Below are 921450 nucleotides of genomic sequence, written 5' to 3' on the forward strand. Positions count from 1 at the left end.
AAATATATGAATAAATACGTTTAAAATCATCGTGGTAGGAACAAGAAAGTAAGCAGTTAGTTTGAACAAATGTGACAAATGCACAAGTGATGGATTAGTTTACTGGCATTTAGGTTTTGTGTCTATTTGTGTTGTAGAAAAGCATTATTATAGAAGTTGCAATAGAAAAAATAAAATTATTACCAAAAGTCAGAACCTCTAGGCTTTATGCCTTGTTTTCATTCGCCCAGTGTTTACCATGTGCTTTTGATAATGTAAACAAAACAAAACGAAAACTTAGGACTGAAGCTGTCATGTTATGCATGAAGCAAACTGCTGCCAATCATAAAATTCTCAAGTGTGTGAAATGGAAGGGTTGGGAAAGTCCCAACTGATTTACAGAAATAAAGAAAAATTTGTATTCTAAGAGTTATAATTCTGAAATTCAGAGATTTTCTTAAAGGGAGATATTTATGTTAATTGCTAATTAGTCCTTTGAAGGCAGCCAGAACAGTAGGTGTCATTCCCTCTGGTGGCAGGATATGCAGCTATTTATTATTTTACCCTTTTCAAAAGTTATCAAATGTCTCCTGTGAATAATTTCCCCCTGGATTGTATGTGCTTGAGCTGTAAAAGACTTGTAATTACTTCTCTAATTTTCAGAGTCAAACTGATGAAATCCCTGTATTGACAATCAAAGATACTTCTAAATATGGTACCTTTGTTAATGAGGCAAAAATGCAAAATCACCTTCCCCAAACTTTGAAGACAGGGGATAGAGTCACCTTTGGAGTGTTTGAAAGTAAATTCAGGTATGGATTTGTTTATTTAATTTTTGTTGTTAATGATTTACTTTTACATGAAAGGCAGATGAACAGAGAGAAGGAGAGACTAGGAGATCCTGCCTTCACTCCCAAGTTGCCACAACAGCCAGAGGTGGGCCAATCTGAAGCCAGGAACCAGGAGCCTCTTCTGAGTCTCCCCCATAGCTGAGGAGTCCCACAACTTTGGGCTGTCCTTGACTGCCTTCTCAGGCCACAGGCAGGGAGCTGGATCCACGTTTGGGAAGCTGGGGTATGAACTGTTGCCCATATAGAATCCTGGTGGAAGCTTAGTGTACCAAACCAATGGCACTGGCCCCACACTTTTTAAATTAGATTAAAGTGGACAATTTTATCTCACAACAATTGAATTTTAAAGCAAAGATAAGGATTATAAGGTGACAGTATAATTGACTTCCCATTTAGCACAGTAGTGAACTCTGTGTGGTTGGTATATTTTGTGGATCACAGGTGGGGGGTGACAGGTGAGTAAAAGTTTGTGTTAGTCCCTGTGAGTTGTGATAGGAGCCTCGTTTGTTTGATGCTTCATAAGTTAAAATGTAATGTTGATGTTGGCCATGTCTTTTTCTTCTTTGGGAACACAAGATTTAGGAGGTAAGAATTTCCTAAGTTACAAATTTATAATGTGTCAAAATTAAACGAATAATATGTTGTAAGCTTAAAGTTGTAAAGTATTGTAAAGTTGTAAAGTCTTTGTAACTGTGATAACGTAACTTTATTGTCATTCACAGGGTAGAGTATGAGCCTTTGGTTGCCTGTTCTTCTTGTTTAGATGTGTCTGGGAAAACTGCTCTAAATCAAGCTGTGTTGCAACTTGGAGGACTCACTGTGAACAGCTGGACAAAAGAATGTACTCACCTTGTCATGATGTCAGTGAAAGTCACCATTAAAGTAAGTTGAACTGTGTTCCCATATTAAAACAAGTTCTGGGACCTTGAGTGAACTCACCACAGCACAGAGTTAGCACCATGTGTCTCTTCTGTCAGATTGTCTTCCTCCAGTCTCTGACATTGTCTCATGGTCTCATGCTCCCTCAGTTAAGTTATAATCACACAAAGAAATCTTTGCTGTATCTTTAAAGCCCTGAGATGTATAGATATGTACCTTCCAAAGATGCTGACTAGTCATTAAAGCAGTGATGTATTTTGGTATATTTTCAGGTTTTGCATTTTCATCAGATTTGATATATCCAAAGGTAATTGAAGAATGGCATTTAAGATGTGATTCGTTAAACAGGCTGACTGTGCAAAAGATATGTGGGATTGTTTTAGGCTGAAAAGCAACAAATACTTTGATTCCTGTGTTTGAAGATGCAAAAACCTTTTGTTATAATTAATTAAATATTAGTGTTATATTCTAATTTATACATAAATGGCTCTTATGTGTGTACATATATGTGTATGCAATAGCTGTCAAAGAGAAAGGCTCACTGCCCAGATTGAACCTGAAGTTAAATTTGTATCATGGTGAAGTTACCCTGAACAAAGATAGTTCCCTCTTGGAAAATTTAGGACATTGATTTTTTTGCTGCTGCAGCAAGACTAACTTAAAAAATACTCATGTTGATAAACTCACAGGTAATAGATTCATAAAACATTTGTAAAACCAAAATTCATATGCATGAGGACCTGATATTTAAATGTTAGCTCAGCATAATCCCCCTTAAGATATTAAGTTACTCAAATGGAGTAGGTAATGATACATGGGTTTAGAAGGCCTGAAATAAGGTCAAAGATGCTTTGATTGTCTTGGAGATTTTGCCAAGTCCTCAGAGCTGGACACTTCTAGTACCTGACATGCTAATGACCACCATTAGAGACACCACCATGGAGTGTGCAGCGTTTCTTCTTTGGTGTTTCTGATCACTTTTTGTAAAAAAAACATCAAAATAAACCCTGATCATTAGTTTTTGCTCAGCGTTCTCAATGCATAGTTAGGCTTATAGGGTTTTGTTTTGTTTTGTTTTGCTTTTTGCTTTTGTTTTGTTTAGATTATTGAATGTTAGGACCAGAGGGAAACCTGAGGAGTATTTAGTTCAGCTTTTATATTTTGAAGAGAAATTGCGACTCGGAGCAGTTACGTGCTTAGCCCAGAATCGCGCGTGTTGCAGTTTTATTCAGTTGGATATTTCAACCCAGCCATGGCTCTTCCATACCCCTACCAAGCTCACACATGGTTCAGTAAGGGCTGAGACCTAACCTAGTCTGTCACACAACCCTCCCCGGTCCTCCAGAGCACCAGATGGTGTTGGAATTTGGCCTGGCTTGGTGCTTCCCATCCCAGTCCACAATTGTGCCAAGTGAGATTACGATCGTATCCTGATCAGAATGTAGCCTCAGTTCCAGCCCATGCGCTCCTTGGTGGGAAACTCAACCCAGCTAGGGTGTCCTGTTATTTCCCCAACCGGGCCTCTGCCCTGCCATAGAGCAGGTGTAGGCCGGTGGTTGTTCTGTCTCTGTTTGGCAGAGCCCCTCACTTGTCGTGGCCCCTTGGATGCTGTGGCTTAGTGCCTCTGCCTCACACAGATCAGTATGTGCAAGGACCTACCTGGCATGAGCTGTGCTCCAACCTGATTTCTGTTGTTACTTGTGAGTTAAGGTTTGTTCAGCCTTGCCCCTTCTGTCCCCTTCCAGTGGCAGCCCGGCCCACCCCACATCCTGTTTAAAGATGCACATTTGGGTGCTGCTGCCTTGACCTACCCTGACTGTTGTGGATTCCTTTACCCATGAGTGATGGCAGATGTCGTGGTCACACCTAGCTTAGACCATTGCAACCCCAGCTTGGGAACTAACCCGGGGGATTTGTATTCCAAAGGGTTGGACCCACACAACCCCACAGAGCCTACCCCCAGCCCAAGTTCTCTTGTGTGCTGGAGAGTGTCTTGATTTGCCAAATGTGACCACTCCACAACTCCAACACTCAGTCGGGCAATGGTACCCAACACTGCCAAAGAGGCCCCCATCCATAGCTTCGGTGTGGGCTAGTATATGGTGATCAGTGATGTTCAATACTAATATCCCATCTCTGTATTCATAATTGAGCTGTTGCATCTGTCTTACTAAAATTATCTTCTGGACACTTCCCCCAAACCCTAGGTCTTGGTCCCCTTGCCTGCTTGTATCTTTCATGACACTGTCACTGAGAATACCCGAAAATTCACTTTGCACCTACACTCAACCTAGTCTTAGTCATGAGTGACCCAGGCAGCAATTACATATCTTGAAAACCCCAGAGTTTGCCCTTCCGGGCGGCCAGCAGGCAAAGCCTGGCACCACTTGGTGCACTGGCCGCCCTGGGGGAGGCCGAGGACTCGTTCACTGCCTTGTGGCAGTGTCTTTGGCGTGAGTCCCCCGCATTGGGTCCGACCCGGCAGGGGCACCCCCCACAGTCGCCACACTGCAGGGAGCGTCAGTTGCCCCCAAGCCCAAGGACCGAACTCCTCCCAAACTCCCCCAGCCGCATGGTCTTAGCAGCTGGGCGGAGCTAGGAATTTCCACCCAGTTCCCAAGTTCCCTCATGGCGGACTTACCCTGAGGGAAGAGCTCTCTTGGGTCCTGGGGGAGGCCGAGGACTCGTTCACTGCCTTGTGGCAGTGTCTTTGGCGTGAGTCCCCCGCATTGGGTCCGACCCGGCAGGGGCACCCCCCACAGTCGCCACACTGCAGGGAGCGTCAGTTGCCCCCAAGCCCAAGGACCGAACTCCAGTCTTGTGTTGATTGAACTTAAATACTCTATGTTGCATTTGGATGATCTCATTCACATAGGAAGTTGGGATCTGTCAGATTCCAGTCTTTAGAGATACCCTCAATCTGGTCGCTCCTAACACCTGCATTATTGAAAACATATGTATAAACTGTATAGTTGGATTATTTCCTAGAATATGCCAGCTCTTTCTTATTTTAATTGCCCACAGTAGTATTTTCTAGTCCTTTATGAGTTTGTGGATGTGTGTTACTTGAGGCTGATAGCTTGATTCACGTTAGTTCACAGTTTCGTTCTCTCTTTATGTGTGCATCAGCTTCCACTGAGCCTAACCAGTTGCTCCTTGATTTACTGTGTTGAAGAGGCTTTATTCTATACTCTTACTCCTTCTGAAAGCAGTAAGGCTCCACAGAAATTTCCATTTATCTCTTAATGTGTATTGGCTCTGCAGGATGGGTTAGATTTCTTCAGCCTGAACGTGTACTTGTAATGTTTTTCAAGTTGGAATGCATTTTTAAAGTCTTTGTGTTATTCTGCCTATCCCAAAGGACTACTGTGTCATTGGCTTCTGATAATTGAGTAGTTCTGGTTTGTGGTATAAAACTGAGCAAATATGAAATTCTATTTTACAGATTGTGACTTCGTTTATCAAATTAAGAAAAGGAAAGAAAACAATTATTAGAAAGGCATGTTTGTAGTTTATAACATGAATGTTTTCTTTAGAAGAAGCTATCATAATGACTATATATATATATATCCACATATATTTTCTTTCTTTTAGACGATTTGTGCACTCATTTGTGGATGCCCCATTGTAAAGCCAGAGTATTTTACTGAATTTCTCCAAGCAGTTCAGTCCAAGAAACAGCCTCCACAAATAGAAAGGTATATTATGTGTTTCTAATTAACAACATATGACAGAAAAGATGAGCGCATTGACTTTCGGTTAACTCTCTGGAATTCTAGATGTGATAGTTGCTGTGTTCCACGTTTCTCTTGTGTGTGTGTATGTGTTCCATGTTAATGAGATTTTTTCAGTTAGTATGTAAAGAAAGAGTACCCCAAATTCTTAATTGGTTATTTCTTAGCTCTGTGAAACAGATGTTAACTGCTAATATATAACAAAAAACTGTTGAAGCATGGTAAATAGGTCAGCATTGCTCATGTGCCAGTGTCGGGGTCATGGGTGAGGTACCCTTGGTAGTGGGGCTGCAGCAACCCTCTTGGAGAACCACATATTTGCACGTAAATGTTGACGCCACTGGGCACTGCTTTTGTTACCTCATTTCAAAATGAGATCACTGACACAGTTTGGTAGCTCTAGATTAGTAATTCCATCTATAAAATCTGAGCACATGGCTTGCTCTCATCCTACTTGCTTGTTAAAAGAAATGTTGATTGTTGGTAATTGCAACAAAATGTGGATGATATGTGCCAGATTTGTGAGCCACTAGACTTGGAGATCTGGCCTAGACTTGGAGAGGGGTAGTACCTAATACCACCCCAAGTCCCAGGTGAGGGGAGTGCCTCCTGAGGAAGGGGCCATCTGATTGACAAGTAGATAGACCACATTGCATAAGGTAGGGGGCTTTGGCTTCCAGTTGGTGATGCTAAGCTTGCTACTTATGTGTCCTGTTTCACTCTCCCACTAAGAGATTTCCAACCCCTTTTCTTAAGGGCTGCTGGAGGATATACATTTGTCTCATCTTCTGTCGCTGCTTCTTACTGATTAGGTGTGAAGATCTTCATGTCCTGGGTTCAGAAAGCTCTCTGCATCTCACCTAATGGCTACATCTCAGGAGCCATAGAAAACTTAGCTGATTCTGCTGGCTGTGTCCATAGATTACTGTCACTAACTCTGAGAAGTTTCTGGCCTTTTTTGTCTTTGAGGTGGCATCTGAGGACCTCAGCTGGTTTGTAAGAGCAGGCTGACTCATTCGAGTGCACCTGGACATGCTCCCCTCCTCTGCACTGGAGTCAGCGCAGGCAGCACAGCATGCACTGTGTGTTTCAGCGCTAAAACACACAGCCCACTCTGTGCTCCCTGAGATTGGGGATCCTGCCTTGTCTGGGACCAATCAGTCCCGAAAGCCTGGGGTTCTTGGTGACACCAAAGGCTGTTGGTTGGATCACCCCACATTTCCTGCCATGGGTGTGACTGCCTGGGACCTGCTAGACCCCTAACCTGCTGCCCAAAAGCCATCAGTGCAGCCAGATTGTACGATTACAAGCTTACATTGATTCTATAGAATGACTGATTATTTAAAATGGCCTTAAGTTTAGGAGTGTTAAGCAAGTTAAGAATTTCCAAAGTATTTTTATCAGCATGTTGTAGTGTTACTAATATTTTTATTTTATAAGGATTTATTTATTCTTATTGGAAAGACAGATCAGGTTTATGACGAGAAAGAGAGACAGAGACAAAGATCTTCCATCCGCTGGTTCACTTCCCAAATGGCTGCAACAGCCAAAACTGAGCTGATCTGAAACCAGGAGCCAGGAGCTTCTTCTGGGTCTCCCAGATGGGCACAGGATCCCAAGGTTTTGGGCCTTCCTCTGCTGATTTCCCAGGCCATAAGCATGGAGCTGGATGGGAAGTGGAACGGCTGGAACACAAATCAGCACCCATGTGGGATGCCAGTGCTTACAAGACAAAGATTTAATCTCTGAGCCATTGTGCTGGGCCCACTCATTTTATTGTTAGAGGAGTAACAAAGTGGTTCATGTTCATAAGCATGTCTTATTGCATACATATGTATGAGCTATGTTTTTATAGGACTGACAGATATAGATTTGTTAATATCAGCATCACCATAAACACATGGTTATGTGTTATGCTACATCACGATGGGTATGAAGTACTGGGTAGTAGTGGTAGTTTGTGATTTTTGTCCTTCTACTTCCAAAAATTTATTTATTTTATTGGAAAGGCAGATTTATAGAGAGTAGGACAGAGAGAAAGATTTTTCATTCCACTGGTTCAATGTCCAAGTGGCCACAATGGCCAGAGTTGAGTCGATCTGAAGCCAGGAGCCAGAAGCTTCTTCCAAGTCTCAATGTGGGTGCAGATCCCAAGATGTTGGGCAATCCTCCAAGGCTTGTGCAGGCCACAGGCAGGGAGCTGGATGGGATGTGGAGCAGCCAGGACACAAACTGGCAGTCAAATGGGATCCCAGGGCATGCACCGCAAGGATTTAGCCATATGGGATCCCAGTGCTTTCAAGGCAAGGATTTAACCACTGAGCCATTGTGCCGGGCCTCCACATCCTCTTTTGATGTCACCTTCAGCCTCATACACATCCTTTGAGGTCCTGAGTGTGGACATGGTCACCAGGGGAAATGCAGAAGTAGGCAGGTGACAGAACCTTGGAGAGCCACTGTCAGCAGGCTTCTGTGGACGTTGTCTGAGATGCTGAGTCTCCTTTGTAGTTTGCTCTTTGCTTTTCTGCTGGCCCCATCCACGTGGCCTTTCATTTTCTGCCCTGGTGGCCCAATGTGGTGCTGACCTCCTCCAGAGTGGCCAGAAGAGGATCAGGGTAAAGCATACACACAGAGGCGGCACAACAGCCTAGAATCACTGCCCATGTTACCTTGTGGATATTTGAAGATCTGGCCAAAGACTATCCAGTGCTGGTGACCTTGAAGGGAAAAGAGAGAGAAAGGAGGGAGGGAGAAAAGTAAAGAAGGAAGGCAGGCAGGCAGTAGTAGGTTTTTTTTTTTTTAATATTTATTTTTATCTGGGGCCAGGTGTGGTTGTCTAACAGCTAAAGTACTCACCTTGAACACGCCGGGATCCCATATAGGTGCTGATTCTAATTCTGGCAGCCCTGCTTCTCATCCAGCTCCTTGCTTATGGCCTGGGAAAGTAGTGGCGGATGGCCCAAAGTCTTGGGATCCTGCACCCACTTGCGAGACCTGGAGGAAGTTCCTGGCTCCAAGCTTTGGATCGGCTTAGCTTCAGCTGGTGCAGTCTCTGGGGTGTGAATTATCAGATGGAAGATCTTCCTCTCTGTTTCTCCTCCTCTCTGTATATCTGACTTTGCAATAAAGATGAAATAAATCTTTACATCATGCATGTGGCATAGGTGGGGGGCAGACCAGGCTGAACCCATTCACATCAACCGCTGGCGAATCTGAGCACCAGCATAGAGTGTGGGTCAGGCCAGTTTCAGTCACAACACATACTAGTGCACATTGAGGAATGCCAACGTGAGGTGAGCCATACCAGATATGGTTGCAGTGCCCAAACAGCACACGTGAGAACCTGGGGGGTCGAGGGGGAGGAGAGGAGGTAAAGCTGACAGGGGAATGTGGGCTCCTCTGCTGGACAACCACTCCTACTGGAGAGCATGAGTTGGGATGGGGGCAGACCAGACTAGGCAGGGCTACAACACCTGTGGGCCTCATGTGAGCTAGACTTGGGGAAGGGCCAGGTTTGGCTGACTGTTCCGACTGGTGCAAGCAAAAATTAGAGTGGGTGAGGGTTAGTTGGGCTTTGCCACATTATCAGATGGCAGAGGCTGGCACAGGAGGCCAATTCTGTTAAGTTAAGTGCCAGAACCACCTGGAGAGTGCACAATCCGGAAGTTGGCTTGGCCTAGTAGGAAGATAGTGGGCACCTCCCTTGTGGGTAACCACTCCCACTGGAGAGCATGAAAACCAGGGCAGGGACAGGGGTGGCTAGACAGAAAGGCATCTGCAAGTGTGTGTGTGGGGGCTGGATAGTAGGTTGTAAATATTGATGATGGTCAACTGAAGGTTTTCAAGAAATTCAAAAAGGTTGGTATTTCTTTAACTATATCACAAGAGGGCAGTGTTTGAAATACTATTAGGATGAAGTGGTAATGAGAGCAGTTTATGTGCAAAACTGATACAATTTCTCCTACCTAAAAGCTGAGCATAAACAGTAATGAAGGCTGTAGGCATTCTATTATTACATGCCTTTATAAAACCAAATAGAAACCCAGTCATGTATCCCTTAACAACACTGAGATAGATTCTGAGAAGACAGTTTCATCATTGTGCGATACCATGGTGTAGATCATACCACCTGACTACGTATCTAACTGATATTAAAATTGTGTAGAAGCACTGTCATAAAAGTCAGTCTATCTATTGTTTCTTGATCCAGACCTAACACTAACAGGTGGTCTTTGCCCTCTGCATTTGATCAAAGAAGAGTAATTATTTCAGTGTCTGCCGTAACTGACATAGTGTAGCTCTTTGTCTGTGATGTGAGCGTGTACTGTTGTCATTTCTCAGGTTGATTTGTACCTGCTATGATGCTATCTAGAGGGGTCTGAACTCCGTCCGACAGGAGCAATCTCTTCTGCTTAGACGAGATCCCTCTCATATGACGCCTTTTTAGTGGTGCACTTGCTCTTTCCCAACTCACAGCTGTGGCTTGTGAATAGAAACTCAGAAGGGACGAGATTTTATTATTGATTAAGTTACCAGGGAAAAATGTGTTTGATATTGGCATATTAGTAGCTATAAAACAGTGTAAGTAGTCCAAGTACCTAGAAAGCAGTTTGAATATATAAAAATCATTAAAAATACTTATAGCTTAAAATTTACTTTTAAACTATATAAGGCATTCATACCAAAATTTATATAGGACAAGTAGTTTACTGGATTGCCTGTAAATAAAAGGAATTTGAGTGTTATCCAAATCAATAATATGGTGGTTGTTGTGCTTTGAAAAATGCGTTTGCATACAGAATTTTATTTTTTAATGCAAACTATTCATGTGTAAATAGTTAAAATGTTATTTAGAGTATAAATCTATTCCATTTGCAATAGCTATTTCCTAAAAAAAAATTGTTCACTTTGAGTGTTTGAATTGCTAATAATCAGATAAATCCCTTTTTAAATTTTAAAACCTGCAATTTTAATATCTCAGCATCTTCTCTGTACATATATCCTAGTGACATGTCTGAAATGAGGTATAGTACTTGCTCAAAAAGATAAAACTCCAAACCAAATGTGCTTATTACCTCATTCCTTTCTCATTGTCATTTATAGCATGTAGTATGGTATGCGTGATTTTTATAGTCTTTGGCTTTTAGATGTGATCACCATAGTTTGTTAGTTAAATGTTGAAAACCATATAACTTTTACTGCTTTCAGGTCACATTTCCCAGAGCAGGAAAACTGCCACACATTATTGGAGGATCACATCTAATACTTCAAAATGTTTGAAAGAATATAGAATTAGAAGAGTGGCTAAGGAGGAGATGGAGGCTACTTACAAGTGAAGCCCACAAACTGCTTTAAACTACAGATGCAAGTTTTAAGATTGAGCTCCTAAAGGCAACCACTGAAAACCAGAAACAAGGATAACTGGCCTGAGATGATCAAGAAACGTGAGATCTGAAGCCTTGAGATTAATTAATCTGTACTTTCTGGATCACTTCTTTTAGAAAATTCTACTTTATTGGTATTAGTTTACAAAATGGTACATAAGCAAGTGGGTTAGTTAACATTCTGATCTAAACAGAGGAAAAAGTTTTCAGCCACAAAAAAGCATGGGCGTATAGGTTATTACAAATCTATCAGTGATAAATTTGATAGATGGCCTGCTGTTTCTAAAGCAGGAACTGTGTGTGATTAAACATACCTGATCATTTATCATAGGGAATTTTCTTGAGTAGTGCCCGTATTGGAAACCATTAAAATATGGTGTTCCGGGCCCGGCGCGGTGGCACAAGTGGTTAAGTCCTCGCCTTGCACGCCCGGGATCCCATATGGGCGCCGGTTCTAATCCCGGCAGCCCCGCTTCCCTTCCAGCTCCCTGCCTGTGGCCCGGAAGAGCAGTCGAGGACGGCCCAAAGCTTTGGGACCCTGCACCCGCGTGGGAGACCCGGAAGAGGCTCCTGGCTTCAGATCGGCATAGTATCGGCCGTTGCGTTCACTTGGGGAGTGAATCATCGGACGGAAGAATCTTCCTCTCTGTCTCTCCTCTCTGTATATCCGCCTTTCCAATAAAAAATAATAAAAATAAATCTTTAAAAAAAAAATATGGTGTGCCTACCAACAAGTGCACGATAGCTGCAGATCAGTGGGTGTTTCTGTGCTCACAAGCACCATCCAAGTTAAGAACAAAACATTCCTAACCCCTGGAGTCCAGTTTTTATTTAATCTGTTCTCTTCTGAACGTCCAATTTGGCATCAGTTAGACTTTCTCACCTTTTTCTCCCATGCATCAGACCACTTTTCTACATGTTTTCTCTCTTTATGTCACTGAACTTTATTTTTGGCGATATCTTTGGATCATCTCCCCATTTACAGCTTCTTTCTTCAGTTCTGGTTGGTATGTCCTCAGTCCATTGAGTTCTAATTCAGCCTAGTGTATTGTTGGATCACTGGGAGTCTGTTGCATTCTTCTGTAAATTTTCTTGTTTCCTGCTGATTCTTTTAAGTTCCTCTTTCCTTTGCCTGTGAGATCAGTACCTGGTATTTCTTGATCCTTGATCTGTTTTGCCCTTTTTTCCAGAGTATCTATTTTGTATGCTCTGATTGTGATCACTTTCCTTGGAATGTTATCTGTGTGTTTTCTTTGGATTGTAGGTTCAGTTTATTTCTTTCAGAAAAAATAAAGTTTGCATCTATATGCCAGTCTTGCTCACCAATACGTGACCACTTTACAGTCTCTTGTGATACTTGTTTTTGGAGCACTCAGTATGTATTTGGAGTCAGAAGCCTAAAGTCAAATTTTTATTTCCTTCTTTTATCAGGTGCCAGAGTCGAGACACGCACAATGCTGTGGTCTGTCCTGTGTTTTGTAGTTTAAGTTTCTTTCTCCCTTTAGTGCTGAGTTCATCCTCCCCTTGGGTTTTCTTCGGTGTCCCTGCCAACATCACAGAAAGTGTGTCGTTTGTTGTCTCTCTGCTGTAAACACAGAGGGTATTGTTTGTGCCTCTGTCCAGCTCCCCTGCTCTATCTTTTCATAGTCCAATTTTTCCACTTTCTGGATGACTTGCGTGTTTAAAGTATCCCTACTTAAGTTTGAAAGTAAGCAGCCAAATAGAGTATATCTCAGGGTTGATCTTTCTCCACTATTTTTTCCTGGGATTGGGGCCAGGCCCCCCAGCACAGGGCATCTCCCCATGGCCTTTTGGCCCCTGCAACCGATGTGTACAAGGGGACCCATACAGTCCCTGGAAGATACCAATTATGCAAAACCTGTGTAGAGAATTCAGAACTTTTTTGCACCAAAGCAAGCTTGTTTTATTCAATTTTCCACAAATTATTTTTTGGAAATGCTTTATTTCAGTACTTTTCTGCTACATCACATTTACAAGTTGTGTTGTTTATGTGGGTATGCATTATGCATGGCTGTATTCCACACATGCTAGGTTACACTTTTGAAGTGCTCTTGTTTTAGTCTGTTTTTCCGTTGCTATACTGAAATATTTGAGGCTGTGTACACTATAACGAAAACGGGTGAGGTTTTTTGTTTGCTTCTTTAGATTTTAGTTTTTAGAAGGTAGAGTTAGAGAAAGGAAGAGGGTCACAATGGCCAGGGCTGAGTCAGGCTGAAGCTGAGAGCCAGGAGCTTCAGCCAGGTGTCTCCTGTGGGTGCAGGGGCCCAAGTCCTTGGGCCACCTTGGGCTGTTCTCCTGGGCACTTTAGGGAGCTGAGATGGATATGGGGAAGCCAGCAGTGGAGCTGGCACCCATATGGGCTTCAAGAATAGGCAGCATCAACTTAACCTGCTTTGGGACAGTGTCAAACTCAGAAAAGAAATACATTCAATTCACAATTCTGGAGGCTCAAGGGCCTGCTGCAGACATCAACCTGACTCTGGGGAGGGTCTCCTGGCAGGTGGCATCACAGCCCCAGCATTTACCTACAGAGAAGGAAGCTGGGAGAGAGATGGGGAGGGAACAGCAGCAACCTCCCAAGAGCAACCAGCCTTGAGAGATGCCTCCATTATCACCACACTGAAGACCAAGTGTCCTGCCTGTGGCTCCCACAAGCACCAGGCCACAGGCAGGCATCACACACCTGTGTTTAACAGCCATTGCTCAGAGGTGGACACGTGTGTCCTTTGGAGTCCCAGGAGGTTGGGGTGGCCACCGAGAATGGGCAAGCTCTGACCTGCACTCTGCCCCTGGAGCCCACCCAGTCTCCTTTTGTGTCACATTCAGAGGAGGTGAGGCAGGACTTTCATGGCCTCTTCCAGCTCTCTCCAAGCTGAGGACCCTGCCTGGGAGATGAGCCCTGAACAGGGATTCTGCCTGTGACCTGTGGCAATGGCACCCAGAAGTGGCCAGTGCTTTGCCACACTTCAGAAGACAACTTTGGCATCTGCAGGGAGGAGCGGCCCCAAGAGAGCAAGAACCTGCAGGCTTGGCCCTGCCCCCGTAACACTCCTGTCCCACCCAGCCACCCCCGACCCTAGAAGCAGGCAGCAGCTGAAGGCAAGGGTGCTGCGCATTGGTTCAGGATTCAGAGGGTGCTCCTGGCTCAGGGTTTCTCAGGGTGTGGGGGTCACGGTGCCTGTGCTATGGTCCTTGGGGTACTGGCAGCTGAGCGCAGAACAAGCACTCCTGATATATGCACCCAAATGCCCGGCCTGACGCAGCCACCACAGACCCCAGCCTCAACTACTAGGCGACCACGAGCTGAGACCTGCTCACTTCAGTCTGGGAAAGCCCATTGCCTGCCCCTTTCCAACAGCTTTATTCCTTCAAGCACTGGGCTCCTCAGAGAATGTTCGATTTCAGCCGGGGTGTCCCTGAGGACTGGTCCCGCTGTGTGGAGGAGACATCCCAGAAGCCTGGGGTTACCTGTCCTGGAGACTGCATCCAGGCACCCTCTGGGAACCTGGACATGGATGTGGAGAGGCCATGCCTTGCTCCTCATCCATCTGCTTCTCTTGGGCTTGGGTCCTGAGAGCTATTGCCAGGTGCCTCAGGCCCTTGGGTTTGGGCATTGGAGCACATGGAGAATGGGGTCCAGTGAGGGCTTGGGGGTTAGGGCGGAGAAGTGAAGGGCCTGGTATCCGTTTCTGCCGAGAATCCCTTGCTCAGCCCCACTGTTAGACTTTGGATGAGTGAGTCTCAGGCACCTGACCCAGGATTCCTGCTTGCAAGCCACTGTGCTGCATCTCTAGGCACTGCACCAGGCTCTCAGCTGTGTTGTCAGTGCAGGAGAGGGCAGGGCAGAGAAAGGCATCCACTAGAACTCCTCCCCTATAGAATCATCCTGGCAGGCTGTTGTGGCATCCTGTAGCTGGTGAAGCACCACCTGGGAGGCTGACATTCCATAGGGACTCCAGTTCCAGGCCCAGTTAATTCATTTCCAGTCTAGCTCCCTGCTAATGTGCCTGGGAAGGCAGAGGAAGATGGCTCAAGGCCTCGGACCCCTGAACCCATGACAGAAACCTGGAAGAAGCTTCTGGCTCCTGGCTCTGGGCTGGCCTGTTCCCACACTTGCAGCCATTTGGAGAGTGAGCCAGTGGATGGAAGCTCTGTCTCTCCTTCGTGCTCTCACTGTAACTCTGTCTTTCGAATGAATAAACACATTCTTGTCAAAAGTACAATGGTGTTGAACTTCCTCTGTCCCTCACTTATGCTACACATACAAGGACGTGCATCAAGTTCAAAAGTTTTGGAAAAGGTTTGGAAAACATTTTAATCTGCTTTTTCTAAAAGTTTAAGAAGGAGAAGCCTCTACATCTACATGGAACCATTTGAACGTGGGGTACAAAGCAGGGGCTGGAGGGGAAGAAGAGAGTCTCTTAGAAGCCCTACTTTAAAGGAGGGGCACCCCTCCCCCTCTATCCACCCATGATCCCAGAGAGTACAGATTTGGTGCCCAAGTGCCAGGTTGCTGGCTGTACTGGACCCTGATTCTTGGACATCTTTCCCCACCGCCCTTCCTGCCGCCCTGGAGACAAGGGCACTGTCACTTCACCCGACCACAGAGCCCAGGACAGCATCCCAGGCACAGACACAAACAACCTGCACCTCTTGTGCCACTGTCACTGAAGACTGCACACTGTGGTTGGCAGCACATGTCCTACTGGGCAGTTCCTTGCCTCCTGGGGCTGCATCTCCCTGGGACAGGATTTTGTTCTGAGGCCCCACAGCCTGCCCTGCACTGGGGCAGTCCCAGTGCAGGAGAAGGACAGGAGGCCACCTTCCATGAAGCTGGAGAGAAGGGGAGATGGCTGGGTGAGGACATGAGGCTGTCACAGACAGTGGGGAAGCAAACTGGTGAATCGAGGGCATAGGGGTGGCCCATAGCAAAAAAAAGGGGGGAGGGGAGCAGGTGAGTGAGGTAAGTGTCCAAAGTCATTCAAGATGTGGTGGAGACCAAGCACTGTGCGAGGAATCAGCTGGGCGTGAGCACTTGTAGGACCATCTTATTCAGGCATCAGAACACGCAGGCAGTGGTGTGGAATGGGGTCGCTGCAGCAGATGTCCGGAGCGAAGCCAAGTGCCAGCTCGTGGCAGCTGTGTCCTGAAGAGGCCTCCTCACTTCACGTATCTCCTCCGGCTGTCAGCGTAGTCATCTGAAAGGGAGAGACTGTACTGAGTGCACAAGAAGATATCAGAGAGGTTGTGAGCACAAAGTGGGGCCGTACCAGGGCCATGGCCAAGGCATCCAACCCCCACCAGGGTAGTCCCTGTTGAGGAGATCACGCCCGCCATGTGCACGCATGTGCAAGACTAATGCTGTCCATGAAGCTGGTGGACAGGAGACAGCTGGGAGAGGACATAGTGGCTGTCACAGACAGTAGGACAGCAGACCTGACTCAGAGGGCACAGTGGCTAAACAGAAGGGGTGCAGGTATCTAGGATAAGGGGACACAATTGGGACCTAGAGGGGTTCAAGTCATGACGTGGCATCATGGGCACACTAAACACAGTGGGAGAAATCAGCCAGTGCTGAGAATTTATGTGGTATCTTGTTCAGGCATCAGAACACGTCAGCATGCGCCGGCATGAAATGGGGTCACTGCAGCTGTCCAGAGCGAAGCCAGGTGCTGCTGGCCAGGGCCAGCTCACAGCAGCCATGTCCTGAAGAGGCCTCCTCGATTCACGTATCTTGTCTGGCTGTCAACGTAGTTGTCTGAAAGGGAGAGAGACAACACTGAGTGCACAAGAAGGTATCAGAGCGGTTGTGAACACAAAGCCGGGGCTGCACCAGGGCCACAGGCAAGGCCCCCAGTGCCCACTAGGGCAGTCCCTGTGGAGGAGAACATGCCCACCAAGTGCCCACATGTGCAGGACTGATGCCTGTGTGAGCAGCTCCCCAATGAGGAGCCCAGGATCTCACCCTCAGGGAAGCAACACTGAGACAAGAACCCCCAGACCTGCAGTGTCTGCGGCCAACTCTTCATGCCTGTCTGGACAGAAGGACATCTCTACTCAGAGGGAGCACTAATGCCCACCCACTCACCCACAGGAGCTCTCAAACCCAGGCAAAGTCCCTGGAGACAGGAAATGACTGACAGCATGAGGTCAGCAAGAGGGAATGTGGGCCCCGAGAACAGACAAGGAAAACAAAACCCACTCACTGATGACAAGCCAACTGAAGTCAATCCGGAGAGAAAGGACAGTGTCTTTAGCAAAGGGATTTGGGAAAATAGGACCTAACTGTACAGAAGTATGCAAGAAGATCCCTACTAGACACCTCATTCGAATCAAAAAGCAACTCTAAACTGCTCAAGGATCTTAAATTCCCTCAAATGACTAAATGGAAATATTTCAAGACATGAACATAGACAAACACTTACGGGGTAAGACTCTGAAGCACAGGCAAGTGAAGCAAACGGGGATTCCATCAGGCTAAGAAGTTTCTACACGGCAAAGGAAATTATCAGCAGTCAAGAGCTGCATCAGAGTGGAGCCACTGGGACTCAAACCGGTGCCTCCATGGGGTGTAATGTGCTGAAGCACACTGCCGGCTCCCTTAAAGAAAATGGCCTACACTAATCCACAGAACATATCTACTAAGCACAGAGGGACTGAAGGGCAAAAGACAAAAAGGAAGCAAAAAAATAAAAACACAGAGACAACTGAATAGAAATTAATTTGCAAAAGAGAAAAGTGAAATCCAACAATGGCACTAATATACTGTTTGTGAAGGCATGAACAAGTCCAAGAGAAAGGCAGTGATTACACTTCTTTTGTAACACAATCATATGCTGTAAAGCAGCTAGAATCCAACATTTGACACAGCAGGTCAAGTCGCCACTTGCAGTGCTGTCACCCTGTAAGTGCACTGGTTCCTGTCCTGACTGCTCCACTTCTGTGCCAGCGCCACACTAACAGCCTGGGAAAAGCCAAGTGCTTGGGCCCTTTGCACCCACGGGGGACATCCACATGGAACTTCTGCCTCCTGGCTTTATCCTGGCTCTGTCCTCACCATTGTGGTCATGTGAAAAGGAAATCAGCAGATGAAAGATTCAGGCTCACCCTCCACTCTCTAACTGACCTTCAAAGAAAGAAAGAAATGAATCCATATTTCTCCTTTAAAAGCAAATGTGCTAACATTTTAAGAAATGGGAATAAGCAGAGTCATCACACAGAGTATCCATAGCAAACAAAATGGCCCCAAATGTGTCCTGAGATGTTAAGAGATTGGAAGTCATAAAATGTGGGTTTGAGAACTCAGCAGAATAAATTGACAATCAAAACCTCCAGAAAATCAGGGAAATCCCTAGTGTATGGCAATTAAATGGTGTCTTTGTAAGCAGAGCAGAGAAAAATCATGAGAGAGGCCAGAAGATAGGCTGGAGTGAGGATAATGCAGCCTAGGCCAGCTACAGGGATGAGCTCACAGCACTGCCCACTGAGCTCCCTGCTGGTGCACCTGGGAAAGCCTGGGAAGACAGTCCAGGACCCTGAGGGTCCCCCTGACACCCACATGGGAGACCAAGGAGAGCTCCTGGTCCCTGGCTGGAGCCTGGTCCAGCCCAGGACACTGTGGCCACTGTGGCCACTGTGCAGAGTGAGCTAGCAGGTGAAAGATCTGAGTTTCTGTCTTGTTAACTCTGCCTTTCAAATGAATCAATCCTTCTTCACAAGTGACATTATCTGGAAAACCATTGGAGCATCAGCTGACCTTTGATCTCAGGACACTGTGCCTTTTCTGTGACCCCAACGAGCCTGTTCCTCCAGCACTTTCTGCCTCCCTTGCAGAGCGACACCACACCTGAGCAAAGCTCAGGCTCCTCTGTGCCTGCATCTGCCACACCTAGAGCCCAAACAAGAGGCAGACCCCCAGCCCATGGCTGTGAGTCCTTCTGGAACTCTCAGGTGATCATTACACTGTGGAGTGATCCATTTCTCAAGCTGCATGTCCCTGTGCACATGTGTGCTGGGTCAAAGGAAGCCAAAGCTGCCATGCATGGGTCAGAGAAGCAGGAAGAGGCATCCTGTGGGCTCAGGCTTGGAGAGGCTACCCAGGAAACCTGTCCCTCTGCTACCACTTGGGGCCCAGCCCTGCTGCCTCAAGCAACCAAGTGGTACCATGAAGCCCCTTGTGGGAGCTGACTATCTTTGGGGCCAGGCTGCTGGCTGGGAGTAGGGGGTATTCTGGGCTCCCCCTCAAATGCAGACTCAGGATGACCTTACACAACCCTCATCCCAGACACTAGCTGGGGTCTCATGGCACAGTAAGGAGCCCTGGGCCCCAGGAAAGGACACCCAGGTCCTTATGGCCTGGCCCAACAAGGCAGGCTTCCAGGCGGAGCCCCAGAGTGGCCACCCCCAATGGACAGAGGCAAGAAGAGCAGGCCAGAGCCCTCTTCCTTCTGACCCCTGCACAAGGAGGAGGGCAGGTGCCTGACAGGGAATGGGAAAGGGCCAGGGGGCAGGGGCATGCCGGACAGGGACCATGCTTACCACTCAGGACTGTGTTGATTCAGTAACTCACAACATGCCGTTCATCGTCTACTTCCTTGGCAGTGACTCTGCATCCAAGGTCGGGTGCCTCGGGCAGGATGAGTAGCTTTCGTCTCTTGCAGGGCAGCGGCAGCGGCAGAGGGACCTTCCGCTTCTGGGGTCTGGATGGATCCCGCTCCAGTGCAGGAGGTTTCAGGAATTCAGTCTTCCCCACAGCAGTGCTTGCAGCCTTCTCCTGTGGGATGTGGCTGTGGAGCATCCTGGCTGCCTGGGCGCTGACCAACTGGCCTTCCTCACAGGACTTGGCATGTGGTGCACCACCAGCTTGACCTGAAGCTTTCTGAGGGCTGATGGTGCGTTTCATACAGGAGGGGACCCTGTCCACCCAACCTGCATCAGGGGTCTTGGCCTGTGGAGTCTGGAGAGGTTTGCTCTCAGACTTCCCTTGTGGGATGTCCCTGTGGGCCACTCTGGTGGCAGGGGTGACCCCCTGAGGGCGTTCCCTGGGGGTCTTGCCCTGTGATTCATTGACTGGAGCTTGGGCCCTGATTGCTCTGATCACCCAGGGCACCTTGGTGGAGCTGTGGGAGCTGGTGCTGGGGTTGCACTTGGTGAAAGTCACCCTGAGGGGGAACTCGGGTTCCCTGCTCTGTCTTTCAGGATTTGTGGTTCTTCTCAGAGGCCCAGGCCTGGGCACAAAGGAAGCCAGGACCCCTTTGACACGAAGGCGCCTAAAGGCAGAACGGGCACTGCCACTGTCCTGGGTGTGGTAATCCTGTGTATCTTGTCCATCTTGTGATTCATTGTCTGGAGCTTGGGCCCTGATTGCTCTGATCACCCAGGGCACCTTGGTGGAGCTGTGGGAGCTGGTGTTGGGGTTGCACTTGGTGAAAGTCACCCTGAGGGGGAACTCAGGTTCCCTGCCCTGTCTTTCAGGATTTGTTGTTCTTCTCAAAGGCCCAGGCCTGGGCACAAAGGAAGCCAGGACCCCATTGGCACGAAGGCGCCTAAAGGCAGAACGGGCATTGCCACTGTCCTGGGTGTGGTAATCCTGTGTATCTTGTCCATCTTGTGATTCATTGTCTGGAGCTTGGGCCCTGATTGCTCTGATCACCCAGGGCACCTTGGTGGAGCTGTGGGAGCTGGTGCTGGGGTTGCACTTGGTGAAAGTCACCCTGAGGGGGAACTTGGGTTCCCTGCTCTGTCTCTCAGGATTTGTTGTTCTTCTCAGAGGCCCAGGCCTGGGCACAAAGGAAGCCAGGACCCCATTGACACGAAGGCGCCTAAAGGCAGAACGGGCACTGCCACTGTCCTGGGTGTGGTAATCCTGTGTATCCTGTCCATCTTGGACTGTGGGGTTGCCCCCAGGCTTTGGTGCTGCCTCATTGCTGTCTGTATGGAAGTTCTCCTCAGAGGTGCCGCCTATTGCTGCCCTCTGGTGACCCGAAGCTAGGCGGCGGGCCAGTGGAACCCATAAGGAATGCAGCACCTTCCCCAGAGTCTGTTGCAGACCTTGCTGCAGCATCTGTGGCAGTTGTGCGAGGAGTGCCAGGTGACCATTGTCACCAGCCATCTTGGGCAGCTTGAGGCCCAAGGACCGAGGGGCACAGACGTGAAGCAATCTGGAAGCAGGGTATGCAAACAGTTGATGTTCCTTGCGGGACTTGGCCTGTGGCACCTGGGTGGGTGACCATGAACCCTGCTGTGTGATGTACCTACATTCCAATGAGGAAAGGAACCTGTCCTCCCAGCCTAGCTCAGGGCTCTTTGCTTTTCTTAGGCCATATCCGGGGATCTTGGTGTATGCTGTTTGGAGACGTTGGCCCGCAGCCTTTCCTTGTGGGATGTACCACTGGGGCATCCTGGGGGTTGGGATACCCCATTGAGGGTATTCCTTAGTTGTCTTGGCCTGTGATGCCCTGACCAGAGCTTGGGTCTTGATTGCTGAGAGCCTCCAAGGCCCCTTGGTGGAGCTGTAGGAGCTGGTGCTGGCGTTGGACTTGGTGCAGGTCACCCTGAAGGGGAACTCGGGTTCCCTCTCCTGTCCCTCAGGTTTTGGGGTTCTTCTCAGAGGCTCAGACCCGGGCACAAAGGAAGCCAGGACCTCTTTGGCATGCAGGCGCCTAAAGCCTGACAAGGTGCTGCCACTGGGGATATCACTGTGTGGTGCCCTGGAGGCTTGGGCACCAACCAGCCAGCCTGTCTCATGGGTTTTGGCATCTGGCTCCTGGGTGGGTTTGGCAGCAGCTTTCTCCTGTGTGGTGTCCCTATGTTCTGTGGAGTCAGGTACTCTCTCTTGTGTGGCTTCCATGGAAATCTTTGCTCCCTGAGAGACTTCCTTGGGGATGTTTGCAAGTGACTCCCAGGCATATTTGCCTGCAGCCTTCCTCCTGCGGATGTCCCTGTGCGGCCCCTCAGAGGTGGTGGAGCCAACTAGCAGGCCTTCCCCGGGGGTCTCAGCCTGTGACGCCCGGGTGGGTGTGCCAGCAGCCTTCTGCACACTGTTGCTGTGTACTGCAGAGCTGGAGATTCTGTCATGCCAGCCTTCCACAGGGGTCGTTGTTTCATGAGGGCTTTTGTTAGAGGTCTGTTCAAGTGGTGTTGAGACAGAAACACCAGCAGTTTTATTCTCCTCCTGGGGCACCAAAGAGGCTGCAGCACCAGTGAGCAGGAATTGCTCAGGAGGGTTATCAAGTGGTGCAGAGATCAATTGGCCCACAGACTTTTCATGTGGGATGTTGCCGTGTGTAATGGAGGGAGGGGAGCTGGACTGTGTGCCAGCACAGGGGAACAAGACATGTGTCCTGGCAGGTTCGAAAGCATCGTTTGTCGTGACCTGGATATTGCACTGTGGTGTATTGGAGGCTGGAGTTGCAGACTGTGGGGCTTCCTCAGGGATGTGGACAAACGGTGCCCAGGACCAGTCATCCACAATTGTGTCCTGCGGCACGCGGCTTTTTTCCGCAGAGACTGTGGAACTGGCCTTGGAGAGTTTCTGGAATTCCTGTCCGTGAGGTGCATGGGCGAGATCACCCACCACTGCCTTGTCAAGCTGAATGCTGCTGTTTAGCACACTGGTGGCTGGGGTCCCAGCCTGTGGGCCTACGTCAGGTGTCATGGCCTGTGGCACTACGCCAGGAGCTCCCTCAGCCTTCTCCTGTGGGATGTTGCTCTTATCTGAAGAGGCGTTGCCGCTTTCATCCTGGCCTTGTGCGGTGGTCACTGCTTCTTTGGGACCTCCCTCTGAGATGTCAGCAAACGGTGCCAAGGACCCATCATCCACAATTGTGTCCTGCGGCACGTGGCTTTTTTCATCAGAGACCGTGACACTGGCCTCTGAGACTTTGCCGGTTTTCTTGTTCTGGGGTCCACAGGTGAGTTTACCAGTTGCCTGCTTCTTAGACTGAGTGTTCTTGTTCTTGTGCAGGGCAGTGGAGGCTGTGGTGCCAGGCTGCAGTTTCTCCTGGGGATGCTCGGCCTGTGGTGCCAGGCCAGAGGCACTTGTAGTCTCAGCATGGGCAATAGAGCTGTGCCCGGGGCATGTGGGGAGCCTTGCTGGCAGGCCTTCCAGGGTGTTGCTTTCTGCCTGCGAGCCTTCCTCAGGAGTCTTCATGAGAGGTGCCGAGGCAGAGATGCCCACACTGCTCCTGTTCCTGTTGGTGTCTCTGTGCCACTTCCTGTACGCAGGGGCACTGGTCCTCGGGTGTTTCTCGGGTGATTTGGCAATAGACAGCTTGGCGAGTTTGTCCACCATCTGCTGGTACACAGTGTTGCTGAGCTTGCTGGATTTGGGGACTCCAACCTGTGTGGCTGAGTTGTGCACGTGTTGTGCCGAGGAAGGTGAGCCCATGACCTTCCTCTTGGGCATGGCCCAATATGGGCCTTGAGAAGTGGGAGATTTGTCTTGGCCTCCCTCAGACAGTTCTGCATGTTGTGTCATACATGCATATTCAGCCGCAGCCTTTCTCTTTTGCCTGCCTTCGCTGTGGAATACCTTGGAGTCTGTGACACCAGCTTGCAGGTGTTTGCCGGGTGTCTTGGCCTGTGGCTCCAGAGCTCGAGTTGCCACAGACTTTCCCTGCAGGATTTTGCTCTCTTGTGGAGAGGTGTAAGCCCTTTCTTCCTGGCCTTGCAGGGAGGTCTTTCTTTCCTGCAGGCCTTGGTCTAGGGTGTCGAGAAACGGTGCCAAGGACCTGTCATCCGCAACTGTCTTCTGTGGTGCGTGGTTGTTTTCCACGGAGACCGTGGAACTGGCCTTGGAGAGTTTCTGGAATTCCTGTCCGTGAGGTGCATGGGTGAAATCGCCCACCACTGCCTTGTCAAGCTGAATGCTGCTGTTTAGCACACTGGTGGCTGGGGTCCCAGCCTGTGGGCCTACGTCAGGTGTCATGGCCTGTGGCACTACGCCAGGAGCTCCCTCAGCCTTCTCCTGTGGGATGTTGCTCTTATCTGAAGAGGCGTTGCCGCTTTCAGCCTGGCCTTGTGCGGTGGTCACTGCTTCTTCGGGACCTCCCTCTGAGATGTCAGCAAACGGTGCCAAGGAGCCGTCGTCCACAAATGTGTCCTGTGGCACGTAGCTTTTTTCATCAGAGACCGTGACACTGGCCTCTGAGACTTTGCCGGTTTTCTTGTTCTGGGGTCCACAGGTGAGTTTACCAGTTGCCTGCTTCTTAGACTGAGTGTTCTTGTTCTTGTGCAGGGCAGTGGAGGCTGTGGTGCCAGGCTGCAGTTTCTCCTGGGGATGCTCGGCCTGTGGTGCCAGGCCAGAGGCACTTGTAGTCTCAGCATGGGCAATAGAGCTGTGCCCGGGGCATGTGGGGAGCCTTGCTGGCAGGCCTTCCAGGGTGTTGCTTTCTGCCTGCGAGCCTTCCTCAGGAGTCTTCTTGAGAGGTGCCGAGGCAGAGATGCCAACACTGCTCCTGTTCCTGTTGGTGTCTCTGTGCCACTCCCTGGACACAGGGGCACTGGTCCTCGTGTGTTTCTCGGGTGATTTGGCAATAGACAGCTTGGCGAGTTTGTCCACCATCTGCTGGTACACAGTGTTGCTGAGCTTGCTGGATTTGGGGACTCCAACCTGTGTGGCTGAGTTGTGCACGTGTTGTGCCGAGGAAGGTGAGCCCATGACCTTCCTCTTGGGCATGGCCCAATATGGGCCTTGAGAAGTGGGAGATTTGTCTTGGCCTCCCTCAGACAGTTCTGCATGTTGTGCCATACATGCATATTCAGCCACAGCCTTTCTCTTCAGCCTGCCTTCCCTGTGTAATGATCTAGAGTCTGAAACTCCAGCCTGCAGGTTTTTGCTTGGTGTTTTGGCCTGTGGAATCATAAAAGGAGTTGCCACAGACTTCCCCTGTGAGATTGTTTTGTATCTTAAAGAGTTGTATTCCCTGGTTTCTACGAGACCATCCTGTGGCGCTATGTCAGCTGTCATTGCTTGTGTTTTCCTGGCAGGAATTCCCACACTTTTCTGGGAGTTTTTCTTGAGCATCTTGGAGTGGAATGCTTTTTCTTCATATTCTTTCAGGGGGGTTGTTATTCCCTGCATCTCTTTATTAGTGGTCCTGATATGTGGTGCTGTGGCAGGAACGCCAATAACATTCCTCTTCTGATGGATCCAGCTGCGGGTTGCTTCCTTGGTGTGTGTGCTTGCTGGCAGGCCTTTGTCAGGGTTCTTGTCATGTTGTCCACTGGTGGGTTTAGCTGCAGAGCTCTCCAGCAGTATTTTAATAAGTGCTGCTGTAAAGACTCTGGTGCGAGAAACCTGAACTCTTTTGCAGGTCTTGTCATGTAGTCTACCACCATGTTCGCCCTCAGCCTTCTGTTGGTTGTTGCAGGGCTCAGTAGAGGAGGGGACCCTGTTCTCCTGCCCATCTCCAGAGGTGTTGGCATGTGGTGTTTGGAGAGGTTTGCCCTCAGCCTTGGCCTCTGGGATATCCCTGTGGGGCACCCTGGAGGCTACAGTGACCCCCTGAGTGCGTTCCTTAGTGGTCTTGGCCTGTGATGCCCTGACCGGAGCTTGGGTCCTGATTGCTGAGAGCCTCCAGGGCCCCTTGGTGGAGCTGTAGGAGCTGGTGCTGGCGTTGGACTTGGTGCAGGTCACCCTGAAGGGGAACTCGGGTTCCCTCCTCTGTCTCTCAGGTTTTGGGGTTCTTCTCAGAGGCTCAGACCCGGGCACAAAGGAAGCCAGGTCCACTTTGTCATGCAGGCGCCTAAAGCCTGACAAGGTGCTGCCACTGGGGATATCACTGTGTGGTGCCCTGGAGGCTTGGGCACCAACCAGCCAGCCTGTCTCATGGGTTTTGGCATCTGGCTCCTGGGTGGGTTTGGCAGCAGCTTTCTCCTGCGTGGTGTCCCTATGTTCTGTGGAGTCAGGTACTCTCTCTTGTGTGGCTTCCATGGAAACCTTTGCTCCCTGAGAGACTTCCTTGGGGATGTTTGCAAGTGACTCCCAGGCATATTTGCCTGCAGCCTTCCTCCTGCGGATGTCCCTGTGCGGCCCCTCAGAGGTGGTGGAGCCAACTAGCAGGCCTTCCCCGGGGGTCTCAGCCTGTGACGCCCGGGTGGGTGTGCCAGTAGCCTTCTGCACACTGTTGCTGTGTACTGCAGAGCTGGAGATTCTGTCATGCCAGCCTTCCACAGGGGTCGTTGTTTCATGAGGGCTTTCGTTAGAGGTCTGTGCAAGTGGTGTTGAGACAGAAACACCAGCAGTTTTATTCTCCTCCTGGGGCACCAAAGAGGCTGCAGCACCAGTGAGCAGGAATTGCTCAGGAGGGTTATCAAGTGGTGCAGAGATCAATTGGCCCACAGACTTTTCATGTGGGATGTTGCCGTGTGTAATGGAGGGAGGGGAGCTGGACTGTGTGCCAGCATTGGGGAACAAGACATGTGTCCTGGCAGGTTCGAAAGCACCGTTTGTCGTAACCTGGATATTGCACTGTGGTGTATTGGAGGCTGGAGTTGCAGACTGTGGGGCTTCCTCAGGGATGTCGACAAACGGTGCCAAGGAACAGTCATCCACAATTGTGTCCTGCGGCACGTAGCTTTTTTCCGCAGAGACTGTGGAACTAGCCTCTGAGACTTTGCCGGTTTTCTTGTTCTGGGGTCCACAGGTGAGTTTACCAGTTGCCTGCTTCTTAGACTGAGTGTTCTTGTTCTTGTGCAGGGCAGTGGAGGCTGTGGTGCCAGGCTGCAGTTTCTCCTGGGGATGCTCGGCCTGTGGTGCCAGGCCAGAGGCACCTGTAGTCTCAGCATGGGCAATAGAGCTGTGCCCGGGGCATGTGGGGAGCCTTGCTGGCAGGCCTTCCAGGGTGTTGCTTTCTGCCTGCGAGCCTTCCTCAGGAGTCTTCATGAGAGGTGCTGAGGCAGAGATGCCAACACTGTTCCTGTTGGTGTCTCTGTGCCACTCCCTGGACGCAGGGCCACTGGTCCTCGGGTGTTTCTCAGGTGATTTGGCAATAGACAGCTTGGCGAGTTTGTCCACCATCTGCTGGTACACAGTGTTGCTGAGCTTGCTGGATTTGGGGACTCCAACCTGTGTGACTGAGTTGTGCACGTGTTGTGCCGAGGAAGGTGAGCCCATGACCTTCCTCTTGGGCATGGCCCAATACGGGCCTTGAGAAGTGGGAGATTTGTCTTGGCCTCCCTCAGACAGTTCTGCGTGTTGTGCCATACATGCATATTCAGCCACAGCCTTTCCCTCCTGTCTGCTATCCTTGTGGAATACCTTAGATTCTGGGACACCAGCTTGCAGGTGTTTGCCGGGTGACTTGGCCTGTGGCTCCAGAGCCGGGGTTGCCACAGACTTCCCCTGTGAGATTGTTTTGTATCCTGAAGAGATGTATTCCTTCTTGGTTGGGAGACCATTCTCTGGCCTTGTCTCAGTGGTTAGTGGATATGTTTTCTGGGCTGGAGTTCCCACACTTTTCTGGGAGTTTTCTCTGAGCATCTTGGAGTGGAATGCTTTTTCTTCATATTCTTTCAGGAGGGTTATTACTCCCTGTACATTTTCATTTCTGGTCTTCACTTGTGGGGCTGTGGCAGGGGCTCCTATAGCATTCCTCTTCTCATCAATCAACCTGTGGGTTGCTTCCTCGGTGCGTGTGCTTGCTGGCAGGCCTTTGTCAGGGTTCTTGTCATGTTGTCCACTGGTGGGTTTAGCTGCAGAGCTCTCCAGCAGTCTGCTGCTGTTGGTTGCTCTGAAGCCGCTGGTGCCAGCCACCTGACCTTTTTTGCAGGTCTTGTCACGTAGTCTACCACCATGTTCGCCCTCAGCCTTCTGTTGGTTGTTGCAGGGCTCAGTAGAGGAGGGGACCCTGTCCTCCTGCCCATCTCCAGAGGTGTTGGCATGTGGTGTTTGGAGAGGTTTGCCCTCAGCCTTGGCCTCTGGGATATCCCTGTGGGGCACCCTGGAGGCTACAGTGACCCCCTGAGTGCGTTCCTTAGTGGTCTTGGCCTGTGATGCCTTGACCGGAGCTTGGGTCCTGATTGCTGAGAGCCTCCAGGGCCCCTTGGTGGAGCTGTAGGAGCTGGTGCTGGGGTTGGACTTGGTGCAGGTCACCCTGAAGGGGAACTCGGGTGCCATCCTCTGTCTCTCAGGTTTTGGGGTTCTTCTCAGAGGCCCAGACCTGGGCACAAAGGAAGCCATGCCATCTTTTACATGCAGGTACCTATAGGCCGAGGAGGTTCTGCCACTGGGGATGTTCCTGTGAAGCGCTCTGTAGACTGAGGCCCTGAGCAGCCGACCTTTCTTGCATGTCTTGGTCCGTGGCTCATTGGTATTTTGTCTGGCAGGCTTCTGTGAGATGTTCCTATGATCCATGTAAGAGTGGACTCTGTTGATTTGGCCTTCCTTGGGGGTCTTGTTCTGTTGCTTCCATGCAGGTTTGGCCCAACCAACAGCCTTCTTTTGTAGGATGTTCCTGTGGGCAAACCTGGTGGCAGGGATGCCCACCTGAGGGCGTTTCTTGAGGATCTTGCCCTGTGATGCCCTGACTGGAGCTCGGGACCCGATTGCCCTGAGCAGCCAGGTCTCCACGTTGGAGCTGTAGGAGCTGGTGAGGGTGTTGTGCTGGGTGTATGTCACCCTGAAGGGGCATTCGGGTTCCCTCCTCCATCTCTCAGGATTTGTAGTCTTCCTCAGAGGCCCTGGCTTGGGAACAAAGGAATCCAGGCCCCTATTGACGCTCAGGTGACTGACAGCAGAAGGGGCCCTGCCACTGGCCTGGGAGCTACTGTCCTGTGTGTCCTGCTCATTTGAGCCTATGGGGCTGCCCCTGGGCTTGAATGCCCTCTCATTGCTGCTTGTAGGGCCCCTCTCCTCTGGGGCGCGGCCTGATACTGCCCTCTGCTGAACCCAAGCCAGGGGCCGGGCCAGTGGGGCCCATAGATAATGCAGCAACTTCCACAGGGCCTGCTGCAGACCCTGCTGCAGCGCTTGGGGCACTGCTGCAAGGAGTGCCAGGCATCCCCTGGCAGCAGCCATCCTGAGCAACGCAAGGCCTGCCTCTCCAGGTCCAGCGGGTGCGGCCTGGGGCGGCAGCAGCTGCTTCCTCTGAGGACCACCTCAGAGGAGAAGGTTGGAAATGAGCCCATTGAGGGCTGAGCCCTCAGAAAGCAAGAGGCTCCCGGCCTTGTGGGGTGGGAGCCCCTGCCGCTGGCGGCGGGGGAAGCCTCTGAGAGCTTCCCCCGCCCGCCTGTGGACTCAGTTCAGAGAGCAGATAGGTCTGGGGAGCAGGTACTGGGTGTGGGAGTAGGTACTGGTGTGGGAGTAGGGTACTGGGTGTGGGGAGTAGGGTACTGGGTGTGGGGTTGATTAGTCCGAGGGGCTGGGCCCCTACCGGGGTCAAGCTGCACTGAATGCCGGGGTTCCTTCCTTGGTCCTGAAGGTGCACGGCGGCGCTCAGTGTGGAGGGTGCGTTCGACGCTCTTGGGAGCTCCGAGACGTTTCCGTTGGAGTGTTGAGGGCGGCGCGAGCACGGAGCGAGGCGGGTGGGCCGCGGGGCAGAGCTGGCGCGCCTGGGGCGCGTGGGGAACCCGCTGCCGCCCGTGGTCGTGACAGCGAAGGGCCCTGGCTGCTGTGGGGCGCTGGCGGCTTGACGTGGTGGACAGGGGCGGCCGCGCCTTCCCCTGAGGCCAGGGTTCCCCACTGAGATCCAGAGCACAGAACTGCTTCTCTCTGTGCCTTGGCCCTTGACTGCACCCTGCATTTCGCCAAGTGACATGGGGACCTTGCTCCAGCCCTCCTGGCCTGCAGCCAGCTGGGCTTCACCCTGTCTCCTGCCCTGGCACCTGCCCATGCAGCCCCACTCCTGGGGATTCAAAGGCCTTTGGAGGACCAAGGCAGACCTCATGCTTTCTACCCGCTTCCGGCTTCATTCTCTGCTTCCTGTCCACTGGGTCCATTGTGTGCTTTCCCGCGGGGAGGCCTCCCAGAGCTGTGGAAACCAGGGAGGGCATCCTCAGGCCAGGTTTCTTGCGTGCAGGCATGGGATGCAGGCAAGAGAGCAGTGAGCCTAGCTTCCTCATTCAGCTCAGTGCTTTCCACACTGCCTTGGGCACTGGGCAATGTGCTTCCCGGGTAGCTGCTAGGAGTCCCACGACCGGCCAGAGAAGCAGCAGTGGTGTGGCCAGCCCATGTCTGCTCTTCTGCTCCTGGAATTCTGGCTGCAAGCAGAGGAGCTGGGAATTCTGCCTGGGACAGGGTGGACCAAGCAGGCCTTCAGGCTGAGGGAAGGGAAGGCAGCTCCTTGGGCCGCAGCAAGAGGACCACCAAGTAAAGTCCTTCTCTGTGGCTCTTTCCCACTTGGGACTGAGAAGCATTTCACTTGTAGAACAACAAAGAAGTGCCAGAAGCTTGCTGTGGGATAGCTGATTGAACACTCCTATTCACACACACTTACACACTCAATTGTGATGTTACTGTTGTAATGTTTTTTTAAAAGATTTTTATTATTTTTTATTGGAAAGTGAGATGCACAGAGAGGAGAGACAGAGAGGAAGATCTTCCATCCGATGATTCACTCCCCAAGTGAGCGCAACGGCCGATGCTATGCCGATCCGAAGCCAGGAGCCTCTTCCGGGTCTCCCACACGGGTGCAGGGTCCCAAAGCTTTGGGCCGTCCTCGACTGCTTTCCCGGGCCACAGGCAGGGAGCTGGAAGGGAAGCGGGGCTGCCGGGATAGAACCGGCGCCCATATGTGATCCCGGGGTGCAAGGCGAGGACCTTAACCACTGCGCCACCGAGCCGGGCCCCACCAGCCCAATTTTATAAAAATATTTCACGAGGTCTAAAAAAAAAAAAGAGAGAGAAAAAAAACATGTACAATTACCACATGCGCTGGCAGAACAATAAAATGCATTGAGTAGAAGCAGCATTTTTTTTTTAAGATTTATTTATGTTTTGGAAAGTCAGATATACAGAGAGGAGGAGAGACAGAGGGGAAGATCTGCCATCCGATGATTCACTCCCCAAGTGAGCCCAACAGCCGATGCTATGCTGATCCGAAGCCAGGAGCCAGGAACTTCTTCCGGGTCTCCCACACGGGTTGCAGGGTCCCAAAGCCTTGGGCTGTCCTCAACTGCTTTCCCAGGCCACAGGCTGGGAGCTGGATGGGAAGTGGAGTTGCCAGGATTAGAACTGGCGCCCATATGGGATCCCGGCGCATTCAAGGTGAAGACTTTAGCAGCTAGGCCACGCCGCCAGGCCCATAATCATGATTTTCATGCCTCTTAGTATGTTCTCTTTTCTATTTCGCTGGCTGATACAAGTTAAAAAAAAAAAAAAGTAGTGACTGAATAGCAGGATCCTCATTGTTGTCTTGGCTTTCATGGAATGCCAGCAGAGGCTCTAGCTTTCAGCTGGGATTCAGGTGTCTTATGTTCAGAAATATTTAATCATCCTCATCAAAAACAGAAGGTAAATAAAATATAAGATTTTGGTGGGGGAGGGGGAGAAAACCATGGGTGGTAGACATCTAACTTGATTTCATTCTACTTAAATAGGCAGTTTTCTGAGTACCACTTATTGAACAGTCTGTTCTTATTTTTTAAAAGATCTATTTTTGAAGTCAAAGAGAGGAAGAGAAAAGAGAGGATTCCTTCATTCATTGGTTTGCTCCCTGGATGGCTGCAATGGCCAGCTCTGGGCCAACCCAGGGCCAACCCAGAGCCAGGAGCTTCATCCAGGTCCCCCATCTACATGGCAGGGACCCAAACACTTGGGCCATCTTCCACCCCTTTTTCCAGGCCATTAGCAGAAAGCTGGATTGGAAATAGAGCAGCCAGGACACTAACCAGTGCCGACTTGAGATGCCAGTGTTGCAGGTGGCAACTTTATCTGCTTTACCACACATTGTCCCATTGTCCTCATTTTTTAAAAAAGATTTATTTATACAGGCTGGCACTGTGTCTGAACAGGCTAATCCTCCACTTTGTGGTGGCAGCATCACATATGGGCCCCAGTTGATGTTCCGGCTGCTCCACTTCCAATCTGGCTCTCTGCTTGTGAGGGAAAAGCAGTGGAGGATGGCCCAAGTTTTTGGGACCCTGCACCTGCGAGAGAGACCAGAAGCTACTGGTTCCTGGCTTCAGATCAGCTCAGCTCTGGTCTTTGCAGCCACGTGGGTAGTGAACCAGCAGATGGAAGACCTTCTTCCTCTTGCCTCTTTTTCTCTGTAAATCTGCCTTTTCAATAAAAATAAATAAATCTTAAGAAAGGAAGGGAGGAGTCATGGCGTGCTGGCCTAGCATCTAAAGTCCTCGCCTTGAATGCGTAAGGATCCCATATGGCACTGGTTCTAATCCTGGCAACCCTGCTTCCCATCCAGCTTCGTGCTTGTGGCCAGGGAAAGCAGGCGAGGACAACCCAAAGCCTTGGGATCCTGCACCCTCATGGGAGACCTGGAAGAAGCTCCTCACCCCTGCCTTCGTTTCGGCATAGTTTCATGAATTGTGGTGACTTAGGGACTGAATCATGTAATGGAAGGTCTTCTTCTCTGTCTCTCCTCCTCTCTGTATCTCTTACCTTGCAATAAAAATAAATAAATCTTTCTAAAAGAATAGAAAGGAAGAAAGAAGAAAAGACAAAAGGAAGACCCTAACATCCTTGTGTCTGGGCTCAGTACAAAGGGTTCCCCTTTCATGAAAGAGTTACAGAGAGAGAGAGAAAATCCCCTTCTCATCACTGGTTCACTCACCATGTGGTCATCATGGCCAGAGCTGAGCTACTCTGAAGCTGGAGCCAGGAGCACCCTCCAGTTCTCTCATGTGGGTGCAGGGCCCTTGGGCCATCCTCACTGTTTTCTCAGGCCATTAGCAGGAAGTTCAATCAGAAGTGGAGCATCTGGGGGCTCAGTGTGATGGCTCAACTGGCTAAATCCTCACCTTGCAAGTGCCAGGATCCCATATGGGTGTCAGTTCATGTGTTGGCTGCTGTGCCTCCTATAAGCAGAGAGCTGGATTGGAAGTGGAGCAAGCAGGACATGAACTGGTGCCTGTATGGGATGACAGTACTCTAGGTGGAGGCTTAGTCTACCACACAGTGGCACTGGCCCCATCCATTTTGTTTTAAGAAGTGTTCTTATTTTTTAAGATTTGTTATTTATTTATTTTTTATTATTGCTAAGTCAGATTCACAGAGAGAAGAGACAGAGAGAAAAATCTTTCATCCACTGGTTTATTCAACAAGTGCCGCAATATCCAGAGCTGAGACAATGCAAAGCCAGAAGGCAGGAGCTTCTTCCAGGTCTCCCACGTGGGTGCAGGGTCTCAAGGCTTTGGGCTGTCCTCTCCTGCCTTCCCAGGCCACAGGCAGAGAGGAATGGAGGAGCTGCCACTTATTCCTGGTTCCCAGGACTGGCCTGTGCTAGGGGATGCAGGCCCAGAGACTCTTTCTAAGGCAGCTGTGTTGGATCAGCCTTCCTTTCACTTACAACTCACTGCTTCCAAGGGGGAGCAGGAGGGCTGTGTCTTTAATGAGAAACTGCAAAGGGAAGGAGGGAGGGACAGAGGCCTCGGCCAGAATCACTCAGCCAAGGGGCTCAGCCCAGAGCAACAGATGGCTCATGCTCACTGGAGGCACTCAACTGTCTCTCTACTTTCTTCTGGTCCTTCATCTTGAGTCCAATGTCCACCCTTTTCTCAAAGAAGTTGACCAGCACAGACTCCGGCAGGATGGAGGCCAGGATCTGCTTGAAGGAGATGCACCAGTCTGCGTCCATGGTGTTCCCAATGCGGGCAGTGGCTGTGGGGTTCTCACACTGCAGGGAGCCCATGCTGACCACTGAGTAGGAGGACATGGATATGTTGTATTTGGTTTCATCATCAGACGGGAGCTGGGAGGGTGAGCCCTGCCCCTCTCCACTGCCCCCTCTACCACCGTCTGTCTCTCCCGTGGCACTTTTCCAAGGTGGGTGTCTCCACCAGCTTTGGTCCAGGGGTCCCCCGTGGCTGTCAGCTGGCATTCCTGTACTGGGGCCTGACGGGAATCCCTTGCAGGTGACTGAGGGTCCCCCGTGCCTGGCACTCCTGTACTGGGTTCTGAGGGGGTTCCCTTGCTGGTGACTGGGGATGCCCCATGGCTGGCGGCTGGAGCCCCTGTACTGGGCCTGAGGGGGTTCCCTTGCTGGCAGTGGGGACTCATCCTCAGTGGAACTGCCCTGGTCCTTGCTGGGGGTGCCACCCGTGGGCTTCTTGACACTGGGACTGGAGAACTTCTTCCCCACCTCATTGATGTGGAGGAGGAGGCTGGCCACTGTGGCAATGGCATGGTACAAGTCCTGCTCCAGGGGGTCCTCACTGAACATGTTGTATAGCGCTTTGCACAGTTCAATGAATTGCTCCTATCAAGGGGGAAGGCAGAACAAGGAGATGGTAAGATGGCCCTGGTGTTCATTCCACACATGCTGCTGGCCACTGGAACTGGTGCCAGGATGTGGTCCTGTTTATTGGCGCCAGACCAGTGCTCTAGTCTTACTTCACACACGGGAATGTGGAGGCTCAGAGTCGGGAGGGACCTAAGCAGTCACTCTGCCCTGCCGGGCTCTCCCCCTGCAGTGGACAGCAGCTCTGAGCTGGGCTCTCTGCTCCGACATGTGGTTCTGCTGTTGGAGATGCATGGCTGTGTGAACCCGGCCTTGACCATGGCTTCCTCCCTGGGGTCTGGCCTCACCCTTGGCCTTCTAGCTCCTGGGTGAAAGCGACTTCAACTCTGACCTTCAGGAAAGCTCCCAGAGGGTGCTGCTGAGGGGGTGAGGGTGGTCTTGGGTCTCTAAACCACATCCTGGCCTGAGAGAGGGGGGAGACCACCCATTCCTCAGGCTGGAGAAGGCTTAGGCTCACAGGCTCACAGGGCCCCTCTGGGCATAGCCAGGGCCAGCCCAGCCCAAGCACTAAGGGCAGGCTGTAGTTCAGGGACTGCCTCTGGCTACTTTCTGCAGCTGAACCCAGGGGTTGCCCCTTCCTGCCTGGGAGACCCTTGGGAAGACAAAGAAGCTGCTGTCCCCAGAGAGCAGGAAGTGGAGAGCAGACAAGCCTGTGTGCACAGGGTGCCTGGGCAGGGAGTGTGAGGAAGCAGCTGTGGGGTAACCTTCCCCAGGGCTGCTCAGACCTACCACTGTCCCTCCACCTGAACAAGCGGTCCCTGTGCAAATGGCCCCTGAGCAACAAGCTCCTGACTTTCCAGAATCATCACTGGGACTCCTGGGCGCTCAAGTGAGCTAGTGAGTGATGAGTGCCACCCTGTGTGGACCCTGGGGCATGGTGCTGACATGGCATGCTGGGCCCCGGTGTGCCTCAGGGTTCTGCAGAGGTGTCTGCTGCAGCCTCCAGCCTGGCCCACCTGGTTCATTTTGGGTAGATCCTTGATGGTCTCCTTCTTTTTTTTTTTTTTTTTTTAAAGATTTATTTTTATTATTTTTTCATTGGAAAGGCAGATATACAGAGAGGAGAGACAGAGAGGAAGATCTTCCGTTCGATGATTCACTCCCCAAGTGAGCGCAACGGGCCGATACTATGCCGATCTGAAGCCAGGAGCCTCTTCCGGGTCTCCCACGCGGGTGCAGGTTCCCAAAGCTTTGGGCCGTCCTCTGCTGCTTTCCCAGGCCACAGGCAGGGAGCTGGAAGGGAAGCGGGGCTGCCGGGATTAGAACCGGCGCCCATATGGGATCCCGGGCGGCAAGGTGAGGACCTTTAACCACTTGCGCCACCGCGCCGGGCCCCTTGATGGTCTCCTTCTGAGCCCCTCTCTCCTTGGCCCACATGCGAAGGTAGAGTCGGTAGTCTGGGGGGCTGGTCCCCTTCTCCTCTGTGAGTCAGGAGGAAAAGACATTAATCTCGGCCTGTCATGACAGAAAGAGGGCTTGAGCCTGGGGTCAGGGGGTGGGATGGGCCCTGTTACAAAGCACCTGCATCTGGGGAGGTGCTGACAGGGAGAATGCCTGGAAGAAGGGATGGCTCAATGGGATGAGGATGGTCCTGAGGCTGTGTTCTCGGCTGTGAGAGGTTGGCCTGAGGAGGTGAGAACTCCACAGGGGACACCAGGCACCACAGGGGACAGCAGGGCCTCCAGCCCAGGTCACTGACCTTCAGGGCATGCCTGTCAACTGGGGGCCAGGCAGTGGGGGAGCTTTGCAGAAGTGACTGGGGATGGACACAGCCCACATGAAACCCCAGACCTCAGCCCTGAGACCCTGACTGGCCGTCAGGGGAGAATGGCCTGTACCTGCTCGCTTTTCTTGGGTATCCTCGCTTCTGCTTCCTTCCCGACCTTCCTGTGGTAGTGCCTCTGCCAACCAGGAAATAACAACATGGAGCACATTCTTCTCCAGCTGGGACTGCAGCCCACCTCTGCCGAGGTCCAGCCTGTGCTTGTGCGGGAGCAGCCCCGGGTTCTGGTTCCCTGCACGGAGCCTCCTGCTTTGGCCTGACCCTGGGCTCTGCCCTCCGGCACCACCGTCAAGGAGGGCCTGGGCATTTCCCCACTTGATCACTGAAAGCAGCAGTAGCTGTATCACACTCCGGTTTTGCTTTTTTCTTTTTCCAGAGGACTACAAGTCTCCCCCATATGCAAACAGCAATGCGGTGTGATGGACAAGCCTGAGAACTGATGAATCCTGTGGTTTCGTTAGGAAAAGGTCACCTGCGTGGGATCACACCTATGACAGCTACACCAGGAGGGAAGGAACTTGACAGACATGAACCCTGTGCTCAGCACATCCGCTGGAGGAGGACCACACTGTGCGGTTCACGTGTGAACATGAACCTGGGGAGGAACAAGCTGCCCTGGTCTCCCAGGCCTGCTGCCAGAAGACAGGCGAGGACAGAAGTAGCCCAGCCCTCAACTGCCTCAGTGAGCGTGGGTGACAGTGCAGGGCCTGGGGTGCTGTGGGGTCTGAGGTCAGGGTTCTGCACCCAGAAGCACACAGCACAAGCTTAAAGCTTCCCAGGTTGCCCAGGGTCCGTGTGTAACAGGAAGCACACCTGCTGCTTTGGCCTGTTACTGGAAGCCAAGGCCCTCCGGGTCTGTGAGCTAAGCCTTCACGGTCAGCAGGACCTGTGGGTCCTTCAACACACACAATAATTGTTTCCCCTTTGGGCCTGCCACATGACGTCACAGCACAGCGTGGTCGCCAGCTGTGTCATCAAGTCCTTTCTGATTCTTAGGTGAGTTTGTAAACACCCAGTGTCTTTCAGGTTAAAGTGCAATCAGTGCCTCATACAATCCAGGGGTGTGGGGGCACGTGCTCACCTGGGGGAAGGTGCAGCTTGTAGAGCACCTTGAGCTTTTCAGTCATGTCCCCGTGGTACATCCCACCTGTGGGAGAAGGCAGGAGGAGGGCATGATGAGAGGGGCTCCCCAGGACGGTACAGGCTCCAGGGGGCTGGGACAGGACCTCCTCACAGCTGCAGAGGGCCCAGGAGCCAGTCCCAGGCTTCCTCAGAGTATCGCCAGGCCAGCTCAGCCTTCCCTGCGGCCAGCTGCCCCAGCCCCACAAGGGAGGGAAGGATAGACTGGCCAGGGATGCCATGGGAAAAGGCCAAGGCAGCGTCAGGCCCCTGGAGGCACTCACTTTTGTTTTAGAACATAGTTTTAGGATGTGTGTATCTTTAAAATAGAAAGGCAGATTTACCAGAAAGAAGAAAAGGGGGAAGATTTTCCATCCATTGGTTCCCTGGCTGGAGGTAAGCTGATCTGAAGGCAGGAGCCAGGAGCCTCTTCCATGTCTCCCATGTGGCTGCAGGGTCCCAAGGCCTTGGGCCATCCTTCACTGCTTTTCCCAAGCCAGAAGCAGGGAGCTGGAAGGGAAATGGAACAGTCAGGATATAAACCAGCACCCACATAGGATCCCAGTGCACACAATTTAGCCACTAGACTATAAATCTTAATTTTTTTTTCTTTTCTGCCTAACAGTCAACGCCAACCTAACTTGAGCCATAGTATCTTAACTTGAGTCAGTCTGATCATTTGGAAGAAAGGTTCCCTTTTCCTGGGGCTACTGAGGGGATAGCGTGTCCCTGGAGCTGCAGACAGCCATGGACTCTGCAGGAAGCGCAGTTCAGAGAACGTCAGAGGGTGAGAGTGTACAACACTGCATCTGAGTCCCTGGATCCAGCCAGGCCTGACACTGTCTCCCTCAACTCTGCAGTTCCTTGAGCCCATGAACTTCTGCTGTAAGCTGCCTTGTGCTTTCTAAGGGAGTGTTCTGCCTAAACTCCAACAAGGCTTAACTTCTACCACTTAGACTTCACAGCAAGTGCATGCACGGATGCTTCCAAACCCCTTCTCTTCCGGCAGGAACCTCTGTGCTGAGGATGCTCTTGGAAGACAAGGTCACAGTTACAGGTCCCGTCCCTGTTCTCGGCTCTTACCTTAAACACCATGTAAAGGTCTTCCAGCTCTTCAGTGGAGAAGCCAGTGTCCCCAGGTATGGCTCGGACCTAGAAGAAAGAGACAGGCTGGGCTGAGGGACTCTCAAGTGCCTGTTGCAGCAGGAGACAGGTTGTCACAGGGACCAGGGCAAAGGCACGAGCTGCCCCTCAGTGTGGCAAGTCGGCCATCCCACTGAGGGCAGGGCCTTGCCCTGCTGGCCTCTCACCACCCAGCCTGCCACTCAGTGCAAGCTCCCTGAGGTCTGTGCCCTAGTGGGCTGAGAGTGGGGGACATGGGACATTGTTTAGTTCCTCCTGTCTGGACCTCTGCTGTGACCCAGGTGCCAGCTCTTGGGAAGGGGTCCTGAAACCACCAGCCAGCTGCTCTCAGTCAGCTGGAGCCATCCGTTTCTGTCACTTGTGACCTCAGAGTGTCTGAAAGGTTTGTGGGGGGCACTGGGGAAGTGGGAATGAGGTTGGCAGTCAAGAGACCATGAGTAGATCCTGTGGCAGGGGCACCTGCACCCATCCAGGGATGCAGAGGATGAAGGCTGGAGGCAGAGGCACGGCACGCAGGTGCTCAGAGGGCAGCTGTGGGATGCTCGGGGTGAGGGGAGGGGACATGTGGGAGACAGAGGGTGCTATGCTTTGGGGGAACGGGGCTTCAGACAGGCTTCCCACTGGCCCATCTGGGAGCAGAATAAAACGACCATGTCCTCTCCCCGCCATGCCCATGCCTGGTCCCACACATCCTAATGCTGACACTGGTGGTGAGGCAGCAGGGGAGTGTGCGTCCTGCCCCACAGACAGGCCTGAGTGGGAGCCCCCCACGCCCACATACCATGCTCCTCTTGGCTGTGTCCTCCAACGACTGGATCACTTTCAGCCTCTGTTTAAACTGCATCTGTTCAGTGTCGCTGGCCTGAAGGCTGCTGAATTTCTGCAGGCAGGTGGGGATGATTAGGTGAGACAATGCACAGCCACAGGGTGCAGGGCTGTCACCCCCCACACCTCCCCACTGAGTGCTGACCTCATAGGAGGCTTTGAGGAGGTCAAAGATGTCTGTCTGTGTGGGAGGCTCGTCTCCACTGGCCAGCAAGGCATGGAGGTGTGGCACTGGTGGGGAAGTACTCTGCTCATTGACCACATTGTCCAGACATCTGTGTGGGGAAGGGGTCAGACATCGAGACCACTCATAGTTATGGCAGACCCTCCAGGAGGATAGAGCGTGCCCCAGCAGGTACCCTGGCAAGTCAAGGATCTCCCCTCAGGCCTCAGGCCCTCCCTCGCATTAGGCTCTGCACATGGAAGGTGCCGGGCTATCTTTTGGGGCTCCATGGACAAGGCGCTTGTTCAGGCCAGAAGAGTCCTGAAACCAACCAGAGGAGACAGCTGTGTTCTGTTGCCTGCTGGGGCTCGTTTCCCAGATGAGACTTTTCCACAGTGCTGCTTGCCAGTCCACAGGCTTGGCAGTGAAGTCGGCAAAGCACAGTGAGTAAATGCCATTTCATCCCAGTCCTCTGTTTCCATGACCAGGCTCCAGGTGGCCCAGCTCCTGAGGGTCAGCTCAGGGTGTCTGCACAGAGGTGGGAGTAGACAGGCCCTAGAGACCACTGGGGAATGGACTGAGGCCGACTCCCCTCACCTGCTCCCTCCCTGGCAAACAGCACCTCAGACCTGGACTTTGCAAGTGGCTGTGCCAAGCTCTCTGTGCTGCTGGGGACCGGCTTCTGCTTAGCAACCAAAGATGTCCTGACAGTTAGGCTTACCACTTCACAGGACCTCAGAGTGGGTCGCTGCAACTCTGCACCCCAGACAATGGGAAAGAGGGCAAGACAAAACAGACTTGACAAGAACATCACACACAGGAACTGCAAGGCTCTGCTGTCACTGGGAGATTCAGAGCCACGAGCTGACTTAGGTCTCAAAGCTACTCCTGACAACACCAGAATCTGAACTTGGCCTCCTGGCTTCCAGCTGGAGGCCTGCATGAGGTGATGTTGGCCGTGGCAGATCTATGCTAAGGTGACCCCTGTCAGCAGGCCTCTGGCAGGGCTCTTTACATGCTGATGACAACATAAAGCACGATCTGAGTTTTGCAGCACTAAATGTGCAGTGGGGCCTGTTGGGTTCCTGGGAGCAGGAACACACCCTAAGTGACTGAATGCCTTCAGCAAGGGAGCATGAGCCTGAAGAGGGCAAGGGTGGCAGGGTGTGCAGAGAGGCCAGGCCAACCTCAGTGGACACCAGGGTGTCACGATGCCCTTTTGGCTGAGAGTTAATTTCATGAGATGAGCAGGGAGCGAAGGGAGCAGGCAGAGGAAGGAGTTGGCACCACACAGGCAAGAACAGGAAGCTTAGCTTGGGGGATAAAAAGCTCATACTTCAACAGTTCTGTGTGTGCTTGGTGATCACTGGGACCAAAGTGGAAGCAATATTCCCTATCACCAACCTTCTGGGGTGGCCAGGTGCCCCTGGGAGTGCCCAAGTCTGGGATGTCACATTTGTGCAACAGCTGGGCCAGGCTCGGGCTCCATTTCCTGGTGGGAGGAAAGTGCTGTCAATAGTCCAGTCCTGCCAGCACAGTGCCCCGCAGCCTCCCTGGCAACCTGGCTGGCCACAGGAGGTAGGGAGCCTCCATGCAGCCACTCAACTGCAGCCCAATGGCTGCCTGTGCTTGCCAGGCAGCTCTGCCCCACGGCTGGTCCACCTACCTCCCATGGCGCCTCAGGCGGTGTCTGCAGAGAGCTGAGCTCCTGTGCAGTCTGCAGTATCTGCTTCGCCAGTGTAAACCTCCTGCCCCGGTCAACACCCCTAAGCCCCTACCCCTTGAGGTCACCGTGTGAGCTGCTCACAGAGTTCAGCAAGCATCCCTGTGTCAGCAAGCAGCGCCTGTCTCATCAGTCCCCACCTGAGCCTCCTGGAGGGCACTGGGTACAGCCTGGCACCTTTTTCTGGGCAGCTCCTGACTGAAGGGAGGGTCTGACTCCTCCATGTCGGATGAGGACTGTCCATGGAAACACACTCCTCCTCCCAGCTCCAGTTCCGGGGAGTCCTTGTGCAGACACTTCAGCCAGCGGCTCTCAGAGGGCTGTGTTGGGAAGAACAGGAAAGCAAGCCCTTTGACTGCAGCTCTCACACCCAGGGCTCAGGGATGGTGCCTGCTGGCGAGGCCTTGGAGAGGCAGCAGAACCCCCGAACGTCCATGCTCCCTGACCCAGTGACCCCACACAGACAACAAAGGCACAGAGATACTCGTGGCGCTGTAGACGCCATTGTTTAGAAAGTGTGGAGACAGCCTCAGGCACTCAAAAAAGGGATCAGTGCCAGCAGCCCGCTTTCCACCGTATTCCCAGTTTTAAAAACTGAAAATACCCGGAAACTGCAATAATACAGAAGCCTTTTCTTACTGAAAACTTAAGCAAACATGTCTTTTCTTGACACAAAAATGATGTAACATGAAGCGTTCGAGTGGCTGACCCGGAAGCTCAGGTGCTGAGAGCTGCACTGGAGGTGGGCCTAGGAGTGTCTACTGATTTCCCACAAAGCCGACCAAGTGGCATGTGAAAGTCAGACAGGCCCGACAGGTAGCTGGAAAGAGCAGAGGAGGAGTCTCCCTAGAAGTATGCAGGATGCCTGAGTTAGCAAGACCAAAGTGCCACCTCATCCTTCGGAGTTCCTGCTTTTATCACGACAAAAGAAAGAAGTTACCAATCCTATCCTATCCTTCCTCTGGGCTTTTCACCAGAGACAAGCTAGACAGGGTTGTGATCCTGGCCCAATGAAGGACTCTGTGCCTTCCTCTCATTGATTATTAGCTGTCATAATGAACATCTGAATTAGCTGAAAAGACACCACCCCCACCGTTCTCTCGGGTTTTCCTCTCTGAGAGCCCCACTCAATCCTGCGGCAGGTTTGTCTTGAATAAATCTCGCTTTGCTTCTTGATTTGTCTGTGGGGAAATCCTTCTTTCCTGTGAGGTAAGACCTGAGGTAGCCTCCGTCCTTCGTGCCCTTTCCCCAGAACAGTGATGAAATGGGAGAGGAATGTAGGGAGCTGGCATGGCAGTCAGGAGCTGGAAGCCACACCTCCCCACGCTATGTAATCCCTATCTGTAGGTCAGAGGACCCCTTCCCAGGGGATACTTCCTCACACCTGTTGGGGGGCGGGGGTCACATAACCACTCCCTTTTGGAACCCTGTAAGAGCCCTAACAAGGAGGGGCTCTCCCACTCAAGGATGCTCTCACTCTCGCTCTTCCTGCAGATGCAGAGGAGAAAGCACCCTTCTTCCACCCTCCCCGTTTTTGGGTCACTCTGCTCCTCAACACGTCCACATGGGTGTGATTTCCTCACCATTTAAAGAAACTTCATCACTTCAGAAGATGCACTGGATGGTTTAAGAACCTGGAATAGGTATTTGAGACCACCTAGCCCAGGACGGCAAGAGGGTGGCCAGAGTGGTCCTGTGAGCAGAAGGTGGGAGTTCTCCTGTAGGGACCTGCTATTCTGGGTGGACTGATGACCACAAGAACTAAAGTGCTCTCTCACACACCGCCTGCCCACAGCACTGTGTGACTTACGCTCTCCAGAGGAGTGACCAGGGACCTGACCCTCGGACTCCTGTCCCTGAAAGGTACCTGGAGGGCGGGGGCACAAGGGGCAGGAGCCGGAGGACAGGTTCTGTTCCGGAGGAGCCATTACACAGCACAAAGGAAGAAGCCCTCTTCGTGTAGCAACGATGTGTGGATATGTGGACAGGTTATAGGTTCTTGTATCCCTGTACTTGTGAACACTTGTCATCAGTATTGTTGACTGTATGGCTAATGAATACTGGTAAACTAAAGTTACAAGAAGCCCTGGTTCGGAGGAAGCTCCTGCATTGCAGCCCAGCAGGACATGGCACAATAAAAAACCCACGTCCCTAGAAACTCGGTTGTCACTGACCTGAGAAAGGGGGGAAGAGAACAGCCTGCTTTCATCAACAGGCCAGTGCAGTCTGAAAGAGGAAATTCCCCCTGCTTCAACCTTTTACCCTGATGCCAACCCATCAGTGGGCCATTACTCTGTCTCCCGGGGTGCACCTTATAAGACAAGCAATTCTGAAGTGACTTATCTGCTCCTTCTGTCTACGAAACCAACCCCTTCTGCTCTGCTGGTTGCAGAATTCATTGAAGTGCTGCTCAATTCTAGAACTGCAATGAGTGCTTCAAATGAAATTTGTGTGATTCTGTCTTTTTGGTAACACATAAACAGAATCCGTTCCATTAGGTTTAGCACAGACGCAGCTGGCTTACCTGAGGATCCACATTCTCTGCCTGATGGTGATCTTCAAGTTCTTCTTCTCTGACACTTCCAGAACCTTGCAGAGACCTTAGGGGAAGAACATCCAAACCCCCTTAGTAAAATGAGCCCAAAGACGAAGGACAAATAAGATGAAAATGGCAGGATGCAAGGACTGAGCAAACCCCAGGCTGGTCTTGGGGCATCTCAGGGACTCAGCTCTGAGGTCTCATGTGCTTCTGGCGTCCTGCAGCAGCCGAGGATCTGGGAGAGGGGCCACTTATTTCCTCTGATTAGGGATGGTCAGGCCCTCCACCAACAGCAGGACTGGGCAGAGAGCCATGCACTCTGCTTAGGCTGGAACTGGCATCTTGGCTTTGACCATGACAAGCTCTGTGCTGCATCATGGTTTGACATCCTTGTTCCATTTTTCTCATCCCACTAATGTGGGTAATATTGTGCCCAGGACTGCAAAGATCAATGAAACAATGAATGTCCTTTGCTCAGGACCCCTGGAACACAGAATTCCATTCATCAACACAGGGATGTCCTCATGGAAAAAGGCCACACAAGTCACTGAGCTTGACACATCACGGTGACTCTAGCTGTCCTGCTGGGGAGGGGCTCTGCATCTCACCAAGATGAACTGACGCCATGTGGGTTGTCAAATCACATAATCCCATGCAACACTCCAGTGAGCTCACACTCCACCATATGTGGGCATCTACCACAGTTACTTTGCCTTCAGTCACTGATTCTCACAGGGCTATTATGAGGATGTATGCAGGTGAGAGCAGCTACCCTGCCCCCCAGCTGAGAACTAACAGTCCAGTGGGCAGTATCCTACCAGTGAGCGCCCCGAACCCTGCATACCTGACTTAAGAACCCATTCCAGCGGCTGTCACTGTGGTGCAGTAAGCTAACTCCCACCTGTGGCCCAGCATCCCAGAAGGGTGCCACTTCATGCCTCAGCTGCTTCCACTTCTGATCAGCTCCCTGCTTATGATCTGGGAAAGCAGTGGAGGATGGCTGGAGTCCTTGGGCACCCATGTGGGTGACCTGGAAGATACTCTTGCCTTCTGGTGTCAGATTGGCTCAGCTCTGCTTGTTGCAGCCATGTGGGGGTGAACCTGTGGAAGAAGATTCAGTCTCTCCTCTCTATAAATCTTTCAAGTATAAATAAATGTTTCAATAAACTTCATTCCAAAACCTAAAGAATGTCTCTGCGCTGTGAACATAGTCTGCCTTTTTGTCTGCAGCGTTGCCACCAAGAGGCGGGTGTCACAGTCCCTCCATAGATGAGCCAGCCCTCTCCAATGCTTCATTTTGTCTTCTGGCTCCCACAACCTCACTGTGGTGTGCTGAAAGAGTTTTTTTCTTCTTTTTTAAAGATTATTTATTTTTATTTGAAAGGCAGAGAGACAGAGAAAGATTTTCCAACTGCTCGTTCCCTTCCTACATGGTTGCAATGGCTAGAGCTAAGTCACCCCAAAGCCAAGAGCCAGGACCTTCCTCTGGACATCTTAAGGCTTTGGGCCATCCTCTACTGCTTTCCCAGGGCATAAGCAGGGATTTAATGGGAAGTGGAGCAGTCAGGACACGAACTGGTATCGATGTGGGATCCCAATGTGTGTGGGGCGAGGATTCAGCCACTGAACCATCATGCTGTGCCCAAGGATTTATACTTATTTTCATTTGAAGATCAGAGTCACAGAGAGAAACAGACCTTCGATGTGCTGATTCATTCCCCAAACGGCTCTAATGGCTGGGACTGAGCTGCTCCAAAGCCGGGAGCTAGGAGCCTCTTCTGGGTTTCCCATGTAGTGCAGGGAACCAGGTAGCCACTTTCACACATCATAGGCAGGAAGCCGGGTGGAAAGTGAAGCAGCTGGGACATGAACTGGTGCTCATATGGGATGCCACCGCTGCAGAGGCTTAGCCTACTTTGCCATGGTGCTGGCCTTTTTTAGTCAATCTTTACTTCACACTGTATAAATCCTCCAACTTTGATTTTTATTAACACTAATTAGATGATTCCTTGTCTTTTGTATTTCTATATAAGTTTCAGGTTTAGTTGGTTCTTTTCTTATTTACTTACTTGAAAGTCCGAGAGAGAGAGAGTAGGGAGAGAGAGATTTGTTTCCTCTGCTGGTTCATGGCACACATGGCCATAATAGTCAGGACTCAGCCAGGATTAAGTCAGGGGCAAGGAGCTTCATATGGTTCTCCCACGAGGGTGGCATGGGGCCACGCATTTGGGACACCCTCCGTTGCTTCCCCGAGCCATGAGCAAACAACCAGTACAAATCTTACAGAGTAGAGGTGCTATAGCACATTAGCCTGGTTTTTGATGCAGAATGCTTGGGTGTGTTCTGGATCTACAGAAGAACCAGTGTGACTGGCCTGTTGTCCTAACATATTCTGGTTTGATTATAAGTCTCACAGCTGGTAGAAACTTTCCATCCTGTGTCCCTCCTCGTTGCCTGGCTTCCTAGGAGCTGGAACAGGTAATGGTTACCTGATACCACATCCAAGTCCCAGTGAGGGGAAGTACCTGTGGGGAAGGGGTCATCTCATTGACAGACAGGTAGATAGGAAGACATAGTGTAGAGGAGGTGTGCAGGTGTATGTAGTTTCAACTTGTGAGCTTAAGCAGTTATCTGCCTATTCCATTTCATCCTCCCTCAGATAGTTCTGACCTTAATCTTAAGGATTGCTGAAGGATGAGGCGCACACGCTGGAATGGGGCTGTGTTCTGGTCAGGATACAGTTGTAGCCTCCCTTGGCACAAGTGTGGACTGGGACTTGACGTACAGGGCTGGGTCAGACTGCAACACCTTCTGGTGTCTTGGAGGATCAGGGTAAATGTGGGACGGACTAGGCTGGGTTTCAACCCCAACTGAGCCATGTAAGTGCTATGTGTGTGTATGGACGAGCCATGGTTCAGCAAGAACCAGAATGGGTTGAAGGCCAGTTAAGAAAAGCCACTGCTCTTGCTAGGACAGGAGGTGAACTGCATAGTGCTGGCCCATAGACCCACTGGTAAGCGCGAAACCTGGCATCAGGAGGGGATCTGAGGGAGGAGCCTGAGCAACTCCTCTGACAGGACACGGATCCCACAAATAAGCCCAAGAAGCATGGAAGGAAACAGCCCAGAAGAGGTCATGGAAAGTGCCCCACTGGCATATACTTGGCATGGGTTGGGGGCAGAATAGGCTGAATCAGCTCCAGTCATCCCCTGGCAAACCAGAATGCCGGAGCAGAGTGTGGGTCGAGCCAGGTTCAGTCGTGACAAAAGCAGTACTCAACTTAGAATGCCAAGGTGAGGCTGCCTGTGCTGGATGTGACCACAGCACCCAACCAGCATACATGAGAAAAGGAAGAGAGGGGCAGACCCGGCAGGGGAGTAAGGGGTGGTTCCCTTGCTGGATAGCTATTCCCACTGGAGAGCATGAGCTGGGATGTGGATAGACCAGACTAGGCAGGGCTGCAGCACCTGTGCGCCTCATGGGGACCAGATCAGGGAAGAGCCAGGATGGGCAGACTATTCCTACTGGTGCTAACAAAACTAGAGGGGGCGAGAACTGTCAGGGCTTAACCAGAGCAGAAGCTGGCACTAGGGGCTAATACTGTCAAGTCCAACCACAGGGCCACCTGGAGAGAGCATAATCCGGAAGTGAGAGTGACCTGGGAAGGAAATAGTGGGCTCTTCCCTTTTGGGTTACCACTCCCATGGGAGGGCACAAAATAACTAGGACAGGGGCTGGGGTGGCTAGACAGAGAGGCACTCAACGACATCTGTGAGGGCTAGACAGTTTAGCTGGTTGGATGGAACTAAGCTCCAATACCCTTCGACATTTATGAGAGCCAAATGGGATACGGAGCAGACTAAATTAGCCTGCTACACATGCTGCTGCAAATCAGGGCAGGGGTGGGGGTGATTGGGGGTCGCTCTGACTAGGCTGCAGCTCCCATTGGTATGTGTGATGACCGAGTGAGTATGTGATGAGCAGAACCAGGATGGACTACAACAACCATTGGTTCCAGTGGAAGTTGGGGCTGAAGACGGAACCAGCCCAGCAATTGCAACCACCAGCTGATTGGGGAGGTGGACTGTGCCAGGTCCTCTACTTGCTAGTGCATATAGGAATCTGGTCTGGGAACACCTCAGGGTTTCTTTGGGGATCTGCTCAACTGAAATGGCAGACTCAGAACCTTTACCAAGAATAAGACGGAAGATACAACAGGTCAATCAACCACCACAGCTACATGCTGGCAGCGAAACACTGGATGAAGGGAGATTCTATGATGGGCTATGTCAATCAGTAGATTATTCAACAGCCTCATCGTGTCTGGAGTGGCAAGACTGGCAGCAATGCATAACTGGTGCACTGTTGGGACCATTTGAGCAAGGATCTTGGAATATGCCCTACATCTGGGACCTGGGGTGGGTGGGAGACTGGGTGGGGCTTCTCCTCAATATTCCCTTTAGCCCTTGTAACTTTTTACCCTAATCAACAATGTAAAGAGTGCCAAAATAAAATTTAAAAAGAAAAAAAAAGATTCATCACATCTTCTGCAATTACTTCCTGCTGGTTATGGACATGAGCCTTGCCTGGTCTGGGTTTGGAAATCTCTGTGTCATCTAATGGGTCTATCTCAGGAGTCAGAGAATTTCCAGTCAGTGCCAATGGCTGTGTCCTCATTACTCTGCAAAGTTGCTGGATTCTTTTTGCCTTTAAGAGAGGCATTTAAGGTCCTGGTTCACTGGAGTAGCCTGGCTTATCTTTTGTATGTTCCTGAGTAAGTTCCTCCCTCTTGCAGAAGAGCCTGCCAAGGCAGTGTCCCACATGCAGCTGTGTACACTGAGGTCAGGGCACATCCTAAAGATCTGGCCCTGAGATCAGAGATCCTCTGGCACCAGAAGTCAACTGAGCAGGAAGCCCGGGGCTGCCTACCGATGCCAAAGCCATCAGTGGGACCACGAAAAAGCAGATCATGGCAGGGATTCCTGGAAGATACAGCTGACTCACCCCTGGGACTCAGAGGGGACACAGGGCAGCAACACTCCTGAAACACACCCATGTAGCAAAGGGCTCTAGGCACACTCCTAGCCAGGCCAGCTACCATGGCAGGGGATGTGCTGGCACTAATGTCCCAATCTGCAGGGCTAATGGTTGGCAGGAACAAGGTCATCTATTACAATGTCCTAAGTAAAATGAAGGAAGGAAGGAAGGAAGGAAGGAAGGAAGGAAGGAAGGAAGGAAGGAAGGAAGAAAGGAAGGAAGTAAGTAAGTTCGTTGGCAGTTTCTTAAAAGAAAAGTTGGGGGAGTGGCTGGGCCCACTATGATGACTAAATCTTCACCTTGCAACAGCTGGGATCCCATGTAGGAGTCATTTCACGACCAGCTGCTCCACTTCCCTTCCAGCTCCTTGCTTGTGACCTGGCTTCAGATAAATTCAGGTCTGGCCATTACAGCCACTTGGGGAGTGAGCCAGCAGATGGAAGATCTTTTCTCCTGTCTCTCCATCTCTCTGTAAATCTGCCTTTTAAGAAAAAGAAATAAATCTTTAATAAAAGAAAGAAAAATCACAGTGAGAAAGAGACAGAGACAGAATTTCCATGCACTGGTTCACTCCTCACAGTTGCATCCTCTGCTGCTTTCCCAGGCCATCAGCAGGGAGCCGGGGCAGAAACGGAGCAGCTGGGACATGAACTGGTGTCCATGTCTGATGCCAGTGCCACAGGGGGAAGATTAGCTCACCATGCCACTGTGCCAGCCTATGTTTTTTTTTAAAGATTTAGTTTTATTATTTTTTTTTTTTATTGGAAAGGCGGATATACAGAGACACAGAAGAAGATCTTCCATCCGATTATTCACTCCCCAAGTGAGCGCAATGGCTGACGCTATGCCGATCCGAAGCCAGGAGACTCTTCTGGGTCTCCCACACAGGTGCAGGGTCCCAAAGCTTTGGGCCGTCCTCGACTGCTCTTCCGGGCCACAGGCAGGGAGCTGGAAGGGAAGTGGGGCCGCCGGGATAGAACCAGCACCCATATGGGATCCTGGGCGTGCAAGGTGAGGACCTTAACCACTTGCGCCATCGCGCCGGGCCCCTAATGTTTTTTTTTTTTTTTTAAAGATTTATTTTTATTATTTTTTCATTGGAAAGGCGGATATACAGAGAGGAGAGACAGAGAGGAAGATCTTCCATCCGATGATTCACTCCCCAAGTGAGCGCAACGGGCCGATACTATGCCAGTCCGAAGCCAGGAGCCTCTTCCGGGTCTCCCACGCGGGTGCAGGGTCCCAAAGCTTTGGGCCGTCCTCGACTGCTTTCCCGGGCCACAGGCAGGGAGCTGGAAGGGAAGCAGGGCTGCCGGGATTAGAACCGGCGCCCATATGGGATCCCGGGCGTGCAAGGCGAGGACCTTTAACCACTTGCGCCACCGCGCCGGGCCCGCCCCTAATGTTTTGTTTTTAAGAGCCAGAAGCTTCATCAGGTCTACCACAATGGTGGCCTGAGCCCAAACACTTGGGCCATCTTGCACAGCTTTTCCTAGGTCATTAATAGGAAGCTAGATTGCAAGTGGAGCATTGGGACACAAACCAGCATCCATACGGCATGTTGGGGGCAATGACTTTACCCACCAAGCCACAACACTGGGCCTCTACTTTAGCTTTCAAGAACTGGGAGCCAATGTTGTGGCACAGCAAGTTAAGTCCCTGCCTATAGTGGTGGCATCCTTTATCAGAGCGCTGCTTCAAGTCCCCACTGCTCTGCCTGTGACCCAGCTCCCCGTTGGTATGCCTGGGAAGGCAGCAGAGAATGGCCCAAGTAGCTGGGTAACTGGCACTCATGTGGGAGGCCCAGATGGAGCTTCAGGCTCCTAGCTTTGTTCTGGCCCAGCCCTGCCCATTGTGGCCAGTGGACCAGTGTAAGATTTCACTATTTCACTGTCTCCCTTTGTCACTCTGTCAAAGAAATAAATTTTCAACTAACTGATTTTCTAAAGCCCCCATTGTCAGATTTACTAAACATGCAATATTACACATACTGAAATCCTTAAGCTTTCACTTTCCTCAGCTGCCTGCTGCTCAGTCTATTCTGACATATTTCCTTCATTGTTTAGTAATTTCAAAAACTGTATGCATTTAAATAGCACAGTTTACAGAGAGAGATAAGGAAAGACAGAGAGCTCTTCCATTTGCTGCTTCGCTCTCCAAATGGATGCAATGGTCAGAGAAGGGCTGGTCCAAACCCAAAGAGCCAGAAGCTTCTTTAGAGTCTCCCACATGGGTACAGGAGCCCAAGAATTCAGGTCACCTTCGAAAGCTTTCACACGCACATTAGCAGGGACGTGCATCTGAAGTGGAGCAACATGGACTTGAACTGGCATCCATAAGAGATGCCTGCTAACAGATGGTGCCTTACGTGCCAAGCCACAGCACCATCCCCCTGTTTCATGAGTTTTAATTTTGATTCTGTGTTTCCTGGGATTCTGCCTGTGGGAGTTCTTGGAAGCCAAGATGGAAGGTGTGCTGCTCCAGAGAGGAGCAACTGAAATGCACACTTTCAGCTTGAGGCTTTTGCACCGTGTGTGTGGAAGGCTAGAAAAGCAGGAGGATTTTCAAAATCGTTGTCAGCTATTCCCTCTTCGTCAGCAGCTGCATAGTGGGTATGTGCTTTGTTCGTGACAGGACGGCCCTATGGGACTCACTTTACTTGGAGGGCTCCCACTGTCCTTCCCCACTGACCAGGCCCTACACTATATTTTTCCTCCTGCAGCTCTCTGGCCGGCTGAACAAGGGCTCCAGGGAACCAGGTGTCAATCGCAGTAGCTCAGAGGTTGCCTTCGGGATTTTGGCTTTTACTTCATTTTTCCCTTGAGGGTTATTGATTCTCCTGCCAGCTCCTTAGAGCACTGAAAAAACACCTGCAGCCAGTATTTTTATTTTCACTTAGATGCCGGAGTCCAGCTCCAGCTGATTCCGGAACTCAAGAAGGGTGCATGGATAAGGCGTAAAGAAAATAGACGGAGCCTAGGATTCCATGATCATCATGGACAATGCATGAAAGCTGTCTGCTTTATTTACACAGTCAAACTCTGGCTCAGACTTTTTATGTCATGGTCAAGTGGGTGTTTCTAAGGATAATTCTGCAGCTTGTTCCACCTTAAAGCAGGATGTTATCCATCCTGGCGCCATGGTTAGGAAGTTCTCAATAGATGGTGCATATCAATCAGTAACACATTCCTACTACAATCCTCATTCTACAGCTTAGTCTTGAATCAGTTAAGGGAGGAAATGCATCACAGAACGAAGGGACTAAGGATCATAGAAACAGGGAAAGAATAGATTCCCACTACACCTGGGGAAAGAACACCCTTGATCAATGGGGGCAGCCGAGAGAGCAATAATGAAAGGCCTTGTGGCTAAAACGGTATCAGCAACATCAACTTCCAAGCTCACATTGATAGTAAACATTAATTCCGCAGAGGCAGACAATGCCTAAATAAACTATAGAAATCTCAGCGGGGCTGTCCGGTGTCCATGCAAAGGGAGGTGGAGCTGCAATTCGGGTGGATGTAGTGACATCCTCCGGGCCCTACCATACAGCGGGAAATTCCTTGCTCCCCTGCCTACAATGGAACAGTTCTCCTCACACCTTCCTGTCTTCCACACCCATCACACAGACTCCAGCAGTGAGAGAATTGTTTAACACGTTCAATTCATTGTATAAGAGTATGATGAGGATCCAATGCTGTGGCATAACTAGTGAAACTTCTGCCTGTGGTACCAGGATCACCTACGGACCTTGGTTCAAGTCTCAGCTGCTCCAATTCCTACCCAGTTCCTTACTCATGACCTGGCAAGGTAGCACAGGATGGGGCAAGACCTTGGGAACCTGCACCCCCATGAGAGACCCAGAAGAAGCTTCTGGCTCCTGGCTTCAGATAGCCCAGCTCTAACTGTTGCAGCCATTTGGGCAGTGAATCTGCAGATGGCAGATCTCTCTTTCTCTCTGTAGCTCTGCTTTTCAAATACAAATGAATAAATATTAAAAGCATAATATGAAAGATGTGTAGGGAAAATGTCAATAAAAGATAATGCATGTCCGAGTTCGACTTTGGCAGCTTGGGTGACAGCAGCCCTCCACAGCATGGTGGCTTGCTTGCACACAGTACCCAAGCCAGGTCGGACCCAATGCCTGGGACCCAGCGGATGAACACCATCACCATGCAGTGAGCGAGTCCTGGCTGTTGGGAGGCCAGTGAGCCCTTGCATGCCAGGCTCTAACTGCTGGCTGCCTGATGACAAGCTCTAGTGTTTTCTTGGGTATGTAACTGCTGACTAAAGACAGCAATGGATAAAGCCAATGTGTGTGTAGGGGAGGGACGAATCCTGTGTGACTCCCAACAACGGGGTCACCAATCTTGCTGGCAAGTGTGGGGAACTGAGACCTAGCCGTTCAAAGGGGAGAGTTGGTATGATCTGTTTGGGTCAGACTGATTCATCAGCCCACTTGGAGTCCTGAGATGGGTTGTTAACATTGAGCATTGTTGACTGCCACATGCCAGTCTACATGGCTGAGGGCCTGTCTGGCAGGGTTGGATCCCAGGACATGACTAAGTGTTGGAATAGGGGTGAGTCACATTAGGAATTGTCATGACACCAATCAGCACGTGAGAGAACCAGGTCCTGGAGTAGATTCTGTGGGGCATAAATGGGCCCAACCCTGTGGAAATACAAGTCCCATTGGTTAGCTGAAGAGTTGCGGTGGATATGAACTGAGCTAGGAAATACTATGGAACCCACCAACACTCATAAGTGCTGGGGATGGTGACAGCATGGGCAGGTCCAGGCTGCAGCCCCCACACATGCATCCTACCACAGGGTATGATGTGTGAGGTAGGCCGGGCTGCAATATCCTCCAGCTCATACAAAGGTTAAGACAAGTGGCAGGCTATGCCGGGCAACGACCTAACATCTGCTGGAGCATGTGAGCTCTTTGTCACAGAGTACTTAATAGGCGAACTTGGGAACCTTGAGAACCTATTGGGGGTCACAGCTCCTGCTGGTGAGCACATGCTTCATGCCTGGGTATTGGGCATGAAACACGTGAGCCTGAGCAGGGTAACTCCAACTGTTGGCTAATGTGTGGGTTGGCTTTGAAGAGGAATGACCGGGCAAGGTCAAGCCAACCTTTCCTCAACAGCAAGGGCAGAAACCAGGCTGGAACACAGGTCATGTTCAGCTAGGTTGTCACACATACCAGATTGCATGAAACTGATAAGGAAGCAGACAGAGCAGGGCCAAGTTCTAGCACCCACCAGCGAGTGGCGAGACTTGGTTTAGGCTGGGTCAGGACAGGCTTCAGCATCGAAAAGCAAAGGTCATGACAGCTGAGGGATCAGGCCAAGTTGGGTCAGAGCAACCATAGCTGGGAATATACGTGGGGAGCAAGGGGACACCCTGGTTAGGTTGTGGTTCCCACTGGTAAGCACAGGGCTGGAATAGGAGCCATGTTCTGGTCTAGATAAGGCTGCAGCATACTCTGGCACACATGTGGGTTGGGGCTGGGTGTGCCACACTGGGCTAGACCCCAGCACACAATGGTGCCAGTCAGTGGATTCTGGAGAGATTTCATTGTGTTCGGAATGGCGAGACTGACAGCAATTCAGATGCACATGGCTGGTCCCTAGTCCTCACACTAGTCGGTGTGTGCTGCAGCCTAGCCCAGCCTGCCCTACACTCATTCTGGCTCTTGCAAGTGCCAGAGTTGCTGGAGCCTAGCCAAAAGTAGCCAAACCAGCCAAACCCGGCCCACACTATACCAATGGTTGTTGCAGCCTTTCTCAGCCTGCTCTACCACTACCACTAGCCCTAGCTCTTGCATTCACCCATGGAAGGTGCAGCCTAGCAAGGGAGTCCTCAAAGATCCCCTACCAGGCCCATTCTAAGTTCCTGGACTTGTAATATCCTGTAAGTGCTTCAAACCAACCTGGTACGGTCCAACTGCACTCTCAGCTCTTGCTGCCAGGTGTTGCAACTTAGCCCAACTGGATGCAGTCCACACCATGTCTTGGCTCTTGGGCGTACCTGTGGGTGCTGAGGCCTGCCTCAGCTCAGCCTGCCCACAACTCTGGGCCACTCAAATGTTGATGAGTATTGCAGCCAGCCCCAGTGATCATGCTTCCTAGGAGAAGCTGCAGCCTAGTGCAGGAGTCCCCTTACGTGTCTTCCCCCTCAACCCCAGATCACATGCATGCTAGTGGATTCCATGATCCTGTTTGGCATGGTGTGCCCTCAGTTCTGGTATTTTCATGTGCCAGCAGGTACTGTAACCTGGCCCATCCTGACATCCTCCCAGCCCTGGCTCCAGTGAGTGTCAGTTGAGTTCCATAGTCCAGCCTTCCTTCGTCCATCATCAAACCCAGCTCTCCATGTCAACCAGTGGTTGCTACAATCTCATAGACACGAGCTCAAGGCCCTGCAGATTCTGCTCCCAGAGCCAGTCCTCTAGCACTCTGGTGAGTGCTATGGCTCACCTCCAGCCCTAACACTCATGGGTAAATACTTCAGCCTAGCAGAGACAGGCATGACTTGCAGCTTCAGCTTTTCCATCTGCCAGCAGACGACAGGTGATACAGTTTAGCACAGCTCATGTCTCCCACGTGGGCAGGTGCCTTGCTCCTGATTCAATCATGTCCTCCAAACTTCCCCCCTCCAAACCACCTAGTCTTGGCTCCCTCGTCTATCTGTGAGTGCAGTGACCTATCTGTGGAAGATCCCACATGTCATTCCTTCCCTGTCATACATGCCTTCAGGTCCTCCCAATCCAGCGTGCTCTTAGGTGCTTCCTTCAGCAGCACATATACCAATATTTCCAGACACAATTCCCTGGGCAATCTGCAGTTCTCCCCCAACCCCCATTCTGAGGGCCGGGATTGTGTGTCCCAGCCTGGTGTTCCCCACATCCACACATATCTTTAAAAAGTATAAATAGGTAACTGCTGGCATGCTGGTATAGTTAATACAGATTTGACATTATCCAGCACCAGAGTGCCCACCCGCCACTGGCTCTTTTGCTCCCGGCAGTATAACACTTGCTGAGGTTCAATAATGTAGGCTGGCAAGTTGTCTACAGCTGAGGGGACGGATATTTTTAAAAGGTTTGTATACATCATATATGAAATAGCATGTCATTAACTTATGGAACACTGTGACTACTAAGAAAATTAGGTTAAAGCCATCAGAGGAGATAAAATTGAATACTAAAATGTGACCCCACGGAAGTCAGAAAAGGAGAACTCATTGAGTCAGAGAGAAAACAAGGAGTCTACTAAGACTGATACTCGGCTGCATCAGTAACTGTGCAGATGTGGATCAAACACCACCATATTAGACAAAAAAAAGCATTTCATGATGGCCAAATAGAGGAGTTCAGCACTTACCTCCACCAAGAAGATCCAAATCAGCTACATGTCAAGGTTGAGTGCCCAAGGGCCAGCACCTGAAAGCATTAATGGGACAGTGGGTGGAGGGCAGGACACCAAGACACACCAGCACAGAAGAGGGCAACAAAATCCAGGTAGGAGCCCCAGAGCCAGTGGGATTCCCTCCTACAGGGGAAAGGCTGAGCAAGGGAGCACCCACACAGCCCACCATTTGAACCCCCAAAGTGGGCAACACCTGCCCGACAGCAATCCAGTCAGCACAGACCAGAAGCTTGGTAAGGAGGGCTCCCTTGGAAACACAGCAGCTTTGTCCCAGAGAAGTGAGGAACATGTCCTCCCCTGACCCTCAGAGTGTGCAGGCTGAGGCAGGGAGGTGTCACTGTTAGAAGCCATGCTATGCTAAGACAGAAGCCTTGGTGTATCTTTCTCTCATAAACCCTGCAAACAGTCCTGCATGAAGAAGACTGAGGCTCACGGGTCCAACAGAGCAGGGGTCACCCTAACATCACAGCTCACACAGCTGCTGCAAATCTCAGTGCAAGGAACCTAGAAGTAGGGGTGCCTGCCCTTTTCTACTCTGGGATCATCCCCTGTGCCCTTTGCCACTTCCACTGACCACTCAAAGCATCACTCATTGCTGCTGAAACATGTACATACTGATACTCAGGGGTCCTTTGTGTTGTACAATTTTACCTCTGAGACCCAAAGCTGTTTTTTGAGTAGGGACACCAAGGGAGAGTTTTTAGAGTAGGGTCTGAGCACACATTAGAGTGTGTCCATGTTCTGGACAATGCACATTTGGGAGGGAAGATGTGCAGTCACGCTTGATACTGCACCTAGCTTACTCCCAACCACAGAACAGCAAAGGGCCAGCATGGACTGGAGGTGTGGTGCAGCCATTTAAGCCACCATCTGTGATGTTTGAACCCCATATGAGCAGGAGTTCATGTCCTGGCTGCTCCACTTGCCATCCGGCTCCCTGCTCATGTGCCTGGGAAAGCAGCAGAGCACAGCACAACACCTTAGGATCTTGCAGCCATGGGGGAGTCCCGCCTGGCGTTCCAAGCTCTTAGCTTTGTCCCAGCTCAGCCATTTGGGGAGTGTTCCTTCAAAGAAGTAATCATAAAAAAGGTGGGGGGGAGGGTAGGTTTTGGCCCAAGTTTCCATGTTTTCACTAAACCAGTATTTGGACTTGCTAGGGATCCTCCCATGGTTTCTGTGCCTCACTCAGGCCCACCTTTGGTCCTAAGAGATTTAGCCTTTCCAACAGAAGTTGGTAAGTTCTTTGTTTATTTGTTTGTTTTAATTGGAAAGGCATATCTAGAGAGAAGAGATACAGAGAACCATCTTTCATCTGCTGGTTCACTCCCCAAATGGCCACAATGGCTGAAGCTGACCTGATCCAAAGCCAGTAGCTTCTTCTGTGTCTCCCATGCAGATGCACGGTCCCAAGGCTTTGAGTCATCCTTTACTTTTTTCCCAGGCCACAAGCAGGGAGCCAGATGGGAAGCAGAGCAGCCAGCATACAAACCAGCACCCATAGACAATCCTAGTGGATGCAAGGTGAGGATTTAACCTCTAGGGTTTTGCATCAGGCCCAGAAGCTGGCAAGTTTCCCTGCCCCTGCAAGGATTCCTCTTGCCTGCAGCTCCAGGCTGGGGATTCAGTACCCACAGACTGTCTCTGTCCCCCTGCTCCCATCTCACCACATGGCCCATGCAGAGTGCCTGGGAATACTTCCTGTTCTGTTGCAGCACCACATCTTTCTCTCAGATCCATTTACTCAGAAAGCATCTGGGGAACCTGCCTCTCCCAATCAGCATTAGTGACTTCGGGCGTCTGTGAGCTCACCCTAGTCCTGGAGTCAGTGCTGATCTCAGTTGTGTTTGCTGGAAGCCTCTATGCCAGGGCCACCTGCTATACCAGCAGGAACTGTCCACAATACCTGAGAAGCTCCTCACTCCAAAACTTCCCTCAGGAAATCACTGGAGACCTGTATGTATCACAGGGTTCCCAGCAACTACACTGGCCCACAGCATCACCCCAGATGAGCATAATAACACTTGAGGAAATCAAGACGTGAGGAGAAACAGATGAAATGCCTGCTGAAGAATTCAAAGGGGAGGCTGATGCTGTGATACAACGCGTTAATCCACTGTGTGTGACACTGGCATTGGGGGGTAGGGGTCTGGAGGAAGATCCTGACTGTGCAGGCTCAGCCCTGACTGCCATGGCCATCTGGGGAATCAATCAGTGAGTGGAAGATCTCAGTATTCGTTCTCTCTGTCTCACTCTCTTTCAAATAAATTAATGACTCCTCAGAAAAAAGTCAAAGGAATCATTATATGGCTATTCCAACAGACAGAAGAGAATACCAGTACACAGTTAAACAAAATTAGGAATCAGTATATGGTTTGAATAAGAAATTCAGCAAAGAGAATGAGACTGAAAAGGAATGAATAGAAATAATAGGAATGGAAGAACTCAATAAGTCAAATTAAAAAATACAAATGTTGGGGCTGGTATTCTAGCACCAAGGATCAGGCTGTCACTTGCAATGTAGGCATCCCATACGGGCACCAGGTCAAGTCTTGGCTACCTAGCCTATGTACTTTGCAAACCAATGGAAGATGACCTGGGAGATCCAAAGGAAACTCCTTGCTCTTGGCTCTGGTCTAGCTGAGCCCTGCCATTGTGGACATATGGGAAATGAATCAACATATAGGAGACATCTTTCTCTCTCAGCCTGCCCCTCTCTGTGTAATTTTTCAAATAAAATAAACAAATTTTTAAGAAAAATAAGTGAGGGAACCGCACAGTGTATAAATGTCTTCAGATCAAGCAGAAGAAAGAACAGCTGATCTTGAAGGTATCTTTTGAAATATTGGTTAGAAAAAAAGAAAGAAAGAATGCAACAGTGCTCGATATCTCTTGACTATAATACACAAATCAATATTTAAATTTTGGATTTCTGACCCCCAACACAAAACAAACAAACAAAAAAAGAGTGGCTCAGAAAACCTAGTCGGGTGCTGGTGTGGTGGCCAAGTAGGTTAAGCTACATGTGACACATCCAATACAGGAGCTGATTCAACTCCTATCTACTCCACTTTTAGTTCTGTTCCACTTATGTGGAAAATCTAGATGGAGTTCCAGGTTCTGGCTTTTACTGTGGCAATTTGGGGAGCAAACAAGTTTGTGGAACCTCTCTCTGTCTCTTCCTTTCAAACCAACAAATAAAATCTTTAAATTGAAAGAACCTATTCAATGAAACAACAGAGGAAAGCTTCAACTTGGAATATATGGAAACCCACATATATGAAGGTGACAGAATCTCAAATGAACAGAAAAAACCCTTATTTAATACATTATAATCAAACTTTCAAATGCACAGCACATGGAATTATAAATTGTGTGATTTTTAAATGAACTCATTAGACTGGCAGCAGATTTCTCAACAGAAAACTTAAAGACCAGGAAAGAATGCAGAAATAAAATCCATATTTTGAAATTAAAAAAATTAAAACCTGCACTCAAGACTTGACCTGCCAGGAGAGAAGAAGAATGGAGAGAAAATCTGTTTTGAAATTAAAAAAATTAAAACCTATCAACCAAAAATACGTTTCCAGTGAAGTTTTGTTTCATGAATGAAGTGAAATACTTTATAAAACAAACACAATATAAAGATTTTTTTATCACTATCCAATCAGAATTACAAAGGATAATTAAGGAAATATTGTATACAAAAGCAAACAGACGGGCCCAGCAGTGTGGCCTAGTGGCTAAAGACCTCACCTTGTACACGCTGGGATCCCATATGGGCGCCAGTTCTAATCCTGGCAGCTCCACTTTCCAACCAGCTCCCTGCTTGTGGCCTGGGAAAGCAACTGAGGACAGCACAAGACTTGGGACTCTGCACCCACGTGGGATACCCGGAAGAAGTTCCTGGATCCTGGCTTTGGATCAGCATAGCACTGGCCGTTGTGCTCACTTGGGGAGTGAATTATCAGACAGAAGATCTTCCTCTCTGTCTCTCCTCCTCTCTGTATATCTGACTTTCCAATAAATGAATCTTTAAAAAAAAAATAAAGCAAACAGGCTACTTTCATTGTGAAAATGTGACTTCTACAGGAAAACAACAACAAACATTTGAAAAAACAAGAAATTAAGAAAAAAAACCAGGACCAACTCATTACCAAGTAATTGTACACTGGATGCAAATGGACTCAATTCTGAGAAACACAGATTAGATGAATGAATTTTAAAAAATAATAAAAGGACCCAGTAATATGCAAAGGCTGCCTACAAGAAACAAACTTCATCAGTTAAAATAGAGTGCAAGTGAAAGAATGCGAAAAGTTAATAAGCCCAGCATGGTAGCCTAGTAGCTAAAGTCCTTACTTTGCATGCACCTGGATCCCACATGGGTGCTGGTTCATATCCTGGGTGTTCCACTTCCTATTAAGCGGCTTGTAGTTGAGGATGGCCAACTGTCGCCACTTGGGGATGGAAGATCTTTGTCTCTCCTTCTCTTTGTAAATCTGACTTTCCAATAAAAAGCAAAAATCTTTTTTGTTTTGATTTCTTCATTTGTATTGCAAAGTCATATATAGAGAGAGGAGAAGAAGCAGAGAGGAAGATCTTCTGTCCGATGATTCACTGCCCAAGTGATCACAATGGCTGTAGCTGTGCCAACTCGAAGCCAGGAGCCAGAAATTTCCTCCAGGTCTCCGATGGGGGTGTAGGTTCCAGAGGCGTTGAGCCATCCTCAACTGCTTTCCCAGGCTACAAGAAGGGAGCTGGTTGGGAAGTGCAGCAGCCAGGATTAGAACTGGTGCCCATGTGCGATCCAGACGTGTTAAAGGTGAGGAATTTAGCTGTTTTGAAACCATGACTGGCCCAAAAGTAAATACATCCTAAAAAAAAAAAAAAGATACTCCATGTTAATGGAAATTGAAAGTGAGCAGGGATTCACCAGGCTTATAGTAGATAAAATAAACTTTAAGACAAAAATTGTTAAAAGAGACCATGATCCTACATAATGGTAAAGAGATCAGTTTAACAGACAATATGACCATTGAAAATACATACACAGCTAATGCAAGAGCACCATTGTAGAAACACAAGTTTAGTAGATCCTAAAGGAGACATAGCAGTAATAATAATGGGCTAATTCAAACACCACTTTCATCTATGAACAATTCAACAAGACAAAAAAGTAAAAAAAGAAATAGCAAACTCAATACACACATGGACCAAGTGGACCCAATACACTAGTACACATTCCCACCTCACACTTGTAGAATGCACATCCTTTTCATCAGCACATAGAACAACAGGACTGATCATACAGTAGAAAATAAAACAATTCTAAAGAAATTAAAAAAGACTGGCTCCTGTCTTAGGTCTGGCCAGACTCAGGTTTTGCAGCCATTGGGAGAGTTAACAAGTAGATGGGATGGAAGATCTCTTCATCTTGGCCACTCTCTCTGTCACTCTTCATTTCAAATACATACAATTAATCTTTTTTTAAAAAGTCACTTGAATGAGACACAAAAGCGAAAACAATGGTTGCTACAGAAATAGAATCAGTCAGAACTTTATGAACATATACCCACAAATCAGGAAATTTGGAAGAAACTGATAAATCTACAGGAACATGTAATTTGCCTAAATTGAGTCACAAACACAGAGAACACTTGAACAAATAACTGGTAATGCAATAGCTCAGGACCAAATGCCTTCACTGATGACTTCTCCCAAACCTCCAAGAAACAGCTAATACCAGTTCTTGTCAAACTGTTTTGAATTACTCCAGTAGTATTTTGATAGGCCAACAGGCTCTTTCTTGGCTGAGAAAGAACTTGATGAGAACAATCCCAGTCACAGTAGCTACAGAAATACACACAGGGGCGGGAGCAGTGAAGCAGGCTGATCCTCTGCTGCAGCACTGGCATCCCATATGGGCACTGGCTCATGTCCTGGCTGCTTCACTTCCCAACCCAGTGACGGGGAAAGCAGTGGAGAATGGCCCAAGTCCTTGGGAACCTGCACCCATGTGGGAGACAAGGAAGACGTTCCTAGCTTCCAGCTTCACAATGGCTCAGCTCTGGCCACTGCAGCCATTTGGGAAGTGAACCAGACTATGGGAACTCAATGTAACTCAGCCATTCCATGAGTTGAAAGACTCTTGTAAGGAGATTTGAAAAAGATATTCATGTTTTCTTATCATATCCCTTTGAGATAAAACAAACAAACAAAACACACACAAACTATTGCATTATTTTCACTTTAAAAGCAAGAAAAACTAGGACTCAAGAAGCTCAGCAAAGGTACACTCAGCTTGGGTAAGAAAGCTGAAGGCATATGTACAAGGTCTCCTCATTTGGGCATGTATCTATGTGCACTCAGACACTAATGATGTGGTATAACATTCTGTCTACATCAAGTGGGTCAAGTTGCTACATTGTTACTAATTTTCCCATCTGTTCTACTTACTGAAAAAGACACCTATATCTCTTCAATGGGGATTGTAGATGTGCCCATTTCTGCTTTTAGATCTGCCCTTTCATACAGTTTACGTCTTTGAATATAAGTTCAATCTGCAAAGGATGGAAACATGCTCAGATCTTTTTTCCTGCAATCTCTAAAATAAACCTGGAGAAACCCAATCTGGTCTCAGCAATCCTGGCCCAGTCCCTTCCCATTTCACCACCCCTGGGGTGTGGTGGGATTGCCAACACTGGCCTAGAGGCCCTCACTGGACACTCCTTCCTGGGATGGGCCAAGTGCACAGGTGCATCTGGCAAAGCCAATGGCTCCTCACCACACTCCTCCCACTACCTTTCCACCACAATTCTTCACCTGAGGGCAGCTTACCTGTATGCCTGACAGCCCGAAGTCCTGTCGAGTGAAGAAAATGGCATGATCGTGGTACTTGTCGTGGTCTGTGTCTGGCTTCTGCTGCAGGCAAGCCCAGTGGCAGACGTTCTCCAGGCTCTGGGAAGGGTTCCTGATCTCGATGAGGCTCAAGGACTGCAGGGAAAAGGGGGGTTCTGAGGAGAGGCTTGGCATGGCCTCTCCAACTGGGGTTGGAGAGACATGGCCCTCAGTGCCCTGGCTAGGCCAGCTCAGGATGGGACTCCTGCTGCTCTCCATACTTCTGAATAAGGAGGGGTTTCCTAGCACCTTCACAGGAAGTCCCTGCTGGGTTCTCAGGGAAGACACTGAGCCCAAACTCCTAAGCTGTCTCACACAGTCCCTTCACCTTCCTCCAGGTGCAGGAGGGCCATTGTATCAGAGCCCTGTACTGAGTGGGGCCTGGGCAGGATGTAGGTGCAGGACCCAGGATGTAGGTGCAGGGGAGACTGGAAGGCCCAGTCAGACCTGCAAGCCCAGAGGAAGGGGGCGAAGGCCTTGCCTTTCTCCCATTTGAAGGCATTTACAAGGCACAAAACAAACATGGTAAAAGGAGCTATAAGTGACAGAACCATGGGCCATGTAAGGGACAGGGCCATAAGCCACTGATCCCACAGGGACACAAGGACAAGAACGCCCCTGAGACAGTCCCACCCCAGCTGGCTGATGTCAGCCACAGGACTCCTCCCCAATCCCTAGGCCTGTGCACCTGCTATGCACAGTGGAACTCTGGCCCACACTCTCATTCAGCCCCCACTCACTTGAATGACAGGCAGCTGAAGCTCATAGAAGTCGCTTGTTCCAAGGCACACAGACAGGGAGAAACTAAACTCAAAACCTGGATGCCAGAAACCCAACTCTCACTCTGTCCACTGTCTGAAACACTCTCTCTAAATAAAGCACGTGGGCCTGGCCTGGTAGCCTACCAACTAAAGTCCTTGCTTTGCACGCACTGGGATCCCACATGGGCACCAATTCGTGTCCCGGCAGCCCCACTTCCCCTCCAGCTCCCTGCTTGTGGCCTGGGAAAGCAGTCAAGGACAGCCCAGAGCCTTCAGATCCTGCACCCACGTGGGAGGCCAGTAAGCAGCTCTGGGCACCTGGATTTGTATCAGCTAAGCCTTGGTCATAGCGGCCCCTTTGATGGTGAATCAGTGGATAGATCTCCTCGCTGTATGTCTCACTTTCCAAAAAAAGAAAGAAATCTTTAAATAAATGTATAAATAAAGTGTGTGCCAAGCTGTCTCAGCAAGGGGTGGGGCTGCTTCTCTATCACAAGTATTTTGGTTTCTGCTCTCACCGCCTGCAACCATCAGCAAAGCGGCTGCTCAGAGACAGCGAGGCATCCCTCCCAAAGTCCTCATGTGAGTGTTCCTCCTTAAACATCTGTCCCTGCAGTAGAACTGTGCATTCCCGAGGAGATAGGCAGGCAGGTGTTCTCCTGACTCTCTTGCGTGACTATCAGTGTTCATGGAATAGCACCAGAAGACCAGCTTAGGAGGCAGCAGTTAGCCTATCCTGGGGGAGTGCCAGGATTTCACTCCAGCTTCCTGCCAGTGCCACCCCAGTGGGAGCAGGTGGGTGGCTGCTGCCTCCCGTGGGGGAGCCCTGGATTGCATTCCAGCTCCTGGCTTCCACCTCAGCCCAGCCCTGGCCATGGCTGGCATTGAAAGATGAATCAGCTTGTCTCTCTCCCTCTCAAACAAGCAGTAATAGTATTGCTAAAGATAAGTTTATTTCAGTGCCAAAAAACTTTTGAGGTCCATACATATGAAAAATTTTCACAAAACTGCAGGAATCTCATTTTTGCTACAAAATAAACTAGTGTTTAGAGAGGCAGAGACAGAAAGAGACAGACACAGGAACATAGAGTGTTCTTCCTGCGGGTTCACTCCCCAAATGGCAGGAGTGAGACCCCAGCTGGGTCTCCCACATGGATGGCATGGTCCCAAGCAGGGGAGCTGTGCCCTGCTAACTCCCTGGGTCCTCAATGGGAGGAAGCTGTAGCTGGGAGCCAGACGAGGAAAGCAAATCTAGGTGCCCCGATACAGGTCACAGGTGTCTTAATCACTAGGCCAGATGCCTGCTCCGGAAAATCTTTTAACTCCATTGGATTACGCATTTTTTTTTAAAGCCTGCTTTTATATCAGCACAAAACACAGCCCACCCTCCACACCTGCAGTTCATCATCCTCAGATTAAGCCAGGTGCAAACTGAAAATAGTTCCATCTGTACATGATGGGGGCGGGACAGGGGAGCGAGGCAGGTAAGTCCAATCTTGAAATAGGCCCCAGAGCAAGGGAGGGCCAAGCCTGCCCTGTTTCTAATATCCCTCTGGCCTCTTATGAGAACTGGCAGCATCCCATGACAATCTACCAAATCCCTTCTGTGGGCCACCCCTGAGAACCGAAGGGCCATCACCACATCCTGAGACTCCCAACATCCAACTCTTGGGCGACAACCACATCCAAACAGCAGCAGCATCCAGGACAGACTGGCAGTGCCTAGGTCAGAGGGAAATTCATTCCCGGAATCCTCACCCAAGTACCTGCATGCAGCCAAGCCTGAAGCCTGCCCAGCATGCCGCTGCTGCGGGACACAGGTCAGCATCCAGACTCACACACATGGCCATGAGCAGGACCCAGGGCTCCTTGCCAGATCAGGCAAGTGGGGCTGTCCCATGCGGCCATCTGCTTCCCAACTCAATAGACCAGGGAAACAGTGAGAGGTCACACATTCAAGACAAAACCACTGTCTGTGTAATCTAATCACAGCAGGTCCAAGCCCAAGGGTGGGACTTGGCCAGGCCACGAGCACCCAAAAGTAGGGTTACCAAGACTGCCTTAGAGACTGCCTGCTTCTGACAGGTCTCATTCTAGAAGTTCCTGGGACTAGCACAGGGGTACACTGTGTTAATGCATGATTTGCAAATGTTGGCATCCTATAGAGCAGCTCAAGACCCAACTGCTCCACTTCTGATCCAGCTCCATGCTAATGTGTGGGGAAAGCAGGGGAAGATGGCCTGAGTACTTGGGCCCCTGGCAATCACCCACATTGGAAACCCAGATGAAATCCCAGGCTTGCATTTGGTTTGGCCTAGCCTCAGTCATTGCAACCATTTGGGGAGGGAGCCAGCAAATTGAGGATTTCTCCCAGTCTGTTTTATAACTCTACCTTTCAAATAACTACACTAAATATTTAGAGAAATCTCTTTGTGGTAAAAAAAAATTTCTCTTGTAACAAGAGTTGGTTGTGAGCTGTTTTGTTATTCCTTGCAGGTATTCCTTGCAGTTATTCCTTGCAGAGCCATGTACTTCCTCCTTTGTGGGGACCAGGGTTCCCCAGCCAAGGGACCAGCTGTGAAGTCCCACTCCAAGAGAGGACAGCTCTGGCTACACACTCCAACATCAGGACCAACAGGCAGGGGACACGGACAAAGGCAGAGTCAGGCACAAGGGGGTGATGCCAGCAGGCTAGGGCCAAGCAGAAGCTTCACCCACTGTGGATGGGCTTCCTGTGGACCTGAGAAGAAGCTGCCAGCTGAATGTGAGAGGAAGGAAGCCCTATACCTGCTCAGCTGTGCTGGCAGAGCCCTGAGGAGTCCTCCTCGTGGGATAAGGAAGGGCAGCACCAGGCAGCAGTGAGGGCTGTAGCAAGCCATGGACGCTGTCAGTGTCTACCATCATTCTGTACAGTGGTAAGTCTGTTCTGCATAGCTCAGATGAGGCTCCCTGCCTCCTACATGTCTCCTAGCACCTCCTCCCTGGAGACCAAGGTCACCTCACAGGAAACTGGAGAACAAGGCCAGCAACACCCCATCAGCAACCACAGAGGGCAGATCAAGCCAGTCGTTAACTCTGGATCTATACTAACCATCCTACTCAACAGCAAATGTTGGCTCTGACCAAAATTTATTCTGTGGACAGAACAAAATCCACAGCTGGCCCTGACCCTGCCTGTATCCTCCATCCTCCTCGAAGCTGTGTTTCAGCTGTTTGCTCCAGCATCACAGTGCAACAGGGTACAGGTTCCAGAAACCCCTGCAGATACAACAATCGACAATGTTCAAGTCCCTCATTAGAAATGTTGCTTTTGCTGCCAGTGTCATGGCAAAGTGGGTAAAATTACCTCCAGTGCTGTGGGATCCATATGGAAGGCGGTAAATGTCCTAGCTGCCCACCTATGTTTTAGCTTCCTGGTAATGGCACCAGGAGAACCAATAGAGGATGACCCAAGTGCTTAGGCCCCAGCACCCATGGGGGGGAAACCCAGAGAAAGCTCTTGACTTCAGGCTAGCACAGAGCTGGCTCTTGGGGACACCTGAGGGACCAATGAAGAAAGAGCTCTCTCTCTCTCTCTCTTTGGAACTCTGGTTTTCAAGAGTTGCTTAGTGAACCCGAGCTGTGAGTGGTTCCAATGGAGCAGTGACGGCGTGGCAGCATTACTGAGGAGAAGGTGCAGGATGAGGGTGGGTGATCGGTAAGGATGGTGCTGGAGCCACAGCACCTAGGGGCCACTGTCATGGGGTCGTCTTTGCTATAGAGATCCCTAGATTGGTAAGAGGCTGGCAGCTTTGCTTTGGGCAGCTCTCCCAACGCGGGTCAGGTCTGGGAGCAGGTCAGGCTGGGCCAGTTCATAGCACCCACTAGGAGATGTAAGAACCAGGATGGGGTACAGGACAGGCTGAGTTGGGTCACAACACAAGCCAGTTCCCTTTAGTGCCAGAACTAGGGGCAGGCCAGGTCAAGCCAGGATACATGGCAGGCCACTCCAAGCTTAGCCACAGCACCCACCACCACATGTAAGACCTTGGGTGGTGGGGGAAAATCCCAGGAGGGGTACTGTAGGGGCTCCCCTGCCTTGCCAGTGTACCCACTGCTGAGCAGGAGACCTAGGACATGGGGCTGACCAGACTTGGCAGGGCTACAACACTTGTTGGCCTGCATTGAGCTGGGTTAGCAGGAGTCAGACTGGGTCAACTGGCTATATCCACTGGGGCATGCATGAGCCAGAGTAAGTGCAGGCTGCTCAGGCTTTGCTGCAGCATCAGTTGGCATGCTGGGAATGGGAACAAATCCTGTGAGACTACACTACAGAACCACCTCGAAAGTATAAGATCTGGGGTTGGAAGCAGGCCTAATTGGGACACTTGGATACCCCTCTATTGGGGTACAGCTCCCACCAGTGAACATAAGAACCAGGACTGAGGCAGGCCTTGCTGGACAGGTGGTTGTACCTATCAGCATAAGTATGGGTGGGACATGGTACCGGTCAAGTGAACTAGGCTGCAGCTCGCACTCATGTGTACAAAAGTCAAATGGGATGCGGGATAGACTAGACAGTCTGCTGCACATGCTGGCAAGCACAGGAACTAGGTTTGGGGGTGGACCTGGTGCAGTTATTGGGGGTTGCTCTGACTAGGCTACAGTTCCCACTGATTTACATGAGGGCCAAGCGTGTGGTGCACAGGGATGGGCTGGGCCACAGTATCCATTGGTTTGTGTAAGAGATGGGCTGCGGACAGAACTGACTCAGAAACTGCAACCACCAGGGGCGGGGGGGAGGGGGAAGCAGTGCTGAGGTGGGTGAACAACTGAGCCAGACTCCACACTGGCTGACACACAAGACTCAGGTCTGGGCTTACCACAGATAAGGTTTCTTTGGGGACTTCCTCCCCATACTCCCAGACTGGACCACTGGACTCAAAACACCAAGCACAGGCAAAATCACAGCATCTGTGGTCTGACCGTGGAATGCATGTGTTAGAACTGGGGCCCCACACTTGCTAATGGCAGTGCAGTGGATGACATGCCTAGAAGCACATGATAGACATGACAGCTAACTGAAATCCTTCAGAGGACATCTCGTACCATGGCAGAGGATGGAAGACAGAATAATTTGGACAACTAACCTGACCAAGCTTTGACAGCAAGTATCTGGGCCAATTGAGTCTCTAAGGTGAACTATTTCAGCCAGCAGACCTTGGAAGGATTTCCTCAACCTTGGAGCAATGAAGTCAACAACATCTCAGAAGTGTCGAAAATCACTTGAGCAGTACCCTTGGAACATGCTCCACATCAGGGACCCTGGGATGACATCAAGTGGCCGTCCTGCATCCCCAGGGTGCTGATGCAGTTGGGCTGCTAGAAGTGGCCCTCCTCCCTTCTTTACCATTTTACCCAGGTACAGGAAGAAAATGAAACAAGAGAGAAAGAAAGAGAGAGAGAGAGAGGGAGGGAGGGAGGGAAGGAAGGCAAAGAAAGAGAGAGAGAGAAAGAGAGAGAGAGAAAGAAAAGAAAAGAAAGAAAGAAAGAAAGAAAGAAAGAAAGAAAGAAAGAAAGAAAGAAAGAAAGAAAAAGAAAGGAATGAATAAAGAAAGAAGAGAAAGGAAGGAAGAAAGCAAGGAAGGAAAGGAGGTGGGAGGGAAATTTGTAAACAATTGTCTCATGCACTTTCCCCTGTTCCTTTGACACACCACAATCAGTGTTCCATTGGAAGACAAGAAGAGCAGAACCGTTGATTGCTAGGTCACCTTCATATGCTTGCAACAGCTAGGAATGGGCCAATGACACATCCAGGAGGCAGAAAAACAACAGATTTCTCTTGAAGGTGGCAAGAAGCCAAGTATCATCACTCTCTCCCAGGGTCTGCACTGGCAACAAATCTGACTCAAGAGATGAAGCCAGCAAGCAAACAGTCACTCTGATGTTGGAAGGAGGTCACTATGTTAGCCACTATGTTAAGTGTTAGCTCCCTAAATCACATTTTTTTTTAATAGTGATGTTTACAGGGTTGATTGGGGGTGGGAAGGATTGAGGGTTAGGGGAAAGTGGGTGAGATCATTGTTTGCAAGTTTCCTTTTCTTCCTCCTGTCTCTGGGGGCAAGGGAGGAGATGAGAAGAGAAGCTGCACTCAGCCTTCCAATTGCCTCAGTACCTGGGGTGGGGAATGGCCACCCAATATCATACCAGGGTCCCAATGGGAAGCATGCTCTGCAGGTTCTGCTCAAGTAACTTTAATAGTTCTGAAATGCTGTTAGTTTTGTTGCTTCAAGGATGGGAAAATCTGTCCATCCAAGGACCATTGGCTGACACACTCCACCTTAGAGTTTCCATTCTCCCAGATATATGCTGTCAACACTTGGCTGGGCTAGTTGTACAGTTTGTTTTGCCCTCCTTCCTCTGCTATGGTAGCAGATGTCCACTGCACTTCCCAGTGGACTGTCATATCCTCCATGTGCATCTGGGTATGCCATCCACTGCTCTGGCTTAGCTACAGAGGAGGCCCAGTACTGATACCTGCACTCCAGTCAGTCCACTGGCCCTGTGCTTCAGCCATGGTTGGAATCCTGGTCCCGTCTGCCACACATCCCATTCAGCTGTCATATATGTCAATAGGTGTTTTAGCCTAGCTCAACCCAACCAGCCTTGTTATCCAGATCACACTCATCCCAGTAGATTGCACTGCTTGGCCAACCAGTCTCACCCGCAGCCCTGCTTCTCATACTTACCTGTGGGAGCCCACAGTTTCCCTACTGGGCGATCTTGTGCCCTCCTGGTGGTTCTGCAGTCTAGCTTGACAGGAGCTGTGCCTGGTCCCAGCATTTGCCAGTCCTGACGCTGTGGCAAAGCTTGGGCAGCCTGCACTTGCCCTAGCTCATGCATGCACAGTGGTTATAGCCACTTGGCCTTGCTGGCTTTCCCAGCTCACATGCAGCCTTATGGGTATTGTAGCTCTGCCAAGCCTGGTCTGCCCTCAGTCCCAGTTCTCACTGTCACCAACAGGAACCCATGCGGACCTCGTAAAAAGCTCCCTCGGGACTCACATGTACTGGTGAGGGCTATAGCCTGGTCTGGAAAGCTGTGCCTCACCTTGGCATTTGTTGGATGGTATTGTAGCCTGGCCTGGCAGGGTGTGTACCCAATTACAGCTCATGCTGGTACTGTAGCCTAGCCTAGCCTAGCTAGCCCCGAGTTGCAGCCCTAAAGGTGAACTGGCTGGTGTTGTGGCCCAACTCAGCCTGTCCTGCACCCTGTCCTGGTTCTCAGATCTGCCAGTGGCTGCCAAGAACGGGTCCAGCCTGGCCTGCCCCCATATCTGAGCCACAGGTATACTGGTGGGCACTGTAATCAGGCCTGGGCTGGGCTGCTCCCTGCCCTGGTTCTTGTGCTTACCTGCAGGGACTGTGTCCTGATGGAGGTGTTCCCCAAGCTCCTCTATCAGGTCTCCTCCGAGTTCTTTCAGAAAAGCAGAAATTACACCATCACACGTGTGTTCTCAAGTAGTCGGAGGTGTCCTGGCTTGAAGAAAAGATGAGAGTTGCAGTTAGATGATGATACATTAGGAGACCTTAAACCAACCTGAAACAGGAAAAAGTTGACATAGTGGCAGACTACCCATACTTCATGTATGATTAGATGAGAGCATGATATGCAACAGAGAAGTAAGGATAAGTTGACTTGAATTTGAAAAAGAAAATCTCAAGGAGTTACTTTGGGATGAAACCATCATCCTCACTGCTAACACTCTCCTTAGGGATCCACACAAATGAATCATTGCAACTAAGGAAATCCAAATGCATGGAGTTATCTTAATGCATCAATCAACAACATCCTCAGTTAAGATGAATTTAAACAAACAAACAAAAAATCTTCCCAAAGCAGCTGGAAGACGGCCCCAGTGCTTGGGCCCTACCACCCTCAAGGCAGACCCTGATGAAGTTCCTGACTTGGGCCTGGTCCAGCCCTGGTCTTTGAGCCATTCGGGAACCACAGGGCAGCTGGGACTGAACCCCCTGCACAAACCAGGGATGCTGGTGTCCCAGGGGAGCTGCTCCAAAAGCCAGGCCACTTCACCCTGTCCCTTTCTTGTGTGTCTGCACTCTCTAGGCGAAGTTGCTAGTTGCCGGCCTGCTGTTTGTGGTCCTTAATGGCTGATAAAAGGGTAAGCTTTCCCAGGCCTCAAGCAGGGAGCTGGATGGGAAGTGGAGCAGCCGGGATCTGAACCAGTCCTCATGTGGGATGCTGGCACTTGAAGGCAGAGTTTTAGCTTGTTGAACTGCCAAGCCAGTCTCACTATTTTATCTCCTTACTAACAAATCAAAAAGCAAAACAAAGCAGAACAAACAAAAGAAACAGACAAATGCGTGTTAGTGCCGGCCTTAACCTACTGCTCAGTCCAAAGGGAGCTTCCACCTAGAGTGGACACAAACCCCACCCACAGCAAGGACACAGTCCGAGCCTAAGCAGCCTGCCATAGGATTCTGCTTTAATGCGGTCGAACTTACAAAGATTTCTCAAAAACTATCAACGGAGTATATAACAAGTGACTGGAAGGAACAATTGTTTAAAGTTAATGCCGTCAATGATCTTATACAAATCTTACTAGAATGACACTATGTAAGTCTACAAAACCAAAAACCAAAACTGGAATGCATGCAAGCGTCTGTTTTCTGCATTTCAGAATTTTAAGGCTGTTTTCCCTGTGAAAATTCAAAAAGCACCTTGCAAGTCCAGATCTTACACAATCTGCATTAGATCAGCACATGATATTCATTCATTGAAATGTATGTATGCATGTCGGTCTTTAAATTCATACATTCTTTGTAAAAATTAAGGATTAACTGATAATATTTATTACTTTCACTGACTTGAAAATGAGAAAGGTAACTCCTGCTTGCTGATTAATTCCCCAGAGTGGGCATAACCAAAGCCAGGAGCCTGGAAGTCCCTCTGAATTTCCCACAGGGGTTACAGGCTTCCAAGCACCTGAACCATCATCCATTGCCTTCTAAGGATGCCTTAGCAAGAAGCTGGATCAAAAGGAGTGTGCCCAGGGCCCAGTGCAGTAGCCTAGTGGCTAAAGTCCTTACTTTGCACCAGGATCCCATGTGTGTACCCGTTTGCATCCTGGCTGCTCCACTTCCCTTCCAGCTTCCTGCTTGGAGGACAGACCAAAGCCTTGGGACCCTGCAGCCACATGGGAGACCTGGAAGATGCTCCTGGCTCCTGCCTTTGAATCAGCACAGCTCCAGCTATTGTGGCCACTTGGGGAGTGACCCAGCAGATAGGTGATCTTTCTGTCTCTCCTTCTCTCTGTAATTCTGCCTTTCCAATCAGAATAAACACTTTTTTAAAAATGTAGAGCACCGAGGACTCCAATTGCACTCTTGAGATGGGATGCAGATATCTCAAATGCTAACTAACCTTGCTGCACCAAAATAAGCCTTTGCTTGGTAGTGACTTAAGGACAACGTCTTTAAAAAGCATAAGATTTGTCAATGTATATAGGAAACATTATTTCAACTAAAATGTTATTAGATTCCTTTAGGTGTAAATCAATTCGACACAAAATGAAAACACATTTGTGGCATCAAGTTAGTGTGAAAATAGAAAAACAACTTAGACAAGTTAAATGAGGCAGTTTGTTAAGAAGGAAAAAGCCCCAGCTCAAAAACCTCAGCACACTGTTGAAGGAAAACAAAGAGAAGGGAGGAACAAAAACAGCTTCACTGGCTACAAAAGTTGTCTGTCTTCCTGGAAACTTTTAGCTGTCTGCCATGCAGAGAGTCTGGGCTGATGTCATTGGCTGAGGCCCATCTGCTTGTTACAAAGTTTCCAAGCACAGGGATGTTGCAGTCCACCCTCCCCCAGGCCACATTTCCTTTTCCCAATAACAGAAAGATAGAGAAAGAGTAGGAGTGGAGCCCCACCCCCCCCTACCTGGCCAGTTTGGAGAACCAAGACATTTTAGGAGACCTAATTAATGACGACCTTCCTGCCCCCAATTCAAGCCTCTCTGTTTCCATGCAATTCTAAGTAAGGAGTCAGGGTCTTCTCTCAAAAAACCTACACCTCGAGGTTCTGCAAGAATATGGGCCAATCCAGTGCTGTGGCTGAGGTGCTGAGCCATGCAACAGCTGGCAGAGCAAAGGACACCTATGGCCTGTCCTCCTTGAAAACTGGGTTTATGAGAGGTTTTATAAGAAGCTCCCCTATCAGACGGAAGATCTTCCTCTCTGTCCTTCCTCCTCTCTGTACATCTGCCTTTCCAATAAAAATAAATAAATAATTTAAAAATATATTGGGACGGAAGATCTTCTTCTCTGTCTCTCTCTGTATATCCGCCTTTTCAATAAAATTAAAATAATTTTTTTAAGATTTATTTTTATTATTTTTTTATTTATTATTTTCCGTCCGATGATTCAGTCCCCAAGTGAGCACAACGGCCGATACTATGCCGATCCGAAGCCAGGAGTCTCTTCCGGGACTCCCATGCAGGTCCAGGGTCCCAAAGCTTTGGGCCGACCTCAACTGCTCTCCCAGGCCACGGGCAGGGAGCTGGAAGGGATGCGGGGCTGCTGGGATAGAACCGGCACCCATACGGGATCCCGGGCGTGCAAGGCGAGGACCTTCAACCACTGGGCCACCTAGCTGGGCCCAATAAAATAAATCTTAAAAAAAAAAAAAATAGGGCCCGGCGCGGTGGCACAAGTGGTTAAAGGTCCTCGCCTTGCACGCCCGGGATCCCATATGGGCGCCGGTTCTAATCCCGGCAGCCCTGCTTCCCTATCCAGCTCCCTGCCTGTGGCCTGGGAAAGCAGTCAAGGTCGGCCCAAAGCTTTGGGACCCTGCACCCACATGGGAGACCCGGAAGAGACTCCTGGCATGGGATCGGCATAGCATCATCGGCCCGCTGCGTCCGGATGGAAGATCTTCCTCTCTGTCTCTCCTCTCTGTATATCTGCCTTTCCAATAGAAAAATAATAAAAATTAATCTTTTAAAAAAATAAATAAAAGAAACGAGTCTGAACCCGGAAGCTGTCCATCTTACTGACTGTGGTCCAGTCCCTGACCTCACGGGGGCTGGAGTCCTCAGTCCAGGCGGGAGCCGCACCTTTGCCTCCTTCCCAGAGCCCAGGGAAGCCTGGCTGCTGTCCTGAGCCTGCCATTGGTGGGCTCTCTCTACCTGCACCCTTGTCGTCCTTCCTGTTGGGAAGCCTGCTCTTATGGTCCATTCATGTTCCATCCCACCTTATTCCTGCTGTAAATGTGTTTATGGTCCCAGGGAACCATCCACTGCCCTTGCAGTCCGGGACATGTCCCTGGGACAGCAGATGGCATCAGTGCTGTCACCTGTGGCTGGACCCTTCCTTCTCCCACTCGCATCGCTCCTACATGTGACTTGAATAGCCGGCCACTCCCCTTAGTCCTTTGCTGCTTATTGTAATCCTCTATGAGAGGCAAAGTTGCTTGCCTGGGATTATTATTTATTTTGGTTTTAGACAATTTTAGAGGAATACCTGGTTATAATAAACAGTAATGGGACATCTGTGTTCCCTTTAGCACCCAGTTTTCACTGGGTGGGTCTCTCCTGCACAGCTAACACAGTATCACAAGTGGGATGCTGAGCGTGATGCAGGCGAGGTAGAGATGTCCACCAGCAGTGAATTTCTTCTTTTGTGCTCCAGTCACACCCACTACCATTTTTTAAGAAGTTTATTTTATTTTTATTGGAATGTCAGATATACAGAGAGGAGAGAGACAGAGAAAAGATCTACCATCTGCTGGTTCACTCCCCAAGTAGACTCAATGGCTGCAGTGGAGCTAATCCAAAGCCAGGAGCCAGGAGCTTCTTCTGGGTCTCCCATGTGGGTGCAGGGTTCCAAGGCTTTGGCCATTCTTGACTGCTTTCTCAGGCCACAAGCAGAGAGCCGGGTGGGAAGAGAGGTCGCTGGGATGCAAACCAGCACTCCTTCAGGATCCCAGCTCGTGCAAGGCAAGGACTTGAGCCATTAGGCTACTGCTTCGGGCCCACCACTACCATTTTCAATATGTATATATATATACACATAAATACACACACACACATATATATATACTTATATACAGCTAGATACATAGATTTTACTTAGAAAAATTACAGAGAGAGATGGGGAGAGCTGAGAAAGAGATCTTCCATTTGCTGGTACATTATCCAACTGGCCACTTAAGTCACTCCAAAACCAGGAGCCAGGAGCTTCTTCTGGGTCTCCCATGTGGATACAGGGTCCCAAGGCTATGGGCTGCTGCTTTCCCAAGGCACAAGCAGGGGGCTGGATCAGAAGTAGAGTGGCCAAGACCACTCAGGGCCCATGGGGATGCTGGTGCCATTGTGCCAACTCAGCTGATCATATTTGAAAATGATGATTTCCAGGCCCAGCATGGTAGCCTAGTCGCTAAAAGATCTCGCCTTGCAAAAGCCGGGATCCCATATAGGTGTCGGTTCGCATCTCCACAGCCCTGCTTTCCATCCAGCTCATGCTTGTGGCCTGAGAAAACAGATGAGGATGGCCCAAAGCCTTGGGACCCTGCACCTGCATGGGAGACCTGGATAAGTTCCTGGCTCCTGGCTTTGGATCAGCTCGGCTCCTGCTGTTGTACCCACTTGGGGAGTGAATCATCAGATGGAAGATCATCCTCTCTGTCTCTCCTCCTCTCTATATAACTGACTTTCCAACAAAAAGATAATCTTTTCAAAAGAGAGAGAAATGATTTCCAAGCGTGTGTCCTCTTTGCTCAGAAGTCTCCTGTTCATTTTTGTTGTTCAGGAGCACATGATCAGTACAGTAGTTCTTTGTTCAATATGTGATTAGAAGTATTTTCTCCCAGTCTTCATCCAGGTAACTGGTTCTCTCACAGAGCAAACGTGTTTCGTTTTCATGAGATCTACTTGTTTGCTTCATAGATTGTACACTCCTGAGGCAACCTAAGAGGATGCTTTGCAGACCAAAGTCTCAAGCTTTTCTCCTGGCTTCTCCCAAACCGTATCTGTGTATTTGTCTCTGAGTATATGATTTCTTTGCACCGTTTCATTTTATTTTTCTTTTTAAAGCTTTATTTATTTTGTTGGAAAGGCAGATTTATAGAGAGAAGGAGAGAGAAAGATGTTCTGTCTGCTGGTTCACTCTCCCAGTGGCTCAACAGCCAGAGCTGAGCCAATCTGAGGCCAGGAGCCAGGATCTTCCTCCGGGTCTCCCATACAGGTGCAGGGTTCCAAGGCCTTGAGCCATCCTCCACTGCTTACTCAGGCCACAAACAGTGAGCTGGCTTGAACATGGAGCAGCCAGGATAGGAACCAGCACCCATATGGCATGTCAGCACTTGCAGGCAGAGGATCATCCAGTTGAGCCGTTGCACTGGCCACTACATTAGTTTTAATGTGAGAAAGGAGAATTATACTGGGTTCTTTGTTTCCTTTTTATTTTCCCCAATGGGTGCTCAGTTTGTACAGCACCAACATTGCACAAAATAATCATATGGCCATATTTGTGTGGAGGAACGAATGAGTTCTGTGTTTCAGTCCACTGTTGCATGTTTCCCTGTCTCTGCCCATGTCACATTGCCTTGACAGCTGCAGCTATGTGATTAGAAATATGGTCGGCTCCCTCCTCCCCTTTCTCCATCTTTATTTCAAGGGACTTAGCTGTTCTACTTCCTCTTCTTTGCAGGACACATTTCAGAGTAACAGTAGGTCTAGACAAAATCCTGGACACGGGCCTGGAGGAAGTGCTGGTTTGTCCTGCGGAGCAGCCAGGAGAGCAGCGACCCAGGGTTTCTGGAATACTACAAGAATGCCCGCTCCAAGAAGCCACTGCGCATCATCAGCCTGTGCCACTGTGAGCAGGAGGATGCGGGCGTGAGCTTCGACAGGAAGGATCTGCCAAAGAGATTTGTGTCCGACATCAAGATCAAGGAGCGCACCTTTTACCTGGTGGCCAAGGTGAAGGAGGACATGTGTCTGTGGGTGTGGAACATCTGCCATGTCTGTGGCTTCAGGCGTGCTGTGGAGAACACAGGTAGGGGGCCCCTTTCCAGAAGGTCTGAGCCGGGACCCTAGGAGTCCCTGTGTGAGATCAGGCTCTCACAAGCCTTCCTCCTGGGCAGAGGAGGAATCAGCTGGGGGTGGGAGCCAGGCAGGTGTGGGAGGAACACCTGGTGCTCCATAAGCTTGGGAGGCCAAGAAGCTGGAGGTGGTGAAGGGACAGATGTGCTTCCAATGTGTTCTCCAAGCATCTTGGCACCAACAGCTCGCACCCTGTACCTGTCACCTGCCTCCCACCCCCAGGAAGCTCCCACCTGCCACTTCCTCCTCTGGTCCCCCTCTGTGTGGCCCATCTTGCCCAGGTAAACTTGACCATGTCTTTGTGGTTACATGTTTGGCCATGGATGTAGAACCCAGTGTGCCTTAATGTTCCCTTGGGAGAGGAGGACAGGGGAGGACTTACTGATGGACACATGGGTTTTGATAACTTGCAGACAGGAGAGCTGGGCTGTGTTGGGGCTCATCCCCAATTCTCTGGGTTGGCTGAGCAGAAGCATTCTCTCAGGGCAGTGATTGGGAGCCTGCCTGGTCTCACACCAGAATGTAGGAGGAGCATTTAAACCACAGTGGTTCCAAAGATTCACCCTGGGTCAGCAAATGAGTCTCAATGTGTCTCCAGGCCACGGTCTGCTTAGAGCTCTGCTGTGGGCAGCAGGGGTGCATGCACAGGTAAAGTTTTCTGTAAAGATTTTAGACCCTGAACACTCACAATTTCCCATTCCTGTTAAAAAAAAAAAAAAAAACAATTTTTTTTTTTTTTGCAATCCTCGGCCCTGTGTTGTAGACTAGCAGCTAAACATGAGGAGAAACAGATGAAATGCAGAAGAATTCAAAGGGGAGGCTGATGCTGTGATACAACGGGTTAAGCCACTGTGTGTGACACTGGCATTGTGGGGGGCCTGGAGGAAGCTCATGACTGTGCAGGCTCAGCCCTGACTGCCATGGCCATCTGGGGAATCAATCAGTGAGTGGAAGATCTCAGTATTCTTTCTCTCTGTCTCACTCTCTTTCAAATAAATTAATGACTCCTCAGAAAAAAGTCAAAGGAATCATTATAAGGTTATTCCAACAGACAGAAGAGAATACCAGTACACAGTTAAACAAAATTAGGAATCAGTATATGGTTTGAATAAGAAATTCAGCAAAGAGAATGAGACTGAAAAGGAATGAATAGAAATATTAGGAATGGAAGAACTCAATAAGTCAAAGTTAAAAATAGAACTGTTGGGGCTGGTATTCTAGCACCTAGGATCAGACTGCCATGCAGGCATCTCCTACGGGCACCAGGTCAAGTCTTGGCTACCTAGCCTATGTACTTGGCAAACCAACGGAAGATGACCTGGGAGATCCAAAGGAAACTCCTTGCTCTTGGCTCTGGCCTAGCCGAGCTCTGCCATTGTGGCCATTTGGAGAATGAATCAACCTATAGGAGACATCTCTCTCTTTCGACCTCACTCTCTCTGTGTAACTTTTTCAAGTACAATAAATAAATTTTAAAGAAAAATAAATGAGAGGGGGCGACACAGTGTGAAAAAGTCTTCAGATCAAGCAGAAGAAAGAACAGCTGAACTTGAAGGTATCTTTTGAAATATTGGTAAAAAGGAATGCAACAGTGCGTGATATCTCTTAACTACTCTACACAAGTCAATATTTAAATTTTGGAAGTCTCCCCCAAACAAAAAAAAAGAGTGGCTCAGAAAACCTAGTCGGGTGCTGGTGTGCTACATGTGACACATCCAATACAGGAGCTGATTCAACTCCTAACTACTCCACTTTTAGTTCCGTTCCACTTATGTGGAAAATCTAGATGGAGTTCTGGGTTCTGGCTTTTATTGTGGCAATTTGGGGAGCAAACCAGTTTGTGGAAGCTCTCTCTGTCTCTTCCTTTCAAACCAACAAATAAAATCTTTAAAAATGAAAGAACCCATTCAATGACACAACAGAGGAAAGCTTCAATTTGGAATATATGGAAACCCACATATATGAAGCTGAGAGAATCTCGAAGGAACATGAACAGAAAAAAAACCCTTATTATGATATAGTGAAACTTTCAAACGCACAGCACATGGAATTATAAACTGTGTGATTTTTAAATGAACTCATTAAACTGACAGCAGAGTTCTCAACAGAAAACTTAAAAGACCAGAAAAGAATGGAGAGAAAATCTGTTTTGAAATTAAAAAAATTAAAACCTATCAACCAAAAATACGTTTCCAGTGAAGTTTTGTTTCATGAATGAAGTGAAATACTTTATAAAACAAACACAATATAAAGATTTTTTTATCACTATCCAATCAGAATTACAAAGGATAATTAAGGAAATATTGTATACAAAAGCAAACAGACGGGCCCAGCAGTGTGGCCTAGTGGCTAAAGACCTCACCTTGTACACGCTGGGATCCCATATGGGCGCCAGTTCTAATCCTGGCAGCTCCACTTTCCAACCAGCTCCCTGCTTGTGGCCTGGGAAAGCAATTGAGGACAGCACAAGACTTGGGACTCTGCACCCACGTGGGATACCCGGAAGAAGTTCCTGGATCCTGGCTTTGGATCAGCATAGCACTGGCCGTTGTGCTCACTTGGGGAGTGAATTATCAGACAGAAGATCTTCCTCTCTGTCTCTCCTCCTCTCTGTATATCTGACTTTCCAATAAATGAATCTTTAAAAAAAAAATAAAGCAAACAGGCTACTTTCATTGTGAAAATGTGACTTCTACAGGAAAACAACAAACATTTGAAAAAACAAGAAATTAAGAAAAAAAAACCAGGACCAACTCATTACCAAGTAATTGTACACTGGATGCAAATGGACTCAATTCTGAGAAACACAGATTAGATGAATGAATTTTAAAAAATAATAAAAGGACCCAGTAATATGCAAAGGCTGCCTACAAGAAACAAACTTCATCAGTTAAAATAGAGTGCAAGTGAAAGAATGCGAAAAGTTAATAAGCCCAGCATGGTAGCCTAGTAGCTAAAGTCCTTACTTTGCATGCACCTGGATCCCACATGGGTGCTGGTTCATATCCTGGGTGTTCCACTTCCTATTAAGCGGCTTGTAGTTGAGGATGGCCAACTGTCGCCACTTGGGGAGTGAACCAACAGATGGAAGATCTTTGTCTCTCCTTCTCTTTGTAAATCTGACTTTCCAATAAAAAGCAAAAATCTTTTTTGTTTTGATTTCTTCATTTGTATTGCAAAGTCATATATAGAGAGAGGAGAAGAAGCAGAGAGGAAGATCTTCTGTCCGATGATTCACTGCCCAAGTGATCACAATGGCTGTAGCTGTGCCAACTCGAAGCCAGGAGCCAGAAATTTCCTCCAGGTCTCCGATGGGGGTGTAGGTTCCAGAGGCGTTGAGCCATCCTCAACTGCTTTCCCAGGCCACAAGAAGGGAGCTGGTTGGGAAGTGCAGCAGCCAGGATTAGAACTGGTGCCCATGTGCGATCCATACGTGTTAAAGGTGAGGAATTTAGCTGTTTTGAAACCATGACTTGCCCAAAAGTAAATACATCCTAAAAAAAAAAAAAAAGATACTCCATGTTAATGGAAATTGAAAGTGAGCAGGGATTCACCAGGCTTATAGTAGATAAAATAAACTTTAAGACAAAAATTGTTAAAAGAGACCATGATCCTACATAATGGTAAAGAGATCAGTTTAACAGACAATATGACCATTGAAAATACATACACAGCTAATGCAAGAGCACCATTGTATAAACACAAGTTTAGTAGATCCTAAAGGAGACTTAAGCAGTAATAATAATGGGCTAATTCAAACTCCACTTTCATCTATGAACAATTCAACAAGACAAAAAAGTCAACGAACAAATAACAAACACAATACACACATAGACCATTTGGACCCAACATCCTTGTACACTATCCCACCTCACACTTGTAGAATGCACATCCTTTTCATCAGCACATAGAACAACAGGACTGATCATACAGTAGAAAAATAAACAAATCTCAAGACATTAAAAAAGACTGGCTCCTGTCTTAGGTCTGGCCAGGCTCAGCTTTTACAGCCACTGGGAGAGTTAACAAGTAGATGGGATGGAAGATCTCTTCATCTTGGCCACTCTCTCTGTCACTCTTCATTTCAAATACATACAATTAATCTTTTTTTAAAAAGTCACTTGAATGAGACACAAAAGAGAAAACAATGGTTGCTACAGAAATAGAATCAGTCAGAACTATTAAGAACATATACCCACAAATCAGGAAATTTGAAAGAAACTGATAAATCTACAGGAACATGTAATTTACCAAAGTTGAGTCACAAAGACATAGAACACTAGAACAAATAACTGGTAATGCAATAGCTCAGGACCAAATGCCTTCACTAATGACTTCTCCCAAACCTCCAAGAAACAGCTAATACCAGTTCTTGTCAAACTGTTTTGAATTACTCCAGTAGTATTTTGATAGGCCAACAGGCTCTTTCTTGGCTGAGAAAGAACTTGATGAGAACAATCCCAGTCACAGTAGCTACAGAAATACACACAGGGGCGGGAGCAGTGAAGCAGGCTGATCCTCTGCTGCAGCACTGGCATCCCATATGGGCACTGGCTCATGTCCTGGCTGCTTCACTTCCCAACCCAGTGACTGAGAAAGCAGTGGAGAATGGCCCAAGTCCTTGGGAACCTGCACCCATGTGGGAGACGAGGAAGGAGTTCCTAGCTCCCAGCTTCACAATGGCCCAGCTCTGGCCACTGCAGCCATTTGGAATGGAAACTCTATGTAACTCTGCCTTTCCAAGTAAAATAATTTCTTTCAAAAATACATACAAAAAATACATACATATACACCCTGGCACAAATGTAAGGATTAAAAGAGATTAGCAATGAAAATTTAAAAAACACTAAAGAAAAACCTGAAGATATCCAACAACAAAATGAAAACAATGCCAAAGAAAGAAAGAAAGAAAGAAGGAGAGAGAAACGAAGAAAGAATGGAAGGAAAGAAAAACCTAAGTAGCATCCCTCTGTCCCAGCGTCTGCACTGGCAGCAATTCTGACTCAAGAGATGAAGCCAGCAAGCAAGCACTCTGATGTTGGAAGGAGGTCACTATGTTAGCCACTATGTTAAGTGCTAGCTCCCTAAATCACATTTTTTTTTATATGGTGATGTTTACAGAGTTGATTGGGGGTGGGAAGGATTGAGGGTTAGGGGAAAGTGGGTGAGATCATTGTTTCCAAGTTTCCTTTTCTTCCTCCTGTATCTGGGAGCAAGGGAGGAGATGAGAAGAGAAGCTGCACTCAGCCTTCCAACTGCCTCAGTACCTGGGGTGGGGAATGGCCACCCAATATCATACCAGGCTCCCAATGGGAAGCATGCTCTGAAGGTTGTGCTCAAGTGGTTTCAATAGTTTTGAAATGCTGTCAGTTTTGTTGCTTCAAGGATGAGACAATCCATCCAAGGACCATTGGCTGACACAGTCCACGTTAGAGTTTCCATTTGCCCAGATATATGCTGTCAACACTTGGCTGGGCTAGTTGTACAGTTTGCTTTACCCTCCTTCCTCTGCTGTGGTAGCAGATGTCCACTGCACTTCCCAGTGGACTGGCATATCCTCCATATGCACCTGGGTATGCCATCCACTGCTCTGCCTTAGCTATTGTGGAGGCCCACTTCTGATACTTGCACTCCACAGTCAGTCCACTGGTCCTAGGATTCAACACACGGTTGGAATTCGGAGTGCAGTGGTTCAGTTGGGTGAATCCCACAGAGACTTCATCTCTGCTGAACCCAGACCTGACTCTGTGTGTGCTTGCCAGTACAGGGTCTGGCTTAGTCTGACAACACATCAGGCTGTGCTGGGTCAGTTCTGTGTCAAGCCCATCCCTTACACTAAAGAATGGATGCTTCATCCAGCCCAACCCAGCCCACTACACATTTGATCCTCAAACATACCAGCAGGAACTGTAGCCTAGTCAGAGTGACCCCCCAAAATCACCATCAATGTACTTCTCAGTATGTGCAGCAGACTGGTCCTGTCTGACACACATCCCATTTAGCTCTTGTATACATCAATGGGCCTTTTAGCCTAGTTCAACCCAACAAACACTGTTATCAGCCCACACTCATCCCAGTAGATGCCACTGCTTGGCCAGACAGTCCCACCTGCAGCCCTGCTTCTCATGCTTACCTGTGGGAGTCACAGCTCATTAGAGAGGAGCCCACAGTTTCCCTACTGGGAGATCCTGCACTCTCCTGGTGGTTCTGCAGTCTAGCTTGACAGGAGTTGCCCCTAGTCCCAGCATTTGCCAGCCCTGACACTGTGGCAAAGCCCGGGCAGCCTGCACTTCTTCTGGCTCATGCATGCACAGTGTTTATAGTCACCCGGCCTTGCTGCCTTTCCCAGCTCACATGCAGCCCTATGGGTATTGGTCTGGCCTGGTCTGCCCTCAGTCCCAGTTCTCACTCCCACCAGTAGGAACCCCTGCTGCCACCCTATCACGCTAACCCACCTCTCCCTGGTCTCACATGCACTGGCGGGTGCTGCAGCCTGGTCTGGCATGATCTGCCTAATCTTGGCATTCGTCAGCTGATGCTGCAGCCTGGCCTGGCATGTTGTGTGCCTAATTCCAGCTCATGCTGGTGGGTACTGCAGCCTCGCCTAGCCTAGCCAGCCCTCAGTCACAACCCTAAATGTGAACTGGCTGCTGTTACAGCCTGACTAGGCCTGTCCTGCACCCTGCCCTGGTTCTCAGCTCTGCCAGTGGGTGCCAAGAACGGGTCCAGCCTGGCCTGCCCCCATATCTGAACCACAGGTATACTGGTGGGTATTGTAATTGGGCCTGGGCTGGGCTGCTCCCTGCCTTGGTTCTTGTGCTTACCTGCAGGGACTGTGTCCTGACGGAGATGTTCTCCAAGCTCCTCTATCAAGTCTCCTCCGAGTTCTTTCAGAAAAGCAGAAATTACACCATCACACGTGTGTTCTCAAGTAGTCGGAGGTGTCCTGGCTTGAAGAAAAGATGAGAGTTGCAGTTAGATGATGATACATTAGGAGACCTTAAACCAACCTGAAACAGGAAAAAGTTGACATAGTGGCAGACTACCCATACTTCATGTATGATTAGATGAGAGCGTAATATGAAATAGAGAAGTTAGGGTAAGTTGACTTGAATTTGAAAAAGAAAATCTCAAGGAGTTACGTTGGCATGAAACCATCATCCTCACTGCTAACACTCTCCTTAGGGATCCACACAAATGAATCATTGCAACTAAGGAAATCCAAATGCATGGGGTATCTTAATGCATCAATCAACAACGTCCTCATGTTGTTGATTAAACAAAAAAATCTTTCCAAAGCAGCTGGAAGACGGCCCCAGTGCTTGGGCCCTACCACCCTCAAGGCAGACCCTGATGAAGTTCCTGACTTGGGCCTGGTCCAGCCCTGGTCTTTGAGCCTTTCGGGAACCACAGGGCAGCAGCTCTCTCTGCAATTTTATTTTAAAATTATGTTACTTTTTTATTATTTTACAATATATTTCAAAAAATGAACTTATAGATGTCTTATCTGCTCTATAAGACCTGGAATAAAAGAACACTTAGAATTAGGACACAGAGACATTAAGCTGTATTACTCGCTTGTACTGAACCATTACTACCAAAGTGTAAGTATTTTTTTAAATAAGCAGATGTGTGGCTATGCAAAATAAAATACAAACTTGTTAGAACAGTAAACTTGAGTTTAATGGCTACAGAAAGGAGGTGGTTTTGTTTTCTTTCCTCAACACATCTGGTTCTGGCAGCAAGTTGCATTATACATTTAAAGCAGTGTGTGCCCTGAAAGCTCATAGCTTCTGTTTGTGCGTATAACTTGGGTCAGAGACCAGACACATGGAAAAGCACTGTTCTCAACACCCTCAACATCTCTCCTTCCCGGAGGTCACAATGCTAACAAACTCAAGACTTTCCTTGCTGATGGTACTTAGTAATTGTTTTACTCCAGTTAACACTGGATGTTTTAATATTCTCTAAAAGAGAAGTGATGAAAGCATGTAGAAACCCTCCAGGGTCCAATTTTCACTTCCCATTCCCCAAGTAGTAAAATAGCAGCTCTACATGTTATAAAAAAAAACAGAGATCATTTCAATTTCTTATTCCTTTATAACCATAGTAACTTTACAATGCTTTTAGATTTAGTTGAATTTCCAAAATGAAAATGTCAGTTGTCAAATATTTTAGGAATTTATTAAAGTATTACATACAATTGATTTCCTTTTAGCTACCCCTTCCCCTCAAAAAAGTATATATGGTGCATGTGTGTGCATTTACTTATCTTACCTTAACTGAAGTTCTCTTTCTCTGGTTGGACATGAGAAACCAGTTTAAGCAACCAATGCTTGCTTTTATTTCTATTATAAGCAATAATTCAGATCTTTTTTCACTAAATATGACTGCAGCATTTTCATAATAAAATGCACAAAAGGCAATACCAAAAAATGCCTTCTGAACAGGCTTCTGACAGGCAAGTCACATAAGTTAGACTCTACCAAAGTGGCACTACAACAATATAGGCATCCAGTTTCTTTTCCTTTTTTCAAATTTGTCAGTTATTTACCACAATTATTTTTGTCTAGTAGGAGACAATTTCCTGCTGGACTTAACTCTTAAGAGTTGACATAAACCAAAACTGGACAGCAGTCAACTGGAATCACATTCCAATGGTCTCCAAAAATACTTGGCCAAAACACATCTTTTCTTTTCCTTGATTGATTTTGCATTAATTTTATTAAACGTATAGCAAATAACATTGCAAAGTTTTTCTCAGAGCTTTTTCTTAGTGGACTCTCTCTGCAATTCTTGCCAACAAGTACCTGGTGAACTTGTAGACAGCGCTGTTCCTGGCTCCCCAGCAGGTGGCGGCCCCGCGCCCTGGCCGCACGCCCGCTGCATCCCGCCGGCAGCACAGAGGCTCGCGCGGCCCGGGAGCGCTCGCCCCGCAGCTCGGGCGGCTGGCAGGCGGGCTGGCGCCGGTCGCGTCGGCCGGCAGCAGGGCCCATGTGGAAGCTCCTCCCGGCCGCGGGCCCAGCCCGAGGTAAGGACAGGGAAGGGACAGAGGGCCCGGGTTCGGAGGATCGCCAACGCGGGGAAGGAAGTCGGGGAGGGTCGCTTCCGGTCCGTTCCCCTTACCTTCCGGCGCACGGCGGAACGGGAAGGAAACCGTGGGTCGGGCACGCGCGTGGTGGTCCCGGCTGCGCCGTGGCGGGGAAGGCCGGCTGTCCTCGGCCCCGGGGTTGGGCGGGTGGACGCCCGGCCCTGTCCCGCGCTGTGCAGTGGCCGTGGGACCCCGGCGCTGTGCAGTGGGCATGGGCGGTGGGGCGGCTGGCCCTTCCCTGAGCCCTGGCTGAGGTGGCTGAGGAGAAACCGGTGCACGGAGCAGCTGTCTGTTGTTTCAGACGCGTTTCCGTGCTGTCAGCAAGAGGGGACAGCCAAGACTTTTTTTGAAAAGACCAGAATCTTGCATCTCCGAGTTCACTGGCCTAGATGTGTCCAACACTGGGGCTGGTCAGGCCCAAGCCAGGAACCCCAGGATGCAAGGGCCTCAGTTGCTGTCTGTCAGAGTGCGCCTTGGCGGTGCTGGGCTGGACCCCCTGCACAAACCTGGGATGCTGGTGTCCCAGGGGAGCTGCAGCAAAAGCCAGGCCACTTCACTTCGCCCCTTTCTTGTGTGTCTGCACTTCCTTAGTGGAAGTTGCTAGTTGCCTGCCTGCTGTTTGTGGTCCTTATTGGCTGATAAAAGAAAGGGTAAGCCAGGAAAGCCGTGATTACCTGTGTGCTCAGGGTGTTCAATTGTGATTGGGAAAAAAAGGGTCTCTAGAGAGGCAGTCTTGACTGGCTATGTAAGAGGATTAAAATAAAAAAAAGAAGATTTCTTAATTTCACTTGAGTGAAAGCAGGAAAGACAGAGAAGTCTTCCATTCTCGGGATGGCCTCCATGGCCAGAGCTGGACCAGTGCAAAGCTGGGAGCCAGAAGCTTCGTCTTGTCTCCCATGTGTATATAGGGGTGCAGGAAACTTGGGTCATGCTCCACTGCTTTCCCAGCCAGAAGCAGGGAGCTGGTTGGGAAGTGGAGCAGCTTGGAGTTGAACCAGTGCCCACATGCGATGCCAGCACTGCAAACAGAATTAATATGATCTGGCCTCTGAAGGACTTTTGTAAACACCAATACAGGCATCCCTATGAACTTGCACCAGTGCAAGGCCAGACCATAAAGATTTCAATTTGTCTCGTGGTTCTCAGGGTTCCTATGGATGTGTGGAAAGAAGACAGACCTGAGACAAGTTGAGTTGGACACAGCATACCTGAGGAAAGGCTTCATGAATCAAGGTGTGGCCCGAGCCAGTGGAGGTTGAGAGAGCAGTACCCAACAGTCCATCAGACGGTAGGAGGTGACTTCCAGAAATGGCGGGATTGGTTAGTTGCAGCTCACTGTTGGCCTGGTTTGAGTGTGCAGTGAGAAGGCATTTGCCCTGCAGGACCTGGTCTGTGTAGGTGACAGGCTGAGACTTAGCCATCTGTTACGGGGATAGCACTGCTAAGTGCAGACATTTGGCACTGTGTAGCAGGGCTAGCCTGGGAGTCCTGTTCAGCCTGTCTCCAGCTGTTGGCTAAAGTGCACCCTTGGCCACAGCTCAGAGTTGAGTTACTGCCACCTGTGGGCAGACCTAGCTTGAGTCCTGGGCTCAGATACCCTGGATGTTTGGGCAATGAGTCAGAATGTGTATTCCAGTCCCCAAATAAGTGAGTAAAAAAAAAATAGAATAGGGGCTGGTGTGATGCCTCAACTAGCTAATCCTCTACTGTTAGCACTGGGATCCCATATGGGCACGAGTCCTTATTCCAGCAGCTCCACTTCCCATCCAGCTCCCTGCTTGTGGCCTGGGAAATCAGTCAAGTATGGCCTAAAGCCTTGGGACCCTGCACTCACGTGGGAGACATGGAGGAAATCCTGGCTGCTGCCTTTGGATCGGCACAGCTCCAGTGTTGTGACCATTTAGGGAGTGAACTGGTGAATGGAAGTTCCAGTCAAGTTCATATTGAAACTTTACTTAGGATTTCAGTAGATTTATAATTTGGGAAAATATTCATTCCTTTCACTGTTGTTCCTCCTTAAGATACATGGAATGCCCTTGCATTAATTTAGGTGATCTTTTGTTATTCCTCAGTAAGGGCTTAATAGAAAATGTGAGTTTAATATAGGTAAAACTGATTCACATTTAAATAACAAACTAAATGTTTTCTTGGAATATCATGAATTTTATCCTACATAATGTACACATTTATGTATGTGTGTTTGTGTCTCATTATTTGATTCCTCTTAGAACCGTACAGAGTTTTGACTGGCACTGAGTACGTCGTTGGAAGGAGAAACTGTGCTGTACGAATTGAAGATGATCAGTCAATCAGTTGAAATCATGCAGTGTAATTTTTTAAAAAATTTATAATGTGTCAAAATTAAACGAATAATATGTTGTAAGCTTAAAGTTGTAAAGTATTGTAAAGTTGTAAAGTCTTTGTAACTGTGATAACATAACTTTATTGTCATTCACAGGGTAGAGTATGAACCTTTGGTTGCCTGTTCTTCTTGTTTAGATGTGTCTGGGAAAACTGCTCTAAATCAAGCTGTGTTGCAACTTGGAGGACTCACTGTGAACAGCTGGACAAAAGAATGTACTCACCTTGTCATGATGTCAGTGAAAGTCACCATGGAAGTAAGTTGAACTGTGTTCCCATATGAAAACAAGTTCTGGGACCTTGAGTGAACTCACCACAGCACAGAGTTAGCACCATGTGTCTCTTCTGTCAGATTGTCTTCCTCCAGTCTCTGACATTGTCTCATGGTCTCATGCTCCCTCAGTTAAGCTGTAATCACACAAAGATTTCTTTGCTGTATCTTTAAAGCCCTGAGATGTATAGATATGTACCTTCCAAAGATGCTGACTAGTCATTAAAGCAGTGATGTATTTTGGTATATTTTCAGATTTTGCATCTTCATCCAATTTGATATATCCAAAGGTAATTGAAGAATGGCATCGAGAGGCGATTCATTAAACAGGCTGGTGGTGCCAAAGATATGTGGGATTGTTTTAGGCTGAAAAGCAACAAATACTTTGGTTCCTGTGTTTGAAGATGCAAAAGCCTTTTGTTATAATTAATTAAATATTAGTGTTATATTCTAATTTATACATAAATGGCTCTTATGTGTGTACATATATGTGTATGAAGTAGCTGTCAAAGAGAAAGGCTTGTTGCCCAGATTGAACCTGAAGTTAAACATGTACCATGGGAAAGGTACCCCTGAACAAAGATAGTTCCATCTTGGAAAATTTAGGACATTGATTTTATAGCTTCTGCAACATGACTTATTTAAAAAATATTCATGTTGATAAACTCACAGGTAATAGATTCATAAAACATTTGTATGCATTCATATGTCTGGGGACCTGATGTTTCAATGTTAGCTCAGCATAATCCCCCTAAAGATATTAAGTTACTTAAATGGAATAGGTAATGATACATGGGTTTAGAAGGCCTGAAATAAGGTCAAAGATGCTTTGATTGTCTTAGGAGATTTTGCCAAGTCCTCAGAGCTGGACACTTCTAGTACCTGACATGCTAATGACCACCATTAGAGACACCACCATGGAGTGTGCAGCGTTTCTTCTTTGGTGTTTCTGATCACATACTGAAAAAAAAAAAATCAAAATAAACCCTGGTCATTATATTATTTGTTGGTCCTCTTTCCCAAAGTATATTTAGGCTTATAGGTTTTCCCTTAGTTTTGTTTTGTTTTGTTTAGATTATTGAATGTTAGAACCAGAGGGAAACCTGAGGAGTGTTTAGTTCAGCTTTTATATTTTGAAGAGCAAATTGAAGCTTGGAGCAATTACGTGCTTTGCCTGGAATCGCATGTGTTGGAGTTTTATTCAGTCCTGTGTTGATTGAACTTAAATACTCTATGTTGCATTTGGATGATCTCATTCACATAGGAAGTTGGGATCTGTCAGATTCCAGTCTTTAGAGATACCCTCAATCTGGTCGCTCCTAACGCCTGCATTATTGAAAACATATGTATAAACTGTGTAGTTGGATTATTTCCTAGAATATGCCAGCTCTTTCTTCTTTTAATTGCCCACAGTAGTATTTTCTAGTCCTTTCTGAGTTTGTGGATGTGTGTTACTTGAGGCTGATAGCTTGATTCACGTTAGTTCACAGTTTTGTTCTCTCTTTATGTGTGCATCAGCTTCCACTGAGCCTAACCAGTTGCTCCTTGACTTACTGTGTTGAAGAGGCTTTATTCTATACTCTTACTCCTTCTGAAAGCAGTAAGGCTCCAAAGAAATTTCCATTTATTTCTTAATGTGTATTGCCTCTGCAGGATGGGTTAGATTTCTTCTAACTTTTTTTTAAGTTGGAATGCATTTTTAAAGTCTTTCTGTTATTCTGCCTATCCAAAAGGACTACCGTGTCATGGCTTCTGATAATTGAATAGTTCTGCTTTGTGATATAAAACTGACCAAATATGAACTTCTGTTTTACAGATTGTGACTTCATTTGTGAACTTGGGAAAAGGAAAGGAAGCAATTATTAGAAAGGCATCTTTGTAGTTTATAGCAGAGTTTTTCTTTAGAAGAAGGTATCATAATGACTATATATATATTCACCTGTGCTTTCTTCCTTTTACATGATTTGTGCACTCATTTGTGGATGCCCCATTGTAAAGCCAGAGTATTTTACTGAATTTCTCCAAGCAGTTCAGTCCGAGAAACAACCTCCACACATAGAAAGGTACGTTATGTGTTTCTAATTAACATATGACAGAAAAGATGAGTGCATTGACTTTCGGTTAACTCTCTTTAATGCTAGATGTGATAGTTGCTGTGTTCCATGTTGTTTTTGTGTGTATGTGTTCCATGTTAATGAAAATCTTTCTGTTAGTACGTAATGAAAGATTCTTTTTTTTCTCACTTAGTCTTTTTTTTCTTTTGCTTTTTTTTTTTATTATTTTTGACAATCTTGACATAATTAAGGTAAAATGTTCAAGCACTGCAGGAAGTTGGGTAAGACAATCAGTTCCATATTGTTTCCTTAATATATCTGATGTAAAAGGAGATTTTAAGGGAGAAGCCCCACCCAGTCTCCCACCCACCAAAGGTCCCAGATGTGCGGCATGATACGAGGGTCTTGCTCAAGTCGTTCTGATAGTTCAACAGTTCTGAATTGCTGCCACTCTCACCACTCCAAGCACGATGCAGTCGTTGGGGATTCCACTGATCGACATAGTCCATCATATAGTCTCTGTTTGCCCAGTATTCTCATTGCCAACATACACCTGAGGTGGTCGATTAACCCGCTCTGTCCTCTGTCATTCGATGGTTAGCGTCTGAGTCCAAAAGCTCGATTGGGGAGATCCCCAAAGAAACTTTGTCTGAGGTATTCCCAGACCAAATTCTTGTATGTACTAGTAAGCACAGGGCCCAGCACAGTCCATCGCCCCAATCAGCTGGTGGTTGCAGTGGCTGGGTTGGTTTTGTTTCCATCCCTGTCTTCCACTGGAACCAAGGGGTATTTGCAGTCCAGCCCGGTTCTGCCCAGCACATACTTGACCCTCACATAAACCAGTGGGAGCTGCAGCCTAGCCAGAGCGACCCACAATAACCCCAACCAGGCCCACCCCCTACCCTGGTTTGCCAGTATGTGTGGCAGACTAGTCTAGTCTGTCCCAGATCCCCTTCTGCTCTCGTACATGTCAATGCGTATTGAAACCTTGTTCCATCTAACCAGCTCAACTATCCAGCTTTCATGGATGTTGTTGGGTGTGTCATGTCTGTCTAGCCATCCCAGCCCCTGTCCTAGTTTTTTGTGCCCTCCTGTTGGGGGTGGTAACCCAAGAAAGAGGAGCCCACTATTTCCCTCCCAGGCCACTCCCATTCTCAGATTATGCACTCTCCAGGTGGTTCTGCAGTTTAACTTGACAGAACTAGCCCCTAGTGCCAGTTTCTGTCAGCTGATGTTGTGGCTAAGCCCCAACAACCCTCACCCACTCTAACTGTAGATTGCACCAGTAGAAATAATCAGCCTAGCCTGGTTTTTCCCTGATCTGGTCCACAGGAGGTGCACAGGTGCTGTAGCCCTGCCTAGTCTGGTCTATAGTTCTGTGAAACAGATGTTAACCACTAATATATAACAAAAAACGGTTGAAGGATGGTAAATAGGTCAGCATTGCTCACGTGCCAGTGTCGGGGTCATGGGTGAGGTACCTTTGAAAGTGGGGGTGCAGCAACCTTCTTTGAGAACCACATATTTGCACGTAAATGTTGACAAACTGGGCACTGCTTTTGTTACCTCACTTAAAATGAGATCAGCACTGACACAGCTTAGTAGCTCTAGATTAGTAATTCCATCTATAAAACCTGAGCACATGGCTTGCTCTCATCCTACTTGCTTGTTAAAAGAAATGTTGATTTTTGATAATTGCAACCAAATGTGGATGATTCGTAAGAATTTTGTTTTACTTTGTTGGCATTGTGCCCGATTTGTGAGCCACTAACTAGACTTGGAGATCTCTTTATGGATATTATTAGTGATGATTTAAAGCAGTAAGAATTAGGGTTACAAAGGAAAGTATATGTTATTATTTATTCCAGATTGTATACTCAAAATGCTGAGCGTTACAACATGGTAAATGTCTTTAGCCAGTTATGTAGAAGAGCTTGTTTACTCAAAATATACAAGTCTGTGAGTTATAGGGTATGTGATAAAATTGTGTGTGTGTGTATGTACATATATATACACATATATAAGTATGTATATACACATACATGTATATATATATGTATATATGTGTGTGTATATATATACAGTTTACTTAGAAGATGAGGACACCACAGACACACACTTAGGGCTAGAGTGGACAGAGAGAGGAAAGGCAGGAAAGAGATTTTCTGCTTTAATCTTGTTATCTTGGGTGAGGAAGAGAGAGTGCCACTTGCCATTGGCTGACTTCTTGTGAGTCTGGAAAGAGGGGTGGTACCTGATACCACCCCAAGTCCCAGGTGAGGGGACTGCCTCCTGGGGAAGGGGCCATCTGATTGACAAGTAGATAGACCACATTGCATAAGGTAGGGGAGCTTTGGCTTCCAGTTGATGATGCTAAGCTTGCTACTTATGTGTCCTGTTTCACTCTCCCACTAAGAGATTTCCAACCCCTTTTCTTAAGGGCTGCTGGAGGATATACATTTGTCTCATCTTCTGTAGCTGCTTCTTACTGATTAGGTGTGAAGGTCTTCATGTCCTGGGTTCAGAAAGCTCTCTGCATCTCACCTAATGGCTACATCTCAGGAGCCATAGGAAACTTAGCTGATTCTGTTGGTTGTGTCCATAGATTACTGTCAGTAACTCTGAGAAGTTTCTGGCCTTTTTTGCCTTTGAGGTGGCATCTGAGGACCTGAGCTGGTTTGTAGGAGCAGGCTGACTCATTCGAGTGCACCTGGACATGCTCCCCTCCTCTGCACTGGATTCAGGGCAGGCAGCACAGCATGCACTGTGTGTTTCAGCACTAGGACACACAGCCCACTCTGTGCTCCCTGAGATTGTGGATTCTGCCTTGTCTGGGACCAACCAGTCCCGAAAGCCTGGGGTTCTTGGTGACACCAAAGGCTGTTGGTGTGGATCACCCCACATTTCCTGCCATCGGTGTGATTGCCTGGAACCTGCTAGACCCCTAACCTGCTGCCCAAAAGCCATCAGTGTGGCCAGATTGTACGATTACAAGCTTATTTTGTTTCTATAGAATGACTGATTATTTAAAATGGCATTAAGTTTAAGGGTGTTAAGCAAGTTAAGAATTTCCAAAGTATTTTTATCAGCATATTGTAGTGTTACTAATTTTATTTTATTTTTTAAGGATTTATTTTTATTGAAAAGACTGATCAGATTTATGGAGAAAGGGAGAGACAGAGACAAAGATCTTCCATCTACTGGTTCACTTCTGAAATGGCTACAACAGCCAAAGCTGAGCTGATCTGAAACCAGGAGCCAGGAGCTTCTTCTGGGTCTCCCACATGGGTGCTGGATGCAAAGGCTTTGGGCCATCCTCTGCTGATTTCCCAGGCCACAAGCAGGGAGCTGGATGGGAAGTGGAACAGCTGGAACACAAATCAGCACCCATGTGGGATACCAGTGCTTACAAGACAAGGATTTAACCTCTGAGCCATTGTGCCGGTCCCACTCATTTTATTTTTAGAGCAGCAAGATAGTGGTTCATGTTCATAAGCATGTCTTATTGTATACATATGTATGTGCTGTGTTTTTATAGGACTGACAGGTATAGGTTTGTTAATATCAGCATCACCATAATCGTGGTTATGTGTTATGCTACATCACGATGGGAATGAAGTTACTAGGTAGTAGCTTTGCTTTTTGTTTTTTGTTTTTTGTTTTCTTCACTTGCAAAAATTTATTTATTTTATTGGAAAGGCAGATTTAGAGAGAACAGAGAGACAGATCTTCATTCCACTGGTCCAATTCCCACGTGACCACAGTGGTTAGAGTTGAGTCGTTCTGAAGCCAGGAGCCAGAAGCTTCTTTCAAGTCTCCAATGTGGGTGCAGGTCCTAAGATGTTGGGCAATCCTCCAAGGCTTTTCCAGGCCACATGCAGGGAGCTGGATGGGATGTGGAACAGCCAGGATCCAAACTGTCACCCATATGAGATCCCTGTGCATTCAAAACAAGGATTTAACCACTGAGCCATTGCGCCAGGCCGCCAGATCCTCTTCTGACGTCACCTTCAGCCTAACATGTATCCTTTGAGGTTCTGAGTGTGGACATGGTCACCAGGGGGATTGCAGAAGTAGGCAAAGGATAGAGACTTGGAGAACAAGTGTCAACAGGCCTCTGTGGACATTGTCTGAGATGCTGAGTCTCCTTTGTAGCTTGCACTTTGCTTTCCTCCTAACCCCATCTGCATGGCCTTTCATCTTCTGCCCTGGCAGCCCAATGTGGTGCTTACTCCCTCCACAGTGGCCACAAGAGGAGCCAGGGAAATGCATGCACGCTGAAGTAGTGCAACAACCTAAAAACACTGGCCATGTTACCTTGTGGGTATCTGAAGATCTGGCTAAAGAGTATCCAATGCTGGTAGGCTTGGAGGGAAAGAGAGAGAGAGAAAGAAAAAGGAGGGAGGGAGGGAAAGGAGGAAGGAAGGAAGGAAGAAGGGCAGGCAGTTTTTTTGAAGATTTATTTTTAAAATTTATTTTATATTTTATTTATTTTATTTTTATTACATAGTCAGATGTACAGAGAGGAGGAGAGACAGAGAGGAAGATCTTCCGTCCGATGATTCACTCCTCAAGTGAGCGCAATTGCCGGTGCTGTGCTGATCCGGAGCCAGGAGCCAGGAACTTCCTCCAAGTCTCCCACATGGGTACAGGCTCCCAGGCCACAGGCAAGGAGCTGGATGGAAAGTGGAGCTGCCGGAATTAGAACCGGCACCCATATGGGATCCCAGCACGTTCAAAGTGAGGACTTTAGCCACTAGGCCAAACCCTGAAGATTGATTTGAAAGACAGATTTACAAAGAGGAGAGACACAGAGAGAAAGTTCTTCCATCCCCTGGGTGGAATGTTTGGAGGTGAGCTGCTGCAAAGCCAGGGGCCAGGAGCTTCATCTAGGTCTCTCATGCAGATACAGGGTGCTAAAGCTTTGGACTATCCTCTGCTGCCTTCCCTGGCCACGGGCAGGGAAGTGGAGCAATCAGATCATGAGCCAGTGCCTGTATGGGATGCTGGCACTTGTAGACCAATGATTAGCCTGTTAACCATCTCAATGATCCCAATACTTAGTATCTTTGCTTTTGTTTTGTTTGTGTGTGTGTGTGTGTGTGTGTATGTGAAAGAGTTACACACACAAACACACACGCACACACACACACAGAGAAATTTTCTAGCCACTGGATCACTCCTCATGTTTCTGTGCCAGCCAAAGCTGGGCCAGTCCGAAGCTAGGAGCCATAAAGTTCTTTCAGGTCATCCATATGGGTTCAGGGTCCCAAGGCCTCGGGCCATTCTCTATTGCTTTCCCAGGTCATAACTAGGGTGCTGGATCACAAGGTGGAGCAACCAGGACTTGAACCAGTGCCTGTATAAGGTGCTAGCACTGCAGGTAGAGGACTGGCTAGCTATGCCACTGAGCCTGCCCATTGTGTTTTTTTTTTTTTTTTATTACATAAACACCTTTATTTCTGAAACAGGTGATCACTACTCTTGTGTGTAATGAACATAAAATTTTTAACAAAGTCATGTTCAGTGCTGCGATGTATGCTTTTTTCACTGTTTCCTACAGAGTACTCCAGAGTTACTACTTCATATACCTGACATGATCTGTAATAGTTCATTTTCCTGAATTGTCATGAAAGTACCAGTGTAGATAAAATGAGTTTTAGAAGGCTTCATTAAAAATTTGTTTAATTTTGATACAATGTGTTCCAGAAGAAGTTCATAAAATGTTGTCTCTGTGTGAAGACACTACTCTAGGAAAGAGGAAGCTGCCTTTATTTGAATTTTTAGCATCTCTGTTACTGTGGATTGCTCTTTCTGTTACTTAGTAAGATGCTGCGGGGAGACCAATCCTTTGTGAGTACCCTGTATTCTTACACAGCTTGTGGGGTGTGCCAAAAATGCAGCACTCTGGCTCAGGACATGCCCAGCTTGGTTTTGGCTCCAACTGGTCCACATTAAGCACAGAGTTGAGCCACGGTGTCTAAGGCAGGGGTCGTGACAGGTGGATGGGGCTGCGGTCGGGTCTGGATACAGTCGTCATCTCCCTTGGCACAAGTGTGGACTGGAAAAAGACATACCGGGCCGGGCCAGACCGCAACACCTTCTGGCGCTTTGGAGTACAAGGATAGACGTGGGACAGACTAGGCTAGGTCCCAACCCCAACTGAGCCATATACGAGCTATATGGGGGTGTGGACAACTGTGGCTGGGCTGAAACACCCTACAGCAAGAACCAGAATGGGATGATGGCCAGTTAGGAAAGGCCACTGTTCCTGCTAGGACAGGAGGCGAACTGGCACATGGACCCACTGGTATGCACGAAACCTGGCACATGGAGGGTTTCTGATGGAGGAGCCCGGGCAACTCCTCTGGCAGGACACAGACCCCGCAGGTCAGCGCAAGAAACATGGAAGGTAACAGCCAAGAGGTCATGGAAAGTGTCCCACTGGCATGCATTTGGCATGGGTTGGGGCGGACAAGGCTGAGTCTGCTCGTGTCATCCACTGGTAAATCCGAACGCCAGAACAGAGTGTGGGTCGAACCAGGTCCGGTCGTGACAAGAGCAGCACACAATTTGGAATGTCAAGGTGAGGTAGCCTGAGCCGGATGCAGCCGCAGCACCCAACCAGCACACGTGAGAACCAGGAAGGGAGGAAGCAGAGCTGACAGGGGAATAAGGAGTGGTTCCCTAGCTGAACAGCAACTTACACTGAGGAGCGTGAGCTGGGTAGGGGGTAGACCAGACCAGGCAGGGACACAGCACCTGCGCACCTCATGTGGACCAGATTGGGTGAAAGCCAGGCTGGGCTGACTATTCCCATTGGTGCAAGCTACAATCAGAGTAGGTGAGGGTTGTTGGGACTTGGTCATAGCATCAGCTGGTGGAAGCTGATACAAAGGGTTAGACATGTCGAGTTGAATCACAGGGCCAACTGGAGAGGGTACAACTGGAATGGGAGCAACCTGGGAGGGAAATAGTGGGCTCCTCCCTCTTGGGTCATCACCTTCCACGGGAGGGCATGTGAACTAGGTCAGGGGCTGGGGTGGCTAGACAGACACCCAACAACATCTGTTAGGGCCCGTTGGATGAGATGGTTGGATGGAAGTAGGTTGCAACACCCGTTGGCAAGTATATGAACAGAAGAGTATTTGGGACAGACTGGACTAGTATGCCATACATATTGGCAAGACAGGGTAGGGGGTGGGCCTGATTGGGGTTACTGTGAGCCGCCCTGACTGGGCTGCAGCTCCTACTGGTACGTGCGAGGGCCAAGTATGTCCAGGGCGGAACCAGGCCAGACTACAAGAGGACACGGGTGGAGACAGAACCAACCCAGCAACTGCAACCACCAGCTGATCAGGGCAATGGACTGTGCCGGGCCCTATGCTTACTAGAACACGCAGGAATCTGGACTGGGAATACCTCAAAATTTCTTTGAGGATCTCCCCAGTCGAGACACCGGACTCAGAGTCCTAACCAAGGAAAGACAGAACAAGTCAAGCAACAACCTCAGCTATCTGTTGGCAGCAAAAAACTGGGCAAATGGAGACTCTAGAAGGGACTATCAATCAGTGGACTCTTCAATGACCACAAGGTGCTTGGAGTGGTGAGACTGGCAGCGACCCATGAATGGTGAACTATTGGAACCACTCGATCGAGTATCTCGGAGCATGCCCCACATCCGGGACTTAGGGTGGGTGGGAAACTGGGTGGGGTTTCTTCCTCTATATCCCCCTTTAGGCCTTGAACCTTTTTTTTTTACCCCAATTAAATATGGTAAGATTGTCAAAATTAAAAAAATAAATAAAATAAAATAAAAAGATTATAATGGTTATCTCTAAAAAAAAAAAAAATGCAGCATTCTGAAGGCCTTTTACACAAGCCTGTTCTCAAACAACAGGCTTTTTGGCTGCTTGTTATGAAACGGGCAGGCCCAAGGTCAGTGTTCTCTCCCTGGTAGCACAGTCCACACAAGATACAGTCTATCCTGCCACGGTCCTCGATCAGGGACGTGACCTACAAACAGTGATGCTTATGCTGCCTGCTTTGTCTCTGAGCCAGCAGTCTGTCTATTGCCTGCAAGTGTGAAACTGGAACAAGTTTGACCTCACTAGCTTGCCGTCAGATTTTAGGCCTAATAAACACACCAATCTGAAACAGTCAGTACATGAACATTTAGGAAGTCTGTACTAGTAGAGAACAGCATATATAATCAGTTAAAATCCAAGGCAAAGCATTGTGCCGCACACCTGCAAGTTGTAGCTGCCCCGTGGGCTAAGCTTTGAGAGATCATGTAAAGAAGCAGTGTAGTAAGTGGTTCGAGAAAGCAGGAACATGTTCCCAGCACACTGATGAAACAGGGAGCTGTGCAGGTCCTGGGGGAGTAGTTGTTGCTGGGGATATTGATTTCACTGTATTCAGTGTGTTTGGAGAAATGCTGTATTTGAAAAAACTTACAAGATAGGAGTAAAATGAATTATTGTGGGTTAAATGAAATTTATTGAAGATGAGATAAACAATTATATACAAGTATATAAAGTAAATGCTAAAAAGTATTTCTTGATTGTCTTTCATAAATATGTGGATAATGTGTGCCAGTTACTAAGACAGCATGATTATTTTATTTATGGCTCTTAGCATTTTCTGCAATCAGGCCAAGTGTAACGCTCTGGCTCTGCTCTCTCTTTCCTTCTCTCTTTTTTTTTTTAAGTTTTAAAATTCTGCCCTTATCATACTTAGTGGAAGAGCCAAATATTCTAGACTCAGAAATAGTTAGTACTCTCGTAGTGTTGCTAGGAAAAGCTGAAGGTAAACTCTGCATATTTTTACAAACCTAGATCAGTGTAAAGAGAATGTTAAATTCTTTGAACTAAACTACAGTTAACTCTTTTCTTAGGTGCAATAAACTGCTAAAAGTGAACTGTGTAACTTAAGAGTTACTTAGAAACATGAGCGTTAACATGGTAGCTTGAATTTTATATTGTCAGTGAAATCTGTGGTGATCTTCTGGATAACCCAGTCCCCCAAGATTTTGGCTTGCAGAAATCATTGCAGGATACACTTAGAGCATTTGTTGTGATGGATTGGAGTAAATGCTACTATTCTTCAAGTTATCATAAATTTTCCACTTTTCTGTCAAGACTCAGCTTTACTTTAGGAGATGTGTCATATTCTGTGTGGCCAAGGAGAAATGGAGGCGGAGCGAGATGGCAGCTGGAAGGAGGAAGCAGGGAAATCAGTTCTACCTCCTTTGATCACCATTAAGATTGCAATATTGTCCTGTTTGATGTTGCTCTCTGAAGAGAGTTAACCCTTAAATATTTATTGACTGTCCATGTTGTGAATTGCCTCTTCCTGTCTTGTTCCCTGTAGTCATCCTTATGTTGGGCTAAATGTTTTACCGGGAGCTAAAGAGACAAGCTGCATCAACTGTAACAAAATCTCTTAGGGAATTCAAAGAATGGCCTAATGAAATTTTGAGAATTATCTGTTCAGTTTTACTTCCTCCTTGCTTTCTTCTCATTTCCCCAGACGTTTAAAAAATATTATAGCATGTTATTAAAGAGCAGAAAAATAGGTTCTTTACTCTTTAGAGAAAGTTTTAAACTATTGTGAACTTTTCTAAAATGCTCTGAAACAATATTACGGTAGTGTTCACAGAACTAAATGTGAGCCTTAGTAACACAGAGTGGCTCCCCAGTAAACACGAGCTACTGATAGAATTTGATCTTTTCTCTCCACCCTTTTGCAATTCACATTAACTGTTTGAGTCATGTGTGTTTCCCATGTGTCTGATTATGATTGTCTACCTTGGTTATTCTGAGGAACTGAAAGCCAGTCCTGCTGTGCTGTGCAGTACCTCTCACTATAGTTCCTGAAAAGGCACATGGATGGTTTTTGGATATTTTGTACCAACTTAAAAAAAAAATCTTACTTTAAAAAGAACTTGTTGTGATTTTATGGAAATTATGCTTTTCTGGTATCAGAAATTTATAAATTTAATAGCATGCAGAGTAGTCTGTAACTACAATATGCTTTACAAACTTTTACAGTTTTTACCCACCTATTGATGAACCAGCCATTGGAAATAGTAATATTGATCTGTTAAGGCGGCAGGAAAGAAAAGAGATCTTCAAAGGAAAAACATTTGTATTTTTAAATGCCAAACAGGTAATGTTAGAAATTATACTTTCCTAAAGAAGACCATAAATCAACACGTGCTATTGTTCTCACACTGATAAGGTATTTGATTTGAGAATTTTTGTACAGAATTGTGAAGTGCAGGCACCAACGTCTGCCAGGTGATCATGTATATAATTATATTTCTTAATACCTGGTAACTGAGCTGGTTTATATAAATATGTAAACGCAGAGGACAGGAAACTTTGTCCTGGCTTATTCAGTCAGTAAGCATCCATAGAGTGTCTTCTCTGTGCCAAACAAGGGTCCTAACTTTGTTACTGCAGAAAGTCATGCGGGTAAGCCGACAGAGTAAGTCTGATGATGACGATGATGTTACTGTGGACAAGGTAATGGTTCCAGGGCTGCATGGAGAACTTCTGAGTAAGGATTCTGCCCAAAATGAAACCTCAAATGATCTATTCTAGGAGTAGAACCAATTCTTTTTAATTTCCAATTCTGTTTTATTTTCCAAATTCAATTTTTACATAGTAAAAGTTATCTTGGGGCACTTTGGCTGACAAAACATGTTTCTTTCCATTTTTAGTATAAGAAACTAAGTTCAGCAGTTGTCTTTGGAGGTGGAGAAGCTAAGTTGATAACAGAAGAAAATGAAGAAGAGGATAGCTTCTTTTCAGCTCCTGGAACGTGTGTTATTGATATTGCAATAACCAGTACACAAATGGTAATTCCTGACTCTCAGAAAAAATGGATTCACTCAATTATGGAGATGCTTCAGAGGTACAGCACTATTATTTTAAATTAAAATGCAAATGGGAAGTTTTATGTGACATTTTGATTATGCTTCATTTAGTAATGTAAAACTACTAGCTTAGAAAACTACTAACTCAGAAATTTTGGGGAAAATGACCTTAAAAGACATTCATTGGGGGAAAAATATTTTTAAATTCACATATAGTGCTTTCCTAATACCCAGTTTCCGTGACTTTTTTTTTTTTATGGGAAAGTCAGATATACAGAGGGGAGGAGAGACAGAGAGGAAGATCTTCCGTCCCATGATTCACTCCCCAAGTGAGCACAAAGACCGATGCAATGCCGATGTGAAGCCAGGATCTAGGAGCTTCTTCCAGGTATTCCACATGGGTGCAGAATTCCAAAGATTTTGAGTCATCCTCGACTGCCTTCCCAGGGCAAAAGCAGGGAGCTGGAAGGGAAGTGGAGCTGCCGGGATTAGAACCAGCGCCCATATATGATCCCTGCGCATTCAAGGCGAGGACCTTAGCAGCCAGGCCATGCCGCCGGGACCTCCATGAACTTTTGAAGACGCAGCCTACTTACAAAAATTATTGTGATAGTTATGCCATGTGGTTTACTTGAAGATTGATTGTGACTTGGTGTGCTAGGAACATTTTTATTAGAATATTTTCTGCCCTCCCCCTTTTTTTTACTTAATAGAATTTGTGGGCTTAGGTTTTCTGAATCAATGCAGTCATATTAAGCTTTTTTGCTGAATATGATACAGTTGAGAAGGTTAAAATTCAAAGATAATTTCTTTCTGAAGTTGCTTACACCTGAAATGTGCTTGCCCTTTCATGATAATTCCATATTAAAATTCATATAAAAATTTTCTTCCTCTATAATGTGATTTTGAGAAAGCAAAAAAATAAAATAAAGGTCAGATACTTAGGATTTGTAGTGGGGTAGTGTCAGTATATACGTTCAGTCTAGGATTTCAGCCATTCTGCCATCAGCTTTTTATTGGTTAACAATTTTAGCAATATTATTATTTTTATTTTAAGATTTGTTTATATGAAAGGTTGAGTCATAGAAGGGAAAAGGGGGAGACAGAAAGAGATCTTCCCACGTGGCTGCAGTGACTGCAGCTGGACTGATCCAAAAGCAGGAGCCTGGAGCTTCTTCCCCGTGGGTACAAACGCTCAAGCACTGGGGCCATCCTCCCCTGCATTCATAGGCACATCAGCAGGGAGCTGGATTGGAAGTGAAGCAGCTCAGACCTAGCCACCGTGCCACTGGATCCACAGTCTCAGTGTTATTGAAGCTTAAAAGGATTTGTGAAATTGTGGAGGGTGTTCCTGGAGCACTCGGTGGAGTCCTCTAGGATGACGGAGGATATAGATTCCCCAGCACAGGGCAAAATCGCTAATCACCTACCACAAAAATGTGGTGGACCAGAGAAAGCTCATCCCAGCTGAGGATCCAATTGTAGCTACAAGTATGCTTCTTTAATTGGTCAATATTGGAACAGACAGCCTGAGGCTGTTCCACCCACTGCTCCCTTCCAAGCATGTGGTGGCAGTCAGCATAAGGAATAAGGGACTGCACTGCAGGTGCACCCCTCAGGTCACTTTCTGTGTGGCCACAGTTGTCAGCCACTCCGTGGGGACCTGCCTGTCTCCTGCCTCCTTGCAGGGTGAGTTCAGTTACCCTAGCTCTGCTCACTCTCTCTAGTGAATTATTCACCCCCTCCATCACACCAACTTCTCACAATGGAAATACCAGGTTTGCTAGTCTGTTGAATAAATTTATACTCACCTAAGAAGATACATAGTTGGGACCTTGAGTGCAGATATGCCCGAGAAATTCATCACCAGCTCTCTTAGAGATTCAGTTGTCCTGTTCCCAGAGTCCTTCTGACGATGGCCATTGCTTTTCTTTTTCCTCATGTGGGTTTGCTAAATAGAAAATAAATTTCAGGGGCCGTTACCGTGATGTACTAGGCTGTGGTGTCAGCATCCCATATGAGTGCCAATTTGCGTCCCTGCTGCTCCAGTTGGAGGGTGGAACCTGGAGGGCAGGGGGGAGATGTAAGATATTTGTGAACTGTGCAGGTATTAGGCTACTGCTTTTTAGAGAGAGTCCCTGACAGTGCTCTGTCTGTCTCAGGAACCCCTGCTTGCTGTCTGTTCTGGTTTTCCTTTCCTTCCTGACTGCCTGTAATTTAGACCTGTTAGCACTTTCCCCTGTTATTGTTTCCAGTTTAGCAGCTTCAGGAGCAGCTGCAACAGTGGTGCTGTGTGACTGACTAGGTAGCTAATAGCAAATGTCATGAATCAGAGGTCACTGTTAGCAAGTGAAGGATGTCTGAAGGAATCCTGAGGCTGATTTTAGAACTCTTCATCTGGAAAAAGAAATGGCTTGTGAGTGAATGAGGTAACGTCTGAAAACAAAGATTGATTTTTTTGATGCCTTAAGGAAATTAAAAATAAAAAAGTGCTGAGAATCCATGAATGCCTAAGTATGGTAGATGACCTGTGGAACATGTAGAATATGTAATCATCTGTGTGAGCCGTTCTAATGAGAAGCAGACAGTGCTGAGGTTTTGTATTGAGAACATATGCACGAAGGTGAGCTGTTTATTTATTAGGATAGGATACTAAATTTAAAATCTCGTAAAATTTTTAGTCTATTAGAAGCAGATGTGTTTAAATGTTTCCAAAGTTATAAAACATTTGAAGTACTAATTTTGGGAATTTCGGGTAGGTATGATTTGGTTCCAAATACAAAGTACAGATACCAAAAGCAAACTTGCGTCTCCTCAGACATTCTAAGTTTTTGCTGTAAATTCCTAAATAACAGTAATTTTATTTCTCCTTTTCCATCCCTTTTGACTCCATTTAAGAACGATGATGAGCTTCAGAAGATGGTGATGAACTTCAAGAAGAGTGAATTTAGGGCCCGGCGCAGTGGCGCAAGTGGTTAAAGGTCCTCGCACGCCCGGGATCCCATATGGGCACCGGTTCTAATCCTGGCAGCCCCGCTTCCCTTCCAGCTCCCTGCCTGTGGCCTGGGAAAGCAGTCGAGGACGGCCCAAAGCTTTGGGAACCTGCACCCGCGTGGGGAGACCCAGAAGAGGCTCCTGGCTTCGGATCGGCATAGTATCGGCCCGTTGTGCTCACTTGGGGAGTGAATCATCGGATGGAAGATCTTCCTCTCTGTCCCTCCTCTCTGTATATCCGCCTTTCCAATGAAAAAATAATAAAAATAAATCTTTAAAAAAAAAAGAAGAGTGAATTTAGATCATTGGTGGTTAGCTCCACTTACAGAAATCTGTCGGATGTAAATATTGATGATGGTCAACTGACAGTTTTCAAGAAATTCAAAAAGGTTGGTATTTCTTTAACTATATCACAAGAGGGCAATGTTTGAAATGTTTTTTGAAATACTGTTATGGTGAAGTGGTAATGACAGCAGTTTATGTGCAAAACTGATACAATTTCTCCTACCTAAAAGCTGAGCATAATCAGTAATGAAGGCTGTAGGCATTCTATTATTACATGCCTTTATAAAACCAAATAGAAACCCAGTCATGTATCCCTTAACAACACTGAGATACGTTCTGAGAAGACAGTTTCATCATTGTGCAATACCATGTTGTAGATCATATCACCTGACTACGTATCTAGCTGATATTAAAATTGTGTGGGAGCACTGTCATAAAAGTCAGTCTACCTTTTGTTTCTTGATCCAGACCTAACACTAACAGGTGGTCTTTGCCCTCTGCATTTGATCAGAGGACAGTAATTATTTCAGTGTCTGCCGTAACTGACATAGTGTAGCTCTTTGTCTGTGATGTGAGCGTGTACTGTTGTCATTTCTCAGGTTGATTTGTACCTGCTATGATGCTCTAGAAGGGTCTGAATTCCGTCCGACAGGAGCAATCTCTTCTGCTTAGACGAGATCCCTCTCATATGACGCCTTTTTAGTGGTGCACTTGCTCTTTCCCAACTCACAGCTGTGGCTTGTGAATAGAAACTCAGAAGAGACGAGATTTTATTATTGATTAAGTTACCAGGGAAAAATGTGTTTGTTATTGGCATATTAGTAGCTATAAAACAGTGTAAGTAGTCCAAGTACCTAGAAAGCAGTTTGAATATATAAAAATCATTAAAAATACTTATAGCTTAAAATTTACTTTTAAACTATATAAGGCGTTCATACCAAAATTTATATAGGACAAGTAGTTTTCTGGATTGCCTGTAAATAAAAGGAATTTGAGTGTTATCCAAATCAATAATATGGTGGTTGTTGTGCTTTGAAAAATGCGTTTGCATACAGAATTTTATTTTTTAATGCAAACTGTTCATGTGTAAATAGTTAAAATGTTATTTAGAGTATAAATCGATTCCATCTGCAATAGCTATTTCCTAAAAAAAATATTGTTTACTTTGAGTGTTTGAATTGCTAATAATCAGATAAATCTCTTTTTTAATTTTAAAACCTGCAATTTTAATATCTCAGCATCTTCTCTGTACATATATCCTAGTGACATGTCTGAAATGAGGTATAGTACTTGCTCAAAAAGATAAAACTCCAAACCAAATGTGCTTATTACCTCATTCCTTTCTCATTGTCATTTATGGCATGTAGTATGGTATGCGTGATTTTTATAGTCTTTGGCTTTTAGATGTGATCACCATAGTTTGTTAGTTAAATGCTGAAAACCATATAACTTTTACTGCTTTCAGGTCACATTTCCCAGAGCAGGAAAACTGCCACACATCATTGGAGGATCACATCTAATACTTCATAATGTTTGAAAGAATATGGAATTAGAAGAGTGGCTAAGGAGGAGATGGAGGCTACTTCCAAGTGAAGCCCACAAACTGCTTTAAACTACAGATGCAAGTTTTAAGATTGAGCTCCTAAAGGCAACCACTGAAAACCAGAAACAAGGATAACTGGCCTGAGATGATCAAGAAACGTGAGATCTGAAGCCTTGAGATTAATTAATCTGTACTTTCTGTATCACTTCTTTTAGAAAATTCTACTTTATTGGTATTAGTTTACAAAATGGTACATAAGCAAATGGGTTAGTTAACATTCTGATCTAAACAGAGGAAAAAGTTTTCAGCCACAAAAAAGCATGGGTGTATAGGTTATTACAAATCTATCAGTGATAAATTTGATAGATAGCCTGCTGTTTCTAAAGCAGGAACTGTGATTAAATATACCTGATCATTTATCATAGGGAATTTTCTTGAGTAGTGCCCGTTTTGGAAACCATTAAAATATGGTGTGCCTACCAACAAGTGCACGATAGCTGCAGATCAGTGGGTGTTTCTGTGCTCACAACCACCATCCAAGTTAAGAACAAAACATGCCTAACACCTGGAGTCCAGTTTTTATTTCCTGTTTTCTTCTGAACGTCCAATTTGGTGTCAAAATTTCTCACCTTTTTCTCCCATGCATCAGACCACTTTTCTACATGTTTTCTTTCTTTATGTCACTGAACTTTATTTTTGGTGATGTCTTCGGATCATCTCCCCATTTACAGCTTCTTTCTTCAGTTCTGGTTGGTATGTCCTCAGTCCATTGAGTTCTAATTCAGCCTAGTGTATTGTTTGTATCACTGAGAGTCTATTCCATTCTTCTGTAAATTTTCTTGTTTCCTGCTGATTCTTTTAAGTTCCTCTTTCCTTTGCCTGTGAGATCAGTACCTGGTATTTCTTGATCCTTGATCTGTTTTGCCCTTTTTTTCCAGAGTATCTATTTTGTATGCTCTGATTGTGATCATTTTCCTTGGAATGTTATCTGTGTGTTTTCTTTGGATTGTAAGTTCAGTTTATTTCCTCCAGAAAAAATAAAGTTTGCGTCTGTATGCCAGTCTTGCTCACCAATACGTGACCACTTTACAGTCTCTTGTGATACTTGTTTTTGGAGCACTCAGTATGTATTTGGAGTCAGAAGCCTAAAGTAAAATTTTTATTTCCTTCTTTTATCAGGTGCCAGAGTCGAGACAGCACAATGCTGTGGTCTGTCCTGTGTTTTGTAGTTTAAGTTTCTTTCTCCCTTTAGTGCTGAGTTCATCCTCCCCTTGGGTTTTCTTCTGTGTCCCTGCCAACATCACAGAAAGTGAGTCGTTTGTTGTCTCTCTGCTGTAAACACAGAGGGAATTGTTTGTGCCTCTGTCCAGCTCCCCTGCTCTATCTTTTGATAGTCCAATGTTTCCACTTTCTGGATGACTTGCGTGTTTAAAGTATCCCTACTTAAGTTTGAAAGTAAGCAGCAAATAGCGTATATCTCAGGGTTGATGTTTCTCCACTATTTTTTCCTGGGATTGGGGCCAGCCCCCCCAGCACAGGGCATCTCCCCGTGGCCTTTGGCCCCTGCAACCGATGTGTACAAGGGGACCCACACAGTCCCTGGAAGATACCAATTATGCAAAACCTGTGTAGAGAATTCAGAACTTTTTTGCACCAAAGCAAGCTTATTTTAATTCAATTTTCCACAAAATTTTTTTTTGGAAATGCTTTATTTCAGTACTTTTCTGCTACTTCATATTTACAAGTTGTGTTGTTTATGTGGGTATGCATTATGCATGGCTGTATTCCACACATGCTAGGTTACACTTTTGAAGTGCTCTTGTTTTAGTCTGTTTTTCCGTTGCTATACTGAAATATTTGAGGCTGTGTACATTATAAAGAAAACGGGTGGGGTTTTTTGTTTGTTTCTTTTTTTTTTTTTTTGTTAAGGATTTATTTTTATTATTTCTTTATTGGAAAGGCGGATATACAGAGAGGAGAGACAGAGAGGAAGATCTTCCATCCGATGATTCACTCCCCAAGTGAGCGCAACGGCCGATACTATGCCAATCCGAAGCCAGGAGCCTCTTCCAGGTCTCCCACGTGGGTGCAGGGCCCCAAAGCTTTGGGCCGTCCTCGACTGCTTTCCCAGGCCACAGGCAGGGAGCTGGAAGGGAAGCGGGGCTGCCAGGATTAGAACCGGTGCCCATATGGGATCCCGGGCGTGCTAGGTGAGGACCTTTAACCACTTGCGCCACCGCGCTGGGCCCTGTTTGTTTCTTTAGATTTTAGTTTTTTTTTTTTTTTTTTTCTCATAGAACCTAAGATTTTATTTGATTCTCTTCCCCAAGACCAGGAATCCCAAAATACAGGGGGAGGAAAGTAACATTGCATTACAAGGGACACTAAGTTCACGACGTCTGTGTGAGGTGAGATGTTACGGAAGAAAATACCATGAAAATAATAATCCTATGAGAATTGTTTTTCAGCACAGTAAATTTGAGCCTTGGTCTTCATGAAGATTCTGTAGCTTATATAGAAAACTATAAATATATAAGACGTCAGAGGGAAGTAGGAATACTTATTAACATTCTAGAGGCCTAAGGAACTTCTGAGAGCAGCGGAAGAAGGAGGTCAGCTGAATCTTAAGAATACAGAAACCAGAAAACTACGAAACTTCCTGGGTAAAAAAGTTGCTCCAAAATGGAACCACACGTTGTGAAAGCACACAACTTAGGTATATTTTTAAAAGAAAAGCAAAAATACTGAGTAATGGTAGTCCCTTCCAAAAACAAAGTCTTAAATTAAGGGGAGAGATTCGAATAGTGTAAACGAGTCTGGCTCAGAGAGAAAACTGGGCGTACCCACTGCCCCGGAGCCCGAGGGCGTACCCACTGCTGCCCCGGAGCCCGACAGCCTGAAGGTCCCAGTCGGGCTGTGGGGACGTCAGTCCCAGAGCTGCTCTGAGAAGCTCACTTGTGCTCCTTCGTGGGTGCGTAGTACAGCTCCATGGGCTTGTTCACTTTCCAGTACTTCTCACTGACCAACTCCAAAGAGAAGGACCCGTTTAAAACGGTGAACTGGCCACTGGCTGTGGCGATGTAAATGGTGTACTGCTTCTCGCTGGCTGTGTCCAGGTTCATCTGATTGGACTCTCCCTTGCTCCGCAGTTCCTCTAAAGCTAACCTTACGGCCAGGTACTTGGACAGGTGATCCACGGTGGCATTGCCTGAAGTTTTTATGTATCTTGTCTGTGCACTGTCGTCTTTTTCCATCAGCGTGGGGTGAGGCCTGAATACCAGTTCAATTTCACTGGCCCCGTCCATCACGGGGTCGATAGCCACCGAGGCGTTGTTATTGTCAAGCTCAAGCCCTGAATCATCCGACGTTTTGGTCCGTTTGTTGCTAGGGCCAGCCTCCTGATTGCTGTGGGTCGAGGCGTTGCTACAGTGTGAACTGTCTCCGTTATCTTCTGCCCCACTACCGTTTTCGATCTGCTGCTTCTTGCCTCGCTGTAGTCTGTTCATGGCCTGGATCTTGAGTCCCTCCTCGATGCTGTGGCTCAGTGCCTGCTGGTTGTTGTGCTTGTTGATCCTGGCCAGCACGCTCTCCTGGTGAGCTTCGTACTCGTCCCGACTCGGGTAGATCTTGCTGATGAGCGCATCGAAGTTGGGGTCCGGTAGATTTTAGTTTTTATAAGATTGAGTTAGAGAAAGGAAGAGGGTCACAATGGCCAGGGCTGAGTCAGGCTGAAGCTGGGAGCCAGGAGCTTCAGCCAGGTGTCTCCTGTGGGTGCAGGGGCCCAAGTCCTTGGGCCACCTTGGGCTGTTCTCCTGGGCACTTTAGGGAGCTGGAATGGATGTGCGGAAGCCAGCAGTGGAGCTGGCACCCATATGGGATGCAAGTATAGGCAGCATCAACTTAACCTGCTTTGGGACAGTGTCAAACTCAGAAAAGAAATACATTCAGTTCACAATTCTGGAGGCTCAAGGGCCTGCTGCAGACATCAACCTGACTCTGGGGAGGGTCTCCTGGCAGGTGGCATCACAGCCCCAGCATTTACCTACAGAGAAGGATGCTGAGAGAGAGATGGGGAGGGAACAGCAGCAACCTTCCAAGAGCAACCAGCCTTGAAAGATGCCTCCATTATCACCACACTGAAGACCAAGTGTCCTGCCTGTGGCTCCCACAAGCACCAGGCCACAGGCAGGCATCACACACCTGTGTTTAACAGCCATCGCTCAGAGGTGGACACGTGTGTCCTTTGGAGTCCCAGGAGGTTGGGGTGGCCACCAAGATGGGCAAGCTCTAACCTGCACTCTGCCCCTGGAGCCCACCCAGTCTCCTTTTGTGTCACATTCAGAGGAGGTGAGGCAGGACTTTCATGGCCTCTTCCAGCTCTCTCCAAGCTGAGGACCCTGCCTGGGAGATGAGCCCTGAACAGGGCTTCTGCCTGTGACCTGTGGCAATGGCACCCAGAAGTGGCCAGTGCTTTGCCACCCTTCAGAAGAAACTTTGGCATCTGCAGGGAGGAGCGGCCCCAAGAGAGCAAGAACCTGCAGGCTTGGCCCTGCCCCCGTAACACTCTCCTGTTCTGTCCCACCCAGCCACCCCCAACCCCAGAAGCAGGCAGCAGCTGAAGGCAAGGGCGCTGCGCATTGGTTCAGGATTCAGAGGGTGCTCCTGGCTCAGGGTTTCTCAGGGTGTGGGGGTCACGGTGCCTGTGCTATGGTCCTTGGGGAACTGGCGGCTGAGCGCAGAACAAGCACTCTTGATGTATGCACCCAAATGCCCGGCCTGACGCAGCCACCACAGACCGCAGCCTCAACTACGAGGTGACCACGAGCTGAGACCTGCACACTTCAGTCCGGGAAAGCCCATTGCCTGCCCCTTTCCAACAGCTTTATTCCTTCAAGCACTGGGCTCCTCAGAGAATGTTCGATTTCAGCCGGGGTGTCCCTGAGGACTGGTCCCGCTGTGTGGAGGAGACATCCCAGAAGCCTGGGGTTACCTGTCCTGGGGACTGCATCCAGGCACCCTCTGGGAACCTGGACATGGATGTGGAGAGGCCATGCCTCGCTCCTCATCCATCTGCTTCTCTCGGGCTTGGGTCCTGAGAACTACTGCCAGGTGCCTCAGGCCCTTGGGTTTGGGCATTGGAGCACATGGAGAATGGGGTCCAGTGAGGGCTTGGGGGTTAGGGCAGAGAAGTGAAGGGCCTGGTATCCGCTTCTGCCGAGAATCCCTTGCCCAGCCCCACTGTTAGACTTTGGATGAGTGAGTCTCAGGCACCTGACCCAGGATTCCTGCTTGCAAGCCACTGTGCTGCATCTCTAGGCACTGCACCAGGCTCTCAGCTGTGTTGTCAGTGCAGGAGAGGGCAGGGCAGAGAAAGGCATCCACTAGAACTCCTCCCCTATAGAATCATCCTGGCAGGCTGTTGTGGTGTGCTGTAGCTGGTGAAGCACCACCTGGGAGGCTGACATTCCATAGGGGCTCCAGTTCCAGGCCCAGTTAATTCATTTCCAGTCTAGCTCCCTGCTAATGTGCCTGGGAAGGCAGAGGAAGATGGCTCAAGGCCTCAGACCCCTGAAAACATGACAGAAACCTGGAAGAAGCTTCTGGCTCCTGGCTCTGGGCTGGCCTGTTCCCACACTTGCAGCCATTTGGAGAGTGAGCCAGTGGATGGAAGCTCTGTCTCTCCTTCGTGCTCTCACTGTAACTCTGTCTTTCAAATGAATAAACACATTCTTTTCAAAAGTACAATGGTGTTGAACTTCCTCTGTCCCTCACTTATGCTATACATACAAGAACGTGCATCAATTTCAAAAGTTTTGGAAAAGGTTTGGAAAACATTTTAATCTGCTTTTTTCTAGAAGTTTAAGAAGGAGAAGCCTCTACATCTACATGGAACCATTTGAATATGGGGTACAAAGCAGGGGCTGGAGGGGAAGAAGAGAGTCTCTTAGAAGCCCTACTTTAAAGGAGGGGCACCCCTCCCCCTCTATCCACCCATGATCCCAGAGAGTACAGATTTGGTGCCCAAGTGCCAGGTTGCTGGCTGCACTGGACCCTGATTCTTGGACATCTTTCCCCACCGCCCTTCCTGCCGCCCTGGAGGCAAGGGCACTGTCACCTCACCAGACCACAGAGCCCAGGACAGCATCCCAGGCACAGACACAAACAACCTGCACCTCTTGTGCCACTGTCACTGAAGACTCTGCACACTGTGGTTGGCAGCACCCATCCGACTGGGCAGTTCCTCGCCTCCTGGGGCTGCATCTCCCTGGGACAGGATTTTGTTCTGAGGCCCCGCAGCCTGCCCTGCACTGGGGCAGTCCCAGTGCAGGAGAAGGACAGGAGGCCACCTTCCATGAAGCTGGAGAGAAGGGGAGATGGCTGGGTGAGGACATGAGGCTGTCACAGACAGTGGGGAAGCAAACTGGTGAATCGAGGGCATAGGGGTGGTGGCCCATAGCAAAAGAAAAAGTGGGGGAGGGGAGCAGGTGAGTGAGGTAAGTGTCCAAAGTCATTCAAGATGTGGTGGAGACCAAGCACTGTGCGAGGAATCAGCTGGGCGTGAGCACTTGTAGGACCATCTTATTCAGGCATCAGAACACGCAGGCAGTGGTGTGGAATGGGGTCGCTGCAGCAGATGTCCGGAGCGAAGCCAAGTGCCAGCTCATGGCAGCTGTGTCCTGAAGAGGCCTCCTCACTTCACGTATCTCCTCCGGCTGTCAGCGTAGTCATCTGAAAGGGAGAGACTGTACTGAGTGCACAAGAAGATATCAGAGAGGTTGTGAGCACAAAGTGGGGGCCGTACCAGGGCCACGGCCAAGGCCTCCAACCCCCACCAGGGTAGTCCCTGTTGAGGAGATCACGCCCGCCATGTGCACGCATGTGCAAGACTAATGCTGTCCATGAAGCTGGTGGACAGGAGACAGCTGGGAGAGGACATAGTGGCTGTCACAGACAGTAGGACAGCAGACCTGACTCAGAGGGCACAGTGGCTAAACAGAAGGGGTGCAGGTATCTAGGATAAGGGGACACAATTGGGACCTAGAGGGGTTCAAGTCATGACATGGCATCATGGGCACACTAAACACAGTGGGAGAAATCAGCCAGTGCTGAGAATTTATGTGGTATCTTGTTCAGGCATCAGAACACGTCAGCATGCGCCGGCATGAGATGGGGTCACTGCAGATGTCCAGAGCGAAGCCAGGTGCTGCTGGCCAGGGCCAGCTCACAGCAGCCATGTCCTGAAGAGGCCTCCTCGATTCGCGTATCTCATCTGGCTGTCAACGTAGTTGTCTGAAAGGGAGAGAGACAACACTGAGTGCACAAGAAGGTATCAGAGCGGTTGTGAACACAAAGCCGGGGCTGCACCAGGGCCACAGGCAAGGCCTCCAGTGCCCACCAGGGCAGTCCCTGTGGAGGAGAACATGCCCACCAAGTGCCCGCATGCGCAGGACTGATGTCTGCGTGAGCAGCTCCCCAATGAGGAGCCCAGGATCTCACCCTCAGGGAAGCAGCACTGAGACAAGAACCCCCAGACCTGCAGTGTCTGCAGCCAACTCTGCATGCCTGTCTGGACAGAAGGACATCTCTACTCGGAGGAAGCACTAATGCCCACCCACTCACCCACAGGAGCTCTCAAACCCAGGCAAAGTCCCTGGAGACAGGAAATGACTGACAGCATGAGGTCAGCAAGAGGGAATGTGGGCCCCGAGAACAGACAAGGAAAACAAAACCCACTCACTGATGACAAGCCAACTGAAGTCAATCCGGAGAGAAAGGACAGTGTCTTTAGCAAAGGGATTTGGGAAAATAGGACCTAACTGTACAGAAGTATGCAAGAAGATCCCTACTAGACACCTCATTCGAATCAAAAAGCAACTCTAAACTGCTCAAGGATCTTAAATTCCCTCAAATGACTAAATGGAAATATTTCAAGACATGGACATAGACAAACACTTCCAGGGTAAGACTCTGAAGCACAGGCAATTCAAGCAAACGGGGATTCCATCAGGCTAAGAAGTTTCTACACGGCAAAGGAAATTATCAGCAGTCAAGAGCTGCATCAGAGTGGAGCCACTGGGACTCAAACCGGTGCCTCCGTGGGGTGTAATGTGCTGAAGCACACTGCCGGCTCCCTTAAAGAAAATGGCCTACACTCATCCACAGAACATATCTACTAAGCACAGAGGGACTGAAGGGCAAAAGACAAAAAGGAAGCAAAAAAATAAAAACACAGAGACAAATCAATAGAAATTAATTTGCAAAAGAGAAAAGTGAAATCCAACAATGGCACTAATATACTGTTTGTGAAGACATGAACAAGTCCAAGAGAAAGGCAGTGATTACACTTCTTTTGTAACACAATCATATGCCGTAAAGCAGCTAGAATCCAACATTTGACACAGCAGGTCAAGTCGCCACTTGCAGTGCTGTCACCCTGTAAGTGCACTGGTTCCTGTCCTGACTGCTCCACTTCTGTGCCAGCGCCACACTAACAGCCTGGGAAAAGCCAAGTGCTTGGGCCCTTTGCACCCACGGGGGAGATCCACATGGAACTTCTGCCTCCTGGCTTTATCCTGGCTCTGTCCTCACCATTGTGGTCATGTGAAAAGGAAATCAGCAGATGGAAGATTCAGGCTCACCCTCCACTCTCTAACTGACCTTCAAAGAAAGAAAGAAATGAATCCATCTTTTCTCTTTCAAAAGCAAATGTGCTAACATTTTAAGAAATGGGAATAAGCAGAGTCATCACACAGAGTAGCCATAGCAAACAAAATGGCCCCAAATGTGTCCTGAGATGTTAAGAGATTGGAAGTCATAAAATGTGGATTTGAGAACTCAGCAGAATAAATTGACAATCAAAACCTCCAGAAAATCAGGGAAATCCCTAGTGTATGACAATTAAATGGTGTCTTTGTAAGCAGAGCAGAGAAAAATCATGAGAGAGGCCAGAAGATAGGCTGGAGTGAGGATAATGCAGCCTAGGCCAGCTACAGGGATGAGCTCACAGCACTGCCCACTGAGCTCCCTGCTGGTGCACCTGGGAAAGCCTGGGAAGACAGTCCAGGACCCTGAGGGTCCCCCTGACACCCACATGGGAGACCAAGGAGAGCTCCTGATCCCTGGCTGGAGCCTGGTCCAGCCCAGGCCACTGTGGCCACTGTGCAGAGTGAGCTAGCAGGTGAAAGATCTGAGTTTCTGTCTTGTTAACTCTGCCTTTCAAATGAATCAATCCTTCTTCACAAGTGACATTATCTGGAAAACCATTGGAGCATCAGCTGACCTTTGATCTCAGGACACTGTGCCTTTTCTGTGACCCCAACGAGCCTGTTCCTCCAGCACTTTCTGCCTCCCTTGCAGAGCGACACCACACCTGAGCAAAGCTCAGGCTCCTCTGTGCCTGCATCTGCCACACCTAGAGCCCAAACAAGAGGCAGACCCCCAGCCCATGGCTGTGAGTCCTTCTGGAACTCTCAGGTGATCATTGCACTGTGGAGTGATCCATTTCTCAGGCTGCATGTCCCTGTGCACATGTGTGCTGGGTCAAAGGAAGCCAAAGCTGCCATGCATGGGTCAGAGAAGCAGGAAGAGGCATCCTGTGGGCTCAGGCTTGGAGGGGCTACCCAGGAAACCTGTCCCTCTGCTACCACTTGGGGCCCAGCCCTGCTGCCTCAAGCAACCAAGTGGTACCATGAAGCCCCTTGTGGGAGCTGACTATCTTTGGGGCCAGGCTGCTGGCTGGGAGTAGGGGGTATCCTGGGCTCCCCCTCAAATGCAGACTCAGGATGACCTTGCACAACCCTCATCCCAGACACTAGCTGGGGTCTCATGGCACAGTAAGGAGCCCTGGGCCCCAGGAAAGGACACCCAGGTCCTTATGGCCTGGCCCAACAAGGCAGGCTTCCTGGAGGAGCCCCAGAGTGGCCACCCCCAATGGACAGAGGCAAGAAGAGCAGGCCAGAGCCCTCTTCCTTCCGACCCCTGCACAAGGAGGAGGGCAGGTACCTGACAGGGAATGGGAAAGGGCCAGGGGGCAGGGGCATGCCGGACAGGGACCATGCTTACCACTCAGGACTGTGTTGATTCAGTAACTCACAATATGCCGTTCATCGTCTACTTCCTTGGCAGTGACTCTGCATCCAAGGTCGGGTGCCTCGGGCAGGATGAGTAGCTTTCGTCTCTTGCAGGGCAGCGGCAGCGGCAGAGGGACCTTCCGCTTCTGGGGTCTGGATGGATCCCGCTCCAGTGCAGGAGGTTTCAGGAATTCAGTCTTCCCCACAGCAGTGCTTGCAGCCTTCTCCTGTGGGATGTGGCTGTGGAGCACCCTGGCTGCCTGGGCGCTGACCAACTGGCCTTCCTCACGGGACTTGGCATGTGGTGTACCACCAGCTTGACCTGAAGCTTTCTGAGGGCTGATGGTGCGTTTCATACAGGAGGGGACCCTGTCCACCCAACCTGCATCAGGGGTCTTGGCCTGTGGTGTCTGGAGAGGTTTGCTCTCAGACTTCCCTTGTGGGATGTCCCTGTGGGCCACTCTGGTGGCAGGGGTGACCCCCTGAGGGTGTTCCCTGGGGGTCTTGCCCTGTGATTCATTGACTGGAGCTTGGGCCCTGATTGCTCTGATCACCCAGGGCACCTTGGTGGAGCTGTGGGAGCTGGTGCTGGGGTTGCACTTGGTGAAAGTCACCCTGAGGGGGAACTTGGGTTCCCTGCTCTGTCTTTCAGGATTTGGGGTTCTTCTCAGAGGCCCAGGCTTGGGCACAAAGGAAGCCAGGACCCCATTGACACGAAGGCGCCTAAAGGCAGAACGGGCACTGCCACTGTCCTGGGTGTGGTAATCCTGTGTATCTTGTCCATCTTGTGATTCATTGTCTGGAGCTTGGGCCCTGATTGCTCTGATCATCCAGGGCACCTTGGTGGAGCTGTGGGAGCTGGTGCTGGGGTTGCACTTGGTGAAAGTCACCCTGAGGGGGAACTCGGGTTCCCTGCTCTGTCTTTCAGGATTTGGGGTTCTTCTCAGAGGCCCAGGCCTGGGCACAAAGGAAGCCAGGACCCCATTGACACGAAGGCGCCTAAAGGCAGAACGGGCACTGCCACTGTCCTGGGTGTGGTAATCCTGTGTATCTTGTCCATCTTGTGATTCATTGTCTGGAGCTTGGGCCCTGATTGCTCTGATCACCCAGGGCACCTTGGTGGAGCTGTGGGAGCTGGTGCTGGGGTTGCACTTGATGAAAGTCACCCTGAGGGGGAACTCGGGTTCCCTGCTCTGTCTTTCAGGATCTGGGGTTCTTCTCAGAGGCCCAGGCTTGGGCACAAAGGAAGCCAGGACCCCATTGACACGAAGGCGCCTAAAGGCAGAACGGGCACTGCCACTGTCCTGGGTGTGGTAATCCTGTGTATCCTGTCCATCTTGGACTGTGGGGTTGCCCCCAGGCTTTGGTGCTGCCTCATTGCTGTCTGTATGGAAGTTCTCCTCAGAGGTGCAGCCTACTGCTGCCCTCTGGTGACCCCAAGATAGGCGGCGGGCCAGTGGAACCCATAAGGAATGCAGCACCTTCCCCAGAGTCTGTTGCAGACCTTGCTGCAGCATCTGTGGCAGTTGTGCGAGGAGTGCCAGGTGACCATTGTCACCAGCCATCTTGGGCAGCTTGAGGCCCAAGGACCGGGGGGTACAGCCGTGAAGCAATCTGGAAGCAGGGTATCCAAGCAGTTGATGTTCCTTGCGGGACTTGGCCTGTGGCACCTGGGTGGGTGACCATAAACCCTGCTGTGTGATGTACCTACATTCCAATGAGGAAAGGAACCTGTCCTCCCAGCCTAGCTCAGGGCTCTTTGCTTTTCTTAGGCCATATCCGGGGATCATGGTGTATGCTGTTTGGAGACATTTACCCGCAGCCTTTCCTTTTGGGATGTCCCAGTGAGGCATACTGGAGGCTGGGATGCGCCATTGAGGGTATTCCTTAGTGGTCATGGCCTGTGATGCCCTGACTGGAGCTTGGGTCCTGATTGCTGAGAGCCTCCAGGGCCCCTTGGTGGAGCTGTAGGAGCTGGTGCTGGGGTTGGACTTGGTGCAGGTCATCCTGAAGGGGAACTCGGGTTCCCTCTTCTGTCTCTCAGGTTTTGGGGTTCTTCTCAGAGGCTCAGACCCGGGCACAAAGGAAGCCAGGACCTCTTTGGCATGGAGGCGCCTAAAGCCTGATGAGGTGCTGCCACTGGGGATATCGCTGTGTGGTGCCCTGGAGGCTTGGGCACCAACCAGCCAGCCTGTCTCATGGGTTTTGGCATCTGGCTCCTGGGTGGGTTTGGCAGCAGCTTTCTCCTGCGTGGTGTCCCTATGTTCTGTGGAGTCAGGTACTCTCTCTTGTGTGGCTTCCATGGAAATCTTTGCTCCCCGAGAGACTTCCTTGGGGATGTTTGCAAGTGACTCCCAGGCATATTTGTCTGCAGCCTTCCTCCTCCTGCGAATGTTGCTGTGTGGCCCCTCAGAGGTGGTGGAGCCAACTAGCAGGCCTTCCCCAGGGGTCTCAGACTGTGACGCCCGGGTGGGTGTGCCATCAGCCTTCTGCACGCTGTTGCTGTGTACTGCAGAGCTGGAGATTCTGTCATGCCAGCCTTCCACAGGGGTCGTTGTTTCCTGAGACCTTTCTTCACAGGTCTGTTCAAGTGGTGTTGAGACAGAAACACCAGCAGTTTTATTCTCCTCCTGGGGCACCAAAGAGGCTGCAGCACCAGTGAGCAGGAATTGCTCAGGAGTGTTATCAAGTGGTGCAGAGATCAATTGTTGGCCCACAGACTTTTCATGTGGGATGTTGCCATGTGTAATTGAGGGAGGGGAGCTGGACTGTGTGCCAGCATTGGGGAACGAGACATGTCTCCTGGCAGGTTCGAAAGCATCGTTTGTCGTGACCTGGATATTGCACTGTGGTGTATTGGAGGCTGGAGTTGCAGACTGTGGGGCTTCCTCAGGAATGTCGACAAACGGTGCCCAGGACCAGTCATCCACAATTGTGTCCTGCGGCACGTGGCTTTTTTCACCAGCGACTGTGGCACTGGCCTCTGAGAGTTTCTGGAATTCCTGTCCGTGAGGTGCATGGGCGAGATCACCCACCACTGCCTTCTCAAGGTCAATGTTGCTGTGCAGCACAGTGGTGGCTGGGGTCCCAGCCCGTGGGCCTACGTCAGGTGTCATGGCCTGTGGCACTACGCCAGGAGCTCCCTCAGCCTTCTCCTGTGGGATGTTGCTCTTATCTGAAGAGGCGTTGCCGCTTTCATCCTGGCCTTGTGCGGTGGTCACTGCTTCTTCGGGACCTCCCTCTGAGATGTCAGCAAACGGTGCCAAGGACCCATCATCCACAATTGTGTCCTGCGGCACGTGGCTTTTTTCAGCAGAGACCACGACACTGGCCTCTGGGACTTTGCCGGTTTTCTTGTTCTGGGGTCCACAGGTGAGTTTACCAGTTGCCTGCTTCTTAGACTGAGTGTTCTTGTTCTTGTGCAGGGCAGTGGAGGCTGTGGTGCCAGGCTGCAGTTTCTCCTGGGGATGCTCGGCCTGTGGTGCCAGGCCAGAGGTACCTGTAGTCTCAGCATGGGCAATAGAGCTGTGCCCAGGGCATGTGAGGAGCCTTGCTGGCAGGCCTTCCAGGGTGTTGCTTTCTGCCTGCGAGCCTGCCTCAAGAGTCTTCATGAGAGGTGCCGAGGCAGAGATGACCACACTGCTCCTGTTTCTGTTGGTGTCTCTGTGCCACTTCCTGGATGCAGGGGCACTGGTCCTCGGGTGTTTCTTGGGTGATTTGGCAATAGACAGCTTGGCGAGTTTGTCCACCATCTGCTGGTACACAGTGTTGCTGAGCTTGCTGGATTTGGGGACTCCAACCTGTGTGGCTGAGTTGTGCACGTGTTGTGCCGAGGAAGGTGAGCCCATGACCATCCTCTTGGGCATGGCCCAATACGGGCCTTGAGAAGTGGGAGATTTGTCTTGGCCTCCCTCAGACAGTTCTGCATGTTGTGCCATACATGCATATTCAGCCGCAGCCTTTCTCTTTTGCCTGCCTTCTCTGTGGAATACCTTGGAGTCTGGGACACCAGCTTGCAGGTGTTTGCCAGGTGTCTTGGCCTGTGGCTCCAGAGCTCGAGTTGCCACAGACTTTCCCTGCAGGATTTTGCTCTCTTGTGGAGACGTGTAAGACCTTTCTTCCCGGCCTTGCAGGGAGTTCTTTCTTTCCTGCAGGCCTTGGTCGATGTTGTCTGAAAATGGTGCCAAGGACCAGTCATCTGCAACTGTCTTTTGTGGTGCGTGGTTGTTTTCCACGGAGACCGTGGAACTGGCCTTGGAGAGTTTCTGGAATTCCTGTCCGTGAGGTGCATGGGCGAGGTCACCCACCACTGCCTTCTCAAGGTCAATGTTGCTGTGCAGCACAGTGGTGGCTAGGGTCCCAGCCCGTGGGCCTACGTCAGGTGTCATGGCCTGTGGCACTACGCCAGGAGCTCGCTCAGCCTTCTCCTGTGGGATGTTGCTCTTATCCGAAGAGGCATTGCCGCTTTCATCCTGGCCTTGTGCGATGGTCACTGCTTCTTCAGGACCTCCCTCTGAGATGTCAGCAAACGGTGCCAAGGACTCGTCATCCACAATTGTGTCCTGTGGCACGTGGCTTTTTTCAGCAGAGACCACGACACTGGCCTCTGGGACTTTGCCGGTTTTCTTGTTCTGGGGTCCACAGGTGAGTTTACCAGTTGCCTGCTTCTTAGACTGAGTGTTCTTGTTCTTGTGCAGGGCAGTGGAGGCTGTGGTGCCAGGCTGCAGTTTCTCCTGGGGATGCTCGGCCTGTGGTGCCAGGCCAGAGGCACCTGTAGTCTCAGCATGGGCAATAGAGCTGTGCCCGGGGCATGTGTGGAGCCTTGCTGGCAGGCCTTCCCGGGTGTTGCTTTCTGCCTGCGAGCCTTCCTCAGGAGTCTTCATGAGAGGTGCCGAGGCAGAGATGACCACACTGCTCCTGTTTCTGTTGGTGTCTCTGTGCCACTTCCGGGACGCAGGGGCACTGGTCCTCGGGTGTTTCTTGGGTGATTTGGCAATAGACAGCTTGGCGAGTTTGTCCACCATCTGCTGGTACACAGTGTTGCTGAGCTTGCTGGATTTGGGGGCTCCGACCTGTGTTTCTGAGTTGTGCACGTGTTGTGCCGAGGAAGGTGAGCCCATGACCTTCCTCTTGGGCATGGCCCAATACGGGCCTTGAGAAGTGGGAGATTTGTCTTGGCCTCCCTCAGACAGTTCTGCATGTTGTGCCATACATGCATATTCAGCCACAGCCTTTCTTTTCTGCCTGCCTTCTCTGTGGAATACCTTGGAGTCTGGGACATCAGCCTGCAAGTTTTTGCTGGGTGTTTTGGCCTGTGGAATCATAAAAGGAGTTGCCACAGACTTCCCCTGTGAGATTGTTTTGTATCTTGAAGAGTTGTCTTCCCTGGTTTCTACGAGGCCATCCTGTGGTGCTATGTCAGCTGTCATTGCTTGTGTTTTCCTGGCAGGAGTTCCCACACTTTTCTGGGATTTTTTTCTGAGCATCTTGGAGTGGAATGCTTTTTCTTCCTTATCTTTCAGGGGGGTTATTTTTCCCTGCATGTCTTTACTGTTGGTCATGATATGTGGTGGTGTGGCAGGAACGCCAATAACATTCCTCTTCTGATGGATCCAGCTGCGGGTTGCTTCCTTGGTGTGTGTGCTTGCTGGCAGGCCTTTGTCAGGGTTCTTGTCATGTTGTCCACTGGTGGGTTTAGCTGCAGAGCTCTCCAGCAGTATTTTAATTAGTGCTGCTGTGAAGACTCTGGTGCGAGAAACCTGAACTCTTTTGCAGGTCTTGTCATGTAGTCTACCACCATGTTCGCCCTCAGCCTTCTGTTGGTTGTTGCAGGGCTCAGTAGAGGAGGGGACCCTGTCCTCCTGCCCATCTCCAGAGGTGTTGGCATGTGGTGTTTGGAGTGGTTTGTCCTCAGGTTTGGCCTTTGGGATATCCCTGTGGGGCACACTGGAGGCTGCAGTGACCACCTGAGTGTGTTCCTTAGTGGTCTTGGCCTGTGATGCCCTGACAGGAGCTTGGGTCCTGATTGCTGAGAGCCTCCAGGGCCCCTTGGTGGAGCTGTAGGAGCTGGTGCTGGGGTTGGACTTGGTGCAGGTCATCCTGAAGGGGAACTCGGGTTCCCTCTTCTGTCTCTCAGGTTTTGGGGTTCTTCTCAGAGGCCCAGACCCGGGCACAAAGGAAGCCAGGACCTCTTTGGCATGGAGGCGCCCAAAGCCTGACAAGGTGCTGCCACTGGGGATATCGCTGTGTGGTGCCCTGGAGGCTTGGGTACCAACCAGCCAGCCTGTCTCATGGGTTTTGGCATCTGGCTCCTGGGTGGGTTTGGCAGCAGCTTTCTCCTGCGTGGTGTCCCTATGTTCTGTGGAGTCAGGTACTCTCTCTTGTGTGGCTTCCATGGAAACCTTTGCTCCCCGAGAGACTTCCTTGGGGATGTTTGCAAGTGACTCCCAGGCATATTTGTCTGCAGCCTTCCTCCTCCTGCGGATGTTGCTGTGTGGCCCCTCAGAGGTGGTGGAGCCAACTAGCAGGCCTTCCCCAGGGGTCTCAGACTGTGACGCCCGGGTGGGTGTGCCATCAGCCTTCTGCACGCTGTTGCTGTGTACTGCAGAGCTGGAGATTCTGTCATGCCAGCCTTCCACAGGGGTCGTTGTTTCCTGAGACCTTTCTTCACAGGTCTGTTCAAGTGGTGTTGAGACAGAAACACCAGCAGTTTTATTCTCCTCCTGGGGCACCAAAGAGGCTGCAGCACCAGTGAGCAGGAATTGCTCAGGAGTGTTATCAAGTGGTGCAGAGATCAATTGTTGGCCCACAGACTTTTCATGTGGGATGTTGCCGTGTGTAATTGAGGGAGGGGATCTGGACTGTGTGCCAGCATTGGGGAACGAGACATGTCTCCTGGCAGGTTCGAAAGCATCGTTTGTCGTGACCTGGATATTGCACTGTGGTGTATTGGATGCTGGAGTTGCAGACTGTGGGGCTTCCTCAGCGATGTCGGCAAACGGTGCCAAGGACTCGTCATCCAAAATTGTGTCCTGCGGCACATGGCTGTTTTCACCAGAGACCACGACACTGGCCTCTGGGACTTTGCCGGTTTTCTTGTTCTGGGGTCCACAGGTGAGTTTACCAGTTGCCTGCTTCTTAGACTGAGTGTTCTTGTTCTTGTGCAGGGCAGTGGAGGCTGTGGTGCCAGGCTGCAGTTTCTCCTGGGGATGCTCGGCCTGTGGTGCCAGGCCAGAGGCACCTGTAGTCTCAGCATGGGCAATAGAGCTGTGCCCGGGGCATGTGAGGAGCCTTGCTGGCAGGCCTTCCAGGGTGTTGCTTTCTGCCTGCGAGCCTGCCTCAAGAGTCTTCATGAGAGGTGCCGAGGCAGAGATGACCACACTGCTCCTGTTCCTGTTGGTGTCTCTGTGCCACTCCCTGGATGTAGGGGCACTGGTCTTCGGGTGTTTCTCGGGTGATTTGGCAATAGACAGCTTGGCGAGTTTGTCCACCATCTGCTGGTACACAGTGTTGCTGAGCTTGCTGGATTTGGGGGCTCCGACCTGTGTGTCTGAGTTGTGCACGTGTTGTGCTGAGGAAGGTGAGCCCATGACCTTCCTCTTGGGCATGGCCCAATACGGGCCTTGAGAAGTGGGAGATTTGTCTTGGTCTCCCTCAGACAGTTCTGCATGTTGTGCCATACATGCATATTCAGCCGCAGTCTTTCTCTTTTGCCTGCCTTCGCTGTGGAATACCTTGGATTCTGGGACACCAGCTTGCAGGTGTTTGCCTGGTGACTTGGCCTGTGGCTCCAGAGCCGGGGTTGCCACAGACTTCCCCTGTGAGATTGTTTTGTATCTTGAAGAGATGTATTCCTTCTTGGCTGGGAGACCATCCTGTGGCCTTGTCTCAGTGGTTAGTGGATATGTTTTCTGGGCTGGAGTTCCCACACTTTTCTGGGATTTTTTTCTGAGCATCTTGGAGTGGAATGCTTTTTCTTCATATTCTTTCAGGAGGGTTATTACTCCCTGCACATCTTCATTTCTGGTCTTCACTTGTGGTGCTGTGGCAGGGGCTGCTATAGCATTCCTCTTCTCATCAATCAACCCATGGGTTGCTTCCTCGGTGTGTGTGCTTGCTGGCAGGCCTTTGTCAGAGTTCTTGTCATGTTGTCCACTGGTAGGTTTAGCTGCAGAGCTCTCTAGCAGGATGCTGCTGTTGGTTGCTTTGAAGCCGCTGGTGCCAGCCACCTGAACTCTTTTGCAGGTCTTGTCATGTAGTCTACCACCATGTTCGCCCTCAGCCTTCTGTTGGTTGTTGCAGGGCTCAGTAGAGGAGGGGACCCTGTCCTCCTGCCCATCTCCAGAAGTGTTGGCATGTGGTGTTTGGAGAGGTTTGCCCTCAGCCTTGGCCTCTGGGATATCCTTGTGGGGCAACCTGGAGGCTACAGTGACGCCCTGAGTGCGTTCCTTAGTGGTCTTGGCCTGTAATGACCTGACAGGAGCTCGGACCCTGATTGCTGAGAGCCTCCAGGGCCGCTTGGTGGAGCTGTAGGAGCTGGTGCTGGGGTTGGACTTGGTGCAGGTCGCCCCGAAGAGGAACTCGGGTTCCCTCTTCTGTCTCTCAGGTTTTGGGGTTCTTCTCAGAGGCCCAGACCTGGGCACAAAGGAAGCCATCCCATCTTTTACATGCAGGTACCTAAAGGCCGAGGAGGTTCTGCCCCTGGGGATGTTCCTGTGAAGCGCTCTGTAGACTGAGGCCCTGAGCAGCCGACCTTCCTTGCATGTCTTGGTCCGTGGCTCATTGGTATTTTGTCTGGCAGGCTTCTGTGAGATGTTCCTATGATCCATGTAAGAGTGGACTCTGTTGATTTGGCCTTCCTTGGGGGTCTTGTTCTGTTGCTTCCATGCAGGTTTGGCCCAACCAACAGCCTTCTTTTGTAGGATGTTCCTGTGGGCAAACCTGGTGGCAGGGATGCCCACCTGAGGGCGTTTCTTGAGGATCTTGCCCTGTGATGCCCTGACTGGAGCTCGGGACCCGATTGCCCTGAGCAGCCAGGTCTCCACTTTGGAGCTGTAGGAGCTGGTGAGGGTGTTGTGCTGGGTGTATGTCACCCTGAAGGGGCATTCGGGTTCCCTCCTCCATCTCTCAGGATTTGTAGTCTTCCTCAGAGGCCCTGGCTTGGGAACAAAGGAATCCAGGCCCCTATTGACGCTCAGGCGACTGACAGCAGAAGGGGCCCTGCCACTGGCCTGGGAGCTACTGTCCTGTGTGTCCTGCTCATTTGAGCCTATGGGGCTGCCCCTGGGCTTGAATGCCCTCTCATTGCTGCTTGTAGGGCCCCTCTCCTCTGGGGCGCGGCCTGATACTGCCCTCTGCTGAACCCAAGCCAGGGGCCGGGCCAGCGGGGCCCATAGATAATGCAGCAACTTCCACAGGGCCTGCTGCAGACCCTGCTGCAGCGCTTGGGGCACTGCTGCAAGGAGTGCCAGGCATCCCCTGGCAGCAGCCATCCTGAGCAACGCAAGGCCTGCCTCTCCAGGTCCAGCGGGTGCGGCCTGGGGCGGCAGCAGCTGCTTCCTCTGAGGACCACCTCAGAGGAGAAGGTTGGAAATGAGCCCATTGAGGGCTGAGCCCTCAGAAAGCAAGAGGCTCCCCGCCTTGCGGGGTGGGGTGGGAGCCCCAGCCGCTGGCGGCGGGGGAAGCCTCTGAGAGCTTCCCCCGCCCGCCTGTGGACTCAGTTCAGAGAGCAGATGGGTCTGGGGAGCAGGACTCTGGGTGTGGGGAGTAGGGTACTGGGTGTGGGGAGTAGGGTACTGGGTGTGGGGTTGATTGGTCCGAGGGGCTGGGCCCCTACCGGGGTCAAGCTGCACTGAATGCCGGGGTTCCTTCCTTGGTCCTGAAGGTGCACGGCGGCGCTCAGTGTGGGGGGTGCGTTCGACGCTCTTGGGAGCTCCGAGACGTTTCCGTTGGAGTGTTGAGTTCGGCGCGAGCACGGAGCGAGCGGGTGGGCCGCGGGGCAGAGCTGGCGCGCCTGGGGCGCGTGGGGAACCCGCTGCCGCCCGTGGTCGTGACAGCGAAGGGCCCTGGCTGCTGTGGGGCGCTGGCGGCTTGACGTGGTGGACAGGGGCGGCCGCGCCTTCACCCCTGAGGCCAGGGTTCCCCACTGAGATCCAGAGCACAGAACTGCTTCTCTCTGTGCCTTGGCCCTTGACTGCACCCTGCATTTCGCCAAGTGACATGGGGACCTTGCTCCAGCCCTCCTGGCCTGCAGCGAGCTGGGCTTCACCCTGTCTCCTGCCCTGGCACCTGCCCATGCAGCCCCACTCCTGGGGATTCAAAGGCCTTTGGAGGACCAAGGCAGACCTCATGCTTTCTACCCGCTTCCGGCTTCCGGCTTCATTCTCTGCTTCCTGTCCACTGGGTCCATTGTGTGCTTTCCCGCGGGGAGGCCTCCCAGAGCTGTGGAAACCAGGGAGGGCATCCTCAGGCCAGGTTTCTTGCGTGCAGGCATGGGATGCAGGCAAGAGAGCAGTGAGCCTAGCTTCCACATTCAGCTCAGTGCTTTCCACACTGCCTTGGGCACTGGGCAATGTGCTTCCTGGGTAGCTGCTAGGAGTCCCAGGACCGGCCAGAGAAGCAGCAGTGGTGTGGGCAGCCCATGTCTGCTCTTCTGCTCCTGGAATTCTGGCTGCAAGCAGAGGAGCTGGGTATTCTGCCTGGAACAGGGTGGACCAAGCAGGCCTTCAGGCTGAGGGAAGGGAAGGCAGCTCCTTGGGCCGCAGCAAGAGGACCACCAAGTAAAGTCCTTCTCTGTGGCTCTTTCCCACTTGGGACTGAGAAGCATTTCACTTGTAGAACAACAAAGAAGTGCCAGAAGCTTGCTGTGGGATAGCTGATTGAACACTCCTATTCACACACACTTACACACTCAATTGTGATGTTACTGTTGTAATGTTTTTCAAGATTTATTTCTTTAATTGCGAAGTCAGATGTACAGAGAGGAGACAGAAGATCTTCCACCTGATTTATCACTCCCCAAGTGACTGCAATGGCAAGAGCTGAGCCGATCCCTCGCCAGGAGCCAGGAGCTTCTTCCGGGTCTCCCACAAGGGTGCAGGGTCACAAGGCTTTGGCTGGTCCTCCACTGCTTTCTCAGGCCACAAGCTGAGAGCTGAATGGGAAGTGGACCACTGGGATTAGATCCTGTGCCCATATGGGATCCCGGTGCATGTGAGGCAAGGACTACAGCCACTAGGCTATAGCGCCAGGCTTTAAATAATACATCTTCAGTATTCTTGTCAACTACAGAGTTAACAATGGATTTTACTTTTGATTAAAACAATTGTAAGATTGGCTTCTATGTTTATTGACATCTTCATAATGTGTGGTGCTCTGAATTCTATGTTGAAGATCTTCTTTTGATGTTCTGATGGTTTAGGTGTAATGCCTGCATATTTTCCATTTCAGATGTTCTTTACTTCTCTAATATTTGCAATGGCTTCTTTGCCTTCCAATTCTAGAGGACCCTCTGTTCATCCATGATGATTTTAACCCTGAAATGTTGTGGTATATTTTCAATAGCTTCATCAAAGTTCTGTGTGTATTGGGCCCAGCACGGTAGCCTAGTGGCTAAAGTCCTCACCTTGCCCACGTTGGGATCCCATATGAGTGCTGATTCTAATTCCAGCAGGCCCACTTCCCATCCAGCTCCCTGTTTTTGGCCTGGGAAGGCATGTGAGGACGGCCCAAAGCCTTGGATCCTGCACCTACATGGGAGACCTGGAAGAATCTCCTGGCTTCAGATCAGCGCAGCACCAGCCATTACAGCCACTGGGGGAGTGAAACAGCAGGAGATCTTCCTGTCTGTCTCTGCTCTCCTCTGTATATCTGACTTTCCAAAAAATAATAAAACAAGTCTTTAAAAAAATAAAAACAAGGTCCTGTGTATGAACTTACACATCAACCCCGCACAGTTTGCGGTGACTGCATCTCAGATGGCATTTTCATTGGAGCTGCATTCTTTCATGTTGATATCATTGCATTTGAATGTGCTAGCTCATTTCAGTGTCCCTCTTACTTGAAAGTTTAACTTAGCCACAAGAATTTTATTTTTTGTTTGTTAGTCACTTCTACTCTTCTCTATTATTAGTTAAGTTTTAAATGATTTTGAATGGCTGATTTACATGTAGTATTATGTATGCTTTTGGGATACAGTGCAGTTTTTCAACACAACTCCAGAGTGTAAAACAGCGAGCCCAGGTAACTTGCCTTCCCATTTCCCATCCTTCCTTTGTGTTGGGGGACTGCCAGTTCTTCTCTCTCAGTTCTTTCACCCGCAAGCATATATTATATTCTGTATGCAGTTCCTTCACCCCAACACTGCTCTGGAACACTAGAACTTACTGTTTTTGTCTGTGTGTCAATGCCCATTGTACAGCCTCTCTCTCCGTCCTCTCCCCGTGTGTGTGTGTGTGTGCATACGTGTGCGCTATATTAAGTTTTCTTTATCCACTCCTACCGCAGTGGACACCTGGCTTGATTCCATAGCTTGGTTACTGTGGACAATGCTGCAGTGAACATGGGAGCTAAAAGGTTTCTTACAAATGTCCATTTCCTTTCCCTCAGATGTGCATGGAGAACAACTCCACAAGGGCTGTGCTCATCTGCATAGCTATGATTATTACTCATTTACATTTTCAAGGGCAAATATTACCTGGTAGGGATTTGGATGAGGTGAGGAAGACAAAAGCAGTGCCTTCCAAAGGGAGTAGGAATGTTCAAAATAGCCAAAGAACTCTTTTCCACACTAATTATGTCACAGTAAATGTTCAATCATGACTCTGATTCCAGATAGGTGCTTTCCATCAGAGGATTCCAAAGCAAAATTGTGCTGTTGTTTCAAGTATGTGGATGGGATATTATAATGCAAACTGTGAGTGCCGTTCATGGTGGAGTGATCATAGGAGGTGGTTCTGCCATGGCCCAGTTACTTATCAATACATAACGTACATATGGCATGGTAAACAAATGAATATTAACATTTAACAATTTTGTCATTTTATGGATAGTAATGGCAACAAATATTCCAATTTTGATCCCAAATACAACACACACCTAGGATGTTCCTAGAAGAGTATTTGTGTAAGACTTTCTGCGAGAAAGAATATTTGAAGACCAGGTTTTATGTTTCTAAATGGTTACAGAAATCCGTTTTCAAAATGGTATCATGGAAGTGAAAGAGGACCTGTTAGGATATTGTGCAAAAATCCATATAAATTGTCTCTGGGGAAAATTATTAAATAAATGTATTTTGTTGATTGATAGTAAATATATCCTAAAAATAGCAAAATGTTTTATTAAATATGATGTTAAAGGTGATAATGAATGTCCTATACAACTGATTCTACTATTTTAATACATCATTTGTAAAATTTAAATAAAATGTACACAACTTATGGTTTATTATGAGAAAATATAATTTTAAAAGACATTGATCAGGGTCCAGCATGATAGCCTAGTTGCTACAGTTCTCAGCTTGCACATGCCAGGATCCCATATGTGTGCCAGTTTGTGTTCCAGCTGCTCCATTTCTCATTGAGCTTTCTTGCCTATGGCCTGGGAAAGCAGTAGAGGACAGCCCTAAGCCATTTAAAAAAATTATTTGCACCTATAAAACTGTGTCACATAAGTGTAATTAATAAAAAAATATTTGCTTTTATCTGAGAGGGAGAGTTACAGAGAGAGAGAGAGAAAAATCTTCCATCTGCTCATTCACCACCCAAAGAACTTCAAGGACCAGAGCTTGGTCAGAAGGATCAGAAGCCAGGTGCTTCTTCAGATCTCCTACGTGGGTGCAGGGTCCCCAGAACGTGAGCAATCCTCTGCTGCTTTTCCAGGCTACAACAAGAAGCTGGTTGGAAGTGGAGCAGTTGGCACTGGAACTGGCACCCACACGAGATGCCTGTGTTACAGACAGAGGATATGCCTGCCAAGGATCTAAAGTCAGGAGCCAGGAGCTTCTCCTAGGTCTCCCATGTGGATACAGGGTTCCAAGTCTTTGGGTCATCCTCCACTGCTTTCCCAGGTCACATGCAGGGAGCTGGATGGGAAGTGGAGCTGCCGAGATTAGAACCGACACCCATATGGGTGCCTGGCACATGCAAGGCAAGGACTTTAGCCGCTAGGCTACTGCACCGGACTGTGTTTTAATGTTCAGCTTGTCTTGACGTGAGTCAATGACATGCCTGAAGTAGCTGCAGTCCAGTTCAGCATTCACTGAAGGCACATCACAGCCCCTGAGATGGAGTCTTCTGTCTCTGTGCCAACTAGTCACACTGAGCGGGACTACACTATGGTTTAGCATCTAAGTAGTCCTGCTCAACAGAGGCTCCTATAAGGTTTCCAAGACATTCTAAGAGGTTAAGAGTAGATGGTAAGCATTGAGGGGCAGCTCCTGTGTTTGTTTCCTTGTAAAATTCTAAAATATCCCAATATGATCAGAGTTTCTACAAGACCAGAAAAAAATCTTTCTAACAAAAGGTGCTGTCAGTTATCAAGCTAACCAGATGACACTTATCAGCCCGTCCCAACTTCCAAGGCAAAGCAGACACAATGAATTCATCATCATTGATCTCAGGTAGTTGGGCTCTCTTAGGCTGGGGCCGAATTTGATATGTCTGACTACTGGGGAATCCTTTAAATGCTTGACCTAGGGCCTCTTTCCTGTTCTTTCCTACACAGCTGGGTCACCTGAGGTTTCTACACGAGTCTACTTGGAAAGAACAATCATAATGGCATGGATGCCATCACAATTTTTGATTCGATATTTTGCGACTGCCTTCTCCAGTGTGACAACAGTGGTAGTTTTGAGACATGCCAACCACAGTGTCTCCAGCATCTTCACATAAGCTTGTGACAACAGGTAGGAGCAGGTATGTGCTGAAATGAGGAAAGAAATAAAAATAAACAAATAAATGAGAAACACTATGTAGGTTAGAGCACGTACTTTTGGGCTTTCCTATCTGATTCTACCATGGCTCTGAAATTTTCATTGCTTTTGAGGTGTTCTATAATGCAACACACTATAAATAACTGATAGGATTATAAGATGTTAAGTCTGAAAGTACAGCTGGGCACTTGGCTCAGCAGTGAAGATGCCGCGTCATGCACCTGCATCTCCTAGCAAAGAACCCAGTTTCAGTCTCAGCTACTCTGCTCTGATCCAGCTCTATTAACACACACCATATGAGGCAGTAGCTCATGGCTTTGAATCCGTGCAATCAGCATGACAAAGAAACCTGGTTTGAATTCTGGGCTCTAACTTAGAGGTTGGCCCAGCCCTCACTGATATGGTGACCACATTAGAAAATGAATGATGGGGTCCGGCACGGTAGCCTAGCTGCTAAAGTTCTTGCCTTGCGTGCACCAGGATCCCTTATGGTTGCTGGTTCTAATCCCAGCAGCCCTGCTTCTTATCTAGCTCCCTGCTTGTGGTCTGGGAAAGCAGCCAAGAACAGCTCAAAGCCTTGGGACCCTGCCCCTGTGTGAGAGACCCAGAGGAGGCTCCTGGTTCCTGGCTTTGGATCGGCGCAGCTCTGGCCTTTCTGACCATTTGGGGAGTGAATCAGTGGACAGAAAATCTTCCTTTCTGTCTCTCCTCCTCTCTGTATATCTGACTTTCCAATAAAAATAAATAAATATTTAAAATGATGAATGGTCTTCCTTTGTATCATTGTCTTTCTTTCTCCCTGCCATATAAAATGAAAATAAATAATTTAAAACATTTCAAAATTATTCTGTCACATATACCGAATATATCTACACATCTCTATCCATTTATTATCTAACATCTATCATCTGTTATCTAACATCTATCCTTCTATTATCTAGCTAGTTAGCTTCAAGACGTTCGTTAACAAATCCATTGAAAGAGAAACTTAGTGTAAAAGCATTTTGAAATCTGGGCATACCAGGAAGATGCGCATGGAAGGATTCAAGCCTGGAGCCTCCTGTTGCCAGGAGAGGCTCTGTCCTGTCCTCTGGTGCCCTCCAGTGGAGTCCTACATCAGGCACAGTTCCACCTCCTTTCAGCATGAGGGGCACCAGGTGATCCTGGGTGGGGGAAGGGGTCCTGCAACTTTCTTATCCCTTCCAGCCACTAAAGATGCACTGCATAAGGAGCAGCGCCCGAGCCTTAGAAGGACCCTGAGCTCTCCTGAGCCACAACCTCCCAGGGACCCAAGGCATCCCACAGTTCATGGAGTTTGGGCCTGGTTCTTTCAAGCACAGAGGGAAGTGGGAGGAAAAAAGCCCCAGGCAACCACCTCCTGATACTATGCTGATTGATGTTCCTGCCATCATTACCACTACCCCACAGCAAGCTGCAACATCAAAGGAAGGAGAAGTCAGCCAAGGGGGCATACCAGTCTGGACCCAGAAAGAAACATGGCCAAGAGGGCAGTCACCGTCCCAGGATGAAGGCAGCTCCTGTGAGGGATGGTGTTGCCCTGCAGTCGGGGGCAGGACCAGGGTAACCCTGCCTTAGCCCTCTGCACTCCTGTCCTTGGCACAGTAGCTGAGACACACACTGGTCTCCAGGTCTGACTCTGGGTGTGGTAACTGAGACCATCCAGGCCTGCTGAGGTCTTGGCCACACCTTCAGGTGGGTGGCACCAGCATTGCTCACCCATTTTCTAATTAATTAACAGACCACCAATGGGGAACATCTTACCTGTAGGTTCCCCACCCAACAAGGAGGGGTCAAGGAAGGCTTAAAATCCTAAGATCCTTTCTCAAACCTTTGGTGTCTCTCTCTCCCTTCCCTTTCGAGAGGCACCCCACCTCCCGCTTCCTTTCTGGGGGTGCTTTCCCCTTCCCTCCCTTCCCTGCTCCCTTCGCAAATAAACTTTTCTCTTTGCAACAGATTCCTGGCTTTTTATTTCTATACTAAGCTGAAGAAAGAACCCACCAGACATTTCTGGTAACACAAACCACTGCGGAGCAGACTCCTCTGATTGGTGTGCCCCTGGACCAGGGATGGCAAAGCGCTGCCATGCCCCCAGCCCTGTTCCTTCAAGGCCACACGCAGAGCAGAGCAAGCTCATGGCACTGGCTTCTCTGGGGTTTCTCACCTCTACTCAAGTAGGTTTTCTCCAATTTTTAATGGGAAAGAATCTTCAGAGAGGCCACTCTGTCACCCAACCTGGTCCCATCAGTGGATATCCATTAGGTACCTGTCTTCCAACTCTCCAGGGACGGCCCATAGGGAGCCTTGGCACAGGGAGTGTGAGCCCCTCATCCTGCCCAATCCTACCTTCTCAGGCCCATGGCTGCTCTAGAAGCTGGGCTGGTGCAGACAACTGCATGTCAGCCCTGTCATCTGAGCTTACAGAGGCTGTCAGGGTAAGGCTGAGTGCTGAAGGAACAGGTAAGAAAATTAGGCTAGCCCTTCTGGTCGAACCCACTTCGCTGCCCTGCCCTGAGCTGGAAAGCCTAAAGGAAGCCAGGCAGCTGGGAGCCTCCATGAGAGGCCCCGGGGCTCCTGAGAGCACAGGAAGTCCCTGGGGCAAAGCTGGCAGGGATGGTTGGGATGACAGTCATGAAGCTGTTTGCAGCCTGACACCCAAGAGATGGGACAGGACCAAACCTCTTTCCAGGCTGTCTATGAGTGGGGCCTCATGGTGGTGGAGACACCTGTTCAGAGGTACCCAGAGCCCTTTCTTTTGACACATCCTTGACCAGGAGTCTGTTTCTGACCCTTCACCTTCTGAAGGTCACAGGGAACTTAGCTCAGGCATCTCTGGTCCCTCATGTCCCACACTCCTGCTCATGCTCCTGACATTGCAACTCCAATAAAGGACAAGAATTTAGGGTGCAGACAGTAGGGCTTGCCTCCTCACTCCCCCAAGGCCTACCTTACCTGACATTTCTGCCACCACTCACACCTGCCCCTCAAGGTGCCCAGGATACCATATTTCTCTGATCTGGCAGAACTGAGGCAACTCTCCTGTTGGGGATGTTAGATGAGAGCATCACAGGGACCAGCCTGGGGCTGGCCTGGATCCAGTGTGGGTGACTCAACCCCAGATGATTGTAGGGAGAGGCTGCTTCATCACTGCGGACAGCTTCTGGCTGTGATCAGAACAGAACAAATGGCATGTCACAAACTCCTGGAATGCCTGCTTCTGTTGTCCACCTGCTATGTGTGGAGCTGTCAGACATCGCACGGATGCACCTGAAGTAAGTTCATCTTCCCTGAGGCTTGGCCAGCATTGCATGAGAGGTGTCCCTCATCTTCCTGCAACCCAGAGGTAAGCAGGTTGTTCCTCTGGCATGCCAAAGCAGGTGCATGCCCAGAATGCAAACAATAATGGTGTTACTCTTCCAGCGCCTCCATGTATTTGTTCTCCATTGCCAAAGCTCCCCAAAGCTCATCAAGAGTTGTTATTATTATTATTATTTTACAGAGTTTACTCACTCAGAGGTCAGGGCACTTAGTTGTTCTGGTGGCTGAACTAGCTCTGGAACCAACCCAAGTCATCCCAATTGAAAAAACCCAGGTATGAGCAAAAAGGGTTCATTATGAATGACAATATAATCAGGCCTCTATACAAGTAGACTCCATATGCATGGGTTCAACCAAAAGCAGATGCCAAATAGTTTTTGAAAACATATCTGTACCACACACTGCTTTTCTTCTTACAGTTATCCCTTACGGGATTATGGGATTATCCCCTATGCAGTTGATATGGCTATGAACGACTTGCACAGCAGTGACACTGTATTATAATGAATAGTCTAGGGATGATCTAAGGTATATAAAAAACTCGTGTCAGTCCGATGAAATCTCTGTACCACTTTATATGAGAGACTGAAGCATCTTAGGACCAAGCCTCCAAGGACACCAAGGGACAGCCATATGCTCCAATCACCTTTGCCACTCAGGAAATTTTAGAGCTTTTAGAAGCGTTGTGAAAAACCCAGATATAATAAATGATGCTTCTATTGTTGCAGAGAGTTCAACACAAAACATGGCAGCAACCTCATTTCTTGTCTCACAGGAAAGAATTTTCATGCAGACAACTCTAGTTTGCAAAGCACAATTTATTATTTAAGAAGAGAGGGAAGGAAGGACTCCTGCTGTAGTGACAGGAGGGGGCTCCAAGGGAGGAAAGACCTGAGGAAATCTAAGAAAGAGACAGCTCTCCTGCCATACTGACAGGCGGGGCTCCAAGAAAGGAAAAGACCCAAAGGGATGGTGGAAATGGTGCTTCTTATACACCACCTCAGGGGAGTCTCTCAAAAGCCAAAAGAGAGGAGAGAATTCATTCACAATGGGCAGCAATGTAGCACCTTGTCCAGCACTAAAGAGTGAGACTGGAGGTTTCCTTCTGTTTGCTGCATTTTTCTCCTTAGTGCATTTTCTAAGATGTAGTACCTATAGGTCTACAAGTCAATTTTTATGTTCAATCAGTGTCCTGGGTTAGGAAGATGCCAAATGTCCCAGATTAATAATTTATCGGCAGCACTGATCTTGTCTAAACATGCAAGATGGTGCCCAGCGGATCACTGCTGGAGAGCTGGGGTTGTTGGCTTTCTGATCTGGAGACCACACAGATCCTGCAGGACGCAAAGCAGGTGCTGTCCTCCTCGTGAGGTCAGTCGGATGTGACTAGCTGGAAACATGCCCGCTCTGGCATTTGATCCCTGTACTGTTAGCTCCGACCTGCCACCAGTTGCCCTGTGGAGTCTGCAGCTCCCTTTCTGTTCATTGCTGGGCCAAAGTATTCCACAAGATCGGCCAGTCCCAGCCTGCCTTCACCCCTGAGCTCCCCGTGCAAACCCAAACTTCTCACCTGGCTGTCTCAAGGGCTGATGTGTGGCCGCCTCTGCATCCCTGGTTAATCACTGGAGACTGGATCACAGCTCACTAGTAGCTGGTAGGTTTTCTGTTCCCTGTAAAACTGTTTCACTGTCATCACCTCTTCCCTGTATCCAGTGGTTCTCCAGGTACCTCCCTGTTGACTTCAGGACCCCTATCTTTTTCTGTAATCTGCTCTCTGTTCTTTACCCTAATAATTCTCCATCATCTCAAACATGTCTGCAACCTTTCGGGTGGCTTCCTTCTTCCACTCTGATTATGATGAAAGAGGGGGAATACATATGTTGATTCTGTCCTTTGGTTTTCCTTCCAGAGGAGAAAAACTTGCTCTTGGAAGGGTAAGAAGTGGGGAGAAGCACAACTTCATATTTCAAAAGGCAACTTTACCAGGGATCAGAGACTCTCATTGCATACTGTCCCATTTGACTCCTCACTCTACAACCCATGTCCCCAAAATATGCCCATGGTTTTAGGACCTCTGTGCCAGGAAGTGGGGATGAAGATCAAATACACCTCTTTTGTCACACAATATCATGCTGCACTCACTTCCCTTGGAATTCTCTTTAGTTGGTTCTTCCTCATGTTCTCGATCTTTAAACCAGAAAGTGCTTGGAGGCCACGTCTTCAGGCCACTTGTTTTTGTCCATCTCTTGTTCTTTCCTTCTGAGATCACGATTTCAGTAATATTTATGAGAAAGATTACCATCCTTGACCTTGCTCATGAATGCCACTCACATATACACCTGCCCCTGCACCCTTCCTTGCTGGATTCCTGATTCTAGCTCATCAGGCAACCATATTTAACACAGTCATCCTTCATTTCTGATGTCTTCCTCCTCTGAGGCCCCCCTAGACCTGCCCTCCCACGGGCGACTTCCTTTCTACAGTTCTCCCTTTACAGACATCCCAGGCAGATGGCGGGAAGCCGAGAGCCGGAAGTCGCCTCGCCGCAGGGCCCTCTGGGTGTGACTTGAGGCATGCCGGGAGTTGTAGTTCGCGCGGGGCTCCGGGACGGCTCGAGAGGCCTTTCTGGGGTTCGTAGCCGAGGGTGTCCCTGGCGCGGCTGGCCCGGACAGTCTGAGGTGGAGATTCTCCCGGTGACTCTTCCCCGTCGTGGTGGGACCGGGCCTCTCGCGGTAGGTGGGGGTCGCGCGCGCGGGAGCCCGCGGGGGCCGGGGGCACCCGCGGAGAAAGACCCCTGTCAGGTGAGCTGGGGGCCCCAGGGGTGTGAGCCTGCCTGTTCTGTAAACTGTTTCGGGACGTAGCCGCGGTAAAACAACTAGCTAACCCATCGCTTGCAGGCTTACGCATTTCGTATTCGGACGACAGGTTCAGTGCACACGATTTCCCGTTTTGCAAGAATCCAAGGCCCAGGGCGGCCCAGTAATTAACTGGGACTTAGACTGGGACCTGCTCTACTACTTAATGGTTTTTGTGAGTTTAGGCAACTCATGACTCCTTGGTCTTCCCCATATCTGTAAAAATGAGGTAGTGGGGGATGGGGGAAATAGGGTGACAACACAGTCCCTTGGGGTCCGAGGAGGGTTGGCCCCAGGACCCTGAGCCCCTGAATGCATGGACCCTTAATGCGAAAGGTGTAGTGTATGCATATAGCCTTGCTGTTTATTTTAAATCATCTCCAGGTGATTTCAATTCCTGGTATGACATAAATGCTCTGTAAATGAGTCGCAGATTGCATTGTTTTCCCTGTTTAATACAGTTGGTGAGTTGAGTCCACCCAGGCCTGCTGTATTTACTTCCTTCAGGTTGTTGCATTGATTAAAGATATACATGGAAAGCGCTCAGGATTCTTGGTACCAGGTAGGTGTGTGCCATTGGCCAGCATTCATCTCTTGCACAGTAGTTACATAGAATGGCACATCTTTTGGCCGGCTGGCTGTGGTGTGCTGGTTGCAAATTTCCTAGCATGGGTAGCATGTTGTGCTCCAGGGCCAAGGTTACTGCCCCCGAGGAGCCCACTGCAGGCTGAGGTAGAGCAGACATATGTGGCCAAGTCTTTCTGACTGCTGCAAGTGGGGCTGTGGAGATTGTAAGAGACAGAATCTGTGTTTAGGAGAGGTTAATGCTAACATGATATTTATCCTGGGAAGGGACATCTTCATTACATCACCTTGGGTGAGATATGGGATGGCCAGAGGTAGATCAAGAGAGACTAGGGGAAATCTTACTGGTTGTATGGTATTCAGAGTTCCTTGGGGAACTGTGGTCCTCAAAGGACCTCTCTGGCCAGCCCAAGTAGGTCACGCAGTAGGAAGAGGGGCAAGTGTAGGAGAGTGCTGCTTCCCCAAGGAGTTCATCTTTGCTGTGACCATGCAGATGTGTCCTTTAAACCTCTCAAAGTTCTTGATTTGTCTAAGTGAGTCCCAGTGGGCTTAGAGTAGCACACAGGCCTAAGGGGGTGTTAAAGTATCAGCTTAGATAAGTTAGAAGTATGGTTAATACAGGGGTGGGAGTAGGGGGTGGGGCCTGGCCAGGTAATTTGGTCAATGTGGTTTGCATCCTTACAGGGTGGTATGGTTGGGACCTGATGAACATGGTGGGCACCTGCGGTTTCTTTCTCCAAGCCATCCCTTTGTCCCTTCCAGACCCACTTGGTCAGCACTCCACGCCTCTGCCACAGGAAAACTAAGAAGGAAGGAATGGCCGTGAACCTGCTGCCCGCTCAGGTGACAATCAATGAACTGTGTGTTGTCTCGGGTTAAGGAGGTGGGCATGTCTCCGTTCTTTCAATGGAGTACCGCCTGAAAGCCTTGTAGGCTCTCCCCGGATTCTGGGCTAAGGAATGTGCCTTTTTTGTCCCCAGTCACTCCAAAATCAATTCTTGACCTAGAGTTGAGTCAGTTCCTGCCACCATAGGTGCTTGGTGAGACTGGGGTTTGAGACAGTTTTTGTCTTCACAGAGCATAGTATCTCACTTGGGACAAAGACATGCAGGGGTCTCCAGGCCGATGTTAATAACGTTTAATGAGCATTGGTTGCATTATGGATGCCATGAGGTACTCTAGGGAGCCAGAGCAGCAGAAGGGCTTCTGTCTAACGGAAGGTCACACGATCCAGTGTGCAGGAAGACTCAGGGAAACATCCCAGCAATGGGTCAGTTTGATGCTGGTGGTGAGAAGCTGGGGGGCTCCCCTGAAGGAGCTCAGCTTGATTGGCTTTTGCACTTGGCACTGGGAGGACACAGCACTGGGGGCTTCCTCCACCTGCTGCAGCTCTCCTATTAAACCGTCCTAATGTCCCACTTACTTGGCTAATTAATGCTTTGGTCTCCTCCTCTGTTGTTTTGTTTGTTTTCCTGTTATATCACACTCTTTCCTGCAGCCCTGTGTCTTGCTCTGTGTGCTCCTGAGGACCTTGCCCATTACTTGGATGCTCATTTTCTGCAGGTTCCCCACCACCACCCCAATCTCTGATCTTTTGGCAATCCAGCCTGTCTTTTCCAGCCCTGAAGAAGTGTTCCCATGTGCCAGTCCTGTCTTCCTCTTTCCAATTGCTTTCCTGTACACTGTCTGGCAGTGATGGATTTGGTGTGCAGAGCTGATGATCAGATACATGAACTACTGACTGATGGTCAATAGCCAAAGTTTATTAACAGCATCAGACTTTTTAAAGACTGAGGGTCCCATAGACTTCTGGGAGGAGGGTTTGACACATTTACATATCAACAGTAAATGGGAGTTGACTTGCAACTACAGGAATTCCCCCACCTTTGCCAAAAGACCAAGAGAATCCATTCCTGTTATCTGAGCCTGACAATTAGCGAGTTCCTGGTCTGTGCATTTCCTTATCAAACCAGATTGCAGCTAGCCTTGGCTCCACATTGGCAAGGATTCTCAATGTCCTGTCTTTAATCAGATCAGTTCTTTTCCTGCATATCTGATCAGTTGTCCTCTTGCACAATCCCCCTTGGATTTTCCATTCTGCCACCCTCCAGAACTCTGTTTTTGGTTGACTGCTTTCCTAGAAGCCCCTTGTGGCATCCTGCGGGCTACAGATGGGGATTCTGGAGCATGAGTTCCTGGGCTTGAATCCCAGCTGGTGAAATGACTTTAGGCGTGTTTTCAGTCTCTGTGCTTCCTCAGTTTAAGGAAGGTTAGTAATATAGATCCTGCAGGGAACTGTTAAGCATTAATAAGAGTGCTAAGTACAAACCTAATTGGTATGTGCCAAATGCTATGTTACCATATATAAAAATATTCTTCTTAGATCTATATAATACTCCTGGAATCTTACCAAAGGGCTGTTAATCCCTGCATTTTACAAATGAGGACTTTGTAAAGAGTTTGTTTATTTATGTATGCATTTCTTTGAAAGGCAGAGTTACACACAGAGAGAGAAAGAGAGAGAGAGAGATCTTTCATCTCCAAACAGCTGCAATGGCCAAGGTTGGGCCAAACCAAAGCCAGCAGCTTCATTCTGGTCTTCCATGTGGTGTAAGGACCCAATCACTTGAGCTACCTTCTGCTTTCTCAGGCACATTAGTAGAGAGCTGGGTTGAAAGTGGAGCAGCCATGACTTAAACTGGTGCTCATATTGGATGCTGATGCTGCAGTGAGATGTTTAACACACTTCACCATAGTGCTGGCCCCCAGATGAGAAAATTTGAGACACAGAGAAGAAACTGACATGAGCAGGATCATACAGCTGGCTGTTGGCCAGGTAGGACAGACTATGCTGCTAGCTGCTAGCGTCAGGCTAGGAGAGAGTGTGTGTTACATGTTGAGTGCATGGTAAGTGCTGGCTCAAGCAGTATGACAAGTGGCAGTGGCAGCATTATTTCAGAATCTGTCAAGCTTGTTGTGTTTCTCCTTAATCAGTCTTTCTTCCTTTTTAAAAAAGACTTATTTATTTTTATTGCAAAGGCAGAGATATATACAGAGAGGAAGAGAGACAGTGAGGAAGATCATTTATCCAATGATTCATTCCCTAAATGGCTGCAATGGCCAGAGCTGAGCCAGTCCGAAGCCAGGAGCCAGGAGCCTCCTCCAGGTCTCCCACGTGGGTGCAGGGTCCCAAGCTTTGGGTCGTCTTTGACTGCTTTCCACCAGCAGAGAGCTGGATGGGAAGCAGGGCCACTGGGGTTAGAACCAGCTTCCATATGGGATCCTGGCGCATTCAAGGCAAGGACTTTAGCAGCTAGGCCACCACGCTGGGCTCTCACCTATGTTTATTTTCTTTACATTGATTTTATTTAATTGAAAGGCAGAGTTATAGAAAGAGGGAGAGCTAGAAAAAAAAATTGTATCTATTGGTTCATTTCCCAAATGGCTGCAGCAGCCAGGGATGGTTGATAAAGTCAGGAGCCTAGAACTCTATCTTGGTCCACCATATGGGTGGCAAGGACCATCTTCTGATTTTTTGACTGTTTCTGGTAGTATTTGAGCCATCTTCCGATTTGTGCAGGTGGCAGCTTCACCCGCTGTGTCACTATGCCAGCCCCCAGATTTGTCTTTGGTACTTTGATTTTAAAGAGAGATGTTTCAGGAAGTCAAGGTAGACCTCCAAAATACAGTGCAAAGCCAAACTCAGCTTTGACCTGGGCTACCCTCTGCCTGAAGTTCTAACTCTTCACTTTTCTGCAGCTTCCTCATGCCACCTAGCTGGAGAATGCCTTCATTTTAGCTAAGACAGATGGAGAAAAGTTCATTTGCAGCTGAGAACTAGTGGGCTTGTGTCGTTTTCTGTCAACAGCTAATTCAGTATCTGAGCCATGTGATGAAGTGCCTGAGACCCAGGGTGACCAACAAGTTCAGTCAGTTCAGTGCTAATATCTACTGTCCAGTTCTGTCCTCCAAGGGATTAAGGATCGAGTTTCTCTGTGTTATCTGCTACAAAATTAGACAGCATTAAGCTTGAATTTTGGGAAAAAAAATAGGATCTTTACAAATTTTCTAAGTATCTGTTGCTGTATAATATGTAGTTCATCATTTGGTGAAAGGATAAGTGGAACTTGGTGTTGTTAACAGCTGTGATTTGTTACATCTTTTTTCTGCAGCAGCTAAATACCCTTTTTGGTACTGTCACTTTTTTAAAAAGTGTTTTCTAGGGTAGTGCATGTAGTGGATGAAGCCACTGCGTAGGATGTCCATACCTCCTGTTATTGTGCCTGGTTTGAGTCTCAGCTGCCCCATGCTTCCACTGCTACTTCCTGTGAATTTGACTGGGTGGCAGTGGGTGATGGCTCAAGAAAGTGGGTCCCTGCGACCCATTTGAAAGGTCTGGATTGAGTTCCAGGCCTCATGGAACTGAAGCTGTCACGGTCATTTGGGGAGTGAATAAGTGGATGGAAATTCTCTGTTTCTGTGTGTGTGTGTGTGTGTGTGTGTGTAATTTTGAAAATAGTTTTAGAGAAAAATGGCAAAGATAAAGGCAAGATTACCATATGCACTTCCTGGCTTTCATACGTAATTATTAACTCAGATCTCTACTTTATTCAGATTTCTGCGGTCCTTTTTCTGCCTCAGGACCCCATGCAGAATGCCACGTTCCACCTGGATGTCACAGTTCTTCCTAATCTCCTCTTTGTCTGGCTTGCCTTGTTTCTGACGAGCAGTTTAGAGAGGTGCTGGCCCACCGTTGTGATTTGTCTGCTGTTTTTTCTTATTATTCAGCTGGAGTTATGGGGCTGGGAAAGGAGGAACAGGGGAGATACAGTGTCATTTCCAGGAGGTCCTATAAAAGAAAGGTACTCGCAGTCAGGCTGCTCCACCTGGTGTGCTGGCCTCCCCCTGCCCAGGTGATGTTTGTCTCTCCCTCTTCTTCCACCTGCAGGAAGTCACTGTGTTTAACCCACACTCAGGGAATGAGAATCTATAAGTCAAAGTCTGCTTGGGATTATTTCAATACCGAATATAAGTATCAGTTACGCTTCCTGGGGAAATCAGTTCTAACAGCGTCTGTAAAGTTTGCAATACAAATTTACAGCTAATCTGAGTTCATCATGAAAGAGCACCCTGCTGCTCCCTGGCAGAACACAAATCCCAACACAGTATTCCCACTTCTTCCTGCTATCCATTTCATTCATCCATAATCTGTAATTACCCAAACCTTTTATTAGTATTAATGAGCAACAAGTAGCTCCTCCTTTCTTTATATTCAGATTTTTGACCTGCTGTAATTTTTTTCTTCCTGAAAAAGTTTTACTACTTCTTGCAAAGCAGCTCTGCTGACACTAAATTCTGTTTTTGTTTTTTTGAGAAAGTCTTTATTTTTCATACATTTTTGAAGAATAATTTCACTGGGTAAAGAATTTGACTAATGACATTTTTTGTTGTTGTTGCTGTTTCAGCACCTGAAATACTTTGCTTTTCTATATTCTTGTTTACATAGTTTCTTATGAGAAAATCCTATCCTTGTTTCTCTGTAAGTTTTCTCTGTCTTCTTTCATGATTTCTCCTTGACTTTGGTTTCCTATACTTGGAGTGTGACACCCAGTGAGCCAGGAGAAAAGTGTATTCTCTTCTTCTTTCTCCTTGAAAATCTCAGCCTCACTTCCACAATGCTGAAGTGTTAGAGTACTCCTAGCCCCCTGCCCAGGTTCTCAGGGTGAAAACAACTCACTGCACGGTGGAAGAACTGTCACAGTATGCCAAGAGCATGTGAGATGGGAGATAGCACTGGTGCAGGCATTGTAGGAACGGCCAGTCTTCCTCATCTTAACAATGTACTGTTCTTTGGCCCAACAACTCAGTGTTTCCCAGTTTAGCTCACAAATACAGGTGTGTGTGTGTGTGTGTGTGTGTGTGTGTGTATTATATAATTTACTGTTGCAAACAATATACAGTGACCAATCTCACTGTATATTGTTTGCAACAGTAAAAAACAAAAACTGTCTTAATACTCATGCACAAAAGAAGTGGTTTTAAAGTTATGGTATCTGTACAGTAGATTATATTACAAGTTATTAAAAAGAAAGATTTGTAGGGATCAGCACTGTGAAATAGTGGGTAAGGCCACTGCCTACAGAGCCGGCATCCCATATCAGCACCAGTTCAAGTTCCAGCTGCTCCACTTCTGATCTAATTCCCTGTAATGTACTTGGGAAGGCAACAGATAATCACTTAAATGCTTGGGCCCCTGCTACTTATGTAGAGAACTTGGAGGAAGCTCCTGGTGTCAGACCATTATAGCTATTTGGGGATTAAACCAATAAATGCAATAGCTCCTCCTACCCACTCTGCCTTTTGACTAAATAAAACAAACAAACAAAAAATGAGATTTGTGATGAAGGTTACCTGCCATGAACCAATACTCTGCAGCAGGAATGAACCACAAATGCAAGCCATGTATCCAACTGAGAATCTTTAAAAAGTATATTAAATAGAAGCAAGTAAGTTAGCTTTAATAAAATGTTTTGCCTACCCCAGTATTTAAAATATTATGACTTCCGTACATGATCAGTATGAACCAGTTCCGAGATGAATTTTTGTGGTAACTATGGCCATAGAATCTGTTGATTTACCAACAGAAAAGCGCTATCTTCACCTCTGGAAAAGCTCCCCCATTGTATTTGGGCATGCTTGGAATGTGCTTTTTTACTCTTGACCACAAGATAAGGACAGTATAAATAATTAAGATCTCAAGGTTACCCAATGGGCTTCTTTACTCATAGTTAGCAAATGCCTAAATACTGCTACATGAAAGACCCAGTTGATAGCCCCCCCTTGAGCCCTCTGGATCTAGGTGCCTCATGGAGATCCAGAGACGGTGCAGGGTCTGGATGCGCGGAGGAGGGTGATTGCGCATGGACTTACTCTTGGCTTTCTCCTTGTGGCTCCATACACTGTCGTGAGTAAGCCCAGAGAAACCCAGTGAATCCTGTCTGCACTGGAAACCAGACTCCTCTACAGCAACTATGGCACAAAGGGAAGTGGTGACCTGTGTACTAGCAATGCTAGATTAGCTCTGAGTGCCCAAGAGTGTGTGTTTTCTTAAGATCAACCACTGAAAAGTACAGAGATCTGACTGGAGAGTCAAGGGTATAAGCTAAAACGGAATCAAACAGGTCACAGGAATTGTGGCATAATAGGTTAAGCCACCACTTTTTTAAAGATTTATTTTTTTATTATTTTTATTGGAAAGGCGGATATACAGAGAGGAGAGACAGAGAGGAAGATCTTCCGTCTGATGATTCACTCCTCAAGTGAGCGCAACGGTCGATGCTATGCCGATCCGAAGCCAGGAGCCTCTTCCAGGTCTCCTGTGCGGGTGCAGGGTCCCAAAGCCCTGGGCTGTCCTCAACTGCTTTCCTGGGCCACAGGCAGGGAGCTGGATGGGAAGTGGGGCTGCCGGGATTAGAACCGGCGCCCATATGGGATCCTGGGCATGCAAGGCGAGGATCTTAACCACTGCTCCATCGCGCCGGGCCCAAGCCACCACTTTTTAGTATCCCATGTCAGACTGCAGATTCAAGTCACAGCTGAGTTGCTTCCAGTCCAACTTCCTGCTAATGGATGTGGGAAGCAGTAGATGATGGCCCACAAACTTTGGTTTCTGCTACCCTTGTGGGAGACCTGGATGGAGTTGACGGTTCCTGTCTTCTGGTTAGTCCAACCCAGGCTGTTGTCAGTATTTGGAAAGCAAACCAGGTTTGAAGATCTCTTTGTCTTCCTCTCTATATCATTCTACCTTTCAAATAATAAAATAATTTAAAAAGAAGTAGAGAAAGGACACAATGGGACAACTTAAAAATTCAGTGGAAAGCCTCAATTGTAGAGTGAGCAAGGCATAAGAAAGAATCTCAGAATTGGAAGACATTTCTTGCCATAATGAGAAAACAATCAGCAAACTGCATGTGGGACTGAGTCAAGCTGAGAAAAGTATTCAAGGGACTCTATTAAAGGCTGAATATAAGAGTTATGGAAGTTCCAGAAGGCACAGAAAGACAAACTGGGTTTAAAAATGTATTCAATGAAATAATAAAGGAAAACTTCCCTAATTTGGAGAAAGAATTGGGAAACAAAATACAGCAGGGACACATAACTCCTGAATAGGGTTGACCAAAAGCGATCTTCATCACAACACATGATAATCAATCTCTCTTCAGTTAAACACAGGGATAAGATTGTGAAAAAAAAAATCCGTTAACGTACAGCAGAACCCCAGTCAGACTCACTGCTGACCTCTCAGAGGTCTCTACAGGCCAGCAGAGAACTGATTGACATATTTCAGATTCTCAAAGGAAAAAAATTGTCAGCTCAGAATAACCTACCCAGCAAAGCTTTCCTTTGTCTTTGAAAATGAAATAAAATTCTACAACAGTAAAGAAAAGTTCAAAGAATTCTTCTAGACCTGCCCTTCAAATGATACTTAAAGATGTTCTAGTAACAGAGAAAAGAAATAGCACCTACCAACACCTAAGGCCAATATGAAGAATGTCCCAATAAAACAGCCAAGGAAGACTAAATCAAACAATGAACAATCCATTGCTAAAATGATGGGACCAAATTACTACCTGTTGATGTTAACCGTGAACGTAAATGGCTTAAGCTAATCAATCAAATGTCATAGATTAGCAGACTGGATCAAAAACCAAAACCCATGTGTCTGTTGCCTGTAGGAGACAAATCTTACCGACAAAGGTATGTGAGGCCTGAAAGTGAAAGGATGGAAAAAGATATCCCAGGCTAGCGGGTAGAAAGAACGAGCCGAGTAGCCCTTCAGTCAGATGGTATAGAATTTTATGTGAAAAATATTAAAAGCGATGAAGAAGGACACCACATAGTGAGCAAAGGATCCATTCAACAAGAAGAGATCACCTTACTCGTTTTTTAGGGTGTCTTATTTTTCAGTCTAATTCTGTTTGGTTTTTCTTTCTTGTTCTTCTTTGCTAGTCTAGTTAAAAGTTTGTTTTGCTCATCTTTACTCTTTTTTTTTTCTTTTTCTTTTTTCTTTCTTTTTTTAATTGTTATTAACATTGTATTATGTGATACAGTTTTATAGGCACTGGGGATTCCCCCCGCTCATCTTTACTCTTAATGGTTTATTTATTTTTATTGAAAAGTCAGATTTACAGAGAAGGAGAGACAGAGGGAAAAATCTTCCATCTGCTGATTCACTCCACAAGTGGCTGCAGCCGCTGGAGCTGAGTCATTCCGAAGCCAAGAACCAGAGCTTCCTACAGGTCTCCCACTCAGGAGGCCTTGAGCCATTCTCTGTTGCTTTCCCAGGCCACAGCAGGTTGCTAGATGAGACGTGGGGCAGCCAGGATACCAGTTGGCACCCATATGGAATCCCAGAGCATGTAAGGCAAGCACTTTAGTCACTAGGCTACCACACCAGGCCCTTTTGCTCATCTCCTTAAAAAAAAAATGGCTGTTTCTTGTTACAACTTTTTATTTTTTCCATTCCAATTATTTTTTTCTGTGCTTTTATCATTTCTTGCTTCCTGTTCATTTTTTTTTAATAAGTGCTTGAGATGCATTATTAGACCACTTATTTGAGATATTTCTATTTTTTGTAAGCACCTGATGTTATAAATGTCCCTCTCAATACTATTTTAGTTATATCTCATAGGTTTGGGGTATTTCTGTTTTTATTTTCATTTCTTCAAAAAAAGTTTCCTTACTAGTTTCCTCAGTGACACATAGATCATACACATTGCATCATTTTCTTCAAGGTTTTTTATTTTCTTTTTCATTTCTTCAGTGATACATTGGTTATTCAGTAGCATGTTATTTAACTTCAAGTTGTAAATTTTCAATTTTTCTTCCTGTTGATTTTTTAAAGATTTATTTTACTTTTATTGGGAAGTGAGATACACAGAGAGGAGGAGAGACAAAGAGGACCATCTTCCATCCATTGATTCACTCCCCAAGTGGCTGCAGTGGCCGGAGCTGAGCCAGTCTGAAGCAAGGGGCTCAGAGTCTCTTACAGATCTCCCATGGGGTGCAGGGTTCCAAGGCTTTGGGCCATCCTTGACTGCTTTCCCAGGCCACAAGCAGGGAGTTGGATGGGAAGTGGGCTGTTGGGATTAGAACCAATGCCCATATGAGATCCCAGTGCATGCAAAGCGAGGACTTTAGCCACTAGGCTACTGCGCCAGGCCCTATTGATTTTGTTTTATGGCTTTTCATTTAAGGGGATGCACAGCAACTGTGTAATAAAGACTATTATATTCAGATGTGAAGATACAATGTAGTATGTATCTCTGCTTCCAAATCAAAGATAGACTGCCAATGATACTGTTGAATATATCTCTACGGTAGGATGCTGGACTCTCTACCATTGTCCTAGCTACAATGTCAGGATGCACTTAAATAGCAGAATGATGGGCCTATGATTGTTTATGAAGGACTGCAATATTGTAATGTAGGGGCAGCCAGCGGGGAGATGGGATTTGGGATGAGAAATCCCAGAGCCTATGAAACTGTATCATAAAAAATAAAATAAAAAAAAAAAAGATATGCAGAGTACCAAAGAAAAGAGAAAAGGAATGAAGGAAGGGAGAAAGGAGGAAGGAAGGAAGGAAAAGAGACGGAGAGAGAAAGGAAACAAAAGAAAAGAGAGAGAAAGAGATTCCAGGCTGCAGCTTTAATTCCTTGTTGGCAGAAACTACCCTTTTTACCCTGCCCCCACAGCCTGTGGTGTGCATCTTTGCTACCATTGGGTACTCAATAAATATTTGTTTAGTTAATTAGTTAAGAGTAATTTCAAAAATTGCCTATCTAGTCAGTCTGAAATACAATTAGAATCCTGCTGTGTTTTCAGAATTGTTTATTCCACCTGCAGTGTCATTCTCTTACCAAATTCTGCCTTCAAGGAAATGGTCCTGGCTGAGCAGGGTTGGATCTGCCGTTGCAGGGGTCTGTGGCCTTCGGGGACGTGGCCGTGTTCTTCAGCCAGGATGAGTGGTTGCACCTGGACTCTGCCCAGCGACGTTTGTACCGGGAGGTGATGCTGGAGAACTACAGCAACCTGCTGTCCGTTGGTAATGGGTTCTGCCCTCATTATGTGAAGAATCTGCAATGCAGGTGCCTTAGAAGGGTCAAGAAAGGTCAACTGTAAAGCTAGAAGTGTGCATTTTTGTTGGTGTTTCCTTCATGCTATTCTTTCCTTTTTCCTCTGCCTTGCCTTACACACCACTCCAAATCAAAATTTTCTTCCTGGAGTAGATCCCAGTTAAGATTCTGTACTTGATCTTAGCCCAAAGGCCGAGAAGCAATCCCAGTGAAGATTCTGAAGAATATCAGAGAAGCAATAGCTGTGGGAACCAAAAAACAAAACAAAAAAAGAATCTGGAGGACATGACAGATTCCCACCTTAGAGGCACTGATGGCCAGAGCCCTGCTATTTCTCAGCACACCCTGTTTTTGCTCCACCTGCCAAATGTTCCATGCCTGCAGAGCACACTCTCCTTGCTCCCCAACCCAGGCTTGCCTTCTTTGTGTGCTTCAGAGTGAGTGGTATTGAGTTTTAGAATTGCGCTTCATGCCATTCCCTCAAGCTATATTTCTTTCCTTGTAATCAGGGATTCTGTTTTCAACGCCAAAGGTCATCTACCACTTGCAACGAGGAGAAGATCCAAGTGTGGAGGAAAAGGAGGTCCCTCCAGACGCCTGTCTGGGTAAGTATCTGGGAAAAGAGACCCTGGGTGGCCCTCACAGATGCTCAGGTCATGAGGAGGCAGTGCTCTGGAAACTGTCCACAATCCCCCAAGGAGATGTTTAGGACTAGTTAAAAGTATATTTCAGTTGTGTGGTTTATTCAAACATACTGTTATCTGATTGAACCAATCTAGTTTTGATCTATTTACAGCCATGAATTGATGTAAGAAAGCCAGGTTTCAGCCTTAGAATAAGCTCAAACTAAATCTTGTTGCCCACAACAAAGATGAGTTTGAGGTTTGGGCGTAATTTGAAACTGAAGGCATATTGATATTAGCTTTCCTGCTGATCTTCAGTATTTCCCAGCATTCCTAGAAAGTGCTACCTTCTTCTTGTACATTATTAAAAGTAATGACTGTGTCTCATTATCCAAGAGAAAAAAGGACAATGTAATGGAAGGGTCATATGAAAAAAGTCATCAACTCCAGTGAGAGCTAGATTGTGACACATGGCTGGTTGGCAGCATTTTCTTCTTTATAATTAGCACCCTAAACTCTGATCAGATGTTATCAACAGCTATTTTTTACAGTTATATTATTTTAAAAACATCTCTCATCTTAGCAGAGTCTTTCTCCTTTCAATCTGATACGAAGTCATAAAATTTAAGAAAACAAATCCAGATATCTTAAAATTATTGTGTGTATGACTTCGGAGAGGGCATGGGAAAAGATATGGCGGAAGTGACAGGTGAATGGAAAGGAGGAAGTAGAGACAAGTTTGCTGCTTAGTTACCTCGTGTATGGAGTGGAGAATGATGAGAAACTGCAATAGTTACCGTTAGCTTTTCACCTGACATCATTCCCCTCTTTCTGATGTGACTGACATCATTTCTCCCCGAGTTGAGTGTCTTCATTTTCACTGTTAACCTGTGGTGTGTTCTCCACACTGCTGCTTCCTGTCTCCCTGTCGTTCCATGGCCATCCTGGTGCGCTGCACACCAGCTCTGTGTTTGTGATCTGATGACAACTGTCTCTTGTGCATAGAGAGTTGCCAATTCCATTGTCCTGCCGAGGCATCGCATTCCTTTTCCAGCAGAGGCAACAGTAATTCTTCTGATTCATTCCAGATTTCAAGACTTGTCCTAAAACAGAAGCATTGCATCCCAAAAAGAGTACTTTTGTAAAAGAACCCTCTCAGGGAGTGTTAAAGAAAAAGCCCATTGATTATGACCACTGGGACGCCAACTTTGGAGAAGCTGTTAAAATTGAGAGTGAGAGAGAACAGGGGCAACAGAAGAAGTCACTGGGACAAATGGAGGCCTCACCAGAGAAAAGCCCTCAAGGGGATGAAGGTCATGCAAGTCTTTCATTGGGGGAAGACTTACTTGTCAACACAGTTCTGGATTCACAACAGCATCCTGCTACAGAAAGGGCACCGCAAATGCATTACACCTTAGGGAAAGATTTTAAACAGAATGTCGATCTCATGAGATGCTTCCCGGTTTACCCAGGATCAAAACCTTATATGTGTAATGAGTGTGGAAAGAGTTTCACCCAGAATCTTCATCTGATTGAGCACCAGCGCATCCATACCGGTGAGAAGCCCTACAAGTGCACTGAGTGTGAGAAAGCTTTCAGCCACAGGTCCTCCCTGCTTGCCCATCAGAGGGTTCATACTGGGGAGAAGCCCTATAAGTGCGGCGAGTGCCAAAAAGCCTTTGGTAGCAGCTCAACCCTTATCAAACACCTGAGAGTACACACTGGGGAGAAACCCTATCGGTGTAGAGAGTGTGGCAAAGCCTTCAGCCAGTGTTCAACCCTCACTGTGCACCAGAGAATCCATACCGGAGAGAAACTCTATAAATGTGGTGAGTGTGAGAAGGCCTTCAATTGTAGAGCAAAACTACATCGACACCAGAGAATCCATACAGGTGAGAAACCCTACAAGTGCAGTGAGTGTGGGAAAGGTTACAGTCAGTTTACTTCCCTAGCCGAGCACCAGAGACTGCATAGCGGGGAGCAGCTGTGTAAATGCTTGGAATGTGGGAGAACCTTCACACGGATCTCAACCCTCATCGAACATCAGCGGATCCATACCGGACAGAAACCCTACCAGTGTAATGAATGTGGAAAAGCCTTCAACCAGTACTCCTCCTTTAATGAACACCGGAAAATTCATACTGGGGAAAAACTTTATACGTGTCAAGAATGTGGGAAAGCCTTTGGCTGCAAATCCAACCTTTATAGGCACCAGAGAATCCACACTGGGGAGAAGCCCTATCAGTGCAATCAATGTGGGAAGGCCTTCAGCCAGTATTCTTTCCTTACTGAACATGAGAGAATCCACACTGGAGAGAAGCTCTACAAGTGTATGGAGTGTGGGAAGGCCTACAGTTACAGGTCGAACCTTTGCAGACACAAGAAAGTGCACACTAAGGAGAAGCTCTATAAGTGGAAGGAGTACGGGGAGCCCTTCCTCTACGCTAGCTCCTCCCTTACTCAGAGATTTCTCAAAGAAGAAAGTTCCTCAGAGGCCTAGCTCATCTCTGAGCCTTGGAGATTTCCTCACCGGAGGATGGCTAGGAGAATCCTGAGCAGGGCGCATAGCCTTAGTAGGTCAAGTCCTTTGTATTTGTCCTGCAGGAAATATCCCAGTTCCCACTATGTAATGGTAAAATTGATCAATGAAAACGAAAAGCACTTGCCAGGTTTTCTGAAAACCATTACATTTTAAAGCTTCTAGAAACAATTTTAGATGCATAGGGAAAGTAAAAGGCCTCACTTGAAAACCATGAAAACTGATTCAAAATAGTCCCTTTCTTTTCCTTTTTACTGCATGATAACCCCTTTCTGAGAGTAAGCTTCAGTAAGTGAATTTTTTTTTTTTTCTAAAGTCAGTCATGGAGCTGATAATGTGAGTGAGAAACCCTGTTTTCTAAAATGACAAGCTAACAAAAGCCACTCTCCTTTTCATAGAAGCTAAGAACGAGAAAGAATTCCTTAACTCCTACAAATATTGATGAGCTGCCCCATCCACAAGTTCCATGTGTGTATATAGTCGTGCATCACTTACCAGGGGCTCGTGGCCTGAGAAATGAAGCGTTAAGCAATTTCATCACTGTGTGAATGTCACAGAGCTCCTCAGTCACTCAAGGGGGACTCTGGCTACAGTCAGGGACACTGGCCATGAACTGAATGAGGTGGCAGCCGGCATAAATGGCATATGCACTGCTAAACAACCGCTGTCTGTCTATAGGTAGGAGTACACTCCAAAGTAACTGTGGATCGTAAAGCTGTAAACTAGTAAGAGTTATTTGTTGTCATTAGCAATTTTGTTCTGTACTACAAATATGTGTGCTCTGCTCTCAAGCGGTTGGCAGCAGCACCATTCACTCCAGCATTGTCACAGACGTGTAATGAGGCGTGCTGAGGCATTGTGACGGCCGTGACATCATCAGGTACTTGGAACATTTTAGCTCCAGTATAATTTTCTGGAATTACTGCCCCGTATACATAACCCATCAAAAATTGAAGCAATCTTCTACATAAAACGGGCATATCTGTACATGTATACAGAGCTTTGGAAAATATCTTTTTCAAAAATAATGGCTTTACAAATGCAGTTTTTAAAGCTTAGAATTTAGTTTTTATAAGCACTTAAGAATACCAGATGTTACAGTCTTTTAAGACATTAAAAAAAAAAAAAAGGGAGATTTCCACAGGGAAGTCCTCTTGGTTATTTCCCTACATTATTTGTCAATCTGATGTGGCTTTAATGTATCAAAATAGTGGCTTACTATAAGACTGTAGGCGGTGTTGTACACAAGCAATGGAAGGATTCACATGCCAGTATGTGCTGCAGAAGACAGACATTTTTTTTTAAAAAGATCTGTTTATTTTTATTGGAAAGTCAGATACACAGAGAGGAGAAGAGCCAGATAAGAAGATCGTCTGTCCATTGAGTCACTCCCCAAGTGGCTGCAACAGCTAGTTCTGAGCCAATCCGAAGCCAGGGGCCAGGAGCTTCTTCTACGCCTCCCACATGGGTGCAGGGTCTTAAAGCTTCGGGCCATCATCGACTGCTTTCCCAGGCCACAAACCGGGAGGCTGAATGGGAAGCACGGCCACCGGGCTCAGAACTGGCACTCACATGGGATCCTGGCGCATGTAAGGCAAGGACTTTAGCCTTTAAGCTACGGCGCCTGGCCCCAGAAGATAAACTTTTGACAGATTCTCAGAGTGTATGCCTGGTACGTACATGATTATAGATAGGAGAGATTTTAGTTCAGTTATAGCTTTTGTTTCACTATTGAAGAATTCAAGTTTAGCAGAATCAAGACCAGACTCTAGGTCCTCAGATCTAGGATTCTGCTGGTCACATGCTCATTTTCAACCTGAGGCACCAACAATACTAAGTTTTACAATCCAGCTAGACAAAAGTGCAGCAATTTAATAAGCTATCTTTATATAGGAGTATTTCCCCTCCCCTTAATATCAATACTTGACATTTAGTCATATTGCTTTTTTTTATTAGTCCCCATTGGCACTTGCTTTTATAATAATATGCTTAAATCTTGGAACTCACCTGATGTCCCAAGAATGCAATCACCATTGAAGTTTTTACATGCAGTGCTATCCTCTTATTACGTATATTTTGCCTCTTTTTTTGTGTGTAATATTATGTATGCATGTTTTGTTATTAACTATATATTCACCACTTAAACATTTCATTTCTCCTGACTGTTTTCTCCAACTTTGGTTTTCACAATTGGTACAATTTAAACATTGTCCTAACACAAGTACTTTGTCCCTTCTGTCTGAGAAAGGTTTTAAGATTAGGACAAGTTCAGTACTCAGATAGTATATTCCTTAGTTGAGTTATTTTAGTCATCAGAAAATATCATTTTAGGTAGTTAAGTATATTTTATAAGAAAAATGAGGTTCTAAATAGAACCTCACACTGTACCTAGTAGCAGTGAGCAGGTTTGGTAGCAATATTTTGGTTTCTAAATGCCTTACTAACAGGAGCCAGGATTCCTTGGAGAAATGGCTGATTCCGTGTTTGGAATGGGAGAAGTCTAAAGTGTGCCTGAAATATCTTTATGAAGGAGAAATCATTCAGGATTGCTTTTGAGGACTAGGAGGGTAATATCTGAAGCACCTAAGCCATCTTACAGCCTCTCGCATTGGCCACGTTTAGGCAATTGATATCCAGAAGGATCACTGTAACACTCTACAAGGAGGCATAGAATGGTTAAAGAAAAAAGAAAACATTTCCTAAAGTTATTAAGAACACCATCTTCCAAATGTACCATTTTATACCCCTTAATTAAGACTGGCAAAAATCAATGAAGGATAAAATCCATAGGTTAAAAAAAAAGTTTCAAGGAACATTATTTTCATGGCATCAAAATATCACAGATGCCATTTACTCAAAATATTTGGGGGTGGGGTGGGGTGGGAAGGTGAGACCTGGTTGTCAACCTAAGTTTTTCTCATGGGCCCAGTTGGTATTTTTTTTTTTTAAGATTTATTTATTTTTAATGGAAAGTCGGGCATACAGAGAGGAAGATCTTTTGTCAGCTGATTCACTCTCCAAGTGGCTGCAATGACTGGAGCTGCACCGATCCAAACTAGGAACCCAGAGTTTCTTCTGGGTCTCCCATGTGGGTGCAGGATCCCAAGGCTTTGGGCCGTCTTTGACTGCTTTCCCAGGCCACAGGCAGGGAGCTGGATGGGAAGACAGCTGCTGGGATTAGAACTGGCACACTTATGGGATTCTGGTGCATGTAAGGCAAGGAGCCACTAGGCTACCCCACCTGGCCCATGGGCCCAGTTGGTATTAATTGATTCCTGACAAGATACAGAATGAAGAACCAAAATGTGTAACTAAACTTCAGCTAAATGTCTTATCTAGACTCTTCTTCCTCTTTACAAGAAATGTGAAGAATAGAGGAGCAAGTTTAATTATACAGTGAGAAGATAGATGGATCCAGAGTTTGGGACATTGTGCATGACAACTGCTCTGGACTTTCAAAAAGCCAGTATAAGAAAAAGCAGACTCTTGTGGAGTAAGACATGCAAGGAGTAGCCAAAATGGAAAGTGTCATCCTTCATTGGCTTCTGATTTAATCAAGCAAAGTGGCTGTCAAAGACATTTGGGGGATATATGTAGTAATGTGAAGATGGAATGCATATTAGATAGTGTGATATGTTTAATTTTCTTAGATGTGATATGATATTGGTGTGTAAGATAATGTCCTTAGGAGAGGCATGTAGGATTTTGAAGTTAAAAAATTCTTGATGTTTTTAGTGTATTTCAAATAAATATGTAAACTCAGCCAACTGCTGTTGGATCTTTTTGGTGGGTATTGAGATACTCCTTGATCATCCTTAATGCTTGTCTGCATGTTTAAATTTATAATAAAAATGGAGGCCAAAAAAAAGTTATTGGATAAAGTGATGAACATGAAGCTTCCATTCAGAATGTTCACATATTCTTGGAAAATTTCTGAGTAGGAGTACATCTTCCAGGAATGCAATCATTAGAAATAAAATAACTTGACGTTGATACCAGTTCCACTTCTAAATGGGATAAACACACTCCATTTTCTCTCACTATGTATGTTTGTGGATCTGTCTTGCAACCCTGAGAAGTGATAGTAGCAGGCAGATTTGGAAAGGAAACCAGAATCTTATTAAGTAATACCATTTTGGCATTCCGGGGGTAAGAATGATGATTGCGTGAGCATCTAAAACTAGTAAGGAACTGTGGGCCACGCAGATTTGGGAAGATCCCTACTGCTTCTTTCTCGTAGTGTCTTTCTCCCTTTTGCACTGGAGTTGGACGTATTCATGAGTTGTAAAGCCTTGCATTTCAATGAAAACTGGAAGAGGAAATGGCTTCTGGGAACTGGAAGATGTTAGGGCAATGACAGAAGGGGAAGTCCAAGAAAGTGATCTCATGGAGTAGCAGTGGAGTCTAGGTTTCCCGCTGATCTATGCACTTGGAGATCTGACACTGACAGGACGGTCCATTGCTTAGGTCTAATACTGGCCATATGGGATAGAGCCAAACAGTGGAGTACATACACAGAAGGCTGAACTGATCGTGGAGCCGCAGCCCATGGAAGCTGAAATGGAACTGGTGACCACAACTGAAAAACTGAAGATAAGTGGCCTATTAAGAAAACATTTCCTGTAAAAACTAAATATCCAGAGCTTCACTGGAAATGTCTTAACATACAATGCAGAATTATGAAAAAAACAAATCAGGAAAGTTTCAACAGTTGGTAAGCAAAGAGATGGTGGATACTAACTTTAAAATAATAGAGACTGGAATTATGAAACAAGATTTTTATTAAAAATTTATTTTTATTGGAAAGTCAGATACACAGAGAGAAAAGCCAGATAGGAAGATCGTCTGTCTGATGATTCACTCCCCAGGTGGCTGCAATGGCCGGAGCTGAGCTAATCTGAAGCCAGGATCCAGGAGCTTCTTGAGGCTCTCTTGGATGCAGAGTCCCAAGGCTTTGGGCTATCCTTGACTGCTTTCCCAGGCTACAAGCAGGGAGCTGGATGGGAAGTGCGGCTGCCAGGATTAGAACTGGTGTGCATATGTGATCCTGGTGTGTGCAAGGCAAGGACTTCAGCTGATACACTACCAGGCCAGGTCCATGAAACAAGATTTTAAGATTAGATGTTTTAACAGTATTTAAGAAAGTGTGACCATTCCAGTCATGAGTGGAAATGTCAAAATTTTCAACAGTAGATAATATTTTAAAAATAGTTAAATGGAAAATTAAAAAAAAAAATATATATATATATATATTTTTTTTTTTTTGGAAAGGCAGATTTACAAAGAGAAAGAGAGGAGTGTTCAGCCATGGGATTGGGACAAAAGGAGCCCCCTGCAGTGTGGCGGCTGTGGGAGGTGCCCCAGCCAGTCCGGAACCAATGCTGGGGCAAAGTCACTGCTGCCAGGCAGTGTAGGTGAGGGATGACTTCTGGGTGATTCCCAGCAATGGTGTCACAGAACTTTTTGACAAGCATGGGGACTGAGACCTGATGGTTTGGAGAAGAGAGTCCATAAGATCTATTTGGGCCAGACTGATTCACCAGCCCACATGGGAATCATGAGTTGGGCTGTTAGCATAGAGTATCACTGACTGCCACATACCAGTTCACACAAAAACTATGGATGGGGGCCTGTCTAGCAGGGCTAGGTTCCAGTACCTGACTGAGTGGTGGAACTGGGGATGGGTCACACTTGGCAGAGTCAAGACACCAACCAGCACATGAGAGAACCAGGTCTGGGGAAGGATGGGCCAAACCCTGTGGAAATACAAGTCCTGCTGGTTAGCTCATGAGCTGGGGTGGTGATGGGCTGAGCTAGGTGTGACCATGGAACCTGCCATCACTCACGGGTAAAGGAACTGACAACAGTCTTGGCAGGTCAAGGCAGTAGCACCCGAATGTGCATCCTAAAGTACGGGGTGTGCCGGGCAGGGCCGAGCAAACCTTAATTCACAAGGAAGAACAGAAATCATGATGGAGCACAGATCATGCTGAGCTAGGCTCTTATGCTGACTGGTCTGCATGAACCAGGGATACTGGGCCACAGCATCAGAGGCAAAGGCTAAGACAGGTGAGGGCTTAAGCCAACTTGGTCAGAGCAACCATGGCATGTGCATAATCTAGGGCTGGGAATAGGCTTGGTTGGGAGCTGTGAGCATACACACTTGCTGGGTTGGGGTTCCCATGGGAGAGTATGGAGGCTGCGTTCTGGTCTGGATATGGCTGCAATCTCCCTAGGCACAAGTGTGAACTGGGGACCAGATGCCAGCACCATCTGGTGCTCTGGAGAATCTGGGTAGATGTAGGACGGACTAGGCTAGGTCTCTGCGCCCACTGAGCCATGTATGAGCTGTGTCTGGGTATGGACAAGCTTTGGCTGGGCTGAAACATCCAACAGTAACAACTGGAATGGATTCAAGGCCAGCAAAAAATGGCTACTCTTCCTACCAGGATGGGAGGTAGACTAAGTAGGGCTGGCTCATTGACCCACCAGTATGCGCAAGATCTGGCACAGGGAGAGGTTCTGATGGAAGAGCTTGGGAAACTCTTCTGTTGGGACATAGTCCCTGCAGGTGAGTGCAAGAACTATGATAGGGAGCAATCCAGACCAGACCAGACCAGAGAAAGATACTCACTGGCATACATTTGGCATAGGTCTGGGGCAGACCAGGCTGAACTAGTTCACATCAACCGCTGGTGAATCTGAGCACCAGAACGGAGTGTGGGTCGGGTCAGGTTCATTCACGACACAGACTGGTGCACATTATGGAATGCCAAGGTGAGATGAGCCATACCGGATGTGGCCACGGAGCCCAACCAGCACACGTGATAACCAGCAGGGGGGGAGCAAAACCTGCAGGGAGAATGTGGACTCTCCTGCTGGACTATCACTCCCGTGGGAGAATGTGAGTTGGGATGGGGGTAGACCAGATCAGGCAGGGCTACAACACCTGTGGGCCTCCTGTGAGCTAGATCAGGGAAAAACCAGGTTGGGCTGACTGTTCCGACTGGTGCAAGCAAAAATTAGAGTGGGTGAGGGTTGGTTGGGTTCTGCCGCAGCATCAGGTGGCAGAGGCTGGCACTGGGGGCTAAATCTGTCAAGTTAAACTCCAGAACCACCTGCAGAGTGCATAATTTGGGAGTGGGAGTGACCTAGTAGGGAAATACCGGGCACCTCCCTCTTGGGTTACCACTCCCACAGGAGAGTATGAAAACAACAGAGAAACTCCTAAAGCTAGTGAATTTAGCAAGGTCACAAATTCTATGGTCATGACACGAAAATATTCCTTTCTGGTTTCTGGGGAGGTCTTAATGTAAGGTAGTTTGTTCCTCCTCTGTCATCTTTCAAGTTTATTCTTTCCCTTTTCATTGATTTTCTCTAATTCAAATATGATATGCTTAGACATAGGGTTTGTGGGCTTTTTGTTGTTGTGTGTTTTTTTTCTATTTTTCTTTTATGTTATTCTCTGCAATATTCATTAGTGATTTGATGTCTGCCATTTGATTTCTCAAGAATTTTAGGCCATCATTACCTTTATTTATTTTATTTATTCATATGAGAGAGCTACAGAGAGAAATGAAAAAAACACAGATATAGGTCTTCTCTCTACTTTTTCATTTCCCAGATGGCCACAACAGCCAGGGATGGGCCAGTGGAGAAGCCAGAGACTATAAGCTTCTCATGGGTCTCCCATGTGGTTGGAAGGGGCCTAAGCACTTGGGCCATTTGCCTCTGCTTTTTGCAGGCCACTAAGTGGGAGCTGGATTGAAAGTGAGGCAGCCAAAACTTGAATTGGTGCCTCTATGATGTGCTGGTATCACTGGCAGCAGCTTTATTTTCCTGTGCCACAGTGCCAGCCATTGAGCCATTTTTACTACAAATACTTCTCCTTTATTTTGATGTTTTAATTATGTGTATATCATTTCTTTGCAAGTCTTGGGTTTTCTCTGTGTGTCTATACATAAACATTTTGTTTTTCACTGGTTAAGTCTGCATGCACAGGATTGATAAGTGACATGAAAAGTGAACAATTAACTATAGGAAGCTGCCATATTATCCAAGTGTTTCAGCCTATTTTGCCTCATCATTGCTCCTCATTCTCCCGGTATTTGGTATTTTCAAGGTTTGATTGTTTTGCTTATCTTAAAGCAAGATGCATTTATGTGAAAGGCAGAGTTAGAGAGGGAGAGACAGACCTTCTGTCTGTTGGTTCATTTTCCAAATGGTGCCAACAGCAAGGGCTGTAGCTTACACACAGCCAGTGTTTTTTCACTCTAATTGCACTAATGTTAACTCATTGTAGTTTTAAAAGGAATGTCTCTAATAGACTAAAGATTTTGGTCATCTTTCCCCAACATATTTGCCAATCAATATGTCTTCTTCGGTGAAATATCATGCCCATTTTTTTTAAGTTTGGTTAGTGTTGGCACTCAAGAATTACATGATCTATAAACAAGTCCCTTGTCAACCAAGAGCTTTGCAAATATCACAGTCACATGGCTTTACAATTAATTTTTCAAAGTGGTTAGTAAAGCAAAGGAAATACTGCTGCATTCCAATACAATATTCATGTAAGTTCCAGAAAGCATATCATAGTCACTGACAACAAGCATCCTTTCTAATCTAAACTCAGTTGTGTCATATGGCAAGAAAGGGCTGATAGCAGAATTTCATTAATCTTTTTAAAATCTTATAGTCTTGGGCAGTGCGTTGGCTCAGCTGGCCGATCCTCCACCTCTTGGGGCCAGTGTCTCATACAGGCGCCAGTTCATGTCCTGGCTGCTCATTTCATATCCGCTTTCTGCACCTGCGTGTAAGACCTGGGGAGGATTCTGGATCCTGGCTAAATATTGTCTTAGCTCCGGTCATTGTGGCTGCTTGGGGAGTGAAGCAGCAGATGGAAGAGCTTTGTCTCTTCTCTCTGTAGATCTGCCTTTCCAATGAAAATGTGTAAGTCTTTAAAAAAAATTCCTACAGACCATAACTAGGAAATCTTTTTTCTAACCTTATATATTAAAACTCTTTCTTCATGGTTATGCTGGAGTTTTCTACATTTCACAATTAAATCTGTGATATACCTTCAGTTAGTTTCTGTAAAAGATGTGCTATAACAAGGTTTTCAATAGTTTGTGGAAACTGTATTATAAAGTTATGCATGGATCTTGATTTTTGGGGGTACCAAAATGAACTTGTACTAAGTTGCTATAATGTATCTGAAGAGGATCTAGGCGGAGGCCCCAAGAATGTTAAGACACCAATTTGAAAAGTGCTGTTCACAGAACAATATGAATTCTGCTAAAACTGAAACAAGCACAAACATCAAATTTATTGGAACTTGCATGGAAGAATAGTGAAATCCTTGATCCTTTATAAGAGTACATAGCAAAAAAAAAAAAAAAGTACAGCACAATGCCTTAAGAATATTAGCAGTTTTTAGACACAGATTTGTTTTAGAAGGAACATGATGGGCCTGGCATTCTGAAGTATTGGGAAAAGCCACCGTCTGTGATGCTGGCATCCCATAAAGGTGCTGCTTTCTGTCCCTGGTTCCAACCCAGTTCCCTGCAAATGTGCCTGGGAAAGCAACAGAAGATGACCGAGTGTCTGGGCCCCTGTGTCCATGTGGGAAACCTGGATGAAGGTCCTCACTCCTGGCTTCAGCCTGACCCAGGTCTGGCCATTACAGTCATCCAGAGAGTTAAACAGTGGATGAAATTCTCTTTCTGAGTGTTTACCCCTCTTTCTGTAACTATTTCAGATTAATAAATAAATCTACAAAAAAATAAAATGGGAAATAGTGTGTTGAAGGTGAAGCCAGAAGCAGCAAACCATTCACATCAGTTTGAGAGGGAATAAACTAGCCTTGCTTGTGCCCTAGTTGAAGAGGACTGATGACAAACAGCAGGACAATTGCCAATGCCATAGGACCACTCCATCATTCACCTAGTGCATAACTACAGTGAGTCCCAAAACTGCACATGCAGGTCAGCAGCAGACAAAAGCAGAGTTCTCGATGGAGATTTTAGACAAGTGGGATTGATATTCCGAAGTGTTTCCTTAAAGATTTGTGACAAGAAGAGTTGTAGTAGGGTGCAGCTGGCTAATGGCACCCCAAGGCAGTACTAGGTTTCGAGCATGGCTAAACACAGCTATCTGCTCTGTACTTGATTGGCCTAAGATGCAAGTTGAGTGATTTGTAACACGCATCATCTTGATCGGAAATGACTGCTGCATGGCCGGCCACGCAGTGCAGTGGTTCCTGGAGTATAGAAGAAGTTGCTGTAGCCAAGTTTGACTAATAAAGACTCTTCTTAACAAACATCCTAAATTTATGTCTGGTGTTATTGTGCTTGCTCTCTGCAACAGAGCATCTTGAACTTGGTGGAGCTTATGTTGAAGAATTAAGTTTGTATTTTTATTTGTATATTTTAATGGTTTTTATGAGTGTTATGAGTTCCCTCATATTTCAGAACTTGCCAAATTACGTATCTAAACATATGCAGTTTGTTGCATGTCTATTATACCTCAAAACTTTTTTAAGTTGGTCGTATTCAAATATCTTGTGTTTTTATTTTATTCAAATTCTTTATTTGTCCACAATGAAATGAAAATTGACAGCTGGAGACCACAGTGCTAAGCCTTTGGGTTGATTGAAAAGGTTCAGCTTGAGAGTAAAAACAGATTTAGGCAAATCAAGAGTCCTTGTTGAAACTTCTTGAATAGTCATTAAAAGTAAAATGGAAAAGCATCAAATCTAGAGGAAGGCAAGAAAGCAGAGAACACATGGGAGGCCTACAGACCAGTGTTGGCACCTGCCATGGTGTGAAATGTCCAGTTACAATGTAATCCACTGAAATGTTAGACTACGTTAAAATGATGTGTATAAGGTATAAGTAGAATACATAGAACACAGAGAACTTGGAAACAGAGTAATAGAAATGATTATCACACGAAGACAGCTCACTCTTAGGGGAAAGCTTCAAGGAAAGCTTCTATTTTTAGGAATAAAATTGGTCAATTCGTAAAGATAAAGGAATAATGTCACCAAAGAACCATGAGAAATCTCTGCACTTCCCTATTGATGGCCTCCAACTAGTAAACAATGTTTTTTGTTGTTGTTATTTTATTTATTTATTTTTTTAACAAGAATGGGAAAACTTGTGATTGTTTAGGAGAAACAGTACAATCCACAATTAGTGGGAGCGATTTTAAAAATTGCTATTTTAATATTGATTACTTAGATGAGGGGGGTTGGGGTGAAGAGGGTCAGGGCGGAAGGAAGGTGCATGAGACAGTTCAGTTTTTTCTCCTGTGATTGAGGGGATGGCAGGGGAAGTGTGCCGCTTCCGATTATAGCGCTCAGGAACAATCGTAGTCATTTGCTGTCACCTTGGAGACCCCAATGTGGGAAGGAACATTCTGAAGGTGTCCCTTGAGTGGTCATGAGTATTCTGAGAAGTTGTCGGCTTCAATGCACATGAGAAATTGCTTTCGAGGTTTGTTGACTGTCTCTGTTACCTCAATGTGCCTGTAGAGCCTGTTGCAGTGTGGTTCAATCTGTCCTGTTTTCCATCTTTGGGTGAGATACTCCAAGTCTTCTGTTGACTTAGATGAACTGCCTGTTTGTCTTTTGTGTGCATCTGAATATACTCTCTATTCTTGTGCCTGAGTCAGCAACAATTGAGGTGGCCCACTCCTACAACATGTGCTCCAGGATTAAGCCTCATGTCTATGTGATTTTCTCTGAGGTTGGGGGTTGAGCACAGTGGCCCAGCTGGGGAGCTCCCCTCCCCAAGAAACCTTGTCTGGGAGATTCTCACACCTGGCTCTCCTGTGCATTGGTTGTGTAGCTCAAATTCAGTCTGTCCCTAGTAACAATCAATGCACGTACTGGTGGGTGAGACTGCCTGGTCAGCCCTGCCTCCAACCCCAGTTCTTATGGAAACTGGTAGATTCTGAGGCCTAGCCCAGCCCAGCCTGCCCTCAAGCCTGGCTTTCGTATTACCAGCAGGTACTGCAGCCATATCATGGTGACCCCATAAACCTTACCATGCCTGCCCCCAAGCTTGGTTCTCACATGTGCTGGTTGGTACCATACCTGTCCCCAGGCTCAGTTCTCATATGTGCTGGTTGGTGCTGTGCCCCAGCCCAGCCCAGCCCAACCTGCTTCCAGTCCCAGCTTTTACTAGTGGGTACTGTGGCCTAGCCCAGCCCTGCCCACTCCCAAGCTTGGTTCTCATGCATACTGGCGCATGCTACATCCTAGTCAGAGCAACTAGTGGGAGACATTAAAACAACTTTCTGTCAAACTATTAGAACTAGGAGATAAAAAAAATTAAGAAAAAAATATTTAAAAACAAATCTGACTCACAGGCATGCACAGAATATCCAACAACTGCCAGTTCCATGTTGTTTAAAAGCAACATGTGCTACACTTAAAAATCTTATCAGAAGGAAGTTCCTCTGCCAACCCCGACCCTGCACCTCCCCCAACCCCGGTAAAACCTCGGGACCATGGGGAATGGGAGTTTTCTCAAAATACAGTGTACTGAAGACAAGTTGGGTGATCAAATTTAGCAAGGAGAAATATAGGACTCTCAATTAAATTTCAATTCCAGGCAAAAAAGAAAGGATTTGACAAAAGTATTTTCCATTCCTCTGAACTTCAACTATAACTCAGCACTTAAACGTTAGGCTTTCGTTCTGTATTTTTTTGTTTTCGTGGAAATCCAGTACTAGGACGGAAGGGCTGTGATCAAGGAGGAAATGGTGCCTGAAGGCACCACCGCCTCCCTGCACTCCAGTACAGCTGGGGGCTCTTGCGGATTCCAGCCACCAGGGCACCGTACCAGGCCATTCTCAGTTCTTAAGGTAAGGATGCAGGCAGAGAGTTCAGCACTTCAGAAACTGATTGGTGAACTCGTGGATTCCCCGACACTCCTGAGCCTGCCTGCTCATTACAAACCTTCTCCTGCAGCCTGATGAAGACTCCTGGACTCCACACCTTTGGTAACAAGACTGGCCTAAGGCTGGAAATCAACAGAGGCCCCAGCATTCAAATGTGACTGTTGTCTTGAACTTGTCATTGTCTTCAACATTATAAGACTTGATTGTGCTGCTCAGAATTTTGATGGAGTGTTCCCACGCACACTGTTTTGCCACAGAGGTGCTGCCTTGGCCTTCCTTTAGGGCCACACTATCCATCTGGTGGATGTAGTGCCACTTCTCCAAAACCTCACCACATTTCATAGTGAGGTGCCAGTGGAAGTCCTTGCCCACAGGCCGCAGATTGGTGACATTCTCCAGTGTGGCTTTAAGCTGCTACACAATTTTCCCCATGGCGCCTCTCTGGGTACCTCTGGCCCTTCCTGGATGCTGGCTCAAGCAACCACAGCTCAGCACTCACAGTGCTGCCCCACATCTTGGCCTGGTAAAGGCAGCACATCCTCAGGCTCCCACCTGCCAGAGCTCAGGAGGAAGGGCATGGGTAGTCAAGGCACAGACCACACAGATGTGATTTGCAAAACAGACATTTTCAACTTTAATAACTTATCCAAGTAAGGAGTCAAATTTTATTGCATAGAACAAAAAAGTATCGGTGGCTATTATCAGAAAAGATAGTTTTGTGATTGGAACTCAGCACCTGCATTGAACATCGTGGTCACTGTCCCCCAGGAGCACACAGCCATGAGGCTTTAGCTGACACAGACATCATCAGTGAGCACCATTGCTGTACCCCAAACAAACAAACAAACAAAAAACCCCTTGAAATACAAATGAAAGGCTTATACAGAAAATACCATGGAAAATTGGAGCACCAGGTCCCAGAAGTCTGCGTGAAGAAGTGACCGAGTTGTCAGAATTGCTGGTGCCTTTGACAGCCCAGGTCTCAGCCCTATGCTAGGACTCCCCAACCCCTTAAGGTGTCCTCCTGCATCCCCACTACTCCCGGAGCCCTCTGCCTCAGCAGCCACCTCTGGACGTGCAGACTTGGCCCGCAACACCTTATCCAGCAGTCTCCACACCTGGGAGTAGGGCTGGGGGAACTGTCGTTCTCAGAGGATCACCAAGTTCTAGGGAACCCTGTGATAACCGGCCCAAGGCACTTGTGGCACAGCCATGCAGGCATGCAGTTGCCAAAGGGCATCTCTGCCTCTTGAACCAAGGACAGGTCACCTGAGAGCCTCTATCAAGCCCTGCTTCCCCAGATCTGGAGAGGAGTGTCCCCCAAGCATCCTTCACACCCCAGGGACCTACATAAGGCAAGTCCAGTCATTCAGTCTGAGTAGCACCAGTTGCCCTGGGCTCAACAAATGAAGATGAGCTGTGGGCACCATTCCCTGGTTCTAGAAAAGGCAGAGTAGCAGACACACTCTAGAGCACATCTTCATCAAGAAGGGCTGCCAGGAGGAAGTGTCAAAAGGAGTTCCTTGTGTTGGCTGGGAGACCCCAGGGGACAGGCATGTATGGGCAGGGATGACTGAGGGGATGAGACAGGTTGGCAGGAGGTGGGACTCCTGCAGGGGACAGCTACCATCCAGTTTGGAAGTCAGCATCACCACTCAGGCTGGCTCCTGCCTCCTCACTGTGGTCCTCAGGCTATGCACCCAAACATACCCACACAGGCAGATTGAGAAAAATGGCCTCTGTACCTCAAAGCTCAACATCCTCCTGAATCCCAGTGTTCTTGTTTATGTAATGGAAACCTGATCAAGACAGACTTCTAGAAGATCTATGATCAGAACATAACCTCTAAAACTTTCCCTGACACAAAGGGGCATCAGAATTGCTTGTCTGTTGGCCCAGTTTAGGAACTCATGTATCCTGGGACTTATGGTTTGGGAGAATCCAACTGCATGCTTGCAAAGTATGAGTGCAGCCAAAGGCAAAAGTTAGTCTCCCTTCTGCTGTCCACTCCCTGCTGCCTTCCCACTGTGGCTTCCTTGTTCACAAAGCACCATTCTGCTGACAACAGAGATGTTCAAGATTGAAAGAGCAAGAGGCAAAGCAGGCCTTCTCCACCTCTGCCCCTGACACAGAAATACGGCAGGTCAGGGTGAGATTGAGAAGCATGCTGGGGCCCATAGAGCACAGCAGCTGGAGTCTGTTAGCTTGGTGCCTGGCGGCTGCTTGCAATCTGCCCCCAACCCGCCCAGCCCTTGCTGGGAAAGGAGAACCTCAGCAGAGCCCGTGACCCCCTCATCCTTCTGATAATCCTTGGGAGGAAGGGATTGAGGCCAAGCTGCTTGGAGAACATTGGAGTCAAATACCAGAGCCTGGGTGGTGGTCACCAAGGCCATGGCCAGTGGAGAAGAGGCCTGGAAGTTCTCCCTGTCCTCGTGCCTCTATCGCTTTTCTGAAAAAGAAATAGGCCACAAATGCAGTACAGCATGAGCACCAGGTGGGCCAACTTGTTCTTCCTTAATCCTTCATTTATGAACAAAAAAGCATCAAGCCAAGACAGGAGACCAGAATTTGCTGCCTGGTGGAGTGGGACACTTAGAGAATACAAGGTCCTCTTAAAGTATTCTGAACAGACCTTTCAAGATGGAACATGTTCACAGGTAAATCTATGCTTCTGGAAAAGTGCATAATGTGGCAAGAGCAGGGTTAGTGGAGAAGAGAGACACACACACACTTCATGTGGCAGCAATGGCTACTGCCAGCCATCAACCACCAGCCATTAGCCATTCCCAGTTGGCCACTACTCTCATCCTGACCACCTGCCATTAGCCCTTACACATCGTGATCTCTGCTCCACGGTACTCATCTTAGTGACTGGTTGCTTTTCAATCCTAAGTGTTACCATGAGGCAGAGCATCAGGGCTTGGAAAGAAAATGTGCCACGATGCCACAGGAAAAGAGATTCTCAGAAGCTTAGGGCCAATTTCTTTGAGTTCCATGTCTGCCCTCCCCCCTCACTTGCTGATGGAACTAGAGAACCACTTTGCCCTCCTCCCCACACACAGGCACCACTTCTGTGGGATCCAGGCTGTCCCTGCGCTGAGAAACACTTGCTAACCTGGTTAGCATGTGCTCACGCCCGTGCTTGCTGTCATGCCCCCGCCTCTGTTTCCTCAGAGCCTTTTGGAATCAGGAAGTTTGACTTGATTTCCACAACACAGCACTGGCTATCCTGTGGGCCATCTCGATAAGCAAGAACAAAAATGATAGGCTGCTATCTTTCCGCTTTATTAGAACTTTGTGAGCACCTCTTTCCTCCGTATCTCATCAATGAGCTCTTGGATCCTTCGGTTCCTGGTCTTCTCGTAAGGGCTTGGGCGTCGTGGGATCCGGTTGGGAGGCTGGGCTTCCTCCTCCATGCCATGGGGTTTGTAGGGAGCATCCACAGCGTTGACTTCCGGCTGGTCCTCCGTGGCATTGATGCTGGAGGTGTTGCCAGGGACCTCCAGCGGGATGACTGGAGACAGTGGTGCCTCAGTGACCGGAGTGGGTGCTGGGAACGTGGGCATGAACACTTCTATGTCATTGTGCTTTCCAGGCGGGGGTTCCAGCCTGTCGTCCGCTGTAGTGAGGTTGCGGTATAGGTTACAGGACTTGCAGCACAGCTTGTTGTAGCTTGGGGTGGAGCAGTAGCGAGACAAGACTTCCATCCTACAGAACATTGACTTGTCGCCCTGGCAGTGGCCTTCTGAAAGACACAAGTGGCACAAATAACCAAAGGACAAGAGAAGGGGTGGGGGAGGACTCTGTTTCCCCCTCTGGAGGGTGCGGCTTGCAGGAGGAGGCGTGGTGTGACAGAGGCGAGAGGCAGCAGACAGGCAGGTGAGCTGAGACGGAAAGTGTGGATTGCGGGTGGGGGCAGCCAGGAAGTCCCCCTGGAGCTCCCCACTCCAGAGTGCACTGTACCAGCTGTGAGCAGCCGTGTGCTCCCCTCTTCCAGGCAGGTCCCAACTAATGCAGATCTCCCCATGCTCTTCAAGGTCGGAGACAGACATGAGTGACTCCAGTATCATCTTAGGGAAGGGAGCTTGGCCAGAGCTCCACCATCGACACCCCACACGGAATCTCAGGGAACGTTCGATGGTAGGCAGACAGAATTTGACTCAAACCACAAACCACAAAGGGGTAACTAGACAAAGTCAAACCTGAAGTAGTCAGTTCCTAAAACCCAACAGTCAATCCCAAGGCCTGGCCTGTGGCCTCCTGTGTCCTATCACTCCTACTTCCCATTGTTATTCTGCCTCTTCAAATGACTTTGGCCACTGAGCACAGGCTAAAGAGAAATCAGAAGCCCATGTAGGCTTTCTCACGCTTGCCTTGACTTACCCCACGGCCTCATGTCCAGCCAGTGTTCTATCTAGCACTTGGGCCCTGCCATGCTGAGCTCCTGGTCATTCCCAAGCAAACTTGGCACCTTTGCAGAGACTAAGCTCTGGGCCCAGGACATCTCTGCCTTCCTTTCCACCCTGGGAATGACTATCCACAGCGTGTGATCCAGCCTGCAGGAGAATCAGAACTCTGCCACAGAAGCCACCACCATCTCTCCTCCTGTGGGGCTCTGCTGGCCCTGGCCTGCAGGCCAGCTGCAGTTGGGTCAGTCTGAGCCATCCAGCTCCTGATGTGCTCACTGTATTCTTCCCAGATTGCCTCACTTCTTCTCTGGCCCTGACTGCCCCAACTAGACCACACATGGCAACACGATTCATATAAAGCTTGGGTACTGGAGAGCGCATCTTGGAACTGTTCGTGTTCCTGATCCTGTCTGCTTGGGTCCTCTGCTCAGCCACAAAGGTAACTTTAACCCTGCCCCAGGCTCTGCCATGATCTCCTTCCCCTCACCTGCCTCAACTGAGCCCATCTCTGAAAGGAGAGAGAGGAGAGGGAAGAATGGAAGAAGACAAAACAAGACAGGCTCTGGATGGGGCCCCCACCTGACCGTCTCTCTGCCATGCTCCAGTCTGCCACCCTACCTACCTCTGAATGTGTGCCTTGCCCTGGAATTTCTGGCAGCAAACAAAGCCTCCTCTCGCCGAAGGCTGGTGGGCCTGGCACCCTCCTACTCCTCCTGCGTGGACGCTGCCCAGCCTGGGATTCTTCCCTCGAGGTCTGAGACTGGCTTAAACCACCCAGCAGCTCCTGCAGCTTCACACCCTGGCAGACACCTGTCTATTGGCCATGGCCCAAGCTCCACCATCACTCCCACAGGTCCCAGCAATGCCTGAGCCTCAACATGTCCAGCCTGCAATGCCTCAGGGAGAACCCCAGGGCTCCAGCCTTGGTGACCCCTTACACCTTCTGCTCCCTCACCCCCAACCCTTTCATCTCCAAGGCTGGAACTGTCTCAGAGGTGTCCTTGACCAAGTCTACACTCCTTTCTCCCTCTCCTTCTACTCTTGACTCCTGGCCTCCGTAACCCCATCCTTTTTCCCTGCTCACCCTGGGCCATTCACAAGGTTATTTGCTACCTGAAGGTGCCACCATCTCTCCCTGAAATTCATCTCCCAGCCTCACTCAGGCCCCGGGGCTGCCAGCTTGTGCTGTGTTCCCTATGGCCACAGGACCTTGGTGTCTGCAAGGGTGTCTCCCCACACTTCCTCCCTCCAAACACCACGAGGCTCAGCTCAAACACATCTTCTCTGGGCAGGCTGAGCCTGACCATAGCCCAGGATGTGAGCTACCCATAGTAGGTAGTCTCACAGGGTTGCGTGTCTTCCCAGTACCAAGTCCTTGCCGGCAGGTGCCTGACATTCTCATTCTCCTGCCAAAGCCCCTTCAAGGGCAGATCCCTGGGCTGTGTTTGGTCACCTTTGGCCTGGGGGCCAAAGCCACTGAATCAGAAGATGTGAACAGGAGACCATGGAGTAGCTGAGGGTGTCAGAGCCCAGGAGGTTGAGAATTCCAAAACAGCAAAGACCCTGCAGACGAGGAGCTCACCTAGATAGAACCATACAGCACCAAGAGTGGACCTGGCTTTGCCTCTGAGCTTCTTTCCAGTGGGCTGCAGCAGCCACTGCTAGAGTAAGACAGAAACAGAGCAGCGGCTGCTCAGGAAAAGCCCTGTGATTCCCCAGCACAGAGGCTGAGAAAGGTGCCTAGGTGTAGAGGGACTGGGAGCTGGCATCCTGCCCAGCAGGAGCTCCAGGAACCAGGTGGGCAGAATGAGGGACGGTCCTTGGGCTTTGGGGCTAGGAGGCTGTTACCCCTGGATACAAGCCTTTCACAGTACCCAGACGGAGTCAGACCAGGCTCAAGTTGGGGTGGAGGAGACATGATCCCCGACCCTGCTCCTTCCTGCCTGCCATCCCTTCCCCTCCACCCTGCAGCTGAACCACAGGCAGCAGACATCTGGTCCCAGCACTCAAGGGCACACCAGGGGCCTCCTTCTCCAAGGCTTGGAAAGGGAAAGCGCTGGATTAGATGGAGCACACAGTCACACCCCTTCTCCGGCTCCTGTCTGTTTCTGTATATGAAGATCAAGGCTGAGACCCCTGAACAGCACAGCTCACATTTACCTGGGACAGGGCTCAGGCTTGTGGCCCCTGCCTCCACCTGCTTTCATAAAGAAGGTTCTACTGGAAAACAGTCTATTCTTTTATCACCGTGGGCTGCCTTCTTGCTACAGTGGCAGAGTTGGGCACAGGCCCGGCCAGAGTCTGAAATGTTTCCCACCTGACCCTTCACCGAGAAGGCTGGCTGAGCCCTGGTCAAAGTCATGCCTGGATCAGAACTGAACAAGGCAGGTGCTGAGTAAGTCCCCACTCGGCCCTAGCCCAGAGGAGGGGCTGCCCTTCCCCCTTGTGCCTCCTCTTACCCTCTTTCCTGCACCTGATTCCCTCAGGACACTCAGCCCCATCACTCTGTGGGGGGTCAGCAGTGAAACAAGTGCAGAAATGAGCAAAAGTATGAGGAAAGCCACTAGTCAAAAGCTTGATGATGCTCCCATTAGCTTAGAAACTTGTACAGGATTCAGTTGGCTCACTGTTATCTATGGGTTCTGCACCCAGACCTCAAAATATCTGGACTGAACATGTATAATATTTTTTTTTCTTGTGATATGCCCTGTATATTCAGTATGGTAAACATCCCAGGCCTTCCCATCATGTTAGAGGCTGTGCATTACCTAGAGATGATTTGAAGTAGGTGAGGGGATAGTGAAGGTTCCGGGCAAACCCCTCCCTTCTCTGCCATAAGAGTCTTGGGCATCTGTCTGTTGGAGTCTCAGATAGGAGCCCTCCCTGGGGACCCTAAAGGGCAACTTGTTGCTCCTGCCATCTTGGCAGTCTCAATGTCATCCATACGCGGCATTTTCCCTGGGTGGGCTCCCTTCAGCCTCGCTTCCTTCTTTAACTTCACGTTTATTTTAGGAGAGAGCTTAATAGGACTGCCCTTCATAGAAAATGGGCGCAATAGAAAAACAACCCTGAACCTGAGCACAAGGATTTTAAGTCTCAAGTTCAAGTTTTGGTTCCTTGAACCCTGGGGAGGCACTTGGGCCTGGTGTGCGGGAGCTGCTGCTGACTGGTGCCAACAGAGCCTCTTACACCCCCTCAGAAGCCGTCATGCTGAAAAGAATCAAGCAGGGACCGCTCTATGCAAACCCCAAATCACCCCCTCCCACCAAGTAGCCCACCCTTTAAAGATGCTGGAAGGCAGACAACCTCTTTTGTTCCTTAATAAATGGATGGTGGGCTCATGGACCCATCCTGCCATTCGGAAGAAAGTTCCATTAGTTTAAAAAGTGAATGGTTCCCTTTCTCTAGGTGCACTCTTTAGCTGTCCCCTGTGTGGCCAGGTGCTAGCCTGAGCCCCAGACAGGGGTGTCCCTTCACAGCGAAATGATTCTTGACTCACTCTGGGAGGGAAGTCAGAATGGGAAGCCACCTGTGGCACACCAGCCCCCTGTGACTCTCAAGCTATGATGCCTCCTGGTCACAAGCGTAGCTCTGCAAAGCCAAAGCAGCCATGGTTGCTGCAGCGCCTACAGCTTGGGCCTGGGCCCAGAGGCCGTTTCCACAAGGCTGGGTAGCTCCATGCCTCTCTTTCACATGACTGTCCATGCTGTCCTTATGGACAGGTGCAGGGACCACTAAGAGCAGAGCTCGGAACACAGTGGGCGGCACTAAGCATGCATAACACATGCACACGCAGCCATACATGCCTGTGATCGTGGTGACCAGACAGGGCCACTACTGCCCTGCCCAGCTCCCTGTGTGCGCTAGAAGCACCTCTTGCTCCCTGAACAGGTCACCTAAGACTGAGCATTGTGCTGGGAGCCAGGGCAAAGACCCGGACCCTGTCCTCTGCCTCCAGAGCCAGGGAGAGAGCCCTCAGGCACTCTGTGCCCGGTAAGAACGGCGAGGGACTGGCCTCCTGCATGGGGAGCCCAAAGCAACCTCAGAAAGCCCCTGTGGAGCCCTATAGGTGCTGCTGTGTTAGTTTCACAAGTACCCATGAGGGCCACACGCCCAGACTGCCTTCGTCAGGCAGGGACAGCACCTGAGTCAGAACTCAGAGGATCAGCGTCACATACGGTCAGCCATGACGGCGAAGGAAGGAGCCATCAGCCTGCCAAAGGCCGAGCACCCAGCGTCACTGAATGTTTTATTGAGTTTATTTGTGAGATGCATGACAGGAAGTCTTGTTTGTTTGTTTGTTTTCCATCATCAGGAGGAACAAAGGGTCATTTTCACAGTCACTTTGGCACACACACTAACGTCATCTCATTTCAAAAAGTAAAACAGAAAGCAACAACAATGGAACCCATGGGATAGATACGTCATTAAGTACATACAAAAACACTAATAAAATATCCCTGATAAACCAAAGTGCATATAGACAGAGAGCACAAGGCCCCAGGCGGGCTGCAGCGCCTGCTCAGCCACGCGGGTCACTCACGTCACCTCGTCAGAGTTGGGAGTTAACAGTCGTGAGGATTAGGACACAGCTACACACCGATTATGTACATAACAGTAATTAGTGCCGGGGTGGGAGGGTGAGGGAGGGGCGGCGGTGGCGGGCGGGGTCCAGCAGGGACGCAGTGCTAACACGAAGGTGGCAGGAGGGCCGGGGGTGCTACATTGGTCACGGCTAAGGGCCCAGGTGTGTCACCCTCTGGGTGTAAGGCCTCGCAGTCGGAGCCCCCACGGAGGCTCCACGCAACAGTCATTGCCGACTGGCTAAGTGGGCATCGACATGGGAACCCCCGCCCCTTCCTGCAGAGATGGATTGAGACCCGTGCACCTGTGTCGACGCAGCGGGGGCAAGGCCATCCAGACTCGGCTCTTACCTTGCAGGGTGAATCGGACCGGCTTCCCCTGCACATCCCCTGCCTGCCTCATACCCTCTGACGCTGAAGTTAGCAGCCTGTTCTGTTCGCTTTCGACTTTAAGGCATTTTCTACATAGTTTGTTTTCTAAGCACAAAAGCAATAAAAATTGAGGTAATTCTGTAGTTGTTCATACTGGAAGATGAGGCACAGCCATATCAGACAACCTCTCTCTCTCTCTCATTCTCTCAACCTCATGGTCAGGGTCATGCGCACACGATGAAGAAAGGCCATCAGGGCAAATGGACAGAGTGGAAGTGGTTGTGTGTCCCCCGAGGTCCCACTGCGGGGACAGGTCGCCTCCGCCTCCTCTGCGTGACCAGGACCCCTGAGAAGGCGGGGTGCAGGGCTGTGTGAGTTAGACGCGAGGGCCGGACGGAAGCAGGCCACAGTTTCACAAGTCAGAAGGACACATTCAGCAAGGGACAGCAGCAGCAGCAACAGCAGTGGCAGCCGGGAAGCCCCTGACGCCGCCGGAAGCTCAGGGCTGAGTCATCACCCGGCATGACGAGAGAAAAAAAGAAAAACACGCGGCCTAGAGCCCCTCTGGCCTCGCCCCCAGGGTGGGCGGGCCGCGTGTGAAAGGGGCCAAGGCAGGCTTCCCCCTCGGACTTCCGAGCAGCAGCTTCAGCCTAGAGCGAGGTGGCCCCATGAGCTGGTCACACGGCGGAGAAGTGGTCACATTTGCACTTGGGCCTTTGGCCCCTCCAGCACCACGACGGATCTTTGCCCCTTTACAAGCCATCGCCAGTCAGCTCCCGGCCTCCCCAACCCCACCCCCACCCAAACAAGAGGCCAGGGCCCCAGGCCATGCCACTGCCAGGCCTGGGCCCGGCTCGCAGCAGCGGCAGGAGACACAGGCTCCGCGGAAAAAGACGCCGAGCACACACAGGCCCGGGAGTCAAGATTTCACCCAAGAGAGCTCAGGGAGAATCAAGGGAGCTTCCCAGAGAGAGAAAGGAGGGGAGCCCAAGGCAAGCTCCACAGGGCGCAGGGCATGCACTGGAGGGCAGAGGCAGAGTTATAAACGGGCCGGTTACTTGACGAGATCTTCTGAACGGGCTTGTCGCCATCTGGGCGGGACAGCCACTGCACCACGTAGCTTTTCTTGGAGGGGTCCGAGGTGTTTCCTGCAGAGAAGAGAGGCTGCTGGGACACGGGGCTGGGACTCACGACCACTACCCCGGGCGGAAGAGCAACACAGCTCCCTTGGGACACACAGGCCCCAGTTGTCTTGCCCACGCCCAACTCAAGTCACGGATCTGAGGCCCTGGCTAGTTCTCCCAGATCTCTTCCCCCATGTGTGCTCCACAGCAGTCTCCATTCCAAGGCTCCAGTCCCAAGCTGGGATAACAGAGCAGCTTGTTGGGAAGGAGAAACCCCACTTGCCTTCCAGTCGTGCAGGTGCACCTGACAGTTCCTGCAGTGTACCTGATGCCTTCAGGAAGAGAGGGGAGCTGTGGCCAGCAGTATCTGGTTGCAAGCTGCTGTGGAGGCCAACAGAGATGACGGATGTGTGGCACTTGGCCAGGCATCCAAGTACAGCAGGCATCTGGCTGCTCTCCTTGGAGGGCACAGGCTCGCCCAGCAGCTGCGTCCTGTACCACGGTCACCATGGTGGCCATGTAGGCAGTGCTGGCCTGGTCCAGAAGACAGGCATGATCAGTACCAGCTCCCTCCACTTCCTATTGGAGAAGGATCCATCCTGGCTCCGGGCCTAGCCCTTTCAAGTTCATGGTTGCTGAGGCCAGCCAGTTTCAGAGAAGAGCTGAGACTGCCTGAATTATTGCCTGAATTATCTCGCTCTCAGCTGCTGCCTGCTTCTGGGGGTTGGAGGGGGTGGTGAGGGGCAGGGAAGTAGAGTCTTACGGAAGCAGGGGCTGAGTCGGCAGATTCTTGCTGTCTCGGGCCGTTCCTCCCGGCAGATGCCAAAGTTGTCATCTGAGGTGCGGCAGAGCACTGGCCGCTCCTGGGTGCCGTTGCCACAGGTCACCGAGCACTGCAGGGGGAGAATCACTGATCAGGGTTGTTCTCTCAGGCAGGGTCCTCAGCTTGGAGAGAGCTAAAAGACTGTGACAGCCCTGCCTCACCTCCTCTGAATGTGACACAAAAGGAGACTGGGTGGGCTCCAGGGGCAGAGTGCAGGTCAGAGCTTGCCCACTCTCGGTGGCCACCCCAGCAAGAGAGAAAGGCGCCCACCCCTCCTGGGACTCCAAAGACAGAACACACGTGTCCACCTCTGAGCGATGGCTGTTAAACACAGGTGTGTGATGCCTGCCTGTGGCCTGGTGCTTGTGGGAGCCACAGGCAGGACACTTGGTCTTCAGTGTGGTGATAACGGAGGCATCTCTCAAGGCTGGTTGCTCTTGGGAGGTTGCTGCTGTTCCCTCCCCATCTCTCTCCCAGCTTCCTTCTCTGTTGGTAAACGCTGGGGCTGTGATGCCACCTGCCAGGAGACCCTCCCCAGAGTCAGGTTGATGTCTGCACCAGGCCCTTGCGCCTCCAGAATTGTGAACGGAATGTATTTCTTTTCTGAGTTTGACACTGTCCCAAAGCAGGTTAAGTTGATGCTGCCTATTCTTGAAGCCCATATGGGTGCCAGCTCCACTGCTGGCTTCCGCACATCCGTCTCAGCTCCCTAAAGTGCCCAGGAGAACAGCCCAAGGTGGCCCAAGGACTTGGGCCCCTGCACCCACAGGAGACACCTGGCTGAAGCTCCTGGCTCCCAGCTTCAGCCTGACTCAGCCCTGGCCATTGTGACCATTTGGGGAATGAACAAACAAAACCCCCACCTGTAAGGACACATCCTCAAATATTTCATTATAGTAACGGAAAAACAGACTAAAATGAGAATACTTCGAAAGTATCTTTTAAATGTTTGGAATAAAGCCATCCATAAAGCATATTCATATAAACAACACAACTTGTAAATGTGCAGTGGGGGAAAAAAAGCTATTGAAATAAGGCATTTCCTTAAAAAAAAACCCCAAAAAACAAAAAATTAACTTTGTGGAAAATTGAGCCAAAAGTAAGCTTGCTTTGGTGCCAAAAAAAAAAAAAATTTCTGAAATTCCTGCGCAGGTTTTGCATAATTGGTATCTTCCAGGGACTTTGTGAGGCCCCTTGTACACATCTGCTGGAGGGGCCAGATGCCAGGGGGAGTTGCCCTGTGTGTGTGGGGGGTGGGCTGCGGGAGATCACCAACCCACGCCAGGAGCCTTGGGCTGGAAAGGGAACCCCACCTTTCAAGTCTGGCCCTTCAGCACTCCCACACCCTCAGCCTCCCTAGGATGGAGACGGGCCATAAGTATGGGATGAGTGGACTCAGCAGGCCTGGGGGGCTCCCATCTGGCATAGTCCCAGAAAGGGGCTGTTTTCAGGACTTGCCCGAGGTGGTTCCCCGGCATGAAGGCTTTCTGCTTTTGCAGTTGTCCTGTGGTTTCAGCCAGCAAGACCATCCATGGTAAAGTTGTGATTCTCCTAGTGCAAACCTGGACTCCCAGGCTCTGCAGAGCAGCACTCCACAAGTGTTGCCACGCGTGACCGCTTCAAGAATGCCACATTTCAGAAAGCTCATGGAAAGTGGAATTTAAAAGACAAGTTATTTGGCCCCCTAAGATGTTGAAACCCAAGAGCATGTATTCTCATTATAGGCAGCTATCATGTAAGATGAATAAAATCCCCCTTTTGCACAGCATTCCACATTCCAGGAACTATTTGTGGTGGCCCTGTGTAACTCCCTCCCTGTGGGAGGGAACACCTGCAAGCTGGGTCCACTTCCCACTCGCCTCACTCCACCTGCTTTTCCTTTTGCTGATCCATGGTCTTTCCGTATCAAACACCTGACTGGGAGGAGGATGCCAGAGAGTCCCAGTGGAGATCAAGGAGCCTGAGACTGGTCTTGGGGCCCCTGCACATCAGCTGTCAGCTTGGCCTATGCCTCCTGGAGCATCTCTGTAGTCCACCGCCACCTGCCCACCTTCATTATTCCCTTGCAGCACAAGGCCGTGCCCCTTTGCCTTCCATGCTCTGAGCTCTTTGCAGGCCTATCTGGTCTTCTAAGATGAGCTTAGGGTCTTTTTCGTTCACAGTGGCCCTGCCCATCCGATTGTTCCCCTTCAACCTCCCACAATTCCAGACCCCGATAGAGCTAACCTAGGAGCAGGTCTCCCTCAGGGCAGTGAACTTGCATGTTTCACCATGTACACCTGTGAAGCACCGACATGCATGCTGTCCCGTGGGCATGGCCAGGTGGGACTCCTTGCCAGAGCCTGAGGCTGAGGCCTTACCTGAGACCAGGGGCCAGCACGCCAGCGGCCGGGACACAGCTCCCGGTTGCAGGCCCGGCGACTCTCGGGCCGGTTGTCGTTGCAGTGCTTTGTGTGCACGGAGCGTGTGGTGTTGTTGTGCAGCGGCTGGACACAGCGCACGGGGCGCACCTGCATGCCTGTCCGCCCACAGCTCTGGCTACATGGCTCCCATTCGCCTGTGACCCACCTGCCAGGGCAGAGCAACTCAAGTCAGCGCCCCTCTGCCTATGACCCACCTGCCAGGCAGAGCAGCCCAGCTCAGAGTCCCTCTGGCCCCAGGGGCTGAGGTGCCATGCCCTCTAGCCTTGATGAACACAGAATGGAGAGAGGTGGCCCACTCCCCCGCCCAGAAAAGCAGCCTGGCCAAGCCTTAGGGTCTGCAGAGCAGAGCTAGAGCCAGCCTGGGTTCTCAGGGACTCAGTTTCCCTATCTGGGTGCCACCATGCATTGTCATTTCTATGATGCACATTACTGATCCAGCTCAGCAGGTCTGATGCTGGGACACACACTCCCGCTGATCTGCAGCCTCCAAGACCCCAAAGAGCCTGTGGAATGCCTTGGAAGTGTCAGGTGATCAAAACTTGGAGCTCTAAATCCCACCCCACCTCTGCTGTGTATGTGTGTGTGTAAATGAGGGGAGAAATGGTGGTAAACCCAGTGACCTCTGGCCCCTCTCTTCATGAAGACTGGACAGTGCTGGGGACACCTTCCGGGCTGCTGTGGGCACTCACACGGGCTGGGAGCACTCTTGCTGGTTGCAGGCCCTGCGGATGGGCTTGGGCTTCACAACGGCGTGGCAGAAACCCCGGTGCACCATCTTGTGGTCCAGCCTCCGGCGGCAGCCATATTTGGTGAACTGCGACCCTGAAGACAGACAACTTTATGGGGTTTTGGTGGAGGGCAATCCAAGGCCTGAGGCAGCAGGCACCAAGGAGTGAGCTCCACTGGCAGAATCTGCCCCAGGGAGAATGTGCAGGTGCTAGGGCGGCTGTGGGACAGGATGATACTCCCGCAAGACTGAGAGACGCAAGGTGCCTGGACACTCCCCTGGGGCCCCTTGCTAATTTTTTGCCAGTTAAGGCCAGTCAGGCCCCTCTCCCATGTTTTTGCCAGGGCCCCTGACCTGGCAGGAAAAAGTCTGTGCCTCTCCCTCCCATCGCAGCTCCCAGAACTACTCCCGGGGTGGGTATATCAGTTGTTGTGGGCATTTTGTGGGCAGAGGCATGGGGCATCCCCAAGTTTCCAGTCCACCAGACCCTGCAGCAGGAAGGGTGGGACCCCAGGGCCTGTGGTCTAGGTAGGTCAGAGATGGCCCAGGGGCAGGGCTGGCACTGGTTGTGGAAGTGCCCTCTGACACCAGGAAAGGAAGTTGGCTCTTTATGCTGAGACCACAGGGGGCCGTGAGAGTCATGCTCAGCTCTGTCCCTGTAGTGGGTCACTTCAGGGTGCAGGGTGGGCATACAGGGCCAGCTGGGAGGATGGTGCTAGGACCAAGGGTAGCTGGAAATACAGGGGCGGCAGGCAGATTGGGAAGGCAGCCCCAATGTGATGGGTTGGGGTAGGTGCAGGGGCCAGATGGGGGACTCTGTAGTGGGGATGCCCTTACGCCTGCCTGTGTAGGGAAGTAGGACCCCCATCCCTTGTGAGCGCCTCCTTGTCCTCCAGCTGTGGCACCGAGGCAGGTGTGCCCTGTACCTAGCCCCCAGCAGTGGCTGGCCAGCCGAGCTCAGGGCTCCCTGTGTGACTGGACCTCTTCCCAGCCAAGTAGGAATGCTGGGGTCGTGGCCAGGTGGCACACCTGCATACCCAGCCCTGCCCCAGGAAGTTCTGAGGGGCTTTTCTAAATGAATGGTGGAGGTGAAAGGCGGGACCTCCTGGGCCCCACCTGAGTGTGTCCTGCAGATGCTGGTGGGGGACACCCATCCAAGCCATGCCCCCCTCATCCTCCCGCCAGGTCAGACATGTACCCTTCAGGTTGTGTCTGCCCTGATGTCCATCCAACTGCTCCTCCAAGCTCAGGCTAAGGCCTCATCCCCCCAAGGAGAAGTTCATGTCAGGTCTGATTCTCCGTGCCCCTGGGGCCTATCTCCTTACCCTGGGCACATGGTGGGCAGGTAGAGGGTGCTGGCCACTCTGGGAGTACCCAGCAAGGTCTCCCTGGTTCCCCCTGTGGGTCACCTTCATGGCTCACCTCCGCCACAGGGCTTGGAGCATGGGGACCACTTCTTCAGGGCCCACTCGTAGCCCACGGAGTTGTCTTCCAGCACATTGTTGTCATCCACGTTGAGCGAGTCCTCATGGATCATGTACTTGTATGTCAGCGAGATCCGGGCGTCTCCCTCGGGGATCACCTGTGTCACCCATGCCCCGCAGGACCTTCTGTGAGTGCGTCTGGCTGGCTGACTGCCCGTGCTCCATGGAGTACAGGGCAGGAATATGGGCCCAAGACTAGGGTCCTCTGAGTCTCTGATCCAGATGCTTTTGTCAGACATCCAGTAAATGTCACCTTGCTTCACATGTCCCATTGACAAGCACCCTGCAGTACCATCACTAGTGCCACCTCTAGGCTCATTGGTGAGCCTGTACAGGCTTCAGCAATGGCTCAACATGGGAATGCATAAGCATGTGAAACCCTAGGATCCCAAACAGACTGCCAGGAGGACACTGACTACAGTATGGGAACCCTTGACAGTACATTGAGCAGCAGGTGTTTCCAACCCACCCGGCAGTGCCTGTCAGTAGCCTAAAGATTTTCACCTGTGGGCTAGAGGTGATTTTTTTTTTAAATTTGCAAATCTGCATATCATACACACAGAGAGCACTGATGGAGGGAGGCATTTACAGGGGCCTAGGGTGGGGGTCACAAGTGAGTGGAAGGGATGCACTCCTGACCCACCCTGACACCTGCTCCCCAGGTGCAGGGCCATGCCTGGAGCACTGGAATCTCATACATCCATTTCCCGTAATGTGTGAGTTCTGTGGCAAAACATATGTGCTTCACAATTAATTGCAGTCCAATTTTTAACGATGGTTTGAAAAATCCAGCCCCCTCTGCTCTCCCCACAGTCAGGAGCAGCCTGTAGCCAGAGGTCCAGGAGATCTGGGCTGGGTTTGGCTTGGAGACAAAGTCCATGTGATGTGGGTCAGGTTTCCAGTGGGGGCCCAACAGGTGAAGGCATTTGGGGACACGCCCAATGGAAGCCAGCAGTTAATGTTACTGGATGGCAAGCTGAGCCCTCAGATGGGAGACCCTGAGGTCACTCAGGCAGGACCCCAGGCCCTGTGGCATCCATGCCTGGGACTGACTCACCAGCACAGTGATGGTACCACGTAGGGGGCCCATGGTCTGCAGTGTCTCTCGGCCGTCCTCATCCCTGTACTCCCACTCCACACCCATGGCGATGAAGGTTTTGGAATTGGGATCCACATGGTTTTCTTCATTTAAGATGAACTTGCCCGTCTCCAGGTTCTTGACAGCTGAGAATGACAGACAGACCCCCTGAACCTCCAGCACATACCTTCAGCTTGCAGCATGGCTGGGGGGTGGGGCAGGTGGGATGGGGGGAACAGAGCACCTGTCCTCACAGCTGGGTCTGCTGGGGCCTGTTCCTGGCTGAGCCCAGCCCTTCCAAGGAGACTGGAAGATCCCCTGTGTGAGTCCTCCCATCTGCATACATGTGCTTCTGTCCAGTTCAGCACTCTCCTCATGTCCTCCCCTGGCCTGGGTGGCTCAGGCTGCACTGGTCAGCCACATCCCCACAACCTCTTTGGAGCACTAAGTTGGCGTCTAAGGATCATGGAGCCATCTCCACCAGGCACAGGGCACCTGCTGGACAAGAGAGCAGTGGCCTGCCAGGGTCTAGGGTCTCTTGCCATGGGGGTGAACAGTCAGCCAGCTGGAAAGAAAGAGGCCCCAGTCAGAGGCTGTGGTTACAGCCATGCAGGAGGTCCGCCTGAAGGACAAGGCCATGGAAGCTACTGGGCACACACACACTGCCCGACTGGCAGTCAGGAAGGCCCTGTGACCCGCGGTGTGAAAGATGGTCATGTGGGGTGCTGGTGTCCGGCTTTTTGCGAGAAAATCACTGGTGGTCTAGGCCTCCTGCTCTCTAGGTCACACCAGTGGGCTGAGGCCCTGTCCTGGGCTCACATTAGTGGTCCTGGCCCCAGTCCTTCCTTTTCTCCCCATCAGTAGGGTGGCCTCGACCCTAGACACGGGGGAGGAGCCTGGGTGTGGGCAGGCAGCCTTCTTGCTGGAAAACTGATTCTGGCCTTTGCCTTCTAAGGTAAGTGGTACAAGTTTTGCTTTTTGGGTAATGATAGAAAGTTCTTTAAATCACAACAAAATGAGGGTTAACAGTGAGCAGAGTGCTTGTTTTACTTTGGGATGTGTATGTGTGGGGGGGGGAGGGATTGATTCAAGGTCACAGTTTGGAAGACCCTGGCCCAGGGCAGTAGGGATAAGAGAGGGACTAACACTTGGTTGGGGGTTGAGGGAGGAGGCCCCACTGAGGTGGAGTACACCAGCTCACAGGCAGGATTGGCATGGGGGAGGTTGTTAAAGCCGTTGTTGAAACAGCCATGCTGTCCATAGTGCCAGGAAGCCCGCTGTCAGCCAGAATCTTCGGAATTTAAAAGGAAACGGGTGACAACCAGAGTAGAGCATGGAAGCTCTCCCCAGGCTGGCCTCGGCGCCCTGGGACTGCTGTGTGTGCCATGAGGAGCTCTCCATGCCTTCGCGCCTTGGCACTCAGGTCCCAGATCCTGGCCTTGTTGAAGGTAGAGGCCCAGGAATTCTGGGCCAGCAGGTGAGCAGGGCTGCCTGGGTCTGCGATGCACCACTCAGCTGGTCCCCACACTTTGCTTCCTCCACAGGCTGAGCTGTCTAGAACCCGAGACTCACCCAGGTGGTGGCTGGTGGCGTCTGCCTCCTGGATGAGCAGGTGCCTGGCTCCCGCAGGGATCTCAAACATCTTGATGTAGCCTTGGTGCAAGTGCAGGAGGACAAGGCCCAGTGAGAAGTCGGCAAGCCCCACCCACCCACTGTGGGCTCTGACCACCCACCAGGAGAGGGGCCAAAGGGAGAGTGGCTCCAGCCCCTCTGCTTGTCTTCAGACCCAGACACCCCACTGGCCTCTTCCACTGGAAACACAGTGGGGAGTCCAGGCTGCATTCCTCCAGGCAGGGATTCAGAGCTGCCATGTTTAGGAGGGAGGCTCTGGGTACTCCACGTGACCTGTGTAATTCTCAGCCACTTGCTCTGCACGTGTCATCAGACATCCAACCTCTGGTAGGGCTGTACTAAGGCCAGCCCCCAGCCCCTGTCTTTAGGACCTGGACCAGCACCGGGTACAGGATGAGGTCCACGTGGTCACTCTATCGCTTTATTCTCAAAGAGGTCAACTAAAGTGGCTTCTCCCCATTTCAGAGGTGGGCTGACGGAGGCCCAGAGGGATGCAGTTGGTAGCTGCTGGCCTGTGCAAAGAGCTGAGGCCTGGTGGAGGCACAGCCCCAGGCATGAGTGTGGTTTGAGCACATCTGGAAGGGCCCTGTGTGCTGCTGCTGGTGGTGGTGGTAGTTAGGAAGTAGTGGGACCTACAGGGACCTGGTGGGAGTCAGTCAGGTCAGGGCCTGGGGGCCCTCTACCACTCAGTACCACCCTCTCCACCTCATGTGGTCTAGGCCCTGTAGGAACCCAGGTCACATCCAAATAAACCTCTTCACTCACATGGTGCCCAAGTCTGGACAGTGGTGACAACAATGCAAGAGACAAAGACAGAAACCCACCCCAGAGCCTGTCTCCCCTGGTGAGGGACCCGTAGCACCTAGCCCCACCCAAGGCGCCAGAGAAGTCAGACCTTCCATGCTTCCAGGTCACCTAGCAGCCCAGGGAAGTGCTGCTGAAAGCCAGCTGGGGAGGAGCCTGCTGCAAGGCAGAACTCCAGTAGAGCTTCCTAAGGTCTGTTCTCTGCCCTGTCACCTGGGGCCCTCTCCCTCTGCTCCCCACTCCCCCACCTCTGCCAGGACAGGACTGACCCAGGGGCGGGACTCACCGTGCCTCTTGGGGGAGCGTGTGAACGTGCCCTTAACCACCTTGCACCGCGTGTTGTCTCCTTCGCACACAGCACACTTGTCCTCCTGCTTGCTGGAGCCGATCACCCCATCACAGCCCACCTTCTGCAGGGGAAGCAGGCTGTGAGTAACCTGCACACCCTCTCCTCGCCCTGGCACCTGCCTGTGACCTGGCACCAGTTACCCCTTTGCCCACTATCAGGGGGGAAAATCAGGCTCTGGTTTCAGGAGGAAGACAAAGCCTGCTAGCCGTCTTCCGGGAGTGTGACCTGAATGATGCCCCCTTGCAGGCCCAGAGGTCCAAGGGTTAGGACACAGCAGGCCTTCAGGGGACACCCTTGCTCTGGCACTGTACAGCAGAGGCCTGGCTTCAGAGGCTCCTACCCTAAGGTCCACTCCCTGGCCAGTCCACTCAACACCGCCACACCTGCACTAGAATTATTCTGTCCAGAGGAAAGGCGATGCTCTGCTCCAGGCCACCTGGGGGAGGCAACAGCATACTGAAGTGATTTGATTTTCCATGGTCCTAGCAGTGTCCACTGCGAGGCTCAACAAGGAAAATCCCTCTTTGGGGCTAGTCTGTGCCCACTGACCACCCTCAGAGTGCTTGATGGCATCACAGATTCCCCCCTTCCTCTTGGCTGCCAGGAAGCTCGGTGCTAATTCTCCCTTAGCAATCTTCCTGCACCAATTAGGAGAAACTCTTCCTCCTGGCACTGTGTGTTCTGGTGCTGGTCTTACCAGGACCACGGCGGGCAGGGGGCTCTAGACCCTGACAAAGCTAAGAGCAGCTCCTCTGTAGGGGCTCAAGTTCGCAATCTTTGGTTTTCAGCTTTTTCATTCACTTTTGGAAGTGAGCAGGGTAAAAGCATTCCGTACAAGGAGCACGCTTGTGTTCACATGGATGGTTCTAGAGAAAAACCCATCTACCAAAAGGAGGCAGCATGGTGGGCCCAGCCTGGGAGCACAGGCATCACCCCTGTCTGTGCACCCCCACAGTGTGCTCCCTAAACACTGTTTGTAACAGCAATGGACCTGATGTTGCTCTCTAAGCACAGGGTAGCTGGCTGGCTAGGACCTGGCCCCAGACATTACCCTGCAGATCTTGGGAACTCGTGTTTGGGTAGAATTCTTGGCAGCTGTCAAGATGGTGCATCCTGGTGTGCACACAGAGTCTGGCTTATGAATTATGCCTGGAATTGTGAGCTCTTTCTAACAAGGGTCCTACCAGGCAACTGGACAGGCTGCAAGAAGATGGGGAAGAGGAGGGAAGGGAAGTACAGCATGCTATGAGAAGCCACAGTGGTTCTGGGGTTTCCTGCTGAGAGGCACAGAGTGGGTCACAAGGGACAGAGAACAGCCAAGCTCTGGGTCCAGCAGAGCCGGCAAGCTGCAGCAGCAGCGGCCTGGCATCCCTTTTCCCGGAAGTTTGGAGGGATATTGTCTGGCAACAGGTAAGGCAATTACTGGCGTTGCTCTTGCCAGACAATGCAGCCCTCTCAGGGTTCCCAGGGACAACATCTCATCCTTGGAAAAGCCCCTGATGATGCAGGTGCCATTCAACACTCAGCATCATGCAGCTGGCCTCACTCAGGTAGGCAGGAACACCAGGCAGATGAGGCTGTGAAGGGTAAATGATGCTGTTAGCCTACCAGCTCTTCCCTTTAATTCTGAAAGGGCTGATGGTGCAGAGAATAACTCGGGTGGAAGATGTTGCAGTGCTAGCGGGTGACTATCCCCTGGGGGTAGGGTTGGGGGCAGTCGGGAGCTAACGAGGTCTGGCTTTTCTGTCTGTGATACAGTCCTGTCCATCAGCCCCTCCCTACTGTACAGAGGTTTTACAACCTGCATGCGGTGATGCGTTCTGAATTCACCGAAGCATGGACCCTGTCGGCCTCGCTCATGCCTGCTTCACCAAGCCACTGCCGTGTGTGCGCCACACCTGGGGCAGGTCGGCACACCTCTTCTCTCTCCATCTTTCTGTGACCTGCCGGGGATCATGGTAACCTTCTCACACGACCTTCCTGATGCATTCTGCTTCCTGTATTATGACTTTCATGGTACATCTTTGTGGGGGACAGCACAGAAATATAATCTGCAGATGCCACAGGCCCTGTTTAAAGCCATTGGGTTTAGATGATCCCCCAACAGCTACCTGGTGTTCACCCGTGTTAGGTTCCCAAGAGGGTATTAGGACATTTGACCTCCTCTGCTTCTGTTGTCCGGATCAGAGGTGAGGTTGCAGTCATGCCCATGAGATGGTGAATTAGCACACCCAGGTTCAGAACCATGGACAGCTGCTTCTACTGCTAACGGCGCCCCCTACTGGGGGCCTGCACTGAGTGTGTGTGTGTGTGTGTGTGTGTGTGTGTGTGTGTGTGTGTGTGTGTGTGTGTCCCTTGGCCTGCACTTTGCTGTTTAGACGTCTTAACATTCTTCTCATGAACACACTTCCCCCATGCAAAGCAACCCCTCTAAGTATATAGCCCAACACTGTCTTTATCTGACTCACCTGACCCACGTACATCCAGCCAGTTTCCCCAGCTCTCAGCCAGGCATGGCATCAGGCTTGGCATCCCACAATACAGCCTCCTACCTTTTCTAAAGTATTATTTAAAGGATCCCAAAAGGGTGCCTGCTTAGTTTTGCAGTTTTTTTGAGGGCTGGGGGTAGAGACCGTGGCCCAGGTTCTCCAGACACTGAACCTGGCCCAGGCTCTTCCTTACCCCTGTATCCGGCCAACCCCACTGCCTCCCACTGTGCTCCTGTACACAGCCCTGCCCTGGTGCAGGTTGAGCCTGGCTGGACACCCGGGTGCTCAGGCAAATGCACACTCCCAGTCATGGCCTTGAGCTCAACTCCCTGTGGCCAGCCCACCCTGACCGCAGGGTACTCACCCTGCAGTCCCCGCGCACGCAAAGGCTGAAGGCGTCCTTGTAGGAGCAGCGTGTGCCGTCGTGCACCATGCGCTTCATGGACACCACCTCCCCGGTCTCCTTGGACTCGCAGTAGAGGTGACAACGTTCCTTGGCTGGAGGGAGGTGGCATGGCATTAGCCGGGAGCTGGGAAGGAGGGTTCCTGTGCCTGCTGGCTTACAGCACCCACACTAAGGGGACCCTGTCAGGAACCCTGGCAGCAAAATCTGCATCTCTGTTCACAGCTAAGCTGCAGCCCCAGTGCTCCCTGTGAGCTTGGTGCCTTCCTGAGCTGCCAGCCTGGCTGCCTGGCCCGTCAGGTCCACATGCTCCATCAAGCTGTGACCTTGCTCTCCGTGGTCTGAGTGGCTGCTCTCACTCCCTGTCTGCCTCTCAGATCCACCCTGAGCAGGGCCCACCAGTGCTGACGGATGTCCTACCCCACTACACCTCACTACTTCTGCCTCACGTCTGACTTCTCTGTTACTGGAAGACAAGAACCTCTGTTCCAGTGGTGCCTGCTAGCAGCAGAAGGCACACAGGGTGTGCAAATGCAGTGCCTCTGTCCCCAATGGGTCTCTGCACTGGTGCAGCCCTGCAACCAGTGATGGCTGCATAAGACATGTCACGGCTGCAGCTCCCAGGCTTTTCTGTCCTGTGAAGCCACAGACGCCTTAGGGTGTGTTTTCCTAAGCAACACCTGTGTCCCATCCCAGGGATCCCTGCTGAACCAGCTCTTCATTCCCGGCCGGCCCAGTCCTGCACCTCCAGTCCTGCCCACCAGGTGGCGACGGCGGACTTCAGTCCTGCTTGGCCTCTCTGGCCTTGCTCTGGCTTGCCTGGGATTGCTACCTTGTTTGGAACCTAAGTCCCACCCACCCACCCCCAGCAGCAGGCCCCGTGGGTCCTGAAGTATAGGAGGGTGCAGGCCCCAGTTGGACCTGCACCAGCCCAGATGCTGAGCCCCTGCTGTCCCTGGTCTCACCATCCCGGTGCTCGTGGGGTAGCCAGTGGTGCTGGCCATCACCATGCTCAAAGTACAGGTCCCACTGTCGGCACTGTTCCTCGCGGAAGTCGGCCAGGGTGTCTGGGCAGTCCTGAGGGTTGCAGAGCTGGAAGTCGTAGGCAAGGCCTGAGCAGGTGCGACCACCATTGGCTGGGCTGGAGGGGAAAAAAATACAAGTCCTGTCGCTGGGAGCCACCGGGTAGCCAGCACTTGGGGTGCCATTTGTGGAACAGGGAGGTCCCAGATGGTGGTCCCAGCCTATGCCTGCAGCCTGGCCCAGCCTTGGCTATTGTGGGCATCTGGGAGTGAACCAGCAGATGGGAGATCTCTCCCTATTCATCTCTTATAAATAATAACTAAATTTTAAAATGTCCTTAAGAGTTTGTGAGAATGCAAGGGCCTCCTTCCTGCCTCAGCTCCTATCCAGGGTAGTAGCTTGGGGCCTCCAGACAGGAAGGAGTGAGCATGGGCAGAGAGGGTTCCGTGGACAAGCTTGGGAGCTGGCCCCACGCAAGGTATTCTGAGGGAAAGCTGACCACTGCTGAGCTCTGGCCCTCAGATCCTGTAAGGCTAAGATGAACTTGACTTCTGCTGTGGTCTGGATATGATTTGGTCCCCAGACTCAGATAGGAATTCAAATCTGAGGTTGTAGATTCAGAAGGTGGAAACCTCACCTTTTTAGCAGGGCTCTGTGGGAAGGCTTCCCATCCTTGAGGCCAAGCCTCTGGTTCTCACAGAGACCAGCCTCTGCTTCCTCCCACCTCCACTGCCACCTGCTGCCTGCGCCAGAGGCCAAACCAATGGGGTAGTGCCATCTTGGACTTGAACCCTGCAAGCCATATGCTATGTGGACTTTTTCTCTTCCTAAAGTGAGTTGGCTCCAGAATTCTGGCATTGTGATGAAGAGCTCGCTGGTTGAACCTCTGATCCAGGAACCCTGAAGGCTGATGCCTCAGGCTCCCCATGGCCAGCACAGAGCCTGATCACAGATGGTCAAACGGCCCAAGTGGGTGGACAGGGCGATCTGCTGCAGGGGGTGTAGCTTGGCTGAACATGCATGCCCTCTAGAGCTGAGTCTAGAGCTGCACTGATGGCGCTCAGCTTGGAAGTCACAACTCTGTTTTATGCTATTTCCTGTGAAATTCCAGAATTTTAGTATTTTCAGATAAACCGAAGTCTTGAAAACACTAGACAAGTGAAATAAAATGAAAGAGAGAGGGGGAAAAAAGGAGGGAAAAAGAAAGCAGGAACAGAATAAGAGAAAGCAACCCTCCTGTGTTCACACAGCCATAACCACAGAGCCTCCAGCATGAGGCCCATGAGCAGGTGGAAGTGCTGGTGTAATAGAGATTTAGCCATGATGCTGGCTTCACCCACAGTCCACTCTCTAAGGGCACACACTGCACTGGCTGGGCCAAGGGAAGGGATTAGGTAGGGGATGCTCTCAGGCGATCATGGCAGGGTAGGAATGAAGAGCTGGCTGTGGGTGGGGGAAGGACATGGATTGGGAGAGGGGTCTGCCTGCGGGGGTGAGGCTGGTTAAGGGTAGCCCCACAAGCTCTCTCCCTGTCAGGCAACTCTGGGGTAGCAGGTCCCAACCCTGTCTCCCAGGCACTGAGAGAGCCTCCTCTCCATCCCAGTGTCCTCCACAGCTGTGCACCTGCTCCCCTCCATGCCCAAGGACACGGTGGGTTGATGGCTGACAGGTCAGGAACGCAGGTTTCCAGGCTGTGTGGGTGGCAGGACCTGACCTGCCCTTCTGCTCTGGCCTGCAGGGTAAATCTGGCCTGCGAGGATTTGTGGGGGACTGCAGCTATCGCTGAGGAGACACTGGGGCCAACTTACGGTGGGTTGTCACACTGGCGGGTCCTGAACTTCACACCTGTGCCGCAGGTGCGTGAGCAAGAGCCGAATGGGGTCCAGGCGCCCCAGTTGCCATCCCGTTTGAGAATGTCAGGTGTCAGCCAGATGCAGTGTCCCTTAAAGCAATGCTGCAGAACAGACAAAAAGCCATGCCCTTGACCTGAATCACACAAACAAGGCTACTCGCACAGCCCACCCCACTGTGAGGCCTGGGCCACCTGCCCTGTGCCAAAGCACCAGGGGCACATGAGGAAAGGTATTCCCACACTCAAGGTCAGGTCTGGCTACTGGCTGGGCACTCATGTCCCTCCGTCTCCCAAGGCCAAGGGGAAGGGCTCAGGCAGGAGGTGCCTCGTGCTGGCCTCCCTCCAGCTCTGGCTCTGCCCTCCTGATCACAGCATGCCCCTCACAGTGTCTGTAAGAACAAGGTTACCCACATGCCCATTTGGGGAGTGACAACAGCGCATCCAGCTCATGATTCCAGAGACGTTGCTTAACCCATTTACAAAGTCCCACCAAAGGAGGGTCTCTGCTTTTTATTGGTTAAACTTGTCTGGTAAAGTATTATGCCTTTTTGCTGTAATGTTAATCTCAAAAACAAAACAAACCAAACAAGGGAGAGAGAGGAAGAAAGGGAATGTTACATTGTTAGAATTAGATCTACAAACTATATTGAATCTGCTAAAAAGAAAAAAACGACTTAAAACTAAAGGAAAGCATTAAAAATAAAGGGCACTTACAACTCTAACTTACAACTTAGTAGTAAAATACAACCCTAACTTACAACTCACTGATAACAGAGTAAATAAACAAAGCAGGGGCAGGTGTGAGGGTTCAATTGACTAATTCTCCTCTTGCAAGCTCCAGCCCTCCATGGGCACAAGTTCGTGTCCCAGCTGCTCCACTTCCTATGAAGCTCCCTACCTCTGGTCTCAGGATGGCCCAAAGCCTTGGGACCCTGCACCCACTTGGGAGATCTGGAGGAAGCCCCTCACTCCTGGCTTTGAATTGACTCCACTCTGGCCATTGCAGCCATTTGGGGAATGAATCAATGGACGAAGGATCTTCCTCTCTTTCTCTCTGTGGATCTGCCTTTCCAATAAAAATAAGTAAACCTTAAAAAAAAAAAGTTAAGCAAAGCAGGGCTGGCATCATGGTGTAGTAGGCAATGCTGTCTCCTCTAACACTTGCTTCCTTTATGGGCACCAGTTCAAGATCTGGCTGCTCCACTAATGATCCAGCTTCCTTGTAATATGCTTGAAAAACATCAGATGATGTCCCAAGTGTATGAATGCCTCCCACCCACGTGGGAGACCCTTTAAATAAAGCTCCTGGCTCCCAGCTCCAGTGATTTGGGAAATGAACTAGTGGATGGAAGATCTGTGTGTGTGTGTGTAGTTTAACTTTGACTTTCAAATAAACAACAAAAAAAAATTTTTTCAACATCAGAGTAGGAAAATCTATAGAGAAAGGAAATCTGCAGAGGAAGCAGATAAGTGGCCATCTGGGCATGATGGCTGGAGTGACCGCTGATGGGTCCCTGGCTTCTCTTTGGTGTGATAAACGTATTTGCTCTGAGAGTCGGTAGAGCTCCGTGAATATCCCGAGAATCACTGAGTGTTCTTTGTCTGTGGCTGCCTTCGCATGAGGTCACTTCTGGTGAGATGGAAGTGGCCTTCACACAGCAGCTTGCCAGCCCTGTGTAACATGTTGAAGGCAGCTCTTTTTCCCTTCCTTAGAACCAATCATTTAAGTAAGCCATTGGTGCTGTCACCTAAAGGGTGGACACAGGCCACCTTTCCCTGACAGGGTTCATAGGGTGTGTCCTGTCTTCTTGGTCAGAGCTCAGCTTTCAAAGGCTCTTACGATGAGCGACACTTCACAAGCTGAAGCTGTCAACATTCTTACTTTAGGAGTTTCACGTTGTCTCAGATGCTGTCAACATTTCACGTCAACTTAGAAGGAAGGTGAAATGCCTGGCCAACTCGCTCATCTGCCCCTTTACCCATTGGCTGTTCCAAATCTTGCCTGTCACCTTCATGAAGTACAACGATTGCTCTTGGTTTGATCCAAAATGAGATTTGTTGTTAAAAGTCAAATTTTGAAGACAGACTTATTTTTCCTTTTTCAAAACAGATGTGTTTTATTTATTTGAAAGGCACAATGACAGAGTTATGGGGAGGGGAGAAAGAGACATAGAGATGAGAAACCCATCCACTGCTTGACTTCCCAACACCTGGAGCTGACCCAGGCCAAAGTCAGGAGCCAGGAGCCCCATCCAGGTCTCCCACATATATGGATGGCAGAGGTTGGCCAGCCCAGCTCCAGAGCTCTGATGGAACTGGCTGAGCCCTCAAAGAGAGCCATGCCCCTGTCCAATGCATCATCATGCCTACCTGGAAAGCTCTTGCCATCAGAGCTGCTTGTGAGAGGATGTGTCCCATCTCCCTCCTGACCCACCAGCAGATCCTTCTTTACCTGCCCATCTGTGCACAGGTTTCTGCCATGACCCCTCACCCCTCACCCCTACAGCCTGCTGAACTGCTCTCAGGCCTGTCCTGAACCCAAACAGAGCCCACTGCACAGGCTGTTCCTCTCTGGATTTTCCCCTGGCCTCCACTATTGCCCAGCTGGAATAACAAGCCCAGTGGGCCTGGTGGGGGTTCTTCAGAGTTGCCCGGCTAGGTCACAGTACCTGCTGGTATACACAAGAGCCAGGGCTGAGGACAGCACAGGTCAGGTTAGGGCTATAGCATCTATGCATGTACACAAAAGTCAGAGCTTGGAGTGGGGGTTCTTAAGGGTCGCCTCAGCTAGGCTGCAACACCCAATGGCACATGAGACAGCCAGGGCTCGGGGCTGAGCCTGCTGGGGCGGGGGGAGTCCCTTGGAATTATACCAGCTATGCTATAGCACCTACCTGTAAACATGAGAGCCGGGACTGGGGGCAGGCATGGTGGTGGTTCTTAAGAATCTCCTTGGGCCTGGTGTGGTGGCCTAGCAGCTAAAGTCCTCGCCTTGAATGTGCCAGGATCCCATATGGACACCGGTTCTAATGCCAGCAGCCCTACTTCCTATCCAGCTCCCTGCTTGTGGCCTGGGAAAGCACTTGAGGACAGCCCAAAGCCTTGGGATCCTGAACCCATGTGGGAGACCTAGAAGAAGCTCCTGGCTTCAGATCAGGTCAGCTCTGGCGATTATGGCCACTTGGGGAGTGAATCTTCAGATGAAAGATCTTCCTCTCTTTCTCTCCTCCTCTTTGTATATCTGACTTGGCAATAAAAATAAATAAATCTTAAAAACAAACAAACAAACAAATGAAAACAGAGAGAGAGAGAATCTCCTTACTAGACCACCACACTCACCAGGTCATTGTGAAGAGTTGGGCTGAGACCAGGCCTGGCCACCTGCTAGCATGTGTATGGGTTAACACAGGGGGCATGCTGGGCCCCCTGCACCAGCCAGAGCTCATGGGCTCTAGCTTAGAACCTCTTAAGTGGGGACTCTTAAGGGGTTTCCCAACTAGACCATTGTGCTTGATCAATCCCTGACCTCAGGGAAAATCATGTGATCTGACCGTGCAGCCCATGTTATAGGACTGAGCCACCTCAGTGTTGACTCTCATGCAAGGATAGAGAACATACCTAGATGTATTCAAGAGACAAGACAGTTTGCTCCTCTGAGCAAAAAGACTAGGACACCCCACCAAAGGGTGGGAAGAAGGGCAAGCTGAACAACACACCATGCCAGGTGTTACAGCAAGCATACTGAGACGCTCAGGGACAGCCAACAGTCCTTAGAATTTCTCACCTCTGGTGTATCAAATCTGACATCTTTTCAGAACAATCAAGACCACTCGAGTAACACTCTTGGAACATTTTTTCCTTCACTGGGACTCTTAAGCTGACTGAGATGGTCTGACAGCAAGGAGCTATCATATCCCACACCCCCATGGAAACATTTGTCACACTCACCTTCCTACTCCCACCCTACCCAACTCCACAATCCTCTCCATCTTAATCAGAGGCCCACATGGATCTGCAACCGCCTCAACTTCATAATAAATACTACAGTAAAGTAACAATTAAAAAAAAATAAGAAAACCAAAGAGGTCCAGCAGGCTGGCTCCAGGCCACCAGGAATCCTGGTCACGTCTGTGCTGGACCATTGTCATCCCCTCTCTTCTCACTAAAGCTATTCTCATTCGGCCAGGAAGGACAGAGAAAGCACACACAGAAATGCTGGCTGCTGTCCCCTCTAGTGGGGGCACTTAGTGGGGCTGAAAGGCCAGGGGGCTGGCACAGGGGAGGGAGTGCTGTGTTCCTGTGCAGGAAGGGAAGTCTGGTTCCTGCCGTGATGGTAACAGGAGCAGAGGCTCTCACCAACAGAATGGGTGGGTCCTCCCAGCAATAGATCTGGGGCACAGTCCCCAGGCCCTAAGGATCCCAAGAATAAGGGGAGATCACACTGTGACCACCCCCAGTTCCAGCAGGCACAGAGAGCCTAGTATAGCCACACGGGACACCCATGAGGCTCAGCAGACCCTCAGCCACCTGCAAAGAGGCATTGCGTGTCTGCTGCAGGAAGAAGGCAAACAAAGCAGACGGGAAGTCGCCCCCTCCCCACCCAGCATGCTTCGGGTGCTGGGTGACTGAGCATTTGTGGAGTGTTGCCTTAAACCAGCAGCTTCATGTCTGGCTCTCTCACGTGGTTAGGTGTTAAAATGCTTCAAATAGTCAGGGTTTAAATGCCTACAGATTCACTATTCACCAGATAGGCTTCCACCGGGGGTGCTGCAAAGTCAGGTGGCCCCAGCGCACATGGAGCCCACATGAGGAATAGGGACTAACAGAACGAGGAGCCGCCTGGGGCTGGCTCCCTAGGCTACTCCCCTCCTGCTGCAGGGCACCAGGCAGTCCACAGGAGTCTCCCTCTCTGGCTGAGCACCCAGCCCTTGCCTTTCATTCACTCTGAACCCCTCTTGCTGCATCCCACCAGAGTCCGTGGCTCTGAACCTCAAGGGCATGGATGACACCCCACTCCCACCCCCCACCCCAGCCCTGCCATCCTCCCAGCCCCTTGCTGCAGCAGAGCAGACAGGAGCAAGCTGCCCCAGTTAAGGGCGGGGGAGGGAGACAGCTCATTTGTGGATGTTTTTCACTTCTCTCCAGGTTGCCTGTGTGCATGCAGACTTTTGCTCCAGTGGAGAATTAAAAACAAAACAAAATGTTGAGTAGGCACAAGTGGAATGGAACACCAGAGATCAAGACAGGCGGGCATACTCATGACCCCTTGGCTGGGAGAAGGCAGCCCAGTGGTGTCCAAGGTCTGAGCTGTGTGCTGCTGGCTGCTGCTGAGAGTCCCAGGGACCCTGAGGCCCTGCTGGGTGGGGTGCAGCCCAGGTCCTTGCTCTTCTCTCAGCCCGGCCCGACCTTCCCTGTGCCTTCTCTCCTTGCCTTTTCTTGTTAGGCAAGCAGGTGCAGGCAGGAAAGCCTCTTGCTCTGGTTTGAATGTGTTCCACTGTTGGAATCTGACTGTCCCCCATGCCCCAGCATGCCCACACTGACAGGTGGGAGCCTGACAAGATGTTTGGGCCATGAGGCTCTGCCTCCAGCAGGGGCTTCCTGGTCCTTTCAGGGGTGTCACTTTGTTACCAAAGGACAAGTTTGACCACTTTATCCCCACCTCCAGAGCCGGAAGCCTGCTTGTTAAAAATGAGCCTGTTTAAGCCCAGCACGGTAGCTCCTGTGGCTTAAGGTCTCACCTTGCACATGCTGGGATCCCATATGGGTGCCAGTTCTAATCCTGGCAGCCCTGCTTCCTATCCAGCTCCCTGCTTGTGGCCTGGGAAAACAGTTGAGGACAGCCCAAAGCCTTGGGATCTTGCACCTGTGTTGGAGACCTAAAAGAAGCTCCTGGTTTCTGGTTTCAGACTGACTCAGTTCTGGCCATTGTGGCCACTTGGGGAGTGAACCAGTGGATGGAAGATCTCCCCCCTCTGTCTCTGTTCCTCCATGTATGCACAACTTTCTGTAGAAGGACATTATGACCCTGGAAGGTCAGCGAGCACAGGATTACAATTGATTGGATAATATTTGTATGATAACAACCGAATGGATACCTTTTGTATAACTGATTGGATATCATTTATATGAGTTGAGTGGACAGATGTGAATGAGAACCCTTGGTGGAATATACAAAACAAAAGGAGTTCCAAACAAAAGTATAGAAACGGTTGATGGGTTTGTTGATAAGCTCAATACTCCCTCCCTTATCCCATATGACCCTCAGTGTATAAAGTCTGATGCCACTAATAAACTTTTGACCATCAGTCAGAGTCCATGCGTGTTATCATTGGCTCCATGCACCAAGTCCATCGCTGCGGGACAGCGACAACTTTCCAATAAAAGATAAACAAATCTTTAGATTAAAAATAAATAAATAAATAAATTAAAAAAAATATATATATACACACATATACATACTAGATGTGGTAAGCCAGATGTAAGAGTTTACCCATTGCATGACCCCACAGATATAAAATTTCACATAAACGATTCTGTCTCTACGGAGACAGAAAGCAGACTGGCAGGGAGAGGCAGGCAAGAGGTGGTTGATCCACAGATTTTCCTTTGGGAATGATGAGAAAGCTCCAATATCAGATAGTGGTGATGATCTCACAATACTGTGAACGTACTAAGTGCATATGAACAGTGCCCTTTAAAGGGCTTAAAATGGTGGGTTTTGTGTTATATGAATTTTATCATAATTTAAAACGAAAGAAAAAAAGTCTCAAGCCCTTCTCCAAACCAAAGTCTTCAGGGCTGGGCATGGGACACTGTCTCTGAAAGTTCTACCAGAGGCTACAATTAGGAAGCTGGCCCAGTCCCAGACGAAAGATCTGCATCAAGAGCCACAGGTCTTGGGGAACTGAGCGGGGACCATTCAGGCCTGATGTTGCAGTTCATACACTGGCATGTACTCCACAGTGCCCCCTGCTAGACAGCAGGCTTGAGCCCTCCTAATCCAAGGTCTTGACTTACATTCATCTGCATATGCAATAACTCTATGTGGAATGACTGGCCCAGGTGCAAGTGATGTGCAAGTGATTGGCCCAGGAACAAGTGTGTGTTTTCACTTGAACCAATGAGAAAATTAGTCTGGAGTTTTGGCTGGACTAACAAGGAAGACATCAAAAGCTGGCCAATGGGCCTGAGGTGGTCGCGCAATGATTTCAAGGGACAGATCTGTGTGACAAGGAACAAATGCTCAAATGTGGGGGACAGAGAGGCTGTAGCGGGCCGGGAGACCCAATAGCCACAGTTCCTGGCAGTATGCAAGGGTGACAGAGGCAGCCAGCCCCACATGGCTTCATGGGGTGGAGGACTCCCTGGGGGTTTGGTGCACAATGAGGGGATCTGAGAACCAGGCTTGCTCTCGCTGGAGTCACACAGAGAAAGCTCCTGGCCCCCAGCAGGCACTGGGCAATCAGCGGCTCACGGGCCTGTCCTCTGCCTGACTTACCTTGCCGGGAGCGCACATCGTCCCATCTAAGGGGGGGCCCTTCTTGGTCTTGCAGAAGTAGGGGTTATCGGGGTGGCTGCACCACAGCTGCTTGCAGGGGTCTAAAGTCCGGAACTGGAAGAGAGCACAAGCCACCGGCTAGGCCACATCCCTCTGCAGGCGACCTGGGACCCCACGGGGCCCATAGCTTCAGACATCCCCACAGCACTGGCCTGTGACAGGCCTGGGTGGGTGGCAGGCTCCAAAAGCTCTGCCTCTCTGCCCTGCCTGGGCATCTCCTTATGGAACAGGAAGGCTTGGGTGGGCATCCCTCTCTGGATTAGGCAGCTTGGAAGAGCTGGGGTATCTGCTGCCTCTCCCTGCTCCCCTCCTCCCACCTCACCCCTGGCAGGACTGTACTTCCCGAAGCCCTCCCTCTGCTCCTACAGGCCTCCCTGACCTAGCTCTGTCCTCTGTCCCCTGCACTCCACAGTCACATCCTCCATGGCCTCTCTGCTCCCTGGCCTGGCAGCCTTTCTTCTAGCAGGTGCCTTTCCACAGCTTCCTAGCATCTAGAGCATCAGGACTCCTGCATCGCTGAGTCACAGGAGGAGTTAACTCTCCTGCTTTGTTCCTAGGCCGGCCAGCCGCAGCAAGCCTCTGCTCTCCTACCCAGGACACGGGAGGACTTGACAATAACTTTCTTCACACAGTAGAGATCAATGTTAAGTCAGACCCTCATACTCCGAGTGCACTGGGGTGACAAAGGCCAGAGTTGATTGCCATCTCTGCATTTAGTCTGGGGGCACAACAGTTCCTGCTCTGGGCCATGCCTTCTCTGGGCCTCTGCACCTCAGATTCCTCCCCTTTCTCTCCTTATTCCTTCCTCCAGAAAGTCTTCCTGGTCCTGCAGGCTGACATTAGGCCCTTCAGCAGGCTTCTCGCAGCCCTTGCTGTGTCCTGTCCCCTGTGTCCTGCACTTGGCTAGCTCCATGCCTGGACCTGCCAGCTGAGTGGCCGCCACTCCCCTAACACCTACCTGCTCCCCTAGAGGCCTGCCAGGCTGCTGCATGGGCCCTCCTTCCCGGGCTGGAGAGATGCTGCAGGGAATTGTGGGCCCCCACACTCACCGCCGTGCACATCATGTAGCCCAGGCCAAAGTCGAAACGGCACTGCTCATTCATGGAGTAGTGCAGCCCCGGCAGCTGGGGCAGCGCCGGCCAGTCATGGGCGAAGGGGTCATCCCGCAGACAGTCGTAGGAGCTATGGGAGATATGTTGGTATGGCTAGCAGCCAGCAGTGGGCCTACCCCTCCACCCCCCACAGCCCAGCCTCAGTTGTGCTGCCTCACTTTCCAAGCTGGATCACTTTTCCTTGGAGTTAGCTACCAGGACCCAGGCCTGTGCACAGATCAGGACGGCTGCCTGGCCCTAGGACCAAGACCCAAAGGCAGGGCTGAACTCAGGTGCACTGCAAGCTTGCTGCCCCTCCCAGAGTACAACTTAGGCTGAGAGGACCCCAGGGTGGTACTCACTGCAGGTAGCGGCTGAGCTCCTGCTGGCTACAGCGAGACCAGTGGAAGCGGTGGAAGGCGGCCTGCACCAGAGGCGCCATGATGCTGCCCAGCCGCACCTCGTCCCCGCAGCGGTTGCCTTGCCCATCGTGCTCCATGCCCAACCTGCATAGGGAGCAAGCAGATCCAACTGAACTCCCACCTGGCCGCACCCACCTACCGCCTTTCACCTCTCCTGACCTTGGCTGGCCTGGTCTGCCTTAAGCCAGGTAGAACTGACTTCCCAGCTGCCAGGATTCTAAACACCAGGGCCTTTCCAGACAGACAGCATCCAGCAGAGTGTGCCCTCCGCAATCCTGTCCCAAAGGAGGGGCACGGTAAAGGCAGAGGTACCTGCGGCCCCCACTCTGAGGCTCAGAGGATCATGTGGGTGACATGGGGTACAGGGCCCACCCTTCCCCCTTGCCATGAGGGGGGTGATGGTGCAAGGCTGCTCCCACCAGAGTCCACCAAGCACCCTTTGGGCCCTCAGTTGTTTCCTTTCTTTGATTTGAACAAGTGGATCTGGGGCCCACCCTGAAAGGATCTGGGGGATCAGAACATTGTTTCCCACAGCCCTTGTCCCTCAGAGTCAGAGGAGTAGAAGCCATATAGGGAAGGGGAGATGTGGGAGGGGGTGGCCCCAGAGGAGGTGGCCTGGGCCAGCCCCAAGCCTTCCCGGCCACTTACACGTGGCCAGTCTCATGGGCCACCACAAAGGCCGAAGAGAAGCCATCCTCGTGGTTCAGGGTGCAGCTGCGAACAGGGTGGCACATCCCAGTGACAGGAGCGTAGCCTGCAAGGAGACAAAAGGCAGCTCCAGCTCCCAGACCTGGAGCTCCACCTAAGGCAGCCCCAGGCCCCTCCCTGCAAAGACCACTGCCCACAGCTTCATGTGTGCTTGCTCCATGGATCTCTCCATTTGGGGTGGATACAGGCCCAGGCCCTTGTAGGCAGCCAGCCACGTGCTCAAACCACATTAAGGTAAGACAGACATGAGCCCCTCAACCTCACTTCTGCTTTCAGAGAAGCCTCCCTGTTCATGGGCATAACCGGCCTGGGTGGCAGGCACAGAGTCCTGACTATCCTTTGGTTCCCACTGCTGCCCATTCTAGCAAGGTACACCAAGCCACCTGACAACCTGCAAAACCAGACCTGATGTGACGGCCTGGCTTGCTATGTGGGGATGAGATTATTTGGGGCTTGCTTGTGGGGATGAGATTATTTGGGGGGGTCTCCTATTTTTCTGGGGAAGGATTCAGGAAGGTGTCAGGGAGTCCCACTCCCTGGGGTGGGGCTTAGGGAGATCACGATGTGCACAGGGAGCTAAGGAAACCTTGAAGCCCCAGCTAATGCTGTTCCTGGGGCTCAGCAAGAAGGGGCAGAACAGGGGGAGGAGGTCATGGTGTTTTAAGGTATGGCCTGTGACATTAACATGCCAAATGGGCACCAATGCATGCCCTGGTTGTCCACTTTCAATTCGGCTTCCTGCTAATGACTTGGTAAAACAACAAGGGTGGGCCATGTGTTTGGGCACCTGAGCCACATGAGCGACCAGGAAGAAGCCTCTGGTCTTTTGCCCAGCCTGGGTCCAGCCAAGAATTTGGGAAGTTAACCAGCACATGAAAGATTTCTCTCTCTCTGTAACTCTGCTTTTTTTTTTTTTTAAGATTATTTATTTTTATTGGAAAGGCAGATTTACAGAGAGGAGAGACAGAGACAGAGATCAAAGACAAAACACAAAGACAGAGGCAAAGATGTTCCATCTGCTGGTTCAATTCCCAAGTGGCCACAATGGCCAGAGCTGAGCAGATCTCAAGTCAGAAGCCTGGCACCTCATCTACCAATCAGTGTGGGAGAAGAGGCAAAGGTGGTGCCACAGAGAGAGCTTATGGGATGGGGCAATTGTGTCAGCCTGGTCCGGGCCACTTGAGTCGACTCCCTAGTTATGCAGTCAGGGGCTAGGCAGTCAGCAGACAGTGCGCGGAGGAGAGCAGGGCCAGGGGAAGAGCAGTGATGCAGATAATTAGTGAAGGTGGTGGGGGCACGGGTATGTCCATTTCACTCACACACCATACACAGGTGTGTCCATCACACACACACACACACCATCCTCCCCTCCCCTCCATCCCCGTACCTTTACAGAGGCCCTTGGGGGACAGACTGGAGATGAACCATTACATCATGGTGATCAAATGGCTACCTGGACACTTCTCTGAATAGTCTCACAAATTTTTATACAATTTTAAAACTTTTTTTTTTTTAAATAAGATACCCACACATTTAAAAAAAATACACAAATTATCAGGATGCAACAGTGAAACCTCACCAAACGACCATGCTGGACAAGAATCAGCACCTCCTTCTCCAGTTCTAACAACTGCTGCCTTTCCTTTCCACTCTTCTTACCTCACACACTGTCCCCAGGCACCATGTGCACAGGCTTGGACCAGGGGGTGATGCTAAGGTGACCTGGGGGAGCCCTTAGAGGGTGGGGCCTCGTGGGAGGGCTGAAGGCCCTCTGTAGTGCTTGTCGCAGAGTGGGTTCCAGGCACTGGCTTGGCTGCCTGGCTCCCCCTGCAGTCTTCCCTGGGCCATCCACTACCCTTGTGAGAGGCAAAACCATGGGACTGCCTGATCTTGGACTTGAGTTCCCTACAACCACAAGCCAAGTAAAGCTCTTACTGCACCTGTCAAGTTGCTGCTGGGGAATGTCAACATCTGGTCAGCTCCCCTCCTTGACTGCAGGTGTCAGGAAGCATTCCAGGTGCATGCAAAAGGCTACCGGACTTCTACTTAATGAGCCTTATTATATCTATTTCCTAGACACACTGTATATATATATTTATTCATTTGTCCTTTTCTTGCCCTGATCGTGCAGCCCATTTGACAGCATGCAGAAATTTCCTTTGATGGAGTGTTTCCTCCTTTGTAGTAAACTAGAGCTGCTCACTTACACAAGGGCCCACGCCCCCTGGCTCCTTTGGAAACTCACTTGGAGCTGTCGGCACCTGTGCCGCCTGATATGAAACTCCCCAGATCCCAGAATGCAGCTCTTCTACTTTACCACCTCAGAGTACCAAGTGATTGACAGATTAGTCTTGCTCACTTAAAAAAAAAAATCATCAATACAAATGGCTTCTTGACCTCATCGTTAAATAAAGCCATGGGATCTGTAAACAGGAGTCAGCCTCTCCACGCCTGTGTGGATGCACTACAATTTACCTCTTCTCCTGTTGATGGAACTGCGTTTTTCCATCATATGGAAGAGTATTACAATAAACAGTCCCGTGGTCTCTGGCACACACGTCTCCCACTTCTGGCAGGTGCATGTCTAGTAGCTGGAGGGGGCGGCAGCAGCTTTAGCTGACACTGCTAAATTATTTTCCAGAGGAGTTGCCTGATTTATTCTAACCCATGGAGAAGGAGAATTTCATTACCACATCCTCACCAAGATGTGTCATTTCCATCTCTCTTTTTAAATACTTTAATATTAGTTTGCTTTCACCTACTTAAGAAGCAGAATAAGGGGCGGTCCTACTGCTCGCCCAGGATGGGGCTAGAGCTGGGGACAAGACCAGGAAGGGGCGGGACTTGGGCCTGGGAGGCTGGTCCTCCAGCCGCTGCATGGCGGCTGGGGGGGCCCCCCCCGGGATGTGCCGTTTCATGCCTGGTAACCACACAGCAGCTCCCACGCCCACATGGGGAGCTGCCCCGGGCGGCCAGTGCGCCATTTGGCGCTAGGCTCTGCCTGCTGGCCGCCCAGCCAGGGAGCTCTGGGATTTTGGTTCTTTGATTGCTGCTCAGATAGCTCCACGCCGAACCTGCAGTGCTTTGGGGACATGAAACAATCCTAAAGATTTCCAATGACAGTAAATCTTCCTCAGATGAACCTGTAACTAATATGATCTCAACCCATGTGTTTTGAATAATTGTAATATCCAATATACTTTCAAAACCTTGTGATACTCAGAAATGGGGCGGGAGTGCAGAGAAATCTTCCATCTCCTTTGAAAGTGTGGGGAAGCCTGGTAGTGTAACCTATCAGGAACGTGACAGGTAACTTATAGACAATAGATTCAGAATAGCATTAGACAATGGTAAAAACTACAAAGACATACAGGGGGAATCATGAGCGACCCTAACAATCTATTAACATGAGGTCACATGCACAGAATAGGGGGTGCCCCAGAGTGGAGCAGTGAGACAGGAGGAGGCTTGTATCCCAACCCTAGAGACTCCCGGATTCCCACCAAGGACCATCAGTGCAGGCACCAAGGACTACATCACAACTGCCAAAGAGACCAAGGGGAACTGGAATGCCTTCAGAGGCCGAGAACTCAGAGGACATCCCTCCCCCCTTTTGGACCTACTACACAGGATGGAAGAAGCCCAAATCCTTCCTCATAGGATCCCAGGTCATCAGAACAACAGCCAGGAACCCTGAATGGTCCTCGGAATCAGAAGGACAGTAAACTCCCTTCGGGACAAGGGAGAGGAGCTTTCTCTGGTCCTTACATAGTTCCAACTCTGGGTCCCCACCCTCTGCAATGACCATCAGGGTTGCTCCAGAGCCACCCCCCAAACACACACACACACACACACAAACACACACACACACACACACATTCACATACACACACAAATTGGGATAGATAAGCAGAGAACAATAAGGAAAGATTGGTCAGCATAGACTCACACACACCTTACTAGGTAGAACACAAAGAACAAGTACTCCTCACCAAGGTATGAAAGATTTCTCTGCACACCCCTCCTAAAACTGTTTTGCACCTCAATTGTGAAAATGTCATTGAAATAGTCACAGAATGTTATTAAGAACTTACATGTAATTTTAGCATATTGTTTACTCAACACTATGTCAATTAATTCCATAACGTTACATATTGTTGCTGATGGGGCTTTTAATTGATTGGGATTTTTCTCTTTTGGCCCTACCTTCAGACCAGAGAAGGTCTCCCCAAGAAGCCGTTGAACTTCTCTGGACAATAAGATGCTGGACTCTATGCCTGGTATATGCTTACAATGAAGGAATCTCAACTGAACTTGAACTGTGGTTACACAACAAGGTGGAGGAATCTACCATAGGGGGAGGGTTAGGGGACCGGTAGGGGAATCCCAGTACCTATAGAACTATGTCTCATAATACAATGTAACCAATAAAGAAAAAAAAAGCATAATAAGAGAGAGAGGGGGAGAGAGAGAGAGAGAAACCACAGAGTTTTCCGTTCATTGGCTCACTCCCCAAATGCCTGCAAAGAGCCAAGACTGAGCCAGACCAGGCAGCAGCAGAAACTCCCCCAGGGTCTTCTACGTGGGGGACTTGGCTTCACCTGCTACTTTCCCAGGCACATCAGCAGCAAGCTGGCTTGGAAACAGACCCGTGGAAACTCAAGCCAGTGCCCTAACACGGATGAGTGTGTGTTGGTATTGTAAGGAATGGCTTCATCTCCTGCACCACAACACTGGCCCCAGTTTTTCAACTTTAATCCATGGTTTCCAAAAAACCAAATTTGGTTTTCCACCTAATCCTTCAGCTTTTATCATTTCAATGTCCTTCTTTTAGAGGGATTAACTTGCTGCTGTTTGTCAAATTTCTTGATAAAGATGTGTCAAGAGTGATTTTTAGTATTCTTTTTTTTTTTTTAGAGATTTATTTTATTTTTATTGGAAGGTCAGATATACAGAGAGAAGGAGAGACAGAAAAATCTTCTGTCCATGATTCACTCCAGCCACAATGCTGGAGCCGTGCCAATCTGAAGCCAGGAGCCTCTTCCAGGAGGAAGAGCCAGCCTCTTCCCAAGCGGGTGCAGCATCCCAAACTTTGGGCCAGCCTTGACTGCTTCCCCAGGCCACAAGCAGGGAGCTGGATGGGAAGTGGGGCCGTCAGGATTGGAATCGGCTGTCACACAGGATCCCGGCACATAATAAGACGAGCACTTTAACCACTAGGCTACCATGCCAGGCCCGTGATTTTTACTTTTCTTCATGAATGCACTCGAGGCTCTGAAGCTCCACCCGGCCACTGGGCTGGCTGTCTCCACAACTTCTGCTCCGACACTGTCATCATCATTCAGATATTAATGTATTCTGATCCCCAGTGTGACCCATGGATTACTCATTAACTGTGTCACTTAGTTTCCAAACATTCAGTATTTCTTGTCTTCCTTTTCTAGTTTCGCTTGGGAATAGTGTCTCTGTGAGGTTTTTGATTTTTCACACTTTGCTAGGTTTTCCCTGTGGCCCGGCATCATCTGTTTGGACATGTATCTATGTGTACTTAGCACTATGCATTCTCTAATGTTGTGGTGTAGCATTCTGTCTACACCAAATGGGTCAAGTTGCTTAGTTCAAATGTCTACATTGTTACCGATTTTCCCATCTGTTCTACTTACTGAGAAAAAGACACCTATATCTCTTCAGTGGGGATTGTAGATGTGCCCATTTCTTCTTTTAGATCTGCCCTTTCATACAGTTTAAGTCTTTGAGTGAAAGTTCAATTTGCAAGGGTTGGAAACGTATTCAAATCTGTTTTCCTGAAATCTCCAAATACACATGAAGAAACCCAATCTGGTCTTGGATGCTTGGCCCAGTCCCTTCCCATTTCACCACCCCTGGGGTGTGGCGGGATTGCCAACACTGGCCTAGAGGCCCTCACTGGACACTCCTTCCTGGGATGGGCCAAGTGCACAGGTGCATCTGGCAAAGCCAATGGCTCCTCCACCACGCTCCTCCCACTGCACTTGCCCCCCGATTCCCCACCTGAGGGCAGCTCACCTTGCATGCCCGATGGCCCGAAGTCCTGCCGAGTGAGGAAAATGGCATGATCGTGGTACTCGTCGTGGTCTGTGTCTGGCTTCTGCTGCAGGTAGGCCCAGCGGCAGACATTCTCCAGGCTCTGGGAAGGGTTCCCGATCTCGATGAGGCTCATGGACTGCAGGGAAAGGGGAAGGAGAGAGGAGGGAATGGTGTGGCCACTGGGGTTGGAGAGACAAGGCTCTCTGTCCTGGCTCTAGCAGCTCAGGACAGGCCTCCCGCTGGGCTGCACTCTCCTGAATAAGGAGGGGTTTCCCAGCACCTTCACAGGAAGTCCCTGCTGGGTTCTCAGGGAAGACACTGAGCCCAAACTCCTAAGCTGATTCACACAGTCCCTTCACCTTTCTCCAGGTACAGGAGGGCCGCTGTATCAGACCCCTGTACTGAGTGGGCCCTAGGTAGGATGTAGGTGCAGGGGAACCAGAAGGCCCAGTCAGACCTGCAAGCCCGGAGGAAGGGGGTGAAGGCCTTGCCTCACCTCCATTTAAAGGCATTTACAAGGCACAAAACAAACATGATAAAAAGGAGCTACACATGACAGAACCACGGGCCGGCCGTGTAAGGGTCAAGGCCATAAACTAGTGATTCCCACAGGGACCACAAATAGGAAGCCCCTGAGACAGTCCCACACAGGTGGCTGAGGCTGGCCATGGACTCCTCCTCCATTCCCAGGCCTGTGCACCTGCCCTGCACAGTGGAGCACTGGCCCACACTCTCATTCAGCTCGCACTTACGTGAGAGACAGGCAGCCGAGGCTCAGACAAGTAGCTTGTTTCGGGGCGTACAGACAGGGAGAAACTGAACTAAGAACCAGGATGCCAGAAACCCAACTCTTCCTCTGTCCACTGTCTGAAACACTCTCTAGAGCACATGCCAGGCTGTCTCAGAAGGGAGGAGGTGCTTCTCCATCCCAGGTATTTTGATTTCTGCTCTTATCGCCTGTCCCCAATCAGCTTGTTCACTCCCCAAATGGCAGCAGCAGGGACGCCAGCTGGGTCTCCGACACGAGCAGGGGAGCTGTGCTGTGCTAATTCCCCGGGTCCTCAATGGGAGGAAGCTGTAGCTGGGAGCCAGACGCAGGAAACCAACCTAGGTGCCCTGATATGGGATGTAGGTATCTTAATCACTAGGCCAGACATCTGCCCCAGCATCTTTTAACTCCATTTGCTCATCTATTTTTTTTTCAAGTTTTACTTATTTTTATTGCAAAGTCAGATATACAGAGAGGAGGAGAGACAGAGGAGAAGATCTTCCATCCGATGATTCACTCCCCAAGTGACCATAAGAGCTAGAGCTATGCTGACCCAAAGCCAGGAGCCTGGAGTTCCTTCTGGGTCTCTCACGTGAGTGCAGGGTCCCAAGGCTTTGGCCCATCCTTGACTGCTTTCCCAGGCCACAAGCAGGGAGCTGAATGGGAAGTAGGGCTACCAGGATTAGAAATGGCACCCATATGGGATTCTGGTGCGTTTAAGGTGAGAACTTTAGCCGCTAGGCCACCACACTGGTCCCTCACCCATTTTTTTTTAAAAAAGTCTGCTCTTATATCAGCACAAAGCAAAATCTGCCCTCCACATCTGCAGATTCAGCCAGGTGCAAACTGAAAATAGTTTCATCTGTACACGATGGGGGCGGGACAGGAGAGTGAGGCAGGTAAGTCACATCTTGAAATAGACTCCAGAGCAAGGGAGGGCCAGGCCTGCCCTGTTTCTAACACCCCTCTGGCCTCTTGTGAGAACTGGCAGCAACCATGACAATCGACTGAATCTCTCCCGTGGACCATCGCCAAGAACCTTGCCACAAGGGCCATCACCACCTCCTCAGACTCCCAACACCCAAAGTCTCGGGCAACAACCACATCTGAGCCATAGCAGCAGTCAGGTCAGACACTGGCAGTGCCCAGGTCAGAGGGAAATTCATTCCCTTAATCCTCACCCAAGTACCTGCATCCAGCCAAGCCTGAAGCCTGCCCAGCATGCCGCTGCTGCGGGACACAGGTCAGCATTCAGACTTACACATATGGCCATGAGCAGGACCCAGGGCTCCTCGCCAGGTCAGGCAAGTGGGACTGTCCCATGCGGCCATCTGCTTCCCAACACAATAGACCAGGGAGACAGTGAGAGGTCTCACATTCAAGACAAAAGCCACAATTTTGTAACCTAATCTCAATTGGTTCAAACCCAGGGATGGGGAGCCTTCCAGGCCACAAGCTCCCAAAAGTAGGGCTACCAAGACTGCCTTAAAGACTGCCTGAGACTTGAATGAGACGGGTCTCATTCAAGAAGTTCCTGTGACTGGCATGGGGGTACAATGTGTTAATGCATGACTTGTAAATGTTGGCATCCTATAGTGGAGCTCAAGACCCAACAGCTCCACTTCTGATCCAGCTCCCTGCTAATGTGTGGGGAAAGCAGTGGAAGATGGTCTAAGTACTTGGGCCCCTGGCAATCACCCACATTGGAAACCCAGATGAAATTCCAGGCCTGCGTTTGGTTTGGCCCAGCCTCAGTCACTGCAACCATTTGGGCAGGGAGCCAGCGAACTGAGGATTTCTCTCTCTCTCTCTTTGTAACTCTACCTTTCAAATAAATATACTAAATATTTTTAGAAATCTCTCTTGTGACAAGAGGTGGTTGTGAGTTCTGTTGTTATTCCTTGCAGATATGAGAGCAGAGCCATGTACTTCCTCCTTTGTGGAGACCAGGGATCACCAGCCAAGGGACCAGCTTTGATGTCCCACTCCAAGAAAGGACAACTCTGGCTACACACTCCAACATCAGGCCCAACAGGCAGGGGATGCAGCCAAAGGCAGAGCCAGGCACAAGGGGAGGTGATGCCAGCAGGCTAGGGCCAAGCAGAAGCTTCATCCACTGTGGATGAGCTTCCTGTGGACCTGGGAAGAAGTTGCAGGCTGGATGTGAGGAGATGGAAGCCCTATACCTGCCCAGGTGTGCTGGCAGGGCCCTGAGGAGTCCTCCCCGTGGGATAAGGAAGGGCAGCAGCAGGCAGCAGTGAGGGCTGTAGCAAGCCATGGACGCTGTCAGTGTCTACCATCATTCTGTACAGTGGTAAGTCTGTTCTGCATAGCTCAGATGAGGCTCCCTGCCTCCTACATGTCTCCTAGCACCTCCTCCCTGGAGACCAAGGTTACCTCACAGGAAACTGCAAAACAGGGCCAGCAACAACCCATCAGCAACCACAAAGGGCAGGTCCAGCCAGCCGTTAACTCTGGGTCTATACTAACAATCCTACTCAACAGCAAATGTTGGCTCTGACCAAAATTTACTCTGTGGACAGAACAAAATCCACAGCTGGCCCTGACCCCTGGCTGTATCCTCCATCCTCCTCGAAGCTGTGTTTTAGCTGTTTGCTACAGCCTTACAGTGCCACGGGGTACAGGTTCCAGAAACCCCTGCAGATACAACAATCTACAATGTTCAAGTCCCTCATTAGAAATGTTGCTTTTGCTGCCAGTGTCATGGCATAGTGGGTAAAATTACCTCCCATGGTGTGTGATCCCATATGGAAGGCGGTAAATGTCCCAGCTGCTCCACTTATGACCTAGCTTCCTGCTAATGGCACCAAGAGAACCAACAGAGGATGACCCAAGTGCTTAGGCACCAGCACCCATGGGGGAGACCTAGAGAAAGCTCTTTGCTTCAACCTGACCCAGAGCTGTCTCTTGGGGCCATTTAAAGGACCAACCAGTGAAGAAAAAGCGCTCTCTCTTTCTCTCTCTGTAACTCTGGCTTTCAAGCGGAGTTGAGTGGGGCCAGAATTGAGAGTTGTTCTGATAGAGCAGTGATGGGTGGCAGCATTACTGTGGAGAAGGTGCAGGACGAGGGTGGGTGATCGGTAAGGGTGGCGTTGGAGCCATAGCACCTAGGGGCCACTGTGATGGGGTCGTCTTTGCTATACAGATCTTAGCTTGGCAAGAGGCTGGCAGCTTTGCTTTGGGCAGCTCTGCCGCTTCTTAGGGCACAACCCTCAGAGGTCATCAGTCCAGGTTCACTGTCCCAAGGCCTAGGGCGGCCTGGTTCCTAAGACCTGACACTGGATGATCTTTTTCTGCCTCTTGCGTTGGGCCTGCCCTGCATCCCGTTGCTCCTCCCAATTCTGGGGAGCTGCTGATGCTGGCTGTGTGCTTGCTCGGGATGCCAAGGTCCTCCCAGGGACAGCAGACCAGGGCGAGTCACCTCGGGACAGCTGGGGCATATAATGGAGGTCTGTCTGGTTGTGGACAGGAAAAGCACCAGAGAAGAAAAAAACCTTAATTCCATTTTCTATTTCTTTAGAATTTCACTTAGAGAGGTAAGAGTGTATGCAAAATGAGCACCCCATCTGCTGGTTCATTCACCAAATGTTGGCTACTGCTGGGGCTGGGCTGGCCCGGAGCCTGGAGCACAGTCCAGGTCTCCATGTGGGTGGCAGGGCCTAGCCACATGAGGTGGCACCTGCTGCCTTCTGGCATGTGCATCAGCAGGAAACTGGAGCCAGAACTTGCACCCTGGCACTCTGATGTAAGCTGTGGGAGTCTTCATTGGCAATCTTCTCACCAGTCAAAGGTTGGTCCCTCACCAGTGTTCTGCAGTACCCTCATAATACGTTTTCCTCTCCCTATGTGTCTGTGATGACTTCCCCTTTTCATGTAGAGCTTGTCGGCTTCTCTCTGCCACCTCTGAGCTATCTCTTTGTCGCTCTCATGCTCTTGCTCTTTAGGGCCACTGTTAAGTAAGACAGTGATAACTGGAGGGTAAGCACAGGGTACAACAACATCTGAGCTGGTGCAGGCGGCTCCTGAGTGGCTAAGGGTGGCTAGCACTCAGCCAGGACACGCTGTCAGAAGGCTGCTTTGTGACCTGGGAGAGGCAACACACAGCTACTGTGAGATGCCACCACCCGGCAGAGCGGCGCAGAGTTTGTTTGCAATTTCCCATCCCCTGTTTCCAGCCTTCAGTTGACCACGCATGATTGCATCCTTGGAAAGCAAATCCAGCACGTGAGAGAAGTGTCGCCTTGCTCTCATCACGCCTGCCTTCTGAAGTGGCAGCCTGTGAGAGGTGCCTGCTGGGCTGGCGCATTGGGCCAGCAGCCATCCCTGCCCCAAGGGCATCTGACTCCAGGCTGCCCACTTGACTTCAGCAGTGTGTGCCTGTGGAGTCCACCTGCTCTCAGCTTCGCTGACTTGGGGCAGAGGGGGTGGTCAGGGGTGAGCCCCAAGCCACTCCAGGTGTCACAGTCCAGTAGCCCTTTCCCGGAGGGAGCCTTGGGCACCCGCCATCCAGTAAACAGTGGGAGGTAGGCGGCTCCACACTCTGGGATCCATTTCCTGAGTGCCTGAGGATCTCTAAGTCCTGGGGTTGGGGTGGGACAGACATGAACACAGTAGAAGCTCCCAGAACCCAGCCCTAGCATGGCGACTCCAGAGGGCCCAGCAGCCTGCAGTGCAGGAGCATCCCTGTGGACTGACCCTCCCCCCGTCGCCTTCTCTGCCACACCCACTGTGTCTGGGGTCACAAGAACAGCCAGCTTCCCAGCAGGCTTTGTGGGGCCCTCCAAGGGGGGCCCAGGGACACAGGTTTGTTCCCTCTTCCTGCTCTGCACCAATGTGGACTTCGCTGGTACCCCAGTGACTCTGCCACCCAAAACTCTTGTCTGGAAGTCACATCTCTCATTTCCTGGCTCTACTGCCAGGCTTGCTTGGAGCCCAGGTTCCTGCCAGGTGTAGGAGGGCCTCCCTCAGGGGGTCCTTGTTAACCGTACCAGGGGCCTAGCTGGTGGTCACTGCTCACTGCCTGCTCAGCCCAAGACTGGCTACAAGGCTGTTTGGGGCTCCCAATCCACTCCCCTTAGAGTCACTGACCCCTTGCTTTTGGGTCGGGAGAGACTCCACAGAACTCTCTGCAGAGCTGGCAGGAATCAGGGCTAGAGTGACTCCAGTGGGCCCAGGTGGCAAAGTGGTTCCTGTCTAGCTTTAAGGCCCCAGTGGTCCTGGCTTGACTTGCACCCTCACTCCCATATTCTGGGTGAGGTCCCCTGGCCACACGGTGCACCAAGGTCGACAGGGCTTTCCTCCTTGCTGGCTTCTCTCAATTGGCTGAACTATTACCTCCTGAAGAGTAAAGGGGCAATTTGGGCCTGGGTCTGTCTCTCAGGCCTGCTCCACCCTTGCATTCATTTTAGCCCCTCTTCATCCATCCACCCCACAAACAGTGAGCAATCCCTCAGGGCATAGAGGCTGCAGTAGCGAATGAAGCCACCACTGTCTGTGCCTGCTCACAGAAGAAATGAATGAATGAAGAAATAAATAGATGCACATTCTGCAGCCAGGCAGGGAAAAAGATGTACAAGGTTTAGGGCCCAGCAGGTAGCAGGGGGATGGAGGAGTGGGTCTCTAGGGAAAGGAACTAACTCCAGGAGTGGCAGTTGCTAACTCCATGTGCCATCCATGGGCTCTGGTGTTGCGAGTGCATGCCTTCTTTCAACTCTACAGTCACCAGAGGCTCCAGGGGCTGCAAGCATCCAACTTTTGAGAAGAAGATTCGTGACTACTGAGGCCACTGCAATAACTCACCCAGAGCCGCACAGCTGGGCAGATGAATCCCCTGGAACTACACAGCATCAGGGAGGACGGAGCTCCACAAAGCCACCAGGTGGTGCTGTCTGCACAAAAATGACACCACTGGCAGCATGACTTGGCCAGACACATCCCAATCCTGGGGCTGGATTTGCAGCTGCCACGGGACACCTGTGCTCCAGGACCTCATTCTTCACGAGCCAGTTCCAATGGGCAGCCTGAGGCAAGGAATCCCCAGAATGGCAGCCAGCCCTGGTTGGCTGGTTGTCCGTGAGTCCCCCACGCCACACTCCTGCTGAACCAGGGTCATGGCAGGTGACAGATGAGGCTCACCTGGGCAGTAACAGGGCCCTGTCATTGGAGGTCTGGTCCAAGGTGTTCATCTGCTCTGTATTCCTGCAAAAGTGAGCTCTATATCCTGCACAACTCATCTGAAAACTGGGCACAGCCCAGTGCTGAGCCTAGAGCATGTGGCTGTCCCCTGCATGCCATGTGATGGTGATGAAGACACAGATGACCCTGATCCCACCGACAGCTCTCGGGATGTCCCTGGCTCAGAATGTGGCTCCCATGTCAGGCCAGCCTTCACTCAGGCAGGAACAGAACGGCACCTGATTACCACAGAGAGCCTCCTCTCGGGCTCAGCACTGCTGACATGGGGGCAGGCCATTCTCTGGGCTGGGGAGCAACCTCCTTGGTCTCCAGGTGCTGGAAGCCAGCCAGCAGCACCCCCTGAGAGGTCAAATGTGCCCGAGGAGGGCTTGGGGTGGGAGGCACATCGGGGCAGGGCAGGAGGAGGTGAGGGGTGGGGAGGCAGGTGCAACAAAGCAGCTCCTCCATCGTGCCATCTTGGGCAGGCGGCTGCCCTCTGGGAGGAGGGATGACATTTATGACCCCAGAAGCTTCTCCTTCCAAGACCCCTGCAGGAGACCCCCGAAACCCAGCAGAGCATCAGACCTAGTAGAAGTCAGGGCACTTCCAAAGGTTCTTTCACAGGAGTGGAATGTAAGGTCAATTTGTTGCAGAACACTTTGAAATCCATGCACAGAGGAATCTTCAAGGAGGTCATGGGAAGTGTGTATCACATGGAAACTATGTGTGGATTTCAACATTTTCTGCCCCCAACCAGACTCCTCTCTCTTCTTGTTGAGATTTATTTATTTAAAAGGCAGAAAAACATGAAGAGGGAGAAGAGACAGAGAGTTGTTTTCTACTGGTTCACTCCCCAAATGGCCAGGGCTGGACCAGGTAGAAGCCAAAAGCCAGGAGCCTCTTCTAGATTTTCTATCTGATGCAGGGACCCAAGGACTTGGGCCACTGGCTGCTGCTTTTCCAGGCACAGTAGCAAGGAGTTGGAAGTGAGTCAGCTGGGACAGGAACCCATGCCAAGATGGGATGCTAGCGTCACTTGTGGTTTAACCTGCTGCACCACAAGGTCAAGTTCTACACATCCCCTTTCAATTCATTTTCCCACTAAGTCTCTGAGAAATCCCCATATTATTTTATTTCCTGTAAGTTAGGATTCTGGCTATTCTGTTTCTAATCCAGTTCCTGGCGAAGGCCCCTGGGTGACAGCAGAGGCTCTGACCCAGGTGCGTGGGCCTCTGCCACACTCGTGAGAGACCAGGATGGGAGCTCCTGGCAGCTGGCTTCCACCTGGCCAAGTCCTGGCAATTGAGAGTGAACAAACAGATGGGAGATCTCTTTCTCTCCCTGCCTGCACCACCCAGCCCTATTGCTTTGCCTTTCAAATGAATAATCTTTGTTTTAAAAAAATTAAAAAACAAACAAACAAAAACCAGCATTACCTAACACAGAGCAGGACAACTATAAGAACAGGCTGTAACAGTAGGGAGGGGGATGTGGCCAGTGTCTCCTTTTATGCCCCACCCTGACAGCTGACAGCAGCCTAGGAGGGGGAAGCTGGACTGTTTTGAGAAGCACTGTAAAGGCTGCGCACAGGCCAAGGCCCAGACAGCTGGCAGATGGCCACCAGCTGTGGCAGATGGCCACCTGCACGCCTTCCTTCCTGCTGCCCCTAGTTCCCCTGTGCGTTGGGGATACCAAGGTTCCGCAGTGCCACATCACTCAAGGATGCTGCATGAGCAACCATGAGGCCAGGTTGAGTTCCTGGCCCCAGCCTCCTAGCCCAATGCACAGCGTCCTATCACCTGCCTTGGCAGGTATTCGTGGCCATGCAGACAGCTCCCACCTCCTCCTGACTGGCCTTCAGGAGCGTGGCAAGCATCAGGGAAGATTCCTACCTGGTGAAGGCACCTTACTTCCACGTTCCACCAAGATACCTGGGAGACCCTTCTGGAGGTGAGCCAGGCTGCCACTCCAGGATCCTGCCAGTGAATCCTGCGGGAAGCCAGGAGCCGGGCTGGGCACAGGTGCCAGAGCCCAATTTCCAACACCAAGGTCTTAAGGGCTGCCCACCCCCCAATACATATGGTAAGGCCAGAGGAAGCCCACCCACCTGCATGCCCTGGGAGGACACAGAAGGCAATGGCTATGGGGAACAGACCTCACAGCTGACATCTTGATGGCAGTGTTTTTCATGATAGCCGTGCCAGAGCAGCATTGGGCCCCAGCACTCCCTGGGCCCAGGAGGTCTGCATTGGGAGCCAAACCAAGGATGACCTGGCCGGCTCTCAGGCCACATTGGTAGTTGGGAACCCAGAGCCTCCTGGTGCCCTTCTCAGGGATGTGGCCAGACCCCCTGACCCCCTGACTCCCTGACCCTCCTCTCCATACTATGTCCCCTACCCTGGAGTGAGCAGGGGCCTGGGACCCAGGATCCTCAGTCCTTCCCCTGGACAGTAAGACACCTCCTCTCCCCTCTCCGACTGGCCCCAAGTCTCCCACGTCCACATGCACTGCTTTCCCTGTCCTGGGAAAATATTTAAAATGAGAGCTCTGGTTGTCTTCTCAAACAATCAATTGAAACAGCAGTTGCTAGGCAACCCCGCCAGCCATGGACGCTTGCCTCCCAGGCTCACTGTACGGTGCAGAAAATAAGATCATCTCTTGGCCTGTGCTATTTGGTAATGGAGAAAAATGTTGTTTTAGGAAAAACTTGAGATAACTCAGAGGCTTCTCATGCGCTGGAAGACAAACACCATGTCACTCACATAAGTGCTGCCAATTTTATCCCACACTGGAGCCTGAGGGGGCAGGGCCAGGGAGCTGGCTCTATTCTGGTCCCTGTCTCAGTGATCCAAGGGGCCCTGGGAGCACCTGACCTGGAGCCACACAGCCCAGGCCCTCCTGGCTGCAGCCACCTGAGTTCTCAGACTGCAATTTCTGCAGACACGGGGGCCTTGGACCCCCGAAATCCTCCTTCCTCGAACCAGGCTCTGTGCTGGGAAGCTTGGGCTTCGCCCCCAGTCCAGCAGCACCAGCAGGACCCACCGCCCCTGAGCATGGATGCTGTGCCCCTTGGCCCTTAGGCCCTCCTAGGAAGCCACCTGCCTGCCTGCCATTCTCTGTAAAGTTCTGTTCTGCTGGAATCATCTTCACTGCTCTGACAAGGAGTACTCCAGCCTCTCCAAGCTCATGCCTGTGACTTGGGAGACCTGAATCTCTTCGGGGATGCTTTGGGGGACTCCCAGGAGAGAGACGTGGCCTGAAGCCTGCATGACACACAGCTAGCACAGTAACCTGAGCCCCCAGCTCTGGGCAGAGGGCAGTCACAAGCTGTGGTACACAAGGATACAAGTGCAGATATGAGAACCTTCAGACTGGGCCAGTTCCACCCAGTGTAGGTATTTTGGGAGGCATTCGGCAGGTGAACGTTCACTTTGCCTCTTTCACCCTCAAATTTGAAAAAGATTTTTTTGTCATAGTTGCCCTTTTTTTTCTTCTTAAAGATTTATTTATTTGAAAAACAAGAGTTAGAGGGGGTAATGGAGAGAGAGAATGAGAATCTTTCATCCGCTGGCTGACTCCCCAAATGGTTGCAACAGTCAGATCTTCTGGGTTTCCTATGGGGAGCCTAAGAACTTGGGCCATCGTTCGCTTTCCCAGGTCATCAGCAGGGAGCAGGATGGGAAGTGGAGCAGCCGGGGGGCAGGGGGAAGGGGAGGTTGAATCGGCACCCACGGGGGGCGGGGAGGATACCAGCACCACAGGTGGAGGCTTAACTAGCTTTATTATGGCACCAGTGGCCTTAAGAACTCCTTTTAAATATAGGTTAGAGGTGAAGTATTAATGTCTGATAGCTTAGAAATTGGGGTGTGAAAATGAGAAACAAGAGATAAAGACGCCCAGTGGTGCACTCAGCATTGAGGGGGTGTCCAGTGGGGTAGGGCAGGGAAGGTTCCCAAGCTCTACCCTCCTGTGGGTACCCAGGAGCCCCGCTGGCTCCTGTTGCTGCGTGCTGGACCCCTGCCCTCAGCTGAGGCCCCTCCTTTGGCCCATGTCTCCATAGCAGCCTGCAGGCCTGGCGGCCCGTGCTGTGCACTGCAAGCTCTGCTGCTTCCCTCCTGGCCTTCCACGGTACCCACCTTAAGGAACTTGAGAATCACTCACTGAAAGACAGGGCAGCAGGCTGGCCCTGGGACAGCCCCACGGCCAACACCTAGCTAATGAATGGGGGATCCCAGCACTCATCACACACAGGGATTCAATGATCCCTCCTCCCTGCTCCCGTGGGGCCTGGCTGGATCTGATCAGAGTTCATCTAGGAGGCAGGGGGAGCAGAAAAAAGATGGGCAGGTTATGGAGGGTGACATGCTGAGAAAGAGCAAAGATCTACAAGGTTCCAGAACATTCTGGGGTAGCCACAGGAAGCCAGCAGTCCTGGCTGCATGCTCAGGGACAAGCAGAAGGATGGGCAACATGCTGTGGCTGTGAAGGTAGGGTGAGGGTACTGCATTTGGGTGCTCGGTGGTTTGGGCTTTGTAGCCCCTGACACCCTAAAACTGTCCTATCTCCACTCCTCTCAGGAACAATGGGCAGGGTCAGGAGCCGAAAGCCAACAGGCATCTTCAACCTGTGACATCCCTGTGTTGTCCTGGACAGGCCTCTGACCTTACTGAAGTTGCCCCACTGCCCACCATGGACATGAGAGTCTGAGGTGTTGGTGGTGGGAGCCAGACACGCCTGTATGTGTCCCCATACTGTCCTCGGAAGAGTAGGCTGCACCCAAGAAGGGGCCCCAGGCCCTTCCCGCCCTTCCCCACCACCAGAGCCCCCTCCTCCAGCACTAGGTGGGTCCTTTCACTTTAAATGATTATTTTTTAAAAAAAATAAACTAAGCTTTCATGAACACATTGCTCCCCTTACATAAGAACAGGTTTGATCTTCCTAAGAAAATCCAGTAAAGCACAAGAAGAAACTGGAGATTCACTACCCTGCCCATGACAAAGGCAGTGAACATTTCCTGTATTTTTTCCAGTTTGTCCTGTGTAAATATTTGTGCATGAAATTGAGATCACATTGTAAACTTATATCTCATTTTTCAAACAAACAACAAGCCGGGCTTTCTATGGTGACCATTCCCTGGGGGCCATGCATCATGCTTGGAAGAGGCGGTGGGTTGGAGCCTAACACTGCACCACAAGGGTATGGATCACCAGCTCTTTGACCAGAGCCTGACTGGTGCACACGGTGGCCTGTTTCTGGTGTTTGCATGTGGAAGAACGTGCACCCAGCTGTCTTGTTGCTGAGATGCCGGTGGCAAAGGCAGAGGCTTAGCTTACTACACCACAGTGCTGGCCCCTCAAGTTTTATACCTTAGGTCTGCAAATACATCTTTCTTTTCCTTCACACTTCCTTGTCTTGGATTTGTGCCTAGGAATCCCCTGATGTTCAATATCTTGGGTCTATATTTGTGTGGTTGGATGTTTCACTGGATTATATGTGATACTTTATTATTTATTAGATCTGTATTTATCACATTTATTTATATTATGTATACCCCCTCCATTTACATTTACCCCATACTAGGTTATCTGTGGGGGCTGTTTTCAGTTATCTATTTAATTCAAGTGAAATGTATGCTAATTCCTATGCAAATATAATCTTATTCCAATTATCTTCACTTTATGACATTTGAACTAAATTTCTTCATTTGCTTGGTTTTCAAAAATTTCCCAGCCATTCTTGATGGTTCATATTTCTAAATAAACCTTGGAGTCACTTTATCAAATTTCCAATTTTTAATCTGGGAAAAAATCAACATCTCTATTACACCCAGTCTCCTTATGAGGAATAGCTATATCATTTCACTTATTTCCACTTTTTCTCCCATCAGGAGCAAAGTGCAATTTTCTTCCTATAAGGCCCCATGTTTGTCTTATTAGGATCACTCCAGGTACTTCACAATTCTGCTGATCACCGTCCGGGACACGTGTTTCTCCCTAAAACCAGGGCTTGCCAGGTCTTACATGCAAGTATTTCATTGGGCCATTGCCTGCACCAGGACACAGCTATCGCTTAGGAGCCATTCAGGGTACGGTGGTCCGGCAGGCTCCATGTCCCAGCGACGGGCCTCTGTCTAGTGTTAGGGACATGCTGTGCTGGCCACCCAACAGAGGTGCGCAATGGTGCAGTTCTCTGGACACACCCCTGTGACCGCGTGGCTTGGGGGCACCTGGCTGGCTCACTGTATTCCTCTGTTGGCTGGACAAGCTGTGTACTCATTCTTGGGGGTCTTCTGGACCCAGAACGATGACAGTGCTGTCTGCCCTTTGCCACTATTAATTTCCTCTTGAGTTCCCACAGCCACACCAACACGGCTGCCCTCGACAGCCCCTACGCTGGCATTTCCCAAAGTTAGCTCTGCAGCATGTCTGCCACCTGAGGAGAGGACTCCATCCAGATGGACGAACCCTGATGCTGCTCACCATGCACAGGGAGCACGCCCCCAGAAGCACCTGACCTGCAGTGTTGGACCACAGGACTCTGGTTGTCCCGTGTCAGTTTCATACCAGCCCAGCTCTGGCTATTGTCCTTGTTCTGGGAGTGAGCCAGCAGATGCAAGATTTCTCTCTCTCTTCTTTACCTCTCTATCTCTCCTTCTCTTTGTAATTGCCTTTCAAATACAAATAATTTGATATAAAAAATATTCACCAAGGGTTGTAACTAGGCCCACCAAAGGCCTAAGTGTTCCTAAGATGCCAGAGGAGCCTGGCTGGGGCTGCAAGAGCTGAGAAGAAGGGCAGGGTCACTGGGACAGACCAGCCTGCTGGGACAGAGTACTCCACAGGCCACTGTCCTGGCTGGGTCACGCCCATGGGGACAGAAGGCCCCACACCTCGCTGTCCTGGTCACACTAGCAGGGACAGAGGGCTCTGCAGCTCGCTGTCCTGGTCACAGCTGCACAGGAGGCTGGGCCTGGCAGTCCTCACAGCTGCTTCTTGCAGGACCAATGTGCCTGGATACTAGTCTTCTGCCAGGAGAAGGGTCTTGTGGCAATCACCGCTGTGGCTGACCCTAGGGGACTGGGCTCCTACCTGAGAAATGGGCTGTTATGTCACACACCTGCCCTCTACCCTGGGGATGAAGGGGATCCAGGCTAAGTGCAGTCCCTGCTGGCCACTGCCCAGGCCTGCCCTTCTCAGCATCCCAAGCCATTGTCCCCCTGGGTCCAGACCCAAATCCACATACAGCTGGGAAAAAGGTCTCTAAGTCAAATGGCAGGAGGTAAGAGCTGGGGCAAGGCATGGAATATATACCCAACTCTTGGAAATATATTCAAATGAAGTGAAATCTGTATATGAAAAAAGGATATGCAACCTATATTTACAGCAGCATAATCCACAATAGTGAAAACATGGAAACAACCCAAATGCCCATTGAAACAGGAATGGCTAAAGAAATTGTGGGTATAGTTACTCCATGGAATACTACTCAGTCATTAAAAAGAAATTCTACCATTTGCAACAAAATGTTCCAATTGAAGACCATTAGGCTCATTGAAATAAGCCAATCCCAAAAGAACAAATACCATATGTTCTCTCTGATATAACACAGGATTCATGCAAAATGCAAAACAAATACATATTTAGGTGAACAAGTGTGTGTGTGTGTGTGTGTGTGTGTGTGTGTGTGTGTGTGTGTATTCTCACGGCTGAATTGAATAATGGAGACTAGAATGCTGAGAAGTGAAGACAGCCTGCAGTAGGCATCTCTACTCCTGAGTAAAATGAGAACTCCCAGGTAAACAGCTAAATGTATATTGACAAATATACTTCAATACTACCTTTGCCTATACCCAAGCCCTGACACACATAAATAGCAAATTGTTAAGCTTATAACTATTACTAAAGGACTATACTACTGTAAATACAATGGGGAAAAAGTGAGAAGGTAAAATAGGGAGGAAGAAAGGGGAGCGAAAGAGGGGACTCCCTATACTTACAAAACGCAACCATGGCAAATAATAAAAATAATTTTAAAAACAAAAAGAGGAGGCAGGTGGAGCAAGAGCAACTGGGTAGGACAAGAGAAGTGGAGTGGGGTGGGGTAGGACAGCGGGTGCCAACCCGTAAGGCAGGGGGAGAGGAGGGCAGAGACTGAAGGCAGTGGCACAAGGCTCAGTGAGGGATTGGGTAACCATGCGGCCTGATGCTTTGACACTGGGGATTTCACTGACCCTGGGGGACAGCCTCTCTCAGGGCCAGCCAATGCCTAGACACAGCAAACAGTTTCAGCAAACTGGCCCATGCCAATCCAGATCCCCAGCCAGTCCTCTGTGGGACTCACATGCTGGGCCACTGTCCATAAGCAGCACTCAGGGGCACAGACCTTCCTCCAACGTCCACTGAAATCCTGCAGGTGGGCCGCTGAGGCCTGAGGCCCCAAGGACTTTCCACAGCAGGTTCCTGTCCACCAGGCCGCCTCACCCAGGCCACCAGCTGTGCTGTGGCCCCTCAGGACACAGCACAGCCCTTCCTCCAGGGCCCACCAACATCCTGCAGGTGGCTACTGAAGCCTGGGGTACCCAGGACTTTCCACAGTAGGCGGTTCCTATCTGCTAGCCCGCCATGCTCTGGCCTCCTGGCGAGCACCAGCTGCCCCATGGCCCCTCATGACACTGCACATCCTTCCTCCAACATTCATGTCCCCTAAGGGCGGTTGTGTCCGGACATGGCCTCAGCATCCCGAGAGGCAGAGGCTGTGGCATTCATGCTCCGGGTATTCACTCACCTTCCCATAGCTCAGCAGGATGATCCGCACCAGCACCACGTTGATGTGGGCCCCCAAAGACTCATCGTGGTAGATTTCATTGACCTAAAAGACAAGCAGCGTGTGGTCAGCAGTGCCCCCCGAGCATTGCCCTTCTGGGACCACCCCTTATATCTCCTTCCATACACCCCTCTCCTGCTTGCTGCCCTGGATGTCCCCAGAGTCACTCTCAGGCCCAGCCCCTGGAATTCTTCACCTGGAGCAAAAGCCTAGACAAGGAATCAATCCCTGTATTGGCTGTCTGAATTGCATCTTTCCTTCAAAACCTGGCAAGCCCAGGTGGTGCGGCCCCGCCCCCAGCAGACAACACTGCATGGCTACTGCTGTTGGCAGCTGTGGTGTCCCCACTTGGGTGGGGACAGAGCTTCTGCCAGGTCTTAGTGTCTCCTGAGTTACTGAGGACCACACATCCCAGGCAACAACATCACCCCTGGGTGTCTACGGTTGAGAGGGCTCCCAGAATCCAAATCCACCAACACTCACATTACATATAAAATGTAGGTGTTCTTTGCATGAAACCCACATACTTCATCTATTTTCTTTTTAAGATTTATTTATTTTTATATGTGAGGCAGAATTAGAGAGGAGGAAAGACAGAGCTCTCTCAACTGATGGTTGACTCCCTAAATGGCTGTAATGGCTGGAGCTGGGCTGGTCCAAGCTGGCAGTCAGTAGCCCCTTATGGGTCTCCCAGGCAGGTGCAGGGGCCAAGGACTTGAACCATCCTCTGCTGCTTTCCCAGGTGCATTAACAGGAAGCTGGGTCAGAAGTGGAACAGCTAAACTGGAGTCCATACGGGATGCTGGCACTGCAGGCAGAGGCTTAACCTGATTTGCCATGGCACCAGTCCCCTCCCTAAACTTTAAATCAGCTCCAGAATGACTAGCAATACCTGCTACAATGGCCTGGGCAACCTGTAGGTAACTGCTGTGCTGTATTGTATCATCAAGGGAATGAGGACAAAGCAAAGGTCTGTACAAAATGTGCAGTTCAGAGGCAACTGTTCTGAACTCATTTTTTTTAGGGGCCAGTGCTGTGGCATAGTAAACCAAGCCTCTGCCGGTGGTACTGCCATCCTGTATTGACACCAGCTCCGCTTCCAATGCAGCTACCTACTTATGGCCTGGGAAAGCAATAAAGCATGACCCAAGTCCGTGGGCCCCTGCATCCATATGGGAGACCCAGAAGACGCTCCTGCCTCCTAATCAGCTCAGCTCAGCTCTGGCCATTGCAGTCATGTAAAGAGTAAACCAGCAAACGGAATACCTCTCTCTGTCTGTCCTTCTTTCTATGTAATTCTGCTTTCCAAATAAAAATAAACTTTTAAAGAACTAAAATAAACTCATATTTTAAAAAGGATTCATTTTAAGTATTTGAATTTGAATGACAGAGTGACAGAGATCAAAAAAAAAAAAAAGACGTCTCCATATATTGGTTTACACCCTAAAGGGCCAAAGCCAGAAGCCTGGAACTTTTTTGGAACTCCCTATTGGGTGGCAGGAGTCCAGGCACTCAGGCTACTGGATGCTGGTAATACACCAGGTGCATGAATTGGAAGTTGGATTGAAAGTTGAGCAGCTGGGACTTGAACTGGCATTCACATTCGTGGTTTATTTTATTTATTTATTTGTTTGTTTTTGTACTCCCAATGAAACTTCATTTTTATTATTATTTTTAATAATCTTACTTAGTTGATTATGGTACAAAGGGTCAAGGGCTACAGGAAAGTGGGGAAGACCATTGTTTCCACACTAATATCATCATTTTTCCCCTGTATCTGGGGTCAGGGGAGAAACAAAGGGAGAACCCACCCAGCCTCCCACCCACCCCAGGTCCCTGATGTGAGGCGCGCTCCGAGAGTCCTGCTCAAGCAGTTTTGAGAGTTCAACAGGTTTGAATTGCTGCCAATCTCACTGTTCCAATCAGGATGAAGCATACGTGGTTTAAACGCAAGTGGTGGTTAAGCTTCTGTGCCTCAATGCTGCCCCGCAATCCTTTCCAGCAGTGATTGGCAGTATCCGCACAGGTAGAAGCCACGGACCCAAGTATCCCTTGACCTTTTTTAAAAAAATTTAATTTTATTTTTGATTATGTCTATGTCTATGTAGTAGTTGATTAGGTTGGAAGGGTTGAGGATCAGGGAAAAGTAGGTGGGAACATTCCTGGTTCCTGTGCTAGCCAGTATGTGCAGCAGACTGGTACAGTCAGTCCCACGTCCCATTCAGCCCTCATACATGTCAATGGGCATGGAAGCCTAGCTCATCCCAGCCGACCTTACTTACTATCCAGCCCACACTCATGTCGGTGGGTGCCACTGCCTGAGTAGTCAGACCTGCCCCCAGCCCTGGTTCTCATGCTCACCAGTGGGAGTGATAACCCATCAGAGAGGTGTCCATATTTTCCCTACTGGGCCCACTCCCAGTCCTGGACCTCGCACTTCCCAGGTGGTTCTGTAGTCTAGCTTTTGTAGTTTGGTCCCAGGACTTGCCAGACGATGCTGTGGCAAAGCCCAACCAGTCTGCTCTTACTCTGGCCTGTGCATGTACCAGCGGGTACAGTTGGTTAGCCCAGCTTGGCTCTCCTTCTAACCCAACTCACATGCAGGCCAACAGGTATTGTAGCCTTGCTACAAATCCCATTTCTCATGCTCACCAGTGGCCCAGCAGAGGAAACCCTATTGCCCCCCTACCTGGCTCAGCACCCATCCACATCTGAGTCTCATGTGTGCCGATGGATGCTGTGGCCCAATCTGGCATGGCCTACTTTGGCATTTGCTGCCAGGTGCCACAGAGTCTGTGGCACCACAAAGGGAGGAGCCCCCACTTTGTATCACATGGCTGAGGACCTGCTGAGACAGGCTGGTTGCACAGGGGCTGCTCCCAATCCCAACAGTCCCATGGCACACTCAGGGCCACCTCTCTCACCACGTGACTAAACCCTTTCATCCCTATGGCCACCCAGCTCTGAGAAGCTCCTCCACAGGCCCAGTACTCTGTGGACTGCAGCACTGGTGCATTGTCCCTGCTGTGGGCCCAGGACGTATGGCAATGCCCATCAAAGGATCTCCCCATCCACCTAATCCAGCCTGTGCCTGCTGGCTTGTCCTTTCTGAGGACAGACACAGCAGAGCTGTGCCACATGGAGACACAGCCACCCCAGATAGTGCAGTGTAGCTCCGTACCCCAATTCCAACTTCTTTATCTGAGCAACAGTAACTGTTATCAATAGAGGCAGACATATGGGCCATCTGAGCATGAGCCAGGAATAGGAACCCACGATGGATGAAACAGACACATAGCTCGCCAGTTGGGCTGTGCATAAAGATGACTCCACGGGACCCAGATCTTCCACCCAGCTGTTCCAGAACTTCTTACCCAGGAGATACACACACATACACACACGTTTGTATGTGTGTGTGTGCACTTTGCTTCTGGGAGGGGCCATCTGTGCCTAGCTGCAGAGCGTGACGGTCACTGCGACTCCCTGCTATGGACATAGCCAGAGTCCAGAGACAGGGTGAGTCCCAGGTCCTCAGAGCCATCCACCAGCTGTCCTGATGTCCACCTGCACCTGACAAGCCAGAGCCCAGGGAGGGCACCCAGATCCTTTTGGAGGTGTGGCTGTCTCCCCTGCCATCCCACCCTGTGACGTCAGAATAATGGTTTCTATCCACCAAAGCTCTCATGAGCCTCAGATTTCTACATGTGTGCATAGGGCCATGTCTGTGTGACCTGAAAGGAAGGACCTGGCTGCTGCGGCTCCCTCGGAGGTATACATGCCCAAAGACAAAGCAATCCTTGTCTGTTGCTCAACTTTCAGGGCAAACTAGAATTTTCAGTTCATGTTGAAAAAATGGCTTGAAAAGCCAGCATTTCTTCTTATGAGAGAAGAGAATCTTACAGGCTTTCAAAGTATCTTTTTTTTTTTTTCTATTGAGATCAAAGTCTGCTCCATGTGGCTCCTGGATCATTCAGCTGAAAGTCATGGTGGACATCAAGAAAACTGTGACCACGACCAGCAGACCTAGAGGGGCAGGATGTGGGAGAGAAGACAGGCAAGGGGTGAGGCCACAGGCCCTCTTCCTCTGGCCCAAGCACTGAGGTCACGCATCAAGTTGAGAGCAAGCATAAAGAGTGTAAAATCACCCGGATGTTGGATGTAGAAAAAGTGTGAAAGCCAGAGAGAACTGGGAGAGCACCACCCACACTGGGTGGCTCCAGAGAGCCCAGAGGCACAGCTTGGGAGGGTGGCAGCCAGCAAGCCTGGAGTAGGGATAGGCAGTTCCCGCTATGCGCAGAAGGTGCTGGGATCCCAGCACCCTGCTGGTGGGGCGGGGTTGGGGTGGGGTGGGTGAAGGACAGCACTAAGGGGAAGGAGGAATGCAGAGGTGACCCCAAGTGGTCCCGAGCCTGGAGTTGAAGTCCTGGGGAGATAACCAGAGCTCAATGAGGGCCTTCATTAGGATGGGGTCTGTACCCCTGTAGGGAGAGACAGCCAAAGAGCCTGCTGCTTCCCTTGCCCACCATATGACATGGGTCCCACTGACTCAAGCAGACCAGGATAAGGCCTAGCTCCGAGCTTAACTTCCAACCCATCTGGCAAGTCCTCTAAGGGCTGCTGAATGGGAGCAGGCAGAGCCCACCTTGCCATGCCATATGGTCCTTTGTGCTGGGACTGGCGACATCACACACAAAAGGCACCTGTGCCTGCAGTGCTCTTTGCTCTGGAGAGGGACACTGCTCTTCCCTCAGGATGGTGAGGAGCGGGGCTTTGCAGGGAAGCCGCCAGGAGCATGGGGGGAATGTAGTGGGTCCCTGAGGACTTGGCATGTCATGAGGGCTGAGGAAAAGAGACCGAGATGGTCTTTCTGAGGGCAGCAGCATGGACGGAAGTCCTGGGGTCAGAAGCAGGGAGCAGGCAGGGGTCTGGGACAGTGAGCAAGCCGCTGCATGGGACGCCCACAGCCAGGCCCTCTGAACACACTCAGCGGTATAGCAGACAGCTCCAGTCTGCACTCAGGGGGCTCTTGGGGGATCCTACCCCTCGGAGGGGACTTCTGAGGCCAGACCCCAGGGGCACAGGGGCTAGGTAAGAACTTGTAAATGGTATTTCATGCCAGGAGCCACCAAGTAGATACTTCCTACCTGGGGAGCAGGACACAAAGCAAGGTAAGCCTGTTTCTAGCCACTCAGTTTAGTACCAAGACCTCGGGACAAGATGGACACATCAAAGGTTACTCCCTGGACCCCATCCTGTTGGAGAGGGGCAGAGTCCAGGGTGTCAGGCCTCCCGCATGGGCCGGTGGAGCTCCTGCCTGCAGGCAGCCAGGCTGGACCCCCGTGCTGCTGACCACTGAGCAGCTGGTTCCAGGTGTTCTCCTTGTCCCCAGACATGGGCACTCAGGGACAGGGCACCTCCCTGCGGCTGGCCTCCAAGCCCACGCTTGATGGCTCATCAGCAGAAGGCAGCTCTTCACGGACTTGAGGAAGCCTTCAGTCCACCTGGCGGGAGACCCCTGGGACTGGCAGTAAAATGCCCAGTGCACACAGACGTCAGACAGAGGTAGCCAAACAAGCGGCAAGGGACAGAAGGGGAGGGACAGAGGGGAAGGACCAGCAGATGTGCTCTGCCCACTGCCCTCCTCAGCCTGCCTGCAGCCTGGGCCTCCGGAGGCTGCCTCAGCGCTCTGGGCCTTCCTTCTGGAGCAGTTCTAGCCCAGGCTAGGGAGCTCCTCCTCTCACCTAGCCCTGGCTGGCTTCTCCCTTTTCCACCTTCTTCCTTCCCTGCAGTGCTGGCTCCTGGGTACCAGGCAGGCCCCCTTCCTAAAGCCTATTGCCTTAGCCTGGAATTCTCTCTCCCCCTCCAGCCCCGAATTCTTCAGATAGCTGAAGAGTGATTTGCAAAGAAGAAAAAAATGTCAAAGCAAGAAATCTGTTTCCTAGGAGCAAAATTCTCACTGCTCTAAGGCCATCTCACCAGTCTTGGAGTATAGTCCAAGGGCCTGCAGCATCACTGTCAAGGTCTGGGTGCTGCTCCAAGCATGGGAGATTGCCCCCATCCCAGGACCTCTGCAGTCACAGCGTTCAGCCCACTCCCAGTCGTCACAGAAGAGTGGCAGAATGCATGGCTGAGCAAGTGCGTCCTTGAGAGCATAGGACAGCAATAGGAATTGGGAAGCAATAGGAATTGGGCAAAATGGGGCTTGCCAGGGCCCCTGAAGCCCCAATGAAATACCTCCCCTCCCCCACCCCAAGTCAGCCAGCCAGCCCCACTCCCTGTCTCTGCAGTGGGAGGGAGGGGCAGCCCTGGGAGGTGATGTCCTTGAGCCTCCGCTGAGAAATTGATCCTGGAATCTTGAAACCTTGGGGAAGACGTTCAAAGCCGCAGACCTTTTCTGCAGAGAGGCCAAGGGCCCTCTTGTTGGGGGAAATACATAGTAATGCATCTTCTGCTTATGCGAAGACGCAGCCAAGTTTCTGCTCTGGAATCCACAATAAGGAAGGACATGGCACTGAATGTAAATGTGAAAGTTTGCTTCCTGGGTGGTGGAGCTCCATGGGAGGGGGCGTTGCTGAGTTCCCCCCACTCCTCACCAAGGTGGCCAGGGACAGAGGGTACTCAGGGGAAGGGACACAGACAGGGCAGAGAGCCAGCCCAGGCCAGAGCAGGAAGACTGCGGTTACCATCCCCTCTTCCAACCTTCAGGAAAGTTCTCAACTACTCTGCAGAGAGAAGCTGTGGACAATCAGAGGCAGCCTTGGCCTGTCAGGGAGCAAGCCAGGCACGGGGTCTGCAGGTTGTGAGCCAAGGCTGCTGTGGGAGGCCTCAGAACAAGCATTCTCTGTGGGACCCTCAGGAGGCAAGGGGGCAGAGAGGCATGCAAGGGGAGCTAGGGTTGCTGGCTCCCTGCAAGCATGCAGGGAGAGACAGGCAGCAGGGGTGCAATCATACCCGACAGCCCTGTGCCCATCTCCCTGATGCTCTCCTTTCTCAGCAAGTGCTTCCAAGGCAATGCAAGGGTCAACAGGACCCTGACCACTGCTCGGAGTATCAGGCCAGACAATCAGGGAGAGGTCCTCCAACATGTCCCCCACCGCCTGATCCTCAGGGGAGATCTGTGCCTGTCCCTCCCCTCTTGTGCACACTGTAGGGCCCCAGGATACTACTGTGGGTGTCCCAGTGTGGGGATCAGGACACTGACCTCCCTAAACATGCTGGGCAGTGCCTAGAACCCAGGGGGAACTAGTGACCAAGCAGCTGTGGGCAACACCAGAACAGCAGATGCAAGAAGCCGCTCCTTTCCCTCTCCTGAATTTTTGGGGGTTAGCAGAGGGTTGGGGTAGTTACCTCACTATAAGCAGATTGCATGTGGTCCAGGGAGAGCTTTGCTATGATCCTGTCTCATGATCTTACTTCTAACTTAACCTCTTGGGACCTCCGTTTTCACATCTGTGAAATGGGACTGATGATAGTTCCTCTCTTAAGGCTTTTTCATGATCTGGTGAGAGTGTACTAGTCAGGGAATTAGGTAGGAATGCATAAAGGCAGAAGACTTTTTTGGTCCTAATTTCTGTGCAGTACTACACTTACCACCACCCTGTTGCCTTTCAATCAAGTATGCCCACTTTCCCATGACACACTGGGGTCTCATCCAGGACCACAAAGGGGGAAATGGGGGAAATGCTATGAAAGCCATCAGGAAGTTAAACTCTAGAGGGAAACACCAGGAAACTCCCAGAAAATTTCACCCCAGCTCAACCTCGTTTGCATATTGAAGTAGCACACTGCCCCCTAGCCCCTAAAAGGCACAGACACATTCTGGAGAGACCCTTTGGCTTTCTGGTTTTTGGTTCTTGCTTATTGAGGCCCCACCCGTGCTCCCTCCATGTGGGGTGGGCCCCCCGCCCACAGGTGAATGTACATTCACTCCCTGCTCTCCCTTGTGCACTGCAGTGTGGCTCTGCTTGGAATTCCTACCTCTGTAGGGGAAAGCCCAAAATAAAGAGCAAGATGCTGAGGTCCACAACAGACTGATGGCCACATGTTTACAATCCACAGCACACAGTGGGTCAGACACTGGAGCTGTGTGTGGGAAGCTACACTCAGTCCACCTGTACTTCGGCCCTTGGCCCATCCTGGGTCCCATCCTGAAGTCCAGAACCGAAGGGAAGGAGCAGAAAGGCTGTGCCTGCCCATGAATCATCAACCCCACCTCACCTGTGGCCTTGTTGCCCCCATTCCTATGTTGACCACCATGCTATTTCCAGCAGACACTTGCTCTGGTCCCATTGTATCCCCAGGGAGCCATGCTAACCCAGATGCTGTTCCCAAGCAGGTGATAGCCCTCTAGTCACTGGCAGATTAACTACCTGCTTGTCTCCTCCCTCAAAAGCTTCAGGACCAAGCTCCTTTTCAACCCTCCACATGAATCAAGCAAGCCTCCCATGCAGCCTTGGCACCAGTGACCCACTACCCACCCCTTCCCATGACCCCAGGTCAGGCCTGTCCTCCCATTTGCACAGGCTATTCCCTCTGCAGGCAATGACATCTTCCCCATCCCCCTTCTTGGAAAACATCAATCTGCTACCAATCAGACGCATTCCCAAGGTGACCACTTATCCAGCTGGGCATGGGGTGCTGACCGTGCCTTGGGTCCTTGCCGTGCTAGGCAAGTGGGTGGTGTTTTTTTCCCACAAGAGCTGGGTCCAGAACTGGCTACCTGCCTTCACCCATGAATGTCATGGACCCAAGGAATGACAGTTGCCCCTCATCGCCCAACCCTGCCCTGTTGGAGGCTGTGCCAGTCTCCATTGCAAGAGAGCATCATTACCACTGCACCAGTAAGGCAAAGAGAAACAGAGCAGTTCTCCCTTGGGGTGGGAGCATCAGGTAGGAGAATCCACGAAACAATTTCCAAAACTGCTGAGGCTAAAAACGGTGCATTCCTGTGACTTTGGAGTCCCCGTGCCCTGCCCAGGGACACACAGTGTGGCACTGAACCTTGTCTCCCTGACAGGTGGACTGCACGTCTTCTCTGGTGTGGGAGATCGCCCCTGGATCTCTGCTTTCTTGGCCTATTTGGGTGGTCATAAGCACACGGCATATCGTTTCCCCGGGGAAACTCCCGACAATGGTTTTGGCTGAGACCTCAATCTGGCCTGTTCACTGGTCATACAGATGAGAGTGGTGGTTTGCAACCCACTCTCTCCATCACTGCATGAGCTGTGCTGGGATTGCCTTGATAAGCAACTCTGAGAAGTCAGGTTTGGTCTGTGTTACATGCCAGCGTATCTGGTATATGTAATCCACAGCTCCTCTGCCAACCATAAGTGTTGTATGTAACCTGTGACATGATTGGAGGGTCCAGAGACACAGAGCTTCCTTCTAGCCAATTACAGTGCCGTTGTTGGATGGGAAGACACCCCTCTGTCTCCCCCTTCTTGGACTATATAAGTTTGTGCTTGCTTTACAATAAAAGAACATGTTCGACCAAACTGTCCCCGGTGGTTCGTTGCCTCACCCCCTCAGTGGTCACGGGGGCCTGCTGGTCAGGAAATCCCTGTGACTCTAGATCCTGTGGATCTGTAGTTGCTCTGAGCCTTCATTAATTTGCTGGCAATCTGCTAGTCCATGGCCAATAAAGCAAAATCAATTAGGCTGGGAGACCCCTTCTAGATGGGAAATGAAATTTGCAGTGCCTTCGTGCAAGCTCCAAGCTCACTCCAACACTCCCACTCCACCGAGAGCCCCCCACTCCCCAGGCAAGGGAGCAGGAGCCAGGGTTGCGGGCTTCTGCCTTGGCACAGGCAGCTGCCTGGGAGGCAGCTGGGAGGGAATGACAGCTGTCATCAGCCCCGCCTGAGAAAGCCAGCGTGGCACTTCGTGGCCTGTCTGCTTGTCTGGCTCAGCTGTCACCTCCCCACAGGAGCCCGCACGAGACGAGCTGCATAGCCATCTCAATCTGTCACCAGGGAGTGATGACGCCCAGCCCTTCTTGTCCACTGGGACACTGACTCCTGCTTTGATAACCACTAGCTCCCCAAGGGAGGCCAACGACGGGCTGCTCCCCAGCTTCCTGCCTCAGCTGTCAGTGGAGTGGGGAAAGATGCCACGAGGCAGAATGGGGGTGCGTGTGAGACTTTTGGTTCTTTAAGGCTTTGCAGCTCACCCCACTACCCTGAGGCATGTGAACCCCACTGGGCACTTCCAACATCCAGGAAAGTGTCTCTCAAACGTGCAGTGGGGGGCTGGTGCTGTGGCATAACAGGCTAAACCCCTGCCTACAATGCCAACACCATATATGGGCACCAGTTCAAGGCGCAGCTGCTCGAGTTACCATAAACAGCCCCTTGTTTATAACCTGGGAAGGCCCAAGGCCTTGGGCCCCTTCACCACATCGGGGACCCAGAAGAAGCCCCTGGATTTGGACCAACCCAGCTCTGGTTATTGTGGTCATTTTCCATTTGGGAAATAAACCATCAGATGGAAGATATCTGTCTGTGTCTCTCTTTCCCTTTGGAACTCAATTCTGCCTTTCAAATAAAAACAAATAAAGCTAAAACAAAAGGCAGTGCTAAAAAAAGGGGGGGGTGCCATCCATGTGTTGCATATGTGGGAGGGTGAGGACACCAGGGATGGGGCAGCTAAGGGGAGACACAAGAGGGTCATGGAGACGGAGGGAAGTGGCGGGGTCCTGAGGTTCAGTAATGCTACCATACTGGAGGAAGGCTGCAAGGGGCCAAGATGAGTGGGTGTGGGGCCAGGATTGGGCGGAGGATGAATTCTAGCATTCTCATCCATCATACTGCAAAAGTCAGGGGACATTCTGTGCTCTGGTAGGAGCCTCACCCACTACAGTGACATCCCCGGGAAAGAAGACCCCTGGGCTAAGGCAGTGGGAGAGAGTTCCATGAGCACCTCCTTGCCCTGCTGTGCCACTGCCAGGGTGAGTGGCAGACAGAGGGGTAGGCTCTGGTTCCGGAGGTCCCTAACTTCAGGCCACTCTTTCTTCAGGTGTAGTTCCTGATGGTAACTCTGCCATGCCCTCCCTGGCATCCAGCCCCTGGGGTGCCAGGCACATCTCATACACACTGGTACCCCAGGCCAGGGCCTTGGGGATTGCTGGGCTTGGCCAAGGATAGCGAACTGCCTGAGATGTTCTGCTGGGCACTGCCCTGCTGTCCAACCTCTAGGAGGCTCACAGTAACCCTGGGGGTAGCACCCATTGCCCTGTCACAGGGTGGGACAGGGACAGGCAGTCGCTGCCCTCTCTTCTCTGGACCTGAGGAAGGCTGTGGCAATCCACACAGCCGACTTTCTGAGCCATTCAAAGCCACCTGTGCCTTCTGGATTCTTAATTTCAATTTGTTGCTTGTATTGAAAGATAATTAGATTTCCCATGAAAATTGTATTTCCATGTTCTCGGAGGGGGAAAAAAAAATTGATCTGACAACAGTTGGGCCTGCTTGTTCCTGATTGACCACAAATGGTTGAAACCCAGGGGGACATTTGGGGGGTTAGAAGGCAAGGCCTTACCTGTAGCCCTCCCCCTAACCTGTGCCCACTGCTCCCTGCAGCTCCAGCCAGGCCCACCCACCTCATTCATCCTGCAGACCCCTGGCCCTCACAGCTGCATGTCCAGTGGGCTCCTGGGCAGCAGGGTAAGCATGAAGAACAGAAACACTGCCAGGAGCATCCACTCACCCACCGGTGCAGCCCACAAAAGCATGGAGTCCCAAGGTCTTGGGAAGCTGAGAGTGAGGACACAGAGGGAACTTTTGCTCAGAATTCTCTGTCCCATGCCATGGTCAGGCCCAAACCCAAATGTGTCCCTTGCACCTGGGACAGGTGAAGGGCTTCTCTATCCCACCCTACCCCACCTCTGCCCTTGATATCTTAGGGAACTTAAGTTTTAGAGTCCGGTTTCAGAGATGTTTGCCTCTGAATGCAGAGCTGGAGACCTGTGACCAGGGGCACTGGCGGCTGCTTCTCGGGGCCGCTCTCTTCTGACCCCCACTGCCTGCCCCTGGTCCTTGTGAGCTAGGGGGAAGCTGCGCTATCAGCTTTCTGATAGTCTGTGAAGTCTGGCAAGGGTGTCCGAGACCAGGCCAACTTCTGGATTCAGTGAGAAAAAAGGAAGGGCTTTGGACCTGGCATGCACAGCCATCACTCATTGGACAGAAGTTGTTCCAGAGAACACTGCAGAGAACAGACCTTGGGCTTCAGGCAGGTGAGGATGGCCAAAGAGCACAGAAGCTCCCCATCTTGCCCAGCAGCAGAGGAGCACAAGCAGTGGACCCAGCTGGGGAATCTACTTGTCTTGCTTGGCTGTTTTAAAATGGTTGCTAATGGAGTCTGCACTGTGGCACAGTGGGTAAAGCAACTGTCTGCAGTACTGACATGCCATATAGGAGCTGGTTTGAGTGCTGGCTGCTGCTCCATTTCTGATCCAGCTCCCTGCTAATGCACCTGGGAAGGTAGAGGAGGATGGCCTGAGTGCATGGGCACCTATATCCTGTGGGAGACCCAGATGGAGCTCTTAGCTACAGCCTGGTCCAGCTCTGGCTGTTGCAGTCCATTTGAGGGAGTGAACCAGCTAACAGAAGATCTCTTTCGTTCAGTGTGTTTTGCCCTGTTCTCTCTCTGACATTCTGCTTTCCAAATAAATGATCTTAAAAATAAAAAAAAAAAGGAGGAAACCAAGTTCCGGAAATGGAGGAAACATTGTCAGGGAAGAAACAGTCAAAGTTAGGACTCTGGCATCCTGCCAAGGCCAGTACATGCGGATCCTCTGCTCAGCGTCTCCCTGCTGCACTCAGTCTGGGCACCCAGGCCACACCGTGGGGTGGGCACCAAGCATGCAGGCTTCCTTTGAGCACCAGACAGTGAAAGCTCTGAGGACCACATGGTGTCTGCTGAAGTTCTGCTTCTGCATTCCAAAAGCAGCCACAGGCAACCCATTGAGTGGGTCTGGTGTGTTCTAATAAAACTTTATGGACAACCACACGTGAAAGGGCCAAGTTTGGGCCCTAGGGTGACTGTGTGGCAATTCTGCTTTAGCGTCTCCAGTGTATCTCAAAGAATTCAAGGAAACTGTTGCTTTATCTCAGTGATATGCTCAGGTTCATGTCACATAAAATTAACGTTTGAATTGCTGCAGCACTGTGGCACTGTGGATGGAAAGACGGCACATCTGTCCAGCTGTCACTGGCTGGCCTACGGTTGTGGGGTCCCAGAAGCTGCGTGTGGGCTGCCTGCAAGGCCAGCAGTCGAAGCTGGCACTTTTCTGGGGCTTTGTAGAATCTGAAATCTCAGCAACTTGTGATCTAACTTGTGATCTAACTCCCTGCTGAAGCACCTGGGAAGACAACAGAAGAGGATCCTACACGCACAGTTGCAGCACTCCATCTGCTCCCCTCGACTGCTTTGTGTGCCTTGCAACTAAAATCCTACCAGGATGCAACAGCAGGCTGGACGGCTGGCACTGCCCCAGCATATGCAGCCACACCCATGGCTTCTCCAGGACAGGGCACAGCAGTGGCTCCCTCCCACCCTGGGCTCACAGTGAGTGGGCACACCTGGTGGGTAGCCAGTCTGGGCCTGTGTCTACATAGGCGAGGTACTGAGTGTATGCAAGCAGCACAAGGGAACAATGAGTCTGCCTTAACCATGTGCCCTGGGAATAGGGTTGCACCCTGGGCAGGACACAGGGTCACATGTGTGTCCTGTGTGGCTGGCGGGAGGGGGCCCAGCAGCTGTCAGATCCCACAGAGTTCACTCTGCCTTGTTAGGCGGTCCCAGCATTGTGCTAGCCCACCCTACAAGCAGCCAGGACCTGAAGGGGTAGTCACTTGGAGCTATGGGGGGGGGGGGGGAGGGATATCCTCTTCTCCTGCCCCTTCCTGGCCTTCTGGCTTTAGCCCATCAGCCTGGCTTGAGGTGTACCCTCTGGGGATGAGCTATGAAATACAAATTTGCCTAATCCTGGCGATTTTGAATATAAGCCAAAGGCTCTCATACTTGCATGTAGAGCAGGCATGGCATAACAGGAAGATGAACAGCAAAATACATGATCGCAATTTTTAAATTCCGATCTTCCTGACTTGGGGAGATATTAGAAAGTCAATTTCAAGCCCTTGAGAGGTTCAGAGAGAGACTGAGAGACAGCAAGAGGCTTGATTTATTTATGCCTTTCACAGCATTTCCCCCCTGTCTTTTATACAAGAGCTCCTGTCTCTTCATTTTGTGCCAGCCCCAGGAGTTTTGTACCTGCTCTGCCAGTACTCCCCAAGGGGGGAGGGGCGGGACACAGCTAACATCCTGGTGATATGGGGGCAGCCAGATGCTGCACCAAGTTCTAACAGATGCCACCCAGGAGTCTGGCCCGTGGGAGTGCTCCCTTCATTTTTCCCTTCTGCAGACACTCCAGATGCACGCTGCTGAAGCTCAGCATGGGCATGACATGAGTGAGCTGGTGGTCAGGGCTGCAGGGGCTAAAGCCTGGAAACCCTTCTGTCAATCGCAGCCCCTGGCAGTCACCCCTAACACTAACTCAGTGAAGGTCAAACAGGGCACAAAATGCCAATCACACTACCCAAGTGGGTTAGGGGTCAGGGCCAGTGGCAGAATCAGACCGTGCACAAGCATGTCCACTGGCAGAAACCATCCTGTGGGCGTCTGGCACAGCAGTTTAGCCACCCGTTGGAGGTCTGCATCCCAGGTCAGAGTACTGGTTGGGGTCTCAACTCCTCCACTTCCAATCCAGCTCTCTGCTAACTTACAGTGTGGGAGGCTCAAGCAGAGGAGCCCCTGCCACCCAGGTTGCAGACCTGGATGGAATTCCCAATTCCTGCTTCAGCCTGGCCCAGCCCTGGCTATTGTCAACATTTGGGCATTGAACTGAAAGCTGGAAGATAGATCTCTCTCTCCTTGCGTGTATGTGTGTGGGTGTGTCTTTCAAACAAAATGAAATAAATAAATTAAATTTAAAAAATCCAAATAGAACAGAAGCCAAACAAAATAGGAAAATATTTTCTGCTCACAAAACAGACAAAAAGGTTACATATTTGAGAATAAAAACTCTTCAGAGTAACAGGAAAGAAACTAAAATCCCAGTAAGCTAAGTGCAACCACACACACACACATACACAAATGGTCCACTTAAAAATACACCACGGCCTGAGACTATAGCCTCATCACCATCAAATACAACAAATGCTCCAGCTGTGCCACCAAACTGTCACAGCTACAAAGGCCTCTGTGGTGGGAGGGGATGGGGGAGATGGGCATGAGCAGGTGGGTCCCTCCTGGGGAAGGCTCTGGTGTGTCAGCCAGGTGCATCCCTGCTGACGAGCACTTTCACTTCTAGGAAGTGAGTTTGAGGAAATACTTAGTTGTGAGTGATAGAGGCAGCTGTAACGAGGTAGCCCTGCCCACAGCATCTCCCACCTCTAAAAGGGAAGTGTTTTGTTCCCCCAGCAGGTACCATAAGATGGGGCGCTCCACTCAGGATGGTGCAGCCAGGGTGATACGGTTGTTCAAATGAGGCAATAGATCAGCGCCAGGAAAAAAACTGCACACACTTTCATAAATTTGTTCTAATGCTCCTTCGTAAATAAAACAGTATCTGTGTTAAATATAGAACGTTTTAATAAGCAAAGAAAAAATGTTATTTCTTTGGATTTAAAGAGAAGCAGCCTGGAGTGGCAGGGGTGCCAGAATGGGCTGTCGGGGATGGGGACGGCAGTCTCAGTGCTGGAAGACCCTCCCCGCACCCAGATGGCTCCCATGAAGTCCTCAGCAGGTGTTTCTAACCCCTTCTGCCTCTGGGAGTTTTGAGATGAAGACGGGGGGCTTGTACTTTCATCCTGGTTTCCCTAGGTGATGGGGGATGGGATACTGCCCTGCTGACCTCCACCCTGCCACCTGTGTCCCTGGGCTGCAGTCCCAGCCAGTTTTCATTGCTCCAAATACGCCCCAGAACCTCTGTGCCACCTATTCCTCCAGCCTGGAACCCATCGAGTTGCAGAGTCCCAGGAAACTCGGCTGTAGGATCCTGCCCTGTGCCAGCACCGGCTTCTGCCACAAGCCCCTCGCCACAAGCCATGTGGTCAACTAGCAGTCAGTACCCATCTGTGTGGCCCAGAAAAGAGGTGTGGTCTGCCAACTACCTGGACTTCTCTCTAGGAATCTTGCTGCTATCACTGTTGGCTTGATCACATTCAACTTACTATGAGGGAATGAATGAAGTTAACTGCCAAAGCCACGGGAACGTTTCAGACCACCTGTCACAGAGGCAGGTGGATGAGTCCCAGCCTTATGCATTGTTGATGGAGGACACTCGACTTCTGGGGAAATCTGCATGTGTTGTGGCTACATCTGATCCTATGGGCTAAGCTGCCCTTCACTGAGAGACTGAAAAAGCACGCACACACACACATTATCTCAACACTCACAGTGCATCCATGCTAGTAGCTCATGTCCCTGTGTGGGGAGGATGGGTGGTTGCTAGAGCCAAGTGACCCTTCCTAACAGACCCTTGGGAAGTCAGAATCACTCCCCAGGGAGCAAGGCTCAAGGAGGAGAGGGGACGCTTGGTTTGGCTAGCCTGTGGGCTGCCCTCAGAGCACAGCACTCACCTCCTGCTGGATCAGGAAAGGCAGCTGGTCAGAGCACACAGGCCACCAGCCCCGCCTGTGCTGGGCCCCGCCCTCCACCTGCCCCCACAGGCTGCGCCCCTCTGGCCCCAACCTGTCCCCCACTCACGATGTTCATAAGTGTTAGCAGGTACTTCTGCACGTGCTCTTTGCCGTGGAACTGCACGACGGAGTCGTCCACGCCCAGCAAGACCTCGATGTTGTAGTCGTCGTCCGTGATGTGCCTGCGTGCTCTCCGCCGTGAGCTGTTGATGCGCTCCTCCAGGATTCCCAGCGCCTGGCTCAGGCTGTCCAGGCTGCCGGAAGAGGCCTCTGCAATGGAAAGACCCAGGCTACAGCAGTGGCCAGAATCACCAGGCACCCTATGCCCTTGAGCAAGCAGAACACACTGCTGTGCTCATTTTACACAGAACACACCGAAGCCTGGGGAAGGGACTCCCACTCAGGAGGCTAAACCAACACCCTGCTGACCCTCTCCTCAGCCTCACAGAGTCTCTAGCCACTCAGCAGGGGCCTTCCTGAGATTATCAAGACCTGGGAAGGCAGGCACCCAGGGCCATAGTGAGAGCAGACAGAGATGTTCCCTGCCCACTGCTGCTGACTCACACATTTCCAAGCGGATGGGCATCCCAGGTGCCTCCACCCACTGTAGCTGGGGAAACCCAAATCTGGAATGGACAGGGTGGGTTCCCCAGCATGACCACCACCCCAACTTTCTTGTCCACCAGAAGAGTCCTGCTGGGCCAGGAACCCCCTGTTCAGGGCTTTCCCTCTGTCCAGCAGCCTGCCGCCAATGCATGGTCCAAGGTGAGCCCCTCTCAGGGTACTGCACTACCACTGAATCTGCCCTAGGCAAGCACTGGCTAGCTCTGCCCCTGCAGGCTCAGCCCTTGACCACGAGGGCTCAAGCTGTCACTTCCACTGTCTGCCCAACTGTGGCTTCTGCCACTCTTCCCTTTTACTTTCCTCTTGGGTCTGGAGCACACTCTGCACCCCAGCTCCAGGCCCCAGCCCTCTTGTGGGGCCCTGGGGGAGGGGGAGAGCCAAGCTGACCAGTTGGTGTCCTGGCTGCTTGGCAACCTCAGTGCCACTGTCCTGGGGCCCCTCATCCCCTTTGCACTGGTTTCAGGGACCCCCGTCCAGGGAAAGACTAGGGACACAGATGACACCACCAACTCACAGGTAGGGTACAGGCCCAGTGTCCTTACAGCTGGTGGGGCGGGGAGTAGGGCCAAGGACTAAGAGGCCAGGTTAGTCCTGCCCCCACTGGTAGTGTGCCCTGCCCTCACTCCCCCAACTCCCAACCACACCGCCACACTCTTCTTCTTTTGTTCTACCGGCCTGTTAAACACATCCTGCCATCAGGATAGCTCCAGCTGGCTCTGGAGGCAGCACAGCAGCTCATGGAAATGCTGATGGGGCCTCCCCATACCAGGTCCTTTCTCCCACCAGGCTCGTCATGCACACCTTCTCATCCAGGTTGGACAACATGCATTCCAGGTAAGAATTATTGTCCCCATGTCACAGTTGGGGAGACTAACTCTTTTTTTTTCCTTCTATTCTATTTTTTTTTATGTGATACAGTTTTATAGGCACTGGGATTCCCCCTCCTCTCCCACAACCCTCCCCCCATGGTGGATTCCTCCAGAGACTAACTCTTAACCATGTGCTATAGCCTCCCCCTATCTCTCTTGTCAGCCTGGGAGGTGACAGAGGGCTCTCTCTGCAGGCTGGAGACAGGAGCAGGACCAGGGCGGGGGTGCAGGTGGGAACAAGAGGGGCTTAGCAACTGCTTGGGTTTCTGTCGCTTGGCTCTGCAGTCCCTGTGTCCCCCCAGACACACCCACACCCATGCACACACTCATGTGTGCACATGCACATTGATGCACCTGGCAGGCACTGCCCAGGGCCAGCAGTGCCCGTAGGAAGTATCAGTCCACAGCGCAGTAATGCTGGGCTCAGTAGCTGGCAGAGGACTGGGGCAATCCCCATGTTCCAGAGGAGATGGTGGGAACTACAGCCTGCTGCTGGGGGCTGAGACCTGCACTCTATTTTTATACATTTCTATCTCTGCAGGCCGGTTCACCTTGGGAGGCAGCGAGAGAGTGATTTTCACAGAAAATGCCTCTCTTGGGAGCCAGGCCACCAGGCTCTGCCTCCCACCTCATGTGGGCAGCTGCCAGCCAGAGCCAGGACATAGGCACTTAGGAGGGCCACAGAGTCTTAAAAAAACACCCAGCTTAGTTATCAGTTTTGAAAACTGGATGATCTCATGGTTTTTTTTTTGTTTGTTTGTTTTTACAATCTAGACTATTCCATTTCTCTTGAGAAACTAGGAGCTAGGGCCATCCCCTTGGTGGGGAATAAGTAGCCTGGACAATAAACTGGGGGCCTGGATAGCCTGCTGCCTGTCTGCCACCTCCATGCCTCCTGCTCCCAAAGTCATTGCTGTGCCCTCCTGACCAATGCCCTGGTCTCACTGTGCAGGGACAGTGCCAGACAACTCTGAGAAGAAGCCACAGGGGGCTGAAGGTGGCCAGAGCAGACCGCTCCCATCCCCTCCCCCGGGTGAGGCTGCTTTCACCAGGCACGCTCAGTCCACAGCCAGGTGGATGTTACTGCTCAGTGCGAAAGAGCAGAATTCTCTAAACGTTCTGAAAATGTACTTCCACCTCAAGCATTGTTACTATTGTTGCATCAGTATTTTCTTTTTAAAATGTTTATTTATTTGAAAGGCAGAGAAACTGAGAAAAGGGGAGCTATATACACAGACACACACACATGCACGAAGAATTGAGGGAGAAAGAGAGAGCCTCCATCCACTGGCTCACTCCCCAAATTGCTACAACAGCCAGGTCTAGGCCAGGCTGAAGCCAGGAGCTAGGAACTCCATCCAGGTCTCCCATGTGGGTGGCAGAGATAGAAAACTGTGCCCCGTGTTCTGCTGTTCATATTGAACCCCTCACTGCCCCTGTGGGACACCCCCTAAAAAGGCCCAGAGGGAAGTGACCATCAGCCCTTGCAGTGGAAGCCCTGGAGCTCCCACACCCCTCAGGCTACACCGCAGCCCCTTTAGGCACAGACTCCTTTGTCTCCACTGGCACCCACCACGGTTCCTCACTGCACACCACTGGGGACAAAAGGCACAGGGGTACATGTAGCCTCAAGAAGTGCAGAGTCCCAGTGACGTGGACTGGGCCCCCTCTCTGTGCAACAACCATCCTCTCATTTCCCCCACGTTTCCTTATTTCTTCCTAAATGGAGACGGTCTCTGCCCTGCCTTTTCCCCCATAACTGAGGGTCTGGTTTCAGCAAGTGCAGTTCTCCTCTCCCCTGTGAATGTGCCGGGCATGGACCACCTCCTTGTAGATCAAGGCCCGGCTGCCTTCACTTCCTCACTGCCCCACAGGTAGGAGTTGTGGCACAGGCAGCCAGGGTCCAGCAGAGGGGAGTCAGGGTTCCTGTAGGGGCAAGGAGCTGGGCTGACAGGATGGGCCAGGTGCAGCAGGGCCAGGAGGGAAGGAGAACAAAAGTGCAGAGACAGGTGGAAAAGCACACACCAGAATAAAACTCAGCTATTCATTCCTTGTGGGAGGCACAATGGGAACAAAATGATAGAACGATTAGAATTAGCAGGACAGAAAACATGTGTGCCATGTAACTGCCAACCAAAAGGACCCTGGTGCTATCATGGTCAGGGGATGTGCTTATCTACAGCCGGTAGAGAAGATGGGAGGTGTGTACTCAATGCTCCTGACATCTTCGGCTGGACCTGGGGAGCAGGCAACACAGCCACAGCTACAGGGGCACGCTAACATGATGCTCAGAACACAGCACAGGAGTTCCATGTGAGGATATGGCTGAATTAGATAACCTCAAGCTTAAACCCAACAACCAGAAAGCATACCTCCCACCTTTTAAAAAAATTATTTACCTGAAAGGAAGATTTACAGAGAAAGGGAGAGAAAGAGATCTTCGTAGCTGGTTCACTCCCCAGATGGCCGAAGCCGCCATAAACTGGGTCAGGCCAAAGCCAAGAGTCTGAAACTTCATTGGAATTTACCATACGGGGGCAGGGTTGCAAGCCATTGAACCTCCATCTATCTGCTACCTTTCCAGGCACATGAGCAAGGAGCTGGATCAGAAGTGGAGCAGCTGAGACTCAAGCTGACACTCCCATGGGATGCTGAAATTGCAAGCAGCAGCTTAGCATGCCACAGCACCAGTCTCAGCATATCCAATTAAAAGATTCATTTATTTTATTGGAGAGGCAGATCTACCGAGAGGAGAAACAAACAGAAAGATCTTTTGTCTGCTGCTTCACTCCTCAAGTGGCTGCGATGGCCAAAGCTGAGCCAATCCAAAGCCAGGAGCCAGAAGCCTCCTCCAGGTCTCCCACATGGATGCAGCGTCCCAAGGCATTAGGCCATCCTCCACTGCCTTCCCAAGCCACAAACAGAGCTGGATGGGAAGTGGAGCAGCTGGAACACAAACTGTCACCTACATGGGATCCTGGCACATGCAAGGCAAGAATTCAATCACTAGGCTCTCACACCAGCCCCTCCCTCAATTGTCCTTTATAAGCACATGGTGGCCCAAGTTCCAAATCACATAGGCAAATCAGAAACACAATTAACCATCTCTGACACTGAGATGAGATCAGAAACAGCAACCAAAGGAAGGCACCTTAAAACTCTAAATGCAGGGCAGTATTGTTGCACAGCAGATTAAGTCATAGCCTGTGACAGAAATCCCATACTGGAGCACTGGTTTGAGTCCTGGTTGCTTATGCACTTGGAAAAGCATTGGAAAATTCCACCCAAGGGAGACCTGGATGGAGTTCCTGGCTCCTGGCTTCCATCTGGCGTGGAGCTGGCTATTATGGGCATCTGAGGAGTGAACCAGCAGATGCAAGAACCCTCCACACCCATCTCCCCATCTCTCCTTGTCATTCTGCCTTCCAAATGAATAAACAAATCTTCAAGAAAGCCTAAATGCCAGGAATCAAAAACACCATTCTAATAAGCTCAGGCTAAACAGAAAACAGACTCCAATTGTTGGCTCAAGTGGGAAGCTTGAATAAATCAAAACCTTATGAAGAAATTGGAAATGTGGTCAAAGAAAAAGCCAGAAGCTTTTACAGCAGAGTTCGACCAAACCTACATGGAATAGATAATCCTTGCCTCACATACAGGGGTACCCAAAGATCAATACTGTTCTTGTTCATAGCAACACAAACTAGAAAACAGAGTAAAGAGACAGCTCGTCAACTTAGCAGTAGAATCCGTAAAATACCTAGGAACAAACAAAATACGAATGTGTGAAGATCACAGAAATGTAATACAATATTTTATGCAAAAAAGAGTAATATAACATGCAAAAACAGAGTAGAAAACCTTGGAAAAGGAGATACCGTTATATCCTGGATTGGGAAAATCTGTAAATTTGTCATCTCCACTAGAGAATTGTGGAGTTCAACTAAGTAATTCCAGAATTCACTGGAAATTACTCAAGTGTGAACAGCCAGAAAAGCATGGAGAAAGATTAAAAGGGAAGGATACACGTGGCTTTCAAACTCAGAACATAAAATGAAATAAACACCAAGGGGACATAATGGTACTGAGTTCAGACAGACAGACCAATGGGACTTCACAGAAAGTCCCCAGACAGGTTTCAGTTTGTGTGGGGCTTCCTGGTGAGAAGAGAAACAGAACACATATAATTCAACTTCTTCCTGGAACAGCATTGTACTGCACTGAAGGCAGCTTTGAAATGTTTAAAAGTTATACAGCTTATTTGCAAGAACAAACAGAGAGAATCGCCCATCCTCTGGTTTGCTCCCCAAATGTCCAAATGATAGAAGCCAGGTGGTATGTAAATGACAGCAGTCCAAGCTTTTGGGCCACCACCTGCTGCCTCCTGGGGCAGACACTGGCAGGAAGCCGGGACTGATAGCAGAGGCGGAACTCAAGATCATGTACTCTTGGAATGTGGTTTGTGTTAATCAGCAGCTTAACTGTTCCACCAAATGCCCACTAGACTGTGCAGATGGGGACATTAGAAGAGGAAGAACTGAAAACAGAACTATCAGGGCCTGGAAAGGAGGCGCTTTCCATGAGTATGGATGTGGTTGTGTCTGGGAGAACTGACATCCAGCCTGCCAGTGGGGAGAGCGGCAGCTCATCAGCCTGCTTCACAGGCTCCAGCGAAGACCCCAACCCTCATGGCACCAAGCACCCCTGTGAGTAGCAGGGAAGGTAGGGTGAAAGAAGCAGGACTAGCTGGAGGTCTGGCATACTGTGTCCTGCCTTCCAGTCCCAGGAGCAGCCCCTTCTCTGTACCAGCTTGGTCTAGAGGCTCATTCTCTCCTGGAAGGAATAAAAGGCAGTGCAGGTCTCAGGTGTAGTTCACAGTACTGCACTAAAAATAAGTATCAGGACACCAGTCTGCTTCCATAACTCAGTCCCAGAATGCTCTTGTAGAATCAAAAGGAGGAAGTGGGGTCCACGCAGGGAGACAGGGTGGCTGGCTCTGGCATTGTTGGAGAGCCACACGGAGCTAGCTGTGACATTCATTAAACAAGAGCAAGAGGAGAGCAATAAAGAGCTCCTTGAAGTTAAAGCCATTTTGGCAGACATGATCCACCCAAGTGGGAGGCCAGGGAACATAAAGTTGAGAGAGCTCCCAAAGAGAAAAACAGTAAGTTGAGACTTAATCAGGAAAAAACAAAAAAAGGAATTGTAGAGGACCTGGACCTGGTCAGAGACCTGTACCTTGACCTGTATCACCATCCCGATAGCAGAAGCTCTGGAAAGCCAGAAAAAAAAAAAAAAAAAAGAACAAACAAACAAACCCAGAGAAACTTGCTATGAAATAATGCAAACAAATGCCTACACCAGAAGCTAGAACTCCACACAGCAGTGAAAAGAGACTCACGCTATGGCAGATTACATGAGATTCCAGAACTTTCTATACGCTTTCACAGAACACAGGAAAGAACAAGCAGATTGCAAAGAGGTCAGAGGCAAGGACTTGGATTTGAAATGGCTTAGGTTTCTCAGAAGCAGCCAGTAGCAGGACACCTTCCAACTTCTGAAGAGGAATCACTCCCCAACCACAACTGTTCCCAAATTCTGCATCGAGTATGCATACGGAACCAAAGCACCCCAGACCTGTATGTTCTCAGGTGCCTGAGTGAGCTTTCTCCTCTACAACTGCCTCATGCATGTGCAGTCTTAACCAACTGTCATCTCAGAGGGAGTGGAGGATGTGCTCAGGCAAACAAAGGTGCAACCAAGCAAGGGCAAGGACACCAACACAGGGGACAGAAGCCTGGCACAGAAGTGACCAGGGTGTCCCCTAGAGGCTGATGAGGGCTGATTCCATGAGAACAGCTTGGCATCAGGTGTGAAGGCAGCTGGGCCTCAGGTCCTCTCCCAGAGCCCTTGGGCTAGAGTGCCAGGGAGAGCCCAGGCCTGTCCAGGCTGGCCCGTCCTGTTCTGATGAGGGGCTCTCTGCTCTGCTCTCCAAGAACCACGGGTCAGCCACTGCAGCTTGGAGGCAAAAGGCACCAGGCTGCCCCTTCCCTCTGGCTGTATTTCAGCTGCACACCCAGTACCTGGGGCCCACCTCAGCCCTGCCAGGTGCCTGCCTGCACCGAATCCTATGCTCATGACATCCCTAGAAGAGGCCTCTTCAACTCCCAGAGAAGCAGACTGGGGACTCGCACATCCCCTCCACCTGGAGCCTCGTCTGGCGGGAGCTGTGCTGCCTTCCTCTTACCCACTGGTGTGTGTGTCTGCCTTGTTTCAATGTAACTCACATTGACATTCACTTAGATGTAAGTTGTAAGGTGTTGGTCCAATGGTGAAATAACCAAGGCAGTGAATGATAAAGGCAGTGGATAGTGGTGATCAAGGTCAGAGAGTGGCCACAGACGCTCTCACAGCCTGTTACTGGTCAGTGTGTGCAAGGACACCTTATAGCCCATTTCTTAAAGACACAGGGTGATCACAGGGTTATCCCTGTGCCCTCCTTGGAGTGATTCACGCCCTATGGAGCCCGTGCGAGTTGGAACAGAAGCAAATGAGAACCGTTCCTTTGGGTGGACTGATGGGAGCTGGGAAAGGCTTGGCAGTCAGTAGGTGAGAGGTGGAGGGTGTGTCCCACCCAGTGCTCCACAGAGACGAGAAGGCACCAGGTAGGGTGAGCCAAGATGTTGCCTGGGACACCCATAGCATATCCGCTAGTGCCTGACTTGAGTCCCGGTTCCTTTGCTTCCCAGCCGATAGCTTCCTGCTAATGCATAACCTGCTTGGCATGCGGGGGACTGGATTCTGATCTCTTGGCTTCTTTGGCCTGGCGCAGCCCTGAAAGTTACAGGCATTTGGGGACTGAACCAGTGGATAAGAAGATCTCTCTGTCTCACTGCCTCATTCATTCAGATAAAATGAAAATAAATAAAACTTGTTTATCACATGGATGAACAAGTCTGAAAAACAGAGTACCAAATTCAAAAGCTTAAAAAAAATCAGAATGGGGGCTGGTCGTGGCATAACAAGCCTCTGCCTGAAATGCTAGCATCCCATATGGACGCCAGTTTGAGTCCCAGCTGTTCCACTTTTGATCCAGCACCCTATTAATGTGCCTGGGAAAGCAGCATAAAATTACCCAAGTACTTGGGCTCTTGTACCCATGTGAAGCTCTGTGCTCCTTGCTTTGTCTCAGCACAGCTTCAACAGTTGCAGCAATTTGGGGAGTAAACTAGCAGTTGGGAGCTCTCTTTTCTCTCTTGCTTTTGTTCTTTCAGGTAATTTTTAAAATGAACTTTTAAAAAAGAGAAACAGAATGAGATATACAGTTTAATTTCTGAGCACATCAATGAAAAATACAGACCCAGAGCAGCAACACTCATTTTGTAAGAAAAAAAAAAAAAAGAAAGAAAGAAAAAGAGAAGAAAAACACACGCTTGGGATGACTTAGCATGTTGCCCACTGCAGGGAAGAAGCAGCAGAAAGGAGGTAGGTTATATTTGTTTTTTATGATATTAAGGCCGTTGGCTAGAGCAAAGGATCTGGCCTCACGTCAGATCTTCCTCAAAAACAAAGCCCAGCTGGATCGTTGATCTGGGATCACTGAGACCAAGATACAGAAGGGCTAGAAGAAAATGCAGCTGAAGGCGGGGTTCTGATTTGGTGTATGCGCAGGCTTTGGCTCAGGCTCCCTTCTTCCTGGCACCCTCCCCATGAGCTACTTCCCACTCCCCTGGCCAATGCCAGCTACGTCTTTGGGCAGGTGGGCACCAGGTGCCATTCTGCTGCCCCAGCCCCCAAAGCAGGCAGATGAGAACAGATCACTGTCCCTTCCCCAGCGCTCTGGAGTCCCCTAGGCTGAAATTCCAACAGTGGCTCTTGCCAGCATGGGGGCCACCGTACCACTCAGAAAGGGTCAGAAGTGAAGCTGGCATAGGTGGACGAGCACCACAGTTGTGAACAAATGTCCAGGCCACAGCTTAGCCTAGGTCCAAAGCCCAGCCTCCAGCTACCACCAGTCAAGGCACACCGTGGAAGAAGGTTGCTCCTCTCTGCTCCACCACCAGAGACAAGCACACACTGACAGCAAATCCCCGGGATGGTGAGCATTAAGACCCAGCAAATGCTCAGCGATGTGGACACAGGCAGGCCCAAGGGAGAGACCTTCTGGAGGCAGCAGCAGGCTCTTCAGAGGCCTTGGGAAGCAGAGAGCAGGCTCCAGCCCCACGGGGGCCATCATACAGAACCCCACTGGTGAGCTTTATTAAAAGAAGCTCATTACATTGATTGCATCCCAGCCCTTGATAACTTTATTACCTAATCTCAATTAATTTTCCCAGCTCTGGCAGATGCAACTCATCAAGTGTCATTTTGATGGCTCACAGTGCAATGGCAAAGTCCATAGCAGCTCCTGGAGCACATGTCCACCAGGCTGATAGCCCTGTTGCAATTGTGCCAGAACTCAGGGCTGCAAGTTCCAGAAACTTCTGTGCCCGCCTAACCCTCCCCATCTGGAAAGATCCCCAACAGCAGACACAGAACAACACTCCAGCCTGCCCGGGAGGTGCCCTCCTTCACTCCAGCTTCCAGTCCCTCGTCTTGCTGGAATACAAGAATACTTCAAAAAAGCTTATAGAAGGGTTAGTGCTGTGGCACAGTGGGTAAAGTCAATGCTTATAGGGTTGGCATCCCATATGGGTGTCTGTTTGAATCCCAGCTGTTCTACTTCCAATCCAGCTCCCTGTTGATGTGCCTGGGAAAGCAATGGAAGATGACCCAAGTGATTGGGTCCCTGTACCCACATGGGAGAGAAGCACCTCCTGGCTTCTGGCTTCAGACTTACTCAGCAGTAGCCATTGGAGCCATCTCGGGGAATGAACCAGCAGATGGAAAATCTCTCTGTCTCCCCTGCCCCCACTTCTCTTTCTGCTTTTCAGATAAATAATTAAAAAAAAATTGAAAGTGTCCATCATGAAAAAAATTACAGATGGACTTCAAGATATTTTGCACCAAAATAAGGTATCTTTCCTGAGCATCTGGGCACCTTACCCCGAGTGGAGCCACATGCTGGGGACACCTCGCAGGTCTCCAAGTAAAGTTGTGCTTGAAACTGCTCTGGACGCTACAGCTCAAGGAGTTCACATTTCCCAATTCCTGGCCCTCACAACCACCTGAGTCCACTCCCCCACCCCCATCCCACAGATATGGCCACATGAACCCAGGCTACCAAGCTATGAGGTGGTGTCACCCTCTCCTCTATGTGCCCACACCGCCTGCTCTCTGGAGAGGCTACAGTGTGGAGGGAGGATAAAGCATACTGTGTGGCTAAGGTCTGTGACCCCAGGGGCCAGGGGTCCGGCTCTGGTTTGGTGCCCAAAAGCAAGGCTCTGGAGGCTAATGCCATGGGGTAGGAGGGGCAGTGCTAGATGATCAGGGTGGGTGTGGGGGTTCCCGGACTCCTGCTGGCTGCTTTCCTAGCCCCTTGCCTTACACTACCCCTCAACTGCCTGGTTCCCTTACCTGCCCACTCTCCTGGAGCTACCTCCCAGACAGTCTCTGCAGCCCACCCAGGATTCTTGAGGGCCTGGTCTGACTGTGCCCTGCAAGCCAACAGGGATTCCTGGGACCCACCTCCAGTCTCCAGGACATCAGGCAGGTGACCAAGGAAAATAGGCAAGGAGTCCCCTGAGCACATGGTTCCCCAGCACCCAGAGGGAGCCAATGGAGAGACAAGCAGATATGAAGACACTGGCAGTAAGCTTCAGAACCAAGTAGAGACACCTAGGCACTGACAGGAGGGAATTCTGCGGATTCTGCCCATGATGGGGCAGGACGAGGCCAAGGCTAGCACGCTGGGGTGCTGATGGCCCACATTCCAGCTCCCGGAGCCTCTGAAGGCCAAGTGCTGCTTCACCTCAGTCTCAGGTGTGGACACGGGCTGCCTCCTGGACACAGCTCCCGGAAGGCCCACATGCACTGCACACTCAGCATGCCCAGGAGCCTGAGGGGGGCACTGGACACCTTCCTCACCCCACCCACTCCTTCCCCTCATAACATGGCACCTGCATCCACCCAGAACTGACAGGGAAAATGGGGCCACTTCTCCCTTCCTTTAAGGTTGCCTACCCCACATGCCTAAGTGTGTGGAACCTGCTGCCCTCAGGCTACTACCCTGGCAGGAACTGCTGCCTCATGGGTGTGGTGTCCAGAGCCTCCACTGCACACCCACCAAGTGCCAGGGCTTGCCCCACAGGGGACTATGACTTCCCCTGTCTCTGTTTTTTTGGACTTGGTCATGCGGTGTTACAGTCTAGGTGAGTCACAGAGGCCCGTTTAGGCTGGTGGCTCTGACCCAAGGTTGGGGGATGGTGGCAGCTTCTTGCTGTGGAAGTGCACCTCACTGTCACCTGGCCAGTGCCACCATCACCACCATCATCGGTGGGGACTTCCTGGTGTCACATTGCTGCTGAGCTGTCTGGTGGGGAGTAGGGTTCCTACATGTGGGAAGGTGGCATGGCAGTGTGGTACTCACAGTGTCCTCACTCACTTGTTCAACAAAGGGTTCAACTGGGGAAGCCAAGGTTGGCAGCTGGAAACAAAGGACGTGGTGTCTGCATGCTGAGGCAAATCCCAGGGTGCAAAATGAGTGTGTTGGGCTGAATTATGGGAATGGAGAGGGTCCACTCTCAAGGATCCTGGGCTCAAGGCTGCCCAGTATAGCCCTAGGGATGCCAGTCCTGTGGTCTATGTCTAACGGCATGCTGGGGCCAGCGTGTAGTTACACAGGGTAATACCACAGGGCAAACCTGAAGGGGACAAGGGACCCCAACAGAAGACAGACAACTGCCTTAGCAAAGAGATGGAAGGAGTCCCCTGGTCCCCAAAGCACCCCACACAGCACCAAGCTCGCCATCAGATCAAGGTGTTGACAAGGCTTAATTTGATCTGCCTCACTTAAGAGAGGGAGGAAATTAGAAATCAGAGTGAATTGCTGAATCCTGTGAATTTAATACATGGTCAAGCCTCACAGGGGCCTTCCCCAGCAAAAGGAAGGTGTGAGGGGGACATGTACTGGAGGCCAGGCCTCCCAAGGAACTGGGGAGGTAGGGGAGAAGGCACTGTGCCAGGCCTGGGCTGCAGAGATGGTAGGCAGCATCGCCGATGGAACCCTGTCTAGCAGCGCCACCCTGAGTCAGTGTGCGGGACTAAGAACACTTGCTTTGACTCCTGCCCAGACCCCTCCTTGCCTCTGTGTAGCAGCTGCTCCTGGAACAGGGTGCCCTCCCCAGAGCCCAATTCTACCCTGCAACCCTTGCTCCCCCTCATGATGGCTTCTGTCTGCTAGCACTGTCCCCAGGCCCCAGGCCCTCTACCAGACATAGCCAGTGGCTGTTATCTTCTCTGACTCCCAGTGCATGCCCATTCAGCTGTCTGTTTGCACTGTGGGCCAGGCCCAATCCATCATCATTTCATGGTTGTCCCCAGTGGTAACACATAAACATACACAAATGCACATTCACATGCGCACAGACACATATACACAGTCAAGCATGCTCTCACATGAACAGTCACACGTGTGCACACTCACACATGTGTATTCCAGTGCACACATACACACATGGACACACACTTGCATCCACATGCTCACATCTATACACCAGCTGATGCTCATTCTGCAGGGAAGCCCTGGCAGCTAAGGTGGCCTGGGACTCCTCTCCCAGTCCTCAGGAGTCATGCAGGACTTACGAAAAAGAAGCAGCTGAGGTCCACTCATGTGTAGGATGGGGGCAAAGCCACTGTCACCTTGGTGCCATGTGTGATGGGCAAAGGCTGCCAGGGCAGGAAAGCAGAGAAAGTCAGATGGGGTATGTGCAGGGAGGTGCCTGTGCTTGGGAAAGCAGGTGGATTTGGCACAAGCTCACTGCAGTTGCCCCTAATCTCCCCTTCCTGCTGTGAGAGCAGTTGCCACACAGCTCCTGCCACACAGCAACAGCTTAAAGGTGCCACTCAGACCATGGGCTGCCAGTCATGGGACTAAAGCAGTGCTCACTCGGGCCTTGCTAACTGATCAGACCAGGTAACTGGACTGCTGTCCTTCATGATGCCATCCTTGATCCAGACCTTACTGACATAACACGGAATAGTCATCTGCATCTCCAGGAAGAAACACGCTGTCTCCCATTCTTCCCTGGAACAGGTGGCCTTCTGACTTAGCTGCTGTGTGTGCACTGTTGACTGAGCAACTTTGCTCCCATAAGAGAAGTCCCATGGGAATGGGTCTTCTGAGCCAGAGTTGGGACAGGGACGGGAGTGAAGTCCTGGTCCAGCTGCACACAGAGCCGAGGGCTCATACAACCTCATGTACATTGCACGAAGGACTGATGCTCTTCATGTGTAAAGTGAAACATCAACCACCAGTTCAGCAATTCAAAACAGAAATGTGCAAGTGGTATGAACAGGCAGTTCTCAGGAATGAAAATCCATTCTCCGAGGAGATCCAGCTGATCACAGAGTTCAAGACTTCAGATGCACAGACAGGGGCTGATACTGTGGCACATCAAGTTAAACCACTCCCCACAATGCTGACGGCCCATCTTGGAATGCCAGTTCAAGTCCTGGCTGCTCTGTTTTCAACCCAGGCCTTTGCTAACGCTACTGAGAAAGCCGAAGATGCTCCAAAGACGGGGTCCCCATCACCTACGAAGGAGACCAGAAAGGAGCTCCTGGTATCTGCCTTCAGCCTAGCCCAGCTCTGACCATGCAGCCATTTTGGAAGTAAACCAGTGAATGGAACAGTCTTTACTTTTCTTCCATCTTTCCCTGACTCTCTACCCTTCAAATTAATAAGACAAATCTTGAAACACACACTTTGAAACAACAATGTGGCTGTATCATTTAATTCTACCAATATCCTCACACATATGGGCAAAAGAATAAGTGTAGGGGCCCATGCCATTGTGTAGTAGACTAATCCTCTGCATGAAATAATAGCATCTCAAATAGGTACTGGTTTGAGTCTTACCTAGCTGCTTTACTCCTGATGAGCTCCCTGCTTATGGCCTGAGAAAGCAGAGGATGGTCAAAGTCCTCGCGCATTCATGTGGGAGACCCAGAAGAAGCTCTTGGCTCTGGATCAATTCAATTCTGGCTATTGCTGCCATTTTGGGAGTAAACTAGTAGATGGAGAATCTCTCTCTCTCTTCTGTTACTTTGCCTTTCAAATTTAAAAAAAAATCTTAAAAACTGAGACTCATATCAGGCAAGAAAGGGTCCACAATGCTCCTGTCACAGTCTCAGAGAAATGACAGCCAAAGAATCAGGTGCAAGTGGCTTAGACCTGATCAAAATGCAGGCAGGAGTCACAAATCGTAAACACCTCTCCCACCTCCTGGCCTTTGCAGGTCACAGCATAAGCTGCCATCAGAGGTCCTGTATCCACCAGGAAGCCTCTTTCCATAAGCAGCTTCTAAGAAGATGGAACTGCTCCACTTGCACAGAGATCCCCAGATAAGAAACAAGCCTTGGACACCATGGCTGTTTCATTATGATAACTATCTGCATTCAGGCCTTAAGCACTTTGAGAATCTGTGGTTAAGCTTGAAAAGGCTCATTTTTCACAACACCCCCATCTCACGGTCCTTCACCCACTGGAGCCTCGGCCTGATGCCAGCCTCCCTTGCTAGTGTTCAGCTTTCTTCATGGGTGATTTCATTTTATGCCCTTTCCTCTTGACATCTCTGCCCCTGACATCCTTGCGTCTTGACACACAGAACCAAAGCACCATGATTCCTTCTGGGTAAAACGCCCACAGCAACCTGGGCTAGCTTTGTTGGGAAACCTTGACTGGCAGGACGATATGGCTGTGCCAGCACAGCACACAGAAACAAGTGGCCCAGCAAAGGGAGGTCCCAGTGAGCTGGTGGGCAGAGGGCGTGGGCAGGCTGTTAGGGCATGTGGGTGGGGTGGAGAGCAGGGTGGATGGACTGGATGGAATCACTATAGAGTCAGACTTGGCCATTTGAGTCAGCAGGCGTGGGGCATTGGCCACGGGGCTCTCCCAGCTCAGTTGTGAGTGTGCATGTGGGCTGTGGTCATCGGCTTACACACCTCAAGGTGCACTCCCTGGCAGGCCAGTAGAATATCTGGCCTGAACCCTGAATGCCCTCCAGGAAAGCCATGCAGCAAGGCACAGGGACAAGACTTGAAGGCAGCACATGGCAAATCACCCAGACCTGGGTCCCGCTTCTGGAGATGGACCTGGTAGTCACTGTTGTACATGGGGCGCCCAGGCTGTCCAAGCCTTCCTCTGTGGACTGGGTCCCACTTCCAGAGGTGAACCTGGTGGTCACTGCTGCACATGGGGTGCTCAGGCCTGTCTAACCCATCCTCTGTTTCATGCATGTACTGGCACTTCCAAATGCCAGTACATACACCCACTCATTCTAGACAAGGTAGTGCATGGGTGTCAGGAGCCGTAAAAAAGAGCAAATGGAGGGCCTGGTGCAATGGCTCAATAGCTAAATCTTCATCTCACAAGTGCTAGGATCCCATTCTAGGCATCAGTTCATATCCCGCTGGTCCACTTCCCATCCAACTCTCTGGTTGTGGTCTCGGGGGGCCAAGAGAAGATGGTTCAAAGCCTTGGGACCCTGTACTCATGTGGGATACCTGGGGGAGGCTCCTGGATTCGGATATGCTCAGCTCTGGCCATTGCAGCCACTTGTGGAGTGAACCAGCAGATGCAAAATCTTTCTGAAGCTCCTTCTCTCCATAAATCTGCCTTTCTAATAAAAATAATCTTTTTTTTTTTAAAAAAAAAGAGCAAATGGAAAGTTCCAGAAATGAACCATTTCTGTTTTCTATCATTTGTGTTCAAGTAGGTGGTTGGCACTTTTCTATTATATTTTCAGTTATTGCTAATACCAGTGCCTAATTGATATGTAAAGCATTATTAAAGTTACATGGGGAAAAAAACCCACAGAATATTTTGGGCTTACTATGATCTATGGTCTCAGGCATTAAAGGAGGGCTATCTCGGACACATGCCCTGCAGATGAGGGACTTCTATCCATCAGAGACTCACAGAGGTAGATCCTGCCAGGAGCAGGGGACTGCAAGCAGAGCTGTTGCCCAATGAGTGTGAAGCTTCAATCACATTCAGCAAGTGAGCTCTGCAGCTGCTGGGCAAGGTCAGGTCCATGGGAGTGAGGGATGAGGGGTACTGTTCATTCCAGCTGAGAGTGGATGCCATGTCAGCTGTCATGGTTGAGAAGAGGGGGAGGATACAGGGACCGTGAGAGCTTTTGCTCACTTCTGTCACCTCGACTGCTACCCAGTGCTGGTACCCAGAGCTTAAAGCTCCCCTAGCACCTGGACCACCCAAAGCTGTTCCCACACATTTGCAGTGAGGTCCCAGGGAGATGCAATCCCCAGCCATCTGTGAGTGTGTCCAGACCCTACTGCAAGCAATGCCTGTGCACAGGGATCACCCAGTGCCCAAAGGCTACCAGACATCATTCACATGCTCACACCTGTTCCTGTGGCACCTTCGGCCTCCTCATCGTAACATCTATAGGACACTGGAACACATGGCATGTTCCCATGTTCCCCAGGAGCACCTTCGGTCTCCTCACTGTAACACCTATAGCATAGTAAAACACACTGTGCCTTCCCACATTTGCAGACCACGGTTGGTACTGACCTCTCTACTTGATGACAAGCACCTCCTCTACTGCATATTCATGAACACTTCAAGACTCCCAGTTCCCTAGCTCAGGGAGCCATAGCTTTGGAAGCAATCCCCCATGATCTCTGTCTTTGTTGTGAGGGCATTGTTGTATGTGTAACAGCCCTGCTGGTGCCTTGCTTCACTGAGGTCACCAGGAAGGGGGCCCACAACCCTGGGGAGGCGGGTATGGTACCAGCAGTGTCGATATCACATATCGAATAGGCACAGGGCTCTGTTTACCAGTGATCCTTCAGTGAAGCTGCTTTACAGAAGTACCTGATGCCAGTCAGTGCACTTACGAAGGCTGGTTACAAGGCAGCCATGTGTGGTGTCAACCTTGTTAGAACTACAACTTGGCTTCCTGGGAGATGCCATGGAAACAGGGAGTGCCCTAAGAGTTGTGCATGAGGCTCTTATGGCTCAGGCCAGGCTCCCAGTCCATGCTCTCCGTCCACCTTCCTGCTCTACTCAACAGCTCTCCGCAAGACCAATATGTGGTTATCCTCATTCTGCACAAGCGGAAACCAAGCAGCAATGTCTGAATTTCCCGGTTAATGGGCACCAAGCCGTGAGCCTGGCCTTTCTCTGCAGTGTCCACCTCTCAAAGCCTTATTAAGAAGGCTGCTCTGGGTGCAGCTGTCACGTTCTCATCCAGATGGTCTAAGGAAACCCCTGCCATGTTGTGAACCATATTTTGGGTTCCTGATCATTAAATCAGACAATTCTGGCTGCAGCGCAGTGCAACTTAGAATATTCTCACATGAGGATGTTTCAGAACAGTGGTGGAAAGCAAATGACAGAACGAGTTTACTTTGGCACAAACATGTTTTGAAATCCATGCATAGTTGGCTCACTAACTTAATTTTCCATGAACCGTCTGAAGACCCCCTCAGAGGCATGCACTTCCGCAATTCCGGGCACCAAAATGAACTTAACCTTGAATCCACTTTCTTGTATACTTTGTGAAGTGCTGTCTGACAAGTGCACATTGCATTAACATGAGTTCCATACTCAAGGGCATAGGGTTCTTTAGATTCCCTGATTGGGTTTGAGTCCACGCTAGCACCATCAGTTACTTCAATCTTAAACATTTTTATTGTTTGATTAATTTACTTTAGAGGGAGGGAGGTAGTGGGGAGAGAGAGAGAGAGAGAGACTCTCCTAGCTGCTGGTTCATTCCTCCAAATGGTAGAGTAGCTGGGGATGGGCCAGACTGAAGCCAGAAGCTTCATCCAGTCTTCCACATTGGTGGAACCCCAAGTATTAGGGTTGTCCTCTGCTGCTTTCCCAGGCACATTAACTGGGAGCTGGATTGGAAGTAGAGCAGCCGGGACTCAAAGCAGGGCATTGTAGATGGCGGCTTAACACATTGTGCCACAACAGTGGCCCTAGTTTTTCATATTTACTTTTATTATTATTTTTAAAACACGGAGATGTCCTGACTACATTTGTAGGTATTCTTGTGTCTTCTTCCCTCATGCTTTAAGACACTCTCTTGGGTTGAATGCTTCAATGTTGGATCCCTCCACTGACGGCACTAATGAGAAACAGAACTCCAGCCTTTGCAACAGGTCTGCACACAAAAGCAGGGGGAAGCTGTGCATTTGCACACATGTTTGCCCCAACTTTCCAGAGAAACTCATGAAGCCCAGGTTAAAATATTTGCTATCATTATAGGCCACTGGATGTGTGCTACTGTCTACTATATGGATTGCTTTCTAGCAAATAAATAAGGATAGTGAGGTCACGTGCAGCTGGAGGAGTTGTGGACACTCTGTGCAAGGAAACCTGTGGCTGCTGCAGCTGCTCAGTCAGTCATCACTCACTGGCGGAACAACCTCAACACCATTGTCCCTGACTATGAGAGACGAATATGCCACCCCCACTACCTACATGCACTATGTTCCACCTACTGGAACCTCAAGATGCCAGAAACTTCAGGTGATGGAGAACCCTGTATATCCTGGCTATCCTAGACATACACATGAGAAGGTTTAACTTATAAAATTAGACACTTGTAGGGGATTAACAACAGTAACTTTCAAAAAAGATCACAAGCTATCAAGACAGACTGTAACAGAAGCTGTGTGTAGGAGCTAGTGCTGTGGCATAGCACGCAAAGTTACTACCTGTGATGCTGACACCCCATAGAGGTGCTGGATTGAGTGCTGGCTGCTCCACTTCTGATCCATTTTCCTGCTAACATGCCAGGGAAGAGCAGGAAAGATGGCTCAGATGCTTGGGTCCTTGCACCCATGTGGGAGACCAGAAGAAGCTCTTGGCTATTGCAATCATTTGGGGAGTGAATCAGTAGATAGGAGATCTCTCTGTGTTTGTTTTTTTGACATTTTGACTTTCAAATAAATAAGTCTCTAGAAAAAATACAGTATGTGGACATGATATCTCTCCCTTGCAAAATGCCTTTTTGCATTTTTGCTTTTTTAATGAAAGCAAGCACGATTTGGCTTCTTATTGGCATATCTTACTTGCCAGCATTGTTAAGTTCACATCTTGGATCATAAAACAGTGGTTACTTGAAACAAACGTAGCTGATCAACAACTGAGTAAGCCACTAAGTGGCTAATTGGGGGTAGCACACACAGCATGAATACACTGGACAGAGGGGTCATTCACATCCTAGACAAGATTTTATCACACTTCTCAGAATGGCATGAAATCTGGAATTTTCCAACTTCATGTTTCTGGATGATGGCTGATTATGGGTGACTGATACCACAGAAAGCAAAACACATTGATTTTCATGGTAGTGTGTCTTTGTGTGTGTGTGTTGCAGTGTCTGCTATCTTAAATGTTGTGCTTATTGAACTGTCATGCTAAGAACACAAACAAAGCACAACACACAAGCTAAGCTAAGCCTGAAGCCACTGGGCTCCTGGGAAGTCATAGGTACTGGGGAACTAGCACTGTGGCTGGAGTGGGCAGCCCAGGGTCCATCTTCTCCCTTGCTGGACAGTGACCAGGCTTCTTCCCAGGAGTCTCCAACATGCACACAGCCAACTCCCCTACCCCAGTCCATGGGACACAAAGTTTGAGTCCACATGATCCAGGAGATGAAAAGCCGGGGGGGAGGCGGGAGATGAAAAGCCAGCAAGCCCCCTCATGCTGCTGAACCTTCAGCCTGATTCCAAGGATCTCCAAGCATCCTTCTAGGGCTTTCAGACAGCCATACTCCACTGACCTGTCTGCTGTCAGACATCTTCTCCCTCCACTGGTTCATTCCTTAAACACCTGTGAGAGCTGGGACTGATGCACAGAACAAGAAATGCCACCCATGTCTTCCATGTGGGTGGCAGGAAGCCTCACTTCTACCTCCTGCTATCTACATTGGCAGGAAACTTGTGTCAAGAGTTGGGGGTCTGGGCAAAGAACCCCAGTCCTCTGATGACTATTCAGCCTTCAAAACCAATTTGAAACTCCACAAACAGAAAATTACTCTTTTGCTTGGCCTTTCGTGAGGTCTCGCGAGATTCTAGTTTAAATGGCACTTAATAATTGTGCATATGGATGGAGTGGAGCGTGATCAATCAACACAACACAACTGCAATGTGCAATGCCAAGTCAGCCTGACAGGCTTTTCCATTTCCTTCAACACGGATCATTTCTTTGTGTTAGGAGCCTTTGAATTCCCCTTTATGAGTTCTTTAGAAAACATATTAAGGGGTACACAGCCTAGCATTTAAGATATCTGCATCCTACATCAGGGTGCCTGGGTTCAATGCCTAATGCAGCGCCTTCACGAAAACCTCTTGCTAAAGTAGACTCTAGTAAGCACTGGCAATGAACACTGGGTGTAGGCATCGCTTTGATACACTGATTTCATTTTTGTTTTGTATGTTGACCCAGCAGGACCAGGGATGGACCAGGGACTGACTCCATGGTAGGGGTGCTCCAGGGACACACATACAGCTAGCTCTCTGCACTGCAGAGCTAGTAGAAGGGGTGGACAATAATGAAGAAGCATACAGATCCTACTTGAAGACAGGAGTGCCAGGGAATGAAGCAGCAAAGGATGGGCTATACCAGGGTCAGGCTGTGGAAATGGGGTGGCCAGCCTGTGCACATGGACTTGGAGGTGTTGATAGAGTGAGCCCCAGGATCAGGCTGACTCTACTGCAGAATCTTTGAAAAAGCTCACGGAAAATGTGTTCTGTGAGAAAATTGCATGATTTTCAGTATGTTTGCAACGAAAGAAGCTCATCTTTCAAATGTTCATTTCCCATGAACACACCAAGTGAGTCATTTATGTCCTGCTCAAGCTCAAATGGACCAAACAGACAGTGGCAAGAAATGCTCAGGTTGTATATTGTTTGTTCCAAAGCCCAGTGGTCTGATCATATCTGCTAGATTCCAAATTCCACCTAGTAACTACTGATGTTCACAAATCAGAACTCAGTAGTTCCTGTGAGGTCACTGCCAGCACCAGGGATCTTTCTCTGAGGCATCTTGCCTAATCCCCTCTTTCTCCAGTATGCCCTAACCTTGACCTTTGTTCTCTGGCATATTTGAGGCCACCTTGGTCTATACATGTGGCCCCAGTTGCAGCTTCACTTTCTTGTACTCTATCCCTGGTGAATCCTTTGCATGGAGACATGTTTCTGTGAGCTTTAGCTTCAAGTCACCAGCATTTAGAACCAACAGGACAAAGCACAAGAGGAAGGGGTACAAAAGACCTCCAAAGGATGGTACCCTGGGGCTCACCAACACACAAAGACTGAGCAGGAGCTACTGGTGTGGAACTCACAGACATAGAGAGCAAGTCAGACAGCTATAATGACAATGTGTCATCAACTAAAGAACACCACAAAGAGAAATAAATTATAGACAGCAGCCCAGTAAGAAATCTGGAGCTGGAAAAAGCACAAGAGATGTAAGTCACCACCTGCAACACCAGCATCCTACATGAGCACCGGTTAGAGTCCCATCTGCTCCACTTCCAGTCCAGATGCCTGTTGCACTGGGAAGGCAGTGGAGGATGGCCCAAGTGCTCAGGCGTTTGCACCCACGTGGGAGCCCTAGATGAAGCTCCAGGCTCCTGGTTTCAGCGTGGCTCAGTTCTACTTGTGGCAACATTTGGGAAGTGAATCACTGGATGGAAAAATGCTCGCTCAGTCTCTGCCTGTAGCTCTGTTTCTCAAATAAATACATCTTTATAAAACCCTTTTTTTTTAAAGTACAATAACTAAGAAACACAGCATATGAGCTGGCAGAAGAGCGACTCTGGGAAATAGACCAACAGACATTAAATATTTGAAGGTCACACAGGGGAAAATAGACTGAAAAGAAACAAAAAGACAGAAAGAGAGAAATGTGGGACAATGCTAAACTCCCTTCAGCTAACAAGGGTACTAGCAGGAGAGAGGTGAGAGAAATAAGACGGAAAAATGAGCAAACAATTTATAAAGAAAAGTATTAGTGTGTGTATCCCAAGAAACTCAACAAACTCCAAATAAGATAAACATGGAGACATAACACCCAGTGCCATCAGAGAAAAAAAAAATGCTGGATAAAGAGGAAACATTTTGAAATGAGCAAGAGGAAAATGAGTTTCTGAATGCATTAACAGCTGACTTCTGATAGGATGCACTGGAAGCCAAATGGCAGTAGAAGAACAAGTAACAAAGCTATCAATCAAGAATCTTACATCCAGCAAAGCTATCTTCCAAAGGAGAAATACAAACTCAAATACACAAGAGTTGTGAGAATATATTTGCACAGGGCCAAGAAAGTTCTTCAGGATGAAAGCAAGTGACTCCAGTGGATAACTCAAATTCACACATGAAAGAAAAATCAGTAAACAATTGTGCAATTATGCAAGATAGTTTAAACACATGTTTTCTCTTTTCTTCCCTTTACTGAAAAAACACATTCTATTAAAAACATGTATTACATATATCTTACACACATATTTTTGGGCCCGAGTCTATCAAAATGTAATCTATTTGACAACAGTGGCATCACGGAAGTGATGGGAACAAAGTCACATTGGTGTAAAGCAATGACAACAGATGGCAACTGAATCCACAGGAACAGAAGGAACAGAACAAGAAATGGGAAATTAGAATGCCAATGCAGCAAACTGTAAGAACATATTTGTTCTCTTTTCCTCATTCTTTAAAACATTTTTTTCTAATTTTTTTTTTTTTTACTTTTTTTGGAAAGGTATAGAGAAAGAGAGACCTCTCATCTGCTGGTGCATCCCCACAAATGTTCACAATGGCCAGGGTTGGGCCAGGCCAAGGTTAGCAGCCCAGAAGCCGACCTGGGCCTCCCATGTGGGTGTCAGGGACCTGAGCACTTGATCGTCTCTGGCTGTCCCGTAGGTACATGTTACCAAGAAATTGGAGTAGAAGTGGAAGTACTGAGACTCAAATCAAATTCTAGGTTTAGACCACAGGCATCCCCAGCAATGACTTAATGACTATGCCAACTTTCTACCCCTTTTCTCGGCTTTGTACACATAAAATCATATATAGCAATAATTACAATGTGACACATAGATGGAAAAGTCTATGTATATCTGAAGATGTCCACTTCTGACATAGAGAGCCTTTTAATTTGGTGGTAAAGGCTTAAAATTAGAGTACTTGAAGCATCTAAACCACTCTGGACTACTCAGAAGGGTGCAAGGAGGTCATAGGTTTCCTTAAAGAAACAAGAAAGAGCTGGAGAGAACATAATAAATCTGGCATTATGGTTCACCAGGTTAAGCCTCCCCTTACAATGCTAGCATCCCATATCAGGGCACTGGCTCAAGTCCTGGTTGCTCTAGTTCCAATCTAATATTCTGCTAATGCTCCTGGAAAGACAGTAGATAGTGGGCCAAGAGCTTGGATGCCTGTCATTCATGTGGGAGACCAGGAAGGACCCCAGGTGCCTGGTTGCAGCTGGGCCAGAGTTGGCTATTTCAGCCTTTTGAGCAGCAAAGCAGTTGATGGAAGATAAAACCTCCCCCCGCTCTCCTTTCTTTTCTCTCTCCCCCTCTCATTTATCTTTCTCTTCTCCTCTTTCCTGTGCTCCCTTCCCTGTTGCTCTGCCTTTCAGATAAATAAATCTTTTAAGAAGAGAACAGGCTCAAATTTCCCAAATAAGAATATTACTCACATCATAGAAATAAAAGTGTAAGACAATATGATAAATAATTGTACACCACAAATTAGATAATCTAAATGAAACGAATGGGGGCTCAGCTATGTGGAGTTAATAGACAAAACTGTGTGCCATCTGCACCGTTAGCATATAGGCGCTGGTATGTGTCCTGACTGCTCCACTTCCAATCCACCTTCCTGCTAACAACCTCAGAGAACAGCAAGAGATGGCCTAGGTGTTTAGGTTCCTGCCACCCATGTGGAGCTCCTGGATCCCAGCTTTTGCTTGGCCCAATCCTGTCCTTTGTGGCCCTCCAGGGATTTAAACAGAAGATGGAAGATGTCTCTTTCTCTCTCTGACTTTCAAAATAAATAAGTCTTTAAAATAAAACAAAGTGAAGAAATGACTAGCAACACACAAACTACTAAAGGAGAAATAGAAAGTTCAAATATGCCTATAAAAAGAAGAGACTGAATTATTAACCAAATACTTTCAATATAGCAAAATCTGAGACAAAATGGTTTTACTGGTGAATTCTATCAATAATTTAAAGAATTAATATACCCTGACAGATCATAAGAAAACTACACAAATGTCCTTTATGGAAATACTGTAGAATTCCTGAACAATGTCTAGCAATCTGTATTCAGCAGCATCTTAACAGGATTATACCCTATAACCAAGCAGGATTTAATCCCTGGAATGCAAGGATGGCTCAACACAGCAAAATCGCAGATTTACACACCACCTGCAGAGAGTGGAGGAAAATAACACAGGGCCATCTCAGCTGTCTCAGAAATGCACTGCACAAAATCCAATATCCTTCATGATTAGAAGGGAACTTGGTCAGTAAAACAAAGGGCATTTGTGAAAAGCCCAAGGCAAATGTTTTAAGGCCTCTTCTTTAAGATCAGGAATGAGAAAGAATGCTTACCTTCAGCTACAGCTATTCAACACAACACTATACATGTCAGTCTGAGCAATTACACACAAGAAGGAAATAAAACACATCCTCCTTGGAGAGGAAAGGGGAAAGGGATTAATGGCTCTTTGGTTCAGAGTTTATTTGTAGTGTGACAGAAGTGGCCATGGATTGACTGCCCATGGGTCGTAGAGCTCCTAGACTCCACAGATGCCCACGGGATTGAGCACTTTCAGTGGCTTGAGTACAGTGGATGTGACCTACTCCTCAGGGGGGTAGCCTAAAGGAAAGATTAGAGTCAGAAAAATGACCTTTTGCATCACCTCTGACTTCCCAAATCTGTTTCCAGTCAGGCCCAGGTCCTAGGCAACAGTGTGCATTTGACCAGAGACTGCCCACTCTGACTGGGTCTCTGTGCCTAGCCTCAACAGTACTCAAAGATCTAGGAAGCCACGGAGTCCCCACACAGCTGCTCATGATTTTTAGCCTGCTTGTGTTTCCCTGATAGCTGTGTCAGTACCCCCGGGACCCTGTTTTGTCCCCTTACATGGCCTCTGCCAGTGGAACCTTCGCCAAAACACTGGACAAGAGAAAGTCAGAGTCCCTGACCACAAAGGTCTAGAGGACTGGCCCCTGCTGCACAGGCTCCCTTGCCTCCATGGGCTCACTCATGCTTTCAGGTGCTCAGTTCACACCTGTAGCTACTCTAGCAGGTAGGCCCAGGTTCAGCCTGGGTTCCAATCCGGGTGACACCCCTGCTCAATGGCTTCAGCTCTGTGCCTTCCATTTCTTACCCAAACTGGGAAACAACGTCTGTGGAAATGACATCCACACAGTCCCAGAAGTAGAACTGAGGCATCCCAGGCAAGGGTGGTACTTTGAGGCCAGAGATGCTTCAGCAATTGTATTTCTGCTGGAGGGAGAGCCACTTTAGCACAGGCTCAATGCAGAAATTACTCTCAGTCACAAGAAGTGAAGCTCAGAGTCCTCCTATTCCCTCTCCACTTTCTAGATAGAGCTAACAGGCCAGGGCCTGAGATGAGAGAATCCTGGTTTTTTTTTTTTTTTTGAAAGAAGTAGGATTTTTTTTTTTTAAGATTTATTTTTATTATTTTTTTCATTGGAAAGGCGGATATACAGAGAGGAGAGAAAGAGAGGAAGATCTTCCGTCCGATGATTCACTCCCCAAGTGAGCGCAACGGGCCGATACTATGCCAATCCGAAGCCAGGAGCCTCTTCCGGGTCTCCCACGCGGGTGCAGGTTCCCAAAGCTTTGGGCCATCCTCGACTGCTTTCCCAGGCCACAGGCAGGGAGCTGGAAGGGAAGCGGGGCTGCTGGGATTAGAACCGGCGCCCATATGGGATCCCGGGCGTGCAAGGCGAGGACCTTTAACCACTTGCGCCACCACGCCGGGCCAAGAATCCTGGCTTTTGTAAGCAAGAACAGGAGAGAGTCTAGCATGGTGGCACAAGGAGTTAAGCTACCACTTATGACACTGGCATCCCATATTGGAGTGCAGCTTCAAGTCCTAACTGCTCCACTTCCAATCCAGCTTCCTGTTAATGTGCCTGGGAAAGCAGCAGAGGATGGCCCAAGTGCTTAGACTATATGAAGCAGCAGATGAAAGTTCTCTCTACCATGCTGTCTTTTGGATAACTCAATCTATTCTTTTTTAAAGGGAAAAGATGGATTCTTGGGTACTGTGCTGTTCTTCCAATACTCACCAGCCTTGGCCTGGTGCTACCAGGATGTCATCAGCCCTGGCAATATGATGCCCAGACATGTTGGAAAGAGTCTGATCATTCCTTGTAAGATTAAACAATTATCACAAGGCCCATTTGAAGGGGGTGGGAACAACCTATCTGGCATGGAGAGATAGGGGCTTCTGGCCCACGACCAGGATTAGATAAAAATTATGAGGGGATGGGAAAGAGATCTATATGACCAATCCCAGTGGTTTTACACGAAGGGAGAGAGAAACCAGAGGGTACACACGTGGTCCCTGCCCCTCACCATATGATGCCATTACCTCCTCAGACCATGCCAACCAAAAGCCATCACCACGTGTGACTCCTTGACCTCAGACCAGAACTGTCAGCTGGAGCCCACCACTTGCTTTGCAGTGTACCCAGTTTGAGGCATTGTGTGATCAGCAATAGACCACAGCCTGAGACTCTACCAAAATGGAAACAGTGCATGGCGGGGGCGCTGTGTGCAGAGGCAGCTCCAGGGTCCCAAGGCATAGGGCCTGGCAATGCCGGCCCCACTTCACAGGTACCCTAGTCCCAGCACAGCCACTCTGACTGAGCCACCTATGTCATCTCTGGTGGAATCCCAGGGGACAGACCCCTCCCACTGCCATATGTGCATGGATATGGGGCAGGTCACAAGGGGGGGCCTCTGGGCCAGAACTCATTCTACACAGGTACTCCCCACAGCTACAGAAGACTTAGAAAATTCAGAAACATCTCTCGAAAAACCGGAAGACCTGGCTGGTCGGACCCTGCACCTGCCAATGGCCACAGCTGTCATCTGGCTGCCTCTCAGCCCATGCTATACCCTCTTCTCTGCTTTTCTGCTCCATAGACACCCCGATCCCTACCTACTTCCCATGCTGGAAATGGATCTCTTTAATACACAGCTTTCCCCCCTCTTTCCAACATATATTTCTATCCCAGTTTTCATATTTAGTACTTTTATTACAAGTATTTTTAAAGTTCCACTGTTATTTCTGCTTTGACTCATTAATTATTTAAGATATTTCTTTTTAATTTCCAAGAAACAAGAACATTTATTTGGGGGGTTATTAATTTCTGAACCTAAGAGGCCTGGTGGGTGGGTACAGGCCTTGTATCCTGGCTGTGCTCCAAGTGTTCGTGAATTTTGCACTTGATTGATGACTTTTTATAAGCGCTGCAAACACAATGGAGGAAAATGGGTAACCTCTCTCTGCCAAAACAAGACGCATCTTTGTTCACGAAATCTAGCTTGTTACATGTGCTATCAGAACTTCCTTATCTCCACTGATTTTTTTTTTTCCTTTTGGCTGCTTAACCCAATATTAATTGGAAAGAATGGCAGAAATCTTCCCAAGATAATGAGAGATATGCCCATTCCTATCAAAGTGCATGGCCAGTACATGCTGGCTGCTCTGCAAAATGGATGCTCCTTTGGAACAGCAGTGTGGGTATGGGGAAATGAATTTTCTCATTAAGCAGTGACCCACCTTCCCCCTGCAACATCGCCTGTCTCCAAGACAACTGGAGCTGACATTGATGTCGTGTGATGGCTGGCCTCTGGTTGCCTGGACTTAGTGGTTCCCACTTGGCACCAGCATCTTTCCTTACCTCTCCCTGGACAGAGGCTACAGTTGCAGTTTGGGTTACGGTTTCTGTCTTGTAGTTGGGGAGTTAAGCCCACTGACACGGATTATTGATTACTTGGAATGGTTCGTACCATTGTATTCATTATTTCAATTTCCCTTTTGTTTTCCTGCGACCTCAGGGTCATGCACATACCGAGTCAGAATTTGGTTGCAGTTCATCCTAGCTGGGTGGGAAGTGAAGATCTGTGCTGCTAGGTCCCATGTGGTTCCAGCAGCTCCTGGCTGGTGCACTGGTGAGTAGAGGCCCCGGTTACATGCCATGGGGGCTGATGGCCACTGCCACCCCAGTGTCAGCTCTGTGCCAGGAGAGGAGCTGAAAGGAGCCACCCCTAAATCAGGGCAACGACTAGAATTTTCTTTTTTCCACAGTCCCCACTTTAACACCCTGGCCTCCCTAAACACATGCTGTAGCCTGCTATGGAGATACACAGCCATGTGGCCCACCTAACCCCATCTCTGTATCAATAATGAGAGCAGACAGGTACACAAGCTCCCTGCAGCCTGCACCTGTCCTGGCCATTCTTTCTTTGCCCCCTGAGCCAGTCAGAAGGACCTGGAAGTTGGTACTCTGCTTTAGATGGGCTTGGAGTTTTGTGTGCTAGAGGGCTGGTCCTTGGGGTGGCAATTTTGAGGTTGTGGGACCTTTAAGAGGCAGGGCCCATGGGAAGTCATCAGATCATTGGGGTCATCATGCCCTACATTGGAAGGAATTAGTGCAGCTCTCATGGGTTCCTGGTCCGTTCTCATGAGATCGTTCTAGAAGAGGGAGATTGGCTCTTCCCTGGTCCCTAGCTTCCTGTTATGCCTGTGATTCCCCACCCCCCTTTTTGCACTCACACTCCTCCTTGTGTTACTACCTGCCCTGAGGCCCTCCCCAACCTTGGACTTTTATGCTACAGAAACCTCCTTTCCTTATGAACTACCTAACAGAATAGAAAAAATGAAATCAAACCACTGGTCCCATCTCTGGCAATTACCTGCAAAGTTGGCCCCACAAGCAATTATTTCATCCTGTTTTTACTTACAGAAACCAGGATTCTCTCATCTCAGGCCCTGGCCTGTTTGCTCTATCTAGAAACCGAAGAGGGAATGGGAGGCAAACCATGTACTGATATAATCACATTGATATGAGAAATTCAGACAGGCAGGAAGTGGACTCAGTCACCACCTGCACCCCTCTCTCCCTCCAGGCCTGCCATCTTTAAACATGGGGAACAGAAGCAGGGCTGGAACCAGGCTGCTATGTTGAGAGTGGCATGGTGTTGTCCGTCACTTGTGCTCCTGCTGGGAGCCTCTACACAGTCATGATGGAGCCAGGCAACTGGCTGTAGTCACCCACCGGTTCCCTTCTCTGGTCCCTAGTGCCTCCTGCAGCCTGGCTCCCACTGCTGGCTCAGCAATCCTTTCTCCCCATCAAGGAGTTGGAGAGCCCATGACCTTGACAAAGACCCATAGGGAGCAGGACTTGTCCAGAGATGGGTCTGACACATACAGGGTCTCTAGGAATGCAGCTCAGCAAAAGGCATGCTCCATCCCAGCATGAGTGTGCCTACTCTGCGCACAAGCATGCATATGTGCATGTGTGTGTGAGAGAAAAGACTTTGTGCACATTTAATTAGCAACCAAAGCCAACCTTTTCCCAGGAATTATAAGCTCCATTATCCATGTGCGTGATCAGAATGAGTGGTGGACCTGAAAGAGTTGGGAGAGGAGCAGCAAAAAGCTCAGTGCCACCTACTCAATTTTGTGGGAACTTCTTCATGGTTTTCAAGACTTCTGATCTTGGAAAAAATGGAAAATGTTTAAGGTAACACCTCCTGCACAAAGTTCTTCAAAGCACTGTGGTTGGGCCAAGTAAAACATGTTGGGGGCAAGAGGACTATAAGGACAAAGTCTGTGAGCCACAAAGATAGGGCTAGGCAGGCCTTAGTCCAACAAGCCAGAAAACGGGCTGGCATCTGCTGCATCAGCTGGGTTGCTGCTTGGAAACCCCGCATCCCAGGCAGGAAGGTCTGGTTCAAGTCCAGTGATTGTTTCTGATCCAGTTTCCTGTTAATGCACATCTTGAGACACAGCAGATAATGTTTTGAAGGCTTGGGCTCCTGTCACCTGCTTCGGAGATGTGGAGGGAATTCCTAGGTCCTGGCTTCAGCCTGGCCCAGTCTCCAGTTGTTGCAGGCATTTGAGGAGTGAACCAGGGGATGGAAGATCTCTCTCTTTCTCTCTCGCACCTCTTTCAAGTAAAATGGAAACAAAGAGCATTTCTAAATTATGGAACTGAAGCTTTATGTGATTCAATGTGGTCCCTACAGGGCATGCCTCTTCTTGGCATGAAGACCCCACAGCCATTCCTAGTTAAAGGCCGTAGGCTAAATCCAAGCCCAGTTTTATTCTGGTTGTAACCAACACCAAGTATGTAAGTGGCTCCTGGGATGTTGCCCAGAATAGGAGAGCATGGTTCAGTGACCACCAAACACACACACACACACACACACACACACACACACACACACACACACACACACAAACACATACACAGAGGAAGAGGGGCATTTTGGATAGGACTGGAATCAACCCCATGTTGCAGGGGCCTTGACAATGTTAGGCATACAATTGCTACCACAGGCTCTGTTCCTCCCAGCCACGGATTCCCCAGAGGCTGCCATAGGCTAGGAGTCATTTCCAAGTGGAGCTGGAGGCCGGTCCAAGCCAGCAGGCACCCCAGCAGTTGGGCACCCCAAACTCCAGTTGGTTCTGGCTGGAGCCACCCCAGCTGCCCTCCACTAATGGTCCACAGATGGCCTTGGTGCTAGCCTCCAAGACAAACAGCGGCCCAGATCGCTCCTCACGGAAACTGAACTGCTGGACAGTCTCTTACGCCGTTCCCGAAATGAAAATAAAAATCCCTCTGAAGTCCGTTTCAACACTGAGACAGCTCCAGTCCTGGCCAAGAGGTCCAGCTGAGCTGCCGCCTGAGTGCCACGGGCCAAAGTGAAGGTCCCTGGCACCGCAGCCACCAAACAATGTCTCCCTCCACAACACTGACACCAGCTCTGGCCCCTCCACAGCTTCAAGAAACACTGAACACACTGCCAAGCTTTGCAAACAAAGAGGTTTTACATAAAATCTCCAATTCCAGCTCTTCTGAAAAACACCAGAGGTTCTCCTGCAATCAACTGACTCCACATCCAGTTGTAACTGTGCCTCCCCCAGCCAGCCTGTTGTGCCTGTACCACCTGGCCAGCAGTCACCACTGCTCCCATCTGACACCTGCACTCTTTGTGTATGTGTGACCTCTCCCTGCTTCCTGCCCTAGGAAACGCTAACGGGACATGAGCTCCTAACCTCAGGGATTCTGACCTTCCCAGAGGTCTGTGTCACACAGCTCTGCCCCTCCTGAGTCTAGGGGCAGGGACTCAAGTCCCCAGATCCTCTGCACACACTACAACTGAGGCTGCCCTTGGCTGTGGCTCCAGGCTGGGTGCTTAGGCGGCATAGGCGACCAGGCCCTCACTTTTAGCCCAAGTCCCTGACCAGAAGGAAGTTCATTTCACTTTGGGTCAACTGAGACTAAGCCCAACCCTCCTCCTCCCATTGCCCCACCACCACAACCCACACTGGTGGTTTGTGCCTCTGGCCTAGGCAGCTCAGGCAGCCCAGGGTCTTTCTTCTTACTTATTAATCCTGGCCAGATAAGCTTGCCTTACCTGAGCCCTTGGTCCCCCTTACTTCATGGCCTGACAGCCACCAAGTCCGTTGGCTCCTCCTCCAAGCCTGGTACCCAGCCTTGGACCCCACCTCTGCCACGTATATTGCTAAAAGGCTTGGGACAAAGAGGGTGAACACAGGTCCCTGTGGCACAGACCAGAGAGGCTCTGCTGCAAGCCAAAGAAAGCCTGGAAGGCAGGGCGGGGTTTCTTCCAGCTGGGCATCTGCAGATGTACTCAAACAGGTGTCCAGTGAGCACTAGAGGGGGCACATGGGCCTTTCCAGAAAGGGAGGAGAATTCTGGAAGCATGGCCTCTGTGGAGAACTGGGCAGTGCTCTTCCCTGACCTGTGGTGCTTCCCAATGGAAAAGGGGGTTCTGTTCCCTAAGCATGGGGTCCCTCTAACCACAGAGGAGTGCATGCTCGCTGCTCTATTCCCTCTGGTCACTAAGAGAGCCACTCCATGCCCATAGTCACCCTGGTCCAGCACACAGCAGCCTCTACCCCTGCAGTTGTCTACCTCGTCCACGAAAACCGGGCCATACCGTGTGCAGCAGGACACAGGACCCCTGTCATGGGCTCTTCCTGCCAGATCCCTAAGGAAGCCAAGTCCTCTCCATCTGAGGGCCCTCACTGCCCTCACCGCTTTCCTCTTCTGGGGAGTCACAGTCACCGGCCCCCCACCTCAGCTCTCTCCCAACACCCAGTTCCTGTGGGGCTCCTCCAAGGCACTTCCCTGCAAATGCAAGCTGTGCAGGTATTTGTGGCCTGAGTTATGAGCTGAGGGCAACAGGAGGCCAGGGGCTGCCTGAATCTGCCCAGAGCCCACTGGGCCCCAGCTGGTCCTGTGTCCAGAGCCTGTCATGGATAATGAGTAAGTGAATCAGGGCTACAGCTTCCGCAAGGCTCCTTGGGGAACAGTAGCCATAGCACACTGGGGGCTGGTGGGGCCCCATTTTCGCAGATTCCCCAGGGCAGAGGCAGAGAAGCACTATACTGCAGCCTCTGGGGCTCGCCTCCAAAGGCCTGGCCTGTCACCAAAATCCAGAGTCCTTGGCATGCTCACAGCAGGCATTTCCAGACAAAAGTTAGACACCAGACATCAGCAGTGCCTCTCAGGCCTGGAGGGAAAGAGCCGGCTTCTGCTGGGCCTTTCCAGTCTGAGCCATTGTGCATCACCCATCTGGTATCCTTAACCTTGGGGTCTGAATCACAGCTCCAAGGAGCCAGAATTCCAGGAGGAAGGGTAATGAGCAGAACAGCTGAGGGCCCAGCACAAAGGGAAAATGCAAGGACCCTTTGTGCAAAGAGGGAGTTGGGCTCAGCAGCGGGATTATAGCAGAATCTGCAAGCAAGCAAGCAGAGGTCTCTCTGTGTCTACAAAGCCCGCCCTGCATGGGGGCCAGGAAACAGCCCCAGGGAAAGGCCTGCCACTGCCACCAGCACATAGTGTCCCACCGGCCCCAGAAGAGTGTGTACATCAGGAGCACAGGTGGTGGCGCAACAGCCCACAGGGAGCGACAGCTGCTCCTGGACCGAGGACTGTGGCTGGGCTCACTGGGCAGCCATGTGCTTCACCTCTTTTTCATGGAGATTTAGGCAGCAGCTGTATACCAGAAACTCCTTAACACACTGGGAAGTCCACTGCCAGCAGAGGGCTCTCCCCAAGCCAGTGGGGAGACCTGAGATAGACCCAAACCGTCCCCTTGCAAGGCCTCAGTTTACATATTGGAGAAGGAACCCAGAGGGTGCTTGAAGAGGGTGTCTGAGACTCTTGGGTGTTGCACCCCAGGCTCTGGGCAGGCACATCAGGTACTAGCAGCTCTGGTTTCAGTCTGTTCCTTTTCTCACACAGGAGTCCCATGAGCCAGCCTCAATAGGACTCCTACAGCTTACCAACTGTGTAGCTACAGGCAGCTCATCTGTAAGCTGGGTACAACGACAGCAGGAACCCCAGTGTTAGTACAGGTGGATGCTCAACACAGCTGTGCAAGTCTTCCCTCCCTGCAACTTGGACAGCAGGTCCTCTGGGGTCTCGGCTTTCCTATCTGCTTCCAGGACTGCTATGTGGATTAGATGACCTGTGCACATCGTGGGCCTACCTTGCAGCAGGTAATGGCAGAGAGAGAGAGAGACAGACAGACAGAGAAAGAGAGAGAGAGAATCATGCATGGACCCACTTCAGGAAACTGGGATTTGGTGCAAGAAATGCTTACAAAACAGTAACACAAAGGGGAACTGTAGCCTGGGGGAAAGTCCTGTGTCCAACAAGACAGACTGCTGACATCTCAGAGATCAAAGGCATACCCCAGCGTGGGAGATGCCAGAGAGACAGGCAAAGGACCTAAGTGGCAGAGTGGATGCACAAAGGCATTGGACACAAGGAAGATCAATTCTCCGTGTCGCGATCAAAGCAGCACAAATGCAAGCTCAGAGCCACACAGCCTCTCTCTCTGGCGGGGGCAAACAGTCCATAGCAAAGCCCCCAGCCCTGCATAAGGATGGGTGAGCAGGTGCAGAGGAGCCGGGGGCCATGATGGGAACCAGGCGAGTTTGCTAAGCACCTGCAGTGCATAATGCATCCAGCCACCCAGCAGTAGCAAGGAGTCCTTGACAGCTGCTGAGAGCCAGAACTGTAGAGCACACAGGATGGCCTAGGCCACCACCCTGCAGGGTCGGCAACAGGTACACAGTCACCGAGACAGGACTGGGAACACAACCAAATTCCAAGAACAGCTGCACCGGGAGAGGGGACAGTCATTGCGTGGGCATGACTGTCAGTACCACATGTCCCTACACACCTCAAGGGCTAGGCAGCAGCATGCTCCCCACCCCACATGGGTTAAGCCCCAGTTTCCACTGTCAGTGCCTTCCCCCAAACGCCAGGCTGGGGAAAGAGGACCTGGCCTGCCAAAAGGGCATGCAGGTCCACACATGGTACAGCACAGTCACCCCATGGTTGCCAACACACCCCACAGCCTGCTCACCTTGGCCCATAAACCCCACAAACCAGAAGTCTGGGTCTGTGGCTAGCACCTCCTGGAGCAGCGAAAGGGGGTATGCTGTGGCATCACAGGTCAGGCCCTCAACCCGGCTTCCACACTTCACCCTCGGACCACAGGGAGATGACCCCAGCCTCGGGGCTCCTACACACACTGTTCCCTCTACCTGCAATGCTGAGGCTTGCTCTCCCATTCTTTCCACTGCATATGCAGCCATTGCCACCCCAGACTTGGAGTGTCTCCTTGCCTTCCTCATTCCTTGTCCATCTCCGCTTTGCATGCCTCTGCCCATTGACATCCTGCTGACCTCCAGTTAGAGGGCTCAGCTGCTACAGTCACATACTGGGCACACACTAAGAAGGTGTAATGAATGAATGAAGAGAATGCTCCCATGGCCTGGGCCAGGTGTCCCAGGGGGCCACAGCAGGAACTCAGGAGGGACACCCTGAATTTGGAACCCAGTCTGTGGTCTCCAGGTATGCATGACTGTGTGAGCACAGGAGAGGGAACAGGAGACGAGGCAGGCCTGGGAGGAGGAGGGCGAGAGGCAGAAGCCATAGTGCCACCTAATTGCTTGACCTTTTCCCAGCTCAGTGTTCCTGCAGGGCCAAGAGCACAGCGCTACTTGGGATTAATTTCAAAGAGAAATGGGTCAAGGAAAATTGGAAATTTTGAGACAAAACAGTTCAGGCTCAGGGCCGGCTGCAGTGGACTTTGCCGACCTGCTGAGAATTCTGAGAGAGGAAGTGGGGTCTGTGGTCAGAGGCTCTGGCTGCTAGACACCAGCCAAAATTGGACTTTAGGCTCCAGGCCGGGCTCTGAGCCAGGGCTGCCTGCACCACTTCTGTGACAGAGCTTTCTATCCCCACCTATGTCCTTGCAGCTGCTTCCCTCCCCCTCTGCAGTACTGGCAGGGACCGGGCATGCCCACCCAAGTTCCAGAGGGACCACCATGTCACAGCCACCCATGGAGGGAGCCTCCAGCAGGCCCAGCTGCTTCAGCTCAGACACATGGGTCATAGGCACACAAGTCACCCTGGGAAATGGTGCATCCCTGCCACAAGTGGGTGTCTGCACACAGCAGCCTGCCGGGGTTGTGCTAATGTACAAGGTCCCTTTACAATGCCCCAGGTGTGGCTGCAAACAGACCATAACTTCACCCTGGAACTCCCAGCAAGGTCTCTGGGGGAAAATTCATGACATAAATAGATAAGGCAGGCAGGCAACAGATCACATTGTCTGTGGCAGAGAAGAGAGGGCAAAACAATTCCAGGGCTTAGCCGTGGTCAGGGCCATATGGGGAAGAGCTGGTGGCTGGAGCAGGTGGAGCTGCAGTCCTGAGCCCCAGGGGCAGGACTGATGACCTGAGGCAGTGGGGCAGGTGTCAGCACTAGCCTCCTCGTGGCTCCACTGCAGCCTGGGTCTTGGCTGCAAGCAGTTGCCCCATTTGTAGGAGGTACTCACACAGGACAAGGCACCTAAGTGGAGCCATGAGCAGTCCAGACCAGGGAGCTGGATGCTTCCCAAGTGGCCCACAACTCTTCCCAAGCCTGACCCCAGACAACTCCAGGTGTCAAATAACAAGCAGGCCCAGCCATCCCCGTGGTGCCCAGTCCCCCTTTCTGGCGTAGAGCCACATCAGCACCCCTGGCATCTCCGACAGCCATCCCAGGGCCCGGGCCACAACAGGAGAGGAAAGCCGCCTGCAGCCTCTGCCAAGGGTGTGCTCAGCTCAGAAACATGCCTCCAGGCACCAGGCCAGCTGCCTTGGGTTTCACAATCAGGGCTTTTCCTTGGGTTTCCTTTGGGTGCCCGGCCACGGGGAGAACTCGGAGGTGGAATAAAGGGGAAGAATGGGGCCCCAAGGACAAAGCAGCCAGCAAGGTATAGCATGGGGAGCTGGCCACAGCCAACTGAAACACAGCCCTGGCCAAGTCCACATGTGAAAGATGGGGGGCTGCCCTGCAAGAGGGCTCTGTGGTCAGCACGGAGTCCCCGAGCCGGATGTACGGAGAGCACCTGCACACAGAGCTCACGCTGCAGACTCAGCTCAGACCACACCCCCTACAGATGCACTCCCTAAACCCCCAAAGTGCAGCCTCACATGGCCAAGGAGACTTTGCAAACATGGGTGAAAGTGTTCGCCATGACGAGCCCCCAGCAGAGGGGCCGAGGAAGACCAGCAACTGAGGCAGGGAGGTGACCACAGAGGCAAAGATCACAATAAGATGGCCATAGCCAAAGGACAGAAGATTCCAAAAGCAGAGAGGGGTGAGGGACAGGAGCAGAGGGAGCACTCTCGTTCCAGCCCCCAAGGGGGTGCTTGTCTTAAGCCACCCTGCTTCTAACGATTGATCCAAGCTGTCTCAGGAAGATAAGAGAGATGGCCACAGTCCCTTCTGAAAGATCCTTGGGGCCAGGTGGCCACCCTGGGTCATTCCAGGCTGTAGCCCCCACTAAGTCCCCAACTCCACACTCCACCCCAGCCAGCTCCCAGCTCAGCAAGCCTCCAACAAGCTCTCAGGAAGGCAGCCAGCGGATTCCTGCCAGGCTCAAGGCTATAGTTACAGGGCAGCGGGGGTGGCAGGAAGAGACTTCCCAGCCCGGTAAGAAAGGGTTGGCAGTGGGTCATCAAGTGGAGACTTAGCCACCTGGAGGTGCCCCAGTCTCTCCCTCCCTGCCCCCTGCAGACTGGCCTTGGCAGTGGCGGGCACAGCAGAAGGGCACAGTGGCTCCCAAAGTGGTATGCCTCCCCAGCCCGTCAGGGAGGACAGTGCAGCCTGACAGCAGCAGGCAGAGGCTTTGGCACTGGCCAAGGTCACTAGCACAGTTGTCTGACTTCTTTTCTTTTTTCAGCCCTGGGGCAGCAGGCACAGTGGGGTTCCTGAGCAGGCCAGCCCAAGCAGCAGGGCCATGGGATAGGAGTTACCTCCTCTCCATAGTTGTGTCCAGGAGACACCTGGGGAGTGCAACCCGAGGAGGAGGGCAAGGAATATAAGTGGCTAGCCAGGGACATGATGTGCTTTGGGTCTACACGGTGTTTTGTGGGAACTCAGAACCATGCTTTACACCCAGGAGGGTTCATGTGCACATTCTTTGGCTGAGAGACCAGCTGCCCTAGACACACGTCTCCAACAGTTCAAGGTAATGTAAACCAAGGAGAGAGGTCTCATGTCTGCTTGGAACCAGAGCTGCCATCCTGTGCTGTTGCCTGCTTCTTGGCAGATACGTGTTCTGCATCACCCATCTGACAATGAAAGGTGGGATCTAGGAGCCTGGGAAGGGGTGGGCACCACATCCTCTTCCCTCCATCCTTATCACCACTGCCTGTCTGCCCAGGCTGACCGCTGAGTTTGCCTTGTCTTAGGATGGCTGCAGGACTCCCTGCAGATGGCGCTGTGAGCTTGAAAGGCCATACTCCCAGCTCACCACTTGGAATCTCCAAGGCAATAGCAAGGCTGGCTTTTCCCTGCTTGCAGGCTGGGTGGGGGCAACCCTTCACTACCTGGCCCAGCCTTGTTGGGTGGGTGTGTGCCACCTGCCTGGCTGAGGCTAGAGGCAGTTCCTCCTCTCCTTGAATACCTCACGGAGATACTTCCTGTCCTTTGCCATAGTCAGCCTTACAGGGGATGTCCATGAGGCAAAAATCAAAGATCTTTGTAGATGTGATTAGATTAGGGGTCTCTGGGTAAAAGATCATCCTAGGTTATCCCAATGAGTCCTTTTAAGGGCAGGACCAGCACAGACAAAATCAATGGAGGCACTAGCATCCCATATGGGAGTGCCAGTTAGAGTGGCTCCACTTCTGATCCAGCTCCTTGCTAATGTGTCTGGGACAGCAGCAGAAAACAGTCCAAGTACTTCACTGCCTACCATCCATGTAGCAGGCCCAGATGGAGTTCCTGAACTCTGGCTTCCACCTGGACCAGCCCTGGCTCTTGTGGCTGTTTGGGGAGCGAACCAAAGGATAGAAGATCTCTATTGCTATGTGTCACACTGACTTTCAAGTAAATAAATTAGTAACTCATAGAGGAAGGAAACAAGGAAGAGACAGAGGCACTGTGACCACAAAGGCAGAGACTGCAGTGGCATGGCTACCAACCAGGGAATGTAGGTATACCCTGGCACAGGATGAGGCCAGGAGCAGCTTCCCCCTGGACAGGTGATAGGGCAGTCCTGCTGTACCTGGTTTTAGCCAGGTCTCACTGGTTTGGGAGTCTCCAGAACCTGAGCCCATAAGCTCCAGCTGTGTAAGTCACATTTATAACAGTCAGAGGAGACAAACAGAATTCCTCAGGTATGGTCAGTGAAAGGGGTACTCTCCATCCCACATTACTCCAAAATCTCAGGAAGGGACGAGGCATGAAAGCTAGGAGAGAAGTCAGAGTTGGGTCCTGTTTATGTTCTTGTATGAGCATGTGCTGGCACACACACATGCACACACACAAGTATGCACACATATTCCATGGGAGCTGCTGGCACACTGCATCCTATTCATGTAACATCTCTGGGCACAGGGCTGGCTGCAGGGCACGTCACCAGAGGGAGACCTGGAAGACAATTCCATCACTTTTCCCCAGAAGACTGATCTCTGGTCTCAGAGCTCTGTCTCGGGTCCTTGGCTCTCAGGTCCCCAGCATGGCCAGTGAAGCAAGGAAGTGTCCCTTTGCCTTCTTGAGCCCCTGGCCTGCCCAAACCCCGCACCAGAGCTGAAGGCAGCACCATCGTGTACTAGGCTGCCTGGTGCACCTGCAGCCAGCCCTCGTTTAGGTCTGCATAAATACATGAAAACCTTGATCTTCTCTGTTGAGAGCCAATGATTCTCTGAGACTCCGTGAGCCTTGGGACTACCCAGGCAGCTACTGGCTCCTCAGGGAACACAATACAATGTCCTCAGCAATCCATGGAGAACCCATGAGGGCCTTGGGGGCCAGCTGGCTGGAGTGTATGTGGAAAGTCACGACAAGTGCCTACCCTTGTTCAGGGTCCCATCACCACCACCCACCACAACAAAACCACTTGCAGAAGTTGCCTTGGAGGAGTTTCAGCCAGTGCCTCCCGCCTGCCTGCTTCAGCCAGAGAAAATCCTTGCCCTGATGTCCTTGGGTCCCAGACCCAGCAAATTCTGTCCCCTTGCTATGCCCAGCACAGGACATGGCTGTGATACACTGCTCAGCTTCCAATCTGGGCCTAGACCAAGCCCAGGCTGCTGGCACCTTCCGAGTTCACCCCAGGCCCTCAGCTGAGCCCAGCCCAACTCAAACTGGGTCTGGATCCCCTCCAGTCATGGACCTGACCTCAGTGCTGAGCCACGTGGGAACAAGCAGGCACTTCCAGAGGGACACACACTTTGAGGACAGAACTCACCTTCGCCGGGTCATTCTAACACCAGACAGAGGCACCTGGGCCAGGGCCACACGCACACCCACAGCCTGAGATCCCAGTGGGAGGCCCTGGGCTCACAGCCCAGCCAGGATGGGCTCAGCTCCTTCCAAGCCCACCCTCCTCCAGGCCAGCCTCACCCCTGACCTGTGCAGCTGCTCTCACCCTGCACCTGCCAAGGCCACTGGTTTCTGGGTATCTTCAGAGTTGGGATGCCTTCTCCAGGTTCAGAATTTAGCGCTTGTATTAGAGATGTGTGGACTGGACTTGTAGGAATGGGGGGTGGAGGGAAAGCGTTCAGCAGAAGACACCAGAATACGAGCAGAAGGCCAGCAAACCGGGCCAGGCAGTCAGTCACAGGGGAAGAGTGGCTATGCTAAGAGCAGTACCATATGGAGCCTGGGATCGCAGGCGCAGCCGAGGGCACTTGGCCAGCTCCGCTGTGCAAGTTCCCCCGCCCTGCCTGAACAGAGGTCCTTGGCATCACCCTGGCCCAGAAATAGCTAGCACTCAGCAGAAGATGCCTCCATCTGGGCCCTCCAAGTGACAGGACTTTCTAAGCCCATTGGACAGGTGGGTAAGCAGAGGCCTAAACTTGACGAAGGGCACCCACCAGTAAGTGATGCCCCATTCACTCCTGCCTGCCAAGGACACTCCTTGTCCAGCTCACTGCAGAAAGAGGCAGGCATGAAGCAGCAGAGACACAGGCTGGGGCTGGGAGTGGAGGGGCCGTGGCAGGTACATCTTGCCACCCTGGGCTTCTGGACTTGAGAATGGAGCCCTGTCAGGCTACATTCAAATGATGCTCCAAGGCAGGGAGTACAGGGATCTGAAACAGATGAGCAGGGCCACCCTGGAGGGATGAGGGCATCTCAGCACGGTGCAGTGCTCGTGGGTGATCCAGCCATGAACAGGCAGATGCACCTGTCTGGGTACCACCACCCCAGGTCTATGGAGGCCACCACCCCCTGTGCAGCTCTCCCAACCAGGAGCCCTGGAGCCAGAGGCTGAGAGCTCAGGCACAAGTCAGGAGACCCTGGGAACTGCAAGCTTCAGGGCTATGGTCAGCCTCCCACCCTGGCTTCCAAAGAGCACTGGGGAGGTGTAGGCTGACACAGGCCTGACTACCCAGTCGCTCTCCCAGCCTTGCTGGGGACACTTTGGTTGGGAGCAAGCTGTGCAAATCAGCACTTCAGGAGCTGCCATCAGCACATCCCCCTGGCAGAATCTACAAGGAGCACTTGGGAGTCCTCATCCTCCAGGGGCCAGCCAAGTGCTGGGACCACAGCAGGTGAAAGGGCCTGTTAGAATCCAGCAGAGGTGTGGCCTCGAGCCAAAGGTGCAGGCCTGGTCTGGGCCTCCCTCGCTCCTCCGCACTTGCTAGCCCCTGGCAGCAAAGTGGTCCCTCGGGTAACCTTCAGTTCGTACATCAGGGATCCCCAGACCAGCACCCTACTCTGTGCCATGTGCTCCATGAGGCAGTGGCTCATGGCTGACCCTCAGAGCTTCAGCGAGTGCCTGAATCCTCCCACCCAGGGAGCCTGCCTTCACCCAGGGTACAATGTCAAGACAGCCAAGGGGAGAGACCCTGTAGCTTCCATACAGCCCACTCACCACCAGTGGCCTCACCTGTGTCCAGGGCCTGTGGTGTCGTCCCAAGAGGCAGCGGCCTGGGAGTGGGCGGTCGGCGATACACCACATGTACACGGCCCTGCTCAGCCTCCTGCGCCGCCAACCCCTTCTCCAGGGGCTCGATGAAGAACTCCTCCTCTTCCATGCGAATCAGACCAGCCTGCAGGGGCAAAGGGGAAGGTGTTCAAGTTCTCAGCATGTACATACTACAGAGGGCCCCAGAGGGCAGTGCTACCCAGTGTGGTGGCTAGAGCTCAGCTTGAACCATGGGCTGGCAGGAGGGTAGTCAGGTGCCCCTAGATTTCTCTCCCTTGCCTGGGCTCCACTTCCAGCAGCTGGAGCCGGGAGCCAGCCCAGAGCTGCTGCCACTGGCTCAGCCCCACCCTATACCATAACATACTCTCCTTACAAAAAAGACACTCTCAGCTGACAAAATCCAAAGAACAACCAAAAGGAATTCACATTCAGCAGTAGGCCAGGGGCCAGCCCCACCCCCGGGAACTCCACTTCCAAGAGCAAGGTCAAGATGACCAGTGGTGGGAGGGCTGTATCCGCCCAGAGACATGCTCCATGTGGGCAAGAGTTCTGATTCCAGGAATGTGATTGCGGCTCTCCTTGGAAAACACAGGCCTGACTGCAGCTGGCTGCACACCGCCCAGCAGCCTCAGCCTCAGACACACTGGTGGCCCTGCCACCATCAATCCCTTCCAACACATCAGTCACCCACCAAGGAGCTGCAAGCCACTAACCCACTGCTACAGCTCCCCACCCCAAGACTGGTCATGGCTGTCCCTTGCTGTAAACTCCTCACTGGATCCATCCAGATTCAACAAACCCTGCACCCTGTACACCAGTCAGTACTCACAGGGCGGGGGTGGGGGTGCAAAGGCACGAGGAGCTGCTCAGGGGATGCTATACCAGGGATCAGATTTCTACATCCTCCAGAAAAACTAGGGAAGCTGATGTATCTGCTGCTGCTTGTGGGACACTCCAGTTTAGCTAGTACTAGCCATGGACCCTTCTCGTCAGGGACCCCATCTGATCAGAGTCATGTCCTCCAGCTGGTAACCCCTGTCCAATGTCCCTGGCTTCTCACATGCTCTTCCTGGCTTGCACAGGAAGAGGAAAGGCTGCAGTATGGAGAGGGCTGCTCCCTTTTTTGGTGACCCCCAGCATGCCCTGCCAACACTGGCACCTCAGCTTGGCACACTCTGGCTCAGCCAGTGCCCGGAGAGAGTTGATCTGCTCCTGGGGATCTCAAACAACCCGCAGGAAGGAACAGCATGGGGAGCAAGTAGGAGCTAGTGGGGGTACAGGGCCCAAGGCAACACAGGGCATAGCATGGGGACTGAGTATATCTCAAGTGCTCTGTCCACTCAAAACCTATCCTAGCCCTTGGCAATGGCCAGGTCCAGAGCCAGGAGAGGGTGGTGTGCTTGGCAGAAGGGACCCAGGCTGAGGGATGAAGTTCACCAGTTGCATGTATGGCAACATGAAGAGCAAAGGACCAAGAGGCCAATCATCAAACAGGCAGAGACCCAGGGGGAGGCCAGTAGGCAGTGTGCAAGGCTCCTGGGCAGGGAATGCCATCACCTGCCTCTGTTTGGCACCAGCTGGTGGCCATAGTGAGAATGGATAGTGGGGAGATGGGTGGGACTGCAGGAGCCCAGGAGACAGGGCCCAGGATGAGCCCAGGGACATCCCATCAGCAGGAAGCCAGGGCAGGTCTAATTCAGGTGGCAGACAGGGTGTCCTGGTCTGAGGCTGGCTAAAATCCTAGTCCCACCCCTTCAAAGGTCATCCATCTCAATCCCTGTTGGGCGGTGAAGAAAGCCTCAAGGGAGATAGAGGTATTGGCAGGTGCACTCAGTAGAAGCTCCAGGGTTGGGGAGATGACCCTGATCACCAGGGCAGCTGCCAAGGCAATGGCATCAAAAAGACAGGCATCACACTAAAAGAAGAGAGCTGTGACCTCAGAAGCAGACTGGTGGGGCCCCAGGGAATAGCGAGAGGTGTGCAGTGCATTCTCTCCCCAGCCAGGTGGTGCTTATTTCAGTCCTCTGTTGAAACAGCCATAGAAAATACCTCGGTGGGTGACAAGAAGGTGGTGGTGGAAGCCGGGACACGCAGCAGACCCTCAAAGACACCCTGGGCGTGAGACTCACTCAGCCCAGGAGGCTGAGTAAAGGCAGCAGGAATGAGGGGAATGAGGTCATGGGGGAGCCACAGGGGGAGGGGCTGGTGGGAACCCTGCACACCCCCGCAGTTATGACTCATCCCGGAGTCCCAGTCCAGCCAGGCCTGGTGAGGAGTCAGCCAATGCTTGCAGGATGAGTGAATGGATTGACCTCCACCGCCCCTACCCTTGCCCCGAGAGCTGGGCGCATCCCCCAGAGAGACACTAACAGATGGGAAGGGAGCAGGACATGCAGTCCCCATGCACACTGTGGGCGTGCGCAACTGGGAGGAGTTTCCTGATCTACTCTGCTGTCCTGCGTATCTTGGACAGATGAGTGTGCTTTGAGGGGGGATGTGCCATCTCAAACCCATCCATTAGTAGATCTAGTTGGAGGAAGCATGGGAATGAACTCCAGCAGGTTGGCAGTGGGTAAGCTGTCTGGGGTCTGGTACCCCCTTTTTTCTGGCCTAGGGACTTGGATTATGTATCAAAGCTCCCAGGCCTGCAATTCCTCAGATGTAAGTGGGACTGGCCATCCTCCCCTTGCAGGGTCATGCAGCACTCATGAACCTAGAACCTATTCAGAATCAGGGCCACATCCTAGCTGCTCCACAACCCAAGATTCAGCCTGCTTGTTTTGCAAACAGGGACAGGGAACCCTGGGGCAGAAGGCCTATAAACAGGCACAGGAGCTCACAATCAGAACCCAGGCCTCCTTGCAAGGGACAGCTCTGATGGGGCAGTACAGTAGGGCAACAGGGGCCAGCAGGGCAGCCCCCTCTTCTGGAGGAACCTTTACTCAATAGCGCCATTCAGGGATGGGGGCAGTGCAGCAAGGCCAAGGCTGCCTCAGTGAAGGCTACCCCTCGCTCTGGTGGGGGTGGCCCCAGGGGACAGTGTGGAGTCTTCCTAATCCTTCCTGCTGGCCTCCTAAGAGGGAGGTCCTTGGGCCAAGGTGATCTGAGGATGCTGCATCCACTCAACACTGCCTTGACTTGAAGCCACCTAACAGGAGACTCTCCCAAGTGCCCGGCTAAAGGGCATGCCGAGATAACTCAGGAGCTTGAAGCCAGATTCCTTGGCCTCCTCAAGAACACCAAACCCTCTAAGTGACTGTATCCTTCGATGAAAGGTGGCTGGCACAGCCAACACTAGCACCCACATGTTGCTTATGGCTAATGGTGGCTGAAGGCACATACAGGCCTGTTGTAAGACCTATGGCTGGCTATCTCAAGACCCAAACTTACTACTGAACTCCAACAGCTTCTGCTCCAAGACCAACAGCTGGCCAGAACAAGACTAGTAGCAGACCACTGTGTCTCTAGTGACTACCTGTCTTCAAAACTTTGAACTGCCCTCTTCCCAGAAGAAAACAAGAAACAAGAAAACAAAGCCTAAAATGTGAGTGCACTTTGCTGAGTTCTTCCCTGCACCTGACAAGCATATCTGTTTTTACATGTAACTTTTATCCATCAGAATCAGAACACTATCCCCACCCCCCAAAAAATCAGGAAATCCCTGCTGCAGCACAAGTGTGACATGCTTGGACTGTTCAGGCCTCCATCTGTCCAGCCGGTGTCCTGCAGACAATCTGACCCCTCTGACTTGGCTCGCACCGCAATTCCCCTCTCTCTCGATGGATGGCTTGCACTGTCTGCCAAATCCAGCCATCATCTCCCCACTGCGGGAAGAAGGGAGGATCCCAGGCAGGCCTCTGTCCCCACCCTAGGGTGCCACCATAGCTCGTTGGTCATCAAATTAGAGCTTGTGAAGCAGAAAATGCACACCTTCCTCTTCCCACCTCTGTGGCTGCTCCCTAGCTGTTTTCTAGGGTGGGGAAGACCCTAGAAATGGAAGCTAAAAGTTAAAAATCCCTTAGATTCCTGGGATTGAACTGCTCCCAACCATTACTCGGAATGCACATGGGCTTTGCTCTTTGTTTCCACAGGACAGGCACCAGCTAGCCATCTTCACGGGCTGCTTCCATGAATGCCGCAGATTGCCCTATGCCAGCAGGCCCTCTTGTGCATGTGTGACCAAGGTCAGGTCTGCCACTCAACCTGCTTGTGGTGGCCACATCCAGCCCAGATGGTCAGATGTCGGTTAAAATTAAGGTTGAAGAAGGAAAAATAGAAGTTGATGTCAACTCAAGAGCCCTCAACTTCAACAGAGGACAAGGCAGCATCAGAGTCAGCCCCTGCTACTCCCTAACCTCACCTTACCCAAGAAACAGCACGGTGTGCACTTGTCACAGGAATGCCCCAGCATGCTGGCATCTAGCAGGGCACTCATTCCTGAAACTATTCAGAGAGTGGCAGCCCCTCTCCCTGTCTCCCCTTTTGGCAATGAACCTTGAGATTTGGCTGGCTGGATGGGGGTTACAGGTCACTCAGTGCCACCTGCAGGGAATCAATCTTGTCCCCTCTGCAGCCCCCAGTTCCTGCTTCTTCAAAGAGCTGACCACTGACCTGTGGCTTGGGCGTGATTTATCCTTTTGTAATTCTGATGGAACCAACAGGAGCTCCAGAGGGAAGAGACCATCAGGCAGACCAATTGATATCCCCCATCCCTGCCGCCCACGAGAGGGCCACCTCTGTTCACAAGACAAAGGCCATGGCTGTCTCCTGGCATGACAGGCCTTCTGGGGGACACAGCAGCCCTCTCTGTCCCTGAGAGGCCCCATGAGTCTGGACTTCCTTTGGAGCTTCAAGGCCAGTGCCCTGTCCTCCTCTGGGGCACCTACCAACTCCGGTCTTCTCCCAACAAATGTGTGACAGCCAAGACACTGCTAAGCTTGAGTCCCCATGCTACACTGGGTGTCACACAGGGGGCTTTCAAATATGGGGCTTATTCAGACTCCCCTAACTGTCCGCAAGATGGGTCCTTCACTTACAGAGAGCATGGGGGTGCAGAGAAGGGAAGCTGCCAGCTCGAGACAGGCCTGCTTCCCTGCCGTGGGCTGGCACTGAGACCACAGAACCACAGCATTCCCTTCAATCCATCCTCAACTCTGCCTCTGCTGACTTTAATTTCAGCTCAGTACTTTTGTCTGTTAAGATTCTGAGCCTGAGTATTGGCTTCTCAGTTGTAACACAGAGATGGGTTTTAGGCAGGTGTGAAAGACATGTGAGCAAACAGAGACTCCCCTTGACCTAAAGAGAATGGGTGAATGCTGATGTGCTGCATGCTAAGTCATTCCATCTTGGAGTTCTTGGTTCAAGACCCAGCTGCTCCACTTCTGATCCAGCTTCCTACCAATGTGCCCTGAAAGGCAGAAGATAACAGTTCAAGCTCTTGGATCCTTGCTACTCTTGTGGGAGACCCAGATTAAACTATGGGCTCTTAGCATTGGCCTGGCGCAACCCCGGACATCAGAACCACTTGGGAAGTGACTCAGCAGATGGAAGAGCTCTCTTTTGCTCAGTCTTTCCCATTTTCAAGCAGATTAAAAATACGTTGTTTTTAATATAGAAGGAGAATTTTTTTTAAAGATTTATTTATTTATTGGAAAGTCAGATATACAGAGAGGAGGAGAAATAGAGAGGAAGATCTTACGTCCGATGATTCACTCCCCAAGTAAGCGCAATGGCCGATGCTATGCCAATCCGAAGCCAGGAGCCAGGAACCTCTTCCGGGTATCCCACACGAGTACAGGGTCCCAAAGCTTTGGGCCGTTCCTCGACTGCTTTCCCCCAGGCCACAAGCAGGGAGCTGGATGGGAAGTGGAGCTACCGGGATTAGAACCGGCGCCCATATGGAATCCCGGTGCATGTTCAAGGCGAGGACTTTAGCTGCTAGGCCATGCCATCGGGCCCGGAAGGAGAAATCTTGAAAAACTTTTACAAACACAATTTTAAAGGGAATTTTATCTCTACTATGTTATTCAATGTTTTTAATAAATATATACCAGCTTTCTGGAGCTATAGTCCATGTGCCACACAATGCACAAATTAAAGTGTACAATTCAAGCAGAAGCACCATAGACTTTAGACTATTTCATCATCCCCCAAAGAAACGCCACACACATCACCTCCCACCTCTGCTTCATTTCCACTCCCCAGCCCCAAGCATCCCCTCCTCTACGTCTGCCTATGTGTGACTTACCTATTCCAGACACTCCCAAGAAATGAGACAGGACACAACCTTCTGTTTCTGACTTTACTCAGTGTATATTTAGTATGCATCCAAACTGTAGCACAGATTGGCATTTCATTTCTTCTTCACAGTTCAATAATATTCCATTCAATACACACGCACACATCACTTATCAGTTGGTTGGCTGATGGATATTTAAGCTGTTTACTTGCTGACAGCTACAAATAATGCTATGAACATCTTTTTTTGGTAAGATTTTGTGTGGATGGATGGCCTTATTGCTCTTGAGGTGGGATTTTTGGATCAGGCTGCATTCCAGAGCGGCCACTCCATTTTACATGTCTTCATGTGTGACGGTTCAATTTCTGCTTATCTTCACCAACACTTACTCTCTTCTGGGTTTCCATCTAGTCATTCTGGAAGATGTGACCTGGTACCTCACTGTGCTTTGATTTACACTCCATGACAGGTAAGAATACCAACAGCTCTCCCATCAGCTGTTTGCTGTCATTGGCCATTTATTTCTCATATCAGAAACATGCTTAGTCAGAGTCTTTGCCCACCTGAAGTGGGTGATTTTTCTTCCACTGAGTTTCAAGGGCTGTTTATGTATTCTGGACCCAAGTCCCTCATTTGCTAATTCTAGGAGTTGCCTTCCACTTTCTGGCAGTGTCCACTGAGGCAATGAAGGATTTCATCAGGTTCAGCTTATCTTTGGTTGCATGTTGCCACATTTGCTCTTGATGTCATATCTAAGACTCTAACCTCAGATAGCAGAAACTGACTCCTACACTTTTTAAGAGTTTCATGATTTCGGCTCTAACATGCAGCTCTTTGATCCACTCAAGGTCATTTCTCTGTGTGGTGTGAGGAAGGGACCCCACTTCAGTCTTTTGCATGTTAATAGTGACTTGTGCCAAGAGACACACTTAAGAACACTGGGTTAGTAAAACCGTATGAACCTCCCCAAGGACTGAAGACATATCATGTAATAAATGTGGAAGACTAGGTGGTCAGTGGAACAAATCACACTTAAAAAAAAAGCACAAATCCAATGATAGAAGTAAAAGTAAGCAAATCTGGGCCTGGCAGCGTGGCCTAGCAGCTAATGTACTCGCCTTGAATGCACCGGGATCCCATATGGGCACCGGTTCTAATCCCAGCTGCTCCACTTCCCATCCAGCTCCCTGCTTGTGGCCTGGGGGAGCAGTTGAGGACTGCCCGAAGCTTTGCGATCTTGCACCCGTGTGGGAGACCTGGAGGAAGTTCCTGGCTCCTGGCTTTAGATCGGCGCAGCGCCGGCCATTGCGGTCACCTGGGAAGTGAATCATCGGACGTAAGATCTTCCTCTCTATTTCTCCTCCTCTCTGTATATCTGACTTTGCAATAAACAAATAAATAAGCCTTTTTTAAAAAGTAAGCAAATCTGTCATCTCAATGAATGTCAATGGTCATTCTGAAAATCAAAAATTGCAAGTTTATGTCAAGGCATAACAGACTTTTCAACTCCTTAATTAACAAATAGATCCACTTGCTTCTAGGTTATTGAGGAAGGCAGGCTGAGCTTCAAGCCCCAACAAAGTTTATATAGAACATGAAATTAAAGAGCAGATTTTAGTGCAAAAACATTTGGAAATCCATGTACATTTCTGCATAACACATATACATTTCTGTATAACACAGTTTCCCACAAACTCTTTGGAGATCCCTTGTTGTGCATGTGGCTGCATTCACTTCACTTTCCACAGACTTCCTGAAGCACTCCTGGCTGCAGCCCTGTGCTCAGTATAGCCCAGCAAAGGGCATCATCTTTCAGATCTCCATGCTGACTCCCACAGTGGCTGTTCTGGCCCCTGGAGCCCCTGCCCTCTCAGCAGGTGGCAGGGACAAAGGAGAGGTTGTGTGCACAGCTCTTGGCAGAGGCCTGGTCAACAGCGCTTATTTCATTACCACTGCCATTCTCATGCTCCAGGAGACTTACATAATGAAGAGTTAATGGTGTTAAGGTTTGGGCTGAGTTTAGCTTTTTTTTTTTTTTATTAGCATTTTCTGTGCTTTGGGATATTTTTTACCAAGGGCATAGATCAAATCAGACAACTCGTTTGAAGGAGGGAGCAGGCAAAGCACAAGATGAGAGGGAGAGGAAGACGGAGAGGATGGGATGAGTAGATGCCAACAGGAGGCCTCCCTAAAGGCTGGTGGGCCATCTCCCGCCAGACCAGGCAGCACTGGAGAACTGCTTCCACCGGACCTGCCTGTCTGTCTGAGAGATTCCAGAAGGCTCCAAACTCAGCCCCTCCCCCCCCAGTCCATCTCCCTATTATGCTGACCTCTGAGTGTGCAAACATCAGAGAGACCTCTGGCAAATGGAGCTGGCCTGCATGCCCTGGCCAGCATAGAGGGGTCAGCAGGTCAGGTTCAGACTCTGAGACCACGCCGAGCCGGGCCATCCATCACAAGAAGCAACGTGCATGCCTGCCAGCTGCTCTGCCTGACATTTCCTGGGTCCTGCTCAGCATGAAGACTGCGTCGGGGAATGTCCCCAGCCACAAATTAACATTCACATAAATAACAGGGCGGTCTCTTTGCAATGGAAGAAAAATGGCTCCGGCTGCAGGAACATTTGTTGAACTCTCCAGAAGCGAGATAGCTCTTCTGAGCTCCCACGGCAGACTTGTGGCCTTGGGATGTGAGGTGGAGGGGTGCTCAGCGGAGAAGGCTCGAGGTCTCACCAGCCACCACCCCCTAACTCAGGCTGCACCTGCGCACTGCAGGCCTACACACACTGCCCCTCCTCTCTTCTGCTTCCTGGGGACCAGCACATGTGAGCAGGCAGACAGACCCCACACAGAATGGCCAGGGGGCTGGGCCAGCAAGCGTCCTTGTTCCAAAGTGTCCACTAACCCATCTTTCTCCATGCGTGGTATTTGGGGGTGGAGGCTTAAGGAAGATGTGAAGACCCTGGGGCCAAGATGTCACCAGCCACTTCCCATCACAGGACCTAGGACCTGTAGACAGTATCATACACACCATCCCAGGGTCTCCAGGAGACACCCTGGTGAGCAGACAGGGCCTACAAGCCTCATCCCAGATGACCCAAGGCCCACACAAGGCCCTACCACCGAGAGTCAGTTTACTGGCACAGTTACAGCAAAGGAACATTGGTTGGGGCTCTGGAGGGAGGTTGTAACCACCAGAATTGATGCCTTCCCAGTTCCAGCAATGCACCCCTGCAAGCAAGGTGTCGGTAAAGTATTCTTCTGAAATCTTTCCTGGTCATCTAACAGGTGTCTGTCTGCTCCCTGCGCTCCACCTGGTTAGTCCTCTGTGTGTGTGCCTGTGTCCTTGTCCCATGGAAGAAGGACACCAACTGCATGGATAAGGGACCTCATCTTAACTTAGTTACATCTTTAAAAGCTGTGTTCCCCAGCTCCCTGCTCATGTACCTGGGGAAAGCACTGCAAGATGGACCAAGAGCATGGACACCTGTCCTTGGCTCCTGGCCTTGGCCTTGGTCCAGTTCTGGCTGTTGTGAATGTTTGGGCAAGCTAGCAAACCAAGGACCTCTGTCTCTCCCTTTATCTCTAACTTTGCCTTTCAAATATATAAATAAATATTGTTACAAAGGTTCTAACTCCAACTATAGTTGTTTTCTGAGATACTGGGGGTCAGGACTGAAATACCCAAATTTGAGAAGCAGCAGGACCAACCTTAGCCACCACCATCACCCACAGAGTCAGAGCTGGCAGCTGAGGTCAGGGAAGTGGGTTTGACAGCCAGGAGAGAAGAGCCTTGCCTGGTCAGGTCACGGTCTGCTTGCCCTTAGTGGACTTCAGCCCAGGCCAGGAGAAACACAGTGATTCCTGTGGAGTAGGAGCCCACCAGTGCTGGCTGTGGGCTCCCCTCCCTTTTGAACACATCCCAGAGCCAAGAACACAGGCCCAGAAAGGAATGACAGCCTCAGGAAGTAGGTGGCCATCAGGATCCCTCCTCCCAGCATGGTCGCACTCTAACTCTGGGCAGTAGCAGGACCTCGATGGCCCCACGGCAGGTTACTTGCCAGCATTCTCCATCCCTGCACTGGATGGCGGTGCTCCAGGAACTGTCAGGCCACCTTCACCAACCCCACCTCTACCCCGACTGAGTGGCTTCCCACATGCCCACAGCACCCTGGACCACACCATGGCTGAGTCTGTGCAGCTGCCAGAAGGTGGGGCACAGGGACTTGAGAGAAGTGGTAGATTCTAAGAAGACCCAATGCTTTGTGTCCAGGGCAGCATGGCCTAGAGAAGAAGCCCTTAGTCTAAGGGTTCTGGCAGGGGTTTGGCCCTGCTGCCTCCCACATGGCTGTCCTCCCAGAGCCTGTGATGACCAGGGAAGAGGTCACTGTCCACCATGAGTCCAGTGAGGGCAGGCTGCTTTGTGGGCAGTGAGCCTGCAGCCTTCCTATCATCCTGGAACTCCTTAACAGACATTCAGTGAGGGTGGGATGGAGTGCGGGGCAGCCAAGGCCATGTAGGTAGCAGTGGACTGGGTGGTGCCCACAGCAGAATGGAAGCCATGCTGCCCTTCAGGTGGTAGGAAGATAGAACAATGAGGCTACAGGTGCACAGGTGGACACAGCCCATGCCTCCGCTGAGTGGTGTGGATAGTTGTTCCTGGCCCCTGGTCTCTGCTTCCTCAGGGGTGGAAGGAGACATGGAGGAGATGGTGTACAAAAGACCTGAACTTTCCCCATCATACTTCAGGGAGTTGTGAGCCCCCGCTCCAGGCCTCCCACACACACTCTCACACACACACAGCCTGGCGCCCAGCCTGCCTTTGATTTCCTTAAAATCCGGCTTCCCTTCCTGCTCCATTCTCTAGGGCCCGCCATGGTATCCGGGGCAGGCTGACCGCCGACCGTCCTCAGCCCGCCTGCCCACCTGCCACTCCTGGGCGGGCAGCCCTGCCAGGCCCCAAGGCGGTCGGCTGCCCCTTCTAAGTCCAGATTTCCCAAAACAAAAATCAGGCCATGCCATCTGACGAAGGATCTCGTCTGGTTTATTTATGGGAAGAGACGGGACACTCAGGGCCAGGTTGTCTGGGCCGGGGCCAGGCCACCCCACAGGCCTTCAGACACTACTGCCCTATAGCTTCCCGCCAGCCTCACTGGTGACATTAGGAAGTTTCTCCATTCCAGAGCCAGAATGGGAATCCACATGACTTTGTGTCCTCTGTGGGTCATTGGAGTCTGGACAGGGAGCCCCTCCTGCCCCACTCTGCAAGGCCAGCAAGGACCCCAGGTGCCACATCCTGATCGAAGGCAAAGAAATATGTCACCATCATCGGATGGCAGTGCAGACTGAGGGAGGCTGATGGCATACATTCAGTGCTCCATGGCACCTTGTTCCTCACTGGGGCCCTGGCCACCAGCTGTAATAGTGGGAGACCCTAGCCGAGTCCTAGTTATGAAAATTGGTATTGGCCTATGTCCAGGGCCTTCACCTGCCTCAACTCCCCTTACACGGCCCCACATGGTGCCCACGCATAGCCCTGCTGACTGGCAGGTGCAAGGAAGCCAGGCAGGTGAGTTGACAGCAGCCAGCAGCAGGCCAGGTGCAGACCACACACATCCTGGGCTGTCCCTGGCAGCAGGCTGCAGCCACGATGGGTGGGTACTCAGGCTCTCACCTCCACAGGCACTCTTTGTCACCTGGGGCTCTGCCCAAGACAATACTCCCACTCTGCACAGTTCCCTCATTAGCCTCTGTATTGCCACACCTGCTCCCGTACGAGGGGGACACAGCCTCCCATGTGAAGATGCTCTCAGTAGCCAAACCCAGGGTCATGCGATCAAGACAACAAATAAGCACATGAGCAGATCACACTCCAGAGAATAAAGTAAATATCTGTACCTCTAGGCTGGTACAGATCAATAGCAGAAGATGGAGCCACCAGGAGATGGGCTGGCCCCTCCCACCTTGGACGTCAGTAAATGTAGACCACATGGCAGGGGCCATGGTGCTGAGAACAACACCTTGCGGGCCAGAAGAGGGCCTCAGCACGGAGGCTCTCACTGTGGGTTTGCCATCTTGCTTTGGCCTGGTGACTGCTACCTCCCAGCCTGCCCATGTGGAAGGGAAATGCACACCCTTTACCAACTTCCCAGTTGCCTTTGGAAGTTCCTACCATGCTTATTTATTTATTTATTTATTAAGATTTACTTATTTTTATTGGAAAATTAGATTTACAGAGAGAAGGAGAGACAAAGAGAAAGATCTTACATCTGCTGGTTTATTCCCCAAGAGATGAACTAATCTGAAGCCAGGAGCCAGGAGCCAAGAGCTTCTCCCACTTGGATGCAGGGTCCCATGGCTTTGGGCCATCCTCGACTGCTTTGCCAGGCCACAAGCAGAGAGCTGGATGGGAAGTGGAGCAACTGGGATACGAAATGGCACTCATCCTATCTTGCTTTTAATGACGTGGTGTGTCCATAGCTCAGAGAGTCTACCCCATGTCCCACAAGAGGCTCCCAGATTATGAACTTTTGGAATGGATGTTGGACTGACTTGACACTTTGGGACTTGAGGAGGATGGAACTGATGTATATGGAATATGTGAAAAGGATATGGATTTTGGGGGAATTAGGTCAGGGACATGCTATGGATTGAGTAGCACTTATCTTCCATAAAACTTGCACAGATGCTTCAACTCTGATGGATTAGTGTTAACAGATGATGGATTGGACCCAGAAATCCTAGTGGTTAAATCCTCAAGCCAGGATCCCATAAGGGCACCAGTTTGTGTCCTGGCTGCTCCATTTCCTATCCAGCTCCCTGTTTGTGGCTAGGGAAAGCAGATAAGGATGGGCCAAAACCTTGGGACTCTGCACCGGTGTGGGACACCTAGAGGAACGTCCTGGTTCCTGGCTTCAAATTGGCTCAGCTGCAGCCATTGCAGCTACTAGCGGAGGGAAGCAGTAGATAGAAGACCTTTCTTTCTGTCTCTCCTTCTCTTTGTAAATCTGTCTTTCCAATAAACATAAATAAATCTTGAACATACATACATACACACACCCACACACACACACACACACACACACACAGCTGATGGGTTAATGGCTCTAACTGGTGGCCACGAACTGATGCTGGTGGCAGATGGTTTAGGTCACCAGGGATATGCTGTTACAGCAGGTGGCTGTTCAAGTGCAAGTTGTGCCCAGCTGTTCCCTCTCTCTATATCTGCTTCAGGAAGCCCCACAGATGCCAGACCTTGAGGCCACCCAGTTCTGACCTGAGATCCCACAACTGTAATCTGTCCCTGGGAGCAGGCTACAGTCACGCTTCTCCCATCCATCTGCCAGCTTGCTACCCTTAGTGGCTATAAGAGCTGGAGCTGGGCCAGGCTGAATCCAGGAACCAGGAACTTGCATCTGGAGTTCCCACATGAATGGCAGGAACCAAATTTTTGAGGCATTACATGTTGATTCCCAGGAACATGAGCAAGGAGTTGGATCAGAAACAGAGTAGCCATGACTAAAACCAGCATTGAAAAGGGACATGATCACCTCAAGCTGTGAGTTGACCAGCTGCACCACCACGTGCAGCCCAGAAGTTCCCATTCCAACTCCCATTGACAGTGATTGCAGATGCTAACATTAGGGGTGTCTGGGTGCTGGGCATATAGGAGATCTATGATGCTTTTCTTCTTTTTATTTTTACAGAACAATGTAGTCTAAAGTTATTTCACCGAAACCTACAAGAATGGAAGTTGCTCCCTAGGCCTCCCCAAATATTTCATTGCTCCACTATTGCATCGGAGCCTGGTGTTGTGCTCTTGCAGCCCAGATGTCCAGGAACTGAGCCTTGCGGGATGCAGTGAGTTCTGGAAAAGGTACAGCAAAGAGCCAAGTTCCCTCAGGGAGGGAGTGAGTAAAACACCTTCCAAGAACACCAGGGAAACGTGTCTCTTGTCTTGGTCTGTTTTGTGTTGCTACTTCTTTAGACTGACACCTTGGGGAGATGTACTTTGAGAAGTTCTGAAGGTTAGAAAGGCCTCTGCTCAGCCCCTGGCAAGGACCTTCAGGATGCCCTGGCCCAGAGCTAGCGGCACACTGGGCCCCTCTTTCTACTAGAAAGCTACTGGTGTCATCACAGGGGGTCTCCTGTTGCATGACATCACCCAATTCGAGTCTGTCCTCCAAAGACCCCACCTCTACCCATTCACATATGAGTTCGTGGATGGGGTCCAACATATAAGCTTCCAGGGGCCACATTCAAACCCCAGCGACAGTGGACAGTGGTGCCCAAGTAATGGTCTCAGTCAGCACATCCACAAGGGGGTGCCCTATCACTCCCTGTGGCTCCCTTCTACTCTGTGCATGGAGACCTCAGATGACCAAGAGCTCTGGGCCCTGCACATCCCAGTGGACAACACTCCCTGCTCCCATTCCATCTGTACGTGTGTGCTCCCTGTGGGCTACAGGTTGCAGAGAAGATGCAGATGGAAGATACCTGGCCCTTTCGTTGGGTTGTGAAGTTCCAGATAGGGTATATCTAAAAATGATCAGGCTGTGAATACCAATGCCTATTCTCTCGCAGCTCTGGTGGGGGTGTGGGGGGACTGTGTCAGAGATCATCCCTAATGAGGCCGTGTAGACCAGCACTCCCTCCACCATTATCAGACTCAATATGTGGGGGTGGGAAACACAATCTGGAAAACCCACAGGGTCTCTACACAAACAGGTTCCGAAGAACCATGTGCTGTGCACAGCATTTCTGTTCCACCTCTGCTGTGGGAGACATAATATGAAATCAACCAGGGTCACCACTTTGCACAGCAAAGGAAGTGAAGAAACGGACCTGAACCCACTGCCTGATGACATCAGCACCTCTACCCACTTCCATGCACCTGCGGGAGCATGCCTACTACCCCCAGCACAGGTTCAGGAAGGAATCATGTCACTCATTTTCAACTAATCTGTTTACATATGTAGAAGTCCTGCCAAAAAAAAAAAAAAATAGAAAAAAAAAAAGAAAAGAAAAAGCACGCCCAGGGCTCCTGCTAGCCTGTCCAGCCACGCCTCTGGGAATCGTCCAGAAGAAATGTTAATACGAAGGCCAGGTCGGGCGGGGGCCAGCTTACCCGAGGTGACTCTTGTTCCCTGGAGTGTGCCTCTGAGACAGAGCCATGAGGTGACCAGAGCCAAGAGAAGACACCTCCAGCCCAAACTGACCCTGGTTCTTTCTGGTCAGAGCCTCCATGGCATCCCATTTCCCCATCTCCTTCAGCCCCAGCCCTTGGAGCTTGCCTTCATGCCCTTCTCCCTGAGCTCACTTGGTGATGAGGCACAGCCACTCTATTGCAGCCCTGGTTCTAGTGCCATCTTGGTGCTGCCCTGCCTTGTCCATGGGGAACAGTCTGTTCTGCTTTGCCGCACAGTCCCCAAAGTCAGCCAAGAGCAGGAGAAACATCTGAAACTTGTAGGCTGTGTGGACAGATCAGAAGCCAGACCCACAGCAAGAGCTGACATCTTAGCCCCCAACAGTGTTTCCCTTTGAACAGCAATGGTTTAGGGTCAGGGTTCCAAACAGTTGTGGAATATAGCTTTTCCTTCCCTGGGGACTGGAGCAAGCTGGCGGCTAGCAGAAGTCCGTGTGGCCTAAGCCACACGGGAACATGAATGTCACATGCTCATGTTCAGGAATGAGCAGCAGCTGATGGGCCACAGACCAGGACCAGCATGGACTACACCCCTACTCTTCACCATATATGAGAGTGCACCCATTTCTGCCCAACCTGTGGGCTCCCCTGACTCTGCCCACAGGTCTGTGAGTGATATCTTCACACTACATTCAAGGTTGGGGCTCTCATTTCTGGTCCTCATGCCCCTAGCAGCCCTCGTTCTCCAGATACACATGCTAGTTGTGCCCCTTGGGAGTTGAGACAGAGCTTCCACACTGTACCCTGATTTCCACCCCAAAATCAGGGCACAGGACTAGCCTGCTGCCTACAACCGTTAACATGCTTAATGTCCCAAACTGGCCCAGAACATTCTGAGCAGGAGGCACACACACCCTGCCACTGCTGCTGTCCAGCATGGAGTCAGAGAAGAGCGAGCCATATGTTCTGGAAGGGATCAAATGATACCCCAACAGCCCTCCTGACAGACCGCCACTGAAGCAACTTAGCTAAGCACCCAGCTGGCCCTGCAGCTAGAGGTGGGGAGGAGGAATGGAAATGAAGATCAGACACAGGGAGCACTCAGGCCAAAAGCAACAAGAGCAGAACCACCAGGAACCAGTCAAGACTCAGTCAGCCTGAGCAAGCACAGTTACAAACACAGTGCAGAAATCTAAGATCACCCTTGAAGCAGAAGATAGATGCTATTTCTGTTCATCAGCAATGATCACGAGTCTGAACAGTCCCCAACTCTATGCTCAGTAGGAAGGGTTCTGCTTGGAGGTAGAAGGCAGTGGGGTACAGGGAAATGTCCCATCAAATGCAAAGGACCCTGTATGCTGCCTGGTCCCTCTCACTGATGCTCAGAGAAGCTTAAGGTTAGATTTAACAGACATATAATGACTAACAGGAAGTACATCACCCAGGTCACCACAAAAGGGAGGAAAATGCAGGAAAAAAAAAAAAAGAAAGAAACTCTTTAACCTATGACTCTAGCAAATGCCTGTTGGGACATGGAGATGCAGTCCCTAGAAAGCAAGGAGGCCCAGGCCAGGGCCAGGGTGAAAGGAAGGATGGATCAGGGCCAGACAGAGCCAGGTGCTCAGGTCCTGCTAAAGACAGAAGCACATGGAGGAGGTACAAGAGGTGTCCTGAACACAGCCAGGGGAGGCCAGCTCCCAGATTCCCACTGGAGGCAAAAAGAGGCTGGCTGTGAGCAGAGGTGGGTAGACCAGGTATGGCCGGAGGCCAATGCCACAATCCCCAGTGGGTAGCAACCCTGCCAAGTGGGGCAGAAGTGGGACTGAGGTGGTGTCTCTGTCCTGACATGAGGGCTGAAGTTGAAGGATCCCTCAAGACAGCTGAGCAGGATGGGAGGAGATCAGATGGGCCTGAGCCAAATGGGTGTTTCCCAGGGCTTGAGGACAGTTATGAATGCTCTGGAAGGAGGTGTCATGGAAGGGGAACGAGTTGAATCCCCAGGTCTCTTACCATGTTCATGTGGCCAGGGGAAGATGGCAGAGTAAGAGCAAAGCCTGGAATTCATGGTTCATGGGCCACATGATGATGGCAAAGCAAGAGAAGCAGGGAGGCCCAACATGGGGCAAAGAACTCCAGTAGCCACAACCAGGGGCTGTGGAGGGAGCTGGGGCTCGGGGCTACTGAGAAAACCGGTGAGGACAAGAGTGCAGAATAGCTCAGGACCCCAACAGCAGGCAGGGTCAGGGCTTCAGGGGCAGGGCCAGGAACTGAGTGTGCATCAAGAGGAAGCAGGGAGGGCAGGGAGGCAGTGCATTGGCTCAACCAGATAATCTTCCACCTCCAAGCGCAGGGATCCCATATGGACACTGGTTTGTGTTCTGGCTGCTCCACTTCCCTTCCAGCTCCCTGCTTGTGGCCTGGGAAAATGAAGAAGGAGAACCCAAAGTCTTGGGACCTGCACTCATGTGGGAGACCTGAAGGAAGCTGCTGTTTCCTGGTTTCAGATTGGCTCAACACCAACCAGCTGTTGTGGCCATTTGGGGAGTGAACCAGCAGACGGATCTGTTTCTTCTTTCTGGATCTGCCTTTCCAATGAACATAGGCAAATCTTGAGTGAGAGAGAGAAGAAGAAGAAGCAGCAGGAGGAGGAGGGTGTAGAGGAGGAAGAGGAGGAGAAAGAGGGGAGGAGAAAAAGGAAGGGAACTACAGGAGAGGTCAGTGGGAGGCCGGCAGATAGGAACCGAGAGGTGAAGTGGGTCTATGTAAAAGCTTGTGGCATTGGGACAGGTATGGAGAGCAAGAAGGCAGGCAGGCTCCAAGGAGCAGGAAGGAGAGAGTGGTAGTTAGCAGCTGCACTTGGGGCCAGAGGTGCATGGTGATGCCACCTCCCTTTGAGCCCCTGAGGATGGACCATGGGGGCAGGGGTGGGAAGGGAGGATTTACCACTGGTCAGACTTTTGGCCGGTGGGGGGGGCGCTGGTGTGGAGATGGGGAAGTGGTCTTCTGTGTCCTCTCAAACTCTCACTGACACATGGTCCCCATTAGGAGACAGCAGGGGATGGAACTGGGGCCAGCCTTCTGGCAGAGCAGAAAGTCTATCGGGACACCACATTGCCCTACCAGACTGTGGTTCACGGCCCTGCTCTCCATCTCTAACTCACCTTCCTGTTAATGCACCTGGGAGGCAGCAGATGATGCCTCAAGTACGTGGGTCCCTGAGATCCAGATGTAGTTCCTGGCTCACTGCATGGGCTCTGCCAGTCACTTGATGAATGAGTTCGTCCATGAGCTCTCTTGGAAGCAGATCAGCTCTCAAAGCCAGTTTGGCTGGGTCTCCCATGCATCTGCTCCCTGTATCTCACCACAGGATGCCCTGTACCCCCACAGATTCTGCCAACAAGAAGCCATCACCAGAGCCCTTCCACTCCGGATCAGAATATGTCTCCAATCACACCTCTTTTCTTCCAAAGTTTTCAACTCTTGAATCCAAGTAGTACCTAGCCTGTGTTATTGTCCTATTAGTAACAGAGAATGAGTGGAGACAATCAGGTACTCCTTATGTCACTAATGACAACTACCCAAGCGAAGAAATGCAGAAAACAGAGTAAGTCCAATGTCATCAAACAAGTCAGAGCAAGAAGATTTTTTTTGGGTTTTTCTGCTCATTTGAGAGGCGGAGAGCTAGCTCCCATCTGCTTGTTCACGTCTCCAAATGTTTCCAAGGGCTCACCCTGGGGTCAAAAGCTGGATGCTGAAGCCGGGATCCCAGAACTCAATTTGGGTCTCCTACATGGGCACCGGGCGACATCACTGTTGTTTCCTGAGCTGTATGGTCACCACATTCTGCAATCAAGTCACACAGCATCCATGGTGTTTGAAATACAAGGCGCGACATGTGGAGGGGGAAGCGTCACCAGGCCACTCCCAGCAGATGACAGATGGCCTAGGCCTAAGCACAGGGCATCAGTCATTTTAATAAAGAAACAAGGGGATTGAGTTATGGGTGAACATGACCACATACCACTGAAGGCAAATGGCTGTTTTTTTAAGTTATGGAGACATAGCTGACTGTGGTTGCAGCCCATCCGGCCTGCCAAGGCTGAAATCTCCCAGCCCCATCACCCTGAATGCTTGTAGCCCCTGCACCCCGAGTCTCCTACTGTACCCACCCTGCAAAGCCACTACTGAAGACTGCTGCTGGAGTCAGCTTCCTGCACCAAGAACCAAGAGACTGGGTCATAGCGGAGCCCTCCCCAGACACTGCTCTCCAGCCATGGACTAGTAGGCCTTATTCTTGTACAACCCTCCTCATATACCCACCCACCTGCCCAGTGTTCATGGCCTGTGCTACCCCCTACAGCCTGCCCTCATGACACCCCTGCTCTCTCCAGGGAAGACTGGAACCTGGGGCAGCAGTCCAACCTGACGCCCTGTACCCTTAATGCCATATCAGAGGGCTTCTCCTCTGAACCAACATAGTTCATATCCCTAGCCCCTACTTCTCTCCAGAGTCTGGGCTCTTGTCCCCTGCCCCTGTTGTGCCTTCTTCAGCCCCTACCCTTACAAGTCTCTCCTTTCAGCCCAGCAACATGCAGGTCCTGCTTCCTGCTCCAGGTACCAACACAATCCATCCGCACTTTCTTCACACCTACCCTCCCCAGCAGGCTGCTCTAGCTGCCCTCTGCCCCCTACCCAACACCTACAGCCACTGTCCCTCCTCCCCAAGGCCTCCACGGATCACATCCTTCTCTTATAGCCTCTCTCTGGCTCCCCTCTGGTTTCCATGGCACCAGAAGCCACCTGTTGCCTCTGCACATACTGACCCTAAACCACAGAACACACGTTCCCTGACAAAGCCCACCTAACATTTACAAAAGCTGAGCAAACACCAGCAGGGTGAAGGCAATTTCCGAAATGTCCCAAGGCTGAGAGCACCCAGGTCACCCTAGCCGGGATGGCAGCACCTGCTCAGTTTCCATGGAAATGATCTCTTTCTGTTCCACAGAGTTTGGCAGCTGTGGAAGGTACCTGACACCTGCTGCTGCAGTCTAAATGTCCGTGTCCTTCCAGAACTGCTATGCTGAAACCTTCATAGCCAAGGGGAAGATATGAGCAGGACAGGCAAAGAAGGGGCATACCAGCATCCCCACAGCACCTGCTGAGGCTGCCTCTGCTGCACTCCTTCTGGCTGGTGGCTTGCTCTTCTCCTGCAGTGACTGCCTGAGGGCAGGCCAGACCCTTACATTTCTGTGTCCCAGCACAAAGCACAGAGACTGCAGCACAGCAGGTTTTGGCAGGTATTTCTCAAGCTCAGACTGACTAACATTTACTTATTCATTCATTTATTTATTTATTTTAAAAACCTCTGGTTCTTTCTAGAGGAATAATCTGTATGCTGAATGGGCACTTTGAAGCAGAGATCCAAATCAACACAACAATACCCTTAGACATCCTCATGCATGAAACCTGATTCCGAAGGAGTTTGAGAACAGTGAGCTGGCAGATGGATCCGGTGTTAGGGCTTCAACTCCGCAGAAAAATCCCTGGTCTGCTCAGAACCGGCTGGGGAGGCCCTGCAGGCCAGAAGCAATGATCCCCATGGCTGAGCACCAGCCCAATGCCCAGGCTGGAGCCAGCAGTTGCCCTGGTGACCCAGACCTCCAGCCTGGGCGTGGCCTCAGATCCTCAGCCTGGCCAGCAAGAACAAACCAGGCCCTTCTGCAAGACCCCACCATGGTGATCTGTGCCTGTCCATGAGAGAAGAACCCTGGAGTGGGCTGTGGGGAGGCAGAGACACTGCTGGGAGCCCAGGACTGTGCCACCTGTGCAAGGACAAAGAATTGGGTCAGACTGAAACCTGGCTGAAGCTTTTAAACATTTCTGTTTTGGAGCAGACATTATGTTGTAGTAGGTTAAGTCTTCATCTGTGGTTCCGGCATCCTAAAAGGATGCCTGTTCAAGGCCTGGTTGTTCTACTTTTGATCTAGCTCCCTGCTAATGTGTCTGGGAAGGCAGCAGAGGATGACCTAATTTCTTGGGCCCCCACACAGAAGACCCAGAAGACTCCTGGCTTCAGCTTGGAACAGTTCCTGCCATGGCAGTCATTTGGGGAGTGAGCCAAGGGTTCTCCTTCTCTCCATAAATTTGTCTTTCGAATAAAAAGAAATAAATCCTTTAAAATTTTTTCCCATTTTCTCTCTTTTTAAAAATATTTATTTGTTATTATTATTATTATCATTTTATGATACCGTTCCATAGGCTCCTGGTATTTCCCTTATCCCAGCCCCAATTCCCCCCAACACACCTAGTTGCTCCATATCATTACTAAGTAGTTTTTCACACATGGTCATATGTCCATCATTGCGGGCATGGACAATGGCAGAGAGTCCAGCATCCTATTGTGAAGATATAGTAAACAATTTCATTGTAAGTCCATCTTTGTCTGGAAGTAGAAATGCATACTACACTGTATCCTCACATCTGGATGTTAGTCTCCATTTCACAGCTACTGTACATCCCTCAAATGAAATGTCATAATGCAAAATCAACAACAGAAAGAAAAATAAAAATTTACAATGTCATGAAGTTAAATACCATGTTACTAGATATGACAGTCTCCATTACACAGCTACTATACATAATACATCCCCTTAAATGAAAAGACACAAAATCGACAACAGAAAGAAAAAAGAAATGAACAACACCATTAAGTTAAATAACATGCCACTGAATGACTAATGTGGCGCTGAAGAAATGAAAATCAAGAACCTTCTTGAAGAAAATGATGCTACTGCATGAACAATGAGAATTTAATCAGAAGAAAGTGTTTTGAAGAGGTGGAACTAACAGAAAACATCAAAACCCATGTGATATAGTTTCTGCTGATTTTTGTTGGTGAAATGTGTCTATTCTAGACAACAAATAGATGGGTTTTGTTTTTTAATCCAGGCTACTAATCTATGACATTTGATTGAGCTTAAGCCGTTTACATTCAGGGTTAATATGTATGAGTGGTACTTTGGGCCTGTCATCTTAGGAATGGGTTCATTCATTGGTCTTCTGTTGTCATTTTACTGGGATGTTCTTCACATTTGCCTTTGGCTTTGTTTGATGCTATTCCTCTTCTCTTTGTAGGGCAGGTTTGGAAGAGGCATATTCTAACTTTTCTTTACTATGGAAGAATTTTATTTCATTTTCAAAGACAAAAGAAAGCTTTGCTGGATATGTTATCCTAGGCCAACAATTTTTTTCTTTTAGAATCTGGAATATGTCTCTCCATTCTCTTCCTGACTGTAGAGTTTCCTGTGAGAGGTCTCCTGTGAGTTTAACTGGCATTCTTTTATATGTCAACTGATTTTTTTTCACATGTACATTTAAGGATCTTTTCCTTATGTTCAATTGAAGAGAGCTTGATAATCATGTGTCTTGGTAAAGAGCTCATTTGATCAAGCCTGTTGGGAGTTCTGTGCCCCTCCTGTTGTTCCCCAATTCTTTCCCTAGATTAGGGAAATTTTCCTTTATTATTTCATTAAGTATATTTGTAAAACCAGTTCTCTTTCTGCACCTTTTGGGACTCTCATATTTCTTCTATTAGGCCTCTTAATAGTGTCTTTCAATTCTTGAATACTTCTTTTTAGCCTGATCCAGCTCTGCTTCCAGCTTTTTGTTTGCTTTCCCCTGGTGACAGAAAATATCTTCCAATTTTGAGATTCTTTCTTCTGCTTGCTTCATTCTATTTTGGAGACTCTCCACTGCACTTTTAATTTGCTCTACTGTGTTCTTAATTTCAGCCTTATATCAGCCTTGTTTTGCTTTATTGCTGCTGTTGCCTGTGTAAAATATTCCTTAAATTCTTTGAACTCTTGTATGTGCTTCTCATTGTTGATCAGAAGCTTTAAAATGAGTTTTCTGAATTCTGTGTCCCCCATTTTCTCAGTGTCTTCCTCAGTTAACTCTGAGGTTGGCAAAGAATTTTGCTCCTTTGCAGGGGAGTCTTCAGTAATATTCATTGTGCCTTTGTCTCTTCTTTTGCTCTTGGTCATTGTACTTCTGGTTAACAGAGTCTTCTCCTTGGGGCAGGTTTCTGAGCTGTGTCACCCACAGGTCTACAATGTGATTTTACTTATTGCAGTTGGTACATAACTTTTTGCTTGCAGCCACTTGTGCCACAACCTCCAGCGAGTTCCAGGTCTGGGTTCTTATGTTAGACTTCCATAAAGAACTCCATAGCCCCAGCTCCTGGCTCAGCAGTCTCCACCTCCTATGCTATCATGCTGAGGTTGCATCATCGTCTCTGCAACCTTTTTCTGACTTCTGGTTGGATCAGGTCCCAGGATTAGGGAGACACCAGGTGTCCTATATGACTAGGTTGTTGGTGGTGCTGATCCTGCCGGAAACTGTTGGACGTTAGGTCTGGGTGCCACACAGACCTATTTTGGCCCATACGATGCCATAGTTGGTATTATTTTCCTGTGGGAGCAGTGCAATTCATGGGACTCAGTGTGTTCTCACAAGCTCAGTACATGTGCAGTTTACTGCTGTCCCCTGCAGGCCTAAAACTTTTGCCACAGTATACAAAATGGCGCCTGACTACCACTGCTAGCATTCTTGATCTGCTGGCTGTCAGGTCTGAGGGCTATCCAGACTTCTCTTGGGTGGAACCTATAGAATGCCACATTGATGCAGTTCACTGAGTCAGAAATGAGTTCACTCCCAGCTCAGTTTATGCTAAGTCCTTTCCCTTGCCTTTGCCTCCTTAAGCAAATGGCTCCCAATTCGGCTCTGAGGGGGCTCACTGGGCCGTGAAGTTCACCCTGTTCTCACACTGTCTGTCTGGGATCTGGTGCTCTGTCTCTGCTCCTGGTCAAATCAAACGGACCAGCAGCACGGACAGTTCTTTGTCTGGGTTCACCTCCCAAGCTCCCAGTGAAAAGTCCCTTCCTCCCAGGTTGCTGGTGGAGTTCTGGCTGCTGGTGGAGTTCAGATCTCCATTAGTTGAATGCTGCTGGAATATCAGTCACTACAGCACCACACCACTGTGTCTGCTGCTTTCCTGTGTCTGTCAGTCTCCAGGTACCCCCCTGCTGTTGTTCTGTCCTCTCCTATTTGCTGGAATGTCTTCTCTGCTTCATCCTGATTAAACGTTTCTCCGTTCATTTAAATGTGTCCTTGCCCTATTCCGTCATCTTGATTCTCCCCCATTTTCTCTTTAGTTGACAAGTAACACACTTATTTGTGGCGTGCTGTTTCAATCCAGGGGTACACTTTAGGAGGAGTTAATCTAGCTAACAGACATAGCCATCACTTCACGAACATTTTCAGACTTATCTCTATTCTGTCATTTCCAGGCTATTTCTCCTCTTGTACCCTCTTTCTCACCTGTTACCTGTAAAATAGTGCGATGTTATCTACTTGACAAAGGAATCGGATGTCAGATGATGAGTGGCCTAGCAGCGAAGACCAGACACCTGCAGCCCACATCTGAGTATCCAGCTCTGGCTCCTGACCCAGCCCCTGGGAGGCTGTGGGCGTAACTCCCGTAGCTGAACTCCTGCCCCTCATGCAAGACTTAGTTTATGTTCCTGGCTCCCAGCTTGGGCGCTGGAAGAGGGACCCATCTCCCCACCCACCTGTTTGCTTCCTGCCCTAAGGCTTTCATGAAAAAAGTTAGGGTAGTCAAGCCAGGGCACCCCAAGATTCCTCAGCCAGGAGGGCTCCATGAGATAGGAAGAATCCCTGAGAATGTGTGGCCGAGGTCAAGCTCTCCAATCTCCACCTGGCTAGCACCACCCACCAGAGACGAGGCCACACAGGTGCACACACGAGGCCAATGTCCATGATCTGTGCCAGCTGCAAACCACAGGAGCTGCCCCCTGACCAAACAGACAGCCACCAAGCAAGCAGGACACAGGCAAACACAGAAGATGACAGCAGTTTAGGATAACATGGAGCCTGGAGGACTTCCTGGAGGAGGTGAAGCTGGCACTGTGGTCTGAAAGATGAGAGAGAGCTTGTGAGATGGGAAAGCAGATTCCAGGCAGAGGAGAGAGCAGATGCAAGGCCTAGAGGTCAGAGCAAAGCTGCTGGGTTAGAGGAAGGGGTGGAAGTGTGGTGCAGTGGGAGTGCTGAGAGAGAAGGCCCCCCAGAGGCTGAACTGGCATGGGTCTGACCCTGAGTCACCAGGTGATGCAGGCATGAAGTGATCCGGATAGTTCTGGGAAGACTTTGAAAATGTTTCTGACCCTAAGACACCTTGGATACAGCTTGAACACATCAGGATCAATTATTCCACAGAGTGAAAGAAAAATATCCCTCTCTGCTGTGCTCAAACAAGACCCAAAGTCTCATAGTGAAACAGTCCAGGATACAATCCAAAATGACTTGGCCCGGGAAGAACCAGGAAAGTCTTGGCTGCTCTGGGAAGACAATCAACCAATACAAAGACCGAGCTAGCACATACACTGGAATCTAACACAGACTGCAAAGCAGCTATTACAAAAAAGACCTCATAAAACTATAGGCAAACACTCTGGGAACTAATGGAAAGGCCTTCTCAACGAGAATTTTTTTTTTTTGACAAAACCCAGTGGAAAATTTAGAACTCAAAAACACAGTAAGAAAAGCTTAAAAATTCACTGGATAAACTCAAGAGCAGAATGGAGATGACAGAGAATGAGTCAGTGAACTTGAGGCAAGATCAATAGTAATTATCAAATTTGAACCACAGAAAGTAAACATTTTTTAATGAAAAGAGTCTTATGGGCCCGTGGGAAAATACCAGAAGATTTCGTATTCAGGCCCCATAAAATGAGGGGAAGAAAAAGGTTCAACTTACTGAACAAACATTTGGGAAAAAATGGCTGGAAAACTCTCAAATGCTGTGAAAGACATAAACCTACAGATTCAATAGCACAGCAAAGACCCAATGGAATGAACCCAAGAAATGCACTGCCTCCATAATGTAATCAAGCTGCTAAACAAAACAAAACAAAACAAAACAAAAACCCTACAGACAAAAACATGAATGCTAGAGCGGGCTCTTCAGACAGCAAGTGGTACCAGAAGCAATTCTGAACATCAAGAAGAAAGAACAGCAGAAAGTACATGTATATGGGGGGAAATGAAGTAGACTCTTGAGGACTTTGAAATAACCAGAAATTTAAGCACAGTCTGATGAGATTTCCACTTAGTATAGGGATGCAGCAGGCAGCCGCGGAGACGGGCATCGGGAATAGCTGACAAGGTGCTGTATGGGATGGCTGCATCTGACACCAGCACGCTGCTTCCAGTCCTGACTCCTCCACGTGTGATCCAGCTTCCTGCTAACGTACACCCTGCAAGGCAGCAGCACATGACAGGGTCAGGTACTTGTTTTGTAGAATGCGAGAGATCATGCCAAACACAAGTGTAGGATGTTAGGATGAGTCTCTATCGGCCAAGCTTGGTGACAGCAGCTCCCATTACATGCCAAGAGCCGCTGCACTGGGCAGCCCAAGTCAGAGGTTTTTAAGTTCTCACACTCCTATCAGATTGAGAATCGCAGTACAGAACAGGTTCTACGCATTCAATTAAGTGTCTGGAGCTGCCAGAGCCCAAAGTTTCCCTGTACTTTTATTAATCTAAAGTAGCATAGAAGAAGGCAGGAGGGGCCAGGCGCTCGGAGCATCCAGAGCCATTTCTAGACTGTCAATTAACTTGAATGGCATGGAGGGGCGCAGCAGGAGGGGCAAGGCACATGTGAGGAGCCCTCCAAGCCAGTTTCCTGCATTCAGTGAACTTGGATGGCACTGAGGGGATTGGGAGGGACGAGTGCTGAGGTTCCTCCCCTTCCACGTTGTCCCAGCTATCAGTTAACCCCACAAGTGGGTGCCAGCTATCAGCTGGCTGCACCCCATCACAGTGCAGTCCCTGCAACCCACAAGGGTTTTCCAGCTCCTAACTCCGGCCGTGGCCCAACCTTAGCTGGTAAGGGCTTCTGGGGAGCAAACTCGCAGCTAAAGAGCTGTCTCTCCACCTTTTAAATACAGTAAAAATAAACAAATAATTTTAAAAGAAAAGAAAACTGTAACATAAGAGGGGAGAATAAAGGGGCTCTGTGATGGTAAGATCTCAACACCAGAAGTGATAAAATACTGATTATTTGTAAACAGACTGGATTGTTAAATACGCCTTATTGTAAGCCTGAGATCAATCACCAAAAACACTGTACAAAGAGATACAAACACAATAGGAATAACAAAAATGTTCAAACACTAAAAATTAACAAGCAAAATACACCAAAAGCAAGAAGGAAGAAAATAATAAAAATAGGAGTAAAAATCAATGAAACTGAATGGAAAAAGTAGTAGAGAAAATCAATGAGACTAAAATGCAAAAGAGAGAGAGAGAAAGGAAGTAAAACACAAATTAACAGCATCTGCGCTTTTTTAAGGGCTGTCACCAAAGATCTCACGGGCTTTATAAAGACACTTGGAAGGCTACAAATAACTCTACACATACCATCAACAACTCTGGTGAAATGCTTGATTTCCTCAAAACCCACAGTGTCCCAAAGTTCCCTGGAAATGAGGTAAATGACTTGAAAAACCCTCCAACTGTTAAAGAAATCCAACTCATCGCGTGAACACTCCCAAAGAAGAAATCTGCAGGCCTAGATGGTTTTACTGGAAAATTCTACTACATACGCAAGGAAGAAATTACACCAATTGCACACAGTGTTTTTCAGAAAAGAGAACAAGAGGGAACACTTTCCAATGCATTTTATGAAGCCAATGTTATCTTAATACTAAAATCAGAAAGACAATTCAATACAGAAAAAAGTGAGCATCAACACAAAAACAATCAACAAAATACTGGCAATTCCAATATGACAATGAATAAGAAATACACCACAAACAAGTCACATTTATTCTAGAAATGTAGGCTGGCACAATATTAAAAATCAGTGTAATACACTGTTAATAGAGGGGAAAAAACACACATGATCATACCAAATGACAATTTTTTAAAGCATATGACAAAACTCATCCTGTCTATTCATGAGTAGATTCAAAACTCTCAACCAACTGATACAAAAAGATTTGATGTATTTTTTAAGAAACTAAAACATACACGATAACCATAATGATACATAATTTTCCCTTAAGATGAGGAAATTCCCACAGACTATGGAAGTATCAGATCATGCAATACACAAGAAACACACAGGGCATTCAGATTGGGAAGAACAAAATATATGACTCACCATTCAAAGACAGCATAATAGTCATTACAGATAATCCTAAGACATCTACACATGGGATTTCTACATCTAGTAAATGAGCTTAGGATACAAGTCCAAAACAAAATCAATCTATTTCTACATTCAAACAATGAATCTTAAAAGGTGAATAAAAATCCAAGCCATTTACAAAGTTTTTAAAAAGTTTTAAAAAGTTTTTAAAAACTTAGGTACAAATCTGAAAAACATATGCAGATCTGTATCCCAAAAACTAGAAACTGCTGATAAAAAGGAATTAAAGAGCCACATAAGTGGAAGGATAGACCATGTTCATGGATTGATGATCTCCAAAGTGTAAAAATATCAAATCTTCATGACTCATTCAATAGAAGCTGGAAAAAAGTATTTTGTACATATAGACAAGATTATTCTAAAGTTTATATGCAAGAGTAAAGAAGCTAGAATAGTTGTGACCGTTTTGAAGATAAAGAATGCACAAGTGGGAGCCACTACCTGCCCTGAATGCCTGACAATGTGGTATTGGCAAAGAAGAGATAGAAAGAAAAATCAATGAGGCTCTCTTTGAGGGGCTCTGCAAGACCCCCAATGTGTGCCCTTAGAGATAGATGGCTGTGGGCCACAGCCCCAAGGTGGGAAGTGGTGGCCAGAGAAGGGACAGTTTGGCTCACACCAGAGCAAAGACTCAAGTATGTCCCTGCAATCCCATCCTGAACAACAGCAGGGAGAAAGTAATGCTTCCTCACAAGAGCTTCATGAGCGTCTGCAAATCCCTGGACAGCAGGACTGAGTCTCCCACAGCTCATGCCTGGGGTTGTGTACCTGGCTTCTGTCCCTTGAGACCCACTGTCCTCTCCAAACTCTGCATACTCCACATCCAGAAAACTCCCGGCAGCCCCCTGCACAGCTCTTAAACGCCCTGAAACTCTTCTGCTCCCAGAAAACTCTTATTCAATCTGCAAATCCCTCCTCATTTCACAGACTCAATCTTAGGCCCACAGAGCTTTTGGAAAGGCTGGAGGTAAGCCAAGAGAAGGCAGCTTATAGGGCCTGAGTTCCCAAGCACAGGGAAGCCGGATGTGCAGGGATCAGGGGAGGAACACATAGGTGCCCTGGCCCACAACAACGGGCTGCTGCCACCAGGGAGCGCTAGGGAGCAGACCCACGGAGCAGATGTCAGCAGTAAAACGGCCCTGCCTGAGTCCTCTGCCTTGACCATAGGATGCTGTGTTGGGCGAGGCTTACCCAGTGAGCTCAGCTGCTCGTCTGCAACAGCAGGGCTAGGACTGCAGGATAGGGGTGGTTTTTTTTTTTTTGAGTGAAAATGCAAATTGAAGGATTGTAGTTACAGTAATAGTTTTCAATATTTTAAAAATTGCCATTACAGCATGGGTTTCAATGTTTTTAAAGAAAGAGACAAAAAGTATAAACAATACTTTGGTTTCTCTGAGTATACCAAGGTGCTTGTAAACTCTTGGCAAGTGGCCTATAGGGTATTTTTATTTTTATTTATTTTTATTTATTTTTAAAGATTTATTTTTATTATTTTTTCATTGGAAAGGCAGATATACAGAGAGGAGAGAAAGAGAGGAAGATCTTCCATCCGATGATTCACTCCCCAAGTGAGCGCAACGGCCGATACTATGCCGATCCGAAGCCAGGAGCCTCTTCCGGGTCTCCCACGCGGGTGCAGGTTCCCAAAGCTTTGGGCCGTCCTCGACTGCTTTCCCGGGCCACAGGCAGGGAGCTGGAAGGGAAGCGGGGCTGCCGGGATTAGAACCGGCGCCCATATGGGATCCCGGGCGTGCAAGGCGAGGACCTTTAGCCACTTGCGCCACTGCGCCGGGCCCTATAGGGTATTTTTAAATGTTCCCATTCCCTCAGGGGTGGTGGCAAGGGGATCCTGGGTGGAACCCCAGGGCTTCTCTGAAGCTTGCAAGGCTGTGAGTTTTCCAAGAACATACGCAAATAACTTGGGTGATTAAAACAGAATGAAAGTGGATGCATTCATTGAAATTAGACATTCTTTTTCTGAAGGGGAACAATCTGCTGTGAAATCTTCGAGGCAGACTCTAGTGGTCAGAGACAGTGAACTTCGGGGATCACAGACCCGGAGGAGCCCACCGTGGCACAGAATGAGAGAGGGGTCTCCAGGCTGCTGCCCCACCCCAGCCCTCCAGCACAATGGCCCCGACACCCATGCACACATAGACAATAATGCACATTTCCTACGCAAGCACATAACCTCACCGTGCACATAGGTACATTAGAGTCACAGGAACACACACTTCCAAACGCCACTCAGACATTCTGAGTAAGAATGCACACAACCACACACCACCATGACTCATGAACACAAAAACCACACAAATACACACATAGACACACATCACATTCACATACACACAAATACATGGCCACAAGGACACACACGCACAAATGTATGCTCTGGGCACACTAGCAGTCGCTCAAGCATGCTTGTGCATTTTAACAGGGGACACAGTCACACACACACACACTACCACCAAGCCCCCTACTTCCCCTCCCCCATACACACACTCAAACAGGCCTTCTGGCCAGGGTAGCCTGAGCAAAAAGGGGCTCCAGACAGGCTTCCCAAAGCTGTGCTCCTCAGGGAAGCTCAGGGTCCAGGGTGCCTAAGGGAGGAGAGGTGTCCCTGCTCACACACCAGCTTTAATAGACCTATCACATCCTGGGCCAACAGAGACAGGTAGGCAGATTAAGCTCACCTTGGAAGGAATCAAAGCCAGGAGCCCATCTCCCATAGCACCCAGTGCTCCCAGAGGCACTGGGAACATAGTAGGCATTTGTCCTGGCCAATGGTTGACAGAAGCCACGAGCTGGGGCACTGCAGAAACACCCACAGGAGATGGGAAGTCAGTCAGCTGCAGGGTGGGGGCTGGGCAGTGGCTGGTTCCACCTCTCAGACACTGTCCTCAACTGAGCACAACTTCAGCCCAGTCCTGGAGACCTGTGACCTTGCAGGGGCTTCCATGCTGGTCTGTCCCATCTGCCAGTAGCTGCCAGGGAGCGCCCAGGCTGAGAGCCAGGACACACAGAGCCTTGGGGGAGGAGGTGAAGAGGAGACCTCATTCTCTGGTCCCCACATGGCTGCCCCATGGAGCTCTGTGACCCAATTCAGAGCTGGAACCTGCCTGCCCAGCCCCTTCCAGTGGGATCCCGCCTCGTGACTGCCCTCGTCACTTCGGAGTCCTTCTTGGTTCCGTGTCCCAGCCAGAGCTCTACTTTCTGTCCTTGGCACACTTCAACTCAGTGTCTGCCTCAGGGCCTTTGCACCTGCTGTCCCTGCTACCTAGAATAATCTTCCTTCAGATGCCCAGGCCTGGACACAAATATCTGACCAGAAGGACCATGGCTAAAAGTCTCCCTTCTTTGTCACACTCTACCCTGTCATCCTGTTCTATTTTTTGCTCAGTGCCACTTCCCAACCATGCACAGATGGGCTTGCTGGGATTAGTGGCTGTCCCTGACCAGATGCTCTCAGGAGAGCAGAGCTTTCCTCGCAAGTTCCACCTAGACTGGTGCCTGGCACCTCACAGATCCTTGGTAAAGAGGAACAGTCTTCGAAATGTTCATGGAAGAATGGAATGAAAAATGTATCCCGTTGTAAACATTTTTTGAAGTCCAGAATTATTTTTTTTTCTCAATACAAATTTTCCATGTACTTCAGGGGGAAAAACAGAGAGATGGAACACAATTATCCATCTGTGGGTTCATTCTTAAACACCTGTGTTGGCTGGGTCCAGGCCAGGGTGAAGCCAGCAGCCAGGAACTCCAGCTGGGTCTTCCACACGGCTGGCAGGAGCCTAAGTACTTGGGCTGTCATCTGCTGCCTTGCCAGGTGCATTAACAAGGATTTGGATCAGAAGCAGAGCAGCTGGGACTCAAAGCAGTGGTGGCTTAACCCGCAACAGGGCTCCTCTCTGTACTTTCTGAAGTGCCTCCCCTCTTCCAGGTAGGAAAGCCACATCACATCAGCTTTGGAGGCTCCACTGCCCCTACTTGACGGTGATATAAGGTTCATCGATGTTCCTGTCACACTCACTGAGCAAAGTTCATGCCTCTGGAACAAGGGGAGACCCAAAGTGAGCACTGGTGCTAGGGATGCTGGTTTTGAGGCGTTCCCCAGTTTGTAACGCACCCAGCCAGGCTGCCTGCTCAGAGGTGGGAAGTCAGGCAGCAGGAGTCACCTGTGAGTCACTCCCTGAGACTGAGCAGCAGGCACCAGCACCATCTGACAGAAACCCCCTTGGTGAGCTGGGGCTGAGCATGCACTCACAACACCAGCTGGAAGGGACACAGGGAAAGCGCAGGTGGGCAAGGGGCCCCCAGAATCCCTGTAACAGCCCCTGTTGAAGCCCTGTTTCTTTGCTAGACAGAAGTTAGACTCTCCACTAGTTCTTCCCAAGTTGAGGCCCACCTTGGGAGACCTAGAGCTCTGCCCTCCTGCAGGCTCCCCACCCCTCTGCCAGCCGCCCCACTCCAGGGGCCCTGCAGTACAGCTGGGCCAGCCCCACACAGCAGCACAGATGTGCTCACAGATGCCCTTGGAGAGCAGCATTTCTGGTTTTTCACACCCTTTAGGGCTACTGCTTTCATCCAGGTGCATCAGGCTCCCTCAGAGGAAGCACCAGGGAAGGGTTTGAGGGGAGGGCTGCAGTGGTGTGGGCTCCTGTCCTGGATCTCAGAACCCTCAGCCCTGGCAGCTGACCTGCCTCCTGCTACCGGCATTCCTGCAGCTGCATCCCCCATAACACTTTCTGGGGGAGATGGCGCAGCTCAGCAAACAAGCACTGGCACTCATATGCTAGATGATCCAGTGTTCCATGCCTGAAGCTGGTAAGAAGCCAACATGCTTCCCAAGGTTTGTGCGGGGCGACCTTGGCCAAGCCACTCTCTGGAGCAGACCCAGCCCCATGACCCTCTGTCTCAGGTAGCCACAGGCCTGGGGCTACTGCTGGCACCTCTTTGAGGTCCACATCATGGAGTATCCTCAATCTGTCCCATCTAACATCTGCAGATACCTGTTCTCCCAGCAACAGTCACGAGGCCTGACCTTCAGCCCAAGCTGTACACAGCTTTGTAGTCAGCACCCCCTCCAACCTGCAGCTGAGGTCACCACTGAGCTGCGGAAGCTGTGAGCCACCACCAGATGCCTAAGTTCATGACCCAGTTGCCCCTTGCTGTCACTCAGGACGACCCAGGAAGAGCCACTTCTGCCTCAGTAGGGGTGAGGGAGGTACACCGAGGTGGCCACAAAATACCCAGTTAGCCTCTGGGGTCCCTAGAACCAGGGCTGCGTGGAGGACCAGCCAGGAAGCTAGGCACTCCTTAGAGATGGCACTCCTTACAGATTCCCAGGTGCAGCCCACACCTGCTGAACCCAATCTGCAAATCCCCAGTTGGCACACGACCCAGAGCCCAGGGAGGGTCAAGAGAGGCCCCGCTCAGCGGCCCAACAAGAACTATGGGTGCCAAGAGAACCTTCCCCAGCCTACGGACACAGCTTTAGTGGAATGGGGCAAGGCTTTCCTGCTCTCCGATGAACCTCACTTTTCCCAGCTGTAAAACAGGAGGAAGATCTCAGCCTCCAAAGATATTATGAGGACCATGGAGAAGCCACGAAGCAGAAGCAGAGGCAGCAGTGACTCTGCCAGCCTCTGGGGGCCAAGAGAGGGGCCAACAGCCCAGACAGTGGCCACCCTGCTGGGGTCAGGGAAACCTGGCCCAGGACAGCAGAATGCTGAAGGGGCACATGGCACCTGTCCCCACCTGCAGTAACTCACCTGCCTCTGCCCTCCCCTACCGCTGCTCACAGCTCAGGACCCCCTGGCAGTAGGCAGGACTGGGGCTGCTCTGTCTCCTGTCTCAACAACAGGAAGCAATTTTTTCCAAGTCATTCTCCAGCCCAGATTATATAAGGGAAGGACACGTATGTTCAACAGATGTTTGCACTGCACAGAATCCCCCCAGCCCCAAGAACAGCAGAGCTATCCATCCCCACCTACTCTCCTAGGTAGGAGGAGCTGGTTGTCGCTGGATGTTCCCCAGGGAATGGCCTTGTCTGGGGTCTGGCCTGTGCAGGCTGTAAGCCAAGCTCCTCCTCACTTACTCTCTCTGGCCAGGGGGCGTGGGGAAGCAGGGCAGAGCTCTGAAGCTCTGAGATGGGCCAGGGTGAGCCACAGGCCAAGAATCTCAGTAATGTAAACGTGTGGGCACTGGCGCGGTTACAACTAAGCATGGGAGCCAGTGGACACTGACGGAGGTGCCCTGCCCTCTGCCTGGGCCTAGGGTAACACAGCCTTGCGAAACCCAGCTGCTCAGGCTCTACAAAGCCAGCATAGCAAAAACCAACAGTCCAATAAGCTCCATGGTCATCACCTTTTCTTGGCCTATCTTCTTTGAGAATCTTAAGAGGTCAGTCAGTCTGAGCCTCCTGGCTAGTGGGTTTCTGCAAAACTCTGACTCTTCTCTCCCACTCATTCACAAGTGCTATATCCCCAGGAGTTGAGCCCGGTCCATCTTCTCCCTGCGGCAGAGGGGCAGGGGTGGCCCTGCACTTACAACAGGGTCCCCAAAAGGCTGGCCTTCCTGAGCTTGCACAGCTGTCATCAGATGCTCTTCTCACACACAGATGTGAGAGGAGATGAGGGCCACAATGTCCCCCATGGCACAAAGGACAACAAATCCCTGCTCTTGGCAAATGGACTCAGCAGCAAAGGTGTGAACATCCCAACAAAAAGACAAGGGCTGGAGTCAACTGAAAAATGGTCCCCAAGGGCCAGTATCTGGCCTAGCCACAGCAGCCTGCCCAAGTCTTAGAGCTGGTTCTGCCAGTCCTCCCACTGCCCTTTGGGGCCCCAGTCTCCAGAAAGGTGAGATGGTGGGAACTTGTCAGCAGCTGTTATGAGCAACCAGACCAGCAGGGAGCTAGACCAGGAACCAGATGCTGCAACAGAACGATCCATTCAGGAAGAGTGAGTCGGGGAGGTGAAGCCAGACCACCAGCCAGCTAAAGCGCTTCTCCCGCGTCTCAGGAAGCCGGTTTTGGAACTGGACACAACGAGAAACTTGGTTAGAGATGCAACAAGACAACGTGTTGATAACCCCTTGCTGGGGGAGAACCTTAGCCCCAGGGAGAGGAGGCCACAGAGGAGGTCCCCCTGGAGGGGAGGCCACAGAGGAGGTCCCCCTGGAGGGGAGGCCACAGAGGAGGTCCCCATGGAGGGGAGGCCACAGAGGAGGTCCCCCTGGAGGGGAGGCCACAGAGGAGGTCCCCCTGGAGGGGAGGCCACAGAGGAGGTCCCAATAGAGGGGAGGCCACAGAGGAGGTCCCCAAGGAGGGGAGGCCACAGAGAGGGCCCCCTGGAGGGGAGGCCACAGAGGAGGTCCCCATGGAGGGGAGGCCACAGAGGAGGTCCCCATGGAGGGGAGGCCACAGAGGAGGTCCCCATGGAGGGGAGGCCACAGAGGAGGTCCCCCTGGAGGGGAGGCCACAGAGGAGGTCCCCATGGAGGGGAGGCCACAGAGAGGGCCCCCTGGAGGGGAGGCCACAGAGGAGGTCCCATGGAGGGGAGGCCACAGAGGAGGTCCCCATGGAGGGGAGGCCACAGAGGAGGTCCCAATGGAGGGGAGGCCACAGAGGAGGTCCCCATGGAGGGGAGGCCACAGAGGAGGTCCCCATGGAGGGGAGGCCACAGAGGAGGTCCCAATAGAGGGGAGGCCACAGAGGAGGTCCCGTGGAGGGGAGGCCACAGAGAGGTTCCCAGGGTAATACTCATGACTTTACATGGGGAGGGGAAGAGGTGCTGGTTTCTTGGTGCGGCACATTAAACCACTACTTCTGATGCTAGCACCTCTATCTGGGCATAAGTGGAGTCCCAGTTGCTCTACTTTCAATCCAGCTCCTTGTTAATGCTCCTGGTAAAGCAGGAGAGGATGGCCCAGGGGCTTGGTCCCCTGCCCTGGGAGTCCTAGAGGAAGCTCCTGGCTTCTAACTTCATCCTAGGCCAACCCTAGCCATTGTGACCATTTGGGAAATGAACCAGTAGATGGAAGATGCCATTCCCATCCCCACCTTCACCCCCACCACCACAACTCTGTCTTTCAAGCAACAAAAAGGACTCTGATTTTAAAACAGATAGCTGGCATGTGGCCAGGGAACACCATCTGCCCTGGGGCGACTGAAGCCCAGGGCCCTCACCAGAGGCTGGTGTCATAGCCTTGGATTTGCTGGCCTCCTGAGCTGCTAGCCAAACAAACGCCTCCCCTGTGTAAATGACCCAGTCTGTGGCTTTCAAACATAGCAACGAAAACAGAAAACAAAAGACTCCCCAACCCACAGCCCAAACCCCACCAGTGAGTGTTCTTCCTTCAGAACAGCTCAGGGAAGTACACACTCAGGTGCAGGCTCAGGACACAAACTCACACTTACACAAAGCCAGTGCATCCACTCCAGAGCCACAGCAAATCAACCAGACCCCAACAGGCACCCTCCACATGCCCTCTCTCCAGTCCACAGCCCAGTCCCCAAGAAGCTTTAGGGTCCTACACTCCTACAGGGAGGCTATGCCACAGCTCCAGGCAGGGACGGCATCTCCCCAACTCCAAGTCCCTTCCTGCCCCTCCCAGCCAGGCCAGCCCATCCTAGTCTTGCTCAGGGAAGCACCGCGCGCCAGCCATCTGGGGCTTGGCTGGGCCTCGGCCTCCTGGCTGCCACGTCTCACTCAGAGCTGGGCAGCCGCCAGCTCTGAGCTAAGTGAGTGCAGGAAGGGGCTTGGGGGCCGGCAGAGACAGCTCCTCCCCCATTCCATAGAGTGGCCAGAACACAAACTGTTTCTCCTTTTCTTTGTGAAACAAGAGTAGTAAACTTACTGTGCCTGGAGCATAAGCAGAAACCAAAGCTGCTGGGCCCCCAGCTCCTGCTCAGCCTGGGGCTGCCCACTTCACTGGGGTCCCCAGACCACGTCTCCACTGTTCCACTGTTGTGGACTCTTTACCCTCATTGTTCAGTCAAGGGAAACCAAAGTTGACAGCCCCACCAGGTTGCAAAGCCCTACAGGGGTGACTCAAACCAGAATCCTGTCTGTATGTGAGTCCAGGCAGTCTCCTACCCAAGTTCAGTGCCCTGGGGCCATCACCCCAGTAGATTACCACTCAGTAGACAGGGACTCCAGGGTCCAGGCATGCTCCTAGTCCTGTTCATTCCTGTGTCAAGCGCCAGTAAGAGATGCAGCAATGTCCCTCAGGCTCAGCCCTGGGAACCTACAGCTCTCTCCTTCCTGGGGACCTTGCTTCTCTCTCTCTATCTAGTCTCCCCCAATTATACAAGCCTGGGTTCTACCTCCACGCTGCTTCATCCCCAGCCAGGCAGGCCCACCCACCTCCCAGTTAAGCCTGGCCACACCACCACTCACATCTCTCTTCCGTTCTGTCAGGTTCCCTGATTCACACCCTATCCACTCAGCACAACACCCCAACCAGCACTCCAGACCTCCTCCTGAGACACAAACCAGCAGCCAGCGGGGATGAGGGTGAGAGTGACAGAGCACCTTGCCTCCCGCAGCACACTGAGGGGCTCACGGGGACCAGGGCTGATGGATTCCCTGTGGGGCACTCCTTTCCCACCATTCTGGGTCAGGAAATGGGAGTCGGGGAGAGCAGGCGCACAGAAACGGTGCAAAGCCAGCTCAGGCCCTTGTGCTGCTCAGGAGGAGGGCGGTGAGCCAGAAGCTGCTCATGAGTCTTTCATTGCCCCTCCCCCAGCCACGGCCTTTGACTACCTGGGGATACAAGTTCATGAGGGGGTGCTCTGGAATAAATGCCCTGATCCCCCAGAGATCCTGTTACGGAAGAGGGAAAGCTGAAATAAAGGAGGTGGATGGCGAACCATAAAGCACAGGCCCGGAAGTCCAGGGCAGGACTTGTGTGGGCAGACACAGTGGTCCAGGCAAGAGCCTGGTGCTGCGCTGGCATCACGGAGTAGACAAAATCAGCTGGTTAGATAAGCTGCCAGATGTTTCAGGAAGGACTCAGGGGACAGAAGGCACAGGAGGTAGGCATGAATCCCGGAAGAGGAAAAAATAATGCAAGACACAGTGGCCAAGCTGAGGATGGACTCAGGCCTAACTGGCCCTCCACGTAGGTCCCATAACACCTGGGTCATGAAAGGAAGGTGAGAACCATGGAGCTGTGGGGAGTGAGGGAACAGGGCAAGAGGAGAAGGAAGGAGGGTGACATGTCTTCATGTCCCGTCACTGATGAGGAGTGTGTTCTGTTGGGATCAGTTAAACTGACTCCCACTAGAAGAAGGCAGCAGCAGGCAGGGTGGGGGGCACCAAAGGAAAGAAACACCAGCTAACTCCCTGCAAGGGATGAGCACAGGGGGTGCAGGACAAAGCCTGGGGCCACAGGAGCCTGCACTGTCCATGGCTCTGCTCCTACACCCAGCACTGTGTGCACAGAGCACTGCAAGAGGAAAACGCCCCACTTCCTCCTCATCCCAGTCACACGCCACAAAGATGGACCACACACACTATGGTGGCTTCATAAGATTACCACAGAGCTGGACACCTCCTGTCCCCTAGCGGTGAGGCCATTGTGACTGCCAAGTGCCACATGTTCCCCCCAACTCCAGGCACGTGGCACTGCCACTGTGAACACTCCTCCTTCACTAGCCGTAGTGCAAGCACAATTCTGCACTGCCCAGGAGACTTGATCATGGCAGCAAGTGGTTGTGTTAGCTTCTGCACTGCCCGGGATACACTTGCTGTTGTTTTACAGCAAGGATGGAAGCCTCTTTTTTTTTTCCTGCCAAGGACTCTATGGATATTTATAATATCACTCACAGGCCATACAAAATTAATCACCTTAAATTAGTCTGCAGTGGCCAGCATTGTGGCATAAAGGGTAAAGCTGTCACTCTCATGGAGTCTCAGCTGCTCCACTTTTTTTTTTTTAATTGGAACGGTGTACAGAGAAGAGAGACAGAGAGGAAGATCTTCCATCCGATGATTCACTCCCCAAGTGAGCACAACGGCCGATGCGATGCCGATCCGAAGCGAGGAGCCTCTTTGGGTCTCCCACGCAGGTGCAGGGTCCCAAAGCTTTAGGCTGTCCTCAACTGCTTTCCCGGGCCACAGGCAGGGAGCTGGAAGGGAAGCGGGGCTGCTGGGATAGAACCGGCGCCCATATGGGATCCCGGGCATGCAAGGTGAGGACCTTAACCACTGCGCCACCGCGCTGGGCCCTGCTCCACTTTCAATCCAGCTCCCTGCTAACATGTTTGGGAAAGCAGAAGAAGATGGCCCAAGTGCTTGAACACCTGTACCCAGGTGGGAGACCCCAGAAGAAGTTCCTGGCTCCAGGCTTCAGCCTAGCCCTGTCCTAGGTGCTATAGCCATTTTAGGGAATGAACCAGCGGATGGAAGATCTCTTTTTCTTTAACTCTGCCTTTCAAATAAGTAGACTAAATTTTTTTTAATTTGCTTGCTGTGGATTTATTGACTTCTGAGTTCTGCCTGCAGCTGCCTTGGAATGCCAGACCTGCTGATGCTGCAGCCCTGTAGGGCAGAGGGCTGGAGGTTCCACAGCCTGTGGTAGAGAGTGTTCCTCCTGCTCCTGGGGCACTGACCATGCTGCAATGCGTGTGTTTTGCCAGTAGCAGCCACCTGCGTCTCACAGGCCTTACCTCCTGACTGCACCATCCTCACCTGGGCCCGATGTGATCCTGGCCCTCTCAGCTCTAGGCTCACGCACTCCAGTGTTCACACAATGACAAAATTGCCACCTGTTTCTGAGGATTATGCAAGGCATGCCTACAGATGATTATCACATAAATACGCGCACGTTCCCTACAAAGAAAGTCAAAGTCACCAGGCCCACACTGTGGTGAGATGGTGAAGCCACTGCCTGCGACACCAGCATCCCTTACCCAGCTCAAATCCCCGCTGCTCCACTTCCAACCCTGCTCACTGCAAACATGCCTGGGAAAGCAGTGGAGGATGGCTTAGACCCCTGCCAGTCCCCAGCAGACCAAGAGAGAGCTCCTGGCTCCTGGCTTTGGCCCTTGGCCTGGCCCAGCCCCAACCACCATGGCCACTGGGGGAGTAAACCACTGATGGTAGATTTCTCTCTTTCCCCCTCCGCTTCTGGTTCTGTAACTCTGCCTTTCAAATAAAAATCAATAAATCTAAAAAAAAAAAAATAGAAAGTCAATGAGGGCATCACCACAAACCCATCTTGTGCACCAGCTCCAATTGAATCACAGGGTTGGGTGTGCTGGGCAGCTGAGTTCCTGCCTGCACACACACACACAAACACACACACACACGCACGCGTGCATCCTCATTGTGCATGGACACTGTGCTATGGTCATGCCCATCAGCTTGTCCTGCCCAGTGTGCATCCGCCCCTGGGCCTTCTACCCCTGCCTCAGCTTTGGGTATAGAGCTCAAACAGCTTTCCTCATAGGGGTGCCATTGAGCCCCAGAGTGGTGGGGCAGGGTAGGAGGGCAGGCTGAACTTCCAGCCTGCCTTAGATGCCCTGGGCAGGTACTCCTCCAGCTCTTGCTGTGGGCTGCCTACAGGTCACCCAGACACTGCAGCCTTGGTACCATCCATGTTACTAGAGGGTAGCGGGGTAGAGGTTTACTGGGGAAACATCATCTTAACATCTGTGAAGCCAAAGATGTGGTGCCTGGTTGGGATTCCCTGGACAGGCCCTCTGCCAGGTGACGCAGGAAGATCAGGAACGCAGGGTGTCAGTGGGAGTGGCTGAATCACATGAAGGGAAGTGAGCAGTAGGCCAGAGGAAGGTTCTGGGAGTCCACTGAGGTTCCCTGGGCCTAGGGTGGGAGCCAGGACACTAGGAATAGACCCTGGGGAGCCTCCCAAGTAGAACTGCATGACCTCCCCAAGGTCAGGGACAAGGCAACTGCTTGGATGAGATCTCTGCCCTGACCACTGGCCAAAGAGCAGACAGCAAGCCCCACCGCCCCAGGCCAGGACCATCACAGGAGCACCCAGACCCTCACACATGGCCACTCAGCTGGCAGAAAGGGTCATCCATCACAGAGCTTAACCAGCCTGTTCCAATTAGTGAGGAATTCATAGCCGTGTGCAATGGGAGATTATTAATTAAATGCCCACTGCTGAGCATCGCACACAGAGGGCCAGGTCCTCATTAAGACAGCAGGAAGCTGAGCCTGGAAGCAGGATAGATCCAGGTAGGGAGGGAAGCAGGCGAGGTGCAGGGCGGGCCAGACAGGCACAGACAGGAGGGACGAACGCACTGTGAATTACTGATTCAGCTGCTCTCTCACAGGAGCCAGAGGGGTGGGGAGGGGGTAGAGGTGGAAGCATTAGTGACCCTGTGGCATCCAGGGCTGTGTGGAGCCGGGGCTCTGTCCTCCTGAATGCCTGGTCATTAGAAGTCCCTGACATCTGTCCTTGTGAGACAACAGAGAAGCAAGGGACAGTGCCTGCCCAGAACTCCTGCAGGGTCAAGAGAGCCCACCTGGGCTTGGGGTGCAGCTGAAGCTCTCAGAGCAGCCTTTTTGGTGCAATGTGTACTGCCCTTCAGGTTCTGGGATGGAGACCTCTCATGCACTTCCCAGGAAGGTCAGTCCCCCTAAGTCTAAAGCCATGGCCAGTCAGAGGTCACTAGGCAAGAAAGACCCCACGTGCTGTGCACTCTGAGAAGAGGCCTCAGTCATTCACACAAACATCAGGCATGCACTCACAATAGTCAGGCACATGTTGCAGTCCCTACATAGACACAAAACACGTATGGCCAGGTGTACTCACATACATGTCACATGCTCGCATCCACATGCCTAATACACCCACATGCACAGGCATTGCACAAAGGCTCCATGCTTGCATTTTATACAGGTGCACATGAATCATGGGCAAAAACATGCAAGGCACATCTTTACTCACACATTCCTGAGATACGTGTTATCTGTACCTGTACACAGTCATTGCACACCTATCCCACACCTGTGTGCCATGTGTTTTACATAGGTGCAAGTGCGTGAGGTATACAAATCGCACACATGCATCACACGTACCCATGCCCTCTGCATGTGCACACAGGCATTACCGTTATATACACACCACAGCCTTATGCATGCCCACACATCATACACACACACAGACCCTGCTGCTTGCACCCAGACTCATAACCTGCTCATTTCTTTTCCCAGCTTTCACCACTCCACAAAACTGTATTTATTCAATCACTTGCATAGTTTGCGTCCCCACCTCATCCAGCCCCCCACCCACATGTATCAGTAGAACAGAATCCACCCCCAACTTCTGCTGAGGCAAAGGTGTGACCCTGTTACCCCAGCAGCCACACAGAACTAACATAAGAATGAGTGTAGTCCACGCCCCCCCAAAAGTCCTTCTGGCCAAACTGCCTGCTCTCAGGCCACATTCAGTCAATCAGTGCCTCTGTACCCAGCCTGCCACATGGCCAGACTCCCACGGGTGACCATTCCTGTGCTCTAATTCCCAAAGCTGGACACCACCTGTCTGGTTCCAGCACTTGTTCAACACTCAGCCACTCGCGCTGACCAACCCCATGCAACTTCTTGAGGCAGCAGAGCGACCGACCAACCTCCTGCAGCCTGGCCCCAGCCAACCCCCTGTCAAACAACCCAGCTGCCCAGAGAGCAAGGAGAAGAAACCCTTGCTGCCACAAGGGCTCCTGCCTCCAAGTCCTCCTCTCTCTCCTTCCTCATCCTAGCAGACAGCAGCTCCCCTGCCAGCCTCCTGGGGTTCTGAAGCCCTGCCTCAACCTCTCGCTCAGGAGCCCTGCACCTGCCTAGACTCCACAGCCCTGATAATACAGTGGTCCCCAAGAAGACACCGGTCCTCCCTCCCTTTGCAGGGGAGAAGAGCATAGGACCCAACCCAGGAAAGCAGAATGATGTAATAGCACCTGGCCTCAGACAACACAGCTCAGAGACAGGCTGCCACAGTCATGGCTGGACCGTGGTGTGTCCCCAGCAAAACTGGCAGCTCTCTGCCAGATGCACCTAGGAAAGCAGCAGAGGATGGCCAAATGCTTAGGCCCCCAAACCCACGTGGGAGACCTCGATGGAGTTCCATGGAGTTTCTGGCTTCAGCCTGGCACAGTCCTGGCTACTGCAGACATTTGGGGAGTGAACCAGCAGACAGAAGATGCACCCCACTCCTCCTAATTAATTTTCAAGTAAATAAATCTTTTAAAAATACATAAAATAATAATAAATAATAACAAAATTTAACAAATCTTTTAAAAATACATAAAATAGTAACAAATGGTGATACTCTGCCCTGTCATGTCAGTGTTGGGAGGGGCCTGGGTCACAGCATGCCCCTAAGAACAGGGCAGTGTCCCTCTCGCCCTAAAGACCTCTCCCTTTAGGGCGTGGGTCAGATAGCCGGAGTGCACTAGCAGCCGAAAGGTGGGGCTGCCCCGGGTTTTGTCTTCTGCACTGTGCTCATGGCCTTCCACTTTCCATCACCAGCCATGAGGCCTCAATGTGGCTTTCCTATCTCCAGTATCCTGTCTGTTACGGTGAGAGAGAGGGACTAAGACATTGATCCATCAGATTAAAGCTGGAGGGCTCATGTTGGAACTTCTGCTAAAGCAAAGTGGATTTGCCAAGTATCTTACGTGTAAAACTGCCAGGCAGCCTCCTCACAGCAAAGGGCCTGCCCGAGGAGGCTTCAACAGAGAGAGGAAGAGAGACAAGGTGAAAGGAACTGACTGAGAACCTGGTATGGTACCTGGATTCGGCCATACAAAAAACCAGAGATCTGGGTTTTCTGTTTGTTTTTCTGGTTGGGTTTTTTTTTTGGTTTTGTTTTGTTTTGTTTTTGCTTTTTTTTTTTTTTTTTTGCAGCTGTATCAACCAAATTCGTTTGCTTAAGCCATTGCACTTGTATGTCTGACTCTTGAAGAATAATTCCTGTCTCGTAGACTCTTTGCATAGCTTCAAACTGCCTCTGTCTTTCAGGAGCAAGAACAAAGTCTAGATGCCCAACACCCTGTGCAAAGTGGTCAAGTTCAAATACGTGTGCATACAGCCCTTCCTCCGAATGCAAACTCTCCTTGGCCCAGTGTTTCCATGCATCCCTTACTGGTGCCACAGAGCACTCCCCCTTCCATGCACTCTCCCCAGTGGCTCAGCCCGTGGGTCCAATGTCCACCAGCTCCCAGCAGTGTGACCCAGTCCCTCTTCATGGCTGAGCTTGTCTCACGGAGCATGGAACTCAATGCAGACTCTCTCACCTCCCCCAGCCTCAGCAGCCTGTTTCTGTGAACTCTGCTGCCTCCTCCACCTCCCTCCCACAAGGATGGGGCCAAGCAGCTCTGCCCCCCTCAGCCAGTCTCTTCCTTTGGCCCCACCCTCCCTACGTGACAGCACCATAGCCTCCATACGAAGTGTTCTCACCTCCACCTCTCCCTGCCTCCCCACTCCTCCCTAGCATGCAGCCCCCTGCAGATTGCTCATCCATCCTGCCTAACTCTCACCCTTCCATCTCAGAAGCCTTCAGGTGCTCCTCCTTGATTTCTGCCTCAGCTCTTCAGGCACATGGACTCCTTGCACCCAGATATCCTGGCCTTCCCCAATGGAAGCTGCAAAGGCAGAAATGTGTGCAGCAGCTCACAGAGTGCACAAGACGCACTCTCCATGCAGCCTGCATTAACTGTGTGCACGGTTCCAGGAGATATGCAGGACGATGGCTCCGCCTGTGACTGGGTCACCACGCCTCCACTCCCTGCCTTTGGGTGTTTCATATGAAACCACGAAACTATCAGCCACGCTAAACCATCCCAGGTGCAAGGAACCCCCCGACCTGAGGAGCTGCCATTCACTTATTTCTTCCTTGGCTGAGTTATACCAGGATATGCTGCTGCCTGTGATACCCTCACCCCATATGGGCACTCGTGATCCCATGTGGGCACCAGTTCCTGTCCCAGTTGCTCCACTTCTGATCCAGTTCCCTGCTAGTGCACCTGAGAAAGAAGCAGAAAAGAAGCAGAAAAGAAGCAGAAAAGAAGCACTTGGGTCCTTGCCACCCACATGGGAGACCTGGATGGAATTCCAGGGTATTGGTTTGGCCTAGTCCAGCCTTGACCATTGCAGCCATTGGGGAGTGAATCAGTGGATAGGAGATGTGTGTGTGTGTGTGTGTGTGTGTGTGTGTGTGTGTGTGTGTGTGTATGTGGTACAACCACAGAATATTATTCAACTATTACGCAACTAAGTGAGAGACCTGGAGAGCATTCTAAATGAAATAAGCCAGACACAGGAAGACAAATATCAGATGTTTTCTCTCATATGTGTAAGCTGAAATAAACATCAAAACATGGGGAATGCTGTAGTATTTGGTACCTAGAAATTGATAAACAATTGTCTCCACTGAATTATACCCTCTACCCTAATATTCACTGCATACCTCACGTCATCATCCTTGTCATAAATTCCACATGATATTTATATTCCTGTTTTTAAAAAATTCTGTGTATTTATGTGTACAATATCCACATATGAAGTGAGTATGATGAAATATTAGAAACTTTAAAATATATGCACTCTAAACTCTTCTTTATATGTTGCTGTATTTTTTTACATAGTGCTGTATTTTTTTACATGTTGCTGTATTTTTAAAGGTTTATATATTTGAAAGTTATAGAGAGAAAAGGAGAGAGAGAGAGAGAGAGTGCTTCCACCACTGGATCACTCCCCAAATGGCTACAATGGCACCAGCTAGTTGATGCTGAAAACAGGAATTCAGTAATTCCATCCAGGTCTCTCACATGGGTGACAAGAGCCCAGGCACTTGGGCCATCTTTAGCTGCTTTGCTAGATGTATTAGCAGGAAGCTTAATTAGAAGTGGAGCAGCCAGGACTCAAAGGGGAGGCTCATAGGGAGGCTCGTCATGCAGGTGGTAGCTTAAACTGCTCCACCACCCTAACCCCTGCTGCATTTAAATTTTTTTTTTCAAAATAAAAATCTAAAGGGAAAAAAAAAGACTGGAGTTTTCATTAGGGCTCTAACATAGATGAACCTCAAATATTATGCAAAGTGAAAGAAACCAGGCCCCAAAGGACAAACTGTATGATTCTATTTACATTAAATGCCCAGAACAGCCAATCTATAGACAAAGTAGATTAGTGGATAATGAGAGCTGGGGCTAAGCAGTAACTCATGATCAGCGAAGTGTGTGTAGAGTTTTTTTTTAGAGTGATGAACATGTTCTAAAAGTCACCATGGTGATGAGCACACAGTTGTGAATGTATACTAAAGCCACTAATTTTGACATTAAACAAGTGAAATATATGGTACGTTGAACTATAGCTCAATAAAGTACTAGCAAGACAAAAGCTCTGATGATAAAGAGCAAGCATATGCATCTATTGTAACAATTTCTATAGAATTCAGTTCCATTGCATTCTGTTGTATGCCTTAAAAATGTATCAGCTCAGCCCAGCGTGATAGCGTAGTGGTTAAGATCCTCGCCTTGAATGTGTCGGGATCCTATATGGCTGGTTCTAATCCCGGTAGCCCCTCTTCCCATCCAGCTCCCTGCCTGTGGTGGCCTGGGAAAGCAGTCAAGGACAGCCCAAGGCTTTGGGACCCTGCACCCGCTTGGGAGACCCGGAAGAGTCTCCTGGCTTCGGATTGGCTCAGCTTCAGTGATTGCAGCCGCTTTGGGAGTGAACCATTGCACAGAAGATCTTCCTCTCTGTCTCTCCTCTCTGTATATCCGCCTCTCCAATAAAAATAAATAAATCTTTTAAAAACAATGTATCAGCTTCCTGCTAATGCATCCTGGGAGGCAGCAGATGTGGCTCAGTGCTTGGACCCCTTCAGTTTGCTTCAACACTTGTTGCCAGCATCTGGGGAGTGAACCAACAGACAGACAAGTGTGTGTGTGTGTGTGTGTGTGTGTGTGTGTGTGTGTATGAGAGAGAGAGAGACAGAGACAGAGACACAGAGAGAGACTCTACCTTTCAAGTAGATGAAAATCAATAACCTTTTAAGAATTACTTTGAGAAGTGGTCCAGGAGTCTTGCCAAATTATACAAGAGGGACATGAAACAGGTGATAAGTAGCCAGCAAAGGAGTTCAGCCATGTAACTGGGGTCAGTCCCACAAGATGGACAGGAAGGCTTTTGAAAGAGGCACATGGGAACCCCCAGAACTTCACACACAAGTCCAGCAGTTTCCATGGCATTTCTACCCTTTCTGCCCTAACCCTATGGTCTGCAGTGCTTCCATGTCCTCCATCACCTGCCCTGGGATCATTTTGTCTGGGTTTGTATCTACTTATTCATTCTTTTGTATTGATGCATAGAAACTGTGTATACTGATGGCATAATCATGAGATGCTTCAATATACATACATCATGTTAGCTTTTTGTTACTATAACAAAATGCTTCAGATAGGCTGCCTCAGAAGAAAAGAGGCTTATTCAGCTCACATGGCTTTGAAACTTGTCCACACTGCAACAAAGACATGGTCTGGTATTTAAGCCTATGTCATGGATTAATGGTGAGGACACCCAAAACTCACTCTTTTCTGGTATCTGTGAAATCATCAAACGTCTGTGTCAATCATGAGGATCTGAGGTCACCTACTATGCGTGAGAACCCCAGAAACTCAGTTTTCTTGTCTTACTGTAACTTCATATTCACTGATCAACCTCTCTCTCCTCCTTCTCTTGCCAGCCTCGGACAATTACTGCTCTACTCTCTGCTTCCCCAGGACCCACTTGTCGGAGTCCACATGGATGAGATGATAAACCACTTGTCAATCTGTGCTGGACTTATTTCACTGAAGATGATGTCTTTCAGGCCCATCTAAATCATCGCAAATGATAGCTTTGTCCTCATGATGGTTGAGTGATACTCCACTCTGTGTATGCCCCACATTTTCCTCACCCATTCACCTGCTGGTAGACACTTGGACCGTTTCCATGACTTGGCTATTGTGGATAGTGCTACAACAAACAGTAATGCAGATGTCTCTTCCACATTCCAATTTCCATTCTAGTGGGACTGCTGGATCACATGGTGTTTCTACGTTTAATGTCTTGAGGGGCCTTCCTAGTAGTTTACATTTCCCCCGGCAGTGTGTGAGTTCTTCTGCCTCCACAGCCTCACCAGTACCGCTTGCTTTCTTCTGTCTCTCCCATAACACCCAGTCTAACTGGGGTGGAGGACAGCTCACTGTGGTCTGAACTTCACTTTTTGGTGATTCGTGATACTGAATTTTCACAGACTTGTTGACCATTCCTTGGGTAATTTTCAGGTTTGGTCACATCCAAGGATCAAGACCCTTCAACCTGCCCTAAAGGGCTGCACCAACATGGGCAAGAGCCTGGCAATGCACCTCCTTTCTGAGCTCTGTCCAGGTCTACAGCATAGAAGGAAGGTGAGAATATGATGGCTAGAAAAAACAGGGACTGGGGGCCAACGCTGTGGCACCATGTGTAAAGCCACTGTGTTGTGGTGCCAGCATCTCGTATGCATGCTGATTCCCATCTTGGCTGTCTTACTTCCAGTATAGCTCCCTGCCAATGCACCAAGGAAAGCAATGGAGAGTGGCCCAAATATTTGGATCCCTGTATCAACACAGGAGACCCAGAAGAAGCTCCTGGCTACCAGCTTTGGCCCAGCTTTAGCCATTGTCATTATGGGAGTGAATCAGCGAATAGATCTCCATCTCTGTGTAAATCTGCTTTTTTTTTGAAAGATTTATTTTTATTATTTTTTCATTGGAAAGGCAGATATACAGAGAGGAGAGACAGAGAGGAAGATCTTCCGTCCCATGATTCACTCCCCAAGTGAGCGCAACGGGCCGATACTATGCCGATCCGAAGCCAGGAGCCTCTTCCGGGTCTCCCACGCAGGTGCAGGTTCCCAAAGCTTTGGGCCGTCCTCGACTGCTTTCCCAGGCCACAGGCAGGGAGCTGGAAGGGAAGCGGGGCTGCCGGGATTAGAACCGGCACCCATATGGGATCCCGGGCGTGCAAGGTGAGGACCTTTAACCACTTGCGCCACCGCGCCGGGCCCATAAATCTGCTTTTAAAATAAACAAAAAGAGGGCCTGGCACGATGGCCTAGCGGCTAAAGTCTTCACTTTGATTGTTCCGGGATCCCATATGGTCACCGGTTCTAATCCCGGCAGCTCCGCTTCCCATCCAGCTCCCTGCTTGTGGCTTGGGAAGGCAGTCGAGGACAGCCCAAAGCTTTGGGACCCTGTACCTGCATGGGAGACCTGGAAGAGCTTCTGGCTCCCGGCTTCAGATCAGCACAGCACCAGCCGTTGCGGTCACTTGGGGAGTCAATCATTGGATGGAAGATCTTCCTCTCTGTCTCTCCTTATCTCTGTATATCTAACTTTCAAATAAAAATAAATAAATATTTAAAAAATAAACAAAAAGGAAAGATGTGGTGACTGCTGGTCTTAAGGTCTGTACAATACTCAGTGGGCAAAAAGGAGCTGTTGTTCTGAAGCAAAGGCTCAGGATGGAGGCAGTTTGAATATCACCGGAGAGCAGGTGAAGCTGGGAGCAGGAACCAGGGCAGAGGTCACAGAGACAGAAAATGCAGCAGGAGCCCAGCCTTCCCAACCCCTCCCAGCGCAGCGGTTCAGACAACAGACTCTACCCCTAACATGGTTGTGTGACCAGACCTGGCCTATTGAAACCCAGCTTTTTCCTGACTACAGGGATTTGCTGCTGAAAGTCTAGCACATGACCCAGCCTGAATCAATGACAGAAAGTGTCAGATCACCAGCTGACATCCTGCTGGGTGGTCCTGGGCGAGTGGCTGGAAGCCAAGTGAGCTGCTTAAGGGGTGCCACTGCAATTGAGACAGAGTGGAAATGGTTCCCAGGGCCCATAAGTTCCCCCTCTGGTCCAAGCAAATGTACACTGTGCTCTATGTCACTTGCAACCACAGGAGTCTGAATCTGGTCACTGTGCCGCAGGCATCGGCTGCATGAGTATGGATGGGAAGGATAGGGCAAGGCCCAGTGGCCTCTCATCACAGGCTCCACAGTCAAGGCCAGGACAGGCTCAGACAACCGGGAGGAAGGGATGTGTGTGTCCCCAGTACTTGGCCCACAGCTGTCCCTGCTTTCCAGCCACGAAAACTGCCCCTGTCGCCCACAGGATCCAGCTCCACCTAGGCCTGTGCTTCCAGCTCCCCACCCTCCTGTGAGACCCTCCTCTCTCCTTCCAGATGGAAATCTTTTCCATATCCCAACTAATTGTGTTCAGGTGGGGACAGTCTGGAGGGGGAGGTGTGTGTGTGTGTGTGTGTGTGTGTGTGTGTGTGTGTGTGTGTGCACGCATGTGCATGTGTGTGTCCACCCCCAGTCTGGCAGCTGCCCAGGAGCCTGTGGTCTTAGCAGGAAGCTGTTGGGGGGGCACCCACGGCCTCAGCTGTCTCCTAAGGGACTCTGGGTGATGTCAGCAGTTCTTGGCCTCTTCCCGTAAACATCTGTTCTCCTGATTCTGACCCAGGAATTCCATTTCAGAACAGTCACAGCCTGGCCTGGCCAAGTGTCCTAAGATAGGGGCAGGGTACAAGCTGACCCAGGCCTGTGCCCCTCCCCAACCCCATCCCAGCCACCCCACAGAGCAAGCCCTTGGCAGCATGAGCTTCAGCCCCCTCACGCCCTGGCTCCTACCCACCGCGCCATGAGGAAGCCATTACTTCAAAGTGACAACAATACTTGGCCACCAAGGCCAGGCTGAATGTCATCCTCTGTGTCACCACCCGGCAAGGCAGTCACCGCAACCGACTTTTACTCTTCACAGAGGAACAACGGGACATGTGGTCAGGGCTGGAGGGAACTGGAGTCACACTGGATGGAGTTGGGTGCCACATCAGGATCTGGCCCAGAGCCAGTGGGCCATTGACTGAAGCCACAGGAAGGAAGAAGGCAGACACAGCCTGCTCCAAAGCACATGCAGAGCTCACCTTGATGCCGGGCAGAGTCTCAGGTACTCACAAAGGAAGTGAGCAGAAAATGGGCATGGCTGAAGATGATAGGAGAGCTAGAGCAAATGCAGGTGGAGCCTCTGCTCACTGCCAACCCTCAGGTCATGGGCCAAGCAACTCTTTCCTCAACAAGCTTTCTGTAGAAACTGAACATTAGGAGTTCTGGGAGACATCTATTAGTAACCAGGAATGCAATCAGGTGTGGCTGGACGTGGGTAGGTGGGAGGGGCAGCTCAAGGGAATGCAAGGCCACCCGCCCTGCACGACAGGAACAGGCAAGCTCAGAATAGGAGCTCATTGGGAAGGGGCAAGACAGGAATGCCATCAGAGCTCCTAAATCCACATGTGCATGAAACTCCCAGGTTACGCGCTAACCATCTCCTGAAAGTGGCCCCTGGAACCACAGTCACAGCAGAAATATGGCATACGCAGCTGCTCTCGCAGTGCCACACCTGACCTTGTACATGTCTGGGCACACTACTCCTAGCCACAGCAGGGGTCTGGAAGTGTCAAGGGTACGTCCCAGCCCACCAAGGGTTAAGAGCTGCTCCCCAGCCCCAAAGGGACGCACAAAACCATGCAAGGCATGTCCCAGGGTGAGGGTCTACCAGATGCAACACGGCAGGGAAAGGAAAAGCTCCCTGGCACAAGTTCGAACTTGACTTGTCCACTTGGGCTGTCACCCTGGGCCTCCGCTTCCTTAGATGCTGGGTTAGATGCCTGGAGGGGGCCACACAGTTGTGGCTCCCATACAGAAGGACTCAAAAAGCAAAACTACTCAAATTCCATTGAACAATCTAGCCCACATAGTAAGAAAGTGAATGAATATATTCACACACTGATATATTATGAATTGCAGAAGATGACTGCATGCTTAGAAAAGCCTCCCTACCCGCATGCACACAAAGAAATCCAAAGAGAAAGAAAAAAATAACGATAAGGAACTCCATGAAAACATTTAGTTGCAAAATAAATTTAGACCCTTGGATATCTGGGAATGCAAACATGGGAAACATCCAAGCAAGAGATTTATTTTGAAAGGATTTTTGGTGATTATCTGTGGTTTGTATCCATGCCACTGCCATTGCGGAAGACTGATATGCTGAAACACAGGGTGAGATGCCAGCCGCTGGGAGCCAGTGAGCAGAAGCACAAGGTGAGAGGCCGGGGGTCACATCAGGGCAGCAGCAGTGCTGGGGCTGGGGTTCGCCAAGTGTTGGGCCGCATTTCTGCAAACACATCGTTGGTATCTGCTCTGTTTGCTCATGGGTAAGGGAGACATAAAGATTTAGAGAATATCATTCAGCTGCAACAAGTAGGTGCCACGTGCTCTGAGGAAATGATCATGCACATGTTGTACATCAAAAGTATCCCTCGGAGCTGGCATTGTGGCACAGCAAGCTAAGCTGCGTTTGTGATATGGGCATCCCACGCGATGAGTGCCAGTTCGAGTCCTGGCTGCTCCACTCCCAATCTAATTCCCTGCTAATGCACCGGAAGGGCAGAGAAAAAAAGTATCCAAGTACTAGGGCCTGTGCCACCCACATGGAAGATACAAATGGAGTACCTGGTCCAACTTTGGCTGTTTCAGCCATCTTGAGAGTGAACCAGCAAATGGAAGATCTCTCTTCTCTTTCCCCTCTATTTCTCTCACTCTAACTCTACCTTTCAAATAAATAAATCTTTTTTAAAAAAATGTATTCCTAGATATCTGTAATAATCACTGTAAAATGTAATGGAAAAGATTCTATTTGTAATGGCAATAAAATTCTAAAACCAAGGAATAAGCCTACTGGGATACATTTCAGAGATTCAAATCAATGTTCTCATTTCCCTCTGAAAATTAAACATCATGAAGATGTCGATCACTTGCTCAGCAAAGATTAGCTGAGACGGTGCTGCTGGCTGCCCAGCTATGTGAGACAGGTAACAGCCAGAAGGAAGAGCCTCACTGGAGGCAGCTTCAGATCATGAAAACAAACCCAAAAGCCACCTGGAAAGTGGGCCAAACCAGCTGCAACCTTTTCTTAGCCACAATGGTGATCCTTGATCCATGATGGTGATCAGCTATTTGAACACATTCCTAAGCAACAATGATGGAAGAGCCTGGGACTCATGCAAATAAATAAATAAATACATAGATAGATAAAACAGAGAGACCAGAAATAAACCAGATCACCTCCTGGAAGTTTACGAAGATGGAGAGCAGAGATTCCTAAAGGAAGGGGCAGCGTTAGCCATCTTAAAAAAAAAATGCAGCAATGCACAAGCATCACTTGAGTCAGGGAACTGAATATTAAACAGTCAGATCAGGAAGAAAGCAACACAGTGAACAAAGAACTTCTTTGAAAGCCTGACTCTTGTCTACAACATGAGTCGACAGAAGGAATCCACGGGAAAGGTTTGACAGCGCTGGCAGAGCCAGAAGAACGGGACGCCAGCAGGGCAGAGTGAAGAGGCTGGGCAGACAGGCAGGCAGACAGACGTCACTCAAGCCACAAGTGAGGACGCTGAGCCTCACCAGTCAATCAGGGCAGATTGACACTAGAGCCTACAAAGACAGCAGAGCCACCCTCTGTGGCCAGCAGCCTCCCTGCAGCTTCCCCTGGCTTTGCCTTTGATGCCCCTAGTCCTGAGCTATCCCACCCCAACAAGCATCCCAGCCCAAGACTCTGGGAAAGAAGAGGCTGAGAGAAGGACAGGGGAAGGGAGGAAGAAGAGAGAAGGGCTTCTAAGAGAGAAGGGAGGGGTGGGCCAGGGATCCAGAGGTGGAACCCCCACAAGGCTCTCCTCCCCTCACCTGACAGCTCTCCTTGCAGCTGCAACTGGGGCTGTGGGGGAATTGGTGGCAGAGGTGTAGTAGGGGAGGCACAGCTTAGAGCAGTTGAGCACAGACCCTGCAGGGTGAAAGCACTCAGGCCCGCCTGGCTGATGCTGACCTCCAGTCTACAGTCCAAGCCCTCCACAGTTTGTTACAATGGTCCCACCTGGCCATAACTGCATAGTGGCTTCCACTCTGCAGCCCTAGAGGTCTCCAACAAGTGCTATTACTCCCCTCCCTGGAGGGTGGGAGGGTACTACTAAAGGGTGCCCACTTTAATCCTGCCCCTGGAATTGTACAAGCACCCCCCCCCACCAGAAGTCATCTCATTATCATCCAAGAGTCCCTCTCTTCCCTCCAATACTGCCCTCCAACCAACTGGAGTGATTCCAGGGGCATCAGCACCAGGGAGCGCAGGGAGAGTAGTGCGACAAAAGCTGCTCCTGTCACTCAGGAGGTCTGAGCTGGGAGTGGAGGCTGAAGAACAAGCCCTCATCTATCATAGTTAGTGGTCACAGGGAAGGTCAGGCCTTAGCTTGAGGCTGCTGAGTTCAGACCAGTGGCCAGGCCTCAGCCAAAGGGAAGGGGCTGGGGGCCCACCAGGGGTCACAGAGAAGCAGGCCCCACCCAGTCTGTAGATCAGTGCCCAGGGTTCATGGAGTTCCAGAAATGAAACACCAGCTTCCCACCATCTCCACTGCCCCTGCTGCCCACAGTGAAAGCCTAGGAGATGAGCTTGCAAGGGGCCAGTCCTTCTTCTAGGACCGTAAACTCCCAAGTGGGGAACCCAAGTACAGGCAGGAGCCACCACCCCCATGGCAACTTCCTGCATCCTTACCTGCCAGCAGGCCTGACCATCCCTCCTGCCCCTATCGGTCATCAATTCCTTTCTTCCTGGCCCAGCCCAGCCAGCCTTACTGACCCTTGCTGTCACATGAGCACATGCCCTAGGAGTCAGGCAGCATCATGGCTGGGAGTCCGGAGGGCTCTGGGCCATGGACTCCTATACCCCGTGGCTGGTCTTGGGTCAGCAGCCATGCATCCTGCTCTGCAGACAGCTGTCGGGGGAGGAGGGAACCAGAAAAGGCACACACCCCTGGCCCAGCCGAGGCTGACCAGAATCTCTCAGACCCTGGAGGGACAGAGCTGGGAATGGAGCCAGGGCCCCTGTGAGAGGGAGGATGGGGTGCAGGTGTAGAAAAGTAGTCCACAATTCAAGATGGAAGACCCCCCCAACCATGGGGCGGGGCCCATCCTACCAGAAGCAGCACTTTCAGCAAAGCCTTGTACCCCATGTGCTGGGAACAGGGTACTGGACTGTATTGGCAGGGGGTAGTACAGGATAGAGGGGATAGCAATGCCTTTGGCTGGCTGGTGAGGGGAGTGGGAAAGGGCTGGGGAGATATGCAAATTTCTGCTTCTTTGCCGATGAAACCAGGATCACAGCAAACTAGCATTCAGAGGATATTGCCTTCACCTGCAATCCATCTTAATCCACATGCACGCACACATTATATTAAGCAGAGAAGCGCCCCGAGCATTCCCATTAGAGCCAGGCACCAAGGAGGATGCGCAGCCATGCTGCCACCACAGCCACCGCCAGAGCTCACAGCCCTGGAAAGGAAGGGTCCAGGTGACCCAGGTGGGAAACCAGGAGCCAAAACTTATCATCCGCAGTCAAAACATCTCTGTAACCTGAGAACCCGAGGGAATCCACAAAGAGAGCAAAGGGTTAACGAGTTCCCTCAAGTCACTTGATAAAACATGATCGTATAAAAACCAGTGGCCTTCCTGGATACCAAATACAGATGGAAAGGATTCAATTCTCAATGGCAAAAAGAAAAACCAAATCCTTGAAATAACCTTGACTCAGAATAATGGGCAGCCTGTATTTAAAAACCAAAACAACAATGTAAAATACTGTATGAGGCAACAATATAGCAGAATTAAATAAATCAGGAAATACACCATGTTCCTGGTAAAGGTTGTAAATTATGTCAATTCCTTCTGTAATTAGCCTCAAAGTTTAATGTCAATCAAACTCCCAAGGGATTTTCAAACCTGACAAAACAATTCTAAAATTCATCAAGAAGAATAAACATATGTGACCAGCTGAGAAAACTGTGTGAAGGACTTACAGCAAAGGAGTACATGTCCAGCAACAAGGCTGGGTTGGCACTGTCTGGGGGAACACAGGGCGACTTCTGCAGCCCTACCATGTGTGAGAAATGTTGGTGGGCGGGAGGGAGGGAGAGGAAGAAAGAAGGAGAGGGGGAAGGAGGGAGAGAAAATGAAGAAAGGGAGAGGAGAGAAGGAAGGGAAGGCAGGAGAGAGGAAAGGCAGAAGCACAGGGGGAATTGACGTTAGACATATTTTTGTTAAAACCCCAACAGATCCAGCATGCTATCATTTCAATCTGCAGCCAGCACTTTCTCAGCGAATTCCTCTTCATCTTCACACACAAACTTTGGGCAGCCAGGTGTGTACTTCCACTGGGAACAGTCACATCCTGTGCTTCAGGGCTTCACCTAGCTTACCACCATGGGACTGCACAGAGCAGCTTCCCAGTCTCCAACATGTGAGCTCTCACTACTTCACACACACAACTGATGGACACATGCCACTGTGTGAGTGTGTCCACCAGGGCTCTAGCTTCCAGTGTGGTGCTGTGAACCTGAGGGACCTCCCAGATGTAGGCCTGGTGGGTAGCAATGAAATGGTGGGTGCTCAAGTGTGGTGCCCTGAGCCCAGAGGAACTCTCAGAGGTGGGCCTGGTGGGTGGCGATGAGATGGCAAAGTGCCGATTTTCACAGTGCTCTCAGCTCCTTGTCACCATGCAGCCACTGTCCTCTCTGGAGTGGCACAGCTTTCACCAGAGCCAGGACCATGCTGTTTGGACTTGGCAGCCTCCAACACTAAAAGCTAAATAAACCTCCTTTCTATGTAATCCAGTCTCAGGCATTTCATTATAGTAATGGGAAATGGATGGATGCAGTACAGACTGACAGAAAAACAGAATTAGTCTGGAATACACATAACCCCAAGACTCATCTCAAAGGAATGGAGATGTGACATAACTAGAAAGAAGGGGGGAAAAAATGACACGCACACACGCATAAGGTTTTTCTCAAACATTGTGAAAAGAGGAATTTAAAAGCAAGTTTATTTTGGTGCCCCCCAAAAGTTGAAACTCATATATAGCTTTTTCTTTTAAAGATTTATTTATTTGAAAGGCAGAATTACAGACAGGGAGAGACAGGGGGAGACAAAAAAAAATGAGAGAGAGAAATCTATCTGCTGATTCACTTCCCAAACGTTTCCAACAGCCAGGCTGGTTAGGCCAAAATCAGAAGGCTGAAATTCCATCTGAGTCTCCCACACAGATGCACATGGGTGCAGGGATCCAAGGACGTAGGTCAAGTTCTGCTGCTTTCGCAGGTGCACCAGCAGGAAGCTGGATTGAAAGCAGAGCAGCGAGAATTCAAGTCAGCATCTATATGGGAACCTGCCATTACAGAAAGCACTTAATATGCCATACCCCAGTACCAATCCCTATTATCTTTCCATAGTAAGCATGTTCAGGGACTTTTTGAACACCTTTTAAAGACATGGAATTCAAGTTTTGTGGCACCAACATAAACTCTGTTTTAATTTATTCCATGAACCCTGCCAAGAAGCCCCATATAAACATGCATGTTCACAGACCTCAGGAACTTTGCATGACGCAAGCAGAGGTACCTGCCACAGTGGCCAGTGGACCTTAGGTCAACTTGGCATGAAGTGTACAGATGGTTTTCTTGGGGTTCCCCATCCCTGTCTTCAAAGGAAAAACCTTCAAATTCAGAGATGAATCCTTGAATACTTGGCTCACAGAGCTGCTGAAGGCTGGTCACGCTGGCACCCACAGCCCTCTCCAGTATTGCCCTGCTTCCCTGGAATGGAATTCACAAGGCAGCAATGGACAGTGTGCTGGGACCAGTTATCCCACAGTCATCAAGCCCCTTGTTCAGAATTCTCACACACACTTTTTTCACATTTGAAACCTGCAAAGCCAGATGAAACTGTCTGGTCTCAGAACCATGGGGTGGCTGGTCTCGTATGGCACACAGCAAAGCTGGACACAAATTCCACACAGCCATCGCTTTCCCTGGGCAGTGATAGTGCCTCTCAGGTGGAGACCTTCGCCACTCAGAATGTCTCCCAAGATGTGACCATGAAGAGTGAGAGCATGTGCAAAAGGGCCAGAGAGGGCTGAGCATGCAGCTTGGGCATCAGCGAGACACATGCCCAACCCTGGAGTGAGGATGGGACAATACTAACCAGATAGTGCTTGGTCACCGTGACTCAGGCAAAGCAATGGCCAGGCAGGAGAAGGGCTCCTTCCTGCGCAAAGGATAGCAACCAGGACAGAGCAGGGCTGTCAGAGCTGGGCCTCCACTGCAGGGGTCTGTCTCTGAGGCACCTCATGGCAGGTGCAATGAGAATATCTCCTACCTCTTGGTCAGCAGTGACACAAGAGAGTTACAGCACATCCTATTTTGGTGTCATCTTAGAGGTAGGGAAATGCAAAAACTGCCCAAACCCAGGCCTGGCCTGAGAAGGCACTATATCCCCATGTGCCCAAAACCCAGAGAGGGGGTGCTGCTCTGAGGTGGGGTGTGCTGTGCTACATCTGTGTGCAGGCCACACAGCTGCAAGGGGACAGAGCTGGCTGTGGACCTGTAGCTGCTCTGGCACACAAGTGCTCTGCTGCCCCTGATAACCACGGAATTAGGGCGGGATTGGAGGTAAGGGGAGGCAATGAGGAGCCTGAGAGCCTGCTGGCCTGTTGGCAGGGTCTGAACCCCAGTACTTGACACCCCAGCCCTCTATACCTGAAAGCAGAAGCATGCATCCTACTCTGCAGCCATGAAGACAGCATGCATCGTAATTGAAATTCACAGATGAGCCTGAGGAGCCGGCTCCAGGCCCGGTAATAACTTCTCCATATTAATGGCAGCACCACAGGCCCGGTGAACAGCTGACATTTAATAAAAGACATATGCAGCAAAGCCGGAGACGCCTGCCTGCCTGAACTTCCTGTTCCAGAGCGCCCCCCAGTGGAAGGGGAACAAAATGCACAGCCACCCCACCTCAACCCCTTTCCCTCTCAGGAAACACTGCCAAGAGCATGCACATGCTTACACACACGCATATGCAGATACAACAAAGTCCACACACACTCACACAGGCTCACTCAAGTGCATACATAGGCACCTACACACACACACACACACATCTAAATGCTCACACACACTCACACAGACTCACTCAAGTGTATACACAAGCACCTACACACACACACACACACACACACACACACACACACACACACACACACACAGAGGTACCTGCATACACAGACACCCCTAAATGCTCATACACATTCACACAGGTTCAAGTGCACACACACTGCACATGCTCACATGCACAGATTTGGGTGCACATGTACAGGGACACATGCACACCTATGTACCCATATATTCCTTCATATAGGACAGGCAAAGGCACACACACCCCAGGCACGGGTGAACAAGGTCATGCAGCCTGCACATGCCAGAGAAGAAAGTCTAACCAAGACCTGCTTGCCTTGCCCATAGAGTCCCAGGATCCCAGGAAGATGAGTACCCTGTAAATCTATCTGAAGACTCCAGAGTGAGAAGGCCCAGGCCACAGGGGTGCCAAGAGACCTGGTCCTCAGGTCAGAAGAACTGCAAGACAAGGGACAGATCGCTGTGGGAGGACAGACCAGGACAAGCTGGTGCCCCGTAGGATCAGGCAAGGGCCTCCCTTTCCTTAAAGAATCCCAAGGCGAGGGTCTGGGGAGCTGCATACATTCCCAGAGCCCAGGCTCACTCCCTATAGAATTGGAGCCATGCCTGGCTCATAGAAATACTGCAGGGCTTGGCTGGGACAGGACCCCTGTGTAAGAAAGAAGCAGCCTGACCAGAGGATGGCTCCTGGGACACCCCTGACCCCTAGAGCAGAGGGCCTCAGCTCAGGCCCAGCAACGGGGATGAGGCCACACTGCCAGGCTCTGTCTCCCAGTAGCCCTTGCTTCCCTCATTACCACACCGGGCCATGGGGTGGAACATGTGACTCAAGCCACAATCAGCAAGTTACATTCCCAGAGCCACAGTGATTGCTTACAGAAAGGTCCCGGCACCTATGTCTATTCAATCAAAGCAATGTTCAGGGCTGTGTGGGAAACCTGCAGAAAATAAGTCCTTCCTCTCTTCCACATGCTATCTCTGGGCCATGCAAGATGCGAGGACAGTCACACACACAGTCAGGAGTTCCCCTCGGGAGCAATCACACGGGGGGACCAGCAAGTGGGGTTCAGGTTGCTGCTCAATCTAGAATGTCCCCAAGCTAAGCCCACCAACCCTCAGTGGCCTTCTTTCATTTCTTTTGTTATTTTTAATGATTGGTTTATTTTTATTGAAAAGACAGATCAGATTTACTGAGGAGAGACACAGAGAAAGATCTTCCATTCACTGGTTGACTCCCCAAATGGTTGTAATGGCCAGAGCTGACCTGATCCAAAGCCAGGGGGTGGGAGCTTCTTCCAGGTCTCCCACACAGGTTGCCCTCTCCTGCAGGGAGCTGGATGGGAAGTAGAGTAGCCAGGACATGAACCGATGCCTATATAGGATTCTGGGGCTTCTGAGGTGAGGATTTAACCATTGAGCCATCATGCCAGGCCCTTTAGAGGCCTTCTTGGCCATAACCATTTGATGCAGAGTACAAATGCTGGAGGTCAGGCAATGGACCTGTTGGCTGTGGCTTGGCCACCCAGAACACAAACCCCAGCCCAACAAGTGAGCCTGGTCTTGGCAGCCACAAGTCAGTGCCCAGTGCTCCCCAGCCACACTCCACTAAGAAAAGGGTCCCAGGAAAGCCCCATCTGTTGCCTTCCCACCCCTCGCAAAAAAATAGCCCCGGAGAGAAAAGGGTGATATGGTCAGTCAGGCCGAGTTCTTCAGCCCCTGACCCCCAAGGTCATCACCGGGATTCCAGGCCAGCCCAGGATCCTGACACCAGCACTATACCCAGCATTCCACCAGCTACCACCATGGCTTCCTCATGAGAGCCTGGCCTCTTGGGCCCAGACAACTCCCAGAGGGTCCAAGACATGGCACAGAAGTGCTGCCTCTCTGGAGGCCCGAGGGAGGGCTGGCAGTAAGGCCATGGGGCCATGGATGGGGCTTGGGCTAGACAGGACCACCCTCTCCCTCCACAGGCCCTGTCTCATCCCTACCTGGCCCCCAAGGTACCTGAGTATGAAAGCCCTGCTTTTAGAGTCATCACTTGCCACCCCAACAAATTCAGTGGGCAAGAAGAGTGAGTTAACCAGGGCCAGGTGAGCGGTGACCAGAGCTCCAGGTCTCCTTGCCCCCTGCCCATCCAGCCCTTGACCCAGATAACCCATGGGGGCTTCCCTTCCCTACTCAGTTGAGTTTGAGCCAGAGGAGGTGATCTTGGGGTTCTACCAGGGCCAAGAACATGCAGGCACAAGCATCGTCCTGTGGGAAGGGCAGCAGTGCTCTGGCCCACTCTCCAGGACCTACCCCCACTGAGAAGACCAGGAAGTGGGGGGCTGGGGGAACAGCCCTAGACTGCAGGAGCACAAGGTCTCCATAGGAGCACCACCCCCTTTTCACTCTTCCATCCCTGCATACCTTCCAAACTCTCAGCTTTACCCTGCAGACACAGCCAGAGGTACGAGGAAGGTATTGCTTGGGTTTGTCCCAGACATGGTGCCGCTTCAGCTGAGAACAACAGAGTAGCCAGGGCAAGGATACAGCTACAAAGGCTCAGGGTCAGTCCAGAGTGAGAGGAACAGAAAGGACAATGTACCGGTAATGCAGATGTAAGGGGGACGCAGGGACAGCTGAGGCTGGGGGCTCCTAGGCTGAGTCCCAAAATGGGGGGTCTGGAGTGCCACTCAGAAGGAGGTACACAAGTTTTGGGAGGAGGGTCATGCAGGGGAGAGACCTCAGGGAGGAACCACTGGGGAATCTATGCAGCAGGGAGCTGGGACCTGGGTCCTAACATCTCTGGGATGGTTGGAGCTGTGATCTGGAGAGAATAGGGAGACCTGGGCTCCTCTGGAGGAATACAGGATGTCCAGGTGGAGCCAGGAAAGGGGAAGTCAGAGTGCATCCCAGGAGCTTGCAGCCTGGGTGGGGCAGGCGTGGGGGAGGGCTGGCAATGCTTGTGCCTGCCCCCACACTCCAGTCCCTTTCATTCCTGAGTCAGGGTGATCTGACCCTTATCACTGGTCCCACATGTGGGTGAGATCAGTGCCAGGCGCACAGCACAGACCTCAAGAGAACCCTCCCCAGGGTTCTGGCATGCATCATCCAGGTCTCCATTTTAGAGTCTGTCTCCTTGGCAGGCAAGTTAGGCCTGAGTGGTCCCCAGAGGATGGAAAGCATGTCAAAATGAACACAAAACCAGTGGAGGAAGCTGACAGTTGCAACTTCAACATCCCACCTTGGTGCACCAGGGAGACTGGCAACTCTACTTCTGATCCAGCTTCCTGCTGACACACCTAAGAAGACACTAGGGAATGACCCAAGTGTTGCACCTGCCACCCACATGGATGCTTCTGGGTTCTGGCTCTGGCTTGACCCAGACTAGGTGTTGCAGCCATTTCGGGAATGAACCAGAAGATGATCAGTTCTCTCTCTTTCTTTCTCTTTCCATTTTTCCATAAATAAGTAAATAAATCTCTAAAACAAAATGAACACAGAGAGCAGCAGGTCTGAGAAACACACAGCAAGTTCTGAGTCTCTGAATGCAGCCATGCCTGAACTCCCAGGACTTCCCAGCTGTGCCCAGGAAGGCCCTTTATGCTTCATCCAAGATGGGCTGGTTTCCTGTCACTTAACCTGAGCACATCTTAGTGAAGACCACCTTAGGTTATCGTGTACATCAGTAACAGCAGACACCAAGCAGGTGCCTCAGCTCTGACCTGAGAAGCTCCAGTAACTACAAGAACCCAGGAGTCCCCCACAACCCCCTCTGGTGCTCTACCTTTCCATGAAACCAATCTGCCTCAGCTTATCCATCCCCCAAAAATGAGAGGACCACAGTTGACACAATCATGTGCACAATCCTTATCTGGGTAAGTCAAAAGACTTAACATGGCAACCACTACCCGCTTTCAAATCAGAGAAACACTTGGGGCCAGGCAGACAGCTGAGCAAGGGTGTGCCCCAGGCGGGGGTGGGACATCAGGCAGGTCTCACCTGCCTATGTCTTTGGAGACAGAATCATCCCCACCTTGAGCAACAGGAGCCCAGCTGCCTGCTGTGGTCTCCAAATGTCTAGAGAAAGGCTCCTGTGCCTGGTCTGTGTGCGCAGTGCAGGATGATGGGTGAGGAGGGGTCTGGGAGGGTATTCCACTACAGCAACATGTAGAGACCAGAGAGGGGACCTCCCCACCCCAAGCTGTGCACACACCTCTGAGCCCAAGGGTGAGTGCTGGCATGTGCAGGTTGCACACAGCAAGCAAGTGCGGTGCCCAGGGCAAGCCCGCAAGTGTTCCCAGAGCAGAAATGGCTGCAGAGGAGCCATGCTTCTCAATGGGTATCCCCAGGAGCAAGAGCCTCCTCAGGCACAGCTGCGTGCTAACAGGATCCCTGGGATCCCCATGCATGACTCACCAGCAAGGTGCCCTCAGCCACATGGCAAGGAAGAGCGGGAGAGGGCTGTGTGTAGCTGGCTGCAGCCCATGCATTTCCCACAGTGAGAGCATAGCAATAACCCTGCGTCCCAGCATCCTTCCCCGCCCCCCACCGAGACTTAGAAGCACTGTGAGGATAAGGGGTTGCCCAGACCCAGGCCAGAATCCCAGCTTCACCAGCAGTATGGTCCTGGGCAAGGTTTGCAGCTTCTCGCAGTCTTGGGGCTTCCTCTGTGCACCAAAGATGAGCACACCTCCCCTAAGGGGCCTCCATGAGGGTGCCATGCACGGCATTCACCAGCCAGTAGGTTCCTCACAGAAACACAAAGGCACCTGCAAGCTGAAAAGCAAAACCCAAACGGACACCTCTAGGAAGGGAGATGGAGTGATGACACCATGTCTCAAGGCATTTGAGGCCACTCAGGCAGGTCCAGCCTCCCTTGCACCACCCCTCCCCACCCCCATACTCCTTTGAGCTCTGCCTTGTGCCTCTGTGCGCGTCTGTCCGGTACCGGTGCCATCTCTGCCTGCCTTTTCCTGCCCAGGCCAATTCACACCGGGTGGCTCTTCCTCCGCACAAAATGCCCACATGTGCCTTTGATAGCTGACAACCCATTCTTCCAGACCTCTTTCAGTCAGCCCCCTAGGAGCCTACTCTCAAAGCCCTGACTGGCTCCCTTCAGCTACCCTGCAGACATGAGCTCTCTGAAGGCCTTCTAGGCCGGCAGCATAGCTGACCGGTCCCCAAAAAACACCTAAGATGCTAGCTGAACAAATGAATCATCAAACAAACGAATGAATGAATGCATGCATGCAGCTAGACCGCTCCAGGATGTTCTATGAGTCCCAGGATGTCCTCAAGGCCAAGAGGGATGCACCACGTTAGCCCAAGGACATTTTCTAGAGTTGGCTGTAATGTGCCTGGCTGCTAAGGAACTCCAATCTAAAGCAGCGATTTTTCTTTTTCCAAAGCAACAAGTGACATAAATCTCCTGCAGCTCACTGGTCGATCACGGGGCTGCAGACAGTGGGGCAATCCGGCCGGCTGAGGCTCAATGTGCTGGGGCTAGGGCGGGGGCAGGTGGGGTGGGGTGGCCAGCAGGGCAGGCGGCAGGAACGGTCAGGGGCGGAACCACGGTGGGTGGCAGCAGATGTCAGCCAGCAGGGCATGCCCACCACACACCCAATCTAAAATAGAAAAAACTGCAGTGGCTTCTGCCCATGCCAGGCCTCTGGGCAGCCGGACACAGCAGCGCCAATGTCAGCTTCCTCCCTGAGAATCGATCCATGCTTCCTCAGAGGCCCTCTGGTACGAAGCCAGAGTCTCAGTGGGCCCCCAGGCCACACTGGGGGGCTCAGGCAGTTGTGGGAGTCCACCCCACCACCAGGTCCCAGCCCACCCTACTCCATCCCACCCAGTCTGTCTCCTGTCTCTCATGGGCTACCCCAACAACATCAAAAGCCCACAGGCACTAGAGCCTTCATTTCCAAATGCTCCCCTTGGCTCAAAATAGAGAGGAAAACCAACTTTTCAAATAAGCAGCTGGAGTTCAACAGGAAACCACAGCATCAAAAGCAGTGGCTCCCGGTCAGCCAGGGGTTGCAGAGTAACTGGGCACTCGAGCGCCAATGCCTGATTCCTGGGCTGGCACTATCAGCACGCACAGAAAGAGATAGTCTGTCAGCACATACGCCCCCCCCCACACATACATATTACACAGGCTGAAACACTTCCACAGTTTTACACAGCACAGACCCCACAAGCACACACCTGCACGGGAGGCAGGCAACAGCACGTGCTTGCACACCCTGCCAATCCAAATCATCTGTGCGAATGGGTGCCCCGCCTGTGCCACACACACGGGCGTCAGCAAGCACAGGGACGCATGCTCTGCCACTTGGCAAGCACTTTGGGGGACCTGACCCCACCTCTGACTACATAAACCACCCCTGCTCAGATCAGCAGAAATAACTTGCCTTCCAGCCAATCTCTTCATTGGGGTCCCCTCCTGCTCTCCCATCCCAGTCGAGATGCAGATGTGGTCTCAGTCCATGTTCTGCCTTCTCCAAGGACTTGCCGGGCAACCCCATTCCCAAACCCAGGCTCAGAAAGGAGCCAGCGCGCACTTACCAGCCCGTCGCAGTTGCTGAGCGCCACGGAGGAGGCTACGGGCAGATCCGCCACGTCTCCGATGTAGAGGCAGGTCCCAAGCAGGGGCTCCACGCGGGTGGCGCCAGAGTCACCCTGCCACTCCACCGTGGCGCCAGGCGCCACGAGGCGGACATTGGGCCGCAACCGCAGGTGCAGGTCTCGGCCGAAGACGGTGACATTGTAGAAGAGGCGGCCACCGGCATCCTCCTCGCTGTCTCCGGGGAAGTCCGGGGTCCCCACAGGGGCAGCCCTGCGGGCTCGTATTCCCACCCCGGCCGTCGTTGCTGCCGACACCACGTGGGACACCAAGCGGCCCTGGGCGTCAGTGCGCACCGGCACCGCCAGGATGCGCTCCGCTGCGGGCCCGAGGGGCCCTCCTGCAACAGGGAAGGGCGTTAGACCCGCCGAGACCGTGAGCCCTAGGACCGCGAGTGAACGCGGCAGCCCCCAGCCCCGCCCCACTGCCAGGGGAAGGGCCATTCCTTCCGCCCTGCGGCCCCTCAGAAGCTCCTACACTTCCCGGGCTTTCTCGCAATCAGGAAAGGATGTTAGCAAAGCCCCCCGCTCCAGAATCAAGCCGCCCTTCCCGCCCCCACCTCGGGGCCCGGCCGTGCCCCTCCGGGACCCTGCCAGCCAAGAGCTCTCCTCCCTGCCTTGATCCGGGACCAGGGCTCCATTAGTTCCTTCTCGCAGTTCCCCAGAGGACGGACTCCAGCAGAGCGTCCCCGGCCCCTTGAGCCCATCGTCCTTGGCAGGATGAGGGGCTGCTCCGAAGCCAAACCCCGCTGGCCCCCGTCAGTGCACCTCGTCCCCTCGGCTGCTCCCGCGGCCCGAGCGCCCTCGCCGCTGACTTGGAGCCCCCCCCGGAGCACAGGCCGCCTGTCCTCCTTGTCCGGTGCTCGGTCAGCCTGCAGCCGGCTCCCGCACCACCCCCCCCCCCAACCGCGCGCACCCTAGGGCAAGCAGGGCACGGAGCAGGGTCCCGCCGGTCTCCGGGGATCCCGCTCTGGGGCGCCCCAGCAAAGCCTCAGGGCCCCCAGGCGGTGCGCTCTGCACCCAGCACCTCCCGAGCGTCCCCGGACCTGAGCTCCAGCACCGCCGCGCCCTGGCTCCCCGGGTCCCACCGGAGCTGGCTCTGCGCTTCCTGCCGTGGGGCTTTCCCGGCCCTCGGTCTTCACGCCGGTGCTCACCAGCAGTCGGCGAGTGCGTCCGGGCTCCCCACCTAACCGCGGCCAGAGACGCCCGGGTGAGGCGCGGGGCGCCCCCTGTGCGACCAACCCGGCCCCAAAGTTGGCCAACTTGGCCCCGGGCGGGGCGCGCCGGAGTTTGCCTAAGTCCGGCTGGACACTGCCTGGGGAGGGGGGCTGAGGGGCGAGGGGCAGGGCCAGTCGGCGGGGTCGCGGCGCCAGGGGTGGGAGACAGAGTAGGGAAAGGACCCGACCGCACCTACCTGAGGGGTCGGTGGCAGCGGCGAGCCGGGTGTTCGCGGGCGGCGGCAGCAGGAGCGGTAGCAGCAGCAGCAGAGCGGGGCAGAACAGGCGGCGAGCCGCTCCCGCCGGCGGATCCATGGCAGCCGGACCGCAACCGGGGCCCCGCACTCGCAGCCGGCGCGAAACTTCCCCGCGCGCCGCCCAGCCCACATCTGGGGGCAGCTGGAGCCGCCCGCAGCTGCAGCACCGCAGGGCGCGGGGCGGAGGAGGCGAGGCGCGGCGGGGAGGGCGGGGAGCGCGGAGGGAAGGCGGGGAGAGGGAAGCGGCGAGCGAGCGAGCGAGCGAGCGCGCGAGGGAGGCGGGAGGGCGGGCGACGGCGCGGAGGGGGAGGGCGGCGGCGGGCGCCTCAGCCTGCGGTGACCCGGCGCTTCTTGGCGCGGCCGCCGCCGCGGTGCCGGACTCTCAGCCGAGAAGAGAAGCCTCGAGGCGGCGGCCGAGAAGCACCGTGGGCCGTGCGGCCCGGGGCAGCCAGGGAACCCCGCCGCCCGCCAAGCTGGGCGTGCCGGGTGCCCTCGCGGGGAGAGGCGGCGGCCGGCGCATCCCCACCCGCAGAGTCCCGGGGCACAGGGGCCGTCCACTCCATCGTTACGAGGCCTGGGGAGTGGGCACGGGCGAAGGTCTGAGGGTGGAGTGGGGACTGGAACTGCCTCGGCTGGGCTCGCAGCCCAAGTGGAGGTCCGGGAGGCCAGATGATGCTGTTTGGGGAAGGGCCAGCTCCCTGGCTACCCCAAAGATCAACTTCTGTCAGGAACTGAGAGAACGGGCTAGCAAGGAGTTTTGAGCTTCTCTCTGCCTCCCCGCCCTCGTCGGGCCTCTGGGCAAGGCCTCCCACGCAGACGGGACGCTGTAGAGTTCCCATTCTCCATCCCACCTGGGCACTCCAGCCTCCTGGCCTGCCCCTTTCGGTCCTCTTCCTCTCCCAGCTGAGCAGCATCCAAGCCAGGGCAGGTTGGCTGCCAGAGCACTTTTCTGGCCAACTAGAATCTCTCGGTCCAGCAGGGCAGGGGCCCTGCCTGGGTGAGGTCCCCCGGAGGAAGCACACCTCCGCATTGTGGGCCCTCAGCTCCAGCCTCACTCCCCTCCCCCTCCATCCTTTGCTGCATCCTGCCCCAGGCCTGTGTGGCAGAGGATCCAGAGCTGATCCAGGCCCCTCCCTGCTGGCCAGAAAGGCCCAGTCTTTCGGGGAAACACATGACTTGCACAACTCAGTCTAGCTGCGATCGCTGGAGCCTGAGTGTGAGGGCACTGCGACTTGACAATGTCCTCACTGGAAAGCCTCTCTCACCTGAGGGTGTCAGGCTGGATCCGACCCCCAGCCATGGTGCACATTTGTTCAACAGTTGAGAAAGGTTAGAAGACTTCACAGAAAAAAAAAAAAAATGTAGCTTTTTGATTTGTCTTGAAAAAAACTGGCCACAGTAGGCACAGAGCCTATCCCATCCCTGCAAGTCCCATCCCTGGACTCCTGTCAGGCACCCCCCCCCCCCGTGACCTCTAATGACCCAGCTGGTTAGGGACAGACAAACTTACAACTGGAATCCAAGTGCAACAGAGGAGCCCTGACTGCAGAGCCCGCACCCAGAAGGCCCTCCTGTGGGAAGTGGCATTGTGGACTCCTAGAGCCTGGGGAAACCTAGTGGCATGGAGCACCCAGCAAGGTGCTGTGCTGGGATGTCAGATGCATGCCTTCTGAGATGCATGGCCTTTTGTCCTCCCTGAACTCTCTCCTGCTTCAGGGGTCACTTGGAAAAAAATACGTATTTTCATTGGAAAGGCAGAGTTACAGAGAAAGGAGAACAGAGAAAAGGTCTTCCAGCTATTGGTTCACTCCCCTAAATGGCCACAATGACCAGAGCTGGGCTGGTTCAAAGCCTAGAGTAGGAGCTTCCTGCCGGTCTCCCATGTGGGTACATGGCCATCCTCAGCTGCTTTCCCAGGCACATGAGGCAGGGAGCTGGAACAGAAGTGGAGCAGCCAGGACTCGAACCAGTGCTCATATGGGATGCTGGCACCACAGGAAGAGGCCTAGCACTATACTACAGCGCCAGTCAGGGCGTCACTTTCAACTACCTTGACCACTTTTGTGCCACATCCAGCTGCCCCTGCCACTATTTCTTCCATCAGCAGTTAATGATTTACTTTTTTTTTTTTTACCTTAAATGGAGAAGTCAACATCTTACCATAAAGTAGAGGCATCTGCAAAACATAAAAATAAAATGGGGGTGGGGAGGACATTATCAGATTCCAGCTACTACTGCATGCTAAGACACTGTGGCTGACAGATCAGCAAGTGTTACAGAAGTGTTAAGACAGACCAGCATGATGGCAGGATGAAAGAAGAGTAGAAAAGGAATTGCTTTCTCCTCGAGTGAGTCCCTGATATCTCCTGACAGGTGTACAAGACTGAATCATGCTGCACACCCTGGGATGCTCACTCTGGGAGAAGGAAGGCATCTGCCTGACACTCCTGACTCACCCGGGGCAGCTGTCCCTCCGCACATCACATCTGGCCTCTTGAGACTCCACCCAGACACAATCATGAGCCCTCGGCCTTAGCAGGTATGAATGAGAGACAGACCACCCTCCTTGCAGCCTGAGCTTGTGTCCCAGAAGTGATACCCAACAAGACTGAGTGGATGAGTAAGAAAGACATGCACCTGAAGGTACAGGTAAGTGTTCAGGGGGGAAAAGGCTTGCAGCTTCCTGATCATCTGTTCTGTGCTTCAAAGGAAGGAAGGAAGGAAGATACCTCTGATTGCAAACTGCCAGGATTCAAATATTTCCCTCTTCTGGAAGATGCCCCCACCACCAACACACACTGCTGTCCACACCCTCTCTCCTCTCCAACAAGCAGGGTGCAAATCCCCGAGCATTGTCAGCACTTGGTCTGTCTCATAGAAACTAAGGACTGTGGAGGCCACCTCCACTCGGACACTTGGTTAGTGCATGCTGCATGTATTTTGTTTTGTCTAATTTGAGAGCCAAAGGGAGATGTCTGAATGCCCACAATGACTGACTAGGGGCTGGCTGAGGGCTGGAGCTAGTAGACAGAAACTCAATCTGGGTCTCCCACATAGGTGGTAGAAGTCGAGTTACTTGAGCCATTACTATTGCCTCCCAAGGTCTGCACTGGCTAGAAGCTACTACTGTCAGGAGCCAGAACTGGGAATCAAACACAGGCCTTCTTAACAGCCTCCACCACACCCGTTGGTCTACACCTGCCTTTGCTCTTGCTGGTTGCCAGCCTGCTCCCTGGAGGCACCAGAACTGCAGCTCTGATATATAACAGCTCAGCGTTTGGGGGAAGTGAGAAGTTGAGCCCTTGGAAGTCTCCCCAGGACTGTGGCATGCAGAGATGGGGAGCTTTGCCAGTCATCCTGAGTGTCACAAGGTGCCCCAGGGTCCTGTCAGCTCTTTCTGTTCCTGGAGCAAGGTCCCTGCATTCTCTGGGAGACCCAGGGTTCTCTGTCTTCTGGCCCTTATCTGCCAGCACAGACTTTGGAAAACTATCCCTGGACCCTGATGCTCACACAGAAAGCAGCCCCTCCGAAGGTCATCTACCTTCGGGACAAGGTCATCTTCCTCTGCAGGACTTGCCAAGCCAATCAGCAAGTAAGCTCCAGAGCCTGGCCTCTTGCGGCCCCGGGGGGTGGGGGTGGGAGGGTCCCCTGGTCTGCTTGGTAGAATATACCAAGTATGAGGGGCTAATGACCTTGTCATGGGGGGCCTCAGAAACTAGTAGCCCTGTCCAGCTCCACAGCTGGCAAACAGCAGGTGCAGTGGCCCCGTCAGATGCGCTGGCAGCATTCCGGCAAGGAATGGCCCTTGGTAAGCAATCTGCCAGGGGAATGCTGATCCAACAGAACATGCTGGTCAGGTGGCCTGCAGGGAGCGTCCTTCCTGCTCCTTCTTGAGTTTCCTAGCCCTTGCCAACCCACGCGTGCACTGACACACTAGGAGTTGTGTCGTTGGCTAGGTGAGAGGGAAGAAGGGGGCGTGTCTGGGCAGCAGCTTTTTCCTCATTGTGTTCCAAACCAGGCAGTTCCATGCTTCTGGGATCAAATCTGCCTGAAAGTGGAAGATGGAGCCCTTTAGGGCCAGCACTGTGGCATAGGAAGTAAAGCCACATCCTGTAAAGCCAGCATCCCACATGGCACTTTTTCTTCCCATCCGCTTTCTGCTGGTGCATCTGGAAAAGCAACAGAGGATGGCCCATTTGGGGGACCCATAGCTGGCTCCTAGCTTTGGCCTGGTCCAGCACTGGCTGTTGCAGACATCTGGGGAATTAACCAATATATTCCTGATCAATCTCTCTCTCTCTCTCTCTGACTTTCAAAATAACTAAATGTCTTTTAAAAAAATATGAACTCCCATGGGGTTGGCACAATGACTCAGTTGGTAAATCTTCTGGGTGTAAGCACCAGCATCCCATACAAGTGCCAGTTTATGGGCCAGCTGCTCCATTTCCTATCCAGCAACCTGCTTATCACCCAGGAAAGCAGTGGAGGATGGCTCAGAACCTTGGACCCTGCACTCACATGGCTCCTAGCTTTGATCAGTTTCGTTCCAACAAAAATAAATAAATCTTTTTAAAACTGGAGTCCTTGAAGTGTGGAGGCTTGGGGATCCAGGCTTAGTCAGCACTTCTGTGAAGACAAAGCTGGAGTCTCAGACTCAACCTAAGCAGTGATGATCTGGGGAAGACAGTACTCAATGTCCACCTGTGATTCTGCCCTTGCCCATGTGTTCAATGGAGCAAAGGATTTTTTTTTAAGATTTATTTATTTGTATTTATTTATTTATTTTATTGGAAAGGCGGATATACAGAGAGGAGAGACAGAGAGGAAGATCTTCTGTCCGATGATTCACTCTCCAAGTGAGCGCAACGGCCCATGCTATGCCAATCCGAAGCCAGGAGCCTGTTCTGGGTCTCCCACGCGGGTGCAGGGTCCCAAAGCTTTGGGCCGTCCTCAACTGCTTTCCCAGGCCACAGGCAGGGAGCTGGAAGGGAAGCGGGGCTGCCGGGATTAGAACCGGCGTCCATATGGGATCCCGGGCGTGCAAGGCGGGGACCTTAACCCCTGCGCCACCGCGCTGGGCCCAGATTTATTTATTTTTATTGCAAAGTCAGATATACAGAAAGGAGGAGAGACAGAAAGATCTTCCATCCATTGAGTCACTCCCCAGGCGACTGCAATGACTGGAGCTTAACCAATCTGAAACCAGGAAGCCAGTAGCCTCTTCCAGGTCTCCCACATGGGTGCAAAGTCCCAAGGCCTTGGGTCATCCTCAACTGCTTTCCCAGGCCACAAGCAGGGAGCTAGACGGAAAGTGGAGCTGCTGGGATTAGAACCAGTGCCCATATGGGATCCTGGTGCATTCAAAGCAAGGACTTTAGCCACTAGGCTGCCTTGCCAGGCCCAGAGCAGGGTTTTAAAGGCCTATCTAGGCATGGTAGGCAGTGATACTCTGGGCCCCTTGAACCAGGGTCTAGGTCCCAGGGTTCACCCATGGCTGGTGCCAGGGGCTATTTGGCCCAATATTCCCATCTGGGAAAGGCTTCCAGGTCCCTTAAGTTACTCTTGTCTGACAGTGAGCCAGGCTGTGTAAACCATAAGAAAACGTAGCAGCTAAATTCCTGGGATTTCTGTAGGTTTGGTTTTTCCAGGGCAGCAGAGACCTTGACCCCTGGTAGGAGGATAGCCAGCTGATTTCCCTCTGCTCTGTGGGTTACCACAGATGCATGGCCAAGATGGGTGGGGGGATGAATGAACAAGCTGCATTAATAATACAGGGCAAGCTGGACGCTGGGACTGTGTGTGTCTGTGTCAGTTTATGAATGGAAGTGCGCTAGTGCCAACCAACCCGCTCTGTGCCGCTCTGCATCTGTTCCCATGCAGCTGCACGGTGTTCACAATCCACTTCTCATATAGCAGTCCCCAGGGGTAACTTGTGCAGGGTATGGTTCCATTGTACAGTGGGGGTTGTGCTCACAGCCTTTGCCAAGACTTTCTGGATCTTTACCTACTTCTTACAATCCAAGGACTTCGCCCCATAGTCCTGGTTCCCAACTTCACCAGACCCTCAAGATCTCTGGCCTTCCAGGCTTTGCTTCCTCTAGGTCACCCTCTCTGGGTCAAGTTCCTCCCAGGCAGCGCAGCTCATTGACCCTGCCCAGTTCACAGCATTCAGAGCTGGGCTCTTTAAGGGGTAACAACTTCCAGCAGGGACTGGGGTGGTGCAGCCAGCACAAGACCCCTCACTGGAAGGAGGGCCCTTCTTCATTGGCACACGCACTGAGACGCCCTATCCACTCCCCAGGCCATGTAAGTGATACTCATAAGTGGGTGCTGAGCACAATGACTGAGACACCTCTTGGGATTGCCACGTCCCATATTGTCATGCCAGAGTTCAATTTCTGGCTCCACTTCCAGTTTCCTGTTAATGTGCACCTTGGAAGGCAGCAGGTAATGGTTCAATTCATTGGGTTCTTGCCACTCATGTAGGAGACTCAGACTGAGTTCCAGCTTCCTGCCTTCAGCCTGGCCCTGTGCTGGCTGCTGAGGGTATTTTAAGAGTAAACTAGCACGTAGAGATGTTTCCATCTCATTCTGTCTGTCTGTCTCTCTCTCTTTTCCTTACAAGTCAAACATAAAAATAAATAATTTGTCAGAGTTGATATCGGGGCACTGAATACAACTTTAAAAATAAATAAAATGAAGGAACTGGGCTTCCTGTTCCCTGAAGAAGAGTGTGCCCTTCCTCCAATGATTTCAAAATCCAGAGAAACTTCTGTTGCCATGCCCACTCAGCAGGCCCCAGGTCCCCTCAGGGCTGACCCCAGCCTGCTCCTCCCTGGGCTGGCTCACTCTTTCCAATGGATCCCAGAGTCTGTCTAGACTGCGTTGAGTCCACTTCAGCATGAAAATGCCATTCCCCCACTCACCCAGCACACCGGTATCAAGAGCCCCGACACCTTGGCTGTGCCCTACTCACACTCTCCCGGGCCCCATGACTGCCATCTCCACCCTCCACGCCAGCCTGCAGCTGGGCCCCCTCGGTCCCCTCGGCCCCTCCTCGCCACCATGCCCTGACATTGATTCTGGGCCTCAAGGACTTCGTTCCTGTGAGATGGACAGATGAGCATCTTTTCATGCCCCTCAGGGCTGCCGTTAGACACTTGTATGTCTGGGCCAGCATGTGCTCGCTTACTCTGCACTCACAGTTGGTGTGAGCAGCCTCCCCACAGGCTGGGCCCTGAGGTGGATTTCTAGAGTAGGGTACTGCGGACTGCTGGCTGCCAGCTGAGTACACTAGGAAATGGAAACTCCATTTCCTGCTCACCACACAGGCAACTCCAGTTCTACTTTCTAGGCACCTGCCCTCAGGTACCTTCCAACACCTCCACACATCTCAATATCTTTGGGTGTATCATGGGCAGATTTGAGGCTTAAGCCATGTAACTCTGCATGAAAGATTCAAAACTCATTGGGCCTGGCATGGTAGCCTAGTGGCTAAAGTTTTTGTCTTGCGTGCACCGGGATCCCATATGGGCACCAATTCATGTTCCGGCAGCCCCGCTTCCCATCTAGCTCCCTGCTTGTTGCCTGGGAAAACAGTCGAGGACAGCCCAAGGCCTTGGGACCCTGCACCCACGTGGGAGACCTAGAGGAGGCTCCTGGCTTCAGATTGGTTAAGCTCCAGACATTGTGGCCACTTGGGAAGTAAATCAGCAGATAAAAGATCTTCCTCTCTGTCTCTCCTCCTCTCTGTATATCTGACTTTCCAATAAGAACAAATAAATCTGAAAAGAAAAAAATACTCATAACATGGCCAGTTGTCAGCGCCTGTGGCCTCAGCTGTCATCATGCTTCAGCTCTTCCTGCCCGTGGATACACAAAACCATGGCAGGCCATGTGTGAAGGACTGTGGGCAGGCTCCTCCACTGACCCAAGCCTATCCTCCCCGTATCGTTCAGTCAGGTGGGCATTAAGATACTACATGGTGGTATAGTCAACCAAGCCTTCACCTTGCAGCACCAGCATCCCATATGGATACCAGTTTGTGTCCTGGCTGCTCCACTTCTGATCCAGCTTCCTGGTTATGGACTGGCAAAGCAGTGGAGGGTGGCTCAGGTACTTGGGCCCCTGCACCTACGTAGGAATCCTGGAAGAAGTTCCTGGTTTCAAATTGTCTCAAATCTGGCTGTTGTGACCATTTGGGGAGTAAACCAGCAGATGGATGATCGATCTCTTTCTTTCTCTCTTTACTTCTCTAGAAATCCACCTTGCAACTAAAAATAAATAAATCAATACACAGATAGTACCTGGAATGTGTGTATAGAGTGCCTGGATTCAGGCCCCAGTTCTGCTCTTAAGGGTACACAGCTGGACAGAACCCTTGAATGCAGTGCTCACCAACGCATAGGATTCAAAGGTACTGCTGCAACTTCAGCCCTCCTGCACGCAGACTTGAGCATCTTCCCTTGAGTGACCACTCTGCTAGAAGGAAGAGTGGAATCAGGATGGTACCCGGTGCACTGGAGGCTGCCAAATAGTGGTTCACCATGTCATTTTAAGATCAGGGGCCAGCATTGTGGCAAAGCAGGTAAAGCCATGGTCTACAATGCCAGCATCCAATATGGGCACAAAATGGTGTCCCAGATGCTCCACTTTCCATCTAGCTCTCTGCTTAATGCCCTGGGAAAGTACCAGAGGATAGTGCAAGTACTTGGGTTCCTACTCCTCTGGGAGGCCTGGATGAAGCTCCTGGCATCAGGCCATCTCCTGGCTCTCATTGTCCCCACCTCGTCTCCATCCTCAGCCCACCTCTGCGCTTTTCAGTGAGGGAACCAAGCCGGAGCCTCGGCCCTCCAGTGGCCCCTTTGTGACCTGGGACAAAGGCGCCCCCTGCTGCCCACTGGCAGCCTGAGGAAGGGGCATTCCCCAGGGCCTCCAAGCCTGAGGCTGGTAGCACGGGGCGCTGAGGAGGAAACAGGAAAGCAGCAGCATGGGGTGAAGGCTGCAGGGCTCACAGGCGTCCCCACCATGTCAAGGTTAGTGTGAGCCAATCCAAGACACTCTATGAACAATGTCCCCAGGAGACCAGAGGTGAAAGTTCTCATTTGCACATGCACCTACGTGTGTGTGCACACATGTCCCAACACGTGCGCAGAAGGCCTGCAGACAGACTCCCACCTGCAGCCCGCCAACACCCCACGCAGCGCTCAGGCTTCCCTAATTGCATTTCTGAAAATGAGATGGAGGAAATCGAATGACTTTGAGGCAGCCGCTGTTCCCCCATGGCGAATTCCCATCTCCGCTCTGGAGGGCTGTGCGGCAGAGCAGCCTCAAGTCCTCATCCAAGCCCAGAGGCTCCTTAGCAACCCCCGGCAGGGTCCAGGCTACGAGCTGGCTGCAGTCTCAGCCAGCAGTCTGCGGGGCTTGGCTGGCCATGTCCTTACCTGCCCTAGCTAGCCAGGAAGATCTTGGCTGGGAGCTGATGGCTCACCTGAGGGTGGTGGTAATGAACTTCCCCCCACTGCCCACTGTCACAGGCATACACACCTGCTGCTCTGTTTGCTGGAGGCAGATGAGCCCATTCCCCACTTCCTCCCCCAACCCCCCCCCACCATGTGGCTCTCTGTTCTGAGTCCCTGCCCCCACCCTGTCCAGGACTGCACATCTCCTAATGATGGTGGAGCTCAGGGTCCCTGTCCCAGGCTTTGGAGCATCCTTGACCCCTATGTGCCAGGGTTGGACAGGGGGAGCCCTGCCCCCTGGGTCATCCCGCCCTGCCCCACAGCCCCTGTGATGGGCACCCCCTCCTCCAGCATGCGCTAGATCCCTCACTGCACCCGGTGTTTCAGACCCATGGTGTCACCTTTGGTTGCTGAGCAGGCATTTTGCATTATCAGCTACACTGTGACACTGGGGTCAGCTGAACCTCTCGATCTTTATTTCTTTTAAGATTTATCTGTTTTTTTGTTTTTGTTTTTGTTTTTTTTATCAAAAGGTGAACTAATTGTGAGAAGGAGAGACAAAGATCTTCCATCTGCTGGTTTACTCCCCAAGTGGTTGCAACAGCTGGAGCCAAGCCCGATGCGGAATCAGGAGCCAGGAGCCTCTTCCACATGGATGTTGGGTCTCAAAGATTTGGGCTGTCCTCTACTGCTTTCTCAGGACACAGTCAGGGAATTGGATGACAAGTGGAGCAGCCAGGACACAAGCCAGCTCCCATATGGGATCCTGGCACATGCAAGGTGAGGATTTAGCCACTAGACTATTACTCCAGGCCCTCGATATTTTTAACAGAAGCATGGTTAACTCCTACTCCCCACCATAAACTAGATATCAACAGTCTTGACAGCCCCAGTGTCACTGGTGAATATGTCAGAAGTCAAACACAAATGGTTGGTGACAAGGCCCCAGGGACACAGCCTGGCTCCGAATCGTTTGAATCCTGCTGGGGCTTGAGAGACAGAGCACATACGTCAGACCTGCTAGGCTGGACCAGTCATTAGATAGGCCAGCCCTGTCGTCAGATAGGCCGGGCTGGTCATCAGGTCTGCCCGGGAGAATACTGCGAACTCCAGCAGCCACAGAGAGAGAAGGGCAATCTGGTTCAGGACTCATCAGAGGGAGGCTAGGGTGCAGGTTCGAGTCCCAGCTGCTGCACTTCCCGTCCAGGTCCCTGGGAAAGTAGTGGAGAGTGATCCAAGTGCTTGGGGGAGATTAGATGGAGTTCGTGGCTCTTGGCCTCTGGCTTTGACCTGGTCCAACCTTGGCTATTGCGTGCCTTTGGAGAATGAACTAGTGGATGGACAATTTGTGCTCTGTCTTTCCTGATACATGCTGTCAGACAATCTGCTACAGCCAAGAGGCCTCACTGCCACTAGAGACAGGGCCTCAGCCCCACTGTGCCTCAGGTCTCAGGCTTGCTGGACCCAACCTTGACCCAACCTGGGCCGTGGGCCACAGTCCTGTTTGGCCCCAGGACTTCCCTACTTTGCCCTCTAACTTGGGTATAAGCCTGCTGGACCTGGGTCCTAGGCCTCATGAGCCCTGGATGCTCGCCTCTCCCAGTCATAGTCCTGCCCACCTGGGCTCTTATCACCACACTCCAGTGAAGCCCTCCTTTCCTCTTCTTCATGGGAAAGCCAAAGCTCTTGAGCAAATGCCCTCCTGCAGGACGAGCGGTGGTCTGGGAGAAACAAGTACACGCCCCCCACCCCCAGCCTTGCTACTGGGGTTGCTGCTAACTGCTGCGACACTGTCGGGGCTGGCCCGCAACTCAGCAGCACAGAACGTCCATGTGCCAAAGCTCCCCACCCACCCACCCCGGGTTGCATAATTTTCCAGCTGTTCCCAGGGCTTTTGCGTTCCTTCGTCTGGCAGATTTCACCAGCCAGATATAAAAGTTATATAGATGTAAATATAAAGCCGAGCATATGTGTGCACTGAAGCACCAAGTGTGAAGGCAGGCAGGGAAGGAGGTGGGGACGGGGACTCAGCAAAAAGGCAGATGAAACAAGTGTAAACATTTTGAATGCCACCTTCTCGACGTCTGGGAGAGAAATGAACTTGGACTTCACGTAAATGTAAAGCAAGACGTCCATCCAGCAAAACCAGCTCAGATTTGCCTGCGCTGAATTCTCTGCATCTCCCCTGGGAGGTTTCTTTCTCTCCCTTTTTCTCTGCTTCCGCTCACTTTGCTTGTGCTCACTTCGACTACCTAGAGAAGAGAGGCGCCTAAAGGCCACATAGTCGCAACACAGGGGCTGAAAGGCCTCAAGGTGACCAAAGGACAGTGTCTCCAGGTTAAGACCAGCCACAGGGACACCATCCACACCTCCTGCAGCACTAGGGCCCTGGCTGGCCCCTGGAACCCTTTGGGCTGGAGCACCTCAGACAGGCCCCTCTGCCCCCGGGGCCAGGATTCACCATAGCCATAGGCAGGCAGAGGGACACCCCGGGGCACGGTGGCAGCTTGCAGCAGCAGCCTGCCCACAGATTTGTCTGGTGGGGGCAGTGCCATTTTTCAGATTGAGCTATATACAGACATATCAAAATCAGGAATGCTCAGATTCGCAGTCAAGACACTCAGTTCCCTTTCTTTCTTTCTTTCTTTCTTTCTTTCTTTCTTTCTTTCTTTCTTTCTTTCTTTCTTTCTTTCTTTCTTTCTTTCTTTCTTTCTTTCTTTCTTTCTTATCCTTCCACCTTAGGTTCTGTGGTTTGATGGCCTGGGTTGTGAATTCTTTTTTTTAAAAAGCTTTAGTTATTTATTTAAAAACCGGAGTTACTCCAGAGAGGGGGAAATACACACACATGAGAGGGGTGGGGAGAGAGTCTTCGTTCTGCTGGTTCCCTCTCCAGGGCAAGCTCAGGGTGAAGTCAGGGATCAGGAGCTTCTTCCTGGTCTCCCACAAGGGTGCGGGAGCCTGTGTGCTTGGGCCATCTTCCACCTGCTTTCCCAGATGCATTAGCTGAGGGCTATATCAGAAGTGGAACAACCAGGACATGAACTGGCACCCACATGAGATGCTGGTGTTGCAGGCAGCAGCGTTACATGCTACACCACAATGCCAGTGCCTGGGTTCCTTTGGCTAGAATTAGATATTTGTGCTAGGCTTGCAGTCCAGCATGATCGTGGAGCGAGATGGGAAGAGGCCACTTGTCACTCTGCCCCTTCCCCACTTGCATGATGTAACCACTGTCCCCAGAACACTGCCTCGCAAACCCCAGTGGGATGAAGGACAGAGCCATACTCGGGCTCCCAGCTCTGCATGCTAGCCACTGCAGCTCTGCTCCACATCAGTTCCTGTTGGGTCCACTGTGTGGGGACAGCAGCTCTCACAGGGGAAGTCAGAGCTTCTAGAAAGGGACTAGATGATGCTAGTGCGGGCCTGGGCTCATTACCATGCCCATGTCACTTCCACCTCTGTCTACCGCCCTGCACATCAAGGGTGAATTAAGGCAGAAGACTCTGTCCCCAAACCTGTGGCAATGGCTGTGAAGAGGGGGATGGGCACTGCGTGAAATGCTGTGCCCCCAAATGCAGGTCCATCCGGCAGTTGGGGAGAGGTCCTGCCTCCAAAATGAAGTCGTGACAGCTGGAGCAGGTATAGGTACGTTCACACTGGATGGGGGCGGCCCCCAACGCCACATGAGGTAGAGACACAGAGACACACCAGGCAGAATGCCAGGGGATATGAGAGGCAGACACTGAGATGAGGGGGTTGCCAGGGCAGCCACAGCTCTGGGCTGAGGTTTGTCCCCTCCTCTCCAGATTCACATGTGGAAGCCCTGAGACCCAGTGCCTGAGACCCATGTGCTGGGAGGGCTTTGCAGAACAGTGAGCTCGCAGGCCCTAAGCTAATGGAAGAGCTCATCTGTAAGAGGGACCAATGTCTAGTACTCTTGCTGTCTGTCTCAGCCACTCCACCTGTGCAAGATGCAATGGTGTCCTGCTAGCCAGAAAGCAGGTGGGTTGGTACCATGGGCTTGGGCCTCCCAGCCCACTCGGAACTGTGAGACACTCATTCCTGTTGTGTGGGTGGTGCTGTGGCACCACAAATTAAGTAGCTGCCTACATGCTGGCATCCTATATGGGTTCAAGTCCCAGTTGCTCCACTTCTCATCCTGCTTCCCAATGATGCAACCAGGAAAGCAGCCAAGGATGGCCCAAAGGCTTGGGTTCTTACACCCACAAGGGAGACCAGTATGGAGCTTTAGGCTCCTGACTTTGGCTTGGCCCAGCCCTGATGGTTGTGGCCATTTGGGAAGTGAACCAGTAAGCAGAAGATTCTCTCTCCCCATCCCCTATCTTCCTCTCCTTGTCTTTCTCTATAACTCTGCTCTCGAAATAAATAACTCTTATTAAAAAAAAAAAACTTGTTTCTTGTTTTAGCCAGCCAGCTATAGTACATGTTATGGTATTATCACATGGGCAGCCTGATGGAGCCACCAGCCACCAGCAACTGGAACAAATTCTCTCTCAAAGCCTTAGAACCTTCTGGAACCAACCCTGACAATACCTTGATTCCAGACGTCTGGCTGCTGATTTAGCAACTTTTATTGCTTTAAGTCATCTGAGTTTATAATGCATTGTCAGGACTGCCCTAGACAGCTAAGATGGGATGCAAATCAGGGATAGCAATGCCACCTCCCGACTGTCCTCTTGGACACAGAAACCTAGGCCTGTCTGCTACAGTGAATGTGCTCCCTCCATTGCTGCTGTGCTACAAACTTGGTCCCTGAGGTAATGGTGTATGGAGCCTGGCAGCTCACAAGAGCTCCTTGTAGATTGGGAGCTTTCGGGAACTACTCTCGGTCTCTCTCACTTATTGACACCCAGGGTCTGGCCAGGAAGCCCCCCTCGGATGCTGAGGCCTTGGTCTTGGACTGTCCAACTTCAGACTGTGAGGGAGTAGATTTCTGCCCTTCATGCATGACTCAGCCTCAGGCATTCCGTGTCATACAGCCCCACAAGGACAGAGACACTCTCACCAAGCACCATACACACCACAGTGTGCACGTGCAGCCCAAAGCCCTCGAGGTCTTGTCCAGACCCAGAATCTCATCTGCTAGTCCTGGATCAGGGTTAGAGAGGGACATGCTCCTGGCCCTCCCCCACATTGACCCTGAGCTTTCTCACTCCCACTCCATGGAAACAGGCCGTGGGAGCACAGCAGAAAGCATCAAGAGGGGCAGGGACAGGAGCCAGGCAGTTACTGGTCCTTACCAGAGAAATGCCCACAGGTGTCACCCCAGGGACAGCGGGCGTCCTGCGCTGAGCTACAGTTCACTCTGTGAGAGGACCCTCTTCCCTTGTTGCATTCTTTCCTGTCTTCAATGCTCATTCTGAGAAGGACACCAAAGAGCACACCCTCACGACTTTCTCAGCTTCCATCTAGCTCGTCATGAGTAGGTGGTCCAGAGATCTTGTATTTTAAGTGTTCTTTGTCTCTCTTAACCCACACCCATAACTTCGACCAATATAGTGCCCTCAAATACTGTGGGAATGTGTCTGACATCATGCATCAGAGATCAAGTCCACAACTCATGTCTCTCTCTGCACTTAAATTGCGTTGTTGGGGAGAAGCATAGGCCATGCCACTTGGCTTTTTGGTATTTCTGGAAGGTTTCCTGCTCATCTATTCATTCTTTCAGAGATCACACAGCAGGTGCTAGGTGTGCCTTTGATGATGCTTTGAGCTACATATGTATCCTTTGGTTTTTAAAATTTTATGTATTGTAGTTAAAAGGCATAGGTAGATAGAGCAAGACACACATAGATCTTTCATCTGTTGTTTCACTCCTCAAGTGATCACAATAGTCAGGGCTGGGCCAGGCCAAAACCTGGAGCCTGGTCTCCCACATCGGTACAGATACCTAAGCATTTGAACCATCTTGTGTTGCTTTCCCAGGCACACTGGGAGGAAGCTGGGTTGGAAGTGGAGCAGCTGGGATTTGAAATGGCACTTCTATGGGATGCCAGCATTATAGATGTGGGCTTCACTCAAGGTTTAACTCCCAGGGTATATTTAAACAGTAACAGGTTGACTGGACTTTTACCCCAGGCTGTCTTAAATTTGGACTTTTTGATTGTGTGGGAAGGCCAGAGATGTGGAATCATTTTCCAACCCCATAAATTCCACACTAATCAGTCCCTCTCTCCCTTTTCAATCAAAGAGGCCAGGTTTTTCCTGGGCCACCTCTTCTCTGGGAATGCCTATCCAGTGCAAACAGCAAGAGCCAACAGGTTCCTCTAACACCCCACTTGGACACACCCAGCTCAAGGCCACCAGGGCACAGGTGCATATTCTAGCCACCAAGCTGCTGCAAGTAACAGTTTTAGCAAGCATCTCACCACTTCCTCACAGAGGCGTGTCATTCTGCTATCGCCCTGGAACAGCTCTGGTTCCGAAGCCAACGCCACATATTGTGGGTTTCTGTTCTAGGTACCATTTTCCGCAGCAGTTAACCATTGGCACGATAACACTGCATAATAAACCGCCCCTGAAGCCTGGCAACTTGAAGTAGCAAGCACGGATTCTCGGCTCACGGCTCTGCTTCTGCGTGTGTGTGTGTGTGTGTGTGTGTGTGTGTGTGTGTGTGTGTGTGTGGCGGGAGATGGTGGGGACCAGGTTGAGGAGGCAGCAGCCACTGAGAGAAGCTCACCTCATGGAGGTTAGAAGTTTCTGGAAAAGTAAGAAAACCAGTTCCATGTCACAGCCACCCACCCATGCTACTTCAGACCAAGCCTTTGTATAGAAAGGACTCTGGACTACAGTGGACACATCTGTAACATCACCTGGCAGAGAGCTTGGTGACCGGCTAGGGGCTGAGGGTGGATGGAGGCAATGGAGTGGCCAGTGCTGTCCAATGCAGTGGACATTGTCCCCATCCAATGCTACTATCCACCTTGGGTAAGTCCCGGTGGTTATACCCCAGTGGAAGTGGGGGTGGAAGTTGAGGGGCAGTAAGGACCTCTGCCCTTTGGCTCTCCCAGATCTCCTTCCTCATGAAGAGAGTTTAGAGCCTCTGACCAACACAGGAATGAGGGAGAGAGGAAGGTGCAAGACAGAACCACGGAGGAGCTACTTCTGGCCCCTGGGGGTGGGGGTGAGAGCACTGCATGTCCTGCTACCCTTGGGCTTCTGGAGTCAGGCACCAGCTGTGTCCTGGGCATCAAGCCCCCAGAGGGCTTCCCTGGGGGTTCTGCATCCAGCTGGGAATCACCCACTCACAGTGCTAGAGGGCAGAAGGAGGAGCGTTTCCCTGGCAAAGGCAAGGTGCCTGCAGGGCCATGTTCTCTTCCTTCTCCTGGGCCATGCCCCCTCCATGGGCTCCAGGGAGGGGAGCAGCAGGAGAGGGAGGTATGTGTGGTAAAACCTGCCCCATTTCAAAGCTGTGAGTCTTGGCTACTGTAGGCCTAGCCCCACGTGTAGGCTCTCCCTCTACCTCCCAGAAGACCACCTGTGACTCCATCCATCCAGGGCTATTCAGGACACCTGGGATTCCTGAGTCGCTTCTTGCAAGCAAAGCAGCATTCGCACCTTCCCTGGAGAAGACGTGGGAGCCAGCCAGGACTATACTCAGAACCCAAAGAGTCCGGTGTCACCTGCCACTGGCCGGGGGAGGGTGTCCAGGGAGTGGGCTGGGTGGGAGGCTAGAACTCAGGCAGTATGCTGGGGTACATAGTGGGTAGTGCCACCTCTGGGGGTCTTACAGGGGGACCCAAGGGCACACATAGCTCTGCACCCTGTTTTCTGAAGCTGCAACTCGTTTAGACACTTTTCCTTCATGAGGACAGCCCTGCCGACACCAAGCGTTCGCTTGGTGTCGGCTGGGCTGTCCTCATGAAGGACAGCCTGTCTCGGTGACACCAGTGTTTTAAAATGAAACATTTTATCAAAAGCTGCAACATGATCCCTGTAAAATTAAACCAGGAAGACAGACAGTTTAAATGCTGCAGATACTGCTTCTGATTTCTGAAACTGTCGGTTAGATGAAAGCTGGGCCACAGGGATCAAGGTGTGCGCTCGCCTTGCAGGAATACGATGTTCTGCTCTGCCTACCTGAATGCCTGGCTTCCCCTTTGCTGAACTCCTCCAGGTCAGATATAGTTGGCACCTCTGGGCTCTGGAACTGGAAGGTAGGAAGCTACCTGGGAGAGCCAGGAACCATCCAGGAACCCTCCCCACACCAGTCCTGACCCAGGGATAGTGGAGAGGTGCTGCCCAGTCATGCAGGTCATCAAAAGTGGATGAGAACTGGTGGCTCAGGCATGGCTATGTGGCCAGGGTAAGAAAATCACTTTGGCTGCTGGGGTCCAAAGGCCTCCACTTCACACCACGAAAAAAATCCAGGAACACTTTGGTTTTGCTGTCCCAGGGTCCCAGTTTCTTTTCCTCCAACTCCCTGCCTCTCTTCCTATGAATTCACACTTTCTCAAGCAAGAGTTTCTTTGTGGTGCCAAAAAGGCTGTCATGGCTCCAGCTTCATACTCTCACAACTTCAAGGCCTAGGGTAGAACAAACTCAAATTGGGTCCCAAGGATTCAAATTGAGTCCCAGGGGACAGACAACTAGCATATTTGGGTACCACATGGGATGGCACTTTCCCTTTGGTAACATACCTTAATTCATTCCCAGCTTCACTTTAGATTCCAGTTTCCTGCGAATATATACACCCTGAGAGGCAGTGCATGATGGCTAAAGTCCCTGCCACCTACATGGGAGGTGAGGGCTGAATTCCAGGCTCCTGGCTTCAACCTGGTCCTGCTTTGACTGTTAGAAAATGAATCAGTAGGTGAAAGATGGAGCTCGCTCTCTCTCTCTCTTTCAGATTAAACCAAGATAATTTTTACAACTGTGTCTCAGGCTCAGAATGAATCAGGTACTCCTCTCTGCACCAATCTTAGGGTTCCCCCTTCAGAGAGGGAATCGGACTGAATCAGGACTGAATCAGCTCTATCCCAATGACATGTCCCACAGCAGGGAACACAGGTGCCCACAAAACAGCAAGTGCTTTACTGATTTGAAAGGCAGAGTCACAGAGAAAGAGAAACTGAGAGGATTTTCTGCCCACTGCTTCACCCTTCCCACCCCCAAATGACTGCAATGCCCAGGGCTGGGCTAGTCTGAAGCCAGGAGCCTGGACCTCCATCTGGGTCTCCCAGGTGGGTGCAGGGGCCTTAGTACTTGAGCCATCTTCCACTGCTTCCCTGGGTGCATTAACCAGGAGCTGGAGCAGAAGTGAACAAGCCAGGACTCTGATAGGGAATGCCAGTGTGGCAGACAGCAGCTTAACCCAAGGTGCTGTAACACTGGCCCCAAGAAACTAATTCCTGTGATGACACTGCACAGCTGAGTGGCCATATTAGTCTACCGCACACAGGGTATTTGGTGAGGTTCACTTAGACAATAACTTGTTTTCTCACAGCGCTGGGGGCTGGAAGTCCTGCACAAGGAGCAGGTGTGGTCAGTTCCAGCCTCTCTCCGTGTCTGCAGTCCACCCACAGGAGCAACAGCAGAGACGCGTGCGCCAGCGTCTACTCCTCTTGCATGGAAACACCTCTTCTGCTGGCTCAGGGCTTCATCCTCCTGTGACTTCAGTCACCTCCCAGACCTTGCCTCCAGACAGCCGGCTGGAGTTGGGGCAGTGAGGGAGGCACAGTGGCTAAGCTCATTAACCTGCTGTAGACATCAAGAAGGAGCGGAAGGGGGCAGAGTAGGAGTCAAGACCCCATTCCTACCTGCTTCCAAACCCTTGGAAGCGCAAGGTCCTGCTACTAAGTGGCAGCGTCTGCATATCATCTGAGTAATCCTCCCATATGCCCTGAATCATCTGTTTGTGCTACTTACCAAACACCTGATCTGTGAACACAGCTGGCCACTTGTACCTCTCCAGGGCCTGGGTGCAATGAAAAAAATCCAAAAAAGAGATACCCATTCACCAGGGAAATTGAAAGGAAATTGTGCAGACACGACAAGAACCAAAGGTAGAATCTATAAAACTAGACCAGCCTCAGCGCCTGCCTCCCTTTCCCATATGCCCCACCTGCCCGGGCACCTATCCAGCATCCCTCAATGAGTGAAGGGGGCATAGAGGCTGTGGTCTGTCTTAGTCAGCATTGCTTAGATCCCATCCCTAGCATATGTCCCCAGCTCCTCTCAAAGACAAGGCTCTGGGGCCCAGTGTGATAGCGTAGTGGTTAAAGTCTTTGCCTTGAACACACTGGGATCCCATATGGACGCCGGTTCTAATCCCAGCAGCATCATTTCCCATCCAGTTCCTTGCTTGTGGCCTGGGAAAGCACTTGTGGACAGCCCAAAGCCTTGGGACCCTGCACCAGTGTGGGAGACCCAAAAGAGTTCCTGGATTCAGATTGGCTCAGCTCCAGCCGTTGCTGCCACTTGGGGAGTGAATTATCGGACAGAAGATCTTCCTCTCTGTCTCTCCTCTCTGTATAGCTGCCTTTCCAATAAAAATAAATAAATCTTAGAAAAAAAAGACAAGGCTCTGAATCCTGGTTCCCCTCAAAGCCATCTGTGCCTCTTGTCTCTTGTCTCACCCGTGGTGGCCCTAGGATCAGACACAAGTCTCCCTTCTGGAAAAGTGGGGGCCTCTGGAACTTGATTTGTCCCAAGTGGAATTGTACTATTCACACCACCAGCCAATGGCTCTTCCTCCCGAACATGTCCTGTCTTTCTAGGACATGACCGGTAATGGCTGTAACCAAGAGAGAGAGGTAGGGGAAGAGAGAGAGAGAGAAAGAGAGAGAGAACCATCAGGGCCACCATAAACATCCTTGCTCTGTTGTATCTCCGTGGGAATGCCGGGTTAGGGCAATGCTGTTTTCTGAGAGTTACCTCCAGACCAGCTCCCAGAGGACTGGACCATCCTCCTCCCACTCACTGCATGCAAAAGTGACCTTTAGGGACAGAACAGCGTTTCAGCACAGTAGGTCAAGGCACTGTGTGTAACAGCGGCACCCCACATCACAGCACCATTTCAAGTCCCAGCCACACCACTTTTTTTTTAATTGGAAAGACAGATCATATTTACAGAGAGAAGGAGAGACAGAGAAAAAGATCTCTATCTGCTGGTTTACTTTCCAAGTGGCTGCAACAGCCAGAGCTGAGTTGATCCAAAGCCAGGAGCCGGAAGTTTCTTCCAGGTCTCCCACATGGGTCCAGGGTCCCAAGACTTTGTACCATCCTCTACTGATTTTCTAGGCCACAAGCAGGGATCTGGATAGGAAATGGAGCAGATGGGATACAAACCGGTGCCCATATGGTATCCTGGTTTTTGCAAGGTAAGGATTTAGCCATCTAGCCATCGCACTGGGCCCCAGCTACTTCACTTCCAATTTAGCTTTCAGCAAATGATGGCCCAAGTGTTTTGTTCTCCTGTGCCCATTTGGGAGACCAAGCTAGAGTTCTTGGTTCCTGGCTTTGGCCTGGCCTAGTCACCGCTGTTGTGGTCATTGGAGTGAACGAACCAATGAATGGAAGCATGTTCATGTTCTCTCTCTCCCTCCTTCCCTCTTTTCATTAAGTGATGATTGCACTATACTGTTCTTGCCTGGGTTTCCCTGCTTTTTATGGCTACCCATTTATGTGCTGTGTGTCTCCTGATTATGCACGAGAGACTGAGCCTGTGTCCTCAGGCGCATGTGTGCTGGGCTTGGTAAAGACTGGGTCCGAGACATCTCCCCTAAGACTATGAGCTCTGTGTGTCTCTGTGAAGGGATTAGGTGGGAGGTGGCATGGGTAGCTGGAGAGAACCACGGGGTAGAGACTGAGAGAACTCTGTAAGAGAGCCCAGGATGGTTACAAGGAGGGGAGTGTGGATTCCTTCAGCACAAGGAGTGCCCAGGGAATGAGGAGAGGACACAGATAGAGCCAGATGCTGGAAGGCTCAGCTATGCTGGGGCCATGCTTCTCTCCCCAAGGGCTGGGCTAATCTCCAGCTGCACATCTGACTCCACCTGCTGCTGCCAGTCCGCATACCTCTCTCAGCCTGCTCCCGCCAGGGGCTGCTGGGGACACCTTGGCTTGAAAATTGGGGCACCAGGGGAGACAGCCTCGACCTTAGTCATCTGGATCCTTCATGTAAAGGTGCTTGGGAATTTCAGACACACGCCAATACCTCAGCTTGGGAGTGTGTTTGGAGAAAGGATCTCTCAAAAGGCAATCAGAAAAAAATCAGATCCCCCAGCACATGTGAGTGGACGTGAACCCAACAAGACTGGTGTCCACATGAGAGGAGCCCAGGAAACACAGTTTCCATGACACAAGGAAAACTGGATGAAAACACAGCCACAGGAAGAAACCTCAGAAGAGACCAGCCTGCCAACATCTTTTCAGAGATAACTGAAAGCTTTTCTAAATTTTTAAAAAATCATTAGGGACTGACATGGTGGCTCAACAGGCTAACCCTCCAACAATAGTGCTGGCATCCCATATGAGTGCTAGGCTTAGTGCTAGCTGCTCCATGTCTCATCCAATTTATGATCTTATACTTATGATCTGGGAAAGAAACAGAGGATGGTTCAGGTTCTTGGACTCCTACACCCACATGGGAGACCTGGAAGAAGCTCCTGACTCCTAGCTTCAGATCAGCTCAGCTTTGACCATTGCAGCCATTTGGGGAGTAACCAGCAGATAGAAGATTTAGCCTGTCTCTCTCTCTCTCTCCTTCTGTCTCTTTCTGTCCATCTGCCTTTCAAATAAAAATAAATAAACCTTAACAATAAATTATTTTTTAAAATGGTGCCCAAGTGTATGATATATCAACTCAGGGACATAAATGTGACATCAGCTCACTCATTCACTGTTTTTTGCTGGAAACACTCAAAATGCTCTCTCACTGTTTGCTCTACTCACCCTACCATGGTCTCCTAACTGCCCTCCCACCCTGCCCAGCCTCTGGCAACCACCATTCTGACTTCTACTTGTGTACGATCAGCTCTTCCAGATTGCACACACGGGGCTCACATGGTGGTGTCTCTCTGTACCTGATTAATTTCACTTTAGCATAACATCCTCCAGGGGCAGGCTGCAGGTGCCTGCCTTTTGTCTGGTTCTCCGCCACACCCCAACCTGCTGGCGACTGCACCACATCTCCTCCATCACTTTGTCTGGTGATGGACACACAGGTAGCTTTTGTGTCATGGCTGTTATGAACACACTGCAATGAACATAATAATGTGGATAGCTTTTTGATATACTGATTTCATTTCCTTTGGAGGCATATCCTGTGGTCGGATGCCTGAATCACACAGCCATTCTATTTTTAGCTTGCTGAGGAATTCCCATACTGTTCTCCATGGTGGCTGTGCTCATCTGCATTCCCCCCAACAGGGTGTGCTCATCCTCGCTCTGCAGCCTCACTTGCATTTGCATTTGCTATTCTTCCTTTCTTTCTTTCTTTTTCTTTCTTTTTCTTTCTTTCTTTCTTTCTTTCTTTCTTTCTTTCTTTCTTTCTTTCTTTCTCTCTTTCTTTCTTTTTTTCTAAGATTTATTTTATTTTTATTGGAAAGGCAGCTATACAGAGAGGAGAGACGGAGAGAAAGATCTTCCATCCAATGGTTCACTCCCCAAGCAGCCGCAACGGCTGGAGCTGAGCCAATCTGAATCCAGGAACTCTTTCGGATCTCCCATGTGGGTACAGGATCCCAAAGCTTTGGGCTGTCCTCAACTGCCTTCCCAGGCACAAGCAGAGAGCTGGATGGAAAGTGGAGCTGCAGGGATAAGAACTGGCACCCATATGGGATCCCAGGGCGTTCACGGCGAGGACTTTAGCTTCTACGCTATCATGCCAGGCACTGTTTTTTTCTTTTTGATGAGAGCTCTTCTCATTATGGTTTTAAGATTTGTATTTATGTACTTACTTTTATTTGAGAGACACAAGCATTCCCCATCTGCTGGTTCACCCTTCAAGTGCCTGAAGCAGCTGGAGCTGTACCACACTGCAGCTGGGAGCTGGGACTTCAATCCAAGTTTCCCACGTGACCCTGATCTCTCAAGCCATCTGCTGCCTCAAACAACCCATTATGATTCACATTTCCCTGATCGTTAATGATACTTTTTTTTTTTCCAAGATATTCACTGGCCACTTGCAAGTCTTCTTGGGAGAAATGTCTATGCAGATCATTCACCCATTGTGAAGGTCTGTACAGGATCTTGTTCCTTAGGTGTCCTGACCAGTGAGACCCTCACCTGGGATCATGTTCTGTTGACCATGAAGACAAAATCCAATGAATACATGAGAAGGTGGCAAGCAGAGTTTCAATGAAAAAAAAAAAAAAGAAAAAGAAAGAAAAGAAAGGAAGAAAGAAAGAAAGAAAAGAAAGAAAGAGCTCCTGCTAAGCAGGAGGGGAAAGTGTCTGCCAGAGGCAGGACAGGAGGGCATCTAAAGGCATGCATGACACAGAGGAAGATCCCTCTCGCGGTAGCTTGAGGTTCTGCTCAAATTCATATATGTTCTTGGGCTTTTGGGCACCCAGGAGAAGCATCCCAACATTTGTGATCTGTGGGCTAGCATGCTCAAGCTGTGGGTCAGCCCAATGCCAGGGCAGATGACACAAGACCCTCTCACGAGCTAATTGTGTTCCCTCTCTCTAGCTGACTCCTCACACGACCTCAGGCAGACAGTGAAACCTCAGTCTCAGGCCAGTGGTTGACTTGAGAGTGGAGGCTCGATCTAATTGCTGTGGCTGGAAGGTGTCCCTGGGGGAGAGCTGAGGTCCCTGGGAGCTTGCCCTCTGCAAGTTGTTGCCTGGGGGGGCTGGATGCACAAACCACATGTGCTTCCTGGCTCACCACGTGAGTGGCCCTCTGCACCCTCCAGGCTCACCAGATGCCTCATCTGGAGATGGCAAGCTGTAATAGTCTCCAAATACATCTTCCTCATTCCTGAACTCGCTTCTTTACAGGTATTTTAAACACATACACACTAACTTTGAATTATCCACTGTGGTTCTTTGATTTTGTATTTGCCTTTTGCTCTTGGTCGGCTGGTGTTCCCTACTTGTTCTGGCTCCTAGTCACCACTGGATGGATCATTTGCAAATCTAGCCTCCCATTTTTCAGGTTATTTCTGTGACCTGTTCATGAGTTCCTCTGCTATGCAGAAGCCATTTGGTTTAGTGTTGGTCCATTGTCTCCTTTTGCTTTTGTTGCTTATCCTTTTGGAGCCTGAGCCAAGAAAAAAATTTGCTCACATCAATATCCTGAAGTGGTACCCTGCCACCGCCACCGCCACCACCATGTTTAATTCAGGCAGGTTCACAGGTGGAGGTCTTGCGTTTAGTTCTTGGACCCATTGGAGTTGATTTTTGCATACAGTGAGAGACAGAAGCAAATGGTCTGGCTTCACTCCTCTACATGAGGATCCAGCTTTCCTAGCACAATCAATGGAGGCTGGCCTTTCTTCCATCTGCTTGTCACTCCTGAAGTCTGTGGAGCGTTGTCAGAAAAGCCCCAACAGCACAACACAGAGGGATTCCATGCTGACACCTGCCTTTGCTGTTTCTCCGGAGAAATCCAATGAGGCAGACACCTGAGACCACATCCTAAGACATGACAGCCGGTGGAGGCCAAGAAGTAGTCACTCCCTCTCCACCACTGTATCTCCAGGCCACTTGACTTCCCAGTTCATAACCCCAGACTTCAGTGTAGGAGAAGTCCAAAGGGTACCCAGTCACAGGCCTGCAGACCAAGCAAGAAACCCATCCTGCTGACCTGCTGCTCCTGCCCTGTCTATCACAGGTAGAAGGGGTGGGACTCACTTATGACCTCCCAGACTGACCCAGTTGGAGCTTCCTAATTGGCCCCAATCCACAGATCCTTCACTCCCAAATCAGGTTAAATGGAATCACATTCCAACTCCCAAACAGCTGCTCTGCCCATGCTCCTGCCCCAGTGGTGGCAGCAGAATCCACCCAGCTCCATATTCTCTGGCTGATGCTCTCAGTCCTCCTCCTGAAGCTTAAGGAAACCCTCTGGGCCAGAGGCAACGAAAACAGGCTCAGCTCTCACCTTGCTGCCACAGGACAAACAGAAGGCCCAAGATAGCTTCAGGGGCCCACTTCTTCATTCAAGACTAAGGTGAAGGGTGCTTTGCCTAAAGGGGTACAGAGATGTTAAGGTCAGCCTGGGCAGAGATGCCAGCTGCTGCTTGCCGGAGTGGCTGGTAAACACCCATTGGCTAGGAAAAAAGCCACCCTAGCCTTGATGAACTGTGTGTTCGAGACACAGGCTCTGGCGGGCCTGCTATCTAGTAGACTCTATCCAGTGTGGCCTCCTGGCCCACCTGGCAGACTGTTGCCATCACTGTACAGCCAGAGCTGCGGTCAACAGCATGCACACCTAGGCAACCATCTGGCCCTGCCTGCTCCATCCCTGGAGCTGCCTCTTCTGTGGTTCTATTGCCTGCCCAGCCCCTGGCATCCCTTGCCAGGTTGCTCCTCCTCAATGCCAGGTCACAAAATGACCACCTCCCAGCCTGCTCCTGCTCCAAGCATCAAGCCCCAGTTCTGACCTGAACAGCAGGTTTGTAGGTGCCTGCTCCTGTCTGTTGCCTCCATCCTGCACCTGCTATGAACCCCATCTCCCATCCAGGACCTTTTTCTGAAAGATATCCCTCACATAACTGCCTCACTGTCCTCCCTGGCTACTTCTTCCACTGCTGAACTCCTGCCTCTCACTCCTGGTTCCATTCTACCCACTAAAGAGGAAAACAGGCCAGAAACCTGAACAGAATGATAGGAGCTTATGCTGTAGCTGGGAGTACACAGATAGCAAAGCACCAGGCAGTATCCATCACTCAGCCGATGGGGACAGTGCTATCACACCTCAGGAAAGGGACCTTCTTCACCATCATGACACAAAAACAAACCCATAGTGATGTGTCCCCTTCCATCTGCTAGGAGCCACTTGGAACCACAAGTCCTCCTTTGAGGAGAGGAGTACCTCGTGCTGATATTCGTAAGCCTTCCCAAAGTACAGAAGGAGGACCAGCCCTTACCAAGGTCAGCTGTGAGATTTGCTGTCACATTGTCTCCAGACTCAGGTCCAATGCATGGGTTTGCTCATCTCCCAGACTGGTGGGAGAGTGGCGAGAGGAAAGAGGGAGAGGATTATCTTCCCAAACCAAGGCTACAGGCTTCAGAGGCAACCAGCAGACCTCTGACTTGGTTTCACTTTTTTAGAAGATGGCTTCTAGCAATCTCTTCACCTTCTCTAGGTTGGAAGAGATGTCTCCTATGGCTCCCTAAGCCCTCACCCCCGATATCCTATAAGGAATGGAGTGAGGAGAGACTTGAAGACCATTAAGAGGTACCTGCTCCGTCACAGCTGCTAAGCCCAGACATCCCAGCAGCAGCTCCTCTGGGCTTATGAATGTCATTAAATAGATGAGGATGAAAAAAATCTATTAAAATTGAAATGAACAATCCCCAGGCCCCATCAGGCAGCAGTTCTTCATATCTACCTTGGTGAGAAAAAGCTTTCCTGTCTGCAAACCTGAGAGGGCATGCTTGGGACTGCTCATCAGTGTGCATGCTTAGGAGCCAAAGATGGAAGAGAATGGAAATGCCTACCAACAGCCAGTCTCCTGGGTATACTGCACCCCACCAGGAAGGAGACCCTAAACCCCCTTCTTCCAGCCACAGCAGAGTCACGGTCCTCCCAGCCACACCCAGGAGGCTGTCACGTCTTCCACACACACTTGAGAATTCAATCTTGAACAGCCAGGGTAGAGGCCTCCCCAGGTTAACACTTGCTATATGCATTTGCTGAGGCTACTCTTTCAGAGGGGCATACAGCAAGCAGCTACTTCAACAGCAGTCTTGGAGAACATTCCAAGGCCCAATAGTTGACTGGCTCTGTTCCTTCTGAGGCCTCCCCTTGCTGATGACTGCTGATCCCTGTTGTCACATGGCTTGCCTTATTTATTTGAAAGATAGAGCTATAGGGGCTGGGGTGGGGAGAATAGAGGCATGAGAGAGATTCTCCATCCTCTGGTTCACTCCTCAAATGGCTACAATGGCTGAGGCTGGGCCAGGCTGAAGCCAGGAGACAGATCTCCAACATGGGTATAGAGACCTAAGTATTTGGGGCATCCTCCACTGCATTCTTTAGACCACTTGGCCACTCTACCGGGACCCTCCACTGCATTCCTAAGTGCATTAGGAGGGAGCTGGATTGAAAGCAGTGGGGGCCCAAACAGGTACTCATGGGATGCCAGCAGTACAGATAGCAGCTTTATACCTGCTAAACCACAATGCCAGCTCCAAGCCCTTACTTTCAGGTATAACCACACTCCACTGTTGTGGGAATGAGGACTTTAACTTAGGAAGGATAAAATGCAGCTCACTGGGCACTTGCTAGGAATGGAGTAGGATTTTCAACGCCTCATCTCTTATCTTATTTACTCAACAGCCTGCAGAGGCACCACCTGCTTTTATCCTCCCCACATGACAGGTGAGGAAACCGGGCCTCAGAGATATAACAGCAATTGTCTGAGGTCACCTGGCCATGCTGTCTGACTTCCTTATTCCATCGGGAAAAGTAGCCTTTCATTTCCTTAAATGTCATGGCTCCTTTGTGTTGGTAAGGATCCTGAGCACTCTATCCAGCAGTCGCCTGCAGCCATGGGCACTCTGCAGGGCTGAGCACCCGGACTCAGAGTAACTTCAGCTCCACACTACCCTCAGCATTGCCATTCAAAGGTGGGCTTTGTGATGGTGCAGTGGATCACTCACCTGGGGACATCAAGGGTGCCCAGGGAGGACCAGAGAAGGCTGCCCCTTGGAACAGCAGAGTCCTCTAGGAGCTTCCTTTGGATACTCAGAGCTGAGGACCCTCACCTCATGACAGCCAGCCACAGCTCCCTGGGCCCAGACCTGCCCAAACACGAGAGCTGCAGAGCCACACAGATGGCACAGCCCTTTGGTTAAAAAAAAAAAAAAATCAATGCCACCGCCAGCAAGCAGCTGGGCCGAGCTTCCTGGGGCTCCATGGTATCCCAGCAACAACACGCGCATCCCCAGTCTGTGAGCTCCTGAGAAGACACTGCTTCCAGACACCAGCGCCAGCCAGGCCAACTCGGGAACCTTTGCAACCACAGCCTCCTCCCAGGTTTCAGTGGGCTGTACAGACCCCAGGGCTGCTGTGGGCTCACCCCCCTGGAGCCAGACACAGCCCCCCACCATGAGCATGGCTGAGATAGATGTCCTGGCCAAAGAACCCACCATGCCACACAGTCTGCAGCCCCTGTGCCCTCCAGATGAGCGACTAATCCTCTTTGATCAGGGAAAGGTCACTGTGAGGCCTATCTGAGGCAGGAGGCAGTAACAGGTGCATGTGCAAGGTGCTCCCATGGAGAAGCAATGTGCTTGAATCAGAAGGTTCACTCCAGGTTCACTCCTATCTGCTGCAGCAGACCCTGTGGATAAAGTCCATCTTTCCCCTGATAAGCCTTTGTGGTCAGATGTCCTGGTCCAGAGCAGGAGGCCTGGCTGGCTGGAAGATGACCCTCTGGCATTTCTTAGGTGAGCTGGCAGCCCTTGACCCCTATGGGGAGTCAGTCACTGGGAGCCCAGTCCCAGACTCCACCCCAGATGGAGCATGCAGCCCTTCTTCTCACCCATTTAGATTCACCTCTCTGTAATTACTTTGTGTGGCCATTTCTTTTCTTGTCTTGCAAGTTAATGCTATTTTCTTCTCTACTTTAAAAAATCCCTGTAGTGTTCTTCCTGTCATACATCAGCCTTTTATTGAGAAAACTGTCAGCTGACAGTTGGATTCTGCTGAATTTTTTATTCTTTCCTTTTTAATAAACATTAATGGTAAACATGCATATGTATAGGCAACAGTGTGACATTTCAACATATGTATATAATGTGTAATGATCAAAACAATGTAACCAACATCTCTCCTTCTTAGTCATTACATTATGATTAGAGGTTCAGAACATCTCTCCTAATTATTCCCAAAATATATACTTGGCTATTGTGAATTGCTCTCCGACTTTGAGGTGGAACACCAGGAATTTACTCCTGTCACCAAACTCGGATTTGATACCCATTATCTTTACTTCCTCTCACCCCATCTACCCTTAACAGGTCCCAGTAATCCCCATTCTGTGTTCAGACTGAGGGGTTTTTGTTCGTTTTTGCTGCTGCTTTTAGCTCCTACATAGGAAGAACATGCAGTATTTGTCTTGCTGTGTCCGATAATTCCTTCAGTTCCATTCATTTTGCTACAAATGATCGGTTTTGGTTGTTTGTTTTTAAGGACAGGATGCTATTCCCTTGTGCATATATAACACTCTTTCTGTATCCATCCATTTGACGAATGCAGCCATTCTAGTTGGGGTGAGGTGATATCTCAGTGTGTGTGGTGTGTGTGTGCTTTGCATTTCCCTCACAGCACGTGATGTTGAGCATTTTCTCACATGCTTGTGTGCCATTTGAATTTCTTCTTTCAAAAACTGCTAATTCAAATCCCTTGCTCACTTCTTAATTTGATTGGCTGTTTTCTTTTGTTGCTGCATCTTCTGAGCTGCTGATACGTTCTGTATATTAACCGTCTGCCAGATACGCAGCTTGTAAATATTTTCTCTTGTTCTGTTGGGTGTCTCTTCACTCTGCTGGTTGTTTCCTTTGCAAAGCAGAAGCTTCTGAGCTTGACGCAATCCCATGTGCCTAGTTTTGCTATTGTTGCTTGCACATTGGCGACTTTACTCTTTACTATTCCCATCATGTTGTATTTTGAGGAATCTTCTAATTTTTTACCTTGTTTGCATTTGTGAAGGGCAGGGCTCAGGGATTTAGAGCTGGGCAGACCCTGACTCAAATATAGCTGTGCTAGGCTACAGACTCATTGGCCCGTGAAGACAGTTTCCTCATATGAAAAACTGAGCTATGTATGCCTTTGGGGAGGTGCATGCCTCTGCAGGATCAGTCCAAGGTCTGCCCGTCACATCACCAGTCACTTCCAGTGGATGTTAATACTGGAGCTGAGTTCTGGGGTTCTGGTGTACTCCAAAGCAGTGGCTAGAGAGTGTCCTTTAGCTTACTTCCCCACTTCTGGGTAGCTGTAAGCAAGGTCTCAGCCATGAGCTAGGAGACCTGAAAGAAGAAGCGGGAAGTTCACACGTAGACCTAGCTCCCCCCATCCCATCCCTTACTCTCCCTGGGGAACTGCACAGCTCTGATTGGCAAAGGAACTGCCAAACAAGCCTGGACTGGACAAGCAACCTACAGGGGACCAGTTAGCATCCCTTCCCAATGCTTCTGAACTGAACCTAAGACTTGGAGTGCATGTCCCTCTGGAGGAGGGCTTGTAAGTCACAAATCTGTTACAGGGGGAGAAACTGGCTGAGACAGACCCTGCGAGGCAAATGGGGGAGAGTGTGGCACTGGTAAGCCCCGCACTGGGGTCCCACTGGTGTGTCAGGCCCCTGTGGAGGGTAATCTGTCCCTAGGTGAGACATACTCTGAGTCTCACCCATATCTGACTTCATGAGATGCTCTGGACTTCAGACTTTTGAGCTGACATGGGATGAACTAAGACTTTTGGAATTACTGGGAGGGAGTAAATTATTTGCATGAGAGAAGGACTTGGGAGAAGGACAGCAGGGCAGTGGGTTGGGACAAAATATGGGTTAGGTATATATTCTTCTTCCAGAATCCAGACAACAAATCTTGAAAAAAAAAAAAAAGATTTACTTATTTATTTAAATGTCAGAATGACCGGGGGGTCGGGGAGAGACAGGTAAGATAGGAAAAAGAGGTTTCTTACAGCAGCTGATTCACTCTTCCAAATGACTGACGGCCAGAGTTGGGCCAGGGTTGGGCCAGGCTGAAGTCAGGAGCCAAGAACTCCATTCTGAGCTCCCGCCCGCATGGGCGGCAAGGACACAAGTACTTGGGCCATGATTCCTGCTTTCCCAGGTGCATTAGCAGGTTGTTGGATCAGAAGTGGAGCAGCCAGAGCTCAAACAGCTATAGCCATTGATACGGCAAGTAGCAGCTGAACCTGGTATTCCACAAGACTATCTCCTAGCCATTGAATTTTAATGACAAAGGTGAAAGTGTTAAGAAAAAAAAAAAAGGTGGGTGATGTTCCTCAGAGCAGACTAGGCTACTCCCTGGTAAACAGAGCTTTTGAATGGTACTTGCTACAGCACTGGCTCCCACCACGTGAGAACAGCTCATCCCTGCTCTCTGGACAGTGTAGCATCTAGGTGGCCTTCTTACAAGCACAGAGCAGTTCTCATCAGACAACTGAGTCCTCCATCTCAGGTACTTTGTTATAACAGCACGGATGTGCCAAGACAGATTCCAAGTGCACAAGCTATGCCTTGGTCAGGCCCCCAAAGACAAATTCCCACAACTCAACCATCCTGCCCAATTCAGTTAGACCCTGGGGGCGGGGGGTGACCCAGTGATCACATTGGTAGGCACAATTAGTCTCTTCAGGAAAGAGTCATCACCTTTGCAGATCGGCTAGTTTCCACAGCCTAACTAGAAAGTCTTCTTTATGAGTATCCCCTGGTAAGTGGTCCACGGGAGGAGGGCGCCACAGACTTGGGAGGGTAGCAGAGACCCCCTGGAGGCCTATCTGAATGCTGCATGGCCTGAATCTCAATGATCAAGGTGATCAGGGTGTGCTCTCACAGCCAAGAACCGAACAGGCTGGTCACAGGGCTATGCTCAGTCAGCATCAGGACCCAAGAGACAAGGTCCAGACCAGGAACAGGTCTGGGGATCCCTGGGTGAGGATTCAGGGTGCAGAGGGCACGGGAGTGAGACATCTGGTCAGATGGCAAGGGTTCAGCAAGGGGCAAGAGAACCTTGAGAGATACAGCAGGTCCAGGCCCCTCACTGGACCTTCAGCCCCACTCACAGGGGACATACCTCATTCAACGGCCTGGCTTAACTGGACAGTCATAGATTAGTCAGGCAGTGCTGAAGCCACAGCAGGCACCTCTTTTCAAAGGACCACAGAGGGTGGCCATTGACAGTGGGCCACACTGCCAGGATAGCTGTGGGTGACTTCTGACAGGGGGGCCTGATCCTTTCAGAGGCTAGGACTAATGGACATGGTCCTGTCCATCTACAAGGCCCTACCCAGCACCTGCCTCCCCGGGGGCCTCCCCTGATTCAGCTCTGATCTAGCCCTTCCTATTTTCCTGCTCTTTCTTTACACAGGCCAAGCCCAATTCCTCTGCCCACCTCCCCAGCTTCATTTTCTGCTGGTCAACCAACTCAATCTGGGCAGTGAGGCCTTCTGTGCCTAATCATGTAAAACATAACCACGCCCTGTACCTGTGGGGGAAATGTCCCTTCCAAACACTCAAATTCACGGGGGGCGGAAAACGTACACACCCACCCTAGAAGTCTCCCGGGTTTGGCTACTTTAACACCTAATAGAACCAAAATGTGGAAACAGTTGTCCCACCACACTATTTAGAGAATGCTGAAAAGCAGACCCAGTCTGCACAGGGCCAGTGCAGAAACACATTCCTCAGGATTCCGGCTGCTATGGGTCCAACGGAGCTTGAGGGTGCAGAAACCTGGAACCTGGGTGTCCATAGGAGCCACTCTAACCTGCTGCACCTGTAGGCCCGACTTTGCACCCACTTGGCATCCCACTATCCGACGGTCTGTAATTGCACATTTGCTTTCTGTCCTGCTCACTGCGACGCTCAGCGTCCAGAATGTAGACGGGGAGCATATGTGCTGAGCAACTGAGTGAATAATGCCTGGAGCCGCCAGCTGCCTTGGGCGAGCTTTCCGCACAACAGCGAGCCCCCCAACTTCTGAGAAGTCACTCCAGAGCCACGGCTAACTTGTTAGAAGCTCCAGGCCAGGTGGGCAGGGTCCACTGCGGGGTCGGTCTGTAACCCACGGGTTGCCTCACTCCCGGCTAGGTCCCCCAGTGGGTGCCGCCCTGGCTCCCGCCACCTTGAAGGCTGACGGGGCTTGCAGCCACCCAGAGGAAGGCCAGAGTTCCAGACGGCCGGCCCAGAGGAGGGCCCATCTGTACCGCGGAGGACCTGACCGCAAGACCCCTTGGGGCTTCTCAGACCTAGCGGTCAGGTCCTCCGCTGGCGCGAGGAGCCCAGGCTCTGTGGAGGACGCGAGGGGAGGCGCCCCGGGAAGGCCCAGAAATGAAGACCCCTGGGAGAAAGGGGTGGAGGGTGGTGGTGGCGGGTGCACAAAGGCAGAGGCATCCCGAGAGGGGTAGGAGTTCGGCCTGGAGAGCATCCTGAAGGGAGGACGCCTGAGGGGAAGGGGCGGGGTGCGGGGGATCTCGTGGGACAGATCTAGAGGGAGGAACGGGGGAGGGTGCAGAGGGGAGGACCTCGTGTGAAGGACAGTGCAAAGGCGTGGGAGCTCCCTCCGCCGTGTGTGGGGTGGGGTGGGGCGCCCGGGAGACGCCGCGGGAGCGGAGCCGGAGAGCCCTGAGAGGCGGGGGTTCTGGGCAACGAGAGGTCGTCCCAGACGGCAGCTGCCCCCGCACTGGCCGGGTCTACACTTCAGGCCCCACCCGACGGCGCGGGCTGGAGCGGGGCTGAGGGCGGGCGTGGCGGCCCCGTGCCTGACCCTGAAGCCCGCAGGCAGACCGCGGTCTGGGCTGCCTAGTCGTCAGCCCCCCGGGAGACGTTCCTGGGAGGGAGGCGCGTTCCCAGGGTGACTCAGTGGACCCCACAGGACCACTTCCTCCCCAGAGGTCAGCGCCAGACTTGGGATAGGGGCGAGGCGGTTTTCGTCGTTACTCAACAACAACAAAAGCGTCATACTCCGCCCATCCCCTTCCGCGTACCACAAAAATGTCTCCCTTACAGCTCGAAGAACTGTAAGGAGGAGGGAGACTTCGTCCCCTAGACGAGTCCATGCACTCAGAGCGGCACCGCCACGGTTGGGACACCTGGATGAGACCTGGGGTGCAAAGGCGCGTGGCCCACCTAGGGCATGGTGCCGCGGGGTGAGAGGGGGCAGGGGGACAGAGGCCTGGACGGCTCCTGGGGAGGGATATTTTTTGTGTGTTTCAGGAATTCGAGAGACGGATTGAATGTCCTAAATTCAACCACAAATCTCATTGTTCCAAGAAAGAGCACACTGGTCCTTCATGCGTGTATGGGAGAAGGAGGCAGGAATGAGCCCCGGCCGACCCCTTGTCAAGGGACCTGTGCGGGTCCCTTGTTTACACTGTGAGTTGGCCAGGAACCGGGCTTCCAGGGGAGGAGAAGGGACACCTTAGCTCGAGGGCAGGGGGATGCCAGTAGTTGAGTGGTAATGCTCCGGGCCACCCTGGTGCTGTAGGGGGTGCCTTGGCTGGAGTCTAACAGGAAACATTACATTCCAGGTCTCGCTGTGGTACAGGAGAAAACTGCAGAGGGAAAAGGGGTGCCAAGGTCACCACCATGAGACCTGCAGCCTCTAAGGCATGGGGCAGGGGGTGGGGGACAGGACCAGGCACACTTGGTGTCCCCATGCAGGTTTTCTGTGTCTTCCTGCTCTTGCAACTTTGTTCATCCGTTCTACTTGTGAGGACTGTGAGGTCAAAGCCTGGTGGTCAATGGGCCACCAGTTGTACACTGGGCAACCTTGGCACCTGGTCCCACAGCTCAGGGATACACATTGCCTTGTCCAAATTTTTTACCTTTTTTTTTTTTTAATGATTTATTTGTTTAAAAATTTGAGTTAGCGAAAAAGCACTCTTCCGTGTACTGATTCACTTCCTGCAATGGCAAAACACCTGGGTCACACTGAAGCCAGGTTCAAGGAACTTGATCCAAGTCTCCAACATGGATTCACTGGCCCAAGAGTTTATGCCAGTAGATGGAAGAGTGGTGCCCCCTGCACCCAAGCAGCCACCTCTACTCTGAACCCAGCAGAAATACTCCAGCTCTCTGCAGTCTGGGTTCAGGGCTGCCCTTTCACAGGCTTATCCACTGCTCCTGCAAGGGGGCTTCGCTGGGTGAGGGAGCAGCTGGTGGCCCAGGCTGGATTGTCCTGGGCTCCACTGGATTGGTTGCCTGACAGCCTCCTGGTGGTTCCTCTAGGTTTTCCCGGGTGTCACAGAGAAAAATGTGCACTTTTAGCTGCTAATTTGATTTTAGTTATATTCTGAGATTCACAAAAATGCAGTTCAGTGCCTGGATGTGATTTTCAATGAAGCTATTAGAAAGCCAGGGATAGACAAACTTCCTTAGCTTAACAACAACGACCACAAGCGATCCCTCGGTAGCTACAGAGTGTTTCGAGCCCCAACACCAAAATCAGGGCGCTCCAGTGCCACGCATACAACAGCACAGAGCTTGCATAGATTCCAAGCTCATCCTCCCACGTGCTTTAGCTCATCTCTAGAAGACTAGAACACCTGGCACAATATAATTCATTGTTTAGGAAAAAAAGTTTGTCCATGCTCAGTACAAACCGAGTTTTATTTTGTTGTTGTTTAAAGATTTATTTACTTACTTGAGTAGCCAGAGAAAGCTGTTGCATCCCCTGGTTCTTTTTCTAAATGGTCACAACATCTCAGGCAGGTAGGCTGAGGCCAGAAGAGGCAGAAACTCCATCTGGATCTCCCGCCTAGGTAGCAGGGATGTGAGCACTTGGATCACCTTCTGCTGCTTTCCTAGGTGCCTTAGTGGGATGCTGAATGCCAAACAGAGCAGCTAGGACTAGGACTGATGCTGAAAGGGGAGCAGGGTGGTGGTGGGATGCAGGAGTCATGAGCAGTAGTACAAGCAGTGCTGAGTCACAACACTGCCCCACCCCTGAATAGTCTTGATCCAAGGCTGGTCGAATCCCCATATATGGAACCAAGGTAGGCAGGCAGCTCACAGACATGGCTAGCTTCCCTCTACATCAGTAGTACCAGCTAAGCAATGAGCTCCCCAGCTGGTGAGTGCAAGGAGCCGGGGGATCCTAGGGAGACCCATGGAGCTGCTTTGCCCTGTGCAGCTCACCTGGTGGATGCTGCTGAGCTGCATCTGTGTAGTGAAGTAGTGGGTGGGCTAAAGGCAAAGCCTCTAAGTAGCCTATCTGGAAAATGGGACACTTGTCCTTGATTCCATTTTAGGGCTGGAAACGACAGAGGCCACCTTGTTCTACACATGGTCTTGTGAGAGAAAGGACTCTGATGCTGCTCACGGTCTGAAGTAACAGCAAAGCTGCCTCTGACCTAACATTTTCTTTAAATAATCTCCAAATAGTTGGCTGCCACCCAAACTCTCAATTGGGCTAATCAGATGATGAGATTCTGACAACTAATTGACTGGAAAATGAAGTGAATAACCACTTATGAGAATAAAAATGCTGTCAAATGCCCAGTAAGAACAAGTCGTTAATGAAGTGATCAAGAGATTGAAAAAAAAGTCCCTGTTTGTAATAGCAAAAACCTAGAAAGCATCCTAGAGTCAATCCAACAAAGAAGGCATAGGGTCTGTGTGTAGGAAAAAAGGAACATTCCAGTAAAAGACACAGGAAGCGTCATTAATACTGGATGGATGCTGTGTGCACAGACACGAGGTCTCAGTGTCACAGACTCATTTCTTCTGGAGTCACCTGTCTGTGACTGAAATCTTGTCAAAATTCCAGTGGTAATTGATGAGGAAATCAATGAATTCAGAATCAGGGTATGAGAGGGGTGTGAGATTCTTAGTGTCCGTGTCACTGCACAGTTCTTTGATGAAACTTTGGTCCCAGCATCATATCCCTAAGAGTTGGGATCTTTGGGAGGGATTAGGTCTCGAGTGGGTGTAGTGCCCTTATAAGGCCTCAGAGAGCTGCCTCGGACTCTCCCCCATGTGAAGGCTCAAGGAGAGGGCATTATTGATGCAAAGGTGGGTGCTGCCCAGACCCAAGCCAGCCAGTGCCTTGACTTTGGGCTCCCTGGCTTTCAGAGCTGTGTGAAATGTGCTTCTGTTGTTTCTAAGTCATGAGATCTACAGCATTTTGTTACAGCAGCTTCAACAGACCAAGACAAAGAGCTCATTGAAATGTGAAAAGTAAGAGCAGGGCCTGGCGCTGTGGCCTAGCTGCTAAAGTCCTAGCCTTCTGGTGGGGGTTATTGTGGGTTGCCCTGTCACTTGCTGAAGCTCCCACTGGTTTATGTGAGGGCCAAGTGTGTGCTGAGTAGAATCAGGCTGGACTGCAACACCCATTGGTTCCAGTACAAGTCGAGGCTGAAAACAGAACCAACCCAGCAATTGCAACCACCAGCTGATCAGGCCGATGGACTGTGCCGGGCCCTGTGCTTGCTAGAACACAAAAGAATCTGGTCTGGGAACACCTCAAAGTTTCTTTGGGGATGTCCCCAATTGAAAAGTTGGATGCAGAACCCTAACCAAGAAAAGACAGAAGACAGAACGGGTCAATCAACCACCTCAGCTATATATTGGCAGCAAAATACTGGACAAATGGAGACTCTATGATGGACTGTGTCAATCAGTGGATTCTTCAATGATCCCATCGTGCTCAGAGTGGAGAGATTGGCAGCAATTCATAACTGGTGAACTATCAAAACCACTTGAGTAAGAATCTCAGAGTAGGCCCACATCTGGGACCTGGGGCAGGTGGGAAACTTGGTGGGGCTTCTCCCTCAATATTCCCCTTTACCTCAGATACATGAAGGAAACAATATGGAAATAATAGTTTTTCCCACTTCCCTATAGCCCTTGAACCTTTTTACCCTAATTAACTATGTAAAGATTGTCAAAAATATAATAAAAAATTTTTTTAAAAAAATTAAGTCCTAGGGCCCAGCGCGGTGGCGCAAGTGGTTAAGGTCCTCGCCTTGCACGCCCGGGATCCCATATGGGCGCCGGTTCCATCCCGGCAGCCCCGCTTCCTTTCCAGCTCCCTGCCTGTGGCCTGGGAAAGCAGACGAGGACAGCCCAAAGCTTTGGGACCCTGCACCCGCGTGGGAGACCCGGAAGAGGCTCCTCGCTTCAGATCGGCATCGCATCGGCCGTTGTGCTCACTTAGGGAGTGAATCATCGGACGGAAAATCTTCCTCTCGTTCTCTCCTCTCTGTATATCCGCCTTTCCAATAAAAACATAATAAAAATAAATCTTTAAAAAGAAAATTAAGTCCTAGCCTTGAATGTGCCATGATCCCATATGGGTGCCGGTTCTAATGCCAGCAGCCCACTTCCCATCCAGCTCCCTGCTTGTGGTCTGGGAAAGCAGTCGAGGGTAGCCCAAAGCGTTGGGACCCTAAACCCACGTGGGAGACCTGGAAGAAGTTCCTGGCTTCTGGCTTCCGATTGATACAGCTCCAGCCCTTGCACAAGTCACTTGGGGAGTAAATCATCGGACGGAAGATCATCTTCTCTGTCTCTCCTCCTCTCTGTACATCTGATTTTGGAATAAAAATAAATAAATCTTTAAAAAAAAAAAAAGAAAGAAAACTAAGAGTAGAGAAGAGGTAGGCCATTTAACAAGACACCTTGGTCTGGCTTAACAGTATGTGGTCCTGGCAATGGTGTGTGGACCAGGGTACGTGAACATGCAATGGAGTGAGGGGTTCCCAGATGACCCGTGGGTCTGGGGACTTGGACTAAGATGAAGGTGGCATCACAAAGGAAGAGGAAAAGAGTAGATGGATAGTAGGTGAAGCTTGACTTCTACTTCACACTGCTGTCTCAGGTACCCTGCATGCAAACAGAATAAAGGCCTACGAGTAGAGGGAAACTAACTCAGGAGAATATGCAGGATACCTCTGTGCCGGAGTCCAGCTCCAGCTGAGTTTGGAACTTGAGAAGGGTATGTGGATGAGGCCCAAAGAGAGAGAGAGAGACGGACCACTACAATTCCATGATCATCGTGTCCGCTTTATTTATACAGAACCAGTCAACTCTGGCTCAGACATTTTACGTCATGGTCAAGTGGGTGTTATCCATCCTGGCGCCATGGTTAGGAAGGTCTCAATAGATGGTGCATATCAATCAGTAATACATTGCTACTACAATCCTCATTCTACAGCTTAGTCTTGAATCAGTTAAGGGAGGAAAGGTATCACAGAAGGAAGGACCTAAAGATCAAAGAAAGAGGGAAAGAATAGATTCCCACTACACCTGGGGAAAGAACACCCTTTATCAATGGGGGCAGCCGAGAGAGCAATAATGAAAGGCCTTGTGGCTAAAACGGTATCAGCAGCATCAACTTCCAAGCTCACATCGATACTAAACATTAACTCCGCAGAGGCAGACAATGCCTAAATAAACTATAGAAATCTCAGCAGGTTTGTCCAGTGTCTGTGCAAAGGGAGGTGGAGCTGTAATTCGGGTGGTTATAGAGACATCCTTTGGGCCCTGCCATACAGTGGGAAATTCCTTGCGGCCCTGCCTGCAATGGGACAGTTCTCTTCACACCTTCCTGTCTTCCACACCCATCACACAGACTCCAGCACCTCTGTGACCCAGTGTTCAGGAAGGGATTCTTTAAACGTACCTTTTTTGCCCGTATTGATTGGAGATAGATAATAGAGAACTCCCACCTTGCTGGGTCAACCCCCAATTGCCCACAATGGCTAGGACTGGGCTGAAGTTTAAAGCTGGGGACTCTATCAGGTCTCCATGTGGATGGCAGGGACCTAATTCCCTGAGTCATCCCTGCTGCCTCCTAGGGTCTGCATTAGCAGGGAAGCTGGAGTCAGGAGCCACAGTGAGCAATCCACCCAAACCCTCCTTTATAGGATGTGAGCATCCTATGCAAGGTCAAATGCCTGCCCCAGGAAAGGCTTTTTACACAGAACTCCCCATGGTGCCGCCAAGAGCTGGAAAGATGATAGAGTTGGCTGTGTCACTGTGAAGGGTATCCATCCAATAAAGAAGCCCACAGTCTGTGAGAGGTGTGATCGCTACAAACGGTCAGGGGATCACCATCAGACCACATAAAAATTTGCCAGTCAACACAAAGGGGCAGGAGAAATGAGCAGAAAAGGTGGCTCTTTGAAGGAGGTGCCCAAAGTCTAGCAAGGTTCTGAAGACACTCAAACACAGCAGTGGCCAAACACAAATAAAAGCAAAAGTTAGATTTGTTGTCACCAGGAGAGTGGTGACATCAGACAGGTGGCTGGTAGCTGTTAGATGATGGCCACCGACCGCCCGCCCGCTGGTGAAATAATATCGGCAAGTTGTTCAGAGTTGAGATGGAAGCTTTATTGGAAAATCCGCTCCTGGGCCCCCTTCGCGCAGAGGGGAAGGAAGAGGGAAGCGAAAAGGGCGTCTGAGATACGTGTGGAGTTTTATACCCATCTAGACACATGGGAAGGCAAAGGGGCTGTCTGTGCCCCAACTATGCAAGGAATGTACATTCGGGTGTGCCATTGGTCAACTGGAATCCCGCCAGGTAGGTGATGTAACTGGCTCCTGTGGCCCCTCCTCCTGTTCCAGGCTGGAGCCTAGGAGATATGTCCGGGCGGGGCAGACCAGCCCCTAGTCTCCAGTGCCCTGGGCAGCCATCAGTAGCAAATGTCTGTGCCCATGTATACTGGAACTTGAAGGAGGCACTCCAGGGGGTAGGCAGTTCTGGTGAATGATGCTTAGATAGACTAAAGTATATATGCACCCTTTGAGCCAGAAAGAGAACCCTAGAGCCATGTTTACAAGGACACCCAAGGGGACTTGCTGGTATGATGTTGTTTCCATACCAGTTTGCAGTGATTAGATGATGAAGATGGAGTCTTCACAAATGAAGTGAGTGTTCTCACAAAAGTTCTGAGAGAACTTGTGTGACATTTCTACCTGTAGGCCAGAAAGTAGGCCCTCATTAGACACAGAGCCTATCACACCTTGATCTTGAACATCCCACCCACAATGGTGAAAAGAATTTCTGTTGGTTCTAATCCACTCTGTTTATGGTATTTTGTTACAGTAACCCCAAAGAATGCAGGCATGTGCTCTGCTTACTTCTGCTAACACTTTTTAAAATTATTTGAAAGGCAGAGTTGCAGAGGGACAGATATTCCGTCTTCTGGTTTACTCCCCAAATAGTCCCAACAGCTAGAGTTGGGCTGGTCTTAAGCCAGGAGCATCTTTCTGATCTCGCACTAGTGTTTGGGGACACAAGCACTTGGGTCATCCTCCACTGCCTTCCCAGGCATATTAGCAGGGAGCTGGACTGGACGTGCAGGAGCTGGGACATGCATCAGTGCCCATGTGAGATGCTGGCAAAAGGAGAGTCAGTACACAAAAATGTCAGGAGCTTGCAAGCATCTATATTAACAAAAGCTGTGATCCAAGGAGCATGGTTCTAGGACACATCTCTGTAGTTGAGATACAAGTAAAGTTGCAGGTTTTAAAATCAATTCACAATAGTCATTTCTTACATATTGAATACAGGTAGATGGGAAAACTGGATTTTAACCTAGGAAAAAATAAGTCTTAATCCATATGAAGTCCCAGACATCATGATGAACTGGTAATCTAGAAAGTCTTAACAAAAGGGCAAGCAGTTGCATGCTGTCTGAGGGATGGAAGGAAACAAGTGACAGGCAAGTGTAATGACAATATGAGAACATGCCCTTAAACACTTGCCATGGGCTTTACATAGGGAGGCTTTTATCGCTCATTGACTCGTGAGAGTTACGCTCGGAGAGCCCAGGCATGTTCAGTTGAAAGTATTAAGAGCTGACACACATCCACCCTGCCCAGCCCTGACACATCCTAGCTGAGTAGTACATTGCCCTGTGGGCTCCCTGTCAGACTATGCAGCTGGTTGGCTGGGAAGACTGCACCATCTGTCAGCTGGTCTGAAAAAGATCAGAATTCAACATGTAGAAGTGTTGTGTGTATTGCTTTTTGCAACATTGAGAAGTGGTAAAACCCCACGTCAAGCCATCATAAGGTGGGAACCAGTTGTATGTTTAGGTTAGGACTGAGACATTTGAGTCAGGAAAACAAGAACTTGCCTACAATCGTGGGCCAAGGTGCTGATGGGGCCTGAGTCCAGGCTGCTGGGTTTTGGAGCCTGTACCTGTGCCTTGAGCCAGTGATGTGGCTGTGGTCTGGAGCTCAGCAAACAAAAAGTTGTCCTGTGATAGAACCAGGGCACATACCGATACATTTTCTATAAGCATAATGGAATGCCTCTGGCCGGATGCTTACAAGAAAACAAGCTTACTTCACTCGCAGTTCTGAAAGTTCAAAGAACATGGCACTGGCTCTAGCAAGGGGCCCTGTGGAGAATGGCATCATGAAGAGAGCATGAGAGAGACGTGGCACCGTGAGACAAGAAACTGAGAGCAGGCAGAGGACAGCAGGGACCTCACACTGGGCCCCACCTCTTAACATTGTCACACAGGGAGTCCAAGGCTCCATCACACACCTGCCCCGGGGGACAAAACATTTCCAAAGCGTAACAGAACACACCCCGATGAAGAGCAGCACAGATGAGGCATCAGACCCTGGGGAAATGGACATTAACGGAAGGGTTTGGAACAGCTCTGACACTCCCAGCCAAGGGAAGACAGAATCTACTTAAAAGAAAACTGAAACCAGCACCACTATCTCACTTTCTGTGTAAGTCGTTTAAGAAATAATCCTCAACAATGCAAACTCACCTCACACATTATTAAGCTGTAAAAAGTCAATAAACATATGCTGCAAAGTTTGGTGAGTGCTGGGACAGGCACATTGGAGCACACAGCGGTGGAAGCCACATGTGTGTACATGTAGGTAGTAAGCAGACAGCCTTAATGTGGAATCAACATGCCGCATCACACTTTTCCTGCTGTACCCTTAGCATGCACTTGGTTCGAGGAGGCGTTGCCCTCTGCACGTAAAAGCCTGGCTAGCTGTCAGGACCTGCCTGTTTGTGCTCAGGTGAGAGGCCTCACAGGCTCCGTTTACAAATGAGTTTCACCTGCAGCAGGAGGCCCCTTCACAATGAGGCACCGCCTTCTCCAGCTCTCCACCTGGAGTTCCCACCCCACTCCCACTGCTTCCTGCTCTCAGTGGCCATCTGTGCCGTACAGGTGGTTTCTCGGTTCCTGGAAAGTTCTCTGTGGGCTTTGCCGACTGCAGCTTCTCTGTGCTGAGAGGGACGCTCTGCTCCTGCGCTGGCCCGTCCAGGGATCCTCAGCACTTGCCCGGGTCACATTCACTGCTTGCAGGCTCTTCTGTGAGCATCCTCTTGCTCTCAGCTTGGAGATGCCCCAGAGCATCCTGCATCCCTGGCTCCAAGGGACTCCAAGAGGTGGGCTGTTCCCAGGGCAGCACCCTCAGAGCTCCACTGCCTTGGCGGTGCCTTGACCAACACCCAGCTCCCACTGGGAGTCAGACACCAGTGCCCAATGTCCAAGGCCTCCATGGAAGTAACTTCACCGAGCTAGAGACGGAGGAGTAGCATTCGCACATGTCCCTTGCACGTGGGGAAAGGACATTTAGGACGTGGCTGAACTCTCCAATTAAACGTAACAAAAACTCTCCTTCCAAGTTCCATCTGAGCACCTTTACATCCTCCCAGACAGGGTAGACATTCAGGCAGACCTGGGGCAGGTGCACCTGGCTTTGAAATCTGTAGCAATGCCATCTTGTAGTGACCCTTAATTGGGCTTCCATATATGAACCTCAGTGTTTGGGGCACTCTACCTGAAGGTTCTGGGTGTGCAAAGAAGCCTGCTGTGGGATCTGTGAGGAAATCAAGGGAGCAGACAGGATTGGGTGGGCAAAGGAAGCCTCTGCCCTGTGACCCCAGGGTAGGGACTTTTATGGAGTAAATGCAGTTGACTGCATATGATTAAGCCTAGAACTGGGTGACTATAAAATCAGATTAGCAGCTAAAAGTGCACATTTTTCTCTGTGACACCCGGGAAAACCTAGAGGAACCACCAGGAGGCTGTCAGGTAACCAATCCAGTGGAGCCCAGGACAATCCAGCCTGGGCCACCAGCTGCTCCCTCACCCAGCGAAGCCCCCTTGCAGGAGCAGTGGATAAGCCTGTGAAAGGGCAGCCCTGAACCCAGACTGCAGAGAGCTGGAGTATTTCTGCTGGGTTCAGAGTAGAGGTGGCTGCCTGGGTGTAGGGGGCAGGGAATGGAGGGTGGGCAGCAAGTTCTGGTATGATATCTCTGCTGGGCCCCCATGGGCTTAACTGGGCCATTGTCTGTCCCATCTAGAGCGTCAGCGACAATGTGAGGTAGACCTGCCAAGTTGAGATACAGGCATGGACAGAAGGCTAACAGCAGGCTTCTCTCCATGGACTCTGCCCCAAACAGTATTGGACAGTTCAACTACAACATCTCCTGGGAGAGTGTGGCCCCAGGGCCATGGGAAACATGGGGTCTCTGAAGATTACAGCCATGCTCCACCCTGTTTATTCCCACAGAGGACAACTGATATCCCCAAGGACTGTGACAATGGTGTCTTCTAGTTGATAGTCTGCAGGACAAGGCAAGGGCGGCTGTGCTTGATGTCTTCATTTGAAGCTTTGGGAACCAAGTACTAGAGCATCTGCTGTCCAGGAACCACACCACCTGTGCCCTGACTCACATGGGCCTGCTCCCTGTGGGTATCCAATTCTCCAGGAGATCCCTGTGTGGGGTTGAGGTCCCCCTGCCTTTACAGATCTGCTCCTGACAGCCACCCTGGGATTTGAGGTCTTCCCACCTCCTCCAGAGACAAGCTGCACAGCCCCATTTGGGAGAAAACTTTGCTTTTGCTTCTCAGACAAGGTGGGTTGCAGCCAAGTCAGATGACAGCCCTGACACAAGGGAAGCACCACCCTTTCCCTCCGTGGGTTTCCTGTCCACGACTTGCTGCTGGAAGGACTCCTGTCACAGCTCTCCTGACAAGACAATGCCTGCAGGAGCCCAGACAATCACATCACAGGGATCCCCTGGGCGAGTACATTTGTCTACTTGCTGGCTTATGTGGTTAGCCCCAGCAGGGTGAACCCATCCTCAGAGACATACTGGCTCCAATACAATAGTGTCCGAAGCTTCCTGATAAACAAGACAGTGACACTAGGGTATCTGCCCATCTAGGACTTCATTTGACTCTGTGCCCCTTGGTTGTGGGAAAAAGGATCAATGACTCAGACAATAGGTATCAGGGTACGTGTGAGAAAAATCACACTGTCCACTTACCAGCTCTTCCCATTTGGGCAAAAGACATGGTGAGAGAGAATGAGCTCAGGGAAATGAGAAAACCAGCAGTGTAAATATGAAAATAAATGGCAACTGTCAGCCCAGACAAACGTGGCTGTGCAGACAGGCAATTCCACAGTGACAGCTGTAATTTTCAAGGGTAAGAGAGAGATACATTTTTTTAAATGCAACCCTGTTTTTTAAAAGGAGCTGGTGTTTGGACCACTGGTTAAGGTGATGCTGAATAAGATGTTCACATCCTGTATCAGAGGGCCAGGGTTTGGTGCTTAGCTCCACTCTCCGAGCTAATTAAGACCTTGGGAAGGACGACCAAGTACCTGAGTCCCTGCTGCCCACATGGAGCTGCTGCGTCCCTGCCATCCACACAGGAGGCCCGAACAGAGCTGCTGCCTGCTGGCTCTGGCCTGGCCAGTTCTGGCCACTGCAGGCATTTGGAGGGAGAACCAGACGATGGGTGCTCTATTTTTACGGCACTTTCTCTGTCTCTAAAATAAGTCATTTCTTAAGAGCTTGAATCGATTTATTTAAAACTCACACATATACACACACATTGTGTTGGGGTTGTCAACCTCCAGCCATGATGGCATAATTGGCATCACATGTCCTTCTGCCTTCCACAGCAAGAGAAATGGCTGAATTATGTGAAGCAAATCCTGTCCGTCATTGGACAACAGCCAGCTCAGACTATGATCGCTGCGAGAAGGAACACATCGGACAAGCCCCACATGCAAGCTGCTCGCTTCTCGACCAAGGACAGTTTCCTGGCCACAGCATGGGGAATGGACAGCGCCCTGGAGGGAGCACAGACACTGAGTTAGGAGGTGGAGTCTAGAGGTTGAGGCTGCAGAGTTAAACAGTGGGCTGATGCATGGGTGGACGCTACACTGGGATCTCAGAGGGCCCGTGGTGCCTGAGACATCAGCCAAGTTAGCCCAGAGTGGAAGGATGTCTCTAGGACAGTTGGCTGGGGCACTGCATGTCCCACATCCTGGAGATAAGGATCATGTCCTAGGGGAGAGGTTCTCAATGTGAGGAAGGGGGTGACTTGCTCTGCTTCTACTCCCCAGAACATCTGGCAGTATCTGGAGACATTTTTTAAAAAAGCTTATTTATTTTTATTGCAAAGTCAGATATACAGAGAGGAGGAGAAACAAAGAGAAGATCTTCTGTCTGATGAATCACTCTGCAAGTGACCACAGTGGCCAGAGTTGAACCAATCTGAAGGCAGGCGACAGGAGCTTCTTCTGGGTCTCCCATATGAGTACAGGGTCACAAGGCTTTGGGCTGTCCTCTACTGTTTTCCCAGGCCACAAGCAGGAAGCTGGATGGGAAGCGGGGCAGCTGGGATTAGAACCAGTCCAAACAGGATCCTGGTGAATGCAAGGCGAAGACTTAAGCCACTAGGCTACCATGCCAGGCCCATCTGGAGACATTTCTGACTGTCATTGTAGAACGTGCTACTGCCACCTAGTGGGTCAACCAAGGATCCCATTCACCATCTTACAGTGTGCAGAACGATCCGGAAATGGAGTCCAGAATATTAGTGCGGTCCGTGTTAGGAAGCCCATTCTGAAGCAGGGCTAGCTAGACTGCTGTGGCAGGTGGTGGCCTGTTTCCCAGAGGGTTCTCATGGTGCTCACCTCCTATTATCTAGCCATTTAAAGATCCCCTGCCCCGAGATACCCAAGAAGGACGAAGAGGCTCTGGCCAACAGCCAGCGATGAACAGAAGCTGCAGCAAGTTCGTGAAAGAGCTTAATACGGGCAACCTGCTGCCACAGCCAAGGCTTCTGCCTCTGGCAGAGGCTGAGTTAAAACCACCCAGCTAAGTCATCCTCAGTTTCCTGATCCTTAGAAAAAAATTATGATAATGAGCTCTATCATGTTCAAGTGATAATCTGGGGATAATTTGTTACCCAGTCATTGTTAACTAATACAACCCTGCCCTATCAAAGGTTAAAAGCAATCCGGTATGGCAACACGGAGAACTGCCGGAAGAGAAACTGTCTGTCAAGACAAACCTCAAAACCCTCTAAAGGAATAAAACACAGTGTTCTGTGCAGTGCATAACAATAACAACAAATGATTAGGTGTGCAAATAAACAGGAAACACGGCACTTTAGTTGTAAAAGCTCAGATGTCAGAATCATATTGTTGGGTGACCCAGATGTTAGAATCTGCCAGCAAGGGTGTTTAGAAATATGTTTAAGAAGTTAAAGAAACAAATGATCTTTATGAACAAACAGATGGGAAGTTTCAGGAGAGAAATACAAGTCATGTGAAAGCAACAAATGAAAACCCTGCAAATAAAAATGTCAGAAATCAAAAACTTCCCTAGGTTGGCATAAAAGCAGAGTTAAGATAACAGGAGAAAGAGCCAATGAGTTAGAAACAGATTCACAAAAATCACTCCTCTGAGGAAAAGAGGGAAAAAAATAATTTTTAAAGCATAAACAGGATCTCAGTGGTCTACCAACAGTCTAACGCAAATGCAATTGATGTTCCAATGAGCATGGAAAGGAAAAATATTCTGAAGAAATAATACTGAAATATTCCCAACTGTAGTGAAAAACATTAGCATGCCAACCCAAGAAATTAAAATATGCAGGATAAGTCAATGAATACCCCAAGTGAGCAGGATAAAGTCAGATTGCTGAAAAGTGATGTTAAAGAGAAAACCCTGCAAGCAGGCAGACCAAAATTACAAGGTGCAGGCAACGGTGGCCCAAATGAGAACTGTTTTACCAGACGCGGGGGGTGGTGATTTGAGCACAGAATGATGCTGCAAAGAAAGTGATAAGCTATGAATTTTGTCCCCAGTGAGCATCTGCTCCCCTGTCCCCATGAGGAGGAAACACTTCTCTGAACATCACAGGTGGCAGGGACTGTTCTCAGACGAGGGAGAAGACCTGCTCAGACCTGCAGGGGGAGCAGCAGGCGCCAAGAGGGAACAAGTCAGCATAAGACATGTTTCCCTTAATTCCTTCAAAAGACATATTTACATTTAAAACAGGAGGAGCAGCATTAAAAAGGTGGTTTACCATATACACAGCAGTTAAAATGAACAGGGGTGCTTCTCCGGACACTCAGACCCAGTACCGGCATGCCTGCGTCAAGTCCCGGCTCCCTGGCTTCCATTGAGCTGCGCACTCACACCGGAAGGCTCTTAGCCCGGCCACTATGTGGAAGCTGTCATTGGGTCTCCTGCCCCCGGCTTGGCCTGGCCTGCCCTGCTTCTGGGTACCTGGCGACTGAACCAGCAGATGGAAGACCTGTCACTCTCTTTTTTCAATGAAAAAGTGAAGATAACAAATAAGAGGAAGAAGTCTTACTTTTAGTTTATCTGAGAAGTGTGAATAATAATGTGTGGAGGGACACAGTTCAGTGTGAGTAGATTGTGATAAGAACATATACTGCATTCCCTAAAATAAAAGCTAAAAAGAGAGAGAGAAGTAGCTAAAATGCCAGTAGAAGATATATATATTTTAAAAGAATATCACATAATTTGGGGGAAGTGTCAATAGGGGTAAGCAGGGAGGGAGAAGAGAGGGGAAGAGAAGAACGTCTATAAAACTGTATCATGGAAAATAAGGATGATAATAATTAAAAAATCATAAAGTATTCAGTTAACCTAAAAGACAGCTAAGGAGAAAGGGGCACACAAAGCATATGAGATAAATATTAACTCACAAAATCAACTGTGTCAATAGTTTAGTTTAAGGGGCTGGCATTGTGATATAGTTGGTTAGGTCACCATCTGCAATGCTGGAATCCTATACAGGCACCAGTCCCAGTCAAGGCTGCCTCACTACCAACTCAGCTCCTTGCTAATGTACCTGGGAAAGCAGTGGAAGGCGGATCAAGTGCTTGGACTCCTGCGCCCATGTGGGAGACCCCATGGGGTTCCAAGCTCCTCCCTGTGATTTAGCCCAAACCTGGTTATTGTGCCATTTTGGCAGTAAGTCACACATGGCACATAACGTCTGTCTCTCCTCCTTCTAACTCTGCCTTCAAGAAAAATAAATAAAAATATAAATATTTTAAAATGTAGTATAGATGAACCAATACTAATTAAAATGTAGTGATTGAAAGGATACATTTTAAAAAGAGAGAGAGAAACAGAAAAGCAGTGCTTGACTTGGCAGTAGGACATCCCTCCCTCCCTGGAGTGCCTCATTCCTGACTCCTGGCTCCTGCCCTTGCAGACCTTAGGAGGAAGTGGGGACGGTTCAAAGGATTGGGTTCTTGCCACACACAAGGCAGACCTGGGCTGCGTTCCTAACTCCCATTTTCAGCCCCTTTAGGGTCTCTGGGAACTAAGCCCACTAATAATGGCTCTTTCTGTCTCCGACTTGTAAATAAACAAATAAGTAAATGTTTAATATATATTTTTATTTAACTTTTTGAGTTATGTGGCACAATTTCATATAGATTGGGATTTCCCCCCCAAACTCCCACTCCCTGACAGATTTTCCCCATTTTATTACAATGGTATAGTCCTCATAAGGACTCATAATTCCATCAGTCTCTTATTTGAATGTACCCCTCTACATGGCTGGTACAGACAATGTCAGACAGTCCAGCATCCCATTGTCTACACGTTTCCGGCCGTTTCATTGGGAATCCATCTTTCATCTAGAAGCAGGGATGCATGTTGCATTATACCCCCACATCTGGGTTTGGTAGACCCCAGTACTTTATCACTATACATTTCCTTAATTGAGAAGCCATGAAACAAGGTCAACAACTTATATGAGTTAAAACAACAGCCTCAACAAAAAGCAAATTACAACACCATGAAAAAACGTGCCACTGAGTAATCAACACATGGGTGACAAAAAGGAAACACAAAAGTCTCTTGAGAAAAATGATGCCACTGTGTAATCCATGAGCCAGCAATGGATTCAACAGGAGAAAAGAAAGTGTTTGGAATAAATAAAACTGAAATAAAAAACATCCAAACACATGGGATGCCGCAAAAAAAGTATGGATCAAATTATTGAAGTTACACTTTCCATGCTTGTTTCCTTATATAAGAGAAAACATATGGTGTTTGTTCTTTTCTGATTGACTCATTTCGTCAAGTATAATGGTCTCTAGTTGGGACCACCTTGTTGTAAATAGTAAAATTTCATTCTTTTTGATAGCTGAATAATATTCCATGGAGTAGATGTACCACAGTTTCTTTAACCACTCTTCTTTGGATGCACATCTGGGTTGTTTCCATGTCTTTGCTATTATGGATTGTGCTGCTGCAATGCCACTTATACCAATTATGAAGACATAGTTAGGTTTAAAGTAAAAGGATGGAAAAAATGCTATCCTGACAATAGTAAAACAAAAAGAAAGAAAGCTGGTGTAGCTACAGTAAAATAATGCAAAGTAGATTCCAAGGTGAAGGCAGGCATTTCACAATGACAGAAGGATCAACTCAACAAAAAGCCATAAAATCCTATACTTTGTACCTAATAATTGAGAAAAACTCAGAAAGCAGGGGCCTGTTGTGTAGCATAGCAGAGAAAACTACCACCTGGAATGCCAGTATCCACAAAGGCTCCAGTTTATGTCCTGTCCACTCTACTTCTGATCCCTGCTAATGGCCTAGAAAAAAGCTGCAAAAGATGGCTCAAGTGTTTGGAATTCTCCACCCATGTGGGAGATCGCTAAAAAACTCAGGGCTCCTGGCTTTGCCTTGCCCAGCTCTGCTTGTTGCAGCTATCTGGGAAGTAAAGTAGTAGGTAGAAGATCTTTCCTTCTCTCTCTCTCTCTCTGTATAAAACAAATAAATATGTATTTCCAAATAGGTATAAATAAAAATGTTTTTAAAATAGCAACAACTTGTCATAGTTAAGAAAGAAACAGATAATTTCCCATTGTTGATGGAGATTTTAATATCTCTTCCTCAACCTGGAACAGGGATAAAAAATCTGTAAGGACATGAAAGATTTGAACAATATTACTAGCCATGTTGCTGTAATTGATATTTTCATAATATCTTGTTATACAATGTCAAAATATAAACTTATTTTCAAGTGCTTGGTAAATGTTCACCAAAATAGATCATATTCTGAACTATAAAATAAGTTCCAAAAGATAAAAATCTTCTTAACTACAATGGATTCAAGCCAGAAATCCATAACAATACAGGATCTAGAAAATTCCTCTAAATATTTGGAAAATAGACAACATATTTCTAAATAACTCATATGACAAAAACAAATTGCACAAGAAAACTGGAAACTATTTTAACCAGTCAATAATAAAATTTTAAAAACTCAAACTTTATGGAATTCTGTTAGGGCAGGGCCTAGAAGGACATTTATAACTTTAATCTCTATAATATGACAAAAATATTAAAAATCAACAATTCAGATTTACACATTACTGATTAGAAAAGGAAGAACACATTAAACCCACATTAGCTAGAATCAGCGAAATAGTAAAGGAACAAAATAAAAGAAATACCAAGACTGAAAAATAGCTCTTTGAAAAGAGGCACAGAATTTGAAAACTTCTTGTGAGACTAGTCACAAGAAAAAGAGGGTCAACATCGTAGCATAGAACATTAAGTAGCTGCTGGCTTCGCTGGCATTCATACTCAGTTTGAGACCTAGATACCCTACTTCCAATCCAGCTTTCTGCTAATGCATCTAGAAAGGTAGCAGAGGATGATCCAAGTGCTTGAATCCCTACCACCCACATGGGAGATCCACATGGAACTGTGAGTTCCTTGCCTTGCCCTGGCCCTGTCCTCGCTGTTGTGCCCGTTTGTGGAGTGAATTAGCTGCTGAAACAGCACTCTGCCTCTGTCACTCTACCATTCAACTAAATTCATGTACCTTTAGGGAAAAGAGCAGAGATTATCAAACATCTTTTAAATTTTCATTTTTAACTGACAAGTACTATATATGCAACATGATGTTGGGTTGTATAGACACACACAGACACATGTATGTCATATATATCCTCAGACTATCTGAAATGGGAAATAAGCCTTAGCACAGATTTTATAGATGTTAAAAGAACAGTGGCAGGCATTTGCACTCCTAATTAAGACAAATGAGGACCCCTCCTGCTTGAGGTAAGTCCTGACTCTGGCTAATGCAGACTTGGGGACGCAGCAGTGACAGCTGAGGTGGTTGGGTTCCTACCACTCACAGGGGAAACTGAGACTGAGTCCCTGGCTGTCAGGTTTAGCCCCTCAGTTGTGTGTGTGTGTGTGTGTGTGTGTGTGTGTGTGTGTGTGTGTGTGTGTGTGTGCACGCGCGCCTCAGTATATTAGACAAATGTTCAAAAAACAAAGAATAATGGAACCTGCTGCCATGATATAGTAAGCTAAGCCTCAGCTAGTGGCACTGGCATCCCACATGAGCACCAGTTATGTTCTCACTTCACCTCCAAACCAGCTCCCTGCTCAAAGCGTAAGAAAGCTGAGGAGATGGTTCAAGTCTCCACACCTGCGTAGGAGATCCAGAAGAAGCTCCTGGCTCCTGACTTCTGGCTCCTGGCTTCAGATCAGCCTAGCTTCAGCCACTCGCTATTTGGGGAGTGAACCAGACCTTCCTCTCTGTCTCTCCTTCTCTTTCAAATAAAAATAAATCATTTAAAAAATAAAAAACCAAGAATGACATATGAAGCAATTTTATGTTAATAAATCCAATGACTTAGATGAAACAGGCAAACTTCTTGAAACACAGAATTTACCAAAAGTGACAGAAGAAAAAAAAAATAGAAAAAGTGAATAACCCTACTTTTCAGTATCCCATTGCTTCATAACTAATCCAAAAACCTAGTAATGCAAAAACAATTAATGCCACTCTAAAACCATAATAAAAGTATGGCATTGCCAGTGCATTAATTAGTAATGTATCTGTTTATTGCTAAGTATCAGGTGCTATACATAATTCTGTGGGCTGCATTTTTCTATGCTCTCCACCTAGCAAGTTGTTTGCTTTGGCAACACACACACACACACACACACACACACACACACACACACACACACACGAGCATGAGGAACACATTGCTCAGTGACTCCCAAAGGCTACAACAACACCAGGCAAGAGAAACCTTTTAGTTCACTATAATCTAGGACCACAGCTGCCCAGGGTCCATCGGTGACCCTGACGTTGTCATGAGTACATGGTATGATATTTTGTTTTGCTGAGTTAACTGACCTCAGCTGGTGGTTCTCTTCCAACCCTGGTTGGTCAGGATGACTCATTCTGCAGATCTCCACTAGTAGCTGATCCAAGCTGGAAGGCCCAAGGGAACATTGTTCACATATCTGGCAGCTCAACGCTCCCCCACATGACCCTGTCACATGAACATTCTCGTGGTGGGATAGACTTGGAGGCATCAGACTTTTTACATACCAGCTGGCGTCAAGAGAGAAAGCAAGGAGCTGATTCTAAAATTCATAGGAAAGTGCATAGTACCTAAAATAGTGAAACGATTTTGAAATAATAACAAAGTTGTTGGACTCTTGGCATCTCATTTTTAAGATTCACAACAAAGCTAGGGCTGTCTGAGTAAGAGTAGTGGCTGTGCTGTGGCTACAGCTTCAGAGTGACCCCAAGGGTTTATGATGGGAGACCGGGTCCTCCGGGTGTGGTGCTGAGGTGCTGGGACTTAGAGAGGTATGGCTTAGTGTAAGGGGTGATGTCATTGGGGACATTGGAAGGGACTGACATTGGTCTCCTGGAATGAGTTGTTTTTACAAGTGAGCTGTTGTCAAAGCAAGCCCAATTCCCAGGGTCCTTTCTAGCTGCCTCTTAAACTCATGGGCTCCTGGTGCAAAGCCATCACCACCATGATGTGACGCAACCAAAGGACCATGGCCAGAGTTCAAACCAAAACAGTTTCCTGGTTTTTAGACTTCTGGCTTCCAAAGGTGTGAACTAAATACACCTCTACCTGATCAAGCACTCAACCTCGGGCATCTTGCTGTAATAACAGAAAATGGACAATATGGTAGGTGGAGTTCAAAAAGAGCCATGCTGGCAGTGGGAAGGTGGCACACCCAGAAGCAAACTCATCACACAGGCTCCATGGGCTCTGGGTAAAGGTAAAGGCGCCAAGGCAGCTCCATGGGAGACGTGTACTCACTCTGGCTAAAAACAAGTTAGTGCGAATTCAGCAGCTTGCAACAACACCAAGTGCTCATGGATTTCTCTAGGTCAGGAGCCCTGAGCTGTCAGCCATGGCTGGCTTTCTCATACAGAGATTGGTTTCCTCTGCCAAGCAGCTTTCTCCAGTTCCAACATGGTCACTCTCCACCTTAGAGAACGCTTTGCTCTCTGCCAGGTCACCTCACAAATTGCAGCTTGCACTTTCAGGCAACATCTCACCTTGAACTGCCGTGACCACTTTTAGATCATCCTCCTTTCAGTGACCCCAAAGCCAAATGATTGAAGACCCAAGTTATACCGACAAAATCTTTTCTTCCATGAAACACGACATGGGGAGAGGAGTGGTGCCTCTCAGGTCCATAAGTCCCATTCATTCCAGGGGATGAGGGTTTACTGAGCACAACCACAAGAAGCAGCTCTGGTGCTTGGACTGTTATTTATGGCTGCTGTAGCAAATTGCTACAAACCTAATGAGTAAATCAATGCAAATTGGGGGGCAGCATTGTGGGATATTGAGTTAAGCCACTGCCTGCAATACTGGATTGAGTCCCAGCTGCTCCACTTCAATCCAGGTCCCTGCTAACATGCATGGGAGAAGCATTAGAAGATGGCCCAAGTGCTTGAACGCCTGCCACCCATGTGGGAGACCCAGCTGAAGCTGTGGGCTCTTGGCTTAAAGACAGCGCAAACTGATATTACACTTCCCGTACTTCAGAAATCCAGAGGGGTCTAAGCAGCTCAAAAGCAGGATGTCACCAACAGGTGCTCCTCTCCCAGCCCAGCCTAGCCCAGCCCACAGTGGGACTCTTTCCTTGCCCTACCCAGCGGCTAAGGCTGCCTGCACCTCAGGATTTGTGGGCCCCTCTCCTCTTAATTACATTTATGTCACCCTGGCCTTCTTGTCCACCTTGCTCCTCATTGAGGCTAATGTTCCTATTGTAAGTAAAGTTGACCAGCCACCTCATGCCACCCACTCCCTTAATTCTACTTTGCATATAACCTAACAATCAGGGTCCTTGGAGGTTGGATGTGGTATTGTGTGGAGCCACTACTCTGCCTACTAGAGGGAACATCTTAGAGTTCTTTCTACCACGGAAAAGAATAGCCCTTCCAACTACTTGGGCTGGATTAATTGAGCATCTTAAGGGGAGGGAAAGTGAATCTCAATTCTTACCTGCCACAAAATTAATTAAATGCATAACATGTATATATATTTAAATAAAACATGTTCAGCATCATTATTTGGAAAATGGCAACCAGGGGATAGCACCGTGGTACAGCAGGTTAAGCCATTAATTATGATGTCACCATTCCACATGAGCACCAGTTCAAGTCCTGGCTGCTCTGTTACTGATCCAGCTGTCAGTCAGTAAGGGAAGGCAGTAGGGGGTGGCTCAGCTGGCCCAGGTGGCCTCTGCCACCCACAAGGGAGACCAGGATGGAGTTTCAGGCTCCTGGCTTTGGCCTGGCACAGCTTCAACCACTTTAGCCATTTGGGAAGTGAACCAGCAGATGGGAGCTCCCTCTCTCTATCTCTCTCTGTAACCCTGCCTTTCAAAGAAATTTTTAAAATCTTAGCCCAAAAGGAAAGAAAAAACAGAAAAATTTCATTCAAAATGATAAACTCTCCCTTCACAGCTGCTAGGATGGTTATAATTAAGAAAGGATAGGGGAAAGGCCAAAAAAAAAAGTGTTGGGGGGAAGTAGGGGGAGGAAAGCAGGGAGAGAAAAAGAAAGGGGGAGGGGGAAGGGGAGAGCATCAGCCAGGGTGTGAACTGGGAGGGAAGGGGAGAGCATCAGCCAGGGTGTGAACTGGGAGGGAAGGGGAGAGCATCAGCCAGGGTGTGAACTGGGAGGGAAGGGGAGAGCATCAGCCAGGGTGTGAACTGGGAGGTCTGTGTGCTGCTGCTGGGAATGTGGACAATGCAGCCCATGTGGAAAACAACACGAGTCCTCAGCTGCACAGTTTCCCAGTGACTCAGCAAGTTCACTCTCAGGGTTATACAAACAACACAGAAACCATATGTTCACACAATAGCTTTGTACACAGATTCCAGAAAAGCATTATTCACGACAGCCAAAAAAAGTAGCAATAATCCTATGCTTGTCAACTGAAGAATGAATAAACAATGCTCATATAGTCATATCTAAACTCTGAAAGCATGTTAAGTGAAAGAAGCAGACAGGAAAGGCCACATGTTGCATGAATTTATTCAAATGAAATATCAAGGGCAGGTGAACTGGTATGGACAATGAACCTATTTCCCATCCAGGTTGTTGCTTCCCACACAGATGGAAATACTAAGTGGAGACTAGTATTGTGTGCAAATGGAAGCAATCGAAAAACAGCACCTCTATGGGACAGTGGGAGTGATCCCATATCACAGTGTCTGGGTTTAGGTCTGTGGAGAGAAGAGAGAAAACGAGAGCAGTCCATCCGAGTACATTCCGTAGTGGAAACCGAGCTCTCTCCCACCTTTCACCTCTTTTTATAAACAAACAGGTGATACCCCAGTTGGATGTGTGTGCTTGGGCTGGGGTTGGAGCATGTACCCTGGTCCCAGGTGAAAGAGGTGCATCCTGGGAAGCCGGTCATATCCAAATAGTTAGAGATAGCATCATTTTGCAGAGGTACACAAGTCACAGCTGTATGCTTTGCTGTACACTTTGAAGTAGTAAACTTTATATGATGTAAATTATACCTCAATAAAAATTAAATGGGAAAAACCATATGGTAATGGATTGTGTCTATTTCTCAGCACTTCTCTCTGTGAAAACTCCTCTCTGTATAAATAAGCTACCACTCTGGCCAGCATTTGTGATGGACTTGGATGGCAGGCACAACAAATCTGAAATCCCAGAATAAAACTCCATTTTCAGTCATTAGTAGTCTGAGATTATTAAAAAAAAAAAAGTTTGCCAAAGTTTGCTATACTATGAATACTATGATTCTGTCATTTAAAAATTTAAACTCCAAAACACCTAGATGAAAATATTAAGTGGAAATCTTCATGATTTAGGGATGATGAAAGGTTTCTTGGGATGTAGGTCCACTCTTGTGGCAGAACAGATAAAGCCGTCATCCTCAGCTCCCTGAAAATGCCCTTGGGAAAGCAGCAGGATGGCCCAAGTGCTTGTGGCATGGGAAAGCAGCAGAGAATGACTCAAGTGCTTGGGCCCCTGTGCCCACATAGAAACTCCTGGCTTTGGATCAGCCCAGCTCTGGCTGTTGTAAGCTATCTAAATAACCAGGGGGTAGAAGAACTCTCTGTGAGTCTGTCTCTCATTGTAATACTGCATTTCAAATAAATAAGTCTTACAAAAAAATATTTATTGGAATAGGATGCCTGTGTTGAACCTGGCATGACGGCTCAGTTGACTCCTCCTTTAAGCACCTGGATCCCACATAGGTGCTGGTTTGTGTCCTGGCTGCTCCACTCCCCATCCAGCTCCCTGCTTGTGCCTGGAAAAGTAGCAGAGGATGGCCCAAAGCCTTAGAACCCTGCATCTGTTTAGAAGCACCAGAGGAAGCTCTTGCCTTCAGTTTGGCTCAGTTCTGGCAGTTGTGGCCACTTGGAGAGTGATCCGGTAGATGGAAGATCTCTCATCTCTCTGTCTCCTTCTCTCTGTAAAAATCTACTTTTCCCATAAAAATAAGTAAATCTTAAGAAAAAAAGAAAGAAAAAGTTACCCATGTTACCCATCAGAGCACCTGAACTTGATTCCAGTTCCTGTTTCATGATTCCAGACTCATATAAACGCAAACCCCAGAAGAAATGGGTGCTGACTCAAGGAAGGAGCAGGCTCCCACTATCAATGCAGGAAGCCTGGATTTAGTTCCCCTCTCCTAGCCTCAGACCTGGCTCATCCTCCTCCATTGCAAGATTTTGGGGCATGAACCAGAGGTTGGAAACACTCTCTGTCTCTCTGCCTTAAAAATAACTAAACAAATATTTTTAAAGAGAGTGCTTACTTAGACTACACAAAGTACTCATCCTAAATTTTTAAATTAATAAATCAAAAACTTCAGTTTTTCTGAAGACAGCCATTAACCAAAGGAAAAGAATGGGAAGCATTGGCCTCTTGAGACACTCAGATCCCATATCCGAGTGCTTGGTTTGAGTTACTGCCTCTTTGTTCCTGATCTGGTTTCCTACTAATGCACACCCTTGGGCGGCAGATAACAGTGTAAATACTTGGGACCATGCTACCCACAAGGGAGACCCAGATGGAATCCCTGGATGAAAACCACACCTCCCATATCAGAATGACTGGCTGAATTCAAGCCATTTGTGTAATTCCAATTGTAGTTTCCCAATAATGTGTGCCTGCGGAGAAGGTGATGGCTCAAGTCATTGGTCCCTGCCAGTCATGTGGGAAACCCGGCTTGAGTTCCAGCTCCCGGCTTCAGGCTAGTCCAACCCCAGCTATTGGAGGTATTTAGGGGGTGAATCAGAGAATGAGAATATCTTCTGGCCTTTCAAATGAAATGAAAATAAAACTGTTTTCTGAAATAAGTTTATGAGATGGAATTAAAAGTTTATTGTGGCACAAAATAAACTGAAATACATGCATAGTTTTTTCAGAGCATGTATTTCCTGAACTCTTTCTGAAGAGCTCTGGTACAACCACAGGGGGTTCATTGGTGATGATGGAACAGTTCTTGCTTGTTTGGACAGTTCCAGAAATCTACACATGGGATAAAACTGCAGGTAAGTGCAGAGAGCAACAGGAAGCTTTGTTAAATTTGAAAATGAGAATCAAAGAAGGTGTACAGTCAACAGCGTGCTTCCAACATTAGCTTCCTGGCTTTGATGCTATACCACAGTTATATAAGATGCCCCTGTGGATGGTGGCTGGGACATGTTTACAAGCGTCTCTGCACAATTTCCCTACCTTCATGTCAATGTACAATTATATCAAAATAATTTTTAAAAAGAAGTACAGCACAAGACTTTAACAGAGATCATGCCAACACAGACCCTGTCCTTGACAGACCCATGGCCACACTCTAAGCGCTCTCATAGTCTGATCAGTTGGTGTTTCTCCTCCAATCTTCACTCAAAGAGAAGCTATTCTCTTCCTTCCTAGCAAAAATCTTCCACCATTCTGGGACATAAATGATGTTTCTGGCCACAAACCTCATACCTCAGATCTTGCTGGGACCCAAAGTACATCCCTGCCCATCTGTGGCACTTCCTGCTGCCAGAGAGCAGGCCAAATCCCAGATGCAGATATGATATATGGCAAAATGAGCCAGGCACTATCCTGGAGTTCAGGCAACAGTAAGTAATAACTTGGATCAAGTAGTCATGATAGAGAGGAAAATTTGAGAGACATCTGGGAGGCATAATAAATGGGACTTGGGAACTATTTGGATATGGGTAGTGACCAAAAGGGAAGTTTCATGAACAAGTCTCTGGGACACCCTTCCAGTGGTCAAGTTCAAAGCTCAAGCCTGGGGCCACAGGAGATGGTTCAATGAAAGCATGAATGGAAGTCAATGACAGTTCAGTTTAAAGATTATATTCAGGAGGACAAGGTAGAAAAAGGAAAAAGGAGGAGCAATGAGAAGGGTCAAAATTCAAATAGCTGAGTCTGTCAGGAACAGAGAATGAAGGGCGGCAAGAAATGGAACTCTGTGGTCTGTGAGTGTAGAGTTGAGGGCAAAAATGTGTCCACCGAGCCAGGCCATGTCAGTACTGCTTATTGCACAAACAATCTACAGAGCCCTGGGTCGGGCTGACCTGGATGAGGGCAGAAGCCAACACCCAGAGGGCCCACTGGCCTTCCCCTGGATGTCTGGTTACCCTCTGGGTCCCATTGGGCCCCCACCATGTGAGCTTGTGCTGGAGGCTGGAGGCATCTGCTCAGCATCATCTGGGGTGGGGCTATCAATGGCCTTGGCTTCTTGACTTCCCTTTTGGAGATCACCAGGATGAGCTGGTACTTGGTCCCAGGCCGACATGGCCAGCTGCCCCAATGGGATGCAAATGTGAATGCTGGGACATTTCCTGGAAGCCCTGAGCAAGAGGCCCTCTCCACCCACCCCTGGACTGAGGAAGCCCAGTGATGGTCAGGATGGGCTGAGAAGGGCCAGGGGACTGATCTCCACTGATGACTCAAGACCCCTGGCCACAAAGCCTCCTGGCCCTCCTGACATGGTTTACTTTCCCACTTGAATGTGTCAGGGAAGAGGGGAGGGGTGGTTCTGAGGACAAACTAATACATCTTTCTATCTATTCCTTCCTGAACCTGCTCCCTTCACCCAAAAGCGGGCCATAGTCCCAGCTAGCCTCTGACTGGACTCCTGGTGGCTACTGTCCTTGTCCCCATAGTAGTGCCACAGCCTTGATCTGAGCCATGCCATACCCCAGCATGTCCTCCACCCAACTCCTCACCTATCCATCCCTCCTCCCCCAACCAAACGTTGAGACCCGCCCCCAGGAGACAGACCCCTGCTCTAGATGGTGAAGAGCATGATTGCTTCTAAGATTCCATGCAGATTTCCAAGCCAGGAACTGGCTAGTTAGCCCCTTCCCATGCAGTGCTGTGGCCCTTGGGCTCCACACACCACTACATGGAGATAGTTCCTGTGGGAACTGGAAGACAGGCCCTCAGTTAATTCCCTATTCCCAGGTGGTTTTCACAGCTCAATAGAACCACCAGCCAACCAGGCCTAGCCTCCCTCTAATGAGCTGGACTCCAGGCCTTGACAGTCCTCTGGTTCTAATGAGTTCTCAGATATATGTGCACAGGCTACAGGTGGAAAGGCTAGTGAGCATTTAGGATGGGTCCCAGGATCAATCATACCAAGCAGAAGCCATCCCCCCCCCACCCCAGCTGGACCCAAGAATGGCATGTGTGGCTATTACAGGGCCGGCATCTGGGCGCCACAGGAGAGGGAGAAGGCCAGAAACATGTGCCTCTGACCCTGCTGCTTAGCCCCACCAGATGGCCTCTTTCCATGCTGCCCCACACACCCCACCCCAGGGCTATCTGACCAGAAGAAGTCCCTGCCACCATAGAGCAGCAGGGCATAGAGACAGGGAGGGAATCCCCAGAGCAAATACTCCAGCTCCCCCTCCAGGGCAGCGATGTCCCTGGGAAGCCCACTTTGAGAACCACACACCAGACACACTTAAGGAGATGTCAGAGCCTTCAGAGACCAGTCCTGGAATGCGGGCTCTGTTGTGGTTGCACCCAGGAGGGCTACCCACTGTTTCCAACGCCTGCTAGTACAGGGTCAGCAGAGTGGTTCTATCCAGAAAGCCAACCAGAGTGTCCCACCAGGAAGCGCATGGGGAGCTGCTGGTCTCCATTTGTTCCCCACCCGTCCTGGGGAAGCTGGGCCCTCAGGCACCTTCATGGGGGAGCACACCCGACTCAGCAGCATCCTGGCTGGTCACGGGTGCTTGCAGGCCTGACCCTGGCAGCGGGGCGAGGGCATATTGCACTGGGCCTTCATCGGGGCCTTCCCACAGTGAGCCCTGCTCCTCTGTCCCTGGCCTTCCCCCACTGCAGGCTACCAGCAGCCAGGCTCCGGACAGACACTGCCTCCGAGGGAGGCTGAGTGGCAGCCGGCATGGAGCGCAGTATGTGCCTCTCTCCTGACAAACAGCTCTCCCCAGTTGGCCCCTTGCCAGCTTTTGATTCAATTCGGAACAGAAGACATATTTTCATGCCGTTTGCCACGTTTATTAGGGAGAAATGTGTTTAATTGACTGGCTTGAACTCCTCCAGATCCGTTTCCATCTTTCCTGGGTCTGGGTCAAACATTCCACCTGCTCCAACAAACACAGGGCCCAGAAGGCTCCCCTAGGGGAGACACTGCTGGAGGAGCTGTCCCCTCACTGCCCCCTCCACCTCTGGCCAGGCCTCAGGGCCCTTCCCCCTCCCAAATAGTCTCCATAATCCTGAGACTCAGGCAATTAAAATAAAATATCCTTACAGTCCCCCAGTGTTTACTAGACCAGCTGGTAACGAGTGAGGCAAGCTTGTCTCTATTACATAAAGAAGAAGAACAAAGAATTAGGAATATGGAAGACATTCAAATGTCTTAATTAAAGCTTCCATCTGTAAAAAAAGAAGTTTCTCCAGCACTGAGAGCCACTCCCAGAGGTCCAGCTTGGGGAGATATAGTACCCCGAGTCCCAGGGCAAGCAGAACCACAGGGACAGCTCAAAGCCCAGGTCTGGCAACCAATTGGACAGGCTTCCAGGCTGCACGTCCATCCACAAGCTTCAGGGGTCTCTGACCACTGGGGCTGCAGTTGAGAGCTTGACGTCATTTCAGGTGGAGGGAGAGAGATGAGGATGTGAGGGGCGGGAGGGGAGGGGGAAGCAACTGGGAATACTGGCCCCAAGACCTAAGCTGTGAAAATTCCTCCAGCTTCTTCCCCTTCCTCCCAACCCTCATTCCAGTGCCCCTAGAGGGCCGGGTGGAGTCCCTCACAGCCTCAAGGAGGCTGGCCCCCAGAGTCTGGCCTTCATCTTGGGGCTGTACTATGGGCTCTATCAGGGTGTCCCCAGAGCCTGGGCAGTAGGATGGAGCATGGTGGTGAGGGAAAGGACCGAGCAGGGCTCTGAGGATAAAATGAAGATGAGTACACACCTCATGTCTGCCCTTGCCCAGCAATGGAATCTGGGGTGACTGGGACCAGCGTGGTGACTCAAATGTTAATCCTCCACCTTGCAGTGCTAGCATCCCATAATAGCATTGGTTCATGTCCTGGCTACTCCACTTCCAAGCCAACTCCCTGCTTATGGCCTGGTAAAGCAGCAGAGGATGGTTCAAGTCCTTGGGATCTTATATCTACATAGGAAGCTCCTGACTCCGGCTTCACATTGCTCAGCTCTGGCTGCTGTGGCCATTTGAGGAGTGAACCAACAAATGGAGAACTTCCCTCTCTGTCTCCCTCAGTCTCTCCTTCTCTAACACAACACTGGAGCCTGAGGCTGCTGGACTAGGCACCCTCCAGCTCGCTGCCACCAAGGGGAGAACTGGTACCAGCCCCACTTCGTAGAGGATGGCACCCGGCAGAGCAAAGCAGCCACCTTACCCTGCCAATGGATGGCAGAGACAGCCTTGACTGCGCAGTTCCCTGAGTCTGTAGAGCTTAGACTCCACAGACCCCACACCGCCTCCTACAGCAGGTACCATTCCAGCCTCCTGGGTGGTCCGGAAACCTACCCATGTCCCCCAGTTCTCCGGTCACACCCCACCACCCCTACCTGTGGGCCCCTGCATCAGAGCCTGACTCAGCAAATCCTGGCTGCTCTGGCTGAAGGATGGCTTGGAGCTGTCCTAAGTCAAGCAACACCAGGCAACTTTTTGAGAAGTAGCTTTCCTCTAAAGCCACCCTGTCTAATGTTGCACAGCGTGGTCCCAGATTGGGTTCAGCCTGTTTACAGTTCTTATGGGTCTTCCCTCTTAGAAAGAAACTGTTTCATCTACTGGCCTGTAGGGGTGAGAATCTCTCATGAGCCCCATTTCTGGAACATCAGTCTTCAGACACCCAAACAACAGAATGGCCAGGAAGAGACCCCAGGATGCTGTGATTTGGGGGTACTGTGAGTACATCCCCTAAAGTTGTTGAGTCCAAAGATTGTTTCTCTAAGGGTGATGCCAACAGTGCATCAGACTTTTAAGAGCTCAGACATTGTGGAAAGTGATGAGGTCACGGAGTGAGCAGGCCCCACCCCCAGAAGGGATTCTTGCAGAGCTTCCGATACTTGAATTAGCACCCAAGAGGATGGGTTGTTATAAAAGAGATCACTATTGCCCTTAAAACCAGGTCCTTTCCTAATTCTTCACCAGGTTGTGATGCCACATGGGGTTCCCTCGTGAGAATGCTCATGCCATGCTGTTTGGACTGTCCAGCCACCTCAAGCCTGATAAACTGCTTTATTAGCAACACAACTCCAGTACTTTGCTAGAGCAGAGACTGGCTAAGTCAGGGAGGAGAAGCATCAAAGCCAAGTTGGTAGTTGAGAACATGATGTTGGGGGAAAGTTTCCAGGTGGAGACACTCAACCTACACACTGCATTGACACAAACCCACCAGCTCTCACACACACACACACACACACACACACGACATCTACCCACACTCACACACACTGCCAGATGCACTTGGCTGCATTCACAGACACCTACCCCCACTCTCTCACACACACAGGTGCTGTGTTTCTGTTGCACACCTTGGAAACCAGCCATCCCAGTCTGACAGAAGTTGATTTCATTAAAATCTGCTCAGGCACACCCATAGCCAACAGGTCCATGGAAGGATGCTCAGCATCCACTAAGAGGGAAATGCCATTCAAAATCACCATGACACATTGCCGCACTCCTGTCAGAATGTCTCTAGTGAAAAGGAAGAAAGCCAGAGCACACTGGCAAGGACACAGGGAGAACGGAGCACCTAACTCACCGTTGGTGGGAAGGGACATCTGCACTCGTGCGTACCGTGCGAAATGCTGTCATCTGCAGCCACAGGGAGGTCATGGCATTAAATAAGCCAGGCAGAGAGACAAAGCGCCACTTAGTGTGGAAACTGGAAAAGATGAGAACAGAAATTAAGAAATTAAGAGAAGGACAGTGATTCTTGGGGGCTGGGAAGGGTGGGGAGGGTGGGGAGGGTAAACCAAGCTCCAGGTAGACCAGAATGAGGAGTCCCAATGTCCTATTGCACAGCACAGGAACCTGGGATCATGGGAATGCACTACATACTTACACATTCTTTTAAAAGCTGCAAAAGTACTGGAGTCTACCATATCCAGATGTGGGGATATAATGGAACATGCATCCCTGCTTCCAGACGAAAGATGGATTCCCAGTGAAACTGTTGGACATGTGAAGACAATGGGATGCTGGACTGTCTGACATTGTCTGTACCAGCAATGTAGGGGTACATTTAAATAAGAGACTGATGGAATTATGATTCCTTACGAAGGACTATACCATTGTAGCAAAATGGGGAAAATCTGTCGGGGGTGGGAGTTTGGGGGGTAATTCCAGTCTATATGAAATTGTGCCACATAATTCAAAAATTTAAAATAAAACTATAGATTTAAAAAGCTGCAAAGGTGGATTGGAATGCTTTTCTCAGAAAAAGGAATGAAAAGTGCTTCAAGAGACAAGTTTTATTTGCCCTGAACTAAACACTACACACTGTATACAAGGGCTGACTCATCACATGATTCTCCATGAATATGTATCTTTTTTGCATAAAAAAACCCTAAGCATTCAGTCAACACTAATTGCTCTTTGGACCCTGCAGGCCAGAGGAGATCACAGCCCCTCTGTGATCTGCCACCAACTGAGTCTCAGCCTGCTCATGGTGCCACAAGCTACACCACTATTCAGCTCCCTCTGTCTGCCACATCTCAGGGAGCCCTGAGGTGTCTGGATCTTCCCAGTAGACTCTTGGTGGAAGCCTGAGGAGCCCCAAGCTTGGGAAATCCCAGGGAAGGGGACACGGGGCCCAGGGGTGTGACTCAGTGCCTCACTGGTGGCTCTGCGCTCTGGCAGGTAGCCACGGGCTGGGGCTCTGCACTGCATCTTCTTTCTCCAGAAAGTCCAGAGACGTAGAAGTAGACACCACAGAGCAGGGGTGGGGTGGACCAGTTGTGTGCTGGTGCAAAGTGAGGCTCAAACCACAGGCCAGGCATATGCAGGAACTGCACCCCCTAGTCCTGCCCCTACCCCCAGGAGACTTCTCAGGACAGGGAGGGTGAACTGAGCCAGGACCTCTCTCCCGGATTCCTCCTTCTGTTTGGTGCCTTTCTGCTTGAGCTGAGGAAACCAGCAAGGGACATTGAGCCGGTGTGCTCAGATGACTCTCAGTGGTTCCAGGTCCCCTCCACAGGACAGGAGTTCCATCACACTGACAGAAGGATGCAATTCTCCCTTGGGTGGGCCAAGGTGAAGGTAGCATCCACAGTTGGGCCTGGAAGGAAAGCCAAAACCAGTGACGCAGCCCAGGACCGCTGCCCAGGGCCCAGTACTTAGCTGGGGCCTTCCTCTGAGGTCACCACCAAGGGCAAGGCCAACTGTTACGGAAGTGGCAGAGGCATCTTTCTGAGTGGCCGGTGCCAGGGCAGAGCTTCTAGGGGCCATCCAGCTGTTCCTGCCCCAGCTCTGAACAAGCAGTGAAAATGGCAGTGCGGAAACAAATGAAAACCAACAACACCTGGAGGAACAGGCTGCTCTGCCAGGTGCGCAATAACTATTGTGGCCTGAGGCTGGTAGCTGCCAGTAATTGGAGGCTTTGAGTGGTAGGTGCCCGGGGTGAGGTTCCTGCTGTGGCTCCTCACCCTTCTAGCTGTTGAAAGCCTGACAGCCTTCCCAGCTAGCCATGCCTAGCTCATCGATCAGAAACCCAGTGAGGCCTGCCATCCAGTACCACCACTGCCCTTGGCCTCCGTGAGCTTCCAGGTGATCCATGCCCTACTCTCACTATCTATGAAATAGGTACATTTATGCAACGGATGCCAGCACACAAAGGGAATATGAGGAAGCATCACTTTCACTCTCTGGTACAGGCTGGGCACCCCTATCCAAAAAAAACACGAAACCCTAAACTTCTGGAGGAATGCCTCAAGTGGAACGCTGCACCTGCTGTTACCTGACAGGTTACACAGTGCAGGCCCAGTAACAACGCTGTACACAGGAACCCTCGGGCCGTGTGTACAGATGTGTAGGAGCATGCAGTGATCCTAAGTCTAGACATGGACCTCAGCCCCTAGCTATTTTAGCGTGTATATGCAAATATTGCAAAATACTGAAAATTCTGAAACCTAAAACACTCAGGTCCCAGGCATTACTAATACGGGATGCCCCACCTATATAGTCAGAAGCACAGCTCATGGCCTTCACCTGAGAAATGACCTGGAAAACTGGTGGGCAGAATGGGACCCAGCCAAAGGCAGTAGATTTCACTGCAGGGAGTGAAGCTGCAGATGGCCACCTGTCACTGGTTGACAAACTCTAGCCTGAGCTTTGGCCTTAAATTGCACACACCACACCTATCTAGGGCACTGTTTATGAAGATGGGTAAGATGAAAGCTAGCATGGCCTAGCGGCTAAAGTCCTCGCCTTGAATGCACTGGGATCCCTTACGGGCACCGGTTCTGATCCCGGCAGCTCCGTGTTCCATCTAGATCCCTGCTTGTGGCCTGGGAAGTCAGTCGAGGATGGCCCAAAGCCTTGGGACCCTGCACCCGTGTGGGATACCTGGAAGAAGTTCTTGGATCCTGGCTTCAGATCAGCATGGCACCGGCCGTTGCGCTCACTTGGGGAGTGAATCATCAGATGGAAGATCTTCCTCTCTGTCTCTCCTCCTCTCTGTATATCCGACTTTCCAATAGATAAAAATAAATCTTTAAAAAAAAAGATGAAACAATTTCAGTTTGGACTACAGTTGGGAGAAGCAACAAACCTGGTGACCTGTACTGTGGACACTTTTTCCCCTTGTAGTGTGCCCTTAGGATCCATGTATCTGCAGTGGGGCCAAGATTGGGGTGTCCCTAGCATGTACCTGCTACGCTCCAACTGACTGTCAGATATCTGGCTCCCCTACCCCTACTACAGGCTCACCAGGATTACTGTCTTGCACTTCACACTCCACAGCTTTCCAATGTAAGCCATTAGATAGACCACACAGCTTCTGCTCCCCTGTTCAGTGGTAACCTGCAAAGGCACCTTCCTGCTCCTCTGCTGATTAACTACAACTGCATTCCCAGCAGGACAACAGCAGCCTCCTCCCCAGCACTGTCCAGTACCTTGGGCATGGCCACAGGGCACTCTCCTGCTGACCCCACTCCAATGCCCATGGCAGGGGCTCCTGGTCTCCAGCCCCAGAGGTCCTACAAATCAATTCTACAGTGGACTCTGATACCATTGGGCCTCTTAGTAGGCCCTACACACATCATCCAAGTCCAAATCCAAATAGACAAAGAGCCTCAGTTACAAGCAACATATTAGCAAATCTACCAAGTTGTGTTGGCTCTGTGGTCTTCCCTCAGGTGGCACCATGAAGGAGGGAGGTAGCTTTTGACTCACCCCCAGGGACAGGGGCTGGAGGGTGGATCAGGTAGGAGTGGATGCAAGCCACCTATCTGCATCTAGACACAAGGCACTTGATTCAAGCCAAAGCCCAGTATGAGACGCTCTTGGATCCCTGTCCCTACTCCCATCATCTAGATCAAGTGTGACACAGGTAGGACAAGTGAGACAGTTGTCAGGTGAGACAGATAGATCAAGTACAAGAAATCTCAGACGAGCTGGGTCAAATACAACTCAAAAATAATGTGAGTTGGCTAACATTAGAAAGACTGGCAATGCCAAGTGCTGGTGAAGATACAAGGCAATGGAAGACCACATTACTCATATCAGAATAAATAATGCAAAAATACTGGAAAGTTGCCTGTCAGTTTCTTAGAGAATCAATCATCACCTATCCTGTGAACCAACACTTCTATTCCTGGGTACCCAAGACAAATGAAAACAGGTCCATAAAAAGACTTGTCTAAGAATGTTTACCCTTACTTTATTTATAATAGCCCCAAACTGGAAACAGCCAATTCTGCAAATGGTAGATAAGCAATAGGATACTGCCAAGTAATAACAAAGCATAACAACAAGGAGCTCCCAACAGGGCCTAACCATACAGATGAATTTCAAAGCCACGGTGCTGAGTTAAAGATGTCAGACCCAACAGAACAGTTCCAGAAGAGGCAACACTGGTCTGTGGTGACAAAACAGAGCAGCAGGTGCCTGGGGCTGGGGACTGGGGATAGGACAGAGAAGTTGGATGAGAGGCAGGAGGGAACTTCTGTGGGATAGTGGAGATGTTCCATGTCTTAGTTGGGGATGGTGGCCATAAGCCTAATGTAATCTCTGTCAAAATTCACCAACTTGGAAAATGATTCAAAGGCAGGTGTTTGGCCTGACACCTGTTAGGGTGCCCATGTACCACACCCACAATGCCTGGACTTAACTCCCAATTCTGGCTCCTGGTTCTAGCTTCCTGTCTTTCTGGGAGGCAGCAATGACAGCTAAAGTAACTGGGTTCTTGCCATCCATCCAAGAGCATCTCATATTGGGAGACTTATACTAGATTCCAGGCTCCTGGCTATGGACTTGCTCCAGCCCTGGCTATTTTTGACATTGAGGGAGTATTCACCAATGAATGGAAGATTTAATCTATCTATCTGTCTATCTATCTATCTATCTATCTATCTATCTATCTATCTATCATCTATCTATCTTTACTTCCCTCACTTCTTCCCTCCACTCTGCCATTAGGACAAATAAATAATCCTTTAAAATCTATTTACCGGTGAGGAGAATCAAGACGGTGGAATGGGGTAAGGACACATTTAAACAGACAACTTTAATCAGGATGAAGCAGAGAAGACACATTCCAGGAAATAGGAGAGGACAGAACATAGCAGAGGGGCACCTGGAGACTGACAGACACAGGAAAGCAGCAGACACAATGCTGTGGTGCTGTAGTGAGTGACACTCCAGCAGCATTCAGCTAACAGCGATCTGAACTCCACCAGCAGCCAAAACTCCACCAGCAACCAGTGGGAAGGGACTTTCACTGGGAACTTGGGAGGTGAACACAAAGAACTGTCCGTGCGTCATGCTGGTCCATTTGATTTGACCAGGAGCAGAGACAGAGCACCAGATCCCAGACGGGCAGTGTGAGAACAGGGTGGATTTCACAGCCCAGTCAGCCCTCCAGAGCTGAATTGGGAGCCATTGTGCCTAAGGAGGCAAAGGCAAGAGAAAGGACCAAGCATACTCCGAGCTGGGAGTGAACTCATTTCTGACTCAGTGAACTGCATCAATGTGGCATTCTACAGGTTCCACCCAAGATAGGCCTGGGCAGCCCTCAAATCTGATGGCCAGTAGATCAAGAACTCTAGCAGTGGTAGTCACGTGCCATTTTGTATACTGTGGCAAAAGTTTTAGGACTACAGGGGACAGCAGTGAACTGCACATGTACTGAGCTTGTGAGAACTCACTGAGTCCCCTGAATTGCACTGTTCCCACAGGAAAATAATACCAACTGTGGCATCGTATGGGCCAAAATAGGTCTGTGTGGCATCCAGACCTAACATCCAACAGGATCCGACAAGATCAGCACCACCAACAACCTAACTATATAGGACACCTGGTATCTCACTAATCCTGGGACCTGCTCCAACCAGAAGTGGGAGAAAGGTTGCAGGGACAACAGTGCAACCTCAGCACGCTATCACAGGAGGTGGAGAGTGGTAAGCCAGAAGCTAGGGCTGTGGAGACCATGGTGGAAATCTAACATAAGAATCCAGAGGTTGTGGCACAAGTGGCTGCAAGCAAAAAGTTATGTACTAACTGCAATAAGTAAAATTGCATTGTAGACCTGTGGGTGACACAGCTCAGAAACTTGCTCCAAGGAGAAGACTCTGCTAACCAGACGTACAATGATCAAGAGCAAAAGAAGACACACAAGCAAAATGAATATTACTGAAGACTCCCCTGCAAAGGAACAAGATTCTTTGCCAACCTCAGAGTTAACTGAGGAAGACACTGAGAAAATGGGAGACACAGAATTCAGAAAACTCATTTTAAAGCTTCTGATCAACAATGAGAAACACATACAAGAGTCAAAGAATTTAAGGAAGCAATAAGGCAAATCAAGGCTGATATAAGGCTGAAATTAAGAACACAGTAGAGCAAATTAAAAGTGCAGTGGAGAGTCTCCAAAATAGAATGAAGCAAGCAGAAGAAAGAATCTCAAAATTGGAAGATATTTTCTGTCACCAAGGGAAAGCAAACAAAAAGCTGGAAGCAGAGCTAGATCAGGCCAAAAAAAGTATTCAAGAATTGACAGACACTACTAAGAGGCCTAATAGAAGAGATATGGGAGTCCAAAAGGTACAGAAAGAGAAAGTGATTTTACAAATATATTTAATGAAATAATAGAGGAAAATTTCCCTAATCTAGGGAAAGAATTGGGAAACAACATCCAGCAGGGGCACAGAACTCCCAACAGGCTTGATCAAAAGGGATCTTCACCAAGACACATGATCATCAAGCTCTCTTCAATTGAACATAAGGAAAAGATCCTTAAATGTGCATGTGAAAAAAAAAATCAGTTGATATATAAAGGAATGCCAATTAAACTCACAGGAGATCTCTCACAGGAAACTCTACAGGCAAGAAGAGAATGGAGTGACATATTCCAGATTCTAAAAGAAAAAAAATTGTTGACCTAGGATAACATAAAAAAAAAAGCTTTTTTTTTTTTGTCTTTGAAAAGGAAATAAAATTCTTCCACAGTAAAGAAAACTTAAAAGAATTTGCCTCTTCCAAACCTGCCCTACAAATGATACTTCAAGATGTTCTCTTGACAGAGAACAGGAATAGCATCCACCAATACCAAAGGCAAATGGGAAGAACATCCCAGTAAAATGACAACTGAAGACTAAGCCAATGAATGAACCCATTCCTAAAATGATAGGACCAAATTACCACTCATGCACATCAACCCTGAATGTAAATGGCTTAAACTCAATCAAATGTCATAGATTAGTAGACTGGATTAAAAAACAAACACATCTATTTGTTGTCTACAGGAGACATATTTCACCAATAAAAACCAGCAGAAACTATATCACATGGGATTTGATGTTTTTGTTTTTGTTAGTTTCATCTCTTCAAAACTGTTTCTTCTCATTAAATTCTTCAGTGTCTCATAGATCATACAGTAGCATCTTTTTCTTCAAGAAGGTTCTTGATTTTCTTTTTCATTTCTTCAGCGCACATTAGTCATTCAGTGGCATGTTATTTAACTTCATGATGTTAATTTCTTTTTTCTTTCTGTTGTTGATTTTGTGTCTTTTCATTTGAAGGGATGTATAGTAGCTGTGTAATGGAGATTGTCATATCTAGTAACATGGTATTGTAAATTTCTATTTTTCTTCCTATTATTGATTTTGTACTGTGAGTTTTCATTTAAGGGGATGTACAGTAACTGTGTTCGGAGACTAACATATCTAGATGTCAGGATACAATTTAGTATACATCTCTACTTCCAGACAAAGATGGACTTACAATGAAACTGCTTACTATAGCTTCACAATAGGATGCTGGACTCTCTGACATTGTCCATGCCCGCAATGATGGACATATGACCTTGTATTAAGAACTATACTATATAATGACTTAGGGGAACTATGTGGGGGTGGGAAAGTTGGGAAGGGTATAAGGGAGCCTTTTCAACTGTGTCATAAATGATAATAATAAAAATAAATTTTAAAAGATTTTTAAAAATCTATTCACTGATACATTTAGTTGTTTGTCAATTACAACTTGACAAAGACCATTTTCTACACAAGTCCTCCTGGGGCTTTTTAGACGTAAACCCTCAGCTCCACCAAGACCCTGAGCTGCCCTCTGTTGAGCCTGCCCTGCTCCTCTGCTGTTTTCTGCCCTGTGTGCCTGGTGCTCCCCGATATACAATGTGAAGCTTCAGCACCTTGGGAGTAGCCCTTTCCAGGTTCTCTCCTAATAGCAGCCCTCCCCTTTCCCTGTCCACAGAAGGGCTGCTTCATTCTCTTCCATCTCTCCATATACCCTTATCTGTGTCTCCCTCAAGTCAGCTACAGGAACCTGCCCAGTGCCCGTGTACCTGGCAGGGAGTAGGCTGGGGCTCTCGGGCCCAGTGGTGGCCAGGGGAAGAGGAAAGGAGGTTAACAAGGAATGATGCTTGAAGGGAAGCCAACCCCATCCAAGGAGCAGATAAGGAGTAAGGTGTTTCAGAGCACAGCCCCAGGTCTGAGCAGGGCAGGGGCTAGGTAGTAGGGGGCGGAGCCAGGCAGGGCAGGGGATGGGGCTAGTGGAAGGTGGCTGACCATTCCCAAGACATGCCTAGTGAGAGTGAGGGCCGAATGCAGACAGCCCTTCCCTCACCAGTCCCCCTTCACCCTGCACCAGGCAAAGGACCTACAGCAAATGAGGCCTGGGGACTGCTTAAGCTGGCCTAGGTCTCACCCTCCTCAAGGCACGGTAATAACCGCCACCCTTTCCAGCCTGGGGACAGACAGGTGAGTAACACTGGAGCTGAATCTATGAAGTTGCCTGGCTTATTTCATCACACAGGGACAGGAAATGCAACCCTCAGTGACAGGAAGTCCAGATGGTCTAATGACATGGGAACCAAATAGATTCATTCGCAGCCCAGGTTCCTGTGTCCCACAAAGTTAAGAACAGTAAAGTAGGGGGCCAGGACCGTGTGCATATATGGTATAGAATGGGGTTAGCAGTGAGAAATACAGAAAGAAATTCATGCACATATGGGAGCCACCCCACACAGAAAAATAGCCACTTTGAGCATACCAAGGAAGTTCTCATGAAAGAGAAAAAACCAAAAGCATCACCTCTAAACCAACAGGGAAAAAGTTTGCCAGAGATGGTCCCCCACAGGAAAAGGGAAGACAAACGTTATGCTTCCCAGCATATCATTCCTGCAATCCACCCCTTTTTATAGGGGAGAAGGTATGCCCCAAGTGGACACTGACTGGGACAGGAACAGACTGGGCCCTGGTTCTGGTTCAGTGACTATGCTCCAGAGGCAAATTGCCCATTTCCAGACTGCAGCAGAGCTTGTCTGCTGGAGGCCTCGAGGGCAGTCCAGGTGTTGAAGCAAGTCAGTCTCAGTCCATGGTGTTTCTGACGACTCACTCAGGGCTAATGATTTCTCTATGCCCACTCTAAATGGGGCATCTCGCCAGGCATACACCAGCTCCTGTGCTGTCCCCGCTGCTCCCCTGGAACTGGAATTGCACCCAAAACACCAGCCAGGGTCAAGCAGCAGAGGAGAGCTGGTGGGCTCTGTTGCACATGGCTCACCTACCCCAAGAAAAGCCAAGACCATGACCATAGGCGCTTACCCTAGGCCTCTCTGGAAGCTGGGACTGCTCTGATTCAGCACCCCATCCTATATCCTCCCAAAATTTCCAGCTCCGTATCAGTCCTCTAATGGAGCTGGCATGAGTGTCTCAGCTGCTGACCATACAATGGGTACAGGGTAGGAACATGAGCCATCTACAACCAGGGACACAGAGTTAAAATATATGTAATGGCCAGAGCTGGGCCAGTCCAATGCTTCTTTCAGGTCTCCCAGATGGGTGCAGGGGCCCAAAAAATTTGGGACCATCTTTCGCTGCTTTCCCTGGTATATGAGCAGGGAGCTGGATTAGAAGTGGAGCAGCCATTGCAATGTTCACCAGCTCATACAAGGCCAAATGCAAGGCCAGACTATGCCAGGCACCAGCCTAAAACCCACTGGCATGTATGAGAACTGGGTCTGGATCAAGTGGAGGAACTTGGGAAACCCCCCTGGCGAGTCATAGCTTCTGCTGGTGAACATATGATCCAGACCCGGGGGTCGGACAAGCTGGGCAAAGTAGCTCCAATGGCTGGCTAATGTATGGGTCACTGATAATGGAAGGGGGTAGACTGGGCAGGACTGAGCAAACCTTAGCTCACAAGCAAAATTAAAAATCAGGATGGAGCGCAGATCATGCCGAGCTAGGCTCTTGCACCTACTGGTCTGCATGAGCCAGGGATGCTAAGCCACAGTGTCTAAGGTAGGGGCTGGGACAGGTGAGAGGCTGTGCCAAGCTGAGTCAGAGCAACCACTGGCATGCATGTGATCTACGGCTGGGAACAGGCCCAGTTGGGGAGCTAAAGTGACACCCTAGCTGGATGGAGATTTCCACCTAGGAGCGCGGGGGCTGGAATGGGGGCTGTATTCTGATCTGCATATGGCTGCAATCTCCCTTGGCACAAGTGTGGACTGGGACTGGACGCACCAAGCCTGGCCAGACTCCAACACCATCTTGTGCTCTGGAGGACCAGGGTAGATATGGGACGGGTTAGGCTAGATCTCAGCCCCTACTGAGCCATGTGTGAGCTTTGTGTGGGTATGAATGAGGCGTGACTGGGCTGAAACATCCAACAGTAAGAAGCAGATTGGATTGAAGACCAGTCAGGAAAGGCCACTGATCCTACTAGGATAGGAGGTGAACTGAGTAGGGCTGGCTCATGAACCCACTGGTATGCAAGAAATCTGGCAATGGAAGAGGTTCTGATGGAGGAGTGGGCAACTCCTCTGGCAGGACACAGTCCCTGCAGGTAAGCACAAGAATCAGGATAGGAACAGCCCAGAACAGGCAATGGTAAGTTTCCCACTGGCATACATTTGATATGGGTCGGGGGCAGACCAGGCTGAACTAGTTCACATTAGCTGCTGGTGAATTCGAGCACCAGAAGAGAGTGTGGGTCAAGCCAGTTTGGTCATGACTAAAAACCAAGCACATTACAGAATGCCATGTGAGGTGACTTGTACCAGATGTGGCCACAGAGCCCTACAGCAGAACCAGGGAGCAGAACCAGGGAGGGAGGGGATGGATCCGGCAGGGGGAATGTGGGGCAGCTCCCCTGCTGGACAGTTACTCCCACTGGAGAGCGTGGAGGGCTACAACACCTGTGGACCTTATGTGCACTGGATCAGGGAAAAGCCAGGCTGGGCTGACCATTCCTACTGGTGCAAGCGTAAATTAGAGTGGGTGAGGGTTATTTGGGCTTTGCCATGGCATCAGCTGGCAGAAGCTGACACTGGGGAATAATTCTGTGGAGTTAAACTGCAGAGCCACCTGGAGAGCGCATAATCTGGGAATGGGAGTGGCCTAGAAGGGAATAGGCCCTGTTCCCCGTTGGGTTACCATTCCCACTGGAGGGCATGAAAACCAGGACAGGGGCTGGAGTGGCACCCAACAACATGTGTGTGGACTGGATAGTTGAGCTAGTTGGATTGAACTAGGCTTCAATGCCCATTGACATGTAGGAGAGCTGAATGGGATGTGGGACAGACTGGATAGTCTGCTGCACATAATGGCAAGCACGGGAACCAGGGCAGGGGGCGGGCCTGGTGGGGGTTATTGTAGGTCGCTCCGACTAGGCTGCAGTTCCCACTGGTTTATGCGAGGGCCGAGTGTGTGCTGGGCAAAATCATGCTGGACTGCAACACCCACTGGTTCCAGTGGAACACAGGGCTGGGAACGGAACCAACCCAGCAATTGCAACCACCAGCTGATTGGGCCAATGGACTATATCAGATCCTGTACTTGCAAGAACACACAAGAACCTTGTCTGAGTTCACCTCAGACAGTTTCTTTAGGGATTCCCTCAATTGAACTGCTGGACTCAGATCCCTAATCATGAAAAGACAGAGAACAGGACAAATCAATCAACCACCCCAGCCATATGTTGGCAGTGAAAAACAGGGCAAACGAAGACTCTAAGATGGCCTATGTCAATCAGTGGATTCTTCAATGACCTCATCGTGCTTGGAATGGCGAGACTGGCAACAATTCAGAACTGTTGAACTATCAAAACCACTTGAGCAAGACCCTCGGAGCATGCCCCACATCAGGGACTTGGGATGGGTGGGAGACTGGGTGGGGCTTCTCCCTTTATCTCCCCCCTTTACCCCTGATTTAGGAAAAAAATGTGGAAATGCCAGTCTTACCCACTTTCCTGTAGCCCTTGTAACTTTGTGCCCTAATTAACTATGTAAAGATTGTCAAAATTTAAAAAAAAAAAAAAAAACAGAAGAAGTGGAGTAGCCAGGACACGAACTAGTGCCCATCGGAATGCCACCACTGTGGTGGAGCCTTCTCTGCCATGGTACTGGCACCAGTCCTGAGATTTTGCTTGCATAAATCAATGAATTATCTGCAGACACACATGGATGGATAGAGGGGCTCAAAACATTTCCAGTCCTAGGCCTCTTTCCCATCCACCCCAGACAGTTTCACTTTCCTCACCCCCCATGGTGGCAATGTGTCTGCCAAGTAGTCCCAAGGCTTCCTCTTTCTGGGTTCAAGCTCAAAACCAAAGAAAACATGTCCAGAAGTTCCCACAGGAGCCACAGGGTTCAGTGCACTTGAGCCAACTTGATGGACAGGTACACCACAAACCTGCAGCTGTGGGCCAGACTGTCTGATAGCGGAAGTGGAAGGAAAAAAGGATTCCTTCAAGTGACTCAGGTTGAACCTTGGGAGCTGCAGTGTGGCAATGGGACAGGCTGAGTCCACAAGCCAAGGCTGTAACACTTTCCCACCAAGTCCCAGGGCGCTGCCTCATCCAGCTCTGCCACCTCTACTCCTTTTTGAGGATTCAGCTGAAAGCACGCCACACAACCCAGGGCGGCCTGTGGTCACAGCCGGCAGCATTGCTGCTACCCAACTGCAGCCAGCCCACCTTGGAGCCATGTAAGCTCACACCACTGGTAGCCTGGGTTCTCACGCCTCCTTTCCTGACCTGGGCTTGTCACTGTTCATTCAGGGCCATTGGGTAAGCCACTCAGTGTTTGCAAGCTTCACCAAGTGAGTGAAAAGGTGTCACTTCTCCAAGAACCAGCAGCCTTGGGTGGCCTCCAGGGGTCCTGCCACACATCACAGTCCCATCGCTGTGCACAAGCCAAGCCCTTTCCTCTCAGCAGCGTTCCCCGAAACACACACACCACCACGCCTGCTCTTGGCTGCCCCCTCCTTTGAACCTCTCGTTGTGCTTGCAGGGGAAGACCCCTGGTATCCGCAGGAAGCAGGTAAGAGTTAATGAGATCGGCTGTGCTGGAGATGTTTACCCACCTCCAGACTCCGGATGAAGATAGAAGTGGTATTTATGATTTCTCTACCAAGCATTTCTGGAAAGGCTCGAAGGTGCTCACGAGGATACACATATATAACAAGATTGCATAAATTAAATGTGAGAGCCAAGAAAGAACGGAAAGCCGGGATGGGGACATAAAATGGAGAAGGCAGGAGGCTGCCATGAAAACAGAGACCTGAATGAGCTCACAGCCTGCCACGAGTGAGCCCCGGCATGTTCCAGAGCTTTCTAGGACCAGCCTGAAAAAGCCAACCCTTCAGCCAGAGACACACACAGACATACAGGATCACCTGGGAAACAGCCCAGTGATGACAGCCATGTCTCCCAAGGGACCGAAGGCAAGGACAGAGGGGGAAGGGCTTCTCAGGCATCCTGCCTGAGGCTGTGAGCTGGGAATTCAGGGTGGCCAGCAGAGACAGGAATAACCAGGATTAAACGCACCAGACTGATACCCGGGGTGGGTGCTGGGCTCCCATGCCTGGTTCATTGAGTTCAGGGAGCCCACCCTGTTTCTTCTGTTCCCACCTGTACGCAGGAGGCAGTTTCTGGCTTCTAGGGAGAGCCCTCTGAAGTCTCTCTGTCTGAGAGGCCACACCAGGCACCAGCTGCCCCCTGCCAGGTACCTACCATGGCATCCAGAGACACCCCACCAACCCCTGCTTTGGGCCCCCAGCTCTTCATTCCCTCATATGTTATTGCACAGGCATTGACCAGGTACTACTGAGTGCACCTGGGAATAGGAAGGTTACAGAGAAAACTAAGGCTTCCCACAGTTGGCCACTGGCCTAGCAGGGAGTGGTACAGAGACAGGGGCCCACCCTGTTCTCCTGATTCCAGCCAGCAAGATGTCCCTGGAGCACTGGGTGTTGGAAAGTTTCCATAGCATGCAGTAAAGAGATTGAAGGTGGCAGGGGCCAGCAGCATTGGGCTGCACGGACTAGCAGGTAACCAACAGGTTTCCCAAGAGCAGCTTGGGAAGACTACAGCAGAAGCAAAGACCCTGTCGCCTACAGTGGCTTGGGCAGGAGGGGAAGGCAGGACCCAAGGTTACTTGGGCTTAATGCAAAGTGACTTCCTTGGTACTTCCCTGAACAGGCTTATCATTAATGACAGCATGTACTTGTATAACATCTTCAGAGTTTTTCTTTTTCTTGATTACAAAGGTAACATACACCCTCAATACCAAAACATAGCAACTTTTAAAATGTAAAGGGAAAATAGAGAAATTGGCCACAATTCCACCACCTATTGTGACTGGGAATATTCTCATCTGAGAGACAACCTGTCAGCTTTTGTCCATGAGGCATATGTACTAAGGGAACCTTCACTTAGAAAACCCTCTTTGTAGCCAAAATCAAGATTTTCAAAAGGATAAATTGGCCTGGCGTTTTGGTGCAGCAAGCTAAGCTGCCACTTGCCGCAGTACTGATATCCCACATAGGTGTAAATTTGAGTTCTAGCTGCTCTGCTTCTGATCCAGTTTGCTGCTCTTGTGCCTGGGAAAGCAGCAGGAATACATGGGCCCCTGTCACTCATGTAGGAGACCAGAATGGAGTTCCAGACTCCTGGCTTTGACCTGGATCTGCCCCATTTGTTGCAGACATTTGGGGAATAAATCAGCAAAAGTAATCTCTCTCTCTCTCTCTCTCTCTCTCAATCCTGTTGTCTAAATTTTTTTCTTTAAATACAAACTGGGAAAAATGCAACTCATGTCACTGACAAAAAACTAATTTCCTAATACACCAATAGACCCTAGAAATCACAAGAAAGAAGCAGAATTAAAATGTACAACTGCAGTAATGTGTTACTTGGAGTGTGGCACATGACATGCAAGTTCTGTCAGTGAAGATTGGAGCAAAGATTTACTGCAAGTTTTGATAAGTGAATTTGATTTAAGAAGCAGAAGAAGAGAGGAAGAAGAAGAAGAAGAAGAAGAAAATCACAGAGCCCAGAACAGTGGCTACCTAGGAGGAGGGGACAGGTAAGGGAGGGCCATACGTAGGGCAGGCTCCAGGATGCTGAGTCTCTTTGCATTCCTGAGCTGCTCAATGGTCACTTGAGATGATTCATCATTGGTCATGTTACCATGCACACATTTTTAAATATATACATATGTATTGCTTTTCATCGGAAAGGCAGATTTACAGAGAGAAGGATCTTCCATCTGCTGGTTCACTCCTCAAATGGCCACATGGCCATAGTTGAACTGATCTGAAACCAGGATCCAGAAGCTTCTTCTGGGACTCCCACGAGGGTACAGGGTCCCAAGGCCTTAACTGCCTTTCCAGGCCACAAGTATGGAGCTGGATGGGAAGTGGAGCAGCCAAGACATGAACTGGTACCCATATGAACTTGTAGTGGGAGCTATAATTGAGCTATCACTCTGGGCCCAAGCATGCACTTTTTAATAGGTACTCTCTGTGTCACAGTTTCGTAAAAGATGCTCAACTGACTGGCAGTAGGAACAGGAAAATATGGTCACTTGTTTTCAAGTATCAGCAAGTTTGAAACTTCACTGTGCTGGCCAGGGACTACAAGTAGGTCTGCGTGTGTCCCTGACAGGTGTGAGTTGATGGATCTTCCACAGAGAGCCCTTTAATGATCTTGACCCAGATTCCCAGGATCCAAAGCTTCACCCACATCTAGGACTTCACCCCACAAATGTCTCATATGCACAAGGATGGACTTACACACAAGCTCTTCATTGCAGAAGGCAGAGAACAATCCAACATTTACCACTGCCCCTTAGCATCCGAAGGAGGTAGGGCCTGGCTCCAGGGTCCCCTCCAGGCCCTAAAAGACATAGACACCCTTGCACAGGTAAAAAAGGAAAAAGACCTAGTGCGGAATCGGACCCCAGCATACAGTGTTCAAAGAGTTTCAGTGTTTTTCAGGGGATAGGCTGAGTTCTTCACCAAAAAAATAAATCTGGTGACATTTTAAAAGAAAAAAAAAAGTATGGTGCAGCCAATGTGTGACATGGCAGTGTAAGTAAACTGCCACTTGAGAGTTACTGGTATCCATTATCAGAGGCTGGAGTCCTGGATACTCCACTTCCAATCCAGCTCCCGGTTAATGTGCCTGGAAAAGCAGCAGAGGATGGCCCGAGGACTTGACCCCCTGCCATTGACATGGGAGACAAGTGGAGCTCCAGGCTCCTGGTTTCAGCTTGGGCCTGCCCTGGCTGTTGTGGACATTTGGGGCGTGAACCAGGGGACAAAAGCTGTCTCACTTCCCTTGCATCTCTCCCCCTTTCTGTGTTTTTCTGTCTTGCAAGTAAATAAAAATATACAACTTCCAAAAAAAGAAGAAGAAGAAAAGAAAAAACGGCCTGGTATTTGCATAGAGCCTGACCACACTCTCGTGTGCACCTTGCTGCATCTCTAGACCCCTTACACTTGCCTAGCACCGTGTAAGTGCTCTATGCTTTCTGTAGAAACATTAGGGAGTGATGAAAAGAAAATCTGCATGTGCTTCATGAGAACAGAGCACTCTGAATACTTCATGATCTGTGGGTGTGGAAGCCAAGGAAGCAAAGTGCTGGGCTATAGGGGCCCCTCTGAATAGTGGAAGCAGCACAGCACCTGCGGAGTCCAGGGAACACATCTTGATGTGCTATCCTAATTCAGACACATCAGAAGACACAGGCAGCAAATACAGTGTGACACTGCTTACCTGTGCAAAAGCAGCTGGGGAAGTGCCATGCTTGCCTTTGTCTGAACAATCACAAAGTTTCTGAAAGAAGTAGGTGTCTGGCCTAGTGCTTAGCGTATAGGATAAGAATACTGTATTCCACAGGCTCAGCATCATGACATAATAGGTTGAGCCTCCACCTGTGGTGCTGGCAGCCCATATGGGTGCTGATCTGAGTCCTGTCTAATTCACTTCCAATCCAGCTCCCTGCTAATGTGCCTGGGAAACAGAAGAAAATGGTTCAAATGTTTGGGTTCCTGCATCCACTTAGGAGACTTGGAGGCTCCTGGCGTTTTTTAGCTCTGGCTGTTGCAGCCATTTGGGGAATGAACCAGTAGACAAAAGATCTCTCTCTCTCTCTCTCTCTCTCTCTCTCTCTCTCTCTCTCTGTGTGTGTGTGTGTGTGTGTGTGTCTCCTCTGTTGCCTGCTTTTCAAAAAAAAATCATAAAAAAAGAAAGAATAAGTAAAGTGTATTCCATACTGGAGTGCTGGGTCTCCTCACCTGGCTCTGGCTCCTGATTCCAGTTTGCTGCTAGCATTGACCCCTGGAGGCCATGATGACAGCTGCAACTATTTGGTTCCTATCACATGTGAGATACAGATTGAGTTCCCAGCTCCCAGCTTCAGCCTGGCTCAGTCTCAGCCATTGCAGTCATTTGAGGAGTGGACCAGCTGCTGGGAGATTTCCATCTCTCAAACAAATAACAATTAATTTCACCTTGTATACTTTTGTGCTGATTGAAACTAGCTAAATATTCAAAACTCCTAAGGGAAATTGGTGGTGTGATTGTGAAATCCTTGAACCTTATCCCAACCTAGCCCCTCTTAGAGTGAGCTGAGCTAAGCATGTGACCATCTTCCCCCAGGCAGAACAGCTATGGAACTAAGGTAGGAGGTGCAGAGTTACTTCCTTGCTGGTCATTGTCCTGCAGCCAGCCTGAGAGACGAGGCACCCAGCTGTCCAAGAGGTAGACCCAGTGTGAGTCTGTGGCCATGGAAGAGGAAGAAGAGAGGGAGGGCAGGTCACATCCCTATCAGGTAGAAAGAGGGAGGACCAGGCTGCCCTACCTACAAGCACCTCCCTGCAGAGAAGGAGTGAGAAAGTTGCAGTAGGTGTATGGGAAAGTCCTTCCTAAGAAACGTGGTTCATGTTGCTCACACTGCTTTTGAGCCACCCTTTCCCATGAAACAGCTTAGCAGAAACATTTTCTCATGTCAATAAATGCTGTGTGATTTCTAATGACCAGTGCTCACTCTGCCCACTCACTAGGAACTGTGGAGATTTGTAATTGTGGTGAATAATGTTTTTATGACAATCAGTGCAGCTGACTCTGGATGCCCAGCCTTAATGATATGCTTAGAATAACACCCTTCTGCTTGAGCACCTGCGCACTTACAGCATTGAAGATCGCGTGGCATTCAGAAACATCTGCTGCAATTTGCACAGGTGAGAAGGTCGGTCTTTCAACTCCCTTCCCATTGAGGATGCCAATGTGGTTTCATTCACGAATACTTAATTCATGGGGTGGGACATCTCATTATTACATTAATTTACTGCCTCCGATTCCTAATTGGGTTGAGGCTTTCTCTTATGTTTAAAAAATTGCCTGTTTTAATTTCCCATATAAATTGCCAGTGGACAACCACAGCACCCCAGCACTACCCCCACCCTTCCATAAGAATATTTCAGAGAAGTGCATGGAAAGTACATGATATTAAATCAAAATTTATCTTGATGCAAAAATTGGGGTGGTGGGCAGGTATTGTGGCACAAAAGGTTAAACCACTGCTTGGATAGCCACATCCTATGTCAGCATGCTTGGAATCTAGTCTCACCTTGGTCCCCTAACCCCTACCACTTACACGGAAGACCTGGCTGTTGCATTTGAGGAGTGAACCAGCCAAAGAAAGTGTGCTCTCTCTCTCTCTCTCTGTCTCTTTAAAAAAAAATGCTTTCAAAAAGTTTTCAAATTCTCCAAATATTTTTGCAGCAGAATAGATTTATCTTCCAGTTTCATTTTCTCTGGCCTTGTTGACATTCCTTAGCCTTCCAGGGCAGTCAGTGTTCTGTCCATCCTCCAGTGCCAAGGTCAGGTGGCCATCCTCCTCTCCAAGTCAGTCAGTCATTCTTGAGTGTTGATTGCTATTGGCTTGAGGCACTGCTGCTTTGGCTCAGTTCAGGGGTCACAGCTACAAACCTATACATCTGCTGTGTGCACTGGCTCTTTTCTTCACCCCTCAGGCTTAAGATGTAACCACTGGCTGCCGGCCAAGGATCTCAGGTCAGCAGTAGCTACTGAGCACTGACTATGCATTTAGGGCACCAGGGACAAACCAGCTTCCACTCCTGCCCTTGAGCATCAGTGACCTCTGCCCTGGGCCCATCCTTGTCCCTTCCACTGCTGTCAGTGTCCCTGGGGAAGGTGAACCTAGATAGCAAGTGACATTTTCCACAGGCTGCAAGGGAAGTGGACCTCCCAGCCAAGATTCTTCTCCAAGAAGCTGAGCCTGAGTGGCAGGGGATGAGGTGAATCTCTAGGGGGCTTAAGCAGAATGACCAGGGGAGAATTGGAGGATTGGGCTCTGCTGTTCGTGGACAGCATCTGATCACCACCAGCCTCGGCTATCTCAGGCTACGCTCTGCTTTGGCAACTCTGACCCATATGGGGTTAAGGCCATGATCCCCAGAGAGAGAGGTGAAGAGCCCAGCAGTGCCTGGAGTGTGTAGCAAAAGGAGACCACAGTGAGTGAGGGGACTGCATGGAAGGAGGTGAAACAGGCATAGACACTGGTCCCTAGAGACCCATGAGCTGACAGATGGAGGGAGAGAGTTGCATCTGGTGTATTTGGGAAATGGAATGAAGAGCTGAGCAGTGGCCCAGGCCAAAGGAGCTGCCATGGACCCTGTCTCAGCTGGGTGGGGTGTGATGAGAGGGACACCTTCTGGGAGAGTCCCCTGGAGTTGACCTTCCCCACCCAGGGAGGCCGAAGTGGCAGCCCCAGACAGGCCCAGCACAGCCCAGCCTCTTCCAGCACTGCTGGTACCATCAGGACAGCAGCTCCACTGTCGGGGTGACCTTGGCTCCCAGCGCTGGGGGAGCTGACAGATTTCTTCTCTTCCTGCTGAAAACATAATCCATCCTCTCACATGGGTCTCTGGAGACAGCGGCGCGGCACATGCATTATAGAAGCTGCTGTCGGCAGGGCTGGCTCAGCGCCTGCTGCGCCTGCAGCCTTTCAGAGTTGAGAGCCTCTCAGCACCAAGGGGCAGACACAGACAAGTTCCTGAAGAACGTTCTGCTCCTCTCACTGCTGCCTGCCTCGGTTCTGTGCTTTCCCCTGCATGCCAGACCTCAGGGTCCAGGGAGAACCCTGACCCATGACCACTCTATGCTCCACACAGGCCCCCAACCCAGACCTGAGAGTCTGCCATGTTTTCCCTAACACCAAGGGGCTTCTTGGAACATTGATAGAGGTGCTGACAAGTAAACTGAGACCAGACCATGACAAAGTAAGGCTGTCAAGCCAGAGAGTTTGACAGGGGTCAGCATGGTGGTGAAGCATGCTAATACACTGCCTGCAGGAGTTACATTCCATATAGGCACTGGTTCTAGACCAGGCTGCTCTACTTCTGATCCAGTTCTCTGCTTATGGCCTGGCCTGGGAAGGCAGCAAAGGATACCTCAAATCCTTGACCCTGTACCCACGTGGGAGACCCAGAGGAAGGTCCTGGCTCCCTGCTTCAGATTAGCACAACTCTGGCCACTACAGCTATTTGGGAAATATATCAGCAGATGGAGGACTTCTCTCTCTCTCTCACTGTAAAATCTGCTTTTCATGTAAAAATGAATAAGTATTTATTCATTATTTTCATATTATTTTTCAATTTTTTTTATTATTGGAAAGTCATATTTACAGAGAGAAGGAGTGACAGAAAGATCTTCTGCCCCTGAAAGGCCACAACAGCTGGAGCTGAGCCAAACCGAAGCCAAGAGCCAGGAGCTTCCTCTGGGTCTCCCATGCAGGCACAGTATCCCAAGACTTTGGGCCATCCTCAACTGCTTTCACAGGCCACAAGCAGGGAGCTGGATGGGAAGCAGAGGACCTAAGACATGAACCTGCACCATATGAAATCCTGATGATTTCTTTTTTTTAAGTTGCTTTTTACATTTTATTATTATTATTATCAATTTATGATACAGTTCCATAGGCTCCTGGTATTTCCCTTATCCCAGCCCCAATTCCCTCCTCCCACCTAGTTCCTCCATATCATTAGTAAGTATAGTTCTTCATACACAGTCATATGTCCATCATTGTGGCCATGAACAATGGCAGCGAGTCCAGCGTCCTATTGTGAAGATATAGTAAACAATTTCATTGTAAGTCCATCTTTGTCTGGAAGTAGAAATGCATATTAATTGTATCCTCACATCTGGATATTAGTCTCCATTTCACAGCTATTATACATCCCTCAAATGAAAATTCATAATACAAAATCAATAATAGAAAGAAAAATAGAAATTTAAAATGCCATGAAGTTAAATACCACGTTACTAGATATGACAGTCTCCATTACACAGCTACTATACATCCCTTCAAATGAAAAAACACAAAATCAACAACAGAAAGAAAAAAGAAGTTAACAACACCATGAAGTTAAATAACATGCCACTGAATGACTAATGTGCGCTGAAGAAATGAAAAAGAAAATCAAGAACCTTCTTGAAGAAAAAGATGCTATTGTATGATCTATGAGACACTGAAAAATTTAATGAGAAGAAGCAGTTTTGAAGAGATGACACTAACAAAAACAAAAACATCAAATCCCATGTGATAGAGTTTCTGCTGGTTTTTATTGGTGAAATGTGTCTCCTGTAGACAACAAATAGATGTGTTTGTTTTTTAATCCAGTCTAGTCTACTAATCTATGACATTTGGTTGAGTTTAAGCCATTTACATTCAGGGTTGATGTGCATGAGTGGTAATTTGGTCCTATCATTTTAGGAATGGGTTCATTCATTGGCTTAGTCTTCTGTTGTCATTTTACTGGGATGTTCTTCCCATTTGCCTTTGGTATTGGTGGATGCTATTCCTGTTCTCTGTCAAGAGAACATCTTGAAGTATCATTTGTAGGGCAGGTTTGGAAGAGGCAAATTCTTTTAAGTTTTCTTTACTGTGGAAGAATTTTATTTCCTTTTCAAAGACAAAAAAAAAAGCTTTTTTTTTATGTTATCCTAGGTCAACAATTTTTTTTCTTTTAGAATCTGGAATATGTCACTCCATTCTCTTCTTGCCTGTAGAGTTTCCTGTGAGAGATCTCCTGTGAGTTTAATTGGCATTCCTTTATATATCAACTGATTTTTTTTTCACATGCACATTTAAGGATCTTTTCCTTATGTTCAATTGAAGAGAGCTTGATGATCATGTGTCTTGGTGAAGATCTCTTTTGATCAAGCCTGTTGGGAGTTCTGTGCCCCTGCTGGATGTTGTTTCCCAATTCTTTCTCCAGATTAGGGAAATTTTCCTCTATTATTTTATTAAATATATTTGTAAAATCAATTTCTCTTTCTGTACCTTTTGGACTCCCATATCTCTTCTATTAGGCCTCTTAATAGTGTCTGTCAATTCTTGAATACTTTTTTTGGCCTGATCTAGCTCTGCCAACAAGCTTTTTGTTTGCTTTCCCCTGGGGACAGGACATATCTTCCAATTTTGAGATTCTTTCTTCTGCTTGCTTCATTCTGTTTTGGAGACTCTCCACTGCACTTTTAATTTGCTCTACTGTGCTCTTAATTTCAGCCTTATATCAGCCTTGATTTGCTTTATTGCTTCCTTAAATTCTTTGACTCTTGTATGTGTTTCTCATTGTTGATCAGAAGCTTTAAAATGAGTTTTCTGAATTCTGTGTCTCCCATTTTCTCAGTGTCTTCCTCAGTTAACTCTGAGGTTGGCAAAGAATCTTGTTCCTTTGCAGGGGAATCTTCAGTAATATTCATTTTGCTTGTGTGTCTTCTTTTGCTCTTGATCATTGTACGTCTGGTTAGCAGAGTCTTCTCCTTGGGGCAGGTTTCTGAGCTGTGTCACCCACAGGTCTACAATGTGATTTTACTTATTGCAGTTGGTACATAACTTTTTGCTTGCAGCCACTTGTGCCACAACCTCCAGCGAGTTCCAGGTCAGGATTCTTATGTTAGATTTCCACCATGGTCTCCACAGCCCTAGCTTCTGGCTTACCACTCTCCACCTCCTGTGATATTGTGTTGAGGATGCACTGTTGTCCCTGCAATCTTTCTTCCACTTCTGGTTGGATCAGGTCCCAGAATTAGGTAGACACCAGGTGTCCTATATAGTTAGGTTGTTGGTGGTGCTGATCTTGTCGGATCCTGTTGGACGTTAGGTCTGGATGCCACACAGACCTATTTTGGCCCATACGATGCCACAGTTGGTATTATTTTCCTGTGGGAGCCATGCAATCCATGGGACTTAGTGAGTTCTCACAAGCTCAGTACATGTGCAGTTCACTGCTGTCCCCTGCAGTCCTAAAACTTTTGCCACAGTATACAAAATGGCACATGACTACCACTGCTAGAGTTCTTGATCTACTGGCTATCAGATTTGAGGGCTACCCAGACCTATCTTGGGTGGAATCTGTAGAATGCCACATTGATGCAGTTCACTGAGTCAGAAATGAGTTCACTCCCAGCTCAGTTTATGCTAAGTCCTTTCCCTTGCCTTTGCCTCCTTAGGCAAAATGGCTCCCAATTCGGCTCTGGAGGGCTGACTGGGCTGTGAAATCCACCCTGTTCTCACACTGCCCACCTGGGATCTGGTGCTCTGTCTCTGCTCCTGGTCAAATCCCATGACCAGCACTATGCACGGATCATTTTCTGGGTTCACCTCCCAAGTTCCCAGTGAAAGTCCCTTCCCACTGGTTGCTGGTGGAGTTCCGGCTGCTGGTGGAGTTCAGATCGCTGTTAGCTGAATGCTGCTGGAGTGTCACTCGCTATAGCACCACAGCATTGTGTCTGCTGCTTTCCTGTTTCTGTCAGTCTCCAGGTACCCCTCTGCTGTTGTTCTGTCCTCTCCTATTTGCTGAAATGTGTCCTCCTTGCTTCATTCTGATGAAATGTTTCTCCATCCATTTATACGTGTCCTTGCCCTATCTGCCATCTTGATTCTCCCAAATGCTAATCATTTCAAGGCAAGGATTTAGCCACTAAGCCATCATGCTGGGCCCAATTTAAAAATCTTTAAAAAAATAATTTTGACATCCCGCAGGGGCCACACCTCTAGTTACCAACAAGTTTGTATTCTGAAATAAGGTGGAAGAGTGGGCTTCACAACAATTCAGGGGCGGAGGAGGTAGCCAGCCCCAGGAAGCACCATACAGAAGGGAGAGAGTCACAGAGCAGTTGTGTTTGCAATATGCATTCAGGAGAACTTAGCAGTAGTCCACAGACAGGAGGACCAGGAGAAGGCAGGTGTGGGCACATGTGTACCAAGGTGCTGCCAGGGAGGAAAGGTCGCAGAAGAACAACTGGAGGGGGCAGGGCAAAAGATCTGGTCTGGGCACACTGAAGTTCCAGGAAATATGCAGAATATGGAAGTGTCCAGTGGGCAAGCTGGTGTAGTCAGAGCAAGGAGCACACCCAAAGCCTGCTAGGCAGCAGAAACCTGCCTTATGCTGGAGGGAGACACGGCCCTTCCCAAGCACAGAGGTGCAGCAGATGCACCTGACGCCTGGCAGCAAGGCGCAGGCCAGGGATCGTGCATTCAGCTTTGGCTTATATCCTAAGTGTCCAAAACCAGTTAAGTTTCTCTCCCATGTAGCTCAAAAATCAGGCAGCTTTGCCAGATGAAGGCAACCTTCATCACTGCTGGCTTTCCTAGAGGAGGAGGCCCCAGGAGGAGGATCCAATAGAATGGATCTGAGATTGGCTGAGTAGTGAGCTAGTGTCTGCCGTGCCAACTGCAGGCAGGGCAGGGAATCGGCCCAGCAGATGGCAAAATTTGGCCAACTTTCCATATCAAACATGCAGACCAGGGAGTGGCTGTAGAGCCCAGCAGCTAGGGTGCCAAGTGGGATACCCATGCCCCATGTCAGAGTACTTGGGTTCCAGCTGTGTCTGTCTTCCTAGCCCAGGTTGGCCTCCTCCACTGCTCAGCTAGCTCTGTCTGTATGTGGTGGCCTAGTTTTTATGAAGGGGTGGGCTGCGAAGTCTTGCCGAAAATTCATTGTCTTCCAGCCACATAGGAGAACAGGATGGAGTCCCAGGCGCCTGGCTTCAGCCCTAGCAGATGCAAGCACTTGAAGGGGCAATGAACCAGTGTATGGAAGATTCTCTCTCCGTACTCCTGAACTCCTGCCAAACAAATAGTTTTTAAAAAATGATGATGATCATGCAAAACCTTACAGACACCATCTTAGCATGCCAACAGGGCAGATATGAACTCGCAGAGCACAGGAAGTTTAGTCCTTGATAGAGGCAGTGTCTCAATTAGTGAAGACAGACTTGCTAATGAATGATACCAAGATAAATGAACGGCCTTCTGGGAAAACATCAAGTAAGACACATACCTCTGATATGTCAGCATAATTTCTGAATTGTTCCAAAACTTAAACATTTTAATGAAATCATGAAAGGAAGAGAAGAAAATACAGGAAGACTTCAGAAATTTCACAGGAATTAAAAACATAAGCTTATCCTGTTGCAAAGAATGTTTGAAATCCAGACATACTTTTTGCCTGACACACATTTTTCCATGAACTTTTTTGGAGGTCTCTGCTTCAAATGAATTCCCCTATGAGTTGAAGACGAGTAAAGCTTTTCAAGTGGTGACTCAAAACTTAGCAACCATGAGAGATTGATAGACCACGCCTTAGATCAAAAACCCCTACCAGGCAAGAGTCTCCACAAGAAAAGTCAAAAAGTCAACTGGAAAATGTAATTACAACTCAGGTGACTGTCAGGAAGGTGAGACTATCATAGCAAGAGCTCCTAGAAGCCAATCAGGAAAAAACATGAATAAGTAAGAAATGAGGAAGGACATGAGCAGAGGACACACACACACAGTGGCGGTTGTCAATCAAAACCCCCAACTTGAGCTACAGGAAATGGACACAAAGTCCCAGCCAGAAATGGGGGTGGCCATGGCCAGAGCTGTGTCATATCACTGCAAATGGCTGGAAAGGAGACGCCTGGAATGTTCTCATCAGAGCTGACCGAGACCCTTGGGAGCCTGAGTCCATCATCAGGCACATGCACAAAAGGACCAGACATCCCTGGGCTCCATGGCGACGTGCATTTGCTATTGGCTAACTACAAATGTGATATATGTAAGTATAAACAGAATACCAATGCACTCATGGTGAGAGGGCTGCAAATTGGCCCTCCTGCCTCCGCCCAGCAGAAATGTGGGCTCCTTTTGTTGGCAAAACCGTGAGGAGGTTTGGCAGGGGCCATCAAGCTCTTCTTACACTCGCTTTTTCTAAAATTCTTTCTTCTAACAGCTAGCACTGTATGCATTTATCATGTGCAGCATGCTGTTTCTAAGTGTGTATACATTGTAGAATGTTTAAGCCTAGCTAATTAGCAAATGCATTGCCTCGTGTGGCTATTTTTGTGGTAAGAGCATTCAACACCCACCCTCCACGTGTTTCAAGAACAGAATACATTGTTGTTAACCAAGTCAGCCTATGTGCTGTGCCTCTCTTGCATTCCCTGATCCTAATTAGTCACTCTTGGCTACCATGTTCCCCTCCCTGCTCCCCACTGCACCTTCTACTCTCTTCTTCTATGAAGCCAAGGTTTTCCAATTCCACATTGTGTGAGATGGTGCCATATTCATCTTCCTGGGCCTGGTTTTCACAAAATCCGGTGTCCTCTAGGCTCCTTCAGGTTGTAATGAATGCCAAGGTTCTGTTCCCTTTTGTGCTGTGTATCTGTACTACACATTCTTTATCCATTCATCCATTGACAGACTCTTAGGTTGATTCCATTTCCTGGCAACTGAACAATGTTACAATGAACATGGGAATGCAGATAACTTTCCCGGACACAGATTTCTTTTCTGTTGGATACACAGAAAGTGTGTGGAAAATGCAAGTAAAAGGTAAGGCTGTTTTTGGGTCAGTACAGCAGCATATCAAGCTAATCCTACACCTACAAGTGCCAGCATCCCATATGGACACCAGTTGGTGTCCCAGATGCTCCACTTCTGTTGATGGCAGGAGAAAGCAATGGAGGATGACCCAAAACCTTGGGTCACTATACTTGCTTGGAAGAACTGGAAGGAGCTGCTGGCTCCCAGTTTTGGATCAACCCAACTCTGTTGGTTGTTGTGGCCATTTGGGGGGTGAAGCAGCAGATGGAAGGCCTCTCTCTGTCTTTCCTTATTTCTCTGTAAAAATCTGCCTTTCATAAAAACAAATTAAATGTTTTTAATGTAAGTTTATTTTGATACAAGAACATTTTTATTTTTTAACATATTTTTATTTTGACTTGATACAAGAAAATTTTAAGATCCATGCACAAAGGAAGAGTTCATGAAGAGTGCATTTTATGAAAACAACTTAATGTGAATTTTAAAGTTTGCACCAGCAGAAGTGTATCTTTTAATTCCACGAACTTTTTGAGCTTTCTTGTATACTAAGTGTTGGGGTTGCTGGATGAAACAGTTTTTATTTATTTATTTATTTATTTATTTATTTATTTATTTTTTGAGAGAGAGAGAGAAAGAGGGGGTGATCGATGGGAAAGAAGCTCCATGCACTGGTTTACTCAGGGTACAATCCAGGTTGAAGCTGAGAAATAGAATCAGGTCTCCAGGAGGGTGCCAGGACCCCACCTTCAAACACACTGCCGTGAGTGCCTGAGCTGGAAGCTGAGGGCTGGAGACAGAACCCTAGGCTGAGCCCAGGGAGCCATCTGAAAATATGTGTAAACTCCGAGGATCCAAGCTGGTTCTGAGGGTACCTCTGTTAGCTTTTCAGGAACCTCCCACCTCCCTAACTCATCTGCATTCTCACATGTTTACCCTCCAACCTGGCAATTCCACTTCCGGCCACACTTGCGTGTTTTAGGAGCAGCTAACAGGAATCCTATGCAAATTCCTCCAGGGGATCCCCTCAAGGAATTGCATGTCACAATGATGCACAGATGGACACACTGCCATATTTCCTGCTGTCCACTTGGCCCCAGCCCCTCCTAGGCACCTGACCACACAGGAGGTTGGGGTTGGCAGAGGGGGCAGCCTGCCAATCAGATGTTTGTGCCCTACCCTCACCCCAAGGCTGAGGGTTCTGGCTCAGGGTGACTGGGTCATAAAAGAAGCACCATCATGGGGTTGGTGTCCATAGGGACTGGGCTTTTCATGTTAGCACCATCTGGGATATATCCACCAAATTGCCCTTCAGGTAACCCCAAGGATGTCCCTGCCAGCAGCCAGCAAGGGTCAGTTCCCTAGGGGTGTCCTCCCCACTCCTGCCCCGCCAATCAGCCTCCAAAGACATTGCTCAAGGGAAAGTTCTACGTTCTTGTGACAAGACAGGAAGGTGGGGGAAAGCACAATTCCCTGGAGAATAACAGTTCCCCTCCCCAAGAAGCAGCTTGTGAGATTAGGGAATTGACCAGGATGTAGAACAAGAGGGCAGGAGGGCCCTTTGCACAGCATGTGTGTGCTCAGACCAGGCTCAGCCCAGCCTCCTGCCCCCTCCTTGTGGCTGGCAGTCCTGCCCCCTGCCCACTGAGAACCATGTTGTGATACAAGCTGTCCTGGAGCCAGCTCTGGGAAAAACACTTCAGAGTCTTTAGCTCCTGGGTCTATGTTTTGTCTAAATCCCTCACTCTGGGTTACAATCTAAAAGTTTCTGGGATAATGGAGGTCATTAAGATAAATATGAAGGCTGGACTTGTGGGGCAGGGTCCTGGAATGCCCCTTATCTTGTGCCTGGAATGCTACTGCTTCCTGAGAAAGAGAAGGTGCCTCCTGGTTAGCCACAAGTCCCCTTGGTCCTGCAGAGTGCACTGACTCCTGGTTAGAGGCATGGAAGATCCTATGTCTCCTGGCTCCCTTTCTATCCTGGGACATGACTCTTGGATCTGCTACAGTACCAGTCCTGAGCACTCCACATGATCTCGGAGTTGTCTTTTTAACATGGTCTCATTGACCCTGACCGCCTAGGGAGCTGCTTCCCATCCCCTCAATAGCCCTTTTCACACTCGGGCCCAAGGGAGGTGCAGGGCCCAGAGAGAAGTTCCCATCTAAGATCCAAGAATTCACTCTCCTCCCCAGAACTGGGAGAAGGAAACCCCTGATGTTGACTGCCAGTTGCAGTGAATCGGGGCTGAATGGCAACAGCAGCTCCAAGAAACTCAGGGCCTAATTGCTTCCTGTGTGCTTAGCCAGGCTCAGGGAAGTCTGCCCTTTACCCACTGGAGGCAGAAAGGACTCATGGTGCAGAGGAGCCTAAGGAGGTTGTATGATCCTGGGTCCCATGTCCGTGAATTTGAATCCACTGGGTCTTCTACCAGCACTCAGTCCCAAGGGCCACAAAGAGCCAGCTCTTGTCTCTGAGCTCGTCTGGGGACCCTGAAATTACAGGTGCTTCTGAAAAGCCTGCCGAGGCCTCTGGTGTCCTCCCAGCAGGCATCTCACACACACACACACACAAACACACACACACACACACACACACTTTTCCTGTGCTAGATCAGGCTCCCCAGAACCTGCCCCCTGGAGCATTGGGGGACACTGTGCAGTTAACTCAGGGGGACCTTCTGTATTTCTGTACCAGGGTCACTTCCATACTTCCCTGGGGTGTGGTTGTGCCCTTTAAAACTGACCTAGTCTGCTGGCCCTGGGAGGCCTGTGAAACACAGAGCCTCCTGGGCCTAACTCCCCATGGCCACCAGCTGACAGCATGATGCCCAGTGCTCACAGTGAATGCTGGCCGTGGAGGGACCGGGTGGCAGGGCCAGTCCTAGCACGTCCCAGGGTGTCTGGGCTTTCCTATTATCAACTCCTGCCTTTGTCCTAGACCTACCTCTGCCACTCTCCGTGCCATCCCCAATCTCTTCAGGCCCTGCTGAGAGGCTGGACCAGTACTTTGCTCCCCAGGTCAGGGACAGGCAGCTCCTCGAATTACAGAAGCCCCCTCTGATCTGTGTGGTGTTTCCACATCTGAAGTCAGCTGTATTCTGAAAACACTAAGTGGAAAATTCAAGAAATAAGCGTCCTGTGAGTTTTAAATTATGTCCTACTGAATAGTACATCTCCACATCACACTGTGCTACACTGACCCCTCCTCTGTCCGGCACAGCTGCACCGGGCTCACTGCCCAGCCCTCTCAGCTGCCAGCTCCCCCATACATCAGGGCAGCCCTGTGATCTGGGAGCCCAGGACCACATCCTGCTGTCTGTGTCATTCACCCCTGTTGGCACTGCCTCATCTCACACTATCACAAGGTGAAAGGTGAGTGCAGTGCCATCAGATGTCGGGGAGAGCAGGGAGGGAGCGGAGAGGACACAGGGTTACAGCCACTAATGTCGCCTGTAGTTCCAAGCAATCTCCTTCATTAGTTGTGATTGCTGTTCATCTCATCCGGGGCCTAGTGCAGAAGCCAACCTTTCATGCACATGCGGAAATGAGAGTTCAGTAACATTCAACAAACAACTAAGTAGAGGTCCAGAGAGGCCAGGGCTTGCCTCCCTGCTGCAGCAGGTAGTCTGGACACAATTTCAGATATGTTGCTGTGATGTGTCCAAGGAGCCCATCTGACCTTCCTTTGCACTGGAAACTAACCTCCAGATCCCAACAGTGAATCCCTGGCCCTGGAGGTCTTTCACCACACGCAGGAAGGGGGCTCGGCTCTACCCAGCAGGAGCAAGGAAAGGACTATTCCCAGCTGCCTCCCGCCCACGGGCTCATGCCCTTACTGTCCCTGCTGCCAAGTCCCTGTGTGATCACTGGTCAGTCCCCAGGCCCACTGCTCTTCCAGCTGTAAGGGAGGACAGAGGGCAGCCCACACAGGCCCATGGGGAACCCCACTCAGCATTCCAGGCCGAGCAGGGTCACAGGCTCATGGATCCAAGGCAATAGTGGCACTGGTAAGGACCAGCCAAGTTGCAGGTGCCTTGAGTAGCTCACAGTGGCACTGACACATGGCCAGGTCCAAGTCCCTAAGGCAAGGCTGTTGAGACAAAATGGACCAAGGGGGGCACCTGGATGGGTGGACAGAGTGGCAGACATGGTGTGGGCTAGAAAACACTGGCATTGCAGGACAGATAGCCTGGCAGGGCAGCACGTTGTTACCCCTGGCATCCCCATCTTCATGGCTGCACCTGGCACAGCGGTGTTTCTCCTCCCATGCCAGGTGCTCTGAGGCCTGGGAGCAGGGCAGAGGCTCCTGGAGAAGAGTGACCGTACAGCAATGGCTCCTCCCACGTGCACTTCCCCCAGAGCCCAGGTCTACTGGAGAGGAGGGGATGTGTTTGTGTATTGCTTTCAAATGGGCTCTTTTTCCTGGGGATTTGCACAGAGATCTGAATCCTTCCATGCTCTCTGTGTACATGAGTTGTTAAATCATTCCCAGAAGTAGAAATGTAGGAATGTTGAAAACACCTCATCTGGGATGGGGTCTCATCCACACTTCGTGTACACCAAGAGGGCTGTGTCCACAGATAACTCAGTGCACACAGCTGTCCACTCAGGAAGCCTCCCCCTACCCCATCCATATGGCAGCCCATGCTGTGAGCCCAACCCTCATCCCCACCCCATCCACATGGCCACCCATCCCCACCCCATCCACATGATCACCCACACCGGGAGCCTGACCCTCACCGCCACCCCATCCACATGACCACCCACACTGGGAACCCCAACCCCCACCCCATCCATGTGGCTGCCCACTCTGGGAGCCCTGATGCTTCCTCTGGCCGGCAGGCAGCTCTGTGGACACTGGCCGGTTGAGTGACTCAGCCCTCGCCTGGACAGCACCGTCTGCTTCATTCTCATGAGCATTAACGGTACATGCCTGAAGGTGTGTCCCTGAGTGAGTGAAGCTGCTTAGCATGGATCCGTGGCCTCCATGAATCTGGTCTCAAAGGACTATAGCGGTGGCCAGCGGCTGTAACATCTCAACCATTCTGCTGACTTGTAACCGAGCTATGAACTCTCAGGAGACACGCACACAGCTCCTGCTGGCTGGAGCTGGATGGACAGAGAGGAAGGGAGGGGACGTGGCTGAGGGCTGGCTAGGAGCATCCCAGGAGGCAGCTTGGAACCAGGGCTGGCAATGCAGCCTCACAGAGGAATGGGGATCCCTGCCCAGTAGGGTGACCAGAGGGACAACCACGGCCAGCTTCTCCAGGGCATTTGGACCCTGAGCCTTGCCCTGGGCACCACTCAGAAAGTACCCAGCCCTCTGAAGCATACAGACACAGTGGGAAGCTGGGAGGAGCTCTGGCCAATCCAGCCAAACTGTCCACACACTCACAGCTTAGGGCATCAGGTTGGAGGCTATGACCCCAGGGACACGCTGGGCCTTGTGATGGATGCTCAGTGCAAAGGAAGACGACTTCAACACATTGAAAACACCTGAAGCTGAAAACACAGAAGTTCCCAGGAAAGCCTAAACCTGCAGCCGTAGGCACTGAGCATGACCCTCCAGGTATCCACCCTTGTGTGGACATGGTCATGTGTCATGTGGTCGGAAACAGGACCCCTAGATGACAGTGCAGCTAGCACTTGCTCCCTTTAGCCTGAGAAGGAGCGTGCACGCCACTGAAAACGAGGAGGATTATGGTTACAGAAGAGGGCGTGGGGAATCAACCAGCCTGTGGCCCCATTAGTGCCTGGATGTTGGAATTTGCATTTGTATTTAACGATTCTGACGTATTAGTGAAGTGTACCATCATTTCTTCTTTTCTAAAAGATTGATTTATTTGAAAGTCAAAGTTACAGATTGAAATCTTCTATCCACTGGTTCACTCCCCAGACAGCTACAATGGTCAGTGCTTGGCCATGGTGAAGCCAAGAACTTCACACAGGTCCTCCCACATGGGTGCAAGGGCCAAGAGACTTGGGCCATCTTCTGATGCTTTTCTGAGTCCACCGACTCCTGCCATCTTTGTTTTTCTTGTCCATTTGTAGTCCATTTCAAATCTTGAAATTTTCTGCATTTTCTCCTTCTGGAGCTGCCAGTTTCTCTTTTGGAGTGAGCTATCTTTTTATTGTTGGTTTATAAGACTGCTTACTGGTTCTAATGTTAAAATCCTTTGTCTATTTCATAAATTCTAAGTATTTTCTCCCTGTCTGTCATTTTGCCTGCTGATGGTGTCTTCATAAAGAGGATTTTCAGCTTTGCATGCAACACTGTATCAGTCCTTCCTTTTAGGGTTTATTTTTAATGTGTGTGTGTGTGTGTTGGTTAGGGCATTTTGCACTTCTTAGGTTATCTCTATATTCTCCTACAGTTCCTCTAATATAATATTTTAATCCTTCCGTTTCTTCTGTGTGGGCCTTTGATTACTTTGGAATTAATTTTCTGAAGACCATGAAGTAGGCATCAGAATTTGTATTGTCAGAAAAAGTGGTTGCTCAGCCTGAGTTTCTTTCTCTGGGGCTCTGTCCTCTGCATCCCAGGTCTGACCCTTTGCCACATAGGGAGCCGGGCCTTCACGTCTCCTGGGCTGGTTCCCACAGAACTTGGTCTGTGGGAGGCACCAGCAGGAGATTAGAGGACAGGAGGCTGGGAAAGCCATGCCATTCTGCCCACTCTGCTTCTCTGGGCATGACTATGTCTTTTCCACGGCCCCTGACTCCAAGGGTCTCAGGCCCCAATTTCCATTGTCCCTGTAGCCCTAGCATGTTTGTCTCTCTGCTCAACACTGTCATCACCTGTGTAGCTGATTCTTCCTTTGCAAATCCTTTCCTGAGCATGCCCTACCTGACCTTATCCTGTGCGTTGAAATGGAAGAGAGGGAGGGAGGAGGGGAAGGGAAGGATGAAGTCACCCCATGCTGCCAGCTGGAAACACCACCTGTGTCCTGCTCCAGTAAATGCGCAGCTCTGGTCTCTCTCCCAGCCGCTGGCTGTTCTGCATCTCTCATGCCAGCATCACTGTCTACCAAGTTCAGGAGAGGGTACTGACTGCTCTGGGCACAGCTGGGACGCCTCCTGCCATCTTTTCCAAGAACCCCTGCTTCTTGTCCATGTTGTCTTCTGTGAGGGTTTTAGGATCTGTTTAATGATCTTCTTGGAAAATCCTCCCAGTCAAGATTCCATTAAATTCACATCAAATCGGAGAAGAATGGAATCATCTCAGCATTGGACATTTCTGTCCTCAGAGGTGATATTTCTCACCACAGACTCTTTTTTTCTTTTTTTTTTTTGGTACTGTTTAGTAAGGTTTTACAACATTTATATCCTCTCATCTCATGTTGGCATTATTCCTAGGCATTTTCTGGATTCTGTGGCTACTGTAATTAGTATCTTGTTTCTATTGTGTTTTTAATTAATAATTGCTGTGAGCAAGGATGCTATTGATTTCTTATGTTGAACTTTATTTTGCTACCTTGCTCAATGCTCTAATTAACTCTAGTAATCAGAAGGTGATTGAATCTCCTGGAATTTTCAGGGAAAGGATGGTGTCTACCCACAAATAACAACGGGGATTTGTCTTCGGCCTTTGCAACTCAAGCTGCTTATTGCTAAGGCTCCAATTTTCAGCTGGAAGCAGTGACTTGAACTCATCTTGATCCCGACTTTTAACAAGAGTGAGTCTAATATTTCACCATTCTGGATGACATTTGCTTTGGCTTTCTGGCAATCTTGATCAAGTCGAGGAGGTTTCCTTTTATCCCTGAGCATTTGAATTGTTGTCATTCTCATTGGAAAGAGAGGACACCGGGCTCCCACAGTGATGGCTTTGTCATTCAGACTGAGCTTCCCACTCAAGGGAAAGCAGCAAAACTGGAGCCAACACATCAAACCCTGCTAGAAGGCATCACAAAGCTGCTAGGAGTTCCCGCCAGATTCTGGGGAACATGCAGGGATAGTTCAACATCTGCAAAACAATAAATGTGATACATCACATCAACAAATTGACAAATAAAAATCATATGATCCTCTCAATAGATGCAGAGAAGGTATTTGATAAAATCCAACACCACTTCCTGCTGAAAACCCTAAACAAGATAGGCATAGAAGGAACATTCTACAACACAATCAAAGCAATTTACGAAAAACCCAATGCCAGCATTGTACTAAACGGGGAAAGATGGGAAGCCTTCCCGCTAAAATCTGGAACTAGACAGGGATGTCCACTATCACAACTACTCTTCAATATAGTATTGGAGGTCCTTGCCAGAGCTATTAGGCAAGAAAAAACAATTAAAGGAATACAAATTGGAAAAGAGGAATTGAAATTATTGTTATTTGCAAAGACTTTGGCAGAGTAGCAGGATACAAAACCAATGAACACAAGTCAATGGCACTAGTGTACACAAATAATTCCATGGCTGAGAAAGAAATTGTAAGTACAGTCCCCTTTAAAATAGAGGAGAAGAATCTTAATCACCTAAGAATTAAGTTAACTAAATATGTGGAAGACCTCTGTGATGAAAAACTATAAATCATTTTAAAAGGAAATTGAAGAAGACCTTGAACAATGGAGAACCTTACCATCTTCCTGGATTGACAGGATCAACATTATCAAAATGACCATATTAACAAAAATAATATACAGATTCAATGCAATCCCAATCAAACATTCTTTTCAGAAATAGAAAAGATGATACAAAAGTTCATCTGGAACCACAAAAGACCACGAATAGCCAAAGCTATCCTGAAAAATAGAAATCAAGCTGGAGGAATCACAATTCCAGACCTCAAGACATACTACAAAGCAGTGGTCATCAAAACAGTCTGATACTGGTACAGAAACAGAGAAGATAAATGGGACAGAATAGAAACACCAGAAGGGAGCCCAAACATGCACAGTCAACTAATCTTTGACAAGAAAACTGAAAACAATCCAGGCAAAAAGCCTTGTCTATCAACAAATGCTGTTGGGACAACTGGATAGCGGCTTGCAGAAATAAGAAACAAGACTTGTCACATTATATGAAACTTAGCTCTAAATATGAAACAAGACCTGTCACATTATATGAAACTTAGCTCTAAATGGTTCAAGGACCTAAATCTACACCCAGAAACCATCAAACTATTAAAGGAAAACATAGGAAGCACACTCCAAGACATAGGAACAGGGAAAGACTTCTTAGAAAAGACACCAAAAGCAAAGGCAACCAAATCCAAAATGAACAAATGGGACTACATCAAACTAAAAGCTTCTGTACAGCAAAGGAAACAATTAACAAAGTGAAGACACAACCAACAGAATGGGAGAAATTTTTTGCATACTACTCAAGTGATAGGGGACTGATATCCAGAATCTATAAAGAGCTTCAGAAAACCAGGGACAGAAAAAAAAAAAAAAACTGTACAAAATGGGCAGAGGAAATGGACATTTGTCACAAGAACAGATTCAAATGGCTAACAGACATATGAAAAGATGCTCAGGCTCCTTAGCCATCAGAGAGATACAAATGAAAACCATGTTGAGGTACCACCTAACTCCAGGGAGACCGGCCTACATTCAGAACTCTACTAACAACACCTGCTGGCTTGGATGTGGGGAGAAAGGCACCCTCCTTCACTGCTGGTGGGAGTGTAGGCTAGTATAACCACCGTGGAAATCAGTATGGAGAGTGCTTGGAGAATTGCAAATAAACCTGCCATATGACCCAGCTGTCTCTCTCCTAGGAATATACCAATTGAAGTGAAATCTGCATGTGAGAAGAGGATCTGTAATCCTATATTTACAGCAGCACAATCTACAATAGCAAAGACATGGAAACAATCCAGATGTGCGTCCAGGGAAGAGTGGTTAAAGAAACTGTGGTACATCTACTCCATGGAATATTATTCAGCTATCAAAAAGAATGAAATTGTACTATTTACAACCAGGTGGTCCCAACTAGAGACCATTGTGCTCAGTAAAATGAGTCAATCACAAAAGAGCAAATGCCATATATTCTCTCTTATATAAGAAAACCAACATGGAAAGTGTAACTCCAATGGTCCAATCCATTCTGTTTTTTGATTGTTTATTTGCTTTTTCGGCAGTATCTCATGTGTTTTGATGTTTTTTATTTCAGTTTGGTTCATTTCAAATAATCTCTTTTCTCTGGTCGAATTCATCATGTACTCATGAGTTATACGATGGCATCATTTTTCCCAAGAAACTTCTGTGTTTCCTTTTTGTAACTCATGTGTTGCTTATTCGGTGTTGCGATTTTTTTTTTTCATGGTACTGTAATTTGTTGTTGATGTTGTTGTTGTGGTTGTTCTAACTCATGCCAGTTGTTGACCTTATTTCATGGCTTCTCACTTATGGTGACATAGAGTGGTGGAGTACTGGAGTCTATCATACACAGACGTGTGGGTATAATGGAACACGCTTCCCTGCATCCAGACGAAAGATAGATTCCCAATGAAACTGTTGGACATGTGTAAACAATGGGATGCTGGACTGTCTGACATTGTCTGAACCAACAATGTCAGGGTACACTTAAATAAGAGACTGATGGAATTATGATTCCTTATGAAGGACAACACTGTTGTAACAATATGGGAAGAATCTGACTGGGGTGGGAGTTTGGCGGGGGTGGAATCCTAGCCTATACAAAATTGTAAAAATAATAACAATAATATAAGATCAAGAAACATTTTAAAAAAAGAATCTGTGGTGCCCAAGTTTCTTCTTTTCTTTTTTTAAAGATCTAATTATTTGAAAGGTAGAAGAGAGGGAGAGAGAGGTCTTCCATCCACTTGTTCACTCCCCAAATAGCTGCACCAACCAGGTCTGGGTCAATCTAAAACCAGGAGCAAGGACATTCTTCTAGGTCTCCCATGGGAGCCATCTTCTGCTGCCTTCCAGTGGCATTAATAGGGAACTGGGTGGGACATGGAACAATCAGAACTTGGACAGGTGCTCATATGGAATGCCAGTGTTGCAGGTGGTGACTTAACCCATGATACCACAGCATCAGTCCCAGATGAAGGAGTGGGGTAGTGGACAGATTTTTAAGACAGCTGCCTTAACCGTGGCTGGACCAACTCCTGCCCCAAGCTCTCTCTTTTGTAATGGCACCAACCCTACCCTTGAAGATGGAGCCACTGCTTAGCTTGGTTGCCATGGCAATCATATTCCAACCAGAGTTTTAGAGGGGACAGGCGCTCAAATGACAGCAACTAGCAACAAGCTTTGTACATGGGGCAGAGGTAAGGCACTTAGAGAAGGTCGGGGACCAATTAGGGCTGGCAGGCTTGGGGCAGAGGATGGGAGTTCTCCTTCACAATCTGGGGTGAAGTGGGGAGGCATGTGCCTGTGTGGAAGACCCTGGGAGCAGAGCACTGAGATCTAGCAGCAGGTTAGGTGTGAACATAGCAGGCAGGAGGCTGGAGGTGCTCAAGACTGGTATCCCAGTCCTGAACACCCAGGGAGAGCTTTGCTTTCTAGAAGGATGCTTCAGGGAAACCCCTGCCTGGCTGCCATCTCAGTTGTCCCCAGGCAAGCAGGAGGTAAATGCCACTCTCCCAGCCACTGTGCATTATTATTAGCTCATTCCCAGGGAAATGAGGGGAGGCATGAATAATTCAAACCAAGGGATAGAGTTGGATCTAATCAGCCCTGTCCCCCTGCCTGAACTTTGACCTGAAGGCCAGAGCAGGTGAGGAGCCCCCCAGGAGGCTGGCATGAGAGCAGGGTCCAGAGCGTACAGCAGGAGCAGGCAAGTCCCAGACCTCGGCTGCTGCTCCTACCTTCCGACCCCCCAGGGCCTAGTAGATACACTGAAGAGCCATGTTACCTACACAAGCTACCTAGCCATGCCAGGCCTCCATTTCCTGTGAAATGGAAATAAAAACTAACTCCCAAGGCCTGCCCTGGGTGCTGTGGTGCTGTGGGTTAAGCCACTTCTTGGGATGTCTGTGTCCCATAACATTCAGCACCCCCTCACTCAACCCAGTACAGCAGTTCCAAGATGCAAGCTAGTCATTTATGATCACTTTCACTTAATATTTTCAAACCCTAGTTGACTGGTGATAACCAAAACTGCAGACAACATGACAGCGCCTTCAGCACATGACTAGGAAGTGCTTGGAGCTAGCACAAGGCAGGTACCGGACACAAGAGACACTGGCACCAATCTGTCCACAGGAACAGCCAGGGGTGAAGACATGCTTATCTCATCAGCTCACGTTCACCATGTTACTGCAAGAGGAGCGTTGGTAAACAAGCATTAGCTTGTTCAATTTACATGGAGGCAGAAATGTCACTTTCCTGCAAAAGTGCTACAAGGGCGTGTGAACGTTCAACAAGAGGATAGGCATCCAGCCTACTGCCAGCATCCTTCCTCATGCCCAACTGGCTACCCTCACACCACATCAGCACCTCCTGGTGATGGTCTAGGGCAGGAACCCAATGCAGGAGCAAGGGTCAGCGGGGTGTCATCAGTTCAAACAGGAAACAAGAGATTCAGGGGGTGGTGGCAGGATGTCTTGTAACAACCCACTGCCTTGAGACCTGCTCTCCCACAAGAAAAGCATAAATCCCTCTTAAAGTCCTGACCATCTATATCTCTAGGCCCATTTCTTTAGGAAAATGCGCACACACACATGTATTTATTTACTTGAAAGGTGGAAACTACAGAGAGAGGGAGAGACAGAGTCTTTCCATCTACTGATTCACTCTCCAAATGGCTGCAATGGCAAGGGTCAGATCAAGCCTGGAACTCCATCTGGTCTCCTATGTAGAAACAGGAGCTCAAAAGTTTGGGTTATCTTTCTCCACTACTTTTCCTAAGTACATTAGCAGGGAACTGGATAGGAAGTGGCACAACAGGGACTCAAAACCACTGCCCACAAGGGATGCCAGCATTGCAGGTGGAGATTTAATCCACTGTAACCACCATGATAACCCACTTCTTAAAGGTCCCCCCACATTTCAACACCACAGGCTGGGGACCAAATTCCCAACATGAGAGCCTCTGGGGGTCACACTCAGACCACGACTACCTGGCCAGTTGAAAGGCTCACAGCAGAGCTCTGAGCCCACTTGTCTGGATGCTCACTAGGCAGGGGCAGAGGGAGGGTAGAAGCAACTAGAGAGTTCTGGATCTGCCCAGCTCCCACAGGGAGGTCAACCCAGGGCAGGTCTCTTCCAGGAGACCCCGAGTAGTTGACTTAGGGCTAAAGGGAGTCCTTTTTTCATACCGGTGGCATCAGTCTTGCATCAGGTCTGGCTACTGCACTGCCTCTCCCTCCACAGGCTGTATACGGGCTGGACAAGCCCCCCACTTCCCTGACACTCAGACCCCACCCAATCCCCAAGGCTCATTCACACGAAGGCCTTGGGGTGGACCTGCAGGTGGGGACCTTGCTTACCCCTAACTAGCCCCTCATCCCCAGCCCACCCCCCTCCACTGCACCCCCGCAGGCCTCAGCTCTGCAAAGGGCAGCCACTCCTTCTCTCTGACAGTTTCCAGATAAGCACAGGCTTTGATGTTGGAATTCAGGGGCGACCTTTATCTGCTGTCTGGGAGGAAATATCCATCACAGACTCCCAAATCTCCACTCCCCAGGCCTTGCACACAGGGAGTCTGTGCCCACACACGTCCCTGGCTGGGGCAGGAATGTGGGCAGGGCCAGGAGAAGGTAAACGCAGGATGCAGGATCCAGGTGGTGGGGTGGTCCTTTAGCACCAGGCCCCCATAGGCACTGAGGGCCACAGAGAAGGGAAGACTTTGAGTGGCCAGGGAAGTGGGTCACGGGAGGGAAGCTTTTCTGAGACCCACTCCTTTGTCATCCTGGCTCCAGAGACAGGCCCCAGCATGTCACGAGGCACAGTGTGTCTGATGGCTGAACACAATCAGGTGGTGTCAGCAAGACACAAGCCGATTGCGGGGAAGCCCACAGTGTACCCAGGGTCCACAATGGAAATGCGCAGGCTGGAAGCAGGGAGTATATGTTGGGAATTTACTGGTACTGAGTGGACAGCCAAGTCTGCTCTAGGGCCAGAGAGTCCTGGGCCAATGTAGTTTATGAATTACTCAAAATTAGCACCATCCTACCAACCAGCCTCACTAGCAAGGAAAAACCACCGTGGCCAGGCCATCACTTCCCTCAGAACAGCCGACGGGCTCCGAATCTCACAGCCCCTTCAGGCATAGGATCAGCATCACATTCAGAGCACAGGGTCAGACAGTGCCCACTGAGTACCCTCTCAGGCTTGGGAGACTCCTTGGAGCCCCCACTATCTGTAGCCAACCCCAGGCACAGCAGTGGGATGTGCACAAGGTAAAGACTGGCACTCCATTCTACAGAGAGACATGGGGACCTGGGACAAGGCAGGTGGTAGAGATTCCAGGTTCTGGCACCAGGACTGCCCCTATGCCCTGTGTCCCAGGAGCAGGGGCCCAGCCTGACCAAGGATCAGAACAAAGAGGCAGGTCAGGGCTGGCCCCAGATGGAAGGGGAGCAGTGACAGGTAAGCCTGCAGTATCAGCACCCTGGCCAGATCACTGCAAAGTACAAACACTGCCTCCTCCCTGGGCAGTCTCTGGGCCCGCACCTGCTCCTTCTGCCTGCGACACTGCCCAGACACACATGAGGCTTTCTGTGAGGATCTGCAGGCCAGACCACACTCATCTCTCAGTGTCAATAGATCGGCGTCTCCAGGGTAATGACTTCGACTGGGTAAATACTAAACAGCGTTTGTCCCTGGCCTTCCCTCCCTGGATGCCACACTGCTCACTTTGAAAGGTCAAAGACCAAGGCAACCAAGCCACTGGCTGAGTCAGACACTCCCATGGCCAGTACCCTGCAGGAATACCAACATGCCCAGCTGTACACCCCTAAACCCCCTCTGCAGAGCCCCTAAGGAAAGCTGCCCTGAAGGAAGCAGTGAGCTAAGACTTGCTTGTGCCACACCTCTTGCAGGCAGAGAGAGAAGGAACTGAATCTTAGGGCAGAAACCCCAAGCCAGACCAAGCTCCTACCCTAGCCCCAGCACCCACCCTGAGCTGCATTTGGAGTTTCCATCATTGGATAGTCTCTGCTATCCCTTCCCCAACCTCCAGCACAGAGCCGATGGTGTTAATACTTGCTGCATTGCAAGGCACAGAGGCTGTAGCCCCCGCCTCCATGCCAGTGCCCACAGCTTCTTGTAGGGCTGCAGCCACGGGCCTACATCTTAGGACATACTTGTTTGTGTGGGTCTCAATGCTGGCCTCTAATGGGCTTCACAAACATCCCCAGGATTTTGTAGTGATCTGGGCTGAGGGGATCCAGGTGGAACCAGCCTGCACCAATGGCCACAGGGCGACTTTTATCACTCCCCTCCAATCTTGTGCAGCAAGGGGCCCTGGCACTGAGTCTGGGAACTCAGTACTAGGCTAGTAAAGACCGACCCTGCACAGCTCCTCATCAGTTCCCCCTGGATGCATTGCCAGAGGATGCAGTCTCTGGCCTCTGATAAGGCAGAGATCTATGCCATATCAAGACATTCTGTTAGGCATCTCATGCAGGCCTGATATGTAGGCCCAAGACTGCACAGGGCCTGGTGACTGTGAGACTCAAGTGTGACCAGCTGCCTGCCTGCCACCTCCATCACCACTCCTACAGCCTGGGGCATACAGCAAGGAGGCACAGGACTGCCTCAGGATTCAGTGTCAGGCTGATGCTTGCTGTCCCGTGCCTAGGCCAATGTGTGCAGACAGAGTCACTGGGTCTGCTCCACTATGTAGCAGAATTCCATGGTCCTGTTTGAGCAGTCTCAGACCCCATCAACATCAGTGGCTCGTAGATGTGACATCAGGCAGGTCCATTCCCTGCAGGCTGTGCTGGTCTTGGTGGACTGTTGACTTTAGAGGTGATCTAGCACTGTGGCATTCAGAAACACAGGACAAAGAGTCTGGGCCTAATACAATCCCAAAAAGAGGGTTTGGGGGATGATCTATCCCTTTCAAGGCATTTCCCAGTTCAGCCTGAGCAATACATCCACTACAGATTTGAGACAGATTTCAGTTTGCAGAGTATTTTAATACTGAGTTGATAAAACCATGTTACCAGTGGACCTGGAGCAAACTGGTGCTATCTAAAGTAGGAAAGAAGTATGCACAGGCTCAGAGAAAACCAGCAGACTGCTTCTAGAAGGCCAGTCACAAATACAGCCAGATTCCTCAGTGCTTCAGCAAACAGATCAAAGTATACACCATCAATACCCAAGGAATTCCAGGGAATCACAACTTCATCTATAGAGTCAGATAAGCCACCAGAAACCAACCATCTAGAAACGAAAATTCCCAAATGCTCAGATGAAGAGCTCACAGTAGTTGTTGTAAAAAAAACTCAATGAAATTTGACAGAATGCAGAGAAATTCTAACCAAGAGATCTGGAAGAAATTAAAAAGAATCTAACGGAAACTCTTCAGCTTAAAGTACACCAAGTGAAACCAAAGACGCCATAGAAGGCCCCCACAGCATACAAGACTAAATAAAATCATCAGTGACCTGACACACAGTGCATTCAAAAGCATACAGTTGGAGGAGAACAAAAAAAGAATGAAGAGAAGTGAGGAAAGCCTATGGAAAATGTAACATATCATGAAAAGAGAAAATGTTCAAGTTTTGGGGTGCCAAAAGGGACTTGAGAATGCCAAAAGTGCAGAAGACCCACGCAAAAAAAAAAAAAAATTACAGAAGACTTTTCATAGCTTAAAAAAAAGTAACTATCCAGTGATGGGAAGGTCAAAGGTCACAAATCAGAGTCAACCCAACCAAGTTCCCCCCAAGATATGTCATCATCAAGGTCTCCAAGGCTAAAGGTAAACAGGATTCTCAACAGTATATGAGAACAGAGGCAGGGAGCACCTAGAAGGGTCTCAATTCACCTCACCTGAGTAATAACTGTCTAGGACAGGAGGGAGTGGGATGAGACTGAAGACAAACACTCACCCATCGAGAGTGCTGCATCTAGCAAGGCTGTGCCTCCAGTGTAAAGGAGAGAAGACATTCCCAGACAAACAGAAGCTGAGCATTGTAGTGACTCAGCATTAAAGCACTGCCCAGAGGCCGGTGTTATGGAGCGGGCAGGCTGGACCTCCGCCTGTGGTGCCGAAACCCCAGATGGCATTGGTGCTTCGCTTCCAATCTACAACCTGAAAGAGACAGGTAAAAAGAAAATATCAGAAGTAGGAAACTCTCAGAGTCACTAAACATGAGCCAGCACCACAGCTTAGCAGGTAAAGCTGCCAACTACAGCAACAGCATACTACATTTTGAGTCCCAGCTGCTCCACCTATAATCCAGCTTCCTGCTACTGTGCCTGAAAAAGCAGAACAAGATGAACCAAGCGCTGGGACCTTTGTGCCAATGTGGAAGACCCAGAAGAAGCTCCTGGCTCCTGGTTTCAGACCAGTTCAACTTGAACCATTATAGCCATTTGAGGGGCAAACTTTTACATAGAAGCTCTTTCTTTCTGCTTTTCAAATAAATAAATAGAATTGGCTGCCTTGGGCAGCCTCCTGGTGCCATGTCAGGCTGGGGCATCTCTCCCTATTCGAGTGAGGCAGCTGCCTCAGGCAGCCCTGACCTACCATGCCAGGACTGGGAACCTCTCCCCACTCAGGTCAGGCAGCTGCCTTGAGCAGCCCTGGTTCTCCAATGGCACTGGGCAAAGCCCCCGGGCCACCTGGCAGCACGATCTAGAGGTTTGGGAGTATGGGATGGCATGGGAACTGGCAGATTGCACAGGTGGGGGTAAGGGATGACCTGAGGGTTCATGATCAGGTGAGGAATTACTGCTGAGGGACTTCCATGGGCAAGGCTAGTGCATGTGTAGGTAAGCAAGGGGCTGAGACCAAATGGTTTTGAAGGGGGAACAGGAAGGCCTTAAGGGTCAGCCTAAAATACCAGCACACGTACTTCACCTGAGCTGGGGTAGTTAGCATCGAATATCATCCAGCACCACTCACTGACACACACCAAAGTTAAGGCTGGGGCCTACCTAACAGGGCCAGATCACAGTATGCACAAGTCAGAGTTGAAACAGGGGTCGGTGATGTTAGGATGGGCCATCACAAAAACTAGCATGTGAGAGAATCGGGGGGGCATGTTAGCAGAATCTATGGGGGCTATATGGGCTCACACCTGTGGAACTGCACTCTCTACTGGCACATCCAAGAGCTGTGGATGGGAACAGGCCTCACTGGGGAAGTAAGGGGACACCCCAGCTGAGTCTGAGCTGGACATGGCTACAGTCTCCCTTGGCATGGGAGAGGACTGGTTCTGGGAAGCGACAGACTGAGCTATACTCCAGCATCCACTGGTACTTGTAAGAGCCAGGGTGGCTATAAAATGGGCTGGGCTAGGTCTTGACTCCCACATAACCATATGAAAGGTGGATGTGGGTGTGGACCAGGTGTGGCTGGGCTGCAACACCCAACAATAAGAACCAGAATGAGTGTGTACTGGTTGAGCAAAGCCACTGCTCCTGCTAGGACAAGAGGTGGACAAAGTCAAGCTGGACCAAGGATCCACTGTTGTGCCACTGGGAGGAGACCTGATAGAGGAGCTTGGGAAACTCCTTCACAATACAGTCATGCAGGTGAGCACAAGAACCAAGGCAAGGAACAGACCAGACCATGCCAGGTTATAATACCCACCAGCATATATTTGTTTCAGGTCTGGGGACAGACCAGGCTGGGCCAGTTCATAACATCCACTGGCAAATCTGAGAGCCAGGGCAGGGTGCAGGAGGGCCAGGTCAGGCCACAACACCAGCCAGTTCACATTAGGACTGGGACAGCAATCAGGCTGGGCTAGGACAGGCTGGGCTGGGATAGGCTGCAGCTCCCACCAGCAGGAGCCGAAACAGGGGGCAGACTAGATGCATAACATGATGATGGATGCTGAGGTGAGGTGAGCCATGCTAGCCTGGGGTCAGTGGGTGTCGGGTCCATGAGCCCTGGGGGCAAGGGGTCTGGCAAAGCTTTGGTCCTAGGCCCGCCTACTCAGTGGATGCTGGGTTCGTGAGCCCCAGGGGTGGGATTTAGGTTGCCTAGTCCAAGTCTGATGGCCCACCTGTGTGGTGGGTGCCAGGCTCATGAGCCCCAAAGGTGAGGGATCCGGCAGGGTTTGGGTCACCTGGCCCAGGTTCTTGGGCCCACCTACAAGTGAAAAGGCAGAGCAGTAGAAGCAGACCCTGATGTATATAGATAACATGGCAGCTCATTGGGTACCGTATTAGAGGAAGGACAACTAACTGAACAAACTGGACAACCACCCCAGCCAAATGATGACAGCAAAAATCTGGGTGAATGGAGACTTGAGGTCGACTGTCAGCCAATGGACATTGGGTGGGTTGCCTCACCCTTGGATCGGCAAAACCAGGGTAGCATTTCAGAACTATCCATACCACTTAATCAGAACCTTCAGAACATGTACCATGTTGGGACCCTGGGTTAATATCGGGTGATGGTTCCCCATCCCTGGGTACTGGGACATTTGGGAAGCTGTATGTGGGTTCCTCCTTTATCTCTCCTTTTCCCCCGGAGACAAGAAGAACAGAAAATTTGAAAACAATGATTTTACCAGCTTTTCCCTAGTCCTTGATCCTTCCCTCCCTAATCAACCATGTAATCATCATCAAAAAATAATAAATAAATAAACAGAATTTTAGGGGAAGAAGAGTAACTATACAAGCAAATTCGGAATGCTCTAACTGTAAAAATGATGTGAGAGTTAAAAATACACAAACAGGGCCCAGCACAATAGCGTAATGGTTAAGGTCCTCGCCTTGAACGTGCAGGGATTCCATATGGGCGCCGGTTCTAATCCCAGCAGCTCCACTTCCCATCCAGCTCCCTGCTTGTGGCCTGGGAAGGCAGTTGAGGACAGCCCGGGACTTTGGGACCCTGTGCCCACATGGGAGACCCGGAAAGGAGTTCCTGGCTCCTGGTTTTGGATTGGCTCAGCACCAGCCATTGCGGCCACTTGGGGAGTGAATCATCAGACGGAAGATCTTCCTCTCTGTCTCTCCTCCTCTCTGTATAAATAAAATAAATAAATCTTTAAAAAAAATACATAAGTACAACTTGAAAATGTTAAGAGGCAGGCAATATTGAAAGAGGTCAAATGAAATAGCAAAAAATTCAAATTGTGGGGAGGAATAGAGACGAGTGTAGTATTCTCTGTTAGAATTGCTTATCTTTTTGGCTTTTGTCTGTCTCTTCCCTTATCTTTATAATCAATACTGAAATGTTATTTTCAACCTAGCTTGCTATAGCTAAGTTTTTATCAGCCTCGTGTGACCACAGAGCAAGAACCTATAACAAGCCCAGCAAAACGTAATAAGCAAAGAATTCAAGTACACCACCAGAGAAAACCAAGTTAATGACAAATGAAGAATGTAAGAAGGGAGAAAAATAGAAAGTACAATAAAAATATAAAAGTGACAGTAATAAGATGTTACCTATCAGCAGCCACCTGAAATGTCATATCCTAAATTCTCCAATTAAATGACATTCAGAGGTCAGATAGACCTTAAAAAAAAAAAAAAAAGATCCAACTGTGTTGTCTATACAGGAAATTCACTTCACCTCTAAGGACTCACACAGACTGAAAGTAAAATGATCTGGAAAAATATACTCCATGCAAAGTGACCCTCCTAAAAAAGGAGTTGTACTAGGATTGGTACTGCGGTATAGCAAGTTAAGCTGCTACCTGAGATGCCAGCATCCTGAACAGGCACCACATTGAACCTCAGTTGTTGCACTTGCAGTCCAGCTCCTTGCTGATGCACTGAGAAAGCAACAGAGAGCCCAGGTGCTTGGGCCCCTGCAACCACATCGGAGACCTGGAATAAGTTTCTAGCTCCTGCCTTGGAGCTATCAAAGGAAGACATAAAAAATAAATAATTATCTGAGACGTTTAGCACCACTACTCATCCAGGAAATGCAAATCAAAACCATATCACCATATTATCTCACTTCCAGTAAGACAAGCTATCATAAAAAAAGGTAAAGGATAACCAGTGTTGGCAAGGATGGAAGGGGGTACCAACAGCTCCCTGTGTGAAGATGTTGAGTCAGTGCCGCAGTTGGCTTGTGAGCAGAAGTAAAGCAGCCTTCCAGCCGCACCACTGTCTTAAGACCTCAGCCTTCCGCTGTGTCAGCCCCTAGTCTGTGCAGCACCTGTTCTCAGCCGTGCCTTCCATCCACGCCAGTACTTGATCCCTCTCAGGTTTTGTCTCTGAGTAAACCTGTTCCAGCCGTGAGTTTGTGGTCTGTCTTCTTTGTCTCATTCTGTCTTCTCTTCATCTCTCTCTTCTATGCTTATAGCAGACACTGGGAAAACAGTGTGGAAGTTCCCCAAAAAACTAAAGGGAGAACTGTTCCGTGATCTGGCAATCCCTTCTGGGAGGACACAGCCAAAGGAAATCAGACTCATCTGCCAAAGAGATGCCTGCGCTGTCTATTGCAGCAGTATTTATAGTGGCCAAGTCACAGATGCAGCGCAGTGGCCATCCACAGACAAACGAAATAAAGCATATAGGGGATGTGGACACAGTGGAGCACTACTCTGTCACAAGGAGGATGGATTCTTGGCATTTGCAACAGGGTCAAAACTGGAGGTCATTATGTTAAGTAAAACAGAGCAAGCACAGACAAACATCACATGAAAGCACTCACCTGCAGAGTCTAAAACACAGGTGATTGCAAAGAAGTTCAAAATACAGCGGTGGTTCCCAGAGGCCTAGGATGGAGGTGGACAGGTAAGGGCGTGGAAAGGTTGACTGGTGGGTATTACACTTCAGCTTAGTTAGAGTAAGAAGTTTTGGAGTTCTATTGCACAGTATATTAGTGTACTATGTATTTCTTTATATTTTAAAAGATTTATTAATTTTTATTTGAAAAGCAGAGTTACAGAGAGAGAAGGAGAGACAGAGAGATCCCTTCCATCTGCTGGTTCGCTCCCCAAATGTCCATAACTGCCAGAGATGAGCTGATCTGAAGCCAAGAGCCTGGAGCTTCTTCCAGGTTTCCCCATGTGAGGACAGGAGCCCAAAGACTTGAGCTGTCCTCTGCTCCTTCCCATGTCACAAGCAGGGAGCTGGGGCAGAAGTGGAGCACCCAGACATGAACCAGCACCCATAGGAGATGTTAGTGTCACAGATAGAACCTTAGCCCCAACACTTCTCTAGCATTAAAAAAAAAAATCCAGAGAATTTGAATTTTAGATGTTTTCACTATAAAGAAATGCTAAATACTTGAAAGGATAAATATATTTATCCTAACTGAATGTTACACAATGTATAAATTTAAGTAAAACATCATATAATACTCCGTAAATATACAAAATCTTTGTCTTTTTATATTAAAAATACTTTCTGAAAGCAATTCCAAGCCTTGTTGTAAACTGAAAATTAATTCTATTATTAAATCTATATGAGAAAACACATATTACATGTATACAAGCCTAGTTGCATGAATTTGATTATTTTTTTAAGGTTTATTTCTTTTTACTGGAAAAACAGATCTGTAGAGAGGAGGAAGGGCAGTGCAAAAGATCTTCCATCCACTGAATCACTCTCCAAATGACTGTAACACCCAGAGCTAAACTGATCTGAAGCCAGGAGTCAGGAGCCCCCTCTGGGTCTCCCACAAGGGTCCAGGATCCCAAGGGTTTGGACCATCCTCTGCTGCTTTCCCAGTCCATAAGCAGGGAGCTGGATGGAAAGTGGAGCAGCCAGGACATGAACCAGTGCCCTTATGGAATGCTGACACTTGCAGGAGGGGGATTTGCCTGTTGAGCCAATTCACTGAGCCCAAATTCAGTGTCATATATCTATATTATAATATATAATATTATATAATATATTATATATAATACATTCACATATATATATATGATAATCACCACAGTTCTCCTTTGGTTAAAGGAGAAGGCAGACGCTTCCCCACAATGACTTCTTTCACAAAATTGTGGTGAAAGATACCCCAGGGTACAGGAAGACTTCACCCCACCATCTTTGTCTCCAAATGACCTGTGCTAGACTCAGCACCTCTCAGCTACCAATATCCAAATATCTGCTTGATGGGAAAATGATGGACAGGTCAGGGCATGCCATCTCAATCCTAGAACTGGGCGTGCTGGGTTGCACGTTGGTAGGGCACTGCAGATTGCCTGGGGAAGGGGATCTGGGAATATATCAGAATAGGGGCCACCAATGGCTTGTTGGACAGGTGTGGAATGACACCTGGGATCTTTCATGGATCATCCACTACAACCGAAGGTAATTGAGGGAACTGAGATGGAGTGGTTCAGAAAGGGGAATACATAGGACACATCGGGTCAGGTCAAGGCACCAGCCTGCATACAAGGCACTGGGCCAGCTTAGATTGTAGCACCATTGGGGTTGGGCATTACCAAGCTGGGCTGTAGCACCCACCAGCAGGTGCAAGATCCAGGACTGGAAGCAGGCCTCATGGGAGAACTCCCTATTAGACTGCAGCTCTCACTGATGAGCGCAAAAGCTGAGACTGCGGGTGGGCCAGGCTGGACAAGACTTCAATACCTGTTGGCATGTGTGTGGGCCAGCTCTGGAGGTGGGCCAAGCTGGGCCCCAACACTCACTGGTGAGAGTTGAGACTAGAGACAGACCAGGCCAGGCTAGGCCACAACACCTATTGGCATGCATAAGATCCAGGGCTGGGAGTAGGCCTGGTTGGGGCACTTTGGGGACTTCCTTGCTAGGCTTCAGTTCCCTCCACTGAGTGTGAAAGCTGGGGCTAGGGGCAGGCCAAGCCAGGCAAGGATACGGCACCTGTCAGCATATGTGTGGGCCGGTTTTGAAGGATGGCCAGACTGGCCTAGGTTTCAGCATCTGCCAGTTCATATGCGAGCCAGAGTTGGGGGTGGGCCATGCTGGGTGAGTCTGCAGCACCCATTGACACACATGAGAACCAAGGTGCAGGCCAGGCCGGGCTAAGCCACAGCACCTGTTGACACACACAAACACCAGCGTTTGGGGAAGACCTGGTAGGGATTATTCGGGGTCAACCCACTAGGCCTCAGCATCAGCCTATAAGCACGTCCCATGGCAGAGTGCCTAGATTCACGTCCCAACTCTGCTTCTGATTCTGGCTGCCTGCTCATCATTACTCTATGAGGCAGCAAGTGGTGGTTCAAGCAGTTGGACCCCTGCCATCCTGGACTAGATTCTGAGCTCCTGGCTTCAGCCTGGACCAGCCCTGGCTGCTGTAGGCATTTGAGAAGCAAGCCAGTAGATAGAATTATCTCTCTTCCGCCCTCTATAATTAAACAAATAAATAACATTCTTCAAAAATCAGCGTATATGATTCTATGATGATCAAATCCTCAAAAAAGATTATATTTACATGCTATGTTCTAAAAACCACTGTTGTTTGCACCCTTGAAATGGAACTGATTCAATACCTATTCTATATGGTTTATATATGTAACACATATGATCTTTGGACACTGTAAAATATGCTTAGGTAGAAGAGAGATCGTCCTATTTTCCTTTTCTATATAAGCCCATCCCCTCAGTTCTTACATTGAACAGATAGCACCCTAATGACCTATCTGGAGGTTGGGGAGTGTCACAAGAACAGCAAGACTGAGGTATCACTGAGAAGTAGCTAGGGGTGCCTGGAGCCTGGGCGGCCAGAGAAAGGATGATGACAGAACTCGGTGCTTGAGCCCAGCACAGTAACTTAGCTGCTAAAGTTCTTTCCTTAAACGTGCCAGGATCCCATATGAGCACCGGTTCTATCCCAGCGACCCCACTTCTCATCCAGCTCCCTGCTTGTGGCCTGGAAACGCAGTCAAGGATGACCCAAAGCCTTGGGGCCCTGCACTTGCATGGAAGACCCAAAGGGTTTCAGGCTTTGGATCACAGCAGCTCTGGTCATTGAGGCCACTTGGGGAGTGAATCATTGGATGGAAGCTCTTCCTCTTTGTCTCTCCTCCTCTCTGTATGTTGACTTTCCAATAAAAGTGAAAATAAATTTTAAAAAAGAAATTAATGCTCAAAGAAGGTGTGTTGGTGTGGATTATATCTATCCATGTTCACCATGTTAAACTTTCAATAGACACATGTTTAAAATATGTATTCCTGTCCTCGCTTTAAAAATAATATTGGAGCTGGTGCCTTGTCATAATAGGCTAAGCCTCCACCTGTAGCGTTGACATCTCATACGAACACTGGATCATTTCCCAGCTGGTCCACTTCCCATCCAGCTCCTTGTTTGTAGGCTGGGAAAGCAGATGAGGATGGGTCAAGGCCTTGGGCTCCTGCACCCATGTGGGAAACTAGAGGAAATTCCTGGCTCCTAGCTTCAGCTCGGCTTTGGTGGGTGTGAACATTTGGGGAGTAAATCAGCAGATGAAAATCTCCCTATTTCCTTCTCTGCTTTCAAATAGTATCAGTCTTTTAAAAATAAGAATAAAAATAGCAATAGTAATTATAGTATTTGTTTATCTAAGCAACACATTTTTTGTTTAAAAAAAAAAAACATTTTCAAAACAGCCCAACTGCAGAGTGAGGAGAGTGATAATCTGAGAGCTTTGCAACTCTCTTTTTTTTTGGGGTTTTTTTTTTTGGGTTTTTTTTTTTAATTTTATTTTGACATTCTTTACATAGTTAATTAGGGTAAGAAGGTTCAAGGGCTACAGGAAAGTGGATAATACTAGTATGTTTTCCATATTGTTACCTTCATGTTTAAAGGGGGGTATTTAAGGGAGAAGGCCCACCCAATTTCCCACCCTCCCCAGGTCCCGGATGTAGGGCATGCTCTGAGGTTCTTGCTCAAGTGGTTTTGATATTGCCACAGTTATGAATCGCTGTCAATCTTGCCACTCCAAGCACTATGAGGTCTTTGAAAAATCCACTGATTGACATAGTCCATCATAGCTTAGATGGTTGGTTGACCTGTTCTGTCTTCTCTCTTTTCTTCGTTAGGGTTCTGAGTCCAGCATTTAGATTAGGAAGATCTCCAAAGAAACTTCTTGTATGTGCTAACAAGTACAGGGCCTGGCACCGTCCATCGCTCCAATCAGCTGGTGGTTGCAATTGCTGGGTTGGTTCTGTTTTCACTCCCGACTTCCACTGGAACCAATGGGTGTTGCAGTCCAGCCTGGTTCTGCCCAGCCCATACTTGGCCTTCACATAAACCAGCGGGAGCTGCAGCCTAGTTGGAGCGACCCACAATAACCCCCACCAGGCCCACCCCCTACCCTGGTTTGCCAGTAAGTGTAGCAGTAATCCAGTCTGTCCCACACCCCATTCCACCCCAGCTGCTATCTTAGTTTTATGTCTTCCTGTGGAACTGGTGACCCAAGAGGGATGAGCCCACTATTTCCCTCCCAGGCCTCTCCCACTCCCAGATTCCAGCTGATGCTGCGTCTAAGCCCAAACAACCCTCGCCCACTTTAATTTTGTTTGCACCAGTAGGAATAATCATCCCAGCCCGGTTTTTCCCTGATCTAGTCCGCATGAGGCGCACAGGTGTGGTAGCTCTGCCTAGTCTGGTGTGCCCCCATCCCAGCCCATGCTCTTCTGTGGAAGTAGCTGTCCTGCAAAGGAACCCTCCCTTATTCCCCTGCCGGCTCTGCCCATTCCTTTCTTGTTCTCAGGCTGGTTGGGCGCTGCCGTCCCTTCCGGTACAGGCAACCTCACCTCGGCATTTCATAATGTGCACTGGTCTTTGTTGCGACCGACCCTGAGTCGACCCACACTGGTGCCTGGATTTGCCAGTGGATGATGTGGACAGATTCAGCCTGGTCTTGCCCCCACGTCTGCCAATTGTATGCCAGTGGGTAGCTTTCCATGGCCTTTTCTGGGCTGTTTCCTATCATGTTTCTTGCATTTACCTGCTGGGTCTGTGTCCTGCCAGAGGAGTTTGCAACTCTCTTTAATGCCTGGATTAGGAGAAGGCAGCTGCTGCCCTCTCCTCTTGGTTCCTGCTTTCCCTCTGTGGTCATGTGCTGAGAAGCCATTAGGAACAAGCAGAAGTATTCCCAATGGTCTCACTCATACTACACCAAATCTGAATCAGCCGATTCCTAAAGATTCATTATTGGACCAGACTGCAGGAAGAAAATTAAGGCCTTTGGCTGCAAACTCAGAGGCACTGATGGAGTATTAATGCAGTGCCTATAGAGCTGGCATCTCATATGGGCACTGGTTCCAGTCCCAGCTGCTCCATTTCCAATCCAGCTGCCTGCTGAATTGCTTGGGAAAGCAGCAGAAGATGGTACAGATCCTTGGGCTCTGCTACCCATGTGAGAGACCTGGAAGAAGCTCCTGGCTCCTGGCTTCAGACTGGCCCAGTTCTGGCTAGGAACTATTCCTAGACTAATGTGCTCCATCTTGGCACACACGCCCTAGACCTCATCAATTATTTGTGCACCAGTTTTTATACTGGGCACAGGCTTGCTGGTGTGATATAAAATAGACTGATACATGAGCTTTCAAAACTAGCCCAAGGGGCCTTCATGAAATCATATCACCAAGTGTCTGGTACACATAAGAAAACAGCCTCACTATTCATCAGGAGCCTGCAAGTGAAAGCACTCCCCTACTCCCCACCCACCTGAGAGTCCACTGTACCCAGGAGGAGGGCTAACTCCAAGGCTGAGCACATGGTGCATCACCAAAGGACCTGGCCCGGCTATGGGGTCTGTGAATGGCAGCTCTGCTGGGCAGAACTAGAAAAATGTGTTCCCCCTAATGTATGCTGTCCTGCCGCCCAGGGGTTCTGTTTTGCCATGTCCCCAATGGAAATGAATGTGTGTGTGCATATGTGTGCATGTGTGACCTCAGAAACACATCCAAGAATGCTCATGACAACTTCATTGCTAACAATCCGAACCCAAATGCCCATCAATAATAAATGACCTGTGTGTGTGCACACATACCACACACACACACACATGCATGCATTCAGATGCATGATCATCTCAGCAGCAGGGATGTGCTCTCCTACATGGAGTAAAAGAAGCCAGACACAAAAGGAAACACAAGAACAGCCCGGTGCATAAAGGACAAATGGAGGCCCCGCTGTGGGGATGGAAATCAGCACAGCGTCAGCCTCGCAGGGTGGCGAAGAGCAGTAGTATTATTTTCCTCTTTTGTGTGAGCCTGTCTCCCTTGGCTCCTATGTCGAACAGACAGCAAAGTGTTTAATAAAGAGCGGAGGAGAGGGCAGGTGAGGGCAGGAAGGAAGAAGGCATCTTGGAAGTTTCCCAGGAGTTTGTTTCAATCAGAAGTGGTAAGATGACCCACAGGGAGACCCTGCCCTGGCTGAGGTTAGTCCCGAGACGAAGGGGACCACCACAGGCTGCAGGGAAGCACCCGGCTGGGGCAGGGAGGCACAGGAGCTGCATAAAGCCTGGGCCAGGCCTCTGCTGTGATTCTGGAGAAGAGGAGGGTGTTGAGGGAGCTGGAATGGGTAGGCTGAGCAAAGAAATGCTTGCAATCATGCTGCCAGCCTTCAAACTGTAGGGCAGTCACCAGTTGTCAGAACCTGGTCCCAGGTGACATGACAAAAAAGACAGTGGGGTCACAGGTTGGGGTGGCGATAGATGGCTTATATAAGATAGGTATGGTGGAGAGAAGTTGTTTACTGTCTCGAAGAACAAGCCAGGCTGGAAGGAGTGGCGTTTCCCCAGTCAAGAAAATGTGATGCAATGTCAAAGCTTCATGAAACACACAAAAGAAGGAACATGGTCAACAGAGGCATCTCATCAAGGGATGGGCGAGCTGCTATTCACATGAAAGTTTCTCTGAGCTGGCACTTGAGACCAATGTGCCCCCTGCACTTGGCTCTGTGTTCTGTGAAATACACATGAGGAATTCTATTTGAAGAAGCCCAAAGTCAAAGGACCCCGTTAGCTCTCATCAGCCACCATGCAAACTCCTCACTCTCTTTCCACAATCAGCATCAGAATCTTCCTCCTCCTCCTCCTTTTCCTAACCCCTAGACTCCTATGCTGGGCCCAAGGCACAGTCCCAGCCCACCTGGCCTCAGACTGCCTTCACTCTCTCTGGCTGCCAGCTTGGAAGCTCACAGGTTTCTCTGAGCTGCCTGTAGCAGAGACGATGTGCTCTGGGCCAGAGCCAGCCACCACTCTCCCCAAGCACCCTCATAAGCTTTCCTCTGGTCTACCAAGACTCCGCTCCCCTTGCTGGAAGCTGCTGGCGTCAGGGGGAGAAGTCCACTTCCTAGGGCTGTGAGGTGATCCCTGACGCTGGGTTCACTTAGCAACCAGTGTGACAGGCTGAACGTCTTTAGCACACAACACTAGCTGTGACATTTCTTCTGAGGGGACCCCTGGCCTGCATCCCATGGTGTCTGGCACCATGACAAAAGCAGGTGTGAGAGAAATGGCAGGGTAACATGGCAAGCCCAAAAATGGCAAGGACACCTCTTGCTTTTCTGTTGTATTTGAGGGGCGAGAGACAGATAGCCAAGAGAGCTCCTGTCTGCTGGTTCATTCCCCAAATGCCCTCCAACTTCGGCTGGACCAGGGCTGATGCCAGGAGCCAGGAACTCTGTGCAGGCCTCCCAATGAGCAACAATTATCTATGTGAGTCAGCACACAGTCCAGGGCATGAATTAACAGGAAGCTGCAATCGCAAGTGGAGTTGGGAAACAAACTCAGGCCCTCCAATATGACATAAGTAGGAGCCAGCATCTTAGCCTCCAGGAAAACGCTCACCGCCCCACACTTCTCCAATCCTGCTCTTTGAAACCAGCCAGGGTACCTTGAGAACCACATGAATGCCCTCTAAGGGCAAGCTTCCCATGATCACAGTCAGCACCCAGCCCCATCCCTTAAAGGTCCATACACCCCACCACCACCACCACATTGGGGACAGAGCTTTCAGCACCTGTAAACCACTAGGCAGTCTGGTCTTTTCTCCTCTGGTGATAAATGAGGCTTCTTGTTGTTGGTTGAGGGGCTCCCTCAGTATGCAAGAAGTGGGGCAGAGGGCCCGGCGCGATGGCACAGTGGTTAAGATCATCACCTTGCATGCCCGGGATCCCATATGGGCACCGGTTCTAATCCTGGCAGCTCCACTTCCCATCCAGCTCCCTGCCTGTGGCCTGGGAAAGCAGTCAAGGACGGCCCAAAGCTTTGGGACCCTGCACTCGTGCGGGAGACCCGGAAGAGGCTCCTGGCTTTGGATTGGCTCAGCTCCAGCCATTGCGGCCGCCTGGGGAGTGAATCATCAGACAGAAGATCTTCCTCTCTGTCTCTCCTCTCTGTATATCCGCCTTTCCAATAAAAATAAAATAACTCTTTAAAAAAAAAAAGAAGTGGGACAGAACCAGGGTGAGTGACCTGAAGGTGATCCGGTCAGGAGATGGAAGACTGGGGCTCTCCACACAGGCCAAGGCCCAAGTGAGGACCCATGTCCCAAGGGCTCTGTTCCCTTAGACTGAGGCACCTGCTGCTTGGCCCAGAGGAGGAGGCAGCAGCAGATGCAGGACGAGTAGGCGCGAGGGTCATCAGAGAGTCTCTGAGAGGTTAGAACACATCCACCTGTGTTGTAACCACGCAGAGTGCTGCTCATGGCCAAGTTTCCTGAAGACTCCAGAATTCAAACTCTTTCAGACTAGCACCAGCTCAGTTAGGAGTCCAGCCTGCCACACTTCGCAGCACCTTCCTGCTCTTTCTGCCTATATGTACCACCTTGGCCACTCAGCTCAGAAGGGGTTCATCCCTGCACAGATGGGGCCAGGGAAAGGGGGTAGGGCTCTGTCTCCCCCGTAGGTGCCCAGGCAGGGAAAACCCAGTATGCTGAGGGCAGAGAGCCTTCCCCAAGTTCACGCAGGCTGACCAAGAGCATGCCTCCCATGGCTGTGACACACCATTTTCAGCCTGGCCAAGGGCAGCCTGGGAAAGGAGGAGCTGGTGCAGACTGCCCTTGCGGCTGGCACAGGGACACAGCAGTCTACAGCTTGGGAAGGCAGCTCTGGCCTGCTGCAGAGAGCCCCGTGCAGGTGGTACAGGAAAAGCCTGGTTGGGACAGTTCTTCCTCCATCCTGGAAGAGAACAACCTAATTAGCACAGCTCCTGGCCGGCACAGCTCTCAGCCGAGCTGAGCCCAGGAGAGCAGCGTGCTTGTGCCGCCAGATGGGTCTGCTCATTAGGATGAAAAGTGTGGTATTTCTTATGCAAATGAGGGCAAATAAATCCATCCATTGGAGAAATGTGAACAACAAACACACATAGGAAAACCAGCTTCCTTGGAGGAAAGAGACCAGGGAAGAAAGCCCTCGGATGTGCCTACCTGGGTCTGCCCAGCAGGGGCACTGAAGCCCTGGGAGCCCCACAAAGGCTAGGCCTAGTCTGATTCGTAGTCAAGGTGTCAGTGAACAAGAGGGCAAGTATGTAGTTGTCCAGCTCAGTCCCAGCTCCAGAGAAGACACAGCCAGCAGTGGCAGGGGAGGAAAAGCATGCGAGGCCACTCAGTCCAGAGGGCCAGTGTCTCCTGGACTCATAAGACACCAAGGCAGCACCACTCAATCCACGTGGTACCACCCAAGACAGGTTCTTCGCCCCAGCTCCCTGCCCTGCACCTACTGAGAGCCACACCCTCCCTGACCCTCCCTAAAGGTTTCTCCCACTCCTGCCCTAAATAGCTGTGTCATTTCACTTGCTTCTCCCACCAGTCCCACCCCCTCCCTGCATCAGGGGCTGGGCCTCCTGCCCCGGCATGCTCTGGATCTCACTATCTGGTGCCTTCTCTGGAGTGACCCCCTCGGCATCAACACTGGGAGGTGCTCCCAGTGCTCACTGTAGAGTTCAGCCTGGTCCTCCGAGGCAGTGCTGTCCCTCCCCCAGACACCTGCCCTATGAAGGTCTTAGGCTCCCTACCCTCTTCTCCCATGCCTGCCCATCCATTCTTCCATTCTAAGGTCTTCCAACTTTGATCATCCAGTCCACAGTCATTCACTAGGCCCAAGGGCCACCAGTGCAGGCATCATACACCTGAAGGATTCCCCATCTGCAATACCAATTCTCATCCCTCCCTTCCACATCCACCACCCACACCCAACCTTCCCCCAACCCCACCCCAAGATGCCTTCTGCCAGCACTTGTGACAGTGCCAACCCTCATCCTCTCTCATGGCAGCATCTCCACTGGGCCAACAGAGGCACAGCTGAACTCAGCTTCTGTCTTCTCATTATCCACACACACCCCCTTCCCACTTGCCCCCATTGCCCTGCACATAAGGGGACTTGGCCCCAAGGACCCAGCCCACCATTCTCTCAGCGCCCTCACCCATTTTCCACTCAGGCTCCGTCCCATCAGCCGGCCCTTGTGCTCTTTTCTCTTGAAACAAAGCAAAAAACAAAAATACTTAGACTTCTTGCCTGCTCCCATACAAAACATCTCCACCCTCTGACCAGGCTCCACCTGCCTTGCTTACTGGCCTGCTGCTTTCTCTCTGCTTTGGGCTGCTGCCCAGAAGCTCACTGCTGCCTGGTCATCACAACTTGTCCTGGCTGGACCCTGTCCTCTCCTACTCCTTTCTGCATTCAGTCCTTGGCCCCTTGTTTCTGCCTGGTCATTCTGGATTCCTGCGTGATCCTGGCAGCATCATGGCTCCTGCCTCCTCTGGACCATGATGCTACCCGATTTTCAGCCTCATGCCCATCCTGTCTCCCCAGCCTCAGACTGTACATTCACCACCCTTGGATCCTGCCCCTTGGGTGGCCTATCACTGGCCCCAAGACAACATATCCACATTAGAGTTCTTGCCCACTAGACTTACTCCACTTGCATCCTTCCATATGCCACCTGGTGCCAAGATGACTTTCCTGTAGCCTAGTCATAATACCTCCCCACTCACACATCTTCACTAAAGCTCCGAGCCCCACTCTTGGTGCTTCCCATTCAGCCTTCCTGATGTACCCACCTGGCCTGCACCTCAACCCCACTCCCTTACCTGCTCAGCAAGCCCGACCTATCCTGCCTCTGTCACATGCCTGCTGTAGCTCTCTGGCCTCTCAGGGTAACAGACAAGCTCCTTGGGTACTGCCCACAAAGCTCTTGGTCCTATACACATTAGCTCTCTAACCTCAGTCCCTTGCCACTCTCTCCAGGCTCCCATCATGCCAGCCACACCAGCTGCCTCTCTGCCTCTTGAATCCTCTCTCCACCTAGAACCTTTCTTCAGATACCCACGTGGTTGGGATGTGCCCCAAATTCATTTCTCGGTTATGCCCACACCTTCCTCCTACCCCCACACCTGCTCTTCCACAGCCCTATGCAGAGTCTAGCACATTTGCTCAATTTTTTAAAAGATTTACTTATTTATTTCAGAGTTACACAGAAAGAGAAAGAGAGATATTCCATCTGTGTCTTTACTCCCCAGATGGGCTCAACAGCCAGGGGTGGGTCAGGTTAAAGTCAGGAGCTAGGAGCTCTCTCCCAGTCTCTTATGTGGATGCAGAGACCTAAGCACTTGGGCCTTTCTCTGCTGCTTTCCCAAGTGCATGAGCAGGGACCTGAATTGCAAATGGAGCAACCAGGAGGTAAACTGGGGCTCATATGGGATGCAGACCTTTATCCAGTATGCTGCATACTGATTCCCCATCATCCCTTGATTAGCCTGATTCACCATGTTCCTGGCCCACTGTCTTTGCCCACTGAGATGTGAACCCCAAGAGGGCAGAGATGGCTATTTCAATCCCTGCTATGTCACAAGTGCCTTATGAACTACTTGTCAATGACAATATGAGCACAAAAGATTAGAATGCACAGATGGGCTATGCCAGGACCACATGTGTCTAGCTCTGGCTCCAAGTTTTCTTCCTGGCCTAGGAGACAAACAGGGATATGTTTCAAGAGTCAGGATAAAAGGACTTGGTGAAAGGGATGAGTAAGATTTGGCACCATGGTGGGAGTCACAGACAGAGGAAACGTATGCCTTGGTCACCGCTGAGCACGGAGCCATGGCTGCCCCTCCTCCTCTCCTCCTACCATCCACCTCCCAAGCTGGGGACCATGGCATCAGAACAAAAGAGCAGCCACCACGTGACTGTCATGCCACATTGCCTGAGGCTGTCAGACCACACTGGAGCTGACATGGAGATCAGAAGTTCAGATAGCCACAAGGAACAGGTTACTATTTGTAGATGACAAATTATGAACAATTATTTGTAGATGATGATAAACTTAGAATATGCAAGAGCACTGAAGTGGCATAGCAAGCCAATCCTCCACCTGTGGCACCAGCATCTCATATGAGCCCTGATTCATGGTCTGGTAGCTCCACTTCTGATCCAATCCCTATTCATGGCCTGAGAAAGCAGAAGATGGTGCAAGGCCTTGAGAACCTGTACCCATGTGAGAAACCTGGAAGAAGCACCCAGCTCCTGGGTTTGGGAATTGGCTCAGCTCTGGCAATTACAGCCATTTGGGAAATGAACCAGTGAGTAGACATTCTTTCTCTGTGTGTCTCTCCTTCTTTCTCAGTAATTCTGTCATGTAAAAATAAATAAAGATTTTTTTAAAAACTAGCAGCAAATATGTGAAGTGATTAAGCGGCTTGGCAGGTTGTAAAATGTATATTCCACATAAAAGTGATTTTCTGCCACTTTCAACAGCAAGTAGAGTCGTGGCTAATATAACAGAAGAAGCGTGCAGCCTTCATAGGCAAGGCAAAACCAAATCTTTTTCTTGAACTTGGAGTCATGATCAAGATGTCGCAGGGAATGTCTCTCTTGTGGAGTCTCGGCTCCACTGTTGATTCCAGCATGTGCTAATGCAGACCCCAGGAGGCAGCAGTAATGGTGCAGGATGGTTGGGAATCTGTCACCCATGGGAAAGAGCATGCTCAGTTCCTAGTTCTTGGCTTTACCCAGGCCTAATCCTGGTGTTGTTGGCGTTTAAAGTGTGCACCTATATGGTAAAACTGTGCTCTGTCTCTCCGTGTGAATTCATGCGTGTGTGTGTGTACATTTGTTTCTAATAAATTTAACATAAATACATGTATTTAAATTAGGAATATCTAAGCCTAAACCATTTCAAAAATCAAGTAAGGTCTTGATTTAAACAAAATCTTGGAATAAGCTGGAAAGTTACATGAGAAAATTTAAAAAATATTACTGAGTGGCATAAAAGTCCCAAGCAGATAGAACGACTTGTTCTTGAAAGTCCCTGCAATATTCAGGATGTGCATGATGAAATAGGATCATGCCTGCCACCCCTGTCCCTGCCACACACACACCTTCCTAAAACTGGGGGGTGAAAATTGGTTTGGAAGTAGAATCTCTGTAGGTATGATGAGATTAAGAGTAAGATGGCGAAATAGGGTAAGAACATGTTTAAACAGTTGAAGAAACATTAGCCAGGGTGAAGCAGAGAGGGCACATTCCAGGAAACAGGAGAGGACAGAACAACAGCAGAGGGGTACCTGGAGACTGGCAGACACAGGAAAGCAGTGAACACAATGGTGTGGTGTTGCAGTGACTGATATTATAGTGGTATTCAGCAAGTGGCGATCTGAATTGCACCAGCAGCCAGAACTCCACCAGCAGCAAGGTGGGAAGGGACATTCACTGGGAGCTCAGGAAGTGAACCCAGACAAAGAACTGCCTGCCCACTGGTCTGTTTGATTTGACCAGGAGCAGAAACAGAGCAGCACGTCCCAGATGGGCAGTGTGGGAACATGGTGGATTTCACAGCCCAGTGTACCCCTGGAGCTGAATATTCACCATTTTGTTTAAGGAGGCAAAGGCTATGGGACAGGACTGCACATGCACTGAGCTGGGAGTGTACTCATTCCTGGCTCAGAAAACTGCAACAACGTGGCAGGTGCCACCCAAGACAGGTCTGGGTAGCCCTCAGACATAATGGCCAGAGCAGATCAGCGGAGAAATCTAGCAGTGGCACATCAGGTGCCATTTTGTATGGTGTAGAAAAACTTTAAGACTGCAGGGGAAACAGTGAGTTGTGCATGTACTAAATTGCACTGATCCAATAGGAAAATAATATTGACTTTGGTATTATAAGGATCAAAACAGGTCCATGTGGCCCTCAGACCAAACAATCAACAGGTTCTGGCAAGATCACCACCAACAACAATCTAGTTATACAGGACACCTGGTGTCTCGCTCAGCCTGGGAACTGCTTCAATAGGAACTGGGGGAAAGATTGTACAGACAAAGGTGCGCCTCTACACAGTATCACAGGAGGTGGAGAGTGGTGAGCCAGGCTGGGGCTATGGAAACCATGGCAGAAGTCTAACATAAGAACCCAGACCTGGAACTCACTGAAGGGAGTGGCACAAATAAAGAGCATTGGACTGCAAATAAAGAGCCGTGTACCAACAACAATAAGTAAAATCAAACTGTAGACCTGTGGGTAACACAGCTTAGAAACCTGCCCCATGATGGACTATGCTGGACTCTGTACTTGCAAGTACACACAAGAATCTGGTCTGGGATCACCTTAGACAAAGTTTCTTTGGAGATCTCCCCATTCAAACTGCCGGACTCAGAACCCTAACCATGAAGAGAAGTGCAGGTTCCATGGTCTGCCATCCAGCACAAATGCCAGAGCTGAGCCTTCTTAGAGTCTGACAGAGCAGTGGACAACACAATCAGGTGTACGTGGAGGATATGGCAAAACTTTTCTTTGTCTTTGAAAATGAAATAAAATTCTTCCACAGTAAAGAAAAGTTAAAATAATATGCCTTTTCTAAACCTTCCCCACAGATATTTAAAGATATTCTCTTGACAGAGAAAAGGAATAGCACCCACCAAAACCAAAGGCAACAGTGAAGAACATCCCAGTAGAATAACAACAGAAGATTAAGTCAATGAACAACCCATTGCTAAAATGACAGGACCAAAGTACCACCTATTTATATCAACCCTGGATGTAAATGGTTTAAACTCATCACTCAGACACCATAGATTAGTAGACTGGATTAAAAAAACAAAACCCAACTATTTGTTGTCTACAGGAGACATATCTCACCAGTAAAGATAAGTGAAAATTATATCTCATGGATTCTGACTTTTTGTTAGTTTTATCTCTTCAAATCAGTTTTTCTCATTAAATTCTTCACTAACTCATAGGTCATACAGTAGCATCATTTTCTTCAAGAACGTTCTTGATTTTCATTTTCATTTCTTCAGCGACACATTAGTCATTCAGTAGCATGTTATTTCACTTCATCGTGTTGCCAATTTCTCTTTTTTTTTCTTCCTGTTGTTGATTTTGTTTTGTGGCTTTTCATTTAAGGAGAGTAGCTGTGTAATGGAGACTATCATATCTAGCAGCATGTAATTTAACTTCATGGCATTGTAAACTTCTGTTTTTCTTCCTGTTATTGATTTTGTATTGTGACTTTTCATTTAAGGGGATATATAGTAGCAGTGCAATGGAGACTATCAAATCCAGATGTGAGGATACAATGCAGTATGAATCTCTACTTCCAGACAAAGATGGACTCCCAATGAAACTGTTTACATATATCTTGGCAATAGGATGCTGGACTCTCTGTCATTATCCATGCCCGCAAAGATGGACATATGACTATGTATGAAGAACTGTACTATGGTGATAATATAGGGGAACTCAGTGAAGGGGGAAGGAATTGGGGAGAGCATAAGGGAAATCCCAGGTCCTATGGAACTGTATCATAAAATGATAATAATAGAAAGAAGTAAAATTTAAAAATATATACAGATAAATATTGTCAAGCACATTGGAATTATAAAAATTAAAGGAATGTCAGATTGCTCTAGACAAACAAAAAGCATTCTTGAAAGAAATGTATTAAATGGAAAAGTATGAGGGGTCCTTAAGAAGTTCACGGAAAATGAATAGTATAAAAAACTACACAGCAAGCTCAGAAAAAAATACTGTTCACACTAGAATAAACACATCTTCTTACTCAAAAAAGAAAAAAGCTGAATGATTCAGTTAGAGATACCCAATTCAGAATGGTGAACCATACTTTTATCATATCCCCAGTATCCCTGCCTGTAAGAAACGTCAGGAGAAGGAGCAGGGATTTGAGGCAGCAGTTAGGATGCCACTAGGACACCTGTGCATCCCACACAGGATGCCATCTCCCCATCCCAGCTTTTTGCTAATGCCCACTGAGAAGCAACAGTGATAGCTCAAGATCCTGTGTCCCTGCCACCTTGAGGGAGAGTACCATTGAAATCCAGGCTCCCAGCTCTTGCCTGGCCCAGGTCCAGCTGTGGCAGGCATTTGAGAAGCAAACCAGCAAATTCTCTTTCTGCCACCCTCTCTCCCACACCCTTTCCCACTTAAATAAACAAAACAAGATAAAATATGTTTAAAGAAATGGCTGGAAAAAAAAAAAGATTTTTCCAACTAGAAGTACCTGCAGCAATATGGACATACAAAAAGGATGGCCATGAGTCCCACATTAGGACACAACAGGTTAAGTTGATGCTTGGAGTACCCACATCCTTTATCATAATACCAGATCCAACCCCAGCTCTTCTGCTTCTGACCCAGCTCCATGTACAGCAAGTGATACCACCCACGCAGGAGAGAGACCCGGTGGAGTGCCAGGCTCCTGGCATCAACCTGGCTCAGTAGCCGCCACTGAGGAGTGACCAAGCCTATACAAGAATCTCTCTCTCCCTCTCTCTATTTGTGTGTTTCTCTCTCTCTGCCTCTCAGAAAGGTGAAAGAACTCTTTTAAAAAAATAAGAGATTGACATCAATTCAGAAATGTTGAACTATCAAAACCACTTGAGCAGGATCCTCGGAGCATGCCCCACATCGGGGACCTGGAATGGGTGGGAGATTGGGTGGGGCTTCTCCCTTTATCTCTCCCCTTACCACAGATACAGAAAATAATAATAATAACAATGTGGAAATAAAAATATATATACAGTGAACCATTTATTTAGTTTAAGAGATTTCTGGAAAACAGAACCCATGATACCCAAATAGAAAGAGAAAACCATGGCCAAAGAACTGTCAAGTGAGGAAAAGAACTATTTGTTCCCAGCAAATCTCCTTGGCCCATCTTGCAAAGGAGTCCTGACCCCCAGATGGTCAAGTATTGGCCTTGTGTCTATGCGTGCCAGGTTTGTCCCTATAAGGAAAAACACTAATAGCTGGATTCTGCCTTCTATTTACCTTGTAAAGCACTGTCCCTTTGCAACAACTTTAGAAGACAGAAACAAACCCATGAGTTCCTGAAAGGCACAGCCTTCTCTGAGAAGCAGCCCAACCCACTGCCGCACCTGTCGGCCTGCGAGCCAGTGGGCCACCCACTGCTTAACGCTCTGGCCACATAAAGACTGCTCACTGTCTTTGGCTCCGGGTTCTGTTCAAAGAGCAAAACAAACAGTCAGGGACCTGGGTCCTACAGGGCAAAAGAGAGATAGGAAGGACACTGGGTTCAGGCAAAGCCCATGTCCCCTTCTCTTTTTTTTCCCCGACACAAGCATCTGTCAGACAGTGCCTGGGCTCTGCACAGCTAGCTCCTCAAGACCTCCCAGAAGCTGCAAGAACGAGGTCTGCCGAGACGCCATCACTTGGCTGGCAGTCCTGCTGGTCTCCCAGCAGCCACGTGTGTCCTCTGAACAGGTGCCAGGAACCGCAGCTGATTTTCACTTATCACTTGCTCAGCCTTCTGGGTAGCCTGCAGAATTGGAATGTGCCCTGTGGCGCAGATCAGAACACACTGGCCTTCGTGGCACAGTCAGGGGGACGGACTCTGGATGCACTTGAGAAATGGGAAAATTGTGTGGTGGCCACAGCTTCTGTCTCCATCCATCCCCAACAACCCAGTGTGGCCTGGGAGCTGAGGCAGAAATGCAGATGAGGATCAAGGGCGCGGAGCCCACAGCGCACACACCCACAGTTACTAAGTAAATGCAATGTGCAAGTCCCACAATGACACATTGAATGAGCAAAGAATCTTCCTGACTCCAGTTTCCTGCCAAGGCAGACCCTGGGAGGCAGCAGGTGATGGCTTAAGTCGCTGGGTCCTTGCCACTCACATGGGAGCCCTGGATAGAGTCCCTGGCTCCCAGCCTCAGACTCCTGCCGCCCCAGCTGTTGTGGGCAAGAGGGGTAGAGTTGAGAATAAGCAGATGGGAGCTCTGTCTCTCCCCCTCCTGCCTCCCAAGTAAATAGGCTATTAAAAACACAGAAACACGTATTATGGGAGTGTTTGGAACCTATGCATGGATTTTCAAATTATTCAGCACCAAACAAATGTATCTTTTAATTCTACTCTTTCACCTAAGTTATCTATAAGGAGCTGTTGAGTGGGCATTGTCTGTGAGCCGTGTCTCCCCGTCATGCAGGGCTTGCTGCTGAAGGACTTCACCTGTGTCACCAAAGCCAGCACTCCCACAACTCCAACAGACACACTCAACAAATGAGGGCCCTAGGGGGCAGGAAGCCAGCCCTGGCAGTCCAGGCAGGATCGCTGAGCCCTGGCTCTCCAGGGCCACAGGAGACAGAAATGCAGCCATCAGAAGGGGTGAGTACTGCTCTAGTGCTTTTTTATCTCTAGCCTTGCTCCCAAATTTCATTTTGAGTTTTTCTACCATCTTTGCCAATGAAAAAAAAATCTATAAGAAATCTGTGAAAGAGGCCAAGTGCAACAGCCTAATGGATAAAGCCCTCTGCTTGCACACACTGGGATGCCATATGGGCACCGGTTCTAATCCCGGCCCTGCTTCCCATTCAGCTCCCTTCTTGTGGCCTGGAAAAGCAGTGGAGTATGGCCCAAAGCCTCAGAATCCTTTACCCATGTGGGAGACCCGAAAGAAGCTCTAGACTCCTGACTTTGGATTGGCTCTGCAATGGTTGTTGTGGCTGCTTAGGGAGTGACTCATCAGACAGAAGATCTTCCTTTCTGTTTCTCCTCCTCTCGGTATCTTTCAAATAAAAATAAATAAAATCTTTTTTAAAAATCTGCAAAAGGAGTAGTCCCCTTCTCTCTCTAGGAACCCCACCCCCAAGGCCTCCTACCCATCCCTTTCCCCGTAGTTTACCACCTGATTCTGTCACACTCAGCCAAGGGCTGCATGCAACTGTGGTTCTGGTCACCTGGTCCCTGTGTGGGGAATGACTCTGGCTACATTGGTTGGTGAAAATCTAATGATCACCAACAAAGTTCCGGCCAACAGGCCAGGGGCCCTTGTCACTCCAGGACCCCCCTCTGGGTCTCCCCTTGGCCTTGCCCTGCCAGCCCCACCTGCATTGATGAGGCCTGACAGGCCACTGCCTGGTGTGTTCTGTCCTCCACTCAGCACTGGTTGCAGCTGCACACCCTTATTTTGGAACAAACTTCCAAATGACAAGTCTTTGCCAGCCACCTTCCTGCTCACAGCTTCCTGCTTCCTGTTTCCATGGCTGACTTCGGCCTCACAGAAAATCCAGCCATCACAGCCACATGATCCCACCTGGCCCATGGCTCTCATTCTTGCCACCGTCACCCCCACACAGCGCCCCAGTGCCCCAGCGCCAAACATTGATAGCTGTTCTCCATCCCAGCAGGCTCTTCTGCCTCATTGCTATTGTTATTCTAGGCTTTTATTATTATTAAATTTTATTGACAAGTAACAATTTTTTTTTTTGTTAACAAAGCACGCACTTCATCCATTGGTTCACTTCCTAAAACAGCTGTGAAAGTCAGGACTGGGCCAGAAACTCCATCCAGGTCTTCCCTGAAGGTGGTAGAGGGCCAAACATTTGGGTCATCTTGCACTCCCATGGGCTGGACTGGAAATGAAGCTGCTAGGATTCCAACTAGCTCCTAAAGATGATGATAGTGTGACAGGCAGAAGCTTTGCTTGTTGTGCCACAATGGAGGCCCTGATTGACTTACTTACTTAAAAGGCAGAATGACAAAGAGTGGGGGGGAGAGAGAGCTTTTATCTACAGAGTCACTCCTCAAAAGACTGCTACTGTTGGGCGTAGGCTGAGGCCAAGAACCTGGAATCCCATCAGGGTTTCTCAAATAGGAGACAGACCCAACTATCTGTTGTTTTCCCAGGTGCATTAATAGGGAGCTGGAATGGAAACAGAACAACTGGGATTCCAACAAGCCATCCAATATGGGATATTGGCATCACACGTGGAGGCTTACCCCACTGAGCCACAACTGCAGCCCCAGTGCATCATTGTTAACCACAGTCACCCTATGACCGTACGGTGAAATAAAATTCTGGCACCGACTCCTCCTAGCCACCCAGGTCTTGCACCTGCTGGCCAACTTCTTCCTATCCTTGCCTCCCCAGATATTTTGGTCTTCTCTCTCCCCAGCCTCTAGTAACGCCCGCTCTCCCCTCTGCTTCTCTGAGATCAACTTTCTCATACTCCACATGGGGATGGGATCCTGTCTTTCTGTGTCTGGTTCATTTGAATTTTTAGCACCATGTTCTCCACGGGGTCTATGCAGTTGAAACAAAGGACAAAGCTCTGTGCATCCGGCTGCAGGGAATTCGAGCGTGCACGGGACCACGTGCCCTTCAGCCTGCACCTGCTAAGGAATGTGCAGATGGCTTCTGTCATGGGTAGTGGCAACGCATGCGGGCACACACATGTCTCCTTGGAGACATGGCTGGAGCAATCCCTGAGTCTTATAGAAGCTCTGTGTCTGGTTTCTCAAGACAGCCCTGTACAGCTTCCCGTTATGGATGTCACAATTTGTATGCCCTTGCCCAGTGGGAAGAAGTTTCTCTTCCACCACAGCCTCCCAATTTACAATTTCTTGTCTTTCTGAATTCTCTATTTATTTATTTATTTTTATTTTTTTATTATTTTTTTTTTACAATCTTTACATAGTTAATTAGGGTAAAAAGGTTAAAGGACTATAGGGCAGTGGGTAAGACTATTATTTCCCTATTGTTTCCTTCATATATCTGAGGTAAAAGGAATACTGAGGGAGAAGCCCCACCCAGTCTCCCACCCGCCCCAGGTCCCAGATGTGGGCATACTCTGAGATTCTTGCTCAAGTGGTTTTGATAGTTCACCAGTTATGAATTGCTGCCAATCTCTCCACTCTGAGCACAATGGGATCATTGAAGAATCCACTGATTAACACAGTCCATCATAGAGTCTCAATTTGCCCAGTATTTCGCTGCCAACATATAGCTGAGGTGGTTGATTGACCCGTCCCGTCTTCCATCTTTTCTTGGTTAGGGTTCTGCATCCGACTTTTCAATTGGGGAGATCCCCAAAGAAACTTTGAGGTGTTCCCAGACCAGATTCTTGTGTATTCTAGCAAGTACAGGGCCCACCACAGTCCATCGGCCTGATCAGCTGGTGGTTGCAATCACTGGGTTGGTTCTGATTTCAGCCCTGACTTCCATTGTAACCAATGGGTGTTGCAATCTATCCTGGTTCTGCCCAGCACATACTCGGCCCTCACATAAATCAGTGGGAGCTTCAGACTAGTCAGGGCGACCCACAATAACCCCCACCAGGCCCTCCCCCTACCCTGGTTTGCCAGTATGTGTAGCAGACTAGTCCAGTCTGTCCCACATGTCCCTTGGCTCTCGTACATGTCAATGGGTTTTGAAGCTTAGTTCCATCTAACCAGCTCAACTATCCAGCCTTCATGGACGTTGTTGAGTGCCTCTCTGTCTAGCCACCCCAGCTTCTGTCCTAGTGTTTTGTGCTCTCCCGTGGGAGAGGTAACCCAAGAGGGATGAGCCCACTATTCCCCTCCCAGGCCTCTCCCATTCCCGGATTATGCACTCTCCAGGTGGTTCTGTGGTTAGACTTAACAGTTTTAGCCCCCAGTGCCAGCTGATGCTGCGGCCTAGCCCCCAACAACCCTCACCCACTCTAATTTTGTTTGCACTGGTAGGAATAATCAGCCCATCCTGGCTTTTCCCTGATCTAGTCCACATGAGGCACACAGGTGCTATAGCCCTGCCTAGTCTGGTCTGTCCCCATCCCAGCTCACGCTCTCCAGTGGGAATAGCTGTCCAGCAAGGGAACCACCCCTTATTCCCTCTGCTGGCTCTGCCCCCTCCCTTCCTGATTCTCACATGTGCTGGTTGGTAGCTGTGGTCATATCTGGTACAGGCAAGCTCACCATGGCATTCTGTGTTGTGTACTGCTTTTGTCATGACCGAACCTGGCTCAACCCACACTCTGTTCCGGTGTTTGGATTTGCCAGTGGATGGCGTGAACTGATTCAGCCTGGTCTGCCCCAACCCATGCCAAATGTATGCCAGTGGGACTCTTTCCATGGCCTATTCTGGGCTGTTTCCTATCATGCTTCTTGTGCTTACTTGCAGGGTCTGTGTCCTGCCAGAGGAGTTGTCCAGACTCCTCCATCAGAACCCTATGCCAGATTTTGCACATACCAGTAGGTCCATGAGCCAGCCCTACTCAGTTCACCTCCTGTCCTAGCAGGAACAGTGGCTTTTCTTAACTGGCCTTCAGCCCAATTTGGTTCTTGCTGTTGGATGTTTCAGCCCAGCCATGGCTCATCCATACCCACATATGGCTCACATATGGCTCAGTAGGGGTTGAGACCTCACCTATTCCATCCCACATCTACCCTGGTCCTCCAGAACACTAAATGGTGTTGGGGTCTGGCCCAGCCTGGTGCTTTCAGTCCCAGTCCACACTTGTGCCAATGGAGACTGCAACCATTTCCTGATTAGAACGCAGCCCCCATTCCAGCACATGTGCCCCTTGGTGGGAACCTCAACCCAGTTACAATGTCCCTTTGGCTCCCCATCCGGGCCTGTTCCCAGCCGTAGATCACGCGCATGTCAGTGGTTGCCCTGACTTAGCTTGGCAGAGCCTCTGTCTTAGACACTGTGGCTTAGCATCCCTGACTCTTGCAGACCAGTAGGTGCAAGAGCCTAGCTCGGCAGGACCTGTGCTCCTTCCTGGTCTCTAGTTTCACTTGTGGGCTAAGGTTTGCTCAGTCCTGTCCAGTACATCCCATCCCAGTACCAATTCACACATTATCCAACTGTTGGAGCTACTTGCCCGGTTTGTCTGACCCCCAGGTCTGGACCCCATGTTCACCAGTGAGAGCTATGACTCGCCAGGGGAGTTTCCCAAGTTCCTCCACTTGATCCACTCCCAGAACCATTTCTCAAACATGCCAATGGGTTATAGGCCAGTGCCCAGTGCAGTCTGGCCTTCCATTTGGCCTTGTATGAGCTGGTGATTGTTGCAGCCCGGCCCACCCCACACCCTATTCAGGATGCACATTCGGGTGCTGCTGCCTTGACCAGTCCAGACTGTTATTGATTCCTTTACCTGTGATTGATAGCAGGCTCCTTGGCCATACCTAGTTTAGTCCATCACCACCCAAACTCTTGAGCTAACCAGTGGGGCTAGAATTTCCACAGGGTATAGCCCACACATCGCCCACAGAATCTACCCCCGGTTATGGTTCTCAAGTGCTAGTTAATGTCATGGCCTTGCCTGATGTGACTCTCCTGCTGATCCATCATCATGTCAGGTAACAGGATATCCTGCTAGACAAGCCCTGAACCTTAGCTTTTGCATGAACTGGTGTTCGGTGCTCAGCATTGTTAAGTGATTACAAGTTCTTCAAAGGAAGAGTTACTGTCATTGGGACTCTTTAGGATTGACTCACATCCCAGAAGCATAATGGGATCAACCTGGAGCTACCTAAGCAGTGATTCAAAGAACCAAAACCCCAGAGCTCCCCGGCCGGGTGGCCAGCAAGCAAAGCCTGGCACCAAATGGCACCCTGGCCGCACGGGGACAACTCACCACATGTACATGGTGGCTGTGGTCTGGGATCCAGGCATGAGATATCCCGTCCTTAGGCCCACCAGCAGCTGGATGCTGGAAGTTTAAACCCCCAGGCCCAAGGTAGCGCCCTTCCCCAGTCCCATTCACTACTCATTGAGGGTGGTGGGTGGGCCCCGGACCTACCCAGTCATGGGTACTCCCCCCCTCGGTGTACTCACCCCAAAGGGAGCAGACCCCAAGCCCAGGCAGGCCTGGGGACAGCTCACCACGTGCACGTGGTGGCTGGAGTCGGAATCCGAGCAGGACGCCCCATCCTGAGGCTCACCAGCAGCCAGGAGGCTGCTGGAAGTTTAAACCCCCAGGCCCAAGCTCTTTCTGAATTCTCATTTTAACAACAGCCCAATTGAAACATAAAACATTTACCATAAAAGTCTCCATTTTAAAGTGCACCGTCTGGGGATCTGTAGCATGTTCAGCGCTGTGCCATCATCATCAGAATTTTAGAGAATTTTTGTTGTGCTCCCCAATAGCACCCATCCACCAGGAGCCTCCACCATTTCCCCACACCCGCTCCTCTCCCAGGTCTAGGCAGCTAGTCATCAACTCTGTCTCAGCCAATGTGCCTCTTCCAGATGTTTCATGTAAACAGAACACAGAGATGGTCTTTAGCGTCTGTCTTCTTCAACCACACCCTACATTCCTCAATGCTGCTGGAATGTTCCATTGAATGGAGACTCCACATTTGGTTCTGTTCATCAGCTGATGGATGTAAGGGCTGTTTCCAATTTGGGACCATTGTAAATGATACTATTTAACCTCCTGTATGCATTTTTTGGAGAGCATATGGGTTTTGTTTTTGGTTTGGTTGGATATGTACCTAGGATTGGAATTGCTGGGTCAGGTAGGAGCTTTTTTATTAACCCTTGAAGAACTGCTAAACTGCTTTCCAATATGGTTGCACATTTCACCTTCATTCACTACTGCACACACACACACACACACAAAGCCCACAATAGTCAAGGCTGGGCAAGATTAAAGTCAGGAGTCAGAAACTCAAGCCAGGTCACCCACACCGGTGGCAAGACCCCAGTTACTTGAGTCATCACCACTGCCCTGCTTCCCATGGCACCCATTAACAAGCAATTGAATCAAGAACCAAAAATGGGCATCAAACCCAATTTGCTCATTTTCAGTTGAACCTTTTTATCTTTTTTAAATTGAGTTGTAAGTCTTTATATGTTCCAGCTGTAAGTGCAGCTCTCAGTATATTTTGCATGGTGTCCTTGCAACACAGTGATGTTCTGTTTCAACCGAATCTAATGTATCCACGTAGACATTGACCATGGGTGCTGTAGTTGAGGTATGCGCAGATGCACAGTGGGAGTGTCCTTGATTCTTCTAGAAGGATTAAGGTGTGTTGCCTTGAGTGTTTGCCAAGGTATTTTTGCTATTGTATTATTTGCCTGCTATAATTGCTTAGACTTTCTGTTCTGTATCTTCCTTTCTAAATTTTTTAAATTTTATTTTTAATACTGCTTACATACTTGAGAGAGATGCATGCTCATGTGGATGTCTAGAGTGGGGCGGTTTGAGGAGGTATGGAGGAAGGTGGGTGGGACTTATGTTTCTGGTTTTTTTGTTTATTTGTTTTGTTTTGTTTACTCTTCCTCCTGTGTCCGAAGGGGATGGAAGGGAGGCCTGTTACTTGTTTTCAAACCATGTCAATGCCCAGGGATGGAGACAATATGTTGTTATCACCTACAGACCTTAGTGTGGGGGAGAATATTCTGAGGGTGCTGCTTGAGTGGTCTTGATAGTTCTGAGACACTGTTGGCATCATTGCACCAGGGTTGAGAAAATCTTCCCAAGGTCTATTGGCTGACGAGGTCTACTTTGGTGTATCCACAGACCTAGGCATTTGCTGCAAAGCTTACCAGGAGAGTTGTTTAATCTGTTCTGCTGCCCATCTTTTGATAAGGCATTTAACATCCTCTTCCGGCCTAGATGAGCTGACTATCACGCCTTTTGTGTACATCTGGGTATGTTGCCTATTGCACAGGTGTCAGCAACTGAGGAGACCCAGTCCTGATACATGCTCTTCAAGGTCAGATCAAAAAGCTTGTGATTTTTGAGGCCAGGGTTTGAGTTCAGCAGTCTAGTTGTGGAGTCCCCCAAGAAACCTCTCCTGGGGTGACCTCAGACTTGATTCTTGAATGCACCAGCTAGTACAGGATTAGGTTCAGTCTGTCACCTGTACCAGCCAATGCACACACCAATGGGTGCAGCAGCCTGGTCAGTTTCGCCCCAGCCCCTTCTCTCATGTGAACTGACAAGGATTGCAGCCTAGCCTAGCCCAGCCCACACAAGTCTGGCCCTCATGCACACCAGTGGGTGATATGACCTAGTTGGAGCAACCACAAATAACTCCCAACAGGTTCATCTGCAGCCTATTTTTGCACACACAGGCAGTTGCAATGGCCTAGCATGATCCAACCCACTGCATCCTATCTAGATATTGGGCACACCAAAGTTGTTGCAGCTTAGCTCAACTTTTCTGCAATGTCAATAGTAAAGTTTCCTCAGCGTTATCACAAATCCAACGGAGCAAAACTCAACGTCTTTCAAACGTAGTCATTCACTCTCACCCATGTGGGCTATTGCACACATCCTGCAAATACACTGTGACAGCACCCAGCTCACTCTGTGTCACCTCCTCCCTCAGTCACACTGTGACAGCACCCCTGCTCACTCTGTGTCACCTCCTCCCTCAGTCACACTGGGACAGCACCCCTGCTCACTCTGTGTCACCTCCTCCCTCAGTCCCACTGGGACAGCACCCCTGCTCACTCTGTGTCACCTCCTCCCTCAGTCACACTGTGACAGCACCCCTGCTCACTCTGTGTCACCTCCTCCCTCAGTCACACTGGGACAGCACCCCTGCTCACTCTGTGTCACCTCCTCCCTCAGTCACACTGGGACAGCACCCCTGCTCACTCTGTGTCACCTCCTCCCTCAGTCCCACTGGGACAGCACCCCTGCTCACTCTGTGTCACCTCCTCCCTCAGTCACACTGTGACAGCACCCCTGCTCACTCTGTGTCACCTCCTCCCTCAGTCACACTGGGACAGCACCCCTGCTCACTCTGTGTCACCTCCTCCCTCAGTCACACTGGGACAGCACCCCTGCTCACTCTGTGTCACCTCCTCCCTCAGTCACACTGGGACAGCACCCCTGCTCACTCTGTGCCACCTGGGTTTTCTCAGTCCCACTGTCACAGCACCCCTGCTCACTCTATGCCATCTCTTTCCTTAGTCACACTGTGATAGCACCCCTGCTCACTCTGTGTCACCTGGGTTTTCTCAGTCCCACTGTCACAGCACCCCTGCTCACTCTGTCTCACCTCCTCCCTCAGCCCCACTGGGACAGCACCCCTGCTCACTCTGTGTCACCTCCTCCCTCAGTCACACTGGGACAGCACCCCTGCTCACTCTGTGTCACCTCCTCCCTCAGTCCCACTGGGACAGCACCCCTGCTCACTCTGTGTCACCTCCTCCCTCAGTCACACTGTGACAGCACCCCTGCTCACTCTGTGTCACCTCCTCCCTCAGTCACACTGGGACAGCACCCCTGCTCACTCTGTGTCACCTCCTCCCTCAGTCACACTGGGACAGCACCCCTGCTCACTCTGTGTCACCTCCTCCCTCAGTCACACTGGGACAGCACCCCTGCTCACTCTGTGTCACCTCCTCCCTCAGTCCCACTGGGACAGCACCCCTGCTCACTCTGTGTCACCTCCTCCCTCAGCCCCACTGGGACAGCACCCCTGCTCACTCTGTGTCACCTCCTCCCTCAGTCACACTGGGACAGCACCCCTGCTCACTCTGTGTCACCTCCTCCCTCAGTCACACTGGGACAGCACCCCTGCTCACTCTGTGTCACCTCCTCCCTCAGTCACACTGTGACAGCACCCCTGCTCACTCTGTGTCACCTCCTCTCTCAGTCACACTGTGACAGCACCCCTGCTCACTCTCTTTCACCCCCTCCCTCAGTCACACTGGGACAGCACCCCTGCTCACTCTGTGTCACTTCCTCCCTCAGTCCCACTGTGACAGCACCCCTGCTCACTCTGTGTCACCTCCTCCCTCAGTCACACTGTGACAGCACCCCTGCTCACTCTGTGTCACCTCCTCTCTCAGTCACACTGTGACAGCACCCCGCTCACTCTCTTTCACCCCCTCCCTCAGTCACACTGTCACAGCACCCCTGCTCACTCTGTGTCACTTCCTCCCTCAGTCCCACTGTGACAGCACCCCTGCTCACTCTGTGTCACCTCCTCCCTCAGTCACACTGGGACAACACCCCTGCTCACTGTGTCACCTCCTCTCTCAGTCACACTGGGACAGCACCCCTGCTCACTCTATGCCATCTCTTTCCTTAGTCACACTGTGACAGGACTTCTGCTCACTCTCTTTCACCCCCTCCCTCAGTCACACTGTGAGCCCTTGGTCACCTCCTCCAGTCTCACTATGGATAGGACTTTTGGTTACTCTGTGTCACCACCTGATTCAAGCATACTTAAAATTACATCTCATTGCAGTGGCCCCCTATTTGTCTTCGCATGTTAGGGGGCCCTGAGCTCTCTGAGGTTATGACCCCATTGTCCATCTCTGAGTGCACACCTGCCAGTGCAACCTGGCTTGCTAAGCACATCTGTGCCAATGTGGAAGAATGGGATGCCCCAGGCTCCATCTAGGAATGCCCAATGAGACAAGTGATGGTGGAGACCTCGGTGTGTGGGAGAAAGTGTTGGAAACTGGGAGGGCTCAGGCTGTCAGCCTCCTGGGGAAAGTGCCAGAAGGCACTTTCTAGGCTGGACAACTGGTGAGGACCTGGGTGGATGCCCGCAGGGCGCTCAGAGTGGCTGCCCACTGCCAGCTCCTCCTGGGCTGCCTGTGTGGGGCCTCTGTCTGCAGGGGAGATGGCCAGGGTGAGCCTCAGGTACAGCTTGAAAGTTAAAACCAGCTCCAGCAATGAAGCACAAAGCCTGTGCAATGCTATCATTGCCATCAGCAGCGGTAACTGACACCCCAGGCTGGGCGCAGCCTCAGCGGGAGTGGGGAGAGGCTTTGTGGGAACCCTTGGCTAATTAAAATTCCCTCTTCCAGACGTCTGTGATCTTTGGTGTCTTATGCACCTGAAAAATAGATGCTGACATTTAAACCTGGCTCGCCAGGATGGTGCTAGCAGCAGTAATAAGTCACAAATTCCGATCAGAATGGAAATGCTAAGTTCCATGTTTGGGGCTTTCTGTGAAGGCAAGCAGACCTGAGTTCCCAGTTTGTCATGAATCCATCAACATACAGAAAACCAACCCTGTTCCTGGTTCTGGGGTGACACGGCCACCTGTCCACATGCAAAAGGGGAGGCTGAAATCACACAAAAACCAGGTTCTTACTCTTGTCTGCACATGGTCCAAGATAATCCAGGGTCACACCAGGGCACAGACTGAACCAGCAGAGCTTCCAGCCCAGCCCCAGCCCAGCCCCAGCTCAGCCACAAGGCCATGACAGTGGCACCTGGCCAGCCACCGCCTCTGTCCTGGAGTCTAGGTCACCAAACAGGATCCAAGTGTCAGAGGGAGGCAAGAAGCCTCCTAGCTTGGTGACTGTTCCCTGTCTGCAGGGACCTCTGGCCCAGGAGAATCCTATCCAGGGTTCGCCCCACCACCACTTCTCCAATGCCTTAAACGCCCAGGTCCCCAACAGAGTCTTCTCTGTGACAGATTGGCTCTGCAGGTATCAAGTGTGGTCCCAAACTGTCTCTACTGGCATCATTGCACCAGGCCAGAACACCCCACTGGTTCACATTTACCAGGGAGATGTCATTCTTGCATGAAGCCAAGCTATGGGTATGTGGGCCATGGGGTGTGTGAACCATGGGGTATATGGGCCATTTGGTATATAGGCCATAGTGTATGGGCTATTGGATATATAGGCCATGGGATGTATGGACCTCAGTTATATGAACCACTGGTTTTATACAGGCCATGATGTATGGATGGTTGGGTATATGGGCCATGAGTCTATAAGCCATCAGGTGTGTGGGCCATGGGTTGTATGGGCCATGGAGTGTATAGGCTATGGGGTATATGGGCCATGGGGTGAATGAACCATAGGATGAATGAGCCATGGGGTGTATGGGCCATGGAGTATATGGGCCTGGGTAATAATGGGCCATGAGCTGTATGGGCAATTGGGTACATAAGCTGAGGGGTGTATGGGCCATGGGTTGTATGGGCCGAGGAGTGTATGGGTCATGGGGCAGTCCCTTGGGAGCGCTCTTCCTATGGGAATGGGTTGACCTGTTGGCCCCAGAATTCCATTTTTTCTCTCTGCCCATCCTCTTCCTCAGCTTTGCACCTCTACCTGTAGCTGGGCTAGGAGCTCATGGGAAATGGAGCAAGACACTGCTGCCCTCCAAACCTCTCTTTCTTTTTTAAACCACCCAGCATGGAGGATTCTGTTGCAGCTACAGAAGCTGGGTGGAAGCATTCACTGGACCTCTTAAATCCAAACCAAACTCATGTTGTCTTCCCACCCCGACCAATCAAAGGAAGCCAACCATGCTTCTTGCTTTACTTTCTGTCTTTTTGTTTTTTTCAAAGATGTGTTTATATACTTGAAAGGTAGAATTACAGAGAGAGAGCTCTTCCATCTTTTGGTTTACTCCTCAGATGACCACATCACCAGAGCCAGGCCACCCTGAAGCCAGGAGCTTCTTCTGGGTCTCCCACTTAGGTACAGGGGCACATTTGACCAGGCTCAGCTGCTTTCCCAGGTGCATTAGTAGGGAGCTAGATTGGAAGTGGAGCAGCCAAGACTTGAACTGAAGCCCATATGGGATGCCAGCATTGCAGGCAGTTGTTTTCCTGCTATGCCAACACGTTGGCCCTCAGTTACCTTTTGGGGGACCCTCACTCTTCCATGTCCCTAATGCAGTCATCCCTGAGAGATTGCCCCAAGGCTTCCCCTACATGCTCACACAGTGGGTGAGGAGGGCTGGAGGGTTAGTGAGGAGAGCTGCGCTGTGATCAGATCAACCCCAGGGCACAGGGGAAGGATCATGGGGCTGCAGACAAAGTGTCTAATGCCAGTTCTGTCTCGCCTCCTTTGGACTCCCAGTCCCCCCAGGAACAGGACTCTTGGGGGGAGGCAGGGCACAGTGAGGGCGATGCAGCAGGTGCCTGCACAGGAGAAGATGCTAGGCTGTGCCCTTCCATTAGCAGCCAACAAGCTCTCTGCTTTGCTAACAATACACATGTGTCTCCAGGCAGCCTTGGGCTGAGAGGTTTACAAACAATGGGAATTTACTGCTCTTGGTCCTGTGAGCCCAGAAGGTGTAGATTGAAGCAGGGCAGATGTAGGGCCTCTGATGGCTCCTGTCTGCTTTGTGGATGGCATGGCACCATTCCCCAGAGTCCTCCAAGCGGCAGAGGGAATACATGAACTCCAGAGCCCTCTTTTCCATACATGTGGCAGCCCCATTCCTGAGGGCTCCTGTCTTGGTCCCCTAATCACTTCCTAATGTCATCACATTGCTGAGCAAGCTTCAACCTGAGTTTTGGGGAGGCACAAGCCTTCAGACCATGGCATATCCTGATCACAAAACAAAATTTGTGCTAAAATTGTGTGCAAAAGTGTGAGGCAGGAAATTCCTGGTACTCACACCCCTTCTCACCTCCTCCTTCAAGGCCCGGCCGGTGTTGCCATCTGCCTGGGAAACTGCCAGCAATGAACAAGCGATACCTGGGTCACAGCTGCCAGGCACCCCTTAAGGAAATCAGAGCACCCAGGGTGCTCACTGCCGGCCACAGACTACATCCTCCGTGCATAGCACTTGCCTCCATCTGTGGTCTTTCTTTTGCATTCTCAGCTGTCCTTGGTAAACTACAGTCAGAGGGTGATAATGTTTGTTCTGATTGTTTCAAGAAAGAAACTGAAGTCACATAAGTTTCATTACCTTATATAGCTGTTGTTCCACTTTATCATTAGCTATTATAGTGAATCTTTTACTTTGCCCAATTCTTTTTCAAAAAAAAAAAAATGTTTATGTAGGGCCTGGTGCAGGGTTTCAATTGGCTAATCCTATAGTTACAAACACTGGGATCACATATGGGCATCAGTTTATGTCTTGGTTGTTTCACTTCCCATGCAGCTCCTTGCTTATGGCCTGGGAAAGCACTGCAAGATGGCTCTAAGTCTTGGGACCCTGCACCCAAGTGGGAGACCTGGAGAAGGTCCCTGACTCCAGTCTTCAGATCAGCTCAGCTCCAGCCATTGCAACCACTTGGGGAGTGAACCAGTGGAAGATCTTCCTCTGTCTCTCCCTCTCTCTGTAATTTTGCCTTTCCAATAAAAATAAACAAATATTATATATATATTTGTGTGTGTATGTGTATATGTGTGTATGCATATGCATATATGTATATGTATACCTATTTGAAAGTCAGAGTTACAAAGAAAGAATCTCCCACTTGCTGGTTCACGCCTTAAGGTGTCTGTAACAGCCAGGGCTGAAGCAAATCAAAACAGGAGACAGAAACCTCATCCAGGCCTCCCATGTGGGTGGCAGGGACCCAAGCACATGGCCTATCTTCCAGTGCTTTCCCCAGACCCACCCATTAACAGGCAGCTGGATCAGTGGAGCCATTGACACTAAAACTTGCGTCCACATGGGATGCTAGCATTGCAGGCAGCAGCTTTACTGTTTGTACCACAGTGCCTGGCCCCCGGCCCCTGAAATTTAGCAATTCATCAGTTCTTCTCTATATCTCCGAAAGACAAAGGTCTGATAATGGCAGTTTAGATATGCTATACAAAAGTTAAAAAAAAATGTGTCTTCTAAAGAAGAGGTAAAAGTTCATCATAGCTATGCAGGGGGAGCAGAGCATGTACAATATGCAGTGCTACCTGTGACTTTGGGCATCTCCCGCGGGGGCTTGGAAGGTATCCCCCACAGACAAGAGGGAGCTACTGGGATCTTCTCTCCCTCACCCAAGACCACATGGAGCAGGGATGCAGAGCCAGGCCCAAGGTCTCTCTTTCTTCTCCTCTGCTGTCACATTGGGTTGAAGCAAAGGCCACTTGAACTGTGACCTTTAGAAGTCCCTGGCAAAACACTGATGAGCTTAATTGCAAGGCACCCCATGTTTTGTGTTTGGACAAATTGATTTTTGTTGTTGTTGTTTTGGATGAGAAGAGCAATTGATTTTTGTGTATTGATCCTATATCAAACAACTTGCTGGACAACCTTATTAATTCTCGTCACCTCTGTGATTTGGGGCAGTTGCTACTGACACAACCATATCATTAACAACAACTTCAAGTAGGTTTTCTCTTTCCTAATAGTCATGCTCTTTATTTCCCGTTTGTCCATCTGTGCTGCCTTGGGTCTCCGGGCTGATGGTGGACAGAAACTATGCCCCTGGCATAGATGCCCTAACCCGACCGGCAACAGATTTGCTAGGCAGTTTGTGCCTTTCTGATCCTGAAAGACTTGGAATTTTATCCAACCACTCTTTGGATAATGTCTCTACAGATAATGTCTCCTGCTGCTCTATCCTTCTGCCTGTCAACATGGTGCATTTGCTAGGAGATTTTCTAGCACTAAATCCGCCTTGAGTTTCTGATATCTATCAACCTTGACACCAATATGTATAATTTGATGTGTGATGCTTAAATTCAATACTTTACTTGGAAGGTTTTATATCCATGGTTATGAGTAGATAGGCCTGCAGTTTCCTTTTTGCTCATTTCAATGTCCCATTTTAACATTACAAAATGAATTAGTGTGCCTTCTTTTTTCCAGCAGTTATCAATGACTGAAATGATATCAGAGCACCACGTTACTCCATAAATGTGCACAGTTTTGTCGATCTCAGTAACAAAATGAAGCTAACTTTAAAAAGAAACACCAGGTTGAAAGAATGTCCTTTAAAGCTTTCTTACATTTTCTACAATCTGCTGGTTTCTTCATGTGAGATTATTTTACTATTTACTTTAAGTCTTGTCAGCCTTTTCATTCATATTTTCTGTTTCTCCATGAGTCACACTTGTTCAGTTGCATTTGCTAGAAGATTTTAGAAAGTTTTTAATTTATGAACATCAAATTAACTATATTCTTCTTTACTGTCTTTTCCATCCTTGTTGTATTGGTCTCCATCTCCTTCTCATTCCCAAAAATTTGGGGATATACATATATATATGCAATAAGATGCAATATGCAATCTTATATATATCTTAGGATATATATATGTATGTATATATATCTTATTTCTTTTTTAAAATTATTATTAAGATATAGTTCCCATGTCATAAAGTTCATCTCATGTGTAGAGTCCAGTGGGTTTTCTTGCATTTTCTCAGAGCTGTTCAGTCATCCCCACCCTTTGTATAACCCTTTCACCATCCTTAAGAGAAATCATACTGGGCTTGGCACTATGACACAATAGGCTAAGTCTCCACCTGTGGCACCACCACCCAGCCATTTGGGTGTCAGTTCAAGTCCCAACTGCTCCACTTCTGTCCAGCTCCTTCTTATGGAAAGCAGCAGAGGTTGGTTCAAATCCTTGGGACCCTACACCCTGCAACATTGCCTGGACTTCTGTCAAACATGGAGGCTGTGTCTCAAAAGCAAGCATCCCAAGAGAAAGGGTGGGAATGCAGGAAGGCAGCAGACCAGGGCCTAGGTCTGGAGGGAGAGTGTGACACGCCCCCCCACCCCAGGGAATGGGGCCCTACCTCCCTCTCTTGTGCCCTGCAGCAGCAGGCTGTGCTCCACCTCTAAAATGAGCAGCAATGCATCTGCTCCCTCAGCCTGTGCATGATTTGTGTGATTGAGTTATTTCTCACTCTGGGGTTTGAGAGCCACCTGGGCCCCAAGAGCTCCTTATGGAAAGATGGTAAATGATACAGCAATCACTTGCATAAATATAGGACCAGTTTCTCCACGATCGGTTTTACTTTCCAAGAATTGGTCAGTTTCCACCAAGTTTTAAATTTATCAGCATAAAGAGGCCCTCACACTATTCTCACAAGCTATTTGGAAGGCTGGAAAAATGGGACTTTGATCCCTGCGTGATGCTCGTTGTCTGCCTGCTCAGCCACACTGGGGCTGTGCCAGCTTCACTGTGCTGGGCTTCCTCACAGCTGTGTGACATGTCATCACTGCCCATTGATTGTGATGGTGATCCTCAGATATCCATCCCCTTTATTTATTTCCTTTCATTTTATTTTAGTTTGCTTACCAGGTTGTGTGGGAAGTTGTCTTTGCTATTTGAAACATGAGTAGGGAGTCCGCATTGTAATGCAGTGGGTTTGGGCCATTTGAGAGAATAAACCCGCAGATGAAAGATCTCTCTTGGTTTCTCACCCTATCTCTGTAACTTTGACTTTTAAATAAAGTAAATAAATCTTTTATTAAAAATGCAAATAATTATGGTGTAGCAAGTAAAGTTATTACCTGTTACACCAGCATCCCATTTGGGTACCAGTTTAGGGTCCTGGCTTGTCCACTTGTAACCCAGTTCTCCACCAACGCTTCTAGAAAAACCAGTGGAAGATGACCCAAGTGCTTGGGTTGCTATACTCATATGGGAGACCCAGAAGAAGCTCCCAGTTCCTAGCTTCAGACTAGTCCAGCTCTGGCCATTGCTGCTATTTGGGGAGTGAATCAGCAGATGGAGGATCTCTCTGTGTATCTCTCCTTCTTTTTTTATACTTCTGCCTTTCAAATAACAAATGCACTTTAAAAAGAAAGAAATCCTATCTAGCTGGCAATTGGCCTACCAGTTAAGTTGAAGGTAAGACACGTACTCCCTTATCAGAGTTCCTGAGATCATTCCCAAACTCAGCTCACATCTCCAGCTTCCCACAGTGCAGGCCTGGGGAGGCAGTAGTGATGGCTCGAAGAATTGGGTGGGAAGCCTGAAATGCATTACCAACTCTCAGCTCAGCTCTAGCCCAGCCCAGATCGTTGTGGGCACTTAAGGAATGAACCTCTTTCTTTCCCTCTCAAATAAAGCACAAAGATGAAAAGAAATTCCATCCACATCAACATTCCTATTTGCCTCTTACTATTGCAGGTTGATTTTTATTATCTTGTGTGTTTCCTTGGTTCAAAAGTGAAAAGAAGTGGCTGACATGATGGCTCACTGACAGCATCCCATACGGGCACTGGTTCATGTGCCGGCTGCCCCACTTCCCACCCAGCTCCCTGACTGTGGCCTGGGAAAGCAGTGGAGAATGGCCAAAATCATTGAAACTCTGCTCCCACATGGGAGACCTGGAAGAAGCTCCTGGCTCCTGGCTTCGGATTGGCTCAGCTCTAGCCATTTAGGGCCATTTGGGAAGTAAATCAGCAGATGGAAGATCTTTCTGTCTCTCCTCTCTGTAAACCTGCCTTCCCAATAAAAATGAATAAACATATTTTTTTAAATGAAAGGATATCTAGAGGAATAAAATATGTATGAAAATATACAGAGAACTCACCCCTCTCTCTTCACCCACCCATAGGTAAGCACTTTTATTAGTTTTGTTAGTTTTCTGGATGCAGATACGAAGGAGTTTTAAGAAGTTTATGGGAAAAACAATTTAAAGGCAAGCTTTTGTTTTGCATGCAAAAAAATGTTGAAATCCATACATAGTTTTTTCACATATAATATGTATTTTCCAGGAGTATTCCAAGACCCCCTCACAAGGGAATGCATGTTGCAGTGTGTGTGGCTCCCTGCACCTGCTACTCCCTGAACAGAGCCCTAGTTGCATGCTCATTCACTCTGATCACTCAGCTGCCCGCTGACTCAGCTGGTTTCTAAGCTGCCACCACGCCCCATACCAAGTAGCACACAACCTCATGCCCAGGTCATCTCACTTAGTGAGTGTCCATCTAGGAAGCATGCTCCCAGGAACTGGAGTGTTGGGTAGGAGAGGCTCCTCTGAGTCTCCCAAGTGGGTGGGTACAGGATCCCAAGGCTCTGGGCCATCCTCTACTGCTTTCCCAGGCCACAAGCAGAGAGCTGGATGAGAAGTGGATCAGCCATAACGTGAACTGGTGCTTGCAAGGCAAGGATTTAGCCACTAAGCCAACACACCGGGCTCTTTTTTTGTATTTATTATTATTTTATGATATAGTTCCATAGTCCCTGGGATTTCCTTTCCCCCCACCCCAGTGTCTTCCTCCCCACTGATATTCCCTATATTATAACAATAGTATAGTCTGCAACAATAGTCTTAAGTCCATCATTCTGCTAGTTAAGTGTATTCTGACATTGTAGGTATGAACAAGTGCAAAGAGTCCAACATCTTATTGTTAAGATATATTTAACAACTTCATTGGGAGTCCACCTTTGATTTGGACATTGTATCTTCACATCTGAATGGGATAGTCTCCACAACACAATTACTATACAGTTAATATACTATGAAAAGCCATAAAACAAAATCAACAACAGGAAGAAACAGAAAATTTACAACAACACGAAGTTTAATAACATACTACTGAAGGACCAATGTGCCACTGAAGAAATGAGAAAGAAACTCAAAAACCCTCTTGAAGAAAATGATGCTACCATATGAACTATGTGTTACTGGAAAAAAAATTAGAAAAAAACATTTTGAAGAAATGAAAATAAGAACAAAAATATCAAAACCTATAAAATTAGCTTAAACAATATTGAGAGGAACATTTATAACATTAGGTGCTTACAAAAATAGAAATATCTCATATAAATGATCTAATAATGCATCTGAAGAACTTATTTAGAAAGAAAAATGAGGGCCTGGCACGGTGGCCTAGTGGCTAAAGTCCTTTGAACCCTCCAGGATCCCATATGGGCGCCAGTTCTAATCCCAGCAGCCCTACTTCCCATCCAGCTCCCTGCTTGTGGCCTGGGGAAGCAGTCAAGGATGGACCAAAGCCTTGGGACCCTGCACCCACGTGGGAGACCCGAAAGAGGCTCTAGACTCCTGGCTTCGAATCGGCACAGCACTGGCCGTTGCGGTTGCTTGAGGAGTAAATTGGATGGAAGATCTTCCTCTCTGTCTTTTCTCCTCTCTGTTTATCTGACTTTGCAATAAAAATAAATACATCTTTGAAAAATGATAAAAATTACATCAAAAAATAAGTGAGATTGAAACTAAAAAACTATAAATTGCAACAACAAAAAAAAAGTCATTTGTTAAGAAGATGACCAAAACAAACTTTTAGCCGGACCAGGAAAGAAAAGCAAGAGAGAAAAATCAAGTAAATTAGAGATGAAAAAGAAAACATCCTGAGAAACTGGTAATGTCATCTCTTCTTGCCAAATGGTCCTTTTCTCATTATGTGGTGTCCTACTTCGCCACTTTTAGTATTTTTCATACCAAACTCTATAGTATTTGATATAAGAATGGCTGCTCCAGCTCACTTTTCCTATCCGTTAGCCTAACTATACCTTTTTCCATCCCTTCACTTTCAGTTTCCATTCCTCTTTCTTGGTGAGATGTGTCTCCTGTAGGTAACAGATAGGTGAGTATTGTTTTTTGATCCACTCCACTAACCGATGACACTTGATTGATGAGTTCAGGCCATTTACATTCAGGGTTAATATTGATAAGTAGAAATTTGATCCTGTCATTTTAGCAATGGGTTGTTCATTGTCTGATTTAGTCTTCTTTTGTTGTTTTATTGAGATGTTCTCCACATTTTCCTCTGGTTTTGACAGGCACCATTCCTTTTCTCTGTCAACAGAACATCCTAACATATCATTTGTAGGGCAGGTCTGGAAGAAGTGAATTTTTTGAGTTTTTCTTTACTGTGGAAGAATTTAATTTTATTTTATTTTCAAATACAATGGAAATCTTTGCTGAATAAGTTATTCTGGGCTGACAGTTTTTTCCTTTTATAATCTGGAATATGTCATTCCATTCGCTTCTGATCTGTAGAGCTTCCTCTAACAGGCCAGCAGTGAGTCTGATTGGGATTTCTCTAAATGTTAATTGATTTTTTTCATGTGCATATTTTCCCTATATTCAACTGAAGAGAGCTTGACTATCATGTGTTGTGGCAAAGATCACTTTTGGTTAACACTTTAGTTTTTTGCCCTTCCTGTATTTTGTTTCACAATTCTTTCTCCAAATTAGAAAAGTTTTCCTTTATTATATCATTGAATACATTTGTAAACCCTGCTTCTCTTTGTGCCTTTTGGAACTCCCATAATTTTTATAACTGGCCTTTTAATAGTGTCTATTAATTCTTGAATACTTTTCTTAACTTGACTCATTTCCTCTTCCAGCTTTTTTATTTTCCCCCTTGTTGAAAGAAATATATTCCAATTCTGAGATTTTTTTCTTCTGCCTCACTCATTCTATGGAGGCTTTCCACTGACTTTTTAAAAAGGGTTATTTATCTTTATTGGAAGGGCAAATAACAGAGAGGAGGAGACAGAAATGAAGATTTTCCATCCATTGATTCACTCCCCAAGCGGCTGCACTGGCTGGAGCTGAGCCGATCTGAAGCCAGGAGCTAGCACCTCTTCCAGGTCTCCCAAACATATGCAGGTTTCCAAGGCTTTGGGCCATCCTCAGCTGCTTTCCCAGGCTACAAGCAGGAAGCTGGATGGAAAGCAGAGCCACCAGGATTATAACCGGTACCCATATGAAATCCCAGCTGTGGAGAGCGGAGCCGCTGCCTCAAAGATTGCACTTGTTGATCATTGTTTCGTGGCACAAAGGTGGTAAACAGGTTTCGGGAAGTTACTGAGGATTGGGCCGAGCACGCAGGGAAGCTACATGACCTAAGTCATGATTGGTGTGCTTGCCGCATGATGTGAGGAGCTGTGTATGGATTGGTTTGTGTAATGCAAAAAAAGTTGTGGGTAAAAAAGAGTTAAAAGAGGAGATTCTCCCGGGCGTGCTTCAAGGCGATCTCTAGAGCTAGGCTGTAACTGCTTTCGCTTTGCTGCCTGAAGTCTTGCTGCAATAAATCTTACAACTGTTGTAACTGCTTTGCCGCTACCCTTGAAGTCCGCAGAAATAAACTTTTCAAAGAATCTTTACCGTATCCGGGTCTTGCTCACGGGACGAGGGACCCCGATGCCCAGGTGCACACAAGGCGAGGACTTAAGCCACTAGACTACCACGCCAGGCCCCCAACTGAATTTTTTACTTGCTCCATTGTGTCCTTCATTTCTAGTGTATCAGCTTTCATTTGATTCATTGCTACTACTTCCTGAATAACATGTTCCTTAAGTTCCTTGAACTCCTATATGTGCTTCTCATTGTTGTTATGAAGCTTTATAACAGGATTTTTTAATTCTTTATCCCCCATTTCCTCAATGTCTTCCTCAGTTAACTCTGAAGTTGACAAACATTTTGCTCCTTTACAGAGGAGGCATCAGTAATAATTGTTGTGCCTCTATCTCTTCTTTTGCTTTTGCCCATTGCTATCCTGGTTATCAGGTTCCTCTCCTTAAGCCACTTTCTAAGCTGTGTCGCCCACTGCTCTACAGGTTTTTACTGATTGTGTTCAGTACCCAATTCTTTGTTTGCAGTCACTTGTGCCTCTCTCTCCAGTGAGTTTCAGTCCTAGGCTCTTGTGTTAGGCTTCCACCACAGTGTCCATAGCCCCAGCTCCTAGCTCACCACTTTTCACCCCCTGTGATCTTGTACTGTGGCCACATTGTTTCCTACACCATCTTTATCCAACTCCTGGTTCAAGTGGTGCCCAGGATTAGGGAGATATCAGCTGTCCTAAGCCACTGGGTTGTCAGCAGTGCTGGTCTTGCCAGAACCTACTGGCTGTTAGGTCTGAAGGCCACCTGGACTTCTTTTGGGTGAAACCCATAGGGCGCCAAGTCGGTACTATTTTCCCTGTGAGACCAATGCAATGCGTTGAATTAGAAGTGAGTTTTCTCCTGGCTCAGCACCTGTGCAGCTCACTGTTGTTCCTTCACTGTTTTCCTCAGTACACCAAATGGTGCCCAATGTGGCTCTGGTGGAGGACTGGTCCCCTGACCTATCTTGGGTGGAACCTCTAGGATGCCAAGTCAGTACTGTTTTCCGTGTGAGACCAGTGCAATGTGTCAAGCCAGAAATGAACTGGGTGGGTAAATGGTGTGGGGTGCCAAGAGGGGAAAAGCCAGCAGCAGCCACTGTTCATGACCATCTGCATCTACTTTAGATAAGTTACTTCTCGGTGAAATGAGTTATAAATGCTTTTGGTCAGTCTGTCATTTAACTTTGCTTTTGGCATTCATATGTAGGCATGCCATGTGAAGACTTTTTTCATTCTAAAACAATTATTGAATCACAGAAGTTGTAACAATGGTCCCTCCATATAGTTTCTGTAACAATAATGCAGCATGAAGTCCAGGAACACAGTATAATGTGTGTTTTTATAACCAACACAATTGAAATCCATAGCTGCTGACCACCACAAGGATCTGCTCTTGAAGCTTGCCTGCCATTGACACACTCACCACCATCTCCCCATCAGAACACTAGCAACCACCAATGTCTTTTCCACCTGTGAATGATTTTGAATAGTTGCCAACCCCTTGAGCCTTGTGCTTGGACTCCATGACCATGGCCTCAATGCCTCCTCTGGCCTGGTGTACACTGCCATAACAATTCCCTAAGACTGCACAACTCTGACAGAGCAGACGTTTCTCAAGCCTGAGAAGTCCAAGACTGGCAGCTGCATCTAGTAAGGGCCTTACACTGTTTCCACTCAGGGCAGCAAGTGTGAGGGAAGTGGGCACAGGCTGAAGAAATGTTAAGATCAACAGCCATGGGGATCATCAACCTGCTCCAACAATAATCCATCCAGGCCCGAGTACCAAAGCATACCTCTGACCACATCGCCTCGTAACAGCCATGTACACGCACACACACAGCCCAACATGGTGGCAGTCCGGTTGCAGCAGCAGTTTTGGAAGGGCCATGTCCTTGGGGAAAAAAGGTCGTTGTAAATGTTGCATCTCGGGATGCTACCATTCAGGAACTAAGATGAGCCTGTGAAGAGAAGCAGCAGAATATTTAAGCCAGAAAGACACAGAGAACAGGCAGCTGCAAATGGGCAGCAGTGGGGATGGGGTCTTCTGCAAAGCAACTGTGCAAAGGCGGCTGGCAGCCACCATGGGCTGTGGGGCACACCTGCAGCCAACTCTGTTTGGATGGCAGAGGGAGCGGACACTTACTGACACCTTGATTTCCGACTCTGGCTTCCCACACAGCGACAGACTCAATTTCTGTTGTTTTAAGTTACCAAGTTTGTGATCGTTTATCACAGCAGCTCTAGAAAACCAAATATGTTCTCGACAGTTTTGACATTTTGAGAGTGTTATAAAATGGAATAATACCACAGATGACCTTTGGAGGATCTCTTTACCACTCAGTATAACTCCCAGCAGGTCTTCCCACGTGGACGTGTGTGAAATAGTGCATTCCAAGAAGTGAGAGACAACAGCACACGGAACCATCCTCACGGCTGTTCTCAGGATGGGGATATTTCCAGTAAAGCTGGTCTGAACGAGCCTGTATGAATGTAAAGTTTGTAAAAGTCTGGTAAACTAAGGCCCCTTGCTTCCATTGTCGCAGCACTTAGGTGGCCTTGGGGGTCCTAAAGGTATGGGCTGGGGGCTTGTGGAATGAAGCAGGCCAGGAACTCCAACGCATGTTTGGGTCCCAGATGGGCAGAGAGGGGGGAGGTGGCTAGGGCCCCAAGCTGAAATGCTGGATTGGTTTGCTCATGGACTGGGCTTGTGGACTCATTAACATGCTTGAGTCCCATCTGGGCAGAGTTCCCAAGCCAGCCTGTGTGCCGGAGGACTGGCTCTCAGATCCCAGTTTGGCTGGCAGGGTTCCAGGCCAGCACACTGCCCTGCCAGAAGACTGGGCTAGGAAACCCATGTGCTTGTGGGCACAGAGGATTGTGTGTAGATAAAGGAAGGTATACAAGATGTGTGGGAAGGGGGACCGCTGAGGGAGTACATTGCAGATGAGGAACGACTTCTAGGGGACTTCTGCTGAGAAGGCCACTGTACTTGCAGGTAAGTAAAGGGACTGAGAGCAATTTGGAAGAGAGAAGCTCGGGAACCTTTTTCGGTCAAACCAATGCATGCACACAGGAGACCTGAGCTGGGCTAGTTAGCATCGACCACCACTGACCACAATCCACTGGCCAGGATGGAATGTGGGCCATGTTGGGCTAAGCTAGGCTATCATACTCAGCAGTTTGCATGAAAGCCAGGGATGAGGGCAGATTGGGCAGGGCCACGCTACAGCACCCACCAGCGAGAGTTGAGGCTGGGGGTGGGGCAGGCTAGACCAGGCTGCAGCATCTGATAGCAAAGACCAAGATAGTGGTTGGGCTATGCTGGGCTGGGTCAAAGAAACCACCAGTATGTGCAAGTATAGGTGTAAGTAAAACTATTTGTGACTGGGAATAAGTCCCAAGTGGGCTGTAGTTCTTACTGGTGAGCACAAGAGCTACAATAGGGGTAGCGAACAGGTTTGGACATCGCTGCAGCATACCTTGGCATGGGTGTGGTCTGGCTCTGGGGTGTGCCAAGCTGGGATAAGCTCCAGCACCTGCTGGTGGTCACAGGAGCCAGGATGGGTGTGGGACAAGCTGGGTTAGGTCTCACCACCTGCTGAACCACAGGAGAGAAGGATCTGGGGTGGACCAGGCAGGACTGGGCTGTAGCACAAAAACAGAGCCAGAATGGGGTGGGCTGGTCAGGCAAGGACAGGACAGGAGGTGGGCCATGTCAGACTGGGCCAAGCAACCAGAGGTATGCACGAGATTTTCCACTAGGAGGAGACCTGATAGAGGAGCTTGGAGAACTTCTCTGTCAGGACACAGTCCCTACAGGTGAGCACAAAAACCAAGACTGGAGGAGCCCAGACTGGGCCAGATTACAACACCTGCCAGCATACATGTGGGTAAAGTCTGGGGGCAGGCCAGGCTGGACCAGTTCATAACACCCATTGGCGAGAACCAAGATGGGTTGCAGGACAGGCCAGGTTAGGCTAAAACACCAGCCAGTTCACATTAGGGCCAGGTATAGAAGAAGTCCAAGCTGGACTAGGCTGCAGCACCCACCAGCATAAGCTGGAATTGGAGGGAAGGCTGGCACAGGCAAGCTACAGCACCCACTGGTAGATGCTAAGGTGAGGCAGACCATGCCAGACTAGGCCACAGCACCCAAGAGCACATAGAAGACCTGAATGGAGTGAGGAGCCCTAGCCAAGTAGCGGGGCAGTGAGGACTCTCCTGCTAGGCTGCTGTGCCTGATGGTGTGACAGCTGAGCCTGGGGGCAGATCAGGCCGGGCATGTCTATAACACCTATTGGCTTACATGTGATCTGGTTTAGAGGGTAAGCCAGGGTGGGCTAAGCAACCATCTCCACTGGTGCATGCATGAGCCAAAATAAGTGCAGGTTAGTCAGGCTTTGCCATAGCATCAGCTGGCAAGTGCTAAGACTGGGAGCAAGTCCTGTTCAAGCTACACTGTAGAATCACCTGGAAAGTACAAGATCTGGGCCTGGGAGTGGACCTGTTAGGAAACTGTGGGCACTTTCTGATGGGCTACAACTCCCCCTGGTGAGCATGAGAACCAGGGCTTGAGGTAGACCTGGCTTGATAGGCAATAACACAGACAGTATGAGTATGGGCTGGACAGTGGAGTTGAGCAAGCTGAGCTAGAATGCAGTATCCATTGGTGCGTATAAAAGCCAAATTGGATGCAGGAAAGACTGGACCAGTCTGTTGCACACACTTCCATGTGCAAGAACCAGGGCTGGGGGTATCCTGGTGTAGGTTCTTAGGGGTTGCCCTGACTAGGCTGCAGGTCCCACTGGTGTATATGAGAGTTAAGTGTGTGGTGGGCAGGATCTGGCTGAGTGTAGCACCCATTGGTTTGCATAGGAGATGGGGCTGGAGACAGAACTAACCCAGCAACTGCAACCACCAGTATGCATGGGCTGATGTAGGTGACAGAGTTGGACCCAGTACCAGCTAACACACACAGGAGACAGGTCTGGGGGTCACCTCAGATGAGGTTTCTTTGGCGATCCCCACTGTAACTGAACTGCTGGACTCAGAACTCCAACCACGAGGGGAATTGCAGAATCTGTGATCTGACCATGGAGTTCATGGTCAGCAACTAGGTCTCCTCAGTTGCTAAAACATTGCAAACGAGTTATATGCTCAGATGCACCTGTGGGATATGGCAGTCCACTGGGGCCTGCAGAGGACATCTAATACTATAACAGATGATGGAGGGCAGAACAAATTGCTCCAGACCAAGAACTGACAGCAAATATCTGGGCAAATGGAAACTCTAAGGTAGACTATGTCAGCCAATGGACCTTGGATGGATTTCCTCATGCTTGAAGCAAAGAAAGCAACATCTCAGAACTATTGAAAGCATTTGAGCAGTACTCTCAGAGTATTTTCCACATCGGCGACCCTGGTAAGACATCGGGTGGCCATCCACCACACCTGAATATTGATGTGGTTAGGGTGAAGAGTGTGGCTTCTCCCTTTCACTCTTCCCTTCCCCCAGATACAGAAAGAAGATAAAGAATATTGGAAACAAATCATCTCATCCACTTTCCCCACTCCTCAGCCCTCCTACCCTAATCAGTGGTCCACATGGGCATGCATCCTTCCCAACTATGTAAACATCATCAAAAATAAAATTAAAAAAAAAAAAAGTCTGGTAAACTCTTTGCCAAAGTGGCTATGCCATTTTACATTCTCACCAGCAGCCTGTGAGAGTAACTGGGGGTGTTTCTCTGTGTCTGCACTGACATGGCCTATTGTCAGAACTTTGTATTCTAAATGTTCTCACAGGTGTGATATCTCACACTAGCTTTCATTCGCACTTCTCTATTATCAAGTGATGGTGAACACATTCAAGGTGTTTATTTGGCACATGCATATTTTCTTTGGCGAAATGTCCTTGTCTTTTGCCCAATTTATTTCATTTGAAAGTAAGAACAACAGAAAAAGATAGAAATCTTCCACCTGCTGCTTCATTCTCCAAAAGCCCACAATGGCTCAGCCAGGTGGGGCTGAAGGAAGAAGTCAGGGCCTTCATCTGGGTTTCCTACATGTGCAGAAGGGCCCCAAGTGCCTGGTTGATAATCTAATATCTACAAGGTGCACATGGGTAGGACCCTGGGTCAGAAGCACAGTGAGGACTCAAATCCAGCTACTCTGAAAGGGGCTGTGGGCATCCATCCACAGGGCAACAACATTCACTCCTACCCAATTCTAAATGAATGGTTTTAACAGTACTTTCTATATTCTAGATCTGAATTCTTTATCATGTACAGAGTTAACAAATACCTCCTTTCTCCCAGTTTGTACCTTGTATTTTCATCTTCTGAACAAGGTCTTTCTCAGAGCAAAGTTTTTATGAGGCATTATGAGGCAGGCATTGTGGTACAACAAGTACCACTTGCAAGGCCTACATCCCATACCAGAGAGCCAGTTCCTGCCCCAGCTTCTCGGATTCTGATCTGGCTTCCTGCTGATGTGCCTAAGAAGCAGCAGATGAGGGTTACACCTTGGTGGCTCAGGTGACAGCAACCCTCCACAGCGGTGACAACCCACTCGCAGAAAATACCTGAACCAGGTTTGACCCAATACCCCAGAATCAGCCCAAGGGCACCATCACCACATGGTGTCTTGGCTGTTAAGCAGCCATTATGCCCACTGGGTGCCAGGCTCTGCCTGATGGCTACCTGGCAGTGAGCTCTAGGGTTTGTAGGGTATGTAATTGCTGCCTAGGACACCCATGGAAAAGGCCAGTGTGAATGTAGGTGAGGAATGAATTCTGGGTGATTCCCAGCGACAGAGTCATGGAACTTGCTTTCAAGCATGGGGACTGAGACCTGGTGATTTGGAGGGGCGAGTCCATAAGATCTATTTGGGCCAGATTGATTCCCATATGGGAATCCTGAGATGGGCTGTTAGCGTAGAGTATCACTGACTGCCACACACCAGTCCACACAAAAGCTATGGATGGGAGCCTGCCTGGCAAGGCTAGGTGCCAGTATCTGACTGAGTGGTGGAACAGTGGAAGGGTCACATTTGGCAGGGTCAAGACACTAACCAGCACACAAAAGAACCAGATCCAGGGGTAGATTATCTGGGAGAAATGTAGGCCCAACCCTGTGGAAATACAAGTTCCACTGGTTAGTTTGCAAGGTGGGGTGGTGATGGGCTGAGCTAGGTGTGATCATGGAACCTGCCATCACTTATTGGTAAACAGTCTGGGCAGATCAAGGCAACAGTACCTGAATGTGCATCCTAAAACAGGATGTGGGGTGGGCCAAGCTGCAACTGGAAGGGGACAGACTGGGCAGGGCCTAGCAAACCTCAACTCACAAGGAAGAACAGAATCAGGATGGAGCACAGGTCATGCCAAACTAGGCTCTTACACCAACTGATCTGCATGAACAAGAGATACTAGACCACAGCATCAAAAGCAAAGGCCAAGATGGGTGAGGAACTATACCAACTGGGTCAGAGCAACCACGGCACATGCATAATCTAGGGCTGGGAATAGGCTTGGTTGTGGAGCTCTGAGACTGCACCCTCGCTGAGTTGGGGTTCCCACGGGAGAGTGCAGGAGCTGGAGTGGGGACTGCGTTCTGGTCTGAATATGGCTGCAATCTCCCTTGGCACAAGTGTGGACTGGGACTGGGTGTATTGATCCAGGCTAGACTACAGCACCATCTGGTGCTCTGGAGGACCAGGATAGATGTAGGATGGACTAGGCTAGATCTCTGCACCTACTGAGCCATGCATGAACTGTGTCTGGATATGGGCAAGCCTTGGCTATGCTGAAACACCCAACAGTAAGAACCAGAATGGATTGAAGGCCAGCAAGGAGAGCTGGCCCATGGACACACTGGTATGTGTGGTATCTGGCATAGGGAGATGTTCTAATAGAGGAGCTTGGGAAACTCCTCTGTCAGGACACAGTCCCTATAGGTGAGTGCTAGAACCATGATAGGTAGCAACCCAGACCAGGCCAGGGAAAGATACCCACCGGCATACATTTGGTCGAGAGCAGACCAGGCTGAACCAGTTCACATCACCTGTTGGTGAATCTGAGCACCAGAATAGTGTGGGTCGGGCCAGGTTCGGTACAACACATACCAATGCACATTACGAAATGCCAAAGTGATGTGAGCTGTACCAGATGTGGCCATGGCACCCAAACAGCACGCGTGAGAACCAGGGAGGGAGGAGGCAAGCCAGTAGGGGGAATGTGGACTCCCCTGCTGGACAACCACTGCCACTGGACAGCATGAGTTGGGAGGGGGGTAGACCAGACCAGGCAAGACTACAGCACACGTGGACCTCATGTGTGCTAGATCAGGGAAAGTCAGGCTGGCCTATTTTTCTGATGTAAGCATAAATCAGAGTGGGTGAGGGTTGGCTGAGCTTTGCCACAGCATCAGCTGGCAGAGGCTGGCACTGGGAGCTAATTCTGTCAAGTCAAACCACAGAATTACCTGGAGAGTGCATAATCTGGGAACTAGTGGACACCTCCCACTTGGGTTACGACTCCCACTGGAGAGCATGGAAACCAGGATTGGGGCAGGGGTGGCTAGACAGCAAAACACCACCAGTATGTGTATGGGCTGGATAACAGGGCAGGTTGGGTTGAACTAGGCTTCAATGCCCATTGACATGTAGGAGAGCTAAATGGGAAGTGGGACAGACTGAACAAGCCTGTGGTACATGCTGCCAAGCATGGGAACCAGGGTAGGGGGCAGGCCTGGTGGGGGTTATGAGGAGTTGCCCTGACTAGCCTGTAGCTCCAACTGGTTTGCATGAGGACTGAGTATGAAGTGGGCAGGATCAGAGTGGACTGCAACAACCATTGGTTCGCATCAAAGACAGGGCTGGAAATAGAACTAACGCAACAATTGAAACGACCATCATGTGCATAAGCTGATTGGGACGACGGACTGTGGCAGATCCTGTACTGGCAAGCACACACAGGAATCAGGTCTGGGATCACCTCAGACGAAGTTTCACTGGGGATCACTCCAACTGAACTGCTGATCTCAGAACTCCAACCAAGAAGAGACTATGTCAGCCAGTGGATTCTGAATGGATTTCATCATGCTTAGAGCGGCAAGATTGGCAACAATTCAGAACTGTTGAACTATCAAAACTGCTTGAGTAGGACCCTTGGAGCACGACCCACATCGGGGACCTGGGATGGGTGGGAGGCTGAGTGGGGCTTCTCCCTTTATTTCTTCCCTTAAACCCAGATACAGAAAAAAATAATATTAATATGGAAACATTGGTCTTACCCACTTTCCTGTAGCTCTTAACCCTTTGTACCCTTATCAACTATGTAAGATCATTAAAGAAAGATCTGTTTTCACAGGGGAAAAAAAGGCGGGGCCACCCAACTAATGCAGCAGTTGGCACTACTCGATGCATAAATATTCATTGTTACTTTTTAAAGATCTATTTATTTTTATTGGAAAGGCAGATTTGTAGAGAGAAGGAGAAACAGAAAGAAAGATCTTCCATCCACTGGTTCACTCCCAAAATGGCCACAATGGCTGACCATTGTGCTGGTGCTGAGCCAATCTGTAGCCAGGAGCCAGGAGCTTCTTCCAGGTCTCCCATGTGGGTGCAGAGTCCCAAAGTTTGGCTCCATTCCCCCCTGCTTTCCCAGACCAATATTAGGACGTTGGTTGGGAAGTGGAGCTGGTAAAACTCAAACCAGAGTCACAGCAGAGGCTTAGCTTGCTATGCCACTGTGCCATCACCAATATTCACAATTATAATACCTTCTAAATTACAGCCTTTTACATTATAAAACCCCTTTGTTGTCTCATTTATCACTTATTACCTGAATTGTTCCTCTTCTAGAATAAAAGCACAACCCCGAGTTTATTTGCAGGTTTGCTTCCCCGTAACTGAAAGAGTTCTGCCTACTCCTTTGTTTTTTAGCTTTTCTGAATCTTGAAGTTTGCCTCCAGCACATAGCAAAGTTTGGATTTTATTTGGTCTAATCTGAAAATGTCTCTTGAAAGGTGAATTAAGCATCTTTAAGTTTGTTGCTGCAATTTGTTCTTCATTAATACCAGACTGTATGCTTGCTTTACACATGAATTTCAAGTACGTTCCTATGTGGTCAGTTTCCTTTGCTCATTTTATTACAGTTATAAATTTAGAAAGGTTTTTATGCATTAGATTATATATTAAATATATGACATGTTAAATCTCAGTGACAACTCCTGCCCCCTCTGTTTCCATGGTAACCATCATTTCTTGGCTATGAACAGCCGACCCCAATCTCTGACTTCAGCATGAGCTTTCTTTACCTAAATGTGTTTCCAATCTACCACTCAGCATGCCTGGTTTTAAAACATTCCTAACCCCAGCTGTAGGCACTGGCCTTGGTTGCATTGCACCTAGGCGAGGTACAATGCTGGGAGAAAAGCAGCTAATGGCTGGCAGGTACTCTGGGCCTGGTTATTGCCCAATCTGTGTTAACTATACCAGTGTGCCAGCATAGATGCCTATTCTATTTTTAAAAAAAATATGTACGGGCAGACACTGTTACACCAACAGACTGGGTCTGAGGACCAGTGTGCAAGTGTGCCTTGTGTAGGCAGGCAGGGCCCCAGGCTGGCACAGCACATCACCAGAGGACCAAGCATGGAAGGCTGAGGATTGGTCAGGGAAGTAGGTCTAGAGATATGTGAGAGGGAGGACTACTGAGGAAGAATGTGAAAGATGAATAGTGACTTCTGGGGACCCTCCACCAACCTGGCAACTCCACTTACATGTAAATGAAGGGGCTGAGACTGTGTGGTTTGGAGGAGGAAGCCCAGAGGACCTTAGGCGACCAAACCGATACACCCACCCACGTGGGAAATCTGAGCTGGGATTGTTGGTATCTACGGGTGCACACAAAAGCCATGGCTGAGAGTGTCTGTTATGACTCACCCACAATACCCTCAAGTGAGTGTCAGGGCAGAGTATAGAGCATGTAAGGCTGGGCAATGACACTAACCAGCTCACAAAAGAACTGGGTCTAGGAACAGATTTTGTGGGGGATTGTAAGCTCACCTTTGTGGGACAGCCATACCAGCTGGTTTGTTCGAAGACTGAGTTGGTGATGGGCTGAGCTAAGTATGGCTATGGAACTCAGCAATACTCATGCAACTGGGGTTGGGAATAGGCTGGGTTGTCCAGGTTGTGGCATGCACAGACCCACCCAAGAATTGGATATGGGGTGGGCCAGGCCTCAACATCCACTAGCACATACTTTGGCCAACACTGGGGGGCAGACTGCCTGGTAAGAGCTTAGCACTTGCTAGCATACATGAGATCTGGGTCTGAGAGTGGGTCTGGTGGAAGAACTTAGGGAACTGCCCTGGTAGACCATCTTTTCCACTGGTGAGCATGTGAGTCAGGGCTGGATAATGGTCAGAGTTGGTCAGGCTGGACAGAGTTGCTTCACTTGTTGGCAGGGGTGGGTTGTCTCTATAGGAAGTTGACCAGGCAGAGCCAGGTCAAACAACAGCACACCAGCATGTGTGGGAGCCAGGTTGGGATGCGGGCCAGGCTGGGCCAGTACCACAGTACCCACTGGCAGACATGAGAACCAGGACAGGATGTGAGACAGCCCAGGTTGGGCCGCAACACCAGTCAGTTCACATTAGGGCCAGGACTAGGGGCTGACTTGGCTGGGCTGGGGTGCAGCACCCACTGGCGAATACTGAGGTGAAGTGGGCCATGCCAGACTAGGCCACAGCACCTGCTGGCACAAGTAAGATTCCAGTAGGGGAATTACAGGGGGTCCCACACTGGGCCATCACTCCTGCTGGCCAGCAGAAGAGTTGGGACTGCGGGCAGACCAGACTGGCCAGGGCTACAATACTCATTAGCTTGCATGTGAGCTGGGTTAGAGGGAAAATCAGGCAAGGCTAACAACTGTATCCACCGGTGTGTGCATGAGCCAGAGTAAGTGCTTACTGGTTGGGCTTTGCTGCAGCCTTAGCTGCCAAGTGCTGGGACTGGGAACAAATCCTATCAGGCTAGAGCACAGTACTACCTGGAAAGTACAAGAGCCGGAACTGGGAATGGGCCCATAAGGCACCCCGCTGATGGGCTATGGCTCCCATCAGTGAGCATGAGAACCAGGGAGTGGTGGGGGCCTGGCTGGACAGGTGGCAGCACCCTCCAGCTTAAGTGTGAGCTGGATAGTGGGGCTGGTTGGGCTGAGTTAGGCTGTAGTGCCTACTGATGAGTACAAGAGCTGAATGGGATGCAGGACCAACCGAACAAGCCTGCTGCACATACCAGCATGTGCACGAATTGAGGCTGAAGGCAAGCCTGGTAGGCATTTTGGGGGGTCGCACTGGCTAGGCTGCAGTTCCCACTGCTGTGCATGAGGACTGAGTGTGTGGTGGTGGGTAGAGTTGGGCTGGCCCACAGCGTCCATTGGTTTGTGTATGAGATGGAATTGGAGACAGAACTGACTAGGTGATTGCAACCACCAGTGTTGCTGTAGACTGATGTGGGTGATAGACTGAGCTGGACCCTACACTGACTAGCACACAGGAGTCAGGTTTGTAGTTGCCTCAGACAAGATTTCTTTGGGGACCCCTCCAACTGGATGACTGAACTCAGAACTCCAACCACAGGGCAAATTACAGGATCTGTGGTCTGACTGCGGAGTGCATGTGTTAGAACTGGGCCTCCTCAGTTGCTGAAGCCCGTGCAGTGGACAGCATGCCCAGATGCTCTTGAGGCACATGACAACCAATTCATTGTGGCCTGCAAAAGACATCTAGTATCATGGAGGGCAGAACAAATTAGACAGCTCTCCTGGACAAGAATCTGGGCGAATGGAAACTCTAAGGAAGACTATATCAGCCAATGGACCTTGGAAGGATTTCCTCAACTTTGGGCCAACAAAATCAACAGCATCTCAGAAATATCAAAACTACTTGAGCAATATCCTGGAACATGTTCCACATCAGGGACCCTGGGATGACATTGGGTCGCTATCTGTCCCCCATCCCCGGGTACTGATGTGCTTGGGTTGCTGGAAGTGACCCTCAGCCCTCCTCTTCCCACTTTCCCCCAGATACCAGAAGGAAAAAAAAAGATTGAAGGCAGATACGTTACTCAGTTTCTCCCATTTCTTGACCCTCCCTACCTTCATTTGTAGTCAACATGGGCATGATTCCCTTTCAACTATATAAACACCATCAAAAATGAAATGAATTTATTATTTTAAAATTTTTAAATAAATAAAAATAAAAAGGATTCTTGAACTTCACGGCAGATGAGGCCATCAGCAAATTCATCCTGCCTTCCCTCCCACTTTGGGGAAAGCAGATGCTGGCCCTGGGCCCACCTTTAGCATTTGCTCTGCAGCCACTGTGTCCTTCATGCACCTTCAGGTCTCTGCCTCAAGTCTCTGGACCAGCCCCTGCTGCCTCCCCAAGCACTCATGGAAGAAGGTGTTGTTGTGCCGAATATTTAAACCTTGCCTGTGGCACTTGCGCCTGTACCACAGCTTAGCTGCAATGAGCCCGGGCTCACGCTTTCTCTTATTGAATTTCTGGAAGATGCTACTCTGCCGTCTCTGGCTTTGAATATTAATGTGCAGAAGGCTGATGCCAAGCGGATTCTATTTCCCATCCAGTCCTTCCTAGGGCATCCATCAGCACTGCCTTCCCACGGTGAGTTTCCCCTGAAATACTACGCGAGCTCCCAATGATGTGTAGTTTAAACACTTGGCCTTAGGGATGTATCTTAAATGATGTATTTTTAATTAATTGAGTTGTGTGTTTGAGAGTTGGAGAGACAGAGAGAGTGAGCTCCCATCTTCTATGCATTCCCCGGGTGACCAGGACAGGGCAAGGCTGAAGCTGAGAGCCAGCAACTGAGGACAGGACCTGGGTCACACACTGGCTGCCAGGGTCTGCATTAGCAGGAAGCTGGAGCCAGGAGCTAGAGGTGGGGTCACATCAGGTCTCCCTTCTCTGCTTCCTGTGGTCCGTATGTTCTGTCAGCTACAGAATCATATCTAAGTGCAGTGTCTAAACAAACCCAACACAAAAGTTAGCACTTTAACCACTTTAAAGGGATAGTTCAGTGGCATGAAGAACACTCACGGTGCCTTGCTCACCACCAGCTGTCACTAGAACTTTCACATTTCCACATCCCTTCCACTCCACCTGCTGGGAGCCACTGCTCTTTGTGAATTTCACACCTCCATGGACTTCCTATAAGCAGAACCTCACAGCATTTTTGCTTTCGTGACCATCTTATTTCATTTCATGTCCTGACTGCAAGGTTCACCTGTGTGTTGGCAGATGCCAGAATGACCAAATTTTCTGAGGCAGAGTAACACTCCCTTGCACAGATGTGCACCGCTGGGCATCTCATGTTGTGCTTGTCCATTCACCCATGGCCGCTTGGTTGCTCCCACTTTTGGGGTCTTGGGCTTCAAATCTAAGTCCCTAAGATCAGCTTTGCAGAAGTGGACTTGCTGGATGGAATAGCAAAGGCGAATTTAGATTTTTTAGGAACTTACATACTATGTTACACCATCGTCTCATGGTTTCATGGTTTTACTTCCCCACAAGAACACCTCAGAGTTCTGATTTCTCGGCAGCACCAATACTTGAGTTCTGCTCTTCTTAGAACAATCATCTTAACCTTGGAGCAGCAGCATGTCACTGCAACATTTTTTAATAGATTAAAAATTTAATCTTTCAAAAATTCAATCTTTCAAATCAATCAGAAGTGCACCTTTCAATGTCGATGTCCAAGTTTCCCAGCACCATTTGTTGAAGAGACTGTGCTTTTCTCTGTTACATTGTCTTGGCATCCTTACTGAATATAATCTTTTCAGAAAAAGTAAAATCAGAGGACTATTCCATGGGAGACAAGGGCTCATGGCCCGTGGCTTCAGCTCAGCTCAGCTCTGACCATTGCCGCCATTTGGGCAATGAACCAGCAGATGGAGTGGCTTTCTGTCTTTACTTCCCTGCATAAAATTTGGTTTACCTTTCCAATAAAAAATAAATCTTAAAAAAGAAAATCAGGACCAGTGCAGTGGCCTAGTGGCTGCAGTCCTTGTCTTACACAGGCTGGGATCCCTAACAGGCACCACTTCATGTCCCAGCAGCCCCAATTTCCATACAGCTCCCTGCTTGTGGCCTGGGAAAGCAGTAGAAAACAGCCCAAAGCCTTGGGATCCTGCACCCATGTGGGAGACCTGAAAGAAGCTCCTAGTTCCTGGCTTCGGATTGGGTCAGCTCCAGTCATTACGACCACTTGGGGAGTGAATCAATGGACAGAAAATCATCCTAACTCTCCTCCTGTATATCTGTCTTTCCAATAAAAAATAAATGAATAAATCTAAAAAAAAAAAAATCAGGGGACCAGCACAATGGCTCAACTGGCTAATCCTCAGCCTGCAAGTACCAACATCCTATATGGGTGCTGGTTCATGTCCCAGCTGCTCCACTTCCCATCCAGTACCCTGACTGTGGCCTGGGAAAGCAGTGGAGGATGGCCCAAAGCCTTGGGATCCTGCATCTGAAGGGGAAATCCAGAAGTTCCTGGTTCCTGGCTTCAGATAAGCTCAGCTCCAATCATTGTGGCCATTTGGGGAGTGAAGCAGCATATGGAAGATCTTTCTCTCTGTAAAATCTGACTTTCCATTAAAAAGAAATAAATCAAGAAAGAGAGAAGAAGAAAAAGAGAGAGAGAGAGAAAGGGTGGGAGGGAAAGAAGGAAGGAAGGAAAGGAGGGAGGGAGGGAAGGAAGGAAGGAAAGAAAGAAAGAAAGAAAGAAAGAAAGAAAGAAAGAAAGAAAGAAAGAAAGAAAGAAAGAAAGAAAGAAAGAAAGAAAGAAAGAAAGAAAGAAAGAAAGAAAGAAAAAGAAAGAAAGGAAGGAAGGAAGAAAGGAAGGAAGGAAGGAAGGAAGGAAGGAAGGAAGGAAGGAAGGAAGGAAGGAAGGAAGGAAGGAAGGAAGGAAGGAAGGAAGGAAGGAAGGAAGGGGAAAAAACAAGAGAAAAGGAAAGAACAGGAAAGTGGGACTGGTGCTATGGCTCAATGGCTAAATTCTTACCTTGAAAGTTCCAGAATCCCATATGGGCACCTGCTCATGTCACGGTAGCTCCACTTCCCATCCAGCTCTCTGACGGTGGTCTGAGAAAGCACCAGGGGATGACCCAAAACCTTGGAACCATGTACCTGTGTGAGAGACCTAAAAGACGCTCCTGGCTCCAAATCAGCTCAGCTTTGGCCATTGTGGCCGTTTGGACAGTGAATCAGTGGATAGAACATCTTACTCTCTCTGTCTCTCCTTTTCTCTGTAAATTTGCATTTCTAGCAAGTAAATAAATCTTTTTTAAGTACAATCAGAACTTCATAAAAAGGAGGAATACACAGTTGGCATGGAAGTTCAGCTCCCACTTACAATGTCCTCAACTCAGAGTGCCCAGGTTTGCGTTCCAACTCCACATCTGCCTCCAGCTCTCTGCTCATGTGTGCCCTGGGAGACAGAGAGATGCATCAGGTAGCTGGGTTCCTGCCCCCACGTGGGAGACTCCGCATTAAGTTCCCAGTTAGGCCTGGTCCACTCCTAGCTGTTACCAGTATATGGTGAGTGAACCAAACATGGGAGATTATCTCTTTCTCCCTCCCTCCCTTTTCAAATAAATATGATAAGAGTAGAGAGACATTTAAAATATGTAACTTGTTAGTGAATAACAAAAGCAATAACATACCACTCACACAACTAGCTTAAAGGCCGATTCAAACAAAGATACATTTAAGAAACAAATTTACTTGCTTTGGGGGTGTAATATACATTCATTTCCTATTTCTGCTATGAAACTTGCCACAGATGTAGTGACTAAAAACAGCAAATTCATTGTTTTGCACTTTGAGGACAAGGGGTCTAACCTGAGGTGGCAGATTCCCTGCATGGGATGAGATTGGGTATGTCCCCAGGGCTTCCAGCTGGGCCTGAGGGCTGACCAGGATGGGCAAGGGGCAAGACTGCAGCACCTGGCAGTGTGAGCTGGGACTGGAGGATAGCCAGAGAGAGGTAAGCTATAGCACCCACTGGCGAATGTCAAGTTGGAGTGGGCCATGGCAGTCTGGGACGCAGTACACACTGGCACACACAAGACCCAGGGTTGGAAAGCAGGCCTGGTAGAGGAGATTCAGAGACTCACATGCTGGGTCATTGTGCCCACTGGTAAGCATGACATCTTGGACTGAGGTTAGATCAGTCCAAGCTAGATGACTACAACTCCCATCACCCAGCATGTGGGCTGGACCTGAGGAAGGGCCAGGCTGGGCTCAGCTACTACACCAGCTGGTGCAGGTCAGCTGGACTTTACCACAGCATTTGCTGGCAAAAGCCAGGACTGGGTACAAGTCATGTTAGGCTGCTCCACAGTACTCCCTGGCAAGCATAGGATCCAGGGCTGAGAGCATGCCTGGTATGGAAACTATGGACAATACCCTGCTAGGCTGCAAATCCCACTGGTGAGTATGAGAGCCAGGGCTGTGGACCAGACTGGACCCATGCAGTACCCATGAGGATATACATGGGCTGCATCTGGAAGCAGGGCTGGCTGAGCTAAGCTACAATACAAGAAGGATATAAAATGTACTGGGATAAACCTCGGCACAGCTAGCACATGCAAATACTGGGGCTGGGAACTATAGTTGTTATTTGGGGTCACCATAACTAGGCTTTTGCACCCATTAATGTGCATAAAGACCAAGCTTGAAGCAGACTGGACTGGGCTAGGCTACAGCACCCATTGCTTCACATGAGAGATGGAGCTGGGAGTGGATAGGACTAGGCAACTGCATTCACTGGTATGTGTATTGGCTGATGCAGGTGGCAAACCTAACCAGATCTTACACTGGCTGGTGCACACAAGAGTCAAGTCTGGGGTCACCCCAGGTAAGGTTTCTTGGAAGACTCCCCAACTAGACCACATCACTGGACTCAAACCCCCACCAAAGGGAAATTTACAGATATATGGTTCAACCTTGGAGTGCATTTATCAGGTCTGGATCTCTTCAGTTCCTGATGCCCACGCAATGGAAAAGCACACCCAGATGCACATAAAGACCATGGCAAGTTGATAAAGGACATCAAGTGCCTCGCCAGAAGATGGAAAGCAGAGCAGGTTGGACAAGTCTCCTGGCAAAGCTTTGCAAAAAGTGTCTGGGTCTGTGGAGGCACTAAGGTGGACATTTTCAACCAAGACCTTGAAAAGATTTTTCTCAAACCTGGAGCAATCAAACTAACAACATCTCAGAACTAACAAATCCACTGAAGTAACGCCCTCAGAGCATGCTGCCCCAAATCAGGATCTTTAAGGCCTCATCAAATGACCGTCCCCCATCCCCAGGTGCTGATGCAGGTTGACAGCAAGGAGCAACCTTCTCTCCTCTCTCCCACCCCACACCCAGGCAGATACAGGAGAAAAGAAAACAAAAAGTCCCTTTTTCCCTGGAAAGCTGCCTAAGCAAGAACTTCAAAGAATTCATGGAAAATGGAATTTGAAGGTAAGACTTTCATAATGTGGGGGAAAAAAAAGTTGGAATCCACGTGTACAAGAAGTCTTTAACACATTCAGGAAAACCACGTTATGAAGAAGCCATGCATGATTTCAATCTTTTTACACCAAAATATGCTTATCCTTGTTCTTCGTTATCCATGAGCTTTTTGAAGTAGCCCCACATTTGAAGGGTCAGGGGCTGGGGGTGGTCCCCTGGGAAGGACTCATTCTACCACCCTGGATGGGTGTATTACTGGTCCTAGAAAGTCATTTGCATCTCTACAGACAAAGACAACCCACATTGTGATGGGTTGCCTGCAACAGAGTTATAAAACACACAAGGAGAGCAGCAGGTGCAAGCCCAGAAAACAGTGACCCAGAGGAAAAGGTCTCAGCTTCCCACGGAGGACCCGCGATGGCCCTTTGAACATTTCCAAGCCTCTCACGATGTCTCGGGTGTCTCTTGTATTATCCCTGTACTCCAGGACGTTTTATCTGTTCCCCCCTGTTTTCTTCAATGTCTGCTCCTTCCTCGTTTCCAGCCCTGACACTTGCCTCACTACATTGTGCTTTGTGCAGTCTCTCACTCCTTTAGTTTAGTTTTCATTTCAAAATGAGTTGGTCTTTTCTTCTGTTTCTTCCCTAATATCTACAAGTTTATAACATCCATTTGCTGCCTAGTTATCTGTTCCCCTGTCTGGCTAGATTTATCCTGAGTTCTAGCATTTCTGCTCTGTGCTCTGCATTTCTTTCTTTCCTTTTTTTTTTTTTTTTTTAAGATTTAGTTAGTGAGTTAGTTGAAACACAGAATGACAGAAAGAGATGGAAAGAGAGATCTTCCAACTATTTGTTCACTGCCTCAAATGATCCCAACAGTCAGAAATCAAGAACTCCATCCAAATCTCCCACGTAAATGCCAAGGGCCCAGGTGTTTAGGCCATCCTCTGCTGCTTTTTCCCAGCCATTCCCATGGAGCTGGATGGCAATTGGAGCAGCCGGTACAGGAACCCATCCCCACACAGAATGCCAGAAGGCAGCAGCTTTATCTGTAATGCCACAGCACCAGCACACATCCTGAGTCTGACACGGTGATGTCCAGGAGCCCCCATGAGACACTAGGACACTCCCCTCACTCAGGTGATTCCAAAGGTCGTGGATACTTCATTCCAGGAGCCCAGGACAATTCTTCATGAGAGAGCACCGGAACTTCCTAGTAAGTGGGCCCAGGTCAGCAACAGCCTGAGCAGAATGAAAAGGAAGGCCCAGAAAAGTGAAATAGGCAGACAGGAGCAATGGGGTGGGGAGGGCTCCCCTGTTGGCATCGTGGCACAGTGGGTTAAGCAACCACTTGTGGCTTAACCACACTAGCATGCCACATCCGAGCACCTATTCTAGTCTCGGCTGCTCTGATTCCAATCCAGCTTCTTGCTAGTATGATTGGAAAAACAGTGGATGGCAGCCCAAGTGTGTCAACCCCTGCACCCCTGGCCCCTAACTTCAGCCTGGCAAAGCCTAATGGATATTTGAGGAATGAACCAGTGATGAAAGATGACTATCTTTGCTCCTCCCTCCCTGTAACTCTGCCTTTCAAATAAATAAATCTGGAAGGAAGGAAGGGCAGGAGAGCAACAACAAGAGAGACAGACGGGAGGGCTGCCCCACAAAGAATTCCATAGGGGATACCTCAGGGCTTGTGCTTGCACCCTCAGGAAACAGACTGGAAACAGGCAAGTCACATTCCCCAGGATGAACTGTGTGTCAAGGGGATCCTCCTCACAGTAGCAAGAACCCCAAACAACCCTGGGTCACCTCCATTCAATGTGGTGGGTATGCAGCAAACATCTTGGCTGCACGGTGCTGGCTTCCCATGCAGGCTTTGGAGCAATGGGAGGGGCATGGATGGGGCTGCCATTATGGATAACAAGGCCCAAGAGGCAATGGTGCTTCAGCCACAGTAGGCCTGGAAGCACTTACACACCCCTCTGTTCCAGGAGTGAATGGCTCTCCCCCTCCCTTGGCATCTCTGCAACACATGACCCCATCAGGACACCATGCACTCGTGCCCTCCATGCTCTGCAGCACATGCTGTGCCTGCCCTGTGTACCACCAGTGGGAGGCTGGGGGAGAGGGTCCTTGCCTCAGCTACAGAACAGGGTGTGAGGGACGTCCTGCTCCCTGGTCCCACTGCCAACGTGTCCTCAGCTGCTCCCTCTCTTATTCGTGAGTGGAGACACAAACACTCTTCATTGCTTTCCTCTGGGAAGCACCACTGGGGGGGGGGGGAGGGCGGGAGGTTGATGCAGCAGAAAACCACTTTGGACCGAAACATCCTACTCAGCTATCTCGCTCTATGCATGGTCACTTGTGACGTTAGTTGGCCCTGCTGCCTCAACTCCACTGTGGAAGAACCAAGCTACTCCACCTGCCAAAAAAGTAAACTGAGAAGCTGGTGCTGTGATGTAGCAGGCAAAACCACTGTTGCCAATCCCATGGGGGTTCCTCTTTGAATCCCAACTGATCCACATCTGATTTAGTTCCCCATTAATGCACCTGGGAAGGAGTAGGTACAGTCATCTGGGGAGTGCATAGAAACAGAGAAAGGATTCTTTCTCTCTCTCCCTCTCTTCCTGCCTCCATCTCTGTGTAACTCTTCCAGAGAAGATAAACAAAACTTTTTAAAAAGTAAAATGAGAGACCACTGCCACAGCCTAGAAGGCTAAGCCTCCACCTGTAGCACCAGCATCCCATATGGATGCCACTTCTAGTCCTGACTGCTCCACTTCCCATCCAGCTCCCTGTTTATGGCTTAGGAAAGCAGCAGAGGACAGCCCAAGTCCTTGGGTCTCTGCAGCCACATAGGAGACCCAGAAGAAGCTCCTGACCTCCTGGCTTCTGGCATCAGATCAGCTCAGCTCAACTGACCCAAAGGATTAAAGATCCAGTACATCTGTCCTTCTCTCTGTAAAACTGACTTTCCAATTTAAAAAAATGAGTAAACAAACCCCTAAAAAGGAAGAAAGAAAGAAAGAAAGAAAGAAAGAAAGAAAGAAAGAAAGAAAGAAAGAAAGAAAGAAAGAAAGAAAGAAAGAAAGAAGCCAGCACAGTAGTCTAATGACTAAAAGTCCTCACTTTGAATGTCCCAGGATTCCACATGGGCATCAGATCAAATCTCAGCAGCCCCACTTCCCATCCAGCTCCCTGCCTGTGGCATGGGAAAGCAGTCGAGGATGGCCTACAGCCCTGGGACCCTGCACCTGCATGGAAGACCCAGAAGAGGCTACTGGTCTTGGCTTTGGATGGGCTCAGTTCCAGCTCTTGCAGTTGCTTGGGGAGTGAATCAATGGATGGAAGCTCTTCCTCTCTCTCTCTCTCCTTCTCTCTGTATATCTGACTTTCCAATAAAAATAAAATAAATCTTTTTTAAAAACAGAAGAAATGGAAACCAGAAGGAAAGAAAGAGAAAAGAAAAGAAGGGCCCAGCACAGTGGCCTAGTAGCTAAAGTCCTCGCCTTAAATGCGCCAGGATCCCATATGTGTGCCTGTTCTAATCCCAGCAGCTCCACTTCCCATCCAGCTCCCTGCTTGTGACCTGGAAAAGCAGCCAAGGATCGCCCAAAACCTTGGGACCCTGCACCCATGTGGGAGACCTGGAGGGAATTCCTGGCTCCTGGCTTCAGATCAACACAGCACCAGCCATTACGGCTACTTGGGGAGTGAATCATCAGATGGAAGATTTTCCTCTTTGTCTCTCCACTTCTCTGTATATCTGACTTTCCAATCAAAATAAATAAATCTTAGAAAAAAAAAAAGAAAGAAAGAAAGAAAGAAAGAAAGAAAGAAAGAAAGAAAGAAAGAAAGAAAGAAAGAAAGAAAGAAAGAAAGAAAGAAAGAAAGAAAAGAAGAAAAGAGGCCCTGGGCAATAGGCTAGTGGCTAAAGCCTTGCCTTGCATGTGCCAGGATCCCATATGGGCATGGTTCATGTTCTGGCTGCTCTACTTCTCGTCTAGCTCCCTGCTTGTGGCCTAGGGAAGCAGTCAAGGATGGCTTACAGCATGAGAGACCTGGAAGAAGTTCCTGGTACCAGCTCCAGATAAACTCACCTCTGGCCCTTGCAGCCACTTAAGGAGTGAAACAGCAGATGGAAGATCTTTCTGTATATCTGTCTTTCCAATAAAAATAAAATAAAGCTTTAAAAAAAAGAAGAAGAAGAAGAAGAAAAGAAAAAAGCAAGGCTACATAGGAGGAGCCTTCCAAAAGGTCATGATCAGGTTACAGTTGTAGCCTCCCTTGGCACAAGTGTAGACTGGGAATTGGCACACTGGGCCGGGTCAGACTGCAACACCTTCTGGTGCTCTGGAGGACCAGGGTAGATGTGGGACGGACTAGGCTAGGTTTCAACCCCTACTGAGCCATATGTGAGCCGTATGTGGGTATGGATGAGCCATGGTTGGGCTGAAACATCCAACAGCAAGAACAAGATTGGGTTGAAGTCCAGTTAAGAAAAGCCACTGTTCCTGCTAGGACAGGAGGTGAACTGAATAGGGCTGGCTCATGGACCTACTGGTATGCTGGAAACCTGGCACTAGGAGGGGTTCTGATAGAGGAGTCTGGACAACTCCTCTGACAGGACACAGACCCTGCAAGTAAGCGCAAGAAGCATGGAAGGAAATAGCCCAGAATAGGCCATGAAAAGTTTCCCACTGGCATACATTTGGCATGGGTTGGGGGCAGACCAGGCTGAATCAGTTCACGCCATCCACTGGCAAATCCAAACACAGGAACAGAGTGTGGGTTGAGCCAGGTTCGGTCATGACAAAAGCAGTACACAACACAGAATGCCATGGTGAGCTTGCCTGTACCAGATGTGACCACAGCTACCAACCAGCACATGTGAGAATCAGGAAGGGAGGGGGCAGAGCCAGCAGAGGGAATAAGGGAGGGTTCCCTTGCTGGACAGCTATTCCCACTGGAGAGCGTGAGCTGGGATGGGGACAGACCAGACTAGGCAGGGCTATAGCACCTGTGTGCCTCATGTGGACTAGATCAGGGAAAAGCCAGGATGGGCTGATTATTCCTACCAGTGCAAACAAAATTAGAGTGGGTGAGGGTTGTTGGGGGCTAGGCCGCAGCATCAGCTGGCACTGGGGGCTAAAACTGTTAAGTCTAACCACAGAACCACCTGGAGAGTGCATAATCAGGGAAAGAGACCTGGGAGGGGAATAGTGGGCTCTTCCCTCTTGGGTTACCTCTCCCACGGGAGAGCACAAAACACTAGGACAGGAGCTGGGGTGGCTAGACAGAGAGGCACTCAGCAACGTCCATGAAGGCTGGATAGTTGAGCTGGTTAGATGGAACTAAGCTTCAAAACCCATTGACATGTACGAGAGCCAAGGGGCATGTGGGACAGACTGGACTAGTCTGCTACACATACTGGCAAACCAGGGTAGGGGGCAGGCCTGGTGGAGGTTATTGTGGGTCACCCTGACTAGGCTGAAGCTCCCACTGATTTATGTGAGGGCCGAGTATGTGCTGGGCAGAACCAGGATAGATTGCAACACACATTGGCTCCAAAGGAAGTCAGGGCTGAAATCAGAACCAACCCAGTGATTGCAACCACCAGCTGATCGGGCCGATGGACTATGCCAGGCCCTGTGCTTGCTAGAACACACAAGAATCTGGTCTGGGAACACCTCAAAGTTTCTTTGGGGATCTCCCCAATCGAAAAGCCGGATTCAGAACCCTAACCAAGAAAAGACAGAAGACAGAACAGGTCAATCAACCACCTCAGCTATATGTTGGCAGCGAAATACTGGGCAAATTGAGACTGTATGATGGACTGTGTTAGTCAGTGGATTCTTCAATGATCCCATTGTGCTCAGAGTGGAGAGATTGGCAGCAATTCATAACTGGTGAACTATCAAAACCACTTGAGCAAGAATCTCAGAGTATGCCCACATCTGGGACCTGGGGCGGGTGGGAGACTGGGTGGGGCTTCTCCCTCAATATCCCCCTTTACCTCAGATATATGAAGGAAACAATATGGAAATAATAGTCTTACCCACTGTCCTATAGCCCTGGTACCTTTTTACCCTAATTAACTATGTAAAGATTGTCAAAAATATAATTTTTAAAAATTTATATATATGTAGATAGATAGATTATTTTTAAAAGAAAGAAAAAGCAAGGCTACATAGGAGGAGCTTTCCAAAAGGTCATGGAAAATAGGTGTTATGAAAAACCACAGGAAGACAGCAATGACATTGCAGGACATTCTCTGAACTCTTCAGCTGAGGGCCCAGCCTTGCCACCAGCCCCACCTGTACAGGTGCAGAGGCTCCTGGTACTTTTCCATCCTTGCCTTCTCCGTGGCTGCCATCCAATCCCCTCTGAGATAAAGCTGCACTCTGCATACCCACAGAACTTGAAAGTGCCCCATACAGAGCCCAGACTCCTAAAGGGAGTAACCGAAGATCTTGCACAGGTTCCAGCAGCCAACAGAAGCAGAAGGAGGCCTCCTGCCCCCTCCTTCCAGGGGCTGCCAAGAGCAAGGCAGGTGAGCCCGCGAGCCACCTGGCTGTGTCCCCGGGGCCTCTTGGCCACTGCCATGGAAACCGCACACAGCATCGTCCTTGCCTGGCAGCCTCAGGGAGCCAGACGGCTGTGTTTGGCAGGCAATGCTGAGCAGGACCCTGGGAAACTGGCCTCCTTCATACAACTCCACCACCCCCTCTTGAGGGTGTCACGGGCAAGGCGCTGCCCCTGCACGACCCATCTCCACCATGCGGAGGATGAAGGGTCAAACCAGGTGCCCTCTGTGCACCTGCCAAGAACCTTTACTAGCAGCAACAGCTCCAGAGCAAGCCCAGTGGGAGAGGGCCCCTCAACCCTGCCGGCCCAGAAGGCATAGCTGAAGAGATGAGCCCTCCTGGCTCAGAATTCCTCCCTCGCCGCCCCCGCCGCCTTATGTAACAGACAACCGCTAAACGGCCGTCTTACACGTTCATTACCATGGCGAGCCTAGCAGGCAAGTGTGAGAACTGCAAGCTACCGTCTTGTCCTTGTCCTGCACAGGGCGCTGGGGTTACAGAGTCACTGCATCCTTCCTTTAAAGCCTCTGCAGGCTTACCCATCACTTGCAGGAGAAATCAAAGCCAGGGCATGACAGAGTCTCCCCTCCCCGGCCCCAAACCAACACCTTGAACCTGGGCCCGGGCCAGCCTGCCCTGACACTGTCCCCTGGACGCTCTGGGCTCCCTCCAGCACATTCATTCCCCTTCCACAGGGAATGTTTCCCTTTTCTGCAGAGACAGGCACCCCACACCTGGAGCACGAGGCGGGCAGCAGAGCCCAATGTCCACTAGGAGGCAGCTTTGCTAACCCCTGGAGGAGAGAGAAGTACAAGGGCCCATCAAAAGGTTGTGAGAAAGTGGAATTGAGAGATGTTTATTTTGGTGCCCAAAAAAACAGGAGGGGAGAAGGAAATCATAGATGTTACATAATGTGCATTTTCCATGAACTTTTAAAAAAGATGTATTTATTTCTACATGAAAGGGAAATTTACAGAGTGAAGGAGGGACAGAGAAAGGAGTTTCCATTTGCTAGTTCACTCCCCAAATGGCTGCAATGGCTCAGCTCTGGCCGATACAAAGCCAGGAGCCAGGAACTTCTTCCGGGTATCCCACATGGGAACAGAGTCCCGAAAACTTGAGCCATCCTCTGCTTTCCCAGGCCACATGCAGAGAGCCAGCTCCAAAAGCAGAGCAGCCAGGACTTGAATTGGTGCCCAAATGGGATACCAGCACTGCAAGGTAGTGGGTTAGTCGCCATGCTGACCCCTTCCATGAATATGTTAGAGACCTTTATTCTTTAAAATTTGGGGCCACCAAAATAAACCTATCTCTTAACTCCATTCTTCCACAAATTGTTTTGAGTCCCCTTGCATAGTGTTGCAAGGAGAGGGTGCATTGTCTGATACTAAAAGGATTAGACGTAGCCTCAAACAATAGAGGGGAACCAGCAGCCCCACTTCTGGGAGCCAGTGCTCCATACTCCGCACACATATACATACCAGGTGCTCTAGATGCTTCACAGGGGCACTCCCCGAAATGTCAAGGACATGAAGCAGCCTACACAGCCGCGAAGAGGGAGCCCACCAAGGTACCATCCTCTCCCATAGGTAGTAGACGAGTGGACTGGGAACCAGATGACTCTCACCCCCGGGGAGCCGTTGTGAGCGTGTGGTGTGTCCATCTCTACAGGAAGGGGAAACCATAGAGACCTGTATCATCACTACAGGAAACACAGGGGCACTTCACAAAGAGACAAATTAGCTGAGGGGTCTGGGCCAGCTGGTGCCTGGTGCCTGGGTTTGCAGTCCTGCCCCCTCCTGATTCCAGTGCTGTGCGGGTGCAGCCTCCGGGAGGCATCAGGACGTGCTGCCTGCGTAGGAGCCCAGGTTGGGTTCCTGGTTCCCAGCTGCAGCCTGGTCCTGCCCCATCCGTTTTGCAGGGATCTGGGAAGTGAACCAGCAGATGGGAGCTCTGCTTGTCCATCTCTCAGATAAATTAACAAGATAACTGGAAGAATTTTTGATAGTTGAAGTGGACAAAATGTGAGATCCATGCATAATTTTCTCATACTACACATTGTCCATGAACCTTCTGAATACCCCCCTCACTCTAAAAGTATAAACAAGACTTTAGTAAAAATGATGGCCTCGGGGAGGGCAAGATGGGGGCAGAAGGAAGAGCAGATGGGGCTATCTTTTCATGTCGTTTTGATTTTTATTTCTCTTATTTGCAAGTCAAGCATACAATTTTAAATGATTACATCTCTGAGAACATAAAAATGTTTTGAGTCAGTCACTGTACAACCATGTGTAAACCAGTTTCCATCACTGGTTGATGTATGGAATCCATCCGTCCTTTCTTCTACTCCCATTCAGGAAACCAACTAAAAGGAGAAAAACCTTGAACTTGACCTTGACCTAGGACAAAGCAGAGTAGGTTCTCGACAGTCATAGACTTGATCACCATTGTTTCTGTAAACTGACAGCCCAAATACAACACCAGCGAAGGCACCAATGCACATGAGTCAGGCTGTTCACTTACCTAACCAGAATCACCATAGTGATGGGAGATGAAGGAGAGGGACGGTGTCATGGTTGCTAACAGCAGCAGCCCAGGGCTGCTGGGCGCCAGGAGGTAGATCCCAAACCGCACCGAGGGAAGGGCTCCTCACGGGCCCGAACTTTGTGCCCTGAGAGTTTTTGAGAGTTTATTCATTTTAAGAGCAAATGTAGAAAATGTAGAAATGTTTAAATATGCATCATTCCCTGGGATGTGCAACTATAATATAGGAGACTTGGTTTTCTTGCCATTTTTCTTTTGCTTGATTAAAAAGAAAAAAAGGGGGGGAAAACAGGAAATGAAATCTGGTTTATATATAATTTGTCACACATGTAATATATCCAACTTTGTAAGAACTCCAAGTTTTCATTAACTCTGCTGAAATGTATTTACATTAAGAAATCTCTCAGCCCTAATGTCGTTGGTTCCAAACTTCCAAACTTAGTTGTTTTGCTAAAAATGCAGATTAGAGCCAGATGGAGGACCAAGCACCCCATGTGACCTCACTTCTATCCAAAATCACAAGTATGACAAAAAAAAAAAAAAAAAAAAAAAAACGCTTTCAATCAGAAGAAGCAAGAAAGGGAAATAAAGAAGGAAGCCCTCCTCTCAAGTAATGGGAGAAACAGAAGGGTCTCCATCCCGAGCCCAGCATGGGCCTGCAGCCACAGCTGAGAGTCTGAGCATTTTATCCTGAGAGCAGGGCAGTATCCCAGTGACCACCACCTACCTGCCCCCAGGGAGGACCTGGACCTCTTACCCACCCTCAGAATCAAGTCTGCCACCAGAAACAGATGAGCTACTCAGAATATGCAGATGAGTGGAAATTCTTCTCTACCAGCACAAGTAGGTGGCCAAGACTCTCCAAACACGTGAGAGAAACCAACACTATAGGAAGGCGAGCACCATGGATTAAGCTGCCACCTGCAGCACCTGCAGCCCCCACCCCATCTGGGGGCCAGTTCAAGACCCAGCTGCTACACTTCTGATCCAGCTCCCTGATTACAACTTAGGAAAGCAGAAAAGGATGGCCCAAAATCTTGTGACCCTACATCCACATGGGGGACTCGGAAGAATTTCCTGGCTCCTGGCTGCAGACTGGCTCAACTCTGGCCACTGCAGCCATTTGGGGTGTAAACCAGCAAACAGAACATCTTTCTCTCTCTCCTCTCTGAAAAAAAAAAAAAAAAAACTCTGCCTTTACAGGCCCAGCGAGGTGGTCTAGTGGCTAAAGTCCTCACTTTGAGTGCCGGGATCCCATATGGACACCGGTTCTAATCCCAGCACCTCCACTTCCCATCCAACTCCCTGCTTGTGGACTGGGAAAACAGTTGAGGACAGCCCAAAGCCTTGGGACCCTGCACCTGCGTGGGAGACCTGGAGGAAGTTCCTGGTTCCTGGCTTTGGATTGGCGCAGCACCAGCCATTGTGGTCACTTGGGGAGTGAATCATCAAATGGAAGATCTTCCTCTTTGTCTCTCCTCCTCTCTATATACCTGACTTTTCAATAAAAATAAAATAAATCTTTTTTAAAAATCTGCCTTTCATAAAAATAAATAAATCTTTAAAATGAGAGATAGAGAACAAATACAATTTTTTAAAGATTTATTTTTATTGCAGATATACAGAGAGGAAAATCTTTTGTCTGTAGATTCAGTCCCCAAGTAGCTGCAATGGCCATAACTGAACCGATCTGAAGTCAGGAGCTTCTTCTGGGTCTCCCCTGCAGGTGCAGGGTCCCAAGGCTTTGAGTCATCTTCAACTGCTTTCCCAGGCCACAAGCAGGAAACTGGATGGGAAGCAGGGCTACTGGGATTAAAACTGGTACCCATATGGGATCCCGGCACGTTCAAGGCAAAGACTTTAGCCACTAGCCTACCGTACCGAGCCCACAAATACGATTTCTACCTTCTGAGAGGCAATAGAGAAGACTTCATGCAGGAAACATTAGCAACAGCAGAAACTGAAGATTAACTTATGACACTCGGTAGATGGGATGGAAGCAGCATAAACGCACTAAGGGAAGCAGAGGCATGGCTGGGTAGCATCAGCTTATTGTAAAAGGCCAAAGCAGCACTGGGGTGGAGAAGTTTCAAGATTTGGAAGATTTATCCAGAAATTCCAAATCTTTGGAATGGGAGCTCCAACAGGAGAGAAAGGGGGTGGAGGTGACATGGCAAGGGGAGACCAGACCATGCAGCACCAAGCCAAGCAGGACTGTACTGAGAAGAACACACTGCAATGGAGCTGGAGTTGTCCAAACAGCTTTCTGGTTAGAGTGAAAATCAGGCTGGCATCAGACTGATCACCAACCAGAGTGGGTTGAAATGCCAGAAAGATGGGCCCAGCGCTATAGCGTAGTGGTTAAGGTCCTCACTTTGCACACGCCAGGATCCCATGTGGTCACCGGTTTCGGTTCCGGCTACCTTGCTTCCCATCCAGCTCCCTGCTTGTGGCCTGGGAAAACAGTCAAGGATGGCCCAAAGCCTTGGGACCCTGCACCCTGGTGGGAGACCCGGAAGAGCTCCTGGCTCCTGGCTTTGGATTGGCTCAGCTCCAGCCATTGTGGTCACTTGGGGGTGAACCATCAGACGGAAGATCTTCTCTGTATCTCCTTCTCTCTATATATCCACCTTTCCAATTAAAAAAAAAAAATCTTAAAAAAAAAAAAAGAAGAAGAAATGCTAGGAAACAGTGTGGCAATCTCCCAAGCTTTCCAAGGACTGCCACTCCCACAAAACTAGCATGTGGGTGAGGATGTAAAACAAGTGTACCTGTGTTTCTAAACTGTCCCCAAAGAACTCAAGAAAGATAAAGAATGCAGCAAAGAACAAAGGAAGAAATAAAAACTTAAGAGTTAATGCATTCTGGTTTTCTTTTTTAATAATTACTTATTTTTATTTTCAAGGTAGTCACAGAGAGAGAAGGAGAGCTCTTCCATTTGCTGGTTCATTCCCCAGAAGTTATAATGGCTGAAGCAGGGCCCGGGACCTGAAGCTTCTTTGAGGTCACCCACATGGGTGCAGGGGCTCAAGAACTTGAGCCATCCCCTGCTGCTTTCCCAGGCTGTAAAGCAGGGAGCTGGATCAGAAGTGGAGCAACCGGGTCACGAGCCAGCATGCATATGGGATGTCAGTGCTGTAGGCAGAGGCCTAACCTGTTACACTACCATACCAGCCCCCATTAGATTGACTTTTTTCTTTCAGAGTTTTAAATTTTTATTGCAAAGTCAGATATACAGAGAGGAGGAAAGACAGAGAAGAAGATCTTCCATCCAATGATTCACTCCCCAAGCGGTCGCAATGGTTAGAGCTGAGCCCAACTGAAGCCAGGAGCCAGGAACTCTTCCAGGTCTCCTACACAGGTACAGGGTCCCAAGACTTTGGGCCGTCCTTGACCGTTTTCCCAGGCCACAAGCAGGGAGCTGGATGAGAGTTGGGCCACTGGGACACGAACCGGCACCTGTATGGGATCCTGGCACATGTAAGTTGATAACTTGAGCCACTAGGCTATGGCACCGGGGCCTAGATTGACTTATAAGATCCAGATGAGCTCAGTATGGTAGGAAACTGGTTGCATGGAGTTTGGGAGCCACCGGAAAGGGGAGAAACAAACCCACACCTGAGCATGATGCCACGATCCCAACAGGAGGGCAGCTTCTGCAGCCAGCCCAACTAAAAATGCTACATCACAGTAATTGTTGCCTTTGGACCAATCTGCTGAATAATTGGGCCAGCAAACCAGTTGCATCTCTTAAAGATATGATTGCATTAAAATGACTATTGTGTCTGTGAAAGATTATGCCAGCTAGCAGAGCCTCTCCATGAGAGACACACACAGATGACCCGGAGCTGTTGGGGAAAGCAGCATCGGGCCCAGTCATGGGAAGCCAGGGCAGGTGTGTACCAGCGTGGGTGCAGGTGAAGCTGGACAGAAGATTCCTCTCTCCTTCCAAGGCCAGGAAGGAACTTTGTTTTGAGCTTACGAAACAAGCACGGGAGCAGATGGATCAACCTGCTCACACTGGCTCTCCCCTTGAACCACGTTCTCGCATGTGTATCCCTCAGCTGTGGACTTGGTCAATGGGGTCAGCAAACATGACATGAGCTAGGGTTCAGGATGCCCACACCCCTGCACCAAGGTGGGTGAGTGGATTCAGCTCCTGCTTCGTAATCTGACGCCAGCTCCCAGCTCCTGCAATTCCTGCTGGGCAGTGGCTCCTGATGCTCATGTGGAGACCCTACCCAGAGCTGCTGGGGTATCTGGGGACTCAATTAGCAGAGGGGAGTTTCCTCTGTAATCAATAGTCAATGCGTGGCTGTAAGTGCCCTCCCTCAGGCCCCTGCCATCACACGGAGATGAATGCGACCCCTGCTAACGGTCCTGGGAGGTGTGATGTGTGGTAGGCTGAGCACAGCCACTGCCCTCCCATTGCAGCCAGCTTGCACACCCACACAAGAGGCACGAGCTCCTTCCTACTGCCCTGGAAACTGCAGTTTGGCACACAGCGTAACTGTGGCAATGACTGACACGTGGGAGCAGTTGACAGGGAGCACCAGAGCTATCTGGAGTAATTGGGTAGGTTTTTAATAGACAAATAAGGAGTTATTTATTTACTTGAAAGATAGTTACAGAAAGAGAGAACGAGAAAGACATCTTCCACACACTGGTTCACTCCCAAAATGGTTGCAACAGCCAGGACTAAGCCAGGCTGAAGCCAGGAGCCAGCAGCTTCATCCAGGTGTCCAACGTGGGGGTGGGAGCCCAGACACTTTGGTCATCCTCCACTGCTTTCCCAGTATATTAGCAGAGAGCTGGATGGGGAAATGGAACAGCCAGAACTCAAACTGTCCCCATATGAGATGCTGACTTTGCAGCTAGTGGCTTTACCTGCTATGCCCTTACTAAAAAGGAAATGGTCTACTCTGAAGAAATGCTGCCGCTTTCCAGGAACAGCCTGATGATGTGGGAGGGCAGACAGAGCCTTTTAGAGAGCAACCTGGGTGTGGCTACCAGGATCCTTGCAAGAGCTGGCATCCACTGCTGAGTATTGATTCTAAAGGGATGTCCCGTGATGGAGAGACCGCTTCGTGTGCAGTGGTGCTCGCTGTGCAGTAGGAGAAGGCATCAGCTGCTCCTCCTCCTGGCTGTCACTGTGTTTCTGCCTTGGGTGCTTACGAAACTCCATGTCCAAAGTCAGACCGAAACGTGCCCTCCCTCAGACCCAAAGTCAGACCCGATGGGTGGGCAACCTCACTGGCTCTGGGGTCCACGGTTGTGATCTCCATGGTATCCTGCCCCAATTCCCAATACGTGTGTGTGTGTGTGAGAGAGAGAGAGAGAGAGAGAGAGAGAGAGAGAGAGAGAGAGAGAGACTCACACACTGTCATGAAACCCAGCCATTTTAAAGCATGTTCCTGGGTGGGGGTCAAGCCTCTGCCTGTGATGGCCACTTCCCATATCCCAATGCCTAGTTTGAGTTCCAGTGACTGCACTTCTGATCCTGCTGATCGACAGCTTCAGAGGCTAAGGCAACAGATGGCTCAAGTTTTGGAGCTCCTGCTATGCCATGGAGTTCCGTGGAGTTCCAAGGCTTGACCCCTGCCGTGGCTGCTGTGGGTGGTTAGGGACACAGAATCCGTGGATGGAGGAGCTCTCTTTCTTTATCCCAGTTGCTCTGCCTTTCAAGTAAATAAACTTTTTTAAAAAGAACATATACAGATGTCTCTTAAATACTTCAAGAAGAGAGTCTGAGGCTATGCAGAAAGAGAATAAAACAAAAAATGAACTACCTGTGACTCTTCCTATAATGAGGCAGAGCACAAATGCCAATAGGTAAAAAGCAAAACAATACTGATGAAATCAAACATATATGCAAATTAAGACCATGGGTTGCTATTGCACACACCCATTAAAATGCCCACATTAAACTCACTATCAAACATTGGCCAAGATTGGAACTACTACAACACACACAGTGTTGGCAGGAGAGTAAATTGACACAAACACTGTGGAGAAGTACTTGGCCTGTGGTGCAATGAGCAAAGCCACTGTTTGCAATGCCAGCAACCAACATGGATGTCAATTTGAGTTCAGCTGATCCACTTCTGATCCAGCTCCCTGCTATTGTTACTGGGAAAGCAGCAGAAGATGGTCCACATGCTTGGGCTCCTGATCCCATAAGGGAGGAAAGCCCTGGCTCCTGGCTTCAGCCTGACCTGCCCCAAGCGCCATCAACATGTGAGAAGCAAACCTACAGATGCCAAGTTCACTCTCTCTCTCTCTCTCTCTCTCTCTCTCTCTCTTTCTCTCTCTCTTTCTCTCCGTAGCTTCTAGAAAAGCAGTAGAAGACTGCCAAAAACCTTGGGACCCCGCACCTGCAGGGGAGACCCAGAAGAAGCTCCTGGCTCCTGGCTTCAGATGGGCTCAGCTATGGCCATTGCAGCTACTTGGAGAGTGAACCAGTTGATGAAAGATCCTTCTCTGTGTCTCTCCTTCTTTGTAGAAATCTGCCTTTCTAGTGAAAATAAGTAAATCACTTTTAACAAAGAACAGTTTTGCACAAAAATGGTGGTTATAATTGTATTCATAATAGAAAAATGAAAACAGCTCAAATGCCCACCAAGAAGAAAATGGGCAAATTATGGCACTTCTGTATAGTGCAAGTCTGACTATTAAAAGAGGGAATCACATACAAATATGTGCAAAATGAGGGAAGATCCTCAAAGAGTGCTTCAAGCTGCAAGATCCGAGCACGTTGGTTACATGCTTCTTCACGAATATTTACAAAATCCAAAATCAGAAAAGAGAAGTTTTTGGAATATAAATCAGAATAGTAATTGCCTAGGGATCAGAGAGCACGGGTCAGTGGGCACCCGGCAAAGGGTCGGGAGCTGCTCTCCAGAGCAGCAGAGTGATCACGGGGGCACGGGCAGTACACAGGAGAGAGGGACAGAGCGATGACAGTGACAGATGATTGACACATTCAGATGGATATACATAGATCAATGGGAGACACAGATGGCTGACAGATATAGATTGACAGATGGTAGAGAGATAAATAATAGATGATTAGAAAAGATGGACGTGTAGATTATACTCAGATGAAAGAAACGTCCACACGATGGCCAGATTATAGACAGGATTGTAGACAGGAAATTAAAGAGTAGAGACAGGAAATAGCTGATACAGTTGATGGATGATAGATGATAGAGGATAGACTAGAGCTGGCAGGTAGCAGCAGACAGACAGAAGAAAGGTGGAATGCGGATAGATAATTGACAGACATGGATAGGTAGTAAACAGATAATAGACGATAGATAGAAAATGAATGACAGGGCTGGGTGCCATGGTGTAGCGTTGAAAGTCCTTGCCTTGAATATGCCAGGATCCCATATGGGCGCCGGTTCTATTGCCAGAAGTCCTGCTTCCCATCTAGCTCCCTGCTTGTGGCCTGGGAAAGCAGTCAAGGACAGACCAAAGCCTTGGGACCCTGCACCCATATGGGAGATCCGGAAGAGGATTTGGGCTCCTGGCTTCGGATCGGTGCAGCACTGACCATTGCGGTCACTTGGGGAGTGAAACATCAATAGAGGATATTTCTCTATGTCTCTCCTCCTCTCTACATATCTGACTTTACAATGAAAATCTTGAAAAAAAAATTAGATGACTGAAATAGTTTATAGATAGATAATAGGTGATTGATAGAGGAGCTATAGATAGTTGATTGGAAGAATAAAGGACAGATAGCTGGTAGAAATATGACATGATAAATAATAGATTATAAACAGTTCATAGATGACTGATAGGTGATTGGCAGATTCACATAGATGAGACATAGCTGATTTACATAGGTGATGGAAATAAAATGATAGATGATTGATTGGCTGATTCGTTGATTGACTGATTTGATACAGCCACTTTGCATTGCATCAGCCCTTGTCTGTCAGAGAGCTCACAGAGGCAGCTGTGTGTGTCAGAGAAGTCACAGCAGGAGACAGGGAGCCAGGATGCAAGCAGGGGCAAGACTTCCTGTCCCCGTACAGTTCCTAACAACCCATGCTCCCACCATCACAGCTCTGAGGCCCAGGCCTTCAGTGCAAGACTCAGGAAACAAAGCACTGCTCAGACGTTCTGATGCCGAGGACCCACATACTACCCAAGGCAGACTGTAGTGCGAGCCTAGTTGACAGCCGTGGTCAGGAGGAAGCCAAGTGCAGTAGGTGGGTCTGCAAAGCTGGCCGACCCTCAGGAAGGCCTGGGCACCATCTGCTGCAGATTTTCTGAGGGTTCAGACACAGCAGGGAAGAACTGCAGCTAGCTTCCCAAATGCATTCAAGCACTGCTGAGGAGGTGGGTGCAATGGGGGCAGCCACGGTGACTTAGACGGAGCTTAAAGAGTGTCAGTGGGTGGCAAGTGTGCAGAAGGAAAGTGGGCACAGTGACCCCAGCAGGGCCCTGCACAGCCCTGCACAGCCTCAGTCACTACCCCCCAGGGGCCAGCAGAGGCCAAGGCAGCAGCCTGGACTTTGGGCACAGCCAAACCAGACCCCATAGCAGGCTGCTCCAGTAAGATCCCTTACCAGGAAGACCCAAGGAAAACAGGGCCTCTTGTGAGCCAGCCGCATGAGCAGGTACAAGCTCCAAGCCTTGGGGCCCTAAGATGCCCATGCTTCAAAAGCAACCAGTTGGCAGCACTCACAGCCACAGGCTGGTGCACCCGAGGACACGGTGGGTACGCAGGACGCATTGGCCACAGGAAACACACGGGGAGGAGGGGAGGGAAGAGTTGGGAGAAGACACTTCGCCCTGGGGACTGACTCCTGTCACTAGATAATTAGACAGCTGCAAGGCTGGGAAAATAAAAGGATATCCTAATGTTGTTATAGGTTTCACTTGGAGAAGTATGACTACAGTCTCAATTTTTTTTTTTTTAAATTAAGCTTTCTAAAGAAAAGCATCATTATGCCACCTAGTGGTACCTCAAATTATTGCACTATGTGGTTATTCAAGTCAGGGTGTGCAGGTTGTATATGCTTAAGTGTGTGTGAGTATGGTGAGTACAGCATGTGATGTGGTACAAATATGGACATCTTGCTTGTGGGCCAGGTATGGAGGCGGGTTGGGCTAAGCCACAGCATCCATGGATGTGCGCGAGAGCCAGATGTGATGAGGAACAGACCAGGCAAGGCAACAGCAGACGCCAGCACACACAAACTGGAGCTGAGGAAAGACTTGGTGGGGATTATTAGGACTAGGCCGTGGCACCTGCTAGTGTGTGTGAGAACTGGGTCTGTTGGTGGGCTGGGATGGGCTGGGCCACAGCACCCATTGGTTCTCATGAGAGATGGGGCAAGAAGCAGAACTGACCAGGCAGCTGCATCCACCAATAAGTGTTTTGGCTGGTGTGATTGACCGAACTTGATCCTGCACTGGCTGGTGCACATGAGTCAAGTCTGAAGTCACCCTATTCCAGGGTGCTGATGTAGTCTGACATCGTGGAGCAGCCCCTTCCTACCTGCTTCTGCAGACACAGGAGAAAAGAAAGAAAAAAAAAAATCTTCGCATTTGCCCCAAACACCTTCCTCCACACTTCAACTCTCCACATCTTAGTTGGAAACCAACATGATCATGCATCCCTCTCAACCAGGTAAACAATATAAAAACAAAATTAAAAATTAAGAAAACAAATGTGGATGTCTTCAGTATGTGCTTATGGTTTGAAAATCATGTGTGGCATGTGTGTACACATATGCAGTGTGTTTACCCTGTCTTGAGTACACTTGGTATAATGCATGTATGTGGGGCACACATGTGGTTTTGGGTGGTGTGGGGGGGAGGAGTGTACGTGGGACACATGTGGGTTCTGGGTGGTGTGGGTTGGAGGAATCTACGTGGGACACATGTGGGTTCTGGGTGGTGTAGGTTGGAGGAGTCTATATGGGACACACGTGGGTTCTGAGTGGTGTGGGTTGGAGGAATCTACACACTTGTATGTGTGTGGTCATGCTATACTAGGTAGTGTGATGTGGTTGGGGGCAGGTAGTGGTGTAGTGTGTCTAGAATCCATATACGGAAGAATGAAATTAATGCCCCATCAACTTCAACACATGTGCCTGCTCTGTGCTCAGTCCTTTAAACTGTGGAGATGGGGTGGGCATACCACTTCCGATCCACCTTCCTGTTGATGTGTTTGTACTCCTGCCACCCATGGGAGAGCGGATGGAGTTCCTGGCTCCAGCTTCAGCCTCGCCCAGTCCTAAAAGTTGACAATCTGGGGAGTGAGCCAGCACATGAAAATAATCTCTATTTCTCTCTCTAAACTCTCTGTTGCTTGGCCTTTGCAAATAGATGAAAAATAAATGACTAGGGACCCGGCGCTGTGGCCTAGTGGCTAAAGTCCTCTCCTTGAATGCACCAGGATCACTTCTAATCCCAGCAGCTCCACTTCCCATCCAGCTCCCTGCTTGTGGCCTGGGAAGGCAGTTGAGGACGGCCCAAAGCCTTGGGACCCTGCACCCGCGTGGGAGACCAAGAGGAAGTTCCTGGCTCCTGGCTTCGGATTGGCTCAGCACCAGCCATTGTGGTCACTTGGGGAGTGAATCATCAGACAGAAGATCTTCCTCTCTCTCCTCCTCTCTGTATATATCTGACTTTGTAAAAAATAAATAAATAAATAAATAAATCTTTTTTTAAAAAAGGAAAATAAAAATAAATGACTAAACATGTTGTAGAAAACTGTGTAGGGCCTGGCGCAGTAGCCTAATGACTAAAGTCCTCTGCTTGAATGCACTGGGATCCCATATGGGCACCAGTTCTAATCCCGGCAGCTCCACTTCCCATTCAGCTCCCTGCTTGTGGCCTGGGAAAGTAGTCAAGGATGGCCCAACACCTTGGTACTCTGCACCCATGTGGAGACCCGGGAGAGCTCCAGGCTCCTTGGCATCGGATCGGCGCAGCACCGGCCTTTGCGGTCACTTGGGAAGTGAATCATCAGACGGAAGATCCTCCTCTCTGCCTTTCCAATAAAAAACAAAATACATCTTAAAAAAGAAAAAAGAAAGAAAGAAAACTGAGCAGCATCGCAGGCAGGCATCAGTCCTGGGAAGACATCGCTGCTTTCTAGAAGCTTCTGCTCCAGCTTGTGACATCGGCATCGTGAGGGTTCTCTGAGTCCGGAGGTGGTGGGCCTAGGACCCAGACTGGAGTCTTCTGACCCAAGAGGAATTCAGCAGCTCATACTTCTGCTGTAAAAAATGAACAATGAACATGAATGTTCATTGCAAGGTTAGCAGCACCTGTAACATCAAACGTAAATGCCACATTGTAACACATTCTGATTGTTAAGGTAAGCACCTTTCTCAGTAAGACAGAGTGCATCACCTGGGGCATCCTGCCTACTCACCTGTGTTTGCCCCTGTTGTATACACCTGCAAGAATTTAGGCCACACACTCAGCAGCCACAGCACCCTCCCCCACAGGCCCTGACTGCTCAACAGGCACCATCCATCCACGCAGAAACACACCAAGCCAAATCCTTAGAGGTCGTGTGTGCAAACGCCCCATTCCTCAAACCTCAGCCTTAATTTGTCTTTCAAAGTTTATTTATTTGAAAAGCAGAGAGAGAGAGAGAGCTTCCATCCGCTGGTTCAGTTCCCAGATGGCTGCAAAGCCTGACACTAGGCCAGGCTGAAACCAAGAGCCGGGAGCTCCATCCGGATCCTCCACGTGGATGGCAGGGGACCAAGCACTTGAGCCTCCTCCACTGATTTCCCAGGCGTGTAAGCAAGGAAGCTGGATTGGAAGCAGAAGCAGCTGGGACTCCAATTGGTCCTCCGAGATCAGAAGCTGGAAGCTTAATTTGCTGCATCACACACAAGCCCCTCAAATGTAATTTCTGATTCTGATTTCTGCAAATGGAGTCAAGTTCCTCCCAGGAAAATTCAGCCGCAGTCTCGACCACCCAGACCTTGTGCTGGATTCATCCGTTCAAGGCCCTACCCCATGCCTTTCCCTCAGAGTGGGTCCCAACATTGGGAAGCACCATGTTTGTCTGGCCCTGGCTCCCCAGTGTCCTCCGGGGCAACATACAACAGGCCAACACCCTCGCACACCTACCCACCACTGCAGCTAGCTCAGAGGAAGCTCAGTGTGTGCTGGGACAGCTGCCCTCCCTTCCCCCAGCCACTCCCATAGTGAATGGGTGCTAGGCCCCAAGGCATCCTAAAGCTCCAGTCAGGATTTCCTACACTGTGGAGCTCTTTGCCTCCACTGAGGAACCCAGTGTGTCCCCTTGTTCTCTCTGGGTCTGAAAGGACACTGTCCACCTGGGCCTGGGACAGAGTCAGGGCAAGGAGGCAGTCACCGAGGAGCGCAGTGAGAGCAGCACCAATGGCTCAGGTCAGCACAAATGGACCAAGGCTTCCATGAGAGGGACCTGGCTGGTTCTTTGCTGGCTAGCTCCCCTGCTGTCCCCTTCTCCGTCTCCTGGAAAAAAGATTTGATGCCCAGAGCAGCCTTCTGGTAGCCCCAGGGCTCCACGAGCACAATTCTTAAGGAACAGGAGCAATAAAGCTAAGGCCACAAGTGACATAAACAAGAGTGTCTCAACAGTGTCCCCTGAGGAGCTGGAAACTGTTCATTCCTAGGCCATCTTGGAGTGTCTCAAGTGGACCCTGACAATCTGCACCTCCAAGAAGTCTCCCCATGAGTCCAGTGCCACTGATCCAGGCCCACGGAGGGGCAGGTGGCTCCTGAAGAAGCTTTGAGAAGAGAGAACATCCACATGAGAAACTTTGAGGGAGAGGTAGAGATCTGGAATCCTCACAAGTATGTGTCATGCCCTGCAGAACAACCTATCCGTCAGTGACAGGCCACACGCAGATCTTAGTGGAGCTGTGAAATTCCTACTGCCCCGTGATGCTGTAGCCATGGTAACATCAGAGCACAATGCTGTCTTCCTATGTGCATGGGGATGCTGGTGCAAACACCGCTGCACTGCCCGGCATGCAAAAGCACGCCCTTTTTTAAATTATTCACTTTATTTGAAAGAGAAAAGGCAGAGATGGAGGAAGAGACAGAGAAAGATCTGCCACCCATTGGTTCACTGCACAAATGCCTGCCTCAGAAAGGCAAGGTCAGGCCAAAGCCAGGGGCCAGGAATTCAATCTGGGCTCCCATGAGGCTGTCAGAAGCCCATTTGCCTTCCATCTTATACAAAAATCACCTCTAAGCAGATTGAGGATCTAAACCATCAAACTATTAGAGGAAAACACAGGGAACACTGCAAGATACAGAGGTAGGCAAAGCACAGGCAGTCAAAGCCAAAATGAGCAAATGGGACCATTCCCTTGCAAGGTAAATGATCAATAAAGTGAGAAAACAACCAACAGAATGTGAGAAAAGTTTTGCACACTACACAACAGATAGGGGATTAATATCCAGGATTTACAAAGAGCTTCAGAACGACAGCAAAACAAACAACCCTATGAAGAAATGGGTGAAGGACATGAGAAGGCATTTTTCAAAAGAATAAATTGAAATGGATAATAAACATATGAAAAAAAATGCTCAGGCTACTAGCTATCAGGAAGATACAAATAAAAACTACAATGAGGTTCCACTTAACTGAGGTAAGAATAGCCCATATACAGAAAATAAAAAAAGAAGTAATGACTGCTGGTGAGGATGTGAGGGGAAAGATTGCCTGATCCACTGTTGATGGGAAAGTAAACTAGCATGACTATGGAAATCAGTATGAAGGTTCCTCAGACAACTGAAAATTGATCTGCCATATGACCCAACCATCTCACTCCTAGGAATAGATCCCATTGAAATGGAATCTGATTTGGAGACAGTGACCTGCAGCCCTATTTATAACAGCACAATTCACAACAGCTAAAAAATGGAAGCAACCCCCATGCCCATCAACAGATGACTGGATAAAGAAACGGGAACATCGACTCTGTGGAATGACTCAGTCATAAAAAAGAATAAAATCTTAGTAATTGAAACAAGAAGATCCCAGTTGGTATTCATTATGCTTAATGAAGTAAATCAATCCCAAAAGGACTCCTCTCAAAAGTTGTCTGTAATATAAGATAGCTAGTATACAAACTACAAAATATAGAAATATGGATATAAATATATGTGCATGGCTATATATATATATATATATATGAACTGCACAGTATGCATGAGATTAGCACACTGCGACATAAAGGTACTATACAATATGTGTCTCTACTCCTGACTAAAAGTAGGACTCCCATTGAAACCTATGGAGGCTCGGGGGCAAAGAGGTCACTAAGTCAACAAGATGGTGACTAACAGTCAAGGTCACTGGGTTACACGTGGCGAGCAAGATGGCGGCCAAGAACAGAACCCTGGTCGTGAACCAGGGCAGGGGTCAAGTCGTTCCAAAGAAAGACTGATTGACCAGGGCCATTTCACTCACCTATCCCTGGCCTATGGGGGGTGGCTTCCAGGTTATGCAGCGGACAATTGGCTCCTAGGTCTCCCCTCCTGGAATTCCTGGAATTCCTGGAATTCCTGGCATGAGGCTATTCATTACTCTATATAAGAAACTGAATTTCCCGAAGAAATCGGAACTGCTCAGACAGAAACCCTGTCCGTCTGTTTGTCTCTTGTGCGCCAGGAGGCTGGATTGCGGGCAGCAGGCTCACCCCTTCCAGCAATGGGTTACTAGAGGAATCTGTGGGGGTGACCCCACACAAACCTACAAATACACCTTTACACTACAAAAGGCTTTCAACTTTCCCTATACTTACCATGGCATGATACACTTAAATATAAGAAAATTAAGCTTGTAACTTGTTCCAAGTGACTATTCTGTAGAAGGTGGGGGGAGGGGTGAATCCCTATACCTATAAAACTGTGTCATGGAAAATAACCAGAAAAAGAAGAAAAAAAAAACAAGCAAGGATGGAGGAGGAAAGGAGGGAGAGTGAGTGGGAGGGAGGGTGAGATGGGGAGTATCGTTGCACTCTAAAAGGAAATCTGCTCAGCTTACATAAGTACTAAATTTTAAAATAGAAAAAACACCTTATACTGGCACCTAGTCACCTGCCTTACATCAGTGGCTAGGTGGCTTCAGCACCTGGGTACTCGGGCTAGGACTGGTAGAGTGAAGCAGGCCTGGGAACTCCCACATGTGCTTGAGTCCCAGGCCAAGTAGCAGGGGAGGGTGTTGGCTCCAGGCTGGCATGCTGGCATGGTGAGCTGGTGGATCAGGCTTGGGGACTCGTTAACATTCTTGCATCCTAGGTTGGAAGAGGAGTAGGGTACCAGGCTGGAATGTGTGCCAGAGGGCTGGATCTGGGATCCAGCTGGGTCCCAGGTAGGTAGACAGGGCTTCAGACCAGTACGCCAAGCTGGGGAACCTATGTGCTAGTGAGTGCAGGGGGTATTCAGGGAAGGGTTATGGGATGTGTGTGTGGCAGGGAGGACTGCTGAGGGAGGAGTACATTACAGGTGAACAATGACTTCTGGGGGACTTCTGCCGACAAGGCCACTATACTTGCAGTTAAGTGGCTGAGAATGAGTACCCACCACTAAGTGTCAAAGCAGGGAGAGGGTCGAGTTAGGCTGGGCAATGACACCAACCAAAATATAAAAGAACCGGGAATTGGGGCAGATTCTGTGGGAGACAGAGGAGCTCACCCCTCTGGGACTAAAGAATCTTCTAGTTTGCTCAAGGGCTGGGGATGGTGACAGACAAAACTTGACTTAACCATGGGACTCTCTGTCACTCATGGAACTGGGATTTGGAACAGGCCAGGCTGGCCCAGACTGCAGTACCTATAGGCACACCCAAGAATTGGGTGTGGGACAAGCTGGGCTGCAACATTCACCGGGACACACAGAGGCCAACATGGGGGCAGACTACCTGCTGGCACACATAAGATCTGGGTCTTGAAGTAGACCTGGTGGGGGAATGCCTGGTGGGCCATAGCTCCTGCTGGTGAGTACATGAGTCATGGCAGGATGTTGGTCAGGCCGGGCAAGGTTATTCCAACTATTGGTGAGTGTGTGGCTGACCCAGGGGTAAACTGGGCAGGATGGGCCAAACAGTAGCACATTGGCATGTGCAGAAACCAGAATGGCATATGGGCTATACTGGGCTAGGCTGTCCCACCTACCAGTTTACATGAAAGTAGGCTAAACTGAAGACCCACCAGCAAGTGCTGGGACTGGGAGCTGGCTGGGGTGGGACAGGCTAAAGCATCCAAAAGCAAAGGCTAAGCCAGAGATGGGCTATGCCAGACTAGGTTGGAGCAACTACCAGCACACGCAAAATCTGTGCCTTGGAGCAGGCCAGGTCGGAGACCTAAGGGAACACCTCAGCTAGGTGGCAGTTCCCACAGGTGAAACAGGAGCCAAAATGGGAGCAGCAAACTAGCTGGATATAGCTTAAGTATCCCTCAACTTGGGTGTGAACTGGGCCCAGGTCATGCCAAACTGGGCTAGTCTCCAACACGCACTGGTCTCACAAGAACCAGAATGGGTGTAGAACAGGCTGGGCACCCAGTGAACCACATGAAAGTTGCATTTGGGGGTGGGCCAAGCAGGATTGGGCTGTAGCACCCAACCTAAGAGCCGAAATGAGTGTGAGCCAGTCAGGCAAGGCCACTGTTTCTGCAAGAAGAGGAGGTGAGCCAAGTTAGCCTGGGCCAAGAAGCCACCAATGTGTGCAAGATCTGTCATGGGAGGTGACCTGATAGAGGAGCCTGGGGAACATCTCTGTCAGGACACAGTCTCTGCAGGTGAACACAAGAACCAAGGCTTGGCAGCCCAGACATGCCAAGTTAGAGTATCCACCTCCATTCGTGTGGGTCGGGTCAGGGGGCAGGCTGGCTGGCCCAATCCCACAGCACCCACTGGCAGACGTGAGAACCAGGACAGGATGTGAGACAGTCCAGGTTGGGCCGCAACACCAGCCAGTTCACATTAGGGCCGGGACTGGGGGTTGGCTGGGCTGGACTGGGGTGCAGCACCCACTGGCGAATACTGAGGTGAAGTGGGCCATGCCAGACTAGGCCACAGCACCTGCTGGCACAAGTAAGATTCTAGGAGTTGGACAGCTGGCAGGGGTGGGGGACAAGTCCAGTAGGGAAATTACAGGGGGTTCCACACTGGGCCACCACTGCTGTGCATGAGGACTGAGTGTGTGGTGGTGGGTAGAGTTGGGCTGGCCCACAGCATCCATTGGTTTGTGTATGAGATGGAATTGGAGACAGAACTGACTAGATGATTGCAACCACCAGTGTTGCTGTAGACTGATGTGGGTGATGGAATGAGCTGGACCCTACACTGACTAGCACACAGGAGTCAGGTTTGTAGTTGCCTCAGACAAGATTTCTTTGGGGACCCCTCCAACTGGATGACTGAACTCAGAACTCCAACCACAGGGCAAATTACAGGATCTGTGGTCTGACTGTGGAGTGCATGTATTAGAACTGTGCAATGGACAGCATGCCCAGATGCCCATGGGGGACATGACAGATCATTGAGGTCTGCAGAGAACATGCAGTACCGTGGTAGATGAAGGAGTACATGACAATTTGGACAGCTCAGGCCCGGCACAATAGCCTAGTGGCTAAAGTCCTCTCAGAGAGGACTCTCAGAGATCCTATATGGGTGCCAGTTGTAATCCCAGCAGGCCCGCTTCCCATCCAGCTCCCTGCTTGTGGCCTGGGAAAGAAGTTGAGGACGACCCAAAGCCTTAGGACCCTGCACCCTCATGGGAGATCTGGAAGAAGCCCCTGGCTACTGGTTTGGGATTGGTTCAGCTCTGCTGTTGCAGCTGCTTGGGGAGTGAACCATCTTCCTCTGTGTCTCTCCTCCTCTCTGTATATCTCACTTTCCAATAAAAATAAATAAATCTTAAAAAAAAAAAAGAAAAAAAAAAAAAAAGAAAATTGGACAACTCTCCCAGCCCAGCTTTGACAACAAGTATCTGGGTGAATGGAGACTCTAGGGTGGACTATGTCAGCCCACGGACCTTGGTAGGATTTCCTTAAACCTGCAGCAACAAAATCAACAACATTTCAGAACTATCAAAACCAGTTAGGCAAGGCCCTTGGAACATGCTCCACATCGGGGACCCTGGGATGACATTGATTGGCCATTCCCCATCCTCAGGTACTGAGGCGGTTAGGTTGCTGGGAACGGCCCTCTCCCTCTCCCCCTCCCAGATACAGAATGAAAAAAAAAAGGAAAGAAATGGCTCATTTATTTTCCCCACTTTTCCTTAACCCTTCCCACCCTAATCAGTGGTCCATATTGGCAACTGTGCTTCAAAGAAAAGAAAAGAAAAGAAAAGAAAAGAAAAGAAAAGAAAAGAAAAGAAAAGAAAAGAAAAGAAAAGAAAAGAAAAGAAAAGAAAAGAAAGGAAAGGAAAAGAAGAGAAGAGAAGAGAAAAGAAAAGAAAAGGAAAGGAAAGAAAAGAAAAGAAAAGAAAAGAAAAGAAAAGAAAAGAAAAGAAAAGAAAAGAAAAGAAAAGAAAAGAAGGGAAAAGAAGGGAAAAGAAGGGAAAAGAAGGGAAAAAAGAAAAGAAGCAAAAAGACGATGCTTGGAACACCCACATCCCATCTAAGCGTTCCTGCATTCAAGTCCTAGCTCTGCTCTTTGTCTTTTCTTTTTTGTTTTGTTAGATTTGTTTATGTATGTGAGAGGCAGAGTTACAGAGAAGGAGAAGCAAAGGTACAGAGAGAAAGAGATCTTCCATCACTGATTCACTCCTTAACTGGCCTCTACAAGCCAGGGCTGGGCCAGGTCCAAGTCAGGAGCTGGGAGATTCTTTCGGGCCTCCGATGTGGGTGCAAGGGCTTCAGCACTTGGGCCATCCTCTGTCGCTTTCTCAGGCACATTAGCAGGGAGCTGGCTCGAACAGGGAGCAGCTGAGACTCCAACAGGGATATTGGATGCCAGCAGCACAAGGAACGGTCTAACCCACTGTGCTACCACATTGTCTACCTCCCCCAGCTCTATTCTCAACTTGAGTTTCCTGCTAACATGTAGCCGAGGAGGAAGCTAGAGACAGCTCATGCCCACATGAACGACTTGGAGCACGGAGATGATAATGACGCACGTGGACTACTGACTGATGGTCAATAGCCAACGCTTATAAACAGCATCAGACTTTTAAAAGAAGATTGTCCCTCCTGTAGGCATCCAGGGAGGAGGAGCTATTTACATTTACTATTTACATTTCAACAAAAGGGACAGTCTCCCACTACACAGCTTGTTTACCTAGCAAGTCCTTCATCTAAATCTAGCTCTGGGTTTGTATGGCAAAAGATTCACAATGCCCTTCAACACACATGGAAGACCCAGACTTTCTGGCTCTGGCCTGGCACAGCCCCAACCATGGTAGGCACTTGGGGGATGAACCAGCAGATGAGAAATTTTCTCTCTCCTGTGTTTCAAAAAATTTTTAAACACATAGCCACATCAAGTGATTAACGTATGCCATCTAGGTGTGTGTCACTCTCTGATGTTCACAAAATGAAGATATCACCCGATGACACGCTCACTTCTCAGAAGGTGTCTGTCGTTAGGTGATATAGGACTATACTCGGCAATTTGCCTGTATATTCAGAATCCATACAGGTCTGAAAATGTTTTGTAGGCCCAGTGCAGTAGCCCAGTGGGTAAAGTCCTCCACTTGCATGTGCCGGAATCCCATATGGGCGTTGGTTAATGTCCCAGTGTGGAAGGACATTGTGAATCTTTGCCAGTGTGTGGCCAGAGCTATTTGCAATTCCTCCAGGAAGGCCCCAGAAGAGACTCCCTAGTCCACAGGTTTAGATAATAGATCTAAGACAGGTGCTTCCTCCCACAGGCAGGGAACAGGAATTAACAGACTTAGGAAGGAACCTGCTGGCCTAACAAACTGTATATTAGGGGACTGCCTCTTGCTGTTGAAATGTAAATTCTTCAAACTCCACCACCCTATCCATATGCAACAATGTCTCTTTCAAAATCTGGCACTTTGGAGCCTGGCGCAATGGCCTAGTGGCTAAGGTCCTTACCTAGAATGCACTAGGATCCCATATGGACGCTAGTTCTAATCCCAGCGGCCCTGCTTCCCAACCAGCTCCCTGCTTGTGTCCTGGACCTGGGACCTTGGGACCTGCACCCTGTGTGGGAGACCTGGAGGCTCCTGGCTTTGGATCAGCTCAGATCTGGCCGATGTGGTCACTTGGGGAGTGAAACAGTGAATGGAAAATTTTTCCCTCTGTCTCTCCTTTCTGTAAATCTGACTTTCCAATAAATAAAGGTTAAAAAAAAAAAAAAAGAAAGAAAATGTTTTGTTTCCTACTTATTTGCTATTTTTGATTCTTTGCATGATCCTATTTTAATATTTGTTTATTTTTATTTGAAAGGCCAATTTAGAGATAGAGAGGACCTTCCATCTGCTGGTTCACTCCCTAAATGGCCACAGCCAGAACTGAGCTTGTGGGGAGTGATTCAAACATCCCGTCTTGGACCTGGTGCAGCTTCCTGTGAGATTCGTGCCCTTTCGGTTATTCACCAATCAGATGGAACCTGGCGCCTTACCTGAGAATCCCACTCCGCAGTCTCCCACGGTGCCTCCCCCTAGTCCCTACCCACCTACCTGTGACTCAGCTTATCTCAGTCACCAGTCCCTGGGACCAACACACAACCCTCACGGGCCCTCCCTTCTCCTTCGCCCTTCCCTTTTCACCTGCCCCTCCACGCCATGTCAATCCCCATCCTGCCACCACGGCAGATGTGTCTCTTCTGGCTTTCTCCCCCTTTACCCGCACTCCCATTCCTACCCTGTTGGAATAAAAGAACCCCCTAATATCTCATCACATCGGCTGTTTTCATCTCAAGGTTAAAGAAGGCGTGGCTACAGGAATTAGCTGCACCCAACCAGGAACCATGAGTTTCTTCCGGGTCTCCCGTATGGATGCAAGTTCCCAGGGACTTGCATCATCCTCTGTTGCTTTCCCAGGCACGTTAGCAGGGAGCTGGAATGGCAGTTGAGCAGCTGGGACATGAAACAGCACCCATATGGGATGCCGATTCCACAGGCTGATGTTTAGCTTGCAATGCCACAGTGCCAGTCCCAATGTTTGGAATTATTATATCTTGTAAATTGGAGCCTTTAACATCATAAAGTCCCTTTGTTGGCCCTGCTGATGCATATCCTGAGGCAGAAGATGTTCAGCTATGGCAGGCATTTAAGGAATGAAACAGTGGGTTGAAGTTCTCTCTCTCTCCCTCCCTCCTTCTCTGTGTGTGTGTGTCTGTGTGAAAAAGAGAGAGAGAGAGAGAGAGAGAGAGAGAGAGAGAGAGATTCTTTCAAATAAATAAAATAGATCTTTAAGAAAATGTAGGGGGACGGCACAATGGCATACGTGGCTAATCCTCTGTCTGTGGCACCGACATCCCAGTACCAGTTCTAATCCCAGCTGCTCCATTTCATATTCAGCTCCCTGCTAATAGCCTGGGAAAGTAGCAGAGAATGGCCCAAGTCCTTGGGCCTTGCATTCATGTTGGAAGACCTGGAGCTTGTTGGTTCCCTGATTTGGATCAGCTCAGTTCTGGTTGTTGTGGCAGGTTAGGGTGTGAACCAGCAGACAAAAGATCTGTGTATGTCTGTGTCTGTGTGCGTGTGTGTAACTTTCTTTTTTTTTTTTAAAGATTTATTTTTTATTATTTTTTCATTGGAAAGGCGGATATACAGAGAGGAGAGACAAAGAGGAAGATCTTCCGTCCGATGATTCACTCCCCAAGTGAGCGCAACGGGCCGATACTATGCCGATCCGAAGCCAGGAGCCTCTTCCGGGTCTCCCACGCGGGCGCAGGTTCCCAAAGCTTTGGGCCGTCCTCAACTGCTTTCCCGTGCCACAGGCAGGGAGCTGGAAGGGAAGCGGGGCTGCCGGGATTAGAACCGGCGCCCATATGGGATCCCAGGCGTGCAAGGCGAGGACCTTTAACCACTTGCGCCACCGCGCCGGGCCCAGTGTGTAACTTTCAAATAAATAAAATAAGGCTTTAAAAGAAAATTTCAATGTACTGAAATAAAATAACCATGAGCCTAGATGTTCATATCCAATTGTCACATTTCCATTCAAATAGGAAAATACAACTGTATTTTTATTATGAGAATTGCTTTTTTATATGTGTGTTTATTTTATTTTTCAAAGGCAGAGAGAGATTGCCTCCTGGCCCGTTCCCTAAGTGTACACTGCCAGGTCTGGGGAGGGCTGAAGCTGGATGCTAGCAACCCCACCCTGGTCTGCCACGGGGATGGCAGACGCAGCCACTTGGAGTCATCACCTACTGCCTGCCAGGTGTACACTGACTTGGCCCTGGGCCTGGAGCTAGGACCCAGGCACTACAGAACAGACATGCCTGATCCGAGAGGTGCCTCCGTCTGTGCAAAGCACTGGCACTGAGGACAGAATCTGTAAACAGGTCACACTCTGAGACAGGACCTCAGGAGCTTGCTCCCCCGGGACTCACACTGGGACAGAGGAATGCATTTGCATAGCAGAACCAAATGAGAGAGACATGTGAGAAAAACTTTTACAACTTAAAACATGACAAGGGAAATAGATCAATAACATGAACTGAGATTTAATCAGTAATTAAAGCCCTCCTAACCAAGGAAAGTCCTGGACCACATGGCTTCACTGCTAAATTCTACCAAACGTTTCAAGGAACTTATGCCAATCCTACACAAGCTTTTCCAAACAATAGAAAGACAGGCAATCCTTCCAAACTTTCTCCATGAAGCTAGTATCAGCTTAATACCAAAGCAAGATAGAGAAACAACAGAAAAAGAGAACTACAGACCAATATCCTTGATGAACATAGATGCAAAGATCCTCAATAAAATACTAGCCAACAGGATCCAACAGCACATCAGGCAGATCATTCACCAGGTGGGATTCATCCCAGACATGCAGAGATGGTTCAACATCTGCAGAACAATAAATGTGATACATCACATCAACAAATTGACAAATAAAAACCATATGATCCTCCCAATAGATGCAGAGAAGGCATTTGATAAAATCCAAAACCACTTCATGCTGAAAACCCTAAACAAGATAGGCATAGAAGGAACATTCTACAACACAATCAAAGCAATTTACGAAAAACCCAATGCCAGCATCATACTAAACGGGGAAAGATGGGAAGCCTTCCCGCTAAAATCTGGAACTAGACAGGGATGTCCACTATCACAACTACTCTTCAATATAGTTTTGGAGGTCCTTGCCAGAACTATTAGGCAAGAAAAAGCAATTAAAGGAATACAAATTGGAAAAGAGGAACTGAAATTATCTCTATTTGCAGATGACATGATTCTCTACATAGGAGAATCAAAAGAGACTATTGGAACTCATAAGAGACTTTGTCAGAGTAGCAGGATACAAAATTAGTGAACACAAATCGATGGCACTAGTGCACACAAATAATTCCATGGCTGAGAAAGAAATTGTAAGTACAGTCCCCTTTAAAATAGAGGAGAAGAATCTTAATCACCTAAGAATTAAGTTAACTAAATATGTGGAAGACCTCTGTGATGAAAACTATAAATCATTTTAAAAGGAAATTGAAGAAGACCTTGAACAATGGAGAACCCTACCATCTTCCTGGATTGGCAGGATCAACATTATCAAAATGACCATATTAACAAAAATAATATACAGATTCAATGCAATCCCAATCAAACATTCTTTTCAGAAATAGAAAAGATGATACAAAAGTTCATCTGGAATCACAAAAGACCACGAATAGCCAAAGCTATCCTGAAGAATAGAAATCAAGCTGGAGGAATCACAATTCCAGACCTCAAGACATACTACAAAGCAGTGGTCATCAAAACAGTCTGGTACTGGTACAGAAACAGAGAAGACCAGTGGGACAGAATAGAAACACCAGAAGGGAGCCCAAACATGTAGCCAACTATCTTTGACAAGAAAACTGAAAACAATCCAGGCAAAAAGCCTGGTCTATTCAACAAATGCTGTTGGGACAACTGGATAGCGGCTTGCAGAAATAAGAAACAAGACTTACACCTGTCACATTATATGAAACTTAGCTCTAAATGGTTCAAGGACCTAAATCTACACCCAGAAACCATCAAACTATTAAAGGAAAACATAGGAAGCACACTCCAAGACATAGGAACAGGGAAAGACTTCTTAGAAAAGACACCAAAAGCAAAGGCAACCAAATCCAAAATGAACAAATGGGACTACATCAAACTAAAAGCTTCTGTACAGCAAAGGAAACAATTAACAAAGTGAAGACACAACCAACAGAATGGGAGAAATTTTTTGCATACTACTCAAGTGATAGGGGACTGATATCCAGAATCTATAAAGAGCTTCAGAAAACCAGGGACAGAAAAAAAAAAAAAACTGTACAAAATGGGCAGAGGAAATGGACAGACGTTTGTCACAAGAACAGATTCAAATGACTAGCAGAAATATGAAAAGATGCTCAGGCACCCTAGCCATCAGAGAGATACAAATGAAAACCATGTTGAGGTACCTCCTATCTCCAGTGAGACTGGGCTATATTCAGAACTCTACTAACAACACCTGCTGGCTTGGATGTGGGGAGAAAGGCACCCTCCTTCACTGCTGGTGGGAGTGTAGGCTAGTATAACCACCGTGGAAATTAGTATGGAGAGTGCTTGGAGAATTGCAAATAAACCTGCCATATGACCCAACTATCCCGCTGCTAGCAATATACCCAAAAGAAAGGAAATCTACATATGAGAAGGAGATCTGTAATCCTATATTTACAGCAGCACAATCTACAATAGCAAAGACATGGAAACAATCCAGATGTACTTTCAAGGAAGAGTGGTTAAAGAAACTATGGTACATCTACTCCATGGAATATTATTCAGCTATCAAAAAGAATGAAATTACACTGTTTACAACTAGTTGGTCCCAACTAGAGACCATTATGCTCAATGAAATGAGTCAATCACTAAAGAACAAAAACCATATGTTCTTTCTTATATAAGGAAGCCAGCATGGAAAGTATAACTTCAATAATCAATCCATAATGTTTGGGGCTTTTTTCTTTTTGGCTGCATCCCATGTGTTTTGATGTTTGTTATTCATTTCAGTTTCATCTATTCCAAATAATTTCTTTTCTCTTGAATTCATTGCTGGCTCATGGATTACATGGTAGCATCATTTTTCCCAAGAGACTTTTGTGCTTCCTTTTTGTTGTCACCCATGTGTTGGTTACTCAGTGGCGCATTTCTTCATGGTGCTGTAATTTGTTGTTGTTGTTGATACTGTTGTTCTAACTTATACTAGTTGTTGACCTTGTTTCATGGCTTCTCCTTTATGGAAATGGATAGTGATACAGTACTGGTGTCTACCATATCCAGATGTGGGGGTACAATGCAACAAGCATTTCTGCTTCCAAACAAAAGATGGGCTCCCAGTTAAACTGTTGGAAATGTGAAGACAATGGGAAGCTGGACTGTCTGACATTGTCTGTACCAGCAATGTCGGGTACACTTAAATAAGAGACTGATGGAATTATAATTCCTTATGAAGAACTATACTATAATAGCAACATGGGGAAAATCTGTCGGGGGCTGGGATTTGGGGGACAATCCCAGTCTATACTAAATTGTACCACAAAATCCAAAAATTCTTCTTTTTTCATTTTTTCTTTATTTTTGACAATCTTTACATAGTTAGGGCACAAAGGTTCAAGGGCTACAGGAAAGTGGATAAGACTATTGTTTCCACACTTTTTTTCCTGTATCTGGGGTGAAAGGGGAGATAAAAGGTGAAGCTCCACCCAGTCTCCCTCTCTTAACAGGTCCCTGATATTGGGATGCTCTAAGGGTCTTCCTCAAGTGGTTTTTGATAGTTCAGCAGTTATGAATTATGTCAGTCTCACCATTCCAAGCACAATGAGGTCACTGCATAATCCACTGAATGACATAGTCCACTTTAGAGTCTTCATTTGCCCAGTTTTTCACTGCCAACATTTAGCTGGGGTAGTTGATTGATTTATTCTGTCCTCTGTTGTGATGCCAGGTATCCTCTGCAGGTTCCAATAGACTGTCATATCCTCCATGTACAAATGGTTATGCTCTTCCTCCATGTGCACCTGGTTATGCTCTCCACTGCTTTGTCTGATCCCCTGAGGAGGCTCGGCTCTGGCACTTGTACTCTATGGCAGACCATGGAACCTGCACTTCTTTTCATGGTTGGGGTTCTGAATCCGGCAGTTCGATTGGGGAGATTCCCAAAGAAACTTTGTCTGAGGTGATCCCAGACCTGATTCTTGTGTGTGCTTGGCAAGTACAGAGCCCAGCACAGTCCGTCGCCCCAATTAGCTGGTGGTTGCAATTGCTGGGTCAGTTCTGTTTCCAGCCCTGTCTTCCACTGTAACCAATGTGTGTTGCAATCCAGCCTGATCCTGCCCAGCACACACTCGGCCTCCAGTGCCAGCCTCTGCCAACTGACATTGTGGCAAAGCCCAAACAAACCTCATCCACTCTGATTTATGCTTATACCAGTAGGAACAGTCAGCCCAACCTGGCTTTTCTCTGATCTAGTTCACATGAGGTTGCCCCGTCCCAAAAAAATGAGGAGGGCCAGCACCGAGGCTCAACAGGCTAATCCTCCTCCTTGAGGCACCGACATACCATATGAGCACTGGTTCACGTCCCAGCTGCTCCTCTTCCCATTCAGCTCCCTGCTTGTGGCCTAACAAAGCAGTGGAGAATGACCCAAGGCCTTGGGACCCTGCACTAAGTGGAAGACCCAGAAGAAGTTCTAGGCTCCTGGCTTCAGTTCAGCTCATCTCTGGCCATTGCTGCCATGTGGGGAGTGATTCTTTATAAATCTGCTTTTCCAGTAAAAATACATACATACATACACACATACATAAAAACATACAAACCAAAAAGTATGTATTTATGCTCAGTCACCATCACTAGCTCCCCTTCTGTGTCCTCCCACCACTTAGCTACTGTTGCGACATCCATAGCTAGGGAAGAGTTGGCAGTGAATACCTGGGCAAACGGAGACTCTAAGGTGGACTACGCCAGCCAGTGGAGTCAGGTAGACTATGTCAGCCAGTGGAGTCTGGAGAGTCACACACTGGTCGTCACCAGTGGCTCTGGCATGGGCAAAGCTGGCTTTGTAGGGAATGATGGCCCTGCGTCCCCTGTCACCTCCATCATTGTGGGCCCCCTGGCTTCACAGCATGGTGTTGGGCACAGGCCAGAAGGACTCGCAGGTACATGCTCAAGTACCCTCATGAAGCAGTGTCACCGACTGGAATGCCACAGAGAAGCTGGGGCACTGCACCCCCAAGACCAACAGAAAGAAGGCAGCCCAGATCACAGCCAAGGCCATCCTGGCCATGCTGTCCTGCCTGCCCTGACCACACCACTGGAATCATTATGGATCCCAGTGGCAGAGCCAACGACACATGGTGCTTATTACCAAGGGTACCCTCCCCAAGACCATCCCACAGGCAGGACAGCATGTGTGACATGTGCTGCCACTGTCCTCCACCCTGGAGGAGGTGTGCGACCTGCCAGCCATCCACAGCAAACCATTCTGCTGTCTTGAAACACTCTCAGCCTCTGTCCAGTTCACAGGGTCCTGCGTCACCCACCAAACCACCTTCAGCTCCCTTAGGAAGTGGGCCGTGGGCATCTACAAGGACTTACATGCCAACACCATGCCCAGGCATCACCCACAGGGTACAGAGGAAAGTCACCAACCGGCACCTGGTACCATGAGGTTCTGTATCCTCGCACCCCCACGTAGATGGATGGCTCCTGTAGGATATTGCTCCTGGATCTCTGCCTGTTTGGTCTACGTGGAAGGTCGTTAGGACATGACACACTGTGTCCCTTGGGGAGCCCCCTGGCAATGGCCTTGGCACACTGAAACCTCAACCTGACCTGATCACTGGCTGTACAGGCAATAGCGGTGGGCTGCACCCAAGTCTCTCTGTCCTTGGATGAGCTGTGCTGGGACTTGCTTGATAAGCAATGATGGGAAGTCAGGTGTGGTCTGCATTACCTGCCAGCTTATGTGATTGCCTCACGTGGTGAATGTGACCTGCAGCATATCTGCCAGCCTTGTGTATTATATGTGACCTACTACATGACTGGAGGGTCCAGACAGATGGACGTGCCTTCTAGCCAATTACAGTGCCATTGTTGGATGGGAGGATTGTCAGGAGACACCCTTCTGCCCTTCCCTTTCCTAGGCTATATAAGTTTGTGCTTGCTTTACAATAAATAAACATAGACATGCTCAATCCGACTGTCTCTGGTGGTTCTTGCTGCTTTACATCACCCACCTCAAGCTCCCAGTGGTCAAGGGGGGTCTGATGGTCAGAAAGTTTCCAAGAGGCTCCACTCCGGCCTCCCCCTCTACCATCCAGAGGACATGGATCAGCAAACAGGAGTATAATAAGCCCTGCCCCTGCATGGTCCATGCAGGTGCTTCCAAACAGACTGCCAGCAGATAGGTCCTCATGTTGGTCTCATGGAATAGCCCTTTAAGAAACGGGTCCTTGAAGCTTTTGCATCTGATATCAACACTGGACTTCAGAACTTGCTGCTGATTTTTGACCTTGTGCACAAATTAACTATTCCCTAGAGTCTGTGCAATGGTGAGGCAAATTAAGCCTCCATCTGCAACATTGGAATCCCATACAGGCACTAGTTCATGTCCCAGCTGCTCTACTTTTGATCCAGCGCCATGCTAAAGTGCCTGGGAAAGCAATGGAGATTGGCTGAAGTCCTTGGGCTCCTGCACACACTGTGGGAGACCCAGAAGGAGCTCTTGGGTTTACATCAGCCTAGTCACAGCCATCTGAACCAGTGAATAGAATTTCTCTGTGTCTCCTGAGTCTGTAACTTTGCCTTTCAAATAAAAGTAAAGTATGCATTTCAAAAAGTAGCTGTTCTCTTGGTGTATTTCACTGCCTTGTACACACTTTTGATTTAAATCATAGTCCAGAAACCAGCACTGCAGCACAGCTGGTAAAACACCCACCTGTGATGCCAGCATCCTGTAAGGGTGCCAGTTTTTTAAATTGTATATATTTTATTTTTAATAACTTTTACATATTTGATCAGGGGGCAGAGTCAAAGGCTAGAGGAAAATGGGTGAGATCATTGTTTTGACATTCTTTTATCCTTCCTGTATCTGGGGGGAAGAGATAAGGGGCGACACCACATCCAGCCTCCCAACCATCCCAGGGTTCCTGATGTGGCGCATGCTCCAAGGATCCTGCTCAAGTGGTTTTCACAGTTCAACAGTTCTGTATTGCTGATGATTTTGCCACTCCAATCGTGATGGAATCTCTCTAGACTCCACTGGCTGACATAGTCCACCTGACTCCACTGGTGATATAGTCCACCTTAGAGTCTCTGTTTGCCTAGGTATTCACTGCCAACTCTTGACTAGGGCAGTTGATTGATTTGTTCTGTCATCTGTCCTCTGTTATGGTACCAGACATCCTCTGCAGACTCCATTGTACTGCCATATCCTCCATGTGCAATTGGATATGCTGTCCACTGCTCCATCTAAGCCACCGCATCTCCCACTTTGACCCTGTGCTCACCAGTAGGACCCACAACCTAGACAGGGCATCCCCTTAGCTCCCCAACTAGGCCTGATCCCAGCCACAGATCTCCTGCATGGCAGTGGTTGCTCTGACTCAGCTTGGCATGGCCCCTCCCCTGTCTTGGTCTTTGCCTTCAGATGCTGTAGCCTGGCCTGGCCCAACCAGCCCCTAATCCCAACTCTCGCTGGCAGGTGCTGCAACCTGGCCCTGCTCAATCTGCCTCTCATCCCTGACTCATGCAAACCAGTAGGTGTGGCAGTCTAGCCTGGCATGACCTGCATTCCATCCTGGTTTTTGCACTTGCCAGTGGGCTACGGTTTGCTCAACCCCAAGCAGTCTGCCCCCTTCCAAAACCAGCTTACAAACTTGCTGACAGATGAAGCTACCCTATTCATCCTGTCCAACACCAAGGCCTGGACTACATGCTCATCAGTGGTAACTATGACCCACTAGGAGAGTTTCCCAGGTTTTCCCCACTCAAGCCACTCCCAGACCCAGATCTCACACATGCCAGCAGGTGCTTGGCGCTTGCCCAACATGGCCTGCGGCATCTGTCCCAGCTTTGTATGAATTGGTGCAGCCCGACCCACCCCAACCCTGTTTTAGGGTGCTCATGCAGGGTGGTCCTGCCCCACTGTTTTTCAGCTCCAGTACCGGTGAGCATCAGTGAATTCCATGGTTACAGCTAACTAGCTCAGCCCATCACCATCACAACTCTCAAGCTAACCAGGAGGACTTGTATTTCCACAGATATGAGCCCATATATCCCCCAAAGAATCCAACCCCAGACTTGGTTCTCTTGCAGGCTTGTCAGTGTCATGGGGTCTCACGTGACCCATGCCCTGATTCAATACACACTGTCAGGTACTGGGATCCAGTCCTGTCAGACTTGCCCTGAGCCACAGCTTGCATGTACGCTGGTGTGTGATAGTCAGCCATGATCCAACTAACAAGCCCAACTCAGGACTTCCATGTGGGCTGGTTCATCAGTCTGGTGCATAAATATCTTCAGGTCTCTCTTCTCCAAACCACCTGGTGTCAGTCCCTCACTTGTCTGCAAATACAGTGGCTCTGTCATTGGATGTCCCTCAGGATTCATTCCTCACCTACACATAGAGTGGCCTTAGCCATGGATGTTCCTAGGCAGTAATTCAATGCCCCCAAAGACCCCAGAGCTTGCTGCGGGGTGACCAGCGAGAGAAGGCCCACAAGCCAGAACCCTCCCCTCACCTAACAGCAGTGGATGGGGAGCTAGGATCCCCAGCAGAAAGCCTGGGCTGGCACAGGTACCCCTAGCCACAGCCACGTGGCAGGGGAATCCAGACACTGGCACCACTGCTCAGACTTACCTAAACTCTGCCCACCCAAGGGTGTCAGTTTATGTCCTGGCTGCTCCACTTCCGATCTAGCTCCCTGCCAATTTGTCTGGGAAAAGCATTTGAAGATAGCCAAATGATGGGTTCCTGCACCCCTGTGGGAGACCCAGATGAGGCCTGGTTCAGCCTCTGGTTGTTGCAGCCACTTGGGAAATGAACCAATGAATAAAAGATCTCCGTATGTAGTTGTTTCAAATCAAAACAAATTAAAAAAAAAAAAAAACAAAAAAAAACCTCTGCTGCTCTAAGTAAATCTGCTAACTAAATCTAAAGGTTTAAAGGTGTGAGAAGAGGAGGGCAGAGCAATGATTCAATCAGCTTAGTCTTCCCTTTGCAAGTACCAGGATCCCATGGAGGGCTAGTTCGTGTCCCAGCTGCTCCACTTTCCATCCAGCTCACTGCCTGTAGCCTGGGAAAGCAGCAGAGAAGGGCCCAAGGCCTTGGGACCCTGCACCCGTGTGGGAGACCTGGAGGAGGCTCCTAGAACCTGGATTTGGATCAGCTCAATTCCTGCCATTGTGACCATTTGGGGAGTGAACCATCAGATGGAAAATCTTTTCCCTCTGTCTCTCCTCTCTGTAAATCTGCCTTTCCAATAAAAATAAATTCTTCTTTTTAAAAAATTAAAACATATCATATAGATATCAAACTTTGTGATACTCAACAAAGAAAATTGTTATTGGAAAATAGGAGATTTTAAAAAATAATTATTTATGTATTGGAAAGGCAAACTTACAGAGAAGGAGAGACAGAGACAAAAATCTGCTAGTTCATTCCCCAAGTGGCTGTAATAGCCAGAGCTTAGCTGATCCAAAGCCAGGAGCTAGGAGCTTCTCCTGAGTCTTCTGCACAGGTGCAGGGTCCCAAGGCCCCAGGCCATCCTCCACTGTTTTTCTGGGCCACAAGCAGGCAGCTGGAAGGGAAGTGGAGCAATCAGGATATGAACAAGCCCTCACAAGGGATCCCGGACACTTGCAAGGTGAGGACTTTACCCACTAGGCTACTGCACTAGGGAAATAGAAAATCTTAAAGATAAATAAGACAAGCATTTAATTCAGGCCATTGGAAACAGACAAAATCCAAAGACACGAGAAGGGAAAATATAATAATTTCACAGAAGTTTACAGGATGTTTTCCTGAATCACACGTGGTGTAACATGTGCAGCCATCCCATGTCAGAGTGCCTGTTCAAGTCCCAGCTGTTTCACTTGCAGTCTTCTTTCCTGTTAATGTGCATGGGTCGTAACAACAATGGCCCAATTACTTTGACCCCTGTTGCCCAAGTGTGAGACACAGATGGAGTTCCTGGCTCCTGGCTTCCACCTGACCCAGCCCTGACTGTCGTGGGCATCTGAGGAATGAAAATTTGGTGTGCTTAATGAATGGAAATACATGAGACCTAACAAATTTGCTCAACAAATGGGACACAAAGGTTGGCAAGGGTCAAATCACATGGACCCTTATGGGCTGTGAAAGGCAGATGAACGGAAGAATAAGTGGACGGATGGGGAGATACTACTACATCTGGACTGGTTAGAAAGCCAATACCATTTCACACCACTAGATGGCGGTCAAACACTTGTAGTTGACACACGGTTGTGTGTTGCTTGCCATCACCCTAAAAGCATTCTGATGTTTTGTGCTAGGAAGCAGACAAACCTTCAACTCATCCCCTCTCATACAGCTTTCAGACAATTCTCCATGCAGAGATAATTAGCAACGCCCTTGACCCAGGGCCGACGGGAGCACAGGGAAGCCACAGGACTGCAGAGTGGGTAGAAGGCAGCTCCACTTGTATGCACAGCACTGTGTTATGTGACCAACACAGTCAGACTCTGGGGAAGAGTAATGGTTAAAAAAAAGCTAAGAGGCACAGACTTGGACAAGAAAAAGGAGCAAGAGTAAATGAAGGGCCAGCGCTGTGGGGCAGCAGCTCAGGTCCCTGTACTCCGCACTGACATGGGGGGAGGGAGGGAGGGGAGGAAGGAGGATGGAAGGAGGGGGAGGGAGTGGGAAGGGGAAAAGGGGAGGGGGAGGGAGGGGAAGGGGGAGAGGAAGGGGAGGGAGGGGGAGGGGGAGGGAGGAGGAGGGAAGGGGAGAGAGGGAGGGGAGAAGGGAGGGGAGGAGGGAGGAGGGAGGAGGGGGAGGGAAGGGGGGAGAGAGGGTGGGGGAGGAAAGGTAGGGAGGGGGGAAGAGGCAAGATAATATCCTCTCAACTTCCTAGACAGAGTTTCCACTCCGCCTTGGGCAAAATTCTGAAAATTAAGATTTTTTTTTAATGTATATACACCAAATTCTAGGGCATCCAGCTTTGTGAAACAAATATTAATGGATTTAAAGGGAGAAATAGACTCCAATACATAACAGTAGGGAACCTTAATACCCCACTAGCCTTCATAGACAGGCTCATGAGACAGAAACTCAGAAAGTGGAGCTCACCCAGACAACAGAACAAATGGACTTCACTGATATCCACAGAACCTTGCATCCTCAGATGCAGAATACACTTTTTTTCATCAGTGCATGGAACCTTCTCGAATATTAATCATATTATAGACTACAAAACAAGCCTCAGCAAATTTTTAAAAAATTGAAATCATAGAATGCATCTTCTCAGATCATCATGGAGTGAAACTAGAGACCAACAAGTGAAAACACCCAGGAACATATGCAAATATTGTAAACTGAGCAATATACTGCTAAATACATAATTGTTTTAGAAGAAATCAAAGGAGATTTAAAAACTGCTTGAAATGAATGAAGGTATCAGCACAAACTTAGACAGGTATACCAAAACTTAGAGAGGGACCCGGCGCGATAGCCTAGAGGCTGAAGTCCTCACCTTGAATGCACCAGGATCCCATATCGGCACCAGTTCGAATCCCAGAGGCTCCACTTCCCATCCAGCTCTCTGCTTGTTGCTTGGGAAAGCAATCAAGGAAAGCTCAAGGCCTTGGGACCCTGCACCCGTGTGGGAGACCCAGAAGAGACTCCTGGTCTCCTGGTTTAGACTGGCTCAGCTCCTGCCATTGCGGCCACTTCAGGAGTGAATCATCAGACAGAAGATGTTCCTCTCTGTCTCTCCTCTCTGTATATCTGACTTTTCAATCAAAATACATAAATCTTTAAAAAAAAGTTAAAAAATTAAAATAAAAACATAATAATAATTCCCACTTTGTCCTCCATCCCCCCTCCTTATTTTTCTTTTAATTTTAGCAATGATGTACTTTCAATTGCCTTACGATCACAGCGCTAACTCTCCTGTATTGCATACTGAATTATTGCTTCCCCAAAATGACAAGTACGTGAGGTAATGGATGTGTTAATTCTCTAGCTTTAATCACCTCACAGTGTGATTCAAAATAGCTTTTTTTTAAAAAAAAAAAAAAGATTTATTTATTATTTTTATTGGAAAGTCAGATATATAGAGTGGTGGAAGACAGAGAGGAAGATCCTCTATCCTCTGATTCACTCCCAAAGTAGCTGCAATGGCCGGGGCTGAGCCCATCCAAAACCAGGAGCCAGGAGCTTCTTCCAGGTCTCCCACATGGGTGCAGGGTACCAAACCTTTGAACCATCCTTGACTGCTTTCCCAGGCCACAAGCAGGGAGCTGGAGGGGAAGTGGAGCTGCCAGGATTAGAACCAGCACCCATATGGGATCTGGCACATTCAAGGTGAGGACTTTAGCCACGAGGCCACGCCGCCGGGCCCTCCAGCTCCATTCCTCTGTCTCTCCTTTTCTCCTTTTTTCCTGTAACTCTGCCTTTCCAATAACAATAAAATCTAAAAAAAAAAAAACAATACTTGAACAGGGACCAGTGTTGTATCACAGAGGGTAAAAGCCGGAAATGCTGGCATCCCACATGGTGCCTATTTGAGTCCCATCTGCTCCACTTCTGATCCCAGCTCCCTTGTAGTGCTTTCAGAAAGCAGTAGAGGATGGCCCAAGGCCTTGGAGCCCTATACCCATGTGGGAGACCCAGAAGAAGTGTCTGGCCCCCAGCTTCAGACTAGCTTAGCTCCAACTTTTGCAGCCTTTGGGGAGTGAACCAGAGGATGGAAGATCTGTGTCTTTTTCTGTCTCTAAATCTGCCTTTCAAATCAACACAAAGAATAAAACCCTGAATAACTTTTTTGAAAGGTCAATATCTCTCCTGAAGTACTACAAGTAAAGGGTTGTGAGAGAAGTCTTGCACAGTCAGTCCACGAAGGCCAGTGCTGTGGTGAGGAAGATGAAGCTGCCAGCTGGGATGCCCACATATCAGGCCAGAAAGCTTGATCTGAGAAGCTGGTAATTTGTGCTTCTGATCCAGGGTTCTGCTAATGTGCATGCTGGGAGGCAGTGGATGAAGGCTCAAAGACTTGTGTCCTGCCAGCCAGAGGGGAAAGCCAGATGGAGTTCCTGGCTCCTGGCTTTGGCCTGGTCCAGCTCTGGCTTTGGAGAGCATCTGGCAAGTGAACCAGTGGATGAAAGAGCTGTCTCTCTGTGTCTCTGTTTCAAATGAATTAAAAAGAAATCTTAAGAGAAAAAAAATTCCAGGAGAAAATGCATATGTATAAATGGAGATATACATGAGTACACACCAATGATCCACAATTGTACTTTGTAACATTGTTATTCTTGTCCTTGCCTTTGCACTATTCAGGAAGGTGAATAATTTCTAGACTACACAGATTTTTAAAAGCATTACATTAGAGCCTGGAAGTCCCTTTGAAACACTGAGACACTAAGACGAACCCATGGATGGCTCAAGATGTGGTCAGCATTTGGCTCTGCTGGAACCTGCCGTGGGGCAGCAGGGAGCACCAGAGGCAGTTATTAGGTCAGTCCTCAAAAACGTGGCCCGTCCTTAAGCCTGTATTTTCAGAAGCGCTGGCAGGGACCGTCGGCCCACCTGCCTGGGCTGCCGCCCCAGGGTATCTCCCAAAGCCTGCCGATTCCCTCCTAATTGGTAGCCCCCTGGAAGGGACCGAGCTGGAAGAAGACACATTTTCTCAGCCACATGATGATGGTTCTATTCCACTTTTGAGTGAATGTGAGAATGTTTTCATGAACTAACTGCCATCCTTGGAGGCGGGAGCAGGGGAGTAAGAAGGCTCCTGTTGACTGTGAACATTCTACCCAAGTTCCTGCTGCTACAAAGCCAGTTGGAGAACTGAAAGCCTTCGTGAGGGCCAAATACTCACTACTGGGTGAATTCCTTCTAAAATTGGCGCTACTCTAAGGTGACTTCTGCTAAACCTCCTGGTGAAGTTGCCTGCCAGCTGTGCCTGGAGAACCACTCTCCCAGCTAATGACAAACATCAACACTGCAAACCATGGGAGCAGTGAAATGGTGACTCTGGTGCATGATCTAACATTCCGGGAATAGAGGCTGGTGCTGTGGCACAATGGGTAACGCCATCGCCTGCAGTGCTAGCATCTGGTGTTCAAGACCGGGCTGCTCCACTTCTGATCCACCACCCTGCAAATGCGCCTGAGAAAGCAGTGGAAGAAAGACTGCCCAAGTGCTTGGGCCCCCGCATTCATATGGGAGACCCAGATAAAGCTCCTGACTCCCGGCTTCAGATCAGCCCAGTCCTGGCCATGCAGCCGCTCGGAGAGTGAATTAGTAGATGGAAGCTCGCTCTCTCTTTCTCTCTTTCCCTGTAACACTACCCTTTCAATAAATAAATACATCTTGAATAAGAAATTCCAGAAATAAACAAAAATAATGCTCATGCCCCACCCAATTCCCATAGAGCTGGGAAGGCCGGGAAGACCATGCAGCAGGCAATCAGGGAAAAATGAGGATCAAGGTTGAGGACACAAAGTCACACCTGACTCAGCATATATGGCCTTTAAGATTAATGGGTATATCCAGCGCGATAGTGTAGTGGCTAAAGTCCTTGACTTGCACGTGCAGGGATCCCATATAGTCGCCAGTTCTAATCCCGGTGGCCCTGCTTCCCATCCAGCTCCCTGTGGTAACCTAGGACAGCAGTTGAGGACAGCTCAAAGCCTTGGGAACCTGCACCCGTGTGGGAGATCCGGAAGAGCTCCTGGCTCCTGGCTTTGGATTGGCTCAGCTCCAGCCATTGCGCTCACTTGGGGAGTGAAACATCGGATGGAAGATCTTCCTCTGTGCCTCTCCTCTCTGTATAGCCACTTTTCCAATAAAAATAAATAAATCTTTTAAAAAAAAAAAAGATTAATGGGCATATCATCAAAATGGTCAGCCTCTTGCTATACCACACTGCCTGGCTTAGTGTGCAGCACCTGACCCCTTAATACTCCAGCCCAACTCTTCAAAAAAAAGGGGGGCAGGGGTCATCGCGGTGGCCTAGGGGCTAAAGTCCTCGCCTTGAACACACCAGAATCCCATAAGCCCATATGGGCACCAGTTCTAATCCCGGCAGTTCCACTTCCTATCCAGCTCCCTGCTTGTGGCCTGGGAAAGCAGTTGAGGACGACCCAAAACCTTGGGACCCCTGCACCCACATGGGAGACCTGAAGGAAGTTTCTGGTTCCTGGCTTCGGATCGGCGCAGCACCGGTTGTTGCACTCACTTGGGGAGTGAATCATCAGACGGAAGATCTTCCTCTCTGTCTCTCCTCCTCTCTATATATCTGACTTTCCAATAAAAATAAAATAAATCTTTAAAAAACATATTTCCCCTATGTAACAGCAATGCATCATAACGCTTAACCAAATGCTAGCTCCATAGCAGCACCCAATATTCCCATCCATATTCAAGTTTTTCTAATTAAAAAAATCAATAGGGCCCGGCGCGGTGGCACAAGTGGTTAAGGTCCTCGCCTTGCATGCCCGGGATCCCATATGGGCACAGGTTCTAATCCCGGCAGCCCCGCTTCCCTTCCAGCTCCCTGCCTGTGGCCAGGAAAAGCAGTCGAGGACGGCCCAAAGCTTTGGGACCCTGCACCCGTGTGGGAGACCTAGAAGAGGCTCCTGGCTTCAGATCGGCATAGCATCGGCCGTTGCGCTCACTTGGGGAATGAATCATCGGATGGAAGATCTTTCTCTCTGTCTCTCCTCTCTGTATATCCACATTTCCAATAAAAAATAATAATAATAATAATAAATCTTTAAAAAAAATCAATAAGCCTTCCTGGCCTGGTGTTGTCATCTCATAGCTGTCCAAAGCCCAGAGGATGCTGCCCCCTCTGGCTGTATCTCATTACTGCAGCTGGATCCCAAGTTGTACTGGGTTGTGATTGGGAACCAAATCAAGCGAAGTAAAAAGCCAGCTCTTCAGTTACATGAGCCACATACAAGTGTGCTGTGGCCCATGTGGCTTGGGCTACCTATGCCACTGGGCTATGCCAATGGACCAGAGATCTATTGTCTCAGAGGGTTCCACTAGACAGTGTTGAAGGCTTCATTGTAAATGTTCTTGGGCAAGAAGGCCCAGGCTCAGTGATGTGCACTTCATATCACATAACTCAGAAAAGGACCTACCACATCCACGTAGTGCTGGGAACCCCCTGGCCTAGAAACTACCAAAATGGAACATCTATACACACGAGATGGAAATCCCCAGGACACACCCAGCTGATAGGCCAACTCACATCACGGAGGCTGAGAGGAGGACCTTGCACTCTACCAAGTCCCCAAACCACTCTGGGGTGCTGTTAGCCCATACTGTAGAAGATGTGCGCCCTGGGACAGGCGTGAGGTGCACACCCCATAGCAGAGTGTGGTTTGAGTCCCACCTGCTCCTCTTCTGACTCAGCTGCTTTGGCAAAACAGCAGAAGATAGCCCAACTATTTGGGCTCCTGCCACCCATGTGGGAGATGCACAGAGGGCTCCAGTGAGAGGGTGCAGGAGAGAAATTTCTCATCTGCCTTGGGGAAAGTGACTGCTTAATCATTACATGGCACTAGAAGGAGAAGGAACCACACACAGACTAATTCTAACCCATGCAGGTGTCTTTCATTGTTTGCACTTCTGCTTATGAAAACCCTGCTTACTGCACTCTGGAGTTTGAGCATATCCCCTAAGTGCTCCTGTGCACTGGCCCCAATGCAGTGAGAGGAGGTGTTGGGGTCCTGAGACAAGCACAATCAGAAATAGATTAACCCATTGTTGGCTAAATGCACTAAAGAGGGAACGGGTTAGGTATTATGAGAAGTTTGTACCAAAAGCAGGTTTGGGGCCTGAAACGATAGCTCAGTTGGCTAAGTCCTTTCACTGTAAGCACCAGGATCCCATATGGATATTGGCTCATGTCCCAGCTGCTCCACTTCCCATCCAACTCCCTGCTTGTGGTTGGAAAAACAATAAACAATGGCCCAAAGCCTTGGGTCCTTGAACCTGCATGGCAGACCTGGAAGAATCTGGCTCCTGGCTTCAGATCGACTGAACTCCAGCCATTGCAGCCAACTGGGGAATGAACCAGTGGATGGAAGCTTTTTGTCTCTCCTACTCTCTATAACTCTTACCTGCCTTTCCAATACAAAATAAATCTACAGAAGTCAGTTTCGTTATCTCTTGGGGGACCCTTCACTATGCGGCGCCCTGCAGGAAATCCTGTCAACAAGAAATCTTCTAGCAATGCTGCCAGCAGGCTCTTGGGACAGTCTGCAGAAGCATGAGATCAACGAGTCCATGCTCTTTGTAAATTACCCAGTCAGTAGCGTTCAGCTGAGGTAACAAGGCACACTGAGGCACCGAACATTGTCCACAGCTTCTCTTACAGAAAGAGGAGATCAACAACCCCACAGGGCAATGCTCGCTGCTAGCAGATGAAGCTCATTACAGCTAGCCTCCTCTGCCTGCCCAGTCAGACCCCTTTAAACAATATATATTTATTTTAAAAAAAGATTTATTTCTTTTTATTGCAAAGTCAGAATATAGGAGGAGGAGAGGCAGGGAGAAATATCTTCTGTCTGATGATTCACTCCCCCAAGTGACTGCAAGGGCCAGTGCTGTGCCGATCCAAAGCCAGAGCCAGGAACTTCCTCCAGGTCTCCCACACGGGTGCAGGGTCCTAAGGCTTTGGGGTATCCTCGGCTCTTTTCCCAGGCCACAATCAGGGAGCTGGATGGTAAATGGAGCTACTGGGATTAGAACTGGTGCCCATATGGGATTCTGGTGTGTTCAAGATGAGGACTTTATCTGCTAGGCCACTGCACCAGGCCCTATTTATTTTCATTGGAAAGTCAGATCTACAGAGAAAAGGAGAGACAGAGTAAGATATTCCATCTGCTGGTTCACTCCCCATTTAGCTGCAATGGCCACAAGTTTCTTCTGGGTCTCCCACACCACATGGGTGCAGGGTCCCAAGACCTTAGGTCATCCTCAACTGCTTTCCCAGGCCACAGGCAGGGAGCTAGATGGGAAGCGGGGCCACCAGGACATGAACCAGCACCCACAGGGGATCCTAGTGCATGCAAGACGAGTACCTCAGACACAAGGCTACCATGCTGGGCCCCAGACTACTTTGATAATACGTATTTCAGAGGGCCCCATTTACTACCCTGAAATGATGCTCACCAGGCAATAGATTCAAAACACTGTGAAAGAAAACAAATACACAGAAAGCATTTTACTTTGTGAATGAGACACAACTCGCTCCCAAAACAATGCAACCAGACATTGGCACCTTAATGTGAATTCTCTGTGGCTGTGACTTTACAAATACTGACTAACCCGGCCTGGCTTTGATGACTCAAAGGCCAAAAGAGTTAAAACAAATCACATGTACTCCATCCAGGGGAAAATAATGCATTGGTGGTAGTCATACTGCTCACCAGTATTTCCCTTCTCTTTCCCAACCACTTCCAACTCCACAGAAATTAGACAAGGTCAAGAGACTTGCTTTTGTCAATAAACTGTGGGTTAGTTAAGTGTTGATGCAAAACTCTGCCCAGAGTAACCCAGGCTTCTTGTTAGCTCAGTAAGGTACATGAGACCACGCAGTTTGGAAGAGGGAAACTGGAGGACCTTTCTAAGTCAGACCTATGCATCCACCTATGTGGGAGGCCTGAATGGGCTAGTTAGCGTCAACCACTGCCTACCACCACCCACTAATGCAAACGAAAGCTAGAACTGGAGGGCCTGTCTCGCAGGGCTAGACAACAGTACCCACCAGTGAGTGCTGGAACAAGGGATGGGTCACATTAGGTTGGGCCATGACTCTATCGGGCAGGTGAGAGAACCAGACCTGGGACAGGTTCTATGAGGGATGGGTGGGCTCACCCCTGTGGGACTGTAATACCTAATGGTTTGCTCAAGAGCTAGGGGTGGTGGCAGGCCAAGCTACACATGAACATGGAACTCTCTGACACTCATGGGTACTGAGACTGGGATCAGGACAGGCAAATCCAGGCTTCACCACCTGTAGGCACACACAAAAGCCAAGAGGTAGTGGGCGGGGGAGGATGGACTATGCCAGATAGGGGCCTAGCACCCAATGGCATGAATGAAATCTGGGTCTGGGAATGGATCTGATTGGGAGAACTTGGGAACTCCCCTACTAGGCTGTAACTCCTGCTAGTGAGCACGTGAGTCAGGGTTGGGTGTTGGTCAGGCTAGGCAAGGCAGCTTCATTTGTCAGCAGGTGTAGGTGTTAGCTCAGGGGGGCAGACCAGACAGGGCCAGGGCAAACAATAGTATGCTGGCTTATTTGGAGCCAGAATGGGATGCAAGCTATGTTGGGTTAGGCTATCACACCTACCAGTTTGTATGAAAGCCAGGGATGGTGGCAGGCTAGGCTGAAGCACCCACAAGCAAGAGTTGGCACTGTGGTGGGCCAGTCCAGGCCAGCATACAGTGGCAAGGGCCAAGACGGAGGTTAGACCATGCCAGGCTGGGAATAGGTCAGGTGGGGGAGTTAAGGGGACACTGCTGCTGGGCTGTGGTTCTCACTGGTGAGCATGAGAGCTGGAAATGGGGGCAGACTGAGTTGAACATGAGTGCAACATCCCTCAACCTGTCTGTGGGCTGGATCTGGTTAGTACCCATTAGCACTTAGGAGAGCCCAAGGGGGTGTGGGACAGACTGAGCTAGGTCACAGTACTTGCTGATCCACATGAGAGCCAGATCTGGGGGTTGGCCAGACAGGGTTGGGCTGTAGCACCCACCAGTGAGAACTAGAATGGGTGTGGGCTGGTCTTGCAAGACAATAGTGTCCAATGGTGTTGCTCAGGACTGGAGGTGGGCCAAGTCAGGCTGAGCAAAACAGCCACTGGTTTACAGAAGATCTGCAACTGGAAGTTTGTCTATTAGGAAAACTTGGGGAACTTCCCTGTTAAGATGCGGCCCCAGCAGGTGCGCACTACAACCAAGGCTGGGTGCAGTCAAGGCCAGGCTGGGCTACACATTGGCATCCATGTGGGTCAAGTCTAGGAGTGGGGCTGGGAGTCTGTAACACCCACTGGCAGGTGCAAGAGTCAAGATATGGTATAGGCTAGGCTAGTCTGGGATGCAGCACCAACAAGTTCACATTAGGGCTGGGACTAGGTGCTGGCCAGGCTGGACGAGGCTCTGAATGATCCGGGACTGGGGACAGGCCGGACGGTGCCAGTCTATAGCACCTGCTAGCAAATGCAAGGTGGGACAGGTCATGCCTGCCTGGGCTACAGCACCCACTGGCACATCAAGACCCCAGGGAGGGAGTGAGCTTGTTGGGGGGTGGTTGGGGAGGCCCCTGCTGGACAACTACTCCTACTGGGGAATGTGAGAACTGGGACTGGGGTGGTTGAGGCCACTGCCTCCACTGGCACATGTAAGAGACAGGATAAGTGCCACTGACCAGGCTTTGCACAGCACCCACTGGCAAGTTCTGGGATAGGGTATAAGTCATGTCAGACTGACCACAGTAATCCCTAGAAAGTGCAAGATCCAGGACTAGGACTGGACCTGGAAGGGAAGCTGTAGGGACTCCTCTATCTGGCTGTAGCTCTCACTGGTGGGCATGAGAATTTGGGCTAGGGGCTGACTAGGTTGGACAAGGTGACAGCACCCGTCAGCATATGTGTGGACTGGATCATGAGGTAGGGTGGGCTGAGCTAAGCTGCAACAACACCCATAGGTGTATTAGGATACAGCATGGATTGGACTAGTCTGCTACACATACTGGCACACGCAAGAGTTGGGGCCAGCCAGCTGCCTGCTTGCAACCAAGAGCCCAGGCTCTGATGTGCTGAGCTTGAACAAACCATCATTGTGCACTTGGATCGACTTCCTGGTGATTTCTAGGGATCTCAAACTCTGGGCACAACACATGGAGGACCCGGAAGAAGCTCCTGGCTTTGTTTTTGTTTTTTTGTTTGTTTGTTTCTTTGTTTTGGTTATTGTTGTTGTTTGTTTGTTTGGCTCCTGGCTTTGGATCAGCTCAGTTCCTGTGGTTGCGGCTACTTGGGGAATGAATCATCTGACTGAAGATCTTCCTCTTTGTCTCCTCCTCTGTACATCTGCCTTTCCAATAAAAATAGATCTTAAAAAAAATCTTAAAAAAATAAAAGCAGTGATGATCTGATGAGGCTTTGCTTGGCCAAACTTAAGTCAGCCTTCTGGACCTCCTCGTTGGCCCACCAGCACACTTTCTCCACAAAATCAGTTGGATGGGAGAGCCCTGCTAAGGCACATCTGCCAAGCACTCACTGCCAACAGTCCACACTCAGCGTGCACTCAGGTTTCCCATTCTGCCTACTCTGTTCCTGGCTCCCATGCTTCCTAGGGGTCTGATCACCCTTCAGGAATCCTGTTAGGTCAGCTAGGTCAAGGTCCAGTTCCCACACACTGACCCACCCTGCTCCTGGACTGCCCACCCCAATGCCTGTTTGCTATTCTGATCTGAGCTCACTCTGCTGTCTACCACAGCAGCCCCTACCGGTCAGCGTGGCCCTGCAAGTGGGGAGACACCTGATTTCTGCCTGTCTGCAGCAAGTTCTAAAGCTTTCTAAACATTCTGGGGTTCCTGATAGGACTTTGTAAAGTGTTAAATACTAATGAAACGCTTCTGTTTTAACCGACTTTCATCCTTTCCCAAAGGAGGCCGAAAAAACGGTAATGGATTATGGGCATGTGCCCAAGTCCTGAGCTGAATGCTAAAGAAAGTCGTTACTTTGCAATGCTCCTAGGTAATGAGCCCAGAGTCGTCCTTATCCTACCTATCAGCAGGACCCAGCTCAGCTGACTTAAAAACAACAACAACAATCTGCTCTCAGGGGCACCTCTGTCACAATTTTCTGGAGTCGCCCTCATAGCTTTGCAGACTCCTGAGGAAAGGTAACAACAAAGTAGAAAATAAAAATCATAAAATGGAAATAGCACAAAGTGAGAAGGCAAGGGTGCCCTGTTACCTTTCTCCTTAGGTGCATAAGGAGGAAGTTCTAGAAGAACTTTCAACAAGTGCTCCAGTTACAGAGAATGTTAACGGAGGCGCTGATTTGAGGGGAGGATCTTGGGAACACAAAAATTATGCGAGGACGCAGGGCCGCCTGCTCGCACCACGCCCGTCGGGTCGCGCCCGCCCGCCCCGCGCCCACGTCCCCGCCCGCGGGGCCATGTGACGCGGCCAACATGGCCGACGGGGACGACGGCTCCCCGGCGGGGCGGGAGTCCGGCCCGCGGTCCGAGCCAGGCGAGGACTTCGAGATCGTGGAGCGCGGTCAGCTGCCGAGCCCGAGCGAGCTGCGGAGCGCGGCCAAGCCGCGGACGGCGGCGGCCGAGGGCTGGTCGGCGCCCATCCTGAGCCTGGCGCGCAAGGCCACCGGGAACCTGTCGGCGAGCTGCGGGCACGCGCTGCGCGCGGCCGCGGGACTGAGCGGCGCGGACGGCGGCGCGGATGGGGCGGCGCGCGCAGGTAGGGGGCGTGGGACAGCGCGGGCGCCGGGAGTCCTGTGGCGGGACCCGGGAGTGCGGGAGTCCTGAGGGGGAGACCCCGGGAGTGCCGGAGTCCTGAGGGGCGAGTCCTGAGGCGGGACCCGGGAGTGCGGGAGTCCTGAGGGGGAGACCCCGGGAGTGCCGGAGTCCTGAGGGGCGAGTCCTGAGGCGGGACCCGGGAGTGCGGGAGTCCTGAGGGGGGACCCGGGAGTGCGGGAGTCCTGAGGGGGTGCCCGGGAGTGCGGGAGTCCTGAGGGGGGACCCGGGAGTGCGGGAGTCCTGAGGGGGGACCCGGGAGTGCGGGAGTCCTGAGGCGGGACCCGGGAGTGCGGGAGTCCTGAGCGGGAGACCCGGGAGTGCGGGAGTCCTGAGGGGGAGACCCCGGGAGTGCGGGAGTCCTGAGGGGGGACCCGGGAGTGCGGGAGTCCTGAGACGGGACCCGGGAGTGCGGGAGTCCTGAGGGAGAGACCCGAGGAGTGCGGGAGTCCTGAGGGGGGACGCGGGAGTGCGGGAGTCCTGAGGGAGAGACCCGAGGAGTGCGGGAGTCCTGAGGGGGGACGCGGGAGTGCGGGAGTCCTGAGGGGCGAGTCCTGAGACGGGACCCTGGGAGTGCGGGAGTCCTGAGGGGCGAGTCCTGAGACGGGACCCCGGGAGTGCGGGAGTCCTGAGGGGGGACCCGGGGAGTGCGGGAGTCTTGAGGGGCAGGTCCTGAGGCGAGACCCGGGAGTGCGGGAGTCCTGAGGGGGTGTGCCCACTGACGCAGGGACTTCTCCAGGGCTGGCCTTTATCAGTGAGAATTGTGATACTGCAATTTCCACCAGCCTGTGGTGTTTGCATGAAGAGTTAGTTTGAAAACGGAAACTGCATGCATAGCTTATCTGTGAAGCTGGGACCTGCCAGCTGGAGCCTCAGCCAGCTGCAGATCGGAAATACAGTACTTGGAATTTTGTGTTGGGTCTTGGTAATTAGCCTAGCCTGGACAGACTTCTTCTTATTATTTTTTGCAACGATTTATTTTACTTACTTTTTATTTGAAAAGTATAGTTGCAGAGGAGAGACAGAAAGATATTCCATCTACTGGTTCACTCCCCAAGTGGATATGAGTAAGCTGATCCAAAGGCAGGAACCAGGAACTCCTTAATGGGTGCAGGGTCCCTAGCACTTGGCCCATCCTCCACTGCTTTCCCATGCCACAAGCTGGATCAGAAGTGGAGCAGTGGACACCCAAATGGATGGGATATGGGATGCCGGCTCTGCAGGTGGCGGCTTACGCTATTACACCGTCATAATTAACCCCTTTTATGAAGGGGGATAATTCAATCAAGTCAGCCTGCCGCTGAGGTCAAACTGGCAGTTCTAACACCTCCCTGCCTTTCCCCTTGGTAACTGTGTATAGAAAATATGTACCACATGGCTTTTTAAAATGAACCGATTTAAGGAAAGTGTTAAGTAGTAACTGCCACTTGAACTGGGAAAAACTTTGAGCATAGGGAGTGGGGTACTGCTCAGTCAGGACCCTGGCATCCCATATCAGCCCCACTTCCTATCCAGCTTCCTGTTAATGCTCTTGGGAAGGCTGGTGATGGACTCCTGGGCTCCCAGCTTCAGAAGCCATGAAGGCCCTGGCAGCCATCTAAGGAGTGAACCAGTGCAAGCAAGTTCTCTCTCTGCCTTTCAAATCAATAGAGCTTTTCCTGAAAGGCAGCAGGATTCCAAACCCCCGGGGGGGGGGGGAGCAGGGGCAGAGGTGGAGAGGAAGCTGGTGAGCGGGTCTGCTGACAGTGGCCACCACTTCTGCAGGGCTGGGGTGGGAGAGGTGCCAGCTCCTCCTCCTCCTGTCCCCTTGACCTGTGGAGGACAGGGGTGTCAAGATAGTATGTGAGCTGCATTACTTCAGTGTACGCGTTTTTGGTGATGGGAATTAAAGGGAAATATGGTGGATTGCTGTGATTCGCTTGGCAGATTAGTTTTAAAATGTCCCACATTGGATCTACTGCCATAGTGCTAGTCTGTAGTTTTTTTGTTTGTTTGTTTTAAGGTTATTAGGCTAATTGATTTAAAGAAAACATGCCGAAGCGCATTCAGCATACACTAAGTCCTCCTGGGCCTCCTCACTTACACTCTGTCTTCATGTCACCATGATATACACCTGAAGCATGACCTCTTGCTTTTCGTAACAGTCCCACCCAAAGGATGAGTAGAACATACATGCTCACAAGGAGGAATACGCCAAGCATTGGGTCTTAGTTGCATGTAGGTGCTCAGTAAAGAAGGTGTACTTTTTGAAATTGTTTAGGGCTGGCATTATTGTGTAGCATGTTAAGCATCTATCTGTGGTGCCAGCATCCCATATATTTGCTGCTCCATTTCCAATCCAGCTCCCTGCTAATGACCTGGGAAAGCAGCAGATGATGGCCCAAGTCCCTGGACTTCTGCACCCATGCGGAAAACCTGGAAGAAGTTCCTGGCTCCTGATTGGCCCAGTTCCAACTATTACAACCATTTGGGGAATGAACCAGTAGATGGAAGGTGTCTCTCTTTCTCTCTGTCTCTCCTCCTCTCTCTATCTCTGCCTTTCAAATAAAAATGAATCTTAAAAAAGAAATTGTACATATAAGTTTTTGTCATTAGGTGAGCGGATTATGCCTATTTCTGGTCTTTGCCAAAAATCAAAACAGCCCTGCAGTCCAGCACTGTGGTGCAGTGGACCACATGGGTGTAGATTCAGGTCCCAAGGCCTACACTTTTCATCTAGCTCCCTGGAAACGCAGTGGCAGATGGCGCAGACGCTCAGGTCCCTGTACCTACGTGGTTGACCCAGACAGTGTTCCAGGTTCCTGACTTTGGCCTAGCCTCGCTAACTGAGGAGTGATCACCAGATGGAAGATATCTCTCTTTCTCTCTGCATCAAGGGACCATGGCTACTATTTCCAGGATAGAGTACAACTTTTTCTCCTTATATTGCCAAACTCTGATTTAGCCAATGAGATGCTATGCAAATAATTACTAAAAATGAGGAAAGTAGAAAACCATTTTTCTATCAATTTAGTACAGGATAACACCCCTCTGTATAACATCATTCAAGCCACCAAAGGCCCATGGCAAACCACACATAGAAGAAGCCAGTCATTCTGTAACTCAGAACCCCTCTCCTCGTCCTAGTCACCCCAGAATGTCTCAAGCTCAGGCATATGCTTTCTGCTTCAGTCTTGGCAGTTCCTGTTGCAGTCCCGACCCCTCAGAGGGTCCAGGCAGACACTCCCGAGCAGCCTGATGAGCGACTCAGTTCATGTGGAACTTCACCAAATGGTTGTTAAGCAGGTTTGGAGATGTCAAGAGCTTAGCCAGAGTCACCAAGCCCATAAAGTTGAGAGAAAGGCTGAAAGTTTGTTCCTGCTGTAATTCTCTGAGACTAAATTGTGAGAGACAGAAGTGGGTACCTAAGCATGGGATGGTCTTGCTGGCAGTCACGGGGACAGTGGCTACTGGGACCACTGCCGCCCAGTAGTGACCGCCTACAGCTCACTGCTGCAGTTCTCTTCACAAGATCCCCTAGAAGCATCTCCAGTTCCTGAAGTTGATAAAAGATCCCCTGTCACAGCTTTGAAGCTGTTCAGAATACGTTTCCTATAAATTTGTAAATACCTTTTTAGAATAAAACTCTTCAATGATTCTTTAAACTGCATCAAGTGTTATACATTATAGTATTGATTTCATAAGCACCACTTTCATTCTTAAATATCAGGGGATAGTGTCATGGCCTAGTGGGTAAAATTGCTGCCTTTGTTGTTGGCATCCCATAAGGGCACCAGTTCATGTCCTAGTTGCCCCACTTCAAACCCAGCTTCCCACTGATATAGCTGGGAAAGCAACAGAAAGTGGCCAAGGCCTTGAGCCCTGGCACCGTTGTGGGAGACCTGAAAACAACTCCTGGCTCCTGGCTTTGGTTTGGACCAGCCCGTGTTGTTGAGGATGGAATATGTCTCTCTCTGTAACTCTTTCAAAATAAATCAATAAATAAATCTTTGCAAATCAATCTTTTTAGAAAATACCTATTAACTTTTGACAATTTTACATTTCCCTTTTATTCCCTGAATATGAATTTCCATTCCACTTTTGCCACAGAATCTCAAAAGGTTATTTTATTTATTGGAGAGACAAGGAGTGGGACAGAAAGATGTGCCTTCCATCCACTGGTTCACTCTCCAAAGGACCACACGACCAGGGAGGGACCAGGCCAAAGCCAGGAACCCATAACACCATCCTGGTTCCCACAGGTGTCAGGGACTTGGGCCACTTTCCCTGCCGTCCCAAGCCCAGGAAGCCAGAGGGAAAACAGAGCAGCCAGGCTTCCAACCCTACAACCACTGCCCCAATATGAGATGCTGGCATTGCACACAGTAGCTTCATCTGCCACCAGCCCCTGTTCACAAAATCTTATAGTTATAAAAACAAAGTGTTGTCTTATTAGCTCAGCAAAAGTGTATAAAAGTTAATGTTTTCTAAAAGAAACTTCTGTGAAAAATCTCTAAATATGTAAAATAAATAAATAAATAAATAATGTATTTGGAAGAAAAAGAGAGATCTTCAATCTACTGGTTCACTTCCCAAACGGTTCTAATTAGGCCAATCCAAAGCTGAGAGCCAGGAGCTTCTTCTGGGTCACATATGGATGCAGGAGTGCCAGTAGTTGGCCCATCTTCTGTTTTCCCAGGTAAGTTAACAGGGAGCTGGATTAGAAATGAAGCAGCCAGGCTTTGACCTATGCTCATATAGGATGCTGGCACTGCAGGTAACGGCGTTACGCACTATGCCACAGTGCCAGCCCCAGCATTTTTCTTCTTGAATGAGTTATCTTTGAAGCTATTAGTGATATTACATCAATGAAAGGAACATTAATACAATGGTTATCATTATTATGATCCATAAAATCTCTTAAATGTTGGGGTTTTTATTGTTTTAAGGATTGATTGATTGATTTGAAAGGCAGAGTTACCAATAGAGATAGAGATTTTCCATCTGCTGGTCTACTCTAGATGAATGCAATGACCTGAGTTATATTAAATTTTCCATTTAATATTGTCAGGTCAGAACTGACCTCAGGTATCTAAAACTGCAACAAGGGAAGTTGTGGGAAGGGAAGGGGAGCTACGGTAAAGATATATGTGATTATTTTCAATCCTAATAAGCATCTTTTTAAAGATTTATTTATTTTTATTGGAAAGGCAGATTGACAGAGAGAAAGACCTTCCATTAGCTGGCTCACTCCGCAAGTGACTGCAACTGCCAGAGCTAAGCCAATCCAAAGCCAGGAACCAGGAGCTTCTTCTGGGTTTCCCACGAGAGTACAGGGTCCCAAGGCTTTGAGCTTTCCTACTGCTTTCCTAGGCCACAGGTATAAAGATGGAAGGGAAGTGGGTTAACCAGCACGCATATGGGATCCGTATGCATGAAAGTGAAGGACTGGCCAACCAAACCATTGTGTAACTGGCAACAGGTTTCTGTGGCACTTTACTGCTCCACAGGGGAAAGTCACTTCCTAATGTGCATGGTCTCTGGACGCTGTGACCCAGGGGCAAAAGCAACAGAGAAGGAGGGATGCATGCTGGCTAGAGACCAACCCGCAGCTGCTCCTCTCCTCTGCCCCACCGAGATCTCATTCAATACATATGTGCTACACTTCTATCTTGCCAACAGGTTCTTTCCTTCCCTCCCAAACCTCATCCTCCTTGTTTTCATTTAGTGCCACAGACATGTACCACACTTTACCTAACTCTAGGAGATAATGAAATACAGGAAAGCTGGGATGTGGATGTTTAACCCAGCAGGGTTGGAGTCCTGACTCCACTTGCTCTTCTCGTTTCCTCCTGAAAGACGGCAGGTGCTGGCTGCAAGGACTCGGGGCCCTGTCACTCTCACGGCAGACGCGGACTAGAGGTCCCCCACTCCTGGCTTTGGCCTGTCTCAGCCCTGGCGAGTGAACTAGCCCGATCTCAAAAAGACTTTAATTTTTTTTAAACAAAAAAAATTTTTTTTTTAAATTTCTGTAGTAATTAAACGGCTGCCAACAAAAACCATTCGAATGAGCCTTAACACTCACTGGCTCTAGAGGCTGACCTCTGAGGTTTGAATTTGTAAATTCCATTATCCTATTTCCTGGCAAGCGATTATCACAGATTCCGCATCCTGACTGCAGACAGACTTTTAGTATGCAAACAAAGCGACCAGGAAGTGTAGACGGGGTCGTCTGACTCTAACAGCTTTACAAGAATGCACTTTGAAAGTGGACGAAAAAGTCGGTCGTAGGAATTAGCCTCTGAAACAGAGTGAGGAAGCTTTTCTGAAGGGCCAGGGGCTGGCATAGTCAGAGGGGAAAAAAAAAAAAAAAAAAAAAAAAAAACAGGCTCGGAACGCCTCGGGAGGGTGAGAATGTAAAATGGCGCCTGTGAGCCCATGGGCGTGGCCTTGGGCTGTTCCCGTCCAATAGGAAGGCTCGGGGTGGGACGCGTTTCTAGGGCCGGGGGCAGGACTTCCTGGAACCCCCGCCCCTCCATTGGCTGGAACTGGAATACTGGCTGTGTGAAGGACCAGTCGCTGTGACGCTTGGTAGAGCCGTCGCTTAGCAACGCGGGTAGCTGGCTGGGGAGGCCTGGAATCCAAGGCTGGTGCATCTCTGACCCAGATCCAGAGCGTCGCAGGTGTGTCCTGGCCTTCGTGGATCGGGCGCCGGCTGACTGAACGCCGTGAACGCCGGTTACTCTCCCGCCCGCACTTCCGCGCCGTGAGCAAGCTGCCTGGCCTGTCTTCCCTGCTTCACCCTGTTCGCCGCTGCTCTGGGTTGCTGACGAAGCTGTCCTTGCTTCTGCTGCGCAGCTTCCAAGGGCCAGATGATGGAGGAGCGAGCCAACCTGATGCACATGATGAAACTTAGCGTGAAGGTCTTGCTGCAGTCCGCGCTGAGCTTGGGCCGGAGCCTGGACGCCGACCATGCCCCGCTGCAGCAGTTCTTCGTGGTGATGGAGCACTGCCTCAAACACGGGCTGAAAGGTGCGCCGGGAAGGGTGGGGGGCGGCGAAGCGGCGCCCCGCGGAAGTCAGACATTGCTCCGGCCTCCAGACGTGGGCCTAGGGCCCCGCTGTCAGTAGAAACGCTTAGACCTCATCCTAGTAGCCCCGGTTTGAAAGAAAGGTCAAAAGGACACGGGTGACAATGTTTAGTCTTTTTTTTTTTGGCCTGGTAATCAGTAGTTACAAGCCTCACTGATGAGATTCCTTATCTAAGCCTTAAAGATGCACTCTTGGAACACAGCTCTTGAATTGAGGTGTGCAAGTTGCAAACCCTCAGTGGCACGTGGGCTGCTGGTCGGGCACGGATAACACAGTCCTAGTACAAGACAGGTGATGAACACAGAAACGCCGAATCCCAAAGCACTGCCCATTGGAGCCATTCAAAGGGGCGGAGCAAGGGCAGACAGGTGCAGAGGTCCCCAGGAGGCCCCTGCAGGTAACAGCAGGAGCGGGGTGCAAGGGACGTGGAGGTGAGCTCCTGGAGGCCTGTAAGGTCACACTCAGCGTATTTGAAGGACTTTCGCTGAGGGAGAAATGTGACCCAGCTTTGATTTTTAGAAGACTGTCCAGCTGTGTTAAGAACAGATTGTGAGTGTGGAAGAGACCAACAAGTTAGTGCAGCAGAGCATGTGAGATGATGACTTGAAGAAGTCAGTGTCGCCTTTGGCATCAGAATGGGCATGGGTAGGAAGGTGCCTGGGGAGGAGCCTGTTCATTCCTTCCGCGGTAGCTGCTTGGAGATGGAGCATTATGGGCGGGAGGAGAGAGAGCTGGCTACCTGCTGGACCCTGCCTGGTCCGCCATCGTGGGACTCAAGTTTTCACTGGCTTCTGGGAGAGAGACCTTTTGCAGTCTGTTCTCATGAATAACACTTTTGTTTTCCCTTTTAGTTAAGAAGAGTTTTATTGGCCAAAATAAATCTTTCTTTGGTCCTTTGGAGCTGGTGGAGAAGCTCTGTCCAGAAGCATCAGAGATAGCTACTAGTGTCAGAAATCTGCCAGAATTAAAGTGAGTGGGAAGCAGTTACATTGATTTCTCAACTTCTTACTAACACATCTCTTTCTCATTTGGAGCAGCCTGTAGCCTGAACCGCCCTCAGGTTTGAGTGTCCGCTCTCTGGCTTCCTCTTCGCTGGCCTTGAGCCACCTTTGCCCTTGGGAGCCCAAGCTGTCTCCTGTGTGAAACAGGGGCAGGCTCCCTGCTTGGCATGCAGGTCAGACACACTGAGCAGGCGTTAGCCACAGAGAGGGAGTCCTTGGCACACTTCTGCTTCATGCACAGCCTCCTGAGGCTCTGAAAAATTGGGTTTGGGAGAGATCTTAGGTTCCAGGACAAGGGGCACTTTATGAAAAGAATGGGCCCTGAAAATCATTTTCCCCATGTGGATTTGCTTGTAGAACTTCAGATAAGAAACTGGGCAGGATACCAATAAGGTGCCATCATAGAATCTGACACTCAGAAGGGCCAGAGCTGATTCACGCAATCCTGTGCAGAGTCCTCTAGCCAGGAGCTGACTCTTATTCAGCACGTTCGTTGGAGCTTGCTTCATCTGTTTTCAGATGAGAACCACAGGCACAACCCTGGGGACCAGCTGGAGGACAAGGCTTGTCTTCCCTCATTAGTGCTCCACCACCCGGGTGTCTGTTGGAATGCCCATAGTCCCTTAGCAAGTGAGAGATGGTGCTGAGAGGAGAACCCAGATCTATTGAGCTCTGAAGCCCTCTACATCTCCCAAACTCCACTGCTGCTGAGCCCTGTGCATTCTTGAGATTGAATTCAAGCCTGCTGTTCCTGCATTTCCAGCCCTGTACCTCATCTGTGTAAGGCCCTCTATGTGTGCCTAACTCATGTATTAGCTGGACTCTTTTCATGAGGCTTCTACACCTTTTTGCTGACTTCTTCAGCTGTTCTCTGTGTGGTAGTCTCTCCTATCCACCCTGACCAGCCCACTCCCCAAGAGCCCAGCATCCAGGTGGCGCAACCTGGGTTTCCAGATTTGAATAGATGCAGCCTCATTAGTGTGTGTGTACATGAACGGTCTTAAAGTTTTTGCTGTGCTAACTCCGGGCTCCCTGTGACCTCTGCACCACTTCTGTTTTCCCATTCATCCCAAAGGTACTAAAGAAGTGACAGGCTTAAGTATCAGAAATCCTCACCCTGTCACCAAAAGGGAAATGCAAGGTTGTTCCCCCCCTTGATGCCTGTCAGAAGTAGCTCTGGGGAGCCATGTGGGAAAGAACCACTTTGCTTCATCAAGAGCTGCCATGTTTACACAGTTTCATTCAATCCTAACTCAAGTTCTGAAGTGCCTGGGCACTGTGAAGTTGAGACTGGGTTTTTTTGTGGATGAGGAGGGGGGAGGATGGTCTAGTCCGAGGTATTGTGAAATGTGCGAAATGAATTCTGCATTCTGAGAGTACTCTCTATGGAGTTTTAATTATCTCACCTAATGGAGAAAAAAAAAACTTTGATAGCACAGCCTGTCACTCTGAATTTTTCCAATTTCATACCTTGATTTAATTATTGGATAAATAATTAAATACCTTGATTTAACTACATGATAAATGCCCACTTCAAAAATATTGGCATTGACAAGACTTTTTTTTTTTTTTTTTTTTTTTTTACGAGAAGTAAGTAACCTTTCTAATTGCCTAGTTGTAATCAGACTGATCAAGAAGATCACATTTTCATTTTGTCCCACACTGCGCATTAGATTGCAGCTGTTTTCCTCAGGGCAGCTTGGGCCCATTCAACAAAATCACAGGCATGTCCACTCCTTGAACCAGCAAGGTCACTTCTAGGTAATTTGTCACACAGTTGTTTTTGTTTTTGTTTTGGAAAGTCAAATATACAGAGAGGAGGAGAGACAGGGAGGAAGATCTTCTATCCGATGATTCACTCCCCAAGTAGCCGCAGTGGCTGGAACTGAGAGCCAATCAGAAGCCAGGAACCCAGAGCCTCTTCCAGGTCTCCCACACAGGTGCAGGGTCCCAAGGTTTTGGGCAGTCCTTGACTGCTTTCCCAGATCACAAGCAGGAAGCTGGATGGAAAGCAGGACCACTGGGACAAGAACTGGTACCTATATGGGATCCTGGCACAGTCAAGGCAAGAATTTTAGCTGTGAGGCTATTGCACCAGGCCCCCTGGAAAAATTTTTATAGTGACAGATACTATATGAAAGGAGCAAGTTGTAGAAGTCCATTGTACAATGTTATTTTTGTTGTAAAGAGAAGAACAAAAATAAGACTTCGTGTTAATATTTGCTTTCATATGTATAAAAATGTTTTGGAAATGACCCTAAACTAAGAATGCTATTAATAATTGGGGAGCAAAGAGAGGAGAGTATGGGGAGTTCTGAGTGTGTGCCTTCTTACACTTTGTGGTTCTTAAACTGAGTGAAGGCATTTCCTCTTTGTACAGGATGTAATTAACTCTTTATTCTATTTTATAACCTTTTTCCACTTAATTTAAGATTTCAAGTCTCTTCACTTGTCAAATATTGATCCAAAATATTGGGTTTGGTTTTAGTTTCTCTTCACAATATCGTTTTTTATAGATGGAAGCAGCCCTTGGTGGTAGAGCATTTGTTTACACTCGCTGCTGGCTTTGTGATTGTCTTCAGCTTCTCACAGTCACCAGCAGTGCCCTCGAGGGTACAGGTGTGTCCCTGTATCCAGACTTGGCTGCTGGCTTAGACTGTAGCAGTGCATGTGGAATTGTCATCACCCAAGCTTTGTCAGGCTGCCCTCTGCCACCTCAACAGCCCAGGCCAGGCTCATGTCTCACACCCTGCTAACGTTACAATCCTCTTTCTCCTCCTTCTTGCTTCCCTCTCTTTTTAATTCTGCCTTAACATCACTTACTTTGAGGGGAAAGTGTATCCCATCGTCTTTGTTATTGTTGATATTAGATGGAGCCTTGGAGCCTGCCTTCTGCAGTTAACCTGGGTGTCTTCTGACCCTGAGGGGTGTAAATTTGGGGTGGACAACGGCTTATAGCATTAACTGCCTTCTTGGCTGTTAGAAATGCAATCCCTCAGCTTAGAGCAGAACCTTTTCTTTCTTCAACAGCTTTAGCTTTAAAATTGGGAGACTTGTTCCCCTTCCTTTTCGTAATCCATGCAAGCCTCTGGCTCCTGCAGCAGAGCAAATGTACTTCACACTTCTGACCTGTACCCTCGAGGTAGTGAATGTTACTGTGTGTATGTTTACCACAATTTAACGTTACACCAAAAAAAAAAAAAATCACACATTTGAATTAATGCATTGAAATCTTAAGAGATATCAGTACTTTAACAGATACTACATTTTGTTCGTCTTTTGAACAAATGTTTACCTACTGTAAAAATCTAACCTGACACATATTTTTCATGACCTTTTTTTCAAAAGCCCTTATGTGCATATGTTTCAAATCATTTTTGCACCAAAAATAATGCCCTAATTCTGTTTCCCACAAGCTGTTGAAGCACCAGAGGAGTGCCCACCGACAGGGCAGCGCAACCCCTCTGTGCCCCCGGAGCTGCTGTTTCATCCTGCCTTCTGTGCTCACAGTGTGGGGGGACATGTGTACCTCACCGATCAACGGGTTTTTCTGTGTCTGTTGTTTCTGTTATGCCACTGCAGCCTAATTCTCTGTTTGAATTCTAGGACGGCTGTGGGGAGAGGCAGAGCTTGGCTTTATCTTGCACTCATGCAAAAGAAACTGGCAGATTATCTGAAAGTTCTCATAGACAATAAACACCTCCTGAGGTACTTCATATCCTATTTCTCTTTATTTTTTGTTTTGTGAACAATTAGAATATAGTTCTCTACATCATTTTGAATTCAAAGTGTATAACACTCACAGTTATTATTTGGGTATTTTTATTTACTAGAAAGGCAGGGAGTGAGACCTTCCACCTGCTGGTTCATTCCTGACATGCTAGCCACAGCCAGGGCCGGGCCAGGTTAAAGCCTGCAGCCTGGAACTCTGTCGGCCTCTTCCATGTGGATGCCAGGTACCCCGGTCCCTGAGCCATCACTGCTGTCCCCAGCGTGTACCTCCACAGGACTGAGAGCCAGGCTGCAGAGCGTGGGAGGTAGACAGCCCCGTAGCATCTTAACAACCACACCAAATGCATGTGCTCAAATTACTATTACGTATTCATTGGCTTAGTTTTAATTTTTTTACAATTTATTTATTTTTATTGGAAAGTCAGATATACAGAGAGGAGGAGAGACAGAGAGGAAGATCTTCTGTTCACTGCTCCACTCCCCAAGTGGCCGCAATGGCTGATGCTGAGCTGATCCAAAGCCAGGAGCCAGGAGCCTCTTCTGTGTCTCCCAAGTGGATGCAGGGTCCCAAGGCTTTGGGTCGTCCTCAACTGCTTTCCCAGGCCACAAGCAGGGAGCTGGATGGGAAGTGGGCCACTGGGACTAGAATCGATGTCCATATGGGATCCCGGCGCATGTAAGGTGAGGACTTTAGCTGCTAGTCTTACCACGCTGGGCACTCAATGGCTTAGTTTTAAAATAGCAATATTTTATTTTTTGATAACTGAAATCTAAAAATCATTTGGAAGGTTCATGAAACTTTTTATTTTGAAAAGTTTTTAAAATTGTCAGTGTCTAGAATTAGATCAGTGACAGTATACTTTTCATTAGGTTTTCATGATTGGATGGTAATGAGAAAAATTACTTTAGAACTAGGAGAAATGAGCGATTTCTTTTTAAAGTTAGGATTTATCTTATTTACTTGAAAGGCAAAGTTTCAGGGAGAAAGGGAGAGACAGAGATGTGCTGGCTCACACTGCAGATAGCCCCCACATGGTCACGTCAGGGCCAGGCTGAGTCTTGGTCTCCCGACTAGGAGGTGTGGGCCCAAGCTCTTGGGTTCACATTAGCATTAGCTGGAAGCCGATGGGAAATGGAGCATCTGGCACTCAAACCTGTGCCAGTACGGGGTGCAGACAGTGCTGTGGACAGTGTGGCCCCAGTGAATAATCTAAAAATATAAACACCCTCTTTTTATAATACAACCTTTGTATGTTATCTGTTTTCGGATTCCATATACAGTTTAAAAAATGTTATATGTCTTTTAGAAAATATAAACTAGCTGTAGCTGAAATTTCATGACTGGTTTGGTTTTTGATATTTCAAACTCCAAAACCAACTGATCATTATAGAAGGAATTTTCCTAGACAGTGATCTCCCTGGAGTCAGTTCTCGTGTCTATTTCAGATAACATTACAGCTCAGCCCAAAAGGCTAGCCTGCTAGGGTTTTCAGGTCATGGCTGGTCACAGAACGTATCTTTAGGTGAAAAATAGTGATTTCCAATATTTCATATGCTTTGTACTCTGAGTACAGCCACGCTGAGTAACTTTGCCAGGCAGACTTTGTTCTCACGAACTGATTATAACCACCCTCCACAACACGCCCCCCCCCCCGGGCCTGGGGGCTACTGGATTTGATAAACTAGCTAATCACTGGAGACCAGAAGCAGGGGGGGGCGGGATCGAGGAGCAAGGCTGCCGGTGGCTGTGAGGACTGGGAGGTGAGGATATAAAAGCAGACGTCACCCAGTGGGATACAGGGAGGAGGGAGGAGTCTGTCCTAGGGCCTGAAAACCAAGGGAATACTGTTTGCTGTTTATGTAGGTGTAGATGTAGTTCATAGCAACGTGGAGGGGGAGACTGGACAAGCAGGTGATGATCAGCTCAGTGGCCAAGAGATAGTGCCGAAGTCCGGATCCCAGCCTAGACAGGAAGAGCAGAGGGCTGCTGAGAGCCACAGGGAGAGAGTGGGCTGCTGGGAGTGGCAGAGGAGATGAAAGGAAGAGGGATTCCCTGGCTCTCTGTGTGAGAACTGGTGCATGGGGGCAGCTTGTGTAAGGCGGTGGTGAAGGGGACTCTGAGCAGCTCCTGGCTTTCCTCTGCTTTAGTGAGTTCTATGAGCCTGAGGCACTGATGATGGAGGAAGAAGGCACGGTGATTGTCGGCCTGCTGGTCGGACTCAATGTTCTTGATGCCAATCTCTGCTTGAAAGGCGAAGACCTGGACTCTCAGGTAAAGCTGTATTCTGATGCTGGTTGCAGTTTTATGTTAATTACAGGCAGGTACCAAGAGAGGAAGAGACAAGGGCAGACAGCGCTTGACCAGAGGGCTGGGCAAGGGTGTTGTGTAGGGGCTGGGAAGGACCCGGCCAGGGTGAAGAAAGCATGTGGACAGGCCACTCACAGGGGCAAGAGTTGCCTGGTCCAAACGGAACGCAAGGTGAGTGAGCTGAAGGTTGAGACAGGGCACTGTTGGCAGGCAGCCCTTGAGCCTGGGAAATGCTGATGGAGGTTTTTAAGGTTTTGTTGGCAGTGATACTATGGCTGAGCCGCTGCCACGTGGACTGAGGAGCCCAAGTCTCCCTAATCTCTGGGCCCTAGTCAACTATTCTTCACTAACTTCTCTTTTCTTTTTCTTTAGTTAACTTCTCTTTTCATAAATAGCTTTGTTATTTTTCCATGTTGGAAATTTTCAAACACAAAGCAGTATTTTTAAAAAATTTATTGGACCTGGCATGAGCGTAGCAGTTAAGGTCCTCACCTTGAACACACCAGGATCCCATATGGGCACCAGTTCTAATCCTGGCAGCCCAGCTTCCCATCCAGCTCCCTGTCTGTGGCCTGGGAATGCAATTGAGGACAGCCCAAGAGTTTGGGACTTTACACCCACGTGGGAGACCTGGAGGAGTCTCCTGGCTTCAGATCGGCTCAGTACCAGCCGTTGCAGCCATTTGGGGAGTGAACCAGGGGATGGAAGATTTTCCTGTCTTTCCTCCTCTCTGTATATCTGACTTCCTGAATGGAAGATGGGGCTGCCGGGATTAGAACCAACGCCCGTGTGGGATCCCGGCACATGCAAGGTGAGGACATTAGCCGCCAGGCTACTGTGCCAGGCCCAGAAAACAGCATTTTTGGGAAGAAACTCCATACCATCTGTTACCCCTTTAGGCAGCTCGATCACATGTCCTTCCTGTACAGGAATAAAGGCATCTGTATAGGTGCACCTGCTTATGTATTTCAGAGTGAGAAACACAGGCATCTGTGTTTGTATGTTTCAGAGTGAGATAACTGCAGTTTCTGTGTTATAGTTATGCCAAGTGCAGCTTTTTGCAAATGTTTTAAAAAATGTTTTTAAAGATTTATTTATTTTTATTAGAAAGGCAGATATACAGAAGGGAGGAGAGACAGAGAGGAAGGTCTTTCTTCTGATGGTTAACTCCCAAAATGGCCGCAATGGCTGGAGCTGAGCCAATCTGAAGCCAGGAGCTAGGAGCTTCTGGGTCTCCCGTGTGGGTGCAGGTCCCAAGGTTTTGGGCTGTTCTCGACTGCTTTTCCAGGCCACAGGCAGGGAGCTGGATGGGAAGCTGGGCTGCCGGGATTAGAACTGGTGCCCATATGTAATCCTGGTGCATTCAAGCTAAGGACTTTAACCACTATGTTAATGTGCCGGGCCCTGCAATTTTTTTTTTAAAACAATAGACTCCATAACAGAGATGTGCCTCACTTAAATAGCTACAGAAAGTCTTTTTATTTTATTTTATTTTCAAGATTTATTTATTTTTATTTGAAAGTTGGGTATACAGAGAAGAGGAGAGAGAGGGGAAGATCTTCTGTCCATTGATTCACTCCCCAAGTAACTGCAACAGCCAAAACTGAGCTGATCCAAAGCTAGGAACCAGGTCTCCTATGTGGGTCCAAGGTCCAAGGCTTTGAGCCATCCTCTACTGCTGTCCCAAGCTGGGAGTTGAATGGAAAGTGGGGATGCCCATACGGGATCCCAGGGCATTCAAGATGAGGACTTTACCTGCTAGGCTACCGTGCCAAGCCCAAAATGTCCATTTTTAATGTACCAATTTAACCAATGCTTCATTCATTTAGGTTATAAACATCCTTTTGTGTCTTTCTCCCCTTGTTTTAAAGCCTTTTAAGTGTTTTTAAAGATTTAGTTTTATTTGAAAGGCAGAGAGCTACAGAGCAAGAAGGAGAGACAGAAAGGTGTCTTCCATCTTCTGATTCATTTTGTGTTACAATATTTTGTTGTGGTTTCTTAAAATCCTGTTTTTCTCATAATATTATATATGTTAAATATTAGTCATGATGTGTCAAACAAGCCGCAGGTGGGTCTTAAATCTGTCATCATGGATTCTGGACTGTGGCCCAGCTCCCGTTGGAGCACTGATCCAGGCCTTCATTGCTCTGGTTCTGATCCAGCTGCTTGCTGACATTCTGGGACAGCAGCAGACCCTGACTCACATGCTTGTTGAACCAGATGGGAACTCCTGGCCCTGGCCCTGGCCTGGCTTCTGGCCTGGCCCAGCCCCGTCTGTTGCAGCCATTGAGGGGAGTAAATCAGAGAATGGAACAGCAATCTCTCTTTCAAATAAATGAAACAAATCTCTGTTTAAAATTTTCATTTATTATTTCTTTTTATTTTTTTGAAATGCATAGTTAGAAAGAAGGCAAGACACACATAGAGATTGGTTCACTCTCCAAATGGACTCAGCAGCTCAGACGGGCCAGGCCACAGCCAGGAGCTTTATCTGGGACTGCACCTGGGAACAGGGATGCAAGGACTTGGCCCTTTTTCTTCTGCTTTCCCAGGCACATCAGCATAGAACTAGTTAGGAAATGTAATAGCCAGGGCTTGAGCTGGCACCCATATGGGATGCCATCATAGCAGGCAGCAGCTTAACTCGTACCACAACACTGGCCCCATAAAATCTCTTTTAAAAACTGTCACACATACTTTGTGGGGTTTTTATTATTATTATTTTATTTATTTTTTGAAAGACAAGAGTAATAGAGAGAAAGAAGGAAGAAATCTTCCATCCACTGGTTTACTCCCTAAATAGTCACAATGGCCAGAGCAGAGCTGATCCAAAGATAGGAACCAGGAATTTCTTCTAGATTTCCCATGTTGGTACAGGGACCCAAGGATCTGAGACATCCTCTGCTGCTTTCCCAGGCCATAAGCAGGAAGCTGCATCCGAGTGGAGCATCTGGGGCTCAAACTGGAACCTAAATGGATTGATCATGCTACAGGTGGAAGCTTAGGTTACTACACCATGACACCAGCCCCATAGTTTTGAATTACTGTAATGAAGTTAATGCTATATATATTATTCTTTAAAAAAATTAAGATTGGGGCCTGGCATGATAACTCAGTTGCTAAATACTTGCCTTGCATGCCTGGCAACCCGTATGGGCACTGATTTATGTCCCGGCTGCCCCACTTCCCATCCTGCTCTGTGCAAAATCACCCCTGGGTCTGTGCCTGCTGCCTAGTGCATGTGACCTAGAGCTTATCTGCCGTGAGGCGCCACTTCCCTGTATAGGGAACGCGACTTCTGACATGATTGAAAGGTCAGCAGAGTTAGGCGTGCTTTTAGCCAAACACATGCCACTATTGGACCAGGGAACTACCTGAAAACACCCTCCTATTCTGGCGATTCTTACCATTGCCTCACCCTCGATGACCTTAGGGCATGCTGGCAGGGCATATGCCCCAAGACCGCTCCCTGCTTGTGGTTTGGGAAAGCAGTGAGAAAGGCTCAAAGCCTTGGGACCCTGCACCCACGTTTGAGACCCAGAAATTCCTGGCTCCTGGCTTCAGATCAACTCAGCTCCAGTCGTTGCAGTCATTTGGGGAGTGAACCAGCGATGGAAGATCTTTCTCTCTGTATCTCCTTTCTCTGTATATCCAAGTTTCCAATAAAATTAAAGTAAGTCAATAAATAAATAATTTAAGGCTGATTTGTTTGAAAGGCAGAGTTAGAGAGAAAGAGAGAAATCTTTTATCCCTACTGCTCTCTCAGGAATATTAGCAGGGAATTGGATTGAAGTGGGTAATTGGAACTCCAGCCAGTGCCCAGGCATCACAGGCAGCCACTTACCTACTATGCCACAGCACCCACCTCTGACTTCAGATTTGTAATGTGATTTTGTCTGTCTTATTTCTGGTAGGTTGGAGTGATCGATTTTTCCATCTACCTCAAGGACGTGCAGGATCTTGATGGAAGCAAAGAGTAAGGGCTCTGGGCATGGTCAGCAGCTCTGGGCACTGACGGTCTGTGGCTCTGGGCTCTGGAAAGTCTCATGTTCACGTCCCTGAGTGCAGCTCCCTTCCTCCTGAATAGTAAAGGTGGTGCCATCTGCCACGCCCTGATCCCTTTGCTTAGGAGAGGCTGCCAGTCTGCAGCGTGGGGTGGGGGGTGTTTCCAAGGCCCTGCCACTGCAACCCCAGCAAGTCTTACTGTCTGTTTACACTGAGGTGTCTGCTGGTCTCCTGAAGATGCGGCTACTGGTGCTAAGAAGGTTGGGAAACAGTTACAGAGTATTGATTAGGAATTGAGAAAGTCCCCGTTTTTATGCTCTTTTTAAAGGCATGAAAGGATTACTGATGTCCTTGATCAAAAAAATTACGTGGAAGAACTGAACCGGCATTTAAGGTGAGACACGCTCCTCTGGGCTCAGGTTGCTCCAGCAATATGCTCTGTATCCTGTGCTTGCTCCATGGAATTTTCTGAGCTGCCATACATGTGTAATACTTTTTTTTTTCAAACCAAAAAAAGTTACTCAAGCTACATATGTACAGACAAGATGAATATAATATAATCTCTTCTTGATAAAACAGCTTTTGGAAATCTTTGGCTCTTTCTTTTTTCTCTTAAGATTTTTAGTCTACTAATTTGAAAGGGTAGAGTTACAGAGATAGAGGGAGAGAAAAAAAGATCATCCACATACTGGCTCATTTCCCACATGGTCGTGATGGCCAAGACTGGGCCAGGCTGAAGCCAGGAGCATCTTCTGTGGGTGCTGTGGGCCCGGTCATCTAGGTCATCTGCTGCTTTCCGGATACATTAGCAGGGAGCTGGATTGGAAGGGAGCAGCCAGGACTCAAACCAGCACCCACATGGCATACCAGCATTGCAGGTAGTAGATTTACACACTATGCCACAGCACTGCTCCACCCCCCCCCCTTGGTTCTTTGTTTTGTGCAGTTGGGCAGTATAGAAAGGTAAATCCATAAACCATCCATCTCCACTCGTACCTACCTTTGCTTCCAGATGAAGCCTCCCAGAGCTGTGGGGATGGCAGACACAGGCACTTTCGTCCTGATTCTTAAATTTTAGTTGAAGGCTGCTGTTGTGCTTCCTGAAGCATTAGTCTGAGTTGTTGATGGGGAGGGAGGGACCCCCAGCCCAGTGCTGTACAGGGGCAGCCTCCTGGGCCCCCCAAGCCAAGCAAACTGGGGAGAAAGTTGACTAGTTCTTGCCAGTGTGCTTAGAGGGTTCCTGCTGGCTAACTGAGTTGGCTGCTGTTGTGGGGGTTTCTCAGTTGGTTTCTAGTTTGTGAATTTCATAAGGAACAGATGTTGATTTTAACAAATGTCTTTAATATCATTAAGATAATCATTATTTCGATCCCTTTATCTGTCAACGTGGTATTTTTTTGTTGGTAATGGCCTTTGTGTGTGTTCTGAAAGAAAGAAAAAGATCTTCCATCTGCTTATTCACTACCTAAATGCCTGCAACAACCAGATTGGGCCAAGTTAAAGCCAAGAGGCCCGAATTCAACACAGGTCTCCCACACAGGTGGCAGAGACGCAGTGCTTACCCATGGCTGCTTCCCAGGATAAGGATTAGCAGGAAGTGAGGTCAGAAGCAGAGGAACCGTGACTTTAACCAGACCCTCTTAACTATGATGCAGGTATCCCACTTGGCTATACCAAATGCCCGCCCCTTTGGGATATGTCTTCTTGGTGAGGCTCACAGTTTTATTGATTTCACTATTCTTCAAATGTTGTTTTCCTTCTCTGCCATGCTGTCAGGATTGTGCAGTTTCACATAATGAATTTGTCTCACTTGACCTCATTTTTGTACTTGTGAAAAGCTTCAAGTTGCAGGCATTATCTTCTCCTTAAAATGTGTGACTTGGCACTGCCATTGTGTCATTAGCAGGTAGGCCTGCTGCCTCCAGTGCAGGCAATTTCTTACAGATGCTAGTTCAAGTCCTGGCTGCTCTGTCTCCAGGCCAGCTCCCAGCAAATGGCTTGGGAAAAGCAGATGACTTAAGTGTTTAGATCCCTGTCACCCACATGGGAGACCTGGAAGAAGCTCCTGGTCCCTGAGCTTCTTTTTTTTTTTTTTTTTAAGATTTATTATTATTTTTTTTTTATTGGAAAGTCATATATACAGAGGAGGAGAGAGGAAGATCCTCTGTCTATGGATTCATTCCCCAATTGGCTGCAATGGCTGGAGCTGCGCCAATCTCAAAGCAGGAGCCAGGAACCTCCTCCGGGCCTCCCACATGGGTGCAGGATCCCAAGGCTTTGGGCCATCCTTGACTTCCCAGGCCACAAACAGAAAGCTGGATGGGAAGCAAAGCTGCCAACATTAGAATCAGCGCCCATATGGGCTGACAGCGCATGTAAGGTGAGGACTTCAGCCACTAGGCTACTGCGCTGGGCCCTAAAGATTTATTTATTTTTCATTACAAAGTCAGATATACAGAGGAGAGATAGAGAGGAAGATCTTCCGTCCGATGATTCACTCCCAAAGTGAGCCGCAATGGCCGGTGCTGCGCCGATCCAAAGCCAGGAACCAGGAACCTCTTCCAGGTCTCCCACACGGGTGCAGGGTCCGAAGGTTTTGGGCCGTCCTCCACTGCTTTCCCAGGCCACAAGCAGGGAGCTGGATGGGAAGTGGAACTGCCGGGATTAGAACCTGTGCCCATATGGGATCCCGGTGCATTCAAGGAGAGGACTTTAGCCACTAGGCCACGCCGTGGGGCCCAAGATTGATTTATTTTTATTGAGAATGCAGATTTACAGAGATGAAATGAAGATTCTCCATCTCCTCATTCACTCCCCACATGGCCACAACAGCTGGAGCTGAGCCAATCTGAAGTCAGGATCCAGGAGCTTCTTCTGGGTCTTCCACACAGATGCAGAGTCCCAGGGCTTTGGGCCATCTACTTCTTCTTTCCCTGGCCACAGGTGGGGAACTTGAAGGAAAGTGGAACAGCTGGGGCACAAACTGACATTCATATGGGATGCCAGAGCTTAGAGGTGGAGGATTAGCCAATTGAGCCCACTTGCCCAGCCCCCTGGTTGCTGGTTTTTGCCTTGACCCAGACCTAACCATTTGGACCACCTTGGGAGTGAGCTAGCAGATTGAAGATTTCTGTGTTCTTTCCCTGTCTCGAACTCTGACTTCCAAATAAATTAATTAAAAATTAATTAATTTTTGTTTTTATTTTTCAGTGAAGCTATAAGCCTTAATGAGGCAATGTGTTGCCAACTTTTTGGTTGTTCAGTTGTTTGTCTAAGGTTTTCTCCCCTTGACATGTGGTTTTTTTTTCAACATTTAATTTATATTGTCTAAGAAAACTTTAATTTTTTTAGTTATATACATAATACAACTTTCTCTAAAATTTGCCTTTCAAAAAAAGTTAAAAAAAAAAAAAAAAGCAGACCAGGAGTCTGTTTCACCATTGACAGGCTGGGAAAGCCATCAGCTTTTGAAAGCTGTCTTGACCCAAAATTTGTGTTCCACAGCTGCACAGTTGGGGATCTTCAAGCAAAAATCGATGGCTTAGAAAAGACGAACTCAAAGCTTCAAGAAGAGGTATGTAGCTTTCTGAAATTCTGTAACAGCACAGAATGGGCCAAGGTTAAAGTTAATGGCACAGATGATCTGTGTGACCAGCACATCCTTGGAGCTACCAACGGTGCATTGAGCTGCCTGTAGGACCAGCATCCTGGGAGCATCCGTGCCACCCCTGGGAGACGGCTCCCGGGGAGACAGCTGCTCACAAGCCAGTTCTCCAAGGCTTACGTTTTATCGCCAGAAAGTAATCCAACTCTTTGGAAAAGCCTACCTTCTGTTGAGCAAGTGCTGTCTCTTCCTCTTTGCCACCTTTCTGTGCCCATGTGCACCCCCGCTGCCCAGGGGCCAAAGGCTGTGCCTTAGGTACTGGCTCCCTTGCTTACCCTTGTCTTGTGTCCTCAGCAGCATTGAGCCAGTCTCCCTATGGTGTGGTCTTTTTCTGCTTTCTCACTAGGAAAGAGAGAATGAAAGGACAGGAAGAAGGAGGGCTGATGTCAAGGAAGAAAGCTTGCTGTCCGCTGCCCGGCATTCTCCCCAGTGGACACATCTTTGTCTCCTGTTAGCAGGAGTTGGGGGGTTGCTCGGTTTCACTGCGGCATCCCACAGGTAGAGGTCCCTGGCTTTTGGGCCTACCCACCTGGCCACCTAATCTCTTTGGGAAAGAAGGGGCCTGCGGAGAAGTCTTCAGAGTGAACATCCTCTCCCAGCCAGAGTGCAAACAGATGGCAGCTGGAGGGAGGCTCAGGGCAGGCCAGCATGGACAAGTGCCCCACTTGAGACCCCTTGAAGCGGGAGCTGTGTGAGTGAAGGCAGCCAACATGTGTAGCCAGGAATTCCTGAGGGGAGCATCGCGGAGCTAGCCACACTTCACATCTGCACGTTGGGTAATAGTGCACACTTTACAGTATTGTGGTCAAGATAGAGTCAGCTTACTGCATTAACATGCCTCTTAGCACCCTTAGCAGGTGGGACACTCATGGATGGGATGGCTTAGGATAAACAGGCTCACTGTGTTCTCTCAAAGTAGCGCCTATGACCAGGAGGGACCTTTTGTTTCTGAAATTAAGCAACGGAGCTGTTCTTTTTGAAGGCTGGTAAGCATAACAAGATGTGCCTTGGAGAAGCTGTAATCCCTCCAGGGCTTGCCCTCTGCATCTGCGGAGACCAGCCAGGGAACCAGCCCCCTCTGGCTGTACACTGTTTTTGTGAGTTAGCAACACCAGGCCTGGGCCATAGGTCTGAGTAGAGAATAATCCTGGGAATGTAGACACTGTTGGCCAAGAGGAGGTGGGGAGCTCAGTGCCTTTGGGTCCTTGTGCTGGTGGCGGATCCTGAGAGCGCAGCCTGCTGCCAGGATTCCTGGTCTTGCTTACAGATCCTTCTCTAGCTCCTCTTCTCCACAGGCTCTATTCCTGAACTGGAATAGAGAGGGTGGCTGGAGTAGCCTCCCTCACCTCAGGCTAGGTGGGGAAAGCTTCCCATGTCCCCGAACCACAGTAACTCATTCAAGGAAGTTCCTCTAGAGCGAGTCTTCAATGGTTTTTTATCTCCCACTCCCCAGTTTCCATTCTCAGTAATAAAATGTCAGAAAAAGGCTCATAGTTCCGAGCTGAGCTCTGCTGCCTGACACCTGTGATTGTTTTTTGATGTGTTACACAGCCCCGTGTTTCTTAGGCCTCTTAGGCCTGGTCGATGTTTCTCATTCCCTGTAACCACCTTTGCTCCTTGTTGGCCTTGCCTCCTCAGTGTGTGCTCAAGGCATTGAAAGCTGTTGTTAAATATTTCAAAACTGCATATTTCTGTTTTGTGCTTCCATTGTAATTAACCCTTCTTCTACTAGTGGACATCGAACCATTTGTGATTCTGGGTGTATATAAATCATTGCCGATATTAAATGGCTCACAGTCATTTTTGCCAGAAGGAGAGGGTTCCTAGGTCTTTGGAATTTTGACCTGTATCTTACCCATTCAAAACAAGGAAATATCAGACATGTGAAAATGCATCATTTAATTAGCGCAGTAAGATGAATTTTGATGTTGAGAAATGTAAACATCTTCCTTAATCAGCTTTCAGCTGCAACTGACCGAATTTGTTCACTTGAAGAAGAACAGCAGCAATTAAGAGAACAAAATGAATTAATCCGGGAAAGAAGTGAGAAGAGTGTGGAGGTGAGAAGTTGCCCTTGGGTCAGGCATCCTGATTGTCAGATACGCTTGTTGCCTCTCTCGGGCTCAGCCGTCCTTGGGGTGACTGGTTCCTGGACCCCCATGGACACCAAAACTTCTTGACATGCATGCTCTGTGTCTGGAACTGCATGGGGTTGGCATGGAACCTGTGGTCATGTTCCTCTGTACTTTAAGTCATCTCTGGGGATGGACTTTTGGCCTGGCTATGAAGATGTCCACATCTCACACTGGACTACCGGGCTTTAATTTCTGGTTCTTAACAGTGATGGCTCAGTTGACTGAGCTTCTGCCACCCACATGAGACACCAGTATTGAGTTCCCAGCACCCCTGTTTGGCCCCAGCTGAGGCTGTTTCAAACATTTGAGGAATGAGCCATTGCTATCAAACAAGCAAAGAAAAAATGTTTTTAAATAGCCTGTAGATTACTTATAATACCATACACAATGGGAAAACTATGTAAATGGCTGTTAAATTGTATTATTCTGGGAATGACCCAAAAAAATGTGCATTCTCAGTACACAGGTTTTTTCCCCAAATATTTTCAGTCCACAGTTGATTGAATCCACAAATGTGACATCAGGAGACACAGCAGGCCAGCTATAGTTTAATGCTAACCTAGTCCTTACTGTGTGTGATGGTACCTTGCCCATGTCCCTCCTGTTCCCATTAAGTGAAGGCCTTTCCCACTATGAAAGGACTATTATTCTGTTTATTTGGGGTTTTTTTAAAGACTATTTTATTTGAAAGTCAGATTTACAAAGAGATGGAGAGACAGAAGAATCCTCCATCTGCTGGTTCGTTCCCCAAATGGCCGCAACAGCTAGAACTATGCTGGTCTGAGGCCAGGAGCTTCCTCAGGGATGCAGGATCCCAAGACTTTGGGTCATCCTCTGCTACTTTCTCAGGCCATATACAGGAAGCTGGATGGCGAAATGGAGCAGCCAGGACACAAACAGCACCCACATGGGATGCCAGTACTTGCAGGTAGAGGATTAGCCAATTGAGTTATCACATGAGCCCCTATTATTTTCATCTTAAACAAAATCAAGTGTAAGTGGCTTTGTGAATGTGACTTTTCAAAACTCTTTTGTCTGTTTTCATCCTTCTGTCTTCAAGTTTAACTATCACCAGGATTTTATATTTCTGTTGCACTTAAAAATGAAAATTATGTTCCTTTTACAAAAATTTGGTATCTTGTAAGATACTTTCTAGTTGGCGTTCTGAAGTAAACGTTGCTCCTGGTATTGTTTGAGGTAGATAACAAAGCAAGATACCAAAGTTGAGCTGGAGACCTATAAGCAGACCCGGCAAGGTCTGGATGAAATGTACAGCGACGTGTGGAAGCAACTCAAGGAGGAGAAGAGGGTCCGACTGGTGAGTGTGCAAGCCGGCGGGTCCGGGGGCCTCCCAGGGGCCTTCTCAGCCACGTGCCCATGCCTGTCCCTGCCCGTTTTTCACAAGCCCTTTTATGTACAGCTCTGTTGTGCACTGTCACTCAGATACCTTCTCCTCCGTTCTACAGACCTCTTCTGGGGGTTGCCTTGAGACTAGATTTATGGTTTCTTTGACCATACTATTTTCACAGTCACAGGCCATGGCCCGTTTATTCCCACTCAGTCTGTGTATCCAGAATCAGTTCTCTCACACCTGCCTTACTTGGCTGCTTTGCACAATGTGGGAAATGAGTGCCCTAAACTTTGCAGGACAGACAAATGGGTGCACTTTAGGACCATGACCTAGCACACAGTCCCAGAAGCTCTGACACCACAAAGCAGCCAATGCCAGCCCTCAGGCACAGGACAGACATCCTTTTCAACTGCGTGTGCTCCTGTCGCTTGGGTGCTAGAACTCAAGGCACACCCTGCCACTGAGCAGCTTCCTGTCAACTTGACAGTGAGCGAAAGAACTTTATCATCCAGTTACACTCCAGACACTCTTCTCTCCAGACTGCTGTGGCTTGCAGCTTGTCCTTTAAACGTCGCCCACCATGAGGCTTCAGTGAAGTATATATCTGTGGCCTAATTTAACATCTTCCTTATAAATGTCCTCTTAAGGAACTGGAAAAAGAACTGGAGTTACAAATTGGAATGAAGACAGAGATGGAAATTGCAATGAAATTACTGGAAAAGGATACCCATGAGAAGCAGGACACCCTTGTTGCCCTCCGCCAGCAGCTGGAAGAAGTCAAAGCAATTAACTTACAGATGTTTCACAAAGTGCAGGTGAGTGCAGCCCATGTGGCAGACCTGGCCCTCTGCCCTCTCACATGTCCTGACAGTTGTTTTGTTTGATCCTTATGGCAATCCCCAAGGAATGGGGGAGGGGGGGTGTGAGTGACTAGATAGAACCCAGTAGCAAAATCACGAGCCCTTGGTGAAACGACAATTGAATAGAGCTGAGAACTGAGCTGTTGCTCTCTTTCATCACACCTTCCCTGCTCCCAGCAGGGAATTAAGAGATCATGTCCTGTTGTCACTTTATCCCAAGGTCAGTCTTGCTGAGTCTTCTGTCTGTGCTGCTGGCTTCCTGTGGCATTCCACGGGGATGTCCAAGTCTGAAAGCCACAGCACCCAAACTGGGGAAGCTTCCTCAGCCTGACGCTGCCCCAGGCTCCACTCTGTGTCCTTCTCAAGCTTATCCTCCGAGTTCTGCTTCCCACTTCACTTTCCATATGTGTCGCCTCGCTGTCACATCCAAGAACAAATGCACCAAGGAAAATATATGATGGCAGTCAGTATAGTAATGCGGGTTTGGTTTGGTTAATGAGAATCAGTATTACTCTAGCAACAAAGAAAAATGGAATGTTGGCCCTTGTTGCCAAGAGTGTGTTTTCATTTCTCATGTTTTTTTCTGTCTAAGGCCAACATATAAATCAGTGTTGATGCACGTAAATGACTAAACGACACTGCTGTCGTAGCTTGGCAGATTCTAGAGTGGCTGGAAACAACGAGGTTTGTGTTTCTGTAACTTAGTAGTTACAAGTGAGTGTTTCAGGCCTGCTCCTCACAGCATTGAGCTTCCCAGGCAGCTCTAGCCTGTCCTTCCTCCCGCTGGCAGAGGGACGAAGGCAGGAGTCCAGGGCCGGGGATTCTGTGGTGCAGTGAGAGTAGAGTCATACACAGCTTTGGCCATTACAGCCATCTGGGGAATCAGCCAGACCTTTCTCTTTGTCTCTCCTCTCTGTAACTCTACCTTTCAAATAAAGACAAAATAAATGTTAGAACAAAACAAACAAAGGAGAAAACACAGGAGTCAGGGTTAGATCATGAGCCAGGAGCTCTGTCCAGTTCTCCCACAATTACAGCAGGGGCCTAAATGCTTGGGCCATCAGCTGCTGCCTCCCTAATGCTTTATCCCAGGAAGCTGGGCCACAAACAGAATAGCCTGCATCAGACTGGCAATCCGAGGTGGGATGCTGGTGCCCCACGCAGTGACTTAGCCCCTAAGCCCAGAGTCGACCTCTGACGGGAGGGCTGCCTCCGCTGATCTACATGGCACCATCCATGGCCATATCTGGAGAGGTTACGGGGAATGAGTGCTCTAGGAGGCTGCACAGCTCTCATGGCCAGCTTCTGGCTGCCCCCACTTTGCCAGCCTGGCAGTCACATGCACTTTTTGGTTCAAATTCCTGTTTCCTCAGTCATAGCTGCTGCACAGTTCTCCAGTCTGGTTTTTGTTTGTTACTTTTTGGAAAGGAGAAAGAGATTTCCCATCTACTGGTTCACTCCCCAGATGGTCCTAACAGCTGACTGAGCCAGGCTGAAGCCAGAGTCAGTAACAGTCCATGTCTTCCATGTAGCTTGCAGGACATAGAGTCAGAAGCAGAGTAGGACTTCAAACCCAGGCACCCGGCTACAGGATGTGGGTGTCCTGTCTGGTACCTGCCTCCCTGGTTGATTTTTTTTTCAGCTCATTGGTTTTTAGAACTAAGTTGTTGGGTTAGCAGATACAAGGTGATTTAAGCATTCTTTATTAATGTATTTTATTACATTTCATTCCCTTGAGGTCAAATTTTGTATCCTTTCTGTAAGAGTTTCCTGTAAATGCCCAGGAATACAGAGTCCCCTAGGGACACTTGGTATCTGCCGTGGTTAGCACACTCTGGTGTCTTCTCCCACCCACCCCTGCCAGCTGCTCTCTGCATTCCTGGGCTTCCATCTTCCATGGGAGAAGGAGCCAACAGTGCCCCCTTGAGTCTCCTTCAGGGAACTAGTTGGCCTGACTCAGTAGCAGGGGGCTCCCAAGGTTCAAAGGCTGTATCATTCTTCTTTGCCTTTCTTTCCATTGGCAAATGGGAGCCTTGGACTGGTTTGTTCTCCAGCACTGTGGGGAGGAGCAGCAAGAGAAAGGGGCCAGGTGAGTGCTCAGAGCCTGCTGGGGCCAGGCAGCTCTCTCATGCTTGCTCTTGCAGGACGCCGAGAGCAACTTACAGCAGAAGAATGATGCCATCACATCTTTTGAGGGAAAAACCAACCAAGTTATGTCTAGCATGAAGCAGCTGGAAGAAAGGTAATCCCCTCTCCCTACAAGATGTGAGGCATTCTCTGGGCCTAGACACTGACCTGGAGACCACTGCCGGGGACAGTAGGTGAAGCCCCTGCTTATAATGCCAGCCTTCTGTATTAGGGTGCCAACTGGAGCCCCAGTTACTCCAGTTTGAGCTTAGATCCCTGATATTGCTCCTGGGAAGGAAACAGATGACAGCCGAAATGCCTGGGCCACTGCAGCCCACAGAGGAGACCAGAGTGAAGTTCTGGCTGCTAGCTTCAGCCTGTCCCAGACCTGGCTGTTACACGCACCTCCTAAAGGGAGTAAACCAGCAGGTGGAAGATCTCTTTCTGCCTCGTCACACTCTCTGTTGCTTTCTCTTCCCAGTAAATCTTTTAAAGGGGAAAAAAGAGTAAGTAAAGATGTCTTAGCAAAGACTAAGGGCCTCACCTGGCCATGAATTCAGTTAATCAGCCTCTCATGGGGTGGAAACTGCTTGGCCTGTCATTTTGCTTTTTTAAAAAGTTTATTTTATTTATTTGGAAGGTAATATCAGAGAGAGGGAGAGAGCTCTTCCACCCACCATTTCACTCCCCAAATGCCTTCACTGGCCACGGTGGAGCCAGGTTGAAGCCAGGAGGCCAGACCTCCATCCTTGTCTCCCACATCAGTGCAGGAGCCCGGAACCTCAGCTGTCCCTCACGAGTCAGGGGCAGGGGCACTCAGCCATCCCTCGTGGTCGGGAGCCCAGGCACCCCGCCGTCCCTCGTCAGTGCAGGATCCCGGGCACTCAGTCGTCCCTCACGAGTCAGGGGCAGGGGCACTCAGCCATCCCTCGTGGTCGGGAGCCCAGGCACCCCGCCGTCCCTCGTCAGTGCAGGATCCCGGGCACTCAGTCGTCCCTCACGAGTCAGGGGCAGGGGCACTCAGCCATCCCTCGTGGTCGGGAGCCCAGGCACCCTGCCATCCCTCGTCAGTGCAGGAGCCCGGGCACTCAGCCGTCCCTTGTCAGTGCATGAGCCCGGGCACTCTGGGTTCTCCCATGGGTCAGGAGCCCCAGTAGTCCACCGTCCCTCGTCAGTGCAGGATCCCGGGCACTCCACTGTCATCTGCCACCTCTTATGCACAGTAGCCAGGAAGCTGGATCCAACCAGGCACTCTGATAAGGGTTGGGGGCATCCCAAGCACTGGGTTACTGCACTGTTGCCACAACACGTATCTCCCCTGCACATGTAAATGCCAGGTCACAGGGGGTCAGAACAGAGTCCAGAAATAGACCCACAGAGCCACCAATGCAGTGCATTTTTAAAGATTTTATTTTTGTTGGAAAGTCAGGTATCCAGAAAAGAGGAGAGACAAAGAGGAAGATCTTCTGTCCACCGGTTCACTCCCTAAGTGGCCTCAACGGATGGTGCTGAGCCAAGCAGATCCGAAGCCAGGAATCAGGAGCTACTTCCTGGTCTCCCACTCGGCTGCAAAGTCCCAAAGCTTTGGGTCGCCCTGGACTGCTTCCCCAGGCCACAAGCAGGGAGCTGGATGGGAAGCAGGGCTTCTAGGATTAGAACCGGCACCCATATAGGATTCTGGTGCATGCAAGGCGAGGACTTTAGCTGCTGGGCTACTGCACCGGGCTCATTAACTATTTTTTTTAAGGATTTATTTATTTTTGCTTGGAAGATTTCAGAGTGAGGGGAGACAGAAATCTTCCATCCACTGGTTCATTCCCAAATGGCCACAAAGGCCAGCTCTGAGCAGATCTATAGCCAGGAGTTTACTCTGGGTCACCCATATGGGTGCAGGAGCCTAAGGGCTTGGGCCATCCTCCACTACTTTCCCAGGCCAAAAGCTGGGAGCTAAGATTTAAAGTGGAGCAGCAGGATAAGAACTGGTGCCCATATAGGATGCCAGTTCTACAAGTAGAGGTTTAGGCTACTTACAGCACCAACCCTGTGTCATAAATTTAAATGTAAAGCTTAAAAATTAAAACTTTTAGAAGAAAACAGAGTCTTCATCATGTTATGTTAGATCTTAAGTATTATCTTAAGGGGACAAGGTTGTAACTTTATCAAAAAATTTAAAACTTGTTTTGAGGGATTGTGGATGCTTTGCACAGCAGCTAAGACATGGCTCAGGATGCCCAAGAACCTGATTCAAGTCACAGTCCTCCACTTCCAGTAGTCGGCTTCCTACCAAGGTATACCCTGGAAGGCAGCTGGTCATCCTCCCATGCTTGGGGTCTGCCAGCCACATGGGAGAAGCAGATAGAGCTCCTGCCTCCTGGCTTCAGCCTGACTCAGCCCGGGTTGAACTAAGGAGGCAGCAGGTGACCCCAGCACAGGAGGCCCTGTGACCCCTGGGAAGACCCAGAAGTTTTGCTTTGTTTTGTTTATAAAGATTTATTTCATTTTTATTGGAAAATCAGATACAGAAAGGAGGAGAAACAGAGGGAAGATCTTCTTCCATTGATTCACTCCCCAAACAGCTGCAATGGCTGGAGCTGTACCAATCCAAAGCTAGGAGCTAGGAGCCTCTTCTGGGTCTCCAACGCAGGTGCAGGCACCCAAGGCTTTGGGCTGTCCTCGGCTGCTTTCCTAGGCCACAAGCAGGGAGCTGGATGGGAAGCAGGGCTGCCTGGATGTGAACCTGCACCCGTATAGGATTCTAGGCATGCAAGGCAAGGACTTTAGCAGCAAGACTACTGTGCCGGGTGCTCCCAGAAGGAGTTCTAAGCTCCTGGTGTTGGCCTGCCCAAGCCCTGGCCTTTGCAGGCATTTGGGGAGTAAACCAGCAGAAAAGAGATGTATGTCTGTCTGTCTGTCTCTGTCTCACCACCTTCCAAATAAAATAAAAATAAATATTTAAAAATAAAAATGGAGACAGAAGACTCAAAAAAAAAAGAAAGAAAAAGAGGCTCATGAAGGAAAGCAGCTCTGCAGAAAGCCACCGTGACACTGACATGGAACGTTTTCAGTAGGCAGGTTTGCAGTTTCCATTAACTTGTGTGATATTGGTCACATACTTAGCAGCCATTTGTAGGTAGGGTTCATTATCATGTCACCTCGAACGGCACTTTATCCTAAGGATTGAGTTCCAGCAGCCTCGTTTCTTTCTGTACTTAACGCTCATTCAAAGGCTTTTTTAAAAAGCAGCCAGAATGACTGAAGACTGAATTAACTTTCTCTTAGAACCATTTCAGAAGTTGATTCGCTTACAGGCGTCACACAGGCTCTTGTTCTGACTCAGTTAACACTGCCTTCTGCTTATTTGAACTCCAATCTGCTCTGCTCAGTCCAGATGAGGCCCTCTCCTAACACTGCTTAATAATCCCAAACAGTTTAGGATAAGTAAACCCAAGACTGAATTTTTTTTTTTTTAAAGATTTATTTTATTTTTACTGGAAAGGCGGATATACAGAGAGGAGAGACAGAGAGGAAGATCTACCATCTGATGATTCACTCCCCAGGCGGCTGCAACGGCCGGAGCTGAGCCAATCCGAAGCCAGGAGCCTCGTCCGGGTCTCCCACGCGGGTGCAGGGTCCCAAAGCTTTGGACCGCCCTCAACTGCCTTCCCGAGCCACAGGCAGGGAGCTGGATGGGAAGCAGGGCTGCCGGGATTAGAACCGGCGCCCATATAGGATCCCGGGCGTGCAAGGCGAGGACCTTAACCACTGCGCCACCGCGCCGGGCCCAGAGACTGACTTTCAATCCCTAATGACCTCATCTGTGAGTCCTAATCCTTGAAAATATGTTATATTCAATTTTTTTTAAAGGAAGGAAGATACAGTTATACAAATTTAAAGGCATGTTATAAACTTGAATATTTGCAGATCCATATCTGATAAAAATGTGAATCAATAATATATAAAGAACCTTCAAGGTCAGCAGTATAGACAAACAGTCCACTTTACAAGTGGGCTGTGTGACTTGGGCCCTGCGCGGTAGCCTAGTGGCTAAAGTCCTCTCGCCTTGCATGTGCCAGAATCCCATATGGGCGTAGGTTCATGTCCCCGCAGCCCAGCTTCCCATCCTGCTCCTTGTTTGTGGCCTGGAAAAACAGTCTAGAACAGCCTTAAGCCTTGGGACCCTGCACCCACATGAGAGACCTGGAAGAGGTTCCTGGCTTCAGATGGGCTCATTTCCGGCCATTGCAGCCACCTGGGGAGTAATCATCAGATGAAAGATCTTCCTCTCTGTCTCTCCTCCTCTTTGTACATCTGGCTTTCCAATAAAGTCAATAGATAAATAAATCTTTTTTAAAAGATCATTTGCAACTTGAGCTCACTTTTCTCCGAGAGGACCCACAGTTAGTAACCAAGCCCGTGGAAGAACAGGCAGCATCGCTAGCCAGGAGAGGCACTCCCGCGGCCGTCGTGACAAGTAGGGCTGGCTGTGGTACCCATGGGCCGTGTGCCTGCCGGGCTGTTTCTGGATTGCAACCACGCCTCTGCCCTGCATTCCAGCTCTCTGCTAACAGCACCCTGTGAGCAGCTGCTGAGGCAAGTGCTTCAATCCCTGCTGCCCGTGTGGGAAATGTAGACTGATTTCCCAGCCTCTGCTTCATCTCTCTTTGAAATAAATAAGATATTACAAGCTCCCGTGCACATCTACCAAAGTGGCCTTGTTTGGTTTTGTGTGAAGTGGCCGAAGCCCTCTGCTCCTCCTGGGGGACTGCAGGCATCTAACTGGGATACCATGAGACCACATTGGCTGCCCCAGCTGGTTTGTGATTTCCTTAAAGACGACATGAGTACTGCTGTGAGTATATAGTGGCTAGGAGGTGGTGCCAGAGGCAGTGCCTGGCAGCCTGGGCTCCAAGGCAGCAGCCCCGGGGCAGATGGTCATAGCACATAGCCTAACCCTGCAGCGGTGCGCCTGCTTTCTACCAGGTGGAAGAAAACATTCCACCAAGCAACACCCAGAACTGTGCCACAGCTACCTTCACAGTAGCCCAGATCTGGAAGGGCCTCCTGCTGAGGCACAGCTCCTCCCCTGCAGGAACCAGCTGCCAAACCCAGGATGCTCTCCTAGGAGGAAGCCAGCTTCTAGCAGCTTCCACTGATGTGAGCTTCCCAAGAAGACAGACTCAGAACACAGCAGTGTTAGCTGAATGCAGTGGGTGGCAGCACTGGCAAGCACTGGCAAGCACTGGAGGGCTTGGGGGCTGTGCTTCACCTGAGTGTGATGGTGCTGCATCTGTGTGTAAAACCAGGGAGCCATTCTCCCACAGCAGTCAGCTTCACTCTACTTATTCTCAAATCATTTTTTTTTAAGATTTATTTATTTGTATTGGAAAGGCAGATGTACAGAAGGGAGGAGAGACAGAGAGGAAGATCTATCTGATGATTCACTCCCCAAGTGACCGCAACAGCCAGTGCTGTGCTGATTTGAAGCTAGGAGCCAGGAACTTTTTTCTGGGTCTCCCACATGGATGCAGGGTCCCAAGGCTTTGGGCTGTCCTCGACTGCTTTCCCAGGCCACAAGCAGGGAGCTGGATGGGAAGCAGGTCTGCCAGGATTAGAACCGGCGCCCATATGGGATCCCAGCACATTCAAGGCGAGGACTTTAACCACTGCGCTGTCACGCTAGGCCCGTTCTCAAATCAGTTTAACCCAACAAAAAATATATCAAATCAGTTTAACCCAACAAAAAATATATCACAAAAATTAGATTGTGAGGATTAATGAGTAAAATGGGACACGAAGGGAAATTGGAATTCAGGTAAACAATAAGTGTATGTTTCATATTATGTGTATATTCCAAGAACTACTTGAGACATATATGTGACATAATTATACTGAAAACACAGGTATGTTTGTCATGTTAGAAAGACTGAAGTTGGGCCCAGCACAATTGCGTAGTGGTTAAAGTCCTCTCCTTGCACGCCAAGGATCCCATATGGGTACCGGTTCTAATCCTGGAGGCCCTGCTTCCCATCTGGCTTCCTGGGAAAGCAATCGAGGACGGCCCAAAGTCTTGGGACCCTGCACCCGCATGGGAAACCCGGAAGAGCTCCTGGATCCTGGCTTCGGATTGGCTCAGCTCCAGCTGTTGCAGTCACTTGGGGAGTGAACCATTGGACAGAAGATCTTCCTCTCTTTCTCTCCTCTTCTCTGTATATCTGCCTTTCCAATAAAAATAAACAAATCTGGAAAAAAAAAAAAAAGGACTGAAATTGGACTCTGGAGTTTTCCCCCAACATCCCTGGGAACAGGTTTGGTTCCAGATGTTTCCTGATGTGCAAGGAGAAGGTACACTGAGCAGGGTTTTTCTCCTCCCCGCCGTCTAGGTTGTATCTCTCGGACCAGGCAAGACGGGGTGCTGAAGAGCGGAGCCGCAAGCTGCAGCAGGAACTAGGCAGCCGGGTGGGCGCCCTGCAACTGCAACTCTCCCAGCTGCACGAGCAATGGTAGGCAGCGCGGCCAACACAAAAGGCAGTAGCTCAGGGCCTTGGCCCTTGGGACTCATGCTGTAAGGCATGTGCTAGAAAGGGCACAGGTGCCAGGCAGAGGGGCACCGTCAGGGGCCCCTTCGCAGCAGTGATACCTCAGGATGGTGCCAAGGGCCCCTGGCAGTATCACGTCAGTGGCCAGGGTGGGAGGGTTCCCCATGCCCCATACACTGTGGTGGATTGTGGCTCTTGCATGGCAGTCTCCCACTGACACTAACGCTGTTCGTTTTGGTGAGACAGCTCCAGTCTGGAGAAAGAGCTGAAATCAGAGAAAGAACAAAGGCAAGCCCTGCAGCGAGAACTGCAGCAAGAGAAGGACACCTGCTCACTGCTCCGCACAGAGCTGCAGCAAGTGGAAGGACTGAAAAAGGTGAGAGGCACAGCCCTTAGCAGGCAGCTCCTGGAGTGAGTCTCCAGGCCAGCCCGCAGCCTCTGTCACAGGTGAAGGAAGACAGCCCACTGTCACTCCATGAAAGCCTGGGAGATGCCGAGCAGCTGCTGGGAACCTGGGCATACGGCAAGAAGGAGGCCTCTGTGAAGCAGGAGGGGCACAGAGGGGGCATGGGACACTCAGGGAGCTTCTGGGTAGTTGTGAGCATGACAGGAAGCTGCTGGCCAGGGACATCACCTAGCAGACAAGCAGCAGCTCCTGTGTGCCTAGTGTCTCAGATATTTACAAGGCAGGAAAGTGCAGATGCCCACCCTTACCCCAACTCCTACCAGTGCTGCCTCATGCTCTGGAGGCTCCATCTCATTTAAAGGCCTGACGGGGTTCCAAGTCTCAGCGAGTTAAGACCTAGGGTGTGCTGATGGGGTACCCATGTGCTCATGGTGCCAGACCTCCCAAGGGCACTTGGGCCTGGCCAGGCCACTGCTGCCTGTGAGCTGCTCACGGTGGCTGCCTCGGCTGTCCCCAGGGGTTCAGCACCCTCTGCACCCAGACGTTGCCAAGGCAGAGAGCCCACATCCCTGTTTCCTGGGCACATGTCAGGCAGCAGCACTGAACACAGTAATAATGGACACCACTGCACAGTGTGTTCTCTTAATTTTCACAGACATAAACAATTGTGGGTATTTATGAGGAATGATACAATTCTTTGGTCTATGAATACATTCTATAGTATCAGGGTAAATCTCTAGACATTAACAGTTCTTTACGGTTAAAATATCTAAAACCCAACTTTTAGTTAGTTTTTTCACAGAGGTACACACAATACACTGCTATTCTCCTGAGTCACCCCCACAGCAGTGTCTGCTAGAAGATGGAACCGCCATGAGGGGATGGGCTTTGTGAGGTACCCTCGGAGCTCTTAGGCAAGCAGGAGAGGGCTCAGAGAAGCCAGCCTGTGTGGAGTGCACCTCTGTTCCACTGCGAAGTAATAGCTCCTTGGAGTCCCGAATGATCCCACTCTACCAGCCAAACAAAGCAGAAAAAAAAAAACTGTCTAATGTACCTTCACCAGGCATCACCAGTGGTTGTGGGAGCCTGTGTGTGAACGGGATCTTTAGGGCTAAGCCTGTCTGATGTTCCCCCAAGGGGGCTTGGAGACCCCAAGTTCCTTTCTGGACCTTCAGGGAGCCATGCCAGCCTGTCACAGGGTGCACCAGCCCCCAGTGATGCATGGTTATCAGCACTGCCAGCCCCCCATGAGTCCTGTCCCCAGGCCCGTCCCTGGGTCTCATGAACCTGACAGTCCAGCCACTCTCAGGCTGTGAGCACAGTCCCAGGGTGTGGCCTTCATCATGCTTGCCTGTGTACTCTCAAGAACTTCTGTCTAGCCCTTTGCGAAAACAGCTTTTTCCATGCTGATCAGAAAGTCATCTCTCAAGCTAGCTTTCACTGCTGCTGCTGCTTGAAATTTTGTGGAAGGTTCATCTTATTTTGTGTGCTTTTCTTTCTTTTTAAAGATTTATTTATTTTTATTACAGTCAGATATACATAGAGGAAGAGAGACAGAGAGGAAGATCTTCCTTCTAATGATTCACTCCCCAAGTGAGCGCAACGGCCGGTTCTGTGCCAATCCGAAGCCAGGAACCAGGAACCTCTTCCAGCTCTCCCACGTGGGTGTAGGGTCCCAAGGCTTTGAGCCATCCTGGACTGCTTTCCCAGGCCACAAGCAGGGAGCTGAATGGGAAGTGGAGCAGCCGGGATTAGAACCGGCGCCCATATGGGATCACAGGGCGTTCAAGGCGAGGACTTTAGCCGCTAGGCCATGCCGCCGGGCCCTTATTTTGTGTGTTTTTAAGAGTTGTCGTTTTTAAAATGCCTTGTTTCAGTAAAAGCTCAGACAGGTGAAGACCTGCTTGCTGTGAGGAGGACCATTTACTGCGCCAGAACCATGTCACAAGGTGCCGTCCCTCTCCCATTCCCGGCAGATGGCCTGAATCAGAGGCAGTGGGAAGCAGTTTGGGCCGAAGATGGCCTTCATTCAACAACTCTGCTTTTTGCCCTCAAAGCATCCTGATCTGCTTGTTGCTCTGCTTGCTGGTGCTCACTAAGAGGCGAAGCAGGGCTGGTGACTTGACGCCAAGTGCCCGGTTTGTTCCCTGTAGGAGCTGCGGGGGCTCCAGGATGAGAAGGCCGAGTTGCAGAAGATCTGTGAAGAGCAAGAGCAAGCCCTCCAGGAAATGGGACTGCACCTCAGCCAGTAAGAGCCCAGACTCCCTCCTCTGTCCCTTGTGTGTTAGCCTTTCCCCGCGCCCTGTCCCAGGGGCACGTTGCACACATGTGCTGCCTCATCATCAAGGGGCCAGATATTTCTAGAAGGGGGACTAACCAGCTGTCTGCAGTGAACTCCCAGCAAGGCAGGCCTCAGGGTGGGCCCAGAACTTGTCCAGCCAATAAGGGTGTTAGTTGCTGCCTGTTAATCATTCAGCACAGTTTTTTGGTGGGGGATGGAACTTTCACATTCCTTTACTTATCTGGGTTCTGAAGGGAACAAATGAGTGGTGTCAGGGTCACTTGGCCAGCCCACAGTGGGGCCACGTACAAGAGCTTCACTCTGCTGAGCCTAGCCCACCTGCCTACCAGGCTTTGTTTCCATTGCATGGTGGGAAGAGTGCACCTTGCTCGTTCTACTGCCTTTGGCCTTGGCAGCTGCCCTCACCCTTACACTCCAAGCCCTGGCCCACTGTGGCCTAGACTGGCTCATCTTACAACTCAAAGGGTGCAGAGCTTTTTTTGCTTGGGAATAATCTCAGCTGGCTGCAGCCATGGGAAGCCACGAGGAATCTGTCTCCTCCTCCACCCCCATGCTTGCCTCTCAGACAACTCAGAATCCATTGGGGGCCCAGGAACATCCATCAAAGGCCCCACCTGTCTGACTCCTTGCTCCCTGAATCCTGTACAAGCATAACAACCTGAGGAGGCTCTGTGACCTGTGCCACCTAGGCTCAGCATGTAGGGCAGGGCCAAAAGAGGCCACAGAGGGGGACCAGCGAGAGAAGACGCTGAAGCCACCCCAACTTAGTATCCACAGATGTTTCCGATGTGGGAGATTGCCAGGTCTGCTGTCAGGAAGGAGAATTTGAGGACCGTGGCTGCTCAGGGTTTCCTGAGCCCCACCTGCTACCCTCAGCCAGGTGCTTGCCCCGCTGCTCTGGGCCTGCTCCCCTGCCAGGAGCCCTATCAACATGAAGCAGAACCAGACCAAGGGGCAGGCCCTAGGGCGCAGCTACAGTTCCTATCTATACTTGGAACACATCCCTTCCCCCATAGACAAGTGCTTGATCCAAGTCCCAGCTGCTTCACTTCTGACCTGGTTTCCCATGCAACAGGTGATGGAAGAGCTTGAGCCCCTGTCACCCACGCCCCTCGGAGACCTGAATGGAGTCCCAGACTCCTGGCCTTTGGGGAGAGTACCATCCTTTTGTCACTCCCCCTTTCAAAGAGATGAAGAAAGCAAGGCAGCCAGGAGCCAGAGGCTGGTCCGCAGCTGGCCACAAAGGTGCGGCCAGCCGTGCTGAGTGCATGTCCCTCACCTCCATCCTCAACGCTGGCCCGGCAGCAGGGCAGAGCACATGCGGGCCCACTGTAGTGGGTGACTTCGGGTGCTGCTGCCTGACCCAGCTCTACCTCGCAGCCCATGCCCCATCAGTGAAGGTCTGTGACACACAGGGCCATGTGCTTAATGCCCAGGTAGGGTCACCCGTGTGGTTCCCATATGGTCTGTTCCCATTTTCCTCTTCCTGCAATCACATGCCAGGTGACAAAGAAGGGAAAGCATGGCTCCCCATCCCCTGTGCTGTGTCCCAGCATCTACCTTGGGGACATTTGAGTTCTTTATGTTTCCCACAGAGTTACTATGTTTTCAGTCACCATCCTGACCTGGTTTCCCAAGTATGCCCATCTGAGTGGCTGGGAGGAGAGGGAAGGCACTGCCTGTTTGGAATTCACCAAGGCCACAGCATATTTCTGGATGCTGTGAGGCTGTTTTCCTGCCTTCCCTTGGTGATGTATGTCAGCTAGGGGCCTGCCATGTTGACACCTAATCTAGGGGTTGGACTAAGCTCAGCTTCTAGGAAAGGTGCTGACGGCCACTCCCCACTTGAGCTCAAGCCTGTGTCAGGCACACAGTGGAAACCTGTACTTGCTCTAACGAGACTGGAGCAAGGCCAGCCCGCTCTGCCCTGTGAGCCTGAAGATGCTCCTGTGCTCCAGGGTCAGTCCAGGTCCCAGCCCGGGAAGATTGCCTGGAAAAGCCAGAAACTTGTGCTTCCAAGAAGTCACTCTGTTGTGTTTGTGTTTATTACTGAAGAGGCAGAGACAAAGAGCACTTTCATCCATTTGTTCACTCCCCCAATGCCTGCAATGGCTGGGCCAAGTCAAAGTTGGGAGCTGGGAACTCAATCCAGGTCTCCGCGGGGCGGGAACCCAAATGAACCACCACCTCTGCCTCCTGAGTCTGCATTCACAGGAAGTCAGAGCCCAAGCACTCCATCCCACATGGGACACAGGTGTCTTAACTGCTGGGCCAAACACCTGCCCATTCTGTTTTTGGAGTATTGCAACCATTTCAGTCTTCTTCAATGCTTGCAAGCAAAGTGTGGTTTTCCCTGGCCAGATTCCTTCCCCAGACTCAGCCCCAGATTCATTGGCCATATGAGTTAATGCAACAAGGTGACCCTGTGACCAGGTGTGGTGTGTGACACCTCACCCCAGGGTACTCTTCTCCCTCACCAGCCCTCCCCAACCCTCACCCAGCTCCGAGTCACTGGGTTAGCCGGGCAGAGTCCTTCAGCTTTTTTCCACGGCTATGAAATGGTTTTTATTCTTCTTATTATTATTATTTTAGATCCAAGCTGAAGATGGAAGACATCAAGGAAGTAAACAAAGCCCTGAAGGTACTGGAGTTGGCATCAGTGCTACTGGCAGGTGCAGGTATCCCAGCATAGAGGTTCCTGGCTGACCCAGCAAGTGGCAAGGCAATGCCCAGGCTTCAGTTTTCATTTCCAGTTCCTCTGCCATCAGCTGTAGTCTGTAAATAGGCCAGGAGTTGATGGGTCTCCTGAATAATTCAGCACAGGGTAGCAGGGAAGATTCTTTATCCAAGCAAGGAGCTAAAGAAAGACCACCCCCTGTTGTGTCATGAACCCTTTCTGAAAAATACTAATTGGAACCCTGAGTTGGTACCAGGCTTCTGGACTGTTCAAAAAGGACAGTATTCCTGGGTAAAAAAAAAAAAAAAAGGGTTAGGGTTGGGGTTAGGATTAGAACAGACATATATGTATCCTGGGTAGGTTATAGGTTAGCCCCTTGACACCCCTTGCTAGGAGACATTCTGAGCTGCCAAGCCCCATCCCAGGGCAGGCTACGCAGGCCACTCTGTAGGTCAGTGCCCAACACAGGCCCCTTAGAGCAGGAAGACTCCTGCCCTCCCCACCCATGGTAGGGCTCCCACCCCGGGGCTTGACCATGCTCAAGCACATAGCAGGTCAGAGGCAGTCAATTGTAGAGCCCACGGGAACCATCCCATGGGTAGACTGCAGAGCTGTAGGGAAATATCCAGGCACTAGTGAGTGAGGAGAAACCCCATGGCACGGATGTTAGGAGAGGCACCTTGGGTACGCTGCCTGAGGAAAACTTATGTAGAACTTGTGTCAAACACCCATGTGCCTCTGGGCCAGCAGAAGAGGGGTGGGCTGCACACGAGGTGCAGGTCCCCTCAATTCTTGCTGGCCACTGTCCTCGGGATGGGCCACAAAGGGGAATTGCTGAGGCCTGTCTTCTCCACAGGGCCACACGTGGCTGAAGGATGACGAAGCAACACACTGTAAGCAGTGTGAAAAGGAGTTCTCCATTTCTCGAAGAAAGGTATGCAGGGGTGGGGCCAGCATACAATGGTCCCAGCAGTCTCAGCCCTTCCAGGGACCTGCAGGTTCCTTGGAAGTTAGACCTATTTTTGTGCAGACTTCCTGTCACACGAGAATAATCTGCATGCGAACTATGAAATCTGTCAAGTGGGAGTAAAAACCACCTAGGGAGCAGCCAGTCAGGTAGTCTACTGCTAACTTTGGCAGGGTACTTGCCACTGGGCTCATCTGCCCCTTCATCTGTGGCCTGCCTTCAGGCTCTGAGACCAGGAAATCCTGGGCCCACCTGCCTTTTGTTCCAGGGCAGACTAGGTGTGATAAAGCCAGATGGGCAGGGCTCAGCACAAAGCCCCGGGATCACTAAGAAGAAGCAGAATGCCCACCCACCCTCTGTGGAAGAGGAAGCCAGGATTCTCCTACCTGCTTGCCAGTGCTTGTGATAGGTTGAGCCCTCCCAGCAGCCCTATGGCTGCCTTTGCCATTGTGTCTGTGCCCAGCGTCTCCCAGAGGTTGGGCAGCTGTTGCCATGAACAGTCCAGCTCCACAGTGCAGAGCAGTAGTATCTGCATTTGTAATGTTCGATGGCTGACATCTGGCAGCCCTATTTATACAGCCTGAGATAGTTGGGCCAGCAGGGAACCCCAGCCTCACACAGTTAGAGGGAACCAGGCTCTTCATGTGCCAGCACAGGCTATACAGAGAGGAAACCTAGTAAGCCCATACCCCACTGGCAAGGCAACCCTGGCAATGAACTAGTAATGCACCACGCATGAGGTTGAGCGAGGGGGCACCCAGCAGGTTAGGCTTGCCGTGACTACCTCTCTCCCACTCTAGCATCACTGTCGCAACTGTGGCCACATCTTCTGCAGCAGCTGCTCTAGCAATGAGTTGGCCCTGCCCTCCTACCCCAAGCCAGTGCGCGTGTGCGACAGCTGCCACACCCTGCTCCTGCAGCGCTGCTCTTCCACCACCTCCTGACCACCCTCCTGGGTAATAGGCAGCCTCAGCAGCACTGCCCAGGTGTGGACCTCCAGGCTAAAGGGCCCATCATGCCAGGACTGGAAGCTGTGTGTCTGTCTGCCGCCTGTGGAAGTAACTCCTCTGGGTTCTCAGCTCTTTCATCATCCTGGATATATCGCTGGTTTTGGTTCAAATGGAATGATTTTGCTGTCATTTTTCACTTCTCCAAGAATTAATCACAATTGTTGCAGCAGTTGTGCCAATTTCTCTTCTCCTGGCCCACCTTTGAGTTTGTGCGCAGTGCTTTAGACCACATTGCAGGGGTGCGGGGCTGAGGGTCTAAGTGAGGAGGGTGTAATAAAATCCTTTATTTTTCACTCTGATGCATAGGAAATGAACTTGAGTCATCTTCACAAGTGCCAACAAGCCCTCCCAACAGCAGGGTCTTGGGGGTCTGAGATCTCAGGGCAATCCCTAATAGTCCATCAAGGGTAAAGGCCCTGGACAGAAGGGCAGGCACTGTGGAACATCAGGCTGAGCTGCCTCAGTGTGCCTGGTTCAAGCCCTGGCTCCTCGGCTCCAATCCTGCTTCCTACTGCTGCACACACACAGGCAGCAGTGATGGCTGCAGTACTTGGTCCCCTGCCACCTACATGGAAGGCTCCTGGCTTTCAGGGAATGAATCTGCAAAGAAAAAACAAGCCCAGCACTTGCCATCCAGCTCCCTTGCTGGTGACCTGGGAAATGTCCTACACCCAGCGTGGAGGCTCCTAGCTTTTGTTCAGTACAGCTCCAGCTATTCTGGCCATGTGGAGAGTGAACAGCAAATAGCATGAATGTCTGTAAATCTGATCTGCCTTTCCAGTAAAATAAATCTTAAAAGAAAAAAAAAGGGGGGGGGACATGTCCTTTACAATTAACCCTAAACATGTTCAAAACATTGTTAGCCAACTTCATCTGACACAAACCTATTTCATCAATCACCATCAAATAAGAGATACAATGGCTATGTATTCCTGCACTATGGTACATGGGGAGCTTCCTGTAGAAAACCCATTTTTAATTTCAAAGGCATTGTGGAATGCTATGTGGCTAGAGGAGGACCCCAGCGTGTGCTCACACTTGCTTCCACTGTAGGGGCAGGTAACCTACAGCATCCTGATGGAATGACAGTGACCCCTGCATCTTTCTTTCTTGGCTGGTGCCTGCCGTCTGTCCAGGGCCCTGCCCTCAGTGCTTCTGACCCAACCAGGGATCAGTGCGGTTAACATCTGTGCTATGCTCTCAGCGGAGTGCATTTATTCCCAAACCTGTTCTATGGTTCGGTAATAGCAAGGTTAGGGCCTAGAACTTGGGGCCATCCACTAGTTCACTTCCTAAACGGCCACAATAGCTGCGGCTGACCCAAGCCTAAACTGTAAGAGGCCCCAAGCAGTGGAGCTGCTTTCCTGGTGCATTAGTAGGCAGTGGATCAGCCAAAACTGCCACCAGGCTTCTACACTATGTCTGCCTAGCTCCCAAATCCGATAAACTGGGAGTTTTTAAGCCCTAGCAGCTGAACACATTGCAGCAAAATGGCCCTCTTTCCTTCCACCAAACAGCTGTCAGCAACAGGACAATCCAGCTGCACTTTGCAGGTGTGACTCCCCAGGCAAGCCACTCCACTATACACTTGAGCTTTCACCTAACGCCTCTTGTCATCAACCTCCTACTGCTGTTCCTGGCACCCATGAAGTGCCCAGTAAAGCCAATCAACATTAGGTACTTGGCTCAGTGTCGATGTAACTTCTCAGAATCTAAAACATGCGTAGACTACCCTGGTGGCACACCACTCAACCTGAGAAGGTGTCATCTTAAGGTAGTGCTTCCCAAACACTCATAACCAGGGCAGGGAGAAGCCACATCCTGGAGCATCTTCCTGGAAGGCACACGTACATGGGAGACCCAGACAGAGGTCTAGGCTCCTGGCCTTGGCCTGGCCCAACACTTGCCGTTTGGGTGCTCAGAGATGGGAAATCTGCTCCTCCAATAAAAAACAAAAATGCAGACTGTCAACTAAGGCCAGATTTTAAACAAGCTCTAGGTAAAAATGCTGGTTCTTGCGTTTTACTGGGCTCCAACATCCTGACAACAACCCAGAGTTCTGCTTTCATTTTAGACTTGATCCCACATCGTACCTCTACCTAGAGTCTTCAGGGCCTGGCGCAATAACGTAATGGTTAAGGTCCTTGCCTTGAACGCACCAGGATTCCACATGGGTGCTGGTTCTAATCCCGGCAGCTCCACTTCCCATCCAACTCCCTGCTTGTGGCCTGGGAAAGCAGTTGAGGACAGCCCAAGGCCTTGGGACCCTGCACCCACGTGGGAGACCTAGAAAGAAGTTCCTGGTTCCTGGCTTCGGATTGGCACAGCACTGGCTGGCTGTTGTGGTCGCAGCCACTTGGGGAGTGAATCATCAGACAGAAGATCTTCCTCTTTGTCTCTCCTCCTCCCTGTATATCTGCCTTTCCAATAAAATAAATCTTAAAAAAGGAATCTTCATACTTGATCCATTTCCAACAGGACATCCCCAAGTGTAGTACAGGACAGAGGTGTCCTAAGTCTTAGCAACACATCCCAATTCCTGATCAGATTTCAGAGGCAGCATGAAGCTTGGAAACACTGCTCTAGCACCCTCCCCGATCCAGTCCAGACCTTGGTTGAGCTGCAGCCAGTCCTCACTCACTTTCCAGGTGTACAAACACTGGATGAAGAACCAATTCTGCCCATCCAACTACCTTAAGAAAAATCTCACCACAGGTCAAATTTTGTTTAGGGGGAGAGTGGAGCAGGCAGACAGGAGGAGGCTTGTATCCCAACCCTGAAGACTCCTAGATCCTCACCAAGGACTATAGTGCGAGCTCCGAGGACTACATCCCAACCACCAAGGAGAGCGCGGGGAATAGGAGTGCCTTCGGAGGCCGAGAACTCTGAGGTCACCCACCTCCATTTGGATCTCCCACATGGGATGGAAGAAGCCCATACCCCGCTTTGCAGGATCCAAGGTCATCGGAACCACAACCAGGAGCACTGAGCAGTCCACAGAACCAAACAGTAAACTTGCTTCAGGACTAGGGAGAGGAGCTTTCTCTGGTTCTTGCCTGGTGCCGACCTTGGGTCCCCACTCTCTCTCAGTGACCATCAGGATCACTCCAGAAACCCCTCAAAGTAAACTAGCAAACAAACAAAAAACCTAGAATAGAAACAGCACATGTGATCATCAGGGAGAGGAGGCAAAGCCGACAGGGACATGTGCGCTCCCCTGCTGGATAACTACTTCAATTGGAAAGAGTCGGCATGGGGGCAGACCAGACTAGGCGGGGCTGTTAACACCTGCGGGCCTCATGTGAGCTACATCAGGGAAAGGCCAGGTTGGGCTGTTCCCACTGGTGCAAGCAAAAATTAGTGGGCGAGGGCTGGTTGGGCTTTGCTGCAGCAGAGGCTGGCACTGAGAGCTAATTCTGTCAAGTCAAATGCCAGACCCACCTGGAGAGTGCATAATCTGGGAGTGGCCTAGTAGGGAGATAGTGGGGACCTCCCTCTTGGGTTACCACTCACTGGACAGCACAAAAACCAGGACAGGGGTAGGGGTGGTTAGACAGAAAGGCACCTGCCAGGTGTATGGGCTGGGTAATAGGGCTGGTTGGGTTGAACTAGGGTTCAATGCTCATTGACATGTGCGAGAGCTAAGTGGGATGTGGGACAGACTGAACAAGTCTGCGGTACATAAGTGACAAGCATGGGAACCAGGGTAGAGCTCATAGGGAGTTACCCCGACTAGGCTGCAGCTCCAACTGGTTTGCATGAGGACCAAGTATGAAGTGGGCAGGATCGAGCTGGACTACAACACCCGTTGGTTCATGAGGAAGACAGGGCTGGAAAGAGAACAGACCCAGCAATCGCAATGACCAGCATGTGCGTAAGCTGATTGGTGTGACAGCGTTCAAGTCTGAACTAGCAAACTCCTCAAGAATCAGGTCTGGGATCACCTCAGGTGAAGTTTCTTTGGAGATCCCTCCAACTGAACTGCTGCTCTTGGAACCCCAACCATCAAGAGACTGTCAGCCAGTGGACTCTGAATAGGTTTCATTGCGATTGGAACTGCAAGATTGGCAGCAACCCAGAACTGATGAACTATCAAAACTGCTTGAGCAGGACCCTCAGAGTGTGCCTCCTGTTGGGGATCTGGGATGGGTGGGAGGTTGGGTGGGACTTTTCCCTTTGTTACTCCCCTAACCCCAGATACAGGGGAAAATATTAGTGTGGAGACAATGGCATTACCCACTTTCACCCTGTAGCTCTTGACCCTTTTGTACCCATTAACTAAGATTATTAAAAAATAATTAAGAGGGCCCAGCGCGGTGGCACAAGTGGTTAAAGGTCCTCTCCTTGCACGCCCGGGATCCCATATGGGCGCCGGTTCTAATCCCGGCAGCCCCGCTTCCCTTCCAGCTCCCTGCCTGTGGCCTGGGAAAGCAGTCGAGGACAGCCCAAAGCTTTGGGAACCTGCGCCCGCGTGGGAGACCCGGAAGAGGCTCCTGGCTTCGGATCCGCATAGTATCGACCCGTTGCGCTCACTTGGGGAGTGAATCATGGGCCGGAAGATCTTCCTCTCTGTCTCTCCTCTCTGTATATCCGCCTTTCCAATAAAAAAATAATAAAAATAAATCTTTATAAAAAAAATAATTAAGAAATTGTAGCATGATCCTGCCTAAGCAGTGTCACTGGACTTCCAGCCTCATGACCTATCTCACAATTGTTCAGACTTATCACCTAAGGAGTTATGTAGGTAATGCTTCCAAAGCTCCTTATACAGCTCAACATAAAGCCAGCTCAATTTCTAGCCAACAGCCTGTGGGCATGCCTGGCACACCTAAAAGCCTCTTCTTGAACGTGCAGGCCATGGAACAGAGGAACTGGCCATCAACCCTGGCTTGGCTCAAGTGCTGAGCCAGCTACAGGCAGTCAGGGAACAGACCACCCTTCCACACGCCAGTTACCTGGGGTTGCACTGGAAGAAGTCGGAAGCACCTATAGCTCAGCCTCCGCTGCAGAGCCTCTGCCACAGCCCCACACAGAGGAGAGCACCAACAAACAGCCCACTGAAGCACAATGTGCAGTTTTTTTAAGGAAGATTTATTTGACAAGTTTCACTTGGCGCAATACACCTAAAAGGAAATCACAATACAATGAAAAATTTAAATCAAGGCCTCAGAACTTCAAACACCAAGACCAAAACCCTAAAGTACTGGTATTGCGTCTCAAATTTTTGGTTAACTTAGAAAAGCTTAAAACTTACGTGCCTTACAGGTTATTAAATGAAACTAGAATTAACAAACATGCCAAATGTTTCACTTTTTATTGTAGACACAGCTCCTAGTTTTACAAAAAAAGCATGTCCTTCAACATGCATCCAATGTCTGATGTAATATGGTATAAGAGCAACATTTAACATAATTCAACTGCTTTAACCTAAATACATTTACTGCTGAAGTACACCCTACAATATAACTAACTTGAGAAAAGCTGAAAGTTACTTTAACAGTTACATAGCTAGCTTAGCTGTTACATTCCAGATGACTCATGTTCAAAAATAGTGAACCTTGTCTTCAAAACAATCTTGATTTCCACTTACAAAATAAGCATAATTCACAAGCTAGTGTTGCAGAAACTGTTAAACTGAAGTTGTATTTTTCCTTTTAAAAAAGCTGACCAAGAGTTAGTGGTCAGGATCAATTACATTCCCCATCCACCACTCATACTGGACATGCCAGACATCCCTCCCATTCCGTTCACGCCCACGGATGCACGGCTTCCACTACTGTAGTAGCTGCTGTTCACTGTTCCTTGGCTACCTGCAAAGAGAGCAATTTGGCAAGTTAGGAGAACTGTAAGGCAATCAGTCAAATAAAATATTGCATTCCAAGAAAAAGTGTAAAAGGTATACGAGTGTAAATGGCTGCTGTCCAGTAGGGGAATCCAGACTCCAAACAAGTCTCTTTGTTTAACCCCTTTTCTCTGCAGTACCAACTTGCCAGATTCTTGTGCTACCATTTACATGGATTCTTCAGGATCGACATGGAGAATTAAGTTTAAAGGAAAACTAGTGTTTTTCAAAAATTGCAACATTACTTGACGATGTTTGAAAGCTAAACAAGGCATTTTTTTTAAAAAAAATTTTTACATAAACATTCACCTGGTGACCATTGAATGGTATGTATGAAGAGGGAGCACAGGGGAAGTCTTGCTTTTCCTACTCATGGTGGGCAGGAAGTGAGACAACAAAGTTGGACTAATGGCAACTCACTGTGCCCAAAATGGCAGCCTCCATGGAGTTAAGTCAGAGCCATTGACTGCTATGGGAGGTATCATTACAACATTAGGATTTGCTACTGGGAATTTAAATTATATTTTTTGAGAAAATATTTACCTATGCAATGTTTGATTGAAAATCACTGGAGTTTTCCTGTAAAACTTGGTCTGCAAAAGGATTTTGTAGGGTAAGACTATAATACCAAAATCACCATTCTTTAGACCAATTGAAAAGTAATTAATAAATAAAACCAATTTCTAGGTTAACTAGTAAATACGGTCTTGAACCCAACCACCATGCTACTATTTAAAATTCTTCCTCCATCAAAAATTGATTTAATGCTAACAAAATGACAAAAAAAGTCAACAACTTCAATAAACGGAGGCAGATGTTTTCTGGCTCGACAGTAATCCAAAGTTGCAATGACTAGTGTTTAACTCACATAGTATTTCCCCCTCCCAATGATAAGCTTAATTTTCAGAAACAATCATTAATTGTTACCAATAAAATTAAAAGCATTTTATGAATAACACCCAAATTTCACCAAAAAGGAGCCTGCACTTTCCCAACTAAAGAAACCTGCCTAAGACTTTTTCTAAGAATGTAACAAGAAACCAGGCTTACCGTAGCCACTCATGCTGCTCTGGCCACCATAGCCCCCTCCGTAACCTCCACTCAGCTGCTGGCTGGCCGGGCCACCATAACTGGACTGGTTTGCTGTTAATTTGAGAGAACGTTAGAACCTCATTCCTTACGCATGATTTTCTATTATCTATGATTCCAGTCTTGCTCTTACTGATCACTCTGCTTCCATCTATCACCTATAACCAAGCTCCATTTTCATTCTTGAGACAGTCAAGTATTTATAAAACTAAAATGACTAACATTAATACACATCAGCAGGACTAAATCCACAATTCTCAAGTAGAGGCATTTTGTGAAGATCTTATGAAAACTGATAAACTGGATTTAGCTAGGTTTCTCCCTCAGATTACTATTACCTAAGGTATATCATACATATTTATCACTGAACACCTAATTATGTGCAACAAATTAAGTTATTTAATCATATTCTGACCAAGTATTCAGATTTAAATATTTAACATTTATACAATATTTGTATTTGGATTTAGATATTTAACTAGTCTCATTCTTTGGTCCCCTCCCCCATAATACTTAAACCTAATTTGAATTATACAGCCTAAGCAGTGTTAATTCATCAGCATTTAAGTACTAATTAATTAAGCCAAACACAAATTCCATTCAATCAATAAACTGCATTCTTGGCTAAAGTAAAGTGTTAAGCAAACATTATTATGCGAAATTCATAATATAGATTAACTAAACTTACAATTGACTTATACAGATATAAATGTTTTGGTTTTTAAAAAAACTAACGATATTTACACAAGCCCATGCCTCCCATCATTTGGCTACCATAAGCACCACCGCTTGCTCCTGCTGTAGAATTCAAGAAGAGTTCTACATATCTGTGTTCTGAAATGAGAGAAAAGGCATACAAGGTTAGCTTTAAAAAAGGACACTAAAGTGATATTTACACAAACCCATGCCTCCTAGCATTTGGCTACCGTATGCACCACCGCTTGCTCCCGCTGTAGAATTCAAGAAGAGTTCTACATATCTGTGTTCTGAAATGACAAAGAACAAAAGTTTGAAAATTTTGTTGGCAAAAGAAAAATCGGCTTTTTAAAACAAGTACATCTGAATTGCCAAACACTTTTTGGTAAAAACCTCTAGCAATTGTTTTATCTTAGGCAGATTTATATCGGAACAAGTTTCAAAAATTAGCCTTTAATTGCCAATAATGTAAATGCTTCATGTGTGACAAACTTCACAGTATTAAAAACCCACCACCCTTGAACACATTTGTTGAACTATCCATTAAATTTCTCATTTTTATTACTCCTTCTAAGTAAATGCTTATCTCACAGCCATGTTAGAGCTGCATATTTAAGACACACTTACGCATATTTGCTTTGTCTTTCGACATAGCTGCCACAGCATCCTCATGAGTTGCAAACTCAACATCTGCTTCACCAGTTACTCTGCCATCAGGACCAATTTCAATGTGTACTCTCACAGGGTTGAGGGGTGAGAAAAACTAAAAGGAAAAATATTTCCAATAATCAATTTGCTAATGTAACCAATAAAACCTTAAGTTTAAAATAGTGTTGCCTTAGTCCCATATTTTTATACTACACAATCCTTTAGTTCATCTTACACTTACATTATAAATGTCATTCTCAGTTGCTCTGTAAGGCAATCCCCGCATATGCACACAGTGCCCTGTGGTGCTCTGGAATGTGGAGCCACCATCCCCATATCTGTGGTCAGACATTCCTGAAAAACAGTAATTGAGGTCTTGATGGACAAGAGTGTAAACACCCTGCAGCTCAGAAATTCAATTCTTACCTTACCTCTTCCAAATCTATCTGACCCAAATCCATAGCCATCATTATAGCCATTGTAATCATCATAGCCTCCATACCCTGAAAGACAAGTAAAGTGCCATCAGTCAGGGAGAACACAAGTCCACCACCACCCAGCTCCATGGGCCTCACAGCACATACCTCCGCCGTAAGCACCGCGTCTCATCCGCTCAAACCCAGCCCCTCTGCCAAGGCTGTTATAACCTCTGCCAGCCCCAGGCCTGTCATAGGGGCCTGGCCGCTGCATGGCCATGAGCTTCCGAGGGGGATCATAGTGTGTTCTAACTTCAGCACGACTGCTCTTAAAGATTTCAATATACCTACAGCATTGTCCATGGGGGAGGGGAAGGGGAGAAGAAAACATTAGCTCATTTCATACAGATTTATTTAATTATACAAAAAACAAAACAGTATAATCTAGTCATAGCCATGAAACTGACCAGTAATTAAAGCCAGATTTCTTACGTATGCATAGGCAATGACCAGAAATTCACTCATTATTTAACATAAAATTTATAGAAAAACAAACCCACTCCCCTGAGGCAGAGCTCAACCTTAAGGGTAGAGAGGAGTGCTGTAAATCAATGTTTATCGGAGGGAAAGAATTCCACTCAACTTTCAACATTTCAAATCGCACATCCATTGGCAGCATGTATAGCAAGTGGGCTAAAAAGCCAGCCTCCACCAACAGTCTAGCCCACACTACACATTTCTTTTTGCCAATCAATACCCCAGCCTATGCTTTTAGTAGGAATCAGCATAGGTAAGCGCATGCTTCAATGAAAAATAGTCACAAGCAAAGAGAATAAAACCTTTTGTGACAATTTCTTGAAAGCTATGCTTATTAATGTATGCAGAATATTTATACAGCAAGAAAAGTTTGTTGCATTTCAACTTTAAAAACAAGATCAGAAATTATCACATTTTCTTATGGTAATATTAATTTACTAGATGGGTGTTATTACAGCTTAAGTCAGGTTTGCATCACATTGTTTAAAGCCATAGTCTCTCAACTCCATTTAGCAGGGCCAAGTCACAAAATTTTAAATTAGACCAATTTCACAGGGGAGAATTTTAAAGCCTAATGTTTAGATTTTTTAGATTTAATGCAATACAGGAATCTGATGTACAAAGTTTGAGAATTTTAGTAAATATCAATTCATGGAGACTATAAAATAGATCAATTTCCTTTTAAGCAGAGAGAATATGGATTTAAGTGTTTACCATAAGAAAAGTGACATATCCAACCAACCATCCATCCCCACCTGTGCCCTATTCTTTCCTTGTGTTTCTTTAGAGCCTTTTCAGCTATTTCCTGTGAAGCAAACTGCACGAAGGCCTCCCCCGTACTCCTCCCCTGGAAGTCCACCGGCAATGTTATCCCATTTGGCACGATTTCCAACCCTTCAACCCAAGGACAAATAACCCCAGTAGGGGGGCAATATTAACATCACAAGCCCAGAAATGATTTGTTCTTATAGCTTTAAATAAACCAGAATTTAACTTTAGGCGAACGGCATGTTTTCAACAAGTACTTTTTAAAATATGCATTGCAATAATATGAAGTTCCATGATTACAAAGTATAAATTCTTAACACAACCCATGGCACAATGTTACAAAAGAAACAAAAACAAAACAAAACAAAAAAAAAACTTGCTGACCATAGGATGCATTAAGAACTCCAACAATTAACTAAGCATTCAATGTTGAGAATTATATAAGAACTTAATAAAGTTTCAAGCATTAAACAACAACAGTTTTTAGTAAATTCAAAAGACATCTTTTACCTCAGTTTCTAAGTTCAATGTTTTAAGTTATTGGAACTTCAAAGTTTAAAAATTGTACACATTTAAAAAACATTTCATATAAAACTTGAATCATTACTTAAGTTATGTAATTGACAAACACACAATCTAAACTTTCAACAAAACAACTGATCTACGCAGCACAGTCATGCACTCTTAGGATCTAAGCAGTATGATCACTTCTGGAAAATCCGTCTATGAAAAATCCTTTCCGTGGATACATTCCCAAGCTTACAAAAAGGATTTAAAGCACTTTCCTAGAAGATATGAAATTATGTTCATATTTAACGTTGACAGATAGCATTCAATTTTCACCAATTTAGATAAAACAAAACAGACTTGATTTCAAGTTCTCAAAATATCAGGACTTGACACATTCTAATAATCAAAATTTCAACACATACTCCACTAAACCATGAAAGGATTTCTTTTTAAAAATTCCAGTTTACCATATCAATATTAATAACAGCATTTAAAACAATCTAGCATTCTACTAAACATGCAATCCTAACCAGGTCTTCAGCATAAAAACATTCAAATACTTTAGGCCCAAAACAAAAAACACTGTATTTCAGCTACTGAGATTGCAGGCATTTAATCTACTCTCACCTACAGTTTATTAACAGGTTGGTCAAACCAAATTGCTTTCTAACAATCTTCTGCATAGAGAATCAGACCTTTCGAAGCATTTGTGGTTCTAGTATCCACATTGTCTCTTAAATCAAAGACCTGCAACTAATTATCATCTAACTCACACTCATCTACTGTTAAGATATCTTACCTTTCCCTTTAAGTACTTTGCTGAACAGCAAAATGTGAGGAAAACAGGTTCAGCTGTTGAGGACAACCCTCGAACATCTACCATGAACTACAGCTACAAGACAATTCACCCAAGCAGAGTTAGCATTGGGAAGTACTTAATTTCCACCTTTAAGATGGGCTTAAACTATTTGAAGGTCTCCAGGAAGAAAAGTTACTCATCAGCTTATACTTCAACTTATTTCATCAGTGTATCTACACTACTCAACTTAGGTCTAGGTTAAGTCATATTACAAGAAGCTAACCAAAACTCACTGCCCAGCAACAAACAGGACTACATACCTGAGAAGAACTGAACAATTTCCTCCTTGCTACATCCAAAAGGGAGTCCTCTAAGCCGTACAAAGCCATCATTGGCCGTGTCGGGACTATTTGGACCAGTATGCTTCAACACCCAATCCATTTCAACGTTGTTTGACTTGAATACTGAAAGAGGTGCTTAGAATTAGTCACTTTTGGAAAGCCAGAAAACAAATTCCAGACTTCCTGGGTGTTTAGATAAGCTAGGAAGAGCCGCCATACACTCCCTTAGAAGACCATTTCCATGCGGTCAAATACCTAAAATTCAGAACAAGGTAAGACCTCCAAGTTTAATATCTTATTTACTTTTACTAGGGCAACATGAATCAAACCTTCAACATATCTGTGTCCCATAGTTTCTCTGTCTTTTTTCAGGGCCAATTTGACTTCATCTTCTGATTCAAGTTCAACAAAAGCCTCGCCACTGGGTCTGCCTTCTCTGGTGTAGATGAATCGAATACCTTGAGTCCCATTTTGAATTTTGCAGTCTGAAAAGAAAACAACCGTTAATACAGAATTTAAAACCTAAAACTACCTCTGGGCGATATACATGAAATTTCTAGTCTTACTACCACTAACCTCAAGCAGACGCAAATACAATTATCAACACACTACCAACTCCTGGGTCTCTCATTGCTTGAACGACATTCCAATCGAGCACAGCAACGCAAAGCACTTCACTAGTTTAGCATGTAAGTGCTCATTTCTCATGATTTTTAAATCATGCCGAAGGTCTCAGAACATTGAACAAACCTGAACTTAGAGTTCATGGCTCTTTGAACATACACTGGAGTTTCGACCTGGGACATTTGTTGCTTTTACCTCTCATCAGTAGCTACCACGACAATTTCTCATTCAAATCCAATACTCACCCGAAAAGGGCTCAATGTTATCAACTTAAAATGATCCAGGTAGAGCAGCTGAACCCAAACCCAGTCTTCCCCCCTGCAAGGTGGCTTCCAGCGAACTCGGCTCTTGTTTTACGGGTCGATTTCCGCAACCAACACTCAGTTCAGATTGCCAATACTACAAGTCTTTCCAAAAGTCTGTTAAATTTCTTCCAAACACAACTTCATCAGTCTAATCCCACACTAATAATGGGAACAAGGACAATCTAGCATTAAGTATTCCAGAAACCGACACATGCAAGAAAAATAAAAAAGCTACAGCAATAAGAAAACCTTCCTGGGCTTCAGGGTCAACTCCATCAGGAGGACTTCGATGACCAAGTCCGTATTAGGATGACCGAAATTAGCATGTTTCATCTCGAACTTTCCGGCGCGGAACGCCTTCCCACAGGAGTACCACGACCAGACACCATCGCTAGCACACTGCAAACGACCGATTCCCGCAGCGGCCACCTCCCGAGCAGAGGGCGGACTTACTGCTGCAGGGCGCGGGGCCGGGCGCCCCCGAGGCTGCGGCTGTGCGTGCCGCGCTGGGGGCGCCCGGCCCCGCCCGCCCGCACAGCCCGCGCCGCGCACTCACCGGAGAAGAACCGCTGCACCTCGTCGGCCGAGCAGGACCAGGGTAGGCCGCGCACCTTCACCACGAAGCCCTCGCCGCCCTCGGTGCCCAACATCATCGTCTCCTCGCGGATGCCGGCGTGCACGCAGCCTGCAAGGCGGGAGCAGCGGCTCAGCGCCCCGGGCGGGGCCTCCGGCGGCCCGCACACCGCCCGCCGGCCGGGGGGCCCCGCAAGGCCCCGTGCCCCGCGCGGGGGCCCGAGCCGCGGGGACCTGGCGGGCCGCCAGCTGCAGCCGAGGAAATGGCGGCGGCCGCTTCCGCTCCGCCTCCTCCGACATCTCACACAATAGAGCGGCTGCGGCCCGCAGGCCCCGGCGACGCGAGCCCGCGAAGGCCGGCCGGCCGCGGCACCGGAGGCGGCCCGGGGCTGCACCCCGCTCCCCAGGGCTCGCCAGAGGCCCAGGAAACAGCACCGGGCGCAAAAAGCCGCATCCTCGGGGCTGGCGAGCCGGGGAGCCACAGAGCCGAACTCACCCACACAAGACCTCGGCGTGGAGAAGAAATGGCCAGCGAGCGCCTGCGCAACCTAAATAAAGCCCGGGCAGCACCTTCTGCGCATGCCTCTGGCTAGTCCACACCGCCCCTTTGCGTCACACGGCCGTCCAGCGCATGCGTAAAGCCATGCGTGGCCCCGCCTCTGGCTGGCCAATTGTCTCACGCATGCGTTCTGAGCTGGGGCGCCCTTCCTTAATTCCAGTTATTTTTCAGGCGCCTGCGCTTTCCCGCGCATCCGAACCGAGCCTCGGCGGTTTGCAACTTTTGTCTCGTGCGCATGCGCCTTCCTTCAAACGGTTCTCGCCTTAGGCGCCCAAGTGGGGGAGGGGCATGGCGGCCCGGCTCAGCTCCCCCCGGGGCGACACGGTCGTCCCAGGCTCCACCATAGCGCCCCGCTGCCCCGTCCCCCGAGTCTAGACTCGAGCGGCCTGCCGCTCTCCTCGGGCGGGCGGGAGCTGCGCGGCTCCAGGCGGGGCTCGCCGGGGCGCCGGAGGCCGGCGGAGCCTGCCTTTACCTGCCGCCGTGAGGCCTGGCCCGGCACGCGCCGACTCCCGCCGCCCTGCTCGCAGTCAGGTGCCCGGTTTGGGCCTGATGAGCTCGCCTTTGCGAGCCCTTTGTGCCCGGCGGCGGGTCAGCGGACCCTGACCCGACTGTGGCACGCACGAGGGGTCGCGGAGGCTCGTGGGGCGCGCCTGAGCCCACGTTCCGGGCCCAGGGCTGCGCGCTCAGCTGGCTCCTCCCGAGTGTGTGACGCGTGCCACAACATCCCAGAACTCCGACGTCTAGGCTGGCTGCTCTCTGCAACCCATACCCAGGGCACCCCCGGCAACGACAAATGGATAATAAGGCAGTGTGAGGCAAACTTGCCGGTGGAGGCCACCACGATAAAATGAAGGCTAGGATAGAATCAAGATGGCAGAAATTCAGCGGGGCCCAGTGCTATGACCTAGCGGCTGAAGTTCTCGCTTTGAACATCATATGGGAGCCGGTTCTAATCCCAACAGTCCCACTTCCCATCCAGCTCCCTGCTTGGGGGCTGGGAAAGCAGTCGAGGACGGCCCAAGGCCTTTGGGATCCTGCACCCGTGTGCGAGACCCAGAAGAAGCTCCTGGCTCCTGGCTTCTGATTCCACCTCCGCGAAAACAGGGAAATGTTAGACAACATAGGTCTAATGGTGGTGTGGTAGAGCATTGTTAACCTTTGCCAGTGTCGAGCCAGAGCCATCTGCCATGCCGCAAAAAGGACCCCAGGAGCGGTTAATATGGAAAAGAATAGGAAGTTCCCTAATCTGCAGATTTAAATAATAGACCAAAGAGAGGTGCTTCCTCCCAGGCAGCGGATCAGGAATTAACAGACTGAGGAAAGGAACCTGCTAGAACGAACAAACTGTATATTAAAAGTCTCATAATGTTAATAAAGCTCGGCTATCTGACCATCAGTCGGAAGTCCACGCGTCTTGTAGGCTTCGTGCGGGACAGCGATGGTAAGTATATCTGCGTGCAGTTCTCAACGCGGGAAAGACCTAAGCAGAGAGGCACAAAGGGGTCGGTTCCTGAGGGAAAGGAGGTGACGGGAGCGCTTGCGGTAACACGGCAGTGTGTGGCCGCCACGGTTCCGCTTTCCAAACTCTGTATGCTCACGCCCTCCTAGACGCTCAAATCGGAAAAAGAAGAATCCAAAATGACTGCTAGCGGGATGGGATACAGGGCGGGCACGGCTGGCTCCCTCGAGAGCAGGGATTACGAGTACGGGTGGGGAGCGGACGGGCCGTTACGGCCTGTCTGAGCGGTGACCGCGGTGCCTGCACGGCCCCAGTGCGGGGGCCCGAGCAGCCGCCGACCCCGGCGAATGCAGCCTCCCGCGGTGGAGACAAAGGCGCCCAGCCGCCCCTGCCGGGGAGGTGGAGCCCGTGGCCGGCCGCGCGGAGAGGCGGTCCTGGCCTGCCCCCTTCTGGTCACCGAGCGCCTTGCTCTGGCCGCACGCGGATCCCGGGGTGGGAGAGCGCCCGGCTGCTCGGGCCGCCCAGCTCGGGGAGGACCCCAGCTCGGGGAGGACCCTGGCTGCACGGGCCGCCCAGCTCGCGGAGGGGCCCCCGGCTGCTCTAGCGCTCCTCAGGTCTCCAAGCAGCGCACTGCGGTAAGAGCCTTCAGGCAAACGTTCAAAGAGCCTGCATGGCTAAGTTCCTCATAGCTAAAGATTATTGAATTAGGATAAAAGTAACCGTGTTAACTATTTCCTGAAGTGTATTTTTTAGATCTGTTTGACAAACTGAATCAGTATATCCCCAGTGCTTGTTCCCTACTTAAAATATCAGCCACTCCTGTGACTGGGCAGGAGCCAGAGCTGGGAGCATCTTACCGGGCCAAACTCATGGGTAAGCAGGGATCCAGCCCCATGAGCTGCTTGTGCTGCCTCCTGACCTCTGGCCTCTCGGGTAGCCAGACAGAGCAGAACTGAACCCAGACACTCACCCACCAGACAGACCAAATGCCTAAACCACAGCACCAGCATGCACAGCGGAACTTTTTTTTTTTTCAAGATTTACTTTTTTTTTTTTTAAGATTTATTTCTTTTTATTGCAAAGTCAGATATACAGAGAGGAGGAGAGACAGAGAAGAAGATCTTCCAGCTGATGATTCACTCCCCATATGAGCGCAACCCAGTGCTGTGCATATCAGAAGCCACGAGCCAGGAACCTCTTTCAGGTCTCCCATGCCAGTGCAGGGTCCCAAGGATTTGGGCTGTCCTCAACTGCTTTCCCAGGCCACAGGCAGGGAGCTGGATGGGAAGTGGATCTGCTGGGATTAGAACTGGCATCCATAAGGGATCCCCCTGTGTGTAATCAAGGACTTTAGCTGCTAGGCCACGGAGCCAGGCCCAAGATTACTTTATTTTTATTGGAAAGACAGATATACAGAGAAGAGGAGAGACAGAAAGCTCTTCCATCCGCTGATTCACTCCCCAGATGGTCACAATGGCTGGAGCTGAGCCAACCGAAGCCGCGAGTCTGAAGCCTCTTCCACGGTGAAACTTTTCCCTCTTCTCCCATGGAAACTGTGTACCCCCAGAATCTGACTCCTCAGGCCCCTGGAAACCTCCCAGCTTTTTCTCATCTTTTTTTTTCTCATTTTTTTAATGATATTTTTGACAATCTTTACATAGTTAATTAGGGTAAAAAGGTTCAAGGGCTACAGGAAAGTGGGTAAGACTATTATTTCCATATTGTTTCCTTCATGTATCTGAGGTAAAGGGAATACTGAGGGAGAAGCCCCACCCAGTCTCCCAGTTTCCCACCCATCCCCAGTTACTGATGTGGGGCATGCTCTGAGATTCTTGCTCAAGTGATTTTGATAGTTCAACAGTTATGAATTGCTGCCAGTCTTGCCACTCCAAGCACGATGAGGTCATTGAAGAATCTACTGATTGACATAGACCATCATAGAGTCTCCGTTTGCCCAGTATTTCGCTGCCCACGTAGCTGAGGTGGTTGATTGACTTGTTCTGTCATCTACCTTTTCTTGGTTAGGGTTCTGAGTTCAGCATTTCGATTTCGATACCAAAGAAACTTTAAGGTATTCCCAGACCCGATTCTTGTATGTACTAGCAAGTACAGGGCCCAACACAGTCCATCGCCCTGATCAGCTGGTGGTTGCAGTTGCTGGGTTGGTTCTGTTTCCAGCCCCGACTTCCACTGGAACCAATGGGTGTTGCAGTCCAGCCTGGTTCTGCCCAGCACATACTCGGCCCTCCCATAAACCAGTGGGAGCTGCAGCCTAGTCAGAGCGACCCACAATAACCTCCACCAGGCCCACCTGCTACCCTGGTTTGCCAGTATGTGTAGCAGACTAGTCCAGTCTGTCCCACATGCCCCTTGGCTCTCGTACATGTCAATGGGTTTTGAAGCTTGGTTCCATCTAACCAACTCCACTATGCAGCCCACACAGATGCTGTTGGGTGTCTCTCTGTCTAGCCACCCCAGCCCCTGTCCTGGTTTTCGAGCCCTCCCAAGAGGGATGAGCCCACTATTTCCCTCCCAGGCCTCTCCCACTCCCAGATTATGCACTCTCCAGTTATTTCTGTGGTTTGACTTGACAGAATTAGCCCCCAGTGCCAGCTTCTGCCAGCTGATGCTGCGGCTAAGCCCAAACAACCCTCACCCACTCTAATTTTGTTTGCACTAGTAGGAATAATCAGTCCAGCCTGGCTTTTCCCTGATCTACTCCACATGAGGCACACAGGTGTTGTAGCCCTGCCTAGTCTGGTCTGCCCCCATCCCAGCCCACACTCACCTGCGGGAGTAGCTGTCCAGCAAAGGAACCCTGCCTTATTCCCCTGTCGGCTCTGCCCCCTCCCTTCCTTGTTCTCATGCTTGCTGGTTGGGCGCTGTGGTCACATCTGGTACAGGCAACCTCACCTTGGCATTCCTTGGCACTGGTTTTTGTCTTGACCGAACCTGGCCCAACCCAACTCTGTTCTGGTGCTTGGATTTGCCAGTGGATGACATGAACTGGTTCAGCCTGGTCTGCCCCCAACCCATGCCAAACGTATGCCAGTGGGAAACTTTCCGTGGCCTGTTCTGGGTTGTTTCCTATCATGCTTCTTGCACTTACTTGCAGGGATTGTATCCTGCCAGAGAAGTTGCCCAGGCTCCTCCATCAGAACCTCTCCCAGTGCCAGATTTTGCACATACCAGTAGGTCTGTGAGCCAGCCCTACTCAGTCCACCTCCTGTCCTAGCAGGAACAGTAGCTTTTCCTGACTGGCCTTCAACCCAAACTTGTTGTTGCTGTTGGATGTTTCAGCCCAGTCACGGCTCATCCATACCCCCTTTCAGCTCACACATGGCTCAGTAGAGGTTGAGTCCTAGCCTAGTCTGTTCCACATCTACCCTGGTCCTCCAGAGCACCAGATGGTGTTGGGGTCTAGCCAGGCTTGGTGCTTTCAGTCCCAGTCCACACTTGTGCCAGGGGAGACTACAACCGTTTCCTGATCAGAACACAGCCCAGATTCCAGGCCATGCGCCCCTTGGTGGGAACCTCAAACCAGTTAGGGTGTCCCCTTAGTTCCCAACCGCGCCTGTTGCCAGCCATAAATCGCTTGTATTCCAGTGGTTGCTCTGACTAAGCTTGGCGCAGCCCCTCACCTATCCTGGCCCCTGCCTTATATACTGTGTCTTAGCCTCTCTGGCTCACGCAGACCAGTAGGGTCAAGAGCCTAGCTGGCAGGACCTGTGCTCCATCCTGGTTTCTAGTTTTGTTTGTGGGCTAAGGTTTGCTCAGTCCTGCCCAGTACACCCCGTTCCATTACCAATGCACACATTAGCCAGCCATTGGAGCTACTTTCCCAGCTTGTCTGACCCCCAGGGCTGGACCACATGTTCACCAGCGGGAGCTATGACCTACCAGGGGAGTTTCCCAAGTTCCTCCACTTGATCCACTCCCAGACCCAGTTCTCATACATGCCAGTGGGTTTTAGGCCAGTGCCCAGTGCAGTCTGGCCTTCCATTTGGCCTTGTATGAGCTGGTGATTGTTGCAGCCCAGCCCATCCCACACCCTATTCAGGATGTACATTCGGGTGCTGCTGCCTTGACCAGTCCAGACTGTAATTAATTCCTTTACCTGTGAGTGATGGCAGGCTCCTGGGTCACACCTGACTTAGTCCATCACCACCCCAACTCTTGAACTAACCAGTGGGACTAGATTTTCTACAAGGTTTGGCCCACATATCCCCCACAGAATCTACCCCCAGAAATGCTTCTCTTGTGTGCTGGTTAATGTCATGGCCCTGCCTGATGTGACCAGTCTCTTTATCTAACACTCTCAGGTACTAGGATCTGACCATGCTAGACACGCCCCGAGCCTTAGCTTTTGCATGGACTGGTGTTCAGTGGTCAGCATTATTCAGTGATTATAAGTTGTTAAGGGCCCGGCAGCGTGGCCTAGCGGCTAAAGTCCTTGCCTTGAATGCACCAAAATCCCATATAGGCACCAGTTCTAATCCCGGCAGCTCCACTTCCCATCCAGCTCCCTGCTTGCGGCCTGGGGAAGCAGTGGAGGACGGCCCAAAGCCTTGGGACCCTGCTCCTGTGTGGGAGACCTGGAGAAAGTTCCTGGCTCCTGGCTTTGGATCGGCACATCACCGGCAGTTGTGCTCATTTGGGGAGTGAGCCATTGGATGGGAGATCTTCCTCTCGATCTCTCCTCTTCTCTATTTATCTGACTTTGTAATAAAAATAAATAAATCTTAAAAAAAATAAGTTCTTCAAAGGAAGAGTTACTGTCATTGGGAATCTTTAGGATTGATTCACATCCCAGAAGCACAGTGGGTTCAACCTGGAACTACCTAAATAGTGATTCAAAGAACCAAAACATCAGAGCTCCCGGCCGGGCAGCCAGCAGGTGGAGCCTGGTGTCAAATGGCATGCTGGCCACCCAGGGACAGCTCACCACGTGCATGCAGTGACTGGAGTCAGGGATCTGAGCATGAAGACGTCCTGGCCTGAGACCCCCCCAGCAGCCAGCAGGCTGCCGAAAGTTCCAGCCCCCAGGCCCAAGGTTGCACCCCTCCCCAATCCCATCCCCCACCTAATGATGGTGGCGGGTGGGCCCTGTGCCCGCCCAGGCCCCAGAGACGCCCGGGCCTGAGACACCCCCCCCTCAAGCAGCCAGTAGCTATTTCTCATCTTTGACTGTATGTATGTTCTAGATTCCTGACAGAATATTTGTTTTTTTCAGCTTGTTTCACTTAGCAGAATGTCCTCAGAATTCATCCAGATTGTGTAGTATGCGTCAGAACTTCATTTTTGAGACTGATATCCTATCATGTAAATATTATGCTTTGCTTCACTTTTATCTGTTTTCATCTTCTTTCTTTTCTTAAACTGTATGTATTTAAAAGGCAGAGTTATGAAGAGAAAGGGACAGAGTAACAGAGATCTTCCATCTACTGGTTTACTGCAACCAGGGCTGGGCTAGACCTAAGTCAGGAAACTGGAATGCCATCCGTGTTTCCCATATGGGAGGCAGGGACCCAAGAACTTGGGCCACTTTCTTGTGCCTTCTCAGGGACATTATCAGGGAGCAAGATGGGAAATAGAACAACTGGGACTTAAACCAGCTCCCATATGGAATGCTGGCACTTTATCTACTGCACCACAAAGTTAGCCCCTATATCCATCCATCTTTCAGCATTGTTAATATTGCTGTTTTTAACCTTTGTGGGCAAGTATCTGTTGAATCCTTTCCTTCCACTCTTTGAGGTATGCTCCTAGGAACAGAATTTAAGAGCATTCTGTGCTGAACTTTTGGAGATCCAGTCAAGCTGCCTCAGTGACTACACTCTTACCTCTCTACCATCAGTGCATGAGGAATCCACATTCTTGCCAACATCCACCCACACTTTTTCAAAAATTTACTTTAGTTTTGATGATGTTCACATAGTTAAGAAGATTGAATGCCCTTGTGGATCAGGGTGAGGAGGAATGGGTAAAAGTAGATAAAACAACTGCCTCCAATCTCCATTTTTCTTCTTGTATCTGGGAAAAGTGGAGAGAGCAGAGGAGAGGGCTGCTCCCAGCAGTGCAACCAGATCAGTAGCCGGCCATGGGGAACAGCCACCTGATGTCATCCCAGGATTCCCAATGTGGAGCATGTTCCCAGGATATTGCTCAAGTAGTTTTTTGTGTGTGTGTGTTTAATTGTGTTTTAATGATTTATTTATTTCTTATTGGAAAGTCAGATAAACAGAGAGGAGGAGAGAGAGAAAGGAAGCTCTTCTGTCCGATGATTCACTCTCCAAGTGACCACAACAGCCAGAGCTGAGCTGATCCAAAGCCAGGAGCCTAGAGCCTCTTCCAGGTCTCCCACATGGGTACAGGGTCCCAAGGCTTTGGGCTGTCCTCGACTGCTTTTCCAGGCTGCAAGTAGGGAGCTGGATGGGAAGTGGAGCATCCAGGATAGAACCAGCACACATATGGGTTCCTGGCACATTCAAGGTGAGGATTTTAGCTGCTAGGCTACCGCACTGAGCCACTTAAGTAGTTTTGATACTTCTGAGATGCTGTTGACGTCATTGCTCCAAGTTCTGAGATTCCATTAATGTCACGGCTCCGATGTTGAGGAAATCCTTCCAAGGTCCATTGCCTGATAGAGTCCACCTTAGAGTGTCCACTCAGCAAGAACTCACTGTCAAAGCTTGACCTGAGGCTGACAAATTTGCTCTGCCCTCCAAGGTGCTGGATGTCCTCTACAGGCCTCAGTGAACTGGTTGCCATGTCCAGAGGCCAAAACAAATCAATCAACTACCCCAGCCATGTGTTGGCAGTGAAAAACTGGGCAAACGGAGACTCTAAGGTGGACTGTGTTAATCAGTGGATGCTGTAGCAACTTCATTGTGCTTGGAATGGCAAGATTGGCAGCAATTTATAACTGTTGAACTATCAAAACCACTTGAGCAGTGCCCTCAGAGCACATTCTACATCAAGGAGCCTGGGATGGGTGGGGGGGCTGGGGGGGCTTCTCCCTTTATCTCCCCCTTTACCCCAGATACAGGAAAAACAATGTGGAAACAATAGTCTTACCCACTTGCCTGTAGCTCTTGAACCTTTGTGCCCTAATTAACTATGTAAAGATTGTCAAAAATAAATTTAAAAAATAGGAAAAAAAGATTTATTTTATTTTTAAATTTTCATTGGAAAGTCAGAGGCAGAGCAGTTTCAGTCAAGCCTTGGGATACCTACAGCATCCAGGTGCCAGTAGTGGTCCTAGATGCTCCACTTTTTTTTTTTTAAGGTTTATTTTCATTTTTATTGGAAAGTCAGATATACAGAGAAGAGGAGAGGCAGATTCACTTTCTGTTTGATTTCACTTCTGTTGATTCACTTTCCACGCGGCCTCAACAGCCAGTGCTGTGCTGATCTGAAGCCAGGAGTCTGGAGCCTCTTCTAGGTCTCCCACATAGGTGCAGGGTCTCAAGACTTTGAGGCATCCTCAACTGCTTTCCCAGGTCACAAGGAAGCGGGGCCACCTGGAATAGAACCGGTGCCCATATGGGATCCCTGTTTGTGCAAGATGAGGACTTTACTGCTAGGCCACCGTGCCAGGCCTGCTGCTGTACTTCTTTCTGACTCAGTTTCCTGCTAACGTGGCTGTGAAGGCAGCAGCTGATGGCCCGAGTGCTTGGGTCTTTGACCCCCACGAGGGATTCCTGGTTAGAGTTCACTCATGCCAGGCTGTTGAGGGTGTTTGGAGTAAAACAGCAAATGCAAGATCTGTCTCCCTCTGTTGGTTTGCCTTCCAAATAAATAAATCATTTTTTAAAGATTCACTTATTTTTATTGGAAAATCAGATATACAGAGAGGAGGAGAAACAGAGAGGAAGATCTTTCATCCGAAGATTCACTCCCCAAGTGGCTGTAACAGAGTCCAGATCCTCTTTCAGGTCTCCCATGCAGGTGCAGGGTCCCAAGGCTTTGGGCCATCCTTGACTGCTTCCCCAGGACACAAGCAGGGAGCTGGGTGGGAAGTTGGGCTGCCCGAATTAGAACTAGAACCCATATGGGATCCCAGCTCATGCAAGGTAAGGACTTTAGCCATAAAGCTACCACACCAGGCCCTAAATAAAATCTTTTTAAACATTTAAAATAAAATGTTTTCAAAAGGAGGGAAAGAAGCCTGCTTTTTCCTGTAATCATTGAAAACATTAAATTAGTAACTGAAAATCTTCCCCCCCACACAAAGGATTGCCGAGTCTAGATGGTTTTATGCATAGGCAATCGTACCCAGATTCAAGAAACAGAACATTCCTCCCAAGAGAGAACAAATTCTCCCTGAGAACAGAACAAGAGGATCTTCCTCAGGTGATGTGCAGTGTAATCTTAATAGCAAAACCAGGCAAGTGCTACATGAAAATCACAGTCCAGGCTCAACAGGAAGACAGAGGCAAGCTGAAATAGAAATCAGTAACAGAAATGTAAATATATGGAGTAAGCAGTTAGCAGTTAAGATACTGGTTAAGGGGCCAATATGATACCTTAAACCAATATCCCATGTGGGTGCTGGTTCAAGTCCTGCTTGCTCCACTTATGATCCAGCTCCCTTCTAAGGTGTCTGGAAAAGTAGCAGAATGTGGCTCAATTGCTTGGGCACCTACACCCACGTGGGAGACCTGGAAGGGGTTCCTGGCTCCTGACTTCAATCTGGCCCAGCTCCAGATGTTTCAGTTATTTGAGACTGAACCAATAACTAGTAGATGCAAGCAAGCTCTTCGCACAGCATCCTCCCTCCCCCACTGCTGTCTCTCGCTTGCTCTCTAAAACTCTACCTCTAAATTAAACACAAGTTTTTAAAAGTTTTTTAAATTTAATTTGTGATAATGATAACATAGTTGAGAGGGATGCATGTTCATACGGGCCTCTGATGAGAATGGGAGGATTGTGGTGTGAAAGAAGGTGATGAGATAAATGTTTCAGTTCCCCCCCCCCCCACTTCTCCTGGGTGCCCTGGTGGGGTGGGTTGCAGGGGTGGATTATTCCTTGCTGTCAGACTATATCAGGACCTGGAGGTGGAGATGATCATTTGCTGTCACCCTAGATACCTCATTGTGGGGAATAATGTTCTAAGGTTGTCGCTTGAGTAGTCCTGATATTTCTGAGATGTTGTCAATATCATTACACCAAGGCTGAGAAAATCTTTCTAGCGTCTATTGTCTGACCAGGTCTATTTTGGTGTATCCACAGATCTAGACATTGGCTACAAAGCCTGGCCCAGGAGAGTTGTTTAATCTGTCTACTATCCACCTTTGATGTATTTGACATACACTCTTAGCTTAGATGAGCTGGCTCTCATGTCTTTTATGTGCATCTGGGTATGTTCTCTATTGCATGGGTGTCAACAACTAAGGAGGCCCAGTCCTCACATGCACACTGGCAGGTGCAGCAGCCCAGCACCTGTTTCCTTGTGTGCTAGCATATACTGTGGCATAGGCCAGTCTATCCCACATCCCTCCCAGCTCTCATGTACACCCATGAGTGCTGCAAGCTAGCTCAGTCCAGCCTTTTCCCAAACCTAGCCCACATATGTTTATTGATGGGTGCTACCACCTTGTCCAGCCCTGGCTCTCATCCCACAGTTCCCCTACCCATCCCAGGTCATGGACATACCAGTGGGTGTTATGGCCTAGCCTGACATGGCCCATCTCCCATCCCAGCTGTTACTGGTGGGTGCAGTAGCTTGGCCCAGCCCAGCCCATACCCAGACCCAGCTCTAGTGTGCACCAGAGGGTGCTGTGGCCCAGCAGAAGGATCCACAAATATTTTCTGCTAGGCCTGCTCCCATCCCCAACACTCACCAGTGGGTGCTGCAGCCAACTGGGGCAACCCCGAAGAACCTCTACCAGACCTGCCCCCACCATGGCTCTTGTGAGCACTGGCTCATGCAGTGACCTAGTCTAGCCTGGTCTTCTCTTGCCCCAGCTCTTGTGTGTGTAGGCAGCACAAGATCTCTGGCACCTTAACTAATCACTTATCCTCTAGGCTAGGTAAGTGCTCTGTTATGTATTTAATTTTTTAAAGAGTTGTTTATTTATATTGGAAAGTCAAATTTGCAGAGAAGAGAGACAAACAGAAAGGTCCTCCATCCACTGGTTCACTCTGCAAATAGCCATAATAGCTGGAGCAGAGCTGACCTGGAGCTGACCTCTGGGAAGGCCTCTGGATTTCCCATTCTGATTCACCCATCTCAATTCTCTCAGTTATCTGAAAGTAATTGTATGCCGGTGGGCAGTGGCCCAGTCTATGGAAGCCCCCATTAAACATCTTATATATGTCAAACAAGCCCTCATTGGCTCCAATTCTGACCTATCCCCAGTCCCCCAGCCCCTAGCAATAAATGTTTCCCCACCTCATGTGCTTGTGGCAGTAGCAATGGTGGTGGGCGAGCACCTGCCATGGCATAGTGGGCACCCCACCCCTTCCCCCAGATCCCTTAAAAATAAAGTAGGTAACTATGCAGGCACATTGGAATAGTTAACACAGAGTTGGGATTAACCAGGCCCAGAATGCCCTCTACTGACTGGTTTCTCCCAGCAGTGGAACATTTGCCCTGGTATAGACAACTGTCTATATGCGGATGGATGCTGCAGCCTCACCTGGCCTGACCTGTACCCTTATGCTCCTTAGTGGGAGCTGTGGCCTAGCAGGGGAGTTTTCCCACCACGACTGCTTCCAGCCTCAGATTTCATGAGTGCTGGTGGATGCTGTGGCCCTGCTTGGCATAGTCCACCCTCAGTTCAGGCCTTTGCATATGCCAGCAGGTGCTGTAGCCTGGCCAGTCTGGCCTCCTACCAGCACTAGCTCTCATCTCGAGAACATCAGGTAAGTTCTGAGGTACAGCCTAGCTCAGCCAGTCACCATCCTCTCTCTTGTACAAACTAGCAGGTGCTGCAGTCCCATAGAGCTGAGTCCACAGGTCCCCTATAAAATCTGCATTCAGATCCAGCTCTCTTGCATTCTAGTGGATGCTGTGAGTCAGGCTGACGAGGCCCAATCCCTGCTTCAATACTCATGGGCAGGTGCTGCAGAATAGCCCAGTCAGGCAGGTCCCCAACCTCAAATTTCACGTATGCCAGTAGGCACTGGTGTGATGCTACTTAGCCCAGCCAAGGTATCCCATGTGGGCAGGTGCCTTAGTCTGACCCAGACATACCCACTGGTTTTCCCACTCTAAGCCACTTTGTCTCAGCTCCCTTGTCTATCTGCAAAGCACAGTTGCCCTGGGAAAGCAGTTGACGATGGTTCAGTGCCTTGGGACTTTGATCTCATGTGGGAGACCCAGAAGAATCTCCTGGCTCCTGGGTTCAGGTCAGCTCTGCTCCAGCTATTATGGCTATTTGGAGAGCGAACCAATAGAAGGAAGATCATTATGTTTGTCTCTCCTTTTCTCTGCAAATCTGACTTTCCAATATAAATAAATAACTCTTTAAAAAATTAAATACATAACAGAGCACTTACCTGGCCTAGGGGATCAGTGACTAGTTAGGGTCCCAACATTGTGGTGCTGCATTTAGCTGCTTCCTCGGCCAGCAGCATCCCATACAGGCGTATGAGTACTAGTTTGAGTCCCAGCTGCTCCACCTCTGATTCAGCTCCCTGCTAATGCACCTGGGATGGCAACAGATTTGGTCCAGATGCTTGGGTTCCTGCCACCTGCGTGGAAGACCTGGATCAAGTTCCAGGTCCTAGGCTCCTGATTTTGGACTGCCTCAGCCCCAGCCATTGCAGCCATTTGGGTAGTGAATCAGCAGATAGAAGATCTTTCTCTCTTTCCTCTTTGTTGCTCCCTCTGTAACTCTACCTTTCAAGTAAATTAATTTTTTTAAAAGATTTATTTATTTACTGGAAAGTCAGATACACAGAGAAGAGGAGAGACAGAGAGGAAGATCTTCCGTCCAATGATTCACTCCCCAAATGAATGCAACAGCCGATGCTATGCTGATCCAAAGCTAGGATCCAGGAACTTCTTCCAGGTATCCCACACAGGTGCAGGGTTCCAAAGCCTTGGGCCGTCCTCAATTGCTTTCCCAGGCCACAAGCAGGGAGCTGGATGGGAAGTGGAGCTGCCGGGATTAGAACCGGCTCCCATATGGGATCCTGGTGGGTTCAAGGCAAGGACTTTAGCTGCTAGGCCACGCCACCAGGCCCAAATTAATATTTTTTTAAACAAATTTTATTTTATTATTTTCATTGCAAAGTCAAATATACAGAGAGGAGGAGAGACAGAGAGGAAGATCTTTTGTCCAATGATTTACTCCCCAAGTGGCTGCAATGGCTGGAGCTGAGCCAATCCAAAGCCAGGAGCCTGGAGCTCTTCCAGGGCTCCCACATGGGTACAGGGTCCCAAGGTTTTGGGTCGTCTTCTACTGCTTTCCCAGGCCACAAGCAGGGAGCTGAATGGGTAGCAGAGCCACTTGAATTAGAACTGGCACCCATATGGGATCCTGGTGCATGCAAGGCGAGGACTTTAGCCACTAGGCCACCATGCCAGGCCCTCTAGTAAATTATTCTTGAGCTTCCTGCAAATTCAGGACCTTGGGAGCCAATGCATAATGCTTCAGTAATTGGTGCCTGCCACCTACACGAGACACCTGGATTGAGTTCTCAGCTCCATTCTTCAGCCCTGGCTAGCTCTGGTCTAACAGGTGTTTGGCAGATAGGGGCTCACATTCTCTCTGTCTCTTTGCCTGTCAGACAAATAAATAAGATTCTAACAGGGAGAAAAGACCAAAGCCCTAATGTATTGCAATTACAAGCATTTCCCATTACTGTGGTATCAGACACTCAGTACATTCACATTTCCACAGATGTCTTTGTGTGATCTTCCTGTTGGTATCATTTCTTTACTTCTTTATTTCTTTTTAAACAAAGATTTATGGAGAGAAAGATATTCTTCTATCCACTGGTTCACTCCCCGAATGGCTGCAATGGCCAGAGCTAAGCTGATCAGAAGCTAGGAACTGTAAGCTTCTTCTAAGTCTCCTATATGGGTGCTTTGGGCCATCCTCTAGTGCTTTCCTAGGCCACAGGCAGAGAGCAGGATGGGAATTGGAACAGCTGGGACATGAACTGGCACCTATAAGGAATCCCAGTGCTTGGGGGTGGAGGATTAGCCAGGTAAGCCCCATTTATTTTCCTATTAGACTGAACCAAAAGCCATAAGCTGTCTTGTAGGCTGTTAGCTGATGGCTCTGAAGCTTCACTGTAGGTAGCCCCAAGGTTTGCCAAGTCTTAGCCCCCACATGTCCCATCCTTAAGCCACAGACTGAATTATCGCTCTCTTTGTGGCATCCCCAGCCCACCTGTTCCCTTTCTTTCCTCTCCAAAGTGCCTTTGCACCCACCTGGGCCTGTTGGTTGAGCAACTGGAGGAACCTCAGGCCACAGCGTGCCAAGCAAGCGCCTAGCCTGATCACTCCTGGCTGCTGTAACAGCAGAATGAAAGCATTTGTTACAGTTCTGGAGCTTTGGATGGAAGACCCAAGGTGGAGATCCCAGTAGACTGTGAGCTGGTAAGCACCTGCCTGGCTCACAGATGGCTGTCTTTTCTTTACATCCTGTCAGGGTGCACTAGGCTAAGGAGGATTCCTGGATCTCTCCCAAACAGGCATTGTTCCAGGTGGCGAGAGCTCCATTTTGGCCAGATCACCCCCAACAGTCCCACAGCCGATACTACCCATTGGGGCAAGGGAGGATTTGCACATACCAAGTTTTTTTTTTTTAAAGATTTATTTTTATTATTTTTTCATTGGAAAGGCATGGATATACAGAGAGGAGAGACAGAGAGGAAGATCTTCCATCCGATGATTCACTCCCCAAGTGAGCCGCAACGGGCCGATACTATGCCGATCCGAAGCCAGGAGCCTCTTCCAGGTCTCCCATGCGGGTGCAGGGTCCCAAAGCTTTGGGCCGTCCTCGACTGCTTTCCCAGGCCACAGGCAGGGAGCTGGAAGGGAAGCGGGGCTGCCGGGATTAGAACCGGCACCCATATGGGATCCCGGGCGTACAAGGCGAGGACCTTTAACCACTTGCGCCACCGCGCTGGGCCCATGCACATACCAAGTTTTAGGGGAAATAAGCATTCAGGGCGTGGCCAAGCCTTGTCCAGCGGCAAGGCAAGCATTTCCACCTTGCAAAAGATAGCTTTGAGCAGTGCACAGGGCTGCTTCTATGGCCGGTGGTGAAGGCCTCTTGGCCATCTTGGCCATTTGTTCTGTTAGACAACATGAGGGCACTGAAGACATGTGGAATGGAGCGAGTCAGAGCTTAGGAGCTATCAGACCAAGGAGAGACAACCACCAGGATTTCCAAAACTCAGCCTGGGGTGAAAAATGTCAACTCTACTTAAGTTGGTCCTGCACTTGCCTGGCCTCCTGCAAGACATGGCGAATGTGTTTTGTACTGGCTTGACCCAAAACCATCAAGGTCCAAACACCCCACTGAACAGTAGGTAGTATTGAAGCTGGACCTGTTCAAGGACTGAGCAAGGTGGCTGCAGCATAGGGGCCCCAGGCAGCCTACTACTGGGTAAAAGCAGTGCTTTTTGCTCTTTCTCAAAGGAGGGGGCCCTGCTCTGACAGAACCTGACAACAAGCTCTTTGCTCCCTCTATCCAGGCATCTGTAACCTGCTAGTCAGAGAAGTGCCCAGGGCAGCCTTCAGGTAGTAGGAGAAGGAATCCGTGTCATGGCCTGTAACGTTTCTGGAGCTAGTCTTCATTCCCCCAGGGTGAGGACAAGGCCCAGACAACAATCTTCTTGGTGGCCTGGCTGTGGTTTTTCCCTGAACACACCAGGTTCTGCCAGGAAGTTGAGCATGTCAGTTAGTGCCCACGACCAGTCTCTAGTTGGGGAGGCAGTTGAGCAAATCATCCATAGACTCACCTTTCCAACCCTCTCTCTCCCCCTCTCTTTTTAATTTTATTTTTAAATAATGATTACACTGGGTGGGAAGGATCAAGGTTTAGGGAAAATTGGGTGAACTCATTGCTTCCAAATTTGCCATTTCTTCTTGTTGTTCTGGGGGGGGAGAGACAAAGGGGGAACCACACATGATTTTGCATACATCCCAGTACCCAGGGATGAGGAACTGCCCCCCTCATATCAATCCAGTCTCAATGTGTACATATTCTAAGGGTTCTGTCCAAGTCCAAGCCCCTCTAAGCCCTTTCAGTCCCCAGCAAGAACCCAAAGAGGTGTATGCTATCTGAGTGCTTGTGGCAGGGCTCTGCAAGTGAGATGTTGCCTTAAGCCCCTGTACCCCATCCAAAAGCAAATAGAAACTGACAGGAGGAGTCTACAGGAATACAGGACATAAAATATATTTTCTTTTTTTAAAGATTTACTTATTTTTATTGAAAAGGCAGCACATATTTACAGAGAGGAGGAGAGCCAGAGAAAGATCTTCCATCTACCATTCACTCCCCATATGGCCAGAGCTGAGTCAATCTGAAGCCAGGAGCCAAGAGTTTCTTCTGGATCTCCCATATAGGTGCAGAGTTCCAAGGCTTTACACCGTCCTCCACTGCTTTCTCAGGCCACAAGTAGGGAGCTGGATGGGAAGCGGAACAGCCAGGGCACAAACTGATGCTTATATGGGAGATTTAGCCATTGAGCCATCATGGCATTATGCTAGGCCAAGAAAAAAAAAAAAAAGCAGCTTTTTTTTTTTCTTACTCCCCAAGTAGCTGCAACGGTTGGAGCTAAGCCAATCCGAAGCCAAGAGCCAGAAACTCTTCTGGATCTCCCACAGGGGTGCAGGGTCCCAAGACTTTGGGCTATCCTCCACTGCTTTCCCACGCTACAAGCAGGGAGCTGGATGGGAATTAGAGCTGCCAGGATTAGAACCGGCGCCCATATGGGATCCTGTGCGCGCAAGGCAAGGACTTTAACCACTACACCATTGCGCCAGGCAAAAAAAAAAAAAAAAAAAAGCATCTTTATGATCTAAGGTTATGGGGCCAATGCTGTGGTGCAAAGGGCTGATCCTCCACCTGCAAACACTGAGTTCTCATGTGAGAGCCTGTTCTTGTCTCAGCTTCTTCACTTCTGATCCAGCTTGCTGTTTATGGCCTGACCAAGCAGCCGAAGGTGGCTCAAATCTTTAGGACCCCGACTCCACATGGAAGACCTGGAAAAAGCTTCAGGCTCCTGGCTTCAGATCAGCTCAGTTCCAGATGTTGCAGTCATTTGGAGAGTGAAACAGCATGCAGGAGAGTAAAACAGCAGATGGAAGACCTGTCTCTCTGCCTTGCATGTGAATACATATATTTTTTTTTAATTAAGGCTAAAGCCATTGAGTCCCAGAGGGTCTTTTTCCTAATGCCATGGGGTGAATAGGCATTGCCAACTCATGAATGGCCCACAAGCCCCCCTCCTTTTTTTGAGATTTACTTATTTTTATTGGGAAGGCAGAGTTATAGAGAGCAGAGAAAGGGAGAGCACTTCCATCTGTTTTACTCTCCAAATGGCCACAATGCTTGGAGCTAGGCAGAACTGAAGCCAGGAGTGTCTACTGGATCTCCCACATGGGTGCAGGGGTACCAGCTTTTCCAGGTACATTAGCAGGGAGCTGGATAGGAAGCAGAATGTCCGAGTCTTAGACTGGTATTCATATGGAATGCCAGGGCTACAGGCAGAGGTCTATCCCACTTCACTATGGCACAAGTTCCAATCAGGAAAGCTTTAAGGACCAACTAGATATGTTTGAAGAGGGTATGTAGCAATGTCAGGGTTCTAGCTGCCCTCAGGTGTAGAGACGGTCACCCAAGTTCCTAGCTTTTTAACAGCATGCTTCCCCATTTGCAGAATTAGACACTGTTGGGTCCTTTTCTAACAGCAGATTACCGCAGACAGATACACAGCAACTATTAGCTGGACTTGCCACCTGTCCTTATAGTGCTCTCTCTGCCTAGCTCACACATCTTCCTCCTGACATCTGGTGCAGCAGAACATGAGGCCAGCACTGTGGTGAAATAGGTCAAGCCATCAACTAAAATGCCAGCATCCCACTTGGGCACCAGTTCCACTCCCTGATACTCCACCTGCAATCCATCAACCTGCTGATACATTCGGGTGAGTAGCAGAAGATGGCCAAACTGCTTGGGTCCCTGCCACCCAAGTGGGATACCAGAATGGAGTCCCAGCTTCTGGGCTTTGACTTGGCCCAGCCTTAGCTATTGTGGCTTTTTGAAGAATGAACCAGTAGATAGAAGATCTCTTTCTCTCTGTGTTTCTCTCTCCCTCTCTATAACCATACCTTTTAAATAAATAAATAAATAAACAAACATACATACATTTTTTTTTCCAAGCCAACTACAGAGGTAGCCTTTATTAGCCAAAGGAGTGCTGGGTCCCATCCCTGGTATTGGAAGCGATCTTCTGGTCAAAGAGGCAGCCTTAGCTAGAAGTCTATGGTTATGGACATATTCAGGCAGTATATAGAAGGAAAAATACATTCTTTTAAATAATGTCAAACATGCTAGTCCCTTAGACCTCCCTCTAGTCATTTATTAGGGCCTTCAGTGAAGCCTCCCATTCTCCCATTTTCTCCCTTATTGGGCCCTTCAGTACTGTTGTCACCTGTAAGGAAGACATTCCAATGGTTCCTGCTGTTGGAGTAGCACCCCTGCACCTCCCTCCACCCAGACCTGGTCCTGCAGACAAGTAAAAACAGCCTCCTTACAGGACAGAATGTCTGGGGACTATCAGTTTTTTGCCTTGGCCTCACGGTGAGCTGTTGGTGGTAGATTAAGTAACGTTAGCATAGCAGAATCCAGCTTATAGTTTTGACAGAATCAGTAATATTCTGTTAGTACCAGGTAGCTCAGGGATTTCTGTGCCTGAGTAGATCAGGCTGCAAAATGATATTAAACTGAAAGTCCCATTTTTGGGCTGAGATTCCTGGTCCCTTAACTTAATATTCTAAGTGCTGTCACAAAGGGAAACTAGCCATGTCTTCTTGAAAGTCAAGAATCAAACTCTGACCAATTCTTTTTTTATTCTTCTTTTTAAAAGACCAATCTATTTTTCTATTGGAAAGGCAGATCCACAGAGAGGAGACACAAAGAGACAGATCTTCCATCTGCTGGTTCACTCCTCAAGCTGCCACAGCAGCTAGAGCTGAGCCAGTTCAAAACCAGGAACCAAGAACCTCCTCTGGGTCTCCCATTCAGATACAGGGTCCTAAGGCCTTGGGTCTTCCTTCACTGCTTTCCCAGGCCACCAACAGGGAGTTGGAAGAGAAGTAGAGCAGCTGGAACACAAACTGGCACCTGTATGGGATCATGGAGTGTGCAAGGTGAGGATCTAGCCGCTGAACCATTGCACCAAACCCTAAAGATACATTTTTCTTATATGTATATATTTTAAAGATTTATTTATTTATTGGAAAATCAGATTTACAGAGCAAAGGAGAGACAGAAAGAAAGATTATCCACCAACTGGTTCACTCCCCAAGTGATCTCAAAAACTGGAACTGAGCTAAGCCAAACCGAAGCAAGGTGCCTGATTGGAGCTTCTTCTGGGTTTCCCATGCAGGTGCAGGGTCCTAAGGTTTTGGGCCGTTCTTGATTGTTTTACCAGGCCACAAGCAGGGAGCTGGATGGGAAATGGAGCTGTCAGAATTAGAACCAGTACCCATATGCGATCCCGGCATGTTCAGGGTGAGGACTTTAGCTGCTAGGCTATCGTGCTGACCCCAACCAATTCTTTTTTTAAAAAAATATTAAATTTATTTTATGCTTGATGATGTTTACATAGTTAAGAATGCATGCCTATGTAGACCACTGATTAGGGTGGGGAGGGTCAATGAAAGGAATAAAATGGAAAAGACAACTGCCTCCGATCTCCTGTTTTCTTTCTGTATCTAGGGAAAGTGAGGAGAGAAGTGGGGAGAGGGCTGCTCCTAACAGTTCAATCTCATCAGTACCCAGGGAAGGGGGATGGCCACCTGATGTCATCCCAGGGTCCCCAATGTGGAACATGTCCCAAGGGCACTGCTCACGTGGTTTTTATAGTTCTGAGATGCTGTCAAAATTTGGTCAGGAAAGTTGTCCAATTTGTTCTGCCCTCATGGTACTAGATGTCCTCTACAGGCCTCAAAGAACTGGTTGTCATGTCCCCAAGTGCATCTGGGCATGCTGTCCACTGCACAGGCTTCAACAATCTAGGAGACCCAGTTCAGACACATGCACACCACGATCAGATCATAGATCCTGTAATTTTCCCCGTGCTTGGAGTTCTGAGTCCAGTGGTCCAGCTGGGGTGGAGTCCCCAAAGAAACCTAATCAGAGGTGACTTCAGACCTGACTCCTGGGGATGGGGGAAGGAGTCCTGGTCTGCAGCCAATTCTTGAGACTAGTCTTGATTCATGCAGCAATAGTGTCAGTCCCCTCTGATAGAGAATAGAGGAGGGAAGCAGACATCCCTGCTTCTCCCACTCATCCACCCCCCCCGCCCTATGAAGAACTTCATCAAAATGCTTGCTTGAGCTTCTGCATTTTCACCATGGAGATAACTATGGGTTGTAGCCACGGGTTTCTGGGTTTAAATAGTATTACTGTATAACTTGTACGTTTATTCACTGCATAACCCAGCTATCTACTATTCATACCTGCAACCAACCTAAATAATTTCCAACTGCCTCCATATCTTTTTGGAAAGACATTTCCTATCCTTTGAACCTCTCTTTTTGACCCACATTTGTGCTAGGTAAGAAGTAGGTATTAGCCTGTTTATGAGAGGGGTCAAAGGAAAGACAAGCAGCCACCTTGGAAGTTCAGCAGTGTTGTATACTCCAAAATCCTGCTCATAGCCCATGATTTTACAAGTGGGCCCAACCTACCCCCAGGGAAGATACCCTAGGGAAACATCCTGTACCCAGTGCCAGGGGCTCCTGAGTCTGGTAACTCTGGGTAATAATCCCTCGGGAGGAATTTTACCTGCTTCACACCCAGCAAGCCCTTTGTCCTGGAGAAGAGGGAGGAGATGAAGCAGAAACAGTGGCAAAGACTGGTTCCCTTGTAAGCTCCAGTGTAAATACAGACCACGGGCTCTGCTCCCAGCTCTTTGCTGAGCTCTATTAAACCATGTAACCTTGCTCTCCCAGTCTTGAACACTTGGGTTCTCTCTCTCCCTACCCTGTCCTACCCTGTTACACTTTGCTATCTTCCTCACAGCTTCTCTCTTATCTCACATACTGAATTTTTTGTTACATGAAGACAAGAAGCTATTGCACCTATCACTGCTAACGTTTGACTTGGCAATTCCTGACTATTTAACATCTGCCTTGTATGGCACTGGAGAATCTGGTCTGCTTGCTGAGCCTGTAGCTTGCGCAGGGTAAAGTACCTGTTTATGCTTTTCTCCCCTTCTCTCTGCCAGAGATGCCAGATAAATGGTGGGAAAGTGCATGATTTGGCTGTAGGTAGCTCCCAGTTCCCTGTCTGGATGGGTGACTTTCCTTCCCCCAGGGCTTTAACCTGTAGTTACCAGGACACACTAGATGTTGGCAGGGATGGAGGAATGCTGTGAGCATGGTTGGGAGAGCAGTGGGGGAGGGCAGCCAGTTCCCTAAGTGCTGACCTCATCAGGTGGCGACAATGCTGGAGTGGAATGCACACTTCCACCCCTACCCCCACCATCAGGAAACCAGCATGGCACCATGATGAACTATTTTAGTTGTTAATCATGGTGGAATGGGTCCGTTCTGGAGGCGCCGCACATTGACCCTGGCACATCAGCCTCCAGATGTACTATACGTCTGGCATCATTTCACCATTTCACAATACAGTTTATAAATCTAAAGTGACTTAGGCAGCTTTTGGAGTGTCATATTTAGTTTAAGAGATTTCCAAGAATCTAACTGAAAACCTAGTTTAGAATATCAAAGAATTGCCAGATAATCAAACCATTTGGTCAAAATCAAAGTAATGATTATTTAACCTCAACATTGTAACCAAAGCTGTAGGACAAACAGAATCAGATCAAAGTTAATACAGTCACACAAACAGAAATAGACTGCTAAATTAAATTCTTTTAAGACTCAGTTCTGGGCTCGGTGGCGTGGCCTAGCAGCTAAAGTCCTCGCCTTGAATGCCCCGGGATCCCATATGGATGCCGGTTCTAATTCTGGCAGATCCACTTCCCATCCAGCTGTCTGCTTGCAGCCTGGGAGGGCAGTCAAGGATGCAGTCTTGGGACCCTGCAACCATATGGGAGACTGGCTCCTGGCTTCAGATTGACATAGCACCGGCCATTGTGCTCACTTGGGGAGTGAATCATTGGACAAAATATCTTCCTCTCTGTCTCTCCTCCTCTCTGTATATCTGACTTTGTAATAAAAATAAAATAAATCTTTTAAAAAAAAAAGGACTCAATTCTAAGAATCAAGATGGCTAGAGAGGGTATGGACACATTTAAACAGATGGAGAAATATTAGACAGTGTGAAGCAGAGAGGGAGCATTCCAGGAAGTAGCAGAGGAAGAACAACAGCAGTGGGGTACCTGGAGACTGATAGACACAGGAAAGCAGCAGACACAACAGTGTGGTATTACACTGACTGATACTGCAGTGGCATTCAGCAGTGATCCAAATCGCACCAGGAGCTGTAACTCCACCTGCAACCAGGTGGAGAGGGACATTCACTGAGAGCTCAGGAGGTAAATCCAAAGAACAGCCCGAGCAGAGACAGAGCGGCAGGTCCCATATGTGCAGTGCAGGAACAGGTTGAATTTCAAAACCCAATCCACCCCTAGCCGTATTGGGTACCATTTTGTTTAAGGAGACAAGGGTTGTAAATAGTACTGCACACGCACTGAGCTGGAAATGAACTCATTTCTGGCTCAGCAAACTGCAACAACGTGGCATCCCACAGGATCCACCCAAGATAGGTTTGGATAGCCCTCAGACTTGATGGCCAGCAGATCAAAAACTCTAGTAGTGGCACATCAGGTGGCATTTTGTACAGTGTGGAAAAACTTTTAAGACTGCAGGGACACCAGTGAGCTGCACATGTGCTGAGCTCAGGGAGAATTCACAGAGCTCAGTGCATTGCACAAGTCCCACAGGAAAATAATACCAACTATGACATTGTACAGGTCAAAATAGGTCCGTGTGGCCCTCAGACGTAACGACCACCAACAACAACCTAGCTATATAGGACACCTGATGTCTCCCTAATCCTGGGACCTGCTCAAACCGGAAGTGGGAGAAAGGTTGTACAGACAAAGGTGCAACCTCAGCAATGTATAACAGGAGGTGAAGCGTGGTGTGCCATAGCTGAGGCTACGGAGACCATGGTGGAAATCTAGCATAAGAACCCAAACCAGGAACTCGCTGGAGGGAGTGGCACAAGTGACTGCAAACAAAGAGCCATGTACCAACTGCATGCAATAAGTAAAATCCAACTGTAGACCTGTAGGTGGCAGAGCTTAGAAACTTGCCCCAAGGGGAAGATTCTGATAACTAGAAGTGCAATGACCAAGAGCAAAAGAAGAGACAAAGGCACAATGAATATTGCTGAACACTCCCCTGCAAAGGAGCAAAAGCCATTACCAACCTCAGAGTTAATTGAGGAAGACATCAAGAAAATGGGGATACAGAATTCAAAACACTTGTTATAAAACTCCTTATCAACAATGAGAAGCACATAAAGCAGACATTCAAGGAATATGTCACACTGGAAATGAATCAAATGAAATCTGATATATCAGAAATGAAGAAAACAGTGGAGCAAGTTGAAAGTACAATGGGAAGTTTCCAAAATAGAATGAAGGAGGTAGAAGAAAGAATTTCAGAATTGGAAGATATCTCCTGCCACCTGGGGGAAATAAAAAGCTGGAAACAGAGCTAGATCAGGCCAAAAAAAAAAGTATTCAAAAATTGAAAGACACTATTAAAAGGCCAAATATAAGAGATATGGGAGTCCCAGAAGGTGCAGAAAGAGAAGCTGGGTTTAAAAATGTATTTTGAAATAATAAGGGAAAATGTCCCTAATCTGAAGAAAGATTTTGGAAACAACATTCAGGAGGGGCACAGAACTCCCAACAGGGTTGATCAAAAGTAATCTTCACCAAGACACATCATAATCAAGCTCTCTTCAATTGAACATAAGGAAAGGTGCATGTGAAGGGCCTGGCACGGTGGCATAGCAGCTAAAGTCCTCACCTTGAACGCACCGGGATCCCATATGGGCACCACTTTTAATCCCAGCAGATCCACTTCCCATTCAGCTCCCTGCTTGTGGCCTGGGAAAGCAGTGGAGGATGGCCCAAAGCCTTGGGACCCTGCACCCACATGGGAGACCCGGAGGAGGATCCTGGCTCCTGGCTTCAGAGTGTCGCAGCACCAGCCATTGTGGTCACTTGGGGAGTGAATCACCAGATGGGAGATTTTAAAGTGCACATGAAAAAAAGCAATTGACATATAAAGGAATGCCAATTAAACTCACAGGAGATCTCTCACAGGAAACTCTACAGGCCAGAAGAGAATAGAGTAACATATTCCAGATTCTAAAAGCAAAAAATTGTTGGCCCAGGATAATGTATTCACCCAAACTTTCCTTTTTCTTTGAAAATGAAATAAAATTCTTCCACAGTAAAGATAAGCAAAAAGAATGTGCCTCTTCCAAACCTGCCCTACAAATGATACGTAAAGATGTTCTCTTGGTCCCGGTGTGATAGTCCTTGCCTTGAACACACTGGGATCCAATATCGGCACCAGTTCTAATCCCAGTGGCTCTGCTTCCCATCCAGCTCCCTGCTTGTGACCTGGGAAAGTAGTGGAGGACAACCCAAAGCCTTGAGACCCTGCATCTGCATGGGAGACCCAGAAGAAGCTCCAATCAGGTTCCTGGTTCCTGATTGGCACAGCTCCAGCCATTACGGCCAATTGGGGAGTGAATCATCTGATGGAAGATCTTTCTCTCTATCTCTCCTCTCTATATGTCTGCCTTTCCAATAAAAGAAAATAAATCTTTAAAAAAATAGATGTTCTATTGACAGAGAAAAGGAATAGCACCCACCAAAACAAAAGGCAAATGTGAAGAACATCCCAGGAAAATAACAACAGAAGACTAAAACAGTGGATAACACATTGCTAAAATGACAGAACCAAATTACCACATATTTATATTAACCCTGAATGCAAACAGCTTAAACTCATCAATCAAACATCACAGATTAGTAGACTGGATTAAACAACAAAACCCATCTATTATTTGCCTACAGGAGACGCATTTCACCAACAAAAACCAGCAGAAACTATATCTCGTGAGTTCTGGTTTTTTTTGTTGTTGTTGTTGTTGTTAGTTTCATCTCTTCAAAACACTTTTTTCTGATTAAATTCTTCAGTGACTCATAGATCATAGAGTAGCATAATTTTCTTCAAGAAGATTCTTGATTTTCATTTCTTCAGCAACACATTAGTCATTCAGTAGCATGTTATTTAACTTCATGATGTTAATTCCTTTGCTTCCTATTGTTGATTTTGTATTGTGACTTTTCATTTAAGGGGATGTACAGTAACTGTGAAATGGAGACTCTCATATCCAGATGTGAAGATACAATGTAGTATGCATCTCTATTTCCAGACAACAATGGACTCCCAATGAAACTGTTTACTATATCTTAACAATAGGATGCTGGACTCTGCCAATGTCCATGCCCGCAATGATGGACATATGACTGTGTATGAAGAACTATGCTATAGTAATGATATAGGGGAACTCAGTAAGGAGGGATGGATTTGAGAAGGGGATAAGAGAAATCCCAGAGCCTATGGAACTGTATTATAAAATGATAATAATAATAACAATAAAAATAATAATAATAAAGACTCAGTTCTCCAGACTTGTGCAGTAGCCTAGCGGATAAAGTTCTCACCTTGCATGCACCGGGATCCCATATGGGTGCCGGTTCATGTCCCAGCTGTTCCATTTCCCTTTCAGATCACTAAGTTGGTCTGGGAAAGCAGTAGAGAAGGGCCCAAAGACTTGGGACCTTGCACTACATGGGAAAACCCAGAAAAAGCTCCTAGTTCCTGGTTTGGAATCAGTTCAGCTCCAGCCATTGCAGCCACATGCGGAGATCTTTCTCTCTGGCCCTCCTTCTCTTTGTAAATCTGCTTCTCAAAAAAAAAAAAAAAAAAAGGAGAATAAATCTTTTTTTTTTTTTAAAGATTTATTTTTATTATTTTTTTTTGCATTGGAAAGGCGGATATACAGAGAGGAGAGACAGAGAGGAAGATCTTCCGTCCGATGATTCACTCCCCAAGTGAGCGCAACGGGCCGACACTATGCCGATCCGAAGCCAGGAGCCTCTTCCGGGTCTCCCACGCGGGTGCAGGGTCCCAAAGCTTTGGGCTGTCCTCGACTGCTTTCCCGGGCCACAGGCAGGGAGCTGGAAGGGAAGCGGGGCCGCCGGGATTAGAACCGGCGCCCATATGGGATCCCGGGCGTGCAAGGCGAGGACCTTTAACCACTTGAGCCACCGCCCTGGGCCCAAGGAGAATAAATCTTAAAAACAAACAAACAACAACAACAACAAAAAAAACTCAGCTCTCCCAAGCAATCAAAACAGTAAAAACAACAGAAAATATAAGAAACTTTTCTTAAGATACCTATGGTTCTTGTTACCTGAGTCAGTTACAAAAACACAGAAGCAAACCAAGATTAAAATGGTTAGCAGGGCCCAGCGCAGTAACCTAGTAGCTAAAGTTTTCACCTTGAATACGATGGAATTCCATATGGGCACCAGTTCTAATCCTAGGAGCTCTGCTTCCCATTCAGCTCTCTGCTTGTGGACTGGGAATGCAGTCAAGGACAGCCCAAAGCCTTGGGGTGCTGTACCGCGTAGGAGACCTGGAAGAGCTCCTGGCTCCTGGCTTCAGATTAACTCAGTTCCAGCCATTGCAGCTGCTTGGGGAGTAAACCACCAGATGGAAGATGGTTAAGATTTATTTATCTTTATCAGAAAGGCAGATATACAGAGAAGAGGAGAGATATATAGGAAGATCTTCCATCCATTAACTCACTCCCCAAGCGGCTGCAATGGCTGGAGTTGAGCCAATCCAAAGCCAGGAACCAGGAGCTTCTTCTAGGTCTCCCATGTAGGTACAGGGTCCCAAGGCTTTGAGCCGTCCTTGGCTGCTTTCCCAGGCCACAAGCAGGGAGCTGGATGGGAAGCAGGGCCGCTGGGATTAGAATCGACTCCCATATTGGATCCTGTCATGTGCAAGGCAAGGACTTTAGCCGCTAAGCTACCACACCCAGCCCCACAATTTTACTTTTTTAACATTCCTTGAGCCCTAAAAATATAATAGAGACAAAAATATTTAAGTGTAGGAAAGCAAAAGAACATAGCTCCATAAATATAATCACAAATGTTTGCAGACTCACAACTTTATTTTAAAAATTAAAATATCAACTGAGCAAATGCAGTGTTTTAGAAAACACAGCAGGGGAGCTGGGATTGTGACCCAGTGGGTCAAGCTGCCCTGGACTGTCGGTGCTGGCCTCCTATAGGACTGCTGCACTTCTGATCCATTCCCTGATCACGTGTGTACCTGTACTCCCAGGCACACAGCTGGAATTCCCAGCTTTGAGGCTAATTAGACAGAAGACATTGCCTCAGGCTTTGGCCTGGCCTAGCTCTGACCATTGCAGCCATTTTGGGGAATGAATCAGAAGGTGGAAGACCTCTTAGTTGCTCTCCCATTCTTTCCTGTCATGTGGAGTTTGAAGGTTAATAGGCAGTCAGGAAGTAAGTGTAGTGGCTTAATGGGTTAATCTGTCACCTGTGGTAGAAAATATAAGGTGCTAGTTTGAGCCTTGGCTGCTCTACTTTCAAACCAGCTGTCCGCTAATGTGCCTGGGAAGAGCAGCAGAAAATAACCCAAATAACCCTGTGCCCACATGGGAGACCTGAAAGAAACTCCTGGCTCCTGGCTTTGGTCTGACCTAGCTTTAGCCATTGTGGCCATCTGGGAAATGAATCAGTGGATGCAACATCCGTTCCACTGTTCCCCCATTCCCATAACACTTCAAAAAAATAAATTTTAAAAAATCCTGGGAAAAAATAAGCAATTAGGAACAGCTACTTTGGGAATGCAGAACCAGGTATTTGTTTGAAACCTATCACTAGCTAATTAAATAGAGGACATTGCTTCAAGCAAATGAGGGCTGATGGTTAAGGAGCATGATGGGTTGCAAACCAATAGGTAACCATGTGAGAACCTGGGCTCTGGCATCTTAGCAGAACACATCACACAGCAGCACATCTCAGGTACTTAGCAACTGATCAGGCAGGCATAACCTGCCTTAGCTGATCAGGGATAGTATTTCTCAACTGTCACACTCTCCCAGGTGATTGACAAGATAGTGTATGATAACTGGTCATAACCATACCATGATCACCACACCAGAGACAGGAAAAAGCAAAGCAGACCCATCATGTCTGGGACCTGTGTAGAAGACCTGGCTCAATGGCTGTGCACTCCCTGGAGATGCTCCCAATACCCAGACCTGTTTAGATGCCAGGACTGGCTGCTCTCAATGAAATCTACTCTTACCAACCCAGCTATACCTCTACTAGGAATATACGCAATAGAAATGAAATCTGCATATGAGAAGGGGATATGTAATCCTATATTTGCAGCAGCACAATCTACAATAGCAAAGACATGGAAACAACCCAGATGTTCATCCAAAGAAGAGTGGTTAAAGAAACTGGTACATCTACTCCATGAAATAATATTCAGCTATTAAGAAGAATGAAATTATGCCATTTACAACTAATTGGTCCCAACTAGAGACCATTATGCTTAGTGAAATGAGTCAATCACAAAGAACAAATACCATATGTTCTCTCTAATAAAATGAAACCAGCATGGAAAGTAACTTCAATAAACCAACCCATACTGTTTTTCTTTTTCTGCATCCCATGTGTTTTGATGTTTGTTATTCATTTCAGTTTCATCTATTCCAAATAATTTCTTTTCTCTTATCAAAATCATCACTGGCCCATGGATTACATGGTAGCATCATTTTTCCCAAGAGACTTTTGTGCTTCCTTTTTGTTGTCACCCATGTGTTGGTTACTCAGTGGCGCATTTCTTCATGGTGCTGTAATTTGTTGTTGTTGTTGATACTGTTGTTCTAACTTATACTAGTTGTTGACCTTGTTTCATGGCTTCTCCTTTATGGAAATGGATAGTGATACAGTACTGGTGTCTACCATATCCAGATGTGGGGGTACAATGCAACAAGCATTTCTGCTTCCAAACAAAAGATGGGCTCCCAGTTAAACTGTTGGAAATGTGAAGACAATGGGAAGCTGGACTGTCTGACATTGTCTGTACCAGCAGTGTCGGGTACACTTAAATAAGAGACTGATGGAATTATAATTCCTTATGAAAGACTATACTATAATAGCAACATGTGGAAAATCTGTTAGGGCTAGGAGCTTAGGGGCAATCCCAGTCTATACTAAATTGTACCACAAAATCCAAAAATTCTTTTTTTAAATTTTTCTTTATTTTTGACAATCTTTACATAGTTAATTAGGGCACAAAGATTCAAGGGCTACAGGAAAGTGGGTAGACTATTATTTCCACCTTTTTTTTTTCCTGTATCTGGGGTAAAGGGGGAGATAAAGGGAGAAGCCCCACCCAGTCTCCCTCCCTTAACAGATCTCTGATGTGGGGCATGCTCCGAGGGTCTTGCCGAAGTGGTTTTGATAGTTCAACAGTTATGAATTGCTGCCAATCTCGCCATTCCAAGCATGATGAGGTCGCTGAAAAATCCACTGATTGACATAGTCCATCTTAGAGTGTCCATTTGCCCAGTTTTTCACTGCCAACATTTAGCTGGGGTAGTTGATTGACTTGTTCTGTCTTCTGTCTTTTCATGGTTAGGGTTCTGAGGATCATACACTTTTACTGCAACTTTTTTTAAAGACTTTTTTTAAAATCTGAAAGATTTCACAGAGGGAAGGAAAGTGAGATAGGGATATTCTATACTCTGCTTCATTCCCCAATGGTCTGCTTCATTCCCCAATGGTCTCCCTCATTCCCCAATGGTCTGCTGAAGCTGGGTTGGTCTGAAGCCCAGAGACTGAATGTTCTAGATCTTGTACAGGGGTGCAGGGTCCCATGACTTTGGGCCGTCCTCGACTACTTTCCCAGGCCACAAGCAAGGAGCTTGATCAGAAGTGGAGCAGCCAGATGGAAACTGCCCATACTGAAGGTGTAGGCTTAGCTTGCTGTGCCACAGCTCCAACCCATGTGTCGTATTCATCACCATGAGACACACTGGCCTCTGAAAGTGGCACCAGAGAGGTTGTTTGTGACTGAGACCCATTGGGGTAGAAAGAGAAAACAAGAGCAGGCTGTCTGAGTGCCTTCCACAATGCAAAGCATTTGCCAGCACTCTGTCCAAACGGTAGTACAAGAGGCAGGAAAATCGGGCAAGTGGCGTCCTTTAGTGGGGAGGGCTGACTAGGCACTGGGCCTACCTAGGCTGTGCAGACACAATATTCCCCCTACCTTCTGATATTAGAGGTGAAGGTGAACAGACCCTGGGCAGGTAGATCAGGCAAGACAGGAGTACCAAAAAGGCCTGGATAAAGAGTTTGTAAGAGAGAGTTAGCCACAGCCCTTGCACCAGTGAGGCAAAGACTCTGGCTGGATGAGAGAGCCACGAAAGGCCTATGGGGCTGGACTGAAAGAGTGGGAAAGCCTCTGACTCCAGGAAACGTTGGCAAAGACATTTTGGTTGCTACTAGACAGGGCAGGGGAAGAGAAAAAGAAAGGAGGCACCCTTGAGGGCCGGATTGTTCTGGACTCACCGCTGCTCTCATTCTGTCCTGCCTGGCTCTGCTAAGTATGCAGCTGGAGACAGCTGCTGGCATTTCTTGTCTTTAGCAGTAGGCACTGTGGAACAGCAGGCTAAGTTTCTGCCTGAAGTGCCAGCATCCCACATGGAGGCCGATTCAAGTCCCAGCTGCTCCATCTCTGATTCTGCTCTCTGCTAATGCTTTGGGAAAGCAGTAGAGCACAATATAAGTCCTTGGGCTCCCCTACAGGGAGCCCAGAAGGAGCTCCTTGCTCCTGGCTTCAGATTGGCTCAGCTCCAGCCATTGTGGCCATTTGGGAAGTGAATTAGCAGATGGAAGAGCTCTCCTTCTCTGTCTCTCCTCTTTGGAACTGCTCTGAAATTGCCAGTGAAATAAAAGTAAACAAACCTTAAAAAAAAGAAAAAGAAAGAAAAGAAAATGAAGAAGGAAGGAAGAAGAAGAAATGAGAAAAAAGTAAAGAAAGAAAGGAAGAGAAGGCCCCGGCGCGATAGTGTAATGGTTAAAGTCCTCACCTTGAATGCACTGGAATCCCATATGGGCACCGGTTCTATTCCCAGCAGATCCACTTCCCTTCCAGCTCCTTGCTTGTGTCCTGGGAAAGCAGTCGAGGACGGCCCAAAGCCTTGGGACCCTGCACCCATGTGGGAGACCTGGCTCTTGGCTTCGGATCGGTGCAGCACCAGCCATTGTTGCCACTTGTGGAGTGAATCATCAGACAGAAGATGTTCCTCTCTGTCTCTCTTCCTCTCTGTACATCTGCCTTTTCAATAAAATAAGTCTTAAAAAAAAAAAAAAAAGGAAGGAAGAGAAAACTCAGCTACAGGCAAAGAGCAGCGGTAATTGAGGTAGTCGTGTTGAGCAAGAACACATCTGACAGGCAGGCTCAGGGAAGAACCGAGAGCCCACCCTTGGTTCCCTGGAGTTGTGGACCAAAATATACCTCTCCCACTTGGCTTTCCCTCTCTTGGGATGTTGTTAGGGAGAGAGTCTCCCAGTTGTGGAGTTTCTGAACTCCTCCTAGGACCTTGCCAACACAGTGATGTCTTCCATCTGCTGGTTCACTTCCCAGATGGCCACAGTTGCCAGAGCTGAGCCAATCTGAAGCCAGGAGCTTCTTCTGGGTCTCCCTTGTGGGTGCAGGAGCCCAATGTATGGGGCAGGGAGCTTCCCAGCTCTGCCCCTGCCTGGAGAGAAGGCTAACTCCTACCCTATCAGCAAGGGCTGCAGGTATAGGTGCTATTGTCTGGTCAGGGCTTGATTCCTCACTCCATAGCACAGAAATTCATTTTCTTAAAAATTCCCACTTTCAGGCCCGTGTTGTGGGATGTATTCTGCAATGCTGGAATCCCATATAGGCTCTGATTTGAGTCCTGGCTACTCTATTTCCTATCCAGCTCTCTGCTAATGTGTGGTGGGAAAGTAATGGAGGGTGGCTCAAGTGCTTGGGCCACTGCACTCATGTGGGAGACTTGGATGACCCTCGAGGCTCCTAGCTTTGGCCTATCACAACCCTGGCTATGGTCCCCATTTGGGGAGTGAACCAGTGAATGGGAGATGTTAGCATGCAAGTGTGTTTCCCTCTGTGTACCCCAGCTTTAAATAAATAAAACTTTAAAGAAAAATTCTCATTTTCTTCCCATCTTCTTCAGCTGGTCTTATACATATGGGCTGATGTTACCCCAAGAAGAACAACAAAGAATTCTCTGCAGGAATCCATCCACACAAAGGGCTGGGTCAGCACTGTGCTCCCTTCACTGGTCCCTGAGGCTCCAAGATGCAGGGGCACTTCCCAGACAGGACGCAGCATGGGTTGGTGGCCCCATGGGTATCTGGGGCTGGGACAGCTTCCAGGGAGGAGTCGGCATCCCTGGACTTTTGGAGAGGGCACTGTGGCTTCCTCAGGGGACCCTTACTCTCAGGCAGCCCTCCTCCCAAGGTGGGAGTCATGGAGATCTGATCTGGAGATGGACTGACTAAATGGAAGGCAAGCAGGTGACCAAACGCAGAGTGGCCATTGGAAGTTAGGTTGTGTTAATACATTCTCACCTGAGGATGACAGTTGCAACAAGGTGTTTTGACCCCTTAACCACCCGAAGCATGTATCTGCTTCTTGGCATATTCCAAATGGAGTTTTGTCACACAAAGTCATCTATTTGCTGGTATCAAGGTAACCCCATAGAATCATCTCTGGAGAAGTTCAGAAATTTGTGTCTGCCTTGAGTGCATGTTATAGTAACAGGCTTAAGCTCCTTTTTGGGCAGAGAGCTCAGAAGTAAAGTGAAGCAAGGAGGCACCTGTGGGAGTCACAAGGAAGAGCAAGCTTCTGGGGGTTTGAGCTGGCCACAGCAGCACTTCTCTGGCCATGTGTCTGCAGATGTGTGGCTTCACAGCTCTGTAGTTGGCCATCCCATGCTTGTCTGGAGGCTGAAAGTCGGAGGTGGGGATCAGCACACTCGGTCCTATCTGGAGGTGCCAAGGCAAAACTAGCCTTCTGCTCGCTTCTAGCTGCAGTAAGCACTGTTTCCTTCCCTGCAACCACCCTTGGGATGACAGGTAACCCAGCAGCACTGCACACCCCACGTCTTCCACTTGGTCATACGTCAAAGTCCCTCTTGCTTTGATAGGGTAAATTTGGAAACTAGGGTATGGACTTCCTTGGGGGGTGGGCATTACTTTGCTTGTCACACCTTCTAGTCGACTTTTATTTGCTATTTAATGCATTTATTTTATTGATTTGAAAGGCAGAGTTAGAGTGAGAGATCTTTCATCCATTTGTTTAGTCCCTAGATAGCTGAAATGATCAGAGCTTGGCCTAGGAGTCAGGAACTCCACCCAGGTTTTCCATGTGGAGAAGGGCCCTAGTATCTGAGCCTTCGCCTGCTGCCTCTCAGACCTGCACTATCAGCGAGTTGGATGGAGTAAAGGAACCCAGGCACCCGAGCGTGGAGGTAGTCACTCCAAGTGATTCTAAGTTGTTCCATACCTGCCTCAGCAACAGACTTTTTTTTTAAAGATTCATTTCTTTTTCTTGGAAAGGCAGATATACAGAGGAGGAGAGACAGAGAGGAAGATCTTCTGTCCGATGATTCACTCCCCAAGCGGCCACAATGGCTGGAGCTGAGTCAATCCAAAGCCAGGAGCCTGAAGCTCTTCCAGGTCTCCCACACGGGTGCAGGGTCCCAAGGCTTTGGGCCGTCCTCGATCACTTTCCCAGGTCACACGCAGGAAGCTAGATGGGAAGCTGGACCGCCGGGATTAGAATCAGTGATCCCGGCACATGCAAGGTAAGGACTTTAACCATTACACTATCATGCCAGGCCCCAGCAACAGACTTTTTAATTGCACAGTGTGCATGTGTCATAAATGACTTTCCTGAGGGACACTCAGGTTATTCCCAAGTGCTCTCTTCACACAGACATTTGGGGTCCCAGTGCCTACGTGTAATGACCCATGGGGTGGGCCCATACAAGCACTTTCCTCCTTGTCTCCACCTCTCCCAGCTGGGCAACAAACTCGGATGCCTCAGTTTTTGGGTTCTGAGGAATTCCAGTATCTTACTTACCTGTGGGAGGTGGCAGAGGGAGTCAGGACCCTGGGCTCGGGGTGGTCAGGGACTGGCACCTGCTTGTGGAGCCCACACTTGGGACTCTGGGCCAGAACACAGCACAGTACCCAGGGAGCAGGGAAGTTTGGCTGAGACCAGAAGCCCTAGAACCAGGCCCAGTAAAGCCAGGACCCACTACCCCTGCTCTCTGCAGCTCCTGGCTTCTTCATTCCTGGGGATGGGGATGGTTGTAGGGGCCTTCAGGCCTAAGGAACTCTGATCTTCATGAACTGTTTTGCATCAGCTGGGCTGGGACATCTTTAGACCCTGGGACTAACCAGCCAGGGGTTATGCTGGGAGGGGTCAGACCACAAAGTGAGGGTCTTGGAACTGCTTGGAGTCCTGGGTGCGAGGACTCTGGAAACAGGAAGATTGTGCACAGGGAACCTCTGGGGGGGAACCCATGAGTGTCCTCCTGGCTCTGTCCATGGAATCAATGACCAGAGTGGTTAGGAGCCACCTCCTGGTCCCAAGTCCCAGACTGGGGACTCAGCCACCAGTCAGTGTCATCCTTGTCCAGAACCTCTGGCCATCTCAAGCCAGCCCCTGGGCTTCCTCAAGGGGGTGTTATGGGGCCCCGTGGTTAGGGAGTAGGGAAGAGCAGCAGAGTCAGCCTGGGTGATACACATGGTCAGGTGACTATGGGGATGCAGGGTAGGGCTTCCCCTGGCCTGACCTGGCTGGTGACGTCCCCTTCCCATGCCCCCAGGGTACATGGGTGCCTGTGCTCTTGCCCGCATGCTTGAAGCCCTCAGAAATGCCTTTCCACGGTCAGTGCCTGCCCCCGCTGCCCTCCCCGCACTCCCCACCAGAGTCTCAGGGCCACAAGCCAACTCCTGGCTCAGCTTTGTTGGCCAAAGTCCTTACTCTTTCCACCTTGCTTCCTGGCCTGGTCTCTCTGCATGGTCTGTGTCAGGGCTGTGAAGTCTCCAGCTACGAAGGTGTCATGGAGGCTGGGACCTGAGTGGTCACCCGTGAATGTCACCCATCCTGTCATGTCTGGGGTACTGGGGCTGGTATCTTTCCCAGGAACTGCTTCAGGGTCACAAGGATCCCACTGCCTATGGACTAGTGAGATTCAGGGTCCTGGCATCCTAGGACAGATCAGTGGTTTTGTCCTGGCCCTGTGGGACTGTGGTACTACCCACCTGGCTGTCCTGGTCCTCCTGCCATCAGAGCAGACATGGGCCTAATAAGTAGCAAGGGTCTCCACAGCTGGTCCCTCCCCCAATCCTCTCCTTGTTCAGGTATTTGCAGGGGCTTCCAAGGGCTTCTGGGCCCGCACTTGCCGTCCCCTGACACCCAGCTGGACGTAGAGAAGCCATGGGTGGTACTAGCACTTCCTGTAACTCCCAAGTTCTGCCACCTGCGGTAGTATCAGGTGAGTCAGGAGTCTGAGAAGTGGGTGAAGGCACCAAGGATGGCAATGGCTATGTAGTATCCTGTTAGACTAGTTTTCTGTTTGCATTTCTTGGGCCTGTCAAGCTCTGTGATAACTTGGCTGACACACTCTGCTTCCTCCAACCTGGGCAACCCTTCAGTGCCCACTGTGGGCCTCAACCTCAAGTTCTAACAAGCGAGTGACTCCAGATGAACAGAGCTCCTGCCCTAGATCCAGCGGTGCACAGTGGACAGAGCAGGTTCCTCGGGGTAGAGCTAGACAGTCCCAAAGGGTGGCTGAGCCACTGGGTTATAGCAGCTTCTCGCCCTCCCCCTACTCCATTTTTAAAGATTTATTTATTTTATTTGAAGGGCGGGTTTACAGAGAAGGACACAGAGAGAGAGAGAAAGAGAGAGATCTTCCATGTGCTGGTTCATTTCGCCCAATGGCCACAATGGTCAGAGATAAGCTGGTTCAAAGCCAGGAGCCAGAAATTTTTTCTGGGTGGTAAAGGTTCAAGGACTTGGACCATCCTCTGCTGCTTTCCTGGATCATCAACAAGACGTGAGCTGGTGCCTATACATGATTCCAGCACTGCAAGCAGAGGGTTAGCCTACAGGCATAGCCATAGTCTCAACCTTGCGGCCTGTGATACAGGCCTGGCTGCCACCTGTGTAGGTGGGGTGACTGGAGGGCTGGGGGTCTGCTGGCCTCATCACTGCTCTTTCCTGAGCCTGCTTTCTACTCTAGGACAGCTTCCAGAAGGTGTGAATCTGGTTTTCAGCCAAGAGTTTCCCTGTGGGTCAAAGCCATTGCCCCATGGCTGACAGCAGCGTCTCCTTGGATTGAACTTCTATTGGTGTTTTTGATATCATGTTCTCAGCTGTGCCAGAAATGTGATATTTAAATATTTTTCTATAAAATATTTTCAATTCATAGGTCAAATCTGTCACTCAACCGCAAGGGTAGAAGCTGAATGTGGAGGGCTCCCTGCTACTGCCCCTCAGGAGTAAGTCCAAATATGAACCTTACACTACACTCACGTGCCAGAAGATGTCAGACCTTGGTTGCGAGTGCCTGGTCCCTACTCCCCATCCCGTTCTAACAGTCTGCCTTCCTTCCTTCCTTCTTCTTCTTTTTTTTTTTTTTTAATTTTATCAATACGAGAGAACAGATTTCATGTATTTCATAGGTACAGTTCTAAGAAGGCAACCATATTTCCTTCTCTTTCTTTCTCTCCTCCTCAATCCCCCTTCTTCCTTTTTCTTCTTTCTTTTTTTCTTTTTATAAAAACATAATTTCAGTCCCCTCTATAATTACACACCATCACTAGCCATTATATTCAACAAATGAAAAGTAGAAAGGTTAAAACAGCAGTCAAATCACAAAATTTGATTGTGCATCCCTATAGATTTTTTTTATATTCTGTAATAGCTGCACAGATCAGAAACCTATATTTGTTTTTTACGACTGACTTATTTCATTAGCACAATGGTTTCCAGTGGATCCTTTTTGTTAAAAAGTATTTCACTCCTTTTTTTTTAATGGCTGAATAGCATTCAACAGAATGTAGCACAGTCTATCCATTCATCTATTGATGGGTGTCTGGGTTGTTACCATGTCTTAGCTATTGTGAATTGTGCCCCTACAACGTGGAGGTGCAGGTAACTGTCTGGTATCCTGATTTCATTTCCTGGAGTAGGATGGCTGGGTCCTGTGGTAGATCTATTTTCAGATTTCAGAGGACTCTCATACTGTCTTCCATATGGTTATATCACTTCACTCCCATCAACAGTGGATTAGGGTGCCTTTTGCCCTTCATCAGCATTCACTTATTTCTTGATTTTTAGATGATAGCCATTCTAACTGGTCTGTAGTGAAACCACACTGTGGTTTTTACTTGCATTTCCTGATGCTAGCGATCCTGAACCACTTGCTCATGTGTCTGTTGGCTATTTCAGTCTTTGCCCATCGCTCTCTCTTTTTTAAAGATTTTTATTTCTTTTTATTGCAAAATCAGATATACAGAGAGAAGGAGATACAAAGAGGAAGATCTTCCGTCCAGTGATACCCAAGTGACTGCAACGGCTGAATGCTTGGATCCAGAAACTTCCTCCAGGTCTCCCATGTGGGTGCAGGATCCTAAGGCTTTGGGTCATCCTGCAGCTTTGCCAAATTTTGAGTTCCATTAGTCTCTCAGTGGAGTCTTTTAGTTCCCCTACATATAGTATCATGTCTTCTAAAAAAAGTAACAATTTGATTTCCTCTTTTCCAATTTGTATCCCTTCAATTTCTTTTTCTTGCCTAATGCTTGTAGCACAGCCCCAAGATTCCCACAAAGTCACAGGCTGTAGGAATCAGCTCTGTGTCCTAGGAATCTCTCAATCAAAAGGGAGAGCAATTTCATTCAAAGTTAAGTGGGCGCCCTGCCTATTGCCAGCTTCTCTACCATGTCTCTTCCCCAGTTGAAATCACCAGCGACCACAGGCTCTGCCAACTTCTCTCACCTCACTCTGGGCCCTGCTGCTGTCCCATACACATCTTGTCACTCCAGAGTCTCTCTCTTACTATAAGATTTCGTGGGAAAACCTCTCTAACTCTCTCCCAGAACCATAGATTCTCTGTTTTCTTCTGGGTGTTTCTTGTGATCAAAATCACCTCATGTTTTCTCTTTTCTGTCATTTTGGAATCCATATCTTCCTTTTAAAAAATACAATGAAGTATTAATTGCGGATGTATCCTGCCTACTCAAGGCCTATCAGAAAGACAATTTCCTTCTCTCATCTTGCCGTAGAAATTCCCACGGAGCACAGTCACTCCCTTCAGGACACACAGGAGAACCAGGTGGAGAGAGTGGGGCAGGGAAGGTCTGTGGCCCCTGGGTGACCCTGTTTTTCTTTCTGTATTTAGCTACATTTCTGGTCCATTTTCTGTTGCTATAACAAAATAGTTGAGGGTGTGTGATTTAAAAAGTTTACCTTACTCACAGAGGTAGAGGGCTGGCACTATGAAGGGTTTTCAGCTGCCTCACTGCATGGCCACACAGAGTCAGTACATCTTTCCTTATTCAGCTACTAATGTCATCAGGAGACCTTCCCCTCGTGACCTCCTAAAGGCCCCATTTCCTTTGTTTGTTTGTTTGTTTGTTTGTTTAAAGGTAACTTTTCTATTTTGGATACCAGGTAGTATTGGTATATGAATTTTTTTTTAACGATTTATTTTTATTGGAAAGGCAGATTTACAGAGATACAGAGAGAAAAAGCTTCCATTTGCTGGTTCACTCCCCAAGTAGCTGCAGCAGCCAGAACTGAGCTGATCTGAAGCCAGGAGCCATGTGTTCCTTCCAGGTCTCCACTGTGGATGCAGAGTCCCAAGGCTTTGGGTCATTCTGTATTGTTTTGGCAGGCCACAAGCTGGGGGCTGGATGGGAAGTGGAGCAACCGGGACATGAATCGGCGCCCATATGGGATTTCAGCACATACAAGATGAGGATTAAGCCACTGAGCCATTATACCAGTAGAGGCCCATTTCCAAACACTGTTAACAAATAAGTTTGGGGGAGCTAGTGCTGTGGGTCAAGATTCCACTTGTAATGGATTTTTCTTTTTCTTTAAAGCTATGTATTTACCTGAAAGGCTGAAAGAGGGATAGACAAAGAACAAAGAAAATCTCTAATTTGCTATCTTTCTCTCTCTGTAATGCTGCCTTTTAAAATACTTTTTTTTTTTTTTTTGGAAACGTTTATGTGCTTTTATTTGAAAGGCAAAGAAGAGAGCAAGGAAGAAAGCTATTCCATCTGTTGGCTCACTCCCCAAATGGCTGTGAGCCAATCAAAAGCTAAGTGGTAGCAGCCTCCTCCAGACTTCCCATGTGGGTGCAGGGTTCCAAGGCTTTGAGCCATCCTCTGTTGCTTTCCCAGGCCATAAGCAGGGATCTGGATGGAAAGTGGAGCAGCCAGAACATGAACTGCCACCTTTATGGGATGCTGACACTTGCAGGTAGAGGATTAGCCAATTGAGTCATCGCATCACCCCTAACAAAAATTTTAAAAACAAAATAAAATTTTAGAACTGAATTTCCAACACATGAACTCTATAGGACACACGTAGGTGTCCAGCTGGTTTGCTTCTATGTGCATCATGGTCCTAATATTGCTGTTGCCATTGACCCCTGGAAAGTGAGGCCTGCCCAGGTGCCCTTTCAGTCCTGCTACCTAAGGTGGGAAGAATGCCCTGATGGCCTCTGATGGCTAAATGTCACCATTCACAATAGCTAAATGCCTTTTTGGCAATCTTCTGGGACTCCAGAGAGCATGTCCTACTGTCCTGACCTGTGGAGGACAACTCACTGACAGCTTCTTTATTATGTCAGAGAGGAATTCTCCTTTGCGACAGGTATGTCCTTGAGGCAACTTTGGGAGTCATCTTCTGGTCTCATAACAAATCTGTCCAATGCTCTCACTTCTTTGACTCTTCAGGATCCTTCCTCAAGATCAACTAGTGTAGGGCTGGCATGGTCGCACACTAGACTAAACTATCACTTGCCTGTGACATTCCATATGGATACTTGTTTGAGCTCTAGTTACTCCATTTGCGAAGCTACTGAGAAAGCAGTGGAAAACAGTCCAAATTCCTGGAGTCCAGCCATCTACATTAGAGACCAGGGTGGAGATTCAAGCTTCTTGTTTTGACCTGGCCCAGCCCTGGCCATTGTGCTCATTTGGAGAGTGAACCAACAGTTGGAAGAGCTCTCTCTCTCTCTCTCTCTCTCTCTCTCTCTCTCTGCTCTCTCTCTGCTTCTCCTTCTTTAAGTCTGGCTTTCAAATAAATAATAAAATAAAATGATGATGATGCAGTATAACCAGGCTTTTACAGTGTAGGTGAGCTAGAACTCTGGAACCTCTGTAAGGTCGCCTTAACTCTTTTAAAAAATTATTTTTTTTATTTACTTGAATTTGTGTTTTATTTGCTTGAAAGGCAGAGTTACAGAAAAAAGAGGAGAGACAGAGAGAAAATTGCTGGCACTTGGAGGTGGAGAATTAGCCAGTTGAACCAATGTGCCAGCCCCACCCAAACTAGGGACTGCTGCTGCCTTTTGCACTGGTTCACTCCCCAAGTGACCATAACTGCCAGAGCAAGGCTGTTCTGAAGTCAGGAACCAAGATTTTCTTCCTGGTCTCTTAGGCAGGTGCAGGAACTCAAAGGACTTGGGCCATTTTCTGATGCTTTCCCAGGTACATTAATGGTAAACTGGATTAGAAGCAGAGCAACCAGGATTCAAACCAGTGCCCATATGGGATTCGGGTACTACAGCAAGCAGCAGCTTTGCCTGCTATATCACAGTGCCAGCCCCATAATTCTGTTCCTCTTTGCATACACTTCTAGTCTCTGCTTAGGGCCTTTACCTCTGTGGCAGATTAGGACTTAGACCGTAAGTTAATATATTTGCTGCCTGCATCAAAGACTTTCCCAGTACTATGATAGTGGTATCTTCACTTCGGTAACTATAGAACATGGGCAGTCCAAGGTTCTGGGAGCCACCCAGAACACATAAGGACAAGTTCAGGGGTCTTAGGAAGGATCTTAGTCTTGACTCATGAGGGATGTGCCCTGCCCAGTCCACACCTTCCTTTATCTTATCTATCATGCCCTCTCTCTGGGTGTATCAACTCTAGGTTCCCCTGTGGGATCAGCTGTGAGACACCTGCTGCAGCTCTGTGGGTGACTGAGCTATGTCCTAGAGTAGCAAACCATTTCTCTCTCTGTGCTGAGACCTCATCCTGGTTTCTGATCCGAAGACAAGCAAACAGGGTGTATCTTGAGGAAGCAGTATAACAAACACACTCACAGGGAAAACCTCAGATGGATTGCAGCATAGATAATCTGCTAAATGGGAGGGAGGCAGCTCCTCCCATCAGCAGTGCTCAGGGGACTCGGGCTCAAGGATCTTTAAACTTTGACCTTGACCCCAGGCCTTGAGGTCTCATTGCTTCCTTTTGAAAAACCCAACTTTATTATAAGAAAACTGCTAGGAAGTGGTCCAAGTGACTGGATCCCTGCCACCCACCAGATAATATTCCCAGCTCCCCCAGCTTAGGCTTGGTCCCTCACTGGCTGTGCTGGTCATATGGGGCATCTGGGGACTGGAGCAGTAGTTGGAAGATCTGTCTCTCACAGGTTCTAAAATTCTGACTTTCAAAATGAATAAAGCATTCCATAAAACTAAAAAAGAAAAGAAAACTGCTAGAAGGCAGGAGTCCTTTGCAGCTCTGTTGCCTTTCTGATGAAATCTTGGACCTTCTTTTCAATATGCACTGCTTCCTGCCTGGTTATTGAGGGCTGCTTTTTCTTATTTTTTAAATATATATATATATTACCATATATTATTTTTATAAATATATAATATATTAATAATATAATATTTATTATTTAATATTGTTATATATGTAAAGATATCTATTTTATATATATTTGCCTTTTAGATTTTTTTTAAGATTGATTTTATTTTTTTTGGAAAGGCGGATATACAGAGAGGAGAGACAGAGAGGAAGATATTCCGTCCGATGATTCACTCCCCAAGTAAGCGCAACGGCCAATGCTATGCCGATCCGAAGCCAGGAGCCTCTTCGGGGTCTCCCACACGGGTGCAGGGTCCCAAAGCTTTGGGCTGTCCTTGACTGCTTTCCCGAGCCACAGGCAGGGAGCTGGAAGGGAAGCAGGGCTGCCAGAATTAGAACCGGCTCCCATATGTGATCCCGGGAGTGCAAGGCGAGGACCTTAACCACTGCGCCACCGCGCCAGGCCCTAATTTGTCTTTTTTAAAGATTTATTTTTATTGGAAAGTCATATTCACAGAGAGAAGAAGATACAGAGAAGATTTTCCATTTTCTGGTTCACTCCTCAAGTGGCCATAGCAGCTAGACTAAAGTTGACTTGAAACCAGGAGCCAAGAGCTTTTTCCAGGCCTTCCATGTGGGTTCAGGATCCCAGGGCTTTGGGCCATCCTCTAATGCTTTCCGAGGCCACAAACAGGGAACTGGACAGAAAGTAGAGCAGACAGGACACAAACCTGTTCCATATGCGATCCCAACATGTACAAGACAAGGATTTGGCCACTGAGCTATCACACCAGGACTATTATTATTATTTTTTTAAAGATTTATTTTTATTATTTTTTTATTGGAAAGGCGGATATACAGACAGGAGAGACAGAGAGGAAGATCTTCCGTCCGATGATTCACTCCCCAAGTGAGCGCAACGGCCGATACTATGCCAATCCGAAGCCAGGAGCCTCTTCCGGGTCTCCCACGCAGGTGCAGGGTCCCAAAGCTTTGGGCCGTCCTCGACTGCCTTCCCGGGCCACAGGCAGAGAGCTGGAAGGGAAGCGGGGCTGCTGGGATTAGAACCGGTGCCCATATGGGATCCTGGGCGTGCAAGGCGAGGACCTTAACCACTTGCGCCACCGCGCTGGGCCCTATTATTATTATTTTTTAAAGATTTATTTATTTTCATCGGGAAGGCAGATTTCTAGAGAGAAGGAGAGACAAAGACCTTCCATCCGCTTATTTATTCCCCAAACGGCTGTTCTGGCCAGAGCTGAGCTGATCCAAAGCCAGGAACCAAGTGCTTCTTGTGGGTCTCCCACACGAGTGTAGTCTTGAGGACTTAAGCCATCCTTCATTGCTTTCCCAGGCCATAAGCAGAGAGCTGGATGGCAAGTGTAACAGCTGGGACATGAACCAAACAATATCCATATGGGAAACGAACACTTAGAGGTGGAGAATTAACCAGTGAGCCAACACACCAGTCCCACCCAAACTGAGGGTGGCTTCTTCTTTTTAAATAAGTTCATTTTATTTTTGATGATGTTAAAATAGTTGAGAAGAATGTATGCCCATGTGGACTCCTGATTAAGGTGGGAAGGGTCAAGGAATGGGGAAAGTGGAAGAGACAATTACTTCCATTTTTTTTTTCTTGTATCTCAGGGAAGAGGAGAGAAACAGAGAGAAGGCAGCTCCCAGCAGCCTAGCTACATCAATACTTGGGGATGGGGAACAACCACTTGATGTCATCCAAGATCCCTGTATGAAGCATGTTCTGAGGGTTCTGCTTAAATGGTTTCGGTAGTTCTAAGATACTGTTGGTTTCATTAATCCTTCCAAGGCCCATTGGCTGACACAGTCTACCTAAGAGGTTCCACTTACCCAAATACTTGCTGTCAACGCTTGCCGTGGAGAAGTGTCCAGTTTGTTCTGCCCTCCACCCTCTGCCATAGTACTAGATACCCTTTCCAGGTCTCAATGAGCTGTCATGTCCCCCGTGTACATTCAGATATGCCTTCCACTGCTCAAGCTTCAGCAACCAAGAAGGCCTAGTTCTGACACATGCACTCCACAGTCAGACCACACACATCCTGTGATTTTTCCCTATCCCATGGTTGGAGTTTTGATCCAGGGGGTCCAGTTGATTAGGGGGGGGGGCAGGGGAGTCCCCAAAGAAACCTCGGCTGAGGTGACCCCAGACCTGACTCCTGTGTGCCAGCCGGTGTGGAATTTGGCTCAGTCCATCACCCATGCCAGCCTACACACACACACACACACACACACACACACACACTGGTAGTTGCAGTTTTCCAGTCAGTTATGCCGTCAGCCCCAACTCATATGCAAACCTATGGATGCTGCAGCCCAGTTTAACCCTTCCTACCACACATTCAACCCTCACACACACCACTGGGGACTGGAGCTAGTCAGCACAACCTCCGAAAGGCTCAACCAGGCCTGCTCGCAGCCCTGGTTCCTGCAGCAGACTGGTCCAGCCTGTGTCACATCCCATTCAGCTTTTGTACAAACCAAAGGATGTTGCAGCCTAGCTCAGCCTAACTGACCCCAGTATCCAACCACACTTAAACCCTGTTAGGAACTAATGCTTGTGCAGCCAGGCCCACCTCCAGCCCTGGTTCTCATGCTCACTGGTGGGAGCTACAATCCATTAGAAAAGCCCGGAAGATAGGGGTGGGTGGCAAGAATTCTACCACTGAGTCACCAATGCAGGGGGCTTCTTTTTTATTTTTTTGGTTTTTTTTTTAAGATTTATTTATTTTTATTGGAAAGAAGGATTTACAGAGAGGAGGAGAAACAGAGAGGAAGATCTTCTGTCTGCTGATTCACTCCCCAAGTGGCTGCAAGGGCCAGAGCTGAGCCAGTCCGAAGCCAGGAGCCAGAAATTTCTTCCAGGTCTCCCAAGCAAGTGCAAGGTCCCAAGGTCTTGGGCCATCCTTGACTGCTTTCCCAGGCCACAAGCAGGGAGCTGGACAGGGAGCAGGGCTTCCCAAATTAGAACTAGTACCCATGTGGGATCCCTGTGCGTGCAAGGCAAGGACTTTAGCCGCTAGGCTACTGCGCTGAGCCCTTTTTTAAAAAATTAAGATTTATGTAATTGAAAGTCTGAGTTACGCAGAGAGGGTGGGGCAGGGAGAGCCAGCTTCCATCTCTTGATTCAGTTCCTAGATGGCTGAAATGGCCAGGACTGCACCAGGAGCTTAGGGTCTCCCATATGAGGGTCAGGGGCCCAAACACTGGGGTCTTCTGCTGCTGCTTTTCCAACGTCATGCATTATCAACAACCTAGATCCGAAGTGGAACAGCTGGCACTCAAACCGACATTCTAGGCCTTAATGCCACTCAGCCCCAAATCCAGACGTCTTGAGTGTTAGGGCAAATACCTACCCCAGAAATGCCATTTTTATATGACTACTGGTATGCTTTGTACTGTTTTAGGACACAGTTTTACATGGAGTTGTAGTTGGTCTATCCCAGGAAGCAAGTGGGATCCCCCACCCTCTCTCACAGGCTCCAGGAAAATGACGGCATCATTTGCATCGGGATGCAGACATGACGTCGGCTGTCTGTGCTAAGCGTAAAAGGGCCGCATATTCTCTGCGCACTTGTCTGGGAGAAGGGTAGGGGCGGGGGAAGAGATCTGGATGGGATCTGAATCAGGTTGGAGAGGACTGAGGTAGCAGTGGGAGGGGCATCACCAAGGTTCAAAGCCTTCAGGCCAAGCATCCCTGAATTTTTCAGGAGGTGGGGTTTGTGATGCTGTATTTTTAAAATGACATCTGTACCTTCTGAGAAGCAAACATAGAGGCCCGAAACCTAGGCGCCACCTTCGCTCCAAAACGCAGCACAGGTAGAAGAAGGAGGCAGGTGTTGCCCAACGTTGGGACTCGGGGGTGGGGAGGAGGGGCTGTCAGGGTCCTAGCCTCCAGCCCGCTCTCTGTTCCGCACCCTGTCCCTTCCATTTCCCTGAGCTTGTCGCAGCCTTAGGCTTTCCACCTCTCGGCTACTCACATACATTAGCCCGTGTTGCCCCCAGCCCTGCGTTCTTCCAGCACCGCTCCCCCGCCTCCTCCTTCCCGACCGCACCCTCCCCCGGACAGGCCACCTGGGCAGCATCCCGTGGCGCCCAGCCTTCCGCAATCGGACACAGGCCCCGCGAGCGAGCAGGGCAAGGCGGGCGTGCACGGCACGGGGCTTTATTGCCTCACCGCGGCTGCAGCGCGCGGCTCGCCCCGGAGCGCCGCGCCGGCAGCAGGTTGGCGTTTACGCGTCCCTTGGCAGATGGGCGCTGCGGCCGCCGGGCTGCCCATGGGCTCGAGCTGCTGCTCCAACACGTGCAGGCGCAGCGTAGTCTCCGTCAGCATGTCCAGGAGCACTTCCTGCTGCAGTTTCAAGTAGTTGTTCTCCTCCTCCAGTGCCTGGCTCCGGACCCGCTGCACCTGCGCCTTCCAGCCCGCCAGAGCTGACGAGGGCAGCGGTGCCCGCGGTCCCCGCAGCGAGCCCTCGGCTGTCCAGCGGCCGCCGCGGAACACATAGGCCTCGCCACTGAGGCACATGCGTGGTGCTCCGTAGCTGAGGCCTAGCTCGGCCTGGCGTGTGCGGTGGTCCAGCAGGTAGAAAGTGGACATGGAGGAGATGCGGCGCAGTGGGGGGCGCCGAGGCGAGAATCTCCGGGAGAAGTTGTCGGCCCAGAACTGCCGCAGTTGCTCCCACAGGCGGCTGGCGTGGCTCGTGGCCAGGCACTGGAAGGCCGCCAGGGCGAGGGCCTGATGGACCACTAGTGTCTGGCTTACAAGTACCCACAAGGGAGCCGCAGGATCCTAAATAGTGAAGGCGGGCCAGGGCCACTGTCAGAGGAGCAGTGATCAAGATGAGCATCCTGCTCCGGGCTGGCCACCCCAGCATACAGCTGCCCTTGACTCTTCCCCAAAGATGACCCCACAAGGAATCTCTGGGCATGGACCTGCCTAGCAGGGCCCTGTCTCTCTGAGCTGGCCTGGGGTGGAAGAAAAGGGACTGGCAGCTTGGGCTTCAAAAAGGAGCCACTTTGCTAGGTCGATGGGAGCCAGCTGATGGGACACTTCCTGAGGTTCTTGTTGCCGGGAACAACAGAAAGGGAGGCTTGGAGCTGGGCCAGGACTCAGAGGGAGATGCTGTGTAGGTTGGGGTATTCTAATTAGACTTGGTTGGGGGGGGGCGGGGATGAGGCCGGGGGTCAGAGTTAGAGCTAGGCTCTGTACCTAAGCGTGCCTGCTCATAAGATCCAGTTGTAGAGCTAGAGCCGGCACTGTAAACATGTCCTGAACCAGGAGTGCCCTGTGCCTCCCACCACCACTCTGCCAGCTGGGAAGACAGAAGTGAGCCCAGGGCACAGTACTGGGTGCCAGGCCTAGACTGGCACTCAGGGCTGCAGGTAAAAGGGTCTGTGCACAGGAAACAAGAGTTTGTCTGTTCTAAGCAGACTGTACCCTGGAGAAATCTGCAGCCCAGATAACAGGCAGGTCCTGTTTAGCTTTGCTTTTTCCATAGCATGTTGTCACCTTTTCCTCCCTCCTCCTTCGGCCCCATGGAGTGGGAAAGGAGAGCCAGGGCCCCCTCTGTTGTGCTCTCAGTTAACTCAGCACCTGCTTCTGTCCTCTTCCACCTCTCTGGCTCAGGGAGGTACTCCTTCAAGCCCCACATCCAGACCCACCCTTCAGGTTGCCCCTTCCCAAGAACCTCTCACCTGGAAGACGTGGTGGAGGTGCCAAGCTGCCGTCCCAGACCAGGACCCCATCTCTGAGCTGCTCAATCCCTTGTGTATCTGCTATGACTCATAATGCCTGCTGGCCAGGCCAGCTCAAGACAGGCAAGAGCTGTAAAACAGGCCCTGGGTTGGCCCCTGCCCCCACTCTGCATTCCCTGCATGTGTGCCGGTTGTAAGTCCTCTTGGGGGAGAGTGACGGACATGCTTCCCTGCTGAGCTGTCAGGCTTTTTTTTTTTTAAGACTTATTTTTTTTTTTTAATTGGAAAGTCAGATATACAGAGAGGGGGAAAAACAGAGAGGAAAATCTTCTGTTCCATGATTCACTCCCAAAAGTGACCGCAATGGCTGGCACTGTGCTGATCTGAAGCCAGGAGCCAGGAACCTCCTCCAGGTCTCCCACGTGGGTGCAGGGTCTCAAGGCTTTGGGCTGTCCTCAACTGCTTTCCCAGGCCACAAGCAGGGAGCTGGATGGGAAGTGGAGCTGCCGGGATTAGAACTGGCACCCATATGGGACCCCAGGGCATTCAAGTTGAGGACTTTAGCCACTAGGCCACCACGCTGGGCCCAAGCTCTCAGTCTTGACAAGGAGGGGTGTCCTGAGCTGGCAGGCATGACTCCTCAGGGTTGCACTAGAAGCAGAGCCTGTGCTGGTAGTTCTTGACTGAGTGTACCATGAAGTGGTCTCAGGAAGGCATGAGGGCAGCAGGGCAAGCTAGGAACTCCCAGAGAGGGCCCCTGCAGGGTGGGAAGCCCTCTTTTGTTTTCTCCCTCCCTTCCACACCCCTTCAAGTTCTGTTCCCTCTTGGCAAGAACAGCTGTGAGCTCTCAGCTGCCACTGAACAGCATCCATGGGCTGGGGACCTGCCAGCAGTGGGATTCTGGGATGTAGGGCTCATAGCACAGGCAGGGAAGGAAAGGAATAGAGAGTGAAAAATGACAGGAAATAGCTAAGTGGGTAAGAGCTTCTAGCAGTGATAATGTGCAGTAAGGAAAACACAGGGAGATACAGAAAGTGACTTTTGGACAGGAGGAGGGTTGGGACAGATCCAAGCATGGTACTCAGAAGGCACTTGACATTTACACCAAGACCTGAATCATGAGGAGTCCCGAGCCCCATGATGTTCTGGGGCCTAGAGGCTGGAAGGCGCTGTGAAAGACAAGCACCAAGTTTGAGTCAGTGGTAGGAAACAAAAGCAGCCCCACCTGCCAAGCTCACCTGTTGTCTACCATCTCCTGAACATGACATTCCAGATCACCAGGGCCACTTTCAGGGCATCTATATGGATCCATGAATCCACACTCTGTTCAGGGCACCCACGTGGGTGAAGGGACCCAAGCACTTATGTGATCATCTACAGCTTTTCCAGGGAACTGTATCAGAAGTGGAGCAGCTAAAACCAGAACTGGCATCCATACAGAATGCCTGTGTTGCAAGCAGTAGCTTAACCCCTCTTTTTGTTGAGGTATAGTTGAAAAATCAACCATGTAAGGGCCAGCATCATAACATAGTAAGCTAAGCTCTGCCAGTGGCCCTGGCATCATGGCTTCAAATCAACTCAGCTCTGGCTAGCAGGGTCATCTGGAGAATAAACCAGACTATAGAAAATCTCTGTCTTTCTGTCCTTCTCTCTAGAACTTTACCTTTCAAATAAAAAGAAGATAATATTTTGAAAAAAATCAAACATATATTTGGGGCTGGCATGGTGGCCTAGCAGCTAAAGTCCTCAGCTTGAATGCACCAGGATCCCATATGGGTGCCGGTTCTAAGCCCAGTGGCCCTCCTTCCCATCCAGCTCCCTGCTTGTGCTCTGGGAAAGCAGTCAGGGACGGCTCAAAACCTTGGGACCCTTCATCCACATGGGAGACCCAGAAGAGTTCCTGGCTTTGGGTCAGCGCAGCGCCGGCCGTTGTGGTCACTTGGAGAGTGAATCATCGGATGGAAGATCTTCCTCTCTGTCTCTCCTTCTCTCTATATATATCTGACTTTGCAATAAAAATAAATAAATTAAACATATATTTAAAATGTACAATTTTGTATGTTATGATTGTTCAGTGAAATCGTTCTCTAAATCAAGATATGAAAGGATCCAATATCTCCTGTCTTCTGTGGTCTCATCACTGTGTATTAGCTTGCATTTTTAATAAGGATTTATTTTATTTATTTGAAAGACAGAGTGACAGGGGAAAAAGTCAGAGATCTCGCATCTGGTGATTCTTTCCCTAAATGCTGCAATGACTGTAGCTGGCCAGGCCAAGCCAGAGCCAGGAGCTTCTTCTGGGTTTCCCAGGTAGATTCAGGCGCTCAAGCTCTTTGTTTGTTTGTTTGTTTTTATTGGAAAGGCAGATATACAGAGAAGAAGAGAAACAGACAGGAAGATCTTCCGTCTGCCGGTTAACTCCCTAAGTGGCCACAACAGCTGGACCTGAGCCGATCTGAAGCCAGAACCAGGAGCTTCTTCCAGGTCTCCCATGTGGGTACAGGGTCCCAAAGCTTTGGGCCACCATCTTCTGCTTTCCCAGGCCACAAGCAGGGAACTGGGTGGGAACTAGAGAGATGCCTCTTGAATCGGCGTCCATAGGGGATGCCTGCTCTGCAGACAACAGCTTAATTGTAGCATCATGACACAGGCCTCTTAGTTTGTATTTTCTTTTTTTTTTTTTAAGTTTTATTGTATTTTTATTGCAAAGTCAGATATACAGAGAGGAGGAGAGACGGAGAAGAAGATCCTCAGTCCAATGGTTCACTCCTCAAGTGACTGCAATGCTTGGTGCTGCGTCAAGCTAAAGCCAGAGCCAGGAACTTCCTCCGGGTCTCCCACACAGGTGCAGGGTCCCAAGGTTTTGGGCTGTCCTCGACTGCCCTTTCAGGCCACAAGCAGAGAACTGGATGCGAAGCAGAGCTGCCAGGATCAGAACCAGCATCCATATGGGATCCTGGCATAGTAGTCTTCATGTAGGCTTCATAGTATGGCTGGCAGGTGTGTGTGCCTTTTTCATGGTAGGAGAGTCGTACTACATCCCCATCAACCATGAATTGAAGTTTCTGTTCCTCCATGGCCCAAACAGCATGTGGTATGGTAACATTTTTAATTTTAGTTATTGCAGTCCTGTGGCTTTAATTTGCATTTTTTAACGGCTAGTGATATTGGGCATTCATAGTACACGCTTTGAATGGCTACTTGTTCCAGCCTTGGGCTAATTTGAAAGCTTGAATTATTTGTCTTATTTTAAGAAAATTTATATGGGGCCAGCACAACAGCTCAGTTTGGCTAATCCTCTATCTGCAAGTGCCAGCATTTCTTATGGGCACCAGTTTGTGTTCTGGTTGCTTCACTTCCCATCCAGATCCCTGCTTATGGCCTGGGAGAGCGCTGTAGGATGCCTTAAATCCTTGGGCCTCTGTACCCATGTGGGAGATCAAGATGAAAGTTCTTGGTGCATTGCTTCAGATCAGCTGAGTTCTGGACATTGTGGCCATTTGGCAAGCGAACCACAGGATAGAAGATCTTTCTATCCTTCTCTATGTAAATCTGCCTTTTTAATAGAAATATATTTTTCTTCTGAAGATTTTTAGAGGCAGAGTAGCAGAGAGAGAAACAGAACTTTCCATTCACTGGTCCACTCTCCGAATGTCTGCAGTGGTAGGGGCTGATCCAGGCCAAAGCTGATGCATGCTGAAGCCCGGCAAGCTCCATCCAGCCTCCCCCGGGAGTGTTAAGGCCCCATCTTCACTGCTTTCCCAGTACCTTAGTAGCTGGATCAGAACAGAACAACGGGGACTTGAACTCACACTGTGATGTGGGATGTAGACATTATAATGAAATGGCAGGTTAAATTGACCCTGAATTATCTGTCTTCAGAAATTTAGCACTTTAATGTTAGACAAAACTCCTTGGCAGGGAGGGAAGATGGGAGCGGAAGGGATAGGAATAGGCTGGTGTTCTCACATATCCTGTATTCATACCAGTTCAAGTTCCAGCTACTCTGTTTATAATCCAATTTCCTGCCAAAGTGCCTAGGAAGGCAATAGGAGTTGATGCAAGTGGAGACCCGGGCTTTGACCCGGCGCACTGGCAGCCATGGCAGCTGTGTGAGCAGTACATCAGTAGTAGACATGAGACATTTCCCTCTCTCACTTTCATTCTATTTTTCTAATAAACAAAAAAATTTTTTCAAAGTCCTTTGTCAGATATATTCTAGGGTCATGTTCCCCTAGTCTGTGGCTTGCTTTTTAGGGCACACATTTTTTTTTTTAAGATTTATTTTTATTATTTTTTCATTGGAAAGGCGGATATACAGACAGGAGAGACAGAGAGGAAGATCTTCCGTCCGATGATTCACTCCCCAAGTGAGCGCAAAGGGCCGATACTATGCCGATCCGAAGCCAGGAGCCTCTTCCGGGTCTCCCACGCGGGTGCAGGGTCCCAAAGCTTTGGGCTGTCCTCGACTGCTTTCCTGGGCCACAGGCAGGGAGCTGGATGGGAAGCAGGGCTGCCGAGATTAGAACCGGTGCCCATATGGGATCCCGGGCGTGCAAGGCGAGGACCTTAACCACTGCGCCACCGCGCCGGGCCCTAAGGCACACGTTTTAAATTCAGATTCAGCTCAATGTATTATTTTGTTTTCTTTTATAGGTCAGAACTTTGATGTTGTATTTGAGAACTGTTTACCGCACCCAAGGTAAATAAGATTTTCTCCTCTGTTTTCTTAGGCTCTATGTTGTTTTTTTTTTTTTTTTAACTTTACATTTAAGTTTATCTCCATTTTGAATTAATTTTTGTTTAATTATTTTCATACAGATGTCAGATTACTCAAAAGGCTAGCATCTTCCTGTCTGCTGGATACCGTTATATGATTGGTGTGTGAATCTGGAATTTCTGTTCTTTTTAAAAACTTTTTTAATGGTTTGTTTTATTTTTAATTGGAAAAGCAGATACACAGAGAGAAGGAGATACAGAAAGAAAGATCTTCTGTTCTTTGATTCACTCCCCAAGTGACTGCAATGGCCGGAGCTGAGCCAATCCAAAGCCAAGAGCCCAGAGCTTCTTCCGGGTCTCCCATGTGGGTGCAGGGTCCCAAGGCTTTAGGCCATCCTCGACTGCTTTTCCAGGCTACAAGCAGGAAGCTGGATGGGAATTGGAGCAGCCAAGACACAAACAGTGCCCATTTGGGGAACCAGCAGATGCAACGCAAGGATTTAGTTGTTAGGCTATTGTGCTGGACCTTCTCTGTCTCTCTCTTTTTAAGATTTATTCATTTTTGATTTTTTAAAAAATTGTAAAGCCAGTCATAAAGAGAGGAGAGAGAGGAGAGAGAAAGATCTTCTGTCTGATGATTCACTCCCCAAGCAGCCTCATCGTCTGGAACTGTGCTGATCCAAAGCAAGGAGCTTCTTCCAGCTGTCCTACATGAGTGCAGGAGCCCAAGGCTTTGAGCTGTCCTTGACTGCTTTCCCAGGCCACACACAGGGAGTTGGATGGGAAGTGGAGCTGCCGGGATTAGAACCAGCGTCCATATGGGATCCCGGTGCATGCAAGGCGAGGACTTCGGCCACCAGGTCACCGCACGGGTCCTCTTATTAAAAACGTTTTAAAAGAAACTTGTGGGGCCTGGCACAGTGGCCTAGCAGCTCCTTGAGCGCGCCAGAATCCCATATGGGCACCGGTTCTAACCCAGGCAGCTCCACTTTCCATCCAGCTCCATGCTTGTGGCCTGGGAATGCAGTCAAGGACGGCCCAAAGCTTTGGGATTCTGCACCAATGTGGGAGACCTGGAAGAAGTTCCTGGATCCTGGCTTTGGATCTGCATAGCTTCGGTGTTGTGCTCACTTGGGGAGTGACTCATCGGATGGGAGATCTTTATCTCTCCTCCTCTCTGTATATCTGACTTTGTAATAAAAATGAATAAATCTTTTAAAAATGGAAAAAAAAAAAAAGAAAGAAACTTGTGGCCAGTACTGTGACGTGCATTAAGCTTCCTCCTGTGACAGCAGCATCCCACATGAGAGCACGTTCAAGTCCTGGATGCTCTGTTTCAAATCTAGGTGCCTGCTAATGTGCCTGGAAAAGCCTCCGTCCCCTACTCCTGGCTTAGGACTGTCCCAGGCCTAGCTGTTGCAGCTATGTGGGCAGTGAACCAGCAGATGGACGATTCTTTCTCTGTAACTCTCCTTTCAAATTAATGAAGGAAATACTTTTTAAAAAGAGACTTTCATTTATTTGAAAGGCAGAGGTGGGCAGGTAAGGAGATTTTCCACCTACTAGTTCACTCCCCATGTGGCTGGGCCACAGGCTGAAGCTGGGAGCTGGGGGGCCAAAATGTCTGAGCTGTCATCGCTGCCATCCAGGGAGCACATCAACAGGAAGCTGGGATCAGAAATACAGCTAGGACTTGAACTGTGGCACTCTGATGTGAGAGGGCTACATCCCCCTCAGCAGCACTTTTTAAAAAATTGTAGACATTTTATTTTTGATAATTTTTACATATTTGATTAGGATGTGAAGGATCAAGGGCTAGAGGAATGGATGAGACCATTGTTTTGACACTCTCTTTTTTCCTTCTTATATCTGGGGGAACAGAGAGATGGGGAGAAGCCACAACCAGTCTCCCAACCATCCCAGGGTCCCCAGTGTGGGGCATGCTCCGAGGGTCTTGCTCAAGTATTTTTCAATAGTTCACTCCAATCACGATGAAATCTCTCCACTATCCACTGGCTGACATAATCCACCTTAAGAGTTTCCATTTGCCCAGATATTCACTGCCAAATCTTAGCTGGAGTAATGGATTGATTTGTTCTGTCCTCTGCCATGGTACCAGGCATTCTCTGCAGGATCCAATGTACTGCCATATCCTCTGTGTGCATCTAGATATGCTGTCCACTGCTCTGTCTAAGCCACCGAGGAGGCCCAGCTCTGACACGCATTCCACGGTTAGACATGGAACCTACAATTTTCTCCATGGTTGGAGTTCTGAGTCTGGCAGTTCATTTGGGAGGATTCGCAATGAAACTTCATCTGAGGTGATATCAGACCTGATTCTTGTGTGTGCATGCCAATACTGGATCCGGCACAGTCCATCACCCAATCGGCCTATGCTCACATTGTTAGTTGGCAATTGCTGGATCAGTTGTCTCCAGTCCTGGCTTCTACACAAACTAATGGGTGTTGCAGCCCAGCCTGATCCTGCACACTACACACTCAGCCCCCACTCAAACCAGTGGGAGCTGAAGCATAGTTGGAGTGACCCACAGTAATCCTCACCAGGCCCACCTCCTGCCCTGGTTCCCATGCTTGCCAGTATGTACAACAGACTGGTTCTGTCTATCCCACATCCCATTCTTCTCTAATACATGTCAGTTGGCATTGAAGCCTGCTTCAATCTATCAAGTACCACTATGCAGCCCACATATGTGCCTGAGCTGCCACTCTATATCTAGCCTGGCCTGCCCTAGTCCTGGTTCTCATTCTCATTAGTCAGAGCGGCAACCCAAGAGGGAGATGCTCACTGCTTTCCTCCTGGGCCCATTCCCATTCCTGGATCTTGCACTCTGCAGTTTAACTTAATAGAGTTTTTCCCCTGTGCCAGCATCTGTCAGCTGATGCTGTGGCAAAGCCCAACCAACCCTCACTCCATCTGGCTTATGCATGTACCAGTAGGTACAGTCTGCCTAACCTGGCTTGTCCCTGATCTAGCTTACATGCAGGCCAACTGGTGTTGTAGCCCTGCCCGGCCTGGTCTGGTCTGCCCGCAATCCCAGCTCTCACGCTCACCAATGGGAACAGTGGCCCAGCAGGGGAGACCCCCATAGGTCCCCTACTGGGTTTGCCCACTCTCCCCCGGTTCTCATGTGTGCTGGTTAGGTGCTTCAGCCCAGTTTGACATGGCCTGTGTCATCCTGGCATTTGTCAGTGGGTACAGTAGCCTGCTCAGGCCTGGCCAGCCCCTGATTCCAGCTCACGCTGGTGGGAACTATAGCCTAGCCAGTTCATCCATCCCCCAGTCCTGTCCCTGATTTGAACTGACTGGTATTGTGGCCCGACCCAGCATGATTCACGCACCATCCTGGCTCAGTTTCCAGAAACAAACCTACCTGCTTACTGTTCAGAACTCTCTTCTCTTGTCCCTGGGACACTTGGGACTTCCTCCAGCCCTCTGAAGGTCATCCGATGGACCCTTACTCCGAGGCCAGGATTATGTTAAACCAGAACCCATTCTCTCTCTGTCCAAACTATGTGATATATGAATGTATATAATTGGAAATGTTTTCCAACTAACAGCTCTGTTGATGGTGTGATTTATTAAAAAAAAAAAAAAGAAAAAAATATATATATGCCCAGCACAAGAGTCTACTGGCTGTGTCCTTGCTTTGTATCCGCGAGATCCCATATGGGTGTTAGTTCATGTCCTGGCTGCTCCACTTCCCATCCAGCTCCCTGCTTTTGGCCTAGGAAAGCAGTCGAGGACGGCCCAAAGCCTTGGGACCCTGCACTTGCATGAGAGACCTGGAAGAAGCTTTGGATCAGCACAGCTCCAGCTATTGCAACCCTTTGGGGAATGAACCAACAGATGGAAGATCTTTCTGTCTCTTCTTTTCTCCACAAATCTGATCTGCCTTTCCAATAAAAATAAATGAATCTTAAAGAGAGAGAGGACTCATCCATTAGTTCACTCTCGGGTTAGCTGCAGTATACAGGGCTGGGTCAGGCTGAAGCCAGGATCTTCATCAGGACTCGCGAGTGTGTGCAGGGGCGTGAGGATTCAGGCCAACCACTGCTGCTGTGCCACACCACTAACAGGAATCTGTATCAGAAGCAGAGCAACCAGAACTCAGATCAGTACCCATGTAAGATGCCAGCAGGGTAGTTGCTAGCTTTGCTGGCCACACCATGATGCCAGCCCCACATTCTGCTTGTGATCCTGGCTACTGATTTTGGCTTTGCCCAACCTCGGCTGTAGAACAATCCTCTGCTGCTTTCCTCGGTCATAAACGGGGAGCTGAATTAAAAGATCAGCTGGGACACAAACCGGTGCCCAAATTGGATGCTGACACCACAGAGAGAGGCTTAATATGGTATACCACTATACCAGTCCCACAATGGATATATTTTATAGCAAGCAAATTGTGTCTCAATAAATTCTTAAAAAATAATATGCGAGGTAAACAGAAATTTCTACATGTGTAAAATTTCAAAAACGGTTATGGGAGTAGGTGTTAGGGCAATAGTTGCAACTCTACTTGTGATGTCTGTTTCCTTTATTGGAGGGGCTGGCTTCAAGTCCTAGCTCTGCTGCTAATTCCAGCATGCTCGTGCACGCCCCGGGAGACAGCAGGTTGATGGCTCCCCGCCATCCCCACAAAAGCTCCAAGTTGAATTCTTCTGGGCTCCTGACTTCAGCCTGGGCCATTGCCGGTATGTGGGGGAGTTAATCAGTGGTTGGAAGATCTCTATTTGTCTCTGTTCTTTAAAATAAATAAAGATGATTTAAAAACTTAAAATTTATGATGCAGGTTCCCCCAGGGAGCAATAGAAGTATATACTCATATCTGTCAATTTATATGTTGTAAATTGAGAAAAAAAAAAAAAAAGAAGGTGTCAGGCTCTGAAGAGAATCAATAAATACAAATCTTAATAGCCAAAATTTGGACCTAGCTCCTGTGTCCCCAGGTCAGGACCTGGGTTAGAATGATGTGATTGAATTGCTATTGTACCCGGATACATGAAGGAAACAATGTAGAACAATATTCTTATCCACTTTCCTGTAGCCCTTGAATCTTGTTAACTATGTAACGATTATCAAAACTAGAATAAAAAAAGGGGGGGGGGAGGGAAAGAATTGCCTTTGTACTCAGCAATGAGAAGAGACAGATCCCTGCTGCTCGCTGCCACATGGTTGAAGCTCTCCAAACAGGCTTATTGGAGCCAGACACAGGATGCTAGGCAGCAGTCCACCCCTTAGCCAAAGCACAGGGGAGAGGTTCCAAGATGCTCCTTCGGTGCCTGAAACCCCAGATAGTCCAAATCCTGTACACTGTTGCCATACATATGGTATACCTAGAAAAAAAGCTCAACTGTAATATCAGACCCAGTACGAGATTAATCAATAATAAAACAATAAAAAATAAAAACAGATTTAAAAATTACATTCCCATATTGTAATAAAAGTGGTTTAAAACATCATTTCTGGAATTTTCTGAGTTATACTTGTGGGCTCCAGTTGACTGAAAGAAGTTAACTGTGGGTGGGGTGGGGAGAGCTACTGAGTGCTGCAGAATTCCTTTCATATGAAGCTCCAGAAAAGACACATCTTGTCTAGGGACAGAAAGCAGAGATGGATGCTTGGGAATGGGTGTAAATGTTGTACAATGCTAACACTGAGCTTGGTTCTGGGTTTCCGGGGTAGGAACCCTTGCAATTTCCTCCTGAGTGGCAAGTCTGTCTTGTAACAGAATAAGCTGCTCTCCACCACACCTGGTCTTAAGCCAGTGCGATGATTATTGGTGGCCCCCAAATGGTTCCAGAACAGGGAACCATAGCAAGGGAGCCACCCCTGTGATCAGAGGTTTGGAACCTTCAAGGCCCCCTATTCCTGCCTCGTGGAGGAGTGATGACCTGGAGACAGTTAATCATCTTATAGTCCACAGTTCATAAATTGTGTCTAAATGGTTGAACCTTCATAGAGACATAAGGTCGGAATTTGGAGAGCTCCTACACCAAGTAAGAATTGTGGTACCAAGAGGGAGGCATACCCAGAAATTGCGAGGAAACCCCACTCACCCCACCACCACACCTACCCTGTAGCCGTGCCTCAGTTGTGTTGTCCTCATAAACTAGCAAGGATAAGGAAGGCATCTTTTTGAACCTAGTGAGTCTGTCTTGCAGATTACAGCATTGGAGGGGGAGCTAGCCATCTGCCTGACAGAAGTGTGGGAAGACTGGGCACCCTTTTGTAGCTGACTTCTGATATGAAACCAGGCTTGTGGGACCAAACCCTGGGTCACTGGAGTTGAGTGTCAAAATTGAATTCAGTGGATGGAAGTGGTATTAGAAAAATGGCCACCACAGTACACATATGGAGCTGAGGAGAGAGAACCTCAAAGAAACAATCTGGGGAATGGAGGTGTTCCGTATTTTTGCCATGAGAGTAATGAGCGCTATGGTTTGGATGCCACATGTCCTACAAAGGTGCCTGTGCTGCTAGAATCTTGATCCCCAGTGTGGTGTTGCTGGGAGGTGGCAGGACCTGATGGGAAGTCCTCAGATCTTTAGGCTCCCGGCCTCTGAAGGGATCAAAGTAGTTCTCAGGAGTCCTGAGTTGGTTCTCCCCGACAGCAAGCCCAGCTGTGAGGCTCTCTGGCTCCCATCTGCTGATGGAACCCACACAAGCTTCCCACCATGGTGCCCTGTGTTGTTGGGCCTTTACCTGATGGTCACTGATGGGACTACCCAACTGTGATCTTTCCATCTCCAAAACTGTGAGAAAAATATATTTTTTATTCTTCTTATTCTTCTTCTTATTATTATAAAAGTATATAGCCCAAGGTATTTAATTATCCTACACATGATATATGCATATAGTTTTAAACGATGGAACTGAACTTTTAAAAAATTTTATTTTTGATGTTGTTTATATAATTAACAAGGATACATACCCATGAGAACCACTGATTAGGATGGGGAGGGTCAAGGGATGGGGGAAGGTGGGTGGAACAATTACTTCCAATTGTTCTTTTCTTCCCTTTTCTCCTATATCTGGGTGGTAAACGTGGAGGGGAGGGAGTGTGAGGGGGCCACCCCTAGCTGCCAGAGGACATCAATACTCAGGTAAGGGGGTTGTCCACTTGATGTCATCTTGGAAACCCCGATGTGGAGAAGAACGTTCTGAAGTCATTCCTTGAGTAGTTTTAATACTTCTGAGGTGCTGTAGGTCTTGTTGCTCCAAGATTGAGAAAATCCTTTCAAGGTCATTGGTTGACAATCTACCCCAATGCATGCACTCACAGACACTTACTGCCAAAGCTCAGCCAGCAGAGTTGTCCAACCTGTTCTGTTTTCTGTCTTCTACTGTGGCACTCAATGTCCTCTGCAAGCTCAAATGAGCTGGCCATTACTTCCCACTTACGCACCTGAGCATGCTGTCCACTGCACAAGAATCAGCAATTAAGGAAGCCCAGTCCTGACACATGCATTCCAAGGTCAGACCACAAATCTTATGATCCTCCCTGTGGCCAAAGTTGAGTCCAATGGTCTAGCTTGGGAGTCCCCAAGAAACTTCACCTGGGATGAACCCAGATCTGACTCTTGTATGTGCCGGCCAGTACAGGGTCCAGTTCAGTCTGTCACCCACATCAGACTCTGCATATACCAGTGATTATAGTTGCCTGCTCAGTTCCATCTCCAGCCTCATTTTCTATGCAATCTGATAGGTGTTAGGAGCCCAATTTAACCCAGCCTGCCACAGCTCTGGCCTTTAAGCACACCAGCTGGAACTTCAGCCTAGTTGAGGCTACCCACTATGAGCCCCTCCAGCCCCAATTCCTGCATGTACCAATCCATGCCTCAGCCCAGTCTGCCCCCATTCCCAGCTCTTGTGCTCCTCAGTGATAACCACAGCCCAGTAGTTTAGCACCCTTAACTTTCCAGTCAGGCCCACTCCCAGCCTCAGATCTTGAGTGTGCCAGTGATTTCTCTGACCTAGGCAGGCATGGCCTACCCTGCTTCTTGGCCCTTGCCCTCAATACTGCAATCTAGCCCTGCCCTGGCTGTCATGCAAACTGGTGGTATGATAGCCTAGCCTGGCATGGCCCACATTCCCTCCTGGTTTCTGAGCATGTTAGTGTACTACAGTTTGGCCCTGCCTAGTCCTGCCTGGTCCATCCCAAGAGCCAGCCCATATACCTGCAGAGAAGCGGAAAAACCTTGTCCACCCTGGCCTATACTCAGCTCTGACTCACTTGCCTGCCAGCAGAAACTACAGCCCACTGGGTGAGTTCCCCAAGTTCCCCACCAAGCTTATCCTCACGTCCAGTCTCACACATATCAGCAGGTGCTAGGCCCATACCGGGTATAACCTGCCCTCTCAATCTCAGCCTTTGTGTGTGTTAGTGGATGTTGTAGCCTGACCTGCCCCACACCCAATTCTTGTGTATTCCTGTGGGTGCTATAGCCTGGACCAGCCTGGCTGCTCCCAAACCCAGTACACATTAGTTTTGTTGTTTTCTATGGTCACGGCTAGCTTAGCCTGTCACCATCCCAGCTCTCAAGCAAACCGGCAGGTATTGCAATTCTATAGAAGTGAGCTCACAAATTCCCCACAGAATCTGCCCCCAGACCCAGTTCTCCCAGTTAGTGTCTTAGCCCATCCTAACATGGTCCATCCCTGCCCTGACACTCATTGGCAGTTCTGTGGTCTAACCTTGCCAGGCAGGTTTCCCAGCCCTAGCTTTTGTGTGCATCAGTGGGTGGTGGTCAGTGCCAACCAGTCCAGCTTGGTTCTCCCATGCAGGTGGATGAACTGATCTGATCCAGAAAGTTCCTCCAATTTCCCTCCTCCAAACTACTTGGTTTAAGCCCCTCATTTCCCTGCAAGTGCAATGGTCTGGTTGGTGGAAGGCCCCCAGAAATCACTCCTCACCTGTAACAACCTCCCTCAGGGGTTCCCTCTCTTACTTCCCTGAGCAATCTGCAGGCCTGGTGCACTAGCATGCTGGCCTAAAGTTGACATTTTCAAATGTGGCGTTGGAGTGGGCTTATGGCTCAGTGGTTGGGACATAGCTTGGATGCCTGCAATCAGAGTTGGGTTTGAGGCCATACTCTTCCTCTTCTGAGCCACCTTCCTGCTAATGTTTCCTCTGGGAGCCAGCAGATGATGGCTGAAGTATTCAGGTCCCTGGTGCACACAAACGAGACCTGGCTCCTGGCTTCAGCCTGGTCCAGCTCTAGCTATTATGGGCATTTGGGGGAGCAAAGCAACAAATGAAAGCAGCAAATGAAAGATCTCTTTATTTCAAAGTCAGAACCAGAGAAAGAGTATCCATCTGCTTATGTACCCTCCACAGGACCCCACAATGGCTTTGGCTGGGCCATTCCAAAGCCAGGACTCAGGAGTTTCTTTCAGGTTTCCCTCATGGGTGCAGGAGCCCAAATATTGGGCCAGCTTCCACTGCTTTTTCTAGGCCATCAGCAGGGACTTGGATACAAAGTGGAGCATTCTGGACATCAAGTGGTACCCATATGGGATGCTATGTTATAGGCATAACTTTACCTGCTATACTATAATTCCATCCCCCCCAATTTTTTTTTTAATTTGAAATGTGGCATTGAGGGTTTGAGCAAATAGTCAATTCAAGTCCAGAATAAGAGACTGAAGAGCAGTACAAGGGAAGAAGCCATCCAAAGGAGTAGGAGGACAGGGCTGTTAGGAGACCTTGGCTGAGAACTACTGCATTTGAATGTAGACTCCACAGATGGAGAGTTCTAGGGTACATGAATCCTATAGAAAATTCCAGTCAGTCCTGGACTTGACAGAGCGGTCAGCATGCAAAGGACAGTGGGCAAGCATATTAATCCATATAAACTAGTGAGTGGAAGTGGAAGGAGGGAGGGTGGAGCAGGTGGCAGGTGGCTGTGAGAGTCAGGAAGAGCAGCAGTCCCCCATTCCCTACAGCTTAAGGGGAGACAGATTCCTGCTGCCCTTCTGGGATTCTCAGACACCTCAGGGCATTTTCCCGGAGTTGATTTCAGCCCATTTCTGTTTCTTATCAAGGACAGCGCCCTAGGGTAAAAGTTCTGAAACTTTTAGGTAAGAGCATATCCTAATGCACAAGGATTTCTTACAAACCAAAATGAAAAAGACAAATTTCTGTAATGGAAAAATGGACAGGAACACAGACGATTCACAAAGGAGGAAACGTGGGTAATAAACCTGAAAAAATGTTTGACTTCACAGTAATGAGATTTCATTGGATGTAATCATATACTCTCTCATCACCATCAATCTGACCAGGCCAGGTTAGTGGGAGTGTAGAGAAGTGACCGTTGTTGGCTGTGGGGTCTCCCCACAGATTCCTCTAGTACCCCATTGCCGAAAGGGGTGAGCCTGCTGCCCGCCACCCAGCCTCCCTGAACACGAGAGACAAAGAGAGGGACAGGGGTTCTGTCCAGAAGTTCCGGTTTATTTGGGAAGTACAGATCCTTTTATTTTATTTATTTTTTTAAAGATTGTTTTATTTTTATTGGAAAGGCAGATGTATAGAGAGGAGGAGAGACAGAGGGGAAAATCTTCTGTCCGATTGTTCATTCCCCGAACAGCCACAATGGCAGGTGCTGTGCCGATTCAAAACCAGGAACCAGGAACTTATTTCTGGGTCTCCCACATGGGTACAGGGTTCCAATGCTCTGGGCCGTCCTCCACTGCTTTCCCAGGCCACAAGCAGGGAGCTGGAAGGGAAGTGGGGCTGCCAGGACTAGAGCCGGTGCCCATATGGTGTTCCGGTGCGTTCAAGGTAAGGACCTTAACAGCTACACTGGCCTGGGGGAGGTGGCTGGAAGACCTAGGTTAACCTGAATAAACCACCTTTATGCCTTAGCACCGACTTCAGACTCGATGATTTTCTGGGGATATCAAAATCTGGCACAACAATGAGTGTTTAGCCTAGTGGTTAAGATGGCCATAGCTCACACGGGCGTGCTTCAACTCAGCTCCTGACTCCAGCTTCCAGCCCGGGTGGCAATGGTGTAAGTATTTGAGTTCCTAACATTCAGGTGGCAGGCCTAGGTTACTGAGATCCTGGCTTCTGCCCTGGGCCCAACCCCAGCTATTGTTTGTAAGAGTTCTCTCTGTGTGTCTCGAGAGAAAAAAAAAAAAAAAAAAAAAGAGAAGCCTAAGCACAAATGTTGGATTTATTGATTTCTTTAAAGTCATACATGTAGGTTACAAATGTCCCCCCATGCTCCCAGTCTTAGGCCCCTCACCCCAGGCTTCAGCTGCCTTTAGCAGTTTGTGCATCTTTCCAGTAAGCTTGCTTGTCTGAGCTCCTATTTATGGGAAACATGTCTGTCTTTAGTGTGAAAGGAAGCCTGCTTTATTCAGCACTTTTGCGCGTATTACCTGTTTGCCAGTCTGTGTTCAGCTCATGCTGCTCATTTGATCCTAGTCAAAAGGCTGAGACACGATCACCTCATGCACAACGCAGAACCACGTTATGGAAGCCTGAATTTCATTTTGTGTGTGTGTGTGTGTGTGTGTGTGTGTGTGTGTGTGTGTGTGTGTGTGTTTTAAGATTTTTTTTTATTGGAAAGGCGGATATACAGAGAGAAGGAGACACAGAGAGACAAAAAGATCTTCCGTCCAGTCCCTAAGTGGCCACAATGGCCGGAGCTGAGCCAATCTGAAGCCAGGAGCCAAGAGTTTCCTCAGGGTCTGCCACCCTCCGGGTACCAAGCCCCAAGGCTTTGGATGGGAATTAGAGCATCCAGGACACAAATTGGCACCCATATGGGATCCCAGAGCGTGCTAGGCAAGAGCTTTAGCCACTAGGCTACCACACCAGGCCTGGAAGACTTGTTTTTATTTCAGCAGTTTTCTATGATGGAAGATAAACTTGTAGCTGGCACTGTGATATTGCTATAAACAGTAGCTGCAATGCACATCACTGTATATTGTACACATAAGCATAGTGTATATAGTGGATGTATTCTAATGACCTGTTGATTATCAGTAGGGAAGAAAGACAGAGAGGGATCAGTGCTGTGGTGTAAGTGGGTAAAACTTCCATCTATGACTGCAGCATCCTATTTATGTCCTGGTCGTTCCACTTCTGACCCAGCAAAGGCCTGGGAAAGAACAGCAGAAGATGCCCCGAGGGCTTGGCCCCTCCTGGTCAAGGGGGAGATCCAGCAGAAGCTGCTGGCTCCTGGCTCTAGCCTGGCCTAGTGCTGGCTCTCGTAGGCATCTGGACAGTGAACCAGTGGGTGGATGGTCTCTCTCTCCCTCTGTAAAAATGATTTTCAAACAAATAAAAAAAAATACATGTGAATTATACACAGAACTTTTGTATTATAGAGATAGTATTCATTCCCGGGGTGGAAATTGCTGCATTAAAGAATATGCACATGAATATAAATCATGTATTTGGAAAACCATCTTGCAGATTATATCATAAATCAAAATATATTTAACTGCATCTCCTACTTCTACATCTAAATCTAGAAAATGACAATTTCTGTCAATAAAACAACTGAATACCTCAAATTACCTTTTAGGTAGCTCAGGAAAAACCTTACTCCTCAAGGCTCTGTTCTGTTTTCTCCTCTGAGGAACATTATATACTTAAGCCCCCAAATTCCTGTCACACCCCTGTTCCAGCTTGGGCCCAGGCCCAGAACTCCTTGCCTGGGGGCTTCTGGCTTCACCTCCAGCCTCCCAGCCTCAGCTCAGTGCTGGTTTGGAATTTTCTTTGCCTAGCTGCCTCACTCTAATGGGCTATTCTTTGTAACATCAATACTTTCTGGATTTATTTCTATATAATCTGGCCTTCCTTAAACCTGTTCTTTTTATCAGCCTCAAGAGATGGCTTTCCAGCTGGCCTCAAAATCTGACAGTCTTCCTTTCAGAGTTCCCTGGAATCATATTTTCTTAAACATCTAAATCAAGATGCAGATCTAAAATCTCTCTGGCTAGGGTCTCCAGAGCTGTTCTGAACTCAACTCTGAACTGCCCTCCCGCCATTCACGCCACCCACATCCTGAGACACAGTCCCCAAGCATGCAATACCCATTTTCTTGCCTGTGTGTGCCTCTTCCTCCCCTCCCATCTAAAGAGGCTGTCCTCCATTAGGCATGGCAGCGTGGCCTAGCAGCTAAAGTCTTTGCCTTGCATGCACCAGGATCCCATATGGGCACCAGTTCTAATCCCGGCAGCTCCACTTCCCATCCAGCTCCCTGCTTGTGGCCCGAGAAAGCAGTGGAAGATGGCCCAAAGCCTTGGGACCTTGCACCCATGTGGGAGACCCAGAAGTTTCTGGATCCTGGCTTTGGATCGGCATAGCATCGGCTGTTGCGCTCACTTGGGGAGTGAATCACCGGACGGATGATCTTCCTCTCTGTCTCTCCTCCTCCCCATATATCTGACTTTCCAATAAATAAATAAATTTTAAAGAAAAAAAAGAGGCTGTCCTCCAGCTGTCCATCTATACAAAACTAGCATACCAGGCTGGTCCAGCCCAAATCTAGCTCCTTTCCTTGACCAACCTAGAGGAGAGCAATTTTTCCCTTCAGGACCCCATCAGTTCTCTCCTGTACCTTCCTCCTTTGCTGGAATGTGTCCTGCTCACAAACAAAAAGTACTTCAAAGGGTTCACTGAGACATGGAATTAGAAGATCAATTTAGGGGACAGGTGTTGGACTTATCTGTGAGTTGTCTGCCTCTCACAGGGAGTGCTTGAGTTTTGAGTCCTGGCTCTGCTCCGGATTCCAGCTTCCTGCTAATGTACACCTGTAAACAGCTCATGGGTGGGGCCCTGCAACCCACAGAGAAGACAACCAGGCTGGATTGGCCATAGTGAGCATCTGGGACGTGAACATGTGCCTTCTGTTGCTAACAGGTGGAAAAAAAGAGTATTTACCATTCTCTGGTGCACTCGCCCAATGGCCAACTGGCTGGGACAGGCAGAAGCCAGGTGCTTCTTCTCAGTCTCCCAGGCAGGTGCAGGAGCCCAAGCAGTTGCACCAACCTCTGCTGCTTTCCTAGGCCCATTAGCAGGGAGCTGGATGGGAAATGGAATAGCTGGGACTGAAACCAGGCCTCCATACGCGGTGGCGGTGGCGTTGCTTTGCAGGTGGGGGTTGGGAAAGGGGGGGCTTACCCCACTGAGGCCAACAGTACTGATCCCCCTCAATTACATTTGTTTTTTAAACTTTATTTCTATTGGAACATTTTTCTGAACTCACACATGGTTTTTTCCTAAGCACGTCCGTGAAATTTCTCAGGATCCCTCATAGTTAGCCATAACTACATTTTAAGCACCTTGCTTGGAACATGTGGCATTCAGAATGTTAATCTGCTTTGATTACATCCACTTCCCCAGGTAATCAGGCAAGCAGAATTTTTACACAAATGTGGGTGCTGGGATTTGCAAGAGACTAAGCTCACACAACCAAACCCAGATCACAACCTGTGTCTTCCCCTTCCAGGGAATAAAGCCATTATTTATAGGCGACACGCCTGCTGGTTGTAGTTTCTTAATACTCTAGGATCCAGAGTACTGCAGGCCTTGCAAAGGTCGAGGAAAAATCCAGGGCCACTTCCATTTCCTGAGCGGGTTACAAAAGATGGTGGCGTCTTTCACAACCTTTGCCTGGGCGCCATCCTTTTCTCTCAACCCTCTTCCTCTGCGTCTTCAACCTCGCCTTTGAAAACAACACGCAAGGCAAGGCCAGATAAACCTCGTGCCGCGCTACTCGGGCTGTGTATCGCGGTGAGGCGCCTGGGCGCACAGCGATGACTGTGCAGGAACCGAGGGGCCAGCTCGCACCGCGCAATGCGGACCACTCCGGGACGGGCGAGGAGGGCGCACCGGGGCCCGTCAGGGTCCGTTCGCGCTGCATCGGCACTGGCCCTTCCGGATGACCCACCCGGCCTCCTGCCCCTTTCTGGCCCCGTCACAGAAGGGCACGAGAAGCCCGTGCCGCCTCCCAGCTCCGAAGACCGCACACACTCGCACAGCAGCCTCAGGCCGGACAGACCAGGCGGCCAGCCCGCCCACTGAGCCACCACGGCAACGCGACGCGGGAAGGCCGGGCCTGACCATCCCGCCCACGACGCGCGCGCGCGCCTGGGGCTTCCAGGCGCAGCCCGCCCTCACGTCCTGTGGCCAACCAACGGCCACTTCCTGCCTCCTTCTAGACCAATCCCCGCAGTCCACGAAGAATAGCCCTAGGGGGCGTATGGGAAGGTGCCTGAAGTGACGGCCACATCGACCAACCGGATCTCGGAGCCTGTGCGGTGGGGCGGGGCTTGGCGCTCGTCGCAGCTATTCAACAGCGAGGGGCGGGCGCTGGGCCGGGCTTCGCGCGGTGGGGTCGCTCGCGCGGCCGCGGTGGCCGAGGCCTCTGGGTTCTGCGGCACGTGACGGTCGGCTCTCCTCTGCCGCCGTCTCTCCTGCAGCGCGGGGCCGGGCGTGTGGGTGGAAGGCGTCGGCATCACTGGCCGGAGGTGAGAGGGAAGGCCTGTCTCCGGTCCTCGCGGCCTGTGAAGATCTTGGGGGCTTGAGGAAGGGACCGCCGCGGCCGAAGGGTCGGGTGTGGCAGGGGGCCCAGGGGTCGGGCTGGCTCTGCAGGGCCCAGGCCCTGGGCGGCCGCGAGGGGCGAGGCCCTGCTGGAGTTGGCGGAGCCTGGCCGAAAGCCTCGCCGCCGGGGGTCGGGAGGCGTGGCAGGTGCCCTGGGGGGCCTTGGTTGACCTCCGGGGAAGCGAGCTCAGTCCTGCGGCTTTGCTTCTAGGGCTTTCTGTCTGGGCGGTCTCTAGGTGGGCTTGAGTCGTGGGTCGAGGTCTGGAGTGAGGTTGGGCCTAGTAGTCGTGCGGGAACGGGGAACTAGTGGACCGAAGAGTGAATAAATGGGAACTATCGGCACAGGTTCAGTGTTTGAAAAATGAGAGCCGAGAGGCAACCCTGGACTAGGAGCACCCTGCAGAGTGCGGAGAATGTACCAGAACAAGCAGTGGTGATGGGGGAAAAAAAGTTGCAGCCGTGTGCACTGGAGCCACCTTACTGTGGTGTGGGGAGTAAACCAGGGCTGTGCAGGACGTCGCAAAGTTGGAGAACCATAGGAGGAAGCTCTTTTTTTTTTTTTTCTTTTTTTTTTTTCTTCTTTCAATATGAGCTAGAGGCCTAGAGAGGTTTGAAATGACTGGCCCAAGGTCATGCCTTCGTGTTAATCACCGCGTTGGGATTATGATTGAGGGCTAGGCACCTTTGGTGTTAGTGGTTCAGACCAAGGCCTGTGAACTTCGAGTGCTATTTCTTATCCTTTGTGCCCGGTCCCTAGGATAGGTGTAAATGAGACAGGAAATGCATGGTAATTGCCCCATAAAATAGGGTGAATGCCTCGGCCCACCACCCTGGCATTGTGGTCTTTGGAGGTGACTTAAGGCTTTTTTTCCCGAGGACATGCTGTGTGCATTTTGTGGTGATGAAATTGAAGTCGGTGGATTTGCTATTTGGTATGAGACAGTAATGGTTGAGGGAAGTTAAGCAGAGTGAATATTGAAGGCCTGGGGGCAAAGGTGAATCCTGGTTAAGTTTCTTTTTCAAATTTAGGATATTTGGAAAGCTTTGCTTAATAAAATTTTGCTTTAGGGTTAAGAATTGTCTGTCTCTCCAGCAGAGTGGAAGGGCCGCAGGAGTGTGCCTTCAGTGTAGTGAAGGCTCCAGAAGCAAGAGCCCTACCTGTGCGGGAGTTTTCCCTTGCAACAACCAGGTAACTGGATCGTGACAAGGCCTTGGGAACTGCACTGGAGTGAATGTCCCCAACTAAAATTTTCCATCCTATCTGGAAGTGGGTGTCAGCATCCACCCACCTTACTATCTTAACTGGGCAGTTCCATGATTGCATTATCTTCCAGGGGCCCCAGGAGCAAACAGTTGTTACAGTTTGGGCCGTCGTTATTGCATCCTTTTAGTTAGCAGAGTTCCTTTTGCCTTGGTGAGATAGCTGGAAGCGGCAGTTGGTGAGCATACATATAGGCTCATAAACCGGAGTTCTTGGCCTAGTGTGGTAACCAACTTCTGAACCTCTGTGGTTTTCACATCTTGAAAATGGGTCTAAGAGTCTCCTTCATGCCTCATCTTTAGCAGACAATCGGGAAGTGCAAATGATTTGCCGGGATGTGAAGGTAGCTTTGCAGTATAATGAACTAGTTCACGTTAGCTCCTAAGAAACAATAAAAAGGCCCATAATTGTAATCTACATAGCTTACTGTAAAACTAAGCCAACAAATGGATTTTTAAAGCTTAACTGTGAACTGTAAAAATTAAGGATTTTGTTTCCCAACAAATTCTGAGAATCCCCAGCGTGTTTTGAGTACTCATATCTTCAGCCTCCTTGGTTTACAGAAAAAATAAAATGCAGTGGGGAAATCAATTATAATGTTCCTGCGGTGGAAATTGAAATGATAAGTGTAAATAAAGCAGTATAGATCCAGATGTAATTTTAAATGGGTGATCGTTTACAGTATAGGTCCCTGGAATTCTGTGTCTCCTTCATCCCCTTTAAGTGCTTGTCTTTTGGTAAGATGGACAAACATGCTAATGAAGTGAAAAGGTACAAAAAGTAGTGGTAAAATGATTTACCTATGGCTAGAATCAGCCTCCTTCCTTTCCAGTATAAGGCTTAAATTATGTGAAAATTCAGTTTTGGAACAATTATAATTTAACAAAAGTTATTTTAATATCTAGTAACAGCAGAAATCACTGCTGATATTGCATGTGTGTCATAAAATAGACCCTATCAATCTGTTCATGTGCATTCTGTTTGTTCAGCAATCCAAAGAGGATGTTGTTATCGCTGAAGAAATGCAGCAGAAATTGGGCATTTGCCCTGGATGGCAGGTCATTAACTTGTGCCTGCACTCCTGTCTGGCTGTGACCTTGTGAAATGGGGAAGGTAGGACCCCCTGAGGTCCTTACCAGTGAGGGTCTCAGGGTTGTGAGATATCGCTAACTCTTTAATGTTAACATGAAACTTAACTCCTATTTTCTTTAAGGATTTTTTTTTTTTTGAGAAGGGGGGGCAGGGAGCTTAAAATAGCTTAAAATTTTAGCTTACATGAAAAGACTGCCTTTTGAAATGCTTTGCCTTTTTTTCTCTTTTTCTTTTTTTTTTAAAGATTTATTTTTATTATTTTTGTATTGGAAAGGCGGATATACAGAGAGGAGAGACAGAGAGGAAGATCTTCCGGCCCATGATTCACTCCCCAAGTGAGCGCAACAGCTGATCTGAAGCCAGGAGCCTCTTCCGGGTCTCCCACGCAGGTGCAGGGTCCCAAAGCTTTGGGCTGTCCTCGACTGCTCTCCCGGGCCACAGGCAGGGAGCTGGAAGGGAAGCGGGGCTGCCGGGATAGAACCGGTGCCCATATGGTATCCCGGGCGTGCAAGGCGAGGACCTTTAACCACTTGCGCCACCGCACCGGGCCTTCTCTTTTTCTTTTTTAAAAGATTTATTTGAAAGGCAGAGAGAGAAGATGACACACACACACCCTCTGTCTGCTGGTTCAAGACTGGGCTAGGTGGCAGTTGGAGTGTCACTCAGGTCTCCCACGTGGATAAAAGGGTTCTGCTGCTTCCCTGGGCACAGTAGCCAGCAGCTGGGTTGGAAGTGAAGCAGCTAAAACTCCCAACTGGCCCCTGTGTGGGGTACTGGTGTCGCAGGTGGTAGCTTGGCAGGCTGTGCCACTGTGCTAACCTTGTTTGTTTGCATTTTAAAAAAGATATTTATTTAAAAGGCAAAGTGATAGGTCTGTCTGCTGGTTCACTTTTCAGATGGCTGTAGCAGGCAGGACAGGGCTGGACTGGAGCCAGGAACTCCTTTCAGGTGTCTTGTTGGGTGACCTGCCTGCCTTCCCAACACTTAAGAGGCTAGATGGGAAGCAGAAGAGCGGGAAGTAGAGTTGGCACTCCATGCTGTGGAGGTTTAATCTATTGTAATACAATACCAACTACATTGCCTATTTTTAAAACCCAAGCAAGAACATTATTTAATGTTCCTCTGTGTATCTTCTTGTAGGTTAGAGGAATTTTAAGAGTTGGATCTCTTTTTAAGAGAATCTCATAAGGAAATGTGTAGAACTGGGCCTGGCATGGTAGCCTAGTGGCTAAATGCTTGCCTTGCATGTGCCAGGATCCCATATTGGTGCCAGTTCGTGCCCAGCTGCTCCACTTCCCATCCAGCTCCTTGCCTGTGGCTTGGAAAAGCAATCGAGGACAGCCTACATGGGAGACCCAAAAGAAGCTACTGGCTCCTGGCTTTGGATCAGCTCAGGTGTGGTCATTGCAGTGACTTGGGGAGTGAACCAGCTGTCTTTCCTTCTGTGTAAAATCTACCTTTCCAGTAACAATAAATCTTTAAAAGCATAGAACCAGGTGACATTATTGGTGAATTCTACTAAGTAGCATCCCCAGAAATTTTTTTAAAAGACTTACTTATTTTTATTGGAAAGGCAGAGAGGAAGATATCCTTCTGCCGAGCCAGTGCTGAGCTGATGTGAAGCCCAGGACTTCTTCTGGGTCTCCCATACGGTTGCAGCGTCCCAAGACTTTGGGTTGTCCTTGACTGCTTTCCCAGCTCACAAGCTGGATGGTAGTGGGGCTGCCGGAACACGAACCAGCACCCATATGGGATCCTAGCATGTGCCAAGGTGAGGATTTTAATCAGTAGCCTACCACACCAGGCCCCCCTAGTCTTTTTTAAGGAGCTTCTTGTGAATCTGAAGGGCAGGAATCAGTCTTCCATCCACTGCTTCACTCCCCAAGTGGCAGCAACTGCCAAGCAAAGGCCAGGAGTGGTCTTCCCTGCTTGCCCAAGTGTATTACCAGGGGACTGTCAAACCAGACCTAGCATGGCTAGTTGATAACTTGATCCACTGTACCATGTTAGAGCTCCTTAAGTTCTTGAAAAACTGTGGGCTGGGGGCACTTAACTCATTCTATGAGACCAATACTATGTAGTGTTGCTCTGATACCATAACACAATTTCATAAGGAAACTGTAGGCAGAAATCTTCAATAAAATCCTAGCAAACTGAATTCAGCAACATATTTCATGGTTCCTTTTTTTCTGAAGATTTATTTGTTTGAAAGGCAGAGTAACAAGCAGAGATAGAGAGACCCATTTGTTGGTTTATTCCCCAAGTGGCTACAAGGGTAGGTCTGGCCCAGGTTGAAACTGGGAGCCAAGAGCTTCATCTTTGGTCTCCAACCTCTGTGACAAGGGCCTAAGCACTTTGGCTATTTTCAGCTGCTTTTCCAATCACATTAGTAGGGAGCTGATCCAGCAGAGTTATACAACGTGACCAACTGGGATTTATTCCAGGAATGCAAGGTTGGTTCAGCTATGTAACAATGGATGTAATACACTGTGTTAATAAAGGACAGTCACCACATGATCAGAGCCAGAGAAAAGATCCTTTCATGAAGAACACTCCACATACCAGCATGACTCAAGCAAGTTGTCTCTTGGAAAAATAAAATACACTAACATAGACAAACTTGAAAATAGTTTCAACTTCTTAGAGACTTTTTTTTTTTTCTGAGTAGACCCATGTGGGATAAAGTTTCCTGAAGTTACAGGGTTGTCCATTCCTAAAGTTTATCTAAGTAGTTACCTGAATGTTTGCTGAACATAATTGTGATAATATAATAAATTCTAAAAAGTTTAAATTTGGGGAATTCCTACAGAAAAGTATATGGTAGGGCAGAAAAAAGTAAACATAAAAATTTTCCTATCAGTGCTATGATTTATAAATACACTATTGAAAGGAAAAAACCATATGTAACTAGAGGGAATCATGTTTTCCTCTGCAAACTTATTCACAAATATTAGACCTTTTATGGTCAGGTAAGAATATAAGTTGTTTTGAAGGACAAAATATTTGTTTATGCTTGAGAAATGATGGACTTCATATTTTCTTATGTTAATAGTAAGCCTTGGAGCCAGTAGTGCTGCCCACCACATTTGAAAGTAGGAAAGGAGGGACTTTGGAAGTTGAGTAGGCTGACAAGGCCACACAGAACCAAGGGGTCTGACCAACAGATGCACTGTGCTGCCTTTTGTGTCAAGAGTTGGTGGTTTGGTTTGTGTTTTAGTGATTAGTTAGTTTGGAGGGTAGAGTGATAGATAAGAGACAGAGAAAGACCTGACTGCTACTTCACTCCTCAGTGGCTGCAACAGCCTGTACTGGGCCAAGCTGAGGCCAGGAGCCCAGAACTCTACTTGAGTCTCCCATAGCCTCCCCAAGCTGGATGGGAAGGAAGCAAAACAGCCAGCATTTTATAACCAGTGGCTTAACCGGCTCTGCCACTTTTCATTTTGTTTGGAAGAGAAAGTGAGCTAGTGAGAGTCCATCTAATGTTATGGTTCATTCCTCAAGTGCCCCCAACAGCCAAGAATTCGGTCTGCTTTCGGACCTGAGGGTTTAAGGCTTTTTCCTGCTGCCTCCCAGTGTGTCCATTAGTAGGAAGCGGAGAGGTTAAGAATAGGGGCAGGCATTTGTGTCCCTCAGCAGAAGGCCTGGATTGCATTTCTGGCTCCAGCTCCTGACTCTAGCTTTCTGTCAGTGCAGACTCTGGGTACCTGTCACCTGTGAGTACCTGAATCCTGTCTTTGTCCTTTAGCCCAGCCCCAACCTTTGAATGCATTGGGGCTAACATTGTGTTGTGGATAAAACTGCCTGCAAACTGATTACCCGTATAGGTCAATCCCTACTGTTCCATTTCTTAGAATGCCTGAGAAAGCAGCAGAGAATGTCCCAAGAGTTTGGAATCCTGCACCTGTGTGGGAGACCTGGAAGATGTTCTTGGCTCCTGTCATTCAGTCAACCCAATTTAAGCCATCTGAGGGGCAAACCTGTGGATAGATGATTCTTTCTGACTGTTCCTCTCTGATATCTGCCTTTGGAATAAGTAAATAAATTAAAAATAAAAAAGGCTCAATTGGCTTACCCATTCCTTCCAAGTGCAGGGAACCTGTACCCATGTGGGAGGTCTGGGAGAAGCTCCTTTAAAAATTTTTTTTGGAAAGTTTTTTTTTTTTTTTTTTGATTGTAAAGTCAGGTTCACAGAAAGAAGGAGGGGAAAGATCTTCCATCTACTGGCTGGAGCTGAGCCAATCCAAAGGCAGGAGCCAGCAGCCTTTTCTGGGTCTCCAGTGTGGATGCAGGGTCCCAAGGCTGTGGGCCATCCTTGACTGCTTTCCCATGCCGCAGACAGGGATCTGGATGAGGGGAGTGGAGCAGCCAGGATTAGAACTGGTGCCCATATGGGATCCTAGATCATGCAAGGCAAGGACTTGAGCTGCTAGGCTATCATGATGGGCCCTTAAAAATTTTTTACAAGAAAAGGATCAAAGTGGTAGATGTAAGTGGATTAGGTGGTCTTTGAAGATTGCTTCTGTTTCTGAACATTTAGAAGCCAATTCTTTTCGCTTAGTCTTTCAAGTATTGGAAGAGAAGCCCAAAATTGTGCATAACGGTTGTGAACATGTGGCTGTGTTTTTGTGGTTCTGTGTTTGCCCACGTTTGTGTCTTTGATCCCAGAGTGTAGAGGGTTTTTTTGACCTGGGACAGGTAGAAAATTTTATTGCCCAAAAGAAAGCTGTAATTAACTAAGGAGAGAATGACTTCACTAAGCCCAAATTTCCTATCTGGATCCCATTTCTGAGTTGTGTGTGTGTGTGTGTGTGTTTTTCCTGTTAGTATTATTATACAATTTGTGCTTAAGAGGACTAAATTCCTACTGGTTTTCCTAGATCAAACTTTAATAACATTTGAAAAGCATCTTCACTGACTGATTTTATCTTTTAGCTTTGATGGCTAGGGTGTTTGGCACAGCAGTCCCTGCTAGGAGGGACTATCCTGTATTGGAGTGCCTGGTTCCAGTCTGGGCTAGTTGGCCTCTGATTCAGCTTCTTGATAATGGGTACCGGGGGGGGGGGGGGGGGGGGGCAACAGGATTCCAGGACTTAGGACTGCCTTCCCTCCCATGCAGAAGGCTGAAGGAGTCCCAGATTTCTGGCTGTGGTAGGTATTTGGGGAATGAAGCAATGGATAGAAGTTCTGTTTCTCTTTCTCAAATAAAATGAAAAGAAATAATTTTTTTAAAGAAGCTTACCTAAATATAACATTAAAAAGTTGTACAAGTGATACTTATTTTTTATAACCCTTTACCCAGCTGTCCCTGACAATGACATCTTGGCTATAGCACAATATCAAACTAAAAATTTTTTTTCTAAAGATTTCTTTTTATTTGAAAGACAGAGTTGAAAGAACAGAGATTTTCCCCTCTACTGGTGTTTCCTCAAATGACCACAACAGCCAGGACTGGGCTAGAGGGGAGCCAGGAGCTTCTTCCTGATCTCCCATGTGGATGCAGGGGTCCAAGCACATAGGCCACTGCTATCCTGGGTATGTTAGCAGGGAGCTTCATCAGAAGTGGAGCAGCTAGGAATCCCATCGGTGCCCACGTTGGATGCCAGCATGGCAGATGGTAGCTTAAGCCATTAAGTCACAGTGCCAGCCTCCTTACCTTTTTAAAAATTACTTAAAGCAGAGACAGGCAATGTGATCTGTGCCAGTTCATTCCCCAGATGTCTGCACCAGCTTAAGCCAGGAGCCCTGAGCCCCATCCACATTGCCCACATGGGCGGCAGGGACCGTGAACTTTGGCAGCCTTCCAGAGCGTGCATTAGCAAGAAGCTGGAATCAGAAGTAGAGCCAGGGCTAAAACTCGGCACTCTGAGAAGTGGGTACCCTGATAAGCAGCATGTTAACGTCTACATCAAACACCCACTCCAAAGCAGAAATTCGACTTCACTACAATCTACAGACCTTAATTCAAATTTCACCAGTTTTTGTATGTACTTTTGTAGATGTTTGTTGCTCTAGGTAATTATGTCAGCAATTTATTTCAGAAATGTGTGTGTGTGTGTGTGTGTGTGTGTGTGTGTCTTAGGAGGTTTATTCCAGTGGGGCAGGAAGGGGGTGGGGAGGTGGTGGACTTCAGTGGGAAAAGGGGAAGGAGAAGAGAGAGAGCCGCACCTGGGGGCCTTTTTGTCTGCAAGGTGTGGGGGCGGGGATTAGGAGGGATTGAGGGCAGGCTCCAGGGGATTGGTGCCTGCAGGTGAATGCCTAGGGATGATTGGTGAGTAGGTAGGGTTGGGAAAGGGGCTGGAAGATTGGGGGTGAGATTCTCAGGTGGAATGCCAGGATACATCTGATTGGTGGATGGCTAGACTGGCGCGAATTTCCTGAGCTGTGAGGAAGAGGAAATGGCATAGGGTCCAGGGTGGGATATTCAAATAACTCCTTACATTCCTCCCTTTTGTTATATATAAAGGAAGGGGGGCATTGTTCTCTATGACTTCTTGGAGCTGTTTTCTCTTGGCAATGGTGGGAGGAATGGGAGATGGAGGGATGCTTCTAGTCCTGCAAAAGAAACTGGTTAATGGTTTGATTTAAAAATTTTACATTTGAGTGGATGACACTGGAATGGAGGGAAGAGTTATTAAAGAGTCCTTTTGAAAAGGTGGCTTGAGTTCTCTTTCTCTCTTAGCCAGGCCTTCTTGTACTTAAGTCATTGACTCTTCATTACTCCTGAATGGTCAAGGTAGACAGATAGCTTCACCAGGAACCAGAGACCCTGACTTCCTGTCATCCTATCCAGCTCCTCTCATTTCCAAGCAGAGGAGTGAACCAGCTGTTCTTAGGGAAAAAGGGACAACGACCACTTAGCTGCTTCGAGCTGAAAGGGGGTGTTGTTGAGTAACCGCAGCAGTAGGAGGTTCTAGAGGTTCCTGGTAGAAGGTGGAAGTCATTAGATGTCTGAAATACTGCCTGGCACTTGAAGGCTTCTCTTTGTTGAAGTCTAGATAACAAAACATATCATAATTATAATCTTTCCCAACCTAGCAGGTCATGAGTTCAGTTAGAAACCCAATTGGAATATTTGGGCTTTCAAGCTTAGATATAAAAGAATTGTCAGGGGCCCCGGCGCGGTGGCGCAAGTGGTTAAAGGTCCTCGCCTTGCACGCCCGGGATCCCATATGGGCGCCGGTTCTAATCCCGGCAGCCCTGCTTCCCTTCCAGCTCCCTGCCTGTGGCCTGGGAAAGCAGTCGAGGACGGCCCAAAGCTTTGGGACCCTGCACCTGCGTGGGAGACCCGGAAGAGGCTCCTGGCTTCGGATCGGCATAGTATCGGCCCATTGCGCTCACTTGGGGAGTGAATCATCGGACGGAAGATCTTCCTCTCTGTCTCTCCTCTCTGTATATCCGCCTTTCCAATGAAAAAAAAAAAAAAAAGAATTGTCAGGTTTCAAGCTTTGTCAGAGTAAACATTAGTTTAAAATGATGGACTAGATTTATATCAGTTTAACTACTTCAAGTCCCAAATTTTGAAACATACCCAATGAATGCAATGGAACACATGAAACCTTTTGGATTGTATGAAATTGTTGTGTGAAACAATGGAAGGATTAACATGTGGCATCAAATATAAATTCATCACAGGACAGGTAAATGCAAGCTGACTTCTTGAGTAACCTTAACAATTATTGCATTTGACATTTGAAAATGCTATAGTAATTTTGAATCTAGCTAGGAAGCAGACAAGTGTTAGATTTTCTAAAAAATTATACTTTACCAATTGTTCCAAGCCCTGAGTGTTTCAGGAAGGCATCTAGCCTAGAACATAAAGCACAACACTCAAAATGTTGTGTTACAAGGCCTACTAGTCACACTGCAGATGGCACAAGATTTAAACTAGTTTTCATTTATAATAACCCAGCAGTTTGTAGTATTCTAACAAGATTTTACAGAACTTTATACACTTTAAGGCAGAGGCAACCAATCTGCTAATTTATAGGCTAACAAGTCATGTACTGGCAATTGAAGAACATAAGAATCTTAAGTAGATGTGGTAAGAAATCCCAAATAACTTGGCAAATCATGAGCAAGACATGAAATCTGCCTCAGGGCAGTGACGGTATCCTACCTCTGTGAAGTCTAGCAAAAACTGAAGAGGGAGATGGCAAACATGTCTATCAGGAGCCTGGTCATTGAGGCTAACTAACTTTTCCATTAAAAAGCTTTTCTGACCTTCTAGATTAGTCTGTCTGTCACCTAAGCTAATTCGGGGCTCCCGAGAGACCCTGATGGTCACTGTCAGAGAGGGAAGAAGACAAAGCTAGCTAGGACAGAGAAGGCAGTGTTCAGATGGAAACTTACAGTTTTCCTTTCCACTGTGAGGACCACCCTGGACTCTTGGGTGCTGTTTTGAGGTGTCACTTCTGAAGTCTGTGGATGGCCTTGAGCCCTGTGCAGGTTCCTGGGCTGCTTCCCATGTGGGAGATCCAATGGGAAATGACTGACCTGAAGTACTTGACCTCTTTGGTAGTTGGGACATGGCCCTGGGTGTCCTTTCTGATGATCCTTGGTGAAGTGTCCATTGCTTTGTGAGCTGAAAACACCAGATGCAACGAGGTATCTTATGAGGTTATTCCAGTGGGGCAGGAACGGGGGGGGGGGGGGGGGGGGGGGGCGGGGGGGGGGGGGGGGAGAGGTGATGGAGATCAGCGGAAAAGGGGAAGGGAGGCGGAAGGAAACGAGAACAGAAATCTTGCCATTTTTTAAATAGAAAATGTCGATGCGAGGGTTTTTGTGTGTTTGTTTTTAAGGTATTTGCTTGAAATCCAGAGTTACAGACATAAGAGAGACGCATTTTGCATATTCTGCTTCCCTCCCCAATTGGCCACCGTGGTTGGGACTGGGCCAGGCCAAATTCCAAATTCCAGAGCTTCATCTAGGTCTCCTACGTGTATGTAGGGAGCCGTGAAATTTGGGCCACATTACTCTTCTTTCCTTGGCACTAACTGTGAGCTGGATTGGAGGTGGCGCAGCTGAATCGTATGGGATGCCTACATCTCAGGTGGCTGCTTAGCCTGTTGCCAGACACACCAGCAAGAGACTTAAATAGTATTAGCTAACTCGCATTTTTTGCAAGCTAGGTGAAGGTGGGTTATGAGCTTGTCTATGAGTTTGTTTTTATATAAAGCTAAAGAAATTGAATAGTAGAGCCAAAATTGCAATTTGTTCATGATCTCTGAAATGGGAAGACAGACAAGCTGTTTTCCAGACTTCCTTCAGTCTATTAAAAATTAAACTTCTAGATTTTATGGCTTGGCTGTGTGCACAGACTCTGCTCGACCCTCCCCTGTGAGTATTTGGTATTTGGTATCTGGTTAGTGTCCATGCAGTGGAAAGCTATCAGGAAACCTTGGTTTGGTGTCTACTTTGTACTGGGCTGTCGGCTAGGAACAAGATGCATTTTCTTCTCTAACCCTTTTTAACATTAAATTCTTCTTCTTTTTTAATATGTTGGATAGGTAAAGCAAAACCTGGTTCACTGTACAGATGCCTGCAATGTACTGGAATAGGATGAGCTGAAGTGCAGGGCATGGGATTCAATGTGGGTCTCCCACACAGGCAGCAGAACCCATTGATTTGCTGCATTCAAGGGTTTGCTTTTGCAGGAAGCTGGAGTCATGAACCCAAGTGTTCTTATGTGGAAATATATCTAATCCAGCACCTTAGTCACCGGGCAGAAGGCTGGCCCCATGTAACAGACATTCTTGCAGGTCCATACATGTGACCACTGGAAGACAGATTTTCTTTTCAACTAGTTCAGGATATCAGTCAAAACCTGCACCATATAGCTTAGCCCTGCAGTATTGGTTTTGTTGACTAACTTTTCAGGATATCATAAAGTGAAGCCACACAAAACTTTAACTTGCATGTAACTTAGACTGCTTTTGAAAGATATTGTGTTCCTCTATAGAATCAGGTACTTGAAAGTTTTCTTGTTGTGACTTTTTTTTTCCTAAGATTTATTTGAAAGGTAATTATGCTGGGGGCGGGACAGGGGACAGAGAATTTCTATCCACAGATTCGCTTCCCAAATGACTGCGGCACCTGGAGCTGATCTGATCCAAAGCCAAGAACCTCTTTCAGGTCTTCCACTGGGGTGTAGGGTACAAAGGCTTTGTGCTGTTCTCTGTTGGTTTTCCAAGCCACAAGCAGGGATCTGGGTGGGAAGTGGAGCAGCCAGGACAGGAACTGGTGCCCATATGAGATGCTTTGTTCTTAAGCTACTTGTTAAATCCTTCCTTTGCATACTCTTAGAAACTGGATGACAATACTGAAAAGTATGCCCTTTTTTGCCTAGGCTTGTGACAATGTAAGGATAAATGAGAACCTCAGATGGGAAAAAGCTTGTGATGGGAAACATCGTCTTATGTCTTAAGGAGTATACAGATAGCAGGCAAGGTGCTCTGGATGTTTGAAGCCTCGGCTTTTGATCCTGGGAATTGCTTGCTAGCTTCATTGTTTCCTGATAAAGGAGAGTCACGCTAGATTCCCAGTAGTAAATTTCAACCATAGGATTGTGGGAGACATTTGGGAACCAACTGTTTAAGCACAATAGTGGAATTTTTTTTTTTTTTAAGATTTACTTATTCTTATTGGGAAGGCAGATACACAGAGAGAAGGAGATATATAGAGAATCTTATGTTGACTGATTTATTCCCCAAGTGACCATGGCAGATGGAGCTAAACTGATCAGCACCTCCTCCAGGTCTCCCAGCCAGTGCGGAGTCTCAAGGCTTTTAGGCCATCCTACATTCTCCCCTCTGGGTCTCTTGTCCCATGGCCAGGGATAAATGGGGAATTTGGTTCTTTTGACTCTTACTCTTTGGTGGTGATTGATGCTAACTATCCCAGCTCAGGTCTCCCTCAAGTATGGGTACATTGGTCTGACCCAGAAAGTTCTTCCAGTTTTCCTTCTCTATCTTGCTCTTTTATAAAGTTATGGTTGTGTTTTAAGATTTATTTTCATTGGAAAGGCTGATTTACAGAGAGAAGGAGAAACAGATCTTCAGCCCACTGGTTTATCCCCAAGTGGTTGCCATGCTTAAAGCCTCTTCCAGGTTTCCCACACAGGTGCAGGGTTCCAGAGCTTTGGGCCATCCTCTACTGCTTTCCCAGATCACAAGCAGGAAGTTGGATAGGAAACGGGACGTGAATTGCACCCGTAAGTTCCCTGTACTTTTAAGGAGGGATATTAGCCAATTGAACCATTGTGCCAGGTCTTCCTAGTGTTTTCTATGGGAAACAATTTTGGGAGTTGCATCAAGTTGATTTACATAAAAACTTAAATCAGTTTTAGAGAAGTTCTTATAGTTCTTTGTCAGAGTACTACTAGTGTGCTTTTTTTTTTAGTGTTGTATATTTTGGTGGTAGAAAATGTTAGAGTGTTGGTATAATGTTAGTATGTTAGAATGTTAGGAATATTAGTGTTAGGTGATATTAGGCCCTTTGGGGGAGAAGCCACTACTTCGCTAGGTCAGAAGGCGCCTGAACTGTGGGAAAGCTCCACTCTAGTGATCAATCTGTCTCCCTTGTTTCTTTATCTACCATCTAACCGGGGTGCAGGAAGGCAGGGGCACAGTTCCCCGGCCCCAGGGACGGGAGGAGCCATAAAAGACTGGAGGAGCCATAAAAGATAAGGGTGTCAGGATAGGAGGAGCCGTAAGTAATGAGTGTGAGAATGGAGCAGACTGCTTGCACCTAAATTTGTTACTTTTGAGTTGACTTTGATATATGTTACAGCCAAGAAGGGGTATATAATCTCCAGCCTTATGTTAAGTTGGGGTCCGATCCACTTGGCTGGCCTGTGTGCCCCAAGTACGATCTGACCCCAGCATGCTGGCACAATAAACTCTGTTTGCTTTTTGCATTACCAGCAAGACTCTTTGTCATTTTCTGGGGGTTGACTAGCTCGCACCCTAGTGTCCGGGCGGGGAGCTCTGGCCTGGACTCTAACAAGACAAAAGGTCTTCTCTGAATAAATCATTATCGTTGTTTGTAAGTGTAAGAAACCATAACAGACGATGAGATTGTCCCCAGAATACCAGTGACAGTCCTGGATAAGCTTATGAAAGTTTTTATTTAGCCCTTTATTTTGAGCACTGCATTTAGGAAAACAGTGAATTTTACCTTCTTTGATTTGGCAGGCATAGTCTCCAGATGCCTGAGAGAAACCATGCGTCCTTATAGACTAGCGTGAGGAAGGGCTGAGGGCCTTGCGAGCCAGTTAGAGACCTCTGAGAGACTTGGTTAGGAGTCTGTTGTCTGGGTACAGGATGGCTTCAAAGAAGGATGTGGAGGCCAAGTCACAGGGTACCAGTTCATGATGGAGGAGAGAGATGTGAATAGAGAAGATAAAAGAAGATGCCTTGCGGGGAGGTGGGGGCAAATCCCCCACATCTAAGAAATACACACCCTTATTTTTTTTTCATAGCCTTACTTCTGATTGTGCATTTTATGCTATTCTAATGTTTTGGTTCTACCTTTTCAAGCCCCAAGACAAAAATCCACTTACTAGCAAACCATTTTGTACATCCATGTGGCTCCGTGTTGTTTTTAACTTTGGTGAAAGTCTCCAGATAGCTGCAGCAACAGGGACACCAAAACCAGGAAGCTGGAATTCTGGATCTCCTGACTGGCTTCAGGGACCCACACATGTGCACTGTCTGTTGCTTTCCCAGGAGCTTTAGCAGAGCAACCAGGACTTGCTGAAGCAGTTCCCACCCACGTGGAATACTGGTGTTGCAGCCAGTGGATTAACACACTGACACAGTGCCAGCCCCATGGCTATTTTTGTGTCTGGATCCTTAGTCCTTGAAAAGGCCATTAACATTTCTGATGTAACAGAAAAAGCTGGTAGGTATTTAGAAAAATGAAGGTAGCTAGTTGTTAGTTTCATATTTTGGTTGTTAAGTCTTCCAACATTATAACAGAACAAGAGGGTCACTGGAGGGCCCAGCTTGGTGGCTTAACAGCTAAAGTCCTCATGTTGAATGTGCTGGGATCTCCTATATAGGCACCAGTTCTGATCCCGGCAGCTCCACTTCCCATCCAGCTCCCTGCTTGCGGCCTGGGGAAGCAGTGGAGGACGGCCCAGAGTCTTGGGACCCTGTTCCTGTGTGGGAGACCTGGAGAAAGTTCCTGGCTCCTGGCTTTGGATCGACACAGCAGCGGCTGATGCGGTCACTTGGGGAGTGAATCTTTGGACGGAAGAGCTTCCTCTCTGACTTTCCTCTCTATATATCTGACTTTGTAGTAAAAATAAATAAATCTTAAAAAAAAAAAAAAGAGGGTCACTGGAAATTGAATCCCTAATAATCATTGTAGTTTCCATCACCACCATAGTCACTGCCAACATTCCTTCCTTTGCTGTGACCATCATGTCCTCTATCATATCCATGGCCTTGGTTTCCATCTCTTGGGCCACCACAGTAGCCCCCTCTGCCACTGTAATCAGGGCAGCTGCCATAGTTGCCACCTCCTCTGTAACATCTTGTGCTACCACCACTTCCATTGTATTTTCCTACTTTTTTAAGGTTTATTTATTTTTATTGGAAAGGAGGAGGAGATAAAGAGAGCAAGATCTGTCTGCTGATGCACTCCCCAAGTGGCCACAATTGCCAGAGCTGCACTGATGAAACAGGAGCCAACACTATCTGCCGGGTCTCCCACATGGGTGCAATGTCCTAAGGCTCTGGGCTATCCTCAACTGCTTTCCCAGGCCACAAGCAGGGAGCTGCATGGAAGTGGGGCTGTTGGCACTAGAACCTGCGCCCATATGGAACCCCAGTACGTGCAAGGCGAGGAGTTTAGCCACTAGGCTACAGCGCCACTCCTGTGTTTTCCTCTTCTACCACTGCCAAAATTACTTCCAGCACTTCTTCCTCCATGACCCGTAAAGTTGCCTGATTAATGAACATAGCTTTTTGGATCCAGCAGCAAACTACATCTCAACTATGCTCATTAATAGTATAGTATTTCGGGCCTGGCGCGGTCGCCTAGCAGCTAAAGTCCTTGCCTTGAACATGCCAGGATCCCATACGGATGCCAGTTCTAATCCCGGTGGCCCTGCTTCCCATCTAGCTCCCTGCTTGCGGCCTGGGAAAGCAGTCCAGGATGGCCCAAAGCCTTGGGACCTTGCACTGGTGTGGGAAACCTAGAGGAAGTTCCTGGCTCCTGGCTTTGGATTGGTGCAGTACCGGCTGTTGCGGTCTCTTGGGGAGTGAATCATCGGATAGAAAATCCTCCTCTCTGAATATCTGACTTTGCAATGAATCTTCCAAAAAATAATATGTTATTTCTCAGCAGCAGTTTGGATAACTATATCATCATCAAAATTTACAAGAGTCAATTCTCTCCCAACCTGCATGTCTTCTATACTTCCGTTTTCAATCTTGCTATACTTCTCAGGTTTTATTTTTTTGTATCTGCTTTAATATAACAATAACAACAAAAAATCTCCCGCACTGTCAGATGGCCTCAGGCTGTACCAGTCCTCTCCAGAAACATGTTTGTGCTTCTCCGCCGCCACACCTCTGTCTTTCCTGGCAGAGCACACGTTGCTGATTCTACCTCTTCCACACAAGAGAAAAATCACAAAATCCTGTACATTTCCTTCTAGGCTCTCATGACCACATGATCTTGAGAATACCTTCAAAGCTTAGACCAGTTAAGCTTAGCAGTTTTCCTCAACTGCTATGATTGCTTCCTTTCCTGCACAGCATACACACATATATGCACACATGCAAATACACACACCAGTGGCAATGAGGCACCAAGGTTGGAAGCAGCAGTTTCACATCTGTTTGAGACCCAATTCTTTTCCGGCTAATACTACTATTTTATAAAGAAGCACATTGACCTTACCTTTTTTTTATATATGTAGATCATGGAAAGGAAGTGGTTACTGTGTATGCTACTGGTCCTTGGAACGGCTGTCATCCAGGCTCATGATGGACATGATGATGATATGATTGATATTGAAGATGACCTTGATGATGTCATTGAAGAGGTAGAAGACTCGAAATCCACACCAGACGCCAGCACTCCTCCCCCGTCCCCAAAGGTTTGAAGTGGCCTTTGTTCTTTTACCACAGGGGTTCATTGGTTTGTGAAGATTGTTTTCCAAGGAAAGCCAGTTTAATTTGTCTGGCAGCTTTTGTCACATATTACCAAAGTCTGAATGGCTGGAGTTTGAGGGAAAGCTATGCAAGTTTTTTGACAAATCAAAAGCAAATCAAGAAAACATTCTCCTAAGAAAGAATGTTGCTAGAATTTTGATTAAGTGATTTTGTATTATCACAGGTGACCTACAAAGCTCCAGTTCCAACGGGGGAAGTATATTTTGTGGATTCCTTTGACAGAGGAACTTTGTCAGGGTGAGTATTTCCTAAGAAAGAAAAAAATCTTGGAAGCAAACATCTTTGTAACAGTGTACTGTCACTACTTAAGTTACAGAACACTTCAAAGCAGGGTGGTTAAGAATGCTAAGATCAGGATAATCTGATTTTATGAAAATTTAGCATTGTCTCTCTTCATGGGTAATTTAAATTTTAACTTGTGGTTTTGTTTTAATTATAGGTGGATTTTGTCCAAAGCCAAGAAAGATGATACTGATGATGAAATTGCTAAATATGATGGTAAGAATTGCTGTTTGATTTGGATATAAAAGCATGTTGAGGTTTTTTGTTTGTTTGTTTTTAAGATTTATTTATTTTTATTACAAAGTCAGATATACAGAGAGAGGAAAGGCAGAGAGGAAGCTCTTCCGTCCAATGATTCATTGCCCAAGTGACCACAACAGCCAGTCCTGCGTCGATCCAAAGCCAGGAGCCAGGAACTTCTTCCAGGTCTCCCACACATGTGCAGGGTCCTAACGTGTTGGGCCATGCTTAACTGCTTTCCCAGAACGCAAATAGGGAGCTGGATGGGAAGTGGAGCTGCCGGGACCTAGAACTGGTGCCCATAAGGGATCCCGGTGCGTTCAAGGCGAGGACTTTAGCTGTTAAGCCACCATGCTGGGTCCAAGCATGCTGCAATTTGACACTTTTTCTCCATAACAGTTATTGATGCTGGCTTTATTTGTTTATTTTTTAAGATTGTATCATTTATTTGTTTGAAAGTGTTTTTTGTTTGAAAGGTATCTTGTATCCACGGGGTTCACTCCTCGGATGATCTCCTCATGCTGGTACATGGCCCAAGCAATTAGGTCATCTTGCTCTGCTCTCCCAGGCCGTTAGCATGGAGTGGCTGGGACACAAACCAGTGCCCATTGGGATGTCAGCATGCAGACAGCAACTTTCTTTGCTGCACCACGATGTTCACGCTATCAAGACTACTCTCAAAGGGGTATCTGTCTGAAGATTTGGAGTTTCACCATTTGTGTTGCCTTTGGTGTGTTTAATAAGATTAGTCCTATTTAATCATTTATGCTTCTGTCTATTAGGACAGCCTTTTCTAGACCATGCTAGAATGAACAGGAAATGTTAAAAATTAATTAGTGTGGGCTTAGCATGGTAGCCTAGCGGCTTAAGACCTTGCTTTGCGTGCCGGGATCCCATATGGGCGCAGGTTCTAATCCCGGTGGCTCACTTCCCATCCAGCTCCCTGCTTGTGGCCTGGGAAAGCAGTGGAGGATGGCCTTGCAACCCTGTGCCCATGTGGGAGACACAGATGAGGCTCCAGGCTGCTGGCTTCAGATGGGCGCAGCTCTGTCATTGTGGCCGCTTTCAAGTGACTCATTGGATGTGGGACATCATCCTCTCTGTTTATCTGCCTTTCCAATAAAAATTAATCTTTAAAAAAAGACAAAAATGAAAATTAGTTATTGTGATAGACTACTCAAACATGTACTCAAGAAGAGCTTTCTTTTGTGCTGCTTTGTAGGAAAATGGGAGGTTGATGAAATGAAGGAAACCAAGCTTCCAGGCGATAAAGGACTGGTCTTGATGTCTCGGGCCAAGCACCATGCCATCTCTGCTAAACTGAGCAAGCCTTTCCTGTTTGACACCAAGCCCCTCATTGTTCAGTAAGTGTAGTTAGCCTGTTTGCTGAAAACTTCCTAGATGGTTTATTTAAACATTCTTGCTGTCTCTCCAAAAAAGTGATTATGAGAGGTGTTCAGAAAGTTCACAAAAATATTTCATTTGAAACATTTATGCTTGATTTCAAAATATTTTTGCACCAAAACACTCATTTTTTCCACATGCTGAAAGTACTCTTACGAAAGTTACAGTAGAGATTTTTGGTGTGAATTTAAGCATCTTAAAATATCTTCTTCCTGCTTAACACATTTTGAAACAAACGATTGTTCATCCTTTTGGTGGTAAGCAAATTTCTGAATTTTTCAAAAAAAAAAAGTATTTCTTGGGATTCTGGAGTAAGATTTAATTTTTTATTTTAGTTATCTTTGTGGGATTTGGTGGCCATAAAGAAGTAGTAGAAATGGATCTTTCTCTGAGATGAACATAACATCAGTGGTGAAATAAGTGTCCCAGTGGGAGGGAAGTGAAGTAATTTATGGGAGCTTCCATAATGCCATCAAATTTTTTCTGCCATTTATTATTTATTTTTCTGAAATTAGGTATGAGGTTAATTTCCAGAATGGAATAGAATGTGGTGGTGCTTATGTGAAGCTGCTTTCCAAAACACCCGAACTCAACCTGGTAGGTACTGCTCTTGGTGCTGCCACCCAGCCACAGTTAGCTGATGAGACGCTTAGAGGAAAGCAAAGGAAGTTTCATAGTACCTGGGAAGGTGAAGGTCTTCTTCCCTGCTGTTTCAAACTTTGGGAGGCCTGAGAAGATTGCCTGTGACAAGAATATGTTTTTGTTTGAAATGTGAAATATAAAGTTGTCATCAATTGTTTTGATCTTCTCTAGCTTCTGCTTTATTTAATTGTAGTTTCAGTAAGTATTTCTGTTTGATGAAAGAACTAGATGGGTTAGATTTAAGCTCTGTTTAAAATTGCTGGTTATTTTTCATTCATAGCTAAACAAACTTTACAAAACGTAAATAATCTGTTTTGTTTCTAAAGGACCAATTCCACGACAAGACCCCTTACACAATTATGTTTGGCCCAGATAAATGTGGAGAGGATTATAAATTGCACTTCATCTTCCGCCACAAAAACCCCAAAACAGGGGCATATGAAGAAAAGCATGCTAAGCGGCCAGATGCAGATCTGAAAACCTATTTCACCGATAAGAAGACGCATCTCTATACATTAAGTAAGAATGCTTGGTAGTTGGGGGATTTCATGGCTTAAGTATCTGTCAGCATTGTAATTTAGTGATTGCACATCACTGTGGTGCAGATGCAAGTCTCAGTGGGTAAATGAGCCTAATGTGTCCTCACTGGGAGCAGCTTTTCATCTGTAGGCTGAGTTGAGAGATCAGGTGTGAGACCATTTTACGAATTACTTTTTGTCTTACAGCTGCTTTGCCTGTCCTCATTTCTTCCGTTCATTTGCTTTCTTGCTGCTAAAGCAAAGTAAAAATACATATGCAGATCTTCAAAATTAGTGTTTCATTGAACTTTTTGGGGAATGCCCTAATGCCTGGATAATTGAATAGGTCATTGGAATAGGTTTTTGTTTTTATAATTATAAATTATTTATTATTATAATTTTTAACCTACTTGAAAGACACAAAGTTCACTACCCAATTGCATTCAACAAAGCAGAAGCTGAGGGCCCAGTCCTGGTTTTCTGTGTGGGTGGCAGTGACTCAATCACCTGAGCCATACCCTGTTGCTTCCTGAGTGCACAATAACAGGAACTTGGAATGGGAGCAGAGCTGCACATCCCCCCCGGGCAGCTCCAGTGGGGTACAGAAGCGTCTTGGCTGACTTCCTGGCTGAGAGGCCAAATACGGGTTTTTTGTTTTTGTTTTGTTTTGCTGGTTTGAGATCAGATATATAAATTGACATGACTTTTTTCCCTAAAGAATAAGAATATAGTAGTCTTTTGTTTTTTACAAAAGTAATATGTGCTCAGGGTATTGCAGTTCTACAGATGACAGTAAGCAAAATGAAGCTGTTAGTTACCTAATATGACAGGCATTTGGCCTATTATGATGCCTCTTTCTCACATACAAGGACCTAGGTTTGATATTCCAGTCTGGTTTTTAGCAACATCTTCCTGCCAGCAGACTCTGGGACTTGTGTTTTTTTGTTTGTTTGCTTGTTTGTTTTGTAAGATTTATTTATTTTTATTGGAAAGGCAGATATACAGAGAAGAGAGACAGAGGGGAAGATCTTCCATCTGATGGTTCACTCCCCAAGTGGCCACAATGGCTAGAGCTGAACTGATCCGAAGCCAGGAACTCTTCCAGATCTCGCACACAGGTGCAGGGTTCACGGCTTTGGGCCATCATCCTCTGCTTTCCCAGGCTACAAGCAGGAAACTGGATGGGAAGTGGAGCTGCTGGGATTAGAACCAGTGCCCATGTGGGATCCCGGTGTGTTCAAAGGCGAGGACTTTAGCTGCTATGCCATCGTGCCAGACCCTGGGAGTTTGTTCTAATTGTGGTCCTACACCCATGTGGGAAACCTATGTAGAATTCCTGGCTGCCAGGGTCTGCCTAGCCCAGCCCTGCCCGTTTGGGACATTTGGGGAATGATCCAGTGGACAGGAGCTCTCTGTATGTTTGTTTTTCTGAGAAACAAATGAACAAATTTTTACAAATTATCTGAAATAGCAGTAATATATGTGTTTGTATATATGTATTTAAAGGCACATCGAAGTTGCTTCCCTAAGACTGTGAGTCTTTCCCAGACAGTGTCCATTTTCATCGATATTGGCAGTGTAGAATCCTGTCATCTATCTGCTCTGTCTTGTCAGACACTGAGCTGAGGGTCCACACTGTAGCATACATCTCACTCAAAGTGGTGTTAGGAATTTGAGCTTACATTTTTACTCTTTTGGTCTTTAAAAGAACAACAATGAGTGAATATGTGATTTAGCAGATAAAAGGTTTATGTCATTTGGAATTTTAGTAACATGGATGGTGACAATACTACCTCTATTAAAAAGGGGTCTTAATTACTAGCAACTAGTTGTAGTAAACTTAATTTGCCTGGTGACTAATGTATAACATTTGTGTCACATTACATTAATTTTTTATATAATTCTGAAACTAAGTCTTTTGGTGTTATAAATGTGAAACTATTGTTGGAGTCCTAGAAACCCAAAGAAGAACCATTTGTGTTCTGCAGATAAGGAAAAGGGGTAATCTTGCTCCCAGCAGCCTGAAGTGGTAGATCGTGTCTGACTCCAGCAACTGGTCTCATGCTTGTATGTTGCTGCTTTCTGTTAGAAGGCATGTGGTAAAGGGAACTTTGCAGTGATGATTAATTAATTGCTTTTCATTGCATTTAATTTGCTTCCAGTCTTGAATCCAGATAATAGTTTTGAAATATTAGTTGACCAGTCTGTCGTGAACAGTGGAAATTTGCTTAACGATATGACTCCGCCTGTAAATCCTTCACGTGAAATTGAAGACCCAGAAGACCGGAAACCTGAGGATTGGGATGAAAGACCAAAAATACCAGATCCTGATGCTGTGAAGCCCGATGACTGGTGAGTTTTGTGGACCTTTCTGGTTTGAGTACAGGGGAGTGTTTCAGAACTGCAGAACCATATTTGCTGTGGTGACACAGTTGGTTTGTGGCAGGACTCTGATCTCTTGGTTTGGCTATTTCAAATGTGCCCTTGAATTCACATTTACATTTGAAGTTTCAGTTTGAAATTATTCCAACTTTGCTCTGTGTTAGACCATGGAGAACTATCCAAAAGGGTTTATCCTCTACCCAGGGCTAACAGTCCAGCTGTAAGGCGGGTCAAAAGCCATAATGTAGCCTGAGCAGGTATTGCTTGGTGGCCAGAGCAGCAGGTGTAACCACCTAGGCCTAGTCTGCTGGAATAGGGCACAGCAGCTTGAGACTTGATGGAGGGCAGGGTAAGATTTGACTAAGTGGTGAAGAAGGGGAAGGGCATTCCTGATTGAAGAAGAGTCATATGCAGCAAAGAGGAGGAATGAGTTTGACACAGATGAGAGATCCTTGAAATGGGACCTTTTGTGGAGGCTGAGAATTAGAGTGATGAGAAATGAACTGTGATGTGTATTGGACAACAAGCATGGCTATAATCACACTAGGCCTTGTTCAGATACATAGTTTATAAATTTTTTCTGGTGAACTACTTAAAATTTTTGAGGCTAACTCCTAAATTCAGAATTCTGTGAGAATCACAATGAGATTGTATTGCGATTCTCCTGCCAGTGTTGTCATACTTTGTTTTGTGTTCAAGGGATGAAGATGCTCCTGCTAAGATTCCAGATGAGGAAGCCACAAAACCTGAAGGATGGTTGGATGATGAGCCTGAATATGTCCCTGACCCTGATGCAGAGAAGCCAGAAGATTGGTAAAAGATTCCCTTATCTTTTAAAATGGCTTATTTTATTTAATTTTTTGGGAGACAGCAGGGAGCACAGAATACTCCCAGCCTCTGATTCCCTCCATGGGACCTGCAGAAGTAACCTGAGCTGGACTGGGTTCAGGAATTTAGCCCAGGTCTGTCTGGGTCTCCCACAGGCATAGCAGAAGCCACATAACTGCTAACTGCTGCCTCCCAGGATCTGCATTAGCAGGAAGCTGGCACAGGAGCCACAGGTGTGGAAAATCAAACCCAGGCACTCTGTGGGGGCTGCTGGTTAAAAAACCAGTAGACACTGGTTATGTATCCAGTAGATGTTGCGGCTATGGCTTTTTTTTTAATAAAGTTTTTTTTTTAAAAGATTTATTTTTATTATTTTTTTATTGGAAAGGCAGATATACAGAGAAGAGAGACAGAGAGGAAGATCTTCCATCCGATGATTCACTCCCCAAGTGAGCGCAATGGCTGATACTATGCCAATCCGAAGCCAGGAGCCTCTTCCGGGTCTCCCACGCGGGTGCAGGGTCCCAAAGCTTTGGGCTGTCCTCGACTGCTTTCCCAGGCCACAGGCAGGGAGCTTGAAGGGAAGCGGGGCTGCTGGGATTAGAACCGGCACCCATATGGGATCCCGGGCGTGCAAGGCGAGGACCTTAACCACTGCGCCACCGTGCTGGGCCCAAAAAGTAAAGTTTTAAGCCCAGTGGTCATACTTAGAGTTAACCCATTTTAATTACTGGGTTATTAATTTATTTTTGTTTGTTTTTTAATTTATTTGTCATGTGAAGTTGTTAACTGGAAATAGAGAAGCAAGAGAAGATGGGAATTGTGTAGTATGGCCCTGTGTCAGCATCCCACAGACGTATGTCACTTATCCCTTGTTGTATATTTCCACAGGGATGAAGACATGGATGGTGAGTGGGAGGCTCCTCAGATTGCCAACCCTAAATGTGAGTCGGCTCCTGGCTGTGGTGTCTGGCAGCGCCCTATGATTGACAATCCCAATTACAAGGGCAAGTGGAAGCCTCCCATGATTGACAATCCTAACTACCAGGTTTGTGCCTCTAATGGTCGAATTGCTCTTCTTGGTCTGTGTGTACCTGCTAGGAGGTTTGATCACAAGTTGCTTGCTTGTGTTCAAGCTACTGAATGATGCACAGAAGGCAAACTCCTTAGGGAGAGATAGAGCTTAGTGGACTGAGTTGCACACAGAAAACCTGGAAGCTAGAGAACTGCTAACAAGAGAGTTTCTTTAAGCCACAGGGTCTGAATCAAGTTTAGTGATGTGTGTCATGTGGTGGGTAGAGGACTGTAATAGGAGTTGCACAAACAGTAAGGTAAAGTAGCATGTGATGCTCTTGCTTGTGTTGTCACTACCCCAGGGATCTGCATGCTGTGAGTATTTCTCTAGCCTCGTGATTTAGAATTGATTGCTAGTTGAAGAACCTGTACCTTTTATCTTAAACCACCACTGGAAATGTCTGTTTTTAGGCTTCCTTTCCCACCACCAGTTGATTAGAATGGAGGCTGGAATGGTTTGGAATAAAGTCGGGAATGATGAAGATTTGAAAATAAAATCCCGAAATGATAGAAGTTGCCTGTGTGGAACATCAGAAGCATCTCCTTTCTGCTGTTCATTTTTTCCTGTTAACACTTCATCACTTACACATAACTCATCTTAGCGATTTTCTGTAAATTGTTGATCATTCTCTGTAATAATCCTATAAAACCTTTTTTTTCCCCTAGGGAATCTGGAAACCTAGGAAAATACCAAATCCAGATTTCTTTGAAGACCTCGAACCATTCAAAATGACTCCTTTCAATGCTATTGGTTTGGAGCTGTGGTCCATGACCTCTGACATTTTTTTTGACAACTTTATCATTTCTGGCGACAGAAGAGTGGTGGATGACTGGGCCAATGACGGGTGGGGACTAAAGAAAGCTGCTGATGGGGCTGCCGAGGTTCGTGAGCTTGGACTTGTTCCCTGAGGAAATAACTGTTTATAAGAAGGTGTCTTTCTTCTTCTGGGGATATTGGCACAAAAGGTTCATAAAAAGGGTACCTCAAGTTGCATAGCTTCAGTTTGGAATGTGACCTCATCCCTGAGGTGATTTAGAGTTCTGTGTTTTTTGTGTAGGATTTTTTCAGTTCATCTATGTATATGTCTCAGTTTGCCACTTAGGGTATACTTTAGGATGCTCTTCAGTGCTAAATCTTGATTCACGCAACACAGAATTTTTTTTTTTTTTTAAGATTTATTTTTATTATTTTTTCATTGGAAAGGCGGATATACAGACAGGAGAGACAGAGAGGAAGATCTTCCGTCCGATGATTCACTCCCCAAGTGAGCGCAACGGGCCGATACTATGCCGATCTGAAGCCAGGAGCCTCTTCCGGGTCTCCCACGCGGGTGCAGGGTCCCAAAGCTTTGGGCTGTCCTCGACTACTTTCCCAGGCCACAGGCAGGGAGCTAGAAGGGAAGCAGGGCTGCCGGGATTAGAACCGGGGCCCATATGGGATCCCGGGCGTGCAAGGCGAGGACCTTTAACCACTTGAGCCACCACGCCGGGCCCGCAACACAGAATTTTTAAACTCCAATATGTAGCCAATCTGGAGAGCCAAAAATAGTGAGATCAAGAGGTTCTTCATTCTCTGATCTTGAGGTTAAAGGACCTTTGGCCAAAATTTGTATTTAATGTAAAAGGAGAGCAGGAAAGTGGAAACTTTGTTTCTTTTTTTTTTTTTTTTAAATAAACTAAACCCTTTTTTCTTGGACTTTGATCTATTGTATGTTGTTTTTCAGCCAGGTGTAGTAGGACAGATGATTGAGGCTGCGGAGGAGCGCCCATGGCTCTGGGTGGTCTACATTCTGACTGTGGCTCTGCCTGTGTTCCTTGTTATCCTCTTCTGCTGTTCTGGAAAGGTAGGCATTTCGTTTGGAATCACCCTAACAAAGAATCCCTGTGATATTAGAAATTACTAAGATGGGGTAGGCAGTTAGTGTCCCCTGGTTTCAAGTCATGACTATCTCCGCCTCATCTCCCTGCTAATGTTGGCCTTGGGCATCAGTAATAGTGATGGTTGTAGCTGTAGGATAGGGTCCCTGCCAGTCAAAGTTGTATTTGTAATGACTCAGTAGTGGCTGAGCTGCATTTGGTGTTGGCCCCTCAGTGCCAGCTCTGTGTCTAGGTCTTAATGTTGATGACATTGTTACCAACCTCAGCAAGGCCATGCAGCCCTGCCCTTGCTGTCCTTACCTTTTCATTGGTTTACTTTCCACCTTGAGCTACACACACACACACTTTCCTATACATCTGTCTGTGTATATAGCTTGCTTACTTGTTCCTGTAGGCGTTTAGTGATGCCATGATGATGTGCTAATGAAAACATGCTCAAAACCATCCTGCTTTGAAAATTGTTTCAGAAACAGCCCAGTGCTATGGAGTACAAAAAGACTGATGCTCCTCAACCAGACGTGAGAGAGGAAGAGGAGAAGGAGGAAGAAAAGGACAAGGGAGATGAGGAGGAGGCAGAAGAGAAGCTGGGTAAGAAGTGGACTGTTACAGACCTACCATTGTGCTGTGATACTGATTAACTAGTAGAAACAAAAGGTAAGTTTGGTTCACATGTGCTTTAACTGTTTCAGAAGAAAAACAGAAGAGTGATGCTGAAGAAGATGGTGGCACTGTCAGTCAAGAGGAGGAAGAGAGGAAACCTAAAGCAGAAGTAAAGCAAGAGGTAATCCTGATGAATTTGAAGCAGGAAGTTGAAGGCACATTTTAAGTAAAGAATATTTTCAAAGCATGGCTATGATGATAAAATTGTAGAGTCAGTTTTATTTCAAATACAATAAAAAATCTTAAAGACTTGCAGAATGAGGAGGTACAGAAGTTTCTATCTGCTGGTTTTCTCCCCACATGGCCATATGGCCAGGGTGAAGCAAGGAGCCAAGTACTTCATCCAATCTCTTATGTGGGTGGCAGGGACACACAGTTGGGCATTTTCTGCTGCTTTCCTAGGCACTAAATCAGTAGGGTTGGATCAGAAGCAGAGCAAACATCATTCAAAATGATGCTCATATGGGATACTACCAGCATCACAGGTAGCTGCTTAAACTATTGCACCACAGTGCCAGCTGCTATTTGCTAACTTTAAGCTATGCCTCAATTTGAGGTGTTTTTTGTTTACTGAAAATAGTTTTTCAGGTTAAACAGAGGTTTTAGAGTGAATATAATAAAATACATATTGAAATTTCCAAATTGTTACCTATTTCTTGCACAAATTACTGCATTCTGAACTATTCCTTTTGCCCATTCAGCAAAATATTTGTTGAGTGCCCATGGCATTATCAGAAATGCCCTGGCATTATCAGAAAGCAAGATGCACAAAGATATCCTGCCTGCCTTTAGGGGCTTAAATTCTAGGGACAGGGCCAATAGACAGTGTGCAACAGCCATTGTAAGGAAGTGAAAGAACACACTATGTTAAGGAACAGTAAGCTACACAACTTAGAAGCAGGAAAAAATATCAAATGTTGGTGGTTAAGGGGGTTGCAGTATTAGAGACCTCATTGGAAAGATGACATGTGAGCAAAGACTTGAAAGGGGGTGAAGGATTTTGCTTGGTGATAGCACCAGGGAGAACATTCCAGCTCTTTGCACAAGCCTCCAGTTGTCCTAAAGACAGTAGAAGGCACTACAAAGAAGGGTGCACGTAAGCATGATGGTAGTAGAGGAGATCTTGTGGTGGGGTAGCTGTGTGTGACTGAGAGTAGCATCCATGTCCACCTCCACACCTTTTTCTCACAAGTCCTGAGTCTCAGCCTGTGAGGTTCTCCTGAGGCTCCAGTCCCAGCTACCCAAACTCCTTTGTCTCCTCTCAAGTTGGGCCATCATGTGCATGGGCCTAGTAAATTGTATCCACAGAGTTTCTGGTCCTTTCAATGGAAACATAGATTTGATCTAATCATTCTCTAGTAGGTTGGTTGGTTGGTTGGTTTTCCCCACAAATGAGTTACCCTCAGTCTAGCTGATCTTGCAAATATGTGGAACTTCTTTTTAAATGTGCTAATTAATGATTTTTTTCCCCCACTAACAGGAGGATGAAATTTTGAACAGATCACCAAGAAACAGAAAGCCACGAAGAGAGTGAAACAATCTTAAGAACTTGATCTGTGATCTCTCCCTCCCCTTCCCTTGCAAGTGTGGTCCTGGAGAGGACCTGGCACATCTTAGGTTGACACTCAGAAAACCTCAAGACGTCACCATCAGCAGGTCCCAGTTGAACACTAGTCTCTGTGATTTTAAACATCTAGCAGTAAATAATTGCAGTTGTGACACAAAGGACCCTGTTTGTAGAAAACATTGAACATAATGGTTGTAAGATGTAACATGAAGCAACTAACTTGTATTTTTGTTTTTAAACACTTTGTTTTTTAAGATAGAATAATAGAATTTTGCCAGTCTTTAAAACCTTGGCTTAATTTACTATATTAATCTGTCCATTCGGAAATAATACCAACTTCAGAATGCAAAGGGGGTGAATTGCAGTTTTTACAACTTTTTTTTTTTAAGTTTGGTAATTGGTGATACAAAAAACATTTGAGTGTCTCTGTCCCTCAAGACTGATGATGATCATGTCAGAGTGCAGCCATCTGTGGTGATAATCTTGTTTTGCTTGCTTCCATTGCTCAGTTCCTGCTAAGGAAATTGAGGTGAGGGATTGGATGGAAGCCTAAATTTATATAAGCATTCTGTTTAAGTTGTATTAAAAATAGACTTTAAAAAAAAAAACTTTTTCACTGGATGTTGGTTAGACCATAACGTGTGTATATTGCCTTGGGCCTGCAATGAGTGGAGGTGGCTTGGTGCCTTGGGCATGTGGAGCGTTCTGGACTGCTGCTGCCAGAGCAGATGCAGCAGGGCATGTGGGCTCCAGAGTAGATGCGCTCATCACTCTTGACTGTGTTGACACTGTTTTCCTCACCCATGTCCCCACGTTCCCAGCTCTCTCCTTTGCTATGCATCTTCACAGCGCAGCTTCCAGTCCGTTGCTGAAAATAACTATAAGCTCTGCATAGTGTTAAGCTTTATTGTGATTGCGTGTATGTTTCTTTTTTTAAAAGCAGACCCACACCTTTCCAGGGTCAAAGTACAGCATAAAATATACATTTCCATTTCTTTTACTCTGTGGAAAGACTTTAGAAGTCTGATCCAGAGGTGAGCCAATTCACAATTGACTAATTGAACACAGGATAAAAGTATTTATGAGAGGAGTGACATATAGCATGACTTATCACATTTCTGTAGCTGCTAAATATTTTAAGTCTTCATTTGAAATTCATGTAACAGTTGGGTCTTAAATTACATAATAAAGCAGTCCTTTCAATTTTTTTAACATGGTTTGTAGAAATTTTTTTTTTAAGTGATCATAGGTTTGTTTTTTCCCCGAGGAATGCAGATGGGTGCTATTGGGAATCTCCCTATCACTAGCTATCATCACACCGCATTGAAGCGATTCAGGATTCGATGGGATTTTAGCTTTAGTCTTTCTTCAGAGCATTTCAAATGTGCCCATGAAATTGTTTCTTGCACTGAATATATAAACACTCACAGTGTTTATATTGGGGATTTTTTGGGGGAAGGAAGTATATTTGTAAAAGATGAAGGTTGAACCGTTTATCGCTTAAATTCCTCTGAGGGTGGGGTGCGTTTTTGTTGCTGTTCAGTGCTTATTCTTTTCATCTGCTGTTCTGTGGTCACAGTGACCTTAGCTATGTAGCAGACTTTCCCAATGTATTGAGTGCAAATAAACAGTTACTTAGCAAGACCTGAAGTATGTCTGCCGGTTTCTCCTGGAAGCAAACTGGTGGGATCACTGCATCTCCACAAATTGTATCCTCCACTTTCTTGGAGGTTTCATTTCATTCCTCACTTTGTTCCAGCTGAGGTGAAATGACAAGTTTAGATCATTATTGTTCCTTGCTTTCCCAGCGCTATTAAGCAGAGTTGATTCAAAACAAAACAGTCGCTTGTTTTCTTTTGTTCAGTTGATTAAATGTTTGACACATTAATAGGTTAACTTATGACCAACGTTAGACTTTAGCTCTTATTAAGCAGGTTCCTATATCATTATTTTACAGGCTGGTTACTGGTCCCACTGTTGTAAAATACTCGCTCTTTAGATTATGTTCCCCAATTTTTCTTGGCCCACAGAGAATGCTTTAGATTGTCACATGACTAAGTGATGTAACATTAAAATGCTGTGTTAGCTCCTTCAGACTAACCCTCTTTATAGTCCCCATCTGTATATGTGTCTTGCTGTTTCAGTAGTGGATTCAATTTCATTGGACCACCACAGAATCTGCCAATCTCCAGAATTTGTTAGGGACAGTAAAATACCTATCACCACACGTATTTGAGTCGGTCTTTTTTTTTTTTTTCATATTTAGTTCTGGCCCCTTCCTGCCTAATTTTAGTCTAACAGTTTCTGTGTGGAATGCTGTGAGTAGTTTTGGGGTAACATGATTTACAGGTTCATTGAACATTTCCCCATCACCCCCTTTATTTGCAAAACACAGAAAGAACCTTTCCCTCCCCTCTCCCCCACCTCTTTTCTCCCTCCACATGACTGCAGCTTCGCGGGCTGGGCCAGGCCAAAGCCAAGAGCTCTCTTAAGTGCCTGGGTGCAGGCACTTTCATGGGGGGCAGGAATCCAAAGACTTAAGCTGTAATGCCAGACGGCCACTCCCAGTCAACTTCACATGATCAGGACCAGCCTCCGTGTTACTCATATACTTCCGTATTTCACAGCTATTTGGGAAGGTCATCCCCAAAGAGTATGTGCCAGTAGGCTTTCGGATTGCTTTGCTGAAATGACGCTGTGTAGTACTCTCCTAAGTTACCTTTCTTTCAATAGTTCTTTTAGAAGCAGGGCTTTCCAACTTCTACCAAGTTGTCCGCTGCGTCTGTATTTTTTTGTTCTGGCTTAGTATTTGTGGAGCAGAACAGGCCTTGATGGGGCTGGGCGGAGCCAGAGGCAGGCTGTGCGAGCTCCTGCTGTCAGTGCAGCCTCCCGGGAGCTCCTCGGTTCACCTCTTACTTGCTCCTAGCATTTCCGGCCGACCCCCTCCCACACAATGCAGCGTCGCAGAGCACTTCCTTCCTCCAGCTGCAAGTTTCCAACCTGCGGGCTGTGCTCGCAGGCCCAGCTCTATGCAGTCGGACTCCGCACATTTTCTGGGTCTTACAAGAATTCTTAACATCGGAAACTTGTTCAGGCATTGTAAATGAGACTGGCAGGCCCAGGGGCCCGAGACGGACCAAGACAGCGTCTGCCGAGTCCCCCGGCCCCGCGGCCCGTTCTGACGAGAAGGGAAAGCGGCCGGCGGTGGAATTGCGTGGCCAGATCCCGGAAGGCGGAGAATGGGGAAGCGCTGCCCGCCAGGCGGCTGGCTACGCCGCTCCGAGTCGGCCCTGCTTCCCTCGGGGGACCCGGAAGGGCCTGCCCTCGGGGGCGGCGTTCAGGAAACCTCCGGCCGCCGCTCGGACGCGCTCCCGTCAGTCACCCGAACCTGGACCTCCAGGACTCGGGCCCGCCCACCGCTCGCGCTCCAGTTCCTTTTAAATACCGCTCGGCCGCCCCAGCGTGCTTCTGACGTGCTCGTCTCCACGCCTGCGAGCGGCCCGCTGCTCCTCTCCTCATTGGTCAGAGCTTCTGTCCGTCAGCCGTGACGCGAGAGGTCACCGGCAGGAGCCCCGCCTTCTTCCGAGAGCCCCGAAAACAATTTTAAGATGGCGGCGGCAGCGGCGCGGAAAACAATGGGGTCGGGGCGGCGGGGACAGGCCGCGGCCTGAGGTGGGCAGCGAGCGCCGGCCTGGGGTCGGGCCGAGCGGGCAAGGAGGAAGGTCCGCCGCCGCGCGCGAGCCCCGCTCCGCCGCCCGCGGGGCCATGGCGCGGCCGTGAAGCGGACAGGGGCCGCGGCGGGGAGCGCAGCGCGCAGTGCCAGCCGGGCCCGGCCCGAGCAGCCCGCGGCCCATGGTGCTGCCCACCTGCCCCATGGCGGAGTTCGCGCTGCCACGGCACAGCGCGGTCATGGAGCGCCTCCGCCGGCGCATCGAGCTCTGCCGGCGCCACCACAGCACCTGCGAGGCCCGCTACGAGGCCGTGTCGCCCGAGCGCCTGGAGCTCGAGCGCCAGCACACCTTCGCCCTGCACCAGCGCTGCATCCAGGCCAAGGCCAAGCGCGCCGGCAAGCACCGGCAGCAGCCGCCCGCCGCGGCCCCGGCGCCCGCCCCGGCCCCGGCGCCGCCGCCCGCCCCGGCCGCCCGCCTGGACGCCGCCGACGGCTCGGAGCTCGGCCGCCCGGCTGCGGTGAGTAAGAGCGGCGGGGAGCCGGGCGGTTGTCATCTCCGGGAAACGGCCCTGTGACCTCGCTGTGGTCCTGGCGTGAGCCCTGGGCAGCTGAGGGGTTTATTTTGCAGACGGTTAGCAGAGGTCAAGTTGCTAGTTCGTAAGGAACTTGGAGCACTGCAGGCCTGGCTCATTTATTCGGCAGACGTTGATTGGGTCCGTGCTGTAAGCTGGGCCCGGGCTTTAATATGGAAATCAGTCGGCCTTTCAGTTCACCGAGCCAGACTACTTCTGAATGGAAAAAAAAAATAATAATAAGCCCTTCAGCGACTTGCCATGCAAGTGTTCCTTGTTTAGGCCTCACTGTGTCCTTAAGATGCCTGCGGAACTGTTGACAACTCCAGCTTTAACTTAGGAGGCCTGTGTTAACTCTTCTGGTGTTACATAGCTGCATTGGTTGGTTTCTCAGTAGGTATCGGGGAAATTTGTAAGTTTAGACGTTGTGTCTCCCTCCACCTCTCCCCCGAAATTAACTTAGAGAACATTTTTGTTTGTAATGTTCTTTGTAAGTTAAGACAAATGTAACCAATTCAGTTTGCTCAGTGTCCTTGGTCTGACTTAGGACTTCAGGCGCTGTCTGCCTTGCTCTTGAAACTGCAGGGCTGAGCTTCAGCCTTTGGGTCTGGTTTTCAGGGGCAGTGTGTCCTCACCAGTCTTTACTGCCCCTACCCTCCCATCCACTCCTCCCTGCCCCCAACACACACGCACATCTTCTGCTGTCCTCTTCCTCTGCCTCTCCAGCACCAGCACCAGCCTAGCTCCACACCCCACTTTCTTTGCTTATTGTATGCACTGCTGCAACTCTTCAGTGAACTGGGAGACTGTTGGGCTTCTTACTGCCCGCAAGGTGCCTACCTGGTTCACGACGGGTGAGTATGGGTGTAAACACACTTTCTAAACCTGAGTGGCTGCTGCTAGATGCTACCCTGCACCTTCCGGAGTCCCACCAGGTCACAGAACCCGCTCCTCCGCCCCTGCCTCTGCTTGAAAGCTGGAGTCAGACCTCTGTGGGCCCACAGCAGTCAGGATCTCCCTTTCCCTTAGGGAAACCAGTCTGAGACTTTTTTTTTAAAGATTTATTTTTATTGCAAAGTCAGATATATACAGAGAGGAGGAGAGACAGAGAGGAAGATCTTCCATCCGATGATTCATTCCCCAAGTGACCGCAACAGACGGTGCTGCACCGATCCAAAGCCAGGAGCCAGGAGCTCTTCTGAGTCTCCCATGTGAGTACAGTGTCCCAAGGCTTTGGGCTGTCCTTGACTGCTTTCCCAGGTCACAAGCAGGGAGCTAAATGGAAACAGGGCTGACCGCAGAATGCGGAGTGTCTAAACCTGACAAGCCAGCTTACTGACAGTTCTTGTGAAGTTAAGGCCTTGTAGTGTTAGAATAATAAATGTTCATGAAACTGATAGTTTCATGTGTCAGTTGCCTTGAACCTCAGCTGTGTAGTAATAATGATTCAATCTTTGGTTAAGGTGGGATTAGGGTGAGTTTTGCAGTGCTGAATTCCTGAAGAGAACCTGGGCGTTCTCTTTAGGAAGAGAATCCTGAGCATCAGCCCCTGAGTCTGGTTTCTCAGCCCTCTGGCTGTGAGAGCCTGCCATTTGCTGAGCTAAGTTGCTGTGTGACCATGTGAAGCCCTGACCCTGGACTCCTCCAGTGTAAACTGTGGGGTGGGAATTATCCTTTCGGGTCTTTGCTAGGAAGAGAACCCATTTCATTGTAGGCTCCACATGGTTTTAGTTGAGCTTCGTGGCTTTGGAATGGGCTCGCGGGAACAGAAGATGAGGATTGCTAAGGCAGCAAGGGCATTTTCCATCGCCTTGCACCTCATTTTTTAGGAGTAGGGGAGGAGAGTCCTTAATGAGATAGGACTTGGGAGATACAAAGGAGAAGGTGTCCCTTTTAATCATTATTTTTCATAACTGTGTATGTTCTAATTAATTACTCCTTGCGTTAGGAAACATTCTTTTTTTTTTCCTGTGTGTGTGGTAGTACTTTGAGGCAGTCATGTCACAGCCAGATACCAGCAAGCCACATGCATGCCTGAAGAGGGATCAGACACACTGTTGTTCACCTTGACTTCAGCTGACTGGTTCTCTTCTTGGAGAGCCCCACTGCCTGAGCCCTGAGCATCATCGTGTGCTGGAGGCAGAGCGGGCACCAAGCCGCAGGCCCTTGCCTCCTAGAGTTCTTGAGCCCTGAGCATCTATTGCCCGCTTCTGCTGGAAGCAGACCGGGGATTGAGCCACAGACTGTGTCTCCTGGTGTTCAGGGCCTCAGCCTCCAGATGTGCTCCTTAAAAACAAGGGGCAGGACTGGCAGCGTGGCCTAGCAGCTAAAGTCCTCGCCTTGAACGCCCCGGGATCCCATATGGGAGCCGGTTCTAATCCCGGCAGCTCCACTTCCCATCCAGCTCTCTGCTTGTGGCCTGGGAAGGCAGTCGAGGATGGCCCAAAGTCTTTAGGACCCTGCACCTGTGTGGGAGACCCGGAAGAAGTTCCTGGCTCCTGGCTTCGGATCGGCATAGCATTGGCCATTGCGCTCACTTGGGGAGTGAATCATCGGATGGAAGATCTTCCTCTCTGTCTCTCCTCTTCTCTGTATATCTGACTTTGTAATAAATATTAAAAAAAAAAAAAACAAGGGGCAGAGTTGCAGTGACAAGATTGACTTTTTACTGGCAGTGCTGGCTTGTGGTGAATTAGATAGTCACTGTCTCACACACTCACTTTGTACGTGAACTGGTCTTTGTAATGACTTGAACATTCTCCATCTGTGGTAAAATGCTCTTTCGGTTCGTTTCCAGTCCCACTATCCACTGTTGAGCAGAGAGAAGTTGTGTGTGTGTGATGGTTGTGGAAGAAATGGGATGGTTGCATACCAACCTCTCATGGGAACTGCCTTCCTGACTTAATTTGAAGTGTGAAATTTCTGTCTCTTCCTAAGATTTATTTATCTGAAAGTAGCAGAAAAAGATGAGCATCTATTAATTCACTCACTCAAATGGCTGCAACAAGCATGGCTGGACCAGGCCAAAGCCAGGAGCCGGAATCTCCATCCCAGCCTCCTTTGTGGGTGGTAGGGGCCCAAGTACTTGGGGCAGTACCTCCTCCTTCCCAGGGGTAATAACGGGGAGCTTCATCAGAAGCAGGACAGTTGGGATCAGACTAGCAGGCCTTGCAGGCTGAGGTATAATTTGCTAGTTCCCTTGTTCTCCCTCCTGTGTTTCCCTACCCCCCCTTGGCCTATTTGCAGTTAATTTCGACTTGCTAAAAAGTTGCACATAAAGCTGGAAGAACATCTATATATTTGTTGTGCCATTTGTGTGGGCAGTCCCTACCACCACCTTACTTTGGTTCTTGGAACCCCCTGAGGGGGCACTGAACAGTACAGGACTCTGCCCTCAAGCACCCTAGGGTATGCCTTCTGGGTGTTAAGAAAGGCATGTAAAGTTTTAGTGATTACTTTATAGATGAAATGCTTCGTAAGAATTATTCAAGTAAGATTATTGCCAAGAAGTAGATATTTTTGACTGTAACACACGTATGGTATTGTGAGATGATTTTCTTCAAAAGATGACTGATTTATCTTTAGGATCCTGTTCTTTCGCATGACATCTAGGACCTTGTCCTGGTTCTCCTTTCCCTTTCCCACTGGGTCTTCTCTTCAGCTTGGAGATGTGAGCACAGCGCTGCACACCCAGGAATCCTTGCTGCCACAGCTGCTTGCTCTCAGGGGTCCCTCTTCCTGCCCTGGCCCTTTCCTCCTGCACCCCCTCATGCCCACCTGCCTACCCTCAGTCATTTGCCTTCCCTTCCTTCCCTGCAGAGAATACCAAAGATGAAATGGCCAAACTTGTTGGCTTCTTAACTCATCATTCTTCTTGACTTCTTCCTAAGGCTCTTGGCTTCTGCTCTCTTCTTTCTTTCCAGGTTTTTGTTTCGTTTTTCCTCATTCCTCTTCCTGCCTTCTCTTAGTAATTCACATAGCATGTATTTGATTGCTTAGGCATGCAAGATGTCACCATGAACAAGAAAAACCAAAACTGTTCTCACAGAGCAAGAGAAGATTAGTAATTTTAAAAGATATTATTGAGTTTTAATATATGCTAAGCAATCACTTCTCGGCCTTTTGGTTAAGATCAAGTGAAATATATGCTAAGCAAAAATTCAGAGAGTGGGCCCGGCATGATAGTGCAGTGATTAAAGTCCTCGCCTTACACGCCCAGGATCCCATATGGGCGCCGTATCTAATCCCAGCAGTCCTGCTTCTCATCCAGCTACCTGCTTGTAGTCTGAGAAAGCAGTGGAGAACGGCCCAAAGCTTTGGGACCCTGCACCCATGTGGGAGACCCAGAAGAAGAAGCTCCTGGCTCCTGCCATTGGCTTCGGATTGGCTCAGCTCCAGCCATTGTAGTCACTTGGGGAGTGAACCATCGGACAGAAGATCTTCCTCTCTGTGTCTCTTCCTTTCTGTATATCCGCCTTTCAATAAAAATAAATTTTTTCAGAGACTAATGTGGTACCAAGTGATTGACTATACCTGCTTAAGATAAGGGCTGATAATGTGAGATGCATAAAACTTTTTCCCTTAATGTAAGTAAAATTACTGAAATCATAATAAGGTCTGAACAGCAGCCGGCAGTTCGTCATCTGAAAGCCTGAGGAAAGAGCATTCTTGTTCCAACACCTTCAGTCTGTGTGGCAAGAGAGTGCTGAGCTTATGGGAAGAACAGAAAGGTCCTCGTATCTGAAGCGGCCAGGCAGGTGCAGAGCCAGTGTGAGAGGGGCCTGGTGCAGGAGGAAGCAGTGGCAACGTGTGAAGTGGGAGCATGGCATAATCCAACTGAGGCTTTTATTTTTATTCTCATTTTATTTGAAAGGCAGAGAGACAGAGGTCTTCAGTTTATTAGTTCACTCTCAGAAAACCTAGTGCAGGCTGAAGCCAGGCCCTAGAACTTAGTCCTAGCTCCCCACGTAGGCAGCAGGAACCCAACTATTTGAACTGCTGTGTGCTGCCTCCAGGGTGTGCGTTACCAAGAAGCTGGATAAGAAGCAAAGAAGCCAGGACTTAAGTTCCCGTACAGTATGTGAACTTCCCAGGCAAGGACTTAATAAGTATATCAAATGCTCACTCCTAAGTTACCTTTGTGGGGCCCACTGCAATGTCCTAGTGGCTAAAATCTCCTCTTGCAAGCACTGGGATTCCATATGGGCGCAGTTTCGTATCCTGGTTGCTTTACTTCCCACCCAGCTCCCTGCTTGTGGCCTGGGAAAGCAGTAGAAGACGACCTGAAGCCTTAGGACCCTGCACGCTCATGGGAGACCCAGAAGCAGCTCCTAATTCCTGGTGTCAGGTTGGCTCAGCTTTGGCCGTTGCGGCCACCTGGGGAGTGAACCAGCAGACGGGAGATCTTTCTGTGTCTCCTTTCTATGAATCTGCCTTTCCAATAAAAATAAATGTTTAAAAAAATCATTCTATTGCTAAGTGGAGGATGTGTGCCAATCAAATTTGAACTATTTCCTTTATTTACGACATTTCCATACCTATACATGGATATGCAGGCGGGCTTGAGCTTTGTCAAGGGACATCTAATAGGATTTTGATTCCTTGGATAGTCACATGGGGTAGTTTTTCAGTTTGAGAGCTGAAGTGCCAGACACTGGAAAATAAAGATGGAAACATGATTTGCTAGCTCGGTGTCACATTGTCCCTTTCTTTCTGGGAGGCATCACTGATGCCAGGACTGCGGCCGTCACCTGCAGTGAGCCAGATCCACGTTTTCACTTCCTGCATTCCAAGACACAGTCTCTTTTTTCCTACCAAATCTTTCTCTCTTTTTTTTTTCCCCTCAGTGTTTTGCCAAGTCACTGGAAAATAAAGATGGAAACATGAAAAGCTTTACTCTTTGAGTGCTGCTTGCCTGCCTAAAAATGTGTTGTTGGGCAGTTTTGTTGTTGGAGCACCATGGAGTGCACACACACAACCCGAACTAAGAGGGTGTGATGTTACCAGGTGACAGACGCTTGGTCGGCCATGGTTAGATAGGCTCCATTACTGACCAGGATATTAGGAGGTGTCACATAACAGTGAATTTTCAAACACACATTTTAAATTGACATCTAAAGCTTTCATCTTAAGTTTTTTACATGATCAGAAAATAGAGCACATTTATTGCATGGGTCAGTTGGGTATATAATTATTTAAGCAGTATATTTATAGGGTAACAACTTTAAATTGCTATATATATTTTTTTATAAGTTTTTTTTTTAAAGATGTATTTATTTATTGGAAAGTCAGATATACAGACAGGAGGAGAGACAGAGAGGAAGATCTTCTGTCCCATGATTCACTCCCCAAGTGTGTGCAACAGCCGATACTATGCCGATCCGAAGCCAGGAGCCAGGAACTTCTTCCAGGGTCTCCCACACGGGTGCAGGGTCCCAAGGCTTTGGGCCATCCTCGACTGTTTTCCCAGGCCACAAGCAGGGAACTGGAGGGGAAGTGGAGCTGCTGGGATTAGAACTGGCGCCCATATGGGATCCCGGGGCGTTTAAGGCGAGGACTTTAGCCACTAGGCCACACCGCCGGGCCCTGCTATATATACTTAATAGCAAGCATCTATTTTAAAGATTCATATATTTTTCTATTGGAAAGGTAGATATACAGAGAGGAGGAGAGCAGGGAGGAAGATCTTCCATCCAATGGTTCACTCCCCAAGTGAGCACAACGGCCAGAGCTAGGCCAATCTGAAGCCAGGAGCTCTTCTGGGTCTCCCACACAAGTACAGGGTCCCAAGGATTTGGGCATCCTCAATTGCTGTTCCAGATCACAAGCAGGGAGGTGGATGGGAAGCAGGGCCCCTGGGATTAAAACCAGCGACCTTATGGGATCCCGTGCACGTGCAAGGTGAGGACTTTCACCACTGTGCTATCATGCCAGGCCCGCAAGCGGCTATTTTAAAATGAGAGAATAAAAGGGAAAAAAACTATTTATATTTGTATGGATTAATTTTTAGAGAATTATAAGTATTACCATTTAAAAATAAGTTACTTCACTTGGATTCACAGTGGTAACCTAGCACACACCAGGATCCTATTTTGGGCAGCAGTTCTAATCCCGGCAGCCCTGCTTCCCATCCAGATCCCTGCTTGTGGCCTGGGAAAGTAGTAGAGGATGGCCCAAAGCTTTGGGACTCAGCACCCACGTGGGAGACTCAGAAGTAACTCCTGGCTCCTTGCTTCAGATCAGCTCAGTCCCGGCATTGCAACCCCTTGGGGAGTGAATCAATGGACAGAAGATCTTTCTCTCTGTATATCTGACTTTCCAATAAAAATAAATCTTAAAAAAAAGTTACATCTTGGATCCAGTGCAGTTGCCTAGCAGCTGAAATCCTCGCCTTGAATGTGCCGGGATCCCATATGGTCTCCAGTTCTGATCCCGGCGGCCCTGCTTCCCATCCAGTTCCCTGCGTGTGGCCTGGGAAAGCAGTGGAAGACAGCCCAAAGCCTTAGGACCCTGCACCCAAGTGGTAGACCTGGAGGAAGCTTTAGGTGTCGGATCGGCTCGCTCTGGCCATTGTGGCCACTCTATAAATCTGCCTTTCAAAAAAAAATAATAAATAAATCTTTTTTTTTTTTTTTTTAAAGTTTCATGGACTTCTGCTGTGTCACCTAATGCATAAAGCCATTTTGCAAGTCCAGTTAATGGTGTTGTTTTCATGACTGCCATCTCACTGCCGAGAGCTAGGTGCCGGCATGCACAGCCTTGGACTGAGGCGTTGCTGGCATCCCATGAGATGCATTACTTTCTCATTTCTTCCCCACATTATTATTATTTTTTAAAGATGTATTTCTTTTTATCACAAAATCAGATATAAAGAAAGGAGGAGAGATGGAAAGGAAGATCTTCCATATGATGATTCACTCTCCAGTGGCCACAATGGCTAGAGCTGAACTGATCCAAAGCCAGGAGCTTCTTCCAGGCCTCTATGCTGGTGCAGGGTTCCAAAGCTTTGGACCGTCCTCGACTGCTTTCCCAGGCCACAAGCAGGGAGCTGGATGGGAACGGGACCGCTGGGATTAGAACTGGTGCCCATATGGGATCCTGGTGTGTGCAAGGCAAAGACTTTAGCTGCTCTGCTGCTGCACCAGGCCCTTCCCCACATTCTTGTTGCTCTCTTATGGAGCACTCCATTGAAATTTTTCGTGTCATTAGTTGAGAGTAGAAGAGCAATGTTTAAATTGAAAAACTTGTCCCTGCTGTTCCCTCTGTGGTATGTCTGAATTCAGAGCATCCCAGCCTACTTTGGTCACTCAAGGCCTCAGGTCAGCAGGAGGGACTGTGGGGTGTGGCTGAACATTTGAAGCGGTATCCAGAACAGCATGCCCAACAGAGCAGCATGTTGTTGGGGTGTCGTCTGGCTGCACAGAAGCCTTTGTAAGGTCCACATGACCTGATTTCTCCCGTGCCTTCCTGTGTCCGTAGTCCTCCCTCAGGCTAACTGGAAACACCTTCTCACTGCTCACAGCTCTGTCCTGGGGCCTGTCCTCCTGGATGCCTTCCTGAGTTGGCTCCTCCAGCGGCCAGGTATCTGCCCTCTGTTGGGACAGTAGCCACACTAAGCCATAATCAGTCAGTCGGCTTTTGCTGACTTGAGAACAATACCAAGAGGCTAGCCACATCCTTGGCAGTGAGCAAGTAATGGTGGAGTGAATGTTAGTACATGACATTATGAAGGGAGCTGTAGAGTTAGGGTCGGAAGCTGTGGCATTAGGCCAGCAACGTCTTGTTTGATTATGTTTTAAGCGTTGATTGATTTATTTGGAAGGCACAGTTGAAGAGAGAAAAAGAGGAGACAGAGAGCGAGATCTTCTATCCTGTGGTTCATTCCCTGTGTGACAGCAACAGTCAGGCCTGAGCCAAGGCTCTGGGTCTCCCATGTGGGTGCAAGAGCCAGAGACCCTGAGCTAGGTTCCCGGGCCATTAGCAGGGAGCTAGATTGAAAGTAAAACAGAGAGGGCATCACCTGGCATCCACGTGGGGCATTAGCGCTACTGGCGGCAGCTTTACTTGCCATGCCACAGCAGCAGCCCCAGGCGCAGGCATCTGAACTGACATTTTTACTACTGGGCTAAATGTCTACCCCTTGACAATATATTTTTTTTAAAGATTTATTTTTATTATTTTTTCATTGGAAAGGCGGATATACAGAGAGAGGAGAGACAGAGAGGAAGATCTTCCATCCGATGATTCACTCCCCAAGTGAGCGCAACGGGCCGATACTATGCCGATCCGAAGCCAGGAGCCTCTTCCGGGTCTCCCACGCGGGTGCAGGGTCCCAAAGCTTTGGGCCGTCCTCGACTGCTTTCCCGGGCCACAGGCAGGGAGCTGGAAGGGAAGCGGGGCTGCCGGGATTAGAACCGGCGCCCATATGGGATCCCGGGCGTGCAAGGCGAGGACCTTTAACCACTTGCGCCACCGCACCGGGCCCGACAATATTTTTTAAAATAGTCTTGCCATAGTCTTGTTTAAAAAGAAAAAAAAAAGAACAACTTTTTATTTTTAATTTTAGAATCAAGAAACTTTTTACAAACCAGATGTTCGAAAAAATTATTTTCAGTAATGTAAGAGCTTACTGATAAAGGTGTATAATGATTAGAGACTAATTTTAAAATCAAGGATGTGATAAATTCTATAGTTCTCAAAATATGAAAGAAGAAAAATTCTTCTGGGAATTTATTTGTTGCTGTGTAGTTCTTGGTTGCTGTAGTCAGTCAGAACTTAAGGGGATTACAGACCAGGAGTCAAGAAAACCTGAGGAAAGGAGAGTTTTTACCTAAATGAATTATATGATTTTAGGCTTCAGTTCTCTCTTCTTTTGAAAAGTATTAAGGGTGAAAAAAGTTCTAAGAGACCAGATATTGGAAGCTTACTGGAAAAATATTGCAGGGAAATCAGTCCAGCACAGTCTAGCCTCTTTTTTTTTTTTAAGATTTATTTATTTTTACTACAAAGTCAGATATACAGAGAGGAGGAGAGACAAAGAAGATCTTCCATCTGCTGATTCACTCCCCCAAGTGATGCAATGGCTGGAGCTGTGCCTCTCAGGAGCCAGGAGCCTCCTCTGAGTCTCCCACATGGGTGCAGGGTCCCAAGGCTTTGGGCTGTCCTCGACTGCTTTCCCAGACCACAAGCAGGGATCTGGATGAGATGTGGGGTCTGCTGGAATAAGAACTGGTGCTCATAAAGGATCCTGGCATGTGCAAGGCAAGGACTTATGCCACTAGGCTACTGTGCCCATCCCGCAGTCTAGGTTCTTATGTGGTTTAGGGGAGTCAGTAGCCCACAAACCATCTCTTCTCCTTATTGGGCTTTGAAAGGTTGTGAGTGTTGCTAACTAGCTAATAGTATCAGGGCTTTTCCATTAAGGAGCCCTAAGCTGACCGGGGGTAGTCTACTGTGAACACCAGGGCAGCTGGCTGTGTGACTTACACATATGTAAAGTGCCAGCCTAGGGCTCCTAGGATATGTTAGATATGTTGAGACATTGTAAGTAGCGCAGCTGTCAAATCGAAATGACAGTATATTATTTAAGCCACACAACAGTCTCAGAATGGTCAGTGTCGTGGAAACTGAAACACAGAGGATACCTGGCCAAGGTGGCCAGTGAGAAAGAAGACAGCACATTTGTGTACACTGAATGTCAAGGTCAACAAACACCAGATCATACAAGTCGTAAAGAAACTTTGCACCATTGATGTAGTGACAATCAATGCTCTGACCAGACTCGGCGGAGAAAAGAAGGCATCTGTGGGACTAGCTCCTGATTACAGTGATCCAAGGGTTGCCAACAAAATTGGCATCATCTCAGCTGAGTTCAACTGACTACTTCTGAATATGTTTTTCCGTCATTAAAAAAATGACAGTAGATCTGTTAGTAATCTCAAAGTGTATCCCTTGCTGAAGTATAACAAGAATGAGCAAAATGAAGTCAGTTTCAGAGAGCAAAGGTGTAAAAAATTAACTGTGATGCACCTTTTTTTAAATTTAAGATTTATCTATTTTTATTGGCAAGACAGATATACAGAGAGAAGGAGAGACAGAGAGAAACATCTGTCCACTGGCTCAGTCCCGAAATGGCCACAATGGCCAGAGTTGAGCTGATCCAAAGCCAGGAGCCAGGAGCCAGGAGCCTTTTCTGGGTCTCCCACAGGGATGCAGGGTCCTAAGATTTTGGGCCATCCTCAACTGCTTTCCCAGGCCACAGGCAGGGATCTGGATGGGAAGCAGAGCAGGTGGGACACAAACTGGCACCCATATAGTGCTTGCAAGGTGAAGATTGGACCATTGAGCCATCGTGCCAGGCCCGCATCTCTTAAGGTATTTGAGGGCAGGGGGAGTGGCAGCAGCCAGGCTAGCTCAGCTTCAGGAAGGTTCTTAGTGCGCTGTGGGCAGCAGGCACCCCACCACAGGCACTTCCCACTGTCAAGGGGCGGGGAGTGGTGTGGGAGTCCAAGAAGTGATGAGCTAGATTGTTGGCTAAACCAGCTCTTGCAAAGGTGGATATGAAGCCCAAGAAGGCAGCCAACAAGGATAAGTCGTCGGACAAAAAGTTCAAGCAGAGGGCAAACAGACTGAGGTGGCCAGCCAAGAAAGCAAAGAATATGTGCCTGTGGAAGACAGAGATGGTAAAAATGAGGGGAGTCCAGCCTCTGGCGAAGCAGAAGACAGCAAAGCCAAGGCTGATTAATGCACACACTGTGTGTTATCGGTGGTCCTATCTCCCTTCTTGTACAATCCAGAGGAACATATTTGTTCACTATCTTATTTTTTTAGTAGCTCTAGAAATATTTTTAAGAGGTACAGAAGCCCACCTCATCCCATTTTTCTTTTTAAGTGTAAATGATTTTTTTCTAAGGTGAGATCATTTGCTGGTTGTTTATTTTTTGGTACAACCAGGGACAATGGGAATTGGAGTAGGGGAGGCTCTGCCTGGGTGTCAGCTTCATGGCATAGGTGGGGTGGTTTTCATGCCCTACAGCACATTGCATCCTGAATGGCAATCTGGAGTCACGGTTGTGCATTTCATCTGTCTTGGAGATTTTCAGTTACTTCTCCCGTGTTGGTGAGCAGAGCTGTTTCCAACTGGCTAATCCTCCACCTCCAAGTGCAGCATCCCATATACACCCTGGTTTGTGTCCCGGCTGCTGCAGTTCGCATCCAACTCTCTTTGTGCCCTGAGAAAGCAACAGAGGGTGGCACAAAGCCTTGGGACCCTATACCCACAGGGAAGAAGCTCCTGGCTCCTGGCTTTGGATCAGCTCAGTTCTGGCTATCGTGGCCATTTTGAGGATAAACCAGTGGATGAAAGATCTTTGTCTCTGTCTCTGCTTCTCTCTGTAAATATGTTTTTTTAAGGTTATGCTGGGCTCCACGTGGTAGCCTAGTGGCTGGAGTCCTTGTCTTGTGTGCACAGGGATCCCACATGGGATCCAGCTCCCGGTTTGTGGCCTGGGAAAGCAGGCAGACAGCCCAATGCCTTGGGATACCTGCACCTGTGTGGAAGACCTGGAAGAAGCTCATGGTTCCTGGCTTCAGATTGGCTCAGCTCCATCTGTTGTGGACACTTAGGGAGCAAACCAGAGGACAGAAGCTTTCTCTGTCTCCTGTGTGTCTGCCTTTCCAATAAAAGTTAATAAAAATCTTAGATAAAATGTGGTAAAGTAGTGAAGCCGTTAAGATAAAATCAACTTCTTGGTTAAGTCTGGGAGAAGTACAGAGAAGGGATTAGGGACTTGTTTTTTAAGATTTATTCATTTTAATTGGAAAGGCAGATATACAGAGAGAAAGATCTTTCTGCTGGTTCACTCCCCAAGTGGCCACAACTAAGCTGATCCAAAGCAAGAAGCCAAGAGCTTCTTCTGGGTCTCCCACGTAGGTGCAGAATCCCAAGAGTTTGGGCTGTCCCCTGCTGCTTTCCCAGGCCACAGGCAGGGAGCTGGATGGAAAGTAGAGCAGCAAGGACACAAACTGGTGCTAATATGGGATCCTGGAGCATGCAAAAGTGAAGACTGACTACTAGGTTACTATGCTGGCCCAAAATCAGAGATTTTAAGGAGGCTTGTCAAATTATATTGGTGTGTGTGTGTGTGTGTGTGTGTGTTTGCCTAGCATATTACTAACATACAGACTTTAAGCGAGGTAGGGAGGCTGAGACTGACATGTTTAACCTTCAGGGTGTCGCCAGTTCTGCTGGTCCTAGAGCCATGTTTTGAATGCCAAAGCTCTAAGTTGCTGAGGCCATTGTTTGTTAACTTGACTACTGGAGGTGTGGTGTTATTACATTTTACACTGTTACTACATTTTATATTATTACTTGTGTATGTATGCAAGGCACTTTTTGCATACAAAATGGAAATTCTAGTGTGAGATAAATAATAAACCTGAAGAGTTAAGCATTCCAAAGCATAAAAGCCCTGATAATGTGTAAAAATTCTCCTGGGAAACAACCAGTGGAGTGTATACACCCCCAGTTGGCTCAGTGTGCATCCATGAGTCAGCTAACTACAGGGTAGAAGTACCTGGGGGAAAAAGTTGCACCTGTATTAAACATGTATAATAGACTTGTTGGTTGTTTTTTGTGTTGTTTGTTTATTTGCCTATTCAATGTTCCCTACACAATACAGTATAACTACTTAGGTATTGTAGGTTATCTAGGGTGAGATTTTAAAATATGAGAGGTTATGCATGGGTTCTATGCAAATATAGCACTTTTCTGTTTTGGTTTAAGATTTATTTTGTTTATTTGAGAGGTAGAGTTAAAAGGGGGAAAAACAGAGATCTTCTGTTTGTTGATTCATTCTCCAAATGGCCACAATTGCCAGGAATGGGCAAGACTTGAAGCCAGGAGGCTGGAACTCCATCCAGGTCTCTCCCATGTGGCTGGCAGGTACCCAGATGCTTGGAATGTCTTCCATTGCTTTCCCGGGGTGATTAACAGGGCACTGGATCCAAAGTGGAGCAGCCAGACTTGAACAAATGTTATCTCATATGGTGGGTTAATGTGACCTGCCATAACGTCATCCCCCAACTCAAGCATCTGAGGATTTTGTTATCTGTGCCAGTCCTGAAGCAGTCTGTGGATTCCAGGGGACAGCTCCAGAAATTCCCATGTATGTTCTTGATTACATTCAAGGAAGTGGCAACTGTGGTTCTCCAGAGTGATGAGTCCCTAGTCTACAGTTGTCAAGCTGGAGGGGCTGTGGTGTGGTCCCCATGCAGCTCCCAGCTCTAGGTGGGCAGATTCTAGTTTGTCTGTTCTGTTCAGGTCCCCAGTGTCTTAGGAAATCCATTCGGATCTGGCAGGACTGTTCAGTTTTTAATTTATTCAGGGACCCCTCACAGATTTTCTTAGAGTCACAATGAGCCAAACAAAGATCTGGGCATCCTGCGACCTATTCAAGTTGACCAAAAACCAACCATAAAATCCCACAACAAGGAACTAGCACTTGATCCCATGTTCTGTGGAGAGTCACATAAAAGATTTAAGTAATGATGGTGATTAATTTGTTTATTAGCTACTGTCTTTGCAGTGGTGTGGAGGACAGAATAAATGAGGATGGGTAGAGAAGGGCTGGCAGTAAGGAGACCAATTAAGGAGTAAGGAGACTTACCATGTACGTATGTTCAAACATGATAAAAGGGACAATAAAATGCAGAGGACTGTGGAGCCAGAGGAAGAGACTAGGCTCCAGAGATGCCGACATGGAAAAATAGACAGGATGTTTTCATTTGAAAGAGATCTTCCATCTGTAGGTTCGCACCACATGCTTACAATAACCAAGGCTGCGCTAGGCTGGAACCAGGAGCTTAAAAATCCTTTTGGGTCTCCCCAAGGTCACAGGGCCTCCCATGCTGGAGTCCTGCCTGTTGCCTCATGGTGTGCAGGTCAGCAGGGCTGTGCCAGGCTGAAGCCAGGAGGCAAAGCTCCCTCTGAGTCTCCCCAGGGTCACAGGGCCTCCCATGCTGGGTTCGTAACGGCTGTCTCCTGGTGTGCTGGTCAGCAGGACTGAACCTGGGTGTAACAACTGGAACACAGTCCCAGCCTCCCAGCAGGGGTGTGGCAGCTGACTGAACTCTCAGGAGAACCCCTGCCATGCTAGGGAGTGCTGAGGAGTTGGATATAGTCTTGTAGGCACCAGTGGTGGCTTTGGCCAGGCAGCTGAGTGATGCAGTACTCAGTCCACAAGGGCGCAGAGCACAGTCCCTGTGGAGATTCCTCTCAGGTGTCCTGTGGGTGCCAGACTGCTGCGTGGGAGTCTCCCTCACAGCTTGCCTCTGAGTGCCCCTTTTAGCCCAAATGAGTATAGCCCTTCTGCACTTTGGTCGTTGACTTTTGGTTAACTTTTTTAGTTAAAGAATGTTTACAAATCATTTCCTGGGTTTTATGGTACAACTTGGGTACATATGTGCAGCCTTTTTGAGTCACGGTACCCACTGTGCCAGTCTGCCCACCTGGAACCATGAAGCTGAGGAGCATCCCTGCTGGGAATCCTGCTCCCAGCTGATGGGCCTGGGAAAGCAGCAGGAGGTGGAGTTAGTGCTTGGGCCCCTGTCCCCATGTGAGAGGCCTGGATGGATTCAGCCTGACACAGCCTTGGCTGTGGCAGCTGTGTAGAGAATACACCAACAAATGGAAAAGTTCCCTCTCTCTCTCTCTCTGTGACTCTGCTTTTCAAATGATTAAATACAGTTTTTGGGGGAGAGGGGGAATAAGACCTAATTGGCTGTCACTGCGTATTCACAAACACGTGCTGAGACGTGAACCACACGTGCCTTTACTGTCTGCTCTTGCCTCTACTTGCTCTCACTAAGCTTGGTTTTCTTCTTTGTGAAATGGAGGCAACAGTGTCTGCATTGCAAGGTGGTTCTGCCTGGAACAGTGCTTAGTGAATGACTGCCAAGGTAGATATCTAGCACCGGTTCAGTTGCCACTTAGGATGCCACATCCTGTATTGGAGTGTTTGATTTAAGTCCCAGCTATTCTACTTGGGAACCAGCTTATTGCTGAACACATCCTGAAAGTCAGTCAGTGGGGAAGTGGCTGAGCAGAGGCTGAATGTAGGGGGTCAGTTTCCTGTTAGTTAATCAAGTCTGGTGCTGGAAGGATAGAGGTGAATGAGGGTGTTCCCTGTGCCTGAGCTGGCAGACAAACACCAGAGGTAAGCCACATGTGTGGTATGGTTTTAGGTGTCACGGTAGAGAGCTATGGCAAACTGCAGCCCCTCTGGACATGGAGTGGGACTTGGTAGGCCCTGCATGCTGTACTGTTGCATGTTGTTGCTTGCAGAGTTTTCTGGATGAACAGAACCACCTCTCTGCCTACCTCTCCTAACACAGTGCCCCTTCAGGCAGATGGATGTGGCCCCTACTGCTGCCTGTTGAATCTCACTCTGCCCTAACCACATGAGCTGCTCGGAACACTCCCCTCGCAGACACCCTGCCAACCCTGCCGTCTAACTTCCCCTGCCGCTTTTCAGCTATAGAATGTAGTACCATCTCATCAGCTCTACCACTTTCTGGTCCAAGTCCTCATTTCTTTGACCTGGATTGCTGCCTCCTCCTTGTTCCTGTTGGTGGCTGCCCTCTTCCAGTCTGCTCTCTGTCCCTGTTGATCTTGTCCCTCCACTCAGATGCCTGCACACACTTCCCTACTCACTCAAGTTGCAGTCTGTCACATTTGTCCCTCCCATCTGTCTTTCCTCTGTCACTGTATCTTCACACTCTTCCCTGCCTGCTGTGTTCCAGCCATCGGCCACCTCACTGATGATCAGCTCCCACCAGGCTCTTGCCCAGACCTGTGTGTTGTTGTCTCAGCCTGGGTCTTCCAGCAGTGTTAGCATGGCTCCCTCTGGTCTCCTAAGGTTCGAGAGCACACTTCACCCTCAGAGGCCTTGCACGAGTGTCATTTAAAATTAGAAGCCCCACAAACTTCCTCTTGGTGCTGTCTAGAAAGTACTTTGCTGCTGGCCCTGGGGGGCAGAGTTCTGCCTATGTTGCTTCCTGCTGTTTCCCCAGGGCCCAGAGAGTGGCTGGTTCAAACAGCTCCCAGTGGATCTTGAAAGTTCAGTGAGATAATAAGGAGTTTGTAAGAAAGGGACAGTCACCCAAGAGGTCAAGGACTGAGCCAGGCCTGCACTGAGGAGAATGAGAGCAAGAGGCAGGTTGTAGTATGCTCCTCTGGCTCGAAGGCCAAGAGACCAGTTAACAGCTGAGTGTGTACGTTGAGCGTGAGAGATCACAATTTAGGAAATTATAGCCAGTGGATGCTTGTATCCTGCCCTGTGCCACATTGTCCCCGGGTGTGCAGAGAGATGTCCTGGGGAAGTGACCCTGCCATCCTGAAAGGAACCTGTCTGTGAAAGGACAGCCTGCCAGGAATGACCTTGGAGGTAAAAGCAGATCCAGAGAGAATGTGTGGATGTTGAGGGAGGAAACCCTTCAGAGAAGACAGGAGTTGCTCAGTGCCCTGTGAAGGGGGTGCAGCTGGAAAAGAATCCAGCCAGTGGCCTGGGTGAGTGTGCCAGAGAACCATGTGTGGAAACACTGAGAAGTGAAGGGAGAGGGTAATCCAGACAGTGAGAAGTTAGCAGATGCCCAGTTCATGGTTGTGAAGTGCTTCACAGCCACCTTAGGCAGTAGTTGTAACTTCGCCTCTCCAACCTGCCCTCACCTTCCACCCACTCCTAAATGAGGAACCAACACTGTTCTACATGTTAAGTACTTTGCCTGTGAGCACATGCAGCTAAATATGCAAACGGTTATGGCTGTCCACTGTGCTAAAGGGTAGAATAGGCTGGGGATTAAAAGATGGAAAGTATGGGATGCGCGAGTCCACACTGGATCACCTGACTGCAGCTCCTGGAGTTCTGGCTCCTGGCTCCAGCTCTCTACTGTTTGCAGACCCTGGCAGGCAGTGGGGATGGCTCATGTGATTGAGTTCTTGCTTCCCATGTGAGAAACTTTTTTATTGATTAATTTATTTTTTAATTGGAAAGGCAGATCAAATTCACAGAGAGAAGGAGAGACAGAAAGATCTTCCATCTGCTGGTTCACTCCTCAGGTGGCTGCAGTGGCCAGAGTTGAGCCGATCCAAAGCCAGGAACTTGGAACTTCTTCCAGGTCTCCCATGTGGGTGCAGGGTCCCAAGGCTTTGGGTTGTACTCTGCTGCTTTCCCAGGCCACAAGCAGGGAGCTGGATGGGAAGTGGAGCTGCCGGGATTAGAACTGGCGCCCATATGGGATCTTGGTGCATTCAAGGCGAGGACCACTAGCTCACCATGCCAAACCCAAGTGTGGAACGTTTTCCTCATGCCAAAGGGAAATCATACATGTCTTGGCCATCGTCAGCCAACTTCCCATTCACTTCAGCCTGAGGTCACCACTCATCTGGCATGTTCCTGATTTTATTTTTTGAAGATTTATTTATTTATTGTAAAGTCAAATATACTGAGAGGAGGAGGAGAGACAGAGAGGAAGATCTTCTGTCTGATGATTCACTCCCCAAGTAAGCACAACAGCCAATGCTATGCTGATCCGAAGCCAGGAGCCAGGAACTTCTTCCGGGTCTCCCACGTGGGTGCAGGGTGCCAAAGCTTTGGGCCGTCCTCAACCGCTTTCCCAGGCCACAAGCAGGAAGCTGGATGGGAAGTGGAGCTGCCGGGATTAGAACCAGCTCCCATATGGGATCCTGGCGTGTTCAAGGCAAGGACTTTAGCCTCTAGGCCACGCCGCCGGGCCCGTTTCTAATTTTTTTATCTTTCAATTTATACTTGCTATTTGTTTGTTAGAGGGGGAAAGTGACAGAGCTCGTATCAACTGGCTCATTGCCCAGATGCTTGCAGTAAGCAAGGCTAGACTGGGACCAGAGCCAGTAGCTGCCTTCACCTGAGTTTCCCTTGTGGGTCGTAGGAACCCAGCTACTATAGCCATCGGCACTCTTCCCAGGGTTTGCACTATCAAGAAGCTGAAGATGGGGCTGAACTGGTTCTCAAACCCAGAAGTTAACTGTTAGACTAAACATCCTCCCTCTTTTTTTTTTTAAGATTTATTTATTTTTATCACAAAGATATACAGAGAGGAGGAGAGACAGAGAGGAAGATCTTCTGTCCGATGATTCACTCCCCAAGTGACCACAACAGCCGGTGCTGCACTGATCTGAAGCCAGGAGCCAGGAACTTCCTCCAGGTCTCCTACATGGGTGCAGGGTCCCAAGGCTTTGGGCCGTCCTCCACTGCCTTCCCAGGCCACAAGCAGGGAGCTGGATAGGAAGTGGAGCTGCCGGGATTAGAACCGGCACCCATATGGGATGCTGGCGCATTCAAAGCAAGGAGTTTAGCTGCTAGGCCACGGCACCAGACCCGATTTTTTTTTTTAATGTGTAGTAATGATGTTGTGGCTATTTTTTAAAGAGCTTTTATGTTTTAGAGAAGTGTTTAAGGAAAAAAATATGTGTTTCTTAGGCTAGCCAGAAAATAAGCAGGCTCTGGCTTTGGTGATTGAGCTTGTTCTGATCTCTGTGTGTGTAGATCTTCCATAATAACGGGGTTGTTTATGTTTGAAGATGCAGGTGAATTTGAATACTGCTGGGTTGTCGGGTGAATTTTTATTTTGAATTTTATGGTGCAATTCCGTAGTCTGATATCCCCCCCGCCAAATTCCCATCTTCCCACTGATTCCCCCATATTGTTACAATAGTATAGACCTTTATTAGAAGTCATAATTCCATTAGTCTGTTTAATTATGCTCTGACGCATCTGGTACAGACAGCGTCAGACAATCCAGCATCCCATTGTCTAGATATGTCCAACAATTTCATTGGGAGTCCATCTTTGATTTGGAAGTAGGGATGTATATTACATTCTATCTTCACATCTGCGTGTGGTAGTCTGTATTACTCCATCACTATACATTCCCTTAAATGAGAAGCCACAAAATAAGACCAACAACAGGTATGAAGTTAACAACAACAGAATTACAGCACCATGGAGTTGAAAAAAACGCACCACTGAGTAACCAGCACATGAGTAACGAAAGGAAAACATAGAAGCAGTTTGCATGATGGTTTCCTTATATTAGAACATTTGGACTTTGTCGGTTTTGGATTGACTCATTTCACTGAGCGTAATGATCTCTCGTTGGAATCATCTAGTTGCAAGTGGTATAATTTCATTCTTTTTAATGGCTGAGTAATATTCCATAGAGTAGATGTACCAGTTTCTTTAATCACTCTTCTTTGGACGCACATCTGGATTGTTTCCACGTCTTTGCTATTATAGATTTATGCTGCTGTAAATATAGGCTTGCAGATCCCCTTCTCATGTGCAGATTTCATTTCATATTCCTAGCAGTGGGATAGCTGGGTCATATGGCAGATTTATTTCCGATTCTCCAAGCACTCTCCACACTGATTTCCACAGTGGTTGTACTAGCCTACACTCCCCCCAGCAGTGAAGAAGGGTACCATTCTCCTCACATCCAAGCCAGCAGGTGTTGTTAGTAGAGTTCTGAATGTAGGCCAGTCTCCCTGGAGTTAAGTGGTACCTCAGTGTGGTTTTCATTTGTGCCTCCCTGACAAGGAGCTTGAGCACTTTTTCCTGTCTGTTAGCCATTTGAATCTGTTCTTGTGAAAAATGTTCGTTTCCTTTGCCCATTTTTTTCACAGGGTTTTTTGTTTGTTTTACTGTTCCTGGGTTTCTGAAGCTCTGTGCAAATCCTGGACCCGCACCTGTCCCCTATCACTTGTGCAGTATGCAAAAATTTTCTCCCATTCTGTTGGTTGCGTCTTCACTTTGTTGTTTCCTTTGCTGTACAGAAGTTTCTTAGTTTGATGCAGTTCCATTTGTTCAGTTTGACTTTGATTGCCTTTGCTTTTGGTGTCTTTTCTAAGAAGTCTTTCCCCATTACTATTTCTTGGAGTGTGCTTCCTATGTTTTCCTTTAATAGTTTGATGGTTTCTGGGTGTAGATTTAGGTCCTTGAACCATTTAGAGCTGATTTTTGTATACTGTGACAGGTGCGGGTCTCAGTCTTAATTCTGCACACTGCTATCCAGTTGTCCCAAGCATTTTTGAAGACCAGGCTTTTTACCTAGATTGTTTTCAGTTTTGTCAAAGATAGTTGGCTACATGTGTGGGCTCCCTCTGGTGTTTCTATTCTGTTCCATTGATCATCTTCTCTGTTTCTGTACCAGTAACGGATTATTTTGATCACCACTGCTCTGTAGTATGTCTTAAGGTCTGGAATTGTGATTCCTTCAGTTTAATTTTTATTTTTCAGGATAGCTTTGGCTATTCGTGGTCTTCTGTGATTCCAGATGAACCTTTGTATCATCTTTTCTGTTTCTGAAAGGAATGTTGTTGGGATTTTGATTGGGATTGCGTTGAATATATAAATAAAGTACTGTTGGTAGTATGGTCATTTTGATGACGTTGATCCTGCCAGTCCAGGAACATGGTAAGTTTCTCCATTTTTCAATGTTGTCTTCTATTTCCTTTTAAAATGTTTTATAGTTTTCATCATAGAGATCTTCCACATATTTGGCTAGCTAAATTTCTTGATATTTAAGATTCCTTTCTGCTGTTTTAAAGGTCACTGTACTTAAAATTTCTTTCTCAGGCATGGAATTATTTGTGTGCACTAGTGCCATTGGTTTGTGTTCATTAATTTTGTATCCTACTACTCTGCCAAAGTCTCTTATGAGTTCCAATAGTCTCTCGACTGAGTCTTTTGGTTCTCCTATGTAGAGAATCATGTCATCTGCAAATAGAGATCATTTCAGTTCCTCGTTTCCGATTGGTATTCCTATAATTTTTTTAAGCTTTATATTTTTTTTATTGCAAAGTCAGATGTACACAGAGGAGGAGAGAAAGTGAGGAAGATCTTCTGTCCAATGGTTCACTCCCCAAGCGGCTACAACAGCTGGAGCTGAGCCAATCTGAAGCCAGGAGCCTCTGCTGGGTCTCCCACACCAGTGCAGGGTCCCAGAACTTTGGGCCTGCCTTGACTGCTTTGCCAGGCCACAAGCAAAGAGCTGGATGGGAAGTGGAGCTGCCAGGATTAGAACTAGTGCCCATATGGGATCCCGGCATGTTCAAGGTGAGGACCTTAGCCACTAGGCCACCATACTTGGCCCTTTTATGTTCCTTTTATGCCTATGTTGCTTAGGGTTTTCAGCATAAAGTGCTGTTGGATTTTATCAGATGCCTTCTCTGCATCTATTGAGATGATCATATTGTTTTTATTTTTCAGTTTGTTAATGTGATGTTTCACATTTATTTTAAGAATGTTGAACCATCCCTGCATGCCTTGGATGAATCCCACCTGGTCTGGGTGAATGATCTGCCTGATGTTGGATCCTGTTGTCTAGTATTTTGTTGAGGATCTTTGCGTCTATGTTCATCAAGGATATCGGTCCGTAGTTCTCTTTTTCTGCTGTGTCTGGCTTTGTTATTAAAGTGATATTGGCCTCATAGAGTTTGCAAGAATTACCTCCCATTCTGTTGTTTGCAAAAGTTTGTGTAGGATTTTGCTAAGTTCCTCTTGAAATGTTTGGTAGAATTTAGCAGTGAAGCCATCTGATCCAGGACTTTTGTTTGTTGGGAGGGCTGTAATTATCAAATTCATTCTCAGTCCATGTTATTGGTCTATTAAATTGTTCATTGCTTCTTGATTCAATTTGGTGGCTATATGTATGCAAAAATCTATCCATCTCTTCTAGGTCTTCTGATTTGTTCACATATAGTTGCTTGTAATAGTTCCTAATGATTCTCTGTATGTCCAAGGTATCTGTTGTTATATTTCCTTTCTCATCTCTGATGCTATTGATGCATATGTTCTCCCTCCTTTTTTTTTTTTTTTAAATTGGTCAAGCTAGTGGGGAGTCTATTTTGTTGATTCATTGATCTTATGTACCATTCGCTTGGTTCTATTCCCTCCCTTACTTTGATTATTTCTTTTTTTCTACTAATCTTGGGATGCTTTACTTTTGTCTTTCTAGTTCCTTCAACTGTAAGGTTAGCTATTTATTTGGTGCTTTTTTAGTTTCTTAACATAAGCACTAATTGAGATGAACTTTCCTCTTATCATGATATGTTGTTTCGAAGCTCTCGTTTAGTAACATATCGTTCAATCTCCATGTGTTTGCAAGTCTTCCTGGTTGTTTTGACTTCTTGGTCTCTAACATCACTCCATGATGGTCTGAGAATATGCATGGTATAATTTCTAATTTTTAAAAAATTTGCTGAAGCTTATGTGGTCTATAACATGGATAGTTCTAGAGAAGGTTCCATGTACTGATGAAAACAAAAAGTGTATTCTCTGTAGAATGAAAGATTTGGTAGATATCAACTAAATCCATTAGCTCTAGAGTTTGGGTGAGTTATGTTGTATGCTGAATTTCAATCTCATCGATCTGTCCATTTATGTTAAATGGGATATTGAGGTCACCCACTATTTTTGTATTGGAATCTATTTCTCCATTTAGATCCATTAATATTTGTTTTACATAGCTAGGTGCCTTGGCAATTGGCACATATACATTTATTATGGTGATTTCTTCTTGCTGAATGGATCCTTTGATGGTCATGTGGTGTCCTTATCTCAATGTTTTTCATATCGAAGTCTATATCATCTGATATAAGAATGTCTATACCTGCACATTTTTACTTACAATTTGCTTGGAATATCTTTTTCCATCCTTTCACTTTGAGTTTTCTCTGATCTTTGTTGGTGAGATGTGTTTTTAAGATTTATTTATTTATTTTTATTGGAAAGTCAGATATACAGAAAGGAGGAGGGAGAGAAAGATCTTCCAAAGCCAGGAGCCAGGAACTACTTCTGAGTCTCCCACGTGGGTGAGGGGTCCCAAGGCTTTGAGCTGTGCTCCACTGCTTTTCCAGGCTACAAGTAGGGATCTGGATGGGAAATGGAGCTGCTGGGATTAAAACTGGCACCCACATGGAATCCCAGATGTGCAAGACAAACACTTTAACCACTACGCTATCACGCCGGCCCAATGGGCTTTGTTTTTTGATTCATTCCTCTAATCTATGGCATTTGATTGATGAGTTTAACCGTTTACATTCAGTGTTAGTATGGAGAGGTGACAGTTTGGTCCTGTCAATTTAACAATGGGTTGTTGTTTGGTGTAGTCTTTTAGCCTTTTAGTGGGATATTTTCCACATTTGCCTTTGATTTTGTTAATTGGTATTCCTTTTCTCTTTCATGAGTACATCTTGAAGTGTCACAGGGCACGTTTAGAAGAGGCAAATTCTTGGGGTTTTTCTTTACTGTGGAAGAATTTTATTTCATTTTCAAAGGCAACGGAGAGCTTTGCAGTATATATTATTCTGGGATGAAAATTTTTCCCTTTTCAAATCTGGAATATGTCACTCCATTCTCTTCTGGCCTGTAGTGTTTCCTCTGAAAGGTCAGCTGTGAGTTTAATTGGGGTTCCTCTATAGGTCACTTGATTTTTGTCATGTGCACCTTTTAGGATTTTTTCTTTATGTTCGACTGAGGAGAGCTTGATTATTATGTGTCTTAGTTCACTTTTGATCAGCTCTGTTGGGAGTTTTATGACCCTCCTGTGTATTGTTTCCCAATTCTTCCTCCAGATTAGGGAAGTTTTCGTTTATTATTTCATTGAATACGCCTTTAATCCCAGCTTCTCTTTCTGCGCCTTCAGGAATTCCTATAACTTTTATGTTGGGCCTTTTAATCATATCTTTGTGTGTGTGTGTGTGTGTGCAACAAAGTCTTTATTGGACTCAGAGCAGGAGGCTGTGGGTCTTGAGGACCTCTGTGAACTTGTTGATCTTCTTCTCCACATTCTTTTCGGCCTGTTTCCGTAGCTTCATGAGCTGCTGCTGCTTGCGGTAATGCATCTTGGCCTTTTCCTTCCTCTTCTCCAGTGTGGCCGTCACCGCCTGGTACTTCCAGCCAACCTCGTGAGCCAGGCGTCCCAGGTAGGCAAACTTCCTCGTGACCTTGAGGGCTGCAGGCACCACCATCTGCTTTTTCTTGTCGTAGGGTGGTGGAATGTCATCAGATATCTTGAGGCGCTCCAGGGCGGCCCGACCACACGTGGTCTTGTGGGGGAGCATGCCTCGCATGGTCCGCCAGAATATGCAGCTGGGGGCTCGGAAGTGGTAGGGTCCCTGGGAGGGGTTGGTGTTCATTCGCTTGCGCAGGACGGCCAGATACTTCAGCTTATTTCTGTAGAAATTGCCAGAGCTGTTGATGCCCTCGCAGCGTACAACAACCACCTTGCGGCCCAGCAGCACCTGCTTGGCCATGATGGCCACGGCCATCCAGCACCAGGACCTGCCCCTCCACCATCTTCGGCAGCCGCCGGGCTAATCGTATCTTAATTCTTGGATACTTTTTTTAGCTTGACCCAGCTCTGCTTCAAGCTTTTTATTTGTTTCTCCTGGTGACAAGAAATTCTGAGATTTTTTTCTTTTGCTTCATTCATTCAATCTTGGAGACTCTCCACTGTCGTTTTAATTTGTTTTGTATTCTTAACTTCTGAAATATCTGCCTTTGATTTATTCCCTGTGTGACCAATTCCTTAAACTCCTTCAACTCCTGTATTATGTGCTTCTCATTATTGGTCAGAAGCTTGATAATGAGTTCTCTGAATTCTTTGTCCCCCATAGTTTTCATTGTCTTCCTCAGTTAACTATAAGGGTGGTAGAGTCTTTTGCTCCTTGCTCCTTTGCAGGAGAGTTTTCAGTAACATTCACTGTGCCTCTGTCTCTTCTTTTACTTTTGGCATTGCAATTCCGGTTGGCAGATTCTTCTCCTTAATGCAGGTTTCTAAGATATATCATCTACAGGTCTACAGGTCAGTTTTTATGTTTAGTGTCCCTAATTAGGAAGACACCAGCTGTCATAAATAACTGGTTTGTCAGCAGCGCTGATTTTGTCCACATGTGCTAGCCATTAAGTCTGAGTGCCACCTGGAGTTATTTTGGGTGGAGTCTGTAGAGTGCCACAGTGGAACTATTTTTTCTGGGGAGTCTGTGCAGTGTTCTAAGCTGGAAGTAATTTTGTTCCCAGCTTAGCTCTTGGGCAGCTCAGCTGTCTTCCCTTCAGTCTAACAATGCCTGATCCTGTGAAAATGACTTCTAAGCTGCACCTAGTGCATGTACATTTTACCACTGCTTCTCCTAATCTCTGAGCTCTTGCCCCGCTCTGCAAGATGGCGCCCTGCAGGGCATCAACATAGATCCACAGCGGTTGGCTGTCAGATGCAGGAACCACACAGACCCTACAGGATATGAGGCTGGTGCTGCTTTCCCTGTGGGCTCAGCTTTATTTGATTAGCTAGAAATAAGCCCACTATAGGCCCTCCCTTGTAATCTGCACTCTGCCCCACTACACAAGATGGTACCTGACAGGGCACTGCTAGAGCATCAGAGCTGCTGATTTTCACATCTGGGGACCACACAGACCCTGCAGGACACAAAGCTGGCACTGCCCTCCCCATGGGATCAGCTCCATGCTAGCAGTCAGAAATGAACCCATTCTGGGCCGTCCCCTCAACTCTGCACTCATTGCCCCCCTGTTTTCTCAAATCATAAGATGGCACCCAATCTCTGAGCTGTCAGTCCCATCGTGCCACTGGTCTGCCCTGTGAAATCTGCCTCTCTTTCTCCGCTCATTGCTGGGCCAAACTATAGAGCTGGATTGGCAGATCTCGGACTGCATTTGCCTCCTGAGCTCTCTACGCAAACCCAAGCTCCCACCTGGCTGTCACAGGAGCCAAGCTACACCCGTCTCTGGATCCCTGGCTATCACTGGTGTTCAGATCACCATTTCCCGGCTGCTGGTGCGTTTTTTGTTCACTGCAAAACCGCTCCACTGTTACCGTTTCCTCTGCACGTCCAGGGGATCTCCAGGTACCCCTCTGCCAGCTGCCTGAACTCTGCCTTTTCCTGTAATCTGCTCTTTGTCTGATTCTCCAACATCTCAAACGTGTCTACACCCTATCTTAACACGCCATCTTGCCTTCCTCATGGAGTATTTTTATGTACTGAAAAGTGATGTCTCAGGCTTGTTATGTTGTCCAGTTGACAGGGAGGGACAAAGGGAAAAACTTAGGAGCTGGCATGATGGCTTAATTGGCAAATCCTCCACCTTCAAGCACCAGCACCAGTTCGTGTTGCAGCTGCTCCACTTCCCATCTAACTCCCGGCTTATGGCCAGGAAAGGCAATAGAGGATGGCCCAAAGCCTTGGGACCCTGCAAGCACCTAGGAGATCTGTAAGAAGCTCCTCACTTCAGATCAGATCAGCTCCAGCCATTTCAGCCACTTAGGGAGTGAACCGGCAGACAGAAACTCTTTCTGTTTCTCCTTTGTTAAGTCTGCCTTTCCAATAAAAATCAAATAAATCTTTCAGAGCAAATTTTTGTGGGCGACTTGCTGCACTGGAGCTTTCATCGTCTTGGGGCTATGCCAAGGGGCCTCGACCAGTGGGAGTTTGGGTGCTCTCCCTCCTGGGCTGCTGCTGCACTGTGGCTCAGGGATTATGCCAGGCTATTGGGAGTTCTAGTCACAGGCAGTTACTGGTTCTGAGACTTGTTTTCCTTTAAATGTTTTACAAAGAGTCGGTTTTGGCCCTGGCTGGTAGGGTTTCATGGTAGCCCAGCTTGTTTCTGGGGCAAGGATGCCATTGTGGTCTCCTGTGTCTTCCTAGGCATGGAGTGCACTTTAAGATGCTGACTCATGACTGGCCTGCCGCTGAGGCAGTCTCCAAGCACATTCCTCTTCAGGGTGCTTTGGAAGGTGAGCTGAGATCCTGAATTAACCGGGGGTAAATCAGTGGGAATCAGTGGAATGTCCCCACAGTGCTTGAACCTTAGCAAAGTATCAAGTTGCTGTTTGTTGTATGTATTGTTTGTTTTCTCAAATCATTGAAACTCTGAATGCTGTGTGGAAATGGTTGAGGAGAGGGTCTGTTCCAGCAACATCAGGGTTCCCAAGTGAACATCAGAGAGCGGGCAGAGCTCATGGGAAAGGGGAGAGTGGCTTGGAGTTTGATTGAAGTTGCTGATATTAAATGCAGGAGTCCTGGTTTTCTGTGCTCCACCCTATACTTTTCACTGGGGTGAGTTGAGTGCAGCATGGGTGTGGCTGCCGAGCTGGTGGAGTGTTCTGCTGGACTAGTGCCTGGAGGACGCAGGAATGAGAGACTAGCTCAGGACTAGAGACTGAGAGCAGCCAGGAGCTATTGAAGGGCTTTGGAGGACAGGATTATGCTCAGACTCACTTCCCATACCACCCCTCATACTGAATGTGCAGGGCTGGTGGGTGGGGTGGCAGCAAAATCAGGTTTAAGGAGCTGGGTGTTTGGTACCACAATTCAATATGGGATGCTGTGCCTGGTTAGAGTTCCACTTACTCCACTTCGATTCTAGATTCTTGCTAATTCTCACCCTGGGAGGCAACAGATGATGGCTTAAGAACTTGGGACCCTGGCACTCAGGTGGGAGACCTGGATTTGGTTCCAGGCTCATGGCTTGAGCCTTTCCAACCTTTGCTATTGTGAACATTTAGGGAGTGAACCAGCAAGTGGAGGCTCTGCTTCTGTCCTCTGTCTCTGCCTTTCAGATAAAATGAAAACTTTTAAAAATTGCCTTTAGCATAGAAAAATAATTCCAGTGAAGGGAGATCAGTTTTGGTGAAAGAAAAGTAGGTGATTTCAGTAAATGCTAGGGTGGTAGACTTAATGGAACATGGTACTGCTTGGTTAACAGGAACAAAGGCGGGGGCACAGACGACCCTCATTTCTGCCTTACATGGCTTGGTGACTCATAGTGACCTTTGAGACAGAAACAGAGGAAAGAATAGCAGAGCTGGAAGCAGCTGGCTTGGCCTCTGTTGGACAACTTCTACACTATGTGTGTGGACCTGCAGAGGTGGGCGGCATAGGGGTGGGCATTGAGTTACAGGTAAGTATTGGCACTGTGTACTCCCACAGTCTCTGCTCTTCGTGCTAATAAAGGTGCCAGGACCATCAGGTGGGCACTTCTGGGAGGTATCAACCAGGAAATAAGGTAGCGGGTAACCACAGTAAGATGACAGGTGGGTGACTTAACAGATGAGTCATCCCTAGAGAGATCAGAGGGAAGAAGTGTTTTGGGCAGGAGGGACACTTTGAGCAGTGTAAAGCCCAGTAACCAGGGTGTGGATAGTCCTGCATCCAAGTCCCTCTTCTTCTTTTTTTTTTTTAAGATTTATTTATTTTTATTGGAAAGTCAAATGTACAGAGAGGAAGAGAGACAGAGGGGAACATCTTCCATCAGATGGTTCACTCCCCAAGTGGCCGCAATGACTGGAGCTGCACCTATCCAAAGTCAGGCCAGGAGATTCTTCTGGGTCTCCCAAACAGGTGCAGAGTCCCAAGGCTTTGGGCCGTCCTCCACTGCTTTCCCAGGCCACAAGCAGGGAGCTGGATGGAAAGTGGAACTGCCGGGATTAGAACCCATGCCAGTATGAGATCCCGGCATGTGTAAGGCAAGGACTTTAACTACTATGCTATCACACTGGGCCCCAGGCCCCTCTTAAGTTTCCTCTGAGTGTCATGTTCAGTGTTAAGAGTTCCTGTGAAGAGAGACAGGAGGCACTGGCAGGACTGTTCCTGTGTTCCACAGCCACTTGTGCCAGCTCAGAGAGGTAGAGTGCCAGGAGTTGATTGGCTTGTTTTTGGTGGGTTTGACCACAGAGCACTCTGGGGTTGCAGCAGTGGATAATTGAAGACACAGGGGGAAGCTGAGGCTGCTCTCCTTAGACACCTAGTATAGAGACAGACAGACACTGTGATTGAGTGATCACATGAGGTGCCTATTCAGCTGTGTTTGAGTGGCAAAAGAGCCTAGATCCCCTCTCCCAGAGTAAGCATGACACTGACCGTGGGGGGCAAGGCCTGCATGGTGAGCCAGCACCACTCTGCAGCCCAGAAAAGGGTTCTCCTGGGGGGTTCCAGCAGGCTGGGGGCGGGGGGCAGGGGATCTTCAAGCTCCCTTATCACTTTACAGCCCCTAACTTTTAACCTGTTGGCGTGGTTTTCCTGTCTGTGCTGTAAATTCCTGAGGATTAGATCAGGGCTTACTCATCTTTGCTTACCCTGAAGTGCCCTATGCATGTCAGACATGCCTACAAATGCTCACGGCATAAAATCTGCCAGGGTACCACATCCTACACTCCCCAGCCTGCCTGCATCGTTCCAGTTACATTTTCTGAGTAGTTTAGAAAAAGCCTGGTGTTTCTTTTAGCTAAAAACGGCCTACATTATAAAGTTGAATCCTTGCTTTGAAACGTGTTTGCAGCTGTTTGTGTGTGGATATTGGAAGAGGGAGTGGCAGTTGTTACAATTGTTAGGACAAAGGAAGATTTTGTTACTAATCTAGACAGCCAGCTGACTCATCCGAGGGCCTGCACTCTTTCCCATCTGGGTTCTTAGACAGCCCAGACCTGGTGCTGTGCAAAAAAAGAGAAAATAATAGGAAAATGATCCAGGAAGTAGCAACACCTTGTTTTTTACTTCTTCTGATCAGTTGGATTTGAAAGTTATCTCAAAGAAACAGATTTTGTAACGGGTGCATTTTAGAAGTGTGGATCTTTCTCTCCACCAGCCCCTGGGTGGCAGTGGGGAGCAGAGAATCCTAGTGAGAGGCCAGCAACTGCAAACTGGGAGCTGGGTTCTTGAAGACCCGGAACTGTGCAGCTTACCTCTGCCCTGTACTCCCATTTTGGGGTTGTTTGTTTTGCAGGCCAATTCAAGAACCCATATATGGATTTAGAGAAATGCAGAACAGTTGGAATTTACGGAATGCACAACCATCAGATTTAACAGTTAAGAAATGAGGCATTTGGGCCCAATGGCTCAGTGCTTAAATCCTTACCTTGCATGTGCCGGGATCCTATATGGATGCTGGTTCATGTCCAGGCTGCTGCACATCCCACCCAACTCCTTGCTTATAACCTGAGAAAGTAAAAGGATGCCCAAAGCCTTGGGACTCTGCACCTGCGTGGGAAACCCGGCAGATGCTCCTGGCTTCAGATTGGTCAGCTTCAGCCATTGAAACCATTTGCAGAGTAAACCGGTAGATGGGAAAGTCTTTCTCATTGTCTCTCCTCCCTGTAAATCTGATCTGCCTTTCCAATACAAATAAATTATATATGTAAACATTAAATGATATAGCAAAGCCTCATGATTAGGGCCTTCCCAGCTGTTTCCTGTCTTCTCTTTAAAAAAAAAATAGAAGAAGAAGAAATGAGACAATTTTGAGATGGGTGGGGAAAGAATGGGAACATTAAGAGTGGGGATTTTGAGGTTAGAAGATGGTTCTCCTTGGTGTCCAGTGGTTAGTTTTATCTGAGAGCTGTGCCCTGAGCAAGACACGCAGGTGAGAGAGAGGGTGACAGAAGGAATCCCAGGTCAGGGTGCACCCCTGCAACCAGCAGAAGGCATTTGGCATTCTTTGGGGATCCAGACAGAATACTAGGAGCCTAAGCTTGGAACCTGTTTTCATATCACACCCATGCTTAGGATTCTTGGGAGGCAGGGTGGTATTAAGGATGGGGAATAAACAAAAATGTAAGCGGGAAAGAAGCAGTGGTGAGTGTGTGAGGTTGAGCACATTGGGGGAGCTGGGTTCTGACTGGTGGGGTTGCTGCTCTGTCCTGCCTGTCCACTCTCATGTCCTCATTGTCACAGAACTGCCACTCACCTTCATAGGCACTCCACTGCCTTGTGGCCAATCTGGGCTGGCCTGTGTTTGAGAAGCCTGCAAGGCATTGAAGAACAGGGACTACCTGATTCTATTTGTGCTCCCCACTGTGCCATCCCTATCACCAGTAGACTCTTCATGAAGTTAGCCAGTCCCTCCAGTGGAGTGGGGCGAGGAGCCATGGAGGACAGTAATGCCACTGCAGAGTTGGGTGTTTTTAACTGGATGCTCTTGTTGAGCAGTGATGAGGCTTGGGAGGTTAGACAATACGGGTAGGGGTTGGAAGACACTCAGGAGTTTATGGAGAGGAAAGGACCAGAAGCTGAAAGGCTAGAGCCTGGTGAGCTGGGAGGAAGCCTCCTTGCCCAGGGAGAGGGGGGCCTGAGGAGAGCGCTGAACACAAGTTCCAGTGGAGGGGTAGCCCTTGAGGTGGTGCCTACGGGAACCTCAGAAAAGACTGTGATAGGCAGGTGTGAGTTCTAGCCAACCCGGTCTCCATGCAAGGAGTTTGCTGATTTCTACAAATGGAGAGTTGGGGGAAATGGCCAGGTTCAGGTAATCAGAATTTAGGTTTCCAGCGATGACCTCACAGCTGCACGTGTGTCCTGTGGCTCGACTCTGAGAATATTGCTGCCATGTCTCAGTCCATCTCCCTTGCTGTGACAAAATACCTGAGCCTGTGTCATTTATAGAGAATAGGTTTATTTTGCTTGTAGTTGGGAGTCCACAACCAGGTGGACGCATCTGCTCGGCTTCAGGTGAGGGTCTTGTGTTGCTTCCTGCATTGCAGAAGAATGAAAGGGCATGTGCCTAAGAGGTAAAACCCAAGCAGTCTGCTCTCAGGACAGCTAGACCAGGCCTGTGAGGGCAACGGCTCAACAGCCATCTGTTCAGAAACACCTACCCATACTGCCACGTTAGCAAGTGAGGCTGTATGTAAGTTTGGTGTGTAGCATCAGGCTCAACATAGCCTGAAGAGCCCACTGCCAGTCTAGGGACACAGACGAGCTGGGTGTGGCTTCCAGGCATGGAACTGTTGAGGGGAGTGGGGGTGTGTTCGCAGGGGCAGGCAGAGCCCGCAGGTTAGCACTACAGGCTATGTGTAACTGAGTCACCCTTTGTGATGTCTTCTAGCATCTCCACGACACGGTGAAGAGGAACCTTGACAGCGCTGCCTCCCCACAGAACGGAGACCAGCAGAACGGTTATGGAGATCTTTTTCCCGGGCACAAGAAGACCCGCCGGGAGGCCCCCCTGGGCGTTGCCGTCTCTGCCAATGGACTGCCCCCCTCCTCCCCTCTGGGCCAGCCTGACAAGCCCCCTGGGGGTGATGCTGTGCCGGCCAGCGGGAAGCACTCCATGGGGCTGGACTCCATCAACAAGAAGTGTTTGGCTGACACGAGCCTTCACCTGAACGGAGGCAGCAACCCCAGCGAGGCATTTCCTCTGAGCCTGGGAAAAGAGCTGAAGCAGGAGCCTGTAGACGATCTGCCCTGCATGATCTCTGGGGCCGGGGGTGCCATATCACAGAACAACCTCATGCCTGACCTCAACCTCAACGAGCAGGAATGGAAGGAGCTGATCGAGGAGCTCAACAGGTCTGTGCCCGACGAGGACATGAAGGACCTGTTCAATGAGGACTTCGAGGAGAAGAAGGACCCGGAGTCTTCCACTTCTGCCACTCAGGCTGCCCTGGCCCAGGACATCAGCATTAAGACAGAATTCTCGTCGGCACCCTTCGAGGAGGAAGAGCTAGGCTCTCAGCAAGTGAGGGCTGGGTCTGCAGGACAGACCTTCCTGGGGCCTTCGTCTGCCCCCATAAGCACAGATGCCTCCAGCCTCGGAGGCTCCCAGACTCTGTTCCACACCTCTGGGCAGCCCGGGACAGACAACCCCAGCCCAAACCTGATGCCGGCATCAGCCCAGGCCCAGAATGCACAGAGGGCCCTGGCAGGCGTGGTGTTGCCTGGCCAGGGGCCAGGAGGGGCCTCGGAGCTCTCATCTGCCCATCAACTCCAGCAGATCGCTGCTAAACAGAAGCGGGAACAGATGCTCCCGAACCCGCAACAGGCCACTCAGGCTCCAGCCCCAGGCCAGATGTCCACGTGGCCGCAGGCAGGGCCCTCCCACAGTCCTTTAGATGTTGCTTATCCCATGGAAAAGCCTGCCAGCCCTCCCAGCTATAAACAAGACTTCCCCAACCCCAAACTGCTCCTGATGAGCAAGAGCTCCCCGCGGCCTGGAGGCCCCTACCTGCAGCCCAACCATGTAAGCCTGCTGAGTCACCAGCCACCAAACAGCTTGAATCAGAACTCAGTGCCTAGCCAGGGCTCAGTGCTGGACTATGGCAACACGAAGCCCCTCTCTCACTACAAGGCAGACTGCGGGCAGGGCGGCCCCAGCTGCAGCCAGAGCAAGCCAGGCCTCATGGCTTACCTTCCCCAGCAGATGCCGCCTCTGAGTAATGAGCAGAATCCTTTGTTTATGATGAAACCAAAGCCAGGAAATATGCCCTTCCGATCTATGGTTCCACCCAGCCAGGTGAGTGTGTTCCCGCTTCCTCCCACCCTCTGTATGTTGCAGATAGGATAAGCTTGCCTCTTGTCCTGGAGGTCATTCAAGGCTGAAGGAGTTAAGGAAAGAGGAAGGAGCTGGTACCTCTGTGTCCCTTAGGAGTGACAGTCTATAACATAACCAGGTTTGGCTTCTTAACAGGAAACAGTTCCCCCAACGTAGGCTGATCTTCAGGCACTTCCTGCACAGCCTAGTGACTGTGCTGTGCAGGGAAAGGACACACAGAAGGTACTTCTGGAGGCTTTGCTCTTCGCCTTGTGCAGGCCTCATTGTGGGTCATCTTGAGTCATTCTACAATGTGCTGCTCCCCAACTGGCTCTTTGCTTGTCTCCTCCAGAGCCTGTAACCCAGCTGAATCCAGTTGCTGTACAGGGTAGAAAAAGACCCTTGGTGTTGTCTCCTGGTTTTCACTGCTGTAAGGCTGCAGTGAATGCCTTTGTGTGTTGGTCTCCGTGGATTTGAAATATGCCCTTGTGTTTAAAAATTAAAAATTTAGTAGGTCAGTGTTGTGGCACAGTGGATTAAGCCAGTTTGCAACTTGGACATCTCATATCAAAGCATCATTTCAGATGCTGGCTGCTATACTTCTAATCCAGCTAAAATATCTGGAAAGGCAGCAGAAGATAAACCAAGCACTCGGATGCCTGGCCACCCACATGAGAGACCCAAATGGAGTTCTTTGCTGCTGGCTTTGGCCTGACCCAGACCTTACTATTACAGGCTTTTGAGCAGTAAACCAGCAAATGAAAGATTCTATGCCTCTCCCTCTGTGTTGCTCTGTCTTCCAAATAAATAAAGGAATATTTTTTTTAAAAAAGCCAAAACCCCAACACTGGTGAACAGTCCCTCCCCTTCGCATTGGGGTTACAGAGCCATGGACACCAAACCCTACACATGCTGTATATTTTCCTGTTGCCCCTTCAGCGTGGCCACATAGACCAGAAGTCATCTCTTCTTCCAAGGCTGTAGACTTGCTACTTGAGCCTTGGAACCTTATGGAAAGAAATAAAGATTCCTGGAACGTAATCCCTGTGAAACCACAGCAGTTGATCTTACAGCCAGCACGGCTCCCATGTGCCTGACTGCCAGGCAGCAAGTGCACCACAGATAGATGGAGTAAGTAAAGAAGGGACAGGATTTCATCCTGCTACTCCCAGCGATAGTGACTCGACGCTGATGAATTCTTGGCTTCTGCAATTCTCTGTTTTAATATTTTGGGACCAAATGTTGACCACAGGAGGGCTCTAGTGGCACTCTGAGGAAATTGACACACTCATATATGGATGAGGGTGTGTAGAAGATGAGTGTACTTTAGGGAAATGACAGGCATTGCGTGTTGCTCATAAACCATAAAAATGCTCCTGAACCAAGACACATGCCCTGTTAGCTGACTTAACAGAAGCCATCCAAACTTACAAAGACATGTACAAGGTGCTCTTTTTTAAAACTGTTTGTATAGTTGAGAGGGATATACTGCCATGTAGGTCTCTGCTTAGGGTGAGCCGGGTTGACGTATGGAGGTTGTTGATAGGGACAAATGTTTCAGTTTTTTTTTTCTCCTGTGTCTGCAGTGGGGAAAGGGAGGGGTCCACTCCTTGCTGTCAAACTACACTGGCACCCATGGATAGGGGACAGTCATTTGATGACACCTGAGAGATCCTACAAGGGGAAGAGTGTTCCCAAGGTGTTTTTGGAGTGCTTTTGATAGTTCTGAGATATTGTCGACTTCATTGTACCAGGGTTGAGAAAATCCAAGGCATATTGGCTGACCAAATCCCTAGGCCCAGGAACGTATGGCAAAGCTTTGGCCAGGAGAGTGGTCCAACCTATTCTGCTTTCCCTCCTCTAACAAAGCAGTTGATGTCCACTGCTGGCCTGGATAAGCTGGCTCCCATGTACCCTGTGTATATCTGAACATGCTGTCTATTGCACAGGCATCAGCAGCTTAGGAGGCTCAGTCCTGATGCATGCTCTCCAAGGTTGTACCACATATATTGTGATTTCCATGTAGTCGGGGTTTGAGTCTAGCCATGTAGCTGGGAAAACCCCCAAGAAACCAGCCTGGGATGACCTCAGAAAGGCTTTATGGCTAAGGCTCACATCCTGCGGCAGTGGGGTAAGCTGCTACTTGCAGCACTGTGCTTCATATCTTTATATTCCATATGTGTCTGTCTGTCTTTCCCTGTCTTCTCTATAACTCTGACTTTTCTTTCTTAAAAAATATATTTATTTTTATTTAAAGGCAGAGTTACAGAGAAAAGAGAAGAAAGATTTTTCATCTGCTATTTCACTCCCCAGATGGCCACAGTGGCCAGGGCTGAGCCAATCTGAAGCCAGGATCCAGGAACTTCTTTTGGGTCTCCCACATGTGTGCAGGGTCCCAAGGCTTTGTGCCATCCTCAACTGCTTTCCCAAGCCACAGGCAGGGAGCTGGATGGGAAGTGGAGCAGCCAGGGCACAAACAGGTACCCATATGGTATGTTGGGGCTTACAGGTGAAGAATTAACCTATTGCATCATGAGTCATGTCACAATAAAGTAAATATTTTTTTTTAAAAAAGTGCTAGTTCTAGTACCAGCTGCCCCACTTCAGATCAGAATTACTGCCAGTGTTCAGACACTGCATGGGTGGGTCCCTGCTCCCCATGCAGAAAACCCAAATGGAGTTTAGTCCCAGTTTAGTCCCAGGCCCAGCTGTTGGGACCACTTGAGAACTGAATCAACATATCAAAGATCTCTCTGTCTTCCCTGGTTCTGTCCCTCTGCCTTTCAAATAGATAAATGAGTTTAAGGGAGGAAAAAAAGGTGCCATCAGCCATCAGCCATGACCTTAGGAAAGGTGGAGCCCCCAGTGACTGCTTTGGTAGCCAAGTTCCCCTTTGCATCTGGTGAAGTACTCAGGAAACCTTGGCCTCTGGTGCCAGGGTCACACAAGGAATTCACCCATCAGAATCAGCCTGAGGTTAGACTCAGATGAAGTATGCTCATGAGTAAGGACTCAAGATCGAACTGGTGGCTGTCTTATTGCTATTGGTTCCCTATTTTTCTTCTAAATGTTAGGTAGTGAGGGGTGGGCATTTGGTAGAGTTTAAAGATGCCATCAGGGATTCCTGCAGCCCTTGTTGGCGTGCTGGGTTCAAGCCCTGGCTGCTTTTCTGACTGCAGCTTCTTGCTGTTGAGCCCTGAGAGAGGCAGCAGGTAATAGCTCAGGTAGGTTCCTGAAATCTGCACGGGAGACTTAGATTGAGCTCCAAGCTCCTGGCTTCAGCCTGGCCCACTCCTGTTTCTAGGATTTGAGAAGTGACCCCCTGGGTGGGAAGTCTCTCTATTCTTGTCCCTCTGCCTTTTAATTGAAAGTGAAAATAGGGCCTGCCACGATAGCACAGTGTTAAAGTCCTCACCTTGCACGCTCCGGGATCCCATATGAGCGCCAGGTCTAATCCCGGCAGCCCCGCTTCCCATCCAGCTCCCTGCTTGTGGCCTGGGAAAGCAGTCAAGGACAGCCCAAAGCCTTGGGACCCTGCATCCGAGTGGGAGACCCGGAAGAGCTCCAGGTTCCTGGCTTCAGATTGACTCAGCTCCGGCCGTAGTGGTCACTTGGGGAGTGAACCATTGGACAGATCTTCCTCTCTGTCTCTCCTTTCTGTATATCTTGCTCTCTGTATATCTGCCTTCTCAATAAAAATAAATAAATCTTTTTTATAAAAAAATGAAAATAAATATAAGTTTAAGTAATGATAATACTTGGGATAATGTTATGGTTGCTTTTGGTATGATTCATTTTTGCCCAAGTATTAGCAGAACCACCAGAATCTCTATAAAAGTTCTTACTGACACTCAATATTTTTGGAGCATTGCTCTGTGACAGAAGCTAAGCAGCCTCTTCCTTGCACGTGCTTGTGTGTACATGGATGGAGTACAGAGCTAGCCCCAAACCCTGGGGTGACGCACACTTATCAGGGGCCTCTTCAGAGTGTTCCTCCCCTTACCGCTGGGGAGCAGGCTAGCACATGCTAGTTGGGTTGTGCTAGGCACCTGCATACGCGGGCAGTGCAGCTGTCGTCTCACCCCACCCCATTGGTGGCTGGCTGTTCCAAAGGCCTTGGTGGGGAGGGTGGCATCCTCACAGGCAGTGCTGATCCGACTGGTGAGTGCTGATTGTGCTTGGTTTCCTCTGATAGGAGCAGAACCCCTCCAGCGTCCCTGTGCCGGCCCAGGCCCCCAGCGTCGGGAGCCAGCAGCCTGCCGTGTCTGTGGCCAGCACCCACAGCAGCTCCCAGTACCTCAGCAGCCAGCAGGCCGCTGTCATGAAGCAGCATCAGCTGCTTTTGGACCAGCAGAAGCAGAGGGAGCAGCAGCAGAAGCATCTGCAACAGCAGCAGCAGTTCCTACAAAGGCAACAGCATCTTCTGGCAGAGCAAGTAAGGGCAAAGGAAGAGAACCACCTTTTGTCCCAACCCCCTTCCCAAGTCACACAGCAGCTGCTAGCTTTGCTTCTGCTTTGCCTGCCTGGCGGCAATGCTGGCCCTGGAAAAGCCCCTTCCAGGAGTGTGCCATTTCTCCTGCAGGGGTGCTACTTGTCAGAAGACGTTTGTCACCAGTGAGGAAGAACGAGCCTAGAACCTGCAGCTGAAGCCACATGACAATAGGCATTTGTTGCAGCGCTTGAGAAGCATTTGGTTGAGGCTGGCACTGTTCTGTAGGTTAAGCTGCTGCCTGCGCAGCACCAGCTCCAACCTCCGGTGTCCCGTACGGGTGCTACTTTGAGTCCCATTTGCTCCATTTCCAGTCCAGCTCCCTGCCAATATGCCTGCAAAAGCAGTGGAAGCTGACCCAAGTCTTTGAACCTCTGTACACACATAGTAGAGTTGGAAGAAGACTCTGGCTTATAGCCTCATTCAGAACCAGTAGATGGAAAATCTCTCTTTTTCCTTTTGTTTCTCTGTAGCTCTGACTTGTAACTTTCAAATCAGTAGATTTTTTTAAAAAGATTTATTTATTTTTATTACAAAGTCAGATATACAGAGAGGAGGAGAGACAGAGAGGAAGATCTTCCATCCGATGATTCACTCCCCAAGTGACCACAATGGCCGGTGCTGTGCCAATCTGGAGCCAAGAGCCAGGAACTTACTTCAGGTCCCCCACACGGATTCAGGGTCCAAAGGCCCTGGGCCGTCCTCCACTGCTTTCCCAGACCACAAGCAGGGAGCTGGATGGGAAGTAGAACAGCGCTCATGTGGGATCCCAGCACATTCAAGATGAGGACTTTAGCTACTAGGCCACTGTTTTGTTTTGTTTTGTTTTTAATAGAAAAAGGCAGCAGTGGCTGGTATAGCTGCATCCCACATTACAGTGCCCAGTTCTGCTGCTCATTGCAGCTTACTACTGTGCACAGCCTGGGAAGCAGCAGATGATTCATTAGTGAGATCCCTGCTCGAGTGTCCAGGCTCCTGGCTGTGACCCGACTCAGCCTGAGGAGGATGAACCAGTGTGTGGAAGATACCTGTGTGGGTGTGTACATGCACACATTGACTCTCTGCATTTTAAATAAATACATTTAAACATTTTTTTAAGATTTATTTTTATTGTAAGGTCAGATATATAGAGAGGAGTAGAAGCAAAGGAAGATCTTCCATACATTGATTCTCTCCCCAAGTGGAGTTGAGCTTAGCTTATCTGAAGCCAGGAGCTCTTCTGGGTCTCCCATGCAGATGCAGGGTCCCAACGCTTTGAGCCGTCCTCCACTGCTTTCCCAGGCCACAAGCAGGGAGCTGGATGAAAAGCAGGGCTGCTAGGATTAGAACTGGTGCCCATATGTGATCCCATCACATTCAAGGTGAGGACTGAGAAAATAGTAGAAGACAGTCCAATTACTTGAATCCTTGCACGCATAAAAGAAACCCAGATGGAGTTCCAGGCTGCTGGATTCTGCCTGCCCAGCCATGGCTGTTGAGGCCATTTGGGGAGTGAAGCAGCAACAGAAGATTGTGCTTTTTTCCTCTTCCTTTCTGTCTCTGTTCTCTTTTTCTCTCTCTCTCACACTCTCACTCTCAGTTTCACGCTCACTCTTATCTTTCTCCTTCCCTCCCTCCCTCCTCCTGTGTATCTCTGCCCTTCAAATAAATAAAATGAAGCTTAAAAATAAAATTTAAAAAATGACTCATGGTTGGCGGCTTCAAATCACTATCATCCAAAGCAGTTAGTTTGCTGCAAGCTCAACCTGAGGCTGTTCTCTAAGTTCTGGAATTCATGTATGATGTACTCACTTGGTCACATGCAACTGCCCAGGTTACAGACCAAAATTCTCAGGATATTAAATTTGGAGTGGAATTTTTGCTCAACTTTAGGACATCTACAGCACACTTTGGTGTGCCTGGATTCAAGCCCCCACTGCAATTCACATCGTGCTTCCTGCTGTTACATACCCTGGGAAACAGCAGCTGAGGGCCCAAGTGGGAGACCCAGGCGGAGTCCCAGGCTCCTGCTTAGCATGGGCTAACCCTAGCTGTATGAGCATTTGGGAGCTGAACCAGCTAGTCAGTGAAAGATGTGTGTCTTTTTCTCTGCCTATCATAAAAACAAGTGGTCTCATTCCTTCCTCTTTTTTTTATTTACTTTACTGATAGGGAGAGGGAGAAAACGGTCATCCAACCGCTAGTTGTCTTGCCGAATGACCACAACGGCCAGATCTGGGCCAGGCCAGGGCCAGGAACTCCATCTGGATCTTCCATGTGAGATTCTGGCCCAAGTGTTTGGGCTATTTGCTTTCCCAGGCACATTAGCAGGGAGCTGGATCAGAAGTAAGGCACAAAGGACCGAACCAGCACTTTTGGATGAGATGCCGGTAATACATGCAGCAGCTTTGGCCACTGGGCCACAACGCCAGCACACCTATTGTTAATTCACCACTCCGTAGGTTTGCCCCATCCTCCTGTTGCCTGCTAATCACAGCAATCTCCCCACACGAGTTCACTGGCCTGTTTTAATTGGACCCATTTGTGAGTGACAACCTTGGGTGATTGACGCTTCTCTGGCCTGCCTTGGTTGTTTTCACATGGATTTTACTGTTATTGGTTTTCTAGGAAAAGCAGCAGTTTCAGCGCCATCTGACCCGCCCGCCACCCCAGTACCAAGACCCAAACCAGAGCCCTTTCCCACAGCAAGTTGGACAGTTCACAGGTAAGGTGCTGCCATGGGAGCCGAGAGGATAGGCACCTGTGGCTGCTTGCTGTTGGGTCCTTTCTGGCTCCAGCTCTGTGCTGGGTACTAGCCGGTGACTTGGGGTGAGGCAGGAAGCAGCCCTTTGCCTCTGCGTCCCTTCAGAACCCAAGCTGCTTCAGACACAGGGAAACTAAACACCCTCCATGGTGTGCTCACTTCATGTCCCAGAGGCAGCTAGCTTCACAGTGGATAGGTGGCCAACAAAGGCGAGAATTCTGCCCACTGAGGTGTCAGCTGTCCCCTTGGAGACGTGCTGGGGACCTTGCTCAGGCCGCTGCTCTCAAGTGACAGTGCTCTGAGAGCTGCCCTGGCCCTGCCTACACTTCCCCTTGCAGTGGCTGGAAAACTGACCACATGCCTATGTCCTGGGGAGGCCAAGTGGCCTTTGAAGTTTGTGCTAACCAGGAGCTGCCAACTGGTCATGGCCATGGCCCAGGCTCCCTCTCACATTGCAGTGGACCATTAAGGGAAAGAAGATAAGTGCTCTCAGCTCCCTTCTTCACCCAGTTTTTATTGTGAGGAAGAGGAGACTGAATACTAAGCCCCAGCCCGTGGCTGCATTGTGGCTCACCCACCCAAGAAAGTCAGTTCTGATGTCCCTGAAGCCAGAAGCCCTAGACAGCCTGTCCCCAAGGACAGGAACCCACTGTCCCCAGCACGGGCTTTCTGCCCAGCCCCTCTGGCCCTCCGGGTTTCCTTCTTGGCCAGTAGAGCACTGATTATGAAATAGCTGGTGTTAGGATAGTCCCTTATACCAGGGCTGAGAACTAACTCCTTGAGGTGTCTCGTCATCTTGTCACTATTAGTAGTATGATGCCAACCTGATGAACAGGACCCTCTCTGTCTCCCAGGGTCCTCCGTAGCCACGCCGGGCATGAGCAACCTGGGTCCGTCCAACTCTCGCTGCCCTCGAGTGTTCCCGCAAGCTGGGAATCTGATGTCAATGGGTGCTGGACACACCTCCGTGTCCTCTCTCCCCTCCAGCCAAGGCCAGCAGGAGCGAGGGGTGGCCCCCTTTGCCAGCTCGCAGGGCATGCCTCCCAGCAGTCTGTATGGCGTGGCCTCTGGCATCACACCGATTGTCACCCCAGCCCCTCCCCAAGCCTCCAACGGCCACAGCCACATGGCCCGGCAGACAGCCATCGGCCCGAGTGCTTCCGTGTCAGCCGCCTATGGACAGAACTCTCTGGGCAGCTCTGGCCTCTCGCAGCAGCACGGTAAGGGAAGCCTGAACTCTGGCTTGAGCAAGCCTCAGGTCCCCCGGGTGTCGGCAGCCATGGGAGGCCAGAATGCCTCTTGGCAGCATCAGGGAATGCCGAGTCTGAGCAGCCAGAGCCCAGCCAACAGTACGGTTGGCCCCTTCCCGGCGGCCTCCAGTTTCCATATGCAGCAGGCCCACCTGAAGATGTCCAGCCCGCAGTTCTCCCAGGCGATGGCCAACAGGCCTGCAGCCCCCATGAACTCCACAGCAGCCACAGGCGCCATTCTGCCAACTGTGAGTGCACAGCCCAGGACCAGTGCCGCCGCCCCACCACCAGCGGCCCAGCAGCAGGCCATGCCGGGCCTGAGCCCTGCGGCACCTGAGCTCGGGGGCTTCAGCCAGAGCCCCGCCTCCCAAATGGGCGGCCGGGCAGGCCTACATTGCACCCAGACCTACCCCATGCGGACCGCAGGCCAGGAGCTGCCCTTTGCCTACAGCGGACAGCCAGGTGGCAATGGGCTGTCCAGTGTGGCTGGACACACTGACCTCATCGACTCCCTGCTGAAGAATAGGACTTCAGAGGAGTGGATGAATGATTTGGATGACCTTTTAGGGGCTCAGTAGGGAGAGATTGGTTATGTTTTTAAGATCTATATCCTATATTTTTGTTCTCAGATTTAAGAAAGAGCAACTACTTTGGACCAAAAGTGCATGGCCCAGGATGCTGGGTAGGAAGAGCCTGGGCCTGGCTAAGGGCCTTGCCCTGTCAGGGTGTGCAAGGCTCCTGGGTCAGCAGTGTAGCCCCTGGGGCTAGTCCCTGCCCATATGCTGGCAACAGGTCCCTTGTTGCCTCTCACGGCGGTTCTCTAAGTGACCAAAAGCCCACAGCAGGAGCAGTGTGGCCCGGGGAAGAGGCCTGTGGGACTGCACTCCTCAGTGCTCGCTTCCTTTCAGCTCTGCACCTGCCCCAGCGCTGTGCACAAGTGTTTGTGGAAACTTTATATACCATAATTATTTTGCAACTTATAGCATAGAAAATATATATTTGTAATGTTAGAAAGGTTTGTAAACAGCTTAGGAGTGGTGAGCAGCCTTGGGAACATGTGGATTCCTCCTCTCTGTCAGCTCTCGGGAGGAGAGTGGGTGCTGGGGCTCGCCAGCAGCGCTGGGCAGTGCCTACTGCCCTCTGGAAGTGGCTCAGCGTGTGAGGGCTGTGCCCTCCAGACGTGTGCAGCAGCTTCCCTGCACCTCTGCGTGTCCCATGACCTTTTCGTCTGCCTCCTTCCGCTCTTCCGCTCTCCAGCCAAAGTGGGAAAGAGTGCTTTCTGTTGGAGGGGATAGAGCTGGCCAGGTTCCTTGGAGAGCTGGCTGCAGGAGGCCACGGCCTGGGGGAGGGAGCCCCGCTCCGCCCAGGGCCTCTGCGCCCCGCACCATGACTTGCACTTTCACAGAGATCGCTTTATAACACTAACACGCCCTGAGATGCAGGTGGGTCTTGATGTTTATTAGTTCTATGAGTTGATGGACTTGACTGAGCTGAGAGGCAGGTAGAGGTGCACACACAGGGCCGGGAGAGGCCACGCCTCACTTTCCCTGTCCCTGGAGCCTGAACGCGGCTCTGTCTAGAAATGTCACATGAAAGAACTAAGCCAGGAGAAACACGGCCAGCCTGCAGGGTCTGGAAGGGCCTTGCCCACTTGCCCATTTGTTGTCTTGCACCACAGTGCCTTGTTTCTGGGGGTGCTCAGGCCCTCAGATCCCAGATAGCCATTTGCCAGCACAGGTGGAGTAGGGGCTGTTTCCCCTCTGACAGCCTCCCTGCCTTGCCCCATCAGCTTAGCTCTCCAAAACCCCTGTTCTACCCACCACGCAGGCTGGCCAATCAGAAGGTGAGGACGGTGTGTCTGCAGGTTTTCTACCAAAAAACAGGGCTGGAGGCCGGCCTGGCCCTCTGCCGTGCCCCCAGGGCCGCGGCCCTGCTGCCAGCCTGGCCCTCGCCCTCTGCCTTATTGCCGGGGTTGCCACACAGACAGGGGCATCTCATTGCTGCAGTGTCCTAGCAATAAAATGTGACTCTTAGTCGCGCCCAGGGAGCTTCCCGTGGCTTTATTTATGAATCTGGTTTTGGGAGCCATGGGAGAGCTGACATCCAGCACCCCCTTCCCCAGAGCCACGACTCAGAAGAAAAGGGTGCTCGGACTTCCTACACATTCGCTTTGTGTAAATAAATGTTTACAGTTTTATATGGAAGATGGAATGAGCGTTAGAGCTGCCGACTGTATATTTTTTACTTTTATAGATTTAAAAAAAAACTATCATCCTTTATATATGTGTCTTGGGGGGAGCTGTGATAAGTTTTATGGCAAACAGTTGGTATTGTTAACTTTTTATTGTCATCAAAAGTACATGAAAATCCTATTAATCCCGTTATTCTTCTACTGCCCTTAACCCAGGTATACACCAAAAAAAGAAATCTTTTCTTTTTCTTTGTTTTATCATTATAAAAATAATAAAAGTATTTTGTTAGTATGGAAACTGCCTGTGGTGTTGACTGCTGCGGGCCCTGGCGTGGGGGGAGGGCGGCAGGTTCCATGAGTCTCAGGTTGTAGGTTGACGGGTGCTCAGTCGGAGCTCATGGCACGCTGAGACACCAGCCCCCTGGGGTTGGACTGCACGGTCTGCTTGTGCAGCCTCAAAGAAGCTGCAGTCCTAAAGAGTCAAGGAAGGGGCCGTTTCCCTGGCGCAGCAGGCTTAGCTTCTCTGACTGTGACACTGGCATTCCTGTCCCAGCTGGTCCACTTCCAATCCAGTTCCCTGTTTAAGGCCTGGGAAAACAGCAAAGGATGGCCAAGTCCTTGTGCCCCGCACTCACATGGGAGACCCAGAAGAGGTTCCTGGCTCGGGATTGGCTCTGCTTCAGTCTTTGCAGCCATTTGGGTAGTGAACCAGCAGACAGAAGATATGTGTCTCTCTTTCTGCAAATCTGCCTTTCAAAGGGAAATAAAAACTTATCCAAAAATGGGCCTGGTGCAGTGGCCTAGCAGCTAAAGCTCTTGCCTTGAGTATGCCGGGATCCCACACTGGTGCTGGTTCTAGTTCCGAGAGCTCCACTTCCCATCCAGCTCCCTGCTTGTGGCCTGGGAAAGCAGTGGAGGATGGCCCAATGCTTTAGGACCCTGCACCTGCATGGGAGACCCGGAAGAAGTTCCTGGCTCCTGGCTCTGGATCAACAAAGCACTGGCCATTGTGGTCGCCTGGGGAGTGAATCATCGGATGGAAGATCTTCCTCTCTGTCTCTCCTCCTCTCTGTATATCTGACTTTGTGATAAAAATAAATAAATCTTTAAAAAAAAAAAAACTGGACCCAGCGTGATAGCATAGTGGTTAAAGTTCTCACCTTGCACACGCCAGGATCACATATGGGCGCTGGTTCTAAACCTGGCAGCCCCACTTCCCATCCAGTTTACTACTTGTGGCCTGGGAAAGCAGTGGCGTACAGCCCAAAACCTTGGGACCCTGCACGCACATGGGAGACCCGGAAGAGCTCCTGGCTTGGGATTGGCTCAGCTCCAGCCGTTGCAGCCTCTTGGGGAGTGAACCATCCAATGCAAGACCTTCCTCTCTTTCCTCCTCTGTATATCTGCCTTTCCAATAAAAATAATAAAATCTTATTTTTAAAAAAATGATGGGGAGGAATGAGTTACAGAGGCGGGGAGTGGAGATGCGTGTCCTTTGACAAGGGAGATGTCCCAGCCACAACCCAGCTGCATGAGGCATCGTGAAGAGGCAAGGACCGGTGAAGTCCTGGCTAGGTGCACAGCCTTGCAGGGATCGTGCGATAGATGCAGGAAGCAGGCTGTCCAGCTGGCATCATTGTCTACCTCACATTGCCGGTACCAAGCAGCCGTGCTTAAGACTGGAACGATGGGAAGCACAGCTGTCACAGGTATTTTAAATATTTATACCTTTTCAACATAACTTGCAATAATCATTTTTGGGAGGGCTCTTATATTGCAAGGCAGTAGAAAGGAGAGCAAGTAACATAACTCCCTTCCCACTTCCTGGTTATAAAGTTACCAGCTAACTCTCAGAATCCGAAGAGGCATTGAATAGCCAGGCCCAAGAGTGACAAGGACCAGGCAGCTCCAGGGCCCTGCAGCTCTGCCCGCGCGAGGGGTCTCACGAGTCTCCAGTCGGGCCAGTGGCAAGTGGAGGTGGGTTTCTGATGGGACGGGTCACTCAGCAGCTGCTACAGAGCTGCTGCCACTGCCAGGACCCGTGCTAGGGTGGCAAGGTCCCCACACCTAGAGCTGCAGTGTCCTGTGGTCACTGGAATGTTGGCAAACACGGGAACATGTCTGGGCATCAAAGGTGTTGGGCAAAGACCCTTGGGCTACCCCGCAGCGCGCCCTGGGAGCTTGGGGACCTGGATTTGAGGGGGATGGGAGATCACACAGGGATCACAATGACCTGTGGGTTTCTGCCCAAGTAAGGAATTACAGTTGAGGGACTTCCGTAGGTAAGACCATGGCATGTGTACGTAAGTAGGGGGCTGAGACCAAATTGATTTGGAGGGGAAAACAAGAGGGCTTTTAAGAGTCAGACCTGGGGCTGGCGGCGTGGCCTAGCGGCTAAAGTCCTCGCCTTGAACGCCCCGGGATCCCATGTGGGCACCAGTTCTAATCCCAGCAGCTCCACTTCCCATCCAGCTCCCTGCTTGTGGCCTGGGAAAGCAGTCAAGGATGGCCCAAAGCTTTGGGATTCTGCACCCGTGTGGGAGACCCGGAAGAAGTTCCAGGTTCCTGGCTTCGGATTGGCATAGCATCAGCCGTTGCGGTCACCTGGGGAGTGAATCATCAGATGGAAGATCTTCCTCTCTGTCTCCTCCTCCTCTCTGTATATCTGACTTTGTAATAAAAATAAATAAGCCTTAAAAAAAAAAAAAAGACCTAAGTGCAAGCACACATGGGAGACCTGAGCTGGGGTAGTTAGCATCAACCAGGACCAAGTACTACCCACTGGCACACACTAAAGCCAATACTGGGGCGTAACAGGCTCAGGCCTGGTTTAGGCTGCTCCCACTGTTGCTTCTTGTTCCTGACAAAGGAATTTCCCAGGCTCTTTTAAACTTTATCCATCCAGCACCTTGCTAATGGCAAACCTTGCGCACACTGGTGGGTCCTTGGCCCAGGTTGAATTGGTCCACCTCTTGTTCTGGCAGGAACAGTGTCCTTACCCAATCGTCCTAAACACATTCCAGCTCGTACTGTTGGGTATTGCAGCCCAGCCTTACCTGGTCCACACCCAGACACAGCCCTCATGTGGTTCAGCGAGAGATGAGACCTAGCCCAGGCCCTGCTACACCCACACTGGCTCTCACTAGTACCAGCGGGCGCTGGAGTCTAGCCCAGTCTGACGCTCCTCAGACCCAGTCCCCATCCATGCTGAGGGAGATTGCAGCCATGTCCAGCCCAGCCAGGCGTGTTCCAACCACAGATCCTCTGTGTGCCATCGGAGATTGCTGTTCCGTATAGTTCCCAATATATTCTGCCCCCAGACCTAATTCACATGCTGATTAGTGTCATGGACCAGCCTCACCTTACCCATTCCCTGTTCCAACTCTCACTGGTAGGTTCTCTGATCTAGCCCTGCAAGTTCGGTGGCCTTGTCCATGGAAGACCTCAAAAGTTGTTCCTCACTTGGTCATGAATCCTCAGGTCCCTGGTTGACCCCACCTGTGTCATCCCACAGACCAGATGTCAGTTCACACCCGTAAGTCCCCAGAACATGGCACTGGGTGAACCAAGACTTCACCTGGCACCATTGGTGCTCGGGCCACCCAGACCCTTCCCTGCCCCAGGGGGCCATGCCACCCAGCTATCCACACCCTAATTGGAGGTCCACATGGGCATGTATCCCTCTTAACTATGTAAACATCAAAAATAAAATGACTTTATTACTTAAAAAAAATCAAGACAGCAACCCAGACCGGGCAAGGTTACAGTACCCACCATCATACATGTGGGTCAGGTTGGGGGTGGGCCAAGCTGGGCCAGTTCATAACACCCACCGGCAGATGTGAGCACCAGGACAGGGTACAGGCCAGGTCAGGTCAGGCTGCAACACCAGTTATTTCACATTACGGCCGGGACTGGAGGCTGGCTGGGCTGAGCTAAGCTACATCAGCCACCAGCATGAGCTTGAACTCGGGGTAAGCTGTGCTGGACCAAGCTACAGCATCCCCAGTGAACAGCATACCCAAATGCACATGGGAGTTATGGCAGTCCATTGGGACCTGCAGAGAACATCTACTACAGAGCAGAGGATTGGAGAGCAGAACACATTGGACAACTCTCCCAGCCACAAGCACTTGGACCTTGGAAAGATTTCCTCTGGAGCAACAAAATCAATAGCATTTCAGAACCACTTCAGCAAGACCCTTTGAGCATGCCCCATGTTGGGGACCTGGGATGAGTGGGAGGCTGGGTGAGGCTTTTCCCTTTATCTCCCCCTCTTACCCCAGATACAGAAAAAAATAAATTTTTAAAAAATGTGGAAACAATGGTCTTACCCACTTTCCTGTAGCCCTTGACCCTAATCAACTATGTAAAGATTATCAAAATAATAAAAGGATTTTTTTAAAGATTTATTTTTATTATTTTTTCATTGGAAAGGCGGATGTACAGAGAGGAGAGACAGAGAGGAAGATCTTCCGTCCGATGATTCACTCCCCAAGTGAGCGCAACGGGCCGATACTATGCCGATCCGAAGCCAGGAGCCTCTTCCGGGTCTCCCACGCGGGTGCAGGGTCCCAAAGCTTTGGGCCGTCCTTGACTGCTTTCCCAGGCCACAGGCAGGGAGCTGGAAGGGAAGCGGGGCTGCCGGGATTAGAACCGGCGCCCATATGGGATCCCGGGCGTGCAAGGCGAGGACCTTTAACCACTTGCGCCACCGCGCCGGGCCCAATAAAAGGATTTTTAAAAATCAAGTGCTGTACTCTTGGAGCATGCTCCACATTGGGGACCCTGAGATGACATACAGTGGCCGTTGGCCAACCCCAGGTACTGTTGTGGCTAGGATGCTGGGTGAAGCTTCTCCTCTCCCTCCCTTCCCCCAAATACAGGAAGAAGAAAAAGAAAACTGGAAACAAATTCTTTAGTCCACTTTCCCTTATTCCTCAACTCTTCCCATTCTAATAAGTGGTCCAGATGGCATACATCCTTCTCAACTAGGTAAACATCATCAAAACTAAAATTTAAAGAAAAATATACAAGATTAGGTGGCCAGTGTGATGGCTCAATTGATCCTCCACCTGATGCACTCACCAGCATCCCATATGGGCGCTGGTTCTAATCCCGGCAGCCCTGCTTCCCATCCAGCTCCCTGCCAGTGGCCTGGGAAAGCAGTCAAGGACGGCCCAAAGCTTTGGGACCCTGCACCTGCGTGGGAGACCCGGAAGAAACTCCTGGATCTCTCCTGGCTTTGGACCAGCTCAGCTCCAGCCATTGTGGCCACTTGGGAGGTGAACCAGCACTCAGGAAAATCTTTCTCTCATTGTCTCTCCATAAATCTGACTTTCCAATAAAAAAAAAAAAAATCTTTTTAAAAAGAGATTAGGTTTAAAAAGAGAAAGAAGGAAAGAAAAGGAAAATTCATTTTCTTGTGTGACAAGGACTGAGAAAGTATCTGTCCTTAACACCTTTGTTCCCATAACAACAACATCCTGGAAGGCTGGCACATGCCAGACAGCAGGATCGCAGGGCGGCAGGGTCCTGCAGGCAGGATCTGCCCAGCGTGGTGCTGTGCCCAGCGAGGTTGCTGTGCCCAGCATGGTGCTGTGCCCAGCCTGTTTCTTAGGCAAGGAAGTCAAAGTGCAGAGGAGTAGTTCTAGTTCACCTTTTTTTTTTTTCCTAAGAAAGGGGAAATAAGTCACATGTGTTTGTTCGTTTGTGCAAAAAGGAAGGCAGGAAAGATAACTCAGAAACCAGAGATTAAGCCCTGGCAGGCGGTAGAAGGTGAGGGTTGGGGAGGCTAGGAGGAGGGCTCAACTGCCTCTGAGCAGAGCTTTGAATCCTGTTAACATACACAATCAATCAAACCAACACAGATGAGAGAAATCCATCCTGCATTTTAAAGAAGAGAAACAGGTGGCAGAGCAGCTGTTCAGAGGACTAAAGCCGGAACCGCCTGGCCTCAGGCCAGGGAGCAGAGGGTGGCCCCAGCCTGCGGCCCCCAGCTGGGGGGACCACAATGCAGAGACCCCAGCCTGCCTAGCTTAGGTGGCAGCCATGCAGACAGCAGTGACCAGAGCTTTCCCAGGGTGGGGGGCGGAGAGAAGAAGGAAGTAGGCAATTTTTTTTTTTTTCATTGGAAAGGCGGATATACAGAGAGGAGAGACAGAGAGGAAGAGCTTCCGTCCGGTAGGCAATTCTCTAACAGCTCCACATGTCCGCCAAACGGGAAAGTTCCCTCCACACAACCTTAAGGGCGAACAGGAGCTACCCGTGCACCCCCAAAAGGGCATGTGCCACCTGTAACACCGGGCCCCCTGCTTTCGGTTTAATAATGGTAACTTAAACCTCATTTTAAAAATTTCAAAGATGTGGGCCCGGCGCGGTGGCGCAAAGTGGTTAAAGGTCCTCGCCTTGCACGCCCGGGATCCCATATGGGCGCCGGTTCTAATCCCAGCAGCCCCGCTTCCCTTCCAGCTCCCTGCCTGTGGCCTGGGAAAGCAGTCGAGGACGGCCCAAAGCTTTGGGAACCTGCACCCGTGTGGGAGACCCGGAAGAGGCTCCTGGCTTCGGATTGGCATAGTATCGACCCGTTGCGCTCATTTGGGGAGTGAATCATCGGAGGGAAGATCTTCCTCTCTGTCTCTCCTCTCTGTACATCCGCCTTTCCAATAAAAAAAATAATAAAAAAATAAATCTTTAAAAAAAATTTCAAAGATGAGGCCTGGCGCGGTAGCCAAGCTGTTAAAGTCCTTGTTTAGAATGCACCTGGAATCCCGTATGGGCACCGGTTCTAATCCCGGCAGCTCTACTTCCCATCCAGCTCCCTGCTTGTGGCCTGGGAAAGCAGCAGAGTGTGACCCAAGTCTTTGGGACCCTGTGACCACATGGGAGACTAGAGGAAGTTCCTGGTCCTGGCTCAGCCCCAGCTGTTGAGGCCCCTTGGGGAGTGAACCAGCCAATGAAAGATTCTCTCTCCCTCTCTCCCCTCTCCCCCCACCCCGTGTGTGTGTGTGTGTGTGTGTGTGTGTGTGTGTGTGTGTGTGTGTGTGTGTTTATGTGTGTGTCCATCTCTCTGTAACTCTGCCTTTCCATATAAATAAATAAATATTTTTTAAATAGATTTAAAAGATGTTCATAGGGGCCACCATCATCATGTAGTGCCGCCTGCTACTCCAACCTCCCACATGGGCACCAATTCAAGCCCTCGTTTGTCCGCTTCCAATGCAGCTTCCTGCTAACGGCCCGGGAAAGCAACAGAGAATGGCCCACTCCTCTGAGGAACCTAGATGAACCTCTTCAGTTCAGCCCAGCTCCAGCCCTTACAGTCACTTCAAGAATGCACCCATGGATGAAAGATTCTCTGTGTGTGTATGTATATATTCATGTCTCTCCTCTCTCCGTATCTCTGCCTTTTAAAGAAATAAAATCTTTTCCTCAGCTGTAAGCAACTGCCTAAGCAAGTGTTTTGCTGCTGGGAGAAAAGCAACTAATAGCTGGCCAGCATCCTGGACCTGGTTAATGCTAAATCTGTATTAACTATACCAGTGTGGCAACACAGTTGCCTAATCTAGTTGTTTAAAAAGATTTGTGGCAGGGGGCAGACACCAACATGCCAGGAGACAGGGTCTAGGGGCCAGTGTGTGAGTGTGCATGGGCCCTGGGTAGGCAGGCAGGGCCGCAGGTTGGCACAGCACACTCGGGAGACTGGGCCTGAGGATCTGCACACTTTGGGGCATGGGGGCTGTGGAAGGGAAGGTCTGGGGATGTGTGGGAGGGAGGACTGCTAAGGGAGAATGTGAGAGGTGTGGAGTGACTTCTTGGGGACGTCTACCAATCTGGCTGTTGCACTTGCATGTAAATGAGGGAGCTGAGACTGGGTGTTTTAGAGAAGGAAAACCAGGGGACCTTTTGTGGGCAAACCAATATACCCACCCACATAGGAGCCCATCGACCTGGGCTTGTTGGTCTCAACCACCACCTACTGATGTACACAAAAGCCATGGTTAGGGGGCCTGCAAGCAACAGCTAGACCACAGTACCCTCCAGTGAGTGTAGGAACAGGGGATGGGTAACATTAGACCGGGCCATGACACTAACCTGCACACAAGAGAACTGGATCTGAGAGCAGATTCTGTGGGGGAGCATGGGCTCACCCCTGTGGAACTGCAATATCTACTGGTTTGATCAAGAACTACGGTGGGTGAGGGCTGAGCTAGGCATAACCATGCAACTCACTGATACTCATGGGTACTGGTGTTGGGAACAGGCCAGGCTGCTCCAGGATGCAGCACCCATAGGCACACCAGGGAATAGGGTGTGGGGTGGGCCAGGTTGTAACACCCATCAGCACATGCAAAAGCCAAAACTGGGGGAGGGGACAGACTGCTGAATAAAGATCTAGGACCCAGGCCTGGCACTGTAGCCTAGTGGCTAAAGTCCTTGGCTGGCGCACGCCCGGGATCCCATATGGGCGCCAGTTCGTGTCCCAGCAGCCCCAATTCCCATCCAGCTCCCTGCTTGTGGCCTGGGAAAGCAGTTGAGGATGGCCCAAAGCTTTGGGACCCTGCACCCGCGTGCAAGACCTAGAAGAAGCTCCTGGCTCCTGCTCTGGATTGGCTCAACTCCAACCGTTGCGCTCACTTGGGGAGTGAATCATCAGATGGAAGATCTTCCTTTCTGTTGATCTTCCTCTCTGTATATCTGATTTTCCAGTAAAAATAAATAAATCTTTTTACTTTCTTTTGATAATCTTACATAGTTGATTAGGGTACAAAGGGTCAAGGGCTACAGGAAAGTGGGTAAGACCATTGTTTCCACACCAATATCATAATTTTTCCCTGTACCTGGGCTCAGAGAAGAAACAAAGGGAGAAGCCCCACCCAGCCTCCCACCCACCCCAGGTCCCCGATGTGAGGCACGCTCCGAGAGTTCTGCTCAAGCAGTTTTGATAGTTCAACAGTTCTGAATTGCTGCCAACCTCACTGCTCCAAGCACTATGAAATCTACTCAGAATACACTGGCTGACATAGTCTCTTCATTCTTCTGAGATCAGTAGTGCAGTTGGAGGGATCTCCAAAGAAATTTCATCTGAGGTGATCCCAGACCTGATTCTTGTGTGTGCTTGCCAGTACAGGGTCCAGCACTGTCTATCGCCCCAATCAGCTTATACACATGTGCCAGAGTCCAGCTCCAGCTGAGTTCGGAACTCGTGAAGGGTGCATGGATGAGGCGCAAAGAGGAAAGAAAGATGAACCACTAGGATTTCTTGATCATAATGGACAATGCACGAAAGCTGTCCACTTTATTTATACAAAATCAGTCAAACTCTGGCTCAGACTTTTTACGTCATGGTCAAATGGGTGTTTCTAAGGATAATTCTGCCATTTGTTTTACCTAAAAACAATAGAAGTTCCTGCTACAATTCTCATCCTACAACTCAATCTTGTATCACAAAGAAAAGGGGAACCTAAAGAATGAGGAAAGAATGAAACCCTAAATACTAATGCTAATACTGATTAGCATAAGGTCAATGGGGACAGCCAAGACAGTAGGAATACTAGAAGACCCTTTTGCAAGACAATATTATTGACATTAACCTCCAAGCTCACATTGAGTAAAAGGCCAGCCTCACAGTAGCAAACAATGCCTGGATGGATTAGAATTCTTCCACAGGGTGGTCTGGTGTCCATGCAAAAGAAGGTGGAGCTGCATTCAAGTGGTTGTAGAGAAGTCCGCCAGGGCCCTGCCAAACAGTGGGAAGTTCCTTGTGGCCCTGCCTGCAATGGAACAATACTCTTCACACCTTCATGTCCCCCACATCCACTGCACAGACCCCAACACACATGCTGCTTCATGCAATTGCTGGGTCAGTTCTGCTTCCAACCCCATCTTCCACGCAAACCAATGGGTGCTGCAGTCCAGCCCAGTCCTGCACACTTCATCCTCGGCCTTCATGCAAACCAGTGGGAGCTTCAACCTAGTTGAGGCGACTCTCCACAAGCCCTACCAGGCCTACTTCCTACCCTGGTTCCCATGCTTGCCACGATGTACCACAGACTTGTTCAGTCCTTCCCACATCCCATTTAGCTTTTGTACATGTCAATGGGCATTGAAGCCTAGTTTAACCCAACCAGCCCTACTATCCAACCCAAACACATACTGGCGGGTACTGTCTGTCTAGCCACCCCTGTCCCTGTCTTGGTTTTCATGCTCTCTAGTGGGAGTGGTAACCCAAGAGGGAGGTGCCCACTATTTCCCTTCCAGGCCACTCCCTGATTATGCACTCTCCAGGTGGTTCTGGAGTTTAACTTGACAGATTTAGCCCCCAGTGCCAGCCTCTGCCACCTGATGCTGCGGCAAAATGCAACCAACGCTCACCCACTCTAATTTTTGCTTGCACCAGTCAGAACAGTCAGCCCAACCTGGCCCTTCCCTGATCTAGCTCACATGAGGCCCACAGGTGTTGTAGCCTTACCTGGTCTGGTCTGCCCCCATCTCAACTCACACTCTCTCTTGGGAGTGGTAGTCCAACAGGAAAGCCCACATTCCCCAGGCTGACTTTGTCCCCTCCCTCCCTGGGTCTCACATGTACTGTTTGGGTGCTGCAGCCACATCTGGTATGGTCCACATCACCTTTGCATTCTGTAATGTGCACTGGTTTGCGTTGTGACCAAACCTGGCCCAACCCGCACTCTGTTCTTGTGCTCAGATTCACCAGTGGTTGATGTTAATTGGTTCAGCCTGGTCTGCTCCCGACCTATGCCAAATGTATGCTAGTGGGTATCTTCTCTGACCTGGTCTGGGTTGCTCCCTATCATGGTTCTTATGCTCACCTGCAGGGACTGAGTCTCAATATAGTTTCCCAAGCTCCTCCATCAGAACATCTCCCTATGCCAGATACCACACATACCAGTGGGTCCATGGGCCAGCACTACTTTGTCCACCTCTTGTCCTGGTATAAACAATGGCCTTTCTTTGCTGGCCTTCAGTCCATTCCGGTTCTTACTGTTGGATGCTTCATCCCAGCCAAGGCTTGTCCATACTCAGACAGCGCTCACACATGGCTCAGTAGGGGCAGAGACCCAGCCTAATCCATCCTAAATCTACCCAGGTTCTCCAGAGCACCAGACGGGGTGCTGGCGTCTAGCCCAGTTAAGTATACCCAGCCCCAGTTTACACTTGTGCCAAGGGAGATTGCAGCTATATCCAGACCAGAGCACAGCCCCCACTCTCTCACAGCCCCCGCACTCTCCCGTGGAAACCCCAACCCAACAAGGGTGGACTCTCACAGCTCCACAACTGAGTCTATTCCCAGCCCCAGATTACACACGTGCCATTGTTGCTCTGACCCAGTAGGCTTAGCCCCTGTCTTAGCCTTTGCCTTCAATGCTGTGGCCCAGTATCACTGGCTCATGCAGACTAGTCAGTGTAAGAGCCTAGTTTGGCATGACCTGTGCTCCATCCTGATTTCTATTTTTTCTTGTGAGTTAAGGTTTGCTCAGTTCAATCTGGTCCGCCCCCTTCAAGTTGCAGCTCAGCCCAACCCACATCCTATTTTAGGTGCACATTCGGGTGCTGCTGCCTTGACCTGCCCAGACTGTTGTTGGTTCCTTTACCCATAAATGATAGCAGGTTCCATGGTCACACCTAGCTCAACCCATCACCACCCCAGCTCGCGAACTAACCACCAGGACTTGTATTTCCAGAGGGTGAGGCCACAGAGTCTTCCCCCACAGAATCTAGCCCTGGACCTTGTTCTCTCATGTGCTGGTTAGTGTTGTTGTGCCGGTTTTTGAAACCCCCAGATAATCATCAAGTCTGAAGTCGGTGCTGAGGCAAAAAGATGGTTTATTCAGGTTAGCCTAGGCAACCCAGCCACCTCCCCCAGCCCAGCATGGCTGGGCGGGGGAGGGGCAGCTGCAGCCGAGGCTGCAAGGATCCACAAGGAGGACAAAAGAAACGCGAGCCAGAAGACCCAAGGGAAGGGCCCGGAGAGCCCAAGCCCCCCAGTTCTTATACATCTTAGGCTATTAATTATACAGTCATGACTTAGCAGGCTTCTATTGGTGGGTTTGAAACAAGCAACTTTTAAAAAGTACAAATCGATGAGCTATTGGGCTGTGAATCTTATCAAACACCAGGTACCTCCTTCCTGAGGAGTGGTCTGCCTATGTGACCTGCCAGGTGTCCTGCCGGGTGTCACGTAGACTATCAGGCCTGAGGTTCACACAGCCCCTAGCCAAGCCATTAAGGCAGAATCACAAAAGGCAGAAAACGCCTAGGTTCTTCAGTGTCTTGATCTTGCCAAGTGTGACCTGTCCACTGTTCCACCACTCAGTCAGGTTCTGGTACCTAGCCCTGCCAGACAGGTCCCCAACCACAGCTTGTGTATAGACTGGTGTGTGGCAGTCAGTGATGCTCTACACTAATAGCCCATCTCAGGATTCCCATGTGGGCTGGTAAATCAGTCTGGCCCAAATAGGTCTTATGGACTCTCCCCTCCAAACTACCAGGTCTCAGTCCCCATGCTTGCCAGAAAGTTCCCTGAACCTATTGCTGGAAATCACCCAGAATCCATCCCTCACCTACACTCACACTGGCTTTATCCATGGATGCCCCTAGGCAGCAATTACATATCATAAAAACCCCAGAGCTTGATGCCAAGCGGCCAGGACTGGCACCACTTGGTCAAAGCCTAGGACTCGGTCTCTGCCTGGCAGCAATGACTTTGGTCTGAGTTCCCAGCATTGGTTCCGGCCTGGCAGGGGCACCCCCCATAGCCGCCACACTGCAGGGGGCTCCTTTTGCACCAACCCCAGGGCTGAACACTGCCCAGATTCTGTGCCACAAGATGATAGTGGCAGGGCAGAGCCAGGGCCTTAATCCCGTTACTAAGTTTCCTTTTTTAAGATTTATTTATTTTTATTGGAAAGGCAGATACATACAGAGAGGAGGAAAGACAGAGTAGATCTTCTGTCCAATGGTTCATTCCCCAAACAGCTGCAACGGCTGGAGCTGAGCCAATCCGAAGCCAGGAGCCTGGAGCCTCTTCCAGGTCTCAAATGAGGGTGCAGGGTCCCAAAGCTTTGAGCCATCCTTGACTGCTTTCCCAGGTCACAAGCAGGGAGCTGGATGGCCGCAGGGACACGAACCGGTGCCCAGATAGGATCCCAGCATGTTCAAGGCGAGGACTTTAGCCACTTTGCTGTTGTGCCGGGCCCCTCATTGTGTTCTTAGCCTGAGGGGAGAGATCTCTAGGGTATGGAGAAAGCCTAGGATTCAGCCACTGCCTGGCAGCAGTGACTTTGGCCCCACTGGCATGTATGAGGTGTGGGCCTGGGAGTGGGCCTGGTGGAGGAAGTTGGGAAACCACTGGTAGGCTGTCACTCCCACTGGTGAGAACGTGAGTCAGAGCTGGGGGTTGGCCAACCCAGGCAAGGCTGCTTCAGTTGTCTGCAGGTGTGTGGCTGGTTCTGGGGTAAGGTGGGAGGTTGGGGGGATCCAACCAGGGCCAGGCCAAACCTCAGCACACTAGCATGTGCAGAAGACAGGACAGTGTGCAGCCATGCAGGGCCAGGCTAAGCTGACACACCTACTGGTTTGTTTGAAAGCCAGGGATGAGGGCAGGCTGGGCCAAGCTAGGCTGCAGCATCTACCAGCAGCAGTTAGTACTGGGGGTGGGCCAGGCCAGGTCAAGATACAACATTTGATGGCAAGGTCAAACTAGGTGAATGGGTTATGCCAGGCTGGGTTGGAACATCCACAGATGTGCACAAGATCTGTGGCTTGGAGCAGGTCTGGTTAGGGAGCTAAAGGACCAGACTTCTGGGCTGCAGTTCCCAGTGGTGAGTGCAAAAGCCAGAATGGGGCAACAAACTGGGCTGGACATGGCTGCAGTATCCTTGGCACAGGTATGGACAGGGCCTGGGGTATGCTAGACTCAGCTGGATTTCAGCACCCTCCAGTGCTCACAAGAACCAGAGTGGGTGTAGGATAGGCTGGGCTAGGTCTCAGCACCTGCCGAACCACATGAGTAGGATTTGAGAGTGAACTAAGCGTGGCTGGGATGTGGCACCCAACAGTAAGAGCCGGAATCAGGGGGTTGGGGATGAGGTAAGGATGGAGTTGCTGGCTTTCAGCTTTGGCTTGGCCCAGCACCAGCCACTGCAGCCTTTTGGGGAGTGAAGCAGCAGATGGAAGATCCCTTTCTTCTCTCTCTGCAACTCTTTATTTTCTTTTCCAAGATTTATTTATTTTTATTGGAAAGGCGGATATACAGAGAGGAGGAGAGACAGAGAGGAAGATCTTCCATCCCATGATTCACTCCCCAAGTGAGCGCAACAGCCGATACTATGCCGATCCGAAGCCAGGAACCTGGAACCTCTTCCGGGTCTCCCACACGGGTGCAGGGTCCCAAAGCTTTGGGCCATCCTCGACTGCTTTCCCAGGCCTCAGGCAGGGAGCTGGATGGGAAGTGGAGCTGCCGGGATTAGAACCGGCACCCATATGGGATGCCGGCGTGTACAAGGAAAGGACTTTAGCCACTAGGCCACGCCGCCAGGCCCAACTCTGCCTTTCAAATGTAATATTTATATAAAAGAAAAGTTAGCAAGGACACTCACATTCCACATTGATGTTCCTGACTCCACTCTAATCCTAGATTCTTTTAAATGCATGCCCTGGGAGGCAGCAGTGATATGCAAGTGGTTGCAACAGTTCTGAAATGCTGTTGATTTCGTTACTTCAAGGTTGAGGAAATCCTTCCAAGGTCCGTTGGCTGACATTGTCCACCTTAGAGTCTCCACTTGCCACACTTGCTGTCAAAGCTTGGCCAGGAGAGTTTTCCAATTTATTCTGTCGTCCAAGGTACTCAATGTTCTCTGCAGGTCTCAGTGAACTGCCATGTCCCCCATGTGCAACTGGGCATACTGCTCACTGTATAGGCCTCTGCAGCCTAGGAGGCCCAGCTCTGACACACGCACTCCACGGTCAGACCGCATTCCTGTACATTTTCCTGTGACTGGAGTTTTGCATTCAGCGGGTCAGTTCAGGAGGTTTTCAAAGAAAACACACTAGAGGTAACCCCAGAACTGACTCCCGTGTGTGCCTAGGGTCCCCGATATAGAGCATGTTCTGAGAGTTCTGCTTAAGTGGTTTTGATCCTAGGATGACATCCCTCGGTACTGCTGCCTGTGGGCTGCTAGGGCCTGTGCTCTCCTCTTCTCTCCCTGCTTCCACCAGGTACAGAAAGAAAAAAAAAAGAATTGGAAACAATTGTCTCATCCACTTTCCCCTATTCCTCGACCCTTCCCATCCTAATCAGTGGTCCACATGGGGAAGCATCCTTTTCAACATAATCTAAAATAAAATAAAAAATATTATATAAAAATGTATTTACTTATTTTGAAAGGCAAAATGTCAGGGAGAGAAACAGAGATCTTCCATCTATTAGTTCAGTCCCCAGATGGTTAGCACTGGGCCAGGCCAAATCCAAGAGCCAGGGGCCCAAACACTTGGGGCACCTTCCATTATCTTTTCCCAGGCCATTATTAGAGAGCTGGAGTGGAAGTGGAGCAGCCAAGACTAAAGCTGGCTCTCATATGGAATGCCAGTATTTAGATGGTGACTTTACCCACTACCACAGCACAAGCCAACCTCCATCCTGTGCTGGTTTTTAAACACCTTTATTGACACAGTTTATAATATGTGAATATTAGTTTTCTTTTATTTGACACAGAAAGAGAGATACTGATTCAATCCCTAAATCCCCAAGAGGAATACGGTTGGATCCACTTTGAAGCCAGAAATAAAGAACTCAATTCAGGACCCGGTGCAATACCCTAGTGGTTAAAATCCTCGCCTTGCACATGCCAGGATCCCATATGGGCACAGTTCTAATCCCAGGGAGCTTACCATCCAGCTCCCTGCTTGTGACCTGGAAAAACAGTTGAAAATGGCCCCAAGCCTTTGGACCCTGCACCCGCATGAGAGACCTGGAAGAGGCTCCTGGCTCCTGGCTTTGTGTCAGCGCAGCTCCAGCTGTTGCAGCCACTTTGGGAGTAAATCAATGGATGGAAGATCTTCCTCTCTATAAAAACAAAAAAAATCTTAAAAAAAAAAAAAAAGAAGAACTCCAATCAGGTCTTCCTCAATGGGTAGTAAGCACCCAATTCTTTGACTTATCACTGTTGTCTTGCCTGTCAGGGTCGGCATTAACAAGAGAATGGGGAGAGCTGGCATTGTGGCAGCTGCTTGCAGTGCCAGCATCCCATATGCAAGTGCAGGTTCTGGGCCCAGTTCCTTTGCTGACCCAGCACCTTGCTAATGCAGGACCTGGAAATGCATCAGCAGATGATCCAAGCGCTTGGGTTCCTGCCACTCACATGGGAGATCCAGATGAAAAATATCTTTTTTTATTTCTCTGTCATGATGCCTTTCAAATAGATGATAGATAGATAGATAGCTAGATAGATAGCTAGATAGATAGATAGATAGATAGATAGATAGATAGAAAGAAAGAAACAGACTGGAGTCACGAGCCAGAGCCAGGAACCACTATGCAATATATTTTAGCTGTTAGGCTAAACACCCATTCAATGTGCCTGTTTGAAGTGAACAATCCAGTAATTTTTAGTAGATTTAATCAAGTTATATAAACACTATACCAAACCAATTTTAAGACACTTTGCTCACCTCTCACACCCTAGTGCAAGGTACCCACAGTTCCCTTCTCCCTGGATCTATCTTTTCCAATCATTTCACCCAAATAGTTTTAATAGGTGGGCCTTTTTTGTTTTTAAAGATTTATTTTATTTTTATTGGAAAGGCTGATATACACAGAGGAGAAAGACAGAGAGGAAGATCTTTCGTCCGATGATTCACTCCCCAAGCGGCCGCAACGGCTGCAGCTGAGCCAATCCGAAGCCAGGAGCCTCTTCCGAAGCGGATGTAGGGTCCCAAAGCTTTGGGCCGTCCTTGGCTGCTTTCCCGGGCCACAGGTAGGGAGCTGGATGGGAAGTGGGACTGCCGGGATTAGAACCAGCGCCCATATGGGATCTCAGGTGTGCAAGGCGAGGACCTTAACCACTACACCATCGCACCAGGCCCAGGTGGGTCTTTTTTGCATTGGGTGCAATCAGCACAGTGTTTTCAAGGCTGTTGCCCTATTTGACTGGATATCTGGTGACACCTGGAAGATCTGCAGCCTGGCTTCATGGTACTGCATTTTAACAGGTCCTAGGCAGTTGAACCCATGTGTGCCTCCGTGGTAACCAAGGGCCTAAGGCTGGGGTCCTGGGAGATCCTCACTAATGGCCGTTGTTGTCACCAAGAAACCTGAGCTTTCACGTCCAGTTGGCCTCAGATGCAACAGGATCTCTAATCTCAGGCACCAGAGCCAAGCAATGTACATCCTGGCATCAGAGCACGTAGTGTATAAAGTGCCATTCTTATATGCTGACTCCTGGGCTTGGGAGAGGATCATGCCCAGGTGGACATAAATTAAGTTGGTCTGCTGCTGGGAACCAAAAGGACTTCTTGGAGTGGTGGTGAGGATGTGGAGGACTCAGCCACTGGCACTGGCTAGAATTTATATGGCTCACGAGATGGATCCATTTGAAGAAAAACGAGAGATTTCCGAAACCAGGATGTGCAAGGCCTATACCCCTAATCAGCATGGAGTAGCTACAGAAGGCGAGATTTATATCCTTCAGCAACCCTTTAGAGGTCAGAAACCTCAGGGAATGGAATGGAAAGACAGGTAGGAAGCTTAGAATCACAAATTAGAAGTCAGGACTCTGGGGTCTAGTGCAGTGGCTTGACTGGCTAACCTTCCACCTCCAAGCTCAACATTCCATATAGGTGCCCGTTTGTGTCCTGGCTGTTCCACTTGCCAACCAGCTCCCTCTGTATGGCTTGGAAAAGCTATGGAGAATGGTTCAAGTCATTGGGACCCTGCACGCATGTGTAAAACCAGGAAGAAGTTCCTGGCTCCCAGGTTGGGCTAACCAACTGTACCCACTGCAGCATTCATAAGCCAGAGTACATACAGGCTGGCTGGGTTTTGCCGTAGCACCATCTGGCAAGTGCTGGGACTGGGGGCAAATCCTGTTAAGCTGCAGAACCACCTGTAAAGTACAAGATCCAAGGCCTGGGTGGGCCCAGTAGGGAAATTATGGGCACCTCTCTGAGGGGTTTAACTCCCACTGGTGAATATGAAAACCAGGGTTGGAGCAGGCATGGCTAGACAGAGAGTGGCACCTGTAGGCACAGTGTAGGCTGGGTAGTGTGGCTGGTTGAGCTAGGCATCAATGCCCATTGGCATGTACAAGAATTAAATGAGATGTGCGACAGGTTAGACCAGTCTGCTGTTCATACTGGTAAGCACAGGAACCAAGGATGGCGGGGCCCGGGGTGGGGATCATTAGGGGTTATTCCCACTAGGCCACTACTCCCGCTGGCGTACATGAGAGCCAAGTGTGTGGTGGGCAGGATTGAGCTGGGCTGAAGCACCTATTACCCTAGGATAGGAGATGGGGCTGGAGAAGGGACAACCCATCACTTGGGGTTAGGCTGATGTGGGTGACAGAGCCAGTATTGGCAAACACGCACAAGAATCAGGTCTGGGATTATCGCAGATGAGGTTTCTTTGGGAATCACCTCAACTAAACTGCTGAACTCAGAACTCCAAACATAGGGAGAATTGCAGGTTGCATAGTCTGATCATGGAGTACATGTGTCAGAACTGGGCCTCCTCATTGGCTCAAACAGTGGATGGCATACCAGATGGCTATGGATGATATGGCAGTCCACTGGAGCCTGCAGAAGACATGTGGTACCATTAACAGAGGGCAGAACAAATTGACCAACTACCCCAGCCAAGTGTTGGCAGTGAATATTTGGGTAAAGAGACTCTAAGGTGGACTATGTCAGCTAGTAGACTGTGGAGGAATTTCATCGTGATTGGAGCAGCAAAATCAACAGCAATTTGAACTATTAAAACCTCTTGAGCAGGACCCTTGGAGCATGTCCCACATCAGGGACCCTGGGATGACATCAGGTGACTATACCACATCTCCAGGTACCAGAGGCAGTTGGGAGGCTGGGTGTGGCTTCTCCCCTTATCTCCACCTATCCCCCCAGATACAGGGTGACAAAAAAAGAAATTGTGGAAACAATGGTCTCACCCACATTCTTCTAACCCTTGACTCTTCCCACCCTATTCAACTATATAATCATCATTAAAAAAAAAAGGGGGGGGGAAGGGGGGCACCAAGCACAATAGAGTAGCACCTAAAGTTCTCTCCTAAAACATGCCAAGATCCCATATGGGCACCAGTTCATGTCCCGGCAGCCCCGCTTCCCATCCAGCTCCCTGCCTGTGGCCTGGGAAAGCAGTTGGGGATGGCCCAAAGCCTTGGGACCCTGCACCCACATAGGAGACCTGGAAGAAGCTTCTGGCTCCTGGTTTTGGATTGGCTCAGCTCCAACTGTTGCAGCCACTTGAGGAGTGAATCATCGGATGGAAGATCTCTCTCTGTCTTTCCTCCTCTCTGTATATCTACCTTTCCAATTAAAAAATGAATAAATCTTAAAAAACAAAAACAAAACTAAGTTCCTGGCTACTGGCTTTGGATTGGCTTGGCCCCAGCCATTGTGGCCAGTGGGGAGTGAACCAGTGCATGGAGGAACTTTGTATCTCCTTTTCTCCATAAATCTGCCTTTCCAATAAAAACAAATCTTAAAAAAAAAAAAATTTGTTTTAAACTACCAGGAAACCCCAGAAAGATCTAGCTATTTATTTGAAAGGCCAACAGAAAGGAAGATACACAGGGAGAAAGTCTCCCATCCAGATGGTCACGGTGGCTGTAGCTGGTCAGGCCAAAGACTGGAACCTGGAACTCCATCAAGGTCTCACACTTCTGTGCTGGGTACTTGCCCATCCTCCGCTGCTTTTCCAGGTGCCTTAGCAAGCAGCTGGATTGGCAGTAAAACCAGCCAGTCATAGGTGACTAAACCTGCTGCACCGCAACAGTCTTATATTAATGTTAAATTCTGGGTTTACATTGTTGGTAGTTAGATGCTAACAGAAACTACATGAAGGGATGGCCCAAAGCCTTGGGACCCTGCACCCAGGTAGGAGACCTGGAGGAGGTTCCTGGCTCCTGGCTTCGGATCAGTGCGGAACTGGCCATTGCAGTCACTTGGAGAGTGAATCATCAGACAGAAGATCTTCCTCTCTGTCTCTCCTCTCTGTATATCTGACTTTGCAATAAAAAATAATGAATCTTTAATAAATAAATAAATCTTTTTTTAAAAAAAGTTTAAGTCAGTATTGTTCTGTGTCAAGTGCATAGTTTGTGCTGTGTGTCCCTGCTGCCGACCCATTGCACCTACTTGCTGGTGTTTCTTCCTCCTGGAGGTCCTGGGCATCCAGAAGGTTCCACAGGGCTACAAAGAGGCTGGAGACACAGAGAGCTTGGGGAGAGCATTCATGTCTCTGGTGACACTGATGCCTCCAGGGTGGGACCCCAAGGCCCTGGGCAAGTGCCAAGCACCAAAATTCTGGAGAAAGGCTCCAGAGGCTGAGACCAGCTCCCTTCTCTGGCCAGGAACTTCCTTTGAAGCTTCCTGCAGTTAGGGACAAGAAAACAAACTCGGATGGGAGGATTTCCTGGCCTAAGAGGAAATGAGGGCCTACACTGATATGTGCATACACATGGGCTTTGAAGGAATGCCAAGACCATACTAGCAGGGAGAGACACATGGCCATTATCAGTCAGGCAACGGGCAGACAAACAGGAAACACCGCACCAGGACATGAGCAGAAACCAAAACAAGGCCTGTGGTCAGGGCAGCTCAGTGTCTGGCTCTCACTCCATGATTGCTCCTGCCAGAGCTTGGTTGGTGCCAGGGACAGGTGTGGGGACCACTCCGGCCCGTGAGAAGTCCCCATAGCCCCAGACTGGGAGCATCTGGCTTCCTGGGGTGCTGATGGGCAGTGCATGTGCAGGCTGCGAGACGCAGGCAGCACTACAGCAGGCACCAGGTCGCAGTGCTGCACTCTTAGCTGTGGGGGTCACAGGGAAGGAGGCTGATTAGGGAAGCTGGAAGGAGCTCAGGGGCCACAGGACTGATCAGGCAGATGGACTCAGGGTGTCTCCACTGCCCTGGGCAGTCCCCACACTTCCTTCCTGCTGCTTGCCTGTGGCCCTTGCCACTTCTGACCAAAACTCACGTCAAGTCAGCTGTGACCAGGAGGGGAAGTGGTTGAACGGCCCTGGGCGCATGCAGGAGAGGTACACTCGGGTGGGCTGCACAGCCCTCAGAGCTGCTGTGGCTCCCTGTCTTGAGTTAGTCTCGGCTCACAAGTTAGGCTACGGGACCGGAGACCTGGGGCTCTGGGGGCCTGGGGTTGGGGGCGAGGGCTCTGCAGTTCAAGTCCAGTGTTACTGAACAGCCTTGCAAACGAAGGGCAGAGAGACAGGTGAGGAGTGTGCATAGGCCAGGGGTAGGGAGCCCATGCCTGGGACTGGAGCCAGGATGAACTGTGAAGGGCCAGGGAGACACTGCAGCTAGGCAATCCCCCAAGTAGGAATGGGCAAAGGTGGATGGCACTGGCTCTACCAAGGTCAGGTCTAGGCATAGAGACTACAACAAGTGGGAGGAAGTGGGAAGGCTGTCCCAGTCTGGTTTCTGGCTACCAGCCTAGCTGGGATCCCTGGCTCTGTGGGCCAGATCACATGCCCCCTCCTCCTTGGTGGAGAAGGGCGGGGAGGCACTGGGGCCGCCCTTCCTCTGTACACTAGATGTGTTGATAACAGCTCCATGGCTGGCCCTGTCTCCGGCACCATGAAGGACGAGGTGGCTCTCCTGGCCACTGTCACCCTCCTAGGAGTCCTGCTACAAGGTGGGCACTCTCCTGTGTGGGGGGGAGGTGGCTCAGACACCTGGCCTGAGTGCCAGCTGGAGGTGGGGTGTTTGTCACCCCAGGCTGCAGAGGGGTGGGAGGTGAGCTGAGGAATCCAGGGTCAGAAACACAGCCAACAGGAGTGCCTGACCTAGGGGACCATGTGCAAGCTGGTGGTCCACAGAGCAGAGGAAGGAAGCCTCCTTGTCTGTTGAGCTGTGGGAGCAAGGAACTAGAAAGATAAGAGGAGTGGGGCCACCACGTGCCTGGGGCACAGCTAACCTCCTCAGTGGTCTCAAGCAGCAGGCCCCCGTCCTGTGGCCTGGCAGGACTTCTCTGCTCCCCAACCTGCCTCACCCCCACATGTGCCCGCTTCATGCTTATCTCAGACTGGCTCCAGAAGGCAGGCTGCTGGCCCTGTGTGGGCTAGGATAAGGCATCCCGGGGGGGTGCACCCAGGAACGGCCTTGCTTGGTCTCTGGCTGCACCCGCATGTTGGTCCCAGGCCTGCACTGAGTTGGCATGGCAGGCACCAGGGCTGGCTCTGCAAAAGCCTGGCCTAAAGGTCTCCCAGGAAGGCACCCACCCCTGGGGCCAAGGTCCTTCTTACTGAGATCCCTTAGGGGCCAGCTACCCACAGTGGACTGGGAGGATGGTGGGGTCTCAGCTTGCAGCCATTGTCAGAATCACTGAAGCAAGATGTGAGAGACCTCCTGAGACCTCCAGGGACACCCTGGTCAGGGCACTTCCTGTTCAGGGGACCCCTTAGGAAAATTAGACACACTGCCTGCTTTGCAAGTCAAACGACTCTTGGAGCCCAGGCAGGTGTTCCTGTGCCCTCCCCACCGGGCATCACAGGATAGGCCCGAGCACGAGGAAGGAGGAGCGCAGAGCCCCGCGAAGACCCAGGTTCCCACCCACGCCTCACGACCCCCTCCCCCGCGCTGCCCACAGCCTACTTTTCCCTGCAGGTCATTTCTGCGCGCAGGGCCTTCCGCGTGTCACCGCCGCTCACCACCGGCCCGCCCGGCTTCGAACGTGTCTACCGAGCCCAGTGAGGCAGCAGGGGTGGGGGGCAGCGGGATGGACAGGGTCGCCCCGGGTGCGCCTGGGTCCTGTGCCAGCCCAGCAACGCATCATCCGGCCCGCCGCCCGCAGGGTGAACTGCAGCGAGTACTTCCCGCTATTCCTCGCCGCTCTCTGGGTCGCCGGCATCTATTTCCACGAAGGTGGGCGCGGGGGGAAGGGGCGCGCGGGGTGTAGGGGGGTGCTCGGCCACTCGCACATGCGCTCACCGCGCCCCGCTCCCGTAGGCGCCGCCGCCGCCTGCGGCCTGGTCTACCTGTTCGCGCGCCTGCGCTACTTCCAGGGCTACGCGCGCGCAGCTCAGCTCAGGTGAGGCGGGGCGGGGCTCCCTAAGGGGGCGGGGCGGGATGGGGCGGGGAGGGGGAGGGATTTCCTAAGGGGAGTGGGGGCGGAGCTCGGGGCGGGCTCCCTGAGGGGGCGGGGCGGGGCTCCCCGAGGGGAGGTGGGGGCGGAGCTTGGGGCGGGCTCCCTGAGGGGGCGGGGCGGGGCTCCCCGAGGGGAGGTGGGGGCGGAGCTCGGGGCGGGCTCCCTGAGGGGGCGGGGCGGGGCTACCCGAGGGGAGGTGGGGGCGGAGCTTGGGGCGGGGCTCCCTGAGGGGAGTGGGGGCGGCCTCCCTGAGGGGGCGGGGCTCCCCGAGGGGAGGTGGGGGCGGAGCTTGGGGCGGGGCTCCCTGAGGGCCGCTGGCCTGAGCCCGGCCGTCCGGCGCTCGCTGCAGGCTGGCCCCGCTGTATAAGAGCGCCGGCGCGCTCTGGCTGCTGGTGGCGCTGGCGGCGCTCGGCCTGCTGCTGCACTTCCTCCCTGCCCCGCTGAGCGCGGCGCTGCTCCGCCGGCTCAGGATGCTGCTGCCCTGGGCCTGAGACCGACAGACCCGAGAGCCTCCAGGAGCGGGCGGGTGCCCCGCCTCTGCCTCAGGCGTCTGATTCAAGTCTCTGCAACGGCTGTTCCCGTAACTGCTTTCCCCGGGGCTTCCTGGAGGGGCGTGGGCGGGCCTCGAAGGAGAGGGGCTCCTTCCTCATCCTGCGCCGCTCTGCAGGGTGGCCGGGAGGGGGACTCCTCTGTGTTGGGGACCCAAGGGTGAGGCGCCCGGTGAGGACACCAGGCCCCTCCAGGGCTCCGGGAGTCAGGGTCCCGGCTTGGCACTGGGGGGTGCGCGGTCACTGGGAGCACTCACATTGGAGGCACGTGCTTCATTGACCCTTTATTACAAGTCACGCTCTTATAGAAGTATATGTGGACTTACGTGAAAAAATCAAATGTATCCAAGAATAAAAAACACAGCACATAAAGTAGTATATGCATTCCAGTGTTCGCGCCGGAGACCGGGCGCCCGAGGGGAAGCGCTTCTGCCGCGGCCTGGCGGACGGTCTGGGCGGCTAGGCCGGCCCTCAGGCACAGTGTGGGGCCCCCTGCCTCCCCCGGCCTGGTGGACGGGGCAGCACCAGCTGCTGGGGCCTCCGGGCCAGCGGCGGACCCCAGGCCAGCCCAGCCTTGAGTGAGCATCCGCGCCTGACCCTCCGGGGGCAGCAGCGAGGGTTGCCCGGGCCGCTGTGGGGCTCCCTCCATCCCAAGCCCTGCAGCTCAGTCGGCCTTCTTCAGGAAGATCTGCAAGAGCCATGGGGGGCTGTCAGGTGGCTAGCAGGCAGCGAGCCCCACCCTGGCCCTGGGCCGCGCCTACCTCACTCAGAATCACCCACACAGGCGAGTCGGTCTGGATGGAGAGGCGCAGCGCTTCCAGAGGCCCGAAGGCCGGGTCCACCTCGCCCTCGGCCACGCCCTTGTAGAAGGAGCCTGACAGAGCAGCACTGAGTCACTGCGGGGAGGGGGGGGCGAGCCCGGCCCCACCCTGCCGTCCCGCACTCACCTATCTGCAGGTAGCCATCAGGGCTCCGCGGGTAGCGCAGAGTGGCCACGCGGCCCTCCTGCAGCGCCTCCTTGTCGGACTGGGGGTTCTGGGGGTGTGGGGGTAGCCGTGTCAAGGCCCTGAGGTTGGCTGTCACAGGAGGGCCATGCTGCCACGCACACCCACAGCCCGACCACACTCACGTCAAAGGGCAGCACCTCCACGGAAGTGTTGAAGAGCTTGTCCTCTGGGTGCTCGATGTTCCCGCTGCGGAAGAAGAACCTACGGCCAGGCCGGCCTGTGAGCTGCCGTGAGGCAGCCCGGCCCCACGCGCCACAGGGCGGCAGACTTCTGCCAGGGCATTCACCAGCACTACCTTAGTCCTCAGTAGACACTGCCCCAACAGGAACCTGCCCTTCTCACATAGGGAAACTAAGACATGGCCAAGCCAGATCATCTCCTGGGGGGCACACTCCTCTCCCCACCCCAAGGTGGACCTGCGGGTACCCGCACTGACCGCTCCAGGCGCAGCGGCTGGAAGAAGCGGAAGCGGATGAAGTCCCCAGCAGCTGGCGTGAAGGCCCAGAAGAAGTCCTCGCGCAGGTAGGCCTTCTCCAGGGTGAAGTGCTGGTATGTCTTGAGGCTGGTGCTCACCTCAGCCGGCGGGTTCACGTGCTCCTTCCGCAGCGCTTGCTTCCCAAAGTCCTTGTCCTGCAGCCGTGGATGGCCGATCAGGAGCCCTGGCCTGGCTCTGCCTGTTGCCCCACTCCCTGGCCAGGCAAGCGTGCCTGCTGACATTTACCTTCAGTTTCTGGATCTTGCCGGCCAGTGAGGAGTGTGTGCCCACGTGCTGGAAGAGGGATGGCTTGAAGCGGATGCGCAGGTTGGCCTTCTGCCGGTCGCAGTGCTTCTGCGAAGGAGAGGAAGGCCCCGGGGCTGGGCTCAGCCTGGCCGCACACAGGACACGGGTGGGTGGGTGTGCACTGCCCATGGTGGCTCAGCCCCTCTTCTGCAAGGCACTGCTCACCGCATCCTTCTCTGGGTTGCAGACCTTCACCCACAGAATATGGTCCAGGAGCCAGTCAATGGGCTTGTCCCGGTAGAACATGAGCGTGAACTCCACGATCAGGCTCAGGTCCAGTGACTTGAACATCTTCCCTGGGTGGGGACAGGAGGACCGGGGTAAAGCCAGCCATCCTGAGCCGGCAGCACTACCCTACACTGCTTCTTCCCGACCCACAGGGTGCAAGGCCCAGGAAGGTGCCAGGACTATGCCCACAGGTGTGTTTCAGGCAGTGTGGAAGCTCCCCATGCAGAGGGTAGTGCCCAGGCTGGCACGGTGAGGATGGCAGGGCGCACCAATGAAACCCAGCTGGGAGAATTCCAGGATCATCCAATCCTCAGAGGGCTGCTGCAGGGCGAAGTTCTTCATGGTGCTCAGATAGTTCGGCTTGGCTACAATGTCATCCTCCAGCTGCACAGGGGCCAGGCAGATGGTGAGGGAGACTCAGGATGGGCACCAGTGGGCACGGGGGTAGGGCTTCCGACCCAGGGTCCCAGGACTGACCTGCACGTAGTAGACTCCCTTGGACTGTGCATACATCATGAGGAAGCAGTAGTCGAGGTTCTGTTTGGTCCTCCACCTATGGGGCCAGAGATGGGGTCTCAGGAACTGACACCTTGGTGCAACTGCCACCCACAGACCACCAGGTGCCTGAATTACCCTCCCAACTCCCTCCCCACTTGCCAGGAGCCTCTGGTGGATGGAGACACAGAACTACTGCAGGCCAGTGCCCCACACTCAGGCCCCAAGGGATGGGCTCCAGGCACAGGAGGGCAGGGCACTTAGGAGGGCAGCGGCAGTACCTGACTCTCTCCTTGGGGTCTCCAAAGGACTCGCGGAGGCGGGAGAAGTCAGGGTAGAAGTGGGGGGAAGGGGAGATGACTTCCAAGAGTCCCGAGTGGATCTCCGTGGGGAACCTGGGTGGTGGAAACAGAAAGCCAGCTGGACTGGGACATGTCACCTCCAGGGGCTGGAGGCCTCAAATCCCACCTAATCCATTGGCTGCAGACCCCTCCCAACACCCCTCCCCCTGCGCTGCCTCCCTGAACCCTCCCACCACAGCTGTCTGGGGCTGCTGGGACTCACAAGGCCTTGATGTTCTCTGTCACTGCTGAAGTGTACTGAGGGTCAGTCTGTGAAGATAGCAGGCACCTTCCCTCAGCCCAGATGCCAACCCAAGTAACCCAGAAGAAGGGATGGGGGAAGGGGCTCAGGCTGGAGAAGCCCCCACAGATGGAGGATGTGAGCTCCCTGTCAGCAGCCCAGGGAAGGCTGGGCTTGGATCCCGCCAGTGTCTTCCGCCCCCCCCATACCACATGCCTGCATCACTCACCTCGGCGATCAGCACCACGATGACCGAATCCTCCTTCTCCTGTGGGCTCAGCTCCGAGATGAGCGAGTGCAGCGTGTCGGTGAGGTACGAGTGCACTTCGCGTCGCACGCTCGGGATGCCCATGACCACCGACACTGCGGGGTGCAGATGGTGATGTTGGACACTGTCCCCACTCATGCCCCACCACCAGCCTCGTGCCACTCCCCAGGGACACCCCTACCTCCGGTGCGGCCCTGGCCCACACGCACCGCTGGCTGCAGACTGCTCTCCTTGGCCAGCAGGTGCGGCAGGTGGTGGAAGACAGTAGGCAGGTGTAACACGTGCCTGTGCGAGATGTTCCAGGGCTTCAGCCGGGGGTCCTCTACAGGAGGAAGGATCGGAATAGGACAAGTCAAATGGCACAGCCTGGGACCTGCGCAGTGCCCAGCCCTAGCCAGCCTGCTACTGCTCCGGAGCTCACCTGTCAGGCGGCCCCAGGTGTGGTTACTGTCGCCCTCCCGCAGGGCCTGCCTCTCTGACACAGCCCTCTTGATCTCATCCAGCACCAGGTTGAGCTCCTTGGAGCGCTTAAGGCTCTCCTGCTCAGCTGCGTGCAGACGGTCCCGCAACGCCAAGAACTCCCGTTGGTAGATGTCCACCACGTCGCCTGTGGGCAGAACACAGCGATTAACAGGGCACAGGCTGGCACCTGCCTTCTGGCCCTGGAGGATGCCCTGCGACCACCTGCAACAGTCTCAGGCCGAGCCCCTTGCTTCTGGCCAAGGCTCACCCTCAGCCTTTCCCTTTTGCACCCACCCTTGGGGGAGAGCCAGCCTCCCTGGTCTCCTCCCAGCAGACAGGAGGGAGCCAGGGCACAGGGTGCCCATTCTTCACCTCGGGCACTAACCAACTCCCCCACTTGCATAAGCAAGAAACTGCCAGACCAGGCCCTGGGTCGCCCAGCCAGATCCAAGACTGGCATGGGGAGTGGCCTGGAATGTGGACCTCTGGGCCAGCCCAGGGGAGGGCTGCCTGGCAGCAGAGATGGCTCCCAGAGAGGGACAGCGCCCAGGGAGTGGGACTGAGGAAAGCCACAGCTGGTCCCAGCAGCAGCAGCAGCTTGCCCGCTCCTCCCCACCGCCTCCCTGGGAACTAAAGGCAGAAGCTTCGGAACAGCCCCAGAACAGCCCAGCTGGGGAGGGATTTGAGAGTCAGGTTACTGGAACTGAGCACTCAGGGTCAGGTTACCCTGGAAACCTGACCCTAGAAGGCCACCACTTGGGTTCACTGCCTTGGCCTAGCTGGGGGGAGCTGATGGGAAGGGAGGAGCCTTAGGGCCAGGACTGGGGCATCAGGGCTCTTGCCAGGAACCCCCTTCCTGGCTTCCCAGCCCTGTGTATGGAGCTCAGGGTCCCCAGAACCACCTGGCCTCCCCTCTCCCCCAGGTCCTGAGTAGCCTAGCTGGCTGCCAGGAACTGATAGACCCCATGCTCCCAGGGACACCTGCCCACACCTTCCCTTCCGTCACATCCCACAACACTGCAGACCCTGTTCTGCCTGCAAGGGCCCTGCTCTAACCCTCAACCCTCTGACTGTGCATGCAACTGTCTTTGCCTGTCCAGAAGCTGGGAAGGCAGTGGGTAGGATGGAGCAGGGCCTGGGGGGCTCTGGGCTGGGACAGGGTCAACCAGAGAGAGCACTGGGGTGATGGGGGGCTGGGAAGAGTAACAGCTATCGCTCCTTTAGGGCCTTGCATCCTCCCAGCAAGGCTGCCAGAGTCCAGTGGGCATCCTGGATGGCTGAAGCCCCTCTGGGGGTGGGCCCCTCTAGCAGGTGCTGAGGCTTGCAGCGCAGCCCTTCTCCAGCGTGAGTTCCCTGGCCCACCTTGCCGGGAGTCTAGGAGTCCCTTCAGGGTTTGACCCCTGGCTTCCAGGGTGCCGTGTGCTCCTGGTGGCCCCTTCCTCACTGGTCTCTGGGACACGTGCTACACCTCCCATCCCATTCCCTGTCCTGCTTGCTGCAGACTGTAAGCCAGGGTCTAACCTGGCTTCTAGCTGGCATCACCCAGCTACACTGTGCACTGGCCATGGAGTTGGCTAGATAGGAAAGAGAAGCGGTCACAGAATAGCTCAGATGTGCAGCTTCCCTTGAGGTCCCCAAAGATTCACTGACAGTCCCTAGACAGGGGGGCAGCCCCAGGCCACCCCTCTCCTTGTCCCATGGTCTCCTGAGGGCAGGAAAAGGACCTCTGGTACTGAGTCCCTGCCCTTCTCTGACTGGTGCCAGCCGGCCAAGACACAGAGGACTATGTGGAGCTCTCAGGCTGGCCGCCTGTAATTGAGGATGTGACCTCAAGGACTCATTCCCACCCCTCAGGCCTTGTCTTCATGGCCACTTTCCCAAGGACCCCCTCCTGCCCTCTCAGGAGGGGACCCACCTAGAGACAAAGGACTCCCCTTCCGTGGTCAGGCCCTCGCCCAGGTGGGTCCCTTACAGACAATGTCCGGCCACCACTCCTACAGGACCTGGGATGGATCCTGAGGGGTCAACCAGGCCACCCTCGGGCCTGGGGCGAGGTGCAGGGAATAGGGAGGCCCTAAGAGGACGGCGAGGGAGGGTCACTGGCCTCTGCCTGTTCTAGCTCAGGCCTCCTGCAGAAAGGCCGGGAGGCAGGAAGGAAGCAGCTTCCGGGGGCCTCATGGCCAGGCTTGGGTGGACAACAGCCTCAGAGGGCCTCAGCAGGCCCAACTTAGGCCCAACAACTGCAAACTCCACCAGCAGATTCCAGGCCTGCTCCTGTCCACTGCCCAGGCCAGAGGGCAGGCTGGAGGAGGGGGCAGGCAGCTTCATCAAGTTTCACACATCAACGACAGGTGTGGGGAGGCGGAGGTCGCTCAAGGGGAGTCCACAACAAACTACCCTGGGCAGCTCACTGCCTCCTCCGTGCAACTTCCGGAGGGGCATGGTTTGGGGATAGCAGGTCCAAAGGGCTCCCACCTGCTCCCATCCAGGTGTTCCCAGATGGCACCCTGGACTGCAGGGAACACTGGCCACCTCTGTGACCTTGTGTCTCCGCCCCCGGAGAACTCCAGGGGGCCTCGGCACGCCAGGGGGACCCACCAACCCCTAGCATAGGGTAAATCACAGTACCCGCCGAAAGCCAGCACCCCACGGAGCACTGACCGCCATGGACCCCGGGCCTAACCCAAGCCGCCAGGGCACCTCGTCATTTCAGCAGCAAACAAGTGCGGGGAGAGGAAGGAGGGGCGTCCCCGCGCGCTCGGGATGCAGATGGTGGGGGACTCCGGGTCGGGTCCCGCGGCCACCGGCCGGTCCCAGGTGCGCCCCAGGTGCCGCGGGCGCCGGGGGCTCACCTTTCTGGCCGCTGAGCGCCGCGTACCAGGACAGCGAGAGGAAGGCGCACAGGCAGAAGAGCAGCAGCGTCAAGAAGGTGCCATTGCGGAGCCTCATCTCCTCGAATGCGCGGCGGGCGCCGGCGGGGCCGAGGCCGCATGGCCCGGGGGACCGGGGCCGGGGCGCGGAGGGGCCTGGGGCGGCGGGGCCCCGGCCCCGGGGCGCGGGTCGGGCCGGGAGCCGCGCCGACTGCTGCTAACCGAGGCGAGGTAGCCGCTGGCCGCCGCAGCTCGGCAGCGGGGCCGGGCCGGGCGGGGCTGCGCTGGGCGGCGGGAGCCGCGGCCCGGCCTGGACGAGAGGCCGCCGCGACGACGGCGCAGGGCGGGGCGGTCCGCGCTTAAAGGGGCCGCGCGCGCCGCCGCCATCGCCGCGAGGGGGCGGCGCGCTCCGGGAGGGACGGAGTGGGCGGAGGAGGCGGCGCCCCCTCGGCCCCGGCGCGTTCTCTGGGGAGTGTGGGGCTTCCGTCGCTCCCCAAGGCCGGAGCGGGGGTCTGGACTGTATGGAGGGCAGGACATGGAGACTCACAGCCGTGCGCACCTCGCTGCTATTCCGAGCGCTTGTGAAACTGGGGCCACGGACCGCTCTCGCGAGGCCAGAGCCCAGGCCTACGGGGGTTGAGAGGTGCCTGGTGGCGGCTGGTGCCCTCCGCACCAAGAGTGGCATGGGTGGAAGCTGAGCCGGTAGCTCAGAAGAGCGGCCAGGTCCACGGGGCGGGCCGTGGGCTGCCTGGCCCCTCAATGCAGTGTGCCCATCGCAGGCTTTCTCCTGGCCTTTTGTGGAACCCCGAAGATTTCAGCTCAGATCCGAGGACCCCAGCAACTGACTAGAAGCCCCTCCCCAGCGGGGATCTAGAGGGAGGGCTCCGATTGGAAGCCCTTTGGGGTCCTGGGCACTGTGGGTATGGCAGAGGGGTCCGCAGAGGCCGACCGGGCTGTCCCATGTGGCCCGCAGCTGCTGAACTTCGTGGGCTGGAAGACCCCTTGAGCAGAATGCCCTGTGTTGCATTCTGCTGAATGTGTGTGTAAAATGTGCCAGAAGACGGAATATATTTTGATGTAAAGCAACAAACTGGGAAATTCATGTACACAAATTTTTTGAAAAGTTCATTGAAAAAAAGAAACTATGCATGGATTTCAAAAGCCATTCTTTCAAGGTCCTTGTGTCTCTCCCCCTTCCACCCTGCTGGTTCAGACATTCTGAGTGCCCTTGCAAGGCCACCCACATTTCCCCTGGGCACTTCCAGGTTGCTGAGCTCTGCCTCTCCCCACCAGCAAAATGGACCTTTCAGCCATGGGTCAACCCCTAGTGCCTGAAGCAGTGACCTGGGGCCCCTGGAGGAAGGTATGGGGAGGGAGGGGCAGTGCAACCCACACAGCAAAGTCCTGCTCTTTCCTCTGCTTCTGCACCGTGACCATTTGGTGCTAGGATTTTACCTCCCAGCCCTAGCTCACATGGTCTTCCCGGGGTACTTCTTGGAGGCAGCCTTTCCTGAAAGGCACAGCCACAAAGGCCTTCCATCTGCTGATTCACTCCTGAGCCAGGCTCAAACCAGGAAACCAGGAACTCCAACCTACTGGTCTCCCTTCCAAGTGGATGCCAGGGCCCGGTGCTTTGGCCATCTTCTGCTGCTTTCCCGGCACATTAAACGGAGGTTGGATTGGGCCCGGCGCGGTGGCGCAAGTGGTTAAGGATCCTCGCCTTGCACCCCCGGGATCCCATATGGGCGCCGGTTCTGATCCCGGCAGCCCCGCTTCCCTTCCAGCTCCCTGCTTGTGGCCTGGGAAAGCAGTCGAGGATGGCCCAAAGCTTTGGGAACCTGCACCCGCGTGGGAGACCCGGAAGAGGCTCCTGGCTTCGGATCGGCATAGTATCGGCCCGTTGCGCTCACTTGGGGAGTGAATCATCGGATGGAAGATCTTCCTCTGTCTCTCCTCTGTATATCCGCCTTTCAAATAATAAAAATAAATCTTTAAAAAAAAAAAAAAAACGGAGGTTGGATTGAAAGAGGAGCAGCTGGGACTCGAATTGGCACTGCAACATTGGGTGCCAGTGTTCATGCACTGTACCACAGAGTAAGCCCCATCCTTTAATCTTTTTTTAAATTAATTACTTTATTTGGAAAGCTGAATTACATAGAGGGATAGTCCGTCTGCTGGTTCACTACCCAAATGGCTGCAATGGTCAGAGCTTAGTGGATGTGAAGTCAGGAGCCAGGAGTTTCTTTGAGGTCTCTCACGTGGGTTCAGGGGCCCAAGAACTTGAGTCATCCTCTGCTGCTTCCCAGGCCACAAGCAGGGAGCTGGATTAAGAGCAGCCAGGACCCCATCTGGCACCTATATGGGATGTTGGCACTGCAGGTGGAAGATTAGCGTTCTACACCACTGTGTTTGTCCCTTTTTTATCCTTCTTAATCGATGGTCCAGCGACAAAACTGGGGAGACCCTGGAGCTGAGATGAAAGTTAAAAAAAAAAAAGTTCTTTGACTTTACTCCCCTGTCACTAAAGCTTAGTGTGTGAGTCCAGTCGAAGCAGCAGCAGTAGCCATGTATCACAGGAAGAAACAAAGACGTTCAGCTTCTGTGCAAGAAAACGCAAAGCCCTCCGAACAGCTGCCAAGTTCAGTTGTCAAGTCACGTTTCTGGCTCTTACTTGTCCTGCCTGCTAGATCTCATCGTTTGATGCATTAATAAAGAATCAGCTATTTCTACAGCATAGATATATGTATGTCCTTATGTTTTGATAGTTGAATTTTAATATTTATGGTCTTGGGGGCAGGGAGTACACAATGCAGTATACAATATGGGTTTTTTTTTAAAGAGATTTATTTTAATTGGAAAGGCAGATTTATAGAGAGAAGGAAAGACAAATATCTTCCATCAGCTGGTTCACTGCCCCAAATGGCCACAATGGCCTGACCTGAGCCAATCCAAAGCCAAGAGCCATCAGTGTCTTCTGGATCTCCCACATGGGTGCAGGATTCCAAGGACTTGGGCCATCTTCTGCTGCTTTTGCAGGCACAAGGAGCCCATCTGTCCCAAGGATATCCCTGGGATGGTGGGTTTGGAAGCCCCGCTCATGCCTCCCCTAATCCCAGCATCCCATCTGATACTTGACACAGAACACATAGTGAAACAGTTTGGGAGGGCGTTCGAGCTCAGAGAGCCCCTCTGGGAGGGCAGGAGGGGGAGGTGCACCTTTAGAGCTGAGAGAGGGTGCCTGGCACCCTGTTGGGAACAGGCCTCCCAGGATGTAGGTCCTGGGAAGAAAGGTGGTCTGAAGTTGGGGTGACAGGGGAGCCCTGCAAGCTCTGTTGGAGTTGCAGTCATTGATGTCTGGAGCTTGGCCTGAGGAGGGAGCCTGCTGGAGCTCCTCCTGCCACTTTCTGGCTTGGTCAGGTGACTTAAATGGGGCTAATAATGAGCATGCATTTTTGTGAATGAATTAAGAGGGACTTGTCAAAGCCAGTTAAATCCCAGCCAGTCCACAGGATTAATCCCCAAACACTCAGGCTTCCCTGGCCTGGCACTGGCAGATAAAACATTGCCGCAGTCCATCAGTGACGCTTGGTGACTCATTGCTCTATTGTGCCAGCTCCCAGGGAGGCACTGCTGAGGAGGCCCGAGACTCCGTGTACACAGATCATGGGGGACTGTTTCCTGGCAACATGGATGTGCTATGGGTATTTGCTATTGCCTAATCAGGAAGTAGCTTGGGCAGGAACTGCGAGAAGGTGGAGAGAGGGCCAGGTGAAGCCCAGGCCCTGGTCACTGCGCTGACCCCTGAGCAAGCCTGGGTGTGGGAGAGGTGGAGGTGTCAATACTCTGGGCTCCACCTTGATTCAGTGCTATTGGACCCAGCACCAGGTCTTCTTGAAGCCCGAGGCACAACAGCCAGGATCCAACCATCCTCTGCTGCTCAGGGCTGGTTCTGACCGACCAGGGGCTCCGGTCAAGTGGTACTCCCATCTCCTGAGGGAAACTCCCTGTCCTCTCCTCTCCTCGCCTCGCCTCGCCTCTCCTCTCCTCTCCTCTCCTCTTTTCTCTCTCTTTCCCCTCTTCCTTCCTTCCTCCCTCCCTCCCTTCCTTCCTTCCTCCCTTCCTTGCCTCCCTCCCTCTCTTCCTTCCTTCTCTTTCTCTTCTTTTTTCTCACTGTACACAAAAGGCAAGCACGGAGATAGAGATCTTCCATCCCTTATGGCAGCTGGAGCTGCCCTCAGCCTGGGTGCCCGAGACCCAGCTAGTTGAGGTGTGCTCTAGCAGGAAACCTGCGTCCGAAGCAGAACTGAAACTGGGACCCGGAGTTCGGAGGGGATGTGGTCTTGACCATAGGACCAAATACCCACATACCTTTTCACTCAAGCATCTGTTTCTTCATTTACCATCTCCCCATAGCTGTCAGGGGCCTAAACCACCGTGGGGAAAGTGGGGCCACTGGGTAGGAAGTGTGTGAGAGGGGCCTCAGGAAAAGTGAAAGGGATGCAGCAGCCTCTGCTGCTTGGAAGCTGCCCAGTAGTTCACAGAGTCCTGCCAATTCCCCGTACCCTCGTGGCCCATGACTCTACAAGTGGTTCCCAGCTTCTCTAAGGAAGGCATCCCTGGGGAATCTGCCTGATAACCTTGGGCAATGCAACCTCGAGAGGACTTTTACCTGCTTCACACCCAGCAAGTCCTTTGTCCTGGAGAAGAGGGAGGAGATGAAGGAGAAACAGTGGCAAGGACTGGATCCTGTTCCTTTGTAAGCTCCAGTGTGAATACAGACCACGGGTTCAGTTCCCAGCTTCTTACTGAGCTGCCTACCTGGCCCAGCAGGTGCATTCTCTCCATCAAACCATGTAACCTTGCTCTCCCAGTCTGAATGTTCTTCCTGGGCGTTCTCTCTGATTATGTCTGCAGATACGGCCATCTGTTCTGATGGACAGCCTATCCTGTTACACCTTGCTTCATCTCTCACCACTCCTCTCTGTTTCAGATGAAGTCTTTTTTTGGGGGGGGCCCGGCGGCATGGCCTAGCAGCTAAAGTCCTCACCTTGAACACACCAGGATCGCATATGGTTGCCGGTTCTAATCCTGGCAGCTCCACTTCCCATCCAGCTCCCTGCTTGTGGCCTGGGAAGGCAGTCAAGGACAGCCCAATGCTTTGGGACCCTGCACCTGTGTGGGAGACCTGGAGGAAGTTCTTGAATCCTGGCTTCGGATTGGCGCAGCACTGGCCTTTGTGCTCACTTGGGGAGTGAATCATCAGATGGAGGATCTTCCTCTCTGTCTTTCTTCCTCTCTGTATATCTGGTTTTGCAATAAAATAAATATAAATCTTTTTAAAGATTTACAAAGTCAGATGTACAAAGAGGAGGAGATACAGAGGAAGATCTTCTGACTGATGATCACATTCCAAGTGATTGCAACGGCTGGTGCTGTGTGTATCTGAAGCCAGGAGCCAGGATCCTCTTTCAGGTCTCCCACTCGAGTGCAGGGTCTCAAGGCCCTGGACTGTCCTAATTGCCTTCCCAGGCCACGAGTCAGCACCCATATGGGATGCCAGACTTTGGGCAGTGGCTTTACCGCTGTGGCTTAATACCAGCTCCTTTATTTAATTTTTTGAAAGGCATAGTGTCGGAGGGGGGAGAGACAGAAATCTGTCTGCAGGTTCACTCTCCAAGTGATCACTCCAGCCATGGTTGAGCCAGGAATGCCATCAGGACCTTCTGCACAGGTGCCGGGATCGCAGGCAGTTGGGCCAGCATCTGCTTCCATGGGGAGCACATTTCCAGGGAGCTGCATAAGTGAAGAAACATCCCCCATGGGCTCCCCTCCCCCCACGTCCCACAATGCCAGCTTCTGCAGATGATCTTCCACTGTAGAGGTTGAAGGCTGGGGTGCTGACTGTGCCTGCCACTGAGACCCACTGCTTGGGTGGGTGAGTACTGAGTGGGGGAATGCCCCCAGTGGCCCTCAGACCCCCTTCCCTTCTGCCATCCAGGGGACCTGTGCCCGGCTCAGAGCCGACTCCGGGGCCTCAAAGTCCTGGCAGTCTTTGCCAGTGAGCAGGATTTACACAGCACACAACCCAGCATCAGGTCAGGCCCTTGTCTCCTCGCTCCTGTGTTGGGCTGTGTGCAAAACGGGGTGCCACCTGAGTTCCCAGTGTGAGAATTTGTTCAGAGAGACAACCCCTGTCTGATGACCTTCTGGGTACAACTCCACAGCAGCTGGACTGGAGGTGCAGATGTCCCCCACAATACCCCTAATTCTCCCGTCCTGTCGGGGTCCCCTTGTTAGCTCCCTGCACCTTTCTGTCGCAGGCTTTCTAGCCTGCTGATACCTGGCGGGGCTGTGAGCTTCTGCAAGAACGGACACACAGGAGCTGGCTGCCCAGGACCACTGGCCAGGTGCCTCTCAAGGTGGGTGCAGGGGTGTGGCTATGTGGGAACTGGTGGCTATCACACCTCCACAGGGACACTCATCCCTGGGGCCTGAGTCCTCCAGTGACCTCCCTCCCCCACCCCCGCAGCCGCTGTGCCCCAAGAAAATACTTCAGAAAATTATCGCTGAGAGATGGGGTTCAGTGGGAAGGGGCAGGGGTAGGTAGGGGGGAGCAGCAGGCAGTGTCCGGGACGCCCTGCTGTGCTCAGAGCTCCCAAATCTCCAGGAGTCCCTTTCCCAGCCCTACACATGCAATAGAAGGTAAACCTTAGCGCACTAGTGGGATGCCGCTGGAGGCGGAGAGGGAGGGGAGGAAGCCGGAGGACCAGGCAGGTGGGGCGGGGCAGGGTGGGGAGAGGAGAGCCGTGGGCTCCCTGCAGCTAGTGTTAGGGGCTTTCCTGCCAGAGCCACCTTGACCCCTCCCCGAGATCAGGGCAGGCCGGGGATCCCCTGTTATGACGGACGGTCACGGGACGCTGACTCACGCCCGCACGCCCGGGCCGCCTGACCCCAGCGCCTGCAGCCTGGCAGGGCCCCGCCAGGGGGTTCCCCGGCCCGCCAGCCACCGCCGCAGCCTGCTGGGCCCGACCACCGGCTGGACAGCCTCAGAGGCTGGGGTCTCCAATTCCGGGGCGTCCTAGGGCTCCCTTTCCTGTTGTTGCCCAGCTTCTTCACTCTGTGCCCCAACGCGCAACCGGGGCCGAAAACAAGGAGCAAACAAACGTGTTGCTGGGGCGGTGGCCTGGTCAGCTGGTACAGCCTCGTGCCGGGTGGGGTGGGGGTCAGAGTTCTCCTGGGCCCTTCCTGAAAGCTTCTGTCTCCAGGGAGGAGCCCGCCGCCCACCACGGGGCTCTGTGGCTCTCTGGCCTGAAGGACTTGGACTAGATTGCTGAGTCATGCTTGGATGGCACCTGCCTGCAAACCGGAACCTCTGCGCAGCTGTCCCAGGGCAGAGGGTCCAACCGGTCAGGGACCCTTTCCATGCTCACAGCTGCACATCGGGAGTGTTCTGGGTGGGGACAGCCTCTCCAGGTAGAATGGATTCTTCCTGTGGCCTGATCCACCTGTGCACCTGCCTAGCCAGCATCCCAGCAGCCCCCCTCTCTTCTGTGGGTTTCCCCAGCCACAGGTTTTTCCAGTCCCACAGATCTCCCCTGGAAAGACAGGCGTTTGACCCAGCGGATCTGACCTGGAGTTCCCAGGACCCTCCCTGGGAGCTCTCACCCGGGGACCCTGCTCCCTCCCCGCCCAGGCCTTGTTCTGAAAAGCTGAAACCACTCCCCACCCCCACCCCAAACCACTCCTCCCTCCCAACCAGCAACCCTGTTTGGCTGCCTTTGTGGTCAACAATCTTGAGACCCTGCGGGCAGGAATCTGCTTGTTGAATCCTGGGCTGATAGGTTTGCTAGGCAGCCTATGTGTGCAAGAGGAAAAAATATGATTTTTCCGTGTGGTTGAATGAAGAAGGGAATGTAGAAGCAGCCCATGGAAGCAGGGAAACATTTACTATCAAAAGTCTTGGCTTGGGGCTGCTGAGCCTCAGCCTTCCTCCCTGGTTTATAGGAGTGCTGAGTCAGGCTGCTCCACTTCCCATCCAGCTCTCTGCAGTGGCGGATGGCTTCAGTCCGCCGGCCCCTGTACCCACATGGGAGACCTGGCAGAAGCTTCAGCCCAGTTCAAGCCGTTACTGTCATCTGGAGGAGTGAACCAGCAGATGGAAGATCTCTTTCTCTGTAGCTTTGCCTTTTAAATAGCAAATAAACAAAAAAACAAAAAACTAAATCTGGTTCTCCTTCTGTAGGCCTGTCTGGTGGGTTCCAACCCTCCCCAGGGGCAACCTAAGGAAACTTTGCACTAAAGGACCAGGAATTCTGCCCAGGACATTCTAGAAGGAATTTCAGCAATACCCCTGAAAGGGAATGGGGGAATAATGGAGGGTCCACACTACCTATGCCTGTAAAAGCCCTAGGCTGCACAGAGCCTGGGCGCTCTGTTCTGTCCCAGATGCCCACCTAGTCCGCCAGGTGCTAAGATGAGGCTTTCTGGGGACTGACGTCAGGGGGCCGAAGGCTTCCCTAGGTCTTCTGAGCTGCAGGAAGTAACTGCCGACTGATCCCCCCCCCCCACCCATTGCTGGCCTTCCAGCAGGATGGGCCAGGGTGGGGTGAGGGGCTTCCTAGCCTCTGCCCTCTGTTCTTGCCAGTATTTATTATTTTTTTTTACTGTTTTTTTTTTTAAAAAAATAAGCATTTATCTTTATTGGAAAGGCAGATTTACAGAATGACCAAAGCTAAATTGATCTGAAGCCAGGAGCCAGGAGTTTCTTCTGGGTCTCCAGTGTGGGTGCAGGGTCCCAAGACTTTGGGCCGTCTTTCACTGCATTCCGAGGCCTCAAGCAGGGAGTTGGATGGGAAGTGGAATAGCTGGGACATGAACCGGTACCATATGAGATCCCGGTGCATGAGCCCTTCAATTTTTTTTTTTTTTAGATTTATTTTATTTTTATCACAAAGTCAGATATACAGAGAGGAGGAGAGACAGAGGAAGATCTGTCCAGTGATTCACTCCCCAAGCGACTGCAATGGCCAGTGCTATGCCGATCCGAAGTCAGGAACCAGGAACTTTTTCCAGGTCTTCCACGTGGGTGCAGGGTCCCAAGACTTTGGGCTGTCCTCGCCTGCTTTCCCAGGCCACAAGCAGGGAGCTGGAGGAGAAGTGGAGCTGCCGGGAGTAGAACTGGCGCCCATATGGGATCCTGGGCGCTTTCAAGGTGAGGACTAGGCCATGGCACTGGGCCCAATTTAAAAAAAAATATTTTTGTTGGAAAAGCAGAGTTACAGAAAGAGATGGACAGAGATTTTCATCTGCTTGTTCATTCCCTAAGCATTCATAAAAGCTGGAGCTTAGCCAGACGAAGCCAGGAGCTAGGGGTTTCTTCTGGCTTTCCTATGTAGGTGCAGAGGCCCAGGACTTAGGCCAGGCTATGCTGCATTCCTAGGCCATAATCAGGGAGCTGGATCAAAAGTGGAGCAGCCTGGACTGGGATTCTGGCGCCACAGGCTGAGGTTTAACCTACCCCCACACCGCCAGCATTTCTCAAGCCAACTGCTGTAAAAGCGGGGGCTCAGGCCTGAATGTGCCATCAGTCCCTGGACAGCTAGGATCTCTGTGGTTGGGGGGCTGCCCTCTGCAGCCAGGGCATGGCAGAGGCAGCCAGCTCTTTCGGGTTGGTGGTGCCCCGGGCCTAAGGGTTTTCGGGGTGTCCCCCCAGCATGCACTTCAGGGCATCCCCTGATGACTGGAGAGCGACCTAAGCTGCTGAGTCACAGCCAGGCCCCAGCCCTAGAACGGCCTGTGGCAGGACCCCAACCCCAAGGCTTTGCGGAGGCCCAAGGCTTTCGCAGGCGCCCTGGGAGCAGCAGGGTTCCTTTGGGCCGCGTGCGTGTGCGGGGGTGGGCAGCGGGGGTGGGCAGCGGGAGCTTCCTGGCGAGGTGGGGGCAGCAGGCCCGGGGCCCCGGCAGGGAGACTCGCGAGGCCGCCCGGGCGGCGGGGGCGGGCGCTGGACGGTTCCGGCTCCGCCCCGGGGAGGGCGCAGGGCCCTATAAAGGCCAGGGGCCTCGGCCGCCGCTGTCGCCATCGTCGCGGCTTCCTGGCTTGACTTGTCGGTTCTGCTCTCTAGCTGCCATGGCGTCGTTCACCGTGAAGGCCTATCTTCTGGGAAAGGAGGAGGCGGCGCGCGAGATCCGCCGCTTCAGTTTCTGCTTGAGCCCGGAGCCCGAGGCGGAGGCCGAAGCGGCGGCTGGCCCCGGGCCCTGCGAGCGGCTGCTGGCCCGGGTGGCCGCTCTGTTCCCGGTGCTGCGGCCCGGCGGCTTCCAGGCGCACTATCGCGGTGAGCGGGCCGGGGTCGGGTCCGGGCGGGGGTGCCTCGTCCTCCTCGGTGCAGGCTGCGCCGCAGCGCAGCGGGAGAGGGGCTGTCCTTGATCGCTGTGTGGGTGGGTGGCGGCCCCTGCGTGTCCCCCGTTTGGGTCTCGGATGCCATAGCCCCGGGACCAAGACCGGGCCCCCTCTGGGTCAGACGTCGCCCGCTCCCCGCCATGATGCGGTCCTTGGCAAGGACGTACCGGACTGGGAAGGTGGTCAGGCGGACACTCGGGTTACAGGGTGTCCCGGAAGAGGCCGGGCCTGGCAGAGGCAGGTAAACAGGCTGGGGCGAGCGGGGAACGCTTAGGCCGGGGGCGGCGGGGAGCGTGGGGACCAGCTCGGAGCCATCGCTGGTTTTCTTGCTGCGCTGCTGGGGCGGGGGTGGTGTCCCGGGACTGTGGTGTAGCAGGGAGGGAGGTCCTTGGCCGAGGCCCGCCTCTGGGAGGGAACTCGGTTGGACCGCCCGCCCGCCTTAGCCTGCCCAACATTGTTTTGTTTTGATTTCTCGGTAATAAATTTATGGAGCCGTAACACCCATGCCATAAAATGTATTCACTTAAAGCATATAATTCGGTGGCTTTAAAATGTTATTTCATTTTCAAAGGGCGCATCCGCGTGCGCGCGCACACACACACACACAGCCTGGTTCTCTCACCAGATGTCTGCCAGGCCAAGCTCCAGCCAAGCCAGGAGCCTGGAGCTCCAGCCTGGTCTCCCAGGAGGGTAGCAGCCACCCAAGTTTTCTCTCTCCCCAGTGCACGCTAGCTGGAGGCTTACATGGAATTCCAGTTTTCCAAGCTGGCAGTTAAATGCCTGCCCCAGTTCACTGGGTTTTTAAAGTATTCATGAGTTTGTGGGACTTGTGATCACAACCCAGGATAGCTTCTCTCATCCCCGGACCTTTTACCGTTCATCCTGTCATCTTCTCCCTCTGCCCTTGCAGCCACTGAGTTACTCTGTTCACTTCCAAAAAGAGCCCAGCACACTGTTGGGTGTAGGAGTCTTGCATGCAGATCAGATTTTTGTCTGAGTTTAGTGTAACATGTTAGGCTCATCAGTGGTGTACCTGCTGCTTTGTGTGGATACAGCCCCTGTGTTTGTGTCATTGGTGATGGACTCCCCTTGTATTGTTCTGTGGGTGGGCATTGCCCCCTGGTGCCCTCAGAGGGTTTAGCCTGTAGCCTGTGCATGGTGTACTGAGCCTGTGGTGGGGTTTTAAAACTGCGAGCCAACATACAAAGCCTGGAGACTTGGTGTAGATCCGTTTGTCCCTTGGTTGGGGAGGAATTGTGTTCCTTCACTCCTGGACTGCAGGAAGCCCGAGGCCTTTGGAGGGCTGGACTCCTTGGGGCAAGACACTGCTATGCCTGTGATATGTGCACTGAGGCTTTGGGTGCAGCCCTGTCAGTGGGCAGCCTCCCTGCCCCAGCCCCTTCCCCTTTAGAAGTAGGCTGGTTGGGGGAATCCCCAGTGCCTATAAAACTGTACTACATAATACAATGTAAGCAACAATAAAAAAAAAAAAAAAAAAAAAGAAGTAGGCTGGTGGTCAGCAGGCCCAGTGGTTAATTGGCTAGGTTAGCATACCTGGACCCCCTATTCATTGGATTCTGCAGCCTGACTCTGGCTTCTTGCCTGTGTAGACACTGGGAGGGAAAGGTGAAGGCTCAAGAGATGGGGCCCCTGCCCCCATATAGGGGAGTTGGGGTGAGTTTCTGACTTGCCCGGCCCAGTCCTAGCTATGGAGAGTACCTGGGGAGTGGACCGCATGCTGAACTTGCTCGTTTCTCCAAAGTAAGTTAGTGGAGAAGTAGGTTCCTCTGCTGAGGTCGCTAGGCCCTGTCAGCACTGGCTTTGGCTGAGTGTGCTCCTGTGCCGTCTGAACCCCCTAGATGAGGATGGAGACCTGGTTGCCTTCTCCAGTGATGAGGAACTGATGATGGCCACGGGCTACGTGAAGGATGACATCTTCCGTATCTACATTAAAGGTAAGGGAAGCCAGGGCCCCCAGTTTGGGGAATCAGGGCATGATTGTTCTATGCAGCTAGTGTGAGACCCTGGGGCTGAGGCAGGGATAGCATAAATGCTGCCAGTCTGGGAAAGAAGGGTCTGTGCTTCCCCTGAGCTGTGGGCTCAGGGCAGCCTTTCATAGTGTTGATAAAGGAGCAAGGCCAAAATGGCTTTGCTGTGGATTGCTCACTCAGGCTGGCTGACAGAGGTGGAAGCGGGCCAGTGGCTCCACAGCCCCTCACCTTGACTCTCCCCACCTCCCTGCAGAGAAGAAGGAGTGCCGGCGGGAGCACCGCCCCCACTGTGCACAGGAGATGTCGCGCAACATGGTGCATCCCAATGTGATCTGTGACGGCTGCAATGGGCCGGTGGTGGGAACCCGCTACAAGTGCAGTGTCTGCGCAGACTACGACCTGTGCGGGGCCTGTGAGGGGAAGGGCCTGCACCAGGAACACAGCAAGCTGGCCTTTCCCAGCCCCTTAGGGCACTTTGAGGTGAGCAGCCCTCTTTGCAGGCCTGTGGCGAGGGTGGGACTGGGCTGACTGGAGCCCCTCACTGCTGGGACCCTCTGCTTACTCCTCCACCAGGGCTTTGCTCACAACCGCTGGCTCCGGAAGCTGAAACATGGACACTTTGGCTGGCCAGGCTGGGAGATGGGGCCTCCAGGGAACTGGAGCCCACGTCCTCCTCGAGCCGGGGATGCTCGCCCCAGCTGCTCTGCGGAATCAGGTGAGGCTTTTGCCCCAACTGGCTTCTGAAAGGCATGAGTAGTCAGGCAGCCTGTGTGCAGGGCTGTGTGCCAAGTTGGTTGGCATCCTGAGGGTTTGCTGTGCCCACCTCCTAGACCTCTGCAGCATTCAGTAGGCGTGAGACCCCTGCAGTGTCCTGAGTTTCAAGTCCTATGACCAGCTGTGGGGTCACCCACTCGTGCCTCACATGTTGTGTGTCTCTAGGCTGTCCAGTGTCCAGGGACGGGCAGAGAGGTCCTCCCAGCCCCTGCCTCTCTCTCTTTTTTAAACAAGAATTTGAAAGGGTTACAGAGAAGGAGAGAACAGAGGGAAAGATCTGCTGGCTCACGCCCAAGGTGGTTACACAGGCCAGGCCAAAGCCAGGAACTTTATCTGTGTCTCCCAAACAGATGGCATGGCCCTAACAGTTGGGTCATCTTCTGTCACTTTTCCCAGGCCATTTGCTGGCAATTGGATTGGGAGTGGAGCCGCTAGTGCATGAACTGTCAGGTTGTCCACTATGCCACATCACTGCTCCCCCTGGGCCTCTGGTGTTAACTTGCTGAAAGATTACAGCCACAGTTGCTCAAATCTTTAAACAAGTTACAAGGTTAATCACCAACATAGGGCTTTGCACTCCAGCCTTTGGGATTGTGGGTTTATCCTGATTTCATTGTACTGTGACCATTGAACGGAGGTGTGTTGGAACAGAGGTGGGCTGTGTGTTTGTGTAAATGGCACTGTATGGTGAATCACTGTTTATGTGCTACCTGTGCTGAGCCTGCAGGGTTAACAAGCACCAGCGACTCGGGCTGTGGGTGCAAGAGAGCAAGTACCGAGTGTGGGCTGCTGGGATAGCACCTTGGATGGCTACTCTGGGCATTAGATTAAGGATTATCTATTTTCATTTGTAAAAATCAAAGCTCCTGGCCCATCGCAGGATCCCAGCGTCAACTTCCTGAAGAATGTGGGGGAGAGTGTTGCAGCTGCCCTTAGCCCTTTGGGTAAGTGAGCGCCCCCGTCTGGCCATAGGGGCCCCTAACACACTGTTGATCCAGTCGAATTTTCACCTCACGAGAGGAGGTGATGACCTATCATAGAGACTAGTAAGGACTTAATGGCCTCCAAGCAATCTGTGTCCAGTGTCTGAAAGACCACAGGTGGCTGGGGATTCAGGCCCACTGTGACGGCCTGAGGCTGCTGCTGCTGCTGCTGCTGCTCTAGCCCAGGCAATTTCTGCTCAATGCTTCCGCCTCATACCAGGCATTTTTTGTTTGTTTGTTTTTGTTTTCTTAATTCTTCGAAAGAGTTTCAGAGAGGGGGACACCAAGAGACACAGGTCTCCATTCACTGGTTCACTCCCTAAATGGCTGCAATGGTTAGGGTTGGGCCAGGCCAAGTCCAGGAGCCCAGAACTTTTTATGGGTCTCCCATGTGGGTGGCAGAGGTCCAAGCACTTGGGACATCTTCACTGCTTTCCCAGGTGTGTTAGCAGGGAGCTGGATTGGAATTGGAGCTACCAGATGTTGAACCAGCAGCTGGTGGGATGCTGGCTTTTTAGGCTCCAGTGCCAGCCCCCAGGCCTCAGCTTTGAAGCAGTAACTTTTTTGGAGTCATCTCAGACCACCTGTGGCTTTTCCCCTACTTTGTTGAGAAAAGGAGTTGATCTTTTTAATGTCTGCCTGGGAGCAGCTGTTGGGTGATAGGAGCGGAGGAAGGTGAGCTCTGCCTACCCGCCTGCCACTCAATTGAGCCAAGGAAAAAGTGTGAAAGACTGAAGTGGAAGGTTGACAGCTGTCCACTAATTGGTGACCCATCAGGGGCCATGGGCTCAGGGAGGTGCTGCACAGACAGCGTTTCTCAAGTCTGGAGGAGCATCACAATCAACAGCGGGCTTGGGGATATATATATTTGGTGCATGAAAACCTTATTAAAATTACTTTGAAGAACAAAATCCGTCAGTAAAGGAACAATAAGACATGAGAAATCACGAAGCGATGTTCCGCTCCAGATGGGCACTCTAGAAGCAGTCTGAATTCCCAGGCCCACCTTCCTGAATACCTAGTGAGAGACCTTGGGGCCTGGGGTCACTGATCTGGAGGTTTCCCAGATAACTTCGGGTCACCCCCAGCACCACAAGACCCATGTGTGCCAGCAGAGAACTACCCTGGGTTTCCTACTCAGGGTGGGGACCATTTTGGATGAGCCCAGAGGTCTGAAGAAAAGTAAAGCCAGAAATTCTTGGATCTTGGAGGTGTCTGGGTTGCCTCTGCCAAATGAGGGGGAACCTGGAACTGCGCACAAGGAGAAGTTCATTAGGACCCGATTTTGGGGTCTCAAACCAGCTTCAACCTGCTGTTGAAGGGAGGCGTTCTCTCTCTTTTTAAATGAGAACCGGTGAGTGCTTGAAGGGCACTATTCCAGGGCTGCCTCCCAGAGGGCAGAGTGTGGACTGGGAGCTGATGGTGCCCGCCCACAAACAGGGAGGATGCAGAGCAGGCAAGCACAGGACACACAGGCTGTCGGGTAAACACACAGAGGTTTTGGGGAAGCAAGCACAGACAGTCGGTCACAAGATATCAACAAGCCCTGATACCACAACCTCTGATCCTTTTTCTTTTTAAGATTGATCTCATTCACCCATTCCTGTTGCTTGAATGATTTCGCAATGAGAAGTTGGAAAGAAAAAGAGAACAGCTTGGATCCTAACGGCTGAGAGATGCCCTCCCAGCCTGTGTTCCACCTCCTGTTTTTTGCAGACCCACAGCTGGCATGGATGGGGAGCTTGTAGTGACCCTGTGGGGAGCAGCCTCTAGCTGTTGCTTTCCCAATAGGTGGTCCTTAGCATTTTTAGCAATAAAGTACTTCCTGAAATATGCTTTTTTATTTTCCCCCTTTAATTTGAGAGGCTGAGATGAAGTGAACTCTCCTTCACTGGTTCACTCCCTAGACTCCTTTACCAGCTAGAACTGGAAATCAATCCAGGTCTCCCATGTGGGTGGCAGCCTTCACTTCTGCCTCTTGGGGTGCCCATCTGCAGGAAGTCAGAGCTGGAGATGTTCCTGCCCAGCACTCTGTTAGGGGAGGATGTCTTAACCACTAGACCAAAGACCTGCCCAGTGAAGACATAAGACACACTACAGTATGGTACAAACCTGACCTGTATGTAAGGGGACTCATGATCTTAGCCATCCTGCAGCAGTCTGCCTAACCTACTGTAGTATCTCCACAGTACACCTGCACCTGCAGATAGGCCTGCTCTTGGCTCTTTGTCCTCAAACTCTTCCGCACAGAAAGGGCTTAACAGAGAAGCAGAGTGACAGGGCTCAGGACCTGACAGCCAGCTTCCCCAGCCAGCAAGGTGCTCCTCTTGCTTTTGGCGGAGAGCTCCCGATGCTCGCACCTTCCCTGATCCCACTGAGGACTTCCTCAGAACCTTTTCTGCACCATTGTCAGACCACCACGACAGAACACCTGATTAAGGACCGGCTCTACACATGGAAAGACTTACAGGGAGAGAATGCCAATATCCCGAGTGAGAGAAGTATTGTAGTAGTGACAAAGGATCAGAAAACATTGAAGCTAAAAATGAAGGTGCTGCCTGGAGTCTCAGCTGCTCCATTTCCCAATTCAGCTCCCTGCTGTTCACCTGAGGGGTGCAGTGCTGGATGGCCCAAGTGCTTGCGCCCCTGCATTCATGTGGAAGATCCAGAAGAAGCTCCTGGTTTCAAACTGGCCCAGCTCTGGCTGTTGCAGCCATTTGGAATGAACCAAAAGATAGAAGATCTCTGTCTCCTCTCTCTAACTCTATCAAATAAAAACAAATCTTTTTTAAAAATTAAAAACTGAAAGTAGGACAAAGGAAAACCTCAAAAGAAGGATTAGGTTCTAAGATCGTCCCAAAGAACTATGTGCCACTCCCTCCCCTGCCATAGATTTGGTTTGTTCTGATTCAAGTAATTAGATTGGAAATATTTGCAAAAAAAAAAGCTGTGAACATTCACAGACTAGTTCCGTAGTCAGTACTGCAGGATGGCTAAAGCCATCGTATTTCCATTGTAGTAGGGATGCTGGGCCTTCTGGAGGTGACTGGGAGCCCACGGAGGGAGCAGATGTTAGGCCCCAGGCCAGCCTGCTGGCCTCAGTAGCTGCCTGCCGCTGCTGGCTCCTGAAGCAGCTTCTTGCTAGGCCAGGCTCTGGGAAGTGGCAACAGCTTAAGGAACTGACTTCCTGTCGTGTGGGGAACCTAGATTGAGTTCTAGCACCCAGCCGTGTATGATGGTAGTACTCGTGCTGAGGGATGCCTTGAAATCCCCAGACACTAAGATGACTTGCCAAAAGTAGAAATAATAGGGATAAGAGAGAAAAGAGGGGAAATAAAAGGGTAATCCTGGAAGCCCCTAGATGAAGGAAGGAGTTGGCCTCTAGATGGGAAGAGGCTCCTTCCTGTCTGTGGTGGACAAAGACTGAGCGAGGCCTCGCTCATCTGGTATCAGGTGTCCTCTGGGAGGGGAAATGCAGGCTGCTGGGAGCTGGAAGGCATAGCAACAACCAGTGCTTCGAGTTGCAGGGAAAATGGGTTTCTACTTTAGCCTGGCCAAAATGATCAAGTATGAGGGCAAAGCAAGATCTCTTTCTAGTATACAAGGTTTTCATAAATTAGACCTTGAATGGAACAAAATGACTTAAATCAGAATGAAGAACAAAAACATTAAAAACGGGGGACCTAATAGGAAGGAGAGGTGGTCACAGGCTGTGAGCCCTGCCCCTGGCCACAGCAGTAGCCAGGCCTGGAGCTTGGCACACTCTGAGGGGCTATCTGATGGGCCACTCCCAGAAAGCTGGAGATGCAGTTGAACATGGGGAAGACACACTGTACAAACTCAAGTGTTGCCCAGCTTTTTTCACTGGATGTGACTGGTCAGAAGTGTGGGGAGGGAGGCGGTAAATGATCTAGTGAGAAATGAGCAGGTACACTTAATCAGGCAAAGCAGCTGAGCAGAGGGCTGCTTGGGCCCTGGGGAGTGGGCAGGGAGTGTGAGACAGCTGTCTGCCTGCAGCCCCCAGCATGCTGAGGTCCTTCTGGAAGACTTCATAGCCCTCTGTTCCCTGTGCTCTCTAGGTATTGAAGTTGATATTGATGTTGAACATGGAGGGAAAAGAAGCCGCCTGACACCTGCCTCTCCAGAAAGTTCCAGCACAGAAAAGTGTAGCTCTCAGCCGAGCAGCTGCTCCTCTGAACCCAGCAAGGAGGATGGGAACAATGAGGGCACAGCACAGTGTCTGGCAGAGAAGATGAAGAAGATAGCCCTGGAGCCTGGGTCCCAGCCCGAGGTGAGCCTGTTCCCTCCTGGCTGCACTCAATCTGAGGGGCCTCACTGCTGTAGTGGTCTTGTGCCTGTGGCACTTCTGCCACGCTGCCCTTTTGCTACAACTTCAGGCTTGGTCTTTGTGAGTGGCTAACCGCTGCCAGCAGCTCCTGGCCTCCCACACCCTGATGCTTTGCTGGGATGGACATGTGGCTGTGGCCAGCCCCGAGTCCTCATGGTGGGTTGTATTCAGGAGCAGATGGAGTCTGATAACTGTTCGGGAGGAGATGACGACTGGACTCACTTGTCTTCAAAAGAAGTGGACCCGTCAACAGGTGAACTGCAGTCCCTGCAAATGCCCGCATCGGAGGGGCCAAGCTCTCTGGACCCTTCCCAGGAAGGACCCACGGGGCTGAAGGAAGCTGCCTTGTACCCCCATCTGCCACCAGGCAAGTCAGCTCCAGAGGCGGGGGTGTGTGTCCTCTGTGTGGCATCGGCACGCTCGTCCACTGACGTGAGAAAAGACGTAGGAGTTGGGTTTGTCCTATTTAGTGCATGCTGAGCCAACCTAATTTAGCAGTTCCTTCATGCTCAAGGATCAAGGCAGTGGAGCTGGGGCTGGAAGAGACAGCCCTGCATTAGCTGTGTCCCCCCAACCATCTTCACTGTGACTTCAGTGTGCTGACCCTTGAACCAGCATGGAGCCAGCCTGGGAAGTAGAGGGGTAGAGAGCAGTGGGGTGGCTGGCACTGGTGGCCGTGGGTAGAAGAGGCAGCTAGTAGAGTTGAGATTTATTATTGCCATATGGGAACAATGTTTAAAATGTTTAAGTGGCTTTAAAAAAATTATATACTTCTTTGAATAGCAGAGTTAGATCTCCTATCCACTGGTTCACTCTCCAGATGACCACAGTACTTGGGACTGAGCCAGACCAAGGCCTGAGCTCAAGCTCAATTCAGCTCTCCTACATGAATACAGAGGCTGAAGCAGCTGGGCCCTCCTCTGTTGCTTTCTCAGATGCATTAGCAGGGAACATGATCAGAAGTGGAGCAGCCAAGACTGAAACCAGAGTTGTAGATGGTGACTTACCCTGCTATGCCACAATGCCAGCAACCCCTAAGTGACTGTTTATCTGTGGGCTTAAGTCTTTATATTTTTACTAGGGGTCATAAATGGTGGTCAGTGATTTCTACATTTTAAAGTGGTTGGGAATAAACTTCCAACAGCATGTGATAAGAGCCATATTCTCGTGTCTTAGGCAGTCACTGCCTGTGATGCTGCTGACTCAAATGTTTGCTGGTTCCTGTCTCAGTTGCTCCACTTTAATCCAGCTCCCTTATAATGACTTAGGAGGAAGATGGTCCAAAAACATCTCATGTGGGAGTCCCTGCACCCCCACGTGAGACACGGAAGAAGCTCCCAGTTTAGCCTAGCCCAGCTTTGGCCAATGAATCAGATGGGAGATCTCCCCTCTCTTAACTCCTTCAAGACAAATCTTTAAAAAGAAAAAAAAAGTGATAGGGGAAATTCACATTTCACTGTCCATAAAATTTATTGGAACACGACTGTGCTAATTTGCTTCCTTGTTCCTGGCACTTAAGGAGCAGTGAGCCTGTAGGGTCTGCCAGGTCAGCCTGGGATGCTCTCTGCATCTTCAGGGGCAGCTTTCTGAGGACCCCTGCAGGTTAGGGGTGTCTGGAACTGTTGGCACTGGGTACTTGCTGGGTAAACGCCAAGGTGCTGCTGGGTCTTGAGTCATCCCCACCCGTGGGCCTGTTTACATTCTCTCATGTCTCCTGTTACTGTTTTTGGCAGAGGTTGAGCCCCGGCTGACCGAGTCCTTGTCTCAGATGCTGTCCATGGGCTTCTCTGATGAAGGTGGTTGGCTCACCAGGCTCCTGCAGACCAAGAACTACGACATCGGGGCTGCCCTGGACACCATCCAGTATTCGAAGCACCCGCCACCACTGTGACAATGTCTGCTGCCCGGCTCGCTTCAAATCTCCTTCTCTGTCACATAATCACATTGAGCTAGTCAGAATAGCAGGGGCTCCATAAGGGCTAGATTTTCTGCATTCTTCTCCAGAATCTGGGGGGCGGGCATGCATGAGGCCTCTTAGGGCAGCAGCACAGTGTCACTGGTGAGTTCCATGTGTATATGCTTGATGCCAAACAGCCATCTACTCTGAGAGCTGTTGTGGCCCAGGAAGGACTTGCTGTTGCCCAGCAGGGTGCAGGTGATACACAGCGCACTGGGCTCCCCTGCCAGCCTCATGCCAGCAGTCCAGAATACACCCTGCCTAATGGCCTCTGCTTTCTCATTTCTAAACAGCTAGTTGATTTACTGCTAGAAACCTGCTAGATTGAGGGAGGGCTGTCCTACAGCAAGCCAGAAGGTCTCACACTTGGAGGGAGAGCGGCTCCCAAGGGCAAGTGCGAGGTGCAAGTGTCCTCTGGCGGCTGCCTCCAGCTCATCACTACGATGCCTCTCATGTGTAGCGCCCCTGCTGTTATATTTGTAAGCAATCTGTGATTAAATGCAATGAGCACTTTAGTCATCACTGTCCTCCTGTGTTTATTGTCAGCTTTCGGGGTTTTTCACACATTAACACCAGGGGGAGCTGCAGAGGCACTCCTGCACCACCCTCATCTGCATCAGTGACAAGCTGGCCTCTGCTCACAGGTCATCACTGAAGTCCTCTCCTGTTGTAAAGAGGTCAGAGAGCCGCAGGGCTGCAGGCTTCTGTGTCCCTGGCACCTGGGGAGGCCCCGTGCCCCTCTGCTGCTCAGGGATCCTCCTGCAGGGTCCCTCAGAACCAGGCCTGGGAGGCTGTGTGACCTGAGGAAGCTGGACAGTGGCTGCTTCCCAGCTCTCCTTCGGGGTGGGGGCCCATGGGGTTCCTTGCTCAGCCTGTGCTGGACCTGCTGGTTTGGGTCCCCTCTGCTCTGTGTCCACCTGGGAGCTGTTCACGGGAGATGGGAGAAATCTTACCCATTTAGAAGATGTGGCCTCAGCCTGACAGGCTGGACTCGGCAGTTCCCCATGAGCAACACGGAGCCCCTGGGGTCGTGGGTCCTCATGGTTCCAGAGGCAGTGACTGCCACCTTCCTTCACCTTCACGTTCAGGCCAGGAGAGTCCTGAAACCAATCAGAGGAGACAGCTGTGTCCTGTTGCCTGCTGGGGCTCGTTTCCCAGATGAGACTTTTCCATGGTGCTGCTTGCCAGTCCACAGGCTGGGCAGTGAAGTCGGCAAAGCACAGTGAGTAAATGCCATTTCATCCCAGTCCTCTGTTTCCATGACCAGGCTCCAGGTGGCCCAGCTCCTGAGGGTCAGCTCAGGGTGTCTGCACAGAGGTGGGAGTAGACAGGCCCTAGAGACCACTGGGGAATGGACTGAGGCCGACTCCCCTCACCTGCTCCCTCCCTGGCAAACAGCACCTCAGACCTGGACTTTGCAAGTGGCTGTGCCAGGCTCCCCGTGCTGCTGGGGACCGGCTTCTGCTTAGCAACCAAAGATGTCCTGACAGTTAGGCTTACCACTTCACAGGACCTCAGAGTGGGTCGCTGCAACTCTGCACCCCAGACAATGGGAAAGAGGGCAAGACAAAACAGACTTGACAAGAACATCACACACAGGAACTGCAAGGCTCTGCTGTCACTGGGAGATTCAGAGCCACGAGCTGACTTAGGTCTCAAAGCTACTCCTGACAACACCAGAATCTGAACTTGGCCTCCTGGCTTCCAGCTGGAGGCCTGCATGAGGTGAAGTTGGCCGTGGCAGATCTATGCTAAGGTGACCCCTGTCAGCAGGCCTCTGGCAGGGCTCTTTACACGCTGATGACAGCATAAAGCAAGATCTGAGTTTTGCAGCACTAAATGTGCAGTGGGGCCTGTTGGGTTCCTGGGAGCAGGAACACACCCCAAGTGACTGAATGCCTTCAGCAAGGGAGCATGAGCCTGGAGAGGGCAAGGGTGGCAGGGTGTGCAGAGAGGCCAGGCCAACCTCAGTGGACCCCAGGGTGTCACGATGCCCTTTTGGCTGAGAGTTAATTTCATGAGATGAGCAGGGAGCGAAGGGAGCAGGCAGAGGAAGGAGTTGGCTCCACACAGGCAAGAACAGGAAGCTGAGCTTTGGGGGGTAAAAAGCTCATACTTCAACAGTTCTGTGTGTGCTTGGTGATCACTGGGACCAAAGTGGAAGCAATATTCCCTATCACCAACCTTCTGGGGTGGCCAGGTGCCCCTGGGAGTGCCCAAGTCTGGGATGTCACGTTTGTGCAACAGCTGGGCCGACTCGGGCTCCATTTCCTGGTGGGAGGAAAGTGCTGTCAATAGTCCAGTCCTGCCAGCACAGTGCCCCGCAGCCTCCCTGGCAACCTGGCTGGCCACAGGAGGTAGGGAGCCTCCATGCAGCCACTCAGCTGCAGCCCAATGGCAGATGGGCTGTCCTGTGCTTGCCAGGCAGTTCTGCCCCACGGCTGGTCCACCTACCTCCCATGGCGCCTCAGGCGCTGTCTGCAGAGCTGAGCTCCTGTGCAGTCTGCAGTATCTGCTTCGCCAGTGTAAACCTCCTGCCCCGGTCAACACCCCTAAGCCCCTACCCCTTGAGGTCACCGTGTGAGCTGCTCACAGAGTTCAGCAAGCATCCCTGTGTCAGCAAGCAGCGCCTGTCTCATCAGTCCCCACCTGAGCCTCCTGGAGGGCACTGGGTACAGCCTGGCACCTTTTTCTGGGCAGCTCCTGACTGAAGGGAGGGTCTGACTCCTCCATGTCGGATGAGGACTGTCCATGGAAACACACTCCTCCTCCCAGCTCCAGTTCCGGGGAGTCCTTGTGCAGACACTTCAGCCAGCGGCTCTCAGAGGGCTGTGTTGGGAAGAACAGGAAAGCAAGCCCTTTGACTGCAGCTCTCACACCCAGGGCTCAGGGATGGTGCCTGCTGGCGAGGCCTTGGAGAGGCAGCAGAACCCCCGAACGTCCATGCTCCCTGACCCAGTGACCCCACACAGACAACAAAGGCACAGAGATACTCGTGGCGCTGTAGACGCCATTGTTTAGAAAGTGTGGAGACAGCCTCAGGCCCTCAAAAAAGGGATCAGTGCCAGCAGCCCGCTTTCCACCATATTCTGTTTTAAAAAATGAAAATACCTGGAAACTGCAACAACACAGAAGCCTTTTGTTAGTGAAAACTTAAGCAAACAAGTCTTTTCTTGACACAAAAATGATGTAACACTAAGCGTTTGCGTGGCTGACCCGGAAGCTCAGGTGCTGAGAGCTGCACTGGAGGTGGGCCTAGGAGTGTCTACTGATTTCCCACAAAGCCGACCAAGTGGCATGTGAAAGTCAGACAGGCCCGACAGGTAGCTGGAAAGAGCAGAGGAGGAGTCTCCCTAGAAGTATGCAGGATGCCTGAGTTAGCAAGACCAAAGTGCCACCTTATCCTTCGGAGTTCCTGCTTTTATCACGACAAAAGAAAGAAGTTACCAATCCTATCCTATCCTTCCTCTGGGCTTTTCACCAGAGACAAGCTAGACAGGGTTGTGATCCTGGCCCAATGAAGGACTCTGTGCCTTCCTCTCATTGATTATTAGCTGTCATAATGAACATCTGAATTATGCTGAAAAGACACCACCCCCACCGTTCTCTCGGGTTTTCCTCTCTGACAGCCCCACTCAATCCTGCGGCAGGTTTGTCTTGAATAAATCTCACTTTGCTTCTTGATTTGTCTGTGGGGAAATCCTTCTTTCCTGTGAGGTAAGACCTGAGGTAGCCTCCGTCCTTCGTGCCCTTTCCCCAGAACAGTGATGAAATGGGAGAGGAATGTAGGGAGCTGGCATAGCAGTCAGGAGCTGGAAGCCACACCTCCCCATGCTATGTAATCCTATCTGTAGGTCAGAGGACCCCTTCCCAGGGGATACTTCCTCACACCTGTTGGGGGGCGGGGGTCACATAACCACTCCCTTTTGGAACCCTGTAAGAGCCCTGACAAGGAGGGGCTCTCCCACTCAAGGATGCTCTCACTCACTCTTCCTGCAGATGCAGAGGAGAAAGCACCCCTCTTCCACCCTCCCCGTTTTTGGGCCACTCTGCTCCTCCACATACCCACATGGGTGTGATTTCCTTACCTTTTATAGAAACTTCATCACTTCAGAAGATGTACTGGATGGTCTCTAAGAACCTGGAATAGGTATTTGAGACCACCTAGCCCAGGACGGCAGGAGGGTGGCCAGAGTGGTCCTGTGAGCAGAAGGTGGGAGTTCTCCTGCAAGGACCTGCTATTCTGGGTGGACCGATGACCACAAGAACTAAAGTGCTCTCTCACACACCGCCTGCCCACAGCACTGTGTGACTCATGCTCTCCAGGGGAGTGACCAGGGACCTGACCCTCGGCCTCCTATCCCTGAAAGGAACCTGGAGGGCGGGGGCAGAGGGGGCAGGAGCTGGAGGACAGGTTCTGTTCCGGAGGAGCCATTACACAGCACAAAGGAAGAAGCCCTCTTCGTGTAGCAACGATGTGTGGATATGTGGACAGGTTATAGGTTCTTGTATTCCTGCACTTATGAACACTTGTCATCAGTATTGTTGACTGTATGGCTAATGAATACTGGTAAACTAAAGTTACAAGAAGCCCTGGTTCGGGGGAAGCTCCTGCATTGCAGCCCAGCAGGACATGGCACAAGCAAAAACCCACGTCCCTAGAAACTCGGTTGTCACTGACCTGAGAAAGGGGGGAAGAGAACAGCCTGCTTTCATCAACAGGCCAGTGCAGTCTGAAAGAGGAAATTCCCCCTGCTTCAACCTTTTACCCTGATGCCAACCCATCAGTGTGCCATTACTCTGTCTCCCGGGGTGCATCTTATAAGACAAGCAATTCTGAAGTGACTTATCTGCTCCTTCTGTCTACAAAACCAACCCCTTCTGCTCTGCTGGTTGCAGCATTCATTGAAGTGCTGCTCAATTCTAGAACTGCAATGAGTGCTTCAAATGAAATTTGTGTGATTCTGTCTTTTCGGTAACACATAAACAGAATCCGTTCCATTAGGTTTAGCACAGATGCAGCTGGCTTACCTGAGGATCCACATTCTCTGCCTGATGGTGATCTTCAAGTTCTTCTTCTCTGACACTTCCAGAACCCTCCAGAGACCTTAGGGGAAGAACATCCAAACCCCCTTAGTAAAATGAGCCCAAAGAGGAAGGACAAATAAGATGAAAATGGCAGGATGCAAGGACTGAGCAGACCCCAGGCTGGTCTTGGGGCATCTCAGGGACTCAGCTCTGAGGTCTCATGTGGTTCTGGTGTCCTGCAGCAGCCGAGGATCTGGGAGAGGGGCCACTTATTTCCTCTGATTAGGATGGTCAGGCCCTCCACCAACAGGAGGACTGGGCAGAGAGCCATGCACTCTGCTTAGGCTGGAACTGGCATCTTGGCTTTGACCATGACAAGCTCTGTGCTGCATCATGGTTCGACATCCTTGTTCCATTTTCCTCATCCCACTAATGTGGGTAATATTGTGCCCAGGACTGCAAAGACCAATGAAACAATGAATGTCCTTTGCTCAGGACCTCTGGACATAGAGTTCCGTTCATCAACACAGGGATGTATGTCCTCACGGAAAAAGGCCACACAAGTCACTGAACTTGCCACATCACGGTGACTCTAGCTGGCCTGCAGGGGTGGGGCTCTGCATCTCACCAAGATGAACTGACGCCATGTGGGTTGTCAAATCACATAATCCCATGCAACACCCCAGTGAGCTCACAGTCCACCATATGTGGGCATCTCTACCACAGTTACTTTGCCTTCAGTCACTGATTCTCACAGGGCTATTATGAGGATGTATGCAGGTGAGAGCAGCTACCCTGCCCCACAGCTGAGAACTAACAGTCTGGTGGGCAGTATCCTACCAGTGAGCGCCCCGAACCCTGCATACCTGACTTAAGAACCCATTCCAGGGGCTGTCACTGTGATGGAGTAAGCTAACTCCCACCTGTGGCCCAGCATCCCAGAAGGGTGCCACTTCATGCCTCAGCTGCTTCCACTTCTGGTCAGCTCCCTGCTTATGATCTGGGAAAGCAGTGGAGGATGGCTGGAGTCCTTGGACACCCATGTGGGTGACCTGGAAGATACTCCTGGCTTCTGGCGTCAGATTGGCTCAGCTCTGCTTGTTGCAGCCATGTGGGGGTGAACCTGTGGAAGAAGATTCAGTCTCTCCTCTCTATAAATCTTTCAAGTATAAATAATTAAATATTTCAACAAACTTCATTCCAAAGCCTAAAGAATGTCTCTGCGCTGTGAACATAGTCTGCCTTCTTGTTTGCAGCGTTGCCACCAAGAGGTGGGTGTCACAGTCCCTCCATAGATGAGCCAGCCCTCTCCAATGCTTCATTTTGTCTTCTGGCTCCCACAACCTCGCTGTGGTGTGCTGAAAGAGTTTTTTTTAAAAAGATTTATTGGGCCCGGCGCGGTGGCGCAAGTAGTTAAAAGTCCTCACCTTGCACGACTGGGATCCCATATGGGCGCCGGTTCTAATCCCGGCACCCCGCTTCCCTTCCAGCTCCCTGCCTGTGGCCTGGGAAAGTAGTCGAGGACGGCCCAAAGCTTTGGGAACCTGCACCCGCGTGGGAGAACCGGAAGAGGCTCCTGGCTTCGGATCGGCATAGTATCGGCCCGAAAGATCCTGTCTCTCCTCTCTGTATATCCACCTTTCCAATAAAAGCATAATAAAAATAAATCTTTAAAAAAAATTAAAAGATTTATTTATTTTTATTAGAAAGGCAAATATATACAGAGAGGATGAGAAACAGAGTGGAAGATCTTCCTTCTGATGATTCACTCCCCAAGAGGCTGCAACTGCTGTAGCTGAGCCTATCTGAAGCCAGGAGCCTTTCCAAGTCTACCACGTGGGTCCCAAAGCTTTGGGCTGTCCTCGACCGTTCTCACAGGCCACAGGTAGGGAGCTGGATGGGAAATGGAGCTGCTGGGATTAGAACCAGTGTCGATATGGGATCCCAGGTGTGGTCAAGGTGAGGACTTTAAGCGCTATGCTATCATGCTTATTATTTTATTATTCCAATAAAATAACTTATTTTATTGGAAAGGGAGATTTACAGGGAGTAGGAGAGACAGAGAAAGACCTTCCATCCATTTGTTCACTTCTTAAATGGCTGTAATGGCTAGAGCTAAGCCAACCCAAAGCTAGGAGCCAGGACCTTCCTCTGGAAACCCTAAGGCTTTGGGCCATCCTCTACCGCTTTCCCAGAGCATAAGCAGAGGTCTGAATGGAAAGTGGAGCAGCCAGAACATTAACTGGCAACCATATGTGATCCCAATGGGTGTGAGGCAAGGATTTAGCCAACGAACTGTTACACTGGACCCAAAGATTTGTATTTATTTTTATTTGAAGATCAGAGTCACAGAAAGAAGGAGAGACAAAGAAATCTTCCATCTGCTGGTTCATTCCCCAAATGCTGTAATGGCTGGAACTGAGCTGGTCCAAAGCCAGGAGCTAGGAGCTTCTTCTGGGTTTCCCATGTAATGCAGGGAACCAAGTAGCTACTTTCCCAGGTCATAGGCAGGGAGCTGGATGGAAAGTGAAGCAGCCGGGACATAAACTGGTGCTCATATGGGATGCCACCGCTGCAGAGGCTTAGCCTACTATGCTACAGTATTGGCCTCTTTTAGTCAATCTTTACATCAGACTGTATAAATCCTCCAACTTTGATTTTTATCAACACTAATTAGATGATTCCATGTCTTTTGTATTTCTATATAAATTTCAGGATTAGTTGGTTATTTTCTTATTTATTTACTTGAAAATCAGAGAACGAGTAGGGAGAGAGAGATTTGTTCCCTCTGCTGGTTCACGGCACACATGGCCATAATAGTTAGGACTCAGCCAGGATTAAGTCAGGGGCAAGGAGCTTCATATGGTTCTCCCACGAGGGTGGCACGGGGCCATGCGCTTGGGCCACCTTCTGCTGCTTCCCCTAGCCATGAGCAAACAACCAGTACAAATCTTACAGAGTAGAGGTGCTATAGCACATTAGCCTGGTTTTTGATGCAGAATGCTGGGGTGTGATCTGGATCTACAGAAGAACCAGTGTGACTGGCGTGTTGTCCTAACATATCAGAGTATGTTTGATTATAACCCTCACAGCTGGTAGAAACTTTCCATCCTGTGTCCATGGGAAGACAGAGAGTGCCCCTCCTCATTGTCTGGCTTCCTAGGAGCCTGGAACAGGTAGTGGTTACCTGATACCACCTCCAAGTCCAGTGAGGGGAAGTACCTATGGGGAGGGGGTCATCTCATTGACAGACAGGTTGATAGGATGACATAGTGTAGAGGAGGTGTGCAGGTGTGTGTGGTTTCAACTTGTGAGCCTAAGCAGTTTCCTGCCTATTCCATTTCATCCTCCCTCAGATAGTTCTGACCTTAATCTTTCTTTTTTAAAAATTTTCTTTTTAAATATTTATTTATTTATTGGAAAGTCAGATATACAGAGAGGAGGAGACACAGAGAGGAAGATCTTCTGCCCAGTGATTCACTCCCCAAGTGAGCGCAACAGCTGATGCTATGCCAATCTGAAGCCAGGAGCCGGGAACTTCTTCCGGGTCTCCCACAAGGGTGCAGGGTCCAAAGGCTTTGGGCCGTCCTAGACTGCTTTCCTAGGCTACAAGCAGGGAGCTTGATGGGAAGTGGAGCTGCCGAGATTAGAACCGGCACCCATATGGGATCCTGGCGCATTCAAGTCAAGGACCTTAGCCACTAGGCCATGCTACCAGGCCCTCTGACCTTAATCTTAAGGATTGCTGAAGGATGAAGATTCATCACATCTTCTGTAATTACTTCCTGCTGGTTATGGACATGAGCCCTGCCTGGTCTCGGTTTGGAAATCTCTGTGTCATTAATGGGTCTATCTCAGGAGCCAGAAAATTTCCAGTCAGTGCCAACGGCTGTGTCCGCAGCATGGTCCTCATTACTCTGCGAAGTTGCTGGGTTCTTTTTGCCAGTAGGAGAGGTCCTGGTTCACTGGAGTAGCCTGGCTTATCTTTTGTATATTCCTGAGTAAGTTCCTCTCTCTTGCAGAAGAGCCTGCCAAGGCAGTGTCCCACATGCAGCTGTGTACACTGAGGTCAGGGCACATCCCAAAGATTTGGTCCCTGAGATCAGAGATCCTGTGGCATCAGAAGGTACAGCTGATTCACCCCTGGGACTCCGATGGGACACAGGCAATAATACTCCTGAACCATACCCATGTGGCAAAGGGCCTGGGCTCTAGGCACATTCCTAGCCAGGTCAGTTGCCATGGCAGGGGATGTGCTGGCAATAACGTCCTGTCTGCAGGGCTCATCTGGTCGCCAGGGACAAGGTCATCTGTCACACTGTCCTAAGCAAAATGAAGAAAGGAAGGAAGGAAGTGAGGAAACAAAGAAGGAAGGCAGTCAGGAAGGAAGGAAGGAACATGGTAATTTCTAAAGAAAAGAAAAAAGAAGGCAACGTGCCTGAGCCCACTGTGATGGCTCGATGGCTAAATCCTCACCTTGCAAGAGCTGGGAGCCCATCTGGGAGACAATTCTAATCCCGGCAGCCCCAATTCCCATCCAGCTCCATGCTTGTGGCCTGGGAAAGCAGTCAAGGATGGCCCAAAGCCTTGGAAACCTGCACCCACGTAGGAGTCGCAGAATGGGCTCCTGGCTCCTGGTTTAGAATCATCTCAGGTTTGGCCATTACAGCCATCTGGGGAGTGAAACGGTGGACAGAAAATTTTTTCCTCTGCTTTTACTCTCTGTAAATCTGCTTTTCCAACAAAAAGAAAAAATCAGAGTCAGAAAGAGAGAGAGAGGGAAAGACAGAACTTCCATCCACTGGTTCACTGCTCAGAGTTGCATCCTCTGCTGCTTTCCCAGGCCATCAGCAGGAAGCTGGACTAGAAATGGAGCAGCCAGGACCTGAACTGGTGTCCATATCTGACGCCAGTGCCACAGGTAGAAGATTAGCTCGCCATGCCACTGTGCCAGCCCATAATGTTTTTTTTTTTAAGAGCCAGAAGCTTCAGCAGGTCTCCCATAAGGGTGGCCAGAGCCCAAACACTTGGGCCATCTTGCACAGCTTTTCTCAGGTCATTAATAGGAAGCTACATTGCAAGTGGAGCATTGGAACACAAACCAGCATTCATATGGCATGTTGGGGGCAGCAACTTGACCAGCAACGCCACAACACTGTGCCTCTACTTTCACTTTCAAGAACTGGGAGCCAATGTTGTGGCACAGCAAGTTAAGTCCCTGCCTGTAGTGGTGGCATCCTTTATCAGAGCACTGCTTCGGGTCCCGCTGCTCTGCCTGTGAGCCAGCTCTCCGCTGGTTTGTCTGGGAAGGCAGCAGAGAATGGCCCAAGTACCTGGGCCCCTGGCACTCATGTGGGAGGCCCAGATGGAGCTTCAGGCTCCTAGCTTTGTTCTGGCCCAGCCCTGCCCATTGTGGCTAGTGGACCAGTGTAAGATTTCACTATTTCACTGTCTCCCTTTGTCACTCTGTCAAACAACTAAATTTTTTAACCAACTGATTTTTCTAAAGCCTATCAATTCCCCCCACACTGTCAGATTTACTGATTGTGCAATATTACACATGCTGAATTCCTTGAGCTCTCACTTTCCTCAGCTGCCTGCTGCTCAGTCTATTCTGACATATTTCATTCATTGTTTAGTAATTTCCAAAACTTTATTTATTTGAATTGCAGAGTTTACAGAGATAAGGAGAGACAGAGAGCTCTTCCATTTGCTGCTTCACTCCTCAAATGGCTGCAATGATCAGAGAAGGCCTGGTCCAAACCCAAAGAGCCAGAAGCTCTTCTGGGTCTCCCACATGGGTGCAGGAGCCCAAGCACTTGGGTCACCTTTGACGGCTTTCCCAGGCATATTAGCAGGGAAGTGGACCTGAAGTGGAACAACTTGACTTGAACTGGCATCCATAAGGGATGCCAGGTGACAGATGGTGCCTTACTTGCCAAGCCCCAGCACCATCCCCCTGTTTACTGAGTTTTAACTCTGAGTCTGTGTTTCCTGGGATTCTGCCTGTGGGAGTTCTTGGAAGCCAGGATGGAAGGTGTGCTGCTCCAGAGAGGAGCAACTGAAACGTACACTCTCAGCTTGAGACTTTTGCACTGTGTGTGCGGAAGGCTAGAAAACCAGGATTTCCGAAATCGTCAGCTATTCCCTCTTCATCAGCAGCTGCATGGTGGGTATGTGAATTTGTTCATGACAGGACAGCCCTATGGGACTCACTTTACATGGAGGGCTCCCACTGTCCTTCCCCACTGACCAGGCCCCACACTGTCTTTTTCCTCCTGCAGCTCTCTGGCCGGCTGAACAAGGGCTCCAGGGAACCAGGTGACAATCACAGTAGTTCAGAGGTTGCCTTCTGGATTTTGGCTTTACTTCATTTTTACCTCTGAGGGTTATTGATTCTCCTGCCAGCTCATCAGTGCACTGAAAAAAACCCTGCAGCCAGTAGTTTTATTTTCGGTGGGAGAATTGTTTAATATGTTCAATTCACTGTATAAGAGTACAATGAGGACCTAGCTGTGCCATAGCTAGTTAAACCTTTGCCTGTGGTACCAGAATCCCATGTGGGCCTTGGTTGAAGTCCCAGCTGCTCCATTTCCCATCCAGTTCCCTACTCATGACCTGGTAAGATAGCAGTGGATGGGGCAAGACCTTGACACCCTGCACCCCCATGAGAGACCTAGAAGAAGCTTCTGGTTCCTGGCTTCAGATAAGCCCGGCTCTATCTGTTGTAGCCATTTGGGGAGTGAACCCTCAGATGGCAGATCTCTCTCCTTTTCTCTCCATAGCTCTGCTCCTCAAATAAAAACAAATAAGTATTAAAAGAGTAATATGATCAAAGATGTGTGGGAAAATGTCAATGAAAGATCACGCATGCCCCCACCTTTGTGGAGGTTTTCTCCACTGGATGAATCCAGGAATAAAGCACACACTCACTGTACAGTTGACAAGCAAGCAGATTGGCAAGCGTGCTCCTCTCCCAACACCATACCTGAGCGGCAGCTCTGAGACCTGTCCTTGCAGCAGATTTAACTTTTGGACATGGCGCCTGCAGTCAGCACCGGAGCCCTCACCGTAGCTCTGCGAAACAAAAGAAACATGTGAAGTTTGAAAAGCTCCTCAGGGTGTGAAGAACAGCCACCTGTGAGACCCACCTCGGGGAGGATGGTGCTGTGCTCTGCAAGGCCCAAGACTGCCTGAAACAGCCAGTCTGGAGCCACAGACAGACGGGCTCCAGAACTGATTAATTCTCTCTGGCTGCCCCACCAGCATGCAGCTCTAGTTTCAAAGGCAAAAGCACCTTAAGCCCTGCTCAAAATGACCAATGAACCTGAATAAAACTTCCCAAGAGAAATGACCCAAATCCCCACAAACTATATGGAAGGATGCTTCATTTGCTGATAGACAGTGGAACACAAAATGAGGTGTTCTTCTTTGTTCTTCGTGGCATCACTCAGGCATCTTTAGGCCTCATTCTGGACTCCTTCAGCCCATAAATATTTACTGAGAACCTGCCATGTGTCAGGCCTTGGTCTAGCTATGAGACATGCACTGCAGTGTCACTGAGGAGCAGACATGCCAGTGAGACAAGAAGGAGAAACACACCCAGAGAGAAAGAGATCTTTCCTCTATTGGGCCACTCCCCAAAGGCTGAAATGGCTAGGGCAGCGCCAGGTCAAATCCAGGAGCTTCACCCCAGTCTCCCATGTGGGTGCAGGGGCTTAAGGACATGAGCCATCTTCTGCTGCTTTCCCAGGTGCATCAGCAGTGAGCCTGATCAGGAGTAGAAACAGCCTGGAACACAAATTGGTGTCCCCACACGATATGTGTGCTACAGATGATGGCTGAACACATTTTAATGGCCCCAAAAAAGACAACTTGAAAAGACCAGTATTTCAAAATGTTTCTGAAGAATGGAAATAAAAGGTAAGTTTATTTTTATACAAAATTTAAAAGTTCTTAAATAGATTTCCATCATATGAATCTCCAAGAACGTACTGAAGATCCCTAGGTAAAATGTCTGGCCTATCACATGGTGCCAGGCACACATGAGGAAATCAGAGCCAAGAAGCGGGGCAGGCAGAGGAACCCAGACGCCACCTGACAAAGGGTCTTCTAGTGCTCAAGGATCAGGTCAGTGAGAAGGGGAGATGTGGGCACAAACAGGAAGATACAGGCGAGGGTGTCCCACACACAGCTGGAGAAAGAACATTCCAACAGAGGCACGAGATGAGAATGAAGGCTGAGACCTTGAGCCTCGCCTGAGGGGGATCAGTGAGCCTGGAGCTGAGTGCTCTGAAGGGAGGCCAGCAGGAGATGACAGTGGATGGTCTTCCACATGCAGTGGTACACTCCTACAGACCTGCTCTGCGGCTGCCATCCTGAAGAGCTTTGTGAAAATAACTGTTTTTAAAAGACTTATTTATTTGTATTTGAAAGGCAGTTATAAAAGAGTGAAGGAGAGACAGACCTTGCATCTGCCAGTTCTTTCTCCAAATGGGTGCAATGGTTAGAGCTGGGACAATGCCAGGCAGTGGGCAGGAGCTTCTTCTGGGTCTCCCAACATGGTTGTAGGCACCCAAGCACTTAGGCACTTTTCTACTGTTTTCCCAGGTATATCAGTAGGGAGCTGGATTAGAAATGTAGCAGCCAGGACATGATGCAGGACGTCAGAGCTAAGCTGGAGGCTTATGCTGATACACCATGCTGCCAGCTCCTACATGAGATTTATTTATTTGAGAAGGATGAATGCACAGAAAGCGCTCCCATCTGCTAGTTCACTAACCAAGTGCCTGCAATGGCAGGGGCTGGCCAATGTGGGGTCAGGAACTCAATTGCTTGAGCTATTACTGATACCTACCAGGGTCTGCATTAGAAGTTGGAGGTGGCTTGTGCCATGGCTCATCAGGCCAATCCTCCACCATCAAGTGCCAGCATCCCATACAGGTGCTGGTTCATGTCCTGGGCACTCCATGTCCAATCCAGCTCACCGCTTATAGCCTGGGAAGGCAGCAAGGGATGGCTCAAGTCATTGCAATCCTACAACCATGTGGGAAACCAGAAAGAAGAGCCAAGCTTCAGATTAGCTCAGGGTCAGCTAATGTAGCCATTTGGGGAGTCAATACCAGATACAATATCTTTCTCTTTTTCTCCTTCTTTCTTTAGATCTGACTTTCAAACAAAAGTAAAAAATCTTACCAAAAAAAGGGAGGGGGGAGAAAAAGGAAATTGGAGGGGCTGGTGCTATGGCATGGTAGGCTGGGCCTGGTCTGCCATGCTAGTATCCTATATAGGGACCAGTGCATGTCCCAGCTGCTCCACTTCTGATCCAGTTCCCTACCTATGATCTGGGAACTTGATGGCTCAGGTCCTCGGGCCCCTGCTCAGTGTGGGAGACAGGGGCAGCTCCTAGCTCTGGAGGGTTTAACTCTGGCCATTTCGGCCATTAGGGAAGTGAACCAGTGGATGGAAGTTCTCTCTCTCTTTCTTTGTTTCTTCTCCTGTAACTCTGCCTTTCAAATAAAAATAAATAACTCCCTGAAAACAGTTTTAAACAAAAGAAAAAGAAAAGGAAGCTTCAGTCAGGAGTTAGAGCCAGCACTGAAATCCAGACAATATCATAATGTGGTCAATCAGAAGCCTGGAGCCCTGCAGGAGCTTCTTCTGTCTCCCACTTGGCTGCAGGGTCTCCAGGCTTAGGGCTGTCCTCCTCTGCTTTTCCCAGGCCACAGGAAGGGAGCTGGATGGGAAGCAGAGCAGCTGGGACACAAACTGGGGCTGATGATTCACTCCCCAAGTGAGCGCAACGGCCGATGCTATGCCGATCTGAAGCCAGGAGCCTCTTCTGGGTCTCTCACACAGGTGCAGGGTCCCAAAGCTTTGGGCAGTCCTCGACTGCTTTCCCGGGCCACAAGCAGGGAGCTGGATGGGAAGCGGGACTGCTGGCATTAGAATCAGTACCCATATGTGATCCAGCGCCCATATGAGATCCCGGGCGTGCAAGGCAGGACCTTAACTGCTGTGCCATCGCGCTGGGCCCTAGAAGTGGAATCTTAAAAAAAAAGGTTTTTAAATTTTTATTGCAAAGTCAGATATACAAAGAGGAGAAGAGACAGAGAGGAAGATCTTCTGTCCAATGATTCACTCCCCAAGCAAGTGCCGTAGCTGTGCTGATCTGTTGTCAAGAGCCCACAGCCTCTTCCACACATGCATGCAGGGCCCAAGGCTCTGGGCCATCCTCGATGCTTTCCAAGGCCACAAGCAAGGAGCTGGATGGGAAGCGGGACTGCTGGCATTAGAATCAGTACCCATATGTGATCCTGATGTATCCAAGGCAAGGACTTTAGCTCCTGGGCTACTATGCTGGGCCCAGAAGTGGCATCTTAACTGCGAAGCTAAACATTACCTGTTAAAAAAATTCTGACAGTAAGTCCAGGATGGTAGCCTAGTGGCTAAATCCTGGCTTCAGATCAGCTTAGCTCTGCTGTTGCAGCCACGTGGGAGAGTGAACCAGCAGATGGAAGATCTCTTTGTCTCTCCTACTCTGTAAATCTGCCTTTGCAATACATAAAAATAAATAAATCTTAACAAAACAAAGAAACAACAACAAAAACCATGCCGACACCGTTTCACTGTTTGAGTGAAGTCCAGTGGACAAAGCAGAGCAGACGTGTGGCCAACCGTTCCTTGCCACCTCATGTGTACACTCACTCTCCATGGCTCAGGACACCTGAGACACATGACTGCTGTGGACTCAGCGAGACCTGGAGTGCAGACGGTAGGGGAAGGGTGCTGATGGCCTGGGAGGTTGGACTTTCCACTGGAACCAGAACCTGTTGCAAGCGCAGAATGTGGCAATGATGTTTTAAGAATCATTAGCCATCAAGTGTCCTACCATATCCTTTCTTCCTCATGCTACTTCCCTGCTTTAGGCAACAGTCAGGCTGAGAAGGGCCTTATAGAAGGCAAGGGATCGACGAGGCCACCCAGGGCTGCTCTTCCTTCTTTACTCATCAGTAAGTCAGAAGTGGAGTGTAGGTAGAAGCTGCGCATGCCAAGAAATGCAGTAAAGCCAGCCAGTGTGGCTGTGAGCTCTTCTGCTGCTCTGGGTAGGGTGAATTACGTGAGCATGAATGAGCCGTGCAACTCGCACTATGCCATGCAGATGACTTCACAAACACCAAGTGACTTACACTTGTATTTAATGCTGGCTTTGCAAAACATCAGGAGGAAAAGTAAAAGCATGATAGTATATCAGAACGTTAGGTTTTCTTTAAAGAAGATGTTAAAAAAATATGAGAAGTCAGGAGGGATCACAGGGGTGGGCCTCTGGCAGAGCGGTTAACCCACCTTAGAGGTCTGCATCCCTTATGACAATTCCTGGGTTCAAGTCTCAGCTCTGCTCCCAACGTCAGCTTGCCGCTATGGAGTAGCAGGTGCAGCTCAAGTCACTGGGGCCTTGTCAACCTGTGTGAGATGCAGACTGGGATCCTGGTCCTGTTTTCAGCTTGCACCAACCAAGCTGTGGTATGCATTTGGGGAATGAATCAGCTGACAGATCTCTGTCTGGTGGACTTCCATTAAAGAGAGAAAGAATATGACAGAGAGAGAGTGACAGAGAAACTATTAACAAACAAACAAAAGACAAAACAGGCCCAAATCAGTGGCACAGCACGTTAATCCTCCACTCTGGCACCAACATCCCATAGAGAGGCTGGTTCATATTCTGGCTGCTCCACTTCTGATCCAGCTCTCTGCTTATGACCTGGGAGAGCTGCAAAGGATGGCTCAAGTCCTTGGAACCCTGCACACACCTGAGAGACCTGGAAGAGGCTCCTGGCTCCCAGCTTTGGATTAGCTCAGCTCTGGCCGTTGAGGACATTTAGGGATGGAAAACTTCCCTAGCCCCACTCTACAAAACCTGCCTTCCAAATAAAAATAAATACACCTTTTAAAAAAGGGTTTTGTAACAGGATCCCCACATTTTGGGCTCTCCCCAAAGCTTCACATAGTTGGCTCTGTGTACAGGGTAAGTATTTGGCTCTGAGTAGAGGACTCAGTGTGTGTTCTAAGAGGAGCCCCTGGCTGTGGTACTGAGAGAGGGCACAGCACAGAGACAGGCAGGGCAGCTAGGAAGCCACTGCTCACAGAGATGGGGAGCAGGGCTGCAGGAAGACGCCAACACAAACTGCTCAGGGACTGAACTGTAGGAAGAATGTAAATACAGAGCCAGGAGTGCCCAGACAGAGACCTCAGAGGGATGCAGCAGAAAGGCATGGAATGGCTATGGGAAGAGTAGGTCTGTGGGCGCCGGCAGGCTTCTGTTTGGACAGGTGAGATGTGAGATGTCTGTTACATACCCCATGGTGACTGGCAGTGGTGGCACACACATATATAAGAGTTTTCATATGGTCTTATCTTGGGTCACTTCGGAATGAATGAGGCCAAACAGGCAGCGAGGCTACACTCAGAGTCCTTCAATAACTGGACACTGCGGAGAGGAGACAACCAACAAGGAGGACCAGAGCAGCAACCGGCCAGGCATGAGAAGACCAGCAGGAGGGCCTGGAGCCTGTATGTCATCTCTGACTGAGACATGAGTGATCCCAGTGGCTGCTTAGGAGAGCAGATCTGCATGGAGAGAAGAGGAGCAGTAGAGGGGAATGGCAGAGTTGGGCAAGCTTGAGGACTCAGAGCCTGGAATGACCAGCAGGGTCATACAGACACAGCCTCCCTTCTCTGGACTCCAGAGTGCCCGGTGACCAGGTCCAGCCAGGAGACCAGTCTCTGCTGTGTAATGTCATCCACTAGCAGGTCCGGCCCTTAAAGGCCTCCTGGGCAGCTCCCTTGAACTCTCCCCACCTCTGTGGCTGCAGGAAGCTGCAGACAAATCTGATGGAATAAAAGAACCTTTCGTGACAGGAGGCTGGCTGCCAGAGTGACCACACACAGCAACATCCTCCCAGGACAGTTTTGGTGTGTGTGACTGCTGTTGTAATCCTTGCACAGGTTGGGAGGCTCTGAGAGGAGGGCCAAGCCTTCCTCACAGAGAAACCAGAAATGCACAGACAAGCAGTAGTTACTGTGTGGGTGTCTGGCTGGCTGATCTGCCGGTTCCTGGCCCTGACAAGAGGTGGGCCCATGGGTGAATGCACCTGGTCCCAGGGGTGGCTTTGTGCATGAATCTCAGCTATTCCAGATGGCTCACAGGACATTCTGCATTCCCTGAGTGGAGGACATTACTGGAAGGAAAGACAGGAGAAAAGGGAAGAGGAAGGCATTGGGAGAAACTGGACAAAGGGGAGAAGGGAGGAAAGCTGGCTGGAGGCCCAGGGATGAAGTTCTGTCTTTGGGTTCCTTCCCCAAGACACCCCACTAGTGACAGCACATTTAAAATAATTTTCCACTGAAGCCATGTTCAATTTTTTTGTCTATTATTTGGAACAAAAGGAAACCTGATCAAAATACATTCTTAATTTCACCTCTGTGGTTTCTGTTCTAAGCAAAGCATGTGCAGCAGTGTTGGGTACTGTGCAGAGTGCTAGGGAGACGTGGGCAGAGCCTCCCGCAATTCACTCTGAGACGGACGGCACTCGTGCCAGGGCACTGATACCTCCCTCCTGATCAGGACCGCCAAAACGGGAGCGGAGTCTCTAAGGGAGGGGACTTGGCCCGTGTTCAGTGTCAGAAAAACACGAGATGAATGATGAGATGAGGCAGGAGAGGCAGCACTGGGCTACGGCAAGCAAAGTGAGTGGGAACAGGTGTTCAACAGACCGAAGGCATGAGGCGGTTGAGATCAACACGGACACACGAGAACTGTGCACCTCATCAGAGTAAGGGCAGCTACAGGAAAGGATTCCGTCCATACTCCCCACCCTGCTGGCTCTAACTGTCTGCCGTGTTCCTGCAGTCCCCGTGCTTGGTCCAGCTTTTGGTTACACCTGTATGTGTGCCTGTGTGCCCGTGAATTACTTTCTCTTCCCCTTCCCTATGAATCATGAAGGTCTCACTGCCCACTGTTTCTAGGCACCTGGCACACAGAAGGCACACAAGATACTTGTACTGAATGAAGAAAACCAAGGACGGCACCTCCCAGGCACTGCTCTGTCCACCTCATGGCCGGAGGGGACAGGAGCCCAGGGGCAGCAGCACGCCGCCTGGCCAACCATGAGAGAGAGATCCAGGCCGTGGAACGCTGGGACTCCACCTTGTCTCTGCTTCTAAGGACTCACCCGCAAAAACGACTGTTTCTTGCCGCAGGCTTTGCACGTCCATTTGGGACTCTTTTTCAGCTGGAAGGAAATTGCAGAGATATAGCTAAATATTTAGTTATTTTTTAAAAAGAACTTTTTATTTATTTGAAAGGTAGACTCAGAGGAAATCTTCCACCTGCCGGTTCACTCTCTGTATGGCCACACCAACTGTGTTGGGCCAGGCCAGAGCCAGGAGGCCAGACTCCACCTGGTACTCGGCCATTACCTACTGCCTTCCCAGAGGTATTCATAAATATTTTTTAAACTAAAAATAGGAAAGCAAATGAGAAATAACTAAAAACAGTAAGGAAATCTGGTATAGTGTGTGCAAACAAAACTAATACAAGCTCCAAAATTTAACATAGCTTTTATATAACAAATAACTAGCTACACGGAAGACCCTGAAGAAGCTCATGGCTTCAGCCAGCCTGCCCGGCCCAGCCACTGCAGCCCCTGTCACTCTGCCTGGCCAAAGCCAGAGGCCAGGAGCTTTGAGCTCTGTCTCACTCAGCCTTTCCAAGAAATTATCTTTTCTGAAAATCTGCAGATGCAGCTCTGGCCCAATGGCTCAACTGGCTAATCCTTCATCTCCAACTGTAGCATCCCATATGGGTGCTTGTTCATGTCCCAGATGCTCCATTTGCTACTCAGCTTCCTGCTTATGGCCTGGGAACATAGTAAAGGATGGCTCAAAGCCTGGGGACCTGTACCCATGTGGGAGACCTGCAGGAGGCTCCTGGCTCTAGACTGGCTCAGTTCTAGCCATCGCAGCCATTTGGGGAGTAAGCAATGGATGGAAGAGCTTTGTCTCTTCTCTCTGGAAATCTGATTTTCCGATTAAAAAAAAAAAAACAACCCTGCAGAAATACAACTACTGGAAATGAACTCACTGGGGAGCAAGTGAGAGATGGTATGGCGTGTAAGATCTCTACAAGTGTATGCTTCTGTCTGCCGTCTATTAAATGATGAAACAGTTTGATCCTTCCAGAGCTCAGCATTCTAGGCTCTGTAAGAGGGAAATGCTCCTTAAATCAGGGGCTCTTGCAAAGAAAAGAGATGTGGGAGAATGCCCATGATGCAGATCTACGGCTGGGGTAGCCTTCTCTGGGTTCGAATCCTTTTTCAGAGAGTTGAAAATGACGATAAGAACTGCACTACATTATCCACGTGCAACAACTTAAAGATGCAAATAATTTCCATTCCACCAACTCTCAGAATACACTGAAATAGGGAAGTAATACATGGGCTCAGCTCAGGCTGTTGCTATTTGGGGAGTGTACCAGTGGACTTTTCTGTCCTCTCGGAAACTCTGCCTTTCAAATAAAAATAAAACGGCTTTTAAAAGATGTATTCATTTTGATTTTAAAGGCAGTCTACACAGAGAGACAGAAAGAAAGATCTTTCATCTGCTGGTTCATTCCCCAAGTGGCCACAACCAAACTGATCTGAAGTCAGGAACCAGGAGCTTCTTCCGGGTCTCCCACGTGTGTACAGGGTCCCAAGGCTTTGGCCGTCCTCGACTACTTTCCCAGGCCACAAGCAGGGAGCTGGACGGAAAGTGGAGCAGCCAGGACTAGAACCAGTGCCCATAAGGGATCCTGGTGAGTGTAAGACCAGGACTTTCATCAACAGGCTACTGTGCCAGGTGCATAAATAAAACTTTAAGAAGAAGAAAATAAAAAATCTCTTGAGGCCCTAAAGTAGTTCTTATCTAAAATGCCTAGCTTGTAATACTAACAGATACCCACTCAATAGCTGCATCTGGGGGGCAGGGTAAGAGCTGTTTCTCTCAAGAGACTGGCATCATGGGGAGAGCATTTGATACAAAACGTGCTTTCGCTCCTAAAAGTCTATTGCCTTTTATCACACATCTTACAGAAGTCGGATGCCAGGACACAGCCGACCAGCACAGGACCAAGAGAGGGGTGTCCCTTAGAAGGGGACAGGGACATCCAACCAGCAGGAGAGGACAAGCTGTGAGACAGGGTTAGGGCACAGATGGAAGCAGAGCCCCAGGATGTGGTGACAGGACGCCCATGGCGGGGAGGGGTGCTTCTCCCATGAGAAGCCTGAGGGGCACTGCGGGGTCCCGGGTTGCCACCCCCACCCCGCCTGGGTCCCACAAGGTTCCCCAAATGTCACTAGACTTCACCAGAGCCCGCCTCTGCAGAAGCCACTACTCCCCCAAACCTACAACAGAGAGGCCGGGACGACGCCGGAGGGACGCGACCCCACACCACACCTGCCACCCGCGGGAGGCCGGCGCCCAGCCCACCTGGTGCGCTTGGAAGAGGCCGCAGCTGCAGCACCTGAGGACGCGGCAGCGCTGAGGCGGCGCCATGGGGCCTCCCACCCAGAGCCTCCCGCTCCCGCGCTCCCCTGCGCCCTCTTCCGGCCGTGCGCCTGCGCGCTCTGCCGGCCCGCCCCGCCCCCACAGGCCTCTGCTGGCCCAGGGGCGCCATCCCCACTTGAGGGGATCCGGAGGTTGTGGCTGCCCCAGCTGCACTTAGGGCCTTGGGTCGCAGTCAGCCGTTCACGGACTTGGCGGCTCTCCCAGGGCATTTCCTCCGGGTCGCGGTTGCCCATTGCTGTCCTCTGTGCAGGATCGCCAGGGAACAGAAGAGCCGGGAAGGCTCCCCACACTGCGTCCAGAGACCCCTGAGGATGGAAACCCACACCGGGCACCTTGGAAAGGATGGGGCAACTTAGATAGGACTGTGGAGAATTTCCCAACGCCTAGCCCTTTCAAGAGTCTCCTCAGAGTCCCCTCAGCGCATGCTGCTGCCAGAACAAAACAAAAATGGGGACAAAACCAAAAACATCAGAAAGCAGCCTGGACATCCACTGATTCCTAGGGCGGGAACCCTAAACCTAAACCCAAGCCCAGCCCCAACCCCAAACCTAACCTTTGTCATTTGTGAGCTTGGAGCTCAGCCCCTGGGCCACAGCACTGAATTAGGCCACATTCTTGCAGAACCCTCCTCAAGGTGTAGGTTTCTTTGAGAAAAGACCCTGAATTGTTACTTAGAACTACACGGAAACCAAAGCTTGATTTGGGCCAGGAGGATGGTCATTAATTAGAAGGTCTCCTAAAATAGCTTGGTTCTCCAAACTTGCCAGGTAGGGGCCATCACTCCTACTCCATCTTTCTCATCCCTGTTGTTAGACAAAGGAAATGTGGCCCGGGGGGAGGGTGGACTGCAATATTCCTGTGCTGGGAAACTTTGTAACAAGCAGGTGAGCCTCAGCCAATGACATCAGCCCAGATTCTCTTCCTGGCAGACAGCTAAAAGTTTCCAGGAAGACAGGCAACTTTGTAACAAGCAGGTGAAGCTGTTTTTGTTCCTCCCTTCTCTTTGCTTTCCACAAAGAGTGTGCTGAGGTCTTAGAGCTGGTGCTTCTTCCTTCTTAAAAAACTGCCTCATTCAACTTGTCTGCTGTTTTTTTTTTCCTTTTCACACCAACTTAATATTAAAATGTGTTTTCATTTTGTGTAGAATTGATTTACATCTTAAAGAATCTAATACAGGTTAGTTGAAATGGCAATTCTTATATACACTGGCAAATCATATCATGTTTTAGGATATTGCCCTTAAGTCACTATCAAGCAAAGGTTTGTTTTGGTGCAGCAAGTGAAGCCACCATTGAGATGCCTGCATCCCATCTCGAGAGTCCCATTGGAGTCCCCGCTACTCCTCTTTTGATTCAGCTTCTTACCAAGGCATCCTGGGAGGCAATGGATGATGGTTCAGGTGCTTGGACAGCTGCAACCCCTGTGGGAAATTCAGAGGGACTTCCAGGTTCCTGGCTTTGGCTACACCCACTCTGGGGAATTAATCAGCAAGCAGGAGATATCTTTGTCTCTCTCTGCCCTTCAAGTCAATGAAAATAATAAGCAATATAAAACAGTTCATTCTGAATTTGAATAAAGAAGAAAGTATAGGTTTAAAGACTCACACAAACACATAAATATCAGTGAAACGAGTTTTGTGTAAGGACTTACTGCATCAGTTTTAAAAGGTTGTTCTTTTGGGGGCCTGGTGTGGCAGTCTAACAGGTAAAGTCCTTGTCTTGCATGTGCCAGGATCACATACCGGTGACAATTCACATCCCAGCAGCCCCGCTTCCAATCCAGCTCCCTGCTTGCAGCCTGGGAAGGCAGTTGGATACTGCTCAAAGCCTTGGGACCCTGCGTCTGCCTGGGAGACCCAGAGGAGGCTCTTGGCTCCTGGCTTTGGATCTGCTCAGCTCTGGCTGTTGCAGCTGCTTGAGGAATGAATCAATGGATGGGAGATCTTTCTGCGTGTCTCTGTTCTTCTCTGTATTATCTGACTCCCCCCGCCCCCGAAAAAAAAGTTGTTTTTTTGAATTTTCTGTTTTCTGCACCCTTGGTCGTTTCTGAGAAATCTATGGAAATTTTCAGTAAAGCAAACTCCCCATGGCAGGCTCCACTTCCCACCCAGCAGCTCCATTTCCCAGCAGCTCCACTTCCCAGCAGCTCCAATTCCCACCCAGCTGCCTGCTTGTTGACTGGGAAAGCAGTCGAGGACAGCCCAAAGCTTTGGGACTCTGCACCTGTGTGGGAGACCCGGAAGAAGTTCCTGGATCCTGGCTTCAGATCGGCATAGCATCGGCCATTGTGCTCACTTGGGGAGTGAATCATGGGACAGGATATCTTGCTCTCTGTCTCTCCTCTCTGTATATCTGACTTTTCAAAAAATAAATAAATCTTAAAAAAAAAATGCTGCTTCTACTCAATGCATTTTATTGTTCTGCTAGCGCATGTGGTAATTGTACATGTTTTCTCTCTCTCTCTCTCTTTTTTTTTTTTTTTAGACCTCGTGAAGTATTTTTATAAAATTGGGCTGGTGGGGCCCGGCTCGGTGGCACAGTGGTTAAGGTCCCTGCCTTGCACGCCCGGGATCCCATATGGGCGTCGGTTCTATCCCGGCAGCCCCGCTTCCCTTCCAGCTCCCTGCCTGTGGCCTGGGAAAGCAGTCGAGGACGGCCCAAAGCTTTGGGACCCTGCACCTGTGTGGGAGACCCTGAAGAGGCTCCTGGCTTCGGATCGGCATAGCATCGGCCCGTTGCGCTCACTTGGGCAGTGAATCATCGGATGGAAGATCTTCCTCTCTGTCTCTCCTCTCTGTGCATCGAACTTTCCAATAAAAAAATAATAAAAATAAATCTTTAAAAAAAAACATTACAACAGTAACATCACAATTGAGTGTGTAAGTGTGTGGATAGGAGTGTTCAATCAGCTATCCCACAGCAAGCTTCTGGCACTTCTTTGTTGTTCTACAAGTGAAATGCTTCTCAGTCCCAAGTGGGAAAGAGCCACAGAGAAGGACTTTACTTGGTGGTCCTCTTGCTATGGCCCAAGGAGCTGCCTTCCCTTCCCTCAGCCTGAAGGCCTGCTTGGTCCACCCTGTCCCAGGCAGAATACCCAGCTCCTCTGCTTGCAGCCAGAATTCCAGGAGCAGAAGAGCAGACATGGGCTGGCCACACCGCTGCTGCTTCTCTGGTCGGTCCTGGGACTCCTAGCAGCTACCCAGGAAGCACATTGCCCAGTGCCCAAGGCAGTGTGGAAAGCACTGAGCTGAATGAGGAAGCTAGGCTCACTGCTCTCTTGCCTGCATCCCATGCCTGCACGCAAGAAACCTGGCCTGAGGATGCCCTCCCTGGTTTCCACAGCTCTGGGAGGCCTCCCTGCGGGAAAGCACACAATGGACCCAGTGGACAGGAAGCAGAGAATGAAGCCGGAAGCGGGTAGAAAGCATGAGGTCTGCCTTGGTCCTCCAAAGGCCTTTGAATCCCCAGGAGTGGGGCTGCATGGGCAGGTGCCAGGGCAGGAGACAGGGTGAAGCCCAGCTCTCTGCAGACCAGGAGGGCTGGAGCAAGGTCCCCATGTCACTTGGCGAAATGCAGGGTGCAGTCAAGGGCCAAGGCACAGAGAGAAGCAGTTCTGTGCTCTGGATCTCAGTGGGGAACCCTGGCCTGAGGGGAAGGCGCGGCCGCCCCTGTCCACCACGTCAAGCCACCAGGGCCCCACAGCAGCCAGGGCCCTTCGCTGTCACGACCACGGGTGGCAGCGGGTTCCCCACGCGCCCCAGGCGCGCCAGCTCTGCCCCGCGGCCCGCCCGCCTCGCTCCGTGCTCGCGCCGCCCTCAACACTCCAACGGAAACGTCTCGGAGCTCCCAGAGCGTCGAACGCACCCCCCACACTGAGCGCCGCCGTGCACCTTCAGGACCAAGGAAGGAACCCCGGCATTCAGTGCAGCTTGACCCCGGTAGGGGCCCAGCCCCTCGGACCAATCAACCCCACACCCAGTACCCTACTCCCCACACCCAGTACCCTACTCCCCACACCCAGAGTCCTGCTCCCCAGACCCATCTGCTCTCTGAACTGAGTCCACAGGCGGGCGGGGGAAGCTCTCAGAGGCTTCCCCCGCCGCCAGCGGCAGGGGCTCCCACCCCGCAAGGCGGGGAGCCTCTTGCTTTCTGAGGGCTCAGCCCTCAATGGGCTCATTTCCAACCTTCTCCTCTGAGGTGGTCCTCAGAGGAAGCAGCTGCTGCCGCCCCAGGTCGCACCCGCTGGACCTGGAGAGGCAGGCCTTGCGTTGCTCAGGATGGCTGCTGCCAGGGGATGCCTGGCACTCCTTGCAGCAGTGCCCCAAGCGCTGCATCAAGGTCTGCAGCAGGCCCTGTGGAAGTTGCTGCATTATCTATGGGCCCCGCTGGCCCGGCCCCTGGCTTGGGTTCAGCAGAGGGCAGTATCAGGCCGTGCCCCAGAGGAGAGGGGCCCTACAAGCAGCAATGAGAGGGCATTCAAGCCCAGGGGCAGCCCCATAGGCTCAAATGAGCAGGACACACAGGACAGTAGCTCCCAGGCCAGTGGCAGGGCCCCTTCTGCTGTCAGTCACCTGAGCGTCAATAGGGACCTGGATTCCTTTGTTCCCAAGCCAGGGCCTCTGAGGAAGACTACAAATCCTGAGAGATGGAGGAGGGAACCCGAATGCCCCTTCAGGGTGACATACACCCAGCACAACACCCTCACCAGCTCCTACAGTTCCAACGTGGAGACCTGGCTACTCAGGGCAATCGGGTCCCGAGCTCCAGTCAAGGCATCACAGGGCAAGATCCTCAAGAAACGCCCTCAGGTGGGCATCCCTGCCACCAGGTTTGCCCACAGGAACATCCTACAAAAGAAGGCTGTTGGTTGGGCCAAACCTGCATGGAAGCAACAGAACAAGACCCCCAAGGAAGGCCAAATCAACAGAGTCCACTCTTGCATGGATCATAGGAACATCTCACAGAAGCCTGCCAGACAAAATACCAATGTGCCACGGACCAAGACATGCAAGGACGGTCGGCTGCTCAGGGCCTCAGTCTACAGAGCGCTTCACAGGAACATCCCCAGTGGCAGAACCTCCTCGGCCTATAGGTACCTGCATGTAAAAGATGGCATGGCTTCCTTTGTGCCCAGGTCTGGGCCTCTGAGAAGAACCCCAAAACCCGAGAGACAGAGGATGGCACCCGAGTTTCCCTTCAGGGTGACCTGCACCAAGTCCAACGCCAGTACCAGCTCCTACAGCTCCACCAAGGGGCCCTGGAGGCTCTCAGCAATCAGGACCCAAGCTCCGGTCAAGGCATCACAGGCCAAGACCACTAAGGAACGCACTCAGGGGGTCACTGTAGCCTCCAGGGTGCCCCACAGGGATATCCCAGAGGCCAAGGCTGAGGGCAAACCTCTCCAAACACCACATGCCAACACTTCTGGAGATGGGCAGGAGGACAGGGTCCCCTCCTCTACTGAGCCCTGCAACAACCAACAGAAGGCTGAGGGCGAACATGGTGGTAGACTACGTGACATGACCTGCAAAAAAGGTCAGGTGGCTGGCACCAGCGGCTTCAGAGCAACCAACAGCAGCATACTGCTGGAGAGCTCTGCAGCTAAACCCACCAGTGGACAACATGACAAGAACCCTGACAAAGGCCTGCCAGCAAGCACACGCACCGAGGAAGCAACCCACGGGTTGATTGATGAGAAGAGGAATGCTATAGGAGCCCCTGCCACAGCCCCACAAGTGAAGACCAGAAATGAAGATGTGCAGGGAGTAATAACCCTTCTGAAAGAATATGAAGAAAAAGCATTCCACTCCAAGATGCTCAGAAAAACATCCCAGAAAAGTGTGGGAACTCCAGCCCAGAAAACATATCCACTAACCACTGAGACAAGGCCAGAGAATGGTCTCCCAACCAAGACGGAATACATCTCTTCAGGATACAAAACAATCTCACAGGGGAAGTCTGTGGCAACCCCGGCTCTGGAGCCACAGGCCAAGTCACCCGGCAAACACCTGCAAGCTGGTGTCCCAGAATCTAAGGTATTCCACAAGGATAGCAGACAGGAGGGAAAGGTTGTGGCTGAATATGCATGTATGGCACAACACGCAGAACTGTCTGAGGGAGGCCAAGACAAATCTCCCACTTCTCAAGACCCGTATTGGGCCATGCCCAAGAGGAAGGTCATGGGCTCACCTTCCTTGGCACAACACGTGCACAACTCAGGCACACAGGTCGGAGTCCCCAAATCCAGCAAGCTCAGCAACACTGTGTACCAGCAGATGGTGGACAAACTCGCCAAGCTGTCTATTGCCAAATCACCTGAGAAACACCCGAGGACCAGTGGCCCTGCGTCCAGGGAGTGGCACAGAGACACCAACAGAAACAGGAACAGTGTTGGCATCTCTGCCTCAGCACCTCTCATGAAGACTCCTGAGGAAGGCTCGCAGGCAGAAAGCAACACCCTGGAAGGCCTGTCAGCAAGACTCCCCACATGCCCCGGGCACAGCTCTATTGCCCATGCTGAGACTGCAGGTGCCTCTGGCCTGGCACCACAGGCCGAGCATCCCCAGGAGAAACTGCAGCCTGGCACCACAGCCTCCACTGCCCTGCACAAGAACACTCAGTCTAAGAAGCAGGCAACTGGTAAACTCACCTGTGGACCCCAGAACAAGAAAACCGGCAAAGTCTCAGAGGCTAGTTCCACAGTCTCTTCTGAAAAAAGCTACGTGCCACAGGACACAATTGTGGATAACTGTTCCTTGGCACCGTTTGTCGACATCCCTGAGGAAGCCCCACAGTCTGCAACTCCAGCCTCCAATACACCACAGTGCAATATCCAGGTTACGACAAACGGTGCTTTCGAACCTGCCAGGACACATGTCTTGTTCCCCAATGCTGGCACACAATCCAGCTCCCCTCCCTCAATTACACACGGCAACATCCCACATGAAAAGTCTGTGGGCCAATTGATCTCTGCACCACTTGATAACACTCCTGAGCAATTCCTGCTCACTGGTGCTGCAGCCTCTTTGGTGCCCCAGGAGGAGAATAAAACTGCTGGTGTTTCTGTCTCAACACCACTTGAACAGACCTCTGAAAAAAGGTCTCAGGAAACAACGACCCCTGTGGAAGGCTGGCATGACAGAATCTCCAGCTCTGCAGTACACAGCAACAGTGTGCAGAAGGCTGCTGGCACACCCACCCGGGCGTCACAGGCCGAGACCCCCAGGGAAGGCCTGCTAGTTGGCTCCACCACCTCTGAGGGGCCGCACAGGGACATCCGCAGGAGGAAGGCTGCAGGCAAATATGCCTGGGTGTCACTTGCAAACATCCCCAAGGAAGTCTCTCAGGGAGCAAAGATTTCCATGGAAGCCACACAAGAGAGAGTACCTGACTCCACAGAACATAGGGACACCACGCAGGAGAAAGCTGCTGCCAAACCCACCCAGGAGCCAGATGCCAAAACCCATGAGACAGGCTGGCTGGTTGGTGCCCAAGCCTCCAGGGCACCACACAGTGATATCCCCAGGGGCAGCACCTTGCCAGGCTTTAGGCGCCTGCATGACAAAGTGGACCTGGCTTCCTTTGTGCCCGGGTCTGAGCCTCTGAGAAGAACCCCAAAACCTGAGAGACAGAAGAGGGAACCCGAGTTCCCCTTCAGGATGACCTGCACCAAGTCCAACCCCAGCACCAGCTCCTACAGCTCCACCAAGGGGCCCTGGAGGCTCTCAGCAATCAGGACCCAAGCTCCGGTCAGGGCATCACAGGCCAAGACCACTAAGGAACGCACTCAGGGGGTCACTGTAGCCTCCAGGGTGCCCCACAGGGATATCCCAGAGGCCAAGGCTGAGGGCAAACCTCTCCAAACACCACATGCCAACACCTCTGGAGATGGGCAGGAGGACAGGGTCCCCTCCTCTACTGAGCCCTGCAATAACCAACAGAAGGCTGAGGGCGAACATGGTGGTAGACTACATGACAAGACCTGCAAAAGAGTTCAGGTTTCTCGCACCAGAGTCTTTACAGCAGCACTTATTAAAATACTGCTGGAGAGCTCTGCAGCTAAACCCACCAGTGGACAACATGACAAGAACCCTAATAAAGGCCTGCCAGCAAGCACACACACCAAGGAAGAAACCCGCAGCTGGATCCATCAGAAGAGGAATGATATTGGCGTTCCTGCCACAGCACCACATATCAGGACCACTAATAAAGACATGCAGGGAATAACAACCCCCCTGAAAGTTAAGGAAGAAAAAGCATTCCACTCCAAGATGATCAAGAAAAACTCCCAGAAAAGTGTGGGAATTCCTGCCAGCAAAACACAAGCAATGACAGCTGACATAGCGCCACAGGATGGTGTCGTAGAAACCAGGGAATACAACTCTTCAAGATACAAAACAATCTCACAGGGGAAGTCTGTGGCAACTCCTTTTATGATTCCACAGGCCAAAACACCTAGCAAAAACCTGCAGCCTGGAGTTCCAGAGTCTAGATCATTACACAGGGAAGGCAGGCAGAAGAGAAAGGCTGCGGCTGAATATGCATGTATGGCACAACATGCAGAACTGTCTGAGGGAGGCCAAGACAAATCTCCCACTTCTCAAGACCCGTATTGGGCCATGCCCAAGAGGAAGGTCATGGGCTCACCTTCCTTGGCACAACACGTGCACAACTCAGGCACACAGGTCGGAGCCCCCAAATCCAGCAAGCTCAGCAACACTGTGTACCAGCAGATGGTGGACAAACTCGCCAAGCTGTCTATTGACAAGTCACCTGAGAAACACCCGAGGACCAGTGGCCCTGCGTCCAGGGAGTGGCACAGAGACACCAACAGAAACAGGAACAGTGTTGGCATCTCTGCCTCAGCACCTCTCATGAAGACTCCTGAGGAAGGCTCGCAGGCAGAAAGCAACACCCTGGAAGGCCTGCCAGCAAGGCTCCCCACATGCCCCGGGCACAGCTCTATTGCCCATGCTGAGACTACAGGTGCCTCTGGCCTGGCACCACAGGCCGAGCATCCCCAGGAGAAACTGCAGCCTGGCACCACAGCCTCCACTGCCCTGCGCAAGAACACTCAGTCTAAGAAGCAGGCAACTGGTAAACTCACCTGTGGACCCCAGAACAAGAAAACCGGCAAAGTCTCAGAGGCCAGTGTCACGGTCTCTTCTGAAAAAAGCTACGTGCCGCAGGACACAATTGTGGATGACTGTTCCTTGGCACCGTTTGCTGACATCTCAGAGGGAGGTCCCGAAGAAGCAGTGACCATCGCACAAGGCCAGGATGAAAGCGGCAACGCCTCTTCAGATAAGAGCAACATCCCACAGGAGAAGGCTGAGGGAGCTCCTGGCGTAGTGCCACAGGCCATGACACCTGACGTAGGCCCACGGGCTGGGACCCCAGCCACCACTGTGCTGCACAGCAGCATTCAGGTTGACAAGGCAGTGGTGGGTGACCTCGCCCATGCACCTCACGGACAGGAATTCCAGAAACTCTCCAAGGCCAGTTCCACGGTCTCCGTGGAAAGCAACCACGCACCACAGAAGACAGTTGCGGATGACTGGTCCTTGGCACCATTTTCAGACACCCTCGACCAAGGCCTGCAGGAAAAAAAGACCTCCCTGCAAGGCCAGGAAGAAAGGGCTTACACCTCTCCACAAGAGAGCAAAATCCTGCAGGGAAAGTCTGTGGCAATCCCGGCTCTGGAGCCACAGGCCAAGACACCCGGCAAACACCTGCAAGCTGGTGTCCCAGACTCCAAGGTATTGCACAGGGACAGAAGGCAGAAGAGAAAGGCTGCGGCTGAATATGCATGTATGGCACAACACGCAGAACTGTCTGAGGGAGGCCAAGACAAATCTCCCACTTCTCAAGACCCGTATTGGGCCATGCCCAAGAGGAAGGTCATGGGCTCACCTTCCTTGGCACAACATGTGCACAACTCAGGCACACAGGTCGGAGCCCCCAAATCCAGCAAGCTCAGCAACACTGTGTACCAGCAGATGGTGGACAAACTCGCCAAGCTGTCTATTGACAAGTCACCTGAGAAACACCCGAGGACCAGTGGCCCTGTGTCCCGGAAGTGGCACAGAGACACCAATAGGAACAGTGTTGGCATCTCTGCCTCAGCACCTCTCATGAAGACTCCTGAGGAAGGCTCGCAGGCAGAAAGCAACACCCTGGAAGGCCTGCCAGCAAGACTCCCCACATGCCCCGGGCACAGCTCTATTGCCCATGCTGAGACTACAGGTGCCTCTGGCCTGGCACCACAGGCCGAGCATCCCCAGGAGAAACTGCAGCCTGGCACCACAGCCTCCACTGCCCTGCACAAGAACACTCAGTCTAAGAAGCAGGCAACTGGTAAACTCACCTGTGGACCCCAGAACAAGAAAACCGGCAAAGTCTCAGAGGCCAGTGTCGTGGTCTCTGCTGAAAAAAGCCACGTGCCGCAGGACACAATTGTGGATGACTGGTCCTTGGCACCGTTTGCTGACATCTCAGAGGGAGGTCCCGAAGAAGCAGTGACCATCGCACAAGGCCAGGATGAAAGCGGCAACGCCTCTTCAGATAAGAGCAACATCCCACAGGAGAAGGCTGAGGGAGCTCCTGGCGTAGTGCCACAGGCCATGACACCTGACGTAGGCCCACGGGCTGGGACCCCAGCCACCACTGTGCTGCACAGCAGCATTCAGGTTGACAAGGCAGTGGTGGGTGACCTCGCCCATGCACCACACGGACAGGAATTCCAGAAACTCTCCAAGGCTAGTTCCACGGTCTCCGTGGAAAAAAGCTACGTGCCAAAGGACACAATTGTGGATAACTGTTCCTTGGCACCGTTTGTCGACATCCCTGAGGAAGCCCCACAGTCTGCAACTCCAGCCTCCAATACACCACAGTGCAATATCCAGGTCACGACAAACGATGCTTTCGAACCTGCCAGGACACATGTCTTGTTCCCCAATGCTGGCACACAGTCCAGCTCCCCTCCCTCAATTACACACGGCAACATCCCACATGAAAAGTCTGTGGGCCAATTGATCTCTGCACCACTTGATAACACTCCTGAGCAATTCCTGCTCACTGGTGCTGCAGCCTCTTTGGTGCCCCAGGAGGAGAATAAAACTGCTGGTGTTTCTGTCTCAACACCACTTGAACAGACCTCTGAAAAAAGGTCTCAGGAAACAACGACCCCTGTGGAAGGCTGGCATGACAGAATCTCCAGCTCTGCAGTACACAGCAACAGTGTGCAGAAGGCTGCTGGCACACCCACCCGGGCGTCAAAGGCTGAGACCCCCGGGGAAGGCCTGCTAGTTGGCTCCACCACCTCTGAGGGGCCGCACAGCGACATCCGCAGGAGGAAGGCTGCAGGCAAATATGCCTGGGAGTCACTTGCAAACATCCCCAAGGAAGTCTCTCAGGGAGCAAAGATTTCCATGGAAGCCACACAAGAGAGAGTACCTGACTCCACAGAACATAGGGACACCACGCAGGAGAAAGCTGCTGCCAAACCCACCCAGGAGCCAGATGCCAAAACCCATGAGACAGGCTGGCTGGTTGGTGCCCAAGCCTCCAGGGCACCACACAGTGATATCCCCAGTGGCAGCACCTTGTCAGGCTTTAGGCGCCTCCATGCCAGAGAGGTCCTGGCTTCCTTTGTGCCCGGGTCTGAGCCTCTGAGAAGAACCCCCAAACCTGAGAGTCAGAAGAGGGAACCTGAGTCCCCCTTCAGGGTGACCTGCACCAAGTCCAACCCCAGCACCAGCTCCTACAGCTCCACCAAGGGGCCCTGGAGGCTCTCAGCAATCAGGACCCAAGCTCCGGTCAGGGCATCACAGGCCAAGACCACTAAGGAATACCCTCAATGGGGTATCCCAACTCCCAGTGTGCCCCACTGGGGCATCCCACAAGGAAAGGCTGCGGGCCAACATCTCCAAACAGCATACACCAAGATCCCCGGATATGGCCTAAGAAAAGCAAAGAGCCCTGAGCTAGGCTGGGAGGACAGGTTCCTTTCCTCATTGGAATGTAGGTACATCACACAGCAGGGTTCATGGTCACCCACCCAGGTGCCACAGGCCAAGTCCCGCAAGGAACATCAACTGCTTGGATACCCTGCTTCCAGATTGCTTCACGGCCATGCCCCCAGGTCCTTGGGCCTCAAGCTGCCCAAGATGGCTGGTGACAATGGTCACCTGGCACTCTTCGCACAACTGCCACAGATGCTGCAGCAAGGTCTGCAACAGACTCTGGGGAAGGTGCTGCATTCCTTATTGGTTCCACTGGCCCGCCGCCTAGCTTCGGGTCACCAGAGGGCAGCAATAGGCTGCACCTCTGAGGAGAACTTCCATACAGACAGCAATGAGGCAGCACCAAAGCCTGGGGGCAACCCCACAGTCCAAGATGGACAGGATACACAGGATTACCACACCCAGGACAGTGGCAGTGCCCGTTCTGCCTTTAGGCGCCTTCGTGTCAATGGGGTCCTGGCTTCCTTTGTGCCCAAGCCTGGGCCTCTGAGAAGAACCCCAGATCCTGAAAGACAGAGCAGGGAACCCAAGTTCCCCCTCAGGGTGACTTTCACCAAGTGCAACCCCAGCACCAGCTCCCACAGCTCCACCAAGGTGCCCTGGGTGATCAGAGCAATCAGGGCCCAAGCTCCAGACAATGAATCACAAGATGGACAAGATACACAGGATTACCACACCCAGGACAGTGGCAGTGCCCGTTCTGCCTTTAGGCGCCTTCGTGTCAATGGGGTCCTGGCTTCCTTTGTGCCCAAGCCTGGGCCTCTGAGAAGAACCCCAGATCCTGAAAGACAGAGCAGGGAACCCGAGTTCCCCCTCAGGGTGACTTTCACCAAGTGCAACCCCAGCACCAGCTCCCACAGCTCCACCAAGGTGCCCTGGGTGATCAGAGCAATCAGGCCCAAGCTCCAGACAATGAATCACAAGATGGACAAGACACACAGGATTACCACACCCAGGACAGTGGCAGTGCCCGTTCTGCCTTTAGGCGCCTTCGTGTCAATGGGGTCCTGGCTTCCTTTGTGCCCAAGCCTGGGCCTCTGAGAAGAACCCCAAATCCTGAAAGACAGAGCAGGGAACCCGAGTTCCCCCTCAGGGTGACTTTCACCAAGTGCAACCCCAGCACCAGCTCCCACAGCTCCACCAAGGTGCCCTGGGTGATCAGAGCAATCAGGGCCCAAGCTCCAGTCAATGAATCACAGGGCAAGACCCCCAGGGTACGCCCTCAGGGGGTCACCCCTGCCACCAGAGTGGCCCACAGGGACATCCCACAAGGGAAGTCTGAGAGCAAACCTCTCCAGACACCACAGGCCAAGACCCCTGATGCAGGTTGGGTGGACAGGGTCCCCTCCTGTATGAAACGCACCATCAGCCCTCAGAAGGCTTCAGGTCAAGCTGGTGGTGCACCACATGCCAAGTCCTGTGAGGAAGGCCAGTTGGTCAGTGCCCAGGCAGCCAGGGTGCTCCACAGCCACATCCCACAGGAGAAGGCTGCAAGCACTGCTGTGGGGAAGACTGAATTCCTGAAACCTCCTGCACTGGAGCGGGATCCATCCAGACCCCAGAAGCGGAAGGCCACTCTGCCGCTGCCGCGGCCCTGCAAGAGACGAAAGCTACTCATCCTGCCCGAGGCACCCGACCTTGGATGCAGAGTCACTGCCAAGGAAGTAGACGATGAACGGCATGTTGTGAGTTACTGAATCAACACAGTCCTGAGTGGTAAGCATGGTCCCTGTCCGGCATGCCCCTGCTCCCTGGCCCTTTCCCATTCCCTGTCAGGTACCTGCCCTCCTCCTTGTGCAGGGGTCAGAAGGAAGAGGGCTCTGGCCTGCTCTTCTTGCCTCTGTCCATTGGGGGTGGCCACTCTGGGGCTCCTCCAGGAAGCCTGCGTTGTTGGGCCAGGCCATAGGACCTGGGTGTCCTTTCCTGGGGCCCAGGGCTCCTTACTGTGCCATGAGACCCCAGCTAGTGTCTGGGATGAGGGTTGTGCAAGGTCATCCTGAGTCTGCATTTGAGGGGGAGCCCAGGATACCCTCTACTCCCAGCCAGCAGCCTGGCCCCAAAGATAGTCAGCTCCCACAAGGGGCTTCATGGTACCACTTGGTTGCTTGAGGCAGCAGGGCTGGGCCCCAAGTGGTAGCAGAGGGACAGGTTTCCTGGGTAGCCCCTCCAAGCCTGAGCCCACAGGATGCCTCTTCCTGCTTCTCTGACCCATGCATGGCAGCTTTGGCTTCCTTTGACCCAGCACACATGTGCACAGGGACATGCAGCCTGAGAAATGGATCACTCCACAGTGTAATGATCACCTGAGAGTTCCAGAAGGACTCACAGCCATGGGCTGTGGGGGGTCTGCCTCTTGTTTGGGCTCTAGGTGTGGCAGATGCAGGCACAGAGGAGCCTGAGCTTTGCTCAGGTGTGGTGTCGCTCTGCAAGGGAGGCAGAAAGTGCTGGAGGAACAGGCTCGTTGGGGTCACAGAAAAGGCACAGTGTCCTGAGATCAAAGGTCAGCTGATGCTCCAATGGTTTTCCAGATAATGTCACTTGTGAAGAAGGATTGATTCATTTGAAAGGCAGAGTTAACAAGACAGAAACTCAGATCTTTCACCTGCTAGCTCACTCTGCACAGTGGCCACAGTGGCCTGGGCTGGACCAGGCTCCAGCCAGGGACCAGGAGCTCTCCTTGGTCTCCCATGTGGGTGTCAGGGGGACCCTCAGGGTCCTGGACTGTCTTCCCAGGCTTTCCCAGGTGCACCAGCAGGGAGCTCAGTGGGCAGTGCTGTGAGCTCATCCCTGTAGCTGGCCTAGGCTGCATTATCCTCACTCCAGCCTATCTTCTGGCCTCTCTCATGATTTTTCTCTGCTCTGCTTACAAAGACACCATTTAATTGTCATACACTAGGGATTTCCCTGATTTTCTGGAGGTTTTCATTGTCAATTTATTCTGCTGAGTTCTCAAATCCACATTTTATGACTTCCAATCTCTTAACATCTCAGGACACATTTGGGGCCATTTTGTTTGCTATGGCTACTCTGTGTGATGACTCTGCTTATTCCCATTTCTTAAAATGTTAGCACATTTGCTTTTGAAAGAGAAAAGATGGATTCATTTCTTTCTTTCTTTGAAGGTCAGTTAGAGAGTGGAGGGTGAGCCTGAATCTTTCATCTGCTGATTTCCTTTTCACATGACCACAATGGTGAGGACAGAGCCAGGATAAAGCCAGGAGGCAGAAGTTCCATGTGGATCTCCCCCGTGGGTGCAAAGGGCCCAAGCACTTGGCTTTTCCCAGGCTGTTAGTGTGGCGCTGGCACAGAAGTGGAGCAGTCAGGACAGGAACCAGTGCACTTACAGGGTGACAGCACTGCAAGTGGCGACTTGACCTGCTGTGTCAAATGTTGGATTCTAGCTGCTTTACGGCATATGATTGTGTTACAAAAGAAGTGTAATCACTGCCTTTCTCTTGGACTTGTTCATGCCTTCACAAACAGTATATTAGTGCCATTGTTGGATTTCACTTTTCTCTTTTGCAAATTAATTTCTATTGATTTGTCTCTGTGTTTTTATTTTTTTGCTTCCTTTTTGTCTTTTGCCCTTCAGTCCCTCTGTGCTTAGTAGATATGTTCTGTGGATGAGTGTAGGCCATTTTCTTTAAGGGAGCCGGCAGTGTGCTTCAGCACATTACACCCCACGGAGGCACCGGTTTGAGTCCCAGTGGCTCCACTCTGATGCAGCTCTTGACTGCTGATAATTTCCTTTGCCGTGTAGAAACTTCTTAGCCTGATGGAATCCCCGTTTGCTTGAATTGCCTGTGCTTCAGAGTCTTACCCCATGTTTGTCTATGTCCATGTCTTGAAATATTTCCATTTAGTCATTTGAGGGAATTTAAGATCCTTGAGCAGTTTAGAGTTGCTTTTTGATTTGAATGAGGTGTGTAGTAGGGATCTTCTTGCATACTTCTGTACAGTTAGGTCCTATTTTCCCAAATCCCTTTGCTAAAGACACTGTCCTTTCTCTCCGGATTGACTTCAGTTGGCTTGTCATCAGTGAGTGGGTTTTGTTTTCCTTGTCTGTTCTCGGGGCCCACATTCCCTCTTGCTGACCTCATGCTGTCAGTCATTTCCTGTCTCCAGGGACTTTGCCTGGGTTTGAGAGCTCCTGTGGGTGAGTGGGTGGGCATTAGTGCTCCCTCCGAGTAGAGATGTCCTTCTGTCCAGACAGGCATGCAGAGTTGGCTGCAGACACTGCAGGTCTGGGGGTTCTTGTCTCAGTGCTGCTTCCCTGAGGGTGAGATCCTGGGCTCCTCATTGGGGAGCTGCTCACGCAGACATCAGTCCTGCGCATGCGGGCACTTGGTGGGCATGTTCTCCTCCACAGGGACTGCCCTGGTGGGCACTGGAGGCCTTGCCTGTGGCCCTGGTGCAGCCCCGGCTTTGTGTTCACAACCGCTCTGATACCTTCTTGTGCACTCAGTGTTGTCTCTCTCCCTTTCAGACAACTACGTTGACAGCCAGACGAGATACGCAAATCGAGGAGGCCTCTTCAGGACATGGCTGCTGTGAGCTGGCCCTGGCCAGCAGCACCTGGCTTCGCTCCGGACATCTGCAGTGACCCCATTTCATGCCGGCGCATGCTGACGTGTTCTGATGCCTGAACAAGATACCACATAAATTCTCAGCACTGGCTGATTTCTCCCACTGTGTTTAGTGTGCCCATGATGCCATGTCATGACTTGAACCCCTCTAGGTCCCAATTGTGTCCCCTTATCCTAGATACCTGCTCCCCTTCTGTTTAGCCACTGTGCCCTCTGAGTCAGGTCTGCTGTCCTACTGTCTGTGACAGCCACTATGTCCTCTCCCAGCTGTCTCCTGTCCACCAGCTTCATGGACAGCGTTAGTCTTGCACATGCGTGCACATGGCGGGCGTGATCTCCTCAACAGGGACTACCATGGTGGGGGTTGGATGCCTTGGCCGTGGCCCTGGTACGGCCCCAACTTTGTGCTCACAACCTCTCTGATATCTTCTTGTGCACTCAGTACAGTCTCTCCCTTTCAGATGACTACGCTGACAGCCGGAGGAGATACGTGAAGTGAGGAGGCCTCTTCAGGACACAGCTGCCATGAGCTGGCACTTGGCTTCGCTCCGGACATCTGCTGCAGCGACCCCATTCCACACCACTGCCTGCGTGTTCTGATGCCTGAATAAGATGGTCCTACAAGTGCTCACGCCCAGCTGATTCCTCACAGAGTGCTTGGTCTCCACCACATCTTGAATGACTTTGGACACTTACCTCACTCACCCGCTCCTCCCCCCACTTTTTCTTTTGCTATGGGCCACCACCCCTATGCCCTCGATTCACCAGTTTGCTTCCCCACTGTCTGTGACAGCCTCATGTCCTCACCCAGCCATCTCCCCTTCTCTCCAGCTTCATGGAAGGCGGCCTCCTGTCCTTCTCCTGCACTGGGACTGCCCCAGTGCAGGGCAGGCTGCGGGGCCTCAGAACAAAATCCTGTCCCAGGGAGATGCAGCCCCAGGAGGCGAGGAACTGCCCAGTAGGATGGGTGCTGCCAACCACAGTGTGCAGAGTCTTCAGTGACAGTGGCACAAGAGGTGCAGGTTGTTTGTGTCTGTGCCTGGGATGCTGTCCTGGGCTCTGTGGTCTGGTGAGGTGACAGTGCCCTTGCCTCCAGGGCGGCAGGAAGGGCGGTGGGGAAAGATGTCCAAGAATCAGGGTCCAGTACAGCCAGCAACCTGGCACTTGGGCACCAAATCTGTACTCTCTGGGGTCATGGGTGGATAGAGGGGGAGGGGTGCCCCTCCTTTAAAGTAGGGCTTCTAAGAGACTCTCTTCTTCCCCTCCAGCCCCTGCTTTGTACCCCAATGTTCAAATGGTTCCATGTAGATGTAGAGGCTTCTCCTTCTTAAACTTCTAGAAAAAGGAGATTAAAATGTTTTCCAAACCTTTTCCAAAACTTTTGAACTTGATGCACGTCCTTGTATGTGTAGCATAAGTGAGGGACAGAGGAAGTTCAACACCATTGTACTTTTGAAAAGAATGTGTTTATTCACTTGAAAGACAGAGTTACAGTGAGAGCACGAAGGAGAGACAGAGCTTCCATCCACTGGCTCACTCTCCAAATGGCTGCAAGTGTGGGAACAGGCCAGCCCAGAGCCAGGAGCCAGAAGCTTCTTCCAGGTTTCTGTCATGGGTTCAGGGGTCCGAGGCCTTGAGCCATCTTCCTCTGCCTTCCCAGGCACATTAGCAGGGAGCTAGACTGGAAATGAATTAACTGGGCCTGGAACTGGAGCCCCTATGGAATGTCAGCCTCCCAGGTGGTGCTTCACCAGCTACAGCACACCACAAGAGCCTGCCAGGATGATTCTATAGGGGAGGAGTTCTAGTGGATGCCTTTCTCTGCCCTGCCCTCTCCTGCACTGACAACACAGCTGAGAGCCTGGTGCAGTGCCTAGAGATGCAGCACAGTGGCTTGCAAGCAGGAATCCTGGGTCAGGTGCCTGAGACTCACTCATCCAAAGTCTAACAGTGGGGCTGGGCAAGGGATTCTTGGCAGAAGCGGATACCAGGCCCTTCACTTCTCCGCCCTAACCCCCAAGCCCTCACTGGACCCCATTCTCCATGTGCTCCAATGCCCAAACCCAAGGGCCTGAGGCACCTGGCAGTAGCTCTCAGGACCCAAGCCCAAGAGAAGCAGATGGATGAGGAGTGAGGCAAGGCCTCTCCACATCCATGTCCAGGTTCCCAGAGGGTGCCTGGATGCAGTCCCCAGGACAGGTAAACCCAGGCTTCTGGGATGTCTCCTCCACACAGCGGGACCAGTCCTCAGGGACACCCCGGCTGAAATCGAACATTCTCTGAGGAGCCCAGTGCTTGAAGGAATAAAGCTGTTGGAAAGGGGCAGGCAATGGGCTTTCCTGGACTGAAGTGTGCAGGTCTCAGCTCGTGGTCGCCCAGCACTTGAGGCTGGGGTCTGTGGTGGCTGCGTCAGGCCAGGCACGTGGGTGCATACATCAGCAGAGCTTGTTCTGTGCTCAGCCGCCAGTACCCCAAGGACCATAGCACAGGCACCATGTTCCATATGACACCCAAACCCTGAGAAACCCTGAGCCAGGAGCACCCTCTGTCCTCTTGTGTGCCAGGCACTTGTCTGCCCTGTGGGGTTGCAGACAGGTGAGCTTGTGTGTGGGCCTGCGTCCCAGGAAGAAGCCACCAAGGACACTGGGGCTGCAGGGGCCTGTGCAGCCAAGCTGCCTCCTGGGGTGGGCACACGGGGCAGTGGGCCTCACCCCACCCTATGCAGCCATTGGGGCCCCTGAGACCTGGAGTGTGGCACCTGGTGGCCACTAGCAGTCATGTGGCTGAGAGGTCAGCACCCACGTGGGAGACCCAGAGGCCTCTGACTCCTAGCTTTGGATCAGCATGAGGAGGACAGCCAGTTTCAGAAAGAGTCAAATCTTCCCGAATCATTGCACAGCGCCCTTGCCTCAGCTGCTGCCTACTTCAGGGGTTGGGAGTGGATGGATGGGACAGAACAGGAGAGTCTTATGGGGCAGGGCCAAGCCTGCAGGTTCTTCCTCTCTTGGAGCCATTCCTCCCAGCAGATGCCAAAGTTTCTTCTGAGATGTGGCAAAGCACTGGCCACTTCTGGGTGCCATTGCCACAGGTCACAGGCAGAATCCCTGTTCAGGGCTTATCTCTCAGGCAGGGTCCTCAGCTTGGAGAGAAGAGGCTGTGACAGCCCTGCCTCACCTCCTCTGAATGTGACACAAAAGAGACTGGGTGGGCTCCAGGGGCAGAGTGCAGGTTAGAGCTTGCCCATTCTTGGTGGCCACCCCAACCTCCTGGGCTCCAAAGACAGAACACACGTGTCCACCTCTGAGCAATGGCTGTTAAACACAGGTGTGTGATGCCTGCCTGTGGCCTGGTGCTTGTGGGAGCCACAGGCAGGACACTTGGTCTTCAGTGTGGTGATAACGGAGGCATCTATCAAGGCTGGGGCCTCTTGGGAGGTTGCTGCTGTTCCCTCCCCATCTCTCTCTCAGCTTCCTTCTCTGTTCATAAACGCTGGGGCTGTAATACCACCTGCCCTGAGACCCTCCCCAGAGTCAGGTTGATGTCTGCAGCAGGCCCTTGCGCCTCCAGAATTGTGAGCTGAATGTATTTCTTTTCTGAGTTTGACACTGTCCCAAAGCAGGTTAAGTTGATGCTGCCTATACTTGCATCCCATATGGGTGCCAGCTCCACTGCTGGCTTCCCCTTATCCATCTCAGCTCCCTAAAGTGCCCAGGAGAACAGCCCAAGGTGGCCCAAGGACTTGGGCCCCTGCACCCACAGGAGACACCCGGCTGAAGCTCCTGGCTCCCAGCTTCAGCCTGACTCAGCCCTGGCCATTGTGACCCTCTTCCTTTCTCTAACTCTATCTTATAAAAACTAAAATCTAAAGAAACAAACAAAAAACCCCACCCATTTTCTTTATAATGTACACAGCCTCAAATATTTCAGTATAGCAACGGAAAAACAGACTAAAACAAGAGCACTTCAAAAGTGTTAACCTAGCATGTGTGAATACAGCCATGCATAACGCATACCCACATAAACAACACAACTTGTAAATGTGAAGTAGCAGAAAAGTACTGAAATAAAGCATTTTCTAAAAAGAAGGAAAGAAAAAAACAAACAAAAAAAGTTTGTGGAAAATTGAAGTGCATATAAACTTGCTTTTGTGTAAAAAATTTCTGAAATTCCTGCGCAGGTTTTGCATAATTGGTATCTTCCAGGGACTTTGTGAGGCCCCTTGTACACATCTGCTGGAGGGGCCAGATGCCAGGGGGAGTTGCCCTGTGTGTGTGTGGGGTGGGCTGCGGGAGATCACCAACCCACGCCAGGAGCCTTGGGCTGGAAAGGGAACCCCACCTTTCAAGTCTGGCCCTTCAGCACTCCCACACCCTCAGCCTCCCTAGGATGGAGACGGGCCATAAGTATGGGATGAGTGGACTCAGCAGGCCTGGGGGGCTCCCATCTGGCATAGTCCCAGAAAGGGGCTGTTTTCAGGACTGGCCCGAGGTGGTTCCCCGGCATGAAGGCTTTCTGCTTTTGCAGTTGTCCTGTGGTTTCAGCCAGCAAGACCATCCATGGTAAAGTTGTGATTCTCCTAGTGCAGACCTGGACTCCCAGGCTCTGCAGAGCAGCACTCCACAAGTGTTGCCTCTACAAGAATGCCACATTTCAGAAAGCTCACGGAAAGTGGAATTTAAAAGACAAGTTATTTGGCACCCTAAGATGTTGAAACCAGAGCATGTATTCTCAAAATAGGCAGTTTTCATGTAAGATGAATAAAATCCCCCCTTTTGCACAGCATTCCACATTCCAGGAACTATTTGTGGTGGCCCTGTGTAAGTCCCTCCCTGTGGGAGGGAACACCTGCAAGCTGGGTCCACTTCCCACTCGCCTCACTCCACCTGCTTTTCCCTTTGCTGATCCATGGTCTTTCCGTATCAAACACCTGACTGGGAGGAGGATGCCAGAGAGTCCCAGTGGAGATCAAGGAGCCTGAGACTGGTCTTGGGGCCCCTGCACATCAGCTGTCAGCTTGGCCTATGCCTCCTGGAGCATCTCTGTAGTCCACCGCCACCTGCCCACCTTCATTACTCCCTTGCAGCACCAGGCCGTGCCCCTTTGCCTTCCATGCTCTGAGCTCTTTGCAGGCTTATCTTGTGTTCTGAAATGAGCTCAGGGCCTTCCTCATTCACAGTGGCCCTGCCCATCTGATGCCCCCTCAACCTCCTGCAATTCCAGACCCCAATAGCGCTAACCAAGGAGGGGGTCTCTCTCAGGGCAGGGATGTCATACGTGCTACCATGTACACCTGTGTAGCACCAACTGTGCTTGTGAATGGATGCTGCCCCATGGGTGACCAATGACTCCATGGGCCATGGCCAGGTGGGAACCCCCTGCCAGAGCCTGGGGCTGGGGACTTACCTGAAAGCATGGGTCAGCACACCAGTGGCCAGGGCACAGTTCCCAGTTGCAGCCCCAACAGCTCTTGGGCTGGTTGTGGTTGTGGTTGTAGTTGTATTGCATTGTTGTTGTGTGGTGTTATAGAGAGGCTGGATGCAGTGCATGGGGAACACCTGCATGTTTGTGCAGCTGCAGCTGTAGTTGCACAGCTCCCATTTGGCAGTAACCCACCTGCCTGTGCAAAGCAGCCCAGTTCAGCGCTCCTCTGCCCATGCTCCACCTGCCAGGGCACAGCAGCCCAGCTCAGCACCCCTCTTCTGCCTGTGACTCACCTGCCAGGGCAGAGCAGTATAGTTCAGACCCCCTTGGCCACAACAGGCTGGGGTGCCACACCCTGTAGCCTTGATGAAAGTAGAACGAAGAGATGGAGCACACTTCACTGCCAAAGCACAGTTGTCTTCTTGCGGCAAGGTGCCAGGAGCCCAGACACTCCGGGGGGGGGCGGTGATTCCCGAGCACATCCATGACCAGAAGATGTGGACTGGGACAGTGGCGAGGGGACATTTGGGGGTTGGGGATGGCTCATAGTTCCACGTGCACCTGCTCCATGGATCTCTCCATCTGGGCTGGATACCGGCCCAGGCCCTTGTAGGCAGCTAGCCACCTGCTCAAACCATGTTCAGGTAAGTCAGGCACGAGTCCCTCAATCTCACTTCTGCTTTCAGAAGTGCCTCCCTGTTCATGGGCATAACCAGTCGGGGTGGCAGGCACAGAGTCCCGACTATCCTTTGGTTCCCACTGCTGCCCATTCTAGCAGGGTACACCAAGCCACCTGACAACCTGCAAAACCAGACCTGATGTGATGTCCTGGCTTGCTACGGGACCGCTGGCCCCTTGTGGAGTTGAGATTATTTGGGGGGGGGGTCTCCTATTTTTCTGGGGAAGGATTCAGGAAGGTGTGAGGGAGTCCCACTCCCTGGGGTGGGGCTTAGGGAGATCACGATGTGCACAGGGAGCTAAGGAAACCTTGAAGCCCCAGCTAATGCTGTTCCTGGGGCTCAGCAAGAAGGGGCAGAACAGGGGGAGGGGGTCATGGCGTTTTAAGGTATGGCCTGTGACATTAACATGCCAAATGGGCACCAATGCATGCCCTGGCTGTCCACTTCCAATTCAGCTTCCCATTTATGGCCTGGGAAAGCAACAAGGGTGGGCCATGTGTTTGGGCTCCTGAGCCACGTGAGCGAGCAGGAAGAAGTCTCTGACTCCTGGCCCAGCCCGGGCTGTTACAGGCATCTGGGAAGTTAACCAGCACATGAAAGATTTCTCTCTCTGTAACTTTTTTTCTTTTTAGATTTATTTATTTTTAATGAAAATGTGGATTTATGGAGAAAAGGAAAGACAGATACAGAGATCAAAGACAAGACGTTAAGACAGAGGCAAAGATGTTCCATCTGCTGGTTCACAATGGCTAGAGCTGAGCAGATCTGAAGTCAGAAGCCTGGCACCTCATCTACCAATCGGTGTGGGAGAAGAGGCAAAGGTGGTGCCACAGAGCGAGTTTATTGGATGGGGCAATTGTGTCAGCCTGGTCCGGGCCACTTGAGTCGACTCCCTAGTTATGCAGTCAGGGGCTAGGCAGTCAGCAGACAGTGTGCGGAGGAGAGCAGGGCCAGGGGAAGAGCAGTGATGCAGATAATTAGTGGATGAAGGTGGTGGGGGCACGGGTATGTCCATTTCACTCACACACCATACACAGGTGTGTCCATCACACACACACACACCATCCTCCCCTCCCCTCCACCCCCGTACCTTTACAGAGGCCCTTGGGGGACAGACTGGAGATGAACCATTACATCATGGTCCATAGTCGATGATCAAATGGCTTTCTGGACACTTCTCTGAATATCCTCACACATTTATAGACAACTTTAAAGTGCTTTTTTTTAAAAAAATAAGATATCCACATATTTTTTTTTAATACACAAATTATCAGGATACAACAGTGAAACCTCACCAAAGGACCATGCTGGACAAGAATCAGCACCTCCTGCTCCAGGTCTAACAACTGCTGCCTTTCCTTTCCACTCTTCTTACCTCACACACTGTCCCCAGGCCCCATGTGCACAGGCTTGGACCAGGGGGTGATGCTAAGGTGACCTGGGGGAGCCCTTAGAGGGTGGGGCCTAGTGGGAGGGCTGAAGGCCCTCTGTAGTGCTTGTTGCAGAGTGGGTTCCAGGCACTGGCTTGGCTGCCTGGCTCCCCCTGCAGTCTTCCCTGGGCCATCTACTACCCTTGTGGGAGGCCAAACCATGGGACTGCCTGATCTTGGACTTGAGTTCCCTACAGCCACAAGCCAAGTAAAGCTCTTACTGCACCTGTCAAGTTGCTGCTGGGGAATGTCAACATCTGGTCAGCTCCCCTCCTTGACTGCAGGTGTCAGGAAGCATTCCAGGTGCATGCAAAAGGCTACCGGACTTCTACTTAATGAGCCTTATTATATCTATTTCCTAGACACACTGTATATATATATTTATTCATCTGTTCTTTTCTTGCCCTGATCGTGCAGCCCATTTGACAGCATGCAGAAATTTCCTTTGATGGAGTGTTTCCTCCTTTGTAGTAAACTAGAGCTGCTCACTTACACAAGGGCCCACGCCCCCTGGCTCCTTTGGAAACTCACTTGGAGCTGTCGGCACCTGTGCCGCCTGATATGAAACTCCCCAGATCCCAGAATGCAGCTCTTCTACTTTACCACCTCAGAGTACCAAGTGATCGACAGATTAGTCTTGCTCACTTAAAAAAAAATCAATACAAATGGCTTCTTGACCTCATCGTTAAATAGACATGACATCCTTAAACAGGAGTCAGCCTCTCCACGCCTGTGTGGATACACTACAATTCACCTCTTCTCCTGTTGATGGAGTTACGTTTTCCCCTCATGTGGAGGAATTACTGCAATGCACAGCCCTGTGGTCTCTGGCACACACATGCTCTCACTTCTGGCAGGTGCATGTCTAGTTGCTGGAGGGGGCGGCAGTAGCTTTAGCTGACACAGCTAAGTTTTTCCAGAGGAGTTGCCTGACTTATTCCAACCCATGGAGAAGGAGAATTTCATTATCACACACTCGCCAAGTTGTGTCACTTCCATCTCTCTTATGTATTTTAATGTTTATCCGTTTACTTCCATCTACTTGAGGATCAGAATAAGAGAGGAAGAGAGAGAGAACCAAAGATTTTTCCATTTATTGGTTCACTCCCCAAATGCCTGCAACAAGCCAAGACTGAGCCAGACCAGGCAGCAGCAGAAACTCCCCCGGGGTCTTCTACATGGGTGACAGGGCCCAGGGACTTGGCTTCACCTGCTGCTTTCCCAGGCACATCAACAGCAAGCTGGCTTGGAAACAGACCCGTGGAAACTCAAAGCAGTGCCCTAACACAGGATGAGCGTGTGCTACTGTTGCAAGGAATGGCTTCATCTCCTGCACCACAACACTGGCCCCAGTTTTTCAACTTTAATCCACGGTTTCCAAAGAACCAAATTTGGTTTTGCACCTAACCCTTCAGCCTTTATCATTTCAATGTCCTTCCTTGAGGGGGCTTAATTTGCTGCTCTTCGTCTAATTTCTTGGTAATGATGTGTCAGGAGTGATTTTTACTTTTCTTCATGAATGCACTCGAGGCTCTGAAGCTCCACCCGACCACTGGGCTGGCTGTCTCCACAACTTCTGCTCCGACACTGTCATCATCATTCAGATATTAATGTATTCCCATCCACACTGTAATTTCTAACTTGACCCATCGATTACTTATTGACTGTGTCATTTAGTTTCCAAACATTCAGTATTTCTTGTCTTCCTTTTCCAGTCACCTGAGGCTAGTCTCTGTGCAATGTTTTTCATTATTCATACTTTGCTGGGTTTTCCCTGTGGCCAGCACATGCTTGCTGGAGATTTCCATACAATCCTCAGTCCCTACTACTAGAATAGCCATTTCATCTGGGTCCCTTCAGTTAAACATGACAGCAAGATGGAAAACAAACAAACAAAGAAGTTTAAAAATTATACAAATAAGCGTATGGTCATATAAACTACTAAATGGAAATGGGCAAAGTGCAGAACACAGTAAACATTATGCTCTCACTTGTGTAGAAAATTACTGAAAATATTACATGCGCAGGAATTTGAATAAGTATTAATACTCTGCACACAAAGGGCATGGTATCATGGATTTCTCTCTCTCTCTCTCTCTTTTTTCCTGAGGGGAATCAAATAATGAGGACTGCAGCAGAGTTACACAAGAAAGGAACAGAGTTTTGTCCATTTTATTAAACAAACTTAGGCCATAAAATATTTGTGACTTAAATTTCTTCTATATACTAAATGTATATAACCCAGTTAGCGTGAAGTGTTTGCTAGAAATCGTTCCTCACAGCTTCTTTTTAAAACCTTCAGTTATCTTCTTCTTTTTGCATTAGGATTATATCTGCAAGGAAAGAATTGGCATTAAAGAATGTTAAAGTAAGGGATCATCATTTACTTTGAAAGCTTAAGACACACACAATAGCCAACAGGATGGAAATGCCAATTTCATCCTTTATTAAAGGACTGGCAGTTCATTTTCATTTATGCCTTTGATGTTGCTTTTATGAATATATTGTAAACTGAAACAAATCATTAACAAAAAATGTTATAAAGCACTAAAATAATTAAAACAATAGTTTAAAAGTCACGGTATGTTTATACTTCTTTCAGTAGGGCTTGGAATGGATCCCACACACCTGCACTCAGAAATTAAAGCATACCATTTGCACAACAGAACAGAATGAACCCCAAATAGAATTATAACTGTAGAAAAGTTTCTGCTACAGCAATTAAACAAATATAATTGGGCAACCTGACAGTCGCATTTAATCCTGAAGAAATCAGTATTAAACCAGTATAAAAGGCATTCTCATCTAAAAAAAGTGGATTGTATTTCCAAAATTAGAGAATCAACCAAACTGACTGTGAAAAGTACATGACTTTCTTCTGTCTTTACGATTAGAGAAAAAAAAAATTAGGAAAATGCACCCTCACACTGTGTTTCTCTTCTGTTTAGTATTTGAGCGTCAACTAAGACTTGTTTGGCCTATTACATTTTCAACACTCATTACACTCCTCTAAAACCTCCCACAAACTTTGAAAACTCCAATCTATTTTTCTTTGTTTTTATCTATGTGCCAATTAAAGTTAATGTCTGTCATTTTGTCTTAATGCAAAGCCCCATTCATTCATAAGCCTACTTAAGAGTTGAAAATAAATCTCAGAAAGTGGTCAAGTTCAGCTAGCTCAGGAAGCCTCCTTTTCCCTGCATGAGCCAATACGGATGTTAACTACCTTGTGTTACAGCACAACTGCATCGACCCCAAATTTGAAAGCTATACCCAATAAGCCCAACTGAGAGGTGCTCAAATAGTACAAGGAAATAGGTATCCTAAAAATAAAACATTCCCGTAGTGAAGGGCCTATTTGTCCAAAAGGGCAGAACAACAAAAAGGAATCTATATAAATAACAATGCAAAGTTTAAGAAAGCTGAATTAAACCTTACCTAAAGAGATCATCAGCAAGCGATTCTTCCTTGGCGTGCTGAATTTGCACCTGTTGAAATGAACACACTTTCAAACATTTGCTCAGGGGTGAATATTAAGGACATGAATATCCAGGCTGACGCGTCACAGTGAGCTCTGGCCTCCCGACCATCTCCCCCTCCACAAATCATTTGTTTTCACTTCACACTGAGACTATCATTGCCCCAGTGCTTGAACAGAACAATTCTACCCGACCTGCCTTCTACAGGTGTCCCACACATATTATTAGTTTGTTGAGTTTTTAATTGATCTTTCCAGCAGAACCCTTCTACTACATGGAATTCCAGTGCACTGACACAAGACCACTCATGAGCCTGAGATGGGGGTGCTTCCCCAGCAGCAAATGGGCTCCTTCCGTTTAGTCCCAGCTGAGCATGCTGAAGTGGCTGCTGAACTACCCCAGCCAGGCAGTACTTTTCATGCTAAAGTCCTCAAGCTTCTAACACATTAAAACAGAAAAACCATGTGCTGAGGGCATTTCCTCAAACCCGCCTCTGATCCCTTCATTTGCCATCCAAAACCCTTCAGTGACTGAGTCTGACCCTTACAAGGTGCAAATCCCTGGAGAACCTGGCTTCCTATCACCTTCCTAATCATATCCTGCATCTCCAGACCTGTTCTTGGGCCCATGTCTTCACATCACTTAGCTGTGGATGTTGTGGCCATTTGGAGAATGAACCAGCAGATGGAAGAACATCCTTCTCTGTCTCTCCTTCTCTCTGTAACTCTGCCTTTCAAATAAAAATAACATAAAGCCTAAAAATATGCAAAAGAAGTAGAAGTAGATAGCAATAAGACAGTTATGCCTTAAATGTAGAGACCAATAAATAAGAAAAATATTTTAAAAGCTTTCACAGAGACTCTCCTAAAACGAAGCTTCAGAACTATATTCAAAAATCAGAACACTTATACAGTACTCTAGGAAAAGAAGTGGAGAACATTCGACAATGGTATATATTCTGTTTCCTACTGACTTTCAAGCTGAAAAAGGGATACTTCAAACACGCAAGTCATCCAGAAAGTGGAAAAATTGGACTATCAAAAGATAGAGCAGGGGAGCTGGACAGAGGCACAAACAATACCCTCTGTGTTTACAGCAGAGAGCAACAAATGACACACTTTCTGTGATGTTGGCAGGGACACAGAAGAAAACCCAAGGGGAGGATGAACTCAGCACTAAAGGGAGAAAGAAACGTAAACTACAAAACACAGGACAGACCACAGCACTGTGTGTGTCTCGACTCTGGCACCTGATAAAAGAAGGAAATAAAATTTTACTTTAGGCTTCTGACTCCAAATACATACTGAGTGCTCCAAAAACAAGTATCACAAGAGACTGTAAAGTGGTCACGTATTGGTGAGCAAGACTGGCATATAGATGCAAACTTTATTTTTCTGGAGGAAATAAACTGAACCTACAATCCAAAGAAAACACACAGATAACATTCCAAGGAAAGTGATCACAATCAGAGCATACAAAATAGATACTCTGGAAAAAAAGGGCAAAACAGATCAAGGATCAAGAAATACCAGGTACTGATCTCACAGGCAAAGGAAAGAGGAACTTAAAAGAATCAGCAGGAAACAAGAAAATTTACAGAAGAATGCAACAGACTCCCAGTGATCCAACAATGCACTAGGCTGAATTAGAACTCAATGGACTGAGGGGAAGAAGATGGCCGACGTAGGAGGAAGGCTGTGAGGGAGCATCCAGCGAGAGAAGGATAGAACGCTACAGAAGCAGCAAAGAGGAACAGCAGGGAACCGCAGGGAGAGGTCCGTGAAGTTCCCTGGGACAGTGTGGAGCCAAAAAGATCCACACAACTCGGAAGAACAACGAGAACGGAGCAGGGCAAAGGCAGTGAAACCGACATCCCACTCCAGACCTGCTGAGTCATTTTTGAAAACGGCCTGACGGGAGACGCGGCCAGCTCGGAGGCGGGGAGATCAGGGGGATCGTCGCCGGCGGGAGGCCTTCGGCAGCGGTGGAGGCAGACTGCAGCGGCCGGACGTTTGGTGAGCTGGGGGTTGACATGGCAGCCTCCGCATTCCTCGCCCCCTGCTGAGGTTTCAGCCTCTGAGAACGCGGAGCAGGCGGCCGAAACTGTTGGGTCTGTGTGGAACTACGCACAGTGGTGTTGGTGGCTGAGGGGGCCCCGGGAAGGCGCCTCGGATGTTCCTGCGCTGAGGGGGCCAGTGCGGCTCGGTGCGCAGAGGCAGCTGGCGAGGGTCTGGAGTCCCCCACATCCTGCCTGGTGAGTGCGCGAAACCACCAGGAGGACTCTGAACGCTGCACCGAGCGGGCTTGGCGGCCCCGCCTGCAGCAGCAGCACCTCCGCAGCGCAGGTGTCAGGTGTCAGGAGAGCTCTGAGATTTGGGAAGTGTAGCGCTGTGTGTCCCTGACACGCAGGTACCACTCCCATAGAGTGAACTGCTCACTTCTCGCCTCCCACCCTGCAGTTCTGAGCGTGGGCGACCCACCAGGAGAGCTCTGAAAACTCCTGCACCAAACTGACACGGTGCGAACCTGCCGTGAAGTCATTATAACAGGGCGCCTGGGCCACTCCTCCGCTAAGGGCCTGTGTGGGGGAGCCACACGGGAGCAGGGGCTCTGAACACCCACACACCACGAGTGGTGGATTCACTGCACAAGAGCCACGCCTGGAAAGTGCCTCACCCACAGTCCCGTGTGTGGGAGACGCACCAGGTGGGCTCTGAAAAACCCTGCAGTCCCTGACACGGAGAACGCAGGGAGAAAGCACATAAAACCTTCTACGCCCTGTGGATTCCCGTGAAGGGGGCACACCCAGAGAGCGCCTCCATCCCTCCACGCCCTGGGGTGTCACACCTGTAGAAGAGGTGCCCAGAGTGTGCCTGGAATCCACTGGGCCCCCAAGGTGGTGCTCTACAGCCCCGGGCCCTGAGAACGCACCAACGGTGCCTTGAAAATTACCACGCCCGGCAACACCACGCCTGCAGGCTCCAATCTCTACAGGAAAGCACCTGACAGCCCCTCAACACACGGGTCCATTTGCCCCACCAGAATACACCAACGCAATGGGAAAAACCACCAGAAAGAGTTGTGCTCCAGATGAAAGAGCCAGCACCCCACCAAACAAGGGCCAAAAGCCATTATCAATATCGGCGATACGAGATGAAGACATGGAAGTGTTACCAGCAAAGGAATTGATGAAAATAATGCTAAAATTTCTCAGAGACGTGGACACAAAGCTGGAAGACCTCCAGAACCGCATAATCACCGAAATACAACAAATCAAAACCAAACTGGATGCCCAAGATAATAAAATTGAAAGCCTCATCAACAGAATAAATGCGGCAGAGGAAAGGATCTCTGAAACAGAAGACACACAAAATGAAGGTGCCCAGCGAATTAAACAGCTGGAGACAAACCTCAGCAAAACTAATAAAATGATGCAAGAGATGAAGGATTACCTTAGAAAATTGAATATTCGGATCATCGGCCTCCCCGAGGGAGTAGAAAGAGAATCTGGGATGCAAGCAGTGCTTGATGAAATTATACAGGAAAACTTCCAAAACACTTGGAACACGAATCCACCCCGCATACAGGATGGACAGAGAACTCCCAACAGACATGATCCAAAGAGATCTTCACCCAGACACACGGTGCTCAAGTTCTACTCCAATGAAGACAAAGAAGGAATCCTGAGACAAGTACGAAGTAGAGAAAAGATCACATACAGGGGAAAACCCATCAGAATCACTGCTGACTTCTCCGAAGAGACCCTACAAGCAAGGAGAGAATGGACAAAGATCTTCCAAGTCCTGAAACAAAACAACTGTCAACCAAAAATAATCTACCCAGCAAAGATCTCATTTGTATATGAGAACGAAATCAGATACTTCAATAGCAAAGAAAAACTAGAAGAATATGTCTACACAAAACCAGCTCTGCAAAGTCTCCTTAGAAATGCGCTAGTCCCGGACAAAAAGGAGGCAAATCACAAACAAAGTTGGCAAATAAGAAGGTCTCCAAACTAAAGGCCGCACAAACAAGACAATTACATAGGCAACAACACACACACAACACAATCACATGGCAGGGCAAAATTGCAACCTCTCAATTTTAACTCTCAACACAAATGGTCTAAATTCACCAATCAAACGACAGAGATTAATAGAATGGATCATCAAACAAGACCCAACCATCTGTTGCCTACAAGAAACGCATCTAACCAGAAAGGATGCAAAGAAACTGAAAGTGAAGGGATGGAAAAAGATATTTCACGCCAATAGACGAGAAAAAAAAGCTGGGGTAGCTATCCTAATTTCAGACGAGATAGATTTCATTCTAACTAACATCAAAAGAGACAGGGAAGGCCATTTTATACTGGTGAAAGGAATGATCCATCAAGAAGCAATCACCATCATTAATGTTTATGCACCGAATCTTAATGCACCTACTTACGTAAAGCAATTACTTACAGACTTAAGGGAAGACATAGACACCCGCACAATTCTTGTAGGCGATCTCAACACACCTCTAACAACAATGGACCGGTCTACGAAACAAAAACTCAACAAAGAAACAACAGAGCTCACACAAACAATAGAACAACTGGACTTAGTAGACATATATAGAACTTTTTATCCTAAGGCCACAGACTATACATTCTTCTCAGCGGTGCATGGCACCTTCTCCAGAATCGACCACATGATAGGACATAAAGCGAATCTAAACAACTTCCAAAACATTAGTATCATACCATGTACCCTCTCAGACCACCATGGGATGAAACTGGAAATCAACAACTCAAAACTCCCCAGGAAGTATAGGCACTCTTGGAAATTGAACAATATGCTATTAAACGAACAATGGGTCAGAGAAGAAATTAAAGATGAGATCAAAAAATTTATGGAAACCAATGAAAACTCTGATACAACATTCCAAAACTTGTGGGACACCGCCAAAGCAGTGCTACGAGGTAGATTCATCGCAATCGGAGCACATGTCAAGGCCCAAGAAAGACGCCAAATACAGGAACTAACCTCACACCTCCAGGATCTGGAAAAACAGCAGCAGAAGAGTCCCACGCACAATAGGAAACAAGAAATCATCAAAACAAGGGAGGAGATAAACCAAATAGAAATCAAAAAAACTATACATAAAATCAACAAATCAAAAAGTTGGTTTTTTGAGAAAATAAACAAAATAGACACTCCACTGGCCCGATTGACCAAAAAAAAAACAAGAGAAAGTGAGAATCAATAGCATTAAAGATGAAAAAGGCAACATAACAACAGACACTGCAATCATTAAGAAAATAATTAGAAATTACTACAAAGAACTGTACTCCCACAAATTTGAGGACCACCAAGAAATAGAAAAGTTCTTGGACTCCCACCACTTACCAAAACTCAGTCCGGAGGCAACTGCAGAATTAAATAAACCCATAACCGAGGTAGAGATTGAAACAGTCATCAAAGATCTCCCAACGAAAAAAAGCCCAGGCCCAGACGGCTTCACTACAGAATTCTACAAAACATTCCGAACAGAACTAACCCCAATCCTCTACAAGCTCTTCAAAACAATAGAGGAGGAAGCAACCCTCCCAAACTCATTCTATGAAGCTAACATCACCTTAATCCCAAAACCGGACAGAGAACCATCAGAGAAGGAAAACTACAGACCTATTTCTCTGATGAACATTGATGCTAAAATTCTCAACAAAATCCTAGCCAATAGAATTCAAAAAATCATCAGACAGATCATTCATCCGGATCAAGTAGGATTCATCCCTGGAATGCAGGGATGGTTCAACATTCGGAAATCCATAAATGTTATAAACCATATCCAAAAACTGCAAAACAAGAACCACATAATAGTTTCAATAGATGCAGAAAAAGCTTTCGACAAAATCCAACACCTCTTCATGCTAAAAACTCTAGCCAAAGTAGGCATAGATGGGAAAATCCACAACATAATCAAAGCAATTTATGAAAAACCCAATGCCAGTATCATACTGAATGGAGAAAAGCTAGAACCCTTCCCACTGCGATCTGGAACAAGACAAGGGTGCCCGCTATCACCACTGCTATTCAACATAGTCCTAGAGGTACTTGCAGAGGCCATAAGACAAGAAAAAGAAATCAAAGGCATACGTATAGGAAACGAAGAAGTCAAGCTTTCACTATATGCAGATGACATAATCCTATACATAGAAAAACCAGGAGACTCAATACAGAAACTGCTAGAACTTATACGAGAGTTTGGCAGAGTGGCGGGGTACAAAATTAACGAACGAAAATCAACAGCCATAGTGTACGCAAATAACACCAAGATGGAAGAAGATCTAACCAACAGGATACCATTCAAAATAGCAGAGAGAAGTATGAAGTATTTGGGAATAAATCTAACCAAAAGCGTAGGAGACCTATTCGAAGAAAACTACAAACTATTTAAAAAGGAAATTGAACAAAACCTCAAAAGATGGAATAACATCCCGTGCTCCTGGATAGGCAAAATCAATATCATTAAAATGTCTATACTACCACAAGCAATATACATTTTCAATGCAATTCCAATCAAATTGCCCAAAACATTCTTCACGGAACTGGATACAATGATTCAAAAGTTCATCTGGAAACACAAAAAACCACGAATAGCTAGAACCATCCTGAAAAATAAGAAGTTAGCAGGGGGAATCACAATCCCGGACCTCTGGACATACTATAGAGCAGTGGTTATCAAAACAGCCTGGTACTGGCACAAAGACAGAAAGGAAGATCAATGGAATAGAATAGAAGCACCAAAAGGGAACCCACACAAATACAGCCAATTAATCTTTGACAAAAAGACCAATGACAACTCAAGCAAGTGGGAAGGCCTCTTTAGTAAATGTTGTTGGGACAACTGGCTGATAGCCTGTAGAAACAAAAAGATAGACCCACATCTATCACCATACACCAAGATCCAATCTACATGGATAAAAGACCTAAACCTACATCCAGAAACCTTCAAACTCTTGCAAGAAAATGTAGGAAATACCCTGCAAGACCTAGGAGTAGGTTCCGACTTTCTAAGAAGGACACCAAAAGCAATAGCAGTTGAGAACAGAATAAACAAATGGGACCTCATCAAACTAAGAAGCTTCTGTACAGCAAGGGAAACAATCAACAAAGTAAAAAAGCAACCCACAGAGTGGGAGAAGATCTTTGCACACGATATAGGCGATAGGGGGCTAATTTCCAGGATATACAAAGAACTTCAAAACAACCAAAAAACCAAAACAAACAAGCCACTCAAGAAATGGGCACGGGAAATGGGCAAACATTTCACAAAGGAACAAGTCCAAATGGCAAACAAACATATGAAAAAATGTTCCAGCTCCCTAGCAATAAGGGAAATCCAAATTAAAACATCGATGAGGTACCACCTAACACCAGCAAGATTGGCCCACATAAACAAGAACACCAACGACGCTTGCTGGCGAGGATGCGGGGAAAAGGGAACCCTACTCCACTGCTGGTGGAGCTGCAAATTGGTACAGCCTCTATGGAAATCAGTCTGGAGAACACTCAAACAACTCAAAATCTGCATACCATATGACCCAGCAATAGCACTCCTAGGAATATATCCAAAACACCTGTTTTACGACAAACCAACATGCATCCCTATGTTCATTGCAGCACAATCAGTAATTGCAAAAACATGGAAGCAACCGAAATGCCCATCAGCAGAAGATTGGATAAGAAAGCTTTGGTTCATCTACTCCATGGAATACTACTCAGCTATTAAAAAAAACAAAATGCAGTTCTTTGTGGCTAAATGGGCACAACTGGAAACTATAATGCTAAGGGAAATGAGCGAATCCCAAAAGATTAGATACCACATGTTTGCCTTGATTTAACCTGTAATTTTTGTATGGTTGTTTGTTATTTTTTGAACCTGTCATTGATACTGTCTCAACCCAGATGTTTCGAAGAATGGAACTTGCATTATTTTTAACATATTGTTTACCCAATACTATGTCAATTAATTCCATAATGTTGTATATTGATACTGAGGCCTTGTTGGGGCTTTTAACTGACCGGATCTCTACTCTGTTAGACCTATCTTCAGACCATAGAAGGTCTCCCCAAGAGGCCACTGAACTTATCTGGACAATAAGACGCTGAGCTTTATGCTAGGCATGTGTTTGCAAGCAATGAATCTCAACTGAACTTGAACTATGGTTATGCAACAAGGTGGAGGAATCCACCATGGGGGGAGGGGCATGGGAGGGGTGGGGGGAATCCCCAGCGCCTATAAAACTGTACTACATAATACAATGTAAGCAACAATAAAAAAAAAAAAAAAGAACTCGATGGACTGAGGACATACCAACCAGAACTGAAGAAAGAAGCTGTAAATGGGGAGATGATCCGAAGATATCGCCAAAAATAAAGTTCAGTGACATAAAGAAAGAAAACATGTAGAAAAGTGGTCAGGATGCATGGGAGAAAACAGTGAGAAAATCTAACTGATGCCAAATTGGACTTTCAGAAGAGAACAGATTAAATAAAAACTGGAGCCCTGGTGTTAGGAATGTTTTGTTCTTAACTTGGATGGTGGTTGTGAGCACAGAAACACCCACTGATCTGCAGCTATCGTGCACTTGTTGGTAGGCACACCATATTTTAATGGTTTCCAAAATGGGCACTACTCAAGAAAATTCCCTATGATAAATGATCAGGTATGTTTACTCACACACAGTTCCTGCTTTAGAAACAGCAGGCTATCTATCAAATTTATCACTGATAGATTTGTAATAACCTACAGAAGTCTACACACCCATACTTTTTTTGTGGCTGAAAACTTTTTCCTGTTTAGATCAGAATGTTAACTAACCCACTTGCTTATGTACCATTTTGTAAACTAATACCAATAAAGTAGAATTTTCTAATAGAAGTGATCCAGAAAGTACAGATTAATCTCAAGGCTTCAGATCTCACGTTTCTTGAATGATCTCAGGCCAGTTATCCTTGTTTCTGGTTCTAAGTAGTTGTTTTTAAGAGCTCAATCTTAAGAAACTTGCATCTGTAGTTTATCTCAGTTTGTGGGCTTCACTTGTACTAACCTCCATCTCCTGCCTTAGCCACTCTTCCAATTCCGCATTCTTTCGAGCATTATGAGCTATTAGATCTGATCCTCCAATGATGTGTGGCAGTTTTCCTGCTCCGGGAAACGTGACCTGTTAATCAGTCAAAGTAATACGGTTTTTAACACTTAACTAACAAATACAATGATCAATTCATACTCTAAATGACCTTTTAACTATTTACAAATGAACAGTTTGCACTAAAAACATTCTGTGTGCAAATGCATTTTTCAAAGCACAACAACCACCATATTACTGATTTAGATAGAACTCAAATTCATTTTAATTAGAGGCAATTCAGTACCATTTCCAAATAAATTTGGTTTGAATACCATTTGTAGCTTAAAAATAATTTTTAGCATATCAATATTTCTCATGATTTTTATATATTCAAACTACTTTCTAGGTATTTAACTACTTACACTGTTTTATACTTATTTACATACCAATAGCAAACACCACATTTTTCCCTGGTAACTTAATCAATAATAAAATCTCGTCCCTTTTGAGTTTCTATTCACAAGCCACAGCTGTGAGTTGGGAAAGAGCAAGTGCACCACTAAAAAGGCGTCATATGAGAGGGATCTCGTCTAAGCAGAAGAGATTGCTCCTGTCGGACGGAGTTCAGACCCCTCTAGTAGCATCATAGCAGGTACAAATCAACCTGAGAAATGACAACAGTACACGCTCACATCACAGACAAAGAGCTACACTATGTCAGTTACGGCAGACACTGAAATAATTACTGTCCTCTGATCAAATGCAGAGGGCAAAGGCCACCAGTTAGTGTTAGGTCTGGATCAAGAAACAAATCCCCAGAACAGATAACAAACTCGCACTGATTGAACCAGTGATATCCCATTAGTTGCGCTAATCAAGTTTATGTAATGTCAGTTCCTTAATAAGCAGGAATTCAGATCTGATGCAACATTCAGTGTCCATGGAGTAATGTGTATATTATGGTATTCGGGTCAATGACACACTTACATTATTGACTCTGGTTCCAAACAGTTTTAATATATAAGCTAGATACGTAGTCAGGTGATATGATCTACACCATGGTATCGCACAATGATGAAACTGTCTCCTCAGAATGTATCTCAGTGTTGTTAAGGGATACATGACTGGGTTTCTATTTGGTTTTATAAAGGCATGAAATAATAGAATGCCTGCAGCCTTCATTACTGGTTGTGCTCAGCTTTTAAGTAGAAGAAACTGCATCCATTTTGAACATAAACTGCTTTCATTACCATTTAATCTTAACAATATTTCTAAAAACATTTCAAACACTGCCCTCTTGTGATACACTTAAAGAAAGAACTACCTTTTTGAATTTCTTGAAATTCTTCAGTTGACCATAATCAATATTTACATCCGACAGATTTCTGGAAGTGGAGATAACCACCAATGATCTAAATTCAGTCAGTAACAGCTTCTTTGGAAACTCCTCGCCATCTTCCCGAAGTTCATCATCGTTCTTAAATGGAGTCATAAGGGATGGAAAAGGAGAAATAAAATTACTTGTTATTTAGGAACTTACGGCAAAAACTTAGAACGTCTGAGGAGACACAAGTTTGCTTTTGGTGCCTGCACTTTGTATTTGGAACCAAATCATATCTTCCTCAAATCCCCAAAATTATTAATTCAAATGCTTTATAACTTTGGAAACATTTCAACACATTGGCCTGTAATAGGAGACTAAAAATCATATGGGATTTTAAATTTAGTATCCTATCCTAATAAATAAACAGCTCACCTTCGTGCATATGTTCTCAATACAAAACCTCAGCACTGTCTGCTTCTCATTAGAACGGCTCACACAGATGATTACATATTCTACATGTTCCACAGGTCATCTACCATACTTAGGCATTCATGGATTCTCAGCACTTTTTTATTTTTAATTTCTTTAATACCTCAAAATAATCAATTTTTGTTTTCAGACGTTACCTCATTCACTCACAAGCCATTTCTTTTTCCAGATGAAGAGTTCTAAAATCAGCCTCAGGATTCCTTCAGACATCCTTCACTTGCTAACAGTGACCTCTGATTCATGACATTTGCTATTAGCTACCTAGTCAGTCACACAGCACCACTGTTGCAGCTGCTCCTGAAGCTGCTAAACTGGAAACAATAACAGGGGAAAGTGCTAACAGGTCTAAATTACAGGCAGTCAGGAAGGAAAGGAAAACCAGAACAGACAGCAAGCAGGGGTTCCTGAGACAGGCAGAGCACTGTCAGGGACTCTTTCTAAAAAGCAGTAGCCTAATACCTCCACAGTTCACAAATATCTCACATCTCTCCTGCCCTCCAGGTTTCACCCTCATTATTTAAGTAAAGAACTTGATTTTTATGAGTCTGAAAATGTCTTGCTCCTGGTCATGTACCTACTGATGTCACAGGAGGCAAGGAATGACTCCATACTGTCACAGTTAACAACAGCATTCATTTCCAGAGGAGGCACAAGGAAGAACAGGATCAGAATTGCAGAAAGAGAAACAATTAATCCTAAGAATGTACAATGAAGGAAACAGATGATAGTTGCTCCCTACACGTCACATCTTGTACAAATAAAATAGAACACATAAAAATTTCCTCACGCAAGCTTCTTCTTTGATGGACACTTCTTTGACTGACCACAGTGATTCTTGCTTGAGATCACACTTCTTCCCAATTTCACTTTCTTGCTAAAGGAATAAAATTCATAAAATATTGCTCATAGGAGTTACCAAAAATATACATATTTACTTAACTTGAAAGGCAGAGTTACAGAGAAAGAAGCAGAAAAAGATCTTCCTTCTGCTGGTTCACTCACCCAATGGACACAACAACTAGGATTGGGCCAGGTCAAACCCAGGTTCCAGGAGCCAGGAGCTTCATCTGGGTCTCCCAGACGGCTGACAGCAGAAGATGGCCCAAGACCTTGAGCTACTTGCCTCCCACCTGGAGTCCTAGAACTTCCTGGCTTCACCTGCCAGTCCTGGAGGCTGTGACCACCTGAAGAGTGAACTAGCACATGCAAGCTCTCCTTGTCTCTGCCTCTCTGTAGCCCTGACTTTCAAATCAATCAATCTTAAACACAAGCCACTGTCCACTGGGCAAGCCAAACAGACTTTGTTCAGGCCTATAGTAAGTTCTAGAAGCACACTGAGTTCCCCTAAAAATCATTTGCCATTGTACCACTGCTCCCTTCTTCTCCCCTTCCCTGTGGAAAAGCGGGACCTATGTTTCTGCATAACTGGGATTGTGGTAAACACTTGTGTGGCCTTGCCCCATGATGTGAATCTTTCCCCTTCTTTAAATGCCTTTCCTCCTACTTCATTCTGTCACTTTATTCCAGGAAAGGTTCATAGGGCAGAGGGAAATTGTTCCTTCATTCCTATAGTGGGAACACCAATAAACTGTCACTGTGTTTCCCTTTGTCTTCCACATTTCCTAATTCTTGCAAATGACTTGTATAATCAAAAGAAAAACACCTTAATTCTGTTTAGATATGTTACATTGGGATCTTAACTCATATTTACAATTATAAAGTCACATTAACTGTTCAAGATACTTGTCTGCAATGAAAGTGGAGAGTGTCCTGTATAGAATCACAGTATCTTTCATGCTGAGATGTCCAGATCATGTTCTAGGCAAAACCATATTACATAAAGAGTTTCCTAAACTTTCAGTAATACTACAATCCCTTTAGATACAGTGCACGACATATCATTTTATATAAAGTTTTCAATGTTACAGCAATAAATATTCACATCACTTTTGAAAAGGAGATTGGAAAGTGCATGTTTAGGAACTAAAGAAAATTAATGCTTCACTCACCAATTATTACGAGTAAATATGTGTCTTCAACCTTACTAGGCATGACTACTTTAATATACATCCAGTTGCTATCACCTTCAGAATATTTTAACTTCATTTAGACACAATGATAACATACATTCAATATATGAACCTTCTCCTACCTTCCTCTTCTCTACATCCTTCAACCTGCTAATTCTCCTAGGGTTTTATTTTTTTTTAATAATAACATTTATGTAGTTATTTATAACACAGTTACTGACAGAGAAGGAGAGAGATATCTTCCATCCATCGGCTCGCTTTCCAGGTAGCTGCATTGCCTAGAACTAAGCCAGGCTGAAACCAGGAGCTTCACCCAAGTCTCACACAGGTGGCAGGGGTCCAAACGTTTGGACCATTCCCACTGCTTTTCCCTGGCCATTGGCAGGGAGCTGGATCAGAAGAGGAGCAGCAAACACAAACCAGTTCCTATATGGGATGCAGACATGGCACGCAGTGGCTTAACCCACCACACCATAATACCAGCCTCTAACTTTTTATTTTGTAACTTAGAGAATCACATAATTATCAACGTGGATTCTCAGAATGTAAGCTTGGGGATGACCTATACTTTTTCTCATGTGTCATGTAAGTCTATCACCAGGTCAGAGATCTTACTCAAGGCCTATGAATAAATAACATCTCAGATTGCCTTTCTTATTTGCATGTTCAGTCTCCAGTGTAACTAACTAACTAAATGAACGAATGACATTCTGGGAAAGCTGACAGAAGAGATCAACAAAATCACAGGGCATCAACATAAGTCCCAGTATCTGTGAGACCCAGTACAGTTAGTGTCCGCCCATGTTCAATGGATATTTACTACTGCACTGTAGGCTGATTGCAAATATTTTTTTTACTTTTATTATTTTTCTATTGGAAAGGCGGATATACAGAGAGGAGAGACAGAGAGTAAGATCTTCCGTCCAATGATTCACTCCCCAAGTGAGCGCAACGGGTCGATACTATGCCGATCTGAAGCCAGGAGCCTCTTCCGGGTCTCCCACATGGGTGCAGGGTCCCAAAGCTTTGGGCCGTCCTTGACTGCTTTCCCAGGCCACAGGCAGGGAGCTGGAAGGGAAGTGGGGCTGCCGGGATTATAACCGGCGCCCATATGGGATCCCGGGCGTGCAAGGCGAGGACATTTAACCACTTGCGCCACCGCGCCGGGCCCAGATTGCAAATATAATGATGGTATCTCCCAAGTAATAGCTATTATGACAGGGTAGTAGAAAATGATATAATTTTAAATGAGAAGGAAAACTTTGGACTAGGTGGATATAATGAGGGGAGGAAGAACTAGACCACAGACGCAGTGGGTGCTACTAAGAAGAATGTTACCATTGCAGGAGGCAATTGCCTAGATTGTCTTGGACCTAGACAAGTGTTCTACTGTTGGGAGAAAAGCAGCCAATAGCAGGTGGGCATTCTTGGCCTGGATAATGCCAATCCAGTGTTATGTAAATCAGTGTGCCAGCATAGCTGCTTATTTTATCTTATTCTTTTTAAAGATTTGCAGCAAATGCCATGCAGTGGGGGGCAGGGGACAGACACTAGGCTGGGAAGCCCCCTGCACACACTGGCCCTCAGGCTTACTGTGTGCTGCTCAATGGCAGGGGTGCTGCAGACTACCTGAGGAAAGGGGTCGGGGCATGTTGCAGTGGGGGGCCCTGACAGCATGCCTGACAGATGAGGAGTGACCTCATAAGACTTGGAGCTGATAAACTTTGCAAATTTTCTCAACCTCATGCAACGAAGCCGACACAACCCAGAACTAACACAACCACTCAAGTTATCAGCCTTGCAACATTCTTCCCCACATCGGGGTCTCTAATTCTCATCAAATGACTGGCCCCCATCCCTAGGTGCTGATGTAGTTTGACAGCAAGGAGTGACTGCCTTTCTTTCCCACTGTGGACACATGAGAAAAAAACAAAAAAGAACTGATACATTTGTCCCACCCTCCTCCCTCCCCACCCTAACTGGAGGCCCACATGCTCTACATTTCCCTCAATTTTGTAAATAACATTGAAAATAAAATAAAAGTTCAAACAGAATAGAAATAACTGAAAAAGGATAAAATCATTGCAGGAATAGCACTAAGTTTTCCATTTTAACTCACAGTAAATCTATGGACATACTAGAATCTGTATTAAGTCCCAAAGTAGAAAGAACAGTTCTAGGGGCTGGCATTGTGCTAACGTGGTTTAAGCTGCACATTGTGTTACCAGTACACCATACCCGAGGGCCAGTTCAAATCCTTCTGCTCCACTCCTGTTCCAGCTTCCTGCTGATACGCCCGCCTAGGAAGGGAGCAGCTTAAGTACTTAATTCCCTGTCACCAATATGGAAGACCAGGATGTAACTCCTGGCTCCAGGTTTTGGCCCTAACTGCTATGGCCATTTGCCAAGTGAGCTGGCAGCTGGAAGGTATCTCTCTCAACAGCCCTCTCTGTTACTCTTTCAAACAAATACATACATTTTAGAAAAAAAAAAAAAACAAAGCACAGAATAGTTCTACCATCAACATCGTTTAGAAACTACCTTTTGGAAATCCAGCTCAGGCTGGATTCAACATGTCACCACGGGGAGACCTGCATGGAATTCCTATTGCTGAGATTGAGCTTGCCAAGTCCAGGTTGTCATGGCCACCTGGCTGCAATCTCTCTCTCTCCCCACATCCTTCCCTTCTTGTCACACCGCCTTTCAAATAAATAATTCAGTACACAAATTTTAAAAGACACTTACAGATCCTTTGTCTCTTTCTAGTGCTGTTTCATCATTGCGAGTGCTGCCTGTTTCCAGATCCATCTTGGTCCTTTTTCTCATATTGACATTTTCCTCTTGTTTATGAACATTCACTTGCATTTCCAACTCTGGTTTTCTGTTCTTGAATAACTCTTCCAAGACTTCATCTTCTATGGCCCGATCATCCATTTCTTTTCTCTTTTTAGTTATTAGCTTTTCCGGGCAAAGAGACTGATGAGCAGAATTTTTCACATCAGATTTGAAATTGTTCACTAGAATCAAGTTATCTGTTTCTTTGTCAAGAGGCTCATTCTGAGATAGATGCTGCTGTGTGTTTTCCCATATTAAGACTGGGGCAGGTTGGGTTTGTTCTAGAAGAGAACAAGACATTTCTGTTCGTGCTGACTTGGATGAAGACATTTCTTGATCTTCTCCATCTCTTTCCCTTAGATTTCAACAAAGAAAAGACACAAACAGATCATGAGTACAGTTAAGTAATTTTTCAGTTAGGTAAGATTTACGGTTCCTTCCATCTAACTCACAATGTATTCTTGATTTTCATAATTAATACTATCACTGGAAACCAACCACAGACATTTGAAAGCATTTCATATTTATACACATTCTACAGTTGTGATAGGACTAATGGACCTTGTGGCTCAAGCAATATGGAAATCCATATTTTCTCTGCTGAAGCAGAACTGATTAATCACTGCTGAGAAAAAGGTAAAAACAACAACAAAAAAAGTCTAAAAATACTCTGCTGCCAGGAGACAGCAGCTGATGTGTAATGTAGGGAATTGTGGGCAGTGAACATTATCCAAAGGATAAAACTTGACAGGTTAACTCACTTTAAGTTAACAAATCAGAGTAACTAAATCTTCAAGATGCTACTGACGTTCAGTGCATTTACTGTGTGACCGGATCACGAAAACACAAAGACCTAGGTCCCTGCTCTCACATGCTTACTGGATTAGTGCTGAACTGGACCCGTGAAGGAGATGTTTAACACTGATTTAATATAAGGCTGTATGACGGGCAGAATGACTAAGAGAATTTTATAGTAACTTAGGTGATCAGAATTCAAACCAGGGAGCCGCAGCTCAGACAGGAAGGGAAGGACTGAAAAGATACTAAGAAGCAGCAACACATTTATCTTGAGAGGCACAGAAGAGTTAACCACAAGGGAAATGATCACAAACAACAGCCAAAAGAACCCAAAAAAACCAGAACGACCCCCCAAAATCAGAATGCTTAAAAAACATACAAAAATGTGTGAAGAAACTCTCTCAGGGCCAAATCGGACAGATCTAAGAACCTGGATAGGCCACTATTGTGAAAAACAAATGAAGACTACAATAAAGAGAAAGATTTAACTGTTAAGCACTAGGCAACTGTGTCCAAGGATGTCCCTTATAGATGATGCATTGCTGGTTAAGAGACAAGCCCTACAGAATGGCAGAAACATCAAGGATCTGTTTTAGAAAATATTCATTGATCGAAAGGCAAACACACTTCATGACAGAGTGATATAGACAGATCTCTTTCATACATTAGTTAATTCCCCAAATGGCTGTGCAGGCCCAAGTCAGAACCCTGCAATGCCATGCAGCTCTTCCACGTGGGTGGCTCGAGACCAAGTACTAGGGACCTACACTAGCAGGTAGCTGGACTGAGGGCAATGCAACCAGGACTACGACAGAATTCTTGATTATCGCAAGCATCAACTGAATGCACTCTGCACAACAACGCTAGTCCAGCAATAATCATCTTGAGCAGCTTCATGGTGACTTTAGAAACAAAAGGGAAGGGGCCAGCATAATGGCTCAAGTGGCTAATTCTCTGCTTGCAGCGCTGTCATCCTGTATGGGCACCGGTTCATGTCACTGCTGCTCCACTTCTCATCCAGCTCCCTTCTTGTGGTTTGCAAAGGTGGTGGAAGATGGCCTGCATCCTTGGGACTGTGCAACCCCACATGGGAGACACAGAGGAAGCTCCTGATCTTGCCTTCAGATCAGTTCAGTCCCAGGCACTGCAGCCATTGGGGAATGAATCAGCAGACAGAGGATCTTTCTCTGTCTTTCCCTCTCTCTGCAAATTTGCCTTTTCCAAGAAAAATAAGCAAAATCTTAAAAAAAAATCCACAAAAAGTAATTTCATCTAGGAGAATTATTATCCACAAGCACACGCAGAGGCAAAATAGGACTAAAGAAAATGCCAACTATATAATAATAGAAAAGCAAGATTTTCTAGAGACACAGGAAAGTCATCTAAACATTTACCTTTTTTTAGGAAATGGTTGAAAGTAGTTTTTGATGGAGTTAGTCTGCTGCTGAGAAGCCCATTTTCTACCTTTATGTTCACCTGCAAACTTTGTTGGTGAACCTTGAGAGTCTGACATTTGCTTCCTTTCCAGAGTATTTGATACTTGATTATGAGAACCTGTTTGGGGAGGTTCCTTTACAATGGATCTTTCCCGTGCAAGTGTTACAGACTTTTGTTCCAATCTGCACATCTGGATTTCTTTTGGCCTTTCACTCAAATCCATACTGTAGCAAAAGGAAAAAAAATGCAAGTAGGTAATCAAGTTTACAGCAAATTTATCTACAAATAAGGATGTTGGAGAGGTCTAAAGTGATGTAACTTTAGGAGCAAAGTCCTGACTGACACTATTTCACTGGACTGATGTTACCGTCCAAGGGAGCAGCTAGGGTCAGACAAGCCCCAGGAGGAAGAGTTTCATCCTCACAAGCATGTATTTTCAGGCATGCTCTAACAGATAAACAGCCTACACAAGGAAAATCTACCTTGTCTCTTATTATAGACCAAATGAAGCGATAACCATAGATAAATGCTTATTTTCTTTCTAAAATTATTTCTAAGTAAATGTGCCATAATAAAAAAAATTGAGAAAAATCTGTCATTCCAATATCACATGTAAAGAACTATTTATATCACTCTAGATGGGTTGATGTTGATATTCCAGCCAGATGGCATCTCTAGAACAGAACAGAACTCCATACACTGGCAGAAAATAGTTTAAAGACACAGTTTCACAGCATATGGTTGGATAATGCCAATGCTATTATTTTCACATACACACATTCACCCATAGCACAACAGGTAAACTTGTCATTCAGCATCCAAAATAGTGTCTCTGTTTAAAAAGTTAAATCTGACCTCAATATAAATGTAAGTATAGCAATAACTAAATACAGTCCAATATATGAGTAGGGATAGCTCAAATACTTAACACGAACACTTCATTGAGGAGTATTTAAAATAAAATAAATTATCTTGAATAAAAAGTATAACAGAGCATACAAGCACTAATCTAATGCATTCCAAAGAAAGTCATCTCAAAAAAATAAAACCCCCAAATGCTTAACAAACATAAAAGCACTAAATAAGCTATCTTTATAGAGAAATATTTCAATTGTAAGTAATTCTGTCAATGGGAGCATCTCCTTTTAAGAAATCGAGGTAGTTCTATGGGATCCCTGGATCCTTGTCCCTTCCCTCTCCTCCCACTTCTTCCCTTTCCCCTCCCATTTCCTCTCCTTCTCTGTCCCCTCCCCTCTCCATCCCTCCCTTCCCTTCTTCTCTGCTCTCCCCTCTACACCCCTCCTTTACTCTCCCCTCCTTTCCTCTAACCTCCCTACCTCTCCCCTCCTCTCCCACTGCACAGAAGAATGACAACCATCCTGGATGGGATGGCGTGGGCAGCACAGACTTCATCATGCTGAGAATGGCACAACATTTGAAGCTTACAAAATGCTTTTCTGCAATGTTCCACTTAACCATTTTTGATCATAGTTGACTACAGATAATAGAAGCTCCAAAGAGAAAACTATGGATAAAGGAAAACTACCATTGTTTCAAACTTATATCACAAGTGACAAAGCTGTGTAATTCTTTCTAGTCTACAAGACACAGCTGAAGGAAATGAAAAAAAGAAATTCACCATAAGCCAAGCATCTATAGTGCTGGCTTCCATGCCACAAAGGCAAAACTGAGTAGATGCAACAGAAAAGCCCAAAGGCTAAAATACTTAGTTGCTGGTCCCTTACAGAAAATTGATGACTTCTATTCTGTCACCTTCCCTGCCATCCTACTTTCCCACGCTTCATCTCCTAAGACATGATGTGATAAAGGCACTGACTATTTCTTCATCATACTAATCTATCATTAATCTAGTGGCAGCACATTGGCAAAAGCTTGTTAACACAGATGCCTTACCACGTATCTACTTGCTCTGACTCTGTGTCAACGACATACGTTGTAGTGTTCACTGGGAGACTTGGCCTTAGTTTTTCATCAACCAATAAGGCTTGTGAAAGGCTTGGCCCTGGAGTCGTTGTCTTTGCTCCTGTAAATCACACAAGTGAACAAGTGGAAACAAAACAAAGCAAAAACAATCACAAGGGCGAGAACCAAGAGAGACATTTAGTCTCTGCATTTCCACAACTACCACACTGGACCAAAGCACCAGCCTCTTTTTCACCTTGAGCTTTTCACTTGTACCCACCCTTCCACTACAGACCTTAGGAATCCATTCTCCACACAAATCCAGGCTAATCCTTCTTGTCTACCTGGACACTCTGTCACACAGACATATAATCTGCCTTCTCCCTCGTTCAGGATGCACTTCAGTGAAGCCCTCCACGCCTGCCTCACTACAAGAGCTTGTCCTCAATCACTTTCTCTTCACCTTGCTTTACTCTTCTCTTTCTTTGTACTTGGCCCTATCTGAACTGAGGCAGTAGACTGATGTTTACTTTGGAATCCTGAGCTTTAGGATATAAAATTCATTAAAAGAGGCCTGCATTACTTTATTCACCAAGGTGTCTTCAACACCAGAACAGAGCTTAGTACCTGATAGCCACGAATATTTACTAAGTTAATAAAAGTATGCATGTATAAACAAATGTTTTCAAGACTGCAAATGCAATCAGTCTTAGAAAGCATAACAGTACCTAGCACATACACAGACTATGACTAAATGATAAAGTTGCTAAACCACAGAATAATGTTTTAATTACCTAAACTGGGCTGGTGCTGAGGATCACAATAATTCTCTGTAGTCATGAAAATAACTGCCAATCCAATTTCTGCTTCAGGAATAGGTCGAAGACCCTGTCTAGCAGGACAAAATATTAAGATTACATCATGCAAAATCAATCTTATGTTTCTCCCTGAAACCATAATTTTTTGGCATGAACAGAATTTCAAACACAGACCTAGCTTCCATTAACAATAACACTGCAGCAGTATATTACATTAGACAAGTCTATCGTACTTTATGAAGTCAGGTAACTATCTGCAAAATGAAAAAAAAAAGTCAGAAAAAGATACAGATCTTTATAGTCATAAATTTCTATAATTTTTACAGTGAGCAGAAAATAGCAATTCCAAGATGAAACAATAAGACAGTATTATAAATTACTCTATGATGACAATGATACAAGAAAAAGGGAAAAAAGAAAAGAAGTAGAAAGGACTACATACAAGCTATAGCTATACATGTGCTACTTCTGCACTTCAAATAAACTTCGACAATCGAATGTATTAAAGTATCCCCTTTTGGGGGGCGGGTTATTTATTTTTATTGGAAAGGCAGATTATCTTCTGTCCTCTGGTTCATTCCCTAAATGACCACAATAGCCGGAGCTGAGCACATCCAAACCCAGGAGCTTCTTTCAGGTCTCCCACATGGGTACACAGTCCACAAACTGGGCCATCTTCCATTGCTTTTCCAGGACATTAGCCCGGAGCTGGACGGGAAGTGGACACCAACTGGCATCTACAGGGGATCCTGGAGCTTGTAAGGGGAGGATTAGCCACATGAGCCACTGCCCTGGGCCCTGAAGTATCTTCTTAAAGGAATCTCATGGTATACCAATTTGCTGCTATTTTACACTGTGAATGACTGATTTTACAAAACAAAGATAATTATGAACTGAACTTTAAAAAGGGTTTAAGTACAGGTATAATCCTAAAAATTTTATACTCAAACATTTTGAAGACATTACAACCAGCTGATCACAAATACCTATATATCTTTTAGGCAACTTAAAACTAGTATTTAAATGCCCTGTTAAGTTTTTTAAAACTATAAATTATAATATGCAATTTGTTCTGAAGAGTCAGTACCTGAAATATTTAAGTATTAACAATGCTATACAGAAAATACGGCACTCTAAGCGGGAAGACAAAAGAAGCATCTTTCATATTATTAAAATTGTTGAATATTTATCTGAGAGGCAGACACAGAGTTTGCAAGCTTTGACCCACTAGCTCATTTAAATAGGCACAATGACTGGGGCTGGGCCAGTTGCAAGCTCAGTAACTGAGGAAGCAATCCAGCTCTCCCATGGCTTTGGCAGCGGCCCAGTTACTGGACACTGTTGCTTCCCAAGATCTGTACTGTTGGGAAGCTAGAGTCGGGAGGCAAAATAAGGAACTGTATGCAGGCACTCTGATGTGGGAGAGTGGCATCTTCATTAAAGCATTCAGCTAAATGCCTGCCCCACTGCTTCTGAAATCAATAAAGAGAGTAATGTGGTCACCATTACTACATTTATTCAACACTGCTCTCACAGCTCCAAATAGAACAAAACAAACAAGGAGAGAGAAAAAAAAAACCAGATCAGAGGCTCAGGGATTAGGAAAGAGAGCAGACGTGTTATTATCTGTAGGTACAATTTATACAAAACAGGAATAAATGACTAAGGGTTAAATGGGAGTCTAAGGAGGTGGCTGCACACAGGATGAATATCTAAATGTCAGCACTTTACAAACATCAACAGCAAATAACCAGAAAGTACCATCAGGGAGACAGTATCATGCATCTGCATAGTACCATAGGGTGCCTACTATCTACAAATGAATCTAACAAAAAATATTAAAATGTCCACACAAATCACTAAAATTATAGTGATTTATAAGGGTCTTTAAAAGGCCTAAGCGAATGGTTAGGGACATCATATCCACAGATACTAATCAACACCTAATTCTACTTCGTGCACATACATTCAGTGGAATTCCTAAAAGTCCAACACAGCTTTTGATACTGTGATTCTAAATGTACATGGAAAATTGAGAAGCAAATAATAGCTGGGATGCGTCTGAAGAAGTGGAGAAAAAGTCTCCCAGCAGAGAGGAATTCACTGAAGTGACAGCAATTACGACAAAGTGGTAAATGTGGCATGACACATTCATCAGTGGAATAAAACAAAGGTAAAAGCATAGCTGCACATGTAGGAACTTTGTTATGCAACAGAAAAAAAAAACAACCATGAAAAGCAAAATAAGACTAGTAAAAAGTCAATAAAACATGAGCATTTTCTGACCTACAAAAATATTTCTTAAACATAAACAAAATCACTGACTACAAAAGTTGTCAATTTCACTACAATAAACTTAAGGGCTTTTTATTTATCATCACACTAAAAACATGTGCTCCAAAGTTACAAGTTACAAAAAATTAACAGATTTTGCAATACTCCTAAGTAAAGAAACAAACAAAAAAGAATTAGTAAAAAGTTTCTATAAATGTAAAAAGAACACAGAAACATGCAAATACTAAGATGGTCTGTGGGCTCAGCACGATGGCTCAGTGGCTAAATCCTTGCCGTGCAAGCGCCAATATCACATACAGGCGCTGGTTCATGTCCTGGCTGTTCCACTTCCCAGCCAGCTCCCTGCTTGTGGCCTGGGAAAGCAGTCCAGGATGGCCCAAAGCCTTGGGACCCTGCACCCATGTGGGAGACCAGGAAGAAGCTCCTTTCTCCTGGTTTTGGATCAGCTCAGTTCTGGCCGTTGTGGCCACTTGCTGTGTAAAGCAGTGGAGATAAGATCTTTCTTTCTGTGTCGGTCAGGTTGCCTCTGTAAATCTGCCTTTCCAATAAAAAATAAATAAATACATGAATCTCAACCAAAAAAAAAATGGCCTGGTATTTGCACCACATCTTTATTCTCCAGACATTTATTCACAAATTACTCTTTACATGAAATGTTTCTAAAAGTTTATTTTTTTAAACAAACACTGTAAAGAATGCAAATATTCTTTGATAGTTCAAGATGTAACCAACAGTTAAGATTTTTTTCTTTTTTGAATGTGAGAATGAGGGCAACGGAGAGTCCACAGCCAAGTCTGTGCCAGGCCAAAGCTAGGAGTCAGGAACTCCATTCTGGTCTCCCATATGGGTAGTAGCTGCCCAAGTACTTGGTACATCTTCTGGTGCCTTCTTACGTGCCTTAGCAGGACGCAGGATCTGAAATGGAGCAGCCAGGACTGGAACAAGCCCTCTTATAAGGCATACTGCAGTGCTGCAAGCATGGTTACTTAACCTGCAGTGCCACAACACCAACCATCTTTTTCAAACTCCAAGACTTCTCTGCCTATCCCAGAGTCCTCCACCCTTATCCTGGCCCCAAAACAAATAACAGGGGCAAAGACTATAGAAGCAAATGTCACCGTATGACCAAGGTTGTCAGTCCAACCTTGTACTCCACTGAGGGTTTCTTCCCAGCATTTATGTATGCGGAAAGCAACATGCACTGCTGAAGAGCCTGGACTAGAGAACTAGACGCCTGGATCCCTATTCTGGTTATGATGCTCTACATCTTCTAGTCAAGTCCTTTCATCAGGTACCTCATCTACATAATGGAATCATAACAGTAAATAACGCTTGTGAGGATTACAAATTTGAATATACTAACCTTTTCTATAGATTTATGTAATTTTTAAGTGATAAATGGTATCACTCTTTTTCTGCTTGGAGGTACATTCACTACCTGGCTCTCTGTCACAGGCTCTCTCATCACAGGTAAAATGTTGCCTGAAAGCGGCCTTCTCTACTTATTTTGTCTTTATGTTAAAAAACAAACAAGAAAGGTTTAGGCTTTAATTTATAAGGCAAAGTTAGAGAGAAGCAGAGACAGAGAGATCATCCATCTGCTGTTCCCCTAACAGCTATAATGGGATGCAGAGCTGGGTCACTCCAAGGACAGAAACCAGGAGCTTCTTCCAAGTCTTCCACATGGTGCAGGGGCCTAAGTACTGTTGGACAATCCTCTGCTGCTCTCACAGGCAGATAACTGCACTGGAAGTGGAGCCGCCAGGATTCAAACAGGCACCCATCTCAGATGCCAGCACCACTGGCAGTGTCGTTAACCCACACACCACGGTACTAGCAGGAGGGGCCTTCTATATTTAGAATGGACTTTTCCACTTAGCCCTGTTACCTAGTTTCCTTCATGCACACACATAATTATGGACCTACTTTATCCTTCTCTCTCTCTCTAGACAGTAAGCTCCATTAATGGCAGAGATTATGATTATCTTGCTAACCATTAAATTCCTAGTATATAAAATATAATGAAACAGTACATTTCTGTATTAGCAATACAATAATTTTGCTTTTCTTAATTTTTTTTTGTTGTTTATAAAAAAAAGATTTACTTCTTTTTTCTTTGAAAGGCAGAGTGATAAAGAGACAGAGATCTTGCATCTGATGGTTCACTCAGCAAATGGCTGCAATAGAGAGCTGGGCTGGTCTGAAGAGCCAGGATCTTCTTGCTGGTACCTCTCATACATGCAGGGGCCCAGGGACTTGGGCCATCCTGCACTGTCTTCCAGGCTTAGTAGCAGGGAGCTGGATTCCAACTGGAGCAGCAGGGACTCAAATCTACATCATGGTGACGGCCCCTGAAATTTATTTTCTATTTAGCAAACCCACATGAGGAAAAAGAAAAGCAATCGCCATCGTCAGAAGGACTCTGGGAACAGGACAACTGAATCTCTAAGAGAGCTGGTGATGAATTTCTCGGGCATATCTGCACTCAAGGTCCCAACTATGTATCTTCTTAGGTGAGTATAAATTTAGTCAACAGACTAGCAAACCTGGTATTTCCATTGTGAGAAGTTGGTGTGATGGAGGGGGTGAACAATTCACTAGAGAGAGTGAGCAGAGCTAGGGTAACTGAACTCACCCTGCAAGGAGGCAGGAGACAGGCAGGTCCCCACGGAGTGGCTGACAACTGTGGCCACACAGATAGTGACCTGAGGGGTGCACCTGCAGTGCAGTCCCTTATTCCTTATGCTGACTGCCACCACATGCTCGGAAGGGAGCAGTGGGTGGAACGCCTCAGGCTGTCTGTTCCAATGTTGACCAATTAAAGAAGCATACTTGTAGCTACAATTGGTCCTCAGCTGGGATGAGCTTTCTCTGGTCCACCACATTTTTCTGGTAGGTAATTAGCGATTTTGCCCTGTGCTGGGGAATCTGTATCCTCCGTCATCCTAGAGGACTCCACCGAGTGCTCCAGGAACACCCTCCACAATTTCACAAATCCTTTTAAGCTTCAACAACACTGAGACTGTGGATCCAGTGGCACGGTGGCTAGGTCTGAGCTGCTTCACTTCCAATCCAGCTCCCTGCTGATGTGCCTATGAATGCAGGGGAGGATGGCCCCAGTGCTTGGGCGTTTGTACCCACGGGGAAGAAGCTCCAGGCTCCTGCTTTTGGATCAGTCCAGCTGCAGTCACTGCAGCCACGTGGGAAGATCTCTTTCTGTCTCCCCCTTTTCCCTTCTATGACTCAACCTTTCATATAAACAAATCTTAAAATAAAGATAATAATATTGCTAAGATTGTTAACCAATAAAAAGCTGATGGCAGAATGGCAGAAACCCTTGACTGAACGTATCTATTGACTCTATCAGCACTACAAATACTAAAGTATCTGACCTTTATTTTTTTTCTTGTCTCCTCAAAATTACATTATACAGGAAGAAAAAATTTTATATGACTTTTAATATGTAGTTATGAAAGGATGAATACATTTCAGCTTTAAGCAACTTCAGAAAGAAATTATCTTGAATTTTAAACTTAACTATATCATATTCAGCAAAAAAGCTTAATATGACTTTATTCAATCAGACAGGCTAAATACAAATTCTATTATTGTAAAAAAAAAAAAAAAGAGGCAGAAAACATGCTGATAAAACTGTTCCTAGCAAACCAAGTCACACTCAATTTTCAAGTAAACCACATGGCATAACTATCACAAGAATTCTTGTATCTAGGAAGCGTCTTCAAAAGTTCATAGAAACTGTGTTATGAAAACACTACCTATGAATTTTCAAGTGCTTTTCCCAAATGAATGTCTTTTAAGGTCATTTTCTCCCAGACTTCTCAAGTAAGCTAGTACTTTTACATTACTAAATGAAGTGTAATCAAAATGTCACCTAAAACTTCCCATTTGCATTTTAATTTAAAATAATAGTGCTGTACCTCTGAAGCATCTCCATAACTGAGTGAATCCATTTTTTCTGAGAGTCAGGAAGTACCATTTGTGTACTGGTTATTGCTATATCAATAACACACGTTCCAGGAGCTGAAAAGAAGCTGTCCTCTTCTTCATTTTCTTCTGTTATCAACTTAGCTTCTCCACCTCCAAAGACAACTGCTGAACTTAGTTTCTTATACTAAAAATGGAAAGAAACATGTTTTGTTAGCCAAAGTGTCCTGAGATAACTTTTACTATGTAAAAATTGAATTTGGAAAATAAAATTGAATTGGAATTAAAAAAGAATGGGTTCTACTCCTAGAATAGAACATTTGAGATTTCATTTTGGGCAGAATCCTTACTCAGAAGTTCTCCATGCAGCCCTGGAACCATTACCTTGTCCACAGTAACATCATCGTCATCATCAGACTTACTCTGTCAGCTTACCCGCATGACTTTCTGCAGTAACAAAGTTAGGACCCTTGTTTGGCACAGAGAAGACACTCTATGGATGCTTACTGACTGAATAAGCTAGGACAAAGTTTCCTGTCCTCTGTGTTTACATATTTATATAAACCAGCTCAGTTACCAGGTATTAAGAAGTATAATTATATACATGATCACCTGGCAGACGCTGGTGCCTGCACTTCACAATTCTGTACAAAAATTCTCAAATCAAATACCTTATCAGTGTGAGAACAATAGCACGTGTTGATTTATGGTCTTCTTTAGGAAAGTATAATTTCTAACATTACCTGCTTGGCATTTAAAAATACAAATGTTTTTCCTTTGAAGATCTCTTTTCTTTCCTGCCGCCCCGACAGATCAATATTATTATTTCCAATGGCTGGTTCATCAATAGGTGGGTAAAAACTGTAAAAGTTTGTAAAGCATATTGTAGTTACAGACTACTTTTAAATTGATAAATTTCTGATACCAGAAAAGCATAATTTCCATAAAATCACAACAAGTTCTTTTTAAAGTAAGATTTTGTTTTAAGTTGGTACAAAATGACCAAAAGCCACCCATGTGCCTTTTCAGGAACTATAGTGAGAGGTACTGCACAGCACAGCAGGACTGGCTTCCAGTTCCTCAGAATAACCAAGGTAGACAATCATAATCAGACACATGGGAAACACACATGACTCAAACAGTTAATGTGAATTGCAAAAGGGTGAGAAAAAAGATCAAATTCTATCAGCAGCTTGTGTTTACTGGGGAGCCACTCTGTGTTACTAAGGCTCACATTTAGTTCTGTGAACACTACCGTAATATTGTTTCAGAGCATTTTAGAAAAGTTCACAATAGTTTAAAACTTTCTCTAGAGTAAAGAACCTATTTTTCTGCTCTTTAGTAAGATGCTATAATATTTTTTAAATGTCTGGGGAAATGAGAAGAAAGCAAGGAGGAAGTAAAACTGAACAGATAATTTTTAAAATCTCATTAGGCCATTCTTTGAATTCCCTAAGAGATTTTGTTACAGTTGATGCAGCTTGTCTCTGTAGCTCTCGGTAAAACCCAACATAAGGATGACTACAGGGAACAAGACAGGAAGAGGCAATTCACAACATTTAAGGGTTAACTCTCTTCAGAGAGCAACATCAAACAGGACAATATTGCAATCTTAATGGTGATCAAAGGAGGTAGAACTGATTTCCCTGCTTCCTCCTTCCAGCTGCCATCTCGCTCTGCCTCCATTTCTCCTTGGCCACACAGAATATGACACATCTGCTAAAGTAAAGCTAAGTCTTGACAGAAAAGTGGAAAATTTATGGCAACTTGAAGAATAACAGCATTTCTCCAATCCATCACAACAAATGCTCTAAGTATATCCTGAAATGATTTCTGCAAGCCAAAATCTCGGGGGACTGGGTGACAATATGAAATTCGAGCTACCATGTTAACTCTCCTGTTTCTTAGCAACTTTTAAAATTACATAGTTCACTTTTAGCAGTTTACTGTACCTAAGAAAAGAGTTAAGTGTAATTTCGTTCAAAGGATTTAAGATTCTACACTGAACTAGGATCGTAAAAATAAGCATAGAATTTCCCTTCAGCTTTTCCTAACAATACTATGAGAGTACTAACTATTTCTGAGTCTAGAATATTTGGTTCTTCCACTAAATACGATGAGGGCAGAAATCTAATAGTTTAAAAAAAAAAGATTTAATTATTTGATCTGATAGAGTTCCAGAGAAGGAACTCTGGGAGGGAAGAGAGAGCCAAGCCAGAGCACTATCTTCCATCTGTTGGCTCACTGCTTTCACTTCCCAAATGGCCTCAACAGCCAACGTGAACCAGGGTGAAGGCAGGAGCAAGGAGCTTCTTCAGGTCTCCCACATGGATGGAAGGGTCCCAAGCACTTGGGTCATCTGCTGCTGTTTTTCCCAGGACATTAACAGGGAACTGGATCTAAAGGGGGTAAGTCAAGACACGAACTGGTATCCATATGCCATGCTGTTAGCACTGCAGGCGACAGCTGAGACTGCTGCACAACAACCTGAGTCCCTGTAAATTTTTTTGGCTTATTCAATCTTCAAGTGTATCTTCTGCCTGGTTTATGGTAGACATTCAACAGATATAAATATAAATTACAACTTTGATAAATATACAAAGTATAAACATTTCTCAATTTGTGGACTACAAATTTAGGTATTAAAATTCTGGGATTAAAACAATGTACTGGGCCCGGCAGCGTGGCCTAGCGGCTAAAGGCCTTGCCTTGAACACGCTGGCATCCTATATGGGCGCCGGTTCTAATCCCGGCAGCTCCACTTCCCATCCAGCTCCCTGCTTGTGGCTTGGGAAAAGCAGTCGAGGATGGCCCAATGCTTTGGGATCCTGCACCCATGTGTGTGACCTGGAGGAAGTTCCTGGCTCCTGGCATTGGATTGGCACAGCACCAGCCATTGCGCTCACTGGGGGAATGAATCATTGGATGTAAAGATCTTCCTCTCTGTTTCTCCTCCTCTCTGTATATCTGACTTTGTAATAAAAATACATAATAAATATTTTTTAAAAACCCACAATGTACCTTGGTTTACTTTAAACACTGTGTAATTTGAAACTCACCACTAGGTACAATCTACCTTGACAAAAACACAGATATAGGGAAGAACTACCCTGAGCAAAGAACACCGATGCATTAGTGGGTAGCTGGAGAGAAAGCCGTACTTGACCTGGCACACAGACTGCGATCTCAGCTTCACCCCTGTGCTCCAACTCCAGGACAAACACAGATGATTAATAACACAGTGAGAAAAAGCGAGCCATGTTCTGAACTTCATATTCCTAGATGAGCCTTTCATTTCTCAGTGTACTGATGAGAACAGAGATTAGTGAGAACTATACAACTAATTAAAGTCACTATTTCTGAAGTAATGTTTTCAAGAAGTTTCAAAGCATTTCTGGTGCTCCAGTGACAGCTGGTAAGAAAACTAGAAAACACAAATATAATCTGATAGAAATATAGATTAGAGGCAGGCTGCTTCAATAGAAGGCTGCCAAATACAAAGTGGCATAAAAATATTTAAAAATAAACTTGGCCTGATTGTATAAAATGTTAAGAGCCATAAGTAAAATAATGTTTTCATAGTAACTGGCACACATTATCCACATATTTATGTAAAGATAATCAAGAAATACTTTTTACCATTTACATCATATACTTGTACATAAATGTTTATCTCATCTTCAATACATTTCATCTAACCCACGATAATTCATTTTGCTTTTGTCTTTTAAGATTTTTCAAACACACTGAGCACGGATTTCTCCAAACACACTGAATACAGTGAAATCAGTATCCCCAGCAACAACTACTCCCCCAGGACCTGCACAGCTCCCTGTTTCATCAGTGTGCTGGGAGCATGTTCCTGCTTTCTCGAACCACTTACTACACTGCTTCTTTACATGATCTCTAAAAGCTTAGCCCAAGGGGCAGCTACAACTTGCAGGTGTGCGGCACAATGCTTTGCCTTGGATTTTAACTGATTATATATGCTGTTCTCTACTAGTACAAACTTCCTAAATGTTCATGTACTGACTGTTTCAGATTGGTGTGTTTATTAGGCCTAAAACCTAATGGCAAGCTAGTGAGGTCAAATTTGTTCCAGTTTCACACTTGCAGGCAATAGACAGACTGCTGGCTCAGAGACAAAGCAGGCAGCATAAGCATCACTGTTTGTAGGTCACGTCCCTGATCAAGGACCGTGGCAGGATAGACTGTATCTTGTGTGGTTTGTGCTACCAGAGAGAGAACACTGACCTTGGGCCCGCCCGTTTCGTAACAAGCAGCCAAAAAGCCTGCTGTTTGAGAACAGGCTCGTGTAAAAGGCCTTCAGAGCACTGCATTTTTGGCACACCACACAAGCTGTGTAAGAATACAGGGTACTTGGGCCCGGTGCAGTGGCGCAAGTGTTTAGGGTCCTCACCTTGCACGCCCGGGATCCCATATCCCATAGGCATTGAAGCCTAGTTCAATCCAAGCAACCTACTATCCAGCCCCCCACACACACTTGCAGATGCCTTTCTGTCTAGCCACCCCTGTCCCTGCCCTGGTTTTCATGCTCTCCAGTGGGAGTGGTTACCCACAAGGGAGGTGCCCACTATCTTCCTACTAGGCCAAGCCAACTTCCGGATTGTGCACTCTCCAGGTGGTTCTGGCACTTAACTTAACAGAATTGGCCTCCAGTGCCAGCCTCTGCCATCTGATGATGTGGCAAAGCCCAACTAACCCTCACCCACTCTAATTTTTGCTTGCACCAGTCAGAACAGTCAGCCAAATCTGGCCCTTCCCCAATCTAGCTCACATGAGGCCCACAGGTGTTGTAGCCCTGCCTAGTCTGGTCTGCCCCCATCCCAACTCATGCTCTCCAGTAGGAGTGGTTGTCCAGCAGAGGAGCCCACATTCCCCTGCAGGCTTTACCTCCTCTCCCCTTCCCCCCGCCCCACCCCGGTTCTCACGTGTGCTATTTGGGCACTGCAACCATATCTGGTATGGCTCACCTCACATTGGCATTCCTTAATGTGCACTGGTATGTGTTGTGACCGAAACTGGCCTGACCCACACTCTATGCTGGTGCTCAGATTCGCCAGCAGTTGATGTGAATGGGTTCAGCCTGGTCTGCCCCCAACCTATGCCATATGCATGATGTAAAGATTTATTTCATCTTTATTGCAAAGTCAGATATACAGAGCAGGAGGAGAAACAGAGAGGAAGATCTTCCATCTGATAATTCACTCCCCAGAGACTGCACCAGCTGAAGCTAAGCCGATCCAAAGCTTGGACCCAGGAACTTCCTCCAGGTCTCCCACGTGGGTGCAGGATCCTGAGACTTTGGGCCATCCTCCACTATTTCCCAGGCCATAAGCAAGGAGCTGGATAAGAAGCAGGGCTGCCAGGATTAGAATCAGCACCTATATGGGATCCCAGCGTTTGCAAGGCGAGAACTTTAGCTGCTAGACCACCACACCTGGCCCAAGATAAAAATAAATATTAAAAAAAAAAAAAAACCTACTACTGCCTGCCTGCCTTCCTTCTTTACTTTTCTCCCTCCCTACTTTCTCTGTCTCTTTTCCCTTCAAGGTCACCAGCACTGGATAGTCTTTGGCCAGATCTTCAAATATCCACAAGGTAACATGGGCAGTGATTCTAGGCTGTTGTGCCGCCTCTGTGTGTATGCTTTACCCTGATCCTCTTCTGGCCATTCTGGAGAAGGTCAGCACCACATTGGGCCACCAGGGCAGAAAATGAAAGGCCACGTGGATGGGGCCAGCAGAAAAGCAAAGAGCAAACTACAAAGGAGACTCAGTATCTCAGACAACGTCCACAGAAGCCTGCTGACAGTGGCTCTCCAAGGTTCTGTCACCTGCCTACTTCTGCATTTCCCCTGGTGACCATGTCCACACTCAGGACCTCAAAGGATGTGTATGAGGCTGAAGGTGACATCAAAAGAGGATGTGGAGGCCCGGCACAATGGCTCAGTGGTTAAATCCTTGCCTTGAAAGCACTGGGATCCCATATGGCTAAATCCTTGCGGTGCATGCCCTGGGATCCCATTTGACCGCCAGTTTTGTGTCCTGGCTGCTCCACATCCAATCCAGCTCCCTGCCTGTGGCCTGCACAAGCCTTGGAGGATGGCCCAACATCTTGGGACCTGCACCCACACTGGAGACTTGGAAGAAGCTTCTGGCTCCTGGCTTCATATCGACTCAACTCTGGCCATTGTGGCCACTTGGACATTGAACCAGTGGAATGAAAATCTTTCTCTCTGTCCTACTCTCTATAAATCTGCCTTTCCAATAAAATAAATAAATTTTTGGAAGTAGAAGGACAAAAATCACAAACTACCACTACTACCCAGTACTTCATACCCATCGTGATGTAGCATAACACATAACCATGTGTTTATGGTGATGCTGATATTAACAAATCTATATCTGTCAGTCCTATAAAAACATAGCTCATACATATGTATGCAATAAGACATGCTTATGAACACGAACCACTTTGTTACTGCTCTAACAATAAAATGAGTGGGCCCGGCACAATGGCTCAGAGATTAAATCTTTGTCTTGTAAGCACTGGCATCCCACATGGGTGCTGATTTGTGTTCCAGCCGTTCCACTTCCCATCCAGCTCCATGCTTATGGCCTGGGAAATCAGCAGAGGAAGGCCCAAAACCTTGGGATCCTGTGCCCATCTGGGAGACCCAGAAGAAGCTCCTGGCTCCTGGTTTCAGATCAGCTCAGTTTTGGCTGTTGCAGCCATTTGGGAAGTGAACCAGCGGATGGAAGATCTTTGTCTCTGTCTTTTTCTCTCGCCATAAACCTGATCTGTCTTTCCAATAAGAATAAATAAATCCTTATAAAATAAAAATATTAGTAACACTACAACATGCTGATAAAAATACTTTGGAAATTCTTAACTTGCTTAACACTCCTAAACTTAAGGCCATTTGAAATAGCCAGTCATTCTATAGAATCAATGTAAGCTTGTAATCGTACAATCTGGCTGCACTGATGGCTTTTGGGCAGCAGGTTAGGGGTCTAACAGGTTACAGGCAGTCGCACCCATGGCAGGAAATGTGGGGTGATCCAACCAACAGCCTTTGGTGTCACCAAGAACCCCAGGCTTTCGGGACTGGTTGGTCCCAGACAAGGCAGGATCCCCAATCTCAGGGAGCACAGAGTGGGCTGTGTGTCCTAGCGCTGAAACACACAGTGCATGCTGTGCTGCCTGCGCTGACTCCAGTGCAGAGGAGAGGAGCATGTCCAGGTGCACTCGAATGAGTCGGCCTGCTCCTACAAACCAGCTGAGGTCCTCAGATGCCACCTCAAAGACAAAAAAGGCCAGAAACTTCTCAGAGTTAGTGACAGTAATCTATGGACACAGCCAGCAGAATCAGCTAAGTTTTCTATGGCTCCTGAGATGTAGCCATTAGGTGAGATGCAGAGAGCTTTCTGAACCTTCACACCTAATCAGTAAGAAGCAGCTACAGAAGATGAGACAAATGTATATCCTCCAGCAGCCCTTAAGAAAAGGGGTTGGAAATCTCTTAGTGGGAGAGTGAAACAGGACACATAAGTAGCAAGCTTAGCATCACCAACTGGAAGCCAAAGCCCCCCTACCTTATGCAATGTGGTCTATCTACTTGTCAATCAGATGGCCCCTTCCTCAGGAGGCACTCCCCTCACCTGGGACTTGGGGTGGTATTAGGTACTACCCCTCTTTCCAGGCTCACAAGAAGCCAGTCAATGGCAAGCAGCACTCTCTCTTCCCCACCCAAGATAACAAGATTAAAGCAGAAAATCTCTTTACAACCCTTCCTCTCTCTGGCCACTCTAGCCCTAAGTGTGTGTCTGGGATGTCCTTATCTTTTAAGTAAACCTTACCAAGAAAAAAAATACAATCTATTTTGTCACATACCCTATAATTCACTGACTTGTATATTTTGAGTAAACAAGCTCTTCTCCTACGTAACTGACTAAAGACATTTACCATTTTGTAATGCTCAGCATTTTGATCATACAATTTGGAATAAATAATAACAAATACTTTCCCTTGTAACCCTAATTCTTACTGCTTTAAAGCATCACTAACAATATCCATAAACAGATCTCCAAGTCTAGTGGCTCACAAATCTGTCATGTATGATCCACATTTTGTTGCAATTACCAACAATCAACATTTCTTTTAACAAGCAAGTAGGATGAGAGCAAGCCATGTGCTCAGATTTTATAGATGGAATTACTAATCTAGAGCTACTAAACTGTGTCAGTGATCTCATTTTGAAATGAGGTAACAAAAGCAGTGCCCAGTGCCGTCAACATTTAGGTCCAAATATGTGGTTCTCCAAGAGGGTTGCTGCAGCCCCACTACCAAGGGTACCTCACCCATGACCCCGACACTGGCACATGAGCAATGCTGACCTATTTACCATGCTTCAACAGTTTTTTGTTATATATTAGCAGTTAACATCTGTTTCACAGAGCTAAGAAATAACCAATTAAGAATTTGGGGTACTCTTTCTTTACATACTAACTGAAAAAATCTCATTAACATGGAACACATACACACACACAAGAAAAACGTGGAACACAGCAACTATCACATCTAGAATTCCAGAGAGTTAACCGAAAGTCAATGCGCTCATCTTTTCTGTCATATGTTGTTAATTAGAAACACATAATATACCTTTCTATTTGTGGAGGCTGTTTCTTGGACTGAACTGCTTGGAGAAATTCAGTAAAATACTCTGGCTTTACAATGGGGCATCCACAAATGAGTGCACAAATCGTCTAAAAGAAAGAAAATATATGTGGATATATATATATAGTCATTATGATAGCTTCTTCTAAAGAAAACATTCATGTTATAAACTACAAACATGCCTTTCTAATAATTGTTTTCTTTCCTTTTCTTAATTTGATAAACGAAGTCACAATCTGTAAAATAGAATTTCATATTTGCTCAGTTTTATACCACAAACCAGAACTACTCAATTATCAGAAGCCAATGACACAGTAGTCCTTTGGGATAGGCAGAATAACACAAAGACTTTAAAAATGCATTCCAATTGGAAAAACATTACAAGTACACGTTCAGGCTGAAGAAATCTAACCCATCCTGCAGAGGCAATACACATTAAGAGATAAATGGAAATTTCTTTGGAGCCTTACTGCTTTCAGAAGGAGTAAGAGTATAGAATAAAGCCTCTTCAACACAGTAAATCAAGGAGCAACTGGTTAGGCTCAGTGGAAGCTGATGCACACATAAAGAGAGAACGAAACTGTGAACTAACGTGAATCAAGCTATCAGCCTCAAGTAACACACATCCACAAACTCATAAAGGACTAGAAAATACTACTGTGGGCAATTAAAATAAGAAAGAGCTGGCATATTCTAGGAAATAATCCAACTATACAGTTTATACATATGTTTTCAATAATGCAGGTGTTAGGAGCGACCAGATTGAGGGTATCTCTAAAGACTGGAATCTGACAGATCCCAACTTCCTATGTGAATGAGATCATCCAAATGCAACATAGAGTATTTAAGTTCAATCAACACAGGACTGGAGTTCGGTCCTTGGGCTTGGGGGCAACTGACGCTCCCTGCAGTGTGGCGACTGTGGGGGGTGCCCCTGCCGGGTCGGACCCAATGCGGGGGACTCACGCCAAAGACACTGCCACAAGGCAGTGAACGAGTCCTCGGCCTCCCCCAGGACCCAAGAGAGCTCTTCCCTCAGGGTAAGTCCGCCATGAGGGAACTTGGGAACTGGGTGGAAATTCCTAGCTCCGCCCAGCTGCTAAGACCATGCGGCTGGGGGAGTTTGGGAGGAGTTCGGTCCTTGGGCTTGGGGGCAACTGACGCTCCCTGCAGTGTGGCGACTGTGGGGGGTGCCCCTGCCGGGTCGGACCCAATGCGGGGGACTCACGCCAAAGACACTGCCACAAGGCAGTGAACGAGTCCTCGGCCTCCCCCAGGGCGGCCAGTGCACCAAGTGGTGCCAGGCTTTGCCTGCTGGCCGCCCGGAAGGGCAAACTCTGGGGTTTTCAAGATATGTAATTGCTGCCTGGGTCACTCATGACTAAGACTAGGTTGAGTGTAGGTGCAAAGTGAATTTTCGGGTATTCTCAGTGACAGTGTCATGAAAGATACAAGCAGGCAAGGGGACCAAGACCTAGTGGTTTGGGGGAAGTGTCCAGAAGATAATTTTAGTAAGACAGATGCAACAGCTCAATTATGAATACAGAGATGGGATATTAGTATTGAACATCACTGATCACCATATACTAGCCCACACCGAAGCTATGGATGGGGGCCTCTTTGGCAGTGTTGGGTACCATTGCCCGACTGAGTGTTGGAGTTGTGGAGTGGTCACATTTGGCAAATCAAGACACTCTCCAGCACACAAGAGAACTTGGGCTGGGGGTAGGCTCTGTGGGGTTGTGTGGGCCCAACCCTTTGGAATACAAATCCCCCGGGTTAGTTCCCAAGCTGGGGTTGCAATGGTCTAAGCTAGGTGTGACCACGACATCTGCCATCACTCATGGGTAAAGGAATCCACAACAGTCAGGGTAGGTCAAGGCAGCAGCACCCAAATGTGCATCTTTAAACAGGATGTGGGGTGGGCCGGGCTGCCACTGGAAGGGGACAGAAGGGGCAAGGCTGAACAAACCTTAACTCACAAGTAACAACAGAAATCAGGTTGGAGCACAGCTCATGCCAGGTAGGTCCTTGCACATACTGATCTGTGTGAGGCAGAGGCACTAAGCCACAGCATCCAAGGGGCCACGACAAGTGAGGGGCTCTGCCAAACAGAGACAGAACAACCACCGGCCTACACCTGCTCTATGGCAGGGCAGAGGCCCGGTTGGGGAAATAACAGGACACCCTAGCTGGGTTGAGTTTCCCACCAAGGAGCGCATGGGCTGGAACTGAGGCTACATTCTGATCAGGATACGATCGTAATCTCACTTGGCACAATTGTGGACTGGGATGGGAAGCACCAAGCCAGGCCAAATTCCAACACCATCTGGTGCTCTGGAGGACCGGGGAGGGTTGTGTGACAGACTAGGTTAGGTCTCAGCCCTTACTGAACCATGTGTGAGCTTGGTAGGGGTATGGAAGAGCCATGGCTGGGTTGAAATATCCAACTGAATAAAACTGCAACACGCGCGATTCTGGGCTAAGCACGTAACTGCTCCAAGTCGCAATTTCTCTTCAAAATATAAAAGCTGAACTAAATACTCCTCAGGTTTCCCTCTGGTCCTGACATTCAATAATCTGAACAAAACAAAAGCAAAAAGCAAAACAAAACAAAACAAAACCCTATAAGCCTAACTATGCATTGAGAACGCTGAGCAAAAACTAATGATCAGGGTTTATTTTGATGTTTTTTTTTTTTTTTTTTTTTTGCAAAAAGTGATCAGAAACACCAAAGAAGAAAGGCTGCACACTCCATGGTGGCGTCTCTAATGGTGGTCATTAGCATGTCAGGTACTAGAAGTGTCCTGCTCTGAGGACTTGGCAAAATCTCCTAAGACAATCAAAGCATCTTTGACCTTATTTCAGGCCTTCTAAACCCATGTATCATTACCTACTCCATTTGAGTAACTTAATATCTTAAGGGGGATTATGCTGAGCTAACATTTAAATATCAGGTCCTCGTGCATATGAATTTTGGTTTTACAAATGTTTTATGAATCTATTACCTGTGAGTTTATCAACATGAGTATTTTTTAAGTTAGTCTTGCTGCAGCAGAAAAAAATCAATGTCCTACATTTTCCAAGAGGGAACTATCTTTGTTCAGGGTAACTTCACCATGATACAAATTTAACTTCAGGTTCAATCTGGGCAGTGAGCCTTTCTCTTTGACAGCTATTGCATACACATATATGTACACACATAAGAGCCATTTATGTATAAATTAGAATATAACACTAATATTTAATTAATTATAACAAAAGGTTTTTGCATCTTCAAACACAGGAATCAAAGTATTTGTTGCTTTTCAGCCTAAAACAATCCCACATATCTTTGGCACAGTCAGCCTGTTTAACGAATCACATCTTAAATGCCATTCTTCAATTACCTTTGGATATATCAAATCTGATGAAAATGCAAAACCTGAAAATATACCAAAATACATCACTGCTTTAATGACTAGTCAGCATCTTTGGAAGGTACATATCTATACATCTCAGGGCTTTAAAGATACAGCAAAGAATTCTTTGTGTGATTATAACTTAACTGAGGGAGCATGAGACCATGAGACAATGTCAGAGACTGGAGGAAGACAATCTGACAGAAGAGACACATGGTGCTAACTCTGTGCTGTGGTGAGTTCACTCAAGGTCCCAGAACTTGTTTTAATATGGGAACACAGTTCAACTTACTTTCATGGTGACTTTCACTGACATCATGACAAGGTGAGTACATTCTTTTGTCCAGCTGTTCACAGTGAGTCCTCCAAGTTGCAACACAGCTTGATTTAGAGCAGTTTTCCCAGACACATCTAAACAAGAAGAACAGGCAACCAAAGGCTCATACTCTACCCTGTGAATGACAATAAAGTTACGTTATCACAGTTACAAAGACTTTACAACTTTACAATACTTTACAACTTTAAACTTACAACATATTATTCGTTTAATTTTGACACATTATAAATTTGTAACTTAGGAAATTCTTACCTCCTAAATCTTGTGTTCCCAAAGAAGAAAAAGACATGGCCAACATCAACATTACATTTTAACTTATGAAGCATCAAACAAACGAGGTTCCTATCACAACTCACAGGGACTAACACAAACTTTTACTCACCTGTCACCCCCCATCTGTGATCCACAAAATATACCAACCACACAGAGTTCACTACTGTGCTAAATGGGAAGTCAATTATACTGTCATCTTATAATCCTTATCTTTGCTTTAAAATTCAATTGTTGTGAGATAAAATTGTCCACTTTAATCTAATTTAAAAAGTGTGGGGCCAGTGCCATTGGTTTGGTACACTAAGCTTCCACCAGGATTCCATATGGGCAACAGTTCATACCCCAGCTTCCCAAACATGGATCCAGCTCCCTACTTGTGGCCTGAGAAGGCAGTCAAGGACAGCCCAAAGTTGTGGGACTCCTCAGCCATGAGGGAGACTCAGAAGAGGCTCCTGGTTCCTGGCTTCAGATTGGCCCACCTCTGGCTGTTGTGGCAACTTGGGAGTGAAGGCAGGATCTCTCAGTCTCTCCTTCTCTCTGTTCATCTGCCTTTCATGTAAAAGTAAATCATTAACAACAAAAATTAAATAAACAAATCCATACCTGAATTTACTTTCAAACACTCCAAAGGTGACTCTATCCCCTGTCTTCAAAGTTTGGGGAAGGTGATTTTGCATTTTTGCCTCATTAACAAAGGTACCATATTTAGAATTATCTTTGATTGTCAATACAGGGATTTCATCAGTTTGACTCTGAAAATTAGAGAAGTAATTACAAGTCTTTTACAGCTCAAGCACATACAATCCAGGGGGAAATGATTCACAGGAGACATTTGATAACTTTTGAAAAGGGTAAAATAATAAATAGCTGCATATCCTGACACCAGAGGGAATGACAGCTACTGTTCTGGCTGCCTTCAAAGGACTAATTAGCAATTAACATAAATATCTCCCTTTAAGAAAATCTCTGAATTTCAGAATTATAACTCTTGGAATACAAATTTTTCTTTATTTCTGTAAATCAGTTGGGACTTTCCCAACCCTTCCATTTCACACACTTGAGAATTTTATGATTGGCAGCAGTTTGCTTCATGCATAACATGACAGCTTCAGTCCTAAGTTTTCGTTTTGTTTTGTTTACATTATCAAAAGCACATGGTAAACACTGGGCGAATGAAAACAAGGCATAAAGCCTAGAGGTTCTGACTTTTGGTAATAATTTTATTTTTTCTATTGCAACTTCTATAATAATGCTTTTCTACAACACAAATAGACACAAAACCTAAATGCCAGTAAACTAATCCATCACTTGTGCATTTGTCACATTTGTTCAAACTAACTGCTTACTTTCTTGTTCCTACCACGATGATTTTAAACGTATTTATTCATATATTTC

The 921450-nt window shown here is 49.3% G+C and overlaps 13 protein-coding genes, 3 long non-coding RNA genes and 2 pseudogenes across 36 annotated transcripts; 7 read left to right on the forward strand and 11 right to left on the reverse strand.

The window, feature by feature from the left end:
• The first annotated feature begins 664 nt into the window (after window positions 1-664).
• On the forward strand, window positions 665-105400 carry LOC121164542. Of its 2 annotated transcripts, XR_005885121.1 has the most exons (5): window positions 665-791; window positions 1553-1712; window positions 5304-5407; window positions 102296-102489; window positions 105350-105400. It is a non-coding gene; the product is annotated as an uncharacterized LOC121164542 (long non-coding RNA). The 2 variants fall into 2 exon arrangements; XR_005885122.1 differs by lacking the exons at window positions 102296-102489; window positions 105350-105400 and adding an exon at window positions 101622-101655 and having other exon boundaries at window positions 668-791.
• On the reverse strand, window positions 37031-37545 carry LOC121164551. Its single transcript, XR_005885125.1, has 2 exons — window positions 37512-37545; window positions 37031-37195 (listed from the first exon to the last, which is right to left on the reverse strand). It is a non-coding gene; the product is annotated as an uncharacterized LOC121164551 (long non-coding RNA).
• Window positions 39302-852715, reverse strand: LOC121164484 (MRN complex-interacting protein-like). 3 transcript variants are annotated; one of them, XM_040992626.1, is made up of 7 exons: window positions 852637-852715; window positions 850341-850400; window positions 843098-843186; window positions 836113-836188; window positions 833266-833352; window positions 832035-832181; window positions 39302-39410 (listed from the first exon to the last, which is right to left on the reverse strand). In XM_040992626.1, exons 1-7 carry the CDS (start codon window positions 852700-852702, stop codon window positions 39387-39389), a joined length of 549 nt encoding a protein of 182 aa, XP_040848560.1. In that variant the 5' UTR covers window positions 852703-852715; the 3' UTR covers window positions 39302-39386. The 3 variants fall into 3 exon arrangements, with proteins under 3 accessions (XP_040848560.1, XP_040848563.1, XP_040848558.1); XM_040992629.1 differs by lacking the exon at window positions 39302-39410 and adding an exon at window positions 833768-833910 and having other exon boundaries at window positions 832108-832181; XM_040992624.1 differs by lacking the exons at window positions 39302-39410; window positions 832035-832181 and adding an exon at window positions 833768-833910 and having other exon boundaries at window positions 833135-833352.
• LOC121164547 lies at window positions 40679-86724 on the reverse strand. Its single transcript, XR_005885124.1, has 7 exons — window positions 86603-86724; window positions 84617-84742; window positions 62490-63026; window positions 55989-56047; window positions 43546-43621; window positions 41199-41341; window positions 40679-40790 (listed from the first exon to the last, which is right to left on the reverse strand). It is a non-coding gene; the product is annotated as an uncharacterized LOC121164547 (long non-coding RNA).
• On the reverse strand, window positions 109571-110935 carry LOC121164570 (E3 ubiquitin-protein ligase RING2-like; the record flags this gene model as incomplete). The annotated part of the gene is made up of 1 exon (XM_040992724.1): window positions 109571-110935. A coding segment is annotated over one exon (711 nt), but the record flags the coding sequence as incomplete, so codon positions are not given.
• Window positions 138361-154302, forward strand: LOC121164385 (zinc finger protein 354C-like). 2 transcript variants are annotated; one of them, XM_040992512.1, is made up of 6 exons: window positions 138361-138409; window positions 138925-139025; window positions 139811-139891; window positions 150027-150153; window positions 150694-150789; window positions 151896-154302. In XM_040992512.1, the coding sequence occupies exons 2-6, from the start codon at window positions 138996-138998 to the stop codon at window positions 153305-153307; spliced, it is 1746 nt and encodes a 581-aa protein (XP_040848446.1). In that variant the 5' UTR covers window positions 138361-138409; window positions 138925-138995; the 3' UTR covers window positions 153308-154302. The 2 variants fall into 2 exon arrangements, with proteins under 2 accessions (XP_040848446.1, XP_040848450.1); XM_040992516.1 differs by having other exon boundaries at window positions 138395-139025.
• On the reverse strand, window positions 166203-166684 carry LOC121164535 (annotated as a pseudogene).
• On the reverse strand, window positions 169540-350502 carry LOC121164323 (A disintegrin and metalloproteinase with thrombospondin motifs 2-like). Its single transcript, XM_040992462.1, has 22 exons — window positions 350385-350502; window positions 348914-349311; window positions 282510-282672; window positions 240224-240426; window positions 223421-223504; window positions 207652-207808; window positions 201547-201652; window positions 200839-200982; window positions 200435-200567; window positions 199326-199439; window positions 191784-191929; window positions 189918-190093; window positions 188914-189047; window positions 185998-186121; window positions 184848-184928; window positions 183255-183421; window positions 182136-182295; window positions 180676-180808; window positions 179924-180131; window positions 177504-177633; window positions 176675-176764; window positions 169540-169997 (listed from the first exon to the last, which is right to left on the reverse strand). The coding sequence occupies exons 1-22, from the start codon at window positions 350500-350502 to the stop codon at window positions 169540-169542; spliced, it is 3627 nt and encodes a 1208-aa protein (XP_040848396.1).
• LOC121164343 (RUN and FYVE domain-containing protein 1) lies at window positions 576849-619639 on the forward strand. The gene is made up of 18 exons (XM_040992476.1): window positions 576849-577133; window positions 584027-584200; window positions 585111-585228; window positions 588867-588968; window positions 591141-591264; window positions 595215-595276; window positions 595634-595699; window positions 598810-598879; window positions 600928-601029; window positions 602306-602422; window positions 603103-603270; window positions 605460-605557; window positions 611823-611942; window positions 612225-612354; window positions 614538-614632; window positions 617279-617327; window positions 618220-618297; window positions 619131-619639. The coding sequence occupies exons 1-18, from the start codon at window positions 576851-576853 to the stop codon at window positions 619272-619274; spliced, it is 2100 nt and encodes a 699-aa protein (XP_040848410.1). The 5' UTR covers window positions 576849-576850; the 3' UTR covers window positions 619275-619639.
• Window positions 624411-633020, reverse strand: LOC121164431 (heterogeneous nuclear ribonucleoprotein H). Of its 9 annotated transcripts, none has more exons than XM_040992561.1 (14): window positions 632985-633020; window positions 632472-632600; window positions 631316-631471; window positions 630966-631109; window positions 629324-629462; window positions 628200-628378; window positions 628047-628118; window positions 627857-627990; window positions 627595-627730; window positions 627198-627257; window positions 627046-627105; window positions 626233-626325; window positions 625726-625775; window positions 624411-625150 (listed from the first exon to the last, which is right to left on the reverse strand). In XM_040992561.1, exons 2-13 carry the CDS (start codon window positions 632566-632568, stop codon window positions 625726-625728), a joined length of 1320 nt encoding a protein of 439 aa, XP_040848495.1. In that variant the 5' UTR covers window positions 632569-632600; window positions 632985-633020; the 3' UTR covers window positions 624411-625150. The 9 variants fall into 9 exon arrangements, with proteins under 9 accessions (XP_040848495.1, XP_040848486.1, XP_040848517.1 ...); XM_040992552.1 differs by having other exon boundaries at window positions 627016-627105; XM_040992583.1 differs by lacking the exon at window positions 627198-627257 and having other exon boundaries at window positions 627016-627105.
• On the reverse strand, window positions 634745-681504 carry LOC121164584 (protein chibby homolog 3-like). The gene is made up of 3 exons (XM_040992726.1): window positions 681454-681504; window positions 679937-680548; window positions 634745-634894 (listed from the first exon to the last, which is right to left on the reverse strand). Exons 1-3 carry the CDS (start codon window positions 681502-681504, stop codon window positions 634745-634747), a joined length of 813 nt encoding a protein of 270 aa, XP_040848660.1.
• LOC121164354 (calnexin) lies at window positions 701550-732411 on the forward strand. Of its 4 annotated transcripts, none has more exons than XM_040992486.1 (15): window positions 701550-701686; window positions 719042-719221; window positions 719461-719534; window positions 719737-719795; window positions 721042-721183; window positions 721739-721820; window positions 722192-722384; window positions 724546-724735; window positions 725465-725578; window positions 726485-726641; window positions 727334-727549; window positions 728392-728511; window positions 729013-729133; window positions 729235-729326; window positions 730686-732411. In XM_040992486.1, exons 2-15 carry the CDS (start codon window positions 719045-719047, stop codon window positions 730737-730739), a joined length of 1791 nt encoding a protein of 596 aa, XP_040848420.1. In that variant the 5' UTR covers window positions 701550-701686; window positions 719042-719044; the 3' UTR covers window positions 730740-732411. The 4 variants fall into 4 exon arrangements, with proteins under 4 accessions (XP_040848420.1, XP_040848432.1, XP_040848435.1 ...); XM_040992498.1 differs by having other exon boundaries at window positions 729235-729314; XM_040992501.1 differs by having other exon boundaries at window positions 701600-701649; window positions 729235-729314.
• Window positions 734455-780328, forward strand: LOC121164332 (mastermind-like protein 1). The gene is made up of 5 exons (XM_040992468.1): window positions 734455-734960; window positions 767939-769345; window positions 773559-773798; window positions 776460-776556; window positions 777450-780328. Exons 1-5 carry the CDS (start codon window positions 734625-734627, stop codon window positions 778421-778423), a joined length of 3054 nt encoding a protein of 1017 aa, XP_040848402.1. The 5' UTR covers window positions 734455-734624; the 3' UTR covers window positions 778424-780328.
• On the reverse strand, window positions 759822-760405 carry LOC121164513 (annotated as a pseudogene).
• On the forward strand, window positions 801834-803993 carry LOC121164523 (leukotriene C4 synthase). Of its 2 annotated transcripts, none has more exons than XM_040992653.1 (5): window positions 801834-801940; window positions 802895-802994; window positions 803099-803169; window positions 803254-803337; window positions 803855-803993. In XM_040992653.1, the coding sequence occupies exons 1-5, from the start codon at window positions 801859-801861 to the stop codon at window positions 803881-803883; spliced, it is 366 nt and encodes a 121-aa protein (XP_040848587.1). In that variant the 5' UTR covers window positions 801834-801858; the 3' UTR covers window positions 803884-803993. The 2 variants fall into 2 exon arrangements, with proteins under 2 accessions (XP_040848587.1, XP_040848579.1); XM_040992645.1 differs by having other exon boundaries at window positions 803254-803335; window positions 803742-803993.
• On the reverse strand, window positions 804212-810776 carry LOC121164407 (alpha-1,3-mannosyl-glycoprotein 4-beta-N-acetylglucosaminyltransferase B). Of its 2 annotated transcripts, none has more exons than XM_040992518.1 (15): window positions 810616-810776; window positions 807723-807908; window positions 807483-807623; window positions 807263-807396; window positions 807016-807062; window positions 806733-806846; window positions 806434-806509; window positions 806226-806340; window positions 805894-806024; window positions 805669-805776; window positions 805384-805577; window positions 805070-805133; window positions 804888-804975; window positions 804702-804814; window positions 804212-804628 (listed from the first exon to the last, which is right to left on the reverse strand). In XM_040992518.1, the coding sequence occupies exons 1-15, from the start codon at window positions 810710-810712 to the stop codon at window positions 804605-804607; spliced, it is 1632 nt and encodes a 543-aa protein (XP_040848452.1). In that variant the 5' UTR covers window positions 810713-810776; the 3' UTR covers window positions 804212-804604. The 2 variants fall into 2 exon arrangements, with proteins under 2 accessions (XP_040848452.1, XP_040848451.1); XM_040992517.1 differs by having other exon boundaries at window positions 805070-805148.
• Window positions 820710-831596, forward strand: LOC121164463 (sequestosome-1-like). Of its 3 annotated transcripts, none has more exons than XM_040992609.1 (8): window positions 820710-820963; window positions 822888-822983; window positions 823273-823499; window positions 823593-823734; window positions 824657-824737; window positions 828856-829067; window positions 829296-829491; window positions 830858-831596. In XM_040992609.1, the coding sequence occupies exons 1-8, from the start codon at window positions 820759-820761 to the stop codon at window positions 831013-831015; spliced, it is 1317 nt and encodes a 438-aa protein (XP_040848543.1). In that variant the 5' UTR covers window positions 820710-820758; the 3' UTR covers window positions 831016-831596. The 3 variants fall into 3 exon arrangements, with proteins under 3 accessions (XP_040848543.1, XP_040848554.1, XP_040848549.1); XM_040992620.1 differs by having other exon boundaries at window positions 829296-829377; XM_040992615.1 differs by lacking the exons at window positions 824657-824737; window positions 830858-831596 and having other exon boundaries at window positions 829296-829853.
• A 26278-nt stretch (window positions 852716-878993) lies between the features above and the next one.
• LOC121164555 (nibrin-like) lies at window positions 878994-920924 on the reverse strand. 2 transcript variants are annotated; one of them, XM_040992708.1, is made up of 13 exons: window positions 920659-920924; window positions 919738-919897; window positions 916030-916133; window positions 908088-908205; window positions 907338-907531; window positions 901081-901178; window positions 900281-900407; window positions 898321-898587; window positions 896039-896483; window positions 892051-892137; window positions 890775-890927; window positions 889430-889543; window positions 880288-880341 (listed from the first exon to the last, which is right to left on the reverse strand). In XM_040992708.1, exons 1-13 carry the CDS (start codon window positions 920730-920732, stop codon window positions 880288-880290), a joined length of 1995 nt encoding a protein of 664 aa, XP_040848642.1. In that variant the 5' UTR covers window positions 920733-920924. The 2 variants fall into 2 exon arrangements, with proteins under 2 accessions (XP_040848651.1, XP_040848642.1); XM_040992717.1 differs by lacking the exons at window positions 907338-907531; window positions 908088-908205; window positions 916030-916133; window positions 919738-919897; window positions 920659-920924 and adding exons at window positions 878994-879186; window positions 901279-901653 and having other exon boundaries at window positions 880292-880341; window positions 896039-896492; window positions 900278-900407.
• Between the last annotated feature and the right edge of the window lie 526 nt (window positions 920925-921450).

The sequence above is a fragment of the Ochotona curzoniae genome, unplaced genomic scaffold (genome assembly GCF_017591425.1).
Source record: "Ochotona curzoniae isolate NIBS_2020 unplaced genomic scaffold, NIBS_Ocur_1.0 contig_1031, whole genome shotgun sequence".
In the NCBI taxonomy this organism is placed as follows: Eukaryota; Metazoa; Chordata; class Mammalia; order Lagomorpha; family Ochotonidae; genus Ochotona; species Ochotona curzoniae.

Coding starts and splice junctions, on each gene's coding strand:
- LOC121164385 (XM_040992512.1), top strand. CDS start 138,996: ATGGAAAGCGCTCAGGATTCTTGGTACCAG. Junction 139,892..150,026: donor TGAACCTGCTGCCCGCTCAG/GTGACAATCAAT, acceptor CTGCCGTTGCAG/GGGTCTGTGGCCTTCGGGGA. Junction 150,790..151,895: donor CCCTCCAGACGCCTGTCTGG/GTAAGTATCTGG, acceptor GATTCATTCCAG/ATTTCAAGACTTGTCCTAAA.
- LOC121164323 (XM_040992462.1), bottom strand. CDS start 350,502: ATGGATCCGCCGGCGGGAGCGGCTCGCCGCCTGTTCTGCCCCGCTCTG. Junction 223,505..240,223: donor TGCTAACACTTATGAACATC/GTGAGTGGGGGA, acceptor CTTGTCTTTTAG/GTCAATGAAATCTACCACGA. Junction 180,132..180,675: donor CAAGAGTGCTCCCAGCCCGT/GTGAGTGCCCAC, acceptor CTGCCCTGGCAG/GTGGGTCACAGGCGAATGGG.
- LOC121164343 (XM_040992476.1), top strand. CDS start 576,851: ATGGCCGACGGGGACGACGGCTCCCCGGCGGGGCGGGAGTCCGGCCCG. Junction 595,277..595,633: donor GATCTTGATGGAAGCAAAGA/GTAAGGGCTCTG, acceptor CTCTTTTTAAAG/GCATGAAAGGATTACTGATG. Junction 602,423..603,102: donor AGGAGAAGAGGGTCCGACTG/GTGAGTGTGCAA, acceptor TGTCCTCTTAAG/GAACTGGAAAAAGAACTGGA.
- LOC121164431 (XM_040992521.1), bottom strand. CDS start 632,568: ATGATGTTGGGCACCGAGGGCGGCGAGGGCTTCGTGGTGAAGGTGCGC. Junction 631,472..632,471: donor GGTGCAGCGGTTCTTCTCCG/GTGAGTGCGCGG, acceptor TTTTCTTTTCAG/ACTGCAAAATTCAAAATGGG. Junction 629,463..630,965: donor AATTGTTCAGTTCTTCTCAG/GTATGTAGTCCT, acceptor CTTGGGTTGAAG/GGTTGGAAATCGTGCCAAAT.
- LOC121164584 (XM_040992726.1), bottom strand. CDS start 681,504: ATGGGGTCCTGGTCTGGGACGGCAGCTTGGCACCTCCACCACGTCTTC. Junction 680,549..681,453: donor ACCTCCACCACGTCTTCCAG/GTGAGAGGTTCT, acceptor TTCACTATTTAG/GATCCTGCGGCTCCCTTGTG. Junction 634,895..679,936: donor AGCCGCGCGCTGCAGCCGCG/GTGAGGCAATAA, acceptor CCTCCCCGGCAG/GGGCGGCTGGGCGCCTTTGT.
- LOC121164354 (XM_040992486.1), top strand. CDS start 719,045: ATGGAAAGGAAGTGGTTACTGTGTATGCTACTGGTCCTTGGAACGGCT. Junction 719,796..721,041: donor TGAAATTGCTAAATATGATG/GTAAGAATTGCT, acceptor GCTGCTTTGTAG/GAAAATGGGAGGTTGATGAA. Junction 726,642..727,333: donor TTGACAATCCTAACTACCAG/GTTTGTGCCTCT, acceptor TTTTTCCCCTAG/GGAATCTGGAAACCTAGGAA.
- LOC121164332 (XM_040992468.1), top strand. CDS start 734,625: ATGGTGCTGCCCACCTGCCCCATGGCGGAGTTCGCGCTGCCACGGCAC. Junction 734,961..767,938: donor AGCTCGGCCGCCCGGCTGCG/GTGAGTAAGAGC, acceptor GATGTCTTCTAG/CATCTCCACGACACGGTGAA. Junction 773,799..776,459: donor AGCATCTTCTGGCAGAGCAA/GTAAGGGCAAAG, acceptor TTGGTTTTCTAG/GAAAAGCAGCAGTTTCAGCG.
- LOC121164523 (XM_040992645.1), top strand. CDS start 801,859: ATGGCTGGCCCTGTCTCCGGCACCATGAAGGACGAGGTGGCTCTCCTG. Junction 802,995..803,098: donor GAACGTGTCTACCGAGCCCA/GTGAGGCAGCAG, acceptor CGCCGCCCGCAG/GGTGAACTGCAGCGAGTACT. Junction 803,170..803,253: donor CGGCATCTATTTCCACGAAG/GTGGGCGCGGGG, acceptor CCGCTCCCGTAG/GCGCCGCCGCCGCCTGCGGC.
- LOC121164407 (XM_040992517.1), bottom strand. CDS start 810,712: ATGAGGCTCCGCAATGGCACCTTCTTGACGCTGCTGCTCTTCTGCCTG. Junction 807,397..807,482: donor GGGCCAGGGCCGCACCGGAG/GTAGGGGTGTCC, acceptor TGCACCCCGCAG/TGTCGGTGGTCATGGGCATC. Junction 806,025..806,225: donor CTCCCAGCTGGGTTTCATTG/GTGCGCCCTGCC, acceptor GTCCCCACCCAG/GGAAGATGTTCAAGTCACTG.
- LOC121164463 (XM_040992609.1), top strand. CDS start 820,759: ATGGCGTCGTTCACCGTGAAGGCCTATCTTCTGGGAAAGGAGGAGGCG. Junction 823,500..823,592: donor GCCCCTTAGGGCACTTTGAG/GTGAGCAGCCCT, acceptor CTCCTCCACCAG/GGCTTTGCTCACAACCGCTG. Junction 829,068..829,295: donor AGCCTGGGTCCCAGCCCGAG/GTGAGCCTGTTC, acceptor GGTTGTATTCAG/GAGCAGATGGAGTCTGATAA.
- LOC121164484 (XM_040992624.1), bottom strand. CDS start 852,702: ATGGCGCCGCCTCAGCGCTGCCGCGTCCTCAGGTGCTGCAGCTGCGGC. Junction 850,401..852,636: donor GCCTCTTCCAAGCGCACCAG/GTGGGCTGGGCG, acceptor ATTTCCTTCCAG/CTGAAAAAGAGTCCCAAATG. Junction 843,187..850,340: donor AGAAACAGTCGTTTTTGCGG/GTGAGTCCTTAG, acceptor TTTGTTTCGCAG/AGCTACGGTGAGGGCTCCGG.
- LOC121164555 (XM_040992708.1), bottom strand. CDS start 920,732: ATGCAAAATCACCTTCCCCAAACTTTGAAGACAGGGGATAGAGTCACC. Junction 901,179..907,337: donor GTTATGGAGATGCTTCAGAG/GTACAGCACTAT, acceptor TTGTCCTGCTAG/ACAGGGTCTTCGACCTATTC. Junction 892,138..896,038: donor TAGAAAGAGACAAAGGATCT/GTAAGTGTCTTT, acceptor TTATTCCTTTAG/CAAGAAAGTGAAATTGGGAA.